The sequence below is a fragment of the Ascidia mentula genome, chromosome 3 (assembly GCF_947561715.1).
Source record: "Ascidia mentula chromosome 3, kaAscMent1.1, whole genome shotgun sequence".
In the NCBI taxonomy this organism is placed as follows: Eukaryota; Metazoa; Chordata; class Ascidiacea; order Phlebobranchia; family Ascidiidae; genus Ascidia; species Ascidia mentula.
In genome coordinates, this window is record NC_138568.1 from 1,359,205 (window position 1) to 2,466,881 (window position 1,107,677).

At 38.2% G+C, this 1,107,677-nt stretch overlaps 81 protein-coding genes, 2 long non-coding RNA genes, 1 other non-coding gene and 8 pseudogenes across 150 annotated transcripts; 29 read left to right on the forward strand and 63 right to left on the reverse strand.

Annotated features, from left to right (window-relative positions):
* The first annotated feature begins 2,771 nt into the window (after window positions 1–2,771).
* On the forward strand, window positions 2,772–7,539 carry LOC145895027 (uncharacterized). Its single transcript, XM_082983772.1, has 15 exons — window positions 2,772–3,010; window positions 3,072–3,194; window positions 3,319–3,474; window positions 3,716–3,766; window positions 3,917–3,997; window positions 4,062–4,191; window positions 4,255–4,436; window positions 4,730–4,801; window positions 4,937–5,092; window positions 5,374–5,445; window positions 5,577–5,723; window positions 5,836–5,907; window positions 6,013–6,171; window positions 6,239–6,301; window positions 6,589–7,539. Exons 1-15 carry the CDS (start codon window positions 2,810–2,812, stop codon window positions 7,138–7,140), a joined length of 2,217 nt encoding a protein of 738 aa, XP_082839898.1. The 5' UTR covers window positions 2,772–2,809; the 3' UTR covers window positions 7,141–7,539.
* A 10,580-nt stretch (window positions 7,540–18,119) lies between these two features.
* On the reverse strand, window positions 18,120–21,961 carry LOC145894659 (uncharacterized). The gene is made up of 11 exons (XM_082983290.1): window positions 21,760–21,961; window positions 21,418–21,540; window positions 21,148–21,303; window positions 21,034–21,084; window positions 20,890–20,970; window positions 20,532–20,661; window positions 20,289–20,467; window positions 20,144–20,215; window positions 19,577–19,711; window positions 19,307–19,369; window positions 18,120–19,250 (listed from the first exon to the last, which is right to left on the reverse strand). Exons 1-11 carry the CDS (start codon window positions 21,958–21,960, stop codon window positions 18,717–18,719), a joined length of 1,725 nt encoding a protein of 574 aa, XP_082839416.1. The 5' UTR covers window position 21,961; the 3' UTR covers window positions 18,120–18,716.
* A 2,242-nt stretch (window positions 21,962–24,203) lies between these two features.
* On the reverse strand, window positions 24,204–29,418 carry LOC145894466 (uncharacterized). 3 transcript variants are annotated; one of them, XM_082983063.1, is made up of 12 exons: window positions 29,272–29,418; window positions 28,535–28,854; window positions 28,219–28,344; window positions 27,712–27,867; window positions 27,604–27,654; window positions 27,442–27,522; window positions 27,125–27,254; window positions 26,874–27,052; window positions 26,719–26,790; window positions 26,330–26,464; window positions 25,936–25,998; window positions 24,204–25,728 (listed from the first exon to the last, which is right to left on the reverse strand). In XM_082983063.1, exons 2-12 carry the CDS (start codon window positions 28,736–28,738, stop codon window positions 25,195–25,197), a joined length of 1,731 nt encoding a protein of 576 aa, XP_082839189.1. In that variant the 5' UTR covers window positions 28,739–28,854; window positions 29,272–29,418; the 3' UTR covers window positions 24,204–25,194. The 3 variants fall into 3 exon arrangements, with proteins under 3 accessions (XP_082839189.1, XP_082839188.1, XP_082839187.1); XM_082983062.1 differs by having other exon boundaries at window positions 28,535–28,961; XM_082983061.1 differs by having other exon boundaries at window positions 28,535–29,027.
* A 15,197-nt stretch (window positions 29,419–44,615) lies between these two features.
* On the forward strand, window positions 44,616–46,955 carry LOC145895174 (uncharacterized). The gene is made up of 6 exons (XM_082983945.1): window positions 44,616–44,756; window positions 44,821–44,999; window positions 45,070–45,141; window positions 45,249–45,383; window positions 45,624–45,686; window positions 45,742–46,955. Exons 1-6 carry the CDS (start codon window positions 44,669–44,671, stop codon window positions 46,282–46,284), a joined length of 1,080 nt encoding a protein of 359 aa, XP_082840071.1. The 5' UTR covers window positions 44,616–44,668; the 3' UTR covers window positions 46,285–46,955.
* A 2,597-nt stretch (window positions 46,956–49,552) lies between these two features.
* Window positions 49,553–52,975, forward strand: LOC145894946 (uncharacterized). The gene is made up of 8 exons (XM_082983668.1): window positions 49,553–49,572; window positions 49,679–49,825; window positions 50,340–50,411; window positions 50,510–50,656; window positions 51,088–51,159; window positions 51,260–51,406; window positions 51,837–51,899; window positions 52,140–52,975. Exons 1-8 carry the CDS (start codon window positions 49,564–49,566, stop codon window positions 52,611–52,613), a joined length of 1,131 nt encoding a protein of 376 aa, XP_082839794.1. The 5' UTR covers window positions 49,553–49,563; the 3' UTR covers window positions 52,614–52,975.
* A 969-nt stretch (window positions 52,976–53,944) lies between these two features.
* LOC145895164 (uncharacterized) lies at window positions 53,945–56,073 on the forward strand. The gene is made up of 7 exons (XM_082983935.1): window positions 53,945–54,115; window positions 54,314–54,386; window positions 54,459–54,492; window positions 54,702–54,770; window positions 54,863–54,970; window positions 55,196–55,338; window positions 55,808–56,073. Exons 1-7 carry the CDS (start codon window positions 53,979–53,981, stop codon window positions 56,069–56,071), a joined length of 828 nt encoding a protein of 275 aa, XP_082840061.1. The 5' UTR covers window positions 53,945–53,978; the 3' UTR covers window positions 56,072–56,073.
* A 1,492-nt stretch (window positions 56,074–57,565) lies between these two features.
* Window positions 57,566–59,820, forward strand: LOC145894660 (uncharacterized). The gene is made up of 8 exons (XM_082983291.1): window positions 57,566–57,686; window positions 57,873–57,989; window positions 58,108–58,201; window positions 58,512–58,686; window positions 59,068–59,138; window positions 59,195–59,307; window positions 59,386–59,564; window positions 59,620–59,820. The coding sequence occupies exons 1-8, from the start codon at window positions 57,599–57,601 to the stop codon at window positions 59,818–59,820; spliced, it is 1,038 nt and encodes a 345-aa protein (XP_082839417.1). The 5' UTR covers window positions 57,566–57,598.
* A 264-nt stretch (window positions 59,821–60,084) lies between these two features.
* Window positions 60,085–64,658, forward strand: LOC145894945 (tyrosine-protein kinase STYK1-like). Its single transcript, XM_082983667.1, has 9 exons — window positions 60,085–60,172; window positions 60,532–60,673; window positions 61,231–61,441; window positions 61,662–61,830; window positions 62,240–62,418; window positions 62,822–63,021; window positions 63,348–63,452; window positions 63,801–63,938; window positions 64,228–64,658. Exons 2-9 carry the CDS (start codon window positions 60,657–60,659, stop codon window positions 64,352–64,354), a joined length of 1,146 nt encoding a protein of 381 aa, XP_082839793.1. The 5' UTR covers window positions 60,085–60,172; window positions 60,532–60,656; the 3' UTR covers window positions 64,355–64,658.
* A 315-nt stretch (window positions 64,659–64,973) lies between these two features.
* Window positions 64,974–73,085, reverse strand: LOC145896049 (methanethiol oxidase-like). Its single transcript, XM_082984855.1, has 12 exons — window positions 72,964–73,085; window positions 72,666–72,801; window positions 72,209–72,281; window positions 71,462–71,647; window positions 71,118–71,238; window positions 70,632–70,814; window positions 70,389–70,444; window positions 70,045–70,170; window positions 69,692–69,770; window positions 67,105–67,268; window positions 66,284–66,453; window positions 64,974–65,924 (listed from the first exon to the last, which is right to left on the reverse strand). Exons 1-12 carry the CDS (start codon window positions 72,965–72,967, stop codon window positions 65,762–65,764), a joined length of 1,461 nt encoding a protein of 486 aa, XP_082840981.1. The 5' UTR covers window positions 72,968–73,085; the 3' UTR covers window positions 64,974–65,761.
* A 2,457-nt stretch (window positions 73,086–75,542) lies between these two features.
* LOC145894949 (scavenger receptor cysteine-rich domain-containing protein DMBT1-like) lies at window positions 75,543–79,961 on the reverse strand. Its single transcript, XM_082983673.1, has 10 exons — window positions 79,866–79,961; window positions 79,307–79,497; window positions 78,697–78,856; window positions 78,124–78,305; window positions 77,704–77,869; window positions 77,303–77,341; window positions 76,843–77,027; window positions 76,587–76,752; window positions 76,051–76,250; window positions 75,543–75,873 (listed from the first exon to the last, which is right to left on the reverse strand). The coding sequence occupies exons 1-10, from the start codon at window positions 79,921–79,923 to the stop codon at window positions 75,658–75,660; spliced, it is 1,563 nt and encodes a 520-aa protein (XP_082839799.1). The 5' UTR covers window positions 79,924–79,961; the 3' UTR covers window positions 75,543–75,657.
* Window positions 79,962–80,722: 761 nt separating this feature from the next.
* LOC145895172 (aggrecan core protein-like) lies at window positions 80,723–82,892 on the reverse strand. Of its 2 annotated transcripts, none has more exons than XM_082983944.1 (5): window positions 82,726–82,892; window positions 82,063–82,156; window positions 81,798–81,830; window positions 81,564–81,720; window positions 80,723–81,225 (listed from the first exon to the last, which is right to left on the reverse strand). In XM_082983944.1, exons 1-5 carry the CDS (start codon window positions 82,882–82,884, stop codon window positions 80,964–80,966), a joined length of 705 nt encoding a protein of 234 aa, XP_082840070.1. In that variant the 5' UTR covers window positions 82,885–82,892; the 3' UTR covers window positions 80,723–80,963. The 2 variants fall into 2 exon arrangements, with proteins under 2 accessions (XP_082840070.1, XP_082840069.1); XM_082983943.1 differs by lacking the exon at window positions 82,726–82,892 and adding an exon at window positions 82,382–82,587.
* Window positions 82,893–83,426: 534 nt separating this feature from the next.
* LOC145895039 (interleukin-1 receptor-associated kinase 1-binding protein 1 homolog) lies at window positions 83,427–85,130 on the reverse strand. Its single transcript, XM_082983785.1, has 5 exons — window positions 84,995–85,130; window positions 84,753–84,905; window positions 84,391–84,482; window positions 84,171–84,284; window positions 83,427–84,036 (listed from the first exon to the last, which is right to left on the reverse strand). The coding sequence occupies exons 1-5, from the start codon at window positions 85,106–85,108 to the stop codon at window positions 83,712–83,714; spliced, it is 798 nt and encodes a 265-aa protein (XP_082839911.1). The 5' UTR covers window positions 85,109–85,130; the 3' UTR covers window positions 83,427–83,711.
* Window positions 85,131–85,805: 675 nt separating this feature from the next.
* LOC145896091 (ganglioside-induced differentiation-associated-protein 2-like) lies at window positions 85,806–91,622 on the forward strand. Its single transcript, XM_082984929.1, has 11 exons — window positions 85,806–86,080; window positions 86,497–86,645; window positions 86,980–87,102; window positions 87,310–87,432; window positions 87,575–87,651; window positions 87,940–88,108; window positions 88,512–88,677; window positions 89,207–89,360; window positions 89,535–89,729; window positions 89,992–90,135; window positions 90,798–91,622. Exons 1-11 carry the CDS (start codon window positions 85,884–85,886, stop codon window positions 90,897–90,899), a joined length of 1,599 nt encoding a protein of 532 aa, XP_082841055.1. The 5' UTR covers window positions 85,806–85,883; the 3' UTR covers window positions 90,900–91,622.
* A 140-nt stretch (window positions 91,623–91,762) lies between these two features.
* On the reverse strand, window positions 91,763–94,948 carry LOC145896092 (peptide methionine sulfoxide reductase MsrA-like). Of its 2 annotated transcripts, none has more exons than XM_082984931.1 (6): window positions 94,809–94,948; window positions 94,342–94,435; window positions 93,866–93,935; window positions 93,247–93,370; window positions 92,698–92,835; window positions 91,763–92,287 (listed from the first exon to the last, which is right to left on the reverse strand). In XM_082984931.1, exons 1-6 carry the CDS (start codon window positions 94,941–94,943, stop codon window positions 92,099–92,101), a joined length of 750 nt encoding a protein of 249 aa, XP_082841057.1. In that variant the 5' UTR covers window positions 94,944–94,948; the 3' UTR covers window positions 91,763–92,098. The 2 variants fall into 2 exon arrangements, with proteins under 2 accessions (XP_082841057.1, XP_082841056.1); XM_082984930.1 differs by having other exon boundaries at window positions 91,763–92,296.
* Window positions 94,949–95,880: 932 nt separating this feature from the next.
* On the reverse strand, window positions 95,881–99,768 carry LOC145894857 (galactosylceramide sulfotransferase-like). The gene is made up of 8 exons (XM_082983521.1): window positions 99,396–99,768; window positions 99,097–99,267; window positions 98,710–98,864; window positions 98,407–98,483; window positions 98,059–98,182; window positions 97,735–97,882; window positions 97,208–97,327; window positions 95,881–96,819 (listed from the first exon to the last, which is right to left on the reverse strand). Exons 1-8 carry the CDS (start codon window positions 99,516–99,518, stop codon window positions 96,559–96,561), a joined length of 1,179 nt encoding a protein of 392 aa, XP_082839647.1. The 5' UTR covers window positions 99,519–99,768; the 3' UTR covers window positions 95,881–96,558.
* Window positions 99,769–100,932: 1,164 nt separating this feature from the next.
* Window positions 100,933–106,613, forward strand: LOC145894769 (uncharacterized). Its single transcript, XM_082983416.1, has 14 exons — window positions 100,933–101,001; window positions 101,095–101,215; window positions 101,335–101,413; window positions 101,599–101,807; window positions 102,008–102,181; window positions 102,404–102,470; window positions 102,775–102,897; window positions 103,209–103,363; window positions 103,886–104,073; window positions 104,441–104,495; window positions 104,860–104,932; window positions 105,290–105,418; window positions 105,618–105,704; window positions 106,042–106,613. The coding sequence occupies exons 3-14, from the start codon at window positions 101,357–101,359 to the stop codon at window positions 106,153–106,155; spliced, it is 1,431 nt and encodes a 476-aa protein (XP_082839542.1). The 5' UTR covers window positions 100,933–101,001; window positions 101,095–101,215; window positions 101,335–101,356; the 3' UTR covers window positions 106,156–106,613.
* A 236-nt stretch (window positions 106,614–106,849) lies between these two features.
* Window positions 106,850–117,429, reverse strand: LOC145894417 (cholesterol 7-desaturase nvd 1-like). The gene is made up of 9 exons (XM_082983002.1): window positions 117,378–117,429; window positions 115,666–116,034; window positions 115,180–115,349; window positions 114,425–114,610; window positions 113,333–113,511; window positions 112,415–112,540; window positions 110,911–111,027; window positions 108,940–109,113; window positions 106,850–108,276 (listed from the first exon to the last, which is right to left on the reverse strand). The coding sequence occupies exons 2-9, from the start codon at window positions 115,986–115,988 to the stop codon at window positions 108,115–108,117; spliced, it is 1,437 nt and encodes a 478-aa protein (XP_082839128.1). The 5' UTR covers window positions 115,989–116,034; window positions 117,378–117,429; the 3' UTR covers window positions 106,850–108,114.
* Window positions 117,430–122,989: 5,560 nt separating this feature from the next.
* On the reverse strand, window positions 122,990–126,629 carry LOC145894299 (AFG1-like ATPase). Its single transcript, XM_082982840.1, has 10 exons — window positions 126,459–126,629; window positions 125,986–126,263; window positions 125,659–125,824; window positions 125,448–125,575; window positions 125,229–125,328; window positions 124,985–125,126; window positions 124,562–124,745; window positions 124,004–124,144; window positions 123,634–123,756; window positions 122,990–123,522 (listed from the first exon to the last, which is right to left on the reverse strand). Exons 1-10 carry the CDS (start codon window positions 126,532–126,534, stop codon window positions 123,370–123,372), a joined length of 1,491 nt encoding a protein of 496 aa, XP_082838966.1. The 5' UTR covers window positions 126,535–126,629; the 3' UTR covers window positions 122,990–123,369.
* Window positions 126,630–128,320: 1,691 nt separating this feature from the next.
* Window positions 128,321–130,475, forward strand: LOC145896007 (uncharacterized). Its single transcript, XR_014401636.1, has 4 exons — window positions 128,321–128,420; window positions 129,710–129,785; window positions 130,085–130,157; window positions 130,354–130,475. It is a non-coding gene; the product is annotated as an uncharacterized LOC145896007 (long non-coding RNA).
* Window positions 130,476–135,819: 5,344 nt separating this feature from the next.
* On the forward strand, window positions 135,820–168,769 carry LOC145893959 (uncharacterized). Of its 3 annotated transcripts, XM_082982368.1 has the most exons (19): window positions 135,820–135,954; window positions 137,432–137,626; window positions 138,966–139,079; window positions 152,098–152,210; window positions 152,796–152,999; window positions 155,219–155,371; window positions 157,023–157,064; window positions 161,384–161,468; window positions 161,669–161,746; window positions 161,911–161,977; window positions 162,689–162,886; window positions 163,275–163,561; window positions 163,895–164,000; window positions 164,179–164,344; window positions 164,431–164,620; window positions 164,829–164,943; window positions 165,177–165,364; window positions 165,674–166,127; window positions 166,317–168,769. In XM_082982368.1, exons 2-19 carry the CDS (start codon window positions 137,441–137,443, stop codon window positions 168,014–168,016), a joined length of 4,446 nt encoding a protein of 1,481 aa, XP_082838494.1. In that variant the 5' UTR covers window positions 135,820–135,954; window positions 137,432–137,440; the 3' UTR covers window positions 168,017–168,769. The 3 variants fall into 3 exon arrangements, with proteins under 3 accessions (XP_082838494.1, XP_082838495.1, XP_082838496.1); XM_082982369.1 differs by lacking the exons at window positions 135,820–135,954; window positions 137,432–137,626; window positions 138,966–139,079 and adding an exon at window positions 143,737–143,873; XM_082982370.1 differs by lacking the exons at window positions 135,820–135,954; window positions 137,432–137,626; window positions 138,966–139,079 and adding an exon at window positions 150,614–150,746.
* A 1,094-nt stretch (window positions 168,770–169,863) lies between these two features.
* LOC145895184 (uncharacterized) lies at window positions 169,864–171,385 on the reverse strand. The gene is made up of 2 exons (XM_082983953.1): window positions 171,268–171,385; window positions 169,864–170,781 (listed from the first exon to the last, which is right to left on the reverse strand). The coding sequence occupies exons 1-2, from the start codon at window positions 171,324–171,326 to the stop codon at window positions 170,295–170,297; spliced, it is 546 nt and encodes a 181-aa protein (XP_082840079.1). The 5' UTR covers window positions 171,327–171,385; the 3' UTR covers window positions 169,864–170,294.
* Window positions 171,386–172,457: 1,072 nt separating this feature from the next.
* LOC145894902 (kynureninase-like) lies at window positions 172,458–175,947 on the forward strand (annotated as a pseudogene). The gene is made up of 9 exons (XR_014401583.1): window positions 172,458–172,695; window positions 172,847–172,928; window positions 173,118–173,240; window positions 173,418–173,615; window positions 173,791–173,946; window positions 174,343–174,514; window positions 174,872–175,058; window positions 175,316–175,445; window positions 175,680–175,947. The product of XR_014401583.1 is annotated as a kynureninase-like (transcript).
* A 6,581-nt stretch (window positions 175,948–182,528) lies between these two features.
* Window positions 182,529–186,440, reverse strand: LOC145894808 (cleavage stimulation factor subunit 2-like; annotated as a pseudogene). Its single transcript, XR_014401579.1, has 10 exons — window positions 186,188–186,440; window positions 186,000–186,078; window positions 185,737–185,905; window positions 185,203–185,352; window positions 184,960–185,079; window positions 184,653–184,721; window positions 184,410–184,525; window positions 183,677–183,816; window positions 183,104–183,369; window positions 182,529–182,817 (listed from the first exon to the last, which is right to left on the reverse strand). The product of XR_014401579.1 is annotated as a cleavage stimulation factor subunit 2-like (transcript).
* A 2,303-nt stretch (window positions 186,441–188,743) lies between these two features.
* LOC145894746 (cleavage stimulation factor subunit 2-like) lies at window positions 188,744–192,803 on the reverse strand (annotated as a pseudogene).
* Window positions 192,804–195,034: 2,231 nt separating this feature from the next.
* Window positions 195,035–199,094, reverse strand: LOC145894755 (cleavage stimulation factor subunit 2-like; annotated as a pseudogene).
* A 1,490-nt stretch (window positions 199,095–200,584) lies between these two features.
* Window positions 200,585–285,722, reverse strand: LOC145894918 (NACHT, LRR and PYD domains-containing protein 4A-like). Of its 11 annotated transcripts, XM_082983629.1 has the most exons (23): window positions 285,642–285,722; window positions 282,840–282,980; window positions 282,620–282,733; window positions 217,663–218,165; window positions 217,488–217,603; window positions 217,074–217,407; window positions 216,880–217,013; window positions 216,604–216,671; window positions 216,372–216,408; window positions 216,255–216,314; window positions 216,151–216,201; window positions 215,734–215,904; window positions 214,094–215,691; window positions 213,801–213,956; window positions 213,134–213,295; window positions 211,877–212,047; window positions 211,615–211,668; window positions 211,265–211,420; window positions 210,075–210,236; window positions 206,397–206,558; window positions 205,234–205,395; window positions 202,616–202,768; window positions 200,585–201,500 (listed from the first exon to the last, which is right to left on the reverse strand). In XM_082983629.1, the coding sequence occupies exons 2-23, from the start codon at window positions 282,894–282,896 to the stop codon at window positions 201,252–201,254; spliced, it is 4,830 nt and encodes a 1,609-aa protein (XP_082839755.1). In that variant the 5' UTR covers window positions 282,897–282,980; window positions 285,642–285,722; the 3' UTR covers window positions 200,585–201,251. The 11 variants fall into 11 exon arrangements, with proteins under 11 accessions (XP_082839755.1, XP_082839754.1, XP_082839759.1 ...); XM_082983628.1 differs by having other exon boundaries at window positions 214,094–215,904; XM_082983635.1 differs by lacking the exon at window positions 200,585–201,500 and adding an exon at window positions 201,558–201,754 and having other exon boundaries at window positions 214,094–215,904.
* Window positions 285,723–290,883: 5,161 nt separating this feature from the next.
* LOC145894913 (uncharacterized) lies at window positions 290,884–424,208 on the reverse strand. Of its 31 annotated transcripts, XM_082983591.1 has the most exons (54): window positions 424,070–424,208; window positions 423,850–423,963; window positions 422,141–422,284; window positions 421,757–421,940; window positions 421,646–421,693; window positions 419,492–421,293; window positions 419,255–419,419; window positions 418,805–418,966; window positions 418,569–418,724; window positions 418,237–418,290; window positions 417,819–417,974; window positions 416,985–417,146; window positions 416,647–416,808; window positions 416,281–416,448; window positions 415,844–415,897; window positions 415,356–415,511; window positions 406,218–406,379; window positions 405,665–405,826; window positions 405,084–405,248; window positions 404,721–404,888; window positions 404,542–404,595; window positions 404,031–404,186; window positions 403,779–403,940; window positions 403,480–403,641; window positions 403,174–403,335; window positions 402,868–403,029; window positions 402,507–402,674; window positions 402,331–402,381; window positions 401,858–402,010; window positions 362,146–362,307; window positions 361,341–361,511; window positions 361,079–361,132; window positions 360,730–360,885; window positions 359,510–359,671; window positions 354,124–354,285; window positions 352,982–353,143; window positions 351,806–351,967; window positions 350,614–350,775; window positions 345,129–345,290; window positions 312,002–312,163; window positions 310,732–310,902; window positions 310,466–310,519; window positions 310,107–310,262; window positions 309,095–309,256; window positions 308,381–308,551; window positions 308,119–308,172; window positions 307,771–307,926; window positions 306,563–306,724; window positions 301,788–301,949; window positions 296,559–296,720; window positions 295,417–295,578; window positions 292,708–292,860; window positions 292,160–292,306; window positions 290,884–291,799 (listed from the first exon to the last, which is right to left on the reverse strand). In XM_082983591.1, the coding sequence occupies exons 1-53, from the start codon at window positions 424,124–424,126 to the stop codon at window positions 292,277–292,279; spliced, it is 9,063 nt and encodes a 3,020-aa protein (XP_082839717.1). In that variant the 5' UTR covers window positions 424,127–424,208; the 3' UTR covers window positions 290,884–291,799; window positions 292,160–292,276. The 31 variants fall into 31 exon arrangements, with proteins under 31 accessions (XP_082839717.1, XP_082839718.1, XP_082839723.1 ...); XM_082983592.1 differs by lacking the exon at window positions 423,850–423,963; XM_082983597.1 differs by lacking the exon at window positions 416,985–417,146.
* Window positions 323,939–328,245, reverse strand: LOC145894940 (uncharacterized). Its single transcript, XR_014401586.1, has 4 exons — window positions 327,836–328,245; window positions 325,818–325,970; window positions 325,313–325,460; window positions 323,939–324,867 (listed from the first exon to the last, which is right to left on the reverse strand). It is a non-coding gene; the product is annotated as an uncharacterized LOC145894940 (long non-coding RNA).
* LOC145896189 (uncharacterized) lies at window positions 330,141–338,073 on the reverse strand. The gene is made up of 11 exons (XM_082985071.1): window positions 337,951–338,073; window positions 334,882–334,948; window positions 334,690–334,768; window positions 334,281–334,449; window positions 333,583–333,732; window positions 333,340–333,459; window positions 333,117–333,185; window positions 332,847–332,962; window positions 332,206–332,258; window positions 331,633–331,898; window positions 330,141–331,340 (listed from the first exon to the last, which is right to left on the reverse strand). Exons 1-11 carry the CDS (start codon window positions 338,071–338,073, stop codon window positions 331,224–331,226), a joined length of 1,329 nt encoding a protein of 442 aa, XP_082841197.1. The 3' UTR covers window positions 330,141–331,223.
* On the reverse strand, window positions 368,549–370,144 carry LOC145894512 (uncharacterized). The gene is made up of 3 exons (XM_082983127.1): window positions 369,981–370,144; window positions 369,257–369,418; window positions 368,549–368,734 (listed from the first exon to the last, which is right to left on the reverse strand). The coding sequence occupies exons 1-3, from the start codon at window positions 370,140–370,142 to the stop codon at window positions 368,549–368,551; spliced, it is 510 nt and encodes a 169-aa protein (XP_082839253.1). The 5' UTR covers window positions 370,143–370,144.
* Window positions 370,422–375,158, reverse strand: LOC145894920 (NACHT, LRR and PYD domains-containing protein 12-like). Of its 2 annotated transcripts, none has more exons than XM_082983640.1 (10): window positions 375,013–375,158; window positions 374,142–374,467; window positions 373,945–374,081; window positions 373,675–373,742; window positions 373,433–373,469; window positions 373,316–373,375; window positions 373,212–373,262; window positions 371,185–372,965; window positions 370,893–371,048; window positions 370,422–370,598 (listed from the first exon to the last, which is right to left on the reverse strand). In XM_082983640.1, exons 1-10 carry the CDS (start codon window positions 375,067–375,069, stop codon window positions 370,422–370,424), a joined length of 2,850 nt encoding a protein of 949 aa, XP_082839766.1. In that variant the 5' UTR covers window positions 375,070–375,158. The 2 variants fall into 2 exon arrangements, with proteins under 2 accessions (XP_082839766.1, XP_082839767.1); XM_082983641.1 differs by having other exon boundaries at window positions 370,459–370,598; window positions 370,955–371,048.
* On the reverse strand, window positions 378,923–383,605 carry LOC145894514 (uncharacterized). The gene is made up of 4 exons (XM_082983131.1): window positions 381,521–383,605; window positions 380,890–381,403; window positions 380,375–380,822; window positions 378,923–380,318 (listed from the first exon to the last, which is right to left on the reverse strand). Exons 1-4 carry the CDS (start codon window positions 383,603–383,605, stop codon window positions 378,923–378,925), a joined length of 4,443 nt encoding a protein of 1,480 aa, XP_082839257.1.
* Window positions 383,784–385,742, forward strand: LOC145894515 (kynureninase-like). Its single transcript, XM_082983133.1, has 6 exons — window positions 383,784–383,945; window positions 384,098–384,202; window positions 384,392–384,514; window positions 384,692–384,889; window positions 385,066–385,221; window positions 385,614–385,742. The coding sequence occupies exons 1-6, from the start codon at window positions 383,784–383,786 to the stop codon at window positions 385,740–385,742; spliced, it is 873 nt and encodes a 290-aa protein (XP_082839259.1).
* On the reverse strand, window positions 389,112–393,254 carry LOC145894928 (cleavage stimulation factor subunit 2-like). Its single transcript, XM_082983649.1, has 10 exons — window positions 392,961–393,254; window positions 392,780–392,858; window positions 392,403–392,571; window positions 391,702–391,851; window positions 391,459–391,578; window positions 391,240–391,308; window positions 390,970–391,085; window positions 390,245–390,384; window positions 389,687–389,952; window positions 389,112–389,394 (listed from the first exon to the last, which is right to left on the reverse strand). Exons 1-10 carry the CDS (start codon window positions 393,019–393,021, stop codon window positions 389,278–389,280), a joined length of 1,287 nt encoding a protein of 428 aa, XP_082839775.1. The 5' UTR covers window positions 393,022–393,254; the 3' UTR covers window positions 389,112–389,277.
* LOC145894938 (uncharacterized) lies at window positions 397,301–400,647 on the reverse strand. The gene is made up of 5 exons (XM_082983658.1): window positions 400,506–400,647; window positions 399,922–400,202; window positions 399,511–399,721; window positions 399,279–399,365; window positions 397,301–398,810 (listed from the first exon to the last, which is right to left on the reverse strand). The coding sequence occupies exons 3-5, from the start codon at window positions 399,719–399,721 to the stop codon at window positions 398,767–398,769; spliced, it is 342 nt and encodes a 113-aa protein (XP_082839784.1). The 5' UTR covers window positions 399,922–400,202; window positions 400,506–400,647; the 3' UTR covers window positions 397,301–398,766.
* Window positions 424,209–430,777: 6,569 nt separating the features above from the next.
* On the reverse strand, window positions 430,778–856,714 carry LOC145894912 (uncharacterized). 6 transcript variants are annotated; one of them, XM_082983585.1, is made up of 91 exons: window positions 856,474–856,714; window positions 854,147–854,998; window positions 852,920–853,368; window positions 852,722–852,867; window positions 852,443–852,600; window positions 852,351–852,387; window positions 852,232–852,294; window positions 852,129–852,197; window positions 849,732–851,530; window positions 849,493–849,657; window positions 849,038–849,199; window positions 848,802–848,957; window positions 848,494–848,547; window positions 848,071–848,226; window positions 847,531–847,599; window positions 847,203–847,370; window positions 846,768–846,821; window positions 846,238–846,393; window positions 845,594–845,755; window positions 844,433–844,594; window positions 795,214–795,369; window positions 794,899–794,952; window positions 794,538–794,693; window positions 792,736–792,897; window positions 791,562–791,723; window positions 790,396–790,557; window positions 757,190–757,345; window positions 756,860–756,913; window positions 756,449–756,604; window positions 701,730–701,891; window positions 701,065–701,226; window positions 698,861–699,031; window positions 698,597–698,650; window positions 698,235–698,390; window positions 697,104–697,274; window positions 696,841–696,894; window positions 696,333–696,488; window positions 695,127–695,288; window positions 693,935–694,096; window positions 675,382–675,543; window positions 674,717–674,878; window positions 673,544–673,714; window positions 673,276–673,329; window positions 672,917–673,072; window positions 672,004–672,165; window positions 671,318–671,488; window positions 611,327–611,380; window positions 610,968–611,123; window positions 610,055–610,216; window positions 609,588–609,749; window positions 608,317–608,487; window positions 608,055–608,108; window positions 607,695–607,850; window positions 606,819–606,980; window positions 606,013–606,183; window positions 605,751–605,804; window positions 605,403–605,558; window positions 566,240–566,401; window positions 565,069–565,230; window positions 531,994–532,155; window positions 525,886–526,047; window positions 525,168–525,329; window positions 523,938–524,108; window positions 523,669–523,722; window positions 523,307–523,462; window positions 522,157–522,327; window positions 521,894–521,947; window positions 521,545–521,700; window positions 520,352–520,513; window positions 515,849–516,010; window positions 510,345–510,506; window positions 503,988–504,149; window positions 475,709–475,870; window positions 475,030–475,200; window positions 474,762–474,815; window positions 474,400–474,555; window positions 473,486–473,647; window positions 472,801–472,971; window positions 472,539–472,592; window positions 472,190–472,345; window positions 470,997–471,158; window positions 466,828–466,989; window positions 462,678–462,839; window positions 460,313–460,474; window positions 459,151–459,312; window positions 457,988–458,149; window positions 456,118–456,279; window positions 444,500–444,661; window positions 440,419–440,571; window positions 432,054–432,201; window positions 430,778–431,612 (listed from the first exon to the last, which is right to left on the reverse strand). In XM_082983585.1, the coding sequence occupies exons 1-90, from the start codon at window positions 856,528–856,530 to the stop codon at window positions 432,178–432,180; spliced, it is 14,997 nt and encodes a 4,998-aa protein (XP_082839711.1). In that variant the 5' UTR covers window positions 856,531–856,714; the 3' UTR covers window positions 430,778–431,612; window positions 432,054–432,177. The 6 variants fall into 6 exon arrangements, with proteins under 6 accessions (XP_082839711.1, XP_082839712.1, XP_082839713.1 ...); XM_082983586.1 differs by lacking the exon at window positions 531,994–532,155; XM_082983587.1 differs by lacking the exons at window positions 525,168–525,329; window positions 525,886–526,047; window positions 531,994–532,155; window positions 565,069–565,230.
* Window positions 432,987–436,443, reverse strand: LOC145894517 (cleavage stimulation factor subunit 2-like; annotated as a pseudogene). Its single transcript, XR_014401558.1, has 9 exons — window positions 436,178–436,443; window positions 435,977–436,055; window positions 435,467–435,601; window positions 434,930–435,079; window positions 434,687–434,806; window positions 434,385–434,453; window positions 434,115–434,230; window positions 433,382–433,521; window positions 432,987–433,246 (listed from the first exon to the last, which is right to left on the reverse strand). The product of XR_014401558.1 is annotated as a cleavage stimulation factor subunit 2-like (transcript).
* Window positions 440,064–440,137, forward strand: Trnat-ggu (transfer RNA threonine (anticodon GGU)). Its single transcript has one exon. It is a non-coding gene; the product is annotated as a tRNA-Thr (tRNA).
* LOC145894519 (uncharacterized) lies at window positions 445,599–454,182 on the reverse strand (annotated as a pseudogene). Its single transcript, XR_014401559.1, has 12 exons — window positions 454,165–454,182; window positions 453,713–453,753; window positions 452,662–452,675; window positions 449,005–449,083; window positions 448,751–448,919; window positions 448,209–448,358; window positions 447,959–448,078; window positions 447,735–447,803; window positions 447,465–447,580; window positions 446,730–446,869; window positions 446,172–446,437; window positions 445,599–445,878 (listed from the first exon to the last, which is right to left on the reverse strand). The product of XR_014401559.1 is annotated as an uncharacterized LOC145894519 (transcript).
* LOC145894931 (uncharacterized) lies at window positions 482,956–487,041 on the reverse strand. Its single transcript, XM_082983652.1, has 7 exons — window positions 486,905–487,041; window positions 486,685–486,798; window positions 486,465–486,578; window positions 483,549–484,051; window positions 483,373–483,488; window positions 483,144–483,293; window positions 482,956–483,076 (listed from the first exon to the last, which is right to left on the reverse strand). The coding sequence occupies exons 1-7, from the start codon at window positions 486,959–486,961 to the stop codon at window positions 483,069–483,071; spliced, it is 1,062 nt and encodes a 353-aa protein (XP_082839778.1). The 5' UTR covers window positions 486,962–487,041; the 3' UTR covers window positions 482,956–483,068.
* LOC145894925 (cleavage stimulation factor subunit 2-like) lies at window positions 493,313–497,315 on the reverse strand. The gene is made up of 10 exons (XM_082983645.1): window positions 497,011–497,315; window positions 496,821–496,899; window positions 496,561–496,729; window positions 496,014–496,163; window positions 495,771–495,890; window positions 495,470–495,538; window positions 495,200–495,315; window positions 494,467–494,606; window positions 493,894–494,159; window positions 493,313–493,600 (listed from the first exon to the last, which is right to left on the reverse strand). The coding sequence occupies exons 1-10, from the start codon at window positions 497,069–497,071 to the stop codon at window positions 493,484–493,486; spliced, it is 1,287 nt and encodes a 428-aa protein (XP_082839771.1). The 5' UTR covers window positions 497,072–497,315; the 3' UTR covers window positions 493,313–493,483.
* LOC145894933 (uncharacterized) lies at window positions 537,902–545,759 on the reverse strand. Of its 2 annotated transcripts, XR_014401585.1 has the most exons (4): window positions 545,300–545,759; window positions 541,133–541,197; window positions 538,791–540,011; window positions 538,582–538,603 (listed from the first exon to the last, which is right to left on the reverse strand). XR_014401585.1 is itself a non-coding variant. In XM_082983654.1 (3 exons), exons 1-3 carry the CDS (start codon window positions 545,733–545,735, stop codon window positions 539,832–539,834), a joined length of 681 nt encoding a protein of 226 aa, XP_082839780.1. In that variant the 5' UTR covers window positions 545,736–545,759; the 3' UTR covers window positions 537,902–539,831. The 2 variants fall into 2 exon arrangements, 1 of the variants encoding a protein (XP_082839780.1); XM_082983654.1 differs by having other exon boundaries at window positions 537,902–540,011.
* On the reverse strand, window positions 550,079–580,340 carry LOC145894917 (uncharacterized). The gene is given in 25 exon segments (XM_082983627.1): window positions 550,079–550,993; window positions 551,754–551,901; window positions 552,259–552,411; window positions 553,391–553,552; window positions 568,333–568,488; window positions 568,648–568,701; window positions 568,816–568,983; window positions 569,203–569,364; window positions 569,543–569,704; window positions 570,888–571,040; window positions 571,308–571,361; window positions 571,706–571,873; window positions 572,072–572,233; window positions 572,412–572,570; window positions 573,264–573,419; window positions 573,683–573,736; window positions 574,015–574,170; window positions 574,253–574,408; window positions 574,703–574,867; window positions 574,940–576,753; window positions 577,472–577,525; window positions 577,586–577,678; window positions 577,914–578,047; window positions 578,116–579,317; window positions 580,099–580,340. Coding segments are annotated over 24 exon segments (5,778 nt in total). The 5' UTR covers window positions 580,156–580,340; the 3' UTR covers window positions 550,079–550,993; window positions 551,754–551,877.
* LOC145894921 (cleavage stimulation factor subunit 2-like) lies at window positions 553,559–558,701 on the reverse strand. Its single transcript, XM_082983642.1, has 11 exons — window positions 558,444–558,701; window positions 558,254–558,332; window positions 557,994–558,162; window positions 557,294–557,443; window positions 557,083–557,202; window positions 556,549–556,617; window positions 556,279–556,394; window positions 555,560–555,699; window positions 554,987–555,252; window positions 554,447–554,727; window positions 553,559–554,152 (listed from the first exon to the last, which is right to left on the reverse strand). The coding sequence occupies exons 1-10, from the start codon at window positions 558,502–558,504 to the stop codon at window positions 554,611–554,613; spliced, it is 1,287 nt and encodes a 428-aa protein (XP_082839768.1). The 5' UTR covers window positions 558,505–558,701; the 3' UTR covers window positions 553,559–554,152; window positions 554,447–554,610.
* On the forward strand, window positions 580,816–586,855 carry LOC145894520 (kynureninase-like). Its single transcript, XM_082983137.1, has 9 exons — window positions 580,816–580,951; window positions 583,534–583,622; window positions 583,812–583,934; window positions 584,112–584,304; window positions 584,484–584,635; window positions 585,030–585,201; window positions 585,561–585,747; window positions 586,007–586,130; window positions 586,372–586,855. The coding sequence occupies exons 1-9, from the start codon at window positions 580,816–580,818 to the stop codon at window positions 586,522–586,524; spliced, it is 1,329 nt and encodes a 442-aa protein (XP_082839263.1). The 3' UTR covers window positions 586,525–586,855.
* LOC145894929 (cleavage stimulation factor subunit 2-like) lies at window positions 588,696–592,698 on the reverse strand. The gene is made up of 10 exons (XM_082983650.1): window positions 592,413–592,698; window positions 592,212–592,290; window positions 591,784–591,952; window positions 591,243–591,392; window positions 591,000–591,119; window positions 590,775–590,843; window positions 590,505–590,620; window positions 589,838–589,977; window positions 589,265–589,530; window positions 588,696–588,971 (listed from the first exon to the last, which is right to left on the reverse strand). The coding sequence occupies exons 1-10, from the start codon at window positions 592,471–592,473 to the stop codon at window positions 588,855–588,857; spliced, it is 1,287 nt and encodes a 428-aa protein (XP_082839776.1). The 5' UTR covers window positions 592,474–592,698; the 3' UTR covers window positions 588,696–588,854.
* On the reverse strand, window positions 594,986–605,290 carry LOC145894937 (uncharacterized). Its single transcript, XM_082983657.1, has 4 exons — window positions 604,180–605,290; window positions 596,897–597,049; window positions 596,340–596,493; window positions 594,986–595,898 (listed from the first exon to the last, which is right to left on the reverse strand). The coding sequence occupies exons 1-3, from the start codon at window positions 604,339–604,341 to the stop codon at window positions 596,464–596,466; spliced, it is 345 nt and encodes a 114-aa protein (XP_082839783.1). The 5' UTR covers window positions 604,342–605,290; the 3' UTR covers window positions 594,986–595,898; window positions 596,340–596,463.
* On the reverse strand, window positions 617,426–618,329 carry LOC145894522 (uncharacterized). Its single transcript, XM_082983139.1, has 3 exons — window positions 618,184–618,329; window positions 617,717–617,769; window positions 617,426–617,639 (listed from the first exon to the last, which is right to left on the reverse strand). The coding sequence occupies exons 1-3, from the start codon at window positions 618,238–618,240 to the stop codon at window positions 617,426–617,428; spliced, it is 324 nt and encodes a 107-aa protein (XP_082839265.1). The 5' UTR covers window positions 618,241–618,329.
* Window positions 625,088–628,366, forward strand: LOC145895067 (kynureninase-like). The gene is made up of 9 exons (XM_082983818.1): window positions 625,088–625,253; window positions 625,428–625,498; window positions 625,657–625,779; window positions 625,959–626,156; window positions 626,332–626,487; window positions 626,886–627,057; window positions 627,399–627,585; window positions 627,848–627,977; window positions 628,214–628,366. Exons 1-9 carry the CDS (start codon window positions 625,088–625,090, stop codon window positions 628,364–628,366), a joined length of 1,356 nt encoding a protein of 451 aa, XP_082839944.1.
* Window positions 634,922–638,823, reverse strand: LOC145894923 (cleavage stimulation factor subunit 2-like). The gene is made up of 10 exons (XM_082983644.1): window positions 638,524–638,823; window positions 638,343–638,421; window positions 637,970–638,138; window positions 637,420–637,569; window positions 637,173–637,292; window positions 636,954–637,022; window positions 636,691–636,806; window positions 636,180–636,319; window positions 635,458–635,723; window positions 634,922–635,203 (listed from the first exon to the last, which is right to left on the reverse strand). Exons 1-10 carry the CDS (start codon window positions 638,582–638,584, stop codon window positions 635,087–635,089), a joined length of 1,287 nt encoding a protein of 428 aa, XP_082839770.1. The 5' UTR covers window positions 638,585–638,823; the 3' UTR covers window positions 634,922–635,086.
* On the reverse strand, window positions 643,063–648,173 carry LOC145894934 (uncharacterized). The gene is made up of 5 exons (XM_082983655.1): window positions 647,623–648,173; window positions 646,544–646,705; window positions 645,274–645,484; window positions 645,042–645,128; window positions 643,063–644,573 (listed from the first exon to the last, which is right to left on the reverse strand). The coding sequence occupies exons 2-5, from the start codon at window positions 646,703–646,705 to the stop codon at window positions 644,530–644,532; spliced, it is 504 nt and encodes a 167-aa protein (XP_082839781.1). The 5' UTR covers window positions 647,623–648,173; the 3' UTR covers window positions 643,063–644,529.
* LOC145894524 (cleavage stimulation factor subunit 2-like) lies at window positions 646,960–650,954 on the reverse strand. Its single transcript, XM_082983141.1, has 8 exons — window positions 650,871–650,954; window positions 649,338–649,416; window positions 648,910–649,078; window positions 648,381–648,530; window positions 648,138–648,257; window positions 647,843–647,899; window positions 647,623–647,738; window positions 646,960–647,032 (listed from the first exon to the last, which is right to left on the reverse strand). Exons 1-8 carry the CDS (start codon window positions 650,929–650,931, stop codon window positions 646,960–646,962), a joined length of 825 nt encoding a protein of 274 aa, XP_082839267.1. The 5' UTR covers window positions 650,932–650,954.
* LOC145894932 (uncharacterized) lies at window positions 705,320–707,320 on the reverse strand. The gene is made up of 4 exons (XM_082983653.1): window positions 707,175–707,320; window positions 706,095–706,574; window positions 705,646–705,820; window positions 705,320–705,450 (listed from the first exon to the last, which is right to left on the reverse strand). The coding sequence occupies exons 1-4, from the start codon at window positions 707,229–707,231 to the stop codon at window positions 705,440–705,442; spliced, it is 723 nt and encodes a 240-aa protein (XP_082839779.1). The 5' UTR covers window positions 707,232–707,320; the 3' UTR covers window positions 705,320–705,439.
* LOC145894525 (kynureninase-like) lies at window positions 721,352–724,660 on the forward strand (annotated as a pseudogene).
* On the reverse strand, window positions 727,787–732,200 carry LOC145894927 (uncharacterized). The gene is made up of 10 exons (XM_082983647.1): window positions 731,916–732,200; window positions 731,725–731,803; window positions 731,350–731,518; window positions 730,329–730,478; window positions 730,120–730,239; window positions 729,901–729,969; window positions 729,653–729,756; window positions 728,928–729,067; window positions 728,361–728,626; window positions 727,787–728,067 (listed from the first exon to the last, which is right to left on the reverse strand). Exons 1-10 carry the CDS (start codon window positions 731,974–731,976, stop codon window positions 727,951–727,953), a joined length of 1,275 nt encoding a protein of 424 aa, XP_082839773.1. The 5' UTR covers window positions 731,977–732,200; the 3' UTR covers window positions 727,787–727,950.
* LOC145894930 (cleavage stimulation factor subunit 2-like) lies at window positions 777,866–782,177 on the reverse strand. Its single transcript, XM_082983651.1, has 10 exons — window positions 781,763–782,177; window positions 781,563–781,641; window positions 781,179–781,347; window positions 780,636–780,785; window positions 780,393–780,512; window positions 780,174–780,242; window positions 779,904–780,019; window positions 779,194–779,333; window positions 778,670–778,911; window positions 777,866–778,379 (listed from the first exon to the last, which is right to left on the reverse strand). The coding sequence occupies exons 1-10, from the start codon at window positions 781,821–781,823 to the stop codon at window positions 778,263–778,265; spliced, it is 1,263 nt and encodes a 420-aa protein (XP_082839777.1). The 5' UTR covers window positions 781,824–782,177; the 3' UTR covers window positions 777,866–778,262.
* LOC145894528 (kynureninase-like) lies at window positions 810,997–814,260 on the forward strand (annotated as a pseudogene). The gene is made up of 9 exons (XR_014401560.1): window positions 810,997–811,163; window positions 811,302–811,383; window positions 811,573–811,695; window positions 811,873–812,070; window positions 812,246–812,400; window positions 812,799–812,970; window positions 813,300–813,486; window positions 813,744–813,873; window positions 814,108–814,260. The product of XR_014401560.1 is annotated as a kynureninase-like (transcript).
* On the reverse strand, window positions 820,683–824,613 carry LOC145894922 (cleavage stimulation factor subunit 2-like). The gene is made up of 10 exons (XM_082983643.1): window positions 824,297–824,613; window positions 824,106–824,184; window positions 823,846–824,014; window positions 823,296–823,445; window positions 823,048–823,167; window positions 822,829–822,897; window positions 822,558–822,673; window positions 821,857–821,996; window positions 821,299–821,564; window positions 820,683–821,005 (listed from the first exon to the last, which is right to left on the reverse strand). The coding sequence occupies exons 1-10, from the start codon at window positions 824,355–824,357 to the stop codon at window positions 820,889–820,891; spliced, it is 1,287 nt and encodes a 428-aa protein (XP_082839769.1). The 5' UTR covers window positions 824,358–824,613; the 3' UTR covers window positions 820,683–820,888.
* LOC145894936 (uncharacterized) lies at window positions 826,415–833,655 on the reverse strand. Its single transcript, XM_082983656.1, has 5 exons — window positions 833,514–833,655; window positions 832,417–832,578; window positions 830,286–830,447; window positions 828,276–828,428; window positions 826,415–827,918 (listed from the first exon to the last, which is right to left on the reverse strand). The coding sequence occupies exons 1-5, from the start codon at window positions 833,514–833,516 to the stop codon at window positions 827,898–827,900; spliced, it is 501 nt and encodes a 166-aa protein (XP_082839782.1). The 5' UTR covers window positions 833,517–833,655; the 3' UTR covers window positions 826,415–827,897.
* Window positions 833,663–837,538, reverse strand: LOC145894926 (cleavage stimulation factor subunit 2-like). Its single transcript, XM_082983646.1, has 10 exons — window positions 837,279–837,538; window positions 837,102–837,180; window positions 836,682–836,850; window positions 836,140–836,289; window positions 835,897–836,016; window positions 835,590–835,658; window positions 835,347–835,462; window positions 834,618–834,757; window positions 834,087–834,352; window positions 833,663–833,794 (listed from the first exon to the last, which is right to left on the reverse strand). Exons 1-10 carry the CDS (start codon window positions 837,337–837,339, stop codon window positions 833,678–833,680), a joined length of 1,287 nt encoding a protein of 428 aa, XP_082839772.1. The 5' UTR covers window positions 837,340–837,538; the 3' UTR covers window positions 833,663–833,677.
* Window positions 856,715–861,664: 4,950 nt separating the features above from the next.
* LOC145893795 (mitochondrial fission 1 protein-like) lies at window positions 861,665–862,778 on the forward strand. Its single transcript, XM_082982137.1, has one exon. It carries the CDS (start codon window positions 861,864–861,866, stop codon window positions 862,320–862,322), a length of 459 nt encoding a protein of 152 aa, XP_082838263.1. The 5' UTR covers window positions 861,665–861,863; the 3' UTR covers window positions 862,323–862,778.
* A 37-nt stretch (window positions 862,779–862,815) lies between these two features.
* LOC145893794 (synapse-associated protein 1-like) lies at window positions 862,816–866,974 on the forward strand. Its single transcript, XM_082982135.1, has 11 exons — window positions 862,816–863,033; window positions 863,284–863,374; window positions 863,470–863,568; window positions 863,633–863,727; window positions 863,898–863,961; window positions 864,028–864,104; window positions 864,273–864,412; window positions 864,811–865,017; window positions 865,073–865,133; window positions 865,326–865,475; window positions 865,948–866,974. Exons 1-11 carry the CDS (start codon window positions 862,896–862,898, stop codon window positions 866,044–866,046), a joined length of 1,221 nt encoding a protein of 406 aa, XP_082838261.1. The 5' UTR covers window positions 862,816–862,895; the 3' UTR covers window positions 866,047–866,974.
* Window positions 866,975–867,149: 175 nt separating this feature from the next.
* LOC145895160 (allene oxide synthase-lipoxygenase protein-like) lies at window positions 867,150–875,073 on the reverse strand. Its single transcript, XM_082983932.1, has 14 exons — window positions 874,968–875,073; window positions 874,511–874,694; window positions 873,608–873,736; window positions 872,445–872,699; window positions 871,901–871,988; window positions 871,398–871,557; window positions 871,057–871,311; window positions 870,571–870,763; window positions 869,878–869,958; window positions 869,183–869,301; window positions 868,833–868,952; window positions 868,637–868,771; window positions 868,123–868,221; window positions 867,150–867,697 (listed from the first exon to the last, which is right to left on the reverse strand). Exons 1-14 carry the CDS (start codon window positions 875,028–875,030, stop codon window positions 867,518–867,520), a joined length of 2,061 nt encoding a protein of 686 aa, XP_082840058.1. The 5' UTR covers window positions 875,031–875,073; the 3' UTR covers window positions 867,150–867,517.
* An 806-nt stretch (window positions 875,074–875,879) lies between these two features.
* On the reverse strand, window positions 875,880–884,694 carry LOC145894456 (polyunsaturated fatty acid 5-lipoxygenase-like). Its single transcript, XM_082983050.1, has 14 exons — window positions 884,557–884,694; window positions 883,258–883,444; window positions 882,492–882,620; window positions 881,746–882,000; window positions 881,115–881,202; window positions 880,658–880,814; window positions 880,073–880,327; window positions 879,457–879,649; window positions 879,134–879,214; window positions 878,810–878,928; window positions 878,318–878,437; window positions 877,973–878,107; window positions 877,214–877,312; window positions 875,880–876,730 (listed from the first exon to the last, which is right to left on the reverse strand). Exons 1-14 carry the CDS (start codon window positions 884,638–884,640, stop codon window positions 876,551–876,553), a joined length of 2,082 nt encoding a protein of 693 aa, XP_082839176.1. The 5' UTR covers window positions 884,641–884,694; the 3' UTR covers window positions 875,880–876,550.
* A 7,275-nt stretch (window positions 884,695–891,969) lies between these two features.
* On the forward strand, window positions 891,970–897,962 carry LOC145894789 (uncharacterized). The gene is made up of 12 exons (XM_082983436.1): window positions 891,970–892,240; window positions 892,439–892,640; window positions 892,803–892,929; window positions 893,002–893,089; window positions 893,247–893,411; window positions 893,643–893,889; window positions 894,221–894,383; window positions 894,595–894,733; window positions 895,082–895,319; window positions 895,530–895,663; window positions 895,725–895,957; window positions 896,109–897,962. Exons 1-12 carry the CDS (start codon window positions 892,075–892,077, stop codon window positions 896,379–896,381), a joined length of 2,175 nt encoding a protein of 724 aa, XP_082839562.1. The 5' UTR covers window positions 891,970–892,074; the 3' UTR covers window positions 896,382–897,962.
* Window positions 897,963–898,591: 629 nt separating this feature from the next.
* On the reverse strand, window positions 898,592–905,295 carry LOC145894855 (uncharacterized). Its single transcript, XM_082983518.1, has 20 exons — window positions 905,206–905,295; window positions 904,868–904,981; window positions 904,617–904,738; window positions 904,347–904,492; window positions 903,974–904,083; window positions 903,631–903,796; window positions 903,537–903,577; window positions 903,237–903,348; window positions 903,061–903,173; window positions 902,636–902,831; window positions 902,319–902,535; window positions 901,730–901,967; window positions 901,460–901,579; window positions 900,749–901,012; window positions 900,542–900,685; window positions 900,071–900,383; window positions 899,692–899,804; window positions 899,468–899,547; window positions 898,957–899,089; window positions 898,592–898,740 (listed from the first exon to the last, which is right to left on the reverse strand). The coding sequence occupies exons 1-20, from the start codon at window positions 905,258–905,260 to the stop codon at window positions 898,643–898,645; spliced, it is 2,895 nt and encodes a 964-aa protein (XP_082839644.1). The 5' UTR covers window positions 905,261–905,295; the 3' UTR covers window positions 898,592–898,642.
* A 541-nt stretch (window positions 905,296–905,836) lies between these two features.
* Window positions 905,837–920,079, forward strand: LOC145894042 (uncharacterized). 2 transcript variants are annotated; one of them, XM_082982481.1, is made up of 31 exons: window positions 905,837–906,090; window positions 906,277–906,415; window positions 906,576–906,618; window positions 906,783–906,839; window positions 907,123–907,194; window positions 907,524–907,707; window positions 907,888–908,021; window positions 908,174–908,292; window positions 908,560–908,674; window positions 908,764–908,876; window positions 908,936–909,151; window positions 909,281–909,351; window positions 909,750–909,862; window positions 910,173–910,398; window positions 911,366–911,527; window positions 911,806–912,000; window positions 912,449–912,561; window positions 912,814–912,967; window positions 913,450–913,809; window positions 914,242–914,397; window positions 914,575–914,722; window positions 914,892–914,940; window positions 915,263–915,313; window positions 915,373–915,430; window positions 915,780–915,886; window positions 916,076–916,141; window positions 916,356–916,446; window positions 916,656–916,894; window positions 917,306–917,481; window positions 917,737–917,903; window positions 918,336–920,079. In XM_082982481.1, exons 2-31 carry the CDS (start codon window positions 906,366–906,368, stop codon window positions 918,341–918,343), a joined length of 3,813 nt encoding a protein of 1,270 aa, XP_082838607.1. In that variant the 5' UTR covers window positions 905,837–906,090; window positions 906,277–906,365; the 3' UTR covers window positions 918,344–920,079. The 2 variants fall into 2 exon arrangements, with proteins under 2 accessions (XP_082838607.1, XP_082838606.1); XM_082982480.1 differs by having other exon boundaries at window positions 905,837–906,081.
* Window positions 920,080–921,029: 950 nt separating this feature from the next.
* On the reverse strand, window positions 921,030–928,067 carry LOC145896104 (S-adenosylmethionine synthase-like). Of its 2 annotated transcripts, none has more exons than XM_082984945.1 (9): window positions 927,906–928,067; window positions 927,737–927,814; window positions 927,535–927,657; window positions 927,195–927,451; window positions 926,777–926,902; window positions 926,511–926,603; window positions 924,233–924,415; window positions 922,674–922,807; window positions 921,030–921,747 (listed from the first exon to the last, which is right to left on the reverse strand). In XM_082984945.1, exons 1-9 carry the CDS (start codon window positions 927,994–927,996, stop codon window positions 921,570–921,572), a joined length of 1,263 nt encoding a protein of 420 aa, XP_082841071.1. In that variant the 5' UTR covers window positions 927,997–928,067; the 3' UTR covers window positions 921,030–921,569. The 2 variants fall into 2 exon arrangements, with proteins under 2 accessions (XP_082841071.1, XP_082841072.1); XM_082984946.1 differs by lacking the exons at window positions 921,030–921,747; window positions 922,674–922,807; window positions 924,233–924,415 and adding exons at window positions 924,425–925,416; window positions 925,527–925,660; window positions 925,737–925,919.
* Window positions 928,068–930,862: 2,795 nt separating this feature from the next.
* On the forward strand, window positions 930,863–933,148 carry LOC145894662 (uncharacterized). The gene is made up of 4 exons (XM_082983293.1): window positions 930,863–931,616; window positions 931,948–931,977; window positions 932,577–932,738; window positions 933,093–933,148. Exons 1-4 carry the CDS (start codon window positions 930,863–930,865, stop codon window positions 933,146–933,148), a joined length of 1,002 nt encoding a protein of 333 aa, XP_082839419.1.
* A 1,589-nt stretch (window positions 933,149–934,737) lies between these two features.
* Window positions 934,738–959,773, reverse strand: LOC145894069 (uncharacterized). 2 transcript variants are annotated; one of them, XM_082982509.1, is made up of 25 exons: window positions 959,460–959,773; window positions 959,172–959,309; window positions 958,512–958,736; window positions 958,214–958,324; window positions 957,818–957,997; window positions 950,848–950,956; window positions 950,492–950,604; window positions 948,220–948,301; window positions 947,878–948,051; window positions 947,427–947,541; window positions 946,689–946,834; window positions 946,351–946,433; window positions 945,384–945,508; window positions 943,771–943,933; window positions 943,459–943,599; window positions 943,302–943,395; window positions 943,059–943,226; window positions 942,650–942,743; window positions 942,210–942,366; window positions 940,888–941,418; window positions 940,550–940,664; window positions 938,047–940,262; window positions 937,848–937,965; window positions 936,562–937,737; window positions 934,738–936,381 (listed from the first exon to the last, which is right to left on the reverse strand). In XM_082982509.1, the coding sequence occupies exons 1-25, from the start codon at window positions 959,580–959,582 to the stop codon at window positions 935,219–935,221; spliced, it is 7,860 nt and encodes a 2,619-aa protein (XP_082838635.1). In that variant the 5' UTR covers window positions 959,583–959,773; the 3' UTR covers window positions 934,738–935,218. The 2 variants fall into 2 exon arrangements, with proteins under 2 accessions (XP_082838635.1, XP_082838636.1); XM_082982510.1 differs by having other exon boundaries at window positions 940,876–941,418.
* A 2,122-nt stretch (window positions 959,774–961,895) lies between these two features.
* On the forward strand, window positions 961,896–965,584 carry LOC145893988 (poly(ADP-ribose) glycohydrolase-like). 2 transcript variants are annotated; one of them, XM_082982416.1, is made up of 14 exons: window positions 961,896–962,070; window positions 962,277–962,508; window positions 962,623–962,735; window positions 962,844–962,957; window positions 963,107–963,307; window positions 963,433–963,600; window positions 963,667–963,827; window positions 963,961–964,049; window positions 964,114–964,250; window positions 964,483–964,630; window positions 964,767–964,905; window positions 964,983–965,131; window positions 965,251–965,379; window positions 965,442–965,584. In XM_082982416.1, exons 1-14 carry the CDS (start codon window positions 961,918–961,920, stop codon window positions 965,582–965,584), a joined length of 2,076 nt encoding a protein of 691 aa, XP_082838542.1. In that variant the 5' UTR covers window positions 961,896–961,917. The 2 variants fall into 2 exon arrangements, with proteins under 2 accessions (XP_082838542.1, XP_082838541.1); XM_082982415.1 differs by having other exon boundaries at window positions 962,277–962,735.
* A 198-nt stretch (window positions 965,585–965,782) lies between these two features.
* LOC145893989 (dnaJ homolog subfamily C member 9-like) lies at window positions 965,783–966,952 on the reverse strand. 2 transcript variants are annotated; one of them, XM_082982419.1, is made up of 5 exons: window positions 966,725–966,952; window positions 966,459–966,599; window positions 966,236–966,393; window positions 966,008–966,156; window positions 965,783–965,944 (listed from the first exon to the last, which is right to left on the reverse strand). In XM_082982419.1, exons 1-5 carry the CDS (start codon window positions 966,899–966,901, stop codon window positions 965,787–965,789), a joined length of 783 nt encoding a protein of 260 aa, XP_082838545.1. In that variant the 5' UTR covers window positions 966,902–966,952; the 3' UTR covers window positions 965,783–965,786. The 2 variants fall into 2 exon arrangements, with proteins under 2 accessions (XP_082838545.1, XP_082838544.1); XM_082982418.1 differs by having other exon boundaries at window positions 965,783–966,156.
* A 648-nt stretch (window positions 966,953–967,600) lies between these two features.
* On the forward strand, window positions 967,601–974,442 carry LOC145894279 (calcium uniporter protein, mitochondrial-like). The gene is made up of 8 exons (XM_082982815.1): window positions 967,601–967,802; window positions 967,905–967,953; window positions 968,108–968,278; window positions 968,428–968,532; window positions 968,838–968,998; window positions 969,291–969,494; window positions 971,868–971,953; window positions 972,656–974,442. Exons 1-8 carry the CDS (start codon window positions 967,617–967,619, stop codon window positions 972,783–972,785), a joined length of 1,092 nt encoding a protein of 363 aa, XP_082838941.1. The 5' UTR covers window positions 967,601–967,616; the 3' UTR covers window positions 972,786–974,442.
* Window positions 974,443–975,628: 1,186 nt separating this feature from the next.
* Window positions 975,629–983,760, reverse strand: LOC145894811 (cytochrome P450 2J4-like). The gene is made up of 13 exons (XM_082983459.1): window positions 983,554–983,760; window positions 982,432–982,597; window positions 981,882–981,988; window positions 981,410–981,472; window positions 981,064–981,204; window positions 980,674–980,754; window positions 980,437–980,569; window positions 979,492–979,607; window positions 979,066–979,146; window positions 978,483–978,584; window positions 977,496–977,634; window positions 976,962–977,088; window positions 975,629–976,616 (listed from the first exon to the last, which is right to left on the reverse strand). Exons 1-13 carry the CDS (start codon window positions 983,713–983,715, stop codon window positions 976,511–976,513), a joined length of 1,524 nt encoding a protein of 507 aa, XP_082839585.1. The 5' UTR covers window positions 983,716–983,760; the 3' UTR covers window positions 975,629–976,510.
* Window positions 983,761–985,334: 1,574 nt separating this feature from the next.
* Window positions 985,335–992,962, reverse strand: LOC145894853 (cytochrome P450 2J6-like). The gene is made up of 13 exons (XM_082983515.1): window positions 992,754–992,962; window positions 991,713–991,878; window positions 991,184–991,290; window positions 990,807–990,869; window positions 990,146–990,283; window positions 989,580–989,660; window positions 989,099–989,231; window positions 988,613–988,728; window positions 988,296–988,376; window positions 988,111–988,212; window positions 987,756–987,897; window positions 987,081–987,210; window positions 985,335–986,124 (listed from the first exon to the last, which is right to left on the reverse strand). Exons 1-13 carry the CDS (start codon window positions 992,913–992,915, stop codon window positions 986,016–986,018), a joined length of 1,530 nt encoding a protein of 509 aa, XP_082839641.1. The 5' UTR covers window positions 992,916–992,962; the 3' UTR covers window positions 985,335–986,015.
* Window positions 992,963–993,505: 543 nt separating this feature from the next.
* LOC145894692 (potassium channel subfamily K member 10-like) lies at window positions 993,506–998,936 on the reverse strand. The gene is made up of 6 exons (XM_082983330.1): window positions 998,683–998,936; window positions 998,159–998,279; window positions 997,600–997,754; window positions 996,948–997,128; window positions 995,641–995,763; window positions 993,506–994,686 (listed from the first exon to the last, which is right to left on the reverse strand). Exons 1-6 carry the CDS (start codon window positions 998,890–998,892, stop codon window positions 994,526–994,528), a joined length of 951 nt encoding a protein of 316 aa, XP_082839456.1. The 5' UTR covers window positions 998,893–998,936; the 3' UTR covers window positions 993,506–994,525.
* A 1,652-nt stretch (window positions 998,937–1,000,588) lies between these two features.
* On the reverse strand, window positions 1,000,589–1,001,360 carry LOC145894157 (protein FAM241B-like). Its single transcript, XM_082982632.1, has 2 exons — window positions 1,001,243–1,001,360; window positions 1,000,589–1,001,167 (listed from the first exon to the last, which is right to left on the reverse strand). Exons 1-2 carry the CDS (start codon window positions 1,001,327–1,001,329, stop codon window positions 1,000,826–1,000,828), a joined length of 429 nt encoding a protein of 142 aa, XP_082838758.1. The 5' UTR covers window positions 1,001,330–1,001,360; the 3' UTR covers window positions 1,000,589–1,000,825.
* Window positions 1,001,359–1,003,183, reverse strand: LOC145894156 (DNA-directed primase/polymerase protein-like). The gene has a single exon (XM_082982631.1). It carries the CDS (start codon window positions 1,003,132–1,003,134, stop codon window positions 1,001,431–1,001,433), a length of 1,704 nt encoding a protein of 567 aa, XP_082838757.1. The 5' UTR covers window positions 1,003,135–1,003,183; the 3' UTR covers window positions 1,001,359–1,001,430.
* Window positions 1,003,184–1,008,005: 4,822 nt separating this feature from the next.
* Window positions 1,008,006–1,019,645, forward strand: LOC145894215 (gap junction beta-2 protein-like). Of its 4 annotated transcripts, none has more exons than XM_082982719.1 (10): window positions 1,008,006–1,008,201; window positions 1,008,463–1,008,553; window positions 1,010,955–1,011,067; window positions 1,011,323–1,011,457; window positions 1,012,271–1,012,363; window positions 1,013,925–1,014,032; window positions 1,015,016–1,015,210; window positions 1,015,850–1,015,971; window positions 1,016,311–1,016,462; window positions 1,018,514–1,019,645. In XM_082982719.1, the coding sequence occupies exons 1-10, from the start codon at window positions 1,008,169–1,008,171 to the stop codon at window positions 1,018,633–1,018,635; spliced, it is 1,164 nt and encodes a 387-aa protein (XP_082838845.1). In that variant the 5' UTR covers window positions 1,008,006–1,008,168; the 3' UTR covers window positions 1,018,636–1,019,645. The 4 variants fall into 4 exon arrangements, with proteins under 4 accessions (XP_082838845.1, XP_082838846.1, XP_082838844.1 ...); XM_082982720.1 differs by lacking the exon at window positions 1,008,006–1,008,201 and adding an exon at window positions 1,008,308–1,008,384 and having other exon boundaries at window positions 1,016,311–1,016,466; XM_082982718.1 differs by lacking the exon at window positions 1,008,006–1,008,201 and adding an exon at window positions 1,008,308–1,008,384.
* A 234-nt stretch (window positions 1,019,646–1,019,879) lies between these two features.
* On the reverse strand, window positions 1,019,880–1,024,870 carry LOC145896095 (BTB/POZ domain-containing protein KCTD7-like). The gene is made up of 5 exons (XM_082984934.1): window positions 1,024,620–1,024,870; window positions 1,023,916–1,024,055; window positions 1,023,482–1,023,677; window positions 1,023,171–1,023,349; window positions 1,019,880–1,021,758 (listed from the first exon to the last, which is right to left on the reverse strand). Exons 1-5 carry the CDS (start codon window positions 1,024,761–1,024,763, stop codon window positions 1,021,563–1,021,565), a joined length of 855 nt encoding a protein of 284 aa, XP_082841060.1. The 5' UTR covers window positions 1,024,764–1,024,870; the 3' UTR covers window positions 1,019,880–1,021,562.
* A 502-nt stretch (window positions 1,024,871–1,025,372) lies between these two features.
* LOC145896093 (transcription elongation factor SPT6-like) lies at window positions 1,025,373–1,040,965 on the reverse strand. Its single transcript, XM_082984932.1, has 35 exons — window positions 1,040,804–1,040,965; window positions 1,040,336–1,040,491; window positions 1,040,029–1,040,240; window positions 1,039,678–1,039,832; window positions 1,039,285–1,039,402; window positions 1,038,911–1,038,997; window positions 1,038,742–1,038,848; window positions 1,038,574–1,038,655; window positions 1,038,386–1,038,475; window positions 1,038,177–1,038,302; window positions 1,037,776–1,037,918; window positions 1,037,315–1,037,402; window positions 1,037,114–1,037,252; window positions 1,036,668–1,036,812; window positions 1,035,948–1,036,179; window positions 1,035,281–1,035,382; window positions 1,034,800–1,034,943; window positions 1,034,379–1,034,509; window positions 1,033,971–1,034,165; window positions 1,033,454–1,033,589; window positions 1,033,010–1,033,147; window positions 1,032,295–1,032,462; window positions 1,031,954–1,032,084; window positions 1,031,206–1,031,413; window positions 1,030,847–1,030,994; window positions 1,030,493–1,030,641; window positions 1,030,020–1,030,160; window positions 1,029,132–1,029,327; window positions 1,028,635–1,028,751; window positions 1,028,143–1,028,264; window positions 1,027,618–1,027,813; window positions 1,027,139–1,027,291; window positions 1,026,803–1,026,903; window positions 1,026,339–1,026,532; window positions 1,025,373–1,025,875 (listed from the first exon to the last, which is right to left on the reverse strand). The coding sequence occupies exons 1-35, from the start codon at window positions 1,040,913–1,040,915 to the stop codon at window positions 1,025,674–1,025,676; spliced, it is 5,064 nt and encodes a 1,687-aa protein (XP_082841058.1). The 5' UTR covers window positions 1,040,916–1,040,965; the 3' UTR covers window positions 1,025,373–1,025,673.
* Window positions 1,040,966–1,041,713: 748 nt separating this feature from the next.
* Window positions 1,041,714–1,042,706, reverse strand: LOC145894136 (mitochondrial protein C2orf69 homolog). The gene has a single exon (XM_082982609.1). It carries the CDS (start codon window positions 1,042,680–1,042,682, stop codon window positions 1,041,783–1,041,785), a length of 900 nt encoding a protein of 299 aa, XP_082838735.1. The 5' UTR covers window positions 1,042,683–1,042,706; the 3' UTR covers window positions 1,041,714–1,041,782.
* Window positions 1,042,707–1,043,679: 973 nt separating this feature from the next.
* LOC145894665 (GPI alpha-1,2-mannosyltransferase 3-like) lies at window positions 1,043,680–1,044,568 on the reverse strand. Its single transcript, XM_082983298.1, has 2 exons — window positions 1,044,204–1,044,568; window positions 1,043,680–1,043,769 (listed from the first exon to the last, which is right to left on the reverse strand). The coding sequence occupies exons 1-2, from the start codon at window positions 1,044,465–1,044,467 to the stop codon at window positions 1,043,680–1,043,682; spliced, it is 354 nt and encodes a 117-aa protein (XP_082839424.1). The 5' UTR covers window positions 1,044,468–1,044,568.
* Window positions 1,044,569–1,044,951: 383 nt separating this feature from the next.
* LOC145894492 (apoptosis-inducing factor 3-like) lies at window positions 1,044,952–1,049,091 on the reverse strand. Its single transcript, XM_082983101.1, has 7 exons — window positions 1,048,286–1,049,091; window positions 1,047,663–1,047,850; window positions 1,046,986–1,047,218; window positions 1,046,684–1,046,812; window positions 1,046,114–1,046,301; window positions 1,045,697–1,045,860; window positions 1,044,952–1,045,541 (listed from the first exon to the last, which is right to left on the reverse strand). The coding sequence occupies exons 1-7, from the start codon at window positions 1,049,014–1,049,016 to the stop codon at window positions 1,045,354–1,045,356; spliced, it is 1,821 nt and encodes a 606-aa protein (XP_082839227.1). The 5' UTR covers window positions 1,049,017–1,049,091; the 3' UTR covers window positions 1,044,952–1,045,353.
* A 3,420-nt stretch (window positions 1,049,092–1,052,511) lies between these two features.
* On the forward strand, window positions 1,052,512–1,057,405 carry LOC145894668 (neuronal acetylcholine receptor subunit alpha-3-like). The gene is made up of 9 exons (XM_082983300.1): window positions 1,052,512–1,052,670; window positions 1,053,045–1,053,199; window positions 1,053,635–1,053,770; window positions 1,054,008–1,054,141; window positions 1,054,814–1,055,018; window positions 1,055,587–1,055,790; window positions 1,056,182–1,056,313; window positions 1,056,441–1,056,566; window positions 1,057,253–1,057,405. Exons 2-9 carry the CDS (start codon window positions 1,053,063–1,053,065, stop codon window positions 1,057,403–1,057,405), a joined length of 1,227 nt encoding a protein of 408 aa, XP_082839426.1. The 5' UTR covers window positions 1,052,512–1,052,670; window positions 1,053,045–1,053,062.
* A 742-nt stretch (window positions 1,057,406–1,058,147) lies between these two features.
* LOC145894865 (uncharacterized) lies at window positions 1,058,148–1,079,583 on the reverse strand. Its single transcript, XM_082983530.1, has 26 exons — window positions 1,079,416–1,079,583; window positions 1,078,765–1,078,971; window positions 1,078,241–1,078,406; window positions 1,077,769–1,078,030; window positions 1,077,301–1,077,435; window positions 1,076,534–1,076,705; window positions 1,075,964–1,076,255; window positions 1,075,493–1,075,634; window positions 1,075,031–1,075,219; window positions 1,074,530–1,074,633; window positions 1,074,246–1,074,376; window positions 1,074,046–1,074,178; window positions 1,073,823–1,073,941; window positions 1,073,424–1,073,639; window positions 1,072,665–1,072,849; window positions 1,064,268–1,064,445; window positions 1,063,505–1,063,666; window positions 1,063,252–1,063,440; window positions 1,062,890–1,063,174; window positions 1,062,244–1,062,422; window positions 1,061,724–1,061,851; window positions 1,061,143–1,061,288; window positions 1,060,453–1,060,575; window positions 1,059,899–1,060,018; window positions 1,059,302–1,059,539; window positions 1,058,148–1,058,779 (listed from the first exon to the last, which is right to left on the reverse strand). Exons 1-26 carry the CDS (start codon window positions 1,079,551–1,079,553, stop codon window positions 1,058,592–1,058,594), a joined length of 4,527 nt encoding a protein of 1,508 aa, XP_082839656.1. The 5' UTR covers window positions 1,079,554–1,079,583; the 3' UTR covers window positions 1,058,148–1,058,591.
* Window positions 1,067,169–1,068,456, forward strand: LOC145894530 (uncharacterized). Its single transcript, XM_082983145.1, has 3 exons — window positions 1,067,169–1,067,712; window positions 1,067,814–1,067,926; window positions 1,068,043–1,068,456. The coding sequence occupies exons 1-3, from the start codon at window positions 1,067,169–1,067,171 to the stop codon at window positions 1,068,454–1,068,456; spliced, it is 1,071 nt and encodes a 356-aa protein (XP_082839271.1).
* Window positions 1,070,975–1,072,322, forward strand: LOC145894532 (uncharacterized). The gene is made up of 3 exons (XM_082983148.1): window positions 1,070,975–1,071,545; window positions 1,071,651–1,071,763; window positions 1,071,876–1,072,322. Exons 1-3 carry the CDS (start codon window positions 1,070,975–1,070,977, stop codon window positions 1,072,320–1,072,322), a joined length of 1,131 nt encoding a protein of 376 aa, XP_082839274.1.
* Window positions 1,079,584–1,086,166: 6,583 nt separating the features above from the next.
* Window positions 1,086,167–1,091,659, forward strand: LOC145894399 (uncharacterized). The gene is made up of 6 exons (XM_082982974.1): window positions 1,086,167–1,086,398; window positions 1,087,138–1,087,563; window positions 1,087,931–1,089,027; window positions 1,089,548–1,089,756; window positions 1,089,990–1,090,075; window positions 1,090,232–1,091,659. Exons 1-6 carry the CDS (start codon window positions 1,086,302–1,086,304, stop codon window positions 1,091,188–1,091,190), a joined length of 2,874 nt encoding a protein of 957 aa, XP_082839100.1. The 5' UTR covers window positions 1,086,167–1,086,301; the 3' UTR covers window positions 1,091,191–1,091,659.
* Window positions 1,091,660–1,091,881: 222 nt separating this feature from the next.
* Window positions 1,091,882–1,093,045, reverse strand: LOC145894669 (troponin C, body wall muscle-like). Its single transcript, XM_082983301.1, has 6 exons — window positions 1,092,998–1,093,045; window positions 1,092,926–1,092,950; window positions 1,092,717–1,092,860; window positions 1,092,315–1,092,484; window positions 1,091,999–1,092,098; window positions 1,091,882–1,091,928 (listed from the first exon to the last, which is right to left on the reverse strand). The coding sequence occupies exons 1-6, from the start codon at window positions 1,093,043–1,093,045 to the stop codon at window positions 1,091,882–1,091,884; spliced, it is 534 nt and encodes a 177-aa protein (XP_082839427.1).
* Window positions 1,093,046–1,101,630: 8,585 nt separating this feature from the next.
* LOC145894672 (uncharacterized) lies at window positions 1,101,631–1,103,312 on the reverse strand. Its single transcript, XM_082983305.1, has 5 exons — window positions 1,103,233–1,103,312; window positions 1,102,760–1,102,796; window positions 1,102,610–1,102,696; window positions 1,102,169–1,102,320; window positions 1,101,631–1,101,864 (listed from the first exon to the last, which is right to left on the reverse strand). The coding sequence occupies exons 1-5, from the start codon at window positions 1,103,287–1,103,289 to the stop codon at window positions 1,101,631–1,101,633; spliced, it is 567 nt and encodes a 188-aa protein (XP_082839431.1). The 5' UTR covers window positions 1,103,290–1,103,312.
* Window positions 1,103,313–1,103,506: 194 nt separating this feature from the next.
* Window positions 1,103,507–1,105,378, reverse strand: LOC145895058 (uncharacterized). Its single transcript, XM_082983805.1, has 4 exons — window positions 1,105,261–1,105,378; window positions 1,105,019–1,105,055; window positions 1,104,693–1,104,767; window positions 1,103,507–1,104,439 (listed from the first exon to the last, which is right to left on the reverse strand). Exons 1-4 carry the CDS (start codon window positions 1,105,321–1,105,323, stop codon window positions 1,104,324–1,104,326), a joined length of 291 nt encoding a protein of 96 aa, XP_082839931.1. The 5' UTR covers window positions 1,105,324–1,105,378; the 3' UTR covers window positions 1,103,507–1,104,323.
* Between the last annotated feature and the right edge of the window lie 2,299 nt (window positions 1,105,379–1,107,677).

Here is a 1,107,677-nt window from a genome sequence, read left to right on the forward strand (position 1 = left end):
CGAACGCCTAGTGCGCGGAAGACTGAAAACACATTTAAAATAGTATGGAGTGTCTACACTACAAGAATGATCAATAGGTTTATCTTCGTACACAACAACCAATTCAGCAATACAACTCCGCAAGGACTGGCCGTTACATTGTGTTTTTTTGCCTGGACGTACCATTATTAGTGACTACAGAAGTCAAAAGCAAGAACTTGTGAGCCAAAGTAATTATACCATAGCAACAAACCGTCACAGCAAACGCCTCAATACCTGGCATCTACGTATATTTGTGCCTACGTATAATGTACGCGGCGGCCGTTAGTGTAACGGTTACTGGTGAATCGCAGTGTTTCGCATATATATATTCGATCAAAGCAAGTGGTTGCCTTTTTCCGTGTGGCAATATGCAGTGAATGACATCAACGGAAAGGCGTGTATGGCAGTAGAAACTTGTAGTGTCCAGAAAAGATTTGGATTCGATGGAATACATATAACTAATATTCGCTTCAACTCAGTTGTGCATGAATTTGCATGGCAGCTTCGTACAGTCCTATTTTCGGCCATAATTTCTAACGACAATGCCTGATTCTAAGCAGTTTGAGTATGTCCATATTATGTGTGTTAAATTAAACATGTCAAAAATAGTACTTTCCTGATTTTATTTTCAAACCATTTTCTCACTTACAGACATAAAAGTCGTGTACAGATTACGCGTTTTTATCAGTCACGTCCACAAATTACTTCGAGTGTTTTAGGGATTTTCCCATGAAGATTAAAATTTAAATAACTACAGCTTGAATATATATCAAAACACTTATGGGAGACGTTAATACTCATTTAACGCTGATACAACGACATATATTTAAGGAAATGTTTTGCACAAACGTTTGGAAGAAATATATGAGAATAAACTGTGAGAAGGTTATGGGGTCCAGAATAAATGAAAAAAACTTTGTCGTACGTCCAATGTCTGCAAGCTTATACGAATGCGGAGTATTTACAATGCCTTCGATGCCTGCAAACTTTTATAAATGCATCTAAATGCAACCTGTGACAGGTTTAAATAAGGTTCGTGCTGTCAAATACATCTTTGTGTTATTTTTTGGTTGAAGGAGTTCATAAACGGACAATGGGTGACGTTAAAATGCGTGGAGGCTCTGTGACGTAAGCAGTTAAACTCATCTGCCATTGCTATTAGCAATTTATCACCATGGCAACAAAGCAATACTGTGAAAACCTACGAACATCCGCTCAATATCATATCTGCTGGCGCGTCTGCGCGTGTCTTTGCTAATGTGTTGGACCTTGCGTCACAAGCAAAGGTCCCCAGGACACAATTGCGTTCGAAATGAGTCGTATTGTTGTAAGAAGTTGGTTGGCAAAACTGACTTATTGTTTAGCGAGGCTTGTGTTTTTTATTCATAACAACTAACCGTTGCAGGGTTTTAAGCGCAAAGTGGCGTTTTATAAATAAATGACTTGCGTAGTGCAGTTGATGGAAAAGAGAAAAATACTTTGTTGTCATAGAGAGCAAAATATGAACTAAAATCACTAATGTAAAGCTTATTTGTGGTGATTTTATCAGTAGTGTGATTTGCAACAGTATATATAACGTTTTAACTCATTCGATGTTATTATTGAATTGCGATTGGCAGAACACCCACAAAAATAACTTGGTGGCTCCTGTATTAGTCACAAAAAGGTAATGAAACAATGACTAGGTTTGTAAAAATGACGATTTGTGTAAATCGGTGCAGGCTGTTACACCGCCGTTGAGATCCCGCATCTTCCTCAGTTAAAATCTTACTAGTATCGTAATGTTACGTGTTACACAGTTACCAGCTTCGTAAGAGTAGCTATATCGTGAACAAAGCATATTTTTTCGTGATTTCAAAACTTTGTTGTCCATTGTGCGTAAATACGCCGTTGTGGGCAGTGTTGAATTGAGGTTCTGTGGGCTAAGTTGTAAAAGCGGCGAGAAAATAAAAATATATATACGGTATTTACTCGATTCTAGGGTCTTGTGGGTGAAAAATGTTCACTTCGGTGAAGTGACTTCACCGTGTTTTCGGTGCACGCACTTCACGTGATTATTCTGTTAACTTGCCTGCTACCAGTAATTGCAATTACGCGTCAGTGTGCAAGCAGCTTGAGTCAATATGTATTAAATTAGTTTCGTCCATTGTCCACCAGCGGCTTAAATTTCTAAAGAAGTTGGATCAAACGCTTAATGTACAGAAGACTTCAAACATATCTTAAATAGTACGGCGTGTCCGATGTCCACGTTGACAAAAAACTAAGTTTAAAAAATAACATCATAAATCTATTATTAGGTATGGATAGCTAGCGATAAGGTTTTAAGGCAAAAACATATCAATTTCAAATACGGCGACAAGATGATTTGTTGCTATATATTTGGTTAATATCAGACTACCTACGTGAGCACATATGTAAAAATTTAGGGCTGCATACCATTTGCCAGAAACTATATTCCTACATTATATTATTTTGTAGACGTTAATCGTGCGAGCCTCGAGGTAATTCATGAGTTTTCAAACGGCTCTTAAAAAGATTTGGGTTCAAACCCCCTGAATTTAACAGATATTAGCGAAGTAAGTGAAAATGGAAGAAACTAATGACTGCGCGGTGCAGATATCAAGATACTAAATGTTGTCAATAACAAAAAAGCGAAAAAGTAGGATAAACACCAGAGAATAAACTAGCAGCCCAACAAAAGTCTTAGAGAAATATTTAAGACAACTGTAAAATTCAAATTCCAGATATTAGGCATTGGAAAAAAACACTCTAATAAGAAAAGTCGAACATGACTGATCTTGTGTGTTGTTTAACAAACGAAAACAAAGAGTTTCAATACGATGTGTTGAAGTCAATCATCAACACACCAGAACTACTCGATGTTCCAATTGTTATTTATTCCATTGCTGGACCAACGAACACAGGAAAATCATATCTGCTCAACATTCTATGGTACTTGTTAAAGAACCAAGTTACTGAGGCTAATCAGGTACTGTGATAAAATGACGCAGTTAAACTTTACGGGGGAAGCTTATGTACCTTCGTTTTAGGTTGAAAGCGAGCATCGACAAATACCACAGCATTTTCTTTCCAAGTTTTCTTCCAAATCACAAACTGATGGAATTCATATGACGAAAGAACCAATCTTCCTGTTTACAAGTAGCGGCGCTCAGGTGAATTTACTGCTACCATATTCAAAAGTGAAATCTGATTCCTCTCTAAAGCTTAAAAACACTTTAACAATACGCAATTTAAGTATCACTATGTAAACGATTAGAGTCACGTTTGTTTCGACAGATTGCAGTTTTTCTTATGGACACAGAAGGTTGCCAGGCTGGTGATAAAATAGAATGCAAGGAAGGCGATCACTTTATCATAAGTTTGACACTCAGTCATATGCAAATCATAAATGTAATGAACAATTTAAAGTATCCGGATATTGATACATACGCTGTAAGTATTCACCAGATTCCAAAACTGTGGTTAATGTGGTATTTTGCATACATCGTATAGCCAGATAGTACATGCCTGGTAACTTTAATATCGGTATAAATCGATCATAAATAGTTTTGATAAATAAACTGTATATGAAGCAATAGACAAGAACCCAAAGGGCTACATATTACAGCTGTAGCTATTATTATTTGTTGAATACTTTCAAAATCAATTATTGTACTATTTTTTTGCTTTTTAGGCTCTAACGCTTCACACAGATGGCACATGTGCTCTTCGACAACACACAAAGGTAAGACTTCGTTTAAAAAAAATTAGGGTTGTGTTCCTATAACTAGCTTTCATGCTGTGCCTTTAAATATATATTTTAAATGTTTTAAATATATATATATATTTATACAAAATTTATGAAAAAGCTTTGCATATGGTTTATTATGTTCAGAATTTGACGGTTTTGGTTCGAGACTGGAGATACATACAAGAATACGATCATGGCTCCGAAGGAGGAAACAAATATTTCCAAGTAATAAAAAATACAAAAAATTATTTACGAAAGATTGGCAGACTAGCATGCAACTCTGGTATAGTCTTTTTCAGATAACAGTGATTACAAGCTTCAATTGGAATGCCTAAATTTATTCTACGATAAAAAGGAATGTTTTTTAATGCCTTGCCCAGGAGATCAGGTGGAAAATTCCGATTCCAAACGCATGAAAGGTAGAAATATACAAAAAAAAATTTGTACTTTGTTAGTTTATTTTTGCCATGTTATAACTGCAGACATACACCAAAGAGCGTGGCTTAAATTGATGGAGTTGAAAAACAATCTGTTTTCTTCTTCTAACATACAACGAGCATTTGAAATTGCACCAAAAGGAAAAGAATTCCTCGCCATCGCTTGTCAGCTGAAAGAAACACTTTCATCGCCAAGCAGACTTGAAGCCCCGGAAAGCTCATTTAAGGTGGTTGTTGGTGAAACCTCACGTGTTTTGAGTTTTAAACCATCAGGGTAGAAAGCCCTTGCAGAATGCTTCATGTCTGAGAGATGTAAAAACACAACCGCGTCATGTAATTTCACTGTGCCTTGATTTAGCTTTCAGTGGGTTTTGAGAGGTTCTGTTAAAGTTTGAGATGACTTTCACGGACAGCCACAAAATATATAATTATTAATAACCGTATGTTATTCGTTTGCTTTCCGTTGTTATAACTTAAAATTTCATGCAGACCGATCAACTTTTTTTACCTTGAGTTTCAGAATTTTTTTGACTTGGCGATGAGGAAAAAAGTCACTGCATGTTTGGAAAATTATAAGAAAAACATGAAACAAGTGAGATTCTTCCAAAACTATTGTATACTGTTCCGTTTTAAAAATTGTCTTGCAAGTTACTATATAATCATAACTTACAATTTTATTCTGGGAAATTTGGTTAGTTATGCTGTGCAAACAATGTTTTGATGACAGTTTCTTCTCATGGACGGCACAAATAAAAATGATTTAGAGGTAATTGATGAAGAGGAAAGATCCGATGCCACTGAAAGTTTGTTGGGAAATGCTCTTGTTGAGGACTTAAGTACATATGTTGAGATGTTACGACAACACATTGACGGCCAACGTGAGGTGTGGAGTTTTCTTTTTAAATACGTAGTTCATTGATGACAAATGTATGCTTACCACCACCACAACAATGTCAAACGAGTAAATATATGCTTATCTGCCTACTTAAAGGTTTAATTAGGCCACTTTTATCGGTGTTAAACTTGCTAATGGCGTACTTTTACTGCTTCATAGATGACTAAACAAAATGCACAAATTTGTCAAAAATGTGAAAAACAAAATTTACCTGTAACATGTAACATTTTGAAAACTTTAACCATTTAAAACCACTGTTATTATTTCAGTGTTTGGTCGACTACGCGATGGAAAAAAAAGTGTCAAGGTGTTTCAAAAACTATAAAGATAGCATGACAAAGGTATTACTGTGCATTTAAAAAGGGCATTAGAATACTTTTTTTTTTATTTGATGACCTTATTTGGTAGGCATAAAATTCACTGTTCATTAATTTGGTATAAGAAAGTGGAGTTTAACAATTTAATTTTTCAGAAAACCTTCGACAACGGAAATGATTTTGAAACTAAGTCGATGATCGAATCGTCTGCTACAAAGAAAACTCTAAACCAAGAAAACCTCGTTGATGACATCACTCCATATACCAGAATGCTACAGCAACGAATTGTTGAGGAAAACAAGGTATGAAGTCCAATAGCAAACAAGCAATGTTCAGTTGGCATTGATGCTTATTCAACTTATATTATGCTAATAGATTATATGTATGCTAATACACTTAGTGCTTGCGTTGCAGAAACTCTTGAACAGTGTTATAGAGAAACAGGTGGAAAATTGCTTTGAGCGTTACAAAAGCCTTATGGAAGATGTGAGTGGGGAAATGGTTTAGCGTCCATTTAACATAAACTCTCAGCATGGTGCATTTTATGAAGCAATTTTGTTGACCTAATACTTTTGCATTTTTTTGCTACAGTTTATCCAATCGTGTCCAGAATTAAAAGTTGAGGATATATTCAACAAACATGCCGAGAACAGCAACAGAACAACCTCACAATTAAAACGGGACAATCCGATCAACAAATGTTCGCCGTATGTTGACAAACTCGAGAACAAAATCTTTTCACAGTATGAGGTATTGTTGCAAAATTTGGAGGACACTTTCATACAATAACAGTTTTTCAAAAATATATTTGCTACAGATATACATTGGTCGACAGAAGGCCAGAGACTTTGCCAATGAATGGGCAAAAAATGTCAACCAGGTCAGAACAAGCATAAAATCACTTTAATGTAATATGGACATGTTTCTCACAATGTTACTGACAACATTGTATTAGTGGAGACTCGTGTGCTGGAAACTCTTACTATTTCCTTTACACTTTATTGCGGTAAAGTGCTTTAGTAACCTACTTAAAATGAGTAACTTATATTCGTATATTGACTGCAGTACTTGTTTGAATTGATAAACTGAAAGCTCCAACAAATATAAAAAAGTTAAAAAATATTTCATTTTTTTGTCGACGTAAAAATTTAAAAATACAATTCGCAGAAAGGAAATTTTAAAGTAGACCGGATTTCTCCATTTTACTTGAAAGAGGGACAAAAATACATCAGGGAGATTTTCGCGAGGATCAGAGACGAAAATTCACAACGAGAGGTCATCGAAGAATTTATCGATATGATGGAAGAAAAGTTTTATGAGGAGGTCGAGCGTCGCACAGGTCATACAAAAAGAACCATAGTCGCCGCTGCGGCCATGGGCGGTCTGTTTTCAGGGGGGTTGCTGGTATTTATCCCTGCATTGGGAGCTGCAGCTGCTGCTTCTGTGTTGGCCACTGAGGTAGCTGGAGGTTTAATTGCTGGCGGTCTTGGTGCTGCTGGTGCTGCAGCAACCGCAGTCCCAACATGGCTTTACCAAAGATTTCTAAACCGACAGGACGTTGTTCCTCCAGACTTGAGAGAGTACATGGAGGAACAACTTACGCACAGAAATAAAGCTAATAATAACGAATTTAAAATCGAAACTCAGGCGGCCACGGCTGAAGATGAAAATCATTTTCAGGCACATAAGGGAAGCGATAGAGAACCGTTGCTACGATAGAAGCAGTGTTGTAACAGCAAATTTCGGTGTTAAAATGGACGGGATAACTTTTCGCCAGCTATGTATTTATGTTTAACGTATATATTGCGAAATAATGCAATAAGCTGTATCAATCATGTAACACTAGACGGTTTTCTGATATTGGCATTGTTGAAAAAGACTTTATTGATTTCCTTTTGAAACACGAGCTGCATAAAATGTAAATATATGTGACACTACGTATTTATGGTCATTATATAACCTTATTACTCTAGCGCACCGGAAAAATGTTGCTGCAGTGTGACTTTCTGACTCGCCTATTTTCTTTTTCCCGCGTCACCTGTTTCGCTCCGTTAGTTTTGTATTATTATTTCTATAGTTACGTGTTTTTAAAAACACTGTCCGTATAAACGTGAACTTTTTGCATCTATTTTCATTTTTGTAAATGTTTGAAAAATCATTTACAATTGCTGTATCGTGTGATTTTTGTCTATAAATTTCATAACAGTGTATTGTTTGTATATGCCCATGATTATTACAATCTCGCATTTTTTGTGCTGAATACAAATACTTGGGGAGACAAAGTGATTGTTGCGTTAAAGCAAAACACCGTGGAAAACAGTATTTTGTGTATCCTCTGTGGCAAGCGGCCTTTCTGCCATAGCGCTGCGCTATAGCCCAACCTTTATAACTCAGGGTTTTGTTTTTAAATCAAAAGATTACCAATTATAAATGGCAGTGGGGTTACTATTAGAACAGTCAAAATTGTTTTTACCCGTTAAGCAGGGGAGGAAAGCCCACAGTAAACTGCCAAAAAAAACTATATTAAAAAGCTATTGGCGGCATTTGTTTTGCAGCTTGGCATCAAAATCGCTTTGGCCTGACGAAACCATAATATACTGAACAAAAAGCGGCATTTATGTAAGCAAGATCACATACGCCACCGAGCGACTTGACATGATTAAAAAACTTTCCGCCAGATAATGCTAGTTAGTTTCGCAACTTAATTTAGTTGGCATCGGACGGGCAAGTACTTAATAAACATTTATAAAACTCCAGCAAAGAGTAATATATTACAGGTTTTCCGCTAATAAACAACACAAGCCCCCAACCAAGACAAAGATATATTTGACCTTTTTATGCCGAAAAGCTACATTAAAAGATCATAAAACCGGTTAGTTGAGCAAATATTAAATACATTGCGTGGTGTTCAAGTTTGCGGTAACAAGAATGCGCATAAAATGTTGTAGCAGCAAACCTACAAAGTGTGGTGACTTCGCAGACATAGCTTACTTATAATCACATACTATGTGATTTACGCAAAAATATACACTATTTTATACAAATGGTATAGAAGCAAGTAACTGAAACTGTAGGCTACACTTGTTTCTAAATGTCGAACGCTCACGTCAGATGGTTACTCATTGGGTTTACTACGTTTAACGCCTCTATATTTACGTTTGCAGTCGCTGTTGTTAAATACCAAATTTAGCCAACTTATGTTAAACCTGTTCATACGACTTTTCCAGTTGTTAAGGATGAAAACTAGGCCTAAACCCTAAAAAATGCATAGGCACCAAATAATGACAGTTTACCCCTTCTATACTTTTATTTGTTGAACTTGTGTGTTTTGAGTATAATGAGGTAAACCCTAAAATTTTTGGTTTTAAATCTAACATTTATTACTAGTTTATATCAATTCATATTGTAAAGCTTGTGTGCAACCGACTTATAATACGTATGTTTTTGAACTTTGGAACGATATAAAACATGAAACACTTGTAAGGTTGTGTTGATGCAAAAGTTTTTTAACCAGGGTTTCGTGGTAAATTAAGCGGAAAGTGTTTGCAGGGCAAATAGTTATCTCCCTCTAAAAATCTTACACTTATTAACAAAATGTATGACGTCTGTTTTGTTTATTTTTCGTGGCATCCGCTTGGAGTGGAAGAGATGCATGTATCTTGGGTTCAATTGTATCTTGGGTTCCAGGACATCTTGGGTTCAAATCCTTTTGTTGTCAAAAAAATACAAAATAAAGTTTCTTTATCCGTTTATAAACACTTGTGCAGCGTGAATGTAGTCAAATGTAGTTAATCACACACATAGAGACAAGTCTTCGCTATTGTGTGGTAGGGATAGTAAAATGTAAACGTGTCTATCGCCCCCTCCGTCACCAAGTTAATCTCCACTTCCTCTACCTTCCTCGACATGGTACCTAACGTTCTGCTCGGTTTATTTGGAACTGAATAATGTTGAATGAGGTGACATGAGGTGTTGCTACCTTGCTTTACATTTCTACCCCTAGGCTGCTCCCTAATAGAAAAAGACCATGTACTACCATACTAACAAATATACATTCTTTAAATTGTCATGCGAAAGGGCAATGAAATCTGTTAAACAACCGACAATTTGCAGAAACATTACTTGTCATGTTACCTTAATAGATTTGCTTGATACAAACGGATATTCCTGTCTTGATAAATACATTGGATTGTGACCCCTTCTTAAGTACATTCGGTGAATCATAATTACAATATACAGTAAATTTTATTACAATACGTTCCAACTCACCGGACGGTGATTTATTAGAAAGAGCAAGCGTTTAAAATTTACAGCGTCAATAAATTTCATTGTTAATAAATTTAAACCTGAAGTTTCTGAGAGTGATTTCAGACTTCAAGATGGTAGTGCAGAGGTTTACTAATGGACAAGGAGAGTATTGCAACGATGATTAGCAAAATATATCAGGCGGATAATATCTCGGAAAATAAACACACTAGTTGCCATATGACGCGTCACAGATAAATAAATATTGTACAAAGCAATACAAAATCTTAAGCTTCATTGAGTGGATGAAAGGGCTACATCAAGAGATACATAACTTTTAAATGTTACTACAAAATAATTACAAACTGGATGTGGTTATTGTTAGCCCACTGCAAGTAAAACACAACGGGGAATTTAATTGCGAGAAAATACTATGTCCGCGAAAATTAGAACATTGTCCGCAAATTGGTTTTCTTCAAGAATTGATAGATCGGTTTCTCCAGCGGACTGGTTGGCATCCAACTCATCATCGACTTCCACATTTTGCTCTACGATTTGCTGGACTTCAGCAAATAATTTCATTAAATCTGGTGCCTCAACATCCTTCTCCGAGTATTTTGCTACAAGCAAGGATATAGGAGTAGAGAGTGCTGACGCAGCAATGTCTAGACCACCCGTTATTAAAGTGGTTGCCAACTCAGTGGCCAACACTGAAGCGGCTGCTGCAGCTCCAAGTGGAGGGAGTAGAACAAGCAAACCGCCTGCAACCAATCCTCCCATTGTCGCCCCAACCCCTATGGCTACTTGTTTCTTTTATGTTTGGCGCTTTATCTCGGCTTTGAAATTGACGCTCATCTATTCAACAAACAGTGAGAATGACTTATTGCGTATTTCATGGACCATTGTAACTTTCTTGAAACATTCTATGTACTTTTTTCCCTCTTTTAAGAAGTCTTTGATAATTTTGCTTTTTCTCAGGATAAATACCTGCCAAACAAACAGAAGGTTCCTGTTCTGTTTATACCAAGCATGGAGCAAACTTAGAAGCTTCAATTTTACAGAAGATCTAACTGCTTTATTGAACTAATAGACAACATTTAGGTTTATTATACGAACTTTTTGCATGTTATTCAGCCACTCCTCTGAGAAATTTTCGGCCATAAGGGTTCCCAGTGCCTCCTGTACAAAACGTGATATGGGTATTGAACAGAATACGCTTAATGCTGGCGGTTTAAATAATAAATATCTATTATATGTGTTTATTTCATTACATCATATCTTGTCTTTAACTTTGCCTCATGATCCGGTTTTATCGTGAGGGATTCAATGTTTCTTAAAGACTAACATGCTCTATTGATTTGTTTTGGGTGTTCTTCTAACAAGACATCAATTTCTTTCTCCGAAATACATGACACTTTCGCTGAATTCCATAACTGAAACATAACACAAAAAAGACAGAAATTAACAGTACTACAAAATTCGTCAATTTGCAAGTCTTTTCGATGCAACGCCAACCTTGGATTTATACAAAGTACTTACATTTTCCAACTGCTTTCTGTAGCTTTCTACGCTCTTGTTTATTTTAATTTTTACATGCAAGTCCAGATAACTCTGAACAAAATTCAAATGATTTATATTCAATATTCATTGTTGTAGGCTATCAAGAAATCAATTTTTAAACAAAAATATGAAGCAATAAAAGCAAAAGTAATGCTCACTGCAAACGAGCTTTCTGGTCCCAAGTCTCGTTCGGGCAACAAAAAACCTTCCTTCAGTTTTTTTCCCACTTCTATAAAGTCTTTCCCATTTGGTGCATTGGCATACGCTTCCTGTAAGTTTGATGCTGAAAAAAGATTTTGGTACAATTCCAGAATTTTGTTTCAAGCAACCTGGTTCAAATCTTTAAAATGCAATAAAAGAACGTTGTATTGATATAAGTAAGTATGGCATTGACACACTTACCACTTAAAAGATTCGATTCCGCTTGTTTCACTTTATTTCCCGGGTCAGGCAACAGAAAACAATCCATACTTTTGAAGAATTCTTTTAGGTACTTGCTTTGCATTTCAAGTTTTGGGTTGTTCTCGATCATCTACGTAGTAGCAAGATTATATGTTAAAACAAGAGAGGAGAAAAGATAACATTTGTGCAAAAAAGCCATATTATTACAAAGCTGCAGACAGGGTGTGTACACGCACTGTATCGACCTGTAAGGTCTCATCTTTGCCTTTTGCACTATCGGTTACCAAGCAGATCCGTTCGCTCCACAGTGGTTCGTCGTATCTGTTGTTCGACGTTGACCGAAAGGTACCACAAAGTTGAGACTAGTGTGCCTGCTAGTATAAAAGCTAGCACAGTGCCTCTCAACAGCTGCACTGATGAGACCTTGCAGGTCGAAACAGTGCGTGTACACACCCTGTCTGCAGCTTTGCAATAATATGGCTTTTTTGCACATATGTTACATTGGTGTTTTTGCCTTTTGCACTATCGGTTACCAAGCAGATCCGTTTGGCCATAGTGCGCTCCACAGTGGTTCGTCGTATGCACTGATGAGGCCTTACAGGTCGAAATAGTGCGTGTACACACCCTGTCTGCAGCTTTGCGAGAAAAGATAAATTTAAGTAAAATTATGTCATGAAACAGTTTGTAAAATCTGATGTTTTACTCTCAAAAGTTTTTTGCCATAGAGGCAGTCACAGCACGATAGAAGAAAAAAACAACAATGCATTATTGTTTTGAATTTCTCCTTTTTGGAATAAAATTACTGTAAGGAATCCTTGCTAACGTCGTTTTGTCAATGCAGAGTGGATTTCAAAATCACTGCTGCGTTTTCTGGTTCAAAATGTCCTACACAGGGTGTTTACTTACTCTATAATAATTGTTTCCACCGTTCAAACCAGGATCATGCTCAGCCAAATACATCCAATCCCGAACCAAGACCATTAATTTCTATCAAAAGAATGCTGTTTTTTTTACTATAAGAGCCCGGCATTCCCACGACAACAAAATTATTGATATTTATCCGACCTTCCTTTCTCTTTTAATTCCTTGAACATGTTGGGCAAAAAGAGTCAGGGCCTGAATGCAAAACAGGCTGTTTATAACCCTATGTTGCTTAAAGGCTTAGTTTGCTTCTGTTTTATCGAAACAAACTTACAGCGTACGTATCGATGTCCGGATATTTTAAATGATCCTTTAAATTTACAATTTGAATAAAGCTGAGTTGCAAACTTATAGTGAACATGTCGCCTTCTCTGCATTCAATCTTGTCTCCTGAGTTTATTCCTTGTGTGTCCATGAGAAACACCGCAACCTGTGAAACAGAGAGGAAACTATTTGCCATTGGGAAAGGGTTGCGTGATATTGTCATGCATTCTTATTACATTCGTTCACTTTAATTACATTTAGTGATACAAGTTGCATTTTACCGTAAAATAATTAACTTTTACCCACCTTCTCGTTTTTGTTTGTGAACCTGTAAACGGGTTTAGTTGTCATGTAAATGCCTTCAGTAAGAGCTTCTGTACGGAACTGGTGTTTAAATATTTCTGGAATTGGCGTTTGTGCATGTATCTCCTGAAATCAAAAATAAACGCTAATTTCAACTTTTTCCTTGATTTCTAACGTTACTTCATCAACTCTCTGCAACAAGTACCAGAACACGTTGAGAACATACGACTTTCCAGTTCGTTCGGGTCCAGCAATGGAATAAACAACAATTGGGACATCGAGTAGTTCCGGTTTTTTGATGACCGACTCCAATACGTCGTATTGAAACTCAAGGTTACCGTTCGTTAAACAGCACACACGATCAGGCATGCTTTCACGCTTTCTTGTATTTGATAGATCACCTAGATCTCCACATAAAGAAAACAAGTACACAAGTTACCTTTATTGCTTACTATGATTAACAACCTAAGCACGCCACCAGTCATTTTGTATTTTACTGCAGGCAATGTAAGCAATACACAAGTCAGCCAGTAGCTCGTTTACAAGTGCGTATCAATAAAATTGTGTTTGTGAAAGTGGGTTGCGGGAAACAAAATTATGTTCACGTTGTGTTCTTTAAAACATGGTAATAATGACCAATTATACTACAATACCGACTTTCATCCATGGAAAGCTTAATGTGAATTTGCCTACCGGTATGTAAGTTTTGGTCATATTATGCATCAAGCAAGTGATAACAGATAAACGAATTTCAAGCTACTACTGCGTGTAAATTATAAATCAACAAAATCCTTTGCAACGCTTTAAAAATTTACCTACTATTGACACGGATTTAAATTTTAAAACTGCCAGATGTTGTATAAAAACTACTGGGCAATTTTCCAGTTGATAAAGCTCTAGCCAAAGCATTCCCGATTTGGCTTTCTCCATTATGATTGCTGCTTTTTCGTAATCTATTTCAGCCGTACGCATTGTGCTGCCGTGTTGAATGCAAAGATGCCCATCCTGTACAAAGCTAAACAGAGCACAGCTAAATAGCCACCATATCTCACGATAGTCCTCGGCTCGAACTGCGCAAATAACGCAGCGCCAATAGCTGGCCGCCCACCCTCAGCGCGATGCGACAAACGCGGAATTCTAGATTAATTGCGGCGTCGCGATATTTCATTTCAACTTCATACCTCAAGCATATTGTTCTCATTTCCACTAAATTGTGCTGGATCCATCATATAAGGTACAACAACAACGACCTATTCTTACGAAATGCGAGTTGGTATATGTTTTGATTATTATCCTGTGTACATCCTGAAACATGTTTCGCCGTAATACAATTGAAAATGTGTACATCCTGAAACATTTTACTCATTATTTTATTTATTTACTGAAAATGCCAATTTAATTGTTGTGAGACTTGCATCTACATTTTCTTAGATTTCAATTAAATTGAAATTTTTATTATTTGTTTTGTTTCAGGTAAATGACTTTTTTCGGAAATGACCTTCTTTTAGTACCGCATTATTTAGACACAACATTTTACTTGTACATGAGGTTTGGAGGGAATTTTATTTTGTTTCTGTGTAAGTGCAATGAGGAGAAATTTCGCAAACTCGCACGTATGAGCGGTTGTTGTGCAAATGTTGGCGTACTGTCGCAATCTCGCTATGTTTACCAATGGTGATCGATAAGGTGTATAACAGAGGCATTGAGACATAGTATCAAAGTTAGGGGTAGGGTTATGAACTGCAAGCCCTCGAGCAAACAACCAAAAAAAAACTTATTTGACCGCAGAAACCTTTTTATGCGTGCCGAAAACCTTGTTTAAAGATCATGAAACCAATTACTCGATGCCAGTAACTACTCTTACTTAAAATCAGGCACAACGTAATTTGCAAAAAATCTTGGGTTCGAATTCCACCAATGAGTTATTTTATCTCATTTCGACTTTTCACAAAACCTGCGCTATATTTTTGTAATGTTGACTCACACCTCTATCTTCCAGTGTTGCTGCCAAACTACCACTGCATAAACTCAAGCACTGTCATCAATGGGCAATAATGTAAACTGATTATTGTCAACTGTTGACAATAATGCGATCGCTGAGATTGCCAGGTAAGGTAGCTATCCTTTCTTGGCGATAACATGACACTGCTGCTAGACTACGTAGTGCCACCATTTTTTGCAATGTTAGGATTTTTCTGCAAAAACAATTGTGATGAAACCTTCGAGAGGGACTTTTAACATCAGTTTAACAGATGTAGAAAGCTACACAAACACCTGGTGCTGTAAATAAATGAACAATGTTGACTATACAGACGATGATATCGATACAGGTGCACTGAAATGGAGAAAAAAAGAAATCAAACACAATGCAAAAAAAGTCTGCTGACGTAGTTACACCCTCGGAGCTGATAAATATTTACACGTTTTATGTCTTTTCGTGCAACATTGGTTCCAAGCGAGCTTCCACAACAAGTAGAATATTAACGGACCGGTAAGTACAGACTGAGGTTACAAGAATTAAAATTTTTTGAATGTTAAAACATGATAAAATGTGTTAGCTACTTTTGTAACTACACTGTACGTCTTTGCTAAAAAGAATTTACTTTCAAAAATCGTGGTACTACAATGAATTAAGAGGAAGATTTGGTAAAACAATTTATTAGTTGGTTTATGATACTCTTGATATTCTCAACAAATCTAACTATTCTTTCATCATTATCTTGTTCAATTTCCCCTGCATGATCATCGTTGATCGAACAAGCACCGATCCGCGAATCTTCATCATTTGTCTCTGAAGCACCGGTTTGAAACAAAGCGGTTGCAATGCCGGGCAATAACTTTGCAATGCCGGACAATAACTTCTACTAGGCTGGTTGGTGTATCATCTTGGACTTTCTATTGAAGTTTGTTGGTAAGAAAAAAAATTCTTCAACATCATTTTCAATTTTGCATACCGGACATGTAACCAGTAAAAAAACTGGGGTTTCAACCGTTCGGCAAGATTTTATGTAGTCGTTAGTGTTTGTTGCTGCAATACGGCTTTTGTTGCAAAACTTTATTGTATTAACGATTTGGCCACCATGCAGCAGCCTTTACTAGGATGTACATGGTGGTCGAAAGGTCGATATAATAAAATTATTGCCAGAAAAGCGGTATTGCAGCAATAAAACATACCTGACAACATCAGTAATAATTTAGTCAGTGTTTGTCTTTCTCGTAAACTTTACACTCAGTAACTTAGTAGACATTTACTAAGCAAACAAATTATGACCTTAAATCTACTGACCTCCTCTCAGTAAGTCTACGAACAAACTTCAAATAACCTCCTTTCACATGTTGAATCCCATAAATGTCGACGACCTTTTAATGTCTTTTAACTGTTGTTGCGTCGCCACGTTTTGTTAGTTTTGTATACGTTCTAAAAATACGTTCTATTTGTTTGGCAGGTATTTGTCCTGAGAAAGAGCAAAATAATTGATTCCTTCTTGACAGAGGGGAAAAAGGTACATAGAGTATTTCAAGGAGGTTACAATGGACGATGAAATACGCAAGAAGTCACTCTCACTGTTTGTTGATAAGATGAACGTCAATTTCAAAATCGAGGTGAAGCGCCAAATAAAAAAGAAACGAGTAGCCATAAGGGTTGGGGCGACAATGGGAGGAATGCTTGCAGGCGGTTTGGCTGTTCTGTTCCCTCCACTTGGAGCTGCAGCGGCCGCTTTACCGTTGGCCACTAATTTGGCAACCACTTTAATAACAAAACGTTTCGCGCCACGTCGACGAAGGTAGAGGAAGAGATGTTTAACTTGGTGACGGAGGGGGCGATAGACACGTTTACATTTTACTATCCCTACCACACAACAGCGATTAGTTGTCTCTATGTATGTAGTTAACTACATTTGATCCACCACGAAAGTGTCCAAATGGATAAAGTAACTTGCAGCTTGGCATCAAAATCGCTTGGGCCTTTGACACGAAACCATAATATCAGTGCAGCCGGTGACTGCAGTACTGAATTAAAAGCGTCATTTTTGTAACCAAGGTCGCTACGCCACCAAGTGACTTGACATGATTAAAAACCATTCCGCCAGATAATGCTGGAAAGTTTGAAAGTTTTGCAGCAGAGTTTAGTTGGCATCGGACGAGCAAGTACTGAGCAAACATTTTTAAACCCAAACGAAGAGTATTACAACTACGCAAATGTTTTGCTGGGAAAGATGTTTTCAACTATCATGAAATAATATGCAATCCTTGCTATCCTACAGCATTTTGTTCAATCATTTCGGCAATCTGAAGTTTGCCAAAACTTTAGAAGAAAACTTTTCATACTTATGACTGTGTCAGAGGTAGTATTTTGATATTCGGAAAGTGATCGGCACTGATGGTAATAGTTTGTGAAGTAAATTCAACTTTCTGTACAAAACGAAAACCTGACCTGATTGGTTTTATTTGATCGTTAGTGTTTGTCTTTCTCGTAAACTTTACACTCTTGGAGCCCGAAGCCCAGTCAATAACTTTGTAGACATTTGCTGAGCAAACCCATTATAACGATAAATCAACTGGCTTCCTCTCAGTAAGTTTGCGAACAAACTTTAAATAACCTCCTTTCACATGTTGAATCCTATAAATGTCGACGACCTTTTAATGTCTTTTAACTGTTGTTGCGTTGCCAGCTTTTGTTAGTTTTGTCATGCAATAAAACTACTTTACAACCTTTCCAGCCTCACGCTTAACTATTTCTTGAGCGAATGGTCTGCTGTATCAACCGAATGAGTTTCACTGCTTTTCAACAGTCTTAACTTTTGTCGTTACAGTAACTTTAACACGCACACTATTCTTTCCGCAATTGACATATCTAATAATTAACTTCCCTGTCAAAAAGTAAGCATGATTCCAATATATGATGATTTATGATAATGCATGACGCTTTGAAACAGTGCAAAAAGTTAACTCCAAGTCAGTACGTACACAACAACAAAGCTTTAAAATTGTATAAAGTTAAGTGGTATAGAACATATTTTGATTCACATTCTTATATTGCAAATTAAGAGAGTACATATATTGTTACGTAAGCGCATAGCGGGGATCGTAAAAAAGTTACTGCAGCAAGATAGGTCGATTCTAAACGTCACAGGTTCAAAATTGACGGTAAAAACAAATTAAACCAAGTCAGTTTATTTGCTTTATCAGGTCGGATATTTAATCGGTATAATGTGAGATTTACAAAATATGTTCCACACTTTTCACGCTAAAGATGCTATGAAAGATTACAGGCTTTCGCCCATTCGGTAAAACACGAGGAGCCGCATAATAAATCAAAATACACTGCGGCCCCTTGATGTTGTGAAGATCACAAAGCGAAATGTCCACATTTCCACACAATATAACAGTTCTCAAGCGAAAATGACAAAGTAGAAATGTAATACATCTGTTCCTACATGATATCGGACATTTTTTGTTTAAATATAATCTTTTTAAATTGTTTGTTCCAAGAAATTGGTAGTAATTTTGAGAAAAAGTTCCAAATCCTTCGCCATAATAGGAAATACGCATCCAGCCAATAAAAATATACAAAACACGTTAGGGAAGCATAATTAATATCAGCAGAGAAACTGAATTATTCTGTTTATAAAGTCCAATATATTGTGAATAAATGTGGTTTCTGTTTCTTCATCCAGATGATCATGAACCTGATCTTGCTCCACCATTTCGTTTTGCATTAGGTTTGTGATGCGTTCTTCCAAGTCGTTTCCTCTTTGTTTGTCCAGAAGTATGGAAGCAATGGTTGTCAATGTTTTCCCAGCAACTCTGAGGCCACCTTTCACTAATGTGTTGGACAAATCTTTGGCCAAAGCCGAAACGGTTTCTCTTTCTTCCGATGCTGGAAGTACACAAAACAATCCACCTGCAATCAAACCTGTGAAAGTTGCTCCCACGCCAATGGCAATGTTTTTGTTTCTTCTGTGTCGATGGAGCTCGTCGTGGAATTTCTTGTTTATTTGGGTTAAAAACTGTTTAATTAACATTGATCGGATATCTTTATCCATAATGACTTCCTCAAAGAGCTGAATGTATCTTATCCCCTCGTTTCGAAAAGATGAGACGATTTTTGGCTTTTTTTGAAAGATGTTTATCTGCAATTTTTTTTTGTTAAATACAATATCAGAAAATACACATCAGCACGAAAAACCTTATGAATGTTATCGGTCCATTCATTCGTTAACTGCTTTGAAATTTTGTGTCCAGTAGAAGTCTGAAAATAATGTTTTGGCCATCATTCAACTCTAAATATGTGGTTTGAGTCACACATGTTACGTATTGGAAAATAGATAAAGAAGAGAAAGTTGAAATGCACGTTTTAAAATCCCAGCCTAATGAATTAATAGGCAAAATTTATTTTGAAATTAAATGTTCTCTAAAAGGGTCCATTACGATTAATTGTATTGAATGCAGTCTGTACCTCGCATTGCTGTCGTAGTTTTGCATAATGACGCTTTTCCACTTCAAGTGGACAAATTTCTAACAACTTTTGACAAGCTTTATTTTCTTTTTCTTGCTGCTTTTGAGCCAAATCATCTCTCCTTAAATTCATGAACTGCAAAAGTAATTTTTGTACGCATATTGTATTAAGCATTTAAGAGTTTAAAGTACAGCAGAACTTAAATGAAATAAAGATTTGTCGGAATTGTTTTTCAGAATTAGGCGAAACTTCGGATTGTCCTTGGCTGTTTGTTTTAATGGTGGCGCTGTGAGCATATCGGTCAAAATTGTCTTACTTTGTCACGAAAAACACATTTTTGTAACCTAAAGATTAAATGTAAAACTACTACACGTGATATTAAATTTAGACACTCCTTGACAAATTTGTGCGAATTGACACTTACGCTGCAACGTCAAACAAAAATTTCACGCTGCAATAACTGCGGTTACTCGACCAATGTTACAATATTGTGAACAATGGAGTTAATCAAAAAACTAACTACAGGGGTTGTTATGAATAATCAAATAACAAGCACTATCCACTTACTTCCATCATGTCTTTATCATAGATTTCCACACACTGCGAAATTTTTACATCCACAAACAAATCATAAAAATTCTTCAAAAAATATTTTTTAGAATTGATTAAACTATAGCATTTGTTGTATTGATAAAGTGTTTTGATAACATACGCGGTATGAGCTTTCCGGTGCTGATTTAGAGTTTTCTGAAATTTTGTCTTTTAAACTTTTTGCAACTTGTAAAATACTTTTTCCACTCCGTCCAACGGTTAGGGCTTGTTGCATGTTAGCAACTGAGAAGAGTTTTTCATAGAGTTCCACAATTTTACGCCATGTTTTTCCATTTATATCTTTAACATGTAAAAAATCGTTATATGCAGAGCGAAAGCCAAACACGTTCACATTTAAACCAACCACTCAAGAGCGTGGAACTTGTTTTTTCAACTTCAACACCAGGGTAAGGCATCAGAAAGGCATCCTCATCCATAAAAAAGCTGTTCAGACATTCAAACTGAAGCTTTTTGTCAGTTGCCTTAGCCAGCATCTACAAAGTGGTAAAAATAATACATTCAGCCGTGCGAATTGAGCACATATCAAAGTGCACCGACAGATACATAAATTTTGGGTTTTTGTTATTTTAAATGCAATTATGTCGTGGCAGAAATGTTGAAACTTTCCAGGTTTTTTTTTGATACTGAACATGAAACTAAAAGTCATAATCTTCGTTACCGATCGTTTTGTAAAAACCACTTGCATTTTCTCTTTTACTTACTTTGTAATAATTGTTGCCACCATCGTAACCATGATCGTACTCATGTAAATATTTCCAATCCCGAACCAAAACCGTTAATTTCTGAAACAGGAAAATAACAAAAATACGTCATCTTTGAGGTAATGTAAGTCATCATAATTTAACCTTCTCATTCGCTGAAACCCCAAGTTCGTGATGTGCAAACAGCATGAGAGCCTGTTAAAACAAATTGACCAAACAAAAACTGTATGTTTAACCAAACTGTGTATAAATGCTAACAGCGTATGTATCGATGTCCTGGTAGCCGAAACGCTCCTTCAAATTAACAATTTGCATGAAACTGAGTTCCAAGCTTATGGAAAAGATGTCGCCTTCTTTGCATTCAACTTTATCTCCAGAGTTAATTCCTTGTGTGTCCATTAAAAAAATTGCAATCTAACGTACGAAGAAATAAACTTTACATTGGTTGAAAATTATATTACCTCAAAACTGATAAAAGTCGTATTCTATTGTACACCATACTCCATAGCGCAACAAAATAATACATACTTGTTTCCCATCTTTTGTAAATCGAAAAACTGGTTGAGTTGTCATAAAAATGCCTTCAGTAAGAGCGTCTGAACGAAAATTGTGTTTAAATATCTGAGGAAGTTCTGTTTCCGCAGCTTCTTCCTGGAATGAAATTTGTTGGGTTTCAAAAACTTAATGCACACTAACCGTTTTAAATAGATAGACAAGTCGTGCACGCCTTGCCACTGTGAATAATGGAAAACATCCTGTACAATTAGCACATTCATCTTAAAATAGACAATTTGCCTCAGTGAATTTAACTAATCAAAAAAGAAAAAAATAATCTTTGTTAAATGTGACTAGACTTATTTGGGAACATACCTCCTCCACTTTAGTGTACTGCAAGTTTAACAAGTACCAGAAAACGTTGAGAAGATACGACTTTCCAGTTCGTTCGGGTCCAGCAATGGAATAAATAACAATTGGAACATCGAGCAGGTCAGGTTTGTTGATGACTGACTCAAATACATCGTATTGAAACTCAAGGTTCTCGTTAGTTAAACAACACACAAGTTTCGCCATTTTTCCTGTGTATGTGGTAAATTACACATATTAATTTTTAGTTACTTAAAGACAAACGTAGCAAACTGTTGTGTAAATGTTTGTAATTTAGTAATAGATATAACATGACGGTTGGACTATTACATTTTATCTCTTTAATCGATTAAGATTATCTACAAAACCTTTTCTTTGCCCATGTTGTACTCACACGTAGGCTGACATTTCTAATCAGCGCTTATCTGACTTCAAACTCTCCAATCTTTATCGCTGTAAATTTTACAGCTTTTTACAACTTCCGCCTCCAGGAAAAAAGGTTCATGGCTTCATTGGATGCCAAAGTTCAAGTTTGATCAGTGTGTGTTTTACTAGCACGTGAATAAAGGGCGCCCTCTTGCAGTTCAAAAATAATTGGTTACTGTTGTATTACACAATTATTCATGAAAACCTCTCATTGACTCTTGAGCATTTATAAGCTGCGTAGCTCAAATGCCTAAAATTGCTCGTCTTTTCCTACTTATCATTTGCCATACTTGCTTTCGAATGTCCAGGTATTCCTGAAGGTTAGACAGGTTTTCCAAAGGGTAAAGTGTGTCCGGGGTGCTTAGGTTAGTGAGTTTCAACATCAGTTTAAAAGTCATTGCAACTAATCCATGTAATCACTAACCACACTTAAGTTCATGAAACTGGAAGGACCAAAAGGAATTAAATAAATAAATGGCTCCAAGTAACTGAAGTTAGTTGAAACATAGTACTATACAGAGTGTTTTAATACCTGAAAAAAAATCAATTTGCAACTGCATTGTTTTTATTTGTTTTAGGAATACCTAAAGCTTTCCGCTTTACTTATACTGTTTCGTATATCTGCCTCTTATTGCCACATATATGATGGACTTACTTCGTCGTCGATGTGTGTTGACACCTAGTGTTGAAATAAATGCTTACATTCGTCCGCTTGGTGGTATAAGAAATACAAAACAACGACAAACGCCGAATCTTCATGATATACCGCCCAGGAATAACGATCTTGTAGGTTTTCTCAGTGCATGGGTAGGGTAAATGGGTCAACAGTTAGTCGTCAACATTCCACTTAACTAAAAGACCTAGCAATCATTTATGAAGCTCTAACCAAAGGTAATAAATTACAATTGTTTTTGCTTTGTTGAATAAATGGAATATTTATACGACTGAATTCACATTTCTTACCTCCTGATAAAGGCTGTTGCATAGCAGCCCAAACGTCGAGAAACGTGGATAAAACAAAGTTTGCCAGAAGAGCAGTAATTAGCAATAAATAGTATTTTAATAAGAGTATTAATAAAGTAATTTGCTTTTGTCCACGGTTGAAGTTGAAGTTTAGCAATGAAAACCAAGTAGGCGGAAAACTAAATTTGAATACATATCGGCACCACCGACAAAATGTGGGGGTTAAACACAAATGATACATGCCAAAAATTCAGGTAAATACAGTCGCAAGCGATAAACTTATGATCGTAAATGGGAAGGCGATTGTTCAAAGGCATCTTTCATAAGAAAACGGCTTTGACATTTCCTAGTTCGAAACACCTTCGTGTGCGAGACCTTCATTGTTTCGTTTTCACGCGAGTAACTGCTGTATTGTTTCAGCATAGGCGCCGTAAATTTTTGTGATGCATTGATGCGCATCAGCCCTAAGGTGAACGTAAGTCAGCTGTAAAAAGTAAAATAAAGCGGGTAGTTATATTTGGATTCGACCTTTCCCTCAAAACGTTTCGCTTCAATACGCTTGTCTGATTACGATTGTGTCAGTTGATATCGTTCACTGCCAAAGTAAATACTGACAAAGTTCTGAACCAGGATGTTAATATATTTGGGCGAAACTCTACGCTCGCTTCGCTAGGAGAAAATGCCTTCACAATCTTTTGTGTGGTGCGTCATGATCTTTTGTACCAGGTTCAATTTTTAAGCTATCTATATCTCCAGGTGTGTTTATTGTGCTATTTACAACTATATGTCAGCCATTAGAAAGTTACTCGGTGTTTATTTTCTTTTTGTTAGGAACACCTCATGTCCCGAGTTAATCCCTTGTGTATCTTTAACAAAAACTGCTACCTAAATAAGGGAAAAACATTGTCATTTTTAGGGTCAGGGTAAAAATACCAACAAGTTTTAAAGCATATTCTACTTTGGGGCCAAGAGTAGGAAACCTCTTGGTTTATTTATAAAAAAAATCACATCACGAAAACAACACAACCACGTTTAAGTCACGTGGAAAGAAGCAATATGCGATATGCGCGTTTGCTTTCGAATGTTCAGGTATCCCTGCAGGTAAGGTGGGTTTTCCAATGGGCAAAGTGTCCGAGGAGCTTAGGTTAGTGAGTTTCAACATCAGTTCAAAAGTCATTGCCAGTAACCCATGTGATCACTAGTACAAAAAAAACATATGTAGGCGGAAAACAAAGTTTTAATACATTTCGGCACCACAGGCAAAAAGTGGGGGTAAATACAGATTATATATGCCTAAAAATTAGGTAAATAAAATCGCAAGCGATAAACTTATGATCGTAAATGGGAAGGCGATTGTTCAAACGCATCTCTCATACAAAGAAAGTAGCTCTTGTATTGTTTCAGCATTGGCGCCGTAAACTTTTGTAATGCATTGATGCGCATCAGCCCAACAATGAACGTAAGTCAGATGTAAAAATGAAATAAAACGAATATTTATATTTGGATGCGACCTTTTCTCAAAACGTTTCGCTTCAGACGCTTGTTTGACTGTTCCAATTGATATCGTTCATTGTCAAAGTTAAATCAAGTGTAAAAATGGCTCCAAACAAACGGCAAAGTAATGTATGGGCAAGTTGGCTCGATTTCTGCTGTATGATTGGGTGTTGGTAAAAACTGGCCCTGTACGAAAAGGCAACATAAAGTCAACGTTTACAATTAAAACGTCACATACAGTTTGCTTGGCAACTCCAGTACAGTTTTGCTCCAACTACTTGGGGATATTTCGGTGTATAACTAAATCAATACCAATGACACACACAACGTGACACACTAACATATGTATTTTGTAACTTATGAGCAGCGGTAGTATATTTTACATAAGTCACCTACGGACACGCATTACTGACGAAAATAAACCAAAAACAAATTTGTCTTATCATTATTGCTGTTAATTTTTTTTTAATTACAAAGCAACTGCCATGTCCTATAATGCATGCAAGAACCTTTGGTCACTAACAACAGCAACAGCAAAATAGTTTTTTTACACAAAGTTTAAGTCTCACTGAAAAAAAAACTAATTATTTTGTTGATAAATTCCTGTATTTTCTGAATAAATGTAGTTTCTCTTTCCTCATCCACAGTTTCATCGTTTTCGTTTTGCATGAGGGTTTGCATATGTTCTTCTAAGCTGTGTAGATCCCTTTTCCTATTCTTGTCCAGAAGTATGGACATAAGCGATGAAAGCGCATCCCCGGCAACTCCTAGACCTCCTTTAACCAAAACTTCAACTAGGTTTTCAGCCAACTTCGAAGCTGTGTTTGCTTCCCCTGTTGGAGGAAGCAAATTAAATAAACCTCCTGCAATCAAACCCGTGAAAGTTGCTCCTAAACCAATGGCGATGTTTTGATTTGTTTTTTGGCTTTGAAGCTCATCTTGAAACTTTTTGTTAATCGTCGTCAGTAACTGTTTAATTAGCAGTGATCGGATGCTTTTGTATGTGATGACTTCTCCATACAATTCCATACACATTATCCCTTCTTTCCAGAAAGATGTAAGAGTGTCTTGTCTGTTTCGGAAGAGTTTTATCTGCAAAAAAACAATTTTGGAAAAACTCAAATCATAAAAACATCAGACCATGATAAATATAAAACAAGTTAAAGTTCTCAGAACTTTATTTTTATTTGAATTCGAAACAAATAATACAATTCCTGCAATTTATGACCACATTATTAAGCAGCGATTGCACATTAATGAGGCTCTTATATACATTTAATAATTTTTAATACCACAAACCTTTCGAATGTTCTTGGTCCACTCATTTGCCAACTGTTTTGAAATCTTGCATCCGATGGTGGTCTAAAAATAGTGTTTTTCTGAGCTTCTGTAATCTATTTTCTATTGTTATTGTGGTTTTCTGACCACAAAATTTGCAAATATTTTTTGCGAAGGGACACTGACTTTGGTGTGGCATATATAGATACAAAACCCGATTTAACATAATAAATGTCTTTTTTTGCAATAGTTTTGACCAAGAAGTGTTTTAAAATAATACTTTCGTTTTGTAACGTTTGAAATGTGTACCGATCCTAAACAAACATTGAAGATTTGACAATATGCATTTTAGTTGGTGCTTGATGATTTTTTGTGAGTTTATATTTGTTTTACGTGTTCATCATGATGTTAGTACCTCACATAGCTGTCTCAGTTTTGTGACGTGGCGCTCCTCCACCTTTAATGGACAAATTTCCAGCAATTTTCTACATGCTTCATGTTCACTTTCTTGAAGCTTTTTTGCTAATTCATCTCTCTTCAAATCCAACAACTGCAAAACATGATTTATCTGAATAGTCATGCCTTCGATTTACACGTATCTAATAACTAGGTACTACTCAAAATTACAGTTTTAACTGCAAGATCTCAAATACACATTATTGCGTTGTCAGTACATATACAAAAAAGTGTTCTAAATTTGCTACACAGTACTGAACAAAAAACTGCATCCATATATGTACGAACACAATAGTTAACAAAGAAATTTTGTTTTGTTATTAGATCTGTAAACTTCCAATTACTTACATCCTTCGTTGCTATCTCGTAGTCTTCCACGCATTCAGAAATTTTTACATCCACAAACATATCATAAAAATTCTGAAAATTTTTTTTTATTATTTTTAGTTCTTCACGCCCCCATGCAAATGTTTTATTCGTATTAATAAGCGCAAAATACGTACACGATATGAACTTTCCGGAGCTGAAAATCTGTTTGCCGAGATTTTGTCTCTTAAAGTTTTTGCAACTTGCAAAAGGCATTCCCCATTCCGTGCCACTCCTACGGCTTGTTGTATTTTGGAAACTGAGAAGAGTTTTTCATACAGTTCCACAGTTTTACGCCATGATATCCCATTTATATCTTTCAATAATAATAAAAAGAACATTACAAGAAGTATCTGCAGCTGTTAACCAGGTTTTTATTTATACAAACCACTAAGGAGCGTGGAATTTGGTTTTTCAACCTCAACGCCAGGGTGAGGCATTAAAAAGACATCCTCTTCTATGTAGAAACTGTTCAGGCATTCAAATTGAAGTGTTGTCTCTGTTTTTTTAGACAGGATCTAATCCAGAAAATACCCAATTTGTAAAGGTTTTACATATCGTAAATGAATCACAATTCTCAAGCAATATTGAACTTAAAAGTTTATAAACAAAATTATTTATATCACAAGAAAACTACAATTTAATTTGAAAGCTATGAGAAAAAAGTTTTGATTTTGATGGCATTAAACTTTTTTGTTTACTTACTTGGTAATAACTGATTCCGCCATCATAACCGTAATCGTGCTGATGTACAAATTTCCAATCCCGTACCAAAAGCGTCAGGCACTAAATGGGAGGTATTATCAAAAATGTAGCCAACAGCAATAAAAAATAAAAAATTAATATAATATGGCAACTAATACGCACCTTTTCTTTTGCAGGCACGCCATTAACGTGTTGAGCAAAAAGTGTAAGCGCCTAAAAACACAATCAATTTAAACTTGTTTCACAGTATTACGTAATACATTGACTAACAGCGTATGTATCGATGTCCTGGTAGCCGAAACGCTCCTTCAAATTTACAATTTGCATGAAACTGAGTTCCAAGCTTATGGAAAAGATGTCGCCTTCTTTGCATTGAACTTTATCTCCAGAGTTAATCCCTTGCGTGTCCATTAGAAACACTGCAATCTAACGAACAAAGCAAAGAAAATCGCGTTGTTTACATGAGGATCATACATTTCTACTTTTGCTGATGATTGTGTTAGATTTTGGGGGGTTTAATCGTGATGAAAATGACGTACTCAACAATAATTTAATTACATCAAAAGCCAAACAGTATCATGAAACCAAACAGTATCATGAAGCCTAACAGTATATCATGAAGCCAAACAGTATCATGAAGCCAAACAGTATCATGAAGCCAAGCAGTATCGTGAAGCCAAACATTATCATGAAGCCAAACAATTGTTCATATATAAGTATGTTTCAACGTTTCGTAGTTAAAACATTTGTCATTTTGCATCACCACACAACACATACCTGATTTCCATTTTGCGACCACAGAAAAACCGGTTGAGTTGTCATGAAAATTCCTTTAGTAACAACTTCATGACCAAAATTGTGTTCAAATATCTGCGGAAGGTGTGTTTCCTCTACGTCAGTCCCCTGGAATAAGTTTTTATTCAAACGTAAGTCAAGCAAATTCACGCATCCATCGGCACAGCACTAAATGGATGCAATGAATGTTGATTGTAGCAGATGTAGACATTCGGTACAATATTGTTCGTAACTTCACTGTTGACTAACTTTGCAGGATAAAACAATATCAATATTGCCCTAATTTATTGTTTCTCACCTCATCAACACTACTGGTGTGACGTTTCTTCAACAAGTACCAAAACACGTTTAGAAGATATGACTTTCCTGTTCTTGTTGGTCCAGCGACACAATAAATAGCAATTGGGACATCGAGAAGTTCAGGTTTGTTGATGACAGACTCAAATACATCGTATTGAAACTCAAGGTCATCGTTCGTTAAACAACATACAAGATCAGGCATTGTTTCGTGTGCTAAAACTTATATTCTGGCAGGAAAAAATTTGACAGAACAGAATTCTTCACTTGTGTTTGTCACGCAATCCTCCACTCTGTGCCGGCGTTGGGCATTGCTGTCAGCTGTACCGATAAGTGCCTTTTTTGTTCGCCACGAAGAAAGGCTTTACGTTTCAGCGTGGGCAAAAAAGTTATGTTGAAATTCCTGACGATTTAAGTTCCAGCGACATCTGGTTTTTGTTAATCTTTATTTTATTGATGTCAAACTGTGTAGCTCGCAGGAAGAATCAGCAACACTTCACATAACGTATCAGTTCTTGCCGGTTGACATAATATGGATGTTGCAATTAAAAACTAGTTTAAGTTAAAACTGTCATCTGCCAATCCACAAGCTATTGGGGTGTTTCATTTGTGAAGCTTGGTGTTTAATACAATTAAACTATTCGTCTTTCAATAAACCAGATCAGATAAGTCCGCAAAACGTAAATAGGAATTACCAAAACTTTAGCTGTGTTGAATAGAAAATCAAGGCTTACTTACCATACACACTATTAAATCCCAAGATTATTCTTGATATCCTCGTGCAGCGCTTTGACATTTGTTTAGTTTATCATGATCCGTGGGATTGTAGAAAGCTTCAAATTTTGCCTTTTTACGTCTTTCGCTTCTGATAGTTGTCCATCCGGATCTAATACCGGGGATTTGTTCTGTTGGGGAAGTTTGAAATCCCGAGTCTCTAGCGATACTACCCAACCGTAAAACGTCGAGCCTGCGCAAAAAAGGGAAACCGCATACTTAGAAACCGCCAATGCTCAAAACCAGGCGCTTCCATGGGCTTGTTCTTGCCCAGGATTTTTGATGTCAATGTTTGTCTGGTGTTAAGTCACGAACATAAAACGGCTTAAATAAAGTTTTTTTTGTGATAGGCTCAGAGAAGGAATCGTTTTCTGCAAAACACAACGTTGATCATTAATGTACTAAGTCTAAACAATCGCTGTGTAACTCGTTTAACGTTGAGATTTATCGAAATGTTATACTGCCTATATTTTGATTTAGTTTTGGGATGGTGCTTTACGAAATTCTTACAACAAGGACAATTTTTTAGGGCTTTCAACTTCCGATCCATGTTCTAATGATCCGCGTGCAAACTGGCGTCAGACCCGAAGAAAAACATCTAGACGAAGTCTCTTCCTGTGTAGGATGTGAAGAGAACAAAAGGATTTATGAGTTCCTAACCAAACTCATGCGTGAATGCTGAGATATGGATGCGACGAAGCGACCGACAGCAGCAAAAAGTATTTTATTTCTTCAAAGTTTGTTTAAGATCTAAAAAAGTGTTCAAATCTATGCAAAAAAACATAAAAATTGTGACCTCATAGGTCGAAACAGTTTGTACACCCTGTCTACAGCTCCCAATTATTATGGTGTTTTGAACATATTTGAAGTGGGTTTACCCGAGTCGGTGGCACCATCGGTTACTAAGCAGTTCGTTTGGCCATAGTGCGCTTCACGGTGGTTCGTCTCTGCTGTTTGCTACTTAGTATAGGATAAGGATTGACGTTGACCGAGAGGTACCGCAAAATGGAAATCTGTGTGCCCGCTAGTGAAAAAGCTAGCACAGTGCCACTGTCAACAGCTGCACTGATAAGACCTTACAGGTCGAAAAAGTGTGTACACCCTGTCTGCAGCTCTAAAAAAGTATTGATATTTCAGTTTTGGAAAGTCTCGCAACCACATTTTCCGAAGTTGCTACAGCTGGAACAGAAGAAAAAGTATACCAGATTCGAAGCAATGTAAACAAATCAATTTCTCGATTCTCGCTGCGAGCCCGTTTGTCGGATTTTAAATACCCTTTCCGTTCCACCATAGTTCGGCGAACCAGGATGCATAATGTCATTCAGGACGGATCGAGAGCAACGTATACTCTGTAGACATCAGCATGTCCACGGTTAAATGTGTCCATGTGTTGCTTCCTTTTTGACATTATTTGTGTGTTAACAAGAATATTTTTTTATGTATGTTGAGAGGTGTAAGTTATATTTACAATTTACGCCACGATATTTGTGTTTGGTTGATTGTAATGACCATGAACATCTTTTTCACCAACCCAGGCATGTAAAGTGCAAGCATTTGCTCATTATTTGGTGACGGTAATGATTGATCTATTAGTAACACCTTTACTCCTTGTACAGAATGAAATTGGAAACAAATTATGAGTTTGTCACTTCGACATTTGTTAAAAATACAACATTTTAGACCAACTCTCTTTTTGGGGGTACTCTCAGATTGACTATTATTCCAGGCGATTAAATAAGCATAAGCTCTATCTGTTGCAATGTGCCATTCGTCATATTTTTAAAAAGGTTTACCAGAGGTTGGCTAGAATTCCGGGTGAAGGTTAAGAAGGAAAATCGAGGTGAAATTCTGAACAAACAACTTGCCTTGATGTGTCAGAAAAATTTGTTATAGGAATCGAATAATACTCTGAGAAATTTTACTGCAAAATAAAAGTTTAGGTGACTTTTCGACTGGGCAACAATCGACTTTGGGGCAACGAGCTTTGCAACAGAGGTCGAATAAATTCTAATGTTTAATGTTTTATGCAAAAAGCAAATTAATTATTGCAGAACGCTTGATAAATTTAAAACATGTAACAAAAATACAACAGTTGTGACACATATATCTAATTGTTTCCAAAGAAATTACAGCGTATGTTTCGTTGTCTTAAAATACCTATAATTGTTTACAAATAATTCACTAATTAACTGCGCTTACTGTAACGTGACAAACGAAACAATTATGGTTATATTAATTCTTTGAAATCCTAATTGGGTTTATTTCTAGGTAAGACTGTCGCTTTATGGTAAGGGAGTGGTCGCATACGCCACCCACTGAATTGATCTAACTAAAACACCTCCCGCTTGGTGGTGTTAGTAAGTTGTGCAGCATCTTTCAGTTGACATTGTTGGGTTAGCAATTAGTCAGATAACAAGCTGAAAACCTGATAGGGATTTCCACAAAGTAGGTAACATTTTTCTAATTTTTCTGATGCACAGATTCACAAAATCGCTAATTCGTGAAAATTCGATCGTATGCAAAAGTTGAAGCGTTATTGTTTTTGTCTAGTTGGCGATTTTTTTACATAACTGCGTTATTACTTCTTTTTTATCAATTTAATCAATTTAGCTGAGGAACAATTTCTGTTACTACCCTGTTGAAATGGAATTTGAATTCTGTCGACCGCAAGCGGTCCAGAATTGGCAAAGCAATTTTGTCTAAAAAAATCTCATTCGCCATGTGTAATTTGCTTTGAACAACTATTCTCTCCATGTATTGCGACTTTAGATCCAACCAATATTACGTGACAAACTTTTGTTCGTGTTATCATTAGGTTTACAGTTTGGGCGTTTAGTGATGCACATGAACAGCGGACAACGAGGCTTTAGGTTTTATGGTGTTGTTCGTGTTTGAAGAGCATTGTCAAGAATCGCGACACTGATGTGCAAATATTACCGGCTCTTACGGGTCAAAGAATGTTTAACTACAGATTGCCAGTTTGACAAACACGAAAAAAGCTCTACGTAACGACAGTAGTTCGTTTTTATCCCCGAAGAGTGGTCAACGCTGACGGTAAAAGTTTTTGTCAAATTTCTCTGCAGATGAAGGAAAAATCGAATCTAAATTTGTATGCGGGATTACTAGGATTTGTGTTCCTGGTGTAGTAAGCAACAACGTGAGTTAGGTAAAGGCGCCAGGTTTACTGGCTTTCCAGATGGCATGTTTGATTCTTACACTAAGTATTTTCACGTATTTAATTATTTTCGTTTCAAAATCCGTCCAATTTGACTGAAATCATCAATAAAAAATCATTTCAACTCTGCACTCCAGATATTAACCGGTCATAAAATTAATGTTTTTAAAAGCCGTTGAATTGACAAGCCGTTGAAGGATTCACTCTCGTAAACTCTGTTATCGTTTTACCCAACAATTCATTCCCTTTCAGGACAAGGACAGCGACAATTAAAGTTGCTCTTTTACGATTTTCTGAGCAAACTAACAATAGCCCAACGATAAACCATGTTTTGTCACGAAATTACAAGTAAACGCGTTGAAGCTCTTTAAAAATTTTTTATGTCGTTCAACTTCCTTTTGATCGCCACGAACACACGTTGGGTTTTGGAATGTAATAAAGTTTACAGCAAATTTACAATCTTTCCAACCGCACGTTGCACGTTTTATGACGTAAGCGGGGACTCATTAAATTTTATTGCTTTTCAACAGACTTAACTTGTGTCAACATAGTAACCAACCTCTTGAGGTAAATTTGCCAACCTCTTGAGGTAAAAACGAAAGCTTTGTTGCATCCTTTGCCTAATGTGACTAAAATGCTTGAATCCGTCGAAACTATAATTCGAAACACAATACAATTTCTTATGATTATGTTGTATCTACACAAGTTGGTAGAATAATATACAACATTTCCAAACGGTGCTTGAAGGTAATTTTTGGAAAGTGTTAAGGTACACTACAATATGTGCTTTAAAAATGTATGACGTAGTGTGATTCAGAATGTATGTTGCTGGGAAAGAGTTTTGCCACGTGCATGTCACAGCGGGTATCGTAAGAATGTTATTAATTACACAACCACATTGATATAGACCGATTCTATAAAAGGTAATCCATCACAGACACTACGTACAAAAGCGGGTTTAGAATTGCTGATTATGCCGCCAAAATAATCAAACACATCATTTTGATTATCAGGACTGACAATTATGTAATGCGATATTTACAAAAAGTTAAAAAGATACATAAAGTTTTTAATTGCTCTGGATACACGATAGTAGGCTACTGATGTTGGTCTACAAGAGAAGAAAGCAATCACAAAAGGGTATGTGCAGGTTTCCATGCAATAAATGTGCTTGGCGGCGAAATTGTGATGGTTGAAATGGGATACATATGCACTATATGATTACTTTTAACGATTTGGGATAATCTATTAAAAAATTTTGTGACTAAGCATCCATTTTTCACACACGTTCAGATGCAAACCACAATACCTAAAACAATTTACACAATTCACAAACACAAACACAATTCAAATCGAGCCAGAAAGAAACTGAATTATTCTGTTTATAAAATCCAATATGCTCTGAATAAATGTATTTTCTCTTTCCTCATCCAAATGATTAATATCTGGTTCTTCTTCCACAGTTTCGTTTTGCATTAGGTTTGTGATGCGTTCTTCCAAGTCGTTTCCTCTTTGTTTGTCCAGAAGTATGGAAGCAATGGTTGTCAAAGTTTTCCCAGCAACTCTGAGGCCACCTTTTACTAATGTGCTGGACAAATCTTCAGCCAACGCCGAAACGGTTTCTCTTTCTTCTGATGGAGGAAGTACACAAAACAATCCACCTGCAATCAAACCTGTGAAAGTTGCTCCCACGCCAATAGCAATGTTTTTGTTTCTTCTGTGTCGATGGAGCTCGTCGTGGAATTTCTTGTTTATTTGTGTTAAAAACTGTTTAATTAACATTGATCGGATATCTTTGTCCATAATGACTTCCTCATAAAGCTGAATGTATCTTATCCCCTCGTTTCGAAAGGATGAGACGATTTTTGGCTTTTTTTGAAAGATGTTTATCTGTAAAGTTATTTTGTGAAACTCAACAACAGAATAACTTATCATCACGAAAAACCTTTCGAATATTATCGGTCCACTCATTCGCTAACTGCTTTGAAATCTTGCAACCGGTAGTAGTCTAAAAATAAAACATTTTTGTCAACATGTGACCACTTTTCGTTTACATAGAGTTTATCAAATAAAACTGCTCTCAAAGAATTTTATTTTTTACAAATATATCAAATATAGAGCTAAAAACGTACCCTACGTTTCGAAAAGTGTGACCCTAATGATATGGATATTGAGAAAAATTGATGCTAAACTTTAACGTTCTAAAATCAAGTTTATTGCGACTTTTTTGTATTGGATGCAATCTGTACCTCGCATTGCTGTCGTAGTTTGGCATAATGACGCTTTTCAACTGTAAGTGGACAAATTTCCAGTAACTTCTGACAAGCTTCGTTTTCTTTTTCCTGGTGCTTTTTAACTAAGTCATCTCTCCCTAAATTCATACACTGCAAAAGCAACTAGCATTTGTCCCATATTGTGCTACAGAATCATCGTGCAAAAAAAACAATTCAATTTGATTTGTATTTGAAATTTGAAAAGATCTCTACTCACGTCTGTCATGTCTTTCTCAAAGGCTTCCACACATTTCGAAATTTTTACATCCACAAACACGTCATAAAAATTCTTAAAAAAATATTTTTTGAAAGTGAAAAAAAATGTTTTATCGGTGTTAATAAGGAACATAAGTACATACGCGATATGAGCTTTCCGGTGCTGATTTTGTATTTGCTGAAATTTTGTCTCTTAAAGTTTTTGCAACTTTCAAAAGACGTTTGCCGTTTCGCGCGACAGTTACAGCTTGTTGTATGTTGGAAACTGAGAAGAGTTTTTCATAGAGTTCGCCATGTTGTTCCATTTATATCTTTTTCATATAAAAATCGTTATATGCAAAGCGGAAACCCAAACACATTTATGTCTAAACCAACCACTCAGAAGCGTGGAATTTAGTTTTTCAACTTCAACTCCAGGGTAAGGCATCAGAAAGGCATCCTCATCCATAAAAAAACTGTTCAGACATTCAAACTGAAGTTTTTTGTCACGTTTTTGAGCTAGTACCTAGAAAGAAGTGAAATTTTAAGTTAGCTATTACAATTTGACAATACGACTTGTTCCTGTTATTTACGTGATAATTTGACCTACAAATTTATTTATAATTTTATGGAGAAATAACATAGATGCTACAAGTCATAGCGTTTGGAATCGATCGTTTTGCAAATGTCGTTACACTTACTCACTTGGTAATAAGTTTTGCCCCCATCAGAACCATGAGCGTACTCATTAACATATTTCCAATCACGGACCAGCACAGTTAATTTCTGAAAACCGGGAAATAATATTAAATTTGCAACCAAGCAGTTAATTTAATCAAACCTTCTCTTTCGACGACACTCCAAGCTCGTGATGCGCAAAGAGTATGAGAGCCTAAAAAAGCAAATCACGTGACCAAACAAAATCTGTATGCATGACCAAAGTGTGTATAAATGCTTACAGCGTATGTATCGATGTCCTGGTAGCCGAAACGCTCCTTCAAATTAACAATTTGCATGAAACTGAGTTCCAAGCTTATGGAAAAGATGTCGCCTTCTTTGCATTCAACTTTATCTCCAGAGTTAATTCCTTGTGTGTCCATCAAAAAAATTGCGATCTAACATAAAAACACTTGGCATTGGTTGACAAATTGTAAATATGGCCCAAAACTAAAAATCACAGTATATTAAAATACACCTAAAAACACCGCCACCGAATAATACACACTTGTTTCCCATCTTCTGTAAATCGAAAAACTGGTTGAGTTGTCATAAAAATGCCTTCAGTAAGAGCTTCCGAACGAAAATTGTGATTGAATATCTGAGGAAGTTCTGTTTCTGCACCTTCTTCCTGAAATGAATTATGTTGGGTTTCAAAAAATTACAATTTTAAAATGTTATGCAAATCACGCGTTGGAAGGAAAATATCATACAATAAGCACTTTCAATATCAGAGAAAAAAATTGTATTTGGTAATTTAACCAAGCATTAATAAAACACACTAAATCTAAGTTTTATGTGAAGGGATATGTTTGGACAAAACCTCCTCTACGTTGGTGTGTTGAATATTCAACAAGTGCCAGAAAACTTTGAGAAGATACGACTTTCCAGTTCGTTCGGGTCCAGCAATGGAATAAATAACAATTGGGACATCGAGCAGCTCGGGTTTGTTGATGACTGACTCAAATACATCGTATTGAAACTCAAGGTTCTCGTTAGTTAAACAACACACAAGATCAGGCATGGTTTTGCTTGACAAAGTAAAAATAAAATATGATCACATAATTCTTGGTTGCAAAATATCTGGAGTTAATAACTGTGAAAAGGAAGGCCAAAGCTAAGATGCTGTTAATCATGTTCTAAGTAAACGTTTCGAACTCAACTGGGTTCATTATCAGTACTACTACATTGAACTGGTTGCAGAAAAGCGTCGGAGTAGTATAAGATACACAGTTAGGACAAATCGCGGGCATTACAAGCGATCAATCGTGGTACTTGTTCATCTCATGACATAACCTATGTATTAATTACTCTTTGCCACAAGTTTCATTTGTTACGAATAGAAACGTGCCATTGAAATTGCATTATGTTCGACGTTGCAGTAAAGTTTTTTTGCTTGCAGTAAAGGTCATGACGATGCTGAATTCCGACGTTAATTTCTGTAAGAGTGTAAACCTCCCTATGCGCATTTTGACATGTCCGCCTAAAGGGTTCAATCTCATTTTACCAAGTCACGTGCTGTCGCGTTTAATTCTGTCCAACTGAAAATTGTCTCGTAAATTGCCCTTGAGTAATGCAACAGGCAACTACCAAATGTCTTAGCAACGTCAAACCGCCTGGTTAGTCGCCAAGGATCTGGACATCATCATTAAAAGAATGTACGTTACACATTACGGGTTGCCAATACGTCGATCACGATTGATCAGCCACGATTTGTTTTAACTGGACGATCGCGTCTGATTTTGTTGTGATTTTCGCGAATATATTTTAGTATCGTTTGGCAACAATTCGCAAACTACTTTGCGAAACTCGACACAAATCGAGTGTTTTCCTGACGATCGTATTCTCTGCCATGTTGACCATCCCTGATATAGATTGTTGCATGAGTATATGGCCCGAAAGTCGCTAAAAGGAAACAAATTGCCGACAAAACATGACGATTAATGGGAAATTAGTCCAGACAACTTGAACAGGACATGACCAGCGTGATGTCATTAAAATTATGAATCCATGTTAAGGGCAGCCCGCCGCGATAGACACATCGGTCTTGTGATACAGATAGTAACTGCCTACACGAACATGTCAGTGCTGAAAGTGCAATGAGAAGAAACAAAGTCGCAAAGTCCCACGTATGAGCGGTTGTGCGTATATTGGGGCAGTGTTACAATCTTGCTATGTTTACCAGTGGTGATCGATGGCATAGCACCAAAGTTAAGGAGGTTATGGGTAGGGCAATTAAACTTCTAACGTCACTTGGCCTACACGCTTTTCTATGAACAAACCATTAAGAAAACGATACATTTGCGGCAAAAAAAACTTTTTATGAGTGCCGAAAAGCATTATTTAAAGATCATGAAACCAATAACTTGATGTTATTGACTACTCTTACTTCAAATTAATGGCAACGTGATTTACAAAAAACTTTTTGGGCTAGAATTCCAGCTCTCTTATTTCATTTCGACTTTTCACAAAACCTGCACTACATTTTGGTAATGCTGACTCACACCTCTATCTTCCAGTGTTGCTGCCAAACTACCACGATATACATTGAAGTAATGGTGATATCAAGACACTCCCAATGTGCTTTCACAAATTTAGCTAAACTTACTTTGTCGATTTACGTAACGATGTAGATCAAAACATTGTCCGCACAATGACTTGAGGTAAATCAATTAAAAAAAGTCGTAGTGAAATCACAGACACGACTGCGTTAAGTAACACCGATGATTATGCATTCTGACAAGAATATAATATTCAAGTTACCTTTCTCATAAAACTAGTAGAAATTAAGTCGACAAATTTATTGCACCTAACAATTTTCTGTCACAAAGCCCTTATTAACTTGAACATGTTGTATAACAAGCTCTATAACTTTAATACGCGTGATGCTAAACAAAACGGCGCGAGTGCAATTCAATTCTCCTCTCAAATAACGCCTGAAGGTCGCGTTTGACTAATGGTGGCAAGTCAGCAGTTTTCACGGGCCGTTACCGCACTGAACTAAAAGCGGCATTTTTGTAAGCAAGGGCCTTGGTCACATACGCCACCGAGTGGTTTGACATGATTAAAAAACTTTCCGCCAGGTAATGCTAGTTAGTTGAAAAGTTTCGCAACATAATTTTGCTTGCATTTGCCGGGTTGGTACTTAACAAACATTTATAAATCTCCAGCAAAAAGTAATATACAACTATGCAAAAATTTTGCTTGGACAGATGTTTCAACTATCATCAAATAAAATGCAATACTTACTACCCTACAGCATTTTGTTTCTATAAAATAAATCAAAAAATAATTAAACTTATTTGGCTTCAATCATTTCGGCATTCTGAAGTTTACCGACACTTAAAAAAATTTTTTTTAAAAAAATACTTATGGCAGAGGTCGTATTTTGATATTGGGAAAGTGGTCGGCACTGCTGGTAAAAGTTTGTGAAGTAAATTCATCTTTTACAAAACGAAAACCTGTTCTGATTGGTATGCAGGATAATATGGTCTTCAATTCCGTGTGTTGTCAGTGTAAACGTTTATGTCCTGTTAATTAGTCATAGATAGGAATTGCATTAATACGCCCGAATTGGCCGAAATTGATTGTTGAAAATCATTTTTATACCGAACATGTAACCAGTAACAAAATTGGGGTTTTCAAAAGCCACTCGACAAGGTTTTATTAATTCGTTAGTGTTTGTTGCTGCAACACGGCTCTTCTGGCAAAAAATTGCATTCGGCAACCTTTATCAGAATGTACATGGTGGCCGAAACGTTGATATAATTATAGCCAGAAAAGCAGTATTGCAGCAATAAAACACACCTGGCAGCATCAGTAATAATTTAGTTAGTGTTTGGCTTTCTCGTAAACTTTACACTCTTCGACCTAATGACAATCAACAACTTTGTAGACATTTACTGCGCAAACCCAATATAGCGATAAATCATCTGGCCTCCTCTCAGTCAGTCTGCGAACAAACTTCATGTAACCTCTTTTCACTTGTTGAATCCCATTAATGATCAATGTTTTATGTAGAAGGGAAGAAAATCATATATGTGCAAAAATTCCCACGATAATTTAGAGCTTCAGACAGGGTGCACACACTTTTTCGACCTGTAAAGTCTCATCAGTGCAGCTGGTGACTGTGGCACTGTTCTAGCTTTTATTAGCGGGCCACAGATTTCCACTTTGTGGTACCTTTCGGTGAACGTCAGTACGTCTAATGTATGATGAGAGTTTGATAACTTGGAATCGCCTGTATATACTCTATGGCTGACAGAGAGTATCGGATAACACAGAATGGTGATGAATAATCCTAAGTCGTCTGTCGTACGCCTTATGTAGCTCTTAATTATTATGGCTTCTTTGTACATGTTTGAATTCGGTTTGCCCGACTCGTTATCGGCTACCAAGCAGTTCGTTTTGCCAATGTTCCCTCCACGGTGGTTCGTCGCTGTTGTTTGGTACTCAATATAGGGTAAGGAATGATGTTGACCGAAAGGTACCACAAAGTGAAAATCAGTGTGCCTGCTTGCTCGGTAAATGTCTGCAAAGTTATTGATTGCTGTCGGGCTCGAAGAGTGTAAAGTTTACGAGAAAGACAAACAAAATTATTACTGATGCTGCCAGGCATGTTTTATTGCTGCAATACGGTTTTTCGGGCATTAGTTTTATTATATCAACGTTTCGGCCACCAAGCACATCCCGATTAACGCTGCTACATGCAAAAATAAAACTTTGTCAAACGACTTTTGAAAACTTCAGTCCTGTTACTGGTTACATGTTCTGTATGCAAAATTGAAAATGTGTTTTAACAATCAATTTCGGTCAATATGGGCGTATTAATTATGTTTTTTTAAGTGTATGTTTTATTTTTTATTGAACACGAACACGATACCACAGTACAGGATACGATTCGCCCGATGTTAACTAAATTATCCTACGTTTAAACTATCATAAACCAAATAATACATTTTTGCCGAATCTTCCTCGTAATTCATTGTATCACGATTTTTGTAAGTAAATTCTTTTTTGCAATGACGTACAGTGCAGTTACAAAGTAGCCAACACATTTTATCACGTTTTATCATTCAAACAATTGTAATTCATTGTAACTTTAGCCTGTACTCACCGGTCCGTTAATATTTTACTTGTTGTCAACAGACTATTTTTACATTGTGTTTGATTTCTTTTTTCTCCATTTCAGTGCACCTGTATCAATATCATCGTCTGTGCAATCAACATTGTTAATTTATTTACATCACCAGGTGTTTGTGTAGCTTTCTACATCTGTTCCTGCCGAAGGTTTTATTACAACTGCTTTTGCAGAAAATGCTAACATTGCAAACATGTTGACACGATGTAGTCTAACAGCGGTGTGTTTCGTGATATCGCGAAAGAAAGGATTGCTAACTTACTTGGCAATCTCAACTATCAGATTATTGTCATCAGTTGACAATAATCAGTTTACATTTTTGCCAATCGATGACAGTGCTTGAGTTTATACTGTGTTTTTTTGGCAGCCACACTGAAAGATAGTAATAGAAGTGTGAGTCTGGTAACTCACACTTCTATTACCAGAATATAGTGAAGGTTTTATGAAAAGTCGAAATGAGACAAGAGAGCTCATTGGTGGAATTCGAGCCCATGTTTTTTGAAAATTGCGTTGAGCTTGATTTTAAGTAAGAGTAGTCACTGACATCAAGTATTTGGTTTCATGATCTTTAAACAAGGTTTCCGGCACGCATAAAAAGGTTTCTGCGGTCAAATATATCTTTTTCTTTGTTGCTTGCTCGATGGCTTGCCGTTCATTATTAGAAATCAGTATGACATACAAAGGCGTGGAGGCCAACTGACGTGAGAAGTTTAATTACCCAACCCGAAACCTCCCTAACGTTGGTGCTATCCCTCCATGTCTCTGTTATACACGTGATTGATCACCATGCTAAACATAGCTAGATTGCGACAGTTCGCCAACATTTGCACAACCGCTCATACGTGGGACTTTGCGACTTTGTTTCTTCTCATTGCACTTACACCGTAACAAAATAAACAATTCCCTCGCCCGACCAACGTTACGCGTCACTTAGTAGCTAAAGGATACAACGATTGTGCCTTTCTCTATTCACATGAATGTTAAACCTTATGCACAAGTAAAATGTTGTGTCTAATAATAATGTGGAACTAAGGAACGTCATTTGCGAAAAAGTCTTTTACCGAAAACACAAATACAAAAAAATTAATTTCAATTTACCTTTAGATACTGTAGGTTCAAGTCTCACAACAATTAAATTGGCATTTTCAGTGAAAAAACAAAATGACGAGTAAAATATATTTTCAGTTATATTACGGCGAAACGTGTTTCAGGATGCACACAGGATAATAATTAAAACATTTACGTCGCATTTTGTAAGAATAGGTCGTTGTTGTGGGTCGGGCAAATGGGTCAACAGTTAATCGCCAACATTCCACTCAACTGGAAGACCTGACAATCATTCATTACCCTCCAACCAAAGGTAATAAATTACAATTGCTTATGCAGGGACATTCTGTTAAAAAAATAGATTATTAATAAAGTGATTTGCTTTTGTCTAGGGTTGATGCTGAAGTTGAACTATGAAAAACAAGTATAGGCGGAAAACAAAGTTTTAATACATTTCGTCACCACTGATGGCAAAATGCGCCGGTTAAAAACAAATAATACATGCCTAAAATTTAGGTAAATAAGTCGCAAGCGATAAACGTATGATCGTACATGGGAAGGCGATTGTTCAAACGCATCTCTCAACAAAAAAAAGCACCTTTGACATTTCCTTGTTCGAAAAACCTTTATGTGAGAGCTTGCAGAAGGAAACAGGGTTGAGGTGGATGGTCAGTTAGCATGCTTGCATGGTGAAAGAAAATGTATGATAAATAATCGTGGGCGGATTGACAAATAAGGCGTTGTTGTCAAACTGTATGTAGTTCTTTTATATCTATTGTTTAGGAGTAAACAACTGTACAACATAATAACTGTTTGTAGTTATAACGTAGTATGTGTAATTTACCTTTCGCATAAAAAAAAATGGAAAATTTGGCGTTACCGTATAGTGAACCAATCATTGGGTTTGGAAAACTGTTTGTTTGTTTACTTGTTGCCTCATCTTTGCGAAATTAGGCGGAATTGCGCCTTACAACTAATTTCAGTTACGTAACTGAAGTCGAACTTAGAGACCGGACCTTCTCAAATTCGGGTTCGTAACCCCTAGGGAAAGATGAAAAACGATTTATATGGGTCGCAAATAGTACACCAATGTCACACTAAATACCGCATTTATCTCCAATTATATACTAACATACCCCACAAAAAAGATATGTAGGTCCACAAAGCAAAACTTTCAATCCACTTATAAAAATTATTGACAATACCAACAATTATTTAATCGTAATTTTTTATATTCTTACTTTGTGCAGCAAAACCATGCCTGATCTTGTGTGTTGTTTAACGAACGATAACCTTGAGTTTCAATACGATGTGTTGGAGTCAGTCATCAACAAACCCGAGCTGCTTGATGTTCCAATTGTTATTTATTCCATTGCTGGACCTGAACGAACTGGAAAATCGTTTCTTCTCAACGTTTTCTGGCACTTGTTGAATATTCAGCACACCAACGTAGAGGAGGTTTTGTCCAAACATGTTCCTGCACATTAAACACAGATTTATTATTATTTTTTTTTTGTAATGTTTGGTTAAATTATCTAATACAAATTTTCTTTCTGATATTGAAAATGCTTTTATGGTATTTTCCTTCCAACGCGTGATTTGCATATCCTTTCAAAATTTTATTTTATTTCAAAACCAACATAATTCATTCCAGGAAGAAGGTGCAGAAACAGAACTTCCTCAGATATTTAAACACAATTTTCGTTCGGAAGCTCTCACCAAAGGCATATTTATGACAACTCAACCAGTTTTTCGATTTACAGAAGATGGGAAACAAGTATGTATTATTCGGTGGCGGTGTTTTTAGGTGTATTATAATATACTGTGATTAAATTTAGTTTTGAGCCATATTTACAATTTACCAACCAATGCAATGTGGTTTTATGAAAACTGAATATAGGTTGTGACCACCAGGTATCATAATGAATTATGAATCTGACGTTCTTTTGGTAAAACACAACAAATATACACCTTTTGTTTAAAAACGATTGTGTTTTCTGACGTTTCGCCTGTTCGTACGACTAGGCTTCTTCAGAGAATAAAACAAACACAGTAGAGAACCCACAGGTAAAGAACGTATGTACAGGCGAAACGTCAGAAAATACAATATTTATCAAACAAAAGGTTTATATTTGTGGTTTTTCACCAGAAGAACTTTAGATTCATAATTCAAGTGTTTTTATATTAGATCGCAATTTTTTTGATGGACACACAAGGAATTAACTCTGGAGATAAAGTTGAATGTAAAGAAGGCGACATCTTTTCCATAAGCTTGGAACTCAGTTTCATGCAAATTGTTAATTTGAAGGAGCGTTTCGGCTACCAGGACATCGATACATACGCTGTAAGCATTTATGCGCAGTTTGGTCATGCATACAGTTTTTGTTTGGTCACGTGATTTGAATTTTTAGGCTCTCATACTCTTTGCACATCACGAGTTTGGAGTGTCGTCGAATGAGAAGGTTTGGTTAAATTTACTGCATAGTTGCAAATTTAATATTATTTACCGGTTTTCAAAAATTAACTGTGCTGGTTCGTGATTGGAAGTATATCAATGAGTACGCTCATGGTTCTGATCAAAACTTATTACCAAGTGAGTAAGTGTAACGACATTTACAAAACGATCGATTCCAAACGCTATGACTTGTAGCATCTATGTTATTTCTCCATGAAATTAAAAATAAATTTGTAGGTCAAATTATCACGTAAATAACAGGAACAAGTCGTATTGTCAAATTGTAATAGCTAACTTAAAATTTCACTTCTTTCTAGGTACTAGCTCAAAAACGTGACAAAAAACTTCAGTTTGAATGCATGAACAGTTTTTTTATGGAAGTGGATGCCTTTTTAATGCCTTACCCTGGCGTTGAGGTTGAAAAACCAAATTCCACGCTCCTGAGTGGTTGGTTTAGATGTGAATGTGTTTGGGTTTCCGCTCTGCATATAACGATTTTTATATGAAAAAGATATAAATGGAACAACATGGCGTAAGATCTTGGAACTCTATGAAAAACTCTTCTCAGTTTCCAACATACAACAAGCTGTAACAGTTGCTCGAAACGGCGAACGTCTTTTGGAAGTTGCAAAAAGTTTAAGAGACAAAATTTCAGCAAATACAAAATCAGCACCGGAAAGCTCATATCGGGTATGTACTTATATTCCTTATTAACACCGATAAAACATTTTTTTCACTTGAAAAAGCTATGTTTTTTAAGAATTTTTATGACGTGTTTGTGGATGTAAAAATTTCGAAATGTGTGGATGCCTTTGAGAAAGACATGACAGACGTAAGTAGGGATCTTTAATATTTCTAATGCAAATCAAATTGATATTGCTTTTTTTAATATGATGATTCTATATCACAGTATTGGTCACATGTGAGTTGTTTTTGCAGTGTATGAATTTAAGAAGAGATGACTTAGTTAAAAAGCACCAGGAAAAAGAAAATAAAGCTTGTCAAAAGTTGTTAGAAGTTTGTCCACTTGCGGTGGAAAGGCGTCATTATGCCAAACTACGACAGCAATGCGAGGTACAGACTGCATCCAATACAATAAATCTCAATAAACTTGATTTTAGAACATTAAAATATAGCATCAATTTTCCTCATTTTCCAAGCCATTAGGGTGAAACTTTTTAAACTGTAGGGTACGTTTTCAGCTCTTTATTTAATATAATTGTACCAAATAAATTTCTTTGAGAGCAGTTTTGTTTGATCAACCCTATTTAAACGTAAAGTGGTCTCATGTTGACAAAAATGTTTTATTTTCAGACTACTACCGGTTGCAAGATTTCAGAGCAGTTAGCGAATGAGTGGACCGAAAATATTCGAAAGGTTTTTCGTGATGATAAGTTATTCTGTTGCTGAGTTTCACAAAATAACTTTACAGATAAACATCTTTCAAAAAAAGCCGAAAATCGTCTCAACTTTTCGAAACGAGGGGATAAGATACATTCAGCTCTTTGAGGAAGTCATTATGGACAAAGATATCCGATCAATGTTAATTAAACAGTTTTTAATACAAATAAACAAGAAATTCCACGACGAGCTCCATCGACACAGAAGAAACAAAAACATTGCTATTGGCGTGGGAGCAACTTTCACAGGTTTGATTGCAGGTGGATTGTTTTGTGTACTTCCTCCATCAGAAGAAAGAGAAACCGTTTCGGCGTTGGCTGAAGAATTGTCCAGCACATTAGTAAAAGGTGGCCTCAGAGTTGCTGGGAAAACTTTGACAACCATTGCTTCCATACTTCTGGACAAACAAAGAGGAAACGACTTGGAAAAACGCATCACAAACCTAATGCAGAACGAAACTGTGGAGGATGAACCAGATATTGACCATTTAGACGAAGAAAGAGAAAATACTTTTATTCAGAGCATATTGGATTTTACAAACAGAATAATTCAGTTTCTTTCTGGCTCTGTTTGAAATGTGTTTTGTAATTTGTTTTAGGTATTGTGGTTTGCATCTGAACTTGTGTAAAAATATATATTTTCTGACAAAAATTGTAAAAGATTATCCCTAAGCATTAAAAGTAATCATATTCCTATAATAACGCAAGTGCATATGTACAAATTTCTACCATCACAATTTCGCCGCCAAACACATTTATTGCATGGAAACCTGGACATTACGTTTTGTGATTGCTTTCTTCTCTTGTAGACCAACATCAGTAGCCTAGTATCGTGTATCAAGAGCAATTAAAAACTTTATGTATCTTACATAGCTGCTTTTACGTAGAGTACTGAATGGTGAAAAAGCCAAGCGTATATGGCAGCTTTTTGTATATATCGCATTACATAATTTTGAGTCCTGATGAACGAAGTGATGTTTTTGTTTATTTTAGCAATTCTGAACCCGAACCCGAACCCGAACCCGCTATTGTAAGTAGTGCCTGTGATGGATTGACTTTCATAGAATCGGTCTACATCAATGTGGTTTTGTAATTAATAACATTCTTACGATCCCCGCTGTCGACTAGCACGTGGCATAATTCTTTCAGAACAAAATACATTCTGAATCACTTAACTTCATACACTTCATACAGCACATATTGTAGTGTACCTTTAAACTTTCCAAAATTACCTTCAAGCGACGTTCGAAAATGTTGAATACTATTCTACCAACTTCTGTAAATACAACATAGTCGTTAGAGATTTCATTTTTTTTTAATTATAGTTTCGACAGATTCAAGCACTTGAAGTTAAGTGCAAGATTAGTCACATTAGGATAAGATGCAACAAAGCTTTCGTTTTTTCCTCAAGAGGTTGACAATCGTTACTTTATTGACGCAAGCTGAGTCTGTTGAAAAGCAATAAATTTTATTGAGTCCCCACTTACTTCATAAAACGAGCAACGTACGATTGGAAAGATTGTAAAATTGTTCAAAATATATTACATTCCAAAACCCAACGTGTATTCGTGGCCATCAAAGGAAAGTTCGGCGGCATTAAACATTGTTAAAAAACATTAACGCGCTACTCTGTACACCTAATGTCCTTTGGCTTGTCCTGAAAAGGAATGAATCCGCCCACGTATTTGAAACACTTCACGACCACACCAGGTTTTGAACCCAGGATGCAGGTTTTCTTCTGGGTATATGGCTCGGGCGCTTGACCATTGCTGCCGATTTTAGTTGTGGATCTAATACGACTCTTTACTGCCACTAGCTGTCGATATTTTTGGGAATGCAAAAAATCCTCATAAAACAAATTACGTAGGGAATGACTATAAAAGTAATATCATGTTCAGTTGACAAGCTTGTTGATTTCATTTCATGGTGTGATTACGGAACAGTAAGTTAGGATTCAATCGCCAATCAAGTCATATTAGCGAACATCACAATGATTACACAAAAATATACAAAGATAAAATGTTGGCCAATACCATTTTGTTTGAAAATGTTTATAGTTAACCGCTGTGCTCACCCTGGACGATTGTAAAACACCATGAAGCCGTTCTCTTATTTTTGTCAAGATTAAGCGCCGTTCCGATTCTACCAAAAATATATTCTAATTGTGAGCTGCCACCTTAAACTTATTGCTTTGATCCTGTTTTTATGAGGTACAAACATGCATAGTTTGTTATCAACATGCTTTATGATATTGTTTTTGAACGCGCTTGAGGTGTTTCATGTTTTCATCACATCAATATTTTCGTCGACATGTCAATTTACCCACAGGTTGAGTAATACAAAAATGGAAAACAAGTGACGTAGAACTGCGTGTGAAAAACATGTTTTTCATGCTTTGGTCAGTTGAGCAAAAGTGTGGTCTGGCAGGTGGGCTGGATTGCTAATTGTTGCGCTCTACCATGCCACAGAGTTACGCAAAACGAACTTACACACATATGAAATTGTGTATTTTGTACGTTGTAAATGACACTTTGACATAAACATAAATTTGCAGAACATTCTGCTTTTGTTATAGTTTTAACATTGCAGTAAGTCGCAAACTAAGTGACTTTTTCACTTTTGCCATTATTAGTCACTGCAAACGTCAAAGTAGAGGCGGTAAACGTAACAGCATCCAACACAGTCACTGGCGGCCATGCAAATGAATCAAAGCGTTAGCAGATGAGTAATTGCGCCCAAATGTGAAGGTATTGTCAATTACGTACTTCCACACCTTGTATATAAGTTAGATACATTTACAACAATAATGTCTTCGTCTGAGGTAGTTTAGATCAGCATTATGACATCTAGGTATGGTGCAGACAATGATTGCACAAAAATATGCAAAGATATAATGTTGGCCAACGCCTTTGGAGCAAAAATGTTAAAAGTAAGCCGCTGTGTTTTGTATAATTAAGCAACTAACGAAATCCAGCGAGAACCGGGAGTTTTAAACCAGAATCTACTACTAAATATTGTAACTCAGTCAAACCGCCACCTGACTGCATAATTAGTTGCAGAAATATATTTAAACTATCCTAACACACACCGTTACGGCTAACCTTGCCTGTTCCGCCGATGGAAAGGTCATAAAAGTCTTAGGTGTGAATGCTTTGGAACCTAAGGGATTTTTACTGCTTGGTCTTTTGAATATATTAAGTGATCTCCAGATAAAACGGTCCCCGCATCGATGTAGTTTCATTCAATCTGTGATGCATTTGTTGGTGAGGTTTTCACCTTGGACAATTGTAAAATACCATAAAGCCGCTTTCTTATTTTTTGTCAAGATTAAGCGTCGTCACGACTCTAACAAAAATATATTCTAATTGTGAGCTGCCGCCTTAAACTTATTGCTTTGATCTTGTTTTTTTTATGATGTAAAAACATGCACGGTTTGTAATCAACGTTGAGATGTTTGCAGTGTTGATCATTTTTATCTTTTTGTCGACATATACAAAAAAACGTTATCTATTACTTAAACATTTATCAAATCCTTGTGTTAAAGTTCTACATGAAAAAATTTTCATTGACGAAAAGGTAGAGATTAAATTCCACATATTAGATATATTTTCATGAAAAATTTGATAAATTTACCAAAGTGTGATAGATGGTTTTGGAACGCTTAATCTTTTTGCACACAGTCTAATTTTGCAATAAACATTTTTATATTGAACTGGCATCGTGCATTCCTTAAAAACATTTAAAGCCAAAAAAATATCCACTCCAAACACATAAAGAACTTATATTTTCAGCTTTTGTTTCAAGTAGTCATGGAAAAACAAATTCACGAGTGTCTTGATTACTACAAGAAACTTATGCAAGGCGTAAGTAATGAGAATGAACTGAAGCAAAAACGGCTACAAAAGCTTTTGAAAAATTTACTTGATAAATTTTTATGAAGCAAAAATGATTGCATAAGTCTACTTTTAGTGCAAAAACTTGAACGGAAACGATTTAAAGAAACGTCATGAAGAAAAAAGGGATGTAGCAATATCAAAGTTGTTGGAGGAAAATCCAATAAAAAAAAATTCGCCTCACATAAAAAGCTTGCAAAATGATTTGAGTGCGCAGTATGAGGTAAGCTACTCTAACAACGACTTCTACTGTTAAAAGATTAAATTGTTAGCGCTACTTAGGGTCGAAATGTAATTTAGCTCACAAATGCAGTAATACAGAAAAAAAAAACAAGAAATCAGCATCTTTACCCGATATTGACGTATGGCACCTTTGCCGATGTTTTTAATCCATTTGTCATTGAATAAATATAGAAAGCAGTCACAAACGCTGTAACCATAAAACAATATGATCACTTTTTTGCATGCAGTGCAAATATAAGTTATACACACTTAAACCTTTGTAGTTGACCAATACCCTGGTTTTAATTTCACAAGGTATATAACGTAAAAGGCGCTAGAATGAGATAGCGTTAAATATTTGATTAGTGGTGGATTTTGTGATAATATATGAAGTAAAAACGTTTTATTTTTCTATAATTTTTCTTCTAAATCAATAAGCTGATAAGAAATTCATGGTTGCACATCATAATAATAGAGCACACTCTGTAAATTGCATGCAACTGTTTTGTATCAAGGTTTACTGTGAGGATGTTCTGCGAAACCAAGTTGAAGAATGCCTTCGATACTACAGCAAACATATGTCTGATGTAAGTATACATTAAACTCCATATAGACCTGATAAACACTACTAAACACTAGCTACAAAAGACAGACAGGCAAAGAAAAACGATATTAATTTTTTAAGGTTTCACACTTGAACGGGAATGAATTAAGAGAACGGCATAAAGTTATAAACGACAAAACAATCATTAAATTGATGAAGCAAAATCCAATTCTAAATCATTCCGTGTACGTCGAACGTCTACAAGCAGGTGTAAATACAAAATATGAGGTACATACACAGTTATTATTCTAACTATATCTTTAAAATTTCAACGTTTTCATATGACTCCAAATATTTTTTAAAATACAAGCTCTCATAATTCTGCGAATGAACAGACCACTGTCTATGCCAAGGTTTTAATTTTATATAAGGTGAACAACTAAAGACACGCTAGAAGGAAATAGCGTTAAATATGATTAGAGATAGATTTGTGATAAATATTCGAAGTCGGGGTTACAGGTGTCACGTGACACTTTTTTAACGGTAACGTATATTTCATCAAGAAATTTTTCCATACTATTTTTTCTATCTTATTTTTTCTATACTATTTTTCTACACTATTTTTTCCAAACCAAAAAGTTATTTATAAGAAAGACATGGGTGCACATCATAACAATATACCCCACTCTTTAAATTGCATGCAACTGTTTTGTGTCAAGGATTGTCGTAAGGTTGTTCTGCAAAAACAAGTTGAAGAATGCCTTCGATACTACAACGAAAATATGCCTAATGTAAGTATACATTAGACTCCATGTTGACCTGATAAACATCACTAAACACCTAGTTGTAAAAGACATGCAGGCAAAGAAAGACGATCTTTCATTATTAAAGGTTTCACCCCTGAAAGAGAAGGAATTAAGTGAAAAGCATAAAAAGATAAACGAGGAAGCAGTCTCTAAACTGATGAGGCAAAATCCAATTCTAAATAATTCCGTGTATGTCCAACAGTTGCAAGCCGAAATACGTGCGGAGTATGAGGTATTTTTGTAAACTAAATTCACACCGACGGAAAAATCATTTCATCACTAGAACTTGTAGCTCTATAAAAGTTACCCTAACCGTATAGTTACAAATCTTGCCTCCTAACGTTTTCTTACAACCTGAATTAGTAGGTGTTGTGCAACATAGGTCATCAATTTAATGAAATCAACCACTGATTTCTGATTTAAACAGGGATTATAAAAAGTAAAGACGCATTTATTAACATTTCAGAAAACTTTAATAAAATCCACACTTGACAAACCACAACTGAATTTCCTAGTAAAACGTCTACAGCCTTGTTGGCCACTTCTTGTAACAAAAAGATAGTTTACCGAGGTATAAGAGATCTGTACTTAAGTATATTCCTCACCCTTCGTGTTCTAGAGATGAAAATATTAGCCTGTGTAAGAGATTTTACTTGCAACAGATACACATCGGGCGACACTTGTGCGTGGAATATTCAACTGAATGGGCAACCAAAGCCGACCAGGTAAACGTTAAACAAGTTATGAGAGTTGTAGATGTGTTAAAATTCCTGTATTCCTGTGCGAATATTTTCACATGGTCGATATCAGATATAAAAAAACTCTTTTAATGAAAATGTATTAATATCTCTTTATTTTGTTAGTTGCGGCGTTTGGTGGCATTTGTGTTGTTTTCGGAATAGTTAAAAAAGTTTATAAAGCAATAAACACATATTAACATGTATAATATAAAATATGCTTTGCAGGAAGGAAATTTCAAAGAAAGTGTTGTCTCCAAGTTTTTTTTAGAAGAAGGGAAAAAATATGTCCAGAAGATTTCCGAAAAGGTGACAAACAAAAGCTCACAGAAAGTGGTTTTCAACGAATTTGTCGAAACGATGAGCGAGAAGTTTATCGCAGAGATTAATCGTCGCGAACGCAATCGGAGACGTGCCAAGACCGCCGGGGCAGCTACAGGCGGTTTGTTTGCTGCGGCCTTTTCGATTCTTATCCCTCCTTTGGGAGCTGTAGCTGGAGCATTGATAGCGGGTGGTATTGGCGCTGCCGGAGCTGCGGCAACTGGAGGTTCCACTTATATTATCGATAAACTTGTGCAAAACAAAGTTGATGTCCCTGACTTATGGGTGTTCATTAATCCAATACTTGGTGATGAACAAACAAAAAGTAAAAGTATCTCAGTCACAGAGAATGATTGTGAGACCCAACCTTTACTTCCGTAGAAGAATGTTAGTTTGTAGCTTTACAACAAAGTAAACTTGTATCAAATCTTTTCCTTATAATTAAGTTTGATTTGAAGTTTGTCCGTTTCATAGGACACGTTTGAAGTAAATACAAATGTGTGCATAGTTCGTGTATAAATGTGCACAATTTTATATAAATGCACCAAAATTATGTAAAAGAGTTATGATTGCTTTATTTTAAGTTTATAACGGTTTAAACATTGTGTATTTTATTGTTGTGTTGAATAGCGTTGGGTTTAGCGCCACTGATTATGAAAATAGAAATGATAGACTTTATTTCTTCCATGTATTAATTTAGTGTGTATTTATGCTTTATTTCCCTAATAATTAATTGCTATACATTTCTCTACATTGCATATTATACTTTTATTTCTTGTTTATAAGTTTTCTTGGATTTTTTTGTGTACTTCTGTAATATTGTACGTGTGCACTAGTTTTGTTGCCGCTTTTAAACGTTTGGACAATATAAACCAAAACTGGTCTTCATTTTTCGAACAAGGAAATGTCAAAGACGCTTTCTTTTGATGAGAGATTCGTTTGAACAATCGCTTGCCCATTCGTGATTATTAGTTTGTTGCTTGATAATGTGTCGGCCTAATACTAGGTGGGGAGAAACATGCAAAGATTTCATAATTAACAAAACTAATTATTCCACAAAGGTCATATTGTCACTAAAGCCAAATTGGAGGTTGTTTTGTATGTGATGTACAACGTTGTTTCACACGCCTGATTGGCGCGGCCATTTCCTCCCTGACCTTACAGCAATTCCTTTACTTCTTTGGGAAATTACGTAAGGTAACAAAACGAAACAAATTATGCTACGAGTTTGTAACGTCAACATTTGTTAAAAAAGACAAACTACATGTGACGTAGTGTTTTAAAAGCCGTTTTACTTCTATTTACCAAGTGAAAATAAAGTAGTTTTAAAAATGCAAAGCTTGACAATTCACATTACCGGTTGTTAAACAAAATACACATCAACAATATTAGCATTCGTTTAACCATCCTTTGGACAATCTGCTCCAAGTGTTCCAATGTAGCCAAACCAACAACAAATTATTGTCATTGAAATGAAGTTGTGTGCGGGAGGAAGCTTTTAAACACTTGCAACTTTCACGGAACAAACGATAAAAGTGGATATTTTAAACGTTATAACCCACTTCCTTGAGCATTGGCAGCCAAAAAAAACCCGTGACTGTAGATTTATCTTTGGACTTTCGACATTCGGGATCTCGTGTCAACTTAATCGGGACCAGACAAACGTTATTAATAAAACAAAATCTGTGTTGTTTGCAGGCGAATGTGTTATAGTGTGAACACTGATTTGTTGGAGTTTGCACAGAAATGATGCGACTCAAAGTATATAACAAACGACTTCGAAAAGCTGATGGAACGTCTGTTGCAATCCTTGCTGGATTGTTGTTCATCATTCTTGTTGCTTCCCTCATGTTAGCATACGAAGCCAGATCCTCGCAACATAGGTAAGTTTTAAAAGCTTTTCGTCCGCTGCATGCACTGATAAATGGTGTAGATTAATTTACTCAGTATTTCAAACAAATGAAGGCGACCTGAAGGCTCGATGGTTTTTAGCACGTAACGTTTTTGCACTGCAACGGCTTTTTCTATTGTATTAGATCCCTTTGTAACGTAAAGAACAACACATAACGGCATCTATTTAGCTTTCAAGAGAAGGTTCAAGGCTTTGACCAGCAACAACAGGACGATCATGTTATCCACAAGCGTTCGTCAGAGGTTCAGTCAGCTGTTATTCATGGTTATCTTATTGTTAAATATAAAGCAAACATTTCTTTGTTGGATTTTCAGGATGATCCGCCTCAAACACTACAAGCAAACATCGGTATTATGTTAAAACTTTACTAAGTTACAGTCTTTACAAGAGTAATTTTTACATAAGTCAATACATACGTACATGTATACATACCTGCTATACGTAATCTAAAACTTTTTCAGCATAAAAGCCAGCACACATTCAACTAATTGTTTACATGCATACTACGGTTAAGAACTAATGCATTTAACAAAAAAAATTTTCAATGTATTACGCAGGTATTACATACGTCAGATGGGGAAGAAGGGATTGCCCTCAAAATACCAACACTGGCCTTGTTTACCACGGTGAGGGAAATATATGCTTTTTAGACTTTAGACAGTCTGGCCTTGTGCCACCAAGTTATGCACGAACTTTGGATGAACGTTTGGCTTTACAGGATACGCTGGCGGTAGTTACTATAATCACGTAGGAGGTGGATCTGATTTTGTTTGCCTTCATCACAACGTGACTTACACAGCTGGACATTACATCGATGGATCAACTGGTCAGTCCATGCATTACATATTTTATCAACCGCGTTTAGTTTAAATTTGTAAAAAAATGTAAAACCGCTTGGTTGAATGCGACTCAATTACAAACAACTGGTGATAAACTTTTAATACAATTTAACTGAAACAATGTATTTTTAGAAAATGCGTGTGATTTTAATCGACTTTTAGGAGTTAATTTAGCGTTGTAAAAATGCTTTTCAAATATTTTGTACATCCAGGTAGTGCGTGGATATACGGTGTGGAATACACAGATGGATCGTGGGCCCGCCCTCTTCTGGATCTATCACTAATTGAGGAGCAATCGTTACAACACCAGGGAGTGCCGTGTGCAGTGTGTCTTGTGCGCCAAAGCACAGCCCAGGTCGGTAGCACACTTTGTAATATTTTTAACTAACTGGCGTTTTTTTTCGTCTGTTTAAAACATATCCTGACTTCATTGTGACTTACTAAATCTGTTTAAAACATATCCTGACTTCATTGTGACTTACTAAATCTGTTTAAAACATATCCTGACTTCATTGTGACTTACATTAAAACAAAAACCACCCATGACAGTTTTTTATAGAAGTTTTCACATCCTAAGAATTAATGATCTCAAAAGTTCGTAATGTTTCGACCGAGCAAACAAGTTTCATCATTGTTGCAAGTGAAGCCATAAGAAATTACTGACAATCGACTTACGCTGTTGTAAATTTAAAATTTTTAGAGAAAACTTCCGTTTCGTGCTATTCTTACTTCCAGGCATTGTAATTTTAAAGAGCTGTTCTTTTATAATAGAAAACTTACTTTTTTACTTAAATCAACAAAATTTTCCCTTTTGAAAACCACAGCTGATGATTCCAAGCCGGGAAACTTGCCCCAAAGACTGGAAACTCGAATACACAGGATATTTGATGACTGGCTCAAGCTCGGTGAAGCATTCGTCTGGTTTTCTGTGTGTAGACGAGCAACCCCAAGTAATTCCAGGCAGCAAAGGGATTCAACACGGAGCTTATTTGAATATAGTACAGATGGATTGTGGTTACAACATTCCGTGTGAACCATATGTTGACGGCAGAGAAGTGAGATGCGTTGTGTGTTCGCTCCAAAACTAGTTTGCCTCAGACACATTTGTACAAAATTATTTAACAAGTTCAATACATAACATGTAGTTCATCGTTGCTTTTTATCTGTTGTACATATAACACGATTGAAACTGTGATTTTGTTCAATACAGCAACATTCCACCCAATGTTGTCGCATTATTTTGTCAAAACAGGAGAGTTGTTTCCAACAAACTCAAAGTCATCGTAACGTACTAGGTGTTGGAACGAAAGATATTTATGGCAACAAGAAATGATGCAACCAAATTTATTTTTGCATATCATGTTTCGTGCACCAGAACAGCAATGTTCAACAAGCGTTTTCAAGACACTGATTGCAAAAACCTGCAGGTTGTTGTACTAAAGCACAAGCGCCATGGACTTTACTATAAAAAAACATATAAAAAAAGTCTCCACGACATTTACCACCCTTGCTACAGTGTTTGTCAAGTATCAGAGGAACTTCTATATTTGTTATAGTGGCGGGTGAAACATATGAATAAAATATATAACATATATTATGTCCATCACAATAACAGGTCCCTGTGATATATGACAATACAATGAGCAAGGGTATTACAGTTTCTATGATGCAACCAAACTTTAGAGGATAAGATGAACAGTATTAAATGCAACATAGGTACAATGCTTGTCTGCAGGTTTACAAACGTATGTTACATACCTTTAAATACCGGTTTTTGTATATTTGTATGTCTTGTTGCAAGTTTTTTTCTAACGAATATGGCCGCCCTTAAATTAAGTTGCCTTTCTTCCCCCACTTTCTGTGATAGGCGTGTGCACAAATTACTTCAGCGTGTCCAGTTGTAGCATGTGCGCGGGAATCAAGGTTTTCAAGGGAACAAGGGATTTGCGCAATAAAGATTGGTGCTGATAATATTAGGAACAATGCGTACAGTTGAAACATTGACTTATTACCCTCAATATTTTTTTTTGTACAAAAACTGTTGACATTTTAATATATTGTACAATCATTCATTCTTGTTGGACCTAAAACAAAATATAACTCCTATACAAATAATCTAAGGTGCTTTAATTACTGGTAGCGTTATTCATGTCAAGGTCATTTTTTCAATAATTTATCTGGTTTTTTTTACCACATTATACCATGTCTTTTTGTAGAATATTTACAAACATAAAGCGAGAGTCTATTTAATTTGAGCAAAGTGTGCTTTTGGAAGCAGCTGCACATTCTGCAAAACCGTATTGGCATCTAGTGTTGCAGATGATACAGATTAGTTAAATTCGCATGCCAGCTATGGCGTTCATTCAAGAAAATATTCCACGTCACACAACGCCGTAGCTTAGCACCAATTCGTGACATGTGTCATGCCCTTCGCGAGCCATGTGTCACTGCACGCTTCAATACCAATATAACGTCTGTAGCACGAATGTGCGGCCGAAAATAAGCGTTTATTTCCATTACACTACTACAGAAGAAAGTATACACAGTATAGCTTGGCGCAGTTGACGACGTTAAAGTTTAGAGTTGGTAAAAGACTGTAACCGACCGAGGCAGACATGAGGTCAAGGGCGTTAATATTTACAATGTGTTGTTTTGTGTTTTTTCCCTCCGTGGAATCGCTTCCCCAACGTTTGTGCGGAAACAGTAGGTTGTTATTGTGTAAAATGTAAAAATGCTTGGTTCTATTTTATCGCGTGAAAATTTGAAAAAAAAACACATCTTTTACGACGCATGCCAAACTTGTTTATCTTTGAAGACAATTTACTGTCAAAATAAATCGTTTAAAGAGCAGCTAAGGCATTTTGACAAGACCTTCGTGTTATCTTGCAGGATTGTTGGATCGGGTCAAAATCAAAACAAAGTTTGTTCACTCATCTCAGTTCAACTCAAACGCAACCATTCCTCAACTCACGTTAACTGCTGAATTTGAAGTCATCGGAGCGGAACGTGAGTCACGTGACAACCTTTTAATACTGCTCCAGCTGCCGTTTAGAATTTCTTTTGATATGACCCAAAGATAGCTATCAAGCGGATTTTGCAATTCTACGTATTTTTCTTCTTTCAGTGATTGAACTTGATGGATTTCTGATTCACATGCGAAAGTCTTCGGATGGGGAAAGTTCGGAATCTCTTCTTCCGGTCAATGTTTGCAACCTCAGGTTTGATTTATAAGAGACTTTTACCATGGTTATCATTTCTGTTACTTTTGTAAAGTCATTCATTGCATTGATCAAAATAAAACAACGAAACGCCCACTTTGAAAAAAAACAGTAAAATATTTTTGTTGGACAGTTAGTTTTATTGCAATAAGAATGTTGAGGTAACACAACCAAAAGGCCTGCTGGAAATTTTAAATTCCAGCTTTGTTTAGACTCTGTCATGTTAAAACTTTACAAAACCGTGAGTTAAATCACGCAATGTTTTGGGTGAGTTACTACATTAAAAACTATTAACTTCATTGCTGAATAGGTCAAAGCAGTTCTGGGTGAGGTCAAACAATGCAACTTGTTCTGTTGCAACCGACTGTGCGTCCACCGGGGGTAGCTACTGCGCATGCCAACCGAACTGCAGTTTAATACCGAAGAGATTTTGCAAGGGAACTGAAGACTGGGTCGTGGATCACAACATGATAAGCATCCAGCCGGCAAGTGGTTTGCGTTCTTGCTTTAATTTCAGAGTTTAATTGCAAGGTTTGAGTGTTATTTTATGCCGCATTTCTACCGTATTTTGAACGATTATTTAAAACATTTTCACGTAAACAATAAGAGCCAACATACATCCAGCAGTCTCACATTTTGTTTAATATTGGACCGATAGAAAAAAACTTGAGGGTGATACCATTGTGACACAAGCGCGCAAACGTGCCAACTAAAACCACAGCATATCTTTGTTTAAATTGCAATAGGCCTCCATCACTAGCACAATCGATACACCTTCACATCACAATTTAATACGAGGCCAGATTGCTGCGTTATCCCAGCATGGTTAATTAAATCATTGGTCCTAACGCTTCCTATTTTTACAGAACGTTCGGATCCTAACGTTCAACACAGATTTCGATCAATCCTACGTGTTTACAGTTTATCCATACGCGGGGTAAGGACTTGTTTACGTTTGAATTTAACCCCAAAAGTTCCTCATTGCGTTTCCAGAATTTCAGTTGGAACGAAGCCGATAAAGAAATTTAATTCCAAGTCCCCGAGTTGCGTTGAAATTTTAATAAGGAAGGGAATGCACGCAGCGAACGCTGCAGAAATTTGCTGCAGTAAGTTCTTAAATACCGAATTTGTCAATTTTTTTTATTTTTTAAGAGCTATATAAACACCTTTATGTGTTATTAAAGGAGCAAACGTCACCGATTACACAGTCCGTGACGTAACTTTCCATCGGCCTGTAATTGACGTCGACAAGCAATCTGTAAGCGTCCCAATCCAATGGCTTCCACCAATCACGCAAGAACATATTATCAAATATGACGTTCGCATATCTTTGAGCAGGCGCTATTTTGTTAAAAATGATTCGGTAAGACCAAGCAATATTAGTCACGTCCTGACGTAACTGTGACGTCATTCCGTAGACAAACGTCACGAAAAGGATCTGGGGTGCAAAAGAGTGTTTCGACGCCTCGAGGACCTACTCTGCAAACCTGACCTCTCTGGCGCCCTCCACCGACTACCAAGTGCGAATATCGGTGTATCACTCTGGAAAAAGCACCTCATGCGTGTCGGGCATTTGCCGGGAACTGTTTAGTTTTCGGACACCGGGTGCGTATGTTTAGCACTATTGTCTCCTGTGCGATACCTACGATACCGATTGAGGCTTGGAAGGGGAATTGAGGTTAACAAACTAAAAGAGAGAACAACCTCCGTAATTACATGTTTAATATGCTAATTACAAACAGTCACATGAAGTTTAAACCATGAATGTAATGTAAATGTGGGGAAGTAATAATAAGTAGTTGAAGCATTCAACTTGAAGGTAATGGTGGCCTGTTTTAGACGTGAACATTTGCGATCGATCCTTGCACTTTTGCGACCGGCGCGCTCGTTGTCTTGCCAACAAGGAGAGTGCGTGGAATGCAACTTGTGTTTGCAGCGTCGGTTACCATGGCAACGGAATAGACAGAGGACGTAAGTGATACAAAAAACATTACAAGCTTCTTACCAACAAAATAACCGGTCAGAACAAGATGTTTCCACGTTGTGGCGACTGCCGACAAAAACCACCATACTGTTCCAAAGCTGCGGCTTGGCTAATTGTGTATCAACGGGGAAACGGGCTTAATAGAGCAGCATCCAAACTACGACAGTCATTACAACGTGAAATAGTCAGTCAGGGTTTGGAGAGTAATTTGCGAATTGCTGAGACCTAAAAGCATGAAAACAGTCTGTTTTTACGAAGCACATGCTGTACAACAATCTTCACTTAAACCTGTATGAGATTATGTGTGCAAGTTCCAACACGCATATGAACAACCGTATTTACACAGGTCGCTTTGGTTCGGGATGTGTTGATGAGGATTACTGCTCACCTCACCTAAACCCTTGTGTCGAGCACGCTCGCTGCACTGACAAACCCGCGCCTGCACGAGGGGCGACCTGTGTTTGTCCAAACATGTTTTATGGCGACGGGTAGGCATATTTCCTGAAACACTGTACAGAAATAAGTCACCATAATTGACAGGTTACCAAAACCGTAGTATTTTCTAAGATTTGTGCTTGCTTTCACAAGCAGTATCTTAGAAAATGGGCTTATTTCTGAGAAAATGTGTTTATTTTGGACTTGCGTGATCATATTTAGCTTCTAAACGTGTTTATTTGTTAGTGGTTATTAGTTGTTATTTGTCCAGTGCTGGGCGTTTTCTGATTGACTAACTTCAAAGAAGTCAAAATTATTCTGGAGAAAAACTAGAAATATCCTGAAATTCCGATATTTCGACATTAAAAAGCTTCGTGCTTATTCTTTAGTCCTTGTCGTTGATAGCCCTGATAACAGGGTTTATAGTTTGTTTTATGATTAATTTTACTATTTTTTAATTCCCAGTTAATATATCTTAAAGTGTTATCTACCGTATGTAAGTTGGACTCTCCTTAATGTTAGTGAAATGTTCAATCAAATCTCACACGCTAAGAACTGATTTTACGATTTTCCAATAATCACAGTTTCCTACGAACCGATTACATTTTAGACTCAAACTTGGATCGAAATGCGAGAGTCGTTTGGGAAAAATTGTCGTCATTTGTCTCACCATGGCAGTCGTTCTCTTGCTGATCAGTTTCGTCATTTCGAGGAGAATTTGGATACGAAGGAGACTCGCGCACGACATCAAGTGGTCGGAGTTTGTCGCCAATCAATCTCTACATCACAAAACCGCTTTGCTCGACAACCGTGACAAAGGGGTACGAATATCAGTAACATTCCAAGCGTATATCGCCTTAAGCATGCCTTCAGTTTTGGGGGTAATGTTTGTGTACAATGAAATAACGTAAGGTTACCATGCAGCAAAAACGTGACACATTTTTCCAATTTGGAACCAAATTATTATGACATATATTCTGTGTCGTGTTCGTATTATTCCGTTTTGTCTTCGCAAGTAACAAAAGCTTTCTTACGTAATAGGACGTTTGCATGCCGACGTTCGGAGAGCAACCGGAACTCGACAGAAATGACATCATTATCTGTGACGTCATCGGACGTGGTAATTGCGGTGTCGTTTACAACGCTTTCTACAAAACGTGCAAGGGAGTTAACGACGTAAAGGAGATGGTAGCTGTTAAGACGTCACAAGGTAAAGTTAAGACAAACAAGGTAATAAAGGGAACATGCCCCTAATACAAAGATGGTCCACGTATTTTAGTTACCCCAGAAATTCATTATCGACATTATCTTGCCATCGATTGATCGTTATATGTTACTCTCTATTTTAACCAAAAATTACTACAGTTCTAATGTCATAATTTAAATACAAGAACTTACGAATTTGGAATGTGACTAAGTTTCTTTTTACGCCCTAATAAGAAGTGGAGGAAGTCATGTGACAAGTCACGATCACTTCCCATGCAGATAAGACTGAAAAGTTGGTCACGACTTTTTTATGAATGGAATGTCTAACTTTAGTAAAATGCTGGACATGTTGAACCAAATAAGGTTCATGTATAACTTCTAAACTTTGTTTACATTTCGTGTCTTGCTTTAAGATAAGGCATCTCATCACGTGATCGACTTCCTGTCAGAAATCGGTTTGATGTTGAATATCGGTGATCACCCCAACGTCATCCGGGTTATCGGATGTTGCACCACCCAGAAGCCAATCCTCCTCGTAACGGAATTCCTCGTGTATGGAGATCTGCTCCACTTCCTCTGGGATGCAAGAGAGGTAGATTTAAGTGATGGAATGAGTCTGTCAATTAGGTGATATGAATTTTGTATATAAAAAGCTGACAGAGACTTGGCTTATGTAAGGTACTTGCAACCATTCAAACACATCCCTATGTGCAAAAAATGACAACGTGCTATTCACCTGTAAATAAAAAATACACAAGCATTTACATAAGGTTTGACATTACTGCCAAAAGTATAGAATACTGGACATTACAAATTCGTGCTCAGACAGACCTTCATCTTAAATGTTCCATCTAAATGCGTCAAAACATAAATGAATACAATATTGATGTAAAACGTTTTCCGGGCACTAAAAACACCTAATCCAACACAACATTAATGCATAAACAATGAACCATTGAAATCAGAAAACATAACAACCAAATATCTTTCTTCAGCCTGAAAAATGCGCCAAAGATCCAGCGTATCAGTTGACAGAACGGTCTCTCTACTACATGTCCCAACAAGTTGCTTCTGGTATGGAATATCTCACAAAATCAAAGATTATTCATGGCGACCTGGCGGCAAGGAACATCTTGGTGGGCGAAAATTTGGCTTGCAAGATATCCGACTTCGGCTTGGCAAACGACGTTTACCGGTAATTTCCCTATTTCGTTGTATCACGAATACAAAGCAAACTTATACCAACACATAGTATACAGCCTAATTGTGTATAAGCTGCAGACAGATCGCCAATGTTTCGACATTGCTTATCATACAACCTAATGTTTCAAACGGCTTCATTCCTTCCTTCCTATATATACATTTCGATGAAGTCGGTTTTTGTTTAAAAGTCAATGCGTTGAGCTTGACATTACCAAAAAGACATTCACGTTCATGGCCTTTTCTAAAGATCCCATCATTTCCAACTGTTGTTACAAAAATATCAAACGACCCTACGTATGAAACTCCAATTTTTCCAAGGTACGGCGTGATAAAGGGCCAACAAGAGCGTTGTGTTCCTTACAAGTGGATTAGCCCCGAGCGCATGATGTCTGGGAAAGAACCAATCACAAGCAAGAGCGATGTGTGAGTTATCATAGGACCGCCTAACGATAAGCGCCGCAGTCACTTACGTCACAAGTCAGTGGTTGTGACGAACAACACGCTTTGGCCAATTTGTAAACACAGTTGAGCGAAACCGTCGTTTAATTCAGTCGTCTTGATTCATCAACATGAAAGCCAAATTCTTTAATTGCAACCACGGCAGAGGAAAAAGTAAATGTAATATGTAAATTCTTGTTATTGTAATTTCAACGATTTGCTTATAGAATTAAGATTCTCCAAAACGAAACAAAAGATGTCTAGCCAAAAGTGCTCGCAGAGAATAAAGTTTTTATTGCCATTTTTTTAAATTATGCCTTAAAAATCAAACAGCTGGTCTTTCGGAAACCTGATGTACGAGATGGTCACGCTCGGATGCGCACCACACGCCGGTGTTTCCCCTGATGAGTTACTTGACAAACTCAAGTCTGGATACAGAATGAAGCAGCCCAGCACATGTACCTCTGCCATGTAAGTGATGCAGTCACAACATTACAAGGGTTTTGTGAATAATACAGTGTAGAAAAAAACTATCATCACTGGTTACCACTGGGATACACTCGAACATATAATTTGGCCGTGTTTTCGTCGTATTTATAAGTTAAGAGTATGTGGTTTAAATTTGAAAATAATTTGCGCGAAGTCTGTTGAAATGCTGTTGGAAGCAAACCCTGCCAAACCAACTTTGTTTAGCAGAGACGCAAGAAAATGATTAACTTTCCAATATGTCCGCAATCCATTTACCCCCTTTCAACTCCAGGTATTCCATCATGACGAAATGTTGGAAATGGCATCCGTATTCGAGACCATCGTTTACCGAGCTTGTACGATTGACAGGAGGAGCGATTAATAGAGTCCACACGCATGAGAAGAACAACATAATATAATCTGTAGCATGAAAACAATCGAAACGTCTGTAGCGTGAAGTTCTCAACCATTGTATTGGCTATCTTGTTTATATTAAAGATAATATAATGCGACATCAATTAAATGTACACAGTTGCTAATTCTCTTTTAAACTTGAGCTTTAGGCTTGAAGCAGGTTTTGTACTTTTAACTAATTTCTAAGTATTTTCGACGCCTTGTTTATTGTTCTTGTTCCATATTTTGGTTCCAATAAGTTTAGTGAATAACTGTTTTTTTGCAAGAAGTTTGACGCAACACTGTCACATAACTCAGCACAGAATGAGTGCAGAATCGGACGATTTCGTTTGTGCGAAATTAATATTCCTGTGTACTTTACATTAAAAGATGAAGCTGATCGCTCGCCACACTTTGCGAGTAGTTTATGATTATCTGTGAAGGCAGATCTGTCTCCACCACTAAACAGAATATACTGATACCTGTGGGCTTTATGACATTTTCCCTTGGGTGATGATGATGATCGTTTATTTACAAGTTGATGTTTTAAAATATCGAAAGAGACAAAAAACGTAACTTGAAATTAAGTTGAAGAAAGTCAGTAAAATGTACCGTTATAACCGTAAAGATTGATAAACACCTCAATTAACACAAACAAGCAAATTTTATTGTACATTACTCATCGAGTACTTGGGAGATTTATCAGTACGAAGCAGCCAAAAACATCAATTACAACTGTCATTCAGAAGTTGGTTCACATAAATGACCTAAGGGTTTATAGGAGAGTTTAGTAAATAAGATTATAAAGTGCGCTGTATCAGTCTTATGTCTACAACTGAGTTGTCCTGGATTGGCACCTTTTGAAAAGACTGACTTTGATATTATAACGTACACCAGCCTTCGTGAGTAACCCTCGCTTCATCAGGTGTAAGTGGCACAAAGTGATACAAAAACAGGAGCAAATTCGGGGAAAGATAAAAGGAACGTTGATACGAGTACGTTGGTTTGCTCCAGCGAAATCGTCCATTTATCATTCCCCGAATTTGCTCTTGTTTTTGTATCACTTTGTGCCACTTACACCTGATGAAGCGAGTGTTAATCGCGAAAGCTCGTGTACGACATAATTAAAAAGTCAGTCTTTTCAAAGAGTGCCAAAGCAGGACAATTTAGTGAATAAGATTGTAAGTAGCGGTGTTATGTTTACAGGTAAAATGGCAAATTTGTCTTTTCGCGTATCAATAAAAATGGAAAGGACCCCAAGGCAACATTTACAATACTTGATAAAAGTAAAAGCACTTACGTAAAGCAGTAGGAAGTTTCATTCGTTGCTACAAGTATTCAATTACCGAAAAGTCGTTTAATTTGCTTAACAAGCATTAATTACCTGCTACAAAATTACAAAAAGTCGCCAGCTAAATCTTTATGACGTCACACTAGATCCAAATGTCAGAAGTGCAATCGCCTCCAGGGTAGCGAATTTCGTGGGCGAGGACCGGACCACGTGGCTCGTTGCCAAAATCAACAAAGCAATTCCTGTTCAACCTGAGACCTCCCTTTTCCGTGTCAACATCGATTTGCAGCAGAAAGGATCCAGCCCTAGAGAATAAGCAATCACATTGCAAGATAGGTGACCAACTTGAGATAAGATTTCCAGGTAATTGTTCCAAGGTTTCAGAATGGCGTTTTTGTTCTAGTTTTGTTCAAAGTGTTTCCAGTTTATGCAACATACGTCCAAATTTATACCGAACCACAATAATGAACTGAATTGTCCTGCTTTGGGACTCTTTGAGAAGACTGACTTTTACATTATAACGTACACGAGCTTTCGCGAAGAAAACCCTCGCTTCGATAATAAGGAAGAACGTGTCCTGTAGTTACTGTTCGAAACGTTTACTCAAGGTAACATGATTAATAGCATATTAGCTTTGGCTTTTCTATTTCAAACGTGTCCTTACTTCATCATCTTAGGGTAGAACTGTTTGTCCCATCCACTGTACAAAGATGTGGTGACGTAAAGCCGTTTACCATCCAAGCTGAGTTGTAACATCTGTGGTCCTCCCTCTATCTTCTTGCCTCCAATGAAAGCGGGCCCTGGTTGAGCCGTAAGCTCCTGGTCCTCCGTTACCTGAATACAGTTGATTTCAAATATTACCATGATAACTTTGTGTCAATGCTTCTGTTTTTAGAAAACATTTGAATAAGAACTGATTCTGCTTAATAAAGCGAAACATGTATTATAAAATAAGAACACAAAGTTATCATAGTAATAATTGAAATCGACATTTTACTTGTATCACGCCAAAGAAGTGTTGCTGGTCAGGTTTGGATTTCGTGAAGTTAAAACCTTTTTTACTGAATACAGTTCCACAGAATAACGTTTGCGTTTAGGACTTTTATTCCTTCGCTTGAACGAGTGGGCCATGAATGGTTTTCTTAAACTCAGGCATTGGGTGACACAGAAAGCCACCAAGTGAATTGTTATTTACGCGGGTAAGAGCAAGCGTTTCAAATAACTACTGTTCGACGTCAGTGCTGTGAGGTAACTTGAGTTGCAGCAAGGCGCGCGGTAGAGCTTGAAGCGTGAGAATGCCTGGGTTAGCCTGTAACGTTTGGTTTACAGCAATGACCACAGCAGTTGCTCGAAACGTTTGCTCTCACGAATAGCATATTTGGCTCTGGCGTTTCTCTTCCGTATTATCGCACTTAAAAATGGTTATTTATTTGTCTGCTTTTTAAACTGTGTTAAGTTGGGCCAAAACTTGTACAGGGAAAATACCTTAACATTCCCATCCGAACAAATGCTTCCACCCAAAAAGATCTGCCCAACCAACTTCGGCCGACTTGTATCCGTGATGTCATACTGGCGAATGTCGCCGTGCAACCAATTCGAGAAGTAGCAGAAGCGATCGTCCATCGAGAGAAGGATGTCTGTGATCAGGCCTGCAAAAGTGGGAGTTGCATTCAGGGCTTCGTTAAAAGGGCCGAGTGTGGTCAATTCAAACAATCGACTCTTCTTGTTTCAGTGCATGCAAAAATGCGTGTAACCCTACTAACATATATACACAAAGTAACATATCGTAAGACAGAGGTCGTGGCTTATTTATTTGCGTTGTGTTGCCCTCCACTTCTCATTGGAGCATTATCTAGTCATGAACCGTGTGGTCATTTTTGGCTAAAGCGGCCGTGGGCGAAGTTTCCAAATATTTGCTGATGTTGATAATTAAACGAAGGGAGATTAACAGCTCGGCAGAAAACTCGTGTCAATGTTTGTGATACAAGATAAAATGTTCTGCGCCAAGAGTGGGTCAGGTGATAACGCTCAAACTGGTTATTCGACCTGAGGTAATGCAATTGGTGTCCAGATAGTTGCAAATTATTCTAAACAAGAATTTTTTGCTTCGCACCACGTAAATCTGATGTCAACACACAGGAAACAGCTACAAGCTAATCTGATATCTGACAATCAAACCAAAATGCTCTGACAATCAAACCAAAATGCCCTTGTCATTGATGAGAACTGCGCGGGATTCCCTGGTGAAAGTTTGAATCCAGGTAAAAATAATCTACATGCGCAACACAACATATTTAAGGCTTGGCGCGAACTGGGTTAAAGTCTACTTAATGTCACAGATCCATCCATCAACCATGAACCACCCACAGTTTGCCAACATATCTGCTGTTAAACTGGGATTAAACCACCTCAGTGCGATCAGGAAAAATACCTTTTCGGTTGTCTGTTATCTGTAAGGACGTCAATAAACCTGACGATTGCTTATGGGAAGTTTGCGAAGTCGATTTTTTCAAAAATACTTTATCTGAAATTAAACCGATGTTTGTTGCCTAATTGAAATACATGACAGTTGCAGCAGTTTCATGTAGCAAAGTAAACCGAGGGCCAGACACCACAAATTAATGAGCAATTAATGATCAAGCCGTCAATATAATATAGGATATATTTTTCACCCTTTACTGCTGCACAAAAGATCTAAAAGGGTTGTGGACATTTCTGCTTATGCAACAGGCAATACCTAGTATATCACACACACATTTGATCTAGATAAGTGGCTGAGTTTTGAGAATGCAACGTTAAAAGTTGTTGATCACATACAAAACGCGTGGTAAAAAGAATATGTAACCAAACAAGGTTGCGCGCGAGGGCGCAAACAACATCACGTGTTAAAAGAAGTCGAAATTAAAAACGTGTAAATGTCCTTTGTATTTCGCTCCTAATCAAAGTTTGTCAAGTGTTAACATTCAATAAGTTCTTTTGTTGGAATGGATCACGTAGGCAAGTCTACTAAAGCCCAACAAACCGTATCCGCAAACTGTATTTTGGCCGCATCGTCGGTCTTTAAACCACAAAAGCCAAGCAGTGCGTGCTGACTCTCCGGCAGAAAATGCTCGAAACAGCTAAGCAAGTTTGCCGAGCCAAGAAAAGGAGCCTCTTGAAAAACGCTGATACAACGAAAATTGTCGAACCGCGGTGGAAATGTCAACTTTGCGATAACTCGGCTTGTTTGTCATTGGGGAACTCCTATGAGGTCAAATTTAAACGACAAAGTATAAATGCGTCAAGGTGACCTTGACATCTGATAGAGGACTCACCTCGTTGCAGCTTACTCCCGCCATCGCCCACCATGCGTTTAGTATTTGCACAAATTTCAAGTTGCATGTTGAGCAAAAAGCGCTATTGACTGTTTAATTCGCACATTAAAAACACTCACAAAGACGTGGATTATGAAATAGTTAACATCAAGTATATTCATCGTCAACAGGATATCGTTACAGATATATCTAACATGTCTGACTGATAACATTACATGACGTAAGTGCTACCTTCAGTTGAAACCCGTTGACAAGTAATTAGGGCCCACAAACAAATATTGATCCGTCCAAACAAACGGCCTTTAAACACTACAGAAAAAATGCTGACATCGTGAGTTTATTTTTATCAAGAGGGTGAGCAAACACTATGGGAAGTTGTGTAAATGGCCGGTGGTGTGCAACAGGGTCCACAGTAAGCTTTGTTGTAAACCAAGCCTTTAAAACCATCGGTCAAGTGCTTGGCTCCGTGTACTAGATACATACGTCATTTAATGATCTCATAAAGCTCGTTGTGATGATCGAAATGATCTCAGAATAAACAAATAAACACAGAAATCCTTCAAGAGAAATAGAAAGAAGGACCTTGTGCACAATTAACCCCATTTAGAAGCGAAATAATCTTGCATTTGTTTTAAATCTGCCGGCTTTGGTATTAAATGTTAATGTCATACAACAGCTGTAGAGAAAAATGGTAAAACCAGCCTACGTAATGTAGAAAATCGTTGCTATGTTACTGACAGTTACAATAGAAATCCTACCAGGCATTACAGGAAGGGCCCATCCTTCGACTTTTTTTGGAGGAATGCTGATGACTTTGTCGGCTTTCCAATCCCCTGCCTACGTTTGATAAAGAATATTGTTTAGAAAAAGTAAAGATATGTGGCAAGACATATTTCGATAAATAGCAAATTAAGTACGTTTATGCATTTCGGCATAAAAATGAACTGCAGAACTGTTGGAGTTTGTTAACTGGGACGTCAAATCAGGCTGACTTCTTCGGCGAATCATAGAAATCATATAAACAACAAATTATACACATCTTTGCGACAAGAAATACCGCCACAAGGGTCAAAGTTTGATAAATCGATAAACAAAAATCGCGTCGTTTTACCGGAGTTTTGTGGAAGCGGAAGACGGTGCTGCTCAGCGCGCATCCGACGAATCCTTCGGTTGCTGACGGATCGTGGAGAAAGCGAATCTCAAGAGGAATCATTCCATCCGGACCGAGGTCGATATCCTGCATGATAATAAGTTTCACATTCGAACTTCTGGTAGTTTTATTATATTGACTTATTATCAAAATAAATGGTGTCGCTGATAGAGTACAATGTGAACCATAGGGCTAGATTCCGAAAAATCAAGGAACCAGAGCAATTGGGAGATGATCCCTGTGGATGAAACGATACTTTTCCATGGGGGTAATTTATAAGTTCACCCGCTAAACGCTCAATTTACCTGAATTCTTTCTCTTCTATTCCAATCCCACACATACAACGATCTGCAGTAATGTCCTGCAAAACGAGAAAAAATATAGCGTGTTGTGCAATAAGACGAGTGAACGTCTTTACATAAAATCAGCCGATCAGGAGATTAAACTCGAGGCCTATAGTGGCTCCAGAATAAAATATTTCAGACACAAATCAATGGTATGATCTTGAGATAAAGGTGAGAGTTTTTAAGATGTAATTGTTGAATTACCTTCTTCCACATCTTTGGGATTAAATCCACTCAAAAGTTTCTTGGGAGTTCCCCATCCGGTGCTTATCATGACGTTATGACGTGGTTGGTACCAGAAGTCGTATCCGAACTCTGTGTTGTTGCCCGGAAGCTCCCAGTTTCCTTGCAGCTCAAATGTCTCCGAGTCGAGGATGACGAAACCACCTGACACAAAACCCAGTCTTGGTTGAATGTTTTTAACCATAAAAATACAGTGGATATGGTTAATATACATAAAGTTTCCTATATAGGAATGGGAAATGTCGAAAACACAATGCTGTCGTTTACAGACAGATTTTGTGGAAATGTCAAATAAACAAGAACGACCGAAGCGTCATCCAAACAAGTAGTTTTCTTGCCAGAGGAGCTTTGAATTATTGAAGGCCTGTGCTTCAATGCAGTTCTTTTCTATAGCCTAACCATTAAGTCCTAATAGATAGAAGGAAAGAGGCATGTACAAAATTTCACCTTTTGCATTTCCAGAAGGATCCCCAATCGTACTGATCATAATTTGACCACCTGGGATACAATGGACTGTATGTGGATTGGCCAACCCAGTCTTGTGGAATATTTCAACAGGTTCCACAGTCTGCGAAGCCCGGTTAAAGTGACAAGTGACAAACTGGCGATTCTCAAAACATATTAACACGTTATTAAGGTTTACAGGCTTCGCTGTCCAGCAGGCATTGCAGCATAGCTGGATCAGCTACTTGCAAGATGCATTACTGCGATTACATGAAACATAACATCGACATTAATATGGCGTAACGCCAGTTCGGGAAAATTGCTTAGAAACACAATCCTGATCGTACCTTCGCAATAACCGGTTTCTTTGGGTTGCTTGTCACGTCGACCGCATAAAGCCTGCTTGACACGAGACCGGGCATGATGAAAAGGTTGCGACGTTTTGTCGGGTCGTGGAAACAACTGCTGCACGCATTCCATCCAGTGTGGTGGAGCTCATCCTTCATGTTCGGCATTTCAAGACGGTGTATGACCTACGTCAGGCGTACAGGTAAATTCTATGCACGTTTTCACCTTCGTTTACGTTGAACTTGTTGATAATTGATAACGTTTGGATTGGCTAAAACAGTATTTGAAATCACAACAAATACATTTGCTTTTAAGCCAAACAAAAGTGTGAACCTTCAGTTTGTAACCAAGGCAACCCAGGTGGATTATGAGGAAATCGACCTTTACACTTTTAGTGCGTTTTGTAACAAAATTCTGTTTGCAGAAATTTGTGCCCTAATTGCATTGAATGAGTTTGCAGAACTTGGCATCGCATCCAACAGATGGAAGCAATACTTCATGATAGCGGAAACAATTGGAAACTCAACGTTCAAATTACGCGCAGGGTTTTACGCCCGTCTGGAAATCTTTTATGCCCCCATGTATCAAACTGAGATTCTGCAATGACCAAATGCCAACTGACCACATTAATAGCAATTGCGACAACTAATTTAACTGTTCTAGCAGCAGTTAAGTCTGATTTAACTAATTCACCATCGAGAATGCATCTCTCAACAATTTTGTTTGTTATATTTTAAAATACCCACCTGACAGTATGTGGGAGAATTTTCGTCGAGATCCACGGTTGCCAAATAGTCAGGAGCGTTGATGTCAGTGTTCCTGCCAACGGTGGAAGAGAAATGTAAGCATAAATTCACATTGACTTGTTTACGGAATTTCGTTAACCACAACAAAGTTATGTTTAAACACCGTTAGCACTAAAGCCTACTCAGTTGGATAGGGAAAATACGTTTATTAGAATTGTGTTTAATTTTTTGAGCTGGCCCACTTGACCTGTTAGGTGTTTCATAAGATAAAGTTTTTTGTTGTTTACTATACAAAGAATTGTCCTTTTGTACCAAGAACCTTACAATTCTATACAAAAAAGCTTGCTGGCAGGTGTTAAATTTTGACGGGAAGTGTCCTTCAAGTGCCACATAATGGTATTAAAAAAAAAATCCTCCCAATCAGCAAGGTAATGCATAATAATACGCTGCTGGTTACCTGTAAATACAAGGTATGTAGAGTATTTTTTCCTTGGGCCCCTTCATGGCATCCTTGGGCGTTGCATAACCCGGACCCGTGGAGGCTCTGCAGCACGAAGGCTCCAAATGTTTGGCGATGGTTTCCACACGTTGCGCTAAAATCATTTAAAACAAAAAGCGACTTTGAATACAAATGCACAAGGCAGCAATTTCGTCTGCATTGCTGCATTGTTACAAACATAAAGGACAAAAAGTATTATTTTGTGAAGAAATGAAATATTTTATTAGGAGTTTTACGAATACAATGATGTACTTACACATGTTGTTGAACAGCAAATTCGTCAAAATGAAAGAGGAACAGAAAATTAGCAAAATCAGATTCTATCTCGAACAAACACCAACTAATTGGCTAGAAAGTACAAACGTGACACCATTGCTCACTAAATCAAAAGATTATTAACGGCCAAAAGATTTATGAACGGTTTAAATTGGTCTCCAAACTACATTTACAACAAGGCGCCGCTATTAACACCTCAAAACCAAGTGATCGAAATAACGTAATCAAAAAGGCAAATGGTGCGTAAGAGACTGCCACTATGTCTGCCACAATAATTGAAAAAAAATCCAATTAAAATACGTATTGGCGGACGTCCGGGAATAACGTTTGAAACATTGTTACGTGGATTTCCGGGTAGCGTGAGCGCGTTAAGCACCATGAGGTTGCTACCTACTTAGCATAGTGAGACATATAGCGATAATTACATCACGATGGAACTACCCATCGTGCTGAATTCCGGGAACCTTATTTTTGTGCTTTATTGATTTGGTGAAACTGGCTCACACAAACGTTACAAATTGTCAAACAAGCTTTAATTGCATTCACCCCAAACCATGCTAGAACGCCGCTCACAAACTTCGTCAAAATGCTTCGTCATGATGACTCGTCTAACAGTGCACGAGGCATGAAACCACAAACCCCGACTGAAGACTCAGCTTTCAACAACTTTGTTAATCGAAAATTTGCAGCCGAATTGAAACGAATGAAAAAGAAAGGTCACGATTAAAGGTGGTCGGCGTTGTACTGGAGAAAAGTTGATGGTTGTGAATTCAACCGAAAAAGACCAGAGGGCATACTGTTAGAGTACATTGCTGGTAAAATAACTCTAAAACTGAAGTGCGACTGGAAAAACCAATTTAAAGATTTTAAACCGCGTACTTGAAACACTTCGCGACGTAAATGAAACCTCATCTTGAAATTTACTCGTCAGGAATTTACAACGGTTCGCGGAACTCGACGCTGCCACGCCGACAAACCTTTTTTGTGCGAAACCCTTCGTTAACACCAGCAGAAACACAACATACTGAACGTCGCAAACCGTTTTAACTTTAACGTCTTATACATATATGAGGTAAAGCTTGGTGGCCTCCCATCAAAACCTACGACTGCTGCACACACGTCCGCATAAACAGTGCGCCCCTGTTCAAGTGGCCTCGGTTCGCTGCATACACATTCGTCAAAGTTTGTGCAAACAACGCCGCGAAACTCCAAGTCAGCACAATGCCAATTAAGCGCCGTGTTCTCTTCCGAAAACTGCCTGATCCGCGCTTGTCGAAATACAGCCCCAGCAACAAATGATCGCTTTCCAAATGCCTTCCAAAGATTGTGGTCGAACTTCCAAACACATCAGGCGTTCTCTCCATATCCTCCATTCGAAGGAGTGAGACGATAAACTTAGCATGAAGAAGGTATTCCGTCACGGTGCAATGCGCACTTGTGTTTGCCTACCAAGGAGGTATTGCCGACACCCGTTAGTGGCTGACATCTGCACCGGGTTAAACCGTTCCCACTTGTCGTTACAGGCGACAAACTGGTTTATGTAAAACAGTTTAAAATACCCCACCATTTGGAGGCAAATAAAAGAGGTGCCAAAATAATAGGCTTGTATGCTGTTTATGTGTCCATTTTATCGATAGCACGTGTCAATATACGCCTTACAGTTGAAGCATGACGTGGTTGTTTTTTCTGGAACTAGTGGTGAGCAACCTGACTCCTGTCTGCTCGACGGTTTAAGATTGTCAGAAATAGGTCAACGTTACGGTTTATGTTGCGACAATGCTGAAGCTTAACCTGTCGCATCATTCCACGCGTTACCTTGCACTGACAACATCCTGATCAATATCATGACAGTCTCACGTGAAAGGAAGCTAATCTTTCGACAGGTCCAATTATAATTTTCACTAAACTCCTTTAACATAATCAATACTTGTACCGGAACTACCCAAGTGGGTTAGGGTACAGTGCAAATCAGGTCCGCTGGCTTATTAACTGTAGTTGCCTCTGGCGTTTTATTGCACTGGTCAGTTTTGGGACGAAAACGTTTAATCACGTACACACTTTATAATTAGACCTGATTCTGTTTGCAACATAGGAAAAGCTTGATCGAGCTCGAACCAACGCATGCCGTATACATAACAAAAAGATTTCTGAACGTCTTTAAAACCCCATAAAGGACTCAAACTAAGACAAATATAATATGTTTAACATACCATAATGCTATAAACAAAATTAAAAGCTTATGGTGTTCGTTGCTTGGCGACTAATGCTCCTTGTGTAAATTTGAGCATGAATTGCTGCAGCCAACGCAAATCAGGATGAAATAAAGTTGTTTACAACAGAAAGACTATTTGAATAAGTGATACTGACGATGCCTAATTGTAGGCTAAATTGATTCCTAATTATAGGCTAAATTGATTCCTAACTGTATAGGCTAAATTTATTCCTAATTATAGGCGAAATTGATAACGACAAATGACTGAGAGTTTTTTCTGATGTAACTTGTCGAAATTATCAGATACTGAGTTTCTGATACTTTTATCACAGAGTCCTATCTGTTTGCAATGGAAACGTTTATTTTGGTAAAGATGAACAACAAACAATTAAATCGCATTTGCAAGTGGTAAAAACGATTCAACACAAAATGCAAAACGAATATAAGGTGGTCAAGTTGATTTTACTTCCTGTAGATTCCCTGCTGAAGCAACCTGAGAAACTCCTGGGTATCGGTGACGAATCTGTAGACGGCTCGAAATCCACCGGCCCGGATTTTGTCGTCGGTTTTGAACTCAACGCGAAGAACCCCAGCTGGTCCCACCGCGCTTATCCTAATGTAAAACCGGCCGTTCACTTGCACGATGCGACGAGATGTGGTCTCTGCCCCGTTCAGAATCTAACAAATTCGTTCTTAAGTAAGCAAGTGTTGCTCGATTGATTTGTAGTTGGATCCTAACATAGAATCTACATAGTTCTTTACTAAGATGCGATAATAAAAAAATACTTGATGAAAAGTGTCACCGGACAAATGACATTTTGATCCGATTAAAACCGTTGCAAGCACAGCACAAACCTTAATGGAATCAAACACGGGTTCGGTGAGGACTCCCAACAACGTAAGCGCCACCATGCGGCCGGCGGGGGCACGGATGACCCACGAGCAATTTTGGTTATTGTCGTATGGACCATTGGGCCAGTTCGTTGATGAAAAGTACTGCGGTTGGGCGGTGGCCATCAAATTATTCTCGCCACACGAGGACGCCGCAGAGTCGTCTGGGTTTAAAGGAGTTGTAGTTGAATTTGACGAGTTACATGTGAAAAAAGATTGAGAAAGAAGGTCTTACATTAGGTTTTTTGGTCATTTACAGCACCTGAAGAAGCAAGATAAAGCTCGCGAAAGCTCGTGCTATAATAAAGTTATTTACCAGTCAGTCTCTTACAAAAGCAGTGCACCAGCAAGCATTATAGGCATAGACCAGAGACTGACACGGCAAATTAAAGAAATTAAATTAGGTTTTTTGTAATAACTATTAAACTAGTAACTTCGCTATACAATCTAACGTGATCCAACTTCGTCGATCGACCTTTTTTTAAATATTTATTTTTTACTTTTTTCAAGTTCGTAAATCGCTCGGAATCCCCTTCCGACATTGATGTAATCAGTTGTGAAGTCAACGCGTATGACGTCATTGGATGACGTGAAGCGATGAAAGTTGAATGGACTCCCGCTGATGGTTCCCATTTTCGGGGAGTTACCGTCGGGACCGTCCCTAACCTGTCCGAACAATCGTTGTTAAACAACAACTCCCCTGCTCAATCAAAACTTTTTACGCATGAAGTACAACACAACGGATATTAGACTCACCACTATCCAGTCACAACACGACTCTGTGTGAACGTAAGGAAACCACAGGCGAATTTTCTGATTGGGATTCGCAGCCCGTACTATCCACGTACATTGAAGGTCATTGGTGTAACGTCGCCACGTGGTGGGGCTGCGGAACTCGGCGTGTCCCACCTCGGGTACCGTCAAATTGCCACCGCATGCTCCTGAGTGGAACACGTGAATTACAACAAAAGTAAAGTATTTATTTGTGCAAAACCAATAATAATAATATTAAGTGCGGCTTTATCTTTAGTCTCAAATGTCCTTTGCGGTTTTAGTTATGGGAAAGGTTTAAATTTATGACAATGGTGCTAACACCCGCGTCTGCTACCTTCACGGAACCAGGGTGGAAACTTTTTTGTACTCGGTTACATTTACAAGAAAAACTTGGATTTTTTTTAAGATTTTTGATGTAATATAATGACTATAGATTCCATACCTATCGGCAGTGGTGTCGGTCGTTTCTGCGGTGGTATAGCTGCAAAAATAATAAGTGTTTTTTTTTACCACACCGGGATTTGAACCCAGGAAGTCCTGGGCACGAATCTCAATCAGGTTTTCTTTTTGGTGTACGGGTCGGGCGCTTGACCAATGATGCCAATCACCCGATAATAAGTAATAAATGAAAATACCAACACAGTAAACGGCGCCACGCAGCGGGCGAAGTAAAACGGAAAACATTATTCCTCAAATCTTACTTTTACTCATTGTTTACCTAGCAACAAATTCATTGGTTTAATTATCAGCACGCACTCAAAAATGTTAGTGATTAATATTTAAAATTATCAGGCATTGATGTTCATGTAGTCCTTCGTCATCACAGCGCGCAAATGCACTTACGCGTGATTGCCATGTAGGAGGCGCGAAACCCGCTCATAGACTGTTTGTCGTCGCTTGAAAAACAAAGTAGAAATCTCCCCGAGGTTGACGTGTAAGGTCTTCTCGTACGTGGGTAAGTCCCTTTCAGAATAGTCACGAATCTGGGCGGTTTATCGAGATCATACAACTGGAAAATATTTTGATTGAAACAAACAAATTGTTTGAGGAGGGGCTATTAGGCTAATGTTCGTTATAACAGGAACAGTCGACTGAACTGTATTTTCAATATTTCTTGAAACTAACAGTGGTATTTATAACGTTAGTCTAGCTTTCTTAATCACTTAATTTAACGAGGTACAAGTTATGGATTAGACCCCGATAAAGACCAAGCATATAAATGTCATCAATATCTCCTTATAAGGGCATATTTCTATGACTTACAACGACTTGGTCACAGCACAGTTCGGTTGAAATGCTGTGGAAGAAGAGGCGAACTTGTTGATCGTTTGGAGCCGATATCGTCCAACAAATCGCCGAGTTATTCGGGTAGTTATCCGGATAATTGGGCGAGGTCACATTTTGTGCCGCGGCTTCGGCTTCGAGGAGGAATTCCTGCACGGGAACTGCAAAGTGGAAAAACAGCAAAGTTTTAATAATTGTTTTTTTCGTTAAATCTACACAACAAAATGGAACTCTCTGAATAAGAATCAGAATCACCAAACAGTCTTGTGGGCAACAAACACTTGGTATCTGATATTTTCGACACGTTATATCATAAAAAAAATTCATTTGTCGTTATGATCGTGTTTTTCTGGTGTATATGTTTCGATCACAATTAGCTATCGTCCGTATTACTGAAAAACAATGCGTTTCAAAACACGATTATAACGACAAATTTCTTCGGGCTTCTTCTTGTGTAACTTGTCAACACTGATAGATTTAGTTTATAATACGCCAAAGTTTATAACGGAGATGAATTTTGACACTGTCATGATGGATTTAAGTGGAAATCACCCGAGATGTACGTGGCATTGAATCCGGATGCGCTGACGGAATCATCCGAGCGGAACGTGACGAAAAATTCCTGAAACGTTGAAACGTAGCTCGCAGGTTCAGGGAGTTTCCCGCGAAGTGTTGCCAATATCGGTGAGTCAGCGCTGCCCCCGTCGTGTATCTGTTGAGGCAAATGTCGGCGCGTTATCGCAAGTACTGATTTTGACATCCGTAACCACTTTTCGCTTGATTATGATTTCTACCGCCTGTGTTAGCGTAAATTTGATTTAGATCGTTGAGGAATTAAAAAAAAAACTATTTGCATGGAGAATTTATCATTGAGAACAGCTGTTTGCGAAAAACTTGCACGGAACTGACTTTCTGGCGTAAATACACTTCAAACCCTCGTTGTATAACAGACGAAACGTAGGTAAAATAAAATGTATATTTGATTGTGCCTAAAGGTAGAAAATACAACATGCCTGCCAGCATTTGTAACACAATTTTTATGCAGATATATTTCTCAAACTTTTCGGTCACATCTTCGGACGCTCTCCAGAGCTCATCATTTGTAGGGTTTTTAAGCATTGCTTTACCGCTTCTCACGACTATGTTCGTTAAATCGGCTTACCGTGATGAGGTCACAACATCTTTCCGTGTCGATAACCTCAAACTTCAAGCGAACTTTTTCGCCGTCCCCAGCGCTGATTAACCAAGAACATTCGGTATCGTCGTCATACGGCAGAGGAAAGTTGTTGGTCGAAAAGCTAGCAGCCTCAGATCCGGCGACAACCTCGATAGCATTCGATCCAGTGTCTCTTCCTGTGTGAATGCCAGCATAAATCAAAAGTGATTGTAATTATGAATATAACCTGTGGACCCGACTAGATGCGCAGCTTTTACGTTATTTTGTTCAATTGTGACGACAAAATAATATTTAATTTTTTTACATTTGCTAACGAGACTGGCTGCAGGGAAGAACACGACTGAAGTTTTTCCTACTTTTCCAAAGCATTTTATAGGTTTTATTACGACCCTAAAGTATAACAGCTCCTTTGTTACTTTTCAACACGCCACATCCACGTATAAAGTTAAATACAAACTCTATCTTTCCCACAGGTTGAATACCATGGGTCATTTTCACGTTCTTAAAATAATCGGAACCAAAACACACGTGAAATAACACTTACGATCTCTGGCAGCGATTACACAAGACGTCAAAGCGAAGATCAGAGTTAAAGTTTTCATCGTTGCCAACTGCTCACGCCAGAAACCAGACCAACAGTCTGGCGAGCTAAACAGGATCGTCCATTTATCACGATTTGTCCGCACAGCGAGCCTGGAGCTATGTTTAGGTCAAACGTGTGTGAAAGTCGCAGTCAAAAGTTTACGGTAATTTGTTTCGGCTGCAAAAAGAGAAGACAGATGACGCGTGGTTGATTGCTCGCGCCAGACCTCTTGGCTCCTCCTGCAGATAGGGGTTCATTTTTTAACGGAAATACCGGTGTCACGTGATGTGGTGGAAATGTTAATGCCGTCGGCATTTCATCGCATTCGTGATTCATGGCATCTTGGTCACGTCTTTTCGTGTTTATTTCCGTTTGTTTCAGACGCAAACAAGTGTGCAGTGATTCGGCATAAAGAGATAATTATTTGTGAGTGGCAACTTGTCAAATCCGTTTTAATTGAATTTGTTGCGTTCGACGTTGAACCACAACATTAATTTTTTTTTTTTTTGATGTAATTGAACATGCGGTATTGATGATGTATTAAACGACCTTGTTTTCACAACGACCGAGGATTTTACTCAAAAGCTGTTGGAAGAATCTGTTAACGAGTCTTTGTTGGCTATAAAGCTATCAGCAGAGTCCAATCACGTAAACTCATATGCGTCACTTATTTTATGTTTGAGAGAACAATAACCGACCAAATATTCTCAGCAAAACCTTCTCACAGCAGAATTTCACCAAATGCATGGTTGTCACTCTTGTGGAAATTTATTAACCAACGATCATGTCAAAAAAACATCAGTTATTTCAGTTGCAAAAGGTGAAAGGGAGTACAAAGTCAAACAGGAACACATATTTCAATTTCCATTCTGTCTAACGTCGTTTCGCAACATTTCATGTACCTCAGATGAATAATCAGCGATAAAAGGATTTACCTTTTATGAAGCATGAAGAGAAAATAGATTCGATGAGACCAAACGATTTGATATTAAATAACTCGAGTGGTTTGTTTGTGACGTCATGATATCCAGCATGAATTTCGCTCGTTTGTACACGTGACTATCCAACATACCGTTCACACAAAACACCGTTAGTTGCCGTACATGGGACGTCGTCGAATTTATAGTCAAAATATCGGGCTATGACGGCGCAATCGGCATTGTTGTGGTTGTCAGGTTGATTCTCGGCCCAGTCCGTTGTTGCATTGGTTGCTATGGTACCGTCTCCCCATATGAAGGTGCCTTCCGTCGCCTCGTCGCTCAGGTCGATCCAAAAACCGTGTGAGTCGGCACACCTCTTCAGAATCTCGTCGACTACGAATCTGTGTTAATTCATCAACTTGTTACCACACAATCCATCTTTAACAAATTATCCCATGCTAAGTAAACAGGATTTATGACGTCACTTAAATGTAGCGACAATTTCTTTATTTGACGTAAACGTTAATTTTATTTTTTTTTTTTAAATCGTATGATTAAAGTTTCGTTTTTAAGTTAAAAGACAAACACCAGCACCAACTACGGCAACACAGTACGCGAGGCTAAATTCCATGCACAGTAACGGCCGTAACCGCTTTGTCCTTTAATTGTTATGAGCAAAAGCATCTTTTTCAACAATTTCTAAATGAGGTTTTATAATAATAATATCATAGCAATTTACTTCCGTGATGCTGGATCCCGCAGCGTGGCGTAGGCAACTTGTGCATTCTTATCGTGGCACACGAGCTCAGCTGTAGCGTACGGGACGAAAAGATTGCGGGGAGATACCCAATACTGATACCCATTTTGTCCGTTTATCCAGCCCGGTTCCTTTAGTTCTGTAAAAAAATCCGGAAAATTTTGGTTTTACGAAAAACCTGAATAGTCAGCAAACAGTTTTACAAAATTTACTTACTGTTGATCCGGACAATGAGAGCAGCAATTTGTTCTGAAATGAAATCGACTCACAATTAAACCTCTATCGTCCGTCAGAACAGCTATTAATTATTTTATTAATTTGGCTTTAGGGATTATTATAAAAAAAACATTAAAAAAATGAAATTATCATTTTTTGGCCACGCCGGGACTCGATCCCTGGATATCCTGGCCACGAATCCCAATCAGGTTTTCTTCTTGGAATATGGGTCGGGCACTTGACCAATGTTATATTGTTTACTTACCGTTGTCGGTCATAGAGGGGTCGAGGACGCCAGGGATCGGTGGGGGTGGTGGAGGTTGTTCAGTTGTAGGCGCCGCTGTGGTCGTCGTAGCGGCCTGCAAAAAGGCCCAATGATTAAGAAATAAACTTGCATCAGTTATATTAACTTGTATATTTATAATCAAGTATGTGTTGTAAAGCAGAAACTTCAATGTTCATTGTTACATAGTTCAGTTAATTTACATTTAGCAACTTTTTTAACAACTACTCAGGAGAAACTTTGAACAGTGAATGCAACTTCGTAAGCATTTAGAAGTTTTTTTTGTGCTTTTTGAAGCTACCGGGGGTGCTTCGTAAACAACGTTGCCTTGCAGATCACTCCAAATATTTGCGGTGTCGCCGTCTCTTTGCTTGCAGAAAGTCGGCACTCGACAATCGTAATACTGACCAGAACCACAAGTCCCCATTATTAGCCAAACAAAACACATTGTCGCCAATTTTAGCATTTTTATTCTATTTTTCAACTTTGTTTTTGCGACTTGCGTTTGAATCTGTAAGGTTGAAAGGCAGAACTTTGAGGTTTGAGTTTTAATCGCATTTAAGTCAAGTGCCGACTCCTGCAATCTGTATGCAATCTTTCGCGTTGTTAACTTTCGAATTTAAGCTAGATTTGTTGCCCATGTACCGTTGGAGCTTTAATTTGCTTGCGTGTCCATAAAGATACAATTCTTTCTGTGCCGCCAACGTTTCTTTTGCAGATTGCAGGAACCTTGCACCAGCGAAATTGCGCTGTTACAACTGCTACCAAACCGATGAATACCAGGATTTTAGACACAATAAACATGGTGCTGCTGGACAGGTAGCCTATATCAACACTCTTTTATTAGGATATTGACTGTTTACAGTGGATATTTTTTTAAATAATATTTAGAGGCAAGAATGGTTTGACGCACATAACTTTAATTACAAAATACGTTGAAGTTATTAGTTGTTTTCGAGCTGATCCTACGTACAGTTGATCTATTCCACACATGAAAACTGCGGCTAGAGTCCAGTTCTTCTGGACCAAACTTTCGAATTCTGCGGCCGTATATATAAGCAAAGGTTGAACGCAAACTCGCCTCGGCACCATTTTGTGCAAATCTTTGCCAAATTAGTGAAATGCCAGACCGGCGGCTCGGCGATACGACAAAATGTCAACCGCTGCAAAAACGGCTGACATTATGCGTTAACGACTGTATCTGCCGCCTGATTAATAGCTTTTAATTAATTAGTCGTTGTCAGTTATATAAAGATCTCGTTAGGGTACTGGATTGCGAACTTCTTCAAAAGAAACATAGGCCCAGTCCTGAACAGAAACATAAAAGTAACGTTCTTATTTACTTCAAAAATATTATTTAGATACAGTGGTTTGAACAATACGACATATACAGCTGTGACGACAATGTAACAAGGTACAAAATATTGATTGGTACAAAATGTTCCGAATTCCTTCACCGTGTAAGATTGCACATTTTCATACAACAGATTTGCGAGACGAAAACCCAGAACATCCTCGAAGATTTCGCATTTACAGGGAGAATTTATGTTGTTTCTGTCAAGGCCGGTTTACGTTGCAGTAATACTGAGCAGAAACGCATCATTCTCAAATCATTCAGGTTACTTGCAACGTTACATGTTTCGTGCTTTCACTTTCTCCATCTTGCCACGGATTTCAAATACGGCGGTGACGTCAACACGGACCGTCACGCTTTGTTCAGTCACGCGTCGCTGCACGTCGATGGGACCTGACGTCATCACCTCGTCGACTGTAGGCATTGGGGGCTCCACACATTCGGGAACAGTTTCGTCGCTAGAGGTCGCTCCCCCACCCCTCCATTCACGAACCATATTCTCGGTAACAGTAATAGGGCGGCCAAGCGACTGGCCAAGCAAACGGCATACCTCTAGCGCCTTCTGACGGGCGTTGGCAAGAGCTGTCAGACATGCTTGCTTTCTATAACACAACGCTATAATGGTCAATCGTCACACATACAAAATGTGGATATTTTAACATATCGCACACCTTTGCAAGATGCAGTTGCATTTTTATTAGACCTTGCTTTCTAGAGAAACTACCTACAGTTTTACCTGGTTGCTTCTAATCGTTGTTTGTCATGATTCAAAACAGGAGGAAGAACAGTCACACAGTTGTCAAGCTTCTCAATAAAAAGGTTGCTTAAGGTCAAACACTTCTGGAGGTCACTACAGTTCAACAAAGATAACAAAATTATTAAGTTTATATGTCGTATTATATGTCTCATTAAAAAAACTACTAGACAATATCCCTGGGTGCGTCATAAAAATTCACCTTGCAAATGTTGCATCAACTTGGGCTTCCATGTGATAAACACAACCTCCCAGAGGTCGACTGAGATTCTTGGTCACTTCCAAGTCACTTTTCTGCAAGTAAATATTATTAAATTAACAACAATGTTAAGCAACAAAATGACATTTGTATATACTTTTTTCCGCATATTTGCAACAAGCATTGTTTTTGTATTGAGCTGCACATTATTGGCTTTATTGCTTTTTTCTAGAATGCTACATTAATTTTATAAAAATAATGATTTTAAATATATGTCATGACAGATTGCAAGGTTCATGAGGATTTATTGGTGATTATTATTTGCATGAATTTCTGTCATTTGCTTGAGGCAAAAAATCACTTACATTAAGTCCACTATTGAGGAGTGTCTGGACCACATAGTCAAGCCTTCGTTCAACACTTGCTTTGGCATCCACAGCTTGCTCTTTTTTGTTTTTTATCACAACTGTCAAAATACTTTTATCTGGTGGAACTGTAAATTCTGCTGACCCGGACACCTACGGGACAACATAAACAAAACACACTGTAAGTTTTGAAAGACAAAACAAAGATGTCACAGTTGCTGTAACGACGTGACAAAACGTACCTCTACTTTTCTTTTAAATTTTTCGGGAATATTGTCATCGTTAGCGGTTATTATACGCGGGGTGAGGTTGGCAAATACATGACTTGGTTCAAATCCACGTTTTGTAGAACACATTTTTATATTTTTCTTCACTTCACCATCAGTAATAATTTAAAGATAACTGTTTGGGAATTCGTCTTCAAAACAAATAAATATACCGAACCAACACAGGTACAAAAAATACATTTAATTATAGTATACTATGATTTAACTATACTTTTGCCTAATTTTACATAATACTTATTTTTTTTTTATACCCTTTTAACGTGATGCACAAATAGTAACTTTTTGTCAAATCAAATGTTCAGATCTTTCATGTTACTGTTTAAATTTTACATACAGTTCAAAGGTTATTGATCCGAAAAATCCCGATGGCACAGCTGGGGACCATTGTTACATAAATATCACACTCTATATACTAGTAAACAAGCAATAATGTGGTTTCTTTGCAAAACGTGTGTGCTAAACATCATTGCATTAGTGCGTACATATTTTAACCTTGTTTAATCATTCGTTAGCGTGATCGTGATTGTCAGCAATTTTGTCATTGCGAAGTGCTGATTGATGTCGCAGGACGCGTTCACTGTGCACTGAAGACTAAGTTATAACAGTCAATATAACAGTTTTAAAGAAACGACTGCATCTTAAAAAAAAATTAAACAGTGTCTTAAAATTTTTTTATTTTAAATGAAATCCTATTGTTCAGACAGATGTGTTTTGTTTGATGTATTCTATTTGCAAAATACTAATAAGAATATTGTTTTGCAGTTGTTTTGTTACACAATTTGTTTGTTAATATTAATGTTCGGCCGCACACTTGGACTCACTAAAGTGGCATTGTTCTTAAATAATGGCACATAATGAATCAAGTAATGCATTAAGAATGGATCTGAAATCTTACATTAATATCAAAGAATTGCCATCCTGGGATGAGAGTGAGACTGAAATTGGGGACACCCATATTCCAACAGAAATTGTGGAAAACTCATTGAGTCATGGATTTGGTTTTTCAGTTTCGACCGACTTAAACAAAAAACTGTATCTATGGTATGGAAAATAAGTTCATCATTATTAATTTAAACTATGCAATAGTAAAATACAACCCCCCCTCCCTAAATGTTGCACTTATGCTACGGTTTACCAATAATCTGTGCAAAAACAATTACCTAATGCATTAACATATTAAAAATGTTCTTATAATCCATTGTTCATGCAATAAACATTCATTAAAAATCCACTCTGCAATTTACAAACTTTACAATCTGGTACACCCCTACCTTTGGTAATATGTACCTATACTTAGTTAAGGTTCCCAATTATGGTATTGTTTTATATGTAATACCAGCAAGTAAATGTAGTATTTGCTTTTAAATTCTTTCATAATCACCCATACACCTAAATTAAATGTATTGACCCTAAATTAAGGATAAACCCAATTGTGGATTATCTGTCTTGCTTTTCAGGAAAGGAAATGTTGCCCACTTGCAGGTGGATTGTCTTGTTTTACCCATAAATGAAGTATTACAAAAGGCCACTGTTTTTGCCATGGATATTTGCCAGGCAGCAGGGCCCGGTTTTGAAAGAAATCTTGACAACATAATGGAGTCTGGAGGTATACAGATTATTTTGCCTTTAGTTCTGTAATTTTTTGTTTGATACTAGCTCTGTGGCAACAAATTTACAATATAAATAACCGTGTCAAAATGCTGTTTATCGCAAAGAAAACGTGTTTTCCATTTCACTTTAGAGCTAATGCTTTTAGCGAAATATGTTTTGTTTGTAATGAACTGCGTTTTGGCACAAGGTTATTTATATCGTAATTTCGCAAATATGAAGTTTCCACCTGTGTCATGCACAACAAGTGGCGTTGGAAAAAGGTCGATTTCAGAAAGAAAATATTGAATGTTGTTATGTGGCAACAGGATAAAAGTTGTTTGTTGTTGTAGACATGCGGACTGGCAAAGTGTGTGTAGGAGAATCTTACGATCTTCCATGCAAAAAAGTTCTCCATGTCATGGAACCACGAGTTACAGACAAATTTCTAAGTGGCGTGGAAACAGCTGTACACAGTAAGCAAATATAAACAGTGTAGCCATTGCTGGATATCATTTTACCTCACAAACACTGATTAACCCTTGACTGGTGATTTTGTGGATTCCGGGCCTTGTTTACCTTCATAAGGTAGAATTTTGCCTTCATATATTAAAGATTTATTCATAACTGTAGTTCCTTCAGATTTAATTATGTTTTACAAAACTATTGTGTTCTTTCATCAGAGTGTTACCGCACAGCTCTTCAAGTAGCAAGTGAATGTTCAGAGAGGCAAACAGTGGCATTTTCGCCATTGTACAAAACGCCAGATGAGGAAATACAAATACAAATGGCTCATGCCACGATACGTAAGCCATGACACAAAAATAGGAATTTCCCTTTGGTATTAGTCATACAAACCAAGTTGACCTTAAAAATATGTTTACATAAATAAGAGCATGTATTACTCTCACATTATATGAATTTCAGCAAAATTTGTTACACTTGCAGGGACTCTGCGATGTTGCATGCATACACTTGACACAAAATTGGAAGCTGTTGTGCTAATAGTTGAAGAACAGCAGTGGGTAAGGCATATTTTTATCCAATGCAATGATTGAACCAAAATGAGTGTTTGTCTTTTTTAAAAGTTTAAATATTGAAACACTTTTTACCCAAAAAAACTGTTTGCCTGAATAAAATTATTTAATTCAGAAATAGTTTGTTCCAATTAAGTTGTTCAATTAGTCTTAAAACTAAATTACGCAACGCCGTCGTCATGTTAAGATTAAAATAGTGCCAAAAGCATAACGTTGTTCAAGTTACCACTTTGTTTTCTAAATACCATCATTAAACATGGGATAAAATTTTTGAAGGAATTGTATTCAAAACTGCTGCCGTTGTATTTTCCTCGGACGCAAAAGGAAGCAATAGAAAGTACCAACAGACTTCCGGATTGCCTGTTGGGCAAGTGGGGTGAAGTGGTCCACCCAGATCGACAAATCAGAATCACCGACCTCTCATCTGCAAAAGATGAAGAAACAGGTGTGGGTGTCGCTTTCAATACAAACCATTAAAGTCAAGCAAGACTTGCTCAAAAATCTCAGATGGTTATGTTTCAATCAATTCTTGATGCAAACTGTAACTCAAAGTGTTTGTGGCTTAAGATTAGCATGTTTTGTTTGTGACAAGACTGGCTTACAAAATATATTTTATTCCACTAGTCTATACAATTTAGGTAAAGGTGGTAAAATAATATGAATTCTTCTCAGAATGTGAATAGAATGTGGTGCATGATAAAAGTGTGTATAATATTGCTTGCATGCAATAATTGAAATCAAGAACATTGTTTTCACTCAATGGTCACTTGGGAAAAGTTTACTATGCATATTTTTGGCCAAAGCATTTCCAATAACAAAACAAACCACTCTTTTGACATTGTTTTCAGATGACAGTGCTTGTGACAACACATCTGAGACTTCAAGTGATTCAATCATCCCAGAAAATATGAATGAGCTTTCTTTCACAAAAATGTCTGGAGATCACGATGAAAAACGGAAGTTTCAACTTCGCATGCTCACAGGGGATCAACTGCTGAGAGCACAGGAAAGGATGTATGTGAGAATTATTATTTCAAAGTTGTGTTTCATAAACAGTGAAAAACTGCTGCAGTTTAAATACACACAGAATCCATAATAATGATTGAAGAACTACAATAATGACCGAACTGTTTTGTGTGTTCTGTTTTAAATTTAACTGTTGCTCTGAACTAATTGTTCAGCTAGCCAGGAATAGATTCTTTTACTTTATAAGGTGGTAAGATCCATTAAATAAACAAGGTACAGAACAACAGAGATAAAAGTGGAGCACACTATGGCCAATCTAAACTACTTGGTGACCAATTGTTCCAGGCACGGGTGTCACCCAAATGTTATGGAAGCAAACAAGCCATACTATTCAGCTGCAGACAGTAGTGTACATTGTTTCAACCTATTAGGTCTTGTCAGTACAGCTGGTGACTTTGGCACTAAACTAGCTTTTAAAGTAACATACACACTGTTTTCCACTTGGTATTACTTGTCAGTCAATGTCCATCCGTTGGGCAACCAACTAAGTATTTATTTTAATCCATATTTTTCACAGATATCGGCGATTGCTGAGATTGGCAAGAACCACTGACCTGTCTCCAATTGCTGCCACAAACGCTCTGTATATTTCCGGTGAAGACCACACAGGTTCTCCAGTAGTTGTACTTATTGCAAAGTACATGGACATTCCAAACCTTGATTTAGATCAGGTACATAAGTTGAAATATTGTCATTTTTGAGTTGACTAACACATTGTAATACCTGTGAGTTTATTCTAAGCATGTTTATGTTATCCTTGATTTGATTGTGACAAAATCAAATCAAGGATAATATAAGTGTGAAAGTTTTGGAACTTTTTGAAAATGAAACATTAAACATTTCAGGCCCTCTTATACTTTATACACATATTGGATTCCCTTGTAAACGACAACTACTCCCTTGTCTACTTCCATTCACAATCCCAAAAACACAATCGAGTTCCGCGTAAGTTTGTGCAGAAAGCTTACAACATACTCGACCAGCGCTACAAAAGCAACCTCAACTACCTCTATATTGTTCATCCAACATTCTGGAGCAAAGTGAGGGTTATTAGCAAATACGACAATTTATGTTTAATTTTTGCTATGTTTCGAACATAAGTTTATTCTACAAACAATTAGTGTTTTCATCAATTATATTGCCAACTATTTTGCAAAACTGTCACAAGATGGTTGTTGAATGTAAGATTAACCTGTATTACAAGATGATTGCAAGTAACAACATTACTATAACACAACTTGTTGCAATAGTTTTATTAGATTTATTTCATGTTATATGTGGATTTATACACATGGTATTCAGGTATTTACGTGGATGTTTACCACTTTTTCAACCAATGACATCAAAGGAAAAATAATTTACATCAAGAACATACCCCAGATCTACCAGTTCATATCTGCTGATCAAATTGATATTCCACCTTTCATTTGGGATCATGACATGCAGGTACGAGTTTAACACAAAAAAATGCACTGGCTTGGTTCAAGTAAAGTCGGCCATTTAAAGCCATAAAATATGCACAGATTGTGGTGATACAAATAACATATATCCTACATGATTATGTAACATTTTTTTTTATATGCTACTTCCCATTAAAAGATTTTAAAGTCAGTTTTTACCTTAGTGGGTCCCGCAGTATCATAGGGTTCCATAACAAAATCCATCTGGATTTAAGCAAAAACTGCTGAACATGAACCAGTGTTTAGTGCAGTGGTTCTCAATCTTTCTGTCCTGGCAGCCTTTTGATGGTGTCAGGGTGGTCGCGTACAACTTTAGATTTTTCGAAAATATTTTCTGCTAAGATTTAAGTCAAGGGTTTCACGTCACAATGCGTTTTGTTAGTGATAAAACAAATATGTGACTTGCTTTTGAAATTTTGCATGTTGTAACACTTTACTGTAAAATATGTTAACAGGTTTTTTTAAAAATAGAAGTTTATTAATTATATATGAAGGTTGCCATGAAACCCCTTAAAACCTCTACAGACCCCAGGACCCTTGGTTGAGTGCCACTGGTTTGTTGTTGTTTTTTTCAACTTAATTGACCTTACAGGGCTTATCAGACAAAGTTTAGAAAACTCTTCCCTAATCAAAATTAATAACTTTCAGACAAATCCAACTATTTACCCTGGCTTGCGTCGGAAATCTGCTTCAAATACACCACAGCGACAATCCACAAGCAGACCAGTGAACCCTTATGCTGCCTCATGATTAGAGACAAAATGAAAACTACCTTTAATTGCACATGTATGATTTTGCAATGGATCTGCAGTCCTTGATGGCAAGCTTGGTGAAGGAGGCGAACAATGTGAATCGTATCCATTATTGCGTTATCAACAAATATCTAGCATTGCTAAGGATATTTATTATTATTGCACTGTAAAAGACCCAATCAGGGTTTCCAAAAATATTCCACTTGTACTATCTATCACTTCTCTGTGTAACTAAATTGTTGTTTTGAGTGCTATCGAATATTAGCAAATTTATGTATTTGTTATCTTTCAACCAATCAAATATTCAGTGTTTTATAAATATTTGAGTTTTTGTGTCATTACATTTTGTCAAGGTCACCTCTAACTAAAATACATGAGGCACGCAAGATAAACAATTTCTCCTATTAATGTGTTGATAATCTTATTGAGATTTTTCATGACAGGCTAATACAGCAAACCATTTGATTAATACATTTTATTGAACATCTACAATAAAACCGTGCAATAATGTGACCAAGATCTTAACATAATTGTTACAAGTATTATTGTCGTTTCAGTTTTCAGTGGTGCAAGTGTTTTGCTTGCCAACTTTCTGCACAAATCATACTGTGAAGTGTTTTCTATTTTCCCAAATAAATTGCCGACATGTTAAAACAGTGGAACCAGTTGGTAAAAGTTGACAGTTGTTTGCAACATAAAATTTTACAAACATTTACTGCCAGTTGTTTGCTAATGTAACATCTTCCCTAGACATATGTTGAATAGTTCCAACAACAATCAACTAATTTTGTTTTAAGTTGATTAAAATTGATATTGACTGTTGCCTATTTTCTCCATTCTAAAGTGAAAATCTCGCAATACTCATGGACCTGGTAAGTTTATTGAAAAAAGAAACAGGGAGCCTCGCACATTGTGTATGAAGAGTATGGACCAGACAAGTTTTGCAATAAAACAATTGCAAATCAAACCAATTTTTAAATTGTGTAGTGCCCGATGTCTGCACAACCTTTGAGTAAACCACACTCCCATATGCGCCAGCCTTGCAACAAAAGAGCACAAAGAAAAAAATACAATAATAAACACTATTAGCCTGAAACAAAATTGTCTACAGGAAAAAATGAAAAAAAGAATACTTCCATAAAGTGTTTTGAGAGAAGATATATACATACATAAAGAAAAGGCATAATAACATCAACTTCACAGTTCCGACTTCCCTGGGGTTTTTTTCCTGGCACCAATCGGACAAGAAACTCCTGTTCCACCAAGACCACAGTAACCTCCTGGGTTTTTGGCTAAATACTGTTGGTGGTATTCTTCTGCATAGTAGAATTCACTTGCAGGCAATATTTCAGTGGTAATTTTCCCTCTGCCCTCGGCACTAAGCACCTGCATAATCTAATATGTTAATGTTGTGGTTTTGAAAGCACAAACATAATTTTTTTTAAATAGAGTAAAAATCAAATGTTGGATACAACACGTATATTCCCATGTGCTTAAATAATTCAAATACTGCATTATTTAGGGCAGTTGTTGTTGCCACAATTTAACAACAATTTTGTGTGGAAATAGAAAAGCACAAAAGGGGGGCATTTTTGTATTAAATGTGTCTGCATGATCAACAGATGAAAAATTACAGACTTTAGCTGCCAATTTAATGCTTACCACTAAACCCCAACTCTATATTAGGAGGTAGCTTCATGGCAAACAATAAAATAGGCGAGCTACAAATGACACAGCACTTCTCACAACTTATAAATGTCTTTGCCACCTTATCGTCAAACTTTATTAAAATTTACCTTTTGGTATTCTTCTTTTGAATTAAGTGCCTGCTTCTTTTGTTCCTCATCAAAGTAATAAATTCCAGATCTGTATTGAGTGCCATGGTCATTGCCTTGCCTCATTCCCTGCAGAGGGTTGTGGTTCTCCCAGAATACCTGCAAACATATGTTTAAATCACAGAATGCATCTAACTAAGATCTGAAAGTTACATTACCATTCAGAAAAATCCGCATGCTGAACCTCATGGTACAAATATTCAACAACAAGCAAACTAATGTGATTAAAGAATAAAGAAACTGGATCTATTTAAAAACCAAAGGCCCCTGGCAGGCTGTCGATCGCACACAGTATCGATATGATTATATGTTAAATTTCACAAAGCGATCTGTAGACAGCAAAAGCAAACTAATATCATGATATTGAAAGGTTTTACCATAATACTTATTTACAACTTTCAATGAAATCAGTTTGTTTTCTCTGTTGTTATGTAATTGCAAACAACAATAAACATGATCAAATGTGCTATATCACCGCTGTACAAGAAATACAGGTTTAAAATTAACTACCTTTAAAATGTTCTCATATGAAATTTGTTCAGGGTAGAATACGACTTGAACAACCTCATTGTGGTTGGTTTTCCCCCCACAAACTTCACGGTAGGTCGGGTTTCGGGTACTTCCACCACTGTACCTGAAGAGAAAAATAAGAGCATGTGACACACTTTACATTAAAGTTAGGGCAAACACATTGGATTTTGGGACCATGTCATTGCATAGCGGGAACTCTACCAATCTTTACATACATGTAACAGAACTTGTAGGTTTTGTTTGATACATGCTTTATTTATATTTTTTAATCAAATTGTAGCAAATCAGTCTCTATGCTTTTTGCAAATTATATATATATATATATATATCTTTTTATAGTGGAAAAACTCCTTTGGTAAAGTATCAAAATCATATGGGCAACAAAGATTGGTATCTGATTTTTTTCAACAAGTGATATAAAAAAAACTGTAGGTCATTTGTTCACTTGTTCAAATGGACTTAAGGTTTATCTTATATAACTTGTAGTGGTAGAGATTTTGTATTGGCCAAGTGGACAAAGATTTATTTCCCAAATGAAAACTAAACTTAGACCAAGATTAAACCAATAACTGTGTAGTTAAACATGAATACAACATACCCAACTTGTGTGGAATAAACGCCCTCTAACATCCAAAACTTTTTTTCAGCACCCCAGAAGCATCCCATTCCTATATTAAAAAAGCACAATCAATATTAGGTTCCAAAAAAATTTAAATCAAAAACTCTGTTACAGCCGTCCATCATAGCAATATATGTCATTGTTTTAAAATGATTTTTACATATTTCCCTGTCCTAGTTTCCAGGAAGGTGTGATGCTGCAGGATTAAATGTTTACAGTATGTTGTGTACACAATTTACACACATATATATAGAGCAGACAAAAAGTAAACCACAATCATCTTTGCAAGGAAATAAGACACAACACGGTGGTATTTAATATTATGGTTAAAAAAACTACGCAAAAATGTTGAATCTTGCATTGTATCAGCCAAGGCTTATGTTAAAATTGGGCTAATGAAGCACTGCACTAAATTCATAAATTATAGTATATATACATATCAGTGTCAGTCTCACCAAACATAGCATGCTTTGTTCCCTCTGGAAATGGTGGAATAAGGCTTGTTTTGTGCACAAAGTGTGTAGAGTTCTGCTTCGTCCATTTAGGGGCCTGTAGTCCATGCACAGGACAAAGTAATGATTTTTGTATTAGTAAAAATGAAATCTTGTGATAAGTCTATCACACACAACTTTTTTGGAATTGAATTAAGTAAAGCAACCACTTATTATGTATACTGCTAATCAAATTTCGTTATTTATAATTCAGTATGAAAATACCACAAAACAAATTATTATCATGAAATAATTTGCACAACAAATAAGTTTCAGGCTGAAATAAGTTGGTCATTACTAAAATCCTCATGTTGACCACAAAAATATGTCTTATTGAGTTTACAGCCTAACGAAAACGTAGTATCGAATATAAACAACAACAATCACATTTGCAACCTATCACAAAATCCATAAAAACTCAGAAAATTCACCTCCATTCTTCCCGGCAATGCTTCACTTTTTGATACGAACTCCTTTGAATAATTTCCACCCATTACAGCAACATTACGTAGAAGAAGTGACAGCGTTGAGAGACGAATCATCGCGTTACAGAAACCCAGACCCATTACACCCTACACTACGGGAAACCACCTGATACGTAATAAGACCGCAATGACCACGCAATTTTTCGTCACATGACCGTGTTTGTTTGGTAACGACTACTACATTTTCGCAATAAATGCTTATTTTTATTCGCCTGGCGCGATGTTTAACAAGTTTATCAGCCGATGACATGCGGTTTTTGAGCTTGCGCGTCATACAATCGCCGCGTTCTGCAGCGTCACTCCAGTAGGCTTGGGCTTTACTTAAACTTATTTAATATATTGATTGTCAATATTGCTATGCCGAATTTGTCTACTAGACCACACCTTCAACATTTGTTAATTGGTTTAAGCATGAATTGTCCAGTAGCAAAAATCTCAGGAGCATCTATAACCTTAGTATCCTCTTGACGTCAGAACGGGAACCATAGCGCCATAGCATGATCACTAGCTGCGGGAAGCATATGTTTCAATGAAGGAAACGTTTGCGTCGGTCATAATTCTGCGTTGCCTCCGTTCATGCAGTGATATCCAGCCACAGGTACCTAATTAGACTAAAGCCATCTGACAAGCAAAAGAGTATCTTCATTTACGGCGAAAATCAACCAAAATTATAGCATCTGAAATTGGTTACCTACTGTGTGAGCAATACTGCACATCAATTAACTATATGGCTGTGTAACTGGCTAAATTGTAAGTTTTTTTAGTATGAATGTTACGCTCCCAATCATCTCTTTCTTTAAAAATTATATATTTTTACCACCGACACGTGATCGTCTTCAAAATCGCAGACTTTAAACTGTCTGAAGACAAAACATGTAAAACCTCCCTTCGCCAGCTTAACAACAAACATGTCTTGGGCAACAGCACGCAACTGTCTACAACCTTCATTGGCTACGTGTCAAAACATACACGTGTGCGAAGAGACTTTTATATTGTTTGCAGATCTTCTGCATGCGTTCTCACGGCAAGAGACATAAGCGCAACCACACTTATACGGTGAGGTTGTTTGAGGACAAAGTTTTCGTACATTTTCAAGCTGCATCATAGAAATGTGTGAAAAACATAAAGCAACAATTTAATGATGCAATGGTGCTGGGATGACATATAAATAGAGTGCATAAGCTGCAGACAGATGGCCACTGTTTCAACCTAAAAGGTCTCATCAGTGCAGCTGGTGTAACTTTCAGACGACTTTGCTGACCAAACGGCCAAGCAAAGACTTCCACCTTGTGGTGACTATACAATCACCGTCATCCGTTGGGCACCAAACTAGGTGCAACCTTACGGAGAAAACAAGGTGGAAACACTATGGCCAAGCAAAGATTAACCAATAGTGCCGTCAGACCCCGTGTCACAATATTGGCTCCACTTTGCTTATATAAATACATATAACTTACGATGCAAAAAAACATTGACTGTTCTGAAAAATATCAAAAAAATTGGGGTGAGGAATAAGAAAATAACAAACAAAAATAACACTACGACAGGTAGTACAACAAATCAAAAATAATAAACAAATAAGCAGTGGGTGAATGTGTTTGTTCTGCAGGTATTACGATGAGGTAACAAGTTTCGGAAAAACGCGAAAAAGGTGGCACTTTATAAAGTTATAGGTAGAAACCAGTGTTAGTTGACGTCATGGAAGATAGCATGAACCTGAATTTTGCGACATGTACAACGCCATTGCACTTTTCCATTTCTCTGTCAAAATTTCGCCGTTATCGCTTTTAAAATTTTCAGTTGAAACAGCGACCCCACGCGGCTTCCGTGACGAAACCCGAGACGAGAAACTTCTGGCTTTTCTCAATGATTTCAAGTCTTCTTGCATTTTTTGACGTCCGTACGCGTCCACTTTTTTCCAGAACGTTGCGTTAAAGTAACGATAAAGTGCGAAGTCCTTGGTTAGAAACATTACATTTTATTTGTTAATTCTTCCACAGGGCTTTATATGCAGTGTGGAGATATACGGCTTGTATGATAAATCCGGACTATTATTGACACGTAGAGGCAGATCCGTTGACAACACTTATCAGCACAAGTTGATTCCCGTGACTTTATATAAAATTCTCCTACACTCGTAGTAGTTTTGGTGAACGGTTTGAATATTTGTCACGAACAAAGCTCCCCCACAAAACGTTTTTTTCTTTAATTTACCGGGTGTTTTTTTGTAGTAGCCAGCAGGCATGTATTATCATTGAACAATGAAGCTAAGAACCAGGATTCTGCTGTTCTAGTAAACGCGGGTTTCCATGCGAACAAATGCTTTTCAATAACTTCATACTTACAATATTATAAAACGACCGGAACTTCTTCTCATAATTCGAAGGTTCCAGTTCTGCTTTCTCGTAAGGTTTTCTGTTGACGTCTTGTGTAGCGAAATCGCTCCACTTCATACCAAGGAGATCCTGTAGAAATAAATTATTATAATTCTTCTCAACTTAAATACGGTTAAAAATGTGCACATGTTGGTTCTGCAAGGTCAAGACGAAACAAATTTCTATTTTGTCAAAACACTTTATTTCCTAATGTGTATAATGGTGGGTGCCGTTTGGTTGCGCACCAATAAGATTATTCTACACCTGATAAAGGAAGGAAATCTCCAGAAAGCTTATGTTGATAAAGTATTTTTTATAAAACCAGACATAAAACCAGATATTAAAAACAGAACAGTCAATTTAAAACTACTCCTCCTAGCTGAAGAACGTCGTATCTGAAGATTCGTCAGATAAACGGGTGCGTTAAGAACGCGGCAAATTAATAAAAGCTGAAAAAGTGATCATCAACCGGTGTTGATTTAACAAAATTAACTTACTTTCAGTAAAACCATGGATTCTTCCATATATTCGGTTATCATAACAAGGTCCATGTGTCTGCCGAGTTCTTCTGTCTTTCTCTGTATTTCCTTCTTATTTCGTAACATCGGGTCGAAACCGAGGTCGTGAGCCACAAAATTCTTGAATCTAAATGGGAAATATACATGCACAGAAATGCATGACGTTATTATTATTTAGCATAAATGTTGCTGTTAATTTTTGACAATAAATGCTAGTTGAATTCACGCATGCAATTGTTTTCGCAAGTTTTTTTTAATTTTTTTTTTGATTCGAGAAGGTTAAAAACCGCTGATATCGAATACCTGAAATACCACGGCACCGTATTGTTCAGCTTCCTCGTGCACTCCATCATGAAATCCTTGACGTCACTATCTCTCCCATGCAGTACATGCGCGATCGGCATCCCGAAACAGCTTGGCCATTTACCTATTTTAAACTTGGGAATGTAATAAAGGAAGGCAGATTTTAAAAAAATTATATTTTTTGGTGTTACTGTTTTAACACCTACTCTGTTTCTTGTGGTAGGAAATATTTCTACTTTACAGTATTGTGACAATTGTACTCAACTTTTCCAAAATGCAAATGTTGCTTATTATTAAGGAGATATGATTCGTAACACTTGCGCGACCGGAACAACTCAGCCATATTACCTTTTTTAATCGTGGGTCTGTAATAATGGTAGGCAGATTGAAAGGCATCCCAGGGTTGCCGGATGATGGTAAAATACCTAACGAAAGTGAAAATACTTGAGTCGCTTTGTGTGCTACATAAAGCTGTGAACTTGTTCCTGTTGCTGGCAGTGATTATCGATTGCGTCGCGTTTTAAAAACTAAAGTCAGAGCGACCGTACGCTCAAGACTAAAATTAATTAATGCTTGTGTTTAAATAATTTGCTGTGTTATTGTAGTTGACGTCACAACAGAAGCACAAATCGTTGCATTGTTCTCACTTACTTTGCATTTTTATTCACGCATTTCTTCATTTCGTCTGCGTTGAATCGGGTGTGGCCGTGCACAACGTCAACTCTTTTTGTCCGGGGTATCAAGAATTCGCACTTGAACCTTCCAGGGTATCCCCCAATGAATGGATAAGGCGCCATTGCAGCTATCTACAAGTATCAAAGTTGTAACATCAGTGAGCCTCATTATTTTATCGTCTTTTAAAAAACGGCGTCTAATCGATAGAATCCCGCTTGGTCTGGTATTTTCTTTCCCTACACAAAAATATTAGCAATTTTGGGACCTCTACAACTGATGCCTGAACCGCCACATAGAGCGTCCTGCAATGTTATGAAATGTAAAGATTATTCGATATGTTCCTTGAAACAAACATACTCTTACATTCGTGACGTTGTTGCGTTTCAGGAAGTTGGTCAGCACCCCCTTGAGAGTTGTACTGCCGGTTTTGTGTGTTTTAGCGAACACAAACGCCACTGAGTCATCCCCAGGGCCGTGTTTCAAAAGTTTAGTTGTTCCCACAACTGTGGAATATGCCCCGGTCTCACGAATTGCCTAAAAAAGAACAAAATGCAAAATCTATTGAAAGAAACAAGTTACTTTAAACGTGTATAAGAGAGGTATCGTAATTCAATCTCAGGCATAAGCTGCCTTATGGTGTAAAAGGCGTTCTAGATACTTACACTTCCACCCACTCGTTTCGTTTTGTCAAGTCTGTTATTCCAAACTTCATTTTTAAAGGCTGACCAGCAGACAAAACCTGCCAACGCAACCACAGTAAAGCATACCAGGCGTTTAAACTGCATGGCAATCGAAATTCAACCCAGATCCTTCATATGTTTCCTGTTTCAGTCTGTGCCTGCTGTGTATGTAATGAAAATAGGTTTTTGCTTTGCTATCAGTGTCTAACAGTCTAACTGGCGCTTGAAGGCCTTAAAAGTACTGATAATATATAATACAATAACACAGTATATTAGTTTTTACGTACGCTTACTCAGCAGCATTCGATTGTGCTTCAAATGCTCACAGTTTGAAATCCACCAGCGATAGACAAACGCTAATACAACAATAGATAGTTTCATGCCAAGCTGTAGTCACGTGATTCCGCTTGCCGTTACGCCTCGCTCCACACGACCAGATCTTATGATAAACATTACAAATAAAAAAAATTTCCATTTTATTTTGGCATTTGCAAAGTCGTTTATTGCTGGTTAAATTTCTGCAGATATTGTTCTAACCTTTTTTTTTACTTTTTAACGTATTTTACTTATTATTTACGTCAATCTATTGTTCAACTTAATTTTGTTCGATAGGTAATGTTTCAGAAATAATATAGGGCATTATAATAATCATAATATGTTGTAAAGGTTATATAAAAAGCGTCTCGAATATACGCTTGCACTATTTTCTTACTTGTTTAAAAAAAAAAATTCAGAAACGATTCATTCAAGGGGATTGACCTGCCGTGAAACACAACTATTTGCGCATAAAATCATTCGAAACCATTTAAACAAATTCATGGTCTTTGGTCATATAATTTTCATTCCATTTTTTGTCAAATAACTTGTCAAACATTCAAGTCTGAAACAAATTCCCGTTGTGAATTTCGTGTGTTACAAAAATCATACTATCACCTACCTACGTCCAGGCCCACCAAGCTTTTTCTCTTTCAAATCGGTTAATTTGTAACTCCAAAAGAAACGACTGTATTTTAATGATTACAAAACCCTCAGATCAGCTAAATTAGGCGTAACTACACTTTGTACACATAAAAGAAATGTTCAACTGCAACGTATGCCGCAATTGGTAATTTTACAGGTTAGGCGTAGAGTTTCTTAAAGTGAACCTCAATTTAGAGTTTATGATCCTTGACCCTCAAAGGACTGAGCTTGACCCTCAAAGGACTGAGCCTTATTGGGCTGAAACTTGGCAATTTCCTTTCTTCTGGTTTTCAAATAATTCAATCTTCCAATCAATGGTCAGAGAGGAAATGACCGCGCCGGTCAGGCGTATTAAACAACGTTGTTCAACATTTATTGATGGCAAAGCCAACTTGCGTTGACACAGTCAGACTTGGGCCAACGCCAGCAAAAACGATATACTGAAAATTACACACAACACAACGACCAATGCATTTTTACCCGTAAGCAATGGAACGGATCAAGACTCAAATAAAAGGTTTTACATTAGGCGGTAGTCTAGACTTTTTCTGCGTGACTACCGCCAACTTGTGAAAACTAGACGTAGAAATAATGTGGAGATGGATCACACACGGGAATGAACCGAACGGTAAAAAAGCAAAACGTGACAACTCATAAACGAGCTTTTCAGTGGTGTCGGTTTTGTGGCTTAATCTATTTCCTTCCTTCCTTTTGTTATTAGATCCCGTGATGTTCTCTCGTTCCATCTTGGAAGTCTTCCATATGCCTATAATTTGGAAGTTAATATGACGCTGTAGACGCCTCATTAACAAGAAAAATGTTACCAGCGTGTACTGATGTTGGTGAGAAAATTATTGTAGTGTAATTTGTGCGTTTTCTAAAGGAATAAATTGTCTCGAGCAATGACTAATGGGCAGTATGAAATAATTGAAATAAAATATTGGTTATATCATGTTTGCAGGTTCAAAAAAAATCTGTAAACAATGGGTAAATTCTGTGCAAACTTGGTTGTTTTTGCATTTGCATTTCTAACATCACTGGTAAGTGCTCTGCTATTTTTGACTATATGTGTATGTAATTGCTTGCAATTAATAAAGCTTATTTTAGTTCCTACAAAACTTATTTTAATCAACTTAACACAGTTTTCCTAGTTTTAAAACAAATAATTTGTTTCTTGGTTGAAAATGTCACAGTTGCTTGCAACGCTAACCCATGCTTTGTCCAGGTGTCTGCAGAACTTAGTAAAACTGAAGAGGATCGTTTGGAGTCTTTGCCTGGACACCTTAAACCATTTGGTTCAACTGGACCTTTCTTCGAAATCCACAGCATAGATGGTTTTCCAACTACATCCCAGTTCTTTAATGGTTTTGTTGCAGCATCTCTGCCACTTGTAATGAAAGGAGCAGCTACTATTTCACCGGCTTACACAAAGTGGTATGTTAATGTTGATAATTATTTTCTTTATTTTTAAGTCATTTAAGCCATTTAAATTTTTTTATCTTTTACCATCCAAGCGTTTATTAAATATATGTTATATTTTGTTGATATGGTAACTGGCATGTTTGCATTTTAATTTTGAATATTCCAGCATTTTCGCTAAAATATCCCACACTAATAAGTTTTAAATAATATAGGACAAACGAGTACCTGCTAGAAAAATCTGCAAATGATAAGAAGGTGGTTTTTGTTGAGGGTAGAAAAAAAGAAATTAGAACCGGGAGTACGTTCAATATGACATTCAATGAGTTTGTTGAAACATATCAGGAAAGGGACATGTATTGGGTGAACGAGGTTCCCCCATACCTGAGGTAAATTACTGCAAAATGTATTTTGTAAAAAAACGCTTTTATTAACCAAATTCTATTTTGCACAATAAACTACTATGTACATGGACCATAATATAAGAGTAAAATGGCACTGGCACCGATAAAACCATGGGTAATATTTTTTACACATGCTTAAACATGGAAAAAGGGTGACAAGAATATGCCTGATTAATTCTGTCCTTAAAATAAAGTTGTTTCATTTAGAGAGGATATCATCTTTCCTCCACCCTTGCAATGTGAAGAAATTATGCAGAACAATCTTGTGACAAATGTAAGCAAAGATGTGTGAATTGTTAATTTCAGACAATATACAAGCAAAAACAGTTAGCTTGTCGTAATTTTTATAGCATAATGGATTTAAATAAAGTTTTTGGTTGGATTAAAGTTTCTATTTTTTATCATCATTAATACACCTGTAAAACGTGTACATACTTAAATCACAAAATCCTTTTAGTTTCTGGCGTTGGTTTATCTTTTACACTAGGTTTTCATTAAAGATATTTGAACATAGTTCATTTAACTAACTTTTGCATGTTGCTACCGTTTTCCAATAACACAGTCCATGAACTCTACAGGTTATGTGGTTCAGCTCTGGAGGAACCAAATCAGTTGTTCACAGTGATGGTGTTGAAAACATCAATTGTCTTTATCGTGGAAATAAAACCCTTATATTTGTCAGTCCATTTGACACAGATGAGGTATCGTACATCTTACTTATTGTAGGCTTATAATTGCAGTAAAATTAAAAGCACAGAAAACGGTTGGTTAAAAAGAGATATGTATACATTCAAGTGCGTACAATTTCAAAATAGGTTTGTATGCATTTAACCTAGAAGAGTTTTCTTATCATAAGCTTTCTGTTTGATTTATTCTGTTTTTCTAGCACAATTAAGCACATACTATTATTCACCAACGCTTGCTTTCGCTTGCTTGTCAACTAGAATTCATCCTAATTACAAACATTTTGATTAACTCACACTTATTTCAATCTGCCTGGCACGTTGTTAAGGATTGGATTGAGAACGTCATAGATCGGTCAGAGGGAGGTTACTCGGGTTTGGATGTGGATGCTGTCGACTTCATACAATATCCATCGTTAGCGAAAATGAGATATGGTATCGTTAAAATGCAACCAGGAGATTGTCTGTACATTCCTTTCAACTGGTAGGTGGTTATACCGTATTTGTTAACACCTTCATGTGATAATATTCGATGTAATAATTTGTCATGCTTCAAGGATTGAGTGGGTAACACATTTAAATTGCTTTCTTAATATGTGCATGATATCCTCGTGTAGCAGACGGTATTCGCACAGCAAGGATCCAGCCAACATCCTGTATACAACCACCATATACCCTTGTCTATCCTGTATTAGTTATTGCGCATGCGGACAAGCACGTAGCCACTGTTCGGCGAATGGCGCGAAAACCCGCATTTAATGCAAAAATTGTTTACAGTTGTCATTTATTGTCACCAAACAATCTTTGCGCGTTACAAATAATTGCCGCTTGACCTTAAGGAAAAATAGTTATATTCGTTTCCAAGTCAATTTGAACTTTTAAATGCTTCATCATAAACCCAAAACATTGCCTTCACGCCACTAATGGTGCGTTAAATGTTCAGCCAACAATCCACGCTTTTCCCAAACTATTACTTTCTGACAATTTCCTCTTCACCCTCTTTCAGGGTCCACCAGGTTAACTCGTTCGGAGACAACTTGGCGGTTAATATTTGGTTCAACCACAAACCCCTTGACTACGTTGACCTCACGCCTGAAAAATGTGGCGACCATAGTGACATCACAATGGACCAGGTGACGTTCACAAGTTCCGAGACTTATGGAAATGATCAACTGATGGAAGAATTAGAAGGAGGTACGAAGTGTTTCCGTCCAGAAGTTTCAGATTAGAGTCGTCTGGCTTCTTATAAATTATTTATTTATTGCTGTAATACACCACCAGCTCAAACTTTCGACTTCCTATCGGAATAAATGATGTCGCTGATAGAGTGACAACGCTCAGTAGGGTTAGATTCTGTGTAAATTATTAAGGAACCCGTCTTAATAAACTATTTTTCTCGAATAATTATCGAATATTTGCCAGCATATAAATTATAATTAAAACGGTCAACCGTCCTTGTCAGTTGTTTTTCGTATTTTCTTATCTCCACCAGACCTTCAGCGTGCTTCAATTTAATAATTTGTACTTATATGCGGCAACCATTAAAAGTTTTTTTCGTTAGATTTAGACGCGAACGAAGAAGCCCCACCACCACCAGCGGAGCCAAAGAGCCCAATGTACAATTTATTTCTTTTTTTTTCTTCAAACAAATTTATTTTTTGAGAACAACAAACGTGGACACCGCTCGACCTGTTATAAGTCTCACCAGTGTAGCTTTGGTGACAACACGAAGGTCACCGTTTTACCACCTTATTGTTTGTCCCCTGGTGGTTGCGCTTAGTTTCATAACCAACGGTTGACGGCGACTGGATAGTGTCCTGTCTTCTTTTGTCGTATATATACGAACTATAGTTTAACTGGCAATATCTTTGGAAGTCACCAAAGCTGCACTAAAGAGACCTATTGGGTCGAAATCGTGGCCATGTCTGCAGTTTACTATAAACAATATTATTGCTCACATATAGTTTTTATTTGTTGCAGTGCACAATTTGTCGCCGACATTAGGGCTGGGATGGTGTTTGACCGTAAAGAGTTCAAAAATTTCCTTGCACAAGTAAGTTTTTGGAAGAAATGTTACAGTCGCAATCGTACTTTTGCCATTGCTGTTGAAGTCTGCCAATAAATAGCAGACAACTTTATTTCGGGTCAACACCTGCTTACTAAATTGAAGCATCAATATTTAGTTTAACAATGGTTTCTTGTAAATGCGCTCATCAAGTTAGCAAATAGATTAAAATTGCTTAGAACAGCCGACACAAAACGGTCTGGCTAAAATGGAATTCTCGGGCACAAAATACGACACGCGTATTTGAAACGACCTAAATTAACACTTGGACTGTAGCTGCGGGATGTCTTGGTTTGTCCGTTTGAGAACTTTACAATACTTTGATTTCTTGTATTTCGCGTGAAGGATCCTGAGCCCGCATGGAACAGCGAATGTCAGCAGGCTGTGGACGACGCTTTCAAGATATTGGACATGAATATGGATAATAACATCGACAAGACGGATTTTATAATCTTGGCAAAGTCGAAAGAAACGGTAAATTGCTGCAAGGTTCTAAAATGCTCATTCAGAATCAAGCATATCTGTTTGCGGCTTAGTAAACCAGCAGCAATTTTTATACAAAATTTTAAACTTTGGTTATAAGCAATAGTTTGACCATTTATGCCCTAATAGCATGTTGCACATATTTCTAGGTAAGAAATCTATTAAAATTATTTTTTTTAAACCCAAACAGACCGTCAAAGCCACTCTTCTGCTAATTAAAAAGAAAATGGATGTATTGCCGACACGTATTTTTAGAGCTCAACTGCAAAACGACAAGGTATGAACCGTTGTGAGCTAAATCAGCAATTGACAATAAAAACCGTTCTAATTTGTACTCTTCCCTGTAGAAGTTTACCTGCTTAAGTTTTGCCGCATGTTTGTCGCACTTATAGTAAACCTTTTCAACTGTTTAAATGTACAAATTAAAAACAAATGTTTCATAAATTCAGGTCCCCCCATCACGTAGATACACCGCATAACGTATTGGCAACTTTTTATTATGCTCGAGACCATTAACATATGAATGATTTGAGTTAAAATATTTTTATCCCACATGCACTACTCCAGAAATATTTTAAATTTTACAAAAATGCAACAATTTGTTTCCAATATAGGAGGTGATGAGATTGGTGATACGAAAAGGTGATGTGCTGTTACCGTACGCAAAAATCGTCTACGGAAAATACTATGAGCAGTTAATAACCCCATATTCTCGTAGCGAATTATAATGTGTTTCCAATGCTTACGTTGGTTGCTCTATCGTACACAAGGGTTACGTACTGCGAAAAAATGTGTGTCATTTGTTGTTTTCAATTTTTCTCCCAAAAAAATTTATAAGTTTATTTACCTCTTACCTAAATTTTGCCTTAAAGGAGCAGAATCAATCGCTCAAATTATAACATTTTTGTTTGTGGCGTATAGTGATGTCATAATGTTTTGTTTGTGGCGTATAGTGATGTCATAATGTTTTGTTTGTGGCGTATAGTGATGTCATACGTTCGCAAAAACGCCTGCTTTATCCGCCAGCATGCTCTTAGTTCGTAATTCATTGTAGTATGACCAGGCAACTTCAGTTTCTACCAAGTGCTATCTGTCTTCACTGTATTTTGTATATATTGTGTGTGTTTTACTGAGATTGGGGACTTTGCGTCCATAAAAGTTGATCTAGTACATCATTTTCATTCTGTCCGCGTCTTTTTTTTTTCACCAAACTGGGCAAGATTTCCAACTTCGCCTCTCGTTTCCTCCATGTTTTAATCTGGTTACAGGATTTTTTGGTGTCAAAAAGGAAAGTTAAAGTTCTCGCAAGATTACCTACTCCCTTGGCGACTAATCGTTACCCCTAGTAGTTGCGCCCAACCATGATAAACGCAGCAGTATGTAACTAAAAATTGTTTGATTTTTGAAAGTTTTTGCGTCACGTTTTCAGTATTTTACAAGATTATCGTAATTAGAAACACTTAAAGCACATCTGGGAGATAACTTACTCAATGACCGCTACAAAAAGATATCAAAACTGTTAAACATGTTGGTGTAAATAAAATCTTAGGATCACATCCAGAGAACGTTTGCAAAAATGTGGCCACGTGCACCACACAATATAGATTTATTCAATTAAACTTAGGCGAGTAAAACTATACAAGGGTAAGCAAAAATAAACAAAGCAATTTGAATTAGAGGTTGCATTCGTGGGCATATAGAATACGTTAGATTTGTGTAACCACACAAGGTATCACTCTATCTACAGTAGGTTATCTACACACGCTTGGCATTCCCACCATATGCGGAACACAGCAGAATCAAGCGTACAGAAATATACAAATGCATATCTGTCAGCGCACACACGAAGCACAAGCTCTACAAACTCAATGCAAAAAAATCGTAACCGAACCATTCCATAACGAGACGTATATCAGCATGATATGAAGTAGCAATCAAGATTGCGACGGCAAATAGCTTGTACGTTCCAAAATCTTGCCCAATTAATCCTCACAGGTATAACACCGACATTTGCGTAAAGCAACTCAACTCGTTTGTGTCTATTTATCACCTATGGTCAGTTCCACAAACTGATGGTGTCTTGTTTGGCGAAATATATTTTTTAAAAACACCAACCAACTGAGCTGTCCGCATGATCGCTGTGTTAAATTTACACAGAAATGCATAACAGCGTCATACATTTGAAAATGTCAGTTGTGGAAAACTCAATGTGGAATCTGCTGAAGGTAAAAAGAAGGGAGGGGGGATTTTTTTTGGTTTAATTTTGTGATTTTTTTACCAAAACCAACAAAACAGCTTATTTGACTTGAATAGATCGAAGTAATTGTACTTGTGAAGTTGGGGTCTGGTTGTTCGGTCTTCAAAAACCTACTTTGGATTATTATCAATGGAACGATTATGATAATATCTGGAACAAAACAGTGGCTTTGGCTTCAATACAGACCTATATGTGCAGTTATCAAAAAACAAAATCAACTTCCGGCAATTAAATGATAATTTCTGGGGAAAACAGTGTGGTCGGATTAAATTCTATCCAATAACCGAGATAAACGTGCATTGTACGGCAAACAGGAAAGTGGTTTTGGTGTTGCATCACTGCAACAAAGGAAGGTATATCGACGTCACAATTTACATAGAAGCCCCGGATGTTCACTTAGGTCACCTTGTAGTCACGATCTATGGAAATATTACCAGCTGCCATCTTCCGATTTCATCTGCAAGCGAGGGCTGTTTTCCGAGTAGAACTGGGAAAACCAGCGTCGGTATTTTGCGATCAAACTGTCTTCCTTCACTAATTGGGGTCTTGGACTGAAGGTTTTATTATTCCAAATCATGATGTCACGATCCACCTTCAAAAAACAATATTTGATTTTAAATTTTGTTCATTCAAACATGTCAGTCCCTAAATCAGTGTTTCTTAACCTTTTTTGGATCACGAACCCCTAAAACATTCTTTGAAAAGCTATGGACCCCTTTGCAAGAAACACATTGCAAATGTCGAAAAATTAAAATTCGCGGACAGCGAAACCTTATGGACAAAGGAAAATACGTGGATTTTCGGAATAATTGTATTTCGTTTCATGGACCCCTTAATGCATCTTCTTGGACCCCTTGGGGGTTCATGGACCCCAGGTTAAGAACCCCTGCCCTAAATGAAAGTGAAAGCACCCGCCATTAAGCACTTCCTCTGATACAGAATCAGCCTGGAATTAGTCAGAAAATTATCGAACAATGGACATTGTGACGTGAACCACCATGTGGCAAAAGCCGCCGTTTATTTAAAAATCCATATCTAACCCTACACATCGAGTCGATATTTGTCACGAGTTTCAAGTTTTCCAAACGCGGATGCGAAAAATGTTACGTTTACCTGAATATTAAAGCAATACAGCCAATAATGTTTTTTTTATTGTGAGCTGCAGACAGGGCCACTGTTTCAACCAAATACGGCTCATCAGTGTAGCTATGATATGAGTCTTTTCAGCTAAATCGCTGGAAAATGTTGTCCTTACCTGAACGGCTTCCATTATCAACATTATCTTTCCGACCCAGTTAGGCAGTCTCCACGTTGCGTATAGGTTGTGGGTAAGTACTTGGTGCAAAGGCTCGACAGGAGTAAGGGATTGAACAAAAACTCCGTCACCGACGGGACTTTTGAAATGCAGATGCACGATGCCGGGTCCAATCTGCAAATTAATTTGTTTGAGATTATAGTCTGGCTATACCATATTTGGTGATGAACAGTCCCTGAAGAATATATGGATATGCTTCTATTTTCTAGACACAAACACATTTATCATTCCAGACACGCGAATAATTTGGTGCCTTCCTGCAATGCCACTTTTCCGGGGTTGCTTTTGCGCACAAACAAAAGTTGACCGCTTTTTCGCGAATTACGGATTCATCGTTTATGATATAAAAATGTAACATTTACAAATTCCAGACACTTAGGCTTAGCGTTTTTTCTCAAAGCAAATTTGAACACAAATTTCTGGACGGGGAAAATTCGAACATACAATATTATACAACAAAGTCGATATTTATATACAGAACCGATAAACAATCTCCGACTGATTTCACGATATAGTTATGGACAATCCAATAGGAAGCGCAGTTTACATTGTATAACAGTATTCGTGTTCGCACTTAATCCATATTTCGCATGTTGTAAATGTGAATTGTTTTCACAAACGTCCGATATAGGTTGTATCACTGCTGTGCTATGGCACGTGTTCAGTTTGAAAGAACAATGGGCTCCAAAACCTTTAAGGAAAACCTCTTTTGAAGGGTATTGAAGAAAGGTCAACAAAAGTACGATTCTAACCGGCGAAAGTATTAGTTACGCATCGTGTAGGCGCCTGAAACGCAGTCAAAAGATTGTTCATAGCAACGGAAAAGAAACGGGCTCGCTTCAACTCAACTCGGCAAAAACAACGCGCTGATAACAGAAGCGTTTGTAATTCGACACCATAAGGCTGGTAACCGCATGATTTGGCTCGTAGTAAAGCTTGGAATGTCGGCCAAAGTTGATCCGAAGTTTGTTTACGTGGTAGAACGAGGGTCAAAAACCGACAGGTCAAACTAGAGACCAACAGAAAGCGGGCAATTTTATTTATGTATTCAATTATATTGCGCGCTCCTTGATTGAATACGTCATACTGTAGTTCTACTTGTTTAAACAAACAAAACGTTAAAGCCAATCATGATATATCACCCCCCGGACGCAACATTTACGTCCTTGCAAAACACGAAGCCAGCCGTAGTGCGCTCCACAGTGGTTCGTCGTCTCTGTTGTTCGGTACCCAGTATAGGGTACCCTGCAGATCGACGTTGACCGAAAGGTAACACAAAGTGGAGACTATTGTGCCTGCTGGTGTGAAAGCTAGCACAGTGCCACTCAACAGCTGCACTGATGAGACCTCACAGGTCGAAACAGTGCGTGTACACACCCTGTCTGCAACGAAGCCAGCAAGTAAAGAAAAGTAAGATGTGAAATTTCCGCCCCGCAAAAGCACAAAAGCGGCACAAATTTAGGCGCCTTTTATCTCTTTGTGACGCCCCCTTTGTAGGACACCAAAGCATGCGACTTTCGCCGACAAAATTCCTTTGAAGGCACTTGGGACGTAAAGTTAAGACACCGGAACTGAATGCCCGAAACACAACCCAAGCAAGCGAGTGGACAAATTTCTACATCAAAGTAAACATTGTGAGACTTTCAATCAAAATCATTGCTTTTTACTGGAACCTATGGGGCAACATATTAAAACCGTTTGAGATACTTTTGTCCCCTGCATCAATAAATTGAAGGTTTTTGTATTGGATTTAACAACAGGAGGTGTTTATTTAATACTGGCCGTGTTATATTCTCGTAAAATCCAGTTGTTAAATTCTTGGGTCGTGGTGCCCGGCCTTAAATTAATATCACAGGGTCCGGTTTGCGTTGAAGTTTTAGTCAAAGTGACATAAAAAATTAGCATGTTGACCTGGTAGACGTTGAGATACAGTTTCATCCACTTCCATCTTTTGAACACCAGCAAGTGGTGAGTCAGGTAAAACATGGATATGTGGGGCTTGTTCTCTTGGGGTCCTTTGCATTCTGCCTGTAAAAAAAACGACATGATTGATTTTCCACAATGGCGGAGTCTATAGTGGAACGGCAGTTGGATGCAAAAACAAGCTTTATGCAAAGTTTACTGTTAGTGAGCGGAAGTGATGATGAAGCTTTTAAGGGCACAAGACAAATCACTTCTTCAGGCGATAAATCTCTCCATGTTAAAAGCGTAGTCATTTCAACCATATTTTCACGTTGCTGTTCTTCCACCAATTAAGGTGAAATGCGGACATTCGTTTATTAATTAGTTCGCTTTTTTCGCGGCGGTTTGGCGAAAATTTATGCCAATATCGACTTTGTTTACAACCCCACTGTAGCTTCCGATGCTTATATGTCGTGTGGTGGGAAGTAGCATGTTGTGGTAAACTGGCACAGGTTGCACAGCAGTTGACACACAAACAATACATCGTACACAACGTCCATGTAAGCGGTGTAGTGCAATTGGGTCACACACAACATGTAAAATATTGCGAGCAGAAAATACTGCCAGGCACCACACAAGCCCGACGAGAGCGCGATTTTTCGGTCTGGTTTTACATGAAAAGTTATGCAAGACGAAGTTGATATGATAGCGGATATAGCGACCAGCAATGTTAATGCTGCTTTAATTTGCTTCACCTTAATCTTGTTTCGGTTGTTGGTCGTCACAGTATCAATGTGAAAACCTTTACAAAAACTGATAAATTGTCCCAAAACATTTTAACCTGATGGTTTTGCATTGTGATAACATAATGAAGTATAGGAGATGTTTCAATGTAAAATGTTGTTGCAAGATGAATGTGCTTATCAAACTTATACTTCCTCAACACCCCACGTTAAGGTTTCACTGTTTAATATTTACGTCTTCATATTGGCGGGGTCGTGCATTGGCATGGATGTGGTAAACTGTTTACAACCTTCATGTTAGATACGATCTACACGCACCTGATAAAACTAAGCAAAGAGGAAGTGATTTTGTTGCAAAAACCTTCCTTCGAAGTTCGCCCGGAGCAACGTTCGCGAGCTAACATGTGGGAGATAACGTTCCAATCAAAACACTTGTGCGGAGGCGTGACCTCCAATAGTGCTCAGCAGCCTAAATTTAGCTTTAATCTGCGTTTAAATTAAGCCCATCTATGCGCGCCACACGTGTGAAAATCCCTGTCGAAGACCGCCGTTACTTGCAGCTTGAACCAAACATTTCATTAAAAAAATCAAAGCAAAACCTAAACCACCGGCCATGACCAGAATAGGTTATTTTACAAGGATATACAAGGATAGTCCGGTATAAACAGAAATGCACCAAGGAGATTATCAGAATAAAGGACAAATAGTTAATGATATTTTACTTACACCCCAGAAAATAAAGAGCAAGATTTTTGGTCGCGTAATTTTACCTTGAAAATGTGTTCGATGAAATTCCACCAGGAATCGAATTGGGTTGACAGGTTGGCCCCCGAGCATACGTTGGGCACGTGAAGGTGGCCGAGATGGGCGAGGTCTGACCCGTTCTCTGGGACGTCCTGGCACAACAAAATAATCACACGTTACATGCAGACCTGTACCGATTATGAAAACGTCGAGATAGGAGGATACTTCCGTTTTTGTTTGTTTATTAGTCGTCTCGTTGCTTTGGTTTGCTTATTTTGAAGGTTGAAGCTGCGGTTAGCGTGCGTAATTGGGTTGTGTTGGATGCTGGAGGGTTGAGTTGCTTTAAACAACAACCATAAAAAATACTCCACAACAACTAGCAGTTTTTGGTACATGTCTAAAACAACTAAACAATCTCAATCATGTTTGCTTGTTTGTTTATTTGTTTGTCTTTCGTGTTGTTGAAATAATGTGAACACATGGTTGTGTATTATTGTATTATTACCGGACGATGTTGCAATCTTTGAAACAACAATTCTCCATTGAACCAGCGACAAACAGACTGGCAATCCCCGGAATATTTGCGCTATCTCTGAACTGCCGACCGGCAAATCACGCGTGCTTATACGGATCAACGAGGGAAAAAATAATCACGCGTGAATGAGCTTGTTACCGAGGTAACCTGGCTTCAAATGAAGCGTGACGGCTGGGATGCGAGGAAAAATGTGTGGAATTTTGAGGAAATTTTGTTGTTATTCAGCTGCAATGAAAATACATTTTGCCTTTCTTCATTGCGCAACTCATGGGTGGCATCAGAATACGAAGGCGGAGAATGCGTTTAAATTTATCATGAACTTTTTAACCGACAACAAAATACTTTGCGTAATTTACGCAGACAAGCTTATTAATAAAGCTCCTATATGCTGCACTGGATTTATCTGAACCTGTATGTGAGTGTTGGCATGGTGCTCCACTCTTCCTTTGTATGCAAACTTTCCATTGGAGATTGCATCGATGGTGGGGATCTCCCATTGAGGTTCAAGGCCATCACAGTGGTACCAGACATATATCGCGCCATTCACCTCCCTGCTTGGCCACGATTTCGTCTTGGCGAAGCTTGGAACTGAAACACGATTATAATATCACGTTAAATGAACACATATTGTCAGCTGGTTTCAACAGTATATGGCAGGATGTGGTATGGCATATCAGCACATAGCAGCGACACAAAGACGATTGTGACAATAATATTCCCCCATTAAAAGCAAAACATCAGGCGTTTATTTCCGTCTGCCGCAGTGTAGCTGCGTCATGCATCGGGCCCGCCTCCGTTGAGTCAAGCAAGAGCTTGCTATCTATCTGGGTATTTTCACAACTATAAACCGCGTTGGTAAAATCCCCACTTGGTCATTCCACGAGTATTTGTATGTGAACTTCATCCTGGAGTGGAAAAACCCATTCGGCGCCGGTCAGCGGTTCAATAAGTTTCGCTTCTTCCGCGTTGCAAGCATTTTTGTTAGGTGGTGCAATTGGAAGCAACTAAATCGCTATAATTGACGGTGTTTTGCCTGAAACGGTTTGGAGGAATTTCCCTATTTAAAACACCAACGCCACTGGGAAATGTTACATCCTCTCTTTATCGTGGCCGCATTTTCAATCAGTTCTTCTTATGTTAAGTATTTGTTTAAGTTAAGTATAACCAGCCATTGCTCGTGCATATTGTTTTTGTCTAATTAAACGCCACTGCTTTCTTTTTTAAACTAAGGTAACCTCTTTGACCCAGAGTAAACTTTTAACGCTCCGTTGATCGTGACTTGGCGTGAGTAAGCAAAAAAAAAACCACGAAACCAGACGTTTGGAAACGTGGTTATCTGTTCGCCAATCACTTTCGGCACGGATCACAGTCATAGCTTTCGGTATGAGCATCTCTTTCATTTTGCCGTCGAGGATTAGTTAAACAGTTTTACGCAAGGTCCACCTATGCAATTGTTACGTCATCGCGCGAAATGAAACAACGAATTGTGATACAAACTCACTTTTAGAAGAGTATGGAATGTCGGTACATTTTCCGTCCCCTGAGAAGGTCCATCCGTGGAAGGGGCATTCCAAGCAATCACCCTTCACCCTCCCTCCCATGGCAAGGTTCCCCCCCATGTGGGGACAGTAGGCGTCGAGAACGTGAGATTTTCCCGACTTCGTTCGATACACGGCAAAATGTTCGCCTGAAAACATTAACATGGCTGAACAATTACAAATTATCTTAAAGGTTGAAATATTGAGCATCAATTTCGCCTGTCCACCAATTAGTTGCCGTTAGTAAAACGAACAAAGTGATGGACTGCGTCACTGGAGACCACCTGAGTCGTTACTTGAACCGGACTTTTCGAGTTAAGTATAAAAACGGTTTTAAAATTGCTCGAAGACGGTCCTAAATTTGACCGTATCTATTGGCCTGTCCATGTTTTGATTTGTTGTCGTGCTAGAAGGATTTCAAAACTCGAATTGTGGTTCCTCCAGTGCACCCACAAATATTTATCGTTTCAAAATCGAAACCAACCGGAAAAAACACGCAAAAACGCAAATAACGTCGTACACACGCATTTTGAACTGATGATAATGGGCGGAAGTGACGTTTTACAAATAAAAACGACGTGCACTCGAAAGGAACGACCTGCGGCAATATGCAGATGCCTTTAAAACGAGTTCTCTAAGAAGATATTTTAGAAAATCACATATGCGGAATGAATGCCGAAATAAAAATCCAGCAATCGCGCTGAAAACCGGTACTTACCCATAGCCGTTACTTCCTTGACCTCGCCGCGACTCAACTGCTGGGTGTCCAATAACCTGAACCAACCGTTGGGATAAACAGGGGGAAGATCCTCTCCAATCTTCCTCCTCTTCCGCAACATGTTCGCCACCTCCCTCCTGGACATGGCACCTGCCTCATGACGGAGATATCTGCAGAAAAAACGTCAATTTTGCACGGAGGAAAGAAGTTTAATGTCTCCCTATTTGGCGTCGTTTTGGAACTATTGTTTAATGTGATTCGGCAACATTCAAAGACGACAGTTCACAATTTGACTCAAGGTGTTTTCAAAGCAATGCAAAAACCTTATTTTAAAGTTTAAATTTCGCCGCAAAAATCTTTCTTTCGCACCTATGCCCCTGTCTCAATGGAAGTGTATGAGGCGTCCTATTGTATAAAGGCAGTGGTAAGGCCTGCGCGGATGAATAGCCAATAGGAGGGTTGTATTGTTGTGATACGCAGACTCACCCAATAGATCCCAGTCTCCTCACACGATCCAAGGGACGGAATAACAGCACGTAGACGGAATAGATGAGTAGCGGTATCAAAACAAAGTAAAAAACGAGGGAGAGGAAAGCTTGGAACCATTTCAGACGAAGAAACAAGCTTAAGTCGGTCTCAGTCAGTTCTATGGTAACGCTGTGAGCGCCGGTTGCGTTGTGACTACCGTTTCGGGTCGCTGATTCCACTATTGTGTAGCTATTTTGCGCTATATCCTGCAAAGCCCCCAGCACCGGGTCGAGGACGTTGCTGTACAGCAGCTTGGGTAAATTCACAATCAGCCCGCTCATGTTGGGGCAAGATACCTAACCAACCGGATGCGGAGACACGGCGTTTCTGCAACAGACAATAAAGCGTAATTAATATACTGCATCCTGAATACACTACTGTGCTGCTTGAACAGAAGCACTGTCACTGATCTTGTCAAAACCAAACATATTCAATGCAAAACGCAACACCCATTTCCACCGCTTGTACAAGACACTCATGACCTGCAGGTATTTTAAGGTGTTACACACATACTCAATACCAATACGACGCCTGACAGCACTTGCGCAACTTGGTGGCACGTTATTAAGGTCCAATCTGTGGTTATAAAGTCGCAACAATAAAAATATTTTAGAATTCTCCCAACTGATACAAATTTACTCTTGTTTTCACTATCAGATGCACTGATAACTCGACATTGCAGTTAGTTGTATAGGAAATGACTTTACTGTCGTCTACTATCATACATAGTAAAAGTAACGGCGGCCCATTTGTTATAACTATCCCTTCACCATTTTCACCATCAGCGTCGCGCACAATGTATTGGACGGAAGTGAAATGTTGTTATAAAGAGGTGGCGCTCGCATTTAAACACAGCAAGTAGGTTACGTCATACCGACCAACAGACCGACCGATGAAATGCGTGACAACGATTCTCTTGCAACCGACCCATGAGTTTGTGGTTAACTCACTATGAAGCGCGAAGCTTGTTTACGAAATTGCACGTTCTAAGTGGTCACAGTCTGTGTTCATGTGGTTTTTCACGACAGTGGCCAATTACGATTAGTTATGGTTGTCACGCCTCTGTGTTGTCAGTCAAATATTTTGCTACATTGCAATCAACGCAATTGCATCTAGATATTCCTTGCCGGCACGTACGATAATACTATGCATTTTTTATTGCAAAGAATTTGGCAAAGCAAAAACAGAGTAGACATGCTTAAAAAGGTTTGTGCCACCACAACGAGCTTGAATCCGCTACTGGTAAACAAAAGCTCTTTCAACAATATGCTCCATTACCGAAGGTTTCTTCGCGTTCCTTCAACACACATAAACACTCCCGACGCTTTAAAACCACGAACGCTGCTACCGCAAGCTGAAACAGCCGCCCAAGCTTCTGTAAAGTTGGAGCTTGTTTTTGAAAAGTTTCCGCATTTAAAGAGCAGTCGTGTTTACACAAAACAGCGTGGAAGACCGCTGGGATGTCTTGATAACGCCACAGGAAAGCCACAGATAGACACGTTCACGTCTTAATCGACGGGTGGTCAAAGTAGCAGAAAAGTTCGCTGCAGCAACAGAGTTGCAGATTGCACGGATGAAAGCATTCGCCTTTGCAAGAAGGAGCAACAAATTTCGATTAAGTAAATTAAACATCACACTAAAACGACTCAAAGCAAAATTGAGTATTTTACATCAAGGGCTTTGCTCCCTTGCATCCACGTTGTACTGGGGCGGTTATTAAGTTAGGCATAACAACATCACCTCCACAACAGCCGCGCAAACTGCGAAACGTGCTGCCGTTGGTATGTGAACAAACAAGTCACTCTGTTAGGGCCGAAGTCGGGTAATTTTGTTCAGTCAAACCAATCGGTACGACATAGCGAGGGCACGTATCACACTACTCTGGAATTTTCAATAAAATTAACGTTTTTTGTTCGATCTTCTCGAATTTAAAATGTGACATTTTCAATCACGCTGTTTTTTTTTGCTTCCGTGCTTGCCACAAATGATGTACACTTTCTCACCAACGGCCAAACTTATTCCGTCCACATATCAGTCCACGTTAACACAAATTTCGACACAGATTTTCTTACGTTGACTTACTATCTAATGTTTAGGATCCTGCACTCTGAATCTTTGATCAAATAATACAATATGTGGAATGTACCTTGTGCGGCAATATGGACTAAAACTTGAATTCTTATACGGTTTCGCAAAGGAATTCAATACGAAATGTTTTCAAGGTAAATATTGCGGTCGGTAGCTAACGAGACCAACAACACGTAATCAAGACACGACGTAACGTAACTTTCATTTCATCAAATCCTTTACCCCAAAACCTAGCGACGCCTGACCAGCATCTTCTCGAAGCTTCAACCTGACAGGGCGTGGGACCGCAAACACGACAACCGACTCGGTGCGCGGTGCCGGTCGACGAAACCGTTGTATCTCCCCTTCTCCACCCTTTCTTCTCGTGACGCGCAAACTCTTTTCACGTTCTGCCATCTCAAGCGAGAGAGTGTGAAAGAGGGAGGGCCCCGAACCACAGAGAATTCAGGCTTAGACCCCATTGCTGTGTCGTTACCGTTGCGCAATTCTTTCATAAACCTTATATTGGGTCATATTATGTGGACAGCGTTTGGTTAAAATTTGGTCGACGGCGATGACGTCACCAAGCGTGCGGGCACTGTTTTTTCGCTTGGCGAAACACGTTCAAATTACCAAAGGAAAAAGCTTAGTGGGGTAAAGGTTGTCGCAAAAACGCTGATGGCTGCAGACTGCATTTATCTATGGTTCAACTTTATCACACCTTCTAAACATGCAACTAGTAACAAACCTTGCCAAATTAACTGAACACTTGAACCAAGTAAACCATAATCACAATTGACTGTGTCAAAGAAACAACGAAAAGAGTGGAAAGTTTTACGTCAACAATTCTGGGAAGTTCGGCAACAGCGGCCCTGTTTTTGCTGCGGAAGTTTTTTCACCACCGAAAGCAGCTGAGAAAAATCTGAAACAAATCCCATCTCTGTAGGTGTGACAAAGGTCAGTGCATAACTTAGTTGCGAAGTTAGAGACTGATTTCAAATACGTACAGCGAAAAACTGACTGTGGCAGCGAGCCTTCTAAGATTCTTTCCCGTTCTTGACGCTTGACTGAAAAAACATAACAGATAAATTGTCGTACGCAAGCTTACAAACGGATGACTGACAACCTTTGATTGTCTTCTGAGCCCTGAGGACTGAAGCAAGATTTTAACGACCTGCGCACATCGTGAATAAAGTCGATAAACGACGGACTTGGCGGTAAACGATGCACTTCATGCATTAGTTTGAACTAATTTAAACGAGTTCGCGCTCGCGCCAGAGTAATGCTTTAACAAACCTACGCTCATCTGACAAACCACACCGGTCTACCACACACTTCCGAAGGTACTGTTGTTTACGTTACTTTACGGAAATCACAACACAGAGTTGAAAGCTTGCTCATTCCCTTCACGTGCTTTACAACACAGCATACAATATGCATGAACTCATACGTTTACAATGCGTCCGCTTCCGATGAAGCAGCTGTTCGCCTGTTGCACTGCGTTTATTCAATCCAAATCAGGCCAGAGAAAGGCAGACCTGTGGAAGCACACAACCCAAATAAAGGTTGCCTTCTTTGCCTTTCTAGGTAAGCGCAACTACTGCATGAAAGGTGATTTTAGCACAGATCTAAACATGGCCTGGTACGGACTTGTCAGAGGCCGAGACACACTAACGCGGCCCACGCCTGACCTTATACCAATATTTACTTTCGGTTTTGTAGCCTTCCATGATATTCTCTTTCGAGGCGCGACCAGCGCCGTTCGATATCTTTCTTTTCATTGTTGCCAAGCAAATGGAAAGCAACCAATAACACTGCTTGCAGAAATCAAAACCACCAGATCCCCGACATCATGCCTCCAGTCACGTCCACCGGCCAGCATTTTACGATCCCGAATTCACCTTGGGTTGACTTCGCGGAGGAAAGCACGTGGTGATATATGTGTTTGCCCTCACAAACATACATGCCGCGAGTCTATTGCTAGACACCGCTGATAGAAAAACACACACGACTCGACGGTGTATTTTTCCGATTGGGGCTCAATTACAGCCTCAGCTTCGCCCGCAGTTTCTCCGGTTAACGATTAACCGAGTCTTTTCCCCGTACCGTCTTCACAGATTTGGGAATTCGACTCGGTTCAGTGTCGCGTTTGATCAACGTTCCGCGCAGTTACACAGGAAAGCAGCATTCCGTCCCACACTCCATAGTTCTTTCGAGATTGCTGGAAACCAACGGACAAGAAAATCCCCATACACACACAGAAGCAATGTTTCGCGGCTCAAGTTATATACAGTGTGTAATTTAATGTCAGCTCAATTCCGTTTAATCATACAAGACGTTTTAAACACGTTTTAAATTATTTCTTTGTAAAACAAACAAGCCAGTTTTTAGTGCACTCATGTATAAACCACTCTTAAAGCCAACAAATTAAATCAACCTTTGCTTGTCTACGACTTTTAGGTTCTGGCCAGTTGGTAATCAGATCTCAAATTAAGGATATGTTTGTGGTCACTTACTTTGACCTTTCACCTCAGCTTCGTCCATCAAGCCTAAGTCGACCATCACTATGTAACAAAGCTCACAATTCGAATCAGTCGCGCGTTATTTTATCGATTTCAATCAAAATATCCGAATTGTTAGTATTGGCACACACGCTAATTGTGTGTGTAGGGTAATCAATCACTCCCAATCACTGAACAGTCAAAACCACATTTGTAAACAATCAGATTTAACACTCGGAGGTAAAATTTCGTTTCTAAACTATTTTAGACTTGTGTAAATGAATCAACACCAACCATATGCGCACCCTGAAGTTTCACATGGGTCTGAGTTTTGTCAGATTCTAATTAGATTGACCACAAATTTGCAAGTCACCGTCACCTGTCTCGTCTCGTCCGCACAATGGTTGTCCACATCAAGACTTGAAGGACTTCTACAAACCCCGAGTCATTCGTACACAAAGGGATATGTTGCCCCCACCACATCTGTGTCGCGATGATGCAAAATTAATATTTACAATAGGGCTCCCAATGTCGCCACCTTGCAGTTGGTCTCAAGCCGAACTTTCTAGTTCGAAAAGGTGAATGTCACCAAAACTTCGTTGCTGTAAAGTATTCGCCTTTTCTAAAAGTTTCTCATTACAATTAACTGTTGCAATAAAATATTATAACCGTCCTCCATAGGAGTAACGAAATATTTTAACTTGTCAAAAGAGCCCAAAATCAAGAAAACATTTATTCCCAAAATAGAGTGTTTATCGAAGGTGGTATGGGTATTCACAGCGCATTCCGTAGCAGAGAGTTATTACCTCCAGGCAAACATTATGTAACGGAATATAACTTAAAGCAGTAATAAAAATCAAGTTTTATTGACTCGACAAGTGGAAAGTTAACAAAATAACTCGTGACAGTCACGTGAAGTTTGCCTACCCACTTTTATTGACCACAACGACCAATTCGTCACAAAATACTATTCGTGACGTTTGACAAGCATTTTGCAAAATTACCTTCAATAATTAATCACGCAACTGCAAACTTGGCCAGGTCATTTTCTATAATTGTATTTTTTATGATGTTCGGGCCTATTTTCGGTGCCAGGGCGATTCTATGAAGTCATTAACTCTTTCACTGATCGTTTGCATCGGTCGAACTCATCACACGTCAGAACAAAGCGATTTGCAAATCAGCCTTCTTGTTCAAACCCAGCAGTTTACAAGTTTAAACCCGCATGCACAACGTTTTATAAAAAAAAAGGCGAAAATACTGTACGTGTAATACAGCATTATCGTTTATTCTGATATGCGTTGTTCAGTATGATGTTGTTAGGTTTCAAAAAACCTGTTTTTAAATTAAAACACCGGTGCAAAATATGTGCAAAATCTCTGGTATTTTGTAAACAGAAAAGCCCCCACGATGATAAAGAAAACATTGCCCTGCATGTCGCCTATGAGGTGAACAGATAACGCGAACAACTTTAACGCAGCGTACATTATAGGTATTTTCATCGCACTTTGTGTTTTGGTTAAAGATTTCACGAATATTGACGCTGCTTTAGGTGTGATAATGAGTCACACAATTGGTCAGAAGAGTAAACACAAACATTACAAGCATGAAACATGTTGTTTCGATTGAGTTGTTCATCTTGTTTGACCCGTCACCCGCAGATATTCCGTGCATAACGGAAGTTTAGCAAACTTTGCTGCGGTGCACCGCAAGACCACGCAAACCACTACAATACCAGCACTAGGCTCATATTATGAGGTGTCCAACCAATTGACAACAAACAATCGGTAATTATGACTCACAACCCTTATCCTTCAACGGTGCTCTTGCCATTTATTTTAGATATTCACCTTCATAAGCGTTCAAGTTGTTTTTGTGCAAAATTAATTTGAATTGAATAAAAAATTCGTGAAGTGCTAAAGGCAATTTAAAATGTACTGCTCTTCCGGCATAAAATTTACGTGCTGTATTATTACGACGCCCCTGAATGTTTTAGTGTGGTTTACTTTGAAATTGCGGTATCAATAACTGATGAAGTCTCGCTGAACGGCAGACGAAGCGTCGTAAAAATACAGCACGTATATTTAACGCCAGAAGAGCAGTACATTTTAGGTTGCAAAATGCCTGGCAGCAACAGGAGTTTCATATCTGCTATAAGCAAGACTGGACAATAAATAAGAAAACAACGTCCAAATTTGGTTCCAATATTAACACATGGTCCTCCAAAGCGCGGGTCTGATTTGGCAAAAGGGTCAAATGTGCCCATCCTGAATGGGCCAGCACAAGACCAAAATTTCCGGGCTGTTAATATTGTTGTCATCCAACATGAACACGCAAGCAACGCCGCTATCACAAAATATCATAAGGAACATCCGGGAAAATATAATTCCACCACCAAAAACACAGCACACAGCAAGTAAGGTTCCACAACTTGATCTCTCCTTGAGGCAAGCAACACAAAGTCACCTGACAAGCCGGCGGATTGTTAAGGAAGGGTAGAAGGTTCTCTATAAGCGTCGTATTGTGTAAAGGTAATAAGACCTTGATTGTTCTGTGGAAAATCACGAAAGGATTTACTTGTGTGTGCGCAAGTTGGCCGCCCTCGTCTTTTATCGCCCCTCCTTACAAACACGTGGATAAACATACATTCAGTCGGCGTTAAACTCGGATTACAACAGACACCTTTGTGTTCTTTTTACGAACTTTGTAAGGCTCAGAAATGCTTTATTAGGAATTCTACTTACGGCATTCCGTCGAGTTCACGCAGAAATAAAATTGCTGCAGCAAAGTGCAGAGTGCACAAAAAGTTGGATTTTGAACGGCAAAAGTAGGCTCACGTGACATAAAAGCAAATGAACGATGTTTCAAGCAGTGCAACGCTAACCATAAAACTACATTATCCATTAATTTATCTATCAAGTCCGAGATTGTAACGCAAGTTAACTTAATACCAAACCCACATTAAACATATTTTCATGACAAAACAAGCAAAACTGACTCAACACCAACACACACTCGGGATAACAAAGCTTAAATACGACAATACATAAATCTGTAATTCTCCTAATATTGCGTAGAGGAAAAAGAGTGGCGATCACGAAGTCGGGGATTTTTTATTTCGAGTTCGCCTCTCTTGCTCCCTCCAGTAATTCTCGGTCTGTATTTCGCTCATCCGCGAGAAGGCGCGCTCAAATGCGAATTCTTCTTCTTCACCCGAAAAAACGTTCAAATTCCTCGAGTCCTCTGACTGCAGATAAAATACCATTCAGTTTACAAAGGCCAGCCGACCACGTCATGAAAATCTGTATATTTTGTCAAAGGCAAACGACAATGTGAGCCAGACGTTATATTTTTGCACCTGGTCAATTTTAAGATCATCCAATATTATTGTTTCTCTTTGCATCACAGCTTCCTTCTGTTCGTCGGTAGCTTTGCTGAATATTTTACGCATCGGTGCCTCCGCTGACATCACAATGCCCACCTGTGACACATGAAAGTACAAGTTGTTGAAAATGTCTGCTACCGATTACCTGTTGGTCATAAAGCTATCACGAAATTTCAATAATATAAACTTTGAATGTTTGGGTTGCCAAGCAGTAACATTCGGCTTATTACTAATGACACTTTTGCAAGATAAAATGAATTTGGTATTTAAAAAAAATGGTTTCTGAACGTTTTCCGACGACAACGCTAGGTATTCTTCCGTCACGCACGAATAAACACATCACCTTTGCGTCATAAAACGTGTCAATCATTGTGATAAATCTCCGAGCCTCCGTTTTTCTGAAGATATTCATCTTGGGGACGTCTCGCACCAGCACAACGTCGAAGTGCTTACTAAGCTCGATGTAGTCAATTGCTCCGACGGGCTGCAAAAAAAACGACCAGTTCAAATATTTAAAACACTTTTAGTTCTGCTTTAAACAGACATTTCTAATACATCAACAGACTGTAACTGTATTAACTGTTGCAAGAAGTAACCTATTTTCATTTTTATCTGTAGGCTCCTGACTGATAACCATCATGGTTTAATATTACCCAAGCCTTTTATTTACAATGTTTATTGTTCATGTGCGTAGCTGATTTTTGTGCAAAACACAAATATGTTCTGCAGACAGATGGCCACTGTTTCGACCTAAAAGGTCTCTTAGGTCGAAACAGTGGCCATCTGTCTGCAGCTTATACACAATTCATATTATTGGCTCCACATTGCTTACAAATATGTTCGTTTGATTTTATCTATTATGCAGAAGAAAACAAATATACATGAATTCGTCGACACTTACTTGCATGCAAAGCTCTTCGAAGGTAAAATCCGCCACCCTCCCACAACACTTTGGCACCAATAAATTTCTATTCAATATCCTTAGTGTTTTGGCATCTGGTACTATTTCACCAACATATCCCTGTTTCACGACATGATATCGAAATATTTCATCCATATTTTCATCAACTTGAGGGTCTGCTGTTCTGCAACAGTATAAATGCAATGGATAAAAACTTATTTTATTGCAGCCGGTTAAATAACAAACATTTTAAATACTTGTCAGGAAAATTTGTACACGATCTGTTAGCTAACAAACTGTACCTTGAAATGCCAAAGCTAAGACATTTTAACACTGTTTTCATATATCTTTGGGTTTTGGGTTTTCTATTCAAGGTAGAACACTCCCAATATTTTGCACACAAACTTATGATAACATACTCACAATAAATATACTTTCCCATCACAGGGAGCTCCAGTCAGTCTGTAGTCGGTTGCTGAATCAATGAGTAGAGATTTGCAATTTTCCTTCAATGCATGAATGAATGGAATAAAGTTACTGCGCTGCAAACCTCCCTTGTATAGATCTGAAAATAATATAACTCAAACTATAATTTCCCCTTCCACAACAGTTATCACAATGGGTAAAAGGTTTTAAAGTCTATTTGGTTGGATTTAACTTGACTTACCATCAGGAGCTCTGTTGCTTGTGGCAACCATTATCACACCACTGTTAAAGAGTTCAGTGAAAAGGCGCTTCAGGATCATCGCATCAGCTATATCAGTTACCTGCACATGGATGAAGAGTTTATGTAATTATTTACCAACCACAAAAACCTAAATGGAAGCATTTGGGTTTTGTTTTGGGTAAAAATATATTTAATAAAGAACATATCACATTTGTTTACCTGAAACTCGTCAAAACACAACAAAGAAGTTTCAGTGCTAATTTCTTTTGCTACTGGACTGATAGGGTCGTAAGGCTGTGGCTTGGTACCATAATTTCTGGTAAGACCTTGTTTAAGCTTGTGAATTCCTGCACAAAAGTACAGTTACATGATCTGGTTTTTATGAAAGTACAACATACATAAAACAAGCATAAAAGTGCAACGAACTTACTCGAGTGAACATCTAACATGAAAGAGTGAAAATGAATTCTCTGCTTCTGTGGCACATTCACACAAAGATAAAATAGATCCATGAGCATTGTTTTTCCGGTTCCAACATTTCCATATATGTAAAGTCCTTTTGGTGTTTGTGACTTCTTTGAATTTGATCCGAAATACTGCAAGTAATATTTGGCTCATAAAAAAGGTCTTCAAACCTGTTTTACGAGAGGCCATATTTCCAATAACAATATAAATATGTAAACACGTCTGTTAACCTACACCCAAATTCAATTTGCTTAGGCATACTTGATATATAATATGTATGAAATTTCCTTACTTTCGAGAAAAATGTGTCACTTTCTGATGTTATTTCATATCCTTCTAAAGCCTCATGAAGTCTATCGAGTTCATCAATAACTGACAACTGTCTATCATCAATCTTAATGTAGTCAGAGGCGATGAGTGACTTATATATTGCACTTGGAGTTTGACCATGTTGTTCATCGGCTACAAATCTTTCTATGCTGAATTGTTCTTGAGGTATTGCAGTGCTGGTTTCAAGCTTTGTACATGTATGAAAAAATCGTTGCATTTTCCATCGTTTCGAGATGTTTTCTTGACAAAAAATTTATTGCGATCATAAACAATTATTCTGTATTAATAGTTTTTCATTGCACATTCATTTATTTTCAACAAAAAACTAACTAGTGTTTAATTAATGTAAATATAGGATAAATTTTTGGGTGTATGATTGTCATAAATATCTTCTTTTCTGTAACATAGGAGTTTTATTTTGTTTCTCAATCTTACCTGGGGTTAAACTAAAAAAGTGACGAGATTTTAAAATCCTCTTTCCATTACGGACACTCAAAATTAAAGTTCTCATTGCGTTGAATATTTAACACACACCATTAATAATAATGACCACCAGTTGGTCAACAAGAATTTAAAAACAAGACACAAGTAAAGTCAAGACATAACATAACCACTAAAGAAAAAACAAAAACATTTCAAACGTGAAAACGTGCCAAAGCTATTATACTTTTACTTAATGGCCTAGATCTCTAGAAAAACTATCAAACTATTTTTTCCTACATTTGTTGTTTCAATACAAAGACTGGCATTTTGTCGTATGTACTGATTAAGCTATATCTTATACTGGCGCATTACGTAAGAACAGGGTTGTCGTCACTCTTCTGATGTGCTTTCAAGATCGATTGCGTAATCACATCGACCTCCATGGTAACTCCAAAAACATGCAACACTGCAGGCTAAGTGGTGCAGAGCCAAACAGTATTGTTCGTCTGCTATGTGTTACGTGATTTGCACCACAAACGTATCCTACCAGCAATATACAAAACATATTTATTTGTTAAGATATATTCCACTTTACTTTTTCTGACAAAAAAGATAAAAGAAATTGATTGTCACTCTATGTTGAATTGTGTATGTTTTTAGACTTACCTATGTTTTAACTCAGAAAAGGGAAGATTTTCGGGGGATTTTATCACTTCTTCACTTAAAATAGAAATTTAGTTATTTGTAAAATATATTGGACCAAGGTTTCCAACGCAACGAGTCGGTTAACAAATTAAGTCAAAAGATTGAAGACTTGGCCGCTTGATGCGTCAATATTTTATTGTGTGTGTTTTACGAACCTCAAAATATGTTGTAATTTTTTTCATTGGTGGAATAACTGCTGATTTGTAAAGCCTCAATGCATCTATTTCATAGTATCTGCAACTTGAAGGGTTAAATTTATATTCCAGGATTATTAGCTACATATTCTTTCTCCCTGACGCAACACAATTCCTGACATATCAAGGAAAATCCTGTCGTACTGCATCCCTAGTGTAGGACTGTTAAAGGTTTTTGTAAAATGCCCGACTCGATGACCTTTGTGGCTTTGCCAGTGCCCACACTATTTTATTTCCTAATAACTTACGTGTATAGTTGTATTTTCGCGCAAAATAGAAATAATTAATTTTACGCAGGCAGGCCTAACCACTATTGGAATATTATGCTAACTCGTGAAGTTGCTTGGCGTGCCATGGTTAATCACCTCCGAATGTAGGAAAAATAAATAAAGGATATATGTTTCAATGCTGATGTACCCAATTTAACCTTAATCACGCATCACGCCAGTGTCCAGCAGAAAGAAGTTGTTGACAAACAACACAACCAAGTCGTAGCTTCAAATTTTATCCGAAATTTTCGCAGCTTCTGTAAATACAAAACTTATGTTGTAGATAATAAATTGTAAAGATTGTTGTCTCTGTCTTTTGTGTCGTTGCAAAAAAAGAGCAAAAAATGTACATTATCGTGCGCCCGGCATTATCACGCTGTTAACGTTAAATTATGCATGAAACACATTTTGTGCGAGGTATTTGGTCGCATGCAAACTTTTTCAATAATTAACTGAAAATCTAAATCGATCGAGAAAGGAAACAAATGGAAGTGTCAAATGAAATCTGAAAAAAAAACGATGTCATTAAACGCAGGTAACCTTTGTCCAGCGTCACACTCATTTATCAATGTAACCATTAACTCCCTGAGGGAAATTTGTATTGCAAAGCCAATCAATCCGATAGCAGAGCGCGAAAAAGGCGAAGCCAACGTCAGACCAACGGCAGCCCGGTGCGCGCGGGGTTATTTTAGTTCGATCTTTAATTACTAGAAGCACCTGCGATGGTGCATCTGTTTCTTGAGGCAAACACAGCAATGCATTAACGACTGCAGATCCGCCTTGAACACGACAAGAGAAATACAATGGTACGTATAAAAATTGATTTTATTTTTATATGAAGATAGTTAACATAGCATTTACCAAACGCAACTTTTTGTGATGCTAGAAATGTTCGACAGTTTTGTGGCCAGTAATTCGTTTAATGCGCATGCTCAACTTTTGTCCACGTGTACCAACGACATTGAATAACCTTGCACGTTACTTAGCGGTTAGTTGTTTTGTCTGCTCTGAAACATAGCACATCCATAGACGTTGTTTTTTCATCTCTGTATTTGAGTTTTGCCGTTATTGGGTGTAAGCAGTTCAAGATAGAAATGTTAGAGATGATTTCCAACATGGCTTTCGCGAATTTCCAGAAAAGTCTGGATTTGGTTTATTTTTCTTGTGGATATCAAAGCTACACATAATACGTCCCCAAAAGCAGTTTTTGACTTTTAAATTATAACCATTTGGCGCAACAAACAGAACTCCTAAAATATGTATAGGAATTTCCCATAAGACTTATGTTCAACAAATACTTGGTATCTGATTTCTTAACAAGTTATATATGGGAAAACCTAAGTCATTTGTATTTCTGTTATTTCTGATATATCAGTTTCGCCGTCGGTGTAATGTACATTTAAAGTCTACGTTGCCGCTCATTCCAATAATTTAGTTGTTCGAATTGTGTCCCATTCCCTATTCACAAAAAATTTGGAATGTTCCCACCGCAGTCAACGAAGCAAATCACCTCTCCCCAGCATACTCGTCCATTTAAAACCAGCGCGGCGAATCTGACCCAAAACAAGCAAGGAGCCTCAGTATAAACAAGAAAAACGTCACTGGATTGCTGCCGCTCGAAACGGCACAGACATAAAATCGATCAAATTCACAGCTTTTCTGACGTCAGCTGGTCTTTCTGGCCAATCAGCTCGCGGGAACGTTTGTTGTGAATGACAACGCGACCCGTGCGGCGACAATGGACGTGAATCGGATCCGTTTGTTAAGGGTTAGGGGGCAGGATGCTGTGGGTTGTGTGACATGGTGGTTGACTTTTGCAAATGGAGCCAAAAGAAACATTTTTGCAAGTGAAAGTCTTGTAATGGCGTGACGCTTCCGCAGGTGAAAAACAAAAGAATATATCCTACGTCTTCGTTCAAATGCGTGTACTTTGGCTTGTCAATGTTTTTTGCACAAGTCAAAGGCCTCCAGAATATGTATTGCAAAGCAAAAAAAACAACGTCCATTTATTGTGGACAACGTCCATTGGAAAGCTGGGGCGTCTCGGTCATAATAAAAATATCGTCTCATTCAACCCCTTTTTGGAATTTTGCAGGAGGTTTTCCTTCGAAGCCAATCGTTAAAGGGGGATCCCCGAAAAGCGTCAAAATATCACAGCTGGAGCGGACTCGGTAGGTGGGGCTGTGGAGTAACCCTGATGAAAATTCATAGACTGTCAATACAAAATACTCATCATTATCATCGCGTAGATTTACGTAAAAATATCTCTGGTAATTACATATTTCATGATTATGAATGTTTGTTTCATATGGTTTTAGACCTTGCACTGTTTTTTTATCGCAATGCTCAAAGAAAAATGCAAATTGAGAGCTTTGGTTTGCAGCCTCGTATAGGAAAAAAGTCCATTCAAAACACGCAGTTGCATCGAAAGTTTTTTCGTTTAAATTTTTATTATAACTCCTTGATGCAGAAAAAATAAAAGCAAGTCCTGAGGAGCCGCACCATTATTCGCCTCGCCTGCTTAAGCGTTCGATCAGCAGCAAGTAAGTGCTTGACTTGCTGTGTTTGCGGCAAAAATATCGCTTTCACGTCATGTTTCATATAAATATTAAGTATAAGCTTTATGCACAAAAGTTATGTTGCCAAAAAAGCTGATGCACGCTGACCTCTTATTTGGGTTGTCAGTGATATTTCATACAAAACAGAATCGATTTTTTTTATAATTGCAAATTTACACAGAGGTCACTCAAGGTCGTCGTCTTTGTCGTTGACCTCCAAGCAAAAGTCGACCAGCAGATCCGCGTCATGCATCGCTCATCAAACACTTAAGGCAAGTCATTCTTGTGTTTAACAAAACAGTTTCAAAAATGGTTGGAACCTATGCGGGAATTATACTGAATGGACTTTATTTGTTGGATTGCAAAGAAATGAACTAAACATACCGGATACATAAAGTATATCGCGCTGACAAAATGCTGTTCCTACTACATTGTATCACATCTTTGTACACTAGAATATAACAAATATGAAGGTCTAGGCCAGAGAGACACGCTGTTCGATCTATCCTGTCAAAGCAGTGCAAACTGTGCGTCGCGGTGACTTTGAGGGTCGGTTTTAATTTCCAAAGGCGTCACGTAACAATTTAAACAAAGAAAATTTGATTTTTTTAGGAAAAAATGGAGGCAACTAACTATGTTAAGTAAGCCTTTTGTAACTGAAAATTGTTAACATTGGAACAAATTGTCCTGGTTGTTTTATAATCGGTACGTCGAAAGGGGCGTGAAGCTTTTCAAAGTGCGCCCCACCCCAGTCAGCCAAAAACTTTTCCAATCTATAATACTTTGCAGGCAAGGATAAAGATAGGCACGGTTTTAATTTGTTTTATCTGTTTATTGATTTATTTGATCAACTCTGTCTCGGGCGAGGCCACAACCTTTTCGCATGTTCGTCTCAAACTTGTTTGTCAGAAAACCGATATTTCAATGAAAAATTCTCCGCGATGCCGAATTTAATCGATTCCGAGGTCACCTGGCTGATGCAAAATGCAGGGGACAAGCAGCAGGCGATTGAAAATGATTCAATTCGGAAACATATGATCGATTTTAAACGCACAACATCCTGTTGCATAGCATGCCAATGTGAGTCACACAATTTCTGTTGTATCTGTTCGCCTGGTATTCCATTCTGCTTCAGAAATTAACGCCTCCTGTGTTTATTTAACCAGGCATTACGCTGGAACATACTTTAATATCCGACAGGTCGTGTATTTTGTTTTTTATCCTCCAACGTAATATGTGTAGTTTGAAATAACGTTTCAGAACAATAAAAGGAAAAAAAATAATTTAATTAATTACGATTAGAGAAAGGTTACCAGCTTGGTTGGACAATTTAATGTCTTACCTGGTGTAATAAAATATGTCGATATGCTGCTGCCTTTACTATGTGTATTGTAGAAGCATACTTTTAGCCTTTCAGTACGTTGCCTGATTGTATTGATAACGATCGAAAACAGGAAAAAAAACAGTTCAATAGCAACAAAAGGGTATATGTGCTGCGCGCCAGCATTTTGAGGACGACTACTTATTCGTCGAATTCACCCCCTGAAAGCGCAAAGCCTATTTAACTGACGTGTAGACAAGGACAAACAAACATCTCTTCCGCAAGATAGTGAATGTGTGTGGTCTTGCGATAGCGACGTACTCACGTTAGCAAATACTTAGTACAAGATTTCCAACTAAAGAAACCAGGTTTTCCCTCTTTGGCCTTATCTACTGTATTATATGATGACAAGCATTATTATGTCACACAAGTTAATTGATGAGATTCTACTTTTACTTGTGACGTCACTGTTGCTCAACATGTGCTGCATCAGTACACCAGTAGGTACTAGGAAGTGCTTGTATGAGTTTCAGCTTCGTCGTACAAGAACATCAAAGCAGATTTTTTAGCATTTGCCGCTTTTTTGAGAGTTTATGGCTGACTAATTGAGTGCTTTTGAATTGTCTTGGATATGCGACCACGCGTTGAAATAACAAGAGGGCGCCTGAAGTTCGAGGCGGACGTTTCTGTTTGGTTTGAGTGTTCTCGCCTTTGAATATCTGCCAAGATAATCCTTCTTGGTGGAAGAGTTGTCCTAGATCGTTCAGTCAGATGTAGAATTGGAAAGGTATGGGTAGCAATAAAACCGTGATTAACTCTTGTTGGGAATTAGCTTTGAAAAGTTGCTTTAGATCGAGGTTTAGAACATGTTGTGAGTATACGCTATTCTCAAAGTTTGTCAAGGTGCCTTATATGCATTAATTTATCCAATAAATGTCAAAACTTAGTTTGATGAAGATGAACCCAGCTAACACGAATTTTTTTAATTGGATTTTTAACGTGACCTTTGTATTCAAACTAGAAAGTTTTGTATGCCACTGTAGTCTTCCAGCATACAAGGCACTCCACTTGATAAACCTTTCGCTGCCAGTCGATGCAAATGACATATTCAGGGCTTTGGCGGTGCCTTGATTTGATTTAGGCACGATGAAAGACTAGCAGGGACGAGCTATTTGCAGAACTAATCGATTTACTTCCGTAAAAGTGGTTTGATGCTTTCGGAAACTTCTATCCAAGTTGAGTTTGTGTGCATTACTTCTGGTCGCGTTCAGCGAGAAGCTGAAAATCTTGTTCTTTCGCCGTTTGGTAAACAGATCGAAGCGGGATTTGTTTTGGAAGATTATAATTCGATGTATGGTGTCGGTAGATGGAGAAATGCGGTCCAGTTTAGGTGTACAACGGTCCGCGCGCTGGCTGATGAGGCTTTCTGGATGAATTTGAAGATGCAGTCGAACAAATTGATCTCTGGTCATTGGCAGCCTTAGAATTCGCATAATTTTTAGGAGAGCAAAAAACAGTTTTCACGGACCAAATTTCGATTCCTAAAGAAGAATCTAAGAAAGTGGAGTTAAATCAAGTTATATTGAACAAGGCGTTTCCTTTCAGTCATAAGACCATACAGCAGACATATTGGTACAAAAAGTGCATGATTTTCCTATTGGGTAATTCTCGTAATCCACGTGAAAAGGTCTTTTGTTGCTTAGTCTGTCGACCCTGGCATGCTTTTAGTGTTATACACAAGTCCGTGTTGTTTCACAACCTGGGAACCTGGCGTAATTAAATCGATGAGGAGAATATGAACTGGTTTGACGTCAACAAAACATGTTTTGACATTCCTGTGAAGTGCCAGAGTAACAGTGGCCTGTTGTCTCAGCGAGAATTTAGTACATCATGCAAGAATTTACTTTTACAGCTTTAGAGAGGCTCATCATAAAATCGCCTGCCATAACAATCTACTCCTGTTCGCCAGGCAAGAACCACCATCAGTTTGCCTGCTTCCGCATGGTGCAAAGCTGCGCCATACAGATACATGTAAATTGTCGTCCGTGCAGGCAAAATTGTTTATTTTTACGATTTTCTTACGACTAATAAAGCGAGGAAAAGATTGTGTTTGAAAAGCAATAAAAAAATAGTCATTTTTAATAGCGCCAATATTCCTGAAAATCTCAGTTTAGTAAGAAAATACTGATATTGTACAATTTTTGGGAATTTTTTTTTCCGCGGAAAAAAATGCTATGTTATTTTTGACATAATTTTTCTTTACTTACAGGCAGTTGTGAAATAGTTGCAGGTTTCCAGGCAAAAATAAACAAAACTTATCGAGTTATACCCTGCATATGTTTCACCCAACTCAAATACTTCCTCTATCAGTCCTTTTTACATTCATAAAATTGTCCGCACAGCTGTTATCTACGTGTGTACACGTGTGCAGAGCATTAAATGATAAACGACATTACCCAATAAACCGGAAAGAGGCGGCGTCAGGGCTTTAGCGATGCCTTGTCAAACATTGTGGTGATGTCAGGGCGAAGGAAGCAGCTGAGCCAAGTTGTCAGCTTTGCGTTGTTGTTGAACTTGAGGGAAAGTAAAGTGATGTTATATAACAGTTAATAAGTCGGAAAGTCCGTGTGTGCAAGTACACCTGCATGTGTGTGATATTTTGTGCAAACGTGTTGGTGAAAACGGAAATTGTATCGAAGCGTCAACTTCTGTTTTCTTGCTTCCGTTTTAGCAAAGTTGACACCTACGGTTCAAAAAAATGTATTGCGGGGAAATTTATCCGTTATCAACTGATTGGTTTGATACATTTTCCTAAATTTTACGCTTACGTAATCGATACGTCGACAATGACCTCAGATCAGAGACAACGTCATCACTCAAACATATTGTTGGCCCCATGTGGGCCCAAACCCGTGTCCCCTTCCATGTGTGCGACAACTGGGCTTGTCAGCGTTCAAGAGGAGCCCGATGACGCAATTGGTGATTATGACGACGAGGTACGTCACAATGATATTAAACTTTCTGGGAGGAAAAGCTGCTAACACACATTTCAGTCGCATTCAGGATGGGGGGAAATATTGTGTTTGCTGAGTCTTCTTTAACTTTTGGTGGAGGTTAAGCTAACCAGAATTCTTGTACAATTCTTGTAACTACGGGTTCACACGTTGAACTGATCAAAACATTTATATTTGTACAGTTTAGGGTGTAACTAAAATTACGTTCCCTTGCACATTTTTAAGGCTAACGCTTTAGGCGGGTTACCTCCCATAAGATTAAACGTATAAACGTGTTGATGAACATTGACCATAAAGTGTAATAAAAAACAAGTATTCCCTAATGCCTCACTTCTTATTAAGCCCTACTATCAACTCTTTATGACCCCCTAGTACGGCGCACACGTTTATAGCCTTATGGTCAGCATGGCCGCTCAAACGTTCCATAGCATCATCGTTTGTGTGACGATTACGTGTCAGGTACCAACGATGCTCGATCGTTTGTAAACCCAATAAATGTGCTGAGAGTAATTGACTTGACATTTTTCCACCCTAACTCAGATGACATCGTGCGAATCACGTGACTTGATGTCCTGACAAGCAGGATAATGGCTTTAGATAAATTACGCTCTCACGTACGTCGGACAGGGCTTGTAATTTGAAACGAGGCGTCCCAATGAATCAAGCGTGCCAATCTACTGATAGATGACTTACCGTGTGGTATTTCATTATGCATATTTTTGCAACTATTACAACAAATTTCACTCAGAGTCAACTTGGGTGGGTCGTGAAACACCACTTTAAACCTGTATGTTACTCGACTGCATGTATGAAGTCGAGTAAAATGCAAATGCAAGGAAGTACTTGCAACACTTTGTCACGACCTTGTTTTGTGCGCATTGACTGCTTCCGACTTAGCACTAATCACCTCGTATCATGCGATAGGTTTAAATTTAGGCCTGTTGGCTTTTCCGTCAAGTCAAAAAAAGTTTTCTAAAAAATTTAGTTTTTAAACGACATTTATCTTGCAACGTTTTAAGACACGATTTCACCCACGCGCTTATGCAAATTTAGAACTGCTATTACTGTGACGCACGTACCACATTGCCAGATGCCCGAAGTGGGTTCCGCATAACCCTAGTGCTACATAAGAAGCCATACGTCTGTATGGTTTTAAGCAAAAACTCTTGGCCACCATATTTGTTGTTGGGGTAACCTGGCACTGTTTCGTGAACAAAAAGTTTGGAAACACTGCTGTCACTAACAGTAAACTAAATGCTTTGTTCAGGTTTTTGAGAGTGCTCCTTCCAGCGGCGACGTCAGGGCTGGATTTTCCGTCAGTCCGTCAGGGGGTGTGTCGAGGGGGCGTGCCGAAAGCCTTCAACGTTTGCTGGGAGGAAATCAGCGGAAATTGGCAACCAGAAAATCGATCGGATGCATCAACGTTCGGCAGCAGGGCGAACCGACGGTGAGTGAACAAGTTATAACCCGCCATGTCTTTGTGCTTAAAGAGATTTTCGGGGAAAATCTTGTTCCGTTACAAGTCTGTTTTATTTTTTCGTAAAAATGTAACACTTCTGTGATAAACTTCGTATAAACGGGACCTGGTGGGTTTAATTTTTAATATTACGAGCGCTTGTATTTGTTTTAAAGTTTCAAGTGGATTTGTTTTTCTTGTTGTATGTTTTTCCACTACTCTGCGTTCCCAGGATAATAACATGATACATGGGTGGAGCGCTCTTAACATAAAATTACGCATTTCAGTCGCGCTATAATTGCGTATGTGGCATTCAACGTCTAAACTTACCTGACACATTGTATACCTGAGGATTTTCGTCATCGTAGCAGACGTTCAGCAATAACAAGTTTGGTGTCTCGTCTGGAAACTAAAAAATGTGCAAGGATGTTGAAAAACGTATGTAGAAAAGGCTTTTTTTTTCAATTCAACGCGGTATAACTCAACATTGAGTTCACAAAACTGATCGTAATACCTGGTGTGTTAAAAAATGCGCAAGGCGACAGTGGAGATTGCCCCGTCCCAGCGTAACGCTCGTCATCAACACTTAATAACTGTATTCCCGTTTGCATGGTTGGCACTTGGCGGTTTAAACCACATTTTCTGCGTTAATAAGTCTGTTGTGAGATATTAAATATAGTCGGTATAGAGATAAGATTCGTCTGTCGCCGAGAAACTCTTCGACAACACTACAACTGTGGAATGTCTGGAACTCTGGAGTAATTTAATACCCTGAAGAAATTGGCGGGCAAAAGTAATTATGCGCCTTATTATTACCCAAATGCGCGCCGCCACGGTGGCAAAAATTCACTTGTTTCTCCCCTGGGTGGTCAACGTAAAACTGCTCACTGGATTCCGCGCATAACTGTCAACCCCAACAATGCCGCGTCCTGTCACACTATACTACACCCACCCGCTATTGTCTCACAATTAAATACCTGACGTCACGGAATCAAATGCCTTCAAGTGTTTTGTTACGATGACTGGGCGGCAACCGAAGGATTCGGCGGCTGTAGGCACAGAGGTTGCCACTGTGGACAGAAACAATTTGCGCCTTTGTATTTACTCGTTAAGGCAGTGAAAATGCGTTAAATCTTCGACTATTCACGAACCTAAGGGGGTGGAGTTTGTTAAGGAAAACTAGTTATGTTGGTTTACGAGCGTGTTGAATTGAGTGGACAGTGCTTATAGTTTAGTCTTATTGATTAGAGTTTCGCATTGAAGATATGTAGCGTAACTTTACACGTTAGGATTAACAGTAGACCGTTTTTGACGCCCAAAAACCGCCCAAATAACTGTAATGTTGTTGTATTCGTGAAAACTGTGACGTAACATTGCATAAGAAGAACGTGGGCATTGTCATGTGCCTTCAGTGGGATTACAGTTTGCTGAAGCTGAAGTTGAAACGTATCGGTGTTGTTTCTTGTAGGATGTCGCCATGGAGTTTATGGACGGAGAGTATTTGAGCGAAAATGAACTGAAACTGATGACGGTGCAAGCCCGCTTTCCAAACGATGACCTCAAACTCTTCGAGTGTTACTCTCTTTCTAGGGATTTACCCCTCAGTCGGGAGAGCTTTGACGGAACCAGCGACCACCAGGACAAGTTCTCTACGCCCGAAAAGGTTGGTCGGTTTTTCAGGAAGTTAATCTGATCACTGGTTGTTAATGTATTTTTTCTGTATATAATGCCTTGATTTAAGTACTGTGTTGGTCTGGTGCGGGGACATAGCTTTACCAACTATTAGCAACAGGAATGACACGTGTACGTCATCTATTGCTTAGTTAGACCCCGTCCAAATCGATTAGCAGAAGTCAATTTTGTCTTAAGAGCTTGGAGGTGCTGTGAAAGCATGAATATATCCACGCTTACTCCATTTGTTACCAAACCTGAACCAAAACGATGGACAGTAAAACATGAGCCACAAAACCCTATATTGAAGGCCAATGAGCAGTTAGGCTTCCAAAAGCGCCTACACACAATGCTAAGCGCAGTAAGGTATAGCGCCCACTACATACTTTAATTAGCAGCGGAAATGAGACAGAGTAAACATATGCACAGTGCAGTGGTAGTAGTAACAGCAACAACATGGTATTGTTACCATAAGGCCGGAGTCCAAATGTTGTTATTACGCTCTTGCGTATCTTATGTCAATGCACAAACATTAGTGCTACCTACAGCCGGATGCAATAAAACTGCGCCAACTGGTTACGTAAACAGCTGGCAGTTAGGCGCGCTGGGAATTGGTTGTTGACAGATAAACAACTCTTAACCTCAAAGTGCACTTATATATAAGAACGCCCCTGTTTATTTAAGAAACATTGCGTTGGTACTGTATATTCATGTGTGTGGCGTGTATTCCACAGCGAATATGAACCAATATAGACAGGGATCCGATCCATGCGAAACCGAAAATAATGACGTCTGAAACAAAAAACGAATTACTTTCAACGATGTTGTAGTTTACAGAAACTTCAACATAATGACCCTTTTTTTACTTCGCAATGTCAGAATGGCAAACAAAATTTGCCGGCAAAAAACACTGTAACATGGTTTGAACCATAACATATAAAAAATAAGGACACGTGTAGTTAAAACTGCTTAAAAATGAACGATATTAGACTACGACATAAGACTATCCGTCACACATAAGTAGAAACCCCACGACGGTACGCAACCCTGATTATACGTTAACATTTGTTGGACTTTAGTTTAAATCAACGGCATGCGGAAAGTACGTCTAAATCAGCAAATATGTTTACGTTATCTCAAATAGACCGTGTTGCATGGCTTCCATACCAAACTTTGTGCAAGAGAGAAAAAGAATGAATCCTCTCTTGTGTGAAGTTTTTCATAATCCAGCTTTACATCCAGCTGACCTCTGGAGGACGAAACGATTTCCGCCATTATTGCGTTTCTGCCGAACATACATTTTCAAGCTAATTTGTGCAAAATATTTTCAGAAGCCTCAAAACCAGGGCGACGAAATCGCCTCCCCCGCCAACTCCACAAGTAACAATTCTCTACAGCGACCACGTGCGGCCGACGGATACGTCGTGTTATCGCCACTACTGCAGGTAAGCGCTGTTTCGGTAAAAAGTTGTTTGTACGCTCCACATCCAGGTGGCGCGCAAAAACGAAATGATTTGCTATGTTTAATTGTTCACTGTATTGCTTTGAGAAAGACGGCCTTGTCGACCCAGAGGTGTTTATTACTTCGTAGTCGAAACGTTGACTGCAACATATCTGTCAAATTACGTTGTTTAATTAACACTTTCCTATTCATTTATACAACAATTAACACCAGGCAAAGTGCGAAACATACGAATGGACACTAACTAGTATATGACACCACACACGCAGACAAACTGTAATGTCAAGGTATGCGTGTATGTGAAAGGTCAGTGCAAGGAAACCTCTGAAGGACGGCCAAAACCTGAAAATAGATCTGTTCTGACGGCCGCCCCCCTCGAAACTTTTACATTTTAGTCTGTACGGATTCTCCTAAACCGCCACAAATCCTCCGCATCTAATTCCAACTTCGCTTTTACGTCTGCCTGTGGTGCAAGTGTTTGCTGCGGGGATAAACCGTGTCCTCCCCTGTCAAAGGATGAGGGCTGATCCCTCGTCGAAACACAAGCCGAACTTCCGCACGGGTTTTGTTGCCTATCCCTGTGGCATCGACGAGAGAGAGAGAGAGGAGGTGTTATTGGCATTACCGCACGCTTTGCAAACGTATTATTTTGTGGGCGGCCACAGTGCAATCTAGAAGTTTCTTGTGACGTTGGGTCTGGGGACAGAGTACAACTGTAACACATGTTGCAACAACCTTCGTGAACTTATATAATACAGATATCCATGTTTGGTCTCTTTTGGCGCCTTATGGACTCGGTACGCATTAGCAGTAATGGGAAAAAAGGGTATATTTTACGATAAAAACAGTACGCACGGCTCAAAATAGGAAAACTTTTGTTCCTCTTTCACTCAAAACATGTGATAGAAATAACACAGTTCCTCAATACCCAACCGATGGAGTTTAATAGAAGTCGACCCACTTTATTTTCCGTCATAAATTCCCCATTTCAAGCGCGAACAGGTTTCGGGGACGAATATCGCAACAGTTGAAACACGCTTCCCCTAAATCCCCTGCTCTCTAAAACTGATCCATCAGCGTTCAATAAAGCAGACAGGAGACCTTGTTCAAAGCACGGCCACTGGCATCTGGCGGGGTCGGGCCTCGTTGCGCTTGACTGGCTCCAGAGACCGCGAGCTTTTTAGACGGAATCGCAAACGTAAACAAGCACAGGGAGTAATAACTTGCCTCCCGACTTTTATGAGTTGCAGTATCGCTAGTGCGCGCCGAGCGGGGTGGTGTGAAACGGTCTGAGCTCGAGGAAGGTTATGTGTATGTTGCAGATGAATGCTCGAGAGGCTAACTAACAAGGGAAGGACAATAACGTCGGAAATGCTTGATTTCCTTGGCGAATTTCAGCGAAACTATTTTTGCTTCAGTTCAGAATTATTTCAGACTGCCACAGCCTTTGATGTTAGCTTCCCTTTGAGCAGCCAGACCACAGGCAATCTTTGGTGAAAGTTGACACAGGAATAATCTGGAATAAGATATTGTTGCCACATTGCTTTGAAACCAACGCCTGTTTTTTCACTTCAACTAAACATCGACATCACTGGTTTGCTGACCAGACTTTGCTTCGGGTGCCGAGATATTAACTAATTAGTTGGTACAATGCCTGAACAGATGTTGCGGTTGGGGTAGTGACGAAGAAAACCTATTAGAAATTACGCCGTTGTCACCACCAATCTCGCTCAACGACGCTCAGTTCGTTAATGGTTTGGATTTGAAGTTTTTAGGATTAGGTTCGATAATCGATTTGAAATCGTCAAAAATATGGTCCCGAAACGTTAGTGTCTGGATCCTATCTTTTATTCGGAAACTATCTCCTTTCCATTGCGCACACTGGGAGAAGTTCGTTAGAATTTAAATTACATGCAATTAAATTGGGGATACACTCATACCTTGGGCTGTGTTGTACAATGTTCACATACATACGTCTTCATCGAAACCCACAAGCGAAAATATCACGAAAGAAATTTAATACGACAGCAGAATGACTCGGCGAAGTATTGTGCATTTGCCTTCAATGGAAATATTTAAGGAATTCTGGTTACACTTTTTGGGATATTTGCACATTCTTTAATATCGTTATGGAGAATGGACATAACCTGATTTAATTAAAGCCAAGAAACCGGAAACTAAGCTATTCCTTTAACGCGCACCCTGCATAACAAGTCATGTGACGTATTTGAAAGGGCGTTCGTCCTTGTGTCAAGTCCAGCTTGTCGTCACTTTCTCCTCGCATGCTGTTTCGACTGAACGTAGGCAGAACGAAAACCAAACCTTGTTACAAAACAAGTCGCCTCAACCGCAAATGAACGAAGCTTTTGAATGGCGCAAACCGTATCTTGGCAACTGCATGTAATGTAGTTCTGTTAGAACAGGGAACATCTGGTTTAGCCTGGGAAGGTGCGAGGGATTGGAATGTTAAGGTTGAGGGTAGATCAGGGGTGGATTTAACAGAGACATCCGTAGTTTTTTGTCAACCGTTGCGTCATTGGTTTCCAGTGTTTCCAGCCTTGTTTGTGTTACGTGGAAATACAGTGCAGGAACAATAATTTAGCGAAATGGTGCAATGTTTATCGGCCAGTTACATTACACTTACCTTTTATAGCAAAGTGAGTGGATACATGTTTTAGAGTGAAGTTGTGTTAGAACATCGTCGCACCGAACCAAGAGTTCACGAAGCGTTATTCGTTGCAATCTTCGTAAATACTTGGAACACTCGTCAAGCTGAATAATAGGATATTGTAATTACGTATCGAATTAATAAGGATGGGTGCTAATATTGGTACATCATAAAACAATTATAATAAGACAAGTGTCGAACAGTGGATGGTAGATTGTGAAGTGTCCCGTGGTGCTTTAATCAACTTAAACCCAAGTTATTTGTGTTTTGCTTTGTTTTTTTTTCTCATCCGAGCCCACAATCATTGCTTTTTTATATCACTGAAGTCAATCAGTTGAAACTTAAGAAGTTCGCAATATTAGGAAAAAGTTACAGCACTAACTTGTGGGGAGCTGTTTAACTTCGCATTAACAAGGCAGCTGGGATATCGCCGTGCTGGTTGCGGTCACACTTGTTGTCGTGTGCCGGTTATTTCTGCCAGTAAGTGTTTACACTGGGAAAATGCGAGGGCAATTTTCAACGGTCTTTCCTGCAATTTAGCCCTGAAGCAAAACTCTTGCGCGAACACTTGCTTCGGGGACATTCCGCATTTAAATTCTTCTACACTCTCTAAAAATGCCGTTCACGAAAGGTTGCCTTCAGAAATCGGAAATATTGGGGCAGGAAAGTTAGTTCGTCGCAACCGCAAGTCTTTTAAATGAAGGATCTGATTTAACTTAACTGACCATTCAATTGTTACGTGTTTTAGCTTTATGCGCATACACCTGTGGACTCTACGTCAACAGCCACGAATTCAGTTGACAAGGAAATATTTTTTTAAGCAATCAAGTATGTGTATTATGTACGGATTACCGAGGATAGCAAGGCTTAACACGAGGTTTAATATCAAGCTATCGCTAAACCAAAGTTTCTGCCGCTTAATTCAGATACTTAAACTTAGCATGACACCAATATTGAGCCAACAATCCTGTCTCGATCTGTCGTTTCGTCACTTGGGTTGTGCAGTATTGACGCGTTAACTTTAAATTACCACTACGCACGAATCAGTGATTATAACATTGCGTTCGTGCAATTCATGTCAATGTTTTTCGGTGGTATGAAGTTTCAGCGATTTATTGAGTATTGCAAAGGTATGTGAACTATGGAAGACTTTTCAGCATGAACAGAAATAATGCTACGCAATGCATTTGGTGACATGTATACCTTATATTACCATTATACCATGACACGTTAGTTGTCGTAAGTTTGGTTTGTGTTGGCCTGTATATCAGTGACAAGCAGAGAGCAACGCAGTTGGTGCAAAAATGCTAGGTTTAAGAATGTGTGAAGCGAAACCTTTTGGCAGTGCGGAAATTAGTCGCTCTCCAGCCACCTGCATAATCTTAAGGGACCGGTTGTGTCTCGTGGATATCGGCATATGGGCGTGTGTCATACAGAGATCTCGCACACACGGGACGGGCGAATTACTGAGGTCTGTTTCCGGTACATTAGTGCTTCAGTCTATAGATTTCAAAACTTCGTTCTGACTAAATCAACACGCAGTAAGATGGATTTCATCATTCTCAGAATCTGAAGACTTGTTGTAATCCACAAGTATATGAGGTAACGCAGTGGTGATCAAAGCTCATTCCGGCTCACCTTAAACCAGAGATGTGAAGATAATTAAGAACGGAAGTAGATTTGGGCCTTGAAGTAAGCACTTAACTTGTCAAGATTGTGACTCTGGAACAACACAGGTTTTGGCGTAATGGTCTGCTCGTAGATTGGAGGTCGGTTAACCTCAATCTTTTTTCTCTCTGTTAATTTTCCTTTTAAAGCTTGATAAACACGGACAAGCTGTTCCGATTGGACTGATATAGTGGACATTTCACAATGGGTAGAAACAGGTGATAAAATTGTGACGTTCCGACTTGGTTTTATCAATTGCACATATGAGGTTTTTCGGCTTCGTAACATCACTGAATATACATCTCGCAGATTTGTTTTAGTTAATCATGTTGTTAGGCAAAGTAGCGTGATTTGTATTGGAGAAAACGGTGCTCGTGGATTTAAATAAGAAACATGCACAAGTCAGCAAGCATACCTGAAAATCTGCTGGATGCACAGAGGGTAAGTTGACGTTATTGCATGTATGACTTTAGTGGAATCGAGGGATGGTATTTGGACCTCTTGATAGTGAATTACCTGGCGGTATACTATACCCACTATCCTAGATAATAATAATAATAATGTGTGCTCAAGCTGACTTAGTGGTCGCAATCTTTGGGTTGAATGAAACCGTAAAATGTAGAAACGCAATAGGCGTTGTATCGGAATCCACATGCTGAGATAGGAACTATATTGACTTACCAAAACCTCTCGCAACATTTGTCTGCGTTTTCCCGGTCTAACTTACCACCGCAAAGTCCGTGCATTTTATTTCTGTAATCCTGCGCTGAGATAATTGACCCCCAGTCGAGTGCCGTTGAAACGAAGGGGGATTGAGGCGACCATGCGATACGCCATTCGGTCGAAAAAAGCTGTTCGCCTCCCCAGCACGTATCCAGCGCGCTGCATCTGCATTGTATATCTGATACGCGTTAACCGCTGTCGCGTGCTTGTTGCGCTGTCAAGAAAAAGGTGCGACGAGAAGTGGCAGAACCCGTTGATAGTCTGTTGCGAACACAACAGTCTCTGCTTCATTCGGGCGCTGGCCTCTAGAAGTGTTTGGGCGAAGTTTGCTGGAGACGTTCGTAATACGTGACCCGCTTTGTAGTTTGTGACATTAAAAATGACGGAGTTTGGCCTCAGAACCTGGTAAATGAGTCGGCAAAATGAAGGGAGTTGTTGTGAGCTGTTTGTGTCCCAGTTTATCAGTTGTTCTGAGGTTATTCAAGTTATATGCAGGCGCGTTACTTGAACAACCCCAGTTGCTACGTTTAATACAGAAATTTTGTGTGATAACATTTCCCTGCTTTCCATGAAATGAATGGAAATATTTGCCTTCCTAATGTACTTTTGGTGATTCAATCACGCGCAAAACAACAATTCACAATCGAACCAAATGGACTTTTTAGTGGCGCTGAGGTTTGATGTTTACCCAAAAGAATGATGCGCAAAATTTGATCCAACTTTTTTCGGTACCTTAGCCAGTTGAATGCCAAGCTCTCGTATTGGCAAATCCAACAAGGGCAGATTCCCCGCATAGATAGTTTATTTTGTGTGGCATTCCGTGGCCACAAGCGTCGAGCACCCGACTACATTAACCACAACTAAGGGGATTTGTTTATTTTGCACTCCACTTAGTGGCTGTGTTCCTATTCGGTTAAGTAAAGGCGGTGGCTCCAAGCCAATTGCGTCTCTGCAAACAGCAACCAACAAACTGAGCTTCGTATTTTAATCAACACGTTTGCTTTCGACCGCAAAATGCGCACCACCAAAGCAAAATCGTTGGACGCTTGGGGAAACGTTATTAGTAAAACTATGCATAAGTTAATAAACAAAGTACGCACATCAGCGGAAGTGAATCAGGGGCGTTTTAAAAACCCGGAACGAAAATTCAGGTCGCAATTTCCTGCGCATTTTCGAGCGCACTCGTCCTAAATTGTTATATTTCTATGGTGATCGTTATGACAACCAAATTTGATCCCTGTGCGAAACAGTAGAGTTTTCTTAAAATTATCTGCGTTTATTTGTTAATTTTTTTCGGCATTGGTTTGATTTATTTGTTAAAATTACCAATTGTTCAATACTTGATCACATAAAATGAATTTATTTTTTCATTATCACATTATTACACCAGAAAATGTAGTCAAAGAGCCACAAAAACACAAGAAAGTTGCTGGTGATGAGTTTGTTTTTGTCCATTTTACATTTAAATAAACAGTATTGACTTGGAACCTAGAAGGTGCGGCCATTTCATCTTTCGCAACACAGATTCAATAAACATCTTAATGCGCCTCCACTCTCTCATTTCGCAGTCGATGACGCGGGTTCATTTGGGTTCATACCGGTCGCTTGCACCAGTTTTACCGACCGTTGACAGGCAGAGAGTTTTAAGTGACTCGAGTAGAACAGGTGCAGACGCCGTGGTTTGCTATGAAATGTAGGTGGAATACTATTGTCACTAACTGGACCGAAAACTTTCGAGTGATCTGTTTACGTTTTTACAAAGTCTGATAAACAAGAAAATGTGCCTCTGTCGTTCATCCCCCGTCGTTCTCATTCCTTCAATGCAACGCTTGTGTCGTCCTAATGCGATTGAACCTTCAAATACCCGTCGAGCTGTTTCTTGCAATGCAATGTCAGTGCTGCATAGTTGGCCATGGAGATGGATATTTTAGTTGTACAACGCGAAAATACAAAATATAGCTTTTGTGGTGAGATGACATGCCGGGATGTAGCGCGGAGTCGTAGCGAATAAACAGGCTGGTAAGCTGATACGCAATGCACGTATTTTACACGTGCTGCTAATGTGCGTCTGATTAATTGCAGAAGCATGGAAACACGAGAAGCAGAGACACGTCAGTAGCGTCAGGCCGTGACTAACTTTGTGCCATACAGGTATATATTGGAGTTATGATAGCTCTTTTGCGGATCTAAACATGTCAAATTGGCTTAGATGTTGAGCTATTCATCATGTTTTTAAGGGATTTATAGGCAAGGAATGATTCGCATTACGACTCTTGCATGTCAAAACATAATCGTGTAACGTGCGTAGGTAAAAGTATTAATTCCAAGTTAACTCTGTATTTTGTTTGAACACAACGCGAATTAGAAGTGTGTATATATACAAAAATATAGTGAAACGTAATGTCGGATGGCGTTTCATCTGTTACCACGATACATAGATAATACAGACGTTTTTGCCTTCACCATTAGCCCACAACTTTGACGTATATCGTCTTGTCCCTGGAATATGCCTTTGAAAGCAGTGCGCAGTGGCAACAAAATGTCAGTTTGTTTATGTTGGTAAATCCGGTCCGAACCAGCGAGCAACGCATTGCTTCACGTCCAAAAATCCGGCCCGCCATTACCTGTATTTAACGTAGAGTTATTTCATCCTTGTGTCGCGTGAAGTTTCCATGCCGGGAACTCTGTCTATCCAAACACGTGAATTTAGGCGTGTGAGGGAATGTAAGCAAGACCAAGTGTGGGCTTTTATTGCCAACCACATGACCGCGCTTTAATGCATTCTGGAATTGAACTGGAGCATGTGATTGCCTGTAACACTCGTGTATGAGCATGATGAATCAGAACCTGTGCCTTCCCACCGTTTTACCGTTTCAAAAACACACTGTATGTGTGAAACTGACAATTTTAAGCCGGGTAAAGGAGATATTTTGTGATATTTGCTAAACTTAACATGTTTCGAGCTGGGAAATTTTTATTAATTTTTATACGCAATAACCTGTTTTTGATTTATAAATCATTTATAGCGCTAACTTTTTTAATATGAGGAGCTCAACATAATGAAATGCTGATCAAATCTTTCTTACAAAAAGGGCCTAATTTCAATGTTTGGGAAATTATGAAGTTGCGATATTTTCGTTCCTCCCATTGTGCGTCAGCTTAAAAAAGTTGCTTCCAAAAGTGGAAAACTCTTGTCGGATTATTAAAAGTTAATTAAATCCCACGCGAAGAGAGATGTGGGTCAGAATTCCTGAAACCCGAGACGGAACACACGATAGCGTCGTAGTAAGCAAGACCTGAAACTCTAAAACAAACCTACACCCGCCCACGACAGCGCAACAAATCCCACATATCAATGTAAAAGATGGGCAGTGGTTGGTCTTCATTCCGCCTTCCTTTGATATTCCCCGCGCGATGTCCACATACCATCCATCCGCAATGACAACCGCACGGATCAACATCGCCGCGACGGCCCCTCGCCTGCTGACCTGGACCTTGTTTGCGGGCGCGGGTCGCGTTCGCGACAAATAGCGGGTCGCGCGTCACAAAAGACAAAGCGACAGTTTCCCATAGGTTTACATTACGCGGCTGGGGGATTCCCCGTGGCGCCCGATGATGTGTTGTGTGTGTTTATGCCTTGGGGCGGGAGCTGCGCGAAGTGGTCGGAGATGCGTTGACGTTTTCTTGCCCTCCTAATGTGCGCTGGATGCGTTTCAAGGTGCAAGGGCTTCGCGTGCGTCTCGGTACAAAGGCGAACGTAACCTGCTGAGAACATCGGTGACAGTCGAGGACATATACAGGTATTAGTTTTAGTTATTTTAAGTATTGAGCAAACGAGATACGAGGTTTGGATACTGAGAGAAACTTTAGTGTTGTTAGGAACACGTGGTTGCTAACGCATCGGAATATTGAAGTTGGATGAAAGTTTTAGCAGAGGAAGTTGAGTTTACTAAAGATTCGTCCTGACTCCCTTCGGTGTAGAATTATACCGAGTGACGTAAAACCACTACTGTGTTCGACAAAAGGCCCTGGTTGTGTAAAGTGACATAAAACTGTATTAGACTGAAATTGTCCTGCTGGGGCTACGCCGTGCCTACTAATAATAGTACTGTTTTGTTTCGTTTTCTAATGAAGAAAACTAAACTAATGCGTCTTTCGGTATGAAACACGTTAAAGCGAACGATTTCTTGTAAGATCTGTGGATCACCTCTTATGAAAACGACAAACGTAATTCACGCAAAGTAACCTAAGTGTGACTAAAATATGTTGGATCGAAATTCCACTAAAGGTCGTCCAATACATAATTTACGAAGTTGTTTGTCTCTGTCGCCGAGCTACAACATGGCGTCTCCCGCATTAATCAATGCACGACGTTCGAGTCTTATTGCTCGCGCGAATAAAAACGCTCTCAATCATCTGCCAAAGACAACACGCCGACAGTGGACGGTCGTAAGTTGGCGACATTTGAAGGCGCGCGACGCCCTATTGTTACGTACAGAATGTCGTTTATTAGAATTCGAGCGTGCTTAGGCGTGTGCCTCCTGTTCGCCACGATTTTATGAGCGTTGTTGTGTGGTCAGCATCGTTAGCGAAAGGCCTTGAAAGGTTCTGGTATCGTTGGAGAAACTGTTGATGATAATCTGAGGTTTTGGGTGAGATGACAAAGGCGCCGTTGTTGTGGCGAAATTTTAGACCGACTGCATCCATTTAGGCCATTTTTCCGTTTAATTGCAATGTTTGTTCTGCTCGCTGGCCGGTGGAACTCATGTCGTTGCCTTTTTTTAGTTCTAAGCAGCTTCTCTCTATAGTTTGATCGCATCTACTGATATTTTTGTCGCTTGTCTGAGTTCGATTCTCTTAGCAGTGGCTTAACGTGGTTGATTTTAGCAATGCGAATCCGCAAGTGGCCTTTGATCACGTTTTTGCCGCAGAAGATCTGAAGCAAAACAATTCTTTACAGTTTTGCAGATAAGCTTCTGTTGGTGAGGTAGTGAGCGGTTACGTAAAGTGATATCTGAAGTGCTTACATTGTCCACGTCGAATTGTGCGGATGCCTACGATTCGAACCACATTTTTCGTGTGTACAAAAACTTTGTTTCGGAATGTATTTTGCAACGTGTGTCTCCTTAAAACGTTCGTCGTTAAAAGAAAAAAAAAGAAAAAAAATGAGTGTGTACAGTTATATGCCTGTAATAGAAACATTTAATTGTCAAAACCCGCATAATCTCCACAATTTCGACATACAGTATTTATGGACAGAACTCTTAAAATAAGTTTGGCAATTTCGGACAGTCTAATGGTCAACGAAGACTTTGTATCCGATTTTTTAACAAGTTGCATAAGAGAAAAACCCAAGTCATTTGTCGTTATATTTTTCTGATATATCTATTTCGCCTACAATTCAAACAGTATTTATGGTGTGGATTTCGGCAAAACATCACGATTCGCGGCAATTCTCGTTAAAAGGGGGCACGCTCGATTTACGGGGTAGCGTAACATCTGATACAAGCTTGCAGTAAGAACATAAACAGCTGCAAACCCAACCAAATTCGGTCACAACTCAATCCCTCCCCCACGTCACAAGACGCACCACGCTCGACCGAACCTTTTTGCCGGATCGCGATACCGCAATCTTGTTTGTGACGTCATACACCACTTGCGGGTCACGCTTGCTTAGATCGGGTGACCGCAGCCAAGGTTATTAGCATTTGGCGGTTCCTGTAAGTGTTATGTTGTGGTCTCCGTCAAGTCTCAATCATCGGTTGAAATGTTGTTTGAATTCGACAGATTTCCAGTACAGGTTTCACGCGGGTTTACTTATAAAACTTGTGCAATGCCAGGTTCCCCGAACAAAGACATGAACTTGCTGTAACATACTGTGTGTGGTGTTATTTCTCTATTTTTTGTGCTGAATCACTCATTATAATATGTATTGCAATCAACCTGTGCCATCGAAATAACAGTTTTGGAAATGTTGCATATTTTTGCTCGCTGATCGGCCCTTTTTCATTAGTCGCGTGCCTTCGATCGTTTGCTGATTATCCAAAAAGGTTTTGTCAGCCAAAAGACGCGCCGACCTACATTCTGTCCAATTACATCTCATTAAGGCGCTAATCACGACTTTGCTCAACATGCGCCTACGGAAAGGATTCTGTTCCCTTTTATCGATCCAGAGACGTTGTTTTTGTGCTCTGGGAATTTTTTTAACGCTTGTTGACGGGCATTGGTTGTTTTTACATCGCTGGGACTGAGATACAGTCGTTGTCATGTTCTGAACTACATGTTTTCCGACAAGGAAATGCTCTTATATAACCACGGCGGTTGTAAGCGCTGTGTATTTGTGTAGAAAGTGTGGAAAAATGACAATGTAGATTAATTGTTATTTAGGTGCTTTGCTGACTAGACAATTGTTCTGTTTACTGGCCCCGAACTGGTAGCAAATATTTGTTTGTGTTCGCAGCTGGTCGTACTTTGTGTTGTGAGTAAGTTTTCGTAAATGTTTGCTTGAAAAACAGAAGACAATGTTGTGCCCCGCATCGAGTTGCAAATGCTGACACACAAACAGCACAACGGAACGAACCTTATTATACCGTAAGTTTACGTATGTTTGTCTGAATTTCATCAAAGTTTAAGTGCCTGCCACACCAAACTACATTCAACAAATATTTCTACTCTATGAAACACAACTTGAGCTTATAAACAAGCTTGTTTTTGTTGCTCGAGGTGAAACTAAAGTTAAACGGTTGAACGCAAGTCCAACTAAAACGGAAAGAAATATCACTCGTCACTTAAGACGCGGCAGCACTCGGCTGCCCGTAAATGTGTCTGCAGGTCGTTAGTCACAGGAAAATCACCACCAGCCACACGTCAGTAGTGACTTTCTTGTTTCAAATGACGGCCTAACCATCAACAACGCTTTGTGTTTTTTTTACCAAGTTTGAAAAGTTACAAACACGTCAATACTGGATTGTAGTTTTCAAATTTAATTTAAAACAAATTTAAACTATTTATCTTACATAATTTTGCCATGAAATGCGAGTAATTGGTGGAATAAGTATAGTGCAGCGCACAAAAGTTCACTGAATACCAATGCTAAAGTATACAGTGAGTGGGTGAGCAACCTAAATACCCGATTCAACCAATTATTTCACAAACCTTGTACCTCACGAATTACTGTAGCCATGCAACTCGAAAAACCGACCCCACGCAAATGTGTTCCACAAAATACTTTGCATTCGATAATGGGAGCATTTTGAAGGATGGTACTTTACTCAAAACACACCCTGCGTTTCCTAAATCTAAGCTTTTTTCCGCTTCAATTGCTCAAAATTTGAAATATCACGCTTGCCAGTCTGCTGGGTACCCTGTAAGCTGGCATCGCTTATTTTCCGTTGAAACCAGCGGGCGAGTACGGTTTGGGATATATTGCTTTGTATTATGGGGAAGTTTGATGCAAACACCGCCTCTGTCGCCTTGTTGTGTTTGCAAATCTCATGACACAGCGGTTCGACTTCGGTGGTCGTTTTGTAGGTGAACTTTTCATTGGGTGCGTTGCGTTGTATGGACTTAGCCCTGTGAGAATTGTACGTTAGGATGTGCCGGGTGACTTTAGATTCAAAACCATGCATTCGGACGCCGGTTAGCGTCAAGAAAACCTTCGCTAGGGAAACGGCGTTGGTTGTATGAGTGAAATTTCGGGGCAGTTATGATTGTAAGTTTTTTGTAAGCGTTTAGGTGCATTTGATTAACTTTTAGCCGCAGTTTTAATGTTTAGTATATACAGCTTTGCTCCAACTATACAGAAAGTTACCATAAACACGCCTATGACAACCAAAACTTTGTAACGCAAACACTGCACGATATATTAGGTTAACTTATTTCCGTCAACGTGTTGACTTATTAAAGTTAAAGCTAACCTTAATGTTTTCTATGTTTATTGCAGAACAAATTTAAGAAAATGGCGCAACGTCGTCAGTCCGCCCCCTCTGTGGTCATCCGGAGCGTCCTCAACCGATCGATGCGCTTGACTTCGCATTCCCATAACAACGGAGGCAGGTAAGCGTCCAGTCTCGCCTGAGTGAACACACTTCATCGCCCAGGCGTTCCCTTTTGTGTCCGGCACTGGTTTATTGACAATCTCGGCGGCATCTGTTTATTTGCATTGATTGACAGTTGGCGTTTTTCACTGATAGGCTCGGAGTAACTTCCCGGTCTGCCGAATGTTTATCGTTTGTGCACTTGTAATATACTGGACACATGTACTGGTCAAAGAATCTGTTCTTCTGGCACATTTCAACGTATACTTTTATTTACCGACGTTTTGCCTGCTATCGAATTACACCTTATCTGGTAAATGGTGCCGCGCATAAACGTGTATCACCAGAAACGAAAGAAAGGTGAACACACTAGCACCGCTTGCAACCTCAGAAGATAAGCTAAAAGGACAGATTTTTTGAAACTACAATACGCCTGGAAGAAATAGCAACACAATATTGGACAACGTTGAAACTATTTGAGTTTAAGATTGTTAAACGTCTCGATAGCGTTATGTATTGAGTTGGTGAATCTCGTAATCAGATTGCTACAGATCTGTTCAGATTGCAATATTCGACCTTAAAACTTTATGGTGGTCACTTCAAGGTCATTTACGAGAGAGGACAGCGACGAAGGTCATCCAATAGATTGCCTTCCGTTCGGATTTCGTACAACCAACCACGAACCTCCGATAAACTTGGCGGAACGTCAGTACGTGAGAGAGGGGAGGGCTCAACTGTCCGCAGGAAGCCACACCCAGGATCGATATCTGTTTCTTTTCACCGATATTCTCGTCATCGCCAAGTCGAAGTGAGTTCTCTTGTTTAAATTTCAAGGAAACGTAAGAAAGGCCGCGCGAAAATCTACAATTTCAAATCTGCCTTTTAAAGTTTTCCGTCGTAGGTTTTGTGTAAACGATGCAAATATTGCTTCGATTTGTTCAGCATTCCGGTTTGATCGTCAGTCGTATCACATGATGCAATCCGAGCGTTCCTATTGGGCGAGGCCGGGAAATTGTAAACCTCGGTCGGAAGTCGGCTCGTTCAGTGGCTACAAATTACCGAAAATTGCCACAAATAAAGCGCGTCTGTTGTCAAGGCTCATCATCAGTTACCACCGTTTTGTGCTTTCGGTTTGTCCATTATATTTGGAATGTTTGGGTGGAAATTTTGTTTCAACGTATTCCAGTTAGCCCTGCGGTTTTTATGCGGTTCTGTTACGTTAAAATTTAACAATTTTAGATCTTGGTTTCAACTAAAATAAAGCCCCAACATTTAATTTAAAGTCTAAACCGCGTTGCGCGTCAGTTGCAATCTCTTAAACGACTTGAACCAAACAATGGCGCTGATCCTATTCATTTAAACGTTGTTCTGTGATTGGTCAGTTAAGATCGCCATGGTGATTTTTCTGTACCGTTTCCACCCGTTATTTGTCGCGGTTTGATCTCAAACTCTGTTCATATCGCGGAAACTTAAGACTGAAAAATCCAACAGACGCCGCAGCATCGTTGGTGATCTGCCTATTTTCGCGCGCGATCTAATCTCAAAGCAGTCGCATTGAGCGCGTGTTGACCCTGATTTGGGGGTCTGCGTGATGAGATTAGGGGTGGATGGCACCCCCAGATCCAACTCAAAGGCGGCGGTTTATGAGATTTCCTTCCACCTGGGAAATCGTCGGAGGGTGTTCCGCTTGTTAATGGTTTACTAATGGTTCGTCGGGACTAAATTCACTTTTATCGGTTTGGAAAATCATTTTAAATTTGCAGGAAACAGTTTATGATCAAAAGTAACGAGTAAAAATGTGTTGTGTTTTACTATCCTTGTGATTTGCCTGTATTTGCTTCGACGAAAACAAAATGCCAATTTACCCTGAGGGGATCAAAGCGAGATTCATAGCAAGTGGATCGTTTTCATAATTCACTCAAGTGACGAAACCTCAAACACAATTTGTGCGTTATATCTCAACCTTAAAAACAATTCAATTTCCTCTGATCTAATACGGGCAAATAAGGAAAGGAGTCAGTAGTTTCGAGCAGTGTGACTCACCACAGTCACTTACTCACTTTATTGTTGCCAATCCTCAATAATGGCCGTGGCGTCACAATGAGTTAAATCCTGTTATCTTGAATCACTTGAGGTTACTTGCGGTCAAGTCAATGGATGTCATTGACCCCTTAATGTGTGCGACACCGGATGTTTTTTATTAAACCACTCATTTCTTTGGATTAGTGCGAAAATTAAAGAAACTGTTTTGTACTTTTTTTTCAGCAACCAATATCTTTTCAACGTACATAAAATATTTTGAATTACTTGTGCCGTAAAGCCCGTGGATAACTATTCGCAAAAAATATCGTCATACGTATTTCTTCCACATAAAAAATAGGTTTTAAAACTAAAAGCAACGATGCCTCTTCAGCTTTGTGTGTCATAAAGCCCACTTAAACGTATTCCAATAACTTTCGTGCAAAATAAACAAAACCATTCACTCTCAAGCATGCGCGAACTGAGGGCCAAGTGCTAATGCCCATCCCTAATAATAACTACTACCCCGCGATGCTTTCACGCCGTTCATCACTGTAGTAAATGGGTGTTTTCATTCCGTGCATTCCTGCCATAACTTTATAGCGGCGGCCCTTGTGGTCGGTAGAAGCTGGTCAAGCGTCCAACTTTCCTCTTTATGGTTAAGTGGACGAAGGTTTTAAGCATGAATCACTTGCCCTTCACAAACATTTTTTGAAAGCGGGTGATTATAAATTGTTCGTGTGGAATTCGGTTTAGGTTATCTTACGTTAGAGTTTGTCAACTGTTACTTTTATTCCCTTGTGAATGTGCGTTTTCATAACCATAAACAAAATGATTACATTGTACATCCATTGCAATGAAACAAAAACAATGTGTTTTGTTAATATTATCTTGAATCAATGACGGAATTGAATTGATAAGTCACTGCATAGCACTTAATATCGGAAGCGACATTAAAGTTAAGACAAGTGTTTGTCCATCAGTAACATTATTTTATTAACTCTACAGATCCACTTCCAACTATAAGATGAAAAATCGCGTAAGATTGTCCGAAGTTTGGATGAGCGCAGAGCGAATGGATGAGGTGAGCGAATCGACACGTACGACCGGCTGTGGATTTATCATTGGTTGGCCAACGACAAATTACGTGGCCACATTCAGGTAAATGGAATATGTTTTTTTATATCTGGATGTGCTACGGCAAACACCGATCGCTATCCATTTTACTGATGCCCTCAGTAGCCTAGTTATTCTCCCAAATCGGTTAACGATTGTATTAATAATGGACGTTGTAATATTTGGGTGTTTCGGTAAGGCTAAGGATCTGAAAGCAATTCTGTACCAAATAGTTTGTGTTTCGAATTGCATTGACAAGTAAACAGATTACAACTGGGACAGCATATATTTTTATATTTCGATGGCCTCGTAAAACGTAAACAAAATAACGAAAATTTGCTCATACCTCTTGCATAATCTCCCAAAGATTGTTAAATGTCCTTTGGGGTAACATTGTTACCATCCCCTAAATCAAACTGTTCAGATTTGACCTGGGTAATGACAACACAGTTAATTGGGTCCGCCCATGTTGCTCTAACCAAAACAACCCCGCTCTGCTTGGAAAGCCATTTACATTCCTCTGTGTTGATAATGACAGGATGTGTCATGGCTTGCACTTAATTACCCAAAACTAACGGCGCCGCCTTTCCACATAAACACAGTTGCAGAACGCCGCTATTGTGACGTCACTGCGTCTCTTGCCCCTGGCTAAATTTAAAATCGCGGGCCTGCAGTCGCGGTCACTTTTCGAATAACGGAACGCCAACGCCGAGCCATTATTCGGCGATATTTTGTTGGGTAAACACTGCGTGCGGTAGTGTGAACTTTTGTGAGGCGAAACACTGCTGCAACTCACAAAGCCGGTCATTGTTTCTGTGATAAGGCATAAGGATTAGTTTTCGGTTTTGTGCAGCGGGCATGCTCAAAAGCTGACGAAAAAGTATAATTTTTATGATAAAAATCACCATGAATTGTCCAAAACATTTTCTCGCTTGAACATATATATTCTGAGTTACAAATCTTAGCGCTTGTAATAACGTGCACTGGCTGTGGGACACAAGAGGAACCAGGTCTTAGAAAGACGTCGTAATTGAAAATGAGGGTCTTCCCACCTCAAAGACGGAATGTCACAGTTCCCATACATACCCACGCTTTTAACTGTTTTTGGAAGGTGCGACAAAGTGTCTTAAAATAGATGTTGGCAATTATATAAAGATGACCTGTTTGAAAGATTACTGGCGACGAAGTTAAAAGGGGCCGAAATCGTCTTGAAACCCATTGTTGTGTTTGCAAATCCAGGCGGTTTGTGGTGCGGTTCAACCAATCACACTTCTCGTTAGGGTCACGTGGTTGCAGCGTATGAAGGTTACGTATAGGTCGGTCATGGACAAAATAAACTACCTGCCGCATATTACCAGAAAACGAAATTTACTGATAAACGATGCTTTCTAAATTTATGTCACTGAGATGGTCGCAGTTAAGGCAAGAAATAATTCACAGAGACTTTATTTACATTACATTTCATTCCGACTTTCTTTTTGATTTGGGAATTTATGTAAAAGTTGTTTAGTAGACAGTTCGACTTCCGAAACGATTTATCGGTTTTTGTCCGTTTTATTTGCATTTCTTTTTTGTCAAAGATATGCTCTCCCCAATTGTATTTATGGTACAATGCTTGCATATTGCCCTTATACTTTGCATATATGTGCATCCTTTTCGCCTGTTCAGGCCTTTATATTCTGTCTTTTGTTTTTAGCTCCCCGGAACTGAAGGAAATGTGGTGGAACGATTTATCAAGGTAAGTCGCATTGTTTGGATTCGCATCGTTGGTCGTTGGTCAGGATACACCTGTCTTGTCTTGCGGTTTGATGTTTCGATAATTTAATTAAGTCGTTTTGGGTAAAAAAAACTCAAAGCAGTGTTGTTTTGTAAATCCAGCCATGCTTAGTTTGTGTCTTTCGAATATTGTTCAAACCACTTGTACCAGCCATGCTTAGTTGGTTGATCATAAAAAGTGTGATGATTACGTTTATGACTATATCGAATAATATTTGTGGCTTGCACATTGGAGCCCTAATCCATATGTTTACATGACTATCTTTGGTTTCAACATGGTTTCTGATATATGAAGTGTGTGTCTGGTTGTGTGAACATGTGTGTTTTGTGTCTTGTTGTTGTCATCACGTTTCAAGGAGAATTTACCTACAGTCAGCAACGCCTTCGGTTTTGACATCTGCCTTACAATTACCGACCTGCTAACCACCAGTAACATGCACACTATCTGCTTTTCTCAATCTGACGGCACGTTTTCACTTCCAATCTTACCTCCCAGACACGGGCCGGGCTTAATTACCATTCCCGTCGCTGATTGGCTCTCACCTCGGTCACGTGGCGGCCATTTCGGTCGGTAATCGCACCGAAATTACGGACCCGGTTCTTAAGCGATATAGGAAGAAGCCAATTGTTGGGAGGCGGTTGTCTAGCGCCGGTTATAAGTGGTTTTATGCTCAAGTACTGTCAAGCGACGAAGGCATAGTAACAGTATTCGGGTTCTTATTTTGCGCTTCGTTGCCCGACAAGCCAGTCGTTAAAGTTTGAAAGCGAACAAAGGATCTTGTATTTTGTTTAAAATCAATGCCCTATTGCGGAAGCAGTGGCTTACAGACTTCATACGACATTGGAAGGAACTGGTTCCTCTCATAAACTGCAATGAGGTAAAGATTTTGTTTATTTAGTTGAATTCAGTGACAGTTTGGTGGGATTTGTTGTTGAATGTTTTTTTGTAAAAGCAAGTTACTTTCCTCTATTTGGCTGTGTTTGAAGGTTGATTTTGTTTGTTTATGCACACACTGTTGTATTGTGATTGTTAGAGTTTTACATGGTGGTCAGAAAGTTGAATTGTTTGCGCTTTAAGTTTAGTGTTTTAGTTTTCTACATAAAGTTTTAAAAAAGTTTTCCTTCCGTGAAAAAGAGGCAACTTTGTGAATTGCCAGTCCAGGAACCTGGTTATTCGGGTGATTTTTGTAACTTCTATGTCCGTTTTAACGTAATACCTTTTTTTCCTCTGTAAAATATGGCTGATAAATGTTTCTTTTTCGCATTCAACTATAAAGAAAACCCTAAATTGTCGAAATAGTTGGTGCCGTGCACACAAAGAGCGCATCCTGTGAGCTGTGCACGCGCGAGCAGTTTGTTTGTGACGAAAACAATGCCGAAAGAAGCAAGGGCAGACGTCACGGTGGATGCTATTACAACTACCCACCGTTTGGGCCCCGGGGTAGATTTACCAAGGGGCGGCTTTGTTCCTGGGGTCAAACCGCTTCCGCTCCGCCTGTAGATCGATCTTCAAGTCAGTTTATCACTGGCAGCTGTTCCCTGTCCGCTCTGTGATTTGTTTGGATTGAGTGTCGATATTCTGTTGCCCGAAAACTCTTTTTAGTAATCGATGCTCATTCTAGGAACATGTCAGCCTTGAGTGATGGCTACGGCTTTCTGAAGCAATTGAATTAAGACTTGCAAAGCAGTGTGTTTGTTTTAAACGCATTCTCCGTCACGTGGAAGCAGTAAACGAGATACCGGATCTGTATTGAAATGTTTGTCTTTAAACCAATATTACAACCCCCAAGAAATGAAAAACAACTTGTGTCATATACCATACCCTTCTAATCTATACTTCATCAGAAATAATCGTACATGTTTTCCCTAAAAGTGTTCAAAGCCAATATACAAGCTATCCCAAAGGTACATTCTTATGCATGTTTTTTTCGTTTTGCTACTTCATTCGAGAAGTCCTTATACTTAGGGTTTCCCAAATCATTGTGATTTCCTACGTCATAGCGGACAAAAGTGCAGAGTTTAGCAAGTGGCGGAATGAATTGTCAAGTTCCGATGAGCACTTTCGCCCCAACTTCCCAGTTTAAGCGGGCTGCCGTGCGCACGTTTCAAACCCAAGGGTGGCAATTTACCTTTCGGGAACTCAGGAAAATCATTACCTGTCTTGCCGAGAAACGTCGCCTGGACGAGGAGAGTAATTTCACGGGATAATTACGAGACGTCAGGGGAAAATTGTTAAACGGCACAACGCCCTGTTCCGATTGGACTGTGGCGAAGAACCCTACCGGTTTCACAGGAGATGCGGTTGATAATTGTTTAAACAGAGTGTACTATAGTGACGTCGCATCGATGATGACGTGGGTATTGTAAAATAGATGAACAGTTTGAAAACAAAATATTAGTTTTTTTTTGAAAAAAAAAACGCTTTCTACATTGCAGAATAAACGACACCTCTTTGGATTAATGTTTTCACCTTAACTTCATAAAATTAACAAAACCTTTTTGAAAATTTTAATTTCCATGCAAAATACATTGCGTGCATATTATTTCCAGTCGAAATTACGAAGTGTTTACTTGAAACCTTGTACAAATATTGTACCGGGCAAGCGCTATCACGGTTAAGACTTCAAGTGTAGTCGTGTGTTATTTTTCACGTGCCCTCTGCCACTGTGTGGGAACACTTAAGAAAATAGCATGTATTTGTTTTCTCCGTGTGCAATTATCCGACCTTGCGGTTTTCGCCAAACGGAAAAGTGGTTTCTGGATCCGTGTCGTTGTTGTCGGGTCTGACATTGTAACCTTAGTGCAAAGTTTATTTGTGTATCGGGCTGGTGGAAGGTGATTTTCGTTTTAATGTAACTGTATGTTCATGTTCAGAATAATTTTTAACTATTTCAGTGACTGTTTGGAATGCATGGTCTTGGTATTTATCGCTATCCATTCTACAACTTTGGTATTTTTGCATCAAGGGACATTTTTTAATATTTGTTTTCATGATCTGGTTTTGACCCTTACTTGAAATCTGAATATTGCGATATCGTGTCAAATGTGTTTTCGGGAATAACTGGGATTGTGGACAATTTCGAGCAGTTACCGTTTGATGTGTTCCAGTCTTTTGTGCCGCGAACAATTTCGTTGCGAAATTACGCTCCAAACATTCAACATCTCACAAAAACAAACTTGGCACGCCGACCTACATTTACCGATCCGGGGACGGATAATTGGCCTCAAAACGACTCCGTCAAAATAGTTGTATCTCGTTATCTAACCCAAGTCGGGAGCCACGAACAATTGTGGTGTGGATAGTGTTCACCTTCAATCCAAGTGCATTTCTAGTAAAAAGTTTGTTTGAAATCTTCTAATGTCAAAATACTACGATCATAGAAGTTTTTCCTGCAACCATGGTTTCTTCATTGCCCTTTCAAAGCCCTGGCAGAAAAAAAACACTTTCAAAACGGATCTCAAATCGAGAAATAACATGTTGCTTGATCGGTGGAAAACAGTAAACATAAAAACACATAAAACACAGGAGGTAATGAGTTTCAAACTGGTAACAACCCACATAGATATCATATCTGGTGATCTGGGCAGAAACCAAAACAGTAAAATTCCTCTATCAGTCGTTAACATCTTTGTCTGTTGCCGACTTCAACTTTTGTTTTTAAAACAACCGCTCACAAGAAGTAGATTTTATTCAAACGACTTTATTCCAATGGGATCTGACGCCTCTGCGGTGGAGATAACAGAAAAACCGCAGTCTAGACTCCAGTCAGACCACAATAAAATGCCCCCTGTCATGGAGCCTGAAAGTTACAAAGAAACCTTTTGTTGTTATTTATTCTTCCTTGTTTGCTTAAATGTCTGATGTTTTGTTGATTTGCTTTGACTAAAGGACGAACGAAGTCATTGAGTTTTGCTGATTCGATATCTGGATCCTCGATCGATACTGACAAGTTGTTTAAGCTAATGGCCAACCAACATCGCAACAGTGTTTTGTTGGCGAGAGTTAGTTTGTATTTTCAAGATACTATGGTTGTGTGTGTAACAGAAAGTAGTTTGTGTTGGAAGATTATTCCTGTTTCACTAAGTATGGTTGTGTATGAAGCGTATAAATTGATCAAGTTTACAGTTGAATATCAAAAATACCGAATGACAGGATTCACTCTTAATGCCATCTTCAGTCGAAGGCGACCTGTCTCATTAAAATTGCTTGATTTTGTTTAAACTTATACCTTCACTATAAACATACCGTATGTGGAAAATAATGTGAATTGTTCCGTGCAGGTTGGTGGAGCAGAGTCGTGAAAGGGAGGAGCACCAATGTTTAAGCATCAGCGTCTCGTGTCAAAAACCCAACAACACTTTATCGGTGGGTAAAAAAATGTCAAAATGTATTTCTGACCGACGGTGATTTACCAAATGCACATTTTGACTGATGCACACACAGATAAAGTCAATTATTGATATTTTTGGTAATAATTGTACAAACGAGCCAACTTTTTTATAGATTCTCTATTTTATGAAACAATGAACGGTTTAAACGCAATTTTAATCAACAATTGGTTGCAGACAAAAGTTATGAGCACGCACAGTCAACAGACTGCCAAAGAAATGGTCGAACAATCGCTACAAGCGTTTGCGAGCGAGGTTGGTAGATTTTTCGTGTTTCTAAATTTTCCATTATCAGTATCATTATTTCTACTGAAATGGCCTACTACAACTGTTTTGCCTTCAAAGGGCGTCAATATCCACTCTGCATGACCATTGGTGACTTTAAACTCATCTCAATTCGCGTTTTATGATAATTTCAGGAAAGCAGTGACAACTTCCAAATGTGGGTAACAAGCGGAAAGGACAATTCTTCATATCCGTTAGTCGGTAAGTACTTGTACAAATCCGCAACTACGATTTTTCTGGGTCTTGAACTAAGTAGACTTTCTAAAGGCGACTTAGATATTAGTTTGAAATGACAAGAAACTTTAAATTTGCAAAAAACTGCTGCATTCAGCATCAAGCTTTCGTTTTTGGCAGTTTTGTCCAATCTGCGAAAAACTTGAAACAACATGACAGACATCCGTGCATTTGTGGCGCTTCGGGATAAAACGATTCCGACTCGAATCCCTCAGAAATACTTTTGAAAGCCCCAAAAATGCGAATGGGTGACGAGACGTCGTTTGCGTTGACAAACCCCACCCCCCTAATAGTCCCGCGCCCCCAAAATCAACGTCTGTTGCTTTTCGGGCTAAAGCCGTTGCTAATGGACTTTTCGTGTGGCTTTTTCCTCCTTTTATCGACTGCGGTAACTTGGAAAGGCACGATAACTTGTTCCACCTTTTCACGCAATCCACTGTTGAGGCTTTTAGTATTTGAGAGGAGCGAACAGCAGATGTTGGTTTGCCGTCGTTCGATTTTCATTGAACGTGAACTTTCCGATATTTAAACCCGCTTTCAATGTATTATGTGATGTCACTTGATGGTGTGCAGTAAACTTGAAAGAAAAAGCAGACAGTGTTGTGTACAGACCAACAACATGACACAGCTTATTACATTTTCAGTGGACACCGAGTTAATTCAAACTTTTTTCGGTAGGCCACGAGCGCCCTCACGCGATAAAAATGAGCTGCATCCGGGAGGCTTATGCCAGCACGTCACCGTCGCCATATGACGACATCAGTAGTGACATCATGTACCTATCCGTACCGGGCGAAACCTTGTCACCTAAGTACGAGTGTCAGTTTCATCTCCACGATCGATCCAGGACACCCAAGTTCAGTGCGGACTCCAAAGGTTGGTGGACGAAATTTGGTCTCCCTCAGTGAAATCACTTTCTTGCAATTTTTTTTCAAATTTATTTTTCGTCCCAATGTAGTCAATGTTAATTTAACTTGAATGTTATAGTTTTATGATCTTTTTGTTGGACTTCCCCACTTTAAATAAGAAAACCAAAGCTAAGATAAATTGCTACTGATCTGGTCAGACATGTTCTATTGCTGCAATACGACTCTTCTGACAATAATTGATATAACAAAATTATTGCCAGGAGAGCCGTATTGCAGTGACAAAGTTAGGATGCTGGCCATATTAAGCAAGTGTTTGTCCGGCACCTTATTTATTATTAGACGTTGTATTTGAAGTAAAGCGAATTAATTTGTTACCTTGGTTGAATTCCGCACAGATCAAGGACAGAAGCGTCTCGCCCGACTCAAATCAAAATCACCGGGTACGTTTTTCGGCTGGGCCAGAAAACGGAGCCTTTCGCGCAACAACAGTGGTCGCCATGGCGATCGCTCGACCAATCACCGTACGTATAGCGACTCGTGGGAATCGTATGACGAGCATTCAGGAAATCACCTCATCCCGTCCCCCACGCCCTCCGGTGCTTCAGACTGTAGCAGTCCAAAACTGTTTTCAAGGCCGCTCAATCAACTGGGAGAAGATGGCGAACTGCCGAGGCCAGTTATGGTAAGACAAGGATTTGTTTTAACTTTAAAGTTAACACAACAAGGAACACCAGGAGTATTACACTTCTCGCGTTAATGCTGAGTCAAATGAATGAAGAGTAATTGTAATAGTTGCTGAGTATAAACTAAAAAAATGGCAGACAGGTTTTAAGATGTTTAAAATCAAGGGTGGCTTGGTTCACTGATCCACTAGAGTTTAAACTATTGTTATAGTTTTTGACAAATAGTCGTTGAATGTAAAGCATTTACCTCGATACAATAAAATGATTGCCAGAAGTCTTGCATCAATTACGCACATAGCCCGAAAACATCCTTAACCCTGTATCTGTCGCAGACTTTGCTGGAGATACTAAGCAGGAAGGGACCGAACACGAACGGGATCTTCCGGAAATCTGCAAACGCAAGAGTAACTCGAACAGTAAAAGAATCCCTCGATCAAGGTTAGTCGCACCAATCTTGTTTAAATCAAAAGTGGGTGTTTCGTGAACATGTGAAACTTAATGTAACTTGAATTACATTTGTTTTGAATATGCATTATGTAATTCCTGCGTTGAGATACGAGTTATTGCTGATCTTTAAAGGGGAAAATCAATAGAAAAAATTTGTTGTCGTATTTAGAAGTCGATTGTGACCTCACAAACGTCCATGTGCACGTCATTGCCGCCCTATTGAAAGATTTCCTCCGAAACATTCCCAACTCACTTCTCGGATCCGAACATTTCCGAACGTGGGAGGGCGCCATGGAGCGAACAACTGACGAGGGAAAAATGGAAGCAGTCAAAAGGTAAATTTTTATGTTTATGATTTCCTACTCTTGCTGTTGTTACCCTTGATCAGACATTTATTGGAATACATATAATTTTCTTGCAGCCAAGTCGAATCGCTGGACGAATCGACGCGGACTCTCTTGTGCCACCTTACGGCGGTTCTTCACCGCATCGCTCAAAACTCGGAAGAAAATGGAATGACGTCATTTAATTTGGCTGTGTGCATCGCTCCCAGTCTTTTGTGGTTGGATTCGACCACAGATCTCAACGTACAAGCCTCGTGCTCGAAAGTGGTAAGTTAGCTTTGGTTGCTGTTGCACAATTAGCCATATTAATTATGACCCTGGACTGATAGAGGCAGCATTGCAACACGATGTAGTTTTCTATAGAGGTACTGCTTGGTACTCATTTATCACCGTGAAACAAACTCATTGGATTGTGGCCTCGTTCAGAAAGTCCATGTTCTTAATTGATGTTTAATTTGCTGGAAACCTATTTCAGATCCAGGAACTCATTCGGTTTATGATTGACAACTGCCAGCCAATCTTTGGCGACAAGATTTTACCCCTGCTTACCAGCAGTGAGGAGAATGAGGACGGTGCTTCCTGTAAAACAGGTAAGAATAACAGATACTTTGTGACTGTCGTGCCAGTGCTGTGGTAACACTTATAACACGAATACGCACACCCAGGGAAAATCTGGTATTTTGAAGACCCTTAGATCCTGCGTATAATTTAGCCTGCACAAATGGCTCTAACTGTCTCCTTGTGTGCTTTATGTTGCCGGCCGCTGCTAACATATGTGTTCAGACAATGACGTAATGCACATATTTATATACGCGTTCAACAGACGATCTTGCGCCCTCTGGTGACGAGCAGCGTCTCTTCGACGGAGATGTGGACGACACGACTGAAGACGACAAAGATGCAAAAGAGGACTCGGCTTTTAACGAATGCATCGGTCAATTTGATCGGGGAAGAGGAACCAGAAAACAGCTTCAGAGAAGAAGATCTGCCAGAAAAGTTCCAGCCTCAAACGTAAGTTCTCATAATGATTTGGTTGATACCAAGTTAAGGGTGTGCGTTTCTGCTCTGTGTGTTCAAAAAGGTTATTTAGGAAATAATAACCGCGGTGCCCAGGAAACTGAATGACAGACGATCAGTTTTAGTTTATTTTAAACACAGAAATGTTAATTTCGCCCAATGGCATCTTCACATCAAATCTAATGTGATGGAATTTTATGACCAATTCACCTGCAATCAATTGTGTTGAACAAAGATATTGAAGATTTGTTCATTGAACGTTCAGATTTTGCAATGCGAAAAACTCCTTATGTTTTCCTTCAGCTTAACATCGCTTCCTCGATGGACAGCTTAGACCAGGACATTCTGGAGGCGGAACTTGTAATGGACCGAGCAAAAACCGAACTACAGCAATCACTCGCCAAATATGAGTCTAAAAAGAAAACGTACTCCACCTCAAGCAGCGACGATCGTGCGTACCAACGACGTCACAGTGCTGACGTATGCAGCCTGAGCAATGACTCGGGATTTACCACCTTGAGTGGGGACGACGAGGAGACGCAATCTAGACGTCGGGTTGCGAAAGGTGACGACGCTGGAAACGAGAGGTCGATTTCTGGCGGACGCAGGAACGGAGACTCGGGGTTGGAGGAACTACTCGGTGCTAAACTTGACATTTCGGATTTGGCTGAAAGAGACCACGTGGTGCCACCAGCTAAAGATGATCACAGTAGAAGAAGATCTGAACCAATCATCCGTGGCGGTCAGGATAACCAGGGTAAAACCACACAGAGAATATTAACGCGTACATTGCAAATTAACGATGAAATGGAATTTATACAGAATTCCGAACTATAGCTTAGTGTGTTAGTTGGCAAAATGTCCGCAGCCACCGACTGTAATGATAAGACCTGGAGATGTTAAATAGTGTGAATTGCCTTCAGTTTAGTTTTATTTGTATTTGCAGGTTTGACTTCTGCACGAGAAGAGATTTTGTCTCAAACCAAACAGAAAGTCTTGAACGGTACAACAGCAGCAAGTAACAATAACAACAACAACAATAATAACAACAACAATAACAACGTACTCGCGGAAAAATATCTGCAGAAAATTCGTCAAACCAGTGTGGACAACATATTTTCAACCTCCCTTGCCGGTTTATCTCTGCCTGAAACCCTTTTCGAGGTAACTGACGACGGCCAAGCATCAACCGACGGGGAAGCGGGCGCTGAAAGACCGCAGACACTCAGCCTTTTTCCCGACCGTCGGCGGGCAAGTCTGGGCACAGCTTCTGACAAGGAAATGCGGACCTTTTACACCGGTGCTGTGAAACATGGCGGACGGCATTCTTCTCGGAGATCAAGTTACACTCACGGCTTTCTCGTGGAGAAGTTAACCCGACTGAGGTCATCGGAAAGGTCATCACGACAGGGCAAAGCGGACGAAATTTTTTACACCACGGGGTCCCTGGATCACAGGCCTTCGGAACCGAAGCAGGAAAAACCACTTTCTGACCCAGAGCCGTCGCAAAGTCCCAGAACCCCGGTCAAGGTACTTACTCCTGTAAGTCCGGCCGAAAAGCCCAAATCCGCTTTCGTACAGTGCGAGTACACAGCGACCTTTTGCGGCGGTATACCCAGCAACATCACTACCACCAGGTGTCGCTGCGAGTCGGATAAAACCAACTCGAGCTCCGGGGTTTCCTCTGACGCCTCAACTCCCACCAGGCGGAGAAGAAGTCGACCCAAGCTTAACGGGGCATTGAACAACGCTCTTAAAACCTCCAAAGCGGACGGGGCCAGTCTATTCAGCCTCAGCCTTCCTTCAACGACTTGCATAACAACGAACATTAACAATGGAACGATTGTTGTGACAGAACAACGCGAGGCAAAGCAAACTCAGTTGAAGAAAGTCCACTCATTGGATCGCCGGTTGCGCTCATCCACCTCCGTACCGGGACTGGCTACGTCGCCTTTGCGCAACCGTTCCGGCGGAAACTTTGACCGAACCTTGTCGGGTTCAGTGCGCGCCAGAATCAACGCGTTCAACCGCGGTGACGTCAGCAACGCTTCCAGGAAAGTCTCAGATACAGCGATACGCGATGCACTGCTTTTCCAACACCAGGAGGCGCGCAAGAGCTCCATGCCGTCCACATACGTAAAACTCGATTCGATGCTGGACGATTTTCCGGAAGACGAAGCTTCGCGGCGCGGTTCCGCGAGAAGACAAAGAAAAGAGAATTTGGTGACGCGCGATGGAGGGTTGTTCACAAAATCATCTCCAAGCGCCGCGACTGGAAGAAGAAGCCGCGATTCCCACGAGGAATGTGGAGAACGACAAAGACGACTTTCGGACGAAGCGCTTTTGACGCTTTCCGAGTCGCTGGCATTCGGAAATAGAAAGACGCCGCGAAGCAGTTTTTCGAAACCGAACGAGAACGCGAAAACTCCGGACACCGAGGTCGAGGGTTCGAATCCCGTGCGCCGCAGGTCGAGAAGAAAACGAGCTGCTCGTTCGTCCCACGGTGCAATCAACAACAATAATAACAACAACAATAATAATCATAACACTTTAAAACACAGCTTTTCCTGTGACGAAACTGTACGCTGTTCTCCTATTGTTTTTCAACTGAAGGAACTGGAAAACGCGGCAGAGTCTTACGTGTAGTTGGCACTAACTCTGCTAATATTTTTTGGACAAATGTAAACCTCTTTCATAAAGTTAAAAATTTTTGAAGGTCAAAATCTTATTCTTGGCCCACATGTGAAACTGCTTATAGGACTTTTGTGAAGGATATATTGGGTAAATAGTTATCCTGTGTAAACGTCGCAACAACGACAGTGCATCGTCAAGTTTGTTTTCATATCTGAAACATGCGCCAGAAAGTTTTGTTGTGTGTTTGTGGTTTTGCCGATATTTTGTGGCGGGCGTGTTTACCGTGGCGCTACGTTCCGTATCTACACTGTAACTTGCTTTGTTTGTTGTCCGGAATGAAACTGAACAATTTCGTAATTGTGTTGACACAAGTGCTTCGACTTGGTATAGCCCACAGGTATAGCCTGCCTTCCTTAATCTAGAAACACATTTCATAGTTTTTGATTCAATTTAAACAAGCATGTAAATGTCCAATATCACAAGCTCCGTGGATTTATTCTATTTTTTTTAACAGAATGCAAATTGCACAGTTTCGTTTCTGGAATCCCGTTCAGTTCCTCTCTCTCTTTTCTGTTTATTTTTGTATTCCGACTTCACTTTTTCTCAATCGCAATCATTCCTCTCTCGCCCACAACTTTTTCATTTTTTCCGTTCTTTATTTTCACGTCATCGCCACGCACCCGAAATCCACACAATTCAAAAAACTAACTTTGAAATGTCGTCACCATCACTGACGTCACATCATCGCCACGCTTCAATAAATTCCACAAGAAGGTTAAATGTGATCTTTTGTACGTAGTGGGTGATACGAATGCAGTTAATGCAGCGAATAAATTATGATAAACTACAGCAGAAGTTAATAATACTCCCCCCTGTATTAGGGTTGTCAAATATTTTTTTTAAGGACGCTGTTTTTCAATTCCAAACTTCATGAGTTGTTGTTTGCGATTCTGTACGTTTGGTCAGTTTTAAAGAACAAAGTCTGCAACTACGAAGCTGATTATAAGATTATAAATGCGTTTGGTCATCAAACAACATGAATTATTTTTGTGAAACCGTTTTAGGATGTGTCTCTGTTTCATTCAAAACAGGCTTATTACAGCAATTTGCTGCAGTGAATAAAAGGATTGTGTTTTTGTTAAGTTTTTACAACAACTTCGACTGAAACAGATCATGTTGGTTTGTCAATGATGGGAAGTTATTATTTTGCTGATAACCTTTCCCGTCAACGCGTCAACAACCGCTTCCGCAAATGAGTTAAATCAGTGGATACGACACGTGCTTTAACAAATTCCTGGCATCCCAGATTATATAATGTTCTGTCACGCGTGGGGACTGTAGCGGAACGGTCTGGATCTGCGCTAATGCAGACAGGTGACGATTACCACAAAGTGGAGGTCTTGCTTGGTTACCTGGCAAGATCGTCATAAGTAACCAAAGTTGCACGCATGCAACCTATTAGGCCGTAACAGCGGCCTTGTCTGCAGCTCATTATAAAAACGTATTAACGTAGGTTTCTATTTCGTCATGAATTTATGACGTTCTGCATTTATGCACATATGTTTTAATGACACCGCACTTGGTGATGTAGAAAATGAACGTATGTTTTGTGCCTTTCATCACCATATAGTGCTGCTTCTCTGGAAATCATGTTGTCTCTCACATTGGCGTTGACCAAGTTTAATATTCAAATAATTCATTGTTGGTGGTACAAGGCATATTTATTACTATAAGACGGATCTTCTGGCAAACCGCCACCAAAATACATATTTGTCACAGAGCGGTTACTGTAATATTCACCAACGGTCTTGTTGTAAAGATGTGTTTTGTTTTCAATAACTGGTAAATAGACACCTCGTCGCTTTATTATCCACAACGTCATCAACAACACGCACAAAGCACGGTAGCGTCACGCGTTAACCACGCAGTAATATTACGCTCAGCGCGTGAACACTTGCCGGAAATACCAATGCATACTTATGTGTTAAAAAACAGTCAACATCAAAAAATATCCAAGCAGTTCATAATATAACAACTCGACAAAATCACACTCCCTACGTTTCAATTTACACACATGGGTATAAATTTGTGTTATATGGCAACTTGTGTACATGTTAGGAGGAACTTTTAGTATTGTTTTTGTGAGAGTTATGTGAGAAAAAAGTTATGTGTACTGGTACCGTGACAACAAAGGTACAAACAGTTAAATATTTGGTAAGAAACATTGAAATGAACAAAAAATAGTAAAAGGCATTTTAATTTCCTAAATAGAATGGGTGCAAAATGAACATTACCAATATGCGCAAAACATTACCGTCAAAGCAACACAAGACAGCAATTGTGAAAATTTTGACTGGCAAAAATGGTGAAAAAGTTGAGCTAACAAAAATATTGAAGGAGAAAATATGAGAAGATATTCGTCATGTGTGACATCGGTAAAAAAATTTTGAACAGTTTTACTTCTACAAATAAAATAAGACACAACAGCAATGGCCGACAGCAGCACTGCCACCAAAAAGTTGCGCAAAAATAGTTTAGACACATTGAGAACGAACTCAAACTGCAATAATTTGTTCAGGAACTTGATTAGAAAGAAAATTTCAACGACGAAACAAACACCAATTGTAAGTTGTGCGATTGGTCTCACAGAATGGTGAAGGATTCCATGTAACAGAACTACAAATGCACCAGAGTAGAGGCTTATTGAACTAAGCCATGATGAACTTTCAACGCCTTCACGTTGCTGCACTGTGACCTTCAAGGGGAGTTCCACATTTCTGTTGGACATGGGTAATATTAATGATGTGTGGTCAATTTAATGTGTTGTGTACTGTGCACATTCAAAATACATTATCAAGAAAAATATCATAGCACATATATTTTAAGACCCAAATCAACAGTAAGTTGTATATACCATATTTCTATCTGTTTAGGACAATATATTTGATTGTGTATAAGCTGCAGACAGATGGCCACTGTTTCGACCTAAAAGGTCTCATCAGTGCAGCTGGTGTGACTATCAGACAACTTTGCTGACCAAACGGCCAAGCAAAGACTTCCACTTTGTGGTGACTATATATATTTGATGTTTGGAAATTTATATTTGGAGAGTGTACTTTAAGTAAACGTATTTTACTCAAAGTGTGGAGTAATAGACAATGCCCCTTTCTCTGTTTTTATTAAAAAAAAGGTTTACAGTCAGTGACCAACACATTTTAGTGTTTAACACTAACATTAAATTATTAGTTGACAACTTGACATACTTGATTTTGTTCTTATATTCTGCACACTTGATATCACATCTTGACTTGAGTTTATCCATCAAGCTTCGGACACGGGCTACAGTTTTTCAACTGTTCTAAATTCTATCAACCTTTAAACAAAAAACCTTTCATACTACTTTGTGTAAACAGTATATAGGCTACCACTACCCCCATACTCATTACTATTTATAGTCCTTATCAACATATTTATGGCGCAACAACTGCACAGGCTGTAGCATAATATTTAAAGTCATCAAAATGTCCCAACTATCAACACTGATGATATTAATTATGTACTAAAGACTAGGCCAAGAACCACTAAACTAGACTAGAGTCTTACGCAACACCAGTATCATGATACGATGCGTTGCTGGGCGGTGCTTGTACTGAGTTTGAACTAACAATTCACGAAGAAAAAGGCAAGCTCGACTCACAAACCGGCAGAAATTTTGACTGAGAGTAGTTCACTAGTGTTGCATAGAAATAGTATGTGGGTTCATGATATCTATGTAATCGAAGTCAACAATTCCACAGAAATGAAATTGTAAGTAATATTTTGTCTGCACGACCAACAAACACCTTAAAAGTAATACATTCAGACAAACAATTGTTAAGGTTGTTTAAATTAAAGGTGTAGTGAGGTACGTAGGCAAACCGCAGAACAAGCATTGTCCAGTTGACTGAAGCGATGTAGTGTTTTCTTGGAGTTACAAGCTATAAAGCAAATACACTTTGCTGGAGTTGTGCGCAAACAACCGTGAAATTCACGCGCCGGCACACGGCGAAAAAAATGCACCGACCAGTCTGAAAATATGCGCTGCGACAATATGCAGTCTCAGGATAGTACAATATACTGCAGTGCTGTGAATAGTGTGAATCCGTTGTTGCAAATGTGACAGTCAATTGCGTTGTACTATTGGCTGGAATGGTGCTGTAATTATATAAAATAACCTTTGTGGTAGAGTGACTGGTGAAAAACTAATACCGCAGCAGCCATTTGGCAAATAACTGTCAGTTTGCACACCGCAGACCTCACACCAATTTTTACATGAGGAAAAAAGAAAGCTGTGTTTGAAGAGCTGAAATTTGTTGCTTCAAGTGGAGCAATCAATTTAATTATATGATCTTAAATCTACAGTCTTTGTCCGATCCAAATTGGTGTTTACCAGTGTTGCATTACTAAAGCGACAGCAGACTTACAGAATAGCCGCTTTAACAATTTTGAAGTCACTTACACAGATACATTATGGCAATGTTTGAGAAAAGAAACACTAAAAGTTGTAACGAAGTATTGGAGGAAATATCGGCGAGAAACAACCTTGAAATCACAAGCAAAGAATTTCAGGAATATCTGGACGAAAATGACCCGATCTCACATCTCAGGGACGAATACATAATACCTCACACAATAGGCACAGGTTAATCAGTGTTGATATAGGCACAGGTTAATCAGCGTTGGAGCAAAATCTACAGGCTTAAAACGTATACGTTTTTCGGCATATCGTAAATTCTTCAGCTGCTTACTGTTTAAAGTTGAGAAATTCTCTTTTACTAACCAGTCGTTATCTTCAGCTGAAAGAACACCTTCGGACAAATGCATCTACTTCTCTGGAAACGGGTTAGGATTGCAACCTAAATGCCTGGCTGGAGAAATTTCCAAGGTAAGCCTGTAAAAGTAATGGCATTAATACCGGTTTTAACTCATTTGCTGATGAAATCATTTTATTATATTTACTGTAAGGAACTGAAGATGCCCATGGAGCAAAATATATATTCCTGATAAAAAGCCAGGCTGATCGTGTAGTAAAAAGCTACTGCTTTTTTTATGCTACTGATCGTTATTTGTTTAGATCCTAGATACGTGGGGAACCACCGGAAACGACTGTAGGACGAGGGGTCACTTGCCCGCCACCTGGTGTGACGATTACGTCACAGAAGGAATGGCACGGTTAGTTGGCGCTCATGTGGACGAAGTAAGATATGTGTGAATCGGGTGTCGAAAATCGGATAATTTTAAGTCAATTGTGCATTCTTATAACCAACCAAAATTATATCAAATTTTGAAAATGAAAAAAAACAAATTTTGTAGCACGCTTCATTTGATGTTTGACCAAGGAAAGGCCGAAATCACACTCATATATATTTTACAGGTGGCAGCAATGAACGGACTAACAGTTAATCTTCATCTAATGCTTGTCTCATTTTATCGACCAACTGCTAAGAGGCATAAAATCTTATTGGAATCGAAAGCCTTCACTTCTGATCATTACACTGTCGAGTCACAGATACGCATGAAAGGTTACGACCCACGTGACAGCATGATTATGGTTGCCAGGCGACAAGTACGTGTGCGAAGATCATTGAGTGACATGAGGTTTTTAAGCGTAAAACATAATTTAAGCCACATAGACAGGCGATTGGTGTTACCTAATTTTACATTGAGTTTCCTTCTGTAGAAATGTAGAGGCGATTTTCCTGTTCTACCTCTCAAAATGATACTTTCCCTATGTTAATAATAAACAGGAAAATGGCATATGGGAGATGGATGACGTCATCGCTATGATAGAGGAGCACGGACATGAGATTGCGTTGGTGATGCTGCCAGGGTTACATTTCCTTACAGGACAAGTGTTTGACATGAAGAGAATAACCCAAGTAGCTCACAGCAAGGGCTGTATGGTAGGTTGTGGGTTGGAATTTAACAACGAAAAAGTTGACTAGATTTGTTGACTTCGGTTAATCCGGATAAAAATTTACCGACACATTAATCCGGATCAGCCGAATCCTGTTTTGTGGGATAAAGATTGCTGTTTAGTGGGTGATTATGTGTTATCAGTATCATAGTAGATATTTCTTATCGACACTTAACAAACATGTATAAATACATGTGATCAACCTTAGGCAATTACAATACACACGCAAGGTTAGTTGCAGCCATCTTTTTTCAATAATATATGTTTATTGTATATTATGTATTTAGGATGCACAGATTTTTATAAGTTATCAACCTTGCCGATAAAACAACACAAGGCCATTGTGATCTCCTATATAGCGGCTAACAAACCTTTGGATTAGGTTGGTTTCGACCTTGCGCACGCAGTTGGTAACATCGAACTTCACGTGCACGACTGGGATGTCGACTTTGCTGTGTGGTGTACGTACAAATATCTCAATGCTGGATCGGGATCTGTCGGAGGCGCTTTTATGCACAGAGAGCACGCGAACAACGATTTTCCAAAACTAACAGGTCTTTGCAAGAGGTCGAAGTTGCTGTTGTTGTTTTCATCACCAGCCCATTTTTTGTTGTTGTGTTTATTGTGTTTACTGTAAGAAACTAAAGACGCCCACGGGACTAAATATATATTCCTGATAAAAAGCCAGACTGATCCTGTAGTAAAAAGCAACTGTTTTTTTAGTCTAACAGGTCTTTAGATGTTTCATTTGTGCTTCGTCGTCTAATATTATGTTGACGTTTTTTTTTATAATGACGAGACGTATTTATTTCTTAAATATATAAAATAACCCATAGAAATGGTGTCTCGCTTGGTGTCTTTGTCAAAATTTCCTCAATTAAATACAAACTAACGCGGATGAATATCTTCAGGATGGATTGGGCACAAATTAGAGACGAGGTTCGATATGACGAACGAACTGGACTTGATTCCCGGAATCCAGGGATACAGACTTACCAGCGCCCCCCATCTTCTGATTGCGGCCCTCCATGCAAGTCTGGCAGTGTTTGAGAAAACCAACATGTAGGAATTGATCGCGAAAAGCTTTTTGCTCACAGGGTGAGTCGTGTCGTCACGTGCCAACGTTGATGAAAAAAAATGAATCACCACAATGCACCATTGTCCCCAATATAAAAAAAACTACGGGAGGAACTTAAACTGAAACTGAGCGATTACTCTTCGTATTCTGTTTTATTCTAGTGTGCTTTTACATTTTCAATTTTTTAGCAAAAAGGTGTTAGAATTGCTTGAGAAACAGTTTAGCATTGGTTGAAATGTTCACCATCATCACACCAAAGCCTGAACCACATTTTTAGGTACCTGGAATATTTGTTACGCCACTACTTTTCCAAATCGGATGACCAGAAGGCGTACATAGAAATAATAACGCCCACAGTGAAGAGGGGCTGCCAATCATCGCTGATTTTTCATCAGACAGCCGTTAAGGTAGGAAGAAATCATATTTGAGGGAGCTGTCATGCATTTTTTCCCAGTGCTATTATACCATGTACCCTGGTCTATTGTTATAATATAAGTGCACGTTATCACGCGGAAAAGTGCATGTTATTTAAAGCGTGTTCACTCGGAAATTAGATCAGCTAATTTGTGGCAGAAATATATAAATATTTTGAAACATTTCATTAAACGACGCTTTAATGTCACAGAGTATTTATTGCACAGGTTCAAGAGGAACTGATAAAACACAACGTAAGTTGTGAAGTTCGCCACCCAGTGGTACGTGTGGCCCCAGCTCCAATGTACAACACGTTTCACGATGTGTTTCAATTCGTACAAATACTGAGGAAAGTTCTCTTGCAAGAAGAAATGTGTTGAGGCACCATATCGTTTTGTGTAAATATATAATGTAGGGGCACACATGACCACAAATTATATAATATTTTAAGCAATGTTATGTGATTTATTCACAGTGTGTTGTTGGAGATTGCGGGAAGTGACAGGGTTTACATGAGACCAAACTTCAACCGCATGTACCAGCATAAGTTTTAGATTATTTTGCCTTGACAGTCTTATGTGCGGTCAATTCCGCCGAAATATTTCATTCCATCACCGTGTTTCAATAAAAATTGCCTTTACACAAAACATTTCTGTCCCTAGAAAGGTTATTTGCATTTTGCGCATATTACTTGAACAGATTTTTTGGATTGGTAGTTTCTGATGGTCCTGTAATGTATTTGTAATTAAGAACATTAAATAATGCATAAAGGTCATATTGTTATGTCATTGATGCCAAAATGGTCGTTGTGTTGTGTGTAATTTCCCGTATACCGTCTGTGTTGGCGTTGGCTACAGTCTGACTATGTCAACGCAAGTTTGTTTTGCCTTCAATGTATGTTATACAACATTGTTTCACACGCCCGACTGGAGCGGCCATTTCCTCTCTGACCATCGTTTGCTTTTGCAAGTGCTGTGCCTGGCATTCTATACTTTATTGGTTGCCACGTAATTTGCTCGTGTGAAAAGGATGGAAGTTAACGTTGCCTGCCTTGTGTCTTCATATTGGCACTTGGTAAGAATAAAATTGTAAATATTATTTGGAAGATTGATTAGTTCGAAACCAGAAGAAAGGAGATTGTCAAATTCTAGCCTTAAAGCCTTTTAAGGGTCAAGGACCATAAACTCTAAAATGAGGTTCAGCTAGGAACTATATGCCTAAACTAAACGCTACCTATTGCGGCATACGTTGCAGTCCTGTATAAGCTACAAACCACAGGGTGCAACATAAAACGGTTTGTAAATATTGGACAGGAAATCTCATTCCGCAAGGCCTCATACCAGAGGAAATTATGACTCAAACAAGTCTTGTGTGTCCACATATATTAGAAAGGAGGCACGATCATTTGCTTTGAAAACTGAGCGATTTCTGTCGAAGAGATTGGGATACAACTTCGCATTTCTAAAACTCATTTCTTCCAAGACAATTTATTTTCTGGAAATCGAGTTTAGAATTTGTTTTGTTTTAATGACGACCAAACAGTAGTTAGCGTCTGTTTTTAACAAGGGGTCACAAATTTGTTTCAGCCCGATTGGGGAATTTGCATTGTGGCCAGAAATCCTCTCTTCAATCTAGTCCTCCATGTCATATGTTTCCTCTTCTTCTTCCCTGAATAAAACACAACGAGGATGTTATCAAAATTAAGTGTATTTTTTCGTGTTGTACTCGGTTCAAAACTGGCCGTTACGAAAGATCTACCCCGAATTTACTGCCGGGGCGGGTAGAGGTATGAAGGCATCCACTCGCTCATTTATTCTTATGTGTGGACTCGCTAACAAACAATTTCAGAATGACGGTTTAGGTGAATTATACCCGTCAATTACATGTACTTTTTTTTATACATATTTGTATAAATGTTTTTTAATGATTGGAATTTATATGTGATCAATCGTTAAAGAAGGCATCTGTGTGCATTTGATATTAAGAAACCGTTTTGGCTCGTTTTATTGGGATTTTGGTTCATCTGCAATCTCAATTCGATGTCCTACATATTGGGACGAGCATATGTTGGCAAATGAACAAAAAAAAATTAAATGAAGTAAAATGTTATTTTCTTCCTGTTGTCAAATTATTTTAACACAAAAACGAGTCTTAATTCAGACTTTTCAAAGTTAAACAAACGCAAACAAAAGTTCGCGGAATCTTAAGTACCCTTTTTTCATACAGCGCCGTTCAAATGTTAAATGTCTACCTATGGTCTTCGACGTCAAAGACTTCCTCTTCGTTTCCTGTTTTCGATGTAAAGTGACCACGTGGTGGCGCGTGTAAAATCTCCTCCCCAAACTCTTCCTCTTGCCTGAAAGTGAAAAAAATATGACCTATGACCTATGACCCGGTGCAACCGTCACATGATGACGTCTGTGCGTAAAATAATGTAACTTACCCCAAACCAAGATTGGCCGCCGCTATGAGAAGCACCAGAATCAGAACAGACTTCATTTTTCCTTGAATGAATAAAACGTTGTCTTCGAATGATCCACAAAAACAGTAGGTTGTAGTGGTTCACTATCCCCTGGAATATAATGATTTGCTGCCTATGTTTCGGCACTTTTAGCTCCGTTCAAAGGTCGGAACAGACGGTTATCCCCCTTTTTTCAACTACCACTTCCTACAGTCAAAACAATGATTGGAAAATTTTGTAGGAACACCCCGTACTTTGAGCAAATCCGTCGAGTTTGGACTGTAATGTCATTGGATCCTCATGCAGGGAGGTCGGACAACTTGCCTACTGTGGCATAATGTTGCTGAAGCACTGGCTCCTACGTACACATCCAAGCTCCAGATTTATATATAGGACTGACATACCGTGTTTATATTCAACTTTAAAGAAAATTGAAACGTACGTGCACTTCATAAATTTCTTTATTAACGTTGTATTTACGTGTTACAACAGCCACTACGAGAGGGGTGTGCATAAGGTGCAGCAAGTGCGGTGTATCAAATCCCATGTCATCTTAGTGGGTTATGAGTGGCAAAAGATGGCTGACGAATCGCATTGTTTGCTTTGAAACTTAGATATTTTTGTCATATAGACATGATCACTTATAATTTCATGTGGTCGCACCAATGACTTAAAGGTCGGTCTGGAAAACGCTCCCCGCATTTAACCGCCCGTGTAGCGGTTTACTTTGAAATACTTTGATACATCTGTTTCGGAAACATTGCCTTGTCAACTTAAACTCGCAGCAAAATATGTTCATGCTGGGCTTTGTTTTCATGAAAACGTTACTTCCGAAGATTTAAATGAAAACCAGCAACATTTATTGTTGCCATAAATGCTCACTCGAACTAAACGCTACACAGTTTTTCCTGTTTTTCATTAGAAATAAATCAACTTACTCAGCAGGCCCTGGGCTGCATGCCTATAAACCTTAATCAGCAGCATTCCCAACTATATGACTTTTGTCTCTGTTGTTTTCGGAGAAAGAGGGAATGACACGTGTTCTAACGCCAGATATCTGTTAAATATTACTAAAAGGCCTACCTAATAATTGTTATCCTAGACAAGTTTTTTTGGCCAAAATCATAGTTACGACAAGCTTGTTTATTGTTTTTCATCTGTTTCAAATACAAGCTGTTATTCCATTTTGTTGTGCAAGTTCGCATGGTGACTCAGAACCTCATCTTCAGGCTCTTCCAGATCATCTGTTTCCTCCACCCTAAAATACCTCACGGTAGACGAAGAAAAAAAATCGCAATAAATTATTTACCTTTTAGTATGTTATTTGCAGTGTGAAAACATATATCCTGTGTATCTGCAACAACAGGACAATTTCAACACCTGCTGTTTGCTGGAGTATCTTTATTTATAAAACCATTAGTGGTTTTTTCCTTATTCGACGCTGAATTCGTCCGCGTTTATTTCACGCATTTCAGGTTTACCGCAAAACCACTACGACCATGACACGCAAACTCTAATCTTAAAAATCTGTAACCTATACATTTGTTACATGTTGTTTGAAAAATATATCTGTTTATTAATTTATTTTAAATATATTTTGGTCAATATTGCAGATTTCGCTTCCGTGCAAAACCCTCACTGCAATTTAATACAAGATTTCAAGCGACGTTGCTGTAAACATGAGTTAAGCACATTGTCATATGGTTTGCTGTCAAAGTTCGGACGCGGTGTCGATATTCGGTTTCGGACGATTGAGTCGAATTCTGTCCGGTACATCCTTACCTTGCATGTTTTTGTCCACTTCCATCATCCTTTATTATCCAATAATCTTTATTCGACTCTCTAGAAGAGAAGACATGCAATAATACCTCCATACAGTCGAGGTTTGGGCGGCTTAATCATATTATTGAGTAGATTTAAATCGATATTTGCTGCTGCGTCTGCGAGAGCTTTGAAATTTGTATCTGGAGAACACGAATTAGAAAAATGAGTCTCCAGTTTTCCTATTTTACCAAAAAGGGCCACAAGGAAAGGTGGACATTTTGAAATATATGGGTTGATGGCTTATATCAAGCTTAATTGTATTTTAATTACAAACTATATTTTATTTAATTGTATTTTAATTACAACTAAACGTACCTTGGGTCTGTTTCAAACGATGGATCAAAGAGATGATTCAATCTGGAGCGTGACGAGTCTACAGGTTGATTAGGATCCTCCTCCACTTGGATCATCTTCTCATCAACATCGTGCTCTTCTCCGTCCCTGAACAAATAACATCACAAAGTTGTTTAACGCAAAGGCGTTCATGCTATCGTATACAAGGCATGAACCCACTTATATTTGGCGACCTCAGCTCTAGTATTTTGATCATAAGGTTCACAGGCTTCGCAGCCCAGGCATTGCAGCCTAGCTGGATCAGCAACTTTTTCCAGACAGACGGGATTTAAAAAATCAAATTCCCGGTGAGGTTTAAACTCACGGCTCTGGACTAACCAGGCCCAACGCTCTACCGGTTTCAGGGATTACATTGTGGTCAATATACACTGATTCCGCAACTTGCCAGGCGACCCATAACGAGCATGTTAGCAACATTATAATTTAATTTTGCATGTTGAATTCGGTGTTGGTTCATAAGCTCGAATAACTTACCCCAAGATTCGATTAAAGTAAAATACAACTTCATGTAACTTCGTGGTGTTTGAATATATTGTAGGTTACTGTTCGCTTCCATAAAAAAGCGGGAAAATTTGAACATAGTGCATTGATCCCAAGCATGCAGGCATTGTTTGCGATAACAATCAGCATTATTTGTTAGTTGTGATATATTGGTGTTGGCAAGTTTCATTGAACAGGCCACTAATCATTACACCTCGGTGTTGTTTTACAGAACAACAGTGCGTAGAAGTCGTTATTCAACCGCCCTACCTCGGGATATACTGTACGTTAGTGTATACACTGTGTATGCACACTAATAATAATGAACGAAACGGCGACCATAATAAAACGTTTTTTGCCAGAGGGGCCTTTTATGTAGATATTTCAGTGTGACAGTGTATGCGCTATTCCAGTGCAATATCCTATGTCATATAATGTCCAAACACGTAAAATTTCCAAAAGCTGATTGAATTGTTTCAATCACAACCAATAACGATTAAGCGTAACTACAGTGCCCCCGACAGGCTGTACTTAAAGGGCCAAAGTGGGCCCCATGGACAGACTCCCGACTCATTAATTGTTAGCTACGTGAGTGAAAACATATGGTAGTGTTGTGATTCGTTTCCCGGGCATACAACGCTCACACCGAAAAATAGTGTTTTTTTACGCTTGTGTCAACAAAAACAATTAGTTACATCGGCCAGTCTAAGCTATAATGCTGTCAAATTAATTGTGTTGCTCGTCGGTTTTAATGCTAGCACATGATACACAGATTTATAACATATTGAGAAAGTAAGATTTTTAGTATTGCACTAATTATGTTGTTCATGCAAAAAATAGTAATCAACAGTGAAAACTATCTTGATTCTCGGAAGAAAGCAACCTTCCCATGCGCTTCACATATATCCATAAGAAAACTTTTCATCGTCGCCGAGTTCGTGTAAAATGGCACCAATTACTTTTTACCTCGTTCTCAATATTGCGGGTGTGGTTCCCAAATTTCGCCACATTCCAAGTTGATTCCTCCTGTTTAAATCGAGTAAAGCAAGTAAAATATGACCTTCATACACGTTCTTACCCCGAACATAGATTTGTCGCCACTGTAAGAATCGCCAAGATTAAAACCAACTCCATGTTTACGTAGAGAAGCATCGACCTCGTATTGAAATATTCTTTAAAGGCACAGACAAGAACAGTATATACTGCGACCCACTTTCCCCAGACTAAAATAAGCTGTAACATACTTTGTGTCGGATTAGAAATTAGGAACATATAGGCTACGGTTTATCCGCCTTTTTTCATGCAGTCAAAAGAGTGGTTTGGTGTTTGTAAGGAAACCACGTTTTTCAGAGCAAACACATTTATAACCCACTTTTGGTTGCCATTCCACTGTAACCAAATGATCGTTTGAAATTGCAATGCATATTCATATGGTGATACTGCCAGGTATAAGATACGGAAGAATGCCGTTAGTCTGGCGTAGCCAAAGTCTACTTTACAGATAGAAGTTAAACTGAAGCAGTGACTTCTGGACAAAAGTCTTTCGAATTTGGCGCTCGACTTATGTTACACAGAATGATATGACGTATTGTACAGAATGTACTGGTCGTCAGAAGAAGTACAAAAAAAAACTTTTCCCTGAATCCTGATTTCCACCTAACGAATGTTAGAGTTTTTCCAATAAATTTATATTTTACCACGGAAGTAAATGTTGGCTATTTAGCTGGCAAGACGGTAGCTCGAAATAGCGATCCTCTCTGCAGCTCACTAAAATCATTATTAGCTCCATTGCTCACAAATTAAAATGTGACTTTAGAACCGATTTCCGTTATTTTAGATATGGAGTCCGACACCCACGTTGTCGCAAATGCATGTTGTAGCACGAAAGCCAACGTGCAGAAAAAGATAAATTCGGCACGCCACTACATGCATATGCGATGGTGCACGAAGCAGTAAATATGACCAACAAAGTGTTTATTAGCGAATTATTTTTGTACAAACAGTTGATACGTTTTAATCGGCACCAACATGTTAATGGCATTGGAACCAAATCCGTCGCATCCACGACAACTACATCTGAAACTGGCAGTTTTCTCAAAAAAAAAAGAATGTTTCTTTGGCAACGGTCTTCATGGCCTTCCTCCTTGTAACTGATCCTTGAGAGCAAGGATGCTGCGCCTCTGCTCATCAGGGAGCATCCGGATCTGTTCTGGTGTTAACTGGAGGACTTGCATGATCAGAGCGGCCTGGAAATACATGATGGCAAAATTGTAACTTTTTTATCCTATATATTTGATTGAATTTTTAAGTGTTAAAAGTGAACGAAAACATTGATCACAAAACTACACATTTTATTCACAATTTGACCAAAGTTGTTTTTTAGATTTGGGCATGTGTCTAAGATTGATTGTGAGCAGACTTTTTTGTACATATACAAATACAGAACTTCAGTTGATGCAAAAAATATAAAACAAACATTCACATTTCCACAATAATCGAACTTCCAATTTGTATCACAATGCAACAACGAACCTTTTCCTGATCCTGCTCTGCAGATGGATCCATAGGGGCATCCTCCTGAGCAGGAGGAGGTCTTCCTCTTCTTGGATCGCTTCTTTCCGGTGGTGGCGGAGGATGTCGTGCAGGATCCCCACCCATTCCTGGACGATCCATCGGAGGTCTTCCTCCACGATCCATCGGATGATCTCTCGGAGACAATCCTCGTTCCAGAGATGAACGCCCCCGCTCATGCGAGCTACCGCGTTCTGGAGGCCCACGATCGGGAAAGCCCCGCTCATCTAGTGGCAACAATTACAAGTTAACAGAATGTGTTATAAACTGTAAGACCTGCAGACACCCTCTTGGTGTTAGTGTCACAGTAGTCAGCAAAGTACTTGTAAAATGCACCAGAAAATAATTATATTCATGATTTCCAGTCAGTGGCCCATTTTAGTGTAAAAACACATTGCTTTAGAAACACTAATTGGACAAAGGTAGCGCAAAATTTGTCTGTGCATTTTTGTCCTTTGCACTTCTTAAACCAGCGAAGACAAGAACTAATTGATTTTCACAACTAATCTCCATGTAAGAATGTGGTCATTCTACCTCTTGGATTGGGTGGAAATCCTCGACCAAAACCTTCATCCATATGTGGTGGTCTGTGACGATCCATCGGGTCGCCCATACCATGATCCACGGGCACTCTTTCTATAACTCGCATGTCCACCTCCATTCTTCTTGGACCTCTGAATTATAAAATGTTTATCAGTTTTAAACATCATAGCATGTTTTTTCCAACATCAGAAAATTTTGCAGAACCATGATGTTTTGACTGTGGCAAATATTATCTGTAAGTAAACATTTTCCATTGTCAATTTTATGTTTGCCAGACTTAATACAACCAATAGTTGATCAGTGTCCATGCAACTTCACCAAATTTATTGTTCATTTATGTTGGGTATGAGCAAACTGGGGCCTTCGGTAAAATCATTGTTGGATCTGGCTGCCATTTTTTGTTTGCTTTTCAGTTACAGCATGTAAGCATTAATGATTGCAAGTCTGTTAGTTTATAAATTGTTGTGTAAAATCTCTTTGTACACATTTACTCATGTGGTTGAATACCAAATTTTTGATACTTTTTGGCCCACAAGCGGAAAAAGTTGCCCACTCCTAATTTTCGTTCTTGTTTATAAAAAATATTAAAAAGATACCATAGTAAAGAAGAGTACATATTTCTCAGGCCAAATAATGCCCTTCTATGTCCAACTTAATAGGCCATGGAACATCCTTTGCATCAGATGCATAGTATCACTACCAGATTAAACACGCAAATTCCCACCTATCTCCTGGGCCAACTTCCATTGGGTGCCCCCTACCAGGTGGGGGCTCTCTCATCCGTTCACCATCCCGGCCACCTCCGAGACCAGGCAGTGGACTGCCATTGGGCCTTGCGTCCTACATTCATTACAACAACTGGATCAATTAATGAAACAATTCATATAAATTAGTGGATAGCAATAATGACAAAATATTTCATTTCTTAAAAGCAAACACAAAACTTTGGTGACAAAAATTTGCTTACGGATTCTGGACGAGGACCTTCAGATGCTGGAATGAGAGGTTGAACTGGATTTTGTCTGTGCAGCATTTTCTACACGTAGAAATAGTATTATTAAGCAAAAAAACAATAAATGCACAATAATCAAAAATTTTTTCATTGAGACCTTTTAGGTCGAAACAGTGGCCATCTGTCTGCAGCTTATACACAGTTCATATTATTGACTCCACATTGCTTATCATTTTTGTCATTGTTTCAACATTATAATTTTTAATTTCAATAAAATATTTAGTTCCTTCTTCTGATTATTTTGTTGGAGCTGTTTCGTTACCATGGCAATTTCTGGATCCACAATCCTCATGACAACTTGAGCTTGCAACAAAGCATATGCAAGTTGTGGGTTTTGAAGCAGCATGTTTCTGGCCTCTACTGGGTTGTTTTAAATGCATTGCTACAACAGTTCAAAAACACAGATTAGCAAAATCGCAATATTCCTATAAAGTTCTCATGGATGTTTTGAAACATATATATTCTAAGATTAATTCGGAAGAAAAACAACAACAAAATATGTTGCCTTCATTTGTTTCATGAGCTCGAACATTTGTTCAGGGGGGAGGCTTGCAACAGCCTTGCTGATAGCTTCTGGGGCATCTTGAGATGGAGTTGGTTCCCCGTATTCCGATTCCACTGGAGGACCCATGGCCCTGAAGTGGTTCACTTCTTCCTGTAAACAAAACACAATGATTGGACATCATAAATTTGTTTGCTGCTAGACACACTACAATTTAAACAGACTCCTCTCCTGGCATAAATTAAAAAAGACTGACATCACTGGTTATTTGACCTTTTTCTCCAAAACAAATTTTTGGTCGAAATTGTTATTCAATGCGCATGGAAATTCAAAATGACAAGAACCAATGCATTATATAGCTAAACATCTGGACAAAAACAGTCCAAATACAAAACAAGGTTAGGTAATATGTTCCTGAGACTACAAAAAGACAATCAGCACCAGTGTATGACCAGACATTGGGTTAATGTTGCCAAAAATACGTTTGCAAAGAGTACAGTGTACATCAACACTCAGATTAACAGCAATTACCCATACCTGAAAGTTATTGCGGTTCTTTTCACTTGTTGCGTGATCAACTCTCAGTGGTCGACCGTGTAACTCCCTTCCATTAAGATTTCTCATCGCACTCATGGCAGTCTCCTGATCTTGATACTCAGCAAATCCATATCCCTTTGGCTTGCCAGACTCGCGGTCAAATACGAGGCTACATTAATATAAACATAATAATATAAAGTCATGAGTCTGATTATACTCTTGCAAATGCCTGCAGTCACACTCACACATACAAAAGCACATACCGAAAACTAATGACGTTGCCAACTCCATTAAAAATATCTTTCAGCTCCTCTTCTGTTGACTCATAAGGTATATTTCCAACTGAAAACAATTTTATGTCAAACCATTAATGTAAAAAAACCGACATTACTAACAGAGGAAAAATGCATGAATATAAGATATATATATACACAGAGTCTACAATTCTTACCAAATACGGATCTGACAGATCTTTCGTAGTCGACTGGATCACGGTCTCTTAAGCCAAACATTATCGTTTTCTGTCATTCGAGTCTTATAAAGTACAAAATAAACAAAGTAAACGCACACTTTCCTGCTGATCGTGACTAATGGTTTGGTGGAAACTGGCAATTTCTCATACGAAGTACTAGTCAGTAGTTAATGACATATACATGGCAGTCAAATATAAGGTGCGCGTTTCTTTAAGTTGAAATTTTATTATAAAGTCCTAATTTCTCTCAATCTAATAAAACGAAGCACCTGCATTTGCATACACACGCCGCAGCAACAGCGTTATTTCGGCGAAATGGAAATTGGTTAAAAGCGAAATTATTTCACGCATGAGTGAACACGACGATTGTGTTCATACAAATCATAAATTAACTCGTAACAAAATTAATCAACAAGATCTCCAATATTTATAAAACTTATGTAATTGCAATCTTAAAACACCTATAAAGTATATCGCAACGAAATGGGTTTGACCGCGGTCACGCTGTGTGAATCCCAGCATTGTTCGTCAAGGAAGATACTTTTACACCGGGTCACAAAGTTTTTACCAAACTTGATCCACATATAAACTTACGTAACACAGAAATCTGTGCGAATATTAAAGCTACGATTTTGTGTAGTATTTTAACTCAAATTTATAAACAAAAATAACAGGCAGTGGCCCTGTTCACGCCTAATCATTAAAATCTGCAGAGATCTCTGTTTTACACATACTTATATGTAGATCAGGTTTGGAAAAAACTTCGTGACCCGGTGTAGTAGTATTTTCCATTCGTCAAAGCGTACACTGCGAGCATTTGCGGCTTGTACCTTTGATAGACTTCAAAGTTTAGGTATAAAAAACATTGGTTATGAAACGCAAACTTTCTAACTGCGTCACACACGATGTTGGTAAAACTACTTCTTTACCGTGGACTTCAGAGGAATATCAATTTTATGTTTGGACTTACTGGTGACTTCTTTCTGCCACCATAAAAGTAGTTCTCAACAATTTTCTTCCGTCGATCGAAGAAGATTCCGAAGGCGGCGGACAGCACGAGGGTAACTCAAAATTTCACCACAAGTTTTAAGTTTCACACCCACCTTTAATTTTTTCAACACACCTTGCGACAACAACTATAAGGAAGTTTTTAGTCTATTACCACTTTCACGCTACAAGGTATACAACACAACACACACAACCAAAGGCAGTATTTTTAGCGAACTCCAATTGTTCCTAGTTTTATTCCCGAAAAGTACCGGAGACACTGAAACATTTCACCCCCTATCCTTGGTGATATTGTTGTAACAAATAACCTCAGCAAGGCATGATTGACAGGATCGCCCCACTGCACAGGTCCTTACATATTGAGAAAGTAAGACTTTTAGTATTGCACTAATTATGTTGTTCATGCAAAAAATAGTAATCAACAGTAAAAACTATCTTGATTCTCGGAAGAAAGCAACCTTCCCATGCACTTCGACATATATCCATAAGAAAACCTTTCATCGTTGCCAAGTTCGTGTAAAATGGCACCAATTACTTTTTACCTCGTTTCCAACATTTCGGGTAAGGTGCCCAAATTTCGCCACATTTTAATTTGATTCCTCGTGTTTAAATCGAGTAAAGCAAGTAAAATATGACCTTTATACACGTTCTTACCCCGAACATAGATTTGTCGCCACTGTAAGAATCGCCAAGATTAAAACCAACTCCATGTTTGCGTAGAGAAGCATCGACCTCGTGTTGAAATGATCTTTAAAGGCACGAACAAGAACAGTATATACTGCGACCCACTTTCCCCAGACTAAAATAAGCTGTAACATACTTTGTGTCGGATTAGAAATTAGGAACATATAGGCTACGGTTTATCCGCCTTTTTTCATGCAGTCAAAAGAGTGGTTTGGTGTTTGTAAGGAAACCACGTTTTTCTGAGCAAAAACATTTCCAACCCACTTTTGGTTGCCATTCCACTGTAACCAAATGATCGTTTGTAATTGCAATGCATATTCATTTTGTGATACTGCCAGGTGTAAGATACGGAAGAATGCCGTTAGTCTGGCGTAGCCAAAGTCTACTTTACAGATAGAAGTTAAACTGAAGCAGTGACTTCTGGACAAAAGTCTTTCGAATTTAGCGCTCGACTTATGTTACACAGAATGATATGACGTATTGTACAGAATGTACTGGTCGTCAGAAGAAGTACAAAAAAAAACTTTTCCCTGAATCCTGATTTCCACCTAACGAATGTTAGAGTTTTTCCAATAAATTTTACCCCGGAAGTAAATGTTGGCTATTTAGCTGGCAAGACGGTAGCTCGAAATAGCGACCCTGTCTACAGCTCACTAAAATCATTATTAGCTCCATTGCTCACAAATTAAAATGTGACTTTAGAACCAATTTCCGTTATTTTAGATATCGAGTCTGACACCCACGTTGTCGCAAATGCATGTTGTAGCACGAAAGCCAACGTGCAGAAAAAGATAAATTCGGCACGCCACTACATGCATATGCAATGGCGCACGAAGCAGTAAATACGACCAACAAAGTGTTTATTAGCGAATTATTTTTGTACAAACAGTTGACACGTTTTAATCGGCACCAACATGTGAATGACATTGGGACCAAATCCGTCGCATCCACGACAACTACATCTGAGACTGGCAGTTTTCTCAAAAAAAAAAGAATGTTTCTATGGCAACGGTCTTCATGGCCTTCCTCCTTGCAACTGATCCTTGAGAGCAAGGATGCTGCGCCTCTGTTCATCGGGGAGCATCCGGATTTGTTCTGGAGTTAACTGGAGGACTTGCATGATCAGAGCGGCCTGGAAACACATGATGGCAAAAGTTTTTACCTTTTATCCTAATATATATTTGATTGACTTTTTAAGTGTTAAAAGTGAAGGAAAACATTGACCACAAAACTACACATTTTATTCACAATTTGACCAAAGTTGTTTTTAGATTTGGGCATGTGTCTAAGATTGATTGTGGGCAGACTTTTTTGATACATATACAAATACAGAACTTCAGTTGATGCAAAGAATATAAAACATACATTCACTATTCATTTCCACAATAATCGAACTTCCGATTTGTACCACAATGCAACAACAAACCTTTTCCTGATCCTGTTCTGCAGATGGATCCATAGGGGCGTCCTCCTGAGCAGGAGAAGGTCTTCCTCTTCTTGGATCGCTTCTTTCCGGTGGTGGCGGTGGGTGTCGTGCAGGATCCCCACCCATTCCTGGGCGATCCATCGGAGGTCTTCCTCCACGATCCATCGGATGATCTCTCGGAGACAATCCTCGTTCCAGAGACGAACGCCCTCGTTCATGCGAGCTACCGCGTTCTGGGGGCCCACGATCGGTGAAGCCCCGCTCATCTAGTGGAAACAATTACAAATTAACAGCATGTGCTACAAACTGTAAGACCTGCAGACACCCTCTTGACGTTAGTGTCACAGTAGTCAGCAAAGTACTTGTAAAATACACCAGAAAATAATTTTATTGATGATTTCTAGTCAGTGGCCCATTTTAGTGTAAAAACACATTGCTTTAGAAACACTAATTGGACAAAGGTAGCGCAAAATTTGTCTGTGGATTTTTGACCTTTGCACTTCTTAAACAAATGAAGACAAGAACTAATTGATTTTCACAACTAATCTCCATGTAAGAATGTGGTCATTCCACCTCTTGGATTGGGTGGAAATCCTCGACCAAAACCTTCATCCATATGTGGTGGTCTGTGACGATCCATCGGGTCACCCATACCATGATCCACGGGCACTCTTTCTATAACTCGCATGTCCACCTCCATTCTTCTTGGACCTCTGAATTGTAAAATGTTTATTAGTTTTAAACAACATAGCATGTTTATTCCAACATCAGAACATTTTGCAGAACCATGATGTTTTGACCATGCAACTTCACCAAATTTATTGTTCATTTATGTCGGATATGAGCAAACTGGGGCCTTAGGTTAAATCATTGTTGGATCTGGCTGCCATTTTTTGTATGCTTTTCAGTTACAGCATTTAAACATTAATGATTGCAAGTCTGTTATGTTATAAATTGTTGTGTAAAATCTCTTTGTACACATTTACTCATGTGGACCGATCCAAAATTTTTGATACTTTTCGGCCCACAAGCAGAAAAAGTTGCCCACTCCTAATTTTCGTTCTTGTTTATGAAGAATATTAAAAACATACCATAGTAAAGAAGAGTACATATTTATCAGGCCAAATAATGCCCTTCTATGTCCAACATAATAGGCCATGGAACATCCTTTGCATCAGATGCATAGTATCACTACCAGATTAAACACGTAAATTCCCACCTATCTCCTGGGCCAACTTCCATTGGGTGTCCCCTACCAGGTGGGGGCTCTCTCATGCGATCACCATCCCGGCCACCTCCGAGCCCAGGCAGTGGACTGCCATTGGGCCTTGCGTCCTACAATCATTACAACAACTGGATCAAATTATGAAGCATATCATATAAATTAGCTGTGGATAGCGATAATGACAAATACATTTCTTCCATTGCGTAAGACAAAATACATTTCTTAAAAGCAAACACAAAACTTTGGTGACAAAATTTTGCTTACGGACTCTGGACGAGGACCTTCAGATGCTGGAATGAGAGGTTGAACTGGATTTTGTCTGTGCAGCATTTTCTACACATAGAAATAGTATTATCAGGCAAAAAAACAATGCACAATCAAAAATTTTTTTCATTGAGACCTTTTAGGTCGAAACAGTGGCCATCTGTCTGCAGCTTATACACAGTTCATATTATTGACTCCACATTGCTTATCATTTTTTTCATTGTTTCAACATTATAATTTTTAATTTCAATAAAATATTTAGTTCCTTCTTCTGATTACTTTATTGGAGCTGTTTCGTTACCATGGCAATTTCTGGATCCACAATCCTCATGACAACTTGAGCTTGCAACAACGCATATGCAAGTTGTGGGTTTTGAAGCAGCATGTTTCTGGCCTCTACTGGGTTGTTTTGAATGCATTGCTACAATAGTTCAAAAACACAGATTAGCAAAATCGCAATATTCCTACAAAATTCTCATGGATGTTTTGAAACATATATATTCTAAGATTAATTCGGAAGAAAAACAACAACAAAATATGTTGCCTTCATTTGTTTCATGAGCTCGAACATTTGTTCAGGGGGGAGGCTTGCAACAGCCTTGCTGATAGCTTCTGGGGCATCTTGAGATGGAGTTGGTTCCCCGTATTCCGACTCCACAGGTGGACCCATGGCCCTGAAATGATTTACCTCTTCCTGCGAAAAACACAATGATTGGACATCATAAATATTGTTGTATGTTTGCTGCTAGACACACTACAATTTAAACAGACTCCTCTCCTGGCATAAATTAAAAAAGACTGACATCACTGGTTATTTGCCCTTTTTCTCCAAAAAAATTTTTGGTCGAAATTGTTATTCAATGCACATGGAAATTGAAAATGACAAGAACCAATGCATTATATAGTTAAACATCTGGATGAAAATGGTCCAAACACAAAACAAGGTTAGGTAATATATTCCTGAGACTACAAAAGGACAATCAGCACCAGTGTATGATCAGACATTGGGTTAATGTTGCCAAAAATACTTTTGCAAAGAGTACAGTGTACATCAACACTCAGTGCAATTATTAACAGCAATTACCCATACCTGAAAGTTATTGCGGTTCTTTTCACTTGTTGCATGATCAACTCTCAGTGGTCGACCATGTAACTCTCTTCCATTAAGATTTCTCATCGCACTCATGGCAGTCTCCTGATCTTGATACTCAGCAAATCCATATCCCTTTGGCTTGCCAGACTCACGGTCAAATACGAGGCTACATTAATATAAACATAATAACATAAATTTATGATTAATAAAAAATTTTCTTCTGGCACTTAAGTTATGAAAATGTTTATTAGTGCTGGAAGAACAATTCCTAATAATTACTATGCCTGGCACCAAGAATTGCACTATACAATTTATATGTCTGAATATAGGACTACTCTTGCAAATGTCTGCAGTCACACTCACACATACAAAAGCACATACCGAAAACTAATGACGTTGCCAACTTCATTAAAATATCTTTCAGCTCCTCTTCTGTTGACTCATAAGGTATATTTCCAACTGTAAACAATTTTATGTCAAACCGTTACTGTAAAAAACGGACATTACTAACAGAGGAAAAATGCATGAATATAAGATATATGTAATATACACAGAGTCCACAATACTTACCAAATACGGATCTGACAGATCTTTCGTAGTCGACTGGATCACGGTCTCTTAAGCCAAACATTATCGTTTTCTGTCATTCGAGTCTTATAAAGTACAAAATAAACAAAGTAAACGCACACTTTCCTGCTGATCGTGACTATTGGTTTGGTGGAAACTGGCAATTTCACATACGAAGTACTAGTCGGTAGTTAATGACATATACATGGCAGTCAAATATAAGGTGCGCGTTTCTTTAAGCTGAAATTTTATTATAAAGTCCTAATTTCACCCAATCTAATAAAACGAAGCACCTGCATTTGCATACACACGCCGCAGCAACAGCGTTATTTCGGCGAAATGGAAATTGGTTAAAAGCGAAATTATTTCACGCATGAGTGAACACGACGATTGTGTTCATACAAATTATAAATTAACTCGCAACAAAATTAATCAACAAGATCTCCAATATTTATAAAACTTATGTAATTGCAATCTTAAAACACCTATAAAGTATATCGCAACGAAATGGGTTTGACCGCGGTCACGCTGTGTGAATCCCAGCATTGTTCGTCAAGGAAGATACTTTTACACCGGGTCACAAAGTTTTTACCAAACTTGATCCACATATAAACTTACGTAACACAGAAATCTGTGCGAATATTAAAGCTACGATTTTGTGTAGTATTTTAACTCAAATTTATAAACAAAAATAACAGGCAGTGGCCCTGTTCACGCCTAATCATTAAAATCTGCAGAGATCTCTGTTTTACACATACTTATATGTAGATCAGGTTTGGAAAAAACTTCGTGACCCGGTGTAGTAGTATTTTCCATTCGTCAAAGCGTACACTGCGAGCATTTGCGGCTTGTACCTTTGATAGACTTCAAAGTTTAGGTATAAAAAACATTGGTTATGAAACGCAAACTTTCTAACTGCGTCACACACGATGTTGGTAAAACTACTTCTTTACCGTGGACTTCAGAGGAATATCAATTTTATGTTTGGACTTACTGGTGACTTCTTTCTGCCACCATAAAAGTAGTTCTCAACAATTTTCTTCCGTCGATCGAAGAAGATTCCGAAGGCGGCGGACAGCACGAGGGTAACTCAAAATTTCACCACAAGTTTTAAGTTTCACACCCACCTTTAATTTTTTCAACACACCTTGCGACAACAACTATAAGGAAGTTTTTAGTCTATTACCACTTTCACGCTACAAGGTATACAACACAACACACACAACCAAAGGCAGTATTTTTAGCGAACTCCAATTGTTCCTAGTTTTATTCCCGAAAAGTACCGGAGACACTGAAACATTTCACCCCCTATCCTTGGTGATATTGTTGTAACAAATAACCTCAGCAAGGCATGATTGACAGGATCGCCCCACTGCACAGGTCCTTACATATTGAGAAAGTAAGACTTTTAGTATTGCACTAATTATGTTGTTCATGCAAAAAATAGTAATCAACAGTAAAAACTATCTTGATTCTCGGAAGAAAGCAACCTTCCCATGCACTTCGACATATATCCATAAGAAAACCTTTCATCGTTGCCAAGTTCGTGTAAAATGGCACCAATTACTTTTTACCTCGTTTCCAACATTTCGGGTAAGGTGCCCAAATTTCGCCACATTTTAATTTGATTCCTCGTGTTTAAATCGAGTAAAGCAAGTAAAATATGACCTTTATACACGTTCTTACCCCGAACATAGATTTGTCGCCACTGTAAGAATCGCCAAGATTAAAACCAACTCCATGTTTGCGTAGAGAAGCATCGACCTCGTGTTGAAATGATCTTTAAAGGCACGAACAAGAACAGTATATACTGCGACCCACTTTCCCCAGACTAAAATAAGCTGTAACATACTTTGTGTCGGATTAGAAATTAGGAACATATAGGCTACGGTTTATCCGCCTTTTTTCATGCAGTCAAAAGAGTGGTTTGGTGTTTGTAAGGAAACCACGTTTTTCTGAGCAAAAACATTTCCAACCCACTTTTGGTTGCCATTCCACTGTAACCAAATGATCGTTTGTAATTGCAATGCATATTCATTTTGTGATACTGCCAGGTGTAAGATACGGAAGAATGCCGTTAGTCTGGCGTAGCCAAAGTCTACTTTACAGATAGAAGTTAAACTGAAGCAGTGACTTCTGGACAAAAGTCTTTCGAATTTAGCGCTCGACTTATGTTACACAGAATGATATGACGTATTGTACAGAATGTACTGGTCGTCAGAAGAAGTACAAAAAAAAACTTTTCCCTGAATCCTGATTTCCACCTAACGAATGTTAGAGTTTTTCCAATAAATTTTACCCCGGAAGTAAATGTTGGCTATTTAGCTGGCAAGACGGTAGCTCGAAATAGCGACCCTGTCTACAGCTCACTAAAATCATTATTAGCTCCATTGCTCACAAATTAAAATGTGACTTTAGAACCGATTTCCGTTATTTTAGATATCGAGTCTGACACCCACGTTGTCGCAAATGCATGTTGTAGCACGAAAGCCAACGTGCAGAAAAAGATAAATTCGGCACGCCACTACATGCATATGCAATGGCGCACGAAGCAGTAAATACGACCAACAAAGTGTTTATTAGCGAATTATTTTTGTACAAACAGTTGACACGTTTTAATCGGCACCAACATGTGAATGACATTGGGACCAAATCCGTCGCATCCACGACAACTACATCTGAGACTGGCAGTTTTCTCAAAAAAAAAAGAATGTTTCTATGGCAACGGTCTTCATGGCCTTCCTCCTTGCAACTGATCCTTGAGAGCAAGGATGCTGCGCCTCTGTTCATCGGGGAGCATCCGGATTTGTTCTGGAGTTAACTGGAGGACTTGCATGATCAGAGCGGCCTGGAAACACATGATGGCAAAAGTTTTTACCTTTTATCCTAATATATATTTGATTGACTTTTTAAGTGTTAAAAGTGAAGGAAAACATTGACCACAAAACTACACATTTTATTCACAATTTGACCAAAGTTGTTTTTAGATTTGGGCATGTGTCTAAGATTGATTGTGGGCAGACTTTTTTGATACATATACAAATACAGAACTTCAGTTGATGCAAAGAATATAAAACATACATTCACTATTCATTTCCACAATAATCGAACTTCCGATTTGTACCACAATGCAACAACAAACCTTTTCCTGATCCTGTTCTGCAGATGGATCCATAGGGGCGTCCTCCTGAGCAGGAGAAGGTCTTCCTCTTCTTGGATCGCTTCTTTCCGGTGGTGGCGGTGGGTGTCGTGCAGGATCCCCACCCATTCCTGGGCGATCCATCGGAGGTCTTCCTCCACGATCCATCGGATGATCTCTCGGAGACAATCCTCGTTCCAGAGACGAACGCCCTCGTTCATGCGAGCTACCGCGTTCTGGGGGCCCACGATCGGTGAAGCCCCGCTCATCTAGTGGAAACAATTACAAATTAACAGCATGTGCTACAAACTGTAAGACCTGCAGACACCCTCTTGACGTTAGTGTCACAGTAGTCAGCAAAGTACTTGTAAAATACACCAGAAAATAATTTTATTGATGATTTCTAGTCAGTGGCCCATTTTAGTGTAAAAACACATTGCTTTAGAAACACTAATTGGACAAAGGTAGCGCAAAATTTGTCTGTGGATTTTTGACCTTTGCACTTCTTAAACAAATGAAGACAAGAACTAATTGATTTTCACAACTAATCTCCATGTAAGAATGTGGTCATTCCACCTCTTGGATTGGGTGGAAATCCTCGACCAAAACCTTCATCCATATGTGGTGGTCTGTGACGATCCATCGGGTCACCCATACCATGATCCACGGGCACTCTTTCTATAACTCGCATGTCCACCTCCATTCTTCTTGGACCTCTGAATTGTAAAATGTTTATTAGTTTTAAACAACATAGCATGTTTATTCCAACATCAGAACATTTTGCAGAACCATGATGTTTTGACCATGCAACTTCACCAAATTTATTGTTCATTTATGTCGGATATGAGCAAACTGGGGCCTTAGGTTAAATCATTGTTGGATCTGGCTGCCATTTTTTGTATGCTTTTCAGTTACAGCATTTAAACATTAATGATTGCAAGTCTGTTATGTTATAAATTGTTGTGTAAAATCTCTTTGTACACATTTACTCATGTGGACCGATCCAAAATTTTTGATACTTTTCGGCCCACAAGCAGAAAAAGTTGCCCACTCCTAATTTTCGTTCTTGTTTATGAAGAATATTAAAAACATACCATAGTAAAGAAGAGTACATATTTATCAGGCCAAATAATGCCCTTCTATGTCCAACATAATAGGCCATGGAACATCCTTTGCATCAGATGCATAGTATCACTACCAGATTAAACACGTAAATTCCCACCTATCTCCTGGGCCAACTTCCATTGGGTGTCCCCTACCAGGTGGGGGCTCTCTCATGCGATCACCATCCCGGCCACCTCCGAGCCCAGGCAGTGGACTGCCATTGGGCCTTGCGTCCTACAATCATTACAACAACTGGATCAAATTATGAAGCATATCATATAAATTAGCTGTGGATAGCGATAATGACAAATACATTTCTTCCATTGCGTAAGACAAAATACATTTCTTAAAAGCAAACACAAAACTTTGGTGACAAAATTTTGCTTACGGACTCTGGACGAGGACCTTCAGATGCTGGAATGAGAGGTTGAACTGGATTTTGTCTGTGCAGCATTTTCTACACATAGAAATAGTATTATCAGGCAAAAAAACAATGCACAATCAAAAATTTTTTTCATTGAGACCTTTTAGGTCGAAACAGTGGCCATCTGTCTGCAGCTTATACACAGTTCATATTATTGACTCCACATTGCTTATCATTTTTTTCATTGTTTCAACATTATAATTTTTAATTTCAATAAAATATTTAGTTCCTTCTTCTGATTACTTTATTGGAGCTGTTTCGTTACCATGGCAATTTCTGGATCCACAATCCTCATGACAACTTGAGCTTGCAACAACGCATATGCAAGTTGTGGGTTTTGAAGCAGCATGTTTCTGGCCTCTACTGGGTTGTTTTGAATGCATTGCTACAATAGTTCAAAAACACAGATTAGCAAAATCGCAATATTCCTACAAAATTCTCATGGATGTTTTGAAACATATATATTCTAAGATTAATTCGGAAGAAAAACAACAACAAAATATGTTGCCTTCATTTGTTTCATGAGCTCGAACATTTGTTCAGGGGGGAGGCTTGCAACAGCCTTGCTGATAGCTTCTGGGGCATCTTGAGATGGAGTTGGTTCCCCGTATTCCGACTCCACAGGTGGACCCATGGCCCTGAAATGATTTACCTCTTCCTGCGAAAAACACAATGATTGGACATCATAAATATTGTTGTATGTTTGCTGCTAGACACACTACAATTTAAACAGACTCCTCTCCTGGCATAAATTAAAAAAGACTGACATCACTGGTTATTTGCCCTTTTTCTCCAAAAAAATTTTTGGTCGAAATTGTTATTCAATGCACATGGAAATTGAAAATGACAAGAACCAATGCATTATATAGTTAAACATCTGGATGAAAATGGTCCAAACACAAAACAAGGTTAGGTAATATATTCCTGAGACTACAAAAGGACAATCAGCACCAGTGTATGATCAGACATTGGGTTAATGTTGCCAAAAATACTTTTGCAAAGAGTACAGTGTACATCAACACTCAGTGCAATTATTAACAGCAATTACCCATACCTGAAAGTTATTGCGGTTCTTTTCACTTGTTGCATGATCAACTCTCAGTGGTCGACCATGTAACTCTCTTCCATTAAGATTTCTCATCGCACTCATGGCAGTCTCCTGATCTTGATACTCAGCAAATCCATATCCCTTTGGCTTGCCAGACTCACGGTCAAATACGAGGCTACATTAATATAAACATAATAACATAAATTTATGATTAATAAAAAATTTTCTTCTGGCACTTAAGTTATGAAAATGTTTATTAGTGCTGGAAGAACAATTCCTAATAATTACTATGCCTGGCACCAAGAATTGCACTATACAATTTATATGTCTGAATATAGGACTACTCTTGCAAATGTCTGCAGTCACACTCACACATACAAAAGCACATACCGAAAACTAATGACGTTGCCAACTTCATTAAAATATCTTTCAGCTCCTCTTCTGTTGACTCATAAGGTATATTTCCAACTGTAAACAATTTTATGTCAAACCGTTACTGTAAAAAACGGACATTACTAACAGAGGAAAAATGCATGAATATAAGATATATGTAATATACACAGAGTCCACAATACTTACCAAATACGGATCTGACAGATCTTTCGTAGTCGACTGGATCACGGTCTCTTAAGCCAAACATTATCGTTTTCTGTCATTCGAGTCTTATAAAGTACAAAATAAACAAAGTAAACGCACACTTTCCTGCTGATCGTGACTATTGGTTTGGTGGAAACTGGCAATTTCACATACGAAGTACTAGTCGGTAGTTAATGACATATACATGGCAGTCAAATATAAGGTGCGCGTTTCTTTAAGCTGAAATTTTATTATAAAGTCCTAATTTCACCCAATCTAATAAAACGAAGCACCTGCATTTGCATACACACGCCGCAGCAACAGCGTTATTTCGGCGAAATGGAAATTGGTTAAAAGCGAAATTATTTCACGCATGAGTGAACACGACGATTGTGTTCATACAAATTATAAATTAACTCGCAACAAAATTAATCAACAAGATCTCCAATGTTTATAAAACAATATCTATACTTATGTAATTACAATCTTAAAACACCTATAAAGTATATCGCAACGAAATGGGTTGGACCGCGGTCACGCTGTGTGAATCCCAGCATTGTTCGTCAAGGAAGATACTTTTACACCGGGTCACAAAGTTTTTTCCAAACTTGATCCACATATAAGTCTACGTAACACAGAAATCTGTGCGAATATTAAAGCTACGATGTGTAGTATTTTAACTCAAATTTATAAACAAAAATAACAGGCGGTAGACCTGTTCACGTCTAATCATTAAAGTTTGCAGAGATCTCTGTTTTACACATACTTATATGTAGATCAGGTTTGTATAAAACTTTGTGACCCGGTGTAGTAGTATTTTCCGTTCGTCAAAGCGTGCAGTGCGAGCATTTGTGGCTCTGCATACAAGGACCAATTTATTAATGTTCCGGGCCATAGATTTTTTTTTAAATTGGCGTAGATTAGGCTTAGAGCATTTAGATCACATTACCATTGAGTTTTTAAAGACCTATAAAGTATATCGCAACGAAAAGGGTCTGACCGGGCAGCACTGTAAAACGACTTTATTGGTTTTGTATGGTTGTAGACTGGTCACTAGTTACTATAAATTCTATTACTGGTATTAACTCTCTAACAAGGGTAAGCTTCATTTATACCTCTACCAATTACTAACTCTAAACCAATAATTGAATCGAAAACCCATATTCCTATTCACGCTCATATTTTGCAAACCAGTGCAGGCCAAAAATACACAACCATCTGTTTCCTTAGTGAAGGCTTACATTCTTGTACCTTTGACAGACTTCAAAGTTTAGGTATAAAAAACATTGGTTATGAAACGCAAACTTTCTAACTGCGTCACACACGATGTTGACAAAACTACTTCTTTACCGTGGACTTCGGAGGAATATTAAATTTTATGTTTGGACTTACTGGTGACTTCTTTCTGCCACCATAAAAGTAGTTCTCAACAATTTTCTTCCGTCGATCGAAGAAGATTCCGAAGGCGGCAGAAAGCACGAGGGGAACTCAAAATTTCACCACAAGTTTTAAGTTTTACACCCACCTTTAATTTTTTCAACACACCTTGCGACTACAACTATAAAGAAGTTTTTAATCTATTACCGCTTTCACGCTACAAAGTATACACAACATACTCAACCAAAGGCCGTATTTGTAGCCAACTCCAATTGTTCCTAGTTTTCTTCCCGAAAAGTACCGGAGACACTGAAACATTCCCCCCCCCCGGGTGAAAATAATGTTGGGTGACGTCAGTCAAGCTTATCAAGCAGAAAAGCTTAGCTGCACAATGTAACCCACCTTTCAATACAACTTAACAGATGCCTTTTCAAATATCACTTCCCAACCGTAAGCACTTTGTATTGAAAAAGTATGTACAACATATGTCGGGGATTCCCCATAAGCAATTGGCAGCATCGGTTAAGCGCTGGGTGGCGACATCGAGCAGCAATGATCCACAATAACGATTGCACAAAAACCAACATTCAATGTTCAAATATTTACAACATAAACCTTCCACTTCCACCCGCTATAACTTCATCAAACCCATAGATAGATACAGATTTGTTTGAAGTAAATATAAAAACGTGCGCCGATAAAACCGAACAGTAGTTGGTGGAACATCGGTTGTTCTCGTCATCAAACATTTTAGTTACGAATATAAAAAAATCTTCGTTCAAAAACCGACAAAGGGTTGCAAGAATTCACGACATAATGTATCAGAAAACAATGTAATGTGGAAATACTCGATTGTAATCAGTCAAAAATTAATATAAGTCACACGTAAATGTTGAAAGTAATATTTAGTGCGGAAGTAAAAGTATTGTCACAAAATCTGTCGTTCAAAATTGTTAGGAAGGCAGATAACTTTGTACGATAAACCTCTGTTGACGGATTTACACAAGAGAGAAGTAAAGACGAAACTCAGAGCAGGAGACAAAAATATTCGTGTTTCAAAGACGTCCTTGATTGTAAGCAACACAAACAGTAAAACTTGGCGACAATTTCAACGAAACCAGATACATAGAGACGCATTTATATGTTTGGCAAAGAAGTAAAAATGAGAGTTATGGAGACAAACGGTATTAATACGTACATTGTAAATACAAATAACACACAGAAGTTGGATAAAGCACAGAAAAATGTGAAGAATATTTACAAAGCATTTGGGAATGTTTCGTCTTCGTGACATGAAGTAAAAAGGTTTATTGGTGAGAAGTGACAGAAATCCCTGTTGATTCTGGCAGCAAACAGCCTGAAGTAATATATTGTTACTTGTCGTTCAACAGAGCTCAGCGCATTTCTATCTTGGCAAGGTTACAGTTCAAGTAACTGCGTTGGAAAGTTTTTGTACTGGAGGTCAAAATAAACGCTGTTACTGAGATTTCAAGATTTTTGTAAACTTCAAATGCCGTACAGGACTTTTGATAAATGTAAATTTGCAAACACCCATATTTCACATTCTTATTGTTTGTGATAACGATGTTGTACTGAAGGAGCAACCGACCACTAAAAATGTCGAAAGCACAGAAAACTACGGAAAAACTAACATTTGAAGTAAAAATGTTAATGCGCTTCTGGTTCTATAAGTCAGTTGAGATCATTGAAATAAATCCTCGGACGTCGCCCTTAACCAAACAATGGTTTCCGAAACATGCAGCCGAGGCTAACTCTGATGCACCACCTTGTGGTCAGACTGTTGCGGGAGATACGCCACTAGATAGAGCAAGAGATTTTACGAGTTTTGAATCCACTGCTTCACAACTTGGAAATTATCAATGTTTTAGCGAAAAAACGTCATTGAGAAAATTTCTTACGGGTTTAGGAGGAAGTTAATCTCCACAAAAGAATTTACAATCGATCAATCATATTTACTTGCATTTGTTAAACCCAAATATAAGGGATGGATTGAAGTGGAGAGTAGGAGTTAGAGATTCACTTCTTACCAAATTGTCAACTTAGGCTTCTACAATGCAACGGATTGGTTATTTCATGCATCGTTTAACTATAATAACAGTAGTGTTGATGAATGTTTTGTTGTGATTTAAAATTATTTCAGGAGGCAAATATTTTGTGACGTGTACTTATTTCCATAAACGCAACATCCACTCAAACATAATAAAATACTTCTATTCAGTCGAGTTTGTTTATGTGATTTTATTTTAAATCTTAAGGCACATAAACTGAAAATACATGGTAGGTATTGGGTGATGTCGACTTTCTTTATATTAACCCAGTGGTGGCAACCTGAGGCTTGCACATGACACAAGCCTTAATACAAGACAACCCATGAGGTAAACATATTATTATCGTGTTAGTATCAAATAGCAATGACAGTTTGTACGTGGAACAAATAGTTTTTATACTTACAGGGTCTGGCAGGTTCCGAAATTTCCCTTCAAAGTCTTTATCTATCTGTCGACGATTGACTGTAAGCTCATCTTGTATATTGTGAACACACTTGAGTAAGGTTTCTGCCGCATCACCACGTATGAAATTGGCGCGAAGATTCAACTTCCTTATCTGGAAATAAAAGATGAAATTAAGAAATTAGTTCGGATAAATGTGACATTAAATGTTTCCATTTTGTGTGCAATACTGTCTGCAGAGCACTGATCATTATTAGCTTTGCTGGTGCATACTTTTTTTTTACAAAAGCAGTGTTTTACAATTGCTTGTTTGTGTGATTGCGTTATCTTACTAAAAAATTTAAAAGTGTGTTTTTGCGTTGACACGTGCACCATAGTTTTCTTGCTTTTACTTTGGAAGATAATGCTTAAATATGGAGTCGAGTGGACGTGGAATCTCTGCTTGAACACCTGAATTCCATTGAAACGAGTATCGAGTTCACATTGGAACGTAAATACGTCGGGGTGATATCATTTTTTGATGTTTCCATTTGAAGCGAGAACCGGGGGCCTCTCCGCACAAACGTATACTGGTAACTGGCTTATTCCGACAGGTATCTGTCGTTTCGATTTGCGAACCCCATCGCCCACAAGCGTGCTGTAGTGCGTGCACTGTATACAAGAGCGGAAACCTTAGTTTCAGAGGAAGAGGCTCAAAAACAGGAGGTTGGTAATGTGCAGAGTGCGCTTTTAGCGAATGGCCACCCTCGTTCCACCCAGTGGCGAAACCAAGACTAAAGGTGACGAAGGGTGTGGTTGTGTTGTTATATATTTTGCAAGGCCTCCAGGTGTTTAAACGCCCGCCTGTCAGACCGCGTGCTTTGGTTTCGCTTCACAAAGATCGAACGGGAGATGCGTTCGATGCTGGAAGTGTGACCGCATACCCTGTGCTGACTGCGACGGCGTATACATTGGCGAGACTGGCCGCGCCCGACAAACAACGTAAAAGAAACACAAACGCAACGTGGCCAACCGCGGTTACAGCGTTGTCGCAACTTGTGGCGGATGCAGGTGAATTTGGATAAACGACAGTTTTGGACCAAAAAAAGACAAGTTCAAATGGATAAAATAAAGATAATTTCAAACGGATGTTTATCGAATAAATGCACCTGAATTGGCACTGAATGTTAAAAAGCAGACATTTTTTCCTTCAGTTTATCGGCACCTGGTGAACTTCCAAGGCATCGCAGATTATAATGTTTTTAAATTACGCCATTGTTTACATTCTGGTTTGTTTTAAATTACGTCAATGAAAGTGTTGCAGCTTCTGCGATACACAAATTTGTAAGTTTCGTGCACGAGCATATGAAAGAGAAAAAATCTGGAACGTCATAGGCTTGACTCTAATTGTCCAGTGTTCTTGTGGAGATGTGTGGTTGTACGTTGATGCGCATTTTCGGCTTGCTACTTCCCACCCCCAATTTATTATGTTTTTCGCGCTTTCTCGCGTTGTTTACACTCACGCACTTTGTCATACAGAAGGTCGATTGCATGACGGCAAAACGTCGATTAAATAAATTTTACCGCAAAGTTCAAAATTGATTAAATAATGCTTGAATATATTTCGAAAAAAATTATTTTTCACTGAATACGACAAGACAAAATTCTTGGCACACAAAGAATGATTTTTTCATATGAGTTTCCCAGCTAATAGAAATTGCTTGGTAGCGTGGACCTCTTGTACCCCTCTCTCTGTATACGACTATGCGTCATCCAGAATTACACATGGCTCCAACTTAGTAACACGTTTGTGACTTTGGTCGCAGTTATATGCTTGGAATGCCACGAGACCCAATAAATCAAATGGCTTATTACAAGGAATAAACAAACTCATTTTTGAATTCGGCCTTTCAGGTTTTTTTTATTGAGGGGAGTGTACAAATATCTTCAAAGAATATTCGTATTCGTATGTTGAGCGTTAGTATTACTGTTACTTGTGATAGAGTTTTACAAACTACCAATGTCTACGTCTGCCCTATTTTGGCAATAAAAGACGGTTTGTGTAACTGTGTTACGCTACCGAAAACTGAAACGCATCTTCAAACAGAGACCTTGTCACGCTTTTTGCATTGGAGGTGACATCACTTTCAATCAAGTGCCAAACCACTTTCCGCTTAACAGATTTAAAATAAAATTTCTTTTTTTTAAAGAATTTGGCGCTGATTAGCGCAAGAGTAATTAAAATCGGTAGATATTTCAGAAAAAGCAAACAGCGTGAAAAGGCCGGTGTTTGAAGTTCTGATGAAATACTTCGGACTTTGAATTCAACATTGTAATTTGTGAGAAAATACTGCTAACAAATTTTCCATTAATACGATGTAACCTATTGTAATACCAACCCAGACGAAGTTCGAATGATCGTGTTACAAGTTATCGTGGAATGGTAATCATTGGTGCGGAACGCTTTGGACTGTAAAACATTTTTTGATTCTGCCAGAATGACGATTGAAATTCAAACCAAGGTAGTGCAGCAAGTACTTTTAAACAGAATAAAGTTATGTGTGGTGAACGATTCCAGATTATCCAAGTGTGTCGTGACCCTAAAAAGTTTGGAAACCACTGGTCTAACATACAACTTACTGGTTTCTTAAGTTGTGATATGGAATTTGCAATCTTACAGATTCCACCACTTGTCATCCTACAACTAAACAGAGACAGATCCTCAATCCACTGAATACATGAAGCAATAGCAGATGCACTTTCATCATCAACTTTGTTCCCATCAAGAATCAACCACGTCATCTGAAACAAATGAGAAATTACTGGAATCAGTTTTTATGTGAACAATATCATTGTTATCAATTATGACGTCACAGCGGCAGAACAATCACTTGGTGAATTTAATCGTTGAGCTCCGGTAGCTCAGTCAGTTAGAGAAAGAATCCGAATTACACATGGCTCCAACTTAGCGACACGTTTGTGACTTTGGTCGCAGTTATATGTTTGCAATGCCACGAGACCCAATAAAATCAAATGGCTTATTACAAAAAATAAACAAACTTATTAAAGATTTTGAATTGGCTCTTCTGGGGATTTATAAAGGGGAGTGTACAAATATTGCGTAGGAATTTTCCTATTTTGTTATATCTCAAGCATTTGCCTTCACTATCTTTTCAATAAAAGACGGTTTGTGCAACTGTGTTACGTCAACGAAGCCTGAAACGCGTATTTTGCGGTGCTGCGTGCGCCATAGTTTTATTTGCTTACACTACTAACAAAGTTTTATCAATATTATGTAACCTGTTATAATATAAACCCAGAAGAAGTTTGAATGTCCGGGCAAAAAGTTCATGTGAAATAGTAATCATTAGTGCGGATCGCTTTTGTCGACAAAACACTTTTAGATTCGACCAAAATGATGACAGATTTCAAACCAAAGTAGTGTAACCAGTATTTTTGTTTTAATATAACTTTATCTTGAACAAAATAAAGTTAGGTTTGGCGAAAGATTCCAAATCATCCAAGAGTGTCATGACTATAAGACAGTGATTCCCAACCTTTTTGTGGTTGCGTACAACTTGGAGGGAAAACAATTTCGACGCGTACCACCTAGTTGAGTGTTACAAAGTAACCTAGGGGATGAAGTAACGAACATTTCGGGATCACTTGCGATTTTTCAATTCGAACTATATCCGCTAATACGGTAAGGTGCTCGCGTACCACCTGGAATGCCGTCGCGCACCATCGGTTGGGAAACACTGCCCTAAGAAGTTTGGAAACCACTGGTCTAACATACAACTTACTGGTTTCTTAAGTTGTGATATGGAATTTGCAATCTTGCAGATTCCACCACTTGTCATCTCACAATACCCCAGAGACAGATTCTCAATCCACTGAATACATGAAGCAATAGCAGATGCACTTTCATCATCAACTGTGTTCGCACAAAGTTCCAACGACGTCATCTGAAACAAATCAAAAATTGCTGGAATCAGTTTTTATGTCAACAATGTATCATTGTATCAATTATGACGTAACAGAGGCAGAACAATCACTTGGTGAATTTATTCGTTGAGCTCTGGTAGCTCAGTCAGTTAGAGAAAGAACCCGAATTACACATGGCTCCAACTTAGTAACACGTTTGTGACTTTGGTCGCAGTTATATGCTTGCAATGCCACGAGACCCAATAAAATCAAATAGCTTATTACAAGGAAAAAACAAACTTATTGAAGATTTTGAATTGGCTCTTCTAGGGTTAAATAAAGGACAGTGTACAAATATTGCGTAGGAATTTTCTTGTTTTGTGATTTTGTTATACTTCAATCGTTTGCCTTCACTAATTTTTCAACAAAAGACGGTTTGTGTAACTGTGTTAGGTCAACGAAAACTGAAACGCATATTTTGCGGCAGTGCGTGTGCTATAGTTTTAATTGCTTACACTACTAACAAAGTTTTTATCATTATTTTGTAACCTGTTATAATATAAACCCGGAAGAAGTGTTAATGTTCGTGTAAAAGGTCAATTGAAATTGTAATCATTAGTGCGGAACGCTTTTGTCGACAAAACACTTTTAGATTTGACCAAAATGAAGACAGATTTCAAACCAAGTAGTGTAGCCAGTATTTCTGTTTTAATAAATCTTCTTCCTAAATATAATAAAGTTAGGTTTGGCAAACGATCCCAAATCATCCAAGAGTGTCATGACCCTACGACAGTGATTCCCAACCTTTTTGTGGTTGCGTACAACTTGGAGGTTAAACAATTTCGACGCGTACCACCTAGTTGAGTGTTACAAAGTAACCTAGGGCATGAGGTAACGAACATATTGGGATCACTTACAGTTTTTTCAATTTGAACTATATCCGCAAATTACGGAAAGGTGCTCGCGTACTACCTGGAATGCCGTCGCGTACCACTGGTTGGGAAACACTGCCCTAAGAAGTTTGGAAACCACTGGTCTAACCTACAACTTACTGGTTTCTGAAGTTGTGATATGGACATTTTGTTAACTAATGTTTGGAAAAGCATTGGACGATCGAAGCTTGAGGCCACTAGCGTTGCTTACCGATCCGCCTCCGGTCTTCCCCTGAATATTATTATTTCATGCCGGTTGAAGGTTTACGTTCCAAATAAAGATATCACGAGGGTGCTTACGTTTTGCGTAACACGGCTTGACAATTGAGAGTATTCTGGGAAGAGACTACTTTAAGGAACTGAAGATTTTTCTGGACAACATTTTGTATGGAACAAGAAAGCTGTCCATAAAGTTGTTGTCTGGAATTGAATCGCATAAAGATGTCCAACAAGATTGCAAGAGAATTTGCATCGATTTTCCTAATTTGTTTAAAAAAAGGTTGGAAACGTTACAAGGCGTCGAGTTAGAGGTGCAGTTTAAACACAACCCAACTCCAGTATATCACAAACCAAGGCAGGTTCCGTTTGCTCTGCTTGACGATTTGAACCAATGTTACGAAGCAGGAATTCGAATCAGAAAATGGACGTCAGCAGGGGAACACCGGTAGTTCCAGTAAGGAAGTCTTCATGACCAGGTTGGATATCTGATAAAGTGCGTGGCGATTACTCGGTGACGGTTAATCCCCAACTAGACACACACCGCCCGCCACTGCCGTTACCAAGCTATTTGATGCAGCAATTGGGAGAAGGTTACGGTTTTACCAATATGACCTGGCAGATGCATACAACCAGGTCAGACTTGGTACCGAAAGCTGAAAGAGTTTAGCGCTTAGCACTCATCGAGGTGCTTTTCTTTGAAATGTTCTGCCGTTCGGAATATCGTCGGCACCGGGTTACTTCCAAAAGTTGATAAACGACATCACACATGATTTATCAGGTGTAGCGGTATTTTTTGGATGACATCCTTGTCAGTGGCTCTTCTAAAGAATATCATTTGCGGAATTTGCTTCAACTTAATGAAAAATGTCTACGTTGACGGTTGGAAAAATGCAAATTCGCACCATGGGCATCTTCCCACTATGGAGTGTATTGCCAAAGGAAGCAGAGTCGACGATGTCATAAAAATGCTCCCATCTGAAACTGTGTCGATCCTCCGATGATTTTTAGGTGCTGTTCAGTTTTACAGAAAGATTCTGCCCCCGGAGTTTTCAACAGTCGCAGAACCGTTGTACAGGCTAACGAAAAAGGCAGTTGTTGGAGTTTTTTCAGTTTCTTTTCAAACAAAAATTTATTTTGATGACTATCCACAAACCCTTGTCGTTGATTTTCAGACCGACGAAGGCTGTTTCAACGTTTGAAGCAAATCGTTTAGCAAAATGGGCGATGCTACTCAACCAGTTCTCTTATGATATTGAGTACAGAAAAACTTCCAACATTCACAATACCGACGCTCGTAGTCGTCTTCCAGCTGGAAAGTATCTCACATTTGATGATGAGGAAACCGCCGTTTATACGGATACGGTATGTTCGATTACTATCAAGTGAAGCCCGCAGACGTGACAGCTATATTTGTCCGGGGCTATGAGGTAAACTCAAGAAGGTTGGCAAAATTAACATTTCGACAAGGGAAGTTCGCTCAGTCGTTGCAGTCAGATTACAGATTCCTAAGCATCAGTCACGGTTGCTTAATGTACGGCTGCAGAGTTGTGAAACCTGCAAAACTTCAACCCGAAATTACCAAGTTGTTGCATTATGGTCACTTGGGAATGCAAAAGATGAAGCGATTGGTAAGAAAAGCTGATACAGGGTCAAATATTGACAAAGACATCATGGATACGTGTCGCAAATGCCACAACCGTGGCGAGCATCAAAATGCTTCACCGAAAGCTTCATTGTATCCTTGGGTTTTACCTGAAAAACCTTGGTGTCGACCACATGAGGGCCATGCCAATGACTTTATGGGTCACAATGGACGCGGAATGGGAATGGTTATTCGACTAGACAACTTCTCAACAATCAGCAAATGCGTACGAAGATTGACGCGCTTATACCTTCAACACTCATATTACTCAGGATAAATTGTCGAGAGAAACTTCAGACGCGAACTCGACAAAACATCGCAGTGCACGGACTGCGTATAAAGTAGGGAAGCCATGCTACGCATTGCACTACGGCTCAAAACATGACCGTGCACCATGTTGGGTTCCAGCTGTAATAAAGGAAATTCACGGAACCCGATCTGTTGCAGTGAAAGTGCTGCCACGCGGGCAAGTGTGCCGCCGCCACATTGAGCAACTGCGCCATGTGCTGTTGCTTGTGCGAATTTGAGCTTAATATGGACAGTTTTAATGAAGCATTTAAATTAAACAATCATTTTCGTAAACAGGTTCAAACTGTATGCATCAAGTGCAATCACTTGACTGTATTAAATTTTTCCTGAAATTGTTGTCTAAATATAGTTGAAAAAAGTCCACTTTAAATTTGGTGTGGCGAACGAATCCAGAACATCAAACTGTGTCATGACCCTAAAAAGTTTGGAAACCTCTGGTCTAACATACAACTTACTGGTTTCTCAAGTTGTGATATGGAATTTGCAATCGTACAGATTCCACCACTTGTCATATTGCAATTAAACAGAGACAGATCCTCAATCCACTGAATACATGAAGCAATAGCAGATGCACTTTCATCATCAACTGTGTTCCCAACAAGATTCAACGACTTCATCTGAAATTATTTCATATACAAATTAGTTACAAGCGGACAACTATTGATTTTTCCCGTGAATATTTTATCATAACTTCAAATATATCCGGGTTTCACATGAATACTGTTGTTAGTTTAAATTACTAAAAGTTGTCTTAATTTCCTGCCCCCCAACTATCCTTCATGTAAAACCAATTCCTTGATTCAACTACAAACTGGGGGATATGCCAAAACGAACACGAACCCGAAGATTCTGCAAATGGCAGCTTAATTTTAATATTTGTGTGAAGCTGAATAATAAGTGATATTCCAGGGCAAATATTTATTAGTGCGTATAATGATAGTTTTGTAATATAGCGTATTATAAAATTATATAATGCTATAACTTAATACCAATCATTTAACACCATTTTATAATTATGGTGGCCGCAAAAAATTATAATGTGGCTAATTTGTGGAAGTTTATCAAACTCCCTAAATAAAAAAGCCAAAGCTAAAGGTGCTGCTCATCATAATGCTGGTAAAGGTTTTGAACTCATACAGCATTATGATGAACAGCATTCTAGCTTTGGCTTTTTATTTAGAATATTTAACTACACAAACTTTGCACCCAATTATCAAACTGTGTTTGCAGAATTCTGATGTCTGTAATTAGTCGTAGCCTGAGCAACATACTTGCAAGCATGATACAGGCCAAGCTAATGGTGACGTCACACTTTACACACGAATATATTCATTTTGTGCAAAAATGTGTCGCATTATTTAAAGTAAAAATACTTTTATTTTGATGGCAAAGTTTTCAAGCAAATGAACAATAAACATGATACATAAAATAGCACCAATAAAACCATAAGGGTTATCATGTCAAGCGTCCATGTATTGCCACGAAACTTGAATCTTTGTCAATTTGGGCAACTGCAATGTGACAGGAAAAATCTCATGTGTGACTTCAAGATATTTATCGGTCACCACATTTCCAATATATAACAATTTGCTAAGGTTAAGGCATATTGACAAATGCTCAGTTTTGACCAATTCAGCAATTATACCTTCTGTTTTATTGCTTCAGCCACTTCTTGTATCCCATCCCCACTAACTTTTTTCATTGTAAGTTCAAGGGTTGGAGGAAATAAATGTAAAACACACGACAAAGCAAAAGCTTCTTCATCACCATCCACTGTAAGCTGGTTTGGAATGGAATTAATCTGAGAATAACATGTTGGTTTACACAAAGTTGTTTAACCACTAAATATGGATACTTCGAAAAAAATTGTTTTTTTTTGTCAACACAAATACTGGATAAAGTGTCATATGTTAATTTGACTTCAACATATGTAAACAAAGTAACCTAAGTAAAATCCAGATATACAGACAAGTTTATTTTACAATGCTTACAAACCTCAAACACTGAATCAACAAATTTGGTTGTTATGTCCTCTTTCTTTACTGAAGTCTGAAAAAACAAATTAATCGTCGTCATTCAGTACATATTGACAAATAACAGCAGGGCTGACATAGACTGTTACGTAAAACAGAAAAACTATCAAGCTTTTGAAAAATGTTTTATGTAGTTCTTTGTAAATGCATCTACAATAGTAGCATTCCCTCATATACTAAAAGTGTTTTGATTTTTTCTTGGCAAAACATTAAATGCTGGTAACCTTTGAAATGCAAGAAATAAGATCACATTTTTCAATCACATGGATGCCATTCTCTGATATTTGAAACTTGGACGTGTAAAGCTTGTTAACATTTTTGTGGACAGCTTCATCCATGATCAGTGGTAATTGAGATTTTGAAACCAGAGTTCCACTGATATCCAAAGATTCCATCTGCAATGATAGGAATATGTGGTTTTACACAAAAAACATTTAAAAGCCAAACAATGCTCTTGCTATTTTTAAAAAGGGCGATAAAAAAACTTTTAGGAATGCTTTTCAAAATTAATTCCAGCAACCCATTGTTCCCATGCAAATAATAACAACTGAATTTAATCAGTTAATATGTTAAAATTAGGATAAAAATTTATATTGTTTAGTTCAGAAGTTGGCAATCCACAGTTTTGCAGCCGCTTCCTGCTTTTTAGTTTGTGGAGTATCTCTGTAGGGATGGGCAATATAGAATAATACACTGTTCTAGAACATTCTAGAATAGTTAAATCGAATCCAGAATACCGAATCCTATTCTGTTTTTGTTTTAGCTTGTGCACTAAAGCAAAACATTTTTTTTACATGACTCCAACAACAAAACACAATCAAAGAATAAATTTATTGCACTGTAATAGATTTAGGCTCTCTATGTGCTTGCCTGCCAAGTGACAACGTAATTTTGTGGCTGTCAAACCTGCACGTCACAACCGTAGCACCTTATTTACTCGATTGTAAGCCGCGGCTTATAAAGTTGTTTAAGCAACCATTTGTGATTTTGACAATCAAGGGCGACTTGTATTACTCAATGTCAAGCGGATAATTTGTCTGCGGCTCTGATTTTCAGTGAAATTAACCTTTAACTCGCTCTGTCGTACCAATACTTTTTATCAAACACATTTATCAGCATACCTGACAATTTTAAACAACAGATTTGTTGACAATTATTGTTGTAGGGCACTGAACATTAACATTTACGTGCGGTTTACATTCGATGGTGGCTTATATAAATTTTTTAACGCTGTCGCATGCGCAAATACGGAAAGTTACCGTACATAGAAGATAAATAACGAAACCTTTTATTCGGTTTGAACACAATTTGGAAAAATATGCCTAACCAATTTAAACTTAGATTTTTGAGATCCGAAATTAAGTTTAGCACAAATCAATGCTGACTGGATTTAAAAATCCTAAAGTTGATGACTTCATTGCAGTCATGCGAACAGATGTTGAAACATACATATAGAACCACTGGTCTAACAAACAACTTACTGGTTTCTCAAGTTGTGATATGGAATTTGCAATCTTACAGATTCCATTACTTGTCATCCAGCAATATGGCAGAGACAGATTCTCAATCCATTGAATACATGAAGCAATCGCCGATGCACTTTCATCATCAACTGTGTTCCTATCAAGTCTCAAATACGTCATCTGAAATAAAAATATGTTTACAAGCCGTATCTCATCCAGCAAAAAAAAAAATTAAACATCCCGACTGGCAAAGATTTAAAAACTGTTATAAAACGTCACCCAACAGAGTGAAAGCTAAAAGTATAATGCAACTAGCAACGTTGCATAATGAAACTAAATTGGTTGCCGATGCTGTCATGTATGTTATTGATACCAAATGACCTTTTGGAAAAAAATTTGTACCTTTATCAGCAAGTACTACTTTAGGGCTTGTTGATAGTTGTCTAACAACCACAATAACAATAGTTTAATAAATATTACCAGTACTGGCATAAGAGCCTACAGTATAGAGTTTACAATACAAGTTACATCACAAAGCAGTACTGTGTGTGTAAATTACACTTAGGACACATCGTTAACCACAACTTTAGAGTAACTTGCATTCCATGTTTATAAAACATTGCTGTTTGCTACAGTTTTCTGAAGTCACCGACGATCACCAATTTTGTGTATGCATACAACTTACTGGTTTCCGAAGTTGTGATATGGAATTTGCAATCATACAGATTCCACCACTTGTCATCTCACAATCCTCCAGAGACAGATTCTTAATCCACTTAATACATGAAGCAATAGCAGATGCACTTTCACCATCAACTGTGCGAAGTTGCAGCTCAGTCAACTGAAACGAATGTTCACATATATCTTAGTGGTAAACATGGTGATGTAAAGCAAATTTATGTCTCATTGACAATTCCAAAAAAGTTGTTTTTAGTTCTTACAATAACAAAAAACTCTTAATATGATATAATGTCATACCTGTATACGTTGACATAACTGATTCAACAAAACTTTCAAACTTCCATGATAAAAACGACAAGTCCCTAAAATGTTTATGTTGTACGATTTTGGGGATTTGTTTAAAACACCTACAATGCTATGAACATCAGTTAGAAGTAATTTTCCTTTCAGACTAAATGTTACTGGCAACAAATTTAGACAGTCTTTATCGAATTCTTTGTTGTCAGCTTCATGTAACCATGAGAAAATTCGCACAAGCATTTCTTCCTCAACTTCTTCTTTTTGTAGTTCTTCGCAACAGAACCCCTTAAGTAGATTTTTTTTCTTAGCAACTTCTTTGTACTCTATGTTGCTGAAACAAACTTTTGCAGCTTCATTAGCCTCATCATTACAAAGTCCAAAAACAAACTTTGCAACAACTTCCCATCTGTTTGTTTTAAGTTGGGGAAGTAATTTAGAAAACTCTTCAACACTCAAAAAAAAGACAAGGTAACAAGCAGTGAAATATTCCTGCCAAGTCAAATGTGAAAAGTAGCTCTTAATATGAGAATCCATAAACGCCATGTTCCAATTTTCATCAGTCACAAATGTTGTAAGAAGCCCCCTTAATGTATCTGGCTCAATTCCTACTTCTCTCAGGTCATCCTGAGAAAAAACAAGTTTGCTATCTTTAAAACCATTCCATGCCAATCTAGCTATTTTGTTCAAATATTCTTCTTTTTTCCTTTTTTCCCCCCTGATAAAGTCCTGCCTAAAATAGTATTGGAATCCATTTGCAAAAACATGAGTAAGAGAGTGAAATCGGCCATCATGATCCTCTTTAAGACTTTTCCAGATGACAAAGGCAATAAAAATGCATTTTGCTGGGACATAGCAAGAAAATGAGAAGTTGGGATTATCTTTTATGACATTCCACACTTCAGCACCCCTATCTCTACAAATCTGGTTGCAAAGTTTTTCTTGGGATTTTTCGTTAAGGCCCATAACTTCAGCAACAAACAATGGTCGATGTTTTGCATCAATTGAGAAAAAGTGCTTTTGTCGTGAAGTGAAAACTTTCTTTGCATCTTTGAGCAATTTACCCATCATAAGAGCATAGATATAAAGTAATGGTTTATTCTCTTTTGTGGGATCGAATGCTTTGAATTCTAAATCCCAATCTGCTGCAGCCTCATCTAAGCCATCCATTGTAATAAATACATTTTCTGATATTAGCATTTTGAGAAAACAAGCTTCACTGTTTTTCTTTATTGGTGAATCTGTGTAGGAATCCAAAAATAAGGAGTTTTTCAACAAAAAATCAACAAATGTTGTGGGAGTATCAAAGTCAATGTTTTTCACTGAGATGTAAAAACAATATTGAGTTTCTTTAACATTCTCTATTGCACCATGCATTGCTTTTTCAGTTATTACTTTGGATAGTGTCGTTTTCCCAATCCCTGGTTGTCCAATTAATGCTAATGTGTTTGCAAATTGAGGCTGTTTTCTATCTTTTGCTACAATTTCTGCTCTAGCAAATAATTCTTCAACTGATACTTTACTGTCCTGTTTCAAGTCTATTGTCTCATAATCTTTTCTCCTGTTGTAATGTCCATCTTCATCACTGTAATATTCATCTTCATCACTGTAATATTCATCTTCATCACTGTAATAACCACCCTCATAGTAGAACTCTGTAGATCTGGCAGGGTTCACTGCTTTTTTTGGTTTATCTGCTATGTCCAGTTCACAAACTTCAATATGCTGCCCAGTCAACACTTGAAAACTTTTGTTGCTGCATTGGATTTTAGCACTTTTGTGCAGCAAATCTTGAATCAGCTTGAAGTCATCTAAAATAAAATTGTGACATAGAATTTCCACATGTTACAAGTCCACGATATGATAAATAAAAACATGGATTAACACACAAAATAGTATTTCCAGGATATTTTGTAAGAATATTCATCAATTAATTTATAAAAAAGTAAGGAAATGAACAAAACCTTACGATAAATCTTTTGACAGTTTTTAACTTTTCTCAGCACATTACCAACTACTTATGACAACAAAATCTTGCCATTTAGAATACTACTTACTCTCACTGAGTTCATCTAGTTTGTTGTCATTTGAAGTGTTTCCATAATTGTCTGTAATATTTAAAAAAATCTTAATAAACACCAAAACAGATTTCATCACTTACATATATCACGCCCTGCTGTGTGAAATGTGGGGTTTCCTTTGAAATTACTTTTGGATATTTCTGCGAACAAAGACATTAGTCAAACTTTTAAATGAGGACAAAATATTTGTTAATTACCTGTTTTGTTGGAAGAAAGTACTGAGCTTCCATGTGTCTATAAATGTAATTTTACTTTTCAATTACGAAAGTAACCCTAAATTGATTCGCTAAATTTCAGCAGAATTTCACCATTGAATTCACTTTAAAATGTCTTATCCGACACCAGGAACAGTTACAATGAAAAATATTGTGGCAAATAATGCCACAAAAATGATGAATATACCTATTTTATGTAGTAGTCTAGACATACCTGACGGCTCACTTGGTTCTGGCACAAATTCGAACTGTTACCATCATGATATTGGTCCATTGTAGTTGCTATTGGTGCAAAAAAAATTTGATCAATTTACCTTGTTTTCTTCAACATGTAATAAAAATTATTTTTTTGCAAAACGCAGTTCTTGTTCTTTCATCAAATATTCCAATCAACCTTACACAGGCAAAAATCTTTTCACATTAAAAAATAGAACTGTATATGTATCAACTTTAAACATGATGTGATACAGTTACTATGAGAACTCTTTACCATGAGGGTTTTGGGTTTGGTTGCCCACGGTTTGATTGTGACTCATTGGTGCTCTAGTATTTTGTGCAACTTCTCTAGGATTTACACCAACATTTTCCGAACGAGGTTGTTGAGTTTGTTGTGTAAAGTTTTGCCTGTAAATGGTGTTTTTCAATAAAACAAGTTAAGCACAATGAAGATGTGTTTCTACATACGTTGGGTGGGTGGGTGCAAGTTGTGATACTTGCTGGTTTTGAGCGATCACTTGAGGTTCAATTTCTTGTTCATAGTTACGCAAAGTTGGTTGTGCACTTCGAGTGGGAATCATTCCACTGGTGTGCATAATAGCTTGACAGGAATACCCCCATGCTGGTTGGTAATGAAACGGATGCCACCCACCAACATATTGGTGGGGTGAATATTCTATGGGATTGGGGTAAGGTTGTGGGGGTGGAGGAGTGTATCGAGTGTGGGGAGGGAGATTCCCTAATTGTGATGGATGGCTTTGAAGTGTTGCATCTGAATCTGCTGATATTCTTTGATAGAATTCTGTAAATTTGCATATTTTTAAATTTATTTCAAATGAAATTAGCATTACTTTGAACACAGTTATTATGAGAACTCTTTACCAGGAGGGTTTTGGTTTCGCACAGTTGGAAGATTATGACTCATTGGTGCTCTAGTATTTGGTGCAGCTTCACTTAGACTTGCACCAACATTTTCCGAACAAGGTGTAAAGTTTTGCCTGTAAATAGTGTTTTAAATAAAACAAGTAAAGCACAATGAAGATGTGTTTCTACAAACGTTGGGTGGGTCGGTGCAAGTTGTGAAGACACTTGCTGGTTTCCAGCGATCACTTGAGGTTCAATTCCTTGTGCATAGTTATGCAAAGTTGGTTGTGCACTTCGAACAGGAATCACTCCTCTTGGGTGCATAATAGCTTGATGGGAATTCCTCAATCGTTGTGGATAGTATTGGTTATAGAATGGATAATATGGATAGGGAGAATATCCCATGGGATTAGGGTAAGGTTGTGAGGGTTGAGGAGTGTATTGAGGGTGGCAATTCCCTAATTGTGATGGATGGCTTTGAGGTGTTGCATAAAGATGAGATGTTGATGGTACACTAAGATGTTGAGAGGTTACATATTCGTTGGGATGCCAAACATTAGATTGCTGGGGTATTTGTGGGTGTGGAAAGTATTGAGTTTGGTTGCAAGCTAGTACATTGGTTGCCTGTGGGATTCCTTGACCTGGTTGTGTTGATTGTTGATTGTTTGTTTGTCCAACATCATGAGGTAAGGAATCCTGAAACAATGGAAAAACAAACATTATTATGTTTTTACCAGTTATGTGCTGCACCAGATCTAGGTGCTTAAGGCCCCATATCAGTATTAATTCCCAAAAATCCAAGTTTTGAAGGCTATCAGCATAAACACCCATACTGAGTGATTTGCTTTTTTGCCCACAACAATTCCTGTGGTCGGTGACCCATGAAGATCTACTGGTACTATTCAAGAAAAAAAAATTGATTGCAGCTGCATCGGACAAAACACAGCAAGGATCTGAGGAGCCTCCAGGAGGATCTTAAGTCCTATAGGATAGCAAAAACAGCAAACGAAGCAACTTTCCTGTGCCCCTTTTTTGCCATTGCATAGAAAAGGGTTGGGGCCAACATTAAATAGCAATTTGGATGAGGTTTTTGTGATTCATTTTTTACAAAACCAGCTTTCATTATATGTGCAAAAAAAGCCATAATATTGCAAAGCTGCAGACAGGGTGTGTACACGCACTGTTTCGACCTGTAAGGTCTCATCAGTGCAGCTGTTGTGTGGCACTGTGCTAGCTTTTACACTACCAGGCACACTAGTCTCTACTTTGTGGTACCTTTCGGTCAACGTCGATCTGCAGGGTACCCTACTGAGTACCGAACAACAGAGACGACGAACAACTGTGGAGCGCACTATGGCCAAACGGAAGGCAAAAACATATTTTACAATGGTGTTTTTGCCTTTTGCACTATCGGTTACCTAGCAGATCCGTTTGGCCGTCGTCTCTGTTTTTTTGGTTCGTCGTCTCTGTTGTTCGGTATATTTGTTGATTTCAAACAAATGACAATTCTTAATTATTTATGTTGGCACACATTTACTAAATCTCAGGTTGCTAAATCTCAGAACAAACAAGTTGTTTTTGTTGAAAGGATTTGATTGCCTCTCTTTAATTTAATGCATATTACTCTTGATGTAGGGACTATTTTTACCATGCAGGAAAAAGACATGCTTGGTCAGATTTGATCAGTAATTATCCATATCTGGCCAGTCCAGGACTTTTTTGTAAGGTTAGTAGATTTTTGAAGTAGTGAAATATAGAAGATTCAGTTTGCCAAGCTTTTTAGGCAGAATCAACAATCTTGGTGAATCTTCAACTTCAGTCAAACAATTTGTTCAAATTTGGCCAAACCAAACTTCCACGCACACAAATATTCTTGAACAACAGCAATAGTAAATGGCTTATGATTGTGTAGCAATAATAAAACTCTTATTGAGACACATATTTTGGCGGTAACTCATGGCATTAATGATCACCAAGACCATGTATATCCATTTCAAATACTGACTTAAGAGGTTTGATGGTAGACACAGACAAGCTATTATTGGTTTGTTTATACATTAGTTGGTATATATGCACATTAGTACTGTCTGTCTGCCAGTAAAACTGACGTATAAATGTCAAACGTGAATATAAAGGTTCACCTGGCGTCATAAATGATTCAACGCGGAAGTGATGTATGTGGTTTCAACAAGCAAAAACCAAAATAACCCACCAAGCTACCCAATTACAATGAGAAATATCATTTGGCAAAGAATGCCACATGCATTAATATTTAATTTTACCCAAAACTCATTATAAAACATAAATTTAAATGGTTATAAAAGATCTATTAAACATAAAAATTTTTAAATTTATTTTTAAGAAGTAATCTGGACATACCGGACTTGGTCCATTCTAGTTGTTTTTTGTGGCAACTCAGAACAATTTTAATCAACTGCAACTCTTTTTCTCTTTAATGTGTGACAAAAATTAGTTTCCACATAAGTTTAAATGGTTAAAAAAAGATCTTTTAAACATAAATTTTTAAATTTATTTTTAAGAAGTAATCTAGACATACCGGAATTGTTTGGTTCTGGAACATTTTAGAACTGTCACCATCATAATTCTGGTCCATTCTAGTTGTTTTTTGTGGCAACTCAAAACAGTTTTAATCAAATGCAACTCTTTTTCTCTTTAATGTGTGACAAAAATTAGTTTCCTGAAAAACAGAATGCTTGTGTCTTGCATTAAAAATGAACAGACAAATATCCTTTAACGTTCCAATAAATGGCACTATATAACATAATACATTGTACATAATATGTAGCAGCACTTTATAACAAGTAAAAAAAAATAACCTAAACTAACAAATCAAATGGACAAAACTTTGACATTGCATTTTCACCATCTAATATAGCCAGTCTAACAACACCTTATTACATCACAATATTTGCCAATCCTTGCAAAAGGTAATCAGCAAAGTTACAAGATTGCATAAATGTAAGAAAAGATCGAAGAAAAAATCAACTTTTAAAAACATGCTGGTTTACTTCTGTTCAAACAACAACTACCTTTTTTATGCAACAATTTTTTGCACCTGTTTAAATTTTAACTCTTCAGAAACAGGAACTTAATCTTGTGACACACTAAAGCATTGTGGGTAATCCGGATTAATCTTTAACTAAATTTTATGAGGACTGCTGTACAAAGTGTGGTGAAAACGACATTTTGCTTGGATCGATATATCGATTATTTAACACCATATCAATTCGTAGTAAGAGTGTTAATGAAACGCAAAAGCACAAGCCTTGTGTTGATTGAAATTACAATTGACTTAACTAAATACATTATTACATGATAGTATTGTCATTCCTATCACTAGGCCATTGTTCCTTTGTACAGTAGTTTTGGTTGTTGGAATTTAACCAAAAGGTGTTTGCAACACAACTGTAAAAAAATCATAGCCATTGCAACATACTTGCACGCATAATAAAACTGCCAGTCGACATTTGTGCAACGAAACGCACTTTGACGACATCCAATATGTCAAAAAAAATTTGGAAAAAAAAGATATTTAGGGGAAAACAAATATATCAGGATATTTAACAATTATTTTTCACAAATACCGTCTTCGACCATAGAATACTAAAACACCAAACACATAATCTAAAGTAAACTGCAGATAAAGTTCACACTTATAAATAAGATTTTCGTTACTTACAACTGCGGGTTTTGTTTAGCTCACGTACTTGTGTATTATAAATATGTGAAAATAAATGCTTGCCATTCTTTTGAAGTGTACGATTACTCATACATAACGCGCGAACACTACCGACGCTGATTTGGTGATAAGCAAAAATCATGTTTGCGCGTCAAACCATAGAATATTGTACGTATTGTATGGACAAACGCCAAAAGCCTCTATTGTATAAAGATGAAGTGAAAACAGGGCAAAAAAATCAACAAAAAGAGCTAAAAACAAATTTTATTACGAGGCCTTTTTCATTCTGGATCCATCATCAGTACACTGGAAAGCCATGAAACGAAAGTGATTTTTACTGGGGTTCGCAAAAGCCCTTTCTACAGCACAGCAAATAACGCAAACTTAGTTTCACAAAAGGAAGCTGAAAGGCAAGAGAACCTTCCACTCATAAAACACACGCCCAGAGAATCATTAACCATCAAGGAAACTTTTCCATTCCGAACAACGAACTGTTTGGTGACGAAGTAAACAGAACTTTAACCTGCGGAACGAACATCTGATGATGGCTACAAAAATCCAGATCGCAATAAAAGTTAGTGGGTGATTGGCAACATCATTTAAGCGCCTGACCAACATACCTAGAAGAAAATCTGACCAACACTGCTGTGTCAAATATCGTTCGGTACAAGGACACTGTATTTGAAAGTTAATTGCGCGCTGTGTTGTTGCCAAAACTTGCAGCCTAACAAAATCCAATTACAATACAAGTGCCTGTGATAATACGCTGTGCATTTTATTGTCGCAAAAAGCGCAGTGGATGTTGCTTTCCGCTTTAATCAATTTAAAACAGGTAAAACCCAATTCCGCATTACGCTTCGGCAAGTGTCAAAATTTGTTTATCCAACAGTATTTGCTCAAACGAAGCAACATTGCCGAAAAGTAAAAAAGACATCAGTCTTGAATGAAATCTGCTCTTAAACACGCTTTTACTGACTCTGGACGTGTCACCACTGGGTAAATATTTGCAACATTAAAACATCACTTGGGCTGTAAGTTCTGAGACTTAAGTACAGAATTTATCCGCCCTGTTGCATTATTTCTACTTCGTAAAATTACCACAATGTTACTTTGTCCTATATTATGACATCAAATACGACATTGAAGCGTGTACATGTTATTGAATTATCTGTGGAACGCTGAACATACGCTTGGTTGCCAAACCCGTTGATGTAACACTGGCGTCAATCCTCTGTAGCCGTAGGTGAAGGCAGGGTTTTCCAAACTAGGTTTGTGGCGACTGAACATGTAGGGTCAACAGAAAGTGGAACATACAGTATGTGCACTGTTACAAATAATTGCTGCAGTGAATTATTGGCGTCGTATATGTTATTATAGATTATCAACCTTAAAAGCGCCAGCACTCGTCACGTACAAATATCTTGACAGTCCCGATTACCCAACAACCTTCAAGCCAGTTGGTATACAGCCTAACAAGGTAGAGACGAGCTCGCAAAGCTACCTGCTGTTGGCCGTTCAATTAAAGTTGTTTAAAGAGGTTGGAACCGGTTGGTCGTTTGACGAAAAAGCAAGACAATAAAATAAATGGGATCCCATTGGATTACAAACTACACAAACGTCACCCAGGAATCAGGTTTATCACAATAGGTGGCGGTAGTTGGTAAAATACAAATATACATCATGTGATCTCACCAACCAATCAACGATGCAAGAAGTACTTACGACCGAAACTTTCGGTTGCTGAGTGTTTTTGTTCCCTATGGGTAGATATTTGCTACAATAAAACATCACGTAGGCCGCAAGTTGAGCGACCAAAGTTAAAAAAAAATATTTTATAATTATCACGAGACAATTGTTTTGAGCTTTTAATGAGGCCAATGTGACATTTCCACTTCAAAACCTTGCAACACCACAATAATAAAATAAATGCTTAGACGACAAGTTTATTTAGTCTTGTAAAAAAAAAACTTGGGTTGTACTGTTATTAAGTATTTTAACCGTAATAGTTGGTCAATAAATATGTAACAAATTATATAACTTTGAAACACGTTTATTTAAATTAAACCACGATTGGTGTGAAAGGTTTTGTTTTCCCTGGTAAAGACAATGTATTCTACGCGGTAGTTGGAAAAAGGGCTATTTCAACATCATGTGATCGAAGCAATTAATTAACAACACAAGTACTTTTAAGGTCTGGCGCTAATTGACGTTCTGGCACCACTGGGTAAATATTTGCAGCATTAAAACATTACGTAGGCAGAAAGTTGAACGACTGAGGCACAAAGTTTCGGAAAACATTCGCCATGTCTGCTTTTCCACGCGAACGCGCGATGTCGGTTTTGGCTGCGTGAATTCCAACAAAAAAGTGGCGCACATTGGCGCCATCATGTGTCGAAAGTACAGTGTTTTCCAAGTGGACATTTTACAACAATGAAGACCCTGTTGGACTAACATTTTGACGTTAGCGTAGTGTCAGCAATGATCTTAGAGGTTAATTTCCGCTATTAATAAACAATAACGCAATAAGTACTAACGACCGAAGCTTCCAGTAGCTAGGTGTTGGTAAATATTTGCTAAAATAAAACATCACGCAAGCATAAAGTTGATCGACCAAAGTTCACGTAGGAAATAATTTATGTGCGAAGAAAAACTACATTAGCGCCATTTGTGTTAAACATGTGAACATAATAAAATAAATGTTAAGACCAGAGCCTCCAAAACCGGACCGATAAGTTTTGCTGCTTCCAACATCACACAAAATACAGGATGCAACTGCAATATTTCACAAACTACGCCTCCACACAACATGTGCACTGGGTCGCTGTATAGACTTGCACTGTTTTTCAGTATTTTAAGTATAATTGTTGGTCAATAAATATCTAACAAATTATATAACTTTGAAACACATGAGGTCGAGGTATTTTTTAAATCTAACCACGATTGATGTAAAAGGTTTGGTTATTCCTGGTAAAGATAATATCTTCTACGAAGCAGATCTAACACAAGTCGTCGCGGTATTTGGGAAAAAATTGCGATTTCATCATCATGTGATCGTAACAATTAATCAACAACACAAGTACTTTTACCAACAAGGTCTGGCGCTAATTGGCGTTCTGACATCACTGGGTAAATATTTGCAGCATTGGAACGTAGGCAGAAAGTTGAACGACCCAGGCACAAAGCTTCGAAAAACATTCGCCCTGTCTGCAAAGCAGCGACAGGGAATCCTATTGGTACGCTGCAATCTAACGCGTCACTAACAAGAGAGGAACTAACAACGCTTCGTTGTTTATTGACCAGATGAAGTTGTATGAAGAGATTGGGAACCGGTTGAATGTTTGAAGTTAAAACAAACGTCCCGATAATTTATCTGCGAAGAAAAACTACACAAGCGCCATTTGCGCCAAGACTGTGATCAACAAAAAATAAATGCTTGGACGACAAGTTTTTTTTGGTCCCAACATCACACGAAATGCACTGATTCACTACATAGGCTTGTACTGTTATCAAGTCATTTAATTATAATTGTTGGTCAATAAATATGTAAAGAAATTATATAACTTTGAAACACATGAGATCGAGGTATCTTTTTAAATCAAACTACGATTGGTGTGAAAAGGTTTGGTTATCCTAGTAAAGAAAATGTATTCCACAAAGCAGATCTGACACAGGTAGTCGCGGTAATTGGGAAAAAGTGCTATTTCAACATCATGTGATCGTAACAATTAATCAACAACACAAGTACTTTTACCAACAAGGTCTGGCGCTAATTGGCGTTCTGACATCACTGGGTAAATATTTGCAGCATTGGAACGTAGGCAGAAAGTTGAACTACCCAGGCACAAAGTTTCGAAAAACATTCGCCCTGTCTGCAAAGCAGCGACCGGGAATCCTATTGGTACGCTGCAATCTAACGCGTCACTAACAAGAGAGGAACTCACAACGCTTCGTTGTTTGTTGACCAGATGAAGTTGTATGAAGAGATTGGGAACCGGTTGAATGTTTGAAGTTAAAACAAACGTCCCGATAATTTATCTGCGAAGGAAAACTACACAAGCGCCATTTGCGCCAAGACTGTGATCAACAAAAAATAAATGCTTGGACGACAAGTTTTTTTTTGGTCCCAACATCACACGAAATGCACTGATTCACTACATAGGCTTGAACTGTTATCAAGTCATTTAATTATAATTGTTGGTCAATAAATATGTAAGGAAATTATATAACTTTGAAACACATGAGATCGAGGTATCTTTTTAAATCAAACTACGATTGGTGTAAAAAGGTTTGGTTATCCTAGTAAAGAAAATGTATTCCACAAAGCAGATCTGACACAGGTAGTCGCGGTAATTGGGAAAAAGTGCTATTTCAACATCATGTGATCGTAACAATTAATCAACAACACAAGTACTTTTACCAACAAGGTCTGGTGCTAATTGGCGTTTTGGCACCACTGGGTAAATATTTGCAGCATTGGAACATAGGCAGAAAGTTGAACGACCCAGGCACAAAGTTTCGGAAAACATTCGCCCTGTCTGCTTTTTCACGCGAACGCGATGTCGGTTTTGGTTGCGAGTGGCACACAGGCGCCAGCAAGTGTCAAAATTACAGTGTTTTGCAAGTGGGCTTTTTCCAAAAATCAAGACCCTGTTGGTTTAACATTTCGACGTTAGCGTTGTGTCATCGATAATCTTAGAGGTTAAGTTTCGCCTATAATAAACAAACTAGTGATTCATTAACAAAAATAAAATCCAGGCCACCTAATAACTTGGTGACATAAGTTAGCGATTAAAGATGCATCAATTATTGTTTTAAATTCATACATTTGAATTTTAACATTACAGACAACAGTTTCAAAATTCCGTCACACAAACAAATTATTGGAAGCCTAATTCGGAAACAAATTATCAACAAACCAACAAGCTATCAACAAATCTAACATGTCAACTCTCAACCACATTTACACTGATGACTTTTCACACAACGTCACCCTGGGAATATTAACTTACAACATATCTGATCATATGCCAGTATTTGCAGTAGTGCCCCAACAATCACAATTCCAAACCATCTAAAAAAGTACATTTTGACTTGGAACAGTTCATGCAAGGCATTCATTACATTAGAAACTGTCGTTGTTTGTTGACCAGATGAAGTTGTACAAAGAGATTGGAACCGGTTGAATGTCTGAAGTTAAAACAAACGTCCCGATAATTTTTCTGCGAAGAAAAACTACACAAGCGCCATTTGCGCCAAGACTGTGATCAACAAAAAATAAATGCTTGGACGACAAGTTTTTTTAGTCCCAACATCACACGAAATGCACTGATTCACTACATAGGCTTGTACTGTTATCAAGTCATTTAAGTATAATTGTTGGTCAATAAATATGTAAAGAAATTATATAACTTTGAAACACATGAGGTCGAGGTATTTTTAAATCAAACTACCATTGGTGTAAAAAGGTTTGGTTATCCTAGTAAAGAAATGTATTCCACAAAGCAGATCTGACACAGGTAGTCGCGGTAATTGGGAAAAAAGTGCGGTTTCAACATCATGTGATCGTAACAATTAATCAACAACACAAGTTCTTTTGCCAACAAGGTCTGGCGCTAATCGGCGTTCTGACATCACTGGGTAAATATTTGCAGCATTAAAACATCACGTAGGCATAAAGTTGAACGACTGAGGAACAAAGTTTCGGAAAACATTTGTCATGTCTGCTATTCCACGCGAACGCGCGATGTCGGTTATGGCTGCTTGAATTCCAACATAAAAATGGCGAACAGGCGCCACCAAGTGTTTATAATACAGAGTTTTGTTAGTGGACTTTTTCCAACAATCAAGACCATGTTGGGTCAACACTTTAACGTTAGCATTGTGTAAGCGATGAACTCTTTGGTTTTGAGGTTTTTTGTCGCCTATAATAAACAAACTGGTCAAATGATTGTTGACAAAAACAATATTCCATCTGTTGTTTTAGTTGTGGCATAAAATCCAGACCACAAACAAATGATTGAAAGCCTAATTGGGAAACAAATTATTAACAAACCAACACACACAGCACCCTCATGTAACATGTCAACTCTCGACCACATTTACACTGATAACTTTTCACACAACGTCACCCCGGGAATATCAACTTGCGTATTTGCAGTAGTACACATCACAATCAGAATTACACGATATCGAAACTCCACAAGATGACATACGACAATATTTTATAACAGAAAAAAAACAATACTACTGCCACTTAAAACTAGTATTTAAACAACAAATCAAACACAAAAATTGCGTTCTGTTATTTTCACTGTGTAAAATATCCGGTCCAACAGCAGCTCAGTACATACCATTATTTGTAAATATATTCAAAGGGCAATCCCGTAAAAAATTAAAAAGCAGTTTGCATAAAATTAAAAAGATAAAAAATAAATCTTTAAAAGGATGCTGGTTTACTACTTCTGTTCATACAACAACTACCTTTATTTATGCAACAATGTTTTTTGCACCTGTTTCAACACCAAAGAGACGACAAAACTTTTTTTCAGTCGTCAAAACTGTTTTGACACAGGTGGTCGCGGTAATTGGGAAAAAAGTGCGGTTTCAACATCATGTGATTGTAACAATTAATCAACAACACAAGTACTTTTACCAACAAGGTCTGGCGCTAATTGGCGTTCTTACATCACTGGGTAAATATTTGCAGCATTGGAACGTAGGCAGAAAGTTGACGACCCAGGCACAAAGTTTCGAAAAACATTCGCCTTGTCTGCTTTTTCACGCGAACGCGCGATGTCGGTTTTGACTGCGTGAATTCCAACAGAAAAGTGGTGCATTGGCGCCACCAAGTGTCAATAATACAAGTGGACATTTTCCAACAATCAAGACCCTGTTGGATTAACATTTTGACGTTAGCGTTGTGTAAGCGATGAACTTAGAGGTTAAGTGTCGCCTATAATAAACAAACCGATCAAATGATTTTGAAAATGAAAGCCAAAGCTAAAATGCTGTTATTCATTAGTAAACGTTTCGAACACTAACTGCATCACATCATGATTGTTGACAAAAACGATATTCCTTTCTGTTGTGAAACAACTTTAGTGCGTCCTGTTTCCATGCCAACACTCAATATCGATTGGACATTTACGAAAATATCAGCATTCAACCGTGTTATGGCTGGGGTGGAAATACTATAAAAATAAACGTCACAAGCCAACAACATTAATTTGCCATTTGTGTCGCTGAACCAGACTTTAAAATCAAATTAGATAAAGCTATCTTTATGGAGGTGGGGGGTGGGGGCTTTTTTACTTTGAAGTGGAAACATATAAAACGAAAGTGATATTTACTGAAGTTTGTAAAAGCCTGATCTTTACAATGCGCAACAAACGCGAGCTTAGTTTTACAGAAGGAAGCTGGAAAGCAAGAGAACCTTCTACTCATAAAACACCCGCGCACGTTAGTGAGTTACGACCATGTTAATAAGTTTCATGTTCGTTAATTAGGTATGCGTACATAAGTTTGACTTATGACACGGTTGGTTATGAAATGTATCCTATTAAGGTGCATGTACACTAATAGCGAACGTGCTGCTTATTAAAGCGCGCGTATCTTATTATTCCACATAGTGTCGCTCTTATTCGGATTTTGACACTGTTGGCCTAACGTGCACGTTCCTTGGGCGGGTGATTGGCAGCATTAACCAAGCGCCCGACCCATATACCAAGAATAAAACCTGATCGGGTTTCGTGCCCAGGACATCCTGGGTTCAAATCCCGGTGTGGTCAAAAAAAAAACCGTGCACGTTCCAGACACACGCATGTTATCTAAGGTACGCGTACAATACGACGAATTATGACACCGATGGCCAACCATATACACAACACATGTCTAATCATGTCACATAAAAACAAAGAGGATTTGGAGAAATATACAAATATTGAAATTGACAAGGTCAATACATGGATGCAATCCAATAAACTAACAGTTAATTGCCAGAAAACCAAGTTCATGCTCTTCTCCAGACGTAAACAATTAAACAACAAGTCATTTCACCTGAAAATCAATGGCATCGCGCTTGAACAAGCTGAGACAGCTAAATATCTTGGCATAGAGTTTGACAGTTAACTTTTACAATGGTCTGCAAAAAAATAGCTAAAAGCATTTTTTTTTGCTATTATGTACAAGCTTAGGCACCACATAGGCCAAGGCGCACTACGAACTGTGTATCATGCGCTATAGTATACTCTTATTTAAATATGGTCTTCTAGCATGGGGTTTTGCTAGTCCGTCACTACTACATCCTCTAGTGGTTGTGTAGAATCGGGCCATGCGCTTAGTAACCAATATTCCTTTTCGCACCCACACCTGGCAACTACATGCAATTCTGCCGATACATTAAATGCATAAACTACAACTTTCGTACACAAATACAAAAAAGTTCGTACACAAATACAAAAAAGTTCGTACGCAAATACAAAAATCAACGTTTGCCACTAGCTATAAAGAATTATTTTACACCAGTTGCTAAAGTTCATGCCCATACAACCAGAAGTCATACTAACCACAAGTAATTTCTTCCACGTGCGTCAAAGGAATTGGGCAAAAAAAACTAAATTACAAAGGCGTAGAAATACGAAACAACATTCCAGAATACATAAAAACGTTTAGTTTTGCCGGATTCCACAAAGCACTGCACGCATTCCTTCTCGATTCGCTTAACTTAAATTTACACAACACGTGGGCGTGGTAAACACCCCCAGGAATGTTATGGTTGAACCAAACGCGATATTCAATTAATCAAACAATTATCGAAAACTTGCTGAGAGCACTTGCCCAAAGTCCATAGACATGCCTAAAAATCTGTTCACACCGTTTAATGTCTTCTGTTTACGCAAAAAAATTCATTAATGAAAAATACGAATCACATTGTTTTTTTTAAAAAAAGGTTAACAAAAAAAATGCAAAATTTCCTATCTAATTGCCGCTTTCTGTTTTTCCTTTTGCAACGCCTGTACCTTGCAAAGGGCCGGTCCTATAACTAAGAATGGTTCCACCGGTCCCACGTCACCGTCTACGTTCAAATTGTCCACCGCAAGTTGTACTGATTTGTCGCTGACTTTCACGAAAATAAAATAAAATGAATTGAATTGAATATAGATGATCAACCTAAAAAGCGCCAGCACTCGTCATGTACAAATATCTTGACAATCCCGATTACCCCAGCAACCTCAGTTGGTATACAACGTAACAACGCAGATAAGAGCTCGCAAATAAGCTACCTGCTGTTAGCTGTTCAATTAAACTTGTTTAAAGAGGTTGGAACAAATATACATCATTACATCATAGCAACCAATCAACAACACAATAAGTACTTACGACCGAAACTTTCGGTTGCTGGGTGTTTTTGTCCCCAATGGGTAAATATTTGCTACAATTAAACATCACGTAGGCAGTAAGTTGAGCGAACAAAGCTCTAATAAAAATCTTTTATATTTATCACGAGACAATGTATAGATCTGTATTGCAATAAAGCTCATGAGCTTTTAATGAGGCCTGATGTGATATTTCCGATTCAAAACCCCGCAACACCACTGGTAAGATGACATAACGCGTCACTAACAAGAGAAGAACTCACAACGCTTTGTTGCTTGTTGACCAGATGAGGTTGTTCAAAGAGATTGGGAACCGGTTAAATGTTTGAAGTAAAAACAAACGTCCCGATATATTTTATCGGCGAAGAAAACCTAGACAAGCGACATTTGTATAAAAAATGTGACATTAATAAAATAAATGTTAAGACCAGAGCCTCCAAAACCGAGCCGTCAAGTTTTGTTGGTTCCAACATCACACAAAATACAGGAAGCAACTGCAATATTTCACAAACTACGCCTCCACACGACGCGTGCACTGGGTCACTGTATAGGCTTGTACTGTTTTTCAGTATTTTAATTATAATTGTTGGTCAATAAATATCTAACAAATTATAAGACTTTGAAACACGTGGGGTCGAGGTTTTTGTTTAATCAGACCACGTTTGGTGTGAAAAGGTTTGGTTATCCCTGGTAAAGAAAATGTATTCTTCGAAGCAGATCTGACACAAGTCGTCGCGGTAGTTGGTTAAATACAACAGCATTTATTTCAACATCGTGTGATCGTAGCAACACAAGTACTTTTACCAACAAGGCCTGGTTGGCGTTCTGACACCACTGGGTAAATATTTGCAGCATTAAAACATCACGTAGACACAAAGTTTCGGGAAAAAATCGTCATGTCTGCTTTTCCACGCGAACGCGCAATGTCGGTTTTGGCTGCGTGAATTCCAACAGAAAAATGGCACATTGGCGCCACCAAGTGTCGATGGTACAGAGTTTTGTTAGTGAACATTTTCCAACAATCAAGACCCTGTTGGATTAACATTTTGACGTTAGCGTTGTGTAAACGATGAACTTAGAGGTTAAGTGTCGCCTATAATAAACAAACTGGTCAAATGATTGTTGACAAAAACGATATTCCGTTCTGTTGTAAAACAACTTAGGTGCGTCCCGTTTCCATGCCAACACTCAATATTGATTGGACAATTACGAAATTATCAGCATTCAATCGTGTTATGGCTGGGGTGGAAATACTAAAAATAAACGTCACAAGCCAACAACATTAATTTGCCCTTTGTGTCGCTGAACCAGACTTTTAGATCAGATTAGATAAAGTTATTTTTATGGAGGTAGGGGTGGGGCTTTTTTACTTTGAAGTGGAAAAATATAAAACGAAAGGGAATTTTACTGAAGTTCGAAAAAGCTTGATCTTTACAATGCGCAACAAACGCAAGCTCAGTTTTACAGAAGGGAGCTGGAAAGCAAGAGAACCTTCTACTCACAAAACACACGCCCAGAGAATCATTAACCATCAAGCAAACTTTACGATTCCGAACAACGAACTGTTTGGTGACGAAGTAAACAGAACTTTTACCTGCGGAACGAACATCTGATGATGGCGACAAAAACCCACAGCGTAATGTCAATAAAGTCAGCTAGAGAATTATTCCCTACATTAAATCAATACCGCCTCCAGTGACAGAAGTGCATCTAATAAGCTTAAGGTTCTTAGCAACCGTTGCCAACTAATAAATTCCCAGTTGTTTAAGCAGTGTATTTTTACCCAACATGTTTCGTACAAACAATTTTACAAAAACAATAAAATAAATTTTTTCAATGGCAATTTTGCATTCGTGGCAACCGGATTCGGCCGCTAAGCTGGGTGATCAGACCTGGTATTGGGCCGCGTTCACCCAACTACAATTCATTTACTTAGTGCAAAATCACATTACATTGTAACCGTTCACATTCAAACGTTGCTGCTGTTCCGGCTACAGATAAGATACGCTTAAATAACATCGACGTGAGAATATATATATGTTAGCTTAGTGCTGGATTAACTATTTTTGCAAACTAGGCTACATAAATAGCTTTTTGATCAGACTTCCGAGTGCTTACCATCTCTGCAGAGAGACAACTTGTTCAACCAAGGAGCCATACAATGTTTGGACTTACATTTCGTTTAATTGAATTTATCTTTAAAAAGCTAAAATGATATACAAAACAGCATGTACAAGTTCAGTAAATAAAATACAATCCATGGTTCCAAAGTGGATCAACAATGGGCCTGAATTGTAGGAAACAGTCCGAAAGCAACAGTTATAAATCACATTCGACTACATTTCATTTAATTACTTTTAACTTTAAAAAACTACAACAACAGTGTTTATAAAACAAAACACAATTTATAAACATTAAATGTCTTTGAAAATAGATATAAAACTATACAGACCAAGAATGTCATTTGAGAACAAAAATGGAGCATCACCACAAAACTGAAAATCAGAACTTAAGCTAAACACTTGGAACTGTGATGTAAAATGGTAACCATCCTCCATAACTGAACAGGAACTGACAGGTATTTTTGCTAAAGCGTGATTCAGAGGAAGATTGGATTAAGAGTTTCCAAAACCCTTTCTACAAGACGATGTGATTTATTGACAACCTGACTACAATATTGAAAAGTTGTCCTTAAACAAGAATAAAAAAAATATTACATATTGGGTGATTTCAACACTAACATTGCAGACAACAGTTTTAAAATTCGGTCATACACACAAATGATTAAAAGCCTAATACGGAAACAAATTATCAACAAACCAACACACATATCACCCTCATCTAACATGTCAACCCCATTTACACTAATGACTTTTACACAATGTCACCTTGGAGATACTAACTTACGACATATTTGATCATATGCCAGTATTTGCAGTAGTATACACAACAATTACAAATATAGCTTAACCATCTAAAAAGTACACTTTGACTTGGAACAGTTCATGCAATGTATAATGTATATTTCCCACATATTGGAAACAGTATGACATGAGCAATTCCTGAAACACCTCAAAATCACTACCACCTAAAAAAAATGCCATTTCAAACTCAGTTGTTTTTATGGATATAGAGAATTTGGAGGTATTTAACACAATAACCTCCAGTCTTTATAACTTGCCAATAAAACAAAAAAATAAACAAAACTACCAGCTTCTGTCTTAGTACAATTTTTGTGCCAGCTGTACAACAACTGCTTTGTCACATCCACTTTTCCAAATATCCTAAAACTGTTAAAGGTGTTTTACACTTAATAAAGGAGGAAATAAACATGTCAGTATTAGCCAAACTTTTTAAAAAAGTTCAAACAGTTTCACGACATCCAATATGTCAAAAGAACTTTGAAAAAATGATATTTAGGGAAGTGGCCAAAATGAATATTAGGATATTTAACAACGTTTTTTAAAAATACTAAAACACCAAACACATAATCGAAAGTAAGCTGCAGAAATCGTTCTGTTCTGGGACAATATATGAAGTCCACAGACAAAAATAAGCTTTTCGTACTTTACAACTGTGGATTTAACGTAAAATTACGTTTCACTCCTGTGACGTTCCACAAACTCTAATATCAGATTTTTCAAAGTTCACACATGTCTATGGATGTCAGGAAAAAACCTACAAATTTTGCAAGACTCAACCAAAAAAATGTAAAGGTATCTGACTTGAATCAAACAGACTCTTACTTAATTGTCAGAAAACAAATATATCTAATTTGGAAATAACAACAAAATGCTTGTCTTTTGCATCAACAATGAACAGACAAAAATCTTTTAACATTTCAATAAATGGCACCTGGTTTTTTTTTGTGTCATTTGGCTGTCATTGACCCAATTTTTTTGAAATGTCACAAAAAATTAAAGCCATTTTGGACACAATGTCCCAAAGGAGATTCACTGGTAGAATATTCGTGCGTCTCATCAGTAGGCGAAAATGCCCTTTGTGTTGCCCCAGACGTCATTTTTATATTATATTCTGTGTCATAAAAGGCCAAAATGTCCTAAATTTTTGCTGGCATTTCAGTCATTTGACAGAAATTTTTTAGTGAAAAAAAAAGCTGGAATGGCACTACAGGCCTATGTATATAACCCAGGTTTGAAAAAATGTCATGCAAATACATCCTCTGCGCACTTTTATAACAATATTTTTAGCACTGTTATAACAATATTAACAATGCTGCTGCCACTTAAAACTAGTATAGTCAGTTGGGGTAATTATTGGACAGTTAAAGTTATGGGGTAATTAGCGGACGCCACCATAGAAAAAAAAACTATGGTTCCCTTAAACTTTATCTTGTACATGTGGTAAGCTGGAAGCCTCCCATGGTTAAAAATAACATGTGTTGATTCCTCTGTGAAACACTGATAAAAAAAAAAATTTTTGTAAGGGGGGTTTATTTCACAAACTTTTTCAAACTAAGTGGATATAGTAATTTGTTAAAATTTAACAGTGTTTTAATGATTTGAAATTTCATTTAGGAAATACTGGCAGGTCAAACCCTGAAGTTTTCAATGAAGGTTAACTCAAACCTCTACCTAGTCTGCCCTCTTAGAAAAATGCTTCCAATAATTACCCCATGCACATTTTCGCATTCCGGGGTAATTATTGGACAATGACATTACGTATTAATATCATGGTACCAACTGTTTTGAGTGGTTATAACTGGGATTATATGTAATTTAGGAATGTGGGATGTGGCCAATTCAGAATAACAACTTTGGATGATACGAATTCTAAGCTATTCGAATTCAAATTTTCACCTATTTTCTTTTCATAAACATGGCATCAATGGCATGTAACAATTAAAAGATTATTACACTCATGCAGACCTTCGAAAACAGTCAATTACATTATTATGCAACCAGCAAAATCAGAATATTATGCAGTATTTTAGATTCGATTCAACTATTCTAGAATAGTGTGTTATTCTATATATCCCCTTCCTGTATGTAAATGCAATAACCCCAATAAGAATGCCTAGAAAATACATACAAAAACAAACAAAAGTATGGAATAACAGGAATTTATGAGGAGCATAGACATTAACAAATCAGCAGTATCAGGAAATTAGCAGACATAAGAATATTGGCAAATTAGCAAGTAAACCCACACGATATGTAATATATCAGTGTCTGCACTTTATTTCCACATCTCATTGAACATAAGGTTGTAAACCTGTTTTAAATTCCTCTGAAACAGCATGGATTTGACAAGTGTAGTACACTGTCCAACAATTACCCCACATGTGTCCAATAATTACCCCAATTGATGGGGTAATAGTTGGACAGTAAAAACTTAAATTATCTGCCAACATAGTTGCAAGTGACTGATGCTTTCATTTTAAATCACAGCAGTGATGTATAAGGTTTTACCCAACACAAAGCAAAACGAAATAACTCTAGATTTAATGTAAAAATTTGCAACGTTTTTGAAAAACGTCCGTTAATTACCCCATTTGACTATATATAACTAAACAATAAAACAATCAGACAAATTTCGTTCTGGTTTTTTCACCGTTTAAAATAGATGGGTAACAACCATTTTTTACAGATCTAGTTAAAGGGCAATCATCAAAAAAATGTTATACATGTTTGGATATATTAAAAAAAAGTTTCAAGAAAAAAAAACCTTTATAAACATGCTGGTTTACCACTTCTGTTCATACTACAAAACGGTTAAACTGTTGTCTGTTCAACAACCTTTTTCATGCAACAATGTTTTTGCACCTGTTTTAACTTAAACTCGTCAGAAACAGGAACCTAATCCTGTGATACGCCGAAGTATTGTGGGTAATCCTGATTAATCTTTAACTAAACTTTATGAGGACTACTGTACAAAATGTGATGAAAAAACATTTTGCTTGGAATGAAATACTGATTGTTTAACACTGCATCAATTCATAACTTACGAGTGTTAGTGAAACACAAAAGTGTTGTTTAAAATTACAATTGATTTGACTAAATACATTATTACATCATAGTATTGTCATTCATATCCCTAGGCCATTAATTGTCCCTATGTACAGTGGTTTAGAAAGTTTACCAAAATGTGTTTGTAACTGAACTGTAAAAAAATCATAGCTTATGCAACATACTTACACACATAATAAAAATGCCAGTCAACATTGGTGCAATGAAACGCACTTTGACGACATCCAATATGTCAAAAGAACTTTGAAAAAATGATATTTAGGGGAGTGGCCAAAACGAATATCAGGATATTTAACAACATTTTTTACAAATACCGTCTTGGACCATAGAATACTAAAACATCAAACACATAATCCAAAGCAACTTGCAGAAATCGTTCTGTTCTGGGACATTATATGAAGTCCACAGTTAAAAATAAGCTTTTCGTTACTTTACAACTGTGGGTTTTGTGTAGCTCACGTACTTGCGTATGATAAATATATGAAAATTAATTGCTTGCTATTCTGTTGAAATGTAAAATAAATAGGAACAAAATAAATTCAAAGAATGAACGATTTTACGATTTTCACATACATAACGCGCGAACATTATCGACACTGATTGGGTGATGAGTAAAAATCATGTGTGCGTGTCAAACCATAGAATACTGCACTTTTACTTTTAGCATTCTGTGGACAAACACCAAACGTCTCTACTTTAAAGGATGAAGTGAAAACAGGGCAAAAATATTAGCAAAAACAGCTAAAAAAAAATTTCATCTTTTTTCATTCTGGATTCATCCTCTAACACTGGAAAGATATGAAAAGAAAGTGATTTTTACTGGGGTTCGAAAAGCCCTTTCTACAGCACAGCAAATAACGCAAACTTAGTTTTACAAAAGGAAGCTGAAAGGCAAGAGAACCTTCTACTCATAAAATACCCGCCCGGAGAATCATTATCAAGGAAACTTTTCCATTCCGAACAACGAACTGTTTGGTGACGAAGTAAACAGAACTTTTACCTGCGGAACGAACGCTTGATGGTGGCAATAAAAATCCAGAACGAAATAAAAGTTAGTGGGTGATTGGCAACATCGGTCAAGCGCCCGACCCACATACCAAGAAAAAATCTGACCAACACTGCTGTGTCAAATATCGTTTGTTACAAGGGCACTGTATTTGAAAGTTAATTGCCCGCTGTGTTGTTGCCAAAAGTTGCAGCCTAACAAAATCCAATTACAACACAAGTGCCTGTAATAATACGCTGTGCATTGTATTATCGTAAATAGCGCATCACACAAAATACAGGATGCAACTGCAATATTTAACAAACTACACCTCTACACAACACGTACACTGGACCACTGCATAGGCTTGTACTGTTTTTCAGTATTTTCTAGGGTTGTGCCAAGGCGAACCCGAACCCGAATAGATTCGCCGAATATGAGCACAGATTTCATATTCGTGCAAACCCGAATATTGCGCAAGATTCGTATGCGAATATTTATCGACGCATAATATGGTTGTGTGATACAACCGCCAAAGTTTTTGTCTTTTTCGCATGACCAATAACGGTAGCACACAGCTTATAACGCCACGAGAACTGGTGCAGTCGTTTTTGCTATTGGTTTATCACCACGATTGAACAAAACGTGACGAAAATATCGTCCCCCGGTGGTCTAATATCGTATTATAGTTCTGGGCGCCGCTCGTAGCACAGGTTTTCGTCACCAAAATACAGAAGCGCATTTGAAAACAAAAGAACGGAAGTCTTGCGTTGTTCAACATTATATTTGGTCAATCATGACATAACGGCTTTATTACGTTATGTCAATCAAAGTATCGTTTTTCCTAAACACTAGCGGCAAAGGTGATCGCACGAACCCGAATCTTTGTCCATTTGGCACATCCCTAATTTTAACCATAATTGTTGTTCAATAAAAACACACACAAGCCGATTATTAGTTTATTTGTGCATTAATTGGTATTTATTAAAGCATTATTGTTTTGTCCACTCCTGACAAAAGACCGTAAATCATTTGGAGAACTAACATAATGTTGGAACACGAAAAACTTGTCATGGTGAAGTAGTGTAGACATACCTGACTTTTTTGGTTCTGGTCTGTACTTGAATTGTTATCATCACAACTCTGGTCCATTCTGGTTGTTGTTGATGCCAAAGTAAATAGTTTTGATCAATTCTACTTTTTTCTTTAATGTGTGACAAAAATTAGTTTTCTGCAAAACAGAATGCTGTTTTTTCATTAATAATGAACAGACAAACATCTTTTAACATTCTAATAAATAGCACAATACTACAGAACAATATTTTAAAGAAATAAAAACAGATGGAAAAAGAAAAATAACAATGCTACTGTCACTGGAAACTAGTAAATTGCGACTGAAATATTAATATTGGAAGGTGATTGATTACCAATATTAACTTAGCAACACTAGTACAGTTACACCAAAGAGACGTTTGATGCCACATCTTGTTCCACTAGTAACAGCATAAAACACACTTTCAATGCCATTCACATCTGCTTTTGACAATATCCAATACAATGTATTAATGGAGAATGAAAAATTAGTAGTTGAATGAAATAGACAAAATTTTGACATTGTATTTTTACCATCTAATATCTAGCAACGACTTATTGCATCCCACTATTTGCAGATCCAGTCAAAGCAAAATCACAAATAAACTACAAGTTTCCATAAAATAAACTTTCCAAAACATACTGATTCATTAATTTTCAATGACCGAGGCACTAATGGTCTTAGTAGCGACATAAAATCCAGGCTACCTAATATACAAGCATCAAATATTGTTTTAAATTCATACATTTAAATTCTAACATTACAGACAACAGTTTCAAAATTCAGTCACACAAACAAATGCTTATTTGAGAAACAATTGCTAATTGCAAAACAAATTATCAACAAACCAAACCACACAGCACCCTCATCTAACATGTCAGCTCTCAAACACATTCACACTGATGACTTAACACACAACGTCACCCTGGGTATCTTAACTTACGACATATATGATCATATGCCAGTGTTTTTAGTAGTATACATCACAATCACAATTATTCCCAAACCATCTAAAAACATACATTTTGACTTGAAACAGTTTATGCAAGACATTCATTACATTGGACGCATTCTCCATATCAAATGTAAACACCCACCTTAAAGCAGATCACCAAGCTCCACACATAATACCAAAACTTCAAAAACATTGGAATACTAAAATTTGTAAAAAAAAACAACCACAATTCACATGTTCTGTCCTTGATAAAAACATTTAAATGTGCAAACCTATTGATATAGCAAATGCATTCAATATTTTCTGCATACTTTAAACAGTAGCCTATGACATCAACAAATCCTATCACCTCAAAATCACCACTAGACTACCTAAAAAATCACATTTTAAACAAATTTTGCAAGAATCATCAAACAAAGAAATGTAAAGATTTGGTATTTGGCTTGAATCAAACAGACTCCCACTAAATTATCAGAAAAACAAATATATCTAATTTGAAAACAACAACTGAATACTTGTCTTTTGCATAACAATGAACAGACAAAAATCCTGGAACATTATAAATGACACAAAAGGCATATGTTTTAAAAACAATATTTTATAACAGGGCAAAAAATAATTATAGCAATGCTGCTGCCACTTAAACTAGTAATTAAACAATAAATCAAACAGACAAATTTCATTTTGGAATTTTCACTGTTTAAACCGAACAACATCTTATTACATATATACCATTATTTACAGATCTAGTCACAGAGAAATCATCAAAAATATTTTAAACAAGTTTGCATATATTTAAATCCAAGAAAAAAGTAACCTTCAAAAACATGCTGGTTTACCACTTCTGTTCATACAACAATTGCCGTTATTTATGCAACAATGTTTTTTGCACCTTGTTTTACCTTAACTCATCAGAATCAGGAACTTAATCTTGTGACAAACCAAAGCATTGTGGGTAATCCTGATTAATCTTTAACTAAAACTGAATACAACTAAATGTTCAAAATGTGTTGAAAAAGTAACTTTGCCTAGAACGAAATACTGATCGTTAAACACCACATCAATTCATAGTACGAGTGCTAATGAATTACAAAAGTGTTGTTAGAAATTATAATTGATTTGACTAAAAACATTATTACATCGTAGTATTGTCATTCATATCACTAGGCCATTGTTCCCATGTGCAGATACTTATACCAAAATGTGTTTGTAACTGAACTGTAAAAAAATAATAATTACTTCAGCAACAAACTTGCATGCCTAATAAAACTGCCAGTCAACATTGGTGCAATGAAACGCACTGGGAGGACATGCAAAAAGTCAAAAAACTAAGAAAACATGGTATTTAGGGATGTGGTCAAAACCAATATTACGATATTTAACAACATTTTTGTATACAGTCGCGAGCATAGCATACTGAAACACCAAACACATAACCGAAAGTAAGCTGCAGAAATCGTTTTGGGACAATATGAAGTCCACACTTAAAAATAAGGTTTTCGTTACTTTACAACTGTGGGTTTTGTTTAACTCAAGTATATACTTCTGTATTATAAGTTTGTGAAAACAAATGCTTGCTTTTCCTTCGAAATTTACAATAAATAGAAAGAAAATAAATTCAAAGCAAGAATCAGCGATTAACTCATACATAACGCGCAAACATTCCCACCGCTGATTGGGTGACAAGCAAATATCATGTTTGTGTGTCACAAGCATCAAACGCCTCTATCGTATAAAAAAAAAATTGAAAACAAGGCAAAAAAAATTAAGAAAAAGAGCCAAAAATAAATTTCATTGGAGGCCTTTTTCATGCTGGATCTATCATCCATGCACTGGAAAGATATGAAACGAAAGTGATTTTTACAGAGGTTCGCAAAAGCCCTTTCTACAGCTCAACAAATAACGCAAACATAAGGAAGCTGGAAAGCAAGAGAACCTTCTACTCATAAAACACCCGCCCGGACAATCATTAACCATCAAATATACTGCTATTTTTGTTGCCAGGCATACTAATTAATCAGAATTGCTCTTCTGGCACTTAGTTTCTAAAGTGTTTATTGGAAACCAACGTTTCGTCTGCCATCCGGCGAGATTTCTTCAGGGTCTTCAGGGAAATAACCCTGAAGAAGTCTCGCCGGATGGCAGACGAAACGTTGGTTTCCAATAAACACTTTAGAAACTAAGTGCCAGAAGAGCAATTCTGATTAATTAACCATCAAGGAAACTTTTCCATTCCGAACAACGAACTGTTTGGTGACGAAGTAAACAGAACTTTAACCTGCGGAACGAACGCTTGATGGTGGCAATCAAAATCCAGATCGCAATAAAAGTTAGTGGGCGATTGGCAACATCGGTCAAGCGCCCGGCCCATATACCTAGAAGAAAATCTGACCAACACTGCTATGTCCAATATCGTTCATTACAAGGACACTGTATTTAAAAGTTAATTACGCGCTGTGTTGTTGCCAAAAGTTGCAGCCTAACAAAATCCAGTTACAATACAAGTGCCTGTAATAATACGCAGCACATTTTATTGTCGTAAATAGCGCAGTTGATGTTGCTTTCCGCTTTAATCAATTAAACCAGTTGAAACCCAATTCCGCATTACGCTTCGGCAAGTGTTCAAATATGTTTATCCAACAGTATTTGCACAAACGAATCAACATTGCTGAATTTTCATAAGAGGGACATCAGTCTTGAATGAAATTTGCTCTTAAACAGCCTTTTTCTGACTCTGGACTTGTCACCACTGGGTAAATATTTGCAACATGAAAACATCACTTGGGCTGTAAGTTGTGGGACTTAAGTATAGAATTTATCCGCCCGGTTGCATTATTTTTACTTCGTAAAATTAACACAAAGTTACTTTGCCCTATTATGACATCAAATATGAGATCGAATTGCGTACGTGTTATTAAATTATCTGTTGAACGCTGAACATACGCTTGGTTGCCAAACCTGTCGAGGTTAAGGCCGGGTTTTCCAAACTAGGTTTGTGGCGACTAAACATGTAGGGTCGGTACAACAGAAAGTGGAACTTACAGTATGTGCACTGTTACAAATAATTGCTGCAGTGAATCATTGGCGTCGTGTATGTTATTATAGAATATCAACCTTAAAAGTGCCAGCACATGTCATACAAATATTTTGACAGTCTCGATTACCCAGCAACCTCCCTGCCAGTTAGTATACAACAAAACAAGGTAGAGAAGAGCTCGCAAAGCTACCTGCTCTTGTCCGTTCAATTAAAGTTGTTTAAAGAGGTTGGAACCGGTTGGTCGTTTGATGAAAAAACAAAACAATAAAATAAATGGGATCCCATAGGATGAAAAACTACACAAACGTCACCCAGGAATCAGGTTTATCACAATAGGTGGCGGAAGTTGGTAAAATACCAATATACATCATTTGATCATAGCAACCAATCAACAACGCAATAAGTACTTACGACCGAAACTTTCGGTAGCTGGGTATTTTTGTCCCCTATGGGTAAACATTTGCTACAATAAAACATCACGCAGACGATAAGTTGAGCAACCAAAGCTCATATAAAAATGTTTTATAGTTATAACGAGACAATTGTAGACTTATTTCCACTTCAAAACCCCGCAGCACAACTTGGTTCAATGATATAACGCGTAACCAACAAGAGAAGAGCTCACCACGCTTCGTTGTTTGTTGACGAGATAAGGTAGTTTAAAGAGATTAGGAACCGGTTGAATGTCTGAAGTTAAAACAAACGTCCCGATAATATATCTGCGAAGAAAAACTACACAAGCGCCATTTGTGTCAAGACTGTGACAAAAAATAAATGCTTAGACGACAAGTTTTTTTGGTCCAAACATCACACAAAATACACTGGGTCACCATATAGGCTTGTACTGTTATCAAGTTTTTAATTATAATTGTTGGTCAATAAATATGTGAACAAATTATTTTACTTTGAAACACATGAGGTGGAGGTAATTAATGAAATCAAACCACAATTGGTGTAAAAGGTTTGGTTTTCCCTGGTAAAGAAAATATCTTCTACGAAGCAGATCTGGCACAAGTCGTCGCGGTAGTTGATTAAACACAACAGCACTTATTTCAACATCATGTGATCGTAGCAATAAATCAAAAGTATTTTCACCAGAACTCCAGACATTTATTAGCCTTCTGACACCACTGGGTAAATATTTGCAGCATTGGAACATAGGCAGAAAGTTGAACGACCGAGGCACAAAGTTTCGGAAAACAATCGCCCTGTCTGCTTTTCCACGCGAACGCGCGATGTCGGTTTTGGCTGCGAGTGGTTCCAACATCACACAAAATACAGGATGCAACAGCAATATTTCACAAACTACGCCTCCACACAACACGTACACTGGACCACTGTATAGGCTTGTACTGTTTTTCAGTATTTTAACCATAATTGTTGTTCAATAAATATCTAACAAATTATATGACTTTGAAACACGTGTCGTCGAGGTTTTTTTAATCAAACCACGTTTGGTGTAAAAAGGTTCGGTTATCCCTAGTAAAGAAAATATCTTCCACGAAGCAGATCTGACACAAATCGTCGGGGTGGTTGGTTAAATACAACAGCACTTATTTATCATGTGATCGCAACAATAAATTAAAAGCACTTTTACAAGAAATCCAGACATTTATTGGCGTCCCGACACCACTGGGTAAATATTTGCAGCATTAAAACATCACGTAGGCAGAAAGTTGAACGACCGAGACACAAAGTTTCGGAAAACATTCGCCCTGTCTGCATTTCCACGCGAACGAGCAGTGTCGGTTTTGGCTGCGTGAATTCTAACAGGAAAGTGGCACACAGGCGCCACCAAGTGTCAATAGTAAAGAGTTCTCTTAGTGGACTTTTCCAACAATCAAGACCCTGTTGGATTAACATTTTGACGTTAGCGTTGTGTAAGCGATGAACTTAGAGGTTAAGTATCGCCTATAATAAACAAACTTGTCAAATGATTGCTGACAAAAACGATATTCCGTTCTGTTGTAAAACAACTTAGGTGCGTCCTGTTTCCATGCCAACACTCAATATCGATTGGACATTTACGAAAATATTAGCATTCAATCGTGCCTTTTAATGAGGCCTGATGTGATATTTCCACTTCAAAACCCCGCAACACCACTGGTAAGATGATTTAACACGTCACTAACAAGAGAAGAAATCACAACGCTTGGTTGCTTGTTGACCAGATAAGGTTGTTCAAAGAGATTGAGACCTGGTTGAACGTTTGAAGTTAAAACAAATGTCCCGATAATTTATCGGCGGAGGAAGACTACACAAGCGACACTTGTGTCAAAAATGTGACAATAATAAAATAAATGTTAAGACCAGAGCATCCAAAACCGGGCCGACAAGTTTTGTTGGTTCCAACATCACACAAAATACAGGATGCAACAGCAATATTTCACAAACTACGCCTCTACACAACACGTACACTGGACCACTGCATAGGCTTGTACTGTTTTTCAGTATTTTAACCATAATTGTTGGTCAATAAATATCTAACAAATTATATGACTTTGAAACACGTGGCGTCGAGGTTTTTTTAATCAAACCACGTTTGGTGTGAAAAGGTTTGGTTATCCCTGGTAAAGAAAATAATTTCCACGAAGCAGATCTGACACAAGTCGTCGCGGTAAATAGTTAAATACACAATCACTTATTTCAACATCATGTGATGGTAGCAATAAATCAAAAGCACTTTTACCGGAAATCCAGACATTTATTAGCCTTCTGACACCACTAGGTAAATATTTGCTGCATTAAAACATCACGTAGGCAGAGTTGAACGACCGAGGCACAAAGTTTCGGAAAACAATCGCCCTGTCTGCTTTTCCACGCGAACGCGCGATGTCGGTTTTGGCTGCGTGAATTCCAACAGGAAAGTGGCACACAGGCGCTACCAAGTGTCAATAGTACAGAGATTTGTTAGTGGACATTTTCCAACAATCAAGACCCTTTTGGATTAACATTTTGACGTTAGCGTTGTGTAAGTGATTTTTGACAAAAACGATATTCCGTTCTGTTGTAAAACAACTTCGGTGCGTCCCGTTTCCATGCCAACACTCAATATCGATTGGACAATTACGAAAATATCAGCATTCAATCGTGTTATGGCTGGGGTGGAAATACTTTAAAAATAAACGTCACAAGCCAACAACATATATTTACCCTTCGTGTCGCTGAACCAGACTTTTAAATCAAATTAGATCAAGCTATCTTTATGGAGGTGGGGGTGGAGCTTTTTTACTTTGAAGTGGAAACATATAAAACGAAAGTGATATTTACTGAAGTTCGTAAAAGTCTGATCTTTACAATGCGCAACAAACGCAAACTTAGTTTTACAGAAGGAAGCTGGAAAGCAAGAGAACCTTCTACTCATAAAACACCCTCGCACGTTAGTGAGTTTCATGTTCGTTAATTAGGTACGCGTACATAAGTTTGACTTATGACACGGTTGGTTATGAAATGTATCCTATTAAGGTGCATGTACACTAATAGCGAACGTGCTGCTTATTAACGCGCGCGTACCTTATTATTCCACATGATGTCGCTCTTATTCGGATTTTGACACTGTTGGCCCAACGTGCACGTTCCTTAAAAGACACACGCACGTTATCTAAGGCACGCGTACAATACGACGAATTATGACACCGATGGCCAACCATACACACAACAATATTTGCAGATGACACATGTCTAATCATGTCACATAAAAACAAAGAGGTTTTGGAGAAATATGCAAATATTGAAATAGACAAGGTCAATACATGGATGCAATCCAATAAACTAACAGTTAATTGCCAGAAAACCAAGTTCATGCTTTTCTCCAGATGTAAACAATTAAACAACAAGTCATTTCACCTGCAAAGCAATGGCATCGCGCTTGAACAAGCTGAGACAGCTAAATATCTTGGCATAGAGTTTGACAGTTAACTTTTATGGGGTCTGCACATTACAATGGTCTGCAAAAAAATAGCTAAAAGCATTTCTTTTTTGCTATTGTGTACAAGCTTAGGCACCACATAGGCCAAGGCGCACTACGAACTGTGTATCATGCGCTATAGTATACTCTTACTTAAGATATGGTCTTCTAGCATGGGGGTTTGCTAGTCCGTCACTACTACATCTTCTAGTGTTTATGCAGAATCGGGCACTACGCTTAGTAACCAATAGTCCTTTTCGCACCCACACCTGGCAACTACATGCAATTCTGCCGATTCATCAAATGCATAAACTACAACTTTCGTACACAAATACAAAAAAGTTCGTACACAAATACAAGAAAGTTCGTACGCAAATACAAACATCAACGTTTGCCACTAGCTATAAAGAATTATTTTACACCAGTTGCTAAAGTTCATGCCCCTACAACCAGAAGTCATACTAACCACAAGTAATTTCTTCCACGTGCGTCAAAGGAATTGGTCAAAAAAAAAACTAAATTACAAAGGCGTAGAAATCTGGAACAACATTCCAGAATACATAAAAACGTTTAGTTTTGCCGGATTCCACAAAGCACTGCACGCATTCCTTCTCGATTCGCTTGACTTAAATTTACACAACACGTGGGCGAGGTAAACACCCCCGGAATGTTATGGTTGAACCAAACGCGATATTCAATTAATCAAACAATTATCGAAAACTTGCTGAGAGCACTTGCCCAAAGTCCATAGACATGCCTAAAAATCTGTTCACACCGTTTAATGTCTTCTGTTTACGCCAAAAAATTCATTAATGAAAGATACGAAACACATTGTTTTTTGAAAAAAAAGGTTAACAAAAAAAATGCAAAATTTCCTATCTAATTGCCGCTTTCTGTTTTACCTTTTGCAACGCATGTACCTTGCAAAGGGCCGGTCCTATAACTAAGTATGGTTCCACCGGTCCCTCGTCACCGTCTACGTTCAAATTGTCCACCGCAAGTTGCACTGATTTGTCGCTGACTTTCACAAAAATAAAAAAAAATGAATTGAATTGAATATAGATTATCAACCTTAAAAGCGCCAGCACTCGTCATGTACAAATATCTTGACAGTCCCGATTACCCCAGCAACCTCAGTTGGTATACAACGTAACAACGCAGATAAGAGCTCGCAAATAAGCTACCTGCTGTTAGCTGTTCAATTAAACTTGTTTAAAGAGGTTGGAACAAATATACATCATTACATCATAGCAACCAATCAACAACGCAATAAGTTACGACCGAAACTTTCGGTAGCTAGGTGTTTTTGTCCCCAATGGGTAAATATTTGCTACAATTAAACATCACGTAGGCAGTAAGTTGAGCGACCAAAGCTCTAATAAAAATCTTTTATATTTATCACGAGACAATTTATAGATCTGTATTGCAATAAAGCTCATGAGCTTTTAATGAGGCCTGATGTGATATTTCCGATTCAAAACCCCGCATCAACACTGTTAAGATGATATAACGCGTCACTAACAAGAGAAGAACTCACAACGCTTTGTTGCTTGTTGACCAGATGAGGTTGTTCAAAGAGATTGGGAACCGGTTAAATGTTTGAAGTTAAAACAAACGTCCCGATATATTTTATCGGCGAAGGAAACCTAGACAAGCGACATTTGTGCAAAAAATGTGACATTAATAAAATAAATGTTAAGACCAGAGCCTCCAAAACCGAGCCGACAAGTTTTGTTGGTCCCAACATCACACAAAATACAGAAAGCAACTGCAATATTTCACAAACTACGCCTCTACACAACACGTACACTGGGTCACTGTATAGACTTGCACTGTTTTCAGTATTTTAACCATAATTGTTGGTCAATAAATATCTAACAAATTATATAACTTTGAAACACATGAGGTCGAGGTATTTTTTAAATCAAACTACGATTGGTGTGAAAGGTTTGGTTATTCCTGGTAAAGAAAATGTATTCTACAAAGCAGATCTGACACTGGTCGTCGCGGTAGTTAATTAAATACAACAACACACTTATTTCAACACCATGTGATCGTAGCAACACAAGTACTTTTATCAACAAGGCCTGGTTGGCGTTTTGATACCACTGGGTAAATATTTGCAGCATTTAAACATCACGTAGGCAGCAAGTTGAACGACCGAGGCACAAAGTTTCGGAAAACATTCGTCATGTCTGCTTTTCCACGCGAACGCGCGATGTCAGTTTTGCTGCGTGAATTCCAACAGAAAAGTGGCACACAGGCGCCACCAAGTGTCAATAGTACAGAGTTTTGTTAGTGGACATTTTCCAACAATCAAGACCCTGTTGGGTTTCACATTTTGACGTTAGCGTTGTGTCAGCGATAATCTTAGAGGTTAAGTTTCGCCTATAATAAACAAACTAGTGATTCATTAACAAAAATAAAATCCAGGCCACCTAATAACTTGGTGACATAAGTTAGCGATTAAAGATGCATCAATTATTGTTTTAAATTCATACATTTGAATTTTAACATTACAGACAACAGTTTCAAAATTCAGTCACACAAACAAATTATTGGAAGCCTAACTCGGAAACAAATTATCAACAAACCAACAAGCTATCAACAAATCTAACATGTTAACTCTCAAACACATTCACACTGATGACTTTTCACACAACGTCACCCTGGGAATATTAACTTACGACATATCTGATCATATGCCAGTATTTGCATTAGTGCCCCAACAATCACAATTCCAAACCATCTAAAAAAGTACATTTTGACTTGGAACAGTTCATGCAAGGCATTCATTACAATAGAAACTGTCGTTGTTTGTTGACCAGATAAAGTTGTATGAAGAGATTGGAAACCGGTTGAATGTTTGAAGTTAAAACAAATGTCCCGATAATTTATCTGCGAAGAAAAACTACACAAGCGCCATTTGCGCCAAGACTGTGATCAACAAAAATAAATGCTTGGACGACAAGTTTTTTTAGTTCCAACATCACACGAAATGCACTGATTCACTATGTAGGCTTGTACTGTTATCAAGTCATTTAAGTATAATTGTTGGTCAATAAATATGTAAAGAAATTATGTAACTTTGAAACACATGAGATCGAGGTATCTTTTTAAATCAAACTACGATTGGTGTAAAAAGGTTTGGTTATCCTGGTAAAGAAAATGTATTCCACAAAGCAGATCTGACACAGGTAGTCGCGGTAATTGGGAAAAAGTGCTATTTCAACATCATGTGATCGTAACAATTAATCAACAACACAAGTACTTTTACCAACAAGGTCTGACATTTTCCGACAATCAAGACCCTGGTGGGTTAACATTTTGACGTTAGCGTTGTGTCAGCGATGATCTTAGAGGTAAATTTCTGCTTCTAACAAACAATATCGCAGCAATAAGTACTTACAACCGAAACTTTCAGTAGCTAGGTGTTGCAACTTGACAAATATTTGCTGAAATAAAACATCACGTAGGCATAAAGTTGAGCGACCAAATTTCACGTAGGAAATAATTTATCTGCGAAGAAAAACTACACAAGCGACATTAAGTTTTGCTGCTTCCAACATCACACAAAATACAGGATGCAACTGCAATATTTCACAAACTACGCCTCTACACAACATGTGCATTGGGTCGCTGTATAGACTTGTACTGTTTTTCAGTATTTTAACCGTAATTGTTGGTCAATAAATATATAAACAAATTAGGCATAAAGTTGAACGACCGAGGCACAAAGTTTCGGAAAACATTCGCCCTGCCTGCATTTCCACGCGAACACGCGATGTCGGTTTTGGCTGTTTGAATTCCAAAATAAAAATGGCGAACAGGCGCCACCAAGTGTCAATAATACTGAGTTTTGTTGGTGGACATTTTCCAACAATCAAGACCCTGTTGGGTCAACACTTTAACGTTAGCATTGTGTAAGCGATAAACTCTTTGGTTTTAAGGGTTTTTTGTCGCCTATAATAAACAAACTGGTGAAATGATTGTTGACAAAAACAATATTCCATCTGTTGTTTTAGTTGTGGCATAAAATCCAGACCACATAATAACTTGGTGACATAAGTTAGCAATTAAAGACGCATCAGATAATGTTTTAAATTCATACATTTAAATTCTAACATTACAAACAACAGTTTCAAAAATTCAGTCACGCAAACAAATGATTGAAAGCCTAATTGGGAAACAAATTATTAACAAACCAACACACACAGCACCGTCATGTAACATGTCAACTCTCAACCAGATTTATAATGATGACTTTTCACACAACGTCACCCCGGGAATATCAACTTGCGTAATTGCAGTAGTACACATCACAATCAGAATTACACGATACCGAAACTCCACAAGATGACATACGACAATATTTTATAACAGAAAAAAAACAATACTACTGCCACTTAAAACTAGTATTTAAACAACAAATCAAACACAAAAATTACGTTCTGTTATTTTCACTGTGTAAAATATCCGGTCCAACAGCAGCTCAGTACATACCATTATTTGTAAATATATTCAAAGGGCAATCCCGTAAAAAATTAAAAAGCAGTTTGCATAAAATTAAAAAGATAAAAAATAAATCTTTAAAAGGATGCTGGTTTACTACTTCTGTTCATACAACAACTACCTTTACTTATGCAACAATGTTTTTTGCACCTGTTTTAACACCAAAGAGACGACAAAGCTTTTTTTCAGTCGTCAAAACTGTTTTGACACAGGTGGTCGCGGTAATTGGGAAAAAAGTGCGGTTTCAACATCATGTGATCGTAACAATTAATCAACAAAACAAGTACTTTTACCAACAAGGTCTGGCGCTAATTGGCGTTCTGACATCACTGGGTAAATATTTGCAGCATTGGAACGTAGGCAGAAAGTTGAACGACCCAGGCACAAAGTTTCGGAAAACAATCGCCCTGCATGTCTGCTTTCCACGCGAACGCGCGATGTCGGTTTTGGCTGCGTGAATTCCAACAAGAAAGTGGCACGTAGGCGTCACCAAGTGTCAATAATACATAGTAAGTGGACATTTTCCAACAATCAAGACCTTGTTGGGTTAACATTTTGACTTTAGCGTTGTGTAAGCGATGAACTTAAAGGTTAAGTGTCGCCTATAATAAACAAACTGGTCAAATGATTGCTGACAAAAACGAATTCTATTTGAATAAGGCAAGCATACGTGTTCTGACCTCTATTCGGCGATATAGCAATTTATTCGAGTCTATCTATCAGCAGTGATTTCAAGCAGTATCAAGTTTTCGTCCTTAGATTTCTGTTTTATGATCTGTTGTCGTAGACTAACTGAGGCCACTGTGCAAAGCCAGCCCAGCCCTTGTAAGGGCTGCTATTTGTTTGATAGGAGAGGTGAGCTGCCAGTGGCCAGCCCGTGCGTAAGTTGTGGAGACGCACAAAACCAAGCAAGAATTATGAATTACGCGCAAGCGTTAGCTTCCCGGCCTGTTGTCTCGGCCGGAAATGTGCAAGCGGTTGACCCCTTTGCAACCGACCCCAATCTCGACGTTGAAGCCCGCTTTAACCCTGGGCTTAAGAAGCCAGAGCTGTACAAACTTTTAAAACAGCTTAAAGTGAGCATTCGGGCTTTGGAGGGCGTTATCCCTTACCCGAATGGAAAGGTGCTCTTTAACTGCTCTTCCGCTGACAAAGCCAAAGAGCTCGCTGCCGCAATTAGAGCTAGTGGCAAGGCAGTCTACGCCAACGCCCACTGCGACGACGAAATACGGGTGTTTTTGTCGAAGGTGCACCCACGTATTAAAATGTCGGCATTGTTAGAATACATGTCGAAGTTCGCCCCAGTCAAAAAGGGGTGGAAAGTCTATGACGACGAAAGCGTCTATTGTGGCAAGCGCGTCATTATAATGAAGAGCTCAATTTTGGCCAAAAACCATATTCCCGAGCGCCTGCGTCTGGGCAAGAAAATAATCGAGGTTACGTACGAAGGACAGCCCAAGAAGTGTGACTTTTGTCACGAAATGGGTCATGTTAAACGCGAATGCCCAAGTTTTGCAAAACATGCAGAAGAGCGAAAAGCGGCTGCAGCCGCAACGAAAGACGCAGGTGCTGAAGAACAGCAAGTTAAAGATAAGAGCGAGTCGGCGTTGGCGAGCGCAGGTGCGCTCGTCGCAACGCTCGACGAGAAGGCGCCAGAGGCGGCTGATAAGGCCGTCCCGACGCAAAATGCGAAGACCTCAGAGGCAGCTGATAAGGCCGCCCCGACGCAAAATGCGAAGGCTCCAGAAACGGCCGATAAAGCCGTTACAACTCCAGGTGTGACACGTGAAGTCACACCTGTGAATAAGAAAGATGTGGCAGCTGTTGCCACTGAAGATGCGCCGCCAACCGTGACAGCTGACGTCACGGGAAGCGGCGCGAAGTCTACAGAGGCGCTTACAACCTCTAGCGCCCCAACGCCCAATGTTGGCGAAGAAAAGAAGACACCAGAGGCGGTACAACACAGTATGCAGCAGCCCGAGTTGGCTAACACCGCTACAACTCCCAGCAACAACAACAACAAGACTTCAGAGGCGCAATCACCCTCTAGCGCCCCAACGTCCAATGTTGTCAACAACATCAAGACACCAGAGGCGGTACGTCGCAGTATCCTGCAGCCCGTGTTGGCTGATACCGCCCCAACTTCAACCAGTTCAATGGATGTACGCGACCAACCAATGGCGTCATCCACACCCAAACCAAATAAGCGGAACGAAGACGGGTTCACAAAAGTTCAATCCCGCAAACGCAAGAAAAGTCCAACTCCGTCTCCCCAAAAGAAGACGTCATGCTGCCACACAGCATATGCAGGCAAGGAGATAACATGTTTATGCAGCACAGCACATTTTAAATGCCGCTGTGGCACTTGGGCTCCCGAAGAAGCCTACCTTAGCCCGTCTCGTTGCACCAATAAAAGGTGCCAACGCCTGCTAATAAGCTGCACTTGTGGCGTCACGTATAATATAATGCCCGGGGAACAAGTAGTTTGTACCTGTAAAGCTAAAATTCCCAATGACTTTAACTCAACTTTTTATTAAATAAACCACCCCCCCTTTTGTGTATTTGTGTATTATGAATAAAATGGCGTCCTTTTTACGAATTTGCACCCTTAATGTTAACGGCCTAGGCCAGGCACCTAAGAGAAGAGCCCTGTTCCGGTACCTTTCCTCTTTGAACTTTGACCTTTTTTGCCTCCAAGAAACTCACTCTACTCCCCAAACCGAATCCCTGTGGAAGTCCGAATGGACTTCTGGCCCCATCCTCTTAAACTCGGCACCTCCGACAGGCTATGCCCAAGGTGGTGTCGCAGTTCTTCTAAACTCCTCCACACTTCAAATTCTCAATTCATTTTCTGACTCTGCCGGTCGCATTATTGCGGCCGACATCTCAACCCTAACCCATACCTTCCATATAGTTAATATTTACGCTCCCTCCGGTTCCCAGAATTTTACCCTTCGAAATAACTTTTTTGACTCCCTCTACCCTTATTTAACTTCACCCCACCCCTTAATTTTGGCCGGCGATTTTAATTGCGTCTTAAACCCCACCCTTGACAAATATCCCCCTGCACAGTCACGCCGGCCTAGCCCCCCTTTGATTAATTTATTATCCACCTTTAACCTCCAAGACTCCTTCCGCACTCTTCATCCCTCCCTTTGTCAATTTTCCCGTCGCGCCCCTGGTACCCAATCCCGAATAGATAGAGTTTATAATTCCCCTCCATTAATCCCTAAGCAGCATACATTTACTCCATGTCCCTTCTCCGACCACGATCTAGTTACCCTCACCCTCAACATCATTTCCTCTCCTCCCAGGGGCAAAGGCTCCTGGAAGAATAACACATCTACCCTCCTTGACCCTGACTTTCAAATAGATCTCTCCCAACATTATCCCCTCTGGCAAACCTTAGGTCCCTTACACCCCAATCCCATGGACTTCTGGCTTACCCTTAAAACTAAATTTAAATCCCTCCTCCAATCCCATTCAAAACGTTTAGCCCAACTCCATCGCACCGAAACCCTCCTCCTTCACCAGCAGTTCGAATCCTCCCGCCAAAAAGTCAATGATTACCCGACCCCACAAAACTTAGCCCATTTCCAATCCCTCAAAAAGTCCCTAAATAATACATACCTTTCCAATGCCCGCTCCTCACTTATTAAATCCCTCTCCTCCGATCCCCAATTCAAAAACATAGCCGATAAAACTCTCTATTCCCAGCTTTTCCCTTCACGTCGCAAACCCCCCATCCTCGAATTTCAAGACCCCCATGGACTCCCCCTAACAACCCCCAAGGAAATATTAGACCACACACGAAAATTTTACGCAGATTTATACACATCCCAACAACTTCCCTTGCCGCCCCCCAGTGACCAATTTGCCCAACTTCCCTCCAAATTAATCCCTGATCAGTACCTAGATTCCCTCTCAGCCCCCATCACAATGTCCGAAGTAAAAAAAGCCCTTTCCCTCTTTTCCCCTAACAAAACCCCCGGGCCCGATGGGCTCAGCATCGAGTTTTATACTCGTTGCTGGGACCTAATCGGGTCCGACCTTACCCAAGCCCTCAACTTCTCCTACCAAAACGCCTACACCCCATTGGAATTTAATCTCGGCCATATAACCATTATCCACAAGAAAAACGACCCCACCCTTTTGACCAATTACCGCCCTATTTCTTTACTTAATACCGACCTCAAAATCCTTCATAAAATCCTTAACCTCCGTATCAAGCCCTTTATTTCTTTAATTTTATCCCACAATCAATTTGCTACCCCCGGATCCTCTACCTCAGACGCAACCACACTTCTTCGCGATTTACACTCTCACGCCTCTCAAATTAATTCAAATTCGTTTTTCGTTTCTCTTGATTTCCAAAAAGCCTTTGACTCTATTTCCTTCCCATGGTTACTCTCCCAATTAAATCTTAAACGCTTTCCCCCTCTCTTTACTCAATATCTTTCTGCTCTTCACTCCAGCGCCCACTCCCGGGTCTTCGTCAATGGCTTCGCCACAAGGGATTTTCCCATCAGGAGAGGTGTCAGACAAGGAGACCCCCTTAGTCTGAACCTCTTCCTGATTGCTTTAGACCCGTTACTCGTTGCCCTCCAAAACACCCCCTCTATCATTTCGACCCCTGTGCCATGCCGCAATATTCCCAAGGCAATTGCTTACGCCGATGACGTCACCCTCGTGGTGGCGCATCGGCAGTCCCTCTGTAACGCCCTGTCACTTATTAATAATTTTTCTAAATTCACCGGTCTTAAACTGAACCCCGCCAAAACAGAAGCAATTGCCATCCTCCACCCTCTCTCAGACGACCCCCTTTTAAATCAAATTAAATGGAACCCGGACAAAATTACACCGTTAAATATTCCCATCGGCGCACCCTCAGTAATAAAAGCGGCTTGGCGCCAAGTAATTACCTCTTTGCAATCCCGCGCCAAATCTATTAGCAACCCCTTTCTCACCTTCGATTCGAAATGCATTCTTTCAAAAACTATCCTTCTTCCCGAAATTTCGTACCTTGCTAAAATTTACCCCTTACCACCCCAGCAACGAGAGCGGGTCGACGGCATTGTGGCAAGCTTTGTCGGAGGCCCAAACCTACCAACCTTGCCTATTAACATCTTGGCAGCCCGCCGTGACCTTGGTGGTTACGGCGCGGCAAATATACCCCTATACGCTGATCTCTCCCTTCTCTTTACTGTAAAAAATTATTACAAACACCGAACCTTGGACACCCCAACAACTCCTCAACTCTCCCTCTTGGAATATCACCTCGGCCTCCCCTTATCAAATTTATACAGTTTTAGAATAAGAAATAACCTCCCCCACGCTTCAACACCCTCCACTCACTACCAATATATTCTTTCCCTCATCAATACCATCAAACCCACTGAACAAGACCTCCTTTGTCCCAAATCAAAACCCCTTTATACCCGCATAATAAACGATTCCCAACACCCATTCACTCATACAGACTGGACACAAATACACCACCCCATCTTCCCAAATTACCTCAAAACCTTTAATTATAGATTAGTCCACAAAATCCTCCCCTTGAAATGCCAGAAGTCCTATCTCCCCCTCGATTTAGATCCCCAATGCCTTTTTTGCAATTACCCCCTGGAAACCTTCAGTCACCTCTTCCATACCTGCCCCACTATACAGCCACTTTTATCCCTTGTTAAAAACACCCTAAATTCCCTCCTCAATAACACCTTTACATATTTTGACACCCCCACTTATTTAACTTTCCCTAAAACGCCCCTATCAGATACCCAGTACTCCTCAACCCTTGTAGCTCTATTAAATACATCCCTCACCCACACCATTTGGAAGACTAGAAATAAAATTAAACATGACCCCAGCCCTTTACTCAACATACCTCAACACCTGACCCGCACCCTGAAACATACTTTACGCTTTCGTTTAACATTACAACGGAATAGGACAAATGCCGATCTTGAAGGTGTCTTGGCCGACGTCGTTAACTATTTAAACTCAATTTATCTCCCCGGGCAACCAAATTAATTACTATTCAAAAAACATTTTGTCGTCTGCACTTGTAAACCCCCCACCCTTTTTTTTCGCACTTTGTGTCGTCGTTACTGTATATTTATTGTGTGTTTTCGTACATTTCGTTGTCATTTAATTGTGTTGTTTCGTAAATGCTTAAATTGTTTATTTTTCGTAGTACATGTTATCGTATTTCTACACATTTTTATTGTTCTATTTGTACTTTCCGCCCTCTTTCTCCCTCTCTGATATCTCTATATCATTTCTCTTTCTATTTTCAGTGTAGTTAATACAAACGTGTGTGATATTCGTGGTGGCGGCTGTTAGCCCGCCCGAATAAAATAGAAATGATTGCTGACAAAAACGATATTCCGTTCTGTTGTAAAACAACTTCGGTGCGTCCCGTTTCCATGCCAACACTCAATTTCGAATGGACATTTACGAAAATATCTGCATTCAATCGTGTTATGGCTGGGGTGGAAATACTTTAAAAATAAAAGTCACAAGCCAACAACATTAATTTGCCCTTTGTGTCGCTGAACCACACTTTAAAACCAAATTAGATCAATTCATTTTTATGGAGGTGGGGGTGGAGCTTTTTTACTTTGAATTGGAAACATATAAAACGAAAGTGATATTTACTGAAGTTCGTGAAAGCCTGATCTTTACAATGCGCAAATAACGCAAATTTAGTTTTACAGAAGGAAGCTGGAAAGCAAGAGAACCTTCTACTCATAAAACACCCGCCCGGAGGATAATCATCAACCAGTTAAAGCAAACTTTCCCATTACGAACAACGAACTGTTGGTGACGTAGTAAACAGAACTTTTACCTGCGGAACGAACATCTGATGATGGCGACAAAAAGCCACAACGTAATGTCAATAAAGTCTGCGGGAGATTTATTCCTTACATCTAATCAATACCGCCTCCAGTGACAGAAGTGCATCTAATAAGCGTAAGGTTCTTAGCAACCGTTGCCAACTAATAATTTTTTCCAGTTGTTTAAGCAGTGTATTTTTACTCAACATGTTTCGTACAAACAATTTTACAAAAACAATAAAAATTTTTACAAAAACAATAGAAAATTTTTTTCAATGGCAGTTTTGCATTCGTGGCAACCGGATTCGGCCGCTTAGCTGGGTGTTCAGACCTGATATTGGGCCGCGTTCACCCAACTACAATTCATTTACTTGGAACAAAATCACATATTTTGTAACCGTTCACCTAACCTTAAACGTTGCTGCTGTTTCGGCTACAGATAACATACGCTTAAATGACAACTACGTGAGAATATATGTACGTTGGCTCAGTGCCGGATTAACTATTTAAGCAAACATGGCACATGTCTTAGTTGCTGTTAAAAATCTAGGCTAACTTAATAACTTTATGATGTAAAGTTAGCGATTAAATTAAAATTACCTTTTATTTTTGATTAAATATTTCAGGCGTTTCACTTCACCATTATACAAAGTACTTTATATTATTTATCAGCTGTGTTAGTGAATATGAAATATAAAAACTAACCTGTACAAGCCGACACCGAGATACTCCCAGTCATAATAACGACACATCCAACGTGTGAGTAGTAAATGAACGGCGTTGACTGGATTGGAATCTGACTCTTGACCTCTGCATAACATTTGCTCGATGACAGCTTTTCGCACAAGTTTCACGAACAGAAATTGCTCAAAATGTTTAAACATCAGATTTACTAGCGCATTGTGCAAGCAAAAGTGATTGTTATTCACGAATAATGCGTATTATTAGCACTAATATGAGCGTTTAACTTGGCTTATGATGTCGAAATATTTGAAAACGCAAACCACTACAGATAAATTGGTAACATTGAAATTATATGGTTTATAAATGCTGATTATTATCAACACATGCGATTTGATCGCAGGTTTGGTCACAAATATTCTCACCTTACAGAAGTTGTTTCTTCGATATAAAACCAGGTAATCCTGAGCGAGAATCGACCGATCATCCAATTGCCTGCCCTAATTACAACTTACACTTAAACGGATGTGGTAGTGGTGGTGGGGATTGTGGTGTTACCCAAGTAGAGACTCCATGTAACTATTGGTCGAAATGTTGGTGTACGTTACATTGCATCCGGTGACTCTGGAAATGTGCAGTTATCAGTATAAGTGGGAAGCAGACGCTTGGAGTCGGGATCTTCTACGTTGATCAGACTTCCGAGTGCAAACCAGAGAGACAACTTGTTCAACCAAGGCGCCGTGCAATGAAGTGATGAATAATAGAAAATATTTTTTACATCATTCAAAACAAGATGAAAACATTCCGATTCTTCAACCTTTCAACGCTTCTATGATTGAGAATGTGATGAAACCGATGGTATGCGAACTTGAAGCACGCTGTCATCAAGACGATACCATCGTTAGCGTTGCAAATGTAACAAAATCGTTATTCTTTGGTCAAATTTATCAATCTTTAGTGATTTTATCGGATCGCAACGTTTGAAGTAGGCGTATACGCTACACATCCCCTGCACATAGCTATCAGCGTAATGATCATATTCGGGAAAAGAGCAGTACGGACAGCACTGCAAAACGACTTTTTGGTTTTGTATGGTTGTAGACGGGTCACTAGTTACTATAAATCCCATTACTGGTATTAACTCTCTAACAAGGGTAAGCTTCAGTTATGCCTCAAGCAATTATTAACACCAATGATTGAATTAAAACCCCATATTCTTATTTTCACTCATGTTTTGGAAACCAATGCAGGCCAAAAATACACAACCATTCGTTTCGTTAACGGAGAGTTACATTCTTGTGTCTTTGATAGACTTCCAAGTCAAGTATCGTTACCAAACTGACTGAATTAAACACGCTGCTTTGGTTTGTGAGATGCGTAATCCATCCATACGCGTCCAGAAGGTTGTTCGAAACCTTGAATCCAAATCAAAATCAAACTGCCATGTTTATCTCTTAAATGTAAAAAAACATTAGGTCCGAAACGCAAACGTCAACCCTTTCTAACTGCGTCACACACGATAAGGTTGGGGAACCACCTGACAAGTTTCTTTTAACTCAGGATTCAAATAAGCAAAGTAAACCTGATATATGGTGTTGAGTCGAAGGCGGTGAATCAAAGGAATGTAGAAGACGTGAGCAACCAATGTCGGTGCAACCATAGTTGAAGGAATACCAAATCGTCACCATTCCGAACAGGTTGGTCTCCGGTGGCAAAGCGAAGACGATGATTGCAGATATGAAGGTAACGGCGATGGAAAAGTCGACCGGTACCTGTTGGTAAAACTACTTCTTTACTGTGGACTTCAGAGAAATATCAAATTTTATATCTGGACTTTGGTGACTTCTTTCTGCCACCATAAAAGTAGTTCTCAACAATTTTCTTCCGTCGATCGAAGAAGATTCCGAAGGCGGCGGAAAGCACGAGGGGAACTCAAAATTTCACCACAAGTTTTAAGTTTCACACCCACCTTTAATTCTTTCAACACACCTAGCGACTACAACTATAAGGAAGTTTTTAATCTATTACCACTTTCACGCTACAAAGTACACACAACACACTCAACCAAAGGCCGTATTTGTATACAACTCCAATTGTTCCTAGTTTTATTCCCGGAAAGTACCAGAGACACTGGAACATGTCACCCCCTATCCTTGGCGATACTGTTGTAATAAATAACCTTAGGAAGTGGTAATGTTTCATACAAAGGCATGATTGACAGGATCGCCCCACTGCACAGGTCCTTAGGAACTATTAAGGTTTTCATGAAGAAAAAAACCATTGAAGCTTCAGCATGCACTTTCCGCAAAATATATCACGGCTCTTGGTAACGTTTTATTACACCTATATTATGTAATAGAACTCTACACGCCTTCACGCTACAAGTAAACCCAACACACACCTACTGTAGAGTTGATGTTGCAATAAATTTATTACCAATACTAATTAGCACAAAAATGTCACATTGTTATGTTCCTGGAGCCGACCTGAACCGAACTGAGTGTGATCAGTGAACTATATCGTTGCTGATGACGTTGACAAAATTATGATCATGCAGACGCAAGCTTGTTTCTGCCTTCAAACAGAGGAACATTATGTCAAAATTTTGTAGACCCGGATCGGACTCTTTAGTACCACCTTGTGGCTGAATATTTTTTGGCACCATGCCCACTAGCGATATTTGTTGTGTATTGAATTACTGCAACGCAAATTCGTTTTTCTTAAATTTTACGTGTTGCCATTTTTGGGAGGAAAACTTCTTACCAGTTTAGGAGGAAGTTGATCTCCACGAAATAATTCCAAACGATCCATCATATTTACTTGAATTCGATAAAAGGGAATCCTAGGAAGGAGTAGGCGGGTTATCTCTTACACAACGTCAACTTCCATTTACACAATGCAAAGCAACTTCTAGAACGTAATAACTCTTATATCTGAGGCTACTGCCAACATACGTGAAAGAATTCTCAAGCCGAAACTCTATGGCGAGCGTTCATATTTCACGCCAAAGGCGATCGACAGCGAAACAGTCATGGAGCGAAACGATAAGATACAGCTAACAACAAACTATGCAGTATTTTGTGATGTCATCAACCAAATCAATTACTAAACAATGTTTTTGTGCACAATTTTTCTCCAGACTAATTTTCCTAAAACCCGTTCCAATCAAAGCACGTAACTGTCAAATATTCTTCACTTAACCTTGACAAACAAGCAGAATTCCTCAACAAAACGCACAAAACATCAACCAAACATTTATACAAAGCAACTGCAAAACTACAATCTGTCCTAGAGTGGAAAACAACGCACACAAAGTTGCCTCTCCACGCTGGAAGCTGGAACCTTGATTGATGCTGGAAACACTAGACACTGACGCCATCAAAGTTACCTGTTCTCTCACACGGCGTAACAAAAGTGAATGTGGATTACATGGCGTAACAAAAGTGAAAAGTGGATGACTTCATGCTGCAATGGGTGGAGCGATATGAATTGTCCAAGTTGTCCGCATCTGGACGAGTTGCTTCATGTCACAGATTTTTATACTTGGAGTAATAAGAAACATGTGTTTCTAACTAATACGTACTATGTTGTCGGTTTACATGAATTGGCCCCAGATAATGCATTTTCTATCATGTGCAACCAAACATTATTCCTCAACAAAATGCATTAAACCAGCATAATTCTTGAAGCTTAATTGCAACGAAAACTCGAATTGGTGACGAAATTTAAGCAGAAATATTCAACATCGAAACTATTTGAAACTCACAGATCAGTTTTGTTTCAGTAACAGTCGATAAAGCGACATTTAGCGGCAAAATATATTTCCACAAACTTACACTAGACGTCGTGCTAAACAATACATCGGGTAAGAATAATGTTGGGTGACGTCATCCACGTTTATCAAGCAGAAATCCAGGATAACCTGGTTCCGAATATCGCTGTGGTAAAAAGGGTTAAAAGAAAAATGTATTGGGTGACATCGGGCAAATCAACACTTAAACATTGAAAAACAAACCTAATGAATGTCGGTCGTATCCCGGTGCTAGCTGCACAATGTAACCCACCTTTCAATACAACTTAACAGATGCCTTTACAAATATCACTTCCCAACCGTAAGCACTTTGTATTGAAACAAAACAAGAAGTACAACATATGTCGGGGATTCCACATAAGCAATTGACAGCATCGGTTAAACGCTGGGTGGCGACATCCAGCAGCAATGATTCACAATAGCGATTGCACAAAAAACAACATTTAATGTTCAAATATTTACAACATAAACCTTCCACTTCCACCCGTTATAACTTCATTAAACCCATAGATAGATACAGATTTGTTTGAAGTAAACAAAAAAAAAACTTGCGCCGATGAAACCGAACCGTAGTTGGTGGAAGATCGGTTGTTCTCGTTATCAAACATATAAGTTACGAACATAAAAAAATCTTCGTTCAAAAACCAACAAAGGGTTGCCAGAATTCACGACATAATGTATCAGAAAACAATGTAATGTGGAAATACTCGATTGTAATCAGTCAAAAATTAATATAAGTCGCACGTAAATGTTGAAAGTAATGTTTAGTGCGGAAGTAAAAGTATTGTCACAAAATCTGTCGTTCAAAATTGTTAGGAAGGCGGATAACTTTGTACGATAAACCTCTGCTGACGGATTTACACAAGAGAGAAGTAAAGACGAAACTCAGAGCAGGAGACAAAAATATTCGTGTTTCAAAGACGTCCTTGATTGTAAGCAACACAAACAGTAAAACTTGGCGACAATTTCAAGGAAACCAGATACATAGAGACGCATTTATAAGTTTGGCAAAGAAGTAAAAATGAGAGTTATGGAGACAAACGGTATTGATACGTACATTGTAAATACAAATAACACACAGAAGTTGGATAAAGCACAGAAACATGTGAAGAATATTTACAGAGCATTTGGGAATGTTTCGTCTTCGTGACATGAAGTGGAAAGGTTTATTGGTGAGAAGTGACAGAAATCCGTGTTGATTCTGGCAGCAAACAGCCTGAAGTAATAATTGTTACTTGTCGTTCAACAGAGCTTAGCGCATTTCTATCTTAGCAAGATATCGACGAGAAACACTGAACTTTAGTGTGGAATGGCCACAATATTACGATACCGATAATATAAGTTAATTGAATTTTGAATGAGTTTTGTCGCCTGGTTGTAAATCTCAGGCCTTCTTTCCAGTATTTAAAAGTCACCCGATAACAGCAAGGTTTCATAATATTTATGTGGTATTTTGTGAAGTTTGAGCATCAAAAGTTTCGTTACCAACTTTACTGACATGAAACGATAATCGTTACTTCCGCACTAACCTTGATACAGAGTTGCGGGAAATTATCAACGGTCACAGTTCAAGTAACTGCGTTGGAAAGTTTTTGTACTCGAGGTCAAAATAAACGCTGTTACTGAGATTTCTAAATTTTTGTGAACTCCAAATGCCGTACATGACTTTTGATAAATGTAAATTTGCAAACACCCATATCTTACGTCGTATTGTTAGTGATAACAAAGTTGTACTGAAGGAACAACCGACTATAATATTGCAAGCACAGAAAACTACGGCAAAACTATCATTTAAAGTACTATAAGTCAATTGAGATTTTTGAAATAAATCGTCGGACGTGGCCCTTAACCAAACAATGGTTTCCGAAACATACAAACGAGACTGACTCTGATGCACCACCTTGTGGTTAAACATCTGCCGAACATGCGTCAATAGGTGGAGCAAGAGATTTTTCCGGGTTTTAAAGCCGATGGTTCACAACCAATAATCGAAGTGGAAATATTCAAACTTCACGTTTTATCGATGAAACGACATTAGGAACTTCTTACTGGTTTAGGAGGGAGTTGATCTCCACAAAATAATTCCAATCGATCAATCATATTTACTTGCATTTGGTAAACCCAAATAAAAGGGATGGATTGAAGTGGAGAGTGGGAGTGAGAGATCCCAAATTGTCAACTTTGGCTTCTACAATGCAACGGATTGGTTATTTCATACATCGTTTAACTATAATAACAGTAGTGTTGATGAAAGTTTTGTTGTGATTTAAAATTATTTCATAAAACAAATATTTTGTGACGTGTACTTATTTCCATAAACGCAACATCCTCTCAAACATAATAAAATACTTCTATTCAGTCGAGTTTGTTTGTGTGATTTTATTTTAAATCTTAAGTCACATAAACTGAAAATACATGGTAGGTATTGGGTGATGTTGACTTTGTTTATATTAACCCAGTGGTGGCAACCAGAGGCTTGCACATGACACAAGCCTTAATACAAGACAACCCATGAGGTTAACATATTATTATCGTGTGAGTATCAAATAGCAATGAGAGTTTGTACGTGGAACAAATAGTTTTCATGCTTACAGGGTCTGGCAGGTTCTGAAATCTCTCTTCGAAGTCATTATCTATCTGTCGTCTGACTTCAAGTTCATCTTGTATATTGTGAACACACTTGAGTAAGGTTTCTGCCACATCGCCACGTATGTCATTCCCTCCAATAACCAACTTCCTTATCTGGAAATAAAAGCTTGAATTAGGAAATTAGTTCAGAAAAATGTGACATTAAATGTTTAGAACAAATATAATTGCTGGTAAAATATTAAAAACATCGACCTATTGGGTCTCATCAGTGCAGCTATGGATTAACTAGCCAGACATAGATTATTCCATTTTGTGTGCACTACTGTCTGGAACTCACTGATCATTATTGCCTCATTGCTTGTAGATATTTTTTTCAGAAAAAAAGAGTTTTACAATTGCTTGTTTGTGTGATTGCGTTATCTTACCAAAACGCTGAAAAGTGTGTTTTGCGTTGGCACGTGCACCATAGTTTTCTTGCTCTTACTTTGGAAGATAATGATTAAATATGAAGTCGAGTGGACGTGGAATCTCTGCTTGAACACCTGAATTCTATTGAAACGAGTATCGAGTTCACAATGGAACGTGAATACGTCGGGGTGATATCATTTTTTGATGTTTCCATTTAAAGCGAGAACCGGGGCCCTTCCGCACCAACGCATACTGGTAACTGACTCATTCCGACAGGTATCTCTCGTTTGGGTTCGCAAACCCCATTGCCCACAAGCGTGCTGTAGTGCGTGCATTGTGAGCGGAAACCTTAGTTTCAGAGGAAGAGGCTCAAAAACAGGAGGTTGGTAATGTGCAAAGTGCTTTTAGCAAATGGCCACCCTCGTTCCACTTAGTGGCGAAACCAAGATTCCTCGCCTAAAGGTGGCGAAGGGTGGGGTTGTGTTGTTATATATTTTGCAAGGCCTTCAGGTGTTGAACGCCCGCCTATCAGACAGCCTGCTTTGGTTTCACATCTCAAAGATCGTACATGAGATGCGTTCGATGCTGGAGGTGTGACCGCATACCCTGTGCTGACTGCGACGGCGTATACATTGGCGAGACTGGCCGCGCCCGAAAAACAACGTAAATGAAACACAAACGCAACGTGACCAACAGGTAAAATTTGGAGAAACGACAGTTTTGGATAAAATAAAGATTATTTCAAACGGATGTTTATTGAATAAATGCACCTGAAATGGCACTGAATGTTAAAAAGCAGACATTTTTTCCTTCAGTTTATCGGCACCTAGTGAACTTCCAAGGCATCGCAGATTATAATGTTTTTCATTTAAGCCATTTGTTTACATTCTGGTTTGTTTTAAATTACGACAATGAAAGTGTTGCAGCTTCTGCGATACACATTTGTTAGTTTCGTGCACGAGCACTAAAAAGAGAAAAAAATCTGGAACGTCATAGGCTTGACTCTGATTGTCCAGTGTGCTTGTGGAGATGTGTGGTTGTACGTTGTAGCGCATTTTCGGCTTGCTACTTCCAACCCCCAATTTATTATGTTTTTCGCGCTTTCTCGCGTTGTTTACACTCACGCACTTTGTCATACAGAAGGTGATTTTTTGATTTTTTTTCAAAGAATGATTTTTTTTCATATGAGTTTCCCAGCTAATAGAAATTGCTTGGTAGCGTGGGCCTCTTGTACCGCTCTCTCTGTATACGACTATGCGTGTTGGTATTATATGATGCAATATGGAAGGTGTCATCCCGAATTACACATGGCTCCAACTGAATTCGCCCTTTCAGGTTTTTTTATTGAGGGGAGTGTACAAATATGTTCAAAGAATATTCGTATTCGTATGTTGAGCCTTAGTATTACTGTTACTTGTGATCGAGCTTTACAAACTACCAATGTCTCCGTCTGCCCTATTGTAACCGCGTTACGCTACCGAAAACTGAAACGCATCTTCAAACAGAGACCTTGTCACGCTTTTTGCATTGGAGGCGACGTCACTTTCAATCAAGTGCCAAACCACTTTCCGCTCAACAGATTTAAAATAAAATTTCTTTTTTTTAAAGAATTTGGTGCTGATTAGCGCAAGAGTAATTAAAATCGGTAGATATTTCAGAAAAAGCAAACAGCGTGAAAAGGCCGGTGTTTGAAGTTCTGATGAAATACTTCGCACTTTCAATTCAACATTGTAATTTGTGAGAAAATACTGCTAACAAATTTTCCAATAATACGATGTAACCTGTTGTAATACCAACCCAGACGAAGTTCGAATGATCGTATTACAATTTATCGTGAAATGGTAAGCATTGGTGCGGAATGGTTTGGACTGTAAAACATTTTTTGATTCTGCCAGAATGACGATTGAAATTCAAACCAAGGTAGTGCAACCAGTACTTTTGTCTTACTTCGACTTTTGTTTTTTTAAACAGAATAAAGTTATGTGTGGTGAACGATTCCAGATTATCCAAGTGTTTCGTGACCCAAGAAGTTTGGAAACCACTGATCTAACATACAACTTACTGGTTTCTTGAGTTTTGATACGGAATTTGCAATATTACAGATTCCACCACTTGTCATCTTACAATCCCACAGAGACAGATCCTCAATCCACTGAATACATGAAGCAATAGCAGATGCACTTTCATCATCAACTTCGTTCCCACGAAGATTCAACGACGTCATCTGAAACAAATGAAAAATTACTGGAATCAGTTTTTGTGTCAACAATATCATTGTTATCAATTATGTCGTCACAGAGGCAGAACAATCACTTGGTGAATTTAATCTTTGAGCTCCGGTAGCTCAGTCAGTTACAGAAAGAACCCGCATTACACATGGTTCCAACTTAGTAACACGTTTGTGACTTTGGTCGCAGTTATATGCCCTGCAGTGCCACGTGACCCAATAAATTCAAATGGCTTATTACAAGGAATAAACAAATTTATTGAAGATTTTAGATCGGACCTTCTGGGGTTTATGAAGGGGAGTGTACAAACATTGCGTAGGAATTTTCCTATTTTACGATTTTGTGAAGCCTTAATCGTTTGCCTTCACTATTTTTTCAATAAAAGACGTTTTATGCAACTGTGTTACGTCAACGAAAACTGAAACGCATATTTTGCGGTGGTTCGTGAGCCATAGTTTTAATTGCTTACACTACTAACAAATTTTTATCAATATTATGTAACCTGTTATAATATAAACCCAGAAGAAATTTAAATGTTCGTGCAGAAAGGTCATGTGAAATGGTAATCATTAGTGCGGAACGCTTTTGTCGACAAAACATTTTTAGATTCGACCAAAATGATGACAGATTTCAAACCAAAGTAGTGTAACCAGTATTTTTGTTTCAATAAAACTTTATCTTAAACAAAATAAAGTTAGGTTTGGCGAAAGATTCAAAATCAATCAAGTGTGTCATGACCCTAAGACAGTGATTCCCAATCTTTTTGTGGTTGTGTACAACTTGGAGGTAAAACAATTTCGACGCGTACAACCTAGTTGAGTGTTACAAAGTAACCTAGGGGATGAAGTAACGAACATTTCGGGACCACTTACAGTTTTTTAATTCGAACTAAATCCGCTAATTACGGAAAGGTTCTCGCGTATCACCTGGAATGCCGTCGCGTACCACCGGTTGGGAAACACTGACCTAAGAAGTTTGGAAACCACTGGTCTAACATACAACTTACTGGTTTCTCAAGTTGTGATATGGAATTTGCAATCATGCAGATTCCACCACTTGTCATCTCACAATCCCACAGAGACAGATTCTCAATAAACTGAATACATGAAGCAATAGCAGATGCACTTTCATCATCAACTGTGTTCCCATCAAGTTTCAACGACGTCATCTGAAACAAATGGAAAATTACTGGAATCAGTTTTTATGTCAACAATATCATTGTTATCAATTATGACGTCACAGAGGCAGAACAATCACTTGGTGAATTTATTCGTTGAGCTCCGATAGCTCAGTCAGTTAAAGAAAGAACCCGAATTACACATGGCTCCAACTTAGTAACACGTTTGTGACTTTGATCGCAGTTATATGCTTGCAATGCCACGAGACCCAATAAAATCAAATGGCTTTTTACAAGGAATAAACAAACTTATTGAAGATTTTGAATTGGCCCTTCTAGGGTTTAATAAAGGGGAGTGTACAAACATTGTGTAGGAATTTTCTTGTTTTGTGATTTTGTTATACTTTAATCGTTTGCCTTCACTATTTTTAATAAAAGACGTTTTGTGCAACTGTGTTACGTCAACGAAGCCTGAAACGCATATTTTGGGGTGGTGCGTGCGGCATAGTTTTATTTGCTTACACTACTAACAAAGTTTTTATCAATATTTTGTAACCTGTTATTATATAAACCCAGAAGTAGTTTGAATGTTCGTGTGAAAGGTCATTTAAAATTGTAATCATTAGTGCGGAACGCTTCTGTCGACAAAACACTTTTAGATTCGACCAAAATGATGACAGATTTCATACCAAAGTAGTGTAGCCAGTATTTTTGTTTTAACAAATCTTCGTCCTAAACATAATAAAATTAGGTTTAGCCAACGATTCCAAATCATCCAAGTGCGTCATGACCCTACGACAGTGATTCCCAACCTTTTTGTGGTTGCGTACAACTTGGAGGTAAAACAATTTCGACGCGTACCACCTAGTTGAGTGTTGCAAAGTAACCTAGGGGATGAAGTAACGAACATTTCGGGATCACTTGCGATTTTTCAATTCGAAATATATCCGCTAATTACGGAAAGGTGCTCGCGTATCACCTGGAATGCCGTCGCGTACCACCGGTTGGGAAACACTGCCCTAAGAAGTTTGGAAACCACGGATCTAACATACAACTTACTGGTTTCTTAAGTTGTGATATGGAATTTGCAATCTTACAGATTCCACCACTTGTCATCTTACAATCCCTCAGAGACAGATTCTCAATCCAATGAATACATGAAGCAATAGCAGATGCACTTTCATCATCAACTTTGTTCCTATCAAGTTTCAACGACGTCATCTGAAACAAATTAAAAATTGCTGGAATCATTTTTATGTCAACAATATCATTGTTGTCAATTATGACGTCACAGAGGCAGAACAATCACTTGGGTGAATTTAATCGTTGAGCTCCAGTAGCTCAGTCAGTTAGAGAAAGAATCCGAATTACACATGGCTCCAACTTAGTAACACGTTTGTGACTTTGGTCGCAGTTATATGCCTGCAATACTACGAGACCCAATAAAATCAAATGGCTTATTACAAGAAATAAACAAACTTATTGAAGATTTCAGATCGGACCTTCAAGTTTTAAAGGGGAGTTAATAAATACGTATGAGGAATTTTCCTATGTTGATCTTTTGTATTACTGTTACTTGTGGTCGAGCTTTACAAAGTATCAATGCCTGCGTCTGCGCTATTTTTTCAACATAACACGGATTGTGTAACTACGTTACGTTGCCGAAAACTGAAACGCATGTTTTGCGGTGGTACGTGCACCATAGTGCGATTAAGCGATATGTGATTCGCTGAAGTATTTTCTTAGCAAAGGATAGGCTACGCTTTAGAATTTACAAGCCCTATGCAATCAACCACATTAGAAACTTAAACGCATGTTTTGCGGTGGTACGTGCGCCATAGTTTTAGGAATTTTCCTATGTTGATCTGATGTGTTACTGTTACTTGTGATCGAGCTTCACAAAGTATCAATGCCTGCCCCTGCGCTATTTTTTCAATAAAATATGGATTGTGTAACTGCGTTACGTTGCCGAAAACTGAAACGCATGTTTTGCGGTGGTACGTGCAACATAGTGCGATTAAGCGGTATGTGATTCGCTGAAGTATTTTCTTAGCAAAGGACAGGTATACGGTTCAGAATTTACAAGCCCTATGCAAATAACCACATTAGCCAATTACAATGGTTCGTACCTTGAAAGTGAGGCCTTGGAAATATTTGGAACCAAATAACGATATGAATAAATACGCATTTACGTAGTCGATAAAACTACAAACAAAATATTTTACATTTACAGTTGCCCGATGCAACCCTATTGACTTTTCAAACATTGTTGATACAGCTGAAAAATTAAATCCACTTAAAATTTGGTGTACAACAATGATTACTGAGGCGATTATGTCGTGATCGCATGGAAAATAATGGCATTAAAATCACCATACATCTGAACTATGGGAATAGATTTCGGGTTTTTGTCTGCGTCGGCCCAACTTTTGCAGAAAAGGCGTATTGTGTAACTGTGGTACCGAACACCAAAACGCATGTTTTGCGGTTGTTTTGTTTCCGCTTGAATATTCATTTCTGTTGCTGTACATGTAATCCTGAAGTTTGCAAAGCAAAGTAATATATAAGTTCGGACTTATACTGGATCCCACGTCCCTATACCTAGATACGCCCATGTATGCTGGAATCAAAACATTACTACACAAGGTGTCAATTAGAAGCAAATACACTGTTTGTGTTAAAAAAAACATACATTCAAATACTATGTCATGCTGGCTGAATCAAACAAATTTTGTCGCCGTAAGCGTTCCGCGTCAATGAGTACCATTTCACACGATCGTTTAACACAAACATTCAAACTTCTTCTGGGTTTACAGTATAACAGGTTACATTATATGGATAAAAAATTTGTTCAAAAACGTTATCTTATGACACACAAATAAACCGATGTTGAAGTCCACAGTATTCAACAGTAAATCAGAGTGACTTCAAACACAAGCCTTTTCAAGCTTTTTGCTTTGGGGGCGACGTCACTTTCAATCAAGTGCCAAACCAATTTCCGCTCAGTAATTAAAATCAGTAGAGATCCCAGACAAAGCAAACAGAGTGAAAAGGCCGATGTTTGAAGTCATTCTGATGGCATACTTAGGACTTAAAATTTAACATTGTAATTTGTTTGAAATCACTACTAACAAAGTTCCCATTAATATGATGTAACTTGTTGTAATATCAACCCACAAGAAGTTTGAATGTTCGTGTTACAGGTTATCGTGAAACGGTAATCATTGGTTCGGAACGCGTTTGACGACAAAACATTTTTTGATTCAGCCCAAATGATGACAGAATTCAAACCAAGGTAGTGAAACCAGTATTGTTGTTTTAATTCAACTTTTTATTAAACATAATAAAATTAGGTGTTGCAAACGAATCCAGATCATCCAAGTGTGCAGTGGCTCAAAAAAGTTTGGAAACCACTGGTCTAACATACAACTTACTGGTTTCTTAAGTTGTGATATGGAATTTGCAATCTTACAGATTACACCACTTGTCATCTTACAACGCTGCAGAGACAGATTCTCAATCCACTGAAGACATGAAGCAATAGCAGATGCACTTTCATCATCAACTGTGTTCAGACCAAGATTCAACGACGTCATCTGAAAGAAATTAAAAATTACTGGAATCAGTTTTTATGTCAACAATATCATTGTTATCAATTATGACGTCACAGAGGCAGAACAATCACTTGGGTGAATTTAATCGTTGAGCTCCAGTAGCTCAGTCAGTTAGAGAAAGAATCCGAATTACACATGGCTCCAACTTAGTAACACGTTTGTGACTTTGGTCGCAGTTATATGCCTGCAATACTATGAGACCCAATAAAATCAAATGGCTTATTACAAGATATAAACAAACTTATTGAAGATTTCAGATCGGACCTTCAAGTTTTAAAGGGGAGTTAATAAATACGTATGAGGAATTTTCCTATGTTGATCTTTTGTATTACTGTTACTTGTGATCGAGCTTTACAAAGTATCAATGCCTGTGTCTGCGCTATTTTTTCAACATAACACGGATTGTGTAACTACGTTACGTTGCCGAAAACTGAAACGCATGTTTTGCGGTGGTACGTGCACCATAGTGCGATTAAGCGATATGTGATTCGCTGAAGTATTTTCTTAGCAAAGGATAGGCTACGCTTTAGAATTTACAAGCCCTATGCAATCAACCACATTAGAAACTTAAACGCATGTTTTGCGGTGGTACGTGCGCCATAGTTTTAGGAATTTTCCTATGTTGATCTGATGTGTTACTGTTACTTGTGATCGAGCTTCACAAAGTATCAATGCCTGCCCCTGCGCTATTTTTTCAATAAAATATGGATTGTGTAACTGCGTTACGTTGCCGAAAACTGAAACGCATGTTTTGCGGTGGTACGTGCAACATAGTGCGATTAAGCGGTATGTGATTCGCTGAAGTATTTTCTTAGCAAAGGACAGGTATACGGTTCAGAATTTACAAGCCCTATGCAAATAACCACATTAGCCAATTACAATGGTTCCTACCTTGAAAGTGAGGCCTTGGAAATATTTGGAACCAAACAACGATATGAATAAATACGCATTTACGTAGTCGATAAAACTATAAACAAAATATTTTACATTTACAGTTGCCCGATGCAACCCTATTGACTTTTCAAACATTGTTGATACAGCTGAAAAATTAAATCCACTTAAAATTTGGTGTACAACAATGATTACTGAGGCGATTATGTCGTGATCGCATGGAAAATAATGGCATTAAAATCACCATACATCTGAACTATGGGAATAGATTTCGGGTTTTTGTCTGCGTCGGCCCAACTTTTGCAGAAAAGGCGTATTGTGTAACTGTGGTACCGAACACCAAAACGCATGTTTTGCGGTTGTTTTGTTTCCGCTTGAATATTCATTTCTGTTGCTGTACATGTAATCAAGGAGTTTGCAAAGCAAAGTAATATATAAGTTCGGACTTATACTGGATCCCACTCCCCTATACCTAGATACGCCCATGTATGCTGGAATCAAAACATTACTACACAAGGTGTCAATTAGAAGTAAATACACTGTTTGTGTTAAAAAAAACATACATTCAAATACTATGTCATGCTGGCTGAATCAAACAAATTTTGTCGCCGTAAGCGTTCCGCGTTAATGATTACAATTTCACACGATCGTTTAACACGAACATTCAAACTTCTTCTGGGTTTACAGTATAACAGGTTACATTATATGGATAAAAAATTGGTTCAAAAACGTTATCTTATGACACACAAATAAACCGATGTTGAAGTCCACAGTATTCAACAGTAAATCAGAGTGACTTCAAACACAAGCCTTTTCAAGCTTTTTGCTTTGGGGGCGACTTCACTTTCAATCAAGTGCCAAACCACTTTCCGCTCAGTAATTAAAATCGGTAGAGATCCCAGACAAAGCAAACAGAGTGAAAAGGCCGATGTTTGAAGTCATTCTGATGGCATACTTAGGACTTAAAATTTAACATTGTAATTTGTTTGAAATTACTACTAACAAAGTTCCCATCAATATCATATAACCTGCTGTAATATCAACCCACAAGAAGTTTGAATGTTCGTGTTACAGGTTATCGTGAAACGGTAATCATTGGTTCGGAACGCGTTTGACGACAAAACATTTTTTGATTCAGCCCAAATGATGACAGAATTCAAACCAAGGTAGTGAAACCAGTATTGTTGTTTTAATTCAACTTTTTATTAAACATAATAAAATTAGGTGTTGCAAACGAATCCAGATCATCCAAGTGTGCAGTGGCTCAAAAAAGTTTGGAAACCACTGGTCTAACAAACAACTTACTGGTTTCTTGAGTTTTGATATGGAATTTGCAATCTTACAGATTCCAACACTTGTCATCCCACAAAACTCCAGAGACAGATTATCAATCCACTGAATACATGAAGCAATAGCAGATGCACTTTCATCATCAACTGTGTTCTCATTAAATTTCAACGACTTCATCTGAAAGAAATTAAAAATTACTGGAAGTTTTTATGTCAACAATATCATTGTTATCAATTATGTCGTCACAGAGGCGGAACAATCACTTGGTGAATTTAATCGTTGAGCTCCAGTAGCTCAGTCAGTTAGGGAAAGAACCCGAATTACACATAGATCCAACTTAGTAACACGTTTGTGACTTGGGTCGCAGTTATATGTTTGCAATGCCACGAGACCCACAAAAAGCTCAATGCGCGGAAACCAACCTAAATTTGAAAGATTATGCACGCCGTATAGTTTTCCGTGTTTAACTGTGTGAATCTATCGTTTTGAAGTGGCTGCATTAGCGAAAAGTGTTTAGCATGAAGGTTAACTGCTTTAAAATTGTTGCACAACTTCATGGTGTTTAATATTTTTCTGACCTACTGAAAAGACATCATGTTGCACCAAGTTACTATTTTGCAAAAATACCAAGTGAGTTGTAACTCATCACCACTCACGAAAATTGCGCTGTGTAACGGCCCACAATGCTGCAAACAGATTGTGTTCCCCGACCAAGACAGCGATTGTCAATTAATGTAAACCCACTGCTGTAAGTAGCAAAAAACTGGAGTGAAAATACCTTCTGCTTTATTGCGCTGGTAACTTCTTTGATTGCAAATGTGCTGACTTCTGTCATGGTTAGTTCCAGTGTAGGTGGAAATAAATGCATGACACATGACAAAGCACAAGCTTCTTTATCACCATACACTGTCAGCTTGTGTGGAATGTTGTCCTGGCCCTGGGTAGATAAAAACAGCCTTTTCATTTTTAGCATAAATATTTTTTAAATGTAAATAAGGCACTTGTATATCTTGCTTACAGAAGTACAGGTTGCAGTCCTTGTTTGAGTTTAAATGATGTATTTGCAGTTGAATCGCCAAGTGGATTACATATATAGAACATTCATTCTTAACACGCTAAACGTTTGCGTCAGATCAAGCATCCCACATAAAAAGTAGTCATCCTATTTGATCATTTTACTAATGATGATTACTGATTCGCTTATTGTGATGTAGAATATTAATTAACAGCATTAGGCTTAAGAAGCTTCGACTATATTTTCGATGCATCATTGAAAGCTACTTTATTTTACTACCGCAAATGAAAGTAATGGTGGATGTAATTGTCAACACAAACAAACACATTTTACATAAGAGCCTATTCATACATAGGTTTACTTTCAAATCTATACAAACACAGTCTTTCATATGTATGTGGTCCCCCTATTTAAACAACAACTCGTTGAACATCAGTCTCAAATAGCACTATATGTAGGTATTGCATTGTTTTTTTACGTAGTTCAATTTATTTAAAAATTTAATGCTTCCACAGTTTTTAGCATATGAACATAAAATGAATTAATAAAAATTATATAGTTAAATCCAACACAGTAATGCCACAAACCTCAAACACTGATTTAATGTAAATTTGCATCAGCTCCTCTGAATTTGTTTGATTCTAAAATAACAAAAAAATAAAGTTTGATTTATTACAAGATATGCTGGAATGTTGTCAATACCGTTTTTACAATTTGTTTTTGATAATTGTAGATGCAAACCTGGTACCTTTGAAATGCATGGGATGAAATTATATTTTCCAACATTTTTGATACCATTTTCAGTTATTTTGAACTTGGACACAAACAACTCATCCACATTGCGAAGAAACGTTTCATTTAGGAGCAAGGGCAACATAGATTTAAAAATCACAGTTTTACTTAAATCCAATGATTTTATCTGTAAGAAGTTGAACATCATTAGTCATCAGATTGCTTCTGCCTTTTTGGTACATAGAGGTTCAGTCTTCTTTGACACTATTTCAGCACAACTGCAAATCAACAATGTGATTAAAACTTACAGGATTCTTTAATTTTGATATGTTGTCAGTGATGGTTTTAAATGTACTATCAGATATGTTGTAGCCGGATAAGTCCAAATGCTCTGTCATTTGTGCTACTTTAAATGCACATTCATCATCTACCTTGCACCCAATAAGTTTCACCGATTTCAACTGTAACAAACATCACATTAAGTTCTCTTCGTAAAAAAAGGTTAACAATCTATTTTATAAACCAGGTTTTGAAAATACTTTTATCTATTCTTTTGTTAGGTTTACAGGCTTCGCGACCCAAGCAAATCCCGCTTAGACTTGTAAGGACTTGTTATTTGAAGTGGCTGATCCAGCTAGGCTGCTATGTCTGGGCTGCTAAGCCTCTAAACCTAAAAACTTCCATATGATAGATGTTATTGCCAAGTAAGGAGTGGGGTGATCCTGCCAATCATGCCATTGCATGAAACATTACCATGTTATCTATTAGTTTGTTAACACTAACATTTTCAGGGAAATATGATTTAGTGTAAGATAGTATATAGTCAATTTAATTGGATAATTAATTTTGTTGATCAAACAATAAAGTAGATACAAATAAAAAATCTTACAGCCCACACCTTGCTTTTCAAAGACCTAGCAACTTCGAGAATTGCAAAGTTACTAATGTTCTCAAAAGTAACTTCCAGTGTTGAGGGAATTAAATGCAAACCACAAGAAAAAACACATGCTTCTTCATCACTATTAAGCACTATCTTATCTGGTGTGGATTCCACCTGGACAAAAGTAAACTTAGAAGGGTTTATTGCTTATATCTTGTTTTTGCAAACCTCAAACATCTGATTAAGTAGCATTTCATGAATCTTCTCCTGTTCCACTTTAATCTATAAAAGAAACTGTTTCCTGCATGAACCCACTTTTTATATTTTGTGATGAGCAACTTTGCCTCAAAAATCTAATTAATATATATCATACCAAACTAACATGCAACAACATCATTGGAAAGCAAGGTTTAATGGGTTTAAATTCAAAATTTACGTATCTTTGCTTAAGCTAGCATAGAAATAAACCACATGAACCAATTAAATATAACACATTTGCACAAAATAATTACTTGGGGTTTGTTCTCAAACAAGTCAACTTTTCCGAAAGCTTTAATCCCATTTTTTGATATTTTGAACTTTGTTACAATCAGCTTGTTGATATTCATTCTTGTTGAATTGAGGGAGATTATTTGTAAAATTGAGCTTGGAATGTAAACTTCGCTGATATCCAAAGAAAACAACTGAAATATATTCAACATAGTCTTTTTTAAGTGTTTTAAAATTCCCTGTTCTACTAATGGGTTTAGAGGGATGAATAACTTCTATAGTAAAGTTATACTGGGAAAGGTAAGTGAAACCTGAGCGCTGTTAGTCCTTCGCAACAGAGATTACATACCAATTGGTGAGCTATACAACACATGAATTTGAATTTTTAACATAAATTTTTGGCAACAATGATGCAAGGTATATAATACTGTGTGTGCCAGGTGTCTTAAAATTAAATTTTAAAAATTAAAAAAAAAAATTAAAAACTCATTGTCACCTATTAAGGTAGCATAACATCAGTGTTATTACAAAACTTGTATACAGATAGCTTGTGTATAAAAACTTACTGGGTGATCAAGGTTTGTTATAGCACATATGATAAATGCAAATGCAGCACTGGAAACAGAGCAACCAGATAAACACAATGCTTCTGTGACATTTAAACATGATGCAAGTTCACTTTTATTTGTTTCATCAAATTCAAATCCTTTAAGCCATAAAGATGGTATCTGAAACAACAAAGCCAAACAAACAATACAAAACATTAAGAGTGTGAGTCAGTGAGTAATGGTAATCTTATGTGGATATGCAAGTCCAGCACTTAAGTTTTTACAATGATTAATAAAGCAGCCGACTCTTGCTGTGCATATATATATATATATATATATATATTTTGCAAAATAAAAAATATTATTGATAGAAAATATTTCATTGCAATATCGCTGCACACCAGGGCGAGTTATTTTATAAAATTGGTTTTATCAAGTTTATTTGGCTTTTGTTTCTAGATGTGTTTTGGGTGATGAAGAGTAAATTGAGTTGTGGGTCATTACACATTGACCTCTGACAAGTTTTTTTCCAAACAGTTACAAGTTTGTTTCAATAACAAAATATAATACTCAAGGTTGGTTATATATATTATAATGATACTTTTTTTATACATAAAAAAAATATGTATGTATTACTTCAAACGTACATGTGTCTATTAATTACGATGATATTTATAATTACGATAAAAAAATATGATAAAAAAAGGAAGGTCACTTACTTTTGTCTGCCCAGCTGGCTTAAAATTATCAGCAAAGTGTTTGAAGAAGTTTTTAGATTGGTTGGTGTCCAAGAAACCATTCTCTTGAGTATCAATTATTAACTGACCCTTAATTGATGAGCATTTTTGTGCCAAATCCTTTATAACTTGATTGGTTACTTTATGGCTAAATGTGAAGTCCTGTCAATGTTAACACAGAGTTTATTCAAAATGTCCAAAACCTAACAAAAATTTTATTGCACCAAAATTTTGCCACACCTGTATTTGTTGAGAAATTTGATCAAACAAAACTTCCAAACTTCCACGATAAAACTTGCAACCTTTTGACACTTTTATGTTGTACAATTTTTCTGATTTACCCAAAACAGAACCAATACTGCGAGCATCAGTTGAAGATATATTTCCAGATAACACTAATGTGTCTGGCAACAAAGACAGACATTCTGTGTAAAATGTTGGATCATCAACTTCACACAACCCTGAGCAAATTTGCAAAAGTTTTTTTCCCGGAACTTCAGCTTTCTGTAGTAGTTTATTGCAGAGCTCCTTGAGTAGGTTTTTCTTTTCAGTCATTTCTTCAAAGTTTTGCCTGTAAATAGTGTTTTAAATAAAAAAAGCACAATGAAGATGTGTTTCTACAAACGTTGGAAGGGTGGGTGCAAGCTGTGAAGACACTTGCTGGTTACGAGTGATCATTTGAGGTTCAATTCCTTGTTCATAGTTATGCAAAGTTGGTTGTGCACTTCGAACAGGAATCATTGCCCTTGGGTGCAGAATACCTTGATGGGAATTTCCCCATGCTGGTGGATGCCATCCTCCACCATAATGTTGGTAAGGTGAATATCCTGTGGGATTGGGGTAAGGTTGTGATACATTGGTTGCCTGTGGGATTCCTTGATCCGGTTGTGTTGACTGAGGAATGTTTGTTTGTCCAACATCATAAGGTAAGGAATCCTATAATGATAGAAAAACAAAGAGTATTATGTTTTTATCAGTCAACATCAAATTGCTGAAATACAATAGGACTATGTTGCGTTATCATGATGTTATATTTAAAAGTCATTTTAAAAGTAACCTTTGCAATAACTGTTTTAATGCCATTGGCTTATGACCTCCAGATAATAGCTAACAACCCCAACCCCCATATGTGTCACAACCACTCATACGATAAAAATACTCCTTTATTAAAGAAAGTAAGATTGTACAAGAGTTTACCTGATTGGGTTGCTGAGGTATTTGTGGTTGTGGAAAACTTTGGGTTTGGTTAAAAGCTGGTACATTGGTTGTCTGTGGGATTCCTTGACCTGGTTGTGTTGACTGGGGATTATAAGGTTGTTCAGGATGGGAATTCCCCTGTGCTGGTAAATGCCATCCACGATAATGTTGGTAAGGAGTATATCCTGCAGGATTAGGGTAAGGTTGTGAGGGTTGTGGAGTGTTATGAGGGTGGCAATTTCCTAATTCTGATGGATGGCTTTGAGGTATTGCATAAAGTTGAGATACTGATGGTGCACTAAGATGATGAGAGGTTACATCCTGGTTGGGTTGCTGGGGAATTTGTGGGTGTGGAAAGTATTGAGTTTGGTTGAAAGCTGGTACATTGGTCGCCTGTGGAAATCCTTGACCTGGTTGTGTTGACTGAGGATTGTTTGTTTGTCCGAGATCATGAGGTAAGCAATCCTAAAGCAATAGAAAAACAAACATTATTATGTTTTTACCAGTTATGTGCTGCACCAGATCTGGGTGCTTAAATTCTGGTCGAATATCAACTTGTTTTCAGTATTCGCCCCCGGTCAGGCAATAAACTTGGATTTACAGGATAGCTGCAGAAGCATTAATGTCAAAACAAAGCAAGATTATTCCTTTTAGGATCCTCCAGCACAAAATAATAATGGCTGGCTGGCACAATGATAGGTTGTTTGTTGCTAATTATATTCTTGATTTATTGTGAGTTGTGCCTCAACTAGTTACTTAATATATTATAAATTAGTCAGGTGCCAAACCGAATGTTGGCTTAATTTTCATATCTGTGTGAACCTGAATTAAGAGCAAATATTTATTAGATCGTATAATGATAGTTGGGTGATATAGCGGTTAAGTTTTTGGTGTTTTTCCACATCATCTAGACTAGAATGATACCATACTTCTACAAACACTACCATAACAGGTGTATTTGCTTTTGCCATTGTTTTAACATCACCTACGTGAAAAATGTAACTAAAAAGACATTTTGCTTGGAAAGAAATACTGATCGTTTAACACCATATAATTTGTAGTCTAAGGGTTACTATAACCCAAAAGCGCAAGTCTTGTGTTGTTTGAAATTACAATTAATACATACATTTAACATGTAATTACTTTATTATATCGGCTAAAAAAGCAAAAAAAAGTGTAGGTTTGTTTTGTAAAAAAATGAATCACAGAAAGTACCCTTCATTTGCAACAAAGTAAAGTCACTAACCCTCCTCTACACAATGCATTCAGAATTAGATGTCTCGTAACTGTTTATGGGCCCCCCAAGGGCTGTTTGTACCCTCCCGTTGGACTGGCAGTTTGGCGGTAAGTCTTTGTAAAACCTCCCCATGTGCTGTCTTAATGCAGCTGCAATCATTTTTTTTCTGTTAAGCAATAGTAGTCCCCCTTCGTGAGTCATCAGACCTGGAAATTGTTTTTGGCAAACAAGAGAAACTGTCACCAGGTGCATAAAAGTGAATGACCTCTAAAGCTCAATTTTCAAGATTTAATTGTGAGATACGGCCTTTAACTAGGGTATGGGTAATTTAGAATGTTGAAAGTTTACCAAAATGTGTTTGTAATCCAACTGTATCAAAACAATCGCAGCCTAAGCAACATACTTGCTCGCATAATGCTGGGTGACCAGGCCATTGGTGACGGCACACTTAACACACATGGCATGAATATATTTGGATTTCAAACAAATGATAATTCTTAATTATTCATGTTACCACACACATCAACAAAACATATTATTCTTCATGTAGCGACTATTTTTGCCATGCTGGTAAAACACATGCTTGTTCGGATATCATCAATAATTCTATACATTTGGCCAGTTCAGGCCTTTTTTTATAAGGTTAGTAGTGTTTTGAAGCACTGATATGTAGAAGCTTCAGATTGTCAAGTTTTTTAGGTTAAAATCAACAATTTCATGAATCTTCAACTTCAGTCAAACAATTTGTTGAAATTTGGCCGAAACCAATCTTCCACGCACACAAATATTCTTGAACAACAGCAACAGTAAATGGCTTATGATTGTGTAGCAATAATAAAACGCTTATTGAGACAGGATATTTTGGCGTTAAGTCATAGCATTAACGATCACCAAGACCACACATATTCCATTCAAAAATGCTGACTGGTTAGATGGTAGACACAGACAAGCTAGTTATTGGTTTGTTTATACATTAGTAGGTATTTATGCACATTAGTACTGTCTGTCTGCCAGTAAAACTGCTGCAAAAATGTCAAAACCTGAACATAAAGGTTCACCTTGTGTCATAATTGTGATTCAGCGTGGGAGTGATGTATGTGGTTTAACCAGCAAAAACCAAAATAACCCACCGAGCTACCCAATTACAATGAAAAATATCGTTTGGTAAAGAATGCCACAAGCATTAATATTCAATTTTACCCAAAACTCACTCTAAATATAAATTTAAATGGTTATAAAAGATCTTTTAAACAAAAAATTTTAAAACTATTTTCAAGAAGTAATCTGGACATACCGGAATTGTTTGGTTCTGGAACATTTTAGAACTGTCACCATCATAATTCTGGTCCATTCTAGTTGCTTTTGATGGCAACTCAGAACAGTTTTGATCAACTGCAACTCTTTTTCTCTTTAATGTATGACAAAAATTAGTTTAAGTATAAGTTTGAATGGTTATAAAAGATATTTTAAACATAAAATTTAAAAATTATTTTTAAGAAGTAATCTAGACATACCGGACTTGTTTGGTTCTGGAACTCTTTAGAACTGTCACCATCATAATTCTGGTCCATTCTAGTTGCTTTTGATGGCAATTTAGAACAGCTTTGATCAAATGCAACTCTATTTCTCTTTAATGTGTGACAAAAATTAGTCTCCTGCAAAACAGAATGTTTGTCTCTTGCATCAAAAATGTACAAAAAAATATCCCCATACATTCCAATAAATTGCACTATAAAAAGTAGTATATATTATATAATATAAAGCAGTACTTTATAACAGGTAGGAAAAGAAATATAACAATTCTACTTCCACCTAAACTAACAAATCAAGGACAAAATTTTGACATTGCATTTTCACCATCAAATATAGCCGGTCTAACAATACCTTATTACATCCCACTATTTGCTGATCTTTGCAAAAGGTAATCAGCAAATAAGTTACAAGAAAAAAAAAAGGTTTAAAACATGCTGGCTTGCTACTTCCATTTATACAACAACTAACTTGGTTATGCAACATTTACATCATAATAAAGTCATTCCTATCTATCACTAGGCCATTGTTCCTTTATACAGTAGTTTAGGTTGTTGGAATTTAATCAAAAGGTGTTTGCGACACAACTATAAAAAAATTCATAGCTCATGCAACATACTTGCACGCATAATAAAACTGACAGTCAACATTTGTGCAATGAAACGCACTTGGACGACATCCAATATTTTAAAAGAACTTTGAAAAAACTGATATTTAGGGAAGTGGCCAAAACGAATATCAGGATATTTAACAACATTTTTCACAAAAATAGCGGTTTTCAACCACAGAATACTAAAACACCAAACCCATAATCCGAAGTAAGCTACAGAAACGGTTATGAGACATTATGAAGTCCACAATTAAAAATAAGGTTTTCGTTACTTTACAACTGTGGGTTTTGTTTAGCTCACGTACGTGTGTATTATATAGGATATGTGAAAATAAATGCTTGCTATTCCTCCGAAATTTACAATAAATAGGAACAAAATAAATTCAAAGCAAGAATGAGCGATTATCTCATACAAAGACCCTGATTGGGTGATAAGCAAAAATCAAATGTGCATGTCAAACCCTAGAATATTGGACCTGTAGTATTCTATTGGACAAACGCCAAACGCCTCTATTGTACAAAGATAAAGTGAAAGCAGGGCAAAAAACTTAACAAAAGAGAATAAAAATCAATTACATTGCGGCCCTTTTTCATGCTAGATCCATCATCCACAAACTGGAAAGATATGAAACAAAGAGAGATCTTCATAATGCGCAACAAAAACTTAGTTATACAGAAGGAAGCTGAAGAGCAAGAGAGTTTTCTACCTACAAAACAACCGCCTGAAGGATCATTCACCAGTAAAAGCAAACTTTTCCATTCCGAACAACGAACTGTTTGGTGATGAAGTAAACAGAACTTTAACCTGCGAAGCGAAAGCTTGATGGTGGCAGAAAAATTCAGATCGAAATAAAAGTGAGTGGGTGACCCATATACCTAGAAGAAAATCTGACCAACACTGCTGTGTCAAGTATTGTTCGTTACAAGAACAATTTGTTTGAAAGTTAATTGCGCGCTGTGTTGTTGCCAAAAGTTAAAGCCTAACCAAATACAATTACAAAACAAGCGCCTGTTCTGAGACTAAAGTACAGAAATTATACGCCCAATTGCATTATTTTTACTTCATAAAAGTAACACAAAGTTACTTTGTCCTATTATGACATCAACTGTGGGATCAAAACGTGTACATGTTATTAAATTATCTGTGGAACGCTGAACAAACACTTGGTTGCCAAACTCGTTGATGTAACATTTGCGTCAATCCTCTGTAGCCGTAAAGCAGGGGTTTCCAAACTGCTGGGTTTGTGGCAACTGAACATGTAGGGTTGGTACAACAAAAAGTGGAACTTACAGTATGTGCACTGTTACAAATAATTGCTGCAGTGAATCATTGGCGTCATGAATGTTATTATAGATTATCGACCTTAAAAGCGCCAGCACTCGTTATGTATATATATCTTGACAGTCTGACTACCAGGCAACCTCCTAGTCAGTTAGTCCACAATGTAGCAAATTGAGAAGAGCTTGAAAAGCTAATGCTGTTGGCCATTCAAATAAAGTTGTTTAAAGAGGTTGGAACCGGTTGGTCGTTTGACAAAAAAGCAAAACAATCAAAAAAATGGGATCCCATTGAATGAAAAACTACACAAACGTCACCCAGGAATCAGGTTTATCACAATAGGTGGCGGAAGTTGGCAAAATGAAAATATACATCATGTGATCATGTAGCAACCAATCAACAACACAACAAGTACTTTACAACCGAAACTTGCGGTAGCTGAGTGTTTTTGTCCGCAATGGGTAGATAGTTGCTGCAATAAAACATCACGTTTGCAGTAAGTTGAGCGACAAAAGCTCATAAAAAAATATTTTATAGTTGTAACGAGACAATTGTGATATTTCCACTTCAAAACCCCGCAACACCACTGGTAAGACGATTTAACGCGTCACTAACAAGGAAGATACTTTTACACCGGGTCACAAAGTTTTTTCCAAACTTGATCCACATTCAGCCTATGTAACATAGAAATCTGTGCGAATATTAACGCTACGATTTCGTGTAGTATTGCAACTCATATTTGTATACAAAAATAACAGGTGGTGGCCCTGTTTACACCTAATCATTAAAATTCTCACAGATTTCTTTTTTACACAGACTTATACGTGTATCAAGTTTGGAACAAACTTTGTGACCCGGTGTAGTAGTATTTTCCCACTTCACAAGAGAAGAACTTACCACGCTTGGTTGCTTGTTGACCAGATGAGTTCTACAAAGAGATTGGAACCGGTTGAATGTTTGAAGTTAAAACAAACGTCCCAATAATTTTTCTGCGAAGAAAACTACACAAGCGCCATTTGCGTCAAGAATGTGATAAACAAAAAATAAATGCTTAGACGAAAAGTTTTTTTTGGTCTCAACTTCACACAAAATACACTGGGTCACTATATAGGCTTGTACTGTTATCAAGTCATTTAACTATAATTGTTGGTCAATAAATATGTAACAAATTATATAACTTTGAAACACAGGAGGTCGAGGTATTTTTTAAATCAAACCACGATTGGTGTGAAAAGGTTTGGTTATCCTGGTAAAGAAAATGTTTTCTACGAAGCAGATCTGACACAAGTCGTCACGGTAGTTGGTTAAATACAACAGCACTTATTTCAACATACTGTGATCGTAGCAACACAAGTTCTTTTACCAACAAGGTCTGGCGACCGAGGTACAAAGTTTCGGAAAACAATCGCCCTGTCTACTTTTCTACGCGAACGAGCGATGCGGCACAGAGGCGCCACCAAGTGTCAATAATACATAGTTTTGTTGGTGGACTTTTTCCAACAATCAAGACCCTGTTGGATTTACATTTTGACTTTAGCGTTGTGTAAGTGATGAACTTAGAGGTTAAGTATCGCCTATAATAAACAAACTGGTCAAATGATTGCTGACAAAACCGATATTCCGTTCTGTTGTAAAACAACTTAGGTGCGTCCTGTTTCCATGCCAACACTCAATATTGATTGGACATTTACGAAATTATCTGCATTCAATCGCAAAAAAAGAGAACCTTCTACTCATAAAACACCCGACCGGAGAATCATCAACCAGTTAAAGCAAACTTTCCCATTCCGAACAACGAACTGTTTGGTGACGAAGTATACAGAACTTTAACCTGCGGAACGAACATCTGATGATGGCGACAAAAACCCACAACGTAATGTCAATAAAGTCTGCGGGAGAATTATTCCTTACATTTAATCAATACCGCCTCCAGTGACAGAAGTGCATCTAATAAGCTTAAGGTTCTTAGCAACCGTTGCCAACTAATAAATTCCTAGTTTTTTAAACAGTGTATTTTTACTTTACATGTTTCGTGCAAACAATTTCACAAAAACAACAAAATGTATTTTTTCCAACGGCAGTTTTGCATTCGTGGCAACCGGATTCGGCCACTAAGCTGGGTGATCAGACGTGGTATTGGGCCGCGTTCACCCAACTACAATTCATTTACTTAGTGCAAAATCACATTACATTGTAACCGTTCACCTTCAAACGTTGCTGCTGTTCCGGCTACAGATAAGATACGCTTAAATAACATCGACGTGAGAATATATGTATGTTGGCTCAGTGCCGGAATAACTATTTAAGCAAACATGGCACATGTCTTAGTTGCTGTTAAAAATCTAGGCTAACTTAAATAACTTTATGATGTAAAGTATGCGATTCAATCAAAATTACCTTTTATTTTTGATTGAATATTTCAGGCGTTTCACTTCACCATGATACAAAGTACTTTATATTATTTATCAGCTGTGTTAGTGAAAATGAAAGGTAAAAACTAACCTGTACAAGCCGACACCGAGATACTCCCAGTCATAATAACGACACATCCAACGTGCGAGTAGTAAATGAACGGCGTTGACTGGATTGGAATCAGACTCTTGACCTCTGCATAACATTTGCTCGATGACAGCTTTTCACACAAGTTTCACGAACAGAAATTGCTCAAAATGTTTAAACATCAGATTTATTGGTACTTTACAAAGCATGCAAGCAAAAGTGATTGTTATTCACGAATAATGCGTATTATTAGCACTAATATGAGCGTTTAACTTGGCTTATGATGTCAAAATACTTGAAAACCCAACCCAAAGATAAATTGGTAACATTGAAATTATATGGGTATAGTTTATAAATGCTGATTATTATCGACACATGCGATTTGATCGCAGGTTTGGTCACAAATATTCTCACCTTACAGAAGATTTTTCTTCGATATAAAACCAGGTAATCCTGAGCGAGAATCGACCGATCATCCAATTGCCTGCCCTAATTACAACTTACACTTAAACGGATGTGGTGGTGGTGGGGATTGTGGTGTTACCCAAGTAGAGACTCCATGTAACTATTGGTCGAAATGTTGGTGTACGTCACATTGCATCCAGTGACTCTGAAAACGTGCAGTTATCAGTATAAGTGGGAAGCAGACGCTTGGAGTCGGGATCTTCTACGTTGATCAGACTTCCGAGTGCAAACCAGAGAAACAACTTGTTCAACCAAGCCGCCATGCAATGAAGTGATGAATAATAGAAAATATTATTACATCATTCAATACAAGATGTAAACATTCCGATTCTTGACCATTTCAACGCTTCTATGATTGAGAATGTGATGAAGCGGATGGTATGCGAACTTGAAGTACGCTGTCATCGTTAGTGTTTTAAATGTAACAAAATCGTCATTCTTTGGTCAAATTTGTCAATATTTAGTGATTTTATCGGATCGCAACATTTCAAGTAGGCGTACGCTACACATCCCCTGCACATAGCTATCAGCGTAATGATGATATTCGGGATAAGAGCAGTACGGACGGCACTGCAAAACGACTTTATTGGTTTTGTATGGTTGTAGACGGGTCACTCGGTACTATCCATTACTGGTATTAACTCTCCAACAAGGGTAAGCTTCAGTTATGCCTCAAGCAATTATTAACACCAATGATTGAATTAAAAACTCATATTCTTATTCTCGCTCATATTTTGCAAACCAATGCAGGCCAAAAATACACAACCATTCGTTTCGTTAACGGAAAGTTACATTCTTGCGTCTTTGATAGATTTCCAAGTCAAATATCGTTAGCAAACTGACTGATTTAAACACGCTGCTTTAGTTCTTAAGATGCGTAATCCATCCATACGCGTCCAGAAGGTTGTTCGAAACCTTGAATCCAAATCAAACTGCCATGTTTATCTCTTAAATGTAATAAACATTGGGTCCGAAACGCAAACGTCAACCCTTTCTAACTGCGTCACACACGATAACGTTGGGGAACCACCTGACAAGTTTCTTTCAACTCAGGATTCAAATAAGCAAAGTAAACCTGATAAATGGTGTTGAGTCGAAGGCGGTGAATCAAAGGAATATAGAAGACGCAAGCAACCAATGTCGGTGCAACCATAGTTGAAGGAATACCAAATCGTCACCATTCCGAACAGGTTGGTCTGCGGTGGAAAAGCGAGGACGGTGATTGCAGATATGAAGGTAACGGCGATGGAAAAGTCGACCGGTACCTGTTGGTAAAACTACTCCTTTACCGTGGACTTCAGAAGAATATCAATTTTATGTTTGGACTTACTGGTGACTTCTTTCTGCCACCATAAAAGTAGTTCTCAACAATTTTCTTCCGTCGATCGAAGAAGATTCCGAAGGCGGCGGAAAGCACGAGGGGAACTCAAAATTTCACTACAAGTGTTAAGTTTCACACCCACCTTTAATTTTTTCAACACACCTTGCGACTACAACTATAAGGAAGCTTTTAATCTATTACCAGTTTCACGCTACAAAGTACACAACACAACACACACAACCAAAGGCAGTATTTGTAGCCAACTCCAATTATTCCTAGTTTTATTCCCGGAAAGTACCTGAGAAACTGAAACATTTTACCTCCTTTTCTTGGTGATACTGTTGTAATAAATAACCTCGGGAAGTGGTAATGTTTCATGCAAAGGCATGATTGACAGGATCGCCCAACTGCGCAGGTCCTTAGGAACTGTTAAGGTTTTTATGTTGAATAAAACCATTAAAACTTCAGCACTTTCCGTTAGAGGTTACTCGCAAAATATTTCACGGCTTGTGGTAACGTTTATTATACCTGTATTATGTATTAGAACTCTACACGTCTTCACGCTACAAGTAAACCCAACACACCTACTGTAGAGTTGATTTTGCAACGAATTTATCACCAATATTAATTAGTGCCAAAATGTCATATTGTTATGTTCCTGGAGCCGACCTGAACCGAACAGAGTGTGATCAGTAAACTATATCGTTGCTGATGACGTTGACAAAATTATGATCATGCAGAAGCAAGCTTGTTTCGGCCTTCAAACAGAGGAACATTATGTTAAAATATTGTAGACCCGGACTCTGCTGCATCACCGTGTGGCTGAATATTTTTTGGTACCATGCCCACTAGTGAGATTTGTTGTATATTGAATTTCTGCCACGCAAAATAGTTTTCTTTAAATTTAATGTGTTGTCATTTTTGAGAGGAAAATTTCTTAACAGCCTAAGTGGGATTTGATCTCCACGAAATGATTCCAATCGATCCAACATATTTACTTGAATTAGATAAAAGGGATGGATAGGAAGGAGTAGGCGTGTTATCTCTTACACAACGTCAACTTCCATTTGCACAATGCAAAGCAACTGGTAAAACGAAATAAATCTCAAATCTGGCGCTACTGCCAACATACGTGAAAGAATTCTCAAGGCGAAACTCTATGGCGAGCGTTCATATTTCACGCCAAAGGCGATCGACAGCGAAACAGTCTTGGAGCGAAACGATAAGATATCGCTAACAACAAACTATGCAGTATTTTGTGATGTCATCAACCAAATCAAATACTAAACAATGTTTTCGTGCACAATTTTTCTCCAAACCAATTTTCCTAAAACCCGTTCCAATCAAAGCACGTAACTGTCAAATATTCTTCACTTAACCTTCACAACCAAACATTATTCCTCAACAAATCGCATTAAACCAGCATAGCAAGGAATTCTTGAAGCTTAATTGCAACGAAAACTCGAAATGGTGACGAAATTTAAACGGAAATATTCAACATCAAAACTATTTGAAACTCACAGATCAGTTTTGTTTTAGTAACAGCCGATAAAGCGACATTTAGCGGCAGAATATATTTCCATAAACTTACACTAGATGTCGTGCTAAACAATACACTGGGTAAAAATAATGTTGGGTGACGTCAGTCAAGCTTATCAAGCAGAAAGCCAGGATAACCAGGTTACGAATATCGCTGTGGTAAAAAGAAAAATGTATTGGGTGACATCGGGCAAATCAACACTTAAACATTGAAAAACAAACCTAATGAACGTCGGTCGTATCCCGGTGCTAGCTGCACAATGTAACCCACCTTTCAATACAACTTAACAGATGCCTTTACAAATATCACTTCCCAACCGTAAGCACTTTGTATTGAAACAAAACAAGAAGTACAACATATGTCGGGGATTCCCCATAAGCAATTGACAGCATCGGTTAAGCGCTGGGTGGCGACATCGAGCAGCAATGATTCACAATAACGATTGCACAAAAACCAACATTCAATGTTCAAATATTTACAACATAAACCTTCCACTTCCACCCGTTATAACTTCATCAAACCCATAGATAGATACAGGTTTGTTTGAAGTAAAAATAAAAAAAACGTGCGCCGATGAAACCGAACAGTAGTTGGTGGAAGATCGGTTGTTCTCGTCATCAAACATTTTAGTTACGAACATAAAAAAATATTCGTTCAAAAACCGACAAAGGGTTGCTAGAATTCACGATATAATGTATCAGAAAACAATGTAATGTGGAAATATTCGATAGTAATCAGTCAAAAATTAATATAAGTCGCACGTAAATGTTGTAAGTAATGTTTAGTGCGGAAGTAAATTGTCACAAAATCTGTCGTTGAAAATTGTTAGGAAGGCGGATAACTTTGTACAATAAACCTCAGTTGGCGGATTTACACAAGAGAGAAGTAAAGATGAAGCTCAAGAGCGGGAGACAAAAATATTCGTGTTTCAAAGACGTCCTTGATTGTAAGCAACACAAACAGTAAAACTTGGCGACAATTTCAACGAAACCAGATACATAGAGACGCATTTATAAGTTTGGCAAAGAAGTAAAAATGAGAGTTATGGAGACAAACGGTATTAATACGTACATTGTAAATACAAATAACACACAGAAGTTCGATAAGGCACAGAAACATGTAAAGAATATTCACAGAGCATTTGGGAATGTTTCGTCTTCGTGACATGAAGCAGAAAGGTTTATTGGTGAGAAGTGACAGAAATCCCTGTTGATTCTGGCAGCAAACAGCCTGAAGTAATATATTGTTACTTGTCGTTCAACAGAAAAATGTCGCAAGTGCTTAAAATAATTCGGTAAAACTATCATTTTGAGTAAAAATGTTAAAACGTTTCTTGTACTATAAGTCAGTTGAGATTGTTGAAATAAATCGTCGGACGTGGCCCTTAACCAAACAATGGTTTCACAAACATATATACGAGGCTAACTCTGATGCACCACCTTGTGGTTAGACATTTGCGGGAAACACGTCAGTAGATGGAGCAAGAGGTTTTAGGGGGTTTTAAAGCCGGTGGTTCACAACCAATAATCGAAGTGGAAATATTCAAACTTCACGTTTTATCGATGAAACGACATTAGGAAAACTTCTTACTGGTTTGGGAGGGAGTTGATCTCCACAAAATAATTCCAATCGATCAATCATATTTACTTGCATTTGTTAAACCCAAGTATAAGGTATGGATTGAAGTGGAGAGTAGGAGTTAGAGATTCACCAGTCCGAAATGTCCAACTTTGGCTTCTACAATACAACGGATTGGTTATTTCATGCATCGTTTAACTATAATAACAGTAGTGTTGGCGAAAGTTTTGTTGTGATTTAAAATTATTTCATGAAGCAAATATTTTGTGACGTGTACTTATTTCCATAAACGCAACATCCAATCAAACATAATAAAAATATATTCAGTCGAGTTTGTTTGTGTGATTTTATTTTAAATCTTAAGCCACATAAACTGAATATACATGGTAGGTATCGGGTGATGTCGACTTTCTTTATATTAACCCAGTGGTGGCAACCTGAGGCTTGCACATGACACAAGCCTTAATACAAGACAACCCATGAGGTAAACATATTATTATCGTGTTAGTATCAAATAGCAATGACAGTTTGTACGTGGAACAAATAGTTTTCATACTTACAGGGTTTGGCAGGTTCTGAAATTTCCCTTCGAAGTCGTCATCTATGTGTCGACGACGGACTTCAAGTTCATCTTGTATATTGTGAACACACTTGAGTAAGGTTTCTGCCGCATCACCATGTATGTCATTGCACGAAAGATTCAACTTCCTTATCTGCAAATAAAAGATGAAATTAAGAAATTAGTTCAGACAAATGTGACATTAAATGTTTAGAACAAATATAATTGCTGGCAAAATATTATGAAACATCGACCTATCGGGTCTCATCAGTGCAGCTATGGGTTAACCAGCCAGACATAGATTATTCCATTTTGTGTGCAATACTGTCTGCAACTCACTGATCATTATTAGCTTTGCTTGTGCATACTTTTTTTTACAAAAGCAGTGTTTTACAATTGCTTGTTTGTGTGATTGCGTTATCTTGCTAAAAAACTTAAAAGTGTGTTTTGCGTTGGCACGTGCACCATAGTTTTCTTGCTTTTACTTTGGAAGATAATGCTTAAATATGGAGTCGAGTGGACGTGGAATCTCTGCTTGAACACCTGAATTCCATTGAAACGAGTATCGAGTTCACATTGGAACGTGAATACGTCAGGGTGATATCATTTTTTGATGTTTCCATTTAAAGCGAGAACCGGGGCCCTTCCGCACAAACGCATACTGGTAACTGACTCATTCCGACAGGTATCTCTCGTTTGGGTTCGCAAACCCCATTGTCCACAAGCTTGCTGTAGTGCGTGCATTGTATACAAGAGCGGAAACCTTAGTTTCAGAGGAAGAGGCTTAAAACAGGAGGTTGGTAATGTGCAAAGTGCGTTTAGCGAATGGCCACCCTCGTTCGTTTCTGTGGCGAAACCAAGATTCCTCGCCTAAAGTTGACGAAGGGTGTGGTTGTGTTGTTATATAAGGGGTCCAGGTGCTTAAACGCCCGCCTGTCAGACAGCCTGCTTTGGTTTCACATCTCAAAGATCGTACGTGAGATGCGTTCGATGCTGTAGGTGTGATCGCATACCTTGTGCTGACTGCGACGGCGTATACATTGACGAGACTGGCCGCGCCCGACAAACAACGCAAAAGGAACACAAACGCGACGTGGCCAACCGCGAGTACAGCGTTGTCGCAACATGTAGCGGATACAGGTGAATTTAAAAGAAACGACAGTCCTGGTAAACTCCGCATAGAGTTACACTCGTCAAGGTTCTTAACACGCAGTTTCGTTTGCCTCGTATTTGCGATCTACAAAACCCAACACAAGCGAAATGTTTGTGACGAACGTGTGGAGATAGAATTTGTCCTTTGTGTAGAGAAAATTGATTATCGAGTTCGTCGCGAAAACATTTACCCTAAACAATGTTTCGTCCAGTTTTTAGATAACATTGTTCGCCGGCCAAAAAAATTGTTAACATTATAGACCCTATAACTTGTATAATATGGCGTTCAAACAACCTTGTGAGCTTAGCATTATTTACTCGCCGCACCCCCGTTGATGTGCAAAACTTTATGCCTGTGCTCACAAAGCATCGCAGATTTTCATTTGGTAAATATTTGTGTTAAATTAAGCCATTGTTTACATTCTTGTTTGTTTTAAATTACGACAATGAAAGTGTTGCAGCTTCTGCGATACACCACATTTGTAAATATTGCCTGGGAGTCTGGGCCTCTTGTACCCCTTCCTGTTTACGACTATGCGTGTTGGTATCATATGATGCAATATTGAAGGTGTCATCCCGAATTACACATGCCTCCAACTTAGTAACACGTTTGTGACTTTGGTTGCAGTTATATGCTTGCAATGCCACGAGACCCAATAAAATCAAATGGCTTATTACAAGAAATAAACAAACTTGTTTGAGTTTTGAATTGGTCCTTCTGGGGTCTGAAACAGGGAATTGTACAAATATTGTGTAGAAATTTTCCTATTTTGTTATACCTTAATCGTTTGGTAACAGATCACGGATTTACTCATACTCATAATTCTGAGAATAAAAAAATGGCCCATATTGTTATTAACATTGTCATGTTTAAAACGTTTCGGCAAGAACTTATGCCATTAACCGTTAGCCTTCACTATTTTTTCAATAAAAGACGGTTTGTGCAACTGTGTTACGTCAACGAAAACTGAAACGCATATTTTGCGGTGGTGCGTTTGCCATAGTTTTAATTGCTTACACTACTAAAAAAGTTTTTGTCAATATTTTGTAACCTGTTATAAGATAAACCCAGAAGAAGTTTGAATGTTCGTGTAAAACGGTCATGTGAAATGATAATCATTAGTGCGGAACGCTTTAGTCGACAAAACACTTTTAGATTCGACCAAAATGATGACAGATTTCAAACCAAAGTAGTGTAACCAGTATTTTTGTTTTAATAAACATTCTTCTTAAACATAATAAAGTCAGGTTTGGCGAACGATTCCAAATCATCCAAGTGTGTCATAACCCGAAGACAGTGATTCCCAACCTTTTTGTGGTTGCGTACCACTTGGAGGTAAAACAATTTTGACGCGTACCACCTAGTTGAGTGTTACAAAGTAACCTAGGGGATGAAGTAACGAACATTTTGAGATCACTTACAGTTTTTGTAAATTCGAACTATATCCGCTAATTGAGGAAAGGTGCTCGCGTACAACTTGGAATGCCGTCGCGTACCACCGGTTGGGAAACACAGCCGTAAGAAGTTTGGAAACCACTGGTCTAACAAACAACTTACTGGTTTCTTAAGTTGTGATATGGAATTTGCAATCTTACAGATTCCACCACTTGTCATGTTACAATTCCACAGAGACAGATTCTCAATCCACTGAATACATGAAGCAATAGCAGATGCACTTTCATCATCAACTGTGTTCCAACCAAGATTCAACGACGTCATCTGAAACAAATGAAAAATTGCTGGAATCAGATTTCATGTGAACAATATCATTGTTATGAATTATGACATCACAGAGGCAGAACAATCACTTGGTGAATTTAATCGTTGAGCTCCGGTAGCTCAGTTAGTTAGAGAAAGAACCTGAATTACACATGGCTCCAACTTAGTAACACGTTTGTAACATTGGTAGGTGTGATATGCTTGCAATGCCACGAGACCCAATAAAATCAAATATCTTATTACAAGAAATAAACAAACTTATTGAAGATTTTGAATTGGCCCTTCTGGGGTTTAATAAAGGGGAGTGTACAAACATTGTGTAGGAATTTTCAATTTTGTTAAACCTTAATCGTTTGCCTTCACTATTTTTAATAAAAGACGTTTTGTGCAACGGTGTTACGTCAACGAAAACTGAAACGCATATTTTGCGGTGGTGCGTGCGGCATAGTTTTAATTGCTTACACTACTAACAAAGTTTTTATCAATATTTTGTAACCTGTTGTAATACAAATCCAGAAGAAGTTTGAATGTTCGGGCAAAAAGGTCATGTCAAATAGTAATCATTAGTGCGGAACGCTTTTGTCGACAAAACACTTTTAGATTTGACCAAAATGATGACAGATTTCAAACCAAAGTAGTGTAACCAGTATGTTTGTTTTAATATAGCCTAACTTTATCTTAAACAAAATAAAGTTAGGTTTGGCGAACGATTCCAAATCATCCAAGTGTGTCATGACCCTAAGACAGTGATTCCCAACCTTTTTGTGGTTGCGTACAACTTGGAGGTAAAACAATTTCGACGCGTACCACCTAGTTGAGTGTTACAAAGTAACCTAGGGGATGAAGTAACAAACATTTAGGGACCATTTACGATATTTAAATTCGAAATATATCCGCAAATTACGAAAAGGTGCTCGAGGACCATCTGGAATGCCGTCGGGTACCACCGGTTGGGAACCACAATCTAACATACAACTTACTGGTTTCTTAAGTTGTGATATGGAATTTGCAATCGTACAGATTCCACCACTTGTCATCTTACAACGACACAGAGACAGATCCTCAATCCACTGAATACATGTAGCAATAGCAAATGCACTTTCATCATCAACTGTGTTCCCATCAAGATTCAACGACGTCATCTGAAACAAATGAAAAATTACTGGAATCAGATTTTATGTCAACAATATCATTGTTATCAATTATGACGTCACAGAGGCAGAACAATCACTTGGTGAATTTAATCGTTGAGCTCCGGTAGCTCAGTCAGTTCGAGCAGGTTTTCCCAAACTTTTTTGGCCGCGGAACCCTTATCTTACGTCAGATCATTTTTCCCACGTAATCAGTGGAAAATAATTGTCCACTATACGTATTGTAAAGCTTACGAAACCACTCAAGTTATAAATTACTGCAGTGAATGCTGCTTAGGCACTGTATGAAACGTACCAGTTGCGTTTTAAAAATATCTTTTAACACTTGTGTAACGGTGTTGCGTTACCGAAAACTAAAACGCATGTTTTGCGGCGGTGCGTGCCCCATGGTTTCATTAGCTTTTACCAGTCGAATCCAGTAAATCGCAAACAAATACAACTGCTGGTACAATGTTAAAAAACATCGACCTATCGGGTCTCATAAGTGCAGCTATGGGTTAACTAGCCAGACATACATTATTCCATTTTGTGTACACTACTGTCTGCAACTCACTTATCATTATTGCCTCATTGCTTGTACATATTATTTTACAAAAAGCAGGGTTTTACAATTGCTTGTTTGTGTGATTGCGTTATCTTACTAAAAACCTTAAAAGTGTGTTTTTGCGTTGGTACGAGCACCATAGTTTTCTTGCTTCTACTTTGGAAAACAATGCTTAAATATGGAGTCGAGTGGACGTGGAATCTCTGCTTGAACACCTGAATTCCTTTTAAACGAGTATCGAGTTCACAATGGAACGGGAATACGTGGGGGTGATATCATTTTTTAATTTTTCCATTTAAAGAGAGAACCGAGGGCTAAAGGTGACGAAGGATGCTTGTACATATATTTTTAAGAAATGCCAGGTTTACGAAATGCTACATCGCGTGCTTTGGTTTCGCCTTCCAAAGATCGTAAAGGAGATGCGTTCGATACTGGAGGTGTAACCGCATACCCTGTGCTGACTGCGACGTCGTATGCATTGACGAGACTGGCAGCGCCTAACGAACAACGCAATAGGAACACAAACGCGACGTGCCCAACCGCGGGTACAGCGTTGTCGCAACTTATAGCAGATACAGGTGAATTTTGGAGAAACGACATTTTTGGGTAAAAAAATGACAAGTTTAAACGGATGTTTATAGAATAAATGCATATGAATTCACGCTGAATGTTAGAACGCAGACATTTTTTCCAGCAGTGTATCGACACCTGGTAAACTCCCAAAGCATCGCTGATTTTAATGCTTAATAATTCAGTTAAATTACGTCATTGTTTCCATTCTGGTTTGTTTTAAATGGCATCGTTGAAAGTTATAGGCTTGACTCTGATTGTCCAGTGTGCTTGTGGAGATGTGTGGTTGTACGTTGATGCGCATTTTCGGCTTGCTTACACCTTTCGTCTTTCTTCTTCCCACACCCCTTGGCGTTTTTTCGCGCTTTCTTGTGTTTACGGTGTTGTTTACATTCACGCACTTTGTCCTAACAAAGATTGATTGCATGACGACAGAAACGTCGATCAAATAAATTTAACGCACGAGCTTCAAAAATTGATTAAATAATGCTTGAATATGATTGGGACCAAAAATCATTTAACTGAATACGAAGTTGTGTATGGAAAAAAGAATGCAAAGTTTTTTTTTTACGAGGTTTCCAGCTGATAGATTTTGCTTGGGAGCCTGGGCCTCTTGTACCCCCTCTGGGTACGACTATGCGTGTTGGTATCACGAGATGCAATATGGAAGGTGTCACTGGAGATGCATTGTTTGAAGTTTGGGTAAAAGTAAAACATTCATCTAAACTGGGGTTGTGCAACCTGTGGCTCGCGGATTGAAATTCTGCTGCCCGCTATAATTTAGACAAAAAAATTATTTTAAACTAGTCCTACTACGTAGAAATGTTCCACGACACGTCATCAAGCAATCAGTCATGCATGAAGGTTAATATTAGGCCCAAGCGTTGAGCATAGACGCGTGTAATACTCATTTCGCAAGGATAATTAAATTTCCTGCTATAAAGCCAAGTCTCATTTCACGTTAGAATCATTCTATTATTTTGTGCTATTTGAAAATACAACATTGGCGATGAGGAGACCTTTGAATTACTCTTAACTGCTGAACGGAAGAACACTATAGGGAATTTTTTTGAACTTGTATACATAAGCAGATGGACGCACAGGAGTGACGTCGCCAGGAGTTTATAATGGAACGTGAATATGTCGGGGTGATATCATTTTTTGATGTTTCCATTTAAAGCGAGAACCGGAGACCTCTCCGCACAAACGTATACTGGTTACCGACTCATTCCGACAGGTATCTGTCGTTTCGGTTCGCGAACCCCATCGCCCACAAGCGTGTTGTAGTGCGTGCACTGTATACAAGAGCGGAAACCTTAGTTTCAGAGGAAGAGGCTCAAAAACAGGAGGTTGGTAATGTGCAGAGTGCGATTTTAGTGAATGGCCACACTGGTTCGTTTCTGTGGCGAAACCAAGATTTCTCGCCTAAAGGTGACGAAGGGTGTGGTTGTGTTGTTATATATTTTGCAAGGCCTTCAGGTGTTTGAACGCCCGCCTGTTATACAGCGTGCTTTGTAAACTCCCAAGCACTGGCGTGGAGTACGAGACTTCGGCTTTCGTCGGTTTGAACCGTGGCAAAAATGAAGGCGCATTTCACTGCTGTTTAAACGTTCTTAACACGCAGTTTCGTTTGCCTCGTATTTGCGATCAACAATAACGCAGCACAAGCGAACGTTTGTGATGAACTTGTGGAAGGAAGAATTTATCGTTTGTGTAGAGAAAATTGACTACCGAGTTCGCCGCGAAAACATTTATTTAAAACCACGTTTTGTTTTGTCCAGTTTTTCGGTCGAAGATTACATATACCAATGGCCATAAAAATTGTCAACATCGAAGATCCTATAAACTGAATATTATTGCGTTCAAACAACCTTCTGAGGTTAGCATTAATACTCGCCGCACCCCGGTGATGTGCAAAACTTTACGCCTCTACTCCCAAGGTATCGTAGATTTTAATTAATTTATCTAGTTAAATTACTCTATTGTTTACATTCTTTGTTGTTTTAAATTACGTCGCTGAAAGTCTTGCAGTTTCTGCGATACACCAAATTTGTAAGTTTCGTGCACGAGCACTTAAAAGAGAAAAAATCCGGGGACGTCATAGGCTTGACTCTGATTGTCCAGTGTGCTTGTGGAGATGTGTGGTTGTACATTGATGCGCATTTTCGGCTTGCTTACACCTTTCGTCTTTCTACTTCACGCCTCCCCTTCGTGTTTTTCGCGCTTTCTTATCTTTACCGTGTTGTTTACACTCACGCACTTTGTCCTGAAGAAGTTCGATTGCATGACGACAGAAACGTCGATTAAACAAATTTTATCCCGTGAGTTTCAAAATTAATTAAATATGCTTGAAAAAATTTAGAACAAAAAATTTTTTAACTCCATACGCATTTGTGCAGAAAAAAAATGATATATTTTCATATAAGGTTGCCAGCTAATAGATATTGCTTGAGAGCGTGGGCCTCTTGTACCCCCTCCCTCTGAATACGACTATGCGCGTGGGTATCATTTGTTACAACATGGAAGGTGTTGTTGCGCTCACTTTACCGCATTAAAACGAAGCGGATTAAATTCCTTTTTTCGCCGCGTTTCTCTTTTGCGGGTGTTGCGTGGACTCGTGGAGTCAGTCGTAAACTTTGGCAATGCAATCAAGCAGCACAGCGCTTTAGTGTCATCTCGAATTACACATGGCTCCAACTTACTAACACATTTGTGATTTTGGTCATAGTTATATGCTTGCATTTTCACGAAAGCCAATAAAACTATTACAAGGAATAAACAAACATATTTTTGCATTTCACCTTTTAAGTTGTTTTATTAATGGGTAGTGCACAAATATGTTCAAGGAATATTCGTATTCATATGCGAAGCTTTTTTATTACGGTTACTTGAGAGCAAACATTACAAACCACCAATGTCTGCGTCAGCGCTATTTTTGAAATAAAAGACGGTTTGTGTAACTGTGTTACGTTATAGCGAAACCTGAAGCGCATGTTTTGCGGCGGTGCGTGAGTCATAGTTTTATTTGCTTTTACTTTGAAGTAAGGTCTGGGAAATATTGAAACCAAATACAGATAGGAATAAAAACGCATATTGGTAGTCAATGAAAATTCCAACAAAAATTTGTATTTGATATAAATTTGCCTGATGCCACCCTGAGTAAATTGTAAGTCAGACAATGAGTATTGCTTGTTAGTCCGGACCTACTGGATCCCAGTCACCTAAACCTAGTTATTCCCATGTATGCTAGTATCAGAAGATTGCTACACAAGGTGTCAATAAAAGCAAATACACTGTTAGGGTTAGAAAAACATATATTTAAATACTTTCGTCATTCTGGCAGAATCAAAAAAAATTTATCGCCATAAGCGTTCCGCGTTAATGATTACAATTTCACAAGACCGTTTAACACGAACATTCAAACTTTTTCCGGGTTTACAGTACAACAGGTTACATTTTATATATCGACAAAAACTTTGTTCCAAGAACTTGGTGCTAATTAGCGTAAGAGTAATTAAAATCTTTAGAGATCCCAGATAAAGCAAACAGCGTGAAATGCCCGGTGTTTGAAGTCATTCTGATAAAATACTTCTGACTTTAAAAAAATTCAACATTGGAATTTGTGAGAAATTACTGCTATTAAAGTTTCCATCAAAATGATGTAACCTGTTGTAATATAAACCCAAAAGAAGTTTGAATGTTTGTGCAAAAAGTTATCGTGAAATGGTAATCATTGGTGCGGAACGCTTTTAATGATAAAACATTCTTTTCATTCTGCCAGAATGATGATTTAAATTCAAACCAAGGTAGTGTAACAGGTATTGTTGTTTTAATTTAGCTTTTCCTAAACAGAATAAAGTTATGTGTGGTGAACGAATCCAGAACATCCAAGTGTGTCGTGACCCTAAAAAGTTTGGAAACCATTGGTCTAACATACAACTTACTGGTTTCTTAAGTTGTGATATGGAATTTGCAATCGTACAGATTCCACCACTTGTCATCTCACAATACCCCAGAGACAGATCCTCAATCCACTGAATACATGAAGCAATAGCAGATGCACTTTCATCATCAACTGTGTTCCAACCAAGATTCAACGACGTCATCTGAAACAAATGAAAAATTACTGGAATCAGTTTTTATGTCAACAATACATCATTGTATCAATTATGTCGTCACAGAGGCAGAACAATCACTTGGTGAATTTAATCGTTGAGCTCCGGTAGCTTAGTCAGTTAGAGTAGGTTTTCCCAAACTTTTTTGGCCGCGGAACCCTAATCTTACGTCAGATCATTTTTCCCACGTAATTAGTGGAAAATAATTGTCCCCTATACGTATTGTAAAGCTTACGAAACCACTCAAGTTATAAATTACTGCAGTAAATGCTGCTTAGGCACTGTATGAAACGTACCAGTTGTGTTTTAAAAATATCTTTACGGACCCCCGTGCAGTCATTGCGGACCCCAATTTCGGAACCCCTGAGTTAGAGAAAGAACCCGAAATGTTTGTGGAGATGTGTGGTTGAACGTTGATGCGCATTTTCGGCTTGCTTACTCCTTTCGTCTTTCTTCTTTCCACATCCCCTTGGGTTTTTTTCGAGCTTTCTTATATTTACGGTGTTGTTTACATTCACGCACTTTGTCCTAACGAAGATTGATTGCACGACGACAGAAACGCCGATCAAACAAATTTTTACGCACGAGCTTCAAAAATTGATTAAATAATGCTTGAATATGATTGGGACCAAAAATTATTTAACTGAATACGAAGTTGTGTTTTTTTTACGAGGTTCCCAGCTGATAGATTTTGCTTGGAAGTTTGGGCCTCTTGTATCCCCTCCCTACGACTATGCGTGTTGGTATCACGAGATGCAATATGGAAGGTGTCACTAGAGATGCATTGTTTGAAGTTTGGGTAAAAGTAAAACATTCATGTAAACTGGGGTTGTGCAACCTGTGGCTCGCGGATTGAAATTCTGCTGCCCGCTATAATTCAAAAAAATATTTTAAACTAGTCCTACTACGTAGAAATGTTCCAGGACACGTCATCAAGCAATCAGTCATGCATGAAGGTTAATATTAGGGCCAAGCGTTGAGCACAGACGCGTGTAATACTCATTTCGCAAGGATATTCAAATTTTCTTCCAAGTCTCATTTCACGTTAGAATCATTCTATTATTTTGTGCTATTTAAAAATACAACATTGACGATGAGGAGACCTTTGAATTACCCCCAACTGCTGAACGTAACAAAACTATAGAGAAAATTTTTGAACATGTACAAAAGCAGATGGACACGCAGGAGTGACGTCACCAGGAGCAAATGAATGTAATGCTGAAGCTTATTAGAAGATGAATGTTAGGACGGAAACGTTTTATTGTTCGTGAGTGGTTCAAGTTCAGGAGTGGAAGCCAGGAGAAACCATAAGCACTGCGGACAAGATTCGTTTGTTCCGTGATTAACAAGACAATGTTAAAGGCTCTGTTTAAGGTTAAGAATGAAGAACTGAAGTTCGTTTTTGTGGAAACTGAAACAGTTTTTGGTCCTGAAAGGGACTCCTCCGTCAATAAGTTTAAAGGGGGCAAGACTTAATTTTCCGGGATACCTCAAAGGAATCGTTAAAGTGCCACAGGTGCGGGAAATCTGGACATTTTGCATTGGCCTGTCGTATTAAAAACTCGGTCTAACTTCTGCAAACGCAAAGGTCATCTGCAAGCTGTGTGTCGTTAGAAGACCCAGATTTCAAGTGTGAGGTTGGTGACCTCTGCTAACTGCAAAACGGTTCCAAAACTTGTATTTCTACTTGTTGACTTCTTCAAATCGTTCAAGGTGGAACTCGATACCCCTGCAGGTGGTAACATTTTGTTACCTAACGTTTTGAAAAGCACTGGACGATCGAAGCTTGAGGCCACTAGCGTTTCTCACCGATCTGCCTCCGGTCTTCCCCTGAATATTATTATTTCATGCCGGTTGAAGGTTTACCTTCCAAATAAAGATATCACGAGCGTGCTTACGTTTTGCGTAACACGACTTGACAATTGAGAGTATTCTGGGAAGAGACTGATTTAAGGAACTGAAGATTTTTCTGGACAACATTTTGTATGGAACAGGAAAGCTGTCCACAAAGTTGTTGTCTGGCATTGAATCGCATGAAGATTTCCAACAAGAATGCAAGAGAATTTGCATGGATTTTCCTAATTTGTTTAAAGAAGTAATATTTCATGCAAAAGCATGATTGGCAGGATCGCCCCACTGCGCAGGTCCTTGCTTGGCGATCACAGCTATCGTACGGGGTATATTGCATGAAATATTACTGCGTTATCTGATACGGTGGTAGAGATCCCCTACGTATATGTGAAGGTTGCCTGGCAACAGCAAACAGTGTACCTTGGCCACAATATACCCCGTGAAACCACTGAGCTCCTGTAGCTCAGTTGGTAGAGCGTTGGGCCTGGTTAGCCCAGGGTCGTGAGTTCAAACCTCAACGGGAGCTTGATTTTTCAAATCTTGCTCCGACTTGTCAGGAAAAAGTGGCTGATCCAGCTAGGCTGCAATGCCTGGGCTGCCAAGCCTGCAAACCTAATGATTGTTTAAAGAAGGGTTGGAAACGTTACAAGGCGTCGAGTTAAAGGTGCAGTTCAAGCACAACCCAACTCCAGTGTATCACAAACCAAGGCAGGTTCCGTTTGCTCTGCTTGACGATTTGAACCAATGTTACGAAGCAGGAATTCGAATCAGAAAATGGACATCAGCAGGGGAACACCGGTAGTTCCAGTAAGGAAGTCTTCATGACCAGGTCGGACATCTGGTAAAGTGAGTGGCGATTACTCGGTGACGGTTAATCCCCAACTAGACACACACCGCCAGCCGCTGCCGTTACCAAGCTATTTGATGCAGCAATTGGGTGGAGGTTACGGTTTTACCAAGAAAGACCTGTCAGACGCTGCCAGTTGAAAAAATGCAAATTCGCACCTTGGGCATCTTCTCACCATAGAGGGTAGAAAAGCAAGGTCGACGTATCATAAAAATGCTCCCACCTGAAACTGTGTCAACCCTCCGATCATTTTTGGGTGCTCTTCAGTTTTACAGCATGTTTCTACCCCCGGAATTTTCAGCAGTCGCAGAACCGTTGTACCGGCCAACGAACAAAGGCAGTTACTTGGAGGTGGCAGAAGAAAGAACAAGAAGTTTTCAAGCAATTCAAACATCTTCTTTCATCAGACAATGTTCTCACACATTTCGATCCAAGCCATCCGATTGGAATAGCATGTGGTGCACCCAGTATAGAAATTGGTGCAGTTTTATTTCATCGTTTCGCGGATGGAAGCGAAAGGCACAAATATTTCAAAAACAAAGGCTGAATGTCAGAGGAGATACAGCCATATCCAGAAGGAAGCTTAACCAATTGTGTTCGCCATTCGCAAGTTTTTTCAGTTTTTTTCAATCGAAAATTTATTTTGATGACTATCCACAAACCGTTGTCGTCGATTTTTGGACCGACGAAGGCTGTTTCAACGTTCGCAGCAAGTCGTTTGGCAAGATGGACGCAGCTACTCATCAAGTTCTCTTATGATATGGAGTACATAAAAACTTTCGACATTCACAATGCCGACGCTCGTAGTCGTCTTCCAGCTGGAAAGTATCGCACATTTGATGAGGAGGAAACCGCCGTTTATACGGACACGGTATGTGCGATTACTACGTTGAGTAATCAAGTGAAGCCCGCAGACGTGACAGCTATATTTGTCCGAGGTCATGAGGTAAACTCAAGAAGGTTGGCAAAATTAACATTTCGACAAGGGAAGTTCGCTCAGTCGTTACAGTCAGATTACAGATTCCCTTAGCGTCAGTCATGGTTGGTTACTGTACGGCTGCAGAGTTGTGATACCTGCAAAACTCCAACCCGAAGTTTTCAAGTTGTTGCATTATGGTCACTTGGGAATGCAAAAGATGAAGCGATTGGTAAGAACAGCTGATACAGGGTCAAATATTGACAAAGACATCATGGATACGTGTCGCAAATGCCACAACTGTGCATCAAAATGCTTCACCGAAAGCTTCATTTTATCCTTGGGTTTTACCTGAAAAACCTTGGTGTCGACCACATGAGGGCCATGCCAATGACTTTATGGGTCACAATGGACGCGGAATGGGAATGGTTATTCGACTAGACAACTTCTCAACAATCAGCAAATGCGTACGAAGATTGACGCGCTTATACCTTCAACACTCATATTACTCAGGATAAATTGTCGAGAGAAACTTCAGACGCGAACTCGACAAAACATCGCAGTGCACGGACTGCGTACAAAGTAGGGATGCCATGCTACGCATTGCACTACGGCTCAAAACATGAACGTGCACCACGTTGGGTTCCAGCTGTAACCCGATCTGTTGCAGTGAAAGTGCTGCCAAGCGGGCAAGTGTGCCGCCGCCACATTGAGCAACTGCGCCATGTGCTGTTGCTTGTGCGAATTTGAGCTTAATATGGACAGTTTTAATGAAGCATTTAAATTAAACAATCATTTTCGTAAACAGGTTCAAACTGTATGCATCAAGTGCAATCACTTGACTGTATTAAATTTTTCCTAAAAATGTTGACTAAATATAGTTGAAAAATTAAGTCCACTTTAAATTTGGTATGGCGAACGAATCCAGAACATCCAAGTGTGTCATGGTCCTAAAAACTTTGGAAACCACTGGTCTAACATACAACTTACTGGTTTCTCAAGTTGTGATATGGAATTTGCAATCTTACAGATCCCACCACTTGTCATCTTACAACCCCACAGAGACAGATTCTCAATCCACTGAATACATGAAGCAATAGCAGATGCACTTTCATCATCAACTGTGTTCCCATCAAGTTTTAACGACTTCATCTGAAATTATTTCATATACAAATTAGTTACAAGTGGACAACTATTGATTTTTCCCGTGAATATTTTATCATAACTTCAAATATATCCAGGTTTCACATGAATACTGTTGTTAGTTTAAATTACTAAAAGTTGTCTTAATTTCCTGCCCCCCAACTATCCTTCATGTAAAACCAATTCCTTGATTCAACTACAAACTGGGGGATATGCCAAAACGAACACGAACCCGAAGATTCTGCAAATGGCAGCTTAATTTTAATATTTGTGTGAAGCTGAATAATAAGTGATATTCCGGGGCAAATATTTATTAGTGCGTATAATGATAGTTTTGTAATATAGCGTATTATAAAATTATATAATGCTATAACTTAATACCAATCATTTAACACCATTTTATAATTATGGTGGCCGCAAAAAATTATAATGTGGCTGATTTGTGGAAGTTTATCAAACTCCCTAAATAAAAAAGCCAAAGCTAAAGGTGCTGCTCATCATAATGCTGGTAAAGGTTTTGAACTCATACAGCATTATGATGAACAGCATTCTAGCTTTGGCTTTTTTATTTAGAATACTTAACTACAGATACTTTGCACCCAATTATCAAACTGTGTTTGCAGAATTCTGATGTCTGTAATTAGTCGTAGCCTGAGCAACATACTTGCAAGCATGATACAGGCCAAGCTAATGGTGACGTCACACTTTACACACGAATATATTCATTTTGTGCAAATAATGTGTCGCATTATTTAACGTAAAAATACTTTTATTTTGATGGCAAAGTTCGCAAGCAAATGAATAATAAACATGATACATAAAATAGCACCAATAAAACCATAAGGGTTATCATGTCAAGTGTCCATGTATTGCCACGAAACTTGAATCTTTGTCAATTTGGGACATCCCTACCACATGCAACTACAATGTGACAGGAAAAATCTCATGTGTGACTTCAAGATATTTATCGGTCACCACATTTCCAATATATAACAATTTGCTAAGGTTAAGGCATATTGCCAAATGCTCAGTTTTGACCAATTCGGCAAATATACCTTTTGGTTTATTGCTTCAATCACTTCTCGTATCCCATCCCCACTAACTTCTTTCATAGTAAGTTCAAGTGTGGGTGGAAATAAATGTAAAACACACGACAAAGCAAAAGCTTCTTCATCACCTTCCACTGTAAGCTGGTTTGGGATGGAATTAATCTGGTAATAAAATGTCAGTTTACACAAAGTTGTTTAACCACTAAATATGGATATTTACAAAAAAATTGTTTTTTTGTCAACACAAATACTGGATAAAGTGTCATATGTTAATTTGATTTATACATATGTAAACAAAGTAACCTAAGAAAAATCCTGACTTACAGACAAGTTTATTTTACAATGCTTACAAACCTCAAATACTGAATCAACAAATTTGGTTGTTATGTCCTCTTTCTTTACCGAAGTCTGAAAAAACAAATTAATCGTCGTCATTCAGTACATATTGACAAATAACAGCAGGGCTGACATAGAATGTTATGTAAAACAGAAAAACTATCAAGCTATTGAAAAATGTTTTATGCAGTTCTTTGTAAATGCATCTACAATAGTACCATTCCCTCATTTACTAGAAGTGTTTTTAATTTTTTCTTGGCAAAATGATAAGCCTGGTAACCTTTGAAATGCAAGAAATAAGATCACATTTTTCAATCCTATGGATGCCCTTCTCTGATATTTGAAACTTGGATGTGTAAAGCTTGTTAACATTTTTGTGGAAAGCTTCATCCATGATAAATGGTAATTGAGATTTTGAAACCAGAGTTCCACTGATATCCAAAGATTCCATCTATAATGATTAAAATATGTGGTTTTACACAAGCAACATTTAAAAGCCAAACAATACTCTTGCTATTTTTAAAAAGGGCGATAAAAAAACTTTTTGGAATGCTTTTCAAAATTTAATTCCAGCAACCACTCATTCTCATGCACAAAATAATAATCACCCAAATTAATCAGTTTAGTAAACAACCATAACTTGAAAATTCATATAATTTAGTACAGAGGTTGGAAATTCACAACTTTGCAGCTACATGTGGCTCCTTTAGATTTATTTCTAGTTTCATATGGCAACCTCATTCAAAACATTTTTTTTAGTTTGTGGAGTATTTGTACATCCAAAAGTATGTTAACCACTTTAAACGTAGGTTTTGAATAACTAAAATTTAGTTTAGTACATAATCATGCTAAGTTTAGTACATAATCATGCTAACTTCAAACAGGCTTTAAACATTTCTAAGTTGTTGAATTAATTAAATTATGGGATGTATGTAAAACATATCAGTATGGATGTTTAAATATTGGAGAACCACTGGTCTAACATACAACTTACTGGTTTCTTAAGTTGTGATATGGAATTTGCAATCTTACAGATTCCACCACTTGTCATCTTACAACGCCACAGAGACAGATTCTCAATCCACTGAATACATGAAGCAATAGCAGATGCACTTTCATCATCAACTGTGTTCCCATCAAGATTAAAGAATGTAATCTAAAATACAAATATGTTGATGTTCTAGTTCATGACAAAAGAATTTCTCAGTGACAACATCCCCGGCCAGCAATGGTGGAAGTAACACTAAATGCAATCAATCCTGACATGAAATAATTGGTAAATCAAACTGTGAATATATATACAACTAATAATATTTTACACAACAGAGTGAAAGTTAAAAATATAATATAACAGGAAAAGTTTCCTAATAAAATTAACTTGATTGTTACCTAGTTTGGTAACCAACATATCGACGATTGACCAAAAGGTACCACAAAGTGGAAATCTGTGTGCCTGCTAGTCTACCAGCTAGCACAGTGCCACATCAACAGCTGCACTGATGAGACCTACAGGTCGAAACAGTGCGTGTATACACCCTGTCTGCAGCTCTCATTGATTATTATGGCTCTTTTGCGCATAAAAAATTAACTTGGTTTTTGATGCTGCCAGGCATATTATCAATACCAAATGCTCTTTTGGCAATAAAATTTGCAAATATTGACGATTTTGTTGTTGTACAACGACCTTTATCATGATGTACTATCAATTTTAAGCCCTGACAAAAGTTGTTGCCAATAATAAGAATGTCATTATTCAAATGTTTTACTGCCAAAAAAACAATATATGCCGACAATTCTAATCTAATTCAAAATGCCAAAAATGTAGTTGTCCAAGTCTGACATTGAACTCCCATTTACTGAGCTGACAGAAAATAAGGTTTAAAATTAATGAAATTTACTTGACAAATTAAGCAGGCAATACCCAATTAAAAAAGTAAATAATAATTTGAACCGACTTGCTACTTTCTCTTTAATTTGTGCATTCGTTAAAAATTCAGCAAATATACCTTCTGTTTTATTGCTTCAGCCACTTCTTGTATTAAATCCCCATTAACATTTCTCAAAGTAAGTTCCAGAGTTGGAGGAAATAAATGTAAAACACATGACAAACCAAAAGCTTCTTCATCACCTCTCACTGTAAGCTTGTTTGGAATGGAATCAATCTGGTAAAAAAATCTCAGTTTACACAAAGTTGTTCAACCACTAAATATGGATATTTACAAAAAAAATGTTTTTGTCAAGCATTTGTCAACACAAATGACTGGATAAAGTTTCATATGTTAATTTGAATTAAACATATGCAAACAAAGTAACCTAAGTAAAATCCTCACTTACAGACAAGTTTATTATAACAATGCTTACAAACCTCAAATATTGAATCAACAAATTTGGTTGTTATTTCCTCTTTCTTTACTGAAGTCTGAAAAAAACAAATCAATCGTTGTCAAACACTACGTATTAACAAACAACAGCAGGGCTGATGTAGAATATCAAGTAAAGCAAAAAAAAATTAAAAAGGTTTTAAAAATGTTTTATGTAGTTCTTTGCAAATGCAACTACAATAGTAATATTCACTCATTCACTAAATGTGTTTTTAATTTTTTTCTTGGCAAAATGTTAAATGCTGGTAACCTTTGAAATGCAAGAAATAAGATCACATTTTCCAATCTTATGGATGCCCTCCTCTGATATTTGAAACTTGGACATGTAAAGCTTGTTAACATTTTTGTGGACAGCTTCATCCATGATCAATGGTAATTGAGATTTGGAAAACAGAGTTCCACTGATATCCAAAGATTCCATCTGTAATGATTGGAATATGTGGTTTCACACAAGCAACATTTGAAAGCCCAAAACATCTTTTGCTATCTTTAAAAAAGGACGATAAACAAACTTTTAGAAACACTTTTCAAAATTAATTCCAGCAACCCATTGTTCCCATGCAAACAATAACAACTGAATTTAATCAGTTAATATGTCAAAATTAGGATAAAAATATATATAGTTTAGTTCAGAAGTTGGCAATCCACAGTTTTGCAGCCGCTTCCTGCTTTTTAGTTTGTGGAGTATCTCTGTAGGGATGGGCAATATAGAATAATACACTATTCTAGAACAATCTGGAATAGTTAAATCGAATCCAGAATACCAAACCCTATTCTGTTTTTGTTTTAGCTTGTGCACTGAAGCACAAAAAAACATTTTTTTTACATGACTCCAACAACAAAACACAATCAAAGAATAAATTTATTGCACTGTAATATATTTAGGCTCTCTATGTGCTTGCCTGTCAAGCGACAACGTAATTTTGTGGCTGTCAAACCTGCACGTCACAACCGTAGCACCTTATTTACTCGATTGTAAGCAGCGGCTTATAAAGTTGTTTAAGCAACCGTTTGTGATGCTTACAATCAAGGGCGACTTGTATTACTCAATGTCAAGCAAATAATTTGTCTGCGGCTCTGAGTTTCAATGGAATTAACCTTTAACTCGCTCTGGCTTACCAGTACGTTTTTATCAAATATATTTATCAGTGTACCTGACAAAGAAGGCTTATATTAATTTTTCAAATACGGAAAGTTACCGTACATAGAAGAGAAATAACGAAACCTATCATTCGGTTTGAACACAATTTGGATTCGGATAGTTTAAGATTCGAATCCTATGGATTTGCTATTCAGAATTACCCATCCCTACCTGAATATTTTAGTGTGGTTCCCTATCTCTGTATACCAAAAAAATATGCCCAACCAATTTAAACTTAGATTTTTGAGATCCGAAATCAAGTTTAGCACAAATCAATGCTGACTGGATTTAAAAGTCCTAAAGTTGATGACTTCATTGCAGTCATGCGAACAGATGTTGAAACATACATATAGAATCACTGGTCTAACAAACAACTTACTGGTTTCTCAAGTTGTGATATGGAATTTGCAATCTTACAGATTCCAACACTTGTCATCTCACAATATCGCAGAGACAGATTCTCAATCCACTGAATACATGAAGCAATCGCCGATGCACTTTCAACATCAACCGTGTTCTTATCAAGTCTCAAATACGTCATCTGAAATAAAAATATGTTTACAAGCCGAATCTCATCCATAGCAAAAAAAAAAATTAAACATCCCGACTGGCAAAGATTTAAAAACTGTTATAAAAAGTCACCCAACAGAGTGAAAGCTAAAAGTTTAATGTAACTAGCAACGTTGCATAATGAAACTAAATTGGTTGCCGATGCTGCCATATATGTTATTGATACCAAATGATCTTTTGGAAAAATATTGGTACCTTTATCAGCAAGTACTACTTTAGGGCTTGTTGATAGTTGTCTAACAACCACAATAAGAATAGTTTAATAAATATTACCAGTACTGGCATAAGAGCCTACAGTATAGAGTTTACAATAAAAGTTACATCACAAAGCAGTACTGTGTGTGTAAATTACACTTGGGACACATTGTTGCCCACAACTTTAGAGTAACTTGCATTCCATGTTTGTAAAACATTGCTGTTTGCTACAGTTTTCTGAAGTCACCGACGATCACCAATTTTGTGTATGCATACAACTTACTGGTTTCTGAAGTTGTGATATGGATTTTGCAATCATACAGATTCCACCACTTGTCATCTTACAACCTCCCAGAGACAGATCCTCAATCCACTGAATACATGAAGCAATAGCAGATGCACTTTCATCATCAACTGTGTTTCCGTCAAGTTTCAATGATGCCATCTGAAAAGGGAAATTAAAAAATATTATTGCCTTGTAAGATGACACTATGTAGCTTCACAAGTATTTGGTTTTTGAACATTTTATTCACATCATGGGACTGTACCATGTGCCATGGCCAAATTTTGATAATTATACCTGGTAATGTCTTAGACACATTTTTGCAAATTTACTGAAAAAAATGAATATTACTCGTGTGGGGAAATATATTTTTATCCAGAACAGTTGTTGCTACTTTCATATGACCATATAAATTAGCTAACAAGAACAGCTAAAATTTTGGTCACAAAACTCAAAAAAAACTTACTGGTTTGTGAAGTTGTGATATGGAATATGCAATCTTAAAGAAATTATCACTTGACATCCTACAATTCGCCAGAGACAGCTTCCCAATCCACTGAATACATGAAGCAATAGCAGATGCACTTTCATCATTAACTGTGCGAAGTTGCAGCTCAGTCAACTGAAACGAATATTCACATATTTCTTAGTGGTAAACATGGTGCTGTAAAGCAAATTTATGTCTCATTGACAATTCCAAAAAAATTGTTTTTAGTTCTTACAATAACAAAAAACTCTTAATATGATATATTGTCATACCTGTATACGTTGACATAACTGATTCAACAAAACTTTCAAACTTCCATGATAAAAATGACAAGTCTCTAAAATGTTTATGTTGTACGATTTTGGGGATTTGTTTAAAACACCAACAATGCTATGAACATCAGTTAGAAGTAATTTTCCTTTCAGACTAAATGTTACTGGCAACAAATTTAGACAGTCTTTATCGAATTCTTTGTTGTCAGCTTCATGTAACCATGAGAAAATTCGCACTAGCATTTCTTCCTCAACTTCTTTTTGTAGTTCTTCGCGACAGAACCCCTTAAGTAGATTTTTTTTCTCAGCAACTTCTTTGTACTTTATGTTGCTGAAACAAACTTTTGCAGCTTCATTAGCTTTATCATTACAAAGTCCAAAAACAAACTTTGCAACAACTTCCCATCTGTTTGTTTTAAGTTGGGGAAGTAATTTAGAAAACTCTTCAACACTCAAAAAAAAGACAAGGTAACAAGCAGTGAAATATTCCTGCCAAATCAAATGTGAAAAGTAGCTCTTAATATCAGAATCCATAAACGCCATGTTCCAATTTTCATCAGTCACGAATGTTGTAAGAAGCCCCCTTAATGTATCTGGCTCAATTCCTACTTCTCTCAGGTCATCCTGAGTAAAAACAAGTTTGCTATCTTTAAAACCATTCCATGCCAATCTAGCTATTTTGTTCAAATATTCTTCTTTTTTCCTTTTTTTGCCCCTGATAAAGTCCTGCCTAAAATAGTATTGGAATCCATTTGCAAAAACATGAGTAAGAGAGTGAAATCGGCCATCACGATCCTCTTTAAGACTTTTCCAGATGACAAAGGCAATAAAAATGCATTTTGCTGGGACATAGCAAGAAAATGAGAAGTTGGGATTGTCTTTTATGACATTCCACACTTCAGCACCCCTATCTCTACAAATCTGGTTGCAAAGTTTTTCTTGGGATTGTTCACTAAGACCCATAACCTCAGCAACAAACAATGGTCGATGTTTTGCATCAATTGAGAAAAAGTGCTTCTGTCGTGAAGTGAAAACTTTCTTTGCATCTTTGAGCAATTTACCCATCATGAGAGCATAGATATAAAGTAATGGTTTATTCTCTTTTGTGGGATCGAATGCTTTGAATTCTAAATCCCAATCTGCTGCAGCCTCATCTAAGCCATCCATTGTAATAAATACATTTTCTGATATTAGCATTTTGAGAAAACAAGCTTCACTGTTTTTCTTTATCGGTGAATCTGTGTAGGAGTCCAAAAATAAGGAGTTTTTCAACAAAAAATCAACAAATGTTGTGGGAGTATCAAAGTCAATGTTTTTCACTGAGATGTAAAAACAATATTGAGTTTCTTTAACATTCTCTATTGCACCATCCATTGCTTTTTCAGTTATTACTTTGGATAGTGTCGTTTTCCCAATCCCTGGTTGTCCAATTAATGCTAATGTGTTTGCAAATTGAGGCTGTTTTCTATCTTTTGCTACAATTTCTGCTCTAGCAAATAATTCTTCAACTGATACTTGACTGTCCTGTTTCAAGTCTATTGTCTCATAATCTTGTCTCCTGTTGTAATGTCCATCTTCATCACTGTAATAACCACCCTCATAGTAGAACTCTGTAGATCTGGCAGGGTTCACTGCTTTTATTGGTTTATCTGCTATGTCCAGTTCACAAACTTCAATATGCTGCCCAGTCAACACTTGAAAATTTTTGTTGCTGCATTGGTCTTTAGCACTTTTGTGCAGCAAATCTTGAATCAGCTTGAAGTCATCTAAAATAAAATTGTGACATAGAATTTCCAGTCCAAAAAAAAAAACTGAAATGATAAATAAAAACATGGATTTACACACAAAATATTATTTCCAGGATACTTTATTTATTTGTAAGATTATTCAACTATCAATTAATTTACAAATAAGTAAACTAATGAAACAAACTTGATTCAAAGATTAAAAAATATTCAGTTAAGTCATACAGCTATCAGGGGATTTTTAGTTATTGACTCTTATCAGCACATTAACAACTTATTACAACAAAATCTTGCTATTTTTCATATTACTTACCCTGACTGAGTTCACCATTTTTGTTGTCATTTAAAGTATTTTCCGAAATGTCTGTAATATTTAAGGTAACTTTATAAAACCCAAAACAGAATTACTTTATAACTTACTTATATCATGTGCTGCTATGAAAAATTTCGGGTTTCCTGAAAAAGTACTATCAGATATTTGTGCGATAGGTTGAGGATCACTCCTTTGTTCATAGTTACGCAAAGCTGGTTGTGCAATTCGATCAGGAATCATTCCCCTTTGGTGCAGAATACCTTGATCGGAACTCCCCAATCGTAAACGTTTCCTTTTAGGACTTTCCTGCACAAAACAATACTTGCTGGATGGAACAATGATAGATTGTTTGTTGCTAATTATATCCTTGTTTTGCCAGTGGTGTGATGCGTTGCACCTCAACAAGTTAATCAATTTTACTATTAATTAGAGACATGACAAACCAAATGTTAGCTTAATTTTAATATTCATGTGAAACTGAATTACTAGCAATAAGCAAGTATTTATTAGAGCATATAATAATAGTTGTGTGATACAGTGGTTAAGTTTTTTGTGTTTTCTCACATCATCTTTAATGATACCACACTGCTACAAACACTACCATAACAAGCACTTGTTTTTGCCATTGTTTTATCAAGACCAATGTACACAACATAATGAAAATGACTTTTTGCTTGTAACAAAATACCGATCGATAAAACTGTATCAATTTGTAGAAGGAATGTTACTGAAAGAAAAAAACGCAACTCATGTGTTGTTTGTAATTACAATTGATATGTCTACAATTGACAATTACAGTTGACATTTAGACTCTAAATGCTTTATTATGTCATAGTATTTCCCTATCACTAGCGCACATTGTTCCTTTGTACGGGTAGGCTCTTTGTGCGATTGATATCAAAACAATCGTAGAGTCTTAATTTTTTGGGTTAGCCCAAATTTATTTTGCTACTGTTTTTGTTGGAAGCAGTTTTCTTTAAAGGCCAACCAGGCAGCTGCAGGAGCTCAGTGGTTTCACAGGGTATATTGTGACCATAGTACACTAGTGTGCAGGTACACAACTTGTCCTACAACCTTCACATGTACGTAGGGTAGGGGGTCTTTACCACTATAATGTGACAACGTAGTAACGTTTCATGCAATGACATGATTGCTCCACTTGGCGACTACAGCTGTAATAATAATTAACACCATGTATATCCTTTTTAAAAATTATGGAAGAGGTTAGATGGTAAAAACACATATAAGTCAGTTGTTGGTTTATTTATGCATTAATTGGTATTTATTAAATCATCATTGTTTTTTCCACTCCTGACAAAAGATCATTTGGAACATAATATTGGAACACGAAACTAACATAATATTGGAACACGAAAAACTTGTTATGGTGAAGTAGTGTAGACATACCTGACTTTCTTTGTTCTGGTCTGTACTTGAATTGTTACCATCACAACTGTGGTCCATTCTGGTTGTTGTTGATGCCAAAGTAAAACAGTTTTGATCAACTCAACTTTTTTTCTTTAATGTGTGACAAAAAATAGTTTTCTGCAAAACAGAATGCTGGTTTTTTATTTATAATGAACAGACAAACATATTTTAACATTCTAATAAATAGCACAATAATATAGAACAATATTTTAATGAAAAAAAAACAGATGGAAAAAGAAAAATAACAATGCTACTGCCACTGGAAACTAGTAATTTGAGACTTAAATATTAATATTGAAAGGTGATTGATTACCAATATTAACTTAGCAACACTAGTACAATTACACCAAAGAGACGTTTGATGTCACATCTTGTTCCACTAGTAACAGCATAAAACACACTTTCAATGCCATTCACATCTGCTTTTGACAATATCCAATACAATGTATTAATGGAGAATGAAAAATTAGTAGTTGAATGAAATAGACAAAATTTTAACATTGTATTTTTACCATCTAATATAACCAGTCTAGCAACGACTTATTGCATCCCACTATTTGCAGATCCAGTCAAAGCGAAATCACAAATAAATTACAAGTTTCCATAAAATAAACTTTCCAAAACATACCGATTCATTAATTTTCAATGACCGAGGCACTAATGGTCTTAATAGCGACATAAAATCCAGGCCACCTAATATACAAGCATCAAATATTGTTTTAAATTCATACATTTAAATTCTAACATTACAGACAACAGTTTCAAAATTCAGTCACACAAACAATTGCTAATTGCGAAACAAATTATCAACAAACCAAACCACACAGCACCCTCATCTAACATGTCAACTCTCAAACACATTCACACTGATGACTTTACACACAACGTCACCCTAGGTATCTTACATTACGACATATATGATCATATGCCAGTGTTTTTAGTAGTATACATCACAATCACAATTATTCCCAAACCATCTAAAAACATACATTTTGACTTGGAACAGTTTATGCAAGACATTCATTACATTGGACACTGCATTCTCCATATCAAATGTAAACACCCACCTTAGAGCAGATCACCAAGCTCCACACATAATACCAAAACTTCAAAAACATTGGAATACTAAAATTTGTAAAAAAAAACAACCACAATTCACATGTTCTATCCTTGATAAAAACATTTAAATGTGCAAACCTATTGATATAGCAAATGCATTCAATATTTTCTGCATACTGGAAACAGTATGACATCAACAAATCCTATCACCTCAAAATCACCACTAGACTACTTAAAAAATCACATTTTAAACAAATTTTGCAAGAATCATCAAACAAAGAAATGTAAAGATTTGGTATTTGGCTTGAATCAAACAGACTCTCACTAAATTGTCAAAAAAACAAATATATCTAATTTGAAAACAACAACTGAATACTTGTCTTTTGCATAACAATGAACAGACAAAAATCCTTTAACATTATAAATGACACAAAAGGCCTATGTTTTTATAACAATATTTTATAACAGGGCAAAAAATAATTATAGCAATGCTGCTGCCACTTAAACTAGTAATTAAACAATAAATCAAACAGACAAATTTCATTCTGGAATTTTCACTGTTTAAACCGAACAACATCTTATTACATACCATTATTTACAGATCTAGTCACAGAGAAATCATCAAAAATATTTTAAACAAGTTTGCATATATTTAAATCCAAGAAAAAAGTAACCTTTAAAAACATGCTGGTTTACCACTTCTGTTCATACAACAATTACCGTTATTTATGCAACTATGTTTTTTGCACCTTGTTTTACTTTAACTCATCAGAATCAGGAACTTAATCTTGTGACAAACCAAAGCATTGTGGGTAATCCTGATTAATCTTTAACTAAAACTGAATACAACTAAAATGTTAAAAATGTGTTGAAAAAGTAATTTTGCCTAGAACGAAATACTGATCGTTGAACACCACATTAATTCATAGTACGAGTGCTAATGAAACACACAAGCGTTGTTAGAAATTACAGTTGATTTGACTAAAATCATTATTACATCGTAGTATTGTCATTCATATCACTAGGCCATTGTTCCTAGTGCAGATACTTAAGAAAGTATACCAAAATGTGTTTGAAACTGAACTGTAAAAAAATAATAATTACTTTAGCAACAAACTTGCATGCATAATAAAACTGCCAGTCAACATTGGTGCAATGAAACGCACTGAGAGGACATGCAAAAAGTCAAAAAAACTAAGAAACTGAACGCGCGATGTCGGTTTTGGCTGCGTGAATTCCAACAGGAAAGTGGCACGTAGGCGTCACCAAGTGTCAATAATACATAGTTTTGCAAGTGGACATTTTCCAACAATCAAGACCCTGTTGGGTTAACATTTTGACGTTAGCGTTGTGTAAGCGATAAACTTAGAGGTTAAGTGTCGCCTATAATAAACAAACTGGTCAAATGATTGTTGACAAAAACGATATTCCGTTCTGTTGTAAAACAACTTAGGTGCGTCCTGTTTCCATGCCAACACTCAATATCGATTGGACATTTACAAAATTATCAGCATTCAATCGTGTTATGGCTGGGGTGGAAATACTTTAAAAATAAACGTCGTAAGCCAACAACATTAATTTGCCCTTTGTGTCGCTGAACCAGACTTTAAAATCAAATCAGATAAAATCATTTTTATGGAAGTAGGGGGTGGAGCTTTTTTACTTTTAACTGGAAACATACAAAAAGGAAGGTGATATTTACTAAAGTTCGTAAAAGCCTGATCTTTACTATGCGCAACAAACGTAAACTTAGTTTTACAGAAGGAAGCTGGAAAGCAAGAGAACCTTCTACTCATAAAACACCCGCCCGGAGGATAATCATCAACCAGTTAAAGCAAACTTTCCCATTCCGAACAACGAACTGTTTGGTGACGAAGTAAACAGAACTTTTATCTGCGGAACGAACATCTGATGATGGCGACAAAAATCCACAACGTAATGTCAATAAAGGATGCGAGAGAATTATTTCTTACATTTAATCAATACCGCCTCCAGTGACAAGAGTGCATCTAATAAGCTTAAGGTTCTTAGCAACCGTTGCCAACTAATAATTTTCTAGTTTTTTAAGCAGTGTATTTTTACTCAACAGGTTTCTTACAAACAATTTCACAAAAACATCAAAATGATTTTTTTCCAACGGCAGATTTGCATTCGTGGCAACCGGATTCGGCCACTAAGCTGGGTGATCAGACCTGGTATTGGGCCGCGTTCATCCAACTACAACTCATTTACTAGATACAAAATCACATTACTTTGTAACCGTTCACCTTCAAACGTTGCTGATGTTCCCGCTACAGATAAGATACGACAATATAATTATGTTGCCTTGGTGCTGGATTAACCATCTTGGCAAACATGGCACAAGCCTTAGTTGCGGACAAAAATCCAGGCCACCTAATGACGTAAATTGATAATATTGAATTTATTTAGTTATAGTTTAGTTTCACAAATGCTAATTATTATCGACACATGCAATTTTAACGTAGGTTTGGTCACAAATATTCTCACCTTATAGAAGTATTTTTCGAAACCAAGCTAGCCTGAGCTAGAATCGTAACTATTGTTCGAAAGATGTACGTTACATTACATACGGTGACTCTGAAAATGTGCAGTTATCAGTATAAGTGGGAAGCAGACGCTTGGAGTCGGAATCTTCTACGTTGATCAGACTTCCGAGTGCAAACCAGAGAGACAACTTGTTCAACCAAGGCGCCATGCAATGAAGTGATGAATAATAGAAAATATTTTTTACATCATTCAATACAAGATGTAAACATTCCGATTATTGACCCTTTTAACGCTTCTATGATTGAGAATGTGATGAAACCGATGGTATGCGAACTTGAAGTACGCTGTCATCAAGACGATACCATCGTAAGCAAATGTAACAAAATCGTTATTCTTTGGTCAGATTTATCAATCTTTAGTGATTTTATCGGATCGCAACGTATGAAGTAGGCGTACGCTACACATCCCCTGCACATAGGTATCAGCGTAATGATCATATTCGGGAAAAGAGCAGTACGGACGGCACTGCAAAACGACTTTATTGGTTTTGTATGGTTGTAGACGGGTCACTCGTTACTATCCATTACTGGTATTAACTCTCCAACAAGGGTAAGCTTCAGTTATGCCTCAAGCAATTATTAACACCAATGATTGAATTAAAACCTCATATTCTTATTCTCGCTCATATTTTGGAAACCAATGCAGGCCAAAAATACACAACCACCTTACTGGAGGCTTGCATTCTTGTGTGTTTGATGGACTTCCAAGTCAAGTAACGTTGGCAAACTGACTGAATTAAACACGCTGCTTTGGTTTGTGAGATGCTTAATCCATCCATAAGCGGCCATGTTTATCTCTTAAATGCAAAAAAAACATTAGGTATGAAATGCAAACGTCAACTCTTTCTAACTGCGTCACACACGAAAATGTTGGGGAACCACCTGATAAGTTTCTTTTAACTCAGGATTCAAATAAGCAAAGTAAACCTGATAAATGGGGTTGAGTCGAAGGCGGTGAATCAAAGGAATGTAGAAGACGTGAGCAACCAATGTCGGCGCAACCATAGTTGAAGGAATACCAAATCGTCACCATTCCGAACAGGTTGGTCTCCGGTGGAAAAGCGAGGACGGTGATTGCAGATATGAAGGTAACGGCGATGGAAAAGTCGACCCCTACCTGTTGGTAAAACTACTTCTTTACCGTGGACTTCGGAGGAATATTAAATTTTATATTTGGACTTTGGTGACTTCTTTCTGCCACCATAAAAGTAGTTCTCAACAATTTTCTTCTGTCGATCGAAGAAGATTCCGAAGGCGGCGGAAAGCACGAGGGTAACTCAAAACTTCACCACAAGTTTTAAGTTTCACACCCACCTTTAATTTTTTCAACACACCTTGCGACTACAACTATAAGGAAGTTTTTATTCTATTACCGCTTTCACGCTACAAAGTACACACAACACACTCAACCAAAGGCCGTATTTGTATACAACTCCAATTGTTCCCAGTTTTTTTCCTTAAAAGTACCAGAGACACTGCAACATTTCACCCCCTATCCTTGGTGATACTGTTGTAATAAATAACCTTAGGAAGTGGTAATGTTTCATGCAAAGACATGATTGGCAGGATCGCCCCACTGCACAGGTCCTTAGGAACTATTAAGGTTTTAATGTTGAACAAAACCATTGAAACTTCAGCATGCACTTTCCGTTGGAGGTTACTCGCAAAATATTTCACGGCTTGTGTTAACGTTTATTACACCTGTATTATGTATTAGAACTCTACACGTCTTCACGCTACACGTAAACCCAACACACCTACTGTAGAGTTGATTTTGCAACGAATTTATCACCAATATTAATTAGTGCCAAAATGTCATATTGTTATGTTCCTGGAGCCGAACTGAACCGAACTGAGTGTGATCAGTAAACTATATCGTTGCTGATGACGTTGACAAAATTATGATCATGCGGAAGCAAACTTGTTTCTGCCTTCATACAGAGGAACATTATGTCAAAATTTTGTAGACCCGGACTCTGCTGCACCACCTTGTGGCTGAATATTTTTTGGCACCATGTCCACTAGTGAGATTTGTTGTGTATTAAATTCCTGCCACGCAAATTTATTTTTCTTAAATTTTGAGTGTTGTCATTTCTGAGAGGAAAACTTCTTACAAGTTTAGGATATTTACTTGAATTAGACAAAAAGGGATGGATAGGAAGGAGTAGGCGGGTTATCTCTTACACAACATCAACTACCATTTGCACAATGCAAAGCAACTTCTAGAACGTGATAATTTTTCTATCTGGCGTTACTGCTAACATACGTGAAAGAATACTCAAGCCGAAACTCTATGGCGAGCGTTCATATTTCACGCCAAAGGCGATCGACAGCGAAACAGTCTTGGAGCGAAACGATACGATATCGCTAACAACAAACTATGCAGTATTTTGTGATGTCATCAACCAAATCCATTACTACACAATGTTTTTGTGCACAATTTTTCTCCAGACTAATTTTCCTAAAACCCGTTCCAATCAAAGCACGTAACTGTTAAATATTCTTCACTTAACCTTCACAAACAAGCAGAATTCCTCAACGAAACGCACAAAACATCAACAAAACATTTATACAAAGCAACTGCAAAACTACAATCTGTCCTAGAGTGGAAAACAACGCACACAAAGTTGCCTCTCCACGCTGGAAGCGGGAACCCTAATTGGTGTTGGAATCACAACACACTAACGTCATCAAAGTTACCTGTTCCCTCACACGGCGTAACAAAAGTGAATGTGGATTACATGGCGTAACAAAAGTGAAAAGTGGATGACTTCACGCGACAATGGGTGGAGCGATGTGAATTGTACAAGTTGTCCGCATCTGGACGAGTTGCTTCATGTCACAGATTTTTATACTTGGAGTAATAAGAAACATGTGTTTCCAACTAATACGTACTATGTTGTCGGTTTACATGAATTGGCCGCAGATAATGCATTTTCCATCATGTGCAACCAAACATTATTCCTCAACAAAATGCATTAAACCACCATAGTAAGGAATTCTTGAAGCTTAATTGTAACGAAAACTCGAATTGGTGACGAAATTTAAACGAAAATATTCAGCACCGTAACTATTTGAAACTCACAGATCAGTTTTGTTTTAGTAACAGTCGATAAAGCGACATTTAACGGCAGAATATCTTTCCACAAACTTACACTAGATGTCGTGCTGAACATCGGGTAAAAATAATGTTGGGTGACGTCAGTCAAGCTTATCAAGCAGAAAGCTAGGATAACCTGGTTTCGAATCGCTGTGGTAAAAAGGGTTAAAAGAAATATGTATTGGGTGACATTGGGCAAATCAACACTTAAACATTGAAAAACAAACCTAATGAATGTCGGTCGTATCCCGGTGCTAGCTGCACAATGTAACCCACCTTTTAATACAACTTAACAGATTCCCAACCGTAAGCACTTTGTATTGAAAAAAACAAGAATTACAACATATGTCGGGGATTCCCCATAAGTAATTGACAGCATCGGTTAAGCGCTGGGTGGCGACATCGAGCAGCAATGATTCACAATAACGATTGCACAAAAACCAACATTCAATGTTCAAATATTTACAACATAAACCTTCCACTTCCACCCGTCAAACCCATAGATAACTTCATCAAACCCATAGATAGACACAGATTTGTTTGAAGTAAATATAAAAACGTGCGCCGATAAAACCGAACAGTAGTTGGTGGAAGATCGGTTGTTCTCGTCATCAAACATTTTAGTTACGAACATAAAAAATCTTCGTTCAAAAACCAACAAAGGGTTGCAAGAATTCACGACATAATGTATCAGAAAACAATGTAATGTTGAAATACTCGATTGTAATCAGTCTAAAATTAATATCAGTCGCACGTAAATGTTGAAAGTAATGTTTAGTGCGGAAGTAAAAGTATTGTCACAAAATCTGTCGTTCAAAATTGTTAGGAAGGCGGATAACTTTGTACGATAAACCTCTGTTGACGGATTTACACAAGAGAGAAGTAAAGACGAAACTCAGAGCAGGAGACAAAAATATTCGTGTTTCAAAGACGTCCTTGATTGTAAGCAACACAAACAGTAAAACTTGGCGACAATTTCAACGAAACCAGATACATAGAGACGCATTTATATGTTTGGCAAAGAAGTAAAAATGAGAGTTATGGAGACAAACGGTATTAATACGTACATTGTAAATACAAATAACACACAGAAGTTGGATAAAGCACAGAAAAATGTGAAGAATATTTACGAAGCATTTGGGAATGTTTCGTCTTCGTGGCATGAAGCAGAAAGGTTTATTGGTGAGAAGTGACAGAAATCTCTGTTGATTCTGGCAGCAAACAGCCTGAAGTAATATATTGTTACTTGTCGTTCAACAGAGCTCAGGGCATTTCTATCTTAGCAAGATATCGACGAGAAACACTGAACTTTAGTGTGGAATGCCACAACCGACGACTATAAAACTATAAAAAAAAATGTCGCAAATACATTAAACCTTCAGTAAATTTAAAGTCAATAATGTTAAAGCGCTTCTGGTTCTATAACTCAGTTGAGATTGTTGAAATTAATCGTCGGACGTGGCCCTTAACCAAACAATGGTTTCCTTAACATGCAAACGAGACTGACTCTGATGCACCACCTTGTGGTGTAACGTTTGCAGGAAATACGCCAGTAGGTGGGGCAAGAGACTTTAAGGGGTTTTCAAGTCGATGGTTCACAATTAACAAGCGAAGTGGATATACTCATACTTAATGTTTCATCGACGAATCATCACTAAGAAAACTTCTTACCAGTTTAGGAGGGAGTTGATCTCCACAAAATAATTCCAATCGATCAATCATATTTACTTGCATTTGTTAAACCCAAATATAAGGGATGGATTGAAGTGGAGAGTAGGAGTTAGAGATTCACTTCTTACCGAATTGTCAACTCTGGCTTCTACAATACAACGGATTGGTTATTTCATACATGGTTTAACTATAATAACAGTAGTGTTGATGAAAGTTTTGTTGTGATTTAAAATTACTTCATGAAGCAAATATTTTGTGACGTGTACTTATTTCCATAAACGCAAAATCCACTCCAACATAATAAAATACTTCTATTCAGACGAGTTTGTTTGTGTGATTTTATTCCAAATCTTAATTCACATTTACTGAAAGTACATGGTAGGTATTAGATGATGTGGACTTTCTCTATATTAACCCAGTGATGGCAACCTGAGGCTTGCACATGACACAAGCCTTAATAGCCATGAGGTAAACATATTATTATCGTGTTAGTTTTCATACTTACAGGGTCTGGCAGGTTCCGAAATCTCTCTTCGAAGTCGTCATCTATGTATCCACTGCCGACTGCAAGTACATCTTGTATATTGTGAACACACTTGAGTAAGGTTTCTGCCGCATCACCATATATAGCATTATGTCACAGATTCAAAATCATTATCTGGAAATAAAAGGTGGAATTAGGAACTTATGTTCAGACAAATGTGACATTAAATGTTTAAAATAAATATAATTGCTGGTAAAATATTAAAAACATCGACCTAATGTCCACAAATCACTAAACATTATTGGCTCATTGTCTGCACATACATTTTTACAAAAAAATCCGGTTTTACGAAATGCCTCACTGAAAGTTTTACAAAAACGACAGTTTGTATAATTGCGTTATCTTATTAAAAGCCTAAACTTGTGTTTTTTGAGGTGACACGTGCACCATAGTGATCTTGTTTTTAATGTGGAAGATAATTCTTAAATATGGAGTCGATTGGACGTGAAATCTCTGCTTGAACACCTGAATTCCATGAAAACGAGTAACGAGTTCTGAATGAAACGTGAATACGTCGGGGTGATTTTATATTTTGATGTTTCCATTTAAAGCGAGAACCGGGGGTCTATCCGCGCAAACGTATACTGGTAACCGACTCAGTCCGACAGGTATCTGTCGTTTCGGTCCGCGAACCCCATCGCCCACAAGCGTGCTGTAGTGCGTGCACTGTATACAAGAGCGGAAAGCTTAGTTACAGAGAGAGAGACTCAAGAATGGGAGGTTGGTAATGTGCAAATTGCGATTTTAGCAAATGGCCACCCTCGTTCGTTTCTGTGCCGTCACCAAGATTTCTCGCCTAAAGGTGACGAAGGGTGTGGTTGTGTTGCTATATATTTTGCAAGGCCTCCAGGTGTTTAAACGCCCGCCTGTCAGACCGCGTCCTTTGGTTTCGCGTTCCAAAGTTCGTGCAGGAGATGCGTTCGATGCTGGAGGTGTGACCGCATACCCTGTACTGACTACGATGGCGTATGCAAGCTAGCCTGTGTTTGTTATATGTTTATGTTGATGCTTTATGTTTTTGTTCTATTTGAATAAGGTCTAATATAATGTTATAAATTGTACACTTGTGTGCATTTGTTGGATCCGTTGACTTCAAGAATAAGATAAGTTTTCGTCTATCATGAGACACAATAAGTAAGGTTTCATTGGAAATGCATTGTTTGAAGACAACATGAGTATCTTTAACTGGTCCTACTACGTAAAAATGTTTCCGGACACGTCAATAAGCAATTAGTCATGCATGAAGGTTAATAATAGGGCCAAACATTGCCCGACCCAAATACTAAGAAAACCTGATAGGGATTCGTGCCCAGGATGTCCTGTGGTCAACCCCGGTGTGGTCAGAAAAAGAACATGGCGCCAACTTAGTCATACATTTCTAACTTTGGTTGCAGTTGCTTGCAATGCCACAAGACCCAATAAAATCAAATGGCTTATTACAAGGAATAAACAAACTCATTTAAGATTTTGAATTGGCCCTTTTGGGGTTAAATAAAGGAGAGTGTACAAATATTGTGTAGGAATTTTTGTATTTTGCGATTTTGTTATACCTTAATCGCTCGCCTTTACTATTTTTTCTATAATGGACGGTTTGTGCTACTGTGTTACGTCAACAAAACTGAAACGCAGATTTTGCGGTGCTGCGTGCACCATAGTTTTATTTGCTTACACTACTAACAAAGTTTTTATAAATATTATGTAACCTGTTGTAATATAAACCCAGAAGAAATTTAAATGTTCGTGTTACAAGTTATCGTGAAATGTTAATTATTAGTGCGGAACGCTTTTGTCGACAAAACACTTTTAGATTCTGCCAAAATGATGACAGATTTTAAACCAAGATAGTGCAACCAGTATTTTTGTCTAATAAACTCCATTTTTAAGCATAATAAAGCTAGGTGTGGAAAACGATTCCAGATCATCCAAGTGTTTCATGACCCAAAAAAGTTTGGAAACCACTGATATAACATGCAACTTACTGGTTTCTTAAGTTGTGATATGGAATTTGCAATCTTACAGATTCCACCACTTGTCAGCTCACAAGCCTCCAGAGACAGATTCTCAATCCACTGAATACATGAAGCAATAACAGATGCAGTTTCATCATCAACTAGGCTCCCATCAAGATCAAACAACTTCATCTGAAACAAATAAAAAATTGCTGGAATCAGTTTTTATGTCAACAATACATCATTGTATCCATTATGACGCCACAAGGGCAGAACAATCACATGGTGAATTTAATCGTTGAGTTCCAGTAGCTCAGTCAGTTAGAGAAAGAACCCGAATTACACGTTGTAGCGCTCACTTTACCGCATTATAACGAAGCGGATTAATTTCCTTTCTTTTGCCGGGTTTTTTTTTTGCTGATGTTGCGTGGACTCATGCAGTCATCCATAAACTTTGTCAATGCAATAAAGCAGTACAAGGCTTCAGTGTCATCCCAAATTACACATGGCTCCTTAGTAACACGTTTGAATGACTGCATGAGTCCATGCAACACCAGCAAAACTTAGTGAAACGTTTGTGACTTGGGTTGCAGTTATATGCTTGCATTTCCACGGGACCCAATAAAATCAACCAACTTATTACAAGACATAAACAAACTTATTTTTGAATTCCCCCTTTTAGTTTTGTTTATGAAGGGTAGTGTACAAATTTATGTTCAAGGAATATTCGTATTCGTATGTTGAGCTTAAGTATTACTGTTTCTTGTGATCGAGCTTTACACACTACAAATGCTTGCGACTGCGCTATTTTTCCAATAAAAGACGGTTTGTGTAACTGCTTACGTCACCGAAAACCGAAACGCATGTTTTGCGGTGGTGCGTGCGACATTGTTTTATTTGTTTTACTTTGAAGTAAGGTCTTTAATATATTTGGTACCAAATACAGATATGAATGAATACGCATTTTTGTAGTCAATGAAAAATGTCAATAAAACATCATTTTTTTATCTGAAGTTGCCCGATGCCACCCTAAGTAAATTTTAAATGCTCAAGGTAATAGTTATTGCTTGGAAGTCTGCACTTACTGGATCCAAACATTAAAATTTGTTAAAAAAACGTTTTTTCACACAAATAACGATGTTGAAGTCCAAAGTAATCAATCAGAATGACTTCCAAACACAGGCCTTTTCACGCTTTTGCTTTGGGGGTGACGTCACTTTCAATCAAGTGCCAAACCACTTTCCGCTCAACAGTTATTTTAAAAATATCCCGAAATTTCAAGAATTTGGTGCAGATTAGCGTAAGAGTATTTAAAATCAGTAGAGATCCCAGATAAAGCAAACAGTGTGAAATGCCCGGTGTTTGAAGTCATTCTGATGGAACACTTAGCATTGCAAAATAATTCAACATTATAATTTGTGAGAAATCACTGCTAACAAAGTTTTCATCAATATTATGTCACCTGTTATAATATAAACCCAGAAAAAGTTTGAATGTTCGTGTTACAAGTTATCGTGAAATGGTAGTCATTGGTGCGGAACGCTTTGGATAAAATTTTTTTTTGATTCTGCCAGAATGAAGATTGAAATTCAAACCAAGGTAGTGCAACCAGTATTTTTGTTTTAATTTAACTTTTTTAAACATAATAACATTAGGTGTGGTTCCAGATCATCCAAGTGTGTCGTGACTAGTGATGTCCTCCGCCGGATCCGGGTACCCGGACCCGGCCGGATATTGACCAATTTTTAATACCCGACCCGGCCGGATAATACACTTAATTTTACCGGATAGTTAGGAAAGCATTTTTGTCCTAAAAACAGACAAACATTTCGCAAATTACTGATACTCGCCAACTTCCGTTTTTTCTGTTGTTTGTTATTTAGGTTTTTCGTGACGTGTTATACCATATTAATAAATGACCACGTTTATTTGTTCCACTTATGATAAGCTAACCTTAACATTGCATTCTGTTTGGCAATCAAACATTTTTGCCATACTGATAAAATACACGAAACGGTGTTTACAAACTGCCGGATCCAAATTATCCGGCCGGATTTGATTGACAACTATCCGGATCTGGCCGGGCCGGATAATTTGGAACTGTGAACATCACTAGTCGTGACCCTAAAATGTTTGGAAACCACTGGTCTAACATACAACTTACTGGTTTCTCAAGTTGTGATATGGAATTTGCAATCTTACAGATTCCAACACTTGTCATCTTACAACTTCCCAGAGACAGATTCTCAATCCACTGAATACATGAAGCAATAGCAGATGCACTTTCATCATCAACTGTGTTTCTATCAAGATACAACGACGTCATCTGAAACAAATGAAAAATTCCTGGAATCAGTTTTTATGTCAACAATACATCATTGTATCAATTATGACGTCTCAGAGACAGATCAATGACAGGGTAAATTTATTTGTTGAGCTACGGTAGCTCAGTCAGTTAGGGAAAGAACCCAAATTACACATGGCTCCAACTTAGTAACACGTTTGTGACTTTGGTCACAGTTATATGCTTGCAATGCCGCAATACCCAATAAAATCAAATGGCTTATTACAAGAAATAAACAAACTTATTAAAGTTTTGGATTAGCCCTTCTAGGTTTGTTAAGTGTACAAATATTCTATCAGAAATTTTCCTATGTTGATCTTTTGTATTACTGTTACTTGTGAGTGATCGAGCTTTACAAACAACCAATGCCTGCGTTTGCGCTATTTTTGAAATAAAATATGGAATGAGTAACTGCGTTACGTTACCAAAACTGTAACGAATGTTTTGCGGTGGTGCATGCGCCATAGTTTTATTAGCTTTTCCCAATCGAATCCGGTAAATTGCAAACTTGTCAAGCTTTTTTATGTGGTCAGCCGGTAAATTTTGTGCAATTATGTGTTGAGCGGTATGTGATTCGCTGAAGTATTTTCTTAAAAAAGGATAGCCTATGGTTCAGAATTTACGAGCACTATGCAATTAACCACATTAGCCAATTAAAAGGATTCGTACCTTGGAAGTATTTGAAACCAAATAACGATATGAATAAATACACATTTACGTAGTCGATAAAAATACAAACAAAATATTTTACATTTACAGTTGCCCGATGCCACCCTATTGACTTTTCCTAAAATTGTTGTTTAAATACAGTTGTAAAATTAAATCCACTTAAAATTTTTTGCACGACAATGATTACCTAGGCGATTATGTTGTGATCGCATGGAAAATAATGGCATCGAACTCACCATACAACTGACCCATGGTTATAGTTGTAAAACAAACAGTTGATACGTTTTAATCGGCACCAACATGTAAATGGCATTGGAACCAAATCCGTCGCATCCACGACAACTACATCTGAAACTTTTTTCGCAGTTTTCTCAAAAAGAAAGAATGTTTCTGTGGCAACGATCTTCATGGCCTTCCTCCTTGCAACTGATCCTTGAGAGCAAGGATGCTGCGCCTCTGCTCATCAGGGAGCATCCGGATCTGTTCTGGAGTTAACTGGAGGACTTGCATGATCAGAGCGGCCTGGAAACACATGATGGCAAAATTTTAACCTTTTTATCCCAATATATATTTGATTGACTTTTTAAGTGTTAAAAGTGAACGAAAACATTGACCACAAAACTACACATTTTATTCACAATTTGACCAAAGTTGTTTTTAGATTTGGGCATGTGTCTAAGATTGATTGTGGGCTGACACTTTGTACATATACAAATACAGAACTTCAGTTGATGCAAAAAATATAAAACATACATTCACTATTCATTTCCACAATAATCGAACTTCCAATTTGTATCACAATGCAACAACGAACCTTTTCCTGATCCTGTTCTGCAGATGGATCCATAGGGGCATCCTCCTGAGCAGGAGGAGGTCTTCCTCTTCTTGGATCGCTTCTTTCCCGTGGTGGCGGAGGATGTCGTGCAGGATCCCCACCCAATTCTGGACGATCCATCGGAGGTCTTCCTCCACGATCCATTGGATGATCTTTTGGAGACAATCCTCGTTCCAGAGATGAACGCCCCCGCTCATGCGAGTTACCGCGTTCTGGAGGCCCACGATCGGGAAAGCCCCGCTCATCTAGTGGCAACAATTACAAGTTAACATAATGTGTTATAAACTGTAAGGCCTGCAGACACCCTCTTGGTGTTAGTGTCACAGTAGTCAGCAAAGTACTTGTAAAATACACCAGAAAATAATTATATTCATGATTTCTAGTCAGTGGCCCATTTTAGTGTAAAAACACATTGCTTTAGAAACACTAATTGGACACAGGTAGCGCAAAATTTGTCTGTGTATTTTTGACCTTTGCACTTCTTAAACCAGCGAAGACAAGAACTAATTGATTTTCACAACTAATCTCCATGTAAGAATGTGGTCATTCTACCTCTTGGATTGGGTGGAAATCCTCGACCAAAACCTTCATCCATATGTGGTGGTCTGTGACGATCCATTGGGTCACCCATACCATGATCCCCATAGCATGTTTTTGCCAACATCAGAAAATTTTACAGAAGCATGATGTTTTAACTGTGGCAAATATTATCTATAAGTAAACATTTTCCATTGTCAATTTTATGTTTGCCAGACTTAATACAACCAATAGTTGATCAGTGTCCATGCAACTTCACCAAATTTATTGTTCATTTATGTCGGATATGAGCAAACTGGGGACTTTGGTAAAATCACTGTTGGGTCAGGCTGCCATTTTTTGTATGCTTTTCAGTTACAGCCTCTAAGCATTAATAATTACAAGTCTGTTAGTTTATAAATGTTGTGTAAAATCTCTTTGTACACATTTACTCATGTGGTTCAATCCCAAATTTTTGATACTTTTTGACCCACAAGCGGAAAAAGTTGCCCACTCCTACGATCTTGTTTATAAAAAATATCAAAAAGATACCATAGTAAAGAAGAGTACATATTTCTCAGGCCAAATAATGCCCTTCTATGTCCAACATAATAGCCCATGGAAAACTCTTTGCAGTTGCATAGTATCACTACCAGATTAAACAGTTTAATTCCCACCTATCTCCTGGACCAACTTCCATTGGATGTCCCCTACCAGGTGGGGGCTCTCTCATGCGTTCACCATCCTGGCCACCTCCGAGCCCAGGCAGTGCACTGCCATTGGGCCTTGCGTCCTACAATCATTACAACAACTGGATCAATTTATGAAACATATCATATAAATTAGCTGTGGATAGCGATAATGACAAATACATTTCTTCCATTGCATAAGACAAAATACATTTCTTAAAAGCAAACACAAAACTTTGGTGACAAAAATTTGCTTACGGATTCTGGACGAGGACCTTCAGACGCTGGAATGAGAGGTTGAACTGGATTTTGTCTGTGCAGCATTTTCTACACGTAGAAGTAGTGTTAGTAGGTAAAAAAAATAATAAATGCACAATATTCAAATATTTTTTTCATTGTTTCAACATTATAATATAATTTTCAATTTCAACAAAATATTTAGTTCTTTCTTTTGAATATTTTATTATAGCTGTTTCGTTACCATGGCAATTTCTGGATCCACAATCCTCATAACAACTTGAGCTTGCAACAAAGCATATGCCAGTTGTGGGTTTTGAAGCAGCATGTTTCTGGCCTCTACTGGGTTGTTTTGAATGCATTGCTACAACAGTTCAAAAGCACAGTTTAGCAAAATCCCAATATTCTTGTAAAGTTCTCATGGATGTTTTGAAACATATACATTCTAAGATTAATTCTGAAGAAAAACAACAAAAAAATATGTTGCCTTCATTTGTTTCATGAGCTCAAACATTTGTTCAGGGGGGAGGCTTGCAACAGCTTTGCTGATAGCTTCTGGGGAATCTTGAGATGGAGTTGGTTCCCCGTATTCCGACTCCACTGGGGGACCCATGGCCCTGAAGTGGTTTACTTCTTCCTGTGAACAAAACACAATGATTGGACATCATAAATATTGTGCTGATTTTGCTGTCAGGCACACTACAATTTAAACAGAACTCCTCTCCTGGCATAAATTATCATCCTTCATTTTCCTGACGTTTCGTCTGCCATGCATAAATACATACCTATGGTGGTGACCTAGCTAATGCATTGGTTCTCAAACTTTTACTCGAACAATGCATGAGGAATGATTCATTGCACTTACACAGTAATTATAAATCTACAAGGAGTATTTATTCCTTATGTTTGCAAGTTTTATTTGCATAAGACTGACATCACTGGTTATTTGCCCTCATTTTCTCCAAAACTATTTTTCGCTGAAATTTTTTTTCAATCCACATGTAAATTCAAATGACAAGACCCAATGCATAATATAGCTAAATATCTGGATGAAAATGTTCCAAAGGCAAAACAAGATTAGGTTAAATTGCATCAGACATCGAATTAATGTTGCAGTATATATATAATTGCAAAGAGTACAGTTTACATTAACACTTAGTGCAAATTAACAGCAATTATCCATACCTGAAAGTTATTGCGGTTCTTTTCACTTGTTGCATGATCAACTCTCAGTGGTCGACCGTATAACTCCCTTCCATTAAGATTTCTCATCGCACTCATGGCAGTCTCCTGATCTTGATACTCAGCAAATCCATATCCTTTTGGTTTGCCAGACTCGCGGTCAAATACGAGGCTACATTAATATAAACATATAATAAGCAAAGTGAGGTCAATAATATGAAACGTGTAAGCTGCATACGGAAGTCATTGCTTGGCCGTTTGGTCAGCAAAGTCGTCTGATAGTCACACCAGCTGCACTGATGAGACCTTATAGGTCAGAACAGTTGCCATCTGCTTACACAATAATAATATAAATTAATGAGTCTGACTATACTCGCAAATGCCTGCAGTCACACCATACAAAAGCACATACCGAAAACTAATGACGTTGCCAACTTCATTAAAAATGTCTTCCAGCTCCTCTTCCGTTGACTCATAAGGAATATTGCCAACTGAAAACAACTTTATGTCAAACCATTACTGTAAAAAACGGACATAACCGACAGAGGAAAAAAATGCATGAATGTAAGATATATGTAATATACACAGAGTCCACAATACTTACCAAAAACGGATCGGACTGATCTTTCGTAGTCGACTGGATCACGGTCTCTTTTTATTATTATGAAGTCCTAAAAATTTATTTCGGCGAAATGGAAATTGGTTAAAAGCGAAATTATTTCACGCATGAGTGAACACGACGATTGTGTTCAATCAAATTATAAATTAACTCGTAACAAAATTGATCAACAAGATCTCCAATATTTATAAAATAATATCCATACTTATGTAATTGCAATCTTAAAACACCTATAAAGTATATCGCAACGAAATGGGTTTGACCGCGGTCACGCTGTGTGAATCCCAGCATTGTTCGTCAAGGAAGATACTTTTACACCGGGTCACAAAGTTTTTACCAAACTTGATCCACATATAAGCCTACGTAACACAGAAATCTGTGCGAATATTAAAGCTACGATTTTGTGTAGTATTTTGACCTATATTTATAAACAAAAATAACAGGCGGTGCCCCTGTTCACGCCTAATCATTAAAATTTGCAGAGATTTCTGTTTTACACATACTTATATGTGGATCAGGTTTGGAAAAAACTTCGTGACCCGGTGTAGTAGTATTTTCCGTTCGTCAAAGCGTACACTGCGAGCATTTGGGGCTCTGCATAGAAGTACCAATTTAATAATGTTCCAGGCCATAGATTTTTTTAAAAATTGGCGTAGATTAGGCTTAGAGCATTTAGATCACATTACCATTGAGTTTTTAAAGACCTATAAAGTATATCGCAACGAAAAGGGTCTGACCGGGCAGCACTGTAAAACGACTTTATTGGTTTTGTATGGTTGTAGACTGGTCACTAGTTACTATAAATCCCATTACTGGTATTAACTCTCTAACAAGGGTAAGCTTCAGTTATACCTCTACCAATTACTAACTCTAAACCAATAATTGAATTGAAAAGCCATATTTCTATTCACGCTCATATTTTGCAAACCAGTGCAGGCCAAAAATACACAACCATCCATTTCCTTAGTGAAGTCTTACATTCTTGTACCTTTGATAGACTTCAAAGTAGGTATAAAAAACATTGGTTATGAAACGCAAACTTTCTAACTGCGTCACAAACGATGTTGGTAAAACTACTTCTTTACCGTGGACTTTAGAGGAATCTTAAATTTTATGTTTGGACTTACTGGTGACTTCTTTCTGCCACCATAAAAGTAGTTCTCAACAATTTTCTTCCGTCGATCGAAGAAGATTCCGAAGGCGGCGGAAAGCACGAGGGTAACTCAAAATTTCACCACAAGTTTTAAGTTTCACACCCACCTTTGATTTTTTCAACACACCTTGCGACTGCAACTATAAGGAAGTTTTCAGAAGTACCGCTTTCACGCTACAAAGTATACAACACAACACACTCAACCAAAGGCCGCATTTTTATCCAACTCTAATTATTCCTACTTTTATTCCCGGAAAGTACCGGAAACACTGAAACATTTTACATCCTTTTCTTGGTGATACTGTTGTAATAAATAACCTTAGGAAGTGGTAATGTTTCATACAAAGGCATGATTGACAGGATCGCCCCACTGCACAGGTCCTTAGAAACTGTTGAGGTTTTTATGTTAAACAAAACCATTGAAACTTCAGCACTTTCCGTTGGAGGTTACTCGCAAAATATTTTACGGCTTGTGGTAACGTTTATTACACCTATATTATGTATTAGAACTCTACACGCCTTCACGCTACAAGTAAACCCAACACACCTAGTGTAGAGTTGATTTTGCAACGAATTTATTACCAATACTAATTAGTGCAAAAATGCAATATTGTTATGTTCCTGGAGCCGACCTGAATCGAACAGAGTGTGATCAGTAAACTATATCGTTGCTGATGACGTTGACAAAATTATGATCATGCAGAAGCAAACTTGTTTCTGCCTTCAAACTGGGGAACATTTTTTTTTTTTTTTTTTTTTTTTTTTTTTTTTATTATTATTATTATTGCAACAACTACAACAACGACAGAGAAAAGAGAAACAAAACACGAGCTCAAGAAACATACGCTACTACACACATCAACATTAAATTACAAAGTATTCCATTTCAATTTAAATTCATTCACTTTATTAGTTCTTAATGCAGTTTTTTTTTCTGCTGCTCTAACTTGCTGTACTTGCCGTCGAAACATAGTAAAACAGGGTTGCACTTTGGCCACTTTACATTTGTAAATACAAAATCTTGCTATTAATAAAATTAAATTGATTAGTTTTTCCCGGTTCGTACTTCCATTTTCTGTACCAAAAAGTTTGAGTTTATCGGTGATAACAATTTTTTCCATTAATTTGGCATCTAGCCAAGCACTAACATCTTCCCAAAAATTTGCAACATTAACACACATACACAATATATGATAAATTGTTTCTGTTTCTAGTCCACAAAAAACACATTCACCCGTGTCTACCAGTCCGAAGCCAAATAACACGTCGTTCATTACTAATGCCCTCAAATTTACTTTAATTTGAAAAGATCTTAATTTCGTTTCCAGGGTGCATTTAAAATTATTTATATATATCGAGTGCCAGTGGGCTTCCGTTAGGATCAATTTGGTGGTGATTGCCCATTTATTTTGCTGCTTTCTTGGGGGTTTTCTAATTTTTGAAGCATAATATTCGTAAACTTGTTTTGCTGAATAAAACTTTTCATTTACATAGTCTCTAAGGCGGGTTAAAATAGTTGATCTATCTATTTCTATGTCGTAATTTGTTTCCCATTTTGTTGGTATGGCTTTTATGAGCTTAAGGTAATCTGTATAATTTTTGCTTAAATCTTCAAGCCCTCTAGTCTGTAGTTGTTTGAAATGGCAATATTGCAGGGATTCGTCAATGATTTGGTGGTATTCTAATATACCGCTTCGTATGAATTCATCAAAAGCGATTGGTTTTCCTTTAATCTTTATTTCTCTATTATACCATAGTACTTTGTTATAAACGGATTTGTTGCCTTCCGCCGCATGTAAACAATCACGCCACTCCCTAAGGGCCACCCAGAATGTACTTAATGGGGTTGCTGCTTTAATAATTTTGCTGTTTGCCGTGATATCACTGCATGCAATGCATACCATTTTGTTTACGGATGTTATATTTGTTTCGACAGTTTTCCATGGGGCCATAAAATTCGGGTTCAAAATTTTTCGTATCCAAGAAAATCTTTGTGCTTTTATGTACGACTCAATGTCTACCATATCTATTCCCCCTTCTTCAATCTTTCCGGATAAAACATTTCTGCTTACTCTCTCCCAGTTTGATCCCCAGATAAATGTAAACAGTTTTTTTTTAATGGATTTTATAAAACTTATGGGAATGGTAACCGGAATGACACTTATTTTATACAGTAGTTTGGGTATTATTAATGCTTTTAATATCGTAACTCTCCCTAAAAGTGAAAGGGATTTTGCCAGCCAGGGTTTTGTCGCAATTGACACTTCTTTTAGAATCGATCCAAAATTTATGTCGAAAATTTCAGGTTTATACAAGTTGACTGGGATTTTAACTCCCAAGTACTTTATGTGGTTGTCAGGCCACAGAAGTCCTTCCGATAAAAAGTATTTTGGTTTGGTCATTATATTTTTCCCGAAGTACATTGCATTGGATTTTGCCATGTTCACATAACACCCTGAATAATTACCAAAGCGGTTAAGTTCGTTAAAAGCTTCTTTGAAACTGCTTTCCTTTCCATCGAGAAAGATTAACGTATCATCTGCAAATAACGCAACCTTAATTTCCTGTTGACCTATGTTTACGCCCGCTATCCTTTTGTTATTTTGTATGGACAAATTTAAAAATTCTATACATATCACAAATAGAGTTGGTGATAGCGGGTCACCCTGCCTCACTCCTCTCTGCACATCAAAAGCGTTGGACATGTGATTATTATTTATGACCAAACATTTTGCTTCGGCGTAAAAAGTTTCAACCCACTTAATCAAAATGTGTCCAAACCCAAACTTTTTTAAGGCTATTTTTATAAAGTTCCAGCTAAGGGAATCAAAAGCTTTGTAAATATCCAAAAAGAGTAAAGCCGCAGACTCTCCCGCTTGCTTTACATAGTCCATAACATCAAACAGAAGTCTGATATTGTCCCCAATATATCTGCTTTTTACAAAACCAACTTGCTCTTTCGAAATTACTGAGGGGAGAATCTTTTTTATTCGCATATTAATAGTTTTTGCTGCAATTTTGTAATCAGCATTTAATAAGGTTATAGGTCTATAACTCTCCGGGTACAATGGGTTTTTTCCAGGCTTAGGCAACAAGGTAACAACCCCCCAGGCCATTTGTCCAGAAAAGGATCCAATTTTACAAGCGTAGTTAAATGCCTCTACCATTTTGCCGTTCAAACATTCCCAGAACTTTTTGTAAAACTCAGCTGGAAACCCATCTAGTCCAGGCGACTTATTGTTTTTCATTGATTTTAAAGCCCTCAGGCATTCTGCGGGAGTAACCTCACAATCACATGACTCGCGATCAACGTCGCTTAACACTGGCGTGGGAATTGTGTCCATATAGTGTTTCACGTTTTTATTCGTTTGCGCTGGGTTAGTTTCTTTTTTATAAAGATTTTCAAAATATTCTGCGAGTTGCTGTAGAATCGCAGTTTGATCGGTTTGTATGTCATCTTTATGCATTAATCTAGTTATTGACTTTTTCTCCATACGTCTTTTTTCAAGATTTAAAAAATATGAATTATTTTTTCCCCCGTATTCAGCCCAACGTACTCTGCTTCTCACAATAGCACTTTTAGTTTTGTCTTCAATAAGACAATCATACTTATCCTTCAGTTCTTGCCTTAACATGGTCGTCGCTTTATCGTGTGGCTGAGGTGCTATGTTTAAACTTTCGAGTCTTGTCTCAATTTCTTTTTGTTTTGCACTGGTTTGTTTACATTTTACGCTGGAGAATTTAATCGTATGTCCTCGCAGATTACATTTTAGGGATTCCCAAAGTGTTTGTGGTGATACAGTTCCATTGTCATTGAAACGTAGAAACTCTGCCACCCACGCTTTAACTTTGATACAATAATTTTTGTCATCGAGGAGGGAAGTATTAAATTTCCAATAACCTTGACCCCGCTTTACTTCATCTAAATTTATTTCTAGTTTAACTATGCTGTGATCGGAGCGGACGCTTGGGATCACTTCCGTGCTCCCACACTTTCCCAGAATATTATCGGTCACTAAAATAAAATCAAGTCTAGTGGCACAAAAAGGATTTTTTTGGATACGTGTGAAGGTTTTGGAATTTGGGTTTTTAACTCTAAAGACGTCATACAATCCAATGTCCTGCATTATTTCTATTAATTTTTTACTAGCACGCTTATTATTGTGTGGCGTTAAACTTCCTCCTTTATCCAAGTTGTTGTCAAAGACGCAGTTAAAATCTCCCCCGATTATGATGTTATCATTTTCAAACTCGTTGCTAAGAGTCTGAAAAGTTTTTCTGAAAAAGTTTGGGTCGTCTATATTCGGGCCATAGATGTTGCCTATAGTAAATCGAATATTATTTACACTGATGTCCAGATAGATAAAGCGGCCGTTTTCATCTACAATTTCTTTATGTTGCTTATACGACAGTTTTTTTGAAAACAGAACAGCGACGCCTCTACTGGTTGTAGTGCCGTGTGAAGCCACTATTTTATTGCCCCATTCTAACTCCCATTTTTTTAAGGTTCCCGGGGATGAATGTGTTTCTTGTAACAAAATTATATCAAACTTTTTCTGGCGCAACAAATAAAATACACTTCTTCTTTTCCGGTTATTTTTCAATCCAGCGACATTGTATGTTATGAACTTCAACATGATTGCAGAATAAGAGTGCACTTACTTTTGTATTAACCAGTAATATCCTGGCCTATATTTAAATCGTATTCAAATTCGTAACCACAGTTACATCTAAACGGTAAGCTGCGAGTCAGTGTTTTCAAAAAAATCTTATCACAACCACAGTGCACCACTGTAACGTCGCATGACATGTTGTCACAATTTTTGCTCATACCTTGTTTGGGGATTGCGTTTAACGTTTCGCATGAGCAGGAGACGGCCGTCTTTTCACATTGGTGGCATTCTAATAATCCATTCGCTAGTTTGTATTCAGGCTGGAATTTGTTGCAGCAAGGCATCAACGTCAACGTTAAACTGCATTCTGAGCATGTGGTTTTTTTCGTTTTCTCTTCTACTAAAAACGGTTCTGCATTGCCGGAACAACATGGATACACCACCACGTACTGATGCTTGCAATGTAAGCACCAGTATTGTGTTGTTTCTGCATGTAGTCCTCCTTCTTTTTCGCAATTCGGGCATATGACTATAAAATCAGCGTCCGAAACGCTTTTAGGAAGTTTGTTCCTTCCAGCATTCTGCGGGCTTGTGCTCTCACGTGGTCTTTTGGGCGTTGATTTTTGGGGCAAGTCAGCTTCTGGGCGTGTAATTATTTCGTTTTGTTGCTCCTGGTTTTCAGAGCGGTCAGTTCCTTGTTTTGTCTGGCCTTTAGGGTGACTTGCTTTTCGTGAACTCTGCTGTAGTTGAGTTTCTTTTGTTGGTTTGTCGAATTGTATTTCAGGATAGTCTTCTTTTCTCACCTCACAGTCCTTTTGTTTGTGGCCAATTTTGCCACAATACTTGCATGTTGATTCTTGTCCATTATACTTGACATAGAACTCAAATCCATCCACATTTATATAACTTGGTATTGGGTTTTTTTCCAGGTCTTCTTTTTTCATTGTCACAATTCTCATTCCAGTAAGTAAATTATTTTTGTCCTTTCGGTGGAACATCTTTTTTACTTCCCCATAACTGTCCTTCAGACCTTCAGCAATTAGTTCATTTGGAAAAGGGATGGGCACCCAACCAACAGCCACATTGATTAGGTCAGATTCATAAAGGCGTACCGTTTTAATGTTTTTTGTTCCTTGTAATGCTTCATAGAGCTTTACCACATTTTCTCTCGATGTGCATGTTACATCCACTTTGGTGCCTTTCATTTCTGCCACGCCAATGACGTTTTTCAAGTCATATTTTATTTCTTGAAATATTTTTAATATTTCATCTCTTGGTAATTTTGTAACAGTCACAAAAGTCAAACAGCAAGGCCTTTTAAATGAAGACTTGGCTGCCTTGCTTTTATTAGCTGCCTGAGCGTAGCTAGTTTTGTCCCTCTCCATTTTGCGTCCGCACCCGACGCGCGCAACTTTAGAATGAACTGGGGAACATTATTTTAAAATATGGTAGACACCGAGTCTGCAGCACCACCTTATGGCTGAATATTTTTTGGCACCATGCCCACTGGTGAGATTTGTTGAATAATGAATTCCTGCCACGCAAAATCTTTTTTTTTAATTTTACGTGTTGTCATTTTTGAAAGGAAAACTTCTTCCAAGTTTAGGAGGGAGTTGATCTCCACGAAATAATTCCAAAATAATTAAAAAATCTTCGTTCAAAAACAAACAAAGGGTTGTAAGAATTCACGACATAATGTATCAGAAAACAATGTAATGTGGAAATACTCGATTGTAATCAGTCAAAAATTAATATAAGTCGCACGTAAATGTTGAAAGTAATGTTTAGTGCGGAAGTAAAAGTATTGTCACAAAATCTGTCGTTCAAAATTGTTAGGAAGGCGGATAACTTTGTACGATAAACCTCTGTTGACGGATTTACACAAGAGAGAAGTAAAGACGAAACTCAGAGCAGGAGACAAAAATATTCGTGTTTCAAAGACGTCCTTCATTGTAAGCAACACAAACAGTAAAACTTGGCGACCATTTCAACGAAACCAGATACATAGAGACGCATTTATATGTTTGGCAAAGAAGAAAAAATGAGAGTTATGGAGACAAACGGTATTGATACGTACATTGTAAATACAAATAACACACAGAAGTTGGATAAAGCACAGAAAAATGTGAAGAATATTTACGAGGCATTTGGGAATGTTTCGTCTTCGTGACATGAAGTAGAAAGGTTTATTGGTGAGAAGTGACAGAAATCCCTGTTGATTCTGGCAGCAAACAGCCTGAAGTAATATATTGTTACTTGTCGTTCAACAGAGCTCAGCGCATTTCTATCTTAGCAAGATATCGACGAGAAACACTAAACTGAGATTTCAAAATCGTTGTGAACGCCAAATGCCGTAAATGACTTTTGGTAAACGTAAATTTGCAAACACTTATATCTTACGTCATATTGTTTGTTGAAAACAAAGTTGTACTGAAGGAAAAACCGACCACTAAGCGCAGAAAACTACGGCAAAACTAACATTTAAAGTAAAAATGTTAAAGCGCTATTGGTTCTATAAGTCAGTTGAGATTGTTGAAATAAATCGTCGGACGTGGCCCTTAACCAAACAATGGTTTCCTTAACATGCAAACGAGACTGACTCTGATGCACCACCTTGTGGTGTAACATTTGCGGAAAATGCGCCAGTAGGTGGGGCAAGAGATTTTTTCAAGGGTTTTTAAGCCGATTGTTCACAACCAACAAGCGAAGTGGAAATATTCAAACTTCATGTTTCATCGACGATACTTCATTAAGAAAACTTCTTACCAGTTTAGGAGGGAGTTGATCTCCACAAAATAATTCCAATCGATCAATCACATTTACTTGCATTTGTTAAACCCAAGTATAAGGGATGGATTGAAGTGGAGAGTAGGAGTTAGAGATTCACTTCTTACCAAATTTTCAACTTTGGCTTCTACAAAGCAACGGATTGGTTATTTCATACATCGTTTAACTATAATAACTGTAGTGTTGATGAAAGTTTTGTTGTGATTTAAAATTATGTCGTGAATCAAATATTTTGTGACGTGTACTTATTTCCATAATGGCAACATTCACTCAAACATAATGAAATACTTCTATTCAGTCGAGTTTGTTTGTGTGATTTTATTCCAAATCTTAAGCCACATAAACTGAAAATACATGGTAGGTATTGGGTGATGTCGACTTTCTTTATATTAACCCAGTGGTGGCAACCTGAGGCTTGCACATGACACAAGCCTTAATACAAGACAACCCATGAGGTAAACATATTATTATCGTGTTAGTATCAAATAGCAATGACAGTTTGTACGTGGAACAAATAGTTTTCATACTTACAGGGTCTGGCAGGTTATGAAACTTCCCTTTGAAGTCTTTATCTATCGTCCAACTAGTGACTAAAAGTTCATCTTGTATATTGTGAACACACTTGAGTAAGGTTTCTGCCACATCACCATGTGTCTCATTGACGTTAAGATTCAACTTCCTTATCTGGAAATATAAGGTGGAATTAGGAAATTAGTTAAGACAAATGTGACATTAAACAAATCTAATTGCTGGTAAAATAGTACAAAAAAAAGACCTATCGGGTCTCATCAGCGCACCATAGTTTTCTTGCTTCTACTTTGGAAGATAATGCTTAAATATGGAGTCGAGTGGACGTGGAATCTCTGCTTAGTGACACGTTTGTGACTATGGTCCCAGTTATATGCTTGCAATGCCACGAGACCCAATAAAATCAAATGGCTTATTACAAGAAATAAACAAACTTATTGAAGATTTTGAATTGGCTCTTCTGGGGTTTAATAAAGGGGAGTGTACAAACATTGTGTAGGAATTTTCCTAATTTGTTAACCTTAATCGTTTGCCTTCACTATTTTTAATAAAAGACGGTTTGTGCAACTGTGTTACGTCAACGAAAACTGAAACGCATATTTTGCGGCGGTGCGTGCGCCATAGTTTTATTTGCTTACACTACTAACAAAGTTTTTATCAATATTATGTAACCTGTTGTAATATAAACCCAGAAGAAGTTTGAATGTTCGTGCATAAAGGGCATGAGAAATGGTAATTATTAGTGCGGAACGCTTTTGTCGACAAAACACTTTTAGATTCGACCAAAATGATGACAGATTTCAAACCAAAGTAGTGTAACCAGTATTTTTGTTTTAATATAACTTTATCTTAAACAAAATAAAGTTAGGTTTGGCGAACGACCCCAAATCATCCAAGAGTGTCATGACCCTAAGTGAGTGATTCCCAACCTTTTTGTGGTTGCGTACAACTTGGAGGTAAAACAATTTCGACGCGTACCACCTAGTTAAGTGTTACAAAGTAACCTAGGGGATGAAGTAACGAACATTTAGGGACCATTTACGATATTTAAATTCGAAATATATCCGCAAATTACGAAAAGGTGCTCGAGGACCATCTGGAATGCCGTCGGGTACCACCGGTTGGGAACCACAATCTAACATACAACTTACTGGTTTCTTAAGTTGTGATACGGAATTTGCAATCTTACAGATTCCACCACTTGTCATCATACAATTCCACAGAGACAGATCCTCAATCCACTGAATACATGAAGCAATAGCAGATGCACTTTCATCATCAACTGTGTTCCCATCAAGTTTCAACGACGTCATCTGAAACAAATGAAAAATTACTGGAATTAGTTTTTATGTCAACAATATCATTGTTATCAATTATGACGTCACAGAGGCAGAACAATCACTTGGTGAATTTAATCGTTGAGCTCCGGTAGCTCAGTCAGTTAGAGCAGGTTTTCCCAAACTTTTTTGGCCGCGGACCCCTAATCTTACGTCAGATCATTTTTCTCACGTAATCAGTGGAAAATAATTGTCCCCTATACGTATTGTAAAGCTTACGAAATCACTCAAGTTATAAATTACTGTAGTGAATGCTGCTTAGGCACTGTATGAAACGTACCAGTTGTGTTTTAAAAATATCTTTTAACACTTGTGTAACGGTGTTGCGTTACCGAAAACTAAAACGCATGTTTTGCGGCGGTGCGTGCCCCATGGTTTCATTAGCTTTTACCAGTCGAATCCAGTAAATCGCAAACAAATACAACTGCTGGTACAATATTAAAAAACATCGACCTATCGGGTCTCATAAGTGCAGCTATGGGTTAACTAGCCAGACATACATTATTCCATTTTGTGTGCACTACTGTCTGCAACTCACTTATCATTATTGCCTCATTGCTTGTACATATTATTTTACGAAAAGCAGAGTTTTACAATTGCTTGTTTGTGTGATTGCGTTATCTTACTAAAAACCTTAAAAGTGTGTTTTTGCGTTGGCACGTGCACCATAGTTTTCTTGCTTCTACTTTGGAAGATAATGCTTAAATATGGAGTCGAGTGGACGTGGAATCTCTGCTTGAACACCTGAATTCCATTGAAACGAGTATCGAGTTCACAATGGAACGGGAATACGTGGGGGTGATATCATTTTTTAATTTTTACATTTAAAGCGAGAACCGAGGGCTAAAGGTGACGAAGGGTGCTTGTACATATATTTTTAAGAAATGCCAGGTTTACGAAATGCTACATCGCGTGCTTTGGTTTCGCCTTCCAAAGATCGTAAAGGAGATGCGTTCGATACTGGAGGTGTAACCGCATACCCTGTGCTGACTGCGACGCCGTATGCATTGACGAGACTGGCAGCGCCTGACGAACAACGCAATAGGAACACAAACGCGACGTGCCCAACCGTGGGCACAGCGTTGTCGCAACTTATCGCAGATACAGGTGAATTTTGGAGAAACGACAGTTTTGGGTAAAAAAATGACAAGTTTAAACGGATGTTTATAGAATAAATGCATATGAATTCACGCTGAATGTTAGAACGCAGACATTTTTTCCAGCAGTGTATCGACACCTGGTAAACTCCCAAAGCATCGCTGATTTTAATGCTTAATAATTGAGTAAATAATTGAGTTAAATTACGTCATTGTTTCCATTCTGGTTTGTTTTAAATGGCATCGTTGAAAGTTATAGGCTTGACTCTAATTGTCCAGTGTGCTTGTGGAGATGTGTGGTTGTTCGCATTTTCGGCTTGCTTACACCTTTCGTCTTTCTTCTTCCCACACCCCTTGGCGTTTTTTCGAGCTTTCTTATATTTACGGTGTTGTTTGCACTCACGCACTTTATCCTAACAAAGATTGATTGCATGACGACAGAAACGTCGATCAAATAAATTTTTTCGCACGAGCTTCAAAAATTGATTAAATAATACTTGAATATGATTGGGACCAAAAATTATTTAACTGAATACGCAGTTGTGTATGGAAAAAAGAATGCAAAGTTTTTTTTTACGAGGTTTCCAGCTGATAGATTTTGCTTGGGAGCCTGGGCCTCTTGTACCCCCTCCCTACGACTATGCGTGTTGGTATCATGAGATGCAATATGGAAGGTGTCACTGGAGATGCATTGTTTGAAGTTTGGGTAAAAGTAAAACATTCATCTAAACTAGGGTTGTGCAACCTGTGGCTCGTGGATTGAAATTCTGCTGCCCGCTATAATTCAAAAAAATATTTTTAACTAGTCCTACTACGTAGAAATGTTCCAGGACACGTCATCAAGCAATCAGTCATGCATGAAGGTTAATATTAGGGCCAAGCGTTTAGCACAGACGCGTGTAATACTCATTTCGCAAGGATAATTAAATTTCCTGCTATAAAGGCAAGTCTCATTTCACGTTAGAACCATTCTATTATTTTGTGCTATTTGAAAATACAACATTGGCGATGAGGAGACCTTTGAATTACTCCTAACTGCTCAACGGAAGAAAACTACAGAGAATTTTTTTGAACTTGTATACATAAGCAGATGGACGGACAGGAGTGACGTCACCAGGAGTTTATAATGGAACGTAAATATGTCGGGGTGATGTCACTTTTTTGATGTTTCTATTTAAAGCGAGAACTGGGGACCTCTCCGCACAAACGTATACTGGTAACTGACTCATTCCGACAGGTATCTGTCGTTTCGGTTCGCGAACCCCATCGCCCACAAGCGTGTTGTAGTGCGTGCACTGTATACAAGAGCGGAAACCTTAGTTTCAGAGGAAGAGGCTCAAAAACAGGAGGTTGGTTATGTGCAGAGTGCGATTTTAGTGAATGGCCACACTGGTTCGTTTCTGTGGCGAAACCAAGATTTCTCGCCTAAAGGTGACGAAGGGTGTGGTTGTGTTGTTATATATTTTGCAAGGCCTCCAGGTGTTTGAACGCCCGCCTGTTATACAGCGTGCTTTGTAAACTCCCAAGCACTGGCGTGGAGTACGAGACTTCGGCTTTCGTCGGTTTGAACCGTGGCAAAAATGAAGGCGCATTTCACTGCTGTTTAAACGTTCTTAACACGCAGTTTCGTTTGTCTCGTATTTGCGATCAACAATAACGCAACACAAGCGAAACGTTTGTGACGCACACGTGGAAGGAAAAATTTATCGTTTGTGTAGAGAAAATTGACTACCGAGTTCGCCGCGAAAACATTTGTTTAAAACCACGTTTAGTTTTGTCCAGTTTTTCGGTCGGAGATTACATAGCTCGCCGGCCATAAAAATGGTTAACATTAAAGATCCTATAACCTGAATATTATGGCGTTCAAACAACCTTGTAAGGTTAGCATTAATACTCGCCGCACCCCGGTGATGTGGAAAACTTTACGCCTCTGCTCCCAAGGCATCGTAGATTTTTATTAATTTATCTAGTTAAATTACTCTATTGTTTACATTCTTGTTTGTTGTAAATTACGTCGCTGAAAGTCTTGCAGTTTCTGCGATACACCAAATTTGTAAGTTTCGTGCACGAGCACTTAAAAGAGAAAAAATCTGGAACGTCATAGGCTTGACTCGAATTGCCCAGTGTGCTTGTGGAGATGTGTGGTTGTACATTGATTCGCATTTTCGGCTTGCTTACACCTTTCGTCTTTTTACTTCACGCCTTCCCTTTTTGTGTTTTTCGAGCTTTCTTATATTTACCGTGTTGTTTACACTCACGCACTTTGTCCTGAAGAAGTTCGATTGCATGACGACAGAAACGTCCATCAAACAAATTTTTTCCCGTGAGTTTCAAAATTAATTAAATACGCTTTAAAAAATTTGGAACAAAATTTTTTTTAACTCAATACGCATTTGTGCAGAAAAAAAAAGATATATTTTCATATAAGGTTGCCAGCTAATAGATATTGCTTGAGAGCGTGGGCCTCTTGTACCCCCTCCCTCTGGATACGACTATGCGTGTTGGTATCATTTGTTACAACATGGAAGGTGATGTTGCGCTCACTTTACCGCATTAAAACGAAGCGGATTAAATTCCTTTTTTCGCCGCGTTTCTCTTTTGCTGGTGTTGCGTGGACTCGTGGAGTCAGTCTTAAACTTTGGCAATGCAATCAAGCAGCACAGCGCTTTAGTGTCATCCCGAATTACACATGGCTCCAACTTAGTAACACGTTTGTGGTTTTTGTCATATTTATATGCTTGCATTTCCACGAAAGCCAATAAAACTATTACAAGGAATAAACAAACATATTTTTGCATTTCACCTTTTAAGTTGTTTTATTAATGGGTAGTGCACAAATATGTTCAAGGAATATTCGTATTCATATGCAGAGCTTTTTTATTACTGTTACTTGTGAGCAAACATTACAAACCACCAATGCCTGCGTCAGCGCTATTTTTGAAATAAAACACCGTTTGTGTAACTGTGTTACGTTATAGCGAAACCTGACGCGCATGTTTTTGCGGCGGTGCGTGAGTTATAGTTTTATTTGCTTTTACTTTGAAGTAAGGTCTGGGAAATATTGAAACCAAATACAGATAGAAATAAAAACGCATATTGGTCGTCAATGAAAATTCCAACAAAAAATTGTATTTGATATAAATTTGCCCGATGCCACCCCGAGTAAATCGTAAGTCAGACAATGAGTATTGCTTGTTAGTCCGGACCTACTGGATCCCAGTCACCTAAACCTAGATACTCCCACATATGCTAGTATTAGAAAATTACTACACAAGGTGTCAATAAAAGCAAATACACTGTTAGTAACATTTAAAATTGAATTGATAGTTAACTTGTGTCACGTGAAAGAAGTGCTGCTGGTTAGGTAGATTTCATTAAGTAAAAACATTTTATTGCTACACTGTTAGGGTTAGAAAAACATATATTTAAATACTATCATCATTGTGGCAGAATCAAAACAAATTTATCGCCATAAGCGTTCCGCGTTAATGATTACAATTTCACATGACCGTTTAACACGAACATTCAAACTTTTTCCGGGTTTACAGTACAACAGGTTACATTTTATATATCGATAAAAACTTTGTTCAAAAACGTTATGTCACACAAATATAACGATGTTGAAATCCGAAGTATTAAATCAGAATGACTTTAATATAACGATCCTTTGGGGGTGACGTCACTTTCAATCAAGTGCCAGACCACTTTCCGCTCAACAGATTTTGTAAAAAAATCTCTCTATTTGTCAAGAATTTGGTGCTAATTAGCGTAAGAATGATGAAAATCGCTAGAGATTCCAGATAAAGCAAACAGCGTGAAATGCCCGGTGTTTGAAGTCATTCTGATAAAATACTTCGAAAAAAATTCAACATTGTAATTTGTCAGAAATTACTGCTATTAAAGTTTCCATCAAAATGATGTAACCTGTTGTAATATAAACCCAAAAGAAGTTTGAATGTTTGTGTAAAAAGTTATCGTGAAATGGTAATCATTGGTGCAGAACGCTTTTAACGATAAAACATTTTTTTTATTCTGCCAGAATGACGATTTAAATTCAAACCACGGTAGTGCAACCGGTATTGTTGTTTTAATTTAACTTTTCTTAAACAGAATAAAATTAGGTGTGGTGAACGAATCCAGAACATCCAAGTGTGTCGTGACCCTAAAAAGTTTGGAAACCACTGGTCTAACATACAACTTACTGGTTTCTTAAGTTGTGATATGGAATTTGCAATCTTACAGATTCCACCACTTGTCATCTCACAAGTATCCAGAGACAGATTCTCAATCCACTGAATACATGAAGCAATAACAGATGCACTTTCATCATCAACTGTGTTCCAACCAAATTCCAACGACGTCATCTGAAACAAATGAAAAATTACTGGAATCAGTTTTTGTGTCAACAATATCATTGTTATCAATTATGTCGTCACAGAGGCAGAACAATCACTTGTTGAATTTAATCATTTGAGCTCAGTCAGTTAGAGAAAGAATCCGAATTCAGTCAGTTAAAGAAAGTTAACCCGAATTACACATGGCTCCAACTAAGTAACACGTTTGTGACTTTGATCGCAGTTATATGCTTGCAATGCCACGAGACCCAATAAAATCAAATAGCTTATTACAAGGAATAAACAAACTTATTAAAGATTTTGAATTGGCCCTTCTAGGGTTAAATAAAGGACAGTGTACAAATATTGTGTAGGAATTTTCTTGTTTTGTGATTTTGTTATACTTTAATCGTTTGCCTTCACTAATTTTTCAATAAAAGACGGTTTGTGCAACTGTGTTAGGTCAACGAAAACTGAAACGCATATTTTGCGGTGGTGCGTGCGCCATAGTTTTAATTGCTTACACTACTAACAAAGTTTTATCTATATTATGTAACCGGTTATAATATAAACCCAGAAGAAGTTTGAATGTTCGTGTAAAAGGTCATGTAAAATGGTAATCATTAGTGCGGAACGCTTTTGTCGACAAAACACTTTTAGATTCGACCAAAATGATGACAGATTTCAAACCAAAGTAGTGTAACCAGTATTTTTGTTTTAATATAACTTTATCTTAAACAAAATAAAGTTAGGTTTGGCGAACGATCGTAAATCATCCAAGTGTGTCATGACTATAAGACAGTGATTACCAACCTTTATGTGGTTGCGTAGAACTTGGAGGTAAAACAATTTCGACGCGTACCACCTAGTTGAGTGTTACAAAATAACCTAGGGGATGAAGTAATGAACATTTCGGGACCACTTACGTTTTTTTAATTCGAACTAAATCCGCTAATTACGGAAAGGTGCTCGCGTACCACCTGGAATGCCGTCGCGTACCACCGGTTGGGAAACACTGCCCTAAGAAGTTTGGAAACCACTGGTCTAACATACAACTTACTGGTTTCTTAAGTTGTGATATGGAATTTGCAATCATAGAGATTCCACCACTTGTCATCATACAAACCCGCAGAGACAGATTCTCAATCCACTGAATACATGAAGCAATAGCAGATGCACTTTCATCATCAACTGTGTTCCCATCAAGTTTTAACGACGTCATCTGAAACAAATGAAAAATTGCTGGAATCAGATTTTATGTCAACAATATCATTGTTATCAATTATGACGCCACAGAGGCAGAACAATCACTTGGTGAATTTATTCGTTGAGCTCCGGTAGCTCAGTCAGTTAAAGAAAGTTAACCCGAATTACACATGGCTCCAACTAAGTAACACGTTTGAGACTTTGGTCGCAGTTATATGCTTGCAATGCCACGGGACCCAATAAAATCAAATAGCTTATTACAAGGAATAAACAAACTTATTGAAGATTTTGAATTGGCCCTTCTAGGGTTAAATAAAGTACAGTGTACAAATATTGTGTAGGAATTTTCTTGTTTTGTGATTTTGTTATACTTTGATCGTTTGCCTTCACTAATTTTTCAATAAAAGACGGTTTGTGTAACTGTGTTAGGTCAACGAAAACTGAAACGCATATTTTGCGGTGGTGCGTGCGCCATAGTTTTAATTGCTTACACTACTAACAAAGTTTTTATCAATATAATGTAACCTGTTATAATATAAACCCAGAAGTAGTTTTAATGTTCGTGTAAAAGGTCATTTGAAATTGTAATCATTAGTGCGGAACGCTTTTGTCGACAAAAGACTTTTAGATTCGACCAAAATGATGACAGATTTCAAACCAAAGTAGTGTAGCCAGTATTTTTGTTTTAATAAATCTTCGTCCTAAACATAATAAAGTTAGGTTTGGCGAACGATTTCAAATCATCCAAGTGTGTCATAACCTTAAAGACAGTGATTCCCAAACTTTTTGTGGTTGCGTACAACTTGGAGGTAAAACAATTTCGACGCGTACCACCTAGTTGAGTGTTACAAAGTAACCTAGGGGATGAAGTAACAAACATTTTGAGATCACTTACGATTTTTTAAATTCGAACCATATCCGCAAATTACGGAAAGGTGCTCGCGCACCACCTGGAATGCCGTCGCGTACCACCGGTTGGGAAACACTGCCCTAAAAGGTTTGGAAACCACAGGTCTCAAAAACAACTTACTGGTTTCTTAAGTTGTGATATGGACTTTGCAATCTTACAGATTCCACCACTTGTCATCTTACAATCCTCCAGAGACATATCCTCAATCCACTGAATACATGAAGCAATAGCAGATGCACTTTCATCATCAACTGTGTTCCAATCAAGATTCAACGACGTCATCTGAAACAAATGAAAAATTACTGGAATCAGTTTTGATGTCAACAATATCATTGTTATCAATTATGACATCACATAGCCAGAATAATCACTTGGTGAATTTAATCATTGAGCTCCGGTAGCTCAGTCAGTTAGAGAAAGAACCCGAATTACACATGGCTCCAACTTAGTAACATGTTTGTAACCTTGGTCGCAGTTATATGCCTGCAATGCCACGAGACCCAATGAATGGCATTGCAAGGAATAAACCAACTTAGTTTTGAATTAGCCCTTTTGAGTTTTTTAATTAAGGGGAATTTCCAAATATCTTTACGGAAATTTCCTAATTTGTTAAACCTCAATCGTTTGCCTTCACTATTTTTAATAAAAGACGTTTTGTGCAACTGTGTTACGTCAACGAAAACTGAAACGCATATTTTGCGGTGGTGCGTGCACCATAGTTTTAATTGCTTACACTACTAACAAAGTTTTTATCTATATTATGTAACCGGTTATAATACAAACCCAGAAGAAGTTTGAATGTTCGGGCATAAAGGGCATGAGAAATGGTAATTATTAGTGCGGAACGCTTTTGTCGACAAAACACTTTTAGATTCGACCAAAATTATGACAGATTTCAAACCAAAGTAGTGTAACCAGTATTTTTGTTTTAATATAACTTTATCTTAAACAAAATAAAGTTAGGTTTGGCGAACGATCCCAAATCATCCAAGAGTGTCATGACCCTAAGTGAGTGATTCCCAACCTTTTTGTGGTTGCGTACAACTTGGAGGTAAAACAATTTCGACGTGTACCAACTATTTGAGTTCCCCAGGGGATGAAGTAACGAACATTTCGGGATCACTTACGGTTTTTTCAATTCGAACTATATCCGCTAATTACGAAAAGGTGCTCGCGCACCACCTGGAATGCCGTCGCGTACCACCGGTTGGGAAACACTGCCTTAAGAAGTTCGGAAACCACTGGTCTAACATACAACTTACTGGTTTCTTAAGTTGTGATATGGAATTTACAATCTTACAGATTCCACCACTTGTCATCATACAATACCCCAGAGACAGATTCTCAATCCACTGAATACATGAAGCAATAGCAGATGCACTTTCATCATCAACTGTGTTCCCATCAAGATTCAACAACGTCATCTGAAACAAATGAAAAATTACTGGAATCAGTTTTTATGTCAACAATATCATTATTATCAATTATGACGTCACAGAGGCAGAACAATCACTTGGTGAATTTAATCTTTGAGCTCCGGTAGCTCAGTAACAGCAGGGTTTTCCCAAACTTTTTTGGCCGCGGAACCCTAATCTTACGTTAGATCATTTTTCCCACGTAATTACTGGAAAATAATTGTCCACTATACGTATTGTAAAGCTTACGAAATCACTCAAGTTATAAATTACTGCAGTGAATGCTGCTTAGGCACTGTATGAAAGGTACCATTTTAAAGATATCTTTACTTGTGTTTTAAAGATATCTTTACTTGTGTAACGGTGTTGCGTTACCGAAAACTAAAACGCATGTTTTGCGGCGGTGCGTGCCCCATAGTTTCATTAGCTTTTACCAGTCGAATCCAGTAAATCGCAAACAAATATAATTGCTGGTACAATATTAAAAAACATCGACCTATCGGGTCTCATAAGTGCAGCTATGGGTTAACTAGACAGACATACATTATTCCATTTTGTGTGCACTACTGTCTGTAACTCACTTATCATTATTGCCTCATTGCTTGTACATATTATTTTACAAAAAGCAGGGTTTTACAATTGCTTGTTTGTGTGATTGCGTTATCTTACTAAAAGATTAAATGTGTTTTTGCGTTGACACGTGCACCATAGTTTTCTTGCTTCTACTTTGGAAGATAATGCTTAAATATGGAGTCGAGTGGACGTGGAATCTCTGCTTGAACACCTGAATTCCATTCAAATGAGTATCGAGCTCACAATGGAATGTGAATACGTCGGGGTGACATCATTTTTTGATGTTCCATTTAAAGAGAGAACCGGGGGCTAAAGGTGACGAAGGGTGCTTGTACATATATTTTTTAAGAAATGCCAGGTTTACGAAATGCTACATTTTTGCAAGGCCTCCCTAGTGTTTGAACGCCCGCCTGTCAGACCGCGTGCTTTGGTTTCGCCTTCCAAAGATCGTAAAGGAGATGCGTTCGAAACTGGAGGTGTAACCGCATACCCTGTGCTGACTGCGGCACCGTATGCATTGACGAGACTGGCAGCGCCTGACGAACAACGCAATAGGAACACAAACGCGACGTGCCCAACCGCGGGTACAGCGTTGTCGCAACTTATAGCAGATACAGGTGAATTTTGGAGAAACGACAGTTTTGGGTAAAAAAATTACAAGTTTAAACGGATGTTTATAGAATAAATGCATATGAATTCACGCTGAATGTTAGAACGCAGACATTTTTTCCAGCAGTGTATCGACACCTGGTAAACTCCCAAAGCATCGCTGATTATAGTGCTTAATAATTGAGTAAATAATTCAGTTAAATTACGTCATTGTTTCCATTCTGGTTTGTTTTAAATGGCATTGTTGAAAGTTATAGGCTTGACTCTGATTGTCCAGTGTGCTTGTGGAGATGTGTGGTTGAACGTTGATGCGCATTTTCGGCTTGCTTACTCCTTTCGTCTTTCTTCTTCCCACACCCCTTGGCGTTTTTTCGAGCTTTCTTATATTTACGGTGTTGTTTACACTCACGCACTTTGTTCTAACGAAGATTGATTGCATGACGACAGAAACGTCGATCAAATAAATTTAACGCACAAGCTTTAAAAATTGATTAAATAATGCTTGAATATGATTGGGACCAAAAATTATTTGACTGAATCTGCAGTTGTGTATAGAAAAAAGAACGCAAAGTTCTTTTTTTCCGAGGCTTCCAGCTGATAGATTTTGCTTGGGAGGCTGGGCCTCTTGTACCCCCTCCCTCTGGGTACGACTATGCGTGTCGGTATCACGAGATGCAATATGGAAGGTGTCACTGGAGATGCATTGTTTGAAGTTTGGGTAAAAGTAAAACATTCATCTAAACTAGGGTTGTGCAACCTGTGGCTCGCGGATTGAAATTCTGCTGCCCGCTATAATTCAAAAAAACTATTTTAAACTAGTCCTACTACGTAGAAATGTTCCAGGACACGTCATCAAGCAATCAGTCATGCATGAAGGTTAATATTATGGCCAAGCGTTGAGCACAGACGCGTGTAATACTCATTTCGCAAGGATAATTAAATTTCCTGCTATAAGGGCAAGTCTCATTTCACTTTAGAATCATTCCATTATTTTTGTGCTATTTGAAAATACAACATTGGCCTTTGAATTACTCCTAACTGCTGAACAGAAAAAAACTACAAAGAAATTAGTAGAAGATGAATGTTGGGACGGAAACGTTTTCGGCCTCTGTTGCGGCCAATTTTGCTAGGTTTGATCCGGAATGTGGGAGGATTAAGTGTCGCGTTTTATGACATTTGTAAACGCACGCGCTATACCGGAGGTCAAGTATTTCTCACCAACCAGTCTTCGACGATCTAAAAGCTAATCTCTGTTGTTGGATTTTTTGTTGCAAATTGTTGCATTTATGAAGGACTAGTTTGACCTAAAACGTTTTATTGTTCGTGAGTGGTTTAAGTTCAGTAGTGACTTGCAATGGAAGCCAGGAGAAACCATACAAGAATTCGCGAAGATGCTGCCACCTGTGATTTTGCTTTTATCAACGATCCACTGGACGAAGCACTGCGGACAAGATTCGTTTGTTCCGTGATTAACAAGACAATGTTAAAGGCTCTGTTTAAGGTCAAGAATGACGAACTGAAGTTCGTTTTTGTGGAAACTGAAACAGTTTTTCGTCCTGAAAGGGACTCCTCCATCAAGAAGTTTAAAGAGGGCAAGACTTAACTTTCCAGGATACCCCAAAGGAATCGTTAAAGTGCCACAGGTGCGGGAAATCTGGACATTCTGCATCGACCTGTCGTATTAAAAACTCGAGGTGTAATTTCTGCAAACACAAAGGTCATCTGCAAGCTGTGTGTCGTCAGAAGACCCAGGTTTTTAGTGTGAGGTTGGTGACCTCTGCTAACTGCAAAACGGTTCCAAAACTTGTAATTCTACTTGTTGACTTCTTCAAATCGTTCAAGGTGGAACTCGATACCCCTGCAGGTGGTAACATTTTGTTAACTAACGTTTGGAAAAGCATTGGACGATCGAAGCTTGAGGCCTCTAGCGTTGCTTACCGATCTGCCTCCGGTCTTCCCCTGAATATTATTATTTCATGCCGGTTGAAGGTTTACGTTCCAAATAAAGATATCACGAGCGTGCTTACGTTTTGCGTAACACGGCTTGACAATTGAGAGTATTCTGGGAAGAGATTCCTTCAAGGAACTGAAGATTTTTCTGGACAACATTTTGTATGGAACAAGAAAGCTGTCCACAAAGTTGGTGTCTGGAATTGAATCGCATAAAGATGTCCAACAAGATTGCAAGAGAATTTGCATGGATTTTCCTAATTTGTTTAAAGAAGGGTTGGAAACTTCACAAGGCGTCGAGTTAGAGGTGCAGTTCAAGCACAACGCAACTCCAGTATATCACAAACCAAGGCAGGTTCCGTTTGCTCTGCTTGACGATTTGAACCAATGTTACGAAGCAGGAATTCGAATCAGAAAATGGACGTCAGCAGGGGAACACCGGTAGTTCCAGTAAGGAAGTCTTCATTGCCAGGTTGGACATCTGATAAAGTGCGTGGCGATTACTCGGTGACAGTTAATCCCCAACTAGACACACACCGCCAATCGCTGCCGTTACCAAGTGATTTAATGCAGCAATTGGGACGAGGTTACGATTTTACCAAGAAAGACCTGTCAGACGCTGTCAGTTGAAAAAATGCAAATTCGCACCTTGGGCATCTTCTCACCATAGAGGGTAGAAAAGCAAGGTCGACGTATCATAAAAATGCTCCCACCTGAAACTGTGTCAACCCTCCGATCATTTTTGGGTGCTCTTCAGTTTTACAGCAAGTTTCTACCCCCGGAATTTTCAGTAGTCGCAGAACCGTTGTTCAGGCCAACGAAAAAGGCAGTTACTTGGAGGTGGCAGAAGAAATAACAAGAAGTTTTCAAGAAATTCAAACATCTTCTTTCATCAGACAATGTTCTCACACATTTCGATCCAAGCCTTCCGATTGGAATAACATGTGGTGCATCCAGTATAGAAATTAGTGCAGTTTTATTTCGTGGCGGATGGAAGTGAATGGCCCATTTGAAATATTTCAAAAACAATCGCTGAATGTCAGAGATACAGCCATATCCAGAAGGAAGCTTTGGCAATTGTGTTCGCCATTCGCAAGTTTTTTCAGTTTCTTTTCAACCGAAAATTTATTTTGATGACTATCCACAAACCCTTGCCGTTGATTTTCGGACCGACGAAGGCTGTTCCAACGTTCGCAGCAAATCGTTGGCAAGATGGGCGATGCTACTCAACCAGTTCTCTTATGATATTGAGTCCAGAAAAATTTCACAATAATGCTGACATTCACAATAATGCTGACGCTTCCAGTCGTCTTCCAGCTGGAAAGTATCTCACATTTAATGAGGAGGAAACCGCCGTTTATACGGACACGGTATGGGCGATTACTACGTTGAGTAAACAAGTGAAGCCCGCAGACGTGACAGCTAATATGAAAGAAACGACCAAAGACCGGATTCTGTCCAAGGTCATGAGGTATACTTAAGAAGGTTGGCAAAATTAACACTTCGACAAGGGAAGTTCGCTCAGTCGTTGCAGTCAGATTATAGATTCCCTTAGCGTCAGTCATGGTTGCCTTATGTACGGCTGCAGAGTTGTGATACCTGCAAAACTCCAACCCGAAGTTTCCAAGTTGTTGCATCAAAGTCACTTATGAATGCAAAAGATGAAGCGATTGGTAAGAAAAGCTGATACAGGGTCAAATATTGACAAAGACATTATGGATACGTGTCGCAAATGCCACAACCGTGCCGAGCATCAAAATGCTTCACGGAAACCTTCATTGTATCCTTGGGTTTTACCTAAAAACTTTGGTGTCGACCACATGAGGGCAATGCCAATGACTTTATGGTTATTCGACAAGACAACTTCTCAACAATCGGAAAATGAGTACAAAAATTGACGCGCTTATACCTTCAACCCCTCATATTGGTCAGGATAAATTGTCGAGAGAAACTTAAGCTGCTAAATCGACAAAACGTCGCAGTGCACCGACTGCATATAAAGTAGGGATGCCATGCAACCCATTGCACTACCAATCCAGAACATCCAAGTGTGTCGTGACCCTAAAACGTTTGGAAACCACTGGTCTAACATACAACTTACTGGTTTCTTAAGTTGTGATATGGAATTTGCAATCTTACAGATTCCACCACTTGTCATCTCACAACCCTCCAGAGACAGATTCTCAATCCACTGAATACATGAAGCAATAGCAGATGCACTTTCATCATCAACTGTGTTCCCACGAAGATTCAACGACTTCATCTGAAATTATTTCATATACAAATTAGTTACAAGCATACAACTATTGATTTTTCCCATGAATATTTTACCGTAACTTCAAATATATCCAGGTTTCACATGAATACTTTTGTTAGTAAAATTAATAAAGTTGTCTTAATTTCCTGTCCCCCAACTATTTTTCGTGAAAAACCAATTACCTGATTCAACTACAAACTGGGGGATATGCCAAAACGAACACGAACCCGAATAGATTCTGCAAATGTCAGCTTGATTTTAATATTCATGTGAAGCTGAATAATAAGTGATATTCCAGAGCAAATATTTATTAGGGCGTATAATGATAGTTTTGTGATATAGCGTATTATGAAATTTATATAATGCTATAACTTAATGCCGATCATTTAACGCCGTATTATAATTATGGTGATTGCAACAAATTTCTGTAATCAGTCGCAGCCTGAGCAACATACTTGCACGCATCATACAGGCCAAGCTACTGGTAACGTCACACTTCACAGACGTATATATTGTCATCACTCAATGACACTCAAAGTTTCCACCGGTGTACCGACACTTGCTAGGAAATTATGCCGTTAAACATCGCGCACTCCAAAAACCATGACAACCCGTGTGGTTACTGATAATTGTACAGTGCAGGTGTGTCATTCGCCCTTTCTTATCGTTTTTTTCACTTCTTTTTCTTTTGTAGCGTTTTTTCTTTGTTTCTGTGCCTCAACTTTGTCCACATTGCTTAACTTACATTTCCTATCTTCTGATGAAGGCTGCTGCATAACAGCTAAAACGTTAAGAAACGTCGATTGGTGAATAATAAACTTGATACATAAAAAAGCACCGATAAAACCACAAGGATTATCATGTCAAACGTCCATTCATGACCACTAAACTTGAGTCTTTGTCAATTTGGGACATCCCCACCATACACAACTGCAATGTGACAGGAAAAATCTCATGTGTGACTTCAAGATATTTATCGGTCACCACATTTCCAATATATAACAATTTGCTAAGGTTAAGGCATATTGCCAAATGCTCAGTTTTGACCAATTCAGCAAATATACCTTCTGTTTTATTGCTTCAGCCACTTCTCGTATCCCATCTCCTTCAACATTTCTCATAGTAAGTTCAAGTGTGGGAGGAAATAAATGTAAAACACACGACAAAGCTAAAGCTTCTTCATCACCTTCCACTGTAAGCTCGTTTGGAATGGAATTAATCTGAGAATAACATGTCGGTTTACACAAAGTTGTTTAACCACTAAATATGAATATTTCGAAAAAAATTGTTGCTTTGTCAACACAAATGACTGGATAAAGTGTCATATGTTAATTTGACTTAAACATATGTAAACAAAGTAACCTAAGAAAAATCCTGACTTACAGACAAGTTTATTTTACAATGCTTACAAACCTCAAATACCGAATCAACAAATTTGGATGTTATGTCCTCTTTCTTTACTGAAGCCTGAAAAAACAAATTAATCGTCGTCATTCAGTACATATTGAGAAATAACAGCAGGGCTGACATAGAATGGTATGTAAAACAGAAAAACTATAAAGCTTTTGAAAAATGTTTTATGTAGTTCTTTGTAAATGCATCTACAATAGTAGCATTCCCTCATTTACTAAAAGTGTTTTAAATTTTTTCTTGGCAAAATGATAAGCTTGGTAACCTTTGAAATGCAAGAAATAAGATCACATTTTCCAATCACATGGACGCCATTCTCTGATATTTGAAACTTGGACGTGTAAAGCTTGTTAACATTTTTATGGACAGCTTCATCCATGATGAATGGTAATTGAGATTTTAAATCCAGACTTCCACTGATGTCCAAAGATTCCATCTGTAATCATTGGAATATGTGGTTTTACACAAGCAACATTTAAAAGCCAAAACTTGCTCTTGCTATATTTAAAAAAGGAAGATTAAAAATTTTTTTGGAATGCTTTTCAAAATTAATTCCAGCAACCAATCGTTCCCATGCAAATAATAACCACCCAAAGTAAACAGTTTAGTAAACAACCATAACATGAAAATTCATATAATTTAGTACAGAGGTTGGAAATTCACAACTTTGCAGCCACATGTGGCTCCTTTAGATTTATTTCTAGTTTCATATGGCAACATCATTCAAAACATTTTTTTTTAGTTTGTGGAGTATTTGTACATCCAAAGTATGTTAACCACTTTAAACGTAGGTTTTGAATAACTGAAATTTAGTTCAGTACATAATCATGCTAACTTCAAACAGGCTTTAAACATTTCTAAGTTGTTGAATTTATTAAATTATGGGATGTGTGTAAAACATATCAGTATGTTATATGCGCAAAAGAGCCATAATAATCAATGAGAGCTGCAGATAGGGTGTATACACGCACTGTTTCGACCTGTAAGGTCTCATCAGTGCAGCTGTTGATGTGGCATATCAGTATGGATGTTTAAATATTGGAGAACCACTGGTCTAACATACAACTTACTGGTTTCTTAAGTTGTGATATGGAATTTGCAATCTTACAGATTACACCACTTGTCATCGTACAACGCCCCAGAGACAGATTCTCAATCCACTGAATACATGAAGCAATAGCAGATGCACTTTTATCATCAACTGCGTTCCCATCAAGATTAAAGAATGTAATCTAAAATACAAATATGTTGATGTTCTAGTTCATGACAAAAGAATTTCTCAGTGACAACATCCCCGGCCAGCAATGGTGGAAGTAACACTGGATGCAATCAATCCTGACATGAAATAATTGGTAAATCAAACTGTGAATATAACTAATAATATTTTACACAACAGAGTGAAAGTTAAAAATATAATGTAACAGGAAAAGTTTCCTAATAAAATTAACTTGGTTTCTGATGCTGCCAGGCATATTATCAATACCAAATGCTCTTTTGGCAATAAAATTTGCAAATATTGACGATTTTGTTGTTGTACAACAACCTTTATCAGGATCTACTATCAATTTTAAGCCCTGACCAAAGTTGTTGCCAAAAAACAATACATGCCGACAATTCTAATCTAATTCAAAATGCCAAAAAATGTAGTTGTCCAAGTCTGACATTGAACTCCCATTTACTGCAGCAAACATGGTGACTAGTATATATAAAAAAATGCATCCAAATTTTTTCACGTTCAAAGTCTATTCCATTACATTACCTCACTACGGTGTATCACCAGTTATAAGAATTATCACTTGAGCTGACAGAAAATAAGGTTTAAAATTAATGAAATTTACTTTACAAATTAAGCAGGCAATACCCAATTAAAAAAGTAAATAATAATTTGAACCGACTTGCTAACTTCTCTTTAATTTGTGCATTCGTTAAAAATTCAGCAAATATACCTTCTGTTCTATTGCTTTAGCCACTTCTTGTATCTCATCCCTACCAACATTTCTCAAGGTAAGTTCAAGTGTGGGAGGAAATAAATGTAAAACACACGACAAAGCAAAAGCTTCTTCATCACCATCCACTCTAAGCTTGTTTGGAATGGAATTAATCTGGTAAAAAAATCTCAGTTTACACAAAGTTGTTCAACCACTAAATATGGATATTTCCAAAAAAATGTTTTTGTTAAGCAAAGCATTTGTCAACACAGATGACTGGATAAAGTGTCATATGTTAATTTGACTTAAACATATGCAAACAAAAAGTAACCTAAGTAAAATCCTGACTTACAGACAAGTTTATTATAACAATGCTTACAAACCTCAAATACTGAATCAAAAAATTTGGTTGTTATTTCCTCTTTCTTTACTGAAGTCTAAAAAAACAAATCATTCGTTGTCAAACACTACATATTGACAAATAACAGCAGGGCTTGTTAATATTAGTTGCTGTTGTACCTTAATTTAATTGTTGTTGTACCTTGTATTCTACCCTGCTGGTTTGGATGGATTTACCATGTGACCATGTGACCTTGTGACCGAATGACATTGTGGGTTGGTGATGGTCAAAGTGTTGGTGCTCAGTGCATTGTATGATTGTATTGAGTTAGGTGCATGGTTGTAGCAAGTTGTTTTACTTTATAGTTAACATTAATTTATATACTTGTTTTATGATTCTATTTGAATAAGGTTATATTTGAATATGACATATATTAAATTCCTGGAATATTGGGTAATGACTCCCAAGAGCTAAATACTGCTTTCTATGAATTCTGTCAAGGACTAAAGACTGTCCAACAGGTACAGTAATTTAGCAACAAGTGGTAGCAGAGGATCAGGAATAGAAAAAATATGTCAAAGAAGGTCCCACCTAAGTTCAAGGAGGACTTACCATATGTTTCATGGAGAAACAAAATAGAAATGTGGCAACTAGTCACATCAGTAGACAAAAAAGAACAAGCAATTGTGGTTCTACTAGATGCTTTGGAAGGACATCCCAAGGCTGAGAAGGCGGTTTCTGAGCTAACAAAGGAAGATTTGCATGCGATAGAAGGCATGGAGAAGTTGTTGGCAAAATTGGATGCATGTTTTCAAGGTGAAAAGGTTGATGGTGCATATAGTGCTTACATTGCTTTCATAAACTTTTCACAAAAAGATTTATCCATTGGTGATTATGTCATTGATTTTGAACATAAATATCAGAAAATGTGTGCACATGAAATGAAGTTGCCAGATGCTGTCTTGGCATTTAAGCTTTTAGAAGGTGCATGTTTAAACGAAACACAAAGACAATTGGCCCTAACTTTCGCACATGACATGACTTTTGATAAATGAAATCTGCTCTAAAACGAATATTTACCAGCAATGAATGTTCCACTGCTTCCAATTCAATTTCGACCAAAGAAGAGGCATTTGTGACAAAGAAAAGGTTTTTTTCATCCAATGATAAAGTTAAACCTAAGAAGAAGTTAAATCCTCTTGACAAATTTGGCAAAATTTCCAGATGTGTTATATGTGACTCCAAAATGCATTGGGCTGTTCACTGTCCACATAAGCAGAAGAAAGAATTTGTACAGTTAAGTGAAAAACTTGAAGAAAAAGTAAACTATATTCTGCTCTCAGAAACGAAGACCAATGAGATTCTGGTTGCTGACTCGTTTGGATGTGCAATATTAGATACAGCCTGCACAAGAACAGTTTGTGGGCAAAAATGGTTCAACACTTATCTTGAAGCCTTAAACAAAAACTTCAGACGCAAGGTAAAAGTAATTCAAGCTAAGTCTATTTTCAAATTTGGGGATGGTAGACAAGTGATATCTCATCAGCGAGCAAATATACCTGCACATATAGCTGGAAAATCTTGTAGCATTGACACCTCAATTGTTCAAGACGACATTCCCTTGTTATTGAGCAAAACATCACTTAAGAAAGCAAACACTACAATGGATTTACAACATGACACTGTTACAATGTTTGGAGAAAAGGTAAAGCTATTGGTTTCCAGTAATGGACATTATTGTTTGTACATTTTGCCTCGACGAATGAATAAGAATAACCAATGTGAAAGAATTTTACTGTTTGAAGATAAACTTTCCAAGTCAAAGCTCACCAAAGCAATTTTGAAATTGCACAAACAGTTTGGTCACGCATCCAAAGGCAATTTGGAGAAACTTTTAAAAATGCTAATTCTTGGCAGGAAGAATACACTCACATAATAGAAAGTGTGATTGATAGCTGTGAAGTGTGTAAATTACACAAAAAGCCACCTGCTAAACCTGTTGTTGGATTTTCATGGTCAGAGAAATTTAATGATGTTGTGGCTATGGATCTACATGAGCTGGAACCAAGTTTGTGGTATTTTCACATTGTTGATATGTTTAGTCGATTTAGTAGTGCAGTAATAATTCGTGACAAAAATGCGTCTACAATTGCAAAATGCTTCATGAAGTATTGGATTAGTATATTTGGGGCACCGCATAAAGTTTTAAGTGATAATGGTCTTGAGTTTAATAACTCAGAGTTTCATGATATGTGTGCTAATTTTAACATTGATATTGTGACTACTCCTGCTTATTCTCCGTGGTCTAATGGGTTGTGTGAAAGACACAATAAGATATTGACTGACATTTTGTGCAAAGTGAAAGCAGACATGAAATGTGATTGGGACATTGCACTGGCTTGGGCATTGAGTGCCAAGAACTCAATGATTAATAACAATGGGTTCAGTCCAAATCAGTTGGTATTTGGTGCCAACGCAAACTTACCTACAGTGTTGGTGAACAAATTACCAGCACTAGAAGAAAAGGCCAACAGTGAGAATGTTGGTATGCATATTGCAGCTTTGCATGCTGCAAGAAGAGCTTTTGTGGAAGCTGAATCGTCCGAGAAGATTCGGAAAGCATTGAGATCTCAAACCAGAAAGACTGGTGAGAGGTATGACATTGGTCAAAAAGTGTACTATAAACGTGATGGTTCTCCATGGAGAGGACCGGCTCATGTTTTAGGCCAAGATGGCCCTGTTGTTTTTCTACGACATGGAGGACAATATGTGAAAGTACATGTTTGTCGTATAGAACCTGCTGATGCGAAGATTTCTGTTAAGAAAACAAAGTGGAGATGACGTTGAAAATTACAGTTCGTCAACTGATGAAGAGGAGATTGTAGACAAGGAAGTTGAAAGAGATAACACAGCAAATGTAGATTCTCATGTGCCTGTTAAGGTTAAGGGCTCTCTTGTGAACAAAACAGTGCTGTTTAAGCAAAATGGAGAAGAGTTCTCAGCCAAAGTTTTAAGCAGAGCTGGGAAGGCCAAAGGGAAATACAAGAACTGTTTCAACATTGAGTACAATACTCCTGAGAGTAAGAAGGGTATGAAAGAATGGAAGAATTTTGAAGAAGTAGAAGATCTGGCTGTAACAAACAATGATTGTAATGTGGTTACAGAACATGTATACAGAGCTGTTTCTAATACAGTTTCATTTGAAGAAGCGAAAATGGCTGAGTTAAAAAGTTGGAAGGAGAATGGTGTTTATGAGGAGGTGGCAAAAGGTGGTCGAGGTTGCATTTCTTTGAAGTGGGTCTTGTCTCTTAAAGAAACTAATGACGGCATCAAACCTAAAGCAAGGTTAGTGGCCAGAGGATTTGAAGAGGTTAATCAAGATTACTTGGATAAGGAGTCTCCCACTTGCACCAAAGATGGTCTTCGGTTGTTGATGTGTATATCCAGACAAAGGGCCTGGAAACTGAATTGTATCGATATAAAAACTGCTTTTTTGCAGGGTGAAGCTTTAAATCGAAATTTACATGTTGTGCCGCCGAATGAGGCAAACTGTCCACCAGGCACAGTTTGGAAGTTAAAGAAATGTGTGTATGGATTGGTGGATGCTTCACGTTCATGGTATGACAGAGTAAAGCATTTTATGATTTCAGTTGGTGCAAAAATTAGTTTGTTGGATCCTGCTTTATTTTACTGGCATGACGGCAACAGTTTGCAAGGTATGGTGTCAGTGTATGTTGACGATTTTATGTGGATTGGGTCGAAGCAGTTTGAGAGTTCTGTTATTGAACGTATTCGTCAAACGTTTAAAATCGGCAAAGAGAATCAGAACAATTTTAAGTACATAGGACTGGAAGTAAACGAGGGTAAAGGCATGATCAACATAAGCCAAGCTGAATATGTTGAACAATTAAAGCAGATGAAGATCTTACCTGCAAGAAAAGAGAAACTCAATGATGAACTTTCTGTGGAGGAAAAAGATATTCTGAGAATGAAAATTGGTCAGTTATTGTGGTTGTGTACTCAAAGTCGACCAGACTTAAAGTTTTGATGTTTGTATGCTTGCATCCAGATGTAAGCATAGTACAGTAAAGGACATTCTTGATTGCAACAAAGTGATCCGAAAGGCTCAAGTATCAAAATCTGGGACACAATCAGAATTTGAAGTTGGTTGTCTATACCGATGCTGCTTTTGGCAATTTGTCAGATGGTGGCAGCCAAGGAGCCTATCTTTTATTTTTGGTTGGGGAAGACAACAAATGTAATCTTTTAAGTTGACAATCAAAGAGGATTAAAAGAGTTGTAAGAAGTACTCTTGCTGCAGAAACATTGGCAATGACTGATGGCATAGATGCTGCCATATACTTCAACTCACTCTGGTGTGAGATAATGCAGGGAATGCAAATGGAAACAAAGCTTCCAGTACAAGTGGTGACAGACAACAAGTCGCTATACACGGCTGCATAAACAACAAAGAATGTAGCAGACAAACGTTTGCGTATCGATGTTGGCTCTTTACGTGAAATGATAAATGACTGCGTCGTCACAGAAATATCATGGGTACCGACAAAAGAACAGTTAGCAGATTGTCTAACAAAGAAAGGTGCACAAACTGCAAATCTTGGAATAGTTCTTTCCACTGGTTGTTTTTCTTCAAAAAACAAAAGAGAGTGAGATTGTTAATATTAGTTGCTGTTGTACCTTAATTTAATTGTTAATTTAATTGTTGTTGTACCTTGTATTCTACCCTGCTGGTTTGGATGGATTTACCATGTGACCATGTGACCTTGTGACCGAATGACATTGTGGGTTGGTGATGGTCAAAGTGTTGGTGCTCAGTGCATTGTATGATTGTATTGAGTTAGGTGCATGGTTGTAGCAAGTTGTTTTACTTTATAGTTAACATTCATTTATATACTTGTTTTATGATTCTATTTGAATAAGGTTATATTTGAATATGACATATATTAAATTCCTGGAATATTGGGTAATGACTCCCAAGAGCTAAAGACTGCTTTCTATGAATTCTGTCAAGGACTAAAGACTGTCCAACAGGTACAGTAATTTAGCAACAAGTAGAATGTAATATAAAACAAAACAAAAATTAAAACAGTTTCAAAAAACGTTTTATGTAGTTCTTTGCAAATGCATCTACAATAGTAATATTCCCTCACTAAATGTGTTTTAATTTTTTCCTTGGCAAAAATATTAAATGCTGGTAACCTTTGAAATGCAAGAAATAAGATCACATTTTCCAATCTTATGGATGCCCTCCTCTGATATTTGAAACTTGGACGTGTAGAGCTTGTTAACATTTTTGTGGAAAGCTTCATCCATGATGAATGGTAATTGAGATTTTGAAACCAGAGTTCCACTGATATCCAAAGATTCCATCTGTAATGATTGGAATATGTGGTTTTACACAAAAAACATTAAAAAGCCAATCAATGCTCTTGCTATTTTTAAAAAGGGTGATAAAAAAACTTTTTGGAATGCTTTTCAAAATTTAATTCCAGCAACCACTCATTCTCATGCACAAAATAATAATCACCCGGATTAATCAGTTTAGTAAACTACCATAACTTGAAAATTCATATAATTTAGTACAGAGGTTAGAAATTCACAACTTTGCAGCCACATGTGGCTCCTTTAGATTTATTTTTAGTTTCATATGGCAACATCATTCAAAAATTTTTTTTTTAGTTTGTGGAGTATTTGTACATCCAAAAGTATGCCAACCACTTTAAACGTAGGTTTTGAATAACTGAAATTTAGTTTGGTACATAATCATGCTAACTTCAAACAGGCTTTAAACATTTCTAAGTTGTTGAATTAAATAAATTATGGGATGTATGTAAAACATATCAGTATGGATGTTTAAATATTGGAGAACCACTGGTCTAACATACAACTTACTGGTTTCTTAAGTTGTGATATGGAATTTGCAATCTTACAGATTCCAACACTTGTCATCTTACAACGCCGCAGAGACAGATTCTCAATCCACTGAATACATGAAGCAATAGCAGATGCACTTTCATCATCAACTGTGTTCCAATCAAGTTTCAACGACGTCATCTGAATTAAAAATATGTTTACAAGCCGAATCTCATCCCGCAAAAAAAAAATTGAACATCCCGACTGGCAAAGATGGAAGTGGCACTGGATTCAATCGCTCCAGGTATTAAGTAATTCATAGATTTAAATATGAATACAACTGTTATAATATGTCACCAAACGTAGTGAAAGCTAAAAGTATAATGTAACTAGCAACGTTGCATAATGAAACTAAATTGGTTGCCGATGCTGCCATGTATGTTATTGATACCAAATGATCTTTTGGAAAAAAATTGGTACCTTTATCAGCAAGTACTACTTTAGGGCTTGTTGAAAGTTGTCTAACAACCACAATAACAATAGTTTAATAAATATTACCAGTACTGGCATAAGAGCCTACAGTATAGAGTTTACAATAAAAGTTACATCACAAAGCAGTACTGTGTGTGTAAATTACACTTGGGACACATTGTTGCCCACAACTTTAGAGTAACTTGCATTCCATGTTTGTAAAACATTGCTGTTTGCTACAGTTTTCTGAAGTCACTGACGATCACCAATTTTGTGTATGCATACAACTTACTGGTTTCTGAAGTTGTGATATGGAATTTGCAATCATACAGATTCCACCACTTGTCATTTCACAATCCCCCAGAGACAGATTCTCAATCCACTGAATACATGAAGCAATAGCAGATGCACTTTCATCATCAACTGTGTTTCCGTCAAGTTTCAATGATGCCATCTGAAAAGGGAAATTAAAAAATATTATTGCCTTGTAAGATGACCCTATGTAGCTTCTCAAGTATTCGGTTTTTGAACATTTTATTCACATCATGGGAGTGTACCATGTGCCATGGCCAAATTTTGATAATTATACCTGGTAATGTCTTAGACACATTTTTGAATATTTACTGAAAAAACATTACTTGTGTGGGGAAACATTTTTATCCAGAACAATTGTTGCTAATTTCATATGTATTTCTTTAGCTAACATGAACAGCTAAAATTTTAGTCACAAAACTCAAAAACAACTTGCTGGTTTCTCAAGTTGTGATATGGAATTTGCAATCGTACAGATTCCACCACTGGTCATTTCACAATCCCCCAGAGACAGATTCTCAATCCACTGAATACATGAAGCAATAGCAGATGCACTTTCATCATCAACTGTGTTTCCGTCAAGTTTCAATGATGCCATCTGAAAAGGGAAATTAAAAAATATTATTGCCTTGTAAGATGACCCTATGTAGCTTCTCAAGTATTCGGTTTTTGAACATTTTATTCACATCATGGGAGTGTACCATGTGCCATGGCCAAATTTTGATAATTATACCTGGTAATGTCTTAGACACATTTTTGAATATTTACTGAAAAAACATTACTTGTGAGGGGAAACATTTTTATCCAGAACAATTGTTGCTAATTTCATATGTATTTCTTTAGCTAACATGAACAGCTAAAATTTTAGTCACAAAACTCAAAAACAACTTGCTGGTTTCTCAAGTTGTGATATGGAATTTGTAATCTTAAAGAAATCATCAATTGTCATCTCACAAGCCCCCAGGGACAGATTCTTAATCCACCGAATACATGAAGCAATAGCAGATGCACTTTCATCATCAACTGTGTGACGTTGCAGTTTAGTCAACTGAAACGAATATTCACATATATCTTAGTGGTAAACATGGTGCTGAAAAGCAAATTTATGTCTCATTGCCAATTCCAAAAAAATGTTTTTAGTTCTTACAATAACAAAAAACTCTTAATATGATATATTGTCATACCTGTATACGTTGACATAACTGATTCAACAAAACTTTCAAACTTCCATGATAAAATTGACAAGTCCTTAAAACTTTGATGTTGTACGATTTTGGGGATTTGTTTAAAACACCAACAATGCTATGAACATCAGTTAGAAGTACTTTTCCTTTCAGACTAAAAGTTACTGGCAACAAATTTAGAGTGTCTTTATCGAATTCTTTGTTGTCAGCTTCATGTAACCATGAGAAAATTCGCACAAGCATTTCTTCCTCAACTTTTTCTTTTTGTAGTTCATCGCGACAGAACCCCTTAAGTAGATTTTTTTTCTTAGCAACTTCTTTGTACTCTATGTTGCTGAAACAAACTTTTGCAGCTTCATTAGCCTCATCATTACAAAGTCCAAAAACAAACTTTGCAGCAACTTCCCATCTGTTTGTTTTAAGTTGGGGAAGTAATTTAGAAAACTCTTTAACACTCAAAAAAAAGACAAGGTAACAAGCAGCAAAATATTCCTGCCAAATCAAATGTGAAAAGTAGCTCTTAATATGAGAATCCATAAACGCCATGTTCCAATTTTCTTCAGTCACGAATTTTGTAAGAAGCCCCTCTAATGTCTCTGGCTCAATGCCTACTTTTTTTAGGTCATCCTGAGAAAAAACAAGTTTGCTATCTTTAAAACCATTCCATGCCAATCTAGCTATTTTGTTCAAATAGTCTTCTTTTTTCCCTTTTTTTTTTTTTTTTTTTTCCCTGATAAAGTCCTGCCTAAAATAGTATTGGAATCCATTTGCAAAAACATGAGTAAGAGAGTGAAATCGGCCATCACGATCCTCTTTAAGACTTTTCCAGATGACAAAGGCAATAAAAATGCATTTTGCTGGGACATAGCAAGAAAATGAGAAGTTGGGATTGTCTTTTATGACATTCCACACTTCAACACCCCTATCTCTACAAATCTGGTTGCAAAGTTTTTCTTGGGATTTTTCGTTAAGGCCCATAACTTCAGCAACAAACAATGGTCGATGTTTTGCATCAATTGAGAAAAAGTGCTTTTGTCTTGAAGTGAAAACTTTCTTTGCATCTTTGAGCAATTTACCCATCATAAGAGCATAGATATAAAGTAATGGTTTATTCTCTTTTGTGGGATCGAATGCTTTGAATTCTAAATCCCAATCTGCTGCAGCCTCATCTAAGCCATCCATTGTAATAAATACATTTTCTGATATTAGCATTTTGAGAAAACAAGCTTCACTGTTTTTCTTTATTGGTGAATCTGTGTAGGAATCCAAAAATAAGGAGTTTTTCAACAAAAAATCAACAAATGTTGTGGGAGTATCAAAGTCAATGTTTTTCACTGAGATGTAAAAACAATATTGAGTTTCTTTAACATTCTCTATTCCACCATCCATTGCTTTTTCAGTTATTACTTTGGATAGTGTCGTTTTCCCAATCCCTGGTTGTCCAATTAATGCTAATGTGTTTGCAAATTGAGGCTGTTTTCTATCCTTTGCTACAATTTCTGCTCTAGCAAATAATTCTTCAACTGATACTTTACTGTCCTGTTTCAAGTCTATTGTCTCATAATCTTGTCTCCTGTTGTAATGTCCATCTTCATCACTGTAATAACCACCCTCATAGTAGAACTCTGTAGATCTGGCAGGATTCACTGCTTTTATTGGTTTATCTGCTATGTCCAGTTCACAAACTTCAATATGCTGCCCAGTCAACACTTGAAAACTTTTGTTGCTGCATTGGTCTTTAGCACTTTTGTGCAGCGAATCTTGAATCAGCTTGAAGTCATCTAAAATAACATTGTGACATAGGATTTCCACATGTTACAAGTCCACGATATGATAAATAAAAACATGGATTAACACACAAAATATTATTTCCAGGATATTTTGTAAGAATATTCATCAATTAATTTATAAATAAGTAAGGAAATGAACAAAACCTTACAATAAATCTTTTGACAATTATTAACTTTTCTCAGCACATTAACAACTACTTATGACAACAAAATTTTTCCATTTAGAATACTACTTACTCTCGCTGAGTTCATCTAGTTTGTTGTCATTTGAAGTGTTTCCAAAAATGTCTGTAATATTTAAAAAAATCTTTATAAACACCAAAACAGATTTCATCACTTACATATATCACCCCCTGCTGTTTGAAATGTGGGGTTTCCTTTGAAATTACTTTTGGATATTTCTGCGAACAAAGACATTAGTCAAACTTTTAAATGAGGACAAAATATTTGTTAATTACCTGTTTTGTTGGAAGAAAGTTCTGAGCTTCCATGTGTCTATAAATGTAATTTTACTTTTCAATTACGAAAGTAACTCTAAATTGATTCACTAAATTTCAGCAGAATTTCACCATTGAATTCACTTTAAACTGATCAAAAATGTCTTATCCGACACCAGGAACAGTTACAATGAAAAATATTGTGGCAAATAATGCCACAAAAATGATGAATATACCTATTTTATGTAGTAGTCTAGACATACCTGACGGCTCACTTGGTTCTGGCACAAATTCGAACTGTTACCATCATGATATTGGTCCATTGTAGTTGCTATTGGTGCAAAAAAAATTTGAACAATTTTACCTTGTTTTCTTTAACATGTAATAAAAATTATTTTTTTGCAAAACACAGTTCTTGTTCTTTCATCAAATATTCCATTCAACCTTACACAGGCAAAAAATTTTTCACATTAAAAAATAGAACTGTATATGTATCAACATGATGTGATACAGTTACTATGAGAACTCTTTACCATGACGGTTTTGGGTTTGGTTGCCCACGGTTTGAAGATTGTGACTCATTGGTGCTCTAGTATTTTGTGCAACTTCTCTCTGACTTACACCATCATTTTTTGAACAAGTTTGTTGAGTTTGTTGTGTAAAGTTTTGCCTGTAAATAGTGTTTTTGAATAAAACAAGTTAAGAACAATGAAGATATGTTTCTACAAACGTTGGGTGGGTCGGTGCAAGTTGTGAAGACACTTGCTGGTTTCCAGCGATCACTTGAGGTTCAATTTCTTGTTTATAGTTATGGAAAGTTGGTTGTGCACTTCGAACAGGAATCATTCCTCTTTGGTGAATAATACCTTGATGGAAATTCCTCCATCGTGGACGGTATAGGTTATAAAATGGATGCCATCCATTATAATGTTGGTAAGGTGAATATCCTGTGGGATTGGGGTAAGGTTGTGATACATTGGTCGCCTGTGGGATTCCTTGACCTGGTTGTGTTGACTGAGGACTGTTTGTTTGTCCAACATCATGAGGTAAGGAATCCTATAATGATAGAAAAACGAACATTATTATGCTTTTATCTGTGTTTGGACCCGGCCTGGTAATAAACTTCGATTTACCAGATAACTACATTTACGACACACAAAACAAAGTTATTCCTTTTAGGATCCTCCTGCACAAAACAATACTTGCATGATGGCATTGCTAGGTTGTTTGTTGGTAATTCTAACCTTTATAGCTTTACCAAAGGTGTGTTGCGTCTCAACAAGATAATGAATTGCAATTTTACTATTAAACCAACTTCAAATGCATCAAAAAAAGTCATAATCAACACCAGGTACAGGGTATTAAGTGACTTGGTTGTAACACTACGTAGGCAGTAGGTTCGGTTACAATCTAAAATACAATGTGGCAATGAATCCCTCATTACTGCATATTTAATTTTACCAAAAGCCACTTCAAAAATGTGTTTAAATGTAAATGTTTTCAGCACTTTGGGCCAGTCTGTTTTTTCTTAATAGTTTAAGTGATTTCAAAAGATTTTCTTGACAATTTCATATTTAATTTATGAAGTGATCTAGACATACCTGACTCGGTTGATTCTGGTACATATTTGAACTTTTACCATCACAATTCTGATCCATTTTACTTGCTATTGATGCCAAATTGAAAAAGAGTTTATCAAGTCAACAAGTGCTACTTTTTTGTTTCATGTGTAATAAATAAAAATTTGTTTTCTGCAAAACATGTTTGTTTTTCTCATAAACAATAAACATTCTAATTAACAGAATACACAGACAAAAATCATTTTACATTTCAATAAATGGCACAATATATCAATATTTAAAAACAGGTTAAAAAAGTGCAAAAAAACAAACTACAGCAACTTGAAACCAGTAACAAGACTTTATTATACACTACTCAAATATAAAACTAAGTTAGTTCAAAAATTTGGCCAACAACAAACTATCACCCAAAATCTGCTTGGCTATTCCACAGATTGGAAAAAATGGATAAACCCCTCGCTCAACTTTACCGATAATCCGCACTATAAAAATTAGCTAATGCATTACCATGCGAAAAAACGTGTCGATCGTCCGCCCAATTAATGATCGCCGAAAAAAGACCTCGCACAAAAAACAAACTTTCCAATTTGGGCTATTCCTTCTAAACTTTATTGGGTAACTTGATGAAAGGTGCTAGTTTACCAACAATATATTAACATCAAGTACAATTACCATCTTTCTTTTAACCACATCCACAAATTTTAAGCACAATTAAAAATTTATTGTGGTGTTAAACTAGAAATAGGCCTATACTATCTAAGGGTGTTTCTAAAATGTACAATGTCGCTAATGTCGCTAATGGAGAGTACGTATTCCTATATTTTCTACGAATAAACTTCTTCAGTGATCTTTCTTTATATACAGAGTAGTAAAGAAACAAAAAGAAAAATTAACACAAATAGAAGAAGGCTAAGAAAAAAATAAACGTTTAAAATCATGCTGGTTTTTAACTATGTTCATACAACTACTACATATATTATTCAACACTGCTTGTGCAACTGGTTTATCTCTTCAGAAACAGGAACTTATTTAAAGTTTAAACAACAGTAAAATGCAGATTTAAAGTTTGAAACAGGAACCAAAAATGAAACAATCCCAAGTGAATCCGCAGGTATGTTTATCCCACTTTTACGTATAGAGGGCGCTATTCCTTTCTGTCTTGATGCATATTGACAACGGTTCATGATAAACTGCGTGACAGGTGAACAACGTAGCCTGGAAATGTAGTTCGATCGTTATAGCTGAAGTCAGAGGGGAAAGTATTTAACCAGAACAAGACTAACTCAAGATCCTTTAAAGTTCTTTCGATCTAAAAACTTACGACATTTAAGATATGGGAGACGAAATAATGTGAAGAATGTCGTTACAAATTAAAGATGTAACGTGTTGACAACTAACCTTCATCAGCGTCTTTTCGTTTTTTTATTAATTGCATTTGCACGGGTGTACAATTTGGCTGGGGACACAGACAGCATGCAGTCCTATTTTTCCCATTACCGATTTCATTCAATCATGTTTTGCCCAAACACAAAATTTAAAACATTCATCAAAATGGACGCTAAAGTACCCGGGAATATTTTTCATTGTGCAACAAAGAACAGACCGTGTCTTACGGCACAGCTTAAAACCCTGATCCGCATAAAAGTCCAAGTAACATACAAATTTAAACGACCATTACTTGTAAGATTAATTATTGTATTTCAATTTAAATTTATAACCAAAATAACAGGTGCCTGCTTTGTCAAAACATGTTATACAGACTTGTATGTGGATCAGTTTTGTGACCTGACTGCGTTATGGTGTAATAGTAGTTTCCTACCAGCAGCTACTACCAACCCAGCATCACGAGAGGCAGTTTCTGTTGTGTGGATGTGGACACGGTTGGTTGGTAAGCTTTACAACGAAGCTTCACCGTTGCTGAATAAGAATGGTCGCTAGAGTAGCACTGACCGGCTGAACACAGTAGCTCGGGGCGTTTAGCATCTAAGTGCGTTACATGAAGAATCAGCTTTAGGTGAGTTTGAACTTATAGTTTAGGCCAAGGCATGAATGTCTCATATACCTTGTAATACATGGTTGTAATGTGAGATTATTAACACGTTTTATGGATGAATTTACCAACTGACCCGACAAATAAAGACAGAAGGGAGCATTGCAACTTATCTTTTGCAGCGTTAACAAAGGTGCTTTACTTCAGTATCAACTTGCATGACGTTGGTGGTCAAAGGTTGTAAACGTAACAACGAACATTTTTCGTGGCAGGTGAAAAAAATTCGATACTATTTGAAAATGGATCGTCATAACTCTTTAATCTTGTCCGTGCTTTTTGTTAAAGTTTCAAACAGATCAGCAAGTAGTCGTAATGAAATTGATTTTCGCCGGCATGCCTAAAACCGGTACCAAGTCGATGAAAGCTTTACGGGTCTTGGGCTACACTTTGCATGATGCTTTTGAAGAATTCTGTTACAACAGCGATGGATGGATGGAAATTTTCTATGGGAAACATGATAATAGCGTGTTTAAAGAGATGTACAGCGATATTGACGCCGTCACCGACTTGCCAGCTGTTGCCACGTGGGATCAAATCTTAGAAGCGTTTCCCGACTCCAAGGTTTATTGACTGACTCGTTTCGCAGCCATGAAATTACAAATAAAATCTTATAAAACATATTACCGCATCACCATGTTGCTATGGTGACAAGCCATCTGATGATGTCATTTGAGTAAATAATGTGCCGGTGCTGTCCCTTTGTGAGGTCACATGACATTACAGTATCAGCGAAAAAGGTGTTCGTGGACCCCCTTTACATAGTCATGCTCCCCCTAAACTCGTATAAGTCGTGGTGGTACCCCCCTAGTGGTGTCTGATTGACAATACTCGTTTCTATCCATCGGTAGCGGTTTGGTTAGTCTTCTCAACCACACTACAGGTTTTTTAGAATGAAATTAATTTCATTTCGCTCAAACTGCGTTCCACAGATTAAAAACTTCGACAGGCATCTCCAAATGAGCAAGAAATCGCGTTTGAAAAGATTTCCACTGCATTTGATAGAACTAATGATGTTTTTAAAGGAGTTCAACGTTCTGGAGGTTTTTGAGATCTGAAAGTTTAATCCCTGGCACCTTTAAATGACTTCACCATGTTCTTGGTTAATATAACAAGTAGACACACCATCATATAGGACCGCATATAGGGCTACATGTCAAGTTAATATTATTTGTAGAAACAATGTTAACGCCTTCACAGGTTTTGCAACGATTTAAACATATTGTTACGACCGCTTGTGCGCAGCCTGGTCCTGCACTGTCGTCCCACTAGGCAAAATCGCGCCCACCCAACTTCATAAACAACAGGACAATCCACTCCTGGTCGTCTTGTGTATTAGGTTGCGTAGCGGTTTTTCTGCAACCACAACAATCATAAATAGCAGATTGTCACGTCACAATATACGTAGTGAAACAATGGACAACAAAATATGCCTCCTTATTCAGTTTACAAATTGTATCCACGTTAATCATTAATTTCAAATATACAAGACTCGGAAATTATGTCGCCGAGTCAAAGCACTTCACAAGTTCAAAACAAAAGGAAACGTACCAACTGTGGGGTGACCCAGGTCTGTACTAGCCTGCGGCTAGTGGTTCCACCAACGTTCAATTCAGATATAATAACGTTTTAACCCTTATTTTGACTATAAACCAGATATATAGTTAGCATTTTAACAACAGTACAATTCAACAGCAGCACAATCTCGCCCACAACATGTCGTCCTAAAGATAGCCACATGCGCGGATGAATACAAACACGGTGAAGGGTAAAATCAGCCAAGCGTTAATTCTCGCTGTAACATACCCCCCGACGATGTACGAACCCATGAGAACATCTAAACACACAAACAGCGAGAACGAAAACGAACGAACAAACAAACACTTAAGCCTTCATTATCAGGCACAACTTCGCGATTGGTCGCTTGAACGACCCGGCGTGTGTTTTCACCAAAGCACTGCGCACGAACCCGAACTTATCCGGGTACGTTTCGAAAATCCTTCCGGTTAACCATTTTCCTCGTGGGGCCGAAGTGTCCACCAACAGGACAAGATCATCAACCTCGAGGTTCCTTTCGGGAAATTGCCATTTCTGACGTGTCTGTAGCGTCAGTAGGTACTCGTTTGTCCATCGGATCCAAAACTGGTCTGCCAAATATTGGACTTGGCGCCAGTGTCGTCGAACATAGTTGTCTTCTTTCACAAATATTCCTGGTGACGACGTTTCTTGTCGCCCAATCAACAGTAGGTGATGCGGCGTCAGCGGCTCTCTGTCGGCCGGATCAAGACTAACAGGGGTGAGAGGCCTCGAGTTCAAGATGTATTCGACCTCGACGAGCAGCGTGCTCAGAGTCTCGTCGAAAGGCATCTGTTGTCCCAACAAGACGTTCAAAATTTCGCGCACTGAACTAATCATGCGTTCCCAGACACCACCCATATGGCTGGCGGCGGGTGGATTAAATGACCAGTCAACGCCCCACTGACGTAGACGTTCCTCGACGTGTTTTGGGTTCCATTTTTCCAGGGATTCGCGCAGTATGCGCTCCGCACCCACAAAATTTGTGCCATTATCACTAAATACGCGTCTGGGCTTGAGACTCGCGTGAGACTCGCGTATGATTAAAGTAGTAATATGATGTGCGTTTGGTAAGACAATTGGGTGCTTCAAGTCGAATGGTATTGGCGCCCTTTGCAGACGACCACCCACTCGCAAAACGCCATCAATCAAGACTGGACTGAGTCTGTACAATGCCTTTGACGGAAGTTTCTTCATAATCTTCTTCCTTTCACCGCGACCGACGTCTTCACACTTACACAGTGCATCCAATTCTTCCGAAAATTCCCATCGCTGGACATATTTAACAATCGCGATTTCCGCCCTTGCAAGATCAGCGACAGTCATTCCCTTAGACTGCGGTTCTCTTCGAGATTGAAGATAGTCCACAAACCGCTGGAGCCACACTACTGCCTGCTTTAACTTCTTCCATGAAGAATAGCGCTGAATCAAGTCATCAAACAAATGACGCTCCTCAGTAGCATGCAAAACCATCGTTTTCTTCGGCTTTAGGTTCAAATATTCTTCGGGCATGTCCCGGACGTTTATAGGATTCGCAGGCCAGCGACTCTCGTCTTTGTACAGAAACAATGGCCCGGAGAACCAACGCTTGTTTTCGAGAAAGGCCCTGACAGTAGACCCGCGAGATGCATCATCGGCCGGGTTCTTTTCAGTAGGAACATGCCTCCACTGCGACGCGTCCGACCCTTCTTCGATTTTTGCTAATCTGTTGGCGACAAAGGTACAAAAACGTTTACTCACATTGTTTATGCTTTGTAGAACTGAAGTCGAGTCGGTCCAAAAATAAAAGATTGTTCAACACTCAGATCAAGCTCCTGCCTAAAAACTTGATCCATTCTAACAGCAAGGGTAGCTGCCGTCAATTCCAATCTGGGTATGGAAACTGTCTTCAAAGGTGCAAGGCGAGCCTTCCCAGCAACAAAGGCACAATGCACGCTGCCTTGCTTATCAACCGTTCGCAAATACGCGACCGTCCCGTATCCACTGGAAGACGCATCTACAAAGTGGTGCAGCTCACACCTTTCGACTTCATGTGCGGTTGTCTGGAAGCACCTTTCAATCTTAATACACGATAGACGTGGAAGTTCAGAAGTCCATGCATGCCACCTTTTTCCTATATCAGGTGGAACTTCCTGATCCCAGTCATACCTTTCTTTACAAAGTTCTTGCAACAACATTCGTGCATGCAATATTACCGGTGCAACGAATCCTAAAGGGTCAAACAAAGAACTGACCATAGAAAGTATTCCTCTCATCGTTGCAGGCTTCTTCTTAACTTTGATGTCGAATTCGAACATGTCGGAGCGATAATTCCACAGCACTCAGCACACGTTCCTTGTTCTTCATATCAGCATATAACACAATTGACTGCACGGATCTATATTCGGCTGGGATTGACGACAACACAGCCTCGCTGTTGCTTACCCATTTTCTGAGCCGAAACCCTCGAAGTTGCAACAGATCCTGCAACTCGCTAGCCAATTTGATCGCCTTATCTTCAGTTTCGACGGATTTCAAACAATCGTCCACATAGAAATTTCGTTTCAAGGTTGCGACCGCTTCGGGACTAAAATTACCTTTATTATCTTCAGCCGTTTTTTGTAAACATAACCCAGCACAACAAGGAGACGAGGCTGCGCCAAATATATGTACCAGCATTTGGTAGTCTTTGGGTTCGCACGACAAATCGGCTTCAGGCCACCAAACGAATCTCAGCACGGATGTATCAACTTGGTCCACCCTCACCTGATGAAACATCGCTTCAACGTCAGCGACCAACGCTACTGGTTCCTAGCGAAACCGAACAAGTGTCCCAAAAAGGCTGTTGATTAAATCTGGTCCTTGTAAAAGCTGATCGTTTAGCGACGTATTCTGAAATCTGGCGGCACAATCAAAGACAACCCTCACCTTTCCCGGTTTCTGCGGGTGTGTCACTGGGTGATGCGGCAGGTACCAAACAGCGCCATCCTCCGGATTCTTGTCGTCGCTCTTTAAACGCCTGGCATATCCCTCCTTCAGGTAGGTATCCAACGTTTGCTTGTACTTTCCATGCAGCTGTGAATTATTTTCCAATCGCCGTTTTAAGTATGACAAACGCTTTATTGCCATAGAGCGGTTATTCGGTAGGTTTGGAGCACCTGGCCTCCATGGCAATCGCAGCTGATAATGTCCATCATGGTGCTTGACTGAGCCTTCCATCTGCTTCAATGCATACCTGTCTTCTTTCGACAGTGTCGTTCCAGGTGACAGCGCGGTAGGACCGAAGTCGCTTTCCCACATGCACTTTATTTGTTGGTGCAACATTTCGTCCTGTGAGTTTACAAAATTCACACATACCTGTGAATCATCTGAACCACGACCATGGCACGGACCCACAAGTGACCAACCAAGCATAGAACGCACGGCACTTGGCTCCTTTCGTCCGCCTCTTCTTTCATCGTTGATCCAGAACACCTCGGGAACGTTGGCTCCAATCAGCAACATTACTTCCCCATGGGGCAAAACAGGAAACTCCACATCGCGTAAATGAGGCCACCGCCAAAGCGATCCTTCTGGGACTTTGTTCGGAGAAACCGGCAAACTGTTTACACTCAAAACGTCATGCAATTGTACGGATTCCTTTCCATCAATCGACGCTACTGTCAGATCGACGGCCAAACCCTCCCTTTTCTGTGACCTATCACTTACTGTAGTCAAGGAGTACGTTGTCTTCTTCCCCACGACGTCTAGCTGCTTGATCAGCCTTTCATCACACAAGGTTGTTGTCGATCCTTGATCCAAAAAGGCATACGTTTCCAGCTCCCTGCCATTACTGCCCGTAACCTTTACCGGAACAATATTAAGATAGACGCTTTCCACATGAGTGCTCATACAAGTCCAGCTGACAGTTGCACTTGACGATGACGTTGTCTCCACTGAAGACTGCGTAGATGCTTCGCATACGGGCGCAGTTGAAGACGTCTTCCATTCCGTCCAGTGCAAAAGATTGTGATGCTTTCCGCGACATCCGCTGATCGTACAAGAACTTGGCAAACTACAAGTTCTTGCTATGTGGCCTTTCATAAAACAATTATCACACAGCCGAGCTTGATGAAGAAACTTCCTACGCTCAACGAAGAATTTTCGTTTAAATAAGTCACAATTCGCAAGGTCGTGCGATTTGCTGCACAGAGGACATCCTGATTTCTGAGTGGTGCTCGGTTCGAACTTTCTGTCGTTTCTTGGAGCAACCGATGTTGCGTTGGTCGATGCTCTTATCTTCGTCGGAAGACCTTTGTTACGCTTCTGCTGCATATCCCTGTCCTTCCGAGTCCTACCTAACATACGACCAAACATCGTGTTCCCAATATAAGCTTCATTCTTAACAAACTCAACAAGGTGACAGAAACGAGGCTCTTCCCCACTTCTTTTAATGCCGGCTGCGTGTCTACGCCATCGGCCCTGCATTGTGAACAGCAACCGCTTTACTATGTTCAACATATTTTCAAAGTTGTTGATGTCTGCAAAGTATCCCAGATGAGTCAGAGTCACCAAACCCTCCTCTAAGGCTCGTGCAAGTTCCGACAATTCGTCGGCATCATCGGATCTCAGGTAAGGCCAATGACCTAACTTTTCCACGTACGCACGTGCGATTACAAGAGGACGACCGTACCGTTCGTATAGCAACTCTCGGGCCTTTCTGTAACCATACGTAGGTTCCAGACCAATACAAAAGGAGATCATGTCATACGCTTCCTTACGACAGTACTGAATCAGGTAGTTCAGCTTTGCGCTGTCATAGTCTACGCGACGACCAATATTTTCGTCAAAGCTTATCATGAAACGCGTATAGATTAGTGGATCACCTTCGAAATACAACAATTCTGGTCTGGGAAGGTCCATTCCTGCCTTTAACACAGCAGCAACACGGTACAAGTCACTCACCTCCGGCTCATGATTCGCCACATCCGGTTTTGACTTAGGTTCACTGCATGAAGAGGTTGGACTGTCCATTACCACCTTCACCTCGTCGTTACCCTTGACATCGTCGGACTCAAACACTTGATTTTTCTCTTTTATTTCCGGCGGATCTCGCTGTAACAACTAATGTCAATATTACTAAAGCGCCAACACCAGAAGACTTACAGAATAGCCGCTTCAATAATTTTAAGGTCACTTACACAGATACATTATGGCAATGTTTGAGAAACGAAACACTAAAAGTTGTAACGAAGTCCTGGAGGAAATATCGGCGAGGAACAACTTTGAAATCACGAGCAAAGAATTTCAGGAATATCTGGACGAAAATGACCCGATCTCACATCTCAGGGACGAATACATAATACCTCACACAATAGGCACAGGTTAATCAGTGTTGATATAGGCACAGGGTGAATCTGTGTTGAAGCAAAATCGACAGGCTTTAAAACGTATACGTTTTCCGGCATATCGTAAATTCTTCAGCTGCTTACTGTTTTAAAGGTTGAGAAGTTTTCTTTCACTAACCAGTCGTTTTCTTCAGCTGAAAGAACACCTTTGGAAAAATGCTTCTACTTCTCTGGAAACGGGTTAGGATTGCAACCTAAATGCCTGGCTGAAGAAATTTTCAAGGTAAGCCTGTAAAAGTAATGGCATTAATACCGGTTTTAACTCACTTGCTGATGAAATCATTTTATTATATTTACTGTAAGGAATTGAAGATGCCCATGGAGCAAAATATATATTCCTGATAAAAAGCCAGGCTGATCGTGTAGTAAAAAGCTACTGTTTCTTTTATGCTACTGATCGTTATTTGTTTAGATCCTGGATACGTGGGGAACCACCGGAAACGACTGTAGGACGAGGGGTCACTTGCCCGCCACCTGGTGTGACGATTACGTCACAGAAGGAATGGCACGGTTAGTTGGCGCTCATGTGGACGAAGTAAGATATGTGTGAATCGGGTGTCGAAAATCGGATAATTTTAAGTCAATTGTGCATTCTTATAACCAACCAAAATCTAATCCAATTTTGAAAATGAAAAAAAACAAATTTAATAGCACGCTTCATTTGATGTTTGACCAAGGAAAGGCCGAAATCACACTCATATATATTTTACAGGTGGCAGCAATGAACGGACTAACAGTTAATCTTCATCTAATGCTTGTCTCATTTTATCGACCAACTGCTAAGAGGCATAAAATCTTATTGGAATCGAAAGCCTTCCCATCCGATCACTACACTGTCGAGTCACAGATACGCATGAAAGGTTACGACCCACGTGACAGCATGATTATGGTTGCCAGGCGACAAGTACGAGTGCCAAGATCATTGAGTGATATGAGTTTTTTTAAGCGTAAAACATAATTTGAGCCACATAGACCGGCAATTGGTGTTACCCAATTTTACATTGAGTTTCCTTCTATAGAAATGTAGAAGCGATTTTCCTGTTCTACCTCTCAAAATGATACTTTCCCTATGTTAATATTAAACAGAAAAACGGCATATGGGAGATGGGTGACGTCATTGCTATGATAGAGGAGCACGGAGATGAGATTGCGTTGGTGATGCTGCCAGGGGTACATTTCTTTACAGGACAAGTGTTTGACATGAAGAGAATCACCCAAGTAGCCCACAGCAAGGGCTGTATGGTAGGTTGCGGGATGGAAAACCTATTTAACAACGAAAAAGTTGATTAGATTTGCACACCTCGATTAAACCGGATAGAAATTTACCGACACATTTACCCGGATCAACCTAATCCGGTTTGTGTAACAAAGATTGCTGCTTGGTGGGTGATTATGCGTATTAGTATCGTAGTTGGTATTATCTTTTTTTTACAAACGTATGGAAATACATGTGATCAACCTTAGGTCATCACAATACACACACAAGGTTAGTTGCAGCCATCTTTTGACATATTTGCTGTTTATTGTATGATATATTTAGGATGCACACATTTTTATAAGTTATCAACCTTGCCGATGAAACAACACAATGCCATTGTGATCGCCTATAAACGGCTAACAAACCTTTGGATTAGGTTGGTTTCGACCTTGCGCATGCAGTTGGTAACATCGAACTTCACGTGTACGACTGGGGTGTCGATTTTGCTGTGTGGTGTACGTACAAATATCTCAATGCCGGTTGTGTTTTATCAACATTTTCTTAAATACAAACTAACCCGGATGAATATCCTTAGGATGGATTGGGCACAAGTTAGAGACAAGGTTCGATATTTGAGGGAGCTGTCATGCATTTTTTCCCAGTGCTATTATACCATGTACCCTGGTCTATTGTTATAATATAAGTGCACGTTATCACGCGGAAAAGTGCATGTTATTTAAAGCGTGTTCGCTCGGAAATTAGATCAGCTAATTTGTGGCAGAAAGATATAAATATTTTGAAACATTTCATTAAACGACGCTTTAATATCACAGAGTATTTTTTGCACAGGTTCAAGAGGAACTGATCAAACACAACGTAAGTTGTGAAGTTCGCCACCCAATGGTACGTGTGGCCCCAGCTCCAATGTACAACACGTTTCACGAGGTGTCTCAATTCGTACAAATACTGAGGAAAGTTCTCTTGCAAGAAGAAATGTGTTGAGGCACCATATCGTTTTGTGTAAATATATAATGTAGGGGCACACATGACCACAAATTATATAATATTTTAAGCAATGTTATATGATTTATTCACAGTGTGTTGTTGGAGATTGCGGGAAGTGACAGGGTTTGCATGAAAGCAAACTTCAACCGCATGTACCCGCATAAGGTTTAGATTATTTTGCCTTGACAGTCTTATGTGCGGTCAATTCCGCCGAAATATTTCATTCCATCACCGTGTTTCAATTAAAATTGCCTTTACACAAAATATTTCTGTCCCTAGTAAGTTTATTCGCATTTTGCGCATACTTGAACAGATTTTTTGGATTGGTAGTTTCTGATGGTCCTGTAATGGATTTATAATTAAGAACATTAAATAATGCATAAAGGTAATATTGTTATGTCATTGATGCCAAAATGGTCGTTGTGTTGTGTGTAATTTCCCGTATACCGTCTGTGCTGGCGTTGGCTCCAGTCTGACTATGTCAACGCAAGTTTGTTTTGCCTTCAATGTATGTTGTACAACATTGTTTCACACGCCTGACTGGAGCGGCCATTTCCTATCTGACCATCGTTTGCTTTTGCATGTGCTGTACCTGGCATTTTTATAATCTATTGGTTGCCACGTAAACTGCTTATGTGAAAAGGATTGAAGTTAACATTGCCTGCCTTGTGTCTCCATATTGGCACTTGGTAAGAATAAAATTGTAAATATTATGTGGAAGATTGATTAGTTCGAAACCAGAAGAAAGAAGATTGCCAAATTCTAGCCCCAAGGCTCATGCCTTTTTAAGGGTCTCGACCATAAACTCTAAAGTGAGGTTCAGCTAGGAACTCTATGCCTAAACTAAACGCTACCTATCGCGGTATACGTTGCTGTCCTGTATAAGCGACGAACCACAGGGTGCAACGGAAAACGGTTTGTAAATGTTGGTCAGGAAATCTCATTCCGCAAGGGCTTATACCAGAGGAAATTAAGACTCAAACAAGTCTTGTGTGTCCACATGTATTAGAAAGGGGGAACGATCATTTGCTTTGAAAACTGAGCGATTTCTGTCGAAGAGATTGGATTACAACTTCGCATTTCTAAAACTCATTTCTTCCACGACAATTCATTTTCTGGCACTCAAGTTTAGAATTTGTTTTGTTTTAATGACGACCAAACAGTAGTTAGCGTCTGTTTTTAACAAGGGGTCACAAATTTGTTTTAACTCGATCGGGAAATCTGCATTGTGGCCGGCTAGTTCTCCTCCATATCATATGTTTCTTCTTCTTCTTCCTTAAACAAAGCAGAAGGATGCAAAATTTAAGTGTATTCTGTCATGTCGTATTCAGTTCAAAACTGGTCGTTTCAAAAGATCTACCCCGAATTTACTGCCGGGGCGGGAAGAGGTATGAAGGCATCCACTCGGTCTTTTATTCTTATGTGTGGATTCGCTAACAAACAATTTCAGAATGACGGTTTAGGTGAATTATACCCGTCAATCACATGTACTTTTTTCCATTTTTTATTTGTATAAAATTTTGTTTTTTAATGATTGGAATTTATATGTGATCAATCGTTAAAGAAGGCATCTGTGTGCATTTGATATTAAGAAACCGTTTTGGCTTCTTTTATTGGGATTTTGGTTTATCTGCAATCTTAATTCGATGTCCTACACATTGGGACGAGCGTATGTTGGAAAATAAACGAAAAAAAATAAAATAAAGTAAAATTTTATTTTCTTCCTGTGATCAAATAATTTTAACAAAAAAACGAGCTACGTGATAGGAAACATATGATAGTGTTGTGATTCGTTTCCCGGGCATACAACGCTCACACCGAAAAATAGTCGGAAGAAAGCAACCTTCCCATGCGCTTCGACATATATCCATAAGAAAACCTTTCATCGTCACCAAGTTCGTGTAAAATGGCACCAATTACTTTTTACCTCGTTCTCAATATTACGGGTGTGGTTCCCAAATTTTGCCACATTCCAAGTTGATTCCTCCTGTTTAAATCGAGTAAAGCAAGTAAAATATGACCTTTATACACATTCTTACCCCGAACATACATTTGTCGCCACTGTAAGAATCGCCAAGATTAAAACCAACTCCCTGTTTGCGTAGAGAAGCATCGACCTCGTATTGGAAAGTTCTTTAAAGGCACAGACAAGAACAGTATATACTGCTACCCACTTTCCACACAGTAAAATAAGCTGTAACATACTTTGTGTCGGATTAGAAATTAGGAACATATACGGTTTATCCGCCTTTTTTCATGCAGTCAGAAGAGTGGTTTGGTGTTTGTAAGGAAACCACGTTTTTCAGAGCAAAAACACTTATAACCCACTTTTGGTTGCCATTCCACTGTAACCAAATGATCGTTTGAAATACCTGAAATTGCAATGCATATTCATTTGGTGATACTGCCAGATATAAGATACGGAAGAATGCCGTGAGTCTGGCGTAGCCAAAGTCTACTTTACAGATAGAAGTTAAACTGAAGCAGTGACTTCTGGACAAAAGTCTTTCGAATTTAGCGCTCGACTTATGTTACACAGAATGATATGACGTATTGTACAGAATGTACTGGTCGTCAGTAGAAGTACAAAAAAAAAACTTTTCCGCAAATCCTGATTTCCACCTAACGAATGTTAGAGTTTTTCCAATAAATTTATATTTTACCACGGAAGTAAATGTTGGCTATTTAGCTGGCAAGACGGTAGCTCGAAATACCGACCCTGTCTGCAGCTCGCTAAAATCATTATTAGCTCCATTGCTCACAAATTAAAATGTGACTTTAGAACCGATTTCCGTTATTTTAGATATGGAGTCCGACACCCACGTTGTCGCAAATGCATGTTGTAGCACGAAAGCCAACGTGCAGAAAAAGATCAATTCGGCACGCCACTACATGCATATGCGATGGCGCACGAAGCAGTAAATACGACCAACAAAGTGTTTATTAGCGAATTATTTTTGTACAAACAGTTGATACGTTTTAATCGGCACCAACATGTGAATGGTATTGGGACAAAATCCGTCGCATCCACGACAACTACATCTGAAACTGGCAGTTTTCTTAAAAAAGAAAGAATGTTTCTGTGGTAACGGTCTTCATGGCCTTCCTCCTTGCAACTGATCCTTGAGAGCAAGGATGCTGCGCCTCTGCTCATCAGGGAGCATCCGGATCTGTTCTGGAGTTAACTGGAGGACTTGCATGATCAGAGCGGCCTGGAAACACATGATGGCAAAAGTTTTTACCTTTTATCCTAAAATATATTTAATTGACTTTTTAAGTGTTAAAAGTGAACGAAAACATTGACCACAAAACTACACATTTTATTCACAATTTGACCAAAGTTGTTTTTAGATTTGGGCATGTGTCTAAGATTTATTGTGGGCTGACTTTTTTGTACATATACAAATACAGAACTTCAGCTGATGCAAAAATATAAAACATACATTCACTATTCATTTCCACAATAATTGAACTTCCGATTTGTATCACAATGCAACAACGAACCTTTTCCTGATCCTGTTCTGCTGATGGATCCATAGGGGCATCCTCCTGCACAGGAGGATGCCTTCCCCTTCTTGGATCGCTTCTTTCTGGGGGTGGAGGAGGATGTCGTGCAGGATCCCCACCCATTCCTGGGCGATCCATCGGAGGTCTTCCTCCACGATCCATCGGATGATCTCTCGGAGACAATCCTCGTTCCAGAGACGAACGCCCTCGTTCATGCGAGCTACCGCGTTCTGGGGGCCCACGATCGGGGAAGCCCCGCTCATCTAGTGGCAACAATTACAAGTTAACAGAATGTGTTATAAACTGTACCGCCTACAGGCATTCTCTTGGCATTGGTGTCACAGTAGTCAGCATACTTGCAAAATGCACCATAAAATAATTCACAGTCTGTGGTCCATTTTGGTGTAGATACACATTGCTTTAGAAACACTAATTGGACAAAGGTAGCGCAAAATTTGTCTGTGTATTTTTGACCTTTGCACTTCTTAAACCAACGAAGACAACAACTAATTGATTTTCACAACTAATCTCCATGTAAGAATGTGGTCATTCTACCTCTTGGATTGGGTGGAAATCCTCGACCAAAACCTTCATCCACATGTGGTGGTCTGTGACGATCCATCAGGTCGCCCATGCCATGATCCACGGGCACTCTTTCTATAACTTGCATGTCCACCTCCATTCTTCTTGGACCTCTGAATTGTAAAATGGTTGTTAGTTTTAAACAACATAGTAAAGCGTTTATTCCAACATCGAATTTTACAGAACCATGATGTTTTAACTGTGGCAAATATTATCTATAAGTACACATTTTCCATTGTCAATTTTGTGTTTGCCAGACTTAATACAACCATTAGTTGATCAGTGACCATGCAACTTCACCAAATTTATTGTTCGTTTATGTCGGATATGAGCAAACTGGGGCCTTAGGTAAAATCACTGTTGGATATGGCTGCCATTATTTGTATGCTTTTCAGTTACAGCATTTAAGCATTAATAATTACAAGTCTGTTAGTTTATAAACTGCTGTGTAAAATCTCTTTGTACACATTTACTCATGTGGTTCAATCCCAAATTTTTGATACTTTTTGGCCCACAAGCGGAAAAAGTTGCCCACTCCTACGTTCTTGTTTATAAAAAATATCAAAAAGATACCATAGTAAAAAAGAGTACATGTTTCTCAGGCCAAATAATGCCCTTCTATGTCCAACATAACAGCCCATGGAAAACTCTTTGCAGATGCATAGTATCACTATCAGATTAAACACGTAAATTCCCACCTATCTCCTGGGCCAACTTCCATTGGGTGTCCCCTACCAGGTGGGGGCTCTCTCATGCGTTCACCATCCCGGCCACCTCCGAGCCCAGGCAGTGGACTACCATTGGGCCTTGCGTCCTACAATCATTACAACAACTGGATCAATTTATGAAGCATATCATATAAATTAGCTGTGGATAGCGATAATGACAAATACATTTCTTCCATTGCGTAAGACAAAATACATTTCTTAAAAGCAAACACAAAACTTTGGTGACAAAAATTTGCTTACGGATTCTGGACGAGGACCTTCAGACGCTGGAATGAGAGGTTGAACTGGATTTTGTCTGTGCAGCATTTTCTACACGTAGAAGTAGTATTAGTAGGCAAAAAAAAAAAATAAATGCACAATATTCAAATATTTTTTTCATTGTTTCAACATTATAATTTTCAATTTCAACAAAATATTTAGTTCTTTCTTTTGAATATTTTATTATAGCTGTTTCGTTACCATGGCAATTTCTGGATCCACAATCCTCATAACAACTTGAGCTTGCAACAAAGCATATGCCAGTTGTGGGTTTTGAAGCAGCATGTTTCTGGCCTCTACTGGGTTGTTTTGAATGCATTGCTACAATAGTTCAAAAGCACAGATTAGCAAAATCCCAATATTCTTATAAAGTTCTCATGGATGTTTTGAAACATATATATTCTAAGATTAATTCTGAAGAAAAACAACAAAAAAATATGTTGCCTTCATTTGTTTCATGAGCTCGAACATTTGTTCAGGGGGGAGGCTTGCAACAGCCTTGCTGATAGCTTCTGGGGCATCTTGAGATGGAGTTGGTTCCCCGTATTCCGACTCCACTGGGGGACCCATGGCCCTGAAGTGGTTTACTTCTTCCTGTGAAAAACACAATGATTGCACATCATGAATATTGTGCTGATTTTGCTGTCAGGCACACTACAATTTAAACAGAACTCCTCTCCTGGCATAAATTATCATCCTTTATTTTCCTGGCGTTTCGTCTGCCATGCATAAATACATACCTATGGTGGTGACCTAGCTAATGCATTGGTTCTCAAACTTTTACTCGAACAATGCATGAGGAATGATTCACTGCACTTACACAGTAATTATAAATCTACAAGGAGTATTTATTCTTTAAGTTTGCAAGTTTTATTTGCATAAGACTGACATCACTGGTTATTTGCCCTCATTTTCTCAAAAACTATTTTTTGCTGAAATTTTTTTTCAATCCACATGTAAATTCAAAATGACAAGACCCAATGCATAATATAGCTAAATATATCTGGATGAAAATGTTCCAAAGGCAAAACAAGATTAGGTTAAATTGCATCAGACATCGAATTAATGTTGCAGTATATATATAATTGCAAAGAGTACAGTTTACATTAACACTCAGTGCAATTATTAACAGCAATTATCCATACCTGAAAGTTATTGCGGTTCTTTTCACTTGTTGCGTGATCAACTCTCAGTGGTCGGCCGTGTAACTCCCTTCCATTAAGATTTCTCATCGCACTCATAGCAGTCTCCTGATCTTGATACTCAGCGAATCCATATCCCTTTGGCTTGCCAGACTCGCGCTCAAATACGAGGCTACATTAATATAAACATAATAATATAAATTTATGATTAATAAAAATTTTCTTCTGGCACTTAAGTTATGAAAATGTTTATTAGTGCTGGAAGAACAATTCTTATTAATTACTATGCCTGGCAGCAAGAATAGCACTATACAATTTATGAGTCTGAATATAGGACTACTCTTGCAAATGCCTGCAGTCACACATACAAAAGCACATACCGAAAACTAATGACGTTGCCAACTTCATTAAAAATATCTTTCAGCTCTTCTTCTGTTGACTCATAAGGTATATTTCCAACTGTAAACAGTTTTATGTCAAACCATTAATGTAAAAAACGGACATAATCGACAGAGGAAAAAAATGCATGAATCAAAAAATGCACGAGTCCACAATACTTACCGAAAACGGATCTGACAGATCTTTCGTAGTCGACTGGATCACGGTCTCTTAAGCCAAACATTATCGTTTTCTGTCATTCGAGTCTTATAAAGTACAAAATAAACAAAGTAAACGCACACTTTCCTGCTGATCGCGACTGATGGTTTGGTGGAAACTGGCAATTTCACATACGAAGTACTAGTCAGTAGTTAATAACAAATACATGGCAGTCAAATATAAGGTGCGCGTTTCTTTAAGCTGAAATTTTATTATAAAGTCCTAATTTCACCCAATCTAATAAAACAAAGCACCTGCATTTGCATACACACGCCGCAGCAACAGCGTTATTTCGGCGAAATGAAAATTGGTTAAAAGCGAAATTATTTCACGCATGAGTGAACACGACGATTGTGTTCACACAAATTATAAATTAACTCGTAACAAAATTAATCAACAAAATCTCCAATATTTATAAAACATTATCTATACTTATGTAATTGCAATCTTAAAACACCTACAAAGTATATCGCAACGAAATGGGTTTGACCGCGGTCACGCTGTGTGAATCCCAGCATTTTTCGTCAAGGAAGATACTTTTACACCGAGTCACAAAGTTTTTTCCAAACTTGATCCACATATAAGCCTACGTAACACAGAAATCTGTGCGAATATTAAAGCTACGATTTTGTGTAGTATTTTAACTCAAATTTATAAACAAAAATAACAGGCGGTGGCCCTGTTCACGCCTAATCATTAAAATTTGCAGAGATCTCTGTTTTACACATACTTATATGTAGATCAGGTTTGGAAAAAACTTCGTGACCCGGTGTAGTAGTATTTTCCGTTCGTCAAAGCGTACACTGCGAGCATTTGCGGCTCTGCATAGAAGTACCAATTTAATAATGTTCCGGGCCATAGATTTTTTTAAAAATTGGCGTAGATTAGGCTTAGAGCATTTAGATCACATTACCATTGAGTTTTTAAAGACCTATAAAGTATATCGCAACGAAAAGGGTCTGACCGGGCAGCACTGTAAAACGACTTTATTGGTTTTGTATGGTTGTAAACTGGTCACTAGTTACTATAAATTCTATTACTGGTATTAACTCTCTAACAAGGGTAAGCTTCATTTATACCTCTATCAATTACTAACTCTAAACCAATAATTGAATTGAAAACCCATATTCCTATTCACGCTCATATTTTGCAAACCAGTGCAGGCCAAAAATACACAACCATCCGTTTCCTTAGTGAAGGCTTACATTCTTGTACCTATGATAGACTTCAAAGTTTACGTATAAAAAACATTGGTTATGAAACGCAAACTTTCTAACTGCGTCACACACGATGTTGGTAAAACTGCTTCTTTACCGTGGACTTCAGAGGAATATTAAATTTTATGTTTGGACTTACTGGTGACTTCTTTCTGCCACCATAAAAGTAGTTCTCAACAATTTTCTTCCGTCGATCGAAGAAGATTCCGAAGGCGGCGGACAGCACGAGGGTAATTCAAAAATTCACCACAAGTTTTAAGTTTCACACCCACCTTTAATTTTTTCAACACACCTTGCGACTACAACTTTAAAGAAGTTTTTAGTCTATTACCGCTTTCACGCTACAAAGTACACACAACACACACAACCAAAGGCAGTATTTGTAGCCAACTCCATTGTTCCTAGTTTTATTCCCGGAAAGTACCGGAGACACTGAAACATTTCACCCCCTATTCTTGGTGATATTGTTGTAATAAATAACCTCAGGAAGTGACAATGTTTCATGCAAAGGCATGATTGGCAGGTTTGTTTTAGTCACAGTCGATAAAAGCGACATTTACCGGCAAAATATCTTTCCACAAACTTACACTAGATGTCGTGCTAATCAATACATCGGGTAAAAATAATGTTGGGTTACGTCAGTCAAGCTTATCAAGCAGAAAGCCAGGATAACCGGGTTACGAACATCGCTGTGGTAAAAAGAAAAATGTATTGGGTGACATCGGGCAAATCAACACTTAAACATTGAAAAACAAACCTAATGAATGTCGGTCGTATCCCGGTGCTAGCTGCACAATGTAACCCACCTTTCAATACAACTTAACAGATGTCTTTACAAATATCACTTCCCAACCGCAAGCACTTTGTATTGAAAAAGTATGTACAACATATGTCGGGGATTCCCCATAAGCAATTGACAGCATCGGTTAAGCGCTGGGTGGCGACATCGAGCAGCAATGATTCACAATAACGATTGCACAAAAACCAACATTCAATGTTCAAATATTTACAACATAAACCTTCCACTTCCACCCGTTATAACTTCATCAAACCCATAGATAGATACAGATTGGTTTGAAGCAAAAATAAGCAAAAATACGTGCGCCGATGAAACCGAACCGTAGTTGGTGGAAGATCGGTTGTTCACGTCATCAAATATTTTAGTTACGAACATAAAAATATCTTCGTTCAAAAATCAACAAAGGGTTGTCAGAATTCACGACATAATGTATCAGAAAACAATGTAATGTGGAAATACTCGATTGTAATCAGTCAAAAATTAATATAAGTCGCACGTAAATGTTGAAAGTAATGTTTTGTGCGGAAGTAAAAGTATTGTCACAAAATCTGTCGTTCAAAATTGTTAGGAAGGCGGATAACTTTGTACGATAAACCTCTGTTGACGGATTTACACAAGAGAGAAGTAAAAGACGAAACTCAGAGCAGGTTAGCGTGATATAAGTTAAAATACCAACCAGCTCACAATTCACAGCAAAATGGCCTTAACCCCAGGTCATTGAGTGTGACGGCATAGAGGTTGTTTGTGAGCATAATGGCGCGGAGACTAAAATTTCACACCAAGTTTAGCTTCTAAAAGAGAATTGTAAAATGATTTTGACAGAATGAAGGAAATAACGCGTGCGACATCTAGAATATTGACGAACCACTTGTGATTTCATTGCCCATAAGCAGCACACAAGATTCACGCAATTATTCAACTCGTCTAATCACATACGACCTTTGTAGGTACATTAAATCATGAAGCGATTTAGACTTCGTCCAAATCATACAGGAAGCATTTCAATCGCTATATAAACGATTTAGTTTTGCAATGGTCGAGATCAAACAAGGAGAGGTACACTGAGATGTAAACGGCTAATAACTCGACGGACAAGGGTCAGACCGGGGACATGACTTAAAACAGATTCACAGATAGAGAGGGTTTTTTCTCTTCCATCTTTCCAGTTCAGGGAGAATTGTATTGTATTGCACATCAAGGAAGGAAGTCTCTGGGATTCTCTCCTATGTTAGCTATATACTACTCACGTGGAGTCGTTGTTCGTACACTTTAAAAAATGGAGGGGGTAAAGTTCTATATTGAGCGTCAACACGACAAGATGAGATCGCCTGTTTTAATTTAGCGTGGGACCGTCCTTACAATTGTGTACTGGAAACAGTTCATTTCAACAGGAATTTGTTTATTTCGTTTGACCTAAAAAATTTATCTTGCAAGACGTGTAATCTGCAACGAAAGTGCCAGATGCAATCATATTGTTCCACCGGGCACTCGTCGAAGAAATTTCCAGAATAAAAATCCAAAAATATTATATGTTGCTGAATCTATAATGTTTACAGGTTTCGCAGTCCAGGCATTGCAGCCTAGCTGGATTATACACTTTTTCCTGACAAGTCGGAGCGAGATTTAAAACATCAAGCTCACGGTGAGGTTTGAACTCACGACCCTGGGCCAACCAGGACCAACGTTCTACCGACTGAGCTACAGGAGCTCAGTGGTTTCACGGGGTATATTGTGGCCAAGGTACACTGGTGCGCAAGCGCACAACTTGCCAGGCAACCTTCACATATACGTAGGGGATCTCTACCACCGTATAAAAGTGGCTGATCCAGCTAGGCTGCATTGCCGGAGCTGCCAAGCCTGCAAACCTCATGATCGCGATACGTTAGCTGTGATCGCCAAGTAAGGACCTGCGCAGTGGGGCGATCCTGCCATTGAATGAAATATTACTGCGTTACGAAAATTATCGTCTTTATCACGCAATATGATTCTCAATATATTTTGGCATGTTTGCACCTTCTGTTTTTTATAATACAAAATTCATGGCGTTTGTTGTTTATACATTTAATGTGACTATGGTCAAAGATAGACCCACATGAAATGTGCTCCCAACCCAAAACGAACAAAATTGTGTTGCAACCTTAGCAAAACATTTTATTAAACCCAATTTTCAAACATTGTTACAACAAACGTAGAATAGAAAGTCAGCTTCTGAATAAAATTGTTGAAAAATGTAATTGAATAAGCGATGTGATGTAGGTGAAGTAATGCGCGCTCAAATCAGAGTAAAATCAAATCAAATCATGTTTATTTTGCGCAAAAAATGCAACTACGATAATGCACAATAATATAAAAGGAAATGAAATGGCATGGGCGCCGATAAAACCATAAAGGTTATTGAGTTAGGCGCCCATGTAAAGGTGATTTTCTCACGGAGTATCACCGTCTACCGTAGGATCGCAGCCAGTCGCACTGGGGGGTGATGGGTTGCGACAGGCTGCATGTGACGGAAGGTGGCCACCCAGCCGTGCTGGCCAAAGCGAGAGAACTATGGGTTTAAACTTAGTTGATCTTTTGTTATTGCTTGAGCTCATGAAAATCACAAGTCATTTGTTCGATGCAAATTTAAATTCGATTTCGAATTTGTTTGCGAAAGTTTGTGAAACAAATCCAGTTTAGAGGTGGTCCGGCATATACTTTCGCCGATAAAACTTGGTCGCAAACTTTTCTTATTAAAAAACAATTTATACCATTCTACTACTAAATGAAGCAATAATTGGGCAAGAAAACCCAAAGCAGAGTCTAACATGAACGACAAGTTTATAAAAATAACACACCAGAGCATTAATACTACTAGCAGGAAGTTAACACCTTATCACACAATTCGGAAGAGAAAACAACATTCAGTAGTAGTGCAAAAACAAAACGAGTAGAAAAATCATGAGTTTCAATAAAACAGTGAACAATTGAGCATACAGTTCGTAGGTTGGTACCGAAACACAACAAGAAATTACACAAGATGCTGAAGCTCACAGGTGTGTGGGATAAATACAGCTGCAAAGGTTCCCGGCAGAAAAAAATTTATGAACAAGACTTCACAACTATCCGCTCGTCGACGGCTGCGCGTACCTTAGATAACGTGTGTGTGCCTTATTAACGAACGTGCACGTTATTTGAAGCCTCCAACAGTGTCAAAATCCCAATAAGAGCGACATACGCGATCGCATTCCAGGTGGTACGTGAACACCTTTCCGTAATTTGCGGATATAGTTAAAAATCCTTGAAAAAAAATTAAAAATTCGCAAGTGATCCCGAAATGTTCGTTACTTCATCACCTGGGTTACTTTGTAACACTCAACTAGGTGGTACGCGTCGAAATTGTTTTACCTCCAAGTGGTACGCAACCAGAAAAAGGTTAGGAATCACTGGCCCAAGTGATTCAGTCCATCTTGGTATAATTTATGCTACTTTAAAAAGAGCTTTTCTCGCATGCTGAACTAGAAGTTATTGATTCTGACGTCACAACTAATTTTATGTATGTCACAATGTGTCATCAATCAACGCTAAATAATCGCTATTCGAAAATGAGGCTTTTCGGTGGTATGGTTAACTTGTTTTTAACTAGAGTTTGGTATTGAAATATTGGAAATCAGACGAAATTGGTGTCATTCCACCAACCTCAACCATCGCATTAATTGACAAGCAACAAATAAATTCGTTATGTTTTTTGTCTGTTCTGTTGGGCGTTGTTAAATGACTAAGGTGTTTTGGGGGCGGTGCAGAAAAAAAGTTTGAGAAACACTGGACTAGAACTATACTAACAACAAAGAAAACGGCGCGAACTACAGATATCCACTAGATGGATACATGAGTGATATTTGCAAAAGTGAAAGCAGAAAACAAGAGCATATCGACGCCCATAAGCTGATGACAGTACATGTAATTTTACCTAGGATTATGACACTATCGGCCAACTTAACATGCGCGCACGTTAATAAGTTTCATGTTCGTTAATTAGGTACGCGTACATGAGTTTGACTTATGACACAGTTAGCCATGAAATCTATCCTATTAAGGTGCATGTACACTAATAGCGAACGTGCTGCTTATTAACGCGCGCGTATCTTATTATTCCACATGATGTCGCTCTTATTCGGATTTTGACGCTGTTGGTCAGATTTTGAATAACGTGCATGTTCGTTAATAAGGCACACGCACGTTATCTAAGGTACGCGTACAATATGATGAATTATGACTCCGATGGCCAACCATAGATGTGGGTGTTGAAGTTGACATTCGAGCCAACTATACTGCCAGATATATTTGCATTTTCAGTATTAGTTTCCAGATGGCAATCTAAAAATGGAGTGCAGATTTAATATTTATCAACATATGAGATTTATATGCAACACACGGGGACCCTACAAAAGGCAAACATCCACTGAAAAAATGAGATACACATTCAATAAATTTAAATGTTCTGTAAGGTAAAAGCATTTACCTGCTCTTCTTGATTCCATAGGAACACTTTCAGAAATTTTGTATTCCAACTCTTTGACTTTTGATTCAACCAACTTTCTTCCACTCGGAAATAATGATAGTGACAAATCTTTAGCAGTTTGTCTATATTTAACGACGTTGTGTAAACAACTAGCAAAGTGTTCTGCACCAACATCATCAATTGTGTTCTTGCCCAAGTTAATGGCTTGCATCTGTAAACATTAAATTCAAATTAGCTCCAGACAGTGTCAAACTATCAGGTCTTGCAAGTGCAAGTCTTATCAGTAAAACTGCATTTGTTTGAAAAATTACTACAAGCAAGACAACACAAATGCTATAACTGATTCACCAAACAAATGTACAAAATTGTCCAGATCACTAAACAAAGCAGTTTTCATATCACAAGTATTACCTTGCTTGGATTTTTTATGACTGCTGCAGACAACTCGCTTACTCCAACTCTTGTGACTCCACATCCATCTACATCGAGCTTTTGTACTTTATGTCAAAATTTGCAGCAGTCATAAAAAATCCAAGCAAGGTAATACTTGTGATATGAAAACTGCTTAGTTTGGTGATCTGGACAATTTTGTACATCAAGGTTTTGTGAATGGGCTTGCGGAAGTCCGATTTTATTTAGATGTCTATCCCATGAGCTGGTTCTGGGTTTGTCGTCATAGCCAGTCATAAATGCTGTGCATATACATCAAAATTAAAACTACGTTACAGCTAAACTTGGGGCAATGCAATTTGTTTGAACAAAATAATATTATGCTTTAAAGCAGGGTTCACCTAACTTTTTTCTCAAAGGGTTATACATATTTATATATATGTATGTACATGATGAGTGGATCCTACAAGTGTGGTTGGGTGACCCATAGTTGAAATGTTCCTTGTGGTTTTAAACATAAACACAGTAACATGTAGTGGAAAATTTTACCCCAGTGGATTACATTTCCCCTTTTCTTCATTATTAACAAGCAATGTTGGGTTTACCTTGTTGTTTTTTGTATTTATGCGATTGAAGTGTCATACTGCAGAATGTCTTGTTTCTGTGCTTTGTTGGGTGACACATATTGCTAGACCACTTAACACTGTCCTTGCAAAAGTTTAATGACTATTTCGGCTTTCTAATAGTTTATTGTTAAGCACCATTTGATGTTCAGCAAACCTAGCATCAAAGAATTCATTAACAACATAAAATACAGCATTTACTTTTGATGACAAAACTGGCTTTATTGTCTACATACAACTTACTGGTTTCTCAAGTTGTGATATGGAATTTGCAATCTTACAGATTCCACCACTTGTCATCTTACAACCCCGCAGAGACAGATCGTCCATCCACTGAATACAAGAAGCAAGAGCAGATGCACTTTCATCATCAACTTTGTTCCCACCAAGATCCAACGACGTCATCTGAAACAAACATGATTGTTTTATTGATAGTGCCTTGTGGCAAAACTTTTAGTGTAATTAGCGGCAAACAAATTTGTGTAAACAAGCTTAAAATGAAAAGGTCAAAAGAGGCAGTGGCATGGTACAATAGCTCACATTGGGTGTAATGTTCAAGTTAGACCGGCAAATTGAGTTTTTCATCAAATTTCAGTCTCAACAGTTAATAGCAAGTAACATCGTTGGAGGGCACCCAGGATATTTTAAAGTGTTATTTATTAAGAAAATGTTTTTTATAGTGAGCTGCAGACAGGGCCACTGTTTCAACCTTATATATCTCATCAGTGCAGCTATGGTGTGACTTACAACGATCTTGTCAGTTAAATAACCGGCAAGACTTCCATTATGTGGTGACTATATAGCCAGTAACCATTGGGAACCAAATTATTTTTCAAGTTCAATATCATGAAATATGCAGTTTAAAGTTATGTTCGATAGTAAATTGCTGGTTTCATGAGCTGCAATGTGATGGATTTTATTTTTACAACAAACTTATTCTTTAACTGTATGTCCATAAAAACAGTGCATTTTCATTCAAAAGACTGCATGCAACCATACAAATTCTGCTGCCTGTCATACTTTAGTGCGACAGACACAGTACTGTGAAGAACATACAAATGCTTGTAGACAGTCAGATATCATGAACACTGGTTGTCGATGCCACAATAAAAATAAATCTGCATTAAATCTTTCAATAAACCAATGTTTAAAAATATAAATTTGTATTAATTCCAATTCTTTACTTGCCAAAAATGTATTAAAAAAATACTATTTCAGATTTGATTCTTCTTTGTGGTTTTTCACATGTGTAATATTTAATGAACACAGACCCAGTTAACGTAATAAAATAAATTAACTTTGCAAACTGACTTTTCCAAACCAAAATATCTTACCCTTTGTTTGATTGCCTTGGTAACTTCTTGGATTGCAGAGTTACTGACATTTTTCATGGTAAGTTCAAGTTTTGCAGGAAATTTATGTATGACCCATGACAAAGCACAAGCTTCTTCATCACCATCCACTGTAAGCTGGTTTGTAATGGAAACCTGTGTACAATGTAACTAGATAAGTTCACTTATCCTTAACATGAGAATAATTAACTCTAGTTAAATCCTTTTAATTGTTGATAGAAGAACCAGATTAAATATTCCAAGTTTTCCAAAGTTCTGTATGTTAAGAGACATATCTCAATTTCACACAAATTAGGCCAAAATCTGGTTTAACTGAGGCTTACTGTATAATGTGTGCTATAAGGGTTGTCAGAATGTTAGTGATTACAAACTGTGCAAACACTCATTTAAATGAATAGTATGTCATATTTTGATTGATTTGCTATCTTTTAATAACTATTTAAGAATAATCAAACCTCAAATGCTTCTTCAATGTACTTTTTGACCAATGTATCAGGATGCAAACTCTACAAAGCATCAAAACACAATGTTTATTAGTGGATGGACCAATCCAAATGCTGGATGAATAACAATAGATTTGAATTCTATAAATTTTTAATTTCTTTTTCAGGTTTATCAACCAAACAATTACCTGTAGTACATCTGCAAACAGATCAACCTTTCCACAAGGTTTAATTCCATTCACTGATATTTTGAACTTTGTTACAGTCAGCTTTTTAAAATTTGTTTTTGCTTGATCCGAAAGCAAATGTAGGAAAGAATTTGAAACACAGTTTCCACTAATATCTAGACAGTTCATCTAAAAGAATAAAATTACATAAGTTTTATCACAGAATGTTTTATTTGGAATTATGACCTTTTCAATGTAAGTTTTAGCTTTTAATTTATTGTTAAAACTACAGATGAAAACAAAAACAATAAAGCAGTAGTTTAGAACCCATCAAATTCCTTGCTTATAAAATCAATATTTATTTATGAAACATTTAACTTACTTGATGTTGAGATCTTGATAAAGCAGCAACAATTTGACACAAGCTGGGACCAACAATATTACAACCAGACACAGACAGGTTTTTGATCAAATGAACAATTGATGCTATTGCAGATGCAACTTCATCATCGATTTTGTTGTTATCAAGGGTGAGGGATGTAAGCTATTACAAAGAGTTGCAAGTATTTTCTGGTTCATGTTTTTAGCCAGCACAAAAACTTACAAATGTATGTAGCTTCTGATTTATTGCTTATGTAAGTAATGCTAAATGTATTAGGTTTAATGTGCAACAAAATCAGAAACTTACTTGATGTTGAGATTCCAACAAACACTCAGCAATTTCATGCATGTTGGAGCCAACAATCTGACATCCAGACACAGACAGGTTTTTGATCAAATGAACAATTGATGCTATTGCAGATGCAACTTCATCATCGATTTTGTTGTTATCAAGGGTGAGGGATGTAAGCTATTACAAAGAGTTGCAAGTATTTTCTGGTTAATGTTTTTAGCCAGCACAAAAACTTACAAATGTATGTAGCTTCTGATTTATTGCTTATGTAAGTAATGCTAAATGTATTAGGTTTAATGTGCAACAAAATCAGAAACTTACTTGATGTTGAGATTTCAACAAAGCATCAGCAATTTCATACATGCCGGAGCCAACAATCTGACATCCACAAACAGACAGGTTTTTAATCAAGTGCATAATTGATGCTATTTTAGATGCAGCTTCATCATCGATTTTGTTGTTATCAAGGGTTAGGGATGTAAGCTATTACAAAGAGTAGCAAGTATTTTCTGGTTCAAGTCTTTAGCTAGCACAAAAACTCACAAATGTATGTAGCTTATGTTAGTCATTTTGCATGTATTTAGTTTTGATGTAAGTTTCTAACAAAATTAGAAACTTACTTGATGTTGAGAACTTGTTAAAGAATCAGCAATTTTACACACGCTGAGACCAACAGCATGATAACCAGTCAGAGACAGGTGTTCAATCAAGTGAGCATTTGATGCTATTGCAGATGCAGATTTTTTATCTAGTTCAATTCCATTTAGGATGAGGGATCTAAGCTGAACATAAAATATTAACTGAGTACCCTTTAGTTTGGTTTAAAACTTTTAATAACTTGCTTAACAAATTACATGAATGCATGATCATACCATTTGTTTTATTGCACTGACAACTTCTTGGACTGAAAAACTTTTGACATTTTCCATGCTAAGTTCCATTGCTGGAGGAAATAAATGCATGACGCATGACAAAGCACAGGCTTCTTCATCACCAACCACTTTAAGATGGCTTGGAATGGGATTTAACTGGTAACAATCAAATGAGTTTAGTTGAAATATTTTTAACCTGTTGATTATTATTTTTAAACAGGTAATTGCATTATCAAACATTAAAAAATATTTTCTGATATGATCTCTAAATTTTAAATGTATATTATGCCACTTTTTTATTCATTAATTTGCTTTCTTTTACTATTGATACATTACAGGATAAAAACCCAGGTTTAGCTTTGGCTTTTAGTTACAATTTCTGTGTGTAGAAATAATCTTATTGTCTATGCAAACAATTCTTAAGTTTTTTTTTAATATTTGCAAAAATAACCTAAATCGCAAGAGCATCTTTTAAAAAATAAAATATTTTTACTTCTTAAGAATATTTAACCTTAAATGCTTCTTCAATGTAGTTTTCAACCAACATGTCAGGGTGAAGCGAACTCTAAAAGATAAAATCACAATGTTTTAGTGGTAAATGGACCAATCTAAATGTTGTTAAGGTTAAAAGGGATTTATGTGCTAATGATTTTTTGCATCTTTTATAGGTTAACACACTTTAACAATTACCTGTGGCACATTAAGGATCAGTTCAAATTTCCCACAAGATTTAATTCTATTCCCAGATCTTTCAAATTTTGTCAAGATCAACTTGTTGACATGCGTTCTTGCTTGACCCAAAAGCAAGTGCAGAAATGAATTTGAAACACAGTTTCCACTTATATCCAAGGAGTCCATCTATAAGATTAATGTCATCTTAGTATTATAAAGGAAAATCGACTTGAAAATTACTAAAATGCTTTACAAAAGTAGTGTATGTTTTAAAAAGCTTCAGAAACGAAATTTATTTTTCATCAGAAACATTATTAGTATAGTAATAAACGTAAAACTAGCACATTGAAGTTATTATTGAATACAAAACAATTAACTTACTAGATGTTGACATCTTGATACAGCGGTAACAATTTTACACATGCTGGGACCAACAATATGACAACCAGACAGAGACAGATTTTTTATCAAGTGAACAATTGATGCTATTGCAGATGCAACTTCACCACCAGCAATATTGTTGTCATCAAGATTGAGTGATGCAAGCTGAAAAACAGTAGTATTCAAATACATTTCAAGCAATTTTCGCTTCAATACAACCAAAGTAACTTATCTGACATATTTTTGTGAAATATTCTAATTTTGAACATGTTTACACAGTTTAATATTTGTTGAGAAAATATTTTCCAACCTTGCAACACTATTAATTAGACATTAGGAACTGTTTCTTTTTATGTACTCAACTAAACAACAATCCAAGTATGCTTCTTCCATTGTAATAAAGTTGTATTTGTTGTTACCCTAGTTTTGTCTTCATGTAATTATTCACCATATATTAGAATTCTGTCTTCTGGTGTACACTTTACTTGGTGATGTTAGCAACTCTAACATGTATCTATAGCTTTGGTAATATTGCTTATTTTAGTTCTAATGTCCAATAAAATTAAAATCAATCAACTTACTTGATGTTCAGAACTTGACAAAGCATCAGCAATTTTACACATGTTTGGGCCAGCAATATTACAACCAGACAGAGACAGGGTTTCAATCAAGTGAGCAATTGATGCTATTGCAGATGCAGCTTCATCATTGATGTTGTTGTTGTCAAGAGTGAGTGATTTAAGCTGAACAAACAATAATATCAAATGCATTATTGCATAAAAAGAATCTGCCTAAGTTTAGTCTGTATGAATGCTTCTTCTGCATGTTGTACTACTGTTGCACATTTGTTGCCTTCCTTGCCAGAGCAACTTTTATGCAAATGGTTATATTTAAAATTACAAAAATAAATTTTGCCCTAGAGGATAAGTTTTCCCTTTGCTTCATTATTACCAAGGAATGATGAGTTTAACTTGTATATAATAGGCAAAGACTATTTCTGCATTATATTAGTTTTAATGTTAAGCACCATTTGGTGTTTGGGAAACCTAGCTTCAAAGTTTACATTAACAATATAAGATACAGCATTTACTTTTGATGACAAAACTGAAAGTTTTTTATCTACATACAACTTACTGGTTTCTCAGGTTGTGATATGGAGTTTGCAATCTTACAAATTCCACCACTTGTCATCTTACAACCCCGCAGAGACAGATTCTCAAACCACTGAATACATGAAGCAATAGCAGATGCACTTTCATCGTCAACTGTGTTTCCATCAAGATTCAATAATTTCATCTGTAACAAACATAATTGTTTTGTTGATATTGCCTTTTGGCAAAACTCAGATAATCAGGATGCAACAAATTAAAAAGTCAAGAGAGAAGATGGCATTGTTCATGCCTAAAAAATGCAAGTTGTGAATAAAATTAGTTTTAACTTGCATCCTTTTCTTAAACCATTTAACTAATCACAAAAAACACTTGTCATGACAAGTTTTAACAATCGTGTGCAAAACTAATATACCTTCTGTCTAATTGTTTCAGTGACTTTTGAGAATGCAAAGTTACTGACATTTTTTATGGTAAGTTCAAGTGCTGGACGAAATAAATGCATAACACAAGACAAAGCACAAGCTTCTTTATCACCATGCACTGCAAGTTGGTCTGGAATATAATCAACCTAAAAACAAATTCAATTGGTTTTTACAAAGAATTATATAATATTATCTTTGCAGAGATTCTTTAGACCAGAGATCCTCAAATTTAGGAGGTTATGTCCCTTACAATCAACTTACCCATGTCAAAATTTATGTAAACTGAAATATATTTCAATATCATACACATTGATATAATTATGAAATGCTGGACTTAAGTAGTCAATGTACTAGCACCACACAGTTGGTAAGTTTTTTGTTTTCTGTGATCACATTCATTTTTTTTAAGAATAGATCTATCATGAAATGGTTATGCCATTGCTGATTCTCATTCATTCCTTTGTGACCAAGAGGAACAAAAACAAGTTTTTTTTTTAAATTTCCCAAACCTGAAAGACTGATTTCACATATTCTTGTTGCTCATTTCCTTCTTTTAGTTGACCCTAAAAAAGTAGATGAGTCAATAACAAATTTAAAGTATAATTGCATATTAACCAATTAAACCTACTGTTTGGGCCTCTTATGTCCTCTATCTAACTTTTCTATACAAGCTGTTTTTTTACTTCCGAAATAGGTTCACTATAAAATAACTTGTACCTCAGAAACACAATGGAGCAAGTCACGTTTTCCAGCACTTCTTATGCCATTTTTTGAAATTTTAAACTTGGACACAAAAAGCTTGTGAAACTTGGACACATAAAGCAATGGCAACACAGATCTTGAAATTGCAATTTTGCCAATATCCAAAGAAGTTTTCACCTACCATGTAAAAATAACATTTTTTTGTATAGTTCATAAATTGGAGATTTGTTAAAAAAAACAATTGTTTAAATTTGTCAGTTTGTAAGTGTTTATACTTTGATAGAAGCCACAACAGTCACATACTTAACAATCACGAATCTTAGATCTATAAACAGCAAAACAAGATGGAGACTACATTAAGTAAACCACAATAACAAACACTCCGATTTGTTACACCCCAGAAAAGCATTTTCGCCACATCGGTAAAGTGCATGCTTGAATTGCAGTTAGCAAACTTCCAGACCCAAATTATCCGACCAGATTTAATTGATAAATAACTAGATGTAACAAAAATTTGCTAATATTAAATCATAGAAATTGTCGAAGTTTAACATGAGTAAGTTTTCATATAGCTGGAAATTAAAAGCGTAGTTTAAAAAAAACTAACAACCTACAAAATGGATTTTCATAGTTTGTATCACATTACCAAGAAATATCCTACTCATGGAGACTTACGTATTCAGACAATGCACAGCAGTGATGGAAACAAAGCTACTTCTTAAGTTTTTACCTTGTCTGGTGGTTCAAAAATTTTAACAAATTTTTTGAAGAGTTTATTGGAAAAGCTTTCATCATCAATAATCAATTTTCCAGTAATTGTAAAGCTATCTCTTGCTTCAATTACTTGGGTGGTCACATTTGTGCAAATGGATAAGTCCTGAGAAAGACAAATAAGTTAATTTGCATTTTAAAGATGTCATCTTCATCTAAATTATGTGTAATAATATATTGCCAAACCTGTATATGATTTTTCATTAGGTCCAGCAATATTTGAAAACTTCCATGATGGAATTTGCACCCTGCTGTAATTATAAGGTTATAGTTTTTTTTTGATTTTCTTAAAACACAACCAATACTATAAGCATCAGTTGGAAATATGTTTCCGGTTAAAGGCAGTGTTTCTGGGAACAAATTCACAATGTCTGCATAGAATGCTGTATCATCAATTTCATGTAACCATGAGCAAAATTGCACAAGTTCTTTTTCTTTAAATTCAGCTTTTTGTATAAAAAAAAGGCGCTTGAGTTGGTTTTTCTTTATAGACACTTGTTCATAGTTTCCCTGACTGAAGCAATCTTTTGTAGCCTTACCAACCTTGTCATTACAAAGACCAAAAATAAATTTTGTAACAACTTCCCATCTGCTTTTCTTTACTTCCAGAAGAAGTTCAGTAAACTCCTCAAGACTGGCAAAAAAGACAAGGTAACAAGCAGCAAAATATTCTAGCCATATTAGATGTGAGAAGTTGCTCATAATTTCAGAACTCATGATCTTCATGTGCCAGTTTTCCTTAATCACAAATCGCGCAAGAATCCCTGTTAACGTACGTTGCTCGATGCCCACTGCCTTAAGATCATCTGTACTAAAAACAAACTTTCTGTCCCTAAAGCCATTCCAAGCCAATTTACATATCTTGCTTAAGTACTCTTGTATCTGTTTTTCTTTGGGATAATCCAGCTTTGTTTTTTTCTCTTCTCTTATAAAGTCCTGATCAAAATAATATTTAAATCCATTTGAATAAACATTAGTAAGAGAGTGAAATCGGCCATCGCCACCTTCTTTAAGACTGTTCCAGATGACAAATGCAATAAAAATGCATTTTGCTGGAACAAAACAAGAATACAAAAAGTTTGGATTGCCTGTTACAACATTCCATACTTCATCTTTGTTATCTGTGCAAATCTGGTTGCAAAGTTTTTCTTGGGATTTTTTATTGAGTCCTGAAACCTCAGCAACAAACAATGGTCGGTGATCTGCATTAATATCAAAAAAATGCTTTTGTCGTGAAGTGAAAACCTTTTTTGCACTTCGAAGCAAATCACCTCTCATAAGAGCATAGATATAGAGCAGAGGTTTGTTTGCTGCTTTTGGATCAAAGTTTGTGTATCTTAATTCCCAATTAGCTGCAGCCTCATCAAGACCATCTGCTGTAATTATTACCTTGGATTCATCAAGTAGATCGAGAAATGATTTTTTGTTGTGTTCTGCAATAGGTGATTTGGCATAGGAGTTAGTTGGCAAAGAATTTTTAAGCAAAAATTCTACAAATGTTGTGGGAGTATCAAAGTCAATGTATTTTACAGAAATGTAAAAACAAAACTGAATCCAATCAATATTCTTCATTGTGCCAGACACTGCTTTTTTAGTGATAACCTTGGATAATGTGGTTTTTCCAATTCCTGGCTGTCCAATTAATGCAACAGTGTTTGCATATTCAGGCTTTCTTTTATTGTCAGCTAATTTCTTTGCTTTTGCAAAAAGTTCTTCGACTAGTACTTTACTGTCCTGTTTTAAGTTAATCTTCTCATAATCTTGACTCCTGTTGTAATGTCCATCTTCATCACTGTATTGTGGAATGCCTGCTTTCTTTTTACGATTGTTTGGAGGCTGTACTTCTTTTAATGGCATATCAGTTATATCCAAATCACAAACTTCAATATTCTGTTGTATCAACTTCTGATAACACACATGTCTGCATTTCTTTTTAACTGCATCAAGCAAAAAGCCCTGGATGACCAGTTCCTCTTCTGTAATAAAATTTTAAACATATTAGATTAGTCAAGATAGTTTCAAGGTGGAAAGTGTTAATAGGGTATTTGTAAATTACATTTCTATGCTTTGGATGAACGCAGCATTAAAACTGTGTTATAGTGTTAAAACACAGTACCAAAACAGCATTTCATTTGCTGATGTAAATATCCGATATTGAAACTATGTGGGTGAAGGCCACTTGTAATAAATATATTCAGACTGTATTATTTGTTTGCCTATACATCTATCAATTGTTCCATGAATTTGTGCAAAAAATAAATATTATTTCACAATCTATGTAACACAAAGTATCAAAAATATTACTTACTCTTGGTAACATTGCAAGCATTACTGCACTCCATTTATGTTGTTATTTGCCAGCAAACAAACTGTAGTGGTTGGAAAATTCCAATGTAGAAATGAATGCACAATTGTTCTCAACAAAATTCAAATTACTTTAAAGTGCAAAACTGGTTTACTAATTTATCAAATAAGGAACCTAGGGAATCAGAAAATTTACAGTAAGTTATGGAGCTAAGGAATGCAATGGAAGTAATGCACAGAAAGGGTTTTTGCAGCAAGCGAATAATAGAGATAAGAACATCAATATTATGTAAAACAGAGTTTCCCAAACTTGGTGCAGTAAAACATGACAACATGACAAGAAGAAACCTTATACACAGAGAAAAAAATTGAAAAGTTTGTATAATTTTAACAGATTAGATTTGTCCAAATCCATATATTTCAACTTAAAGAAGGTGGAAGGAAAACATTCACCACATGCTTGATGTCTGTAAGGAAGAATAGGAAGGATTAACAAAGGCACAATGTCTGTTCTAGGTCAGATATAAAAACACAGGCTCACCACATCACAACTACTACAAATAATCACAATTTCACTTTCTTGTTTCACATGATTTTTTTTGTATTTTCGGGTTCAAGCCTCATTTTCAAATTCAGCAGTTTGACTTTTTTTTGTTATGTACAGGGTGTATTTGTTAAGGCAAACCAACTATTTGCTGAATCATAATAAATTTCTGCATTTAATTAAAAACTATATAAAATTTTAGGAATACTAACCTACAACTAGTAAATATTTCGAAAAATAAGTAATTATTACATTAAAGACACCTGAAATGTAAACAATAGATTCTAAAATTACATTACACATGGATGTTATCACCAGAAGCTAAAGTTTAAAAGCTGCCGGTAAACAGAACCATACAAAACACTTTCATGTCGTTCAACGTTAAGGTAGTACCTGGGCTGGTATTGAATATTGCTATATAATCAACTATTTACTCTTGTTTGTGAATATTTGGTTTAAAAATCTGGAAGTTTCGTTCAAAAAAATTACTTCTCAAGTTTGAATTAAGTCTCTTGATTGAAGCGACTTGCGACCTTACGCAAAAGATTTCTATATACACAGAAGGTTAAGTAGGTGGTACTTAAAGCCACATATCAATCCTATAATCCTAAGCGAATATGATTTTTACCTTTCAAGCATAACAGAAAACACCTGATATGACGTCTCATTATGCAATTAGCATGTTTACAATATTTGTTCAAGAAAATAGAAAAGTCAGTGGTGAGGGACACTGTTTTTAGGAAATGTGGCAGTTGCAATACGTTTATTGTTACAGAAATTAATGTAAATATACACGACCAGAAGAAGTACGCCACCGCATTTGCTAAAACATGAAAAGTTAAAGCAACCTAGAGCTGCTCTGACATTGCAACAGCGATTTTTCATGAACATATAAAGTTTACTTTTTTTATCAGCGAAACATGGAAGACCTTTTACACCTTTTTATTCTTATTTTTATTTTTATACAGATTATTCTTTTTTTGTGATTTTATAAAAAATACAATAAATTTTTTGGCAAAAAATGCAGACAGGTGGTAAACTTCAACTGATTAAAATTAGCCCTCAAAAGTGACTCAAACCTTATTCAGTTTTAATCACTAGAGCACATTTATCAGATAAATGAGGCACAGAGCAATTTTTTAGCTTTTAATTGTTATATTTTTAACGTTGTGATTGTGCAGTTACGATTGGCAGGTTGTAATATGTATTATCAACAAACAAACTGATCATTCCTGAGGTTTTTTTACAATTTATAAGTTCATATTTTTCCGGTTTCAGGTTCAAGTCTAAGTGTAAATGAAGATGCAAATCCCGATTTTGCCTGGATGAATTTTTGTTCATAATCCAATCAGATGCTTACCTGTAAAATCCAGACCAGTTGTATTCCGGTTATAAACATGATTCATATTCTTTTCATCAGATATGTTTGGATGATGGATTTCGTCTTACCAACCAATGTTTGGTGAGCGTTGTAGTCTGTATTATTACCAGAACTCCAATTTAGGCTTCTGCGAATCACATTGTATGTCAGCTTTTTGCCAATTAATTTGGTTATGTGGGCTCTGGACGAACATATTGCCCAATCTAATGTTGTGCTTAATTTATTTAACATCATTTATGCACATCACTATCATCAGTGGACCTCAGTCGGTAGAGCAGTGGACTTAGTAAGAACAGGGCCATGAGTTCAAATCTCACAGGGAGCTTAATTTTATCCCCAAATAATGGCCTGTGCCATGGGGCGATCCTGCCTTGTCATGCAATTGCATGAAACATGTCTGTGTTTACTTAGTGTCATTATCTGTTACCAGGCCACTCAAGAGCGGGGACCACGAATTGCAAACCGGGGCCGACAAACACAATTGTTTGCCTTGAAACTATGGAAAATCCATCGTAAAGTGATCTTCAAAAACAGTCCTTGAACACCACATATTTTCTTTCAGTTCTTGAATACATGAGTTAATTTGACTTAACATGATCAAAAGTATGAAGGTTTGTTGTTTTCTGTACAACGATGTCATCCTCACCATGTCAATATAAACAAATACAAGGATATTTATTATAAGGGTAATCAAATGACAACTAATAACTGAGATCGTGACAGACAGTACAAGAAATATCAAACATGTTTGATAACTTGTCACAAATAACAAGGATGGGTAGTACATGTAAGTAGCAGCTACCATACTTACAGGGTCTTCCAGGTTGGAAAAAATTGTTTTGAAGTCTTTATCTGTGCGTCCCCATTGGACAACAAGTTCATCTTTTATTTTGTGAACAGATTTGAGTAAGGTTTTTGCCGCAACACCATGTATGTTATTGACACAAAGATCGAACTTCCTTATCTGAAAATAGAATGGTATATAAAGCAAAAGTACTATGTTTGACCAAATCTGTGTATTCAGTAAATATCACAACAGTTTGCAGAAAACGATATGTCAAAAAATACCCATTTTGCTTAAAAAAATGAGTTATTCTCTATAAAAAATTTATTTTCAGTCGAATGTAGATCTTTCATTCATCTGTTTGGCTCCATAAAGGCAGAAAGCTCAATTTGCAATAAAACAATAGTGCAACTAAATATATAATCAACATTTAACAAGTACAGTTACTGATAACTTCACATTAATACTGTTGACCCTACATAAAAAAAGTGTGGAAAAAAAATCTGCAATTCGATCAAATGCCTACTATCGAAAAAAGGTCTCACAAATTAAATTAAATTTCAGACTTCAATACCTCTTTTTTGCAATTAACCTTTGTCAAGCACTTCTTCCACTATTATGAGTAAAATGATTCCAAGAATGACAAAAAATACAGAATACACTTTTTAGTTTCATTTTGAAAGATATAATTAGTCGCATACAACTTACTGGTTTCTTAAGTTGTGATATGGAATTTGCAATCTTACAGATTCCACCACTTGTCATCTCACAACATCGCAGAGACAGATTCTCAATCCACTGAATACATGAAGCAATAACAGATGCACTTTCATTATCAACTGTGTTATAATCAAGATTCAACGATGTCATCTGAAACAAACAATAATGTTAAAATATAAAGTTGCTATTGCTGCCAGGCATATTATACTTCAATTGTCTGTTCTTATGGCACTTTGAAATGTAACTTGTATTGACCGACGTTTCGCCTGCTATCCACCAAGAAAATGAACCAACCAGAAAAAATAACGCTAACATGGCTTGTGAAATCACATGATGTTATTGAAACAACAGTTGTTGTAAAGCACCGGTTAATACAAGCACTGTTCCTTATCATTAACACAGCGATTGTTCTTGTGGATATGGAGCGCTTCTAGGAAAAGGCGCTTTGTATGATCCACCTCCCTTTCCAGAACTTTGGCCTTGTCGAAGGCAATCCGATGACCTTTTTAAGGCAGCATGCGACGATGCTCCTTAATTCTGGTTTTTAGGGCTCTTCTGGTTTCCCTGATGTAGACACCCTCGCACTCTCCACATGGAATTGAGTAAATCCATCCTTTTGGTTCCGCTGCTTCCATGGCAATGGGGTACGACAATATACTACGGAGTGTTGTATGGGGCCTAATGTAGACCCTAATCCCATAATCGGTCGGCATCCGCTGTAAAGTCTCAAGGAGTGTGGGGATATAGGAAGAACCACCGTACCGCAGGTTGGCGTCGGGTCTTTTGGTGTGACGGACGATCTTTCACGTGATATCCATGAGGGATATGAGTTTTCCAGCATCGGGCCTCGGATTTTATTGATCTTTTCGACAAACAAGATCATGTCTTAGAGATCAATATCATCTGAGACGCGCTGCGGGAAAAAGCCCAGGTTCTGAAAATGGAGGTGGATCATACAAAGCGCCTTTTCCTAGAAGCGCTCCATATCCACAAGAACAATCGCTGTGTTAATGATAAGGAACAGTGCTTGTATTAACCGGTGCTTTACAACAACTGTTGTTTCCCGCCCTTTTAATAACAACATGTGATTTCACAAGCCATGTTAGAGTTATTTTTTCGGATTGGTACGTTTTTAGGGTGATGGTTGTGGGCTGTACCATTACCCTGAGGAAGCCTTGTTGGATAGCAGGCGAAACGTCGGTGAATACAAGTTGTGTTTATATGTGCCAAAAGAACAAACTATTAAAAAAATAATGTTAAAATTTCAAACAATTTATGTATTTGTTTTCACAAAAACTCTTGATCAAGTTGCCTAATGTCCATGTATGCTGGTATTAAAATTTGAACACATGATGCCACTTAACAGAAAATACACTGTTTGACCCCAGAAAATAAAACATACAATCAAACCAGGGAAGTGAGAGAAACGCAGTAAAAATGAGTCACAAGCAAGAGTGTCGGCCTAATTAAAAAGCCAAAAAATCACAGGGATACCCGTCAGCCTTAAATATATATATATAAACATAGAAAACCTGTTGTTTTATTGTTTTGGCAACTTCTTGGATTGCAGAGTTACTGACATTTTCCATAGTAAGTTCCAGAGTTGGAGGAAATAAATGCATGACCCATGACAAAGCACAAGCTTCTTCATCACCATCCACTGTAAGCTGGTTTGGAAAGAAATCAACCTGAAAACAATAAAACCAGTTTAGTTAAAGTTCTTCTAAACCATTTTTATGTACAATTTAATTACTTGACAGCAGTACAATGTACAAAAAAAATTAAAAAAAAACAGTGCACCGGCAATTACTGAAAGTTGTCAAATGTAAATTTGGCAAAAGTTTGGCTTTTGTATGTAGCACATTTTTGTGTAATCTGCAACTTTTTATGTAGTTTTTTTGCAAAAAAAACAAAGCAATGCCTTTTACCATGTATACTTTTTCATTGGTGCAAAAAAAATAATTAGGAATAGATGAATATTTATGAACATGAAAAAGGGATTTCTAAACATTATTCAAACCTCAAATGCTGTTGTAAAGTAGATTTCAACAAGGGTCACAGGGTGCTCTAAACTCTAAAAGATAAATAGACAATGTTTTGTTGAATGCAAATCTAAATATTTATGTTATCTGAATACAGATGGCCACTATTTCGATCTACTAGGTCTCATTTTTGCAGCTTGATGTGACCTAATAGGTTGAAACAGTGGTATCTGTCTGCAGCTCACATAATTCATAATATTGGATCCATATTGCTTTTATTTATAATCTAAAATGTTTGGATCAAAATTCATTTGAGTGCACTGTATTTCTCTGAAGCAACAGGCTTTGGATCAATATAGTTTGTTGAAAGTGCTCCAAACACTTGGTTTCACGTACATGGCTAATACCAGTTTCCAAGATTTGGGTGTTACTGATATTTTATTCCTTCCTTACATTGACACACTTCAAAAAATACCTGTAGTGCATAAGAAAAGAGATCAACCATCCCGAAAGATTTAATTCCATTCTCTGATACCCTGAACTTTGTTACAATCAGCTTGTTAACATGTGATGTTGCTTGATTTGAAAGCAATTGCAGAAGTGAATTTGAAACTTGATTTCCACTGATATCCAGAGTCTCCATCTATCAGATTAATGCCATTTTAGCTTCATGAAAAGAATTTCTATATACCATGTACTATATAACAAGAGGGCCTCATGTTTTTAATGTCTTTTTTATTACAGTTGGATGACAAAACTACAGACTCCAAAATGTAAGTGTGTCAAACCACAAACTAACAGAAAAAGGTTATTTTCATCAAAATCCAAAACATTAACTTACTTGATGTTGAGATCTAAATAAAGCAGCAACAATTTTATGCATGGTTGGGCCAGCAATATTACAACCAGACAGAGACAGGTTCTTGATCAAGTGAACAATTGATGCTATTGCACATGCAGCTTCATCATCAGTTATGTTGTTATCAAGGGTGAGTGATGTAAGCTAATACAAAATAGCAATCATTTTGGTTTTAAATGTTTGCTATCACACAAAACATAAATATGTTTCCTATGGTTTTGTTTTCTTTTATATATCAGCTTTATATCATGTATAAGTTTAAGAAGAGTTCTCAAATGGCCTGAGTATCAGTTTCAATGTTAATAAAATGAGAAACTTACTTGACGTTGAGATTCCAAGAAAGCATCAGCAATTTTACACATGCTGGGACCAACAATATGATAATGAGACAGAGACAGGTTTTCAATAAAGTGAACACTTGATGCTATTGCAGATGCAGCTTCATCATTCAATTCAATGCCATTTAGGGTGAGTGAAGTAATCTGAATATAAAATATTAACAAATTCTGATTCAATTTGACGACAACACTACAACACAGACATATAATGATTTTAACGACACTTTTAATTTTCTGCCTTTTTCAGAATTGCCCCTGAATTTAACAATTTTATTTTGATGTTGAAGATAAAACTAGTAAGTTTTTTCGTCTGTGAACATCATTATCATGGCAACTAATTCAGCTGAGGTTTTTTACTTAGCATTCATGTTAAGTTATTTTTTATTAATTTTGTGTAATTAATAAACTGCCAAACTCAACCATAATGTAACAAATTCCACTATAAGATGTCATGTTATATAAATGCTTGTGTTATCACACCACACAGAAGTAAAATCCTTCATTTAATAAAAAGATTTTATAAAAATGGATGTAAACCAGTCGTTCTCTTTATTGTTTTCTTATTTAGTAAATCTGCTCCTGGGTGCCATGTTACAATATATTTTGTTTGCTATAAAAAGGCTACATAAGTTAGTTTCCATTGTAAAATGAGACAACATTTTTTAAAAACAGAGATTTATCAATCTCTTGGCACACATGTTGACATGTTGCCGTAGAACCCCTGATGATTAAAAATCCAAGGGTATAAACTTAATCCTACTTAAAATACATTTCACCCTGTTTTCTTTCGATATCTTGCCCACAAAAAATGCAAACCTTCTGTTTTATAGCATCCACAACTCCGTGGATTGCAGAGTTACTGACATAACCAATGGTAAGTTCCATTGTTGGAGGAAATAAATGAATGACACATGACAAAGCACAAGCTTCTACATCACCATCCACTGTAAGCTGGTTTGGGATAGAATCAACCTGTGAACAATCATAGAGGTCTGGTGGAGTTTTGGGCAATTACCACTAGATGGGTAAATTGAAGCAGTCACAAAAAGAACAACTTTATTCTTAACTACCGAAAAAATACATTACAGTTTGTTTAAAAATCTGGAAATAAAACTTTATCACATTAACTTTTTGTGGTGTCATTAAATCTATTTGTTTACAGCTAACGAACATTATAAGAAAAGATCAAGTTAATACACATTTTCAAAACTATAACACAATAAACTTTCCAAACCTCAAATGTGGATTCAATATACTTTTTCACCAATATTTCTGGCTCCATTGAACCCTGAAAAAAATATTTATTTACCACAGCATAAAAATGAACGTTGGATCTACAAGCAACAACTAAGCCAAAATCATATTTCTTTTAACCATCAAGAAAACAAACATATTTTATGCTACATACATGCTTTTACTAACACGGTCATACAATAATCATGCAATTGCTGTATATTTCAATTTATAAAATAAATTTTCATAAAAAAATACTAACCTGGATTTTTGGGAGAAAAATATATTCCTAATAATTGTTGCAGATTTTGTGTTATTGCAATGTCACTTTACCTTTATTATATCTGGAAACACATCAACTTTTCCACATGCTTCAATTCTTTTTTGTGATATTTTGAACTTTGTTACAATCAGCTTTTTAACATGGTTTAAAAGCAATTTTAGACAAGATATTGAAATTGGAAGTCCGCTGATATCAAGAGAGTCCACCTAATTAAAAAACAAAAGACGTAAAAATTAAAATGAACATATCTTTTGTAGTGCATGAGGAAATATTTTTTTTAACTTACTGGTTGGTCAAGCTTGGATATAGTTGTTGCAAGTTGTGTCATTGAAGTACAGCTTACTTTGCAACCACTTAATGAGAGACTTTTTGTAACTTTTGCACATGAAGCTATTGCATTTGCACTTTCATCACCAACTGTGAAACCTCTCAGCACCAGTGACCGCAACTACAATATTGTGGTTATAAAGCACATGTACACAGTGTAGCACAAAAATTATAATTTAGAACCAAACACAAGAAAGTAATAACTTTGTACATCAGTAGCAATTGCAGTTATGACAAAATCAAACAACTCTGTTGTTTACAGGTTTAAACTTATGTTCAATATGACCATTCAATGTAGATAAAGAGCTAACATAATGTATTATGAAATGCACTGTAATTGAGGTATTTCTCAAAAATTAAAAATACAATATGATGTATCTCAAATCTACCTGAAAACTAGTTCACTTACTTTTGTCTGGTCAGTTGGTGTAAAATGTTTAGCAAATGTTTTAAGAAATTCATCGACTGATTCTTCTTTCTGGGTATCAACTATTAACTGTCCCTTAATTGCTGAGCAAGTTTTGGCCAAATCCTTTATTACTTGAGCAGTCACTTTATGGCTGATTAAGAAGTCCTGGCAATAATAAAACAGAGTTTACTCATTTTTTAAGAATCTCAGATTTTATTGCTTAAAATATTATTCTACCTGAATATTGAGGCTTGTTTGATTTAACAAAACTTCAAAACTTCCATGATAAAACTTACAACTTTTTGACACTTTAATGTTATGAGACTTTTTTGTATCACTAAATACACAACCAATATTATAAGCATCAGTTGGAAGTATCTTTCCAGTTAAAGTAAATGTTTCTGGCAACAGATGAAGATTGTCTGTGTAAAATGTTGCATCATCAACTTCATGCAACCATGAGCAAATTTGCAAAAGTTTTTTTCCCTTAACTTCAGCTTTTTGTAGTTGGTCGTGGCAGAACTCCTTGAGTAGGTTTTTCTTTTCAGTCATTTCTTTACACTTTGTGTCACTGAAACAAACTTTTGCAACTTCACTAACCTTGTCATTACAAAGACCAAAAACAAACTTTGTAACAGCTTCCCATCTGTTTGTTTTTAGTTCGGGAAGTAATTTGGAAAACTCCTCGACACTTAAAAAAAAGACAAGGTAACAAGCAGCAAAATATTCTTGCCAAATCAAATGTGAGAAGTTGTTCATAAAATGTGTATCCAAAAATGTCATGTTCCAATTCTCCTCAGTCACGAATGTTGTTAGAATCCCACTTAATGTCTTTGGCACAATTCCTACCTCTTTCAGGTCATCAGAAGTAAAAACAAGTTTCTGATTTTTAAATCCATTCCATGCTAATCTAGCTATTTTGCTTAAATATTCTTCTTTTTTAATTTCTTTTCCCCTAATAAAGTCCTGCTTATAATAGTACTTGAATCCATTTGCAAAAACATGAGTAAGAGAGTGAAATCGACCATCACAACCCACTTTAAGATTTTTCCATATGACGAAAGCAATAAAAATGCATTTTGCTGGGACATAGCAAGAATACAAAAAGTTTGGATTGCCTTTTATGACATTCCACACATCAGCACCCTTATCTCTGCAAATCTGGTTGCAAAGACTTTCTTGGGATTTTTTATTAAGGCCCATAACTTCCGCAACGAACAATGGTCGACTTACTGGACTAATTGAGAAAAAATGCTTCTGTCGAGATGTGAAAAGTTTTTTTGCATTTTGAAGCAATTCACCCCTCATAAGAGCATAAATATAAAGTAAAGGGTTGTTTTTTTTGTGCGAATCCACACTTTCATATTCTAAGTTCCAATCAGCTGCAGCTTCATCGAGGCCATCCATGGTAATTAACACATTGTGGGAGTTTTTTAAAAATTCGTAAAACTGTTTTTCTTTGGTTTTTGAATCACTTAAATCACTTATGATAGAATCACTCAAGGCATCCGAATTCAACGAATATTTAAGCAAAAACCTTACAAAGGTTGTGGGGGTTTCAAACTTAATGTTTTTCACAGAAATGTAGAAACAATATTGGGTTTTATCAACATTCTCCATTGCACCATCCATTGCTTTTTCAGTTATTACTTTGGATAGTGTGGTTTTCCCTACCCCTGGTTGTCCAATTAATGCTACAATGTTTGCAAATCGAGGCTGGTTTCTACCTTTTGCTGCTGTTTCGGCTCTTGCAAACAGTTCCTCAACTGATACTTTACTGTCGTGTTTTAAGTCTATTCTTTCATAATCTTGACTCCTGTTGTAATGTCCATCTTCATCACTGTATTGTGGGATGACTGTTTTCTTTCTACGCTTGTTTGGAGGTTTATAACCAATGGGGTAAACTGCTTTAGATGGTTGATCTGTTATGTCAAGTGGACAAACTTCAATTTGTTGTTGAGTTAAAGTGAGAAAACTCTTTGATTTGCATTGTTTTTTAGCTGCTTCACACAACAAGTTTTCCATATCACTTTCGTCAACTGAAAAAAAATTGAGGTTATATATAACCAAGAATCAGGTTTAACATAACCTCTTTCAATGTTGGGCATTGTTAAATTTATCAGAATTGTTACAGTTTTCTGTTGAGCTTCTAATTCTTTTTGAATTAGTTAAACCTGATTCTGTTTAAAAATAATTGGTCCTGTTCAATGCATTCAAATTTTTTTTCGATTCAATATTGAAAACCAATGTATAGCCTAAGATAGTAAATCTAAAAAAGGTTTTCGTTACAAAACCAAAGAAAACATTAAAAACAAATTATCATAATACAAAAAACACAAAACCAATCTGTTTCACTAATTTCATCAATTTTTAAACATAAAATAAATTTACCAAGAGGTGTTGATGGAATCAGATTTTGATTTCTTTCATAGTAATGGTCTAAATTGTAAACATTTGTGAGAAAACGGTCTTTGTAACCACAATACCCATAAAATCACATACTATTTATGTTCACATCTCCACCAACACCAACAGCACTGCCATCAATTTTTGCTGCGTCTGTTGATATGATTTGATGGATTCCTTGGTTGCGCATTGTTTGAAGGTCATGGTTTATTGGTGTTCTAGTATTTGGTGTAGCTTCTCTTTGACTTACACCAACATTTTCCGAACAAGGTTCAAATTGCTGAAATACAATAGGACTATATTGCATTATCATGATGTTATATTTCATTTTTAAAAGTAACCTTTGCAATTAACTGTTTTAATGCCATTGGCTTATGACCTCCAGATAATAGCTAACAACCCCAACACCCATGTGTGTGACAACAACTCATAAAATAAAAAAAATTTTTATTAAAGAAAGTAACTTTGTACAAAGTTTACCTGGTTGGGTTGCTGAGGTATTTGTGGTTGTGGAAAACTTTCGGTTTGGTTGAAAGCTGGTACATTGGTCGCCTGTGGGATTCCTTGACCTGGTTGTGTTGACTGAGGACAATTTGTTTGTCCAACATCTTGCGGTAAGGAATCCTATAATGAAATGGTCAGATATCAACTGGTTTTCAGTGTTCAGACCCGGACAGGTAATAAACTTGGATTTGCTGGATGGCTGCAGAAGCATATATGTAAAAAAACAAAGCAAGATTATTCCTTTTAGGACCCTCCTGCACAAAACAATACTAACTGCCTGTCACAATGATGGGTTGTTTGTTGCTAATTATATTCTTGCTTTATTGTGAGTTGTGCCTCGACAAGTTACTTAATATATTTTAAATAAGACAGGTGCCAAACCGATGTTGGCTTAATTTTCATATCTGTGTGAACCTAAATTAAGAGCAAATATTTATTAGATCGCATAATGATAGTTGGGTGAAATAGCATTGTTTTATCAGCACCTATGTGAAAAATGTAACTAAAAAGACAGTTTGCTTGTAACAAAATACTGATCACATATCAATTTGTAGTACGAATGTTACTGAAACCGAAAAGGGCAAGTTTTGTGTTGTTTGAAATTACAACTGAAAAAAAACTTACATCGCAATGTTTTTCCTTATAACTAGATGTTTAAGTTGTTGAAAGTTTACCAAAATGTGTTTGCAACTCAACTGTATCAAAACAATTGTAGCTTAAGCAACATACTTGCAAGCATAATGCAGGGCGGCCAGGCCATTGGTGACGTCACACACGAATATATTTGGATTTCAAACAAATGACAATTCTTAATTATTTATATTAGCACACATTTGCAGAAAGGTTGCTAAATCTCATCACCAACAAGTTGTTTTTATTGGGGATATGAATGCCTCTCTTTAATTTGCTTGAGCATAGTATTCTTCATTACACTTCATGTAGCAACTATTTTTGCCATGTTGTTAAAAGACATGCTTGGTAGGATTTGATCAATAATTATCCATATCTGGCCAGTCCAGGACTTTTTTGTAAGGTTAGTAGTGTTTTGAAGTAGTGATATATAAAAGCTTCAGTTTGCCAAGCTTTTTAGGCTGAATCAACAATCTTGGTGAATCTTCAATTTCAGTCAAACAATTTGTTCAAATTTGGCCGAAACCAATCTTCCACGCACACAAATATTCTTGAACAACAGCAACAGTAAATGGCTTATGATTGTATAGCAACAATAAAACTCTTATTGAGACAGGATATTTTGGCGGTAAGTCATAGCCTTAATGATCACCAAGACCATGCATATCCATTTCAAAAATGCTTAAAGGTTAAATGGTAGACACAAACAAGCCAGTTATTGGTTTGTTTATACATTAGTTGGTATTTATGCACATTAGTACTGTCTGTCTGCCAGTAAAACTGCTGCAAAAATGTCAAAACCTGAACATAAAGGTTCACCTTGTGTCATAATTGTGGTTCAGCGCGGGAGTGATGTATGTGGTTTAACCAGCAAAAACCAAAATAACCCACCGAGCTACCCAATTACAATGAAAAATATCGTTTGGTAAAGAATGCCACAAGCGTTAATATTCAATTTTACCCAAAACTCACTCTAAATATAAATTTAAATGGTTATAAAAGATCTTTTAAACAAAAAATTTTAAAACTATTTTCAAGAAGTAATCTGGACATACCCGACTTGTTTGGTTTCGGAACATTTTAGAACTGTCATCATCATAATTCTGGTCCATTCTGCTTGCTTTTGATGGTAATTCACAACAGTTTTGATCAACTGCAACTCTTTTTCTCTTTAATGTATGACAAAAATTAGTTTAAGTATAAGTTTGAATGGTTATAAAAGATATTTTAAACATAAAATTTAAAAATTATTTTCAAGAAGTAATCTGGACATACCGGACTTGTTTGGTTCTGGAACTCTTTAGAACTGTTACCATCATAATTCTGGTCCATTCTAGTTGCTTTTGATGGCAATTTAGAACAGCTTTGATCAAATGCAACTCTATTTCTCTTTAATGTGTGACAAAAATTAGTCTCCTGCAAAACAGAATGTTTGTCTCTTGCATCAAAAATGTACAAAAAAATATCCCCATACATTCCAATAAATTGCACTATAAAAAGTAGTATATATTATATAATATAAAGCAGTACTTTATAACAGGTAGGAAAAGAAATATAACAATTCTACTTCCACCTAAACTACCACCTAAACTAACAAATCAAAAGGACAAAATTTTGACATTGCATTTTCACCATCAAATATAGCCGGTCTAACAATACCTTATTACCTCCCACTATTTGCTGATCTTTGCAAAAGGTAATCAGCAAATAAGTTACAAGAAAAAAAAAAGTTTTAAAACATGCTGGCTTGCTACTTCCATTTATACAACAACTAACTTGGTTATGCAACATTTACATCATAATAAAGTCATTCCTATCTATCACTAGGCCATTGTTCCTTTATACAGTAGTTTAGGTTGTTGGAATTTAATCAAAAGGTGTTTGCGACACAACTATAAAAAAATTCATAGCTCATGCAACATACTTGCACGCATAATAAAACTGACAGTCAACATTTGTGCAATGAAACGCACTTGGACGACATCCAATATTTTAAAAGAACTTTTAAAAAACTGATATTTAGGGAAGTGGCCAAAACGAATATCAGGATATTTAACAACATTTTTCACAAAAATAGCGGTTTTCAACCACAGAATACTAAAACACCAAACCCATAATCCGAAGTAAGCTACAGAAACGCTTATGAGACATTATGAAGTCCACAATTAAAAATAAGGTTTTCGTTACTACAACTGTGGGTTTTGTTTAGTTCATGTACGTGTGTTTTATAAATATGTGAAAATAAATGCTTGCTATTCCTTCAAAATTTACAATAAATACGAACAAAATAAATTCAAAGCAAGAATGAGCGATTATCTCATACAAAGACCCTGATTGGGTGATAAGCAAAAGTCAAATGTGCGTGTCAAACCCTAGAATATTGGACCTGTAGTATTCTATTGGACAAATGCCAAACTCCTCTATTGTACAAAGATAAAGTGAAAGCAGGGCAAAAAAACTTAACAAAGGAGAATAAAAATCAATTAGCCTACATTGCGGCCCTTTTTCATGCTAGATCCATCATCCACAAACTGGAAAGATATGAAACAACGAGAGATCTTCATAATGCGCAACAAAAACTTGGTTATACAGAAGGAAGCTGAAGAGCAAGAGAGTTCTCTACCTACAAAACACCCGCCCAAAGAATCATCAACCAGTTAAAGCAAACTTTTCCATTCCGAACAACGAACTGTTTGGTGACGAAGTATACAGACCTTTTATCTGCGGAACGAACGCTTGATGGTGGCAGAAAAATTCAGACCAAAATAAAAGTGAGTGGGTGACCCATATACCTAGAAGAAAATCTGACCAACACTGCTGTGTCAAGTATTGTTCGTTACAAGAACAATTTGTTTGAAAGTTAATTGCGCGCAGTGTTGTTGCCAAAAGTTAAAGCCTAACCAAATACAATTACAAAACAAGCGCCTGTTCTGAGACTAAAGTACAGAAATTATACGCCCAATTGCATTATTTTTACTTCATAAAAGTAACACAAAGTTACTTTGTCCTATTATGACATCAACTGTGGGATCAAAACGTGTACATGTTATTAAATTATCTGTGGAACGCTGAACAAACACTTGGTTGCCAAACTCGTTGATGTAACATTTGCGTCAATCCTCTGTAGCCGTAAAGCAGGGGTTTCCAAACTGCTGGGTTTGTGGCAACTGAACATTTAGGGTCGGTACAACAAAAAGTGGAACTTACAGTATGTGCACTGTTACAAATAATTGCTGCAGTGAATCATTGGCGTCATGTATGTTATTATAGATTATCGACCTTAAAAGCGCCAGCACTCGTTATGTATATATATCTTGACAGTCTGACTACCAGGCAACCTCCTAGTCAGTTAGTCCACAATGTAGCAAATTGAGAAGAGCTTGAAAAGCTAATGCTGTTGGCCATTCAAATAAAGTTGTTTAAAGAGGTTGGAACCGGTTGGTCGTTTGACAAAAAAGCAAAACAATCAAAAAAATGGGATCCCATTGAATGAAAAACTACACAAACGTCACCCAGGAATCAGGTTTATCACAATAGGTGGCGGAAGTTGGCAAAATGAAAATATACATCATGTGATCATGTAGCAACCAATCAACAACACAACAAGTACTTAACAACCGAAACTTCCGCTAGCTGAGTGTTTTTGTCCGCAATGGGTAGATAGTTGCTGCAATAAAACATCACGTATGCAGTAAGTTGAGCGACCAAAGCTCATAAAAAAATATTTTATAGTTATAACGAGACAATTGTGATATTTCCACTTCAAAACCCCGCAACACCACTGGTAAGACGATTTAACACGTCACTAACAAGAGAAGAACTCACAACGCTTGGTTGCTTGTTGACCAGATGAGGTTGTTCAAAGAGATTGGAAACCGGTTGAATGTTTGAAGTTAAAACAAACATCCCAATAATTTATCTGTGAAGAAAAACTACACAAACGCCATTTGCGTCAAGAATTTGATAAACAAAAAAAAAATGCTTAGACGAAAAGTTTTTTTTGATCTCAACTTCACACAAAATACACTGGGTCACTATATAGGCTTGTACTGTTATCAAGTCATTTAACTATAATTGTTGGTCAATAAATACGTAACAAATTATATAACTTTGAAACACAGGAGGTCGAGGTATTTTTTAAATCAAATTATCAAACTACGATTGGTGTGAAAAGGTTTGGTTATCCTGGTAAAGAAAATGTTTTCTACGAAGCAGATCTGACACAAGTCGTCACGGTAGTTGGTTAAATACAACAGCACTTATTTCAACATAATGTGATCGTAGCAACACAAGTTCTTTTACCAACAAGGTCTGGCGACCGAGGTACAAAGTTTCGGAAAACAATCGCCCTGTCTACTTTTCTACGCGAACGAGCGATGCGGCACAGAGGCGCCACCAAGTGTCAATAATACATAGTTTTGTTGGTGGACATTTTCCAACAATCAAGACCCTGTTAGATTTACATTTTGACGTTAGTGTTGTGTAAGCGATGAACTTAGAGGTTAAGTATCGCCTATAACAAACAAACTGGTCAAATGATTGTTGACAAAAACGATATTCCGTTCTGTTGTGAAACAACTTAAGTGCGTCCTGTTTCCATGCCAACGCTCAATATCGATTGGACATTTACGAAATTATCTGCATTCAATCGCAAAAAAAGAGAACCTTCTACTCATAAAATACCCGACCGGAGAATCATTAACCATCGGGCAAACTTTTCGATTCCGAACAACGAACTGTTTGGTGACGAAGTAAACAGAACTTTTACCTGCGGAACGAACATCTGATGATGGCGACAAAAATCAACAGGGTAATGTCAATAAAGTCAGCGAGAGAATTATTTCTTACATTTAATCAATACCGCCTCCAGTGACAGAAGTGCATCTAATAAGCTTGAGGTTCTTAGCAACCGTTGCCAACTAATAAATTCCTAGTTTTTTAAGCAGTGTATTTTTACTTTACATGTTTCGTGCAAACAATTTCACAAAAACAACAAAATTTATTTTTTCCAACGGCAGTTTTGCATTCGTGGCAACCGAAGTCGGCCGCTAAGCTGGGTGATCAGACCTGGTATTGGGCCGCGTTCACCCAACTACAATTCATTTACTTAGTGCAAAATCACATTACATTGTAACCGTTCACCTTCAAACGTTGCTGCTGTTCCGGCTACAGATAAGATACGCTTAAATGACAACTACGTGAGAATATATGTACGTTGGCTCAGTGCCGGATTAACTATTTAAGCAAACATGGCACATGTCTTAGTTGCTGTTAAAAATCTAGGCTAAGTTAAATAACTTTATGATGTAAAGTTAGCGATTAAATTAAAATTACCTTTTATTTTTGATATTTCAGGCGTTTCACTTCACCATTATACAAAGTACTTTATATTATTTATCAGCTGTGTTAGTGAATATGAAATATAAAAACTAACCTGTACAAGCCGACACCGAGGTACTCCCAGTCATAATAACGACACATCCAACGTGCGAGTAGTAAATGAACGGCGTTGCCTGGATTGGAATCTGACTCTTGACCTCTGCATAACATTTGCTCGATGACAGCTTTTCACACAAGTTTCACGAACAGAAATTGCTCAAAATGTTTAAACATTAGATTTATTAGCGCATTGTGCAAGCAAAAGTGATTGTTATTCACGAATAATGCGTATTATTAGCACTAATATGAGCGTTTAACTTGGCTAATGATGTCGAAATATTTGAATACGCAACCACTACAGATAAATTGGTAACATTGAAACTATATGGGTATAGTTTATAAATGCTGATTATTATCAACACATGCAATTTGATCGCAGGTTTGGTCACAAGTATTCTCACCTTACAGAAGTTTTTTCTTCGATTCGAAACCAGGTTATCCTGAGCGAGAATCGACCGATCATCCAATTGCCTGCCCTTAATTACAACTTACACTTAAATGGATGTGGTAGTGATGGTGGGGATTGTGGTGTTATCCAAGTAGAGACTCCATGTAACTATTGGCCGAAATGTTGGTGTACGTTACATTGCATCCGGTGACTCTGGAATCGTGCAGTTATCAGTATAAGTGGGAAGCAGAGGCTTGGAGTCGGGATCTTCTACGTTGATCAGACTTCCGAGTGCAAACCAGAGAGACAACTTGTTCAACCAAGGCGCCATGCAATGAAGTGATGAATAATAGAAAATATTTTTTACATCATTCAAAACAAGATGTAAACATTCCGAATCTTGACCCTTTCAACGCTTCTATGATTGAGAATGTGATGAAGCGGATGGTATGCGAACTTGAAGTACGCTGTCATCAAGACGATACCATCGTAAGCGTTGCAAACGTAACAAAACCGTCATTCTTTGGTCAGAATTTTCAATTTTTAGTGATTTTATCGGATCGCAACGTTTGTAGTAGGCGTATACGCTACATATCCCCTGCACATAGCTATCAGCGAAATGATGATATTCGGGAAAAGAGCAGTACGGACAGCACTGCAAAACGACTTTACTGGTTTTGTATAGTTGTAGACGGGTCACTCGGTACTATCCATTACTGGTATTAACTCTCCAACAAGGGTAAGCTTCAGTTACGTCTCAAACAATTATTAACTGCACACTAATGATTGAATTAAAAACCTCATATTCTTATTCTCGCTCATATTTTGGAAACCAATGCAGGCCAAAAAACACAACCATTCGTTTCGTTAACGGAGAGTTACATTCTTGTGTCTTTGATAGACTTCCAAGTCAAGTATCGTTGGCAAACTGACTGAAATAAACACGCTGCTTTGGTTTGTGAGATGCGTAATCCACCCATAAGCGGCCATGTTTATCTCTTAAATGTAAAAAAACATTAGGTACGAAACACAAACGTCAACTCTTTCTAACTGCGTCACACACAATAACGTTGGGAAACCACCTGATAAGTTTCTTTTAACTAAGGATTTAAATAAGCAAAGTAAACCTGATAAATGGGGTTGAGTCGAAGGCGGTGAATCAAAGGAATGTAGAAGACGTGAGCAACCAATGTCGATGCAACCATAGTTGAAGGAATACCAAATCGTCACCATTCCGAACAGGTTGGTCTCCGGTGGAAAAGCGAGGACGGTGATTGCATGTATAAGGTAACGGCGATGGAAAAGTCGACCGGTACCTGTTGGTAAAACTACTTCTTTACCGTGGACTTCAGAAGAATATTAAATTTTATGTTTGGACTTACTGGTGACTTCTTTCTGCCACCATAAAAGTATTTCTCAACAATTTTCTTCCGTCGATCGAAGAAAATTTCGAAGGCGGCGGAAAGCACGAGGGGAACTCAAAATTTCACCACAAGTTTTAAGTTTCACACCCACCTTTAATTTTTTCAACACGCCTTGCGACTACAACTATAAAGAAGTTTTTAATCTATTACCGCTTTCACGCTACAAAGTATACACAACACACTCAACCAAAGGCCGTATTTGTAGCCAACTCCAATTGTTCCTAGTTTTATTCCCGAAAAGTACCGGAGACACTGAAACATTTCACCCCCTATTCTTGGTGATATTGTTGCAATAAATAACCTCAGGAAGTGACAATATTTCATGCAAAGGCATGATTGGCAGGTTTGTTTTAGTCACAGTCGATAAAAGCGACATTTACCGGCAAAATATCTTTCCACAAACTAGATGTCGTGCTAATCAATACATCGGGTAAAAATAATGTTGGGTTACGTCAGTCAAGCTTATCAAGCAGAAAGCCAGGATAACCGGGTTACGAATATCGCTGTGGTAAAAAGAAAAATGTATTGGGTGACATCGGGCAAATCAACACTTAAACATTGAAAAACAATTTGTTGCTGAAGCTGCCAGGCATATGAACGTCGGTCGTATCCCGGTGCTAGCTGCACAATGTAACCCACCTTTCAATACAACTTAACAGATGCCTTTACAAATATCACTTCCCAACCGTAAGCACTTTGTATTGAAAAAGTATGTACAACATATGCCGGGGATTCCCCATAAGCAATTGACAGCATCGGTTAAGCGCTGGGTGGCGATATCGAGCAGCAATGATTCACAATAACGATTGCACAAAAACCAACATTCAACGTTCAAATATTTACAACATAAACCTTCCACTTCCACCCGTTATAACTTCATCAAACCCATAGATACATACACATTTGTTTGAAGTAAAAATAAAAAAAAACGTGCGCCGATAAAACCGAACAGTAGTTGGTGGAAGATCGGTTGTTCTCGTCATCAAACATTTTAGTTACGAACATAAAAAATCTTCGTTCAAAAACCAACAAAGGGTTGCCAGAATTCACGACATAATTGATCAGAAAACAATGTAATGTGGAAATATTCGATTGTAATCAGTCAAAAATTAATATAAGTCGCACGTAAATGTTGAAAGTAATGTTTAGTGCGGAAGTAAAAGTATTGTCACAAAATCTGTCGTTCAAAATTGTTAGGAAGGCGGATAACTTTGTACGATAAACCTCTGTTGACGGATTTACACAAGAGAGAAGTAAAGACGAAACTCAGAGCAGGAGACAAAAATATCCGTGTTTCAAAGATGTCCTTGATTGTAAGCAACACAAACAGTAAAACTTGGCGACAATTTCAACGTTTGGTAAAGAAGTAAAAATGAGAGTTATGCAGACAAACGGTATTGATACGTACATTGTAAATACAAATAACACACAGAAGTTGGATAAAGCACAGAAAAATATGAAGAATATTTACGAAGTATTTGGGAATGTTTCCTCTTCGTGACATGAAGTAGAAAGGTTTATTGGTGAGAAGTGACAGAAATCCCTGTTGATTCTGGCAGCAAACAGCCTGAAGTAATATATTGTTACTTGTCGTTCAACAGAGCTCAGCGCACTGAGATTTCAAGATTTTTGTGAATGCCAAATGCCGTACATGACTTTTGATAAACGTAAATTTGCAAGCACCCATATTTCACATTTGTAACCGACCACCAAAAATGTCGCAAATGCATTAAATACTTCGGTAAAACTATCATTTAAGGTAAAAATGTTAAAGCGCTTCTGGTCAGTAGAGATTTTTGAAATAAATCGTCGGACGTGGCCCTTAACCAAACAATGGTTTCCTAAATATGCAAACGAGACTGACTCTGATGCACCACCTTGTGATCTTACGTTTACAGGAAAATGCGCCAGTAGGTGGAGCAAGAGATTTTTCAAGCGTTTTTAAGCGATGGTTCACAACCAACAAGCGCAATCAACAAGTGGAAACGTCATTAAGAAAATTTCTTACCGGTTTTGGGGGGAATTGATCTCCACAAAATAATTCCAATCGATCAATCATATTTACTTGCATTTGTTAAACCCAAATATAAGGGATAGATTGAAGTGGAGAGTAGGAGTTAGAGATTCACTTCTTACCAAAATGTCAACTTTGGCTTCTACAATACAATGGATTGGTTATTTAATGAATCGTTTAACTATAATAACAGTAGTGTTGATAAAAGTTTGGTTGTGATTTAAAATTATTTCATGAAGCAAATATTTTGTGACGTGTACTTATTTCCATAAACGCAACGTCCACTCAAACATAATAAAATACTTCTATTCAGTCAAGTTTGTTTGTGTGATTTTATTTTAAATCTTAAGCCTCATAAACTGAAAATACATGGTAGGTATTGGGTGATGTTGACTTTTCTTTATATTTACCCATTGGTGGCAACCTGAGGCTTGCACATGACACAAGCTTTAATACAAGACAACCCACGAGGTAAACATATTATTATCGTGTTAGTATCAAATAGCAATGACCAAATAGTTTTCATACTTACAGGGTCTGGCAGGTTCTGAAATTTCACTTGGAAGTCGTCATCTATCCATCCCCAACCGACTAGTTGAATTCTCGGTCGACGAGTGACTATAAGTTCATCTTGTATATTGTGAACACACTTGAGTAAGGTTTCTGCCGCATAACCATGTATGTGATTCCATCCAAGGCACAACGTCCTTATCTGGAAATAAAAGGTGGAATTAGGCAATTAGTTCAGACAAATGTGACATTAAATGTTTAAAACAAATATAGTTGCTGGTAAAATATTCAAAAACATCGAACTATCGGGTCTTATCAGTGCAGCTATGGCTTAACTATAGCCAGACATGGATTATTCCATCTTGTGTGCACTACTGTCTGCAGCCCACTAATCATTATTGCTTCGCTTGTACATTTTTACGAAAAACATGGTATTACAATTGTTTGTTTGTGTGATTGCGTTATCTTCTTCCGCCTGTCAGACAGCCTGCTTTGGTTACACATCTCAAAGATCGTACAGGAGATGCGTTCGATGCTGGAGGTGTGATCGCATACCCTGTGCTGACTGCGACGGCGTATAATTGGCGAGGCTTGATCGCGCCCGACAAACAACGCAAAAGGAACAGAAACGCAAAGTGGCCAACCGCGAGTACATTTTGGTGTAGATACACATTGCTCTAAAAACACTAATTAAACACTGGTTGTGCAAAATTTGTCTGTGTATTTTTGTCCTTGGCACTTCTTAAACCAGCGAAGACAAAAACTAATTGATTTTCACAACTAATCTCCATGTAAGAATGTGGTCATTCTACCTCTTGGATTGGGTGGAAATCCTCGACCAAAACCTTCATCCATATGTGGTGGTCTGTGACGATCCATCGGGTCACCCATACCATGATCCACGGGCACTCTTTCTATAACTCGCATGTCCACCTCCATTCTTCTTGGACCTCTGAATTGTAAAATGTTTATTAGTTTTAAACAACATAGCATGTTTTTTCCAACATCAGAAAATTTTACAGAACCATGATGTTTTAACTGTGGCAAATATTATCTATAAGTAAACATTTTCCATTGTCAATTTTATGTTTGCCAGACTTAATACAATCAATAGTTGATCAGTGTCCATGCAACTTCACCAAATTTATTGTTCATTCATGTCGGATACGAGCAAACTCGGTCCTTGGGTAAAATCACTGTTGGGTATGGCTGCCATTTTTTGTTTGCTTTTCAGTTACAGCTTTTAAGCATTAATGACTGCAAGTCTGTTAGTTTATAAATTGTTGTGTAAAATCTCTTTGTACACATTTACTCATGTGGTCCAATCCCAAATTTTTGATACTTTTTGGCCCACAAGCAGAAAAAGTTACCCACTCCTAATTTTCGTTCTTGTTTATAAAGAATATCAAAAAGATACCATAGTAAAGAAGAGTACATATTTCTCAGGCCAAATAATGCCCTTCTATGTCCAACATAATAGCCCATGGAAAACTATTTGCATCAGATGCATAGTATCACCACCAGATTAAACAGTTTAATTCCCACCTATCTCCTGGGCCAACTTCCATTGGGTGTCCCCTACCAGGTGGGGGCTCTCTCATGCGTTCACCATCCCGGCCACCTCCGAGCCCAGGCAGTGAACTGCCATTGGGCCTTGCATCCTACAATCATTACAATAATTGGATCAATTTATGAAGCATATCATATAAATTAGCTGTGGATAGCGATAATGACAAATACATTTCTTCCATTGCGTAAGACAAAATACATTTCTTAAAAGCAAACACAAAACTTTGGTGACAAAATTTTGCTTACGGACTCTGGACGAGGACCTTCAGATGCTGGAATGAGAGGTTGAACTGGATTTTGTCTGTGCAGCATTTTCTACACGTAGAAATAGTATTATCAGGCAAAAAACAATGCACAATAATCAAAAAATTTTTTCATTGAGACCTTTTAGGTTGAAACAGTGGCCATCTGTCTGCAGCTTATACACAGTTCATATTATTGACTCCACATTGCTTATCATTTTTTCATTGTTTCAACATTATAATTTTTAATTTCAATAAAATATTTAGTTCCTTCTTCTGATTATTTTATTGGAGCTGTTTCGTTACCATGGCAATTTCTGGATCCACAATCCTCATGACAACTTGAGCTTGCAACAACGCATATGCAAGTTGTGGGTTTTGAAGCAGCATGTTTCTGGCCTCTACTGGGTTGTTTTGAATGCATTGCTACAACAGTTCAAAAACACAGATTAGCAAAATCCCAATATTCTTATAAAGTTCTCATGGATGTTTTGAAACATATATATTCTAAGATTAATTCTGAAGAAAAACAACAAAAAAATATGTTACCTTCATTTGTTTCATGAGCTCAAACATTTGTTCAGGGGGGAGGCTTGCAACAGCCTTGCTGATAGCTTCTGGGGCATCTTGAGATGGAGTTGGTTCCCCGTATTCCGACCCCACAGGTGGACCCATGGCCCTGAAGTGGTTTACTTCTTCCTGTGAAAAACACACAATGATTGGACATCATAAATTTGTTTGCTGCTAAACACACTACAATTTAAACAAACTCCTCTCCTGGCATAAATTAAAAAAGACTGACATCACTGGTTATTTGCTCTCATTTTCTCCAAACAATTTTTGGTCGAAATTATTATTCAATGCGCATGGGAATTCAAAATGACAAGAACCAATGCTTTATATAGCTAAACATCTGGAAGAAAATGGTCAAAATACAAAACAAGACTAGGTATTATATTCCTGAGACTCCAAAAGGAGTAAAAGGACGATTAGTGTATGATCAGATATTGAAATGTTGTTTTAGAAAATACTTTTGCAAAGAGTACAGTGTACATCAACACTCAGATTAACAGCAATTACCCAAACCTGAAAGTTATTGCGGTTCTTTTCACTTGTTGCGTGATCAACTCTCAGTGGTCGGCCGTGTAACTCCCTTCCATTAAGATTTCTCATCGCACTCCATATCCCTTTGGCTTGCCAGACTCGCGGTCAAATACGAGGCTACATTTACATAAACATAATAATAGAAATTTATGATTAACAAAAATTTTTCCTCTGGCACTTAAGTTATGAAAGTGTTTATTAGTGCTGGAAGAACAACTCTTATTAATTACTATGCCTGGCAGCAAGAATAGCACTATACAATTTATGAGTCTAAATATAGGTCGAAAATAAGAATTGTGCAAGCTGCATACAGAAGTCATTACTTGGCCATTTGGTCAGCAAAGTCATCTGATAGTCACACCAGCTGCACTGATGAGACCTTTTAGGTGGAAACAGTTGCCATCTGTATGCAACTTACACAATAACAATATAAATTAATGAGTCTGACTATACTCGCAAATGCCTGCAGTCACACCACACAAAAGCACATACCGAAAACTAATGACGTTGCCAACTTCATTGAAAATGTCTTTAAGCTCCTCTTCCGTTGACTCATAAGGTATATTTCCAACTGAAAACAATTTTATGTCGAACTATTACTGTAAAAAACAGACATAACCAACTGATGAAAAATGCATAAACATAAGATATACCTATATGATGTATATTATACACGGAGTCCACAATACTTACCAAATACGGATCTGACAGATCTTTCGTAGTCGACTGGATCACGGTCTCTTAAGCCAAACATTATCGCTTTCTGTCATTCGAGTCTTATAAAGTACAAAATAAACAAAGTAAACGCACACTTTCCTGCTGATCGCGACTAACGGTTTGGTGAAAACTGGCAATTTCACATACGAAGTACTAGTCAGTAGTTAATGACATATACATGGCAGTCAAATATAAGGTGCGCGTTTCTTTAAGCTGAAATTTTATTATAAAGTCCTAATTTCACCCAATCTAATAAAACGAAGCACCTGCATTGCATACACACGCCGCAGCAACAGCGTTATTTCGGCGAAATGGAAATTGGTTAAAAGCGAAATTATTTCACGCATGAGTGAACACGACGATTGTGTTCATACAAATTATAAATTAACTAAAAAAGTTAACAAACTTAATCAACAAGATCTCCAATATTTATGAAACAATATCTATACTGATGTAATTGCAATCTTAAAACACCTATAAAGTATATCGCAACGAAATGGGTTTGACCGCGGTCATGCTGTGTGAATCCCAGCATCGTTCGTCAAGGAAGATACTTTTACACCGGGTCACAAAGATTTTTCCAAACTTGATCCACATAAAGGCCTACTTAACACAGAAATCTGTGCGAATATTAAAGCTACGATTTTGTGTAGTATTTTAACTCAAATTTATAAACAAAAATCACAGGCGGTGCCCCTGTTCACGCCTAATCATTAAAATTTGCAGAGATTTCTGTTTTACACATACTCATATGTGGATCAGGTTTGGAAAAAATTTCGTGACCCGGTGTAGTAGTATTTTCAGTTCGTCAAAGCGTTCACTGCGAGCATTTGCGGCTCTGCATAGAAGTACCAATTTAATAATGTTCCGGGCCATAGATTTTTTTTTAAATTGGCGCAGATTAGGCTTAGAGCATTTAGATCACATTACCATTGAGTTTTTAAAGACCTATAAAGTATATCGCAACGAAAAGGGTCTGACCGGGCAGCACTGTAAAACGACTTTATTGGTTTTGTATGGTTGTAGACTGGTCACTAGTTACTATAAATTCTATTACTGGTATTAACTCTCTAACAAGGGTAAGCTTCATTTATACCTCTACCAATTACTAACTCTAAACCAATAATTGAATTGAAAACCCATATTCCTATTCACGCTTATATTTTGCAAACCAGTGCAGGCCAAAAATACACAACCATCCGTTTCCTTAGTGAAGGCTTACATTCTTGTACCTTTGATAGACTTTACGTATAAAAAACATTGGTTATGAAACGCAAACTTTCTAACTGCGTCACACACGATGTTGTTAAAACTACTTCTTTACCGTGGACTTTAGAGGAATCTTAAATTTTATGTTTGGAATTACTGGTGACTTCTTTCTGCCACCATAAAAGTAGTTCTCAACAATTTTCTTCCGTCATTCCGAAGAAGATTCCGAAGGCGGCGGAAAGCACGAGGGAAACTCACAATTTCACCACAAGTTTTAAGTTTCACACCCACCTTTAATTTTTTCAACACGCCTTGCGACTACAACTATAAAGAAGTTTTTAATCTATTACCGCTTTCACGCTACAAAGTATACACAACACACTCAACCAAAGGCCGTATTTGTAGCCAACTCCAATTGTTCCTAGTTTTATTCCCGAAAAGTACCGGAGACACTGAAACATTTCACCCCCTATTCTTGGTGATATTGTTGTAATAAATAACCTCAGGAAGTGACAATGTTTCATGCAAAGGCATGATTGGCAGGTTTGTTTTAGTCACAGTCGGTAAAAGCGACATTTACCGGCAAAATATCTTTCCACAAACTTAAACTAGATGTCGTGCTGATAAATACATCGGGTAAAAATAATGTTGGGTGACGTCAGTCAAGCTTATCAAGCAGAAAGCCAGGACAACCTGGTTTCGAATCGCTGTGGTAAAAAGAGTTAAAAGAAAAATGTATTGGGTGACATCGGGCAAATCAACACTTAAACATTGAAAAACAAACCTAATGAATGTCGGTCGTATCCCGGTTCTAGCTGCACAATGTAACCCACCTTTCAATATAACTTAACAGATGCCTTTACAAATATCACTTACAAACCGAAAGCACTTTGTATTGAAAAAAAACAAGAATTGCAACATATGTCGGGGATTCCCCATATGTAATTGACAGCATCGGTTAAGCGCTGGGTGGCGGCATCGAGCAGCAATGATTCACAATAACGATTGCACAAAAACCAACATTCAATGTTCAAATATTTACAACATAAACCTTCCACTTCCAACCGTTATAACTTCATCAAACCCATAGATAGATGCAGATTTGTTTGAAGTAAAAATATGAAAAAACGCGCCGATAAAACCGAACCGTAGTTGGTGGAAGATCGGTTGTTCTCGTCATCAAACATTTTAGTTACGAACATAAAAAATCTTGGTTCAAAAACCAACAAAGGGTTGCCAGAATTCACGACATAATGTATCAGAAAACAATGCAATGTGGAAATACTCGATTGTAATCAGTCAAAAATTAATATAAGTCGCACGTAAATGTTGTAAGTAATGTTTAGTGCGGAAGTAAAAGTATTGTCACAAAATCTGTCGTTGAAAATTGTTAGGAAGGAGGATAACTTTGTACGATAAACCTCTGTTGACGGATTTACACAAGAGAGAAGTAAAGACGAAACTCAGAGCAGGAGACAAAAATATTCGTGTTTCAAAGACGTCCTTGATTGTAAGCAACACAAACAGTAAAACTTGGCGACAATTTCAACGAAACCAGATACATAGAGACGCATTTATAAGTTTGGCAAAGAAGTAAAAATGAGAGTTATGGAGACAAACGGTATTAATACGTACATTGTAAATACAAATAACACACAGAAGTTGGATAAAGCACAGAAAAATGTGAAGAATATTTACGAAGCATTTGGGAATGTTTCGTCTTCGTGACATGAAGCAGAAAGGTTTATTGGTGATAAGTGACAGAAATCCCTGTTGATTCTGGCAGCAAACAGCCTGAAGTAATATATTGTTACTTGTCGTTCAACAGAGCTCAGGGCATTTCTATCCTAGCAAGATATCGACGAGAAACACTGAACTTTAGTGTGGAATGGCCACAACCGACGACCATAAAACTATAAAAAAAATGTCGCAAATACATTAAACCTTCAGTAAATTTAAAGTCAATAATGTTAAAATGCTTCTGGTACTATAAGTCAGTTGAGATTGTTGAAATAAATCGTCGGACGTGGCCCTTAACCAAACAATGGTTTCCTTAACATACAAACGAGACTGACTCTGATGCACCACCTTGTGGTGTAACGTTTGCAGGAAATACGCCAGTAGGTGGGGCAAGAGACTTTAAGGGGTTTTCAAGTCGATGGTTCACAATTAACAAGCGAAGTGAATATATTCAAACTTCACGTTTTATCGATGAAACGACATTAGGAAAACTTCTTACCGGTTTAGGAGGGAGTTGATCTCCACAAAATAATTCCAATCGATCAATCATATTTACTTGCATTTGTTAAACCCAAATATAAAGGGATGGATTGAAGTGGAGAGTAGGAGTTAGAGATTCACTTCTTATCAAATTTTCAACTTTGGCTTCTACAATACAACGGATTGGTTATTTCATACATGGATTAACTATAATAACAGTAGTGTTGATGAAAGTTTTGTTGTGATTTAAATTTATTTCATGAAGCAAATATTTTGTGACGTGTACTTATTTCCATAAACGCAAAATCCACTCAAACATAATAAAATACTTCTATTCAGACGGAGATCCTCTACGCATGTGAAGGTCGCCTGACAAGTTGTGCGCTTGCGCACCAGTGTACCTTGGCCACAATATACCCCGTGAAGCCACTGAGCTCCTGTAGCTCAGTTGGTAGAGCGTTGGGCCTGGTTAGCCCAGGGTCGTGAGTTCAAACCTCACCGGGAGCTTGATTTTTCAGATCTCGCTCCGACTTGTCGGGAAAAGTGGCTGATCCAGCTTGGCTGCAATGCCTTGGCTGCGAAGCCTGTGAACCTCTATTCAGACGAGTTTGTTTGTGTGATTTTATTCCAAATCTTAATCCACATTTACTGAAAGTACATGGTAGGTATTGGATGATGTGGACTTTCTCTATATTAACCCAGTGGTGGCAATCTGAGGCTTGCACATGACACAAGCCTTAATAGCCATGAGGTAAACGTATTATTATCGTGTTAGTTTTCATACTTACAGGGTCTGGCAGGTTCCGAAATCTCTCTTCGAAGTCGTCATCTATGTATCCACTGCCGACTGCAAGTACATGTTGTATATTGTGAACACACTTGCGTAAGGTTTCTGCCGCATCACCATATATAGCATTATGCCACAGATTCAAAATCTTTATCTGGAAATAAAAGGTGGAATTAGGAAATTATGTTCAGACAAATGTGACATTAAATGTTTAAAATAAATATAATTGCTGGTTGCTCATTGTCTGCACATACATTTTTACAAAAAAGTTGGGTTTTTCAAAACGCCTCACTGAAAGTTTTACAAAAACGACAGTTTGTATAATTGCATTATCTTATTAAAAGCCTAAACTTGTGTTTTTTGAGGTGACACGTGCACTATAGTGATCTTGTTTTTAATGTGGAAGATAATGCTTTAATATGGAGTCGATTGGACGTGAAATCTCTGCTTGAACACCTGAATTCCATGAAAACGAGTAACGAGTTCTGAATGAAACGTGAATACGTCAGGGTGATTTTATATTTTGATGTTTCCATTTAAAGTGAGAACCGGGGGTCTATCCGCGCAAACGTATACTGGTAACCGACTCAGTCCGACAGGTATCTGTCGTTTCGGTTCGCGAACCCCATCGTCCACAAGCGTGCTGTAGTGCGTGCACTGTATACAAGAGCGGAAAGCTTAGTTACAGAGAGAGAGACTCAGGCATGGGAGGTTGGTAATGTGCAAATTGCGATTTTAGCAAATGGCCACCCTCGTTCGTTTCTGTGCCGTCACCAAGATTTCTCGCCTAAAGGTGACGAAGGGTGTGGTTGTGTTGCTATATACTTTGCAAGGCCTCCAGGTGTTTAAACGCCCGCCTGTCAGACCGCGTGCTTTGGTTTCGCGTTCCAAAGTTCGTGCAGGAGATGCGTTCGATGCTGGAGGTGTGACCGCATACCCTGTGCTGACAACGATGGCGTATGCAAGTTAGCCTGTGTTTGTTATATGTTTATGTTGATGCTTTATGTTTTTGTTCTATTTGAATAAGGTCTAATATAATGTTATAAATTGTACACATGTGTGCATTTGTTGGATCCGTTGACTTCAAGAATAAGATAAGTTTTCGTCTATCATGAGACACAATAAGTAAGGTTTCATTGGAAATGCATTGTTTGAAGACAACATGAGTATCTTTAACTGGTCCTACTACGTAAAAATGTTTCCGGACACGTCAATAAGCAATTAGTCATGCATGAAGGTTAATAATAGGGCCAAACATTGCCCGACCCAAATACTAAGAAAACCTGATAGGGATTCGTGCCCAGGATGTCCTGTGGTCAACCCCGGTGTGGTCAGAAAAAGAACATGGCGCCAACTTAGTCATACATTTCTAACTTTGGTTGCAGTTGTATACTTGCAATGCCACAAGACCCAATAAAATCAAATGGCTTATTACAAGGAATAAACAAACTCATTTAAGATTTTGAATTGGCCCTTCTGGGGTTAAATAAAGGAGAGTGTACAAATATTGTGTAGGAATTTTTGTATTTTGCGATTTTGTTATACCTTAATCGCTTGCCTTTACTATTTTTTCTATAATGGACGGTTTGTGTCAACAAAACTGAAACGCAGATTTTGCGGTGCTGCGTGCACCATAGTTTTATTTGCTTACACTACTAACAAAGTTTTTATAAATATTATGTAACCTGTTGTAATATAAACCCAGAAGAAATTTAAATGTTCGTGTTACAAGTTATCGTGAAATGTTAATTATTAGTGCGGAACGCTTTTGTCCACAAAACACTTTTAGATTCGACCAAAATGATGACAGATTTTAAACCAAGATAGTGCAACCAGTATTTTTGTCTAATAAACTCCATTTTTAAGCATAATAAAGCTAGGTGTGGAAAACGATTCCAGATCATCCAAGTGTGTCATGACCCAAAAAAGTTTGGAAACCACAGGTCTAACATACAACTTACTGGTTTCTCAAGTTGTGATATGGAATTTGCAATCTTACAGATTCCACCACTTGTCATCCCACAAAACTACATGAAGCAATAATACATGAAGCAATAACAGATGCAGTTTCATCATCAACTAGGCTCCCACGAAGATCAAACAACTTCATCTGAAACAAATCAAAAATTGCTGGAATCAGTTTTTATGTCAACAATACATCATTGTATCCATTATGACGCCACAAGGGCAGAACAATCACATGGTGAATTTAATCGTTGAGTTCCAGTAGCTCAGTCAGTTAGAGAAAGAAACCGAATTACACGTTGTAGCGCTCACTTTACCGCATTATAACGAAGCGGATTAATTTCCTTTCTTTTGCCGGGTTTTTTTTTTGCTGATGTTGCTTGGACTCATGCAGTCATTCATAAACTTTGTCAATGCAATAAAGCAGTACAAGGCTTCAGTGTCATCCCAAATTACACATGGCTCCTTAGTAACACGTTTGAATGACTGCATGAGTCCATGCAACACCAGCAAAACTTAGTAAAACGTTTGTGACTTGGGTTGCAGTTATATGCTTGAATTTCCACGGGACCCAATAAAATCAACCAACTTATTTCAAGACATAAACAAACTTATTTTTAAATTCCCCCTTTTAGTTTTGTTTATGAAGGGTAGTGTACAAATTTATGTTCAAGGAATATTCGTATTCGTATGTTGAGCTTTAGTATTACTGTTTCTTGTGATCGAGCTTTACACACTACAAATGCTTGCGACTGCGCTATTTTTCCAATAAAAGACGGTTTGTGTAACTGCTTACGTCACCGAAAACTGAAACGCATGTTTTGCGGTGGTGCGTGCGCCATTGTTTTATTTGTTTTACTTTGAAGTAAGGTCTTTAATATATTTGGTGCCAAATACAGATATGAATGAATACGCATTTTTGTAGTCAATGAAAAATGTCAATAAAACATCATTTTTTTATCTGAAGTTGCCCGATGCCACCCTAAGTAAATTTTAAATGCTCAAGGTAATAGTTATTGCTTGGAAGTCTGCACTTACTGGATCCAAACATTAAAATTTGTTAAAAAAACGTTTTTTCACACAAATAACGATGTTGAAGTCCAAAGTAATCAATCAGAATGACTTCCAAACGCAGGCCTTTTCACGCTTTTGCTTTGGGGGTGACGTCACTTTCAATCAAGTGCCAAACCACTTTCCGCTCAACAGTTATTTTAAAAATATCACGAAATTTCAAGAATTTGGTGCAGATTAGCGTAAGAGTATTTAAAATCAGTAGAGATCCCAGATAAAGCAAACAGCGTGGAAAGGCCGGTGTTTGAAGTCATTCTGATGGAACACTTAGCATTGCAAAATACATCAACATTATAATTTGTGAGAAATCACTGCTAACAAAGTTTTCATCAATATTATGTCACCTGTTATAATATAAACCCAGAAAAAGTTTGAATGTTCGTGTTACAAGTTATCGTGAAATGGTAGTCATTGGTGCGGAATGCTTTGGATAAAATTTTTTTTTTGTTTTGCCAGAATGATGACAGAATTCAAACCAAGGTAGTGCAACCAATATTGTTGTTTAAATATAACTTTTTTAAACATAATAACATTAGGTGTGGTTCCAGATCATCCAAGTGTGTCGTGACTAGTGATGTCCTCCGCCGGATCTGGGTACCCGGACCCGGCCGGATATTGACCAATTTTTAATACCCGGACCCGGCCGGATAATACACTTAATTTTACCGGATAGTTGGGAAAGCATTTTTGTCCTAAAAACGGACAAACATTTCGCAAATTACTGATACTCGCCAACTTCCCTTTTTTCTGTTGTTTGTTGTCAAGGTTTTTCGTGACGTGTTATACCATATTAATAAATGACCACGTTTATTTGTTCCACTTATGATAAGCTAACCTTAACATTGCATTCTGTTTGGCAATCAAACATTTTTGCCATACTGATAAAATACACGAATCGGTGTTAACAAACTGCCGGATCCAAATTATCCGGCCGGATTTGATTGACAACTATCCGGATCTGGCCGGGCCGGATAATTTGGAACTGTGAACATCACTAGTCGTGACCCTAAAATGTTTGGAAACCACTGATCTAACATACAACTTACTGGTTTCTCAAGTTGTGATATGGAATTTGCAATCTTACAGATTCCAACACTTGTCATCTTACAACTCCCCAGAGACAGATTCTCAATCCAGTGAATACATGAAGCAATAGCAGATGCACTTTCATCATCAACTGTGTTTCTATCAAGATACAACGACGTCATCTGAAACAAATGAAGAATTCCTGGAATCAGTTTTTTTGTCAACAATATCATTGCATCAATTATGACGTCTCAGAGACAGATCAATGACGGGGTAAATTTATTTGTTGAGCTACGGTAGCTCAGTCAGTTAGGGAAAGAACCCAAATTACACATGGCTCCAACTTAGTAACACGTTTGTGACTTTGGTCACAGTTATATGCTTGCAATGCCGCAATACCCAATAAAATCAAATGGCTTATTACAAGAAATAAACAAACTTATTAAAGTTTTGGATTAGCCCTTCTAGGTTTGTTAAGTGTACAAATATTCTATCAGAAATTTTCCTATGTTGATCTTTTGTATTACTGTTACTTGTGAGTGATCGAGCTTTACAAACAACCAATGACTGCGTTTGCGCTATTTTTGCAATAAAATATGGAATGAGTAACTGCGTTACGTTACCAAAACTGTAACGAATGTTTTGCGGTGGTGCATGCGCCATAGTTTTATTAGCTTTTCCCAATCGAATCCGGTAAATTGCAAACTTGCCAAGCTTTTTTATGTGGTCAGCCGGTAAATTTTGTGCAATTATGTGTTGAGCGGTATGTGATTCGCTGAAGTATTTTCTTAAAAAAGGATAGCCTATGGTTCAGAATTTACGAGCCCTATACAATTAACCACATTAGCCAATTACACGGATTCGTGCCTTGGAAGTGAGGCCTTGGAAATATTTGAAACCAAATAACGATATGAATAAATATACATTAACGTAGTCGATAAAAATACAAACAAAATATTTTACATTTACATTTGCCCGATGCCACCCTATTGACTTTTCCTAAAATTGTTGTTTAAATACAGCTGTATAATTAAATCCACTTAAAATTTTTTGCACGACAATGATTACCTAGGTGATTATGTTGTGATCGCATGGAAAATAATGGCATCGAACTCACCATACAACTGACCCATGGTTATAGTCGTAAAACAAACAGTTGATACGTTTTAATCGGCACCAACATGTAAATGGCATTGGAACCAAATCCGTCGCATCCACGACAACTACATCTGAAACATGCAGTTTTCTTAAAAAAGAAAGAACGTTTCTATGGGAACGGTCTTCATGGCCTTCCTCCTTGCAACTGATCCTTGAGAGCAAGGATGCTGCGCCTCTGCTCATCAGGGAGCATCCGGATCTGTTCTGGAGTTAACTGGAGGACTTGCATGATCAGAACGGCCTGGATATACATGATGGCAAAAGTTTTTACCTTTTATCTTAATATATATTTGATTGACTTTTTAAGTGTTAAAAGTGAACGAAAACATTGACCACAAAACTACACATTTTATTCACAATTTGACCAAAGTTGTTTTTAGATTTGGGCATGTGTCTAAGATTGATTGTGGGCTGACTTTTTTGTACATATACAAATACAGAACTTCAGTTGATGCAAAGAATATAAAACATACATTCACTATTCATTTCCACAATAATCGAACTTCTGATTTGTATCACAATGCAACAACGAACCTTTTCCTGATCCTGTTCTGCAGATGGATCCATAGGGGCATCCTCCTGAGCAGGAGGAGGTCTTCCTCTTCTTGGATCGCTTCTTTCCGGTGGTGGCGGAGGGTGTCGTGCAGGATCCCCACCCATTCCTGGACGATCCATCGGAGGTCTTCCCCCACGATCCATCGGATGATCTCTCGGAGACAATCCTCGTTCCAGAGAAGAACGCCCCCGCTCATGCGAGTTACCGCGTTCTGGGGGCCCACGATCGGGAAAGCCCCGCTCATCTAGTGGCAAGAATTACAACTTAACAGAATGTGTTATAAACTGTACCGCCAACAGGCACTCTCTTGACATTGGTGTCACAGTAGTCAGCATACTTGCAAAATGCACCATAAAATAATTCACAGTCTGTGGTCCATTTTGGTGTAGATACACATTGCTCGAAAAACACTAATAAAACACTGGTTGTGCAAAATTTGTCTGTGTATTTTTGACCTTTGCATTTCTTAAACAAATGAAGACAAGAACTAATTGATTTTCACAACTAATCTCCATGTAAGAATGTGGTCATTCTACCTCTTGGATTGGGTGGAAATCCTCGACCAAAACCTTCATCCATATGTGGTGGTCTGTGACGATCCATCGGGTCACCCATACCATGATCCATGGGCACTCTTTCTATAACCCGCATGTCCACCTCCATTCTTCTTGGACCTCTGAATTGTAAAATGCTTTATTAGTTTTAAACAACATAGCATGTTTATTCCAACATCAGAAAATTTTGCAGAACCATGATGTTTTAACTGTGGCAGATATTATCTACAAGTACACATTTTCCATTGTCAATTTTATGTTTGCCAGACTTAATACAATCAATAGTTGATCAGTGTCCATGCAACTTCACCAAATTTATTTTTCATTTATGTTGGATATGAGCAACTTTGGCCTTCGGTAAAATCATTGTTGGATCTGGCTGGCATTTTTTGTATGCTTTTCAGTTACAGCATTTAAGCATTAATGATTGCAAGTCTGTTATTTTATAAATTGTTGTGTAAAATCTCTTTGTACACATTTACTCATGTGGACCGATCCAAAATTTTTAATACTTTTTGGCCCACAAGCGGAAAAAGTTGCCCACTCCTAATTTTCGTTCTTGTTTATAAAGAATATTAAAAACATACCATAATAAAAAGAAGAATACATATTTCTCAGGCCAAATAATGCCCTTCTATGTCCAACATAACAGCCCATGGAAAACTCTTTGCATCAGATGCATAGTATCACCACCAGATTAAACAGTTTAATTCCCACCTATCTCCTGGACCAACTTCCATTGGGTGTCCCCTACCAGGTGGGGGCTCTCTAATGCGTTCACCATCCCGGCCACCTCCGAGCCCAGGCAGTGGACTGCCATTGGGCCTTGCGTCCTACAATCATTACAACAACTGGATCAATTTATGAAACATATCATATAAATTAGCTGTGGATAGCGATAATGACAAATACATTTCTTCCATTGCGTAAGACAAAATACATTTCTTAAAAGCAAACACAAAACTTTGGTGACAAAAATTTGCTTACGGATTCTGGACGAGGACCTTCAGACGCTGGAATGAGAGGTTGAACTGGATTTTGTCTGTGCAGCATTTTCTACACGTAGAAGTAGTATTATCAGGCAAAAAAAAATAATAAATGCACAATATTCAAATATTTTTTTCATTGTTTCAACATTATAATATAATTTTCAATTTCAACAAAATATTTAGTTCTTTCTTTTGAATATTTTATTATAGCTGTTTCGTTACCATAGCAATTTCTGGATCCACAATCCTCATAACAACTTGAGCTTGCAACAAAGCATATGCCAGTTGTGGGTTTTGAAGCAGCATGTTTCTGGCCTCTACTGGGTTGTTTTGAATGCATTGCTACAATAGTTCAAAAGCACAGTTTAGTTAAACGCCAATGTTTCAACAAAGTTCTTGCAGATGTTTTAAAACAAATATATCCAAAGATTGGTTCTGCAAAAAAAAAAAAAAAAAAAAAAAATTCTCTTGCCTTCATTTGTTTCATGAGCTCAAACATTTGTTCAGGGGGGAGGCTTGCAACAGCTTTGCTGATAGCTTCTGGGGCATCTTGAGATGAAGTTGGTTCCCCGTATTCCGACTCCACAGGTGGACCCATGGCCCTGAAGTGGTTTACTTCTTCCTGTAAAAAACACAATGATTGGACATCATAAATATTGTTTGCTGCTGGACACACTACAATTTAAACAGACTCCTCTCCTGGCATAAATTAAAAAAAGACAGACATCACTGGTTATTTGCTCTCATTTTCTCCAAAACAATTTTTGGTCGAAATTGTTATTCAATGCGCATGGGAATTCAAAATGACAAGAACCAATGCATTATATAGCTAAACATCTGGATGAAAATGGTCCAAATACAAAACAAGATTAGGTAATATATTCCTGAGACTACAAAAGGACAATCAGCACCAGTGTATGATCAGACATTGGGTTAATGTTGCCAAAAATACGTTTGCAAAGAGTACAGTGTACATCAACACTCAGTGCAATTATTAACAGCAATTATCCATACCTGAAAGTTATTGCGGTTCTTTTCACTTGTTGCATGATCAACTCTCAGTGGTCAGCCGTGTAACTCCCTTCCATTAAGATTTCTCATCGCACTCATGGCAGTCTCCTGATCTTGATACTCAGCAAATCCATATCCCTTTGGCTTGCCAGACTCGCGGTCAAATACGAGGCTACATTAACATAATAATATAAAGTCATGAGTCTGATTATACTCTTGCAAATGCCTGTAGACACAACATACAAAAAAGTACGTACCAAAAACTAATGACGTTGCCAACTTCATTAAAAATATCTTTCAGCTCCTCCTCTGTTGACTCATAAGGAATATTTCCAACTGTAAACAATTTTATGTCAAACCATTACTGTAAAAAACGGACATTACCAACTGAGGAAAAAATGCATGAGTCCACAATACTCGCGACTATTGGTTTGGAGGAAACTGGCAATGTTATTCACATACGAAGTACTAGTCGGTAGTTAATGACATATACATAGCAGTCAAATATAAGGTGCGCGTTTCTTTAAGCTGAAATTTTATTATAAAGTCCTAATTTCACCCAATCTAACAAAACGAAGCACCTGCATTTGCATACACACGCCGCAGCAACAGCGTTATTTCGGCGAAATGGAAATTGGTTAAAAGCGAAATTATTTCACGCATGAGTGAACACGACGATTGTGTTCATACAAATTATAAATTAACTCGTAACAAAATTAATCAACAAGATCTCCAATATTCATAAAACAATATCTATACTTGTGTAATTGCAATCTTAAAACACCTATAAAGTATATCGCAACGAAATGGGTTTGATAGCGGTCACGCTGTGTGAATCCCAGCATTTTTCGTCAAGGAAGATACTTTTACACCGGGTCACAAAGTTTTTTCCAAACTTGATCCACATATAAGCCTATGTAACACAGAAATCTGTGCGAATATTAAAGCTACGATTTTGTGTAGTATTTTAACTTAAATTTAGAAAACAAAAATAACAGGCGGTGGCCCTGTTCACGCCTAATACTTATATGTGGATCAGGTTTGGAAAAAACTTCGTGACCCGGTGTAGTAGTATTTTCCGTTCGTCAAAGCGTACACTGCGAGCATTTGCGGCTCTGCATAGAAGTACCAATTTAATAATGTTCCGGGCCATAGATTTTTTTAAAAATTGGCGTAGATTAGGCTTAGAGCATTTAGATCACATTACCATTAAGTTTTTAAAGACCTATAAAGTATATCGCAACGAAAAGGGTCTGACCGGGCAGCACTGTAAAACGACTTTATTGGTTTTGTATGGTTGTAGACTGGTCACTAGTTACTATAAATTCTATTACTGGTATTAACTCTCTAACAAGGGTAAGCTTCATTTATACCTCAACCAATTACTAACTCTAAACCAATAATTGAATTGAAAACCCATATTTCTATTCACGCTCATATTTTGCAAACCAGTGCAGGCCAAAAATACACAACCATCCGTTTCCTTCTTGTACCTTTGATAGACTTCAAAGTTTAGGTATAAAAAACATTGGTTATGAAACGCAAACTTTCTAACTGCGTCACACACGATGTTGGTAAAACTACTTCTTTACCGTGGACTTCAGAGGAATATCAATTTTATGTTTGGACTTACTGGTGACTTCTTTCTGCCACCATAAAAGTAGTTCTCAACAATTTTCTTCCGTCGATCGAAGAAGATTCCGAAGGCTGCGGAAAGCACGAGGGTAACTCAAAATTTCACCACAAGTTTTAAGTTTCACACCCACCTTTAATTATTTCAACACACCTTGCGACTACAACTATAAAGAAGTTTTTAATCTATTACACGCTACAAAGTACACACAACACAGTCAACCAAAGGCAGTATTTGTAGCCAACTCCAATTGTTCCTAGTTTTATTCCCGAAAAGTACCGGAGACACTGAAACATTTCACCCCCTATTCTTGGTGATATTGTTGTAATAAATAACCTCAGGAAGTGACAATGTTTCATGCAAAAGCATGATTGGCAGGTTTGTTTTAGTCACAGTCGATAAAAGCGACATTTACCGGCAAAATATCTTTCCACAAACTTACACTAGATGTCGTGCTAATCAATACATCGGGTAAAAATAATGTTGGATGACGTCAGTCAAGCTTATCAAGCAGAAAGCCAGGATAACCGGGTTACGAATATCGCTGTGGTAAAATGAAAAATGTATTGGGTGACATCGGGCAAATCAACACTTAAACATTGAAAAACAAACCTAACGAATGTCGGTCGTATCCCGGTGCTAGCTGCACAATGTAACCCACCTTTCAATACAACTTAACAGATGCCTTTACAAATATCACTTCCCAACCGCAAGCACTTTGTATTGAAAAAAACAAGAAGCACAACATACGTCGGGGATTCCCCATAAGTAATTGACAGCATCGGTTAAGCGCTGGGTGGCGACATCGAGCAGCAATGATTCACAATAGCGATTGGACAAAAACCAACATTCAATGTTCAAATATTTACAACATAAACCTTCCACTTCCAACCGTTATAACTTCATCAAACCCACAGATAGATACAGATTTGCTTGAAGTAAAAATACAAAAAACGTGCGCCGATAAAACCGAACCGTAGTTGGTGGAACATCGGTTGTTCTCGTCATCAGACATTTTAGTGACGAACATAAAAAAAATCTTCGTTCAAAAACCAACAAACAGTTACCAGAATTCACGACTTAATGTATCAGAAAACAATGTAATGTGGAAATACTCGATTGTAATCAGTCAAAAATTAATATAAGTCGCACGTAAATGTTGAAAGTAATGTTTAGTGCGGAAGTAAAAGTATTGTCACAAAATCTGTCGTTTAAAATTGTTAGGAAGGCGGATAACTTTGTACGATTAACCTCTGTTGACAGATTTACACAAGAGAAAAGTAAAGACGAAACTCAGAGCAGGAGACAAAAATATTCGTGTTTCAAAGACGTCCTTGATTGTAAGCAACACAAACAGTAAAATTCGCGATAATTTCAAGGAAACCAGATACGTAGAGACGCATTTATATGTTTGGCAAAGAAGTAAAAATGAGAGTTATGGAGACAAACGGTATTAATACGTACATTGTAAATACAAATAACACACAGAAGTTGGATAAAGCACAGAAAAATGTGAAGAATATTAACTGAGCATTTGGGAATGTTTCGTCTTCTTGACGTGAAGTAGAAAGGTTTAATGGTGAGAAGTGACAGAAATCCCTGTTGATTCCGGCAGCAAACAGCCTGAAATAATATATTGTTACTTGTCGTTCAACAGAGCTCAGCGCATTTCTATCTTAGCAAGATATCGACGAGAAACACTGAACTTTAGTGTGGAATGGTCAGAATATTACGATACCAATGATATAAGTTAATTGAATTTTGAATGAGTTTTGTCGCCTGGTTGTAAATCTCAGGCCTTCTTTCCAGTATTTAAAAGTCACCCGATAACAGCAAGGTTTCATAATATTTATGTGGTATTTTGTGAAGTTCGATCATCAAAAGTTTCGTTACCAACTTTACTGACATGAAACGATAATCGTTACTTCCGCACTAACCTTGATACAAAGTTGCGGGAAATTATCAACGGTCACAGTTCAAGTAACTGCGTTGGAAAGTTTAATTTGTACTTGAGGTCAAAATAAACGCTGTTACTGAGATTGCTAGAATTTTGTAAACGCCAAATGCCGTACATGACTTTTGATAAATGTAAATTTGCAAGCACCCATATCTTACGTGGTATTGTTGGTGACAACAAAGTTGTATTGAAAGTACAACCGACCACTCAAAATGTCGCAAGCACATTAAATTTTCGGTAACTGAGTAAAAATGTTAAAGCGCTTCTGTGGTACTACAAGTCAGTTAAGATTATTGAAATAAATCGTCTGACGTGGCCCTTAACCAAACAATGGTTTCCTTAACATACAAACGAGACTAACTCTGATGCACCACCTTGTGGTGTAACGTTTGCAGGAAATACGCCAGTAGGTAGAGCAAAAGATTTTTCCGGGTTTTAAAGGCAATGGTTCACAACCAACAAGCGAACTGGAAATATTCAAACTTCACGTTTTATCGATGAAACGTCATTAAGAAAACTTCTTACCGGTTTAGGAGGGAGTTGATCTCCACAAAATAATTCCAATCGATCAATCATATTTACTTGCATTTGTTAAACCCAAATATAAGGGATGGATTGAAGTGGAGAGTAGGAGTTAAAGATGCATCTTTAACCAACAACTCTCAACTTTGGCTTCTACAATGCAACGGATTGGTTATTTCATACATCGTTTAACTATAATAACAGTAGTGTTGATTAAAGTTTTGTTGTGATTTAATATTGTTTCATAAAGCAAATATTTTATGAAGTGGACTTATTTCCATAAACGCAACATCCACTCAAACATAATAAAATACTTCTATTCAGTCGAGTTTGTTTGTGTGATTTTATTTTAAATCTTATGCCACATAAACTGAAAATACATGGTAGGTATTGGGTGATGTCGACTTTCTTTATATTAACCCAGTGGTGGCAACCTGAGGCTTGCACACGACACAAGCCTTAATACAAGACAACCCATGAGGTAAACATATTATTATCGTGTTGGTATCAAATAACAATGACAGTTTGTACGTGGAACAAATAGTTTTCATACTTACAGGGTCTGGAAAGTTCTGAAATTTCACTTTAAAGTCATCATCTATCCATCCATGACCGACAATAAGTTCATCTTGTATATTGTGAACACACTTGAGTAAGGTTTCTGCCGCATCACCATGTATTTCATTGCCGTAAAGTTTCAACTTCCTTATCTGCAAATAAAAGATGAAATTAAGAAATTAGTTCGGATAAATGTGACATTAAATGTTTAGAACAAATATAATTGCTGGTAAAATATTATGAAACATCGACATATCGGGTCTCATCAGTGCAGCTAGCGGCTAACTAGCCAAACATGGATTGTTCCATTATTTGTGCACTTTTGTCTGCAACGCACTGATCATTATTGGGTCATTGCTTGTATATTTTTGCGAAAGGCCGGGTTTTACGAAATGCGTTTTTGAAAGCTTCACAGAAACGACAGTTTGTATAATTGCGTTATCTTACTCAAAGATTAAACATGTTCTTTTGCATTAGCACGTGCACCATAGTTTTCTGGCTTTTACTTTGGAAGATAATGATTAATATGGAGTCGAGTGGACGTGGAATCTCTGCTTCAACACCTGAATTCCATTCAAACGAGTATCGAGTTCACAATGGAACGTGAATACGTCGGGGTGATATCATTTTTTGATGTTTCCATTTAAAGCGAGAACCGGGGGCCTCTCCGCACAAACGTATACTGGCAACCAACTCATTCCGACAGGTATCTGTCGTTTCGGTTCGCGAACCCCATCGCCCACAAACGTGCTGTAGTGCATGCATTGTATGCAAGAGCGGAAACCTTAGTTTCAGAAAAAGAGGCTCAATTGGTAATGAGCAGAGTGTGCTTTTAGCAAATGGCCACCCCGGTTAAACCAAGATGAAGGTGACGAAGGGTGTGATTGTGTTGCTACATATTTTGCAAGGCCTCCAGGTGTCTGGAGGTGTGACCGCATAACCCTGTGCTGACTGCGACGGCGTATACATTGACGAAACTTGGTCGCGCCCGACGAACAACGCAAAAGGAACACAAACGCGACGTGGCCAACCGCGGGTACAGCGTTGTCGCAACATGTAGCGGATACAGGTGAATTTTTGAAAACGACTGTTTTGGATAAAAAAAATGCCAAGTTCAAATGAATGTTTATCGATTAAATGCACATGAATTCGCGCTGAATGTTAAAAGCAGACATTTTTTCCTCCAGTGTATCGGCACCTGGTAAACTCCCAAGACATCGCAGATTTTCTTGTTTTTATCTTATAGTTGGTAAATATTTGTGTTAAATTACGCCATTGTTTACATTCTGGTTTGTTTTAAATTACGTCAATGAAAGTGTTGCAGCTTCTGCGATACACCAAATTTGTAAGTTTCGTGCACGAGCACTTACGAGAAAAAATTCTGTAACGTCATAGGCTTAACTCTAATTGTCCAGTGTTCTTGTGGAGATGTGTGGTTGTACGTTGATGCGCATTTTCGGCTTGCTACTTCCCACCCCCAATTTATTATGTTTTTCGCGCTTTCTCGCGTTGTTTACACTCACGCACTTTGTCATACAGAAGGTCGATTGCATGACGGCAAAACGTCAATTAAATAAATTTTACCGCAAAGTTCAAAAATTGATTAAATAATGCTTGAATATACTTCGAAAAATTTTTTTTTCACTAAATACGACAAGACAAAATTCTTCGCAGACAAAGAATGATTTTTTTTCATACGAGTTTCCCAGCTAATAGAAATTGCTTGGGAGCGTGGGCCTCTTGTACCCCCTCCACCTGTATACGACTATGCGTGTTGGTATCATATGATGCAATATGGAAGGTGTCATCCCGAATTACACATGGCTCCAACTTAGTAACACGTTTGTGACTTTGGTCGCAGTTATATGCTTGCAATGCCGCGAGACCCAATAAAATGAAATGGCTTATTAGAAGGAATAAACAAACTTATTTTTGAATTCGCCCTTTCAGGTTTTTTTTATTAAGGGGAGTGTACAAATATGTTCAAAGAATATTCGTATTCGTATGTTGAGCTTTCGTATTACTGTTACTTGTGATAGAGTTTTACAAACTACCAATGTCTACGTCTGTCCTATTTTGGCAATAAAAGACGGTTTGTGTAACTGTGTTACGCTACCGAAAACTGAAACGCATCTTCAAACAGAGACCTTGTCACGCTTTTTGCATTGGAGGTGAAGTCACTTTCAATCAAGTGCCAAACCACGTTCCGCTCAACAGATTTAAAATAAAATTTCTTTTTTTTGAGAATTTGGTGCTGATTAGCGCAAGAGTAATTAAAATCGGTAGATATTTCAGAAAAAGCAAACAGCGTGAAAAGGCCGGTGTTTGAAGTTCTGATGAAATACTTCGGACTTTGAATTCAACATTGGAATTTGTGAGAAATTACTGCTAACAAATTTTCCATTAATACGATGTAACCTGTTGTAATACCAACCCAGACGAAGTTCGAATGATCGTGTTACAAGTTATCGTGAAATGGTAATCATTGGTGCGGAACGCTTTTCACGATAAAACATTTTTTGATTCTTCCAGAATGACGATTGAAATTCAAACCAAGGTAGTGCAACAAGTACTTTTGTCTTAATTCGACTTTTGTTTTTTTAAACAGAATAAAGTTATGTGTGGTGAACGATTCCAGATTATCCAAGTGTGTCGTGACCCTAAGCAGTTCGGAAACCACTGATCTAACATACAACTTACTGGTTTCTTGAGTTGTGATATGGAATTTGCAATCTTACAGATTCCACCACTTGTCATCTCACAATTCCACAGAGACAGATTCTTAATTAACTGAATACATGAAGCAATAGCAGATGCACTTTCATCATCAACTGTGTTGTCACCAAGATTCAACGACATCGTCTGAAACAAATTAAAAATTGCTGGAATCAGTTTTTATGCCAACAATATCATTGTATTAATTATAACGTCACAGAGGCAGAACAATCACTTGGTGAAATTATTCGTTCAGCTCTGGTAGCTCAGTCAGTTAGAGAAAGAACCTGAATTACACATGGCTCCAACTTAGTAACACGTTTGTAACATTGGTAGGTGTAATATGCTTGCAATGCCACGAGACCTAATAAATTCAAATAGCTTATTACAAGAAATAAACAAACTTATTGAAGGTTTTCAATTGGCTCTTCCGGGGTTTATGAAGGGGAGTGTACAAATATTGGGTAGGAATTTTACGATTTTGTGAAGCCTTAATCGTTTGCCTTCACTATTTTTTCAATAAAAGACGTTTTGTGCAACTGTGTTACGTCCACGAAAACTGAAACGCATATTTTGCGGTGGTGCGTGTGCCATAGTTTTAATTGCTTACATTACTCACAAAGTATTTGTCAATATCTTGTAACCTGTTATAATATAAACCCAGAAATAGTTTGAATGTTCGTGTAAAACGGTCATGTGAAATGGTAATCATTAGTGCGGAACGCTTTTGTCGACAAAAGCACTTTTAGATTCCACCAAAATGATGACAGATTTGAAACCAAAGTAGTGCAGCCAGTATCTTTGTTTTAATAAAACTTAATCTGAAACAAAATAAAGTTAGGTTTGGCGAACGATCCCAAATCATCCAAGTGTATCATGACCCTAAGACAGTGATTCCCAACCTTTATGTGGTTGCGTACAACTTGGGAGCTCCGGTAGCTCAGTCAGTTAGAGAAAGAACCCGAATTACACATGGCTCCAACTTATAGTAACAGGTTTCTGACTTTGGTCGCAGTTATATGCTTGCAATGCCACGGGACCCAATAAAATCAAATAGCTTATTACAAGAAATAAACAAACTTATTGAAGATTTGGATTGGCCCTTCTGGGGTTTATTAAGCGCACAAATATTGTGTAGGAATTTTCGTATGTTGTGATTTTGTATTACTGTTACTTGTGATCGAGCTTTACAAACTACCAATGCTTACGTCTGCGCTACTTTTGCAATAAAAGACGGTTTGTGTAACTGTGTTACGCTTCCGAAAACTAAAACGCATGTTTTGCGGTGGTGCGTGCGCCATAGTTTTAATTGCTTACACTACTAACAAAGTTTTTATCAATATTATGTAACCTGTCATAACATAAATACAGAAGAAGTTTGAATATTCGTGCAGAAAGGTCATGTGAAATTTCAATTATTAGAGCGGAACGCTTTTGTCGACAAAACACTTTTAGATTCGACCAAAATTATGACAGATTTCAAACCAAAGTAGTGAAACCAGTATTTTTTTTTTAATATAACTTTATCTTGAACAAAATAAAGTTAGGTTTGGCGAACGATTCCAAATCATCCAAATGTGTCATGACCCTAAGACAGTGATTCCCAAACTTTTTGTGGTTGCGTACAACTTGGAGGTAAAACAATTTCGACGCGTGCCACCTAGTTGAGTGTTACAAAGTAACCTAGGGGATGAAGTAACAAACATTTCGGGATCACTTGCGATTTTTCAATTCGAACTATATCCGCTAATTACGGAAAGGTGCTCGAGGACCACCTGGAATGCCGTCGCGTACCACCGGTTGGGAAACACTGCCCTAAGAAGTTTGGAAACCACTGGTCGAACAAACAACTTACTGGTTTCTTAAGTTGTGATATGGAATTTGCAATCTTACAGATTCTACCACTTGTCATCTTACAATCCCACAGAGACAGATTCTCAATCCACTGAATACATGAAGCAATAGCAGATGCACTTTCATCATCAACTGTGTTGTTACCAAGATCCAACGACGTCATCTGAAACAAATGAGAAATTGCTGGAATCAGATTTTATTTAAACAATATCATTGTTATCAATTATGACATCACAGAGCCAGAACAATCACTTGGTGAATTTAATCGTTGAGCTCCGGTAGCTCAGTCAGTTAGAGAAAGAACCCGAATTACACATGGCTCCAACTTAGTAACACGTTTGTAACATTGGTAGGTGTGATATGCTTGCAATGCCACGAGACCCAAAAAAATCAAATGGCTTTTTACAAGAAATAAACAAACTTATTGAAGATTTTGAATTTGCTCTTCTGGGGTTTAATAAAGGGGAGTGTACAAACATTGTGTAGGAATTTTCAATTTTGTTAAACCTTAATCGTTTGCCTTCACTATTTTTAATAAAAGACGGTTTGTGCAACGGTGTTACGTCAACGAAAACTGAAACGCATATTTTGTGGTGGTGCGTGCGGCATAGTTTTAATTGCTTAAACTACTAACAAAGTTTTTATCAATATTTTGTAACCTGTTATAATATAAACCCAGAAGAAGTTTGAATGTACGGGCAAAAAGGTCATGTCAAATAGTAATCATTAGTGCGGAACGCTTTTGTCGACAAAACACTTTTAGATTCGACCAAAATTATGACAGATTTCAAACCAAAGTAGTGTAACCAGTAATTTTGTTTTAATATAACTTTATCTTAAACAAAATAAACTTAGGTTTGGCGAACGATTCCAAATCATCCAAGTGTGCCATGACCCTAAGACAGTGATTCCCAACCTTTTTGTGGTTGCGTACAACTTGAAGGTAAAACAATTTCGAGGCGTGCCACCTAGTTCAGTGTTACAAAGTAACCTAGGGGATGAAGTAACGAACATTTCGGGATCACTTACGGTTTTTTCAATTCGAACTATATCCGCTAATTACGAAAAGGTGCTCGCGTATCACCTGGAATGCCGTCGCGCACCACCGGTTGGGAAACACTGCATTAAGAAGTTTTGAAACCACTGGTCTAACATACAACTTACTGGTTTCTTAAGTTGTGATATGGAATTTGCAATCTTACAGATTCCACCACTTGTCATCTCACAATTATCCAGAGACAGATTCTCAATCCACTGAATACATGAAGCAATAGCAGATGCACTTTCATCGTCAACTGTGTTGTGATCAAGTTTCAACGACGTCATCTGAAACAAATGAAAAATTGCTGGAATCAGATTTTATGTCAACAATATCATTGTTATCAATTATGACATCACAGAGCCAGAACAATCACTTGGTGAATTTAATCGTTGAGCTCCGGTAGCTCAGTCAGTTAGAGAAAGAACCCGAATTACACATGGCTCCAACTTAGTAACACGTTTGTGACTTTGGTCGCAGTTATATGCTTGCAATGCCACGAGACCCAATAAAACCAAATGGCTTATTACAAGAAATAAACAAACTTATTGAAGATTTTGAATTTGCTCTTCTGGGGTTTAATAAAGGGGAGTGTACAAACATTGTGTAGGAATTTTCAATTTTGTTAAACCTTAATCGTTTGCCTTCAATATTTTTAATAAAAGACGTTTTGTGCAACGGTGTTACGTCAACGAAAACCTAAACGCATATTTTGCGGTGGTGCGTGTGCCATAGTTTTATTTGCTTACACTACTCACAAAGTATTTGTCAATATCTTGTAACCTGTTATAATATAAACCCAGAAATAGTTTGAATGTTCGGGCAAAAAGGTCATGTGAAATAGTAATCATTAGTGCGGAACGCTTTTGTCGACAAAACACTTTTAGATTCGACCAAAATGATGACAGATTTCAAACCAAAGTAGTGTAACCAGTAATTTTGTTTGAATAAAACTTCATCTTAAACAAAATAAAGTTAGGTTTGGCGAACGATTCCAAATCATCCAAGAGTGTCATGACCCTACGACAGTGATTCCCAACCTTTTTGTGGTTGCGTACAACTTGGAGGTAAAACAATTTCGACGTGTACCACCTAGTTGAGTGTTACAAAGTAACCTAGGGGATGAAGTAACGAACATTTCGGGATCACTTGCGATTTTTCAATTCGAACTATATCCGCAAATTACGGAAAGGTGCTCGCGTACCACCTGGAAAGCTGTCGCGTACCACTGGTTTCAAAACACTGCCCTAAGAAGTTTGGAAACCACTGGTCTAACATACAACTTACTGGTTTCTCAAGTTGTGATATGGAATTTGCAATCTTACAGATTCCACCACTTGTCATCTCACAATCCCACAGAGACAGATTCTCAATCCACTGAATACATGAAGCAATAGCAGATGCACTTTCATCATCAACTGTGTTCCCATCAAGATTCAACGACGTCATCTGAAACAAATGAAAAAATTACTGGAATCAGTTTTTATGTCAACAATATCATTGCTATCAATTATGACATCACCAAGGAAGAACAATCACTTGGTGTATTTAATCGTTGAGCTCCTGTAGCTCAGTCAGTTAGAGAAAGAACCCGAATTACACATGGCTCCAACTTAGTAACACGTTTGTGACTTCGGTTGCAGTTATATGCTTGCAATGCTGCGAGAACCAATAAAACCAAATGGCTTATTACAAGAAATAAACAAACTTATTGAAGTTTTTGGATTTGCCCTTCTAGAGTTTATTAAGCGCACAAATTTTGTGTAGGAATTTTCGTATGTTGTGATTTTGAATTACTGTTACTTGTGATCGAGCTTTACAAACTACCAATGCTTGCGTCTGCGCTACTGTTGCAATAAAAGACGGTGTGTGTAACTGTGTTACGCTACTGAAAACTGAAACTAATGTTTTGCGGTGGTGCGTGCGGCATAGTTTTATCTGAATTTACTGAAGTCAATAAAAATACAAACAAAAATATTGTTTTTTTATAAAGTTGCCCGATGCAACCCTGAGCAGCCTTATTTCTTGTGAGTCCGGACCTACTACATGCCACTCCACTAAACCGAAATGCGCCCCAATGCTGGTGTCAAAAGCAGAGGACATAAGGTGTCACTTGACGGCAAATACATTGTGTGCATTCAAAAACAAGCACACATTCAAACCAGGAGTGTGCAAACGAAAAGCAAACATTTTTTCGTCCAGTGTATCGGCACCTGGTAAACTCCCAGGGCATCGCAGATTATATTGTTTTTATCTTATAGTTGGTAAATATTTGTGTCAAATTACGCCATTGTTTACATTCTTTTTCGTTTTAAATTACGACAATGAAAGGGTTGCAGCTTCTGCGATACACCAAATTTGTAAGTTTCGTGCACAAGCACTCAAAAGAGAAAAAATCTGGAACGTCATAGGCATGACTCTAATTGTCCAGTGTTCTTGTGGAGATGTGTGGTTGTACATTGATGCGCATTTTCGGCTTGCGATTTTCCACCCCGGAATTGTTTGTGTTTTTTGTGCTTTCTTATATTTACCGTGTTGTTTACACTCACCCACTTTGTCCTAAAGAGGGTCGATTGATATTGCTTGGGTGCGTGGGCCTCTTGTACCCCTCCCCCTGTATACGACTATGCGTGTTGGTATTATATGATGCAATATGAAAGGTGTCATCCCGAATTTCACATGGCTCCAACTTAGTAACACGTTTGTGACTTCGGTTGCAGTTATATGCTTGCAGTTCCACGAGACCCAATAAAATCAAATGCCTTATTACAAGAAATAAACAAAGTTATAAAGGTTTTGAATTCGTCCTTTTGGGGTTTAAAAAAGGGAATTGTACAAATACTGTGCAGGAATTTTCCTATTTTGCGATTTTGTAATAGCGTAATCGTTTGGAAACAAATCACGGATTTACTCATACTCATAACCCTGAGAATAAAGAGACTGGCCCAAATTGTTATTAACATTGTCATGTATAAAACGTTTCGGCAAGAACTTATACCATTAATTGTTTGCTTTCACTATTTTTTCAATAAAATACGGTTTGTGCAACTGTGTTACGTCAACGAAAACCTAAACGCATATTTTGCGGTGGTGCGTGTGCCATAGTTTTATTTGCTTACACTACTCACAAAGTATTTGTCAATATCTTGTAACCTGTTATAAACCCAGAAGAAGTTTGAATGTTCGTGTAAAACGGTCATGTGAAATGGTAATCATTAGTGCGGAACGCTTTTGTCGACAAAGCACTTTTAGATTCCACCAAAATGATGACAGATTTCAACCCAAAGTAGTGCAACCAGTATTTTTGTTTCAATAAACATTCTTCTTAAACACAATAAACTTAGGTTTGGCCAACGATTCCAAATCATCCAAGAATGTCATGATCCTAAGACAGTGATTCCCAAACTTTTTGTGGTTGCGTACAACTTGGAGGTAAAACAATTTCGACGCGTACCACCTAGTTGAGTGTTACAAAGTAACCTCGGGGATGAAGTAACGAACATTTTGAGATCACTTACGGTTTTCTAATTCGAAATATATCCGCAAATTACGGAAAGGTGCTCGCGTACCACCTGGAATGCCGTCGCGTACCACCGGTTGGGAAACACTGTCCTAAAAAGTTTGGAAACCACTGGTCTAACATACAACTTACTGGTTTCTGAAGTTGTGATATGGAATTTGCAATCTTACAGATTCCACCACTTGTCATCTCACAACGCCGCAGAGACAGATTCTCAATCCACTGAATACATGAAGCAATAGCAGATGCACTTTCATCATCAACTGTGATCAGACCAAGATTCAACGACTTCATCTGAAAGAAATTAAAAATTACTGGAATCAGTTTTTATGTCAACAATATCATTGTTATCAATTATGACGTCACAGAGGCAGAACAATCACTTGGTGAATTTAATCGTTGAGCTCCGGTAGCTCAGTCAGTTAGAGCAGGTTTTCCCAAACTTTTTTGGCCGCGGACCCCTAATCTTACGTCAGATTAATTTTCCCACGTAATTAGTGGAAAATAATTGTCCCCTATACGTATTGTAAAGCTTACGAAATCACTCAAGTTATGAATTACTGCAGTGAATGCTGCTTAGGCACTGTATGAAACGTACCAGTTGTGTTTTAAAAATATCTTTACTTGTGTAACGGTGTTGCGTTATCGAAAACTAAAACGCATGTTTTGCGGCGGTGCGTGCCCCATAGTTTCATTAGCTTTTACCAGTCGAATTCAGTAAATCGCAAACAAATATAACTGCTGGTACAATATTTGAAAACATCGACCTACCAGGTCTCATCAGTGCAACAGTGACTAAGCAGCCACAGACATGGACTATTCCATTTGGTGTACTACTGTCTGTAACTCACTTATCATTATTGCCTCATTGCTTGTACATATTATTTTACAAAAAGCAGGGTTTTACAATTGCTTGTTTGTATAATTGCGTTATCTTACTAAAAACCTTAAAAGTGTGTTTTTGCGTTGACACGTGCACCATAGTTTTCTTGCTTCTACTTTGGAAGATAATGCTTAAATATGGAGTCGAGTGGACGTGGAAACTCTGCTTGGACACCTGAATTCCATTAAAACGAGTATCGAGTTCACAATGGAACGGGAATACGTCGGGGTGATATCATTTTTTGATGTTTACATTTAAAGAGAGAACCGGGGGCTAAAGGTGACGAAGGGTGCTTGTACATATATTTTTTAAGAAATGCCAGGTTTACGAAATGCTACATTTTTGCAAGGCCTCCCTAGTGTTTGAACGCCCGCCTGTCAGACAGCGTGCTTTGGTTTCGCATCCCAAGATCGTACAGGAGATGCGTTCGATGCTGTAGGTGTGATCGCATACCATGTGCTGACTGCGACGGTGTATACATTGACGAAACTGGCCGCGCCCGACGAACAACGCAAAAGGAACACAAACGCGACGCGGCCAACCGCGATACAGCGTTGTCGCAACATGTAGCGCAGTAATTCCCAACCTTTATGTGGTTGATTACCACTTGGAGGTAAAACAATTTCGACGCGTACCACCTAGTTGAGTGTTACAAAGTAACCTAGGGGATGAAGTAACAAACATTTTGAGATCACTTACGATTTTTCAAATTCGAAATATATCCGCAAATTACGGAAAGGTGCTCGCGTACCACCTGAATGCCGTCGCGTACCACCGGTTGGGAAACACTGATGTAGCGAATACGGGTGAATTTGGGGAAAACCGAGTTTAAAGAAGAAATATACAAGTTCAAACGGATGGTTAACGAATAAATGCACTCGCGCTTTAATGTTAAAAAGCAGACATTTTTACTTCCAGTGTGTCGACGCCTGGTAAACTCCCTAGCACTGGCGTGGAGTACGAGACTTCGGCTTTTGTCGGTTTGAACCGCGGCAAAAATGAAGGCGCATTTCACTGCTGTTTAAACGTTCTTAACACGCAGTTTCGTTTTCCTCGTATTGGCGATCTACAATAACGCAACAAGCGAAACGTTTGTGACGCACACGTGGAAGGAAGAATTTATCATTTGTGTAGAGCAAAATTGACTACCGAGTTCGCCGCGAAAACATTTATTTAAAACCACGTTTTGTTTTGTCCAGTTTTTCGGTCGGAGATTACATAGCTCGCCGGCCATAAAAATGGTTAACATTGAAGACTCCATAACTTGTATATTATGGCGTTCAAACAACCTTGTAAGGTTAGCATTAATATTCGCCGCACCCCGGTGATGTGCAAAACTTTACGCCTCTGCTCCCAAGGCATCGTAGATTTTAATTAATTTATCTAGTTAAATTACGCTATTGTTTACATTCTTGGTTGTTTTAAATTACGACAATGAAAGGGTTGCAGCTTCTGCGATACACCAAATTTGTAAGTTTCGTGCACGAGCACTCAAAAGAGAAAAAATCTGGAACTTTATAGGCTTGATTCAAATTGTCCAGTGTTCTCGTGGAGATGTGTGGTTGTACGTTGATGCGCATTTTCGACTTGCTACTTCCCACACCCGCTCCGCCTTCCCTTTTGTGCTTTTCGCGCTTTCTTATATTTACCTTGTTGTTTACATTCACGCACTTTGTTCTGAAGAAGGTCGATTGCATGACGACAGAAACGTCGATCAACTAAATTTTACCCCAAGAATTTCAAAATTGATTAAATATGCTTGAAAATATTTGGAACAAATTTTTTTTAACTCAATACGCATTTGTGCAGAAAAAAAATGATATATTTTCATATAAGGTTGCCAGCTAATAGATATTGCTTGGGAGCGTGGGCCTCTTGTACCCCCTCCCTCTGAATACGACTATGCGTGTTGGTTTCATATGTTACAACATGGAAGGTGTTGTAGCGCTCACTTTACCGCATTAAAACGAAGCGGATTAAATTCCTTTTTTCGCCGCGTTTCTCTTTTGCGGGTGTTGCGTGGACTCGTGGCGTCATTCTTCAACTTTGGCAATGCAATCAAGCAGCACAACGCTTTAGTGTCATCTCGAATTACACATGGCTTACTAACACGTTTGTGATTTTGGTCATAGTTATATGCTTGCATTTCCACGAAAGTCAATAAAACTATTACAAGGAATAAACAAACATATTTTTGCATTCGCCCCTTTAATTTTTTTTATTAATGGGTAGAGCACAAATATGTTCAAGGAATATTCGTATTCATATGCAGAGCTTTTTTATTACGGTTACTTGAGAGCAAACATTACAAACCACCAATGTCTGCGTCTGCGCTATTTTTGAAATAAATTACGGTTTGTGTAACTGTGTTACGTTATAGCGAAAACTGAAGCGCATGTTTTGCGGCGGTGCGTGAGTCATAGTTTTTTTTTGCTTTTACTTTGAAGTAAGGTCTGGGAAATATTGAAACCAAATACAGATAGGAATAAAACGCATATTGGTAGTCAATGAAAATTCCAACAAAAATTGTTATTTGATATAAATTTGCCCGATGCCACCCTGAGTAAATTGTAAGTCAGACAATGAGTGTTGCTTGTTAGTCCGGACCTACTGGATCCCAGTCACCTAAACCTAGATACTCCCATGTATGCTAGTATCAGAAGATTACTACACAAGGTGTCAATAAAAGCAAATACACTGTTTGGGTTAGAAAAACATATATTTAAATACTATCGTCATTCTGGCAGAATCAAAAAAAATTTATGCCCATAAGCGTTCCGCGTTAATGATTACAATTTCACATGACCGTTTAACACGAACATTCAAACTTCTTCCGGGATTGCAGTACAACAGGTTACATTTTATATCTCAATAAAAACTTTGTTCAAAAACGTTATGTCACACAAATATAACGATGTCGAATTCCGAAGTATTAAATCAGAATGACTTTAATATAACGATCCTTTGGGGGTGACATCACTTTCAATCAAATGCCAAACCACTTTCCGCTCAACAGATTTTGTAAAAAATCTTTCTATTTGTCAAGAATTTAGTGCTAATTAGCGTAAGAGTAATTAAAATCTTTAAAGATCCCAGACAAAGCAAACAGCGTGAAATGCACGGTGTTTGTAGTCATTCTGATAAAATACTTCGGACTTTATTGTAATCATTGGTGCGGAGCGCTTTTAACGATAAAACATTTTTTTTATTCTGCCAGACATTTTTTTAACATTTTTTTTTTATTACGATTTAAATTCAAACCACGGTAGTGCAACCGGTATTGTTGTTTTAATTTAACTTTTCCTAAACAGAATAAAGTTATGTGTGGTGAACGAATCCAAAACAAGTGTGTCGTGACCCTAAAAAGTTTGGAAACCACTGGTCTAACATACAACTTACTGGTTTCTTGAGTTTTGATATGGAATTTGCAATCTTCCAGATTCCATCACTTGTCATCTTACAATCATCCAGAGACAGATTCTCAATCCACTGAATACATGAAGCAATAGCAGATGCACTTTCATCATCAACTGTGATCTCATCAAGATTCAACGACGTCATCTGAAACAAATGAAAAATTACTGGAATCAGTTTTTATGTCAACAATATCATTGTTATCAATTATGACGTCACAGAGGCAGAACAATCACTTGGTGAATTTAATCATTTAGCTCCGGTAGCTCAGTCAGTTAGAGAAAGAACCCGAATTACACATGGCTCCAACTTAGTAACACGTTTGTGACTTTGGTCGCAGTTAGAGTAGGTTTTCCCAAACTTTTTTGGCCGCGGACCCCTAATCTTACGTCAGATCATTTTTCCCACGTAATCAGTGGAAAATAATTGTCCCCTATACGTATTATACAGCTTACGAAACCACTCAAGTTATAAATTACTGCAGTGAATGCTGCTTACGCACTGTATGAAACGTGCCAGTTGTGTTTAAAAATATCTTTACGGACCCCCGTGCAGTCATTGCGGACCCCAATTTCGGAACCCCTGAGTTAGAGAAAGAACCCGAAATGTTTGTGGAGATGTGTGGTTGAACGTTGATGCGCATTTTCGGCTTGCTTACTCCTTTCGTCTTTCTTCTTTCCACGTCCCCTTGGGGTTTTTTCGCGCTTTCTTGTATTTACAGTGTTGTTTACACTCACGAACTTTGTCCTGACGAAGATTGATTGCATGACGACAGAAACGTCGATCAAATAAATTTGACACACAAGCTTCAAAAATTGATTAAATAATGCTTGAATATGATTGGGACCAAAAATTATTTAACTGAATACGAAGTTGTGTTTTTTTTACAAGGTTTCCAGCTGATAGATTTTGCTTGGAAGTTTGGGCCTCTTGTACCCCCTCCCTCTGGGTACGACTATGCGTGTTGGTATCACGAGATGCAATATGGAAGGTGTCACTGGAGATGCATTGTTTGAAGTTTGGGTAAAAGTAAAACATTCATGTAAACTAGGGTTGTGCAACCTGTGGCTCGTGGATTGAAATTCTGCTGCCCGCTATAACTCAAAAAAATATTTTAAACTGGTCCTACTACGTAGAAATGTTCCAGGACACGTCATCAAGCAATCAGTCATGCATGAAGGTTAATATTAGGGCCAAGCGTTGAGCATAGACGCGTGAAATACTCATTTCGCAAGGATAATTAAATTTTCTGCTATAAAGGCAAGACTCATTTCACTTTAGAATCATTCTATTATTTTGTGCTATTTGAAAATACAACATTGGCGATGGGGATAACTTTGAATTACCCCTAACTGCTGAACGTAACAAAACTACAGAGAAAATTTTTGAACATGTACAAAAGCAGATGGACACGCAGGAGTGACGTCACCAGGAGCAAATGAATGTAATGCTGAAGCTTATTAGAAGATGAATGTTAGGACGGAAACGTTTTATTGTTCGTGAGTGGTTCAAGTTCAGGAGTGAGTGGTTCAAGTTCAATTTACAAAGCCAGGAGAAACCATAAGCACTGCGGACAAGATTCGTTTGTTCCGTGATTAACAAGACAATGTTAAAGGCTATGTTTAAGGTCAAGAATGACGAACCGAAGTTCGTTTTTGTGGAAACTGAAACAGTTTTTGGTCCTGAAAGGGACTCCTCCGTCCATAAGTTAAAAGGGGGCAAGACATAATTTTCCGGGACACCCCAAAGGACACGTTAAAGTGCCACAGGTGCGGGAAATCTGGACATTTTGCATCGACCTGTCGTATTAAAAACTCGAGGTGTAATTTCTGCAAACGCAAAGGTCATCTACAAGCTGTGTGTCGTTAGAAGAACCAGATTTCAAGTGTGAGGTTGGTGACCTCTGTTAACTGCAAAACGGTGCCCAATTCCACTTGTTGACTTCTTCAAATCGTTCAAGGTGGAAGTCGATACCCCTGCAGGTGGTAACATTTTGTTAACTAACGTTTTGAAAAGCACTGGACGATCGAAGCTTGAGGCCACTAGCGTTTCTTACCGATCTGCCTCCAGTCTTCCCCTGAATATTATTTCATGCCGGTTGAAGGTTTACGTTCCAAATGAAGACATCACGAGCGTGCTTACGTTTTGCGTAACACGGCTTGACAATTGAGAGTATTCTGGGAAGAGACTCCTTTAAGGAACTGAAGATTTTTCTGGACAACATTTTGTATGGAACAAGAAAGCTGTCCACAAAGTTGGTGTCTGGAATTGAATCGCATAAAGATGTCCAACAAGATTGCAAGAGAATTTGCATGGATTTTCCTAATTTGTTTAAAGAAGTGTTGGAAACGTTACAAGGCGTCGAGTTAAAGGTGCAGTTCAAGCACAACCCAACTCCAGTATATCACAAACCAAGGCAGGTTCCGTTTGCTCCGCTTGACGATTTGAACCAACGTTACGAAGCAGGAATTCGAATCAGAAAATGGACGTCAGCAGGGGAACACCGGTAGTTCCAGTAAGGAAGTATTCATGACCAGGTCGGACATCTGGTAAAGTGTGTGGCGATTACTCGGTGACAGTTAATCCCCAACTAGACACACACCGCCAACCGCTGCCGTTACCAAGTGATTTGATGCAACAATTGGGAGTAGGGTACGATTTTACCAAGAAAGACCTGTCAGACGCTGTCAGTTGAAAAAATGTAAATTCGCACCTTGGGCATCTTCTCACCATAGAGGGTAGAAAAGCAAGGTCGACGTATCACAAAAATGCTCCCAACTGAAACTGTGTCGACCCTCCGATCATTTTTGGGTGCTCTTCAGTTTTACAGCATGTTTCTACCCCCGGAATTTTCAGCAGTCGCAGAACCGTTGTTCCGGCCAACGAACAAAGGCAGTTACTTGGAGGTGGCAGAAGAAAGAACAAGAAGTTTTTAAGAAATTCAAACATCTTCTTTCATCAGACAATGTTCTCACACATTTTGATCCAAGCCTTCCGATTGGAATAACATGTGGTGCATCCAGTGTAGAAATTGGTGCAGTTTTATTTCGTGGCGGATGGAAGTGAATGGCCCATTTGAAATATTTCAAAAACAATCGCTGAATGTCAGAGGAGATACAGCCATATCCAGAAGGAAGCTTTGGCAAGTGTGTTCGCCATTCGCAAGTTTTTTCAGTTTCTTTTCAACCAAAAATTTATTTTGATGACTATCCACAAACCCTTGTCGTTGATTTTCGGACCGACGAAGGCTGGTCCAACGTTCGCAGTAAATCGTTGGCAAGATGGGCGATGCTACTCAACCAGTTCTCTTATGATATTGAGTACAGAAAAACTTCCGACATTCACAATAATGCTGACGCTTTCAGTCGTCTTCCAGCTGGAAAGTATCGCACATTTAATGAGGAGGAAACCGCCTTTTATACGCACACGGTATGTGCGATTACTACCAAGTCAAGTGAAGCTCGCAGACGTAACCGCTATTATGAAAGAAACGGCCAAAGACCGGATTCTGTCCGAGGTCATGAGGTAAACTCAAGAAGGTTGGCAAAATTAACACTTCGACAAGGAAAGTTCGCTCAGTCGTTACAGTCAGATTACAGATTCCTAAGCGTCAGTCATGGTTGGTTAATGTACGGCTGCAGAGTTGTGATACCTGCAAAACTTCAACCCGAAGTTTCCAAGTTGTTGCATCATGGTCACTTGGGAATGCAAAAGATGAAGCGATTGGTAAGAAAAGCTGATACAGGGTCAAATATTGACAAAGACATCATGGATACGTGTCGCAAATGCCACAACCGTGCCGAGCATCAAAATGCTTCACCGAAAGCTTCATTGTATCCTTGGGTTTTACCTAAAAACTTTGGTGTCGACCACATGAGGGCAATGCCAATGACTTTATGGTTATTCGACAAGACAACTTCTCAACAATCGGAAAATGAGTACAAAAATTGACGCGCTTATACCTTCAACCCCTCATATTGGTCAGGATAAATTGTCGAGAGGAACTTAAGCTGCTAAATCGACAAAACGTCGCAGTGCACGGACTGCATATAAAGTAGGGATGCCATGCAACCCATTGCACTACCACTCCAGAACATCCAAATGTGTCGTGACCCTAAAACGTTTGGAAACCACTGGTCTAACATACAACTTACTGGTTTCTCAAGTTGTGATATGGAATTTGCAATCTTACAGATTCCACCACTTGTCATCTTACAATACCACAGAGACAGATCCTCAATCCACTGAATACATGAAGCAATAGCAGATGCACTTTCATCATCAACTGTGTTCCCACGAAAATTCAACGACTTCATCTGAAATTATTTCACATACAAATTAGTTACAAGCATACAACTATTGATTTTTCCCATGAATATTTTACCGTAACTTCAAATATATCCAGGTTTCACATGAATACTTTTGTTAGTAAAATTAATAAAGTCGTCTTAATTTCCTGTCCCCCAACTATTCTTCGTGAAAAACCAATTACCTGATTCAACTACAAACTGGGGGATATGCCAAAACGAACACGAACCCGAATAGATTCTGCAAATGTCAGCTTGATTTTAATATTCATGTGAAGCTGAATAACAAGTGATATTCCAGAGCAAATATTTATTAGGGCGTATAATGATAGTTTTGTGATATAGCGTATTATGAAATTTATATAATGCTATAACCGTATTATAATTATGGTGATTGCAACAAATTTCTGTAATCAGTCGCAGCCTGAGCAACATACTTGCACGCATCATACAGGCCAAGCTACTGGTAACGTCACACTTCACAGACGTATATATTGTCATCACTCAATGACAAGTTTCCACCGGTGTACCGACACTTGCTAGGAAATTATGCCGTTAAACATCGCGCACTCCAAAAACCATGATAACCCGTGTGGTTACTGATAATTGTACAGTGCAGGAGTGTCATTCGCCCTTTCTTATCGTTTTTTCACTTCTTTTTCTTTTGTAGCGTTTTTTCTTTGTTTCTGTGCCTCAACTTTGTCCACATTGCTTAACTTACATTTCCTACCTTCTGATGAAGGCTGCTGCATAACAGCCAAAAAGTTAAGAAACGTCGATTGGTGAATAATAAACGTGATACATAAAAAAGCACCGATAAAACCACAAGGATTATCATGTCAAACGTCCATTCATGACCACTAAACTGGAGTCTTTGTCAATTTGGGACATCCCCACCATACACAACTGCAATGTGACAGGAAAAATCTCATGTGTGACTTCAAGATATTTATCGGTCACCACATTTCCAATATATAACAATTTGCTAAGGTTAAGGCATATTGCCAAATGCTCAGTTTTGACCAATTCAGCAAATATACCTTCTGTTTTATTGCTTCAGCCACTTCTCGTATCCCATCTCCTTCAACATTTCTCATAGTAAGTTCAAGTGTGGGAGGAAATAAATGTAAAACACACGACAAAGCTAAAGCTTCTTCATCACCTTCCACTGTAAGCTCGTTTGGAATGGAATTAATCTGAGAATAACATGTCGGTTTACACAAAGTTGTTTAACCACTAAATATGAATATTTCGAAAAAAATTGTTGCTTTGTCAACACAAATGACTGGATAAAGTGTCATATGTTAATTTGAATTAAACATATGTAAACAAAGTAACCTAAGTAAAATCCTGACTTACAGACAAGTTTATTTTACAATGCTTACAAACCTCAAACACTGAATCAACAAATTTGGTTGTTATGTCCTCTTTCTTCACTGAAGTCTGAAAAAACAAATTAATCGTCGTCATTCAGTACATATTGACAAATAACAGCAGGGCTGACATAGAATGTTATGTAAAACAGAAAAACTAGCAAGCTATTGAAAAATGTTTTATGCAGTTCTTTGTAAATGCATCTACAATAGTACCATTCCCTCATTTACTAGAAGTGTTTTTAATTTTTTCTTGGCAAAATGATAAGCCTGGTAACCTTTGAAATGCAAGAAATAAGATCACATTTTCCAATCACATGGACGCCATTCTCTGATATTTTAAACTTGGACGTGTAAAGCTTGTTAACATTTTTGTGGAAAGCTTCATCCATGATCAATGGTAATTGAGATTTTGAAACCAGAGTTCCACTGATATCCAAAGATTCCATCTGTAATGATTGGAATATGTGGTTTTACACAAAAAACATTTAAAAGCCAAACAATACTCTTGCTATTTTTGAAAAGGGCGATAAAAAAACTTTTAGGAATGCTTTTCAAAATTTAATTCTAGCAACCACTCATTCTCATGCACAAAATAATAATCACCCAAATTAATCAGTTTAGTAAACTAGCATAACTTGAAAATTCATATAATTTAGTACAGAGGTTGGAAACTTTGCAGCCACATGTGGATCCTTTAGATTTAATTCTAGTTTCATATGGCAACCTCATTCAAAACATTTTTTTTAGTTTGTGGAGTTTTTGTACATCCAAAAGTATGTTAACCACTTTAAACGTAGGTTTTGAATAACTGAAATTTAGTTTAGTACATAATCATGCTAACTTCAAACAGGCTTTAAACATTTCTAAGTTGTTGAATTAATTAAATTATGGGATGTATGTAAAACATATCAGTATGGATGTTTAAATATTGGAGAACTACTGGTCTAACAAACAACTTACTGGTTTCTTAAGTTGCGATATGGAATTTGCAATCTTACAGATTCCACCACTTGTCATCCAACAACCACCCAGAGACAGATTCTCAATCCACTGAATACATGAAGCAATAGCAGATGCACTTTCATCATCAACTGCGTTCCCATCAAGATTAAAGAATGCAATCTAAAATACAAATATGTTGATGTTCTAGTTCATGACAAAAGAATTTCTCAGTGACAACATCCCCGGCCAGCAATATTGGAAGTAACACTGGATGCAATCAATCCTGACATGAAATAATTGGTAAATCAAACTGTGAATACAACTAATAATATTTTACACAACAGAGTGAAAGTTAAAAATATAATGTAACAGGAAAAGTTTCCTAATAAAATTAACTTGGTTTCTGATGCTGCCAGGCATATTATCAATACCAAATGCTCTTTTGGCAATAAAATTTGCAAATATTGACGATTTTGTTGTTATACAACAACCTTTATCAGGATGTACTATCAATTTTAAGCCCTGACAAAAGTTGTTGCCAATAATAAGAATGTCATTATTCAAATGTTTTACTGCCAAAAAAACAATATGTGCCGACGATTCTAATCTAATTCAAAATGCCAAAAGTGTAGTTGTCCAAGTCTGACATTGAACTCCCATTTACTGCAGCAAACATGGTGACTAGTATATATAAATAAATGTATCCAAATATTTTTCATCTTCAAAGTCTATTCCATTACATTACCTCACTATGGTGTATCACCAGTTATAAGAATTATCACTTGAGCTGACAGAAAATAAAGTTTAAAATTAATGAAATTTACTTTACAAATTAAGCAGGCAGTACCCAATTAAAAAAGTAAATAATAATTTGAACCAACTTGCTAACTTCTCTTTAATTTGTGCATTCGTTAAAAATTCAGCAAATATACCTTCTGTTTTATTGCTTCAGCCACTTTTTGTATTAAGTCCCCACTAACTTCGTTCATAGTAAGTTCAAGGGTTGGAGGAAATAAATGTAAAACACACGACACAGCAAAAGCTTCTTCATCACATTCCACTCTAAGCTTGTTTGGGATGGAATTAATCTGGTAATAACATATCAGTTTACACAAAGTTGTTCAACCACTAAATATGGATATTTCCAAAAAAATATTTTTGTTAAGCAAAGCATTTGTCAACACAGATGACTGGATAAAGTTGCATATGCTAATTTGACTTAAACATATGTAAACAAAATAACCTAAGTAAAATCCAGATATACAGACAAGTTTATTTTAAAATGCTTACAAACCTCAAACACTGAATCAACAAATTTGGATGTTATGTCCTCTTTCTTCACTGAAGTCTAAAAAAAAACAAATCAATCGTTGTCAAACACTACGTATTAACAAACAACAGTAGGGCTGATGTAGAATATCAAGAAAAGCAAAAAAAAAATTAAAAAGGTTTGAAAAATGTTTTATGTAGTTCTTTGCAAATGCATCTACAATAGTAATATTCACTTATTCACTAAACGTGTTTTTAATTTTTTTCTTGGCAAAATATTAAATGCTGGTAACCTTTGAAATGCAAGAAATAAGATCACATTTTCCAATCACATGGATGCCGTTCTCTGATATTTGAAACTTGGTCGTGTATAGCTTGTTAACATTTTTGTGGAAAGCTTCATCCATGATCAATGGTAATTGAGATTTTGAAACCAGAGTTCCACTGATATCCAAAGATTCCATCTGTAATGATTGGAATATGTGGTTTTACACAAAAAACATTTAAAAGCCAAACAATACTCTTGCTATTTTTAAAAAGGGCGATAAAAACAATTTTAGGAATGCTTTTCAAAATTTAATTCTAGCAACCACTCATTCTCATGCACAAAATAATAATCACCCAAATTAATCAGTTTAGTAAACTACCATAACTTGAAAATTCATATAATTTAGTACAGAGGTTGGAAATTCACAACTTTGCAGCCACATGTGGATCCTTTAGATTTAATTCTAGTTTCATATGGCAACCTCATTCAAAACATTTTTTTTAGTTTGTGGAGTATTTGTACATCCAAAAGTATGTTAACCACTTTAAACGTAGGTTTTGAATAACTGAAATTTAGTTTAGTACATAATCATGCTAACTTCAAACAGGCTTTAAACATTTCTAAGTTGTTGAATTAATTAAATTATGGGATGTATGTAAAACATGTTTAAATATTGGAGAACTACTGTCTAACATACAACTTACTGGTTTCTTAAGTTGCAATATGGAATTTGCAATCTTACAGATTCCACCACTTGTCATCTCACAATCCCTCAGAGACAGATTCTCAATCCACTGAATACATGAAGCAATAGCAGATGCACTTTCATCATCAACTGCGTTCCCATCAAGATTAAAGAATGTAATCTAAAATACAAATATGTTGATGTTCTAGTTCATGACAAAAGAATTTCTCAGTGACAACATCCCCGGCCAGCAATATTGGAAGTAACACTGGATGCAATCAATCCTGACATAAAATAATTGGTAAATCAAACTGTGAATACAACTAATAATATTTTACACAACAGAGTGAAAGTTAAAAATATAATGTAACAGGAAAAGTTTCCTAATAAAATTAACTTGGTTTCTGATGCTGCCAGGCATATTATCAATACCAAATGCTCTTTTGGCAATAAAATTTGCAAATATTGACGATTTTGTTGTTATACAACAACCTTTATCAGGATGTACTATCAATTTTAAGCCCTGACAAAAGTTGTTGCCAATAATAAGAATGTCATTATTCAAATGTTTTACTGCCAAAAAAACAATATGTGCCGACAAATCTAGTCTAATTCAAAATGCCAAAAAAAAGTAGTTGTCCAAGTATGACCTTGAACTCCCATTTACTGCAGCAAACATGGTGACTAGTATATATAAATAAATGTATCCAAACATTTTTCACCTTTAAAGTCTGTTCCATTACATTACCTCACTATGGTGTATCACCAGTTATAAGAATTATCACTTGAGCTGACAGAAAATAAGGTTTAAAATTAATGAAACTTACTTTACAAATTAAGCAGGCAATACCCAAATAAAAAAGTAAATAATAATTTGAACCAACTTGCTAACTTCTCTTTAATTTGTGCATTCATTAAAAATTCAGCAAATATACCTTCTGTTTTATTGCTTCAGCCACTTCTTGTATTAAATCCCCACTAACTTCGTTCATAGTAAGTTCAAGGGTTGGAGGAAATAAATGTAAAACACACGACAAAGCAAAAGCTTCTTCATTACCTCTCACTGTAAGCTCCTTTGGGATGGAATTAATCTGGTAAAAAAATCTTAGTTTACATAAATTGTTCAACCACCAAATATGGATATTTACAAAAAAAATGTTTTTGTCAAGCATTTGTCAACACAAATGACTGGATAACGTTTCATATGTTAATTTGAATTAAACATATGTAAACAAAGTAACCTAAGTAAAATCCTGACTTACAGACTAGTTTATTATAACAACGCTTACAAACCTCAAATACTGAATCAACAAATTTGGTTGTTATGTCCTCTTTCTTTATTGAAGTCTGAAAAAAAAAAATCATTCGTTGTCAAACACTACGTATTAACAAATAACAGCAGGGCTGATGTAGAATGTAATATAAAACAAACAAAAAATTAAAAAGGTTTTAAAAAATGTTTTATGTAGTTCTTTGCAAATGCATCTACAATAGTGATATTTACTTATTCACTAAATGTGTTTTTAATTTTTTCCTTGGCAAAATATTAAATGCTGGTAACCTTTGAAATGCAAGAAATAAGATCACATTTTCCAATCACATGGATGCCCTCCTCTGATATTTGAAACTTGGACGTGTAAAGCTTGTTAACATTTTTGTGGACAGCTTCATCCATGATGAATGGTAATTGAGATTTTGAAATCAGATTTCCACTGATATCCAAAGATTCCATCTGTAATGATTGGAATATGTGGTTTTACACAAGCAACATTTGAAAGCCAAAAACATCTGTTGCTATCTTCAAAAAACAACGATAAACAAACTTTTAGAAACACAAGGTTCACAGGCTTCGCAGCCAAGGCATTGCAGCCAAGCTGGATCAGCCACTTTTCCCGACAAGTCTGAGCGAGATCTGAAAAATCAAGCTCCCGGTGAGGTTTGAACTCACGACCCTGGGCTAACCAGGCCCGACGCTCTACCAACTGAGCTACAGGAGCTCAGTGGCTTCACGAGGTATATTGTGGCCAAGGTACACTGGTGCACAAGCGCACAACTTGTCAGGCGACCTTCACATGCGTAAGCATGGCATTACTTCTGCTTTTAGAAACACTTTTCAAATTCCAGCAACCCATTGTTCCCGTGCAAACAATAACAACTGAATTTAATCAGTTAATATGTTAAAATTAGGATTAAAAATTATACAGTTTAGTTCAGAAGTTGGCAATCCACAGTTTTGCAGCCGCTTCCTGCTTTTTAGTTTGTGGAGTATCTCTGTAGGGATAGGCAATATACAATAACACACTGTTCTAGAACAGTTAAATCGAATCCAGAATACCGAATCCTATTCTGTTTTTGTTTTAGCTTGTGCACTAAAGCACAAAAAAAACATTTTTTTTACATGACTCCAACAACAAAACACAATCAAAGAATAAATTTATTGCACTGTAATAGATTTAGGCTCTCTATGTGCTTGCCTGCCAAGCGACAACGTAATTTTGTGGCTGTCAAACCTGCACGTCACAACCGTAGCACCTTATTTACTCGATTGTAAGCTGCGGCTTATAAAGTTGTTTAAGCAACCATTTCTGATGCTAACAATCAAGGGCGACTTGTATTACTCAATGTCAAGCAAATAATTTGTCTTCAGCTCTGAGTTTCAATGAAATTAACTTTTAACTTGCTCTGGCTTACCAGTACGTTTTTATCAAACATATTTATCAGTGTACCTGACAAAGAAGGCTTATATTAATTTTTTAAATACGGAAAGTTACCGTACATAGAAGAGAAATAACAAACCTATTATTCGGTTTGAACACAATTTGGATTCGGATAGTTTAAGATTCAAATCTTATGGATTCGCTATTCAGAATTACCCATCCCTACCTGAATATTTTAGTGTGGTTCCCTATTTCCGTATACCAAAAAAATATGCCTAACCAATTTAAACTTAGATTTTTGAGATCCGAAATCAAGTTTAGCACAAATCAATGCTTACTGGATTTCCTAAAGTTGATGGAAAAATCCTAAAGTTGATGACTTCATTGCAGTCATGCGAACAGATGTTGAAACATACATATAGAACCACTGGTCTAACAAACAACTTACTGGTTTCTCAAGTTGTGATATGGAATTTGCAATCTTACACATTCCATTACTTGTCATCCAGCAATATGGCAGAGACAGATTCTCAATCCGCTGAATACATGAAGCAATAGCAGATGCAATTTCATCATCAACTGTGTTTTCGTCAAGTTTCAATGATGCCATCTGAAAAGGGAAATTAAAAAGTATTATTGCCTTGTAAGATGACCCTATGTAGCTGCACAAGTATTCGGTTTTTGAACATTTTATTCACATCATGGGAGTGTACAATGTGCCATGGCCAAATTTTGATAATTATACCTGGTAATGTCTTAGACACATTTTTTCATATTCACTGAAAAAAATTGAATATTACTCATGTGGGGAAATACATTTTTATCCAGAACAGTTGTTGCTACTTTCATATGACCATATAAATTAGCTAACATGAACAGCTAAAGTTTTGGTCACAAAACTAAAAAAAAACTTACTGGTTTGTGAAGTTGTGATATGGAATATGCAATCTTAAAGAAATTATCACTTGACATCCAACAATTCCGCAGAGACAGGTTCTCAATCCACTGAATACATGAAGCAATAGCAGATGCACTTTCATCATCAACTGTGTTTTCGTCAAGTTTCAATGATGCCATCTGAAAAGGGAAATTAAAAAATATTATTGCCTTGTAAGATGACCCTATGTAGCTGCACAAGTATTCGGTTTTTGAACATTTTATTCACACCATGGGAGTGTACAATGTGCCATGGCCAAATTTTGATAATTATACCTGGTAATGTCTTAGACACATTTTTTCATATTTACTGAAATAAATGAATATTACTCGTGTGGGGAAATATATTTTTATCCAGAACAGTTGTTGCTGCTCTCATATGACCATATAAATTAGCTAACATGAACAGCTAAAATTTTGGTCACAAAACTCAAAAACAACTTACTGGTTTGTGAAGTTGTGATATGGAATATGCAATCTTAAAGAAATCATCACTTGTCATCTCACAATCCCCCAGTGACAGACTCTCAATCCATTGAATACATGAAGCAATAGCAGATGCACTTTCATCATCAACTGAGTGAAGTTCCAGCTCAGTCAACTGAAACGAATATTCACATATATCTTAGTGGTAAACATGGTGTCTTAAGCAAACTTATGTCTCATTGACAATTCCAAAAAAATGTTTTTAGTTCTTACAATAACAAAAAACTCTTAATATGATATATTGTCATACCTGTATATGTTGACATAACTGATTCAACAAAACTTTCAAACTTCCATGATAAAAATGACAAGTCCCTAAAATGTTTATGTTGTATGATTTTGGAGATTTGTTTAAAACACCAACAATGCTATGAACATCAGTTAGAAGTAATTTTCCTTTTAGACTAAATGTTACTGGCAACAAATTTAGAGTGTCTTCATCGAATTCTTTGTTGTCAGCTTCATGTAACCATGAGAAAATTCGCACAAGCATTTCTTCCTCAACTTCTTTTTGTAGTTCATCGTGACAGAACACCTTAAGTAGATTTTTTTTCTCAGCAACTTCTTTGTACTTTATGTTGCTGAAACAAACGTTTGCAGCTTCATTAGCCTCATCATTACAAAGTCCAAAAACAAACTTTGCAACAACTTCCCATCTGTTTGTTTTTAGTTGGGGAAGTAATTTAGAAAACTCTTCAACACTCAAAAAAAAGACAAGGTAACAAGCAGTGAAATATTCCTGCCAAATCAAATGTGAAAAGTAGCTCTTAATATGAGAATCCATAAACGCCATGTTCCAATTTTCTGTAGTCACGAATGTTGTAAGAAGCCCCCTTAATGTCTCTGGCTCAATGCCTACTTCTTTTAGGTCATCCTGAGTAAAAACAAGTTTGCTATTTTTAAAACCATTCCATGCCAATCTAGCTATTTTGTTCAAATATTCTTCTTTTTTCCTTTTTTTGCCCCTGATAAAGTCCTGCCTAAAATAGTATTGGAATCCATTTGCAAAAACATGAGTAAGAGAGTGAAATCGGCCATCACGATCCTCTTTAAGACTTTTCCAGATGACAAAGGCAATAAAAATGCATTTTGCTGGGACATAGCAAGAAAATGAGAAGTTGGGATTGTCTTTTATGACATTCCACACTTCAGCACCACTATCTCTACAAATCTGGTTGCAAAGTTTTTCTTGGGATTTTTCGTTAAGGCCCATAACCTCAGCAACAAACAACGGTCGGTGTTTTGCATCAATTGAGAAAAAGTGCTTTTGTCTTGAAGTGAAAACCTTCTTTGCATCTTTGAGCAATTTACCCATCATAAGAGCATAGATATAAAGTAATGGTTTATTCTCTTTTGTGGGATCGAATGCTTTGAATTCTAAATCCCAATCTGCTGCAGCCTCATCTAAGCCATCCATTGTAATAAATACATTTTCTGATATTAGCATTTTGAGAAAACAAGCTTCACTGTTTTTCTTTATTGGTGAATCTGTGTAGGAATCCAAAAATAAGGAGTTTTTCAACAAAAAATCAACAAATGTTGTGGGAGTATCAAAGTCAATGTTTTTCACTGAGATGTAGAAACAATATTGGGTTTCTTTAACATTCTCTATTGCACCATCCATTGCTTTTTCAGTTATTACTTTGGATAGTGTCGTTTTCCCAATCCCTGGTTGTCCAATTAATGCTAATGTGTTTGCAAATTGAGGCTGTTTTCTATCTTTTGCTACAATTTCTGCTCTAGCAAATAATTCTTCAACTGATACTTTACTGTCCTGTTTCAAGTCTATTGTCTCATAATCTTGTCTCCTGTTGTAATGTCCATCTTCATCACTGTAATAACCACCCTCATAGTAGAACTCTGTAGATCTGGCAGGATTCACTGCTTTTATTGGTTTATCTGCTATGTCCAGTTCACAAACTTCAATATGCTGCCCAGTCAACACTTGAAAACTTTTGTTGCTGCATTGGTCTTTAGCACTTTTGTGCAGCGAATCTTGAATCAGCTTGAAGTCATCTAAATTAAAATTGTGACATAGAATTTCCACATGTTACAAGTCCAAGATATGATAAATAAAAACATGGATTAACACAAAATATTATTTCCAGGATATTTTGTAAGAATATTCATCAAATAACTTATAAAAAAGTAAGGAAATGAACAAAACCTTACGATAAATCTTTTGACATTTATTAACTTTTCTCAGCACATTAACAACTACTTATGACAACAAAATCTTGCCATTTAGAATACTACTTACTCTCGCTGAGTTCATCTAGTTTGTTGTCATTTGAAGTGTTTCCATAATTGTCTGTAATATTTAAAAAAATCTTTATAAACACCAAAACAGATTTCATCACTTACATATATCACGCCCTGCTGTTTGAAATGTGGGGTTTCCTTTGAAATTACTTTTGGATATTTCTGCGAACAAAGACATTAGTCAAACTTTTAAATGAGGACAAAATATTTGTTAATTACCTGTTTTGTTGGAAGAAAGTTCTGAGCTTCCATGTGTCTATAAATGTAATTTTACTTTTCAATTACGAAAGTAACCCTAAATTGATTCGCTAAATTTCAGCAGAATTTCACCATTGAATTCACTTTAAACCGATCAAAAATGTCTTTTCCGACACCAGGAACAGTTACAATGAAAAATATTGTGGCAAATAATGCCACAAAAATGATGAATATACCTATTTTATGTAGTAGTAGTCTAGACATACCTGACGGCTCACTTGGTTCTGGCACAAATTCGAACTGTTACCACCATGATATTGGTCCATTGTAGTTGCTATTAGTGCAAAAAAAAATTGATCAATTTTACCTTGTTTTCTTTAACATGTAATAAAAATTATTTTTTGCAAAACGCAGTTCTTGTTCTTTCATCAAATATTCCAATCAACTTTACACAGGCAAAAATTTTTTCACATTAAAAAATAGAACTGTATATGCATCAACTTTAAACATGATGTGATACAGTTACTATGAGAACTCTTTACCATGAGGGTTTTGGGTTTGGTTGCCCATGGTTTGAAGATTTTGACTCATTGGTGCTCTAGTATTTTGTGCAGCTTCTCTTTGACTTACACCAACATTTTCCGAACAAGGTTGTTGAGTAAAGTTTTGCCTGTAAATAGTGTTTTAAATAAAACAGTGAAGCACAATGAAGATGTGTTTCTACAAACGTTGGGTGGGTCGGTGCAAGCTGTGAAGACACTTGCTGGTTTCCAGTGATCAATTGAGGTTCACTTTCTTGTTGATAGTTACGCAAAGTTGGTTGTGCACTTTGAGTGGGAATCATTGCCCTGGTGTGCATAATAGCTTGACGGTAATAACCCCATGCTGGTTGGTAATGAAACGGATGCCACCCACCAAGATATTGGTGGGGTGAATATTCTGTGGGATTGGGGTAAGGTTGTGGGGGTGGAGGAGTGTATCGAGTGTGGGGAGGGAGATTCCCTAATTGTGATGGATGGCTTTGAAGTGTTGCATCTGAATCTGCTGATATTCTTTGATAGAATTCTGTAAATTTGCATATTTTTAAATTTATTTCAAATGAAATTAGCATTACTTTGAACACAGTTTTGTGAGAACTCTTTACCAGGAGGGTTTTGGTTTCGCACAGTTGGAAGATTATGACTCATTGGTGCTCTAGTATTTGGTGCAGCTTCACTTAGACTTGCACCAACATTTTCCGAACAAGGTGTAAAGTTTTGCCTGTAAATAGTGTTTTTGAATAAAACAAGTAAAGCACAATGAAGATGTGGATCTACAAACGTTGGGTGGGTGGGTGCAAGTTGTGAAGACATTTGCTGGTTTTGAGCGATCACTTGAGGTTCAATTCCTTGTGCATAGTTATGCAAAGTTGGTTGTGCACTTCGAACAGGAATCATTCCTCTTGGGTGCATAATAGCTTGATGGGAATTCCTCAATCGTTGTGGATAGTATTGGTTATAGAATGGATAATATGGATAGGGAGAATATCCTATGGGATTAGGGTAAGGTCGTGAGGGTTGAGGAGTGTATTGAGGGTGGCAATTCCCTAATTGTGATGGATGGTTTTGAGGTGTTGCATGAAGATGAGATGTTGATGGTACACTAAGATTATGAGAGGTTACATACTGGTTGGGTTGCCAAACAGTGGATTGCTGGGGTATTTGTGTGTTTGGAAAGTATTGGGTTTGGTTGAAAGCTGGTACATTGGTTGCCTGTGGGATTCCTTGACCTGGTTGTGTTGACTGGGGATTGTTTGTTTGTCCAACATCATGAGGTAAGCAATCCTGTAATGATAGAAAAACAAACATTATTATGTTTTTACCAGTTATCTGTTGCACCTTTGTTAACTGTGTTCGGACCTGGCCAGGTCTAAGCATTTATGTCAAAACAATGCAAGATTATTCCTTATGATTGGTTGTTTGTTGCTAATTAAATTCTTACTTTATTGTGTGTAGCGCCTCAACAAGTTACTTAATATATTATAAATTAGTCAGGTGCCAAACCGAATGTTGGCTTAATTTTTATATCTGTGTGAACCTGAATTAAAAGCAAATACTTATTAGATCGTATAATAATAGTTGTGTGACACAGTGGTTAAGTTTTTTGTGTTTTTCCACATCATCTTTAATGATACCACACTGCTACAAACACTACCATAACAGGTGTATTTGTTTTTGCCATTGTTTTAACATCACCTACGTGAAAAATGTAACTAAAAAGACATTTTGCTTGGAAAGAAATACTGATCGTTTAACACCATATAATTTGTAGTCTGAGGGTTACTATAACCCAAAAACGCACGTCTTGTGTTGTTTGAAATTACAATTAATACATACATTTAACATTTAATTACATTATTACATCGTAAGGTTTTTCACTTTAGGCCGCATCTCTGTATTTTTGTGAAAAAGAGTTTCTTGGTTGGGAAATGCCCTTCTCAAACTCCTGTGTAACAGAGTTAATTGCGTGTAACAATGCAATGGGTCATGCATGGGTGCCAGTGTTTTGGTTAAATGAGCCCAGATGAACAGGCTGTTGCCAGGGCGATTTTCAGCGAGTTTGGGGCAGTTTTACTATGGTTTTCAGGGTCATTAGTCAGGCAGTAAATTGGCAGAGGGTGCCGTTGAACATGTAACAGAAAAACTAACAACATGTTGAGATGGATTTTGTGGAAAAATGAATCACAGAAAGTATGGTCAATTTGTGACTTTCTGTTAGTCCCGACCCTTATCTAGGAGTCTAGGAATCTGGGCAAATTATTCGAGACAACGACTTTAACTGCTCCCATTTTGCACCCCTGTTGGACATTATTTCGGCTAAAAAAGCAAAAAAAAGTGTAGGTTTGTTTTGTAAAAAAATGAATCACAGAAAGTACCCTTCATTTGCAACAAAGTAAAGTCACTAACCCTCCTCTACACAATGCAATCAGAATTAGATGTCTCACAACTGTTTATGGGTCACCCCAGGGCTGTTTGTACCCCCCCCCCCGTAGGACTGGCAGTTTGGCGGTAAGCCTTTGTAAAACCTCCCCATGTGCTGTCTTAATGCAGCTGCAATCAATTTTTTTCTGTTAAGCAATAGTGGTCCCCCTTCGTGAGTCATCAGACCTGGAAATTGTTTTTGGCAAACAAGAGAAACTGTCACCAGGTGCATATAAGCGAATGACCTCTAAAGCTCAATTTTCAAGATTTAATTGTGAGATACGGCCTTTAACTAGGGTATGGGTAATTTAGAATGTTGAAAGTTTACCAAAATGTGTTGGCAACTCAACTGTATCAAAACAATCGCAGCCTAAGCAACATACTTGCTCGCATAATGCTGGGTGACCAGGCCATTGGTGACGGCACACTTAACACACATGGCATGAATATATTTGGCTTTCAAACAAATGATAATTCTTAATTATTCATGTTACCACACACATCAACAAAACATATTATTCTTCATGTAGCGACTATTTTTGCCCTGCTTGTAAAACACATGCTTGTTCGGATATGATCAATAATTCTCCACATTTGGCCAGTTCAGGCCTTTTTTTATAAGGTTAGTAGTGTTTTGAAGCACTGATATGTAGAAGCTTCAGATTGCCAAGTTTTTTAGGTCAAATCAACAATTTCATGAATCTTCAACTTCAGTCAAAAAATTTGTTGAAATTTGGCCGAAACCAATCTTCCACGCACACAAATATTCTTGAACAACAGCAACAGTAAATGGCTTATGATTGTGTAGCAATAATAAAACACTTATTGAGACAGGATATTTTGGCGTTAAGTCATAGCATTAACGATCACCAAGACCACACATATTCCATTCAAAAATGCTGACTTAAGAGGTTAGATGGTAGACACAGACAAGCTATTATTGGTTTGTTTATACATTAGTAGGTATTTGTGCACATCAGTACTGTCTGTCTGCCAGTAAAACTATTGCAAAAATGTCAAAACCTGAACATAAAGGTTCACCTTGTGTCATAATTGTGATTCAGCGCGGGAGTGATGTATGTGGTTTAACCAGCAAAAACCAAAATAACCCACCGAGCTACCGAATTACAATGAAAAATATCATTTGGTAATGAATGCCACAAGCATTAATATTCAATTTTACCCAAAACTCACTCTAAATATATTTTAAATGGTTATAAAAGATCTTTTAAACAAAAAATTTTCAAACTCTTTTCAAGAAGTAATCTGGACATACCTGACTAGTTTGGTTCTGGAACATTTTAGAACTGTCACCATCATAATTCTGGTCCATTCTGCTTGCTTTTGATGGCAACTCAGAACAGTTTTGATTAAATGCAACTCTTTTTCTCTTTAATGTATGACAAAAATTAGTTTAAGCATAAGTTTGAATGGTTATAACAGATCTTTTGAACATAAAATTTAAAAATTATTTTTAAGAAGTAATCTGGACATACCGGACTTGTTTGGTTCTGTAACATTTTAGAACTGTCACCATCATAATTTTGGTCCATTCTGCTTGCTTTTGATGGTAATTTAGAACAGCTTTGATCAAATGCAACTCTATTTCTCTTTAATGTGTGACAAAAATTAGTTTAAGTATAAGTTTGAATGGTTATAAAAGATCTTTTAAACATAAAATTTAAAAATTATTCTTAAGAAGTAATCTGGACATACCTGACTAGTTTGGTTCTGGAACTCTTTAGAACTGTCACCATCATAATTCTGGTCCATTCTAGTTGCTTTTGATGGCAATTTAGAACAGCTTTGATCAAATGCAACTCTATTTCTCTTTAATGTGTGACAAAAATTAGTCTCCTGCAAAACAGAATGCTTGTCTCTTGCATCAAAAATGAACAAAAAAATATCCCCATACATTCCAATAAATTGCACTATAAAAAGTAGTATATATTATATAATATAGAGCAGTACTTTATAACAGGTAGGAAAAGAAATATAACAATTCTATTTCCACCTAAACTAACAAATCAAATGGACAAAATTTTGACATTGCATTTTCACCATCAAATATAGCCGGTTAAACAATAGCTTATTACATCCCACTATTTGCTGATCTTTGCAAAAGGTAATCAGCAAATAAGTTACAAGAAAAAAAAAAAGTTTAAAACATGCTGGCTTGCTACTTCCATTTATACAACAACTAACTTGGTTATGCAACATTTACATCATAATAAAGTCATTCCTATCTATCACTAGGCCATTGTTCCTTTATACAGTAGTTTAGGTTGTTGGAATTTAATCAAAGGTGTTTGCAACACAACTATAAAAAATTCATAGCTCATGCAACATACTTGCATGCATAATAAAACTGCCAGTCAACATTTGTGCAATGAAACGCACTTGGACGACATCCAATATTTTAAAAGAACTTTTAAAAAACTGATATTTAGGGAAGTGGCCAAAACGAATATCAGGATATTTAACAACATTTTTAACAAATAGCGGTTTTCAACCACAGAATACTAAAACACCAAACCCATAATCCGAAGTAAGCTACAGAAACGGTTATGAGACATTATGAAGTCCACAAGTAAAAATAAGGTTTTCGCTACATTACAACTGTGGGTTTTGTTTAGTTCATGTACGTGTGTTTTATAAATATGTGAAAATAAATGCTTGCTATTCCTTCGAAATTTACAATAAATAGGAACAAAATAAATTCAAAGCAAGAATGAGCGATTATCTCATACAAAGACCCTGATTGGGTGATAAGCAAAAGTCAAATGTGCGTGTCAAACCCTAGAATATTGGACCTGTAGTATTCTATTGGACAAATGCCAAACTCCTCTATTGTACAAAGATAAAGTGAAAGCAGGGCAAAAAAACTTAACAAAGGAGAATAAAAATCAATTAGCCTACATTGCGCCCGTTTTTCATGCTAGATCCATCATCCACAAACTGGAAAGATATGAAACAACGAGAGATCTTCATAATGCGCAACAAAAACTTGGTTATACAGAAGGAAGCTGAAGAGCAAGAGAGTTCTCTACCTACAAAACACCCGCCCAAAGAATCATCAACCAGTTAAAGCAAACTTTTCCATTCCGAACAACGAACTGTTTGGTGACGAAGTATACAGACCTTTTATCTGCGGAACGAATGCTTGATGGTGGCAGAAAAATTCAGACCAAAATAAAAGTGAGTGGCTGACCCATATACCTAGAAGAAAATCTGACCAACACTGCTGTGTCAAGTATTGTTCGTTACAAGAACAATTTGTTTGAAAGTTAATTGCGCGCTGTGTTGTTGCCAAAAGTTAAAGCCTAACCAAATACAATTACAAAACAAGTGCCTGTTCTGAGACTAAAGTACAGAAATTATACGCCCAATTGCATTATTTTTACTTCATAAAAGTAACACAAAGTTACTTTGTCCTATTATGACATCAACTGTGGGATCAAAACGTGTACATGTTATTAAATTATCTGTGGAACGCTGAACAAACACTTGGTTGCCAAACTCGTTGATGTAACATTTGCGTCAATCCTCTGTAGCCGTAAAGCAGGGGTTTCCAAACTGCTGGGTTTGTGGCAACTGAACATGTAGGGTCGATGCAACAAAAAGTGGAACTTACATTACGTGCACTGTTACAAATAATTGCTGCAGTGAATCATTGGCGTCATGTATGTTATTATAGATTATCGACCTTAAAAGCGCCAGCACTCGTTATGTATATATATCTTGACAGTCTGACTACCAGGCAACCTCCTAGTCAGTTAGTCCACAATGTAGCAAATTGAGAAGAGCTTGAAAAGCTAATGCTGTTGGCCATTCAAATAAAGTTGTTTAAAGAGGTTGGAACCGGTTGGTCGTTTGACAAAAAAGCAAAACAATCAAAAAAATGGGATCCCATTGAATGAAAAACTACACAAACGTCACCCAGGAATCAGGTTTATCACAATAGGTGGCGGAAGTTGGCAAAATGAAAATATACATCATGTGATCATGTAGCAACCAATCAACAACACAACAAGTACTTAACAACCGAAACTTGCGGTAGCTGAGTGTTTTTGTCCGCAATGGGTAGATAGTTGCTGCAATAAAACATCACGTTTGCAGTAAGTTGAGCGACAAAAGCTCATAAAAAAATATTTTATAGTTATAACGAGACAATTGTGATATTTCCACTTCAAAACCCCGCAACACCACTGGTAAGACGATTTAACGCGTCACTAACAAGGAAGATAATACTTTTACACCGGGTCACAAAGTTTTTTCCAAACTTGATCCACATTCAGCCTATGTAACATAGAAATCTGTGCGAATATTAACGCTACGATTTCGTGTAGTATTGCAACTCAAATTTGTATACAAAAATAACAGGTGGTGGCCCTGTTTACACCTAATCATTAAAATTCTCACAGATTTCTTTTTTACACAGACTTATACGTGTATCAAGTTTGGAACAAACTTTGTGACCCGGTGTAGTAGTATTTTCCCACTTAACAAGAGAAGAACTTGCCACGCTTGGTTGCTTGTTGACCAGATGAGTTGTACAAAGAGATTGGGACCTGGTTGAATGTTTGAAGTTAAAACAAACGTCCCAATAATTTTTCTGCGAAGAAAACTACACAAGCGCCATTTGCGTCAAGAATTTGATCAACAAAAAATAAATGCTTAGACGAAAAGTTTTTTTTGGTCTCAACTTCACACAAAATACACTGGGTCACTATATAGGCTTGTACTGTTATCAAGTCATTTAACTATAATTGTTGGTCAATAAATATGTAACAAATTATATAACTTTGAAACACAGGAGGTCGAGGTATTTTTTAAATCAAACTACGATTGGTGTGAAAAGGTTTGGTTATCCTGGTAAAGAAAATGTTTTCTACGAAGCGGATCTGACACAAGTCGTCACGGTAGTTGGTTAAATACAACAGCACTTATTTCAACATAATGTGATCGTAGCAACACAAGTTCTTTTACCAACAAGGTCTGGCGACCGAGGTACAAAGTTTCGGAAAACAATCGCCCTGTCTACTTTTCTACGCGAACGAGCGATGCGGCACAGAGGCGCCACCAAGCGTCAATAATACAAGTGGACATTTTCCAACAATCAAGACCCTGTTAGATTTACATTTTGACTTTAGCGTTGTGTAAGCGATGAACTTAGAGGTTAAGTGACGCCTATAATAAACAAACTTGTCAAATGATTGTTGACAAAAACGATATTCCGTTCTGTTGCAAAACAACTTAAGTGCGTCCGGTTTCCATGCCAACACTCAATATTGATTGGACATTTACGAAATTATCTGCATTCAATCGCAAAAAAAGAGAACCTTCTACTCGTAAAATACCCGACCGGAGAATCATTAACCATCAAGCAAACTTTTCCATTCCGAACAACGAACTGTTTGGTGACGAAGTAAACAGAACTTTTACCTGCGGAACGAACATCTGATGATGGCGACAAAAATCCACAACGTAATGTCAATAAAGTCTGCGAGAGAATTATTCCCTACATTAAATTAATACCGCCTCCAGTGACAGAAGTGCATCTAATAAGCTTAAGGTTCTTAGCAACCGTTGCCAACTAATAAATTCCTAGTTTTTTATTTTTACTTAACATGTTTCGTGCAAACAATTTCACAAAAACAACAAAATGTATTTTTTCCAACGGCAGTTTTGCATTCGTGGCAACCGGATGGTATTGGGCCGCGTTCACCCAAATACAATTCATTTACTTGGTACAAAATCACATTACATTGTAACCGTTCACATTCAAACGTTGCTGCTGTTCCGGCTGCAGATAAGATACGCTTAAATAACTACGATGTGAGAATATATGTATGTTGGATTAGTGCTGGATTAACTCTTTATGCAAACTTGTCACATGTCTTAGTTGCGGTTAAAACTCTGTGTCCATAAATAACTTCAAAATGTTTAAACATCAGATTTATTAGCACATTGTGCAAGCAAAAGTGATTGTTATTCACGAACAATGCGTATTATTTAGTACTAAAATGAGCGTTTAACTTGGCTTATGATGTCGAAATACTTGAATAGGCAACCACTATAGATAGATTGGTAACATTGAATTTATATGGGTATAGTTTATAAATGCTGATCACTATCGACACATGCAATTTTATCGCAGGTTTGGTCACAAATATTCTCACCTTACAGAAGTTGTTTCTTCGATATAAAACCAGGTTATCCTGAGCGAGAATCGACCGATCATCCAATTGCTTGCTGCCCTAATTACAACTTACACTTAAATGGATGTGGTAGTGGGGGATTGTGGTGTTTTGTCGCCTGTCGCCTGGTTGTAAATCTCAGGCCTTCTTTCCAGTATTTAAAAAGTCACCCGATAACAGCAAGGTTTCATAATATTTATGTGGTATTTTGTGAAGTTCATTCATTAAAAGATTCGTTACCAACTTTACTGACATGAAACGATAATCGTTACTTCCACACTAACCTTGATACAGAGTTGCGGGAAATTATCAAAGGTTACAGTTCAAGTAACTGCGTTGGAAAGTTTTTGTACTTGAGGTCAAAATAAACGCTGTTACTGAGATTTCTGGATTTTTGTAAACTTCAAATGCCGTACATGACTTTTGATAAATGTAAATTTGCAAACACCCATATTTCACATTCTTATTGTTTGTGATAACAAAGTTGTACTGAAGGAACTTAAAGGGCCAAAGTGGGCCCCATGGACAGACTCCCGACTCATTAATTGTTAGCTACGTGAGAGGAAACATATGGTAGTGTTGTGATTCGTTTCCCGGGCATTCAACGCTCACACCGAAAAATAGTGTTTTTTTACGCTTGTGTCCACAAAAACAATTAGTTACATTGGCCTGTCTAAGCTATAATGTTGTCAAATTAATTGTGTTGCACGTCGGTTTTAATGCTAGCACATGATACACAGATTTATAACATATTGAGAAAATAAGATTTTTAGTATTGCACTAATTATGTTGTTCATGTAAAAATAGTAATCAACAGTAAAAACTATCTTGATTCTCGGAAGAAAGCAACCTTCCCATGCGCTTCGACATATATCCATAAGAAAACCTTTCATCGTCGCCAAGTTCGTGCAAAATGGCACCAATTACTTTTTACCTCGTTCTCAATATTACGGGCGTGGTTCCCAAATTTCGCCACATTCCAAGTTGATTCCTCCTGTTTAAATCGAGTAAAGCAAGTAAAATATGACCTTTATACACATTCTTACCCCGAACATAGATTTGTCGCCGCTGTAAGAATCGCCAAGATTAAAACCAACTCCATGTTTGCGTAGAGAAGCATCGACCTCGTGTTGAAATGTTCTTTAAAGGCACAGACAAGAACAGTATATACTGCGATCCACTTCCCCCAGACTAAAATAAGCTGTAACATACTTTGTGTCGGATTTGAATTAAAAAACATATAGGCTACGGTTTATACGCCCTTTTTCATTCAGTCAAAAGAGTGGTTTGGTGTTTGTAAGGAAACCACGTTTCTCTGAGCAAAAACATTTATAATCCACTTTTGGTTGCCATTCCACTGTAACCAAATGATCGTTTGTAATAGCTGAAATTGCAGTGCATATGGTGATACTGCCAGGTATAAGATACGGAAGAATGCCGTGAGCCTGGTGTCGCCAAAGTCTACTTTACAGATAGAAGTTAAACTGAAGCAGTGACTTCTGGACAAAAGCCTTTCGAATTTAGCGCTCGACTTATGTTACACAGAATGATATGACGTATTGTACAGAATGTACTGGTCGTCAGAAGAAGTACAAAAAAAACTTTTCCCTGAATCCTGATTTCCACCTAACGAATGTTAGAGTTTTTCCAATAAATTTATATTTTACCCCGGAAGTAAATGTTGGCTATTTAGCTGGCAAGACGGTAGCTCGAAATAGCGACCCTGTCTACAGCTCACTAAAATCATTAGCTCCATTGCTCACAAATTAAAATGTGACTTTAGAACAGATTTCCGTTATTTTAGATATCGAGTCCGACACCCACGTTGTCGCAAATGCATGTTGTAGCACGAAAGCCAACGTGCAGAAAAAGATCAATTCGGCACGCCACTACATGCATATGCAATGGCGCACGAAGCAGTAAATACGACCAACAAAGTGTTTATTAGCGAATTATTTTTGTACAAACAGTTGATATGTTTTAATCGGCACCAACATGTGAATGGCATTGGAACCAAATCCGTCGCATCCACGACAACTACATCTGAAACTGGCAGTTTTCTCAAAAAGAAAGAATGTTTCTGTGGCAACGGTCTTCATGGCCTTCCTCCTTGCAACTGATCCTTGAGAGCAAGGATGCTGCGCCTCTGCTCATCAGGGAGCATCCGGATCTGTTCTGGAGTTAACTGGAGGACTTGCATGATCAGAGCGGCCTGGAAACACATGATGGCAAAAGTTTTTACCTTTTATCCTAATATATATTTGATTGACTTTTTAAGTGTTAAAAGTGAACGAAAACATTGACCACAAAACTACACATTTTATTCACAATTTGACCAAAGTTGTTTTTAGATTTGGGCATGTGTCTAAGATTGTTTGTGGGCTGACTTTTTTGTACATATACAAATACAGAACTTCAGTTGATGCAAAAAATATAAAACATACATTCACTATTCATTTCCACAATAATCAAACTTCCGATTTGTATCACAATGCAACAACAAACCTTTTCCTGATCCTGTTCTGCAGATGGATCCATAGGGGCGTCCTCCTGAGCAGGAGGAGGTCTCCCTCTTCTTGGATCGCTTCTTTCAGGAGGTGGAGGAGGATGTCGTGCAGGATCCCCACCCATTCCTGGACGATCCATCGGAGGTCTTCCTCCACGATCCATCGGGAGATCTCTCGGAGACAATCCTCGTTCCAGAGATGAACGCCCCCGCTCATGCGAGTTACCGCGTTCTGGGGGCCCACGATTGGGAAAGCCCCGCTCATCTAGTGGCAAGAATTAAAAGTTAACAGCATGTGTTACAAACTGTAAGGCCTGCAGACACCCTCTTGGTGTTAGTGTCACAGTAGTCAGCAAAGTACTTGTAAAATGCACCAGAAAATATTTATATTTATGATTTCCAGTCAGTGGCCCATTTTAGTGTAAAAACACGTTGCTTTAGAAACACTAATTGGACAAAGGTAGCGCAAAATTTGTCTGTGTATTTTTGATCTTTGCATTTCTTAAACAAATGAAGACAAAAACTAATTGATTTTCACAACTAATCTCCATGTAAGAATGTGGTCATTCTACCTCTTGGATTCGGTGGAAATCCTCGACCAAAACCTTCATCCATATGTGGTGGTCTGTGACGATCCATCGGGTCGCCCATACCATGATCCACGGGCACTCTTTCTATAACTCGCATGTCCACCTCCATTCTTCTTGGACCTCTGAATTATAAAATGGTTTTTAGTTTTAAACATCATAGCATGTTTTTGACAACAATTGAAAACTTTACAAAACAAGGGTGTTTCAACACAGGCAACATATTGTCTGCAAGTAAACATTTTCCATTGTCAATTTTATGTTTGCCAGACTTAATACAACCAATAGTTGATCAGTGTCCATGCAACTTCACCAAATTTATTGTTCATTTATGTCGGATATGAGCAAACTGGGGCCTTAGGTAAAATCATTGTTGGATCTGGCTGGCATTTTTTGTATGCTTTTCAGTTACAGCATTTAAGCATTAATGATTGCAAGTCTGTTAGTTTATAAATTGTTGTGTAAAATCTCTTTGTACACATTTACTCATGTGGTCCAATCCCAAATTTTTGATACTTTTTGGCCCACAAGCGGAAAAAGTTGCCCACTCCTAATTTTCGTTCTTGTTTATAAAAAATATTAAAAAGATACCATAGTAAAGAAGAGTACATATTTCTCAGGCCAAATAATGTCCTTCTATGTCCAACATAATAGCCCATGGAAAACTCTTTCATCAGATGCATAGTATCACTACCAGATTAAACACGTAAATTCCCACCTATCTCCTGGACCAACTTCCATTGGGTGTCCCCTACCAGGTGGGGGCTCTCTCATGCGATCACCATCCCGGCCACCTCCGAGCCCAGGCAGTGGACTGCCATTGGGCCTTGCGTCCTACAATCATTACAACAACTGGATCAATTTATGAAACATATCATATAAATTAGTTGTGGATAGCGATAATGACAAATACATTTCTTCCATTGCGTAAGACAAAATACATTTCTTAAAAGCAAACACAAAACTTTGGTGACAAAATTTTGCTTACGGACTCTGGACGAGGACCTTCAGATGCTGGAATGAGAGGTTGAACTGGATTTTGTCTGTGCAGCATTTTCTACACATAGAAATAGTATTATCAGGCAAAAAAACAATGCACAATCAAAAATTTTTTTCATTGAGACCTTTTAGGTCGAAACAGTGGCCATCTGTCTGCAGCTTATACACAGTTCATATTATTGACTCAACATTGCTTATCATTTTTTTCATTGTTTCAACATTATAATTTTTAATTTCAATAAAATATTTAGTTCCTTCTTCTGATTATTTTGTTGGAGCTGTTTCGTTACCATGGCAATTTCTGGATCCACAATCCTCATGACAACTTGAGCTTGCAACAACGCATATGCAAGTTGTGGGTTTTGAAGCAGCATGTTTCTGGCCTCTACTGGGTTGTTTTGAATGCATTGCTACAATAGTTCAAAAACACAGATTAGCAAAATCGCAATATTCCTACAAAATTCTCATGGATGTTTTAAAACATATATATTCTAAGATTAATTCGGAAGAAAAACAACAACAAAATATGTTGCCTTCATTTGTTTCATGAGCTCAAACATTTGTTCAGGGGGTAGGCTTGCAACAGCTTTGCTGATAGCTTCTGGGGCATCTTGAGATGGAGTTGGTTCCCCGTATTCCGACTCCACAGGTGGACCCATGGCCCTGAAGTGGTTCACTTCTTCCTGTGAAAAAACACAATGATTGGACATCATAAATATTGTGCTACTTTTGCTGCTAGACACACTACAATTTAAACAGACTCCTCTCCTGGCATAAATTAAAAAAAGACAGACATCACTGTTTTTTGCCCTTTTCCTCCAAAACAATTTTTGGTCGAAATTGTTATTTAATGTGCATGGAAATTCAAAATGACAAGAACCAATGCATTATATAGCTAAACATCTGGATAAAAATGGTCCAAATACAAAACAAGATTAGGTAATATATTCCTGAGACTACAAAAGGACAATCAGCACCAGTGTATGATCAGACATTGGGTTAATGTTGCCAAAATAACTTTTGCAAAGAGTACAGCGTACATCAACACTCAGTGCAATTATTAACAGCAATTACCCATACCTGAAAGTTATTGCGGTTCTTTTCACTTGTTGCGTGATCAACTCTCAGTGGTCGACCGTGTAACTCCCTTCCATTAAGATTTCTCATCGCACTCATGGCAGTCTCCTGATCTTGATACTCAGCAAATCCATATCCCTTTGGCTTGCCAGACTCGCGGTCAAATACAAGGCTGCATTAATATAAACATAACAATATAAAGTCATGAGTCTGATTATACTCTTGCAAATGCCTGCATACACAACATACAAAAAAGCACATACCGAAAACTAATGACGTTGCCAACTTCATTAAAAATATCTTTAAGCTCCTCTTCCGTTGACTCATAAGGTATATTTCCAACTGAAAACAATTTTATGTCGAACTATTAATGAAAAAAACGGACATTACTAACAGAGGAAAAATGCATAAACATAAGATATATGTAATATACACAGAGTCTACAATACTTACCAAATACGGATCGGACAGATCTTTCGTAGTCGACTGGATCACGGTCTCTTAAGCCAAACATTATCGTTTTCTGTCATTCGAGTCTTATAAAGTACAAAATAACCAAAGTAAACGCACACTTTCCTGCTGATCGTGACTATTGGTTTGGTGGAAACTGGCAATTTCACATACGAAGTACTAGTCGGTAGTTAATGACATATACATGGCAGTCAAATATAAGGTGCGCGTTTCTTTAAGCTGAAATTTTATTATAAAGTCCTAATTTCACCCAATCTAATAAAACGAATCACCTGCATTTGCATACACACGCCGCAGCAACAGCGTTATTTCGGCGAAATGGAAATTGGTTAAAAGCGAAATTATTTCACGCATGAGCAAACACGACGATTGTGTTCATACAAATTTTAAATTAACTCGCAACAAAATTAATCAACAAGATCTCCAATATTTATGAAACAATATCTATACTTATGTAATTGCAATCTCAAAACACCTATAAAGTATATCGCAACGAAATGGGTTTGACCGCGGTCACGCTGTGTGAATCCCAGCATTTTTCGTCATGGAAGATACTTTTACACCGGGTCACAAAGTTTTTTCCAAACTTGATCCACATATAAGCCTACGTAACACAGAAATCTGTGCGAATATTAAAGCTACGATTTTGTGTAGTATTTTAACTCAAATTTATAAACAAAAATAACAGGCGGTGGCCCTGTTCACTCCTAATCATTAAAATTTGCAGAGATCTCTGTTTTACACATACTTATATGTAGATCAGGTTTGGTAAAAACTACGTGACCCGGTGTAGCAGTATTTTCCGTTCGTCAAAGCGTACACTGCGAGCATTTGCGGCTCTGCATAGAAGTACCAATTTAATAATGTTCCGGGCCACAGATTTTTTTAAAAATTGGCGTAGATTAGGCTTAGAGCATTTAGATCACATTACCATTGCGTTTTTGAAGACCTATAAAGTATATCGCAACGAAAAGGGTCTGACCGGGCAGCACAGTGAAACGACTTTTTGGTTTTGTATGGTTGTAGACTGGTCACTAGTTACTATAAATTCTATTACTGGTATTAACTCTCTAACAAGGGTAAGCTTCATTTATACCTCTACCAATTACTAACTCTAAACCAATAATTGAATTGAAAACCCATATTCCTATTCACGCTTATATTTTGCAAACCAGTGCAGGCCAAAAATACACAACCATCCGTTTCCTTAGTGAAGGCTTACATTCTTGTACCTTTGATAGACTTCAAAGTTTAGGTGTAAAAAACATTGGTTATGAAACGCAAACTTTCTAACTGCGTCACACACGATGTTGGTAAAACTACTTCTTTACCGTGGACTTCAGAGGAATATCAATTTTGTGTTTAGACTTTGGTGACTTCTTTCTGCCACCATAAAAGTAGTTCTCAACAATTTTCTTCCGTCGATCGAAGAAGATTCCGAAGGCGGCGGAAAGCACGAGGGTAACTCAAAATTTCACCACAAGTTTTAAGTTTCACACCCACCTTTAATTTTTTCAACACACCTTGCGACTACAACTATAAAGAAGTTTTTAGTCTATTACCGCTTTCACGCTACAAAGTACACACAACACACTCAACCAAAGGCAGTATTTGTAGCCAACTCCAATTGTTCCTAGTTTTATTCCCGAAAAGTACCAGAGACACTGAAACATTTCACCCCCTATTCTTGGTGATATTGTTGTAATAAATAACCTCAGGAAGTGACAATGTTTCATGCAAAGGCATGATTGGCAGGTTTGTTTTAGTCACAGTCGATAAAAGCGACATTTACCGGCAAAATATCGTTCCACAAACTTACACTGGATGTCGTGCTAATCAATACATCGGGGAAAAATAATGTTGGGTGACGTCAGTCAAGCTTATCAAGCAGAAAGCCAGGATAACCGGGTTTCGAATATCGCTGCGGTAAAAAAAAAATGTATTGGGTGACATCGGGCAAATCAACATTTGAAAACAATTTGTTGCTGATGCTTGGTAATGTAAGGCAAACCTAATGAACGTCGGTCGTATCCCGGTGCTAGCTGCACAATGCAACCCACCTTTCAATACAACTTAACATATGCCTTTGCAAATATCACTTCCCAACCGTAAGCACTTTGTATTGAAAAAGTATGTACAACATATGTCGGGGATTCCCCATAAGCAATTGACAGCATCGGTTAAGCGCTGGGTGGCGATATCGAGCAGCAATGATTCACAATAACAATTGCACAAAAACCAACATTCAATGTTCAAATATTTACAACATAAACCTCCACTTCCAACCGTTGTAACTTCATCAAACCCATAGATAGATACAGATTTGTTTCAAGTAAGTATAAAAAAAACGTGCGCCGATAAAACCGAACAGTAGTTGGTGGAAGATCGGTTGTTCTCGTCATCAAACATTTTAGTTACGAACGTAAAAAAATCTTCGTTCAAAACCAACAAACAGTTGCAAGAATTCACGACATAATGTATCAGAAAACAATGTAATGTGGAAATACTCGATAGTAATCAGTCAAAAATTAATATAAGTCACACGTAAATGTTGAAAGTAAAGTTTAGTGCGGAAGTAAAAGTATTGTCACAAAATCTGTCGTTGAAAATTGTTAGGAAGGCGGATAACTTTGTACGATAAACCTCAGTTGACGGATTTACACAAGAGAGAAGTAAAGACGAAACTCAGAGCAGGAGACAAAAATATTCGTGTTTCAAAGACGTCATTGATTGTAAGCAACACAAACAGTAAAACTTCGAGAAACACTGAACTTTAGTGTGGAATAGTCAGAATATCACGATACCGATGATATAAGTTAATTAAATTTTGAATGAGTTTTGTCGCCTGGTTGTAAATCTCAGGCCTTCTTTCCAGTATTTGAAAAGTCACCCGATAACAGCAAGGTTTCATAATATTTATGTGGTATTTTGTGAAGTCCGATGATTAAAAGTTTCGTTACCAACTTTACTGACATGAAACGATAATCGTTACTTCCGCACTAACCTTGATACAGAGTTGCGGGAAATTATCAAAGGTTACAGTTCAAGTAACTGCGTTGGAAAGTTTTATTTGTACTTGAGGTCAAAATAAACGCTGTTACTGAGATTTCTGGATTTTTGTGAACTCCAAATGCCGTACATGACTTTTGATAAATGTAAATTTGCAAGCACCCATATCTTACGTCGTATTGTTTGCGATAACAAAGTTGTACTGAAGGAGCAACCAACCACTAAAAAACGTCGCAAGCACAGGAAACTACGACAAAACCAACATTTAAAGCAAAAATGTTAAAATGCTTCTGGTTCTATAAGTCAGTACAGATTGTTAAAATAAATCGTCGGACGTGACCCTTAACCAAACAACTTTTTTTGTATTTTTTTTATTTATTTACACCAGAAAGAACTACAACAACGACAAACAACAGCTCAAGAAACGTACGCTAATACACAAATCAATATTAATATTACAGAGTATTCCATCCACCAAACAATGGTTTCCTAAACATACAAACGAGATCGACTCTGATGCGTCACCTTATGGTTCAACATTTGCGGAATATACGTCAGTAGGTGGGGCAAGAGATTTTTCAGGGGGTTTTAAAGTCGATGGTTCACAACCAACAAGCGAAGTGGAAATATTCAAACTTCACATTTTATCGATGAAACTTCATTAAGAAAACTTCTTAACGGTTTAGGAGGGAGTTGATCTCCACAAAATCATTCCAATCGATCAATCATATTTACTTGCATTTGTTAAACCCAAATATAAGGGATGGATTGAAGTGGAGAGTAGGAGTTAGAGATTCACTTCTTATCAAATTTTCAACTTTGGCTTCTACAATACAACGGATTGGTTATTTCATACATGGATTAACTATAATAACAGTAGTGTTGATGAAAGTTTTGTTGTGATTTAAAATTACTTCATGAAGCAAATATTTTGTGACGTGTACTTATTTCCATAAACGCAACATCCACTCAAACATAATAAAATACTCCTATTTAGTCGAGTTTATTTGTGTGATTTTATTTTAAATCTTAAGCCACATAAACTGAAAATACAAGGTAGGTATTAGGTGATGTCGACTTTCTTTATATTAACCCAGTGGTGGCAACCTGAGGCTTGCACATGACACAAGCCTTAATACAAGACAACCCATGAGGATATTATTATTGTGTTAGTATCAAATAACAATGACAGTTTGTACGTGGAACAAATAGTTTTAATACTTACAGGCTCTGGAAGGTTCTGAAATTTCCCTTCTAAGTCTTTATCTATCCATTCACGAGAGACTATAAATTCATCTTGTATATTGTGAACACACTTGAGTAAGGTTTCTGCCGCATCACCATGTACGTCATTGTCGTAAAGATTCAACTTCCTTATCTGCAAATAAAAGATGAAATTAAGAAATTAGTTCGGATAAATGTGACATTAAATGTTTAGAACAAATATAATTGCTGGTAAAATATTCAAAAAACATCGACCTATCGGGTCTCATCAGTGCAGCTAGAGGTTAACCAACCAGACATAGATTATTCCATTTTGTGTGCAATACTGTCTGCAGAGCACTGATCATTATTAGCTTTGCTTGTGCATACTTTTTTTTTTACAAAAGCAGTGTTTTACAATTGCCTGTTTGTGTGATTGCGTTATTTTACTAAAAAACTTAAAAGTGTGTTTTGCGTTGGCACGTGCACCATAGTTTTCTTGCTTTTACTTTGGAAGATAATGCTTAAATATGGAGTCGAGTGGACGTGGAATCTCTGCTTGAACACCTGAATTCCATTAAAACGAGTATCGAGTTCACATTGGAACGTGAATACGTCAAGGTGATATCATTTTTTGATGTTTCCATTTAAAGCGAGAACCGGGACCCTTCCGCACAACCACATACTGGTAACTGACTCATTCCGACAGGTATCTCTCGTTTGGGTTCGCAAACCCCGTCGGCCACAAGCGTGCTGTAGTGCGTGCATTGTATACAAGAGCGGAAACCTTAGTTTCAGAGGAAGAGGCACAAAAACAGGAGGTTGGTAATGTGCAGAGTGTGCTTTTAGCAAATGGCCAAACTCGTTCCACTCAGTGGCGAAATTCCTCGCCTAAAGGTGACGAAGGGTGTGGTTGTGTTGTTATATTGTATTAAATTTGTCCTTCTGAAAATTTTCATAGGAGTGTTCAAATAGTTTTTAGCCATTTTTGCTTTAGTATTACTGTTTCTTGTGGTCGAGCTGCACAAACAACCAATGGTTGCGTCTGCTCTATTTTTGCAATAAAAGACGGCTTGTGCAACGTGCCCCATATATTCATTGGCATTTGCAAGTCGAATCCAGTAAATCGCTAACAAATATAACTGCTGGTAAAATATTAAAAAACATCGACCTACCGGGTCTCATCAGTGCAACAGTGGCTAAGCAGCCACAGACATGGACTATTCCATTTGGTGTACACTGTACACTAGTGTCTGCAGAGCACTGATCATTATTAGCTTATTGCTTGTAAATAATTTTTTACGCAAAGCAAGGTTTTTACGAAATGCCTTACTCAATCCTTTGCTAAAACGGCAGTTTGTATAATTACGTTATCTTACTAAAATGCTCAAACATATACTTTGGCTTGTGCACCATAGTTTTACTTTGGAAGACAATGATTAAATATGGAGTCGAGAGGACGTGGAATCTCTGCTTGAACACCTGAATTTCACAAAAACGAGTCTAACCGCGGGTACAGTGTTGTCGTAACATGTAACGGATACAGGTGAATTTGAAGAAACGACTGTTTTGGATAAAAAAAAAATGACAAGTATAAACAGATGTTTATCGAATAAATGCACACGAATTCGCGCTTAACGTTAAACAGCACATATTTTTTTCAGCAGTGTATCGACACCTATAGTAAACTCCCAAAGCATTGCAGATTTTAATGCTTAATCTAGCTGGTAAATATTTGATTTAAATTACGTTATTGTTTGCATTCTGGTTTGTTTTAAATGGCATCGTTAGAAGTCTTGCAGCTTCTGCGATACACCAAATTTGTAAGTTTCGTGCACGAGCACTTAAAAGAGAAAAAATCTGGAACGTCATAGGCTTGACTCTGATTGTCCAGTGTGCTTGTGGAGATGTGTGGTTGATGCGCATTTTCGGTGATGCGCATTATTTTGTGCTATTTGAAAATACAACATTGGCGATGAGGATAACTTTGAATTACCCCTAACTGCTGAACGTAACAAAAGTACAGAGAAAATTTTTCAACATGTACAAAAGCAGATGGACGCACAGGAGTGACGTCACCAGGAGTTTATAATGATACGTCAGGGTGATATCATTTTTTAATATTCCCACTTTAAGCAAGAGGTTGGTAATGTGCAGAGTGCGATTTTAGCGAATGGCCACCCTCGTCCGTTTCTGTAGCGAAACCAAGATTTGAAGCCTAAAGATGACGGAGGGTGTGGTTGTGTTGTAATATATTTTGCAAGGCTTCCAGGTGTTTGAACGCCCGCCTGTCATACAGCGTGCTTTGGTTTCGCATCCCAAGATCGTACAGGAGATGCGTTCGATGCTGGAGGTGTGACCGGATACCCTGTGCTGACTACGACGACGTAAATATTGGCTAGACTGGCCGCGCTCGACGAACAACGCAAAAGGAACAGAAACGCGACGTGGCCAACGCGATACAGCGTTGTCGCCACATGTAGCGCAGTAATTCCCAACCTTTATGTGGTTGATTACCACTTGGAGGTAAAACAATTTCATCGCGTACCACCTAGTTGAGTGTTACAAAGTAACCTAGGGGATGAAGTAACGAACATTTTGGGATCACTTACGATTTTTTAAATTCGAAATATATCCGCAAATTACGGAAAGGTGCTCGCGTACCACCTGGAATGCCATCGCGTACCACCGGTTGGGAAACACTGCCCCAAAAAGTTTGGAAACCACTGGTCTAACATACAACTTACTGGTTTCTGAAGTTGTGATATGGAATTTGCAATCTTACAGATTCCACCACTTGTCATCTTACAACCCCCCAGAGACAGATTCTCAATCCACTGAATACATGAAGCAATAGCAGATGCACTTTCATCATCAACTTTGTTGAAACCAAGATTCAACGACGTCATCTGAAACAAATAAAAAATTACTGGAGTCAGTTTTTATGTCAACAATATCATTATTATCAATTATGACGTTACAGAGGCAGAACAATCACTTGGTGAATTTAATCGTTGAGCTCCGGTAGCTCAGTCAGTTAGAGCAGGTTTTCCCAAACTTTTTTTCTCGGACCCCTAATCTTACGTCAGATCATTTTTCCCACGTAATTAGTGGAAAATAATTGTCCCCTATACGTATTGTAAAGCTTACGAAATCACTCAAGTTATAAATTACTGCAGTGAATGTTGCTAAGGCACTGTATGAAACGTACCAGTTGTGTTTTTAAAGATATCTTTACTTGTGTAACGGTGTTGCGTTACCGAAAACTAAAACGCATGTTTTGCGGCGGTGCGTGCCCCATAGTTTCATTAGCTTTTACCAGTCGAATCCAGTAAATCGCAAACAAATATAACTGCTGGTACAATATTAAAAAGCATCGACCTATCGGGTCTCATAAGTGCAGCTATGATTTAACTAGCCAGACATACACTATTCCATTTTGTGTGCACAACTGTCTGTAACTCACTTATCATTATTGCCTCATTGCTTGTACATATTTTTTACAAAAAGCAGGGTTTTACAATTGCTTGTTTGTGTGATTGCGTTATCTTACTAAAAACCTTAAAAGTGTGTTTTTGCGTTGACACGTGCACCATAGTTTTCTTGCTTCTACTTTGGAAGATAATTCTTAAATATGGAGTCGAGTGGACGTGGAATCTCTGCTTGAACACCTGAATTCCATTGAAACGAGTATCGAGTTCACAATGCAATGTGAATACGTCGGGGTGATATCATTTTTTGATGTTCCATTTAAAGAGAGAACCGGGGGCTAAAGGTGACGAAGGGTGCTTGTACATATATTTTTTAAGAAATGCCGGGTTTACGAAATGCTACATTTTTGCAAGGCCTCCCTAGTGTTTGAACGCCCGCCTGTCAGACCGCGTGCTTTGGTTTCGCCTTCCAAAGATCGTAAAGGAGATGCGTTCGATACTGGAGGTGTAACCGCATACCCTGTGCTGACTGCGACGCCGTATGCATTGACGAGACTGGCAGCGCCTGACGAACAACGCAATAGGAACACAAACGCGACGTGCCCAACCGCGGGTACAGCGTTGTCGCAACTTACAGCAGATACAGGTGAATTTTGGAGAAACGACAGTTTTGGGTAAAAAAATGACAAGTTTAAACGGATGTTTATAGAATAAATGCATATGAATTCACGCTGAATGTTAGAACGCAGACATTTTTCCAGTAGTGTATCGACACCTGGTAAACTCCCAAAGCATCGCTGATTTTAATGCTTAATAATTGAGTAAATAATTGAGTTAAATTACGTCATTGTTTCCATTCTGGTTTGTTTTAAATGGCATCGTTGAAAGTTATAGGCTCGACTCTGATTGTCCAGTGTGTTTGTGGAGATGTGTGGTTCTGCGCATTTTCGGCTTGCTTACTCCTTTCTTCTTCCCACACCCCTTGGCGTTTTTTCGAGCTTTCTTATATTTACGGTGTTGTTTACACTCACGCACTTTGTCCTAACGAACATTGATTGCATGACGACAGAAACGTCGATCAAATAAATTTTTGCGCACGAGCTTCAAAAATTGATTAAACAATGCTTGAATATGATTGGGACCAAAAATTATTTAATATGTATGGAAAAAAGAATGCAAAGTTTTTTTTTTACGAGGTTTCCAGCTGATAGATTTTGCTTGGGAGCCTGGGCCTCTTGTACCCCCTCCCTACGACTATGCGTGTTGGTATCATATGATGCAATATGGAAGGTGTCACTGGAGATGCATTGTTTGAAGTTTGGGTAAAAGTAAAACATTCATCTAAACTAGGGTTGTGCAACATGTGGCTCGCGGATTGAAATTCTGCTGCCCGCTATAATTTAGACAAAAAAATTATTTTAAACTAGTCCTACTACGTAGAAATGTTCCACGACACGTCATCAAGCAATCAGTCATGCATGAAGGTTAATATTAGGGCCAAGCGTTGAGCATAGACGCGTGCAATACTCATTTCGCAAGGATAATTAAATTTTCTGCTATAAAGCCAAGTCTCATTTCACTTTAGAGTCATTTTATTATTTTGTGCTATTTGAAAATACAATTTTGGTGATGAGGAGACCTTTGAATTACTCCTAACTGCTCAACGGAAGAAAACTACAGGGAATTTTTTTGAACTTGTATACATAAGCAGATGGACGCACAGGAGTGACGTCACCAGGAGTTTATAATGGAACGTGAATATGTCGGGGTGATGTCACTTTTTGATGTTTCTATTTGAAGCGAGAACCGGGGGCCTCTCCGCACAAACGTATACTGGTAACCGACTCATTCCGACAGGTATCTGTCGTTTCGGTTCGCGAACCCCATCGCCCACAAGCGTGTTGTAGTGCGTGCATTGTATACAAGAGCGGAAATCATAGTTTCAGAGGAAGAGGCTTAAAAACAGGAGGTTGGTAATGTGCAGAATGCGATTTTAGTGAATGGCCACCCTCGTTCGTTTCTGTGGCGAAACCAAGATTCCTCGCCTAAAGGTGACGAAGGGTGTGGTTGTGTTGTTATATATTTTGCAAGGCCTCCAGGTGTTTGAACGCCCGCCTGTTATACAGCGTGCTTTGTAAACTCCCTAGCACTGGCGTGGAGTACGAGACTTCGGCTTTCGTCGGTTTGAACCGTGGCAAAAATGAAGGCGCATTTCACTGCTGTTTAAACGTTCTTAACACGCAGTTTCGTTTGCCTCGTATTTGCGATCAACAATAACGCAGCACAAGCGAAACGTTTGTGACGCACACGTGGAAGGAAGAATTTATCATTTGTGTAGAGAAAATTGACTACCGAGTTCGCCGCGAAAACATTTATTTAAAACCACGTTTAGTTTTGTCCAGTTTTTCGGTCGAAGATTACATATACCAATCGCCATTAAAATTGTCAACATCGAAGACCCTATAAACTGAATATTATGGCGTTCAAACAACCTTCTGAGGTTAGCATTAATACTCGCCGCATCCCGGTGATGTGCAAAACTTTACGCCTCTGCTCCCAAGGCATCGTAGATTTTAATTAATTGATCTAGTTAATGTGATTAGTAAATCAAAACTGGATCAAAAAACCAAAGGCCCCTGGCAGGCTGTCGATCGCACACCGTATCAATAATAATGTATTAAAATCCCAAAACAGCGATCTGTAGACAGCTCAGATCGATTTATTGAGAGAAAAATATATTTCGCCTTAAACGGCATCATCAGTTTTTAGGCGAAATATATTTTTCTCTCAATAAATTGATCTGAGCTGTCTACAGATCGCTGTTTTGGGATTTTAATACATTATTATTGATCTAGTTAAATTACTCTATTGTTTACATTCTTGGTTGTTTTAAATTACTTCGCTGAAAGTCTTGCAGTTTCTGCGATACACCAAATTTGTAAGTTTCGTGCACGAGCACTTAAAAGAGAAAAAATCTGGAACGTCATAGGCTTTACTCTGATTGTCCAGTGTGCTTGTGGAGATGTGTGGTTGTACATTGATTCGCATTTTCGGCTTGCTTACACCTTTCGTCTTTCTACTTCACGCCTCCCCTTTGTGTTTTTCGAGCTTTCTTATCTTTACCGTGTTGTCTACACTCACGCACTTTGTCCTGAAGAAGTTCGATTGCATGACGACAGAAACGTCGATCAAACAAATTTTATCCCGTGAGTTTTAAAATTAATTAAATATGCTTGAAAAAATTTGGAACAAAATTTTTTTTAACTCAATACGCATTTGTGCAGAAAAAAATGATATATTTTCATATAAGGTTGCCAGCTAATAGATATTGCTTGAGAGCGTGGGCCTCTTTTACCCCCTCCCTCTGAATACGACTATGCGCGTGGGTATCATTTGTTACAACATGGAAGGTGATGTTGCGCTCACTTTACCGCATTATAACGAAGCGGATTAAATTCCTTTTTTCGCCGCGTTTCTCTTTTGCGGGTGTTGCGTGGACTCGTGGAGTCAGTCGTAAACTTTGGCAATGCAATCAAGCAGCACAACGCTGTAGTGTCATCTTGAATTACACATGGCTCCAACTTACTAACACGTTTGTGATTTTGGTCATAGTTATATGCTTGCATTTCCACGAAAGCCAATAAAACTATTACAAGGAATAAACAAACATATTTTTGTATTCGACCTTTGAGTTGTTTTATTAATGGGTAGTGCACAAATATGTGCAAGGAATATTCGTATTCATATGCAGAGCTTTTTTATTACGGTTACTTGAGAGCAAACATTACAAACCACCAATGTCTGCGTCTGCGCTATTTTTGAAATAAAAGACGGTTTTACGTTATAGCGAAACCTGAAGCGCATGTTTTGCGGCGGTGCGTGAGTCATAGTTTTATTTGCTTTTACTTTGAAGTAAGGTCTGGGAAATATTGAAACCAAATACAGATAGGAATAAAAACGCATATTGGTAGTCAATGAAAATTCCAACAAAAATTGTTACACTGTTAGTAACATTTAAAATTGAATTGATAGTTAACTTGTGTCACGTGAAAGAAGTGCTGCTGGTTAGGTAGATTTCATTAAGTAAAAACATTTTATTGCTACACTGTTAGGGTTAGAAAAACATATATTTAAATACTATCATCATTCTGGCAGAATCTAAACAAATTTATCGCCATAAGCGTTCCGCGTTAATGATTACAATTTCACATGACCGTTTAACACGAACATTCAAACTTCTTCCGGGTTTACAGTACAACAGCTTACATTTTATATATCGATAAAAACTTTGTTCAAAAACGTTATGTCACACAAATATAACGATGTTGAAATCCGAAGTATCAGAATTACTTGACACCAGACGCGGTTGACGGTTGGCGACGCGGTTTCGAAGCGGCGGGGGATTCACACCAGCCGGCGTCATGCCGTGACGGCGTCATTTTCTCGCTCGAAGCGTCTGACGGCGGAGTTAAATCTGATTTAACTTTTCCGTCAGCCGCGTTGATCTGAAGTTTGTTTTCGCAGGGTTTTTGACTTGTTATGATTAATTTTAGGTGGTTTTAGGTAATTCTATTTGTATTTGGAGTGTTTGGTGATTAAATATCAAAAATTAATTGATGTATTATTATTGTTGACAATGGCGAAAATTATTTTACGGTAATTAATTTTTTGGACTAATTAATTTTTTTGAAAACGTTTCTTTTGCGAAATATTATAGATTAGTGCCACTAACCGCATAGTTATTTGCTGTCCTAACTGTAAAAGCGAACCAAATAATACACATGTCGTATATATAAGCTCTGTGCATAAATATTACTAGATTACTAATTTAATTGTCGTATAATAAAACTAATTAAAATTTCCTATGTGATTAGTAAATCAAATCTGGATCAAAAAAACCAAAGGCCCCTGGCAGGCTGTCGATCGCACACCGTATCAATAATAATGTATCAATAATAATGTAGTTTTGGTAAATGGAGAAACTGATGATGCCGTTTTAGGCGAAATATATTTTTCTCTAAATAAATCGATCTGAGCTGTCTGAAGATCGCTGTGTTTGGATTTTAATACATTATTAAAATTTCCTATTGACGTTTTTGCGACACGCTGTAGATATCGACATGATTTGCCGTGTTGGCGCCAACCGCACTGCAGGTGTGAATCCCCTTGCCGTTTCAAAAAGCGCGGGAAAAATCCGCGACGGCTACGCATCGCCAGCCGCAACCGTCAACCGCGTCTGGTGTGCAGAGCCCTGTCACGTTCAATCAAGTGCCAAACCACTTTCCGCTCAACAGATTTTGTAAAAAAATCTCTCTATTTATCAAGAATTCGGTGCTAATTAGCGTAAGAGTAATTAAAATCGGTAGAGATCCCAGATAAAGCAAACAGCGTGAAAAGCCCGGTGTTTGTAGTCATTCTGATGAAATACTTCGGACTTTAAAAAAATTCAACATTGTAATTTGTGAGTGCGGAACGCTTTTATCGATAAAACATTTTTTTTATTCTGCCAGAATGACGATTTAAATTCAAACCACGGTAGTGCAACCGGTATTGTTGTTTTAATTTAACTTTTCCTAAACAGAATAAAGTTATGTGTGATGAACGATTCCAGAACATCCAAGTGTGTCGCGAGCCTAAGAAGTTTGGAAACCACTGGTCTAACATACAACTTACTGGTTTCTTAAGTTGTGATATGGAATTTGCAATCTTACAGATTCCACCACTTGTCATCTCACAATTCCCCAGAGACAGATCCTCAATCCACTGAATACATGAAGCAATAGCAGATGCACTTTCATCATCAACTGTGTTGTAATCAAGTTTCAACGACGTCATCTGAAACAAATGAGAAATTGCTGGAATCAGTTTTTACGTCAACAATATCATTATTATCAATTATTACGTCACAGAGACAGAACAATTACTTGGTGAATTTAATCGTTCAGCTCCGGTAGCTCAGTCAGTTAGAGCAGGGTTTTCCAAACTTTTTTGGCCGCGGCCCCCATTTTGTGAACATGGTTTTTCTCGGACCCCTAATCTTAAGTCAGATCATTTTTCCCACGTAATTAGTGGAAAATAATTGTCTCCTATACGTATTGTAAAGCTTACGAAACCACTCAAGTTATAAATTACTGCAGCGAATGCTGCTTACGCACTGTATGAAACGTACCAGTTGTGTTTTAGAAATATCTTTACTTGTGTAACAGTGTTGTGTTACCGAAAACTAAAACGCATGTTTTGCGGCGGTGCGTGCCCCATCGTTTCATTAGCTTTTACCAGTCGAATCCAGTAAATCGCAAACAAATATAACTGCTGGTACAACATTAAAAAACATCGACCTATCGGGTCTCATGAGCGCAGCTATGGGTTAACTAGCCAGACATACACTATTCCATTTTGTGTGCACTACTGTCTGTAACTCACTTATCATTATTGCCTCATTGCTTGTACATATTATTTTACAAAAAGCAGGGTTTTACAATTGCTTGTTTGTATAATTGCGTTATCTTACTGAAAGATTAAATGCGTTTTTGCGTTGACACGTGCACCATAGTTTTCTTGCTTCTACTTTGGAAGATAATGCTTAAATATGAAGTCGAGTGGACGTGGAATCTCTGCTTGGACACCTGAATTCCATTCAAATGAGTATCGAGCTCACAATGGAACGTGAATACGTCGGGGTGACATCATTTTTTGATGTTCCATTTAAAGAGAGAACCGGGGGCTAAAGGTGACGAAGGATGCTTGTACATATATTTTTTAAGAAATGCCAGGTTTACGAAATGCTACATTTTTGCAAGGCCTCCCTAGTGTTTGAACGCCCGCCTGTCAGACCGCGTGCTTTGGTTTCGCCTTCCAAAGATCGTAAAGGAGATGCGTTCGATACTGGAGGTGTAACCGCATACCCTGTGCTGACTGCGACGCCGTATGCATTGACGAGACTGGCAGCGCCTGACGAACAACGCAATAGGAACACAAACGCGACGTGCCCAACCGCGGGTACAGCGTTGTCGCAACTTACAGCAGATACAGGTGAATTTTGGAGAAACGACAGTTATGGGTTAAAAAATGACAAGTTTAAACGGATGTTTATAGAATAAATGCATATGAATTCACGCTGAATGTTAGAACGCAGACATTTTTTCCAGCAGTGTATCGACACCTGGTAAACTCCCAAAGCATCGCTGATTTAAATAATTGAGTTAAATTACGTCATTGTTTCCATTCTGGTTTGTTTTAAATGGCATCGTTGAAAGTTATAGGCTTGACTCTAATTGTCCAGTGTGCTTGTGGAGATGTGTGGTTGTTCGCATTTTCGGCTTGCTTACACCTTTCGTCTTTCTTCTTCCCACACCCCTTGGCGTTTTTTCGAGCTTTCTTATATTTACGGTGTTGTTTGCACTCACGCACTTTATCCTAACAAAGATTGATTGCATGACGACAGAAACGTCGATCAAATAAATTTTTACGCACGAGCTTCAAAAATTGATTAAATAATACTTGAATATGATTGGGACCAAAAATTATTTGACTGAATACGAAGTTGTGTATGGAAAAAAGAATGCAAAGTTTTTTTTACGAGGTTTCCAGCTGATAGATTTTGCTCGGGTGCCTGGGCCCCTTGTACCCCCTCCCTACGACTATGCGTGTTGGTATCATGAGATGCAATATGGAAGGTGTCACTGGAGATGCATTGTTTGAAGTTTGGGTAAAAGTAAAACATTCATCTAAACTAGGGTTGTGCAACCTGTGGCTCGTGGATTGAAATTCTGCTGCCCGCTATAATTCAAAAAAATATTTTGAACTAGTCCTACTACGTAGAAATGTTCCAGGACACGTCATCAAGCAATCAGTCATGCATGAAGGTTAATATTAGGGCCAAGCGTTGAGCATAGACGCGTGTAATACTCATTTCGCAAGGATAATTAAATTTTCTGCTATAAAGGCAAGTCTCATTTCACGTTAGAACCATTCTATTATTTTGTGCTATTTGAAAATACAACATTGGCGATGAGGAGACCTTTGAATTACTCCTAACTGCTCAACGGAAGAAAACTACAGGGAATTTTTTTGAACTTGTATACATAAGCAGATGGACGGACAGGAGTGACGTCACCAGGAGTTTATAATGGAACGTGAATATGTCGGGGTGATGTCACTTTTTGATGTTTCTATTTAAAGCGAGAACCGGGGGCCTCTCCGCACAAACGTATACTGGTAACTGACTCATTCCGACAGGTATCTGTCGTTTCGGTTCGCGAACCCCAACGCGCACAAGCGTGTTGTAGTGCGTGCACTGTATACAAGAGCGGAAACCTTAGTTTCAGAGGAAGAGGCTCAAAAACAGGAGGTTGGTTATGTGCAGAGTGCGATTTTAGTGAATGGCCACACTGGTTCGTTTCTGTGGCGAAACCAAGATTTCTCGCCTAAAGGTGACGAAGGGTGTGGTTGTGTTGTTATATATTTTGCAAGGCCTCCAGGTGTTTGAACGCCCGCCTGTTATACAGCGTGCTTTGTAAACTCCCAAGCACTGGCGTGGAGTACGAGACTTCGGCTTTCGTCGGTTTGAACCGTGGCAAAAATGAAGGCGCATTTCACTGCTGTTTAAACGTTCTTAACACGCAGTTTCGTTTGCCTCGTATTGGCGATCTACAATAACGCAACAAGCCAAACGTTTGTGACGCACACGTGGAAGGAAGAATTTATCGTTTGTGTAGAGAAAATTGACTACGGAGTTCGCCTCGAAAACATTTGTTTAAAACCACGTTTTGTTTTGTCCAGTTTTTCGGTCGAAGATTACATATACCAATCGCCATGAAAATTGTCAACATCGAAGACCCTATAAACTGAATAATATGGCGTTCAAACAACCTTGTAAGGTTAGCATTAATACTCGCCGCACCCCGGTGATGTGCAAAACTTTACGCCTCTGCTCCCAAGGCATCGTAGATTTTTATTAATTTATCTAGTTAAATTACTCTATTGTTTACATTCTTGTTTGTTGTAAATTACGTCGCTGAAAGTCTTGCAGTTTCTGCGATACACCAAATTTGTAAGTTTCGTGCACGAGCACTTAAAAGAGAAAAAATCTGGAACGTCATAGGCTTGACTCGAATTGCCCAGTGTGCTTGTGGAGATGTGTGGTTGTACATTGATTCGCATTTTCGGCTTGCTTACAACTTTCGTCTTTTTACTTCACGCCTTCCCTTTTTGTGTTTTTCGAGCTTTCTTATATTTACCGTGTTGTTTACACTCACGCACTTTGTCCTGAAGAAGTTCGATTGCATGACGACAGAAACGTCCATCAAACAAATTTTTTCCCGTGAGTTTCAAAATTAATTAAATACGCTTTAAAAAATTTGGAACAAATTTTTTTTTAACTCAATACGCATTTGTGCAGAAAAAAAAAGATATATTTTCATATAAGGTTGCCAGCTAATAGATATTGCTTGAGAGCGTGGGCCTCTTTCACCCCCTCCCTCTGAATACGACTATGCGTGTTGGTATCATTTGTTACAACATGGAAGGTGATGTTGCGCTCACTTTACCGCATTAAAACGAAGCGGATTAAATTCCTTTTTTCGCCGCGTTTCTCTTTTGCTGGTGTTGCGTGGACTCGTGGAGTCATTCTTAAACTTTGGCAATGCAATCAAGCAGCACAGCGCTGTAGTGTCATCCCGAATTACACATGGCGCCAACTTACTAACACGTTTGTGATTTTGGTCATATTTATATGCTTGCATTTCCACGAAAGCCAATAAAACTATTACAAGGAATAAACAAACATATTTTTGCATTCGACGTTTTAAGTTGTTTTATTAATGGGTAGTGCACAAATATGTGCAAGGAATATTCGTATTCATATGCAGAGCTTTTTTATTACTGTTACTTGTGAGCAAACATTACAAACCACCAATGTCTGCGTCAGCGCTATTTTTGAAATAAAACACCGTTTGTGTAACTGTGTTACGTTATAGCGAAACCTGACGCGCATGTTTTTGCGGCGGTGCGTGAGTCATAGTTTTATTTGCTTTTACTTTGAAGTAAGGTCTGGGAAATATTGAAACCAAATACAGATAGGAATAAAAACGCATATTGGTCGTCAATGAAAATTCCAACAAAACATTGTATTTGATATAAATTTGCCCGATGCCACCCCGAGTAAATTGTAAGTCAGACAATAAGTGTTGCTTGTTAGTCCGGACCTACTGGATCCCAGTCACCTAAACCTAGATACTCCCACATATGCTAGTATTAGAAAATTACTACACAAGGTGTCAATAAAAGCAAATACACTGTTAGTAACATTTAAAATTGAATTGATAGTTAACTTGTGTCACGTGAAAGAAGTGCTGCTGGTTAGGTAGATTTCATTAAGTAAAAACATTTTATTGCTACACTGTTAGGGTTAGAAAAACATATATTTAAATACTATCATCATTCTGGCAGAATCAAAAAAAATTTATCGCCATAAGCGTTCCGCGTTAATGATTACAATTTCACATGACCGTTTAACACGAACATTCAAACTTCTTCCGGGTTTACAGTACAACAGCTTACATTTTATATCTCAATAAAAACTTTGTTCAAAAACGTTATGTCACACAAATATAACGATGTTGAAATCCGAAGTATTAAATCAGAATGACTTTAATATAACGATCCTTTGGGGGTGACGTCACTTTCAATCAAGTGCCAGACCACTTTCCGCTCAACAGATTTTGTAAAAAAATCTCTCTATTTGTCAAGAATTTGGTGCTAATTAGCGTAAGAATGATGAAAATCGGTAGAGATTCCAGATAAAGCAAACAGCGTGAAATGCCCGGTGTTTGAAGTCATTCTGATAAAATACTTCGAAAAAAATTCAACATTGTAATTTGTCAGAAATTACTGCTATTAAAGTTTCCATCAAAATGATGTAACCTGTTGTAATATAAACCCAAAAGAAGTTTGAATGTTTGTGTAAAAAGTTATCGTGAAATGGTAATCATTGGTGCAGAACGCTTTTAACGATAAAACATTTTTTTTATTCTGCCAGAATGACGATTTAAATTCAAACCATTGAATTGAGCTTTTCCTAAACAGAATAAAATTAGGTGTGGTGAACGAATCCAGAACATCCAAGTGTGTCGTGACCCTAAAAAGTTTGGAAACCACTGGTCTAATATACAACTTACTGGTTTCTTAAGTTGTGATATGGAATTTGCAATCTTACAGATTCCACCACTTGTCATCTTACAACCCCGCAGAGACAGATCCTCAATCCACTGAATACATGAAGCAATAGCAGATGCACTTTCATCATCAACTTTGTTCCCATCAAGTTTCAACGACGTCATCTGAAACAAATCAAAAATTACTGGAATCAGTTTTTATGTCAACAATACATCATTGTATCAATTATAACGTCACAGAGGCAGAACAATCACTTGGTGAAATTAATCGTTCAGCTCTGGTAGCTCAGTCAGTTACAGCAGGGTTTCCCAAACTTTTTTGGCCGCGGACCCCATTTTGCGAACATGGTTTTTCTCGGAACCCTTATCTTACGTCAGATCATTTTTTCAATATAATTAGTGGAAAATAATTGTCCACTACACGTATTGTAAAGCTTACGAAATCACTCAAGTTATAAATTACTGCAGTGAATGCTGCTTAGGCACTGTATGAAACGTACCAGTCGTGTTTTTGAAAATATCTTTACGGACCCCCGTGCAGTCATTGCGGACCCCAATTTCGGAACCCCCGAGTTACAGAAAGAACCCGAAATATTTGTGGAGATGTGTGGTTGTACGTTGATGCGCATTTTCAGCTTGCTTACACCTTTCGTCTTTCTTCTTTCTACATCCCTTGGCGTTTTTTCGAGCTTTCTTGTGTCACGCACTTTGTCCTAACGAAGATTGATTGCATGACGACAGAAACGTCGATCAAATAAATTTAACGCACAAGCTTCAAAAATTGATTAAATAATGCTTGAATATGATTGGGACCAAAAATCATTTCACTGAATACGAAGTTGTGTTTTTTTTACGAGGTTTCCAACTGATAGATTTTGCTTGGGAGCCTGGGCCTCTTGTACCCCTTTGCTCTGGGTACGTCTATGCGTGTTGGTATCATGAGATGCAATATGGAAGGTGTCACTAGAGATGCATTGTTTGAAGTTTGGGTAAAAGTAAAACATTCATCTAAACTAGGGTTGTGCAACATGTGGCTGGTGGATTGAAATTCTGCTGCCCGCTATAATTCAAAAAAATATTTTGAACTAGTCCTACTACGTAGAAATGTTCCAGGACACGTCATCAAGCAATCAGTCATGCATGAAGGTTAATATTAGGGCCAAGCGTTGAGCACAGACGCGTGTAATACTCATTTCGCAAGGATATTCAAATTTTCTTCTATAAAGACAAGTTTCATTTCACTTTAGAATCATTCCATTATTTTGTGCTATTTGAAAATACAACATTGGCGATGAGGATAACTTTGAATTACCCCTAACTGCTGAACGTAACAAAACTATAGAGAAAATTTTTGAACATGTACAAAAGCAGATGGACACGCAGGAGTGACGTCACCAGGAGCAAATGAATGTAATGCTGAAGCTTATTAGAAGATGAATGTTAGGACGGAAACGTTTTATTGTTCGTGAGTGGTTCAAGTTCAGGAGTGGAAGCCAGGAGAAACCATACAAGAATTCGCGAAGATGCTGCCACCTGTGATTTTGGTTTTATCAACGATCCACTGGACTAAGCACTGCGGGCAAGATTCGTTTGTTCCGTGAATAACAAGGAAATGTAAAGGCTCTATTTAAGGTCAAGGATGACGAACTGAAGTTCGTTTTTGTGGAAACTGAAACAGTTTTTGGTCCTGAAAGGGACTCCTCCGTCAATAAGTTTAAAGGGGGCAAGACTCAATTTTCCGGGATACCTCAAAGGAATCGTTAAAGTGCCACAGGTGCGGGAAATCTGGACATTCTGCATCGACCTGTCGTATTAAAAACTCGAGGTGTAATTTCTGCAAACACAAAGGTCATCTGCAAGCTGTGTGTCGTTAGAAGACCCAGGTTTTTAGTGTGAGGTTGGTGACCTCTGTAAACTGCAAAACGGTGCCAAAACTTGTAATTCTACTTGTTGACTTCTTCAAATCGTTCAAGGTGGAACTCGATACCCCTGCAGGTGGTAACATTTTGTTAACTAACGTTTTGAAAAGCACTGGACGATCGAAGCTTGAGGCCACTAGCGTTTCTTACCGATCTGCCTCCGGTCTTCCCCTGAATATTATTATTTCATGCCGGTTGAAGGTTTACGTTTCAAATAAAGATATCACGAGGGTGCTTACGTTTTGCGTAACACGGCTTGACAATTGAGAGTATTCTGGGAAGAGACTCCTTTAAGGAACTGAAGATTTTTCTGGACAACATTTTGCATGGAACAAGAAAGCTGTCCATAAAGTTGTTGTCTGGAATTGAATCGCATAAAGATGTCCAACAAGAATGCAAGAAAATTTGCATGGATTTTCCTAATTTGTTTCAAGAAGGGTTGGAAACGTTACAAGGCGTCGAGTTAGAGGTGCAGTTCAAGCACAACCCAACTCCAGTGTATCACAAACCAAGGCAGGTTCCGTTTGCTCTGCTTGACGATTTGAACCAACGTTACGAAGCAGGAATTCGAATCAGAAAATGGACGTCAGCAGGGGAACACCGGTAGTTCCAGTAAGGAAGTCTTCATTACCCGGACATCTGATAAAGTGCGTGGCGATTACTCGGTGACGGTTAATCCCCCAACTAGACACACACCGCCAGCCGCTGCCGCTGCCGTTACCAAGTGATTTGATGCAACAATGCAAATTCGCACCTTGGGCATCTTCTCACCATGGAGGGTAGAAAAGCAAGGTCGACGTATCATAAAAATGCTCCCACCTGAAACTGTGTCGACCCTCCGATCATTTTTGGGTGCTCTTCAGTTTTACAGCATGTTTCTACCCCCGGAATTTTCAGCAGTCGCAGAACCGTTGTTCCGGCCAACGAACAAAGGCAGTTATTGGAGGTGGCAGAAGAAAGAACAAGAAGTTTTCAAGAAATTTAAACATCTTCTTTCATCAGACAATGCTCACACACATTTCGATCCAAGCCTTCCGATTGGAATAGCATGTGGTGCATCCAGTATAGAAATTAGTGCAGTTTTATTTCGTGGCGGATGGAAGTGAATGGCCCATTTGAAATATTTCAAAAACAATGGCTGAATGTCAGAGGAGATACAGCCATATCCAGAAGGAAGCTTTGGCAATTGTGTTCGCCATAGAGAAAACGTCAAAAAATTGACTACAGGAATCAGCCTTTGCAAGTCGGTGACCGACGGATCTGTCTTTACGAATCAATATAATTCCTAGAGCTCCAAAGGGAGTAAAAGACGATCAGCGCCAGAATACGATGTTTATTTCACAGAAATATTAATTTCGCCTATTTGGCATCTTCAGTTTCTGTCTAAAACAGAATAGCAATAAAAAATAAAAAATAATAAAAACCACAACAAAACAAAAACTCAACAATAAGTCCACTATCGGGACTGCCAAGACAAAAGCCGAAGCGGTTAAAACGATAAAAACTGTTTAAACATTAATATTTCTGTGAAATAAACATCGTATTCTGGCGCTGATCGTCTTTTACTCCCTTTGGAGCTCTAGGAATTGTGTTCGCCATTCGCAAGTTTTTTCAGTTTCTTTTCAACCGAAAATTTATTTTTTCGACGAAGGCTGTTCCAACGTTCGCAGCAAATCGTTGGCAAGATGGGCGATGCTACTCAACCAGTTCTCTTATGATATTGAGTACAGAAAAACTTCCGACATTCACAATAATGCTGACGCTTTCAGTCGTCTTCCAGCTGGAAAGTATCTCACATTTAATGAGGAGGAAACCGCCGTTTATACGGACACGGTCTGGGAGATTACTACGTTGAGTCAAGTGACGCCCGCAGACGTGACAGCTAATATGAAAGAAACGGCCAAAGACCGGATTCTGTCCAAGGTCATGAGGTATACTTAAGAAGGTTGGCAAAATTAACATTTCGACAAGGGAAGTTCGCTCAGTCGTTGCAGTCAGATTACAGATTCCTAAGCATCAGTCATGGTCGGTTACTGTACAGCTGCAGAGTTGTGATACCTGCAAAACTTCAACCTGAAGTTCTCAAGTTGTTGCATCAAAGTCACTTGGGAATGCAAAAGATGAAGCAACTGGCTAGAACAGCTGTATACTGGTCAAATATTGACAAAGACATCATGGATACGTGTCGCAAATGCCACAACTGTGCCGAGCATCAAAATGCTTCACCGAAAGCTTCATTGTATCCTTGGGTTTACCTGAAAAACCTCGGTGTCGACCACATGAGGGCAATGCCAATGACTTTATGGGTCACAATGGACGCGTAATGGGAATGGTTATTCGAAAAGACAACTTCTCAACAATCGGAAAATGTGTACAAAGATTGACGCGCTTATACCTTCAACCCCTCATATTGCTCAGGGAAAATTGTCGAGAAAAACTTCAGTTGCGAACTCGACAAAACATCGCAGTGCACCGACTGCATATAAAGTAGGGATGCCATGCTACGCATAGCACTACGAATCCAGAACATCCAAGTGTGTCGTGACCCTAAAACGTTTGGAAACCACTGATCTAACATACAACTTACTGGTTTCTTAAGTTGTGATATTGAATTTGCAATCTTACAGATTCCACCACTTGTCATCCAACAAAACCCCAGAGACAGATTCTCAATCCACTGAATACATGAAGCAATAGCAGATGCACTTTCATCATCAACTGTGTTCCCACGAAGATTCAACGACTTCATCTGAAATTATTTCATATACAAATTAGTTACAAGCATACAACTATTGATTTTTCCCATGAATATTTTACCGTAACTTCAAATATATCCAGGTTTCACATGAATACTTTTGTTAGTAAAATTAATAAAGTTGTCTTAATTTCCTGTCCCCCAACTGTTCTTCGTGAAAAACCAATTACCTGATTCAACTACAAACTGGGGGATATGCCAAAACGAACACGAACCCGAATAGATTCTGCAAATGTCAGCTTGATTTTAATATTCATGTGAAGCTGAATAATAAGTGATATTCCAGAGCAAATATTTATTAGGGCGTATAATGATAGTTTTGTGATATAGCGTATTATGAAATTTATATAATGCTATAACCGTATTATAATTATGGTGATTGCAACAAATTTCTGTAATCAGTCGCAGCCTGAGCAACATACTTGCACGCATCATACAGGCCAAGCTACTGGTAACGTCACACTTCACAGACGTATATATTGTCATCACTCAATGACAAGTTTCCACCGGTGTACCGACACTTGCTAGGAAATTATGCCGTTAAACATCGCGCACTCCAAAAACGATGATAACCCGTGTGGTTACTGATAATTGTACAGTGCAGGTGTGTCATTCGCCCTTTCTTATCGTTTTTTCACTTCTTTTTCTTTTGTAGCGTTTTTTCTTTGTTTCTGTGCCTCAACTTTGTCCACATTGCTTAACTTACATTTCCTACCTTCTGATGAAGGCTGCTGCATAACAGCCAAAACGTTAAGAAACGACGATTGGTGAATAATAAACGTGATACATAAAAAAGCACCGATAAAACCACAAGAATTATCATGTCAAACGTCCATTCATGACCACTAAACTGGAGTCTTTGTCAATTTGGGACATCCCCACCATACACAACTGCAATGTGACAGGAAAAATCTCATGTGTGACTTCAAGATATTTATCGGTCACCACATTTCCAATATATAACAATTTAATAAGGTTAACCCCTATTGAAAAATGCTTAGTTTTGACCAATTCAGCAAATATACCTTCTGTTTTATTGCTTCAGCCACTTCTCGTATCCCATCCCCACTAACTACGTCCATAGTAAGTTCAAGTGTGGGAGGAAATAAATGTAAAACACACGACAAAGCAAAAGCTTCTTCATCACCTCTCACTGTAAGCTTGTTTGGAATGGAATTAATCTGAGAATAACATGTCGGTTTACACAAAGTTGTTTAACCACTAAATATGGATATTTCGAAAAAAATTGTTTTTTTGTCAACACAAATACTGGGTAAAGTGTCATATGTTAATTTGACTTAAACATATGTAAACAAAGTAACCTAAGAAAAATCCTGACTTACAGACAAGTTTATTATAACAATGCTTACAAACCTCAAACACCGAATCAACAAATTTGGTTGTTATGTCCTCTTTCTTTACTGAAGTCTGAAAAAACAAATTAATCGTCGTCATTCAGTACATATTGACAAATAACAGCAGGGCTGACACAGAATGTTATGTAAAACAGAAAAACTATCAAGCTTTTGAAAAATGTTTTATGTAGTTCTTTGTAAATGCATCTACAATAGTAATATTCACTCATTTACTAAAAGTGTTTTTAATTTTTTCTTGGCAAAATATTAAATGCTGGTAACCTTTGAAATGCAAGAAATAAGATCACATTTTCCAATCACATGGATGCCCTCCTCTGATATTTGAAACTTAGATGTGTAAAGTTTGTTAACATTTTTGTGGACAGCTTCATCCATGATCAATGGTAATAGAGATTTTGAAATCAGATTTTCACTGATGTCCAAAGATTCCATCTGTAATGATTGGAATATGTGGTTTTACACAAAAAACATTTAAAAGCCAAACAATACTCTTGCTATTTTTAAAAAGGGCGATAAAAAACTTTTAGGAATGCTTTTCAAAACTTAATTGCAGCAACCAGTCATTTTCATGCAAAAAATATTCACCCAAATTTCAGTTTAGTAAACAACCATAACTTGAAAATTCATAGAATTTAGTACAGAGGTTGGCAATCCACAGCTTTGCAGCCACATGTGGCTAATTTAGCTTTATTTCTAGTTCAATATGGCAACATCATTCAAAATATTTTTTTTAGTTTGTGGAGTATTTGTACATCCAAAAGTATGCCAACCACTTTAAACTTAGGTTTTGAATAACTGAAATTGAGTTTAGTAAAAAATCATGCTAACTTCAAACAGGCTTTAAACATTTCTAAAGTTGTTGACAAATCAGTATGGATGTTGAAACACAGGAGAACCACTGGTCTAACATACAACTTACTGGATTCAGAATAAAATTTGCAAATACTGACATTTTGGTTGTTATACAACTACCTTTATCAGGATGTACTATCAATTTCAAGCCCTGACAAAAGTTGTTGCCAATAATAAGAATGTCATTATTCAAATGTTTTACTGCCAAAAAAATAATATATGCCGACGATTCTAATCTAATTCAAAATGCCAAAAATGTAGTTGTCCAAGTCTGACATTGAACTCCCATTTACTGCAGCAAACATGGTGACTAGTATATATAAATAAATGTATCCAAATTTTTTTCACCTTCAAAGTCTATTCCATTACATTACCTCACAATGGTGTATCACCAGTTATAAGAATTATCACTTGAGCTGACAGAAAATAAAGTTTGAAATTATTGAAATTTATGTTATAAATTAAGCAGGCAATACTCAATTATAAAAGTAAATAATAATTTGAACCGACTTGCTAACTTCTTAAATTTTTGCAGACATTACAAATTCAAGAAATATACCTTCTGCTTTATTGTTTTAATCACTTCTCGTATCCCATCCCCACTAACTTCGTCCATAGTAAGTTCAAGTGTTGGAGGAAATAAATGTAAAACACATGACAAAGCAAAAGCTTCTTCATCACCTTCCACTGTAAGCTTGTTTGGGATGGAATTAATCTGGTAATAACATATCAGTTTACACAAAGTTGTTCAACCACTAAATATGGATATTTCCAAAAAAATATTTTTGTTAAGCAAAGCATTTGTCAACACAGATGACTGGATAAAGTTGCATATGTTAATTTGACTTAAACATATGTAAACAAAGTAACCTAAGTAAAATCCAAATATACAGACAAGTTTATTTTACAATGCTTACAAACCTCAAATACTGAATCAACAAATTTGGTTGTTATGTCCTCTTTCTTCACTGAAGTCTGAAAAAAAAACAAATCATTCGTTGTCAAACACTACATATTGACAAACAACAGCAGGGCTGATGTAGAATATCAAGTAAAGCAAAAAAAAAATTAAAAAGGTTTGAAAAATGTTTTATGTAGTTCTTTGCAAATGCATCTACAATAGTAATATTCACTCATTCACTTAATGTGTTTTTAACTTTTTCCTTGGCAAAATATTAAATGCTGGTAACCTTTGAAATGCAAGAAATAAGATCACATTCTCCAATGTTATGGATGCCCTCTTCTGATATTTGAAACTTGGACATGTAAAGCTTGTTAACATTTTTGTGGACAGCTTCATCCATGATCAATGGTAATTGAGATTTGGAAAACAGATTTCCACTGATGTCCAAAGATTCCATCTGTAATGATTGGAATATGTGGTTTTACACAAGAAACATTTGAAAGCCAAAAACATCTTTTGCTATATTTAAAAATTGACGATAAACAAACTTTTAGAAACACTTTTTAAATTAATTCCAGCAACCCATTGTTCCCATGCAAACAATAACAACTGAATTTAATCAGTTAATATGTTAAAATTAGGATAAAAATTCATATAGTTTAGTTCAAAAGTTGGCAATCCACAGTTTTGCAGCCACTTTCTGCTTTTTAATTTGTGGAGTATCTCTGTAGGGATGGGCAATATTGAATAATACACTATTCTAGAACATTCTAGAATAGTTAAGTCGTATCCAGAATACCAAATCCTATTCTGTTTTTGTTTTAGCTTGTGCACTGAAGCACAAAAAAAACATTTTTTTTACATGACTCCAACAACAAAACACAATCAAAGAATAAATTTATTGCACTGTAATATATTTAGGGTTTCTATGTGCTTGCCTGCCAAGCAACAACGTAATTTTGTGGCTGTCAAACCTGCACGTCACAATCGTAGCACCTTATTTACTCGATTGTAAGCCGCGGCTTATAAAGTTGTTTAAGCAACCATTTGTGATGCTTACAATCAAGGGCGACTTGTATTACTCAATGTCAAGCAAATAATTTGTCTGCGGCTCTGAGTTTCAATGAAATTAACCTTTAACTCGCTCAGGCTTACCAGTACGTTTTTATCAAACATATTTATCAGTGTACCTGACAAAGAAGGCTTACATTAATTTTTTAAATACGGAAAGTTACCGTACATAGAAGTTACCGGATTTGGATAGTTTAAGATTCGAATCCTATGGATTTGCTACTCAGAATTACCGATCCCTACCTGAATATTTTAGTGTGGTTCCCTATCTCTGTATACCAAAAAAATATGCCTAACCAATTTAAACTTAGATTTTTGAGATCCGAAATCAAGTTTAGCACAAATCAATGCTTACTGGATTTAAAAATTCTGATGACTTCATTCCAGTCATGCGAACAGATGTTGAAACATACATATAGAACCACTGGTCTAACATACAACTTACTGGTTTCTCAAGTTGTGATATGGAATTTGCAATCTTACAGATTCCATTACTTGTCATTAAGCAATATGGCAGAGACAGATTCTCAATCCATTGAATACATGAAGCAATCGCCGATGCACTTTCATCATCAACTGTGTTCCCATCAAGTCTCAAATACGTCATCTGAAATAAAAATATGTTTACAAGCCGAATCTCATCCCGCAAAAAAAAAATTGAACATCCCGACTGGCAAAGATGGAAGTGGCACTGGATTCAATCGCTCCAGGTATTAAGTAATTCGTAGATTTAAATATGAATACAACTGTTATAATACGTCACCCAACAGAGTGAAAGCTAAAAGTATAATGTAACTAGCAACGTTGCATAATGAAACTAAATTGGTTGCCGCCATGTATGTTATTGATACCCAATGATCTTTTGGAAAAAAATTGGTACCTTTATCAGCAAGTACTACTTTAGGGCTTGTTGATAGTTGTCTAACAACCACAATAACAATAGTTTAATAAATATTACCAGTACTGGCATAAGAGCCTACAGTATAAAGTTTACAATAAAAGTTACATCACAAAGCAGTACTGTGTGTGTAAATTAAACTTGGGACACATTGTTACCCACAACTTTAGAGTAACTTGCATTCCATGTTTGTAAAACATTGCTGTTTGCTACAGTTTTCTGAAGTCACCGACGATCACCAATTTTGTGTATGCATACAACTTACTGGTTTCCGAAGTTGTGATATGGAATTTGCAATCTTACAGATTCCACCACTTGTCATCTCACAAAGCCCCAGAGACAGATTCTCAATCCACTGAATACATGAAGCAATAGCAGATGCACTTTCATCATCAACTTTGTTCTCACGAAGATTCAACGACGTCATCTGAAACAAATCAAAAATTACTGAAATCAGTTTTTATATCAACAATATCATTGTTATCAATTATGACGTCACAGAGGTAGAACAATCACTTGGTGAATTTAATCGTTGAGCTCCGGTAGCTCAGTCAGTTAGAGAAAGAACCGGAATTACACATGCCTCCAACTAAGTAACACGTTTGCAACATTGGTCGCACTTATTGAAGTTTTAGATCGGACCTTCTAGTTTTAAAGGGAGTTTACAAATATGTTTAAGGAATTTTCTTCCTATGTTGTGATTTTGTATTACTGTTACTTGTGATAGAGCAAGAATAATTTTTTTTCATATGTCGTTGCCAGCTAAAAGATAGATATTGCTAGGGAGCGTGGGCATCTTGTACCCCCTCCCTCTGAATACGACTATGCGTGTTGGTATCGTGTGCCGCAATATGGAAGCTGTTGTAGCGCTTTCCCTTTTTCGCCGCATTTCTTTTTTGCCGGTGTTGCATGGACTCGTGGAGTCATTCTTAAACTTTGGCAATGCAATAAAGCAGTACAACGCATTAGTGGTGACCCCGACATGTCAAAAACGTATATTTCTTGATATAAGATTTAAATTTAGATAGATGGCAGTGATAGTCAGAACGCTGTGGCGATTAGGCTTCCCACATTTTGGATGTCGTAGCCACGTGTTTGGTTCCAGGAAGCGGAAGCTCAATTTGCTTTGAAGAAAGTGACAGCTGATGATACCAAGTACTTTTATGTGGTGTCAGCTTCAGAATACAGCAAGTGGTTTGATCGATTTAGTTAAACAACCGCCGCAAGAAGACTAGTACACAACAATCAAAGAGTGATTGCTGACAACCTTTACTTTGACACCATCGCAAAGAGCTCAACAATTACTTCATATGCCACCTTTAGGCGACTGACTGCCAACCGCCCTAATGGACGAAATGCTGGCGTTGCTTGAGAGTGAGGAAACTTGTTTTCTGTTCAACGAATTATTCTTGGAAAAGATGCCCGCTGGCGTACGCACGGATTTGGCTGGAAGAGATTTTCCTTGCTCTCGCAGTTTAGTGCAACAGGCGGATGCTTTGCTATTGGCTTGTCGGAAAGACGAGGAATACGCAGTATTTAAGGTGCGACGCTTCATGTTCAGTCCTACTTCACCACAACAAGTAACAAACGCTCCCAAACTATGCTTTTACCACCGCCGTTTCGGTAAAAATGCACGTCAGTGTTGTCCTCCATGTTCGACGAGCAGCTTATGTTTTCTTTAACGAGCAGCTTAATTTTTCTAATGGACCGCATGTCTGGGCGCCACACAAACAGGTCCGGCAAAACCCTTGTGGCAGCGAACGGCAGCAGTATTCGGACGTACGGCTCACGTCTGATCTCGCTAAATTTGCCCGCTGGGAAGTTTAAATGGAATTTTGTTTTCGCGGATGTCTCGAGGCCACTACTCGGCGCCGACTTTTAGGAGCACATTCATAGTTAGATGATCTTCAACGACAGCGTTTGATCAGCGCACAAACGTTTGCCAGTGTTCCTAATCGAAAAGCCGGGACCTCAGTTCAACGCATAAATGCTCTCCCCTCAGACAAGAGTACGCGCGTTTGCTGGCCGCATTTCCCGCAGTTACAGCGCCTCACTTTTCTGAATTGCTTCCCACGCACGGAGTGCAGCATTTTATAACAACAAGTGGACCTCCAGTACACGCGCGTGCTCGGCGCCTTCCTCCTGAAAAACTTACTTTGGCCAGAAATGAGTTCGCCAATATGACAAAAATGGGAATTATATGACGCTCGTCCAGCCCCTGAGCTTCGCCGCTACACATGGTTCCAAAGTCTACGGGCGATTGGAGGCCGTGTGGAGACTACAGGCGATTAAATGCTGCTACCCAACCAGATCGTTATTCAATCCCTCACATTCGGGACTTTTCAGCAACTTGATGAATTCCTGCGCATGCCATTTGGTTTAAGAAATACCGCCCAAACATTTCAACGTTTAATGGACACAGTTTTCCAGTCTCTTGATTTTATATATGTGTATCTAGATGACATATTAGTAGCAAGCATAGGCGCCGAACACGGGTATGCCGCATACCTGAGAATCTGACCAACGTTCGTCATACGTTATTTAGATTCAGTCGGTTGTCACGGTTTACTTTCCCAAAGCAACGAGTTTCTGGACAGCAGGTAACAACGAGAGGTTTATTGCTTCCTTCACCAAATATAATACCACGAGGCCCAATTTGCCGCCACACCACAGGTTACTTAGTGTCACTGCGTATAGCATGATGTTTACCTCATTATGCGTAATAATGTCCATTATGCTCGCAGTAAGCACTAAGTTGAGCGTAAGCAGTAAACACAACAAGTTGTGACAGCGGTTTTATAGGGTCTTGGACCGAACCTTTAAACTGAAAATTATAGTTACGCCTGCGAAAACCAGGCACCTTGAACGGTGAAACTGTCAGCACGTGCTAGTCGTCTAAATTTATCTGCCGTCGGAAATCTCTTATTCAATGCGGTCTTACCGCACATAACCGTGCGTTCATTTGCAAAAGTGCTCGGCGGTAGAATTGCGTTGCGTGAAGTTTGTAAACTACAAGCCTTAACATAGTCCTACCCTATCTAGCGCCAAGAAAGATATTTGGCATTTTATGACGTCATATAATTTTGCATACCCGAAAAAATTTAAAAGTCGGCGCCTATGGTAGCAAGCAAAACACCTGCTGATCACTACAACCATTTAAAGCGACTTTTACAAGGTTGGCAGAGCATGGTCTAGTCATCAACGTAGCCAAATATCAGTTTAGGTCGACCAAATTGATTTTCTCGGTAACAGACCATCAAGGGGCTTCAGGAATTCGAAGGTATGATAAATTTCTATCACAAGTTCATACCAAACGCAGCTCGCATCATCTCCCCAATCTATGAAGCGTTTTCGGGCAAAGCGACACAGCTCGTCTGAAACAATCGCCAGACTTCAGCATTTGAAAAAGCGAAGGCAGCACTTGTGCCCGCGACGCTTTTACACCACCCTCTACCCCAAGCGCCAACTTCTCTCACTACTGAAGCGTCACAAACATCGGTTGGAGCAGTGCTGCAGCAATTCATTGATGGTGTCTGGCGCTCGTTAGCTTTTTTTAGTAAACGTCTTCGACCACCCGAAGTGAAGTACAGTGGAAGTACAGTGGATTTGACAGAGAACTTCTCGCTTCACATTTGTCAATCAGACATTTTCGCTACTTCCTGGAAGGTCGTTGTTTTGCCGATTACACTCTGACCACAAACCGTTGATTTTTGATTTCACAAAAGTTTCCCAACCTTGGTCTGCGCGACAACAGCGTCACTTGACCGCCATTTCCGAGTTCACTGCAGATGTGCGATACATCAAAGTAAAGCAGAATCAGGTTCCATATGCTCTATTCAGAGCCTCCATCGACTACACTGAATTTCCTTTGGACTTGCATTACTCCGCGCTTGCAACCGCGCAGCTTGATCCGTAAGTTCAAGCATACCACACGGCTGTGACCAATCTCAAATTTCAAGACATACAGTGTGGTATTTCCGAGGACACAATACTCTGTGATGTCTCCAAAAACGTTTCTTGCCCCATTGTACCAAGTCTAGGCAGCGACAATTTTTGTGTGCATGATTTGTCGCACCCATCTATTCGAGCCACCCGCCAGCTAGTTGCTTCTACATTCGTGTGACATGGGATGAAACAACAGGTTGGATTGTGGGCACACAACTGGATACAATGTCAAAAATAGAAAATCCAACAACATGTGCTTTCTCCGCCTGAAAACAACCTGTTTCCAAGGCTTGTTTTGCTCATGTTAATGTGGACATTGTCGAACCACTTCCGTCTTCACAGGGCAACATATATTTGTTTACAATGGTCGACCGCTTTACAAGATGGCCGGAAGCTGTTCCTCTTCCTGATGCTACCACGCCAACGTGTGCCAGGGCATTTGTTTACCACCGAGTGTCGAGATTTTGTGTACTATTGGACATCTCCTCAGACCGTGGTCCACAAATCACATCTGATTGATGGGAATCTTTCAATAGGTTTCTTGGTGTCAAGCTTCATCGCACGACGTCTTATCATGCCCAATCAAATGGTCTGGTCGAACGTTTCCATTCTCTGGTCGAACGTTTCCGATTTTATTGGTTCAACACCCACCGAACCGCCCCCGCGTCGACTTTCAACCGCTTTGAGGTCAGCTGTTGGGAGGTTTCTACCGACACCTATGTCGCGACACTTACATCCCAAAGAAAATGTTCCTAAGTCATTGGACACAAGCGCTTATGTATTCTTGCGCACAGACAAACATCGCCCGCCTTTGACACCTCCGTATGAAGGGCCATACCGGGAAATAGCTAGAACAAACAAAACGTTTACACTAGACTTTGGCGGGCGTCATCAGACAGTTTCTGTCAACCGTCAAAAAAACAGCCCACGTCGACCTGACACAACCAGACCAAACAGCTCAACCACCGCGTCGAGGAAGGCCTTGCAAGCAGAGTAGAGTTCCATTCACCCGGCAATCACCATTGCCACCCGATTCCTCTATTCAACGCACGCGCTCTGGTCGCATTACTCGCCCTCCGGCTCGGTTTTGTTTCTAAATTTTGTTGTCCGCTTCTGGCGGGGGGTTATTTAGCGCTCACTTTACCGCATAATAACGAAGCGTTGTTTTTTTTTCGGCGCGATTCTCTTTTGTTGGTGTTACGTGGACTCGTGGACCCATTCTTAAAATTTGGCAATGCAATAGTGTCATCCCGAATTACACATGGCTCCAACTTAGTAACACGTTTGTGATTTTGGTCACAGTTATATGCTTACATTTCCACGCGACTCAATAAAATCAACTAACTTATTACAAGGAATAAAGAAACTTATTTTGGAATTCCCCTTTTAGGTTTTTGATTAAGGGTAGTGCGCAAATTTATGTTCAAGGAATATTCGTATTCGTATGTTCAGCATTTGGTATTACTGTTACTTGTGATAGAGTTTTACAAACTACCAATGCCTGCGTCTGCGCTATTTTTGCAATAAAAGACGGTTTGTGTAACTGTGTTACGTTAGCGAAAACTCAAACGCATGTTTGGCGGTGGTGCATGCGCCATTGTTTTATTTGTTTTACTTTGAAGTAAGGTCTTTAATATATTTGGAACCAAATATAGATATGAATATATACGCATTTTCGTAGTCAAAGAAAATTGTAAATAAAATATCATTTTTTTATCGGTAGTTGCCCGACGCCACCCAAAGTAAATTTTAAGTGCTCAAGGTAATGGTTATTGCTTGGAAGTCCGGACCTACAAGATCCGAACATTCAAACTTCTTCTGGGTTTGCAGTACAACAGGTTACATAACATTGATGAAAAATTGTTAAAAAAACGTTATTTCACACAAATAACAATTTTGAAGTCAAAAGTATTAAATCAATATGGCTTTAAACACAGGCCTTTTCATGCCTTTTTCTTTGGAGGTGACGTCACTTTCAATGAAGTGCCAAACCACTTTCCGCTCAACAGATGTATTAAAAATCTTAAGAGTTTGGTGCTGATTAGCGTAAGAGTAATTGAAATCGGTGGAGATCCCAGATAAAGCAAACAGCATGAAAAGGCCGGTGTTTGTAGTCATTCTGAATACTTCGAACTTCAAAATAATTCAACATTGTAATTTGTGAGAAATTACTGCTAACAAAGTTTTCGCACCTGAAGAAGTTTGAATGTTCGTGTTACAAGTTATCGTGAATTGGTGCGGAACGCTTTTGACGATAAAACATTTTTAGATTCTGCCACAATGATGACGCATTTTAAACCAAGGTAGTGCAACCAGTATTGATGTTGTATAAACACAATAAAATTTGTTGTGGGGAACGAAACCAGATCATCCAAGTGTGTCATGACCCTAAAAAGTTTGGAAACCACTGGTCTAACATACAACTTACTGGTTTCTTAAGTTGTGATATGGAATTTGCAATCTTACAGATTCCAACACTTGTCATCTTACAACCATCCAGAGACAGATTCTCAATCCACTGAATACATGAAGCAATAGCAGATGCACTTTCATCATCAACTGTGTTCCTATCAAGATTCAACGACGTCATCTGAAACAAATAAAAAATTACTGGAATCAGTTTTTATGTCAACAATATATCATTGTATCAATTATGACGTCACAGAGGCAGAACAATCACTTAGTGAATTTAATCGTTGAGCTCCGGTAGCTCAGTCAGTTACAGAAAGAACCCGAATTGCACATGGCTCCAACTTAGTAACACGTTTGTTACTTTGGCCAAGTATTACGTTACCGAAAACAGAAACGCATGGTTTGCGGTTGTTTTGTAACTGCTCAGGTCTGAATTTTCATTTCTGTTGCTGCACATTTAATCCAGGAGTTTGCAAAGCAAAAAATTATAAAATTAAAGTTATAAGTTGGGACAAAAGAACAAAAGCTTGTATAATTGTCAGTAGATTCTTAGATCAAATGTTTCTGAAATTCCCAGACCTTAAACACTGTTTCTCATGGTTTTCTTTAGTTCAAAAAATGCAAAATTTATCCTTGCAATGGCGTGTCAACTTACTAATTATGCTACCTAGTTTGGTTGAAAGGCTTTTAAACTTGCTGAGTAAAATAGATGTGAAGTCATACCTTTTGCTTGATTGCACCAGCAACTTCTTGGATTGCAGAGTTACTGACATTTTCCATAGTAAGTTCCAGTGTTGGAGGAAATAAATGAATAACAAATGACAAAGCACAAGCTTCTTCATTACCATCCACTGTAAGCTGGTTTGGTATGAAATCAACCTGTATATAATAAAAACAGTTTAGTTAAAATTATTTTAAATCATTTTTATAGGCAATTTAATCACCCGATAGCAAGACAATGTATAACAAAAAGTTTCTTATTGCTTGAATAAAAATGTCTTATAAACTTCTTCAATATGCCTTTATAAAACAGTGCACCAGGATTTACTGAAGGTTGTTAAATGTCAATAATGGCAAGTTTGGCTTGTGTATATTAAATATTTATTAGAATTCTGCAACTCAATGATGTCGTTTTTTTGCAAACAACAATGCAATGCCTTTACCACATATACTTTTTTATTTGTGCAAAACAGGAAATGATTTTTGGGAAATGACGAATATTCATTGACATAAAAAAGGATTTCTAAAAATTATTCAAACCTCAAATGCTGCTGTAATGTAGGTTTCAACAAGGGTCCCAGGGTGCTCTAAACTCTAAAAGATAAACAGACAATGTTTTGTTGAATGCAAATCGAAATCTTAATTGATCTGAATACACACCTATATGCCAAAACAGTGGCCATCTGTATGCAGCTTACATATTTATGAAATTGGATCCATATTTGCTTAAATATATTATCTTAATTTGTGTGGATGAGAATTTATTTTAGTTTGTTGAAAGTGCTCCAAACATATGTTATTGGTTTCACGTACATGGGCATTACCAGTTTCTAAGATGTTGGTGTTACTGATATTTTATTCCTTCTTTACACACTTGAACAATTACCTGTAGTGCATTGGGAAACAGATCAACCTTCCCGCATGATTTAATTCCATTGTTTGATATATTAAACTTCGGTAAAATCAGCTTGTTAACATATTTTGCTTGATTCGAAAGCAATTGCAGAAGTGAATTTGAAACTGCATTTCCACTGATATCCAGAGTCTCCATCTATATTATTAATATCATCTCAGTTTCATGAAAAGAATGAACAGTGATGGTGATTTCAAAAATTGAAATATTGGGATCTACCCAAAACTGCAGATGCAGGCCTAGCGATCACTGCAACTTATTTTATAATACTAAAAAAAGCAGTAGCTTTTTATACAGGATCAGCCTGGCTTATAAATCAGTAATATATATTTCGCCCCATGGGCATCTTCAGTAACTAAAGCTACTGCTTTTTTTAGTACTGTGATGGTGATATGTTTTTGATGACTTTTTATTACAGTTGGATGACAAAACTACCAACTCTATAATGTCTGTGTGCCCAACCACAAACTAACAGAAAAAGCAAATATTCACTAAAATCAGAAGCGTATGTGATGTTGGAATCTTGATAAATCAGAAAAATCTTCACACATGCTGGAGTCAGCAATCTGACAACCAGCTGAATATGAATATTAGCAAAGTATGGTTAAAAAAAGTTATTAAAATTGCAGCACAAACACATAAAGCTTTATCAAAAATTTTAATTTAGATGTTTGGCACTACAACAAGCCTTTTCAGCAGAATTTGGTCTTTCTACAAAGGAATCTGGAAATTATGTGTTTTTCGTTTTCGAACATCATTACCATGGCAACTAATTTAGTTGGGGTTTTATACATAACATTCATGCTATGTTATTTTTATTAATTTTGTGTAATTAATAAACAGCCAAACCCCCAGATAAATATAAAACTTATTGTCTTCAACCATAATGTAACAAATTCAACCATAAGATGTCACGTTATATAAATGCTTATGTTATCACACCACACAGAAGTAAAATCCTTTACTTAATAAATTAATTTTAACAATGGATCTAACCCAGTTGTTCTCAAACATTTTGTTCTCAGATGATATATAAGTGGTCGTTGATTCCTTTATTTCTTGTTTAGTAAATCTGCTTTTCGGTGCCATGTCAAAATATGTTTTGTTTGCTATAACAAGGCTACATAAGTTTGCTTCCATTCTAAAATGAGAAAATATTCTTTAAAAACTGAGATTTATCAATCTTCTAACACACATGTAGACAGTGGCGCCAAGTTCGGGGAGGGTAGGCTCAACATTAAGTGACTGGAACAAAAAAATTTTCAGTGGTCATGTTGTTGCAATAGCATGCCGCTCAGTGGAAAACAATTTTTGCACTGTAGAACAAAACTAAAATCAATTCCGATTTCAAACACATTGCCAAAAAGTGCTACCAGACTACATGTATGTTTGTTTTTTTGAGTGTTTTCTTGACTACAAACACACACTTAATTCTTTTTGGTACCAAATTTATTCACCACCTTTTTTTCTGAGTAAAGGAAACGTATGGCGCATGTCTCATCACAAAAACTCGCATTTGAGTTTTCCATAATGTAATACAGTTCCACAAGCCACCGTTATGTATGTGTCCATTTCCAGTAGAGGAATTTCCCCGAAATTTGCCCCCCCCCCCACCCCCAATTAGGGTTAACACTAATTATGACATCACGAGGGGACCACACCCCCGGTGATTATGAAACTTGTCCCCTATGTATGTTGACATGCTGCAGACCCTCTAACAACACTTTGTGGACAATTAGGAACCATGGGCATAAACTTTATTCTACTTTAGATATAAAAAAATACTCTCTGCCTGGTTTTCTTTCTTGTTTTATAATGGGTCCACAAAAAATACATACCTTATGTTTGATAGCACCGACAACTTCTTGGATCCCAGAGTTACTGACATTTTCCATAGTAAGTTTCAGTGTTGGAGGAAATAAATGAATAACAAATGACAAAGCACAAGCTTCTTCATCACCATCCACTGTAAGCTGGTTTGGAATGGAATTAAACTGTGAAGAATCAAATAAGTTGAGTTTTGAGCAATTACCACTTCATAGGTAAATGTCACAAAAAATAAGAACCTTATTCTTAACTACTGAAAAATACATTCCACTTTGTTTAAAAAATTTTTTGTCGTATTAACTTTCTGTGGACAAGTAGCATTATTTGCTCAAAGTTTAAGAACATCATTAGTATGGATCAAGTTAATGCACATGTTTAGCAAAAAAAAGACAATAAACTTTCCAAACCTCAAATGTGGATTCAATATACTTTTCAACCAATAGTTCCGGCTGCAAAAAGAATATTTATTTAGCACAGCATAAAAATATATGTTGCACCGAGAAGCAACAGCGGTGTCAAAAGCTTATTTCTTTTAACCATCAAGACATCAAATATATTTTTTGCTAGATACATGCTTTTACTTACATGGTCATAACATAATTATGCAATTTCTGTGTAACAAAAGTTATTTTTCATAAAATATACTAATCTGGATTTAAAAAAAAACTATATTCCTAATAATTGCTGCAGATTTAGTTTTATTGCAATGTCACTTTACCTTTATTATATCTGGAAATACATCAACTTTTCCACATGATTTAATTCCTTTTTCTGATATTTTGAACTTTGTTACAATCACCTTTTTAACATGGTTGAAAAGCAATTTTAGACAAGATATTGAAATCGAAAGTCCGCTGATATTAAGAGAGTCCATCTAAGTAATAAAGACAAATCTAAAAATCAGGGCATGGGTTTTTGCCTTTTTGACCATTTCTAGTGTTCGACAGACGGTGCCAAATGGACAAAAAACAGGATACTGCATGCAAAGAGGAAACCTGTTATCAATACTAGTATAATTTGTAGTTGGGTTTTATCAAATACAATGTTTTTATTAACAATACGCCTGTTCATTTTAATGCGTTACTTTCTAGGCTTTTTTTTTTGGGTGCATACAACAATATATCTCTCAATGTTCGATACCTAATAAAAAATCGACACCCCGGTAAAAATTTAAATACAAACATTTATTTTTCAAAAACTTACTGGTTGATCAAGCTTGGATATAGCTGATGCAAGTTGTGTCATTGAAGTACAGCTTACATTGCATTCAAAAAATGAGAGACTTTTTGTAATTTTTGCTAATGAAGCTAATGTATTTGCACTTTCATCACCAACTGTAAAACCTCTCAGCACCAGTGATCGCAACTAGAATAAATATAATATATTGTTGTTATAAAGTACATGTACACAGTAGTGTGGCATAAAAATATAATTTAGAACAAAACACAGGAAAGTAATAACTTTGTAAATCAGTAGCAAATGCATTTAAGACAAAAACAGACAACTTTGTTGTTTACAGGTTTAAACTTATATTCAATATATTATATAACCATTCATTGTGGTAAAGAACCTGTGCCACATATTGAATAAGAATTTTTTTAAAAACATTTCTGCATGATACTTAAAACTACAATATGATGTATCTCAAATTTACGTGAAAATTAGTACACTTACTTTTGCCTGGTTAGGTGGTGCAAAATGTTCAGAAAATCTTTCAAGAAATTCGTAAGAGTCTGATGACTGAGCATCAACTATTAACTGCCCCTTAATTGCTGAGCATTGTTTGGCCAAATCCTTTATTACTTGATTGGTTGCAGCTGATTGGCTGATTGAGAAGTCCTTACATTGAATAAAAAATAATTTTTACATATTGTTAAGTTTTGGTTACTCAGATCAAGATATTATTATACCTGAATATTGTGGCATGTTTGATTTAACAAAACTTCAAAAGTTCCATCATAAAATTTACAACTTTTGGACACCTTAATGTTATAAGACTTTCTTGTATCAGTAAATACACAACCAATGCTATAAGCATCAGTTGGAAGTATGTTTCCAGTTAAAGTTAATGTTTCTGGCAACAACTGAAGACAATATGTGTAAAATGCTGCATCATCAACTTCATGTAACCATGAGCAAATTTGCAAAAGTTTTTTTCCCCCAACTTCAGCATTTTGTAGTTGGCCGTGGCAGAACTCCTTGAATAGGTTTTTCTTTTCAGTCATTTCTTTACACTTGGTGTCACTAAAACAAACTTTTGCAACTTCACTAACCCTGTCATTACAAAGTCCAAAAACAAACTTTGCAACAACTTCCCATCTGTTTGTTTTAAGTTGGGGAAGTATTTTGGAAAACTCATCAACACTTGCAAAAAAGACAAGGTAACAAGCAGCAAAATATTCTAGCCATATTAGATGTGAGAAGTTGCTCATAATTTCAGAATTCATTATGGCTAAAAGCAGGTATGTCAATTAATGATTACATTGTAGAGTTTGAACACTTGCACCATCGGCTAACATTGCATTACATGAAACTGCCAAATACTATAATGGCCTTCAAACTGCTAGATGGTACTAACTTAGGCCCAAGTGAAAGACAGTTGGCTCTCACAGTTGGCAGTGATTTGAAATTTTGTACAATGAAGTCAGCTCTAAAAAGGGTTTTTAAAAATCCTGAATCTTTTCAATCTGTTAAGGAGGAATCCTATATTGGTGGCTCAAAGTTTCTTACAAAGAAAAACACTTTTAAAAGTTCTTTTAAAAATAAACAAAATCCTCCTAACAAATCGGGCCGTTCCACTAGATGTAGGATTTGTGATTCTATCATGCATTGGGCGCCCACATGTCATCATAAAGATGGGGTACACTGTGTAGAAGAACTGACAAAAACTGACAAGATGTTAGTGCGGAACAATGTGAAGAAGTGGAGATAATATTGGCTACTGGTCTGTCTTCCAATGACATTTTTGTAGTGGAATCTTCATGCTCAACCATTTTAGACACTACTTGCACAAAGACTGTGTGGGTTAATCTTGGTTTGATGGGTATTGTAAAAACTGACCTTCTCAAAAATAAAATCAAAATCATTAACCAGCAATCAATCTTCAAGTTTGGAGATGGTAAAATGGTAATCTCCTTGAAGCAAGCCGTGATTCCTGCTTTTATTGCTGGAAATAGTTTATCTATTAGAGTGTGTATTGTATCGTCAGAAATCCCTCTTTCATTAAGCAAAGCATCTTTGAAAAGGGCATCAACTCAACTTGACTTATCTCAAGATAAAGTGACCATATTTGGTAAAAAAATCAAAGCTCACTTAACAAGCAGTGGTCACTACTGCATTGATATATTACCTACTTGCAATAATTCCAGAGAAAGTGATGATATCCTGATATTGGATAACTTGCCTCCAGACGAAGCTCTAAAGTGCATGCGGAAGTTACATGTTCAATTTGGACATGCGTCAGAAGAAAACTTGATGAAATTATTGTAACGTGCAAAGGCTCGGAAAGATGATTTTTCTGAAGTAATCTGTTCTGTGATTCAAAATTGTGAAGTTTCTGCTTTACACAAACGTCCTGTTGCAAGACCCATTGTCGCACTTCCGTTGGCAAATAATGTAAATTAAACTGTAGCAATGGATTTGCATGAAATTGAGCCCAGTTTATGGTATTTGCATATGATTGATTATTTTCACAGTTTAGTTTGCCGTAATTATCAGAACCAAGTCTGCTTCAGTCATTGTAAAAAACTTTTTGAAATATTGGGTAAGCATTTTTGGTGCCCCAAAGAATGTACTGAGTGACAATGGCAGAGAATTTAATAACCAAGAATTCAGAGATATGTGCTCCAAGTTTGGTATTGAAGTAAAAACCACTCCTGCGTACTCTCCATGGAGTAATGGTGTTTGTTAAAGGCACAACATGATTATCACAGATATCTTGCAGAAGATCAAGCTTGATACAGGATGTGATTTGGAAACATGTCTTGTGTGGGCACTTTCAGCTAAAAACTCACTCGTTAACAACAATGGATTTAGCCCCAGTCAGATTGTTTTTGGAAGCAATCCAAGACTACCTTCTATTTTTACAGATGGTCTTCCAGCTTTGGAAGAAGGCTGTGGTACTGTTTGGTCGCATCTGTCAGTCTTGCATGCAGCAAGGAAAGAATTTATGGCAGCAAACTGGACAAACTTACAACATTGGAGATCATGTCCTTTAGAAACGAGATGAGGCAGAATGGAAAGGACCTGGCAAAGAGGACAAGATGGAGCAGTTATTTTTATTCGGCATGGTGGGAATTTTGTTAAAGTTCATGTTTGTCGAGTGCAGCCTGTGCACAACAAAGTGATTATACAGGAGTCTGGTGAACACCTTACACCACCAAGTATACCTCCTATCAGAGATAATGACGAAAAAGAAGTGAAGATGAAGATCCTGAGCCACAAACATCAACACAAAAACCAACATTTAACAGAAACAGACCATTGGGTAAAAACCTCTTATACAGAAATGTAAGCTTTTCCAATTTGGATGGTGTGGATTGTACTGCAAGTGTTGAGTAGAGCTGGAAAGGCAACTGGAAAATACAAAAATACATTTAACATTGAATTCATCACTCCTGGTAACCTAGCTGGAAAAACAACATGGGTTGATTTTGATAAAGTAAATGATTTGTCGGTGATGCCAGAAACAGTTGAAGTTGTCGATGAAATTTATAATTGTGATGTTTCTTTTCAAACAGCAAAAGAGGAAGAACTGAAAAGCTGGAAAAAAAATGGCGTTTATGAAGTTGTACCCAAGAAAAATCAAAAGTACATCTCTGTGCGGTTGGTTTGCACATTAAAAGAAAATGAAAATGGAGTAAGGTCAAAAGCCAGGTTAGTTGCAAGAGGATTTGAGGAAACCAATACAGATAGGGAATCACCTACTTGTTCCAAAGACAGCTTACGAGTTCTTCTGAGCATGGTAAGACAGCAGAAATGGAAAATTAACTCAATTGACATAAAAAACGCGTTTCTACAAGGGGAAACATTGGACAGGGATATTTTTATTAAACCTCCAAAAGAAGCAAATTGTTCTGTTAATGTTATTTGGAAACTACAAACTGCCTTGCTTGCCAATTGAAGTTTTCACAGACAATTGCTCCCTTTGTGCAGCTGTACATTCTTGTAAAAGCATCCTTTGGACGGGTAGGCTCTTTGTTGTTTGATATTAAAACAATCGTTAATTATTTGGATTAGCACAAATTTATTTTGATATTGTTTTTGTTGAAGAATTTTTGTTGAAAGTCCAACCAGGCAGCTAGAGGAGCTCAGTGGTTTCACTATATTGTGACCATAGTAAACTAGTGCGCCAAGTACACAACTTGTCCGGCAAACTTCACATGTACGTAGGGGATCTCTACCACTATAATCTGACAATGCAGCAATGTTTCATGCAATGGCATGATTGCCCCACTTGGCGACTACAGCTGTAATGATGATTAACACCATGCATATCCTTTTCAAAAATGATGGCTTAAGAGGTTAGATGGTAAAAACACACACAAGCCAGTTGTTGGTTTATTTATGCATCAATTGTTATTTATTAAAGCATTATTGTTTTGTCCACTCCTGACAAAAGACCGTAAATCAATAGGAGAACTAACATAATATTGGAACACAAAAAACCTGTCAGAGTGAAGTAGTGTAGACATACCTGACTTTCTTTGTTCTGGCCTGTACTTGAACTGTTACCATCACAACTCTGGTCCATTCTGGTTGCTGTTGATGCCAAAGTAAAACAGTTTTGATCAACTCAACTTTTTTTGCTTAATGTGTGACAAAAATTAGTTTTCTGTTTTTTATTAATAATGAACAGACAAACATCTTTTAACATTCTAATAAATAGCACAATAATATATAACAATACTTTAAAACAGATAGAAAAAGAAAAATAACAATGCTACTGCCACTGGAAACTAGTAATTTGAGACTTAAATATTAAAATTGGAAGGTGATTGTTTACCAATATTAACTTAGCAACACTAGTACAGTTACACCAAAGAGACGTTTGATGCCACATCTTGTTCCACTAGTAACAGCATAAAACACACTTTCAATGCCATTCACATCTGCTTTTGACAATATCCAATACAATGTATTAATGGAGAATGAAAAATTAGTAATTGGGTGGTCACAAATCAAATACACAAAATTTTGACATTGTATTTTCACCATCTAATATGGCAATGGCCTATTACATCCCACTATTTGCAGATCCAGGGAAATCATCAAATAAATTACAAGTTTCCATAAAATAAACTTTTCAAAACATACTGATTCATTATTTTCAACGACCGAGGCACAAATGGCACATGTCTTAGAAGTGGCATAAAATCCAGGCAGACACCAGTTTCAAAATTCGGTCTTACAAAGAAATGATTGAGAGCTTAAATGGGAAACAAATTATAACAAACCAACAGAAAATATTTTTGAAAAAGTTCAAACTGTTACAAAATACCAAAATGGTTTTCAGGCCTCCCACTCCACCAGCATGACTGTAGTAGAAATTTATGATCACATTGTTATAGCTAAAGACAAAAATTGCACAACACGCACAATTTTTCTTGATCTACCAAAGCTTTTGGCATGGTCAATCATCAAATTCTCCTGCAAAAATTACAGTTTCATGGATTGAGAGGTCAAACATTCCAATTTTCCAAAAGTTATTTACAATGCTGGCAACAATTCACCATCATTTTCGAGCTACATTAACACTACAAAATTCTCCAGTGGCGTTCCTCGGGGCTCAATTCTCAGCCCACTGCTGTTTTTAACTTTAATCGACGACCTGCCAAACTCCACAACCTTTAATACCAGATAATTCGCAGTTGACACATGTCTATAGATGTCAGGAAAAAACCTACAAATTTTGCAAGGCTCATCAAACAAAGAAATGAAAAGAGTTGGTATTTGGCTTGAATCAAACAGACTCTCACTTAATTGTCAGAAAACCAAATATATCTAATTTGAAAACAACAACAAAATGCTTGTCTTTAGCTTCAACAATGAACAGAAAAAAAATCCTTTAACATTTCAATAAATGGCACTTTAGGGCTATGTATATAACCAAGATTGGAAAAAATGTTATGCGGATATATCCTCTGCGCACTTTTACAACAGGGCAGAAAAATGAATATAACAATGCTACTACCACTTAAAACTAGTAATTAAACAACAAAACAAACGAACAAATTTCGTTCTGGTATTTTCACCATCTAAAATAGCCGGTCTAACAACAGCTTATTACAAACCATTATTTACAGATCTACTCAAAGAGCAATCATCAAAAAAATTTTATACACGTTTGCATTTATTTAAATAAAGTTTCAAGAAAAAATAAACCTTTAAAAACATGCTGGTTTACCACTTCTGTTCATACAACAATTGCCTTTAGGAACACAACTCACGGGTTTTCTCATAAAGCTGAGTATAAATAGACTGGCCCATATTGCTATTAACACTGTCATGTTAAAGACGTTTCGACAAAAACTTTTGTCATCATCAGTTTGACGAACCGTCTTTAACATGACAGTGTTAATAAGAATATGGGCCAGTCTATTTATACTCAGAATTGCCTTTATTTATGCAACTATGTATTTTGCACCTGTTTTACCTTTGACTCTTTAGAATCAGGAACTTAATCTTGTGAAACACCAAAGCATTGTGAGTAATCCTGATTAATCTTTAACTAAATGCTATGAGGATCAATGTACAAAATGTGTTTTGCTTAGAACTTAGAACAAATACTGATCGTTTAACACTGCATCAATTAGTACCACGAGTGCTAATGAAACACAAAAGTGTTGTTAGAAATTACAATTGATTTGACTAAATACGTTATTACATCATAGTATTGTCATTCCTATCACTAGGCCATTGTTCCCATGTGCAGATAGTTTAGTTTACCAAAATGTGTTTGAAACAGAACTGAAAAAAAATCATAACTTAAGCAATAAACTAGCGCGCATAATAAAACTGCCAGTCAACACTTGTGCAAAGAAAAGCACTTAAACAACATCCAACAAGTCATAAAAGAACTTTGAAAAAATGGTATTTAGGTGAGTGGCCAAAACGAATATCAAGATATTTAACAATATTTTTGTATACCGTCTTGACCATAGAATACTAAAACATGCTTTGACCAAATACCTAATGCAAAGTATGCAAATCACACAACCTTATTTTTAAGCAGTGGCTTTTACATAATTCAAAATAAACTGCAAAAAAATACACACTTAAAAATAAGGTTTTCGTTACTTTACAACTGTGGGTTTTGTTTAGCTCACGTACTTGTGTATTACAAATATGTGAAAATAAATGCTTGCTATTCTGCTGAAATGTAAAATAAATGGGAAGAAAATAAACTCAAAGCAAGAATGAGCGATTATCTCATACATAACGCGCGAACATTCCCACCGATGATTGGGTGATGAGCAAAAATCATGTGTGCGTGTCAAACAATAGAATACTGCACTTTCAGTATTCTATGGTCAAAAGCCAAACTCCTCTATTGTATAAAGATGAAGTGAAAACAGGGCAAAACAATTAGCAAAAAGAGCTAAAAATAAATTTCATTGGACGCCTTTTTCATTTTGGATCCATCATCCATACACTGGAGAGATATGAAAAGAAAGTGATTTTCACTGGGGGTCGCAAAAGCCCTTTCTGCAGCACAGCAAATAACGCAAACTTAGATTAACAAAAGGAAGCTGAAAGGCAAGAGAACCTTCTACTCATAAAACACCCGCCCGGAGAATCATTAACCATCAAGGAAACTTTTCCATTCCGAACAACGAACTGTTTGGTGACGAAGTAAACAGAACTTTTACCTGCGGAACGAACGCTTGATGGTGGCAATAAAAATCCAGAACGAAATAAAAGTTAGTGGGTGATTGGCAACATCAGACAAGCGCCCAACCCATGTACCAAGAAAAAAATCTGACCAACACTGCTGTGTCAAATATCGTTCGTTACAAGGATATTGTATTTGAAAGTTAATTGCGCGCTGTGGTGTTGCCAAAAGTTGCAGCCTAACAAAATTCAATTACAATACAAGTGCCTGTTTTTCACAAGTGAAAGTTAAACGACCGAGGTACAAAGTTTTGGAAAACATTCGCCCTGTCTGCTTTTCCACGCGAACGCGCGATGTCGGTTTTGGCTGCGTGAATTCCAACAGGAAAGTGGCACATTGGCGCCACCATGTGTCGAAATTACAGTGTTTTGTTAGTGGACTTTTTCCAACAATCAAGACCCTGTTGGAATAACATTTTGACGTTAGCGTTGTGTAAGCGATGAACTTAGAGGTTAAGTGTCGCCTATAATAAACAAACTGGTCAAATGATTGCTGACAAAAATGATATTCTGTTCTGTTGTAAAACAACTTAAGTGCGTCCCGTTTCCATGCCAACATCGATTGGACATTTACGAAAATATCAGCATTCAATCGTGGCTTTTAATGAGGCCTGATGTGACATTTCCACTTCATAAACCCCGCAACAACATTCATTATGTACGTCTTACTTCACGCGATGCAAGCAATACACAATCCACCCAATAGCTGGTTTGAACGTACGGTAAACTTGTGTTTATTATCTTAACTTGAAGCAAGATAATATTCACGTTACGTTCTTCAAAACGTGGACATGTTAACTAATTATGCTACAATACACACTTCCATCGATGGAAAGCCTAATATGCATTTACCATGTAAGTTTTGATCATATTTTGCAAGCAAGTGGTAACAGATAAACGAATTTCATGCTACTACTGCGCGTAAATTGTAAATCAATAAAATATGTTGTAGTGTTTTGAATAAACTTACCCACAACTGACACGGAATTAAATTTTAAAACTTCCAGATGTTTCATAGAAAACTCCTGGGCAATTTCCTTCGCCAGTTGATACAGCTCTAACCGAAGCAATCCCGATTTGGCTTTCTCCATTATGATTGCTGCTTTATCGTCACCCATTTCAGCAGTACACACTATGCTGCCGTGTCTGAAGTTCGATGCAAAGATGCCCATCCTGTACAAAGCTAAGCAGAACAGAGCTGCATAGCCACCATATCTCACGACAGTCCTCGGCTCGAACTGCGCAAATAGATCAGCGCCTAAATCACGTAGCTGACCGTCCACCCATAGCGCCATGCGACCATTGCGGACTTCTAGATTAACTGCGGCATCGCGATATTCCATTTCAACTCGAAACGTCAAGCGTATTCCTTCCCTTTCCACTACATTTTGTGCTGGATCCTCCATAGTAAGGTACAACAACAACAACCTACTCCTACAAAATGCAATTTGGTAAATGTTTTGATTATTCTTCTGTGTGCATCCTGAAACATGTTTTGCCGTAGTTTAATTGAAAAAGGTTATGGGTTTTGCAATTAAACTTTCTACATCATTTAGCCTCCACGTATTTGTACGTTACTCATTTCTAATAATGCCATTTTTTTCCATTTTATTTCTTCGTACGTTGTTCTTACGCGTAGTTGTTTTTTTCGCAAAATAAACATGATTTGATTTGATTTTTAAATTCCTACATTTGAATTCTAACATTACAGACAACAGTTTCAAAATTCAGTCACACAAACAAATGATTGAAAGCTTAATTGGGAAACAAATTAATAACAAACCAACACACATAGCACCCTCATCTAACATGTCAACTCTTGACCACATTTACACTGATGACTTTTCACACAATGTCACCCCGGGAATCTTAACTTACGACATATCTGATCATATGCCAGTATTTGTAGTAGTACACATCACAATCACAATTATACAATGCCAAAACTCCACAAACCTTGGAAAAAAATACTAAAATTTGTTAAAAACAACCACAATTCACATCTCCCATCCTTCACAACAACATTTTAATATGCAAACATTGATATAGCAAATGCATTCAATGTATATTTCCCACATATTGGAAACAGTATGTCATCAACAATTCCTAAAACACCTCAAAACCACTAGACTACTTAAAAAAATCCATTTCAAACTCAGTTGTTTTAATGGACATAGAACACAATAACAATGTTAAAGTCAAATAAAGCCACCAGTCTTTATAACTTGGCACTTGCCAATGAAATAAAAAAAATAAACAAAACTACCAGCTCCTGTCTTAGTACAATTTTTGTGCCAGCTGTACAACAACTGCATTGTCACATCCACTTTTCCAAATATCCTAAAACTGGCGAAGGTGACAAAGTTTCGGAAAACACCGAAACTTCCGAAACAAAGTTTCGGAAAACAATCGCCCTGTCTGCCTTTCCATGCGAACGAGCGATGTCGGTTTTGGCTGCGTGAATTCCAACATAAAAGTAGCACATTGGCGCCAACAAGTGTCGATGGAACATTGTTTTGTTGGTAGACATTTTCCAACAATCAAGACCGTGTTGGATTAACATTTCGACGTTAGCGTTGTGTAAGCGATGAACTTAGAGGTTAAGTGTCGCCTATTATAAACAAACTGGTCAAATGATTGTTGACAAAAACGATATTCCGTTCTGTTGTAAAACAACTTAGGTGCGTCCCGTTTCCATGCCAACACTCAATATCGATTGGACATTTACAAAATTATCAGCATTCAATCGTGTTATGGCTGGGGTGGAAATACTTTAAAAATAAACGTCGTAAGCCATCCACATTAATTCGCCCTTCGTGTCGCTGAACCAGACTTTAAAATCAAATTAGATCAAGTCATTTTTCTGGAGGTAGGGGGTGGAGCTTTTTTACTTTGAACTGGAAACATTCAAAAAAATGAAGGTGATATTTACTAAAGTTCGTAAAAGCCTGATCTTTACAATGCGCAACAAACGTAAACTTAGTTTTACAGAAGGAAGTTGGAAAGCAAGAGAACCTTCTACTCATAAAACACCCGCCCGGATAATCATTAACCAGTTAAAGCAAACTTTTCCATTCCGAACAACGAACTGTTTGGTGACGAAGTAAACAGAACTTTTATCTGCGGAACGAACATCTAATGATGGCGACAAAAATCCACAACGTAATGTCAATAAAGTCTGCGGGAGAATTATTTCTTACATTTAATCAATACCGCCTCCAGTGACAGAAGTGCATCTAATAAGCTTAAGGTTCTTAGCAACCGTTGCCAACTAATAATTTTCTAGTTTTTTAAGCAGTGTATTTTTACTCAACAGGTTTCTTACAAACAATTTCACAAAAACAACAAAATAATTTTTTTCAATGGCAGTTTTGCATTCGTGGCAACCAGATTCGGCCGCTAAGCTGGGTGATCAGACCTGGGATTGGGCCGCGTTCAACCAACTACAATTCATTTACTTAGTGCAAAATTACATTACATTGTAACCGTTCACCTTCAAAAGTTGCTGCTGTTCCGGCTACAGATAAGATACGCTTATATAACATCGACGTGAGAATATATTTATGTTAGCTTAGTGCTGGATTAACTATTTTTGCAAACTAGGCTACATAAATAGCTTTATGACGGAAAGTTAGCGATTAAATTAAATTTATCTTTTATTTTTGATTGAATATTTCAGGCGTTTCACTTCACCATTATACAAAGTACTTTATATTATTTATCAGTTGTGTTTGTAAATATGAAAGGTAAAGACTATAACCTGTACAAGCTGACACCGAGATACTCACCGTTGGTGTTCGTTACATTGCATCCGGTGACTCTAAAAACGTGCAGTTATCAGTATAAGTGGAAAGCAGACGTTTGAACTCGGGATCTTCGACGTTGATCAGACTTCCGAGTGCATACCATCTCTGCAGAGAGGCAACTTGTTCAACCAAGGAGCCATACAATGTTTGGACTTACTGCTGGTGACTTCTTTCTGTCACCATAAATGTATTTCTCAACAATTTTGTTCCGTTGATCGAAGAAGACCCCGAAGGCGGCTAAAAGCACGAACTCAAAATTTCACCACAAGTTTTAAGTTTCACACCCACCTTTTTATTCATTCAACACGCCTTGCGACTGCAACTATAAAGAAGTTTTTAGTCTATTACAAGTTTCACGCTACAAAGTACACACAACACACCTAACCAAAGATAGTATTTGTATCCAACTCCATTGCTCCTAGTTTTGTTACCGGAAAGTACCAGAGGAACATTATGTCAAAATATTGTAGACCCAAACTCTGCTGCACCACCTTGTGGTTAAATATTTTTCGGCACTATGTCCACTAGTAAGATTTGTTGTATATTGAATTCCTGCCACGCAAATACGTTTTTCTTAAATTTTATGTGTTGTCATTTGTATGAGGAAAACTTCTTACCGGTTTAGGAGGGAGTTGGTCTCCACAAAATAATTCCAATCGATCAATCATATTTACTTGCATTAGATAAAAGGGATGGATAGGAAGGAGAAGGCGGGTTATCTCTTACACAACGTCAACTTCCATTTACACAATGCAAAGCAACTTCTAGAACGTAATAACTCTTATATCTGAGGCTACTGCCAACATACGTGAAAGAATTCTCAAGCCGATACACTGTGGCGAGCGTTAATATTTCACGCCAAAGGCGATTGACAGCGAAACAGTCTTGGAGCGAAACGATAAGATATCGCTAACAACAAACTATGCAGTATTTTGTGATGTCATCAACCAAATCAATTACTAAACAATGTTTTCGTGCACAATTTTTCTCCAGACTAATTCTCCTAAAACCCGTTCCAATCAAAGCACGTAACTGTTAAATATTCTTCACATAATCTTCACAAACAAGCAGAATTCCTCAACAAAACGCACAAAACATCAACCAAACATTTATACAAAGCAACTGCAAAACTACAATCTGTCCTAGAGTGGAAAAAAACGCACACAAAGTTGCCTCTCAACGCTGGAAGCGGGAACCTTGATTGGTGTTGGAAACACAACACACTGACGTCATCAAAGTTACCTGTTCCCTCACACGGCGTAGCAAAAGTGAATGTGGATTACATGGCGTAACAAAAGTGAAAAGTGGATGATTTCATGCGACAATGGGTGGAGCGATATGAATTGTCCAAGTTGTCCGCATCTGGACGAGTTGCTTCATGTCACAGATTTTTATGCTTGGAGTAATAAGAAACATGTACTATGTTGTCGGTTTACATGAATTAGCCGCAGATAATGCATTTTCTGTCATGGGCAACCAAACATTATTCCTCAACAAAATGCATTAAACCAGCATAGTAAGGAATTCTTGAAGTCTAATTGCAACGAAAACTAGAATTGGTGACGAAATTTAAACGGAAATATTCAGCACCGTAACTGTTTGAAACTCACAGATCAGTTTTGTTTCAGTAACGGTCGATAAAGCGACATTTAGCGGCAGAATATATTTCCACAAACTTACACTAGACGTCGTGCTAAACCATACATCGGGTAAAAATAATGTTGGGTGACGTCATCCACGTTTATCAAGCAGAAAGCCAGGATAACCTGGTTTCGAATATCACTGTGGTAAAAAGAAAAATGTATTGGGTGACATCGGGCAAATCAACACTTAAACATTGAAAAACAAACCTAATGAATGTCGGTCGTATCCCGGTGCTAGCTGCACAATGTAACCCACCTTTCAATACAACTTAACAGATGCCTTTACAAATATCACTTCCCAACTGTAAGCACTTTGTATTGAAAAAACAAGTAGTACAACATATGTCGGGGATTCCCCCATAAGCAATTGACAGCATCGGTTAAACGCTGGGTGGCGACATCGAGCAGCAATGATCCACAATAACGATTGCACAAAAACCAACATTCAATGTTCAAATATTTACAACATAAACCTTCCACTTCCAACCGTTATAACTTCATCAAACCCATAGATAGATACAGATTGGTTTGAAGTGAAAATAAAAAAAAAACGTGCGTCGACAAAACCGAACAGTAGTTGGTGGAAGATCGGTTGTTCTCGTCATCAAACATTTTAGATACGAAAAAAAAAAATCGTTCAAAAACCAACAAACAGTTGCCAGAATTCACGACATAATGTATCAGAAAACAATGTAATGTGGAAATACTCGATTGTAATCAGTCAAAAATTAATATAAGTCGCACGTAAATGTTGAAAGTAATGTTTAGTGCGGAAGTCAAAGTATTGTCACAAAATCTGTCGTTCAAAATTGTTAGGAAGGCGGATAACTTTGTACGATAAACCTCTGTTGACGGATTTACACAAGGGAGAAGTAAAGACGAAACTCAGAGCAGGAGACAAAAATATTCGTGTTTCAAAGACGTCCTTGATTGTAAGCAACACAAACAGTAAAACTTGGCGACAATTTTAACGAAACCAGATACATAGAGACGCATTTATATGTTTGGCAAAGAAGTAAAAATGAGAGTTATGGAGACAAACGGTATTGATACGTACATTGTAAATACAAATAACACACAGAAGTTGGATAAAGCACAGAAAAATGTAAGGATATTTACGAAGCATTTGGAAATGTTTCGCCTTCGTGACATGAAGTAGAGAGGTTTATTGGTGAGAAGTGACAGAAATCCCTGTTGATTCTGGCAGCAAACAGCCTGAAATAATATATTGTTACTTGTCGTTCAACAGAGCTCAGCGCATTTCTATCTTAGCAAGATATCGACGAGAAACACTGAACTTTAGTGTGAAATGGTCAGAATATTACGATACCGATGATATAAGTTAATTGAATTTTGAATGAGTTTTGTCGCCTGGTTGTAAATCTCAGGCCTTCTTTTCAGTATAAAAAGTCACCCGATAACAGCAAAGTTTCATGATATTTGTGTGGAATTGTGTGAAGTTCGATCATTAAAAGTTTCGTCACCAATTTTACTGACATGAAACGATAATCGTTACTTACTGAGATTTCTAGATTTTTGTGAACGCCAAATGCCGTACATGACTTTTGATAAATGTTAATTTGCAAGCACCCATATTTTACGTGGTGTTGTTGGTGATAACAAAGTTGTACTGAAGGAGCAACCGACTACAAAAAATGTCGCAAGCACAGAAAACTACGGTAAAACTAATATTTAAAGTAAAAATGTTAAAACGCTTCTGGTTCTATAAGTCAGTTGAGATTGTTGAAATAAATCGTCGGACGTGGCCCTTAACCAAACAATGGTTTCACAAACATACAAACGAGACTGACTCTGATGCACCACCTTGTGGTGTAACGTTTGCGGGAAATACGCCAGTAGGTGGAGCAAGAGATTTTAGGGGTTTTAAAGTCGATGGTTCACAACCAACAATCGAAGTGGAAATATTTAAACTCCATGTTTTATCGATGAAAACGTCATTAAGAAAACTTCTTACCAGTTTAGGAGGGAGTTGATCTCCACAAAATAATTCCAATCGATCAATCATATTTACTTGCATTTGTTAAACCCAAATATAAGGGATGGATTGAAGTGGAGAGTAGGAGTTAGAGATTCACTTCTTACCAAATTTTCAACTTTGGCTTCTACAATACAACGGATTAGTTATTTCATACATCGTTTAACTATAATAACAGTAGTGTTGATGAAAGTTTTGTTGTGATTTAAATTTATTTCATGAAGCAAATATTTTGTGACGTGTACTTATTTCCATAAACGCAAAATCCACTCAAACATAATAAAATACTTCTATTCAGACGAGTTTGTTTGTGTGATTTTATTCCAAATCTTAATTCACATTTACTGAAAGTACATGGTAGGTATTGGATGATGTGGACTTTCTCTATATTAACCCAGTGATGGCAACCTGAGGCTTGCACATGACACAAGCCTTAATAGCCATGAGGTAAACATATTATTATCGTGTTAGTTTTCATACTTACAGGGTCTGGCAGGTTCCAAAATCTCTCTTCGAAGTCGTCATCTATGTATCCACTGCCGACTGCAAGTACATCTTGTATATTGTGAACACACTTGAGTAAGGTTTCTGCCGCATCACCATATATAGCATTATGCCACAGATTCAAAATCATTATCTGGAAATAAAAGGTGGAATTAGGAAATTATGTTCAGACAAATGTGACATTAAATGTTTAAAATAAATATAATTGCTGGTAAAATATTAAAAACATCGACCTAATGTCCACAAATCACTAAACATTATTGGCTCATTGTCTGCACATACATTTTTACAAAAAAGTCCGGTTTTACGAAATGCCTCACTGAAAGTTTTACAAAAACGGCAGTTTGTATAATTGCGTTATCTTATTAAAAGCCTAAACTTGTGTTTTTTGAGGTGACACGTGCACTATAGTGATCTTGTTTTTAATGTGGAAGATAATGCTTTAATATGGAGTTGAGTGGACGTGGAATCTCTGCTTGAACACCTGAATTCCATTAAAACGAGTAACGAGTTCTGAATGATACGTGAATACGTTGGGGTGATTTTATATTTTGATGTTTCCATTTAAAGTGAGAACCGGGGGTCTATCCGCGCAAACATATACTGGTAACCGACTCAGTCCGACAGGTATCTGTCGTTTCGGTCCGCGAACCCCATCCGGGTACCCGGACCCGGCCAGATATTGACCAATTTTTAATACCCGACCCGACCGGATAATACACTTAATTTTACCAGATAGTTGGGAAAGCATTTTTGTCCTAAAAACGGACAAACATTTCGCAAATTACTGATACTCGCCAACTTCCGTTTTTTCTGTTGTTTGTTGTTAAGGTTTTTCGTGACGTGTTATACCATATTAATAAATGACCACGTTTATTTGTTCCACTTATGATAAGCTAACCTTAACATTGCATTCTGTTTGGCAATCAAACATTTTTGCCATACTGATAAAATACACGAATCGGTGTTAACAAACTGCCGGATCCAAATTATCCGGCCGGATTTGATTGACAACTATCCGGATCTGGCCGGGCCGGATAATTTGGAACTGTGAACATCACTAGTCGTGACCCTAAAATGTTTGGAAACCACTGGTCTAACATACAACTTACTGGTTTCTCAAGTTGTGATATGGAATTTGCAATCTTACAGATTCCAACACTTGTCATCTTACAACTCCCCAGAGACAGATTCTCAATCCAGTGAATACATGAAGCAATAGCAGATGCACTTTCATCATCAACTGTGTTTCTATCAAGATACAACGACGTCATCTGAAACAAATGAAAAATTCCTGGAATCAGTTTTTATGTCAACAATATCATTGTATCAATTATGACGTCTCAGAGACAGATCAATGACGGGGTAAATTTATTTGTTGAGCTACGGTAGCTCAGTCAGTTAGGGAAAGAACCCAAATTACACATGGCTCCAACTTAGTAACACGTTTGTGACTTTGGTCACAGTTATATGCTTGCAATGCCGCAATACCCAATAAAATCAAATGGCTTATTACAAGAAATAAACAAACTTATTAAAGTTATGGATTAGCCCTTCTAGGTTTGTTAAGTGTACAAATATTCTATCAGAAATTTTCCTATGTTGATCTTTTGTATTACTGTTACTTGTGAGTGATCGAGCTTTACAAACAACCAATGCCTGCGTTTGCGCTATTTTTGCAATAAAATATGGAATGAGTAACTGCGTTACCAAAACTGTAACGAATGTTTTGCGGTGGTGCATGCGCCATAGTTTTATTAGCTTTTCCCAATCGAATCCGGTAAATTGCAAACTTGCCAAGCTTTTTTATGTGGTCAGCCCGTAAATTTTGTGCAATTATGTGTTGAGCGGTATGTGATTCGCTGAAGTATTTTCTTAAAAAAGGATAGCCTATGGTTCAGAATTTACGAGCCCTATGCAATTAACCACATTAGCCAATTAAAAGGATTCGTACCTGGGAAGTGAGGCCTTGGAAATATTTGAAACCAAACAACGATATGAATAAATACACATTAACGTAGTCGATAAAAATACAAACAAAATATTTTACATTTACATTTGCCCGATGCCACCCTATTGACTTTTCCTAAAATTGTTGTTTAAATACAGCTGTAAAATTAAATCCACTTAAAATTTTTTGCACGACAAAATAATGGCATCGAACTCACCATACAACTGACCCATGGTTATAGTTGTAAAACAAACAGTTGATACGTTTTAATCGGCACCAACATGTAAATGGCATTGGAACCAAATCCGTCGCATCCACGACAACTACATCTGAAACTTGCAGTTTTCTCAAAAAGAAAGAATGTTTCTGTGGCAACGATCTTCATGGCCTTCCTCCTTGCAACTGATCCTTGAGAGCAAGGATGCTGCGCCTCTGCTCATCAGGGAGCATCCGGATCTGTTCTGGAGTTAACTGGAGGACTTGCATGATCAGAGCAGCCTGGAAATACATGATGGCAAAAGTTCAACCTTTTATCCTAATATATATTTGATTGACTTTTTAAGTGTTAAAAGTGAACGAAAACATTGACCACAAAACTACACATTTTATTCACAATTTGACCAAAGTTGTTTTTAGATTTGGGCATGTGTCTAAGATTGATTGTGGGCAGACTTTTTTGTACATATACAAATACAGAACTTCAGTTGATTTCCACAATAATCGAACTTCCGATTTGTATCACAATGCAACAACAAACCTTTTCCTGATCCTGTTCTGCAGATGGATCCATAGGGGCGTCCTCCTGAGCAGGGGAAGGTCTTCCTTTTCTTGGATCGCTTCTTTCCGGTGGTGGCGGAGGGTGTCGTGCAGGATCCCCACCCATTCCTGGACGATCCATCGGAGGTTTTCCTCCACGATCCATCGGATGATCTCTCGGAGACAATCCTCGTTCCAGAGACGAACGCCCTCGTTCATGCGAGCTACCGCGTTCTGGGGGCCCACGATCGGCGAAGCCCCGCTCATCTAGTGGAAACAATTACAAATTAACAGCATGTGCTACAAACTGTAAGACCTGCAGACACCCTCTTGACGTTAGTGTCACAGTAGTCAGCAAAGTACTTGTAAAATGCACCAGAAAATAATTATATTCATGATTTCCAGTCAGTGGCCCATTTTAGTGTAAAAACACATTGCTTTAGAAACACTAATTGGACACAGGTAGCGCAAAATTTGTCTGTGTATTTTTGACCTTTGCATTTCTTAAACAAATGAAGACAAGAACTAATTGATTTTCACAACTAATCTCCATGTAAGAATGTGGTCATTCTACCTCTTGGATTGGGTGGAAATCCTCGACCAAAACCTTCATCCATATGTGGTGGTCTGTGACGATCCATCGGATCGCCCATGCCATGATCCACGGGCACACTTTCTATAACTCGCATGTCCACCTCCATTCTTCTTGGACCTCTGAATTGTAAAATGTTTATTAGTTTTAAACATCATAGCATGTTTTTTCCAACATCAGAAAATTTTACAGAACCATGATGTTTTAACTGTGGCAAATATTATCTATAAGTATACATTTTCCATTGTCAATTTTATGTTTGCCAGACTTAATACAACCAATAGTTGATCAGTGTCCACGCAACTTCACCAAATTTATTGTTCATTTATGTCGGATATGAGCAAACTCGGTCCTTGGGTAAAATCACTGTTGGATCTGGCTGCCATTTTTTGTATGCTTTTCAGTTACAGCTTTTAAGCATTAATGACTGCAAGTCTGTTAGTTTATAAATTGTTGTGTAAAATCTCTTTGTACACATGTACTCATGTGGTCCAATCCCAAATTTTTTATACTTTTTGGCCCACAAGCGGAAAAAGTTGCCCACTCCTACATTCTTGTTTATAAAAAATATCAAAAAGATACCATAGTAAAGAAGAATTTCTCAGGTCAAATAATGCCCTTCTATGTCCAACATAATAGGCCATGGAAAACTCTTTGCAGATGCATAGTATCACTACCAGATTAAACACGTAAATTTCCACCTCTCTCCTGGACCAACTTCCATTGGGTGTCCCCTACCAGGTGGTGGCTCTCTCATACGTTCACCATCCCGGCCACCTCCGAGCCCAGGCAGTGGACTGCCATTGGGCCTTGCATCCTACAATCATTACAATAATTGGATCAATTTATGAAACATATCATATAAATTAGCTGTGGATAGTGATAATGACAAATACATTTCTTCCATTGCTTAAGACAAAATACATTTCTTAAAAGCAAACAGAAAACTTTGGTGACAAAATTTTGCTTACAGACTCTGATCGAGGACCTTCAGATGCTGGAATGAGAGGTTGAACTGGATTTTGTCTGTGCAGCATTTTCTTCATGTAGAAGTGAAGTAGGCAAAAAACAACAACAAATAAACAACAATCAAATATTTTTTTCATTGTGCTTGAGAATTGATTCTGGGAATCATTTCCCATTCTGTTGCAATTTGGCCCAGAAGATTTCCACCTTTTTCATGTGTCCTTATCTTATCTTCTCAACGCTTCCACCCGTTGCATGTGGCAGGTTTTTAGTTGTGTAAAGGGCGTGTTGTGAGGCAGTGGAGAGCCTTTACTTTATTTTATTTGAACCTAATTCTTAATTTGCTTTTATAGACACTGATGATGCTTTTAACGAAGCGAAATATATATGTCTAATTAAAGAAGTCTGAAAGATTTTAACCTGAAATGAAAGTTTCCTAGACAGTTTTTTTCATTGTTTCAACATTATTATTTTTAATTCAGCAAATATGTTTAGTTGTATTTCCTCTGATTATTTTATTGGAGCTGTGGTTTCGTTACCATGGCAATTTCTGGATCCACAATCCTCATGACAACTTGAGCTTGCAACAAAGCATATGCCAGTTGTGGGTTTTGAAGCAGCATGTTTCTGGCCTCTACTGGGTTGTTTTGAATGCATTGCTACAATAGTTCAAAAATATTTCAAAGTTTTAAGACATATATATCCAAAGATTAATTCTGAATAAAAAAACAAAAAGAAAAATTCTCTTGCCTTCATTTGTTTCATGAGCTCAAACATTTGTTCAGGGGGGAGGCTTGCAACAGCCTTGCTGATAGCTTCTGGGGCATCTTGAGATGGAGTTGGTTCCCCGTATTCCGACTCCACTGGGGGACCCATGGCCCTGAAGTGGTTTACTTCTTCCTGTGAACAAAACACAATGATTGGACATCATAAATATTGTGTTGATATTGCTGTCAGGCACACTACAATTTAAACAGAACTCCTCTCCTGACATAAATTATCATCCTTCATTTTCCTGACGTTTCGTCTGCCATGCATAAATACATACCTATGGTGGTGACCTAGCTAATGCTTTGGTTCTCAAACTTTTACTCGAACAATGCATGAGGAATGATTCACTGCACTTACACAGTAATTATAAATCTACAAGGACTATTTATTCTTTAAGTTTGCAAGTTTTATTTGCATAAGACTGACATCACTGGTTATTTGCCCTCATTTTCTCCAAAACTATTTTTCGCTGAAATTTATTTTCAATCCACATGTAAATTCAAAATGACAAGACCCAATGCATAATATAGCTAAATATCTGGATGAAAATGTTCCAAAGGCAAAACAAGATTAGGTTAAATTGCATCAGACATCGAATTAATGTTGCAGTATATATATATAATTGCAAAGAGTACAGTGTACATCAACACTCAGTGTGATTAACAGCAATTACCCATACCTGAAAGTTATTGCGGTTCTTTTCACTTGTTGCATGATCAACTCTCAGTGGTCGGCCGTGTAACTCCCTTCCATTAAGATTTCTCATCGCACTCATGGCAGTCTCTTGATCTTGATACTCAGCAAATCCATATCCTTTTGGTTTGCCAGACTCACGATCAAATACAAGGCTGCATTGATATAAACATAACAATATAAAGTCATGAGTCTGATTATACTCTTGCAAATGCCTGCATACACAACATACAAAAAAGCACATACCGAAAACTAATGACGTTGCCAACTTCATTGAAAATATCTTTCAGCTCCTCTTCTGTTGACTCATAAGGTATATTTCCAACTGAAAACAATTTTATGTCAACCGTTACTGTAAAAAAACCGACATTACTAACAGAGGAAAAATGCATGAATATAAGATATATGTAATATACACGGAGTCCACAATACTTACCAAATACGGATCGGACAGATCTTTCGTAGTCGACTGGATCACGGTCTCTTAAGCCGAACATTATCGTTTTCTGCCATTCGAGTCTTCTAAAGTACAAAATAAACAACGTAAACGCACACTTTCCTGCTGATCGCGACTATTGGTTTGGTGGAAACTGGCAATTTCTCATACGAAGTACTAGTCAGTAGTTAATAACAAATACATGGTAGTCCAATATTAGGTGCGCGTTTCTTTAAGCTAAAATTTTATTATAAAGTCCTAATTTCACCCAATCTAATAAAACGAAGCACCTGCATTTGCATACACACGCCGCAGCAACAGCGTTATTTCGGCGAAATGGAAATTGGTTAAAAGCGAAATTATTTCACGCATGAGTGAACACGACGATTGTGTTCATACAAATTATAAATTAACTCGTAACAAAATTAATCAACAAAATCTCCAATATTTATAAAACAATATCTATACTTATGTAATTGCATTCTTAAAACACCTATAAAGTATATCGCAACGAAATGGGTTTGACCGCGGTCACGCTGTGTGAATCCCAGCATTGTTCGTCAAGGAAGATACTTTTACACCGAGTCACAAATTTTTTTCCAAACTTGATCCACATATAAGTCTACGTAACACAGAAATCTGTGCGAATATTAAAGCTACGATTTTGTGTAGTATTTCAACTCAAATTTATGAACAAAAATAACAGGCGGTGGCCCTGCTCACGCCTAATCATTAAAATTTGCAGAGATTTCTGTTTTACACATACTTATGTGTAGATCAGGTTTGGAAACAACTTCGTGACCCGGTGTAGTAGTATTTTCCGTTCGTCAAAGCGTACACTGCGAGCATTTGCGGCTCTGCATAGAAGTACCAATTTAATAATGTTCCGGGCCATAGATTTTTTTAAAAATTGGCGTAGATTAGGCTTAGAGCATTTAGATCACATTACCATTGCGTTTTTAAAGACCTATAAAGTATATCGCAACGAAATGGGTCTGACCGGGCAGCACTGTAACTAGTTACTATAATTTCTATTACTGATATTAACTCTCTAACAAGGGTAAGCTTCATTTATACCTCTACCAATTACTAATTCTAAACCAATAATTGAATTGAAAACCCATATTCCTATTCACGCTCATATTTTGAAAACCAGTGCAGGCCAAAAATACACAACCATCCGTTTTCTTAGTGAAGGCTTACATTCTTGTACCTTTGATAGACTTCAAAGTTTACGTATAAAAAACATTGGTTATGAAACGCAACCTTTCTAACTGCGTCACACACGATGTTGGTAAAACTACTTCTTTACCGTGGACTTCAGAGGAATATCAATTTTATGTTTGGACTTACTGGTGACTTCTTTCTGCCACCATAAAAGTAGTTCTCTTCAAATTTCTTCCGTCGATCGAAGAAGATTCCGAAGGCGGCGGAAAGCACGAGGGTAACTCAAAATTTCACTACAAGTGTTAAGTTTCACACCCACCTTTAATTTTTTCAACACACCTTGCGACTACAACTATAAAGAAGTTTTTAATCTATTACCGCTTTCACGCTACAAAGTATACAACACAACACACTCAACCAAAGGCAGTATTTGTAGCCAACTCCAATTGTTCCTAGTTTTATTCCCGAAAAGTACCGGAGACACTGAAACATTTCACCCCCTATTCTTGGTGATATTGTTGTAATAAATAACCTCAGGAAGTGACAATGTTTCATGCAAAGGCATGATTGGCAGGTTTGTTTTAGTCACAGTCGATAAAAGCGACATTTACCGGCAAATATTTTTCCACAAACTTACACTAGATGTCGTGCTAATCAATACATCGGGTAAAAATAATGTTGGGTGACGTCAGTCAAGCTTATCAAGCAGAAAGCCAGGATACCCGGGTTACGAATATCGCTGTGGTAAAAAGAAAAATGTATTGGGTGACATCGGGCAAATCAACACTTAAACATTGAAAAACAAACCTAATGAACGTCGGTCGTATCACGGTGCTAGCTTGCACAATGTAACCCACATTTCAATACAACTTAACAGATGTCTTTTCAAATATTACTTCCCAACCGTAAGCACTTTGTATTGAAAAAAACAAGAAGTACAACATACGTCGGGGATTCCCCATAAGTAATTGACAGCTCCGGTTAAGCGCTGGGTGGCGACATCGAGCAGCAATGATTCACAATAGCGATTGCACAAAAACCAACATTCAATGTTCAAATATTTACAACATAAACCTTCCACTTCCAACCGCTATAACTTCATCAAACCCATAGATAGATACAGATTTGTTTGAAGTAAATATAAAAAAAACGTGCGCCCATAAAACCGAACCGTAGTTGGTGGAAGATCGGTTGTTCTCGTCATCAGACATTTTAGTTACGAACATAAAAAAATCTTCGTTCAAAAACCAACAAAGGGTTGCAAGAATTCACGACATAATGTATCAGAAAACAATGTAATGTGGAAATACTCGATTGTAATCAGTCTAAAATTAATATAAGTCGCACGTAAATGTTGAAAGTAATGTTTAGTGCGGAAGTAAAAGTATTGTCACAAAATCTGTCGTTCAAAATTGTTAGGAAGGCGGATAACTTTGTACGATAAACCTCTGTTGACGGATTTACACAAGAGAGAAGTAAAGACGAAACTCAGAGCAGGAGACAAAAATATTCGTGTTTCAAAGACGTCCTTGATTGTAAGCAACACAAACAGTAAAACTTGGCGACAATTTCAAGGAAACCAGATACATAGAGACGCATTTATAAGTTTGGCAAAGAAGTAAAAATGAGAGTTATGGAGACAAACGGTATTGATACGTACATTGTAAATACAAATAACACACAGAAGTTGGATAAAGCACAGAAAAATGTGAAGAATATTTACAAGGTTTCATAATATTTATGTGGTATTTTGTGAAGTTCGATCATCAAAAGTTTCGTTTCCAACTTTACTGACATGAAACGATAATCGTTACTTCCACACTAACCTCGATACAGAGTTGCGGGAAATTATCAACGGTTACAGTTCAAGTAACTGCGTTGGAAAGTTTTATTTGTACTTGAGGTCAAAATAAATTTTTGTGAACTCCAAATGCCGTACATGACTTTTGATAAATGTAAATTTGCAAGCATCTTACGTCGTATGGTTTGTTGAAAACCAAGTTGTACTGAAGGAACAACCGACCACTAAAAATGTCGCAAGCACAAAAAACTACGGTAAAACTAATATTTAAAGTGAAAATGTTAAAACGCTTCTGGTACTATAACTCAGTTGAGATTGTTGAAACAAATCGTCGGACGTGGCCCTTAACCAAACAATGGTTTCCTTAACATGCAACTCTAAAAAAAGGAGACAGACTCTAAAGCACCACCTTGTAGTGTAACATTTGCAGGAAATACGCCAGTAAAGCAAGAGATTTTTCCGGGTTTTGAAGGCAATGGTTCACAATTAACAAGCGTAATGGAAATATTCAAACTTCACGTTTTATCGATGAAACGTCATTAAGAAAACTTCTTACAGGTTTAGGAGGGAGTTGATCTCCACAAAATAATTCCAATCGATCAATCATATTTACTTGCATTTGTTAAACCCAAATATAAGGGATGGATTGAAGTGGAGAGTAGGAGTTAGAGATTCACTTCTTACCAAATTTTCAACTTCTTCTTCTACAATACAACGGATTTGTTATTCATACATCGTTTAACTATAATAACAGTAGTGTTGGTGAAAGTTTTGTTGTGATTTAAAATTATTTCATGGTAGGTATTGGGTGATGCGGACTTTCTTTATATTAACCCAGTGGTGGCAACCTGAGGCTTGCACATGACACAAGCCTTAATACAAGACAACCCATGAGGTAAACATATTATTATCGTGTTAGTATCAAATAGCAATGACAGTTTGTACGTGGAACAAATAGTTTTTATATTTACAGGCTCTGGCAGGTTCCGAAATCTCTCTTCGAAGTCTTTATCTGTCGACAAATTAGTGACTATAAGTTCATCTTGTATATTGTGAACACACTTGAGTAAGGTTTCTGCCGCATCACCATGTGTGTCATTGTACGAAAGATCCAACTTCCTTATCTGGAAATAAAAGCTTGAATTAGGAAATTAGTTCAGACAAATGTGACATTAAATGTTTAGAACAAACATAACTGCTGGTAAAATATTAAAAACATCGACCTATCGGGTCTCATCTGTGCAGCCAGACAATTTAGCCAGACATAGATTATTTTATTTTGTGTGCACTACTGTCTGCAACTCACTAATTATAATTGCTTCATTGCTTGTACATTTTTACGAAAAGCAGTGTTTTACAATTGCTTGTTTTTGTGATTGCACTATCTTACTAAAAAACTTAAAAGTGTGTTTTGCGTTGGCACGTGCACCATAGTTTTCTTGCTTTTACTTTGGAAGATAATGCTTAAATATGGAGTCGATTGGACGTGGCATCTCTGCTTGAACACCTGAATTCCATTGAAACGAGTATCGAGTTCACAATAGAACGTGAATACGTCGGGGTGATATCATTTTTTGATGTTTCCATTCAAATAGAGAACCGGAGACCTCTCCGCACAAGCATATACTGGTAACTGACTCATTCCGACAGGTATCTGTCCTCTCGGTTCGCGAACCCCATGACCCACAAGCGTGCTGTAGTGCGTGCATTGTGAGCGGAAACCTTAGTTTCAGAGGAAGAGGCTTAAAACAGGAGGTTGGTAATGTGCAAAGTGCGTTTAGCGAATGGCCACCCTCGTTCGTTTCTGCGGCGAAACCAAGATTCCTCGCTTAAAGGTGACGAAAGGTTGTGTTGCTATATATTTTGCAAGGCCTCCAGGTGTTTGAACGCACGCCTGTTATACAGCGTGCTTTGGTTTCACGTCTTAAAGATCGTACATGATTGCGACGGCGTATACATTGACGAGACTTGGCCGCGCCCGACGAACAACGTAAAAGAAACACAAACGCAACGTGGCCAACCGCGGTTACAGCAACGTCGCAACTTGTGGCGGATGCAGGTGAATTTGGAGAAACGACAGTTTTGGATAAAATAAAGATTATTCCAAACGGATGTTTATCGAATAAATGCACCTGAATTGGCACTGAATGTTAAAAAGCAAACATTTTTTCCTCCAGTTTATCGGCACCTAGTAAACTTCCAAGGCATCACAGATTATAATGTTTTTATCTTATAGTTGGTAAATATTTGTGTTAAATTACGCCATTGTTTACATTCTGTTTGTTTTAAATTACGTCAATGAAAGTGTTGCAGCTTCTGCGATACACTGAATTTGTAAGTTTCGTGCACGAGCAATTGAAAGAGAAAAAATATGGAACGTCATAGGCTTTACTCTGATTGTCCAGTGTTCTTGTGGAGATGTGTGGTTGTACGTTGATGCGCATTTTCGGCTTGCTACATCCCACCCCCAATTTATTATGTTTTTTCGCGCTTCCTCGCGTTGTTTACACTCACGCACTTTTTCATACAGAAGGTCGATTGCATGACGGCAAAACGTCGATTAAATAAATTTTACCGCAAAGTTCAAAAATTGATTAAAAATGCTTGAATAAACTTCGAACAAAATTTTTTTTCACTGAATACGACAAGACAAAATTCTTTGCAGACAAAGAATGATTTTTTTTCATATGAGTTTTCCAGCTAAAGGAATTGCTTGGGAGCGTGGGCCTCTTGTACCCCCTCCACCTGTATACGACTATGCGTGTTGGTATCATATGATGCAATATGGAAGGTGTCATCCCCAATTACACATGGCTCCAACTTAGTAACACGTTTGTGACATTGATCGCAGTTATATGGTTGCAATGCCACGAGGCCCAATAAAATCAAATGGCTTATTATAAGGAATAAACAAACTTTTTTTGAATTCGCCCTTTCAGGTTTTTTTATTGTGGGGAGTGTACAAATATGTTCAAAGAATATTCGTATTCGTATGTTGAGCTTTAGTATTACTGTTACTTGCGATCGAGCTTTACAAACTACCAATGTCTCCGTCTGCCGTATTGTAACCGCGTTACGCTACCGAAAACTGAAACGCATCTTCAAACAGAGACCTTGTCACGCTTTTTGCATTGGAGGTGACGTCACTTTCAATCAAGTGCCAAACCACTTTCCGCTCAACAGATTTAAAATAAAATTTCTTTTTTTAAGAATTTGGTGCTGATTAGCGCAAGAGTAATTAAAATCGGTAGATATTTCAGAAAAAGCAAACAGCGTGAAAAGGCCGGTGTTTGAAGTTCTGATGAAATACTTCGGACTTTGAATTCAACATTGTAATTTGTGAGAAAATACTGCTAACAAATTTTCCATTAATACGATGTAACCTGTTGTAATACCAACCCAGACGAAGTTCGAATGATCGTGTTACAAGTTATCGTGAAATGGTAATCATTGGTGCGGAACGCTTTGGACTGTTTTTTGATTCTGCCAAAATGACGATTGAAATTCAAACCAAGGTAGTGCAACCAGTACTTTTGTCTTACTTCGACTTTTGTTTTTTTAAACAGAATAAAGTTATGTGTGGCGAACGATTCCAGATTATTCAAGTGTGTGTGACCGTAAGAAGTTTGGAAACCACTGGTCTAACATACAACTTACTGGTTTCTTAAGTTGTGATATGGAATTTGCAATCTTACAGATTCCACCACTTGTCATCTCACAACCCCACAGAGACAGATTCTCAATCCACTGAATACATGAAGCAATAGCAGATGCACTTTCATCATCAACTGTGTTGTTACCAAGATTCAACGACGTCATCTGAAACAAATCAAAAATTACTGGAATCAGATTTTATGTCAACAATATCATTGTATTAATTATGACGTCACAGAGGCAGAACAATCACTTGAATTTAATCGTTGAGCTCTGGTAGCTCAGTCAGTTACAGAAAGAACCCGCATTACACATGGTTGCAACTTAGTAACACGTTTGTGACTTTGGTCGCAGTTATATGCCCTGCAGTGCCACGTGACCCAATAAATTCATATGGCTTATTACAAGAAATAAACAAACTTATTGAAGATTTTCAATTGGCCCTTCTGGGGTTTATGAAGGGGACTGTACAAATATTGGGTAGGAATTTTCCTATTTTACGATTTTGTGAAGCCTTAATCGTTTGCCTTCACTATTTTTTCAATAAAAGACGGTTTGTGCAACTGTGTTACGTCAACGAAAACTGAAACGCATATTTTGCGGTGGTGCGTGCGCCATACTTTTAATTGCTTACACTACCAACAAAGTTTTATCAATATTATGTAACCTGTTATAATATAAACCCAGAAGAAATTTAAATGTTCGTGCAAAAAGGTCATGTGAAATGGTAAACATTAGTGCGGAACGCTTTTGCCGACAAAACACTATTACATTCGACCAAAATGATGACAGATTTCGAACCAACGTAGTGTAACCAGTATTTTTGTTTTAATAAAACTTCTTCTCAAACATAATAAAGTTAGGTTTGGCGAACGATTCCAAATCATCCAAGTGTGTCATAACCTTAAAGACAGTGATTCCCAACCTTTTTGTGATTGCGTACAACTTCGGAGGTAAAACAATTTCGACGCGTACCACCCAGTTGAGTGTTACAAAGTAACCTAGGGGATGAAGTAACGAACATTTCGGGATCCTTTATGATTTTTCAAATTCGAAATATATCCGTAAATTACGGAAAGGTGCTCGCGTATCACCTGGAATGCCGTCGCGTACCACCGGTTGGGAAACACTGCCCTACGAAGTTTGGAAACCACTGGTCTAACATACAACTTACTGGTTTCTTAAGTTGTGATATGGAATTTGCAATCTTACAGATTCCACCACTTGTCATCTTACAACCATCCAGAGACAGATCCTCAATCCACTGAATACATGAAGCAATAGCAGATGCACTTTCATCATCAACTTTGTTGTAATCAAGTTTCAACGACGTCATCTGAAACAAATGAGAAATTGCTGGAATCAGATTTTATGTCAACAATATCATTGTTATCAATTATGACATCACAGAGGCAGAACAATCACTTGGTGAATTTAATCGTTGAGCTCCGGTAGCTCAGTCAGTTAGAGAAAGAACCCGATTTACACATGGCTCCAACTTAGTAACATGTTTGTAACATTGGTAGGTGTGACATGCTTGCAATGCCACGAGACCCCAAAAAATCAAATGGCTTTTTACAAGAAATAAACAAACTTATTGAAGATTTTGAATTTGCTCTTCTGGGGTTTAATGAAGGGGAGTGTACAAACATTGTGTAGGATTTTTCAATTTTGTTAAACCTTAATCGTTTGCCTTCACTATTTTTAATAAAAGACGTTTTGTGCAACGGTGTTACGTCAACGAAAACTGAAACGCATATTTTATGGTGGTGCGTGCGGCATAGTTTTGATTGCTTACACTACTAACAAAGTTTTTATCAATATTTTGTACTACAAATCCAGAAGAAGTTTGAATGTTCGGGCAAAAAGGTCATGTCAAATAGTAATCATTAGTGCGGAACGCTTTTGTCGACAAAACACTTTTAGATTCGACCAAAATTATGACAGATTTCAAACCAAAGTAGTGTAACCAGTATTTTTGTTTTAATATCACTTTATCTTAAACATAATAAAATTAGGTTTGGCGAACGATTCCAAATCATCCAAGAGTGTCATGACCCTAAGACAGTGAATCCCAACCTTTTTGTGGTTGCGTACAACTTGGAGGTAAAACAATTTCGACGCGTACCACCTAGTTGAGTGTTACAAAGTAACCTAGGGGATGAAGTAACAAACATTTTGGGATCACGGTTTTTTCAATTCGAAATATATCCGCTAATTACGAAAAGGTGCTCGCGTACCACCTGGAATGTCGTCGCGTACCACCGGTTGGGAAACACTGCCCTAAGAAGTTTGGAAACCACTGGTCTAACATACAACTTACTGGTTTCTTAAGTTGTGATATGGAATTTGCAATCTTACAGATTCTACCACTTGTCATCTTACAATTCCCCAGAGACAGATTCTCAATCCACTGAATACATGAAGCAATAGCAGATGCACTTTCATCATCAACTTTGTTCCAATCAAGATCCAACGACGTCATCTGAAACAAATGAAAAATTGCTGGAATCAGTTTTTATGTCCACAATACATCATTGTATCAATTATGACGTCACAGAGGCAGAACAATCAGTTGGTGAATTAAATCGTTTAGCTCCGGTAGCTCAGTCAGTTAGAGAAAGAACCCGAATTACACATGGCTCCAACTTAGTAACACGTTTGTGACCTAGGTGGCAGTTATATGCCTACAATGCCACGAGACCCAATGAATGGCATTGCAAGGAATAAACCAACTTATTTTTGAATTCGCCCTTTCAGGTTTTTTAATTAAGGGGAGTTTTCAAATATCTTTACGGAATTTTCTTCCAATGTTGTGATTTTGTATTACTGTTACTTGTGATCCAGCTTTACAAACTACCAATGCCTGCATCTGCGCTATTTTTTCAATATAACACGGTATGTGTAACTGCGTTACGTTACCGAAACTGAAACGCATGTTTGCGTTGGTGCGTGCGCCATAGTTTTAATAGCTTTTCCCAATCGAATCTGGTAAATCGCAAACAAGCTTTTTTATGTGGTCAGCCAATTAGGCGTATTATTAAATCACTGTTACTTGTGATCCAGCTTTACAAACCACCAATGTCTGCGTCGGCGCAACTTTGGCAACAAAAGACGGATTGTGTAACATGTTACTGAAAACTAAAACGCACGTTTTAATAAAAGGCCTATGCTCAATCAAATTCAGTGGTCACTGTTTTGCAATAGCATGTTGCAATACTTTTTGTCTGGTTTTCTTTTTGTAACTTATCCACAAAAAATACTTACCTTATGTTTTATAGCACCTACAACTTCTTGGATTGCAGAGTTACTGACATTTCTAATGGTAAGTTCCAGTGTTGGATAAAATAAATGTATGACGCATGACAAAGCAAATGCTTCGTGATCACCATTCACTGTTAGCTGGTTGGGGATGGAATCAAACTGAAAACAATTTAAGAAGACTGATTTTATCATGTGCAAACACTAATGTATTTAACGATTCTATTGTAAGTTTCATAACAGGAAGAAACATTTGAACAAAGAACACCCAATGAATTGAAAAAAGTTTTTTAAAATCATAAGAATTACAAGTTTTCAAACCTCAAATGCTGATTCCATGTACTTCTCGACCAACATCTTGGGATCCACTGAACTCTAAAAAAACACAAACATGGATTTTATAAGTATATGAATCAAGTTAAACTTTGGGCAAATGAAAAAGATTGAAATATTGTCAAAGTTTTAGTCCTTTAGGTTGCAGCACTTTACCAGAGGCAAATCTCCAAACAGATCAAACTTTCCACAAGATTTAATTCCATTTTTTGATACTCTGAACTTTGTTACAATCAGCTTGTTAACATGTGATGTTGCTTGATTCGAAAGCAATTGCAGAAGTGAATATGAAACCGCATTTCCACTGATATCCAGAGTCTCCATCTATCAGATTAATGCTATTGTAGTTTTGTGAAAATTATTTCTATATACCATGTACTATGTAACAAGGGGGGCTCATGTTTTTAATTCTCTTTACAGAATTTTTTTTTTCTCTTTTCTGCAGTTGGATGACACACCTACAGACTCCAAAATGTAAGTGTGTCAAACCACAAACTAACGGAAAAAGTAAATGTTCACCAAAATACAAAACATTTAGCTTACTTGATGTTGAGATCTTAATAAAGCAGCAACAATTTTACACAAGCTGGGGCCAGCAATACTACAACCAGACAGATACAGGATTTTGATCAAATGAACAATTGATGCTATTGCAGATGCAGCTTCATCATCAGTTTTGTTGTTGTTAAGGGTGAGTGATGTAAGCTAATACACAAAATAACAATCATTTTGGTTTAAAATGTTTGCTATCACACAGAACATAAATATGTTTCCTATGGTTTTGTTTTCTTTAATATATCAGCTTTATGTCATGTATAAGTTTCAGAAGAGCTTTCGAAGGGCCTGAGTATCAGTTTCAATGTCAAGAAAATCAGAAACCTACTTGATGTTGAGATTCCAACAAAGCATCAGCAATTTTACACATGCTGGGACCAACAATTTGATAATGAGACAGAGACAGGTTTTCAATAAAGTGAACACTTGATGCTATTGCAGATGCAGCTTCATCATCCAATTTAATACCGTTTAGGGTGAGTGAAGTAATCTGAATATGAAATATTAACAAAGTATATTCCGATTCAAATTGACTACAATTAAGCAACATTGTAATACAAACATGCTTAATTTTATTTACAATCTTAAATTTTTGCAACAAGCCTTTTTCAGCAGAAATTGGCGTTCAGTATAACAATTTTACCTCTATTTATTAGTGATGTTCCCAGTTCCAAATAATGCGGCCCGGCCGGATCCAGATAGTTATTAAACAAATCCGGCCGGATAATTTGGATCCGGCAGTTTGTTAACACCGATTCGTGTATTATGGCAAAATTGTTTGATTGCCAAACAGAATGCTATGTTAAGGTTAGCCTGTCATGAGTGGATCAAATAAACGTGGGCATTTATTAATATGGAATAACACGTTACGAAAACCTTTAATAACAAATAACAGAAAAATTTTACGTCGGCGAATATAACAGACTGGGTCCCAAAAACGAGTAATTTGCGAAATGTTTGTCCGCTTTTAGGACAAAAATGCTTTCCCAACTATCCGGTTAAATTAAGTGTATTATCCGGACGGGTCCGGGTATTGAAAATTGGTCAATATCCGGCCGGGTCCGGGTACCCGGATCCGGCGCAACACATCACTACTATTTATGTTCCAGGAAAATAAAACAAGTATGTTTCTTCTGTGACCATCATTGCAATGACAACTAATTCAACTGAGTTTGTTTCTCACCATTCATGCTATATTATTTTTTATTAATTTTGTGTAATTTTTGAACTGCCCCACCCCTTGTTAGGGGTCTATAAATAAAAAACTTAGGTCTTCAAGCATAATATAACGAATTCCACTATAAGATGTCATGTTATAAAAATACTTGTGTTCTTACACCACACAAAAGTAAAATCTCTCATTTAATAAAATGATTTCATAAAAATGGATGTAAACCAGTGGTTCTCAAATGATATAAGTGGTTGTTGACTCCTTTATTTCTTTTTATTAAATCTGCTACTGGGTTCCATGTCATAATATGTTTTGTTTGCTATAACAAGGCTACATAAGTTAGCTTCCATTGTAAAATGAGAAAATATTTTTTTAAAACTGAGATTTATCAATCTCTTAGCACACATGTAGACATGTTGTCGCAGAGCCCCCTACTATAAACATATCAAATTACTCCCTACCTTGTTTTTATTTTATGAACTTGTTCACTAAAAAGAAATACCTTTTGTTTTGTTGATTTAACTTCTTGGATTGCAAAGTTATCGACTCTAATCATAGTAAGTTCAAGTGTAGGTGGAAATAAATGTATGACACATGACAAAGCACAAGCTTCTTCATCACCATCCACTGTAATCTGGTTTGGAATTGAATCAATCTGAAAATGATAAAACCAGTTAGTAAAAAATCAGTTTTATTGGAAAAACAAAATATTTCCTATTGCTTGATTAAAAATGTGGGTCATTAAATGTAAATAATGGCAAGAGTTTGGCTAGAGCATATTTAATTTTTATTTGTAGTCTGCAACTTACTCAACACACTTTTTTGCAAACAACAATACAATGCTTTACAACACATTTACAAGTATTTAGGAAGTGAAGAATATTTATTGACATACAAATTAATTTTGAAACATTAACCAAACCTCAAATGCTGTATTAATGTAGACTTCAACAAGGGTCCCAGGGTACTCTAAACTCTAAAAGGCAAACAGACAACGTTTTGTTGAATGCAAATCTAAATCTTATGTTATCTGAATACAGATGGCCACTACTTTGATCTATTGGGTCTCATTACTGCTGCTAGGTGTGACCTAGTAGGTTGAAACAGAGGCCATCTGTCTGTAGCTCACATAATTCATAATATTGGTTTTATATAAATCTGTAATGAGTATTTCTCTGAAGCAAACAGGCTTTGGATCAATATAGTTCGTTGAACGTACTCCAAACATTGGTTTCACATATATATGCATTGTCAGTTTCTAAGATTTCAGTGTTGCTGATATTTTATTCCTTCCTTACATTGACACACTTGAAGAAATACCTGTGGTGCATGACAAAACAGATCAACCTTCCCGCAAGATTTAATTCCATTCTCTGATACTCTAAACTTTGTTACAATCAGCTTGTAAACGTGGAATGCTGCTTGATTCGAAAGCAATTGCAGAAATGAGTTTGAAACTTGATTTCCACTGATATCCAGAGTCTCCATCTATCGGATTAATGCTATTTTAGTTTCATAAAAATAATTTTTGTGTACCATGTACTATTTAAAAAGTGGGCCTCATGTTTTTATGTCCTTTTTACTACAGTTGGATGACAAAACTACAGACTCCAAAATGTAAGTGTGTCAAACCATAAACTAACAGAAAAAGTAAATGTTCACCAAAATCTGAAACATTTAGCTTACTTGATGTTGAGATTTTGATAAAGCAGCGACAATTTTACACAAGCTCGGGCTTGCAATATTACAACCAGACAGAGACAGGTTTTTGATCAAATGAACAATTGATGCTATTGCAGATGCAGCTTCATCATCAGTTTTGTTGTTATCAAGGGTGAGTGATGTAAGCTAATACACAAAATAATAATCATTTTGGTTTAAAATGTTTGCTATCACACAAAACATAAATATGTTTCCTATGGTTTTGTTTTCTTTGATATATCAGCTTTATATCATGTATAAGTTTCAAAAGAGCTTTCGAAGGGCCTGAGTATCAGTTTCAACGTCAATAAAATCAAAAACTTACTTGATGTTGAGATTCCAACAAAGCATCAGCAACTTTACGCACGATGGGATTAAGAGCAAAACCAGTCAGAGTCAGGTTTTCAATGAAGTAAACGCTTGATGCTATTGCAGATGCAGCTTCATCATCCAATTTAATACCACTTAGGGTGAGTGAAGTAATCTGAATATGAAATATTAACAAAGTATATTCTGGTTTAAATTGACGCCAATTAAATAACACTACAATATATAATGATTTTTATGACAATTTTATTTTCCTGCAACAATCCTTTTTCCGGAATTGGCCCTTAATTTTACTTAACGTTCTTTCCTCTGTGAACATCATGGCAATGGCAACTAATTTAGCTGAGGTTTTATACTCAGCATTCATGCTATGTTATTTTTATTAATTTTGTGTAATTAATAAACTGCCAAACCCCCAGACAATATAAAACTTATTGTAAAATGAGAAAATATTTTTAAAAAACTGAGATTTATCGATCTCTTAGCACACATGTAGACACGTTGCCGCAGAGCCCCTGATGATTAAACATCAAAGCTGTAAATGTAATCCTACTTAAAATACATTTCACCCAGTTTTCTTTTGATATCATGTCCACAAAAAATACAAACTGTTACGACTTTTAGCCTTGTGTTGATAGACTTTCTAATTGTCGCGGGTAAATTGCCATGTCAAATTTTAATGCCAAGTATAACACGTATACAGTTGCCACTCAAACATAGAATGAATAAGAAACAATGAACGTTGAATGCTTTACAAGTGATTCTGTTACATCACAAGCTTAATTACGATTAATGCGTCAGCATCACATGTTTGTATGTACAAGATATAAAGGCAATGTATATCACAAACCATATGCTTTATTGCACCCGCAACTTCTTCGATTGCAAAGTTACTGACATTTTCCATAGCAAGTTTCAGTGTTGGAGGAAATAAATGAATAACAAATGACAAAGCACAAGCTTCTTCATCACCATCCACTGTTAGCTGATTTGGGATGGAATCAACCTGTGAACAATCATAGAGGTCTGGTGGAGATTTGGGCAATTACCACTAGATAGGTAAATTGAAGCAGTCACAAAAAAGAACAACCTTATTCTTAACTACCGAAAAAATACATTACAGTTTGTTTAAAAATCTGGAAATAAAACTTTATCACATTAACTTTTTGTGGTGTAATTAAAACTATTTGTTTACAGCTAACGAACATTATAAGAAAAGATAAAGTTAATGCACATTTTCAAAAATATAACACAATAAACTTTCCAAACCTCAAATGTGGATTCAATATACTTTTTCACCAATATTTCTGGCCACATTGAACCCTGAAAAAAATATTTATTTACCACAGCATAAAAATGAACGTTGGATCTACAAGCAACAACTAAGCCAAAATTGTATTTCTTTTACCCATCAAGAAAACAAACATATTTTATGCTACATACATGCTTTTACTAACATGGTCATACAATAATCATGCAATTGCTGTATATTTCGATTTATAAAATAAATTTTCATAAAAAAATACTAAACTGGATATTTGTGAGAAAAATATATTCCTAATAATTGTTGCAGATTTTGTTTAATTGCAATGTCACTTTACCTTTATTATATCTGGAAACACATCAACTTTTCCACATGCTTCAATTCCTTTTTGTGATATTTTGAACTTTGTTACAATCAGCTTTTTAACATGGTTTAAAAGCAATTGTAGACAAGATATTGAAATTGGAAGTCTGCTGATATCAAGAGAGTCCATCTAATTAAAAAACAACAAACGTAAAAATTTAAATGAACATATTTTTTGTAGTGCATGAGGAAATATTTTTTTTTTAACTTACTGGTTGATCAAGCTTGGATATAGCTGTAGCAAGTTGTGTCATTGAAGTACAGCTTACTTTGCATCCACTTAATGATAGACTTTTTGCAACTTTTGCACATGAAGCTATTGCATTTTCATCATCAACTGTAAAACCTCTCAGCACCAGTGATTGTAACTAGAATAAATATAATATATTGTGGTTATAAAGCACATGTACACAGTAGTGCAGCACAAAAATATAATTTAGAACAAAACAAAGTAATTTGCACATCGACAGCATTGCAGTTATGACAAAATCAAACAACTTTGTTGTTTACAGGCTTAAACTTATGTTCAATATGACCATTCAATGTAGATAAATAGCTAACATAATGTATTATGAAATGCATTGTAATTGAGGTATTTCTGAGTAATAGTTAAAACTACAATATGATGTATCTCAAATCTACCTGAAAACTAGTTCACTTACTTTTGTCTGGTCAGTTGGTGTAAAATGTTTAGCAAATCTTTTGATAAATTCATCGTATGATTCTTCTTCCTGGTTATCAACTATTAACTGTCCCTTAATTGCTGAGCAAGTTTTGGCCAAATCCTGTATAAGTTGCATAGTAACTTTATGGCTGATTGAGAAGTCCTGGCAATGAAAAGATAGAGTTTACTTATACTTGGATTATCTCAGATTTTATTGCTTAAGATATTATTATACCTGAATATTGTGGCATGTTTGGCCTAACAAAACTTCAAAACTTCCATGATAAAATTTACAACTTTTTGAGACTTGAATGTTATGAGACTTTTTTGTATTACTAAATACACAACCAATGCTGTAAGCATCAGTTGGAAGTATGTTTCCTGTTAAAATAAATGTTTCTGGCAACAAATGAAGATTGTCTGTGTAAAATGTTGCATCATCAACCTCATGTAACCATGAGCAAATTTGCAAAAGTTTTTTTCCCCCAACTTCAGTTTTTTGTAGTTGGTCGTGGCAGAACTCCTTGAGTAGGTTTTTCTTTTCAGTCATTTCTCTACAATTTGTGTCACTGAAACAAACTTTTGCAACTTCACTAACCTTGTCATTACAAAGTCCGAAAACAAACTTTGCAACAACTTCCCATCTGTTTGTTTTAAGTTCGGGAAGTATTTTGGAAAACTCGTCAACACTTGCAAAAAAGACAAGGTAACAAGCAGCAAAATATTCTTGCCAAATCAAATGTGAGAAGTTGCTCATAATTTCAGAGTTCAGTATGGTCATATTCCAATTTTCTTCAGTCACAAATGAAACTAGAATCCCTGTTAATGTGCTTTGCTCAATGCCCACTGCTTTAAAGTCAGCTGCCCTAAAAACAGACTTTCTGTTTTCAAAGCCATTCCAAGCCAATTCACACATTTTGCCCAAATATTCTTGCTTATATTTTTCTTTCTGGCAACTTTCCATTTCTGTTTTCTCGCCCCTAACAAAGTTCTGCTTAAAATAGTACTTGAATCCATTTGCAAAAACATGAGTAAGAGAGTGAAATCGACCATCACCACCCTCACTAAGACTTGTCCAGATGACGAAAGCAATAAAAATGCATTTTGCTGGGACATAGCAAGAATAAAGAAAGTTTGGATTTTTTTTTATGACATTCCATACATCAGCACCATTATCTCCACAAATCTGGTTGCAAAGATTTTCTTGTGACTTTTCATTAAGACCCAGAACTTCAGCAACAAACAATGGTCGGTGTTCTGCTTCAATATCAAAAAAATGCTTTTGTCGAGAAGTGAAAACCTTCTTTGCATTTTGAAGCAGTTCACCCCTCATGAGAGCATAGAGATAAAGCAGAGGTTTGTTCCGGTCTGTGGAAACCACTTTTTTGTATCTAAGTTTTCAATCAGTTGCAGCTTCATCGAGTCCATCTACTGTAATTAACACATTTTTGGAATGGGTTAGTAGGCGAAGAAATGATTCTTCCTTGTGTTCTTTAATAGGTGATTCAGTGCACAAGTCGGTTGTCAAAGAATAGTTAAGCAAAAATTTCACAAATGTTGTGGGAGTATCAAAGTCAATGTTTTTTACAGAAATGTAAAAACAATATTGGGTTTTTTCAACATTCTTCATTCTACCATTCATTGCCTTTTCAGTAATAACCTTGGATAGTGTGGTTTTCCCTACGCCTGGTTGTCCAATTAATGCTACAATGTTTGCAAATTGAGGCTGGTTTCTATCTTTTGCTGCTATTTCCGCGCTTGCAAACAGTTGTTCAACTGATACTTTACTGTCCTGTTTTAAGTCTATTGTCTCATAATCTTTTCTCCTGTTGTAATGTCCATCTTCGTCGCTGTATCGTGGGATGACTGTTTTCTTTCTACGCTTGTTTGGAGGTTGAAATCCTGAAGGGTAAACTTTTTTCGATGGATGATCTGTGATTTCCAGTGGACAAACTTCAATTTGTTGTTGGGTTAAAGTTAGAAAACCCTTTGTTTGGCATTGCTTTTTGGCTGCTTCAAACAACAAACTTTTCATGTCATTTTGCTGATCTGAAATTAAAGCCAAAAAACATTTTCAATGTTGGATTAAAGCTGAGACTTTCACAAATCAAGCCATCATAAACTGCCTGATATGGAAATAGTGTCAGTGACTTATGTCACAAATTATAATACTCTTGTTGCCTAAGGTGCATCAGCACATTTTATGGAATTAGTTTTTTGTAGTTGGAGTAGTTTTGTGGCTCTGAATGTGATTCAATTCAGTGGAAAAAGCCTAATTAGGTCTTCGGATTCTTAAGATTGACTATTGCATAAAAATCTACAACATTTGCAAATTTTTAGGTGAGTTAGTTCTTTTTGAACATACAAAGCAATTGGGGATAAATAAATTAATTCAATATAAAATTAGAAGAACATGCATCTGTTTAAATAAAGCTAAAAATGCCAATGCATGAATCAGACAGATGAATAAAACGGTTATTCAAGCATAAAAGTGACTTTTCGGGATGACAGAACTCTTCCAATAAAGTAGCAACGTTATTTTAAAAATAACAAACACTTATTTTTTGATGTCACAATATACATAGTAGATCAATCTATTTGTTTTTAAGGCTTGGTATACAAGGAAGAAAAAATACACAAAATTTTATCAATTTGCACAGTATACATCTACTGTGTACAAATTTGCAAAATGTGGTTGTGTTGGCACCTGTTGCAGAAATGCCACAAACAAAACACATTTACCAACCAACAAAAACAAAAGAATCACCTGGACTGAGGGGTGTTGATGATGTTAAGTTTGGACCACTTGTATAATGTTGATCTGAATTATTTAAATTTAATTAAAGTCAACCAACTTAACCACATAAAAAATTGTACATACGTAAATCACCAATACGTATTAGGTTGGCAGTTTGAGCACCAACAATGCTATCCTGAATATTGGCTGACTGTGCTGATACATTTTGAAGAAAACCTGTGACGAAATTAAGTATGTTTGAATCTACAGAAGATTAATTGTGTAAGTCTTGTATTTAAAAATAGCATTGCTTTGTACACAACATGGTAAAGTAACTGTGAGTTAACACTGCAGTAAGTTTCGAAGGTGTTGCTACAAACCAAAAATATAATCTTAAGTTGTTTCTTTTCAAATGCAATAATTGTTCACAAACAGACAATTCACATGTTAAAAAGCTGTAAAAACTCTTAACCTTCAAGGTTTTGGGTTTCATTGTTCATTGTTTGAAGGTTGTGGCTCATTGGTGCTCTGTTATTTGGTGGATTTTCCCTATGATTTACACCAACATTTTCCATACAAGATTGTTGTGTTCGTTGCTGACTATGTCTGTAAAAAGTTGCTTTGTTGATAGAATAACAACTTACAGTGAAAGTAGAATGGGCAAATACACATACATTGGTTGGGATGAAATATGTTGCAGAGAAGCTTGAAGTGAACTCTGATAATTTGGACTCATTTCCCTTGGGTATAAAACATCTTGGCGAGGATTTCCCGATGCTAGTTGACAAAACTGGTTTGAGGGTGGTTGCTGCAAACCGTCTGGTTGATTGTGTGTGTAACCTGTGGGATTATTTTGAGGTTCTATGGGTTGAGGAACGTATTGAGGATATGGATGCCTCAAATCTGATAGACTGGGTGGGTTATACCATGATTGCTGCCCACCATAATTATGGTTGTTCATATAAACTGTGGGATTAGGGTAAGGTTGTGGGGGTTGAGGAGTGTATCGAGTGTGTAGGTGTCCCAATTCTGGTGGATGACTCTGAGATGTTGATGGTACACTACGATGATGAGAGGTTACATACTGGTTGGGTTGCCAAACAGTGGGTTGCTGGGGTATTTGTAGTTGCAGCAAGTATTGGGTTTGGTTGAAAGCTGGTACATCGGTTGCCTGTGACATTCCTTGACCTGGTTGTGTTGAATGAGCATCAGATTGTTCAGGATGGGAATTCCCCCGTGCTGTTGGATAACTCCCACCATAATATTGGTGAGAAGTATATCCTGTAGGATTAGGGTAAGGTTGTGGGGGTTGAGGAGTGTATCGAGTGTGTAGGTGTCCCAATTCTGGTGGATGACTCTGAGATGTTGATGGTACACTACGATGATGAGAGGTTACATACTGGTTGGGTTGCCAAACAGTGGGTTGCTGGGGTATTTGTAGTTGCAGCAAGTATTGGGTTTGGTTGAAAGCTGGTACATCGGTTGCCTGTGACATTCCTTGACCTGGTTGTGTTGAATGAGCATCAGATTGTTCAGGATGGGAATTCCCCCGTGCTGTTGGATAACTCCCACCATAATATTGGTAAGGAGAATATCCTGTAGGATTAGGGTAAGGTTGTGGGGGTTGAGGAGTGTATCGAGTGTGGGGATGCCCCAATTGTGATAGATGGCTTTGAGGTGTTGCATAAAGATGAGATGTTGATGGTACACTAAGATGATGAGCTGTTACATAATGATCGGGTTGCCAAACATTGGATTGCTGGGGTATTTGTGGGTGTGAAAAGTATTGATGATTGGTCGTCTGTGGGATTCCTTGACCTGGTTGTGTTGATTGTTGATTGTTTGTTTGCTCAGCACCAAGAAATGAAAACGAATCCTACAACAACATACAGTCTCATAAAAAAGTTTTCATTACTAGTAGATTTTAGAACAAAGTGACAAGGCCTTGTTTCCATTGGGACATTCAATGTTGGTTTCTACAAAATCTTTCATAATGATGTATTGATGTCCAGAAAAATGTTATAATTACCACAAATAAAGTTACTGACACAACCACAAGTAAAACTAGAAAAAAAGTAACAATATGTATTCCACGTAGCCACACATGCAAAAGGCTAGACAGAATTTTACGAGATACAGTTTCACCAAAAGTGCCTCTGTTGGTGCTTTCTTGCTCATATTTATAACACATAAGTTAATATTCAGGACATGAATTGTTACAAATTAAGAAATGTCACATTCAACAAGCTTTTTTTTTTTTTTCAATTGGGCCTTTTTTATTGTTTGCTGTAACTCTTATGTCTCCAGACCATTTCCGCAAAACTGTCTCTAGAATCCGGGATTTTGGAATAAAAATCACAATTTTGCAACACTTTCTATTTCTTAAATATATAAAGTAGAGCAGTTACCAGCATAACAAATAACCGATAGGACCTTTTTTCAACTTTTTTCAAACAACTAAATTTGCTTGTTGTGGGGTATGGTTGCAAATTAAATATTTTTGGTGAGTTTGAAATTTATTGCTATACCATTCTCTTGTGTTTTTTTCACCATCTTTACATTAGAAATTCTCACAAGCTTGTTTTTTATTCTGAGTAGCTCAAATTTTTACCAAATGAAGTTCTTGCCAAAAAAAGGGGAAAAAAGGCTTGCCATACCTGGTTTGCTTGGTACTGGTCATTGTTTAAACTTTCCTGTTCATAATTCCAATCCATTCAGGTTAATGTATATCAACAAACACAGCCATATTTGACTGATTCCAGTCACAAAAGGGCAACAAATGATGAATGGCAACTGAATCCAGAGTTAAGTCCATTATTCACAAGAGGCAAAAACAGTCAGAGGAGAACAGTTTTTATTCTTAATCCACTACATTTCGTTTAATTGAATTTATCTTTAAAAAACTAAAATGATATACAAAACACCATGTACAAGTTTAGTAAATAAAATACAATCCATGGTTCCAAAGTGGATCAACAATGGGCCTGTCATCACAATGCTGCAGAGAAAGACTGACTGAAAAAGCATTAGTTTAGATAAGAGTTATTCACTATAACTTGTGTAGCGCAACCCATTAATCTCACAGTTTTGTTAGACTCATCCGCCAAGTCGGAACCATGAATACCAGATATATATATATACTCATTATGCTAACAAAACATGGACCATCACCGCAAAAACTGAAAACCACAACTTAAACAAAATACTAAAGCGTTATTGTGATATAAAAGAGAAGGTGACCTTCAGAATTAAGAGGAACTACAACTAGATAAAAACAGGGTAATCCCCAGAAGGTCGTTTTGGAATTGTTTCCCTTCAATTTTAGCCTCGAACAGGCTTTTTGTTCTTTTACCACACCGGGATTCGAACCCACGATGTCGTGCCCAGGAATCCCGATTAGGTTTTCTCATTGGTGTTTAGATGAGGCGCTTGACCAATGTTGCAACCTTTCTGGGACTCTCAAGGACAAGCAGCTTGTTACCGACATCTACCGGTGTTACATCGCCACTAGTATGCTGTGTGTGTGTTTTCTATGTTGTGATTGTTTGACGTCATCTCAATGTGCCGTTGTTGCGTCACACGAACATTTGTCTTAGTACAGTGGTTCTCAAACTGTGGTACGCGTACCACTAGTGGTACGCGAGAGCTTTTTAAGTGGTACGCGAATTAGTCTACTCTATACAAATTGCCGCACTTTGCAGAAGCCAAAACCGCTGCAAATACAAGATGTCGGTTTTCTTTATTGTGTATTTGTGACGCAATAGCATCAACGTGGAATTGTTGCACTGTTGAAGTAATTCTGACATCGTTTATTCAACTGTGCAACAATTTCACGTTGATACTACTGCGTCACAAATGCACAATAAAGAAATCCAAGCAACTGGTGATATTGGCTAAATTGTTATTCGATGGTGGTATGTCATAACAGTTATGGTATAGTAATACGGTGGTACGCAGTGTATTAAAAAACAAATGAGCGGTACGTGATTGGAAAAAGTTTGAGAAACACTGTCTTAGTGGAACACTGCTGCCTGCCACTGCTGTTGACTTGTTATTGTCTACCAGTGCTGCTGACCTATTGTAAATGTATTTTCTATTTGAATAGCCTATTGCATAAAGATAATTTAAGTGCCATTGTTTTCCGCTGACTGGTTGATCTGAAACCTCCCGAAATTTGTAACTCTGGTGCTATAATAATTCGGTAAGCAGAATTTGCTTATTTCTGTGTGTTTGTTTTTGGTCGCTAATTCTACAACTGTTTATGTAGAAACCGCAGCTCCGTCAAAATAAAGCGGATTTGTTCGTTTTCTTGGAAGGGGGTTGCGCGTTACGACTATTGTAGAAAACCCCCTGTTGCACTGTCCGGGCGCAGGAGTCACGCCCATCCGCACTGCCAAGGGCAGCGTAACAACCGGTATAATATTTCTGTAAGAGTCGCTCGGTCCTTCTCACGCAGCGTACAACATTAAATAAAGTCTGACTCTAGCCTTGTGCAGCAGAAAATTATTGTGCAGCAAAATGATGATACTTATCAAATCGCATGTCTTTTTACACAGTAATTTAAGGAATTGGGTTCACTGATATCCCAGCCAGGTTGGAAAATCCTGCCTGGTTTTCTTGCATACGTTTTTATAAAGCAACTAAAATTACCACAAGTATGACAACGGATGATGCTATGTGATATGATGCTATGTGATATGATGCTATGTGATATAACTATCATACAGATGGTAAAATCAATCATTTAATAAAAACAAATCAGCAAACAAGTCACGAAATTCATGTGAGTTTTTCAAGTTCCATCCAAAGGCGGCGGAAAGCACAAGGGTAACTCAAAAATTCACCACAAGTTTTAAGTTTCACACCCCACCTTTAATTTTTTCAACACACCTTGCGACTATAAAGAAGTTTTTAGTCTATTACCAGTTTCAAGCTACAAAGTACACACAACCCACCTAACTTATGAACAAATACAAAGATTTCCAAAGGTCGTATTTGTAGCCAACTCCAATTATTTCCAGTTTTATTCCCGGAAAGCACCAGAGACACTGAAACATTTCACCCTTAGCCTGAACCTCTTCCTGATTGCCGTTGATTCGTTGTTCGCTGCTATCCAGAAGTAAACCATCCAAACTTAGTTGTGCACAAACAATCGTGGAAGTCACGCGCCGGCAGCAGAAATGTATCGACCACAAGGCGACAAAACGCACCGATCAGTCGGAAATTATGCTGCAGCAATATGCAGTCTTAGGATAGTACAATTTACTACAGTGCTGTGAATAGTATGAATCCGTCATGAGGTTTGCGGGCTTGGCACTCCAGGCAATGCAGCCTAGCTGGATCAGCCACTTTTTCCTGACAATATTACTGCGTAGTATGAATCCGTTGTTGCAAATGTGACAGTAAATTGCGTCGTACTATGGGTTGAATGGTGCTGTAACTGTGTAAAATAACCTTTGTGGTATAGAGTGACTGTTGACAAACCAATACCACAGCAGCCACTTTACAAACCCACAACCAATAACCGCAAAGTTTGCACACCGCAGACGTCACACCAATTATTTGCGGAAGGAAAAAAGAATGTTGTGTTTCAAGTGCTGAAATTCGCTCTGGCAAAATGAGGCAATTAATTTAATCATATGATCTGATAGCTTTGTACGGTCCAACTTGGTGTTTACTAGTGTCAACATTAGTAAAGCGCCAACACCAGCAGACTTACAGAATAGCCGCTTCAATAATTTAAGGTCACTTACACAGATACATTATGGCAACGTTTGAGAAAAGAAACACTAAAAGTTGTAACGAAGTTTTGGAGAAAATATCGGCGAGGAACAACTTTGAAATCACGAGCAAAGAATTTTAGGAATATCTGGACGAAAATGACCCGATCTCACATCTCAGGGACGAATACATAATACCTCACACAATAGGCACAGGTTAATCAGTGTTGATATAGGCACAGGGTGAATCAGCGTTGGAGCAAAATCGACAGGCTTAAAACGTATACGTTTTTCGGCATGTCGTAAATTCTTCAGCTGCTTACTGTTTAAAGGTTGAGAAATTCTCTTTTACTAACCAGTCGTTATCTTCAGCTGAAAGAACACCTTCGGACAAATGCATCTACTTCTCTGGAAACGGGTTAGGGTTGCAACCTAAATGCCTGGCTGGAGAAATTTCCAAGGTAAGCCTGCAAAAGTAATGGCATTAATACCGGTTTTAACTCATTTGCTGATGAAATCATTTTATTATATTTACTGTAAGGAACTGAAGATGCCCATGGAGCAAAATATATATTCCTGATAAAAAGCCAGGCTGATCGTGTAGTAAAAAGCTACTGCTTTTTTTATGCTACTGATCGTTATTTGTTTAGATCCTAGATACGTGGGGAACCACCGGAAACGACTGTAGGACGAGGGGTCACTTGCCCGCCACCTGGTGTGACGATTACGTCACAGAAGGAATGGCACGGTTAGTTGGCGCTCATGTGGACGAAGTAAGATATGTGTGAATCGGGTGTCGAAAATCGGATAATTTTAAGTCAATTGTGCATTCTTATAACCAACCAAAATTATATCAAATTTTGAAAATGAAAAAAAACAAACTTAATAGCACGCTTCATTTGATGTTTGACCAAGGAAAGACCGAAATCACACTCATATATATTTTACAGGTGGCAGCAATGAACGGACTAACAGTTAATCTTCATCTAATGCTTGTCTCATTTTATCGACCAACTGCTAAGAGGCATAAAATCTTATTGGAATCGAAAGCCTTCCCATCCGATCACTACACTGTCGAGTCACAGATACGCATGAAAGGTTACGACCCACGTGAGAGCATGAAAATGGTTGCCAGGCGACAAGTACGTGTGCGAAGATCATTGAGTGACGTGAGGTTTTTAAGCGTAAAACATAATTTAAGCCACATAGATCAGCCATTGGTGTTACCTAGTTTTACATTGAGTTTCCTTCTGTAGAAATGTAGAAGCGATTTTCCTGTTCTACCTCTCAAAATTATACTTTCCCTATGTTAATAATAAACAGGAAAATGGCATATGGGGATGACGTCATCGCTATGATAGAGGAGCACGGACATGAGATTGCGTTGGTGATGCTGCCAGGGTTACATTTCTTTACAGGACAAGTGTTTGACATGAAGAGAATAACCGAAGTAGCTCACAGCAAGGGCTGTATGGTAGGTTGCGGGTTGGAAAACCTATTTAACAACGAAAAAGTTGACTAGATTTGTTGACTTCGGTTAATCGAATAAAAATTTACCGACACATTAATCCGGATCAGCCAAATCATGTTTTGTGGGATAAAGATTGCTGTTTAGTGGGTGATTATGTGTTATCAGTATCATAGTAGATATTTCTTATCCACTTCTAACAAACATGTATAAATACATGTGATCAACCTTAGACAATTACAATACAAGGTTAGTTGCAGCCATCTTCTTTCGATAATATATGTTAATTGTATATTATGTATTTAGGATGCACAGATTATTATAAGTTATCAACCTTGCCGATAAAACAACACAAGGCCATTGTGATCGCCTATAAACGGCTAACAAACCTTTGGATTAGGTTGGTTTCGAACTTGCGCATGCAGTTGGTAACATCGAACTTCACGTGCACGACTGGGGTGTCGATTTTGCTGTGTGGTGTACGTACAAATATCTCAATGCTGGATCGGGATCTGTCGGAGGCGCTTTTATGCACAGAGAGCACGCGAACAACGATTTTCCGAAACTAACAGGTCTTTGCAAGAGGTCGAAGTTACTGTTGTTGTTTTTATCACCAGCCCATTCTTTGCTGTTGTTGTTTTTATTGTGTTCACTGTAAGAGACTGAAGATGCCCACGGGGCGAAATATATATTCCTGATAAAAAGCCAGACTGATCCTGTAGTAAAAAGCAACTGTTTTTTTAGTCTAACAGGTCTTGAGATGTTTCATTGGTGCTTCGTCGTCTAATATTATGTTAATTTTTTTTTCATAATGACGAGAGGTTTTTATTTCTTAAATATATAAAATAACCCATAGAAATGGTGTCTCGCTTGGTGTCTTTGTCAAAATTTCCTCAATTAAATACAAACTAACGCGGATGAATATCCTCAGGATGGATTGGGCACAAATTAGAGACGAGGTTCGATATGACGAACGAACTGGACTTGATTCCCGGAATCCAGGGATACAGACTTACCAGCGCCCCCCATCTTCTGATTGCGGCACTCCATGCAAGTCTGACAGTGTTTGAGAAAACCAACATGAAGGAATTGATCGCGAAGAGCTTTTTGCTCACAGGGTGAGTCGTGACGTCACGTGCCAATGTCGATGTAAAAAAATGAATCACCAAAATGCACCAGTGTCCCCAATATAAAAACACTACGCGAGGAACTTAAACTGAAACTGAGCGATTACTCGGCTTCGTAATCTGTTTTATTCTAGTGTGATTTTACATTTTCAATTTTTTAGCAAAAAGGTGTTAGAATTGCTTGAGAAACAGTTTAGCATTGGTTGAAATGTTCACCATCATCACACCAAAGCCTGAACCACAATTTTAGGTACCTGGAATATTTGTTACGCCACTACTTTTCCAAATCGGATGACCGGAAGGCGTACATAGAAATAATAACGCCCAGATGGGAGAGGGGCTGCCAATTATCGCTGATTTGTCATCAGACAGCCGTTAAGGTAGGAAGAAAACATATTTGAGGGAGCTGTCATGCATTTTTTTCCCAGTGCTATTATACCCTGTACCCTGGTCTATTGTTATAATATAAGTGCACGTTATCACGCGGAAAAGTGCATGTTATTTAAAGCGTGTTCGCTCGGAAATTAGATCAGCTAATTTGTGGCAGAAAGATATAAATATTTTGAAACATTTCATTGAACGACGCTTTAATGTCACAGAGTATTTTTTGCACAGGTTCAAGAGGAAATGATAAAACACAACGTAAGTTGTGAAGTTCGCCACCCAGTGGTACGTGTGGCCCCAGCTCCAATGTACAACACGTTTCACGATGTGTTTCAATTCGTACAAATACTGAGGAAAGTTCTCTTGCAAGAAGAAATGTGTTGAGGCACCATATCGTTTTGTGTAAATATATAATATAGGGGCACACATGACCACAAATTATATAATATTTTAAGCAATGTTTTGTGATTTATTCACAGTGTGTTGTTGGAGATTGCGGTAAGTGACAGGGTTTGCATGAGAGCAAACTTCAACCGCATGTACCAGCATATTTTTAGATTATTTTGCCTTGACAGTCTTATGTGCAGTCAATTCCGCCGAAATATGTCATTCCATCACCGTGTTTCAATTAAAATTGCCTTTACACAAAACATTTCTGTCCCTAGTAAGGTTATTCGCATTTTGCGCATATTACTTGAACAGATTTTTTGGGTTGGTAGTTAAGAATTAAGAACATTAAATAATGCATAAAGGTCATATTGTTATGTCATTGATGCCAAATTGGTCGTTGTGTTGTGTGTAATTTCCAGTATATCGTCTCTTCTGGCGTTGGCCCAAGTCCAATCATTTCAACGCAAATTTACGTTGCCTTCAATGTATGTTGTACAACATTGTTTCACACGCCTGACTGGCGCGACCATTTCCTCTCTGACCATCGTTTGCTTTTGCAAGTGCTGTGCCTGGCATTTTTATAATCTATTGGTTGCCACGTAAACCGCTTATGTGAAAACGATGGAAGTTAACGTTGCATACCTTGTGTCTCCATATTGGCACTTGGTAAGAATAAAATTGTAAAATTAAGTGTATTTTTTCGTGTTGTACTCGGTTCAAAACTGGTCGTTACGAAAGATCCGAATTTATTACCGGGGCGAATGAAAATGGGGAATTGTTAGCTACGTGAGGGGAAACATATGGTAGTGTTGTGATTCGTTTCCCGGGCATACAACGCTCACACCAAAAAATAGTGTTTTTTTACGCTTGTGTCCACAAAAACAATTAGTTACATTGGCCTGTCTAAGCTATAATGTTGTCAAATTAATTGTGTTGCTCGTCGGTTTTAATGTTAGCACATGATACACAGATTTATAACATATTGGGAAAGTAAGACTTTTAGTATTGAACTAATTATGTTGTTCATGCAAAAAATAGTAATCAACAGTAAAAACTATCTTGATTCTCGGAAGAAAGCAACCTTCCCACGCACTTCGACATATATCCATAAGAAAACCTTTCATCGTCGCCAAGTTCGTGCAAAATGGCACCAATTACTTTTTACCTCGTTCTCAATATTACGGGTGTGGTTCCCAAATTTCACCACATTCCAAGTTGATTCCTCCTGTTTAAATCGAGTAAAGCAAGTAAAATATGACCTTTATACACATTCTTACCCCGAACATAGATTTGTCGCCACTGTAAGAATCGCCAAGATTAAAACCAACTCCATGTTTGCGTAGAGAAGCATCGACCTCGTATTGAAATGTTCTTTAAAGGCACAGACAAGAACAGTATATACTGGGACCCACTTTCCCCAGACTAAAATAAGCTGTAACATACTTTGCGTCGGATTTGAATTAAAAAACATATTTACGCTACGGTTTATCCGCCTTTTTTCATTCAGTCAAAAGAGTGGTTTGGTGTTTGTAAGGAAACCACGTTTTTCAGAGCAAAAACATTTATAACCCATTTTTGGTTGCCATTCCACTGTAACCAAATGATCGTTTGTAATACCTGAAATTGCAATGCATATTCATTTGGTGATACTGCCAGATATAAGATACGGAAGAATGCCGTGAGTCTGGTGTCGCCAAAGGCTACTTTACAGATAGAAGTTAAACTGAAGCAGTGACTTCTGGACAAAAGCCTTTCGAATTTAGCGCTCGACTTATGTTACACAGAATGATATGACGTATTGTACAGAATGTACTGGTCGTCAGAAGAAGTACAAAAAAAAATTTCCCCGAATCCTGATTTCCACCTAACGAATGTTAGAGTTTTTCCAATAAATTTTACCCCGGAAGTAAATGTTGGCTATTTAGCTGGCAAGACGGTAGCTCGAAATAGCGACCCTGTCTACAGCTCACTAAAATCATTATTAGCTCCATTGCTCACAAATTAAAATGTGAATTTAGAACTGATTTCCGTTATTTTAGATATGGAGTCTGACACCAACGTTGTCGCAAATGCATGTTGTAGCACGAAAGCCAACGTGCAGAAAAAGATTAATTCGGCACGCCACTACATGCATATGCGATGGCGCACGAAGCAGTAAATACGACCAACAAAGTGTTTATTAGCGAATCGTTTTTGTACAAACAGTTGATACGTTTTAATTGGCACCAACATGTTATTGGAACCAAATCCGTCGCATCCACGACAACTACATCTGAAACTGGCAGTTTTCTTAAAAAGAAAGAATGTTTTTGTGGCAACGGTCTTCATGGCCTTCCTCCTTGCAACTGATCTTTGAGAGCAAGGATGCTGCGCCTCTGCTCATCAGGGAGCATCCGGATTTGTTCTGGTGTTAACTGGAGGACTTGCATGATCAGAGCGGCCTGGAAACACATGATGGCAAAAGTTTTTACCTTTTATCCTAATATATATTTGATTGACTTTTTAAGTGTTAAAAGTGAACGAAAACATTGACCACAAAACTACACATTTTATTCACAATTTGACCAAAGTTGTTTTAAGATTTGGGCATGTGTCTAAGATTGTTTGTGGGCTGACTTTTTTGTACATATACAAATACAGAACTTCAGTTGATGCAAAGAATATAAACCATACATTCACTATTCACTTCCACAATAATCAAACTTCCGATTTGTATCACAATGCAACAACGAACCTTTTCCTGATCCTGCTCTGCAGATGGATCCATAGGGGTGTCCTCCTGAGCAGGAGGAGGTCTTCCTCTTCTTGGATCGCTTCTTTCAGGAGGTGGAGGAGGATGTCGAGCAGGATCCCCACCCATTCCAGGACGATCCATCGGAGGTCTTCCTCCACGATCCATCGGATGATCTCTCGGAGACAATCCTCGTTCCAGAGATGAACGCCCCCGCTCATGTGAGTTACCGCGTTCTGGGGGCCCACGATCGGGAAAGCCCCGCTCATCTAGTGGCAACAATTACAAGTTAACAGAATGTGTTACAAACTGTAAGGCCTGCAGACACCCTCTTGGTGAAAGTGTCACAGTAGTCAGCAAAGTACTTGTGAAATGCACCAGAAAATAATTATATTCATGATTTCCAGTCAGTGGCCCATTTTAGTGTAAAAACACATTGCTTTGGAAACACTAATTGGACAAAGGTAGCGCAAAATTTGTCTGTGCATTTTTGACCTTTGCATTTCTTAAACAAATGAAGACAAGAACTAATTGATTTTCACAACTAATCTCCATGTAAGAATGTGGTCATTCTACCCCTTGGATTGGGTGGAAAAGCCCGACCAAAACCTTCATCCATATGTGGTGGTCTGTGACGATCCATCGGGTCGCCCATACCATGATCCACGGGCACTCTTTCTATAACTCGCATGTCCACCTCCATTCTTCTTGGACCTCTGAATTGTAAAATGGTTATTAGTTTTAAACATCATAGCATGTTTTTGACAACAATTGAAAACTTTACAAAACAAGGGTGTTTCAACACAGGCAAAATATTTTCTGCAAGTAAACATTTTCCATTGTCAATTTTATGTTTGCCAGACTGAATACAACCAATAGTTAACCAGTGTCCATGCAACTTTTTTTGTATGCTTTTCAGTTACAGCATTTAAGCATTAATGATTGCAAGTCTGTTAGTTTATAAATTGTTGTGTAAAATCTCTTTGTACACATTTACTCATGTGGTCCAATTTACTCATGTGGTCCAATCCCAAATTTTTGATACTTTTTGGCCCACAAGCGGAAAAAGTTGCCCACTCCTACGTTCTTGTTTATAAAAAATATCAAAAAGATACCATAGTAAACAAGAGTACATATTTCTCAGGCCAAATAATGCCCTTCTATGTCCAACTTAATAGGCTATGGAACATCCTTTGCATCAGATGCATAGTATCACCACCAGATTAAACAGTTTAATTCCCACCTATCTCCTGGACCAACTTCCATTGGGTGTCCCCTACCAGGTGGGGGCTCTCTAATGCGTTCACCATCCCGGCCACCTCCGAGCCCAGGCAGTGGACTGCCATTGGGCCTTGCGTCCTACAATCATTACAACAACTGGATCAATTTATGAAGCATATCATATAAATTAGCTGCGGATAACGATAATGACAAATACATTTCTTCCATTGCGTAAGACAAAATACATTTCTTAAAATCAAACACAAAACTTTGGAGACAAAAATTTGCTTACGGATTCTGGACGAGGACCTTCAGACGCTGGAATGAGAGGTTGAACTGGATTTTGTCTGTGCAGCATTTTCTACATGTAGAAGTAGTATTAGTAGGCAAAAAAAAAAAAATAAATGCACAATATTCAAATATTTTTTTCATTGTTTCAACATTATAATATAATTTTCAATTTCAACAAAATATTTAGTTCTTTCTTTTGATTATTTTATTATAGCTGTTTCGTTACCATGGCAATTTCTGGATCCACAATCCTCATAACAACTTGAGCTTGCAACAAAGCATATGCCAGTTGTGGGTTTTGAAGCAGCATGTTTCTGGCCTCTACTGGGTTGTTTTGAATGCATTGCTACAATAGTTCAAAAGCACAGATTAGCTAAACGCCAATATTTCAATGAAGTTGTTGCAGTTGTTTTAAAACATAAATCCAAAGATTAATTCTGAATAAAAATCAACATCAAAACTCTCTTGCCTTCATTTGTTTCATGAGCTCAAACATTTGTTCAGGGGGGAGGCTTGCAACAGCTTTGCTGATAGCTTCTGGGGCATCTTGAGATGGAGTTGGTTCCCCGTATTCCGACTCCACTGGGGGACCCATGGCCCTGAAGTGGTTTACTTCTTCCTGTAAACAAAACACAATGATTGGACATCATAAATATTGTTCTACGTTTGCTGCTAGACACACTACAATTTAAACAGACTCCTCTCCTGGCATAAATTAAAAAAGACTGACATCACTGGTTATTTGCCCTTTTTCTCCAAAACAATTTTTGGTCGAAATTGTTATTCAATGTGCATGGAAATTGAAAATGACAAGAACCAATGCATTATATAGCTACACATCTGGACAAAAACAGTCCAAATACAAAACAAGGTTAGGTAATATGTTCCTGAGACTACAAAAAGACAATCAGCACCAGTGTATGACCAGACATTGGGTTAATGTTGCCAAAAATACGTTTGCAAAGAGTACAGTGTACATCAACACTCAGATTAACAGCAATTACCCATACCTGAAAGTTATTGCGGTTCTTTTCACTTGTTGCATGATCAACTCTCAGTGATCGACCGTGTAACTCCCTTCCATTAAGATTTCTCATCGCACTCATGGCAGTCTCCTGATCTTGATACTCAGCAAATCCATATCCCTTAGGCTTGCCAGACTCTCGGTCAAATACGAGGCTACATTAACATAAACCTATAATAAGCAAAGTGGGGTCAACAATATGAAATGTGCAAGCTGCATACGGAAGTCATTGCTTGGCCATTTGGTCAGCTGCGTCAGCAAAGTCGTCTGATAGTCACACCAGCTGCGTTGATGAGACCTTAAAGGTCGAAACAGTTGCCATCTGTATGCAGCAGCTTATACAATAATAACATAAATTGATGAGTCTGACTATACTCGCAAATGCCTGCAGTCACACCATACAAAAGCACATACCGAAAACTAATGACGTTGCCAACTTCATTAAAAATGTCTTTCAGCTCCTCTTCCGTTGACTCATAAGGTATATTTCCAACTGAAAACAATTTTATGACGAACTATTACTGTAAAAAACAGACATAACCAACTGATGAAAAATGCATAAACATAAGATATACCTATATGATGTATATTATACAAGGAGTCCACAATACTTACCAAATACGGATCGGACAGATCTTTCGTAGTCGACGGGATCACGGTCTCTTAAGCCAAACATTATCGTTTTCTGTCATTCGAGTCTTATAAAGTACAAAATAAACAAAGTAAACGCACACTTTCCTGCTGATCGTGACTATTGGTTTGGTGGAAACTGGCAATTTCTCATACGAAGTACTAGTCAGTAGTTAATGACATATACATGGCAGTCAAATATTAGGTGCGCGTTTCTTTAAGCTGAAATTTTATTATAAAGTCATAATTTCACCCAATCTAATAAAACGAAGCACCTGCATTTGCATACACACGCCGCAGCAACAGCGTTATTTCGGCGAAATGAAAATTGGTTAAAAGCGAAATTATTTCACGCATGAGTGAACACGACGATTGTGTTCATACAAATTATAAATTAACTCGTAACAAAATTAATCAACAAGATCTCCAATATTTATAAAACAATATCTATACTTATGTAATTGCAATCTTAAAACACCTATAAAGTATATCGCAACGAAATGGGTTTGACCGCGGTCACGCTGTGTGAATCCCAGCATTGGTCGTCAAGGAAGATACTTTTACACCGGGTCACAAAGTTTTTTCCAAACTTGATCCACATATAAGCCTACGTAACACAGAAATCTGTGCGAATATTAAAGCTACGATTTTGTGTAGTATTTTAACTCAAATTTATAAACAAAAATAACAGGCGGTGGTCCTGTTCACGCCTAATCATTAAAATTTGCAGAGATCTCTGTTTTACACATACTTATATGTAGATCAGGTTTGGTAAAAACTTCGTGACCCGGTGTAGCAGTATTTTCCGTTCGTCAAAGCGTACACTGCGAGCATTTGCGGCTCTGCATAGAAGTACCAATTTAATAATGTTCCGGGCCATAGATTTTTTTAAAAATTGGCGTAGATTAGGCTTAGAGCATTTAGATCACATTACCATTGAGTTTTTAAAGACCTATAAAATATATCGCAACGAAAAGGGTCTGACCGGGCAGCACTGTAAAACGACTTTATTGGTTTTGTATGGTTGTAGACTGGTCACTAGTTACTATAAATTCTATTGCTGGTATTAACTCTCTAACAAGGGTAAGCTTCATTTATACCTCTACCAATTACTAACTCTAAACCAATAATTGAATTGAAAACCCATATTCCTATTCACGCTCATATTTTGCAAACCAGTGCAGGCCAAAAATACACAACCATCCGTTTCCTTAGTGAAGTCTTACATTCTTGTACCTTTGATAGACTTCAAAGTTTACGTATAAAAAACATTGGTTATGAAACGCAAACTTTCTAACTGCGTCACACACGATGTTGGTAAAACTACTTCTTTACCGTGGACTTCAGAGGAATATTAAATTTTATGTTTGGACTTTCTGCCACCATAAAAGTAGTTCTCAACAATTTTCCTCCGTCGATCGAAGAAGATTCCGAAGGCGGCGGAAAGCACGAGGGGAACTCAAAAATTTCACCACAAGTTTTAAGTTTCACACCCACCTTTAATTTTTTCAACACACCTTGCGACTACAACTATAAAGAAGTTTTTAATCTATTACCGCTTTCACGCTACAAAGTATACAACACAACACACACAACCAAAGGCAGTATTTGTAGCCAACTCCAATTGTTCCTAGTTTTATTCCCGGAAAGTACCAGAGACACTGAAACATTTCACCCCCTATCCTTGGTGATACTGTTGTAATAAATAACCTTAGGAAGTGGTAATGTTTTATACAAAGGCATGATTGACAGGATCGCCCCAGTGCGCAGGTCCTTAGGAACAGTTAAGGTTTTCATGTTGAACAAAACCTTTGAAACTTCAGCACTTTCAGTTGAAGGTTACTTGCAAAATATTTCACGGCTTGTGGTAACGTTTATTACACCTATATTATGTATCAGAACTCTACACACCTTCACGCTACAAGTAAACCCAACACACCTACTGTAGAGTTGATGTTGCAACGAATTTATCACCAATACATATTGTTATGTTCCTGGAGCCGACCTGAACCGAACAGAGTGTGATCAGTAAACTATATAGTTGCTGATGACGTTGACAAAATTATGATCATGCAGAAGCAAGCTTGTTTCTTCCTTCAAACAGAGGAACATTATGTTAAAATATTGTAGACCCAGACCCTCTTGTACCACCTTGTGGCTGAATATTTTTGTCACCTTTTCCGCTGGTGGGATTTGTTGTTTATTGAATTCCTACAACGCAAATTCGTTTTTTCTTCAATTTTATGTGTTGTCATTTTTATGAGGAAAAATATCTTTCCATAAACTTACACTAGATGTCGTGCTAAAAAATACATCGGGTAAAACTAATGCTGGGTGACGTCAGTCAAGTTTATCAAGCAGAAAGCCAGGATAACCTGGTTTCGATCGCTGTGGTAAAAAGAGTTTAAAGAAAAATGTATTGGGTGACATCGGGCAAATCAACACTTAAACATTGAAAAACAAACCTAATGAATGTCGGTCGTATCCCGGTGCTAGCTGCACAATGTAACCCACCTTTCAATACAACTTAACAGATGCCTTTACAAATATCACTTCCCAACCGTAAGCACTTTGTATTGAAAAAAAACAAGTGCAACATATGTCGGGGATTCCCCATATGTAATTGACAGCAACGGTTAAACGCTGGGTGGCGACATCAGGCAGCAATGATTCACAAAAACAATTGCACAAAAACCAACATTCAATGTTCAAATATTTACAACATAAACCTTCCACTTCCAACCGTTATAACTTCATCAAACCCATAGATAGATACAGATTTGTTTGAAGTAAATATAAAAACGTGCGCCGATAAAACCGAACCGTAGTTGGTGGAAGATCGGTTGTTCTCGTCATCAAACATTTTAGTTACGAACATAAAAAAATCTTCGTTCAAAAACCAACAAAGGGTTGCAAGAATTCACGACATAATGTATCAGAAAACAATGTAATGTGGAAATACTCGATTGCAATCAGTCTAAAATTAATATAAGTCGCACGTAAATGTTGAAAGTAATGTTTAGTGCGGAAGTAAAAGTATTGTCACAAAATCTGTCGTTGAAAATTGTTATGAAGGCGGATAACTTTGTACGATAAACCTCTGTTGACCGATTTACACAAGAGAGAAGTTGAGACGAAACTCAGAGCAGGAGACAAAAATATTCGTGTTTCAAAGACGTCCTTGATTGTAAGCAACACAAACAGTAAAACTTGGCGACAATTTCAACGAAACCAGATACATAGAGACGCATTTATATGTTTGGCAAAGAAGTAAAAATGAGAGTTATGGAGACAAACGGTATTGATACGTACATTGTAAATACAAATAACACACAGAAGTTGGATAAAGCACAAAAAAATGTGAAGACTATTTACAAAGCATTTGAGAATGTTTCGTCTTCGTGACATGAAGTAGAGAGGTTTATTGGTGAGAAGTGACAGAAATCCCTGTTGATTCTGACAGCAAACAGCCTGAAGTAATATATTGTTACTTGTCGTTCAACAGAGCTCAGCGCATTTCTATCTTAGCAAGATATCGACGAGAAACACTGAACTTTAGTGTGGAATGGCACAACCGACGACTATAAAAAAATGTCGCAAATACATGAAACTTTCAGTAAATTTAAAATTAAAATGTTAAAACGCTTCTGGTACTATAACTCAGTTAAGATTGTTGAAATAAATCGTCTGACGTGGCCCTTAACCAAACAATGGTTTCCTAAACATACAAACGAGACTAACTCTGATGCACCACCTTGTGGTGTAACGTTTGCAGGAAATACGCCAGTAGGTGGAGCAAGAGATTTTAGGGGTTTTAAAGTCGATGGTTCACAACCAACAAGCGAACTGGAAATATTGAAACGTTTTATCAAACTTCACGTTATTGAAAACGTCATTAAGAAAACTTCTTACCGGTTTAGGAGGGAGTTGATCTCCACAAAATAATTCCAATCGATCAATCATATTTACTTGCATTTGTTAAACCCAAGTATAAGTGATGGATTGAAGTGGAGAGTAGGAGTTAGAGATGCATCTTTCACCAATCAAGAACAGTTAACTTTGGCTTCTACAATGCAACGGATTGGTTATTTAATACATCGTTTAACTATAATAACAGTAGTGTTGATGAAAGTTTTGTTGTGATTTAATATTATTTCATGAAGCAAATACTTTATGACGTGTACTTATTTCCATAAACGCAACATCCACTCAAACATAATAAAATACTTCTATTCAGTTGAGTTTGTTTGTGTGATTTTATTTTAAATCTTAAGTCACATAAACTGAAAATACATGGTAGGTATTGGGTGATGTCGACTTCTTTATATTAACCCAGTGGTGGCAACCCGAGGCTTGCACATGACACAAGCCTTAATACAAGACAACCCATGAGGTAAACATATTATTATCGTGTTAGTATCAAAAAGCAATGACAGTTTGTACGTGGAACAAATAGTTTTCATACTTACAGGGTCTGGCAGGTTCTGAAATTTCCCTTTGAAGTCGTCATCTATGTCTCCACGATTGACTCTAAGTTCATCTTGTATATTGTGAACACACTTGAGTAAGGTTTCTGCCGCATCACCATGTATGTCATTCAAGTCAAGATTCAACTTCCTTATCTGGAAATAAAAGCTTGAATTAGGAAATTAGTTCAGACAAATGTGACATTAAATGTTTAGAACAAATCTAATTGCTGGTAAAATATTAAAAACATCGACCTATTGGGTCTCATCTGTGCAGCCAACTAGCCAGACATAGATCATTCCATTATTTGTACATTACTGTCTGGAACTTACTAATCATAATTGCTTCATTGCTTGTACATATTTTTTACGAAAAGCAGAGTTTTACAATTGCTTATTTGTGTGATTGCGTTATCTTACTAAAACCTTAGAAAGAGTGTTTTGCGATGGCACGTGAACCATGGGTTTCTTGCTTTTAGTTTGGAAGATAATGCTTAAATATGGAGTCGAGTGGACGTGGAATCTCTGCTTCAACAACTGAATTCCATTAAAACGAGTATCCAGTTCACAATGGAACGTAAATAAGTCGGGGTGATGTCACTTTTTTGATAGTTCAATTTAAAGAGAGAACTGGGGGCCTCTCCGAACAAACGTATACTGGTAACCGACTTATTCCGAAAGGTATTTGTCATTTGGGTTCGCGAACCCCATCGCCCACAAGCGTGCTGTAGTGCATTGTATACAAGAGCGGAAACCTTAGTTTCAGAGGAAGAGGCTCAAAAACAGGATGTTGGTAATGTCCAGAATGCGATTTTGGTGAATGGCCACACTGGTTCGTTTCTGTGGCGAAACCAAGATTCCTCGCCTTAAGGTGACGAAGGATGTGGTTGTGTTGTTGTATATTTTGCAAGGCCTCCAGGTGTTTGAACACCCGCCTGTCAGACCGCGTGCTTTGCTTTCACATCCTAAAGATCGTACATGATTGCGACGGCGTATACATTGACGAGACTGGCCGCGCCCGACGAACAACGTAAAAGAAACACAAACGCAACGTGGCCAACCGCGGTTACAGCGTTGTCGCAACTTGTGGCGGATACAGGTGAATTTTGGAGAAACGACAGTTTTGGATAAAATAAAGATTATTTGAAACGGATGTTTATCGAATAAATGTACATGAATTGGCACTGAATGTTAAAAAGCAGACATTTTTTCCTCCAGTTTATCGGCACCTGGTAAATTCCCAAGGCATCACAGATTTTCTTGTTTTTGAATTACGCCATTGTTTAGATTCTGTTTATTTTAATTAACGTCAATGAAAGTGTTGCAGCTTCTGCGATACACTAAATTTGTAAGTATCGTGCACGAGCAATTGAAAGAGAAAAAATCTGGAACGTCATAGGCTTGACTCTAATTGTCCAGTGTTCTTGTGGAGATGTGTGGTTGATGCGCATTTTCGGTGATGCGCATTATTTTGTGCTATTTGAAAATACAACTTTGGCGATGAGGAGACCTTTGAATTACTTCTAACTGCTGAACGTAACAAAACTATAGAGAAAATTTCTGAACATGTACAAAAGCAGATGGACGCACAGGAGTGACGTCACCAGGAGTTTATAATGATACGTCAGGGTGATATCATTTTTTGATATTTCCACTTAAAGCAAGAACCGGGGGCGTTTGGGCACAGGTGTAAACTGGTAACCGACTCATTCCGACAGGTATCTGTTGTTTTGGTTCGCAAACCCCATCGCCCACAATCGTGCTTTAGTGCGTGTACTGTATACAAGAGCGGAAACCTTAGTTTGAAGAGGCTAAAAACAGGAGGTTGGTAATGTGCAGAGTGCGATTTTAGCGAATGGCCACCCTCGTCCGTTTCTGTGGCGAAACCAAGATTTCTCGCCTAAAGATGACGGAGGGTGTGGTTGTGTTGTAAAATATTTTGCAAGGCTTCCAGGTGTTTGAACGCCCGCCTGTTATACAGCGTGCTTTGGTTTCGCATCCCAAGATCGTACAGGAGATGGGTTCGATGCTGGAGGTGTGACCGCATACTCTGTGCTGACTGCGACGGCGTATACATTGACGAGACTGGCCGCGCTCGACGAACAACGCAAAAGGAACACAAACGCGACGTGGCCAACCGCGATACAGCGTTGTCGCCACATGTAGCGCAGTAATTCCCAACCTTTATGTGGTTGATTACCACTTGGAGGTAAAACAATTTCGACGCGTACCACCTAGTTGAGTGTTACAAAGTAACCCAGGGGATGAAGTAACAAACATTTTGAGATCACCTACGATTTTTTAAATTCGAACTATATCCGCAAATTACGGAAAGGTGCTCGCGTACCACCTGGAATGCCGTCGCGTACCACCGGTTGGGAAACACTGATGTAGGGAATACAGCTGAATTTGGGGAAAAACGAGTTTAAAGATAAAATATACAAGTTCAAACGGATGGTTAACGAATAAATGCACTCGCGCTTAATGTTAAAAAGCAGACATTTTTACTTCCAGTGTGTCGACGCCTGGTAAACTCCCTAGCACTGGCGTGGAGTACGAGACTTCGGCTTTCGTCGGTTTGAACCGCGGCAAAAATGAAGCCGCATTTCACTGCTGTTTAAACGTTCCTAACACGCAGTTTCGTTTGCCTCGTATTGGCGATCTACAATAACGCAACAAGCGAAACGTTTGTGACGCACACGTGGAAGGAAGAATTTATCATTTGTGTAGAGAAAATTGACTATCGAGTTCGCCGCGAAAACATTTATTTAAAACCACGTTTTGTTTTGTCCAGTTTTTCGGTCGGAGATTACATAGCTCGCCGGCCATAAAAATGGTTAACATTGAAGATCCTATAACCTGAATATTATGGCGTTCAAACAACCTTGTAAGGTTAGCATTAATACTCGCCGCATCCCGGTGATGTGCAAAACTTTACGCCTCTGCTCCCAAGGCATCGTAGATTTTAATTAATTTATCTAGTTAAATTACTCTATTGTTTGCATTCTTGGTTGTTTTAAATTACGACAATGAAAGGGTTGCAGCTTCTGCGATACACCAAATTTGTAAGTTTCGTGCACGAGCACTCAAAAGAGAAAAAATCTGGAACGTCATAGGCTTGATTCTAATTGTCCAGTGTTCTTGTGGAGATGTGTGGTTGTACGTTGATGCGCATTTTCGACTTGCTACTTCCCACACCCCCTCCGCCTTCCCTTTTGTGTTTTTCGTGCTTTCTTATATTTACAGTGTTGTTTACACTCACGCACTTTGTCCTAACGAACATTGATTGCATGACGACAGAAACGTCGATCAAACAAATTTTTACGCACGAGCTTCAAAAATTGATAAAATAATGCTTGAGTATGATTGGGACCAAAAATTATTTAACTGAATACGAAGTTGTGTTTTTTTTACGAGGTTTCCAGCTGATAGATTTTGCTTGGGAGCCTGGGCCTCTTGTACCCCCTTCCTCTGGCTACGACTATGCGTGTTGGTATCATGAGATGCAATATGGAAGGTGTCACTGGAGATGCATTGTTTGAAGTTTGGGTAAAAGTAAAACATTCATCTAAACTAGGGTTGTGCAACCTGTGGCTCGTGGATTGAAATTCTGCTGGCCGCTATAATTCAAAAAAATATTTTAAACTTGTCCTACTACGTAGAAATGTTCCAGGACACGTCATTAAGCAATCAGTCATGCATGAAGGTTAATATTAGGGCCAAGCGTTGAGCATAGACGCGTGTAATCAGTGGCGGATCTAGGGGGGGTGTTTAGGTGTCAGAACACCCCCCTCAGCTTTTTGGCACATTGTTTCGTGGGGTGTGTAAGTGCGGTTAATTTCCCGCTACGCAGGAACGAACACCACGGTCAAGTGTTCGTCTCCGCTGTTTCTTTGTTTCTCGGTCGCGCGCGCTGCATTCACGCGGCGATGACCGCTTATGAAACAATCGTTTGTTGTGCCGTTGGTCAATTAACCCGTCAACCGTTTGTAAAAGCGCGACCTTATAAGTTTATTCATTTATGTTACAGTTTCCATACAGAAGACGCACTCTGCAAAAGTTATAATTGTTTGACAAAATTGCACCAAAATAAATGTAGCTAAACGAGTAGTTTGTATTTCGTCTGTTTTTTTATATATATATTTCGCAAATTATCTGCTGCTAAAACATCGATGTGTATTTGGTGGTGCACGTTCTAGACTAGACCATTACAGATCCGCTGTACACTAAGGTTAATTGTGGTCGAGCATTGCAAAATACTAACGCCAGTGTTGGTGCGAATCGTCACAAACGGTGGCTTCCTGGCTTACGCAATTGCGTAACACTTGGAACACTCGATGCTTGCGCCGTAGTTTCACCGTGTAATACTCATTTCGCAAGGATAATTAAATTTTCTGCTAGAAAGGCAAGTCTCATTTCACGTTAGAATCATTCTATTATTTTGTGCTATTTGAAAATACAACATTGGCGATGAGGATAACTTTGAATTACTCCTAACTGCTGAACGTAACAAAACTACAGAGAAAATTTTTGAACATGTACAAAAGCAGATGGACACGCAGGAGTGACGTCACCAGGAGCAAATGAATGCAATGCTGAAGCTTATTAGAAGATAAATGTTAGGACGGAAAAGTTTTATTGTTCGTGAGTGGTTCAAGTTCTCGAGTGGAAGCCAGGAGAAACCATACAAGAATTCGCGAAGATGCTGCCACCTATGATTTTGCTTTTATCAACGATCCACTGGACGAAGCACTGCGGACAAGATTCGTTTGTTCCGTGATTAACAAGACAATGTTAAAGGCTCTGTTTAAGGTCAAGAATGACGAACTGAAGTTCGTTTTTGTGGAAACTGAAACAGTTTTTGGTCCTGAAAGGGACTCCTCCGTCAAGAAGTTTAAAGGAGGCAAGGCTCAATTTTCCGGGATACCCCAAAGGAATCGTTAAAGTGCCACAGGTGCGGGAAATCTGGACATTTTGCATCGACCTGTCGTATTAAAAACTCGAGGTGTAATTTCTGCAAACGCAAAGGTCATCTGCAAGCTGTGTGTCGTCAGAAGAACCAGATTTCAAGTGTGAGGTTGGTGACCTCTGTTAACTGCAAAACGGTGCCAAAACTTGTAATTCTACTTGTTCACTTCTTCAAATCGTTGGACGACCGAAGCTTGAGGTCACTAGCGTTGCTTACCGATCTGCCTCCGGTCTTCTCCTGAATATTATTATTTCATGCCGGTTGAAGGTTTACGTTCCAAATAAAGATATCACGAGCGTGCTTACGTTTTGCCTAACACGGCTTGACAATTGAGAGTATTCTGGGAAGAGATTCCTTTGAGGAACTGAAGATTTTTCTGGACAACATTCTGTATGGAACAAGAAAGCTGTCCATAAAGTTGGTGTCTGGCATTGAATTGCATGAAGATGTCCAACAAGAATGCAAGAGAATTTGCATGGATTTTCCTAATTTGTTTAAAGAAGGGTTGGAAACTTTACAAGGCGTCGAGTTAGAGGTGCAGTTCAAGCACAACCCAACTCCAGTGTATCACAAGCCAAGGCCGGTTCCGTTTGCTCTGCTTGACGATTTGAACCAATGTTACGAAGCAGGAATTTGAATCAGAAAATGGACGTCAGCAGGGGAACACCGGTAGTTCCAGTAAGGAAGTCTTCATTACCAGGTCGGACATCTGATAAAGTGCGTGGCGATTACTCGGTGACGGTTAATCCCCAACTAGACACACACCGCCAACCGCTGCCGTAACCAAGTGATTTGATGCAACAATTGGGAGTAGGCTACGATTTTACCAAGAAAGACCTGTCAGACGCTGTCAGTTGAAAAAATGCAAATTCGCACCTTGGGCATCTTCTCACCATAGAGGGTAGAAAAGCAAGGTCGACGTATCATAAAAATGCTCCCACCTGAAACTGTGTCGACCCTCCGATCATTTTTGGGTGCTCTTCAGTTTTACAGCATGTTTCTACCCCCGGAATTTTCAGAAGTCGAAGAACCGTTGAACCGGGCAACGAAAAAGGCAGTTATTGGAGGTGGCAGAAGAAAGAACAAGAAGTTTTCAAGAAATTCAAACATCTTCTTTCATCAGACAATAATCTCATACATTTTGATCCAAGCCTTCCGATTGAAATAGCATGTGGTGCATCCAGTATAGAAATTAGTGCAATTTTATTTCGTGGCGGATGGAAGTGAATGGCCCGATTGAAATATTTCAAAAACAATGGCTGAATGTCAGAGGAGATACAGCCATATCCAGAAGGAAGCTTTGGCAATTGTGTTCGCCATTCGCAAGCTTTTTCAGTTTCTTTTCAACCAAAAATTTATTTTGATGACTATCCACAAACCGTTGTCGTCGATTTTCGGACCGACGAAGGCTGTTCCAACGTTCGCAGCAAATCGTTGGCAAGATGGGCGATGCTACTCAACCAGTTCTCTTATGATATTGAGTACAGAAAAACTTCCGACATTCACAATAATGCTGACGCTTTCAGTCGTCTTCCAGCTGGAAAGTAACTCACATTTAATGAGGAGGAAACCGCCGTTTACACGCACACGGTATGTGCGATTACTACTAAGTCAAGTGAAGTCCGCAGACGTGACAGCTAATATGAAAGAAACGGCCAAAGACCGGATTCTGTCCGAGGTCATGAGGTAAATTCAAGAAGGTTGGCAAAATTAACATTTCGACAAGGGAAGTTCGCTCAGTCGTTACAGTCAGATTACAGTTTCCCTTAGCGTCAGTCATGGTTGGTTACTGTACGGCTGCAGAGTTGTGATACCTGCAAAACTCCAACCCGAAGTTACCAAGTTGTTGCATCAAAGTCACTGAGGAATGCAAAAGATGAAGCGATTGGTAAAAACAGCTGATACAGGGTCAAATATTGACAAAGACATCATGGATACGTGTCGCAAATGCCACAACTGTGCCGAGCATCAAAATGCTTCACCGAAAGCTTCATTGTATCCTTTGGTTTTACCTGAAAAACCTTGGTGTCGACCACATGAGGGCAATGCCAATGACTTTATGGTTATTCGACAAGGCAACTTCTCAACAATCGGAAAATGAGTACAAAAATTTACGCGCTTATTCCTTCAACCCCTCATATTGGTCAGGGAAAATTGTCGAGAAAAACTTCAGTCGCCAACTCGACAAAACATCGCAGTGCACGGACTGCATATAAAGTAGGGATGCCATGCTACGCATTGCACTACGAATCCAGAACATCCAAGTGTGTCGTGACCCTAAAACGTTTGGAAACCACTGGTCTAACATACAACTTACTGGTTTCTTAAGTTTTGATATGGAATTTGTAATCTTACAGATTCCACCACTTGTCATCTTACAACCAACCAGACACAGATTCTCAATCCACTGAATACATGAAGCAATAGCAGATGCACTTTCATCATCAACTGTGTTCCGAACAAGATTCAACCACTTCATCTGAAATTATTTCATATACAAATTAGTTACAAGCATACAACTATTGATTTTTCCCATGAATATTTTACCGTAACTTAAAATTAATGAAGTTGTCTTAATTACCTGTCCCCCAACTATTCTTAGTGAAAAACCAATTACCTGATTCAACTACAAACTGGGGGATATGCCAAAACGAACACGAACCCGAATAGATTCTGCAAATGTCAGCTTGATTTTAATATTCATGTGAAGCTGAATAATAAGTGATATTCCAGAGAAAATATTTATTAGTGCGTATAATGATAGTTTTGTGATATAGCGTATTATGAAATTTATATAATGCTCTAACTTAATACCGATCATTTAACGCCGTATTATAATTATGGTGATTGCAACAAATTGTAAATTCAGTGGCTGATTTATGGAAGTTTATCAAACTGTGTTTGCAGAATTCAGATATCTGTAATCAGTCGCAGTCTGAGCAACATACTTGCACGCATCATACAGGCCAAGCTACTGGTAACGCACACTTCACAGACGAATATATTGTCATCACTCAATGACAAACAGCAAACTCTGTTTCCACCGGTGTACCGACACTTGCTAGGAAATTATGCCGTTAAATATCGCGCACTCCAAAAACCATGATAACCTGTGTGGTTACTGATAATTGTACAGTGCAGGTGTGTCATTCGCCCTTTCTTATCGTTTTTTCACTTCTTTTTCTTTTGTAGCGTTTTTTCTTTGTTTCTGTGCCTCAACTTTGTCCACATTGCTTAACTTACATTTCATACCTTCTGATGAAGGCTGCTGCATAACAGCCAAAACGTTAAGAAACGTCGATTGGTGAATAATAAACGTGATACATAAAAAAGCACCGATAAAACCACAAGGATTATCATGTCAAGCGTCCATTCATGACCACTAAACTTGAGTCTTTGTCAATTTGGGACATACCCACCATACACAACTGCAATGTGACAGAAAAAATCTCATGTGTGACTTTTTTCCAATATATAACAATTTGCTAAGGTTAAGGCCTTTTGCCAAATGCTCAGTTTTGACCAATTCAGCAAATATACCTTCTGTTTTATTGCATCAGCCACTTCTCGTATTCCATCCCCACTAACTTTGTTCATAGTAAGTTCAAGGGTTGGAGGAAATAAATGTAAAACACACGACAAAGCAAAAGCTTCTTCATCACCATCCACCGTAAGCTGGTTTGGAATGGAATTAATCTGAGAATAACATGTCGGTTTACACAAAGTTGTTTAACCACTAAATATGGATATTTCAAAAAAAATTGTTTTTTTGTCAACACAAATACTGGATAAAGTGTCATATGTTAATTTGATTTATACATATGTAAACAAAGTAACCTAAGGAAAATCCTGACTTACAGACAAGTTTATTTTACAATGCTTACAAACCTCAAATACTGAATCAACAAATTTGGTTGTTATGTCCTCTTTCTTTACTGAAGCCTGAAAAAACAAATTAATCGTCGTCATTCAGTACATATTGAGAAATAACAGCAGGGCTGACATAGAATGGTATGTAAAACAGAAAAACTATAAAGCTTTTGAAAAATGTTTAGTGTAGTTCTTTGTAAATGCATCTACAATAGTAGCATTCCCTCATTTACTAAAAGTGTTTTAAATTTTTTCTTGGCAAAATGATAAGCTTGGTAACCTTTGAAATGCAAGAAATAAGATCACATTTTCCAATCACATGGACGCCATTCTCTGATATTTGCAACTTGGACGTGTAAAGCTTGTTAACATTTTTATGGACAGCTTCATCCATGATGAATGGTAATTGAGATTTTAAATCCAGACTTCCACTGATGTCCAAAGATTCCATCTGTAATCATTGGAATATGTGGTTTTACACAAGCAACATTTAAAAGCCAAAACTTGCTCTTGCTATATTTAAAAAAGGGCGATTAAAAATTTTTTTGGAATGCTTTTCAAAATTAATTCCAGCAACCAATCGTTCCCATGCAAATAATAACCACCCAAAGTAAACAGTTTAGTAAACAACCATAACATGAAAATTCATATAATTTAGTACAGAGGTTGGAAATTCACAACTTTGCAGCCACATGTGGCTCCTTTAGATTTATTTCTAGTTTCATATGGCAACATCATTCAAAACATTTTTTTTTAGTTTGTGGAGTATTTGTACATCCAAAAGTATGTTAACCACTTTAAACGTAGGTTTTGAATAACTGAAATTTAGTTCAGTACATAATCATGCTAACTTCAAACAGGCTTTAAACATTTCTAAGTTGTTGAATTTATTAAATTATGGGATGTGTGTAAAACATATCAGTATGTTATATGCGCAAAAGAGCCATAATAATCAATGAGAGCTGCAGATAGGGTGTATACACGCACTGTTTCGACCTGTAAGGTCTCATCAGTGCAGCTGTTGATGTGGCATATCAGTATGGATGTTTAAATATTGGAGAACCACTGGTCTAACATACAACTTACTGGTTTCTTAAGTTGTGATATGGAATTTGCAATATTACAGATTCCACCACTTGTCATCTTACAACGCCCCAGAGACAGATTCTCAATCCACTGAATACATGAAGCAATAGCAGATGCACTTTTATCATCAACTGCGTTCCCATCAAGAATAAAGAATGTAATCTAAAATACAAATATGTTGATGTTCTAGTTCATGACAAAAGAATTTCTCAGTGACAACATCCCCGGCCAGCAATGGTGGAAGTAACACTGGATGCAATCAATCCTGACATGAAATAATTGGTAAATCAAACTGTGAATATAACTAATAATATTTTACACAACAGAGTGAAAGTTAAAAATATAATGTAACAGGAAAAGTTTCCTAATAAAATTAACTTGGTTTCTGATGCTGCCAGGCATATTATCAATACCAAATGCTCTTTTGGCAATAAAATTTGCAAATATTGACGATTTTGTTGTTGTACAACAACCTTTATCAGGATCTACTATCAATTTTAAGCCCTGACCAAAGTTGTTGCCAAAAAACAATACATGCCGACAATTCTAATCTAATTCAAAATGCCAAAAAATGTAGTTGTCCAAGTCTGACATTGAACTCCCATTTACTGCAGCAAACATGGTGACTAGTATATATAAAAAAATGCATCCAAATTTTTTCACGTTCAAAGTCTATTCCATTACATTACCTCACTACGGTGTATCACCAGTTATAAGAATTATCACTTGAGCTGACAGAAAATAAGGTTTAAAATTAATGAAATTTACTTTACAAATTAAGCAGGCAATACCCAATTAAAAAAGTAAATAATAATTTGAACCGACTTGCTAACTTCTCTTTAATTTGTGCATTCGTTAAAAATTCAGCAAATATACCTTCTGTTCTATTGCTTCAGCCACTTCTTGTATCTCATCCCTACCAACATTTCTCAAGGTAAGTTCAAGTGTGGGAGGAAATAAATGTAAAACACACGACAAAGCAAAAGCTTCTTCATCACCATCCACTCTAAGCTTGTTTGGAATGGAATTAATCTGGTAAAAAATCTCAGTTTACACAAAGTTGTTCAACCACTAAATATGGATATTTACAAAAAAATTGTTTTTGTCAAGCATTTGTCAACACAAATGACTGGATAACGTTTCATATGTTAATTTGACTTAAACATATGCAAACAAAAAGTAACCTAAGTAAAATCCTGACTTACAGACAAGTTTATTATAACAATGCTTACAAACCTCAAATACTGAATGAACAAATTTGGATGTTATGTCCTCTTTCTTTACTGAAGTCTGAAAAAAACAAATCATTCGTTGTCGAACACTACATATTGACAAATAACAACAGGACTGATGTAGAATGTAATATAAAACAAAAAAAAATTAAAAAGGTTTTGAAAATGTTTTATGTAGTTCTTTGCAAATGCAACTACAATAGTAATATTCCCTCAATAAATGTGTTTTTAATTTTTTTCTTGGCAAAATATTAAATGCTGGTGACCTTTGAAATGCAAGAAATAAGATCACATTTTCCAATCACACGGATGCCCTTCTCTGATATTTGAAACTTGGACGTGTAAAGCTTGTTAACATTTTTGTGGACAGCTTCATCCATGATCAATGGTAATTGAAATTTGGAAAACAGAGTTCCACTGATATCCAAATATTCCATCTGTAATGATTGGAATATGTGGTTTTACACAAGCAACATTTGAAAGCCAAAAACATCTTTTGCTATCTTCAAAAAAGGACGATAAACAAACTTTTAGAAACACTTTTCAAAATTAATTCCAGCAACCCATTGTTCCCATGCAAACAATAACAACTGAATTTAACCAGTTAATATGTTAAAATTAGGATAAAAATTTATACAGTTTAGTTCAGAAGTTGGCAATCCACAGTTTTGCAGCCGCTTCCTACTTTTTAGTTTGTGGAGTATCTCTGTAGGGATGGGCTATATAGAATAATACACTATTCTAGAACATTCTGGAATAGTTGAATCGAATCCAGAATACCGAATCCTATCTGTTTTTGTTTTAGCTTGTGCACTGAAGCCCAAAAAAACATTTTTTTTTACATGACTCCAACAACAAAACACAATCAAAGAATAAATTTATTGCACTGTAATATATTTAGGCTCTCTATGTGCTTGCCTGCCAAGCGACAACGTAATTTTGTGGCTGTCCAACCTGCACGTTACAACCGTAGCACCTTATTTACTCGATTGTAAGCCGCGGCTTATAAAGTTGTTTAAGCAACCATTCGTGATGCTTACAATCAAGGGCGACTTGTATTACTTAATGTCAAGCAAATAATTTGTCTGCGGCTCTGAGTTTCAATGAAATTAACCTTTAACTCCCTCTGGCTTACCAGTACGTTTTTATCAAACATATTTATCATATAACCTGACAAAGAAGGCTTATATTAATTTTTTTAAATACGGAAAGTTACCGTACATAGAAGAGAAATAACTAAACCTATTATTCGGTTTGAACACAATTTCGATTCGGATAGTTTAAGATTCGCATCCTCCGGATTCGCTATTCAGAATTACCCATCCCTACCTGAATATTTTAGTGTGGTTCCCTATCTCTGTATACCAAAAAAATATGCCTAACCAATTTAAACTTAGATTTTTGAGATCTGAAATCAAGTTTAGCACAAATCAATGCTTATTGGATTTAAAAGTCCTAAAGTTGATGACTTCATTGCAGTCATGCGAACAGATGTTGAAATATACATATAGAACCACTGGTCTAACAAACAACTTACTGGTTTCTCAAGTTGTGATATGGAATTTGCAATCATACAGATTCCACCACTTGTCATTTCACAACCCCCCAGAGACAGATCCTCAATCCACTGAATACATGAAGCAATAGCAGATGCACTTTCATCATCAACTGTGTTTCCGTCAAGTTTCAATGACGTCATCTGAAAAGAGGAAATTAAAAAATATTATTGCCTTGTAAGATGACCCTATGTAGCTGCACAAGTATTCGGTTTTTGAACATTTTATTCACATCATGGGAGTGTACCATGTGCCATGGCCAAATTTTGATAATTATACCTGGTAATGTCTTAGACACAATTTTTCATATTCACTGAAAAAAATGAATATTACTTGTGTGGGGAAATATATTTTTATCCAGAACAGTTGTTGCTACTTTCATATGACCATATAAATTAGCTAACATGAACAGCTTAAATTTTGGTCACAAAACTCAAAAACAACTTACTGGTTTCTGAAGTTGTGATATGGAATATGCAATCTTAAAGAAATCCTCACTTGTCATCCTACAATTCGCCAGAGACAGGTTCTCAATCCACTGAATACATGAAGCAATAGCAGATGCACTTTTATCATCAACTGCGTTTCCATCAAGATTAAAGAATGTAATCTAAAATACAGATATGTTGATGTTCTAGTTCATGACAAAAGAATTTCTCAGTGACAACATCCCCGGCCAGCAATGGTGGAAGTAACACTGGATGCAATCAATCCTGACATGAAATAATTGGTAAATCAAACTGTGAATACAACTAATAATATTTTACACAGCAGAGTGAAAGTTAAAAATATAATGTAACAGGAAAAGTTTCCTAATAAAATTAACTTGGTTTCTGATGCTGCCAGGCATATTATCAATACCAAATGCTCTTTTGTCAATAAAATTTGCAAATATTGACGATTTTGTTGTTGTACAACAACCTTTATCAGGATGTACTATCAATTTTAAGCCCTCACAAAAGTTGTTGCCAACAACAAGAATGTCATTATTCAAATGTTTTACTGCCAAAAAACAATATATGCCGACGATTCTAATCTAATTCAAAATGCCAAAAATGTAGTTGTCCAAGTCTGACATTGAACTCCCATTTACTGCAGCAAACATGGTGACTAGTATATATAAATAAATGTATGCAAACATTTTCCACCTTCAAAGTCTGTTCCATTACATTACCTCACTATGGTGTATCACCAGTTATAAGAATTATCACTTGAGCTGACAGAAAATAAGGTTTAAAATTAATGAAATTTACTTTACAAATTAAGCAGGCAATACCCAATTAAAAAAGTAAATAATAATTTGAACCAACTTGCTAACTTCTCTATAATTTGTGCATTCGTTAAAAATTCAGCAAATTTACCTTCTGTTTTATTGCTTCAGCCACTTCTTGTATTAAATCCCCACTAACTTCGTTCATAGTAAGTTCAAGGGTTGGAGGAAATAAATGTAAAACACACGACAAAGCAAAAGCTTCTTCATCACCATCCACTGTAAGCTTGTTTGGAATGGAATCAATCTGGTAAAAAAATCTCAGTTTACACAAAGTTGTTCAACCACTAAATATGGATATTTACAAAATAATTGTTTTTGTCAAGCATTTGTCAACACAAATGACTGGATCAAGTTGCATATGTTAATTTGACTTAAACATATGCAAACAAAGTAACCTAAGTAAAATCCTGACTTACAGACAAGTTGATTATAACAATGCTTACAAACCTCAAATACTGAATCAACAAATTTGGTTGTTATGTCCTCTTTCTTTACTGAAGTCTGAAAAAAAACAAATCATTCGTTGTCAAACACTACATATTGACAAATAACAGCAGGGCTGATGTAGAATGTAATATAAAACAAAACAAAATTAAAAAGGTTTGAAAAATGTTTTATGTAGTTCTTTGCAAATGCAACTACAATAGTAATATTCCCTCAATAAATGTGTTTTTAATTTTTTTCTTGGCAAAATATTAAATGCTGGTGACCTTTGAAATGCAAAAAATAAGATCACATTTTCCAATCACATGGATGCCATTCTCTGATATTTGAAACTTGGACGTGTAAAGCTTGGTAACATTTTTGTGGAAAGCTTCATCCATGATCAATGGTGATTGAAATTTGGAAAACAGTGTTCCACTGATATCCAAAGATTCCATCTGTAATGATTGGAATATGTGGTTTTACACAAGCAACATTTGAAAGCCGAAAACATCTTTTGCTATCTTTAAAAAAGGACGATAAACAAACTTTTTGAAACACTTTTCAAAATTAATTCCAGCAACCCATTGTTCCCATGCAAACAATAACAACTGAATTTAATCAGTTAATATGTTAAAATTAGGATAAAAATTTATATAGTTTAGTTCAGAAGTTGGCAATCCACAGTTTTGCAGCCGCTTCCTACTTTTTAGTTTGTGGAGTATCTCTGTAGGGATGGGCAATATAGAATAATACACTATTCTAGAACATTCTTGAATAGTTAAATCGAATCCAGAATACCGAATCCTATTCTGTTTTTGTTTTAGCTTGTGCACTGAAGCACAAAAAAAACATAAAAGATTTTTTACATTACTCCAACAACAAAACACAATCAAAGAATAAATTCATTGCACTGTAATAGATTTAGGCTCTCTATGTGCTTGCCTGCCAAGCGACAACATAATTTTGTGGCTGTCAAACCTGCATGTCACAACCGTAACACCTTATTTACTTGATTGTAAGCCGCGGCTTATAAAGTTGTTTAGGCAACCATTTGTGATTTTTACAATCAAGGGCGACTTGTATTACTCAATGTCAAGTCGATAATTTGTCTGTGGTTCTGATTTTCAGTGAAATTAACATTTAACTCGCTCTGCCGTATCAATACTTTTTATCAAACACATTTATCAGCGTACCTGACAATTTTAAACAACAGATTTGTTGACAATTATTGTTGTAGGGCACTGAAGTTTGCCTTTAACATTTACGTGCGGTTTACATTCGATGGTGGCTTATATAAATTTTTTAACGCTGTCGCATGCGCAAATACGGAAAGTTACCGTACATAGAAGAAAAATAACTAAAACTATTATTCGGTTTGAACACAATTTGGATTCGGATAGTTTAAGATTCGAATCCTATGGATTCGCTATTCAGAATTACCCATCCCTACCTGAATATTTTAGTGTGGTTCCCTATCTCTGTATACCAAAAAAATATGCCTAACCAATTTAAACTTAGATTTTTGAGATCCGAAAGAGTTTAGCACAAATCAATGCTGACTGGATTTAAAAATCCTAAAGTTGATGACTTCATTGCAGTCATGCGAACAGATGTTGAAACATACATATAGAACCACTGGTCTAACATACAACTTACTGGTTTCTCAAGTTGTGATATGGAATTTGCAATCTTACAGATTCCATTACTTGTCATCCGGCAATATGATAGAGACAGATTCTCAATCCATTGAATACATGAAGCAATCGCCGATGCACTTTCATCATCAACTGTGTTCCCATCAAGTCTCAAATACGTCATCTGAAATAAAAATATGTTTACAAGCCGAATCTCATCCCGCAAAAAAAAAATTAAACATCCCGACTGGCAAAGATTTAAAAACTGTTATAAAACGTCACCCAACAGAGTGAAAGCTAAAAGTATAATGTAACTAGCAATGTTGCATAATGAAACTAAATTAGTTGCCGATGCTGCCATGTATGTTATTGATACCGAATGATCTTTTGGAAAAAAATTTTTACCTTTATCAGCAAGTACTACTTTAGGGCTTGTTGATAGTTGTCTAACAACCACAATAACAATAGTTTAATAAATATTACCAGTACTGGCATAAGAGCCTACAGTATAGAGTTTACAATAAAAGTTACATCACAAAGCAGTACTGTGTGTGTAAATTACACTTGGGACACATTGTTACCCACAACTTTAGAGTAACTTGCATTCCATGTTTGTAAAACATTGCTGTTTGCTACAGTTTTCTGAAGTCACCGACGATCACCAATTTTGTGTATGCATACAACTTACTGGTTTCTGAAGTTGTGATATGGAATTTGCAATCTTACAGATTACACCACTTGTCATCTTACAACACACTAGAGACAGATCCTCAATCCACCGAATACATGAAGCAATAGCAGATGCACTTTCATCATCAACTGTGTTTCCGTCAAGTTTCAATGATGCCATCTGAAAAGGGAAATTAAAAAATATTACTGCCTTGTAAGATGACCCTATGTAGCTTCACAAGTATTCGGTTTTTGAACATTTTATTCACAGCATGGGAGTGTACCATGTGCCATGGCCAAATTTTGATGATTATACCTGGTAATGTCTTAGACACATTTTTTCATATTTACTGAAAAAAAATGAATATTACTTGTGTGGGGAAATATATTTTTATCCAGAACAGTTGTTGCCACTTTCATATGACCATATAAATTAGCTAACATGAACAGCTAAAATTTTGGTCACAAAACTCAAAAACAACTTACTGGTTTCTTAAGTTGTGATATGGAATTTGCAATCTTACAGATTCCATCACTTGTCATCTCACAATCCCCCAGTAACAGACTCTCAATCCATTGAATACATGAAGCAATAGCAGATGCACTTTCATCATCAACTGAGTAAAGTTCCAGCTCAGTCAACTAAAACAAATGTTCACATATATCTTAGTGGTAAACATGGTGCTGTAAAGCAAATTTATGTCACATTGACAATTCCAAAAAAATTGTTTTTAGTTCTTACAATAACAAAAAACTCTTAATATGATATATTGTCATACCTGTATATGTTGACACAACTGATTCAACAAAACTTTCAAACTTCCATGATAAAAATGACAAGTGCTTAAAATGTTTATGTTGTACGATTTTGAGGATTTGTTTAAAACACCAACAATACTATGAACATCAGTTAGATGTAATTTTCCTTTCAGACTAAAAGTTACTGGCAACAAATTTAGACAGTCTTTATCGAATTCTTTGTTGTCAGCTTCATGTAACCATGAGAAAATTCGCACAAGCATTTCTTCCTCAACTTCTTCTTTTTGTAGTTCTTCGCGACAGAACCCCTCAAGTAGATTTTTTTTCTCAGCAACTTCTTTGTACTTTATGTTGCTGAAACAAACTTTTGCAGCTTCATTAGCTTTATCATTACAAAGTCCAAAAACAAACTTTGCAACAACTTCCCATCTGTTTGTTTTAAGTTGGGGAAGTAATTTAGAAAACTCTTCAACACTCAAAAAAAAGACAAGGTAACAAGCAGTGAAATATTCCTGCCAAATCAAATGTGAAAAGTAGCTCTTAATATCAGAATCTAAAAGTGTCATGTTCCAATTTTCTTTAGTCACGAATGTTGTAAGAAGCCCCCTTAATGTCTCTGGCTCAATGCCTACTTCTTTTAGGTCATCCTGAGTAAAAACAAGTTTGCTATCTTTAAAACCATTCCATGCCAATCTAGCTATTTTGTTCAAATATTCTTCTTTTTTCCTTTTTTTCCCCCTGATAAAGTCCTGCCCAAAATAGTATTGGAATCCATTTGCAAAAACATGAGTAAGAGAGTGAAATCGGCCATCACGATCCTCTTCAAGACTTTTCCAAATGACAAAGGCAATAAAAATGCATTTTGCTGGGACATAGCAAGAAAACGAGAAGTTGGGATTGTCTTTTATGACATTCCACACTTCAGCACCCCTATCTCTACAAATCTTGTTGCAAAGTTTTTCTTGGGATTTTTCGTTAAGGCCCATAACTTCAGCAACAAACAATGGTCGATGTTTTGCATCAATTGAGAAAAAGTGCTTTTGTCGTGAAGTGAAAACCTTCTTTGCATCTTTGAGCAATTCACCCATCATGAGAGCATAGATATAAAGTAATGGTTTATTCTCTTTTGTAGGATCGATTTTTTTGTATTCTAAATCCCAATCTGCTGCAGCCTCATCTAAGCCATCCATTGTAATAAATACATTTTCTGATATTAGCATTTTGAGAAAACAAGCTTCATTGTTTTTCAATATTAGTGATTTTGTGTAGGAGTCCGAAGATAAAGAGTTTTTCAACAAAAAATCAACAAATGTTGTGGGAGTATCAAAGTCAATGTTTTTCACTGAGATGTAGAAACAATGTTGAGTTTCTTTAACATTCTCTATTGCACCATGCATTGCTTTTTCAGTTATAACCTTGGATAGTGTCGTTTTCCCAATCCCTGGTTGTCCAATTAATGCTAATGTGTTTGCAAATTGAGGCTGTTTTCTATCTTTTGCTACAATTTCTGCTCTAGCAAATAATTCTTCAACTGATACTTTACTGTCCTGTTTCAAGTCTATTCTTTCATATTCTTTTCTCCTGTTGTAATGTCCATCCTTCTCAAAGTAGGACTCTGTAGGCCCGGCAGGGTTCAAAGCTTTTACTGGTTTATCTGTTATTTCCAGTGGACAAACTTCAATTTGCTGCTGAGTCAACACTTCAAAACTTCTGTTGCTGCATTGGTCTTTAGCACTTTTGTGCAGCAAATCTTGAATCAGCTTGAAGTCATCTAAAATAAAATTGTGACATAGGATTTCCACATGTTACAAGTCCAAGATATGATAAATAAAAACATGGATTAACACACAAAATATTATTTCAAGGATATTTTGTAAGAATATTCATCAATTAATTTATAAAAAAGTAAGGAAATGAACAAAACCTTACAATAAATTTTTTGACATTTATTAACTTTTCTCAGCACATTAACAACTACTTGTGACAACAAAATCTTGCCATTTAGAATACTACTTACTCTCGCTGAGTTCATCTAGTTTGTTGTCATTTGAAGTGTTTCCAAAAATGTCTGTAATATTTAAAAAAATCTTTATAAACACCAAAACAGATTTCATCACTTACATATATCACGCCCTGCTGTTTGAAATGTGGGGTTTCCTTTGAAATAACTATTGGATATTTCTGCGAACAAAGACATTAGTCAAACTTTTAAATGAGGACAAAATATTTGTTAATTACCTGTTTTGTTGGAAGAAAGTTCTGAGCTTCCATGTGTCTATAAATGTAATTTTACTTTTCAATTACGAAAGTAACTCTAAATTGATTCACTAAATTTCAGCAGAATTTCACCATTGAATTCACTTTAAACTGATCAAAAATGTCTTATCCGACACCAGGAACAGTTACAATGAAAAATATTGTGGCAAATAATGCCACAAAAATGATGAATATACCTATTTTATGTAGTAGTCTAGACATACCTGACGGCTCACTTGGTTCTGGCACAAATTCGAACTGTTACCATCATGATATTGGTCCATTGTAGTTGCTATTGGTGCAAAAAAAATTTGATCAATTTTACCTTGTTTTCTTTAACATGTAATAAAAATTATTTTTTTGCAAAACGCAGTTCTTGTTCTTTCATCAAATATTCCAATCAACCTTACACAGGCAAAAAATTTTTCACATTAAAAAATAGAACTGTATATGTATCAACATGATGTGATACAGTTACTATGAGAACTCTTTACCATGACGGTTTTGGGTTTGGTTGCCCACGGTTTGAAGATTGTGACTCATTGGTGCTCTAGTATTTTGTGCAACTTCTCTCTGACTTACACCAACATTTTCTGAACAAGTTTGTTGAGTTTGTTGTGTTACGTTTTGCCTGTAAGTAGTGTTTTATATAAAACAATGGAAGCACAATGAAGATGTGTTTCTACAAACGTTGGGTGGGTCGGTGCAAGCTGTGAAGACACTTGCTGGTTTCCAGCGATCATTTGAGGTTCAATTCCTTGTTTATAGTTACGCAAAGCTGGTTGTGCACTTCGAACAGGAATCATTCCTCTTTGGTGAATAATACCTTGATGGAAATTCCTCCATCGTGGACGGTATAGGTTATAAAATGGATGCCATCCATTATAATGTTGGTAAGGTGAATATCCTGTGGGATTGGGGTAAGGTTGTGATACATTGGTCGCCTGTGGGATTCCTTGACCTGGTTGTGTTGACTGAGGATTGTTTGTTTGTCCAACATCATGAGGTAAGGAATCCTATAATGATAGAAAAACGAACATTATTATGTTTTTAACTGTGTTTGGACCCGGTCAGGTAATAAACTTCGATTTACCAGATAACTGCATTTACGACACACAAAACAAAGTTATTCCTTTTAGGATCCTCCTGCACAAAACAATACTTGCATGATGGCATTGCTAGGTTGTTTGTTGGTAATTCTAACCTTTATAGCTTTACCAAAGGTGTGTTGCTTCTCAACAAGATAATCAATTACAATTTTCTATTAAACTAATTTCAAATGCATCAAAAAAAGTCATATTCAACACCTGGTACAGGGTATTAAGTGACTTGGTTGTAACACTACGTAGGCAGTAGGTTCGGTTACAATCTAAAATACAATGTGGCAATGAATCCCTCATTACTGCATATTTAATTTTACCAAAAGCCACTTCAAAAACATGTTTAAATGTAAATGTTTTCCGCACTTTGGGCCAGTCTTTTTTTTCTCAGTAGTTTAAGTGATTTCAAAAGATTTTCTTGGCAATTTCATATTTAATTTATGAAGCGATCTAGACATACCTGACTTGATTGATTCTGGTACATATTTGAACTTTTACCATCACAATTCTGATCCATTTTACTTGCTATTGATGCCAAATTGAAAAAGAGTTTATCAAGTCAACAAGTGCTACTTTTTTGTTTCATGTGTAATAAATAAAAATTTGTTTTCTGCAAAACATGTTTGTTTTTCTCATAAACAATAAACATTCTAATTAACAGAATACACAGACAAAAATCATTTTACATTTCAATAAATGGCACAATATATCAATATTTAAAAACAGGTTAAAAAAGTGCAAAAAAACAAACTACAGCAACTTGAAACCAGTAACAAGACTTTACACTACTCAAATATAAAACTAAGTTAGTTCAAAAATTTGGCCAACAACAAACTATCACCCAAAATCTGCTTGGCTATTCCACAGATTGGAAAAAATGGATAAATCCCTCGCTGAACTTTACGAAAATTTACTGATAATCCGCACTATAAAAATTAGCTAATGCATTACCATGCGAAAAAACGTGTCGATCGTCCGCCCAATTAACGATCGCCGAAAAAAGACCTCGCACAAAAAACAAACTTTCCAATTTGGGCTATTCCTTCTAAACTTTATTGGGTAACTTGATGAAAGGTGCTAGTTTACCAACAATATATTAACATCAAGTACAATTACCGTCTTTTTTTTAACCACATCCACAAATTTTAAGCACAATTAAAAATTTATTGTGGTGTTAAACTAGAAATAGGCCTACTATCTAAGGGTGTTTCTAAAATGTACAATGTCGCTAATGGAGAGTACGTATTCCTATATTTTCTACGAATAAACTTCTTCAGTGATCTTTCTTTATATACAGAGTAGTAACAGAAACAAAAAGAAAAATTAACACAAATAGAAGAAGGCTAAGAAAAAAATAAACGTTTAAGATCATGCTGGTTTTTAACTATGTTCATACAACTACTACATATATTATTCAACACTGCTTGTGCACCTGTTTTAACTCTTCAGAAACAGGAACTTATTTAAAGTTTAAACAACAATAAAATGCAGATTTAAAGTTTGAAACAGGAACCAAAAATGAAACAATCCCAGGTGAATCCGCAGGTATGTTTATCCCACTTTTACGTATAGAGGGCGCTATTCCTTTCTGTCTTGATGTATATTGACAACGGTTCATGATAAACTGCGTGACAGGTGAACAACGTAGCCTGGAAATGTAGTTCGATCGTTATAGCTGAAGTCAGAGGGGAAAGTATTTAACCAGAACAAGACTCAAGATCCTTTAAAGATCCTTTAAAGTTCTTTCGATCTAAAAACTTATGACATTGAAGATATGGGAGACGAAATAATGTGAAGAATGTCGTTACAAATTAAAGATGTAACGTGTTTACAACTAACCTTCATTAGAGTCTTTTCGTTTTTTTATTAATTGCATTTGCACGGGTGTACAATTTGGCTGGGGACACAGACAGCATGCAGTCCTATTTTCCCCAATACAGATTTCATTAAATCATGTTTTGCCCAAACACAAAATATAAAACATTCATCAAAATGGACGCTAAAATACCCGGGATTTTTTTTCATTGTGCAACAAAGAACAGACCGTGTCTTATGGCACAGCTTAATTTGGAAATAAATGCTGACGTCATGTAGCGTCATATTCGGTATCCGAACATTACTGCACAGTCACACTACAGGCTTACCAGCAGGGAAATACTAATACACCATAACACAGCCAGGTCAAAAACCCTGATCCGCATAAAAGTCTAAGTAACATACAAATTTAAACGACCATTACTTGTAAGATTAATTATTGTATTTCAATTTAAATTTATAACCAAAATAACAGGTGCCTGCTTTGTCAAAACATGTTATACAGACTTGTATGTGGATCAGTTTTGCGACCTGACTGCGTTATGGTGTAATAGTAGTTTCCTACCAGCAGCTACTACCAACCCAGCATCACGAGAGGCAGTTTCTGTGGTGTGGATGTGGACACGGTCAGCTTTACAACGAAGCTTCACCGTTGCTGAATAAGAATGGTCGCTAGAGTAGCCATGACCGGCTGAACACAGTAGCTCGGGGCGTTTAGCATCTAAGTGCGTTACATGAAGAATCAGCTTTAGGTGAGTTTGAACTTACAGTTTAGGCCAAGGCATGAATGTCTCATATACCTTGTAATACGTGGTTGTAATGTGAGATTATTAACATGTTTTATGGCTGAATTTACCAACTGACCCGACAAATAAAGACAGAAGGGAGCATTGCAACTTATCTTTTGCAGCGTTAACAAAGTTGCTTTACTTCAGTATCAACTTGCATGACGTTGGTGGTTAAAGGTTGTAAACGTAACAACGAACATTTTTCGTGGCAGGTGAAAAAAATTCGATACTATTTGAAAATGGATCGTCATAACTCTTTAATCTTGTCCGTGCTTTTTGTTAAAGTTTCAAACAGATCAGCAAGTAGTCGTAATGAAATTGATTTGCGCCGGCATGCCAAAAACCGGTACCAAGTCGATGAAAGCTTTACGGGTCTTGGACTACACTTTGCATGATGCTTTTGAAGAATTATGTTACAACAGCGATAGATGGATGGAAATATTCGATGGGAAACATGATAATAGCGTGTTTAAAGAGATGTACAGCGATATTGACGCCGTCACCGACTTGCCAGTTGTTACCACGTGGGATCAAATCTTAGAAGCGTTTCCCGACTCCAAGGTTTGTTGACTGACTCGTTTCGCAGCCATGAAATTACAAATAAAATCTTATTAAACATATTACCGCATCACCATGTTGCTATGGTGACAAGCCATCTGATGATGTCATTTGAGTAAATAATGTGCCGGTGCTGTCCCTTTGGGAGGTCACATGACATTACAGTATCAGCGAAAAAGGTGTTCGTGAACCCCCTTTACATAGTCATGCTCCCCCTAAACTCGTATAAGTCGTGGTGCTAGTGGTGTCTGATTGACAATACTCGTTTCTATCCATCGGTAGCGGTTTGGTTAGTCTTCTCAACCACACGACAGGTTTTTTTACAATGAAATTAATTTCATTTCGCTCAAACTGCGTTCCACAGATTAAAAACTTCGACAGTCATCTCCAAATGAGCAAGAAATCGCGTTTGAAAAGATTTCCACTGCATTTGATAGAACTAATGATGTTTTTAAAGGAGTTCAACGTTCTGGAGGTTTTTGAGATCTGAAAGTTTAATCCCTGGCACCTTTAAATGACTTCACCATGTTCTTGGTTAATATAACACAAGTAGACACACCATCATATAGGACCGCATATAGGGCTACATGTCAAGTTAATATTATTTGTAGAAACAATGTTAACGCCTTCACAGGTTTTGCAACGATTTAAACATATTGTTACGACCGCTTGTGCGCAGCCTGGTCCTGCGCTGTCGTCCCACTAGGCAAAAACGCGCCCACCCAACTTCATAACCAACAGGACAATCTCTTCGAGATTGAAGATAGTCCACAAACCGCTGGAGCCACGCTACTGCCTGCTTTAACTTCTTCCATGAAGAATAGCGCTGAATCAAGTCATCAAACAAATGACGCTCCTCAGTAGCATGCAAAACCATCGTTTTCTTCGGCTTTAGGTTCAAATATTCTTCGGGCATGTCCCGGACGTTCATAGGATTCGCAGGCCAGCGACTCTCGTCTTTGTACAGAAACAATGGCCCGGAGAACCAACGCTTGTTTTCGAGAAAGGCCCTGACAGTAGACCCGCGAGATGCATCATCGGCCGGGTTCTTTTCAGTAGGAACATGCCTCCACTGCGACGCGTCCGACCCTTCTTCGATTTTTGCTAATCTGTTGGCGACAAAGGTACAAAAACGTTTACTCACATTGTTTATGCTTTGTAGAACTGAAGTCGAGTCGATCCAAAAAACATATCGTTCGACACTCAGATCAAGCTCCTGCCTCAAAACTTGATCCATTCTAACAGCAAGAGTAGCTGCCGTCAATTCCAATCTGGGTATGGAAACTGTCTTCAAAGGTGCAAGGCGAGCCTTCCCAGCAACAAAGGCACAATGCACACTGCCTTGCTTATCAACCGTTCGCAAATACGCGACTGTCCCGTATCCACTGGAAGACGCATCTGCAAAGTGGTGCAGCTCACACCTTTCGACTTCATGTGCGGTTGTCTGGAAGCACCTTTCAATCTTAATACACGATAGACGTGGAAGTTCAGAAGTCCATGCATGCCACCTTTTTCCTATATCAGGTGGAACTTCCTGATCCCAGTCATACCTTTCTTTACAAAGTTCTTGCAACAACATTCGTGCATGCAATATTACCGGTGCAACGAATCCTAAAGGGCCAAACAAAGAACTGACCATAGAAAGTAGGCTGCGCCAAATATATGTACCAGCATTTGGTAGTCTTCGGGTTCGCACGACAAATCGCCTTCAGGCCACCAAACGAATCTCAGCACGGATGTATCAACTTGGTCCACCCTCACCTGATGAAACATCGCTTCAACGTCAGCGACCAACGCTACTGGTTCCTGGCGAAACCGAACAAGTGTCCCAAAAAGGCTGTTGATTAAATCTGGTCCTTGTAAAAGCTGATCGTTTAGCGACGTATTTTGAAATCTGGCGGCACAATCAAAGACAACCCTCACCTTTCCCGCTTTCTGCGGGTGTGTCACTGGGTGATGCGGCAGGTACCAAACAGCGCCATCCTCCGGATTCTTGTCGTCGCTCTTTAAACGCCTGGCATATCCCTCCTTCAGGTAGGTATCCAACGTTTGCTTGTACTTTCCATGCAGCTGTGAACTATTTTCCAATCGCCGTTTTAAGTATGACAAACGCTTTATTGCCATAGAACGGTTATTCGGTAGGTTTGGAGCACCTGGCCTCCATGGCAATCGCAGCTGATAATGTCCATCATGGTGCTTGACTGAGCCTTCCATCTGCTTCAATGCATACCTGTCTTCTTTCGACAGTGTCGTTCCAGGTGACAGCGCGGTAGGACCGAAGTCGCTTTCCCACATGCACTTTATTTGTTGGTGCAACATTTCGTCCTGTGAGTTTACAAAATTCACACATACCTGTGAATCATCTGAACCACGACCATGGCACGGACCCACAAATGACCAACCAAGCATAGAACGCACGGCACTTGGCTCCTTTCGTCCGCCTCTTCTTTCATCGTTGATCCAGAACACCTCGGGAACGTTGGCTCCAATCAGCAACATTACTTCCCCATGGGGCAAAACAGGAAACTCCACATCGCGTAAATGAGGCCACCGCCAAAGCGATCCTTCTGGGACTTTGTTCGGAGAAACCGGCAAACTGTTTACACTCAAAACGTCATGCAATTGTACAGATTCCTTTCCATCAATCGACGCTACTGTCAGATCGACGGCCAAACCCTCCCTTTTCTGTGACCTATCACTTACTGTAGTCAAGGAGTACGTTGTCTTCTTCCCCACGACGTCTAGCTGCTTGATCAGCCTTTCATCACACAAGGTTGTTGTCGATCCTTGATCCAAAAAGGCGTACGTTTCCAGCTCCCTGCCATTACTGCCCGTAACCTTTACCGGAACAATATTAAGATAGACGCTTTCCGCATGAGTGCTCATACAAGTCCAGCTGACAGTTGCACTTGACGATGACGTTGTCTCCACTGAAGACTGCGTAGATGCTTCGCATACGGGCGCAGTTGAAGATGTCTTCCATTCCGTCCAGTGCAGAAGATTGTGATGCTTTCCGCGACATCCGCTGATCGTACAAGAACTTGGCAAACTACAAGTTCTTGCTATATGGCCTTTCATAAAACAATTATCACACAGCCGAGCTTGATGAAGAAACTTCCTACGCTCAACGAAGAATTTTCGTTTAAATAAGTCACAATTCGCAAGGTCGTGCGATTTGCTGCACAGAGGACATCCTGATTTCTGAGTGGTGCTCGGTTCGAACTTTCTGTCGTTTCTTGGAGCAACCGATGTTGCGTTGGTCGATGTTCTTATCTTCGTCGGAAGACCTTTGTTACGCTTCTGCTGCATATCCCTGTCCTTCCGAGGACCTAACATACGACCAAACATCGTGTTCCCAATATAAGCTTCATTCTTAACAAACTCAACAAGGTGACAGAAACGAGGCTCTTCCCCACTTCTTTCAATGCCGGCTGCGTGTCTACGCCATCGGCCCTGCATTGTGAACGGCAACCGCTTTACTATGTTCAACATATTTTCAAAGTTGTTGATGTCTGCAAAGTATCCCAGATGAGTCAGAGTCACCAAACACTCCTCTAAGGCTCGTGCAAGTTCCGACAATTCGTCGGCATCATCGGATCTCAGGTAAGGCCAATGACCTAACTTTTCCACGTACGCACGTGCGATTACAAGAGGACGACCGTACCGTTCGTATAGCAACTCTCGGGCCTTTCTGTAACCATACGTAGGTTCCAGACCAATACAAAAGGAGATGATGTCATACGCTTCCTTACGACAGTACTGAATCAGGTAGTTCAGCTTTGCGCTGTCATAGTCTACGCGACGACCAATATTTTCGTCAAAGCTTATCATGAAACGCGTATAGATCAGTGGATCACCTTCGAAATACAACAATTCTGGTCTGGGAAGGTCCATTCCTGCCTTTAACACAGCAGCAACACGGTACAAGTCACTCACCTCCGGCTCATGATTCGCCACATCCGGTTTTGACTTAGGTTCACTGCATGAAGAGGTTGGACTGTCCATTACCACCTTCACCTCGTCGTTACCCTTGACATCGTCGGACTCAAACACTTGATTTTTCTCTTTTATATCCGGCGGATCTGCCAAGCGTTAACTCGCTGTACCAACTAATGTCAATATTACTAAAGCGCCAACACCAGAAGACTTACAGAATAGCCGCTTCAATAATTGTAAGGTCACTTACACAGATACATTATGGCAATGTTTGAAAAACGAAACACTAAAAGTTGTAACGAAGTCCTGGAGGAAATATCGGCGAGGAACAACTTTGAAATCACGAGCAAAGAATTTCAGGAATATCTGGACGAAAATGACCCGATCTCACATCTCAGGGACGAATACATAATACCTCACACAATAGGCACAGGTTAATCAGTGTTGATATAGGCACAGGGTGAATCTGTGTTGAAGCAAAATCGACAGGCTTAAAACGTATACGTTTTTCGGCATATCGTAAATTCTTCAGCTGCTTACTGTTTAAAGGTTGAGAAATTCTCTTTTACTAACCAGTCGTTATCTTCAGCTGAAAGAACACCTTCAGACAAATGCATCTACTTCTCTGGAAACGGGTTAGGATTGCAACCTAAATGCCTGGCTGGGGAAATTTCCAAGGTGAGCATGTAAAAAGGCTTTATAGCGCACTTGCTAATGAAATTATTTTATTGTATTTACTGTAAGGAACTGAAGATATATATTCCTGATAAAAAGCCAGGCTGATCGCGTGGTAAAAAGCTACTGTTTCTTTTATGCTACTGATCGTTATTGTTTAGATCCTGGATACGTGGGGAACCACCGGAAACGATTGTAGGACGAGAGGTCACTTGCCCGCCACCTGGTGTGACGATTACGTCACAGAAGGAATGTCACGGTTAGTTGGCGCTCATGTGGACGAAGTAAGATATGTGTGAATCGGGTGTCGAAAATCGGATAATTTTAAGTCAATTGTGCATTCTTACCACCAACCAAAATTAAATCAAATTTTGAAAATAAAAAAAGAAACAAATTTAATAGCACGCTTCATTTGATGTTTGACCAAGGAAAGACCGAAATCACACTCATATATATTTTACAGGTGGCAGCAATGAACGGACTAACAGTTAATCTTCATCTAATGCTTGTCTCATTTTATCGACCAACTGCTAAGAGGCATAAAATCTTATTGGAATCGAAAGCCTTCCCATCCGATCACTACACTGTCGAGTCACAGATACGCATGAAAGGTTACGACCCACGTGACAGCATGATTATGGTTGCCAGGCGACAAGTACGTGTGCGAAGATCATTGAGTGACGTGAGGTTTTTAAGCGTAAAACACATTTTAAGCCACATAGACCGGCAATTGGTGTTACCTAATTTTACATTGAGTTTCCTTCTGTAGAAATGTAGAAGCGATTTTCCTGTTCTACCTCTCAAAATGATACTTTCCCTATGTTAACAATAAACAGGAAAATGGAATATGGGAGATGGATGACGTCATCGCTATGATAGAGGAGCACGGACATGAGATTGCGTTGGTGATGTTGCCAGGGTTACATTTCCTTACAGGACAAGTGTTTGACATGAAGAGAATAACCCAAGTAGCTCACAGCAAGGGCTGTATGGTAGGTTGCGGGATGGAAAACCTATTTAACAACGAAAAAGTTGATTAGATTTGTAAACCTCGGTTAATCCGTAGAGAAATTTATCGACACATTAATCCGGATCAGCCGAATCATGTTTCGTGCAATAAAGATTGCTGTTTAGTGGGTGATTATGTGTTATCAGTATCATAGTAGATATTTCTTATCCACACTTAACAAACATGCATAAATACATGTGATCAACCTTAGGCAATTACAATACACACACAAGGTTAGTTGCAGCCATCTTTTGACATATTTGTTGTTTATTGTATGATATATTTAGGATGCACAGATTATTATAAGTTATCAACCTTGCCGATAAAACAACACAATGCCACTGTGATCGCCTATAAACGGCTAACAAATTTTTGTATTAGGTTGGTTTCGACCTTGCGCACGCCATTGGTAACATCGAACTTTACGTGCACGACTGGGATGTCGATTTTGCTGTGTGGTGTACGTACAAATATCTCAATGCTGGATCGGGATCTGTCGGAGGCGCTTTTATGCACAGAGAGCACGCGAACAACGATTTTCCAAAACTAACAGGTCTTTGCAAGAGGTCGAAGTTGTTGTTGTTTTTATCACGCAGCCCATGCTTTGCTGTTGTTGTTTTTATTGTGTTTACTGCAGGAACTGAAGATGCCCACGGAGCGAAATATATATTCCTGATAAAAAGCCAGACTGATCCTGTATAGTAAAAAGCAACTGTTTTTTTAATCTAACAGGTCTTTAGATGTTTCATTTGTGCTTCGTCGTCTAATATTATGTTAACTTTTTTTTATAATGACCAGACGTATTTTTTTCTTGAATATAAAGAAAAACCCATAAAAAATGGCGTTTTGTCGACATTCTCTGAAAAGCACACTAACGTGGATAAATATCCTCAGGATGGATTGGGCACAAATTAGAGACGAGGTTCGATATGACGAACGAACTGGACTTGATTCCCGGAATCCAGGGTTACAGACTTACCAGCGCCCCCCATCTTCTCATTGCAGCTCTCCATGCAAGTCTGGCAGTGTTTGAGAAAACCAACATGAAGGAATTAATCGCGAAGAGCTTTTTGCTCACAGGGTGAGTCGTGACGTCACGTGCCAACGTTGATGTAAAAAAATGAATCAGCACAATGCACCATTGTCCCCAATACTTATAAAAAACTACGCGAGGAACATAAACCAAAACTGAGCGATTACTCGGCTTCGTATTCTGTTTTATTCTAGTGTGATTTTACATTTTCAATTTTTTAGCAAAAAAGTGTAAGAATTACTTGAGAAACAGTTTAGCATTGGTTGAAATGTTCACCATCATCACATCAAAGCCTGAACCACATTTTTAGGTACCTGGAATATTTGTTACGCCACTACTTTTCCAAATCGGATGACCGGAAGGCGTACATAGAAATAATAACGCCCAGAGTGGAGAGGGGCTGCCAATTATCGCTGATTTTTCATCAGACAGCCGTTAAGGTAGGAAGAAATCATATTTGAGGGAGCTGTCATGCATTTTTTCCCAGTGCTATTATACCCTGTACCGTGGTCTATTGTTATAATATATAAGTGCACGTTATCACGCGGAAAAGTGCATGTTATTTAAAGCGTGTTCGCTCGGAAATTAGATCAGCTAATTTGTGGCAGAAAGATATAAATATTTTGCAACATTTCATTAAACGACGATTTAATGTCACAGAGTAATTTTTGCACAGGTTCAAGAGGAACTGATAAAACACAACGTAAGTTGTGAAGTTCGCCACCCAGTGGTACGTGTGGCCCCAGCTCCAATGTACAACACGTTTCACGATGTGTTTCAATTCGTACAAATACTGAGGAAAGTTCTCTTGCAAGAAGAAATGTGTTGAGGCGCCATATCGTTTTGTGTAAATATATAATGTAGGGGCACACATGACTACAAATTATATAATATTTTAAGCAATGTTATGTGATTTATTCACAGTGTGTTGTTGGAGATTGCGGGAAGTGACAGGGTTTGCATGAGAGCAAACTTCAACCACATTTACCAGCATAAGTTTTAGATTATTTTGCCTTGACAGTCTTATGTGCGGTCAATTCCGCCGAAATATTTCATTTCATCACCGTGTTTCAATTAAAATTGCCTTTACACAAAACATTTCTGTCCCTAGTAAGGTTATTCGCATTTTGCGCATATTACTTCAACAGATTTTTTGGATTGGTAGTTTCTGATGGTCCTGTAATGGATTTATAATTAAGAACATTAAATAATGCATAAAGGTCATATTGTTATGTCATTGATGCCAAAATGGTCGTTGTGTTGTGTGTAATTTCCCGTATACCGTCTGTGCTGCCGTTGGCTCCAGTCTGACTATGTCAACGCAAGTTTGTTTTGCCTTCAATGTATGTTGTACAACATTGTTTCACACGCCCGACTGGAGCGGCCATTTCCTATCTGACCATCGTTTGCTTTTGCAAGTGTTGTGCCTGGCATTCTATACTCTATCGGTTGCCACGTAAACCGCTTATGTGAAAAGGATGGAAGTTAACATTGCCTGCCTTGTGTCTCCATATTGGCACTTGGTAAGAATAAAATTGTAAATATTATTTGGAAGATTGATTAGTTCGAAACCAGAAGAAAGAAGATTGCCAAATTTTAGCCCCAAGGCTCAGGCCTTTTAAGGATCTCGACCATAAACTCTAAAATGAGGTTCAGCTAGGAACTCTATGCCTAAACTAAGCGCTACCTATTGCGGCATACGTTGCAGTCCTGTATAAGCGACAAACCACAGGGTGCAACGGAAAACGGTTTGTAAATATTCGACAGGAAATCTCATTCCGCAAGGCCTTATACCAGAGGAAATTATGACTCAAACAAGTTTTGTGTGTCCACATATATTAGAAAGGAGGCACGATCATTTGCTTTGAAAACTGAGCGATTTCTGTCGAAGAGATTGGGATACAACTTCGCATTTCTAAAACTCATTTCTTCCAAGACAATTCATTTGCTGGCACTCAAGTTTACAATTTGTTTTGTTTTAATGACGACCAAACAGTAGTTAGCGTCTGTTTTAAATAAGGGGTCACAAATTTGTTTTAACTCGATCGGGAAATCTGCATTGTGGCCGGCTAGTTCTCCTCCATATCATATATTTCTTCTTCTTCTTCCCTAAACAAAGCAGGATGCAAAATTAAGTGTATTTTTTCATGTTGTACTCCGTTCAAAACTGGCCGTTACGAAAGATCCACCACGAATTTACTGCCGGGGCGAGAAGTGGTATGAAGGCATCCACTCGCTCATTTATTATGTGTGGACTCGCTTATGTGTGGACTCGCTAACAAACAATTTCAGAATGACGGTTTAGGTGAATTATACCCGTCAATCACATGTACTTTTTTCCATTTTTTATTTGTATAAAATTTTGTTTTTTAATGATTGGAATTTATATGTGATCAATCGTTAAAGAAGGCATCTGTGTGCATTTGATATTAAGAAATCGTTTTGGCTCGTTTTATTGGGATTTTGGTTTATCTGCAATCTTAATTCGATGTTCTACACATTGGGACGAGCATATGTTGGCAAATAAACAAAAAAAATTAAATGAAGTAAAATTTTATTTTCTTCCTGTTATCAAATTATTTTAACAAAGACTTCCTCTTCGTTTCCTGTTTTCGATGTAAAGTGACCACGTGGTGGCGCGTGCCAAACCTCCTCCCCAAACTCTTCCTCTTGCCTGAAAGTGAAAAAGATACCTATGACCTATGAACCGGTGCAACCGTCACATGTTGACGTCGGTGCGTAAAATAATGTAACTTACCCCAAACCAAGATTGGCCGCCGCTATGAGAAGCACCAGAATCAGAACAGACTTCATTTTTCCTTGATTGATTGAAACGTTGTCTTCGAATGATCCACAAAAACAGTAGGTTGTAGTGGTTTACTATCCCCTGGAATATAATGAATTGCTGTCTATGTTTAGGCACTTTTAGCTCCAATAGTCGGAACAGACGGTCCCCCTTTTTTCCAACTACCACTTCCTACAGTCAAAACAATTTTCTAGGAACACCCGTACTTTGAACAAAGCCGTCGAGTTTGGACTGTAACATCATTGGACCCTCATGCAGGGAGGTTGGACAACTTGCCTACTGTGGCATAATGTTGCTGAAACACTGGCTCCTGCGTGCACATCCAAGTTCAAGGTTCATAGACAGTGTTTATATTAAACTTTAAATAAAATTAAAACATACGTGCACTTGATAATTTTTTTTGTTAACGTTGTATTTACGTGTTACAACAGGCCCTACGAGAGGGGTGTGCATAAGTTGCAGCAAGTGCGGTGTATCAGGTCCCATGTCATCTTAGTGGGTTATGAGTAGCAACAGATGGCTGACGAATCGCATTGTTTGCTTTGAAACTTGGATATTTTTGTCATATAGACATGATCACTTATAATTTCATGTGATTGCGCCTAGAAGGTCGGTCTGGAAAATGCTCTTCACATTTAACCGCCCGTTGAGCAAATACTTTGGTACATCTGTTTAGGAAACATTGCCTTGTCAGCTTAAACTCGCAGCAAAATATGTCCATGCTGGGCTTTGTTTTTATGGAAACGCTACTTCCGAAGTTTTAAATAAAAACCAGCAACATTTATTGTTGCCATAAATGCTCACTCGAACTAAACGCTAGACAGTTTTTCCTGTTTTTCAATGCAAATAAATCAACTTACTCAGCAGGCCCTGGGCTGCGAAGCCCATAAACCTTAATCAGCAGCATTCCCAACTATATGACTTTTGTCTCTGTTGTTTTTGGAGAAAGAGGGAATGACACGTGTTCTAACGCCAGACATCTGTTAAATATTACTACAAGGCCTACCTAATAATTGTTATCCTAGACAAGTTTTTTTGGCCAAAATCATAGTTACGACAAGCTTGTTTATTTTGTTTTTTATTTGTTTCAAATACAAGCAGTTATTCCATTTTGTTGTGCATGTCCGCATGGTGATTCAGAACCTCATCTTCAGGCTCTTCAATATCATCTAATTCCTCCACCCTAAAATACCTCACGGTGGACGAAGAAAAAAATCGCTATAAAGTTATTTAACTTTTAGTATGGTATTTTTAGTGTGAAAACATATATCCTGTGTATCTGCAACAACAGGATAATGTCAACACCTGTTGTTTGCTGGGGTATTTATACTAATAAAAACATTAGTGCCTTTTTTTCCTTATTCGACGCTGAATTCATCCGCGTTTTTTTCACGCATTTCAGGTTTAGCGCAAAACCACTACGACCATGACCCGCAAACTCTAATATTAAAAATCTGTAACCTATACATTTGTTACATGTTGTGTGAAAAATATATCTGTTTATTAATTTATTTTAAATATATTTTGGTCAATATTGCAGATTACGCTTCCGTGCAAAACCCTCACTGCAATTTAATACAAGATTTCAAGCGACGTTGCTGTAAACGTGAGTTAAGCACATTGTCATATGGTTTGCTGTCAAAGTTCGGACGCGGTGACGATATTCGGTTTCGGACAACCGAGTCAAAATCTGTCCGGTACATCCTTACCTTGCATGTTTTTGTTCACTTCCATCATACTTTATTATCCAATAATCTTTATTCGACTCTCTAGAAGAGAAGGCATGTAACAATACCTCCATACAGTCGAGGTTTGGGCGGCGTAATCATATTTTTGAGTAGATCTAAATCGATATTTGCTGCTGTGTCTGCGAGAGCTTTGAAATTTGTATCTGGAGAATACGAATTAGAAAAATGCGTCTCCAGTTTTCTTATTTTACCAAAAAGGGCCACAAGGAAAGGTGGACATTTTGAAATATATGGGTTGATGGCTTATATCAAGCTTAATTGTATTTTAATTACAAATTTTATTTTATTTAATTGTATTTTAATTACGACAAAACGTACCTTGGGTCTGTTTCAAACGATGGATCAAAGAGATGATTCAATCTGGAGCGTGACGAGTCTACAGGTTGATTAGGATCCTCCTCCACTTGGATCATCTTCTCATCAACATCGTGCTCTTCTCCGTCCCTGAATAAATAACATCACAAAATTGTTTAACGCAAAAGTTCATGCTATCGTATACAAGGCATGACCCCACTTATATTTGGCGATCTCAGCTCTAGTATTCCGATCATGAGGTTTACACTTACAGGCTTCGCAGCCCAGGCATTGCAGCCTAGCTGGATCAGCAACTTTTTCCAGACAGAAGGGATTTAAAAAATCAAATTCCCGGCGAGGTTTAAACTCACGGCTCTGGACTAACCAGGCCCAACGCTCTACCGGTTTCAGGGGTTACATTGTGGTTAAGAAACGCTGCTGCCGCAACTTGCCAGGCGACCCATAACGAGCATGTTAGCAACATTGTAATTTAATTTTGCATGTTGAATTCGGTGTTGGTTCATAAGCTCGAATAACTTACCCAATGATTCGATTAAAGTAAAATACAACTTCGTGTTACTTCGTGGTGTTCGAATATATTGTAGGTTACTGTTCGCTTCCATAAAGAAGCGGGAAAATTTGAACATAGTCATTGTTCCCACGCATGCAGGCATTGTTTGCGATAACAATCAGCATTGTTTGTAAGTTATGATATATTGGGGTTGGCAAGTTTCATTGAACAGCCCACTAATCATTATGCCTCGGTGTTGTTTTACTGAACAACAGTGAGTAGAAGTCGTTATTCAACCGCCCTTCCTCAGGATATACCGTACGTTAGTGTACACACTGTGTATGTACACTAATAATAATGAACGAAACGGCAACCATAATAAAACGTTTTTTGCCAGAGGCGCCTTTTATGTAGATATTTCAGTGTGACAGTGTATGCGCTATTCCAGTGCAATATCCTATAAGTCATATATGTCCAAACACGTAAAATTAAATTTTATACACAAGCAGTATGTTTCCAAAAGCTGATTGAATTGTTTCAATCACAACCAATAACGATTAAGCGTAACTACAGAGCCCCCGACAGGCTGTACTTAAAGGGCCAAAGTGGGCCCCATGGACAGACTCCCGACTCATTAATTGTTAGTTACGTGAGGGGAAACATATGGTAGTGTTGTGATTCGTTTCCCGGGCATACAACGCTTACACCGAAAAATAGTGTTTTTTTGCGCTTGTGTCCACAAAAACAATTAGTTACATTGGCCTGTCTAAGCTATAATGTTGTCAAATTAATTGTGTTGCTCGTCGGTTTTGATGTTAGCACATGATACACAGATTTATAACATATTGAGAAAGTAAGATTTTTAGTATTGCACTAATTATGTTGTTCATGCAAAAAATAGTAATCAACAGTAAAAACTATCTTGATTCTTGGAAGAAAGCAACCTTCCCACGCACTTCGACATATATCCATAAGAAAACCTTGCATCGTTGCCAAGTTCGTGTAAAATGGCACCAATTACTTTTTACCTCGTTCTCAATATTACGGGTAAGGTGCCCAAATTTCACCACATTCCAAGTTGATTCCTCCTGTTTAAATCGAGTAAAGCAAGTAAAATATGACCTTTATACACATTCTTACCCCGAACATAGATTTGTCGCCACTGTAAGAATCGCCAAGATTAAAACCAACTCCATGTTTGCGTAAAGAAGCATCGACCTCGTATTGGAAAGTTCTTTAAAGGCACAAACAAGAACAATATATACTGCGACTCACTTTCCCCAGAGTAAAATAAGCTGTAACATACTTTGCGCCGGATTTGAATTCAAAAACATATAGGCTACGGTTTATCCGCCTTTTTTCATTCAGTCAAAAGAGTGGTTTGGTGTTTGTAAGGAAACCACGTTTCTCAGAGCAAAAACATTAATAACCCACTTTTGGTTGCCATTCCACTGTAACCAAATGATCGTTTGAAATAGCAATGCATATGCATTTGGTGATACTGCCAGGTGTAAGATACGGAAGAATGCCGTGAGTCTGGTGTCGCCAAAGTCTACTTTACAGATAGAAGTTAAACTGAAGCAGTGACTTCTGGACAAAAGCCTTTCGAATTTAGCGCTCGACTTATGTTACACAGAATGATATGACGTATTGTACAGAATGTACTGGTCGTCAGAAGAAGTACAAAAAAAAACTTTTCCCTGAATCCTGATTTCCACCTAACGAATGTTAGAGTTTTTCCAATAAATTTATATTTTACCCCGGAAGTAAATGTTGGCTATTTAGCTGGCAAGACGGTAGCTCGAAATAGCGACCCTGTCTACAGCTCACTAAAATCATTATTAGCTCCATTTCTCACAAATTAAAATGTGACTTTAGAACAGATTTCCGTTATTTTAGATATGGAGTCCGACACCCACGTTGTCGCAAATGCATGTTGTAGCACGAAAGCCAACGTGCATAAAAAGATCAATTCGGCACGCCACTACATGCATATGCGATGGCGCACGAAGCAGTAAATACGACCAACAAAGTGTTTATTAGCGAAATTTTTTTGTACAAACAGTTGATACGTTTTAATCGGCACTAACATGTGAATGGCATTGGGACAAAATCCGTCGCATCCACGACAACTACATCTGAACTGGCAGTTTTCTTAAAAAAGAAAGAATGTTTCTATGGCAACGGTCTTCATGGCCTTCCTCCTTGCAACTGATCCTTGAGAGCAAGGATGCTGCGCCTCTGCTCATCAGGGAGCATCCGGATTTGTTCTGGAGTTAACTGGAGGACTTGCATGATCAGAGCGGCCTGGAAATACATGATGGCAAAATTTTAACCTTTTTATCGTAATACATGTTTGATTGACTTTTTAAGTGTTAAAAGCAAACAAAAACATAATTACATATTTTATTCTTGACCAAAGTTGTTTTAAGATTTGGGCATGTGTCTTAGATTTATTGTGGGCTGACTTTTTTGTACATATACAAATACAAAACTTCAGTCGATGCAAAGAATATAAAACATACATTCACTGTTCATTTCCACAATATGCAACAACGAACCTTTTCCTGATCCTGTTCTGCAGATGGATCCATAGGGGCGTCCTCCTGGGCAGGAGGAGGTCTTCCTCTTCTTGGATCGCTTCTTTCAGGAGGTGGAGGAGGATGTCGTGCAGGATCCCCACCCATTCCTGGACGATCCATCGGAGGTCTTCCCCCACGATCCATCGGATGATCTCTCGGAGACAATCCTCGTTCCAGAGATGAAAGCCCCCGCTCATGCGAGTTATCGCGTTCTGGGGGCCCTTGATCGGAAAAGCCCCGCTCATCTAGTGGCAAGAATTACAAGTTAACAGAATGTGTTATAAACTGTACCGCCAACAGGCACTCTCTTGACATTGGTGTCACAGTAGTAAGCATACTTGCAAAATGCACCATAAAATAATTCACAGTCTGTGGTCCATTTTTTTGTAGATACACATTGCTCTAAAAACATGTGATTAGTGAATCAAAACTGGATCAAAAAACCAAAGGCCCCTGGCAGGCTGTCGATCGCACACCGTATCAATAATAATGTATTAAAATCCCAAAACAGCGATCTGTAGACAGCTCAGATCGATTTATTGAGAGAAAAATATATTTATTATGCTCTAAAAACACTAATTAAACACTGGTTGTGCAAAATTTGACTGTGCATTTTTGTCCTTCAAATTTCTTAAACCAGCGAATACAAGAACTAATTGACTTTCACAACTAATCTCCATGTAAGAATGTGGTCATTCTACCTCTTGGATTGGGTGGAAATCCTCGACCAAAACCTTCATCCATATGTGGTGGTCTGTGACGATCCATCGGGTCGCCCATGCCATGATCCACGGGCACTCTTTCTATAACTCGCATGTCCACCTCCATTCTTCTTGGACCTCTGAATTGTAAAATGTTTATTAGTTTTAAACATCATAGCATGTTTTTTCCAACTTCAGAAAATTTTACAGAACCATGATGTTTTAACTGTGGCAAATATTATCTATAAGTAAACATTTTCCATTGTCAATTTCATGTTTGCAAGACTTAATACAACCAATAGTTGATCAGTGTCCATGCAACTTCACCAAATTTATTGTTCATTTATGTCGGATATGAGCAAACTGGGGCCTTGGGTAAAATCACTAGTAAAGAAGAGTACATATTTCTCAGGCCAAATAATGCCCTTCTATGTCCAACATAAAAGGCCATGGAACATCCTTTGCATCAGCTGCATAGTATCACTACCAGATTAAACACGTAAATTCCCACCTATCTCCTGGGCCAACTTCCATTGGGTGTCCCCTACCAGGTGGTGGCTCTCTCATCCGTTCACCATCCCGGCCACCTCCGAGCCCAGGCAGTGGACTGCCATTGGGCCTTGCGTCCTACAATTATTATAACAACTGGATCAATTCACATAAATTAACTGCGGAAAGTGATAATGACAAAACATATTTCTTCTAATGCTTGAGACAAAATACATTTCAAACAGAAAACTTTAGCGACAAAAATATAGATCTAATTTTGCCTACAGACTCTGGACGAGGCCCTTCAGATGCTGGAATAAGAGGTTGAACTGGATTTTGTCTGTGCAGCATTTTCTACACGTAGAAGTAGTATTAGTAGGCAAAAAAAAATAATAAATGCACAATATTCAAATATTTTTTTCATTGTTTCAACAATATAATTTTCAATTTCAACAAAATATTTAGTTCTTTCTTTTGATTATTTTATTATAGCTGTTTCGTTACCATGGCAATTTCTGGATCCACAACCCTCATAACAACTTGAGCTTGCAACAAAGCATATGCCAGTTGTGGGTTTTGAAGCAGCATGTTTCTGGCCTCTACTGGGTTGTTTTGAATGCATTGCTACAATAGTTCAAAAGCACAGTTTAGTTAAATGCCAATATTTCAACAAAGTTCTTACAGATGTTTTAAAACATATATATCCAAAGATTGATTCTGCAAAAAAAAAAACAAAAAAAAAATATGTTGCCTTCATTTGTTTCATGAGCTCAAACATTTGTTCAGGGGGGAGGCTTGCAACAGCTTTGCTGATAGCTTCTGGGGCATCTTGAGATGGAGTTGGTTCCCCGTATTCCGACTCCACAGGTGGACCCATGGCCCTGAAGTGGTTTACTTCTTCCTGTGAACAAAACACAATGATTGGACATCATAAATTTGTTTGCTGCCTTTGCTGCTAGACACACTACAATTTAAACAGACTCCTCTCCTGGCATAAATTAAAAAAAGACAGACATCACTGGTTATTTGCCCTTTTTCTCCAAAACAATTTTTGGTTGAAATTGTTATTCAATGCGCATGGAAATTCAAAATGACAAGAACCAATGCATTATATAGCTAAACATCTGGATGAAAACAGTCCAAATACAAAACAAGGTTAGGTAATATGTTCCTGAGACTACAAAAAGACAATCAGCACCAGTGTATGACCAGACATTGGGTTAATGTTGCCAAAAATAAGTTTGCAAAGAGTACAGCGTACATCAACACTCAGTGCAATTATTAACAGCAATCATCCATACCTGAAAGTTATTGCGGTTCTTTTCACTTGTTGCGTGATCAACTCTCAGTGGTCGGCCGTGTAACTCCCTTCCATTAAGATTTCTCATCGCACTCATGGCAGTCTCCTGATCTTGATACTCAGCAAATCCATATCCCTTTGGCTTGCCAGACTCGCGGTCAAATACGAGGCTACATTAATATAAACAAAATATAAATTTATGATCAATAAAAACTTTTCTTCTGGCACTTAAGTTATGAAAGTGTGCTGGAAGAACAATTCTTATTAATTACTATGCCTAGCAGCAAGAATAGCACTATACAATTTATGAGTCTGAATATAGGCCTACTCTTGCAAATGCCTGCAGTCACACTCACACATACAAAAGCACATACCGAAAACTAATGACGTTGCCAACTTCATTAAAAATATCTTTCAGCTCCTCTTCCGTTGACTCATAAGGTATATTTCCAACTGAAAAAAATTTTATGTCAAACCATTAATGTAAAAAAACCGACATTACTAACTGAGGAAAAAATGCATGAATCAAAAAATGCATGAGTCCACAATACTTACCAAAAACGGATCTGACAGATCTTTCGTAGTCGATTGGATCACGGTCTCTTAAGCCAAACATTATCGTTTTCTGTCATTCGAGTCTTATTAAGTACAAAATAAACAAAATAAACGCACACTTTCCTGCTGATCGCGACTATTGGTTTGGTGGAAACTGGCAATTTCACATACGAAGTACTAGTCGGTAGTTAATGACATATACATGGCAGTCAAATATAAGGTGCGCGTTTCTTTAAGCTGAAATTTTATTATGAAGTCCTAATTTCACCCAATCTAATAAAACGAAGCACCTGCATTTGCAAACACACGCAGCAGCAACAGGTTGGTTAAAAGCGAAATTATTTCACGCTTGAGTGAACACGACGATTGTGTTCATACAAATTATAAATTAACTCGCAACAAAATTAATCAACAAGATCTCCAATATTTATGAAACAATATCTATATCTATACTTATGTAATTGCAATCTCAAAACACCTATAAAGTATATCGCAACGAAATGGGTTTGACCGCGGTCACGCTGTGTGAATCCCAGCATTTTTCGTCAAGGAAGATACTTTTACACCGGGTCACAAAGTTTTTTCCAATCTTGATCCACATATAAGCCTACGTAACACAGAAATCTGTGCGAATATTAAAGCTACGATTTTGTGTAGTATTTTAACTCAAATTTATAAACACAAATAACTGGCGGTGGCCCTGTTCACGCCTAATCATTAAAATTTGCAGAGATCTCTGTTTTACACATACTTATATGTAGATCAGGTTTGGTAAAAACTTCGTGACCCGGTGTAGCAGTATTTTCCGATCGTCAAAGCGTACACTGCGAGCATTTGCGGCTCTGCATAGAAGTACCAATTTAATAATGTTCCGGGCATTAGATTTTTTTTAAAATTGGCGTAGATTAGGCTTAGAGCATTTAGATCACATTACCATTGAGTTTTTAAAGACCTATAAAGTATATCGCAACGAAAAGGTTCTGACCGGGCAGCACTATAAAACGATTTTATTGGTTTTGTATGGTTGTAGACTGGTCACTAGTTACCATAAATTCTATTACTGGTATTAACTCTCTAACAAGGGTACGCTTCATTTATACCTCTACCAATTACTAACTCTAAACCAATAATTGAATTTGAAAACCCATATTCCTATTCACGCTCATATTTTGCAAACCAGTGCAGGCCAAAAATACACAACCATCCGTTTCCTTAGTGAAGGCTTACATTCTTGTACCTTTGATAGACTTCAAAGTAGTTTAGGTATAAAAAACATTAGTTATGAAACGCAAACTTTCTAACTGCGTCACACACGATGTTGGTAAAACTACTTCTTTACCGTGGACTTCAGAGGAATATAAATTTTACGTTTGGACTTACTGGTGACTTCTTTCTGCCACCATAAAAGTAGTTCTCAACAATTTTCGATAAAAGCGACATTTACCAGGCAAAATATCTTTCCACAAACTTACACTAGATGTCGTGCTAATCAATACATCGGGTAAAAATAATGTTGGGTTACGTCAGTCAAGCTTATCAAGCAGAAAGCCACGATAACCGGGTTACGAACATCGCTGTGGTTAAAAGAAAAATGTATTGGGTGACATCGGGCAAATCAACACTTGAACATTGAAAAACAAACCTAATGAATGTCGGTCGTATCCCGGTGCTAGCTGCACAATGTAACCCACCTTTCAATACAACTTAACATATGTCTTTACAAATATCACTTTCCAACCGCAAGCACTTTGTATTGAAAAAGTATGTACAACATATGTCGGGGATTCCCCATAAGCAATTGACAGCATCGGTTAAGCGCTGGGTGGCGACATCGAGCAGCAATGATTCACAATAACGATTGCACAAAAACCAACATTCAATGTTCAAATATTTACAACATAAACCTTCCACTTCCACCCGTTATAACTTCATCAAACCCATAGATAGATACAGATTGGTTTGAAGCAAAAATAAGAAAAAAAACGTGCGCCGATAAAACCGAACAGTAGTTGGTGGAAGATCGGTTGTTCTCGTCATCAAACAATTTAGTTACGAACATAAAAATATCTTCGTTCAAAAATCAACAAAGGGTTGTCAGAATTCACGACATAATGTATCAGAAAACAATGTAATGTGGAAATACTCGATTGTAATCAGTCAAAAATTAATATAAGTCGCACGTAAATGTTGAAAGTAATGTTTAGTGCGGAAGTAAAAGTATTGTCACAAAATCTGTCGTTGAAAATTGTTAGAAAGGCGGATAACTTTGTACGATAAACCTCTGTTGACGGATTTACACAAGAGAGAAGTAAAAGACGAAACTCAGAGCAGGTTAGCGTGATATAAGTTAAAATACCAACCAGCTCACAATTCACAGCAAAACGGCCTTAACCCCAGGTCATTGAGTGTGACGGCATAGAGGTTGTTTGTGAGCATAATGGCGCGGAGACTAAAATTTCACACCAAGTTTAGCTTCTGAAGGAGAAATGTAAAATGATTTTGACAGAATGAAGGAAATAACGCGTGCGACATCTAGAATATTGACGAACCACTTGTGATTTCATTGCCCATAAGCAGCACACAAGATTCACGCAATTACTCAACTCGTCTAATCACATACGACCTTTGTAGGTACATTAAATCATGAAGCGATTTAGACTTCGTCCAAATCATACAGGAAGCATTTTAATCGCTATATAAACGATTTAGTTTTGCAATGGTCGAGATCAAACAAGGAGCGGTACACTGAGATGTAAACGGCTAATAACTCGACGGACAAGGGTCAGACCGGGGACATGACTTAAAACAGATTCACAGATAGAGAGGGTTTTTTCTCTTCCATCTTTCCAGTTCAGGGAGAATTGTATCGTATTGCACATCAAGGAAGGAAGTCTCTGGGATTCTTTCCTCTGTTAGCTATATACTACTCACGTGGAGACGTTGTTCGTACACTTTACAAAATGGAGGAGGTAAAGTTCTATATCGAGCGTCAACACAAGATGAGATCGCCTGTTTTAATTTAGCGTGGGACCGTCCTTACAATTGTGTACTGGAAACAGTTCATTTTAACAGGAATTTGTTTGTTTCGTTTGACCTACCTCGTGCTGTTCAATTGAAGACGAGATGGAGGGAGCGCTTTGGAAAAACCGGTACCCTTCTTCCTTTTTCTAGCGCTATCGTGATTTATCGCTCAGCTGTGTTAAAGAGATGGGCTTGCGGAAAAAACAATACATTGTTAGGACAGGTCGTGTACTAAGAACAAGGCTAAGGAAACATGAGTGCAATAGCGAGATCGACGACCCGAAAGCATGCTCAGAACAATGTGTTTCATCCTTTCATAAGGCAAAGGAGTTATTGCGGCAAAAGCCTTAAAAGATTAGTGAGATGCTGACAATTCAACAGGAGTCGTGTTTAAAAATCTGCACTCGATGAATACTTGATAAATTCACCTTACAACATGACCGGTGAAGTTACTTCACTCAAAGAAGTTGCACTCACTGTCACCTGCTGGTGTAATCAGTGAGCACTTCTTTTTGATAGTTTGCAGTTAGAAGTTTAGGCTATCTTTAGTAGGCTTTACTATTATGCGTTTCTATCTTCTCCAGGCTATATTTTAAAGGGTAATGACTAAATTAACTCCGTGACCTTTATCATTACATTATGGATGTTTACATGAATCATTTCTTCAAATACTTCTGATTTAAAAAAAAAAACCGGGCACTCGTCGAAGAAATTTCCAGAATAAAAATCCAAAAATATTAAATGTTGCTGAATCTATAATGTTTACAGGTTTCGCAGTCCAGGCATTGCAGCCTAGCTGGATTATACACTTTTTCCTGACAAGTCGGAGCGAGATTTAAAACATCAAGCTCACGGTGAGGTTTGAACTCACGACCCTGGGCCAACCAGGCCCAACGTTCTACCGACTGAGCTACAGGAGCTCGGTGGTTTCACGGGGTATATTGTGGCCAAGGTACACTGGTGCGCAAGCGCACAACTTGCCAGGCAACCTTCACATATACGTAGGGGATCTCTACCACCGTATAAAAGTGGCTGATCCAGCTAGGCTGCATTGCCTGAGCTGCCAAGCCTGCAAACCTCATGATCGCGATACGTTAGCTGTGATCGCCAAGTAAGGACCTGCGCAGTGGGGCGATCCTGCCATTGAATGAAATATTACTGCGTTACGAAAATTATCGTCTTTATTACATGATATGATTCTCAATATATTTTGGCATGTTTGCACCGTCTGTTTTTTATAATACAAAATTCATGGCGTTTGTTGATATGAAACCGTCTTTATTACATAATATGATTCTCAATATGGTCAAAGATAGACCCACATGAAATGTGCTCCCAACCCAAAACGAACAAAATTGTGTTGCAACCTTAGCAAAACATTTTATTAAACCCAATTTTCAAACATTGTTACAACAAACGTAGAATAGAAAGTCAGCTTCTGAATAAAATTGTGGAAAAATGTAATTGAATAAGCGATGTGATGTAGGTGAAGTAATGCGCGCTCAAATCAGAGCAAAATCAAATCAAATCATGTTTATTTTGCGCAAAAAATGCAACTACGATAATGCACAATAATATAAAAAGAAATAAAATGGCATGGGCGCCGATAAAACCATAAAGGTTATCGAGTCAGGCGCCCATGTAAATGTGATTTTCTCACGGAGTATCACCGTCTACCGTAGGATCGCAGCCAGTCGCACTGGGGGGTGATGGGTTGCGACAGGCTGCATGTGACGGAAGGTGGCCACCCAGCCGTGCTGGCCAAAGCGAGAGAACTATTGGTTTAAGCTTAGTTGATTTTTTGTTATTGCATGAGCTCATGAAAATCACAAGTCATTTGTTCGATGCAAATTTAAATTCGATTTCGAATTTGTTTGCGAAAGTTTGTGAAACAAATCCAGTTTAGTGGTGGTCCGGCATATACTTTCGCCGATAAAACTTGGTTGCAAACTTTTCTAATTGAAAAACAATTTATACCATTCTACTACTAAATGAAGCAATAATTGGGCAAGAAAACCCAAAGCAGAGTCTAACATGAACGACAAGTTTATAAAAATAACACACCAGAGCATTAATACTACTAGCAGGAAGTTAACACCTTATCACACAATTCGGAAGAGAAAACAACATTCAGTAGTAGTGCAAAAACAAAACGAGTAGAAAAATCATGGGTTTCAATGAAACAATGAACAATTGAGCATACAGTTCGTAGGTCGGCACCGAAACACAACAAGAAATTACACAAGATGCTGAAGCTCACAGGTGTGTGGGATAAATACAGCTGCAAAGGTTCCCGGCAGAAAAAAAATTATCAACAAGACTTCACAACTATCCGCTCGTCGACGGCTGCGCGTACCTTAGATAACGTGTGTGTGCCTTATTAACGAACGTGCACGTTATTTGAAGCCTCCAACAGTGTCAAAATTCCAATAAGAGCGACATACGCGACCGCATTCCAGGTGGTACGTGAACACCTTTCCGTAATTTGCGGATATAGTTACAAATCTTAGAAAAACAATTTAAAAATTCGCAAGTGATCCCGAAATGTTCGTTACTTCATCACCTGGGTTACTTTGTAACACTCAACTAGGTGGTACGCGTCGAAATTGTATTACCTCCAAGTGGTACGCAACCAGAAAAAGGTTAGGAATCACTGGCCCAAGTGATTCAGTCCATCTTGGTATAATTTATGCTACTTTAAAAAGGGCTTTTCTCGCATGCAGAACTAGAAGTTATTGATTCTGACGTCACAACGAATTTTATGTATGTCACAATGTGTCATCAATCAACGCTAAATAATCGCTATTCGAAAATGAGGCTTTTCGGTGGTATGGTTAATTTGTTTTTAACTAGAGTTTGGTATTGAAATATTAGAAATCAGACGAAATTGGTGTCATTCCACCAACCTCACCCATCGCATTAATTGACAAGCAACAAATAAATTCGTTATGTTTTTTGTCTGTTCTGTTGGGCGTTGTTAAATGACTAAGGTGTTTTGGGGGCGGTGCAGAAAAAAAGTTTGAGAAACACTGGACTAGAACTATACTAACAACAAAGAAAACGGCGCGAACTACAGATATCCACTAGATGGATACATGAGTGATATTTGCAAAAGTGAAAGCAGAAAACAAGAGCATATCTACGCCCATAAGCTGATGATAGTACAAGTAATTTTATCTAAGATTATGACACTATCGGCCAACTTAACATGCGCGCACGTTAATAAGTTGCATGTTTGTTAATTAGGTACGCGTACATGAGTTTGACTTATGACACGGTTAGCCATGAAATGTATCCTATTAAGGTACATGTACACTAATGGCGAACGTGCTGCTTATTAACGCACGCGTACCATATTATTCCACATGATGTCGCTCTTATTCGGATTTTGACGCTGTTAGCCAGATTTTACATAACGTGCATGTTCGTTAACAAGGCACACACACGTTATCTAAGGTACGCGTACAATATGATGAATTATGACTCCGATGGCCAACCATAGATGTGGGTGTTGAAGTTGACATTCGAGCCAACTATACTGCCAGATATATTTGCATTTTCAGTATTAGTTTCCAGATGGCAATCTAAAAATGGAGTGCAGATTTAATATTTATCAACATATGAGATTTATATGCAACACACGGGGACCCTACAAAAGGCAAACATCCACTGAAAAAATGAGATAGACATTCAAAAAATTTAAATGCTCTGTAAGGTAAAAGCATTTACCTGCTCTTCTTGATTCCATAGGAACACTTTCAGAAATTTTGTGTTCCAACTCTTTGACTTTTGATTCAACCAACTTTCTTCCACTCGGAAATAATGATAGTGACAAATCTTTAGCAGTTTGTCTATATTTAACGATGTTGTGTAAACAACCAGCAAAGTGTTCTGCACCAACATCATCAATTGTGTTCTTGCCCAAGTTAATGGCTTGCATCTGTAAACATTAAATTCAAATTAGCTCCAGACAGTGTCAAACTATCAGGTCTTGCAAGTGTAAGTCTTACCAGTAAAACTGCATTTGTTTGAAAAATTACTACAAGCAAGACAACAAAAATGCTATAACTGATTCACCAAACAAATGTACAAAATTGTCCAGATCACCAAACAAAGCAGTTTTCATATCACAAGTATTACCTTGCTTGGATTTTTTATGACTGCTGCAGACAACTCGCTTACTCCAACTCTTGTGACTCCACATCCATCTACATCGAGCTTATGTACTTTATGTCAAAATTTGCAGCAGTCGTAAAAAATCCAAGCAAGGTAATACTTGTGATATGAAAACTGCTTAGTTTGGTGATCTGGACAATTTTGTACATCAAGGTTTTGTGAATGGGCTTGGGGAAGTCCGATTTTATTTAGATGTCTATCCCATGAACTGGTTCTGGGTTTGTCGTCATAGCCAGTCATAAATGCTGTGCATATACATCAAAATTAAAGCTACGTTACAGCTAAACTTGGGGCAATGCAATTTGTTTGAACAAAATAATATTATGCTTTAAAGCAGGGGTCACCTAACTTTTTTCTGGGTTATATACATATTTAAGGGTTATACATATTTATATATATGTATGTACATGATGAGTGGATCCTACAAGTGTGGTTGGGTGACCCATAGTTGAAATGTTCCTTGTGGTTTTAAACATAAACACAGTAACATGCAGTGGAAAATTTTACCCCAGTGGATTATATTTTCCCTTTTCTTCATTATTAACAAGCAATGTTGGGTTTACCTTGTTGTTTTTTATATTTATGCGATTGAAGTGTCATACTGCAAAATGTCTGGTTTCTGTGCTTTGTTGGGTGACACATATTGCTAGACTACTTAACACTGTCCTTGCAAAAGTTTAATGACTATTTCCGCTTTTTAATAGTTTATTGTTAAGCACCATTTGATGTTCAGCAAACCTAGCATCAAAGAATTCATTAACAACAAAAAATACAGCATTTACTTTTGAAGACAAAACTGGCTTTTTTTCTACATACAACTTACTGGTTTCTTAAGTTGTGATATGGAATTTGCAATCTTACAGATTCCACCACTTGTCATCTTACAACCCCGCAGAGACAGATCGTCCATCCACTGAATACAAGAAGCAATAGCAGATGCACTTTCATCATCAACTGTGTTCTCATCAAGATCCAACGACGTCATCTGAAACAAACATGATTGTTTTATTGATAGTGCCTTGTGGCAAAACTTTTAGTGTAATTAGCGGCAAACAAATTTGTGTAAACAAGTTTAAAATGAAAAGGTCAAAAGAGGCAGTGGCATGCTACAATAGCTCACATTGGGTGTAATGTTCAAGTTAGACCGGCAAATTGAGTTTTTCATTATATTTGAGTCTCAACAGTTAATAGCAAGTAACATCGTTGGAGGGCACCCAGGATATTTTAAAGTGTTATTTATTAAGAAAATGTTTTTATAGTGAGCTGCAGACAGGGCCTAACTCGCATGTCCACCTCTATTCTTCTTGGACCTCTGAATGGTAAAATGTTTATTAGTTTTAAACATCATAGCATGTTTTTGACAACAATTGAAAACTTTACAAAACAAAGGTGTTTCAACACAGGCAAAATATTGTCTGCATGTAAACATTTTTCATTGTCAATTTTATGTTTGCCAGACTTAATACAACCAATACTTGATCAGTGTCCATGCAACTTCACCAAATTTATTGTTCATTTATGTTGGGTATGAGCAAACTGGGGCCTTGGGTAAAATCACTGTTGGGTCTCGCTGCCATTTTTTGTTTGCTTTTCAGTTACAGCATTTAAGCATTAATGACTGCAAGTCTGTTAGTTTATCAATTGTTGTGTAAAATCTCTTTGTACACATTTACTCATGTGGTTGAATCCCAAATTTTTGATACTTTTTGGCCCACAAGCGGAAAAAGTTGCCCACTCCTAATTTTCGTTCTTGTTTATAAAGAATATTAAAAAGATACCATATTAAACAAGAGTACATATTTCTCAGGCCAAATAATGCCCTTCCATGTCCAACAAATAGCCCATGGAAAACTCTTTACAGATGCATAGTATCACTACCAGATTAAACACGTAAATTCCCACCTATCTCCTGGACCAACTTCCATTGGATGTCCCCTACCAGGTGGGGGTTCTCTCATGCGTTCACCATCCCGGCCACCTCCGAGCCCAGGCAGTGGACTGCCATTGGGCCTTGCGTCCTACAATCATTACAACAATTGGATCAATTAATGAAACAATTCATATAAATTAGTGGATAGCAATAATGACAAAATATTTCATTTCTTGAAAGCAAACACAAAACTTTGGTGACAAAAATTTGCTTACGGATTCTGGACTTTTTTTGTCTGTGCAGCATTTTCTACACGTAGAAATAGTATTATCAGGCAAAAAAACAATAAATGCACAATAATCAAAAATTTTGTCATTGAGACCTTTTAGGTCGAAACAGTGGCCATCTGTCTGCAGCTTATACACAGTTCATATTATTGGCTCCACATTGCTTATCATTTTTTTCATTGTTTCAACATTATAATTTTTAATTTCAATAAAATATTTAGTTCCTTCTTCTGATTATTTTGTTGGAGCTGTTTCGTTACCATGGCAATTTCTGGATCCACAATCCTCATGACAACTTGAGCTTGCAACAAAGCATATGCAAGTTGTGGGTTTTGAAGCAGCATGTTTCTGGCCTCTACTGGGTTGTTTTGAATGCATTGCTACAACAGTTCAAAAGCACAGATTAGCAAAATCCCAATATTCCTATAAAGTTCTCATGGATGTTTTGAAACATATATATTCTAAGATTAATTCGGAAGAAAAACAACAACAAAATATGTTGCCTTCATTTGTTTCATGAGCTCGAACATTTGTTCAGGGGGGAGGCTTGCAACAGCCTTGCTGATAGCTTCTGGGGCATCTTGAGATGGAGTTGGTTCCCCGTATTCCGATTCCACTGGAGGACCCATGGCCCTGAAGTGGTTCACTTCTTCCTGTAAACAAAACACAATGATTGGACATCATAAATTTGTTTGCTGCTAGACACACTACAATTTAAACAGACTCCTGGCATAAATGAAAAAAAGACAGACATCACTGGTTATTTGACCTTTTTCTCCAAAACAATTTTTGGTCGAAATTGTTATTCAATGTGCATGGAAATTGAAAATGACAAGAACCAATGCATTATATAGATAAACATCTGGAATAAAATGGTCCAAATACAAAACAAGGTTAGGTAATATGTTCCTGAGACTACAAAAGGGCAATCAGCACCAGTGTATGATCAGACATTGGGTTAATGTTGCCAAAAATACGTTTGCAAAGAGTACAGTGTACATCAACACTCAGATTAACAGCAATTACCCATACCTGAAAGTTATTGCGGTTCTTTTCACTTGTTGCGTGATCAACTCTCAGTGGTCGACCGTGTAACTCCCTTCCATTAAGATTTCTCATCGCACTCATGGCAGTCTCCTGATCTTGATACTCAGCAAATCCATATCCCTTAGGCTTGCCAGACTCGCGGTCAAATACGAGGCTACATTAACATAAACATATAATAAGCAAAGTGGGGTCAACAATATGAAATGTGCAAGCTGCATACGGAAGTCATTGCTTGGCCATTTGGTCAGCTGCGTCAGCAAAGTCGTCTGATAGTCACACCAGCTGCGTTGATGAGACCTTAAAGGTCGAAACAGTTGCCATCTGTATGCAGCAGCTTATACAATAATAACATAAATTGATGAGTCTGACTATACTCGCAAATGCCTGCAGTCACACCATACAAAAGCACATACCGAAAACTAATGACGTTGCCAACTTCATTAAAAATGTCTTTCAGCTTCTCTTCAGTTGACTCATAAGGAATATTTCCAACTGAAAACAATTTTATGTCAAACCATTAATGTAAAAAAACGGACATTACTAACAGAGGAAAAATGCATGAATATAAGATATATGTACCAGATTGGAAAGTTTGCAAACTGCGCGGAGGATTTTTTTCTGTCGGTGGTGATTGCGCGGATTGTGCGCGGACTAGCGATTTTTTTGCGCGGATTGTAGTAGATTTTTTTGTTGTTTAGTGCACTGTGCCTTTAGTAACAAGCCTATTTTCCCTTTGGCAAAAAATATTGGAATAATGTATTTTTAAGAACCGATTCACAATACTTTAATGTTATTAGCGTTTACTTCAATAAAATTGCACTTTTCACAGATGATTATGATTATGTAGGGGTGACGTCATATACAATTATATGCGCTTTTTAAGCGGCTGTCAGCTACAATGACTTGGCGTAGTTGCCACGGGTGGCGAAAGGTAGTTGGACGGTTACGGGTTGGAATCCCGTGGTCATAACTTTTTTTCTCCAGGAACTTATTAATGTTTAATTGTTGTTCTTCTTTCTGGCACGGAGTTCCAACGCATATAATGTAACAAAACCACTTGCCACAAACAACTGTGAAGCAAAAACAAGTGTTTCAAAACGTTTTAACTTTATTTACGCTTGATTTGTAACTTGCCAGTTGCCATCAAGGAAATTTATGCAAGAAAGGGAAACTTTGGTTCCTAATTTTTTTGTCGTGTAACCACTTTAGAAGCAGCGCCATGCCTATGTTTACTCCGACGACCTTTCGATACGGGGATGAGTGCCATCCCATGTTTCTTGCTGCCTTTAACATAAAGTTTGGCCATCTCGTATAACGCCTCGTCACACTGGATTGCATGGGGCATAGACCAATCAACGATTGTTCTGTTTTTGAGAACTTCAAAACTTTTTTGCCCATCCGTTTCTTGTTTTTCCATTACTCGTAGAATGACTCGGCAACTGCTCGCAGTGCCTGTTTTTGCATACATAATATAAAAAACCAAGCAAAATTCCTGACCAATTTTCGCGTATAGCTCGGGGTCGATGTACCTATATGGCGCGGATAAACTTTCTTTCGTTAAATAAGGTAGCAATAAACGATCTTCCATCATCGAAAGAAACTTTGGTGAACGTTTTTAGAAACAAAGAATTTGACGAATGTGCGTAATTTCACCATTGTAAAATACAGATGGCAGATACTGCATTCACCCCGCTCGACCTTGTCCTTTTTTCGTTCTTCGTGATTTTCGAGAGAATGAGAGAAAAAAATCAACGCTCAGGTCAGTGAAGCATATCCAAAGAGCCTTCAAACAGAACATTGGTGTAGAACAGTTGGGGTCTTGGGGAAAAGTCATCCAGTGTTGCAAGACTTGGAGCGATTTGTGCGCGGATTAATAATAAATCCTCCGCGCACGACATATTTTCCAATCTGGTATATGTAATATACACAGAGTCTACAATACTTACCAAATACGGATCGGACAGATCTTTCGTAGTCGACTGGATCACGGTCTCTTAAGCCAAACATTATCGTTTTCTGTCATTCGAGTTATAAAGTACAAAAGAAACAAAGTAAACGCACACTTTCCTGCTTATCGCGACTATTGGTTTGGTGGAAACTGGCAATTTCACATACGAAGTGCTAGTCAGTAGTTAATGACATATACATGGCAGTCAAATATAAGGTGCGCGTTTCTTTAAGCTGAAATTTTATTATAAAGTCCTAATTTCACCCAATCTAATAAAACGAAGCATTTGCATTTGCATACACACGCCGCAGCAACAGCGTTATTTCGGCGAAATGGAAATTGGTTAATAGCGAAATTATTTCACGCATGAGTGAACACGACGATTGTGTTCATACAAATTATAAATTAACTCATAACAAAATTAATCAACAAGATCTCCAATATTTATAAAACAATATCTATACTTATGTAATTGCAATCTCAAAACACCTATAAAGTATATCGCAACGAAATGGGTTTGACCGCGGTCACGCTGTGTGAATCCCAGCATTGTTCGTCAAGGAAGATACTTTTACACCGGGTCACAAAGTTTTTTCCAAACTTGATCCACATATAAGCCTACGTAACACAGAAATCTGTGCGAATATTAAAGCTACGATTCTGTGTAGTATTTTAACTCAAATTCATAAAAAAAAATAACAGGCGGTGGCCCTGTTCACGCCTAATCATCAAAAATTTGCAGAGATTTCTGTTTTACACATACTTATATGTGGATCAGGTTTAGAAAAAACATCATGACCCGGTGTAGTAGTATTTTCCGTTCGCCAAAGCGTACACTGCGAGCATTTGCGGCTCTGCAAAGAAGTACCAATTTAATAATGTTCCGGGCCATAGATTTTTTTTTAAATTGGCGTAGATTAGGCTTAGAGCATTTAGATCACATTACCATTTAGTTTTAAAGACCTATAAAGCATATCGCAACGAAAAGGGTCTGACCGGGCAGCACTGTAAAACGACTTGATTGGTTTTGTATGGTTGTAGACTGGTCACTAGTTACTATAAATTCTATCACTGGTATTAACTCTCTAACAAGGGTAAGCTTCATTTATACCTCTACCAATTACTAACTCTAAACCAATAATTGAATTGAAAACCCATATTTCTATTCACGCTCATATTTTGCAAACCAGTGCAGGCCAAAAATACACAACCATCCGTTTCCTTAGTGAAGGCTTACATTCTTGTACCTTTGATAGACTTCAAAGTTTAGGAAAAAAAAAATTGTTAAGAAACGCAAACTTTCTAACTGCGTCACACACGATGTTGGAAAAACTACTTCTTTACCGTGGACTTCAGAGGAATATTAAATTTTATGTTTGGACTTACTGGTGACTTCTTTCTGCCACCATAAAAGTAGTTCTCAACAATTTTCTTCCGTCGATCAAAGAAGATTCCAAAGGCGGCAAAATTTCAACACAAGTTTTAAGTTTCACACCCACCTTCAATTTTTTCAACACACCTTGCGACTACAACTATAAAGAAGTTGTTAATCTATTACCGCTTTCACGCTACAAAGTATACACAACACACTCAACCAAAGGCAGTATTTGTAGCCAACTCCAATTATTCCTAGTTTTATTCCCGAAAAGTACCGGAGACACTGAAACATTTCACCCCCTATTCTTGGTGATATTGTTGTAATAAATAACCTCAGGAAGTGACAATGTTTCATGCAAAAGCATGATTGGCAGGTTTGTTTTAGTCACAGTCGATAAAAGCGACATTTACCGGCAAAATATCTTTCCACAAACTTACACTAGATGTCGTGCTAATCAATTAATCGGGCAAAATAATGTTGGGTGACGTCAGTCAAGCTTATCAAGCAGAAAGCCAGGATAACCGGGTTACGAATATCGCTGTGGAAAAAGAAAAATGTATTGGGTGACATCGGGCAAATCAACACTTAAACATTGAAAAACAATTTGTTGCTGAAGCTGCCAGGCATATTACTTGGTAATGTAAGGCAAACCTAATGAATGTCGGTCGTATCCCGGTGCTATCTGCACAATGTAACCCACCTTTCAATACAACTTAACAGCTGCCTTTACAAATATCACTTCCCAACCGTAAGCACTTTGTATTGAAAAAGTATGTACAACATATGTCGGGGATTCCCCATAAGCAATTGACAGCATCGATTAAGCACTGGGTGGCGACATCGAGCAGCAATGATTCACAATAACGATTGCACAAAAACCAACATTCAATGTTCAAATATTTACAACATAAACCTTCCACTTCCACCCGTTATAACTTCATCAAACCCATAGATAGATATGTAAATGCTAAAAGTAATGTTTAGTGCGGAAGTAAAAGTATTGTCACAAAATCTGTCGTTCAAAATTGTTAGGAAGGCGGATAACTTTGTACGATAAACCTCTGTTGACGGATTTACATAAGAGAGAAGTAAAGACGAAACTCAGAGCAGGAGACAAAAATATTCGTGTTTCAAAGACGTCCTTGATTGTAAGCAACACAAACAGTAAAACTTGGCGACAATTCCAACGAAACCAGATACACAGAGACGCATTTATAAGTTTGGCAAAGAAGTAAAAATGAGAGTTATGGAGACAAACGGTATTGATACGTACATTGTAAATACAAATAACACACAGAAGTTGGATAAAGCACAGAAAAATGTGAAGAATATTTACAGAGCATTTGGAAATGTTTCGTCTTCGTGACATGAAGCAGAAAGGTTTATTTGTGAGAAGTGACAGAAATCCCTGTTGATTCTGGCAGCAAACAGCCTGAAGTAATATATTGTTACTTGTCGTTCAACAGAGCTCAGCGCATTTCTATCTTAGCAAGATATCGACGAGAAACACTGAACTTTAGTGTGGAATGGCCACAATATTACGATACCGATGATATAAGCTAATTAAATTTTAAATGAGTTTTGTCGCCTGGTTGTAAATCTCAGGCATTCTTTCCAGTATTTAAAAGTCACCCGATGACAGCAAGGTTTCATAATATTTATGTGGTATTTTGTGAAGTTTGATCATCAAAAGTTTCGTTACCAACTTTACTGACACGAAACGATAATCGTTACTTCCGCACTAACCTTGATACAGAGTTGCGGGAAATTATCAACGGTCACAGTTCAAGTAACTGCGTTGGAAAGTTTTATTTGCACTTGAGGTCAAAATAAACGCTGTTACTGAGATTTCTGGTATATTGAGAACTTCAAATGCCGTACATGACTTTTGATAAACGTAAATTTGCAAACACCCATATTTCACATTCTTATTGTTTGTGATAACAAAGTTGTACTGAAGGAACAACCGACCACTAAAAATGTCGTAAGCACATTAAATTTTCGGTAACTGAGTAAAAGTGTTAAAGCGCTTCTGTGGTACGATAAGTCAGTTAAGATTATTGAAATAAATCGTCGGACGTGGCCCCCGAACCAAACAATGGTTTCCTAAACATACAAACGAGACTGACTCTGAAGCACCACCTTGTGGTGTAGCACTTGCGAGAAACACGTCAGTAGGTAGAGCAAGAGGTTTTTCCGGGGTTTAAAGGCAATGGTTCACAACCAACAAGCGAAGTGGAAATATTCAAACTTCATGTTTTATCGATGAAACGTCATTAAGAAAACTTCTTACCGGTTTAGGAGGGAGTTGATCTCCACAAAATAATTCCAACTGATCAATCATATTTACTTGCATTTGTTAAACTCCAATATAAGGGATGGATTGAAGTGGAGAGTAGGAGTTAGAGATGCATCTTTTACCAATCATAAACAATCAACTTTGGCTTCTACAATACAACGGATTGGTTATTTCATACATCGTCTAACTATAATAACAGTAGTGTTGATGAAAGTTTTGTTGTGATTTAAAATTATTTCATGAAGTAAATATTTTGTGACATGTACTTATTTCCATAAACGCAACGTCCACTCAAACATAATAAAATACTTCTATTCAGTCAAGTTTGTTTGTGTGATTTTATTCCAAATCTTAAGCCACATAAACTGAAAATACATGGTAGGTATTGGGTGATGTTGACTTTTCTTTATATTTACCCATTGGTGGCAACCTGAGGCTTGCACATGACACAAGCTTTAATACAAGACAACCCATGAGGTAAACATATTATAATCGTGTTAGTATCAAATAGCAATGACAGTTTGTACGTGGAACAAATAGTTTTCATACTTACAGGGTCTGGCAGGTTCTGAAATCTCTCTTCGAAGTCGTCATCTATCCATCCACGAGCGACTTCAAGTTCATCTTGTATATTGTGAACACACTTGAGTAAGGTTTCTGCCGCATCACCACGTGTGTCATTCCATTTAAGACTCAACTTCCTTATCTGGAAATAAAAGTCAGAATTAGGAAATTAGTTCAGACAAATGTGACATTAAATGTTTAGAACAAATATAATTGGTGGTAAGATATTAAGAAACATCGACCTATCGGGTCTTATCAGTGCAGCTAGCGTTTAACTAGCCAGACATACATTATTCCATTTTGTGTGCACTATTGTCTGGAACTCACTAATCATTATTGCCTCATTGTTTGTAGATATTTTTTTAGAAAAAAAGAGTTTTACAATTGCTTGTTTGTGTGATTGCGTTATCTTGCTAAAAAACTTAAGTGTGTTTTGCGTTGGCACGTGCACCATAGTTTTCTTGCTTTTACTTTGGAAGATAATGATTAAATACGGAGTCGAGTGGACGTGGAATCTCTGCTTGAACACCTGAATTCCATTGAAACGAGTATCGAGTTCACAATGGAACGTGAATACGTCGGGGTGATATCATTTTTTGATGTTTCCATTCAAAGAGAGAACCGGAGACCTCTCCGCACAAGCATATACTGGTAACTGACTCATTCCGACAGGTATCCGTCCTTTCGGTTCGCGAACCCCATTGCCCACAAGCGTGCTGTTGTGCGTGCATTGTATACAAGAGCTGAAACCTTAGTTTCAGAGGAAGAGGCTCAAAACAGGAGGTTGGTAATGTGCAAAGTGCGTTTAGCGAATGGCCACCCTCGTTCGTTTCTGTCGAAGGGTGGGGTTGTGTTGCTAAATATTTTGCAAGGCCTCCAGGTGTTTAAACGCCCGCCTGTCAGACAGCCTGCTTTGGTTTCACATCTCAAAGATTGTACATGAGATGCGTTCGATGCTGGAGGTGTGATCGCATACCCTGTGCTGACTGCGACGGCGTATACATTGACGAGACTGGTCGCGCCCGACGAACAACGCAAAAGGAACACAAACGCAACGTGGCCAACCGCGAGTACAGCGTTGTCGCAACATGTAGTGGATACAGGTGAATTTAGAAGAAACGACAGTCCTGGCAAGCTCCGCATAGAGTTACACTCGTCAAGGTTCTTAACACGCAGTTTTGTTTGCCTCGTATTTGCGATCTACAAAACACAACACAAGCGAAACGTTTGTGACGAACGTGTGGAAGGAAGAATTTATCGTTTGTGTAGAGAAAATTGATTATCGAGTTCGTCGCGAAAACAATTATCCTAAACAATATTTCGTCCAGTTTTTAGATAACATTGTTCGCCGGCCAAAAAAATTGTTAACATTATAGACCCTATAACTTGTATAATATGGCGTTCAAAGAACCTTGTGAGCTTAGCATTATTTACTCGCCGCATCCCCGTTGATGTGCAAAACTTTATGCCTCTGCTCACAAAGCATCGCAGATTTTCATTTGGTAAATATTTGTGTTAAATTAAGCCATTGTTTACATTCTTGTTTGTTTTAAATTACGACAATGAAAGTGTTGCAGCTTCTGCGATACACCAAATTTGTAAATATTGCTTGGGAGTCTGGGCCTCTTGTACCCCTTCCTGTATACGACTATGCGTGTTGGTGTCATATGATGCAATATTGAAGGTGTCATCCCGAATTACACATGCCTCCAACTTAGTAACACGTTTGTGACTTTGGTTGCAGTTATATGCTTGCAATGCCACGAGACCCAATAAAATCAAATGGCTTATTACAAGAAATAAACAAACTTGTTTGAGTTTTGAATTGGTCCTTCTGGGGTCTGAAACAGGGAATTGTACAAATATTGTGTAGAAATTTTCCTATTTTGTTAAACCTTAATCGTTTGGTAACAGATCACGGATTTACTCATACTCATAATTCTGAGAATAAAAAAATGGCCCATATTGTTATTAACATTGTCATGATTAAAACGTTTGGGCAAGAACTTAAGCCATTAATCGTTTGCCTTCACTATTTTTTCAATAAAAGACGGTTTGTGCAACTGTGTTACATCAACGAAAACTGGAACGCATATTTTGCGGTGGTGCGTGCGCCATAGTTTTAATTGCTTACACTACTAACAAAGTTTTTATCCATATTTTGTAACCTGTTGTAATACAAACCCAGAAGTAGTTTAAATGTTCGTGCAAAAAGGCCATGTGAAATGGTAATCATTAGTGCGGAACGCTTTTGTCGACAAAACACTTTTACATTCGACCAAAATGATGACAGATTTCAAACCAAAGCAGTGTAACCAGTATTTTTGTTTTAATAAATCTTCGTCCTAAACATAATAAAATTAGGTTTAGCCAACGATTCCAAATCATCCAAGTGTGCCATGACCCTACGACAGTGATTCCCAACCTTTTTGTGGTTGCGTACAACTCGGAGGTAAAACAATTTCGACGCGTACCACCTAGTTGAGTGTTACAAAGTAACCTAGGGGATGAAGTAACGAACATTTTGGGATCACTTACGGTTTTTTCAATTCGAACTATATCCGCAAATTACGGAAAGGTGCTCCCGTACCACCTGGAATGCCATCGCGTACCACCGGTTGGGAAACACTGCCCTAAGAAGTTTGGAAACCACTGGTCTAACATACAACTTACTGGTTTCTCAAGTTGTGATATGGAATTTGCAATCTTACAGATTCCACCACTTGTCATCTTACAACTCCCCAGAGACAGATTCTCAATCCACTGAATACATGAAGCAATAGCAGATGCACTTTCATCATCAACTGTGTTGTTACCAAGTTCCAACGACGTCATCTGAAACAAATGAAAAATTACTGGAATCAGATTTTATGTAAACAATATCATTGTATCAATTATGACGTCACAGAGGCAGAACAATCACTTGGTGAATTTAATCGTTGAGCTCCGGTAGCTCAGTCAGTTAGAGAAAGAACCCGAATTACACATGGCTCCAACTTAGTGACACGTTTGTGACTTTGGTCGCAGTTATGTGCTTGCAATGCTGCGAGACCCAATAAAATCAAATGGCTTATTACAAGAAATAAACAAACTTATTGAAGATTTTGAATTGGCTCTTCTGGGGTTTAATACAGGGGAGTGTACAAACATTGTGTAGGAGTTTTCCTAATTTGCTAAACCTTAATCGTTCGCTTTCACTATTTTTAATAAAAGACGTTTTGTGCAACTGTGTTACGTCAACAAAAACTGAAACGCATATTTTGCGGTGGTGCGTGCGCCATAGTTTTAATTGATTACACTACTAACAAAGTTTTTATCAATATTTTATAACCTGTTGTACTAAAAACCCAGAAGAAGTTTAAATGTTCGTGCAAAAAGGTCATGTGAAATAGTAATCATTAGTGCGGAATGCTTTTGTCGACAAAACACTTTTAGATTCGACCGAATTGATGTCATATTTCAAACCAAAGTAGTGTAACCAATATTTTTGTTTCAATGAAACTTCATCTTGAACAAAATAAAGTTAGGTTTGGCGAAGGATTCCAAATCATCCAAGTGTGTCATGAACCCAAGACAGTGATTCCCAACCTTTTTGTGGTTGCGTACAACTTGGAGGTAAACAATTTCGACGCATACCACCTAGTTGAGTGTTACAAAGCAACCTAGGTGATGAAGTAACGAACATTTTGGGATCACTTACGGTTTTTTCAAATTCGAAGTATATCCGCTAATTACAGAAAGGTGCTCGCGTATCACCTGGAATGCCGTCGCGCACCACCGGTTGGGAAACACTGCCCTAAAAAGTTTGGAAACCACTGGTCTAACATACAACTTACTGGTTTCTTAAGTTGTGATATGGAATTTGCAATCTTACAGATTCCACCACTTGTCATCTTACAATTAAACAGAGACAGATTCTCAATCCACTGAATACATGAAGCAATAGCAGATGCACTTTCATCATCAACTGTGTTCCCATCAAGTTTCAACGACGTCATCTGAAACAAATGAAAAATTACTGGAATCAGTTTTTATGTCAACAATATCATTGTTATCAATTATGACGTCACAGAGGCAGAACAATCACTTGGTGAATTTAATCGTGGAGCTCCGGTAGCTCAGTCAGTTAGAGCAGGGTTTCCCAAACTTTTTTTGGCCGCGGACCCCTAATCTTGCGTCAGATCATTTTCCCCACGTAATTAGTGGACAATAATTGCCCACTATACGTATTGTAAAGCTTACGAAACCACTCAAGTTATAAATTACTGCAGTGAATGCTGCTTACGCATTGTATGAAACGTACCAGTTGCGTTTCAAAAATATCTTTACGGACCCCCGTGCAGTCGTTGCGCACCCCAAATTCGAAACCCCTGAGTTTGAGAAAGAACCCGAATTACACATGGCTCAAACTTAGTAACACGTTTGTGATTTGGGTCGCAGTCATATGCTAGCAATGCCACAAGACCCAATAAAATCAAATGGCTTATTACAAGGAATAAACAAAATCATTGAAGATATTAAATTTGTCCTTCTAAAAATTTTCATAGGAGTGTTCGAATAGTTTTTAGCCATTTTTGCTTTAGTATTACTGTTTCTTGTGGTCGAGCTGCACAAACAACCAATGGTTGCGTCTGCGCTATTTTTGCAATAAAAGACGGCTTGTGCAACGGTGTTACGGTGCGTGCCCCATACTTTCATTGGCATTTGCAAGTCGAATCCAGTAAATCGCAAACAAATACAATTGCTGGTAAAATATTAAAAAACATCGACCTACCGGGTCTCATCAGTGCAACAGTGACTAAGCAGCCACAGACATGGACTATTCCATTTGGTGTACACTGTACACTACTGTCTGCAGAGCACTGATCATTATTAGCTCATTGCTTGTAAATATTTTTTTACGAAAGGCAAGGTTTTTATGAAATGTGTTATTCAATCCTTTGCTAAAACGGCAGTTTGTATAATTACGTTATCTTACTAAAATGCTCAAACATATACTTTGGCTTGTGCACCATAGTTTTACTTTGGAAGATAATGATTAAATATGGAGTCGAGAGGACGTGGAATCTCTGCTTGAACACCTGAATTTCACTAAAACGAGTCTAACCGCGGGAACAGTGTTGTCGCAACATGTAACGGATACAGGTGAATTTGAAGAAACGACAGTTTTGGATAAAAAAAAAATGACAAGTATAAACAGATGTTTATCGAATAAATGCACACGAATTCGCGCTTAACGTTAAACAGCACATATTTTTTTCAGCACTGTGTCGACACCTATAGTAAACTCCTAAAGCATCGCAGATTTTAATGCTTAATCTAGCTGGTAAATATTGGAGTTAAATTACGCTATTCTTTGCATTCTGGTTTGTCAGGGTGATATTATTTTTTGATATTTCCACTTAAAGCCAGAACCGGGGGCGTTAGGGCACAGGTGTACATACTGGTAACCGACTTATTCCGACAGGTATCTGTCGTTTTGGTTCGCGAACCCCATCGCCCACAATCGTGCTTTAGTGCGTGCACTGTATACAAAAGCGGAAACATTAGTTTGAAGAGGCTAAAAACAGGAGGTTGGTAATGTGCAGAGTGCGATTTTAGCGAATGGCCACCCTCGTCCGTTTCTGTGGCGAAACCAAGATTTGAAGCCTAAAGATGACGGAGGGTGTGGTTGTGTTGTTATATATTTTGCAAGGCCTCCAGGTGTTTGAACGCCCCCCTGTTATACAGCGTGCTTTGGTTTCGCATCCCAAGATCGTATAGGAGATGCGTTCGATGCTGGAGGTGTAACCGCATACCCTGTGCTGACTACGACGGCGTAAATATTGGCTGGACTGGCCGCGCTCGACGAACAACGCAAAAGGAACACAAACGCGGCCAACCGCGATACAGCGTTGTCGCCACATGTAGCGCAGTAATTTTCCAACCTTTATGTGGTTGATTACCACTTGGAGGTAAAACAATTTCGACGCGTACCACCTAGTTGAGTGTTACAAAGTAACCTAGGGGATGAAGTAACAAACATTTTGAGATCACTTACGATTTTTTAAATTCGAACTATATCCGCAAATTACGGAAAGGTGCTCGCGTATCACCTGGAATGCCGTCGCGTACCACCGGTTGGGAAACACTGATGTAGCGAATACGGGTGAATTTGGGGAAAACCGAGTTTAAAGATAAAATATACAAGTTCAAACGGATGGTTAACGAATAAATGCACTCGCGCTTAATGTTAAAAAGCAGACATTTTAACTTCCAGTGTGTCGACGCCTGGTAAACTCCCTAGCACTGGCGTGGAGTACGAGACTTCGGCTTTCGTTGGTTTGAACCGCGGCAAAAATGAAGGCGCATTTCACTGCTGTTTAAACGTTCCTAACACGCAGTTTCGTTTGCCTCGTATTGGCGATCAACAATAACGCAACAAGCGAAACGTTTGTGACGCACACGTGGAAGAAGGAATTTATCGTTTGTGTAGAGAAAATTGACTACCGAGTTCGCCTCGAAAACATTTATTTAAAACCACGTTTAGTTTTGTCCAGTTTTTCGGTCGGAGATTACATAGCTCGCCGGCCATAAAAATGGTTAACATTAAAGATCCTATAACCTGAATATTATGGCGTTCAAACAACCTTGTAAGGTTAGCATTAATACTCGCCGCACCCCGGTGATGTGCAAAACTTTACGCCTCTGCTCCCAAGGCATCGTAGATTTTCATTAATTTATCTAGTTAAATTACGCTATTGTTTACATTCTTGGTTGTTTTGAATTACATCGCTAAAAGTGTTGCAGCTTCTGCGATACACCAAATTTGTAAGTTTAGTACACGAGCATATAAAAGAGAAAAAATCTGGAACGTCATAGACTTAACTCTGATTGTCCAGTGTGCTTGTGGAGATGTGTGGTTGTGCATTGATGCGCATTTTCGGCTTGATTACTCCTTACGTCTTTTTACTTTACGCCTCCCCTTTTGTGTTTTTCGTGCTTTCTTACATTTACGGTGTTGTTTACATTCACGCACTTTGTCCTGAAGAAGGTCGATTGCATGACGACAGAAACGTCGATCAAACAAATTTTATCCCGTGAGTTTCAAAATTGATTAAATATGCTTGAAAAAATTTGGAACAAATTTTTTTTTGACTCAATACGCATTTGTGCAGAAAAAAATGATATATTTTCATATAAGGTTGCCAGCTAATAGATATTGCTTGGGAGCGTGGGCCTCTTGTACCCCCTCCCTCTGAATACGACTATGCGTGTTGGTATCATTTGTTACAACATGGAAGGTGTTGTTGCGCTCACTTTACCGCATTAAAACGAAGCGGATTAAATTCCTTTTTTTGCCGCGTTTCTCTTTTGCTGGTGTTGCGTGGAGTCATTCTTAAACTTTGGCAATGCAATCAAGCAGCACAACGCTGTAGTGTCATCTTGAATTACACATGGCTCCAACTTAGTAACACGTTTGTGATTTTGGTCATAGTTATATGCTTTCCACGAGAACCAATAAAATCAATTAACTTATTACAAGGAATAAACAAACATATTTTTGCATTCGCCACTCTAAGTTTTTTTATTAATGGGTAGTGCACAAATATGTTCAAGGAATATTCGTATTCATACGCAGAGCTTTTTTTATTACTGTTACTTGTGAGCAAAAATTACAAACCACCAATGCCTGCGTCAGCGCTATTTTTGAAATAAAAGACGGTTTGTGTAACTGTGTTACGTTACTGGGAAATATTGAAACCAAATACAGATAGGAATAAAAACGCATATTGGTAGTCAATAAAAATTCCAACAAAAATTTTTATTTGATATAAATTTGCCCGATGCCACCCTGAGTAAATTGTAAGTCAGACAATGAGTATTGCTCGTTAGTCCGGACCTACTGGATCCCAGTCACCTAAACCTAGTTATTCCCATGTATGCTAGTATCAGAAGATTACTACACAAGGTGTCAATAAAAGCAAATACACTGTTAGGGTTAGAAAAACATATATTTAAATACTATCGTCATTCTGGCAGAATCAAAAAAAATTATAAGCGTTCCGCGTCCAAGTGCGTCGTGACCCTTAAAAGGTTTGGAAACCACTGATCTAACATACAACTTACTGGTTTCTTAAGTTGTGATATGGAATTTGCAATCTTACAGATTCCACCACTTGTCATCTCACAATTCCCCAGAGACAGATTCTCAATCCACTGAATACATGAAGCAATAGCAGATGCACTTTCATCATCAACTGTGGTCCCAAGATTCAACGACGTCATCTGAAACAAATGGAAAATTACTGGAATCAGTTTTTAAGTCAACAATATCATTATTATCAATTATGACGTCACAGAGGCAGAACAATCAGTTGGTGTAACAGCAGGGTTTTCCCAAACTTTTTTGGCCGCGGAACCCTAATCTTACGTTAGATCATTTTTCCCACGTAATTACTGGAAAATAATTGTCCCCTATACGTATTGTAAAGCTTACGAAATCACTCAAGTTATAAATTACTGCAGTGAATGCTGCTTAGGCACTGTATGAAAGGTACCAGTTGTGTTTTAAAAATATCTTTACTTGTGTAACGGTGTTGCGTTACCGAAAACTAAAACGCATATTTTGCGGCGGTGCGTGCCCCATAGTTTCATTAGCTTTTACCAGTCGAATCCAGTAAATCGCAAACAAATATAATTGCTGGTACAATATTAAAAAACATCGACCTGTCGGGTCTCATAAGTGCAGCTATGGGTTAACTAGCCAGACATACATCATTCCATTTTGTGTGCACTACTATCTGTAACTCACTTATCATTATTGCCTCATTGCTTGTACATATTATATTACAAAAAGCAGGGTTTTACAATTGCTTGTTTGTATAATTGCGTTATCTTACTGAAAGATTAAATGTGTTTTTGCGTTGACACGTGCACCATAGTTTTCTTGCTTCTACTTTGGAAGATAATGCTTAAATATGGAGTCGAGTAGACGTGAAATCTCTGCTTGAACACCTGAATTCCATTCAAATGAGTATCGAGTTCACAATGGAACGTGAATACGTCGGGGTGATATCATTTTTTGATGTTTACATTTAAAGAGAGAACCGGGGGCTAAAGGTGACGAAGGGTGCTTGTACATATATTTTTTAAGAAATGCCAGGTTTACGAAATGCTACATTTTTGCAAGGCCTCCCTAGTGTTTGAACGCCCGCCTGTCAGACCGCGTGCTTTGGTTTCGCCTTCCAAAGATCGTAAAGGAGATGCGTTCGATACTGGAGGTGTAACCGCATACCCTGTGCTGACTGCGACGCCGTATGCATTGACGAGACTGACAGCGCCTGACGAACAACGCAATAGGAACACAAACGCGACGTGCCCAACCGCGGGTACAGCGTTGTCGCAACTTATAGCAGATACAGGTGAATTTTGGAGAAACGACAGTTTTGGGTAAAAAAATGACAAGTTTAAAGGGATGTTTATAGAATAAATGCATATGAATTCACGCTGAATGTTAGAACGCAGACATTTTTTCCAGCAGTGTATCGACACCTGGTAAACTCCCAAAGCATCGCTAATTTTAATGCTTAATAATTGAGTAAATAATTGAGTTAAATTACGTCATTGTTTCCATTCTGGTTTGTTTTAAATGGCATCGTTGAAAGTTATAGGCTTGACTCTGATTGTCCAGTGTTTTTGTGGAGATGTGTGGTTGATGCGCATTTTCGGCTTGCTTGCACCTTTCGTCTTTCTTCTTCCCACACCCCTTCGCGTTTTTTCGAGCTTTCTTATATTTACGGTGTTGTTTACACTCACGCACTTTGTCCTGACGAAGATTGATTGCATGACGACAGAAACGTCGATCAAATAAATTTAACGCACAAGCTTCAAAATTGATTAAATAATGCTTGAATATGATTGGGACCAAAAATTATTTGACTGAATACGAAGTTGTGTATGGAAAAAAGAATGCAAAGTTTTTTTATGAGGTTTCCAGCTGATAGACGACTATGCGTGTTGGTATCATGAGATGCAATATGGAAGGTGTCACTGGAGATGCATTGTTTGAAGTTTGGGTAAAAGTAAAACATTCATCTAAACTAGGGTTGTGCAACCAGTGGCTCGCGGATTGAAATTCTGCTGCCCGCTCTAATTCAAAAAAATTATTTTTAACTAGTCCTACCACGTAGAAATGTTCCAGGACACGTCATCAAGCAATCAGTCATGCATGAAGGTTAATATTAGGGCCAAGCGTTGAGCACAGACGCGTGAAATACTCATTTCGCAAGGATAATTAAATTTCCTGCTATTAAGGCAAGACTCATTTCACGTTAGAATCATTCCATTATTTTGTGCTATTTGAAAATACAACATTGGCGATAACGATACCTTTGAATTACTCCTAACTGCTGAACGGAAAAAAACTACAGAGAAATTAGTAGAAGATGAATGTTGGGACGGAAACGTTTTCGGCCTCTGTTGCGGCCAATTTTGCTAGGTTTGATCCGGAATGTGGGAGGATGAAGTGTCGCGTTTTATTACATTTGTAAACGCACGCGCTATACCGGAGGTCAAGTATTTCTCACCAACCAGTCTTCGACGATCTAAAAGCTAATCTCTGTTGTTGGATTATTTGTTGCAAATTGTTGCATTCACGAAGGACTAGTTTAACCTAAAACGTTTTATTGTTCGTGAGATGTTTAAGTTCAGGAGTGACTTGCAATGGAAGCCAGGAGAAACCATACAAGAATTCGCGAAGATGCTGCCACCTGTGATTTTGCTTTTATCAACGATCCACTGGACTAAGCACTGCGGACAAGATTCGTTTGTTCCGTGATTAACAAGACAATGTTAAAGGCTCTGTTTAAGGTCAAGAATGACGAACTGAAGTTCGTTTTTGTGGAAACTGAAACAGTTTTTCGTCCTGAAAGGGACTCCTCCGTCAAGAAGTTTAAAGGGGGCAAGACTTAATTTTCCGGGATACCCCAAAGGAATCGTTAAAGTGCCACAGGTGCGGGAAATCTGGACATTTTGCATCGACCTGTCGTATTAAAAACTCGAGGTCTAATTTCTGCAAACACAAAGGTCATTTGCAAGCTGTGTGTCGTTAGAAGACCCAGGTTTTTAGTGTGAGGTTGGTGACCTCTGCTAACTGCAAAACGGTTCCAAAACTTGTATTTCTACTTGTTGATTTCTTCAAATCGTTCAAGGTGGAACTCGATACCCCTGCAGGTGGTAACATTTTGTTAACTAACGTTTTGAAAAGCACTGGACGATCGAAGCTTGAGGCCACTAGCGTTGCTTACCGATCTGCCTCCGGTCTTCCCCTGAATATTATTATTTCATGCCGGTTAAAGGTTTACGTTCCAAATAAAGATATCACGAGCGTGCTTACGTTTTGCGTAACACGGCTTGACAATTGAGAGTATTCTGGGAAGAGACTGATTTAAGGAACTGAAGATTTTTCTGGACAACATTCTGTACGGAACAAGAAAGCTGTCCACAAAGTTGTTGTCTGGAATTGAATCGCATAAAGATGTCCAACAAGAATGCAAGAAAATTTGCATGGATTTTCGTAATTTGTTTAAAGAAGTGTTGGAAACGTTACAAGGCGTCGAGTTAGAGGTGCAGTTCAAGCACAACGCAACTCCAGTGTATCACAAACCAAGGCCGGTTCCGTTTGCTCTGCTTGACGATTTGAACCAACGTTACGAAGCAGGAATTCGAATCAGAAAATGGACGTCAGCAGGGGAACACCAGTAGTTCCAGTAAGGAAGTCTTCATTACCCGGACATCTGGTAAAGTGTGTGGCGATTACTCGGTGACGGTTAATCCCCAACTAGACACACACCGCCAACCGCTGCCGTGACCAAGTGATTTGATGCAACAATTGGGAGTAGGGTACGATTTTACCAAGAAAAACCTGTCAGACGCTGTCAGTTGAAAAAATGCAAATTCTTCTTACCATTGAGGGTAGAAAAGCAAGGTCGACGTATCATAAAAATGCTCCCACATGAAACTGTGTCGACCCTCATTTTTTTGGGTGCTCTTCAGTTTTACAGCATGTTTCTACCCCCGGAATTTTCAGCAGTCGCAGAACCGTTGTACAGGCTAACGAAAAAGGCAGTTACTTGGAGGTGGCAGAAGAAAGAACAAGAAGTTTTCAAGCAATTGAAACATCTTCTTTCATCAGACAATGTTCTCACACATTTTGATCCAAGCCTTCCGATTGGAATAGCATGTGATGCATCCAGTATAGAAATTAGTGCAATTTTATTTCGTGGCGGATGGAAGTGAATGGCCCATTTGAAATATTTTAAAAACAATGGCTGAATGTCAGAGGAGATACAGCCATATCCAGAAGGAAGCTTTGGCAATTGTGTTCGCCATTCGCAAGTTTTTTCAGTTTCTTTTCAACCGAAAATTTATTTTGATGACTATCCACAAACCCTTGTCGCTGATTTTCGGACCGACGAAGGCTGTTCCAACGTTCGCAGCAAATCGTTGGCAAGATGGGCGATGCTACTCAACCAGTTCTCTTATGATATTGAGTACAGAAAAACTTCCGACATTCACAATACCGACGCTCGTGGTCGTCTTCCAGCTGGAAAGTATCGCACATTTAATGATGAGGAAACCGCCGTTTATACGGACACGGTATGTGCGATTACTACGTTGAGTCAAGTGAAGCCCGCAGACTAGGGATGTGCCAAGGCGAACCCGAACCCGAATAGATTCGCCGAATATTAGCACGGATTTCATATTCGTGCGAACCCGAATATTGCGCAAGATTTGTATGCGAATATTTATTGAAGCATATTATGGTTCTGTGATACAACCACCAAACTTTTTGTCTTTTTCGCATGACCAATAACGGTAGCACACCGCTTATACCGCCACGAGAACGGGTGTAGTCGTTTTTGCTATTGGTTTATCACCACGATTGAACAAAACGTGACGAAAATACCGTTGCGATTTTAGCAAAATCCCGGTGGTCTAACGTCGGAAGTTGTATTGTTCAACATTATATTTGCTCAATCATGACATAACGGCTTTATTACGTTGTGTCAATCAAAGTATCGTTTTTCCTAAACGCTAGCGGTAAAGGCCACTGTTCGTCTGAGGCATAGTATAGACTCGGTTGTTGCTTTCCAAAAGTGTAATAAACTTTGCAGAAATCAACTGTACGCAATTTATTTGTCGTATGATATCAAAACAATAGTTGGTTAAGCAACATACTTGCGCACGTGATGCAAAAGATCAACTACTATTGACGTCACACTTACATGCGAATATATTCGGGTTCGCACGAATAATGTTTCTAATTCTTCGGATTCGCACGAACCCGAATCTTTGTCCATTTGGCACATCCCTACCGCAGACGTGACAGCTAATATGAAAGAAACGGCCAAAGACCGGATTCTGTCCGAGGTCATGAGGTAAACTTAAGAAGGTTGGCAAAATTAACACTTCGACAAGGGAAGTTCGCTCAGTCCTTACAGTCAGATTACAGATTCCCTTAGCATCAGTCATGGTTGGTTAATGTACGGCTGCAGAGTTGTGATACCTGCAAAACTTCAACCTGAAGTTCTCAAGTTGTTGCATCAAAGTCACTTGGGAATGCAAAAGATGAAGCGATTGGTAAGAACAGCTGATACAGGGTCAAATATTAACAAAGACATCATGGATACGTGTCGCAAATGCCACAACCGTGCCGAGCATCAAAAAGCTTCACCGAAAGCTTCATTGTATCCTTGGGTTTTACCTGAAAAACCTTGGTGTCGACCACATGAGGGCCATGCCAATGACTTTATGGGTCACAATGGACGCGGAATGGGAATGGTTATTCGACTAGACAACTTCTCAACAATCGGAAAATGAGTACAAAGATTGACGCGCTTATACCTTCACCCCTCATATTACTCAGGATAAATTGTCGAGAGAAACTTCAGGTGCTAAATCGACAAAACGTCGCAGTGCACCGACTGCGTACAAAGTAGGGAAGCCATGCTACGCATTGCACTACGGCTCAAAACATGACCGTGCACCACGTTGGGTTCCAGCTGTAACCCGATCTGTTGCAGTGAAAGTGCTGCCACGCGGGCAAGTGTCCCGCCGCCACATTGAGCAACTGCGCCATGTGCTGTTGCTTGTGCTAATTTGAGCTTAATATGGACAGTTTTAATGAAGCATTTAAATTAAACAATCATTATCGTAAACAGGTTCAAACTTTATGCATCAAGTGCAATCACTTGACTGTATTAAATATTTCCTAAAATTGTTGTCTAAATATAGTTGAAAAATTAAGTCCACTTTAAATTTGGTATGGCGAACAAATCCAGAACATCCAAGTGAGTCATGATCCTAAAAAGTTTGGAAACCACTGGTCTAACATACAACTTACTGGTTTCTTAAGTTGTGATATGGAATTTGCAATCTTACAGATTCCACCACTTGTCATCACACAATCCCACAGAGACAGATTCTCAATCCACTGAATACATGAAGCAATAGCAGATGCACTTTCATCATCAACTGTGTTCCCATCAAGATTCAACGACTTCATCTGAAATTATTTCATATACAAATTAGTTACAAGCATACAACTAGTGATTTTTCCTGTGAATATTTTATCATAACTTCAAATATATCCAGGTTTCACATTAATACTGTTGTTAGTTTAAATTACTAAAAGTTGTCTTAATTTCCTGCCCCCCCATCTATCCTTCATGTAAAACCAATTCCTTGATTCAACTACAAACTGGGGGATATGCCAAAACGAACACAAACCCGAAGATTCTGCAAATGGCAGCTTAATTTTAATATTTGTGTGAAGCTGAATAATAAGTGATATTCCAGGGCAAATATTTATTAGTGCGTATAATGATAGTTTTGTAATATAGCGTATTATAAAATTATATAATGCTATAACTTAATACCAATCATTTAACGCCATTTTATAATTATGGTGGCCGCAAAAAATTATAATGTGGCTGATTTGTGGAAGTTTATTAAACTCCCTAAATAAAAAGCCAAGGCTAAAGCTAAAGGTGCTGCTTATCATAATGCTGGTAAAGGTTTTGAACTCATACAGCATTATGATGAACAGCATTCTAGCTTTGGCTTTTTTATTTAGAATACTTAACTACAGATACTTTGCACCCAATTATCAAACTGTGTTTGCAGAATTCTGATGTCTGTAATTAGTCGTAGCCTGAGCAACATACTTGCAAGCATGATACAGGCCAAGCTAATGGTGACGTCACACTTTACACACGAATATATTCATTTTGTGCAAATAATGTGTCGCATTATTTAACGTAAAAATATTTTTATTTTGATGGCAAAGTTTTCAAGCAAATGAACAATAAACATGATACATAAAATAGCACCAATAAAACCATAAGGGTTATCATGTAAAGCGTCCATGTATTGCCACGAAACTTGAATCTTTGTCAATTTGGGACATCCCTACCACATGCAACTGCAATGTGACAGGAAAAATCTCATGTGTGACTTCAAGATAATTATCGGTCACTACATTTCCAATATATAACACTTTGCTAAGGTTAAGGCATATTGACAAATGCTCAGTTTTGACCAATTCAGCAAATATACCTTCTGTTTTATTGCTTCAGCCACTTCTCGTATCCCATCCCCACTAACTCTGTCCATAGTAAGTTCAAGGGTTGGAGGAAATAAATGTAAAACACACGACAAAGCAAAAGCTTCTTCATCACCATCCACTGTAAGCTGGTTTGGAATGGAATTAATCTGAGAATAACATGTCGGTTTACACAAAGTTGTTTAACCACTAAATAAGGATACTTCGAAAAAAATTGTTTTTTTGTCAACACAAATACTGGATAAAGTGTCATATGTTAATTTGATTTATACATATGAAGTAACCTAAGGAAAATCCTGACTTACAGACAAGTTTGTTATAACACTGCTTACAAACCTCAAATACTGAATCAACAAATTTGGTTGTTATGTCCTCTTTCTTCACTGAAGTCTGAAAAAACAAATTAATCGTCGTCATTCAGTAAATATTGACAAATAACAGCAGGGCTGACATAGAATGTTATGTAAAACAGAAAAACTATCAAGCTTTTGAAAAATGTTTTATGTAGTTCTTTGTAAATGCATCTACAATAGTAGCATTCCCTCATTTACTAAAAGTGTTTTTATTTTTTCTTGGCAAAATGATAAGCCTGGTAACCTTTGAAATGCAAGAAATAAGATCACATTTTTCAATCACATGGATGCCATTCTCTGATATTTTAAACTTGGACGTGTAAAGCTTGTTAACATTTTTGTGGACAGCTTCATCCATGATCAATGGTAATTGAGATTTTGAAACCAGAGTTCCACTGATATCCAAAGATTCCATCTGTAATGATTGGAATATGTGGTTTTACACAAAAAAACATTTAAAAGCCAAACAATACTCTTGCTATTTTTAAAAAGGGCGATAAAAAAACTTTTAGGAATGCCTTTCAAAATTTAATTCTAGCAACCACTCATTCTCATGCACAAAATAATAATCACCCAAATTAATCAGTTTAGTAAACTACCATAACTTGAAAATTCATATAATTTAGTACAGAGGTTGGAAATTCACAACTTTGCATCCACATGTGGCTCCTTTAGATTTATTTCTAGTTTCATATGGCAACCTCATTCAAAACATTTTTTTGTGGAGTATTTGTACATCCAAAAGTATGTTAACCACTTTAAACGTAGGTTTTGAATAACTGAAATTTAGTTTAGTACATAATCATGCTAACTTCAAACAGGCTTTAAACATTTGTAAGTTGTTGAATAATTAAATTATGGGATGTATGTAAAACATATCAGTATGGATGTTTAAATATTGGAGAACAACTGGTCTAACATGCAACTTACTGGTTTCTGAAGTTGTGATATGGAATTTGCAATCTTACAGATTCCACCACTTGTCATCTCACAATCCCCCAGAGACAGATTCTCAAACCACTGAATACATGAAGCAATAGCAGATGCACTTTCATCATCAACTGCGTTCCCATCAAGATTAAAGAATGTAATCTAAAATACAAATATGTTGATGTTCTAGTTCATGACAAAAGAATTTCTCAGTGACATCATCCCCGGCCAGCAATGGTGGAAGTAACACTGGATGCAATCAATCCTGACATGAAATAATTGGTAAATCAAACTGTGAATACAACTAATAATATTTTACACAACAGAGTGAAAGGTAAAAATATAATGTAATAGGAAAAGTTTCCTAATAAAATTAACTTGGTTTCTGATGCTGCCTGGCATATTATCAATACCAAATGCTCTTTTGGCAATAAAATTTGCAAATATTGACAATTTTGTTGTTGTACAACAACCTTTATCAGGATGTACTATCAATTTTAAGCCCTGACAAAAGTTGTTGCCAATAATAAGAATGTCATTATTCAAATGTTTACTGCCAAAAAAACAATATATCCTGACAATTCTAATCTAATTCAAAATGCCAAAAATGTAGTTGTCAAAGTCTGACCTTGAACTCCCATTTACTGCAGCAAACATGGTGACTAGTATATATAAATAAATGTATCCAAATTTTGTTCACCTTCAAAGTCTATTCCATTACATTACCTCACTATGGTGTATCACCAGTTATAACAATTATCACTTGAGCTGACAGAAAATAAGGTTTAAAATTATTGAAATTTACTTTACAAATTAAGCAGGCAATACCCAATTAAAAAAGTAAATAATAATTTGAACCGACTTGCTAACTTCTCTTTAATTTGTGCATTCATTAAAAATTCAGCAAATATACCTTCTGTTTTATTGCTTCAGCCACTTCTTGTATTAAATCTCCACTAACTTCGTTCATAGTAAGTTCAAGGGTTGGAGGAAATAAATGTAAAACACATGACAAAGCAAAAGCTTGTTCATCACCTCTCACTGTAAGCTTGTTTGGAATGGAATCAATCTGGTAAAAAAATCTCAGTTTACACAAAGTTGTTCAACCACTAAATATGGATATTTACAAAAAAAATGTTCTTCTCAAGCATTTGTCAACACAAATGACTGGATAAAGTGTCATATGTTAATTAGACTTAAACATATGCAAACAAAGTAACCTAAGAAAAATCCTGACTTACAGACAAGTTTATTATAACAATGCTTACAAACCTCAAACACTGAATCAATAAATTTGGTTGTTATTTCCTCTTTCTTTACTGAAGTCTGAAAAAAAACAAATCATTCGCTGTCAAACACTACATATTAACAAATAACAGCAGGGCTGATGTAGAATGTAATATAAAACAAAACAAAATTAAAAAGGTTTTAAAAAATGTTTTATGTAGTTCTTTGCAAATGCAACTACAATAGTAATATTCACTTATTCACTAAATGTATTTTTAATTTTTTTCTTGGCAAAATATTAAATGCTGGTAACCTTTGAAATGCAAGAAATAAGATCACATTTTCCAATCACACAGATGCCCTCCTCTGATATTTGAAACTTTGATGTGTAAAGCTTGTTAACATTTTTGTGGACAGCTTCATCCATGATCAATGGTGATTGAAATTTTGAAACCAGAGTTCCACTGATATCCAAAGATTCCATCTGTAATGATTAGAATATGTGGTTTTACACGAGCAACATTTGAAAGCCAAAAACATATTTTGCTATCTTTAAAAAAGGACGATAAAAAAACTTTTAGAAACACTTTTCAAAATTAATTCCAGCAACCCATTGTTCCCATGCAAACAACAACAACTGAATTTAATCAGTTAATATGTTAAAATTAGGATAAAAATTCATATAGTACACTATTCTAGAACATTCTAAAATAGTTAAATCGAATCCAGAATACCGAATCCTATTCTGTTTTTGTTTTAGCTTGTGCACTGAAGCACAAAAAAACACTTTTTTTACATGACTCCAACAACAAAACACAATCAAAGAATAAATTTATTGCACTGTAATATGGCTCTCTATGTGCTTGCCTGCCAAGCGACAACGTAATTTTGTGGCTGTCAAACCTGCATGTCACAACCGTAGCATCTTATTTACTTGATTGTAAGCCACGGCTTATAAAGTTGTTTAAGCAACCATTTGTGATGCTTACAATCAAGGGCGACTTGTATTACTCAATGTCAAGCAAATAATTTGTCTGCGGCTCTGAGTTTCAATGAAATTAACCTTTAACTCGCTCTGGCTTACCAGTACGTTTTTATCAAACATATTTATCAGTGTACCTGACAAAGAAGGCTTATATTAATTTTTTAAATATGGAAAGTTACCGTACATAGAAGAGAAATAACGAAACCTATTATTCGGTTTGAACACAATTTGGATTCAGATAGTTTAAGATTCGAATCCTATGGATTCGCTATTCTGAATTACCCATCCCTACCTGAATATTTTAGTGTGGCTCCCTATCTCAGTATACCAAAAAAATATGCCTAACCAATTTAAACTTAGATTTTTGAGATCCGAAATCAAGTTTAGCACAAAATCAATGCTTACTGGATTTAAAAATCCTAAAGTTGATGACTTCATTGCAGTCATGCGAACAGATGTTGAAACATACATATAGAACCACTGGTCTAACAAACAACTTACTGGTTTCTCAAGTTGTGATATGGAATTTGCAATCTTACAGATTCCATTACTTGTCATCCGGCAATATGGCAGAGACAGATTCTCAATCCATTGAATACATGAAGCAATCGCCGATGCACTTTCATCATCAACTGTGTTCCCATCAAGTCTCAAATACGTCATCTGAAATAAAAACATGTTTACAAGCCGAATCTCATCCCGCAAAAAAAAAATTAAACATCCCGACTGGCAAAGATTTAAAAACTGTTATAAAACGTCACCCAACAGAGTGAAAGCTAAAAGTATAATGTAACTAGCAATGTTGCATAATGAAACTAAATTAGTTGCCGATGCTGCCATGTATGTTATTGATACCAAATGATCTTTTGGAAAAAAATTGTACCTTTATCAGCAAGTACTACTTTAGGGCTTGTTGATAGTTGTCTAACAACCACAATAACAATAGTTTAATAAATATTACCAGTACTGGCATAAGAGCCTACAGTATAGAGTTTACAATAAAAGTTACATCACAAAGCAGTACTGTGTGTGTAAATTACACTTGGGACACATTGTTACACACAACTTTAGAGTAACTTGCATTCCATGTTTGTAAAACATTGCTGTTTGCTACAGTTTTCTGAAGTCACCGACGATCACCAATTTTGTGTATGCATACAACTTACTGGTTTCTGAAGTTGTGATATGGAATTTGCAATCTTACAGATTCCACCACTTGTCATCTTACAACCCACTAGAGACAGATCCTCAATCCACCGAATACATGAAGCAATAGCAGATGCACTTTTATCATCAACTGTGTTTCCGTCAAGTTTCAATGATGCCATCTGAAAAGGGAAATTAAAAAATATTATTGCCTTGTAAGATGACCCTATGTAGCTTCACAAGTATTCGGTTTTTGAACATTTTATTCACAGCATGGGAGTGTACCATGTGCCATGGCCAAATTTTGATAATTATACCTGGTAATGTCTTAGACACATTTTTTCATATTTACTGAAAAAAAATGAATATTACTTGTGTGGGGAAATATATTTTTATCCAGAACAGTTGTTGCTACTTTCATATGACCATATAAATTAGCTAACATGAACAGCTAAAATTTTGGTCACAAAACTCAAAAACAACTTACTGGTTTGTGAAGTTGTGATATGGAATATACAATCTTAAAGAAATCATCACTTGTCATCTCACAATCCCCCAGTGACAGACTCTCAATCCATTGAATACATGAAGCAATAGCAGATGCACTTTCACCATCAACTGTGCGAAGTTCCAGCTCAGTCAACTGAAACGAATATTCACATATATCTTAGTGGTAAACATGGTGCTGTAAAGCAAATTTATGTCTCATTGACAATTCCAAAAAAATTATTTTTAGTTCTTACAATAACAAAAAACTCTTAATATGATATATTGTCATACCTGTATACGTTGACATAACTGATTCAACAAAACTTTCAAACTTCCATGATAAAAATGACAAGACCTTAAAATGTTTATGTTGTATGATTTTGGAGATTTGTTTAAAACACCAACAATGCTATGAACATCAGTTAGAAGTAATTTTCCTTCTAGACTAAATGTTACTGGCAACAAATTTAGAGTGTCTTCATCGAATTCTTTGTTGTCAGCTTCATGTAACCATGAGAAAATTCGCACAAGCATTTCTTCCTCAAATTCTTCTTTTTGTAGTTCATCGCGACAGAACACCTTAAGTAGATTTTTTTTCTCAGCAACTTCTTTGTACTTTATGTTTCTGAAACAAACGTTTGCAGCTTCATTAGCCTCATCATTACAAAGTCCAAAAACAAACTTTGCAACAACTTCCCATCTGTTTGTTTTTAGTTGGGGAAGTAATTTAGAAAACTCTTCAACACTCAAAAAAAAGACAAGGTAACAAGCAGTGAAATATTCCTGCCAAATCAAATGTGAAAAGTAGCTCTTAATATGAGAATCCATAAACGCCATGTTCCAATTTTCTGTAGTCACGAATGTTGTAAGAAGCCCCCTTAATGTCTCTGGCTCAATGCCTACTTCTTTTAGGTCATCCTGAGTAAAAACAAGTTTGCTATTTTTAAAACCATTCCATGCCAATCTAGCTATTTTGTTCAAATATTCTTCTTTTTTCCTTTTTTTTCCCCTGATAAAGTCCTGCCTAAAATAGTATTGGAATCCATTTGCAAAAACATGAGTAAGAGAGTGAAATCGGCCATCACGATCCTCTTTAAGACTTTTCCAGATGACAAAGGCAATAAAAATGCATTTTGCTGGGACATAGCAAGAAAATGAGAAGTTGGGATTGTCTTTTATGACATTCCACACTTCAGCACCCCTATCTCTACAAATCTGGTTGCAAAGTTTTTCTTGGGATTTTTCGTTAAGGCCCATAACTTCAGCAACAAACAATGGTCGATGTTTTGCATCAATTGAGAAAAAGTGCTTCTGTCTTGAAGTGAAAACTTTCTTTGCATCTTTGAGCAATTTACCCATCATAAGAGCATAGATATAAAGTAATGGTTTATTCTCTTTTGTGGGATCGAATGCTTTGAATTCTAAATCCCAATCTGCTGCAGCCTCATCTAAGCCATCCATTGTAATAAATACATTTTCTGATATTAGCATTTTGAGAAAACAAGCTTCACTGTTTTTCTTTATTGGTGAATCTGTGTAGGAATCCAAAAATAAGGAGTTTTTCAACAAAAAATCAACAAATGTTGTGGGAGTATCAAAGTCAATGTTTTTCACTGAGATGTAAAAACAATATTGAGTTTCTTTAACATTCTCTATTGCACCATCCATTGCTTTTTCAGTTATTACTTTGGATAGTGTCGTTTTCCCAATCCCTGGTTGTCCAATTAATGCTAATGTGTTTGCAAATTGAGGCTGTTTTCTATCTTTTGCTGCAATTTCTGCTCTAGCAAATAATTCTTCAACTGATACTTTACTGTCCTGTTTCAAGTCTATTGTCTCATAATCTTGTCTCCTGTTGTAATGTCCATCTTCATCACTGTAATAACCACCCTCATAGTAGAACTCTGTAGATCTGGCAGGGTTCACTGCTTTTATTGGTTTATCTGCTATGTCCAGTTCACAAACTTCAGTATGCTGCCCAGTCAACACTTGAAAACTTTTGTTGCTGCATTGGTCTTTAGCACTTTTGTGCAGCAAATCTTGAATCAGCTTGAAGTCATCTAAAATAAAATTGTGACATAGGATTTCCACATGCTACAAGTCCACGATATGATAAATACAAACATGGATTAACACACAAAATATTATTTCCAGGATATTTTGTAAGAATATTCATCAATTAATTTATAAATAAGTAAGGAAATGAACAAAACCTTACAATAAATCTTTTGACAGTTATTAACTTTTCTCAGCACATTAACAACTACTTATGACAACAAAATCTTGCCATTTAGAATACTACTTACTCTCGCTGAGTTCATCTAGTTTGTTGTCATTTGAAGTGTTTCCAAAAATGTCTGTAATATTTAAAAAAATCTTTATAAACACCAAAACAGATTTCATCACTTACATATATCACGCCCAGCTGTTTGAAATGTGGGGTTTCCTTTGAAATTACTTTTGGATATTTCTGTGAACAAAGACATTAGTCAAACTTTTAAATGAGGACAAAATGTTTATTAATTACCTGTTTTGTTGGAAGAAAGTTCTGAGCTTCCATGTGTCTATAAATGTAATTTTACTTTTCAATTATGAAAGTAACCCTAAATTGATTCGCTAAATTTCAGCAGAATTTCACCATTGAATTCACTTTAAACTGATCAAAAATGTCTTATCCGACACCAGGAACAGTTACAATGAAAAATATTGTGGCAAATAATGCCACAAAAATGATGAATATACCTATTTTATGTAGTAGTCTAGACATACCTGACGGCTCACTTGGTTCTGGCACAAATTCGAACTGTTACCATCATCATATTGGTCCATTGTAGTTGCTGTTGGTGCAAAAAAAATTTCAATTTTACCTTGTTTTCTTTAACATGTAATAAAAATTATTTTTTTGCAAAACGCAGTTCTTGTTCTTTCATCAAATATTCCAATCAACCTTACACAGGCAAAATCTTTTCACATTAAAAAATAGAACTGTATATGTATCAACTTTAAACATGATGTGATACAGTTACTATGAGAACTCTTTACCATGAGGGTTTTGGGTTTGGTTGCCCACGGTTTGAAGATTGTGACTCAATGGTGCTCTAGTATTTGGTGCAACTTTTCTCTGACTCACATCATCATTTTCTGAACAAGTTTGTTGAGTTTGTTGTGTAAAGTTTTGCCTGTAAGTAGTGTTTTATGTAAAACAATGAAAGCACAATGAAGATGTGTTTCTACAAACGTTGGGTGGGTGGGTGCAAGCTGTGAAGACATTTGCTGGTTACGAGCGATCATTTGCGGTTCAATTCCTTGTTCATAGTTACGCAAAGCTGGTTGTGCACTTCGAACAGGAATCATTGCCCTTGGGTGCAGGATACCTTGATGGGAATTCCCCCATGCTGGTGGATGCCATCCTCCACCATAATGTTGGTAAGGTGAATATCCTGTGGGATTGGGGTAAGGTTGTGGTACATTGGTCGCCTGTGGGATTCCTTGACCTGGTTGTGTTGACTGAGGATTGTTTGTTTGTCCAACATCATGAGGTAAGGAATCCTAAAACAATAGAAAAACAAAGAGTATTTTGTTTTTATCAGTCAACATTAAATTGTTGAAATACAATTGGACTATGTTGCGTTATCGTGATGTTATTTAAATGCATGAAAAGTAATTTTAAAAAGTAACCTTGTCAATAACTGTTTTAATGCCATTGGCTTATGACCTCCAGATAATAGCTAACAACCCCAACACCCATGGTGGTGACAACAACTCATAGTCATACGATAAAAACCACCTTTATCAAAGAAAGTAACTTTGTACAAGAGTTTACCTGGTTGGGTTGCTGGGGTATTTGTGGGTGTGGAAAGTATTGGGTTTGGTTAAAAGCTGGTACATTGGTCGTCAGTGAAATTCTTTCACCTGGCTGTGTTGACTGGGGATTATAAGGTTGTTCAGGATGGGAATTCCCCCATGCTGGTGGATGCCATCCACGATAATGTTGGTGAGGTGTATATCCTGTGGGATTAGGGTAAGGTTGTGGGGGTTGAGGAGTGTATTGAGTGTATTGAGTGTGGGGATGCCACAATTGTGATGGATGGCTTTGAGGTATTGCATGAAGTTGAGATACTGATGGTGCAATAAGATGATGAGAGGTTACATACTGGTTGGGTTGCCAAACAGTGGATTGCTGGGGTATTTGTCGGTGTGGAAAGTATTGAGTTTGGTTGAAGGCTGGTACATTGGTCACCTGTGAGATTCCTTGACCTGGTTGTGTTGACTGAGGATTGTTTGTTTGTCCAACATCATGAGGTAAGGAGTACTAAAATGATAGAAAAACTAACATTTTTATGTTTTGATATGTGATGTGCTGCACCAGATCTGGGTGATTAAACCCTAGTCAGATATAAACTTGTTAACTGTGTTCGGACCCGGTCAGGTAATGCACTTGCATATACCCGATAACTGTAAAAGCATTTACGACACACAAAACAAAGTTATTCCTTTTAGGGTCCTCTTGCACAAAACAATACTTGCATGATGGTATTGCTAGGTTGTTTGTTGGTAATTCTAACCTTTATAGCTTTACCAAAGTGTTGCGTCTCAACAAGATAATCAATTACAATTTTACTATTAAACTAATTTCAAATGCATTAAAAAAAGTCATAATCAACACCTGGTACAGGGTATTAAGTGACTTGGTTGTAACACAACGTAGGCAGTAGGTTCGGTTACAATCTAAAATACAATGTGGCAATGAATGCCTCATTACTGCATATTTAATTTTACCAAAAGCCACTTCAAAAACATGTTTAAATGTAAATGTTTTCAGCACTTTGGGCCAGTCTGTTTTTTCTCAGTAGTTTAAGTGATTTTAAAAAATTTTATTGGCAATTTCATTTTGATTTTATGAAGTGATCTAGACATACCTGACTTGATTGATTCTGGTACATATTTGAACTTTTACCATCACAAGTCTGATCCATTTTACTTGTTATTGATGCCAAATTAAAAAAGAGTTTATCAAATCAAGTGCCACTTTTTTCTTTCATGTGTAATAAATAAAAACTAGTTTTCTGCAAAACATGCTTGTTTTTCTCATAAACAATGAACATTCTAATTAACAGAATACACAGACAAAAATTATTTTACATTTCAATAAATGGCACAATATATCAATATTTAAAAACAGGTTGAAAAAGTGCAAAAAAACAAACTACAGCAACTTGAAACCAGTAACAAGACTTTATTATACACTAGTCAAATATAAAACTAAGTTAGTTCAAAAATTTGGCCAACAACAAACTATCACCCAAAATCTGCTTGGCTATTCCACAGATTGGAAAAAATGGATAAATCCCTCGCTCAACTTTACTAAAATTTACCGATAATCCGCACTATAAAAATTAGCTAATGCATTACCATGCAAAAAACGTGTCGATCGTCCGCCCAATTAACGATCACCGAAAAAAGACCTTCGCACAAAAAACAAACTTTCCAATTTGGGCTTTTCCTTCTAAACTTTATTTGGTAACTTGATGAAAGGTGATAGTTTACCAACAATATATTAACATCAAGTACAATTACCGTCTTTCTTTTAACCACATCCACAAATTTTAAGCACAATTAAAAATTTATTGTGGTGTTAAACTTGAAATAGGCCTACTATCTAAGGGTGTTTCTAAAATGTACAATGTCGCTAATGGCGCTAATGGAGAGTACGTATTCCTATATTTTCTACGAATAAACTTCTTCAGTGATCTTTCTTTATATACAGAGTAGTAAAAGAAACAAAAAGAAAAATTAACACAAATAGAAGAAGGCTAAGAAAAAAATAAACGTTTAAGATCATGCTGGTTTTCAACTTACCGTATTTTACGGACCATAAGGCGCAACTTAAATCCTTTTTTTTCCTCATAAATTGATCGTGCGCCTAATGTATGGATCAAGTAGTGCTTTATTGCCTACACTCAAAACCAGTACCGATACTATTATAAATAAACCACCGTCTTACACAATAAACTACGGTAAAAGCAACTAGCAACTGTGATATTCATACTATTGTGACTTGCTTACATTTATTACGTAACAAGTTTTTGTTTAATGAGCTTTATGCGGTAACCCATACTCCTTAAAATACGTTGCGTTCTATAGCCCGGTGCGCCTTATGTATGAACAAAAAACTAATCAAAGCAATTTATTGACAGTGCGCCTTATAATCGGGTGCGCTTTATGGTCCGTAAAATACGGTATGTTCAAAATTCAACACTGCTTGTGCACCTGTTTTAACTCTTCAGAAACAGGAACTTATTTAAAGGTTCAACAACAGTAAAATGCAGATTTAAAGTTTGAAACAGGAACCAAAAATGAAACAATCCCAGGTGAATCCGCAGGTATGTTTATCCCACGTTTACGTATAGAGGGCGCTATTCCTATCTGTCTTGATGTATATTGACAACGGTTCATGATAAACTGCGTAACAGGTGAACAACGTAGCCCCGAAATGTAGTTCGATCGTTTTAGCTGAAGTCAGAGAGGAAAGTATTTAACCAAAACAAGACTAAACTCAAGATCCTTTAAAGTTCTTTCGATCTAAAAACTTATGACATTAAGATATGGGAGACGAAATAATGTGAAGAATGTCGTTACAAATTAAAGATGTAACGTGTTCACAACTAACCTTCATTAGGGTCTTTTCGTTTTTTTAATTGTATTTGCACGGGTGTACAATTTTGATGGCGACCAAGATAGCATGCAGTCTTATTTATCCCCAATACAGATTTCATTCAATCATGTTTTGCCCAAACACAAAATTTAAAACATTCATCAAAGTGGACGCTAAAATACCCGGGAATATTTTCTTGTGCCCTAATCTACTGATGACAGTTGGTCGGGGAATCATAATATATTTTCACTCACAGATCAATATTTTACTACAAAGGTTGGGTCATAGCTTTTCACGTCACTTAATGCACTTGTTACGCAATAATGCTCTATAGTTTTAAAAGTATCATCTTCGTTTTGCTTAGATTTACGTATTTGACTGTTCTTTATCTTGTCTTTCTGGTCTGCTGTACAGGTATTTGTTGTAAGTAGTCAAGAGGCAGCAATACAGCAGTGGATTAATATTTGTAGACTATCATAATCATCCCCGCGCCATGCCTTAAAGCCATCGCCTACGGGGACGATGTCACGCATGCGGTGACCGCTTGCGACCTCCTTATTTTATCTCTGAACCTCGTTAAACAATTATCGGCAGTTTCTGGTCTAACTTTAAATCCCATCCCAGGCGATTTGCCATCATTAAACCCCCTTGTAACTTAACCCAACATAATATAACTTGGAACCGAGAGGCCATAAACCCTTTAAATATCCCAATCGGACATCCCGACTCAATCACCGCGGCATGGCGCAAATCCATATCTTCTCTACGTTCTCACGCCTCCACCCCTTTCTCACCTACAATTCGAAAAGCACTCGAACCAAAACTCTACTCCTACCCCAAATATCTTATTTAGGTAAAACGTACCCCCTCCCTCAGCGGCAGCGAGAAGCGGTCGACGGCATTGTGGCAGGTTTTGTTGCAGGCCACCAAAATCCCACCCTACCGTGAAAACCATGGCGGCGTCGTTTGGCCATGGTGGTTACCGCGTTGCCAACCTACCCCTCTATGCTGACCTATTTTATCTCTTTACTGTCAAAAATTATTACACGCACATATTACTAGACACACCCACAACCCACAAAAAGAATAACAGAGCCCAACTTAGTTTTATTCCTTTTACTAATTCAATTATTCATCTCCCTTTTGTAGAGTATTATATATTATATTGTAGTGCGTACCTTTATTGCGATTTCCCCTCTGTATTTGTAAAGTGTTTTTTTATATTTTGATAATTTTGTCAACTATCCTTTATTTGCGCTTGTGTTTCTTTATTACTCTCGCCTGGCATCTCTTCAGTGCCCTAATACACAATAAACATTTCACCCCCTATCCTTGGTGATACTGTTGTAATAAATAACCTCAGGAAGGGGTAATGTTTCATGCAAAGGCACGATTGACAGGATTGCCCCACTGTACAGGTCCTTCGGAACTGATAAGGTTTTTATGTTAAACAAAACCATTGGAACTTCAGCACTTTCCGTTGGAGGTTACTCGCAAAATATTTCACGGCTTGTGGTAACGTTTTATTACACCTATATTATGTATTAGAACTCTACACGCCTTCACGCTACAAGTAAACCCAACACACCTACTGTGGAGTTGATTTTGCAACGAATTTATCACCAATATTAATTAGTGCAAAAATGTCATATTGTTATGTTCCTGGAGCCGATCTGAACCGAACCAAGTGTGATGAGTAAACTATATCGCTGCTGGTGACGTTGACAAAATTATGATCATGCAGAAACAAGCTTGTTTCTGTCTTTGAACAGAGGAACATTATGTCAAAATATTGTAGACCCGGACTCTGCTGCACCACCTTGTGGCTGAATATTTTTTGGCACCATGTCCACTAGCGAGATTTGTTGAAAAATGAATTCCTGCCACGCAAAATCGTTTTTTTTTTAATTTTACTTGTTGTCATTTTTGAGAGGAAAACTTCTTGCAAGTTTAGGAGGGAGTTGATCTCCACGAAATAATTCCAATCGATCCAACATATTTACTTGAATTAGATAAAAGGGATGGATAGGAAGGAGTAGGCGGGTTATCTCTAACACAACGTCAACTTCCATTTACACAATGCAAAGCAACTGGTAAAACGAATTAACTCTTATATCTGGCGTTACTGCTAACATACATGAAAGAATTCTTAAGCCGAAATTCTTTTTTTCACGCCAAAAGGCGATCGACAGCGAAACAGTCATGGAGCGAAACGATAAGATATCGCAAACAACAAACTATGCAGTATTTTGTGATGTCATCAACCAAATTGATTACTAAACAATGTTTTTGTGCACAATTTTTCTCCAAACCAATTCTCCTAAAACCCGTTCCAATCAAAGCACGTAACTGTCAAATATTCTTCACATAATCTTCACAAACAAGTAGAATTCCTCAACAAAACGCACAAAACATCAACCAAACATTTATACAAAGCAACTGCAAAACTACAATCTGTCCTAGAGTGGAAAACAACGCACACAAAGTTGCCTCTCCACGCTGGAAGCGGGAACCTTGATTGGTGTTGGAAACACAACACACTGACGTCATCAAAGTTACCTGTTCCCTCACACGGCGTGACAAAAGTGAATATGGATCACATGGCGTAACAATAGTGAAAAGTGGATGATTTCATGCTGAGTGGAGCGATGTGAATTGCACAAGTTGTCCGCATCTGGACGAGTTGCTTCATGTCACAGATTTTTATACTTGGAGTAATAAGAAACATGTGTTTCTATCTAATATGTACTATGTTGTCGGTTTACATAAATTGGCCGCAGATAATGCATTTTCTATCATGTGCAACCAAATATTATTCCTCAACCAAACGCATTAAACCAGCATAGCAAGGAATTCTTGAAGCTTAATTGCAACGAAAACTCGAATTGGTGACGAAATTTAAACAGAAATATTCAACATCGAAACTATTTGAAACTGACAGATCAGTTTTGTTTCAGTAACAGTCGATAAAGCGACATTTAGCGGCAGAATATATTTCCATAAACTTACACTAGACGCCGTGCTAAACAATACATCGGGTAAGAATAATGTTGGGTGACGTCATCCACGTTTATCAAGCAGAAAGCCAGGATAACCGGGTTTCGAATATCGCTGTGGTAAAAAGAAAAATGTATTGGGTGACATCGGGCAAATCAACACTTAAACATTGAAAAACAAACCTAATGAATGTCGGTCGTATCCCGGTGCTAGCTGCACAATGTAACCCACCTTTCAATACAACTTAACAGATGTCTTTACAAATATCACTTCCCAAACGTAAGCACTTTGTATTTTAAAAAAAACAAGAATTACAACATATGTCGGGGATTCCCCATAAGTAATTGACAGCATCGGTTAAGCGCTGGGTGGCGACATCGAGCAGCAATGATTCCCAATAGCGATTCCACAAAAACCAACATTCAATGTTCAAATATTTACAACATAAACCTTCCACTTCCACCCGTTATAACTTCATCAAACCCATAGATAGACACAGATTTGTTTGAAGTAAATATAAAAAAAACTTGCGCCGATGAAACCGAACAGTAGTTGGTGGAACATCGGTTGTTCTCGTCATCAAACATTTTAGTTACGAACATAAAAAAATCTTCGTTCAAAAACCAACAAAGGGTTGCCAGAATTCACGACATAATGTATCAGAAAACAATGTAATGTGGAAATACTCGATAGTAATCAGTCAAAAATTAATATAAGTCGCACGTAAATGTTGAAAGTAATGTTTAGTGCGGAAGTAAAAGTATTGTCACAAAATCTGTCGTTCAAAATTGTTAGGAAGGCGGATAACTTTGTACGATAAACCTCTGTTGACGGATTTACACAAGAGAGAAGTAAAGACGAAACTCAAGAGCAGGAGACAAAAATATTCGTGTTTTAAAGACGTCCTTGATTGTAAGCAACACAAACAGTAAAACTTGGCGACAATTTCAACGAAACCAGATACATAGAGACGCATTTATAAGTTTGGCAAAGAAGTAAAAATGAGAGTTATGGAGACAAACGGTATTAATACGTACATTGTAAATACAAATAACACACAGAAGTTGGATTAAAGCACAGAAAAATATTAAGAATATTTACAAAGCATTTGGGAATGTTTCGTCTTCGTGACATGAAGTAGAAAGGTTTACCGGTGAGAAGTGACAGAAATCCCTGTTGATTCTGGCAGCAAACAGCCTAAAGTAATATATTGTTACTTGTCGTTCAACAGAGCTCAGCGCATTTCTATCTTAGCAAGATATCGACGAGAAACACTGAACTTTAGTGTGGAATGGTCAGAATATTACGATACCGATGATATAAGTTAATTGAATTTTGAATGAGTTTTGTCGCCTGGTTGTAAATCTCAGGCCTTTTTTTCTTGCATTTAAAAGCCACCCGATAACAGCAAGGTTTCATAATATTTATGTGGTATTTTGTGAAGTTCGATCATCAAAAGTTTCGTTACCAACTTTACTGACATGAAACGATAATCGTTAATTCCGCACTAACCTTGATACAAAGTTGCGGGAAATTATCAACGGTTACAGTTCAAGTAACTGCGTTGGAAAGTTTTATTTGTACTTGAGGTCAAAATAAACGCTGTTACTGAAATTGCTAGAATTTTGTAAACGCCAAATGCCGTACATGACTTTTGATAAATGTAAATTTGCAAGCACCCATATCTTACGTCGTATTGTTGGTGATAACAAAGTTGTACTGAAAGTACAACCGACCACTCAAAATGTCGCAAGCACATTAAATTTTCGGTAACTGAGTAAAAGTGTTAAAGCGCTTCTGTGGTACGACAAGTCAGTTAAGATTATTGAAATAAATCGTCGGACGTGAGCCTCAACCAAACAATGGTTTCACAAACATACATACGAGACTAACTCTGATGCACCACCTTGTGGTGCAACACTTGCGGGAAACACGTCAGTAGATAGAGCAAGAGGTTTTAGGGGTTTTTAAAGTCGATGGTTCACAACCGACAATGGAAATATTCAAACTTCACGTTTTATCGATGAAACGTCATTAAGAAAACTTCTTACCAGTTTAGGAGGGAGTTGATCTCCACAAAATAATTCCAATCGATCAATCATATTTACTTGCATTTGTTAAACCCAAATATAAGGGATGGATTGAAGTGGAGAGTAGGAGTTAGAGATTCACTTCTTACCAAAATTTCAACTTTGGCTTCTACAATACAACGGATTGGTTAATTTATGCATCGTTTAACTATAATAACAGTAGTGTTAATGAAAGTTTTGTTGTGATTTAAAATTATTTCATGAAGCAAATATTTTGTGACGTGTACTTTTTTCCATAAACGCAACATCCACTCAAACATAATAAAATACTTCTATTCAGTCGAGTTTGTTTGTGTGATTTTATTTTAAATCTTAAGCCACATAAACTGAAAATACATGGTAGGTAGTGGGTGATGTCGACTTTCTTTATATTAACCCAGTGGTGGCAACCTGAGGCTTGCACATGACACAAGCCTTAATACAAGACAACCCATGAAGTAAACATATTATTATCGTGTTAGTATCAAATAGCAATGACAGTTTGTACGTGGAACAAATAGTTTTAATACTTACAGGGTCTGGCAGGTTCCGAAATCTCCCTTCGAAGACTTTATCTATCTGTCGACGACGGACTGTAAGATCATCTTGTATGTTGTGAACACACTTGAGTAAGGTTTCTGCCGCATCACCATGTATGACACTGTTCCAAAGATTCAACTTCCTTATCTGGAAATAAAAGGTGGAATTAAGAAATTAGTTCAGACAGGTGACATTAAATGTTTAGAACAAATATAACTGCTGGTAAAATATTGTGAAACATCGACCTATCGGGTCTCATCAGTGCAGCTAGCGGCTAACTAGCCAGGCATGGATTATTCCATTATTTGTGCACTTTTGTCTGCAACTCATTGATCATTATTGGGTCATTGCTTGTATATTTTTGCGAAAGGCCGGGTTTTACGAAATGCGTTTTTGAAAGCTTTACAGAAACGACAGTTTGTATAATTGCGTTATCTTACTCAAATATTAAACATGTGCTTTTGCATTAGCACGTGCACCATAGTTTTCTTGCTTTTACTTTGGAAGATAATGCTTAAATATGGAGTCGAGTGGACGTGGAATCTCTGCTTGAACACCTGAATTCCATTAAAACGAGTATCGAGCTCACAATAGAATGTGAATACGTCGGGGTGATATCATTTTTTGATGTTTCCATTTAAAGCGAGAACCGGGGCCTCTCCGCACAAGCGTATACTGGTAACCGACTCATTCCGACAGGTATCTGTCGTTTCGGTTCGCGAACCCCATTGCCCACAAGCGTGCTGTAGTGCGTGCATTGTATGCAAGAGCGGAAACATTAGTTTGAAGAGGCTAAAAACAGGAGGTTGGTAATGAACAGAGTGCGCTTTTAGCGAATGGCCACCCTCGTTCGTTTCTGTGGCGAAACCAAGATTCCTCGCCTAAAGGTGACGAAGGGTGTGGTTGTGTTGCTATATATTTTGCAAGGCCTCCAGGTGTTTAAACGCCCGCCTGTCAGACAGCCTGCTTTGGTTTCACATCTCAAAGATCGTACATGAGATGCTTTCGATGCTGGAGGTGTGATCGCATACCCTGTGCTGACTGCGACGGCGTATAATTGGTGAGGCTGGCCGCGCCCGACGAGCAACGCAAAAGGAACAGAAACGCGACGTGGCCAACCGCGAGTACAGCGTTGTCGCAACATGTAGCGGATACAGGTGAATTTAGAAGAAACGACAGACCTGGTAAACTCCGCATAGAGTTACACTCATCAAGGTTCTTAACACGCAGTTTCGTTTGCCTCGTATTTGCGATCTACAAAACGCACCACAAGCGAAACGTTTGTGACGAACGTGTGGAAGGAAGAATTTGTCCTTTGTGTACAGAAAATTGATTATCGAGTTCGTCGCGAAAACATTTATCCTAAACAATGTTTCGTCCAGTTTTTAGATAACATTGATCGCCGGCCAAAAAAATTGTTAACATTGAAGACCCTATAACTTGTATAATATGGCGTTCAAACGATCTTGTGAGGTTAGCATTATTTACTCGCCGCACCCCCGTTGATGTGCAAAACTTTATGCCTCTGCTCACAAAGCATCGCAGATTTTCATTTGATAAATATTTGTGTTAAATTACGCCATTGTTTACATTCTTGTTTGTTTTAAATTACGACAATGAAAGTGTTGCAGCTTCTGCGATACACAAATTTGTAAATATTGCTTGGGAGTCTGGGCCTCGACGACTATGCGTGTTGGCATCATATGATGCAATATGAAATGTGTCATCCCGAATTACACATGCCTCAAACTTAGTAACACATTTGTGACTTTGGACGCAGTTATATGCGTGCAATGCAACGAGACCCAATTAAATCAAATGGCTTAATACAAGAAATAAACAAACATATTTTTGAAATCACCCTTTTTATGAAGGGGATTAACCTTATTGAAGATTTTAAATTGGCGCATCTAGGGAGTTTACAAATATTTTGCGGTGGTGCGTGTGCCATAGTGTAATGAAACTACAAACAAAAATATTGTTTTCCATTAAGTTGCCCGATGCCACCCTGAGCAGCCTAATTTCTTGCGAGTTCTTGCCAGACCTACTGGAAGCCACTCCCCTAAAACTAAGTACTCCTAAATGCTGGTATCAAAAGCAGAGGACATAACAGCAAATACATTGTTTGCGTTAAAAAAAAACACACATTCAAACTAGGAGTGTGCAACCTGCATTGCTGTTTTAATATAACTTAATTGAAACATTGACAAGACTGAAAATTTGGTTCTGTGAGCACTGAATGTTAAAAAGCAAACATTTTTTTCTCCAGTGTATCGGCACCTGGTAAACTCCCATGGCATCGCAGATTTTATTGTTTTTGTCTTATAGTTGGTAAATATTTGTGTTAATTTAAGCCATTGTTTACATTCTTGTTTGTTTTAAACGTCAATAAAAGTGTTGCAGCTTCAGCGGAACTCAAATTTGTAAGTTTCGTGCACGAGCACTTAAAAGAGAAGATATCTGGAACGTCATAGACTTGACTGTAATTGTTCCAGTGTTTTTGTGGAGATCTGTGGTTGTACGTTAATGCGCATTTTCGGCTTGCTTGCACATTTCGTCGTTCTTCTTCCCACCCCCAATTTTTTGTATTTTTCGCGCTTTGTTATATTTTTGGTGTTGTTTACACTCACACACTTTGTCCTGAAGAAGGTCGATTGATATTACTTCGGGGCATGAGCCTCTTGTACCCCTCCCCCTGTACGGTGTCATCCCGAATTACACATGGCTCCAACTTAGTAACACGTTTGTGAATTTGGTCGCAGTTATATGCTTGCAATGCCACAAGACTCAATAAAATCAATGGTTTATTAAAGGGAATAAACAAACTTATTAAAGATTTTGAATTAGCCCTTCTGGGGTTTAATAAAGGGGAGTGTGCAAACATTGCGTAGGAATTTTCCTATTTTGTTATACCTTAATCGTTTGCCTTCACTATTTTTAATAATAGACGGTTTATTGCTTACACTACTAACAAAGTTTTTATCAATATCTTGTAACCTGTTATAACCTAAACCCAGAAGAAGTTTGAATGTTCGTGCAAAAAGGTCATGTGAAATGGTAATCATTAGTGCGGAACGCTTTGCTGAAAAATCACTTCTAGATTCGACTAAAATAATGACAGATTACAAACTAAAGTAGTGTAGACAGTATCTTTGTTTCAATAAACCTTCTTATAACAAATAATAAGGTTAGGTTTGGCGAACGATTCCAAATCATCCAAGAGTGTCATGACCCTAAGTGAGTGATTCCCAACCTTTTGGTTGCGTACAACTTGGAGGTAAAACAATTTCGACGCGTACCACCTAGTTGAGTGTTACAAAGTAACCTAGGGGATGAAGTAACAAACATTTTGAGATGGCTTACGGTTTTTGAAATCGAACTATATCTGCAAATTACGGAAAGGTGCTCGCGCATCACCTGGAATGCCGTCGCGTACCACCGGTCGGGAAACACTGCCTTAAGAAGTTTGAAAACCACTGATCTAACATACAACTTACTGGTTTCTCAAGTTGTGATATGGAATTTGCAATCTTACAGATTCCACCACTTGTCATCAAACAAAACCCCAGAGACAGATTCTCAATCCACTGAATACATGAAGCAATAGCAGATGCACTTTCATCATCAACTTTGTTCACATCAAGATTCAACGACGTCATCTGATACAAATGAGAAATTGCTGGAATCAGTTTTTATGTCAACAATACCTCATTGTATCAATTATGACGTCACAGAGGTAGAACAATCACTTGGTAAATTTAATCGTTGAGCTCCGGTAGCTCAGTCAGTTAGAGAAAGAACCCGAATTACACATGGCTCCAACTTAGTAACACGTTTGTAACATTGGTCGAAGTTATATGCTTGCAATGCCACGAGACTCAATAAAATCAAATGGCTTTTTACAAGAAATAAACAAACTTATTGAAGATTTTGAATTGGTTCTTCTGGGGTTTAATAAAGGGGAGTGTACAAACATTGTGTAGGAATTTTCCTTATTTGTTAAACCTTAATCGTTTGCCTTCACTATTTTTAATAAAAGACGTTTTGTGCAACTGTGTTACGTCAACGAAAACTGAAACGCATATTTTGCGGTGGTGCGTGCGGCATAGTTTTGATTGGTTACACTACTAACAAAGTTTTTATCAATATTTTGTAACCTGATGTACTACAAATCCAGAAGAAGTTTGAATGTTGGAGCAAAAAGGTCATGTGAAATAGTAATCATTAGTGCGGAACGGTTTTGTCGACAAAACACTTTTGGATTCGACTAAAATTATGACAGATTTCAAACCAAAGTAGTGAAACCAGTATTTTTGTTTTAATAAAACTTAACCTTAAACAAAATAAAGTTAGGTTTGGCCAACGATTCCAAATCATCCAAGAGTGTCATGACCCTAAGACAGTGATTCCCAACCTTTATGTGGTTGCGTACAACTTGGAGGTAAAACAATTTCGGCGCGTACCACCTAGTTGAGTGTTACAAAGTAACCTAGGGGATGAAGTAACGAACATTTTGGGATCACTTACGTTTTTTTCAATTCGAAGTATATCCGCTAATTACGGAAAGGTGCTCGCGTACCACCTGGAATGCCGTCGCGTACCACCGGTTGGGAAACACTGCCTTAAGAAGTTTGGAAACCACTGGTCTAACATACAACTTACTGGTTTCTTAAGTTGTGATATGGAATTTGCAATCTTACAGATTCCACCACTTGTCATCTTACAATTCTCCAGAGACAGATTCTCAATCCACTGAATACATGAAGCAATAGCAGATGCACTTTCATCATCAACTGTGTTGTAATCAAGATTTAACGACGTCATCTGAAACAAATGAAAATTGCTGGAATCAGAATTTATGTCAACAATATCATTGTTATCAATTATGACATCACAGAGCAAGAACAATCACTTGGTGAATTTAATCGTTTAGCTCCGGGAGCTCAGTCAATTAGAGAAAGAATCCGAATTACACATGGCTCCAACTTAGTAACATGTTTGTGACCTTGGTCGCAGTTATATGCTTGCAATGCCACGTGACCCAATAAAATCAAATGGCTTATTACAAGAAATAAACAAACTTATTGAAGATTTTGAATTGGCTCTTCTGGGGTTTAATAAAGGGGAGTGTGCAAACATTGTGTGGGAATTTTCCTAATTTGTTAAACCTTAATCGTTGGCCTTCACTATTTTTAATAAAAGACGTTTTGTGCAACTGCGTTACGTCAACGAAAACTGAAACGCATATTTTGCGGTGCTGCGTGCGCCATAGTTTTAATTGCTTACACTAATAACAAAGTTTTAATAAATATTTTGTAACCTGCTGTACTACAAACCCAGAAGAAGTTTGAACGTTCGGGCAAAAAGGTCATGTGAATTCGTAATCATTAGTGTGGAACGCTTTTGTCGACAAAACACTTTTAGATTCGACCAAAATGATGACAGATTTCAAACCAAAATAGTGAAACCAGTATTTTTGTTTTAATATAACTTTATCTTGAACAAAATAAAGTGAGGTTTGGCGAACGATTCCAAATCATCCAAGTGTGTCATGACCCTAAGACAGTGATTCCCAACCTTTTTGTGGTTGCGTACTACTTGGAGGTAAAACAATTTCGACGCGTACCACCTAGTTGAGTGTTACAAAGTAACCTAGAGGATGAAGTAACAAACATTTTGGGATCACTTACAGTTTTTCAATTTGAACTATATCCGCAATTACGGAAAGGTGCTCGCGTACGACCTGGAATGCCGTCGCGTACCACCGGTTGGGAAACACTGCCCTAAGAAGTTTGGAAACCACTGGTCTAACATACAACTTACTGGTTTCTTATGTTGTGATATGGAATTTGCAATCTTACAGATTACATCACTTGTCATCTCACAATCCCCCAGCGACAGATCCTCAATCCACTGAATACATGAAGCAATAGCAGATGCACTTTCATCATCAACTGTGTTCTCATCAAGATTCAACGACTTCATCTGAAACAAATGAAAAATTACTGGAATCAGTTTTTATGTCAACAATGTCATTGTTATCTATTATGACGTCACAGAACCAGAATAGTCACTTGGTGAATTTAATCGTTGAGCTCCGGTAGCTCAGTCAGTTAGAGAAAGAACCCGAATTACACATGGCTCCAACTTAGTAACACGTTTGTGACTTTGGTCGCAGTTATTTGCTTGAAATGCCGCGTGACCCAATAAATTCAAATGGCTTATTACAAGGAATAAACAAACTTATTTTTGAATTCGCCCTTTCAGGTTTTTTTATTAAGGGGAGTTTACAAATAAGTTCAAGGAATTTTCCTATGTTGAGCTTTTGTATTACTGTTACTTGTGACCAAGCTTTAGAAACTACCAATGTCTGCGTCTGACCTATTTTGGCAATAAAAGACGGTTTGTGTAACCGCGTTACGCTACCGAAAACTGAAACGCATCTTCAAACAGAGACCTTGTCACGCTTTTTGCATTGGAGGTGACGTCACTTTCAATCAAGTGCCAAACCACTTTCCGCTCAACAGATTTAAAATAAAATTTCTTTTTTTTAAAGAATTTGGTGCTGATTAGCGCAAGAGTAATTAAAATCGGTAGATATTTCAGAAAAAGCAAACAGCGTGAAAAGGCCGGTGTTTGAAGTTCTGATGAAATACTTCGGACTTTAAAAAAATTCAACATTGGAATTTGTGAGAAAATACTGCTAACAAATTTTCCATTAATACGATGTAACCTGTTGTAATACCAACCCAGACGAAGTTCGAATGATCGTGTTACAAGTTATCGTGCAATGGTAATCATTGGTGCGGAATGCTTTGGACTGTAAAAAATTTTTTGTTTCTGCCAGAATGACAATTTAAATTCAAACCAAGGTAGTGCAGCAAGTACTTTTGTCTTACTTCGACTTTTGTTTTTTTAAACAGAATAAAGTTATGTGTGGCGAACGATTCCAGATTATCCAAGTGTGTCGTGACCCTAAGAAGTTTGGAAACCACTGGTCTAACAAACAACTTACTGGTTTCTTAAGTTGTGATATGGAATTTGCAATCTTACAGATTACACCACTTGTCATCTTACAATCCCCCAGAGACAGATTCTCAATCCACTGAATACATGAAGCAATAGCAGATGTACTTTCATCATCAACTGTGTTCTCATCAAGATTCAACGACTTCATCTGAAATTATTTCATATACAAATTAGTTACAAGCATACAACTATTGATTTTTCCCATGAATATTTTACCGTAACTTCAAATATATCCAGGTTTCACATGAATACTTTGTTAGTAAAATTAATGAAGTTGTCTTAATTTCCTGTCCCCCAACTATTCTTAGTGAAAAACCAATTACCTGATTCAACTACAAACTGGGGATATGCCAAAACGAACACAAACCCAAATAGATTCTGCAAATGTCAGCTTGATTTTAATATTCATGTGAAGCTGAATAATAAGTGATATTTCAGAGCAAATATTTATTAGGGCGTATAATGATAGTTTTGTAATATAGCATGTTATAAAATTATATAATGCTATAACTTAACACCAATCATTTAACGCCATTTTATAATTATGGTGGCCGCAAAAAATTATAATGTGGCTGATTTGTGGAAGTTTATCAAACTCCCTAAATAAGAAGCCAAAGCTAAAGGTGCTGCTCATCATAATGCTGGTAAAGGTTTTGAACTCCTACAGCATTATGATGAACAGCATTCTAGCTTTGGCTTTTTTATTTAGAATACTTAACTACAGATACTTTGCACCCAATTATCAAATTGTGTTTTTCAGAATTCTGATGTCTGTAATTAGTCGTAGCCTGAGCAACATACTTGCACGCATGATACAGGCCAAGCTACTGGTGACGTCACACTTTACACACGAATATATTCATTTTGTGCAAATAATGTGTCGCATTATTTAAAGTAAAAATACTTTTATTTTGATGGCAAAGTTCACAAGCAAATGAATAATAAACATGATACATAAAATAGCACCAATAAAACCATAAGGGTTATCATGTCAAGCGTCCATGTATTGCCACAAAACTTGAATCTTTGTCAATTTGGGACATTCCTACCACATGCAACTGCAATGTGACAGGAAAAGTATCATGTGTGACTTCAAGATATTTATCGGTCACCACATTTCCAACATAGAACACTTTGCTAAGGTTAAGGCATATTGCCAAATGCTCAGTTTTGACCAATTCAGGAAATATACCTTCTGTTTTATTGCATCAGCCACTTCTCGTATCCCATCCCCACTAACTTCGTACATAGTAAGTTCAAGGGTTGGAGGAAATAAATGTAAAACACACGACAAAGCAAAAGCTTCTTCATCACCTTTCACTCTAAGCTCGTTTGGGATGGAATTAATCTGGTAATAAAATGTCAGTTTACATAAAGGCTCACTACTGTGTTTGTTTTATTCTCTGAAGAAGCCTAGACGTGCTTACAGGTGAAACAGCAGAAAATACAATCTTTTTTAAACAAAAGGTGCATATTTGTTGTTTTTCACCAGAAGAACGTCAGATTCATAATTCAGTTTACATAAAGTTGTTTAACCACCAAATATGGATATTTCCAAAAAAATGTTTTTGTGAAGCATTTGTCAACACAGATGACTGGATAAAGTTTCATAAGTAAATTTGAATTAACCATATGCAAACAAAGTAACCTAAGTAAAATCCAGACTTACAGACAAGTTTGTTATAACACTGCTTACAAACCTCAAACACTGAATTAACAAATTTGGATGTTATGTCCTCTTTCTTTATTGATGTCTGGAAAACAAATAAATCGTCCTCAATCACTAAATATTAACAAATAACAGCAGGGCTGACATAGAATGTTATGTAAAACAGAAAAACTACCAAGCTTTCGAAAAATGCTTTATCTAGTTCCTTGCAAATGCATCTACAATAGAAACATTCACTCATTTACTAAAGGTATTTATAAATTTTTCCTTGGCAAAATATTAAATGCTGGTAACCTTTGAAATGCAAGAAATAAGATCACATTTTCCAATCTTATGGATGCCCTCCTCTGATATTTCAAACTTGGACGTGTAAAGCTTGGTAACATTTTTGTGGAAAGCTTCATCCATGATGAATGGTAATAGAGATTTTGAAATCAGATTTCCACTGATGTCAAAAGATTCCATCTGTAATGATTGGAATATGTGGTTTTACACAAGAAACATTTAAAAGCCAAAACTTGCTCTTGCTATTCTTAAAAAATGAAATAAAAATATTTTGAGAATGCTTTTCAAAACTTAATTGCAGGAACCAGTCATTTTCATGCAAAAAATAGTCACCCAAATTTCAGTTTAGTAAACAACCATAACATGAAAATTCACATAATTTAGTACAGAGGTCGGCAATCCACAGCTTTGCAGCCACATGTGGCTCCTTTAGATTTATTTCTAGTTTCATATGGCAACATCATTCAAAATTTTTTTTTTAGTTTGTGGAGTATTTGTACATCCAAAAGTATGCCAACCACTTCAAACTTAGGTTTTGAATAACTGAAATTGAGTTTAGTAAAAAATCATGCTAACTTCAAACAGGCTTTAAACATTTCTAAAGTTGTTGACAAATCAGTATGGATATTGAAACACAGGAGAACCACTAGTCTAACATACAACTTACTGGTTTCAGAATAAAATTTGCAAATACTGACATTTTGGTTGTTATACAACTACCTTTATCAGGATGTACTATCAATTTTAAGCCCTGACAAAAGTTGTTGCCAATAATAAGAATGTCATTATTCAAATGTTTTACTGCCAAAAAAACAATATATGCCGACAATTCTAATCTAATTCAAAATGCCAAAAAATGTAGTTGTCCAAGTATGACCTTGAACTCCCATTTACTGCAGCAAACATGGTGACTAGTATATATAAATAAATGTATCCAAACATTTTTCACCTTTAAAGTCTATTCCATTACATTACCTCACAATGGTGTATCAGCAATTAGACAGAAAATAAGGTTTGAAATTAATGAAATTTATGTTACAAATTAAGCAGGCAATACTTAATTATAAAAGTAAATAACAATTTGAACCGTCTTGCTAACTTCTTAAATTTTTGCAAACATTACAAATTCAAGAAATATACCTTCTGGTTTATTGCTTCAGCCACTTCTCGTATTCCATCCCCACTAACTTTGTCCATAGTAAGTTCAAGGGTTGGTGGAAATAAATGTAAAACACACGACAAAGCAAAAGCTTTTTCATCACCATCCACTGTAAGCTGGTTTGGGATGGAATTAATCTGATAATAACATATCAGCATACACAAAGTTGTTCAACCACTAAATATGGATATTTCAAAAAAAATGTTTTTGTTAAGCAAAGCATTTGTCAACACAGATGACTGGATAAAGTTGCATATGTTAATTTGACTTAAACATATGTAAACAAAGTAACCTAAGTAAAATCCAGATATACAGACAAGTTTTTTTTCCAATGCTTACAAACCTCAAACACTGAATCAACAAATTTGGTTGTTATGTCCTCTTTCTTCACTGAAGTCTGAAAAAAAACAAATCAATCGTTGTCAAACACTACATATTAACAAATAACAGCAGGGCTGATGTAAAATATCAAGTAAAGCAAAAAAAAAATTAAAAAGGTTTGAAAAATGTTTTATGCAGTTCTTTGCAAATGCATCTACAATAGTAATATTCCCTCACTAAATGTGTTTTTAATTTTTTCCTTGGCAAAATATTAAATGCTGGTAACCTTTGAAATGCAAGAAATAAGATCACATTTTCCAATCACATGGATGCCATTCTCTGATATTTCAAACTGGGACGTGTAAAGCTTGTTAACATTTTTGTGGACAGCTTCATCCATGATGAATGGTAATTGAGATTTGGAAAACAGTGTTCCACTGATATCCAAAGATTCCATCTGTAATGATTGAAATATGTGGTTTTACACAAGCAACATTCAAAAGCCCAAAACAACTTTTGCTATATTTAAAAAAGGATGATAAACAATCTTTTAGAAAAACTTTTCAAAATTAATTCCAGCAACCCATTGTTCCCGTGCAAACAATAACAACCGAATTTAATCAATGAGAGCTGCAGACAGGGTGTATACACGTTTGATACCCAACATATCGACGATTGACCGAAAGGTACCACAAAGTGGAAATCTGTGTGCCTGCTAGTCTACCAGCTAGCACAGTGCCACATCAACAGCTGCACGGATGAGACCTTTCAGGTCGAAACAGTGCGTGTATACACCCTGTCTGCAGCTCTCATTGATTATTATGGCTCTTTTGCGCATATAATATGATTTGGGTGAAAGCCGAGCCGATAGCGCTATTGGATCCCAAACAGTTGTTTGGCCATAGTGCGCTCCACGTGGTTCGTCTCTGTTGTTTGGTACCTAGTTTGGTACCCAACATATCGACGATTGACCGAAAGGTACCACAAAGTGGAAATCTGTGTGCCTGCTAGTCTACCAGCTAGCACAGTGCCACATCAACAGCTGCACGGATGAGACCTTTCAGGTCGAAACAGTGCGTGTATACACCCTGTCTGCAGCTCTCATTGATTATTATGGCTCTTTTGCGCATATAATATGATTTGGGTGAAAGCCGGGGTGAAAGCCGAGCCGATAGCGCTATTGGATCCCAAACAGTTGTTTGGCCATAGTGCGCTCCACGTGGTTCGTCTCTGTTGTTTGGTACCTAGTTTGGTACCCAACATATCGACGATTGACCGAAAGGTACCACAAAGTGGAAATCTTTGTGCCTGCTAGTCTACCAGCTAGCACAGTGCCACATCAACAGCTGCACTGATAAGACCTTACAGGTCGAAACAGTGCCTGTATACACCCTGTCTGCAGCTCTTATTGATTATTATGGCTCTTTTGTGCATATAATATGAATTTAATCAGTTAATCTGTTAAAATTAGGATAAAAATTCATATAGTTTAGTTCAGAAGTTGGCAATCCACAGTTTTGCAGCCGCTTGCTGCTTTTTAGTTTGTGGAGTATCTCTGTAGGGATGGGCAATATTGAATAATACACTATTCTAGAACATTCTAGAATAGTTAAATAGAGTCCAGAATACCGAATCCTATTCTGTTTTTGTTTTAGCTTGTGCACTGAAGCACAAAAAAAACATAAAAGATTTTTTACATGACTCCAACAACAAAACACAATCAAAGAATAAATTCATTGCACTGTAATATATTTAGGCTCTCTATGTGCTTGCCTGCCAAGCGACAACATAGATTTGTGGCTGTCAAACCTGCACGTCACAACCGTAGCACCTTATCTACTCGATTGTAAGCCGCGGCTTATAAAGTTGTTTAAGCAACCATTTGTGATGCTTACAATCAAGGGCGACTTGTATTAACTCAATGTCAAGCCGATAATTTGTCTGCGGTTCTGAGTTTTAATTAAATTCACCTTTAACTCGCTCTGTCGTATCAATACTTTTTATCAAACACATTTATCAGCGTACCTGACAATTTTAAACAACAGATTTGTTGACAATTATTGTTGTAGGGCACTGAAGTTTGCCTTTAACATTTACGTGCGGTTTACATTCGATGGTGGCTTATATAAATTTTTTAACGCTGTCGCATGCGCAAATACGGAAAGTTACCGTACATAGAAGATAAATAACTAAAACTATTATTCGGTTTGAACACAATTTGGATTCGAATAGTTTAAGATTCGAATCCTATGGATTCGCTATTCAGAATTACCCATCCCTACCTGAATATTTTAGTGTGGTTCCCTATCTCTGTATACCAAAAAAATATGCCTAACCAATTTAAACTTAGATTTTTGAGATCCGAAATCAAGTTTAGCACAAATCAATGCTTATTGGATTTAAAAATCCTAAAGTTGATGACTTCATTGCAGTCATGCGAACAGATGTTGAAACATACATATAGAATCACTGGTCTAACAAACAACTTACTGGTTTCTCAAGTTGTGATATGGAATTTGCAATCTTACAGATTCCATTACTTGTCATCCGGCAATATGGCAGAGACAAATTCTCAATCCATTGAATACATGAAGCAATCGCCGATGCACTTTCATCATCAACTGTGTTCCCATCAAGTCTCAAATACGTCATCTGAAATAAAAATATGTTTACAAGCCGAATCTCATCCCGCAAAAAAAAATTAAACATCCCGACTGGCAAAGATTTAAAAACTGTTATAAAACGTCACCCAACAGAGTGAAAGCTAAAAGTATAATGTAACTAGCAATGTTGCATAATGAAACTAAATTAGTTGCCGATGCTGCCATGTATGTTATTGATACCGAATGATCTTTTGGAAACAAATTTGTACCTTTATCAGCAAGTACTACTTTAGGGTTTGTTGATAGTTGTCTAACAACCACAATAACAATAGTTTAATAAATATTATCAGTACTGGCATAAGAGCCTACAGTATAGAGTTTACAATAAAAGTTACATCACAAAGCAGTACTGTGTGTGTAAATTACACTTGGGACACATTGTTACCCACAACTTTAGAGTAACTTGCATTCCATGTTTGTAAAACATTGCTGTTTGCTACAGTTTTCTGAAGTCACCGACGATCACCAATTTTGTGTATGCATACAACTTACTGGTTTCTGAAGTTGTGCTATGGAATTTGCAATCTTACAGATTCCACCACTTGTCATCTTACAACCCACTAGAGACAGATCCTCAATCCACCGAATACATGAAGCAATAGCAGATGCACTTTCATCATCAACTATGTTTCCGTCAAGTTTCAATGATGCCATCTGAAAAGGGAAATTAAAAAATATTACTGCCTTGTAAGATGACCCTATGTAGCTTCTCAAGTATTCAGTTTTTGAACATTTTATTCACATCATGGGAGTGTACCATGTGCCATGGCCAAATTTTGATAATTATACCTGGTAATGTCTTAGACACATTTTTTCATATTTACTGAAAAAAAATGAATATTACTTGTGTGGGGAAATATATTTTTATCCAGAACAGTTGTTGCTACTTTCATATGACCATATAAATTAGCTAACATGAACAGCTAAAATTTTGGTCACAAAACTCAAAAACAACTTACTGGTTTGTGAAGTTGTGATATGGAATATGCAATCTTAAAGAAATCATCACTTGTCATCCAACAATCCCCCAGTGACAGACTCTCAATCCATTGAATACATGAAGCAATAGCAGATGCACTTTCACCATCAACTGAGTGAAGTTCCAGCTCAGTCAACTGAAACGAATATTCACATATATCTTAGTGGTGAACACAGTGTCTTAAGCAAACTTATGTCTCATTGATAATTCCAAAAAAATGTTTTTAGTTCTTACAATAACAAAAAACTCTTAATATGATATATTGTCGTACCTGTATACGTTGACATAACTGATTCAACAAAACTTTCAAACTTCCATGATAAAATTCACAAGTCCCTAAAATGTTTATGTTGTACGATTTTGGAGATTTGTTTAAAACACCAACAATGCTATGAACATCAGTTAGAAGTAATTTTCCTTCTAGACTAAATGTTACTGGCAACAAATTTAGAGTGTCTTCATCGAATTCTTTGTTGTCAGCTTCATGTAACCATGAGAAAATTCGCACAAGCATTTCTTCCTCAACTTCTTTTTGTAGTTCATCGCGACAGAACACCTTAAGTAGATTTTTTTTCTCAGCAACTTCTTTGTACTTTATGTTTCTGAAACAAACGTTTGCAGCTTCATTAGCCTCATCATTACAAAGTCCAAAAACAAACTTTGCAACAACTTCCCATCTGTTTGTTTTTAGTTGGGGAAGTAATTTAGAAAACTCTTTAACACTCAAAAAAAAGACAAGGTAACAAGCAGTGAAATATTCCTGCCAAATCAAATGTGAAAAGTAGCTCTTAATATGAGAATCCATAAACGCCATGTTCCAATTTTCTGTAGTCACGAATGTTGTAAGAAGCCCCCTTAATGTCTCTGGCTCAATGCCTACTTCTTTTAGGTCATCCTGAGTAAACACAAGTTTGCTATTTTTAAAACCATTCCATGCCAATCTAGCTATTTTGTTCAAATATTCTTCTTTTTTCCTTTTTTTTCCCCTGATAAAGTCCTGCCGAAAATAGTATTGGAATCCATTTGCAAAAACATGAGTAAGAGAGTGAAATCGGCCATCACGATCCTCTTTAAGACTTTTCCAGATGACAAAGGCAATAAAAATGCATTTTGCTGGGACATAGCAAGAAAATGAGAAGTTGGGATTGTCTTTTATGACATTCCACACATCAGCACCATTATCTCTACAAATCTGGTTGCAAAGTTTTTCTTGGGATTTTTCGTTAAGGCCCATAACCTCAGCAACAAACAATGGTCGATGTTTTTCATCAATTGAGAAAAAGTGCTTTTGTCTTGAAGTGAAAACTTTCTTTGCATCTTTGAGCAATTTGCCACTCAAAAGAGCATAGATATAAAGTAATGGTTTATTCTCTTTTGTGGGATCGAATGCTTTGAATTCTAAATCCCAATCTGCTGCAGCCTCATCTAAGCCATCTATTGTAATAAATACATTTTCTGACATTAGTGCTTTGAGAAAACAAGCTTCATTGTTTTTCAATATTAGTGATTTTGTGTAGGAGTCCGAAGATAAAGAGTTTTTCAACAAAAAATCAACAAATGTTGTGGGAGTATCAAAGTCAATGTTTTTCACTGAGATGTAAAAACAATATTGAGTTTCTTTAACATTCTCTATTGCACCATGCATTGCTTTTTCAGTTATAACCTTGGATAGTGTCGTTTTCCCAATCCCTGGTTGTCCAATTAATGCTAATGTGTTTGCAAATTGAGGCTGTTTTCTGTCTTTTGCTACAATTTCTGCTCTAGCAAATAATTCTTCAACTGATACTTTACTGTCCTGTTTTAAGTCTATTGTCTCATAATCTTGTCTCCTGTTGTAATGTCCATCCTTCTCAAAGTAGGACTCTGTAGGCCCGGCAGGGTTCAAAGCTTTTACTGGTTTATCTGTTATTTCCAGTGGACAAACTTCAATTTGCTGTTGAGTCAAAACCTGAAAACTTTTGGTTCTGCATTGGTCATTAGCACTTCTTTGCAGCAAATCTTGAATCAGCTTGAAGTCATCTAAAATAAAATTGTGACATAGAATTTCCACATGTTACAAGTCCAAGATATGATAAATAAAAACATGGACTAACACACAAAATATTATTTCCAGGATATTTTGTAAGAATATTCATCAATTAATTTATATATAAGTAAGGAAATAAACAAAACCTTATGATAAATCTTTTGACAGTTATTAACTTTTCTCAGCACATTAACAACTACTTATGACAACAAAATCTTTCCATTTAGAATACTACTTACTCTCGCTGAGTTCATCTAGTTTGTTGTCAGTTGAAGTGTTTCCGAAAATGTCTGTAATATTTAAAAAAATCTTTATAAACACCAAAACAGATTTCATCAAACTGATGATGACAAAAGTTTTTGTCGAAACGTCTTTAACATGACAGTGTTAATAGCAATATGGGCCAGTCTATTTATACTCAGATTTCATCACTTACATATATCACGCCCTGCTGTTTGAAATGTGGGGTTTCCTTTGAAATTACTTTTGGATATTTCTGTGAACAAAGACATTAGTCAAACTTTTAAATGAGGACAAAATATTTGCTAATTACCTGTTTTGTTGGAAGAAAGTTCTGAGCTTCCATGTGTCTATAAATGTAATTTTACTTTTCAATTATGAAAGTAACCCTAAATTGATTCGCTAAATTTCAGCAGAATTTCACCATTGAATTCACTTTAAACTGATCAAAAATGTCTTATCCGACACCAGGAACAGTTACAATGAAAAATATTGTGGCAAATAATGCCACAAAAATGATGCATATACCTATTTTATGTAGTAGTCTAGACATACCTGACGGCTCACTTGGTTCTGGCACAAATTCGAACTGTTACCATCATGATATTGGTCCATTGTAGTTGCTATTGGTGCAAAAAAAATTTGATCAATTTTACCTTGTTTTCTTTAACATGTAATAAAAATTATTTTTTTGCAAAACGCAGTTCTTGTTCTTTCATCAAATATTCCAATCAACCTTACACAGGCAAAATCTTTTCACATTAAAAAATAGAACTGTATATGTATCAACTTTAAACATGATGTGATACAGTTACTATGAGAACTCTTTACCATGAGGGTTTTGGGTTTGGTTGCCCACGGTTTGAAGATTGTGACTCATTGGTGCTCTAGTATTTGGTGCAACTTCTCTCGGACTCACACCATCATTTTCTGAACAAGTTTGTTGAGTTTGTTGTGTTACGTTTTGCCTGTAAGTAGTGTTTTATGTAAAACAATGAAAGCACAATGAAGATATGTTTCTACAAACGTTGGGTGGGTGGGTGCAAGTTGTGAAGACATTTGCTGGTTACGAGCGATCATTTGCGGTTCAATTCCTTGTTTATAGTTACGCAAAGCTGGTTGTGCACTTCGAACAGGAATCATTCCCCTTGGGTGCAGGATACCTTGATGGGAATTCCCCCATGCTGGTGGATGCCATCCTCCACCATAATGTTGGTAAGGTGAATATCCTGTGGGATTGGGGTAAGGTTGTGGTACATTGGTCGCCTGTGGGATTCCTTGACCTGGTTGTGTTGACTGAGGATTGTTTGTTTGTCCAACATCATGAGGTAAAGAATCCTATAATGATAGAAAAACAAAGAGTATTATGTTTTTATCAGTCAACATTAAATTGTTGAAACACAATTGGACTATGTTGCGTTATCGTGATGTTATTTAAATGCATGAAAAGTAATTTTAAAAAGTAACCTTGTCAATAACTGTTTTAATGCCATTGGCTTATGACCTCCAGATAATAGCTAACAACCCCAACACCCATGGGTGTGACAACAACTCATAGTCATACGATAAAAAACACCTTTATCAAAGAAAGTAACTTTGTACAAGAGTTTACCTGGTTGGGTTGCTGGGGTATTTGTGGGTGTGGAAAGTATTGGGTTTGGTTAAAAGCTGGTACATTGGTCGTCAGTGAAATTCTTTCACCTGGCTGTGTTGACTGGGGATTATAAGGTTGTTCAGGATGGGAATTCCCCCGTGCTGGTGGATGCCACCCATAATATTGTTGGTAAGGAGAATATCCTGTGGGATTAGGGTAAGGTTGTGGGGGTTGAGGAGTGTATTGAGTGTGGGGATGCCCCAATTGTGATGAACGGCTTTGAGGTGTTGCATAAAGATGAGATGTTGATGGTACACTAAGATGATGAGAGGTTACATACTGGTTGGGTTGCCAAACAGTGGATTGCTGGGGTATTTGTCGGTGTGGAAAGTATTGACTTTGGTTGAAGGCTGGTACATTGGTCACCTGTGAGATTCCTTGACCTGGTTGTGTTGACTGAGGATTGTTTGTTTGTCCAACATCATGAGGTAAGGAGTACTAAAATGATAGAAAAACTAACATTATTATGTTTTGATATGTGATGTGCTGCACCAGGTCTGGGTGATTAAACCCTAGTCAGATATAAACTTGTTAACTGTGTTCGGACCCGGCCTGGTAATAAACTTGGATTTACCAGATAATTGTAAAAGCATTTGCGACAAAACAAAGTTATTCGTTTTAGGATCCTCCTGCACAAAACAATACTTGCTTGGTGCCATTGTTAGGTTGTTTGTTGGTAATTCTAACCTTTTTATAGCTTTACCAAAGGTGTGTTGCTCCTCAACAAAACATTCAATTACAATTTTACTATTAAACTAATTTCAAATGCATCAAAAAAAGTCATTATCAACACCTGGTACAGGGTATTAAGTAACTTGGTTGTAACACTACGTAGGCAGCAGGTTTGGTTACAATCTAAAATATAATTTGACAATGAATGCCTCATTACTGCATATTTAATTTTACCAAAAGTCGCTTAAAAAATATGTTTGAATGTAAATGTTTTCCGCACTTTGGGCCAGTCTGTTTTTTCTCAGTAGTTTAAGTGGTTTCAAAAGTTTTTCTTCATATTTATTTTATGAAGTGATCTAGACATACCTGACTCGGTTGATTCTGGTATACATTTGAACTGATACGATCACAATTCTGATCCATTTTACTTGCTATTGATGCCAAATCAAAAAAGAGTTTATCGAGTCAACAAGTGCTACTTTTTTATTTCATGTGTAATAAATAAAAATTTGTTTTCTGCAAAACATGTTTGTTTTTCTCATAAACAATGAACATTCTAATTAACAGAATACACAGACAAAAATTATTTTACATTTCAATAAATGGCACAATATATCAATATTTAAAAACAGGTTAAAAAAGTGCAAAAAAACAAAAAAACGTGAATACGTCAGGGTGATATCATTTTTTGATGTTTCCATTTAAAGCGAGAACCGGGGCCCTTCCGCACAAACGCATACTGGTAACTGACTCATTCCGACAGGTATCTCTCGTTTGGGTTCGCAAACCCCGTCGCCCACAAGCGTGCTGTAGTGTGTGCATTGTATACAAGAGCGGAAACCTTAGTTTCAGAGGAAGAGGCTCAAAAACAGGACGTTGGTAATGTGCAAAGTGTGCTTTTAGCAAATGGCCACCCTCGTTCCACTCAGTGGCGAAACCAAGATTCCTTTAATGCCCGCCTCCCAAGGACCCTACAAGGTTTTGAACAAAACCAATAAAACTTGACCCATTAATAAAAATGATCGTCCTTATGTAGTCTCGATTGATTGAATTAAGGCCGCCAAAGGTTTACTGGAATTACTAGAAACCCCTCAAAATGATCAAAACAATTCATTCGTTTCTCTTCGAAACGAAAGACAACAAAGGTGACTTCATCGCAACGGAAGCAAAACCTAGCTCACCCGCGCCTACAACCACGCGGGCATCCGGTAAACGCAAAGTCCGATTGCCTCCGCAGTTACAACACTACTCGCTACAATACTGGGCTCTCACGCCAACCCTTCCTGTACATAATTCTATTATTAACCATGTTTTGTTTCAACTGCGTTACTGCACTTGATTTTAATTTACTCATTTGTTCGCCTAAACAACAAATCGCTGAATGCGAGATATTGCACCCAAACACCTGTCATCGCCAACTGCTCAACATAACAAGAAAATGTCATATTAATGTTTCCGCCTCGATAGAAATTTAAAAGAAATACCGGTCATATCTTCTTCTGCCGTAGAAATCATAACTACAGAAACTTATTATTATTTTGGAGCACAAACCACCCACCCTGAAATGAAAAACGTCGATCCCCCAACCCCTTCTGAATGCCTATCGTAGAATAGAACTATACACGCTTTTCAGATCGGACAGTGAAAAAGGAAACCGGATGCAATTTACAAAACTAACAATAAAATTAACCACTAATACCATTGGTCCCGCACTACAACTGTGGTAACTAGGAATGCAATAATAACCAGATTCATGCACCCAATAACTAAACAAATAACCACCCCAATCATGTCCTTTGGTCACTGCAAAATCAGCACAGGTTCCTCAAAGAAAGTTGAGATCTTACTGATGTTTTTCAACCTGATTCAATCCAACTATCTTCTTAAAAAGTCCCGGATTCAAACCTCCCCCTGTGGGGAGTTACTTCTGTTCATGGAACTTTTCGACGGAAATTCGTGCTGATTTAAATTGCCCTCTACCGCCCTCCAACGGTTGTTCATACATATTTGTCATCATAGACCGGTTCACTCGTTTCCCAGCGACTGTGCCCTTGCCAAATTGCACCACTCAAACAGTTCTAAACGCGTTGATGCACCTATGGATTTCGTTATATGGGGTCCCAGAATAAATAACAACTAACAGGGTTTCCCAATTTCCCAGTGAAATGTGGAAAAATGCAATGACCTTCTTAGGTGTCCAGCACCGTTACCCGAAGTCACGACCCACATATTTGGATAAAATTTATTAACTGCAAAATGTTTATATGCGAGTAGATCATCATCAGCCACCTTTAATGCCCGCCTACCAAGGACCCAACAAAGTTTTGAACAAAACCAATAAAACTTGACCCATTAATAAAAATGATCGTCCATATGTATAGTCTGGATTGATTGAATTAAGGCCGCCAAATGTTTACTGGACTTACTAGAAACCCATCAAAATGATCAAAACAATTCATTCGTTTCTTTTCGAAACGAAAGACAACAAAGGTGACTTCATCGCAACGGAAGGAAAACCTAGCTCGACCGCGCCTACAACCACGCGGGCATCCGGTAAACGCAATGTCCGATTGCCTCCGCAGTTACAACACTACTCGCTACAATATTGGGCTCTCACGCCAACCCTTCCTGTACATAATTCTATTATTAACCATGTTTTGTTTCAACTGCGTTACTGCACTTGATTTTAATTTACTCATTTGTTCGCCTAAACAACAAATCGCTGAATGCGAGATATTGCACCCAAACACCTGTCATCACTGCTCAACATAACAAGAAAATGTCATATTAATGTTTCCGCCTCGATAGAATTTTAAAAGAAATACCAGTCATAACTTCTTCTGCTGTAGAAATCATAACTACAGACACTTATTATTATTTTGGAACACAAACCACCCACCCTGAATTGAAAAACGTCGATCCCCCAACCCCTTCTGAATGCCTATCGTAGAATAGAACTTTACACGCTTTTCAGATCGGACAGTGAAAAAGGAAACCGGATGCAATTTTTAAAACTAACAATAAAATTAACCACTAATACCATTGGTCCCGCACTACAACTGTGGTAACTAGGAATGCAATAATAACCAGATTCATGCACCCAATAACTAAACAAATAACCACCCCAATCATGTCCTTTGGTCACTGCAAAATCAGCACAGGTTCCTCAAAGAAAGTTGAGATCTTACTGATGTTTTTCAACCTGATTCAATCCAACCATCTTCTCAAAAAGTCCCGGATTCAAATCTCACCCTGTGGGGAGTTACTTCTGCTCATGGAACTTTTTGACCACTTGTACTTTTTGGTTATACGAAACAGATTTTTGATTCAATATACATGTTAACCCATCCAGGCTCTAGAAAAACCATCCCTCAGATTGGTAGCCGTTATGCTTGGCCGCATATGCTGAGAAAGGATATCCAGGTTTGGACTTGCTACCATTGTCAATTGACCAAAACTTACAGGCATAACAAATCTCAGTTGACGCAATTCCCACCCGTATCTGACAAGTTTCCAAGAATTCCTGCAGATTTAAATGGCCCTCTACCGCCCTCCAACGGTTGTTCATACATATTTGTCATCATAGACCGGTTCACTCGTTTCCCATCGACTGTGCCCTTGCCAAATTGCACCACTCAAATAGTTCTGAACGCGATGATGCACCTATGGATTTCGTTATATGGGGTCCCAGAATCAATAACAACTGACAGGGTTTCCCAATTTCCCAGTGAAATGTGGAAAAATGCAATGATCTTCTTAGGTGTCCAGCACCGTTTCCCGAAGTCACGACCCACATATTTGGATAAAATTTATTAACTGCAAAATGTTTATATGCGAGTAGATCATTATCAGCCACCTTTAATGCCCGCCTCCCAAGGACCCTACGAGGTTTTGAACAAAATCAATAAAACTTGACCCATTAATAAAAATGATCGTCCTTATGTATAGTCTGGATTGATTGAATTAAGGCCGCCAAATGTTTACTGGAATTACTAGAAACCCCTCAAAATGATCAAAACAATTCATTCGTTTCTCTTCGAAACAAAAAACAACAAAGGTGACTTCATCGCAACGGAAGGAAAACCTAGCTCACCCGCGCCTACAACCACGCGGGCATCCGGTAAACGCAATGTCCGATTGCCTCCGCAGTTACAACACTACTCGCTACAATATTGGGCTCTCACGCCAACCCTTCCTGTACATAATTCTATTATTAACCATGTTTTGTTTCAACTGCGTTACTGCACTTGATTTTAATTTACTCATTTGTTCGCCTAAATCACAAATCGCTGAATGCGAGATATTGCACCCAAAGACCTGTCATCGCCAACTGCTCAACATAACAAGAAAATGTCATATTAATGTTTTCCGCCTTGATAGAAATTTATAAGAAATACCAGTCACATCTTCTTCTGCCGTAGAAATCATAACTACTGACACTTATTATTATTTTGGAACACAAACCACCCAGCCTGAAATGAAAAACGTCGATCCCCCAACCCCTTCTGAATGCCTATCGTGGAATAGAACTTTACACGCTTTTCAGATCTGACTGTGAAAGAGGGAACCGGATGCAATTTATAAAACTAACAATAAAATTGACCACCAATACTACAAATGTGGTAACTAGGAATGTAATAATAACCAGATTCATGCACCCAATAACTAAACAAATAACCACCCCAATGATGTCCTTTGGTCACTGCAAAACCAGCACAGGCTCCTCAAAGAAATCTTACTGATGTTTTTTAACCTGATTCAATCCAACCATCTTCTCAAAAAGTCCCGGATTCAAATCTCACCCTGTGGGGAGTTACTTCTGCTCATGGAACTTTTTGACCACTTGTACTTTTTGGTTATACGAAACAGATTTTTGATTCAATATACATGTTAACCCATCCAGGCCCTAGAAAAACCATCCCTCAGATTGGTAGCCGTTATGCTTGGCCGCATATGCTGAGAAAGGATATCCAGGTTTGGACTTGCTACCATTGTCAATTGACCAAAACTTACAGGCATAACAAATCTCAGTTGACGCAATTCCCACCCGTATCTGACAAGTTTCCAAGAATTCCTGCAGATTTAAATGACCCTCTACCGCCCTCCAACGGTTGTTCATACATATTTGTCATCATAGACCGGTTCACTCGTTTCCCAGCGACTGTGCCCTTGCCAAATTGCACCACTCAAACAGTTCTGAACGCGTTGATGCACCTATGGATTCGTTATATGGGGTCCCAGAATCAATAACAACTAACAGGGTTTCCCAATTTCCCAGTGAAATGTGGAAAAATGCAATGACCTTCTTAGGTGTCCAGCACCGTTTCCCGAAGTCACGACCCACATATTTGGATAAAATTTATTAACTGCAAAATGTTTATATGCGAGTAGATCATCATCAGCCACCTTTAATGCCCGCCTACCAAGGACCCTACAAGGTTTTGAACAAAATCAAAAAAACTTGACCCATTAATAAAAATGATCGTCCTTATGTAGTCTCGATTGATTGAATTAAGGCTGCCAAATGTTTACTGGACTTACTAGAAACCCATCAAAATGATCAAAACAATTCATTTGTTTCTCTTCGAAACAAAAGACAACAAAGGTGACTTCAACGCAACGGAAGGAAAACCTAGCTCACCCGCGCCTACAACCACGCGGGCATCCGGTAAACGCAATGTCCGATTGCCTCCGCAGTTACAACACTACTCGCTACAATATTGGGCTCTCACGCCAACCCTTCCTGTACATAATTCTATTATTAACCATGTTTTGTTTCAACTGCGTTACTGCACTTGATTTTAATTTACTCATTTGTTCGCCTAAATCACAAATCGCTGAATGCGAGATATTGCACCCAAAGACCTGTCATCGCCAACTGCTCAACATGACAAGAAAATGTCATATTAATGTTTTCCGCCTCGATAGAAATTTAAAAGAAATACCGGTCATATCTTCTTCTGCTGTAGAAATCATAACTACAGACCCTTATTATTATTTTGGAACACAAACCACCCACCCTGAAATGAAAAACGTCGATCCCCCAACCCCTTCTGAATGCCTATCGTAGAATAGAACTTTACAAGCTTTTCGGATCGGACAGTGAAAAAGGAAACCGGATGCAATTTTTAAAACTAACAATAAAATTAACCACCAATACCATTGGTCCCTCACACAACTGTGGTAACTTGGAATGCAATCTTAACCAGATTCATGCTTTTAAAAACCCTATAACTAAACAAACAACTACCCCATTCATGTCCCGGTCACAGGACAATCAGCGCAGACATATGCCTCGCCCATTCCCAAGTTTATGTTTGTTCACCTCAAGCAAACATAAATTGCTTCAACCTTACCCCAGTAGCATCCACGACGCTATTGCAGCATCTAAATGAAAAGCAACAAGCCCATCACCTAGAAATACCTTCTCTCCAAATGTCCATCCACCGTTGGAAGTACTGTGCAGCATACTACTGCCTTCACAAAGATGCAATTTGCACTTACAGCCACCTTGTACCAGAACCTACTTGATGCGATCTTATCCAGCCCAAATTTCAGGCACAATTACGCCCCCCAGCCAAGTCTATGTCAAATGCCATTGGTTTTTATTTAAATGATTTAAATGATCAACTACGATCAAGTTTCCCACACGTAAATGCTGATATGCCCGACCTAGAATGCCAACTGCAATCTTATCTCTCATTACTACTAACAACTAATGCGTGCATTAACCCTTCCCTAACTTTATCATTGCTCACAGGGCAAAATAAAGCAGCCATAATAACTGGAGATCACAGATATAGGCTGCGCGTATCGAAATGTACGCCTCCTCCGCTTTTTGCAATGCCAGTACCACAACGCGCAACAGGAAATTATCAGAACCAGCAGTAGTTGGAGTTTTGTCAAACAAACCCCATACTTTTAATTTTGGTGCTGAATTGGGATATTTTCAATTTTGATAAGAGTATGTATTCCTATATTTTCTACGAATAAACTTCTTCAGTGATCTTTCTTTATATACAGAGTAGTAAAAAAAAGAAAATTTAACACAAATGGAAAAAGGCCAAGAAAAAATAAACGTTTAAGATCATGCTGGTTTTTAACTATGTTCATACAACCACTAAATATATTATTCAACACTGCTTGTGCAACAGTTTTAACTCTTCAAAAACAGGAACTTATTTAAAGTTTCAACAACAATAAAATGCAGATTTAAAGTTTGAAACAGGAACCAAAAATGAAACAATCCCAGGTGAATCCCCAGGTGTGTTTATCCCACTTTTACGTATAGAGGGCGCTATTCCTTTCTGTCTTGATGTACATTGACAACGGTTCATGATAAACTGCGTAACAGGTGAACAACGTAGCTCCGAATTGTAGTTCGATCGTTTTAGCTAAAGTCAGAGAGGAAAGTATTTAACCAGAACAAGACTAAACTCAAGATCCTTTAAAGTTCTTTCGATCTAAACACTTGTGACATTTAAGATATGGGAGACGAAATAATGTGAAGAATGTCGTTACAAATTAAAGATGTAACGTGTTCACAACTAACCTTCATCAGGGTCTTTTCGTTTTTTTATTAATTGCATTTGCACGGGTGTACAATTTGGCTGGGGACACAGACAGCATGCAGTCCTATTTTCCCCAATACCGATTTCATTCAATCATGTTTTGCCCAAACACAAAATTTAAAACATTCATCAAAATGGACGCTAAAATACCCGGGAATTTTTTTCATTGTGCAACAAAGAACAGACCGTGTCTTATGGCACAGCTTAATTTGGAAATAAATGCTGACGTCATGTAGCGTCATATTCGGTATCCGAACATTACTACACAGTCACACTGCAGGCTAATTACCAGCAGGGAAATACTAATACACCATAGCACAGCCAGGTCGAAAACCCTGATCCGCATAAAAGTCTAAGTAACATACAAATTTAAACGACCATTACTTGTATGATTAATTATTGTATTTCAATTTAAATTTATAACCAAAATAACAGGTGCCTGCTTTGTCAAAACCTGTTATACAGACTTGTTTGTGGATCAGTTTTGCGACCTGACTGCGTTATGGTGTAATAGTAGTTTCCTACCAGCAGCTACTACCAACCCAGCATCACGAGAGGCAGTTTCTGTGGTGGTGGTGTTGGAAGCTTCACCGTTGCTGAATAAGAATGGTCGCTAGAGTAGCACTGACCGGCTGAACACAGTAGCTCGGGGCATTTAGCATCTAAGTGCGTTACATGAAGAATCAGCTTTAGGTGAGTTTGAACTTATAGTTTAGGCCAAGGAATGAATGTCTCATATACCTTGTAATACGTGGTTGTGATGTGAGATTATTAACACGTTTTATGGCTGAATTTACCAACTGACCCGACAAATAAAGACAGAAGGGAGCATTGCAACTTATCTTTTGCAGCGTTAACAAAGTTGCTTTACTTCAGTATCAACTTGCATGACGTTGGTGGTTAAAGGTTGTAAACGTAACAACGAACATTTTTCGTGGCAGGTGAAAAAAATTCGATACTATTTAAAAATGGATCGTCATAACTCTTTAATCTTGTCCGTGCTTTTTGTTAAAGTTTCAAACAGATCAGCAAGTAGTCGTAATGAAATTGATTTGCGCCGGCATGCCTAAAACCGGTACCAAGTCGATGAAAGTTTTATGGGTCTTGGGCTACACTTTGCATGGTGCTTTTGAAAAATTATGTTACAACAGCGATAGATGGATAGAAATATTCGATGGAAAACATGATGATAGCGTGTTTAAAGAGATGTACAGCGATATTGACGCCGTCACCGACTTGCCAGCTGTTGCCACGTGGGATCAAATATTAGAAGCGTTTCCCGACTCCAAGGTTTGTTGACTGACTCGTTTCGCAGCCATGAAATTACAAATAAAATCTTATAAAACATATTACCGCATCACCATGTTGCTATGGTGACAAGCCATCTGATGATGTCATTTGAGTAAATAATGTGCCGGTGCTGTCCCTTTGGGAGGTCACATGACATTACAGTATCAGCGAAAAAGGTGTTCGTGGACCCCCTTTACATAGTCATGCTCCCCCTAAACTCGTATAAGTCGTGGTGGTACCCCCTAGTGGTGACTGACTGACAATACTCGTTTCTATCCATCGGTAGCGGTTTGGTTAGTCTTCTCAACCACACTACAGGTTTTTTAGAATGAAATTAATTTCATTTCGCTCAAACTGCGTTCCACGGATTAAAAACTTCGACAGCAGTCATCTCCAAATGAGCAAGAAATCGCGTTTGAAAAGATTTCCACTGCATTTGATAGAACTAATGATGTTTTTAAAGGAGTTCAACGTTCTGGAGGTTTTTGAGATCTGAAAGTTTAATCCCTGGCACCTTTGAATGACTTCACCATGTTCTTGGTTAATATAACACAAGTAGACACACCATCATATAGGACCGCATATAGGGATACATGTCAAGTTAATATTACTTGTAGAAACAATGTTAACGCCTTCACAGGTTTTGCAACGATTTAAACATATTGTTACGACCGCTTGTGCGCAGCCTGGTCCTGCGCTGTCGTCCCACTAGGCAAAAACGCGCCCACCCAACTTCATAACCAACAGGACAATCCACTCCTGGTCGTCTTGTGTATTAGGTTGCGTAGCGGTTTTTCTGCAACCACAACAATCATGAATAGCGGATTACCACGTCACAATGTACGTAGTGAAACAATGGACAACAAAATATGCCTCCTTATTCAGTTTGCAAATTGTATCTACGTTAATCATTAATTTCAAATATACAAGACTCGGAAATTATGTCGCCGAGTCAAAGCACTTCACAAGTTCAAAACAAAAGGAAACGTACCAACTGTGGGGTGACCCAGGTCTGTATGAGCCTGCGGCTAGTGGTTTCACCAACGTTCAATTCACATATATATAACGTTTTAACCCTTATTTTGACTATAAACCAGATATATAGTTAGCATTTTAACAACAGTACAATTCAACAGCAGCACAATCTCGCCCACAACATGTCGTCCTAAAGACAGCCACATGCGCGGATGAATACAAACACGGTGAACGACCCGGCGTGTGTTTTCACCAAAGCACTGCGCACGAACCCGAACTTATCCGGGTACGTTTGGACAATCCTTCCGGTTAACCATTTTCCTCGTGGGGCCGAAGTGTCCACCAACAGGACAAGATCATCAACCTCGAGGTTCCTTTCGGGAAATTGCCATTTCTGACGTGTCTGTAGCGTCAGTAGGTACTCGTTTGTCCATCGGATCCAAAACTGGTCTGCCAAATATTGGACCTGGCGCCAGTGTCGTCGAACATAGTTGTCTTCTTTCACAAATATTCCTGGTGACGACGTTTCTTGTCGCCCAGTCAACAGTAGGTGATTCGGCGTCAGCGGCTCTCTGTCGGCCGGATCAAGACTAACAGGGGTTATAGGCCTCGAGTTCAAGATGTATTCGACCTCGACGAGCAGCGTGCTCAGAGTCTCGTCGGAAGGCATCTGTTGTCCCAACAAGACGTTCAAAATTTTGCGCACTGAACGAATCATGCGTTCCCAGACACCACCCATATGGCTGGCGGCGGGTGGATTAAATGAACAGTCAACGCCCCACTGACGTAGACGTTCCTCGACGTGTTTTAGGTTCCATTTTTCCAGGGATTCGCGCAGTATGCGCTCCGCAGCCACAAAATTTGTGCCATTACCACTAAATACGCCTCTGGGCTTCCCACGTCGCCCAATGAACCTTCTGAAGGCATCAATAAACGAGTCGGTAGATAGCGAGTGCGCAACCTCCAAATGCACGGCACGAACAGTCATACATGTGAAGATGCAACCATACCTTTTGACTTCGCTTCTTCCCTGTTTGACAAGCATAGGTCCGAAGTAATCCACTCCAACAGATGAAAACGGAGGCTCGCCCGGAATCGTGCGCTCAACAGGTAAGTCAGCCATCATCTGCTTCGACACCGATGCATTTCTTTTTCGACAAAGTACACAATTTCCAAGGATTCTTCTCACTGCAACTCCACCTCGCACAATCCAGTATTTCTGACGAATATCTGACCAAGTATGCGACATTCCAGCATGACAAACATTCACGTGAGACTCGCGTATAATTAAAGTAGTAATATGATGTGCGTTTGGTAATACAATTGGGTGCTTCAAGTCGAATGGTATTGGCGCCCTTTGCAGACGACCACCCACTCGCAAAACGCCATCAATCAAGACTGGACTGAGTCTGTACAATGCCTTTGACGGAAGTTTCTTCATAATCTTCTTCCTTTCACTGCGACCGACGTCTTCACACTTACACAGTGCATCCAATTCTTCCGAAAATTCCCATCGCTGGACATATTTAACAATCGCGATTTCCGCCCTTGCAAGATCAGCGACAGTCATTCCCTTAGACTGCGGTTCTCTTCGAGATTGAAGATAGTCCACAAACCGCTGGAGCAACGCTACTGCCTGCTTTAACTTCTTCCATGAAGAATAGCGCTGAATCAAGTCATCAAACAAATGACGCTCCTCAGTAGCATGCAAAACCATCGTTTTCTTCGGCTTTAGGTTCAAATATTCTTCGGGCATGTCCCGGACGTTAAAAGGATTCGCAGGCCAGCGACTCTCGTCTTTGTACAGAAACAATGGCCCGGAGAACCAACGCTTGTTTTCGAGAAAGGCCCTGACAGTAGACCCGCGAGATGCATCATCGGCCGGGTTCTTTTCAGTAGGAACATGCCTCCACTGCGACGCGTCCGACCCTTCTTCGATTTTTGCTAATCATTTTCTGAGCCGAAACCCTCGAAGTTGCAACAGATCCTGCAACTCGCCAGCCAATTTGATCGCCTTATCTTCAGTTTCGACGGATTTCAAACAATCGTCCACATAGAAATTTCGTTTCACGGTTGCGACCGCTTCGGGACTAAAATTACCTTTATTATCTTCAGCCGTTTTTTGTAAACAGAACCCAGCACAACAAGGAGACGAGGCTGCGCCAAATATATGTACCAGCATTTGGTAGTCTTCGGGTTCGCACGACAAATCGCCTTCAGGCCACCAAACGAATCTCAGCACGGATGTATCAACTTGGTCCACCCTCACCTGATGAAACATCGCTTCAACGTCAGCGACCAACGCTACTGGTTCCTGGCGAAACCGAACAAGTGTCCCAAAAAGGCTGTTGATTAAATCTGGTCCTTGTAAAAGCTGATCGTTTAGCGACGTATTTTGAAATCTGGCGGCACAATCAAAGACAACCCTCACCTTTCCCGGTTTCTGCGGGTGTGTCACTGGGTGATGCGGCAGGTACCAAACAGCGCCATCCTCCGGATTCTTGTCGTCGCTCTTTAAACGCCTGGCATATCCCTCCTTCAGGTAGGTATCCAACGTTTGCTTGTACTTTCCATGCAGCTGTGAATTATTTTCCAATCGCCGTTTTAAGTATGACAAACGCTTTATTGCCATAGAACGGTTATTCGGTAGGTTTGGAGCACCTGGCCTCCATGGCAATCGCAGCTGATAATGTCCATCATGGTGCTTGACTGAGCCTTCCATCTGCTTCAATGCATACCTGTCTTCTTTCGACAGTGTCGTTCCAGGTGACAGCGCGGTAGGACCGAAGTCGCTTTCCCACATGCACTTTATTTGTTGGTGCAACATTTCGTCCTGTGAGTTTACAAAATTCACACATACCTGTGAATCATCTGAACCACGACCATGGCACGGACCCACAAATGACCAACCAAGCATAGAACGCACGGCACTTGGCCCCTTTCGTCCGCCTCTTCTTTCATCGTTGATCCAGAACACCTCGGGAACGTTGGCTCCAATCAGCAACATTACTTCCCCATGGGGCAAAACAGGAAACTCCACATCGCGTAAATGAGGCCACCGCCAAAGCGATCCTTCTGGGACTTTGTTCGGAGAAACCGGCAAACTGTTTACACTCAAAACGTCATGCAATTGTACAGATTCCTTTCCATCAATCGACGCTACTGTCAGATCGACGGCCAAACCCTCCCTTTTCTGTGACCTATCACTTACTGTAGTCAAGGAGTACGTTGTCTTCTTCCCCACGACGTCTAGCTGCTTGATCAGCCTTTCATCACACAAGGTTGTAGTAGATCCTTGATCCAAAAAGGCGTACGTTTCCAGCTCCCTGCCATTACTGCCCGTAACCTTTACCGGAACAATATTAAGATAGACGCTTTCCGCATGAGTGCTCATACAAGTCCAGCTGACAGTTGCACTTGACGATGACGTTGCCTCCACTGAAGACTGCGTAGATGCTTCGCATACGGGCGCAGTTGAAGATGTCTTCCATTCCGTCCAGTGCAGAAGATTGTGATGCTTTCCGCGACATCCGCTGATCGTACAAGAACTTGGCAAACTACAAGTTTTTGCTATATGGCCTTTCATAAAACAATTATCACACAGCCGAGCTTGATGAAGAAACTTCCTACGCTCAACGAAGAATTTTCGTTTAAATAAGTCACAATTCGCAAGGTCGTGCGATTTGCTGCACAGAGGACATCCTGATTTCTGAGTGGTGCTCGGTTCGAACTTTCTGTCGTTTCTTGGAGCAACCGATGTTGCGTTGGTCGATGCTCTTATCTTCGTCGGAAGACCTTTGTTACGCTTCTGCTGCATATCCCTGTCCTTCCGAGGACCTAACATACGACCAAACATCGTGTTCCCAATATAAGCTTCATTCTTAACAAACTCAACAAGGTGACAGAAACGAGGCTCTTCCCCACTTCTTTCAATGCCGGCTGCGTGTCTACGCCATCGGCCCTGCATTGTGAACGGCAACCGCTTTACTATGTTCAACATATTTTCAAAGTTGTTGATGTCTGCAAAGTATCCCAGATGAGTCAGAGTCACCAAACACTCCTCTAAGGCTCGTGCAAGTTCCGACTATTCGTCGGCATCATCGGATCTCAGGTAAGGCCAATGTCCTAACTTTTCCACGTACGCACGTGCGATTACAAGAGGACGACCGTACCGTTCGTATAGCAACTCTCGGGCCTTTCTGTAACCATACGTAGGTTCCAGACCAATACAAAAGGAGATCATGTCATACGCTTCCTTACGACAGTACTGAATCAGGTAGTTCAGCTTTGCGCTGTCATAGTCTACGCGACGACCAATATTTTCGTCAAAGCTTATCATGAAACGCGTATAGATTAGTGGATCACCTTCGAAATACAACAATTCTGGTCTGGGAAGGTCCATTCCTGCCTTTAACACAGCAGCAACACGGTACAAGTCACTCACCTCCGGCTCATGATTCGCCACATCCGGTTTTGACTTAGGTTCACTGCATGAAGAGGTTGGACTGTCCATTACCACCTTCACCTCGTCGTTACCCTTGACATCGTCGAACTCAAACACTTGATTTTTCTCTTTTATTTCCGGCGGATCTGCCAAGCGTTAATTCTCGCTGTAACAACTAATGTCAATATTACTAAAGCGCCAACACCAGAAGACTTACAGAATAGCCGCTTCAATAATTTTAAGGTCACTTACGCAGATACATTATGGCAATGTTTGAGAAACGAAACACTAAAAGTTGTAACGAAGTCCTGGAGGAAATATCGGCGAGGAACAACTTTGAAATCACGAGCAAAGAATTTCAGGAATATCTGGACGAAAATGACCCGATCTCACATCTCAGGGACGAATACATAATACCTCACACAATAGGCACAGGTTAATCAGTGTTGATATAGGCACAGGGTGAATCTGTGTTGAAGCAAAATCGACAGGCTTAAAACGTATACGTTTTTCGGCATATCGTAAATTCTTCAGCTGCAGTTACGGTTTAAAGGTTGAGAAATTCTCTTTTACTAACCAGTCGTTATCTTCAGCTGAAAGAAAAACCTTCGGACAAATGCTTCTACTTCTCTGGAAACGGGCTAGGATTGCAACCTAAATGCCTGGCTGGGGAAATTTCCAAGGTGAGCATGTAAAAAGGCTTTATAGCGCACTTGCTAATGAAATTATTTTATTATATTTACTGTAAGGAACTGAAGATGCCAATGGGGCAAACTATATATTCCTGATAAAAAGCCAGGCTGATCGCGTGGTAAAAAGCTACTGTTTCTTTTATGCTACTGATCGTTATTTGTTTAGATCCTGGATACGTGGGGAACCACCGGAAACGACTGTAGGACGAGAGGTCACTTGCCCGCCACCTGGTGTGACGATTAGGTCACAGAAGGAATGGCACGGTTAGTTGGCGCTCATGTGGACGAAGTAAGATATGTGTGAATCGGGTGTCGAAAATCGGATAATTTTAAGTCAATTGTGCGTTCTTATTATCAACCAAAATCTAATCAAATTTTGAAAATGAAAAAAAACAAACTTAATAGCACGCTTCATTTGATGTTTGACCAAGGAAAGACCGAAATCACACTCATATATATTTTACAGGTGGCAGCAATGAACGGACTAACAGTTAATCTTCATCTAATGCTTGTCTCATTTTATCGACCAACTGCCAAGAGGCATAAAATCTTATTGGAATCGAAAGCCTTCCCATCCGATCACTACACTGTCGAGTTCACAGATACGCATGAAAGGTTACGACCCACGTGAGAGCATGATTATGGTTGCCAGGCGACAAGTAAGTGTGCGAAGATCATTGAGTGACATGAGGTTTTTAAGCGTAAAACACAATTTAAGCCACATAGATCGGCGATTGGTGTTACCCAATTTTACATTGAGTTTCCTTCTGTAGAAATGTAGAAGCGATTTTCCTGTTCTACCTCTCAAAATGATACTTTCCCTATGTTAATAATAAACAGGAAAATGGCATATGGGAGATGGATGACGTCATCGCTATGATAGAGGAGCACGGACATGAGATTGCGTTGGTGATGCTGCCAGGGTTACATTTCCTTACAGGACAAGTGTTTGACATGAAGAGAATAACCCAAGTAGCTCACAGCAAGGGCTGTATGGTAGGTTGCGGGTTGGAATTTAACAACGAAAAAGTTGATTAGATTTGCAAACCTCGGTTAATCCTTACAGAAATTTACCGACACATTAATCCGGATCAGCCGAATCATGTTTTGTGCAATAAAGATTGCTGTTTAGTGGGTGATTATGTGTTATCAGTATCATAGTAGATATTTCTTATCCACTTGTAACAAACATGTATAAATACATGTGATCAACCTTAGGCAATTACAATACACACACAAGGTTAGTTGCAGCCATCGTTCGACATATATGTTGTTTATTGTATGATATATTTAGGATGCACAGATTATTATAAGTTATCAACCTTGCCGATAAAACAACACAACGCCACTGTGATCGCCTATAAACGCCTAACAAACCTTTGTAATAGGTTGGTTTCGACCTTGCGCACGCAGTTGGTAACATCGAACTTCACGTGCACGACTGGGATGTCGATTTTGCTGTGTGGTGTACGTACAAATATCTCAATGCTGGATCGGGATCTGTCGGAGGCGCTTTTATGCACAGAGAGCACGCGAACAACGATTTTCCGAAACTAAGGGGTCTTTGCAAGAGGTCGAAGTTAATCTTGTTGTTTTTATCACCAGCCCATTCTTTGCTGTTGTTGTTTTTATTGTTTACTGCAAGGAACTGAAGACGCCCACGGGGCGAAATATATATTCCTGATAAAAAGCCAGACTGATCCTGTAGTAAAAAGCAACTGTTTTTTTAGTCTAACAGGTCTTTAGATGTTTCATTTGTGCTTCGTCGTCTAATATTATGTTAATTTGTTTTATATAATGACGAGACGTATTTATTTCTTAAATATATAAAATAACCCATACAAATGGTGTCTCGCTTGGTGTCTTTGTCAAAATTTCCTCAATTAAATACAAACTAACGCGGATGAATATCCTCAGGATGGATTGGGCACAAATTAGAGACGAGGTTCGATATGACGAACGAACTGGACTTGATTCCCGGAATCCAGGGATACAGACTTACCAGCGCCCCCCATCTTCTGATTGCGGCACTCCATGCAAGTCTGACAGTGTTTGAGAAAACCAACATGAAGGAATTGATCGCGAAGAGCTTTTTGCTCACAGGGTGAGTCGTGACGTCACGTGCCAACGTCGATGTAAAAAAATGAATCAGCAAAATGCACCATTGTCCCCAATATAAAAAAACTACGCGAGGAACTTAAACTGAAAATGAGCGATTACTCGGCTTCGTATTCTGTTTTATTCTAGTGTGCTTTTACATTTTCAATTTTTTAGCAAAAAGGTGTAAGAATTGCTTGGGAAACAGTTTAGCATTGGTTGAAATGTTCACCATCATCACACCAAAGCCTGAACCATGTTTTTAGGTACCTGGAATATTTGTTACGCCACTACTTTTCCAAATCGGATGACCGGAAGGCGTACATAGAAATAATAACGCCCAGAGTTGAGAGGGGCTGCCAATTATCGCTGATTTTTCATCAGACAGCCGTTAAGGTAGGAAGAAATCATATTTGAGGGAGCTGTCATGCATTTTTTCCCAATGCTTTTATACCCTGTACCCTGGTCTATTGTTATAATATAAGTGCACGTTATCACGCGGAAAAGTGCATGTTATTTAAAGCGTGTTCGCTCGGAAATTAGATCAGCTAATTTGTGGCAGAAAGATATAAATATTTTGAAACATTTCATTAAACGACGCTTTAATGTCACAGAGTATTTTTTGCACAGGTCCAAGAGGAAATGATAAAACACAACGTAAGTTGTGAAGTTCGCCACCCAGTGGTACGTGTGGCCCCAGCTCCTATGTACAACACGTTTCACGATGTGTTTCAATTCGTACAAATACTGAGGAAAGTTCTCTTGCAAGAAGAAATGTGTTGAGGCACCATATCGTTTTGTGTAAATATATAATGTAGGGGCACACATGACCACAAATTATATAATATTTTAAGCAATGTTATGTGATTTATTCACAGTGTGTTGTTGGAGATTGCGGAAAGTGACAGGGTTTGCATGAGAGCAAACTTCAACCGCATGTACCAGCACAAGTTTTAGATTATTTTGCCTTGACAGTCTTATGTGCGGTCAATTCCGCCGAAATATTTCATTCCTTCACCGTGTTTCAATTAAAATTGCCTTTACACAAAACATTTCTGTCCCTAGTAAGGTTATTCGCATTTTGCGCATATTACTTGAACACATTTTTTGGATTGGTAGTTTCTGATGGTCCTGTAATGGATTTATAATTAAGAACATTAAATAATGCATAAAGGTCATATTGTTATGTCATTGATGCCAAAATGGTCGTTGTGTTGTGTGTAATTTCCCGTATACCGTCTGTGCTGGCGTTGGCTCCAGTCTGACTATGTCAACGCAAGTTTGTTTTGCCTTCAATGTATGTTGTACAACATTGTTTCACACGCCCGACTGGAGCGGCCACTTCCTCTCTGACCATCGTTTGCTTTTCCAAGTGCTGTGCCTGGCATTCTATTCCTATCGGATGCCACGTAAACTACGTGAAAAGGATGGAAGTTAACATTGCCTGCCTTGTGTCTCCATATTGGCACTTGGTAAGAATACAATTGTAAATATTATGTGGAAGATTGATTAGTTCGAAACCAGAAGAAAGAAGATTGTCAAATTCTAGCCTTAAAGCCTTTTAAGGGTCAAGGACCATAAACTCTAAAGTGAGGTTCAGCTAGGAACTCTATGCCTAAACTAAACGCTACCTATCGCGGTATACGTTGCAGTCCTGTATAAGCTACGAACCACAGGGTGCAACAGAAAACGGTTTGTAAATATTGGACAGGAAATCTCATTCCGCAAGGCCTTATACCAGAGGAAATTATGACTCAAACAAGTCTTGTGTGTCCACATGTATTAGAAAGGGGGAACGATCATTTGCTTTGAAAACTGAGCGATTTCTGTCGAAGAGATTGGGATACAACTTCGCATCACAAAAACTTATTTCTCCCAAGACAATTCATTTGCTGGAAATCGAGTTTAGAATTTGTTTTATTTTTTAATGACGACCAAACAGTAGTTAGCGTCTGTTTCAAACAAGGGGTCACAAATTTGTTTTAACTCGATCGGGGATTTGCATTGTGGCCGGCTAGTTCTCCTCCATATCATATGTTTCTTCTTCTTCTTCCCTGAATAAAACACAACGAGGATGTTATCAAAATTAAGTGTATTTTTTCGTGTTGTACTCGGTTCAAAACTGGCCGTTACGAAAGACCTACCCCGAATTTACTGCCGGGGCGAGTAGAGGTGTAAAGGCATCCACTCGGTCATTTATTCTTATGTGTGGACTCGCTAACAAACAATTTCAGAATGACGGTTTAGGTGAATTATACCCGTCAATCACATGTACTTTTTTTCATTTTTTATTTGTATAAAATGCTGTTTTTTAATGATTGGAATTTATATACGATCAATCGTTAAAGAAGGCATCTGTGTGCATTTGATATTAGGAAACCGTTTTGGCTTCTTTTATTGGGATTTTGGTTCATTTGCAATCTCAATTCGATGTCCTACACATTGGGACGAGCATATGTTGGAAAATAAACGAAAAAAAAAAATAAAGTAAAATTTTATTTTCTTCCTGTTATCAGATAATTTTAACAAAAAAAACGAGCTACGTGAGAGGAAACATATGGTATTGTTGTGATTCGTTTCCCGGGCATTCAACGCTCACACAGAAAAATAGTGTTTTTTTACGCTTGTGTCCACAAAAACAATTAGTTACATTGGCCTGTCTAAGCTATAATGTTGTCAAATTAATTGTGTTGCTCGTCGGTTTTAATGCTAGCACATGATACACAGATTTATAACATATTGGGAAAGTAAGACTTTTAGTATTGCACTAATTATGTTGTTCATGCAAAAAATAGTAATCAACAGTAAAAACTATCTTGATTCTCGGAAGAAAGCAACCTTCCCATGCGCTTCGACATATATCCATAAGAAAACCTTTCATCGTCGCCAAGTTCGTGTAAAATGGCACCAATTACTTTTTACCTCATTCTCAACATTATACGGCCAAAATTTCGCCACATTTCAATTTGATTCCCCCTGTTTAAATCGAGTAAAGCAAGTAAAATATGACCTTTATACACGTTCTTACCCCGAACATACATTTGTCGCCACTGTAAGAATTGCCAAGATTAAAACCAACTCCATGTTTGCGTAGAGAAGCATCGACCTCGTATTGAAATGTTCTTTAAAGGCACAGACAAGAACAGTATATACTGCGACCCACTTTCCCCAGACTAAAATAAGCTGTAACATACTTTGTGTCGGATTAGAAATTAGGAACATGTACGGTTTATCCGCCTCTTTTCATGCAGTCAAAAGAGTGGTTTGGTATTTGTGGGGAAACCACGTTTTTCAGAGCAAACACATTTATAACCCATTTTTGGTTGCCATTCCACTGTAACCAAATGATCGTTTGAAATACCTGAAATTGCAGTGCATATGGTGATACTGCCAGATATAAGATACGGAAGAATGCCGTGAGTCTGGTGTCGCCAAAGTCTACTTTACAGATAGAAGTTAAACTGAAGCAGTGACTTCTGGACAAAAGTCTTTCGAATATGGCGGTCGGCTTATGTTACACAGAATGATATGACGTATTGTACAGAATGTACTGGTCGTCAGAAGAAGTACAAAAAAACTTTTCCCTGAATCCTGATTTCCACCTAACGAATGTTAGAGTTTTCCAATAAATTTATATTTTACCCCGGAAGTAAATGTTGGCTATTTAGCTGGCAAGACGGTAGCTCGAAATAGCGACCCTGTCTACAGCTCACTAAAATCATTATTAGCTCCATTGCTCACAAATTAAAATGTGACTTTAGAACCGATTTCCGTTATTTTAGATATGGAGTCCGACACCAACGTTGTCGCAAATGCATGTTGTAGCACGAAAGCCAACGTGCAGAAAAAGATCAATTCGGCACGCCACTACATGCATATGCGATGGCGCACGAAGCAGTAAATACGACCAACAAAGTGTTTATTAGCGAATCGTTTTTGTACAAACAGTTGATACGTTTTAATCGGCACCAACGTGTTAATGGCATTGGGACAAAATCCGTCGCATCCACGACAACTACATCTGAAACTGGCAGTTTTCTCAAAAAGAAAGAATGTTTCTGTGGCAACGGTTTTCATGGCCTTCCTCCTTGCAACTGATCCTTGAGAGCAAGGATGCTGCGCCTCTGCTCATCAGGGAGCATCCGGATCTGTTCTGGAGTTAACTGGAGGACTTGCATGATCAGAGCGGCCTGGAAACACATGATGGCAAAAGTTTTTACCTTTCATCCTAACATATATTTGATTGAGTTTTTAAGTGTTAAAAGTGAACGAAAACATTCACCACAAAACTACACATTTTATTCACAATTTGACCAAAGTTGTTTTTAGATTTGGGCATGTGTCTAAGATTGATTGTGGGCTGACTTTTTTGTACATATACAAATACAGAACTTCAGTTGATGCAAAGAATATAAAACATACATTCACTATTCATTTCCACAATAATCGAACTTCCGATTTGTATCACAATGCAACAACGAACCTTTTCCTGATCCTGTTCTGCAGATGGATCCATAGAGGCATCCTCCTGAGCAGGAGGAGGTCTTCCTCTTCTTGGATCGCTTCTTTCCGGTGGTGGCGGAGGGTGTCGTGCAGGATCCCCACCCATTCCTGGACGATCCATCGGAGGTCTTCCCCCACGATCCATCGGATGATCTCTCGGAGACAATCCTCGTTCCAGAGATGAACGCCCCCGCTCATGCGAGTTACCGCGTTCTGGGGGCCCACGATCGGAGAACCCCCGCTCATCTAGTGGCAACAATTACAAGTTAACAGCATGTGTTACAGACTGCAAGGCCTGCAGACTTGACGTTAGTGTCACAGTAGTCAGCAAAGTACTTGTAAAATGCACCAGAAAATAATTATATTCATGATTTCCAGTCAGTGGCCCATTTTAGTGTAAAAACACATTGCTTTAGAAACACTAATCAAACACTGGTAGCGCAAAATTTGTCTGTGCATTTTTGTCCTTTACACTTCTTAAACAAATGAAGACAAGAACTAATTGATTTTTACAACTAATCTCCATGTAAGAATGTGGTTATTCTACCTCTTGGATTGGGTGGAAATCCTCGACCAAAACCTTCATCCATATGTGGTGGTCTGTGACGATCCATCGGGTCGCCCATGCCATGATCCACGGGCACTCTTTCTATAACCCGCATATCCACCTCCATTCTTCTTGGACCTCTGAATTATAAAATGGTTATTAGTTTTTAACAACATACCATGTTTTTGACAACAATTGAAAACTTTACAAAACAAGGGTGTTTCAACACAGGCAAAATATTTTCTGCAAGTAAACATTTTCCATTGTCAATTTTATGTTTGCCAGACTTAATACAACCAATAGTTGATCAGTGTCCATGCAACTTCACCAAATTTATTATTCATTTATGTCGGATATGAGCAAACTGGGGCCTTAGGTAAAATCACTGTTGGATCTGGCTGCCATTTTTTGTTTGCTTTTCAGTTACAGCATCTAAGCATTAATAATTGCAAGTCTGTTAGTTTATAAATTGTTGTGTAAAATCTCTTTGTACACATTTACTCATGTGGTTCAATCCCAAATTTTTGATACTTTTTGGCCCACAAGCGGAAAAAGTTGCCCACTCCTACGTTCTTGTTTATAAAAAATATCAAAAAGATACCATAGTAAACAAGAGTACATATTTCTCAGGCCAAATAATGCCCTTCTATGTCCAACAAATAGCCCATGGAAAACTCTTTGCAGTTGCATAGTATCACTACCAGAATAAACACGTAAATTCCCACCTATCTCCTGGGCCAACTTCCATTGGGTGTCCCCTACCAGGTGGGGGTTCTCTCATCCGTTCAACTCCAAGCCCAGGCAGTGGACTGCCATTGGCCCTTGCGTCCTACAATCATTATCAAATCATCGAAACATATCATATAAATTAGTTGTGGATAGCGATAATGACAAATACATTTCTTCCATTGCTTAAGACAAAATACATTTCTTAAAAGCAAACAGAAAACTTTGGTGACAAAATTTTGCTTACAGACTCTGGACGAGGACCTTCAGATGCTGGAATAAGAGGTTGAACTGGATTTTGTCTGTGCAGCATTTTCTACATGTAGAAGTGAAGTAGGCAAAAAAACAAACAATTAAACAACAATCAAATATATTTTTCATTGTTTCAACATTATTATTTTTAATTCAGCAAACATGTTTAGTTGTATTTCCTCTGATTATTTTATTGGAGCTGTGGTTTCGTTACCATGGCAATTTCTGGATCCACAATCCTCATGACAACTTGAGCTTGCAACAAAGCATATGCCAGTTGTGGGTTTTGAAGCAGCATGTTTCTGGCCTCTACTGGGTTGTTTTGAATGCATTGCTACAATAGTTCAAAAATATTTCAAAGTTTTAAGACATATATATCCAAAGATTAATTCTGAATAAAAAAAAAAAAAAAAAATCTTTTGCCTTCATTTGTTTCATGAGCTCAAACATTTGTTCAGGGGGGAGGCTTGCAACAGCCTTGCTGATAGCTTCTGGGGCATCTTGAGATGGAGTTGGTTCCCCGTATTCCGACTCCACTGGGGGACCCATGGCCCTGAAGTGGTTCACTTCTTCCTGTAAACAAAACACAATGATTGGACATCATAAATATTGTGCTGATTTTGCTGTCAGGCACACTACAATTTAAACAGAACTCCTCTCCTGGCATAAATTATCATCTTTTATTTTCCTGACGTTTCGTCTGCCATGCATAAATACATACCTATGGTGGTGGTGTGGTTGTAATTACCACTACGTAATTTTTGCAGAAACTGACGATGCTTACTTAGCGAAATCGATTTTTTACAAATAAATCTGCTGACTTCAATCTGAGCCTTGTTGCTTCATGATATATGCGAACCAAAGTAATTTGCTGTCGCAGATAATAAAACAATGCCTAACCGAGGGCTAGATTCCTCTACAGCTACAAAGCAAATCGTACCTATGGTGGTGACCTAGCTAATGCAATGGTTCTCAAACTTTTACTCGAACAATGCATGAGGAATGATTCACTGCACTTACACAGTAATTATAAATGTACAAGGTCTATTTATTCTTTAAGTTTGCAAGTTTTATTTGCATAAGACTGACATCACTGGTTATTTGCCCTCATTTTCTCAAAAACTATTTTTCTCTGAATTCTTTTTTCAATCCACATGTAAATTCAAAATGACAAGACCCAATGCATAATATAGCTAAATATCTGGATGAAAATGTTCCAAAGGCAAAACAAGATTAGGTTAAATTGCATCAGACATCGAATTAATGTTGCAGTATATATATAATTGCAAAGAGTACAGTTTACATCAACACTCAGTGTGATTAACAGCAATTACCCATACCTGAAAGTTATTGCGGTTCTTTTCACAATGTTGCAGTATATATATAATTGCAAAGAGTACAGTTTACATCAACACTCAGTGTGATTAACAGCAATTACCCATACCTGAAAGTTATTGCGGTTCTTTTCACTTGTTGCATGATCAACTCTCAGTGGTCGACCGTGTAACTCCCTTCCATTAAGATTTCTCATCGCACTCATAGCAGTCTCCTGATCTTGATACTCAGCAAATCCATATCCCTTTGGCTTGCCAGACTCGCGGTCAAATACGAGGCTACATTAATATAAACATAATATAAATTTATGATTAATAAAAAATTTTCTTCTGGCACTTAAGTTATGAAAGTGTTTATTAGTGCTGGAAGAACAATTCTTATTAATTACTATGCCTAGCAGCAAGAATAGCACTATACAATTTATGAGTCTGAATATAGGCCTACTCTTGCAAATCCCTGCAGTCACACATAGAAAAGCACATACCGAAAACTAATGACGTTGCCAACTTCATTAAAAATATCTTTAAGTTCCTCTTCCGTTGACTCATAAGGTATATTTCCAACTGAAAACAATTTTATGTCAAACCATTAATGTAAAAAAACGGACATTACTAACAGAGGAAAAATGCATGAATATAAGATATATGTAATATACACAGAGTCTACAATACTTACCAAATACGGATCTGACAGATCTTTCGTAGTCGACTGGATCACGGTCTCTTAAGCCGAACATTATCGTTTTCTGTCATTCGAGTCTTATAAAGTACAAAATAAACAAAGTAAACGCACACTTTCCTGCTGATCGCGACTATTGGTTTGGTGGAAACTGGCAATTTCACATACGAAGTACTAGTCGGTAGTTAATGACATATACATGGCAGTCAAATATAAGGTGCGCGTTTCTTTAAGCTGAAATTTTATTATAAAGTCCTAATTTCACCCAATCTAATAAAACGAAGCATCTGCATTTGCATACACACGCCGCAGCAACAGCGTTATTTCGGCGAAATGGAAATTGGTAAAAGCGAAATTATTTGTTCATACAAATTATAAATTAACTCGTAACAAAATTAATCAACAAAATCTTCAATATTTATAAAACAATATCTATACTTATGTAATTGCAATCTTAAAACACCTATAAAGTATATCGCAACGAAATGGGTTTGACCGCGGTCACGCTGTGTGAATCCCAGCATTTTTCGTCAAGGAAGATACTTTTACACCGGGTCACAAAGTTTTATCCAAACTTGATCCACATATAAGCCTACGTAACACAGAAATCTGTGCGAATATTAAAGCTACGATTTTGTGTAGTATTTCAACCCAAATTTATAAACAAAAATAACAGTCGGTGGCCCTGTTCATGCCTAATCATTAAAATTTGCAGAGATTTCTGTTTTACACATACTTATATGTGGATCAGGTTTGGAAAAAACTTCGTGACCCGGTGTAGTAGTATTTTCCGTTCGTCAAAGCGTACACTGCGAGCATTTGCGGCTCTGCATAGAAGTACCAATTTAATAATGTTCCGGGTCATAGATTTTTTTAAAAATTGGCGTAGATTAGGCTTAGAGCATTTAGATCACATTACCATTGCGTTTTTAAAGACCTATAAAGTATATCGCAACGAAAAGGGTCTGACCGGGCAGCACTGTAAAACGACTTTATTGGTTTTGTATGGTTGTAGACTGGTCACTAGTTACTATAAATTCTATTACTGGTATTAACTCTCTAACAAGGGTAAGCTTCATTTATACCTCTACCAATTACTAACTCTAAACCAATAATTGAATTGAAAACCCATATTCCTATTCACGCTCATATTTTGCAAACCAGTGCAGGCCAAAAATACACAACCATCCAATTCCTTAGTGAAGTCTTACATTCTTGTACCTTTGATAGACTTCAAAGTAGGTTCAAAAAACATTGGTTATGAAACGAAAACTTTCTAACTGCGTCACACACGATGTTGGTAAAACTACATCTTTACCGTGGACCTCAGAGGAATATCAATTTTATGTTTGGACTTACTGGTGACTTCTTTCTGCCACCAAAAAAGTAGTTCTCAACAATTTTCTTCCGTCGATCGAAGAAGATTCCGAAGGCGGCGGAAAGCACGAGGGTAACTCAAAATTTCCCCACAAGTTTTAAGTTTCACACCCACCTTTAATTCTTTCAACACACCTTGTGACTACAACTATAAGGAAGTTTTTAATCTATTACCGCTTTCACGCTACAAAGTATACAACACAACACACTCAACCAAAGGCCGTATTTGTAGCCAACTCCAATTATTCCTAGTTTTATTCCCGAAAAGTACCGGAGACACTGAAACATTTCACCCCCTATTCTTGGTGATATTGTTGTAATAAATAACCTCAGAAAGTGACAATGTTTCATGCAAAGGCATGATTGGCAGGTTTGTTTTAGTCACAGTCGATAAAAGCGACATTTACAGGCAAAATATCTTTCCACAAAATTAAACTAGATGTCGTGCTAATCAATACATCGGGTAAAAATAATGTTGGGTGACGTTAGTCAAGCTTATCAAGCAGAAATCCAGGATAACCGGGTTACGAATATCGCTGTGGTAAAAAGAAAAATGTATTGGGTGACATCGGGCAAATCAACACTTAAACATTGAAAACAACATCTAATGAATGTCGGTCGTATCCCGGTGCTAGCTGCACAATCTAACCCACCTTTCAATACAACTTAACAGATGCCTTTAGAAATATCACTTCCCAACCGTAAGCACTTTGTATTGAAAAATCAAGAAGTACAACATATGTCGGGGATTCCCCATAAGCAATTGACAGCACCGGTTAAGCGCTGGGTGGCGACATCGAGCAGCAATGATTCACAAAAACCAACATCCAATGTTCAAATATTTACAACATCTTCCACTTCCAACCGTTATAACTTCATCAAACCCATAGATAGATACAGATTTGCTTGAAGTAAATATAAAAACGTGAGCCGATAAAACCGAACCGTAGTTGGTGGAAGATCGGTTGTTCTCGTCATCAAACATTTTAGTTACGAACATAAATAAATCTTCGTTCAAAAACCAACAAAGGGTTGCCAGAATTCACGACATAATGTATCAGAAAACAATGTAATGTGGAAATACTCGATTGTAATCAGTCAAAAATTAATATAAGTCGCACGTAAATGTCGAAAGTAGTGTTTAGTGCGGAAGTAAAAGTATTGTCACAAAATCTGTCGTTGAAAATTGTTAGGAAGGCGGATAATTTTGTACGATAAACCTCTGTTAAAGGATTTACACAAGAGAGAAGTAAAGACGAAACTCCGAGCAGGAGACAAAAATATTCGTGTTTCAAAGACGTCCTTGATTGTAAGCAACACAAACAGTAAAACTTGGCGACAATTTCAACGAAACCAGATACATAGAGACGCATTTATATGTTTGGCAAAGAAGTAAAAATGAGAGTTATGGAGACAAACGGTATTGATACGTACATTGTAAATACAAATAACACACAGAAGTTGGATAAAGCACTGAAACATGTGAAGAATATTTACGAAGCATTTGGGATTGTTTCGTCTTCGTGACATGAAGTAGAAAGGTTTATTGGTGAGAAGTGACAGAAATCCCTGTTGATTCTGGCAGCAAACAGCCTGAAGTAATATATTGTTACTTGTCGTTCAACAGAGCTCAGGGCATTTCTATCTTAGCAAGATATCGACGAGAAACACTGATCTTTACTATGGAATGGTCAGAATATAACGATACCGATGATATAAGTTAATTGAATCTTGAATGAGTTTTGTCGCCTGGTTGTAAATCTCAGGCCTTCTTTCCCGTATTTAAAAGTCACCCGATAACACCAAGGTTTCATTATGTTTGTGTGGTATTTTGTGAAGTTTGATCATCAAAAGTTTCGTTACCAAATTTACTGACATGAAACGATAATCGTTACTTCCACACTAACCTTGATACAGAGTTGCGGGAAATTATCAACGGTCACAGTTCAAGTAACTGCGTTGGAAAGTTTTATTTGTACTTGAGGCCAAAATAAACGCTGTTACTGAGATTTCTAGATTTTTGTGAACTCCAAATGCCGTACATGACTTCTGATAAATGTAAATTTGCAAGCACCCATATCTTACGTAATAACAAAGTTGTACTGAAAGTACAACCGACCACTAAAAATGTCGCAAGCACATTAAATTTTCGGTAACTGAGTAAAAGTGTTAAAGCGCTTCTGTGGTACTATAACTCAGTTAAGATTGTTGAAATAAATCGTCGGACGTCGCCCTTAACCAAACAATGGTTTCCTAAACATACAAACGAGACTAACTCTGATGCACCACCTTTTGGTGTAACGTTTGCAGGAAATACGCCAGTAGGTAGAGCAAGAGATTTTTCAGGGGTTTTAAAGTCGATGGTTCACAACCAACAAGCGAACTGGAAATATTCAAACTTCACGTTATTGAAAACGTCATTAAGAAAACTTCTTACCGGTTTAGGAGGAATTTGATCTCCACAAAATAATTCCAATCGATCAATCATATTTACTTGCATTTGTTAAACCCAAATATAAGGGATGGATTGAAGTGGAGAGTAGGAGTTAGATATTCACCACTCCCAAATTGTCAACTCTGGCTTCTACAATACAACGGATTGGTTATTTCATACATCGTTTAACTATAATAACAGTAGTGTTGATGAAAGTTTTGTTGTGATTTAATATTATTTCATGAAGCAAATATTTTGTGACGTGTACTTATTTCCATAAACGCAAAATCCACTCAAACATAATAAAATACTTCTATTCAGTCAAGTTTGTTTGTGTGATTTTATTACAAATCTTAAGTCACATAAACTGAAAATACATGGTAGGTATTGGGTGATGTCGACTTTCTTTATATTAACCCAGTTGTGGCAACCTGAGGCTTGCACATGACACAAGCCTTAATACAAGACAACCCATGAGGTAAACATATTATTATCGTGTTAGTATCAAAACACAATGACAGTTTGTACGTGGAACAAATAGTTTTCATACTTACAGGGTCTAGAAGGTTCTCAAATTTCATTTCGAAGTCCTCATCTATCTTTTGACGACTGACTATAAGTTCATCTTGTATATTGTGAACACACTTTAGTAAGGTTTCTGCCACATCACCATGTATGTCATTGTACGAAAGATTCAACTTCCTTATCTGCAAATAAAAGATGAAATTAAGAAATTAGTTCGGATAAATGTGTCATTAAATGTTTAGAACAAATATAATTGCTGGTAAAATATTAAAAACATCGACATATCGGGTCTCATCAGTGCAGCTAGAGGTTAACCAGCCAGACATAGATTATTCCATTTTGTGTGCAATTTATGTCTGCAGAGCACTGATCATTATTAGCTTTGCTTGTGCATACTTTTTTTCACAAAAAGCAGTGTTTTACAATTGCCTGTTTGTGTGATTGCGTTATCTTACTAAAAAACTTAAAAGTGTGTTTTTGCGTTGGTACGTGCACCATAGTTTTGTAGCTTTTACTTTGAAAGATAATTCTTAAACATGAAGTCGAGTGGACGTGGAATCTCTGCTTGAACACCTGAATTCCATTGAAACGAGTATCGAGTTCACATTGGAACATGAATACGTCAGGGTGATATTATTTTTTGATGTTTCCATTTAAAGCGAGAACCGGGGCCCTTCCGCACAAACGCATACTGGTAACTGACTCATTCCGACAGGTATCTCTCGTTTGGGTTCGCAAACCCCGTCGCCCACAAGCGTGCTGTAGTGCGTGCACTGTATACAAGAGCGGAAACCTTAGTTTCAGAGGAGGAGGCTTAAAAACAGGAAGTTGGTAATGAGCAAAATGCGTTTAACGAATGACCACCCTCATTCGTTTCTGTAGCGAAACCAAGATTCCTCGCCTAAAGGTGACGAAGGGTGTGGTTGTGTTGCTATATATTTTGCAAGGGGTCCAGGTGTTTAAACGCCCGCCTGTCAGACAGCCTGCTTTGGTTTCACATTTCAAAGATCGTACGTGAGATGCGTTCGATGCTGTAGGTGTGATCGCATACCATGTGCTGACTGCGACGGCGTATACATTGACGAGACTGGTCGCGCCCGACAAACAACGCAAAAGGAACACAAACGCGACGTGGCCAACCGCGAGTACAGCGTTGTCGCAACATGTAGCGGATACAGGTGAATTTAAAAGAAACGACAGTCCTGGTAAACTCCGCATAGAGTTACACTCATAAAGGTTCTTAACACGCAGTTTCGTTTGCCTCGTATTTGCGATCTACAAAACCCAACACAAGCGAAACGTTTGTGACGAACGTGTGGAAGGAAGAATTTGTCCTTTGTGTAGAGAAAATTGACTGTCCAGTTCGTCGCGAAAACATTTATCCTGAACAATGTTTCGTCCAGTTTTTAGATAACATTGATCGCCGGCCAAAAAAATGTTAACATTGAAGACCCTATAACTTGTATAATATGGCGTTCAAACGACCTTGTGAGGTTAGCATTATTTACTCGCCGCACCCCCGTCGATGTGCAAAACTTTATGCCTCTGCTCACAAAGCATCGCAGATTTTCATTTGATAAATATTTGTGTTAAATTACGACATTGTTTACATTCTTGTTGTTTTAAATTACGACAATGAAAGTGTTGCAGCTTCTGCGATACACCAAATTTGTAATTATTGCTTGGGAGTCTGGGCCTCTTGTACCCCTTCCTGTAAACGACTATGCGTGTTGGTATCATATGATGCAATATTGAAGGTGTCATCCCGAATTACACATGGCTCCAACTTAGTAACACATTTGTGACTTTTGTTGCAGTAATATGCTTGCAATGCCACGAGACCCAATAAAATTAAATGGTTTAATACAAGAAATAAACAAACATATTTTCAAAAATCACCCTTTTTATTAAGGGGATTAACCTCATTGAAGATTTCAAATTGGCGCTTCTAGGGAGTTTACAAATATGTTTTAGGAATTTTCTTCCTATGTTGTGATTTTGTTTTGCTTTTACTTGTGATCAAGCTTTATAAACTACCAATGCCTGCGTCTGCACTATTTTTGCAATAAAAGCCAGATTGTGTTACTGCGTTACGTTACCAAAAACTGAAACGCATGTTTTGCGGTGGTGCGTGCGCCATAGTTTAATGAAAATACAAACAAAAGTATTGTTTTTTCACAAAGTTGCCCGATGCCACCCTGAGCAGCCTAATTTCTTGCGAGTTCTTGGCAGACCTACTGGAAGCCACTCCCCTAAACCTAAATACTCCTAGATGCTGGTATCAAAAGCAGAGGACAAAACAGCAAATACATTGTTTGCGTTCAATACAAACACACATTCAAACCAGGAGTGCGCAAACTGCATTGCTGTTTTAATAGAACTTAATTGAAACATTAACAAGACTGAAAATTTGGTTCTGTGAGCACTGAATGTTAAAAAGTAGACATTTTTTCCTCCAGTGTATCGGCACCTGGTAAACTCCCAGGGCATCGCAGATTTTATTGTTTTTATCTTATAGTTGGTAAATATTTGTGTTAAATTACGCCATTGTTTACATTCTTGTTTGTTTTAAATTACGACAATGAAAGTGTTGCAGCTTCTGCGATACACCAAATTTGTAAGTATCGTGCACGAGCACTTAAAAGAGAATATATCTGGAACGTCATAGGCTTGACTCTAATTGTCCAGTGTTTTTGTGGAGATCTGTGGTTGTACGTTGATGTGCATTTTCGGCTTGCTTACACATTTCGTCTTTCTTCTTCCCACCCCTAATTTTTGTATTTTTCGCGCTTTGTTATATTTTTCGTGTTGTTTACACTCACACACTTTGTCCTGAAGAAGGTCGATTGATATTACTTCGGGGCATGAGCCTCTTGTACCCCTCCCCCTGTATACGACTATGCGTGTTGGTATTATATGATGCAATATGGAAGGTGTCATCCCGAATTACACATGGCTCAAACTTAGTAACACATTTGTGAATTTGGTTGCAGTTATATGCTTGCAATGCCACAAGACTCAATAAAATCAATGGTTTATTAAAAGGGATTAAACAAACTTATTAAAGGTTTTGAATTCGCCCTTCTGGGATTTAATGAAGGGGAGTGTACAAATATTGAGTAGAAATTTTCCTATTTTGCGATTTTGTTATACCTTAATCGTTTGCCTTCATTATCTTTTGAATAATAGACGATTTGTGCAACTGTGTTAATTGCTTACACTACTAACAAAGTTTTTATCAATATTTTGTAACCTGTTGCAACATAAACCCGGAAGAAGTTTGAATGTTCGTGCAGAAAGGTCATGTGAAATGGTAATCATTAGTGTGGAACGCTTTTGCCGACAAAATACTTCTAGATTCGACTAAAATAATGACAGATGTCAAACCAAAGTAGTGTAGCCAGTAGTTTTGTTTCAATATAACTTTATCTTAAACAAAATAAAGTTAGGTTTGGCGAACGATTCCAAATCATCCAAGTGTGTCATGACCGGAAGACAGTGATTCCCAACCTTTTTGTGGTTGCGTACAACTTGGAGGTTAAACAATTTCGACGCGTACCACCAAGTTGAGTGTTACAAAGTAACCTAGGGGATGAAGTAACGAACATTTTGAGATCGCTTACAGTTTTTTAAATTCGAACTATATCTGCTAATTACGGAAAGGTGCTCGCGTACCACCTGGAATGCCGTCGCGCACCACCGGTTGGGAAACACTGCCCTAAAAAGTTTGGAAACCACTGGTCTAACATACAACTTACTGGTTTCTCAAGTTGTGATATGGAATTTGCAATCTTACAGATTCCACCACTTGTCATCTTACAATGCCACAGAGACAGTTTCTCAATCCACTGAATACATGAAGCAATAGCAGATGCACTTTCATCATCAACTTTGTTCCAATCAAGTTTCAACGACGTCATCTGAAACAAATGAGAAATTGCTGGAATCAGATTTTATGTAAACAATATCATTGTTATCAATTATGACATCACAGAGCCAGAACAATCACTTGGTGAATTTAATCGTTGAGGTCCGGTGGCTCAGTCAGTTAGAGAAAGAACCCGAATTACACATGGCTCCAACTTAGTAACACGTTTGTAACATTGGTAGGTGTGACATGCTTGCAATGCCACGAGACCCAATAAAATCAAATGGCTTTTTACAAGAAATAAACAAATTTATTGAAGATTTTGAATTGGCCCTTCTGGGGTTTAATAAAGGGGAGTGTACAAACATTGTGTAGGAATTTTCAATTTTGTTAAACCTTAATCGTTTGCCTTCACTATTTTTAATAAAAGACGTTTTGTGCAACGGTGTTACGTTTTGCGGCGGTGCGTGCCCCATGGTTTCATTAGCTTTTACCAGTCGAATCCAGTAAATCGCAAACAAATACAACTGCTGGTACAATATTAAAAAACATCGACCTATCAGGTCTCATAAGTGCAGCTATGGGTTAACTAGCCAGACATACATTATTCCATTTTGTGTGCACTACTGTCTGTAACTCACTTATCATTATTGCCTCATTGCTTGTACATATTATTTTACAAAAAGCCGGGTTTTACAATTGCTTGTTTGTGTGATTGCGTTATCTTACTAAAAACCTTAAAAGTGTGTTTTTGCGTTGACACGTGCACCATAGTTTTCTTGCTTCTACTTTGGAAAACAATGCGTAAATATGGAGTCGAGTGGACGTGGAATCTCTGCTTGAACACCTGAATTCCTTTCAAACGAGTATCGAGTTCACAATGGAACGGGAATACGTGGGGGTGAGTTCATTTTTAAATTTTTACATTTAAAGCGAGAACCGAGGGCTACATCGCGTGCTTTGGTTTCGCCTTCCAAAGATCGTAAAGGAGATGCGTTCGATACTGGAGGTGTAACCGCATACCCTGTGCTGACTGCGACGCCGTATGCATTGACGAGACTGGCAGCGCCTGACGAACAACGCAATAGGAACACAAACGCGACGTGCCCAACCGCGGGTACAGCGTTGTCGCAACTTATCGCAGATACAGGTGAATTTTGGAGAAACGACAGTTTTGGGTAAAAAAATGTCAAGTTTAAACGGATGTTCGTAGAATAAATGCATATGAATTCACGCTGAATGTTAGAACGCAGACATTTTTTCCAGCAGTGTATCGACACCTGGTAAACTCCCAAAGCATCGCTGATTTTAATGCTTAATAATTCAGTTAAATTACGTCATTGTTTCCATTCTGGTTTGTTTTAAATGTGTGGTTGTACGTTGATGCGCATTTTCGGCTTGCTTACACATTTCGTCTTTCTTCTTTCCACATCCCCTTGGCGTTTTTTCGAGCTTTCTTATATTTACGGTGTTGTTTACATTTACGCACTTTGTCCTGACGAAGAAATAAATTTTAACGCACGAGCTTCAAAAATTGATTAAATAATGCTTGAATATGATTGGGACCAAAAATCATTTAACTGAATACGAAGTTGTGTTTTTTTACGAGGTTTCCAGCTGATAGATTTTGCTTGGAAGTTTGGGCCTCTTATACCCCCTCCCTACGACTATGCGTGTTGGTATCATGAGATGCAATATGGAAGGTGTCACTGGAGATGCATTGTTTGAAGTTTGGGTAAAAGTAAAACATTCATCTAAACTAGGGTTGTGCAACCTGTGGCTCGCGGATTGAAATTCTGCTGCCCGCTATAATTTAGACAAAAAATTATTTTAAACTAGTCCTATTACGTAGAAATGAAGGTTAATATAAGGGCCAAGCGTTGAGCACAGACGCGTGTAATACTCATTTCGCAAGGATAATCAAATTTCCTGCTATAAAGGCAAGTCTCATTTCACGTTAGAATCATTCTATTATTTTGTGCTATTTGAAAATACAATTTTGGCGACAAGGAGACCTTTGAATTACTCCTAACTGCTGAACGGAAGAAAACTACAGGGAATTTTTTTGAACTTGTATAAAAGCAGATGGACGCACAGGAGTGACGTCACCAGGAGTTTATAATGGAACGTGAATATGTCGGGGTGATATCACTTTTTGATGTTTCTATTTAAAGCGAGAACCGAGGGCCTCTCCGCACAAACGTATACTGGTAACTGACTCATTCCGACAGGTATCTGTCGTTTCGGTTCGCTAACCCCATCGCCCACAAGCGTGTTGTAGTGCATGCATTGTATGCAAGAGCGGAAACCTTAGTTTCAGATTAAGAGCCTCAAAAACAGGAGGTTGGTAATGTGCAGAGTGCGATTTTAGTGAATGGCCACACTGGTTCGTTTCTGTGGCGAAACCAAGATTTCTCGCCTAAAGGTGACGAAGGGTGTGGTTGTGTTGCTATATATTTTGCAAGGCCTCCAGGTGTTTAAACGCCCGCTTGTTATACAGCGTGCTTTGGTTTCGCATCCCAAAATCGTACATGAGATGCGTTCGATGCTGGAGGTGTGACCGCATACCCTGTGCTGACTACGACGGCGTAAATATTGGCTAGACTGGCCGCGCCCGACGAACAATGCAAAAGGAACACAAACGCGACGCGGCCAACCGCGATACAGCGTTGTCGCAACATGTAGCGCAGTAATTCCCAACCTTTTATGTGGTTGATTACCACTTGGAGGTAAAACAATTTCGACGCGTACCACCTAGTTGAGTGTTACAAAGTAACCTAGGGGATGAAGTAACAAACATTTTGGGATCACTTACGATTTTTTAAATTCGAACTATATCCGCAAATTACGGAAAGGTGCTCGCGTACCACCTGGAATGCCGTCGCGTACCACCGGTTGGGAAACACTGATGTAGCGAATACGGGTGAATTTGGAGAAAAACGAATTTAAAGATAAAATATACAAGTTCAAACGGATGGTTAACGAATAAATGCACTCGCGCTTTAATGTTAAAAAGCAGACATTTTTACTTCCAGTGTATCGACGCCTGGTAAACTCCCTAGCACTGGCGTGGAGTACGAGACTTCGGCTTTCGTTGGTTTGAACCGCGGCAAAAATGAAGGCGCATTTCACTGCTGTTTAAACGTTCTTAACACGCAGTTGCGTTTTCCTCGTATTGGCGATCTACAATAACGCAACAAGCGAAACGTTTGTGACGCACACGTGGAAGGAAGAATGTATCGTTTGTGTAGAGAAAATTGACTATCGAGTTCGCCGCGAAAACATTTATTTAAAACCACGTTTAGTTTTGTCCAGTTATTCGGTCGGAGATTACATAGCTCGCCGGCCATAAAAATCGTTAACATTGAAGATCCTATAACCTGAATATTATGGCGTTCAAACAGCCTTGTAAGGTTAGCATTAATACTCCCGCACCCCGGTGATATGCAAAACTTTACGCCTCTGCTCCCAAGGCATCGTAGATTTTAATTAATTTATCTAGTTAAATTACGCTATTGTTTACATTCTTGGTTGTTTTAAATTACGTCAATGAAAGTGTTGCAGCTTCTGCGATACACCAAATTTGTAAGTTTAGTACACGAGCATATAAAAGAGAAAAAATCTGGAACGTCATAGACTTAAGTCTGATTGTCCAGTGTGCTTGTGGAGATGTGTGGTTGTACATTGATTCGCATTTTCGGCTTGCTACTCCTTACGTCTTTTCACTTTACGCCTCCCCTTTTGTGTTTTTCGTGCTTTCGTACATTTACGGTGTAGTTTACATTCACGCACTTTGTCCTGAAGAAGGTCGATTGCATGACGACAGAAACGTCGATCAAACAAATTTTATCCCGTGAGTTTCAAAATTAATTAAATATGCTTGAAAAAATTTGGAACAATATTTTTTTCAACTCAATATGCATTTGTGCAGAAAAAAAATGATATATTTTCATATAAGGTTGCCAGCTTGCTTGAGAGCGTGGGCCTCTTGTACCCCCTCCCTCTGAATACGACTATGCGTGTTGGTATCATTTGTTACAACATGGAAGGTGTTGTTGCGCTCACTTTACCGCATTATAACGAAGCGGATTAAATTCCTTTTTTCGCCGCGTTTCTCTTTTGCTGGTGTTGCGTGGACTTGTGCAGTCAGTCGTAAACTTTGGCAATGCAATCAAGCAGCACAACGCTGTAGTGTCATCTTGAATTACACATGGCTCCAACTTACTAACATGTTTGTGATTTTGGTCATAGTTATATGCTTTCCACGAGAACCAATAAAATCAATTAACTTATTTCAAGGAATAAACAAACATATTTTTGCATTCGCCCCTTTAAGTTTTTTTATTAATGGGTAGTGCACAAATATGTTCAAGGAATATTCGTATTCATATGCAGAGCTTTTGTATTACTGTTACTTGTGAGCGAACATTACAAACCACCAATGCCTGCGTCAGCGTTATTTTTGAAATAAAAGACGATTTGTGTAACTGTGTTACGTTATAGCAAAAACTGAAACGCATGTTTTGCGGCGGTGCGTGCGCCATAGTTTTAATTGCTTTTACTTTGAAGTAAGGTCTGGGAAATATTGAAACCAAATACAGATAGGAATAAAAACACATATTGGTAGTCAATGAAAATTCCAACAAAAATTGTTATTTGATATAAATTTGCCCGATGCCACCCTGAGTAAATTGTAATCAGACAATAAGTATTGCTTGCTAGTCCGGACCTACTGGATCCCAGTCACCTAAACCTAGATACTCCCATGTACGCTAGTATCAGAAAATTACTACACAAGCTGTCAATAAAAGCAAATACACTGTTAGGGTTAGAAAAACATATATTTAAATACTATCGTCATTCTGGCAGAATCAAAAAAAATTAGAAGCGTTCCGCGTCCAAGTGTGTCGTGACCCTAAAAAGTTTGGAAACCACTGGTCTAACATACAACTTACTGGTTTCTTAAGTTGTGATATGGAATTTGCAATCTTACAGATTCCACCACTTGTCATCAAACAATCCCCCAGAGACAGATTCTCAATCCACTGAATACATGAAGCAATAGCAGATGCACTTTCATCATCAACTTTGTCCCAATCAAGTTCCAACGACGTCATCTAAAACAAATCAAAAATTACTGGAATCAGTTTTTATGTCAACAATACATCATTGTATCAATTATGACGTCACAGAGGCAGAACAATCACTTGGTGAATTTAATCGTTGAGCTCCGGTAGCTCAGTCAGTAACAGCAGGGTTTTCCCAAACTTTTTTGGCCGCGGAACCCTAATCTTACGTTAGATCATTTTTCCCACGTAATTACTGGAAAATAATTGTCCCCTATACGTATTGTAAAGCTTACGAAATCACTCAAGTTATAAATTACTGCAGTGAATGCTGCTTAGGCACTGTATGAAAGGTACCAGTTGTGTTTTAAAAATATCTTTACTTGTGTAGCGGTGTTGCGTCACCGAAAACTAAAACGCATGTTTAGCGGGGGTGCGTGCCCCCATCGTTTCATTAGCTTTTACCAGTCGAATCCAGTAAATCGCAAACAAATATAATTGCTGGTACAATATTAAAAAACATCGACCTATCGGGTCTCATAAGTGCAGCTATGGGTTAACTAGCCAGACATACACTATTCCATTTTGTGTGCACTACTGTCTGTAACTCACTTATCATTATTGCCTCATTGCTTGTACATATTATTTTACAAAAAGCAGTGTTTTACAATTGCTTGTTTGTGTGATTGCGTTATCTTACTGAAAGATTAAATATGTGTTTTGCGTTGGCACGTGCACCATAGTTTTCTTGCTTCTACTTTGGAAGATAATGCTTAAATATGGAGTCGAATGGACGTGGAATCTCTGCTTGAACATCTGAATTCTATTCAAATGAGTGTCGAGTTCACAATAGAACGTGAATCCGTCGGGGTGACATCATTTTTTGATGTTTCCATTTAAAGAGAGAACCGGGGGCTAAAGGTGACGAAGGGTGCTTGTACATATATTTTTTAAGAAATGCCGGGTTTACGAAATGCTACATTTTTGCAAGGCCTCCCTAGTGTTTGAACGCCCGCCTGTCAGACCGCGTGCTTTGGTTTCGCCTTCCAAAGATCGTAAAGGAGATGCGTTCGATACTGGAGGTATGACCGCATACCCTGTGCTGACTGCGACGGCGTATGCATTGACGAGACTGGCCGCGCCTGACGAACAACGCAAAAGGGAACACAAACGCGACGTGCCCAACCGCGGGTACAGCGTTGTCGCAACTTCTAGCAGATACAGGTGAATTTTGGAGAAACGACAGTTTTGGGTAAAAAAATTACAAGTTTAAACGGATGTTTATAGAATAAATGCATATGAATTCACGCTGAATGTTAGAACGCAGACATTTTTTCCAGCAGTGTATCGGCACCTGGTAAACTCCCAAAGCATCGCTGGTTTTAATGCCTAATAGTTGAGTTAAATTACGTCATTGTTTCCATTCTGGTTTGTTTTAAATGGCATCGTTGAAAGTTATAGGCTTGACTCTGATTGTCCAGTGTTTTTGTGGAGATGTGTGGTTGTACGTTGATGCGCATTTTCGGCTTGCTTACACCTTTCGTCTTTCTTCTTCCCACATCCCTTCGCGTTTTTTCGAGCCTTCTTATATTTACGGTGTTGTTTACACTCACGCACTTTGTCCTAACGAAGATTGATTGCATGACGACAGAAACGTCGATCAAATAAATTTTAACGCACGAGCTTCAAAAATTGATTAAATAATGCTTGAATATGATTGGGACCAAAAATCATTTAACTGAATACGAAGTTGTGTTTTTTTACGAGGTTTCCAGCTGATAGATTTTGCTTGGAAGTTTGGGCCTCTTATACCCCCTCCCTCTGGGTACGACTATGCGTGTTGGTATCATGAGATGCAATATGGAAGGTGTCACTGGAGATGCATTGTTTGAAGTTTGGGTAAAAGTAAAACATTCATCTAAACTAGGGTTGTGCAACCTGTGGCTCGCGGATTGAAATTCTGCTGCCCGCTATAATCCAAAAAAAATATTTTAAACTAGTCCTACTACGTAGAAATGTTCCAGGACACGTCATCAAGCAATCAGTCATACATGAAGGTTAATATTAGGGCCAAGCGTTGAGCATAGATGCGTAAAATACTCATTTCGCAAGGATAATTAAATTTTCTGCTACAAAGCCAAGTCTCATTTCACATTAGAATCGTTCCATTATTTTGTGCTATTTGAAAATACAACATTGGCGATGAGGATAAGTTTGAATTACCCCTAACTGCTGAACGTAACAAAACTATAGAGAAAATTTTTGAACATGTACAAAAGCAGATGGACACGCAGGAGTGACATCACCAGGAGCAAATGAATGTAATGCTGAAGCTTATTAGAAGATGAATGTTAGGACGGAAACGTTTTATTGTTCGTGAGTGGTTCCAGTTCAGGAGTGAGTGGTTCAAGTTCAATTTTAAAAGCCAGGAGAAACCATAAGTACTGCTTTTATCAACGATCCACTGGAAGAAGCACTGCGGACAAGATTCGTTTGTTCCGTGATTAACAAGACAATGTTAAAGGTCAAGAATGACGAACTGAAGTTCGATTTTGTGGAAACTGAAACAGTTTTTGGTCCTGAAAGGGACTCCTCCGTCAATAAGTTTAAAGGGGGCAAGGCTTAATTTTCCGGGATACCCCAAAGGAATCGTTAAAGTGCCACAGGTGCGGGAAATCTGGACATTCTGCATCGACCTGTCGTATTAAAAACTCGAGGTGTAATTTCTGCAAACGCAAAGGTCATCTGCAAGCTGTGTGTCGTTAGAAGAACCAGATTTCAAGTGTGAGGTTGGTGACCTCTGTTAACTGCAAAACGGTGCCAAAACTTGTAATTCTACTAGTGGACTTCTTCAAAAAAAAGGTGGAACTCGTAGTAACATTTTGTTAACTAACGTTTCGAAAAGCACTGGACGATCGAAGCTTGAGGCCACTAGCGTTGCTAGGCCACGAGAACGACCAGAATTCTTGTACTTACATAAGTTTAGAATACACGTTGAAATAACGAAAAAACAAATAAAAACCTTGCATATTGTACACTGCCGAAAAATGGTACTTGTTTCGTAACAATGCAACATGGTTGATAACAATGTCACGTGTTCGGTAACAATGCTCCATGTTCGGAAACAATGGCTAGTTTTAAAATAACGCGCTTATTCGCTGAACGTTAAAGCAAGTGTTGGTGGGTTTTTGCATGGATTTTGTCCAAAAATTTGATTCGGTTGCGTTTCTTTAGCCATCTAAACATACACATTTTTGGGTGGGGATCCCAAACGATGCTGCCATTAGGTTTTCAACACTACGTAACCGTTCAGTTAACACAAATTTCTCCCCAAATAATTGTTTGCGGTTTGAAATTAAACGACTTATACTGGCACCTCTTAGAACCAAGAAAAGAAAACTAGTAAGATCGGTGTGAATGTTGCAAGATTGGCGTGACCTATATGTTAGGCTTAATTAAGTTGTTATAGTAATTCAATTTATGGACTTTGGTTGACAACAATAGCGTTGATCTGTTCGTGGTACTGCATACCGGTGCTAACATAACTTAAAATTTATTCACGCCGCCCATGTCGAACAGTGGCGTCGCGTGTCGGACACTTAGAATGGTGAAAAAGGCATAAATCGACACCCTGACTGGCTGAATGTCAGATAAATTACAGCCAGATCCAGAAGGAAACTTTCGCAGTTGTGTTTGCTATTCTCAAGTTTTTTCAGTTTCTTTTCGTTCGAAAATTTATTTTAGTGACTGACCACAAACCCTTGTTGACGATTGTCGGACTGACGAAGGCTGTTCCAACACTCGCAGCAAATCGTTGGGAAGATGGGCGATGCTACTCAACCAGTTCTCTTATGATATTGAGCACAGAAAAACTTTGGACATTAACATAAATGCCGACGCACATTTGATGAGGAGGAAACCGCCGTTTATACGGATGCGGTATGTGCGATCACTACGTTAAGTAATCAAGTGAAGCCCGTGGACGCGACTGCTATTGTAAAAAAAGGGCCAAAGTCGTTTGATGGACTTACTTGAACAACCGCCGCAAGAAGACAAGTACGCAGCAATTAAGGAGCGATTGCTGACTACCTTCACTTTGACACCAGAGTTCAACAATTACTTCATATGCCACCTTTAGGCGACCGACTGCCAACTGCCCTAATGGACGAAATGCTGGCGTTGCTTGCGAGTGAGGAAACTTGTTTTCTGTTCAACGAATTATTCTTGGAAAAGATGCGCGCTGCCGTACGCACGGATTTGGCTGGAAGAGATTTTCCTTGCTCTCGCAGTTTAGTGCAACAGGCGGATGCTCTGATATTGGCTTGTCGGAAAGACGAGGAATACGCAGCATTAAAGGCGCGACGCTTGAGGTTCAGTCCTACTTCACCACAACAAGTAACAAACGCTTCCAATCTATTCTTTTACCACCGCCGTTTCAGTAAAAACGCACGTCAGTGTTGTCCTGCATGTTCATTTCGGGGAAACGAGCAAGCCGATCGGCTTTAGCTGCTGCGACGGCCGGCAAAACGAGCAGCCGATTTACTTACGTTTGACCTCACTAAATTTGCCCGCTGGGAAGTTTAAATGGAATTTTGTTTTGGAGGATGTCTCAAGGCCACTACTCGGCGCCGACTTTTAGGAGCACATTCATTGTTAGATGATCTTCAACGACAGCGTTTGACCAGCGCACAAACGTTTGCTAGTGTTCCTATTCGAAAAGCCGGGACCTCAGTTCAACGCATAAATGCTCTCCCCTCAGACAAGAGTACGCGCGTTTGCTGGCCGCATTTCCCGCAGTTACAGCGCCTCACTTTTCTGAATTGCTTCCCACGCACGGAGTGCAGCATTTTATAACAACAAGTGGACCTCCAGTACACGCGCGTGCTCGGCGCCTTCCTCCTGAAAAACTCACTTTGGCCAGAAATAAGTTCGCCAATATGACAAAATTGGGAATTATATGACGCTCGTCCAGCCCCTGGGCTTCGCCGCTACACATGGTTCCAAAGTCTACGGGCGGTTGGAGGCCGTGTGGAGACTACAGGCGATTAATTGCTGCTACCCAACCAGATCGTTATTCAATCCCTCACAATCGGGACTTTTCAGCAACTTGATGAATTCCTGCGCATGCCATTTGGGTTAAGAAATACCGCCCAAACATTTCAACGTTTAATGGACACAGTTTTCCAGTCTCTTGATTTTGTATATGTGTATCTAGATGACATATTAGTAGCAAGCATAGGCGCCGAACACGGGTATGCCGCATACCCGAGAATCTGACCAACGTTCGTCATACGTTATTTAGATTCAGTCGGTTGTCACGGTTTACTTTCCCAAAGCAACGAGTTTCTGGACAGCAGGTAACAACGAGATGTTTATTGCTTCCTTCATCAAATATAATATCACGAGGCCCAATTTGCCGCCACACCACAGGTTACTTAGTGTCACTGCGTATAGCATGATGTTTACCTCATTATGCGTAATAATGTCCATTATGCTCGCAGTAAGCACCAAGTTGAGCGTAAGCAGTAAACAAAACAATTTGTGACAGCGGTTTTATAGGGTCTTGGACCGAACCTTTAAACTGACAAATATAATTACGTCTGCAAAAACCAGGCACCTTGAACGGTGAAACTGTCAGCACGTGCTAGTCGTCTAAATTTATCTGCCGTCGGAAATCTCTTATTCAATGCGGTCTTACCGCACATAACCGTGCGTTCATTTGCAAAAGTGCTCGGCGGTAGAATTGCGTTGCGTGAAGTTTGTAAACTACAAGCCTTAACATAGTCCTACCCTATCTAGCGCCAAGAAAGATATTTGGCATTTTATGACGTCATATAATTTTGCATACCCGAAAAAATTTAAAAGTCGGCGCCTGTGGTAGCAAGCAAAACACCTGCTGATCACTACAACCATTTAAAGCGACTTTTACAAGGTTGGCAGATCATGGTCTGGTCATCAACGTAGCCAAGTGCCAGTTTGGCGTTGACCAAATTGATTTCCTCGGTAACAGACCATCAAGGGGCTTTAGGAATTTGCAGGTATGATAAATTTCTATCACAAGTTCATACCAAACGCAGCTCGCATCATCTCCCCAATCTATGAAGCGTTTTCGGGCAAAGCGACACAGCTCGTCTGAAACAAGACTTCAGCATTGAAACAGACTTCAGCATTTGAAAAAGCGAAGGCAGCACTTGTGCCCGCGACGCTTTTACACCACCCTCTACTCCAAGCGCCAACTGCTCTCACAACTGAAGCGTCACAAACATCGGTTGGAGCAGTACTGCAGGAATTCATTGATGGTGCCAGGCGCCCGTTAGCTTTTTTTAGTAAACGTCTTCGACCACCCGAAGTGAAGTACAGTGGATTTGACAGAGAACTTCTCGCTTTACATTTGTCAATCAGACATTTTCGCTACTTCCTGGAAGGTCGTTGTTTTGCCGATTACACTCTGACCACAAACCGTTGATTTTTGATTTCACAAAAGTTTCCCAACCTTGGTCTGCGCGACAACAGCGTCACTTGACCGCCATTTCCGAGTTCACTGCAGATGTGCGATACATCAAAGGAAAGCAAAATCAGGTCGCATGTGCTCTATTCAGAGCCTTCATCGACTCCACTGAATTTCCTTTGGACTTGGATTACTCCGCCCTTGCAACCGCGCAGCTTGATCCGGAAGTTCAAGCATACCGCACGGCTGTGACCAATCTCAAATTTCGAGACATACAGCATGGTATTTCCGAGGACACAATACTCTGTGATGTCTCCAAAAACGTTTCTCGCCCCATTGTACCAAGTCTAGGCAGCGACAAATTTTCGACATTGTGCATGATTTGTCGCACCCATCTATTCGAGCCACACGCCAGCTAATTGCTTCTAAATTCATATGACATGGGATGAAACAACAGGTTGGATTGTGGGCACACAACTGGATACAATGTCAAAAATAGAAAATCCAACAACATGTGCTTTCTCCGCCTGAAAACAACCTGCTTCCAAGGTTTGTTTACAATGGTCGACCGTTTTACGAGATGGCCGGAAGCTGTTCCTATCCTGATGCCACCACGCCAACGTGTACCAGGGCATTTTTTTACTACTGGGTGTCGCGTTTTGGTGTACCTTTGGACATCTCCTCAGATCGTGGTCCACAATTTACGTCGGATTTATGGACATTTTCAATAGGTTTCTTGGTGTCAAGCTTCATCGCACGACGTCTTATCATGCCCAATCAAATGGTCTGGTCGAACGTTTCCATCGTCAGCTGATTCACTGTTGGCTGTGCCTGGCGATTTTATTGGTTCAACACCCACCGAACCGCCCCCGCGTCGACTTTCAACCGCTTTAAGGTCAGCTGTTGGGAGGTTTCTACCGACACCTATGTCGCAACACTCACATCCCAAAGAAAATGTTCCGAAGTCATTGGACACAAGCGCTTAAGGAAATAGCTAGAACAAACAAAACGTTTACACTGGACTTTGGCGGGCGTCATCAGACAGTTTCTGTCAACCGTCAAAAAAACAGCCCACGTCGACCTGACACAACCAGACCAAATGGCTCAACCACCGCGTCGAGGAAGGCCTTGCAAGCAGAGTCGAGTTCCATCAACCACCATTGCCACCCGATTCCTCAATTCAACGCACGCGCTCTGGTCGCATTACTCGCCCTCCGGCCCGTTTTTGTTTCTAAATTTTGTTGTCCGCTTCTAGCGGGGGGCTCACTTTACCGCATTAAATCGAAGCGGATTAATTCCTTTTTTCGCCGCCTTTTTTTTGCTGGTGTTGCGTGGACTCGTGGAGATTTTTGGTCATAGTTATATGCTTGCATTTTCACGGGACCCAATAAAATCAACTAACTTATTAGAAGGAATAAACAAACATATTTTGAATTCGCCCTTTTAGGTTTTTTATTAAGGGTGGTTCACAAATATGTTCAAAGAACATTCGTATTCATATGTTGAGCTTTTGTATGGCTGTTACTTGTGAACAAGCATTACAAACTACCAATGTCCGCGTCTGCGTTATTTTTGCAATAAAAGAAGGTTTGTGTAACCGTGTTACGTTCGCGTAAACTGAAACGCATGTTTTGCGGCGGTGCGTGCGCCATAGTTTTATTTGCTTTTACTTTGAAGTAAGGACTCGGAAATATTTGTAACCAAATACAGATAAATGAGAGTTTTGATTTCTTTAAATCGCCTGTATAGTCTCTATGGCTGACAGAGACTCAGTAACGGATTAGTACAAAATATGATAAATAATCCTACGTCGGCTGTCTGTTTCAAGTTTCCGCGACATATATATTTCGCCTGAATGTACAGGCATAATCAGTATCGCTAAAAAACAACACAACAACGCAGTTAACCAACAGTAATACAGAGTCAGATCACCGCCGGCATTTTTACCGCTATCGTTTGCAGTTTGTTGTTCCCCCCCTTTTTTCTTTGATTTTATGTTTTATCGAGCGTCTCCACAAACAAGCCAAAGCCGACAGTTCAGTCGCAACTTACCCAACCGTTAAATCTGATTGTCAGTTTGTAAGGTATTTCTACATTTGTATTACTGTTGGTTATCTGCGTTGTCGTGTTGTTTATTAGCGATGCCGATGATGCCTGCAAACACAGGCGAAATATATATGTCGTAGAAACTTGAAACAGACGGACGACTCAGGATTATTTATCATATCAAATAAAGATAAATAAAAACATAAATATAAATAAAAGGAATAAAAACGTATTTTGGTAATCAATGAAAATTCCAACAAAACTGTTTTTTTCTTATAAATTTACCCGATGCCACCATAAGTAAATTGTAAGTTTCGCAATAATTATTATCGCTTGGAAGTCCGGACTTACTGGATCCCACTCCCCTAAACCTAGATACGCCAATGCTGGTATCAGAAGATTACTACACAAGGTGTCACTCAAAAGCAAATGCACTGTTTGTGTTAAAAAAACATACATTCAAATACTAAAGTTATTCAGGCAGAATCAAACAATTTTTTATCACCATAAGCGTTCCGCGGTAATGGTTACAATTTCACATGATCGTTTAACACGAACGTTTAAACTTCTTCCGGGTTTACACGACAACAGGCTACATTATATCGATAAAAAAATTGTTCAAATACGTTATTTCACACAAATATATCGATGTTGAAGTCCAAAGTATTTAATCAGAATCACTTCCAAACACAGGCCTTTTCACGCTTTTTACTTTGGGGGTGACGTCACTTTCAATCAAATGTCAAACCACTTTCCGCTCCACGGAATTTGTAAAAAAACTCTCTATTCGTCTCTATAAATTTTGTGCAGATTAGCGTAAGAGTAATTAAAATCGGTAGAGATCTCAGACAAAGCAAACAGCGTTAAAAGCCCGGTGTTCGTAGTCATTCCGATGAAATACTTCGGACTTCAAAATAATTCAACATTGTAATTTTTGAGAAATTACTAGTAACAAAGTTTCCATCAATATTATGTACTTGTTGTAATATAAACCCACAAGAAGTTTGAATGTTTGTGTTACAAGTTATCGTGAAATGTTAATCATTGGTGCGGAACGCTTTTAACGATAAAACATTTTTGGTTTAGCCCAAATGAATGACAGAATTCAAACCAAGGTAGTGCAACCAATATTGTTGTTTTTATTAAACATTTTTTAAGCGGAATAAAATTAGGTGTGGCGAACGAATCCAGAACATCCAAGTGTGTCGCAGCCCTAAAAAAAACTGGAAACCACTGGTCTAACATACAACTTACTGGTTTCTTAAGTTGTGATATGGAATTTGCAATCTTACAGATTCCACCACTTGTCATCTTACAATACCCCAGAGACAGATTCTCAATCCACTGATTACATGAAGCAATAGCAGATGCACTTTTATCATCAACTTTGTTCCAATCAAGATTCAACGACGTCATCTGAAACAAATGAAAAATTACTGGAATCAGTTTTTATGTCAACAATATCATTGTTATCAATTATGACGCCACAGAGGCAGAACAATCACTTGGTGAATTTAATCGTTGAGCACCGGTAGCTCAGTCAGTTAGAGAAAGAACCCGAATTACACATGGCTCCAACTTAGTAACACGTTTGTAACTTTGGTCGCAGTTTTATGCTTGCAATGCCACGAGACCCAATAAAATCAAATTGCTTATTACAAGAAATAAACAAACTTATTGAAGATTTTAGATCGGACATTCTAGTTTGGAAGGGTGTTTACAAATATGTTTAAGGAATTTTCTTTCTATGTTGTGATTTTGTATTACTGTTACTTGTGATCGAGCTTTACAAAGTATCAATGCCTGCGTCTGCGCTGTTTTTTCAATAAAATGTGGATTGTGTAACTGCGTTACGTTACCGAAAGTGAAACGCATGTTTGCGTTGGTGCGTGCGCCATAGTTTTATTAGCTTTTGCCAATCGAATCCGGTAAATCGCAAACAAGCTTTTTTATGCGAATAACCGATTAATTTTGTGCAATTATGTGATTGAGCGGTATGTGATTCGCTGAAGTATTTTCTTAACAAAGGATAGGCTACGCTTCCGAATTTACGAGCCCCATGCAATGAACATTAGGCAATTACAAGGATTCATAACAAAATATTTTACATTTACAGTTGCCCGATGCCACCCTATTGACTTTTTCAAACATTGTTGTTCAAATACAGCTGTAAAATTAAATCCACTTAAAATTTGGTGTACAACAATGATTACCAAGGCGATTGTGTCATGATCGCATGGAAAATAATGGCATCGAACTCACCATGCAACTGACCCATGGCAACTGACCCATTGTAGATTTAAAACGGTTACCTATAATAAATACCCCATAGGTTTAGCAGCTTGTTGCTGTTAACATATGACCCTTGTCAAATAAGTTTCGTTTGTAGTTTGACGCAACATTTCCACTGCTAAAATTAACTAAATCACCGTTACTTGTGATCGACCTTTACAAACTACCAATGTCTGCGTCGGCCCAACTTTTGCAACAAAAGGGGGATTGTGTAACTGTGTTACTGAAAACTAAAACGCATGTTTTGCTGTTGTTTTGTAACTGTTTCCGCTTGGATATTCATTTCTGTTGCTGTACATGTAATTCTGGAGTTTGTAAAGCAAAGTAATATATAATCAAAGGGCTATGCTCAACGTTAAGTGACAGAAACAAAAAAAAATATTTTCAGTGGTCACTTTGTTGCAATAGCATGTTGCAATACTCTGTATCTGGTTTTCATTTTCTTTTAATAACTTGTCCACAAAAAATACATACCTTGTGTTTGATAGCACCCACAACTTCTTGGATTGCAGAGTTACTGACATTTCTAATGGTAAGTTCCAGTGTTGGAGGAAATAAATGAATGACACATGACAAAGCACAAGCTTCTACATCACCATGCACTGTAAGCTGGTTTGGTTTGGAGTTAACCTGTAAACAATCAAATAAGTTGAGTTGAGTTTTCGGCAATTACCACTAGATAAGTAATGTGACCACATGACGAAAAATAACAACCCTAAACTTACACCAAAAAATTACATTTGGTTTAAAAATTTTGCAATGAAATTTTATCGTATCAACTTTCTGTGGATAAGTAGAATTATTTGCTCAAAGGTAAAGAACATCATTAGAAAAGTTCAAGTTAATGCACATTTTTAAAAAAATAACACAATAAACTTTCCAAACCTCAAATGTGGATTCAATATACTTTTCAACCAATATTTCTGGCTCCAATAATCCCTGAAAAATATTTATTTACCACAGCATAAAAATGAATGTTGGACCGAGAAGCAACAGCGGTGTCAAAAGCTTATTTCTTTCAACCATCAAGACATCAAATATATTTTATGCTACATACATGCTTTTACTGACACTCATACTATAATCATGCAATTTCTGTATCTTTAGATTGATAAAAATAGATTTTCACAAAAAAAAATAATACTCTGGATTCTTTAAGAAAAACATATTCATAATAATTATTGCAGACTTTGTTTTATTGCAATGTCACTTTACCTTTATTATATCTGGAAATACATCAACTTTTCCACATATTCCAATTCCTATTTGTGATATTTTGAACTTTGTTACAATCAGCTTTGTAACATGGTTGAAAAGCAATTTTAGACAAGATATTGAAATTGGAAGTCCATTGATATCAAGAGAGTCCATCTAAGTAAAAAAAAAATCTAAAAATCAGGGCGTTGGTTTTTGCCATTTTCACAATTCTAAGTGTTCGGCAGACGGCGCCATTGTTCGACATGGACGAAAAACAAACAAATAAAATTGTATCAGTATCAAAGTCCATCAATTGAATAACTAGTGTACAATCATACTTCTTCTTTAAACTTGTTAAGTCATGTAAACTATTTACAATTATTTGCTATTTCTGGACGTAGACTGCTATGTAGACTGTAAGAGACCCCTTTTGTGAAATACTTTGTTTGTTTTTTAGCTATATAAATGCATTCATTATTTATTTTTGTCCAAAATCCACGTAAAAACCATTTTTTTATCTAAAACCTCATAGCAACAAAACTGGCCATTTTTTCCAAACATGTTGCTCTGTTACAAAAAAAGTGCCATTTTTTAGTTAAATCTGAGCCAAAGAGGCATAGCAGGACACTGCATTCAATGATGAAACCTGTAATCAATACTACTATAATTTATAGTCAGGTTTTATCAAATACAATGTTTTTATTAACAATATGCCTGTTCTTTCTAATGCATTACTTTCTATTTTTTTTTCATTTGGCGCACATGATAATATGTTCGTCACCCAATAAAAAATCGACAGCCTGGTAAAAATTTAAACACAAACATTTCTTTTTTAAGAACTTACTGGTTGATCAAGCTTGGATATAGTTGTTGCAAGTTGCGACATTGAAGTACAGCTTACTTTGCAACCACTTAATGAGAGATTTTTTGTAACTTTTGCACAAGAAGCCATTGCATTTGCACTTTCATCACCAACTGTGAAACCTCTCAGCACCAGTGATTGTAACTAGAATAAATATAATATATTGTGGTTATAAAGTACATGTACACAGTAGTGGAGCACAAAAATATCTTTTAGAACAAAACACAGGAAAATAATAACTTAGTACATCAGTAGCAATTGCATTTAAGACAAAAACAGACAACTTTGTTGTTTACAGGTTTAAACTTATATTCAATATGACCATTCATTGTGGTAAAGAGCCTGTGCCACATATTGAATGACAATTTTATTAAAACATTTCTCCATGATAGTTATAACTACAACATAATGTATATCAAATTTACCTGAAAATTAGTTCACTTACTTTCATCTGGTTAGGTGGTGCAAAATGTTCAGCAAAACTTTCAAGAAAATTGTCAGAGTCTGATGACTGGGTATCAACTATTAACTGTCCCTTAATTGCTGAGCAACGTTTGGCCAAATCCTTTATTACTTCATTGGTTACGACTGATGGGCTGATTGTGAAGTCCTTACATTGAATAAAAAATATTTGTTTCATATTGTTAAGTTTTGGTTATCTCAGTTTAAGATATTATCATACCTGAATATTGTGGCATGTTTGATTTAACAAAACTTCCAAACTTCCATGATAAAACTTACAACTTTTTGACACCTTAATGTTATGAGACTTTTTTGTATCACTAAATACACAACCAATGCTATAAGCATCAGTTGGAAGTATGTTTCCAGTTAAAATTAATGTTTCTGGCAACAAATGAAGACAGTATGTGTAAAATGTTGCATCATCAACTTCATGTAACCATGAGCAAATTTGCAAAAGTTTTTTTCCCTCAACTTCAGCTTTTTGTAGTTGGTCATGGCAGAACTCTTTGAGCAGGTTTTTCTGTTCAGTCATTTCTTTACACTTTGTGTCACTGAAACAAACTTTTGCAACTTCACTAACCTTGTCATTACAAAGACCAAAAACAAACTTTGTAACAACTTCCCATCTGTTTGTTTTGAGTTCAGAAAGTAGTTTGGAAAACTCATCAACACTTAAAAAATAGACAAGGTAACAAGCGGCGAAATATTCCTGCCAAATCAAATGTGAAAAGTTGCTCATAATTTCAGAATTCAGGAACTTCATGTTCCAATTTTCTTCAGTCACAAATGAAACTAGAATCCCAGTTAATGTACTTTGCTTAATGCCCACTGCTTCGAAGTCAGCTGCACTAAAAACAAACTTTCTTTTTTCAAACCCATTCCAAGCCAATTCACACATTTTGCCCAAATATTCTTGCTTATATTTTTCTTTCTGGCAACTTTCCATTTCTGTTTTCTCACCCCTAACAAAGTCCTGCTTAAAATAGTACTTGAATCCATTTGCAAAAACATGAGTAAGAGAGTGAAATCGACCGTCACCATCTTCTTTAAGACTTTTCCACATGACAAAAGCAATAAAAATGCATTTTGCTGGGACATAGCAAGAATATAAAAAGTTTGGATTGCTTTTTATGACATTCCACACAACAGCACCCTCCTCTCTACAAATCTGGTTGCAAAGATTTTCTTGGGATTTTTCATTAAGACCCATAACCTCAGCCACAAACAATGGTCGATTTTCAGCTTCAATATCAAAAAAGTGCTTTTGTCGTGAAGTGAAAACTTTCTTTGCATTTTGAAGCAGTTCACCCCTCATAAGAGCATAGAGATAAAGCAGAGGTTTGTTCTGCTTTGTTGGAACCACTTTCTTGTATCTTAGTTTCCATTCAGTTGCAGCTTCATCGAGTCCATCTACTGTAATTAACACATTTTTGGATTGGGTTAGTATGCGGAGAAATGAGTTTTCCTTGTGTTCTTCAATAGGTGAAACAGCATAGGAGTTGGTTGACAAAGAATTTTTGAGCAAAAAATCTACAAACGTTGTGGGAGTATCAAAGTCAATGTTTTTCACAGAAATGTAAAAACAATATTGGGTTCTATCAACATTCTCCATTGCACCATCCATTGCTTTTTCAGTTATTACTTTGGATAGTGTGCTTTTACCAATCCCTGGCTGTCCAATTAATGCAATGGTGTTTGAATACTCTGGCTTTCGTTGATTATTTGCTGCTGTTTCTGCCCTTGTGAACAGTTCTTCAACTGAAACTTTACTCTCCTGTTTTAAATCTATTGTCTCATAATCTTGAGTCCTGTTGTAATGCCCATCTTCATCACTGTATTGTGGGATGACTGTTTTCTTTCTACGAAAGTTTTTCAAAATATTTGCTATCTTTCCCGGTTTATATCCTGCTGGGTGAATTTCTTTCGTTGGTTGATCCGTGATTTCCAGTGGACAAACTTCAATTTTCTGTTGAGTCAAAACTTGAAAACTCTTTGTTTTGCATTGATTTCTGGCTGCTTCAGATAAAATGTTTTGGATGCTCACTTGGTCATCTGAAAAAATTCCACCCAATGTTTAATAATGATTTTACGGAAAAGCAGTGATAGTTTACCCTGGCTGAGCTCTTCGCATTTAAGTTGCTGTGTGTTTGCATAATAATTATCTGAAAAAACACACAACATGAAAATTAAAACAAAACAATAAACAAGATACAAAAACATTTACTTATGTCTCCATGTGCAGCATTAATTACTGGATCACAAACAGTGGATGCAGTAAAATTTACGTCACCACCTTTCGGTGGATATTTTTTTAGATTTGTTTGATGCTTTGTATGCTGTGAAGTTTGTGTTGAAGATTGCAAACACAATTGTTGGTCTGAAACCTGTAAGTTGTCAAAACCACTTGGGTAATTTACGACATAATGCAACAAAATCATGATATTATCAAGTTACAAATCATACACAAACAAAGATTAAATGTATTTTTTTCATTATAATATATAAAGATCATAGGTCTAAAATTGTAGCCTAACATTTGTGGATGGAATAAACGTTCTGTGTTTGTGGGTGGGGAAAACATTGGTCACCTGTGGGATTCCTTGACCTGGTTGTGATGACTGAGGATTGTTTGTTTGTCCAACATCATGAGGCAAGGAATCCTATAACGATAGAAAAACGAACATTATTATGTATTTACCAGTTATGTATGGCACCAGATCTGGGTGCTTAAACCTTAGTCGGATATCAACTTGTTTTCAGTATTCAGACCCGGTCAGGTAATAAACTTGGATTTACCGGATGGATGCAGAAGCATTTATGTCAAAACAAAGCAAGATTATTCCTGTTAGGACAAAACAATACTTGCTGGCTGGCATAATGATAGGTGGTTTGTTGCGCCTCAAAAAGTTAATCAATTTTACTATTAATTAGAGATGTGACAAACCAAATATTAGCTTAATTTTAATATTCATGTGAAACTGAATTACAAGCAATAAGCCAGTATTTATTAGAGCATACTCATTTTTTCAAATCATCTCTAATGATACCACACTGCTACAAACACTACCATAACAAGCAATTGTTTTTGCCATTGTTATTATCAAGACCAATGTACACAACATAATGAAAATGACATTTTGCTTGTAACGAAATACTGATCGTTAAAACCATATCAATTTGTAGTAGGAATGTTACTGAAACAAAAAAGCGCAACTCATGTGTTGTTTGCAATTACAATTGATATGTCTACAATTGACAATTACAGTTGACATTTAGACACTAAATGCATTATTACGTCATAGTCTTTCCCTATCACTCCCATATATTGTGGCCAAGGTACACTGGTGCGCACAACTTATCAGGCAACCTTCACATATACGCAGGGGATCTCTACCACTATAATCAGACAACGCCATAATGTTTCATGCAATGGCATGATTGCCCCACTTGGTGACTACAGCTGTAATGATGATTAACACCATGCATATCCTTTTTAAAAGTGATGGCACCATGCATACCCTTTTTAAAAGTAGATGGTACACACACAAACACACACACACACACACACACACACACACACACAAGCCAGTTGTTGGTTTATTTATGCATCAATTGGTATTTATTAAAGCATTATTGTTTTGTCCACTCCTGACAAAAGATCGTAAATCATTTGGAGAACTAACATAACGTTGGAACACAAAAAACTGTTAGAGTGAAGTAGTGTAGACATACCTGACTTTCTTTGTTCTGGTCTGTACTTGAATTGTTACCCATCACAATTGTGGTCTATTCTGGATTTGTTGATGCCAAAGTAAAACAGTTGTGATCAATTCAACTTGTTTTCTTTAATGTGTGACAAAAATTAGTTTTCTGCAAAACAGAATGCCTGTTTTTTATTAATAATGAACAGACAAACATCTTTTAACATTCTAATAAATGGCACAATATATATAACTATATTTTAAAACAGATAGAAAAACCAAAAAAAACAATGCTACCGCCACTGGAAACTAGTAATTAGAGACTTAAATACTGAAAATGTAAGGTGATAGTTTACCAATATTAACTTAGCATCATTAGTACAATTACCCCCTTTCTTTTAACAACATAACAATTATATTTTATTTACCAGCATTGCACAAAACTTAAAGGTGGTAGCTTTGTTCACACCTGGACGTTAACATTCACATACATTTCTATGTCACACAGATTTATACATGGATCAAAGATGCCCTTGTGTTTTAGTATGTTCTGCTACAATAGGCCAGAGGTCCACAAACACTGTTTGATGTCACCTCTTGTTCCACTAGTAACAGCATAAAACCCACTTTCAATGCCATTCACCTCTGCTTGTGACAAAACCCAATACAATGGATTAAAGGAGAATTAAAAATCAGTAATTGTGTGGCAACAAATCAAATAGACAAAAATTTTGCCATTGTTTTTTACCATCTAATATAGCCAGCCTAGCAACGACTTATTACATCCCACTATTTACAGATCCAGTCAAAGCCAAATCATCAAATAAATTAAAAGTTTACCTAAATTTAAGAAAAAACAAACTTTTCAAAACATTCTGATTCATTATTTTCAAATCTGGTTATACAACAACAACCTTTTTTTCCACCTGTTTTACCTTTAACTCTTCAGAAACAGGAACTTAATCTTGTGACACACAAAACCATTGTGGGTGATCCTGATTAATCTTTAACTCAACATTTGCGCAATAAAACACACAAAGACAGTGTCCAATATATAAAAAAAATGAGGATCAATGTACAAAATGTGATGAAAAAGACATTTTGCTCAGAATGAAACAAAGATCATTTAACACCGTATCAATTCATAGTACAAGTGTTATTGAAACACAAAAGCTCTTGTGTTGTTGGAAATTACAATTGATTTGACTAATTACATTATGACATCATAGTATTGTTTTCCCTATCACTTGGCCATTGTTCCTTTCAGATAGTTTAGGTTCTTTGAAGTTTACAAAAATGTATTTGTAAATGAACTGAAAAAAAAATCCTAAATTAAGCAACAAACTTGCACACATAATAAAACTGCCAGTCAACATTTGTGTATGAAATTCACTGAGACGACATCCAATCAGTCAAAGAACTTTGAAAAAATGATATTTAGGGGAGTGGCCAGAACGAATATTAGGATATTTAACAACATTTTTCACAAATACCGTCTTCGACCATAGAATACTAATGTAAGCTGCAGAAATCGTTTTGGGACAATATGAAGTCCACAATTAAAAATAAGGTTTTCGTTACTTTACAACTGTGGGTTTTGTTTAGCTCACGTACTTCCGTATAATAAATATGTGAAAATAAATGCTTGCTATTCTTTTGAAATATACAATAAATAGGAAGAAAATAAATTTAAAGCAAGAATGAGCGAATATCTCATACATAACGCGCGAACATTCCCACCGCTGATTGGGTGATAAGCAAAAATCATGTGTGCGTGTCAAACCATAGAATACTGTACTTTTAGTGTTCTATGGACAAATACCAAACGTCTCTACTGTAAAGGATGAAGTGAAAACAGGGCAAAACAATTAGCAAAAACAGCTAAAAATAAATTTCATTGGAGGCCTTTTTCATTCTGGATCCATCCTCTAACACTGGAAAGATATGAAAAGAAAGTGATTTTTACTGGAGTTCGTAAAAGCCCTTTCTGTAGCACAGCAAATAACGCAAACTTAGTTTTACAAAAAGGAAGATGAAAGGCAAGAGAACCTTCTACTCATAAAACACCCGCCCGGAGAATCATCAACCAACTCAAGGAAACTTTCCCATTCCGAACAACGAACTGTTTGGTGACGAAGTAAACAGAACTTTAACCTGCGGAACGAACATCTGATGATGGCTACAAAAATCCAGATCGCAATAAAAGTTAGTGGGTGATTGGCAACATCGGTCAAGCGCCCGACCAATATACCTAGAAGGAAATCTGACCAACACTGCTGTGTCAAATATCGTTCGTTACAAGGACACTGTATTTGAAAGTTAATTGGGCGCTGTGTTGTTGCCAAAAGTTGCAGCCCAACAAAATTCAATTACAATACAAGTGCCTGTAATAATACGCAGCACATTTTTGTTGTCGTAAATAGCGCAGTTGATGTTGCTTTCCGCTTTAATCAATTCAAAACAGTTGAAACCCAATTCCGCATTACGCTTCGGCAAGTGTCGAAATTTGTTTATCCAACAGTATTTGCACAAATGAAGCAACATCGCTCAAAGACATCAGTCTTGAATGAAATGTGCTCTTAAACACGCTTTTTCAGACTCTGGACTTGTCACCACTGGGTAAATATTTGCAACATTAAAACATCACATGGGCTGTAAGTTCTGAGACTTAAGTACAGAATTTATCCGCCCTGTTGCATTATTTTTACTTCGTAAAATTAACACAAAGTTACTTTGTCCTATTATGACATCAAATGTGAGATTGAAACGTGTACATGTTATTAAATTATCTGTGGAACGCTGAACAAACACTTGGTTGCCAAACCAGACCAATGTAACATTTACATCAATCTTCCGTAGTATTTTACCTGTAATTGTTGGTCAATAAATATGTAACAAACTATATATGACTTAAAATATGTAGAGTCGAGGTATTTTTTAAATCAAACCACGTTTGGTGTGAAAAGGTTTGGTTATCCCTGGTAAAAAAATGTCTTCTACGAAGCAGATCTGACATAAGTCGTCGCGGTAGTCGGCGTTCTGACACCAGTGGGTAAATATTTGCAGCACTAAAACATCACGTGTAAGTCGAAAGTTGGAACGACCAAGGCACAGTTTCGGAAAACAATCGCCCTGTCTGCTTTTCCACGCGAACGCGCGATGTCGGTTTGGCTGCGTGAATTCTAACAGGAAAGTGGCACGTAGGCGTCACCAAGTGTCAATAATACAGAGTTTTGTTGGTGGACATTTTCCAACAATCAAGACCCTGTTGGATTAACATTTTGACTTTAGCGTTGTGTAAGCGATGAACTTAGAGGTTAAGTGTCGCCTATAATAAACAAACTGGTCAAATGATTGTTGACAAAAACGATATTTCGTTCTGTTTTAAAACAACTTCGGTGCGTCCTGTTTCCATGCCAACACTCAATATTGATTGGACATTTACGAAAATATCTGCATTCAATCGTGTTTTGGCTGGGGTGGAAATACTTTAAAAATAAACGTCACAAGTCAACAACATTAATTTGCCCTTTGTGTCGCTGAACCAGACTTTAAAATCAAATTAGACAAAGCCATCTTTATGGAGGTAAGGGGTGGGGCTTTTTTACTTTCAACTGGAAACATATAAAAACGAAAGTGATATTTAATGAAGTTCGTAAAAGCCTGATCTTTACAATGCGCAACAAACGCAAGCTTAGTTTTACAGAAGGAAGCTGGAAAGCAAGAGAACCTTCTACTCATAAAACACTCGCCCGGAGGATCATTAACCAGTTAAAGCAAACTTTCCCATTCCGAACAACGAACTGTTTGGTGACGAAGTAAACAGAACTTTCAGCTGCGGAACGAACATCAGATGGTAACGACAACAATTCACAACGTAATGTCAATAAAGTCAGCGAGAGAATTATTCCTTACATCTTATCAATACCGCCTCCAGTGACAGAAGTGCATCTAATAAGCGTAAGGTTCTTAGCAACCGTTGCCAACTAATAATTTTTTCCAGTTTTTTAAGCAGTGTATTTTTACTCAACATGTTTCGTACAAACAATTTTACAAAAACAATAGAAAATTTTTTTCAATGGCAGTTTTGCATTCGTGGCAACCGGATTCGGCCGCTAAGCTGGGTGTTCAGACCTGGTATTGGGCCGCGTTCACCCAACTACAATTCATTTACTTAGTACAAAATTACATTACTTTGTAACCGTTCACATTCAAACATTGCTGCTGTTCCGGCTACAGATAAGATATGCTTAAATAACATCGACGTGGGAATATATTTATGTTAGCTTAGTGCTGGATTAACTATTTTTGCAAACATATTACATGTCTAGGCTACACAAATAGCTTTACGACGGAAAGTTAGCGATTAAATCAAAATTATTTTTGATTGAATATTTCAGGCGTTTCACTTCACCATGATACAAAGTACTTTATATTAATTATCAGTTGTGTTTGTAAATATGAAGGGTAAAGACAATAACCTGTACAAGCTGACACCGAGATACTCACCGTTGGTGTTCGTTACACTGCATCCGATGACTCTGAAAACGTGCAGTTATCAGTATAAGTGGGAAGCAGACGTTTGAACTCGGGATCTTCGACGTTGATCAGACTTCCGAGTGCTTACCATCTTTGCAGAGAGGCAACTTGTTCAACCAAGGAGCCATACAATGTTTGGACTTACTGCTGGTGACTTCTTTCTGTCACCATAAATGTATTTCTCAACAATTTTGTTCCGTTGATCGAAGAAGATTCCGAAGGCGGCGAAAAGCAGGAACTCAAAATTTCACCACAAGTTTTAAGTTTCACACCCACCTTTAATTCATTTTACACACCTTGCGACTGCAACTATAAAGAAGTTTTTAATCTATTACCAGTTTCACGCTACAAAGTGCACACAACACACCTAACCAAAGATAGTATTTGTAGCCAACTCCATTGCTCCTAGTTTTGTTCCCGGAAAGTACCAGAGGAACATTATGTCAAAATATTGTAGACCCAGACTCTGCTGCACCACCTTGTGGTTAAATATTTTTCGGCACTATGTCCACTAGTGAGATTTGTTGTATATTGAATTCCTGCCACGCAAATACGTTTTTCTTAAATTTTATGTGTTGTCATTTGTATGAGGAAAACTTCTTACCGGTTTAGGAGGGAGTTGATCTCCACAAAATAATTCCAATCGATCAATCATATTTACTTGCATTGGATAAAAGGGATGGATAGGAAGGAGAAGGCGGGTTATCTCTTACACAACGTCAACTTCCATTTACACAATGCAAAGCAACTTCTAGAACGTAATAACTCTTCTATCTGAGGCTACATGCCAACATACGTGAAAGAATTCTCAAGCCGAAACTCTATGGCGAGCGTTCATATTTCACGCCAAAGGCGATTGACAGCGAAACAGTCATGGAGCGAAACGATAAGATACCGCTAACAACAAACTACGCAGTATTTTGTGATATCATCAACCAACTCAATTACTAAACAATGTTTTCGTGCACAACTTTTCTCCAAACTATTTTTCCTAAAACCCGTTCCAATCAAAGCACGTGACTGTCAAATATTCTTCACATAATCTTCACAAACAAGCAGAATTTCTCAACAAAACGCACAACAAATTAACCAAACATTTATACAAAGCAACTGCAAAACTACAATCTGTCCTAGAGTGGAAAACAACGCACACAAAGTTGCCTCTCCACGCTGGAAGCGGGAACCTTGATTGGTGCTGGAAACACTACATACTGACGTCATCAAAGTTACCTGTTCTATCACACGGCGTAACAAAAGTGAATGTGGATCACATGGCGTAACAAAAGTGAAAAGTGGATGACTTCACGCGACAATGGGTGGAGGGATGTGAATTGTCCAAGTTGTCCGCATCTGGACGAGTTGCTTCATGTCACAGATTTTTATACTTGGAGTATTAAGAAACATGTGTTTCTATCTAATATGTACTATGTTGTCAGTTTACATAAATTGGCCGCAGATAATGCATTTTCTACCATGTGCAACCAAACATTATTCCTCAACAAAACGCATTAAACCAGCATAGCAAGGAATTCTTGAAGCTTAATTGCAACGAAAACTCGAATTGGTGACGAAATTTAAACAGAAATATTCAGCATCGAAACAATTTGAAACTCACAGATCAGTTTTGTTTTAGTAACAGTCGATAAAGCGACATTTACCGGCAGAATATCTTTCCATAAACTTACACTAGATGTCGTGCTAAACAATACATCGGGTAAAAATAATGTTCGGTGACGTCAGTCAAGCTTATCAAGCAGAAAGCCAGGATAACCTGGTTTCGAATATCGCTGTGGTAAAAAGAATTAAAAGAAAAATGTATTGGGTGACATCGGGCAAATCAACACTTAAACATTGTAAAACAAACCTAATGAATGTCGGTCGTATCCCGGTGATAGCTGCACAATGTAACCCACCTTTCAATACAACTTAACAGATGTCTTTACAAATATCACTTCCCAACCGTAAGCACTTTGTATTGAAAAAACAAGAAGTACAACATATGTCGGGGATTCCACATTAGCAATTGACAGCATCAGTTAAGCGCTGGGTGGCGACATCGAGCAGCAATGATTCACAATAACGATTGCACAAAAACCAACATTCAATGTTCAAATATTTACAACATAAACCTTCCACTTCCACCCGTTATAACTTCATCAAACCCATAGATAGATACAGATTTGTTTGAAGTAAATATAAAAAAAACGTGCGCCCATAAAACCGAACCGTAGTTGGTGGAAGATCGGTTGTTCTCGTCATCAGACATTTTAGTTACGAACATAAAAAAATCTTCGTTCAAAAACCAACAAAGGGTTGCCAGAATTCACGACATAATGTATCAGAAAACAATGTAATGTGGAAATACTCGATTATAATCAGTCAAAAATTAATAAAAGTCGCACGTAAATGTTGAAAGTAATGTTTAGTGCGGAAGTAAAAGTATTGTCACAAAATCTGTCGTTTAAAATTGTTAGGAAGGCGGATAACTTCGTACGATAAACCTCTGTTAAAGGATTTACACAAGAGAGAAGTAAAGACGAAACTCAGAGCAGGAGACAAAATATTCGTGTTTCAAAGACGTCCTTGATTGTAAGCAACACAAACAGTAAAACTTGGCGACAATTTCAACGAAACCAGATACACAGAGACGCATTTATATGTTTGGCAAAGAAGTAAAAATGAGAGTTATGGAGACAAACGGTATTGATACGTACATTGTAAATACAAATAACACACAGAAGTTGGATTAAGCACAGAAAAATGTGAAGAATATTTACGAAGTATTTGGGAATGTTTCGTCTTCGTGACATGAAGTAGAAAGGTTTACCGATGAGAAGTGACAGAAATCCCTGTTGATTCTGGCAGCAAACAGCCTGAAGTAATATATTGTTACTTGTCGTTTAACAGAGCTCAGGGCATTTCTATCTTAGCCAGATATCGACGAGGAACACTGATCTTTAGTGTGGAATGGTCAGAATATTACGATACCGATGTTACAAGTTAATTGAATTTTGAATGAGTTTTGTCGCCTGGTTGTAAATCTCAGGCTTTCTTTCCAGTATTTAAAAGTCACCCGATAACAGCAAGGTTTCATAATATTTATGTGGTATTTTGTGAAGTTCGATCATTAAAAGTTTCGTTACCACCTTTACTGGCATGAAACGATAATCGTTACTTCCGCACTAACCTTGATACAGAATTGCAGGAAATTATCAAAGGTTACAGTTCAAGTAACTGCGTTGGAAAGTTTTTGTACTTGAGGTCAAAATAAACGCTGTTACTGAGATTTCTAAATTTTTGTGAACGCCAAATGCCGTACATGACTTTTGATAAATGTAAATTTGCAAGCACCCATATTTCACATTCTTATCGTTTGTGATAACAAAGTTGTACTGAAGGAACAACCGACCACTAAAAATGTCGCAAGCCCAGAAAACGACGGCAAAACTAATTTCAACATTTAAAGTAAAAATGTTAAAGCGCTTCTGGTTCTATAAGTCAGTTGAGATTGTTGAAATAAATCGTCGGACGTGGCCCTTCACCAAACAATGGTTTCCTAAACATGCAAATCTGACTGACTCTGATGCACCACTTTGTGGTCAGACAGTTGCGGGAGATACGCCACAAGGCAGAGCAAGAGATTTTACGAGTTTTGAATCCAATGCTTCACAACTTGGAAATTGATCTCCACAAAATAATTCCAATCGATCAATCATATTTACTTGTGGATTGAAGTGGAGAGTAGGAGTTAGAGATCCCAAATTGTCAACTTTGGCTTCTACAATACAACGGATTGGTTATTTCATAAATTGTTTAACTATAATAACAGTAGTGTTGATGAAAGCTCGGTTGAAATTTAAAATTATTTCATGTATGAAATATTTTGTGACGTGTACTTATTTCCATAAACGCCACATCCACTCAAACATAATAAAATACTTCTATTCAGTCAAGTTTGTTTGCGTGATTTTATTTTAAATCTTAAACCACATAAACTGAAAATACATGGTAGGTATTGGGTGATGCGGACTTTCTTTATATTAACCCAGTGGTGGCAACCAGAGGCTTGCACATGACACAAGCCTTAATACAAGACAACCCATGAGGTAAACATATTATTATCGTGTTAGTATCAAATAGCAATGACAGTTTGTACGTGGAACAAATAGTTTTCATACTTACAGGGTTTGGCAGGTTATGAAATTTCACTTCGAAGTCCTCATCTATCTGTCGACGATGGACTTCAAGTTCATCTTGTATATTGTGAACACACTTGAGTAAGGTTTCTGCCGCATCACCATGTATGACATTCCCTGCAAGACTCAACTTCCTTATCTGGAAATAGAGGCTTGAATTAAGAAATTAGTTCAGACAAATGTGACATTAAATGTTTAGAACAAATATATTTGCTGGTAAAATATTATGAAACATCGACCTATCGGGTCTCATAAGTGCAGCTATATGTACATATTCTTTTACAAAAGCAGAGTTTTAAAATTGCTTGTTTGTGTGATTGCGTTATCTTACTAAAAAGCTTAAACATATGCTTTGTGGAGGCATGTGCACCATAGTTTTCTTGCTTTTACTTTGGAAGATAATGCTTAAATATGGAGTCGAGTGGACGTGGAATCTCAGCTTGAACACCTGAATTCAATTAAAACGAGTATCGAGTTCACAATGGAACGTGAATACGTCAGGGTGATATTATTTTTAGATGTTTACATTCAAAGAGAGAACCGGGGACCTCTGCGCACAAGCGTATACTGGTAACCGACTCATTCCGACAGGTATCTGTCGTTTCGGTTCGCGCACCCCATCGCCCAAAACCGTGCTGTAGTGCGTGCACTGTATACAAGAGCGGAAATCTTAGTTTCAGCGTGCAAAGCCGGTGTTTGAAATCATTCTGATGACATACTTCGGACTTCAACATTGTAGTTTGTGTTAAATTACTACTAACAAAGTTTCCATCAATATCATGTAAACTGTTGTAATATAAACCCAGAAGAAGTTTAAATGTTTGTGTTACAAGTTATCGTGAAACAATAATTACTGTTGCAGAACGCTTTTGACGATAAACCATTTTTAGATTCTGCCAGAATGATGACAGATTTCAAACCAAAGTAGTGCAATCAGTATTTTTGTTTTGATAAAATTTCTTCTCAAACATAATAAAGTTCGGTTCGGCGAACGATTCCAAATCACCCAAGTATGTCATGACCCTAAGACAGTGATTCCCAACCTTTTTGTGGTTGCGTACAACTTGGAGGTAAAACAATTTCGACGCTTACCACCTAGTTGAGTGTTACAAAGTAACCTAAAGGATGAAGTAACGAACATTTTGGGATCACTTACAGTTTTTTCAATTCGAAATATATCCGTAAATTACGGAAAGGTGCTCGCGTACCACCTGGAATGCTGTCGCCCACTACTAGTTTCAAAACACTGCCCTAAAAAGTTTGGAAACCACTGGTGTAACATATAACTTACTGGTTTTACAAGTTGTGATATGGAATTTGCAATCTTACAAATTACACCACTTGTCATCTCACAACCCTTCAGATACAGATTCTCAATCCACTGAATACATGAAGCAATAGCAGATGCACTTTCATCATCAACTTTGTTCGCACCAAGATCCAACGACTTCATCTGAAACAAATGAAAAATTGCTGGAATCAGTTTTTATGTCAACAATATCATTGTATCAATTATGACGTCACAGAGGCAGAACAATCACTTGGTGAATTTAATCGTTTAGCTCCGGTAGCTCAGTCAGTTAGAGAAAGAATCCGAATTACACGTGGCTCCAACCTAGTAACACGTTTGTAACATTGGTCGAAGTTATATGCTTGCAATGCCCCGTGACCCATTAAAACCAAATGGTTTATTACAAGAAATAAACAAACTTATTGAATATGTTGAATTGGCTCTTCTGGGGTTTAATAAAGTGTACAAACATTGTGCAGGAATTTTCCTAATTTGTTCAACCTTAATCGTTTGCCTTCACTATTTTTAATAAAAGACGTTTTGTGCAACTGTGTCAACGAAAACTGAAACGCATATTTTGCGGTGGTGCGTGCACCATAGTTTTAATTGCTTACACTACTAACAAAGTTTTTATCAATATTTTGTAACCTGTTGTAATACAAACCCAGAAGTTTGAATATTCGGGCAAGAAGGTCATTTGAAATAGTAATCATTAGTGCGGAACGCTTTTGTCGACAAAACACTTTTAGATTCGACCAAAATGATGACACATTTCAAACCAAAGTAGTGTAACCAGTATAGTTTGTTGTTAACGCTGCCAGGCATACTATTTAGTAATGAAAAGCTCGTCTGGCAAAAGAAAAACTTGTTTGTTCGACGTTTGCTTTCAGTTGTGGTCGCCAACATAGTTATGGAATCCGTGGAGCAAAGAGCGTTGTCAACGTTTTTGAGTCCCCCACGCTTGTGGCGACGTTACGTGGACGATACGTTTGTGGTTGTGCATCGCGACTACGTGGAATCGCTGCTTGAGCACCTCAACTCGATCGAAGCGAGCATTAAGTTCACCATGGAGGTTGAGCATGGTGGGATTTTATCGTTTTTAGATGTTTCTGTTGAAAGGGAAAACCGTGGGTCGCTCCGCACGAGTGTTTACCGAAAACCGACACATTCTGACAGGTATCTATCCTTCCGGTCAGCGCACCCTATATCCCACAAGCGGGCTGTAGTGCGTGCACTATACACCAGAGCGGACAATCTTGTTACAGAGAAAAAGGCCCGAGAACAAGAGGTGGGTAGTGTGCGGGATGCTCTTTTAAGAAATGGTTACCCAAGCTCCTTTCTGCGCCAAAAACCTGCATCCCTGCCTAAGTGCAACAAAAGTCCCACCGCGGGTGTGGTTGTTCTCCCATATTTTCCAGGACTTTCAGAGACCTTAAAGAGACTGCTGGAGGACTTTCCATCCTGGGTGTACGAGCGTCCTGCGGTTACACTACGCTCCTTGGTATCGCATCCTAAAGATCGCGCTGGTGGTGCGTTAGATGCTAGAGGGGTAATATACCGCATTCCATGTGGAGGGTGTGAGAAGGTGTACATTGGTGAGACGGGTCGCGCCCTACGAACACGTCTAAAGGAACATCAACGGGATGTTGGCAAACCCAATGAGGTGGCAGGGACGGCATTGTCGCAACATGTTGCAGCAACAGGACACACGGTTAATTTTGAGGACACAGTAATTTTGGACCGGAAAAAGGACAGGTACAAGAGGATGTTCATCGAGTCTGTTCACATAAACGCACATGGGTTCGCACTTAATGATAAGAGGGAAACCTTCTTTCCACCCGTTTATCGCAATTTGATAAACGGTCTGCACGACATGCCCCCTGGTTGAACGTGATGGTCTTGCGCACCTCGAGGCGCTATGCTTTAGACCTCGGTATCGTCCAGTTGGCGCGCATTTTCTATTAATGGTGTCCCACCCCCTCCCCGCTTCTTAGCTTGTGTTGTTTCTTTCGCCCCTTTTTTGCCCCTTTTTTGCCTTTTTGCTTTATGCGCGCGTGACTATTTATCACCGTGTGGGCGTTTTTACTTCATTATCCTGATGAAGGTTGTTGTATAACAACCGAAACGTTGAACAAACAAGTTTTTCTTTTGCCAGAAGAGCTTTTCATTACTAAAAAGTGTAACCAGTATTTTTGTTTTAATATAACTTTATCTTGAACAAAATAAAGTTAGGTTTGGCGAACGATTCCAAATCATCCAAGTGTGTCATGACCCTAAGACAGTGATTCCCAACCTTTTTGTGGTTGCGTACAACTTGGAGGTAAAACAATTTCGATGCGTACCACCTAGTTGAGTGTTACAAACTAACCTAGGGGATGAAGTAACAAACATTTTGGGATCACTTGCGATTTTTCGATTCGAACTATATCCGCAAATTACGGAAAGGTGCTCGCGTATCACCTGGAATGCCATCGCGTACCACCAGTTGGGAAAACTGCCCTAAGAAGTTTTCAAACCACTGGTCTAACATACAACTTACTGGTTTCTTAAGTTGTGATATGGAATTTGCAATCTTACAGATTACACCACTTGTCATCTTACAATACCACAGATACAGATTCTCAATCCACTGAATACATGAAGCAATAGCAGATGCACTTTCATCATCAACTGTGTTGTTACCAAGATTCAACGACTTCATCTGAAACAAATTAAAAATTGCTGGAATCAGTTTTTATGTCAACAATACATCATTGTATCAATTATGACGTCACAGAGGCAGAACAATCACTTGGTAAATTTAATCGTTTAGCTCCGGTAGCTCAGTGAGTTAGAGAAAGAATCCGAATTACACATGGCTCCAACTTAGTAACACGTTTGTGACTTTGGTCGCAGTTATATGCTTGCAATGCCACGTGACCCATTAAAACCAAATGGTTTATTACAAGAAATAAACAAACTTATTGAAGATTTTGAATTGGCTCTTCTGGGGTTTAATAAAGCGTACAAACATTGTGTAGGAATTTTCCTAATTTGTTAAACCTTAATCGTTTTCCTTTCACTATTTTTAATAAAAGACGTTTTGTGCAACTGTGTTACGTCAACGAAAACTGAAACGCATATTTTGCGGTGGTGCGTGCGCCATAGTTTTAATTGCTTACACTACTAACAAAGTTTTTATCAATATAATGTAACCTGTTGTACTACAAACCCAGAAGAAGTTTGAATGTTCGGGCATAAAGGTCATGTGAAATAGTAATCATTAGTGCGGAACGCTTTTGTCGACAAAACACTTTTAGATTCCATCAAAATGATGACAGATTTCAAACCAAAGTAGTGTAACCAGTATTTTTGTTTTCAATAAAACTTTATCTTGAACAAAATAAAGTTAGGTTTGGCGAACGATTCCAAATCATCCAAGTGTGTCATGACCCTAAGACAGTGATTCCCAACCTTTATGTGGTTGCGTACAACTTGGAGGTAAAACAATTTCGACACGTACCACCTAGTTCAGTGTTACAAAGTAACCTAGGGGATGAAGTAACAAACATTTCGGGATCACCTACGGTTTTTTAATTCGAAATATATCTGCAAATTACGGAAAGGTGCTCGCGTATCACCTGGAATGCCGTCGCGTACCACCTGTTGGGAAACACTGCCCTAAGAAGTTTGAAAACCACTGGTCTAACATACAACTTACTGGTTTCTTAAGTTGTGATATGGAATTTGCAATCTTACAGATTACACCACTTGTCATCCTACAATTCCACAGAGACAGACTCTCAATCCACTGAATACATGAAGCAATAGCAGATGCACTTTCATCATCAACTTTGTTCCAACCAAGATCCAACAACTTCATCTAAAACAAATGAAAAATTACTGGAATCAGTTTTTATGTCAACAATACATCATTGTATCAATTATGACGTCACAGAGGCAGAACAATCACTTGGTAAATTTAATCGTTTAGCTCCGGTAGCTCAGTCAGTTAGAGAAAGAATCCGAATTACACATGGCTCCAACTTAGTAACACGTTTGTGACCTTGGTCGCAGTTATATGCTTGCAATGCCACATGACCCAATCAAACCAAATGGTTTATTACAAGAAATAAACAAACTTATTGAAGATTTTGAATTGGCTCTTCTGGGGTTTAATAAAGGGGAGTGTGCAAACATTGTGCAGGAATTTTCCTAATTTGTTATACCTTAATCGTTTGCCTTCACTATTTTTAATAAAAGACGTTTTGTGCAACTGTGTAACGTCAACGAAAACTGAAACGCATATTTTGCGGTGCTGCGTGCGCCATAGTTTTAATTGCTTACACTACTAACAAAGTTTTTATCAATATAATGTAACCTGTTATAATACAAACCCAGAAGAAGTTTGAATGTTCGGGCAAAAAGGTCATGTGAAATAGTAATCATTAGTGCGGAACGCTTTTGTCGACAAAACACTTTTAGATTCCATCAAAATGATGACAGATTTCAAACCAAAGTAATGTAACCAGTATTTTTGTTTTCAATAAAACTTTATCTTGAACAAAAAAAAGTTAGGTTTGGCGAACGATTCCAAATCATCCAAGTGTGTCATGAACCCAAGACAGTGATTCCCAACCTTTCTGTGGTTGCGTACAACTTGGAGGAAAAACAATTTCGTCGCGTACCACCTAGTTGAGTGTTACAAAGTAACCTAGGGGATGAAGTAACAAACATTTCGGGACCACTTACGGTTTTTTAATTCGAAATATATCTGCAAATTACGGAAAGGTGCTCGCGTATCACCTGGAATGCCGTCGCGTACCACCGGTTGGGAAACACTGCCCTAAAAAGTTTGGAAACCACTGGTCTAACATACAACTTACTGGTTTCTTAAGTTGTGATATGGAATTTGCAATCTTACAGATTCCACCACTTGTTATCTTACAATCATCCAGAGACAGTTTCTCAATCCACTGAATACATGAAGCAATAGCAGATGCACTTTCATCATCAACTGTGTTCCAATCAAGTTTCAACGACCACATCTGAAACAAATGAAAAATTACTGGATTGAATTTTTATGTCAACAATATGATTGTTGTCTATTATGACGTCACAGAGGCAGAACAATCAATTGGGTGAATTTAATCGTTGAGCTCCAGTAGCTCAGTCAGTTAGAGAAAGAACCCAAATTACACATGGCTCCAACTTAGTAACATGTTTGTGACTTTGGTCGCAGTTATATGCCTGCAATGCCACGTGACCCAATAAAATCAAATTGCTTATTACAAGAAATAAACAAACTGAAAATTTCAGATCGGACCTTCAAGTTTTAAAGGGGAGTTAATAAATACGTATGAGGAATTTTCCTATGTTGATCTTATGTATTACTGTTACTTGTGATCGAGCTTTACAAAGTATCAATGCCTGCGTCTGCGCTATTTTTTCATCATAACACGGATTGTGTAACTACGTTACGTTGCCGAAAACTGAAACGCATGTTTTGTGGTGGTATGTGCACCATAGTGCGATTAAGCGGTATGTGATTCGCTGAAGTATTTTCTTAGCAAAGGATAGGCTACGCTTCAGAATTTACAAGACCCATGCAATTAACCACGTTAGCCAATTACAATGGTTCGTGCCTTGAAAGTGAGGCCTTGGAAATATTTGGAACCAAACAACGATATGAATAAATACGCATTTACGTAGTCGATAAAAACACAAACAAAATATTTTACATTTACAGTTTCCCGATGCAACCCTATTGACTTTTCAAACATTGTTGTGCAAATACAGCTGAAAAATTAAATCCACTTAAAATTTGGTGTACAACAATGATTACCTAGGCGATTATGTTGTGATCGCATGGAAAATAATGGCATCGAACTCACCATACAACTGACCCATGGTTATAGTTGTAAAACAAACAGTTGATACGTTTTAATCGGCACCAACATGTAAATGGCATTGGAACCAAATCCGTCGCATCCACGACAACTACATCTGAAACTTGCAGTTTTCTCAAAAAGAAAGAATGTTTCTGTGGCAACGATCTTCATGGCCTTCCTCCTTGCAACTGATCCTTGAGAGCAAGGATGCTGCGCCTCTGCTCATCAGGGAGCATCCGGATTTGTTCTGGAGTTAACTGAAGAACTTGCATGATCAGAGCGGCCTGGAAACACATGATGGCAAAAGTTTTTACCTTTTATCCTAATATATATTTGATTGACTTTTTAAGTGTTAAAAGTGAACGAAAACATTGACCACAAAACTACACATTTTATTCACAATTTGACCAAAGTTGTTTTTAGATTTGGGCATGTGTCTAAGATTGTTTGTGGGCTGACTTTTTTTTACATATACAAATACAGAACTTCAGATGCAAAAAATATAAAACATACATTCACTATTCATTTCCACAATAATCGAACTTCCGATTTGTATCACAATGCAACAACGAACCTTTTCCTGATCCTGCTCTGCAGATGGATTCATAGGGGCATCCTCCTGGGCAGGAGGAGGTCTTCCTCTTCTTGGATCGCTTCTTTCAGGAGGTGGAGGAGGATGTCGAGCAGGATCCCCACCCATTCCTGGACGATCCATCGGATGATCTCTCGGAGACAATCCTCGTTCCAGAGATGAACGCCCCCGCTCATGCGAGTTACCGCGTTCTGGGGGCCCACGATCGGAGAACCCCCGCTCATCTAGTGGCAAGAATTACAAGTTAACAGAATGTGTTATAAACTGTACCGCCTACAGGCACTCTCTTGACATTGGTGTCACAGTAGTCAGCATTCTTGCAAAATGCACCATAAAATAATTGTTCCATATTGGTGTAGATACACATTGCTCTAAAAACACTAATTAAACACTGGTTGTGCAAAATTTGTCTGTGTATTTTTGTCCTTTGCACTTCTTAAACAAATGAAGACAAAAACTAATTGATTTTCACAACCAATCTCCATGTAAGAATGTGGTCATTCTACCTCTTGGATTGGGTGGAAATCCTCGACCAAAACCTTCATCCATATGTGGTGGTCTGTGACGATCCATCGGGTCGCCCATACCATGATCCACGGGCACTCTTTCTATAACTCGCATGTCCACCTCCATTCTTCTTGGACCTCTGAATTGTAAAATGTTTATTAGTTTTAAACATCATAGCATGTTTTTGACAACAATTGAAAACTTTACAAAACAAGGGTGTTTCAACACAGGCAAAATATTGTCTGCAAGTAAACATTTTCCATTGTCAATTTGTTGTTTGCCAGACTTAATACAACCAATAGTTGATCAGTGTCCATGCAACTTCACCAAATTTATTGTTCATTTATGTAGGATATGAGCAAACTGGGGCCTTAAATTAAATCATTGTTGGGTCTGGCTGCCATTTTTTGTTTGCTTTTCAGTTACAGCATTTAAGTCTGTTAGTTTATAAATTGTTGTGCAAAAACTCTTTGTACACATTTACTCATGTGGTCCAATCCCAAATTTTTGATACTTTTTGACCCACAAGCGGAAAAAGTTGCCCACTCCTACGTTCTTGTTTATAAAAAATATCAAAAAGATACCATAGTAAAGAAGAGTACATATTTCTCAGGCCAAATAATGTCCTTCTATGTCCAACATAACAGCCCATGGAAAACTCTTTGCAGATGCATAGTATCACTACCAGATTAAACAGTTTAATTCCCACCTATCTCCTGGACCAACTTCCATTGGATGTCCCCTACCAGGTGGGGGCTCTCTCATGCGTTCACCATCCTGGCCACCTCCGAGCCCAGGCAGTGCACTGCCATTGGGCCTTGCGTCCTACAATTATTATAACAACTGATCAATTTATGGAACAATTCACATAAATTAACTGCGGAAAGTGATAATGACAAAACATATTTCTTCTAATGCTTGAGACAAAATACATTTCTTAATAGCAAACAGAAAACTTTGGTGACAAAATTTTGCTTACAGACTCTGGACGAGGCCCTTCAGATGCTGGAATGAGAGGTTGAACTGGATTTTGTCTGTGCAGCATTTTCTACACGTAGAAGTAGTATTAGTAGGCAAAAAAAAATAATAAATGCACAATATTCAAATATTTTTTTCATTGTTTCAACATTATAATTTTCAATTTCAACAAAATATTTAGTTCTTTCTTTTGATTATTTTATTATAGCTGTTTCGTTACCATGGCAATTTCTGGATCCACAATCCTCATAACAACTTGAGCTTGCAACAAAGCATATGCAAGTTGTGGGTTTTGAAGCAGCATGTTTCTGGCCTCTACTGGGTTGTTTTGAATGCATTGCTACAACAGTTCAAAAACACAGATTAGCAAAATCCCAATATTCCTATAAAGTTCTCATGGATGTTTTGAAACATATATATTCTAAGATTAATTGGGAAGAAAAACAACAACAAAATATGTTGCCTTCATTTGTTTCATGAGCTCGAACATTTGTTCAGGGGGGAGGCTTGCAACAGCCTTGCTGATAGCTTCTGGGGCATCTTGAGATGGAGTTGGTTCCCCATATTCCGACTCCACTGGGGGACCCATGGCCCTGAAGTGGTTCACTTCTTCCTGTAAACAAAACACAATGATTGGACATAATAAATTTGTTTGCTGCTAGACACACTACAATTTAAACAGACTCCTCTCCTGGCATAAATTAAAAAAAGACAGACATCACTGGTTATCTGCTCTCATTTTCTCCAAAACAATTTTTGGTCGAAACTGTTATTCAATGCGCATGGAAATTTAAAATGACAAGAACCAATGCATTATATAGCTAAACATCTGGATAAAAATGGTGCAAATACAAAACAAGATTAGGTAATATATTCCTGAGACTACAAAAGGACAATCAGCACCAGTGTATGATCAGACATTGGGTTATTGTTGCCAAAAATACGTTTGCAAAGAGTACAGCGTACATCAACACTCAGTGCAATTATTAACAGCAATTATCCATACCTGAAAGTTATTGCGGTTCTTTTCACTTGTTGCGTGATCAACTCTCAGTGGTCGACCGTGTAACTCCCTTCCATTAAGATTTCTCATCGCACTCATGGCAGTCTCTTGATCTTGATACTCAGCAAATCCATATCCCTTTGGCTTGCCAGACTCACGGTCAAATACGAGGCTACATTAATATAAACATAATAATATAAATTTATGATTAATAAAAAATTTTCTTCTGGCACTTAAGTTATGAAAGTGTTTATTAGTGCTGGAAGAACAATTCTTATCAATTACTATGCCTGGCAGCAAGAAAAGCACTATACAATTTATGAGTCTGAATATAGGATTACTCTTGCAAATGCCTGCAGTCACACTCACACATACAAAAGCACATACCGAAAACTAATGACGTTGCCAACTTCATTAAAAATATCTTTCAGCTCCTCTTCTGTTGACTCATAAGGTATATTTCCAACTGTAAACAATTTTATGTCAAACCGTTACTGTAAAAAACCGACAACATAACCAACTGATGAAAAATGCATAAACATAAAATATATATTATGTATATTATACACGGAGTCCACAATACTTACCAAATACGGATCTGACAGATCTTTCGTAGTCGACTGGATCACGGTCTCTTAAGCCAAACATTATCGTTTTCTGTCATTCGAGTCTTATAAAGTACAAAATAAACAAAGTAAACGCACACTTTCCTGCTGATCGCGACTATTGGTTTGGTGAAAACTGGCAATATTTTCACATACGAAGTACTAGTCAGTAGTTAATGACATATACATGGCAGTCAAATATTAGGTGCGCGTTTCTTTAAGTTGAAATTTTATTATAAAGACCTAACTTCACCCAATCTAATAAAACAAAGCACCTGCATACACACATTTCGGCGAAATGGAAATTGGTTAAAACCGAAATTATTTCACGCTTGAGTGAACGCGACTTTAAACGATTGTGTTCACACAAATAATGCATTAACTGGTGACAAAATTAATCAACAAGGTCTCCAATATTTTCAATACAATATCTATATTTATATAATTGCAATTTTTAAACACCTATAAAGTATATCGCAACGAAATGGGTTTGACCGCGGTTACGCTGTGTGAAAAATGCATACAAGGGCCAATTTAATAATGTTCCGGGCCATAAAATTTTTTTTTTTTTTGAACACCTATAAAGTATATCGCAACGAAATGGATGTGACCGGACAGCACTGTAAAACAACTTCTAAGCTTCGGTTATGCCTCAACCAATCATTAACTCCACAGCAATGATTTATTTAAAAACCCGTATTCTTATTGTCGCTCAAATTTTGGAAACCAATGCAGGCCAAAAAAACACAACTATTCGTTTCCTTAATGAAGAGTTACAGTCTTGTGTCTTTAATAGACCTACAAGTCAAGTATCGGCAATGTGACTGAATTGAACACGTTGCTTTAGTTTGTGAGATGCTTAATCCATCCATAAGCGTCCAGAAGGTTGTTCGAAAACTTGGATCCAAACCAAAATCAAATTGCCAGGTTTGTGTCTTAAATGTAAAAAAAATATGTTTAGACTTACTGGTGACTTCTTTCTGCCAACATAAAAGTAGTTCTCAACAATTTTCTTCCGTCGATCGAAGAAGATTCCGAAGGCGGCGGAAAGCACGAGGGTAACTCAAAATGTCATCACAAGTTTTAAGTTTCACAGGATGCAGGAGTTTTTAGTGTAGGCCTATTACCGCTTTCACGTTACAAAGTACACACAACCCACCTAACTTACCGACAAATACAAAGATTTCCAAAGGCCGTATTTGTAGCCAACTCCAATTCAATTGTTCCCAATTTTATTCCCCTTAAAGCACCAGAGACAGTGAAACAACCTTAGCCTGAACCTCTTCCTGATTGCTGTTAATCCGTTGCTCGCTGCCATCCAGAAGCACCCCTCAATCAAGTTCATCCCCGCGCCTTGCCGCAAAGTGCCCAAAGCAATCGCCTACGCGGACGATGTCAACCTTGCGGTGATCGGCCGCGACTCCTTTAGTTTACCGCTGAACCTCGTTAAACAATTTTCGACAGTTTCTGGTTTAACTTTCAATCCCATTAAAACCCAGGCGATTGCCATCATCAAACCCCCTTTGTAAGCTTAATTGCAGCGAAAACTCGAATTGGTGACAAAACTGAAACAGAAATATTCAGTATTGAAACTATTTGAAACTCACAGGTCAGTTTTGTTTTAGCAACAGTCGATATAGCGACATTTACCGGCAGAATATCTTTCCATAAACTTACACTAGATGTCGTGCTAAACAATACATCGGGTAAAAATAATGTTGGGTGACGTCAGTCAAGTTTATCAAGCAGAAAGCCAGGATAACCTGGTTCCGAATATCGCTGTGGTAAAAAGAGTTAAAAGAAAAATGTATTGGGTGACATCGGGCAAATCAACACTTAAACATTGAAAAACAAACCTAATGAATGTCGGTCGTATCCCGGTGCTAGCTGCACAATGTAACCCACCTTTCAATACAACTTAACAGATGTCTTTACAAATATCACTTCCCAAACGTAAGCACTTTGTATTGAAAAAAACAAGAAGTACAACATATGTCGGGGATTCCCCACAAGCAATTGACAGCATCGGTTAAGCGCTGGGTGGCGACATCGAGCAGCAATGATTCACAATAGCGATTGCACAAAAACCAACATTCAATGTTCAAATATTTACAACATAAACCTTCCACTTCCACCCGTTATAACTTCATCAAACCCATAGATAGATACAGATTTGTTTGAAGTAAAAATAAAAAAAACGTGCGCCGATAAAACCGAACAGTAGTTGGTGGAAGATCGGTTGTTCTCGTCATCAAACATTTTAGTTACGAACATAAAAATCTTCGTTCAAAAACCAACAAAGGGTTGCAAGAATTCACGACATAATGTATCAGAAAGCAATGTAATGTGGAAATACTCGATTGTAATCAGTCAAAAATTAATATAAGTCGCACGTAAATGTTGAAAGTAATGTTTAGTGCGGAAGTAAAAGTATTGTCACAAAATCTGTCGTTCAAAACTGTTAGGAAGGCGGATAACTTTGTACGATAAACCTCTGTTGACGGATTTACACAAGAGAGAAGTAAAGACGAAACTCAGAGCAGGAGACAAAAATATTCGTGTTTCAAAGACGTGCTTGATTGTAAGCAACACAAACAGTAAAACTTGGCGACAATTTCAAGGAAACCAGATACATAGAGACGCATTTATAAGTTTGGCAAAGAAGTAAAAATGAGAGTTATGGAGACAAACGGTATTGATACGATAAATACAAATAACACACAGAAGTTGGATAAAGTACAGAAAAATGTGAAGAATATTTACAGAGCATTTGGGAATGTTTCGTCTTCGTGACATGAAGTAGAAAGGTTTATTGGTGAGAAGTGACAGAAATCCCTGTTGATTCTGGCAGCAAACAGCCTGAAGTAATATATTGTTACTTGTCGTTCAACAGAGCTCAGCGCATTTCTATCTTAGCAAGATATCGACGAGAAACACTGAACTTTAGTGTGGAATGGTCAGAATATTACGATACCGATGATATAAGTTAATTGAATTTTGAATGAGTTTTGTCGCCTGGTTGTAAATCTCAGGCCTTCTTTCCAGTATTTAAAAGTCACCCGATAACAGCAAGGTTTCATAATATTTATGTGGTATTTTGTGAAGTTCGATCATTAAAAGTTTCGTTTCCAACTTTACTGACATGAAACGATAATCGTTACTTCCGCACTAACCTCGATACAGAGTTGCGGAAAATTATCAACGGTCACAATTCAAGTAACTGCGTTGGAAAAAAATTTTTTGTACTTTATGCAAACGCCAAATGCCGTACATGACTTTTAATAAATGTAAATTTACAAGCACCCATATCTTACGTCGTATTGTTTGTGGTAACAAAGTTGTAGTAAAGGAACAACCGACTATAAAAAATGTCGCATTAAATACTTCGGTAAAACTGTTATTGCAAGTAAAAATGTTAAAGCACTTCTGGTACTATAAGTCAGTTGAGATTGTTGAAATAAATCGTCGGACGTCGCCCTTAACCAAACAATGGTTTCCTAAACATACAAACGAGGCTAACTCTGATGCACCACCTTGTGGTTAGACATTTGCGGGAAACACGTCAGTAGATGGAGCAAGAGGTTTTAGGGGGTGTTAAAGCCGGTGGTTCACAACCAATAATCGAAGTGGAAATATTCAAACTTCACGTTTTATCGATGAAACGACATTAGGAAAACTTCTTACTGGTTTAGGAGGGAGTTGATCTCCACAAAATAATTCCAATCGATCAATCATATTTGTCTGCATTGGTTTACTCAAATATTAGGGATGGATTGAAGTGGAGAGTAGGAGTTAGAGATTCATCACTCCCAAATTGTCAACTTTGGCTTCTACAATGCAACGGATTGGTTATTTCATACATCGTTTAACTATAATAACAGTAGTGTTGATGAAAGTTTTGTTGTGATTTAAAATTACTTCATGAAGCAAATATTTTGTGCCGTGTACTTAATTCCATAAACGCAACATTCACTCAAACATAATAAAATACTTCTATTCAGTTGAGTTTGTTTGCGTGATTTTATTTTAAATCTTAAGCCACATAAACTGAAAATACATGGTAGGTATTGGGCGATGTCGACTTTCTTTATATTAACCCAGTGGTGGCAACCTGAGGCTTGCACATGACACAAGCCTTAATACAAGACAACCCATGAGGTAAACATATTATTGTCGTGTTAGTATCAAATAGCAATGACAGTTTGTACGTGGAACAAATAGTTTTCATACTTACAGGGTCTGGAAGGTTCTGAAATTTCCCTTCGAAGTCGTCATCTATCTTTCGACGACGGACTATAAGTTCGTCTTGTATATTGTGAACACACTTGAGTAAGGTTTCTGCCGCACCACCATGTATGTCATTGTACGAAAGATCCAACTTCCTTATCTGCAAATAAAAGCTGGATTTAGGAAATTAGTTCAGATAAATGTGACATTAAATGTTTAGAACAAATGTAATTGGTGGTAAAATATTATGAAACATCGACCTATCGGGTCTCATCAGTGCAGCTAGAGGTTAACCAGCCAGACATAGATTATTCCATTTTGTGTGCAATACTGTCTGCAACTCACTGATCATTATTAGCTTTGCTTGTGCATACTTTTTTTTTACAAAAGCAGTGTTTTACAATTGCTTGTTTTGTGTGATTGCGTTATCTTACTAAAAACCTTAAAAGTGTGTTTTGCGTTGGCACGTGCACCATAGTTTTCTTGCTTTTACTTTGGAAGATAATGCTTAAATATGGAGTCGAGTGGACGTGGAATCTCTGCTTGAACACCTGAATTCCATTGAAACGAGTATCGAGTTCACATTGGAACGTGAATACGTCAGGGTGATATCATTTATTGATCTTCCGCACAAACGCATACTGGTAACTGACTCATTCCGACAGGTATCTCTCGTTTGGGTTCGCAAACCCCATTGTCCACAAGCTTGCTGTAGTGCGTGCATTGTATACAAGAGCGGAAACCTTAGTTACAGAGGAAGAGGCTCAAAACAGGAGGTTGGTAATGTGCAAAGTGCGTTTAGCGAATGGCCACCCTCGTTCGTTTCTGTGGCGAAACCAAGATTCCTCGCCTAAAGTTGACGAAGGGTGTGGTTGTGTTGTTATATATTTTGCAAGGCCTCCAGGTGCTTAAACGCCCGCCTGTCAGACAGCCTGCTTTGGTTTCACATCTCAAAGATCGTACGTGAGATGCGTTCGATGCTGTAGGTGTGATCGCATACCATGTGCTGACTGCGACGGCGTATACATTGACGAGACTGGCCGCGCCCGACAAACAACGCAAAAGGAACACAAACGCGACGTGGCCAACCGCGAGTACAGCGTTGTCGCAACATGTAGCGGATACAGGTGAATTTAAAAGAAACGACAGTCCTGGTAAACTACGCATAGAGTTACACTCATAAAGGCTCTTAACACGCAGTTTCGTTTGCCTCGTATTTGCGATCTACAAAACCCAACACAAGCGAAATGTTTGTGACGAACGTGTGGAAGGAAGAATTTGTCTTTTGTGTAGAGAAAATTGAATATCGAGTTCGTCGCGAAAACATTTAACCTAAACAATGTTTCGTCCAGTTTTTAGATAACATTGTTCGCCGGCCAAAAAAATTTTTAACATTGGAGACCCTATAACTTGTATAATATGGCGTTCAAACAACCTTGTGAGCTTAGCATTATTTACTCGCCGCATCCCCCGTTGATGTGCAAAACTTTATGCCTCTGCTCACAAAGCATCGCAGATTTTCATTTGGTAAATATTTGTGTTAAATTAAGCCATTGTTTACATTCTTGTTTGTTTTAAATTACGACAATGAAAGTGTGTGCTTCTGCGATACACCAAATTTGTGAATATTGCTTGGGAGTCTGGGCCTCTTGTACCCCTTCCTGTATACGACTATGCGTGTTGGTATCATATGATGCAATATTGAAGGTGTCATCCCGAATTACACATGCCTCCAACTTAGTAACACGTTTGTGACTTTGGTTGCAGTTATATGCTTGCAATGCCACGAGACCCAATAAAATCAAATGGTTTATTACAAGAAATAAACAAACTTGTTTGAGTTTTGAATTGGTCCTTCTGGGGTCTGAAACAGGGAATTGTACAAATATTGTGTAGAAATTTTCCTATTTTGTTATACCTTAATCGTTTGGTAACAGATCACGGATTTACTCATACTCATAATTCTGAGAATAAAAAATGGCCCATATTGTTATTAACATTGTCATGTTTAAAACGTTTCGGCAAGAACTTATGCCATTAATCGCTTGCCTTCACTATTTTTTCAATAAAAGACGGTTTGTGCAACTGTGTTACGTCAACGAAAACTGAAACGCATATTTTGCGGTGGTGCGAGCGCCATAGTTTTAATTTGCTTACACTACTAACAAAGTTTTATCAATATTTTGTAACCTGTTATAATATAAACCCGGAAGAAGTTTGAATGTTCGTGCAAAAAGGTCATGTGAAATGGTAATCATTAGTGCGGAACGCTTTTGTCGACAAAACACTTCTACATTCGACCAAAATGATGACAGATTTCAAACCAAAGTAGTGCAACCAGTATTTTTGTTTTAATAAAACTTAATCTTAAACATAATAAAGTTAGGTTTGGCCAACGATTCCAAATCAGCCAAGTGTGCCATGACCCTACGACAGTGATTCCCAACCTTTTTGTGGTTGCGTACAACTTGGAGGTAAAACAATTTCGACGCGTACCACCTATTTGAGTGTTACAAAGTAACCTAGGGGATGAAGTAACAAACATTTTGAGATCACTTACAGTTTTTCAATTCGAAATATATCCGTAAATTACGGAAAGGTGCTCGCGTACCACCTGGAATGCCGTCTCGTACCACCGGTTGGGAAACACTGCCTTAAGAAGTTTGGAAACCACTGGTCTAACATACAACTTACTGGTTTCTTAAGTTGTGATATGGAATTTGCAATCTTACAGATTCCACCACTTGTCATCTTACAACCCCGCAGAGACAGATCCTCAATCCACTGAATACATGAAGCAATAGCAGATGCACTTTCATCATCAACTTTGTTGTCATCAAGTTTCAACGACGTCATCTGAAACAAATGAGAAATTGCTGGAATCAGATTTTATGTAAACAATATCATTGTTATTAATTATGACGTCACACAGCCAGAACAATCACTTGGTGAATTTAATCGTTGAGGTCCGGTAGCTCAGTCAGTTAGAGAAAGAACCCGAATTACACATGGCTCCAACTTAGCAACACGTTTGTGACTTTCATCGCAGTTATATGCTTATAATGCCACGAGACTCAATAAAATCAAATGGCTTTTTACAAGAAATAAACAAACTTATTGAAGATTTTGAATTGGCTCTTCTGGGGTTTAATAAAGGGGAGTGTACAAACATTGTGTAGGAATTTTCAATTTTGTTAAACCTTAATCGTTTGCCTTCACTATTTTTTCAATAAAAGACGGTTTGTGCAACTGTGTTACGTCAACGAAAACTGAAACGCATATTTTGCGGTGGTGCGTGCGCCATACTTTTATATGCTTACACTACTAACAAAGTTTTTATCAATATAATGTAACCTGTTGTAATACAAACCCAGAAGTAGTTTAAATGTTCGTGCAAAAAGGTCATGTGAAATGGTAATCATTAGTGCGGAACGCTTTTGCCGACAAAACATTTTTAGATTCGACCAAAATGATGACAGATTTCAAACCAAAGTAGTGTAGCTAGTGTTTTTGTTTTAATAAAACTTCTTCTTAAACAAAATAAAGTTAGGTTTGGCGAACGATTCCAAATCATCCAAGTGTGCCATGACCCTAAGACAGTGATTCCCAACCTTTTTGTGGTTGCGTACAACTTGGAGGTAAAACAATTTCGACGCGTACCACCTAGTTCAGTGTTACAAAGTAACCTAGGGGATGAAGTAACAAACACTTTGGGATCACTTACGGTTTTTTCAATTCGAAATATATCCGTAAATTACGGAAAGGTGCTCGCGTACCACCTGGAATGCCGTCGCGTACCACTAGTTTCAAAACACTGCCTAAAAAAGTTTGGAAACCACTGGTGTAACATATAACTTACTGGTTTTACAAGTTGTGATATGGAATTTGCAATCTTACAGATTCCACCACTTGTCATCTTACAATATCCCAGAGACAGATTCTCAATCCACTGAATACATGAAGCAATAGCAGATGCACTTTCATCATCAACTGTGTTGTAATCAAGTTTCAACAACGTCATCTGATACAAATGAAAAATTGCTGAAATCAGTTTTTATGTAAACAATATCAAAAAGTTAGGTTTGGCGAACGATTCCAAATCATCCAAGTGTGTCATGACCCTAAGACAGTGATTCCCAACCTTTTTGTGGTTGCATACAACTTGGCGGTAAAACAATTTCGACGCGTACCACCTAGTTGGGTGTTGCAAAGTAACCTAGGGGATGAAGTAACGAACATTTCGGGACCACTTAAAGTTTTTCAATTCAAAATAACTCCACAAATTATGGAAAGGTGCTCGCGTACCACCTGGAATGCCGTCTCGTACCACCGGTTGGGAAACATTGCCCTAAAAAGTTTGGAAACCACTGGTCTAACATACAACTTACTGGTTTCTTAAGTTGTGATATGGAATTTGCATTCTTACAGATTCCACCACTTGTCATCTGACAATCCCACAGAGACAGATTCTCAATCCACTGAATACATGAAGCAATAGAAGATGCACTTTCATCATCAACTGTGTTGAAACCAAGATTCAACGACGTCATCTGAAACAAATTAAAAATTGCTGAAATCAGTTTTTATGTCAACAATACATCATTCTATCAATTATGACGTCACAGAGGCAGAACAATCACTTGGTGAATTTAATCGTTTAGCTCCGGTAGCTCAGTCAGTTAGAGAAAGAACCCGAATTACACATGGCTCCAACTTAGTAACACGTTTGTGACTTGGGTCGCAGTTATATGCTTGGAATGCCACGAGACCCAATAAAATCAAATGGCTTATTACAAGAAATAAACAAACTTATTGAAGATTTTGAATTGGCTCTTCTGGGTTTTAATAAAGGGGAGTGTACAAATATTATGTAGGAATTTTCCTAATTTGTTAAACCTTAATCGTTTGCTTTCACTATTTTTAATAAAAGACGTTTTGTGCAACTGTGTTACGTCAACGAAAACTGAAACGCATATTTTGGGGTGGTGCGTGCGCCATAGCTTCAATTGCTTACACTACTAACAAATTTTTTATCAATATTTTGTAACCTGTTATAATATAAACCCAGAAGTAGTTTGAATGTTCGTGCAAAAAGGTCATGTGAAATGGTAATCATTAGTGCGGAACGATTTTGTCGACAAAACACTTTTACATTCGACCAAAATGATGACAGATTTCAAACCAAAGTAGTGCAGCCAGTATCTTTGTTTCAATAAACATTCTTCTTAAACATAATAAAGTTAGGTTTTGCGAACGATTCCAAATCATCCAAGTGTGTCATGACCCTAAGACAGGGATTCCCAACCTTTTTTTGGTTGCGTACAACTTGGAGGTAAAACAATTTCGACGCGTACCACCTAGTTGAGTGTTACAAAGTAACCTAGGGGATGAAGTAACGAACATTTTGAGATCACTTACAGTTTTTGTAAATTCGAACTATATCCGCTAATTACGAAAAGGTGCTCGCGTATCACCTGGAATGCCGTCGCGTACCACCGGTTGGGAAACACTGCCTTAAGAAGTTTGGAAACCACTGGTTTAACATTCAACTTACTGGTTTCTTAAGTTGTGATATGGAATTTGCAATCTTACAGATTCCACCACTTGTCATCTTACAATCCCCCAGAGACAGATTCTCAATCCACTGAATACATGAAGCAATAGCAGATGCACTTTCACCATCAACTGTGTTCGCACCAAGTTTCAACGACGTCATCTGAAACAAATGAGAAATTACTGGAATCAAGTTTTTATGTCAACAATACATCATTGTATCAATTCTAACGTCACAGAGACAGAACAATCACTTGGTGAAATTATTCGTTCAGCTCTGGTAGCTCAGTCAGTTAGAGAAAGAACCCGAATTACACATGGCTCCAACTTAGTAACACGTTTGTGACTTTGGTCGCAGTTATATGCCTGCAATGCCATGTGACCCTATAAAATCAAATTGCTTATTACAAGAAATAAACAAACTTATTGAAGATTTTGTATTGGCTCTTCTGGGGTTTAATAAAGGGGAGTGTACAAATATTGTGTAGGAATTTTCTTGTTTTGTGATTTTGTGATACTTTAATCGTTTGCCTTCACTATTTTTTCAATAAAAGACTGTTTGTGCAACTGTGTTACGTCACCGAAAACTGAAATGCATATTTTGCGGTGGTGCGTGCACCATAGTTTTATTTGCTTACACTAGTAACAAAGTTTTTGTCAATATGATGCAACCTGTTACAACATAAACCCAGAAAAAGCTTGTATGTTCGTGTAAAAAGGTCATGTGAAATGGTAATCATTAGTGCGGAACGCTTTTGTCGACAAAACACTTTTACATTCGACCAAAATGATGACAGATTTCAAACCAAAGTAGTGTAACCAGTATTTTTGTTTTAACAAAACCTTATCAGAAACATATTAAAGTTAGGTTTGGTGAACGATTCCAAATCACAAGTGTGCCATGACCCTACGACAGTGATTCCCAACCTTCATGTGGTTGCGTACAACTTGGGAGGTAAAACAATTTCGACGCGTACCACCTAGTTGAGTGTTACAAAGTAACCTAGGGGATGAAGTAACGAACATTTCGGGATCACTTGCGATTTTTCAATTCGAAATATATCCGCTAATTACGGAAAGTTGCTCGCGTATCACCTGAAATGCCGAAGCGTACCACCGGTTGGGAAACACTGCCTTAAGAAGTTTGGAAACCACTGGTTTAACATTCAACTTACTGGTTTCTTAAGTTCTGATATGGAATTTGCAATCTTACAGATTCCACCACTTGTCATCTGACAACGCTCCAGAGACAGATCCTCAATCCACTGAATACATGAAGCAATAGCAGATGCACTTTCATCATCAACTTTGTTCCTATCAAGATTCAACGACGTCATCTGAAACAAATTAAAAATTACTGGAATCAATTTTTTTGTCAACAATATCATTGTTGTCAATTATGACGTCACAGAGGCAGAACAATCACTTGGTGAATCTAATCGTTGAGCTCCAGTAGCTCAGTCAGTTAGAGAAAGAACCCAAATTACACATGGCTCCAACTTAGTAACACGTTTGTGACTTTGGTCGCAGTTATATGCCTGCAATGCCACGTGACCCAATAAAATCAAATTGCTTATTACAAGAAATAAACAAACTTATTGAAAATTTCAGATCGGACCTTCAAGTTTTAAAGGGGAGTTAATAAATACGTATGAGGAATTTTCCTATGTTGATCTTATGTATTACTGTTACTTGTGATCGAGCTTTACAAAGTATCAATGCCTGCCCCTGCGCTATTTTTTCAATAAAATATGGATTGTGTAACTGCGTTACGTTGCCGAAAACTGAAACGCATGTTTTGCGGTGGTACGTGCGCCATAGTGCGATTAAGCGGTATGTGATTCGCTGAAGTATTTTCTTAGCAAAGGATAGGCTACGCTTTAGAATTTACAAGCCCTATGCAATTAACCACATTAGAAACTTAAACGCATGTTTTGCGGTGGTACGTGCGCCATAGTTTTAGGAATTTTCCTATGTTGATCTTATGTATTACTGTTACTTGTGATCGAGCTTCACAAAGTATCAATGCCTGCCCCTGCGCTATTTTTTCAATAAAATATGGATTGTGTAACTGCGTTACGTTGCCGAAAACTGAAACGCATGTTTTGCGGTGGTACGTGCAACATAGTGCGATTAAGCGGTATGTAATTCGCTGAAGTATTTTCGTAGCAAAGGATAGGCTACGCTTTAGAATTTACAAGCCCTATGCAGTTAACCACATTAGCCAATTACAATGATTCGTACCTTGGAAATGAGGCCTTGGAAATATTTGGAACCAAATAACGACATGAATAAATACGTACTTGCGTAGTCGATAAAAATACAAACAAAATATTACACATTTACAGTTGCCCGATGCAACCCTATTGACTTTTCCTAACATTGTTGTTCAAATACAGCTGAAAAATTAAATCCACTTAAAATTTGGTGTACAACAATGATTACCGAAGCGATTATGTTATAATCGCATGGAAAAAAATGGCGTCGAACTCACCATACAACTGACCCATGGTTATAGATTTTGGATTTAAAACGCTAACCGGTATATAATAAATACCCTACAAGTTTAGCAGCTTGTTACTATGACCCTTGTCATATCAAGTTTGATTTGTAGTTTTACGCAACATTTCCACTGTTAAAATTAATTAAATCAATGTTACTTGTGATCGAGCTTTACAAACTACCAATGTCTGCGTCGGCGCAATTTTTGCAACAAAAGACGGATTGTGTAACATGTTACTGAAAACTAAAACGCATGTTTTGCGGTTGTTTTGTAACTGTTTCCGCTTGAATATTCATTTATGTTGCTGTACATGTAATCCAGGTGTTTGCAAAGCAAAGTAATATATAATAAAAGGGCTATGCTCAACGTTAAGAGACAGAAACAAAAAAATTCATTTTCAATGGTCACCTTGTTGCAATACTCTGTATCTGGTTTCCTTTTTCTTTTAATAACTTGTCCACAAAAAATACTTACCTTATGTTTTATAGCACCCACAACTTCTTGGACTGCAGAGTTACTGACATTTCTAATGGTAAGTTCCAGTGTTGGAGGAAATAAATGTAAGACACATGACAAAGCACAAGCTTCTTCATCACCATACACTGTAAGCTGGTTTGGGATGGAATCAACCTGTGAACAATTAAATAAGTTCAGTTGAGTTTTCGGCAATTACCACTAGGATAAGTAATGTGACCACATCACAAAAAATAACAACTTTTATCATATCAACTTTCTGTGGATAGGTAGAATTATTTGCTTAAAGCTAAAGAACATTATTAGAAAAGATCAAGTTAATGTACATTTTTAGAAAAATAACACAATAAACTTTCCAAACCTCAAATGTGGATTCAATATACTTCTTAACCAATGTTTCTGGCTCCATTGAACCCTGAATAATATTTATTTGGCACAGCATAAAAATAAATGTTGGACTGAGAAGCAACAACTATGTCAAGAGCTTATTCCTTTTAACCATCGAGACATCAAATATATTTTATTCTACATACATGGCCATACTATAATCATGCAATTTCTGTATATTTGGGTTAATAAAATAATATTTCATTACAAAATACTACCCTGGAATTTTTAAGAAAAATGTATTCATAATAATTATTGCAGATTTAGTTTTATTGCAATGTCACTTTACCTTTATTATATCTGGAAAAACAACAACTTTTCCACAGGCTCCAATTCCTTTTTCTGATATTTTGAACTTTGTTACAATCAGCTTTTTAACATGGTTTAGAAGCAATTGTAGACAAGATATTGAAATTGGAAGTCCGTAGATATCAAGAGAAGCCACCTAAAAAAAAATAAATGGATAAATCAGGCATCGATTTTTGCCTTTTTAACCATTCTAAGTGTTCGACAGTCAGCGCCACTGTTCGACATGGACGAAAAACATATGAATGATATTGAATCAACAGCAAATAGACTGTTTGAGTTTAATAAACGAAACATACATTTAAACCAGAGGTGTGCAACCTGTATTGCTGTTTTAATATAACTTTATTTTAACACTACATTAACTTTTGTGTTGCAAAGGAATCCACATCATCCAAGTGTGTCGTGACCCTAAGAAGTTTGGAAACCACTGGTCTAACATACAACTTACTGGTTTCTTAAGTTGTGAAATGGAATTTGCAATCTTACAGATTCTACCACTTGTCATCTTACAAGCCCCCAGAGACAGATTCTCAATCCACTGAATACATGAAGCAATAGCAGATGCACTTTCATCATCAACTGTGTTTCCATCAAGATTCAACAACGTCATCTGAAACAAATGAAAAATTGCTGGAATCAGTTTTTATGTCAACAATATCACTGTATCAATTATGACGTAACAGAGGCAGAACAATTACTTGGTGAATTAAATCGTTGAGCTCTGGTAGCTCAGTCAGTTAGAGAAAGAATCCCAATTACACATGGCTCCAACTTAGCAACAGGTTTTGAGTTATGTCAACATTTTGGTTAATCACATAAATCGCTGAAACTAAGTGCAACTATCTGGATGATGTGAAGTCTTTCAATTTAAAAAATCATTCTCGTAATCAGGCTTAAACTTTGTGTATCAAATGCTGTAGGCAAACTTGATTTTTCCTAAAATTGTTGTTTATAATGTGACCTTAAAAATTAAATTCACTTAAAATCTAGTGCAACGGAAGTGAATCTAGAACATCCAAGTGTGTCGTAAACCCTAAAAATTTGGAAACCACTGGTCTAGCAATATTTACAATAAAAGACAGTTTCTGTAACTGTGTTGTGTCACTGAAAACTGAAACGCATGTTTTTCATTAGTGCGTGCACCATACTTTAATTTGAATTTACTTTGAAGTCAATAAAAATGCAAAGAAAAATATTGTTTTCTCAAGAAGTTGCCCTAAGCCACCCTGAACAGGTTTATTTTTACGTGAGCCAACAGTTATTGCTTGCGAGTTCAAACCTACTGGATCCCACTCACCTAAACCTAGATATGCCATGTATGCTGGTATCAAAAGCTGAATATAAAATGTGTCATTTAACAGCAAATAGACTGTTTAAGTTTAAAAAACAAATAAAAAATTGCTGGAATCAGTTTTTATGTCAACAATACCATTGTTTCAATTATGACGTCACAGAGGCAGAACAATCACTTGGTGAATTTAATCTTTGAGCTCCGGTAGCTCAGTCAGTTAGAGAAAGAACCTAAATTATACATGGCTCCAACTTAGTATTTTTAAGGGGAGTGTACAAATAGTTTTTTTGTTTTACTGTTACTTGTGATCGAGCTTTACAAACTACCAATGCCTGCGTCTGCAATATTTTTGCAATAAAAGACAGTTTGTTTTGCGGTTGTTTCATAACTGCTCAAGTCTGAATATTCACTTCTGTTGCTGTACATTTAATCCATGAATTTGCAATGCGAAAATTTACAAAAAGAAATAAATTGGGTCAAAAGAGCACAAGCTTGTGAAATTGCCAGTAGATTTTTAGTTCAAATGTTTTTGAACTTTTCACAGCTTAAACACTGTTTCTCCTGGGTTTTTGCAGTACCAAAATGTAAACTTTGTTTTATTACAATGACATGTTAACTTACAAAACAAGCTACCTAGTTCGGTTGATAAGCTTATAAACTTGGTGAGTAAAAGAGATGGGTAGCCATACCTTTTGCTTGATTGCACTGACAACTTCCTGGATTGCAAAGTTACCGACTCTACTCATAGTAAGTTTCAGTGTTGGAGGAAATAAATGTATGACACATGACAAAGCACAAGCTTCTTCATCACCATTCACTGTAAGCTGGTTTGGGACAGAATCAAACTTTGAACAAACAAATTAGTTAAAAGCACCTTAATAAGTAACCTCAAATATAAATGGCAAAAATGAATTTATTGAAGTTGTTTTTGTGATTGAATAAAATGCTTTGTGCTAATAAACATGCAAAAACATTCTGAAAAGTTATTTTTTTTTAAATGTTGCAATGCAATTTTATCACATGACTTTTTTGGAAATTTTTTGTACACAATGAACTTTGCAAACCTCAAATGTGGATTCAACATATTTTTCAACCAATATTTCTGGTTCCATTGAATTCTAAACCAATAACAAATTTTAATTGTATACATTTAAATCTTGAAGATATCAAATACATTTTATGTTACATACAAGGTCATGGTCATACCATAAATCTGCAATATCTGCATATTTGGATAGATAATACTTTGTTTCACAAAAATACTAGACTAAATGTTTTTAAAAAATTTAGTCATATTAACTGTGGTAAACCATTGCTTTAGGTTTTATATCCAAGGCTTTGTTTTAAAGTTACTTTACCATCAATACATCTGGAAACACATCAACTTTCCCGCATGCTTCAACTTTACTTGCTGATATTTTGAACTTTGTTACGGTCAGCTTTTTGACATGGTTTAAGAGCAATTGAAAACAAGATTTTGAAATTGTATGCCCACTTATATCAAGAGATTCCACCTAAATAAAAAACATAAAAGTAAAGATTTAAACCTAAAAAGGCATTTATTGAACTTACAGGTTGGTCAAGCTGGGATATAGCTGTTGCAAGTTGTGTCATTGAAGTACAGCTTACTTTGCATCCACTTAATGTGAGATTCTTTGTAACTTTTGCACATGAAGCTATTGCATTTGCTTTTTCTTTATCAACTGTGAAACCTCTCAGCACCAGTGATCGTAACTAGAATAAATATAATATATTGTGGTTATAAAGTACATGTACACAGTTGTGTAGCACAAAAATATAGTGTGGAACAAAATACAAGCAATAACTTTGTACACCAGTAGCAATTGACAAAATTAGACAACTTTGTTGTTTGCAGGTTTAAACCTATATTCAATATAACCATTTAATGGCGCAAAGCAAAGTTACATAGTGAATTACATTGTAATTGAAACATTTCCAAGTTATAATTAAAACTACAAAATGATGTATCTCCAATCTACATGAAAATTAGTTTACATACTTTTGTCTGGTTGGGTGGTGCAAAATGTTTAACAAATCTTTTGAGAAATTCCTTGCACTCTATTAGTTGAGGAATCGAAATTTCCAGGGCATCAACTATTAAATCTCCCTTAATTGCTGAGCAAGTTTTGGCCAAATCCTTTATTACTTGAACAGTCACTTTATGGCTGATTGAGAAGTCCTGACATTGAATAAAACATAGTTGATCTATATTGTTAGGTTCGAGATACCTCAGATTTAACTGTTGCAAAATATTATTATACCTGTATATTGTGGCATGTTTGATTTAACAAAACTTCAAAACTTCCATGACAAAATTTACAACTTTTTGACACTTTAATGTTATGAGACTTTTTTGTATCACTAAATACACAACCAATGCTATAAGCATCAGTTGGAAGTATGTTTCCAGTTAAAGTAAAAGTTTCTGGCAACAAATGTAGGTTGTCTGTGTAAAATGTTGCATCATCAACTTCATGTAACCATGAGCAAATTTGCAAAAGTTTTTTTCCCTTAACTTCAGCTTTTTGTAGTTGTTTTTGGCACAACTCCTTGAGTAGGTTTTTCTTTTCAGTAATTTCTTTACACTTTGTGTCACTGAAACAAACTTTTGCAACTTCAGTAACCTTGTCATTACAAAGACCAAAAACAAACTTTGTAACAACCTCCCATCTGTTTGTTTCAAGTTGGGGAAGTAATTTGGAAAACTCATCAACACTCAAAAAAAAGACAAGGTAACAAGCAGTGAAATATTCCTGCCAAATCAAATGTGAGAAGTTGCATTTAATTTCAGAATCCAAAAACTCCATGTTCCAATTCTCCTCAGTTACAAACATTGCTAAAAGTCCCTGCAATTTCTTTGGCTCAATGTCTTCATCTTCCAGGTCATCAGAAGTAAAAACAAGCTTCTGATTCTTAAATCCATTCCATGCTAATCTAGCTATTTTGTTTAAATATTCTTCTTTTTTAATTTCTATTTCTTTTCCCCTAATAAAGTCCTGCTTAAAATAGTATTTGAATCCATTTGCAAAAACATGAGTAAGAGAGTGAAATCGGCCATCTCCACCCTCTTTGAGACTTTTCCAAATGACGAAAGCAATAAAAATGCACTTTGCTGGAACATAGCAAGAATACAAAAAGTTTGGATTGCCTTTTATGACATTCCACACTTCAGCACCCTTATCTCTGCAAATCTGGTTGCAAAGATTTTCTTGGGATTTTTCGTTAAGGCCCATAACCTCAGCAACAAACAATGGTCGACATTCAGGTTTAATGGAGAAAAAATGCTTCTGTCGGGAAGTGAAAAGTTTTTTTGCATTTTGAAGCAATTCACCCCTCATAAGAGCATATACATAAAGTAAAGGGTTGTTTTTTTCACGAGAATCCACACTTTCATATTCTAAGTTCCAATCAGCTGCAGCTTCATCGAGGCCATCCATGGTAATTAACACATGGGAGTTTTTCAAAAGTTTGTAAAATTGTTCTTCTTTGTCCTGTTCGTTAATAGAATCACTTAAAGAGTCCGAATTCAAAGAACTTTTGAGCAAAAATCTTACAAACGTAGTGGGAATTTTAAAGTTAATATTTTTCACAGAAATGTGGAAACAATATTGGGTTTTATTAACATTCTCCATTGTACCATCCATTGCTTTTTCAGTTATTACTTTGGATAGTGTGGTTTTCCCTATCCCTGGTTGTCCAATTAATGCTACAGAGTTTGCAAACTGTGTCCTTTCTTGATCTTTTGCTGCTTTTTCTGCTCTAGCAAATAATTCTTCGACTGCTACTTTACTGTCCTGTTTTAAATCTATTGTCTCATAATCTTGACTCCTGTTGTAATGTCCATCTTCATCACTGTATTGTGGGATGACTATTTTCTTTCTACGCTTGTTTGGAGGCTTCTTGTTTTTTGAAATATTTGCTCTCTTTCCCAGTTTATATCCTGCTGGGTGAATTTCTTTCGTTGGTTGATCTGTGATTTCCAGTGGACAAACTTCAATTTGCTGTCGAGTCAAAACTTGAAAACTCTTTGTTTTGCAGTGATTTCTGGCTGCTTCAGATAAAATGTTTTGGATGCTCACTTGGTCATCTAAAAAAATCCACCCAATGTTTAATAATGATTTTATGGAAAAGTAGTGATAGTTTACCCTGACTGAGCTCTTCGCATTTAAATTTTTGTGGGATTGCATAATAATGATCTAAAAAAACACACAACATGAAAAATAAAACAATAAATAATATACAAAAACATTTACTTATGTCTCCATGTGCAGCAATAATTACTGGATCACCAACAATGGATCCAGCAAAGTTTACGTCACCACATTTTGAAGGAGATTTTTTTAGATTTGAATGATGCTTTGTATGTTGTGAAGTTTGTGTTGAAGATTGCAAATACAATTGTTGTTCTGGAACCTGTAAATTGTCAAAACCACTCTGGTAATTTAAGAAATGCTGCAACAACACCAGGATATTATCAAGTTACAAATCATACATAACAAAGATTAAATGCATTTTTTTCATTATATTATATAAAGATTATAGGTCTAAAATTGTAGCCTAACATTTGTGGATGGAATATAGCATGGAATAAACGATCTGTATTTGTGGGTGGGGAAAACATTGGTCACCTGTGGGATTCCTTGACCTGGTTGTGATGACTGAGGATTGTTTGTTTGTCCAACATCACAAGGTAAGCAATCCTATAATGATAGAAAAACAAACATTATTATGTTTTTACCAGTTATGTGTTGCACCAGATCTGGGTGCTTAAACCATGGTCGGATATCAACTTGTTTTCAGTATTCGGACCCGGTCAGGTAATGCACTTGCATATACCCGATAACTGTAAAAGCATTTACAACACACAAAACAAAGTTATTCCTTTTAGGATCCTCCTGCACAAAACAATACTTGCATGATGGCATTGCTAGGTTGTTTGTTGGTAATTCTAACCTTTATAGCTTTACCAAAGGTGTGTTGCGTCTCAACAAGATAATCAATTACAATTTTACTATTAAACTAATTTCAAATGCATTAAAAAAAGTCATAATCAACACCTGGTACAGGGTATTAAGTGACTTGGTTGTAACACAACGTAGGCAGTAGGTTCGGTTACAATCTAAAATACAATGTGGCAATGAATCCCTCATTACTGCATATTTAATTTTACCAAAAGCCACTTCAAAAACATGTTTAAATGTAAATGTTTTCAGCACTTTGGGCCAGTCTTTTTTATTCTTAATAGTTTAAGTGATTTTAAAAAATTTTCTTGGCAATTTCATTTTGATTTTATGAAGTGATCTAGACATACCTGACTTGATTGATTCTGGTACATATTTGAACTTTTACCATCACAAGTCTGATCCATTTTACTTGTTATTGGTGCCAAATTAAAAAAGAGTTTATCAAATCAAGTGCCACTTTTTTCTTTCATGTGTAATAAATAAAAACTAGTTTTCTGCAAAACATGCTTGTTTTTCTCATAAACAATGAACATTCTAATTAACAGAATACACAGACAAAAATTATTTTACATTTCAATAAATGGCACAATATATCAATATTTAAAAACAGGTTGAAAAAGTGCAAAAAAACAAACTACAGCAACTTGAAACCAGTAACAAGACTTTATTATACACTAGTCAAATATAAAACTAAGTTAGTTCAAAAATTTGGCCAACAACAAACTATCACCCAAAATCTGCTTGGCTATTCCACAGATTGGAAAAAATGGATAAATCCCTTGCTCAACTTTACTAAAATTTACCGATCATCTGCACTATAAAAATTAGCTAATGCATTACCATGCGAAAAAAAGTTTCGATCGTTCGCCCAATTAACGATCGCCGAAAAAAGACCTTCGCACAAAAAACAAACTTTCCAATTTGGGCTATTCCTTCTAAACTTTATTGGGTAACTTGATGAAAGGTGCTAGTTTACCAACAATATATTAACATCAAGTACAATTACCGTCTTTCTTTTAACCACATCCACAAATTTTAAGCACAATTAAAAATTTATTGTGGTGTTAAACTAGAAATAGGCCTACTATCTAAGGGTGTTTCTAAAATGTACAATGTCGCTAATGGAGAGTACGTATTCCTATATTTTCTACGAATAAACTTCTTCAGTGATCTTTCTTTATATACAGAGTAGTAACAGAAACAAAAAGAAAAATTAACACAAATAGAAGAAGGCTAAGAAAAAAATAAACGTTTAAGATCATGCTGGTTTTTAACTATGTTCATACAACTACTACATATATTATTCAACACTGCTTGTGCACCTGTTTTAACTCTTCAGAAACAGGAACTTATTTAAAGTTTAAACAACAATAAAATGCAGATTTAAAGTTTGAAACAGGAACCAAAAATGAAACAATCCCAGGTTAATCCAAAAGGTATGTTTATCCCACTTTTACGTATAGAGGGCGCTATTCCTTTCTGTCTTGATGTATATTGACAACGGTTCATGATAAACTGCGTAACAGGTGAACAACGTAGCCCCGAAATGTAGTTCGATCGTTTTAGCTGAAGTCAGAGAGGAAAGTATTTAACCAGAACAAGACTAAACTCAAGATCCTTTAAAGTTCTTTCGATCTAAAAACTTGTGACATTTAAGATATGGGAGACGAAATAATGTGAAGAATGTCGTTACAAATTAAAGATGTAACGTGTTTACAACTAACCTTCATCAGGGTCTTTTCGTTTTTTTATTAATTGCATTTGCACGGGTGTACAATTTGGCTTGGAACACAGACAGCATGCAGTCCTATTTTCCCCAATACCGATTTCATTCAATCATGTTTTGCCCAAACACAAAATTTAAAACATTCATCAAAATGGACGCCAAAATACCCGGGAATTTTTTTCATTGTGCAACAAGAACAGACCGAACATTACTACACAGTCACACTGTAGGCTAATTACCAGCAGGGAAATAGTAATACACCATAACACAGCCAGGTCGAAAACCCTGATCCGCATAAAAGTCTAAGTAACATACAAATTTAAACGACCATTACTTGTAAGATTAATTATTGTATTTCAATTTAAATTAACAACCAAAATAACAGGTGCCTGCTTTGTCAAAACATGTCATACAGACTTGTATGTGGATCAGTTTTGCGACCTGACTGCGTTATGGTGTAATGGTAGTTTCCTACCAGCAGCTACTACCAACCCAGCATCACGAGAGGCAGTTTCTGTGGTGTGGATGTGGACACGGTCAGCTTTACAACAAAGCTTCACCGTTGCTGAATAAGAATGGTCGCTAGAGTAGCCATGACCGGCTGAACACAGTAGCTCGGGGCGTTTAGCATCTAAGTGCGTTACATGAAGAATCAGCTTTAGGTGAGTTTGAACTTATAGTTTAGGCCAAGGAATGAATGTCTCATATACCTTGTAATACGTGGTTGTGATGTGAGATTATTAATACGTTTTATGACTGAATTTACCAACTGACCCGACAAATAAAGACAGAAGGGAGCATTGCAACTTATCTTTTGCAGCGTTAACAAAGTTGCTTTACTTCAGTATCAACTTGCATGACGTTGGTGGTTAAAGGCTGTAAACGTAACAACGAACATTTTTCGTGGCAGGTGAAAAAAATTCGATACTATTTGAAAATGGATCGTCATAACTCTTTAATCTTGTCCGTACTTTTTGTTAAAGTTTCAAACAGATCAGCAAGTAGTCGTAATGAAATTGATTTGCGCCGGCATGCCTAAAACCGGTACCAAGTCGATGAAAGCTTTACGGGTCTTGGGCTACACTTTGCATGATGCTTTTGAAGAATTATGTTACAACAGCGATAGATGGATGGAAATATTCGATGGAAAACATGATAATAGCGTGTTTAAAGAGATGTACAGCGATGTTGACGCCGTCACCGACTTGCCAGTTGTTACCACGTGGGATCAAATCTTAGAAGCGTTTCCCGACTCCAAGGTTTGTTGACTGACTCGTTTCGCAGCCATGGAATTACAAATAAAATCTTATAAAACATATTACCGCATCACCATGTTGCTATGGTGACAAGCCATCTGATGATGTCATTTGAGTAAATAATGTGCCGGTGCTGTCCCTTTGGAGGTCACATGACATTACAGTATCAGCGAAAAAGGTGTTCGTGGACCCCCTTTACATAGTCATGATCCCCCTAAACTCGTATAAGTCGTGGTGGTACCCCCTAGTGGTGACTGACTGACAATACTCGTTTCTATCCATCGGTAGCGGTTTGGTTAGTCTTCTCAACCACACTACAGGTTTTTTAGAATGAAATTAATTTCATTTCGCTCAAACTGCGTTCCACAGATTAAAAACTTCGACAGTCATCTCCAAATGAGCAAGAAATCGCGTTTGAAAAGATTTCCACTGCATTTGATAGAACTAATGATGTTTTTAAAGGAGTTCAACGTTCTGGAGGTTTTTGAGATCTGAAAGTTTAATCCCTGGCACCTTTAAATGACTTCACCATGTTCTTGGTTAATATAACACAAGTAGACACACCATCATATAGGACCGCATATAGGGCTACATGTCAAGTTAATATTATTTGTAGAAACAATGTTAACGCCTTCACAGGTTTTGCAACGATTTAAACATATTGTTACGACCGCTTGTGCGCAGCCTGGTCCTGCGCTGTCGTCCCACTAGGCAAAAACGCGCCCACCCAACTTCATAACCAACAGGACAATCCACTCCTGGTCGTCTTGTGTATTCGGTTGCGTAGCGGTTTTTCTGCAACCACAACAATCATAAATAGCGGATTACCACGTCACAATGTACGTAGTGAAACAATGGACAACAAAATATGCCTCCTTATTCAGTTTACAAATTGTATCTACGTTAATCATTAATTTCAAATATACAAGACTCGGAAATTATGTCGCCGAGTCAAAGCACTTCACAAGTTCAAAACAAAAGGAAACGTACCAACTGTGGGGTGACCCAGGTCTGTACTAGCCTGCGGCTAGTGGTTTCACCAACGTTCAATTCAGATATAATTAATGTTTTAACCCTTATTTTGACTATAAACCAGATATATAGTTAGCATTTTAACAACAGTACAATTCAACAGCAACACAATCTCGCCCACAACATGTCGTCCTAAAGACAGCCACATGCGCGGATGAATACAAACACGGTGAAGGGTAAAATCAGCCAAGCGTTAATTCTCGCTGTAACATACCCCCCGACGATGTACGAACCCATGAGAACATCTAAACACACAAACAGCGAGAACGAAAACGAACGAACAAACAAACACTTAAGCCTTCATTATCAGGCACAACTTCGCGATTGGTCGCTTGAACGACCCGGCGTGTGTTTTCACCAAAGCACTGCGCACGAACCCGAACTTATCCGGGTACGTTTGGACAATCCTTCCGGTTAACCATTTTCCTCGTGGGGCCGAAGTGTCCACCAACAGGACAAGATCATCAACCTCGAGGTTCCTTTCGGGAAATTGCCATTTCTGACGTGTCTGTAGCGTCAGTAGGTACTCGTTTGTCCATCGGATCCAAAACTGGTCTGCCAAATATTGGACTTGGCGCCAGTGTCGTCGAACATAGTTGTCTTCTTTCACAAATAGTCCTGGTGACGACGTTTCTTGTCGCCCAATCAACAGTAGGTGATGCGGCGTCAGCGGCTCTCTGTCGGCCGGATCAAGACTAACAGGGGTGAGAGGCCTCGAGTTCAAGATGTATTCGACCTCGACGAGCAGCGTGTTCAGAGTTTCGTCGGAAGGCATCTGTTGTCCCAACAAGACGTTCAAAATTTTGCGCACTGAACTAATCATGCGTTCCCAGACACCACCCATATGGCTGGCGGCGGGTGGATTAAATGACCAGTCAACGCCCCACTGACGTAGACGTTCCTCGACGTGTTTTAGGTTCCATTTTTCCAGGGATTCGCGCAGTATGCGCTCCGAACCCACAAAATTTGTGCCATCTGAAGGCATCAATAAACGAGTCGGTAGATAGCGAGTGCGCAACCTCCAAATGCACGGCACGAACAGTCATACATGTGAAGATGCAACCATACCTTTTGACTTCGCTTCTTCCCTGTTTGACAAGCATAGGTCCGAAGTAATCCACTCCAACAGATGAAAACGGAGGCTCGCCCGGAATCGTGCGCTCAACAGGTAAGTCAGCCATCATCTGCTTCGACACCGATGCATTTCTTTTTCGACAAAGTACACAATTTCCAAGGATTCTTCTCACTGCAACTCCACCTCGCACAATCCAGTATTTCTGACGAATATCTGACCAAGTGTGCGACATTCCAGCATGACAAACATTCACGTGAGACTCACGTATAATTAAAGTATAGTAATATGATGTGCGTTTGGTAAGACAATTGGGTGCTTCAAGTCGAATGGTATTGGCGCCCTTTGCAGACGACCACCCACTCGCAAAACGCCATCAATCAAAACTGGACTGAGTCTGTACAATGCCTTTGACGAAAGTTTCTTCATAATCTTCTTCCTTTCGCCGCGACCGACGTCTTCACACTTACACAGTGCATCCAATTCTTCCGAAAATTCCCATCGCTGGACATATTTAACGATCGCGATTTCAGCCCTTGCAAGATCAGCGACAGTCATTCCCTTAGACTGCGGTTCTCTTCGAGATTGAAGATAGTCCACGAACCGCTGGAGCCACGCTACTGCCTGCTTTAACTTCTTCCATGAAGAATAGCGCTGAATCAAGTCATCAAACAAATGACGCTCCTCAGTAGCATGCAAAACCATCGTTTTCTTCGGCTTTAGGTTCAAATATTCTTCGGGCATGTCCCGGACGTTTATAGGATTCGCAGGCCAGCGACTCTCGTCTTTGTACAGAAACAATGGCCCGGAGAACCAACGCTTGTTTTCGAGAAAGGCCCTGACAGTAGACCCGCGAGATGCTTCATCGGCCGGGTTCTTTTCAGTAGGAACATGCCTCCACTGCGACGCGTCCGACCCTTCTTCAATTTTTGCTAATCTGTTGGCGACAAAGGTACAAAAACGTTTACTCACATTGTTTATGCTTTGTAGAACTGAAGTCGAGTCGGTCCAAAAAACAGATCGTTCGACACTCAGATCAAGCTCCTGCCTCAAAACTTGATCCATTCTAACAGCAAGAGTAGCTGCCGTCAATTCCAATCTGGGTATGGAAACTGTCTTCAAAGGTGCAAGGCGAGCCTTCCCAGCAACAAAGGCACAATGCACACTGCCTTGCTTATCAACCGTTCGCAAATATGCGACTGTCCCGTATCCACTGGAAGACGCATCTACAAAGTGGTGCAGCTCACACCTTTCGACTTCATGTGCGGTTGTCTGGAAGCACCTTTCAATCTTAATACACGATAGACGTGGAAGTTCAGAAGTCCATGCATGCCACCTTTTTACTATATCAGGTGGAACTTCCTGATCCCAGTCATACCTTTCTTTACAAAGTTCTTGCAACAACATTCGTGCATGCAATATTACCGGCGCAACGAATCCTAAAGGGTCAAACAAAGAACTGACCATAGAAAGTATTCTTCTCCTCGTTGCAGGCTTCTTCTTAACTTTGATGTCGAATTCGAACATGTCGGAGCGATAATTCCACAGCACTCAGCACACGTTCCTTGCTCTTCACATCAGCATTTAACACAATTGACTGCACGGATCTATATTCGGCTGGGATTGACGACAACACAGCCTCGCTGTTGCTTACCCATTTTCTGAGCCGAAACCCTCGAAGTTGCAACAGATCCTGCAACTCGCTAGCCAATTTGATCGCCTTATCTTTAGTTTCGACGGATTTCAAACAATCGTCCACATAGAAATTTCGTTTCACGGTTCGGGACTAAAATTTACCTTTATTATCTTCAGCCGTTTTTTGTCAACAGAACCCAGCACAACAAGGAGACGAGGCTGCGCCAAATATATGTACCAGCATTTGGTAGTCTTCGGGTTCGCACGACAAATCGCCTTCAGGCCACCAAACGAATCTCAGCACGGATGTATCAACTTGGTCCACCCTCACCTGATGAAACATCGCTTCAACGTCAGCGACCAACGCTACTGGTTCCTGGCGAAACCGAACAAGTGTCCCAAAAAGGCTGTTGATTAAATCTGGTCCTTGTAAAAGCTGATCGTTTAGCGACGTATTTTGAAATCTGGCGGCACAATCAAAGACAACCCTCACCTTTCCCGGTTTCTGCGGGTGTGTCACTGGATGATGCGGCAGGTACCAAACAGCGCCATCCTCCGGATTCTTGTCGTCGCTCTTTAAACGCCTGGCATATCCCTCCTTCAGGTAGGTATCCAACGTTTGCTTGTACTTTCCATGCAGCTGTGCATTATTTTCCAATCGCCGTTTTAAGTATGACAAACGCTTTATTGCCATAGAACGGTTATTCGGTAGGTTTGGAGCACCTGGCCTCCATGGCAATCGCAGCTGATAATGTCCATCATGGTGCTTGACTGAGCCTTCCATCTGCTTCAATGCATACCTGTCTTCTTTCGACAGTGTCGTTCCAGGTGACAGCGCGGTAGGACCGAAGTCGCTTTCCCACATGCACTTTATTTGTTGGTGCAACATTTCGTCCTGTGAGTTTACAAAATTCACACATACCTGTGAATCATCTGAATCACGACCATGGCACGGACCCACAAGTGACCAACCAAGCATAGAACGCACGGCACTTGGCTCCTTTCGTCCGCCTCTTCTTTCATCGTTGATCCAGAACACCTCGGGAACGTTGGCTCCAATCAGCAACATTACTTCCCCATGGGGCAAAACAGGAAACTCCACATCGCGTAAATGAGGCCACCGCCAAAGCGATCCTTCTGGGACTTTGTTCGGAGAAACCGGCAAACTGTTTACACTCAAAACGTCATGCAATTGTACAGATTCCTTTCCATCAATCGACGCTACTGTCAGATCGACGGCCAAACCCTCCCTTTTCTGTGACCTATCACTTACTGTAGTCAAGGAGTTCGTTGTCTTCTTCCCCACGACGTCTAGCTGCTTGATCAGCCTTTCATCACACAAGGTTGTTGTCGATCCTTGATCCAAAAAGGCGTACGTTTCCAACTCCCTGCCATTACTGCCCGTAACCTTAACCGGAACAATATTAAGATAGACGCTTTCCGCATGAGTGCTCACACAAGTCCAGCTGACAGTTGCACTTGACGATGACGTTGTCTCCACTGAAGACTGCGTAGATGCTTCGCATACGGGCGCAGTTGAAGACGTCTTCCATTCCGTCCAGTGCAGAAGATTGTGATGCTTTCCGCGACATCCGCTGATCGTACAAGAACTTGGCAAACTACAAGTTCTTGCTATATGACCTTTCATAAAACAATTATCACACAGCCGAGCTTGATGAAGAAACTTCCTACGCTCAACGAAGAATTTTCGTTTAAATAAGTCACAATTCGCAAGGTCGTGCGATTTGCTGCACAGAGGACATCCTGATTTCTGAGTGGTGCTCGGTTCGAACTTTCTGTCGTTTCTTGGAGCAACCGATGTTGCGTTGGTCGATGCTCTTATCTTCGTCGGAAGACCTTTGTTACGCTTTTGCTGCATAACCCTGCCCTTCCGAGGACCTAACATACGACCAAACATCGTGTTCCCAATATAAGCTTCATTCTTAACAAACTCAACAAGGTGACAGAAACGAGGCTCTTCCCCACTTCTTTCAATGCCGGCTGCGTGTCTACGCCATCGGCCCTGCATTGTGAACGGCAACCGCTTTACTATGTTCAACATATTTTCAAAGTTGTTAATGTCTGCAAAGTATCCCAGATGAGTCAGAGTCACCAAACACTCCTCTAAGGCTCGTGCAAGTTCCGACAATTCGTCGGCATCATCGGATCTCAGGTAAGGCCAATGACCTAACTTTTCCACGTACGCACGTGCGATTACAAGAGGACGACCGTACCGTCTTCGGGCCTTTCTGTAACCATACGTAGGTTCCAGACCAATACAAAAGGAGATCATGTCATACGCTTCCTTACGACAGTACTGAATCAGGTAGTTCAGCTTTGCGCTGTCATAGTCTACGCGACGACCAATATTTTCGTCAAAGCTTATCATGAAACGCGTATAGATTAGTGGATCACCTTCGAAATACAACAATTCTGGTCTGGGAAGGTCCATTCCTGCCTTTAACACAGCAGCAACACGGTACAAGTCACTCACCTCCGGCTCATGATTCGCCACATCCGATTTTGACTTAGGTTTACTGCATGAAGAGGTTGGACTGTCCATTACCACCTTCACCTCGTCGTTACTGTCCTTGACATCGTCGGACTCAAACACTTGATTTTTCTCTTTTATTTCCGGCGGATCTGCCAAGCGTTAATTCTCGCTGTAACAACTAATGTCAATATTACTAAAGCGCCAACACCAGAAGACTTACAGAATAGCCGCTTCAATAATTTTAAGGTCACTTACACAGATACATTGTGGCAATGTTTGAAAAACGAAACACTAAAAGTTGTAACGAAGTCCTGGAGGAAATATCGACGAGGAACAACTTTGATATCACGAGCAAAGAATTTCAGGAATATCTGGACGAAAATGACCCGATCTCACATCTCAGGAACGAATACATAATACCTCACACAATAGGCACAGGGTGAATCTGTGTTGAAGCAAAATCTACAGGCTTAAAACGTATACGTTTTTCGGCATATCGTAAATTCTTCAGCTGCAGTTACGGTTTAAAGGTTGAGAAATTCTCTTTTACTAACCAGTCGTTATCTTCAGCTGAAAGAATACCTTCGGACAAATGCTTCTACTTCTCTGGAAACGGGTTAGGGTTGCAACCTAAATGCCTGGCTGGAGAAATTTCCAAGGTAAGCCTGTAAAAGTAATGGCATTAATACCGGTTTTAACTCACTTGCTGATGAAATCATTTTATTATATTTACTGTAAGGAACTGAAGATGCCCATGGAGCAAAATATATATTCCTGATAAAAAGCCAGGCTGATCGTGTAGTAAAAAGCTACTGTTTCTTTTATGCTACTGATCGTTATTTGTTTAGATCCTGGATACGTAGGGAACCACCGGAAACGACTGTAGGACGAGGGGTCACTTGCCCGCCACCTGGTGTGACGATTACGTCACAGAAGGAATGGCACGGTTAGTTGGCGCTCATGTGGACGAAGTAAGATATGTGTGAATCGGGTGTCGAAAATCGGACAATTTTATGTCAATTGTGCATTCTTATAACCAACCAAAATCTAATCAAATTTTGAAAATAAAAAAAAACAAATTTTGTAGCACGCTTCATTTGATGTTTGACCAAGGAAAGACCGAAATTACATTCATATATATTTTACAGGTGGCAGCAATGAACGGACTAACAGTTAATCTTCATCTAATGCTTGTCTCATTTTATCGACCAACTGCTAAGAGGCATAAAATCTTATTGGAATCGAAAGCCTTCCCATCCGATCACTACACTGTCGAGTCACAGATACGCATGAGAGGTTACGACCCACGTGACAGCATGATTATGGTTGCCAGGCGACAAGTACGTGTGCGAAGATCATTGAGTGACGTGAGGTTTTTAAGCGTAAAACACAATTTAAGCCACATAGACCGGCCATTGGTGTTACCCAATTTTACATTGAGTTTCCTTCTGTAGAAATGTAGAAGCGATTTTCCTGTTCTACCTCTCAAAATGATACTTTCCCTATGTTAATAATAAACAGGAAAATGGCATATGGGAGATGGATGACGTCATCGATATGATAGAGGAGCACGGACATGAGATTGCGTTGGTGATGCTGCCAGGGTTACATTTCCTTCAGGACAAGTGTTTGACATGAAGAGAATAACCCAAGTAGCTCACAGCAAGGGCTGTATGGTAGGTTGCGGGATGGAAAACCTATTTAACAACTAAAAAGTTGATTAGATTTGCAAACCTCGGTTAATCCTTACAGAAATTTACCGACACATTAATCCGGATCAGCCGAATCATGTTTTGTGCAATAAAGATTGCTGTTTAGTGGGTGATATGTGTTATCAGTATCATAGTAGATATTTCTTATCCACACTTAACAAACATGTATAAATACATGTGATCAACCTTAGGCAATTACAATACACACACAAGGTTAGTTGCAGCCATCTTCTTTCAATAATATATGTTAATTGTATGATATATTTAGGATGCACAGATTATTATAAGTTATCAACCTTGCCGATAAAACAACACAAGGCCATTGTGATCGCCTATAAACGGCTAACAAACCTTTGGATTAGGTTGGTTTCGACCTTGCGCACGCAGTTGGTAACATCGAACTTCACGTGCACGACTGGGATGTGGACTTTGCTGTGTGGTGTACGTACAAATATCTCAATGCTGGATCGGGATCTGTCGGAGGCGCTTTTATGCACAGAGAGCACGCGAACAACGATTTTCCGAAACTAACAGGTCTTTGCAAGAGGTCGAAGTTACTGTTGTTGTTTTTATCACCAGCCCATTCTTTGCTGTTGTTGTTTTTATTGTGTTTACTGCAAGGAACTGAAGAAAAAAGCCGGACTAATCCTGTAGTAAAAAGCAACTGTTTTTTTAGTCTAACAGGTCTTTAGATGTTTCATTTGTGCTTCGTCGTCTAATATTATGTTGACGTTTTTTTTATAATGACGAGACGTATTTATTTCTTAAATATATAAAATAACCCATAGAAATGGTGTCTCGCTTGGTGTCTTTGTCAAAATTTCCTCAATTAAATACAAACTAACGCGGATGAATATCCTCAGGATGGATTGGGCACAAATTAGAGACGAGGTTCGATATGACGAACGAACTGGACTTGATTCCCGGAATCCAGGGATACAGACTTACCAGCGCCCCCCATCTTCTGATTGCGGCCCTCCATGCAAGTCTGGCAGTGTTTGAGAAAACCAACATGAAGGAATTGATCGCGAAAAGCTTTTTGCTCACAGGGTGAGTCGTGACGTCACGTGCCAACGTTGATGAAAAAAAATGAATCAGCACAATGCACCATTGTCCCCAATATAAAAAAAACTACGGGAGGAACTTAAACTGAAACTGAGCGATTACTCTTCGTATTCTGTTTTATTCTAGTGTGCTTTTACATTTTCAATTTTTTAGCAAAAAGGTGTTAGAATCGCTTGAGAAACAGTTTAGCTTTGGTTGAAATGTTCACCATCATCACACCAAAGCCTGAACCACATTTTTAGGTACCTGGAATATTTGTTACGCCACTACTTTTGCAAATCGGATGACCGGAAGGCGTACATTGAAATAATAACGCCCAGAGTGGAGAGGGGCTGCCAATTATCGCTGATTTTTCATCAGACAGCCGTTAAGGTAGGAAGAAATCATATTTGAGGGAGCTGTCATGCATTTTTTCCCAGTGCTATTATACCCTGTACCCTGGTCTATTGTTATAATATAAGTGCACGTTATCACGCGGAAAAGTGCATGTTATTTAAAGCGTGTTCGCTCGGAAATTAGATCAGCAAATTTGTGGCAGAAAGATATAAATATTTTGAAACATTTCATTAAACGACGCTTTAATGTCACAGAGTATTTTTTGCACAGGTTCAAGAGGAACTGATAAAACACAACGTAAGTTGTGAAGTTCGCCACCCAGTGGTACGTGTGGCCCCAGCTCCAATGTACAACACGTTTCAAGATGTGTTTCAATTCGTACAAATACTGAGGAAAGTTCTCTTGCAAGAAGAAATGTGTTGAGGCACCATATCGTTTTGTGTAAATATATAATGTAGGGGCACACATGACCGCAAATTATATAATATTTTAAGCAATGTTATGTGATTTATTCACAATGTTGTTGGAGATTGCGGAAAGTGACAGGGTTTGCATGAGAGCAAACTTCAACCGCATGTACCAGCATAAGTTTTAGATTATTTTGCCTTGACAGTCTTATGTGCGGTCAATTCCGCCGAAATATTTCATTCCATCACCGTGTTTCAATTAAAATTGCCTTTACACAAAACATTTCTGTCCCTAGTAAGGTTATTCGCATTTTGCGCATTTTACTTGAACAGATTTTTTGGATTGGTAGTTTCTGATGGTCCTGTAATGGATTTATAATTAAGAACATTAAATAATGCATAAAGGTCATATTGTTATGTCATTGATGCCAAAATGGTCGTTGTGTTGTGTGTAATTTCCCGTATACCGTCTGCGCTGGCGTTGGCTACAGTCTGACTATGTCAACACAAGTTTGTTTTGCCTTTAATGTATGTTGTACAACGTTGTTTCACACGCCCGGCTTGAGCGGCCATTTCCTATCTGACCATCGTTTGCTTTTGCAAGTGTTGTGCCTGGCATTCTATACTCTATCGGTTGCCACGTAAACTGCTTATGTGAAAAGGATGGAAGTTAACATTGCCTGCCTTGTGTCTCCATATTGGCACTTGGTAAGAATAAAATTGTAAATATTATGTGGAAGATTGATTAGTTCGAAACCAGAAGAAAGAAGATTGCCAAATTTTAGCCCCAAGGCTCAGGCCTTTTTAAGGGTCTCGATCATAAACTGTAAAATTAGGTTCAGCTACGACTCTATGCCTTAGCTAAACGCTACCAATTGCGGCATACGTTGCAGTCCTGTATAAGCGACGAACAACAGGGTGCAACAGAAAACGGTTTGTAAATATTGGTCAGAAAATCTCATTCCACAAGGCCTCATACCAGAGGAAATTATGACTCAAACAAGTCTTGTGTGTCCACATATATTAGAAAGGGGGCACGATCATTTGCTTTGAAAACTGAGCGATTTCTGTCGAAGAGATTGGGATACCACTTCGCATTTCTAAAACTGATTTCTTCCAAGACAATTTATTTGCTGGCACTCAAGTTTAGAATTTGTTTTGTTTTAATGACGACCAAACAGTAGTTAGCGTCTGTTTTAAATAAGGGGTCACAAATTTGTTTTAACTCGATCGGGAAATCTCCATTGTGGCCGGCTAGTTCTCCTCCATATCATATGTTTCTTCTTCTTCCCTAAACAAAGCAGAAGGATGCAAAATTAAGTGTATTCTGTCATGTCGTATTCAGTTCAAAACTGGCCGTTTCAAAAGATCTAACCCGAATTTACTGCCGGGGCGAGAAGAGGTATGAAGGCATCCACTCGGTCTTTTATTCTTATGTGTGGACTCGCTAACAAACAATTTCAGAATGACGGTTTAGGTGAATTATACCCGTCAATCACATGTAATTTTTTTTCCACTTTTTATTTGTATAAAATTTTGTTTTTTAATGATTGGAATTTATATGTGATCAATCGTTAAAGAAGACATCTGTGTGCATTTGATAAGAAACCGTTTTGGCTCGTTTTATTGGGATTTTGGTTCATCTACAATCTTAATTCGATGTCCTACATTTTGGGACGAGCATATGTTGGCAAATGAACAAAAAAAAATTAAATGAAGTAAAATGTTATTTTCTTCCTGTTATCAAATTATTTTAACACAAAAACGAGTCTTAATTCAGAGGTTTCAAAGTTAAACAAACGCAAACCAAAGTTCGCGGAATCTCAAGTACCCGGAAAGTTTTTTCATACAGCGCCGTTCAAATGTTAAATGTCTACCTATGATCTTCGACGTCAAAGACTTCCTCTTCGTTTCCTGTTTTCGATGTAAAGTGACCACGTGGTGGCGCGTGCCAAACCTACTCCCCAAACTCTTCCTCTTGCCTGAAAGTGAAAAAAATACCATGACCTATGACCCGGTGCAACCGTCACATGTTGACGTCGGTGCGTAAAATAATGTAACTTACCCCAAACCAAATTGGCCGCCGCTATGAGAAGCACCAGAATCAGAACAGACTTCATTTTTCCTTGATTGATTGAAACTTTGTCTTCGAATGATCCACAAAAACAGTAGGTTGTAGTGGTTCGCTATCCCCTGGAATATAATGACTTGCCGTCTATGCTTCGGCACTTTTAGCTCCGTTTAAAAGTCGGAACAGACGGTTATCCCCCTTTTTTCAACTACCACTTCCTACAGTCAAAACAATGATTGGAAAATTTTGTAGGAACACCCCGTACTTTGAGCAGCAAAGCCGTCGAGTTTGGACTGTAATGTCATTGGATCCTCATGCAGGGAGGTCGGACAACTTGCCTACTGTAGCATAATGTTGCTGAAGCACTGGCTCCTGCGTACACATACAAGTTCCAGATTTATATACAGGATTGGCATACCGTGTTCATTTTCAACTTTAAAGAAAATTGAAACTTACGTGTACTTCATAAATTTCTTCATTAACGTTGTATTTACGTGTTACAACAGGCCCTGCGAGAGGGGTATGCATAAGGTGCAGCAAGTGCGGTGTATCAGGTCCCATGTCATCTTAGTGGGTTATGAGTAGCAACAGATGGCTGACGAATCGTATCGTTTGCTTTAAAACAAAGATATTTTTGTCATATAGATAGGATCACTTATAATTCCATGTGATCGCACCGACGACTTGAAGGTCCGTCTGGAAAATGCTCTCCACATTTAACCGCCCTTTGAGCAAATACTTTGGGACATCTGTTTAGGAAACATTGCCTTGTCAGCTTAAACTCGCAGCAAAATATGTCCATGCTGGGCTTTGTTTTCATGAAACGCTACTTCCGAAGATTTAAATAAAAACCAGCAACATTTATTGTTGCCATAAATGCTCACTCGAACTAAACGCTAGACAGTTTTTCCTGTTTTTCAATACAAATAAATCAACTAACTCAGCAGGCCCTGGGCTGCGAGGCCCATAAACCTTAATCAGCAGCATTCCTAACTATATGACTTTTGTCTCTGTTGTTTTTGGAGAAAGGGCAGAATGACACGTGTTCTAACGCCAGATATCTTTTCAATATTATATAACAAGTCTACCAAAAATTTGTTATCCTGGACAAGTTTTTTTTGGCCAATATCATAGTTATGACAGGTTTGTTTTTATTGTTTTTCATCTGTTTCAAATACAAGCAGTTATTCCATTTTGTCCGCATGGTGACTCAGAACCTCATCTTCAGGCTCTTCCAGATCATCTGTTTCCTCTACCCTGAAATACCTCATGGTGGACGAAAAAAAACGCTATAAATTATTTAACTTTTTTAGTGTGTTATTTGCAGTGCGAAAACATATATCCTATGTGCATCTGCAACAACAGGACAATGTCAACACCACGTGTTACAATTTCCGTGCAAAACCCTCACTGCAATTTAATACAGGATTCCAAGCAACGTTGCTGCAAACATGAGTTAAGCACAGTGTCCTATGGTTTGCTGTCAAAGTTCGGACGCGGTGCCGATATTCGGTTTCGGACAACCGAGTCAAAATCTGTTCTGTACATCCTTACCTTGCATGTTTTTGTTCACTTCCATCATCCTTTATTATCCAATAATCTTTATTCGACTCTCTAGAAGAGAAGACATACAATAACACCTCCATACAGTCGAGGTTTGGGCGGTCTAATGTTATTTTTGAGTAGATGTAAATCGATATTTGCTGCTGTGTCTGCGAGAGCTTTGAAATTTGTATCTGAGGAACACGAATTAAAAAAATGCGTCTCCAGTTTTCTTATTTTACCAGAAAGGGCCACAAGGAAAGGTGGACATTTTGAAATATATGGGTTGATGGCTTATATCAAGCTTAATTGTATTTTAATTACAAATTATATTTTATTTAATTGTATTTAAAGTACGACTAAACGTACCTTGGGTCTGTTTCAAACGATGGATCAAAGAGATGATTCAATCTGGAGCGTGACGAGTCTACAGGTTGATTAGGATCCTCCTCCGCTTGGATCATCTTCTCATCAACATCGTGCTCTTGTTCTTCCCTGAATAAATAACATCACAAAATTGTTTAACGCAAAGACGTTCATGCTATCGTATACAAGGCATGACCCCTTGGCGATTTCAGCTCTAGTATTCCGATCATGAGGTTTACACTTACAGGCTTCACAGCCCAGGCATTGCAGCCTAGCTGTATCAGTAACTTTTTCCAGACAGACGGGATTTAAAAAATCAAATTCCCGGTGAGGTTTAAACTCACGGCTCTGGGCTAACCAGGCCCAACGCTCTACCGGTTTCAGGGGTTACATTGTGGTCAAGAAACACTGATGCCGCAACTTGCCAGGCGACCCATAACGAGGATGTTAGCAACATTATAATTTAATTTTGCATGTTGAATTCGGTGTTGGTTCATAAGCTTGAATAACTTACCCAATGATTCGATTAAAGTAAAATAAAACTTCATGTAACTTCGTGGTGTTTGAATATATTGTAGGTTACTGTTCGCTTCCATAAAAAAGCGGGAAAATTTGAACATAGTGCATTGATCCCAAGCATGCAGGCATTGTTTGCGTTAACAATCAGCATTTTAAGTTGTGAAATATTGGGGTTGGCAAGTTTCATTGAACAGGCCACTAATTAATATGCCTCGGTGTTGTTTTAAACACTGAACAACAGTACGTAGAAGTCGTTATTCAACCGCCCTACCTCAGGATATACTGTACGTTAGTGTATACACTGTGTATGCACACTAATAATAATGGCCGAAACGGCGACCATAATAAAACGTTTTTTGCAAGAGGCGCCTTTTATGTAGATATTTCAGTGTGACAGTGTATGCGCTATTCCAGTGCAATATCCTATAAGTCATATATGTCCAAACACGTAAAATTTAATTTTATACACAAGCAGTATGTTTCCAAAAGCTGATTGATTTCTTCCAATCACAACCAATAACGATTAAGCGTAACTACAGAACCCCCGACAGGCTGTACTTAAAGGGTCAAAGTGGGCCCCATGGACAGACTCCCGACTCATTAATTGTTAGTTACGTGAGGGGAAACATATGGTAGTGTTGTGATTCGTTTCCCGGGCATACAACGCTCACACCAAAAAATAGTGTTTTTTTACGCTTGTGTCCACAAAAACAATTAGTTACATTGGCCTGTCTAAGCTATAATGTTGTCAAATTAATTGTGTTGCTCGTCGGTTTTAATGCTAGCACATGATACACAGATTTATAACATATTGAGAAAGTAAGATTTTTAGTATTGCACTAATTATGTTGTTCATGTAAAAAATAGTAATCAACAGTACAAACTATTTTGTTTGGCGGAATAAAGCAACCTTCCCATGCACTTCGACATATATCCATAAGAAAACCTTTCATCGTCGCCAAGTTCGTGCAGCAAATACTTTTGACCTCGTTTTCAACATTTCGGGTAAGGTTCCCAAATTTCGCCACATTTCAATTTGATTCCTCCTGTTTAAATCGAGTAAAGCAAGTAAAATATGACCTTTATACACGTTCTTACCCCGAACATAGATTTGTCGCCGCTGTCGCCAAGATTAAAACCAACTCCATGTTTGCGTAGAGAAGCATCGACCTCGTATTGAAATGTTCTTTACAGGCACAGACAAGAACAGTATAAACTGCGACCCACTTTCCCCAGACTAAAATAAGCTGTAACATACTTTGTGTCGGATTAGAAATTAGGAACTACGGTTTATCCGCCTTTTTTCATGCAGTCAAAAGAGTGGTTTGGTGTTTGTAAGGAAACCACGTTTCTCAGAGCAAAAACATTTATAATCCATTTTTGGTTGCCATTCCACTGTAACCAAATGATCGTTTTTTGTAATAGCTGAAATTGCAATGCATATTCATTTGGTGATACTGCCAGGTGTAAGATACGGAAGAATGCCGTGAGTCTGGTGACGCCAAAGTCTACTTTACAGATAGAAGTTAAACTGAAGCAGTGACTTCTGGACAAAAGCCTTTCGAATATAGCGCTCGACTTATGTTACACAGAATGATATGACGTATTGTACAGAATGTACTGGTCGTCAGAAGAAGTACAAAAAAAACTTTTCCCTGAATCCTGATTTCCACCTAACGAATGTTAGAGTTTTTCCAATAAATTTATATTTTACCCCGGAAGTAAATGTTGGCTATTTAGCTGGCAAGACGGTAGCTCGAAATAGCGACCCTCTCTGCAGCTCACTAAAATCATTATTAGCTCCATTGCTCACAAATTAAAATGTGACTTTAGAACCGATTTCCGTTATTTTAGATATCGAGTCCGACACCAACGTTGTCGCAAATGCATGTTGTAGCACGAAAGCCAACGTGCAGAAAAAGATCAATTCGGCACGCCACTACATGCATATGCGATGGCGCACGAAGCAGTAAATACGACCAACAAAGTGTTTATTAGCGAATTATTTTTGTACAAACAGTTGATAGGTTTTAATCGGCACCAACATGTGAATGGCATTGGAACCAAATCCGTCGCATCCACGACAACTACATCTGAAACTGGCAGTTTTCTCAAAAAAGAAAGAATGTTTCTGTGGCAACGGTCTTCATGGCCTTCCTCCTTGCAACTGATCCTTGAGAGCAAGGATGCTGCGCCTCTGTTCATCAGGGAGCATCCGGATCTGTTCTGGAGTTAACTGGAGGACTTGCATGATCAGAGCAGCCTGGAAATACATGATGGCAAAAGTTTTTACCTTTCATCCTAATATATATTTGATTGAATTTTTAAGTGTTAAAAGTGAACGAAAACATTGATCACAAAACTACACATTTTATTCACAATTTGACCAAAGTTGTTTTTAGATTTGGGCATGTGTCTAAGATTGATTGTGGGCAGACTTTTTTGTACATATACAAATACAGAACTTCAGTTGATGCAAAGAATATAAAACATACATTCACTATTCATTTCCACAATAATCGAACTTCCGATTTGTATCACAATGCAACAACAAACCTTTTCCTGATCCTGTTCTGCAGATGGATCCATAGGGGCGTCCTCCTGAGCAGGAGGAGGTCTTCCTCTTCTTGGATCGCTTCTTTCCGGAGGTGGCGGAGGGTGTCGTGCAGGATCCCCACCCATTCCTGGACGATCCATCGGAGGTCTTCCTCCACGATCCATCGGATGATCTCTCGGAGACAATCCTCGTTCCAGAGACGAACGCCCTCGTTCATGCGAGCTACCGCGTTCTGGGGGCCCACGATCGACGAAGCCCCGCTCATCTAGTGGCAAGAATTACAAGTTAACAGAATGTGTTATAAACTGTACCGCCTACAGGCACTCTCTTGACATTGGTGTCACAGTAGTCAGCATACTTGCAAAATGCACCATAAAATAATTCACAGTCTGTGGTCCATTTTGGTGTAGATACACATTGCTCTAAAAACACTAATTAAACACTGGTTGTGCAAAATTTGTCTGTGTATTTTTGTCCTTTGCATTTCTTAAACAAATGAAGACAAGAACTAATTGATTTTCACAACTAATCTCCATGTAAGAATGTGGTCATTCTACCTCTTGGATTGGGTGGAAATCCTCGACCAAAACCTTCATCCATATGTGGTGGTCTGTGACGATCCATCGGGTCACCCATACCATGATCCACGGGCACTCTTTCTATAACTCGCATGTCCACCTCCATTCTTCTTGGACCTCTGAATTGTAAAATGGTTATTAGTCTTAAACAACATAGCATGTTTTTTCCAACATCAGAAAATTTTACAGAACCATGATGTTTTAACTGTGGCAAATATTATCTATAAGTACACATTTTCCATTGTCAATTTTATGTTTGCAAGACTTAATACAACCAATAGTTGATCAGTGTCCATGCAACTTTATTGTTCATTTATGTCGGATATGAGCAAACTCGGTCCTTGGGTAAAATCACTGTTGGGTCTGGCTGCCATTTTTGTATGCTTTTCAGTTACAGCATCTAAGCATTAATAATTACAAGTCTGTTAGTTTATAAATTGCTGTGTAAAATCTCTTTGTACACATTTACTCATGTGGTTCAATCCCAAATTTTTGATACTTTTTGGACCGCAAACGGAAAAAGTTGCCCACTCCTACGTTCTTGTTTATAAAAAATATGAAAAAGATACCATATTTCTCAGGCCAAATAATGCCCTTCTATGTCCAACATAATAGGCCATGGAACATCCTTTGCATCAGATGCATAGTATCACTATCTGATTAAACATGTAAATTCCCACCTATCTCCTGGGCCAACTTCCATTGGGTGTCCCCTACCAGGTGGTGGCTCTCTCATCTGTTCACCATCCCGGCCACCTCCAAGCCCAGGCAGTGGACTGCCATTGGGCCTTGCGTCCTACAATTATTATAACAACTGGATCAATTCACATAAATTAACTGCGGAAAGTGATAATGACAAAACATATTTCTTCTAATGCTTGAGACAAAATACATTTCTTAAAAGCAAACAGAAAACTTTAGTGACAAAAATATAGATCTAATTTTGCCTACAGACTCTGGACGAGGCCCTTCAGATGCTGGAATGAGAGGTTGAACTGGATTTTGTCTGTGCAGCATTTTCTACACGTAGAAGTAGTATTAGTAGGCAAAAAAAAATAATAAATGCACAATATTCAAATATTTTTTTCATTGTCTCAACATTATAATTTTCAATTTCAACAAATTATTTAGTTGTTTCTTTTGATTATTTTATTATAGCTGTTTCGTTACCATGGCAATTTCTGGATCCACAATCCTCATGACAACTTGAGCTTGCAATAAAGCATATGCCAGTTGTGGGTTTTGAAGCAGCATGTTTCTGGCCTCTACTGGGTTGTTTTGAATGCATTGCTACAATAGTTCAAAAGCACAGTTTAGTTAAAAGCCAATGTTTCGACAAAGTTCTTACAGATGTTTTAAAACATATATATCCAAAGATTGGTTCTGCAAAACAAACAACAAAAACAAAATTCTCTTGCCTTCATTTGTTTCATGAGCTCAAACATTTGTTCAGGGGGGAGGCTTGCAACAGCTTTGCTGATAGCTTCTGGGGCATCTTGAGATGGAGTTGGTTCCCCATATTCCGACTCCACTGGGGGACCCATGGCCCTGAAGTGGTTTACTTCTTCCTGTAAACAAAACACAATGATTGGACATCATAAATATTGGGCTACTTTTGCTGCTAGACACACTACAATTTAAACAGACTCCTCTCCTGGCATAAATTAAAAAAGACTGACATCACTGGTTATTTGCTCTCATTTTCTCCAAAACAATTTTTGGTCGAAATTGTTATTCAATGCGCATGGAAATTCAAAATGACAAGAACCAATGCATTATATAGCTACACATCTGAATGAAAATGGTCCAAATACAAAACAAGGTTAGGTAATATATTCCTGAGACTACAAAAGGACAATCAGCACCAGTGTATGATCAGACATTGGGTTAATGTTGCCAAAAATACTTTTGCAAAGAGTACAGCGTACATCAACACTCAGTGCAATTATTAACAGCAACTACCCATACCTGAAAGTTATTGCGGTTCTTTTCACTTGTTGCATGATCAACTCTCAGTGGTCGACCGTGTAACTCCCTTCCATTAAGATTTCTCATCGCACTCATGGCAGTCTCCTGATCTTGATACTCAGCAAATCCATATCCCTTTGGCTTGCCAGACTCGCGGTCAAATACGAGGCTACATTAACATAAACATAATAATATAAAGTCATGAGTCTGATTATACTCTTGCAAATGCCTGCATACACAACATACAAAAAAGCACATACCGAAAACTAATGACGTTGCCAACTTCATTAAAAATATCTTTCAGCTCCTCTTCTGTTGACTCGTATGGTATATTTCCAACTGAAAACAATTTTATGTCAAACCGTTACTGTAAAAAAACGGACATTACTAACAGAGGAAAAATGCATGAATATAAGATATATGTAATATACACAGAGTCTACAATACTTACCAAATACGGATCTGACAGATCTTTCGTAGTCGACTGGATCACGGTCTCTTAAGCCAAACATTATCGCTTTCTGTCATTCGAGTCTTATAAAGTACAAAATAAACAAAGTAAACGCACACTTTCCTGCTGATCGCGACTGATGGTTTGGTGGAAGCTGGCAATTTCACATACGAAGTACTAGTCAGTAGTTAATGACATATACATGGCAGTCAAATATAAGGTGTGCGTTTCTTTAAGCTGAAATTTTATTATAAAGTCCTAATTTCACCCAATCTAATAAAATGAAGCACCTGCATTTGCATACACACGCCGCAGCAACAGCGTTATTTCGGCGAAATGGAAATTGGTTAAAAAGCGAAATTATTTCACGCATGAGTGAACACGACGATTGTGTTCATACAAATTATAAATTAACTCGCAACAAAATTAATCAACAAGATCTCCAATATTTACAAAACAATATCTATACTTATGTAATTGCAATCTTAAAACACCTATAAAGTATATCGCAACGAAATGAGTTTGACCGCGGTCACGCTGTGTGAATCCCAGCATTGTTCGTCAAGGAAGATACTTTTACACCGGGTCACAAAGTTTTTTCCAAACTTGATACACATATAAGCCTACGTAACACAGAAATCTGTGCGAATATTAAAGCTACGATTTTGTGTAGTATTTTAACTCAAATTTATAAACAAAAATAACAGGCGGTGGCCCTGTTCACGCCTAATCATCAAAAAATTTGCGGAGATTTCTGTTTTACACATACTTATATGTGGATCAGGTTTGGAAAAACTTCGTGACCCGGTGTAGTAGTATTTTCTGTTCGTCAAAGCGTACACTGCGAGCATTTGCGGCTCTGCATAGAAGTACCAATTTAATAATGTTCCGGGCCATAGAGTTTTTTAAAAATTGGTGTAGATTAGGCTTAGAACATGTAGATCACTATACCATTGAGTTTTTGAACACCTATAAAGTATATCGCAACGAAAAGGGTCTGACCGGACAGCACAGTAAAACGACTTTATTGGTTTTGTATGGTTGTAGACTGGTCACTCGTTACTATAAATCCCATCACTGGTAATAACTCTCTAACAAGGGTAAGCTTCATTTATACCTCTACCAATTACTAACTCTAAACCAATAATTGAATTGAAAACCCATATTCCTATTCGCGCTTATATTTTGCAAACCAGTGCAGGCCAAAAATACACAACCATCCGTTTCCTTAGTGAAGGCTTACATTCTTGTACCTTTGATAGACTTCAAAGTTTACGTACAAAAAACATTGGTTTTGAAACGCAAACTTTCTAACTGCGTCACACACGATGTTGGTAAAACTACTTCTTTACCGTGGACTTCAGAGGAATATTAAATTTTATGTTTGGACTTACTGGTGACTTCTTTCTGCCACCATAAAAGTAGTTCTCAACAATTTTCTTCCGTCGATCGAAGAAGATTCCGAAGGCGGCGGAAAGCACGAGGGTAACTCAAAATTTCACTACAAGTGTTAAGTTTCACACCCACCTTTATTTTTTTCAACACACCTTGCGACAACAACTATAAAGAAGTTTTTAGTCTATTACCGCTTTCACGCTACAAAGTATACAACACAACACACACAACCAAAGGCCGTATTTGTAGCTAACTCCAATTGTTCCTAGTTTTATTCCCGAAAAGTACCGGAGACACTGAAACATTTCACCCCCTATCCTTGGTGATACTGTTGTAATAATTAACCTCAGGAAGTGACAATGTTTCATGCAAAGGCATGATTGGCAGGTTTGTTTTCGTCACAGTCGATAAAAGCGACATTTACCGGCAAAATATCTTTCCATAAACTTACACTAGATGTCGTGCTAATCAATACATCGGGTAAAAATAATATTGGGTTACGTCAGTCAAGTTTATCAAGCAGAAAGCCAGGATACCCGGGTTACGAATATCGCTGTGGTAAAAAGAGTTAAAAGAAAAATGTATTGGGTGACATCGGGCAAATCAACACTTAAACATTGAAAAACAAACCTAATGAATGTCGGTCGTATCCCGGTGCTAGCTGCACAATGTAACCCACCTTTCAATACAACTTAACAGATGCCTTTACAAATATCACTTCCAAACCGTAAGCACTTTGTATTGAAAAAGTATGTACAACATATGTCGGGGATTCCCCATAAGCAATTGGCAGCATCGGTTAAGCGCTGGGTGGCGGCATCGAGCAGCAATGATTCACAATAACGATTGCACAAAAACCAACATTCAATGTTCAAATGTTTACAACATCTTCCACTTCCACCCGTTATACCTTCATCAAACCCATAGATAGATACATATTTGTTTGAAGTAAACATAAAAAAAAACGTGCGCCGACAAAACCGAACCGTAGTTGGTGGAAGATCGGTTGTTCTCGTCATCAAACATTTTAGCTACGAACATAAAAAAATCTTCGTTCAAAAACCAACAAAGAGTTGCAAGAATTCACGACATAATGTATCAGAAAACAATGTAATGTGGAAATACTCGATTGTAATCAGTCAAAAATTAATATAAGTCGCACGTAAATGTTGAAAGTAATGTTTAGTGCGGAAGTAAAAGTATTGTCACAAAATCTGTCGTTCAAAATTGTTAGGAAGGCGGATAACTTTGTACGATAAACCTCTGTTGACGGATTTACACAAGAGAGAAGTAAAGACGAAACTCAAAGCAGGAGACAAAAATATTCGTGTTTTAAAGACGTCCTTGATTGTAAGCAACACAAACAGTAAAACTTCGCGACAATTTCAACGAAACCAGATACACAGAGACGCATTTATATGTTTGGCAAAGAAGTAAAAATGAGAGTTATGGAGACAAACGGTATTAATACGTACATTGTAAATACAAATAACACACAGAAGTTGGATAAAGCACAGAAAAATGTGAAGAATATTTACGAAGCATTTGGGAATGTTTCGTCTTCGTGGCATGAAGCAGAAAGGTTTATTGGTGAGAAGTGACAGAAATCCCTGTTGATTCTGGCAGCAAACAGCCTGAAGTAATATATTGTTACTTGTCGTTCAACAGAGCTCAGCGCATTTCTATCTTAGCAAGATATCGACGAGAAACACTGAACTTTAGTGTGGAATGGCACAACCGACGACCATAAAACTATAAAAAAAATGTCGCAAATACATTAAACCTTCAGTAAATTTAAAGTCAATAATGTTAAAGCGCTTCTGGTACTATAACTCAGTTGAGATTGTTGAAATAAATCGTCGGACGTGGCCCTTAACCAAACAAGGGTTTCCTTAACATGCAAACGAGACTGACTCTGATGCACCACCTTGTGGTGTAACGTTTGCAGGAAATACGCCAGTAGGTGGGGCAAGAGACTTTAAGGGGTTTTCAAGTCGATGGTTCACAATTAACAAGCGAAGTGGATATATTCAAACTTAATGTTTCATCGACGAATCATCACTAAGAAAACTTCTTACCAGTTTAGGAGGGAGTTGATCTCCACAAAATAATTCCAATCGATCAATCATATTTACTTGGATTTGTTAAACCCAAATATAAAGGGATGGATTGAAGTGGAGAGTAGGAGTTAGAGATTCACTTCTTATCAAATTTTCAACTTTGGCTTCTACAATACAACGGATTGGTTATTTCATACATCGTTTAACTATAATAACAGTAGTGTTGATGAAAGTTTTGTTGTGATTTAAATTTATTTCATGAGGCAAATATTTTGTGACGTGTACTTATTTCCATAAACGCAACATCCACTCAAACATAATAAAATACTTCTATTCAGACGAGTTTGTTTGTGTGATTTTATTCCAAATCTTAATCCACATTTACTGAAAGTACATGGTAGGTATTGGATGATGTGGACTTTCTTTATATTAACCCAGTAGTGGCAACCTGAGGCTTGCACATGACACAAGCCTTAATAGCCATGAGGTAAACATATTATTATCGTGTTAGTTTTCATACTTACAGGGTCTGGCAGGTTCCGAAATCTCTCTTCGAAGTAGTCATCTATGTATCCACTGCCGACTGCAAGTACATCTTGTATATTGTGAACACACTTGAGTAAGGTTTCTGCCGCATCACCATATATAGCATTATGCCACAGATTCAAAATCATTATCTGGAAATAAAAGGTGGAATTAGGAAATTATGTTCAGACAAATGTGACATTAAATGTTTAAAATAAATATAATTGCTGGTAAAATATTAAAAACATCGACCTAATGTCCACAAATCACTAAACATTATTGGCTCATTGTCTGCACATACATTTTTACAAAAAAGTCCGGTTTTACGAAATGCCTCACTGAAAGTTTTACAAAAACGACAGTTTGTATAATTGCGTTATCTTATTAAAAGCCTAAACTTGTGTTTTTTGAGGTGACACGTGCACTATAGTGATCTTGTTTTTAATGTGGAAGACAATGCTTAAATATGGAGTCGATTGGACGTGGAATCTCTGCTTGAACACCTGAATTCCATGAAAACGAGTAACGAGTTCTGAATGAAACGTGAATACGTCGGGGTGATTTTATATTTTGATGTTTCCATTTAAAGTGAGAACCGGGGGTCTATCCGCGCAAACGTATACTGGTAACCGACTCAGTCCGACAGGTATCTGTCGTTTCGGTCCGCGAACCCCATCGCCCACAAGCGTGCACTGTATACAAGAGCGGAAAGCTTAGTTACAGAGAGAGAGACTCAAGAATGGGAGGTTGGTAATGTGCAAATTGCGATTTTAGCAAATGGCCACCCTCGTTCGTTTCTGTGCCGTCACCAAGATTTCTCGCCTAAAGGTGACGAAGGGTGTGGTTGTGTTGCTATATATTTTGCAAGGCCTCCAGGTGTTTAAACGCCCGCCTGTCAGACCGCGTGCTTTGGTTTCGCGTTCCAAAGTTCGTGCAGGAGATGCGTTCGATGCTGGAGGTGTGACCGCATACCCTGTACTGACTACGATGGCGTATGCAAGTTAGCCTGTGTTTGTTATATGTTTATGTTGATGCTTTATGTTTTTGTTCTATTTGAATAAGGTCTAATATAATGTTATAAATTGTACACATGTGTGCATTTGTTGGATCCGTTGACTTCAAGAATAAGATAAGTTTTCGTCTATCATGAGACACAATAAGTAAGGTTTCATTGGAAATGCATTGTTTGAAGACAACATGAGTATCTTTAACTGGTCCTACTACGTAAAAATGTTTCCGGACACGTCAATAAGCAATTAGTCATGCATGAAGGTTAATAATAGGGCCAAACATTGCCCGACCCAAATACTAAGAAAACCTGATAGGGATTCGTGCCCAGGATGTCCTGTGGTCAACCCCGGTGTGGTCAGAAAAAGAACATGGCGCCAACTTAGTCATACATTTCTAACTTTGGTTGCAGTTGTATACTTGCAATGCCACAAGACCCAATAAAATCAAATGGCTTATTACAAGGAATAAACAAACTCATTTAAGATTTTGAATTGGCCCTTCTGGGGTTAAATAAAGGAGAGTGTACAAATATTGTGTAGGAATTTTTGTATTTTGCGATTTTGTTATACTTTAATCGTTTGCATTTACTATTTTTTCTATAATGGACGGTTTGTGCTACTGTGTTACGTCAACAAAACTGAAACGCAGATTTTGCGGTGCTGTGTGCACCATAGTTTTATTTGCTTACACTATTAACAAAGTTTTTATAAATATTATGTAACCTGTTGTAATATAAACCCAGAAGAAATTTAAATGTTCGTGTTACAAGTTATCGTGAAATGTTAATTATTAGTGCGGAACGCTTTTGTCGACAAAACACTTTTAGATTCTGCCAAAATGATGACAGATTTTAAACCAAGATAGTGCAACCAGTATTTTTGTCTAATAAACTCCATTTTTAAGCATAATAAAGCTAGGTGTGGAAAACGATTCCAGATCATCCAAGTGTGTCATGACCCAAAAAAGTTTGGAAACCACTGGTCTGACAAACAACTTACTGGTTTCTCAAGCTGTGATATGGAATTTGCAATCTTACAGATTCCAACACTTGTTATCTCACAAAACTCCAGAGACAGATTCTCAATCCACTGAATACATGAAGCAATAACAGATGCAGTTTCATCATCAACTAGGCTCCCACGAAGATCAAACAACTTCATCTGAAACAAATAAAAAATTGCTGGAATCAGTTTTTATGTCAACAATACATCATTGTATCAATTATGACGTCACAGAACCAGAATAGTCACTTGGTGAATTTAATCGTTGAGCTCCGGTAGCTCAGTCAGTTAGAGAAAGAACCCGAATTACACGTTGTAGCGCTCACTTTACCGCATTATAACGAAGCGGATTAATTTCCTTTCTTTTGCCGGGTTTTTTTTTTTGCTGATGTTGCGCGGACTCATGCATTCATTCATAAACTTCAATGCAATAAAGCTATACAAGGCTTCAGTGTCATCCCAAATTACACATTGCTCCTTAGTAACACGTTTGAATGACTGCATGAGTCCATGCAACACCAGCAAAACTTAGTAAAACGTTTGTGACTTGGGTTGCAGTGAAATGCTTGCATTTCCACGGGACCCAATAAAATCAACCAACTTATTACAAGACATAAACAAACTTATTTTTGAATTCCCCCTTTTAGTTTTGTTTATGAAGGGTAGTGTACAAATTTATGTTCAAGGAATATTCGTATTCGTATGTTGAGCTTTAATATTACTGTTTCTTGTAATCGAGCTTTACACACTACAAATGCTTGCGACTGCGCTATTTTTCCAATAAAAGACGGTTTGTGTAACTGCTTACGTCACCGAAAACCGAAACGCATGTTTTGCGGTGGTGCGTGCGCCATTGTTTTATTTGTTTTACTTTGAAGTAAGGTCTTTAATATATTTGGTACCAAATACAGATATGAATGAATACGCATTTTTGTAGTCAATGAAAAATGTCAATAAAACATCATTTTTTTATCTGAAGTTGCCCGATGCCACCCTAAGTAAATTTTAAATGCTCAAGGTAATAGTTATTGCTTGGAAGTCTGCACTTACTGGATCCAAACATTAAAGTTTGTTAAAAAAACGTTTTTTCACACAAATAACGATGTTGAAGTCCAAAGTAATCAATCAGAATGACTTCCAAACGCAGGCCTTTTCACGCTTTTGCTTTGGGGGTGACGTCACTTTCAATCAAGTGCCAAACCACTTTCCGCTCAACAGTTATTTTAAAAATATCTCGAAATTTCAAGAATTTGGTGCAGATTAGCGTAAGAGTATTTAAAATAAGTAGAGATCCCAGATAAAGCAAACAGCGTGGAAAGGCCGGTGTTTGAAGTCATTCTGATGGAACACTTCGCATTGCAAAATAATTCAACATTATAATTTGTGAGAAATCACTGCTAACAAAGTTTTCATCAATATTATGTCACCTGTTATAATATAAACCCAGAAAAAGTTTGAATGTTCGTGTTACAAGTTATCGTGAAATGGTAGTCATTGGTGCGGAACGTTTTGGATAAAATTTTTTTTTGTTTTGCCAGAATGATGATAGAGTTCAAACCAAGGTAGTGCAACCAGTATTGTTGTTTAAATTTAACTTTTTTTAACATAATAACATTAGGTGTGGTTCCAGATCATCCAAGTGTGTCGTGACTAGTGATGTCCTCCGCCGGATCCGGGTACCCGGACCCGGCCGGATATTGACCAATTTTTAATACCCGGACCCGGCCGGATAATACACTTAATTTTACCGGATAGTTGGGAAAGCATTTTTGTCCTAAAAACGGACAAACATTTCGCAAATTACTGATACTCGCCAACTTCCGTTTTTTCTGTTGTTTGTTGTTAAGGTTTTTCGTGACGTGTTATACCATATTAATAAATGACCACGTTTATTTGTTCCACTTATGATAAGCTAACCTTAACATTGCATTCTGTTTGGCAATCAAACATTTTTGCCATACTGATAAAATACACGAATCGGTGTTAACAAACTGCCGGATCCAAATTATCAGGCCGGATTTGATTGACAACTATCCGGATCTGGCCGGGCCGGATAATTTGGAACTGTGAACATCACTAGTCGTGACCCTAAAATGTTTGGAAACCACTGGTCTAACATACAACTTACTGGTTTCTCAAGTTGTGATATGGAATTTGCAATCTTACAGATTCCAACACTTGTCATCTTACAACTCCCCAGAGACAGATTCTCCATCCAGTGAATACATGAAGCAATAGCAGATGCACTTTCATCATCAACTGTGTTTCTATCAAGATACAACGACGTCATCTGAAACAAATGAAAAATTCCTGGAATCAGTTTTTATGTCAACAATATCATTGCATCAATTATGACGTCTCAGAGACAGATCAATCACTTGGTAAATTTATTTGTTGAGCTACGGTAGCTCAGTCAGTTAGGGAAAGAACCCAAATTACACATGGCTCCAACTTAGTAACACGTTTGTGACTTTGGTCACAGTTATATGCTTGCAATGCCGCAATACCCAATAAAATCAAATGGCTTATTACAAGAAATAAACAAACTTATTAAAGTTTTGGATTAGCCCTTCTAGGTTTGTTAAGTGTACAAATATTCTATCAGAAATTTTCCTATGTTGATCTTTTGTATTACTGTTACTTGTGAGTGATCGAGCTTTACAAACAACCAATGCCTGCGTTTGCGCTATTTTTGCAATAAAATATGGAATGAGTAACTGCGTTACGTTACCAAAACTGTAACGAATGTTTTGCGGTGGTGCATGCGCCATAGTTTTATTAGCTTTTCCCAATCGAATCCGGTAAATTGCAAACTTGCCAAGCTTTTTTATGTGGTCAGCCGGTAAATTTTGTGCAATTATGTGTTGAGCGGTATGTGATTCGCTGAAGTATTTTCTTAAAAAAGGATAGCCTATGGTTCAGAATTTACGAGCCCTATGCAATTAACCACATTAGCCAATTACAAGGATTCGTGCCTTAGAAGTGAGGCCTTGGAAATATTTGAAACCAAATAACGATATGAATAAATACACATTAACGTAGTCGATAAAAATACAAACAAAATATTTTACATTTACAGTTGCCCGATGCCACCCTATTGACTTTTCCTAAAATTGTTGTTTAAATACAGCTGTAAAATTAAATCCACTTAAAATTTTTTGCACGACAATGATTACCTAGGCGATTATGTTGTGATCGCATGGAAAATAATGGCATCGAACTCACCATACAACTGACCCATGGTTATAGTTGTAAAACAAACAGTTGATACGTTTTAATCAGCATCAACATGTAAATGGCATTGGAACCAAATCCGTCGCATCCACGACAACTACATCTGAAACTTGCAGTTTTCTCAAAAAGAAAGAATGTTTCTGTGGCAACGGTCTTCATGGCCTTCCTCCTTGCAACTGATCTTTGAGAGCAAGGATGCTGCGCCTCTGCTCATCTGGGAGCATCCGGATTTGTTCTGGAGTTAACTGGAGGACTTGCATGATCAGAGCGGCCTGGAAATACATGATGGCAAAATTTTAACCTTGTATCCTAATATATATTTGATTGACTTTTTAAGTGTTAAAAGTGAACGAAAACATTGACCACAAAACTACACATTTTATTCACAATTTGACCAAAGTTGTTTTTAGATTTGGGCATGTGTCTAAGATTTATTGTGGGCTGACTTTTTTGTACATATACAAATGCAGAACTTCAGTTGATGCAAAAAATATAAAACATCCATTCACTATTCATTTCCACAATAATCGAACTTCCGATTTGTATCACAATGCTACAACGAACCTTTTCCTGATCCTGCTCTGCAGATGGATCCATAGGGGCGTCCTCCTGAGCAGGAGGAGGTCTTCCTCTTCTTGGATCGCTTCTTTCCGGTGGTGGCGGAGGGTGTCGTGCAGGATCCCCACGCATTCCTGGACGATCCATCGGAGGTCTTCCCCCACGATCCATCGGATGATCTCTTGGAGACAATCCTCGTTCTAGAGATGAACGCCCCCGATCATGTGAGTTACCTCGTTCTGGGGGCCCACGATCGGGAAAGCCCCGCTCATCTAGTGGCAAGAATTACAAGTTAACAGAATGTGTTAAAAACTGTAAGACCTGCAGACACCCTCTTGACGTTAGTGTCACAGTAGTCAGCAAAGTAATTGTAAAATGCACCAGAAAATAATTATATTATAATTATTATACTAATAATTATACTGGTTGTGCAAAATTTGTCTGTGTATTTTTGACCTTCACATTTCTTAAACAAATGAAGACGAGAACTAATTGATTTTCACAACTAATCTCCATGTAAGAATGTGGTCATTCTACCTCTTGGATTAGGTGGAAATCCTCGACCAAAACCTTCATCCATATGTGGTGGTCTGTGACGATCCATCGGGTCACCCATACCATGATCCACGGGCACTCTTTCTATAACCCGCATGTCCACCTCCATTCTTCTTGGACCTCTGAATTGTAAAATGTTTATTAGTTTTAAACATCATAGCATGTTTTTGACAACAATTGAAAACTTTACAAAACAAGGGTGTTTCAACACAGGCAACATATTGTCTGCAAGTAAACATTTTCCATTGTCAATTTTATGTTTGCCAGACTTAATACAACCAATAGTTGATCAGTGTCCATGCAACTTCAACAAATTTATTGTTCATTTATGTCGGATATGAGCAAACTGGGGCCTTAGGTAAAATCACTGTTGGGTCAGGCTGCCATTTTTTGTTTGCTTTTCAGTTACAGCATCTGAGCATTAATAATTACAAGTCTGTTAGTTTATATATTGTTGTGTAAAATCTCTTTGCACACATTTACTCATGTGGTTCAATCCCAAATTTTTGATACTTTTTGGCCCACAAGCGGAAAAAGTTGCCCACTCCTACGTTCTTGTTTATAAAAAATATCAAAAAGATACCATAGTAAAGAAGAGTACATATTTCTCAGGCCAAATAATGCCCTTCTATGTCCAACATAATAGCCCATGGAACATCCTTTGCATCAGCTGCATAGTATCACTACCAGATTAAACAGTTTAATTCCCACCTATCTCCTGGACCAACTTCCATTGGGTGCCCCCTACCAGGTGGGGGTTCTCTCATGCGTTCACCATCCCGGCCACCTCCGAGCCCAGGCAGTGGACTGCCATTGGGCCTTGCATCCTACAATCATTACAACAACTGGATCAATTAATGAAACAATTCATATAAATTAGTGGATAGCAATAATGACAAAATATTTCATTTCTTAAAAGCAAACACAAAACTTTGGTGACAAAAATTTGCTTACGGATTCTGGACGAGGACCTTCAGATGCTGGAATGAGAGGTTGAACTGGATTTTGTCTGTGCAGCATTTTCTACACGTATAAATAGTATTATCAGGCAAAAAAACAATAAATGCACAATAACCAAAAATTTTTTCATTGAGACCTTTTAGGTCGAAACAGTGGCCATCTGTCTGCAGCTTATACACAGTTCATATTATTGACTTCACATTGCTTATCATTTTTGTCATTGTTTCAACATTATAATTTTTTATTTCAATAAAATATTTAGTTCCTTCTTCTGATTATTTTGTTGGAGCTGTTTCGTTACCATGGCAATTTCTGGATCCACAATCCTCATGACAACTTGAGCTTGCAACAACGCATATGCAAGTTGTGGGTTTTGAAGCAGCATGTTTCTGGCCTCTACTGGGTTGTTTTGAATGCATTGCTACAACAGTTCAAAAACACAGATTAGCAAAATCGCAATATTCCTACAAAATTCTCATGGATGTTTTGAAACATATATATTCTAAGATTAATTCGGAAGAAAAACAACAACAAAATATGTTGCCTTCATTTGTTTCATGAGCTCGAACATTTGTTCAGGGGGGAGGCTTGCAACAGCCTTGCTGATAGCTTCTGGGGCATCTTGAGATGGAGTTGGTTCCCCGTATTCCGATTCCACTGGAGGACCCATGGCCCTGAAGTGGTTTACTTCTTCCTGTAAACAAAACACAATGATTGGACATCATAAATATTGTGCTGATTTTGCTGTCAGGCACACTACAATTTAAACAGAACTCCTCTCCTGGCATAAATTAAAAAAGACTGACATCACTGGTTATTTTCCCTTTTTCTCCCAAACAATTTTTGATCGAAATTGTTATTCAATGTGCATGGAAATTGAAAATGACAAGAACCAATGCATTATATAGCTAAACATCTGGACAAAAACAGTCCAAATACAAAACAAGGTTAGGTAATATGTTCCTGAGACTACAAAAAGACAATCAGCACCAGTGTATGATCAGACATTGGGTTAATGTTGCCAAAAATACGTTTGCAAAGAGTACAGCGTACATCAACACTCAGATTAACAGCAATTACCCATACCTGAAAGTTATTGCGGTTCTTTTCACTTGTTGCATGATCAACTCTCAGTGGTCGGCCATGTAACTCCCTTCCATTAAGATTTCTCATCGCACTCATGGCAGTCTCCTGATCTTGATACTCAGCAAATCCATATCCCTTAGGCTTGCCAGATTCGCGATCAAATACGAGGCTACATTAACATAAACACATAATAAGCATAGTGGGGTTGAAAATATGAAATGTGCAAGCTGCATACGGAAGTCATTGCTTGGCCATTTGGTCGGCAAAGTCGTCTGATAGTCACACCAGCTGCACTGATGAGACCTTATTGGTCGAAACAGTTGCCATCTGTATGCAGCTTACACAATAATAATATAAATTAATGAGTCTGACTATACTTGCAAATGCCTGCAGTCTGTCACACCATACGAAAGCACATACCGAAAACTAATGACGTTGCCAACTTCATTGAAAATGTCTTTCAACTCCTCTTCCGTTGACTCGTAAGGTATATTTCCAACTGAAAACAATTTTATGTCAAACCATTAATGTAAAAAAACGGACATTACTAACAGAGGGAAAAAAATGTATGAATTTAAGATAGGCCTATATACTTACCAAACACGGATCGGACAGATCTTTCGTAGTCGACTGGATCACGGTCTCTTAAGCCAAACATTATCGTTTTCTGTCATTCGAGTCTTATAAAGCACAAAATAAACAAATTAAACGCACACTTTCCTGCTGATCGTGACTTTTGGTTTGGTGGAAACTGGCAATTTCACATACGAAGTACTAGTCAGTAGTTAATGACATATACATGGCAGTCAAATATAAGGTGCGCGTTTCTTTAAGCTGAAATTTTATTATAAAGTCCTAATTTCACCCAATCTAATAAAACGAAGCACCTGCATTTGCATACACACGCCACAGCAACAGCGTTATTTCGGCGAAATGGAAATTGGTTAAAAACGAAATTATTTCACGCATGAGTGAACACGACGATTGTGTTCATACAAATTATAAATTAACTCGTAACAAAATTAATCAACAAGATCTCCAATATTTATGAAACAATATCTATACTTATGTAATTGCAATCTTAAAACACCTATAAAGTATATCGCAACGAAATGGGTTTGACCGCGGTCACGCTGTGTGAATCCCAGCATTGTTCGTCAAGGAAGATACTTTTACACCGGGTCACAAAGTTTTTTCCAAACTTGATCCACATATAAGCCTACGTAACACAGAAATCTGTGCGAATATTAAAGCTACGATTTTGTGTAGTATTTTAACTTAAATTTATAAACAAAAATAACAGGCGGTGGCCCTATTCACGCCTAATCATTAAAATTTGCAGAGATTTCTGTTTTACACATACTTATATGTAGATCAGGTTTGGAAAAAACTTCGTGACCCGGTGTAGCAGTATTTTCCGTTCGTCAAAGCGTACACTGCGAGCATTTGCGGCTCTGCATAGAAGTACCAATTTAATAATGTTCCGGGCCATAGATTTTTTTGAAATTGGCGTAGATTAGGCTTAGAGCATTTAGATCACATTACCATTGAGTTTTTAAAGACCTATAAAGTATATCGCAACGAAAAGGGTCTGACCGGGCAGCACTGTGAAACGACTTTATTGTTTTTGTATGGTTGTAGACTGGTCACTAGTTACTATAAATTCTATTACTGGTATTAACTCTCCAACATGGGTAAGCTTCATTTATACCTCTACCAATTACTAACTCTAAACCAATAATTGAATTGAAAACCCATATTCCTATTCACCCTCATATTTTGCAAACCAGTGCAGGCCAAAAATATACAACCATCCGTTTCCTTAGTGAAGGCTTACATTCTTGTACCTTTGATAGACTTCAAAGTTTACGTATAAAAAACATTGGTTATGAAACGCAAACTTTCTAACTGCGTCACACACGATGTTGGTAAAACTACTTCTTTACCGTGGAAATCAGACGAAGATCAAATTTTATATTTGGACTTTGGTGACTTCTTTCTGCCACCATAAAAGTAGTTCTCAACAATTTTCTTCCGTCGATCGAAGAAAATTCCGAAGGCGGCGGAAAGCACGAGGGGAACTCAAAATTTCACCACAAGTTTTAAGTTTCACACCCACCTTTAATTATTTCAACACACCTTGCGACTACAACTATTAAGAAGTTTTTAGTCTATTACCGCTTTCACGCTACAAAGTATACACAACACACACAACCAAAGGCAGTATTTGTAGCTAACTCCAATTGTTCCTAGTTTTATTCCCGAAAAGTACCGGAGATACTGAAACATTTCCCCCCCTATTCTTGGTGATATTGTTGTAATAAATAACCTCAGGAAGTGACAATGTTTCATGCAAAGGCATGGTTGGCAGGTTTGTTTTAGTCACAGTCGATAAAAGCGACATTTACCGGCAAAATATCTTTCCACAAACTTACACTGGATGTCGTACTAATCAATACATCGGGTAAAAATAATGTTGGGTGACGTCAGTCAAGCTTATCAAGCAGAAGGCCAGGATAACCGGGTTACGAATATCGCTGTGGTAAAAAAAAATGTATTGGGTGACATCGGGCAAATCAACACTTAAACATTGAAAAACAATTTGTTGCTGAAGCTGCCAGGCATATTACTTGTCGGTCGTATCCCGGTGCTATCTGCACAATGTAACCCACCTTTCAATACAACTTAACAGATGCCTTTACAAATATCACTTCCCAACCGTAAGCACTTTGTATTGAAAAAGTATGTACAACATATGTCGGGGATTCCACATAAGCAATTGACAGCTCCGGTTTAAGCGCTGGGTGGCGACATCGAGCAGCAATGATCCACAATAACGATTGCACAAAAACCAACATCCAATGTTCAAATATTTACAACATAAACCTTCCACTTCCACCCGTTATAACTTCATGAAACCCATAGATAGATACAGATTTGTTTGAAGCAAAAATAAAAAAAAAACGTGCGCCGATAAAACCGAACAGTAGTTGGTGGAAGATCGGTTGTTCTCGTCATCAAACATTTTAGTTACGAACTTAAAAAAATCTTCGTTCAAAAACCAACAAAGGGTTGCCAGAATTCACGACATAATGTATCAGAAAACAATGTAATGTGGAAATACTCGATTGTAATCAGTCAAAAATTAATATAAGTCGCACGTAAATGTTGAAAGTAATGTTTAGTGCGGAAGTTAAAGTATTGTCACAAAATCTGTCGTTGAAAATTGTTAGGAAGGCGGATAACTTTGTACGATAAACCTCTGTTGACCGATTTACATAAGAGAGAAGTAAAGACGAAACTCAGAGCAGGAGACAAAAATATGCGTGTTTCAAAGACGTCCTTGATTGTAAGCAACACAAACAGTAAAACTTGGCGACAATTTCAACGAAACCAGATACATAGAGACGCATTTATATGTTTGGCAAAGAAGTAAAAATGAGAGTTATGGAGACAAACGGTATTAATACGTACATTGTAAATACAAATAACACACAGAAGTTGGATAAAGCACAGAAAAATGTGAAGAATATTTACCAAGCATTTGGGAATGTTTCGTCTTCGTGACATGAAGCAGAAAGGTTTATTGGTGAGAAGTGACAGAAATCCCTGTTGATTCTGGCAGCAAACAGCCTGAAGTAATATATTGTTACTTGTCGTTCAACAGAGCTCAGCGCATTTCTATCTTAGCAAGATATCGACGAGAAACACTGAACTTTAGTGTGGAATGGTCAGAATATTACGATACCGATGATATAAGTTAATTGAATTGAATTTTGAATGAGTTTTGTCGCCTGGTTGTAAATCTCGGGCCTTCTTTCTAGTATTTAAAAGTCACCCGATAACAGCAAGGTTTCATAATATTTATGTGGTATTTTGTGAAGTTCGATCATCAAAAGTTTCGTTACCAACTTTACTGACATGAAACGATAATCGTTACTTCCGCACTAACCTTGATACAGAGTTGCGGGAAATTATCAACGGTTACAGTTCAAGTAAATGCGTTGGAAAGTTTTATTTGTACTTAAGGTCAAAATAAACGGTTTCACTGAGATTTCTGGTATTTCGAGAACTCCAAATGCCGTACAGGACTTTTGATAAACGTAAATTTGCAAACACCCATATTTCACATTCTTATTGTTGGTGATAACAAAGTTGTACTGAAGGAACAACCCACCACTAAAAATGTCGCAAATACATTAATCCTTCGGTAAAACTAATATTTAAAGTAAAAATGTCAAAACGCCTTTGGTCAGTAGTGATTATTGAAATAAATCGTCGGACGTGGTCCTTAACTAAACAATGGTTTCCTAAACATACAATGAGACCGACTCTGATGCACCACCTTGTGGTGTAACATTTGCAGGAAATACGCCAGTAGGTAGAGCAAAAGATTTTTCCGGGTTTTAAAGGCAATGGTTCACAACCGACAAGCGTAATTGAAATATTCAAACTTCACATTTTATCGATGAAACGTCACTAAGAAAACTTCTTACAGGTTTAGAAGGGATTTGATCTCCGCAAAATAATTCCCAGCGATCAATCATATTTACTTGCATTTGTTAAACCCAAATATAAGGGATGAATTGAAGTGGAGAGTAGGAGTTAGAGATTCGCTTCTTACCAAAATGTCAACTTTGGCTTCTACAATACAATGGATTGGTTATTTCATACATCGTTTCACTATAATAACAGTAGTATTTCATGAAGCAAATATTTTGTGACGTGTATTTATTTCCATAAATGCAACATCCACTCAAACATAATAAAATACTTCTATTCAGTCGAGTTTGTTTGTGTGATTTTATTTCAAATCTTAAGCCACATAAACTGAAAATACATGGATTGGATGATGTGGACTTTCTTTATATTACCCCAGTGGTGGCAACCTGAGGCTTGCACATGACACAAGCCTTAATACAAGACAACCCACGAGGTAGACATATTATTATCGTGTTAGTATCAAATAGCAATGACAGTTTGTACGTGGAACAAATAGTTTTCATACTTACAGGGTTTGGCAGGTTCTGAAATCTCCCTTTGAAGTCGTAATCTGTCAATCCACGACTGACTAAAAGTTCATCTTGTATATTGTGAACACACTTGAGTAAGGTTTCTGCCGCATCACCATGTGTGTGATTGTATCTAACATTCAACTTCCTTATCTGGAAATAAAAGATGAAATTAAGAAATTAGTTCGGATAAATGTGACATTAAATGTTTAGAACAAATATAATTGCTGGTAAAATATTATGAAAAATCGACATATCGGGTCTCATCAGTGCAGCTATGGGTTAACCAGCCAGACATAGATTATTCCATTTTGTGTGCAATACTGTCTGTAACTCACTGATCATTATTAGCTTTGCTTGTGCATACTTTTTTTTTACAAAAGCAGTGTTTTACAATTGCTTGTTTGTGTGATTGCGTTATCTTACTAAAAAACTTAAAAGTGTGTTTTGCGTTGGCACGTGCACCATAGTTTTCTTGCTTTTACTTTGGAAGATAATGCTTAAATATGGAGTCGAGTGGACGTGGAATCTCTGCTTGAACACCTGAATTCCATTAAAACGAGTATCGAGTTCACATTGGAACGTGAATACGTCAGGGTGATATCATTTTTTGATGTTTCCATTTAAAGCGAGAACCGGGACCCTTCCGCACAACCGCATACTGGTAACTGACTCATTCCGACAGGTATCTCTCGTTTGGGTTCGCAAACCCCGTCGGCCACAAGCGTGCTGTAGTGCGTGCATTGTATACAAGAGCGGAAACCTTAGTTTCAGAGGAAGAGGCACAAAAACAGGAGGTTGGTAATGTGCAGAGTGTGCTTTTAGCAAATGGCCAAACTCGTTCCACTCAGTGGCGAAATTCCTCGCCTAAAGGTGACGAAGGGTGTGGTTGTGTTGTTATATATTTTGCAAGGCCTCCCTAGTGTTTGAACGCCTGCCTGTCAGACCGCGTGCTTTGGTTTCACATCTCAAAGATCGTACATGAGATGCGTTCGATGCTGGAGGTGTGACCGCATACCCTGTGCTGACTGCGACGGTGTATACATTGGCGAGACTGGCCGCGCCCGACAAACAACGTAAAAGAAACACAAACGCAACGTGGCCAACCGCGGTTACAGCGTTGTCGCAACTTGTGGCGGATACAGGTGAATTTGGAGAAACGACAGTTTTGGATAAAATAAAGATTATTTCAAACGGATGTTTATCGAATAAATGTACCTGAATTGGCACTGAATGTTAAAAAGCAGACATTTTTTCCTTCAGTTTATCGGCACCTAGTGAACTTCCAAGGCATCGCAGATTATAATGTTTTTAAATTACGCCATTTGCTTACATTCTGTTTGTTTTAAATTACGTCAATGAAAGTGTTGCAGCTTCTGCGATACACTAAATTTGTAAGTTTCGTGCACGAGCAATTGAAAGAGAAAAAATCTGGAACGTCATAGGCTTGACTCTGATTGTCCAGTGAGCTTGTGGAGATGTGTGGTTGTACGTTGATGCGCATTTTCGGCTTGCTACTTCCCACCCCCAATTTATTATGTTTTTCGCGCTTTCTTATATTTTTCGTGTTGTTTACATTCACGCACTTTGTCATACAGAAGGTCGATTGCATGACGGCAAAACGTCGATTAAATAAATTTTACCGCAAAGTTCAAAAATTGATTAAATAATGCTTGAATATATTTCGAAAAAATTTTTTTTCACTGAATACGACAAGACAAAATTCTTTGCAGACAAAGAATGTTTTTTTTCATATGAGTTTCCCAGCTAATAGAAATTGCTTGGTAGCGTGGGCCTCTTGTACCCCTCTCTCTGTATACGACTATGCGTGTTGGTGTCATATGATGCAATATGGAAGGTGTCATCCCGAATTACACATGGCTCCAACTTAGTAACACGTTTGTGACTTTGGTCGCGGTTATATGCTTGGAATGCCACGAGACCCAATAAAATCAAATGGCTTATTAGAAGGAATAAACAAACTTATTTTTGAATTCGCCCTTTCAGGTTTTTTTATTGAGGGGAGTGTACAAATATGTTCAAAGAATATTCGTATTCGTATGTTGAGCTTTAGTATTACTGTTACTTGTGATCGAGCTTTACAAACTACCAATGTCTCCGTCTGCCCTATTGTAACCGCGTTACGCTACCGAAAACTGAAACGCATCTTCAAACAGAGACCTTGTCACGCTTTTTGCATTGTAGGTGACGTCACTTTCAATCAAGTGCCAAACCACTTTCCGCTCAACAGATTTAAAATAAAATTTCTTTTTTTAAGAATTTGGTGCTGATTAGCGCAAGAGTAATAAAAATCGGTAGATATTTCAGAAAAAGCAAACAGCGTGAAAAGGCCGGTGTTTGAAGTTCTGATGAAATACTTCGGACTTTGAATACAACATTGTAATTTGTGAGAAAATACTGCTAACAAATTTTCCATTAATACGATGTAACCTGTTGTAATACCAACCCAGACGAAGTTCGAATGATCGTGTTACAAGTTATCGTGAAATGGTAATCATTGGTGCGGAATGCTTTGGACTGTAAAACATTTTTTGATTCTGCCAGAATGACGATTGAAATTCAAACCAAGGTAGTGCAACCAGTACTTTTGTCTTACTTCGACTTTTTTTTTTTTTTTTTTAAACAGAATAAAGTTATGTGTGGTGAACGATTCCAGATTATCCAAATGTGTCGTGACCCTAAGAAGTTTGGAAACCACTGATCTAACATACAACTTACAGGTTTCTTAAGTTGTGATATGGAATTTGCAATCTTACAGATTCCACCACTTGTCATCTTACAATAAGGCAGATACAGATTCTCAATCCACTGAATACATGAAGCAATAGCAGATGCACTTTCATCATCAACTGTGTTGTAATCAAGTTTCAACGACTTCATCTGAAACAAATGAAAAATTACTGGAATCAGTTTTACGTCGAACAATATCATTGTTATCAATTATGACGTCACAGAGGCAGAACAATCACTTGGTGAATTTAATCGTTGAGCTCCGGTAGCTCAGTCAGTTAGAGAAAGAACCCGAATTACACATAACTCCAACTTAGTAACACGTTTGTGACTTTGGTCGCAGTTATATGCTTGCAGTGCCACGTGACCGAATAAAATCAAATGGTCTATCACAAGGAATAAACAAATTTATTGAAGATTTTCAATTGGCCCTTCTGGGGTTTAATAAAGGGGAATGTACAAATATTGCGTAGGAATTTTACTATTTTGTTATACCGTGATTGTTTGCCTTCACTATTTCTTCAATAAAATACGGTTGCGACTGTGTTACGTCAACTAAACTGAAACGCTATTTTGCGGTGGTGCGTGCGCCATACTTTTATTTGCTACCCATACTAACAAAGTTTTTTCAATATTATCTAACCTGTTATAATATAAACCCAGAAGAAATTTAAATGTTCGTGCAAAAAGGTCATGTGAAATGGTAATCATTAGTGCGGAACGCTTTTGCCGATAAAACATTTTTCGATTCGACCAAAAATGATGACAGATTTCAAACCAACGTAGTGTAACCAGTATTTTTGTTTTAATAAAACTTCTCCTTAAACATAATAAAGATAGGTTTGGCGAACGATTCCAAATCATCCAAGTATGTCATGACCCTAAGACAGTGATTCCCAACCTTTTTGTGGTTGCGTACAACTTGGAGGTAAAACAATTTCGACGCGTACCACCTAGTTGAGTGTTACAAAGTAACCTAGGGGATGAAGTAACAAACATTTTGAGATCACTTACGATTTTTTAAATTCGAAATATATCTGCAAATTACGGAAAGGTGCTCGCGTACCACCTGGAATGCCGTCGCGTACCACCGGTTGGGAAACACTGCCCTAAGAAGTTTGGAAACCACTGGTCTAACATACAACTTACTGGTTTCTCAAGTTGTGATATGGAATTTGCAATCTTACAGATTCCACCACTTGTCATCTTACAATACCCCAGAGACAGATCCTCGATCCACTGAATACATGAAGCAATAGCAGATGCACTTTCATCATCAACTGTGTTGTGATCAAGTTTCAACGACGTCATCTGAAACAAATGAAAAAATTGCTGGAATCAAGGTTTTTTGCCAACAATATCATTGTTATCATTTATGATGTCACAGAAGCAGAACAATCACTTGTTGAATTTAATCGTTGAGCTCCGGTAGCTCAGTCAGTTAGAGAAAGAACCCGAATTACACATGGCTCCAACTTAGTAACGCGTTTGTGACTTTGGCCCCAGTATTACATTACCGAAATCGAAACGCATGTTTCACGGTTGTTCAACTGCTCAGATCTGAATTTTCATCAATGTTTTCATAAATTGGGACAAAAGAGCACAAGCTTGTGTAATTGTCAGTTGATTCTTAGATCAAATGTTTCCAGACCTCAAACACCGTTTCTCATGGTTTTCTTTAGTTTACAAAGTGCAAAATTTATCCTTGCAATGGCGTGTCATTACTGAACATGCTATTTAGTTTGGTTGAAAGGCTTATAAAGTTGCTGAGTAAAAGAGATGTGAAGTCATACCTTTTGTTTTACTGTGCCGACAACTTCTTGGATTGCAGAGTTACTGACATTTACCATAGTAAGTTCCAGTGTTGGAGGAAATAAATGTATGACACATGACAAAGCACAAGCTTCTTCATCACCATCCACTGTAAGCTGGTTTGGTACGAAATCAACCTGTATATGATAAACCAGGTTAGTTAAAACTATTTTAAATCATTTTTATTGGCAATTTAATCACCTGATAGCAATACAATGTACAACAAAAAGTTTCTTATTATTGGATTAAAAATGTCTCATAAACTTCTTCAATACGCCTTTATAAAACAGTGCACCAGCATTTAAAACTTAAGGTTGTTAAATGTAAATAATGGCAAGTTTGGCTTGTATATGTTAAATATTTATTAGAATTCTGTAACTCATTCAACACGTTTTTTTTCAAACAACAATGCAAAGCCTTGTACCACATATACTTTTTATTTGTGAAAACAAATACTTAGGAAATGATGAATATTTATTGCCATAAAAAAAAATTCTAAAAATGTTCAAACCTCGAATGCCTTTTGAATGTAGATTTCAACAAGGGACCCAGGGTGCTCTAAACTCTAAAAGATAAACAGACAATGTTTTGTTGAATGCAAATTGAAATCTTGTGATCTGAATACACACAGCCACTACTTTGACCTGTAAGGTCTTATTAGTGCCACTAGGTGTGACCTATATACCAAAACAGTGGCCATCTGTATGCAGCTTACATATTTATAAAATTGGATCCATATTTGCTTAAATATATTATCTTAATTTGTGTGGAAGAAAATTGATTTGCGTGCACAGTATTTCTTAGAAGCAACAGGCTTTGGATCAATATAGTTTGTTGAAAGTGCTCCTAACATTTGGTTTCACGTACATGGCCAATACCAGTTTCTAAGATTTGGGTGTTACTGATATTTTATTCCTTCTTTACGTTGACACAATTGAACAATTACCTGTAGTGCATAAGGAAACAGATCAATCTTCCCGCAAGATTTAATTCCATTCTCTGATACTCTAAACTTTGTTACAATCAGCTTGTTAACATGTGATGCTGCTTGATTTGAAAGCAATTGCAGAAGTGAATTTGAAACTTGATTTCCACTGATATCCAGAGTCTCCATCTATATTATTAATAATATCTTAGTTTCACAAAAAGAATGAACTGTGATGGTGATGTGTTTTTCATGTCTTTTTTATTATAGTTGGATGACTTTAAAATGTCTGTTTACCCAACCACAAAGTCACAGAAAAAACAAATGTTCACTAAAATCAGAAACATACATGATGTTGAGATTTTGATGGAAGCAGCAACAACTTTACACATTCTGGAGTCGGCAATCTGACAACCAGCTGAATGTGAATATTACCAAAGTAAGTGCAAGGACCTGCGCAGTAGGGCGATCCTGCCGATCATGACATTGCATAAAATATTACTGTGTTGTCTGATATGGTGGTAGAGATCCCCTACGTATATGTGAATGTAGTTCCATTTTCAAACACATTGCCAAAATGTGCAGAGAGCAGAGACTTACCAAACTACCACATGTATGTTTGTTTTTTTGAGATCCATTTCCATTTAGAGAAATTTCCCCCGAAATTTGGACCCCCCCAATTAGGGTTAACACTATGACATCATGATGGGACCACACCCCCAGTGATTATGAAACCTGGCCCCTTTGCATTTTGCCGCAAACCCTCTAACAACACTTTGCGGAAAATTAGGAACCATGGGCATAAACTTTATTCTACTTCAGATATATCAAAATTCTCTCTGTCTGGTTTTCTTTCTCGTATTATAACTGGTCCACAAAAAATACATACCTTATGTTTTATTGCACCGACAACTTCTTGGATTGCAGAGTTGCTGACATTTTCGATGGTAAGTTCCAGTGCTGGAGGAAATAAATGTATGACACATGACAAAGCACAAGCTTCATCATCACAATCCACTGTTAGCTGGTTTGGGATGAAATCAACCTGCAAACAATCAAAGAGGTCTGGTGGAGTTTTGGGCAATTACCACTAGATAGGTAAATTGAACCAGTCACAAAAAAGAACAACCTTATTCTTAAATATTAAAAAAATAAATACATTACAGTTTATTTAAAAATTTGGAAATAAAAATTTATCACATGAACTTTTTGTGGTGTAATTAAAATTATTTGTTTACAGCTAACGAACATTATAAGAAAAGATCAAATTAATGAACATTTTCGAAACTATAAAACAACAATCTTTCCAAACCTCAAATGTGGATTCAATATACTTTTTAACCAATATTTCTGGCTCCATTGAACCCTGAAAAATATTTATTTAGCACAGCATAAAAATGAATGTTGGACAGAGAAGCAACGATTTCTTTTAACCATCAAGACAACAAACATTTTTTATACTACATGCTTTTACTGACATGGTCATACTATAATCACGTAATTGTAGAATTGGATTAATAAAATAAATTTTCATGAAAAAAATACTCACCTGGATTTTTTTGAGAAAAATATATTCCTAATAATTGTTGCACATTTTGTTTGATTGCAATGTCACTTTACCTTTATTATATCTGGAAATACATCAACTTTTCCACAGGCTCCAATACCTTTCTCTGATAATTTGAACTTTGTTACAATCAGCTTTTTAAAATGGTTTAGCAGCAATTTTAGACAAGATATTGAAATTGGAAGTCCGCTGATATCAAGAGAGTCCACCTAATTAAAAAACAACAAACGTAAAAATTTAAATGAACATATTTTTTGTAGTGCATAAGGAAATATTTTTTTTAACTTACTGGTTGATCAAGCTTGGATATAGTTGTTGCAAGTTGTGTCATTGAAGTACAGCTTACTTTGCAACCATTTAATGAGAGACTTTTTGTAACTTTTGCACATGAAGCTATTGCATTTGCACTTTCATCACCAACTGTGAAACCTCTCAGCACCAGTGACCGCAACTAGAATATTGTGGTTATAAAGTACATGTACACAGTAGTGTAGCACAAAAATATAATTTAGAACAAAACACAAGAAAGTAATAACTTTGTACATCAGTAGCAATTGCATTTATGACAAAATCAGATAACTTTGTTGTTTACAGGTTTAAACTTATGTTCAATATGACCATTCAATGTAGATAAAGAGCTAACATAATGTATTATGAAATGCATTGTAATTGAGGTATTTCTTAGTAATAGTTAAAACTACAATATGATGTATCTCAAACCTACCTGAAAACTAGTTCACTTACTTTTGTCTGGTCAGTTGGTGTAAAATGTTTAGCAAATCTTTTAATAAATTCATCGACTGATTCTTCTTTCTGGGTATCAACTATTAACTGTCCCTTAATTCCTGAGCAAGTTTTGGCCAAATCCTTTATTACTTGAACAGTCACTTTATGACTGATTAAGAAGTCCTAGCAATAATAAAACAGAGTTTACTCATTTTTTAAGATTATCTCAGATTTTGTTGCTTAAGATATTATCATACCTGAATATTGTGGCTTGTTTGATTTAACAAAACTTCAAAACTTCCATGATAAAACTTACAACTTTTTGACACTTGAATGTTATGAGACTTTTTTGTATCACTAAATACACAACCAATGCTGTAAGCATCAGTTGGAAGTATCTTTCCAGTTAAAGTAAATGTTTCTGGCAACAGATGAAGATTGTCTGTGTAAAATGTTGCATCATCAACTTCATGTAACCATGAGCAAATTTGCAAAAGTTTTTTTCCCTCAACTTCAGCATTTTGTAGTTGGTCATGGCAGAACTCCTTGAGTAGGTTTTTCTTTTCAGTCAATTCTTTACACTTTATGTCACTGAAACAAACTTTTGCAACTTCACTAACCTTGTCATTGCAAAGACCAAAAACAAACTTTGCAACAACTTCCCATCTGTTTGTTTTAAGTTCGGGAAGTATTTTGGAAAACTCGTCAACACTTGCAAAAAAGAAAAGGTAACAAGCAGCGAAATATTCCTGCCAAATCAAATGTGAGAAGTTGCTCATGATTGCTGAATCCAAAAACGTCATGTTCCAATTCTCTTCAGTGACAAACGTGGCTAGAAGCCCCCTTAATTTCTTTGGCACAATTCCTACCTCTCCCAGGTCATCAGAAGTAAAAACAAGCTTCTGATTCTTAAATCCATTCCATGCTAATCTAGCTATTTTGTTTAAATATTCTTCTTCCTTAATTTCTGTTTCTTTCCCCCTAATAAAGTCCTGCCTAAAATAGAACTTGAATCCATTTGCAAAAACATGAGTAACAGAGTGAAATCGACCGTCACCACCCTCTTTGAGACTTTTCCAGATGACGAAAGCAATAAAAATGCACTTTGCTGGAACGTAGCAAGAATATGAAAAGTTTGGATTGCCTTTTATTACATTCCACACATCAGCACCATTATCTCCACAAATCTGCTTGCAAAGATTTTTTTGGGATTTTTCATTAAGACCCATAACCTCAGCAACAAATAATGGTCGGTGTTTTGCATCAATTGAGAAAAAGTGCTTCTGTCGGGAAGTGAAAAGTTTTTTTGCATTTTGAAGCAATTCACCCCTCAAAAGAGCATAAATATAAAGCAAAGGGTTGTTTTTTTCGTGAGCATCCACACTTTCATATTCTAAGTCCCAATCAGCTGCAGCTTCATCGAGGCCATCCATGGTAATTAACACATTATTGGAGTTTTTTAAAAAATTGTAAAACTGTTTTTCTTTGGTTTTTGAATCACTTATGATAGACTCACTCAAGGAATCAGATTTCAACGAATATTTAAGCAAAAACCTTACAAAGGTTGTGGCGGTTTTAAAGTTAATATTTTTCACAGAAATGTAGAAACAATATTGGGTTTTATTAACATTCTCCATTCCACCATCCATTGCTTTTTCAGTTATTACTTTGGATAGTGTGGTTTTCCCAACCCCTGGTTGGCCAATTAATGCTGCAATGTTTGCAAATCGAGGCTGGTTTCTACCTTTTGCTGCTGTTTCGGCTCTTGCAAACAGTTCCTCAACTGATACTTTACTGTCGTGTTTTAAGTCTATTCTTTCATAATCTTGACTCCTGTTGTAATGTCCATCTTCATCACTGTATTGTGGGATGACTGTTTTCTTTCTACGCTTGTTTGGAGGTTTATAACCAATGGGGTAAACTGCTTTAGATGGTTGATCTGTTATGTCAAGTGGACAAACTTCAATTTGTTGTTGAGTTAAAGTTAGAAAACTCTTTGTTTGACAGTGATCTTTGGCTGCTTCAAGCAATAATTTTTCCATGCGACGTTGCTCTTCTGAAATAAAGTTAAACTTAAAGTTTGGCGATGGTAATAACAACAAAGTAGCTTGGCATTATGGTTGATGAGTTTGCTTTTATGGGATTTTTGAAGTTAGCTCAACCTCTTATTTAATTTTAATAAACAAATGAAGAAAATTTGATCCACAATTAAAAACATTTTCATTTCAAATAACTTGATTGATTTGTATGTGAAACTGGAACTATTATTTGGATTGTTAAGAAACCTAACCCAGATCTTCCACAACGAAAGTTTAAAGGTGAAAGATAACACACAAAAACTTTGACACAAGTATTATTGCTGCATTTACAGTTTCTCTATAAATATAACATGTTAACAGAATTTGCACATGTTACATGTCTAAGAAAAATAAACTGACAAAATAAATGATAAACAAAAACATGGATTAACACACTAAATATTATTTCAAGGATAGCTTATTCAACTATCAGTTGATTTATAAATAACTAAGCAACCAAAGAAAATATTCATTTTAAGCCATACAGCTATCAGGGAATTAGGACAGTTATTAACTGTTTATCAACACATTACAAACTTGTCACAACAAAGTCTGGCCATTTTTCATACTACTTACCCTGGCTGAGATCACCAATTTTGTTGTCAATTGAAGTGTTCCCATAATTGTCTGCAATATTTAATGTAACTTTATAAAACCCAAAACAGAGTTACTTCCTTACTTGTAACAAAATCTCGACCTGCTGTGTTAAATGTGTTTCCTGCTACAGTACTATCAGATATTTCTGTAAACAAAAATATTAGTAAAATTTTGAATAAGGACAAACTATTTGCATATTACCTGTTTTGTTAGAAGAAAGTTTTGAGTTGCCTTGTGTCTATAAGTGCATTTTTTTTCATTTCGAAAGCAGTCATACACAAATTTAAACTTACATTATTTTGAGTATCTTGGGCCTGGCCTCGACTTTGTACTGCTTTGTCTTCTTTTATAAACAATCCTTCATTTGATACTTTGTTGTCTTCCTTTACCGCAATTACCGCAGAATTCAGCCTTTTATTGGAATTGGAATTTCCATTTCCGCTGCTATCTTCTGTCAAAAGCAAAAAAATAACTTCATCGAACTGTTTGCAAACCCTGTAGCAAAGTTTATATCATGACCTTTACACAGAAATCTGGGAATATTTTTTGAGATTCGTTTGCTTTGTTCATACCTGATTGTTGTGGAGTTTGCTGCCCAATGTCTGGTGGATGAGGATTTCTATCCGATAATCTTTGGGTATTATCAACATATGCTGAGGAAGTAGATTCAATGCTTGGAATTCTATCAACTTGCATTGTTAAGGAACGTTGCTGGTTTCTAGAAAATGGAATGTAGAAACATATTTTTACCAAATACAACAGCAACTTACCTTGGACAAACACCCTGGTTGCCTACATTTGATTGCGTTCCATGATTATACGCACTTGTTTGACAAACAGATAAAAAATCCGGATTCTGAGAAACTGTTGATTGTTGAAAATACCCCGATGATTGACGTTTGATATCAAGCTCACTGTGAGAATTATAACCTTGGAGAAGGATTGGATTGCGGACATACCTCAAAGCAGATGTGTGAGATTGAGGTGGGACATTGCCATGTTGCGCAGAGGAAGGTGGAACTACTTGTTGCAAAACATCAACATAGTGAGGATTTGTTTCTTGCTGGAAACTGTTTTGAAAATTATGGAATAGTGGAAATCTTGAAGATTGGTTGAAGGAATGCAGAACATTGTTTGGGGGAACTGCTGAAGATTGCTGATACAATCGTTGATTTGGAACTTGGTAATTGTCAGGACCACTCAGGTAATTTATTGCACGCTGCAACAACATCAGAATATTGTCAAGTATCAAAACATAACATGGTTGAAAGCATAATTCACTTTCTTGCATTTGGAAGTCTAAACCCGTAACCTAACATTTGTGAAAAAACATACACCACAAAATCAGCAATGCTCAATTGCATGGAATAAACCTCAATGTGAAATTAACACAGTCCTACATTTCTCCTAAAAATATGAAACTGTAGATGGATAAAAAGAGATAATATTAAACAAAACACATTTTTTGACTTATGTTTGTTGTGCAAAAAAACTCTGACACATGTTATGTAATCACTGGCAACAAATTAAATTGTTGAAACACATTAGGACTATGTTGCGTTATCATGACATTATATTTAAATGCATGAAAAGTCATTTTTAAAAGTATATAACCTTTGCAATAACTGTTTAAATGCCATTGGCTTATGACCTCCAGATAATAGCTAACAACCCCAACACTCATGGGTGTGAAAACAACTCATACGATAAAAAAACACCTTTATTAGAGATAATGTATTAAAATCCCAAAACAGCGATCTGTAGACAGCTCAGATCGATTTATTGAGAGAAAAATATATTTCGCCTAAAACGGCATCATCAGTTTCTCCATTTACCAAAACTGCCAAAAAGGAAAAACAGAAAGGAAAAAGTCAAGAATCTAACGCAAAAAGGTTACGCAAGCTAAAAATAAATAAAAATTAATAAAAACTATAAAAATATTCGGGTTTCAAGCATTAACTAAAAAATTAGAGAAAGTTACTTTGTACAAAGTTTACCTGGTTGGGTTGCTGGGGTATTTGTGGGTGTGGAAAGTATTGGGTTTGGTTGAAAGCTGGTACATTGGTTGCCTGTGGGATTCCTTGACCTGGTTGTGTTGACTGAAGATTATAAGGTTGTTCACGATGGGAATTCCCCCATGCTTGTGGATATTGTTGGTTATAGAATGGATACCTCCCACCATAATATTGGTTCGGTAAATATCCTGTGGGATTAGGGTAAGGTTGTTGGGGTTGAGAAGTGTATCGTGTGTGGGGATGCCCCAATTGTGATGGATGGCTTTGAGGTGTTGTATAAAGATGAGATGTTGACGGTACACTATGATAATGAGAGGTTACATCCTGGTTGGGTTGCCAAACAGTGGATTGCTGGGGTATTTGTGGAAAGTATTGGGTTGGGTTGAATACTGGATTGGTCGCCTGTGGGATTCCTTGACCTGGTTGTGTTGATTGGGGATAGTAAGGTTGTTCTGGATGGGAATTCCCCCTTGTTGGAGGATAGTGTTGGTTATAGAATGGATAACTCCCACCATAGTATTGGTTCGGTAAATATCCTGTGGGATTAGGGTAAGGTTGTTGGGGTTGAGGAGTGTATTGAGGGTGGCAATTCCCTAATTGTGATGATTGGCTTTGAGGTGTTGCATGAAGATGAGATGTTGATGGTTTACTAAGATGTTGAGAGGTTACATCCTGGTTGAGTTGCCAAACAGTAGATTGCTGGGTTATTTGTGGGTGGGAAAAACTTTGGGTTTGGTTAAAAGATGGTACATTAGTAGCCTGTGGGGTTCCTTGACCTGGTTGTGTTGATTTTTGATTGTTTGTTTGCTCAGCATCAAACAGTGAAAACGAACCCTGCAACAACATACAGTCTCATAAAAAGGTTTTCATTATCAGAAGATTTTAGAACAAAGTGACAAGGCCTTGTTTCCATTGGGACACTCAATGTTAGTTTCTACAAAATCTTTCATAATGATGTATTGATGTCCAGCAAAAATGTTCATGAGCATAATTACCACAAATAATGTTACTGACACAAGCACAAGTAAAATAGTGACAAAGTGGCAACATGTATTTCAAGTAGTCACACATACAAAGGCTGGAGAATTTTACAAGATGGAGTTTCACCAAAATGCCTCTGTTGGTGCTTTCTTGCTCACATTAATAACACATAAGTTAACATCCTGAACATGAATTGTTACAAATTATGAAATGTCACAAAGCATTACAAAATATTTTCAATTGGGCCTTTCTTATTATTTGCTGAAACTCTTACGACTCCAGACCATTTCCACAAAACTGGCTCTAGAATCCGAGATTTTGGAGTAAAAATAACAATTTTGCAACACTTTCTATTTCTTAAATATATAAATTAGAGCTGTTACAGCTTGCTGTGAACGGTAGTTCTCTACTTGTTTGCCTTATACCAATAGGACCTTTTACAACTTTTTTCAAACAACTAAAATTTTTGTGGGTATGGTTGCAAATGAAATACTCCGGCCTACTTATAAGGTGTAATGGATAGATTTAGGGTGTGTCACAAAAATTATTGCTATACCATTCGCTTGTGTTTTTTTCACTATCTCTAAATTTAAAATACTCACAAGCTTGTTTTTTATTCTGAGTAGCTCAAATTTTAATCAAAAAAAGTGCTATAGGACGCATATTGGTGTTTCTATGAAAATTAGTTTTGGTGCTGGAAAATGCGCAAAAAAATCGGGCTGTATTTGTGGAAAAATGAATCGTTTAAGTGTCCAATCATTTGTGATTTTATGAAAGATCCATCTCATAACTACAAATTTTGATCGAAATTAGTCTACGAAAAAATGGTTTAGCCACCCCCCTAGGGCCATTTGCCCCCCTGGTTACTCAATATTTTGGTTAAATGAGCAACAAAAAATGGAACTGGATTTTGCAGAAAAATGAATCGTTCAACTACCCACTCATTTGCAATTTTTTTTTGTAAGTTCCATTCTCTATGCGATGGCATCAAATTTATTTGCTGAAAAAGTGTCAAAGCCCTCCCCCAAGGGCTGGGTATACCCCCCTGTTGGTTATATGATCTTCCCGGAGGCCCAACAAGTCCTTGCTCTGTACAGTCTCATCCAGGAGCAAAATTTTGTTTTTCAACTTAGTAGAATTTTAGGTCCCTATGTAAGTCACAAGACCCATCAACGGTCATTGGGAAACAAGCGGAATAGTCGCTAGATGCATTACAGCCGAGGGCCTTGAAAACAGGATTTCTCCAATTTAATACCCATATAGGTCCTATAAGTGTGCTCATACGAAAAATTTTAACTTTACCAAAAGCATGTGAAGTCCTGCCATACCTGGTTTGCTTGGTACTGATCATTGTTTGAACTTCCCTGTTCATAATTCCTATCCATTCAGGTTAATGTATATCAACAAACATGACCATATTTGACTGAATCCAATCACAAAAGGGCAACATATGATGCATGGCAACTGAAATCAGTGTTATGTCCATTATTCACAAGAGGTAGGAAACAGTCCGAAGGCAACAGTTTTTCACATTCGACTACATTTCATTCAATTGCTTTTAACTTTAAAAAAACTAAAATAACATACAAAACAGCATTAAAAAACAAAACACAGTTTATAAACATTATGTGTCTTTGGAAAATAGAAATAAAACCATACAGACCACGAAAGGGCGCAAGGGGGGTGTGGTTGGTATTTGTCCAATTAAAGAAGGTTCTTAGTTTTTTTAGAAGGCCAAATTTGATTTTATTCCATAGCAGGAGCGTGAAAGGTTGTTGGTTCAGAAGGATTTCATCTGCATACGTTTGTGCAAGGTTTTATGGCCGAAATGTATTCAAAACATGGGAAAATAAGGGGGGTATGGTTTTTGTTTTGCAAATTTGACAATCTTCTTGTTTTTTTAGAAGGTCAAATTTGGTGTTCTTTGATAAAAGGATTTCATAGGCAAACGTCGTTGCTTAAGAGTTATGCCATAATACGCATATGATATTCATAACCAATTATGAATATGTTTTTTTTTTTCATAATTTTGGTATCGTTAGAAAGGTCAGCCTATGAACTTTTACGTGTAAAAAAATCATGCTGCTACCTCATAGGGCGGCCGAGTAACCCGCATTCAGAGTTTTGTTAACTGGCGATTTCTTTTTGTCAACTAACATCCCTCTGGTCACACAGCAGTGACAGCACCCCTTATCTAACATGTCAACTCTCGATCACATTTACATTAATTGTCTTTTCACAAAACATCACAACAGGAATACTAACTTACAACATATCTGATCATATGCCATTATTAGCAGTAGTACACATCACAATCACACACAAACCATCGAAAAAAGTACATATTATGCTAAATCGCGAAAAGAGGCTCATGTTCACTGGGCGATTTGGATGACGTCAGCCATCTTATTTTTAAATCTGTTAATTGCATGTTGTAGAGCATTAAATTTCCGTTCTCTTGATATTGGTCAATATTGGCACCTATTACCACAACGCTGAGCAGACTTATTTGAATTACGCATGTACCGACATGTTTATTCGAGGTACATAAGGATAGAACATAGAATGACGACACAATGGGCGAATAAGCCACGAGGGAAGGAGAGTGAAAGAAAAAAGGCAATCTGTCCGGTTCGCTATAGGAGCGCAAAGGGAACGGTAAACGTAGTGAGAGAGACAGCTACGCCACTGTCATTTCGGAGAAATATTTTTTTTCAAAGAAATTAATTTCACGCAAGAGTAAAAACAACTTTAAAGGATTTATCATAAACAATACACAAGTATACACATCAATTAGAACACAACGACTATCCAAAAACAACAAATGTAAAAATGTAACTTTAACACTGTAAGGTTTGGACCTCACCTCACCCCGATTAAACAGTTTATTATCAGGCTGTGGGAATAAATCCCAAGCCGGCGAATAGCTTGTAGAGTCTCAGTAATAATACCAGTGTAACAGTAATGCTTTTGAACAAGTAGAATAGAATAGAATGGAATCAAATAGAATCAAATAGAATCAAATAGAATCAAATAGAATCAAATAGAATCAAATAGAATCAAATAGAATCAAATAGAATCAAATAGAATCAAATAGAATCAAATAGAATCAAATAGAATCAAATAGAATCAAATAGAATCAAATAGAATCAAATAGAATCAAATAGAATCAAATAGAATCAAAATAGAATGAATTTACAGGTACACACTGGGCTTTAAAGCTCTCCATACTGAGAGCTGATTGGTCAATAATGTCACGTGATATCATGAGGCGCTTGAAGTAATATAACAAAGAACATAGGTGTGATGTGACATAAGCATAGGAGAACATTTTATGTGGTAAACAGGATGTTGAATGAATCACTTTACTCGAGAATATTCGATGGCTAAACCATTTGGGTCACATTATGGGATTATGCAGGACATGTGCAAAGCTGCGCGCAAAGCATTACGCAATTCAAGCACTTGTTTCTGTGACGTATGTTACAACACCACCATGTTATTAATTCTGACTAATTTTTGTCCATACAAGGTATTGCAGCGTACCAATTGATTCCTTCAGCTTGCTGCTTTGCTGAAACTAAAGTCTGCAAGGCTTAGCTCCGCCTGCATCCATTCTGTCTAGTGTTCCAGTGTTGAATTGCAGGAAACATGCGCCGTGGTCAGAACTAGGCCAGGGAAAACATGCGTGTTGCCACAGTATATAGTGAGGCAGCAATACGAAAATTTGGATGCGAGCATGTGCAACGATCTTCTGATTACCAAGCTAAATTATAAAGTAAATCCTGTTTCCCATAGTTAGTTTCTGCTGAAGTTACCTGATGTTCTTCTTTAAAAGCGGTTCGTATGGACAGCATGACCAAAGGAAAGTAATAATACCATTCGTCGTTGTGGGTAACTGCTTTTTTTGTTGAAAGCTCTTTTAATTGTTCGATTGTTGTTTTTTTTCCACCAATCCATTTGATTGAGGCCTAAACGTCGTGGATGTGTTAGTTTTGATTCCCAAAAAGTCCATGGTAGCTTTCCATTCTTCAGAGGTAAATTGCGGACCCCTGTCAGTGGAAATAGTGTTTGGAACACCAACCATATTAACCAATGCAATAACATGAACGCGTCCGATAAAGTTTGTGTCTTGGTGTCTTTGAGGTGTATAGCCACCGGAACGAATATGTAGGCAAACCCTGCACTCAGTGGCAAAGGTCCAGCCAAATCTGTATTTACATGCTGGAACTTTGAGGAGACTGGAGGATAACGCGTGAATGGAGTGACACTGTGCCTTGCCGTTTTGTTTCTCTGGCATGTATAGCATGATTTTTCCTATAACTGAACATCTCGTCTCAGACCTGGACACACAAATCTGTCATAGATTTGTTTGTGTTATTTTAGGCCCTGGATGCCCCAAATTGTGTATAGCATCGAAAACATCCTTGTGAAGTCCTGGAGGAATGACTGGTCTGAAACTTCCTTCCTCCGAATCATTTCCTAAAATTATTTTGACCGAATTTGGTATTTGTTTGTGAACGAAATTGTTGTAAATCCCTGTAGTTAGTCTTCACCATTGTCATAATACTTTTGTTGCAATTCTATCTGTTTCCAGTCGATTAGGGCTGGCATGATGGAATATAGCATTTATTTGCGGACGTGACAATGCATCAGCAACCTTATGTAGTTACCATAGACCGTGTGAAGGTTGCAATAAGTCTACTTGATCTTTTGCAAGAAGAAAACAGGAACAAAAATCAACAACCGTCTTCTTCTGTTCCAGGGTCAAGTTCTGGGAGAAAGAAGAATTAACAACATGGTGAGAACAACCAACTCCAGAATGTGTTGTACAATACACTTCTAGGAACAGGCGTGTCATACCGCCACGCTATCTAAAAGATTACCAATGTGCCACGTAATTTCTTTTATAGCTTTCTGTGTTCTCTCTGTTGTGTGCAGTCCAGTTATTGTGTCTAACTTAACCATGTCTCCATCCAAAGGCACAACTAATCAAGACATGCATTGCTCGTATATTCAAGTTGAGTGATCATTACAAAGAAATGCCTGCCATAGCTTGTAATACTACTGCAACAATTACAGAAGACACATTTTATTTCTTTGAAGCCAAAGTAAGTTCTCCTGATTTCATAAATCAGGAACCTCCTCCAGCCGAATGTTTAATGTGGAATCACACTCTTCGTGCTCCTGGAATTAGGAAGTTTGATAGATTAACCGATACAATCTTTAAAAACGACAACCATGTAGTTCGTGACTACAGATGGCCTACGAGTACCAAGTCGGAAGTTAGCAATGCAATTCTAACTCGGTTCAAACTGTTATAATCCTATTACTATTCAAATACGAACCTTTTCAAAAGTTGGATCATTGTAAAATTCTTCATTGGCAGGTATGTCCAAAGTCCAATTGTCTCAAAGCGACTGTTATATGCAGTATTAACAAATTTGTAATCGAAACCACAAACTGCGAATTGCAATCACTAAAACGACTGAGATCAGTTCTGTTGAGAAAAAAATCTACAGGTGTTAATCCGTACACTCCGTTCCTTTTTTCTCTCGAATGTCAATTGCAAAAACTACTTTATACACTCTTAAGATCTCTGCGATATGGGAAACAGGATTTACTTTATAATTTAGCTTGGTAATTATAAGATTGTTGCAAATGCACAAAGCAGATAGTAGTGTAGTCGTTTGATATGGGCGAAAATTTGAAACCTTTCCGGTTCAAAGGATTCTTGAAAATTTTACAGAGAGCTTGCCTGAGGCATGCTGATGAACGTGCTATAAGTTAAAATACCAACTCATTTCAAACTTCAAAAAAGAATAAAAAAACTTTGTGACCCGGTGTAAAAGTATCTTCCAATTGGAGCTAAGGAACGGAAATAGTAAAGGAAAATGCCAAACTCAAAAATTTTTACAAAAAATGGTTTACCACAGCGCTTCACGCGTTTTGCTAAAGAACTCCTAACAAAACAATTGCATTTTCCGACGATGGTATATTAGAGGGACCCATACGGTAGCCACGCATTAAACGGGGAAATCCATATCGCCCCCTGTCCGTAAGGTAGAGGGACCCATAAATTCCTCACGGACAGGGGGCGATATGTATTTCCCCGTTTAATGCGTGGCTACCGTATTTAACTTGTTATCACTGGAACCATAACCACTCTCAATTAAAGAAACACTACAACTACGACGTTATTTAAACATATTTTTAACGCGTAGAAAGCATTCTTAAGTCATCAATTGTATTTTAGTCCAAAGCATTGCATAAAAAAATTGACAGACCGTGTTTATTTGTAGAAATAAAACAATTTAAATTAAACTGATATTAAAACATTTTTCTGTTTAGTGTTAATGCAATTCTTACAAAATCATGTGTTTAGTGTGTTTACAGTTTGCTGTAAAGTCCCCATTTGTGTAGTCTTCTTTTATTGCTAGTCTTTTGGTAAATAATCGATCTTCAACTGCTAATTTGGGATGATTTCTATTTCGTTTGTTATTAATAAGCGCCATCTTTGTGTGACGCAATACAAGTTATTTTCTGATCAGCTGACCAACCTGTGTTGTAAGTTTCTGAATCATAACGTCGCGTTAAAACTTTCTTTTCCAGTATTGCTCGGAGTTTATTTGCTGGATTGATATTTTACTGTTGCCTTTTTTTGCTGCAAAATTGTTTGAAGTTATTGGTGTACGTGTGTATCTTCATAAAAAAGAAAATGGATATCATAATAAAAGATGTTATTAACCCGGATGAAATAATGAAATTTGAACAAAAGTACAAGAAAGAAGAAGCAATGGGTTGTGTATTGCCTGAAACACAGTTTGAGTATGCCTGGTGTTTGGTGAGAAGTCCCTATGTTGACGATTGGAATACAGGCTTTGAACTTCTGAAAAGTTTATATGATTCCGGAGATGACATGGCCAAAAGGGATTACTTGTACTACATGGCAATTGCCAAGTTCAAGATGAAAAAATATGAAGATGCTTTGAAATACTGTGACGGTATACTTAAAGTGCAACCCCAAAATCACCAGGTCAAACAACTAAAGTCCTACATTGAAGGCAAAATGAAAAAGGAAGGACTACTTGGGATGGCAGTGATTGGTGGAACAGGTTTAGTGCTGGGAATAGGTGCAGCGGTTGTTGCTGCGTTGGCAGTTTCGTCAAGAAAATAACACCTGTGTTTTTATATATGTTTTTGCACTGTGAGATTGTGACATGAAAGCAGTACGTCCCTGCTGAAATCCACAGGATTATAGTGGACGTATATTGTGCCATGTTATTGTCAAGCATCTTATTTCTACCTTGTTGGCATTTTGTATGTGCTGTTTTTAAACACAAAAACTATTTTGTGGCCAAATTTATTGTCTTACCAGTGACACCAATTTATTAGCACAGGAATATATTTGTTTGAAATCAAATGTTTAAGATTGGAGTCAGCTAATTAATTAAAATTATTGAATTTTTTTTCCTTTATTGTCTTTTTGAACAATTAAAAATATATATCTAAATTGATGTTTTTCTTCATGGATTTATACATGGCATACATAAATTTTTGAACTCTTTGTTATTGCAATGTTTTGGATCAAAGTTTATTAAATAATGATAATTACACTACTTGTGACATATTGCTATGGTTTGTGTTATGTGTTTGCATATGCAATGTCAAAGTCGTTGTTGTCAATGTGGATGAATTTTGCTCTGCCAGAAAATACTTCATTACTTTAGCAAAACGATTCTGTAAACCTATGGCTTTGTTTAACTCCAACCTGACGTCCAGTTTGTCTGATTGGTTTACAAACAAGTTTCAAGCAACAGAGGAAGAAGACAAAGAAATAAATGACGAAAAGCCACAAGACGAGGAAACTGCCCCATCAGAAAATTTGGTATGAATTTTGAGTTGTAATATAAATCCATATTTAACTTTTAGTGGATTAGACATATGCAAAGTTTTAATACAGAAGAAAAAAGCTAATGCTGGTCAAATATGTGTTTATGATTTACAAATTAACTGTATTTGTTTACAGTGTATACTGTACTTTTCAATCTTTTGAAGTCTAATACTTACCATAATTCCAGCAAAAACAATAATGTGCTTGTTTGGTCAGTGCTAAGTTTTAAATTTGGTTTTTACAGGAAAAACAAACCAAACATGATGAAAATTCTGCTGAACAAACAGAAACTGAACAGAAACCAAACAGTGAAAAAGAAGCAACTGAAACTGAAAGTAAAGCAATTTTCTTATTTAGTGCCATTCCAAATAGTTTAGAAAAAAAGGATGTGCTGTTATTCATAAAACGTAAAATATTTTACATTCAATAGAATCTTCTGACAAGTTACTAGACATCGACACTGAACAGATGCAGAAAAAGTTGGCTGAAGAAACACAGAAGGTTGTGTCTTCGGCAATGTCGTTTGGAAGTATGTGTTTTAATCTGATGTCGAATAGGCACTGAATGAAAATTAAAACTGTTCCATTTTTTAGACTACCTCTTTGGTGTGGCTACAGAGGCCTCCAAGAAAGTATCAACTACTGTTAATGAAACTGCTCAAACTTTGAAGAAATCGGTTGAAGATACGGTAAAAGTTACATTGCAACAAAATAAATAATTTGCTTGCCCAAAACTTAAACTTCGATGCATAAGTGTATTATGTAAAATTTGCTCAAATCATATACAACCATTTAGGAGATTACGGAAATGTGTTTCATATTTATTATGTTATAATTTATTGCCATGATTATTTTTCAGCCAATTTTGGGAGATTTTAATCGGGAGCAAAAAGAGTTCATCCGACAGAAACGTGAAAAGCAAGGTTAACACTTGTTACCACTGCACATTGTGCCATTGAATATGTAAAATCTAAACTGTAAATATACAGGTGATGGTGCTGTGCCCCCATGGTGTGGTTATCAGGAAGAAGAAACAATGAAGCAACAGATCCTGGCACTTTCAACAGTAAGTTAACACTCAATCCTATAGATCTCAATACATTAGCGAATTTCACGCCCCTTTGCTTACATTTACAGCATTATTTGATTGCATGATGTGATATTTTTTTCCACTTACAAAACATTTTTTAAACTCAAAAGCACTTTTGTGAAGCATTTTTTTTGTTTGTTAAAGGATACAAGGAATTTTTTAAGAAGCCCCCCATCTGGTGTCCAGTTTAACTTTGAGTTTGAGCAAATGTTTCCCATCGCCAAGGCAACCTTGCAAGAGGACGATAACTTAAGAAAAATGAGATTCACACTTGTACCTACAAAGTAAGCACTTAATTTTGAGCAACACATGACAAATAGAAATGTAATGATATCTTGCCCTGTCATTTTTTGTGTGTTGTGATGACGTGTGATCGTACTAATATGAGATTTGTCATTTCCTGTAGGTTTAAGGCAGCCAATGCATCACTCCACCTTTGCGCATCATTGATTATAATTTTGTGGAAATTTGGCCTCTAATTGTTTACAGTCAGACTAAAACAAAAGTTAATTTTTATTCATTTGTGCTACAAAACTTGTATATATTTTGTGTACATCTGTGTATGCAAATAGACAACCTATTGTATAGGCTTAACAAACTGTGCATACATAATGGAATTTACCAGCATGTAGCACGAATATGGCTATAAAGAATATGTCAAAGAAACACCACATTTGTGCAGGATCAAAGAGGATATGTTTTGGCGTAACTACTTTTACCGGGTGTCTCTCATCAAACAATCTGCGCAACTCTCAACCTTGACAGAGCTGCAAAAGTCCGGAGTGCAGGATGCAGCTTCATCTGCTTCTTCCACATCCTCTCTTGTCATGGTTGGAAGCACGGCAACGGGAACCATGAGTCGTTCTAGCAGCAACAAGTCCCTTAACAGGTTTGCGTGGTTTTCATCTTGCTACAGTAGTTGTGTAAACATGCACTTGGTCCAGATCTGATGTGGAGAATGGAGCGATTGATGCAGAGGAATCCACCAATCTTAATGAACCAGAGGTAAACAACAGCTCATAATTGCATACTTGTGTTTCTTGTTTGTTATATTTAAAAATGTAGCTTCGTACACATACGCTGACTGTGCATAAGCAGGCAGTTTAAAAATTACATTCACAAGTTTGTGTTTCATAAACCTATCTCAGCTTTTCATGGGTAGTTGCTTTAAAATATCCTGCTACATATCACTGCCAGGAGCTCAATGCAGCAGAATTTGCCTCGGATGCATTTGACCCTTCAACTTTGAACCCGGATGACCTTGAACGTGAAATGCGTGAATTGGGAATGGACGATGGGGCGGCCAATGTACCAGAGTGGGAACAAGAGTTACAGAAAGAATTACAGGTACGGATTTTTTTGTAATATTTTATAATTCGGTTTTCAATTCGATTTTATTTTACACTAAAGAACTTGAACACACATGAACATTAAATTAGCCAAATAAAAATGGCATCGGCATTGATAAAGAAAAACATGAGGTTTATCAAGTCAGGCGCCCACGGTTAGGTTTATGACCTCACGGAAAACCCTCTGTCGTAGGATCACAGTAAGTCCCACTAGGGAACGGATGGGTTGTGACATGTCGCATTGTTATTATAACTACCTTTGCGCATTGATTGTCGAACATAAAAAATATTATTTTGTCACAATTTTCCCCATACAAGAATCAACATGATTTGGTACTTGTTGGCTATTGTCAATGCCTATGCACATCTTTCTGAAAATAAGGCATTTCTGGATTGTTGACCACAATGCTGCAAAATTTAGCACAATAATAGCAATACCCAAATTTTTGAAAAAAAGTCTCTTTTTTTAGGACTATGAGGTGGTAACTGGGGAAGACAAAGATGAACTTTGGGAAAAAGAAATTGATGATATGTTAAGTGCAGATGCTGCCCAGGAAAAGTCTAGCTAGCATTGTAGCCACTTGAAAACGATGCTTTGCCTCCTATTTTTAGATTTGCAATATATTTTGTCCATTCTATTATACAGCACTACATTGTATTGTTAACTATTTGTAATACTTAAGAATGTAAAGGTAAACGCTAGGAAAAAGTTTCATAAACTGCCCCCTGACTCTTAAATAAACAAAAAAAATTGTGATAATTTATAAAGTTGTGTTTATGTTGCTGTAAAAAGTTTGTAAGGTGCTGCAAACTACAATGTGACCAACATAATTAAAAAAATATTCAACTCAAATTTACCTTTGTGATGAAGATTATGGTCACACTTCACAGAATAATTTGTTTTCTTTGGTTAAAATTACCCCCTGTAATACTTTGTAAGGAAGAAGTTTTTTAGAATTGTAAATGTTCTTAAAATGTGCTGTATAGTTTGGCTGTCGGTGGCTTGCGCAAAAGATTGTACCAAGCTGCTTTTGTTCATTCTGCAAATTGCTTGTTAAATTTTTGAGTAATACACAAGTCAAGTTTATGTTGAAAAAGAAATATTTGATGCACAAAAATTAGTAAATGCATTTTATTAAATTCCACCCGCTTCTGCAAAAATAGAACGTTTTGATTTTAAAAAAAATTTATGTCAGTGAATCCCCTTGTCGCCATTGCATTAGTACATTGTTATAATTGTATCCAGCTTTCCAAAACCTTGGCGCGTGTGATATATTCATTAGGTGCAGCATGTTTGGACTTTTACTTTCAATATTTTTTAGCATGGCGGAATAAGTGGGCAAATCGAGCTCACTTGATGTCACTTCACGAAGAAACGCCGCCCATAAAAAATCGACGACCTGACAATTTTGTTAAAATCATGAGATTTTATTGTGACGCTCATCTCTCCTTCCGAAAAAAGAAATTTTATCACACAAATAAATTGACAGAGTCGAATTCGCAACTTCTGTACATAAAAAACAGCAGGAATATCCGCACGTGCGTTTGTGGTCTATTCTAAAAGTACGTTTGCACATAAAGGATCACGTACTGTCTGGTCTCTGAACAAAAAACAAAACATGCACGATCTGTGCTTGTATTTATTTGCTGTGGATATACAGTTGAGAGTCTTTTTCATAAAGTGATGTGGTTTGAAAACGTGAGACCTTCAACTTTCGCATAAATGAGAACTAGCCTGTGGCGCTTCGTTTCTCAATTCGCATTTAGGAATGTCTTGGTCAATGGAACACGTGCGTGCATCAAGTAATGTTACTTTCCGAAAATAATCGATTCAAATCACATAAATTCTTTGTTGGATCAGCGAAAATATATTACTTTGACAAAGAAAAACAAACAACCTATAATAAAAAAAATTCAACAAGCATCAAGTTTACAGTTGTAACAATCTACTTTCACCGATGATTTTAACAAAATATGCGGTAATATATTTCCGTGTGTACAAATATATTTTGTTAAGAAATGTGAAACAGAGTGTATAATTTAAATTGCAATGTAGTTGGGGATTCTTTCGGGAAGTAAATGCAGGTAAGGGTGTTCCAACTTGGCATTCCTCTCATTGATTTCATCGCCGTATTCATCCAAGTCTTTCTTGTAGTCTTGTTGTATTTTCAGTACCGCGTCTTCAGTAAAAAGCTTCTCGGGAAAGTTGCCAATGAAAGTCTACAAAGCACGGTTAGGTGTTTCATTATTCCCAACCTTTTTGTGGTTGCGTACCACTTGGAGGTAAACAATTTCGACGCGTACCACCTATTTATTGAGTGTTACAAAGTAACCTAGGGGATGAAGTAACGAACATTTTGAGTTTTTAAATTCGAACAATATCCGCAAATTACGGAAAGTTGCTCGCAAACCACCTGGAATGCGGTCGCGCACCACCGGTTGGGAAACGCTGCATTAGACCATAAGGGCCGACAGAAAAAATTTACGAAGATGGCGCGAATTTTGTCATTTTTTCGTGTTCAAAATTCTCCACCCTGAAAAATATGTGTTAGTTTTATTTAAGGGACGTTTTCCAAACCCGACCCCGCCCCTCCGTATACCCATGATTGCTTGTCATACATTTTAAGATTAATTACTATGATAACCTCATCGTCTGAGTATTGCGACAACACAAACGTGAAAACAATGTAGATCAGAGTGAGCTTGTGATCCGGCAAAGATTCCATGATTCTTTGCATAGAACCCTGCAAAAAAAACATAATATATTTTAAACCCTGCCTCGCTCACTAGTTAATAAAGCAGTGATTCCCAACCTTTTTGTGGTTACTTACCACTGGGAGGTAAAACAATTTCGACGCGTACCACCTATAGTTGTGAGTTATAAACAGTAAAAGTGGCTGACTAGCTTGGCTGCAATGCCTTGGCTGCTAAGCCTGTGAACCTTACAGCTGTGATCGCCAAATATAAAGGGCCTGCGCAGTGGAGCGACCCTGCCTTGCTATGCGAAAGCTTGGTATTACTTCTAGGGGACGAAGTAACGAACATTTTGAGATCACTCATGATTTTTTAAATTCGAACTATATCCGCTAATTACGGAAAGGTGCTCGCGTATCACCGGTTGGAAAACACTGAGCCAAATACAAGGTTGTAGATTGTCACCTCTCCTCTCTTGTGTGGAGGCAATCTCATTCCACCAGGCGAGAAGGGAGCGAACTTGTATGAGTCGAATTGGCCAAAGTTGACGGCGGCATGTTGCGCCGTACTTGTGAACATGATCGTCAAACAGATTTCAATCTAAGAACAACAAACAAGCATCCTGCATTGACTGATGTGTAAACTATCCATGACAATTCACCAGCAAGGCCTTTGTTTCAATGGTTGTAGGCATTCCTCTTGCGTTACCGTCTTGCCATCCAAACCCTTCTGTAGCTATGTCGTTTGCCCAGTATTGTATTTCTGTGTCCTCCAGTACATCCTGACATGTAAACGAAAATATCAGAGTTTGTGGATTGCTCTCGGAATGAGTCCAGAATATATTACGAAGGAGTTTGATAAATTTTTGGGTCATATTTTCGGTTTTTATGTATCAGTATGGACTTATTAAAGAAACAAAGCCACAAATTAAAACTATTTTATCCCAAAAAAAGCTTTAAAGACAAAACAATAAGTGACCAAACATCATGGCCACGTTTTACTGCAAACCACCTTATCACATTTATAATAATAATCGACGACGCCAGCCACGTATTTCTCCATAACCTTCCACAACTTGAGGGCATCATCTCTGTAATAATAACCTGGAAGAAGATGGGGATCTCCCACTCCTGCAGTGACATATATAGGCTGAGAGAGCGAGGTTACATTTTCCCTGTTCAACTTTTAACAGAAACAAACAATGGTGGGATTCAAATATTTTAACATCCGGCTCTCTCACTACCAACATTCCATATTAAACGCGGGAATACATTGTTCGAAGTGAAACATAGGCCAACATATACGGCGAAAACAATCGCTTTACGTTGGTCATTAAATACCAAGAACCGGTGCGAACCGGTTGAATCTCACCAGTGGACACAATAAACTGAATAGATCTAAACAGTGTGTATAGTCTGTAGTTCAATAATTATTAAATATGGCTCATTTGCTTGTATGTAAAAGTTTCATGTTCGAATCGCATCAGTGCAACAACTCTGACCAACACTAATAGCTTTATTTATTAAAAAATCAGCTGTATTTTAAGGCGAAATTTTGGTCGGTTTTGGAATCGATTTACGTCACCAAACCAGGTCTGTGCCTCACAGAGTGTCGAAATTTGCCACTTCTAGTTTCCATTTATGGTTACCCTTGATCACGTTTTGTAAAATAAATTGCTTTAACATATACGTAAGATTGGTAATTACCACATTTCTCAATCACTGTAGGAATGTGGAGGTCCTTGAACTTAAACGTGCTGAAGGTTTTTGATATTAGCCCGGTCGCAGCTGAAAAAAATAAGCGACACCGCAATTGATGAAATCCTATGCATGTTTTAAAACAAAATAAATGCGAGGTAAAGTAAATGTAGTTGGTTGTATTTACGGTGTACGATTTTACCGAATATTTTAAGTGCAGTATTTATATTCGATTTGGGAACATAACTGACGGTTTTGCAAATCTTCAATACAAACAAAATAGCCAATGCAATAGTCGAGAATGTCAAAATACAGACGTTTCGATTGCTGTACTACAATAATTTTCAATGTAAAATACAGGCGAGTTGGCAAAATGATACGGTGAAGTGGCGATAAGTAAAAAAAGGGGGACAGAAGAAGCGCAATTGTTGAGATTAAAAGCCGAATAGCGAGATGCAATCGAAACGCCTGTATCATGAAATACTCGACTATTGCATTGGATGATCAGAAAAACATGGATGTGAACATAAAACAGGGCCACAAACCACATAGCTCATATAACAGCTCAGCTAGAATTCATTTACAAACTTTTCGGTTGTAACCACAATCGTTCTACAATGCAGTTGTATAATCTATATTGGTAGTCCTGAGCACGAGCTATGTTTGTCAAAGTTGGTTTGCATCACTAGAGCTTTTACGTACGTATGCCCATAGATTTGTTTACAAGTGTGTCGTCAGGTACCAATGATAATCGGCCTTCCGTGTTGATCGCCACAACATTTTTGAGATGGGGTCGCAGAAGTTTATGGATCGGATGACAGCGGGGTAAATCCCGGAACACCCCCACAGCTACAGTCTCCATGACGCTGTGTGTGTGGAGGAAATGAACGACCCACTGAAAAAAAACTCGTGTCTTCAAGTAAGTGTTCGCCAACGCAAACCACCAAATTGCAATTTTCAAAAAATAAATATTTCATTGAAAGCATTCGGCGGTTAAACGATATTCATTTTCATTGAAATGATTTCATTCGATTTCATTTTTAATGTGTTTAAAACTTAATTGTTCAAGCAATGTAAATGCCCCATTCCATCGTTCCTGAGGAGAATTTAGCGTTTGATCGCAACACGGGCGCTCAACAAAACAGAACGCAGGGCTGCAATATTTTTGGGGATAACCATCAACATTACCTGGTGTACGCTGGTCATTGAGCATTTGTAATACATCTTCGCCAACAACCAGTCCTCCTTGCTATCGGCCGGTGTGAACAGGAATTGTCGATCACCGGGTACGAGCTGTATGGCGATCGGTACAAACTGTTTGTCCTCACGAACGTAGAACATACAGATGGAGTTGGGACAGTATATTTGTCTCCCATCGTTGGTCACGTTTCGTCGGACCCCGTTTAAATACTTGTTGCCATCGCATATGTAGATTTTGCCAGCCTAATTGTGCGTGGGATTATTTTTTTTTAAATATAGTACTTCATATAAGATACAGCCAAATTTAATCGAGATTACGTATTCGATACCTTTATTTCCTCTTGTAATGTTTTACCAGCATCAAATAACTGACCGACGTCATCATTCGTGACGTCAAACCCCTCAGGGAATTCTCCAGTGCAGCGGTAGAAACAGACTTGTGCCACTCCGTTGAGTATCGACCTGCCCAGCCCCTCGTCCGTGTCCCAACTGCAAAATCAAAACATTTTGAGACCTCGGTTACAAATTGCCGTATTGTGGGGCATGTTCACAGCCAACAATGTATACGAAACCAATAAATAGTAGTTCGGTCATAATGGGCAGTGTTACGCAATATGTGTTGAGCTTCACTGCAGGGACACCGAGCAAGCCAGTGTTTCCCAACCGGTGGTATCACGTACCACTGTTGGTACGCGATGGCATTCCAGGTGGTACGCGATACGCGATTTTCTGCTCTCCGGATGACCAAAAACTGATACTTTGAGGCACGATTTCATGGCAGCTTCCACAAATCCAAGCGTGCGTCAATGTGATGTTGGGAAGAATAACTTACTCTGTGGGAATGTTATCGGAATTCGCGGTTTTCAACGTCTTGTAGAGGCGGTGGTAGTCGGAAATTTCGCTCACTGGTGAGATAAGTGCTGTAGAAGTAATATTTGTTGGTTGGTTTTGTGAGAAAACACGGAATCGAAAATTGGTGGAAATGTTTTAATAATACATAACACTCTAGTACTGCAAAGCAGCAGACAGGGTGTGTACACGCAGTGTTTCGACCTGTAAGGTCTCATCAGTGCAGCTGAACCTCATACTGGGTACCGAACAACAGAGACGACGAACCACTGTGGAGGCCAAACTCTAGTACTGATGATGAACCCAGTTAGAGTTCGAAACGACTACTAACTTACTTAAAACGATCAATAGCATATTAGCTTTGGCTTTCTTATACAGACACATAACATCCATATACCCCAAAGTTTACTCTACTCGGGTAATGCAACGCTTCCTGTAAACATATGGCGATGTTTTAAATCTCCCCCCCCCTTTTTTTTTTTTTAAATCTCCCCAATCCCTTATACACCAGAAGCCAATTGACTCACATAGCGCCACCTGCCGGATAGCGTTCATCTTGGCGTCCGTCCGCGCGTCCTCTCGCATTTTCTTCCTGCTCTTGTTCTGCCTGAAAATCTTCGGCAGTTCGTCGAAGGAAGTCGCGTTTATGCATCGGGGAAATCCCCAACCGAGTTCGTCCTTGGCCACACGTGTGCACCAACCGAATGTCGACTGGTTGTGGGTGATTTCCTGACGCCGCTGTGATATCAAGTACGGATTGGTGGAGTTTTGTGGCAGAGTCGCTGCAGCGAAAACAACAGGTCGGTTTGAGTTCGTTAAGGAAACTTTATAGAAATATTAATGGTTGTTATTAGCACTGAGCCTGGCATACTTAATAATAATTTGAACAAGGTTCTGATAAAGTCTTGTCAAATACCGATCGAAACGTTGATAAGAACAAAAAGGGGTCAAAATCATTTCTATATAAACTGATGGGCGAGAAAAAAAAACGGATTTCATGTTGCAACGAATTTATGAATGCCAACCGTGATTAGTGCAAAAAGGCAATAATGTTGAATTACTAACGCCGACCGCTGTGTTGTGTGTGATTTGCAATACATCGTTTCTATTACCACAGGATCAAGCCTGGCCATGAAAACGCTAGCTTTAAAGCAGTGTAGTGTTTTTGAAATCTGTTCACACGCCCCGATGGCCTTTATCGTTTCCTCTCTAAAAATTGTTTACTTTTGTATGTCTGGAATATTCTATTCCGCATGTTAGGCACACCAACTGCAAGATTGAAGTCATCGTTGAATGCCTTGTGTCGTGTTTAACGGCGCTTTGTAAGAACAAAGTGGTTCGTATGATGTGGAAGACTGAGATAATTCAATTCCAGTAGAAAGTCAGGAGATTTTGTTGGCTTATCAGCAACAAAACTGTTGCCTTTAAATTGGACAATAAACAAAAAAGGACAATAAACGTGAGGACCACGAACCAACTCTACGACTAGCAGTTATCACTTAGTTGTGAAGCTATACCTAACTTGCCCATATCCACGTGTGGTTCGTAAATCAATAAGCAGTCCGCCAATATGCGATAAATGGCGAAAATTCTAATAATAAGTGGATTCTATTATTTCAACAAGATGGACACATATTTTTGCCAATTAAAAATGGCCACTCATGATAATATTGGAACGATGACGAATCACCTGTTCCTGTTGCGACTTCCGCTTTGTCATCAATCCAGTCGCAAATCGGAAACTGAGCGATCTGACCCTTGTACTTTACTTTGATGTTGTCGCACAGCCATTCGTCGGTCAGTGCGAAGTGGCTCAGTTCTGTCGATAAACAACAGCAGGAGTTTTTATTCACACCCCCGAAACTTTCAACAACCAATGAGAAGATATAGGTTCGAAAGTATGCAAATTTCCCGAGGTATGCAAGTTATTTTAAAACCCCAGTAGTATCCCCTTTAAAGCAATCACATACATGCATACGTTTAAGGCCTATTTTGTTTCCTTGTCAACTTAACCCTTGCAGTGTTTCGCCGACAAAAATTGTGGGAAACACAGCCCACAACATTTCTACCAGCAAACACATGTGACCCCCAAAAGGGTTACTTGTATTGTGGTGCTGTCCCACCAATTACCTCACAGTAATTTTAAACCCCACCATTATCGTAGGAGTGTCATCGTCGCCCCGTTTGGGCGTTGGGGGTTTGTTCTACATGCGGTTTATTCCATCAAATTATACTTGTATATTGGGGTGTTACTATAGTTTTATTTCGGGTATTAGAGGAAGTAATCAACCCAAATGCCCCAAACATCAAAAAGATATAAATTTCAAATATATAGTTTTTGTAATATGTTTGACTGAAACACTATATCACCACAAGTGCAAACTACGCGGGTGCGGTAAGATTGGAGTTAATAAATAAGAACGCCGACAAGTTGACCATTTTTAGGAGACATTTCAGACACTATCTAAGTTGCAATAAGGTGCTAAGAGGAGTGCAGCATTAAGTTTTGCAGCAATAAACAACGTAGAACGACAACAGCTATCACATTTTGCGAGGAACAACAAAACGACAACATTCAAAAAATCGGTCTCACTTATTCGCAAGATGATCGGCAGCCCAACATCCCTTGTTGTGATGGAAAAGTGGTTGATTTGCCCCCTCTCGAAATCGTCCAGCAACAAATTGTCGAGGTTAACGTAAGGAGTGCTTGACCCATCCTCCCCGACCAACGCCACTGTGACGTCAGAATCGGTATTCCCAGAGTAGGCGTCACCCGTCTGTGACGTAATGTATGCATATATGTACGCATTTTGAACGCATACAGGTGCAGAACATTGAAAATTATAATATGCGTAACTGCTTGGCAGTAATTTCAACGAGCTTTCATTACTGTCACCCTTTCAATAGTCAATAAATTAAAACCCAAATCGTCAAGGTATTAGATTATGCGTCTGACAATGCAAGTTTGAAAAACCAACATCAAACAAATTCTCGGATAGTTCAAGCTTTTAGTTTTTTTTCCGTTTGGAATCTACGACGTAACCACGTACCTTGACAATGATGTCGTACTTTGCCTTGTTACCGTTACTAATTTTACTGCTATCCCCTCCCATTATGACGTTTCCTGTTTTCCTAAATTGCTTAAAAAAGACCCTTAAATAACGTGTTAGAGGGGATTATCAGTAAACACCATCTGTGGGCGATTCACAATTACCCCGAACTTTTTATTTATTATCTCTGGTTAAATTCGTTGAGGTTATACAATACGCACATGAACCGTTCAACTGTTTATAATCTATCATGCGGCTAAACCTACGGATATCGACTACAAATAGTAAAGGAAATGTCAACCGGTCGATCGTCTGCGGCAAATCGTTTTTCACAAACTGCATCGGCTTCCTCGCAACAAAATATTTCGTGATTCGAGCTGAGTACGACAGTTTGCTTTTGCGTTGTGAAGCTATGTGAAATGGTATGTTCTCATCATGCGAGGTTTACTGCGTTAAACATCCGCGAAACATCAAATAACAGGGTAGTTACAACAACGTCCATCACTATATGACATCTGCAATTGCCAATATTCAGCTTGGTAAAGTGGGATTGGTTCCTTAGATGTGACACAACCAAAATCAGGCCCTAAATTAGGCATGTAGGTGATACCCAATTTATCAAGATACGTGTATTTTATTGTATGAGACGAATGCTTCGGTTATTATCCAACAGACTTGATTACCAGTTGCTGTTTTTTTTCTGCAAATAAGCATTTTGCTTCACAACGGTAAAAGAGTTTTTATCATATATTCTTGTTGTCACTTTTATCCCCTTTTCAGTTGGATAATTTTTATATGATATATGTGCTTTTAGGGGCATACATTTGCCTACCTAGAGACGTGTGTCTGCGGGTGTAGTTGAGTTCGTCGTCGCAACACAAAAAAGAATCATAAGATTCGCTTTACATTGTTATATCACGAGAAATTTATTATGAAGATGTACCGTAACATTTGCTGTATTATACAGATCAGTGGTTCTAAACCGGTGGGAAATATTTCATTAGTGGGAAAATATAAGGTTATAGATGGGTAAATAGTCGGCACCAAAATATACGAAACTAGTTGGAAAAGAAATATTAGGATTTGCATTCACGGTCTGTCGCACACTTATTTGCATTTAGTCACGCTATGCGGTAAAAATGCAATAATTAAATTCTAAGTTTCAATATTTAAATGTAAGTGGAAAACAACAATTCCGTTTTACCTGAAAACGAGATATGGGAGAATAAAGGTTAAGAACAACTGCTAATAGATAGAACAAGAATAAAGGCGACGCAAGTTAAAGCAAGCATGCAAAAGCTTGATTAAGTACAACATATTGACCGCTCCAACAGGAAGAAAATTCTATAAAGACGATATTTGGTTTCAATTCATAATTTCGATTTGGAACAGTTCGCACAAAACCTGCAGCATATGCTGTATAATTAAATCAATACATTAGATGAAGGACTGTTGTATAACGACCGAAACGTCGTCCAAACAAGCCGTTTTCTTGCCAGAGGAACTTTAAATTATTGAATGATATGCCTGGCAGCATTAGCAACAAACAATACATTAGATGCTATGTATGGTGGCAATAGGAATTAAATAGCGATGTAGTTTGGTATCTTCTCGGGGAGCAGATAAGTGTAGGGATGGGTCAAAGTAGCGTTCCTATGTTTCGTTTTTTCGCCGAATTCTTCCAGTTCCTCCCTGTAAGCGCTTTGGAGTTGCAGGATTTCTTTTTCGACAAAAAGTCTCTCCGGAAAGTTGCCGATGAAAACCTGAAAGGCAGAACTTCGTGAGCACACTGGAAATACATGAGCACTGTTTTACGGATTTACACATAATTTTAAGAGCAAAAAGGTTGGCCATGTGCATGCCTTTGCATGGGCCAGAGTCTCTTTATGTTCCAGAACATCAGCACCAGATGATTCTTTACTCAGCGTAGTTGAGCGTGGTTGAGCGTAGTTGAGCGTGGTTGAGCGTGGTTGAGCGTAGTTGAGCGTGGTTGAGCGTGGTTGAGCGTGGTTGAGCGTGGTTGAGCGTGATTCAGCGTGGTTCTTTTATTTTTTATTTCAAAAAGCTTAAATATTAATTTCGCCTAACGACTTCGTCAGTTTTATAAATCAACTGAACTGCTGATATTCCCTCTCCCCGACCACACAAATTAGATTTTAATGTGTACGACACGTCGGCCCTCAATCAAAAAGAAATAAAGTCTAGGTCAAAATGGTTAAAGATTTTCGGGTATATGCAGTACACACCTCGTTTGGTGAATATGAAGACAAAACGTAGCTAAATATGATGTAAGCTTGGCTCATTTTCATGTCAGGAAGCGATTCCATGATCTTTTCCATTGTAGCCTGCACGAAAAATTAATCACATTTAAAAGCCTGCATCATACGAGTGGATCGCGCCGGATTCAAGAAGCGGATATACCAGTGATAACACGAGTAACGCTGCAACAAATCGGCACGATTCAAGTACTTTGAGATCATAGGAAAATACCAAATCCAGCAAGCTGCTCTGGTGTGCCGAAAAAGTACAACAGTAATATAGTTTATATTATTGTAATTTTGTTATACGAAGGTAAACGTATTCATTAAACTTGTTTGTTTCATAAAGTTCTATTCTTGCTGCCAAGCATTGTAATTTTAAAGAACTGTTCCTCTAGCATTTTAGGTTACGAGTTTTTTATTCCAACCGACGTTTTTTAACCGTGAAGAAGTCTCACCAGATGGTTGACGAAACATCAGTTCTATTAAAAATTCTCGTAACCTTAGCTAGAAGAACAGTTCTTTAAACTTGTATGTTTGAGTCGTTATCGGTTCGTCGGAAGCCCGTGCGATAACGACCGAAATTGTCATATGTAGGCCAATATACACGGAATAGGAAAGTCAAAGCTAATATGTTAATTATTACAAGCAATTCGAGCAGCGAATGCAGATACGCAAAACAAATTCCAAGTTTTTTACACCATATATTATATATATTAATATATTAATACATTTTGTTCTGCATACTTCTCCTTTTCTATGAGGCGGCAATCTCATTCCACACGGGCAACTTGGTATGAACTTGTAGGTTTCAAACTGCCCGAAATTGACCGCAGCGTGCTGTGCAGTGCTCGTGAAAACGATGATCGCGCATATCTCGATCTACGAAAAAACAAATTACGACTGAGCGGGACAATTGAGCGATACCAGGGAAATTACACGGAGTCAAAAAAACAAAAGCCCAAACCATGGATAAAAATAAAAAATAAATAAAAACTATATCAACGCCAGGGACTTTCCCTGTATCAAATACCGAGTTTAAAAATAGATTTTATAACAAAAATGCTGAGCAGATGATTTAATAAAGTTCACCAATTTTTCTCTGGTTTCAAGTTTTTTGGGAATCCCCCTTGTGTTTCCGTCATTCCAGCCGTAACCTTCGGTGGCAAGGTCATTTATCCAAGCTTGCAATTCACAATCTTCCAAGATGTCCTGGACGCAACGGAAAGGATTAAAGTATTCAGAATGTGGTTCGTTTTTATGATCAAAGTAAGTGGATTTTGACATGAAGTTTATTGTTACAGGTACAGGTTTTATTTTTATCAGTTGCAGACTTGTGCAATGCTTTACAAAGTAAACAACCATGTAAGTTACCTACATTAGGCATGTAAACGAACTCCTAACACCGTTCAAACATAGACCACACACATATAGATGCTATTAGCAAAATATACTGAAGGTTAAATAAAACATTTTATATCGAAGATATCTTTTAATCGATGTTTGTTAATTTCTACACATGCTGGAAACTTTAGCACGGAAAATATTACAAGAGAAAGTCAACTTTGCAGAGAGGTCAGTTACCTCATCGCTGCTGTAGTAGTTTTTGACCACACCAGAAATATAACCTTCCATAATCTTCCATAACTCCAACGCATCATCCCTGTAGTAGTATTCGGACAAAATATCACGATCGCCCAAACCTACACGTGTTGCAACAACAGTTTTAATCCAGTTCAATATTATGAGTGTCTTTTAGGAGTTCCATGCAATTTTTTTCGACAAAAGTAAAAAATATAACAAAATAAAACGAAGTACAGTCGTTCGGCCATATTAAATAACCAAGAACAGTTCTTTAAATTTACAAAGACAGCAAGATTAGCACTAGCAATATACAATAACAATTACCCAATTTTTCCACCAGTTTCGGAATGCAAAGGTCGTTAAAGTTGAACGAAGCAAATACTTTTCTTGCCAATTCCGATGCCGCTGAAAAAACATTTCACCTCAAACTCAACAACATTTTTATGGCCAAACGCAGTCAGTTTTTCTGCGTAAAAGTCACCGCTGCCAATTTCTCGACCACGAAATTAATATGTTTATTTTTTGACCACACCGGGATTTGAACCCGTGATATCCTGGTCATAAATACCGATCAGTTTTTCTTCTTGGGATGCGGGTCGGGCGGATTACCAATGCTGCAGCAACCTTTGAAATTAAAATTTACTCACAGATTGCCAGTGCTTTGTTGGCAGCGCCCTCTGGTGCAATCAACACCTTCCTCGCGTCGGTGTTAATTGCCGCCACATTGCGTAAGTGAGTTCTCAGCAGTTTGTAAATCGGATGACAGCGAGGCAAGTCTCGAAACACGGTGATGGCAACCGTTTCCATGACACCGTGTGTGTAGAGGAAATGGTAGATCCACTACAAAAAGTACTTTTCGTCAAGAGAAATTTAGAATAAACCACACCATAACATCATACATGCTTACCAAGGACATGCGGTACAGTCTTGTGGCTCAGTAAATACTATAGCGCCCACTAACAACGTTAACCTTCACCAACCCAGCTCCGCGAGAAGGCAGTACAGCCGGTGCGGCGCACCAGTGCCCATACGAGCCTTGAGAGCCCACGAATATAATTATTGTTTAAAACTACTACCGCAAAGGCTTAAATCCAAAGTGATGCACAAAATAAAGTGCTTGCACTGTTCATGTCCCGTACTATTCACCAAAGCACGATAATTTAATTAAAATAATAACAACAATTGTTCCATGCAAGTCATATCAACAGCTTTTCTTCGATAATTTTTGTCATATCAACCATTACATTAATTAAAAACACTGACCTGGTGCACATTTCCAACCGCGCATTTGTAATACATCTTCGCCAACAACCAGTCATCCTTGCCATCGGCCGGTGTGAACAGGAATTGTCGATCACCGGGTACAAGCTGTATGGCGATCGGTACAAAATGCTTGTCCTCACGAACGTAAAACATACAGATAGGGTCGGCACATTCAATCTTATCTCCACCTTCTGTTTTGTTCCGTGAAATCCCGGAGAGCAGAGCACCCATATCGCTAATGAAGACTTTTCCCGCCTAAAGTTGGAGTCGAAAATTCGTATCTCATGAAAATATATTTTTTTTGTACGCTCAAGTGTCTTAATGATCATTGGAGAGCTATACAGTTACTTAATAATCATTGGAGAGCCAATAGTGCCGTCAGCCCCGTGTCACAACACACTAGCTGCACTGATGAGATCTTTTAGGTCGAAACAGTGGCCATCTGTCTGCAGCTTATACACAATTAAATATTCGTCTTTAACAATGACCACGAACATATTGACACGACTCGTGTCACACGAGTACAGTATAAGGTCTTGCGTACTTTGTAAAAATCATTACTCTGTATCCGATTCATTGACGAACCTGAATTTCATCCTCGAGCGTTTTTCCTTTTGCAAGAAATTGAGCCACGTCGTCGCTTGTGACGTCAAAGCCTTCTGGAACTTTATTACAACGCGAGATGCAAAGGGGGGCGATTCCATTTAACGTTTTGTGACCAAACCATTCATCCGTGTCCCACCTAATCGCAACAGGTATAAGTCATAAAATAACGCGATTAAATTTTGTATAAGGCCAAGTTACAACTTGTTGCTGATCACAACTGCTGAGGGTGAGGTAGTCACAAACATTCAATAAAAAGGTCATATACGAGTCTGGCTAAATCATGAAACCACCAAACAAACCGATAGTCTGCACTGCACGCTACAAAGTATGGTTGCACAGTACAGTTTCCTGTAAAACACCACCACGAATATGTGGTGTGGCCTTCAGAGATTAGCCGTTCGGAAGCAATTTACAATTTTCTTGTTTTTTTACTTACCCATCGAAAAGGGTGTTCGGAGTTTCTTTGTCAAGTCTTTTGTACAAATGGTGATAGTCATTGAGGTCGCTCAACTTGTTGAAGAGTTCTGGACGAAAAATTGAAACGCACGTGAAAACAACAACCCTTGTTGAACAAATCTGGGTGCGTTTTGACTAAAAATCAAAATCCTAACAATCCGCCAGGCGCTGTGTGGATGTAACGTCATGGCGTAAAAATAAATTCTACCAGTTATGGGTGATTTCAGTATTTTATACACACAAATTGTATTCATTCTTTTACCTTCTGTGAGTGTGCGTTGAGTTCTACCAAACATAAAGGCCACCTAAACATTAATTTTGATACCCAACCTACAGAAGCGATAACTCCAACAGTACACGACACGACGAATTGTTGTAAGTGGAAAAACAGGCCCAACTGCTGCTATAATAAACCGCATGATGAAACGGTTTGGTCATCACTATTCCCAATATATCTATTTGAATAAGAACTGAAGATGCTTTAATAAAAAGCGAAACATGTATTCTAAAACCAAAAGCGTGGACACAAAGTTGTTCCAGTAACATTTAAAATAATCCCAATATACATTAAAATTGAACTATTCAAAAGGTTTTTAGTTTTTTTTGCTTACGTCCGACCGTCTGAATCAACGCATTGGTCTTAGCTTCAAAGCGGACGTCGTTGCGCGCGTCTTGACGGATTTCATCCGCCCTGAAAATCTTTGGCAACTCCTCGAGCGACGAAGCGGCGAGAAACCGCGGCAGGTTATATCCAAGCTGCTTGTTTCCGCTAGGTGGCGCCCAGGTGAAGCGTACACGAGATTGGTTGATTTCCAAGCTTCGCTGGCTTTTCAAATGCACGTTGGTGGTGCGCTGAGGAAGAGTGGCTGAAAAAGTGGACGAGTTTGTTTAAAAAAGCCTGCCTTGTCGTGCCTGAAGCTGTCTGCGCTTTGACAGAGTGTGTGTCATTGTGACAGAGTGCACATAAACAAATGGATTTATCGGATAAATTTCGTGTGATAACGTCTGTCCCCCATCATGCATTATGCAAAGGTGCATTAAGGCAACGGTTTCAAATGTCTGTGTTACACCGAGACATGGGTTGTAAAATGAAATGGAAAGTTGTGGTTTTTAAAATGCTATCGTTTAGCCAAGTCGTGCTTTTGCGTTTGAACAATATATATAAAAGTTTTCTGCACGGTAAGCTTTCGAAAACCAAATGTCACTAAAGGTTTTACAAAAAAAATGCAGAAAACCATCCTCTAGTTTCTCTACTTGCTTGGTAATTGTGTCTTAAAGTTTGATTCCAACTGGGTTTTCTATAATTTTGTTTGTTAATTTGTCTCAAAAACATTCTTCACAGCTTATGAACTCTCACCTGTCCCTCTCACCACATCCAAAGTGTCCTCGATCCACTCGTAGACGGGAAACTCGGCTGTTTGCTCCTTCACTTTCACAACGACCCAGTCACAGATCCACTCGTCTCTTAAGCCCCAATGATGCAAACCTAAGTCACAATGATAAGCAAAGTGGAGCTAATAATATAAATTGTGTAAGCTGCAGACAGATGGCCATTGTTTCGACCTATAAGGTCTCATCAGTGCAGCATAGTCACCACAAAGTGCTTGGCCGTTTGGTCAGCAAAGTCGTCTGATAGTCACACCAGCTGCACTGATGAGACCATATAGGTCGAAACAGTAGCCATCTGTATGCAGCCTACACACTTCATCACAATTGACTTTTTATCCGTATTTTTTTCAATACACGCCGGGATTCGAACCCATGACATTATTCTGCGCAAGAAGATTTCCGCTTAAAAATGTGTAAAACGGGATTAAGTGTTTACTGCTGATATACTTTTATGATATTTCAACACGGGTTATACGGTTATTAATCAAAATCTACCAAAACTCGTTGACGAGGTTTGTACTACAATATATTTTTGCCTTTCTTTTACATAGCGCCCAGTAATTCAAGTGCTCTTAATCGAAGAAGATTTGATGAACAAGCATAGAGCTTCCATTAGACTTTCAGTACGAGTCAGTGTAACGTGTCTACTTAATGTTAATTATTTAAACATTCAAAACACAAAGGCGCCTAACAAAATAAAATTCACTCTGCTCCAGAAACTCAAGTAAGCTCACTTAATTTAAGCATGATGGGAAGACCGACGTCTGGAGCCGTTACTTTGAAATCGTCGACCTGACCGCTTTCAAAATCATCGTTCAAAAATTTGTCCAACTTTTTTCGTCCCGTCGTATTTCCGTCCTCTCCAATCATCTCAATGTAAACCGTCGAGTCGGTCGACCCTTCCGCGTAAGCATCGCACGTCTGTATACAATACAGTGCATTTTAAACATTTACCCTGTTGGTAATAGCAGGGATATTGCGCCGAAACTTAGTATTTCAAAATAGTCGCAGATGTTTCGCGGATGTATTCAGGAAATCGTTTAGGTCCACACAGATTATGGAGTTCGGAACAAAAAAAACTTTCTGCTGTGAAAAATCCTTGCCGAAATAGGTTAGAACAGTATTTTTCAACCTTTTTGAGCCACGGAACACCTTTTTTATTAAAATAATATTGCGGAACACCAAACTGTTGGAAGTATTGTACTTAACCAACAACAGGCTCGCGCAATTACATTCTTATTATTACAAAACGAGTCTTATTGTTACACAACATTAAATGAAGCAATTTACGATGGAACATTCAAACTGATGATAGTGGATGATTACTTTCATAAAGCTATTTACGCCCTTTGTGATAAACAAGTGATTTCCGACCCGTGTTCCAAGGAAAATCAGTGATACTAATAATTTTTTTGCGGAACACCTGACGATCTTTCACGGAACACCGGTTGAAAATCACTGGGTTAGAAGAGCAACAGGTAAACGATGTACTACAAAAACCGGGTGTGAACACGCATTGCAGGGAAGAGACTTTTACACCGGGTCACAAAGTTTTCACCAAACTTGATCCACATATAAACCTATGTAACACAGAAATCTGTGCGAATATTAACGCTACGATTTCGTGTAGTATTTCAACTCATATATTACCAAAAATAACAGGTGGTTGCCCTGTTTACACCTAATCATTAAAATTCGCACAGATTTCTGTTTTGCACAGACTTATATGTGGGTCAAGTTTGGCGAAAACTTTGTGACCCGGTGTAGTAGTAGTATTTTCCGCGTTGCTGCTGGCAATTTTCAGTTGCCTGCTTTGCATAAACGGAAGACTTCCACCAAAAACCCTCTTAGTTTGTTAATTTTAATTGCGGGGGGGGGGGGGGGGGGTGTCTGCCTTTAATTTCCTTTGGTCAGAACGAAGCTAAATAAATGCATTCTTCGATAAACGTAATCGTAACTGAATCTGTAATGCGATTTTTTGGTTATATGAGAGGTTTCTGAAAGCTACAAATTACAGTTAAACTTCTTCTTACCTTAATTTTGATGTGGTAAGTCGCGTAACCCTCTTTTTCGTTCGACTTCCACGATCCAAACATCTTTGACAGTATGCCACCCATGCGTTGCAAGCCTATACACCTATTATCGCCTTAACGCAACGCATATGATCAAATGACAAAGCTGCAACAAAGGCACTTTACGGTGTACAGAAAACCGGCAAACGTTGGTGTTTTGGCATTTTTATAACCCTCGCCCCGCACCCCCTCCATACAAAAACGCTAATTTCGCACAAACTTTTGGCGGAATTTGTGGTTTCTATCTCATGTTGACATGAACGGGTGGGGACCTCTTACGCCATTTATGGAGACAGTTGAACTTTATGTGGCGTTCAGTGGAGAATTATATAGGACAAGCGTTATTTAAAACAACTTTACGAAACATTTTCTGCGAAGTGGCCTTAGCTTGAGCTGATCTACGACTTTGCTTCGTAAAGTCATCAGTAGTTTGACCGTTGCTTAAACACTGAAACTGCAATTACTACGCAGTAATACAAATACGTTATCTGTTAATTATGGAATGACATTCCTGCTAATCATATGTGACAGTTTTTAAACACAGCAATTTACTAAAACACCAGCGTAAACCACTTCGTCCAGTCATATACTTTACGTTGCCCATGGGTCTTCTCTCAGATTATAGGTTAAGGTACCTGCCAGTCTAACGCGTCTACTTAATGTTAATTATTCAAACATGCAAAACACAACGGCGCCCGAAAAAAACGGTGTCCATCTACTGCAAAGGTTGCATTAGATCGACATTTTCTACGTGAGCTAGAAGTATTAAAACGCGGTTCCCGTACGTGCAAAGTATATGTGACGCACTTCTGTAGTCGGCGGACCCTAAATAACAAGATTTTGTCAGCGAAACTAAATGGCAAACCACAGCGGTCGCTTGAAGCCTCCAATGCTTGGCTGCTCGTGCGGTATTTGCCGTTCAAGCAAGACCCCCTCGTCTCCAGCAGTCATACTTCCGCTGTACTTCACTTATCTCTTTTCACGATTTTTAGAACTTCGCTTTTTTGTCTGGCAATTTACATTTTAGAAAACGCCGATTATCGACGCTTTGAATGGCAATCGAAATGACGATATATGCTTTTGTCAACGAAGTTGTTGCTACCTTTGTTGGTTGGAAAGAGAGTAAAGCTTCGTGATTTGACGCAAGTCGGTCATTATTTCCGTTATGCACCGTTGGTGATCAATCAGTGATCAGGCTTAATTGGCGGTAATAGCCAACCCCGCACTAATTAGAGCAAGCGGGCGGGCCGCAAGGACAAAAATTAGGCTTACAGAATATAAACTGAAGAAGGTGCGTTCAGTCATAAAAACACAAATGAAACCTGCCGCAATGGGTTTCGTCTCTTTAAAAAAATCTACATCGTACTTAAAAATAAAGGTAAAATTGTACTTAATAATATGAAGATTTTGTGTCCACCGCGGACGAACATTTGGACCAGCCAAGATCTGGTTATCTGCATTCCCGTGTAATTATCACATCGCCCGAAAGGTTCGAGTCGGCCCATGGCATTCAAAGCAGTTAAAAGAATTACAAACCTTTGTATTTCATTGAGTGCAAACTTTAATTTTAACAGACCACGGGAGGAAAGGTAAGAAGCCACATCACGCAACACAACATGAAAATTGTTGAATGTAAACACTACAGCACATGTTATTACCCACTACTACTACTATACTACCAAGCTTCCTTCCACTGCAACACTGAATTACTTCCCTGGCAAACCAAGCTTTTCATGACATTGTGCAGAACTGTGTCTACCGCGGGATAAGCGGGCTTTAGCCTCAAACCAGATGAACTTGAAATTGTTCTTCTCTATAACATGCACCACTGGTTAGGGACAAACATCGGTACAGTCACACTTGGAAAACATCGCACGACTGCTGGCTGCTGGTGTTTAAACTGCGTTGGCCACACAAACTGCGGCGCCGGTGTTGTAAACACGGTGATGACAAGTCGCAGTGCGTTTAAGAAAGACTGGACGAAGCACATTCACAATAAAGCATCGCCCTACCTCTGAGTGGATGAAAACTACATGTCAAAACACTCGATTCTGTTTAAAACGCCGTCTCATGTAGGTTATAGGCGTATGGAATTCTCACTAAAACGACGCCCTTCCTTGTCTCGTCTTTATGGTTCCAGGTCGCACTGAAAAGAAAAGCAGCCGAATACAAGTGGGCGTTATGCGTTAGCAACTTCACGTACGTTTCGGTTCAATGGCTTTCTGCCTTTCGCATGACGCCATTATTTTGTAACCGAACTTACTTTTAGGTACAAACCTGGAACTTGGTGTATATTCAAGTTTATGTTTTGCCACCCAAAACATGTAACCTTTAGTAATGCCCAAGCTATACGTAAAGAAATAAGAGAAGATTCTTGCCTCCCTCATATTGCGCATGTATACAGCAGCCAAAGTGAACTGCGATTTTTTATCAAACGGTTTCCAGAAACAGTTTTTAAATGTTCGTATAGAAGAACAAATATCTCAAAAATGTTGTTGACATGCCTTCAGGCCAATCCCTTGTTAATAAGCGCCACAGATATATCATATTTACATTGTGCAGGGGATCGACGCGAGTCGTGTGTCTAACCGAAGACGCTTTATAGCACGTATGTTTACCACATATACTCTGTCATATGAGTATTATGTACACACAGCAACGTGACTGAAGAATTTATATCGCGGCTATTCATGGGTCAGTTGGATGGAGTATTTGATAAATCGTGCAACGCAAGCAATTGATAAAACCATCAATAACAACATCAAACCGTTGAAAGCTGCAGACAGGGTGTACACACTGTTTTGACCTGCGACGTCTCAGTAGTGCAGCTGTTGTCTGTGGCACTGTGCTAGCTTTTACACTAGCAAGCACACAGATTTCCACTTTGTGGTACCTTTCGGTCAATGTCGATCCGCTGGGTACCAAACTGGGTAACAAACAACGAGACGAACCACGTGGAGTGCACTATGGCCAACGGAACTGCTTGGTATCCGACACCGCTACGGGCTCGGGTTCACCGAATATATGTGGGCAAAATAACCATAATAATCGCTGGGAGCTGTAGAAATGGTCTCAATGATAATTATGGCTCTACTGCACATTCATCAAACCGGTCCCCAACAGTTGTCTCACGCCATAAAGCCCCGTAGTTTTATTCTGTTTGACAGCACTGACTTCCTGCATCGCGTTGCTCTTATACGATGTATTGGAAAGTTAACACGCAATGCGACCCAGCGCCGCCTTTATTTGATCTCCTGCGCCCTCTTCCATCTCAATTTAAAACCGTTCACCGTCGTACTTATATCGTATGGTGGCCACATTGCATATGCACTCTTGGATACTTGCGACATTTTGAGTGTTTTCCAGCTTCCGAAAACGTATCAACAAATCTATTTTCTAAATCTTCTTCCAGGAATCGCGACACGGCCCATATGTGCCTTTCCTTTATCAGCAATATATATTTGATTCCACGTGAATGCGAATTGAGCGTATAATAGCCTACAGCCTTAATTCGAAGATTTTTTAACTTGGTTTAGAGAAATACAAATGCGCATTCAGACTTGTCATCACAACGAATGCAAAGACCTGAAAACGTTTTGCTTTCATCCGTTGCGTTGTGATGATGATCAGCGTCATTTATACAACCCTGTTAAGTAGTATAAATGGGACATCTGTAAAAGTTCTTGTAATGACGAGACCATTAAGGTGTAATTCAATGCTATCAGGAAAAAATGCACCGGTGCGAAGGTCTTGTTTGGAAACACATGAAATTATACCTGGAACCCAGGACCTGCGACAAATATCTCTTAGTTTCAAAGCAAACAATGTGATTCGTGGACCCCCATTTCCTATCCATGGACCCAATTGGCCATTATGGGCCCTGGTGCGCCGTACCGACCACACCGCCTATCAGGGGGCCTGCATGTGATTGGTTATCTTGTTTTGCTCCTGCATTTATTAACAGATATATGTTAAAAGATGGCTAAAAGTAGCTTATGTAGTTTTTTTGGTGCATTAAGCTTCGTGCGACCGTGAAGGTATTTTGCGAAATTGTTCGGCAATCAATGAATGGCAAGTAATTAATCCTCCGGGAATGAGGGCGACATAATTCAGCGAGCAAATTTAAATGCCACGACCCCGTGCTGTACAGGGAGGTACATAACTGGGATGTAACACAGCACCGAAATACAAAGGCCTACCCGGTTGCTCTCACCGGAACAGAACGTTGCTCTGGTGATTAATTTTCCGAGATTTGTGCTATCAGGTAATCGGGCGATCGAACAAGCAAAAGACAATGCGATTGTGTTGTGATAATGGGCACACTCCAAAGCCGGTTGCGTAACAATGGATTAGGAAGGGAAACAATCGGATGAAAAAATGTACGCGGAAGAAACCGGAATTCGTGGACAGGTTGGTACTGGACTGATTGCACCTCTGTTGCCTGATACGAAAACGTCATGGAATGAGGTTTCTCGTGACGTGTGTCCCAATATTCAGAGACCGTTCTTTGTGGGAAACTAAATCATATTTCTGTGGAGAAATAATTGAAACTTGCAGGTCTACACTTTGTAAAATTCACAAACCAATTTTTAGTGACCATTACATTGTTTTCTTGTCGTCCAATCCTACACTACAGATAACATTAATTTCGTTGCGTTAGATTATTTTCGCATTTTTTGAAATGTCGCGCCGTTTTGGAGGTTTGTGAATTATACTATCTCTACGCTTTTCTTATAACATTTAGTGTTATTTAGAATGTTTTTTTTTGCCCTAATTTTTTCAAATGTTTAAATACGATGTTTTTGTGGCGCAGAAAACGAATGATTTTAGCCCACAATAAAGTTTTTAGGAAAATACAGAGTGCGAAAACTGTTTTTAATGACCAAGAAATTGGCGAGGAGCAATAGGTTACTCTTCTAATTCCCACCACCCCCGTCGTTACCAAACCTGGCCAAGGCATGCGAGAAACAATGGCCGACTATCCGGTAACCTGCCTCTGTGTTATCAAGGACTACATACTGACAGAAAAGGTCACCAACTGGAATATGTAAGACAAATAAATTCAAGCGTTCAGGCCACTACGTGAGAAAGACACAGGTGATAAGGTCGGATAATCGCTTATCGACCCACGTTTATTTGAGTTTTGAAATATGGTCGCCAAAGTATGTTGAAGTCGACAGATGGTTTACAAACCGATCTTGGTACGTCTCCAGTGGCGGCGCTTGGCATTGTACCTGGAAGAAAAGGTTGCGTTTTGTTATTTTAAGCAAATTTATTTATGAATGAACTCGCATGGAAGTTTTTTCACAAATATCTATACCTAGGTGGCATTGCAAGCTGAACTTGCAAAGGTGGATTAGGAAAGCCAAGGTTGCAATGCTATTTAGCCCTCGGGTCACTACGTTCATATTATTTTTAACTAATATTTTGCATACCAAAATATTGACAAAGGTTTTTGTTCAAAAACAAAAACACTGTTTTATTAAAATTAATAATTGAAGCTGATAATTTTTAAAAAGTCTTTAAACATTATATTAGATAAAATTATAAATAAATAAAAATAAAATTTACACTGAGGATTTTTTTGAAAGTAACAATTGTTGTGCTACTGGCCAACATTTTTAAGAGTTAGTATTTTACCAACATGGGTTACTGTAAATAAATTGCTTTCCTGTTGCGTTTAATTAAAAAAGACAAATATATTGGCGAACTGACAGAGCAACATTTAAAATGTGTTATTTTTTTTCTTCCATGGATTTCTGATAAGTACAAAATTGACATTTTCTTATGGGTGATTGTAAACGATTTGTTTTCCTATTCCATGTAGATATTTGACAGAAAAAATTGGTTGACAAACTAATAAAAAAGCATCAACCAAAACTTAACCAAATAGATATTATCTGAACATGCTATAGATTCAAAATTCTAATACAAACCTAATCTTGTTGCCAGTCTTCATTCTCACCCACTGTGGGATCGGACGGTTCTGATTCTGCTTCTTGGCAAGAATCCTCTTTATTCTGAATGTTTTGTGGGCCGCCTGCAGCAAAAATAATTCAGCATGTTTGTGGAAACAAAACCGGGCATCAACAACACAACTGCCGCTACCATTACGACAATTTAAAGAACTTTCTTATTTATCGTATGCTACATAACAACGACGAAATTAGGCAAAATAAATACGTATCTTGTTGATTAAAATCTCGTATTTTCTTCGCATTATAAAAGGTTATCAGTGCTTTTGCAGCTAATTGTAAAACTTATCCGACCAAATCGCATGTTAAGACTGAGCAATCCTCGGTCATAAACACATAAATTACTGTCTCAGGCCCTGTCCAAAAGTTGACCACCGAAAAACTACAATTTCACAGCCAAAACGACAAAAATTATGGTGTTTTTGTCAAAAAACGTACCATTTCGTTCACTCGGGACTTCAGTCCAAAAAGACCGGAGTAGTCTCGAACCAGTCTCTGATCTAATTATGTCACGCATCGTTGCCCTCAATTTTTTTACATTTTCTGCAAAAACTAAGCATAAACAAGCCTGCATTTTGACAACTCTTTGAATAAAAATCTTTGAAATTTAAATAGGATGTTTTCGTTCTGCAGAATTATTTTGAAACCGATAATATGCACTGTGCTCGTTTGCAATTGTCTCTTAAATTGCACATGTGACGCGTTTTGTGAAAAGCCATATAGTTGATCAAATAATTTTACAAAATACTTAACCACAAAAACGTGTAACATGCAAACATCCTTGACAGAAATGTGTTTTCCAACCTTTATCATGAAAGTTGTGTCGGGGAATTACCTCATGACATCACCACTCATTGATACTTGACACTCGTTGGGAATGTGTACGTTCTCAGCCAATAGGAATCCCGCACAAAAGTCACGTGCTGGTTGCCCGGAAATTTTAAACGCGCTGTTCGAATTTAAATGGCCTTAGTTAAGAAACGTTCGTCAGAGTGTTTGGCCCTTTGAAAATTCGAGGACCACAAAAACATACAACGAGTCAAGTCGGTGAACACGAATCAAGATCAGGGGTTTATCAAAAGCGTAAAAAAACGTTACAGTTAAGCATTTTGAAACAACTTTGTTAGGGTTTAGCGTACGTAGTAGACTGCATTTTTACACTTATTATTAAAACTAATCTTATTTTTGGCAAGACTAGAGAAAAGCATCTATGAAGAAAACTTTGTCCATTACTGTTAAACAGTCTATGCATAAATAAGAAATCAGCAATTGCTTCAACTGTTTTTGTTGTGTGAATATTTTGACAACTAATATATGGAAGCAAAAGGTTCATTTGGGTTTTGGCATGATTCTCAAATAAACATTTTATAATTTGTTAAACTTTTTTATCAGATGAAAACAGGTAGACAGTAATGTATAGAAAGATATTGCCATGAATGCAAGTCTGACAACGTTGAATAAACAGAATTGTTTGACGGTATTGATATAAATTCCAAAACATATAATGATGGATTTTGATGAACCTGACTTGGAAGAATTGATTCAACATGATTTGCACTCTGAAATGAACAAAATATTGGATGAATCCAATTCTGACTCCCAAAACTCGCAGAAGATTGCCATGGCTACTAATACTATGTTGCCACATAGTCCCAACAATGAAAGACAATGTAAGATTATGATCATAAAATAATGGTTTATTTGGCCTTTTGGAGAGGTTTGAACAGTAGGAATATCAATCAACCATGTAAAAAATGAACATAGATAATCTATGAAATATAACATAGTATGCATGATATTCAATTCGTTTTTTCGAAATCATTGAATCACACCAAACATTTAATTTAACCATTTTTTCTCTTGTTCAGCACCATTACCACTGTGCAAAAATGGAAAAATGTCATCCCCACAAAGCATCGGCACAACTCAACATACAGAAAGCAATGGAATTTCCAACATAAAAATCACCAATGTTTGTTCAAGCCACAGGGAAGTGACTGATGCTTTTTCATGTCTTGGACCCATTCCACTTACTGCAGTTAAAAGTGAAATGTTGGCAACTGATTTCAGGTATCCATTTTAAACACTGCAATAAAATCACTTTTATTTACTTTGGAATAAATCCTTTTCGGCAGAACATAGTTATGCTGTAGTTACTTCAACTGCATATATGGTGTTTATAAATTTAATTTACCGATAAATTTAGTTCATGAAATTTTGTTCTGATATCAGTGGACATTTTTCTGTGGAACAATTCCCAACTTCTGGTGTGGAGGACCACATTGCTATGGACCTGATCCAAAAATCAGAACCCAATGATTTGTCCAATCTTGCTTGGCTCACGACAGTTGATGTCCAGGTAAAAAAAATCAATGACCATGCTGTGATTTTGTATTGTTCGAGCTACAAATAATATGGTGTTGCATTGCAGCAAGCTCTTCAGAGAGATACTGGTCTGATCTTGGACAGTGAAGGCGATAACATAGTTTCCTCCGGCCAAGAGCAGATCAGCTTGTCAAGTAAGACTGTACACATTAAAATCACCCTATCTTCTCTATAATTTTACATTACAAACTGTTACCAGATATTACTTTACCTTAGTTTTGCAATCAGCAGTAATAAACCTTTGAACTGTGTACAATATTCAATATACCTCAGTAACTTACATAATTTTAGGTGACATGCCATTTCCCACCACATTAACTGGAGCACCAAATCCAAATTTTTCTCCACAAACTGCTGGAAATGCACCAGTGTCTGTTGGTGGTGTGGAAAGTACACATGTTGGTTACAGGACACAACCCAGATATACTCCAATCCAACCACACCCAAATCATGATCGTATGTGAAAAATATTCAAGTTTTCTGCACATATATACCATTATGTACAGCAGATTATCATTTTGTAGGATATTTTCAGCTGATGAATGGAATATTAAGAATTGTGCATGTAGTAAACAAGTATGCGTATATTTACTAAGTTGCACTCTCTGTCTCCAATTGAAAAATACACACCAAACTAAAGCCTAACCCCCATACCACAGTTGTAACCATGTGCACTTCTTTTTTCAGAAACCCACCAAAGGTATTTACTGCACGGAGGTCACCAAACCAATCTTCATCACCGCACGTTGCTTCCAATGTCAGACCGGCCGGGACCCCACAGGTTCACCCACCATGGGGGCCATAATTCTGGGTATCACCCATACCCACCTCCACCCCCATATGGGGCTGCTGGGTTCAATCATGATGGTTATCACTACAACAGACCCCAAAACATTAACCAGAAGATTTATCCTAAACCTGTATATTCCTACAGGTGAACTTGCTTATAAATTATTTGTGTTAGAATACTGATTTAATTTGATTCTATGTGAATAAGAAACTGATGATGCTTTTAACGAAGCGAAATATTTATGTCTAGCATACAAGTCGGACAGATTTCAGCCTGAAACTAAAGTTTCCGAGATAGTGATTCGATATTTGTTACAATGCATAATAAACTGTGCACAAATATTTAGAGATTATTCGATATTTTTGTCATTCACGGAGGTTTTCTATTTTACCTGTGTGTGTAGTTCAGACATGCTCTATCTGTTCTGTATTGTGCATTCAATTCTTGTGAAATTAAAATTTTTTTTGCATTTTAGTTGCCTCATCGCGATGTCATTGCAGAAAAGCAAAACCGGTTGTTTGCCGGTTTCCGACATTTACAGTTTCATGATGGAAAACTTTCCCTATTTCAAGACCGCACCTGACGGCTGGAAAAACTCCGTACGCCATAATCTATCACTGAACAAGTGCTTCGAAAAGGTATTTGTAAAGAGTGGCAAAATACCAGCGTTTAATGAAATTTTTATGGACTGTTGACAAACAGTAATGCTTTACTGTTTATTTTTAGTTGTTCAAAATTTTTTGAATAACATTCGCCATGGCAAAATTGCCATGTGTTGTATGTTCGAATTGCAAAAACTGTAAAACACAGTGGTCTCATGACCTGTTGTGATCCTGATGAATATTATAGGTTGAAAAGCCCAACGGGACTCAAAGGAAGGGATGTCTTTGGGCACTGAACCCGGCGAAGGCCGGAAAAATGGAGGAAGAAGTTCAGAAATGGAAAAGGAAAGACCCTGAAGCTATTCGAAGGAGCATGTCACATCCAGGTACACTTTGAAAGAAATAGTCCACTGTACCCAAATGTTGTCTTGATAGCCGCGCATTTCCTGTTAAACTCTGTCAATTTTTCGTGTGACTGCCGCAAACAAATGTGGCTACAATGCAATTCGATTGATGAACAGTAGACAACCCGTGATCACCGCATTTGATGTTGGTTGCTATGTAGTTAGAGCGTTGTTATTTTTTGCAGTAACTTTTAATCTATAGACGAACACAGTGAAATTGTTTAAGCTGAGTTGTTGCACAAAATGTGTATCAACACCACTTAAACCAATCCCCAGTCTTCGATCGAATTACATGTGTTGCCATGCCGACCTCATGCTCTTATCCTCCAGACGAGTTTGACCGTGAAATGGAAGAGTTGCGAAGAGCGGATGAGGAAACAGCGAGGAGGAGGATGCTGAGTCTCTCCTCCCACGGTCTCTCCATGGCAACACCTCATTCTCACGGTTTTCATCCGGGTTACCAAATCCATCGCGATCCCGGTCACGTCCGACCGCACATGCACCCGAGCGGATCCGTTTCCATGCCCACCACGCCTCAGCATTTGTCACCACAGGCCGGGGCGTACAGGTTTGGGAGAGAATAATTCATGTTGGAATATAACAAGCATATAAAATATTGATATTCGGAGTACTTTGTTAATTATTAGCAGAAATAATTTACAGTTATACAAAAAAGTTTTACTTTTTGCGTTTTAATCTATCTGTAGAATATTTGTGAAGCATGACAAATAAACCTGATATTTTTAATGAGATTTCAATCTTTTCTGTATACTTGTAGGCATCCAATGACTCCTTCAGTACACCGGGCAATGTCCACAAATGCTAAAGCGTACGGACATGCCGGAAACCACGCTTCCGCTCATCCTAGACAACTTTTCCAGTTTCCCGCCGAACCGCAAGTCATGCCACTAGGTTTGTATCCCCTTTGTCTCTTGCTTACCAACCATTGTGTTTAAACTTCTACCACTTGAAGGCGCTCCCGAGGTGTCGAGCACACCAGTTGCTAAGGCAACCAGCAGTTTCACCGGACCCGGAACTCCTCTCAAAGCTCTGCCACAGCTTTCGTCACCAAACTCGTCATCGTCGACGTCATCGGGCACATGTGCGTTTTTCGGTTCGATCGCCGACTCGTTGTCGGCGGCGGGCGGCCCTGACCTCAACGACCTTGACCTTGATTCAAGTTTGGCCGATCTTTCGGCGCTACAGGTAGGTCTAAGCTTTCGCCTGTTGGTCAAAAGGTAACAAGAGCTCTGCCTCATTCTTTGTTGATCAACATTTCTGTTTGTTTCACAAGTTTGCACGCAATCTACCACTGATATCACAGAATCCATGTTAAATAAATTCTGTCCCCTAACAGGGTCCGTTCTGGGACGATGCAACTGGTACAGACACGCCACACGATGGCGCTAGCGACCCTGTGCTATCCGGTGACGTGTACGACGAATCAGATGCCCATCGAAGCGGAACCCAAACCTCGGCTGACTCCATGACCCCGACCTTTCACGTGATGCGCCAAAGTGCGCACTCCAGCGGCGAGAATGTCAACGGGGACGTGTTCCCGTCACGCTTCGGTGGAGATCTGTCCTACCTAGCAAGCACAGGCAACAACAAGCCCGTCATGCTTCACTGAAGTCTCGCGAAAAGCGCGGGAATCCACTTTCAAATGTCTTCTGCTGCAACAAAACAGGCTCTGAGTCATTTTAAGCTACTAACAAAGGTTAAATGCACAAACACAGGCTGCACAGGTCCGGCGAATGCGACCGCCCCCCACGGCTGCTGATTTTAACATTTTGCTGTGCAACAAAAGCTCATTCAATAGCGAAGCTAGCTAATACTTTCATGTAGTAAACACACAAACAAACTAGCAAAACATTCTCGATTCTACTGTGTGTTTTTTGTCTTATCTCACGCGTACACTTTTTTATTATTCAGAGATGTTTATTTTTCAACCGTTTATGTTGAACTTGTCTTCGGCCGTTGCAATACGTTCGTCCCCCGGTCTTGTTCCGTATACGAACTGTTAAAATATGAAATCTAGTTTATTAATTGGCTGCAACGTCATACGCTACCTGTTATCACGTGCCCCAAACATCTCGATTCGTGTTCCATTGAATATCCCGAGAAATAAGAAGCACCCAAAGTCGGGAATACTCAACAACAAAGTTTCTACAAATAGATACAAGGTTCATTTTTGTCGTTTCAGTCCCTGCTTTGCGCACTGTGAAACAATAAGCCTTTTCACGTACATCACGCACTGTGGCAAATCCAAAGCCAGTATCCACGTTCTTTTACTCTCACGGGCATTCCTGTGCATTACCAAACAGAGGTTTTCTATATGTTTTACAATAGATTTTACGCATGTCTATAAATTTTCTTTGTTTATCGCGAATCGATTGTCTTGCCGAAGATTCACACTTTTTTGTTTTATGGGAACTTCTCCGTGTACTTATATTATTCTAGTTCCACTTTTGAGTTTTGCCGCCTGCAAAAGCCTGAGCAAAGTTATCGTCTTTATTTGTTTAACCTATGTACTCACCGGTGTACCAAAGTTATACGTGGCAAGCCAACCAAATGTTGCCGGTTTTTAGTCGTTTTTTCCCACTGTGCGACCATATACGTCATTTTTCAATTTCATTTACGGTTGCTGAACTTATAAACTCTCTAGTTTGTCCAAGTCGCTGGAAATGCTTCCTTATTGGTATGTGGACAACATAATTACCACCACAGATTAAAAGGAAACATCTCTTGCCATTATAAATAAAAGTCACAGCTTTGCTCTAAGCGAAAGCTATGGCGACGCCTTACACGTTTTTCATCACCTTGCACTAATTACTTCATCGCACCTATTTCGAAGCAATTGTTGTTTCTTCACAAGAGTACACTTTATTTTTTATACATCACAAGCCATATATAAAGAAGCGCGTGTTGCTTCGGTGCATTCGCATAGACCGCGCAAATACGCATGTCTCCTCATATGGAATTGCACCAAACATAAAAACGAACGTTCCAAATACGCGACAAAAGTTAAACAAAGTTATTTTGAAATTCGATAAAATTATCCAACGCTTTTCCTTGCAAACAAGGTTCATTTTGTTCCACTGCTGCTCACACTAAAGTTACCACAAGCCGCTACATTTCGAAAGTTGTTTAAAAATAACGTTGTAAAATTAATCATGTTCTCCCTTATGCTGGTGTCAAATGTCCCCGCGTTCCAACCGTTTTTTTTCTGGCATGATTTGGCGAATTTTAAAATACCTTTAGATCACTTAGCTTTTAGTTCACTTGATTTTTGTCGCGCTCGAATAAAGTTTGTTCAATTTTTTTGTGACGTGTTTGTGCAAAGGAAAGCTTTTAGACAGCTGATAAAAACTTTCCCTACGCAGGCACCAGAGATTGTGTCATTAAGTGAACGCAAATAATTGAATATTCTTGTCGCAGAGCGAATTAACAGAGGACAAGCAACCAATTTTCCGTAATAACTGCTACGAAATTTGCCGTGGTTGGATGTAAGTCGATAACAGAACGTAGGGCTTTTATTATGTGCAACGGGTGGTGAGATTCAAATATTTTAGTATCCGGTCCCCTCACTAGCAGCATGGCACAGTAACCGCGGGAATACAATACGCGAAGTGAAACATAGGTTTACACATTCGGTTGTTAATAACCGGTTCACGTAGGTCATTAAATTCCAAAAAACGGCTGAATCAAGACTCTGTGTTCAACCAACCCTAACACTGCAACCAACATCTTGCCAAATTACTTTGCGCGCGATGTTAGCCGCTAAGATATCAATAATTTGCAGTGGAATTTATTGGAGCATTAACTCAGCAACAAATACGAGAATTGAACTAGAAGACAGACATACTCTCCATTGAAGAAATAGCAAGAGGATTACGGCCGGGGTAACATGTGTTCTTGGCTCTCTGTCTTCCGGATGTTGAAGATGGAACGAAATGCGGAACGAATTACAGATCTTCTGCGTCCCCTCTCTGCTCAACATCGGGATTTCCACATAATCATTTGTAAAAATACATCCTCACGGAACAAGTTTACCGCGCAAGTCTCCATCATACCACGTTCTCACAGTAAGTAATTGCATATTTTATAAAGTAAATTGCAGCAATGTTGTGTCCAACTCGTATTGGCCATTTGCGTTTGATAAAAACAAACTCAATCATTTGAGCTCCGTTAGTTTGTAAACTCACCAGTGGACATCATAGTCAAGCGGTCCTCCTCCTCCATCGGATCAAGTGCTGATGACGTCACTCGGCCGGTGATTGGTTCGTATGCGCAATCGCTCGATGACAACGAGCTGCTAGATCGGTCAACACCGCTGTCCTGGAACAAACGCATCGGTTTAATTGCGATGTTCCGATAGTCGAAGCATGCGGCAAACGTTGATCACGTTTAAACCGCCACTTTTATTGGGAAAATACTAACACACCGGGACACACATTTTTTTCCCACATATAACTCTGTGAAATATAGAAATCTATACGAACGTCAACGGTTTAAGTGTGAAAAAAGAAACCACCTGTTATAATATAGATTTGATTTGAAATACACTAAATTACGGCGTTGATATTCGCACAGATTTCTGTGTTACATAGACTTATACGTGGATCAAGTTTGGCGAAAACTCTGCGCCCAGGCGTATTAGTACTTTCCATTTTATTGTGGTCAAAAAAAAAAACGTTTTCTAAAAAAAATGAATACCAGGTCGTCGGGAAGAGCAAGGCGAACTTTCGGGGTATTTGGAGACGAATAGTTGGGGTTCGTGATGCAATTGTTGTTGTCTGAAAAAAAAAAGAATCAAGCAACGCTAACACTTACGTGGCGCCAACAAACAAATAATAGCAAATTGTCACAGATTCTGCTGTATTTTTTTCTCAGCTACTTTACTATGGGTAAATAGTTGTTAAATTATCAAGAGGACCTACCGATCCCTGGCATCTCTCCGACTCCATCTGTTCTCACAACTCGACGCCTTGTCGCTCGCCACTTGCGGCGCGGTTGAGCAGTGTAGTGCACTTCGAATGAATCCCGCGATTTTCTGCAAAATCAATGTGGTTTATCGGATAACGGCTTTGTTAATGAACCACTTCCTATAGCCTTACCAGGAATTGTTAAGTTTTCAATCTAAAATACCCAAAACCACAGAAAATTACAAACTTGCTAAACAGTCATTTCTCAAACGGAGCTACACTGATGAGACACAGTATGGTCGAAACAGTTCACAAAAATTACGTTTTGCAAAAGCGGGAATCTCAACTACTTACCAAACACACTTCTAAAAAATCAACAACCTTCGTAACTTACTTCGCGCAGTAGTAAACCATGTAACAGACGAATCCACCGATCAAAACAATAGCGACCACCACACCTAGAATCTTGCCCAAGTATGACGTCAGCACGCCGGTGATGACGTCATGAAGAGCGGTGGTGCTGGCGGGGGGTGCGGAAGTGGATCGATTGAAGAATGAAACTTTTGGATTCGGTGTTGCTTTGGAAGGTTCGGCAGAAATGGATGCAACCTCAGGAGATGGTTGAACTTGGGGTTGTTCGGTGGATGGGGGTGGTTTATTACAAGAGGTGAAGCCAGTGACGTTGTCGGGGCACTTGCATACAGCAGCTGGGAAGGGTATTTGTTACAGAATCTTTCAGAACCCTCAACGTAAATTTGATGAAATTTAATATGATGCCTTTTTACTGTGATTATAACACTACAATATAACTCTTGACTGAAGGTTTATCAAGTCGAAAAAACATATATGCCTTTAGCAACGTTACCATGCAAAGCGGTTGAAACGCAGCTTCCAAATTTTCCACAATCGAGTTCGGCGCATGTCCATTCAACGCAAGAAGCAGCGATGCTGGCATTCCATTGGCCGGACAAGAGACACGTGACCGAAAACTCTGTCGCCATTGGTCGGTCTGCAATCCGAAAAATGTTTGCGCGTACAACGTACAACATACAGAGACTTTAGATGTACTAACTGGCAACGTGACTCCCAGGCAGGCAGCGGAATCGAACAGTCACAGCAGTAGTTACAACCGGTTTTGTCATCGCCACTTCATCACCGACCGGTTGAACGTATCTCGGCAGTGGAGGGATCGAACAAGTCGTCACACTGAACTCTGTATCCTCGCCGTGACCAACGACATTGTTTCCTCCCGCAGTTATTTGTGTTTGGGTCAGTGGGGCTTGCGTGGTTGTAGTTGGGGAAGTGGTGGTCGAATCGGGAACGGTTTCTTCATTTTCTGTAATACCGAATGGAACTTGTATGGAAATGTGTTGGTATAACTTACTTTTGTCAAATTAAAACCGAATATTATTGGGCCTCTGGCCAAAACCGTTGGATCCTGTTTAATGTTCAGGCCTTTTCATGCTGCAGTCAAATGAAATTTGGGAACAAACTTTCTTTCTTTTACCGCATTTCTTGTAAGTGAAGTAGTCTATAATACAATAGTGTAATACTCTTTGCGAACTTTATCCTCACGTGGCCCATTGGCACTCATGATTTTAAATAGCTCCCGAGTTTAAATCCTATTAATGGAACAAAGTTTTAAAATTCCGTCCGGCCATTCATGGAACAAATAGCAAACAGCCGTGGTTTTACAACCGTTCAGAATTTCACACTCCATGCCCACCAGGTAACCAGCACTTTTGTTTTTATTCCAAACCCGCCGTAATAAAATTCAACTTACCGATGCAGTTGAACCGATCTGGAGCGAGAATCATTCCCTTCGGACACAAACAGCGCCATCCAGCGGGTCTCAGGGCACATGCGTGACTGCATTGGGCTGATGATTGGCAAGCCGTTGCCTCTGTGAAACTTTTGCGTTATTTCTATGAATGCAGAGAAATGTTCGTCATTTGAGGTGCTGCTGTACACTCTTATATTACTCACATTTGGTTTTTAAACAAGCATGTATAGGAAGTGGTTAGAGCGTTTGCTCTAAATCTAACCGCAATACCTTCGCTGTAGGGGTGGAGCGATGGATGCGCTACGTGCACAGCTAGAACACTAGAGGCGTCCAACCCCTTGTACAGTGGTTCGTGGTTGTGAGGATAACCTTCTGGCTTGCCGATCATCGAATCAATCCGCCAGATGTCGCCAGAGCTGTTGTCGCTAAACACGAGTCGGTTTTCGTACAACGTGAGAGAGAAGGGAGAACGCAAAGCCACGACGTCCATCGCACGCATAAGAAGAGTCTGCGGAAGGTTAATTTATGACGTTGGTTATTCCTGGTGACGCTTAATATCGCAGTGTTGTTCCTAGGTAACGTGTGGTTGCTATGGTGACGGCAAAAGTTGGTGTGTGAAAAGGATGAAAGTCCTTCAACGAGATGAATATCTTGAAAGATTAAAAGCCAAATCGAGCATTCAAGACCGGGAAATACAAATTGATTAGTTATAAACAATTTTCTTTGAATTTTAGAAATCTTGGTTTGACTCAAATCCCATTTCAACTGACGCTTACAAATATTAGGTCATTTTTGACGGCGTGATATCGGTAAAAGTTTCTTTAAAGTTTAATCAAAATTTTTGAAACCAAATATCTGCCCTGCTTAATCTTCCGTCCATCGCCTTCATTTCAATTCTGGCGTCCATCAGATTTGATTCGCTCCAGTAAACAACATCCGTGACGTAATCTATTGTGACGCAATGTATGGTGCGGACTTGCTCCACCTCGAAATCATGTGCGTCACTTCCGTCCATGTTCATGAGAACGATTCGCGAAGGTTCGAGGGTATTTCCCTGGTCCGCAACCAACATCACACTGCAACGTAACGTAATGTTTTCCACAAGAAAATTTTGCATTCTTAAACAAAGGGAGCATGTAAGAGACAAAATGAATGAGGAATACTTTGTCATTTTACCCTTTTTTCGGATGCAGCGCAATGGAAACCGGATCGTCAAACATTCTTATGTCGTATCCTTGCATGTTGTCGGTCGGCTGTTGCACTCTCAGGAGGGGAATAACTGTCACGTGACTTTGTGCGGTGACCGTACTTCTGCAGGCGACGTACAAGTTGGGCGTCATCCAGTCAAGAGCCACCGCGACCGCTGCCGAAACTGCGAACAATAACACAAAAGGCGTTACTATGGTGTATAATGGTAATGGCAGGTCATATTCGAATGTGTCTGTGTACATTGATCATCTCATTTGGTCAGTAGAAAAAAAAAACGAATAAAATGAACAGAACATGCCAACAACAGGGAACACATTTCTAATCCGTTATCAGGAAAGCAAATGATCGTTTTAGCACACACTGATACACATCACCTATTTGAAAAAATGTACCTGGTAAAACAATGTGATAAGAGTCGTCTGTACGCAGAAAATTCACATTTCCCGTTTCCATTTCAACCCAAATAAGAGAATTAGTGTTTGTGTCCACTTCCAGGCTCATCACACTGAACAGACAAACACATGCTAGTTATAATCCAACGTAACAGATGAGAGGACAGTAAACTTACTGAGGTCGACTGTCTGGCAATCGATAAACGATATTTTCTTGTGACTCGTCATCTCGCAAATCGCGGCGCAAAATGTGAGAACCGGACACGAAGTAAAGAAATGGCGGGAAAGCTGAGGAATACGGGAATGGAAAGAACATATTTTAAAATAATAGATACAAGAACAGCCTTTTACTTTACACAAGTGATATGGTCATATAAAGGAAATATTTTTGCTTCTTGTCAGGTTATATGCTAAATGCAACCTTAACCAACTAAAATAATACTTTTTTTACAGTATTATGTACTTTTTGCACCCACCGTTACTCAGCAAACACTTTGTTGGTTTCGAAGGATCCACCCTTCAATAAAACAAAACCTTTAAAAACGGTTAACATTTCTATGGTGAATTTACCTGTAGCCAGTAGCACAGCTGCACGGTTGGGTTGAACCCTCAACGTCACACACTTGATCGCATACCAGCTCATCCATGTAAACCTCATCATTCCACACCGTTAGGTTCTTACGTAAGTAGCAGGCGCTGCTCACGGCTTCGGTGACCACGACGCTATTTAAACTTTCTGTTAAATTACAAACTTGCTTTTATCACTTCCTGGGCCAATTGTTTCGCTTTCTTTTCTGTAATGATCTAAAGAAAAAGTTACAGATAATCGTGAACGACAGGGTTTGAAAACTATAGCAATGTGTTGTCCTGGCGTTTTATTTTTTGAATTAGAATTTGGATTTCTACCACTTACGGTTGCAGTTTCTCTCGTCTTCGTCATCTTCTTCACTCAGTCCATCAGCGCAGTCGCCCTCACCGTCACACAACCAGTACTCAGAGATGCAGATATTTGTTACGTTGCATCTGTCCACGCAAACAACACACTTGGACAAACCTTTAGCTAAAAACGCCTCCGAGTCGGAAAATAAGTTTCGAGCAATATAGAAATAAACAGAATAAAAAAACAGTATAGCTTCACATGCAACATTACTGCGTTGTCTGAATAAACAATTTCTTTTTTCATAACATACGTTTCACGATAGTCACACCAGCTGCACTGACGAGACCCTGTAGGTCGAAACAGTGTCCATCTGTAAGCAGTTTGCACAATTAGTTTCACTTTTTACCGGATTTCTCCTTGGGGACAAATGTATCTGGCGCAATCCGTTTCGTCCTCTTGGTGGCCGCAGTCATCTTCCCCATCACACACCCACTCTTGCGGAATGCAATCCATGTTACAGTAAAACTGGTCGCTTCTGCAGTACGGCGTTTCCTGTGACGCACAAATAACCGTTATACTGTTGTTTTACTTTGATAATCATAGTAAGTATATAGCTAAAGTGCATAAATTTAGTTATTCGGTGATTAGGAAGAAATTTGAAATTTCACGACCATACCTCGCAATTTTCTTCGTCGCTGCCATCCAAGCAGTCATGCACCATATTACATACCAGACCGTGAGGAATGCATTTGCTGTCGTTGAGGCACCGAAACTGCGTGTCATGGCAATCTACGTGATCTGTACAATCATTTTACAAGACCGTCAGACAATTAATGAATAAAAATAGCGAAGCTTGGCAAAATCAAAATTGATTAATTTCCCCAAGATAAGGAGTAACAGAAATTGAAATACTGATAGAGTGTCTACCACAGTTCTTCTCGTCAGTTTCATCATAGCAGTCGGCGCGGCCATCGCATCTGAATGATGAATGTATTATCTCGCCGCTACCACACCTCCAATCTCCTACTCCATCGGTTAACTCTGCAAAGACCTCGCTTTTTTATTTTACCACTATTAGATTACGTCAAAGAAAAAGCTGTTCTCCTGGCTACTACAATTATAAAGGCCTACAGTTCCACCCAATGTTTTTGGCAATAGTTGCCAGGTACGTTTGTTGTGGTGCCCAATGTTTTACTAATTCTGAAAGTTGTTTTGCATCACGAAGTTTCATTTGTAAATTTACTATATTTTTAAAGCATACTCACCATGCAGCCAACAAACAAAAACGGCGGCAATGAAAAAATGTTTAAATCCACTCATAGTTGGTAGACTTCGGATTTCACAACGCCAACAGGAACAAAAGAAACGAAAATGAATTGATACACCCCTCAAATAAACAACTGCTTCAGTCACCAATACTTGGGACTGATGGCGCCTTGTTCGTTCGGAAAAAATAAACGCGTTTGGTAATTGCTTGAGTTAACCCAAAAGGCCGAATTCGATCAGCAAGTTTTTGTAATTTTTTAAAAGAGGGCTCCAAACCTAACGATATTATCAACAAACGTTTTTGGAACTACAGTATTACAACTGAAGGCCAAAATTTTTTTGTCGGTAACCATTTTTGTTTAGGATGTTTTGTGTTTTTTAGCGTTAATTGAAGTTTCTTAAATGTTACCAATTCAGGTGTTTATTTATCATTTTCTTTCAACATGATCGAATCGTTGTGTGCGCGTTTGCTGTCGTCACGCTTTGTTGACCGTCCGTGATTAACTTTGTTGGCACACGTTGGGAGAGTTTGGTTTCGTTTTGTTATTTTGAAAACTTAAATATAAATGCGATACATGAATTTCGTGAATTTACGCAGGGAGTTAATGTACTTCCTTATTTTTCAGGCTCGCTTATTCCTTTAGATTACTTTGCTCTTCGAAATTACAAACTTTCGACAATTTATAAACTTTGCTGTAACTAAAAAGATAATTATTTTAGCACGCAAAGTTTACCAACTGTTTACCCTTAAATTATCTGGATATTCAGTTGAAAAGGGGAAACAAAGAAATTAAAGAAGATTTATTGTTTGAAGATCACGAAGAAAACCCCATAATCCACTAAATTGCAATGCTTGTTGCAAATTTTTCCAAAAAGTGGGTTAGGTTACTCCAAGAAAGTTTTTTGTTTATTATTTTAATCTGTTTTTTAGTATTTTTTGTCAAAGTTTAAGGTATATACATATGTACATTTTTTTAAGGTTAAGACTCCAAATTGCAAAGTTTGTAATTTGTACATCAAAGGATTTTTATCGGCGAATGTTGAGAGCATATATTAAATTTGTTTTGCAGAATTTGATTGATAACGTGGAGTTTGATGTTGGATGGTGCTTGTCTGTAATTCCCTTCGTTAATTTTAACCGATCGGCGGTGGTTCTTTCATGCCTACAATCATGTCTAGCAGTACCAAGAGGAAAAACAAACCTCTCAAGTACATGTTACATGTGTTTTGTGTTTGATTTATGATATATATGTATGTATATATATATATCGATAGTTTTCAGTTGAATGTTACTGCCCTGATCAAATTGTTTGTAATTGCTCGAACATTTGCATTGACCAGATAAATTTATTTCATATAATATTTTTAGATCTTCCAATAGATCAAAACTGAGCACGCAAAATTCACTTCCAGTAAGTTTTGTGTTAGTGTAGTAGTATTTTAACTGACAGAACAATTGTACTTTTTAATTAGTAAATGTTTACTACGTGAACATAGATATGGTGATGTAGGTGTATGAGCTCATTTTATGTGTTGGTTGATCACAAAGTCAGTAGTATTTGTTTGTGTTTTGCAGAGTGGTGAAGGGGCCTACACGAATCCAAGGCTTATGCATACAGTACTGTCTTTAATGGTAATCTTAACATCATGTCATTGTACTAGATATATACCAATCAGTCTCTATCAGGGCTTTTCAAACTTTGGGTTTCAACCCAGTTTGGATCGCCATATGTTATTTTGGGGTTGCTATATGTATTGCAAACAAAAATACCATCCAAGGTTTATGATGAGTGTTTATGGTTGTATTAAATTGTTAACACATGACATCAATGATTTGCTTTTTAAAAAGGGATCGCAGTGGAACAAAATTTCAAAATCCCTGTTCTTAAAAACTTGCATATATTGTTTTTCTTTAGGGATCAAAGTGCAGCGTTCAAGTAAAAAATGGTATGATTTACCAAGGAATTTTCCACACGGCCAATCCTACTGTAAGTTATTGTGTAGCTTGGTCTGGAGTTGTCCATTTAACTTGTAACAAAATGATATACATGCTATATTTCAGTTTTTTTGTATTATGTGTTAAACACCATGCAAATAACCAGCTACCCTTTATCTACATTATTGTAATACATAATTGAAGCAGCAAAACCTGAGTAACCCCTACTCATTTGGATTCTTTAATCCTCACGAACAATTTTACCATCTCTATCCTGCCATAACAGATGGTTTAAGAGCTGCATGCCATTGACATCTCAAACATCCTGCCATATTGTGAATCAGGCACATGTGTTTCAGACTGTATTTGATTTTTTGTCAGATGGATATTGTTCTTGGTGCTGCTCACCTTCAGGAATCGACAGACAACGGAGTGAAATCAGTTCACAGCACCCTTTCAACAAGTCCATTGCCGTCCAGTAACAAACTAATCGATGAACTGATATTCAAGTCAAATGATGTTGTCTGTGCTGTTTTCCAAGATGTGGATTTGAAAAGTGCAGAAGGTGAAACAATTACAATATTTGCATCATGTGCTCCGTGGCAAACTTACATATTTATTAGTGTAGGATTAAAACAGACTTAGTGAGAAAAAGGTTGATAGCAGTAAGTTTTCCCCAAAAATTAGTTGCACTTAGCTCCGTTTCACAATGCTACACAGTTACCTGTTTATGTTTTTTCTACAGTTCCTATCAAGTCAAATGGGGATGCACCACATGAAACAAGCTTGTCACCTGCTAATGGCGACCCGACACGGACCCTCGAACCGTGGGACGGAGGTGGTGATGCTTCAGCTGACGCAGATATTGGTGGCCTAGAGGTAAAAATGTTTATAATTCCTCAGTAACTATGAAACCAACATTACTTGTAATTAAATTTCTGCTCGCAAGAAATACAACTAATCTCAGTCACAAAAAATCTTGTTACCTTATCTGTGTGAATAAGAATGCATGTTAAACTTGTTACTTGCAGGATGATTTGCCAACTACAGCGGGTCAGAATGGGGGTTGGTGCCCGGAAGACATGTTTCAAACCAATTCACGGCGCTACGGTGTCAAAACCAGCTACAATCCAAGCTTACCGGAGTATACGTAAGTACTATAATTTTTTTCATAACTGATTTTTAAAAGTGAAAAAAAATTTGTTAAGCAGTTGTTTGTGATGTACAGTGGGGTGAAAATATGGGGAATTTGAATAATTTTCACATAAAAGCAAATTCTGTGCTATTGAGTCTCCACGATGCTGCCCTGATTAGACCAAATAGTGGCCCTGTATAAACTTAAAAGATTATCTCTCTGTTAGATCTCATTGGCAAATATTACCACATTTTCATCAATTTTTTTCCTCATATATTTTAGTACGAAGCTGCCAGAAGACGACTCCGAGGAATACAAAAAGCGAAAAGCTCGGGCAACACAGCTGGCAAACGAAATGGAGAAATCTCCCAGTTATCAGAAAAGAATAAACCTTGAGGTACAATGTTGTAGATCTTGCATCTGTTTTTTCCTTCTTCTCTGAAGCAAATCTAAACACAACTATCCAAAAATATGCATTGTTTGTAGCTCGAAGACAATCAGACAGAAGAGGAAAAATTCAGTTCGGTAATTCGCGACAGCAGCTCTTCGGCGCCACGCAGTGACAGGTCACGCATGGAGAGAAGTGATCGGCCTGACAGGTTTGCACTAAACTAACTAATTGTGTGTTGATCCAAAACCTAAAACTCGGTCTAAAAAGGTTTCCCCGTGCGCGAGGACGTGGAAAAGACACCAGTGGAGGTCGGATGGGTTATAGCAATTACATGGGCCCCGGAGGCATGCAGAGGAGCCAGCCTTCCTATGTTCCAAGAGAGCGTGCAAATACTCCAACCCACCCATCAGAATCACCTACAAGTCCTGGTTCTGGAAAAAGCTTTAGTAAAACTCCCATCAGTCAACAAAGTTTGCCTCCAAGGTAATATGTCAAAGTAGTACGTACCTTCTGTTTATTGATAGCTTGCCATTACCTCATTCTATGAGAAGTTAAAAGTTCAAAAACTTCTGCCAAACTAAGAAAGCCAAAAAACATTGAATATATTTCCAGGTTCACCAAAGGTCATGGAGGTGGTGGAATGTACAGAGATGAAGACCGCATCAACAAACCTCACGATCCGAGTATGCTGTTTGCTTTCACACATATATTTTAAAAGTTAACTGTTTGTAAAATGATTATATATGTGTATACATTATTTCTATGGTATTTCTTTGCAAATCCAAGTATGCAGCATTACGGTTGCCTTTTTCTATGCATATACACTTTATTTTTATTTATATAGTTCAAAAAATTGTGTCATTTTGTTGTAAGGTTGATGAATACCCACTTTTTTAGTTCATGTTTATTTTTTTCCATACATTTTTCTTTGCTGTAAACCTTGGTGTGGCCCAAGGCCTGCTGAATTGTGAATTCAAATGCAACTTTCTGGTTACATAACATAGTATGTGCTTGAGCTGTGGTTTTCTTATAAACTGTACTGAATATTATTGTGAGTGGAATGAAATGAATATATTTACAGGTTACCAAAGTGCATACAATGCAAACCAGCAACCCAAACCTCAAAGGCAGGGTTCTTCTTCATCAAGGAATTATCAGAGGAACCATCCCTCACCGACATCTGAATATTCATCTGTAAGTACTTTTTATAATAAACATAAATATTCATTGCACATGTGTTTTTCTGGCGAAATTTGTGAGTTTGTTGTGATGAAAGTAATTTTTTGCAAAATTGACAAAAAAAATTTATTGATCCTAATGTCATGATTTTAACTAAGAATTTTGACCAGGGTAGTATTGTTTTAAAAAAAAGCTGAACTGTATAAAATGTGATGTTGCTTGGCCTGGTATTATATTCCCCCCCATAACGTAATCCTATCACAGTGCATAACAGAACTACTCAGTATTAGCACAAAAAAAACAAAACAGATGTTCACAATTTTAGTCGCAAACAGTCAGTGAAACATCGTCTGGTCGTAACACTCCCCAGCAATCGTTGTCCAGGAACTCTTCTGCTTCTTCTGGCACTCAGCAACAAGTCGCATCACCCCAGTGGGGCAATAAACCCATGGGGGGTCCACCTACTGAAGTGCCCCACCCTTCGGCACCCCAAGCACCCCCGGGGCCGAATCCAATGTCAGTCCGACCTCGCTATCCAACTGGCAACAAAGGTAATAATTGACATTGATTGGAGTTTTGGAGTTAAATGATCAACTGACGATCCATGTTATTTACATTGAATACACATGAAAAAATGATCATGATAAGGTAGTTTGGTGCCTGGATAATTTTTTGTCAACTATTATGTACTTTTTTGAACTAGACAAAATATGTAGTTGAGCAAGCCGGAAGATCTGTACTGAGTAAATTTTTTGAGACTATTTTAAGATTTTAATCCGAAGACTTATATGTGTACAGATCAGTAATTCAAGTTTGTGATGTTGGACAAATAAGTATTTTCTCTTCAGTCTACTGTATCTTGCATGCACTTTATAGCAAAAAAGTTGTAACAATGAAGAAAGAAAGAGTTAATCATAATTAGCTGTAGAATGTTTACATGGCAGAAATGTTACGACAGACAGTGCAGCGTAAGCATATAGTCCCTAGGATCTTGGGAAGGCCGCCACAGCCACAAACAGAAAGGGGGCAAGCTCACGAAAGGAACTTAAATAAATCAGGTACAATTGGTTGAGGTATTGTGGGGTAGGTATGTATGTTATGCTTGAGTTGCAAACCTTAGTGCTTTACAGAATTAATCTGTTCAACTGAAGGTATTGATTTTTATTAAATTGTGATTTAGACTTGAGATAATTTAATTCAGGACAAGTGATTAGCTTCAGAACTTGACATGCAAGTTTAGCTGTGAACAAAGCCCTGACAGGTTAAATTAGACCAGATATGGCAAACTATGGCCAGCATCCAACCCTGTAGTTTACCATTTATTTGTCACTTAACACTGCTTATACTCTGGTTAAATATAATCTTTTTCTTGCTATTCATTTACAGTTTTTGAGCGTTATTTATTGTACATAAATAAATTTGTTTACAAAACTGTTGACTTTGCCACACTCACAAAGCCATTGGCCCACCTGTTGAATTAATGGTCGATGCATGTATTTTAAATTTGCCTTGTTTCAGATATGTCTTACTCATCTGCTCTGCGAAGCTCTGGATCCGCAAACAAAGGCCCACCAACCATGCAGCCCCCCTATACTGAAAATCGAATGCGGCAACCGTACCCCACTGCTGCTACCGTCCACAATGTGGGTCAAAACACGAAGTTCGTCTACTCAGTGAGAGGCAAGTAATTTTGAATTTCTTGACTGTTACTGTATTTCTTTTGCTTGGCAACGTATTTTTTTGTCTTGTGATGTTTGTTTTGTCGTTGCAATTTGTGACAAACTTATTCCAGTACTGGAATTGACTTTATGCTCTTGTATATCGTAATTGAGATTGGTGTCATTTCACATTTAACGTCCTTGACAGCCGGAAAATAAAACTTTTCGTGCTCTAGCGCTAGTTAAACATGCGCACAATCTTATACCACTGCAACATCTTAAACACACACCTCAACACAGGTCAGACTCCACCTACTGCAGCACAGTCCACAACACCCGTTCAGCCACCACGTGATATTCACCAACAAGCTGTCCACCCACTTCAACAAAACCAGAGTCAAGTTTCACCGAGACCTCAACTAAGTAGTGCATCACCACAGCAAGCCATCCCACAATACCCAGTGCCAGTTAAAGCACCAGCTGAGGGTGGTAAAGGTATGGATGAGAGTAACCACAATGGTTTGGATACAAAACGACTAGCTGCTTGTGTCTATTCTTATCGTGTTCATGTATAAACGTGTAAATTATATTAATGGACATTGTCGATATGGTTTCTTGCATTTTATTTCTGAACACATTTCCTTATTGATATTCATTTGACAACCCTCCCACCCCTTCATAACAGGGCTAACTTATTTGTATTCAAGCAGCCAAATGTCCATGTAGAGCTCCCAGGAATATTGATAACAATCTACAGTAAATATTTTTTGTTTAGAAAAGCCCGATTTGTTGTTTTCGAAAGAAACTTTGCCTTGCATAATTTGTAATACTAACCCCAGTGCAACGTAAATTTTTTATTCTACAAAATTATATTTACCCGCTTATTTTGTGCAAGTTGCACATACCTTGAGCATTTGTTTCAGTAACGTTTACGTCTGTGTAGCCCCCACCAAGGTTCTGACCAAGAAAAATTCGGAGGGGATTTCCCACTCCCGCGAGTCGGATTCTGGTAGAAACACAATGGAGGAATTGAAAGCTTTCCAAACTAACTTCAGGGTAGGGTGTCAACTATTTATTTCATAATAGGCTGCTCACATGTGGGCAATTGTAATTAGGTTGGCAGAAGTCTTTTGAAATGTAGGCTAATTTTAGTAACATTATGACAAAATTAAAATGCCTGGTGTTTGACTTCATCTCTGGCTGCAATTTCAATTCGTTGCGATGTTATGTGTTGAATTGTGGGATGATGAACTTCCATAATGTGTAATAAACACAAAATTACCCAAAAAACTGTAATTGTTCATTCAGCTGGAGCAAAAACCAAGCGGTGGCGATGCCAATAAGCAACAGATTGGGGGGAACATACAAAACAAACCAATGCTCAGTGGAAATAAACAACACAGCTACTCCAAACCCAGGACTCCATCAGCACAACCTCTTAACAGGATCCAGACACCACAAGGTAAGCAGTTTACTATACATATGTTATGGTTACTTTGCAAATTGAAGGTGTTTCATATATTTTAGGTAATTGTTGTCACTCATTTTTTTTAGTCCCATTAGAATAACGCAGTGTACTTAGGAACACTATTTAGTGATTTGCTCTTAGTTCTGAGAATAAGAGACTTTAAACTGATGATGGCTTAAGTTTTTGCCGAAACCTTTTTTCATATGAAATATGTCAATGTTGACAATAGTATGGGCCGGTCTCTTCATTCTCAGAACAGTGTACGTACGCATTAAAATTAAATAAAAATGTGAATTGAATTGTGCCAAGCACTGTTATGCTGTAATTGGTAAAGATAAAACCCACAGCAACCTTCGGGGCAACATATTCTCTTATATATTTGTCACTCTTGCTAGTTTGGAGGGATGAAATATCTGTAGCAGAGATATTGTTTTTGTCACAGAAATCGATATCAGTCATCTCTTTTTTATGTCCAGAATCTGCCGCTGCAGGAACACAAATACAACAAACATCAGTGGCACCTGTGTCTCAACCGCCCCCATCACAACCAGGCATGACGGTGCCACCACCACAACCCATACAGGTGGTACAGCAGTCCCCTGCTCCTGGGCAACCTATGCCACCAATGCAAGTGGCACCTCAAAACATGTCACAACCACCACCTGCCACGCACGCGCACATGCCACACCAGTCGATGGAGAGTGTGGAAGGAGGTATACTTCCCCACCAGCCAGTACTTCTGCTTTCAGGGCCTGGAACTGGGCCAATGATGATTCAACAAATGCCACAACAAATGACACAACAAATGCCACCACCGGTGCCGATTCTTCAAGCTGGTAAGTACGCATGGACAATATAAGCCAGGATTTTTGAGCAGGACTTGTACGACTAGTCAAGGCTGTCACCAAAATGATAATACTTTGAGCGGTGAAGTTCGTAAAAGCAAGGGTCATCAAAATTTTTCATCGGTGACTGAAAAAAAATGGTCAGGGTGGTACACAGACCCTACCGATGTAAAACCCTGACATAAGTAATGTTTAAGGTTTTAATTCTCATAATGCACACATTTATTTGTGTAAAATTGTTCCAGAGGCAAATACAAATTGCAATAATACTACTAATAGTAACTTAGAATTGTGCCTCCAAAATGCCATATCACCTAAAACAATTGATTTTTAAAAAGATTAAAAACAAGCAGAAAGCCCACATAGCTGCATGAAAGTTTGAAGATTTATAAAACGTGAGTTATGAATTGATTTGATTTTTAGTTGAGCAACCACAACCAGCCATTAACATCCACTCACCACGCTCATCGTCGGTTGGGCCAGCAGTGAACACAGTAAGCGCTGCCACTGGATTTGTATCACCTCAGCATGGAGGCATTTCATCAACAAGTGATCAGCCCTTACAACAACAACACAGTGGTAAATACATTTGTTTGTTATTATTTTTCTCAAAAAAAATCATAACAGGCGAAGTCTCTGTTATGAAGTAATAAAGGAAACCTTAGTCCGAAGTTTTTCCATGAATTGTTTATTTATTTTTGCATACATTGTTAACTGCAGTTGCACTATCAGTTTTGAAACCTATTTTCTTTTTAGGTGCAACCCAGCAGCAGATCCCTTCTGAAGCAGTAGTTGCACCATCTTCATCGTCTGGCGATGTCGGAACAGCACCACCAAGGGGTGAACAGACAGGAGGCCAACCTGCCCTTGGCTCGTCGGCAACATCTGAAGCCTCACCTGATTCGTAAGTAGTTTATTTTATGTCAAGCATAACTTTTTTCTGCCAAGTAAGCACAACTAGTACAGAGACTTTGCATTTGTAATAATGTACATGAAATTTGTAAAAGATGTTTCATATGTTAGGTGCACTAAAATCCACTTACAACTTTTACAACATAAATTTTATTTTTTAGACATCAATTGAATCCAGAAGCACCGCTGTTCAAACCAAGAACATTTTCGGTAAGCAAGTCCACAATTGTTGGAAATATTGTGAATTATCTTGATTGGGTAAATCATATCTCACATCCTTAATAAGGCTTAGCAATGCCTTTGTATGGAAATAATTTGTATGGAAATTGGTATTCCTGGTGGACTTTAAAGGTGCTGCACAGATAACTTTCTGCATCTAAGATAAGAACAGTCAATATCATACCGCCAAAGTGTGATAATTATTAAAATTGCGATTATATTCGAAACCAAGAAAAGTGAACTGGATTGCACCCGTTTTTTCAATCAGAATTTTTTTTAAATGAAATAATTTGTTTTGTTATTTTTGGAACAGAAGCCAAGTGGGTCAACAACTCCAAATTCACCCACGCAAGTCACATACCAGGTAAGCTTCATCTCGTACTAACAAGTCGATGCGAAATAACATCGCTCATTCTTTTGCAGCATGGAACAAGTGCACCAATTAGCTACATGTATAGGCCCACATACACCAAAGCTCTGGGTAAGAATTGTGGCTTAATTCTCGTTAAATGTATATTTGGTTTGCTGTATTGTTGGATTTATATATATTTTTGTCTGCTTTCCAAAAATATGTTGCATCCTCGTATGTCTTGTGAAGTTGAAGCACATTTGCATACTCTTTTCAGCAAAACTTATCATTAAGGGTGTTTGACGCCAGTTTTTTCATAATAAATGTTGAAAAGAAATTTTCGCAAATGAAGTTATTTTTGCTGAGCAAAACTTTTTTTAGTCGATCTTTGTGATCAGTTTTCCGTTACCGGGTCCTTGGTGATCCAGGGTACTTATGCTGATAAAAGTTATTTTATTATGAAGTTATTTTTATTTCAAAGTTGGCCAAACGCCCCCCACTATCATCAGCCCATCTGGAAACGACCCCCCAGTAGTCAGCCATCACATGACTCAAACTATTCAAACCATAGGAGGACCGCAATACCAGGTTAATAAAATAGAAAAAGGCATAAATAGATACTGACTATTATATTGTAATCAAAATATATCTATATTAGACACAAGATAACGACAATTATGGCTTCTCTTGTATAACTTGCTATAAACATTGTTGTGTTGATTTTTGGTTCCATCTTTGATTTTCTTTTAAAAATTCTGACAGCAATATTTGTTTTAGACTCAATATATTCTGGCACCGAATGCACACCACATCCCTGGTCAGGCCGGGGTTATGGCACAACCGGTAAGCTATGTTTTGTTAATTTGTTGTAGCTGACACTGTGCTCACCTTGTCAGACAGCAGTATTTGTTTATTTGGAATAACTGTTTTTATGGCATAAAAATTCCAAGATTTTTATTGCAACCAAAGTTTTGTCTACCATCTGACGAGACTTCTACAGAATAGCAGTGATTGTGTTTGACTAAATTAAAGGGGGATTTTCATGTTTGTTTTGCAGTACCAAGAGATGGGTCAGATGGTATATCAAGGTCATATGGTTCCGACGACGCCGAGGGCCGTTTACCCGAATGAGCCTTCAATGTATCCAAGTACGTTGCTGGTTTTTCATTATTTGTTACAAACTAAAAGAGCAAATAAAATTTTTAATACGAAAAGCATTTTTTCACCATCAAAATTCTTTTAAAGGCCTTGGAATGTAGGCATTGAAATACAACGTTTCGAAATAAGAAAATAAAACCGAACGCAAACAAGATTAATTATTCCAGCTTCAATTAAGTATTTAACACACATTTTACAGATTATGTGTTCCCACAACCAGCACCCCAGCAAGCAGTCCAACCTGGTCAGCAACCACAACATCCTCACCAACATCAACCACCCCAACAGCAGCAGCAACAACAACAACAGCAGCAACCTCAGCAAGCCCCACCAACCCAGCAACAGACACAGAACCAGCCAACACAACAATCACACATGGCTCAGGGCGCATACATTCAACCCCAGCCTCGACCACATTCGGCCCACACACCAAATCAGGTGAATTGACTAAAATATGTAGTGGTGTCTGTTGTAGTTTACACACAGCGTGTCACTAAGGTAAACTTTGCAGGGATCGCAAATGTGTTTTTGGAAAGGGCTGAAAATGCTATTAATTGATTTAGAACAAGTTTCTCATACAAAGCTGTATGCATCATACTGGTACATACATAATAAATCATTGTACCTCGAATTTATCCTGTCTTTGTTACATGCTTGGTGCACAATCTCATTACATTTGCCTTTATGTAGCTCTCCCATCAGTAGTTGTGAATACATAACTTCACAGCATTGCTTTGCAGAAAGTTTGTTATGTAACCAAAAAAACGGCAAATTATTTAATGCAGTACGAACATTTTCCTCTAGAAAAATTAAAATCCTTTCAAACCTATTTAATGTTTCGTGATGCAGGCTCTCCCCCCCACTAGCCCTGCCACAATGCAGCAGCCGACGCAACCAACAGGGGTCGTTCCCCCACCAATGCACCCCCCATCACAGAACGCTATGATTGCAACACCCCATGCCTTCTACCCTCAGCCTATGATTGGACATTCGATGCACGGTGCCCCTGCTATGGTTCCCAGCAGGTGGGTGCATGGATATGTGTGATTTAAAAGGAATCCATAAGTGACGCTGGGTGTGCTTTCCTTTCCATGTATATACTCGGGGTTGAGCAGGACAAGAAAATACATTGTTGATTATGAAGTGTAACATATGTGATAAACATATAGAGTGGGGTATTATATAGCAAATTTGTAAACTATTGTGCCAGCAGCCAGCATATATTAGTGGCTACATTGCTTTAAATGACTTACCCGCGGTAACCTTTCTCCTGCGTTCAGTCCCCACGGCTACGCGACCCAAATCAACCCAGCACGCTACATGATGATTCAGGGGAATACCCCGATTGCCCACAGCCCAAACCAGGCAGCTCAGCAGGCTTATGTTCCACAGAATGTTGCGACCAGCGCCCCGAATCATCCTCAGCAGTACACACCCAGACAAGGCTGTAAGTCAACTTTTCTTGTATGATTTTGAATATGTATTTCCAAGACAGGCAGGTAGGTTTAAATTTTATTTTTTACTAATCTGTCCTTCTGGCACAATTAGGGTGACTTTTATTGTCCCATGTTTCACCTGCGATCCAGCTGGGCTTCATCAGGGTAATGGTGCATCACACAGACATGTATAGCAGATGGAACATCGGTCAATAAAAGTCACCCTAATTGTGCCAGAAGAACACTTTAAAAAAATAATATGCCTGGCAACAACAGAATATAGCTAGATAAAAAAGGAAAAAATTTTAGGAACAACAAAATGTGTGTAAAGCCAATTCCTCCTGGTAAATTTGTTGCTATAACGTCCCAGTAGCACTTACAGCTTTGACCATTACCTTATTATATCCAATACACTTGAATAAAGACAACGTTTACCTTTGCAGACCAATAACCTGCCACACACATCTGCCAACAGCATTTCAACCAACTCCATCACACGCAAATAAGTCTCACTGGTTCTTCCCGACTTTCATCCTATCAAATGTATGGGGTTTTGGGGATATGCTCCCAGCGCTGTAACGCTCCAAGACATGGATATTATTGCGTCATTTTATCCGCTCAAGTAGCGACGTTATGTGCTGAAAGTGTGACGTCAGTCAGTCTGCTTTCTGAGTAGTTCGTCTAAAGTGTGAACCACAAGGCTGAGTTCGTGTTCGATTTTGTGAATAGTTTTTCGCCAACTATGGCAACCGTACGCGCACGTGGTCAGCTCCCGTTCGGTCACTTTTAACCGCAATCGTCCGGACGCAGACATCCAACATCAAATCTCTCCGTACACGAGTATGACTGCCTGAAATTATCGGCGATATTTTAATGATAAAACGGTATCTTTAATATCACTTACGGCATACGCGCGAAAACGCAAGTAGGCACTTTTTGCTTCCGACGTAAGCTCAATATATATTTTGTCCAGTGGTGTATTTTGCTCAACAACACACCAACCCTATGCAGTGCCCAAAACTGCCTCTCGCTTTGCAGTTGAGGGAATAAATTGCCGCCACAACATCGAAAATGTGAATAGGAAAAGAAGCGCCAAAAATTGACAAGTAGGTTACTCGGCGTTTAGTTTAGTTTATTGCCTTTCACACCCTCAAGTCATTTCTTGCCGTTCACCAGGCCTTCTTACGCGTCATAAATAATGCCGCGCGATTAAAATAACGTTGAATATCGTTGATTTCGAAAGTAACATTTTTTCGTTAATGATATGTGTTGGTGGGACCGCACATATCAACGTGATGAAATAGTGTTTTGCTTAGCAGCGTTTCGTCGCTTCTAAAATATAGACAAGTTAGCTTGCGTTCCCAATGTAATAGGTTACATTTTCATTGCATTACACACGGGCGTATTCTAACCCTCCGTTGTCGTATCTTGACCCTGCGAGAATTGTGTCGTCACAATCTGCTAAAAGTGACGTCAACTATTTATTGTCGGGTTTTTGTGTGTAAATTGTCTCGCCCCCTTTTTTTGGTATATTAGCCTCGTGGCTGTAGCGAAATGCGTCGCCTGAGCGTTCATCACGCTGTAGTTTATAAACTCGATGTAAACTGACCGAGCAGTCACGAACACCTTGTGTTTCCGGCTGTAGTTGACTTCATACATAGCAAAACTATTGCCCGCGTCGTGTTCATCATCGGTGCTACATATATTTATCGCATCCTCCTAGACAACGCCGCACCACAGCCCCACCTTGTGGTTCAGCGTATTTATTTTCATCTTCGAACGATTGAGTTTTTTTTGTTTTCTTGTGACCGTTTTCGAAGCCGCTGCTTTTTGGTCTGGAAACGACCACGCGGTCTGCGTGCCGCTATGGGCACCGTTTATTTTTTAACGCGTTTACAAAACGCGTCAGCGTTGGTCCAGCGATACTCGATGACATCTCATCTACGTCGAATGTTTGCGAGCGGTTATGACCGTGAGGGGGCGCGCAAGAGCGACGACTTTTTTCTTCAAATCAACGTTTGCGAAGAACTGTCGGTTTCCGCGCGAAATTTCGTTCTATTTTTGTATGGTTGTGCGAACTGGTGCGCGAAAACCGTGTTTGGATTTAGGAAAGTTGGAAACATGCTGAATTGAACGCCACAAGCATTTCATTTGGATTACTCGGTAACTCAATAAAAGAGACGATATACAAGGACCTCCGTTGTTTGTTGTTTTTTAAAGGAAGATAACTAACAAGTGCTTTAACGAAAGTTGTTAAAATTGCCGAAAACAACTAAGTAATAAACCCTGAGCAGAAGTTCTCAAAGACGGCGCCAAGTAAAAAAAAAATCATTCGGAAAGCAAAAAGCATTCTTGACCTTGGCAACCTGGGTTCAAATCCTATTATGGTGACAGAAAGAAATATGGCAGTTCACGTTTTGAATGTAAATTAATGTGAGAATTTTTCCATAATTACCCTTCCGAGCATTTACGAACATTTTTCTTAACATTCAGGGTTCATTCCACAATGCACATGTGGTTCATTCCACGATATATCGCCAATCTTTGCGGTAAACAGCCTTAATTTCCGCGGTCGTAAATTAAGGAACAAATAGTCATGACTTTGCAAAAAAAAGCTATTGAGTGTGGTGTCGAGTCATGAAAACAAACATTAACATTGCAAATTAAATGGGCGCGTCAGCATGACTTGCTAAAAGTTCGTAAATCCTCTGCAAACTTAACCTTAGTGCCAACTAACTTAAGTCAAAGCCCGGTAAAAAGTCTTTCTAATGCTTTGAAACATGTAATAAAGAGCGTGAAAGGATTTATTCAAAAGCAATTAAGATGCCCTTGTCAGCAGAGATTACCTTTCAAATATATCACATTAAATTGCACAGGAGATGTCTAGCGTTTTGGAAAAAAAACTCTTCAGTCTTTGATGCAAGAATGAATTTATTGTCACTCGCCGTATCTCTAATAATAAACCCTACTAGTATGGGCCCTGATGCATCCCCTCTTTCCCTGCATAATTTCCAACAATAAGATCAATCCGAAACAGGACTGAAAACCCAGCTTTTTGTTGGACATCTTCCGATCGTATGGCCCCAAACACCACCCAAGCAGAAATTTCACCCAATTTAGTTTTTCAACACACAGAATTGCGTTGCGGTTAAAATTGTATTTTCAACTTTAGCATTTAAAATAAAGCGACGCTGGTTGAAACAAGTCAATAAAGCTACGGAGGAACAGAAAGCGCGGAAATTCTCTGAGCAATATGTCTGGTTTTGACATTTCGCAAATACAGATATGAATTGATTGCCCGGGTGCACAATAACGCTAGTAATGATAAGACAGCTTTGCAATGAAAAGGGAAAACCCCGTAGATTTGAAATGAAGTTTTGGTTTGGGTACACGACTGTCCCCGAACTTCCGTAAAAACGTAAACAAAACACGCAATATAATTGATAAAAGGGACGCTGGAGCACTCTAAAGACTACAGTTGCACTTTTGTACACTCGACAAATGTATTGAATATGTTTCATGTTAAAAATCCCAATTCCCCATTGGAGCTAAAAAAAGCGGGCAATTAGACTGGCAACGGTATGGAGGGGGGGGGGGTTCACTTTAATGGCCAACAACAGACACTAAAAAACTTGCATGTTGTGTACAAAGTGTACAAGCATTGTGAGGTTGGCGACTCAGTGGCTCCCGTATTTCACCCGCTTCGTATTCGGCGAAGCATCATTTTTATCGAGCAGGGCCTGAATCTTTGGACGCACGTGGAGTTCCTTTGCTTGTTCCCATGTAAAGGAGTCACGGCCGAAGTGACCGTAGCAGGCAGTCTTGTGGTAAACCGGTTTGCGAAGCTCCAGGTCCCTGCACAAGAAAAAATGTCAACATTTTTTTGGACAAGAGAAAGAGAGAGAGATTGCAAGACCGGTTGCATTGTTTCTCCGAGCGATAATACCGGTAAATCACCCGGGGCGCTTCTTTGATTGATAAAATGTGAGCGTTTTTTTTGACAAGATTGAAACAAAAGGTGGGCCGGTAAATTTCATGGCAAAAAACCTTGCATGTATTAGACATAACGTCCTACCGCAAAACTGTGTATTGCACAGTAAATCAAGCACATAGATTAACCGTAAAATGGTACAGGCCAAGCGTTTCTCTGCCGATCACTATCCCAATGTAGGCAACGCCGATAGCGTGTTGTATTTCAACAAAAACCAAAACAAACAACCCTAGTTCCCACCATTAGCCCGCTGTGCTCAAAACATGTTTTGGCTTGCGTCTCACTAGATGGGCGTGCGAGTAACGGACTAAAGCATATCCGGAACATTCTGTCCGTCGAATTATTGCATGGTGAAGTCATGCCGAGTCATAGTTGTGGTATGACAGCAAAGCACGCGGTCCTATTTTGAAAAGTCGCATGAATTTACTAAACCAGCAACCGACCGTTTGTGCGGAAACCAAGCAAACAAAGTAACAGCACGCCCTGATTTAACCGACCAAATTAAACAAAAGTTACGTTTTCACAAGTGCTGTTCACGCCAATGCAAAAACAACGCGACAGATTGATGATAAGTGAAACGTGGATGGTAACTGCATTTTGTGATGTTACTTTTCCTTCCTCGCTCCAGTGTATAGGCGTGCAATTGCGCGTCTGCCGCCAATCAGAAGACGATCGTTATGTTACTACCATGTGGCCAGATTTGCAGCATTGTTGACTCCATAACATGGCCACTTAAATCTAATTCGAAAGCGACTCCCTATTCATATGCTTTTCAGCAGTAGAAACTTACTTGACAATAATGCCAGGTCGAAGATCGAAGTTGTCGTTGATCACGGTCAAGAGATCTTTGTCGCTTAGTTTCGATGTACCGTACGAACTGACGTACACGGACAGTGGCTCAGAGATGCCGATTGCATACGAAACCTGGAGGTAGAAATTAAACAAACATGAAACGATGCACTTGCAGAGTTGAAAGCAAGCCCGAACGGTTCCGGTGGAACAAACAGTTATTCGACGCTCTTAGCGGCTCGAAGGTTCATCAAACAAATTTGCACGATTTGAAAGAAGTACAGTCACCTACAGTTCAATCATAAGTGGATTTATGACCCGCTGTGTTTTAGCTGTTGCGCCCTTTTGTACTTTTTCGTCGCTTAATTTTTTTGCCCGTGGGTTCGCTTCGCTACTGTGTTTGTTTTATTCTCTGAAGAAGCCTAGTAGTACGGCGATACGTCAGAAAATACAATCTTTTTTAAACAAAAGGTGTATATTTATTGTTTTTCACCAGAAGAACGTCAGATTCATAATCCATTATGATACCTGGTGGTCAAAAACCTATTTTTAGTTTTCGGAAGAATTCTTGCCAAAACGGTTGATTTGTCCCAAACAGACACGAGTAAATCTAGTAAACTTTTTCATACATTTAGGAAATCTCACATGGCATGCGAAGAAACAACCGTTAATTTTTTCCTGTAGATTTGATCGTTTCGGTAAGAATATATTTTTACTTTCAACCCTGCTGGGAATTTAGTGTTTGTAACGAAAGTAATCCGAACAACAAGCCACAAATAACCTTTCGCCGAAATCAACTCGAAATTAAATGAGAGAGAGGTTAAGTTTGTTTGTCCAGAAACCACACGAGGTAACATTGGACCAGTTTTTACATCAGAGGACGCCAAATTGTATCGTGCTGCCGTCAACTGCGAAACTCTCATAATTTTCCCACCGCTAGCAAAACACGTAACAATCGTCGTGGATGTTTACGGGCCACGTCGGAGAAACACGTGTGTGATGCGTCACTAAGGGCTGCCAACAGTTTGCGATTTTCACATAGCGGCACAGACGCCACAACGAAACTTTCAGCAGCTCTTGAGAGAAATAACATACAGAATTAAGTGTTTATTCTTAACTGCCGTCACGCCTGGGTAACCAATTAAGTATCGAAATTGTGCTGCGTTTGCGCCAGCGCATTGCCGTTACTATCAAACGCAAATTTGCTAACGGCAACGACAATGGGCGCCGAGTGGCTGCAGGACCAACAATGCGGCTAAATAGGGACGTGGCGCCTAGCCAGAACCCGTTGACCCGGATAGTCAGGGTCTTGTTTGCGAGGTGTGTTAGGTGGTACGAGAGTTGCTTTGTCAGTGGGAATGATGCAACATGTCATAGTCGGCCAGACGCGTGCGCAAAACTTATTGGGATGACTCCCATGCCGACGTTTGTTATACAACAATGGGTGTAGTCAGATGCGTAACAGAAATGATGTATTTTTTAAACTAATTTACAAATAAACTAGACATAATCTACCCAGCTCTCAAACAATAACCTAAAACAACGACAAAGATCACTTGCCTGAACTAAGACGCGCCTGCAGAGACCTGCCTTGACGAGAGATTTGGCGACCCAGCGTGCAGCATATGCAGCCGACCGATCGACCTTGGAGAAGTCCTTGCCCGAGAAAGCGCCACCACCGTGGGCACCCCAGCCTCCGTAGGTGTCAACGATGATCTTTCTACCCGTCAACCCAGCATCGCCCTGTGTACAAAAATCAGTTACTCTATTGTCCTGAATCAACATGAGACAAAATTGAAATTATTCGTTGCTTATGTGTAATTTAATGACAACCAGCAAGCGTTGTTGAGTATGGAATGGTAGCGTAAGTGTCCTGCACGGACTAAGCTACAGGTTTGCCGTGCGAACAGCAGAGCCCACAGCCAAAAAAGCAAACAAATACGTTCACGCTGGAATTACCGACACAGCAGTTTGGCACTGCTCCCCTGAACTGTAACCTAGATCAGCACAATAAATTAAAAAGCAGCACACCAGCACAGTGAGCAAACAATACATGCACATGCAAAACAAACACAACAGCACAAAAAGACCGCTAATTAGGTGCCTGGTGCCACCTTACATAAGCCAACCGATTGTCTGATGCTTCTACGGAAACACGATTACCGTTGGAAATGTTTGTCCTGAGATCCACGATTGCAGAGAAAAGAAGGTGGAGTGTCTGGTTTGAATGCGAGCGTAGCACGACGAGCTGACCTACTTTTCGACCTGGCTTCCGTGAAACCAACGCCACGTTTTTGCAGATTCGATTTATTTGTGGTTAAATTAAAAACACCGCGCGACTTTATAACACTAACTTACCGATTTCACCGGGATTAGGAAGATACAAATGTGAAGGAATTAAAAAGTCTAGAAGCTTATAGGTCTGAGTGGCTGAGACGCCACGGACCTATGTCACAGACTAAAAACTACCGACTCTTTTGTAAAAATGGGAAGTCGCTTGTGAATAAATAATAACAACACAACGAAGCCAACAAAATAATAACTGCAGCAGTTCGAATATTTTGCGAGTGGATCCCGTTCTTTTCGACATGACAAGAAATGTTACTGTCCCATAGCGCCTCTAATAATCCTTGAGCTTGTGCGGTATCTGTATCGGTATACTCTTCTCCCAAGTGAATCCATCCCTGCCGAAGTGACCACAGGTACAAGTGCTTTGATAAATCGGCGTTTTCAAGTCAAGCCGCCTGCGAAAATACGGGAATACGGTTTGGACGGTGAACGTCACCAATGTGCCAATCGCTACAGAGGCTAACCCCCCTCTCTCTCACCCCCCCAGCCCACCTCTCCCACTTACTTTATGATGATTCCGGGACGAAGATCGAAATTGTGACAAACGATATCGTGAAGTTGATTGTTGGAGTATTTGCTCGTGCCGTAGCTGTGGACATACACGGCCATCGGCTCGGCTATTCCGATCGCATACGCCACCTGACCCAACAACGTACATACAGTATTTTCTGCCCGTGGTTTCGAACCAATGCCAACCCGGAGGTTATCGTATCACCTGCACTAAGACACGCTTGCAGATGCCAGCTTTGACGAGAGACTTCGCCACCCAGCGAGCAGCGTAGGCAGCTGAGCGATCAACTTTCGACGGGTCTTTTCCGGAAAAGGCGCCGCCTCCGTGTGCCCCCCAACCGCCGTAAGTGTCAACAATAATCTTACGACCAGTCAAGCCCGCGTCGCCCTGAATCATCACTTTTATGACTAAAAGACTTTCGCACACTCAGCAGCAAACAGAAAGCCAGTCGCCTCATTTGTCAGTTTAAAGGTGAAGGGGTGAGTGATATTTGTTAAAGACGAAAATTTGGGCGAGGTTAGAAGTTCAGCGAAATGTAAAGAGGCAAACAGTGTACTAAGTTCAAGGGCACTTGCTGAGCCCAGTAAAGCTGCTGCAATGAAATGCAAACAGACCCTGTGATATTCACAATAGATCCATTGTCTGACTTTGGGCATAAAATTTGGAACTTAGAGAAAGTTACACAGTTCCTGAAAAACATTAACGATCTAAAAACCACAGAGATTTGTGCTCATATCAGCTCAGGTCCTACTTTTGTTGGCTTTAACTTGACAAATATTTGCAAAGAAACTGGCACTGTCAGCGAAAACCAGCCAATGTCTATATTTAAAGTTAGGTGAGGGTTTGTTACACAAGGCCATGCAAACTCAGCAGTTAGAAAAAATGAAAAACAGGAACAATCATGTTTGTCACAGTTGCAGAGCATGCAGTTTGTTAGATGAAAATATTTTGCACACGAACAATTTCAATCCCACTCACCATTGGTCCCCCAATCAAAAATTGACCGGAAGGTTGAATGTGATAGATGGTTTTGTCATCGAGGTATTTGTTTGGTACTACTGCATAGATGACCTGCAACACAAGCAAACAAATTTTTACGCACACACAGATGTTTTGTTTCAAAAAAACTAAATTCTTTGCATCGCCAACAACTCTGGGCAGTATCATCATGTTTTATGTATGTACATTTATAAGGGACTGTATATATATATATATACCTATTTATTTATTTCAGAAAATGTTACCTTTTCTAAAATCTCTTTGCGCAAAGTTTTGACGTTCACGGTCTCGTCATGTTGTGTTGAGATAACAATGGTGTGAACCCTGATTGGAATAACAGCACCATCTTCAAGTTTGTGCTCAATGGTGACCTAAAACAATCAAACAAAGTCAGAATTTAAAGTAAAAAACAAATTACAAGCTGTGCAAAACTGTGTCAGTCCACTTTGAATGTCCTTACTTGGTGATCACAGCTATCGTATCAAGATCATTAGGTTTGTTGGTATCGCAGCAAGGTACTGTACCCAAGCCAGTAAATAGTGACGATCCAGCTTGGTTGCAATGCCTTGGCTGTGATACCAGCAAACCAAAGTACAGGCTGTGTTTAGAATTTTTCAACATAAAACTATCAACATATTCAAAAAGAATTTTACTAAAATGTACTTGGGTTTTAGAGTCTGGCCTTAGCCAGCCAAGTGTTCCATCTCTTCGCAATTCTGACAAACGAGCATTGAGGCGATGGGCAAGCATGATGGTCATGGGCATGCATTCCTCAGTCTCATCCGTCGCATAACCGAACATCAAACCCTGGTCTCCTGCTCCAATATCTTCATCCTTCTTGCCAATGTGGACAGCATCAGCAATTTCTATGCACTGTTGCTCAATTGCAATTAGGACATTGCAAGTTTTGCCGTCAAATCCTACAATGGACAAACAAAGGCTTATTCTTGTCCAAAAAAATGTGACAATAAGCAAGTAAATCATATGTTAAAATTTTGCATACCTTTGCTGGAATCGTCGTAACCGATATGTTTAACAGTGTTACGAATAACTGACTGGTAGTCGATAACAGCCTTCGATGTAATTTCTCCTCCAACAAGGATCATTCCAGTCTTTGCAAAGGTTTCTGCAAACAAGAAAATGTTTTCACTTGACAGATCGTGATATCACCAGCAATGTAAGGATTCAGTCTGGACTTCACTTACCGCAGGCAACTTTAGCATCAGGGTCAATTTTCAGATGTGCATCGAGGATTGCATCGCTGATTTGGTCACAAAGTTTATCTGAAATTTGCACATGGAAATGTTAGCATACATTTTCACTCTACACTGCAATTAATCTTGGCAAAACTAATAGGTGACAAGAAAAGTCTACCTGGATGCCCTTCACCAACAGACTCTGATGTGAAAAGGAAAGTTTCGTCACCATGGTGAGCGTTGATACCGTTGATGCCATTGACTTCCATTGCTTTGGAATGTAAGGGGGACTAAAATTCACCGAAATAAATAAAAACACCCTAGTAAAGCTATAAAAACAAAAGCTATATTGAAACAATAATAACAATCGTCGTACAGAATGATTGTTACGTTAACAAACTCTCTTTCTCATATCTTAACAACAGTTGGAGTGTATTTTTGGCAGACATGTTTGCCAAAACTCACATTTTCAGAACTTCTCAAAAATTCAGATTTAATACTCGCGCCTTGACTCACATGGAACCAAGGTGACTCAGCACAAATAACGCACGATCATGACTTCGGAACTTGGCGTCCAAACAATTCATTTGGCAAAAAGAAGCGAAAAATTTATCCACAATAGAATAACACAAAATTTTCCAACTGCATTGAAAGCTCAATTCCGCAATTTTTTGAAAACATTCTTCCCAAAAATTTGTCATACGCACACTCCGACTTCTTATCGCAACTGAGAGGGCAGAAGCATGGTTGTCGACGCTTTTATAGTGTTCGCGTTTTTCTAAACCGCAACAGTACAGGGAAAAAGGCAAATGTATATCTATGTTTCCTTTCCCAATTTTCCCAGTAAGCCATCCAAACTGGCAAAATTTCTACGTAAAATTTAACAATGCATTTTAAGAAGACCTCACATAACTATTTATAAAATCATTCACGAAAGGACTGACAGTTCTCTCGTGTAATTATTCTTTAGTGCAGGATAAATTGTGACTGTATTCGGTTGATTTGTATTTGAATAAACGCTTGATTTGCTATCAAAACGTGAACAATTACCACATTTAACACCAATATTAGGTTGAAATAAAACCGTTTTTGAATTGCATTTCATACGAAACGCCATCTTTAGTGAAGTTTACAAATTTTGCTTGAAGTAAATTACTCCTGTTATTTTGAAACGCTATGGACACTCTTTCACAGCAGACAGTTTCACAGGTAAAAGTTTATTGCTGAATTTCAAATAAAGCAGTTGCTTTATTTTTGAAGCATGCGCTATGTGTGCCAGCAATCAAATTTATTGCAATGTCATGTAGGTTAAAAATAATTATTTTTGAAAATCGTTGAAATAACAGCTTGGATTAAGAATAGGCGGTCGTGGCGTTTAGAATAAAGAGGGTTTTACATAAACAACATATATATGAGTGTAAAAAGAATAATCTATAATAAAAAACATGCGATAAGATTAATTATTTTGTTAATGCCACTGACCTGACCTGCACGAGTGTTTGAGGTTGCTTTTTAATATGCGATTGTCTATGATAATAATAGACACACAAAGTTACACGAAAATTTAAGCAATTTAAACCTTTTCTGTAAACTGTAACTTATTGCCGCAAATCCAACAGCTGCAATGTCTGATGAAATTAAACATCATCCGACAGTGTATGGCCTGTAGGCAATAACAAATACTTCATCTTGAAGTTATAAAAAGTTAAGTGTTGTAATTAGTGTAAATGATATGAGGCCAAATGAGGTCCGTAATTACATGGGCAGACTTTGAAATAAACGACATGTCTGAATTCAACGATAAAGGTGTCACCTGATGAAACTAATTATACCTCGCAAACGCTCGCGTAATTAAGTTTTTTTTTCAAAACAATAATCTCATTAAGCATCAATAATGCACTAGAAAAGTATAATTTCATTTCGCTTGTAAAATAACGTCTTTTTGAGCACAAACGTATGCCGATTTACCCAATTAAAATAGGTTTTATAAACAGACAGAATAATTAACATGTCATTTTTTTTCTTCTCGCAATAGACTTTTTGCCGGTTTATTATCTGACCATCGGCACAGATGATGGTAATAAGTTAACCTGCACTGTAGAAAAAAACACGTTTCGCGTTCATCGATTTAATGAACCCGCATGAACTCTACCTTGGCTAAGAGGACTTTCCTTTTGTAGGTGCTCCATCAAACATCTATTCGGTTAAAGGTGTTCTTTTTTTCTGTTCTTGTCGCGTTTTTTTAAAAGAGATATTGGCGGATTCAAGATTGTTTATTTTCGTCATCATATATTACTCACATTTTATAATAGTAACATATAAGGCCTATATGAGACGAAAAAGGTCCAACTAAGAACCAAAAATGGTGGAAGCGATGTACAAGTGCAGATCGGCGTTAGTAAAAAGAAAGGCTCGCGCTCTACATTATTGAATAAAGGAGCGATGCAGCGACTTGTTAGGATGGAGAGTTTGACGTGGATGTTATTACACAGATGAAATAAACAAAGCACAAGTTATAGCAACTATGCCTAAATGTGTTGGTGTCTAAACGCGGTTTATAAAAGGTTTCGCATAATCACCAGTTCTTATTCAAAACTGTTTCAATTGTCTTTCAATGTTGTAATTTTTAATTTAAAGTTTTTACCTGTGTCACGCACGAGTGGCGTTGGAAAAGGTTGATCTGAGTGCAGAGATGTTTTTCTGTGGTAAAAGAAAATGGTATTTCCAGATGGCCCGATAGCAGTTGAAATGTCAACTCACTTACAAAACTTCTTCGCCTGCAATTTATTCTTCAAATTTCGCCTTTATTTGTTTCTTTTTAGAATGAATGAAGCATTTCAGAATGAATCATTGACATGAAAAACAGCTGCAGGCACTTTTAAGTCTATTCTGTTCTCATAAATTAAACGTGGCATAATTTCAGTCTACAGTAGGAAGACCACAGGAAGCTTACCTGCAAGGCAACATCATTGCTACAGCAAATTTTATTTTTTAATGGAATTGAAATTTACTTTTACACAAAAAACGACAGAAAGGAAAACAGCAACTAATAAGAATATTGTAAGCTGCATTTGCATGTAATTGTGCGAAAAACAAATGACGAAAAACATAACCTTTTTTGGTTGGGCAGCCAGAATGAAGAGGGCGTTTAGGGATGTACTTCTCGTAAGCGTGTTAACTGCTCATTGTCTGGCCAGTGGAACAGATGACGACAACTTTTTAACCTGCACTGTTGGCTCAAGAAACATCGACACGTTTCGTATTCGTCGTTTGGACGAACCCAGTCCAACTGTGCCCAGGCTGAGAGGCCTGCCAGGTAAAAAGGGGCCAAGTGGTGCAGCCGGGCCCAAAGGGGAGCCGGGGCCTCCTGGTCAACCTGGAAGTAATGGTGATGATGGTCCAACTGGCCCATCTGGCCCAAAAGGTGGTCTTGGACTTAAAGGCGAACCTGGGCCACAAGGACCCCAAGGAAGTAGTGGAAGGGATGGTTCCAATGGTCGACCTGGTTATAATGGCGCAAAAGGCGATGTCGGTCCTCTTGGAGCCCCAGGGGCCGATGGGAAAGATGGACGTGGCGTTAAAGGTGCACAGGGTCCACCGGGGCAGGTAGGTCCCAAAGGCGATCGGGGATTGCAAGGAAACCACGGTAATACTGGACCCAAAGGATCACAAGGAAACAAAGGCAATACTGGATCAACTGGTGGAAATGGGCCGGCGGGTCCCAAAGGATCACGTGGCGTCGCAGGACCAAAGGGAGCAAAAGGTTCACGTGGAGGTACTGGTCCAAAAGGCCAAGCAGGTATAAAGGGGGCACGAGGTCCAATAGGCCCAACTGGTGCGAAAGGCGCAACTGGTCTGATTAACCAAAGTCAACTCACACAAATATTGGGTGAGTGTTGCATGCTCTGGACTGGTTGTATAGTGGGAATACAGATTTTGGTAAACTGAACAAAAGCACTTATAGCCAGTGGTGGGATTCAAGTATTTTAGCATTAGGTTTTTCACTTATAGCAGCATGCCGTAGTAACCGCGGGAATACACAGTGAAACATAGATCTGTACATACAGTTGTTAAAAACTGGAACAACAGGTTCGCGTGGGTTATTGAATGACATGAACCGGTTTGCAAATACCAGTTGAATCCCACCACTGCAATTATGTCTTGTTTCATTGCAAAAAAAAGCGTTCCCATAACCAATTCCTTTCTTGTTTTCATTGCAGGCAGAATCACTCGATTGGAGAAGGCAGTGTGTAAGTAACTTACGCATCAGAATGTAACTTTAATGACAAAAAACTTGAATGCGATGATTCATCGTGTAATTAAAGTGTCCTTGCGGCGCAAGTTAACGCAGAAAGTTTAACGTTGCCCTCAGGCTCCATGGTGAAAAAAAAACAAAAAAAATTCCACCTGTTCTCATAAACCGAACAAGCTCTTGCGTCTGGCGATTAATCTACAATTTTTGTCTGATTTTCCGCGGTATAGTTAAACACGTAATCCGACACAGATCGCGCATGTCGTGAAATTGCGGCCAAATAAAAGTCATGCGACATAAGATTCTTCAAAGAGGAGTCCTATCGCGCTGTTCCGACCTATTTTGTGGTTTTCAAGCATTATCGCCACAGTCGATGAGTTGTGTGCTTAACGTATTGGAAATAATTTGAGTGCATCACAGTATTCGCTTACGGGTAACATCTTGTTTAATTTTTGTAGTACGCTTTAAACAGTCGCAAAACAATTAACCATAGCTCATAATGAGGCTATTTTTTTTGTTTATTTTAAAACATGTTTTCGGTTCTCTGATTCGTTTTAAAGCGTTGACTAATTATTGAGCCCATATTTTTGCATGCAGTTGGCGTCTGGTCATCATGGTCGGGTTGGTCAAGTTGTAGTTCGACATGTTACGGGATTCGTCGACGCACAAGATCTTGTTCGGCTTTAAAATGCCCTCCTGGCTCGAGATCTCAGAGCGAGTCTTGTAACAAAAATCCATATTGTCTTCGATTCTCTGGAGGTTAGGATTACCATTTTGACGTAACGCAAAAGTTTATTTTCGCAAAGCGCAATTACCGCATATTCATTCGATGGTTATTGGCCACGGCGGCTAATATTTTTTTTGCCTTTTGTGCGGCTTCAAATCGAATAAATAGGGCACACAAATTAAAAATACAGAATGTGGTAATTTTCGTAAACCAACAAGCTCCGTTCAATCTTCCAAATTAACGAATAGTTTCAAAATACAAACATTTTCGTTGCTTGTAATGTTAAAACCTTTAAATATTGGACTATAAACGATCTAAATTCAATATATAGCCTTGCACCAAAACCCACATGAGTTTATTACAAAGATTTTATTTTTGCTTTTCAGGAAACAACAATATAAGAAGAGTTCCTTTAGAAGAAGAACTTAGAATTTTACAATAAAAAAAACCTTGGGAGGTAAAATAAAGCTCCCCGCGACTTCTTTGTATTTGCTTGTAGGGTTTGGCAGAGAACTTAACGCAGTGTAACCTAAGCCACAGGGCCGTCAGTTCTTTGAATTAGAAGGTTGGGTTGTGTTGGTGACCCCAGCGTCACAGAGCCGTCGGTTCTTTGAATTGAAAGCTTCAGGTGACATTGGTGATTTTTGCGCAACGGTTCAGTCGGTTCTTTGAATTGAGAGCTTTAGGAAGGGTTGCGATGAGCCCCCGAATGTCTGAAACGTAAGCTAACTTCCAGATGAATTGCTATTTCTCCAGATCTTTGTGAACATTATTTCCTAATTTAAGCAAACGCAACTATCTATTATACAAAAGACAGTTACGCCTAGAGCCAAGATCGAATACTGTGAACAATCAAATATGGAGGGCTTGCGTCACTGCAATCATCATTTTTGATACAATCAGGTTTAAACAGGCCAATATATTTGGAGGAAGCACGTTTAGTACAAAAGGCGAATATATCAGTGAAACAATGCACAAACTTGGTGCCCGGTTTACATGGGCTTGTAATCAGGTCAAGCATAGCTGGAACTCAATCTGTCGTTTTCCCACCAAGTATATTAACATGTTGAGAAAAGCTGATGCACAAGCTTACGGTTAAATATAGTTGTCGACGTATGTAGATTCATCACGATAAGTTGCAAACACTAACACCTGCAACCACTTAAGACTGCGATATCTACGATATTTCGACCAAACGGAACTTTACAGTGTTGTTAATGACATATAATAAAGATTTTCGCCGGCGGTATGATGACCTCTTTTGGTATACCGTGCCTGTTTATCAATACGTTGCTGTTGTACCAGCTGAAGAATATACAGCAAACGACACGCAACCTTGTGGACGAAGTAACCAATTTTCTACGAGCACTGTAATTTTTTTTGATAAAACACGGAATAAACTTGCAAGAACCACAAGAGAAGCTCGCGTACCACCGGTTAGAAACACTGACACAACCGAACAGATGCTATTAAGTGGAATTATACGCAAATTCAAATACGAGTAGAGCCACATCATTTGAGTTTATAAACTGAAATGAATTGGGGCAGTTGCTGAGTATAAACAGAAAAATCAAACTGACTGATGCGGCCTTTACAGGGCAAAATATATTTTTCTGATTTTTAAACATCGTATGAGCTGTCGGCCAGTTTCCTTTTTTCTGTTTATACCCAGCAATTATACATACGGTAATCGATCTAAAACCTGCCAGGATGGCTTGGTTCACTGATCCAGTCAAGTTTAAACTACTGATTTTCATCTATGAATTGGGGTATTCACCATTCACCTGCAGATGGGATAATCTGTGACGCCTCGACAGATACTAATACAGCGTGTCAAAATATGAATGAGCCAATATCTTTTAAGTACCCGAAGCGTCAAGTTTAACTTGTTTATTCAGACTGTAAGTTATAGGTTTTTGGCATCAAATCTTCGCAGCCGAATTATGCCTATTTCAGACTAGGGTCTTTGGATACACTGATACAGACCCAGAAAGATGTACTTCGCTTCACAGAATTCCTCCACTCTTTTGGTTGAGGATTCGTTTTAATGACTCGTCGACAAGAAAACGAACGGCGATGAAACAACAGGAGAAAAAAAACTCAAAAACAGCCTTATTTACACGGCGAGAGATAAAACGGATGAGCGAAAAGACCGCGTACGAAGAACCGCTTGTAACGAAAAAGTACAACGCAAAATATGTGTCCACCTTGCGCTTGCAAAACAACGTCTTTCGTCTCATTGAAAATTAGGATGTTTGAAACCTTTTTGTGTGATTATCCCGATCTGCACGAACCTTTTTCGGGCAGTGAATATTTGATCTGCGCACGGTGCAGAAGGTACGCGGTAGGCGCAAAAACGGCGGTAAACAGAGGACGCATAAAAAGTAACGACGCTGTGAACTTCATAGAGCGACTTAGACACCTTAACGTCAAGATAGAAGTAGTAAATTGCAAGGTTTAGTTTAGGCCGTGAGAGGGCGCTAGACAAACGCACGCGAGGCATCACGTGACACTATCTGTAGGAGAACGAGTTGGGCCCGTAGTAGCCTTGGCTTTGTGCAGGGTACGATCCGTAAGGTGGCGCTGCGGGGTAGGTGGGGTGAAGAGTTGGCCGAGCATCGTGAGACGAAAATGCCAACGAGCCGTACGACCCAGGGTGAGGGTAGGGGTCCGCTTGTCTGGCCCCAGGGTAACCACTTTGTCTGTCACGCTGCATTAGCATAGAGTTATGTTGATATGACCCGGAGTTTCCGTGGACGAACTTGTGCGCTTGCACGGACGTACTCGGGTACTGCGGGTCGAATTGGCAAGGCCCGGAACTGGGTCCGTAACTTGGGTAACTGCTGAAACCCCCACTGTAGGGTTGGTCGTAGGGGCCGGGGTATGGGTTCGTGGAGTGTTGCCGCGTCATACTCCCCCCACGCGGGTTCCAAGCGTAGCCGGAGCCGTAACCCGTCGCTAAATTCCCCTCAGTTGGGGGTGGGTAACGCGAAGAGTCAGATAAACTAGCCGGGGGAGTGGACGGCGGGGGACACGGGTCCATTTGAGTAACCACCTGCGGTTGGACGCTCGCCGGGCGATCTGGGTGGCCACTAGAGGGATACCGCGGTCTTCTCAAGGCTCTCTGTGGAGGTGTGAACGCATCTGTGTGGGTTTGTTGTGTAGTGGAGGTTGTCCTGGTCGAAAAAGTCGAGTTAACGCTCGTGGTGTGACTCGGTATATCCCGGGTCATATTTTGCAGCTTCACTAGTGCGTTGGGGTTGCTCCTCGGCACCGAAGGCGACAGATCTTGACTTGGAACGACCGATGGAGCGAGGGGACGACCCTCCTGGACGCTCTGGCTGCCGAAAGATTCATCGGCGTGTGGGAAGGTGCAATGCGGTGTGGTCGGCGTCTTGACCATCGCGGGGGAGCGCTGCTGCTGTTGTACCATACACGGCATGAGTTGTACGCTCTGAGGTGGAATAATCGAACCGTGACCGCCCTGGTTGAGGTTGGGCGAAGGCAGATTCGTGTAGGAACCCGCCGAATTGAGTTGTTGTCTGGCTTGTTGGAACGGCTCTGGACTCAGCATGGTTTGTTGTGGTTGCGGTGCGCCGCTCGGTTTCGGTGGAGTCCCTTGGCACGACGACATACCGTGGCTTGGAGGGGATGCGAGGTATTCGCTGCCATGGCCTGTGGAGTGGATGCAATTCGTTGATGATTGTTTTTTAATTGAACAACTCTAATTGAAACATTTGCGGGAATAAGTGGACATTTATTGAAAAACGCGACAAGTCAATATTTTTGGTTTTGTCAGTTTAAAAACACTTTTAATAGTTTCAACAACTTAGCACATCATGAACTACTACATACCTGAATCGTTGCTAGGTGCTGAGTACATGACACCAGGGGGCGCTGAGAGGTGAGGTTGCACAGCTACAGACATCGAGACCCCCCCATTAAGTGAGGCCTGGGCAGGGGCATAAGTCCCTTCTATGTGCTGCACAGAAGCAGTGGTGGAGATAGTATGGTCGCAACTTCCCGGATTCACGCTTTCCGGGGAGGTATACGGACTGCAGCTGTTGTTGCTCAGAGTTTCGTAACCGCTCGTTGATCCGGAGCCCCCGGGGACGTTGGACGCTCCCTGGAAACCGTGCGCGTGGGCCACCTGGGCCGGTATGGGGTTTACCGGTTGACATGGTGCCGGCATATTGGGGGTTGCCTGCGAGCTTGCGGCCGCGATTTGTGGAGGCGGTTGGTAATTTCCCTTAGGTGACGTCATCATGGGCTGTTGGGCACCCTCGTCTATGACGTCACGGCAAGTGGGGGTACCCGCGTCGGGGGCCATGCACGATGCCGTGAAGACATGCGTTTCCGTGTAGGGGTTGTTTGTGCTGTAAGCGTGCTGTGGTGGCTGTTGTTGTTGTTGCTGTTGGAAGATGTCGGGGGTGTAACTCCCACCCACTTCCTGTGGCTGAAACCCGCCCTGGGGCATCGAATCCGGGTATTCCCCGCTTTCCCGGTAGCTCTGGTTGAACTGACACTGGACTTGAGCCGCGAAACCACCTTGGATTTCGCCCATGGTTTGGTTGTCGTACGACTGCACCTCCATTCCACAGGACTGGGGAAACTCCCTGGGGTCTCCAGGTTGCACCCCGAACTGTTCAGGGGTCTGTTGTTGGCCAGACATGGAGCCGATTGGTTCCTCATTTCTGCCGCTTTGTGGAAACGTCTGTTGCGCGTCCTGGGGTACATCCGGTAGGTCCGATTCGATGTAACTGGTCGCAGCCGTAACAGCTGACTCATCACCGCAAAGCGCCGAGTCAGCAACACGATCTGCCAAGTCATCTTGTGACGTATGACGAGTAACTGGGGTGTTTTCCAATTCAGGACATTTGGGAGAGGGTCCGATTTGAAGGTCATGGCAATGCGGGTCTGGTATGTTAGACGCTTGTTGGGGTTGCATGGGGTCATCGTTGGGGCCGGTGTTTTCCCCTTGGGGTTGGTTAGGTGAAATGATAAACTGGTTTGACGACTGTAACGTTTGATCTGCCAAATAGAAAGTCATGTTGTTGTTTTTCTGTTCTCGACACAACTGCCAGACACACTAATCTAAAGCAATTTCGAGTACTTTGCAAGCATTCACACGTCTCACTTACCCACTGGTGACCCCGAACCGACTTGGGTAATGGACGCCACGGCAGCGTTAATTTCCTTTTCTTCCTCAGAAGTAGAGGAATGTTTTGATAAAATCCCCGACTGGGGCTGGTCTTGTGTCTGCGGATAAAATAAGACAAATTTATTAACAGATCCTATTCACACAGGAGCAAAAAACCATAACAGGGTCGCACAACTTACTGTGCGCGGTTGATGTCTGTGAACTTCCTCGTCTACTTGGGCATTAAATTCGTCGTTACGACCAACTTGCTTCTCACATTTTTCCTCTTTTGTCTCCTCCGCCAGGGCAGAGGAGGGTCTGACGTCGGCAACGGATGCGAAAACCGCTCCCATGCTTGATTCGTCCAAGGCCGGTGAGTTTAACGAGGCGGGACTCCTTCTAGGATCGGGGGATTTATTGTCAGGCCAAGCATCTCTGGTGCTGGCACTGCTGGATGTCACGCCTCTCGAGCTCCAGGTTGGTAGGGTCGGATCGCCATAACGACGCAATGCCTCTTCCTCAGCCCGAATTGTCGCAGTGTCGCTTTCACTGCTGGAGGAATCGCCGTCCGACTCTGAAGAAGATTGATGTTCACCTCGTGGAGGTTCGCCTGGTGGACTCGGACATGGAGACAGATGACTCTCATGAGCATCCTCATCCACTTCCTTGGGATCTGGTTGGCTGAATACGTCTTCCGGCATGTTTTCCTCTTCTGCCAACCTCTCTAGTATTGGAAGAGGAGAATTAGGAAGATGATCTCCATCTTCTTGTTCCTTGTCTTCCGAATAGGATGTGTGGTAAACTCCACTTGTTCGGTGCACGGTCAACTTCAAGCCTGGAGATTTTTTCTCCGTTTGTGGCGTTGCAATTTCCTCAGAAACTTCTTTCGGTTTCCTCTTAACCGTTGTCTTCGAGGTTGTCCCATCCTTTAAGGGATACTTTCTGGGTCTTCCTCGGCCGCGTTTGATACCTTCCACTTTCTTTGTGGCCTCAAAGCGTTTCAAGGCCCCCACATTCAACTTCTTCTGTCCCTCGGTTTGCAATTTGTCCTCGGTTTCAGATTCTTTTAATTCCCTGCCTTTTCGCTTCAGCATTTTCCGTGACTTTTCCCTCCACTGACTGTTGAATCGCGACGCCTCTTCATCCTTAACATCCATAAGCTCCTCATCTGTCGAATTATCTTCCGAAGATTCTGCCGAGGAGCAACTGGAGGACTCTGCATCAGAGGACGATGATGAAGAGTTGTCGTTGTCTTCGTCGTCATCAGGTCTGTTCATTTCACGGTAAGTAGTTAAGGATGGGGATTGTAGGTCAAAACGTCTGCTGGTGCGTTTGTATGCGTGCGAGCTGGCCGCTTTAAACGACATATTACTGAACGTGTTGTCCAGTTTAAACGGGTTGGAGTTGGATTGGTTGGCGCCCGATGCACCACTGCTTAAATTTGGGATCCAGAGTTTTGCGAAGGCCACCGTCCCTTCCTTCGGTTTCAACGAACTTCGCGCCGATTCACTCGTTTGCATGTGGGGGCTGTGTCCTAAAAAAGAAGAGCTGTGGTCGTTTCCCGCCTCTGTCGGCGCCTTTTCTTCGCTTGGCTCCTCATGCACTGGAGACGGTGGCAGCTGCGGCGGGAAATTGATCCGCGGTCGCCCGCGCGGACGTTTTTTCTCTTTAGGAAAGCCGAGCACGCCGCTCCTTTTGAGCGCACGGGAGGAGAGCACACAACTTGCAACGAAGTTTTCTCCTGCTATGGCTGATCTTCTTCTCTGTTTGGGTTCAGAATCGGGTGAGAGGAAGGGACTTTTCTTGATTTTGCGATTCAACTCCGCGTTTTCAGTTATTGGCTGACGCTTGGGTGGAGTCAGGGTGACGCTCGCGACCACCACATGGTTCGAATCGTTCAAAGCACTGTACAAGGTTCCCGCTTTGCACTCACTGCCTGGTGGCTTCTGGTCGCTTACAGCTATGTTGTTGTTGTTTGTACAAGCAGTAAGACCAGTGCCATCGTTCCTTCGCTGGAAGAAGTGATGCATTGTGGTCTGTACCGGCTTTTTCGGCGAGGCAGTGAGTTCCTGTTCCACCTCGTCAGCCACAAGCGGCGCTATACTTATGGGGACAATATTTTTCGGCCTTCCAGGTCCGGATCGCTTCACAACCGCGCCCATAGCAACCCGCCGTAGAGCGTTGACGAGCGGCTTCTTGATTTTCCGCTTGATGGCGCCCCACTGGTAGCCCTTCGACTTGCGGCGACGACGCTTGCGAACTTTCTGCACCAACTGAAATTTGGCTGGTGGTTGGGCTGTGGGTCGGTCGTTAGGCGCGGCTTCGACGTCATTGCTGTCAGCTTCGGGTTCTTGGTCCACAATTTCCCTGGAGCAATGAGCTTCGGCCATCGACGGAACATCGCCGTTCGTTTTACCTTCAGGTAAACATGTTGTTTAGGATGGGAGAATGGGTCGCAGTGAAACTGTCCAATGTAACCACTTTAAATTCGGCCCAAATATACAAGACTACCTTTAAAAAGGCGAGAAAATACTTAGGAAAGCAACGATTTTCATCTATATAAGAAGTGTTTGTGCAATCATATTAATCAATTTATCGATAACTTTACAGACACATTGGCAGACTGAACACGTTATGACATTGCGTAAACATCTGAAACATAAACCCCATAATAATATGTTCAGTGAAATATCAACCACAAACCTTCTTTGCTCGTTTCGTCTTCGGAATCCGATGAGAAATGCGGTCCACCAAGTCTCCACCCGCTACCATCCGTTGGTAAATCCGTATCACTTGCATCCAACTTTTCCGATGAATTCTGTGTCAGGCATAAACAACAATTTCACTCACGTTTTTTCACTTCCTTTGTCATATGTCGGTCTTTATGACCAAAAATGCCAGAAAAATAAAAACTTTTTTTAGTTAAAGATTGTTTCATTTGCTCGACCTGGCTCATTACCAAGGGCGGTTTTATGCTGTGCAATGCCCGTAACAAGCCGCACGAACAATTCACTCTTGTGCAAAAAAACACAGGAACTCACGTTTTTCTTTTTCTTCTTCACAACTTTTCCCCACGGATATCCCTTCACCTTCCTCCTCCTCTTCTTTTTCATCCCGGGAGATCGGAGGACACCTGGAGGAGCGAGAGAAGACGTGATCTCCTCCGTGTACATCCCCAGTCTATCCTCCACCAGAGGTCGCTTTCTCGGACGCCCTCTTTTCCTGTGCTCCGACGGGATAAAACCTTTCGCGATGTCCGCGTTGCTAGGCGAAGTGACGTCATCGGTCATGACGTCACTTTTGGGAGGGGGCTCGCGGGTTTGGTCGGATTTCGGGGGAGTTTGGGGGCGGTCGACAGAAGCCTGGGGAGAGGGGGCGACTTCAACGTTCTCTATGTCGGAGGAGTGGTTGCTATGGTGATTCCCTGAGGTTGGAGGCTCCTCGTTTGCTCCTGTTGTAGGAGGAGGAGGAGGTGGGGGAGGTTGTCTGCTGGTCGGTGAGAAGTTTAGACGAGATGTGGGGGAGAGAGGGAGTCGCTTCTCGGGTGTGTTCGAAGGCGACTGAAGTCCGGACTGTGGACACAATAGGGAGTTGAGTTCCGTCGCCATGGCAACCACAAGCAGAGGGTGAGATATTTGGAAGGAAGCGGACATAGTTAAAGTTATATAAATTAGTTACAAAGACTCTCGACTGAGCACAGTTGTTCATTTAAATGGACCAGGCAAATCGGATTAATATTTGGATGGAAAGTTGTAATTGTTCAGGTCTTACACACTCTATTCAATAAACATTGAAGAGACATTCTACTAAGCACAGTTGTTCATTTAAACGAATCAGGAAAACTCACAAACATGAGGGGCGAGGCGCATAGAAAATAATATTGATGTTCTCAAGAAAAGTTGATTTAAAACCTAATGAAACGTACGTGAAATAAACGTAGGAAGTTTACTGATAATTCATCCCTCACGGTTAACTTTGATAATATTACACTCACAGAATGCAAAATACGTGTTCTTGGGATACATATTCTATGGATCTGCAACACGGATAAGATTCGGAGTCGGCCGAATTCGAAACAAACATTTCATTACGACATAAATTTACATATTGGTGGTAAAAATTGCACGCACTGTTCGCATCTTTTCCAATGTCATTATTCGTGCGCTAAATTCGCTAGTGTTTCCTTCGTACAATTCTATTATCGTGTATTTTCGTCAATGTGCGACGGTTGTTTAAACTTTTGTTAAACACGTTGAATGTGGGATTTTCAGCACTTATATCACATACACCCGTAACGCTAGCCGGGTGGTTATTTTTCAACCGAGAGTCAGAAGGAATTGAAACCGTGAAGATTGAAACAAACCTCATCTGTCAGAAAGCTTGTGGAGGCAACGAGGGGAGTCCAACGCAGACAATCGGGGTCGACTTTGGGTCGCGGCGGTCTTGCAGGGTTGCTTCCTTGAGCTTGGCGCTTCTGTATGTACTCAGCTACGACTCGTCGTTTCCTCGAAAGATTAAATCTGCGAAGTTTCCAGTGTTTGTTTTGTTACTTGGACGAAACGACCGAGGGATTTCATGGAGCAGATGAACATTGTGTTTTTTCAGTAGGGTTCAGCATGTTAGATTCGATTATATGTTCGAACGAACCCGAGTAAAATTATAAACGAACACAAAACTATGCAATGTGAAAATATGTTGCGATTGGCCTTTATACCTCAGGACAACACGAGCGTTTCCACTTGTTCAACATATTTAAAACCTTTTTCAAAACGGTCAGCTGAAAATAACAACGCAAAGACTTACTTGTACTGAGCTGTCCCTGATTCACCGTTCATCATTTTAACTTTAATCATACCCAGTTTCTGGAGGGTGTTGGCAATATCATGCGGGCAGATACCTGCAAGTGGATTATCATGTTTTATCATCTGCGAATGGTAGATTTATAAAATACAGCATTAACCATTTGGTTAGGAATAAGTTGTTTTTTGTTATGCTGTTTTTCAGTGGGACATTTTTACCAACAAGTCTGTACTAAAGAAGGAAAAAAAGTCAGTTACTTGCATCAAATAGGCCTTACCTACCTTTCATGCCATGAGCTGGCTTTGATAATTTTCAAATTTGTTTCAAAATCTTTAAACAGGTTGAAACCAAACGGGGTTTAAAACCAACTACAACCACCCTCACATGTAATTATATTTGATCAAGTGCTTACCAGTGGACTTGCTTATATCCCGAAGTGAAAGATGTTTTTCATCGGTCTTCTTTGAGAGATACTCGAGCAGAGCAGAGCGCCAGTAGGCGTCGTAAGATACCTGGCCCAAGTCGGAAAGGGGCTTCTCCGGTGACCCAGCTTGACCTTCTTTGCGTGACAGCAAGTAACCTGCAGGTCGGGGTTACTCAAGGTTAGCCTCGAAAGCGAACATAACGAGGTCAAGATCAACAAGAATGAACTTACTGAAATCGATGAGGAACCTTCCGTATCCTTGGCGTTGGTATTGCGGCATCGTCATAATGCACGACACGTTGTATTTCTGCTGACAGTGTTTCTCCTAAAAAAAGGGGAAAAAATTTGTGAAACACTGGTGATGTTTTTCGGAGATTTTGATTCTCACCTTCGAAAAATAGCCGACCAGATGGCAACCCTTGGAGTCGTTTATTGTGAGACAATAGAAGGAGAATGGTTCCACGTCGTAATACAGCGTCTTGTGGTCGAGGAAGAGCTTTGCGAGCAGACATAGGTTTTGACAGTAGATCTGAAAGAGAAATTTTAAGAAGGGAATATCGTACCGCACTGGATAATATTCTCTCTGATTTGCGTTTTATCAGAAGTCTTTCATTCAAAGGTTGGGCAAGTACACGAAGGAAAATACGGTTGTCTCAACTATTTTGATACATACACTGTTGTGTCAAGTCAATGCCTTTACCTTGCTAACATTGCCATCCACTTCGAAGATTGACAATTGGTCGGATCTGTAGATCTCGTTCGCTGGTGGATGAAACCACTGACATTTCTTCGCGTGGCGCTGAAGGATTGCGTGTGATTTCATGTACTTGAGGCAAAACTCGCAGAGGTAGAGCTTCTTCAGCCTGCAAGAAAAATGCAAAATATGTGATTTTTATGGTCTATATGGTATCGTCTGCAGGCATTTTAGCGTTGTAATAAACGTGTATGTCCATCAGTTTCCCTACAGGCTGGGAAAAATACTACCTTTGTTATGTAGATTGGATTAACGACCAGTAAAACTAATAGCAAATCCGTTGCCAACGTTTAAAGCGCAAACAATGGTTACGACGTCAGTTCTTTCGCGTAAAACTATTTTTATTTCTATGGACCTAATGAAGTTTTATTGCCTGTGAACCCGTTCCAAGTCCTGGGAAAACGCAACTATATATGGCGTGCACACAATAACACACACGCCCAAATCGAAAGCGAAACATGATCCGTGCGCGCGTATTTATTAATAAATGTTAGTCAGTTACCAAAATTACCAAAAAAGAAACGCTCACAGATAAAAATATGCTCGGACGAAATAAGGCGGGAATCGATAATGCGAATATTTTAATCTTCTTCCTTGTTATGGGGAAGGAATGTGGGCGTCTTGATTCGTTGGATCTCAGCCAATAAGGTCGTTTTGATTATTTAACCTCACTCGTTTATTCAGGGCAGACCCATATATAGACTCCGCGCAATTGGACTCATTCCGAATTAGGAATAAGGGAAAGGAACGACTCTTGTACGGTTAGTGTTGCAACATTTTTTGTGATAAAACATTTACGCGAAACAATATTGTCTCGAAAGCACCAGAATTCAACGTTAAATATAAGCTGCTGTTTAAATCACCAACAAAATCAACCGAAAACGTATCTCGCGGACAATAATTATGTGACAAAAGAAAGTGGTTCAATTCATGTTTTGTGATGTGTTCTAAATATACATGCGGTCACGTCATCATGACAAACAAGATTTCATTCGAAACTGAAATTTTGTGTCAGAGCACGAAAGCAGAAAATCCTGCTTCTGCGCCCTCATTGCTTTCATCAACAAAACTCAATAAAGTGAAACGAAACCGCTGGGTATTTTAATCTCCATGTGAAGGATAAGGTATCGCCAGACCAACAACAACACCTTCAATATTTCATGGGGAAACTGGGGAAAAACACGTGTAGGAAAGGTTGTGATTTATGAAGCAAAAAGTAATGTGTTGTTGGAAACAGCGGTATAAATAATATTTAGTTGGGAATAGTAATATCGGCAACGTATAAACACTACTGGCTAACATGCACGTCATAATAAACTGAATATGTAATTTTTGGAATGTTTTGCACAAATAGCTTGGAATGTTTCGACCAAATATTCGAGTTTTAAAAGTTGTTAAAGGAAGCAGCATATTTTCCTATTTCGGAAAACTTCAGAATCAGGGTTCTATGGCCACCGTTAGTTGCTGACGCCGGCTAACTAAACTAAAAGCTCTTGACACTACATTCCCAGTAAAAAGGCAGATTTGTTGAAGAAATGTTCACAGTTGTTGCCACTAACCTGGCGTACTCCTGCGGGTAAGGTGACGAGTACCAAGTCTCAATCGAGTACTTCCCGAACTCGATGCTTTCCGGACATCTGACCGTCGACGGATCGGGGTGTTCCCCTTCTACGACACCAGTTCTCTGTCGAAAATTGGGAAAGACAACGAGATTAGGAACTTACAAAAAACGAAACCTTTGAATGAAGAAAAAAACGCAAAATTTTCCACATTTAAAACTTTTATAACAAACGAAATTTCGCGATTTTGCCTCGTTTCATCTGCTGTAAACAATAGTAACACACTGCAATGCGGACAAAAAGCACAAAAAAGAACACAAGGGCGCAGAAATGATCACCCGTGAGCCAACTTGTTCAATAAAATCTTAATACTGCTAGAGAATCAAAAGAGCATTGTGAAAACAACGCAGAAGTAATGCCATGCTTACGCATAGCAAGGCGGGATCGCCCCACTGCGCAGGCCCTTTATATTTGGCGATCACAGCTCTAATATTCTGATCATAAGGTTCACAGGCTTGTGAACTTTGTGAAAACAAACAACACCCCGAGCATAAAAAGACTGGCCCAACATAATGCTATTAACATTACCATGTTTAAAATCTGTGACGTCGGTCAGGTCGGCTCCTTATAATCATGGAGCAACACCAACCGCGTCATTTAAACAGATGATGGCATACGTTTTTGCCGAAACGTTTTCTCTTAAACATGACAATGTTAATAACAATACTCAGAATTATGAGGAAATCCGTGATTTGTGTTCCTAAACAATACTCTTTTCCTCATTCCTCATTACTTTAGGTTCCAGTTCGATGCCAGACCTGGCAATAGGTCGTGTCGTACGTTTTCACATCGCAATTTAACTGTGACATATGAACATGAACGCGAAGCGACATTCACTTATATAGAGGTCCCTTAAAATACATTGGGCGCTGGTAATAACGGACGGGAAGTCAACAAGCCAACTTACATGTAACGATTCCTCTCTCGCTCTGAAGAACATATTCTCGTCGGTTTCAGTGATGTTTGCCTTGCACGACTTGTCAGTGGCGTCTGTAAAACAGGAAACGTATAAACGCTGCCATCAGGCCTGTCATAATTCTGTTCCTGTCTCTAAACAATGAGGATTTGCATAGAAAGGACAACGACCGACCCATTGTGTTTAATACACAAATATCCGGCAGATTTTAATACTTGGGCCTACAAAAGTGCGATCACTCTATTTAAACGCAAATAGTCACAAATTTAGAAGTGCACTCTAGGCCACATAGTTGGTCATAACATGCAAGTCCACAGGATATTGTGTACCTTTTCCCACGGCGGACCCATCCTCTTTGCAGCCAAGTTCGTCTGAGCTGGATGAGGCCTTGGACGTGCGCTGCATGATCATCAGCTGTGTTGTTCGTGCTTGTGACGTCATAGTCTTCCTTCCGCCCATCGACGGCGTAAAAAATCTGGAAACAATAAAGAAATTAATGAATTTATTCCCGTTCCTCTGGTTTAATTTCACATTCTGAAGAACAAAAATTTTTAAACCATAAGTTGAAAAGTTTTGAGAAATGCGAAAAGGCATAGAGGCCAAATTTGTCAACTTTAACAAATATAATAAGTTCAATAACGACAGGAAAATGTTCGTTTAAAATAAGACATTGTGGCAATAATAAAAGTGTGCTTCGGCAACAGAAAGTCCTCATGCAAATAATGACATCAGGAATACAATACAAATTCTACCTGTGTGAATGTCAATAAAGGCAATTTATTATCCCACACTGTCAACAGTTCATATCACAAGGCAAGGATTGTAAAACCTACAGAGCAAACATTGCAAAACCCCGCAGCAAAGGCAATTACACCTTGAACAACATTGTCCTATCCAAAAAAACCTTTGTTTGGTCTTTTAGTGACGACAAACACTTCAAAATAATTTGAAAGCCTGTATTTGTGTAAACCTATACAGGGAGAACTGTAAATGATTTATTGCCATACACTAGGAATAGAATTGTGCTTGGAAGGTTACTCCACTGTTATTCTAAATGTAAAAATCACCTTGTCATTCCATCAATTAGACCTTTAGGCTTCTTGTTGAATGGTATCTGAAGGAGATGTTGACCACTTTCAGACAAAACTTCATGAGGTTTCTCATCAGTTCCTCCGGGAGAGTCTTAAAAGAATTCTTACATAGAAATTTGTTTGCTTAATATGCTGAATACTTTGTTATTTATATTACATTATTTATTCTCGCACAAACAACTTAAGCTGTCGTTTCAAACAGGGTACCTTAACTCGTTTAGGTTTGTGGCCCAGCATGCCTTTTTAATTCTGTAGACCCCTAATCACTGAAGAACGTTTTTGGATATTTTTGCACATACAAAAAATAAACTTCATTAATAAAAGTAATATTGTTAAAGAAAGAGACCCCCACGATAGGTCATTGTGGACCTTCCATGGACCCCAAATTTGAAACCCTGCTTTAAAACAATAATAATCAAATAACTACCAATTGTTGTGGGTAACTCTCCATTTGATGTTGAGTATGAGTTAAGTAATCTCCTCTGTGCATTAGAAGGCCTGCCAGGTCCACGGGAAGGTGTTTTCCCAGTTTCAAAACCCGACCTGCTTTGTTTCTTCTTTCTAATGGAATCGTGTCGACATAGCTCGCACACAAAAGAACCTTTAATGCAAAAGACTAAGATTAAAAAACTGTGCTGTTTAATTTTCACATTTTCTGTTCGAAATTGGTAAAATTGACCAATTTCTAGGCATGTTTTTTGCTCTATAGTTGTACAATGTATAATATTTTCAAGGAAAAATGTAACAATCACCAAAACAACCTGACTACCTTTTGGCATTTTGAATAGAGGGGGCGTGCAACACTCCATGTGGAATCCACGGTCGCAGGAGTCACAGAACAGCAAGTTATCCTGCAAAGCAACAGCATGAAAAATAAGAGATAAGAAACTGAAACTGGGTAAAATCTAACTTATTGCTTTGCCACATTCGTAATTTTCTGTTTTGCAAATAAATTGTAACTCAAACATTCTAATAATGTTTATATGTATGTATAATATATACATATATGGCATTAAGTGAAAATAAAAAGACTTAAGTTTTAAAAATACAATGCAAAATTAATAAAATCAATAAACCCTAACAATAAACTGTTGCAAAAAATGTTTCGGCAATATTATATTTAGAGTGAGCAGTATTCCAGAGTGTTGATAGAGGTAAAGAGGTGATGAACACACACTTCTTATATTGAAAGCAGCTCTTTGTTGTCAAATTAGCCGGTTAGTTTGGGGCATGGTGATGGTGTTTTTGACACTAAGTTGGGGCCAAGTTATAAAGTGAAAACACAAGCCCGGCACTTGGCAAAATACCACAATTTCGGTGAACCGCGTCTGCGAGATCAGAAGCGTGACCAACATGACCAAGCTGCTGTAAAAACGTGAATAGAATCGTTCAGTTTGTGTTGGTAGAGCACCTCCACACCTCACCTCGCCTCTAGGGGCTTCAGACAGACTACGCGCCTTTGAGCAAACACAAGTGTTTTTTTGAGGTTGTAACTGTGCGTGGAGTAGTGCTAAGAGTGTCACTTAATGCCACTTGTCTGCCGCTTGCCAATTGAAGCTGCCACCAGGGAAGGATCTAGTAGGCGTGTATAAATAGATATTGTGGCCTGGGTGAAGCAACCATTGAGTAAAACATGTCATGACTTGGATAACAGGAGAAACAAGATGAATTACAAATAAAAGGATACAAGGCTGTGAAAATTAAAATGACAAAACTCTGTGTTTTGAACGAATTAAAAACAAATAATTCATCTTGAATTCGGCTTTCACAAATAGGTGCATGGAAAAAAAGCTGTTCATATTCCAGTTGACAAGTGTTTGTACAATATTAAGCTACTGTTTAAAATCATTATTTCCTGGGACAACCAAAAGTCGAATACATCCACCTCTATTCAAGAAGTCAATTAAACTATGGTTGACATTTTTTGAAACAAAACACTTTCTCAGTACAATAAATGACAAAACTAACAAAAGTCATACAATTTGACAGGATCGGAATACTTAATTTAGTAAAATCACTGTTCATACTAAATTCAATAAATCAATGTCATTCAGTTTCGAGACACCACAGCCTAATACAGGGGACAATTAAATCAGTGAAACAAGGTGGCAGTTTTGTTAGCTTGGCATTAAAATGAGTGGGTGCATATGGCAATGGCCGGAAAATCAATACTGCAATGATCATAACAAAACAAACATTGGCAACCTCCTGCCCTGAGAGAGGTTCAGTGGTGATTCATACTGTGGAGGCGGTTGTTGGGGGCCACAGATATTTGTCTGGGCAAGTTTGTGTGTGTTTTTATCAGATTACCTATGGTGCAATAAAGCACCCAGCTGAGAAATTAAATAAATCACATCTCAAATTTACAAAAAAGTTTCTTTTTCAAATCAAAAAAAGAATATATTACGGCAAAATTATTGAATCAATTACTAATTGTGTGTTGTACGTCAGGTGAGCAGCATACAAAAAACTCAGCCAACAGCAAACTGTTTATGATTGCAGAACAAACAATGTAATTATAGGCCTTGAAAGTTTTAAGACATAACACAAATGTATCAGCAGGTCCCATGACTCATGTCATAATTAATTAAATGCCATGAACAAGACGGGACAAAGATTGAATGAAATGAAAGTACTGCCCAACACACATTAAAGTTCATTTTCAATGAATCATCCAAGAAGCATTCTTTATGTTTGACAAGTCTTGCTCTTACTCTTTGTAAATACACAATGATTTCTTTTGACAAATACTGACACACAGTAGTGAAGAACTGTCATGATTCATTAATAAGTAAGTTGAAGGGGTCTGTTTTAGTCACTACACATGTCACATGATGTAAAAAAAACTTTTATTGGGGTAGAACTTGATTGTATTTGTCTTTCAAACATCATCACATGGGCTGTTGTCATATATATTTATGTTATGTATAATGTTTGTTGATTTTTTTTTTGGCATTTGGGAAATTTCGAATTACATATCCTTGATGTAACTAAACTTGATTGAATTCGAAACAACATGAACAATAAAGTAAAGTACTTACTGCATTGCCTTTGGATCCACATACTTTGCAACTCTTACACTCTATGCATTGCCATTGCAGGTTGCGAACTTTTGCTGCAAGCTCTGAGGACAGTTTCATGCACGTTGGGTGGCCTGAAACAACACAATCACAACATATAATTATCCACTGCTGTTATATTTAGCTGATGGCAGTGGGTTAAATGATTTTGACACAAACCTAAATTAATAACTTGGCCTCCTGGCCCAGGTTTTATTTCAAGTCTTCGAAATTTTACAATTCGGCAGAAATTAAAAACGCTACATTGTTATTAATAATACAACATCAATTTACCAGGTGTAGTTTACAAACACACATGTACAGCATAAATCAATTACCACTATTTCCACAATCAATACATGACAGCAGGGGCTCCATGACGCCATCCTTGTTACATTGTGCAGTTCCACGGCAGTAACCGCACACTTTCATGGGTGCAGCGGATCCCTGAAATAAAAGGAATTGCATACGTTATTGGCAGAAAAATTGAAGTTTTTCTACAAATAGAGCTGCAGATTTTCTAAGTAGGTATGTAAGTCTACCTGTCAAAAAGGTAAAGTGAAATATATACACGCATTAAATACAATCGGCCCCTGAATACAGGGTAAATACGGTCACTGTGTCCTTGACGATCTATTTCCAACAACAAATCCCCAGCATTACGAACTAATTGATGTTGCCCGTTTATCGATTGGTTGTGCAACATACTTCTTGGGTGAAAAACCCGTTTGAACCAAAGCGACAAATCCTTTCATTAAAACGCTATTAGACGCACGAACGTCCCTTCACAGGCAACCGACCACGTGACACTCGTCGTCACATACGACCTCGTTTGACCCGCATAAACACAGCGCGAAAGGGGGTTGCGGGATTTACTTTAAATGGTTCAGCGGTTCACCGAAGTTAACCCGGCAGTTGAAAAGCGCCCTTTACGCTCGGGTCAACAAGTATTCGTTGAACCTTGACGTTTAATCGAACAACCAACGACGCGCATCAGACCTGGGAAGGGTTAACAGGCAACGCGACTCTCTAACTTGCAAATCGCGCGAGCGGCCAACAATCATGTCACACTAATATCGAGCGACTCGAATGCCATACGGAGGGTCTCTAGGGGCTTGACAGAGAGGCTGCGATCCGAAATCTGTCCAGACCACCTTGGTAAATAGAAATTAGCCGTCGATCGATAAAAAGTCGAGCAAGTCGGGACCGGACGCCTATCTATCTATTATTGAAGAAGCAATTTGGTTGGAATTGGGCCCGGAGCACAGCTTGCAGAAAAAAGAATGCGTAACACTGTGGCCCTCATCCTCTTGATTGTGGACGACTTAAGACGTCAAATCTGTGCGCCTGGACGTGTGTGATGACTTGTGGTTGCGGTTTTTAGGGCGACTTAATTTAATGCGCCGGAAGCCATGCAGGTCGCAACAGTTAAACCTCACCAGCGAATAAGACAGAGAGACACGTTTGCGCTTTCGAAAGAGGGGGAGTAATTGGTGTTTGTCGACTGTCAACCCAGTCACCACATGCGGTAAAAGGTTGTTTGTACAAGATAAACAAGTTCATGGCCCAGAGGAAACTTCAAACAAAGCCAACTGTGAGTTCGCTGAACACTAAATACTGGAGAACAACAAGGCAAAAAGTATACATCCCCCCATATGTTGCCTCCGATTTTGAAAAAAAAAACGAATCTCCGAACTTGTTTGCGCAAAAATATCATGATGACCTTGGCGTACACGCGGCGCGTATCCGGTATTGACCGGCTAAGAAAACATCACGTTTTGTCGCAAACAGAATCCACACGGCGAGTCGGGGAACGACGGATGACAGCAAGCCAGGGGTCGAGACGAGGTGACGTCGGAGACATCTGTCTTGATATTGTACTTGCACAGCTACCCGACTACATTATTCATGAATCTCTCGTCATCGCGGGCAAGTACTTTACGACGGTGCCATCCCATCGATCCCTGCCCTCGCGACTCTGTTTTGAGAATGACGACGAATTGCGCGCTTTGGTCTATTTAAATGTCCCGATCTCGTGCCAAATAACCAGAAAATGAACTCGTACCGGTGAGAAGAAGAACGTTTCGATATTTTTTTGAATAAACATGGTGATGGGTAACAGAGAGTGTCGACCAACATTATCGGTGATTTGAATTTCACAATTCCCAAAAAACAATCACAAGAGTACATGCAGACTTGTATGACCGAATATAACGCACGCGGAGACGAAATTCAGCAGACAAGTACGACATTGGGCCTCGCCAATTAGGAATCCGTAATTAAGGAGCTATTTGCCAATAGAAGTGCCGCAAATTGGGCGGTTCAAGAGAAAAAAACTTCCCCTCGGGCTAATGTGCAACTGTGAATCGTCTGTGGTGGCAAAAAAAACGACTCAAGCCGTCGGTGCGTGTAGAGAGACCGCATGAAACGCACGTTGGCCTTTTAACTTCAACATCGGATGTTTTTGGCATTTTGGCAACGGCGCACACCAGAACACACACGGGCATGAAGTCATAACAAACACGTCAAGTGGCCCGACCCTTGCGGTTGTATCAATAGTCTGCCTCGTAGTTCCAGGGAATTGGGATAAGCACGTCACGTGTTATTGGGGACACGCAAGAGAATAGACCGGGACGGTGTAAGGATGATTACAAGAGAGACAACGACGCCCAGGGCGTTCAACCAACCTTCCGCCAAACCGCACGACTCGATCCCACGGACTGGCGGCGGAAAGCAAAGGGTGAGAGCGGAACAAGAGTGACATCAACGCACGCGGTTTACGAAACAAACGACCTGGAATCGGGTTGCCCTCTCGTTTATTAGTTTGGAAAGCTTTAAGGTATACGGGCTGTACATTGGATGTTTGGGGTATATATGTCAATAGAATTTATTGAAGGCAATATTTTTCCGACTTGTGGGCAACCAGAAACAGAACGCGATCGTGATATATCACAAAAACATTGGTAAGGGCGGTATTTCCCCTTGTGCTGAACATTGAGAATTTCGGACGAAAGCAAAAATCTTTTTCACGTAATCTGGGTCATCAGGTCGGGCAGTTTGACCTGAAGCCCGTCTACCTCAGAAGCCGTTCAATCAAGACAGGTCGCACGAATTGCTGATCGCCGATAAGATAGGATAAGCGTGTAAGCAAGCTGCTACGTTGCCCGCCGTTCGCCTCAAACACCCCCGAGATGCGATTTCGGACGTTCAACCTTCCAGCCAAAAGATTATCTGTTCTGGCCAAGTTATCGCAAAATGCATCGATTGCAACCCAGGTGGTAACATTTTAAGCGAGGAAGTCGCTGGTTGGTTATTTGGATAAAAACACATTAGATCCCGGTAAACCGTGACGTCACGCACCTTGGGGAGCACTATGACGCAACAAAGCGCCGCAACAACATATTCAAGGGCGGTGAAGAGAGACAAAAACACCGCGATACAACCGTCAGCCACTTACGAACGTACCTTGAACACGTCATATGAATACTGGCTGAGTAAACAAGTCTACGGTCAGTTCGGTGTAATTTTTTGTTATGATTGTTGACGTTTTGTTGCTATGTTGCCTATGCGTTTTTTTTCTTCACGAGCATCGGGGATTTCACAACCGTCTCGGAAATTCTGTGACTTGCAGACAGATGGTCACTGTTTCGAGCTGATAGGTTTCATCAGTGGAGCTTGGTGTGACTGTTACTGACGATCTTGTCAGGCAATTCTCGAAAATGTGACTACGCAGTTTTGTTTAAATTTCTGTGTTAAAGGAGGAAGCACTTCTCAGGTTGTATTAGATTTCATCTACTTACTGAATGAATATGAATGGAGCAAATAAATTTATCCCGGGGTAATTCTGAAATCATTCGCAAACCCTTAATTAAGAGGTGCCATAATTGCCCCAGCCAACGATGCTCTCAACAACAATGACGCCCAAACCTACAATCAACTTAACCACGCACTGGCGCAAATTCATTTGGCAACAGCATATCATTAGTGGCGGTTGTCTACAATCATGGATACTCCATGTAAATAGCTCAGCACAAAAGATACAATCTCCCGTATCAAAATTGCGACTTGTGAAACCAATTGAGTAAAAAGTTGTAGAGTGTGATAGAAAACAGCTCAAAAGCACCTTCCAGACGTTGACAAGTACGTGCCAGCGCATGGCACATCTTGTAGACAACAACGCTAGCGCGAAGCCATACATCTACTTAAATGTCATGGGACGGTTGGAGTAAGCACGACAAAATGTCAACACGCAGAGCTGGCGTTAAAAACGGCGACAGAGATGCGCGAGAGACAGTTGAAGCGCGTGTCACACCACACACACGCAATTGTGGCTAATTGGTTTGGCGGAAAACTGTATTCGCGAGTAATTAACGAGTACCTGATATTCGAAGGCACTTTTAAGAAGCACAAGAGTCTACTTTAAAAGCCATATTGCCCGCAACTTACTTCCAGGAGCGTTATTTCGTCTGCCAAAGTTTAATTGTACCAAGGCTAACGGGCAAATATACACAATCCTGAATATTTGCACGTCCTAACCTCAGGAGAATGTCCAGTAAAAATTGGTATAGGGATTTTCTGTACAAGTGAAGAAATTTGAGAATCTAAATTACGTTATCGGCGAAAATAAAACGCCACAAGTACCAACATCCACAGAAATCTATTCCAATAATAAAACCTCACGAGGTCAGAGCGGCCGTAACAGACGCACGTAATTCGTGACTATTCATTTATAGAACTGTCAGTGACCCCAAGAGCAACGCCACAGATTCAAAACAAATTCCCTTCGACAGAGGGGGTAGCAGGTGAGTCACGGGACATATTGAGGTAGGATTTTAATATTACGCGCCATATAGTGACCGCCACCTGGCCTCCGGGGTCGCGAATGGCGTGAGTTATGCATTATTTATATGCATTTCCCATTGCTTTTTTGTGTAAAAAAAATCAGGCCAGTCTAACAACCATATCATTGAAGTCGTAATCACTCCAAATCAGGACCGCAGTAATTTGGTAATTCCGTGACGTAACAACCGGTCTATTTTGATCACGACGAAACCGTACAACATGCAACGCTTGTGATCCGTAGCCTCATTCTTAGGATACAAACCCCCAGGTGACGTCAACGACAAACCAAGCAGAAAGCTAATGTAGCAATATGCCAAACAAATAACTCGGCCGACGAACACCAGGTTAGCCGTAAGCAAAAACCCCAGTCCCAAATCGAGCCTTACAACCTCCTGTTGTTTCGCTGACTCGACTGATGATGCATATCCACTTCGCAAAACAGGGGAAGCACCGGTTTGGGTTTTTGTGGCACACCACCGCGTGACGGGTTTGTGGGTACTCAGAAAGCTGGCCCACGTACCACGTGGTCACAGGAGTGCTTGGCAATTTGCCAGTTCCTAACCATTCTCACGGAGGTGCGGTAATTTAAACGCCTCTGAGGCAATATTTAACCTTATTTGCACGCGGTATAATTTAGTACTTGTGCATGTTGAACACCAATAATATATATTTTTATAGAATTATTGAGCAGGTGATTCAGAGTTAAGAGCTAAATAAAAGCCAAAAACGTGACCCACAAAGGGCTTAGTCATTTCATGGGCCCATGGTTTGGCCCGGTTAACTAGCCATGGAAGTGTAAACAGCTTTGACATTTCTGTGGGCGCGCAGCACCACGTACAAGTACTGCGCGTCATTGCCAAACTTTGTCAGGGACAGGATACGTGATTAACAAGGGATGCACAATTCTTATCGCACATTTGTGGCTTAAAACGCGCGTAAAAAAGGATTGAATTTCCACAAATTTCGCCACAATAATAAGTAAATAAATATAACTAAGAAAAAACCATTGGAGAAAGGTAGCGTACGTGCGGGCAGATATTTTTGTTACAGCGGAGATTAAGATCATACGCCCGCCGTCGCCGGGTATGGTACATATTACCTCAATTATTACCAAATCGGTCACTTCAATTATACCGACAATGGCTGCAAACTTGTAACATTGGGGTATATTTAGCATGCGGAAACAGATTTACGTAGATAGCCCAAGCACAAATCCAAACGAAACCAGTGCGACAACAGCTCCTTTCCAACCTTCTCACACTCGTCGATATTAATATCACCGCTGAGAGCCCTTCTCATGGCGCGTAAAATGATCACTCATGCGCATCTACCGCCATTGTGACGTAAGATTGACGTAACAGTGCGAGTGAAATCGATTGCACAAGGACACGGGTGTAAGTCCTGTGACCTTCCTGGGGGGCAGGGTTGGTCACAGGGGAATTACGACCAGGATTATTTAAATGTTGTAAGATGTTTGTTCAATTACAGCATATGGGTGGGTGTTCTGAAATACCAGTGCCTGGTGGGAGAAAGTGATATTGGAGCGGGATAGCGCAGCGACACAAAACCACTTGGCTTGTATTTACACAACAACGATATCCCTCAATTGCCAAATCCGTAATTGCGTGTTGTCACGTGCACATTTATGATGTCATTTTATTTACGATGTTGTCTTGACAACAACAAATTTGTTATTTTTTGGTGTGCTACGCAACCATTCGTAACGAACACTAAATTGACTTGAACATGTAACCAGCAATTGGACTAGGATAGAAACAAGCAATTGCAATCAAGCCACGTTGATTTGCAGGACAGCTACTCAAAAGTAACGAGAATCACAAGCAACACCGGATAAAACTGAAATCGGAGTAAAAACAAATGAAATGAGCTGTTGGTTGATGACGTTTGCTCATGCGCAACCGAAAACAGGTCCAGAGGAAAACACTTCGTACGTAGACTGGGTTTGTAAGGGTTTAAGTCACAAAGCGAAAACAAGCGCGAAAGCGTGACTATTGCGGTTAGCAGCTGCCTGCTGTTTGCCAGTCTAAGCCGCGCAGATTTCGTTAGAAACTTCTAAAAAAGGCGTTTGTGGTGTTCTTAAACATGCCGCGTGTTTGTGCTAGTCACGTGTAACAAGATATTGTCTCTGCTCTGCTGTATGAGGCATCTTTAAGGCTTTGCGCGTGCTTTTCCCACAAAAGTTTACGCATACACCCGGAGCTGAATGATTGTATGCACAATAACATGAACACACATAAATATAAGTGGTTGGGGAACATCAACATATACATGTGAATGTATATCTTATGCCAATTGGTGTCACAATTAATGCTTCAGCCATACGAACTGAACAGGCAGGACATATATACTACATTTCAATAACAATAAAATTTCCGAGTTCTGACATTAGGGATATGGAGTTTCCACTAAAGGTCTACATTTGTCACCACCTAAACAAGGACTCACCTCAGTTGAATTACTTTCGTCCTTGGCTGGAATCGGGATGACTTTATTTGCTTCCGGAGAAACAGGAAGAGCATTGGGAGCAAGACGAAATATCAACCCATCCTTCATCAAACGGCCGGCATTTACAAGACGCTTGCAAGCTAGTCGCAAATGTCGGCTGAATTCAATTGCTGAAATCCCCTACAAAACATAGTTGCCATAGTTACAATAACTACTAGTACCAAAGCATGGTATTATTATTGACCTAAACTTACATCAAACCCTGGACTTAGTACATCTTCTACGCGGCATATGTTTACAAACTTGCTTGAACTAATCCTATCACTTTGTACCACATATATACATTGTGGAAAGACGGTGCATACAAAGGTCTACTGATCTGCTGATTAGTATTACCTCAATGTAGTAAGTTGTTTCCAGGTATCTGTCCATGTCCTTGATTGTAGCTCCTTCGGGTTGGGACAGTCCCTCAAGCGAGACTTGAACTAGTTTAATATAATCCAACACCTACATAAAGAAAGCAATAGAAAAACCAACCAGTCATTATGTTTGCACATATTGTCATGTAATTTATGATTTGTTTCATACAGAAACCGTTTAAATTCGACTCAAAAAGTTTAATCAAACAAGTCTGTTTGTAAGCAAGGATGTGTAAAACCCAAATACTGAGTAACACAGACGTGTGTATGCAAACCTGCAAAGTTCTGTGCCTCATTAAAGGATTTCTAGGAATTAGAGTCAGCTCGGGTGAAGCTATTTTTGGACTGGTAGGAGAAGACAGTGGACTTTTGTGAGTATTTGGTGTTGAGATTGGTGTGTGACGATGCTTTCTGTCTTTCCAGGACTTTGAAGCTCGGTCACATGCGCGAGGGGTCATCGTCTCAGGGTCACGATACGAGTATTCACCTTGGTTAAACACCTAAACAATAAAGTATATATATATATATAGGTTTTTCATTAATATCAGCTGGCTGGAAATTAATACACTGTGAACACTAAAATCTAAACGAAGCCATATTGGCACAGCAAACAACCAGTAGTATTTACTGGTTATTTCAGCTGGGTAGTAATTAAGAAACTCCAAACCCTAACCTCTATGTATACAATGATTTATATGGTCTATATAATACTGAACAAATCTAATGGTCTTGGTAATGAATCTAGTGTTACTTAGAGGCGGTTGCAAAAACTGCTCAATGTAAGAATACACTTGATTTAATTACCTACATATTTTTTAATTTTGTTTCAAATTGCAAGAAAAATTGTTTTAATGTGGTAGATATTGTTTGGCAGATAATAAAATAATCCACATATGGATGCAAAATTTTGCTGTTAACCCCGAAGTGTTAAATACTTTGAGAATTTTGCCAGATGATGACAAATCTTCAAGTCTATTGGTGACATCTTCGAGAGAACAGTCACGAGCAGCAGTTCGATTCATCACCCACTTGCTGATTCTTTCCAGAGAGGGTCGTTGTTTCTGTGATCTGATCTACAGGATTTAAATGATCAGGATATGAATACAACAAAAGACATATAAGATTTGTATTTGCAAGTACTTTTATGACATGGATATGCTGTTGTGCAGCATTCGAATTGAGAATATTGTGTAACTTTCTACAAGCAATTCGGACAAACTTACTCTGCGAATGGTTTCAATTATAGCTGTAGACAGTACATCCATTTCCTGTGAATCCTTATCAAATCCACAGTTACTGGTGGGGGATTTAGGTCCCAATGAGGAGGTTGATCCACTCCGGACCATTGTTAACCTTTAGGTTTTTGTCTTTTTTGTGTAACTCCAGAGAAGTGCGCGTAAACTATGGTTGCACTGATATAATATCCAAGTATGTTATGTCACTTCTCCGCACCTAAGTACTTTTTGTTTGGATGCAACTTTATACATCTTGCTCAGCACATTTGCTAGGTTTAAGTGAAACAACCTGTAAACAGCATAAAACTAACACAACACAATCTTACTCTGGTGTAAGCCTGTTTAGTTAACACAATATTTTAAGACAATCAACTGTTTGTTTACAAATGGCAATGGACCACATGCAGCGCACAGATACAGGAAACATATTGTTCATCCTAGCTATCAGCATGTATCCTGCACTGACACTACTGAATGTCACACTATGACAAAGTAATGGAAGTGTCAAGATGCAAAAATCACATCTACCTCATTTCGTCATGTGTACAAAGAATTTCTTGCAATTCCTGGTACCTGTCAATGTGTGACACAAACACTGAGGTGGAAATACATATGCCTCAGGCATTATGATACTTGTCATTTTCTCACCACAAACCAGGCAGTCATGGCTATATTCTGTATATTATGTGCAACACAATATTTTTAGTTTTTAAGGAAAAACAATGACAAGCAAAAAAAATAACGAACAAATACAGCAGTTTAGCAACCTTCCAATAAACAGGTTTGAAGTTAAAATTTGTAAGGTTGCAAACAGTATAAAGCATATCCACATTACATCATTGCATATTTACAAATTTAACATAATTAACAAGCAGCTCAAACACAGCACACATCTTCATGTAGTAAAATGACTGTAATTCAATGTTGTATATATATACACACAGGATTTAGAACAACACATAGTGATTATTTTATCTATTGGTTTTTATGTCTTTGCACAAACTTACATTCAATGTTGGACTTTACCATACTAGTAATACATTATTTAAATTTTCATTTGCCTCTAAAATGTGATAAAGTTATATAAATAAGTTTGCTTATTTGTATGCTTATTTAACCAATAGTTACATATTACATCTTCACACATTTAGAAAGCTTTATCAGGTCAACAAATACCGCCATGTAGAAACCAATTTTCCTGAACACTAAAGTTTGAAGGCGAAATTCTGATTTTACTTGTTTTCAAACACAATATTTTTTTGTGAAATTTTAAAACAATAAGGTGTTTATTAATAGTAACAAGATTGGTTTGTAACATTTTAAGCATCTAGTTAGATCAACTCGACTGTGGTGTTACAACATGACTATAAACATCATTCCAGAATACATCCTGTAACATGATGAAATAGGATTTCCAGTCTTTATCAACTATCATCAATATGCCTATGCAATCAAACAGTAAAGTGAGGGTTTATCCTAAGGAGATATCTTTCACCATCACTACATCATACATATTAGTTTGTTTATTTATTTTATTATGGTGGCATAGTAGCCTATACTATAAACAAAACAAGCTCGTTTTAATTATAAATTACCTAATTAATCCACTAAATATCAGGTGATTAGTTTGGTATCAGTTAAATCTACCTGACACTACTATAAAGCCCACTGATTACTATAAGTTCGCTTAATTTAAAGTCTCATAACACGAATAGTTGTCTATTAAAACCTGATCTATCAAAACTAATATTAACGTATACAGAAGCTTCCATAAACAAATAAAATCCATAGGCAGTAAATTATGCAACATAACGCAAACAACACAGTTTTCGACAACGCCATCCATAACTGCGCAAATAAAGCACAACCATTCGTTGAACAACTCCATTACCAGTGATGCATGGAATGACGCGATTTGAAAAAGTGTTTTTCCTGGTGGTCGCTTTTGTCGGTGAAGCAATTATGTGTCAAGCACAAAAGAAACCAATACAATGCAATTATTGTTAACCGCCATTGACAAACTGCAAGTACAAATTGTATGCTCAAGAACATTGCTAAGGGGACAATATTTTATTGTCACCGCCAACAAACAATATGACCGATATGACAAACGAATAAAATATCAAGCATAGAAATCGTACAATTTTATCAAGTCAAATTTCTGAAAATATCGCGAAGTTTCTGTTGCGAATATTGTAGTTGAGATAAAAACAATATGCAAACACACTATTTAGTAGCACACATGCTATATACAAAAAATCACTATTATTGCCAGACAGATTGTTCATTATAAAAATATTGCTAAACCCAACAAGCTAAAAGAAAAAAAAACATACCAGATACAATGTGCATGCAATACAATGAACCTTCTGGAGTTCTCTTGTATGATTTTCAAGTTTAATAACTTATACTTTTGCCAGACAAACTATAGTTTTGTGAGTTGGTCATGTTTACATCTCCACCTAAGAAGAAGAAGCTTAAACAGATAACCATAACTGACCTGCTCAAAAAACAACAACCCTCTGTCAATAGTAGGAACACAAGCGTTGCAAGGCTACAGCAGAAACGCATAGCATTGAAGAAGTTTCAGACAAAAACAGTAAACACTCTTTATTCATATTGTGTATTGTCTGTAAATTTTTTGTTACATTTTATTTTTGCTAATAAATGGGGATAGACTACTCTGCTAATCCAATTACTTAAATTTGTTTGTTGATTTAAAATTGACACAAATTGCAACAAAGGCATGTATGACAACTAAGCCATTGTATTGCAACTTATTTTTGAGCACTTTGTCTTTAACAGTCCACAGCTGATGCCTGCACTGTTCCTGAAAACAAATGCCAAGAGAGTAGTGAAATGAGCCAAGATTCTTCAGATAATTTGTTAGTTGCAGACAATGCAACATTAAGTGTTGAACACCATGAAACAGCAAGTGTTGATGAAAGCCTGAATTCAAATGCTTCTTGTGTTGGCAACCCAGCAGTGCTTGATGAAAAAAATTCTTTCGACTGGTTCGATTGTGAGGACCAATCAGGTTGTTTTAAAATACTATTTATAAATTTCTACAAAGTTATTGTTTTTAACATATTAATACTCTTTAATTTGTTTTTAATGTTTGCCAAGATATTAATTTTCTGTTCCTCATTAGGGATACGCGACAAAACAATACATGAAAGCAATGCTACATCTTCCAATCAAATTCACAGTGAATCGTCAAACACAGAGTCAACAGCAGATGGAACTGGGAATACTCCATCAGATGTAAATAAATGACTGTGATGTTCGTTTATTGTTTAACCAGCTTTAATATTTGTTCTTGCAGAACTTAAATGTGTCGTTATTTCGTTGTGTACAAACGTTTATATTTAGAAAATCTGTGATCCGACGGTCAAGTGGTTGGGAATTCCATACAATGATCTGAGCAGGACTTATCCTTCTTTGGGGGTGCTGCAGAGTTCAACAGATCATCATGTTCTTTTTGAGGTAAAAAAACATTCCCAACACAGTCTGCTTATTGCTGATGGAGCTATTTAAGCTCTGCCTATACCTTGGCATAATGAAAATAATACCAGGCTAATTTCAAACTATGCCCTAAAAATAAAAAAAATGGTAAATATACTGAGGTTTTTTAGGGGAGATTCAATGGAGTTTTTCCACCTGAGCCGTTTGACCATCCTTATAGTGATAGATGGGATGCTCACCATGTCAGATTGCCGAGCTCTCCAAAAAATCAGTATCCTGTTGATACTCCCAGTGAAAAAAGGCTCAAACACCGTTGGGAAATTATTGAGTCTTGTTTACTGATGAATATGAACAGCTCTATTGATATTGAAGTAGGTACTGGACACCCTTTATTATCATTTTCTGTGGTATTCATGTCAGGTGTTACCAACAAAAATTGATGCATGTATAATAATGTGTATGCTCTAAGTTCTAATGATGTTCTCAACTTGAACAGGAATCTATTTTGGTTTACAACACTCGATATTCTAACCAGTGGTCGTTCCGCAGTCTCCACACTTTTTTTACTGACTTTGTTGACACGGATTTTAGGAAAAAGTTTTTTGAAACAACCCTTCCTAAGATGGTTGAGCTTGCTCTTCAAATTCCTACACTTTTTCCAAAGGTTTACTCAACACAATCAACACTTAGGAGTTTAAACCATTAACTTGACCATACTAATTTTGTTTAGCCAATTCCCTTGCTTCGTCAGCATTATAATTGTCGTGTGACAATGACTCAACAGCAAGTTGCCTGTTTGTTGTGCAATGCCTTTTTCTGTACTTATCCAAGGCGTAATTCCAGACACAAAGATGCAGAGTATGCAAATTTTCCTTTGATCAACTTTAACAGGTAATTTTTTGGAGAATTGCAATTCGAATTACAGGCTTCAACAGACGTAACTTAATCAATGTAAACTTGTGATGATCAAAGCTACATTAAATCTTTTGGCATGTATTGTACAATGATTCCTAAATATTTCCAGCATTTTGCAAGGCGGAAGTCGGCGAGAAGAAGCAAACTTACAAAAAATAAGAACTCTGTTGCACTATTTTGAACGAGTGACTGACAATAGTAAGAAATATTGTTGTCACTTAGTGCAATTGATAAAATCTCAAACATTGCTTTGCATTTTCAGTGCCTACCGGGACAATTACATACGAACGAAGGGTAATAAACAAAGGGTTTCCACTGTGGAATCAAAGTCCATGCACTTTAGGCAAGCTTCATATCCGATGTGATGGAATGATCGAGGATGCAGAAGGTTTACTGCAAGTAAGTCATATTATATGTTACATACTTTGTGAAGTTAATTATTCAAGCTTTCAACACTGAATTGCAACTGAGGTATCAGTGATCTACAATGTGCAAAATACTTACCAAAGCATAACATAGTTTTTCAAACAAATCAATTTGAAAGTTTTCCATGCAATCTGAACATGTGTTCTAAAAAAATTTTTTTGAAAATCCTTTGTTTTGAATGCAAATAAATTTGTCAAAATATTAGATGGATTTCGCAAATAAATTCATTGGTGGAGGTGTTTTGCACACTGGTCTTGTCCAAGAAGAAATTCGATTTTGTATCTGTCCAGAACTTATCGCATCCATGCTTTTCATGGAAAAAATGAATGATAATGAATGCATTATAATCACAGGTAAATGCAGGTTATGTGTTTGTGATGAGATTAATTTTCATTGATTATAATTTACATGATGGCATTTGTTTTCTTTGCCTCAAAGCTCAAACTTTCAATCATTTTCAACTTGTACAAAAAATATTTTGTTGCACAGGAGCTGAAAGGTATAGTCAGTACAGTGGATACGCAGAGACATACAAATGGATAGGAAATTATAAAGATACTACAAATCGGGATAACTGGGGCAGACGTAAAACACAGATATTAGCCGTGGATGCCACAAGACATCGAAGGTACTACGCCTTTTAATTAATGAAAACTGTATAATCATTATGATATTTCTCCATGTAATTAACATTCATTCTTGCAGGTCATCTGATCAGTACGCAGCAGGGTCTTTGAAACGGGAATTGAACAAGGCTTACTGTGGCTTTTGTCTGGAAGATCCCGATTGTGCTTCAGCGGTTGCTACTGGCAACTGGGGTTGTGGAGCATTTGGTGGCAACCCAATTTTGAAAAGTACTATATGGTTTGATAAAGCTCCAGTATTAGGCTATATTAGTTTTACGAGCTTATTAGAAATAGTCATTGTGTTCAAGGTGTGGTGAAACAAAACATAGGTTGTTTTGTGTTTTAAGGTTTAATACAATTGATGGCGGCTGCAGCAGCGGGAAGAGAAATTTGCTATTTTACTTTCGAGGACAAAAAACTTATGCATGAAATTTATGACCTTTATTCATATATTATCAATAAAAGTTTAACAATCAGTAAGTATCAATGGTGTGTTGACAACAGAGAGGAAGTCCAAATGTATCTTTGTTGGTTTTAGGTGACCTTTGGTGTACCATATTCAACTACCACCGGGAAATTGTCCAAAATACTAAAAAGAAATTAAGTTCGAACGAAACTCTTGCATCTTATTTGAAAAGAAGACACGCGGAGTATGACCAGTCAACTGATGAATCTTTATAGCACAAAGAGAATAAAATTTTAAATTTATTGTCGTGTTTCATAATTATAAACAGTGACATAACAGTGCAGAATTCTAGAACGAAAAAACGTTTCACTAAAGCATTTGTGTCTTGCTTTTCTGCTTAGTAACCTCCAGTGGCCCAAGATAAGATCTTGAACTATTTCATTTTTACTCCCTTTCAAGAACATCCACAAACTCGCGTCACTTATTGCCCTTTCTTCCTCTGCGAGCAGCAGGGGTCTTTCTTGACTTTGTTGGTTTTGCATACTTGGCTTCCAGATCATCAAAAAAACTTCCCATCTGCTTTTCTCTGTCTGATTTTCTTTGCAAGATTAACTGCGTCAAATCACTGTTTTCACCTGTGGAAAGTAAAAATTCTGTTAAAAATGTTTTAAAATAAATGTAAATAAATTGCCAAATACCAATTCCAAGTTCTTTCATTGTTGCTTTCACCTCTGAAGCTTCTTTTTCATATTTCCTTTTTCTCCTGTTTCTTTTAGCTTTGGTCTCTTTTGCAAATTTATCAAAAGCTGGAATTTCTTTTGCACTGATGGCATCTTGCAGAATTTTTCTGTAAATAAGTTTTAAACACAAATTTTGAGGGCTATGTTTGATAAACAAACAAACGAGTTATTGTATTCATACTGTACCGGAATCTTTCCTCATCTTCAATCTTGGCACAAATCTGATTTTCGAAAATCAGATCCATGTCACCTTCGCATTCTACATAAATGGATTTTAGGTCCGTTGCTTCCTCATCGGAAAACTTATACTCCTCTTCAAACTTTTTCAAATCTTCGACAGTGATCTGAAAATATTGTTACCTTAAAACACCCAAATTTATAGATGCCAACACATGGATGTGGTCTTTACATGAAACATTGTTTTCCAGTACTGCGTCCAATTCTTGAGGTTTTCTTCATTTATTTCACCACTTTCATCAACTGTCCCTTCTCTGTCATAAACATCCCTGCTATCTTTATCAAGTAAAATTTTGGAGGCTTTGGACACAGTCTACAAAGTGCAACATAGGCGTTTTTTTGTTACACTTGCATACGCAACTGCTTATTTACTTTTTTGTAGCCACACGCAGGTTCTAAATAACTAAATACAATTTATTGTGAATAATCAAATGGTACCTGAAACTTTTTTGTGGCATTTTCTTGGTCATTCTTGCATCGATCTGGATGCACTTGAAGTGAAAGTTTTCTGTACGCTCGTTTTATTTCACCTTCCTTCGCATTTCTATTGATGGATAACAAATCATACAAGTTCCGGGTTTTGAAAAAGTTTTCACAATCATCTAAAAGACCCATCTTTCCTGTTGTATCGATCGAAAAGGTCAATTTGTAAATACCCCTGTTGACTGGGACGGGGAAATTTGTTGTTGGCGGGAGCAGACTCGCTCATGCATGTTAAAATAACCTTTTTTATTCTATGATTCTATCAATTAAACTGTTATTCTTTATTTTTTTAGTTTTTTTGCCAATGCACGTCTCTTTAATTGTCTGATACATTCATCGAATTTAAAAGCTTATTTTTCAAAGAAAAAACACCTACACAAGAAGTTGGAAATTATGAGCATAACCTTGACCACTGTATTGTTAAGCCATTCCCAGTAGTACTCTGCTTTTACGACATTTCTTGACTATGCAAAAGTATTACAATTTATGTTTCGTAAAAATACTGGGTTCAGTTTTTTTGTGAAATGGGAAAATTGACCTTTAGCGCCACCATGCGACCGTGCTAAACATAATAAATAACCACACACTGACGCTGTTAATAAACCGCTGTGTGTTCTCCAATTTACGCCTTTTTTAAGTTTCTTGTCTTCAGTCTTGAATGCTTTCTGTCAGACAAGTAAATGTGTGATTTCAAAAGGTTATGGTATAGCATAGCGTTCACTCTCAGAATAGTCAGTGTGTGATAAAGGCATACGTTCATTTTGTTGTTGTACAAGCTTTATATTTGTTTAAACCTATGTTTAACTACTCTTAATGCGTTGTTTTATTAGGTATTGTTTAGAAAAGAATGCCGAAGTCTGCAGCTCTGTTTCGATTTGTTTTTATCAAAGCATTGCCTGTCTCAGCAATGCGTGGGCAAAATGCCCTCCTTGCCCCTTTAAAAATGGAGATTTTGGGATATAGCAGATGCCTTACAACTTTTAACAACCATTTTCACAAAAGTACTTACAAATCCTTACCATCCCTACAAGTTGTAAGTGCCATTTTTAATTTTTGTATAGGCCTATATAAAGTATTCATTTTTGTTTACCTTAAAATGAGTCAGTTGCTAATTTTTTTGTCTTCTATTTTTTAGAAATGCAGTGCTTGTCGTGTGAGGAAATTTGGCACAGACTCCAGTGAAGGTTGTAAATTGATTTCCACTACAAACAATAAAATCAGCTTGCCAACCAGTTTAATAATGTAGCTGGTATTGTTTTTTCCTACAAAAACTTTCCAAGAATTTCATAATCTTACATTTTAGCGGAACCAACTTTTTAACAATATGTCATTTAACAGATGTGAAATTCACCTTCAGTCGTGGCTTACCAGTCATTAGTGTGCCGCTACCTTCTCGCAAAGAAATGTGCAAGTTTACACTTAGGCCAGTTGCAACAACTGTGGCAGATTTTTTGACTGACCTCAAAAACGAGGATAAAGGGGTTGATAGGGCTGTAATATTTACCGCAGGTAGGCAACCTTAAAGACATGAGAAAAGTGTTCTTTTTTGTTAGTTTTATTAAAAAAGAGAAAGCAGCTTGCATTGTAAATGTAAAATCATAATATGTTCCTGGTTTTATTTATTTTTGAGGTTGACACCTTATCAAATCCTCTTTTAGATGGAAGCAGGGTGGCAGGCTGCACAAGAATTGAGCATTTGCTGCAAGATCCATTTGTTCTTCATGTTAACGAGATAGCTTACAATGTTCAACCTCCAGAAATTGGTAAGTGCCTCAATACTGCTGATATGTTTGTTTGAATTGAGGAATAAAATGTTTTCATGTTAGTCTTTAATTTTGCCAGTTAATAATTTCAGTGAACCGACAAATTAAAGTGTGAAGGTGTATGCCACTTAGCCTATGGATGAACATTTATGTAAAGCAAAGTAGCACCAATGTATTTGTGCATATTATGAAGTTAAGAACATATAGTTAATATCAAGTAACACAGTTTAATTTTTAGTTACTTTTATATGAAGTATATGTATGTGTGTGATGTATACATGTGATATGTTTTGTTATATTTGCAGAACAAGCCTCAGAGGAAGCAAGTGCTAATTTAGATCAGACCAAAATCCTAGTTGCCCAACTCTATGGCCAACTCAACATAGAGGAACACCAACTAAAAAGGCAACAAGCCTTAGTGGAGAGACTTGATGAACTCAAAGCAGAAATTCTCCCCTTAGAACAGGTTTGCAAAATCAATACTAATGAGTCATAGTGAACTCATAATCTTCATTAAAGAATAGTTATCCAGTGTGTTTCACGGTGTTTTTTAGTCCATAATCATTATTTTTGTGTTTTAAGAAATGTAGAGTTATAATAAAATGTGTGGGTTTGCCCAAATAAATGTTTTACAATATTATGCCAGGAAGTCATTGTTAAAGTTATAGTTCTGCAAAACTTTATTCAATGTGTATGTAAGAAGTGTTTCGGAAAAACAACCCGTCCATAACAAGCTGAAAACCTTCCATATTTTTTAGAACAAAGTTCGACTTGCAAGCAAGGCCCAGTGGAGAACACATTTATTAATGTGGGGTGGGTTGGCATTAATGGGCACCCAGTTTGGATTACTTGCACGTCTCACCTGGTGGGAATATTCCTGGGATATTATGGAGCCTGTGACCTACTTCATAACATATGGCACAGCTATCATTATGTATGGGTACTTTCTTCTTACACAAAAGGTAAGACATCCGGTTGTTGTTTTTATTGCTGTTAAACCGTAAACCGTTGCAGAGGCAATAAAAGATGCCAGTAGCTTGGTTTGGGACGCTCACATTTGATTTAAGTGTTTTAGTTGGTAAACAGAAACATTTTCAACTACATCAAAAAAAACATTTGATAAACCGCAAAGAAATTTTATATTAATTGTAATGTTCTTAACTTGGTAACTAACTTTCATGCAAGCTAATCAGCAATTACAATTAATATCTCAAATGTTTTAAGAAAATTAATCGTGACACTAATGGTAGTAAATAATTTATGAGAAACCAATAATTTGGCCAAAGTGCAACATTTGTTCTTCGGTGCTTGAAGTCTGTGCCACTGTTGTGCTTGTGACTTATTGATTATTGGTCATGAAATTGGTTTCAGTTAAAGAGTGCATTGTGCTGTTTTGAACAGCCCTCTGGGAGATGGTTGTTAAACTAACCTGATAACTATATTGTTGTGATTCACAAAACCACAGTGTTAGTGAGATGACAGTCGACTGCTGTTGAACCACCATTATTTGACCATAGTAAAAACACATCAGCTTTGAATTGTAATTGTGAACATTAATTTAATTTTAACCATGACAATCATAAGTTGTCTTTAAACAAGTAAATTATTACCTTAATCAGGGGGGCAGCAACCCCTGGCCCACAAGGTGATTGTTTGCGGCATGCTGAGAGATTTACAAGTCCATATTCCAATACCCTTCCATGTTTCTTTGAAATATTACATGTTTTACACATGCTAAAATGTTAGCCAAGAGAGTCATTGTTATGTTTTTAAGTCAATTTTTGGAATTTGTAACTAGTACTGACCTCAGACCTATACTGTAAAGCTACATGCATTTCCATAGTTGTTACATGGTTACGCACGTACATTAAAGAGGCCTGTATAGATCTCATGGGAATTCAGAGGTAATCAGTTTTCAGTATGTGATTATCACATGTTCTATACACAGACTTTAAGTAAGGTTAGTAAACAGATATGATTGAGTGATGTGTAGTGGGTTTGTCTCGGCTAGGAACAATGTACATGAAGTGCTTAAAGTTGTATGGTCTGACTGAACCGGAAACAAGCCAGAAGGTCACATTTCTGTTCTTGGGAATTAATGCATGTTGGCATTGCAACACAGTTTACTGTCGCAACAAGTTGCACACAGGTGTAAAAATGTGCCTTTTAATTTCACAAGATCAAGAAAAGATTGTCCTTTATGTCATCAATAAAGAATTAGAAAAGTAATGATTTTTAGTATTTTGACCCAACTAAAATCCTTATTTCAAGCATATTAAGGTTAACTGGTTTGTAGAATTATATATATAGCTACAACGACCTTTCTACCAGAACATGATGTGTCGCACAGTTCAGTTTCAGCAAAGTAAGTTGAGTCACTTAACCTTTTACTGCAAAGTCCAGGTAGCGTAGCAGCAAATCGTACAGCTCAGTGGCAGAACCAATTGACAAGTGTGATTAATCACGCTCAAGCATGCCGGCATTTTATCATATAGAGGCGTTCACATTTGCCTTCCGCTCTGTAATTCGTCAGTAATGCAACGTTACCAACAAGATGTGTACGTCTCTTCCAAGACCAGTCTTTTTGTTACATCTCCAGCTTGACAGATTTGATTTACGACGTGAAATTAAGCTCACGGTCTATGAAGCATGTAGTATGGTTCCACGTTGAAAATATGTGAACTCATGATACTTTGGGAATAAAAATCACAAGGAAACAATCCAAACTGTACCAATTCCATGCGCTAAGTGGCATTGGAATGTTAAAAAACTTTCATTTTGCATTTCTTGCCTTAAATTGTAATTCAGATTTGACGACCTGGTAGTGGTACCGTTTGTGACAACACAGCAACACGATGCCAGCTCTCATTAATCTAGTTAATTATCTACAGCCAATATTGTATAAGTGTAAACATTGTTTGTTTATATTTTTATATAGGTTCTGAATCGACCCGTTTGTAATGTTTTGCCATCGATTCAACTTCTAAATGCAACGCTTCGTTTTCTTTTTAAACCCTTATTAAAGTCGCTATCGTTCTCAGACATTCCCAAACGTAGCGCAAGATCATTTCGTGTTTGGCTCTAATCACAATATTCAGTGAAAGTGGTGTTTTGGTTTAAATTAGCAGGCCGGACGCACCAGATGCGTATCTGGGTTCCACCATTTAAAGGTCGCAAACAAAAACTCAATAACCGCAGAGAGAGAGCGATTGACGTAATTAGTAAATGGGGGGAAAATCCTCGTGACTTTTACCACGCGTCGTACGTCACTTCATTTACTTGCCGGCCGATTGCAGTAAATTGATCGTAACCCAGTTTCGTTTTCTTCTCCACAGGAATACATTTACCCCGATGCCAGAGACAGACAGTACATGCGCTTCTTCTACAGACAAGCCGAACGAACCAAGTTCGACGTAAACAAGTAAGTATACATGTGTGTATGATATATAGGTAACAATGAAAATGTTTTTACCTCACAAAATCAAAACCTGACCAGCAACACTTCTTTCGCGTGATCTTCAAATATTACTATAATTAAACGTTATTATTGAATTCTATAGAATAAGTGATACCGACGATGCCGAATTATAGGGGAAATAAATATATCGAAACAACAGTAAAGACAAGTGACTTACGTTTGCTCTTATATAACCTGTATAGTTCTATGATATATACGAATAGAACGTGGGTTTTGTTTTCAAATCCGTGTTTTTGATCGATTCAATCAACTTCAACTTCAACCCCTTGTTTTGGGGATTTTTGTCCAATTCTACACCCCGAGAATATTATTAAACCATGTTTGGCATTTTCTCCATTCTGGGATTGCCATGCGACGGGATTTCCCCTGACATGGCAGCAATTTTCGTGTTCAAATTTATGTTAGTGAGAATTTTAAATAAAAGGACATAAATGTCCTGAGTGAATGTGGTACATTTTGTCACATGACTACCTGACTAAGTGTCGTCCATCAGCAGAACCTACCAGCTGTTAAAGCTGCGTTAAAACATAGGAAAAGGTTTAAAAACCAAAACAGGCGCACCAAATGTGGCACTTCCGTCGTTTGTTTTCACTTCCTTCAACGCGAAAGAATGGATACAGACTCACCGGTCTGATTGTGTTGCAGGTATAACCAGCTGTGCCAAGAAATCTGCCAAACAGAGCAGGATCTAAAAAGGCTGCGCGATCCTCTACAGTTAAACCTACCCGCTGAACCGATAAAAATTGAATTCGACCCCGAAGGAGAAAAGCCATGAGTTTGTGACGTCACGTTAGTGGGTTTGAAAATTTGCATATCTCGTCAACTGTTATGCAAAATATTGTGGGTCGTCAACTTGTTGCGGACCGGCATGATCAATACAACCGCATTTTGTTTAGGATGTTTTAGAGTATTTTATATGATGTATATGCGTGCAAGTGATAGTGTGTTTTAATTTTTTTGGTGTATTAGGGTTAATGTCCACAACAAGTTCGTTGGATTGGGGATTTTGAAACGTGCCGTCGAGTTCCATAATTTAAAATAATTTTGATCGGTAAATTTTATTCCACGAAGTAAAAGTGCACTAAAATGGTTTATACAAATCTCTTTTCATGTCATTGCGAGTTTTAATCGCCTTGCACTGCTTGTAGACAGTAACACCTACTCACATATTATTATGACTAAATTGCAATTGAACAGAAATATAGGTTTTAAATTATCGTTCTATGTACATCTATTAACCGATGTGAAACCAGTTTATGATGATGAGGTTTGCGTAATCCTAACACTTCTAATAGTAGCGTAGATGCAACCCCCTAACTAAGCAACTATTCACAATGACACAAAGCCATGTCATGGTGCGTTCAAATTATCAGGGAGTATATGATACCACAACGTGCTTTTGGTTTCCTTATCCAGAATTAACACATTTACCTGCTTGAATTGATTTTATGTGGATTCGTTTTATCAAACGCCTCTCGCAAGTTTTACAAACATAGTTTTGCCCAAAATGTCAACGGTTTTCCTCGGAATGCGAGTATTTTCGCGAAAGACGCGCTATTCGTATTCATGCCTCAAACGCCACGTGTTGGAGGAATTATTTTTCTAATAAGATTTTCACGTGAAGCGCTTTTACCGCTTGTTCACCCGCAAAGTATGTGTTTTGCGTTTTTTTATTCAAAAGCCAACAATTTTGTCAAACCTTTAATCGTATTTCACCTATTACAATTACCATCACAAAAAAACGTCAACGTCCGTCTCATAATTTCCTCACTGTGCACCTCTGTAACAACCCAAGCAAGTGATCACCACTTACTTAACAATAAAAAGCACCAACTAAAACCACACTCTCAAATCCGTATTCCATGCATAGATGATGTTCATCACCGAGCACAAATTGCGACCCTTTCCGTTTTTTAATCACTCGAACTAGACGATTTTTTGATGGTGTAAGACTTTGTCTGCGTTTTGGCAACGAATTTTACAAGATAACTTCTCGACTGGTGTCAACAAGCAAAAAATAGGATGTCGTCTCGTCCAAAACTGCACTTATACTGATGTGTTTTTATGAATGCACGTATTTTTGTACGGGATTATATTTTACTTGGGAGAATCGCTTTTCAAAATCGATGAAAAGAACGTTTACAAGGAAATGCACGATATCACCCCTAAGCAACGCCGTAGCTGTGTGATGTGTAGCTCTGGTAGAAGTAGTAGCTTGATGGTTGCAGCTCCCACTGTATTGCTCAGCCAGTAATTACGTTGTATCGGCTCACTAAGATGCCGATATCTCCTTATATCAATTTGCACCGCTCAATTTTTCACAAATAATCCGCTTTGCTTTTTGTTTGCGGCTTTTGTTGCTCATGCATGTGACGTCACAAAGCGGCCCATTGTATCTTCGCTTGGAATACAAAAACGAATTGATTATCTTTTGTGGCTTATGCAGACTTGCACCGTCTCATTTGCGTTTTTATTGGATCGCCACGTTGTCAAGTGACCGGATTTATAGGAAAGCTATATGACCTGATCGATCTTAGTGGTTTTAAACACGGCTCTTAACATTTTGTTCTGTGACCCTATAATAAAACCATACATTTCTATGCGACCCATGGAGGGTGGGCGCCTACAAGTCAATGTTAATGAAACAATACTCGCGTTATTTATCATAAACCGTAAGTATTGTTGTTTCGCAACACCAAAATTTGATTTGGCGACACCCAGTGGTGCCACAAGGCATAGTTTGGCAAGCGCTGTTCTGTGCCAGTGACATTCAAAAGTACACAGGCAATTGAATGAGTTCTTAATGAGGCAAAAACACACGGAAATAAACGTATTTTAGAGGAAAAAAGAGTTTCTTAGCAGGAAACTCCAATCCAGCTCGGCAGATGCGATTGGGTAGAACAACATAGATTCCTAATTATTTTTCTCCAATTTAACTCCTGGCAGCCATTTCCCCCGTGTTTTGGCATGTAAATTTACAAGATTCCTGCAAAAGCAAAGAGAGGTTTTGAAATACATACCCGAACGAAATTGTATCAAACTTAACAACACTGCAGCGAAGCAAAGAAATATAATGTAAAAATAACTGTTGGTTTTGCCAAAACATAACTGTCCAAAAACTACACAGCGTGTACAGGGCGTCGATTTTTTATTGCGTGTCGAACATCTTGAGCAAAATTGTGGTGCGTGTCGAATAGTAAAAATGTCGTATCTGGTAACTAACGCACGAGAACGACCATATTTCGATTACATGATTCTTGTACTTACATAAGTTTAGAATACACGTTGAAATAACGACAAAACAATACGCTGCGTATAGTTAAAAGTTTGCAAATTTCTTGCATATAAAAATTACACTCCAAGGAAAGTCAGATTTACCACCGGTTGGGAACCATTGGGTTGATCGAGACCATCTGCGAATGAACTAAACATTCACTGTACTGAAAATACAACTGATCTTACTTATATATGCTACAGGTACGGGGTATAACGAAAAAGGCGCCGTCGGTAGTTTTTGACAGAAATATGATTATAGGTCTGACAGACTATACGTTATGAAGCAAAAATTGGGACTTCTTCATACATTTCTGTCCAAAAGCACAAAGTGTTTGCGGGCTGAGCCGGCGGTTTTATTCAGAACACGCAAACACTCTCGGTTACACAAAGAGAAAAACCTATAAAGAACACGAAAATAAGTATGTGGTCAAAATAAGTTTTACTGAAACTAATTTCACTGTCACTGATGGAATCAAGTTTGGTTGAGAAACAAGAAGTTAGCGCTTGTCGAGGGATTTCTGTCGCACTTTGGGGAGTTCCTGAATCGTTTTAAGAGAAAAATTAGCATCAGAAAACAAATTTTTAAATGTTTATGTGAAACTGTTCGCAGTGTGATTGTTGGATGACGTCACTGTTGCCGAAAGACGATGGAGTAAAGAACGTGGAGATGATTTTTAAATACAAAAATCGTGCCTTCTTATATTTACAATAAAAATAAAAAGAAATTGAGCAAAAAAGCAAATTTAAAAAAGTTTGTTCCTGCCGTAAAACATGTTTTGAAATTGTGATTTGCACAAATATGCACAGCTGAAGAAATTAACTTAAACGTACATTGAGGAACAAGGTTTTGAAGGAGGCATTTTTACCTGCAGTATTTTGAGGTTGGGGGAAGCCTGGTTTATCAATAGGTTAGTAACGAAAGAACCAGAAATGGTGTTGGAAGTATTTATACAATACACAGAAGAAGCCAAACGCAGCTGTGTAAGCGAATCCTCTTTTACTGTTGGGTTTAAAAACCCTTGCTGGGCTTAACAATAGCAAGTATGTTATAAAATTACACTTTGCAAATACACGATTATGAGGGCTTCGAATCTCATCGTATGTTTACAACATGTTCAGTGCGCGTCCAATCTCCATCGACGATATAGAAAAAAAAATTTCAGCAGAACAAATTCCAACACCACACTGATAAATGTACGCTTCTCTGTCACGTGGAAAAACCATTCAAGCGTTTAGCACCGACTCTTTGTACTTCATGATTGATCTCTGACGTGAAAACCTCTCACGAACCATAATGTTGTACTTGGGAGGTGTGAGAAACAATCCGGACCTGCAGGGAACACATTTTGTTGGTCAAAACCAATTATGATTAACAGTTGGACTTATAGATTCGAAATAACAGTCAATGATGTTTCCAAAAACGTTGTGAGTGGTCTAACGGCCAAACTCTTGACATTGCATGGAAAATTAGCTCTTTAGAATGATAATAACCCACTTTCTATCAAATGTAAGTTTATTTAAAAACAAGTCCACAAATAACATATCAGTCGTTAGTCTTGGAAGAGGAAAGTAGGCTCATAAAGTTATACTAAGAATCAAGTCAGTCTTCTGCACAATATTGTTGAGATTTCGTCTGGCGCTTCGCCAACACATGCAGGCAAAGCATTTAACGAACCTGCTACAGTCTTCTGGTAACTGCCCGTTCACTGTAGGTGGTTTTAAGTGGAATCTTTGCAGGATGGTTACAACGTACAGGAACATCTCCATTTTGGCAATGGGTTCGCCGAAACAGTGTCTGACACCTGAATAAACGACGGCACGATTTAAATTCTAAATACTGAGCTAAATTTGTCAGGATATACAGTAGGACCGAGCTCTTTTTCAACCGCCAACCTATTTTGTCGATGTTAGCGCTGCTTTGCCCAGTACATAAAATCTAATTTCGTTCATGATATATGAGATCTGCATGAGATTTAAAGATTGCACTGACCAACCAGTACAAAAGAAAGCTCAAAAAATACAGAATGTTTCCACAGAATCCAGGGATGATGGTAAAAAAGGGTCTTATCCTAACGATTGAACTTACATGAAAAAATGACCAATTGTGTTTTCGTATACTATTTGGGGTTTCTTAAGTGATTAAAATCACAGTTTCTCATAACTACTTGGGACACACCAGCTGTTGAATTCTGCACTGATGGAATCTTACCTAGGGAGAACGGGGTAAGATAGGGCGAGGCTTTGAAAGTTCCGTTGTGCAGAAACCTCTCCGGTTTAAACACGTTGGGTTGGTCGAATAATTTCGGGTCGTGATGAACTGCCCAGAAGTTCGTGATCACCTGTGTGTCCTGTGACGCAACAATGGGTTTACAATCCTCTGTATGATGTTTGTATTTAACCGAGGCCGCCGGTCGCAAAAATACGGGACTTTATGAGACATGAATGCAGTGAGTGTATTAAGAATGACTTCACCATATGTCTATATATTAAACTTAGGCCACTTATATTTTATATTACACTAATCAGTAATGGATGAATACAAAATTAGCCAGGACAAAATGAGATGGCAAACTACGGTTCCCTTTTCTAAGACGATGTCTATTGAAAATTGGTCCTAGTATATCACGAACTGGCCCTTTGTTAACCTATGAAGCCGGTACGTCTGCAACATACAGCTACAGGTTTATGTAGATCCGGTTACATGTTCCCTTCTGTATTATTCTCATTATACCAAAGGTAACATGCGGCAGTTAGTGGTAAAACGTCAACACTCAGTGACACCAACTAAAGGAAGCAAATATTTTATTACACGAGAAGCACATGATATTGGTCTTACATTGCAAACTGCAAATATTTGCATAACATCTGTATTATAGTCCTACATTGTAGAGTAAATATTATTTATGTTATGTCAGTCTTGATGTTTAATAAATGTGTATGAAGTAAACCATAATGTGCATAATGATGTGCCTTCCCTCGCAATGTTTTCTATATTGAACTTCAGTTTTATGGTGAAAAAGTGTATGTTGTCAAAGTGTTTTAATTCTAAACGCGTTTTAACTGTTGCTGTTGCTGCCAAGCATATTATTTTTGTAATAATCTGTCCTTCTGGCACAATTATACGCTGACTTATATTCACCGAGCTATTACAGCTATAGGCTTGCTCAGGGTACATAAAAAATAAAATGGTGCAAACCTTCGGTATAAAGTAACCGTTGAGCGTGGTATCGATGATGGCTCTGTGGGCCAAAGACTGTGGGCCTGGAGTCCGAAGCCTCATTACCTCGTGAAAGAAAGCCTGAACATTTGTCGGTCGTTACAGTGGTGAAATGTTACTAGATATGTTATGTGCCTGATGTGATTAAACGTAACAGTTATGTTGTTGCGGTTACGCCCGTGGTTCCCGAACTGTGCGTTGCGATGCCCCTGTGTTTGAAAGGGAGTAATGATTTAAATAAAAAAAAATTCGGGAGGCAAATAACAAACTTAATCTGCGAGTGAAGAATTTTAAATCTAGAAACAAATCGCCTGATTTGACAGATTTATAATTAATTGCGTCGAAAGTGCGACGCACGCGAAGTAGTTTAAGAACCATTAGGTTTACGCCATTCGAATATATGAAAACTGAAAATTAGTTTGACCATCAGGCATCATGATGAATACTAAACTATTCTTTCTTCCGGTGAAAAAACAACAAATATAAAATAAAAAGGTGTGCATTTGTTGTTTTTTCACCAGGAGAACGAATGGTTTCATTCAAAATTTCTTTTATTTTTTACCCTGGTGTAATGCATATCCTCGTAGTGAGACCATTTTGCCCTCCCGTCCGGTCCAATAATCTGGTCGATTTCTTTCTGTATCTGAAAACGATAGATACGTCCCTATGTTATTCTCTATAACTTTTTGTATACAGAAGTATTTGCATGCAAGGTACGAAACAACAATCATACAAATAGCTCTGTGGATGTTTTGCTTAGATAAGCATATTTAACCTGAATGTGCAGCATCAGCTTTGGAGCTGCCAAAGGTGTAGGAACGGTTTTAAGTTAAGTTAGTTAAGTTTTAAGTTAAAACTGCAGAACTTTTGATGTGCTGGTTTCTGTTAAGAAATCTCACACGTACAGGTTCGTATGGCAAAGCCGTCGTACCATTGTGCAGTTTACTTAAGCCTAAGATTTCCGCCTTATCGCAGTGTGAAAGCTCACCTTCTTTTGACAAGCCGGTCTGTTTACAAGAAAGACGAACACCCAACTTAGTGACGACACGGTTGTGTCAGTTCCGCCGAAGAACAGATCCCTCGTGTAACCCAAGAACTCCCTGTCTGAAAAACAAAACAACAATATTTAATCCCTTTAAAAAAAACAGTAGCTTTTACTAAAGGATCAGCCTGGCTTTTGATCGGGAATTTATATTTCGCCCCATGGGCATCTTTAGTTCCTGGTGTGATTACTTTTTTATTGCGGGGCCTATGCATCTGCAGTTTTGGTTACATTCCAATTTTTCAATTTTTGAAGTCAGTATTTACTCACAACATTTGAAATGTAAAACCTTAACCACATTTCCCAATTTAACTCAAATTGGGGTTAACGACGGCGCAATAGTCACGCTTGACTTGGGTTACGATCTAATGAATCAGTTAGATTTAAAATTGTTTACGCTTGACCGAAGCTTGTGAGATCTGGAGGGGAAGCCATTGGTTTGAGGGTCATCCTTTTCAAAGGGGTTGTTTACCTTTCTTAAAGCTTCCCACACCTTTCAGGTTCCCTGCTTTAAGCATTCGCGTTTTTAAGGCCTGGATCTTCCTAATGATGGGCCCCGGACCATATTTCAAGGAATTTCAAAGTCACCAAATATTTCAGTGGCCAATTCATATCATGATATTGTAATGCGATGAATGCTCGGTTTACTTCGTGTTACACGAAAATGTGACAAATTTGTAGTTTGATAAGGCCTTCAGAGTCTCATAGGCTAGAGGTATGGCTACACAGAGAGCCCAAAGATTTGACCACATCGGCAACAACATGTGAATTGCCACATATGAAAATACTGACACATTTAACAGGTCTGTCACGACCAATGTCAACAAAGATACCACACCAATAAAATGTGATGCGAAACGAGTCCTCTTTTCAGAATAGAAAAGTCTGTACCTGTGAAAGTGGTATTTGGGTCGTCCTTGTGTTTAATCATTTCTTGTATGAAGTGGTCAGCAAAGTCCCGGATGTCGTTCGGGTCAAAGTTTTTCTTGTGTCTGGCGATAAGGGGGCGAAGAAACTCGTACACCTAAAAAAAAACCAAAAATCTCGAAAAACTGAAGAAAACAGCCGTTGCCATGGCTTCTTGTATGCTTCTTTAACGGTCAATGGAGCGTTTTTCGACGTGCTCACCTTTTCACGAGCTGCGTTTAAGTCTTTTGTGGCATTGGCGAAGTGGGGCAGGAACCGGAGGTACGGAGCGTATACCAGGGTCTGCGGACATTGAAAACTTTAAACTCAAAACTTAAACCTTTTTTTTCTGAATAAGGGAGCGAAAAATACAATTTCCAACCAAAATTCGTTTGACGTAATAACCGCGATTTTGGTCGCCAGACGAGCAATGTATGGGTCAGGCCGGTTATAAACTAAAGTCCACGCTAGTTATAAATAAAAATCAGTCTTAGGATAAGCGATTTGTTGGTTATTGCACTTTCACTCAGCGTTCAAAAATATTCTAAGAGGGAGGGGGTGGGTGATCTCCCCATTCGCCCCCTCCTAGATCAGCTCCTGATCTTAACTTACCACAAACGTATGGGAGTTTTTTGTGAACCAATCCACCAGAGGGCGGGCGCCACTCTGGAATTCTCCTTCGTAATCGAACGGTATCCGGTCACTGAAGCATAGACGACACACAATGTTGGAGGCCGAATGTATGATCAACTCCTGAAATGTCAGAAAAGTATAGCTGCCAGGTTTACCAAGTGTTTTAAGCGTTAAAATACTTATTATTTTTCGGGGTTAATACATTGACTGCAGTGGGTTTGGCCCCAACATTATTCAAACTTTGATTCAAAAATAAAAAATATGTACAACTTTGCATTGATTTTTTTTAACTATTCAAACGGTGTCAATAAAAGTAACGTCTTACGTAAAGCGGAAAGGCTTTTCCTTTTTTGGATTGGAGCACATGGCACATACTGAGGGCTTCTTCCTGCATAAAAATATAGCATATACCATTCTAATGTTGTCCCCACAAAAACATCGATTCGGTGAAAATGCGCTTTTGTGTTCCTATAATATTTTAGGCCTCGTGTTTAAAAGCTTCGGCATCGAAACGCATGACGTCATTTTTGTAAACACTCTAAATCCACGGATTTTTCCTGGATTCCTTTTAGTTGTCGTAACAAGTGTAAGCCTGTGCCATCACGTGCTATGTAATGTAAAATTTGATGCTCTTTAAATTGCCACTAAACGCGTTGCAGTGAAGTGTAACCACTGACGTCACATCACGCAGATTCGTAGATAATGTGGCTTCGATTCAAATGTGTGAATCCGAACCCGAAATATCTCCGTTTTTTAAACCACCGACCCGGGAAACGACTCAACAACTCGGTACCGACCTGCACCCAGCTCTCCATAACTTGCCCTGTGGATCCGAGCTTACGGAAGACGGCGTGTCCAAACTTCCTGTTGACTTTCCACTGCGGTCCGTCTGTGCCCGCGACTCCTACGTGAATGTATAGAGTAAGAAATCCGGATTAAGAGTAAGAAATCCGGAAGAGGAAGGTGCCAGCCAGCGGTTAATTATGGGTGGAATATGGAATTGTTCGCTTTGTTTCCCGATTTGAAAGGAACGAATTGCTCATTTTAAATTAGGTTGAACTGTCGATCAGTAAATCCATATTTTACGAATGGTACCCAATTTGCCACAGCTATTACAAATTTCCAAGGATGTTGCTCGCTTCATTACTATGAGCGGGCGGAATACATTCATCAAACGAGAACATAGTAGGACAAACGACTTACGATTTGATAGAAACGATATTGACAAAACCCACCTAAGTTTGCCTTTTACATTTACGTGCGGCTTACATTCGAGGGCGGCTTACGGTACGCGAAACAACTCTGCCACTGCTATAAATACAATGAAAACTGTCTATGGAATCGTACCCAGTTGTTCGGTAAATGCTTGGAACATGATGGAGTTTGGTCGCCCAGAGAATTCAGTTCCCTGTTTCACGAGTGCTTGGTGGAACGACTCGGGCGAACTGAGGATCACAGTGAGCTTGTCGAAAATCTTCACGCCCATAATCGGTCCGTACTTATTTGCCATGTCCTGCGAAAACACAAATGAAATCAGATATTCTGCCTTTTCCGTGCCAGAACGGCATTCTACCCGAACTTAACATTTATTCGATTTATAATTTCGAAAATAGCGCGCGGTTCTTTACACATTTTTGAAACCGTCATAAAGGTGAAGGTTTTTGAGATAGCGAAATTTGCGGCCGCCAAAGCTCGCAATATATTGAATAATTGACAGCAATTTTAATGGAAAACTCCAAGTTGTTTTGTTTTCTTTACTTTTTATATCTTGTTGTTTTTCATTAATATCGCATTTATTCATCAAAAAAGTGACGTCACAAAGTTTAAATTTTGCTCAGGGTTTGCTTCGTTATGTTGACATGAGCGAACCTGACCCGGTGAAATCACTTAGTCACGTGATTCCCAATATAGCAACAATAAAATACAAGAAAACTATTTTAGAATTGGACAAATGCCGGATTACGAAAAAACCCTGGTCATCCACTGACGTAGGCAGCGGACGATTCACGGGTTTGCGTCGCCGTCAACATTGGGATTAAGGAGAAAGTCGTTGTGACACATAATATTAAAAGGGACAAAGAAATAACAACAAGACTTGTGATCTGATCGTGAATTCGTTGTTGTTTTGCATTTGTTTTCGCAAGAATTTCGAACAAATATTTGATACTGGGACTTCAGGTAGCCTAGGTGATACGTTGTACTACATACGAGTGATTAAGGGCAAATATTGGGGATAAATTTGTTTGTCCAATTTGCAAAACTCGCACGCCTTTGTGTCCAACACTGTTTAAATCAAATGAAAAACAACCTAGCGCAAATCATGTTAGTATTGTGAGTATAAATTCCCTTATTTAACTGAAGTCCTTTGACATAAATATATATGCAATCGATTAGTCGTTGCGTACGGAACAATTGTATAGTATTACTTATATTAAACACAGTATGATATTTATAGCAAGTGTGACTTACCATCAAATCCAATTCTGGCCTGGAGGTGAGTTTGTAGGCCGAACCCACTATCGGGATCCCCAGGGGCCCCGGCGGGAAGTTTTTTGGGCGCCACAACCACTTGTAGATGACGTAGACGATGAGAAGGACGAATGCAAGAGGAAGGGAAATACCCTCCAACATTTTGTTGTCGGCGAAACTTGTTAACAACCTTAACTTGCTGTAAACAAATCTGTAAAAAAGTAAGTACAAGAAACGTTGCTTTTCGACATGGAATTCCTCATCATATTCAACAGTTGATTTCTAACCGTATTACTCCGAAAAAACAAACAAACAAAAACCTTGCATTGGTCTTACTGCAATAAAAACCTAAATGTTTGCTGATAATTTTCCACACTTAAAACTGTAGAAAATTATCTGTTGCAAAAGTGTGGTCCCAAAGGCAGACACTTCAGGTAGAAGTCTCACTTTTGATCAACCAAGCCTTGCGACCCTTCTTTTTGACCGGAGAAAATAATTGCGCGCACTTCACCGACACACAATTCGACTCCCAGCCTTTTTCTCTTGCTTTTACGTCACAGCTTTAACCTGTCCATTCGTTTTGATCATTAATCCTGTGTGTCTGGCTGAGCATAGGTATAGAACTTTCAACCACATGATGTGCGCGTGTCTCGCCACTATAAGCGCCGGTGTGGAAGAATGTAAACACAATTTTTAAGTTTTTAACATCGCAGGTTGCGTTAGTCACATCACGACATCCGCGTTGTCTTGTCCCCAGTGCTTTCTAAACCGAATTCATGTTGCATCCGTCTGCGACAGCACGGAAAAATCCCCGGACTTCATTCTCAACACAAACTCACAGAAATCGCGTTCAAATCACTTTCTGTTGCACATCACGCCACTACACTGCTACACGGCAAATTAGAACACACGCGTGACAACTTTTTTCCCTGCAAAGGACATCGGTACAATACAAGAAGTACCCCAACCTTTCCCCCGACCGGAAACCTTTTTATAAACAAAGTTTGTGATGCAACGTGTGGGCGATCAACCAATGCAGTTTGTGGAAAGCTCTATGCTACATACTGGAAAAAAACATGCTTCACCCACGGATAAATGACATATAGCCCGACTTTACGTACATATGGTGAAACACAGTTGCAAAACTACTCTAGCAGTTCTGTTTGTAAAACTACCTTAAAGTTCATACGAATGTAAACTACTTGTGGACGTTGCTTGATAGAGTTACAAGTTGTATGGCCGCTTTTTATTTCAGCAAAATCAGCACTGAAATATTTCGACATCCCGTTGTGCCAACGTGTTTCTGTAATAACTTTTACCATTCTGACAATAAACCTGCGTCGATTTTTTTAAGCCACCAAATAAAGTTTTTTAACTGGCTAAGTGAGCAAAATTTCCGGACAATATGGCGTGACCAATGTCTGACGTAAGGCTGCGCGATGAAGTCTGTTTGACAGCAGATGTCAACAATAAATTAATTTTCATTATGCGTGTGGACATAAATCGATGACTTTTATTGTTTATGGGCGTATGTCATTGTATTTCTTGTGTTATTTGTTCATCTGCGTAGTAGTTTTTGCAAAATACAATGATTTCATTGGATTTTATGAGTCATTCGGTGATTTGGTGCTTCAAGACCGACCTGACTTAACGATTGGGTATTACGCACACTACGCTCAAACATCTGTTGCATCTCAAACCGTTTATATAACTTAAACACAAATGTTCAAATGTTCAAAAGCAACGTATCATACGATTTGCACAACACATCAGGTGTTACGTAACAATTTGCATTTGTTGTTTCTGGAGATCAAAGCGTAAAAACCAATCATATACTTTGGAATGGAGCAATCTAATGTGGGTAAAATTAAAACACAAATGAACCGACAGCGTATGTATCGCGAAAATACATGTGCAAATTAACAGACGAAATTTGAACAAGGAAGAATGAGTAAGCGTAAACCATTTAAAATAAAACTTGTTTCAAGCATGGTGAGCGACCTTTTGTCATACATTTTTAACGCATAGTATCTGTTGCAGAATCACCAGTTCAGATACATATAACTTTAAAGGCAACAAAGGTATTGTCACACAAACTCAAATTATCGCATTACTCACCTTTGTGATAACACAACAACAACACACAAGTGACGATCGAATTAAAACGTACTAATGATTTTTCCGGTCGCGTCAATGCCGTATCCGTTTAAAATGGGACACAGTCAACAGTGTTACGTCAGTACACCCTCCCGTGGGACTGTTTAATGGGCGTAATGATTAACTGCACTGGCATTAAATGTGCGGTTTATGATAAAGCTCTGTATGCAACGTTAACCCTTAGTAAAATAACAAAAAATACAGAATACTTTAAAACTAATTGGACAGACAGCCATTGTACTGGCGGGTGATTATGTACATGTAATGATGGAATAGACTTATTGTTACGGCATTATGACGTCACTTTATTTAGTGGCTGAGATTGTTTCCTTGTATCTCTTGATGGACCTGGGACGCATGAAGCGATCGGAAACGGTCATGTGGAACTCCGGGGGTATCAGAAACTGACCGGATCTGAGAAAAAAAATAACGTTTCGTTTTATTGGTGTTGTTTTTAACGAGTAATTGCTGCTGTCCTTGTTAAAAACGTTAAAATTTGTTAACATTTTTGTCAATATTTGTTTTATTTTAGATCTAAGTACAAAATTTGGTTGAAGGCATTATTTTCTAGCTGTAATTTGAAAATAAATTCGACGAATTTACGTTACTAAGCATTCGTTTTTCAGCCAACTGTATCGTGCTGCTCGATCCCGTATGTTATTCAAGCTGCTACTTTTGCCCTTTTACCCGCGTGGTAACAATGTGGGGTCAGCAGATCTATCTCAATAACAGAAAGTGGGGTTGCATCGGTTAATTGTTACTTTTTAAAGCAAATGACGCACAAGTAGATTGAACTTCTTTAACAAACAACCATACGGTTTCACCTGATCTTAGTTGTCTGGTTTAATGGGGAAATTTTGATCTAACGTGAGCGACAATTGCTATCAAATCGATTTGACTGATATTAATTTAATTAATTCAAGGACGCGCCACGCGAGTAATCTATATATCTCAGGGCAGATGTCAGCAACCCATAACTCCAGTGCTACAGGCACCTCTTTCCTCTGTTGTGGCCACATAGACGAACAAGCTCATTTGGGGGAAAAATATGTGCAAAAGAAACAACATTTAACACTTTTCAATGTCATTGTTTCAATAATGTTGGTGCTTGGTGGATTAAAGGGTCAACACAAGCCCTGCCAACTTAAAACGTTTTATTTGGCTTCGAGTAAGTTTCAGTTTAGTGCAAAAAGGTGTGAGTGGCTATGGGTTGGCGACCTCTCCTATAAAATGTTGCATAATTCTAAATAATAAGGAATCGTTCTGTGGAGGTTTTGCTCATATCAAAGTGAGCAATAACTGATTAAGGCCTTCGTGGCAACGCTGGCTTGGTGTCAAATTTAAAGGTTACTATGGAGACAAGAGTATACCTGTGACAGACTTCGGTGATTGGTTCCGCGTCGTCCGATTCCGGGTTAAGGTGAAATCGTTGGAGGAGAACGACGATGAAGAAGAACATCTCCATCTTAGCGATCACCTCCCCCATGCAGTGACGAGCTCCTGTTAAGACAAAGCGGTTTAACTTCTAACTCACTTGGTGGCACAAACTGTCTTGTTATGCCGCATATTTAGACGTATGTGTTATTAACCCCACCCAGACCCCACTAAAGGGGGTGTGCAGTACAGGGCCATACCAGTGTAGGAGGTCATGATTAGCTACATAGGGCTAACTATAACACCAATTTTTGCTTTGAAAGTAATGGAATTATATTGTAAAGGTTGGGTTTCACCTACAATATCACGTTATCTCTAAAAACGTCTCAATGTGAGATTTATTGGTTGCGGATTGTCCAATTTTTTCGAAAAAGAGTTTTGTTATTTTCTGTTGGTGGTAACACTGAGAGCTTTATAAATTAGATTTCCAGGGTTATAAATTGTGACATGGTGGCGTGGGTTACAAGCATTGTGCCGTGTTGTTTGTCGCAATAAGCACACACGACAAACATAAGTTAAAGTTTCTTCTGAAAATATCATGTAGATTGGCGTCAAAACAACCTTTTAGACCATAAAAAAAACAATTGTGATTTAAGTAAAGTGAAACTGACCAATCGAGAACGGTATGAGGTTGGGGGAAGGCTTGAACTCTCCATCGTTGTCAAGGAAACGTTCGGGGTCAAACTTCTCCGGGTCCTCCCACAGTTTCGGATCGTGATGAATTGCCCAAAGATTCGGAATCACTTGAGTGTCCTGTTTTGGAAACCAACAATATAGTTATACGTCACTTATCTGAAACTCCAGTTTGTGGCATTTATAATAATGGCAGAACGCTTATTAAAACATGTTCTAAACTCTAAAGCAGCAACAAATAGTTCAACAACATTATATTATGCTGCAAGTAGTACTTTTCTTCCGTGCTAATTATACACATTAACATGGAAAATTGTAGAACGTTGTCCTTGCCTTGGGTATGCTGTAACCCATTAGTGTCGTGTCCTTTACCACCCTGTGGGCGACACCTAGCGGTCCGGGTGTTCGAATTCTCAACATCTCGTGCATAACAGCCTTTAAAATATCGACGGGATTTAGCTGTAAGTTGGGTAATGACAACGAAAACACTGAATATGACAACTAAATGCGTGCTGTACCTTAGTGTAATGCATGGTGTCCATATGAACCATTTTCGGGTGCCCATCAGGTCCGATGACCTCATCAATTTCTGTCTGAATCTGTATACAGCGTTATGTTATTTACCGAGGCTTGGCGGGCTATATTACCTGGATATACTAAACTGCTAGTTGTTTTCGTAAAGTTACATGTGATATGGGCTTGACGATATATTTTTTTGGATTTACCATGCGATGTTACTTATTTTGACACAAGCGAATCATGTTTGAAAACTTAGTGTCAGACAACTTGCGGTGTTTGAAAGGCGGTAAATAAATTTCCGAACAAGCTAACTTACTCTTCTTTGGACCTTAGGGCGGTTGATGAGATACACGAGAGTCCAACGCAGAGCAGCTACAGTCGTGTCGGTTCCAGCTAGAAAAAAATCCCGCACGTATCCAAGGAGATCGTCGTCTGCACAAAATGTTTTGTTGCACTGTCGGCTAAGTTATTAATTCGTATTATTTCGATATTTACGCGTCAAAAGGCGTTGAAAACAACTAATACACTCGCACACAAACTATTGGTGTGTATCACTGCAGGTTTCGAGTTTTGTGACTAACTTATATACAATCGAATTTGGTTTAAGTTCTAGTGGTTAGTGACCTACAGACATATCGCTATTTCGATCTTTTAAAGTATCATCAGCGCAGTTGGTGACTGAGTCTAACATCTACAGCCCACTGACCATGATGCTGCTTTTCTAATGGTTACTTGAAATAAAGTATCTGATGACATAAAGTAAAGATGCGTAGTGCGGTTGTAGTGATGTGAAAACATGTACCGTTGAAAAACGAGTTTTGATCATTTTTCGTCCTTTCCATCTCCTGCAGATAAGCTTCGACGAAATCTCTATACTCAGACGTGTCCTGGTGGCCGCGATGTTTGTCAATTAGAGGCTTCAGGAGACCGTACAACTGCAACAAAACGCAGTAGCAATATACGATAATCCACCTAAATATATAAGCCATCGTATATGTTATATACCTCCAAGTGGTACGCAACCACAAAAAGGTTGGAAATCACTGCCACAAGCCATCGTAACAAACAATTACAATCCCCTTTAAACATTTTTATCCCGCTCAGACGTGAAAAAAGTGTGTTTGATCAAGTTTGGCTGCGATTTCAGTAAATCTTGGGGTCATTTAGGCTTTACTTATTATCCGAGTGTAACCATTAATTTCAAGTCCCAACCTAAAGTACACCCATCCAAAATCGGGACGATACAAATTCAACGTTCATGAAATATTAAATGGGTGTTGTACCTTTTCCCGGGAATTGTGCAGGCTTTTCACCACACCTTTGAAGGGCGGGACATGCCTCAGATATGGAGCCAAGATCAAAACCTTTATTAAAATATTATGAGTTGAGAGTTTTGCTAAACGGTATCCAATCATTATTCTTACCTCTAAAATCTACAGGTCATATCTTATTGAAATAATAAAAAAAAATCTTTAAACATTTTGTTGCTGACGCTTCCAGGCATAATTTTCAATAAATTAAAAACTCTTCTGGCAAAAATAGTTTACCCCCTTTTTTACGGTTTAGTTTTATCGTCGTGTTTGCGTTTACGTGCTTGTCCTGATGAAGGTCGGTTGAATAACAACTGAATCGTCGACCAAGTAAATTACTTTTGCCATGAGAGCTTTGAATTTATTGAATAAAAAGACTCGATTTAAATTATTGTTTTTCTGTTTTTAATTTACGATGTGAAAAACCTCTTACAGCGACCGTAATTTAACCCTGCAACGCTGCTGGAGTAAACGGTAAAGCATGGGAAAATGCCACGGAAGCAGTCTCGTGGCGACCTCAGCAAAACAGGTCGACTCACCATAAAACTGTTGGAATTATCCTGGAACCAGTCGACGAGTGCACGAGAGGCTGATGTGAATTCTGCATCATTATACGGGAAACGTTCCCCCACCACCAACCTGCAAACCACGTTCGCCACTGCATGCATGATCAGCTTCTGCAATACAAAATATCACATGGTGTAGTAAAAACACATCATGATGTATAAAATTGTCATTGACGAAAAAGCTGTTGATTATTTTAGGGGTCATATCTCATTGAAGAATTATACAGTACGAGCCTTTGCATTAATTAAGTTTACATTATTATTAAAACCTTTGCAAACGCAATTATCTTCGCATTTTACGATGGCAAAAAAGCTGCTGACATTACTTGCAGTGGTCATTTAAAGCAATGCTTCCCAACCAGTGGGTCACGACCCATTGGTGGGTCACGAAGCTACTTCAGGTGGGACGCGAAGCATTTCTGAATGTTACAGTTTTCTATTAGATCACGAAATTATTGCTTTGTAATTGCTTTTTGTTCGTTTGGTCATATCTCATTGTGGGTCGCACAATAAAAATTGCATTAAAAGTGGGTCGCGAACTGAAAAAGGTTGGGAAGCACTGATTTAGAGAATTCTAAAATATAATCTGGTCAAATATATCGTTAAATTACATTTAAGTCAATAGGTAACTCACGTTGATGTTAAATGCTTTCGTGGAGAAAGTCGACAGTTCCTCACAGAGGCACACGGCTTCCATCTGCAAAAAGTCACAATTCACCCACACTTTTTAATTCTTTCTTTAGCACAGAAACTGACGATGCTGTCAACGCGAAATTAATATTTCTGTGGAATTTTAAATTCTAAATAACAGATAACAGATTGCATTGACGCTGATCATCATTCTTTGTGAATTGTTTTCACCCATCCTCGTTCGATCCACCAGTCGGAAAGATGAAGTAAATTACAAAACCGAATAAAAGTACGAAAAGCGGGAATAGAAGATTTAGATTCGACTTTTTCTCCCCAGTTTGATTGACATGTTGTCCGTTCTTACACTGGGATCACACCTACCTCGATCCACTCTTCCATAACCACCCTCCCCGCTCCCAACTTCCTCATCACAATATTCCCAAACTTCCTGTTTTCTTTCCATTTTGGTCCGTCGATTCCAGCAACTCCTGCAACAAGAATTCGAGTGATATTGATTGTGTGACACGTGGCAAGCCTCTCGAGTGACACGTGGCAGGCTTGTGTTATAATCCAATGAGTGCTGTGTCCTATTTGTTTGCTTTTCTGGCGAACGATATCGGTATCATACCGTTACAATGTTTCTAGCCTAAGCGTTTTTAGGTTGCCAGGGCTACGAAGCCTGTGAACCCAATGATCTCGATACGATATCTGTGATTGTCAAGTAAGGACCTGCGCTGTGGGGCGATCCTGCCAATCATGCCATTCCATGAAATATTACTATGTTCATAATAATCCCTTTGTATACAGAACAAAGTATACCGACACTACAACAAAGGGTCTGCTTCCAACAATTTTGATTGGACGCCTCATGTGTACCAATGCTGTCTGCACCAAATTTACCAAAACTTACCTCGTATATTAGTGAGGGTTTCGAACATAATGCTGTTGGGTCTGCCAGAAAATTCTGCCCCGTTCTTAGCGAGAGCTTCCTGTACGGCTTCTGTACTGCTAAGGACGATTGTAAAGTTGCACAGCATTTTGATACCCATCACCGGTCCGTACTTGTGACTCATTTCCTAAAAAATTGCACGCCGCTAGATGGGGCTATGGAGACCAACAAAGGGTATGTGTCGTTACATAAAACAGTATTCAAATAATTTTACGTTTTTAAACAATTAAATAAGATATCTGTGGCTACATACAGATTGCCACTGATTCGACCCATAAGCTGGGTGTGACTCTTAGAGGACTTTGCCGGCCAAACGGTCAGACAAAGACTTTGTGGTGACAATTCAATTACCGTCATCGGTTGTGCAACAAACTAGGTGCATCCTACTGAGATTGCTCATAATTAAAAATGATTTTGTTTGGTCGGAATTTATCCCCTACAGACTCTTCTTGTATTCCGTAACCTTGGAAACCGGATATTAATTGAAAACGGATTCTCAATCACGCTTCGCATCACTTTCAATTGAAATTAGCAGAACAGGATTCTCGAGTTGAAACGCTAACACTCGACGGTTTGCTATCGTGTTTTACAAGGTGGAAACTTGTCATAACTACTAGAAGCAACTCGCGTGTTTACGTCATGACGACGTTGTAAAAGTAAGCAAGACTATCTTCGTAATCTTGTCCTCTTATGTGCGTCATGCGTTAGTTATGTATGTAATAACTCACATACAAATTTACAGCAATATGTACGTGACAGGTGGTATTAAAAATAATTGGTTTAAATCCCGTATTGGTGTATTGCGGCCTATTCTGTTGCACATGTGATCCACTTTTGTAGTAATATATACCACTTTAACACTATTTTGCATGACAAGCAAATATACGACAGATATATAAACATATATTTAAAATAAGAGCTCGAACATTTATATACGTATATATGCAAATGGTCCAAACAAACGCACAGGCTAAACACGCTTATTGTTAAGCTTAAAATCACCTGTAAAGCAATCTCGGCTCTCTTTCGAAGCTTGAAGGCCGACCCGACCACGGGCAAACCGATCGGTCCAGGGGGGAAATTCTTCGGTCGTTTTCTCCACTGTCTCACGGCCATGAAGAAACCGACGACCAGGGCGAACACACAACTGTAGTATTGCAACATGACTTCTTGCGGAGGTCTCAACAGTGCAGCCTATAACGCCTACTTGTCATCAAATGATGTTTTAACAACTGTGGCAGGGTGGGTTTAGGTGTGCGGAGAGGAAACAGCAGGTGAGGATGCTGTCCATCTCTGAGACGTCCGGATCGAGACGAAAATTTCATGGAAATCGACGAGCATCGTTGTTATGACAACTCAGTGAAACTGCTGGGAAAATGGTTTGATGCAAAATTGGCGGCAGATCACAGATCGAAAATCTCCCCAAAAAGATTCCAAACTATTTGTGGGAAACCGTTTGAACCAACTGTGGAATACTTACAATGGAAGTTATATTATTATTGTGTATATTGTGTATTGTGTAAAATTCCATCACTCATTGTTACGTCACTTTGTCACCTACTAAATTTACCAAATGCTTTTTGTCTCTGTTGCTGCCCTACATCTACTCATCTAGGATTAAACACAGCGGCGCATTGCGTAGTTTTCTGTTGATTGGTGCCACGTAGCTGTAAGGGACGCCCATACAAAGCCATGTATCTCTTATTACACATCATGCGAGTATTAATTCTCGTGAAATGTTTAATGGTCTCGAATTACGGTAATCTAAAGGTTACAAGCAAAAAAATATATACGAAGAATAAGTTAAAGGATATAAAAATGTCGTGGCTTCACAAAGTCACCAGTCAAATAGCAAGTTGAAAAAATAAGTCGCTGTGATACATGCACACCACATGCACATATGGGGCGTTGTCGTACAAGTGCTTGACGCGAATGCAATAATAAAATGCACTGAATACAACTCAGCACATTGGGCGATGTAAGCACGAAATTCAGGATACAAATGTTGTCACATAGTAGAAGTTACATGACAACGACAGTATAATGTTGCACATGCGACGGAACAGGCATAGATTATAACTTGCAAGGTCTTGAAAGCAATAAGAGGAATGTATGGATCAGGGCATGCACAGTATGGTAACATCAAATACCAAATGCCGACACAACAACAAAACAAGCAACGTACATAATGTGCTAGCTAGAAAATTCTTGTAATGCAGATTACGCGAAACCCTTCATACAGTTTGTAGTGTTCCATGAAATGTTTCTAAACGCTTTTCCATTTCCTAAAATTAGTTTAATAAGAAACAAACACAGTGGTGCAACTTTAACAGCTTGCATGTAGCCCACAACGGCGCATCACAAGGAAACAACAATGGCCGTACGTATCTATTTTGACCGCACGTTAAAACAAAGTTTTTGGTAGTTTGTTCGTTTTGACGTTGCAAAGCCTAAACAACGGCAATTCAGCTGACAGCTGTTAATGTTTACTTAACGTTGTGACTTATTGCGGGTTTCTTGTCAAATTACTGTGTATAACCTTGCAGTTAGCAGACAAACATGCTTGAGAATCACTGAGTTAAATCGTTAAAGCATCACTGCGGAGAGCAGACAAACATGCTTGAGAATCACTGAGTTAAATCGTTAAAGCATCACTGCGGAGAGCATAACTATACGATATACAATGTGGAGCAGTTCTTATTGTCCGTGACAATTTTCCATTTCCGCTTGTGGAGGTCACTCTTCATTGCTAAGTATCGTGTTGCAGGTTTCGATTAACTGACTTCGGGGGCCTCGGTAGAGTTCGCGCCGTTGACGGAGTCCGCTTTCGTCCTTCCGACCTCAGCTGTGGTTTCGAACATCGCGTCGTCGTTGGCATGCACCTGGGGATTCCCCTCTTCGTCGTCGTCCAACTTTTTGTTCGTTCGTTTATCGGCTGCGTGGAAATAAATGAATATTCATAACACGGCGCTCTCGGGCGGAATTTCATGCGGTGCGAAGCGCACATGTTAGGTTTATTCAATTTATTTTTTGTCAATAATATGTTCTGCTCTCTGTATTTTGATTCCCACAAAATCTTTGGGCGCATGTAAGTTGTTTAAAATTTTGCTGTTCTTCTAGCGCAAAAAGGTTGACAACTACTATACTACCATAAGTGAATGGTTAATACAATCCTGTTCTTTTGGGTTCGCGCCAATTGGACAGGCGGAAAAATTTTACAATCTCCTTGCATTAAAAAAAAATAATCGCCTTAAAGCACAAAATCTTTATGAACAAAAAAGTATTTTGCAGGAACGAAACGTTGCGTGGTAAATACGCAAACCAATATGAATGCGGCGAAAGGCGCGTCGTGATAACAGATGCAAAGGTGAACGGCCGAGCGTCAGTTCATCGAGGCTCATTGTACACATACATTCAGTATGGCAAATATGTGTTTCTTAGATATCTCAACGGGCGCGGGCTGCCTTCTGTTTCACGGCGGTCGATAGAGTGTCGTTTTTCTGACGTCGTGCGTTTTGGAGGGTTTGTCAATAAGCCTTGCTCTGTTCGTTTTACGCGAAGAAATCACGTTCCCCGAATTTTCTTGCGTCACATACGAAGGCGACCCCCTCTAGTCAAGGATTCCAAGCAAAATGTATCGACCGTTGAACCCAAATAAGCCTTTTAGATTTGGATAGAACATTTTAGGTAAATAAGTTCCTATTAACACGATACACTGAATACAGTCACATGAGCTTGACATATATCGGAACCTGATACATACACCAACTTTCCAGTAAACGTAACCGAAATAATTAAAGTTTATACGCAGGATAACATAGGGTTCAAGTTTCAGGGGTGTTCATTTGGATGCAGGGCGTGCGTAATGACACCTGAGGTAAAATCTCACCTTTTTCTTTGATGGCATCACTGGAAAGACTGATAACGGTCGCCATGAAGGCCAATCCAAACAGGATCCAAAAGAGAACGCCCACTCTGTAAATGCTTCCATAGTCTTTGTCGGCATTGGATCCTGAAAAAATGAACCAAATCACACAAGGTAAGGAATAATCATAATTTTATTTTCATTTTAATAATCTGTCCTTCTGGCACAATTAGCGTGACTTTTATTATCCCACGTTTTACTTGCAAAACAGCTGGGCTTCATCGGAGTAACGATTATTAAAATATAATGTACCTGGCAGCAACAGCAACGGAATTATACATAGCCCACTATAACTCTACGGCCCGTCTTGGTAATAATTTTCCAAACAAAACATCTTGGAAACACGTACAACAGAGTGATAGTTTTGTTACCAATAATTCATGCTTTTCGTATTTTTGTAATGACAGGTGTACATTTTATTTTAGTTTAATTATTTATATTATTTAGTGCGGAGTTGTGTGGTTATTTGAGGATCTTGAATATTCATAAGGCATCTCTGGCAACCTTGACACACAATGTAAGCAATACGTCTTACTCCACTGGTACTGCGCCATTGCTTTACGCCCATTTATGTAACACATTTATGGACAAGGAGTCGTTATTAATTACTATCGGTGTAAACACTTGTAACGTAACGTCTATGAGCATTTTCACAAACTTCATTATTCCACATTAATGTAAAAAAACTTTGCACCACCACCTTGAGTGTTTTTAACTGAATTTAACCCAAGCATATGCTGCCTTTTAATTATAGTTATTGCGAAACAGAAACAACACAGTGTAAATATTGGACATGATATATCGATATTTCCACAGGATACTCCTTGACCACAATTGTCTTCCGAAACAACCAATACACCATGTCAATCATTATTTGAACTGTGATTGTTCTATTAAGCATGTTACACCATTTGGTTTTGCTTATCCTTTCCCAACACAAATTTCCATTTTCCAATTACAGCGATTCCTAAAATGGATTCCGCGGGACCGCTGGGTTTTAGTGACAAAACATAAAGGGTTCCATGAGCTATAACTATCTTGTTTTTGATCAAAAACTACTAAACATGTGCGTTAAAAACCTTTAGGCAACAAAGGCGTAAGAACAAGGTGAAAATATCCGACCAAAGAGTTTTGTTCATTTGAATTTTTTTGGTTACTTTGTCATAACCTTTGCATGGGTCCGGGGACAAAACAGTGTGGGGAAACACTGCTGTGTTCATTTAAACTAACTTCATGTGGACAAGTACAATTATGTTATACGTCACACGCACCTGCGACAAAATCACCGAATCCGATGGTGGTGAGCGTGATGAAGGAGTAATAAAAGGCTTCGTGGAAGGTCCACGTTTCAACCGCAGTGAAAATAAAGGCTGGAATAATTCCGAAAAATAGAACGAGTGCTGTAGCGGTGATGAGAACAACGATCAACTTGCGTAAGCGACGTCGTTCGACCTGTGGTGTGTTAAAAGTTGGAGTTAAGAAGGTCGGACGTATGTCCATGAGCACCGTGTAATTATGGGATTATGGTTTAAATAAAACAGCATTGCGGTATGTGGGAAATATTTCATATATTTTCTGTGCGGCGTTTTTAAAATAAATACTAGAGAAATAATGTTGTGTTTTACTTTACTACGCTTGTTTATATTTATACATATCTATACCTAAAAATAACGTTAATTTATCATCACAGAAGTAGCGACTTCTATTGCCTTTAGATTGTCAGCGCAATAACTTCGTACTGGTAATATTGCATATATCTGAATTTTCCAATAAAAGTACAATTTTGAAACTTTTAGATCCCCCAAAAAGGCTAAAATTTCATCGTATTTTGTGCGCAAGGATTGGGTTGAAAAGAAGTTAACACGAGGAAATATCAAAAACCCGAGTTCGCACTTGATAGCAAAACGCTGGCGGTAAACTTGCCTTGGATTCCAACTTCTTGTTCACATGCTCGAAAAGCTTCGCGAACTTATCTCCGATCGCTGAAAACATGATACCAAATAGTGGAATCCCCAATACGGCGTAGAAGATGCAGAAGGTTTGGCCGCCGGAAGTCCTGGGACTGATGTTCCCATAGCCTGGGGATATCAAGTGCGTTTTTCACTGTGATATTTACATTGTAATTTAACGGTTGTTAATGGTTTGTCGTTTGGTTATTTGCACTGTGATAAGTGATAAGTTTTTTGACCAGATGTAATTGCCGGTGGAAATTGTCATCCTGCTTCTATTAGATCATTATTATCAGATGAAGTCTTACGTAACAAATCAGAGGTATCAGTATCAAAGAGAATCTTCACGCGATTTCATCCCAACTATTTGAAGACACACTCTGTACACACCAGTAAAAGTACAGTATCTTTTATACACACTCATAAAACTATTTCGTTGTGATCCGGATCACACTTAAAGCTGAATTACACGAAATTTTGTTTGTTACTGGACATATATCGAGACAAACCTTTACTGGATTCGATCAACTTACCAATTGTGGTGATCACAGTCCCAGCGAAGAAAAATGCGTTGTGGTAATTCCAGTTGTGAGAACAACTTGGTGTTTGGTTTGAGTTGAACTGGACACCGTTCGCTGGCGCTTCTCTAATTACCTGCCATGGTAATATATTGAAACATGAGGAAATAAAACAATATACTGCACGGCGACGATCCCGCCTTGACATACATGTATTTTGTCTACCTTGTATGTTTATTTTGAGCAATACAAAATTAAATTCCAATATCAAGGCTTACAAAGTGAAATAATTAATATTTTAATACTCTGTTCTTCTGGCACACTAAAAACGTAATTTTATTCACCGACGTTTCGCCTGTTATCCAACAAGTCCCTGACAGGCGAAACGTCGTTCAATAAAGTTACGTTTTTAGTGTGCCAGAAGAACAGAGTATTAAATTACAATATGCCTGGCAGCAACAGAAGCATTATAATTAGTATTGTTTGGAATAGATATACTGTGATAACAAACACATTTTTGAATATTCACACCGACTTACCCTTATTAAGTTACGAAGATCAGTGCCAGTAAATGAGGTGTTCCCGGATATATTTGAAGTTACTTTGTCAAAAGCTGCTTGAATTTCATCCATAGTTTCGCTACAAGTCCGTTCCTCGTGAGCGAACTCGAGGGCCAGGAACACGGCAGCCCCAGTCAGAAGATAGATGAAATATAAAGCTACCAGCAACAAGATGTACTTCCAGCGCATTGTGAAACTTATTTTCGTACTTCCCTACCCGCAGAAAACAAAGATTTACACCTGTAAAGTCCGAATGATTTCCAGTCAAAATCAATAAAAAAACCCTGACAATCGGAGTACTACAGTAAAATCCACTATAAACAACTGAGGTCACAATAAAAAGCCACTATAAAGACTCATTTACAGCTACATCGCCATTGTGTTATGCAACAGCCATTTGGAAGTCAATACGTAGTTAATATAAATTTAAAACTTCCAGCTGACAAAAGTGTTAAGCTTATCACTGGGAACTTTTCGAAGTTTTGAAGCCTATTAGCTATGTGACTTTTGCAACTATCTTTCGGTGAAGTTAGCCAACCCACAATAGGTGCACCAGTTACTAATTATCTGACGTATCATGAACGGTTGTTGGTGAGATACAATGTGTTGTTCACCAAGCAACAGTGAATGAAATGTGACGACCAAAGGCTGCAGCTATTATACTTGAAAATAACAAGAACTGGCGCAACGTGCAAAATCGATAAATCCAAAAATACGACAGCCGAGGTTATTGTTCGTCTATTTACCTTTCCACGTGAACTGGCGATTGACCTGCAGTTCTTACCACGTGCAGCGTTCGCTGGTATAATGGCTTCGACGGGCTGTTAATCAGTTCGAAATATACTGAGCGGTTTACTGAAATCTAACACCTAAATGGTCTGTGATTGAAACAGACTAAAATTGCTACTACAAATCTTACTATATATTGGTAGCGAGCGATAACCAATCACTAAACCCTGGTGCAGTACTTAACTACTCATAATACCATGCACGTTTGAGGCTTTTCGTAATGCAGGAAATCGGATTACATCCAACAACTTGCTGTCAGAAACCGTGCTCGCGTTGCCAATAGTATCCGCACTTTAAACGTCCAGTCACGCTTCAAGCCGAACACTTTTTCCCCAGGCTGAGTGCGTAACGCTTCACTTCCTTCACATTCTATGGCATTTCCTCGCCGTGCCCGAGTGACCTTTCTCAACTCAACTATAGGCGCGCCTACTCTTTTATATCACGTAAAATTGGGAGGTGCAATTTATTGTCGCCCTTTGTTAGGCAGGCCACGTTCTTTGTGTACTGCCGTTAATACAGCTCTTACGCCCACTGTGGCTGACTCACATCATCGTTGCTACGTGTGAGGTCTCGTCACTCATACGTGAGCATATGTTGCATAAACCTCCTTGCAACCGCCCGTTGCCTGGTAACGACAGTTTACCGCTTTCCGGTTCGTGAAAAAGCATTGAAATAGTCGTTTGTATTAAGAAAACAATACACACGAATGTTAATTTATAATTTACGGAGTATGCTAGGTAACTTATCAGAATGGCGGGGGATTTGAATGTGCGTGTGGTCGACATGCTGTAACATAACTGCCACATACCTGTAAGCTGTATTACATATATAAGCTCTATGACATAGTAATGCCTGCGTGATGTTACAGAGGTTTGGCGAATTTTCGGCCGGTGAATCCTAAATGCGATCTTGTCCTAAGAAATTAGTTTAAATTGTTTTTGACCACACAGGGATTTGAACCCAGGATACTCTGGCCACGAATCCCGATCAGGATTTCTTGTAGATATTTGGGTCGGACGCTTGACCAATGCTGCCAATAAGCTTGGTAAGCGTTAAGGATGTGACCTCTAGCACCCACTAGCGACGACAAAGTAAATGAAAAAATTGCACATGTTATATTTTGTAACAAGATCCGAAATTTGGCTTTGCTTCGTTACAAACTTAAAAAGATTGTGAGAGAAACATGTTTGCATACTTAACAACATGTACTTTGGGTCAAATTTCTATTGCAGAAACTTTGAGGTGGTATATACACATTTTTATACTTTCGGAAATATGTGCACTTGTTTAAAATTGTATCAAATGTTAAATGGCGGGTGACATAACCACAACACTACCTTCCAAGACGCCTGCCACCACCCGAACCTAACGATCTCGGAGGTCCAGGTCTTTGGCGTGTGGCGCCTGCGGTGGATCTTTGGCTCATTTTTACAACAAAATACAGAAATCCAAGCAGCAATAATCCTTGCAAACCGAAGAAGAGTAGCACCACTATAAACATGACCGTCATTAAAGGTTCAACCACATGGGTCCCCACATTCCAACGGGGAATCCCCATTTCCAATAGTTTTTGATTCCAGGTGTCAAATATAGTGGGTCCGTTGTCGCCGTTGTTGAACACACCGGGCTGGCCTTGATGCTGTGGGTCATCGTTGGCATCATGATTCACAGTTCCCTTGAATGAAAAGTAAATATTATTGTCAAGATATTGTGGTAATGACATTGTTTTAGATTTTTTATGCATTCTTACATAACGATTTCTTGGACTGTTGTTGCTTTGTTGCACTCTTGGGTCATCGTCTTGTACAATTTCGCCATTAGCCAAAATCCTTACCATAGTTTATATTTATTTTTTAATATAACCACCTAAAAATAACAAGCAAAACATAAAATACATAATATTTATAAAAATATTGCACATGGAGCAGAAAAAAAAATTTAAAGGGAAAATATCTGGTTGACCAATTCTTCATCTTGAAACGCTTCAAGTTCGGAAGCAACAATACAAAGCTGCATATCTGACACACTGCAGTTGTCTTGAGAAATTATATTCTCGCACTGGTTGGATTCAAACATTGTAGGAACGTCTTTTGTTGTTGCATAAACCTGTTCCAACTCATTGGGTGATTTCTTAATTTCCTTCCGTGGAACTGACAGGGGTTTTAAATCGCTTTCAATTTTACTTTCTAAAGTTATCACTGCTTTAACAAGTTCATTATCACCAATAAAACTGGAGTTGGAAAACACTTCAGCGATGTTTTGAGGAAAAGGTACCCCATCGGATCTGTAGTCTGAGTTTCTACAATCTGGGTCATAACATTTCTGGTAACACTGCATAGTTTTGAGATCTGCTACATACATGATTCTGTTGCTTTTGTGTTCCCTTTGTACATTATGACAGTATCTTGATTTTTCAATGTCATAAAGTATTACATCAGTTGATGGAAAATGTGTCCATCTCTTGACATAACCATTTGGATTGTTAATCTTCACCAGCATCGTTATGTATTCAGCAAGACTCCTAAAATGACTATCATCCAATTGGTGGGCTTCAGGCGATAGTTTTTTGTCCATTGAGCCTGAAGTTCTTTGTGCATAGTTTTGCTTGGGCAGTGTCAAATAAGATTCACGTTTTGTTGAAATCGAGATAATTTTATATTCAGTTTCAGAGCAAACATTGGAAATGAGTGAAGCCATAAACACACATTTTTCTCTGGAAGATTGCTTAAGTCTGCAGTTGCTAAACTTTTTTCTCTTAGAAATACTGGAGTCACAGTAATGATACTTGCAACAACATGTCCCTATGTTGAGTGCAGGGTTTATTGGAAACTTGCTTTCAGGAGACAGTTTGAGCTCAGTTAGTTTACCCAGCTTGCTGGACATAAACAATCGAAAGTTCCGATTTTTTGTGTAAACACCTTCATCCACAAACAACACTTTACTCCCATCTGATTTTTTGGTCATTAAACTGTCATAATCCAAAGATGGGCAACAGGAAAATGTTGAGTCCTTACCTTTTCGAGCTGATAAGTGAGCTTTCAAATTTGCAGAAATTTTGTGGACAAAGCACCCACATTCAACATTATTTTTGAACACAGCTGAAGGCAAGTGGAAAATCAAGTGCTGGCTAAATTTGGCATCGGTGGTTGAGTCCAACACTAATACATTTTCTTCATTTGCATCAATGTCAAACATTGTTTTAATGCAGTGGCAAACATATTGAATCCAAACGGCGACCATTGCATTGCCATCCTTATCTCTGTTTGCTGTTCGATCAAATTCAAGGTCAAAGTATAAATGACAAGGTTTACCATCCTGTATTACCTCATAAAAATGTCTCTTTCCTTCGGGAATATCTTTATAATAAAACCAAAATTCGTCAAACCCGGATACGCCAAAACGTCGTGTTCCACTTTTGCTGCTACTTACATTATCTTTGTTTTCGACTGAAAATACCAGTGTTTGTTCACACCGCGACTGTGAAAAAAATATGGCTTCGTTCTGTCTGTAGAAGAGCGACCAAATAGGAGCAATGGCTTCTGTTTCGCATAACCTCGGTTTGTAACTTTCTCTTAAAGGATTTCTTTCAAATGTTCGACAGCGCTTTTCCAAGCGAAGTTGTCTGATCTTGCTGCTCGTCATGCTCGCATACAGATCACATCTCACATATTCTATATCGTTAATAAGCGATAAAGTAGGCTATGACAAAAAAATTTTGCAAAAGCAAACATATACTATTGAGTGAGTCAGCACTTTTATTGATACGTAAAGTAGTGATTCAGCTTGTTTTTGTAAAAAAAAAATAACTGATATTGGCGTAAACATGACGTGTAAAACAAAAAATTGATGGTTAAATCTTATTACTAAAAATAAATATGTAGGTGTACGTTTTGCTCCTATCCAATTTATGTAAGGTATTCACCAAATGAAACATTTTTTTCAGGATTCTTCACAAGCGAGCACCACAAATTAAACACTATCTGCTTCACAGCAGCGTTATATAACGAACTAAAGCTTGCTCAAACGGATGTGAGAGATGGTTCATGCTGTCCGGTATTCGATCGCTGATTGGCTGATCTGCTTCGATAGGTGAATCAAACTACGTCATCGCTGACGTCACGCCCTCTACCGCCCTCCCGATGCTTAGCGCTCGGTCGAGTGCCAACCCTTGTCTTCTTCTCGTAGATGTGATTGGTGGATAGAACGCACGTAAGGATAGAAATCATAATCTGCACGTCTTCTCTTCCAACTCCTCCACGAGAAACATCTCCACTCACATCCATATACTGGGCACTGCACGTGGCAGTGTGCCCTCATTTTGTTGCGTGTTATGTCTTGTAAGAACTGTTTACTCTTTCTGTGGCAAATATACCCAAATGACATTCTTCAAAACTACAGGGAGAGTTACTACTTTCGCATACCAGCATATGACACCGCAGTATCTTGAATCAAGCATGCCTCAGAAAAACCCTTATAAAATCGCATTCACCAGCACTAAAGACACGGTCAACCCACCTGTATGAAACAAACTTATTTGCAGTCCGATACCGCACCACATCCGACTTTAGTTTTTAATGGACTGCAAGTGGTTGTACAATTGCTTTCCAATTACCGCAAGATGACGCTATAGTTCAGTTCATCTTTGAAAATTCACGATTTAATCCCAAATGACTTGAGGAGACTGTCATTTCAAAATGCGTCTTAACACAGGGTTACTATTTCCCTTAACCAAAAAATAAGCACACTGCCATTGACGCAGCATGTTATGACTCGTTAAACTTGTGTCGCATAAATATGTGATATTTATGTAACCATTTTAAAATCGAGGGATAAAACACTACACTGAAAATTAATACAGAAATATTTGCCATTCAGTTTTTCAACCAGTCAATTGTTTAAATACTATAACTTCCAATTTCGAACAGTGTTGTCACAGTCATTAAAAATCCGCTCAGGCGCTAAGGATTCTTCACAAGCGAGCACCACAAATTAAACACTATCTGCTTCACAGCAACGTTATATAACAAACTAAAGCATTCTCAAACGGATGTGAGAGATGGTTCATGCTGTCCGGTATTCGATCGCTGATTGGCTGATCTGCTTCGATAGGTGAATCAAACTACGTCATCGCTGACGTCACGCCCTCTACCGCCCTCCTGATGCTTAGCGCTCGGTCGAGAGCCAACGCCTGTCTTCTTCTCGTAGATGTGATTGGTGGATAGAACGCACGTAAGGATAGATATCATAATCTGCACGTCTTCTCTTCCAACTCCTCCACGAGAAACATCTCCACTCACATCCATATACTGGGCACTGCACGTGGCAGTGTGCCCTCATTTTGCACCAACTTTGTCTCAACATTGCTCGGTAAGGCAACTTTACTAAATCTTCCAAAAGAGAAATTTCATCTATGAACCGAGCGTTTGCATTTTTTGTCCAATGACCACGGGTGAACGTAAACTAATTTTGCCGCAAGATGCTGCTCTAGTTCAGTTAATTTCTTTTTTAGTGTTTTTACGACTAAGATTGACCTCGTTGGGTGTTTGTATAAGGGAACATGTTGATGGTGACCAAACGAGAAGTTTACAGCACAAATGTCTGTCACTAATTGACAGAAAGGCTAACGTTTACAGCATATCTCGTGCAAAGTCTTGTTGTAAATGAACAGAATCTATTCCAGTAAATATGTCATTATTTTAACATAGAGCGGCCCAAATTGTTAGGTTGTGATGCTTCCAGCAACAATAAAATGCATGCAGTGAGGAAATGCTTGTGATTTATTTAAGTACATTTAACACGGAATATAAGAATGATGTACAATACTGCTCTACATGGTATCCTCAAAGTTTTGAAAAGTTGTTCGTTCAAGACAGAAAGCGCCACAAATCCTCACGTTTCCATTCTTAGTTGATGAATCCAAGTCGTATCCAAGTGAATTTGAAATATATGGTTCGGTCTGCATGGTATTCGTGAAACCAGTTGTTTGACGATTGCACTGTTTGAAAAACCAGAAGATTCATTTATAATCTCCACCACCTAAAAATAACAAAGGTGTTTGTTGCGCAACATTACGTAAAAGTGGAAGCGGGAAAATGCATTTGTGCCTTGAGCAGAGAATCCTACAGAACTTCATTTTTTTTGCAATGCAGGTTTGAAATTCAGCAAGGTTAGTTGGAAATTTCTCGTGGGAAAGTAGAGTGTACTTTACTGCATGATTTTAAGGTAGGCAATAAAGTTAAATCCAATGTTTTTGCTCAACTCTTCGGGATTTAGGTCAATATTGAAGTAAGCTGCCGAGTGATTTAACGCCTGTACTGAGATAATCTGATTTTCAGGGGTGCCCAGCATGGCGCTAAAACTTTTCTCGTGGTAAAGCAAAGCAGCTCATCGCTTTAATAATACTTATTATCCCTTGAACATCACGTTTTATGTAACATTGAAATTTAGGTTACATTGGATTATAAGAAAGTTGCAATTAAACTGTAGGTTATATATACTGCGTCTGTACCATTTTGCGTGGGTTCGACAATATGACTGATTGTTGTTTTTAATCTGAAAACAAGCTTTAGTAATGGACAACAGCAAATACTAATACTTGTTTGTCAAAAATCGTGCTTATTGCCTGCATGAGACTCAAATTTTATGTAGTGCTCGAACATATTAAAAAAATGTCTTTAAATTGCTTAATACTGCTCTTCTGGCAAACTTTATTGTATTTACGTTTCTCGACGTTTCGGCTATTATGCGAGAAACGTAAATACAATAAAGTTTGCCAGAAGAGCAGTATTAAGCAATAAAATATGCCTGGCAGCATCAGTAACAATTTACTGACTTTAAAGTTTCAAATATTGAAAACACACCTCTTGATGTGAAGCTAATGGGACTCCAAAGTGCAAACCCGCAGGCTTGATTGCGTCTCGCGCCTTTTTCGAGGTGTTAATTGGATGCAGGAAGTGTTGCAACGAAACAAGCCGCAACCTCGCGTTTCTTCTGATGTGTGTTTGCTTGGGTGCAGCCATTTTTTTTCGGCACAGCGTTAGTTTTGGCATCTTTGTCAGCACAAGTATTCAAAAAGTAGCGGTCATGCAAGAGAAGGTGATTTGGTTGAGTTTGTTATGCAACAACATGCCAGGTCCCTTGGTATAGTTAACAATTAATCGTAGCAGCTGGTTTAGTTGAATGTAATTTAGATAGGTGTGTGACATGCATCAAATTTTAACTGCTGCAGAATGCGGTCGTATTTGATCCATTTCTGAACTTGCTTGTTTGCATGTGTACAGCTGGTGTTGTTTGCGCAGTGAGACAACTAGTGTTGAGTCAGCAACTATTCTGTTATTTGGTGAAGACAATTCGCGAAAATGTCATAACGCGTATTTCTCCCGATCAAAAATCCAGTTATGTATCGACGCATGGTTAACGATATCGCAATACATCGTTTGAAGTCGAGACTCGGACCGCCGAGACAAGTCAAATAATATTGAAAGCTTGCAGTCATTTGAACCTGCTTGCCCTCAACACCCGCTGCTAAGGGTATTTGGTTCCACAGGCAACAAAGCGAGTATAAATCTTATTTGCGTAACACAATTTGCGCTGGCCTGCGACGCTACAGAGCCTCACAGCTTGTATGTGGGGCATCGCGCCACTAGGGCAATTAAAAGGAATCCCGCTGCGAATTGGTGGAAAAAGTTAATTCCTGTCGTTTGGGTTGAAAGAGCTGAGCAAGAGAAGCCGTGTGAATCAGTGAATGTAACTTTTATGTTGACTGGACTCTTTTTCTCATATGCGGTGAATGAGTCATGTTATATATTGGAGTGTTGGGCTGCGTGAAGTACTTTCTAGTGGCAGGTGATAAAAACATCGTTGGATTTTAAGAGTTAGTTTAACTTTGTGTAGATGTTGACAAGAAACAGCGAGTTTATTTTGTCAGAAATCTTCTGTAACATAGTTCCATTGTCCATGTTTCGTAAACATAATTTCATCCAAATAGTACCGTTGCTTTATGTAAACGTGAAGCACAAATGTATTTTTTTTGCCACGCAATTCTTCTGTCCAGAACACGAGTTTGATTTTCATGAATTCATGAATGTGTAAAGTGGTGATCGCGAGTTTTGCGTGTAACACATTCAGCTTGACAGGTTTAAGTGCTTTTTCAATATTGCGAGGTTATAATTTGTAGGAAGGCGCAAGCAAGAAAAAGATGAAAAGCTCGTACTTGCTTGCGCAATAATCACTTTCCGAGTCTGAACCGGCACAAAGGTCGCTGACGCATTCTCCGTTACCGAGACGCCTTTTTTGTTTTTTTCCTAGCTTCTCGTCGCTCCGTTTCGTTCTGTTCGGCAGTCTACGAGCTACAGTGCAGTTTGCGCGCTTGCATCCCGGATACAGCGCTTTCAGTATGTTTAGGGCGTTACGAAGAAACTATGTTTTTTTGAAGTTTTTCTCGCTTGTAGGCAGCAAAATAAAGCAAACGTTGTGCTCAATTAAACATGTCATTTTTTTTTGTTGGCAGTTTGTTTTTCCACAGCTACAGCAAACTCATTTACGACTTGCTCACCATTTTGTACATGTGCGCTGTGGTACGACAAAACCGTGTAACAAGACCCGTGGTTCATTGAACAAGTTTCCTCTGGTGGGTTTACGTGAAAGAACAAGAAGCGAAAAAACTTCGTCGCCAAAATGTGGCATTTAGTGGAGAAGATATCTGAACAGGTAACACGCGCCGTACCTTTATTGTCTAAATCGAAATTCGACACCAACACCATCAGTGTGGAAGTAATTTGTTGTACGAACTTAACTAGTTTCTGCCATGTGTGTAAGTTTCGAAGCATCGTTTCAATTCCCTTGCTCTAAGTCATGTTTTTGGAAGATTTTTCTAACGTAGTCGCGGACCAGGTAGGCTATAGAAATAACAAACAATTTATGAATTTTGGTTCAACCGTTATGTTTGTGATTATTTGATTCTTTTCATAGGTGACCAAGTACAGCACATTCCTGGGACAACTGTGGTACATTCTGGTCTTCATCTTTCGCCTGATTGTTGTGGTTACACTTGGTGGAGCAGGTTAGTCCGTTTTTATTTCCGCATTCACGCGACACCTTCTTGATTAATTGTTCTAATTGTGCCCGAGAGACAGATTATTTAAATATAAGATGCCTGGCAACAACAGCAACATAATATATTCTAAATTCATCGCCAACAAAAATATATGACGCGATTATGATATTTTCCAAAAGTAATGTCACGATTGTGCAACTTTCCAACGTGGATTGGTCGTATCAGTGAATTTTTAAGCGTTTTGCAGCCAGATTGCTTGTGGTTGGCAGCTTATTGCGTCATTCGCACTTACGTCACTTTTACCGTTTTTTTGTCCGCGCGTGGTTTTAACTTGCTCTGCGCCTAGGAAGGTCTCGGTGGTAAACAACGTATGGATTTGTCGCAAAATCGAGGTGCGAGATTCAATCAACTCCACATATCGTTGGAGATAAAAAAAAACGAATGACAAGATACGAGTCTCTCAAAACTCTATAAACAAAAAAAAGCATCTGAAAGCGAGAAAGACAACGCCCTGAATAGTACAAGTTGGTTGTTTATCACAAACCTCTGCAGATTTCAGGCCATTGTCCGGTAATAATCCATCGACACACATACTTAATAATGCGTCCAGTTTCCCCCCCTTCGCTTATCTCTACAACCGCATCAATGGACCACGAATGTAGGTCAGGCCCCGGGTCCACACCCTTTTCGTGGACGACCAATTGACCGTTTGTTCTATTATAACAATAACGTCGCTATGTGGCCCGTTCACCACTTGGGAACACATATTCCATTTCAAACCACACTCGGTTTCCGGGCCTAGAGGCGTTGAATGGTTCAAAAACTCGAGGGACCAGGCTTAAACCGGTTTCAACCGGTTTCAACCGGTTTTAATTATACGTGTATCAATGCAAGGCATGTGTACTTTCAAAATTTACTGTTTGTAAGAGTAAAAGCGAAAAGCCGAATTAATTTGAACATTATGAAGACTTTTTGTGGTTAAGAACCTTAAACCGCACTTGTGTAGTTTATCTTTGCAGAAACAAAAAAAATAATTAATTTTTGGAAGCCTCGTATTTATAATCTGCAAAAAGGATCGCATATTTTTCTGAAAAAAATCGTCGTCTGCGCATGAAGGCGATAAATTCGTCAACTGGCGCGTTAACTCTTTGGAAGAAAGCTGACTCCGCATTAAGTGTCAATACATGTTGCTGCATATGCAAACCATTGCAACATTAAACTGCGAGCTTGCAAATAACTTGGGAGTATTGTCACCTTATCGATCAGCATCGCCCGCGCATCGTGCTTTCTGCTGATAGATTTCGAATGTATCATCCTTACACTCCGTGTGTACTTCGAGCGGTTTGGGAACGCGCAGTTTAGGCTCTTGCCAAGCCCTCGAGTTGCGTAAGAAAAGCCTGCGCTAAGCTCCTTAAGAAGACTTTTCGGAAAATTTAAAGCGACTGTCTGGAGGGCCAGACGACTTGCCTGGGATACTGAAGTGTTTTTGTTTTCGTTTAAACTCGGCGAATCACCATCAGAAATGCGTTTTTTACTGCAACGTTTTTGTGATTTGTCATTATTGCAAAAATATTGTTTTCAAATGTCCCAAATAGCTCAAGTATTCGGATAGGTTTTAAAAATTGTTAGCTGCGCCGTTAAAATAAATTTTGTTTGAAACGAAAACATTTTAGAAGCATCGCTTGAGTGGGGTATGGCGACATTCGCGCAGTGGGTTGCTTTTATTTTACAAAGCTCTCTCAAGAAGTGAATGCGTCGCTCAGAAATCTCAACACGACTTAGCGAACGAGCAGGAGTGCCACTTTCTTGTGAATTGGGTTCTCCAGGCATTCTAAAACTCGATAAACCTGTAATTGGTTCATTGTTCTTTCGAATCGATCACATCGCTTGTCGTTGTTCGATACACAAGCGCTTATTGCTCGCGAAGCAGTCGCGAAGTCGCCAAGACCTGCTTCTGTGAGTTCACTTGCCCACTGGCGATGCTTCCACGTAATTTATTGACTGTCGTGTGGAAATTCACGACGCCGTCACACATTCCTGCCAAGTGCGCCACATACTCAATTGCCAAACACAAGTTTACGGAGATTGGTGACCATTTCAACTGTTTAGAATGCCCTAAAAACATCTTTGTTGCGTTTGAGGGCTGCTACATACGTCACCAAATATTAATATTTAATTATCAAACTTTGTGCATTATTATTAAGTTGCATTTGCACCCAAATATCGCAGCTTTCGCTAGGACTTACTGATGTCCCAAACGTGTCGCATACTTTTCGTCTCAATACGGCATTGGCATCCTGTAAAATTTTTCTGATAAAACATGCATAGAATGTGTTGAAAAGTACGTTTGGCGACAGGTGTGGACGTGAGTGTCTCTCAGCGTAACCCATATGTTACTTGTGCGCAGTGTATGGCGATGAACAGTCGGCTTTCAAATGCAGCACAGACGTTGTGGGTTGCCAAAACATCTGCTACAACGAATTTGCGAAGATATCACATATGAGATTCTGGGCTTTCCAAGTAAGTTCCACTAACATCGCGAAACAATGCTCATAGGGAGTTGCGGTGGTTACTTGCTCGAACTCATCTGTCAGTAACCTGCAATATAGCTCCAACATTTTTCGACGTTAATATTTCCATATTTAGAAGTATTTAAAAGTAAAGCAGCGAATATTCGTTCTATCATTGCCAATTTCAATATTTTGTGATAAAAAAGAAATTGGAATATTATTTGTATGAACTGTAATTTATACAAAACAACAACAAATTATTCAGCTGCTTGCGGTCGCGACGCCGACAGTCTTTTTCCATTTCTACTCTCTCTACATTTCTGGAGAGATTCAAAAGTTGAAAACGTCCGAAGATCAGCTGAAGCAGTTGGAAGATGGTGATGGGGAAGCTCTTCTCAGTGTAAGTCGCACAAATGTTGGAATCTCTTCGGCGCCAAGAAACGCAACCGTATTTTTGCACCATAGTAAACGTGGTATTGCGAATAACATGTGCAATTATTGGTAGCATGTTATGCACATTTGTGGCCACTCTTCCAGACACTCTTGAAGCTTGCAAAACAGCTTTTACACTAGCACTAATAATACCTCGCCCATTTAGCATCCATTAAACCTCCCAGAGTGCACGAATCAAAATAAAAAGCGCCATTGTCCATTACCCTCGTGACCCAGTAAGCAAGGGTAATTTCTCTTATTCGGACGTGATTGTTATTTCAAGTGGTTCGACTTGTTTACGTGTTTGTGTACTCTGCCCCTGCAACGACCGACCGACTCGCCAGGAGATGCCAATCTCGTGCGTTTGAGTTGAGCGTTGCAGACAAATGATCTCTCTGTTTATTTTTTCGACGATTTACAGACGCTTGTACCTCGTCAGCGCTTCTCATATATTTCAAAATGTCACGGCTAGACCTTTTCTGCGATGTTTTGTCATCCAAATAACGTTTTATTACGCAGTTTTTTTAGCCCTTCGCTGCTGCATGGAACCCTAAATTTGTTTCGTTGCGAGTTGTCTATTAATTAATGACTTCGCAATACCGAAGAAACATTTTTAAAGTTATTTAGCCGAACAATTATCAAAAGCGCCATACCTTCGCGAACTTATGCGGCGCAAACCGTGGTATTGTTTTTATTCTGACCCACCAAATAATAGCGTTTGTTATTATCTTGAAATATTTTGCTACGTTTTTTTACAAATGCTTGTATGATTTCTATGCAGAACGAGAAGGACATCCGCAAGATGACGAAACGTAAGAAGAGTATCGGCAACGTAAAAGTACGACGCGTGTATTCCGGCAATGAGCTGAAAGAGGTACACGTAACGTTTCACACTAATTAATACGGTGAAACTGTTGTTTATTGCTGGTGTTATAGGCATGATGTTACTTATGCAAAAGACAATATTTTATGGATTTTCACACGAGATGGTGGGGTTATTTTCCCATTTATAAAATTACTCAAACGTAATTTTGTTGGTAAATCCGCCATTCCTGATGTGTCGTTTCACGCGTGTGTGAAACCCGATAACTGTCAGCGGTTCGTGACGGTTTTAAACAATGCAAAGAGGCCTAATTTCTTGGAAGGCAAACGCGAAAAGTGGAACATTGAATTGTTAAATGTCGTCCAAACGCACAATGCCTTCACAAACCCCCAACAATAACAACAGGTGTTTCGAACAATTAAAAGTCGAACTTGCCAAAGTTGGCAAGTGTGTCGTTGCTCCATGGGAGCAGCTGGACGAAGTGGGCCATGGTCTTTCACAGACTGCCCATAATCCGTGAATTCACAGTTGGATTTTATGCGATTAAACACTCTGGGTTCACACGGGTGCAAAATATCCCACGGCTCAGCAGGAAGCACTCGTCCACCATTGGTGGGATATCGCTTTTCGTGTTAAGCGCGTTACGAAAAAACAATCCGAGGTGTTTTGGGGCTCTTGGAGGATTGAATCGCAGTGATTTAATACACTCTCAGATCGGGCTTAGTGATATTCGTAATATTATGCTTATGATAAGCAATGTGGAGACCTTTTAGGTCGAAACAGTGGCCATCTGTCTGCAGCTTATACGCATATTATGCTTATGTTTACTGTCATGGGGGTATAAGTTGGCTGTTGTACGAGACCATTAATACGTCTAATATTTGTGGTTGAAATTAAAGTCGCATCCACCCTTTGGTATAAGTATACACATGTGAAAGCTCAATGGTTTTAAACGCCGTTATATTTCTTAATGTTGGATAAAAATTCGCATTTTTCCGCCAAATTCGTTTCATGGATGGGTGTAAACCACAAGAACCTTTCAAACCATACGCCATTTTGTGATTCTACAAATCTGGACGTATTTAAGAAGCAATTTGCGACGTCCCTTTTGCGGGCGTTCATCGAATTAGGACACTTCCCACCTCCTCGTAACACGAGCCACGATTTCAGCACGTGTTTCCCGCGTATCCGCCCCTGCTCAATCCAACAACCCGTCCATGCAGTCGATAATTTCGTCCGATTCAAATGACGTGGTTGCATTTATCTAACGATTGTTACAAACGGCGTGGATGTAATTGGTGTTTGTTTCACCAAACGTCCGTGAACACCCCCCAGTAGGGCAATTTGCGCTACCTGAAAAAATTTTCATACCATTATGGGTTTACCAAAGTTTGACTAACAAGTATTGCGGGTTATTTCCACATCCTTAAATGAATTGAAATCACCAAATGCGAATACGTATGGTTCATAGTAAGAATTCAATTATTTCCATTTAAATTCTGGCACTTCTCCCTTACTACTTTATGGGGTGTCAAAAAAATTACAAGATTTTTGTTGGAGTTTCATGTGGTAACCTATATATCGTAATGCGGGTTTTTACGTTTACCAACAGGTGCTTTACACAAACAAGATCCACTACGCCTATTACTTCAGCATCATCATTCGACTCACTATGGAGGGACTCTTCATATACATAGGCTACAACATCTTCAAGCTCATGGTATGATACATTTTCTGATTCACAATTGAATGTTTTCAAATAAGGTACACTAGTAAATCTTCATGTTTTTCAATATATGCTGCATTTTTCTCCAAAAATATCGTGATATTGTACTCTCCATGGCGACGTAATGATAAAATATCCAACTATCGATGAAGATTGTTACATTTCACTTATCATGTAGAAAAATGGCGATACAAATCCATCTTTTGAATCAAATGAACCCGTTCTTTGTCAGTGAAAAGATTATTCTTCATTTAATTAGTTTTGAGCAGATAAGGGGGATACTCTGTGCCTCCTATGTTGTTGTGCCCATTAAGAACGACTTCGCCTTCAAGGTCAACGACACAATTTGTCAAACAGTTCGCAATTTACCTCACGATACTTTCAAGCGATAAGGAAAATATCGCTATCGCCCCATTCCCAATAACCTCCACAATGTCCTCGTGGCGTTTCGCGATCAATCGAGCATCTTGCATCGGTGAGATTGGGCGATAGTCGATGTCCCTGATATGACGAATTGCGATTTAATTGATACTTCCCCACCTTCTCGCCGATCCGAGCCGGCACACGTTCGCACGATCTCTATATTAGGTCGCATTTTGCTTCCCGGAAGCGACCAGGGAGTGTTGTTTGTTACTTCAAGAGCAAAATGGTGGAAACTTCGTATGAAGGAGATTTGGCCTGAAATGTTTCATGTTTTTTTTTTTTGCTGAAGTTTGAAAAATCATTTTTAATTTTTGTGATAAATATAATTCTATAAATTATGTCTACCCGCTATGAAAACTTTTTTTTGTTAAAAGGAAACACAACTAAATAACTATTATTATGACTCTTTTGCTTTTATCGAAACAAAACAGTTTCGGAAATTTTATTTCTAAAAAGCAGCGCAATCAAACTTGATTCGGATTACCATAAAAAAAAACTCGCTTCTCTTCATGAGAAAAAAAAACGCATCAAACAATCTCACGATATTTCCACAGGTTCCCCTCGACCCAACTTGCGAATCTTACCCTGACAGCCCGATGTGCGCCAGGAACAACCCTTTCTATTTCCTATGGATGAAAGTACCTGCAATGTACAAGTGTACGGGACCTACTGGATCTGACGTCTACCACGCTTGCACGATGCACGTCCTAAAGGGTGGCTACGTTCCCTGCTTCGTGTCACGTCCATTTGTAAGTAAAATTTCTTCGCCAACTACTTTTCACATAAACAATCAATAAAATGAGTGCATTTATGGTGTGACGCACAACGATCTTACCAGCTAAATAGCCGACATAGTCCCCACGAAAAGTTGAAGTCTTGTCTTCTACTTAGCTGATAAGATCGTTATAAGTCACACCATAGCTGCACTGATAAAAATAATTAAGTCAAAACAGTGGCCATGTATGCAGCTCGCTATGATAAATATTCTTGTCTCTGTTGCTTAAACAGTTAATAAAATTTTGTGCTACTGTAAAGGATGGTATATGATTTATAGTAACTATAACCTTCGGGTAAAAATTTACGTGGATTTTATTAATCCAATATTTCGTCTGCCAACGTACTTGGGTATAAGGCAGGGCAGACAAAATGTTTCTTCAACAAAATTTTACAGTAAGTTGTGTCGATATAACGCATGGTAAGGAATTAAAACTAAAAACAGTTTTTTTGGAGAAATCTTTCGTTTTTTTCTGGACTTGTTTGTTGGGCGACTTTCTTTTCGTACCACACTATTGTCATTTCTTCACTTTACAAATGTACTCATAGAACCTACATAGTTGTTTCGACCTGACATAGAAATACAACCTTTTTACTTTTATTATCATCCTCAGGAGAAAACCGTGTTCCTCTGTTACATGGGAGTCCTCAGCGGAATTTGTTTCCTCATTTCGGCGATGGAACTCGGTCTCGTGTCCGTCAGGAGATTCTGGAAAGTTCGAAAACCAAAACACAAGTAAGTATCAAATGTACGCTGCACGATTTATCACCGGGGAAACATAATGCTCAGTGTTCAAAACCTTGGGAGTTTTTTTCTGAATAAAATCCATGTTATTTTCACCACTTGGCCACACTGTATGTAAGGCAATGCTGCAATGTAAGGCAATCTTTTTTTAAAAAAACATAATCCTGTAAATTTAAAAGAATTGACTGCAAAATAATTTTCAATTATCAGTCAGAATCCAATTATCAGTCGATCGTATACGCCGAATTTCCCAATCCTTATGGCTTCGATATTCGTATCTTTGTACGTGATCCCAATCACGTTTTTCTTCTTCCACTAAAGTTTCACCAGTTCTCGATTTAGGCATCTTTTCCGCGGTCACCCCCATCAACAGAGAAACGAATCCGTCTTCTACGGACCGGCACCGACCGCCCCCTCATCCAAATATTACGACGAAGCAAATTTCTACCCGAGTTTGGCCGTTCCCGTTCGTCTGGCGAGCAGTGAGTATGTATTTGGTCTTGTATTTTCTGTTGTTGTTGTTGCATGTGAATATGAAAGCCAAGGCCGTAAAGTTGCTGGTTAATACACAGTGCTCTGCTGTGTGTAGCTCATTGATTCAATAATACTGATGATGAACGCAGTATTAAGATGAATAATAGCATAATAGCTTTGGCTCTCATATTAAATGTAATTAACTCCACGTATTTTGCACCTAAATACGCAATGTAGTACGCAACTAACAATTTCGTGGCTTATAGGCTTACAAGGTCATTCGTTCATAAGTGTATTGAGCTTAGGTGTGGTATTTTTTGACGTATACACGGAGTGGGTCGTTTCACGTTATAAGCAGTTTAGTGAGATTAGCTTCCATTCTTAAATCCGTTTTTCCAATAAACGACCTCCGTGGCTTCCAATAACTGAAATTAAAACCTAAACACACAAACACGAAAAAGTGCTTAAATCCCTTGCCAGTCCCAACGTAAGCGGCCTTGCTCGTGTTCAACCTTGTAACGCGAAACCCACGATAGCCATCGTTCGCTTCATGAGCCGAATATTCGGCTGAAATGTACATTTTCCATTTTCTCGTTGCTTCGCTATCCACTAAGCGATCGGCGCAAAAAGCACTTTTGTGATTGTGCGCTGCCTCCGGTGAAATTGTTCCAGCAAACTTGCACCACATCTACAACTAATGTTACTACGCGATGCAACGTAGAGTGGGGCGGTTTACTTTAATACGACCTGTAGTCGTGTATCGCCACACGCGCTATTCCACGCGGTTGGCATTCAAACCGGGGATAATGGGGCGGGAAAATGTTAATCCTTCTGAAACGGGTTTCGGTCCCTTGTTCAAATTGACGTTTTTCAGCAAGTTCAACCAAGGTAACGTTTAAGTGCCGAAATTTTGGCGATGGAACTTTCCATTACCTTCTGGCATATATAAGCGTAGAAATCGACATAATATAATCTACTTTTATTTGTGTCAAAACGTCAGTTCCTTAGCAGCAACACCAACACAAAATTGAAAATGTGGTTTTGGGAATAAGTAAATTAACATTCTTGGAGTATATATTAACTTCCAAGTGTTGGTTTCCACTGGATACATCGAGGGACAGCGAATTTCGATAAATCGTTTCACAAAAACTTATCTTGTCGCGTTACCAACCGGACGTAATAGTCATCTCTGATAAAAGCCGAAAAATTAGTCAAACCCAGAAATCATCTTCATCTCCATTTCTCACAAAGTCAACCCTCTCTAATTGCCCCCATCCTCGTTTTGTTTACGCCGATACGACTGATAGTAGCCGATATATCGCTCGTACTCCCCCAGTCTCCGCAATTACCCTGTCACCTCGTCTCCTAGATGCCAACACGTATTTTGGCCCAAAACACCTTGCGGTTTTCAATGCTTATTGCCCCAACATGCACATGAAAGTGTTCGGCATGACTCCACAGCGTCAGCACCGTTCTTATCGCCAAACTGATAACTGAGATAGCGGCGCACGTGTCTGATTTTGCCGATGTAATATCCCAGGTTTGCGCACAAGAAACGACCGATGTCGTTTGTTTGACTGAGAATCCGTATATTCAGACAGCTTTTAATTTCCCTCCCGTATCTTACTGTAGCTTTTGTATCAACTGTTACATTTTCCAGTTCGTTAACGTCGTAAATGCGTCCTGATGTTAGAACGTGAGTAAAACATCCCACTAGAGAAGTTTATTGATGACGCGTTGTTAGGCAACATTGGTGCTGCCGTTTTAGTGCAGATTTTCGAAATTTTGTTTAGATGTAAGACCGATACAGAAACACAAAATCACGAACTAACCAATCCAATGCTGCATGGCATTAGAAAAATAAAATATTTTTCTCCATTTTTTAATTTATTTATTTTTGTATTTTATTAAGTTTGTTCAATAAAGTATGAAGCAAGGAAATGTTTTTTATTCAAAAAAAAAACATGTGTGCGGTAACAATGCCCAACATGCGCACGTTTTTAGTTAGTTTTGATTTCCGCCAACGATTTTTCGACACCGTTGTTGTTTTTTTTCGTAGGATTCCAAAACCCCCACCTAGCGGAAAAGCGAGTCCAGATAAATGAAGAGGAACGTCACAGCGACCGCGAAAACGAAAAGGAGAACATGTCCAGCACAGCTTCTGTCAAAAGTTACGTGTAAATATTCATCCGCGCACCACGAACACTGCACGTGCTTCCACGCTATTGTAACCAAACCGAAAATAATTTTTAGTGCCGAATATTTGTGACCAATGGGCCATCTCCGTTTCTAACGTGCCATCATTGTGCGTAAAGATATTGTGTTCAATTCGGGCTGCTGTGTTTCGTTGTTGCAATTTCTTTTTTTTTCTTCTGTTCATTCGCTTCCCTTGCAGCAAATTTTGAAGTCATTCCTTGAAATGTTTTTTGCCAACTGCTCCGTTTACAAGTTTATCCGCGGGCTGCTATGTTTTAACGAGTCGCAGCAATAGTAACGAATGTACTTTTTTTTATTTGGTTTTTCTTTTCAAAATGCTCAGCATCTGGTTTTTGGTGTAAACACTTTCACGTACTGCAAGCATCCTGTACTACACCCACACCTACCGCTGTAGAAGTGCCTACATACATAGCATAGCAGTTTTAGTTTTTTGTATGTCGCCAACACGAATAGTAGATTGTAAAATGTTTGAAACGACGCCTCAGGAATTTACAATAATCACTTATCTTATCAAAATAAACACACACATTTAAAACACACATTAATAAACACAACATTTGACTACACCCATTGAACGCCATACAAACAATCTGTTGCCTTGTTTTTATACAATGTACAGCGCTTAATCGCATCCACGTCTGCAATATTACATTGTACAAACCCACAATATGCGTTCGCCTTTCATTCCACGTGGTTCTGCCACTGTGTGGAGAATTGAGTGTCTTTCCCGGACTGTGATGATATCTGGCTCTCAGAGCGACTACGTGCTGCACGCAACTGGAATTCAGCCTATTTTGTTTCTTCGTTGATTTTCTTAACTGCTGACACTTTTACCAAAAATTCTGTGTTTTTCGTGCACGCTGGTGTCACAATGTATCGTAATCCCGATTCTCATGATGATGTTTTCGTTCTTTCGCGCAGTCGGTTTAGGTAACAGCCTGTACAAATTGTAAATAAACGTATTTGCACCGCAATTGGTTGATGCGCAAAAAGCCTTGGATTAAGATCATTTGCTGGGAAAACTTGTCTATCGAGTTGAACAGCAACAGTAAAATTAAGACGTGTTTAGTAAGTTTTTGTGCTTCTGCTCGACAAAAACGACTGCAATTAAAGTTATCCCATCTATATGAAATTACGCTCTATGACATTACAAGAGGTAAAGGAATTCGTGGCAAAAAATTTCAGAGGTTGTGGTTTTTGTCGTCCTGTATTTTAGCAAGCTTGGCGTTTATGAAACGACATTATGACGACACACAAGGAATGCGGAAACGCTAGCGGACGTCATTTGGAAGAAAAATTTCCAAAACCAGCCGCTAGGTGACGCAACACAGTGAAGCGAGAAAGGTTGAAGCACAGTGAGGCGTGGGAGAGGGAATGATGTCGTAACCCAAATAATGTTTTGTGCTACTGGGAATAGTCCATAGGAATGGATGCGTTGTATTAAGTTTGTAAACTTACGGGTTCGACCAGCAAGGGGGTAGAGCGCGATATTAAAGAATTATGTAGAATCACTGTTTTTGACACAACACACACGATAATACAATTCTTATTAACCACGCTCCACAGAAATGTACAGGCCCAATATATCGGAAAACAAGCGATATTGGGGATCTGTATTATTTAACTATAAACATGTTAGGTGGATTTGCAATGCTTTACGTGGAATCACAACAAACACGTAATAAATAGGAATAAAATCACTCGAAAATCCTCGCAAGAAGACCAGGAACAACTTTCAAGGGCCAAATATACACACAATCCGTCATTCTTTGTTCTGTGTTGTTATAAGCGCATCGTGTCTCTGTATATGACGTCACAAAACACTCGCAGCGACGGGAATTGAATTTGAAGGAACAACATTGGGGAATGCCTGGTGCGTTTGGGCAAAAACATCGACTACGACAGGTGGAATTTTTTGACAAACACTCATTGAAATCACCATTTCTTACGGTGACACCAAGTTCGAATATGAATACTAGAATATGATTGTTCGTTAATTGCTGCTTAATGCTGGTAAATCGATTCGTTTAAACGGTTGCAACGAACGAAACAGCCGCGATGTTGGAATATTTGACCATGGAAGCACATCACCACCTACGATCACAGAAATACACTTTTCAAGTTTTACAATTAAGAAAAAAAAAGACTGAAATGTCTTTGCAACGCTTTTCGAAATATTTAAGCATCTTACAGGCATCTAAAATCCATATTTTTCTATTAATTTTTTGTCGCTTGAATGAATAAAATACAGAAAAAATCATAACAAGGCGCCGTGTGCAAGAACGACCGACGTACAAATTCCGGAAGAGAGCATTTCCAATCACATGGAACATGGCGGTCACGTTACCTGGGCGCCATCTTGGCATAGGGCAGTTTAAACAGTTGTTCGAATTCCGCGATGAGGGTTTTGACATTTCGGCACACGGCTTCGATCACACGTGAAAATGTGGACGCCGACTGAGCGGGGAATTGTCTTTGGCACAAGACTGGAGTGGAACATTGATACAGGAAAAACGTTTACACTTTTGAAACTGGTTTTCGGCGGCGGTTTCATCAACTTACCCTGTGACGTGTTGTTCAAATATTACCGCTACATTGTATGACGTACGCATGATATGTAACTTCAACACTACACAGAAATATTCTGCAAAAATATCGGGCATATCGTTCACAAGGAGTGGTAACGACTAAACACACAATTGCTGGTGGGGAATGGTGTCGTTCCATAGCTGGAATTGTTGTCTCGGGAGGAATGAAAAAATATAAAATAAACACTTGCTCACAGAAAAATAATTTTCGGAAACACTGTTGCGCGTTATGGGAATTACGTGTTACGCAGCACGGGACATCTAAAAACGTATATAAACATCCAAAAGTGCTCCGGAAAACAGTCACCACCACTTAAATTTGAATTCAAAGATGGAGCGCTTGCAGTAGTTCTGTCCAATGATCTGCTTATCGCAAACCCCTATGCATCTGTGTTCAATCTCGTAACCTTTCTCAGCCAGGTCGTGTTTAATGCAGTCGATCAAGTCGTAGACGTCGGGAGTCGCCGTCCAAGGACCGAACGTAACACTGGCGTCGCACCTGTAACATACCGGTATTATTTTTCACACCGAAGATGAACACCGCATGCTGTGTTTTAAAGTTTGCTTAAGAAACAGTTGACGTTGTTACGGCTTTATTGCAAAGCAAAGAACGTTCCATGTGAATTTTCAATTTCCTGTTAAAAACAGAGCGTTTTGTAGAGTAAAAAAATAGCAGCTACACCGCTAATCAAATGAGAAGTACAACACAAAGAAAATGCAGTCAAAACCCGGAAATGACGTTTTATAAGCCTGGGGCAGAACAATGCGATAGCAGTTTCACTTACGTACTAATGCTGAATACACTGACATGTTTTCAGTCAACGGTATTGGCTATAAGGCGGAAGTTGTCCACCAATTGTGTGTTTTAAGGATCGCAGACATTATACCAAGTTCTGGCGCATTATCGTAAGTTAGCCACGTATAACTTTACTCTCAATTTGCCTTAAGGGTTGTAATATGGAGTTTTCGGGTAATGAATATAGCCAACACTTTTCCATCGTCCGTAAAAAATCAAGTAACATAATCACAAAATATTAAAAGTGATGCTTAAGTGTTGAAACATCAGAAATATATCAGAGATGAAGCAATGCAGTTAATTGCTCTGGAAGTGAGTCGAGGCAACCATAAACCGGTTATTGATCGTAACAGTGGGCGTGGTTGCGGGGCAACGATGTTCGACAAATGAAATACGACGTGTCGATCAACACACAGCCAACATGTTTGACTGCACAATATAAGCGTCATAACGCACCGGATGTAGGCTTCTTAAATAAACAAACAAACAAAAAAAAGACAAAGGAAAGATACCATATTTCCAAGTGAATTCTCTTTAAAACATATGGATGTATTAGATTAATTTGCACGAAATCACAGCTTTGGTACAAAGAGTACCCACTACATTGATATGATGCAAATAAAGCAAGGCAACCTCCATGGTTTAAATAGTGCAGCAACCGTTACTGCGGTACGGCTCAGTGCCACATTGGAATAAACACATGCTAATCACCCCACCAGCACTAAATGCAATGACTAATAGCTCCACCGCCGTACTCTTATTGCAAACGGCTTTAGGTCACGTAATTGCTCAGGGCGGCAATAAAATGACCTTATCGACCTTCACGCTATGAAAAGTGCAGCTAGTACTGAGGCAGAGTCGATAAAAACACCTGGTCTGCTTTCATTTTGGAAGGTTTTTTTTTGTTTGCCGGGCTATTTGGAACTAGGTACATACACTATTGATTTACTACACACACGGTTTGGCACATTTCTGTCTGAAATCATTTCACTACACCCTGTGACTGATTTAATGTGTAGGTTCATAAAATGGCATGCACCCTAAGCAAAGTATTGAATGCAAATAGTACATTCACAATCATAAGTGAAATAACTTAAGATTAACCAAGTGCTCACCTGTGCCTTTCATGCACCAAACGTTGGTTGTGTTCTCCTGGGACAAGTGGTGGGACACTAGAGGGAAGCTCCTCCTTGTGAACACAAACCTTTAGTCTCAATATTCGGTCAGGATGCAGGTTTGCTATATGCTGGGCTTCGGTCAACAAAAGGAGCAAGTTGGAATCATAATTGGGCACCTGAAAGCAATTTACATAATATGATCTGTAAGCAAAACAGCAACTATTTTGGTGATGGAGCATTCTTTGAATTGCATAAATTATTGACTATCACAGATAAAAGTACATATCAGATGAAAAGAGTAGACTCACATGCTTAAGAAAATTTTTCTTTTGTTTTTCACCAGCTATTGGTCTCAAAACGTCCATTGCGTCAATCATTGCATGAATATTGTAGAACTGAGCTTCATGGTACACTTTCAAAGAGATATTCAGACTTGGCAAACTACCTTCTCGGAGAAAGTCGAGGATGTGATGGAAGAGACTGCCATCACGATCGATAAAAAATCTAAGTGACAGGTCATTTATTATTTAATACCTTTTAAATCTAGTCCAAATGTCAAGTTTGCATCCAAGAACATTCGCACAAGTTGCACAAAATATTCAAATAAAATGACCGAAATATGAAACTCTTCTTTATTTTATCAGGTTACAATTTTCTGGGCCACACTAACAGGGATTAAAATGTTACTTAATACCAACAATAAATGTTTTTTAAGCAAGAATAGATACCAGTAAAAGTTTACCTTCCGTCCCTATCAGTGTTGATTCTATGACGTCCACTAAACATGGCAGACAGCATTGACTCTGGGTATTTTCTTAGTGTGGACAAACTTGTCGTATGAAAAACCCCACCCACATTTAACTCTATGACTTCCGGGAATGACTGTACAATAACAGAAAAAGTGTTACGAATCAACACAGTATCTTGTCCTCATTTACAAAAGAAAAAAGAGTACCAAAGGTTACAAAAACATATATCGTGCTTTCACTCTGCTACATATAGTCTAATATGTTTGATATATTGTAAGGTTTCTCAAACTGAGGGTCGCAGAAAAAAGCCATATGTGGAGGTGCCTTCATTTGTCACACAGTCTGTTGTTTACTGGGGGTTGCATAGGAATTTAAATTTATTTTTAGAAATGGGGTCATAATTCATAATGTGTCACAGAGCAAAAAACTGGAGCCATAGTGCAAGAATACTCAAGAAAAATGCCTACTGCACAACGACTTAATGTGGCATTATGTATGCAGTAGGTTTTAAACTTCCTAAATAGGAAAACCATTTTAAATGCCTTTTTCGATGCAACTTTGCACCACTTTGAACAGTTGCATGTTTAATCCACAGCAAAAAAAATACATTGTCAAAACCGGGACAAGTTAATTTATGTTTGCATTTATCAATTAACCCTGCAATAATTGTTTACTTCTACTTCGTTTTCATTCATACCTCAGTTAACATGTTTGGACTGGTAGTCATTTCTGTAGTGTTGTGGTTCACATCCAGAACTTTCACCAAATTCACTTGATTTTGCACCTGATTCAAATCCATGTCTTGCGTCTTGAACATCTGGGCTATCATTCCGTATGTCATTAACAGACCAGACGCATAACACGAAGCCGCTACGTGCAGAGAATTAACACGTAATACAACGTGATGACCTGTTGCAGCTAACGCTACATAACAAAACGCGCGACCTCTTCCACGGCCTTCGGCAGTAAACAAATCAGTCATGCGCAACGGTCCGTTGTAGACGTCACGTGTCAAAACATCGGATTTATAGGCGGCGAAAAAAATCTATTTAAAAAATATTTAAGTCTGCAGTTACCACTTCCAATATGGTATTTTTAATCTCTTAGACACTAGCATATGCGAAAAAAAACTAATTGCAACAAAATGATCCATATAAGTCAATGAAACATGGAAATTCAAGCGATCATTAATTTTATAATTAATTACTGCATTTTAATTTAAATTGATAAGCAAAAATAACAGGTGGCTGCTTTGTCCACACCTTACCGTTCGCACACATTTGTGTGTTGCATACACTTATATAGGCCCCTATGGATCAGCTTTTGCGACCTGCCTGCGTCGCCGCAGTGTAATAGCATTTTCCAGGACATGTAGCCATAAAAAACTTGCATCTACAGCGTTATTTTGAAAACAAGTCTCAGCCGAGAACAACATAAACATGGTCACACTTTATTCTGTATTTTTATTGTATATTTGCAATGGTAAAAGATGTTTTTCCCACAAAAACCGATGCCAAGTTGGCAAATGATTGGTCTTCAATTCATGCAGTCACAGCCGAAAAAAATAAAAACGAAAAAACAGTGACGCATATGGAAAACGCTATTCCTGGGTCAAAATGTAAAAGAAATCCGCCAGTTTTGTCTCGTTATTGAGTTCACACTGAAGTACAGAATAAAGACACGCCAGTGTACAAGTTTTTGTCACCATAGATTCAACTGAAAACTATCCTACAGAAAGCCCCAACCAGTTATCAGTATCCAGGGGTTCTCTGGCCACGCGGGGTTCGGTGTTGTGGGGTTCTGGGAGTTCCTTTGTAACTTCCAGCGGGCGTCCTCGGGCCCCTAGGGGTGTTTGGAGTCATACGTGGACTAGGGGCGTGCTGTTTTGAGGCCCATTCATGCGCAGCTCTAGTCCAGTCGGTGGGTGGTAAGGGAACAGATGATGGGGTGTTTCTGTGACAACAGTGAAGATGGACGTTTATATCAAGACAGCACAGAGGCAAAAGAGCATGAAAAGTATAAAGACTGAAACAATACCACGAATCCAATTATATAGGACACTGATGGTGGTTACAATGAGTGTTTTTTTTGCCCAATATATCGGTTGACATTAATCAAGGAGCTTAGACCTCAATAAAATATATTCCTCACTATATTGAAGCTTTAAGCAGCCATAGTAAGGACTCTCAGATAGAAGAGAACCAGTTAGCCCATACAATGGTAGAGAACTTCATGCAGACGTTTCGATTGTTTTCTACAATCATTTTCAATGCAAATGAAGGCAAACCGGCAAAACGGTACGTCGTCTAGCATTGTATGGGCTATCTTGTTTATATTAAAGATGTACAAAACCGTGAGTTATGTTCCAAAGGAACTAGTTAGATTAAAACTTTGGATTATTTCACAAATGTCTCACTTTGGTCTTGGGGTTCGTTTTGGGGCCGCACCGGCCGGTTGGGCCCATTTGGCTGGAGGTGCCTGTTTGGGTGGGTACATTCCGGCGGGGGACGCTTGAGAACGACCGTAACCCCCGCTCGGGGTCATGTACGGTGTGTTGGGGGTGTAGGGGAATCCCGCTTGCATCTGTGGGGTCTGCTGGTGAGGAGTTCCCTGTGGACATAACGACCTTAAGTGCTGGGATCATGTTGTTTGTTAGATAGACTGTTATATTTTGAAACCCGCATACAAGACGTTTCGGAGTATGTATAGAAAAAAGGGCCAAGCTAATTGAACACCAAGCTAAATTGAACCTAATCAAATCCCATTACGATACGCCACAAAATAGCATAAAAATATTGCACATGCGTTAGTAGTAAGCGCAGTAAGTCAACAGTTAAGAGGATGAAGTTGTTCGTTTTTACAACGAAAAATATGATTTACCTTGGGAGTTCGAGGGGTTTGTCGTTTACTTCTTGGTGTGCTCGGAGTGATTGACATGTTGACCGATGCGGAACCGGCAGGAGTTCGGGAAAGCAAGTGACCTGGAGGCGAACACATGTGTCAAAATTGCCCTGGGCAGGGTTGTTGGGAAGAATTAACATTTTCGAAGTTATGTTAAAGTTTTAAGGAAATAAAACTGTTTAAAAAGTCACTGGACTCTGCAAAGTGACAAAAACCACACCTTTTTTTCGAAAGTCATTTACAATTTTTGTGCTGCAGAAAAAACACACAAACAACATCTACAAAGCATTTCTTTCAATAGAAAACAGATCATACTCGGTATCGGGTCTCGGAAATGCTCTTTGAACCACTTGAAGAGGTGGTTGAGGTTGTTAAACATTTGCCCACGATAACGGAATCCGTCAGGTGTCACTGTTACGTACTCGTGCTTGGATCGAACCCGAGGCATGTATGAAAGTAGGAACTTGCCTGTGTAAAAATACACGTACGTGGTTATGGTGCTGGGTGTTAACATTTCAAGAGGTTAGTTATAATAAGACAATTACTTAAGCCCGTGGTTTCAAGCATTTTTTCACTTTTGCCTTTAAGAAGTATCTCGGCAGGCCAAACCAGATACAAAATGTGAGCTACTTACAGTTGTATTACCACTTAATTTAAGCTCGAATGCCAGATAGTGAAGCCAGAAAAAGGTTCTGCATGTATTAACCCACCTTGCACTACCAACATTCAGCCCTAGCCCACTAATGTAACCCATCACCTTACTGTAATATGCAAGTCACAACATGAACTCTCACTTGGCAAGCTTTTAGAAGCGGTCATTAGGTAGGGGATTCTCGAGGGCGTCGCCTTCTTCGCTTGCTTCAATAAATCCTCCATCATCTCTTTCTTCCCACCTACATCTCTGTAGTTCTTATGGTTGATCAAATCGCGTGCGTTCGCCGCCATCGGTTGAATGAAACGGGCGATAATCTCGTCCAAGTCTTCAAACTCCTGGAAACACAGGAAAAATTGAGTTTACAATCCTAATTGGAAAGCTGTGTCCTTAACAAACGGGTGACGCTCGGCATCGAAAACCTTAAGGTTATTCCAGCGTCCCCTGTCCACACTTTAACGCTTTCCGATTATTTCACAGTGTAATGTTAGTTGTCGTGTTTGGGCATAAATAAAACAAAAAAAAAAAAAAAATTAACTGTACAAAATAACCTTTTGAGGCAATAGCTGATTTGTTACATTACAAACATAAGACCTACATAACGTGCCATATGTCAAACGTATTAATAAAACCCATATGTCGTTATCAGGTGTTAAGCAAACAATACCTCATTGCCTATCCACAGCGACCTGCCAAGACTGAAAGCGTTCTCCTTCTTTTCCTCTCTGATGTCTATGTGGGCGCAAACACCCTCTGCTACCTTCCACGTGGCGGTCAGGTGATCGGAACCTGCAACGTGATTGGATGCATGGTAATCCTAACCAGTGTTGCAGACGGCAAATAGTAGACTTTTACAAATATTAAACGGGTGTCTCATTGATTAGGTTTACAGGCTTCACATCCCAGGCATTGCAGCCTAGCTGGATCAGACACTTTTTCCCGACAAGTCGGTGCGAGATTTAAAAATCAAGCTCCCGGTGAGGTTTGAACTCACAACCCTGGGCTAACCAGGCCCAACGCTCTACCATTACTGCGTGTCAAATTAAAATATTATTTTATTTCTCCAAAATTGGTGGCTTTTTAGGAGGCAGAGACCAATTAGAAACCCAAATTACCATCCATTCTGAAACAAACTCCGTAACAATTTACATGTACCTACCTTTGCTGCTCGGTCTGATAATTGTCTCTCCCTGGTCCATTTCAACCATCAACTTCTCGGCTTTTTTGAAGTCGATATTGTGGAAAGATGGATGGGCGATAACTCGCTTGATGTAAGCTGGCGTGAGAAGAAATTTATGTTAAAAGTTTTGGCAACAAAATCTAGTTTTGAAATGAAATAGAGACAAATAGCATTCAAGTCGCAGGAAATAAGATGTTGTGTTCAATGCAAACTTTATCACCACAGCTATATCTGTTTGGTTGATGAAAATAATTTATTTTATTGGATCAGTTCGAACCAAGCAGGCCATCAACCGCGCTCCGTATCGCTAAGTTAATAAAAACCTAACATAGAAGTACACGAGGTTTTTAAACCAAGTAATACCGAATTTTTAACGTTCATATACCGAAAATCGCCTCGCATTTTATTTCTCAATAAATTCGACAGATTCCGAGCCACAAATAAAAAAATCCCACACTGGTGACCCCAACACTTACTGGTTCGGTTCGCGTTCTTATTAGTGTCGTCACTTTTCTGTTTATCAGCGGTTTCAGCCTCGTAATCGAAGTAAGTGTCAGGTTCTTGTTTCCATTTCCCTTCGTCATCTCGCAGATCAGAACCACGACATGTTAGATCGACTTGGAATCGGTCGATGTCGAGTTTGATGATGCGGCAGTGGATTGTCATGCCAACCTACATATTTATGATCAGGTTATGTTATAACACATGTAAAGTTATGATGGGGAGGCGGTTAAGTAGGAACATCTCTTTAGCGTACGTAAAGAGGTATATTAAAATATAAGCAGCAGAGTCAATAATGTTTTTATGGTGAGCTGCAGTTATAATAATAATAGTTTGTGAAAACAAAACCATGATAAATTATCTGAAAAGAGAACACTTTTTCCATCAACGGCCTTTTATTAATCTTAAGAGAATTATCAAAATAAATTAGACATTACATAATTTGGGACTTTTAACTATTTTACCAACGCACAAGTACTGAAATTTACACACACAAAATCGCAACCCACAAAATAGCGATTGGTGAACACAGACATGGTAACCAGAAACCAACACAAAACTGGGTTTTTTTTCACTGAAAAATTTCTGTCAAATGACCGAAGCCAGCAAAAATTTAGGACATTTTCAATTTATTTTGGTCATTTACGTTATAATACTTTTGTTCGCAAAAATGTAAGCAACTTGAATAATCTACCAGCCAATTTCCTTTGGGACATTGTGTCTGAAATGGCTTTTATTTTTTGTGACATTTCTAAAAAATTGGGTCAATGACAGACAAATGACATACAAAAAAAACCCAGACACAAAACAAAACCAATTAAATGAATAGTTACCACAGATTCGGTATCGTAACCAACACTAACCTGAACCCTTTCCTCAGGATTATTGACGGGTTTGTCGCTCAATTTGTCGGTGGGAATAAACCCAGCAATTCCGTTCTCCAACCTAACTCTCACACCCACTGCCTTACCCGGGCATTCCCCGCTATCGAGATGAGACCAAACCTGTGAAGAAATAAAAATAAGATTTGTTTCTTCATAGAAAGGGTGAAGTTCGAAAAACCTTTGAAAGCATTCAGATTTTAACTGTGAGAAGTTGTAATATATACAGTGTACGTTTACTAGGCAGCAATGCATTTTTTTGTGTAATTTTTTTTTGTGTAGAGATAAGTTATAAGTTATTCTAAGATAAGTTATTATATGCAGTGCTCATTTACCAGGTAGCAATTTTTTGTGTAATTATGGCAAAAAAATCTAACTGAGAGTAGGCAGTTTATCCACAGGTTCCGAAATAGTCAACACACAAACATGTGGTATGAACAAGATTTGTTTTTTACCTCGCTCAGTTCGGCGAAACCTCCAGTTTTACAAAACGAGCAACTCCACAATCCCGTGTCCTCGTCCTTGTGCGGTTCCGCTTGATCGAGTTGCTCGGTCTTGGGGCGTCTGTGCGCAATACCCGTGACGCGACACGTGATCAGTTTCCCTGGTAACAAGGATTTTGAGTCGACTTCGAGCAAATATTAATTTACTCAAACGACACAACGGACGTATTGTGACAAAACAAACGCTCCGTCAAATGTGCATTTTTACTACTTGTAGGATCGGCTCGGAATTGAAATAATTCGAAACACGGTTTTGTTACCACGCTATCAAAGAAAGAATAACAGGTCATTGATTTTCTATCCCACCTTCACGGAACGTGGACAGGGACTCTTTGGTGACCATCTCGAATCTTTCTTCGGCAGTTGGAGGTTTGTACGGAGCGCGGAAGTCCTTGTAACGACTGTTCAGCTCGTTGCGTATGTCGTACAGGGTAATCCCCTTATTTCCGTAACCCTTGAATAAATACAGAATGAAGTTAATTGTTGTGAGCGGATGTCGGTCCAGTAATTCTTCGTTTATTGTACTACGTCATAACGCAACCAATCATAGGCTCAGAAGAGTTTTAAAAAATGGCTTTAAAGCCGTTATATGACAAAGTAGAAAACATTCGCGGGTTACACAGCAATGTTGCCCTTTATCCAGGACATTGAGTTTCCAATCTTACCTGTCTCTCCAGTTCTTCGGCAAACGCATCCAGATCCAAATCTTTCAACCTCTCTGGTGATTCGAGGATCTCGCTAAGAGCGGATGAGGGGTTCGCGTCCTCAGCCGATTCGTCATATTCCAGTGCGTCTACCGCCATCTTGCGGGCCCACTCGTAAGTTTCAGGGTGAACTCTCAGTCCGTCTAATATTTCTATGTAGGCGTCGGTACTGTCAATGAAAACAGAATGGTTGAAAAGCAAAGGTTCTTACTTGGAATGTGTGGATGCTACATTATTAGGGTTGGTTGTATAAGTAATCCTTTACAACAAGATCAGATACTGGGGAATTTGAAATAATCTTATCATTGCAACAGAAAAGAAATCGTGGAAACAGTGTGGTTACTTCAAAGATATGTCGGCGAGAGGAAAGGGTTAAGAATCACTGTTTAATGGGGAATTCTTTAACGTAGGAATATGATAAGGCGACTTGACGTTAAGGAAAACACACAACCCATGCTATCACAACAAAAGGTACTTCGAGACAGTTTTATGCATGCTGACAGACATTTTTTGTTAACTAAATGACTTTAAATATTAAAAAATTGAGTTCTAAACCATACACTGTAAATGCTGGCCCAGCAATCAATGTATACCTTCCGTCGTGACAATATGCACACTAAGCACTAGGTTTTGACAACAGGATCAGCCTGGTTGTTGTTAAATAAAGCAGTTATTGCCAACCTATGCGTATATTCAATTCACATTCTACCTGTCCTCCATAATTGTCTTGGTGTCGATTTTAATGAATCCGGCACAATTGATGAAGATCTTTGGTCCCATTTTACAAACGGTCACCAAGTTGGAGCGGTTTTCCAATTTGCCGTTTTTCTGTTTTAAAACCTGCAACGCATGTAACATAATATAGCGCTACGTCTCACAAGAAAATGAACAACACCATGAGTAATTTTGAATTATTTAATGCTTAGATACCAAAATTCGCCTCAAAATGGTTGGCATATTCACACCGCCCTGAAAAACTTTGTTCTCGTACTGGTGAAAATCCATACATTTACTACAAAAATATTATTTAAATGCGAAAATGGGTTTTACCTTGAGAAGATTGACCGCTTTTCTGGGTCCGAGTCCGCATACAAATTGTACGACGGTTGCCGTGTGCGGATGAGAGATGGCTCTGTTTACGTCCACACCAACTTCGTTTGCTCTAAACACGAATTCCTCCACTAAGGTCTCCAGAAGTTCGTCCTTCCCAATCTGGTCCTGTAATGACATAAGTGGAGTGACTAAGTTAGTACGGAAAAGCAAAGTTTATTTTTGCAAGTCCGTGACCACCTCATGACATACAACAATGTTTTTACAGCAATAGATGTAATAGTGATAAGTAAGCTACAGAAAGTGCTGCTGTCTCAACCTGGCACGTCTCTGGCATTCATATAAGTCCGTCAATAGTTATACAGCTGTGTCAGAAATTAATTGAAATCCTGTAAAGTTTGAGAAATAATTGGTCTCTTTCCATGAATGGGTGCCGTTTTACTATCATGGGATAAACAAATGAGAGTTTGATTTCTATGAATTGCCTGTAGTCTCTATGGCCGACATGGGCTCAGTTAAGGATTATCACATGGGATGAACAAGATATAAATTTTGAAATTGAGTTGTGGATTCTTTGGGAAATATAAATATATTGGTTTTGTTATAACCATGTATGACCATGTTGCTTTGGTGTTAGGAACTTTATTAACACAAGGCAGAGAGGTTTAAAATGCCTGCCTTCCATACTTTCTTCCAACGAGGCTCGAGTGTTTACCTGCTGAGAGTGGAGTTTAAGGCAAGCCAGGTCTTCATCAGTTGTACAAAGCTGCGAAAACTCGAGCAGGGGATCCTGAATTCGCCGAGCGAGTGAAATTGCCTGACGAAGTTCGTTGGGGAAATGACGGAAATCAGTCTAAACATAAACAACAGTTTCACTATGAAGAAAAGTAATGTGTGTTCGTTTGCACTGTACTCTATCGAGGCAGTTGTCAATGCTTTATTCAATATGTAAAAGGTAAACACGAATTGCTGCTAAACCAATTTGTGCCAACTGATGACATAACCGTATTATGACGTGTAACTCATGACAATTGCACGTCATAATAATACCCGGTAATACCCTATGTGCGGTTTAGGATTACTAAATTTGCTGGTATCTCCCGTCCAACGCATAGTTTACCGATAGCGTAACAGTGTTCGCCTGAAAACTACTCCATACCTGGGCTCTGGCAGTCGCAGCGTACACAGAGGAAAGCTCGTTATCCATCAGTTCAACCGCCACATTCGAAACAATACCTTCTTGTTCCAGTTCGGTGACGCACTGCTGCAAGTCCTCTTGTATGGAGGTAGCGAACCTGTTCATGTCAAGTCAATGTCTAATTATCAACATACGTCCATTATTCCAATAACTTCTGTACGTTGCCTATGTTGTTCAAACACAAAATAAGGTATAACAGGACAATTTTCGTTGTGTGGCCCTTAAACACATTTCCATGAGACCCCTTGCTCAGTTTACATTTTAATCATAAGGCACTGACAACTGACAGCGTCAAATAGTACCACAAGAGCAAATTTGCTTCACGACCCCAGAAAAGCAAACGCGACTCTTCATTGAGAATCCCTGTACGTTTTGGATACTATCTGATACATTTTGAAATATATCAGTAAAACCAAGTCGTTCACATCAAAGCTGACGGATAAACGGTATGACGCAATCAAGAACCTCGAACACATACCTGTCTTCCACTCCAATAACCACGACATGAGGTTTACGTTTTGTAATGAATTTCTTGATGGAATCCATGTCTTTCTGCTTGTCCTTGGCTTCACTCTCGATTGGGGAGTTCTTCCTGAATCGCATGCAGGGCAGTCGCAGATAATCCAATACTTCACCGTCACCCGCTATTATCGCTGCGAAGGTGGCCGTATTCCTGCAGTGTAACGGAGCAAGGACAATCACGGCCAAATGTTTAAAAACTGTTATAACATCGCATAATTTCTTAATAAAGACCGTTTTCAAAGAACAACCCCTTGAAAGACGAAATTATTTCAAGGTAAAACGATTTTTTCAAATTTTTCTTCCACAAGTCATTGAAAACCTTGGTGTTTACAAACTAAATGCAAGTTGCTTTTCATGACGTCACCTGTCCTCCGAATAGGAAATGCCCATGACGTAAGTTCCGACGCGTGTGTCATCTTCGACGTCGTCATATTCCCGCTCCTCTACTAAGTAGGGAGCGACGCCGAGGAAGCTACGAAGTCTTAAACCGCATTGCTGTGAAACACGTGCTTGTATAAATATGTGATAAGTTTTGAAATATTGCACAAAATATTTATTAATATATAATATGTGATGTATTATTATAAATTTCCCCCGGTTTTTGTAGTTTTATTCATCAGTTTAAAGCAAATTTAAGGGGAGAACAAACAAGATCAAACCAATTTAAATGTCGCCAAAAGATTAAAATAAAAGGAATTCACAAAAAAACGGATCGCAATTACGCTGATCGTCTGCCATTGAGCAGTTCGTGTCGTTAAAAATGTTAATAAATTTTGTAAAAGTACCTCCTTTATCCCATCTTTAGCTTCATTGCACAACACCGTTCTCATTTCCTTGGTAATTTCAACGTAGAGGATGTTGTTCAACATAAACTCGACAGACTTGCTACGTTGGGTATTCCACTCCTGCACTAAGTGGCTGAACTCGTCCTGCGAGGCAAATTAACAATTTCCATATGCTTATATGGATGAAATATTAACGTCAGGTGGATGATTGAAACATTAGACGGCAAACATAATACTTTGTAGGAAATACTTTATGTCCTAAGTTTTAAATGAAACAAACAAGAATAAAGCTGGATTGACCAACTGGAACATTTTATGTTAATTTTTCTTTTTTTTGCGTGGTTTTTTTAGTGATATCGACGATGCCGAATTGTAGGCGAAATATGTATATCAGTAACAACAGGAAGACAAATGACTTTTTTTCTCTTATATAACTTGTTTTTTTCGAAAAGCATAGAAATTTTGTTGGCTTCGTACTCACCCTGTAGTAAAGTTGCTTTATTTCCTCGAAGTAAGTTTGTGAAACGATGGAATCCTTCATATCGACGTGGAACTTAATGGTGAGAAGCCCCTCGCTCTCCGCCTGTTGTCAAACACAAGATTTCATCAAAAACTTAAGGTGACGGGAGTTATGACAGGAATTGTTTATTAGATGGAATAATATTTATACGAATCATTCCCCACATAAATTGCCATATATTGTGCAGCGGTATTACGCATTTTACTACATGTGGGCTTCACCCGTATCTGCTGATACCGCATCGAATAATTGAAATCAATTACAAAGTACACGACGGTGATAAAAAAGCTTCGTTTAAACCAGTGGTTCTTAACCGGTGGGAAATTACAGAGTGGTAGGTGGGTAACTACATTAGTCAGCACCGAAATCTACAAAGTATTTTGTTCTGTATTATGTATTGTACACGTAAAAGTATAACAGATAAAGTGAAAGTGCAAAAATTCTTCATTAAAAAATCTAAATACAAGTGGACAGTAAGGATTCTAAAAAATGGTTAAGAACCACTGGTTTAAACCTTTTTGCTTCGTTTATAAACATTTTAGACCATACATGGGAAAGTTCCTTCTACAATTTGTGTACAGTGCTCGCAACAAAGAGCTAAAAGTAAACAATAATGAACGCTTCTCACGTTCTGTAGTTGCAGAAACTGAGGTCCGGCCAATTCCTTCACAGGTTTGTTGCTCAACCACCGGAGTTTGTGGCAAGGATGAGATTCGTCAATTTCCTTCTTACCCTTCTTGGTCGGTTGCACAGTCAACTTTGCTCTCTCGGTAAAAGTTTGACGAACGCACTGACGTACCAGGGGCTCACGTGCCAGTTGCATGGCAACCATGTATCTGGCGCCCTCTAGCACCGCTTCTCTGTGGAAAAACACGTGTTGTAGAAAATGCTTTTAAAGGGGTTCGTGTGAAATATATTCGCATAAAGGTTTTTTGGATATCTTATTGCAAAAGGTATAGTTATGCAACATATGGAGTATCTGCAATAACTTTACAGTTTTAAACGAAGAATAATGGCTTTGTAACTTTTTGCGCGTATTCTGGCGTTACAATTACATACTGAAGTACACTCCCGCCAAATACGCGCCAAATCAGGACTTTCCAAACTTTTTGCGGTTGGGTCCTTCTTAACATGTTACAACTTTCCAAGCCTCTTTATGCTAAGCGGACAATATTTGGATTATTAGTTGAAAAGTGCAATAAAACGACTAAAAACTCCCAAGAGGGGAATACTTTACAAAATTGTACAACTAATATGTTCTTCTTTACAATAACCCGAAGTCCTGCCCGAAATCTTAGTAATATAGAATGGTTATTTCGTTATCGTTAAATGGTTAATTAGACGTTACTTGGTGCTGAATTGAGGGCAGACAAAATCTTCGGCAAGATCAAGTGGTTCGGCAGGATATTGTTCAGTCTCGTGTCTCTGATAATTATCCCGAAGATTTTCACCAAATTGTTCCGGGGTCAGACCAAACTTGTTGGCAACTCCACCTGTTGCAAAAGGGACGATTTTTTTTATTGATGAAAAGGTTTTGTATACCAATATAAATGTTGCAGTGTTTGTTTTTCGGTTATATTTTTTAAACGTTGTAGCTATTGTAGAAATATCGTTAAAAAAGCACTGCTATCACTCATTTTCCGCATCATACTTTTATAGGCAAACCGAAATTTGTTTTTAAATAACTTCTAGCCGCTGTGTTGACAGGTTTGTCCGCCTCTGGACATATGGAGAATGAAGGTTTCCTTCATCTTAAACTTAGCCTAACACAACAGTGTTTCTGTTTCCGCCCACCTAGCCCAGCATTTAAGCACACAGTGTACATGTCGCGACGTGAAGCCTGTTTCAGGTCCGATGCTTGCGTGGGTGCTTCACCCGATGGTGCTTCCCCATCTTCGGCTCGCTCCCGCTTGCGTTGGATTCGGAGCGCGTTCTTGTGAATGGAAAGTGAACACTCAATACTCATTGCACCACGGTGAAAGTCTCTGCGTTTACCTGCATTTTTGGTATATCCCTGCCATAGTGGAGTAAGAAGTGTCCGTACACATCTCTCAACTCCTCCATAGTCTGGACTGTCTGGATCCTGCAAGAAAAAGGATTATGTAATTGCCATTCAATGTGAAACAAGAAACATGACTTTATGTACATATACCAATACTTTGCAAAAGGATGTGCTGTAAGCATTGCCCACCTTTCATATTGGGCAACTTTTACAATGCCACAGTTGGAGAATTTGTTAAGGTTATTAGAATACATTCATATGAATTCTTATGATATGTCATAACCTATGCAAATTGGGTAAGAGTTTAAAGTGAAACTCCAGCGAGAAAAAGTTTGGATCACAATTTGCCCAAAAATAACATCGCAGCCAATTAGGGCAATATATCAGAAACAATGTGAATGCCATCAAAATCTTGCAGGAAACTCTTCCTATGGCAGCACAATAACTGCTTTACCTCTCAATATCAGAATCAGTGAGGGCACGAACATTATCTCCGAGTGGTTTGTCGGGATCAGCAGATATCTGCTCGTATTGAAACGTCTGCATCTTTTGCAGAAGTCGAGTCAGGTTTGCCTTTCTATTGTTAAGTTGTGTCCACTGGATAAAAACAAGTTAATGCTATTTATAATATTCGCTACTATATAACTAGTCCATACTATTTATTTATGTAGTGTTTAACAAGCTCAAACAGCCACTATGTAATAGTGTAACAGGCCTTAAGGGTCTTTTAACAGTAAGTAAAAAAAATTATACTGTCCATTTTTTATATTTATCGCATTCAAATTTAGACCAAGAAAATTCAATAAATATCTAAATAAACAACAGATTTTCATGATAAATACAAATTTTCCCTACCTTTTCATCCCAGTGGTAAATTTTGTTTAGATCGTGAATATTTAGTTCTGGCTCGATATACTCCTTCCTGTAGCAGGCAATGAAGGGAGCCTCGTACTGCTGGTTTCGCATGAAGTTAAGAGTGTCCTACAAACCATTTGCACACAATTTTGTTATCTAGATACAAGCTTGTGTTTATGACTATCTAGAGCAAATTGTCTTTTGCTAACCTGTATTTTGCCAACACAAGACAAAGGTTTTCTGTTAAGCGAAGACAAGGCTGAAGCACTGAAATTCGATCCAAAATCTTCAATGGCATCCTGTTGAAAATAACATGGATTACATATTTTGTTAGTTATATTATTACAGCACGTAGTGACAGCAGTATAATATGTACAGTGCATACACATGCATTTACCTGTTTTGAAAGTGTGGACTCAACAAAACAGTATTTATAAATCCATTCAGCTTCCTGTTCCAATTCGCTTTCCTCCGCTGGTCTGTATAACATTATAAAGAGTTAAACCACATTACTTTAGTATCCACTTCAGTGGAAAGTTGGAAGGCCAAGCATGTTTATACCAACCTGACAGGGATGGCTCTGAGTTGAAACCTTTCTGGAACATCTGTGTTTCTAATTTCCGCATCAATATCCGTGTAAAATCCCTTTTCAAGGGTGTCCGGTTCCATAACCTGGAGCAAAAACACATCACGTCTTTCATTACACTTCACTATATGGTTCCACATCCACATACATCAAAGATGGATTTCTTCTTCCGAGCTTTCTTGCTTTTCTTTTTTGCTCTTCTGCTTATTCCCCCACTTTCAACAAGCTCATCATCCTGGAATGGAAAACAACAAAAATGGAATACATGACAACACTATTTCCACCAACTGTTCAAACAGTGATCATAGTAAACAGTTCTGTTACAAATAAGTTTTGTAAAATATATTTCACCAGTAAAGGCATCATTAGTGTCTACAACTCCTGTGTCTACACAACCAAGAAAGGCAACATGACAAATAAGACAACGATATGTTATAAAAAGTAACGTTTTTTTTTTGTAAACTTAATAGTTTTTGTGAATTGATATTGATGGACAAACTTGCAACAATAAGAGCTACTCACTTGTTCGTCATAATACGTCTCTTCATCCATGTCATCGCCTTCATAATCCTCATTGTATTTTTCAAAATCAGCAAAGTCAAAAGCTCCCCCAAAGATATCTTGAAGGTTTTGTAGAGCACTGGATTGTAACGAAATATTATTTGTAATAATCAAACTAATTTAAATGCTAACTGAGTTGCCAAAAAAGCCTCATGGTCATTTTGCATTTGATGGGGTTTAATAGAAACCTAACTAACTGACTTGGTTACATTATATATACTGTATGTGCAAAAAACAAGTCTTACAATTTCAGTCAAATCATCTGATTATTTTTATGCAGAGTTGGCTGTCAACTTGAATGTAACATAACAAGTTTCAAATTTAAATAATTTCTATGACAGTTAGGGTACTTACGAGTCGCCCTTGCTTCGGCGTTTCCCCCCTTTTTGTGGCCTGCTCATTGGTTCTCCATTATCGTCCACAATAAAATCATCATAATCACTTTCCTCTGAGAGATCCTCCTCCTCGGCATCACCAATTATAGGCATATCTGGCTCGGAATGAGGAGCCTGAAAATGAACATAACCATAATTGTTATAATTGCTCCTAATATGTTATAGACTATCACTTACATATCAAATGTAAGTAGACATGTTGCTATGTTTAACTTTTTTTCAAATGACAAAGAAATAAAAAATGCTTGCAATTTAAATTTGTGCTTCTGGAAAACAACCACATAACCAACTTTATTAACATTATTCTTACAGGTACTGTATTGTCATCATCTTCAGCTCCATAGAAAAGCTGATCTTGGATGACATTTTTTGCATCCTGTTCAGTTTCTTCTTCATCTTCGTCCGATGAAACAGTTCGCAGGCGGGAGAACTTCTTTCTCTTTTTTAACTTAACACCCAGATTCTCCTCAATCAAATCAAAGTCGTCATCCTCAAGTCGGTGATCTCGCTTCCGTTTTCGCTCTGTGTGCATTAACAAAGAAGTTAGCTTCAATCCAGAACCAACATTACCCTGGGAAAAAATATATCATCTACTTCTAGAGACAGGGGGTTAATACTTTTTTCTGCATTTTCATCGTCTGATCCCTGGTCCTCATCTTCTGTTGAATCCAAGCTGTCATCATCACCATCATCATTTTCATCTTCATCATCATCAACGTCATCATCCACCAGACCAGCAATATTTCCAGTATCATCAACTTCCTTTTCCAAAGCTGCATAATCATTATTCATGAGTAAAGGCATATATGATTATTGAACAGTTAATGGGTGCAATATTGCTCCACCGATACATATATAATATAATTATGCATTCACATGGCAAGCAATGGTACTCTTGAGCACAGTAACACAATAGTATCAACATAGTAAAACTGCAATCATTTTTGCTATTCAAAATGTTTGATATGCAAACATATTGTGACAAACAGAAGAAAACAAAACATACAAAGGACCATTATTATGTATCAAAGTAAAAACTGCAGTCAATTGTTCATAAAGTTTCAATAAAAATGCTACTAAATCACCTTTTTCATTTTCTTCTTCATCTGAACTGTCTATATAACGATTTGTAGGTTTTTTTATTTCATAATCTTCGTCAGATGACTCCTCGGCTTCATTATCCATATAATCGGCCATATTTTTCAATTAGAACTCACTTTATATTGTTAAACTATTCTACAAAACAGTATCTTGCAAAAGAGGAAGCGTTTGTTTACGAATTGACACTACCGTTAGTACCGCATAAGCGAACATGCAGTTAACTGCGGCGTGCAAGAAACGAGCAACCTACTTTGCCAATTCGACTTCCATCTTACACTTACGACATGAATCACATTAACCTAATATTTTTCACATCCAAAAATAATGATTGTGGAGAAAGGAAAACACATTGTCGTCGTTTTTGATACCTCTCATACGATTTTTAAAAACTGGATGAGAAAAACATAACATAGACTGGAAGAAAAACAGTCTATTTTTAAAATGGTCATAAATGTTTAATGTGTGCACAATAACAACAAATATGTCGATCATACCTTTAGCACATCAAAATGACGTCCTTTACGGATTACACAAGTAAGCACAATCAGCAACAGAGGTCAGATGCACTACATTTCTTTTCCGTGATTGTTACTTGATTAAATATTAGTAGATAAGAACTTATCCACGCATATAATAAAAATACATTTTACTAAAACGAATAAAATGGAAATTTTAATTTATTCTGTTTCTACTTTTCTGAAACGCCGCAACAGAGTATTGCCGAACTGACTGAAGACAATTTTTGTGTGATTTTTAGTATTTCTTTCCATCAAAAAAGTGCCTGTGATTACTTCATGTTGTACAGTTTAACTCCATACCTAACCTGCACACTATAATTATTACGCCATACAAGACAAAAAGTGCATATCACAAAATTTTAGTACTTGTAAAATTATGATAAACGGTAATTTCGACTGAACAAGGCGACATAAAATTAAACTGTCACTTATTGTCCGTGTAAAACTAGAAAACATCCAAAATCTTGAAGTGCATTTCGATGTTTAGGGACTCGTCTTCAAAGTGAAGTTTCTCTACAAGGTCCAGTTGTCTTTCGCGCAGAAGTCTGACGAATTCCGCTTCGGATTCTCCTTTCCACGGCCGATGCGTGTCGCGAACCTGGTACGGAGAAACGTGGATATGAAACTTTGCCTTGGACAGTGGCGTAAGGACGAGGGTGTCCAGGACATCTGTATCGGTTACCCAAAGGTCCTTTTCGCCGCTGTGACCTCCGTCGAGCCAATACAATGACTTAATCCGGTTAAGAAAATCGGTGGTCACAGCGTTTTCTGACTGATCCTGATTTTTTAACTCGTACAGAAACTGATTCAATACAACACAACCTTTGCTGAAACCAACGAGGTATATACCTCCTTGTGCTGAATCAGGTTTCGTCGACAACCTTTCTGTCGCAGCGTTTAGAAGCTTTTCCAGATGTACAAAACCGTCGAAATCACTATCATGCGATGGTACACCCATGATAGACTCGCTTTTCACGAAATTCTTGTAGTTACAAATGGTCCCATACGCTTTCTTGAAAGGTGCCACCAGCCACACAGCGGCGCGTGGAAACTTTTCGCACAACGTGCACATAGTGCGCTCGTAGCACCAGTTTACAAAATCCCTAGCCATATGGTGTTGCAGCATGGTCTCCTTAAAATCTTGGACATCGCCAGGAAAAAATATGACAGTGTTCGTGGTATGTGCAGCAGTGGAGTCTATCTTGGGTGGTTGGTACAGAACAGTGTTTTTCCTCCCCATCACACCTTCCACTTCCTTGAAAACTGAAACATTTGCCATCTTACTTTTCAGTCGTATGCTGCAGTTTTGCAAAAAAGGATAGCGAAGTTTTCTAACCCATAGCATTTGTTTTCACTTACAAAACCCTGTAAAAATAGATAACACATCAAATAATCGTTAATGAAACAGGCCCACATCAATTTCAACATCTTGTGAGGAATCTGTGTCCTTCCTACACAGAACATACATATATGCACCCATTTTACCCTCTGGAAAGTGTGTATGAAAAGATGTGAAGCAGAGGAAATAACACTTCAGCAAATCTTTAAGACCACGAATCTTATTGTATAAGGTGTCATACATCACTATATGAAGCGGAAAAGTATCAGAACATTCATTGTTAAGTGGTGCAGCCTGAAGAACATTAACTTTTAACCACTTTTCAGGGTTTGTGTAAAATATATCTTGTTCACTGAGCAATTCCCTTTTGCCAAATCCTTCTAAATCAGGGTTACAGGTCAGAAACTGCATTGATACATTGTGGTGTATATGACTGTAATAGGGTGTGGAATGACAAGGCAAGAGAAATAAGACAAAATTGTTATGATCGACATTAAATGTGTTTATCTCTGCTCTTTGTCGCAAGAAACTCACAACCTTAATAGGTGAGGATTGATGGTAAACACCAAAATATAATGACATTGCAGAGTTTGTTGCAATTAGCCATGTTAACGCAAGTGCCTTGCCCTTCTTGGTGAATGTTGTGATAGAAACAGCACAAATAAAACATAATATAGGGAGCAAATTAATAAGAAATCGATGCTCTTTGTGTTTCACTAAAGAATACATCAGTACGGTTGACAAAGATACAACACATAATAGTTTGCAAACTTGCATTGCATTTTGTGTGTGGCTTGATGTGCAATTTAGAAAAAGTCTTGATTTATAGAGCAAGTACAATCCATGCAGAATAAAAGGCAAGTGAGTTGCACTTATAACAGGAATACCTTCTGTGATATACCAATGCCATGGTTCCTTGCCATAAATAGCCCCCTGCCCCATCACTACATTAAAGTGAAAAAAGTTATAATGAACAAACACCCATCTGCCATAAGCCAGTCTGTCAACAGCAGTGGAAAATACAAGAACAGTTGCTGCAACAAATATTGTTCTCAGAATCGCATTCCTCAAAGTGACAATATTGTTTGACAATCTGTAAAATAACCAAAAATACAACGGTGCCCACATTGATACACTTGTCGGTCGCAATACAACAGACAAACTTGCAATCAGAGTAAAAACTGACAACTTCTGGGTAACTTCCAGATGCATTTTGTTCAGATTCCAGGGGTAGGTGTAAATGGCAAAGCAAGCCAAACCAGTTTCTACTGTATTCATTAAGGTTCTTGTGGCACAGTAGAACCACATCCAAGAGGTGCACAAACTAACAGTTGACCAAATGGCAATTTCTGCTCCAAACCATTTTTTCAAAAACTTATAAAAATAAACTTCTGCCTTTGCACTCATAAATGCCTGGGCCAAACGGGGTACAATTACAAGCAGCGATGCATAATCCAGTTGAAGAAGTTTCAAACACTGGAACATGAATGCTATGACCAATGGATGCAAATAGGATCTTAAACCCACCTTCCATTCCCATGTTAGATATCCATATCCGTACACAAGGTTGTGAGCTACTTCGGTAGACTGCCAATATTCATCTGGAGCAAAGTATGTTTGGACACAGAAAATACTGAATAAGCGCAATCCAAATATCCAGTAGAACATATTGGACTCGCAAAGTGGTCCCATTGAGCCATTGTCCTGATTTTCACTGAATGTAGGGCTTTCGGGTGCTTCATTTTTCTTCTTTGATGAAAAGGGAGGTCTTTTGTGAACACTTTGGGACATCTTAATGATATTTGAAACAAAAAACTTATTTAAACATATCAGTGGTTAGTTTGATGGAACAAATAGAGAAAGAAAAGGGTAAAAAATACAGAGAAACAACAAAATATATTAGGCTACAGATCCCCAAACGTAAATTCCTTTAGCAGTACCTCATGCACGAACACTGAACGGAAATATATACGAATGTCTAAAGATTCTGAACCACAACAAACAAACAAACATGCACAATGCACATTCAATTTGAAATTCACTCAAGCATATCGGATTTAATCATGCATAAAATCCGAGAAAATTTTTTTTATTAAACTTATTTCAATGGTTTATTAAGAGTATACCGATATGTCTGTCATTTTATCACAATATTTGTTAATTTAGTAGAAAATTTCCATCTGTATTCAGTTTCTGCTTAATAAAAAAATTGCTTCTTATGCAATGATCAATTTCCCGAAATGTTTGCAAAGACTTTTACCTTTTCACAAAATAGTGGGAATTAACTGGATGGTTTATTTGCACAAATGCACACTCTCTATTCACATCGCTACACAAAATTGGAACTTAGTATACCAACGATCATTCTTCGGGCGAACGGGTACGTATAGCGCCAAAAAGCACACAAACCAGGGCATTTTGATTCAGTTTGCTACTTACACAAATTGCAACTTCATTTTGTCGATTGCCATGGTAACTGAACCAGGAAAAAACACAAAACATTTCTGATCGAAAAGGACACAAAAATCAAATCTCTCGCAAAACAATCGTTTGACATTACTTGGAACAATTCACTTATTTAAAGCATAGATATTCTTTGTACATTAAGACAAGGAATGAATATTATTAAACAATGGGAGGAAATGGCTCTGTTAACAGGGACTGCAGACAAAACAAATCACTTCTTGACGTCGCTCTTTTTTATCACTTCTCCGTCGAGCATGCGTTGGGCAATATTAGCAGCAACCGGGTCTGACATCATTGTTGCCACGGCAACGACCTTGTCGCCGCACGTGTAATAGGCACAGAACTTCCCGGCCGAAACATCGCCATCTATCACGATGTCATCATAACCAACACCATAACCTGCATATAGGCTGCAATTTAGAACTAGCTTAAAAGTGTAAACACAGTTGATATACACTAAGAACACATTTGATGAAGCATGATTCAAGTAAAACACAAGCAAAACACAAGCAAATTACAGTTTTAGTTTTTTAATGTATTTTACAATTTATTACCTGTATAACGGAGACTTTTTCCATACTGCTGTGTCCAGAAGAACGGTACTGAGTTGACCGGACACATTTCATCACTGGACACAACAATGTTGGTGGCAACACACCGACCATGGAAGTGAGCCATCTGCCAATGTTGTATGTTCGATGGCTGCCAATCTCTCAGCCTAATGGAGACAGTGTTTATTACAAATAAACTTCACGAAATATCAGTTACAACTTTTTTGTTAAATTTAGCACTATAAAACATGTTTCAGCTGGGGCATAGTTCTGTGCAATTTCTTGGAAGAGTTCTGTGTTATATCTGATTGTTTTCAACCAAATTTAAAGAAAACTATGTTATCATAAGCCTCACTGAAACCACTAGCTAAAATTAGCATCAATAATTTTATTTTCAAAGAAAAATTAGGCATAACTTACTTTTGAGGAAACATTGCAATGTCTCCTGCTGCATATATGTTATCAAACACCTCCCCATCAGTACCCGCTTTCAAAACACGCATGTGCTTGTCGACATTAACAAATCCATGGGAAGTCAAAGACATGCCAGTGTCCTTTAGGAACTCTGTGGATGGGATAACTCCAACACCAGCAATCACCAAGTCCGCCTGTAACATATTGAAACAGGTTGTGCGACGATTGACATTTATGATATCACAGCTGTTTGATCAAGACAGAAACAAGTGTATTTAAAAGTTGGTAAATGCATAACTGCTGTTAAACCGAATCAAGCATTTCACATTAAACAAAGTCCAAAATAGCAACAGTATAGTCAAACTCAACATTAAAAAGATATCACCAAAATGTAGCATTTTGCTGTTAATGTTGTGGGAAAAAGTTTTACTGTGAGTTGATTTGTCACTTCCTATTTGCAAAGGGAACAAAACCCGCAGTGAAGAGGACACAGTGATCAATATATAGACAGGATCATTAACAATCCTTTTATACTAGGTACATCGAAGCAATACAGTCAAATAATTGCCAACTCACCTCCAGAATTGAACCATCTTTTAAGACAGCTCTTTCTACTTGGCCATTGCCCTGAAGTTCTACCATGGATGCATTCATAAAGAAGTTCACACCCTTCGTCTCATGCAGTTTTTGCAAATAAAGCCCAACCTAAAGACAAAGTGAATTGAAGATATAAAAAACTAGTCAACATATTTCAACATGGCCCACAGTAATGAAGATTTGTGAATGATAATACAACAAAATTGATATATTAATAACACAGCCCCTGGTAAAGTATATGATAGAATTACTTACAAAATTAATGTTTATCGGGTACTCACATCTCTGCCAAGAACTCTTTCAAATGGAACACTGAAGAATTCGCACACACTGACTTTCTTTGCCTTCGACACAAGTGACGAAGCAACCTCCATACCAATGAAAGATGCTCCGCACACAACCACGTTCCTGTCTTTAGCAACCTTGATAATGGCATTAGCATCATCTGGGGTTCGCAGAACGTACACATTTTTTAAATCCCAGCCAGGAATGGGTAAAGTTCTTGGACGTCCACCTGTCAAGTACAACATTACAGCTGATATTTCGGCAAAGGGGCAATTTAGTTGTCAAGCATTTGCAAGGCATATTTGTGTACAACATAAAAAAAAAAAAATCTGTATGAATAAAATAATAATTATATATGCTTCGTAAGTTTGCTTGTCCTACAAAAATATTCCATGGTAATCTGAGAACAACAGGCATGACTTTAAACACACATAATACCTTCATCAATAATAAATTCCACCTTATGTTTAAGATGACCCTGGCCTACTAGTTCCCACATTACAACAAACAAGAGGAGGGTGGTGAGATTGGAGACTAATTAATATTTAACAGCCATGGCTAGGCATAAGCTTCCAGTGCACACCAAAATCTGGAGGCATGTTATTGTGAATTGATATTCTCATCATTGATCTATCATTGATGCATCACAGAAAAGACATTTTTTTCTGCTCACCAGTTGCAACTACAAGCTTGTCAAATTGTACTTCTTCCCCATCCTCAAACTTCACATACTGCTCCTCTGCATTTACCCCCGTTGCACGCTTTTGCAGAAGAACTTTGATGTTCACAGCGTCGTAAAACTCCTGGGGCCGCATGTAAATCTTTTCTGGGTCAATATCCATGGCCTTGCTGAGCTTTGTTCTACAAAAACATTTAAAAGCAAAAAATACTGAAGAATGGGAAATATTTTTTGCAGTTATACCACCAATTTAGTGACAACCAATCAAACATATTTTAAATAAAGGTTTGCAATAATAAGCTTGCACTAATGTGTAAACAGAAACCATATAGATCATTATTTACACTGGAGCATATAAAGGTTACTCATTGTGGAAGTTTTGCATGCATATTATAACTTTCAGACATGTGCAACTGTCAGACATCATAATTGATTACTGACAATTTAATTGGACTTTTTCCTAATTGGTATGCACGAGATTGGCCAAAAACAGCGTGTTAAACTGAATGCAGTGTCCATCAAATTTCAAATATTGTTCTGTGTTATATATACTAATGTTGACCAGGTCATATAATGTAGTTTATGTTGATGCAATACAAGCATTATATTGTAATTACCTGTCATAAGGGAGATGGGATTCTTGGGTGGCGATAGTTATGCGGCCTGTGAAAGACTTTTGACGAAGAACTTCAGCACATGTGACTGAAGCTGGCCCCCCTCCAATAATCAGAACATGGGCTCCATTGGCGTTTTGTGTCTGTACCATTGTCTTGTATCGCTTATAGCTGCTCAAAGCGGCTTTTGTGGCCCGAATGACCACCTTATCACCATCTTGGATCACCACCTCATGTTTTGGGACACAATCCAAACCTGGATAATCTTCTATGTCACCAGTCCTGACGTTAAAGCATGCACCATGCCAAGGACAACGGACGTGGCCGTTTTTCAGCGCTCCTTTGACCAACGGGGCACCATAGTGGGTGCATTTGTGCCCGATAGCATTGTATTCTCCTTGGTCTCGCACCAACAATGCTTTGCTGTCGCCGATTGGAATTTCACGCATTTCGCCATCTTTCATTTCATCGACTTTGCACGCAAAGGCCTCGACAGTTTCTTCTTTAGTAGCGTTGCCTCCCATTTTTCTTGTAAAACTTTGTAGCCAGGACGATCTGAAAGCAGTTGGTCGGCCAGCAACTCGCCGGAAATCTACGGAAGTTGAACTGTAAAACGTGACTTTATTTACGAACGTCTGGTCTAATTTTAGTGTAGCGCTACGTGTCTGGAAGTAGAATCTCGCGCGTCCAACGCAAATACCCTTGCTGAACAAGAATGACTTGCAGGGGTTCATCAAATTGCAGCGCGGATTGGAAACTAAAGGAAACGCTCCAGTTCAAAACCTGCCTTTTTCTCGCTACTGAAAGGCGACCACAAAAGTCAACACAACACTGGACCTGTCACGTTTTTGTAAGTCACGTGTTATTTGAGTTTATTTTTCTGCCAACTCACATTCGCCGATGTTCTGATTCATCGGACTGGACGTAACATACAATAAAGTAAAAACGGGGAAATAAAAACACGTTTTTTATTGCGACAAAAACTGCCACCACTTTTAGCAAAACGACGAAATTTTGTCTTTACTCGATCGGGCATTGAAACCTTTGAGACTGTCAAGGGCTTGGAATCCCTGCAGGCCCGCCCAATATTTGGTTATCATCGCATAGCCTGCATACATTACCTTACCCCTCACCTAACCGTATATCGCGATGGCTAGTGTTAACTTTTGAGGACGGTTTAAAAGGATATGGCGCAACGCTAATGTGTAATGATGGAAAGTGTGTACCGGCCTACAGACAGCTGTTTCCGGTTTTAACGCAGACGTCCCGACTTTAGACTGGATGTGGACCATACATACCCAATTAATCAAAAGTTGATTCAAATATAGTCACGGATCGTAATCCGCACCCAAAAGCATTTAGCTGTATATTCCATTCTGCCCACATTCCGTCGGGCGATAAATTTGTTTGACAAACTCCTTGGAATTTTACGTTAAAGCTCGCGGAATTTTGCAGTAACATTTAATCCAGAAAACATTGGTTTCTACAATCATTGTTGATGGTTGGAACAACAATTAGTTTGATCCACACAATAACGTCATTCTGCTCACAACAGCACCACTTTATGTGCACAAATTAGGTTTAAATTAGTTTGATTTACCAATCATAAAAAGTATTTAGCGCAAAGCAAGACTGCCACCAAGTGAACGGGAATTTTTTTGACAATTGAGCACACGTGGGCAATGTTGACTTTTCTGCAATCGGCGTACGAAAATGGCCCCGGGCCAATTTTCCCAGCTATGTGGTTAAAAATAAAGCTGTTTAACGAGGAATTGCTTCTTCGTATGTATCTTAACATGGCCACAACAATTTCACATTCTGCACTGTCATAACCGTTCATCCGTTTGATTTCTTTTTTAGTTTTTCTTATTAAATCTTTGGTCCTTGCGATGCTGGTTTTGAGACTGGAAAAATTATGTTGACCATTGTCGTTGGTCGTGGGACACTTATCTTGCACAAGGACCCGGGAAATGTTATTTAAGTAAGAGGGTATTTGTGGTTTTGGTGTAGTTGCTTTCCAAAGTGAAGGGCAAACCAAAGCCTCTGTCTTGTCGCAAGTGTAACGTGAGAATTTCAACTTAGAATTGACCGATTGCACTTCTTCTGTAAAATATGTATCTTCAACAGTCAAAACCTTCCATTCGAGTGCAAAAGCATCATTTGTGTATTCGAAGTCAAAGCAAACGTTGTTTTCATACAGACCCCAGTTAGGGTGATCATTTTGGAACTGATACATGGATCTGCCACATGCTGAAAACATATCATGTTGGCATTTATCTGACTCAAACGTAAGTAAGGAATCAAATGGCAGAACTTCGAATTCATGCTGTTCGGAAGTCGTGAATATTTCAGCTCTCGTAGTCTTGTTATCCACTTGCTGAAAAACTCGACTGAGAATCGATCCGATCACAATTAAAGCAAATGAAAAGAATATTTGGGTCAACATGATCCCATTACCTAATTGTCAAAATACCTACGTAAAGCATTTGGCGATAAATTGCATCAAGTATTCCACAAGTAATTTTTAGCATACTGGGCGTGTCACAACGAACATTTGAAAAATATAGTTTTGAAAATCTCAAATGTAAGTGCCAAAAGTAGAAACATAAGGTACACGACCACAGCAGTCTGAATGATTGGTCTTCCCACACTGGAAACCTTTCCATAAATTCGGACAATCATTTCTCGCAGAGGTTTGGTCGCATCAACCAAAGCTTGTGACTTTTCTTTCAGTTTTTCCATTTTTTGTGATGATGGGTTTTTCGATACTTCACCAACATTTACATTCGCATCCCTGGCGGGTGATGGAAGACCTTCCTACTTGATACTGAAAAGTTATGACAGCTGTTACGAATATTACGTTTCCAACATTGCAAGTTTTGCAAATATGTGCAGAAAGTATCAGTGGAGTTTTCAAAGAACTAGGCACAACAATGCCATTGTTTCCGAACAAACATGCTTATTCTTTGTGGTCATTAAATAGTGCAGTGAAGCATGAAATTAATTTGAATTCTTCTGTGATTTCTGTGTTGTGGTTGGTGATCCCTGTGTTAAAACAAATATTTTTAAACGCCAGAACCATTAGATGCATTTTAGGGGTAATAAGATTCAGAAAGCGACAGGCTGCTGTTAATTGATGGACTGTGCTATTAGCTCTACATGTCTTTGCCTTCTAAATACATTGAATCGAGCGCTACAATCATTCAAAAGCCTTTGAAGAAATCAATACTGCAGGCAGGCCTTAGTAGAACGGCTGCGCTTAATTTCCCTGCGTTGAAATGGAGTCCTGCCTATCGATTACTGCCCTTGTTTAATGCGCGCGGCCAAGCCGCAGAAAAAATGTCTTGGCTTGCATTCTGCAAATAAACAAACGCATCCAGTCAAGTTTAAAGGCGGCAGACATTTTTTTGGAGTACATTGTTTAGTAGACCTTGTGAGTATTAGACTTTTATTAGGTAAAACTAAAGTTCAAAATGTGTTTGAAGAGTTAGTCTTAATTGTATGAGGCTGAATTAGTGAGTTTGCCTTTACTATCTGCTCGAGAAAAGACCAGATAGCAATTAAAACGCTTTCTATTTATTTTGTTCTTTTTATTATTAAGTGCATTTGTGAGACAGAAGGGACAACAGTTGCTACATGTGGTTTCCGCCCTGTAATATGTACACAGCATATCTAAGATGCGTGTTCGTTGTGCTGCTTCTGACTTCGGGTAAATTAAAATACTTTAAATTTTCGCATCCAAACATAAAGTTTGCGATGAAGGTTTGCTATTTTTGCTTGCAAATAAAAAAAAAATTCCATGCGGGTTTTCTTCTGCTTTTTTGACTTTTTTGATCATGGAAATAACAAGCATGCAGATATTATAAACGACAAACATCCCAGCAAATTTTCCACTGTTTGGTTAAATAGGCGACTGGTCTAAGACAGTGGTAGTGGGAACTATAGTTTGTGATGGGTGGGTAATTGGTCGGGACCAAAATATACAAAAGTAGTTGAAAAAGAAATATAATATTCTGTGCTCACTGTGTGTTGTACACTTATTGGCAATTAGTCACGCCAAGCGAAAAAGTTAAAAAAGTATAACAGATAGAGCAAAAATAAAATAATTAAGTTCTCAGTTAAAAAATTAAGCTACTTGTGGGAAATAAGGATTCGGTTTGAACTTGAAAGTGGGAAATGAGATAACAAAGTTCAAGAACCACTGGTCTAACGTTTCGCGAGTAACGCATGTTTATCTCGTTAAAGTTTCCGTATGGGCATCAAGAGACGAGGAACAATTGTACAAGACCCTGTTTGACGACTACAACGTGTGGATAAGACCAGTTGCCGATAGCAACGACAGCGTCATCGTGCGTTTCGAGTTGTACGTCTCCCAACTGGTGAAAGTAGTGAGTTTACCAAACTTATATCAATTTCTTTGTAATGGATCGAAGTGCGTAGCTTGCTACAATAACTGAAATCTGAATTGAAATCATTTATTAGGATTTTGAGGTTTCATTGTAATCACGGTCTGCAGAGTTTTAGAAAATTTATTAAATATAAAAAAAGTTTATTAATTAGGTTTATTAAATTTAAAATGACTTTTCTTGGGAGCAGTCCGTTAAGAAATGGTGTGTAAGTTATATGCCTGGTAAAAAAAGTTTTGTCGACTAGCGTGTTATTGTCTAACTACATTTCCAAAAGCGGAAATAATGAAATGAATGCTTCCAACAAAAGGTCTTTTTAAATTTAATAAATCTTTTTAACGTTCTATTATTGTTAGGACGAGATAAATCAGATAATGGAGACGAACTTGTGGTTGAAACAAGAGTGGGACGATCACAAACTTCAGTGGAAGCCGTCGGATTACGGCGGAGTAAAATATTTACGAATACCTTCAGAGAAAATATGGAAACCCGACATTGTTCTTTACAACACGTGAGCAAAGATATAAAATAAATATAGAAACTGTTTAGCAGCTGTAGAGGGATCTAGCCCTCGGTTAGGCTTTGTTTATTTATCTGCGACAGCAAATTCGTTTAGTTGCTACTATTACGTAATATTTGCAGAAACTTAGGATGCCTATGGTTACTTACATAAACGAAATCGATTTTTCAAAAATAAAATCTTCTGACGTAAATCAGAGGTTTGTTGCTTCACTATAAAATAGGAACTGGTAATAAATATAACTTAAAATCCTGATAGAAAAACCCGGACCCTGATGCATTATACCGATGATGCTAATGAATAACTTCCTATTGAAACGTTTAATTACCTCGTTGTTGCCGCTTGCATTTGTGAGTAAACTTTTTAAACACGTAAAGGCATTTTGACGTTGACAAAACGATTTTTTTGAATATGTTTTGTTATTAGAGCCGTTGGAAATTTTCAAGTGACACAAAACACGAAGGCTCTGTTGTCTTACAAAGGAGAAGTATCTTGGATGCCTCCAGCTATTTTTAAAAGTTCCTGCAGCATTGACGTCACTTACTTTCCGTTTGACACCCAGGTACAATGGCCATTTACTACACTTTAACATTTCAACATTACGTGTAAATGAATTTTACGAGCCACAAGTTTAAGCTGATGATATTATTGTAGAAAATAGACCAAACACATTTGCAATATTTTGAACTACTCAAGAAAAACTACCGGCAAACCGCTCTCTTGATACCTATTTAAGAACTCTTCATACCTATTTTGGTACTCTTCATACCTATTTTGGTACTCTTGATACCTATTTTAGAACTGTACTATGAAGTTCGGGTCATGGACATACGACAAGGCTCGGGTTGACCTGGTAATGATGGGGATAGAAGCGAACAGGAAGGAATATTGGGAAAGTGGGGAATGGGAGGTTCTGAATGTGATGGGATACAGGTTTGGCGCAACCGATTCAATACTTTATTTTTGAATTTTGTTGTTTTTGCGAGTATAACTGAGAAGTGTCGATTTCGTTTGTTTGGTAATTTTGCTAAATAAGCAAATACAGGTGGGCAACAACGTAGAAATTAAACGAATGTACCAGTTAAATAGTTCTTTTGGTTTGGAACTCTTTAAGGAGACTGACTTTTAAAGTACACTAGCTTTCGCGAGTACCTCTCGCTTCATCAGGTGTGAAAAACACAATGCGATACAAAAAAAAACAAGCGCAAGACGGTTAAGTAGTATACGTTAAAAACGTGTTTGTTCACTCAATTGTTAACAAACACATCAACGATAGGGTTTCGACAGTACTTTTTTGGACATGAAAACTGTAACTTTTAGATTTCAGTGAGCTTAAGACAGTTGGCCCCTGCTTCGACCCATAAAGTATCATCAGTGCAGCGTGCTTTTATACATAACTTTTAATAAATTGGCCGTTTGGTCAGCAAAGTTGTCTGGTAGTCACACCAGCTGCACTGATGAGACCTTTTAGGCCGAAACAGTGGCCATCTGTCTGCAGCTTATACACAATTCATATTATTGGCTCCACATTGCTTTTAATGAATTGTTCCTGATTCTGCCAGGCATATATAAATTTTAGTTTACAAAATCCTTGCACTAACACAGACACGAGAGAAAATACAACTGCTGTCCGGAGATTTATCCCGATGTAACTTACTCCTTCCACATCCGGAGGCTTCCTCTCTTCTACACAGTGAACCTCATCATCCCTTGTCTTCTCATCTCGTTCCTCACCGTCCTTGTCTTCTATCTTCCGTCGGATTGTGGGGAGAAAGTGACTCTCTGCATCTCTGTGCTCCTTTCTTTGACGGTTCGTCACTAACTATTGCAACTATGAAAAGTGATTACCAGGACTGACCTAGATTGTTGCACAATCAACCAAGATACTGGTTTGCATAATATTTACTTATATATCTATGTCAGTCCTGATAATCACTTTTTGCAAGAATTTTAGTTCCACGATCTCAAAACCAACAAAAATCGGCAGTGGAAAATCTCTGCTTTATATGTAAACATTTCCATAGAACTAAAACATAAGGGAGTTCTTTTGACGGATTTTTTAATTTTTTTTTGCAAAGGTAAGCTTGGATGAAGGAAACAAATCTATACATTTTCGTAATTTGAAATTCATTGCTTTATTTCTGACATCTAAGCTCGTCTTTGCTTTGATTAAATAAAAAATACTTTCAATATCAGGTGCGGTATTTAGGGTCTTTATCATAAATAAGTTCGTAATACTATGAAACATTTTCTAACTGAATGTCCAATCAACATCTTGCTATTATTTAAATTTTATTTCAATTATTTGCTGCATCTGAACATGCATTTTTCGCAACAAACTCTGCAATATCCGCTCTTCCTCTCATCCAATAAAACAGGTTTTCCTTCTCGTTATTACCGAGATCATTCCGTCTACGTCGCTGGTGATTCCCCTAATCGGACAGTACCTTCTTTTCACAATGATTTTCGTCACACTTTCGATCGTCATCACCGTGTTCGTTCTCAACGTTCACTACAGGTCCGAAAACACCCACACCATGCCGGAGTGGATACGGAAGGTGTTCCTGGAGATATTGCCGAAAGTGAGTCATCGTTTAGCTGAAACTGAACTCAATGTTGAAAACGAGTTAGGAATGAACCTAAATTTTTAAAGTTCCCATCAGTATTTTAACGTTTGTCATATGCTACAAAGTAAAGGGCTTCAAATATTGAAAAATTCTTAACCATATACTGCAGATGCTGGCCTAGCGATCGCTGTGTAACTTCAGTAATTGCAATATATGCACACAAAGCACTAGCCTGGCTGTAGTTTGGAAATATACATTACAAACAACTACCATTTTTTTTGTAGTAATCACTTAAATTCATATTTCTATCCTTTTGAAGCTTGTTCTCTTAATTGTACTCAGTACTGTTGGAATAACGTTGAAAACATTGCGTTTTACCGAATGTGAAACTGTGAGTTCTTGGCAGGTAATGTTCATGAAAAGACCGAAAAAACGAAAACAAGCGGTCCAGAAATTGGCGAAAAACATCATAAAGATTGAAAATTTAAAAAAGAGCTTGCACGTCGTTACCGAAAACGGATCCAAACCAAACATATCAGTAAGTCTTCCCCCTATCTAGTTACATGTGACAAATCTTTGATAGTAAAATGTGTGCTTATATTTCATTTTTTGTTGGTAAATAAAATAGTGTTTATTGAGACAACAACAAGTATTGGCTTTTTTAGTTTTTCGGGCCTAACAATGATGAGGGAAAAGAAATTGACTCCGATCTTCCTATGGAGTTAAAGCGGGCACTAGATGGCGTAACCTACATAGCAAATCACCTAAAAGTGGACGACGAATCAACAGAGGTAGGCTTACTTCACATATGCCATGCACTCCTTATGTAAAGCCAGTTACAACAGTTTTCATGCAACGTGGTTTAATTTAATTGGGTAAAAAAGCCAATAGTATTATTGTTGCAATGCGGCTCTTCTGGTACAGCGTTTTGCAGCAATAAAACATGCCTGGCAGCATAAGCAATGATTTATTCAATAGTATTTTGCTGCCACTGAGCGGGATTTCAAATGATATCAGGGCAATTTACTGTAGATCAGTGACGATGAGGACAGTAGTGACCAAAACGAGAGAAACTTCTTATTTTTGGAGAGTTACTGACAGGGTGTGTACACGCACTGTTTCGACCTGTAAGGTCTCATCAGTGCCGCTGTTGAAGTGGCACTGTGCTAGCTTCTACACTAGCAGGCACACTAAATTCCACTATGTGGTACCATTCCGGTCAACGTCGATCTGTTGGGTACCCTTTTTTGGGTACCGAACAACAGAGACGAACCACTGTGGAACGGATCTGCTTGGTAACCAATAGCGCTAAAGGCAAAAACACCCATGCAATATGTGCAAAAAGAGCCATAGAGCTGCAATTCTGCAATATTATGACTTTTTTTGCACACAACTTATTTTTATATTTTATAATTGGTCGCAACTGTTCGTCTGGGGTGATTACACTGCAATGCGGACCTGCGTTTATTGCTTTCAGATCGAAAATGACTGGAAATACGTTGGCATGGTGATCGATCGTATATTCCTATGGATCTTCATCTTCGTTTGCATCTTGGGAACCACCGGACTTTTCCTCCAGCCTATGCTGAATTCTTCACGCGGAGGAAGCATCCATGGAAACCACCACTAACAGCAGAGACGTGGCGTCCTATAGTAAACAATACAAAGTCTCTGAATTGTGAAAATATAGTGTGGAATTTCTTGCATGGCGCCATCGGATTTCGTGTATCCACATTTAAATCTGTATTTTCAATGTGACCTTGGGTTTGCAGGAAATAACGATATTTCACATGTATTTATTATGTTTTTATTTTTGACAAAAGCTCGAGGCAAGTAAGATACTAAGTTTACCCAAAGATGAATAGTGATGTTTGGAAACTTTGGATTACCAAAGCGAAAAGCATGCGATTGACACGCCAGAAATACGGCTTCCTGGCCTGCGCTTGTATATTTCATAGAAGTCATTACATGGGTTCTACAATTGTACTCTGGTGCAGAGGGATATATGGGTCACCAAATGTTGACTTTTTCGAGGCGCAAAACAAAAATACCATCTGAGTTTTATAATGGTCTATTGTTTTATCATAAATACCGTGTAGGCTAACCATCAAGGGTTGGCATATATATTTCTATTGCATCTGGGGTCACACAATAAATAAGTCTGTGAGCCACTGATTTGGTACAAATTCCTCACAGTATAACTTCAAAAACTTTTCGCTGTAGTTTATTTCATATGGAAAGGAGAGAACGTCAGAAGTAATTTCCATGTTCAGTAATAAAAGGGTTAACGTGTTGCTGAGGAAGGACCCAACGTCGCAAAGTGTTGTTTTCAGCTGAAAGAATTGGTTGACGTTTCAATTTTGATCCCCTGCCACTTGTCACAACTGTGTATAACGAACAGCAATATATAAAAACGGCAATATTTAGTAAGGTATAGCTACAAGTAACCTTGCCTGTGTTAATTCAAAAACACCACGGACAAATAAAGCGATAAAACGTGGGCACATTGAAGAACAAGTTTTAAATTAAGCACATGCGCACACACAATATAAAAGCGTTTGCGGAACAATAATGTGGTGGATTGCACGATAGTTGAACAGGCAAAAAGTACGATTTTCGTCACACAAGCACGTTGCAAAATTTCCCAAGCTCTATTCAATAGCAAATCCCCTTTAGGCTTCCATAAAATAAGCAACAGATCCAATAGAAGAGCAGACAAGAAAAAAACTAGTTTTTCCTTTAAACGCCACGCACAAGACTCACACCCATACAAGGAGTCAACGCTATTTTCTCATTCAACAAAAAGTATTGGAAAACTACAAATTCAGGAAATAATCGTCGTCGGCGTAACCTTCCTCATCGCGTCCATACTCATCCTCATAATCTTCCAATTGAGCAGTTGTTCTACGGTGAATTCGTTCAGCGTCCGCATTTCCGTTCAATATAGCCGCTATTTTCGGACTTACAGGATTCCAAAATGACGGAAACGAAAACGGATCCGGCTCTATAAAATGAAATGAGTTTATTTTACCGCCAGAAGCAATCGAAAATAGAGAAAAATGCTGATTTAACTTCATATTAATGGGATGGGCCAACTTGGAACCACAAGTAATTGTCGAGAAGCTTGGAAGTAACAAAAAACTTATGTAACCAATTTTATCAATAGGGAGGGGGGAAATATTTCGAACTATGTAAATATGCAGTCATCTGCCGGTACAGTTTCAATTCAAAATAATCGAATCTATACCTAGAGAAAAAAAAGCACAAATAAGACAAAAAAATTTTATTTTGTCAAAAACCTCGAGGACTTTAAAGAATTAACATTACTGCTAGAAAGTCGAAAGGTTTGCAGTTTCGTAATGACAAGAAATAGTTGATTAACCGTTTGGTTTGTTGCTATGGCAACAACACGACATTGCATTTTCGGGAGCTACCGCGTATTTAGCGATCCTGCCTTGCCAAGCAACCGCATGAAACTCTTATGTTACCTTTATACCTGTAGTATATTACATTAAGCAATACGCACCATTTCCGTATATACTGTAGTCTTCGGTCCCACTCGGTTCCACCAATGAAGCTGGAGTTTCGTCATCAACTTCTTCCGTCTCTACGTAATCATTTCCGCCATACTCTGACGTCACGTTGTCGGAGTGACCGTTCAGATATGCGTTGGGCAGTGTGTATTGGGACAGGATCGCAGTCTGGTTGATCAACTGGATGCGTTGTGCGTTCTCGTCTACAGCCTCGTTTGTTTCGCGAGCAATCTGCAGGATTTTTGCCAATGTCAATGTCGATTGAAGGTCAAAAAGAGTACAAATTTAAAACAACAGGACATAGGTAGGACACTGGATTTTCGGTAAACTATAATTGTCAACGCGGACAGACAACTTGTGCCGCATTTTTGAAACTTTCGACGTTTACAGGAACACAGACAATTAAATATAATTTCTACTAGGCGATAAGGAAAATGAGACCGCGATTCGTGTCCAGGATGACAAGGGTTCGAATCCCGGTGTGGCAAACCATTGTTGAAATTTGTTGCCACTATTTTCATGTAGATTTAATACTGCACGTATTCTAACCTAGCCCAGAAGCCTTTACTTTATATTGGGTTATAAAATACCTCGTTCAATATTTCAATGTTGTTTGTGAAGTAGTCAATGTGGTTACTGATGTTCATGTCCATTACTTTCATGTCGTTGTGGTATTTCTCCAACGTACGTCCGGATGTATCGAATGCAAGCTATCCGAAAAAATAATAATGTCAGGCTTTTCAACTTTGTCATCACAAGCCTTTGCACGTCAATACAGTATCTTGCAAGTTTTCTTGCAAATTTCACATATCTATCATAACTTACTACAGCCTTTATTCAGCTGGGCTTTAATGCTTTGGCTGTGACGCGATTTATAGTAACTTATGATCGCGAAACTGAAATTGTTACATGCTTGTTTGTTAGTAAGCTGTGTCGGTAGGACGTGGGACGCAGTGAGAACACAGTCATGATTTGAAACCTTACCATGAATTTGATTTTTCAGATTTCGCACCGACTTAAGGACAAAGTTGCTATGATGCCAGTGAATCTTTTTTGGTGATTGGGTACTCTTTATTTGGTACGTTAAGCAATGATTTTGGTAATAATCTCTTTAGGTGATTTTGGTAAATTAGGGTTAACTTGCCTGGAAGTCGGATAGGAGCTCGACGAGGTTGTCAACACTTCCAGACAGAGAATCGTTGACTTCAATCAACGCGAGTTCCAGAGTCGACAAGGAGGAAACCAAGCTTGCAAGCACCTGCACACTCTGTACAAGAGAACCAAGATCCAAATTAAACGGTATAAGGCATCATTGCTAACAATGGTACGGTTAAGGTGCTGACAAAATTTACGCTTTTATTAATTACTAAATGGAGAAATAATGTCGGGAATTTAACTTTATCGTGGAAAAATAATTAGTTCAATTCCTTATGTTGAATTCAAGCGGAAAATGTAAAGCAACAGTTGTAGTATAGCTGATTGATTCTGGGAATCATTTCTCCATTCTCTTGCAATCGCTGTGGCGATTTTCACTTTTCTATGGTTTATACCATAAGTCCGGGTCCACACTCACGCTTTAAGCCGGCGTATCTTTGTTTGTTTCAATGTCTCGAGCATACGCCCGCACGCCCGCGTATAATGAAACAAACAAAGAATCCGCCGGCGCAAAGCGTGAGTGTGGAGCCGGCCTAAACATGGAAAAGTTTATTTATAATTTAATTATACGTGGAATAAATGTTTCCATGTTTGGAACAAAAGTAATATACAGAGGTTCAGCAAAGAGATCACAACGTGGCACAAGAAATTACAAAACGAGGGAAAAAACTTTTCTCACAGTGAAGCTTTCCGTGTCGTTGAGCATCCCGATAAGTTGAGAATTATGCTGAACTCGACCCACAAGTTGTTGGGTCATGTTGTTCGTGATCCCTGTCTCTGCTTCCAGCGCCACAATTCGAGAATGCGCATTGCTAAGGTTGGATTCTATAAGGTAATGCACTTTTGTTGTAAATTGGTTTTGGAGCTGATAGAAAAAAAAAATGACAAAATGCAACAACCCAAAAAACTGTTTATATGAGAGAAAACGTAAGTCGTTTGTCTTTCTGTTTCTATTTCTGATATATATATTTCATCTACAATTCGACATCGTTAGTATCATTAATACCCATGATTCTATTTGACTAAGGTTTTTTCCTTATGTCACTAGTTCAAAAATCAGACACCAAGTATTTGTTGAACATAAGACTGTCGGGAAATTCCTATACATGTTTTAAGAGTTCTAAACCAAAATTTGGTCGCAATTATCCCCAAAAGGCCAGTCGTGCTGCAGTAGATTGGATTGAGCATTTTAATTGCCAGCCTCCAAGCCAGTTTAACAATATCATACTAATATATTTTCAAGACAGCGTATGACCTTACCAAGGGCATGGACTTTACTTTCGACCATGGGATCAACGGTGGGTTTACTCAGGCCTCGACTCAATCTCGCCTCCAGCAAACTAACTTGTCCCTCCATCCCATTTGTTCGGTCTCCCAACTCCGCTATTCTATCACGGCAAAATATATAGGAGTGTGAATACGGAAACGGAACTTCAAAATAACATACAAGCAAGTGGAGACAATAATACGATTTCTGTGGGCTGAATACAGATGGCCACTGTTTTGACCTATAAGGTCTCATCAGTGCAGCTGGTGTGACTCTTAAAAGACTTTTCCGACCAAACGTCCGGGCAAAGACTGACCATAAAATCACCGTCATCCATTGGGCACCAAACTATAGGCGCAACCTACGAAAATAACTGACCGAATGGTCGGCAAGAGTCACATAAAGCTGCACCAATGAGACCTAGGTCAAAACAGCGGTTATCTGGATGTAGCTCACATAAATTCAAAATAATAGTCTAAATGGAAAGGAGAATCATAATGTAAAGGGAATTGCCTCGAATCATGATCCCATTGTTTGGTTTGGAGAGCTTCAATTGTCTTTCTGTCCTCGGCGGCCACCGAAACTATCAGTGTGGTGCTCGCTGAAAGGGCGTGATCCAACGAGCTTACGCGACGACCGAAACCTTCCGCTGTCGAATTTAAGTGAGAGATCGCAACATCGTGCAGATCAACCTGAGTGTAGAAGTGGTTTCGTAGGCAGTGGTAATAAGTATAAGCAAAAGAGCCAATAATGTATTTTAGCGAGCTGCAAACACTGCTTTGAATTAATAAGAGTACTGAGTCTTGAGGGATTGGAAGATTTTCAAATACATCAATTCACATTTCTACCATTCATTACTTTAAAGGACAACAAAACGCATTCATTTGCATGGACAACGACGAAGTTTCATTGACTCACATTATGCTGTAACTTATATCGATCATAGTTAACACCAGAAGTTAACAGGTGAAATATTTATGTTATTATTGACCATATGCGGTTGAAGGATTTTAGGAGGAATATATTCTGCCGCCAATCAGTTCAAGTATTTGAAGCTGCATTTAAACTTAGCCGTGACACAGTTTGTTACATTCTGTGTTTGTGGTGTGTGTTTGTATGAAACGACGAAATGAGGTAAAACTTCGCCATTAGTGCTTACTGTTGACAAGAGGTAATCTAAGTCACGGCGGCTCGGCCCCTGGTCGCTCATCATTGCCTCGATTGCGATCTGTTGGAGTGAGAACGACGACAGAAGATTTGCCGAGGCTTCGGTGACGTTGCTCAACCGTCGTGTGAAGGTCGTTCCAAGGTCGGCCACGTCCGTGGTGAGTCCGGATATGCGGGAGTTTTGCTCCTGGAAGGCGTTCCGGATGTCGGTTAGTTGTTCAATGGAGAGCTGGATTTGCGCTTGGTGAGATTCCTCGAGTGAGCTCAGAGTCTGACCCTAAATGTGTAGAAACATAACGCGCATTATTGATAGTGTAGTGCACGCATTGGATGAATGACATAAAGTGCACTTGCCAGGCCTGTAATGTTCTCTTGCACCTCTGCAACATTGGCACGCAAGACTTCGGAAATAACGCGATTTTCGGATGAGATCCGATCGAGATCGGAAACGCGTCGGGCAACATCGGAAACGTTTCGGTCGAGATCGGAGATTGATCCTAAAGCGCCGGCTATCAAGTCCGTTTTGGTTTCCAGCACGGCCGCCTGGCGATAAAATGCAAGCAACGTAAATGCGGTTTCAAGTGCGGTAAAAATGCGGAGATATCACCTCATTCATCATGCGGACGAGATTTCTTTGCGTTTCGGCCGACCAGATCTCTAGCGCCTCCAGCGTCCCGTTTCGAATGACGTCATTGTCGTCGACAATGTTCAACCTCTGTATAATTTCGTTGATCGATTCCCAAACGCTCAACGCATTTTCGTTGAATTCCTGTGAATATTTTAAAACATATGGATATTTTAGGCAGCAGGACCTCCTTAGTGACAAAAGAATTGAGATGTTTAGATAAAATTGGGAGAATGTTTCAATATTAATAAATATTTCTGCATAAGCAATAGATACAGAAGTGATGAGACGTATTAATAGTGACCATGCCTGTCGCTCTCTATTAAATATTTCTGTCTACTTCGTCAACAAAAGGTTTTGCTCAGGCTACGTAACTTTTATCACTAAGAAACATCGGCGCGATATGACGAATAATCCACGGTAACATCAGCGAGATCGGTGATGACGCAAAACCCTGCTAACAGAACCTTTAGAATGACGATCCTCCTTCTCGTCAAATTGTTTCTTAGTTTTCCAAATAAAGTATGCTGTATATATGTTACATATACTTATGTGTTAATATTAGCTAAAAAAATCCACCATCTAAGCTTTCTACAGATCGCTAATTTTAACATATAAGCATATCGATACGGAGTGCGATCGACAACCTGCCAGAGGGCCTTTGGTTTAAATAGATTGAGTTTTTTTTTTCATTTGTAATTACATATTGCGAACAAATTGAACGGGTGTAAAAACAGAATCTCACCTCCTGTAGAGAAGTTGCCATGTCTGCAAGACTCGACACCAGAGTCCGATCGCTTTCCATCCACGTCATGAGGTTCGCGCTTCGCGTAGATTGTTCGGTAAGTCGCGCGCTGATGTTATTGAGGGATTCGACGATTTCGTAATTCAAACGGTCGAATTCGTGCAGGGATCGGTCGTGGCTGGAAAACAGCAATAGGTTGAGAAATTTCAAGGTCAGAACCAAACCAAAAACGTCCTTGACTTGTTGATAAATTCAGAACAGACGTGTGACCACCAAATGCCATCTTTGCGCTCACGACATTGTATATCATTTGAGAGAAATATTCCGGACACACATTAATTTTTTTGTGCAATATTCCGGACACATACACAATTATTTAATCTTCAACCGAAAAGTTGCCACACTTATTTGGAGAAATTTAAGCTATAGGTGACATATACACTAATTATTGACACGTGCCAACAGGTTACAATTCATACATACAGGTGAGAAACGGTGAAAAGTAAGTGACAGTGCAAATTTGTACGAAGCGCTGTGCAAACAGAAAATGAACGCAAGGGACGTGAGAGCGTGCCAAGTTCGACCGTGCGATGATAACATCTCAAGTCGCGAAAGTAGCGAGGAAATGCCGGGAGACCACTGAATTTCACAGTTAAAGAAGTCTGTTTCAACACAATTTCAAAAGATTTAAAGCACAAAAACAATTTCGAGACATTTTCAAGGACACACATATTTTTTTACCTCTTCTGTCCTCTGCATTCTTTTTAAAGACATGCAAAATTGTCATTAAATATGTTGCAGTGCTTGAAAAAAAAACATATCAGCTGGTCCACAAATGTTTGTACATTATCATAACTTGCAATTAATCCTGTACACTTTGGCATGGAGTGGACGTGTTTGCGCGTTTGAAATTTCGCAGGACACATTCCACACTTATTGCTGCAGACTTATTGTCCCTTACTTCCTGTCTGCAGTTGTACCACCGAGTTGGAAAAAGCGTGGGAATTTCCCACAGAACGAACAAGAAAACCAATCATGCAAGGAATTACAGAAAAATATTGGGAATAAAATCTCTGTCGAATTATGCTTTCGACAAGAAAAATTATACAAAATTTAATGCGCATTTTTTCAAATAACTATGCAGTTTTCGCACAATTGCCAACGTGAGTAAGCACTAACAAAAGTGCTGCATTATCCGACAGTCACTTAGCTAAGTTGATTTGCCGCAAATTTATTTAATTGCAGCATATTTATTGCTAGTATTAAGCCAGCTGTGACTAACAGGTGCAAAATGCAAATCCACAATCTAGTTAATGCAAATAGCAGAAGAGCGCGACGCTGTTGGACGCGTGCCAAGTCCCGAGCAAACACAGCGGGCTGGGAAAGTTTGAGGGAAACACTGGCGCACGCCCCGGGAAGGCGCTAGCGGATTCGGAAGTCAACGTAACAATCGGTCATTATGGCGTAATTGCCAAAGACGCAAACTTGAACTAGATGAGGTAACTGAAAATACGTCTCTGTCTAACGAAGTTGCAATCTGCATAATTTTCACTTTTTTGAAATTTTTGTTTTTTAGACTGTTTTACCATTTAAAAATTTTTTAAATTTATATCAACAAATTATTTCCCAAATATTAACTCTTCCATAAACACAAAACTACCTGCAAGCAAATGTTTACAACAGGCGGTCGACAAACCCAAATAAAAACATGAAGGGACGTACGTATATGCAAAACATTTTAAACTGAAAACAATCCAAACTCGGATGCTGAACGACAGCAAAAAAACACCACCAAGCCAGCACTCCACAGGCTTATTGTCCTGGGGTCATTGCCACATTTTCTCTGCAACGTTTAAGGTTTAATCCCGATGGAATTACATTCTGATGAATGAGCAAATATACATTCAAGTTCTCGTCCCACAAAACAAAACAAAACTTAATGTTTAGTGTGGCCTTGCAACTTTACTTTTTGACAACTGATGAAATGCCTGTATGTTCACAAAATGCATTTCTTTTGACACAAGTTTAGACAATTTAGATATAATATGTAAATCTTACAATATATCGTATATGCATTATATCGTATATCAATTAATTGACTTCCAATAAAGAATTATACAACGTGGTTTTACGGTTACTTTTAGTGCCTGGTTAGTACCAACGTCATACACGATATGACATCTCCTGGTGACCTTGCAGACGTATTGTTAGTGCGCAATTACCCCGCTTCCTGTTCGCATTTATAGTCCAAAATTTGTAACGATCATGGAAACGGAAATGATCTAAATACGAATTTTAATTGACAGAAAATTCAAGGTTCAGAGCTTCGTTAAGGCTCGATTAAAAAAATTGAGATACATTTGAAAAAGAAGACCAGGTTAATAACAAACAAGCAAGGGTTTCCACATTAACGGCTTTGAAAAACTTTCAAATGGAATATATTCACATTCGGTTCCAACAAAAAATATTCCTAACAAAATTCAAAAACGTTCGCGATATTCCAGTTACAGAATTGTCCTGGTAATTTTCATGGGTTCACAACAACATGTTTATTGACACCACGTAGTTGGAAAGTTGCAAGGTGCAAGTTCCAAAGCAAATTTGACCAGGCGTTCGGCAAACACAGGGCGCGCACGTCGCCGCTGGACGCGTGCCAAACCACGATCGCGACGTTCCACGACCTGGGAAAAGTGGGGAAGGAGATAATCGACGTCGCGCGCCGCGGGAAGGCGACAATGGAATCGGAAACGAACGTAACAATAGGTCATTACGACGTAATTACGAGCGCAGTGAACTTGGGAAAAAAGTTTCTGGTTTAAATACCCTCGCCCTGGCTGGAAGTTCATCAATTCAGCATTCAATCATCTATCTTCCAAGTAAGCAAAGCTATCAGAGAAAACGATGCATTCTATTCTTGCCGACCGTCCGTATGCTGCCTATGATCCAAGGGCCAGTTTGGCGCCTCACACCGGGTACCTCGGGCATCAGGGCACGTTGGAGAACCAGCATTTCGCTTTTGCCGCCCCACAGCCAACGTCGTACTACTCGGGGTACGGGGTATTCCCCCAATTACCCCAACAGCTGCACCCCAGCTCAGGAAACATTTATCATCGGGAACCACAAAAACCGACCAACTGCCTTCAAGAACCTGTCGCCTGCAAGTGGAAATCTCCGGACCAGAACATTTGCGGTATCGTCTTCCACGACCTCAATGACCTTGTGGGCCACGTGACCCACGACCACGTGGGCGGCATTGAGCAAACCGACCATACTTGCTATTGGGAAGGATGTTCCCGAACCGGCAAATCGTTTAAGGCCAAGTACAAGTTGGTGAACCACCTTCGCGTCCACACCGGCGAGAAACCTTTCGTCTGCAACTTCCCTGGATGCGGGAAAATGTTCGGAAGAAGCGAAAACCTCAAGATCCACCTTCGAGTTCACACAGGTGAGAATGGTGGAATGCTCATGTGTATCTACATTGTGGTGAATGGTTTGAACTGAATATGTTTCGCAGAACATGTTTTTAAATGTTATGTTCTGTTTCAGGAGAGAAACCATTTCCTTGCAAGTTTCCTGGCTGCGACAGAAGATTTGCAAACAGCTCGGATCGCAAGAAGCACAGCTACATGCACAACACCGAAAAACTCTACGTCTGCAAGGTAAATTGTGATTCTTCAACCCCAGTGTGTCGTTTTGACGAACTTTGTAAAGAGTCCGAAACAATTACACGAACTACATTTTTCATATGCTTTAAACGATTATTTCCTCATTGCAGTACGAAGGATGCGACAGAAGCTACACTCACCCAAGCTCACTGCGCAAACACATCAAGATGCATGAAGCCAACGGTGACGTCATGATTGCGTCACCGTCTTCTTCATCAAACGCGTCAATCGAAGCCCTCTCACCCATTCCAAGCCCACAAACCGGCAACGAAGCTGTAACCGTCAAGTCGTCCAGCCCCAAAAATGATGACGTCAATCCATCTTTCCCGACGTCATCACCCATAAAAGAAATCGGCCACTGGGATCAGCAGAGAGGGGACTTGTACATGCCATACAACCACCGCCAACAACACCCACATCAATACCAGCAGCCCATGGCTACTTTTCAACCATCTTTCAACCAGTTTTCCGCAGACAGTTGGTCCAACCCCAGTTTCGTTTTGGGAAATGGTTTCGGGCATTGACCTTCAACACAGTTCTTTGACCCCAGCTTGTGCCTATAACTCTCGTTTTCCGATACAATCATATATAATTTGTGAATACCTTGACAGTTTTTTTGCAGTTTTCCCTCGCATTTTTTACGATTATTTTGTGGCTTGTTCTAATAAACAGCAAAATTAAAGATTTCGTTTTCGAAGAAATTTTCATCAAAGCAGAATAAAACTTATAATCTAATTGAAATTTTTTTGTTTTCGATTTGTATGAGTCACTTTAAAAGATTTTTGATTTGAATATTAATAGTTTTGTGGCCAATAGTTTATTGTCTAGAAAAGAAAATATTGCCCGAACCAGGAATTTATGTTTCGCACCGTGTAAAAAATTAAATGTCATTCCTCTGCTTGCACGAGGACGTACAGAAAGTATAATAAGACAATTAAACGTTCTTAATCGTTCAATCAAACAATACGACAGACGCTTAATCTCATAGTGACGGAACAATGCATTTACGAAACCGGGGAAACGCAGGTGAACGTCAGGGAATTCGGATGCAGTCGATAATGACGTAACAATGAAGTAATTAAAAGCTGGAAATAGCTCGATGTGAGGCCTTTGTTTGCACAATTACTTTGGCTTGTGCGACAATATGAATTGACAATTGTCTGTGGCGTATTGAATATACGCGTAGTTTTTTTGTTTTGCCACACGGAGGTACTAAATAGACAGGTTTTGTTTAATGCTGTTGGCGCTATATTATACACAAGAAAGCGTTTGCTTGAGAACTTTTCTAAATACACACATGTTGGAATACTAATTTTTGAAACAGTCCATTTGCTTTCGCTATATCAATTCGTAAACCACCACTCAATCAGAATTCCATACATGAGTTATAGATAGACATAAATATATTAATTCTGTATACAGAAAAAAATGATTAGATTACCTTCTGGATAGCCAATGTTAAATACACTTGTTCAAGACACGAAATTATTTTTTATTTTCTTTCTTGTGTGAAACCAAGTTGCAACTTTTGGTACCACCGAAGGCGAGAAGGAAAATAAAAGAAGTAAATATTGGAGCACCATGGCTGAGAAAAATTAACCAAAGCCCGTAGAACAGAACAGGAAAAATACAACTAAAGTTTAAAAAGCAATGGAATAAATAACATCAAATTTTGTTTAAACACCTTCAAGTACTGCAGTTTAAAATATTGCTTGCAGAATAATTTCACACCAACTTGCGAAAAAAGATTGTTTCCAAATAATTGGATTCCATAAATTAATTTGATTCCGACGCAGCTGCGAAATCGCGTGTTTTTTCCCAACAATCCAGCAGTGGAACCCGAACATCGGCGCGAAAATTCGACGATTCCCGTCGCTCGAGGAGCGAAAGTCAAGTTTGTCGATTGACCGCGTCCTGGCGCGTGTCCGTTCGGTCAACAATCGTCGTAGTGACGTAACAATGGTCGCGTGTCGCGAACGATAAGCGTCCGGCGCGCGAGGAAGCGACGGAAGTCAGGTAATGGCAGTTATTACGGTAATGACATTGGGGCTGGGAAGCGGATGAAATGAATTTACGTCGAACAAAAGGCGTCTGGATCAACTTGTGGGAATTTCATAAACGCGACGTTGATGCGACTGAAATAAGAAACCTCCAGATTTCCGATCATGGCCTTGGTTAAACACGTGGCGTTAATAGGTGATATTTTTCATACATAATTTAAACGAAAATTATGGGGTAAACTGTATGTTTGTGGAGTCTAGAAACCAGCGATGAACGCACAGAATTATCGTCTTTGTTTCCCACACGACCGTTTTTTTGGACACGTCGTTCAAACAATCAAAATATTACAAAAAACTCCTAATTTTTAAACCAATTTGTATCCCATAAACGGTAAGCGCAAAAGTTCCTGCTGACCCAAGAAACGAAACGAAGAAATTTTGACAAGAAACGATTCGAAAAATTCATAAACTTCGTGAAACGACAACTTGTTTTGACCGCAAAATTCGCACGAGAATTGAAACTCGCAAAAACTCGCATGGAAAGTGCAAATAAACAACACGGTCAAGTGCAAACACGAGCAGCAGTGTGCTGGCCAACACCTCTCACCAACCCGCTACGCGCGCGCCAAGTCGCGTGCCGAGCTGGGGGTAATTAGTGAACAATGCAAACAGCGTTAGGCGCGTAGCGGGTTTGCGGAAGGGCGTAATTGGAGGTGAATGTTAAGAAGAAGGGAAGAGGAGACAGTGGGACGCGGGTATATAACGGTGAACAGCATGGTGTGAAGTCATCAGCTGTGGCTCTTAGTGGGCAGTCACAGCTTCCAGCCTATGTACGTTCATAGGAACGTTCAGTTTCATTTTGATTTTGTTCCGTCGTAATTCCGTTTAGAATTTTCAATGTTTATTTTTTTTCTCTCGGCACGAATTTACAAAAACATTTTTTCCAACATCTTCAATACTTTTCAACAGGCGCACCGCTAAACTAATTTTTCTATTTTGCAGATAACGTTGATCTTTATTACAAAGCAACTATCAAATCACTATGATGCAATCTTCAGTTGTTGCTGACCGTCCGTACGCTGCGTACGACCCACGAGCTACTTTCCCTGCTGCTCACGGGGCGTTTTTCCCGCAGCAAACAACTTACGAACCATCAGTGGTATTTCCCAGCCATCCGGCTATGTCTTACTACTCCGGCTACGGAATGTTGCCACAAATGGCCCAGAACTTGCCCCAAGCACCACAGGGGGGTTATTACACTCCACAGCAAATGCATACGGAAGGGCAAAGCACGGTTCTGCAAGAGCCAGTCGCCTGCAAGTGGAAAACAGCCAACCAGAACGGTGGTCATGTTTGCGGCATCGTCTTCCACGACCTTAATGACCTTGTGAACCACGTGACCCGAGACCACGTAGGCGGCATCGAACAGAGCGACCACTCCTGTTACTGGGATGGTTGTTCTCGCAATGGCTCAGCTTTTAAAGCCAAGTACAAGTTGGTGAACCACCTTCGCGTCCACACCGGCGAGAAACCTTTCGTCTGCAACTTCCCTGGATGCGGAAAAATGTTCGGCAGAAGCGAAAATCTCAAGATCCATAAGAGAACGCACACAGGTAAGGATCGCTTTTCCCCCCTGCTCATTAAAACGACGTGGTTGCTTTCTATGGAACATTAAGTTGTGACGTGCTTGAAAAAATCTAATTTCTCGTTTGTTTCAGGAGAGAAACCATTTCCTTGTAAGTTTCCTGGCTGCAACAGAAGATTTGCAAACAGCTCGGACCGCAAGAAGCACAGCTACATGCACAACACCGAAAAACTCTACGCTTGCAATGTAAGTATTTGAACCGTCTTTTGTTTAAGATCTAAACTGTTTTCAATTCTTTTAATTTTCCCGCCAAGCTAAAATATTCACAAACAATTCATTCTTGTTTATGTTCTCACAGTACGAAGGTTGCGACCGCACCTATTCCCATCCCAGTTCCCTACGCAAGCACATCAAAATGCACGAAAGTAACGGTGACGTCATCAGCACCAACAGCGATACGTCACCGTCTACGTCACCAAGCTCATCATGCGGCTCCCCTGACAACGTCCTGACATCTCTACCCCATCCCGCACACCAAGTAAACGAAAGTGCGTCGTCACCAATCATGGCGTCACCACCGATTATGGCGTCGTCGCCGATTATGACGTCATCGCCAACGTCAATCGCTCCCAAGAATGGGTGGCAGGATATTAATGGCTATGCAGCATATTCCAGTGAACAAAACGAGAATTCAACCCCGAACACGATGAACCAAATGTTTCCATATCAATCAGTGCAACCGCAATACGTGGAACCTTACTTTAATTTCTCATCTGCTGTGTCGGGATTCAATGAATATCGTTAACTCTGCCAGCGAGCGTTAATTTTTGTCCTTTTTGTGTTTATCTACATATTTATGACAATACAGCGAAGCACGAAAAGTTGGTGGTTGTGGTTGATGGCTCACTATTAGAAACAATAAACAACATAGAGACAATAATACAACAACAGTCGTATAACTGTATAGTGTTTGTGCTGATTTGCAGCGAATTTGGAAACGCTTTACAGGGTGTAACTTGTGAACTTTTAAATAATAGCAGCTATTGATAAATTATAAATTAGAAACTTGATCGCACAAGCATTGAATGCCCGCATACAAGAATCCATTGGAATGAACGTGTGACTCCAAAGTCAAACAGAAACATACCTCCGCAAGTGCATGTCCAAGGTTCCGATCCGTCTCGTGTTCTCCTCCGCAACCACCTCCGCTGACGTCACCGACGCTCTTATTCTGGCTGTGTCTTGGTTGAGGCGGGAGATGGAGGCGGTGTGGCTGTCGATGGATTCCATCAAGCCGCGTTGATTAATTTGAACCGATGCCATGGTAACGCCCTGGAGAGTGGTGAAACTTGGGTGAATCCAAACTTGACTTTATACAACATGCGTTTATGTAAAAATGGAATAGCGTGCAGTTATGTTGGGATAATGTCGCTTATAGAACAAAAACATCACGAGTATGGCCTACGAGAGGCCCCAAAACACCAACTTTGTAAATGTAAGGCCCCACGAACACCAACGTTGCCAATGTAGGGCCCCACGAAAAGGAAAAGAACACGAATGTTTGTCTAAAAATCTAGGGATTTGTATCTTAAAGGCCAGGTTCCAGACAAAGCTTATTATCTCAAAAAGAAAAACGTGCAATGGCATATTATTTCTCTCAAGGGCACGGGACATAATTTAGTTTGGGTTTCATACAGGGAAGGTAATTTTATTCATTTGAGCACATTTAGAAAGGAGAAACAGGTTTAGGCAACGGCGGACTTTTTTTTCAAGGACGTGGACAATGATATCACAAAATATCACAACATTCGCGGTAATTAACATCCCTATTCTTGAACACAGGCGCCTTTGGCAGTCTTAAAACTCTCCGAAACACATTTTTTCGTGTAGCCAATCAGACCATTACCTGGTTAATTCTGTCGCTTAGCACACGTTGTATGATGTCTGTGAAGTTTCTCATGATGAACCGCAAACCTCTCACTTCACGCAGATGTCTTTCGATCTGCGTCGAGATCGCATCGTCTATGTGTTCCTTTCCCTCTGTCAGTGATTCGTTCAACTGCACCACAACATTACGCACTGTGTCCAGCGCCTCGCCCTGTTCGTTGATGACGTTGTACACCTGCGGGTGACGTCATGATCACAGATTGTTTGGAACTAACCATAGAGATTTAACTGGCATGGAAACCAATGTATATAAAATAAGAATACGGAGTATGTATATAACACGTAGCTTTGCATCTTTAAACTGGTTTAAAATACAATGTAAACGGCTAATTAATTTATCTGGAACTTAAAAGCTCACACTATCGGACAATGTTGTTATATTTCGGTGCAGTTTGCGGTGTTCTGTTAAAGCTCTCGTGTTAAGCTCGATCGTATCCCGGAGATTCGAATCCGCTCGATGAAGATCCGATATCCAATCTAAGGTAAAGTTTTTTTTCTTTAAGCATTAAATACAAAGGAGTCATCAATGCAATTTCAAAACAATGCAACATTTTGCGCAAAAATCGTTAACTCTTCATTACTTTCTGCTTGATGAAGTTCATCGGACCAAACAAGGATTTCTGCTCTCAGGGTGGCATTGAGACTCTCTACCGCCATTAAGCGGGCGTCCTGTGATTGGTGATGTTGTCGAGCCGTAGCCTGAAAGTCTGTTAACTAAAAGCACAACAAAACGAAACACATTTAAATTTTAATTCCACGAATTTCTTGATACGATCCTAACCTGTGACGTCACGCGCCCTATCTTACGGTTGAGTTCATTTCGTGTGTGATGATGCGTGTCCCTCATTTCGTCGTGGTCGGTTCTCAACATTTTTATTGCGCCACGAGTGGAATTCCGGTTGCTTGCGTAAGCTGCGATATAATTTCTTGTTGCAGAAAGAAATGATACGACTACACAGCTTATCCAGCAAACACGTTAATGATTTGGTCACCTATGTTGAATGTTTGTCTATAACGCGAGACACAAAAATGAGTGAGTAGAACGGCCAATGAAGGCATACAAACCTGTTCTGTCGCTTTCCAGCGCTTGAGATAAGATCCCAAGTCTCATCTTGTTCCCGACAATCTGTTGTCCGTATTCTCTTAGGCTGGAATCAACCGCATTTAGTCTGGAAAGAGGTTAGATATGAGTAATAAAGTCTGCGATTACGTCATGTCGTATCTGGTTTTTCTAGGCCTCAATTTATAAAAATAAAAAAAAATGCGTGCCAAATACTTTTGGCGTATTATCTTAAATATAAATTCCAAAGCTAAGAATTTGCAGATTATCATGTCACTAATGCTGACGTTTCAAACATTCAATAAACTATGTTCATCACCATCAGTGCGACTAAAAAAAAGTTATTCAAATTCTGTGTCAGTGTCAATTTAATGAAACCCACAGACATATATTTCCTTTTCCTTAAGCAGACGAGTGTTTTATGCCCAACCAGAACCGTCATATGCTGACTTACTGATTAAAAAAAAAACTTTTCCATGGAACAAGTGCAATCATTACATTCAAACCTGCCGTTGGTGATGATATGCATTTCCCTGTTCTCAGCAATTTCCATTTCCAGCGTTCCGAGTCGATTGTCTATTACCAGTACCGTGGATCTCGTATTGCCGATGTTCCGTTGTAATCGACCAGCTCGCCGTTGAAGGTGAATCAGTGTGTCTTTGTGATCAGTGGCGTTCTTCTCCAACACCGAAGTCCTGTTTCAAACCGAAGTAAAGGAGTTTTGTTACGAGAACATTCTGCGCCACCTGACGATTACTCTGCGACATTGGTCGGCAACCCATTCCCAGGAGTGTTCGGTTTACAAATTATATCACGATGTGAATTTTTGTGCGTAGAATTAAACCTAAAAGTGCTGTAAAATTAAATCACTATGTTTTTAGTGTTTAACTTAGATTAAACCCTCGCACCCCCAAAAACTCAGCTTCAAAGATTGTTTCGCAATTTCTGTAAACTTTTTAAATAGTTACCTCAACTTTAAGAGACCTATTTGATTTTGAAGATGTTCATCCAAGGCAGTGATCTCCTCAACACGATCGAGAAACAGTTCGGATATACTCATGTTCACAGATAGAAGAATACCATTAAGTCTGTTAGTCAACGAGGTTTGGCCTTCTTGAAACTTTCCCTATGAACAACCAGATACAGACTCACACCAAATTATTTTAGTTTTGCGCTTACGACTGCAACCTAAATTAACAATACATGCTCTCTTTGAAGTGGGCACCGATAAAACCTGGAGGTTATAAAGTCAAGACAACAGTTGAAAGCGATTTCCTCACGGAGAATCACACGCTGACAATACGATCGCAAGCACAAGTAAAATTAACCTGACAATGTCATTATTCTGTGCAAAATGAACAGAAATAAGTCGCAGTTCGACCAGGATTGGACTTAAACTCTCTGGCAACAAGAGTAAACCACAAAACACCGAAGAAAACAGCTCCAAACTCCCACCTGATCATCAGCAACTCTGTTTAACTTGTTGTTAATCTCCACAAATGCTGCCTCGTTGTTGAGAAGATAACTTGTGATGGTTTGGGAAAGCAACTCCTGGTCTGACGTCACCTTTTCGTACGATGACGTCAGATCGCCAAGGTTGCGAACCAGTGACTGAAAGCGTGACGCTACGATGCGACGTAAAGAGCTCAAGTCTGACGTCACGGTGTGACGTAACGACATCGATGCGTTGTTGATTCGAAAATTGTGATCGTCAATATTTTCTTGCAAACGCTTTGAAAGAATTCGTTTTAAATTGTGGTTTTTAATTGAATTTAATAGGAGGCCCAAGCGCATGCATGTGAATTCAACAATCGTTGTTGTTTTGAAACTTGCTGTTAACAAAGTTGGATTAAAATTAAAATATCGTGTTTTGTCATTTTTCGTCACATAAAATGTAATTTAGCTAGTTCAGTGCCCTCGTAACCTCAAGTAATATACGCTCTTGACTCTCTGTACCATAAAGATATCGGTGAACTAAAATTAAGAATTTAAAAACCTAATATTCATACTGTAAGTCTCTCCCATAGCCTTCCCTCGGCTTGATTTAACCTCGCTACGTAGGAATTGAGCGTAGCGTATCTGTTGGACTGACGCGATACAGCCGATCTTAGTTGGTGGTAGGAACTGTTCAGGAAGATGACTGACTCGTAGATGGAATCACGCTGACCTGGGATTCCATTGCTTAAATGTAAAAAAATGTAAAATGAACGCTTTGTATTGTTACGGACAGGTTTATTAACATTTTTATGCTACTTGAACCCTTGTGCGTATATGGTCGCTAGTTTACTGGAGCTACAGTTATTATCATTTCTGATTAATTAGTTATTATCATGTATGTTAACATTCTTTTGTCATTAACAAGCTGTTTTTGTTTACACTTATTTGTGGGCATCGTCAGCGTTAAATAGAAAAAGAACTACTAAAGCAATCGACCATGAGTAGTGCATTGCATGTAAACTGGTTACAACATAACATATATGAATACAAAGAGTAGTTCAACTGATTTAAAAAGGTTTGGTCGTCTAAGCCAGTGCTGCCCTACTTGTGGGTTGCGAAGCATTTCTAAATGTTACAGTTTTCTATTAGATCACGAAATTATTGCACTATCATTACGTAACATTTATGCAACAATTGTTTTTTATTCGTTTGGTCATATCTCATTGTGAGTCGCACAATAAAACTTGCATTAAAAGTGGGTCGCGAACTGAAAAAGGTTGGGAAGCACTGGTCTAAGCAATCATACCTAGTACGACAAGCTTAATTTATGTCAACCAACCGCATGCTTTCTTCTAAATTCCGGATATTCCCTTCAACCGAATCAACTCTGTTTTCTACAGCGTTGGTGCGAGCAAAACAATCTTGTCTCGTTGAGCCAGCAAGTGTCCTTACGTCAGTCATGATATTGTTAAGTCTGTCAAATTAAAGCTTTTTTTTTAATATACGGCGCGGTCAATATTAGGAATATTTTGTTTAAATATGTTATTAAAATATTTGTTTTTGAATGTTTATTATTAGGATGACTCTAAAAGAACTGAACTGATATTTAAAATGTATGCAATGACGAAAAACATAAACGAATCTTGAATCTTAAATCTTAACATTTTTTTGTGACAATGTGATTACAGGACCAAATTAAACCAAAGGTCGTTTTTTGTGATAAAATTTAATTTGCTGATCAATATTTTGGTAAAAAAAATTATTTTGGTAAAAATTTTGAACATTGAAACCAAATTTTGTGGCTAACTGTGTTTCATTGACCGCAGTTGTGGTCACGTGATCTCTGAGCTCCTGTTGAAGATTTTCGACGTCGAATCGAGTCGACACCAGTTGTTGGATTTGCTTGGCGACGAATTCGGTCGTGGCTTGGAGGTTGTTCGTGTTGTCGGTCACCGAAGCCTGCAGTCGAGCCAACTCGGCCGCGTCCAACTGGCGAAGTTCATCAACTCGGGTTTGTAAATGATGGAAGAGGGTTGAATTGATGGCCGATGCGTGGCTCCGAATGCTTTCTGCAAAAAGAGCGTTGATGTTTAGGAGTAAGACAGAACTATGATTATCTTAAGTAAATGTCGTTTTTAACAAAGCGTTGTTTTGTTTAACTTTCAAATAACGTTTTGGACGAAACACCCTAGCAAGATGAAGATATAAACAAACATTACAATAATTTGAGAAAAAGGTCGCACAAGAAATTGAATCAATTATTTTTAGTCATATTTTACCGTGGATGTTTCGGTTCATGCGACTCGCCGATCTCTGGTGGTTAATGATTGTTTGCTGCAGACGTTTGATGACCAACCGCTGCATATCCATTTTGTGGGTCATCTCGTCAACTTTCCTGTTGTTCACCCTCACAGCTAACGCACTTTCATCAGCTCTGTTTCGAGCCTTTGAAAAAAACAAACAATAAACTGCACAGTGATTTTCGACATTTTAAAATTGTTTTTTCTTATATATTTTTTCAAGGTATATATTTTGAAGAGTATATTTGTTTTTCCAACGGAAAGAATCAAATGTACACAAAAAGTAACGCATAACGTGTTTAAATACTGGATGACATTTCCCAAGTGAATAGGTTTTCAAAAACTAAGTTTCTCACAAATATTTTGGAAACACTGCCGGCGTGAAATTCTCACAAGACCGCCTTTGAGTTTTAATTTCACCACTCGGAAACGGTAAAAACAACTATCGGTGACGCTATTCTTGGCCGGTAAAATTCCCAACAATCCTCAATCACATTTGTTACCTCGTGTATGCGTTCGCTCATCATGTCTGTTTTGCTGGAGAGAACAGCCACCGTTTCACAACACGTTCCTGCTTCATCCAGGATCCTCTGCAAGCCATCTATCTTCACATTTTGTGCCGCCACCACGTCCTTGACTCGTTTCAGTTCGGCTGCTTCACGAGCCGAAGACACGTCAAAAACCACATTCTTCGATCCGCTGTTTGGTGACTGGTTTGGAAAAAAATGATTATATGTATACATGTTTACGTTTTTTTTTTGTATGTTTAAATTAATACAAAACCAATTTAAATAAAGTTTCTCAAAAGAGGAAAAATTAAAAGTCAATGCCAAAGACGAAAGCTTTTCTACATGTAGTTAGATTGGCTTGAGTAAAACGCTAGGATTTACCAAGAACGCATTTCGTGTTGAAAACTAGTTTATCTATTGCTCTGCAGGCTATAGGTAATGAAAATTAGAAATATTGCAGAAAAACACCTGCCTTACTGAACCTGTTTTTATGTGCAGTAAAATGTTATGTAATTTACAACATTAAACAAAGTATATGCTGTCAGCAAAGTCGTCTGAAAGTCACACCAGCTGTCTGCAGCTTACACAAAATATATGCTGTTCAGACGCCCCAGAAACGCTACCACATGCAAACACTACGTTTACCCTTGCGGCAACTGCTGAAGAGTTCGTGCAAATAGTTTGGAGAAAACGAATCGATGCATCCTGGCGCTGATTCTTGGTGATGATCCTCATCAGATGATGCTGGAGGCTCGTGATGTCGATTGAACTCTTCCTCAGCATCACGTCGTGGGAGTCGAGTCTCGCTGCTTGGTTTCTCACCTCGTCCATCACATCGATAGGATGGCCTCCTAATTAGCAGCAGAAGGTAGAAACGTTTATCTTTTTTAAGAAGCTTTAACATTACATAATATAAAGGCGATTTTGAGTACAAAAATGGCGAAAACTTTTGCACTGTCCAAGAGGACCGGATTAAAGTCAATGGCGAATCTAAAAATTTTGCAAATATTATATTGCTGTTGCTACCAGGTATATTGTGTTTGAATTAATCTGTTCTTCTGGCACGCTTGAAGATTATACTTTTGTTCACCGACGTCGGCTCATCAAAGTAAAAATTTTGCTACTATCGTAAGTTGAAAGAAAGTATATAGGATCGCGATACAAATGTTATCCTTACTTTTGGAGCACTCTCAATTCATTTCCTTCAAACGAATAAGAAAATACTCAATTGGGTAAAAAGGATCTCTGGCTCATTACATACAATTTAACCACCGAAATCTACGTTTTATTACACATAAAAATCCATGTGGAACTGTCACTGGATGTTGAGGTAAACGAACAAAGAAAATACCTCTCAAGTTTTGTTGCCTCACCGACGAAACGTCGAGCTGCGGACGGAGCAAGGACTGAAGACTTGGAACAACTTCAAGAAAACTTGAACTTACTTCTCAATTAAACTTGTATAATAATTAAGTACAGCTATGTCAAACCGTTTAATTCGTTCGATGAGGTAACGCGTTCCACAGCAACCTGCATATCGTTCAGATCTCGCTGAAGCTGTGATACAGAACCCTGGATTGTGTCGATTTGGTCTCGGGTCTCTCGGTCTCTCTGTTGTCTGGCTGAGGCGTGATTATGCTCTGCGGACATTTTGAGCTTTTGTTGAAACTTTTTGAGCAATCAAAATTAATTCAGTCAATAAATGCAATCCATTTTGATAGGCCTTTGTATTTGTTTGCATACACGTATCGCAACAAAAATAATCTACAAATGTAAGTGCAATTGAAAGTTAATGTGATACACTAATTAGGGATATTAGTGGTACGGTTTCATGTACTCAAACTGCCTGTGAATGTAAGTTTCGTTTTGCAGACCGTCTATTTTAATGACAAGGTTATTTTTCGGCGGATATTTTAATAGTCGAGAAACATGTGTTTCAAGATTTAACCGGGGTTAAATTGAAAAATTAAAAAAAAAAATTAAAAAAAAAAATATATTTTAACCTGAAATTCGTCTGCTGGTTCCACTCAACGCAGCTTCAATTCTTTCCAGTCTCAGTTCGGTCGTTGATTTCCAGTTAGAAAGGGTTTGTACGTTCTGACTGAGTGTGTCTATTGTGGTTGCAAGATGCTGCATGGTTCGTTGCACGTAACGGACGGGATCCGACTGAAATTGCTGGGCCTGTCCGTTGAACAGCTGGACAAAATGAAAAGATTAAGCCACAGGTTCGGAAACCGTTAAAAGAGAAGTCTAACAGGGAACAGGCTACCGCTGCACATAATGGTATTGGCCAACTCAGTCGAATAAAGCAACTAGACCCAAAAAATATACACTTAAACTTATATTTAAAACTACTGTGGTTTGATTGGGTAAAAAAAAACTAGTTTCCATGAAATTGTTTGAACAAACCGGGTTGTTGTTGTTGGATGGTGGGGTCCATCTTGGTCGCCTCACCAACTTCGTAAGCTCGCTTTTAAGTTTGTTCTAAACACAAGGTAAGTTTGACTGCCAAAAAAATTCCAGTCCAAAAACTCAATACTGCTTCAAATAATGGCCATCCTACATAATCGTTAAGCGTTTATGGCAGAAGAACTCTGTCCAATAGTTAAATTTGAATTTTTAATGAATTGTCAATTTACCTCTGTTTGCAATTGGGCGTCCGTCAAACGTCTTCTACTGCGTTCACTATCATAAGAACGGTGTGAATACTTCCGACCCCTTAACATCCTTTGTCTACGAATGAACACGTGACTCGGATTCTATGTGAGCAAAGATAAATTTTAAGAATGTAAACATCTTCTTTGACCAGAGTTCCACAAGGGGATTTTCGGAAAGCTACAAATACCGAAAGGAAGTTCTCCTCGTAATAAGTACTAAATTTAAAGTTATCGTTGCATAGCTTAGGTCAATAGCTTGGGTCTTAGGAATCTTGCAAATAAATTTATAGAATTATATCACCCTCCGGAAATAAATGAATTTATTTCAGACGTTTCAGCAGATACTTAAGCTCGTTCGTTTGTTATTAAAGTTAGAACATTTCAGAATTCCGTTAAATGTGTGTCCCAATTTTTCTGCGTGGTCAAAATGAAATGATCAAAATCACGAAATACCCGTCCAAGTGGCTCGAGAAAGTTAAAGTTCATACAATGCAGCTACAGTTGGTTTATGGTTTGCGATAGCTTAACCCAAGTATTTCTTGGCAGAAACAAGCATGTGAACAGCGTGAACAGATTCGTTTGGAGACACAATTGTGACACTTCCATTTGACAATGACCTTGTCAGGCGAGACAGGCATCAAAATGATTCAATCAAATATACATTCACTAGTTTACGCTCGGCTACCAACAATCTTGTTTTTTCGCTGTCTCTGCCAAATTTATAACAAAGCATTACCTTGCGCTGTAACCGATACGAAGTATCACTTCCTTGTACGAGGCTGTTCGCTTGAAAGTGACACACGGCGATTACGAGTAACAGCAATATTCCGGGTAATTTCGAGTTCAATTGCATGGCGGCTTGTGGGAGTTACGTCATGCGAAGTAACGGATTCTGTTCCAAAGCAAAAGTATTTAAAATCTACAGATTGGAAATAGATTCCATTTTACCGCCAACGCAAGCTGTTCTGTAAAACATAATTGTGCTCAATTTATGGCTTAAAATGTCTCCTTGTTTACGTGATCTCGCTTTTCGCTGATAAGAACAAGGAAACACTTTCGGATACATTTTCAAACTTTAATCGCGACCGTAAAGTCTGTTCTTTCACTGGGGCCGAAATGTTTCGCGTAAACAGCCTTTCCACTGGTGTTGAAATGCAACACAAGTTTCATTTAAAATAATGTTATGAATAGCTTCGAATGTGACTGCCTGTAGGAGTGTATTTCACCGTTCGAGGAGGGCCTCTGAAAATTGTTTTGCTGGAAGCTATTTCGACAAAGACCGCACTCCCTTTGTTATTTTTCGAATAAGAGTCGTACCTATTCAGTTAAATCGGTCATCTTTTTATTACATTCCATATATGGTTCCTATATACTGGTCGGTCAAACAAACTTCACGAAATTAGAACATATTATGTCCTTGCAACAAAATTCTTGTGACATTTGACAGCCATCGTGGCGGACTGGTTGTATGAATTATTTGCCGGTTCTGATGTACTCGCGTAGAGCTGAAATGTTTTGATAGTGCGCAAATCGAATGTGTTTGGCGTGTGTGCCCAGCAAATAGGACAGCCGACATACGGGGCAACGCAATAAGGATGTATTGAATTCTACCTGTATTGTGTACAGCATTGTGATGGGTCTAAAGAACAGAAAATGCCCGAAATTAAAATTGCTGGATTCCCGTAAGTCGGGCACTCGTACTTTCCGACATACGTTTTGATATGAGAATTTAACATTTTTTACCGACTGGTGTCGAAAGTAAACCCCAATTGAATGAGAAAAGAAAACGTGGTAATTGCAACGCAAAGCAGAATTTATTCACAAACCGAGAGTCAAAGTGGACAGAGCGTTTCGCGGGCATCGTTGGAAAGCAGTTAGCAATTAGGCTATCGCGATAACAAGCTTGAATGTATTTGCGCAGTGCGACGGAAAGCATATCGCGTCGCTCTTTTATTGTCGCTCGGCAAACGAGGCCGCAAAACCAACACTCACCGTCCGTCGAGACCAGCCCTAAACGCCCGGCGTTGGGTTACCAGCCATTGAGAGGCAGCGCAAGCCAAAACTTGTCGGGCCGCGCCTTTGTACACAATAGTAGCGAGAGTGTATTCAAGCCAGGTACTACGGCAACCGAGCGGCAGTAACGAGCACGCTTGCTTGAGCCGTTCGCTCTGGATAATCATACAAAAGTCTCGGCACTCGGATGGCTATAACTGCGGACTGCGGCAAAGGCCTATTTAATAATTAACTAAATCTGACTTTAAACTGCAGTACCTTCTGCGTACATTTGGCTAGTGAACTGAGCTACAAGCAAGGCAGTTAACTCTGTCAACCAAGTCAGGCCGAGCAGACGCGGTAATCATGAGCAAGTTGCCTGCGAATGAACAAGCCCCCGGCAGTTGTTCAGTCCCCTAGGCGGGGTTCGCAATTAAACACTGTTGCGGCGTTGCTCCAGTAAATGTAGCTGGGCCCTAAAACAGGCGGCAATGTCAGGTAATTGGTGAACGATTGGCGCTGTTGCCTTCCTGCTTGTCCACTTTTGGAGGCATGTTTTCGTGGTCGACCCAACTGTTGTTTCACGAGCAGCTTTGGTCCCGGCGAATTTGGCATTATTAAAAGCTCCTTGGCTTGCATTTCAAAGCGGGCCCCTGGGAGGAAAAGTGTGGGAAAATACAGTAAATGGGGCGTCTTGCTATGAATAGCCTACGTCAACTGGGCAGAGGCAAATTGCGTTACAAACGTGACGGATATTGCTATATAAGCACATTACATGCAAATTTGGCTTGAAATTGCCTTGATTCAAAAATGATGCACATAAGTGTAATTAAAGTTACGTCTGAATTACTTTGGTGTCTGTCAAGCTTGATATTTAGTATCTAGTTATCAACACATTTTGTAGAATGGTAAGATACAAACTCGTACATTTTACTTTGTGGCCACATCGTAACAAAGGTTCAAATTAAGTGGTAATGTAAATTTATTCTATGTGGATAGTGCGGTGTGTGTTTCTTTGCATTGTGAAAAATCACACCACCACCGCTGCGAAATATTCAAGCTGCGTTGCCATGACAACAGTTCGCCGCCGCCAGTGTCGCCGTTGAGCTCTGTGTTTGCGCGAAACTATCGACTCGCCCGTCGCCTTTTGTGTAGAAACACTCGCGCGCAGCAGCATTCCTCTCAAACCAAGAGTGGCTTGGATTATATGTGAAGGGTTGCGCTTTCCTTGTGCTTCTACTTGGCGATCGCGGGTTCAAGTGGCCACTAATGCCACATTAGAAATGGGAAAATTGGCCTTTTGTTGTTGTTCGGATCGTTGTGACTAACTCTGCTAACCTATGTATACGTGTTGTGCATGCTTTCCTTTGTCAATGCGCCACTGATTGATTAAACCACGTTTGATCCACCAAGCGACCGAATCATTATTACGTTGAGAGCACAATGTAGATATTGCGCAATAGGTGGTCAGTGCCAAATGAGATGCAAACGTAAACAATTAGGGCGTCTCATAGTCTGATACGTCGGCTCGAAACAAAATACAACGACAAGCCAATAAAGTGATCAATACAGGAACGTTCCAAACAAATAAACGCCCTAATTAACGGCGATATTGACGATATAGATTCTTGTTTTGTTCTGGAGCCTCTACAGCCCAATTTTGAGTGTGTTCGGAACATTGAATATACGGAACGGATTGTTGTGGGTTGCCATGGTGACTTTATCATGAGATAATGTTTGACCTGACATACGAAATAGTAGGAGAAATTATTGAATGGTAAGTGGGCAGCATATGGTGCCGCACCGACCAACATTAATTTGATGTATGCGTAAGGCGATATCGCAATCATCCTCTTTATTTTTGTGGGGCATCTAGAAACTATAGCACAGTTGGGTTAACACGAATGCTACAACAATCGATTTTCAGTATTTACTCAAGTTTGTGCGGTTTACAATCGAAGGCGACATACAGTTTTTAATGTTACGCCGATATGTTGTCCGCGGTTCTGTGTTTCAATTAAATTCACCTTCACTCACTCCTTGGTATCGATAAGATTTTATCGCACAAGCTTATCAGCGTATCTGATAGTTAGTTGACATTATTGTTGTAGGGCACCTAACATCGCCTTTAACATTACCTTAGGGTTATTGAGGTCAAGTAACTTACAATCAAGTAAATACGTTATTGCGATAAGATAAAGCCCATGACATCTGAGGCAAGGCCTCGCAAACTGGAAGTAGAAACCCCGCAAAGGGTTGCCCGCCGGCTGTTGTGGGTCGTTAAAATTCCTTGTAACACAAGTACAACATCTAGTTATAGTATTTCATACAGTATTCAAGACTGTCGTTTATTTAAAGTGTTGCCCAAATGGTTGCTTGGTGTTTTTCGGAAAAATACTGTTTATTTTTCACGTAACACGCACAGCATTAAATCACTTTTGCTATGGAGCGCTTGAATTTTTTGTAAATCTTTGTTTGAATGTTCACAAACGTACACGGATCCAATTTCCTACACTCAAACCAACATCGCACAACAAAACATTATACGCTCGGGCGAGGTTTGTTAAAACAGATGCAAAGGCAGATTCCTGGGTACACAAAGCGCTGTTGTTTCAATGCGACGACAATGACGCTTTTAATCCCAAGCGGGAGACAACTATTGTGGAATTATTGGACGCGATACGACCGCGCGAATGCTTCTTCACTAACCTCACGCCTTTGTTGTTCATATATCCTTTACAGGGAATACCGATATAATACCTTAAGGCCGCGGTGAGCCACGAGCTCTTCGGAGAGGCTTTTGTACTGTAACACCCACTGTGGGCCGACAAACAAAGACCAACGCCCCATTCTCGACTTATCTGAAGTCGCGTAGGCGCATTATGACGTCACAATCATCATCGTCGAATTCGTCGTCCTCGTCGGCGGGGAGTGACAGCGACGGACGCGGTACACGCGAGCGACGATCGACAAGGAAAGGTAATTTTTTTGTCGCTTCAAGTGGTCGTTGAAGTTTGGGTGATGAGTAGGGGCGACGTTGAACGCTGAAAGATGCCGTGATATAAGTGTGCGATGATTTGTGGAAGGACCCAGTGTAATGATAAGGTTGCACAAAGATGCCTAGAGTGCAGTGCAGCATATTATAATGTGATTGCTTTTAACCGCTGAGAGTTGAGGTACCAATTTTAGAGCGTTGCTTGAAATTGATATCTGTGATTTATATTGCAATTTTGTACGTGAAGTTACAGCGAGTTCATGCATATGAAAAAAATCTTAAAGCTGCTCGTGATTAGCAACTGGCAAGTGTGCGTGGTTAACGTGAGGGATACTAATCATGATGAATATACATATACCAGTTATAAGTGCGTGTATCCTGCAAGACCATACCCGTTATTACTTGGACTTTGATAAGCTTTGGCGGCTAGTTGCTATGGCAACGAACAAGCCGAGTGTTAGTCAATTATTCACCTTATCCACTCGATTCACTGCACAAGACACCAATGTAGGTGGTGGTTGGTTTTACAGATCGGCAGATAAAAATGGCTGCAGCACTGGTGTTTTCGGTAGTGAAAAACTGATATGTTGTTAGTCAGCAGGCATTATATCGCGGGACTATCTCGTTGTTTTACGTCAAGTAACATTAACGCGGATAATTTATGGAATTTACAACGCAACAGTTTCGACAACCTTTAACACGCAGCGGTTTGTATATTTTCAGTAAAGCATTCCTCAAAATCAAAAGCAGCTGAACCGGTTACGTCATCAAGTGACAGCAGTGACGACAGCCATAGCGGAGAAAACAGCGTAACTCTTCTCGAATCTATCCTAAACGACAGCGCACCTACCACACAGGAAAGCGCCAACGCTCAGTCGTCGGCTAAGACCCCGAGCAAAGAATCTGAATACTATATTTCTGTAAGAAGCCCAAAAGAAAAGCCCCGACCGCAATCGGCTACAAATAAGTCGGCGCAGGCACCCGTTGAAATAGGGGAGAGGCATCCGCAACGGCCAAAATCAGCCAAGTACAAAACACGTCGATTGCAAAGAGGCGGCGAGAAGCACAGACCGTTCGTTTCATCCTCGAGTGCCTCATCTTTGTCGACCTTCGATGACGATTCAACTAGCCGAAGCGAAAGAGATTTTGGTATGAATTTCTTTATTTTTAGACACACAATATCTGTTGTAACTGTGTCTACAGCAAAGGGTAAGGATAATTAGGAATAACCCGTGTTTTGCGCAGTGTAATATAAACAAAAAAACCTGACGAAAAATAGTTAATCAGAAAAACATGTGGTTCTGACTTTTTTAGTCTTGTTTACGATGTAAAAGGCGGCTAATATTTTCGAACCCGCTTATTGGGTTTAGAAACGGATGCAATTTGACCCGGTCGGAAAAATGTTCTCATTCCGGCTTGTGTTGCGTGGGTTTTTCATCTTCGCTCGTGATAGGCAAATAGCACAGCTCTCGCATCCTACAACATGAATTGATTCAATGCGTTTTATTTTCAACAGATCAACTCAACAAACAGGAACAGATAGAATATCGAGCCAGGTTGTTACGGGAACTTCTTCTTCATCGCTACCTGGACTTTCGGCACAACCAGAGTCTGAATCACTACGGGAAATACTTTGAACGTCACAACAAAAAATCTCGCTCCCTTCAAGCTCCTCCTCGTCAAGGTAACAGGAGGAAGCACTTGGAAACGAGAGCTCTCTACGCATCCGGAAAACGTGCTCCGAAACCCCGACGGGAGGCTGCAGAGGAGTACGAGGAATCAATCAGGAGGGCGGCAAGAAGACTCGCGGGGGATCTAATCCGCACATACCAGGAACGTCAACTGGAGGAGGAAGAGAAGATGGAGGTGAAGAAAGCGCCGCGGCCTAAATCCGGAAGAGACGGAAAAAGAGGCAACGACGAAGAGAAGATATCGGATGAATCTGATAAGTCGACAAAGTCATTGGAGGAAAGCAAGCAGGAGGGTTCGAAACACGTGACAGTGGTTGCTCCTTGCGAGGAAGATCAAATCCCCACCGAAAAATCACCCCGCCGTAAAAAGGAGCAGAAATCTCCTATCTCAGAGCGCAAAAGCATTTTGAAACAAGATAAAACGACGCCGAAGAAGCCACCACGTCCATACACAGCTGTGATGGTTTCCTCACAAAAACGCAAAGGACGACGAACTCCCTACATCGCCCCTAGCGTGTATGATAAGCGTCATGAACCGTTGTACGACGAACAATTCACCTACTCCTACCTCACCGCTCTTCTTCACACTTTACGCTGTGACGACATACCGATTACGTCATATCCCGATGAAGCTCGGGAAAAACCCTCGAGACCCAAAACAGTCCCGACCCGACCGAGTACGGCTCATCCAGGGAGGAGGATGCGGAGAGTTGCTGGGAGTGGGGAAGAGGAGAAGAAGGGCGATGAGAAGAAGAAGGATGAAGAGCCCGGCGAGGAAGAACATCCACAAAATGGTTCTGAAACGAAAGAACAGAAAAAGGAAAGAGTAAAATCTGCACCTCAGGTCAGACCCGGATCTCATCCGATCAAGTGCAGCTGGAAACAAAGCAAAGACAATGGTCCAAAGAAACCTGAACCCAAGGTACTAGCTAATCTCAAATTCTAATTAAATTAGTCATACCGATGATGCCTGTAAATACAGGCGAAATATATATATACATAGACAACTTCAAACAAACGACTTAGGATTACTTAAAGGAATTGTTAAATCGGTTGCCAAGTCTTTGTTGGCTATAAAGAAAACAGGTGATTCAAAGTATACAAACTTTCATTTGTTTATAACTTTAATGCGAAAATACTCAGCCAATTCGCATCGCTTTAGTAAAAAATAAACTAGCGTAAGTGGAATGGAAAAGAAGGTGACAATGGGGATGAAGAGGGTGCTGAATGTTTCAACCATACAGATCCCATTAACAGCGGGTGACTTCTGACCATAGGCGATGTGGCTGCTGGCTGACCGAGGAAAACGATTCCACGTTGTTGTGACTTGGAACGTTATTGTGTCGAAAACAAGCAATAGTTGAAACCCGTGCACTGTCTGGTGTTCGTTTATCATAATTTAATTATTGATTAAAAATGACGTCATTTTTTTCTTTCCGCAGTATTCAGACCACCAGCTGAAGAGTACGGACAATCCTGTCGTTGCCGACTGGCTAAAGCGCAAGAACGCCCTCGCGCGGCGACAAAAATTCTATGCGACGCGACAGAATCGTGAAAAGCGTGAGAAGCTGATGGATGAATACAACCAGCGGGAAGACAAAAGAGAGTTGGCGCTTGTGGAGTATGAACGATGGAAAAAGAAGAAAAATAGGTTGGATAAGCAGTTATTGGTTATTCCAGACATGACCATCAAAGTTTTTAGTAAACTGTAGGTGTGAAATAAAAACTTTCCTCCATCGCAATATATTTCATGGTTCAGTTGCTTAGCAAACAACTTAAAAATACAAGTTTCATTTATGCTTTTCAAATTTCCATTAGTCTCTGTAAAGCGACTTAGATGGTATTATTTTAATTTTAAATATGAAAGAGAAAAATCCATTGCAGGGACATCCTACTTCGGCGCCGAAGGGAAATAGCGGTGACAAACGTTCAAACAGAAAAATCTTCATCTGATCTGAAACCTGGAACTGGTAGATTATTTATGTATGAGCGCTTGACGTTTTCCTGTGTCCTAATGCTGCGCCATTAGTAATTTTGTATCAGAAATCTTACGAACATGTAGTTACATCACCTTCTATCTACTCAAACTTTTTATTATCCAAACATTCCTTTTCACATTGATTCAGGTATGGCGTCATCGGAGGATCAACGTGACGCAACCGCAAAAACTAACGTGACGTCATTCTCCGACCTGCGAAGTTCGGCTGCTGCGGAGGTTGCCATGCCAACGCCCGCCGCCAAGACCCTCCGCACACCTGGAAAACCCCGCCCAAAATCGGCGCCAACAAACGTGTCGTTCAGTACCCCCGAGGCTACCTACGCGCGTAGGCCGTCACCTAGCAACGGCGCGAACCTGGTTCCGGTGAAATTCGACCTCACGAATGGGGGAGTGGAGGTTCTGGGTCACGTGGACGCGGGAAGTTCGAACTTGTCGGCGCGCGAGCCCCTCATCGGGAACAAGAAAAGTCCGACTGAGCGAAAGAGCGAGAATTTTCTGGAACAATTTATGGAGGTTATGTCCCCGAAATCGATGTTCGACGTACCTCCGCCGGGTACGTTTAATTCCCAAGAAAGCGACCCCATGGAAAAGAAGGAATCTTCCAAAACTGCGAAGAGGGACCAATACAATGACTGGGTGCGGCAGAAAACGAAGGGGAAAGAAAGAAGTTCGTCCTCCAAGAAATCGTTTCCGTCGGGCCGCAGGTCTCCGGATAAATCCCGAGACCTTCCTCAGCACGATCCACTTGATAATGAGTTGATTTCGGATCTCGCCAAACGGCGAATTAAGAAAATTTTGGACAGCAAAAAGGAGGTGGACACAGGGTTAGGCGAAAAGCGTCCTAGAACTGCTTCCGCTGTACCTGTGCAGTCGAAATCCACTAACAGCGAGGAGTTCAAGAAATGGCGATTGCGTGATGATTTAACCAAGGATCAAGTTAGCTCCTCGGCGCCAGTGCCAAAGACTAGGAAGTCACGGCGTCGAGACGCAGAAAGACCCGTGTTTTCTTATGATCGCAAGACGGAGTCGAAATCAGTGTTTTTCGAACGAAATCCAGTTGTACGTCGAGCTCTAAATCAGACTTAATCTTCAGCGTTTTTTTCTAAAGATTGTCAAAGTTTATACGGTTAACTATCAAATGCGAATATGTATTTTAAAGGTTTTCTCTCCCTTGTGATTTGTTTTTCAAATATAATTCGTAGATCACTCGTTTCAGTGTTTTTCTAGTTTGCTGGTACACTGTAATTTTGTTAAAATGTGTTGTTTCCATGAGTATTTTGATGACATTGTTGCTATTTTTTGTGTTTATTGTTCGATTGAAAGACCCATAGTGTAACGTTGTTCTGCTGGTTGCAGTCGGGGAATATAAGCGATGCATGGAAACCTTTTTTTGGCGCTGTTGTAAGTGGTTCTAAATGTATAATATGGATCTCATTCTCAGTGTAATTTAAAGGTCAAATACATTCCTCTTAATATAAGCTTCGTATTATGTCATATGAGCTTGTCATTTCAAACTTTCGTAAACGCACTTTATTAAACGTAATCCCGCAGCTACTTCTTGTATTCCATTTCCAGTGCTCTACGGCGCCACTGACGGAGACTTAATAAGATGAAGCGTTGTAAGACTTCTCAGTGCGTTTCAGAAGCAGGACTTAAATGAGCCTGTCCAATGTCTGTAATAACTCCACACAATAAGTCGTGTTCCAAAGCGCTTTATTACTCGAAACAGAAAAATAAGGGAAACGCAAACGCATGAGCATCAGAAAATGTGAAAATATCAACAGGTAATGTGTCCGTCAAGCTCCTTCATCATGTTGATCCATTCTGTTTTAGACAAATGAAACATTATGCAAAGGTTTTACTGCAATATAATAAATAAGGATAATGTTGTTACCATCAAAATCAATCACTTTGTCGAAGTTCTCATCGCCGTCACGCATGAGTTCATCCACTTCCCAGTCTTCGACTTTCTCACCCGTGTTTTGGAGCGCCACCTAGCGAGAAAACGTCTTAATCAGGTGTTTCTTTGACAAAGCAAGATTATTTCTTGCCTATACTTCACTTTATGAATGTGTGAAATATATTGTCATAAGTAAAGACTCCAGTCTGATTTTTACCTGTACTTTCGCGAGTTAAAACATAAATCAATTGGCGTACACAAAGTAATCCGTTCTTATTGGCCTATGGTTTCTACACAACGGTTTTCCTACTTTCATTTCATTCCAGCTAATGATGCCATCCGCGTCCTTGTCGTACCACCGGAAAGTTTCCTTGAGCAAATTTTTGAAATCTTTGCTCAGATCTTCCTCCCGTTTATCCTGGTTGCCATTCAGCTGCCTTGCCATGAAGTCGAGGAACTCATCAAGCGCCAAGTTGTCACCTGGCATTCAAGTAAATATTCCCGTGCGCTTTTTCCCATTAAATTAATATTGGAGTTTTGTTTCATGCCACAATAAGGCTGTGATTTTGGTCGCCTCAAACTATTTTGCCAGACCAAACCAAATGGCACGAAAATATTTATCTCGAGGCCTAATATATCGAAACAGTGACCGTCCGACTGCAGCTCATATTATTGGGTCTATATTGCTTGAATATTTATAACTTTACGTTACCTTCTGCGAAATCTCGAATAATTTCAGCTACCTCCTCGTCACTGGGACTTTGACCCAACATTCTCAACACCTTGCCGAGCTCCTCTGGACCCAACTTCCCATCAGGACTCTCATTGGTGAAAATTTCGAAAGCGCCAGTGCATTCTAACAACGCAGAGAAACAATATAATTGTTTGGAACAGTTCATGCCCTAAAAAATCATCACGTACCGTCCTTGAGCTGTTCAGGAAGCGACTAAAACAAAATACGCGAACAATAAGCATAGTTAGAAAATGTTGTACCTGTGTTTTAAGGTTTGACAACGTTTTTATCCAACTTACATTACTCATTAGTCATAAGTAATCACCAAACACCCCAAGGGAGTGCCTGATTATTGGCACGATTGCAAAATTAGCACCAACAAAACCCTTGCTTACCATTTTGTTGCTGGGCTGCCGGTATAGTCAGGTTTTCCAACGAAGTATACTTTTCCAATCTGTGCTGCCTTACCTGGCCGTCGCCGGCTTAAATACACCACAGTGCAAGCAGCAGACGAAAAAGGCGCTTAACGAGGTGCCAAGGTCATTTCGGACACGCGTACACGTCAGTGACGTCACGAGCATGTAGTGGTGACACTTTTAACATCTTGATCCGCAGTCGAGACTTACAGGAATGTTTTTCTCATTGTCCACTTGCAAATGGATAAAGCAATACATGGCGCGTAGTTTAGAGGTCCATAACCTTTGCCATACATCCCATGCAGTGATGCACTAAACCGGAACATCCACGTTGCCTTCATACCTATAACTTGTCTGGGATTCTACTGACAATTCACCACGCGCGAAACTAACCACGTGTTTCTTTTAAGTTTTTAGCACCGCATTGAAAGTCTGGTCGAGCGTGCATGAAGAGCCTAGCGCATAGAAAGTGGTAAATGTTATATCTTAATGTACAATCTGTCCAATTGCAAGCACGCATTTCTGCAGCGAATAAATTTGTTTGATCGACACCAACCCTTTTACATCACATGGCTTTAACCGAGCATTTGATTGGGTTAATCGTTTAACAGAGGAAGTGCGTAGGTCTGTGAGTGCTGGTTTTGTTCAAGTTTAGTTTATCGATGTGATACGGTTTGGTAATAGTTTGCTACAGCTTTACCGTCATGTTTTTCAAAAAATGAACAGCGTAGCCACAACTTACAAAATGTCTGTACAATTTCTTAGACACGAGTACAGGCACACAAAGATGCTTAGCGGTACGAAACGGCTAATTTAGGATGTCTACCTTGGTTACCCAGTAGCGCAAAATGATATCATGCTTTATGTTCCCTATGGTACTGAGCTATTGTGCCATAGATCAAGTACTACAGGCAGTACTGCTCTCAACCTTGAATTTTATGTTGTAATGTAAGTCGTAATGAAGTGTTGTGTAAGTGGGCGATCTGGCAGGAGTTTTGTAGACGTGTTTTCGCCCGGTACAAAACAGTTGCATTTTGCATGCCGCGAACCACCTCCTCTAAAACTACCGATTATCGCACAGAATTATATCAAAGCGGTTTTATAGTAGCCCGGGGGAAATATTGCAGGAAACTAGACCACGCATTTTGCCTGTGAAGCATCAAACAGTATATATGGCAGAGTTACTGAACGTAAGAGTTGTCCCAGCATGTTTTGCCGATTGGAAGGATATAAAACAACTTTTAATTGATCGAAGATGGGAGGAATTCAACCCCATGTTCCGTTGCGCAGTTTTTAGGAATGTTTATTTTCACGTAAGTCAAAAGTTATTGCAGCGCAAAAAGTCAGCAATCGCCTGATGCATATGATCATTTAATTAGCTAATATGCCCATGGCGTTAAAATTGCACTAAAAATATACACATTCGTGTTGAAAGCGTCTGTATATATTTTGCTATGATATGTTGTGTGATGACACAGAAACTGCACTTCTTTAGTTGTAACTCGTGTATCAGGGTTTTGCATTTACTCTGAGCGGCGTGTGTGCGACCGCAAGCTGCAGCGCTTGGACGAATTACTGCGCTTACATCCTACTTACGTATGCAACCTTTCTGCTAGCAACATACACGGCAGGTAGGCTTTATAACGAGGTTTTGATGTGCTGTTGAAAGTTTTTTTGTAAATGGGTGTTTAACCTAAATCGTTATATTAAACTCATGTTGGTTATTGGTGTCAAAAATATGTATGTTACTTGTCCTTAGTTAATAATTACTTTTTGTTCGTGTAATTGTATGTGGGAGTCTGTTCTTGTCAATCTTTCTAGGTATTGTGTAAGCTGCAGATGGCCACTGTTTTCACCTAAAAGGTCTCATCAGTGCAGCTGGTGTGACTATAAGACGACTTTGCTGACCAAACGGCCAAGCAAAGACATCCACTCTGTGGTGACTATACAATCACCTCCATCCGTTGGGCAGCTTACACAATTCATATTATTGGCTCCACTTTGCTTTCTAGATACGTTCCAACACATTAAGAATCGATTGTATGAACACACAACACTTTAAATTGTATAGTTTCTTACTATTCTTGTTGAAGACTCTAACGTTTTACAAGATCGCCAAACTATTTTACGTTGTAGCTGCCGTCTACTTTCACTTTGTGTGGATTCCGTGTAATCTGGGCGACGTGGAAAACGGAAAAGCGTTGCAGAGGAACTTCCTAGATCCCGAACGATGTGGAATGTGGATGGCAGTGGCGGACAAATCAAATGGAGGCAAGGAATTACTTGGAATAACTGGGATCGGATCAATCGGCGATCGTGTGCATTCTGTTATTGGGAAAGACAGTTCAGCATCAAAAGGAATCGAGCTGCAGGTTTGTTTCACTTAAAGGCTTTGTGTTCAAGTTATGTTTTAAATAATTATTTTGTCTAAGAAACAGAATTCTCTTGGTTTGCAACTCATCAAGAAGACTGACTTTTGTAGTATCCCGTTTTGTGCTTGTTTTTTTTTTGTATCGCATTGTGAAGAGAGAGGAAACTCGCGAAAAGTTAGTGTACTTTAGAATACAAAAGTCAGTCTTCTTAAAGAGTGCAACACCAAGAGAATTCAGTTCGTTTGAATATATTAACCGATAGCTTCGATGTCTGTCCGGACAGCTACCGATACAAAATGTCGATCCTCTTTTTTTCTTCAGCTATGAATTAAAAGTACTTTTACCCATAATGCTGTTTATTCTAATATGATGCATTTTCCTTTTGGTCGATAACATGACGAGATAACGTTGTGTTGTCCCATTACAATTGACCGAATTGTATCGTTAACCACTTTTCCGAAGACTATTAAAAATGTAAACTTGTATCGTCTATGTACCAGGCAGTGATGGTGAAACGGCAATACCGTGAGAAGGGGATTTTCAAATTGCTGATGAAAGCTGCATTGACGTGGGTAGAAGAACTGCAAAGAAAAGGGATGGACATTGGGTATTGTGGGCTCATGGTATTTAGTGAGCTCAAGGCTGCAAGAAGTGTTTACCTTAAGTATGACTTTGTCGAAGTCGGACGAACGAGCTTGCCTGCGCTCGGGGGGATTTTTAACATACCTTATGTAGTTTATATGAAACGGTTGTGACAATTGCGTTGTTTGTAACAGTGATTCTTGACCATTATGTTGCCGAAGCCCATTTGAAATAACCAACTGGTTCACCCAATCCCAACGCTTTCCACGACGAATATACAGTTATAAAAAAATAAGAAACGAACACCAATGATTCACTAGAACTGATATCGTAGAAAATGTTGCTGCAATGCGGTAACAACGACCATTTGGTGTGACTTATACACGTTTCACTTGTCTAGGCAATAATTTGAATGTGTGGTTACCCACAGAAAGCATACATCGTCACATAGAAACAACATGCCATATCTAGTATGTATGTACGTAGGCCTACGCTCATTTATATCCAAATTTATGTTAGGAAAGTTGTGACGGTTGTGTTATTACGAAATGACCCACAAACTGCGCCAATTACTGTAGATTAAATTTCGCTGTTAGATAAAAAAAATAGTTACAATCTTATAGTGCATGCGCGATATTTTGAGATTGTGGTAGTAGGTCCTATTTTGTCATTTAAGAAAGATATTTTCCCATGTTTTCCAGAAGGGATTTTCGGTAAATAAGAGAGTAACCACAAGGATGATATCTTAGTTGGCACTTATGGTGAACACAGTACTGTATTTGTGCTTCGTCGATGTTTACCAGCAGATTTATAGCTTTGACTTTCCTCAAATCATGCACTTGACGATTATGCAATTGATTTTGTATTCAAACATTTCTTTACTGATACTGCCAGGTATATATCAACAAAAAGGCTCTTCTGGAAAAAGTTATCGTAAATATTAACGTTGCGGTTGCCATGCAGCAGCCTCATGTAGGAAGTACTCGTATACATGTGTAAAACAGCGCGGTCAAAAGCCGGGGTGCATTGTAGCGAACACAGTGTAATATTAATATGGAAAATGTGGTTTTAGCATTGTTTATATCTGTGACCGGTTTCCCACGTAGAAAAGGACAACACAAACGTGATGCAATAATAATTACAGGCCGACCTGACTCCAAACCAATAACCTCTACTCTCCACTATTGTAACTTGCTGATCCGCATTGACATTTTTCGAGGGTGCCTTTGACCAGTGCCACTGTATGTTTGCGGGTTGAATCCAACCATCCTGTGGTGATTCCACACGATTCTATTACTTGTGGTTTCATTTGGAATGCTGCCGTAAGTTTAGACACCTCAATAAAAGATTGTTTACCTGATTGGTGTTGGATATACGGAATTTATAGAAGAACAAGCATTAAACGCAACAGCATAAACTGAAGAAGGATAGAAAAAACGATAAAATAAAGAATGATGGTGAATGGCGGGAAGGACACTAATAAGATTTAAGTAATCATCAACCACAAAAAGGTTGATGTGGTTAAAGTATTTTTCAGCTGAATTAATAACTGTGGCGTATTTCTATGTTAATTCCAATACAGTAATCTTGGTATAAATGGGTGCACTGACCCGGGACTGGGGCGTAGTACAAAAATATAACACTGCCGTATATCTGACTCCTGCTCTACTGTTTAAACAAAATCTGCAGACCTTTAAGATTTACCCTCCAATTTAATTCATTAAAACAACAAAACACATCGACAACTTACAAACATCGCATAGAAACTGGTCCCAAACAATAGCTCGTATAGTTAGGCGACAAACAACCCCTTTTTGCCTTGTCTCTATCTTGGTATTTTACTTGTCTCTGTGTGTCTCCCTCTCTCTTCCCCTTTACATGATGAATTTAAACGGGATATATAGCCAGAGTGAGTGTAGTTAATTGGGTTTAGGTTAAAGGAACACTACTTTAAAAAATGACGTTAGTGTTAAAGGTTATGACAAGATTGGTGCAGAACGTTTTAATGAGGTGGACGGAGCGCTACTTATGTCATCTAGCATGAATGATGAATTTTCGTTCGTTCTAATCGAGTTGACGTGAGTTTGGAAAGTGCCCGTGGCTAATTGTAACAGGTTGGTGTCGGGACAAAGCAATTGCGTGTTAAACAATAGCATCACGATACAGGGAACTGTTCTTTAATATGGCACGATAGATGCATGGGGCAATCAGTTACGAAGCGACTGCAACGAAGAACGCTGTCCCGTGCTGCAAGGTATGGAGAAAAAGACACTTATATCGCCATGCAGTTTTCTCCTGTTTGCAGATAGCATGTCTACAACAGGATCTGTCCACGGGCCTTTCTAATCGGATATACGTGCATTTGTTGAGAAAAATTACTGCATTTGCTTGTTGCTGATTTTCTTACTTAGATTTTTGATTGATAAATAAACAGTATTTAAATAAACTCTACTGCTGATAAAGCAAGAATGGTCGAACTGAAGGAGATAAAAGTTGTAACAGCGAGTGGTGGAGACTGGGAGGAGGTCAGACGAATTCTCGTTGCCCGGAATTGGGAGGAATTTCCTTTGCTGTACTCGCACACAGTCCTGGAAAATATTCCACTTCAGGTGATTTTCTGGGTTTTAGCAAGACTTAAAAATCATGTTTAATTTAACACAAAATAAGTAAATGGCATGGGCACCGTTAAAACCATAAAGGTTATCGAGTCAGGCGCCCATGTTTAAGGTGATCTCATCACGGAATATCACCGTCTGTCGAAGAAACTCAGCCAGTAATACTAGGGGTTGATGTAAGCTTACGACAGGTTGCATTTGATGGTAGATGGTCACCGGGCGGGATAGGTGGATTCCATCCTAACAAATTCTCGACTTATACTATAAGTAGGCTACAGAAGACCTACAATAACTTACATGATGAACTTCTCATTTCTCACCATTGTGTTGTAGTGTCTTCTCATCACCATAAGTTGTGGTGTCGCTTCCTACTTCACTCTCTGGAAGACCGTTTTGGCTTTTGCTATACTGACCTACGCTACTTTGCTTACAGCACTGTACTTGGCGGGTATGTATCTACACTAGGAATGAGGGATGTTAGCATATTATTTTACACTATCATGTACAATAAAATGATATTTATTGCCTTGATAACGTTATCAAGACTGTAAACAGAATTGTATTCGTAAGGGTATTATGGGCACTCTAGCACTGCAAGGTTAAAGCACTTTGCACGCGTTTGGCAAGTTAATAATTAAATTGAAAACGTAAGGGGCACGAAATGACAAAGCTCAAGTGCCAACAGGGTATGTTGGTAAAATCTCCACTCCAGAGAGTGAAGAGACTCATTTACCCAACCGCTTAACTCGTTGAAGTGACTACACCTGCAATGGCATAGGGGAAGTACACCCGCACACATTGCTGCCTGTTTAAGATGGCTCGTTAGGATTTACTTTTTGTGTTATGCCTAAATTTACTCTGTTTCCTTTGCCATATCATCACGACTCTTTCCCTGCTTTAATGCAACTGTTCAATTTTGGCTCGTCAGTCGCAAAGTTTCCCTCTCCTGCTGCAGATTAATGAACTCTTTTAGGAACGAAAAGCACTAGAAACGACGTGCAGCGCTGGTCTCATAAACAGATAATCTTGTTTCAGCAATGCTGTACATGCAATTCATTTGGATCCCATATGTCTTGAAGAAGTTTGGCAACGAAACTGCCTTTAGGAATATCTACGTTGACCCCAGACACTGTGATATGTGGTTGGCGGTCAGGCAGAAGACGGGTGAAGCTAGAGAAGTGGTTGGAATAGCTGGCATTGGTTTCATAGTCAAGGATATTGCCCGAATTCTTGGGGAAGAAAACGTTTCGAAAGGAATAGAATTGCAGGTGAGGAGTCACAAAAACATCATTGTGTTTTTCAGTCATCGACACTAGTACACCAACCATGGTTATTAATTTGTGATCTAGGCGTAATAGGCGATAGTTATAATTATACACGAATCTAGGTGTTGTTGTAAATATAACAGTGTTATGTATAACTGTTGTTACCACTGTTTCAATTAACAACAATAAATCCACAAGAATGATACCTTAGTACAATCACATATATATAGTTCGTCGTGTTTTAAAAAGATCCGACATGAAAATAAGAATTTGTTTCCAAACCTCATTATTCTACTATAGTAGATATACCCTTGCAGGCTGTGATGGTGAAAAAAAATTATCGTCGTTTCGGTGTGTTTCGGTTGCTCTTTGAATCAGCCATGGAACGACTGAAACAACTAAACAAGGAAGGAATGGACATCAGGTTTTGTGTACTCATGGTCTGGGCAAAACTTGAGGCTGCGATAAACATTTATCCCACATACGGGTTCACTGAGATTGATAGAATTTATTATTCTTTTTTCGTTGGACCCTCCCAACTTCCGTATATTGTTTATCTGAAACAATTATAGAGGACTATTTTCAGAAACAGAAATGTATGTAGGAATGTGCTTGCTAGTCTAAAAGGTATAGCTCAGTGCCACAGTCACCAGCTGCACTGATGAGACCTTACAGGTCAAAACACTGTCTAAAGCTCCCATTGAATATTATGGCTTTTTCACACATATAGAAATGCATGTTTTTCAAGTATAATACGAAGGTGATCGTTTTATTCATTTACATGTAATATTTATAAATATAGCAAGTATAACTTGAAGTCAAAAAGTCAGTTAATGAGCTGCGGACGGTTGCAAACACTTTTTCCACCTATGATGTCTCTCCAGTGCAGCTGGTGATCGACTTCGATCTTGACGGAAGGTAAATAGTCAGAAAGAGACCATGCCACTGGATTGCAGTCAAGCTTTACGGCACAGTGGAAGCCAATGAGAACTTACGGTGTGTAGCGAGCAACACAACCAAAGTAACTGTCTGACTGGAGTGTTGTTTTCTAATGCCTTAGACACACTCATCATTATACTCGACAATATACAGACACTTTCCGGTGGACATAACGTTACGCATGCATTTTGTTTTACCAACGTCATGGTAATCTCTGTCTTAATCAACATGTTGATAGACATGATGCCAAAGAGCTTTGACAAAACAAGCAGCAACGCTTAAGTGAAATAGGAGTAACTGCGCGCATTCTTCTTGAGAGACGCGAAAAACTGGAGTCTCATATAAACGAAACATGCGGACTGATAGCTACGATATAATGCATAATGCTAATGTTTAAAAGTTCCACTTCACAGCTGCTAGTCTTGAAATAAGTAAAGAGATGCTAAGTAGTATTCGTTATTACTTTATTGCGGACACTAAATATAAGTTCTCATACCAAATTTGCTCATATCTTTAGGCACTCTGGACGACGGGCCAAGATTGGTTGTTTTGAATCACGTGATTTAAAAATTTGTGTCATACAAAACTATTAGCGACGATACGTTTTGTTGGCTACCAGCGACGATACAGGATATTGCAAAAATTAGATATACAAAGAATTGGGTACAATACGTTGGGGGGGGGTCCGTGAACGCGAGGGAATTTTATCCTGTTGGATGGTGGCATGCCGGAGCATGGTGAGCATGGTGAGCTGGGGTTGGTTGGTGATGGTGGGTTGGTTGGTGGTGGTGGTGGGTTGGTTGGTGGTGGTGGTTGTCATGGTGGTGGTGGTTGTCATGGTGATTGTCATGGTGATGATGTGCCTCCTTGTGGTGGTGTTGATCGTGAATGGCATCGTAGGAAGGCGGGGCGTGAGAATAAGATCCCTCCCTGTACAACTGAAACCACAAAAATCGTATAAGGTTCTGTGAAGAACAAAACGTTACAGGTTCAACTCTTACGCACGTCAAAAAAGACAAACAAAAAATTCAAGTTGTTTGTGAACCTGGACTCTCGTTTGGCACAATTTAATGGCAGTTCTTGCTATGCCAACCACTGACAATTGTTGGAAACTATGAATAAATTATACGAAGGATCGAGAAAATAAACATGTCAGATATGTGCAGCAAATTTTGTTACTTGGAACTGGAATTACTAAAGGTGGAAACGAATTGTACCGCACTAACAGAGCATTTGTCGTACCGGGTTTACAACTCCATTGTCGTCGGTTGCCACAGTGGTGACAGTTACGGTCCTGGGTGTGCGTCTCGAAGGTTGTTGCCGGCTTCGTCGTCTACAGTATGCGCCACAACTTGCAAGGAGCATCAGAGAGACGACGATTGCGGTCCAAACCCCTATGCAATATATCAGTCCATTGTACACACCACATACTTAAAGTAATAGTTGAACTCAACTTGCCAAGCAATGTAACATATTTAACATGTAAACATGCTCTAGCATGGCAAAGGAGGGTTGCTTCACTACGAAAGACAGGCTTTACTTGGTGATATCAATTATCACATATAAATATTTATAAAGTTTTCAGAAAGATCTTCTTCTAAGGACAACATGTCTGGCAGCATCAGTAACAAATTTGGAAGGAGAATTTTAATCTTAAATGAGAAAAATACTGTTGGTACTTACACCACCATGTGTACCAAGCTGTGTAGGTGCAACAAAGTGCCACGCTTCCGTACCAACCGCAACAGTATCCAACCTCATCACCTTGATCTGCCATACGAATATAAAAAACGTTTTAGGGGTGACAATAAGTGAACAAATGTTTGGGCATACCTGGACAATAGTAGTTGTTGCCACAGTTCTCAAAGCCCTGAGGAACACACATAGTTGTTAGTTGTAATGTTGTTTACTTTAAGAACGTAAATCATTGCAGACATACGATTGATGCGTTTGTATTAGGCTATATGCGCAAAAGAGCCATAATAATCAATGAGAGCTGCAGACATCTGTGTGCCTGCTAGTCTACCAGCTAGCACAGTGCCACTTCAACAGCTGCACTGATGAGACCTTACAGGTCGAAAAAGTGCGTGTATACACCATGTCCCCAGCTCTCATTGTTTACATAGGCTATATTGTTTATCCGAAAGTTTATCAAACACTTCGCGAACGCTTGTAAGTTGTTGACGTGTTCTTGTGTGCAGGTTAGTTTTAACAAACGTGTGTAAGCAGTATTACAATGAACCTCGGGAGAACAGACATTTATCGTTTTATGAGTTTGTTTTTACTTGACCAAATTGGCCACTCACCGCGACAGCATTTATACAGACCAGAAGTACAAAGGTGATTAATCCGCGTTTGATCATCGCTATAAATTCTTGGTATCCAGTATAACCTTATAACTACCCTATGATGTACGAGGAAAATATTTTTACATGTACACCTCCAACACGAGGCTATTTCGTATTATTATTATCATTACATTTTCCTTCATCTGTTGTACAGTGCAACACCAACCTAAACTTTTGCCTGTGGTAAATGAATGACTTGCAATCAAGACTCATGATCAGACTCGTGACGGGTCCATAGTGATGTTAATGTTTAAACGTGTTTTTGTTCGACTTGCGTGAGGCCACATGAATAGGAACTTATGTGTGTGTCAGACATTTTGACTGAACACATTTCAAGCTCAAATACTGATATTCACAAAAATGGTGTAAAATAACGCTGGAAAGAGAATAACAACCAAGTTATTTCAAACACATCTTCAAAAATGTTCAACGAGAAAACGCGACGAATACTTTCAGTGACCATTGCTTAAATATTCACCGAAGCTGAAAAGCGTTGCATAAATTTCTTAAAAAAACGTACGGTGAAACATTGTGTGCTTTGGTGCATTGTCAACGATACACGGATAAACGAACTGGCAAAATAGCGTGCGGCAGTTATTTGAAGAGAAAAACGAAAATCCATCAACCCAGACACAATTGGTTGTGCATTGCGTAATCAGCAGAAAAAAAGTAGTACATAGTACGAGTACCCAATAAAACGACGTTTACTGCAAAAACATAGTAGACGAACATCTTCCGTGGTTTGTTACAACCAGACAAGTGATCAGACCTCGCATGTCGAGTGTGCAATGCAGCTCGCAAAAACAACGTTCTATTTAACAGTATTTGCATAACTTCGGCCACATTTGAGTCATGCAGAATAGTTTAAAACATCTTTATAAAACGCTTAAAAAGTGCTTCCAAAGGCGAGCGAGTTTCCGATGCAAGAATTTTTAATTGGAGGGAAGGATCTTTAATCGCCAGGTGTCGCCCTGGAGCACGCCTCTCTCACGAAACCACGTTACATTGTGGTTGGAGCAATCTCAACTTCACTTGTTGACGTGCTTGTGTTACAGATTGGTGATTGGTTTGTATTTCTTTGCCTTCCATGCGCATTTGGCCAGTTTGTAAAACTCGTAGCATCCGAAGCAGGCGAGACAGGACAGAGCAATACTCACCCAGAAAACTGCAAATGCAAAATACGTCACTACATAAAGATAATACGCTATTGAAACCAAACAGTTTAACGATGAACAGCTTTGTAGTAAAATAGTACAAAAGTTGGTGATGATGAACATAGTTGTGTCGAAACGTTTTGCTTTGACTTTCTTATTCAAAGAGTAATGTTAACCTTTCAATTGTACTCAATGAAAAGTTAAACCAGAACGATTATCATGAACTAATTTAACTTTTTAATAATCAAGTGGACGAATGCTTACACCATCTTGCGAACCACGGTGCACAACAAACAGGAAACTGGTTATCCAACACCGATCCGCAGCAGTAATTCCACCCTGCAAAACACACGTGTTTTGTTGCTAAAAGGTATTATGGACATACTAACTTTACTGTAAACGTTAGCTTACAACATGAAAACAAAAACTTGTATCTTATTGGTTTGGTCATTTTAAACAAACAATGCAATTGGCGCACAATTACTGTGTCGAGGAATATTGCATGCACGCTTTATTGACTAAGAAAGGTGTTGTGGGAATTGGCCTTATAGTCCAATAATTCTCTATTGGAGATAAAACGACAGTCTTACCTTCACATACATAACCATAGCCACAATCTTGCGATGCCTGAAAAAAAACAAGCACATTTAGAATAAGTTAAGCACTATACAGTAACAAATTACGGCAATATATTGTTTCAACACTAGAGACAAAATAAGGTTCATCATGTCCAAATTTTCCAAAGTTTCAAATGTTCTTGTATGTATTCAAACGGGATGTCTCAGGTAGCAGAATTTCGATTATATTCAACTACTTTTTCTATTCTACTCACGTCTGTTAAAGATGGCATGCATGTGATGACAGAGAAATGAAGAAAATTGTAAATCAAATCCATACAAGCAGATCTTGAAAAACTTCTTCAATCGCCTATCAACAAACTTCCTACACCTGTTGGCAACACAAGATATTGAATCAGAATACGCAGCGTCCAGAAAAAAACCTACATTAACAACCGTCTCATTCCGCACATGTGGATTCAAAATACACTAGATCCGACGCAAATGATGCCTAGGGCGCTGAAAGGCTTACTGAAAGGCTTGTTGCACGTTTTATGTGAAGACACTGAATTCCTGTTTAAGGAACGCGCAGAGAGCAATGGAAAAGTCCAATGTCCTTGGGCAGTTTCTAATATGTTCCAATAACTGACTTACGCCAGGCTCAGGGCGGCAACTAGTGGTATCTGTTCCTCATCCACAGTTTAGCGATAAGCGCTTCAAATTTTACCTGCTGTATTTATTTAAAATTATACTAAATTTTTCATAAGGTTACACTTTTGACCTTTCGCCTACTTACAAACTTGCTAGGTGAAGAACTAACGGTCGTATTTTAATTTTATTGACATGGTGCGTCATTTACGATATTTGTCAGACCGATTGCAAGGCGACGTCATTCATCAACTAAATACATGAAACAATTACACCGTTTGGGTTATAACCGAAATATTCCGATCACTTAAGGGCTGATGCCTGCTTTTACTCCGTAAGTTTTATTTTCATATTTCCATCATCTTCTGAGAAAACAAGTTTACGTCGCAAACAATCCCGGCAAACTTTTGTACACAACACAAATACTTTTGAAACAAAATCCGGAAGACCATGCAGTACGGGCTTAGAAACGCACACGTTTTGTGATACAAGTCACACCAATCACGTCTATATTTAGAATGGCGGGATCATAATTTCCCGGCAAGCCAGACATTCCCAATAATCTGTAAACTGTCTCGCTAGAAGAACATTTGACATTGAACACGTTTAGGCGTGCGTGTGCAAAGATTATATATAATAAGTACGCGACCAAACCACATTAAAAAAACCTCGATCTCAAACTGTCGAGATATCCAACACGGTTTCAGCGCGTTCCGCTGAAGTAGGTTTTCAAATCCCACACATTAAAAGCATTACGAGCAACGGTCGGTTTTGGTGGCTTGCAATCGCCCCGAGCTGCCTTGTATTTACGTTCAGCAGAGCGCGATTTGATATGCGTGCTTAAATATTATGCTTATCTTTTTTATATTAACTGCCCTGCACGCCGTAGTGCTGCTTTCTGCGAACATGTCACTACTAAAACGGTCGAGGAACGCGTTACTACTTCCTGTGATAGGATGTTTCATTATAAGGCAATATGGTGGGCACTGTGTTCAGCACTACTGGTTTTGAAACGAGCATTTCCTCTTTTCTGTGGTATATTATTATGGTACATTTGCTTGGCACATTCGTCATATTATTCCACAACTGAAAACCGAAATAAGCTATCAGGGCAAAAGTGTTTTTAGCGAGCTGTAAACGTAACGTCAGCTATTTGTGAAAAATTATTTAACAACTCTTTATATTCAACAAGGAATGACCTCTACCCATATATCATGCAAACATTTTGATACCTGGAACAGGCTACCTTGATTCTTTAAGACTGTCCAGGACCCTTGCTCAAACGCATAAACTGCCTATCTTTAAAAACCAGAGTGTATTAATTCCACCCATTTAGTTGTCAGTCAAAAGCTCTGAACCAAGCCAGTACTACTCCCGCAAGTTTCCTGGCGATTCCAACGCACACGTGCCTTCTAGAACCTTTTTATCCACTGACTTGGAGACCTCATATTGAAAGAAGGTTTGTCAAACATTGGCTGTTTGTTCTGCGTGAGACGTTACTGCTAACCATCGTCACACGCCGTCACTACAACCACCACTAACCGCCGTCTTTAGAGTAAAGTTCACAACGTGAGAAACGAACCGTTCTGGCACACTGACTGCAATACTTGCTTGGTATGACTTCGTCGTAGCTGTAAGGGCCGTCAGCGTTGGCGTCTTTAACGTACATACCCTCAAACGAGCTTGTCACGTTTAGCTCTGAAGCTTACGTCTCGTCACGCAAAGAGAAATTCTTGTTTTGTCCAACTCACATACCAAACCCCGGTAAAGGGCGTGTCGTCAAACACTACTGTCGTTTTTACTCATTTTAGGACCGCATACATATACATATATATATATATATATATATATATATATTATATTTTTTAAATCTCGAGGCAACACACTCTAATGATCCACCTTCACTATCTTTCACAGACTGTCAAGTCCACTGCAAGTGACCTGTTTGTTTCTGCCCTTACCACCAGCAAGAAGATCACGTGCACGAGATTTTGTGCAATCACATCCTTTGTTTGTCGTTGTATACAACAGTAACTATGGTTAC

What these genes read in the sequence shown, in the direction of transcription:
- LOC145894918 (XM_082983628.1), bottom strand. Translation starts at nt 282,896, where the DNA reads ATGGACCAGAATTATGATGGTGACAGTTCTAAAGAGTTCCAGAACCAA. An exon ending in CCAAACCCAAAACCCTCATG is followed by an intron (nt 216,672 to 216,879) that starts GTAAAGAGTTCT and finishes TTGCACCAATAG; the next exon opens with CAACTACAATGGACCAATAT. An exon ending in ACTAGATGAACTCAGTGAGA is followed by an intron (nt 215,905 to 216,150) that starts GTAAGTAGTATT and finishes ATTTTATTTTAG; the next exon opens with ATGACTTCAAGCTGATTCAA.
- LOC145894811 (XM_082983459.1), bottom strand. Translation starts at nt 983,715, where the DNA reads ATGTTGGAGGGTATTTCCCTTCCTCTTGCATTCGTCCTTCTCATCGTC. An exon ending in GAAAAGCCTTTCCGCTTTAC is followed by an intron (nt 981,205 to 981,409) that starts GTAAGACGTTAC and finishes CTGACATTTCAG; the next exon opens with GAGTTGATCATACATTCGGC. An exon ending in GACCGGCTTGTCAAAAGAAG is followed by an intron (nt 979,147 to 979,491) that starts GTGAGCTTTCAC and finishes TATCGTTTTCAG; the next exon opens with ATACAGAAAGAAATCGACCA.
- LOC145894299 (XM_082982840.1), bottom strand. Translation starts at nt 126,534, where the DNA reads ATGAGAACTTTAATTTTGAGTGTCCGTAATGGAAAGAGGATTTTAAAA. An exon ending in TCGAAGAGCTTTGCATGCAA is followed by an intron (nt 124,145 to 124,561) that starts GTAAGTGTCGAC and finishes TTTTTTTTGCAG; the next exon opens with CCCGTCGGAGCAATTGACTA. An exon ending in ATGATCTTAAAATTGACCAG is followed by an intron (nt 123,523 to 123,633) that starts GTGCAAAAATAT and finishes TTTTATCTGCAG; the next exon opens with TCAGAGGACTCGAGGAATTT.
- LOC145894514 (XM_082983131.1), bottom strand. Translation starts at nt 383,605, where the DNA reads ATGGACAGTCCAACCTCTTCATGCAGTGAACCTAAGTCAAAACCGGAT. An exon ending in ACCCGCAGAAACCGGGAAAG is followed by an intron (nt 381,404 to 381,520) that starts GTGAGGGTTGTC and finishes CGGTTTCGCTAG; the next exon opens with GAACCAGTAGCGTTGGTCGC. An exon ending in TTTGGACCGACTCGACTTCA is followed by an intron (nt 380,319 to 380,374) that starts GTTCTACAAAGC and finishes TGTCGCCAACAG; the next exon opens with ATTAGCAAAAATCGAAGAAG.
- LOC145893989 (XM_082982418.1), bottom strand. Translation starts at nt 966,901, where the DNA reads ATGGGTCTTTTAGATGATTGTGAAAACTTTTTCAAAACCCGGAACTTG. An exon ending in ATGCCACAAAAAAGTTTCAG is followed by an intron (nt 966,600 to 966,724) that starts GTACCATTTGAT and finishes TGCACTTTGTAG; the next exon opens with ACTGTGTCCAAAGCCTCCAA. An exon ending in GAAGATGAGGAAAGATTCCG is followed by an intron (nt 966,157 to 966,235) that starts GTACAGTATGAA and finishes ACTTATTTACAG; the next exon opens with AAAAATTCTGCAAGATGCCA.
- LOC145894069 (XM_082982510.1), bottom strand. Translation starts at nt 959,582, where the DNA reads ATGGTCCGGAGTGGATCAACCTCCTCATTGGGACCTAAATCCCCCACC. An exon ending in TCTATTCAAAATGCCAAAAG is followed by an intron (nt 948,052 to 948,219) that starts GTAGTCAGGTTG and finishes TTTGCATTAAAG; the next exon opens with GTTCTTTTGTGTGCGAGCTA. An exon ending in CTAATTGATGGAATGACAAG is followed by an intron (nt 946,835 to 947,426) that starts GTGATTTTTACA and finishes TATTGTTTCCAG; the next exon opens with ATTTTTTACGCCGTCGATGG.
- LOC145896104 (XM_082984945.1), bottom strand. Translation starts at nt 927,996, where the DNA reads ATGGAAGTCAATGGCATCAACGGTATCAACGCTCACCATGGTGACGAA. An exon ending in GCAAAGAGATTTTAGAAAAG is followed by an intron (nt 926,604 to 926,776) that starts GTAACATTTTCT and finishes CTTGTGTTGCAG; the next exon opens with GTCATCTATGCAGTAGTACC. An exon ending in TTTTGATTGGGGGACCAATG is followed by an intron (nt 924,416 to 926,510) that starts GTGAGTGGGATT and finishes TTTTGTACACAG; the next exon opens with GGCGATGCTGGGTTGACGGG.
- LOC145894672 (XM_082983305.1), bottom strand. Translation starts at nt 1,103,289, where the DNA reads ATGATCAAACGCGGATTAATCACCTTTGTACTTCTGGTCTGTATAAAT. An exon ending in AGCTTGGTACACATGGTGGT is followed by an intron (nt 1,102,321 to 1,102,609) that starts GTAAGTACCAAC and finishes TATATTGCATAG; the next exon opens with GGGTTTGGACCGCAATCGTC. An exon ending in ACAATGGAGTTGTAAACCCG is followed by an intron (nt 1,101,865 to 1,102,168) that starts GTACGACAAATG and finishes TTGTGGTTTCAG; the next exon opens with TTGTACAGGGAGGGATCTTA.
- LOC145894669 (XM_082983301.1), bottom strand. Translation starts at nt 1,093,045, where the DNA reads ATGAGTAATGTAAGTTGGATAAAAACGTTGTCAAACCTTAAAACACAG. An exon ending in TATTCGAGATTTCGCAGAAG is followed by an intron (nt 1,092,485 to 1,092,716) that starts GTAACGTAAAGT and finishes CTTGAATGCCAG; the next exon opens with GTGACAACTTGGCGCTTGAT. An exon ending in TTAGCTGGAATGAAATGAAA is followed by an intron (nt 1,092,099 to 1,092,314) that starts GTAGGAAAACCG and finishes TTTTCTCGCTAG; the next exon opens with GTGGCGCTCCAAAACACGGG.
- LOC145894692 (XM_082983330.1), bottom strand. Translation starts at nt 998,892, where the DNA reads ATGCGCTGGAAGTACATCTTGTTGCTGGTAGCTTTATATTTCATCTAT. An exon ending in ACAAGAAGTTGGAATCCAAG is followed by an intron (nt 997,129 to 997,599) that starts GCAAGTTTACCG and finishes AACACACCACAG; the next exon opens with GTCGAACGACGTCGCTTACG. An exon ending in ATTCGGTGATTTTGTCGCAG is followed by an intron (nt 995,764 to 996,947) that starts GTGCGTGTGACG and finishes TCATTTTTTCAG; the next exon opens with GATCCAATGCCGACAAAGAC.
- LOC145894929 (XM_082983650.1), bottom strand. Translation starts at nt 592,473, where the DNA reads ATGTTTGGCTTAAGAGACCGTGATCCCGTCGACTACGAAAGATCTGTC. An exon ending in GGCAACGTCATTAGTTTTCG is followed by an intron (nt 591,953 to 592,211) that starts GTATGTGCTTTT and finishes ATGTTAATGTAG; the next exon opens with CCTCGTATTTGACCGAGAGT. An exon ending in AAGGTCCTCGTCCAGAATCC is followed by an intron (nt 590,621 to 590,774) that starts GTAAGCAAATTT and finishes TAATGATTGTAG; the next exon opens with GACGCAAGGCCCAATGGCAG.
- LOC145894932 (XM_082983653.1), bottom strand. Translation starts at nt 707,231, where the DNA reads ATGGATCAGAATTGTGATCGTATCAGTTCAAATGTATACCAGAATCAA. An exon ending in ACCAGAATCAACCGAGTCAG is followed by an intron (nt 706,575 to 707,174) that starts GTATGTCTAGAT and finishes CTATCATTTTAG; the next exon opens with TACTCCTTACCTCATGATGT. An exon ending in TACCCCAGCAACCCAACCAG is followed by an intron (nt 705,821 to 706,094) that starts GTAAACTCTTGT and finishes CTATCATTATAG; the next exon opens with GATTCTTTACCTCATGATGT.
- LOC145894949 (XM_082983673.1), bottom strand. Translation starts at nt 79,923, where the DNA reads ATGAAAACTTTAACTCTGATCTTCGCTTTGACGTCTTGTGTAATCGCT. An exon ending in CTCCTACATGGCAATCACGC is followed by an intron (nt 77,342 to 77,703) that starts GTAAGTGCATTT and finishes TTATTTTTGCAG; the next exon opens with CTATACCACCGCAGAAACGA. An exon ending in GATTTACGAACTTGAAAAAA is followed by an intron (nt 76,251 to 76,586) that starts GTAAAAAATAAA and finishes CTTTAAACCCAG; the next exon opens with ACGACTCTGCGGCGTCCTCG.
- LOC145894913 (XM_082983591.1), bottom strand. Translation starts at nt 424,126, where the DNA reads ATGGACCAGAATTATGATGGTAACAGTTCTAAAGAGTTCCAGAACCAA. An exon ending in TCCAGAACCAAACAAGTCCG is followed by an intron (nt 423,964 to 424,069) that starts GTATGTCCAGAT and finishes CATACATTAAAG; the next exon opens with AGAAAAAGAGTTGCAGTTGA. An exon ending in TGATCCTTAATGTGCCACAG is followed by an intron (nt 404,596 to 404,720) that starts GTAATTGTTAAA and finishes TTTATCTTTTAG; the next exon opens with AGTTCGCTTCACCCTGACAT.
- LOC145894922 (XM_082983643.1), bottom strand. Translation starts at nt 824,357, where the DNA reads ATGTTTGGCTTAAGAGACCGTGATCCAGTCGACTACGAAAGATCTGTC. An exon ending in AAGGGCCTCGTCCAGAGTCT is followed by an intron (nt 822,674 to 822,828) that starts GTAGGCAAAATT and finishes TAATAATTGTAG; the next exon opens with GACGCAAGGCCCAATGGCAG. An exon ending in CAGAACAGGATCAGGAAAAG is followed by an intron (nt 821,006 to 821,298) that starts GTTTGTTGTTGC and finishes ATGTATTTCCAG; the next exon opens with GCTGCTCTGATCATGCAAGT.
- LOC145894665 (XM_082983298.1), bottom strand. Translation starts at nt 1,044,467, where the DNA reads ATGTCCCAAAGTGTTCACAAAAGACCTCCCTTTTCATCAAAGAAGAAA. An exon ending in ATCTAACATGGGAATGGAAG is followed by an intron (nt 1,043,770 to 1,044,203) that starts GTGGGTTTAAGA and finishes GTTATTTTACAG; the next exon opens with ATTGTCAAACAATATTGTCA.
- LOC145894156 (XM_082982631.1), bottom strand. Translation starts at nt 1,003,134, where the DNA reads ATGACGAGCAGCAAGATCAGACAACTTCGCTTGGAAAAGCGCTGTCGA.
- LOC145894215 (XM_082982718.1), top strand. Translation starts at nt 1,008,346, where the DNA reads ATGTTTTTGGAAGATTTTTCTAACGTAGTCGCGGACCAG. An exon ending in ATGGGGAAGCTCTTCTCAGT is followed by an intron (nt 1,011,458 to 1,012,270) that starts GTAAGTCGCACA and finishes ATTTCTATGCAG; the next exon opens with AACGAGAAGGACATCCGCAA. An exon ending in ACAACATCTTCAAGCTCATG is followed by an intron (nt 1,014,033 to 1,015,015) that starts GTATGATACATT and finishes ATATTTCCACAG; the next exon opens with GTTCCCCTCGACCCAACTTG.
- LOC145894936 (XM_082983656.1), bottom strand. An exon ending in TATCACAACTTGAGAAACCA is followed by an intron (nt 830,448 to 832,416) that starts GTAAGTTGTATG and finishes TATTTGTTTCAG; the next exon opens with ATGAAGTTGTTTGATCTTCG. An exon ending in TATCACAGCTTGAGAAACCA is followed by an intron (nt 828,429 to 830,285) that starts GTAAGTTGTTTG and finishes TTTTATTTCCAG; the next exon opens with ATAATGATTTTGAATCTGTG.
- LOC145894946 (XM_082983668.1), top strand. An exon ending in ATTTGAGTGCGCAGTATGAG is followed by an intron (nt 49,826 to 50,339) that starts GTAAGCTACTCT and finishes TTTTGTATCAAG; the next exon opens with GTTTACTGTGAGGATGTTCT. An exon ending in ACAGCAAACATATGTCTGAT is followed by an intron (nt 50,412 to 50,509) that starts GTAAGTATACAT and finishes TAATTTTTTAAG; the next exon opens with GTTTCACACTTGAACGGGAA.
- LOC145896093 (XM_082984932.1), bottom strand. Translation starts at nt 1,040,915, where the DNA reads ATGGCCGATTATATGGATAATGAAGCCGAGGAGTCATCTGACGAAGAT. An exon ending in TGCCCTCAATTCAGCACCAA is followed by an intron (nt 1,036,180 to 1,036,667) that starts GTAACGTCTAAT and finishes GTTTTTCCACAG; the next exon opens with AGAAGCGGTGCTAGAGGGCG. An exon ending in AGTTTCTGCAACTACAGAAC is followed by an intron (nt 1,035,383 to 1,035,947) that starts GTGAGAAGCGTT and finishes GTTTGACAACAG; the next exon opens with GCGGAGAGCGAGGGGCTTCT.
- LOC145895164 (XM_082983935.1), top strand. Translation starts at nt 53,979, where the DNA reads ATGATGCGACTCAAAGTATATAACAAACGACTTCGAAAAGCTGATGGA. An exon ending in GCCAGATCCTCGCAACATAG is followed by an intron (nt 54,116 to 54,313) that starts GTAAGTTTTAAA and finishes GCATCTATTTAG; the next exon opens with CTTTCAAGAGAAGGTTCAAG. An exon ending in CACTGGCCTTGTTTACCACG is followed by an intron (nt 54,771 to 54,862) that starts GTGAGGGAAATA and finishes TTGGCTTTACAG; the next exon opens with GATACGCTGGCGGTAGTTAC.
- LOC145893959 (XM_082982368.1), top strand. Translation starts at nt 137,441, where the DNA reads ATGGAGTTTATGGACGGAGAGTATTTGAGCGAAAATGAACTGAAACTG. An exon ending in TGTTATCGCCACTACTGCAG is followed by an intron (nt 139,080 to 152,097) that starts GTAAGCGCTGTT and finishes TGTTTATTGCAG; the next exon opens with AACAAATTTAAGAAAATGGC. An exon ending in TGGTGGAACGATTTATCAAG is followed by an intron (nt 157,065 to 161,383) that starts GTAAGTCGCATT and finishes TGTTCCGTGCAG; the next exon opens with GTTGGTGGAGCAGAGTCGTG.
- LOC145894136 (XM_082982609.1), bottom strand. Translation starts at nt 1,042,682, where the DNA reads ATGCTATGGGTTAGAAAACTTCGCTATCCTTTTTTGCAAAACTGCAGC.
- LOC145894157 (XM_082982632.1), bottom strand. Translation starts at nt 1,001,329, where the DNA reads ATGGTAAGGATTTTGGCTAATGGCGAAATTGTACAAGACGATGACCCA. An exon ending in ACAGTCCAAGAAATCGTTAT is followed by an intron (nt 1,001,168 to 1,001,242) that starts GTAAGAATGCAT and finishes TTTTCATTCAAG; the next exon opens with GGAACTGTGAATCATGATGC.
- LOC145894659 (XM_082983290.1), bottom strand. Translation starts at nt 21,960, where the DNA reads ATGGCGAAACTTGTGTGTTGTTTAACTAACGAGAACCTTGAGTTTCAA. An exon ending in GTGGCAACAATTATTACAAA is followed by an intron (nt 20,662 to 20,889) that starts GTAAGTAAAAGA and finishes ACCACTTTGTAG; the next exon opens with ATGCTGGCTAAGGCAACTGA. An exon ending in AACTACGACAGCAATGCGAG is followed by an intron (nt 19,370 to 19,576) that starts GTACAGACTGCA and finishes CATTATTTTCAG; the next exon opens with ACTTCTACTGGACACAAAAT.
- LOC145896189 (XM_082985071.1), bottom strand. Translation starts at nt 338,073, where the DNA reads ATGGTAGACATTGAGTCGTACATAAAAGCACAAAGATTTTCTTGGATA. An exon ending in AGAACCGCAATAACTTTCAG is followed by an intron (nt 333,733 to 334,280) that starts GTATGGATAATT and finishes TTTTGTTCACAG; the next exon opens with GAAGAAGTAAACCACTTCAG. An exon ending in GAAGTTGGTCCAGGAGATAG is followed by an intron (nt 332,259 to 332,846) that starts GTGGGAATTAAA and finishes GGATCGTCACAG; the next exon opens with ACCACCACATATGGATGAAG.
- LOC145894855 (XM_082983518.1), bottom strand. Translation starts at nt 905,260, where the DNA reads ATGAGTGGATTTAAACATTTTTTCATTGCCGCCGTTTTTGTTTGTTGG. An exon ending in TTTTGTTTGTTGGCTGCATG is followed by an intron (nt 904,982 to 905,205) that starts GTGAGTATGCTT and finishes AGGTCTTTGCAG; the next exon opens with AGTTAACCGATGGAGTAGGA. An exon ending in AGACGAGAGAAACTGCAACC is followed by an intron (nt 903,797 to 903,973) that starts GTAAGTGGTAGA and finishes GTAATTTAACAG; the next exon opens with AAAGTTTAAATAGCGTCGTG.
- LOC145893795 (XM_082982137.1), top strand. Translation starts at nt 861,864, where the DNA reads ATGGATATCATAATAAAAGATGTTATTAACCCGGATGAAATAATGAAA.
- LOC145895160 (XM_082983932.1), bottom strand. Translation starts at nt 875,030, where the DNA reads ATGGGAGGGGATAGCAGTAAAATTAGTAACGGTAACAAGGCAAAGTAC. An exon ending in CAATGACCAGCGTACACCAG is followed by an intron (nt 870,764 to 871,056) that starts GTAATGTTGATG and finishes GTTTTTTTTCAG; the next exon opens with TGGGTCGTTCATTTCCTCCA. An exon ending in CGCAATACTCAGACGATGAG is followed by an intron (nt 867,698 to 868,122) that starts GTTATCATAGTA and finishes CGTGCTTTGTAG; the next exon opens with ACTTTCATTGGCAACTTTCC.
- LOC145895172 (XM_082983943.1), bottom strand. Translation starts at nt 82,546, where the DNA reads ATGCTAAAATTGGCGACAATGTGTTTTGTTTGGCTAATAATGGGGACT. An exon ending in CCCCTCTATGACCGACAACG is followed by an intron (nt 81,831 to 82,062) that starts GTAAGTAAACAA and finishes ATTTCATTTCAG; the next exon opens with AACAAATTGCTGCTCTCATT. An exon ending in TCTCATTGTCCGGATCAACA is followed by an intron (nt 81,721 to 81,797) that starts GTAAGTAAATTT and finishes ATTTTTTTACAG; the next exon opens with AACTAAAGGAACCGGGCTGG.
- LOC145894466 (XM_082983063.1), bottom strand. Translation starts at nt 28,738, where the DNA reads ATGCCTGATCTTGTATGTTGTTTAACGAACGATGACCTTGAGTTTCAA. An exon ending in GCGTGCCTGCAAAAGAAAAG is followed by an intron (nt 27,523 to 27,603) that starts GTGCGTATTAGT and finishes CCTCCCATTTAG; the next exon opens with TGCCTGACGCTTTTGGTACG. An exon ending in AACTGAGACAGCTATGTGAG is followed by an intron (nt 25,999 to 26,329) that starts GTACTAACATCA and finishes CACTATTTTTAG; the next exon opens with ACCACCATCGGATGCAAGAT.
- LOC145895184 (XM_082983953.1), bottom strand. Translation starts at nt 171,326, where the DNA reads ATGGATAAACTCAAGTCAAGATGTGATATCAAGTGTGCAGAATATAAG. An exon ending in GAATATAAGAACAAAATCAA is followed by an intron (nt 170,782 to 171,267) that starts GTATGTCAAGTT and finishes CATGTCCAACAG; the next exon opens with AAATGTGGAACTCCCCTTGA.
- LOC145894933 (XM_082983654.1), bottom strand. Translation starts at nt 545,735, where the DNA reads ATGGAGGATCCAGCACAAAATGTAGTGGAAAGGGAAGGAATACGCTTG. An exon ending in TAATTCCGTGTCAGTTGTGG is followed by an intron (nt 541,198 to 545,299) that starts GTAAGTTTATTC and finishes TGGCATCAACAG; the next exon opens with CAACCAGAATGGACCAGAGT. An exon ending in GCCAGAACAAAGAAAGTCAG is followed by an intron (nt 540,012 to 541,132) that starts GTATGTCTACAC and finishes TGTATTTTCCAG; the next exon opens with TTGCCTTTCCAGCTCTACTC.
- LOC145894769 (XM_082983416.1), top strand. Translation starts at nt 101,357, where the DNA reads ATGGGTAAATTCTGTGCAAACTTGGTTGTTTTTGCATTTGCATTTCTA. An exon ending in GAGGTTCCCCCATACCTGAG is followed by an intron (nt 102,182 to 102,403) that starts GTAAATTACTGC and finishes TGTTTCATTTAG; the next exon opens with AGAGGATATCATCTTTCCTC. An exon ending in GATGGAAGAATTAGAAGGAG is followed by an intron (nt 104,074 to 104,440) that starts GTACGAAGTGTT and finishes TTTTTTCGTTAG; the next exon opens with ATTTAGACGCGAACGAAGAA.
- LOC145895039 (XM_082983785.1), bottom strand. Translation starts at nt 85,108, where the DNA reads ATGTGTTCTACAAAACGTGGATTTGAACCAAGTCATGTATTTGCCAAC. An exon ending in AATTTAAAAGAAAAGTAGAG is followed by an intron (nt 84,906 to 84,994) that starts GTACGTTTTGTC and finishes GTTGTCCCGTAG; the next exon opens with GTGTCCGGGTCAGCAGAATT. An exon ending in TCCTCAATAGTGGACTTAAT is followed by an intron (nt 84,483 to 84,752) that starts GTAAGTGATTTT and finishes ATTTACTTGCAG; the next exon opens with AAAAGTGACTTGGAAGTGAC.
- LOC145895067 (XM_082983818.1), top strand. Translation starts at nt 625,088, where the DNA reads ATGTTTGAAAAACGAAACACTAAAAGTTGTAACGAAGTCCTGGAGGAA. An exon ending in TTGGCGCTCATGTGGACGAA is followed by an intron (nt 625,780 to 625,958) that starts GTAAGATATGTG and finishes TATATTTTACAG; the next exon opens with GTGGCAGCAATGAACGGACT. An exon ending in CTCACAGCAAGGGCTGTATG is followed by an intron (nt 626,488 to 626,885) that starts GTAGGTTGCGGG and finishes TTTTTGTATTAG; the next exon opens with GTTGGTTTCGACCTTGCGCA.
- LOC145896092 (XM_082984930.1), bottom strand. Translation starts at nt 94,943, where the DNA reads ATGGGTCTGGGTTTCTGTAACGCGATGATTCGTCTCTCAACGCTGTCA. An exon ending in CATATGAGAACATTTTAAAG is followed by an intron (nt 92,836 to 93,246) that starts GTAGTTAATTTT and finishes ATATGTTTGCAG; the next exon opens with GTATTCTGGGAGAACCACAA. An exon ending in CAAAAGAAGAATACCAAAAG is followed by an intron (nt 92,297 to 92,697) that starts GTAAATTTTAAT and finishes TTAACATATTAG; the next exon opens with ATTATGCAGGTGCTTAGTGC.
- LOC145894662 (XM_082983293.1), top strand. Translation starts at nt 930,863, where the DNA reads ATGAAGAGGGCGTTTAGGGATGTACTTCTCGTAAGCGTGTTAACTGCT. An exon ending in TCAACTCACACAAATATTGG is followed by an intron (nt 931,617 to 931,947) that starts GTGAGTGTTGCA and finishes TTTTCATTGCAG; the next exon opens with GCAGAATCACTCGATTGGAG. An exon ending in TCGATTGGAGAAGGCAGTGT is followed by an intron (nt 931,978 to 932,576) that starts GTAAGTAACTTA and finishes TTTTGCATGCAG; the next exon opens with TTGGCGTCTGGTCATCATGG.
- LOC145894399 (XM_082982974.1), top strand. Translation starts at nt 1,086,302, where the DNA reads ATGACGTCACAATCATCATCGTCGAATTCGTCGTCCTCGTCGGCGGGG. An exon ending in CCGAAGCGAAAGAGATTTTG is followed by an intron (nt 1,087,564 to 1,087,930) that starts GTATGAATTTCT and finishes TATTTTCAACAG; the next exon opens with ATCAACTCAACAAACAGGAA. An exon ending in TGGAAAAAGAAGAAAAATAG is followed by an intron (nt 1,089,757 to 1,089,989) that starts GTTGGATAAGCA and finishes AATCCATTGCAG; the next exon opens with GGACATCCTACTTCGGCGCC.
- LOC145894522 (XM_082983139.1), bottom strand. Translation starts at nt 618,240, where the DNA reads ATGGATCAGAATTGTGATGGTAAAAGTTCAAATATGTACCAGAATCAA. An exon ending in ACCAGAATCAATCAAGTCAG is followed by an intron (nt 617,770 to 618,183) that starts GTATGTCTAGAT and finishes TGTTTTGTGCAG; the next exon opens with GAGGATCCTAAAAGGAATAA. An exon ending in GTCGTAAATGCAGTTATCTG is followed by an intron (nt 617,640 to 617,716) that starts GTAAATCGAAGT and finishes CTATCATTATAG; the next exon opens with GATTCCTTACCTCATGATGT.
- LOC145894930 (XM_082983651.1), bottom strand. Translation starts at nt 781,823, where the DNA reads ATGTTTGGCTTAAGAGACCGTGATCCAGTCGACTACGAAAGATCTGTC. An exon ending in AAGGGCCTCGTCCAGAGTCT is followed by an intron (nt 780,020 to 780,173) that starts GTAAGCAAAATT and finishes TAATAATTGTAG; the next exon opens with GACGCAAGGCCCAATGGCAG. An exon ending in GAAGTTGGTCCAGGAGATAG is followed by an intron (nt 779,334 to 779,903) that starts GTGGGAATTAAA and finishes TTTACAATTCAG; the next exon opens with AGGTCCAAGAAGAATGGAGG.
- LOC145895027 (XM_082983772.1), top strand. Translation starts at nt 2,810, where the DNA reads ATGACTGATCTTGTGTGTTGTTTAACAAACGAAAACAAAGAGTTTCAA. An exon ending in AAGTTACTGAGGCTAATCAG is followed by an intron (nt 3,011 to 3,071) that starts GTACTGTGATAA and finishes CCTTCGTTTTAG; the next exon opens with GTTGAAAGCGAGCATCGACA. An exon ending in ACATTGACGGCCAACGTGAG is followed by an intron (nt 5,093 to 5,373) that starts GTGTGGAGTTTT and finishes TTATTATTTCAG; the next exon opens with TGTTTGGTCGACTACGCGAT.
- LOC145894865 (XM_082983530.1), bottom strand. Translation starts at nt 1,079,553, where the DNA reads ATGCTGAGGAAGAGTTCAATCGACATCACGAGCCTCCAGCATCATCTG. An exon ending in CATATCATCACCAACGGCAG is followed by an intron (nt 1,074,634 to 1,075,030) that starts GTTTGAATGTAA and finishes ACCTCTTTCCAG; the next exon opens with ACTAAATGCGGTTGATTCCA. An exon ending in TCGTCCGCATGATGAATGAG is followed by an intron (nt 1,063,441 to 1,063,504) that starts GTGATATCTCCG and finishes TTTTATCGCCAG; the next exon opens with GCGGCCGTGCTGGAAACCAA.
- LOC145894938 (XM_082983658.1), bottom strand. Translation starts at nt 399,721, where the DNA reads ATGCAAGCCATTAACTTGGGCAAGAACACAATTGATGATGTTGGTGCA. An exon ending in TATGGAATCAAGAAGAGCAG is followed by an intron (nt 399,366 to 399,510) that starts GTAAATGCTTTT and finishes CTCCATTTTTAG; the next exon opens with ATTGCCATCTGGAAACTAAT. An exon ending in CTTCAACACCCACATCTATG is followed by an intron (nt 398,811 to 399,278) that starts GTTGGCCATCGG and finishes GTTCTAGTCCAG; the next exon opens with TGTTTCTCAAACTTTTTTTC.
- LOC145894417 (XM_082983002.1), bottom strand. Translation starts at nt 115,988, where the DNA reads ATGAGCGGGCTGATTGTGAATTTACCCAAGCTGCTGTACAGCAACGTC. An exon ending in AGGAGACTGGGATCTATTGG is followed by an intron (nt 115,350 to 115,665) that starts GTGAGTCTGCGT and finishes TTTTTTCTGCAG; the next exon opens with ATATCTCCGTCATGAGGCAG. An exon ending in CAAGGAAGTAACGGCTATGG is followed by an intron (nt 114,611 to 115,179) that starts GTAAGTACCGGT and finishes TAATGTTTTCAG; the next exon opens with GCGAACATTTTGCCGTGTAT.
- LOC145896095 (XM_082984934.1), bottom strand. Translation starts at nt 1,024,763, where the DNA reads ATGACATACGGAATGATAGCCCAGATGTTCAAGACGCAAGACATGGAT. An exon ending in AACACTGATAGGGACGGAAG is followed by an intron (nt 1,023,678 to 1,023,915) that starts GTAAACTTTTAC and finishes CCTGTCACTTAG; the next exon opens with ATTTTTTATCGATCGTGATG. An exon ending in AGAAAAATTTTCTTAAGCAT is followed by an intron (nt 1,023,350 to 1,023,481) that starts GTGAGTCTACTC and finishes AATTGCTTTCAG; the next exon opens with GTGCCCAATTATGATTCCAA.
- LOC145894945 (XM_082983667.1), top strand. An exon ending in TCGACAACCGTGACAAAGGG is followed by an intron (nt 61,442 to 61,661) that starts GTACGAATATCA and finishes CTTACGTAATAG; the next exon opens with GACGTTTGCATGCCGACGTT. An exon ending in AGCACATGTACCTCTGCCAT is followed by an intron (nt 63,939 to 64,227) that starts GTAAGTGATGCA and finishes TTTCAACTCCAG; the next exon opens with GTATTCCATCATGACGAAAT.
- LOC145894789 (XM_082983436.1), top strand. Translation starts at nt 892,075, where the DNA reads ATGATGGATTTTGATGAACCTGACTTGGAAGAATTGATTCAACATGAT. An exon ending in TGAACAAGTGCTTCGAAAAG is followed by an intron (nt 894,384 to 894,594) that starts GTATTTGTAAAG and finishes TGAATATTATAG; the next exon opens with GTTGAAAAGCCCAACGGGAC. An exon ending in AAGGAGCATGTCACATCCAG is followed by an intron (nt 894,734 to 895,081) that starts GTACACTTTGAA and finishes CTTATCCTCCAG; the next exon opens with ACGAGTTTGACCGTGAAATG.
- LOC145894925 (XM_082983645.1), bottom strand. Translation starts at nt 497,071, where the DNA reads ATGTTTGGCTTAAGAGACCGTGATCCAGTCGACTACGAAAGATCTGTC. An exon ending in AGAACCGCAATAACTTTCAG is followed by an intron (nt 496,164 to 496,560) that starts GTATGGGTAATT and finishes GTTTTTTCACAG; the next exon opens with GAAGAAGTGAACCACTTCAG. An exon ending in AGCTCATGAAACAAATGAAG is followed by an intron (nt 495,891 to 496,013) that starts GCAACATATTTT and finishes GAACTATTGTAG; the next exon opens with CAATGCATTCAAAACAACCC.
- LOC145894660 (XM_082983291.1), top strand. Translation starts at nt 57,599, where the DNA reads ATGAGGTCAAGGGCGTTAATATTTACAATGTGTTGTTTTGTGTTTTTT. An exon ending in CCAACGTTTGTGCGGAAACA is followed by an intron (nt 57,687 to 57,872) that starts GTAGGTTGTTAT and finishes GTTATCTTGCAG; the next exon opens with GATTGTTGGATCGGGTCAAA. An exon ending in ACAGTTTATCCATACGCGGG is followed by an intron (nt 59,139 to 59,194) that starts GTAAGGACTTGT and finishes TTGCGTTTCCAG; the next exon opens with AATTTCAGTTGGAACGAAGC.
- LOC145896091 (XM_082984929.1), top strand. Translation starts at nt 85,884, where the DNA reads ATGGCACATAATGAATCAAGTAATGCATTAAGAATGGATCTGAAATCT. An exon ending in AATGGCTCATGCCACGATAC is followed by an intron (nt 87,433 to 87,574) that starts GTAAGCCATGAC and finishes TTACACTTGCAG; the next exon opens with GGACTCTGCGATGTTGCATG. An exon ending in TAGTTGAAGAACAGCAGTGG is followed by an intron (nt 87,652 to 87,939) that starts GTAAGGCATATT and finishes AAATTTTTGAAG; the next exon opens with GAATTGTATTCAAAACTGCT.
- LOC145894668 (XM_082983300.1), top strand. Translation starts at nt 1,053,063, where the DNA reads ATGGAGACGAACTTGTGGTTGAAACAAGAGTGGGACGATCACAAACTT. An exon ending in GACATTGTTCTTTACAACAC is followed by an intron (nt 1,053,200 to 1,053,634) that starts GTGAGCAAAGAT and finishes TTTTGTTATTAG; the next exon opens with AGCCGTTGGAAATTTTCAAG. An exon ending in TCCTGGAGATATTGCCGAAA is followed by an intron (nt 1,055,791 to 1,056,181) that starts GTGAGTCATCGT and finishes AGTTCTTGGCAG; the next exon opens with GTAATGTTCATGAAAAGACC.
- LOC145894530 (XM_082983145.1), top strand. Translation starts at nt 1,067,169, where the DNA reads ATGCATTCTATTCTTGCCGACCGTCCGTATGCTGCCTATGATCCAAGG. An exon ending in CCACCTTCGAGTTCACACAG is followed by an intron (nt 1,067,713 to 1,067,813) that starts GTGAGAATGGTG and finishes GTTCTGTTTCAG; the next exon opens with GAGAGAAACCATTTCCTTGC. An exon ending in AAAAACTCTACGTCTGCAAG is followed by an intron (nt 1,067,927 to 1,068,042) that starts GTAAATTGTGAT and finishes TCCTCATTGCAG; the next exon opens with TACGAAGGATGCGACAGAAG.
- LOC145894937 (XM_082983657.1), bottom strand. Translation starts at nt 604,341, where the DNA reads ATGAAGTGGTTGAATCTTGTTCGGAACACAGTTGATGATGAAAGTGCA. An exon ending in TATCAAAACTTAAGAAACCA is followed by an intron (nt 597,050 to 604,179) that starts GTAAGTTGTATG and finishes TTTTATTTCCAG; the next exon opens with ATAAGGAAGTTGAATCTTGA. An exon ending in TTCAGAACCTGCCAGACCCT is followed by an intron (nt 596,494 to 596,896) that starts GTAAGTATGAAA and finishes GTTGCATTGTAG; the next exon opens with AAGCCAAAGTTAACTGTTCT.
- LOC145894279 (XM_082982815.1), top strand. Translation starts at nt 967,617, where the DNA reads ATGCCGAAGTCTGCAGCTCTGTTTCGATTTGTTTTTATCAAAGCATTG. An exon ending in ACTTTCTTCTTACACAAAAG is followed by an intron (nt 969,495 to 971,867) that starts GTAAGACATCCG and finishes TCTTCTCCACAG; the next exon opens with GAATACATTTACCCCGATGC. An exon ending in ACCAAGTTCGACGTAAACAA is followed by an intron (nt 971,954 to 972,655) that starts GTAAGTATACAT and finishes ATTGTGTTGCAG; the next exon opens with GTATAACCAGCTGTGCCAAG.
- LOC145894931 (XM_082983652.1), bottom strand. Translation starts at nt 486,961, where the DNA reads ATGGACCAGAATTATGATGGTGACAGTTCTAAAGAGTTCCAGAACCAA. An exon ending in TCCAGAACCAAACTAGTCAG is followed by an intron (nt 484,052 to 486,464) that starts GTATGTCCAGAT and finishes CTATCATTACAG; the next exon opens with GATTGCTTACCTCATGATGT. An exon ending in CTTGCACCCACCCACCCAAC is followed by an intron (nt 483,489 to 483,548) that starts GTTTGTAGATCC and finishes CACTATTTACAG; the next exon opens with GCAAAACTTTACACCTTGTT.
- LOC145894512 (XM_082983127.1), bottom strand. Translation starts at nt 370,142, where the DNA reads ATGGCATCATTGAAACTTGACGGAAACACAGTTGATGATGAAAGTGCA. An exon ending in TATCACAACTTCAGAAACCA is followed by an intron (nt 369,419 to 369,980) that starts GTAAGTTGTATG and finishes TTTTTAATTCAG; the next exon opens with ATGACGTCGTTGAAACTTGA. An exon ending in TATCACAACTTAAGAAACCA is followed by an intron (nt 368,735 to 369,256) that starts GTAAGTTGTATG and finishes CAATCATTACAG; the next exon opens with ATGGAATCTTTGGATATCAG.
- LOC145894520 (XM_082983137.1), top strand. Translation starts at nt 580,816, where the DNA reads ATGTCGTGCCCAGGAATCCCGATTAGGTTTTCTCATTGGTGTTTAGAT. An exon ending in AATGGTTGCCAGGCGACAAG is followed by an intron (nt 584,305 to 584,483) that starts TACGTGTGCGAA and finishes TAATAATAAACA; the next exon opens with GGAAAATGGCATATGGGGAT. An exon ending in CGATTTTCCGAAACTAACAG is followed by an intron (nt 585,202 to 585,560) that starts GTCTTTGCAAGA and finishes GAATATCCTCAG; the next exon opens with GATGGATTGGGCACAAATTA.
- LOC145894927 (XM_082983647.1), bottom strand. Translation starts at nt 731,976, where the DNA reads ATGTTCGGCTTAAGAGACCGTGATCCAGTCGACTACGAAAGATCTGTC. An exon ending in ATCTGTCAGATCCGTATTTG is followed by an intron (nt 731,804 to 731,915) that starts GTAAGTATTGTA and finishes AATTGTTTTCAG; the next exon opens with TTGGAAATATACCTTATGAG. An exon ending in AGCTCATGAAACAAATGAAG is followed by an intron (nt 730,240 to 730,328) that starts GCAAAAGATTTT and finishes GAACTATTGTAG; the next exon opens with CAATGCATTCAAAACAACCC.
- LOC145894456 (XM_082983050.1), bottom strand. Translation starts at nt 884,640, where the DNA reads ATGGGTGGCATACTGTCAAAGATGTTTGGATCGTGGAAGTCGAACGAA. An exon ending in GTTGATTCAGACGGTCGGAC is followed by an intron (nt 881,203 to 881,745) that starts GTAAGCAAAAAA and finishes TTTTTCGTCCAG; the next exon opens with AACTCTTCAACAAGTTGAGC. An exon ending in CTTCATATTCACCAAACGAG is followed by an intron (nt 876,731 to 877,213) that starts GTGTGTACTGCA and finishes TCTGCCTTTCAG; the next exon opens with GTTTTCATCGGCAACTTTCC.
- LOC145895058 (XM_082983805.1), bottom strand. Translation starts at nt 1,105,323, where the DNA reads ATGGATTTGATTTACAATTTTCTTCATTTCTCTGTCATCACATGCATG. An exon ending in GCATGCCATCTTTAACAGAC is followed by an intron (nt 1,105,056 to 1,105,260) that starts GTGAGTAGAATA and finishes GTTTTTTTTCAG; the next exon opens with GCATCGCAAGATTGTGGCTA. An exon ending in CTATGGTTATGTATGTGAAG is followed by an intron (nt 1,104,768 to 1,105,018) that starts GTAAGACTGTCG and finishes TGTGTTTTGCAG; the next exon opens with GGTGGAATTACTGCTGCGGA.
- LOC145894532 (XM_082983148.1), top strand. Translation starts at nt 1,070,975, where the DNA reads ATGATGCAATCTTCAGTTGTTGCTGACCGTCCGTACGCTGCGTACGAC. An exon ending in CCATAAGAGAACGCACACAG is followed by an intron (nt 1,071,546 to 1,071,650) that starts GTAAGGATCGCT and finishes CGTTTGTTTCAG; the next exon opens with GAGAGAAACCATTTCCTTGT. An exon ending in AAAAACTCTACGCTTGCAAT is followed by an intron (nt 1,071,764 to 1,071,875) that starts GTAAGTATTTGA and finishes ATGTTCTCACAG; the next exon opens with TACGAAGGTTGCGACCGCAC.
- LOC145894926 (XM_082983646.1), bottom strand. Translation starts at nt 837,339, where the DNA reads ATGTTTGGCTTAAGAGACCGTGATCCAGTCGACTACGAAAGATCTGTC. An exon ending in GGCAACGTCATTAGTTTTCG is followed by an intron (nt 836,851 to 837,101) that starts GTATGTGCTTTC and finishes ATGTTAATGTAG; the next exon opens with CCTCGTATTTGATCGCGAAT. An exon ending in AGAACCGCAATAACTTTCAG is followed by an intron (nt 836,290 to 836,681) that starts GTATGGGTAATT and finishes TTTTGTTTACAG; the next exon opens with GAAGAAGTAAACCACTTCAG.
- LOC145896049 (XM_082984855.1), bottom strand. An exon ending in TACATACCTTGTATTTACAG is followed by an intron (nt 72,282 to 72,665) that starts GTAACCAGCAGC and finishes CACCGTTGGCAG; the next exon opens with GAACACTGACATCAACGCTC. An exon ending in TCCCAAAGATGTGGAAGAAG is followed by an intron (nt 70,445 to 70,631) that starts GTAATTCAACAA and finishes CTCGTTTTGCAG; the next exon opens with GACATTACTGCAGATCGTTG.
- LOC145894912 (XM_082983585.1), bottom strand. Translation starts at nt 856,530, where the DNA reads ATGGATAGGAATTATGAACAGGGAAGTTCAAACAATGATCAGTACCAA. An exon ending in TATCACAACTTAAGAAACCA is followed by an intron (nt 790,558 to 791,561) that starts GTAAGTTGAATG and finishes AATTTGTTTCAG; the next exon opens with ATGACGTCGTTGAATCTTGG. An exon ending in TTAAAACAATAAAGCAGAAG is followed by an intron (nt 522,328 to 523,306) that starts GTATATTTCTTG and finishes CAATCATTACAG; the next exon opens with ATGGAATCTTTGGACATCAG.
- LOC145894857 (XM_082983521.1), bottom strand. Translation starts at nt 99,518, where the DNA reads ATGCAGTTTAAACGCCTGGTATGCTTTACTGTGGTTGCGTTGGCAGGT. An exon ending in CGAAACGAGTGGGTGGAAGT is followed by an intron (nt 99,268 to 99,395) that starts GTAAGTATCTAG and finishes GTTCTTTTTTAG; the next exon opens with GCAATTCGTGAGACCGGGGC. An exon ending in TGCGTGAATAAAAATGCAAA is followed by an intron (nt 98,484 to 98,709) that starts GTAAGTGAGAAC and finishes CACTTTCGTTAG; the next exon opens with GTATTTTACCATCATCCGGC.
- LOC145893988 (XM_082982415.1), top strand. Translation starts at nt 961,918, where the DNA reads ATGTTTACATCTCCACCTAAGAAGAAGAAGCTTAAACAGATAACCATA. An exon ending in TTCCTACACTTTTTCCAAAG is followed by an intron (nt 963,601 to 963,666) that starts GTTTACTCAACA and finishes AATTTTGTTTAG; the next exon opens with CCAATTCCCTTGCTTCGTCA. An exon ending in TGAATGCATTATAATCACAG is followed by an intron (nt 964,631 to 964,766) that starts GTAAATGCAGGT and finishes TTTGTTGCACAG; the next exon opens with GAGCTGAAAGGTATAGTCAG.
- LOC145895174 (XM_082983945.1), top strand. Translation starts at nt 44,669, where the DNA reads ATGAACAGTTTTTTTATGGAAGTGGATGCCTTTTTAATGCCTTACCCT. An exon ending in AACTACGACAGCAATGCGAG is followed by an intron (nt 45,384 to 45,623) that starts GTACAGACTGCA and finishes TTTTATTTTCAG; the next exon opens with ACTACTACCGGTTGCAAGAT. An exon ending in GGACCGAAAATATTCGAAAG is followed by an intron (nt 45,687 to 45,741) that starts GTTTTTCGTGAT and finishes ATAACTTTACAG; the next exon opens with ATAAACATCTTTCAAAAAAA.
- LOC145894515 (XM_082983133.1), top strand. Translation starts at nt 383,784, where the DNA reads ATGGCAATGTTTGAGAAACGAAACACTAAAAGTTGTAACGAAGTCCTG. An exon ending in TTGGCGCTCATGTGGACGAA is followed by an intron (nt 384,515 to 384,691) that starts GTAAGATATGTG and finishes TATATTTTACAG; the next exon opens with GTGGCAGCAATGAACGGACT. An exon ending in TTGCCAGGCGACAAGTACGA is followed by an intron (nt 384,890 to 385,065) that starts GTGCCAAGATCA and finishes AATATTAAACAG; the next exon opens with AAAAACGGCATATGGGAGAT.
- LOC145894934 (XM_082983655.1), bottom strand. Translation starts at nt 646,705, where the DNA reads ATGACGTCGTTGGATCTTGATGAGAACACAGTTGATGATGAAAGTGCA. An exon ending in TATCACAACTTAAGAAACCA is followed by an intron (nt 645,485 to 646,543) that starts GTAAGTTGTATG and finishes TAATGTTTACAG; the next exon opens with ATGCAAGCCATTAACTTGGG. An exon ending in CTTCAACACCCACATCTATG is followed by an intron (nt 644,574 to 645,041) that starts GTTGGCCATCGG and finishes GTTCTAGTCCAG; the next exon opens with TGTTTCTCAAACTTTTTTTC.
- LOC145894920 (XM_082983640.1), bottom strand. Translation starts at nt 375,069, where the DNA reads ATGGATCAGAATTGTGATGGTAAAAGTTCAAATATGTACCAGAATCAA. An exon ending in AACAGCAGGGGGTGATATAT is followed by an intron (nt 373,263 to 373,315) that starts GTAAGTGATGAA and finishes TAAATATTACAG; the next exon opens with ACATTTTTGGAAACACTTCA. An exon ending in AGTTATGTCAACGTATACAG is followed by an intron (nt 371,049 to 371,184) that starts GTATGACAATAT and finishes TATTCGTTTCAG; the next exon opens with TTGACTAAACTGCAACGTCA.
- LOC145894492 (XM_082983101.1), bottom strand. Translation starts at nt 1,049,016, where the DNA reads ATGAACCCCTGCAAGTCATTCTTGTTCAGCAAGGGTATTTGCGTTGGA. An exon ending in AAGATGGTTCAATTCTGGAG is followed by an intron (nt 1,046,302 to 1,046,683) that starts GTGAGTTGGCAA and finishes AATATGTTACAG; the next exon opens with GCGGACTTGGTGATTGCTGG. An exon ending in AAAAAGTCTCCGTTATACAG is followed by an intron (nt 1,045,542 to 1,045,696) that starts GTAATAAATTGT and finishes GCCTATATGCAG; the next exon opens with GTTATGGTGTTGGTTATGAT.
- LOC145894928 (XM_082983649.1), bottom strand. Translation starts at nt 393,021, where the DNA reads ATGTTTGGCTTAAGAGACCGTGATCCAGTCGACTACGAAAGATCTGTC. An exon ending in AGAACCGCAATAACTTTCAG is followed by an intron (nt 391,852 to 392,402) that starts GTATGGATAATT and finishes TGTTTTTCACAG; the next exon opens with GAAGAAGTAAACCACTTCAG. An exon ending in ATTTCCACCCAATCCAAGAG is followed by an intron (nt 389,953 to 390,244) that starts GTAGAATGACCA and finishes TGTTGCCACTAG; the next exon opens with ATGAGCGGGGCTTCCCCGAT.
- LOC145894042 (XM_082982481.1), top strand. Translation starts at nt 906,366, where the DNA reads ATGCCTACAATCATGTCTAGCAGTACCAAGAGGAAAAACAAACCTCTC. An exon ending in AGAAAAGAATAAACCTTGAG is followed by an intron (nt 908,675 to 908,763) that starts GTACAATGTTGT and finishes CATTGTTTGTAG; the next exon opens with CTCGAAGACAATCAGACAGA. An exon ending in CTTTCCAAACTAACTTCAGG is followed by an intron (nt 912,562 to 912,813) that starts GTAGGGTGTCAA and finishes TTGTTCATTCAG; the next exon opens with CTGGAGCAAAAACCAAGCGG.
- LOC145894923 (XM_082983644.1), bottom strand. Translation starts at nt 638,584, where the DNA reads ATGTTTGGCTTAAGAGACCGTGATCCAATCGACTACGAAAGATCTGTC. An exon ending in GGCAACGTCATTAGTTTTCG is followed by an intron (nt 638,139 to 638,342) that starts GTATGTGCTTTT and finishes ATATTAATGTAG; the next exon opens with CCTCGTATTTGACCGCGAGT. An exon ending in CAGAACAGGATCAGGAAAAG is followed by an intron (nt 635,204 to 635,457) that starts GTTCGTTGTTGC and finishes ATGTATTTCCAG; the next exon opens with GCCGCTCTGATCATGCAAGT.
- LOC145894853 (XM_082983515.1), bottom strand. Translation starts at nt 992,915, where the DNA reads ATGTTGCAATACTACAGTTGTGTGTTCGCCCTGGTCGTCGGTTTCTTC. An exon ending in TTATGGAAGAGTGGATCGAG is followed by an intron (nt 990,870 to 991,183) that starts GTAGGTGTGATC and finishes GACTTTTTGCAG; the next exon opens with ATGGAAGCCGTGTGCCTCTG. An exon ending in ACACCATGCATTACACTAAG is followed by an intron (nt 988,213 to 988,295) that starts GTACAGCACGCA and finishes GATATTTTAAAG; the next exon opens with GCTGTTATGCACGAGATGTT.
- LOC145894524 (XM_082983141.1), bottom strand. Translation starts at nt 650,931, where the DNA reads ATGTTTGGCTTAAGAGACCGTGATCCAGTCGACTACGAAAGATCTGTC. An exon ending in GGCAACGTCATTAGTTTTCG is followed by an intron (nt 649,079 to 649,337) that starts GTATGTGCTTTT and finishes ATGTTAATGTAG; the next exon opens with CCTCGTATTTGACCGCGAGT. An exon ending in AGAACCGCAATAACTTTCAG is followed by an intron (nt 648,531 to 648,909) that starts GTATGGGTAATT and finishes TTTTGTTTACAG; the next exon opens with GAAGAAGTGAACCACTTCAG.
- LOC145893794 (XM_082982135.1), top strand. Translation starts at nt 862,896, where the DNA reads ATGGCTTTGTTTAACTCCAACCTGACGTCCAGTTTGTCTGATTGGTTT. An exon ending in CTGCCCCATCAGAAAATTTG is followed by an intron (nt 863,034 to 863,283) that starts GTATGAATTTTG and finishes TGGTTTTTACAG; the next exon opens with GAAAAACAAACCAAACATGA. An exon ending in TTCGGCAATGTCGTTTGGAA is followed by an intron (nt 863,569 to 863,632) that starts GTATGTGTTTTA and finishes TCCATTTTTTAG; the next exon opens with ACTACCTCTTTGGTGTGGCT.
- LOC145894921 (XM_082983642.1), bottom strand. Translation starts at nt 558,504, where the DNA reads ATGTTCGGCTTAAGAGACCGTGATCCAGTCGACTACGAAAGATCTGTC. An exon ending in AAGGTCCTCGATCAGAGTCT is followed by an intron (nt 556,395 to 556,548) that starts GTAAGCAAAATT and finishes TAATGATTGTAG; the next exon opens with GATGCAAGGCCCAATGGCAG. An exon ending in GAAGTTGGTCCAGGAGAGAG is followed by an intron (nt 555,700 to 556,278) that starts GTGGAAATTTAC and finishes TTTACAATTCAG; the next exon opens with AGGTCCAAGAAGAATGGAGG.